This window comes from Colias philodice, chromosome 16, assembly GCF_061535455.1.
Source record: "Colias philodice isolate Cphi_HAF_F1 chromosome 16, ilColPhil1 Martin Lab GWU primary, whole genome shotgun sequence".
NCBI classification, from domain to species: Eukaryota; Metazoa; Arthropoda; class Insecta; order Lepidoptera; family Pieridae; genus Colias; species Colias philodice.
In genome coordinates, this window is record NC_143101.1 from 64,742 (window position 1) to 1,218,174 (window position 1,153,433).

General features: G+C 34.3%; 52 protein-coding genes, 3 long non-coding RNA genes and 4 other non-coding genes across 80 annotated transcripts; 28 read left to right on the forward strand and 31 right to left on the reverse strand.

The window, feature by feature from the left end:
* Window positions 1-701: 701 nt before the first annotated feature.
* Window positions 702-23,594, reverse strand: LOC149481369 (endoplasmic reticulum metallopeptidase 1-like). The gene is made up of 16 exons (XM_089705042.1): window positions 23,388-23,594; window positions 22,195-22,413; window positions 20,184-20,331; window positions 19,413-19,562; window positions 14,515-14,671; window positions 13,507-13,609; window positions 12,103-12,223; window positions 11,728-11,847; window positions 11,432-11,614; window positions 10,983-11,162; window positions 9,098-9,471; window positions 7,955-8,047; window positions 7,531-7,741; window positions 7,088-7,309; window positions 6,729-6,940; window positions 702-2,249 (listed from the first exon to the last, which is right to left on the reverse strand). The coding sequence occupies exons 1-16, from the start codon at window positions 23,400-23,402 to the stop codon at window positions 2,082-2,084; spliced, it is 2,676 nt and encodes an 891-aa protein (XP_089561168.1). The 5' UTR covers window positions 23,403-23,594; the 3' UTR covers window positions 702-2,081.
* A 992-nt stretch (window positions 23,595-24,586) lies between these two features.
* On the forward strand, window positions 24,587-40,141 carry Edc3 (Enhancer of mRNA-decapping protein 3). The gene is made up of 6 exons (XM_089705153.1): window positions 24,587-24,930; window positions 25,009-25,160; window positions 33,043-33,165; window positions 34,965-35,116; window positions 36,088-36,484; window positions 39,061-40,141. Exons 1-6 carry the CDS (start codon window positions 24,776-24,778, stop codon window positions 39,540-39,542), a joined length of 1,461 nt encoding a protein of 486 aa, XP_089561279.1. The 5' UTR covers window positions 24,587-24,775; the 3' UTR covers window positions 39,543-40,141.
* A 2,901-nt stretch (window positions 40,142-43,042) lies between these two features.
* On the reverse strand, window positions 43,043-79,662 carry Taz (tafazzin, phospholipid-lysophospholipid transacylase). The gene is made up of 5 exons (XM_089704712.1): window positions 79,402-79,662; window positions 70,066-70,191; window positions 48,196-48,344; window positions 45,926-46,656; window positions 43,043-45,571 (listed from the first exon to the last, which is right to left on the reverse strand). The coding sequence occupies exons 1-5, from the start codon at window positions 79,514-79,516 to the stop codon at window positions 45,295-45,297; spliced, it is 1,398 nt and encodes a 465-aa protein (XP_089560838.1). The 5' UTR covers window positions 79,517-79,662; the 3' UTR covers window positions 43,043-45,294.
* Window positions 79,663-85,227: 5,565 nt separating this feature from the next.
* On the forward strand, window positions 85,228-90,423 carry LOC149481372 (uncharacterized). The gene is made up of 2 exons (XM_089705293.1): window positions 85,228-85,936; window positions 86,336-90,423. The coding sequence occupies exons 1-2, from the start codon at window positions 85,228-85,230 to the stop codon at window positions 90,421-90,423; spliced, it is 4,797 nt and encodes a 1,598-aa protein (XP_089561419.1).
* Window positions 90,424-96,241: 5,818 nt separating this feature from the next.
* Window positions 96,242-96,313, forward strand: TRNAW-CCA (transfer RNA tryptophan (anticodon CCA)). Its single transcript has one exon. It is a non-coding gene; the product is annotated as a tRNA-Trp (tRNA).
* A 282-nt stretch (window positions 96,314-96,595) lies between these two features.
* On the reverse strand, window positions 96,596-96,667 carry TRNAA-UGC (transfer RNA alanine (anticodon UGC)). Its single transcript has one exon. It is a non-coding gene; the product is annotated as a tRNA-Ala (tRNA).
* A 708-nt stretch (window positions 96,668-97,375) lies between these two features.
* Window positions 97,376-101,383, reverse strand: LOC149481375 (general odorant-binding protein 1-like). 2 transcript variants are annotated; one of them, XM_089705038.1, is made up of 3 exons: window positions 101,243-101,383; window positions 99,219-99,399; window positions 97,376-97,969 (listed from the first exon to the last, which is right to left on the reverse strand). In XM_089705038.1, the coding sequence occupies exons 1-3, from the start codon at window positions 101,381-101,383 to the stop codon at window positions 97,782-97,784; spliced, it is 510 nt and encodes a 169-aa protein (XP_089561164.1). In that variant the 3' UTR covers window positions 97,376-97,781. The 2 variants fall into 2 exon arrangements, with proteins under 2 accessions (XP_089561164.1, XP_089561166.1); XM_089705040.1 differs by lacking the exon at window positions 101,243-101,383 and adding an exon at window positions 100,438-100,552.
* Window positions 101,384-127,562: 26,179 nt separating this feature from the next.
* On the forward strand, window positions 127,563-593,191 carry LOC149481376 (uncharacterized). Of its 7 annotated transcripts, none has more exons than XM_089705004.1 (8): window positions 127,563-127,697; window positions 168,963-169,057; window positions 169,998-170,479; window positions 337,717-338,197; window positions 340,750-340,863; window positions 341,970-342,098; window positions 405,381-405,584; window positions 411,315-413,673. In XM_089705004.1, exons 3-8 carry the CDS (start codon window positions 170,367-170,369, stop codon window positions 412,338-412,340), a joined length of 2,067 nt encoding a protein of 688 aa, XP_089561130.1. In that variant the 5' UTR covers window positions 127,563-127,697; window positions 168,963-169,057; window positions 169,998-170,366; the 3' UTR covers window positions 412,341-413,673. The 7 variants fall into 7 exon arrangements, 6 of the variants coding, with proteins under 6 accessions (XP_089561130.1, XP_089561131.1, XP_089561132.1 ...); XM_089705005.1 differs by having other exon boundaries at window positions 168,963-169,053; XM_089705006.1 differs by having other exon boundaries at window positions 168,963-169,001.
* Window positions 149,817-161,990, reverse strand: LOC149481377 (solute carrier family 22 member 1-like). The gene is made up of 8 exons (XM_089704773.1): window positions 161,770-161,990; window positions 158,928-159,093; window positions 155,880-156,060; window positions 152,862-152,962; window positions 152,448-152,599; window positions 151,629-152,246; window positions 150,793-150,974; window positions 149,817-150,438 (listed from the first exon to the last, which is right to left on the reverse strand). Exons 2-8 carry the CDS (start codon window positions 159,083-159,085, stop codon window positions 150,256-150,258), a joined length of 1,575 nt encoding a protein of 524 aa, XP_089560899.1. The 5' UTR covers window positions 159,086-159,093; window positions 161,770-161,990; the 3' UTR covers window positions 149,817-150,255.
* On the forward strand, window positions 180,486-180,557 carry TRNAW-CCA (transfer RNA tryptophan (anticodon CCA)). The gene has a single exon. It is a non-coding gene; the product is annotated as a tRNA-Trp (tRNA).
* On the forward strand, window positions 224,510-227,402 carry LOC149481379 (general odorant-binding protein 2-like). Its single transcript, XM_089704753.1, has 3 exons — window positions 224,510-225,660; window positions 226,558-226,738; window positions 227,167-227,402. The coding sequence occupies exons 1-3, from the start codon at window positions 225,532-225,534 to the stop codon at window positions 227,343-227,345; spliced, it is 489 nt and encodes a 162-aa protein (XP_089560879.1). The 5' UTR covers window positions 224,510-225,531; the 3' UTR covers window positions 227,346-227,402.
* LOC149481380 (pheromone-binding protein-like) lies at window positions 229,434-231,084 on the forward strand. Its single transcript, XM_089704754.1, has 3 exons — window positions 229,434-229,654; window positions 230,035-230,215; window positions 230,635-231,084. The coding sequence occupies exons 1-3, from the start codon at window positions 229,529-229,531 to the stop codon at window positions 230,814-230,816; spliced, it is 489 nt and encodes a 162-aa protein (XP_089560880.1). The 5' UTR covers window positions 229,434-229,528; the 3' UTR covers window positions 230,817-231,084.
* LOC149481381 (general odorant-binding protein 1-like) lies at window positions 233,793-235,082 on the reverse strand. The gene is made up of 3 exons (XM_089705202.1): window positions 234,930-235,082; window positions 234,378-234,558; window positions 233,793-233,974 (listed from the first exon to the last, which is right to left on the reverse strand). The coding sequence occupies exons 1-3, from the start codon at window positions 235,065-235,067 to the stop codon at window positions 233,793-233,795; spliced, it is 501 nt and encodes a 166-aa protein (XP_089561328.1). The 5' UTR covers window positions 235,068-235,082.
* On the forward strand, window positions 250,368-253,290 carry LOC149481382 (glucose dehydrogenase [FAD, quinone]-like). The gene is made up of 4 exons (XM_089704787.1): window positions 250,368-250,378; window positions 250,905-251,103; window positions 251,384-251,696; window positions 251,782-253,290. The coding sequence occupies exons 1-4, from the start codon at window positions 250,368-250,370 to the stop codon at window positions 253,086-253,088; spliced, it is 1,830 nt and encodes a 609-aa protein (XP_089560913.1). The 3' UTR covers window positions 253,089-253,290.
* On the reverse strand, window positions 253,148-255,505 carry LOC149481383 (glucose dehydrogenase [FAD, quinone]-like). The gene is made up of 3 exons (XM_089704964.1): window positions 255,173-255,505; window positions 254,774-254,889; window positions 253,148-254,576 (listed from the first exon to the last, which is right to left on the reverse strand). Exons 1-3 carry the CDS (start codon window positions 255,503-255,505, stop codon window positions 253,148-253,150), a joined length of 1,878 nt encoding a protein of 625 aa, XP_089561090.1.
* LOC149481384 (uncharacterized) lies at window positions 310,949-314,425 on the forward strand. The gene is made up of 2 exons (XM_089705027.1): window positions 310,949-311,163; window positions 311,259-314,425. Exon 2 carries the CDS (start codon window positions 311,359-311,361, stop codon window positions 312,484-312,486), a length of 1,128 nt encoding a protein of 375 aa, XP_089561153.1. The 5' UTR covers window positions 310,949-311,163; window positions 311,259-311,358; the 3' UTR covers window positions 312,487-314,425.
* Window positions 387,759-390,068, reverse strand: LOC149481385 (uncharacterized). Its single transcript, XM_089705273.1, has 2 exons — window positions 388,381-390,068; window positions 387,759-388,002 (listed from the first exon to the last, which is right to left on the reverse strand). The coding sequence occupies exons 1-2, from the start codon at window positions 390,066-390,068 to the stop codon at window positions 387,822-387,824; spliced, it is 1,869 nt and encodes a 622-aa protein (XP_089561399.1). The 3' UTR covers window positions 387,759-387,821.
* Window positions 436,607-438,676, forward strand: LOC149481386 (uncharacterized). 2 transcript variants are annotated; one of them, XR_016316840.1, is made up of 2 exons: window positions 436,607-437,035; window positions 438,180-438,676. XR_016316840.1 is itself a non-coding variant. In XM_089705189.1 (2 exons), the coding sequence occupies exons 1-2, from the start codon at window positions 436,905-436,907 to the stop codon at window positions 438,635-438,637; spliced, it is 585 nt and encodes a 194-aa protein (XP_089561315.1). In that variant the 5' UTR covers window positions 436,607-436,904; the 3' UTR covers window positions 438,638-438,676. The 2 variants fall into 2 exon arrangements, 1 of the variants encoding a protein (XP_089561315.1); XM_089705189.1 differs by having other exon boundaries at window positions 436,607-437,031.
* Window positions 445,874-448,549, reverse strand: LOC149481387 (protein spitz-like). Its single transcript, XM_089705037.1, has one exon. The coding sequence runs from the start codon at window positions 448,080-448,082 to the stop codon at window positions 447,549-447,551; it is 534 nt and encodes a 177-aa protein (XP_089561163.1). The 5' UTR covers window positions 448,083-448,549; the 3' UTR covers window positions 445,874-447,548.
* On the forward strand, window positions 454,087-496,790 carry mrn (general transcription factor IIH subunit 4 marionette). Its single transcript, XM_089705021.1, has 11 exons — window positions 454,087-454,369; window positions 454,478-454,582; window positions 454,867-454,998; window positions 455,814-455,999; window positions 456,635-456,707; window positions 457,738-457,845; window positions 458,161-458,244; window positions 462,016-462,206; window positions 462,614-462,728; window positions 495,956-496,096; window positions 496,450-496,790. Exons 1-11 carry the CDS (start codon window positions 454,212-454,214, stop codon window positions 496,591-496,593), a joined length of 1,437 nt encoding a protein of 478 aa, XP_089561147.1. The 5' UTR covers window positions 454,087-454,211; the 3' UTR covers window positions 496,594-496,790.
* On the reverse strand, window positions 498,552-520,965 carry Cpsf73 (cleavage and polyadenylation specificity factor 73). The gene is made up of 16 exons (XM_089705043.1): window positions 520,723-520,965; window positions 520,484-520,547; window positions 520,306-520,403; window positions 519,933-520,061; window positions 519,413-519,590; window positions 518,393-518,482; window positions 514,666-514,816; window positions 512,941-513,116; window positions 508,648-508,777; window positions 508,018-508,193; window positions 507,126-507,266; window positions 506,070-506,178; window positions 504,385-504,569; window positions 502,079-502,201; window positions 499,133-499,255; window positions 498,552-498,715 (listed from the first exon to the last, which is right to left on the reverse strand). Exons 1-16 carry the CDS (start codon window positions 520,794-520,796, stop codon window positions 498,608-498,610), a joined length of 2,055 nt encoding a protein of 684 aa, XP_089561169.1. The 5' UTR covers window positions 520,797-520,965; the 3' UTR covers window positions 498,552-498,607.
* Window positions 509,437-512,528, forward strand: LOC149481390 (delta(24)-sterol reductase-like). Its single transcript, XM_089704747.1, has 4 exons — window positions 509,437-509,522; window positions 510,012-510,208; window positions 510,659-510,926; window positions 511,359-512,528. Exons 2-4 carry the CDS (start codon window positions 510,020-510,022, stop codon window positions 512,507-512,509), a joined length of 1,608 nt encoding a protein of 535 aa, XP_089560873.1. The 5' UTR covers window positions 509,437-509,522; window positions 510,012-510,019; the 3' UTR covers window positions 512,510-512,528.
* On the forward strand, window positions 521,200-537,496 carry LOC149481391 (protein KRI1 homolog). The gene is made up of 11 exons (XM_089704559.1): window positions 521,200-521,407; window positions 521,488-521,688; window positions 522,210-522,340; window positions 524,977-525,125; window positions 526,004-526,148; window positions 532,995-533,204; window positions 533,700-533,835; window positions 534,198-534,277; window positions 535,440-535,721; window positions 536,144-536,313; window positions 536,582-537,496. Exons 1-11 carry the CDS (start codon window positions 521,290-521,292, stop codon window positions 537,417-537,419), a joined length of 2,460 nt encoding a protein of 819 aa, XP_089560685.1. The 5' UTR covers window positions 521,200-521,289; the 3' UTR covers window positions 537,420-537,496.
* RpS9 (ribosomal protein S9) lies at window positions 537,931-540,230 on the forward strand. Its single transcript, XM_089704702.1, has 4 exons — window positions 537,931-538,081; window positions 538,426-538,657; window positions 538,950-539,136; window positions 540,030-540,230. The coding sequence occupies exons 2-4, from the start codon at window positions 538,435-538,437 to the stop codon at window positions 540,202-540,204; spliced, it is 585 nt and encodes a 194-aa protein (XP_089560828.1). The 5' UTR covers window positions 537,931-538,081; window positions 538,426-538,434; the 3' UTR covers window positions 540,205-540,230.
* On the reverse strand, window positions 543,077-546,468 carry LOC149481393 (pyroglutamyl-peptidase 1). The gene is made up of 3 exons (XM_089704958.1): window positions 546,145-546,468; window positions 544,538-544,776; window positions 543,077-543,981 (listed from the first exon to the last, which is right to left on the reverse strand). The coding sequence occupies exons 1-3, from the start codon at window positions 546,364-546,366 to the stop codon at window positions 543,783-543,785; spliced, it is 660 nt and encodes a 219-aa protein (XP_089561084.1). The 5' UTR covers window positions 546,367-546,468; the 3' UTR covers window positions 543,077-543,782.
* Window positions 546,990-550,726, forward strand: LOC149481394 (dnaJ homolog subfamily C member 2). The gene is made up of 2 exons (XM_089705011.1): window positions 546,990-548,132; window positions 549,403-550,726. Exons 1-2 carry the CDS (start codon window positions 547,263-547,265, stop codon window positions 550,381-550,383), a joined length of 1,851 nt encoding a protein of 616 aa, XP_089561137.1. The 5' UTR covers window positions 546,990-547,262; the 3' UTR covers window positions 550,384-550,726.
* LOC149481395 (uncharacterized) lies at window positions 560,181-562,771 on the reverse strand. Its single transcript, XM_089705023.1, has one exon. The coding sequence runs from the start codon at window positions 562,434-562,436 to the stop codon at window positions 561,150-561,152; it is 1,287 nt and encodes a 428-aa protein (XP_089561149.1). The 5' UTR covers window positions 562,437-562,771; the 3' UTR covers window positions 560,181-561,149.
* On the reverse strand, window positions 563,213-570,071 carry LOC149481396 (glutathione S-transferase 1-like). Of its 2 annotated transcripts, XM_089704741.1 has the most exons (6): window positions 569,774-570,071; window positions 564,899-564,957; window positions 564,472-564,613; window positions 563,941-564,134; window positions 563,437-563,565; window positions 563,213-563,322 (listed from the first exon to the last, which is right to left on the reverse strand). In XM_089704741.1, exons 1-5 carry the CDS (start codon window positions 569,960-569,962, stop codon window positions 563,439-563,441), a joined length of 711 nt encoding a protein of 236 aa, XP_089560867.1. In that variant the 5' UTR covers window positions 569,963-570,071; the 3' UTR covers window positions 563,213-563,322; window positions 563,437-563,438. The 2 variants fall into 2 exon arrangements, with proteins under 2 accessions (XP_089560867.1, XP_089560868.1); XM_089704742.1 differs by lacking the exon at window positions 563,437-563,565.
* Window positions 570,703-572,407, forward strand: LOC149481397 (glutathione S-transferase E14-like). Its single transcript, XM_089704720.1, has 5 exons — window positions 570,703-571,009; window positions 571,347-571,503; window positions 571,648-571,845; window positions 571,927-572,043; window positions 572,124-572,407. Exons 1-5 carry the CDS (start codon window positions 570,939-570,941, stop codon window positions 572,250-572,252), a joined length of 672 nt encoding a protein of 223 aa, XP_089560846.1. The 5' UTR covers window positions 570,703-570,938; the 3' UTR covers window positions 572,253-572,407.
* On the forward strand, window positions 573,667-608,000 carry Eps-15 (Epidermal growth factor receptor pathway substrate 15). 2 transcript variants are annotated; one of them, XM_089704998.1, is made up of 17 exons: window positions 573,667-573,722; window positions 575,128-575,172; window positions 577,270-577,404; window positions 586,772-586,870; window positions 587,299-587,451; window positions 588,038-588,148; window positions 588,619-588,831; window positions 589,393-589,574; window positions 590,547-590,703; window positions 592,029-592,208; window positions 592,662-592,751; window positions 594,840-595,037; window positions 601,125-601,280; window positions 602,429-602,572; window positions 603,019-603,108; window positions 603,676-603,879; window positions 606,236-608,000. In XM_089704998.1, exons 1-17 carry the CDS (start codon window positions 573,696-573,698, stop codon window positions 607,004-607,006), a joined length of 2,955 nt encoding a protein of 984 aa, XP_089561124.1. In that variant the 5' UTR covers window positions 573,667-573,695; the 3' UTR covers window positions 607,007-608,000. The 2 variants fall into 2 exon arrangements, with proteins under 2 accessions (XP_089561124.1, XP_089561123.1); XM_089704997.1 differs by lacking the exon at window positions 573,667-573,722 and having other exon boundaries at window positions 573,729-575,172.
* Window positions 586,662-677,821, reverse strand: LOC149481399 (uncharacterized). 3 transcript variants are annotated; one of them, XM_089705026.1, is made up of 4 exons: window positions 677,040-677,821; window positions 660,994-661,224; window positions 659,678-659,902; window positions 586,662-586,676 (listed from the first exon to the last, which is right to left on the reverse strand). In XM_089705026.1, exons 1-3 carry the CDS (start codon window positions 677,799-677,801, stop codon window positions 659,720-659,722), a joined length of 1,176 nt encoding a protein of 391 aa, XP_089561152.1. In that variant the 5' UTR covers window positions 677,802-677,821; the 3' UTR covers window positions 586,662-586,676; window positions 659,678-659,719. The 3 variants fall into 3 exon arrangements, with proteins under 3 accessions (XP_089561152.1, XP_089561151.1, XP_089561150.1); XM_089705025.1 differs by lacking the exon at window positions 586,662-586,676 and adding an exon at window positions 658,900-659,637; XM_089705024.1 differs by lacking the exon at window positions 586,662-586,676 and having other exon boundaries at window positions 658,904-659,902.
* LOC149481400 (uncharacterized) lies at window positions 595,637-600,068 on the reverse strand. The gene has a single exon (XM_089704914.1). The coding sequence runs from the start codon at window positions 600,051-600,053 to the stop codon at window positions 599,268-599,270; it is 786 nt and encodes a 261-aa protein (XP_089561040.1). The 5' UTR covers window positions 600,054-600,068; the 3' UTR covers window positions 595,637-599,267.
* On the forward strand, window positions 610,876-612,970 carry LOC149481401 (uncharacterized). The gene is made up of 2 exons (XR_016316816.1): window positions 610,876-611,036; window positions 611,443-612,970. It is a non-coding gene; the product is annotated as an uncharacterized LOC149481401 (long non-coding RNA).
* Window positions 616,784-618,930, reverse strand: LOC149481402 (uncharacterized). Its single transcript, XM_089705101.1, has 4 exons — window positions 618,829-618,930; window positions 617,744-618,505; window positions 617,388-617,618; window positions 616,784-617,060 (listed from the first exon to the last, which is right to left on the reverse strand). The coding sequence occupies exons 1-4, from the start codon at window positions 618,850-618,852 to the stop codon at window positions 616,878-616,880; spliced, it is 1,200 nt and encodes a 399-aa protein (XP_089561227.1). The 5' UTR covers window positions 618,853-618,930; the 3' UTR covers window positions 616,784-616,877.
* LOC149481403 (uncharacterized) lies at window positions 621,579-625,568 on the reverse strand. The gene is made up of 4 exons (XM_089705102.1): window positions 625,320-625,568; window positions 622,843-623,604; window positions 622,387-622,617; window positions 621,579-621,830 (listed from the first exon to the last, which is right to left on the reverse strand). The coding sequence occupies exons 1-4, from the start codon at window positions 625,338-625,340 to the stop codon at window positions 621,648-621,650; spliced, it is 1,197 nt and encodes a 398-aa protein (XP_089561228.1). The 5' UTR covers window positions 625,341-625,568; the 3' UTR covers window positions 621,579-621,647.
* On the reverse strand, window positions 629,828-654,176 carry LOC149481404 (nose resistant to fluoxetine protein 6-like). Its single transcript, XM_089705010.1, has 12 exons — window positions 654,089-654,176; window positions 643,919-644,058; window positions 640,673-641,003; window positions 640,169-640,283; window positions 639,715-639,802; window positions 637,123-637,289; window positions 635,988-636,173; window positions 633,927-634,100; window positions 633,329-633,479; window positions 632,472-632,658; window positions 630,187-630,329; window positions 629,828-629,973 (listed from the first exon to the last, which is right to left on the reverse strand). Exons 1-12 carry the CDS (start codon window positions 654,156-654,158, stop codon window positions 629,830-629,832), a joined length of 1,896 nt encoding a protein of 631 aa, XP_089561136.1. The 5' UTR covers window positions 654,159-654,176; the 3' UTR covers window positions 629,828-629,829.
* LOC149481405 (uncharacterized) lies at window positions 670,051-671,479 on the reverse strand. The gene is made up of 2 exons (XR_016316799.1): window positions 671,213-671,479; window positions 670,051-670,753 (listed from the first exon to the last, which is right to left on the reverse strand). It is a non-coding gene; the product is annotated as an uncharacterized LOC149481405 (long non-coding RNA).
* Window positions 677,822-682,825: 5,004 nt separating the features above from the next.
* LOC149481406 (nose resistant to fluoxetine protein 6-like) lies at window positions 682,826-699,274 on the reverse strand. The gene is made up of 12 exons (XM_089705012.1): window positions 699,202-699,274; window positions 692,827-692,966; window positions 688,210-688,549; window positions 687,829-687,940; window positions 687,450-687,537; window positions 686,878-687,044; window positions 686,258-686,440; window positions 685,622-685,792; window positions 685,113-685,257; window positions 684,493-684,679; window positions 683,942-684,084; window positions 682,826-683,069 (listed from the first exon to the last, which is right to left on the reverse strand). The coding sequence occupies exons 1-12, from the start codon at window positions 699,272-699,274 to the stop codon at window positions 682,926-682,928; spliced, it is 1,893 nt and encodes a 630-aa protein (XP_089561138.1). The 3' UTR covers window positions 682,826-682,925.
* Window positions 699,275-702,922: 3,648 nt separating this feature from the next.
* LOC149481407 (nose resistant to fluoxetine protein 6-like) lies at window positions 702,923-718,002 on the reverse strand. Its single transcript, XM_089705294.1, has 12 exons — window positions 717,928-718,002; window positions 714,052-714,191; window positions 712,882-713,221; window positions 712,521-712,632; window positions 711,797-711,884; window positions 710,909-711,075; window positions 710,117-710,299; window positions 709,701-709,871; window positions 708,970-709,114; window positions 707,602-707,788; window positions 707,028-707,170; window positions 702,923-703,066 (listed from the first exon to the last, which is right to left on the reverse strand). The coding sequence occupies exons 1-12, from the start codon at window positions 717,995-717,997 to the stop codon at window positions 702,923-702,925; spliced, it is 1,890 nt and encodes a 629-aa protein (XP_089561420.1). The 5' UTR covers window positions 717,998-718,002.
* A 3,281-nt stretch (window positions 718,003-721,283) lies between these two features.
* Window positions 721,284-747,916, reverse strand: LOC149481408 (nose resistant to fluoxetine protein 6-like). Its single transcript, XM_089705295.1, has 12 exons — window positions 747,840-747,916; window positions 737,066-737,205; window positions 736,508-736,847; window positions 735,627-735,738; window positions 735,107-735,194; window positions 734,488-734,654; window positions 729,318-729,500; window positions 728,591-728,761; window positions 727,217-727,361; window positions 723,257-723,443; window positions 722,308-722,450; window positions 721,284-721,427 (listed from the first exon to the last, which is right to left on the reverse strand). Exons 1-12 carry the CDS (start codon window positions 747,907-747,909, stop codon window positions 721,284-721,286), a joined length of 1,890 nt encoding a protein of 629 aa, XP_089561421.1. The 5' UTR covers window positions 747,910-747,916.
* A 9,608-nt stretch (window positions 747,917-757,524) lies between these two features.
* Window positions 757,525-758,787, forward strand: LOC149481409 (uncharacterized). The gene has a single exon (XM_089705094.1). It carries the CDS (start codon window positions 757,618-757,620, stop codon window positions 758,785-758,787), a length of 1,170 nt encoding a protein of 389 aa, XP_089561220.1. The 5' UTR covers window positions 757,525-757,617.
* A 7,315-nt stretch (window positions 758,788-766,102) lies between these two features.
* On the forward strand, window positions 766,103-783,335 carry LOC149481410 (O-acyltransferase like protein-like). The gene is made up of 12 exons (XM_089705044.1): window positions 766,103-766,202; window positions 773,505-773,644; window positions 774,121-774,463; window positions 775,168-775,276; window positions 775,717-775,804; window positions 778,064-778,230; window positions 778,622-778,807; window positions 779,332-779,502; window positions 780,100-780,247; window positions 781,310-781,496; window positions 782,162-782,304; window positions 782,944-783,335. Exons 1-12 carry the CDS (start codon window positions 766,133-766,135, stop codon window positions 783,082-783,084), a joined length of 1,893 nt encoding a protein of 630 aa, XP_089561170.1. The 5' UTR covers window positions 766,103-766,132; the 3' UTR covers window positions 783,085-783,335.
* A 2,105-nt stretch (window positions 783,336-785,440) lies between these two features.
* On the reverse strand, window positions 785,441-808,816 carry LOC149481411 (nose resistant to fluoxetine protein 6-like). Its single transcript, XM_089705107.1, has 13 exons — window positions 808,547-808,816; window positions 801,670-801,806; window positions 797,287-797,433; window positions 796,234-796,390; window positions 795,715-795,832; window positions 795,197-795,284; window positions 794,219-794,385; window positions 790,154-790,339; window positions 789,134-789,313; window positions 788,553-788,703; window positions 787,340-787,610; window positions 786,880-787,022; window positions 785,441-786,233 (listed from the first exon to the last, which is right to left on the reverse strand). Exons 1-13 carry the CDS (start codon window positions 808,611-808,613, stop codon window positions 786,060-786,062), a joined length of 1,986 nt encoding a protein of 661 aa, XP_089561233.1. The 5' UTR covers window positions 808,614-808,816; the 3' UTR covers window positions 785,441-786,059.
* Window positions 808,817-816,715: 7,899 nt separating this feature from the next.
* Nedd4 (E3 ubiquitin-protein ligase Nedd4) lies at window positions 816,716-851,554 on the reverse strand. 6 transcript variants are annotated; one of them, XM_089704991.1, is made up of 21 exons: window positions 851,321-851,554; window positions 843,274-843,353; window positions 839,539-839,620; window positions 838,186-838,224; window positions 837,581-837,750; window positions 836,119-836,260; window positions 832,672-832,746; window positions 831,371-831,492; window positions 830,270-830,387; window positions 827,843-828,514; window positions 826,464-826,545; window positions 825,731-825,829; window positions 824,759-824,902; window positions 821,978-822,102; window positions 821,388-821,529; window positions 820,473-820,682; window positions 819,914-820,020; window positions 819,389-819,522; window positions 818,602-818,830; window positions 818,106-818,275; window positions 816,716-816,957 (listed from the first exon to the last, which is right to left on the reverse strand). In XM_089704991.1, the coding sequence occupies exons 1-21, from the start codon at window positions 851,480-851,482 to the stop codon at window positions 816,855-816,857; spliced, it is 3,207 nt and encodes a 1,068-aa protein (XP_089561117.1). In that variant the 5' UTR covers window positions 851,483-851,554; the 3' UTR covers window positions 816,716-816,854. The 6 variants fall into 6 exon arrangements, with proteins under 6 accessions (XP_089561117.1, XP_089561118.1, XP_089561119.1 ...); XM_089704992.1 differs by lacking the exon at window positions 832,672-832,746 and having other exon boundaries at window positions 851,321-851,553; XM_089704993.1 differs by lacking the exon at window positions 827,843-828,514 and having other exon boundaries at window positions 851,321-851,550.
* Window positions 851,555-861,588: 10,034 nt separating this feature from the next.
* Not11 (CCR4-NOT transcription complex subunit 11) lies at window positions 861,589-867,292 on the forward strand. Its single transcript, XM_089704973.1, has 10 exons — window positions 861,589-861,764; window positions 861,848-861,939; window positions 862,010-862,233; window positions 862,553-862,713; window positions 863,046-863,196; window positions 863,654-863,782; window positions 864,471-864,659; window positions 865,760-865,899; window positions 866,374-866,539; window positions 866,764-867,292. Exons 1-10 carry the CDS (start codon window positions 861,721-861,723, stop codon window positions 866,878-866,880), a joined length of 1,413 nt encoding a protein of 470 aa, XP_089561099.1. The 5' UTR covers window positions 861,589-861,720; the 3' UTR covers window positions 866,881-867,292.
* Window positions 867,293-871,357: 4,065 nt separating this feature from the next.
* On the reverse strand, window positions 871,358-873,139 carry LOC149481414 (uncharacterized). The gene is made up of 2 exons (XM_089704975.1): window positions 872,479-873,139; window positions 871,358-872,184 (listed from the first exon to the last, which is right to left on the reverse strand). Exons 1-2 carry the CDS (start codon window positions 873,137-873,139, stop codon window positions 871,421-871,423), a joined length of 1,425 nt encoding a protein of 474 aa, XP_089561101.1. The 3' UTR covers window positions 871,358-871,420.
* Window positions 872,181-872,480, reverse strand: SLIRP1 (SRA stem-loop interacting RNA binding protein 1). Its single transcript, XM_089704974.1, has one exon. The coding sequence runs from the start codon at window positions 872,438-872,440 to the stop codon at window positions 872,186-872,188; it is 255 nt and encodes an 84-aa protein (XP_089561100.1). The 5' UTR covers window positions 872,441-872,480; the 3' UTR covers window positions 872,181-872,185.
* A 517-nt stretch (window positions 873,140-873,656) lies between the features above and the next one.
* Window positions 873,657-880,613, forward strand: LOC149481416 (3-ketoacyl-CoA thiolase, mitochondrial-like). The gene is made up of 8 exons (XM_089704931.1): window positions 873,657-873,790; window positions 874,671-874,837; window positions 875,217-875,348; window positions 875,828-876,092; window positions 876,666-876,841; window positions 877,289-877,483; window positions 879,202-879,356; window positions 879,857-880,613. The coding sequence occupies exons 1-8, from the start codon at window positions 873,772-873,774 to the stop codon at window positions 879,936-879,938; spliced, it is 1,191 nt and encodes a 396-aa protein (XP_089561057.1). The 5' UTR covers window positions 873,657-873,771; the 3' UTR covers window positions 879,939-880,613.
* Window positions 880,614-881,511: 898 nt separating this feature from the next.
* LOC149481417 (3-ketoacyl-CoA thiolase, mitochondrial-like) lies at window positions 881,512-887,093 on the forward strand. Its single transcript, XM_089704930.1, has 8 exons — window positions 881,512-881,625; window positions 883,233-883,399; window positions 883,698-883,832; window positions 884,699-884,963; window positions 885,150-885,325; window positions 885,659-885,859; window positions 886,085-886,239; window positions 886,797-887,093. Exons 1-8 carry the CDS (start codon window positions 881,604-881,606, stop codon window positions 886,876-886,878), a joined length of 1,203 nt encoding a protein of 400 aa, XP_089561056.1. The 5' UTR covers window positions 881,512-881,603; the 3' UTR covers window positions 886,879-887,093.
* Window positions 887,094-887,548: 455 nt separating this feature from the next.
* LOC149481418 (3-ketoacyl-CoA thiolase, mitochondrial-like) lies at window positions 887,549-891,626 on the forward strand. Its single transcript, XM_089704746.1, has 8 exons — window positions 887,549-887,671; window positions 887,902-888,068; window positions 888,308-888,439; window positions 888,698-888,962; window positions 889,211-889,386; window positions 889,637-889,837; window positions 890,062-890,216; window positions 891,418-891,626. Exons 1-8 carry the CDS (start codon window positions 887,653-887,655, stop codon window positions 891,497-891,499), a joined length of 1,197 nt encoding a protein of 398 aa, XP_089560872.1. The 5' UTR covers window positions 887,549-887,652; the 3' UTR covers window positions 891,500-891,626.
* Window positions 891,627-891,881: 255 nt separating this feature from the next.
* On the reverse strand, window positions 891,882-893,458 carry HSPC300 (hematopoietic stem/progenitor cell protein 300). Its single transcript, XM_089705041.1, has 3 exons — window positions 893,216-893,458; window positions 892,687-892,769; window positions 891,882-892,179 (listed from the first exon to the last, which is right to left on the reverse strand). Exons 1-3 carry the CDS (start codon window positions 893,334-893,336, stop codon window positions 892,153-892,155), a joined length of 231 nt encoding a protein of 76 aa, XP_089561167.1. The 5' UTR covers window positions 893,337-893,458; the 3' UTR covers window positions 891,882-892,152.
* A 707-nt stretch (window positions 893,459-894,165) lies between these two features.
* On the forward strand, window positions 894,166-940,008 carry LOC149481420 (focadhesin). 2 transcript variants are annotated; one of them, XM_089704988.1, is made up of 19 exons: window positions 894,166-894,512; window positions 894,669-894,872; window positions 895,149-895,311; window positions 895,944-896,086; window positions 896,883-897,034; window positions 897,608-898,158; window positions 898,524-898,628; window positions 899,356-899,474; window positions 900,223-900,426; window positions 900,828-901,017; window positions 901,803-901,896; window positions 903,314-903,516; window positions 905,198-905,440; window positions 906,044-906,286; window positions 906,857-907,062; window positions 937,381-937,497; window positions 937,995-938,187; window positions 938,636-938,763; window positions 939,842-940,008. In XM_089704988.1, exons 1-19 carry the CDS (start codon window positions 894,232-894,234, stop codon window positions 939,882-939,884), a joined length of 3,582 nt encoding a protein of 1,193 aa, XP_089561114.1. In that variant the 5' UTR covers window positions 894,166-894,231; the 3' UTR covers window positions 939,885-940,008. The 2 variants fall into 2 exon arrangements, with proteins under 2 accessions (XP_089561114.1, XP_089561115.1); XM_089704989.1 differs by lacking the exons at window positions 937,995-938,187; window positions 938,636-938,763; window positions 939,842-940,008 and adding an exon at window positions 910,806-910,923.
* TRNAP-CGG (transfer RNA proline (anticodon CGG)) lies at window positions 938,502-938,578 on the forward strand. The gene is given in 2 exon segments: window positions 938,502-938,538; window positions 938,543-938,578. It is a non-coding gene; the product is annotated as a tRNA-Pro (tRNA).
* A 1,092-nt stretch (window positions 940,009-941,100) lies between the features above and the next one.
* Window positions 941,101-951,962, reverse strand: LOC149481422 (uncharacterized). The gene is made up of 2 exons (XR_016316815.1): window positions 951,914-951,962; window positions 941,101-941,619 (listed from the first exon to the last, which is right to left on the reverse strand). It is a non-coding gene; the product is annotated as an uncharacterized LOC149481422 (long non-coding RNA).
* Window positions 944,292-951,630, reverse strand: LOC149481423 (lipid transport auxiliary protein 1). The gene is made up of 5 exons (XM_089705034.1): window positions 951,352-951,630; window positions 950,936-951,089; window positions 949,595-949,814; window positions 946,207-946,336; window positions 944,292-945,430 (listed from the first exon to the last, which is right to left on the reverse strand). Exons 1-5 carry the CDS (start codon window positions 951,508-951,510, stop codon window positions 945,326-945,328), a joined length of 768 nt encoding a protein of 255 aa, XP_089561160.1. The 5' UTR covers window positions 951,511-951,630; the 3' UTR covers window positions 944,292-945,325.
* Window positions 951,963-985,979: 34,017 nt separating the features above from the next.
* RIC-3 (RIC3 acetylcholine receptor chaperone) lies at window positions 985,980-1,018,352 on the forward strand. 3 transcript variants are annotated; one of them, XM_089704884.1, is made up of 12 exons: window positions 985,980-986,464; window positions 987,475-987,783; window positions 995,899-996,050; window positions 1,007,480-1,007,617; window positions 1,008,317-1,008,422; window positions 1,011,955-1,012,022; window positions 1,012,847-1,014,340; window positions 1,014,901-1,014,993; window positions 1,015,611-1,015,730; window positions 1,016,228-1,016,300; window positions 1,016,826-1,016,881; window positions 1,017,428-1,018,352. In XM_089704884.1, the coding sequence occupies exons 1-12, from the start codon at window positions 986,308-986,310 to the stop codon at window positions 1,017,551-1,017,553; spliced, it is 2,892 nt and encodes a 963-aa protein (XP_089561010.1). In that variant the 5' UTR covers window positions 985,980-986,307; the 3' UTR covers window positions 1,017,554-1,018,352. The 3 variants fall into 3 exon arrangements, with proteins under 3 accessions (XP_089561010.1, XP_089561011.1, XP_089561012.1); XM_089704885.1 differs by having other exon boundaries at window positions 995,899-996,014; XM_089704886.1 differs by lacking the exon at window positions 987,475-987,783.
* Window positions 1,018,353-1,021,018: 2,666 nt separating this feature from the next.
* Window positions 1,021,019-1,026,313, reverse strand: ND-B14.7 (NADH dehydrogenase (ubiquinone) B14.7 subunit). Of its 2 annotated transcripts, XM_089704700.1 has the most exons (3): window positions 1,025,966-1,026,313; window positions 1,022,430-1,022,684; window positions 1,021,019-1,021,112 (listed from the first exon to the last, which is right to left on the reverse strand). In XM_089704700.1, the coding sequence occupies exons 1-3, from the start codon at window positions 1,026,219-1,026,221 to the stop codon at window positions 1,021,102-1,021,104; spliced, it is 522 nt and encodes a 173-aa protein (XP_089560826.1). In that variant the 5' UTR covers window positions 1,026,222-1,026,313; the 3' UTR covers window positions 1,021,019-1,021,101. The 2 variants fall into 2 exon arrangements, with proteins under 2 accessions (XP_089560826.1, XP_089560827.1); XM_089704701.1 differs by lacking the exon at window positions 1,021,019-1,021,112 and having other exon boundaries at window positions 1,022,419-1,022,684.
* A 5,881-nt stretch (window positions 1,026,314-1,032,194) lies between these two features.
* On the forward strand, window positions 1,032,195-1,033,997 carry cpa (F-actin-capping protein subunit alpha). Its single transcript, XM_089704719.1, has one exon. The coding sequence runs from the start codon at window positions 1,032,238-1,032,240 to the stop codon at window positions 1,033,102-1,033,104; it is 867 nt and encodes a 288-aa protein (XP_089560845.1). The 5' UTR covers window positions 1,032,195-1,032,237; the 3' UTR covers window positions 1,033,105-1,033,997.
* A 2,104-nt stretch (window positions 1,033,998-1,036,101) lies between these two features.
* LOC149481427 (pregnancy zone protein-like) lies at window positions 1,036,102-1,068,938 on the reverse strand. The gene is made up of 29 exons (XM_089704985.1): window positions 1,068,568-1,068,938; window positions 1,066,236-1,066,405; window positions 1,065,976-1,066,048; window positions 1,065,421-1,065,583; window positions 1,063,195-1,063,365; window positions 1,061,759-1,061,874; window positions 1,061,063-1,061,252; window positions 1,060,600-1,060,725; window positions 1,060,055-1,060,240; window positions 1,059,386-1,059,541; window positions 1,058,476-1,059,012; window positions 1,054,142-1,054,367; window positions 1,053,740-1,053,882; window positions 1,053,231-1,053,377; window positions 1,052,849-1,052,956; window positions 1,052,030-1,052,214; window positions 1,050,834-1,050,916; window positions 1,049,982-1,050,100; window positions 1,049,393-1,049,531; window positions 1,047,916-1,048,040; window positions 1,047,197-1,047,319; window positions 1,045,839-1,046,160; window positions 1,045,143-1,045,300; window positions 1,043,756-1,043,933; window positions 1,042,880-1,043,037; window positions 1,042,131-1,042,248; window positions 1,037,995-1,038,176; window positions 1,036,708-1,037,563; window positions 1,036,102-1,036,307 (listed from the first exon to the last, which is right to left on the reverse strand). Exons 1-29 carry the CDS (start codon window positions 1,068,642-1,068,644, stop codon window positions 1,036,198-1,036,200), a joined length of 5,445 nt encoding a protein of 1,814 aa, XP_089561111.1. The 5' UTR covers window positions 1,068,645-1,068,938; the 3' UTR covers window positions 1,036,102-1,036,197.
* Window positions 1,068,939-1,153,433: the final 84,495 nt, after the last annotated feature.

Sequence of the window (1,153,433 nt, forward strand, 5' to 3'; positions counted from 1 at the left end):
GTAAATATAGGTGATAATTAAATCATAAATTTAGTTAATAGAAGTTTAATTAAAAAAAAATGAAATTTTTGATTAATATTAGTTATTCTATTGTGGTTTTATAGAGAAAGAGAACAACTATCGATATTTTATTTAGTTTATTTTGTGCCTGGTATATATTTACGAATATAATTACCTTATTAATTATAAAGCAAAACATTAATTCATTTTGTGCAAGACTGAAGCTTCATTGTAAAAGCATGTATTATTTTAAATTGTCAATCTTTTTCGTATAATAGAATAATTTCATTGGTATATCTAATTGCAAATACAATTTAATCTTATTTATAAAATATCATCAAGCATCAATCGTCTACATTCATAGGCCCCTTTTTTTTTTTTTTTTTTTTTTTTAAGTGGGGAAATCTTGCATAGATACCCACGGCCTCCGGGGAAGGGGCCGTGGGTTATGTCGGATTCCTACCGACCAAAACCCCACTGTGTTCCGTCAAGCCGCATCAACGACGGGGCCACGGGTATGGTAGAATTCTTCCGTGACCCCGTCAGCGGCTGCCCGTCGCCGGGCCAAAACAAATTGTGAGCCAACCAGCTCTAACCTCATGGGGCGGCGTGAGCGGAACACGTCTCACGCCACCACATCTCTCCGGACGATGGACTAAATCCCCGCTCCATCGCCCGGCTCCCCTCGTTAACATTCATAGGCCCCTAACTTTGCACATTTGTTTATCGAGCAACCATATTATTTCTATTTTTTTTCTCACACCTTTAAATTACCTATGTCAGTAGGTACTGACTTTTGAAAGGTCTTAATAAACTTATCTTAAACAATAAACTCTAAACATATCCAAACCAAACAGTAAACGGACGGCTACGATCAACTATCGCTACATTACAACTAATTGATAATAATTATGATAAACCATCATGTCTTGTATTTGGCAACTTTAACAATGACGCTTTATTACATGGACTAGGGTCGCGTTATTACATGGTGTTATTCATTTCATTTAGTTTTTAATTGCTTTTACTTTAAAATTACAGTTTTTAGAATATTGTGTATTTTAAAACCGTGAGCAGTAAAAATTTTGCAATTGAATTATGATATATCAGCCAGAGACAAACATTACAATAATATATTAGAATACATGTTGATCAGCGTCATTGCCAGATTTCACTAAAAGCTCTACATAACAATAGTCACAACTTTGTTACATAACTATACTATAAATTAAATTGATATGCTTTAATAATTGAATTGATTACAATTTGCTTTTTTATAGCTATAGGCTTTCCTAATGTCAATTTAAATTATTGAAAAGTCATTGTTAATATTGAAATGTTACTAGATTTTTGCTAAAAACTTTAAAAACTTTAGGGAGCCCTCTTCACAATGGGTAGTGTTGGGCGAGTAGAGGCAATCCCGATACTGATCAGAGGCAATGGCAATTGGGCCAACGCTGTTCATTGTGAAGAGGGACCATTAAACAAATAAACACAAGCATGCTCTTGAGTCGCACTACAACTTATTTAAGGTTCACAGCCCAAATCTAGATTCTAGCACATTGGGAATTGTGTACACAATGTTGTTAAATACAAATTAGGGAATGTTAAATACTCTTTGGACAGGATTCATTAATTCATTAATTCTTTGATTATTGTTATTAGCAATATAATAATTAAAGCACAATATTAAATATTATTTCAATGAACACCGTATTTAGTGTATACCTTGACACATATAAGCGTATAAATTAAATATTTATACTAAATAATTATTGCAAAAGATCTACTTAAGTAGGTATTTTATTAAATGTTTGTATTGCATACATTGCTGCCAAACTAAAAGCAAAATAATTGAAAACAAATTTCAATCCAAAATAATAAAAAAGTGGTTTGCTCTGTCATTGTAGACTGCGTATTTAGAAATACATACTTATGCAATGATGTCGCAACATTGCTCGCTAAATGACTCAATCATAACTGTGATCTCCATAATAGTCCCTGTCCTATATTGTTAAGCTTGTCCTCTTACGTAGTCCCGTGTGACGCGGTGGGGGGTTGGGGGGGGAGGTCTAGCAGCGTCACACGGAGAGCAGGTGCAGGTGCACGGCCCAGCCCGTGGGCGCGGTCCAGGCGGGCAGCGCGGCCAGCAGCGCGGCGTGCTGGGGCCCACGCTGCCGCTCGCCGAACATGCTGTGCCCCGCCACCGACATGTGCACCCACTGCGAGTCGTTGGCGGCGAGCGGCCGCTGCCATGGAAAATATGCGTGTCAATATAAGTCAATTGTTTATGTCGAAGATAATTTCATTTATTGCAAAAGAAAACACTTACCTACCCTCACAACTTTTAATTTTTCGATGCATAATATATTTAACATTGGTATCATTCATACACATGATATTGTCAGAATATTTATTTTATACAAAATTATTCAACCCGGAAACACGAATTAATTGCAGCTATATTAGCAATATAGTCGACTCATTATAATTATAAATAAATAAATTATAAATAAAATAATAAATAAACTCATTATTATAAATAAATAAATTAGTTTTATGGATTATAAGTATTTGCATGAGCCATTCTGCGCACGCGCGGCCTGTGGATAGAGAGCATAGCGTACGGGATGTGGGTGGAAATAGGTGGGTGGTTTACTTTAATCAGTCGTAAAAATTTCCAATTTTAGGAAGATTAGAAAAATGATTTTAACAATAGTTAGGGAAATTTCGATTGACAGAAAAATTACTATAAGTCAGGAAAATTTCCATAAGTCGGGAAAATTTCGATAAGCTGGAAAATTTCCATAAGAAAAGAAAATTTCTATACGTCAGGAAAAATCCATAAGTTGGGAAAATTTCTGTAAGCTGGAAAATTTCTATAAGAAAGGAAAATTTCTATAAACAAGGAAAATTTCTATACATGAGGAAAATTTCTATAAGCTAGGAAAATTTGTAGAAGTCAGGAAAATGTTTATACGCCAGGAAAATTTACGCCATAAGTCGGGAAAATTTCGATAATACAGGAAAATTTCTATAAACAAGGAAAATTTCTTTACGTGAGGAAAATTTCCCTTTGCCGCATAATTATATAGATAAGGAAAATTTGTACAAGTCAGGAAAATTTCTATACGTCAGGAAAAATCCATAAGTCGGGAAAATTACGATAAGTCAGGAAAAATTTCTGTCAGGAAAATTTCCATAAGAGAGGATTTCTATACGTCAGGAAAATTTCTAAGTGGAGAAAATTTCTATAAGCTGGAAAATTTCTATAAGAAAAATTTCTATAAACAAGGAAAATTTCTATACGTGACGAAAATTTCTCTTTGCCGCATAATTATATAGATAAGGAAAATTTGTACAGGTCAGGAAAATTTCTATACGTCAGGAAAATTTCTAAGTGGAGAAAATTTCTATATCCGGAAAATTTCCATAAGAGGAAAAGTTCTATACATGAGGAAAATGTCTATAAGCTAGGAAAATTTGTATAAGTCAGGGAAATGTTTATGAGCCAGGAAAATTTCTATACGTCAGGAAAAATCCATAAGTCAGGAAAATTACGATAAGTCAGGAAAAATTTCTATGTCCGGAAAATTTCCATAAGAGAGGAAAATTTCTATACATGAGGAAAATGTCTATAAGCTAGGAAAATTTGTAGAAGTCAGGAAAATGTTTATACGCCAGGAAAATTTACGCCATAAGTCGGGAAAATTTCGATAAGTCAGGAAAATTTCCATACGTCGGGAAAATTTCTAGAAGCGGGAAAAAAAAGGAAAATTTTTATAAGTCAGGAAAATTTCTATACGTGAGGAAAATTTGTATACGCCAGAAAAAATCCAAGTCGGAAAAATTTCTGTAAGCTGGAAAATTTCTATAAAAAAGGGAAATTTCTATAAGCTTGGAAAATTTGTATAGATAACGAAAATTTGTATACGTCAGGAAAAATCAATAAGTCGGGAAAATTACGATAAGTCAGGAAAAATTTCTGTCAGGAAAATTTCCATAAGAGAGGATTTCTATACGTCAGGAAAATTTCTAAGTGGAGAAAATTTCTATAAGCTGGAAAATTTCTATAAGAAAGGAAAATTTCTATAAGCCAGGAAAGTTTCTATAAACAAGGAAAATTTCTATACGTCAGGAAAATTTCTAAGTGGGGGAAATTTCTATAAGCTGGAAAATTTCTATAAGAAAGGAAAATTTCTATAAGCCAGGAAAATTTCTATAAGTCAGGAAAATATTCATACGTCGGGAAAATTTCTATAAGCTGGAAAATTTCTATAAGAAAGAAAAATTTCTATAAGCTTGGAAAATTTGTATAGATAAAGAAAATTTGTATAAGTCAGGAAAATGTTTATGAGCCAGGAAAATTTCTATACGTCAGGAAAATTTTTATACTTCAGGGAAATTTCTATACGTCAGGGAAATTTCTATACATGAAAAATTCATAAGTCGGGAAAATTACGATAAGTCAGGAAAAATTTCTATAAGTCAGGAAAATTTTCATACGTCGGGAAAATTTCTATAAGCTGGAAAATTTCTATAAGAAAGGAAAATTTCTATAAACAAGGAAAATTTCTTTACGTCACGAAAAATTCTATAAGCTGGAAAATTTCTATAAGAAAGAAAAATTACTATACGTGAGGAAAATTTCTCTTTGCCGCAAAAATTTCTATAAGTCAGCAAAAATCCATAAGTTCCGTACACTTAGATTGGTTGCAAATTAAATACATAATATGGAATTTTTTCCACGATCAACAGCAAAAAAAAAAGACGGGTTGCACTCCGGGAGTGCCGGCAGAAGTGAAAACTTGATTATTGACGTTGAGCATGTTTGATATTTTGGAATGGTATCCGTCTTAGGCCTCCCCCACATTGGGCGTAGGCCGAGCGTACGCGTTTCCCGAGCGTGCTGCCGGCGTCGGCGCGGCGCGGACGTCGCGTCAGCGCGCCGTCTGTGGGGCGCGGGCGTCGCGCCATCGAACGCTATGCAAGCGCTGCGCAAGCGCCGCGCCGACGCGACGTCGCGTCTAAAGCACTCGGCCGCCCGCGCCGTGCCCCTCGCACTCATTGCCTTGTGACTGACTGAGATGCTAGCGGGCGCGGGAGGGGAATGTGTGCGGGGGGCACGGGCGGCCGAACGCCCATGGAACGCGACGTAAGCGCGGCGTCTGCGCGGCGTTCACGCAGCGCCCGCGCGGCGTTGGACAACGCGTAGCCCGCGCCCCACAGACGGCGCGCTGACGCGACGTCCGCGCCGCGCCGACGCCGGCAGCACGCTCAGGAAACGCATACGCTCGGCCTACGCCCAATGTGGGGGAGGCCTTACGCTTTTTCGATCAGGTCACGTGTCCTGACGCGAGTTTAAGATTTTATACCCATTACAGAAAAAGTGCTCAACGCTACTAAAGAAGTTTTCACTTCAAAAATAATTTAATTGCAATTTTAACATTGTTCCGGACTGCGGACAAGGTTGCAAAATGAGATTTATTGTCGTCCCAATGTACCATTCACTTGACCGTAGTTTGAAAACTTTTGGAATTATTGTGAATTGATTGTCTTGACTGACTGGAGTAATTGCTCTAAACCGTTGTTAGGCGATTGTGAAGGTAATATTATTATTTATTTAATTAAGTATTTAATTTTATAGATAAATTAAAAAAAATAATCAGAGACATAATGTAAAAAGCAGTTTTAATCCTACTAATATTATAAATGCGAAAGTTTGTGAGGATGCGTGTGTCATGTGTTGTGTTTGTTACTCTTTCACGCAAATACTACTGAACCGATTACAATGAAATTTAGCACACATATAGAAGGTAACTTGGATTAACACATAGGGTAGGTTTTATCCCGGAAATCCCACGGGAACGGGAACTATGCGGGATTTCCTTTGAAAACGCGGGCGAAGCCGCGGGCGGAAATCTAGTATAAGTATATGTGCGTTTTATCTCGTTAGTAGTGTTCGAACCCACCTGTATATCACACGAGAGCTGCCAGGCGCGGGGCGGGCGCGCGTCGTGCAGCGTGACGAAGTACGTGCGCAGCGTGTCGCGTGCGCGGCGCCAGCGCGGGCCGGGCTGCGGCCGCACGCCCGCCGCGCCGCCCCGCCCCGCGCCCCCCGCGCGGCACGACGTGATCTCGTCAGTAGTGCTCCAACCCACCTGTATATCACACGAGAGCTGCCAGGCGCGGGGCGGGCGCGCGTCGTGCAGCGTGACGAAGTACGTGCGCAGCGTGTCGCGTGCGCGGCGCCAGCGCGGGCCGGGCTGCGGCCGCACGCCCGCCGCGCCGCCCCGCCCCGCGCCCCCCGCGCGGCACGACGTGATCTCGTCAGTAGTGCTCCAACCCACCTGTATATCACACGAGAGCTGCCAGGCGCGGGGCGGGCGCGCGTCGTGCAGCGTGACGAAGTACGTGCGCAGCGTGTCGCGTGCGCGGCGCCAGCGCGGGCCGGGCTGCGGCCGCACGCCCGCCGCGCCGCCCCGCCCCGCGCCCCCCGCGCGGCACGACGTGATCTCGTCAGTAGTGCTCCAACCCACCTGTATATCACACGAGAGCTGCCAGGCGCGGGGCGGGCGCGCGTCGTGCAGCGTGACGAAGTACGTGCGCAGCGTGTCGCGTGCGCGGCGCCAGCGCGGGCCGGGCTGCGGCCGCACGCCCGCCGCGCCGCCCCGCCCCGCGCCCCCCGCGCGGCACGACGTGATCTCGTCAGTAGTGCTCCAACCCACCTGTATATCACACGAGAGCTGCCAGGCGCGGGGCGGGCGCGCGTCGTGCAGCGTGACGAAGTACGTGCGCAGCGTGTCGCGTGCGCGGCGCCAGCGCGGGCCGGGCTGCGGCCGCACGCCCGCCGCGCCGCCCCGCCCCGCGCCCCCCGCGCGGCACGACGTGATCTCGCCGCCCGCGGTCGGCGCCAGGATCACTACTATGTGGTTGGGACCTGGTGATTACAAAGTGAACATTGAATTTAGATACTTTGGTATTCATTATTATTTTTTTATTTAAAGGAAATCGAAAATACTATTTAATGTACACAATTCAATTTTAACAATCAAATAATTGTAATAATCATCACTACGGCACCGACCATTAATATCCAGCCTGAGCTCCTTCCTCCGGTACATGGGCTGGTCGGCGGCGGGCAGCAGGCTGGCGGCGAGGTCGAGCTGCGTGGGCGGGGCGGAGCTGGCGGGCAGCGCGTGGCCGCGCGCCACCAGCGAGCTCACCGGCAGGTAGTACGGCGCGCCGCAGTACACCCAGCGCGCGCAGTCCTCCGCGGGCGTGGCCACTGCGTCGCGCATGCCCGGGACTGAACACGGAAAAAAAGAGTGTCTAACATAGAATTTATAGACGTTTTTTTACCAAGTTATTTATTTATAATGGCAAAAACGTATGCGTCTAGGGACGTCCAATAGAAGTAAGCGATCACTTAAACAAAGGAAGAAAACCAGACTGACTTATTCCGTAACGCGTTATTCATACGAACATATTTGACATGAAACATGAAGTACGCCTCCAGCGGCCACTCACCGTACTCGTCGAGCGAGTGCGGCGTGTTGGCGTCGAGCTCGGGCAGCCAGTAGAAGTCCTCGTGCGTGGGGGGGGCCGGGGGGGGCGCGTGCACGGAGCGGCGCGTGTGGAACAGCATGACGCGCTGCGGCCGCGCGGCGCTGTACGGGCCCCCGCGCGCGCCCGCCGCCACCAGCCACGCGCACAGCGTCACCGACCAGCCCGCGTACAGCTGCGCGACACGGGGGACGTGGGACACAATAAACCCATTCAAATTACGGGAAGAGAAAAAAAAAGATACAAAAACTAAGCGTTAATCATAAAATCATAAAAGTGAACATCACAGAAATAAAGACAGCAAAACTTTTGATGTTTTTTAAAACTTATTACTTTTGCCCTATTAGATTCATAGATATGTAAAGTGAGTAAAAAGTTAACGACATACCAGGATTCGTGGATTTTTAGCCGTAACGACGATAGGTAACATCCAACTGAAGACCGTCAAAGTCAACGACCCCACTATTAGCGCCATAATTACCTGTACATAAATTGGTATCACATAATTTATAGTCTGAAAATGTAAATCAATTGATAACAAAATTGAGTTCTTTGGCATATTATGCTCTATTATGTAGTTAGATGTAAGTTACATATTATGTAAAATTGAATTGTAATATGAACATGATTTTAAAAGAGCGACTAAGGAGTTTCTTGCCGATTCTTCTCCATAGATACTGCTTTCCGAATCGGTGGTAAATGTTAAAAATATGTAATAACGCTTCGTAAGTGCTTCTAAAAGAAAAAAATGAAGAAATTGTTTGAGTTTAAGACAGAGATATAGTAGCATTATAGTCGAGCCAATTTAATAGGCAACATTTGACGTCATCAATTTTATCTTCGAAAAGAGGTACCTAACCTGCTTAAAACATCTTTTAAAGTGAATTCATCGATACGGACTTGAAACATTTGTCAATCGAACTTGAAACACATGTCAATTTTAAAAGTCATCAGTAATATACTTTCCCTGTCCCAGTAATATACTTTCTTTCGTAAATTTAAGGAGTAAAATAAGACAAGTATAACAACATAATTAAAAAACACAACGCAATTTATTAATTTATGATGATTTTTATTCACAAGTAATCAATGCATTCGATTCTAGATGTCAGATTTCGATTTTTAGAGTAACGTCTCTGATATTTAAAAAGAAAAAAGGTTTATTGACACAAAATTGTAGCGACGTAAGTTCTTTAAATCAAAAATTGTTTATTATGAATGGTTTATTAGTAAGATCAAATCTTAAAATTACTCGTATCAGTCGTTATTACTATAAATATGTAATCGTAATAGAAAAAAGTTAAGCAAATGTGCAGTTCTAACAAAACGAAATACATATCATGTTATTCTATGTCGTCGTCACTAGGTTAAGTCGTTGAATTCAGTCGAACTGTCAAATGTTGCCTATTAAAATGGCTCTTCTATAAGCTATACATCATTAATAATACGCATACAAATTTAATTTAAGTATATATATTAAAAATAAAATAGAAGCAGTGATACTATAGAGGAGTATGATATGAAGACTAACGTCGGGCGGCACGAGCGTGGTGCCGGCGCGGCCCATGACGGGCGCGAACATGTTGACGCAGCCCAGCGCCAGGTAGGCGGTCTGCGCGGCGGGCAGCGCGGCGGCCGCGGCCCAGCTCGCGGCGCGCGCCGCCGGCCGCAGGCGCAGCGCCGCGGGCAGCGCGTCGGCGCCCGCCGCCAGCGCCCACAGCGCGGGCACGAAGGCGCTGCGCAGGCCCAGCGCCGCGCCGCCCGCCAGCGCGCCGCCCGCCGCCGCGCCCAGCGCGCCGCGCCACGCCCGCGCGGCCCACTGCCCGCGGGCCAGCGCCACCGGCCCGCCGCGCCGCACGGCCTTGCCCCACGTCAGCCGCGCGTCCCACCACGACGCGCACACCGCTGCGACACACGACCACGTAACGTAATCTTATGATGCATAAGTTCAAAATAAGTTTTTTAAATTTTTAATTTCAACTTAAAATCATTTTGTTTATCCCAAAATACAGAAATAATGTATTTACCATGAATTTATTCATAAATTTTGTAGAAATTAAATGCAATTTTTTTTCAAAAGTACACAATATCTATGCATGCTTAAAATATAGAACAAAATATAATAAAATATAGAAAACATCTTAATTAAAAATAAAATGTGTGCATGCACTATAGTCCGTTCGCGTTAAGAAAATAGTGATTCATCGTTGTCCGCCGGCCTGGCCACGCCCCAAATTAGAAAGTCGAGTTCACAGTGACCAGTTGAAATCTGACCTTCGAACAAAACGGTTGTGTATTTTGCGTGACTCGTTCAACAATAAATTTTGAAAATGAATACTTCACCAATTCGAAAGAATAAAAGTGGATCAATAATCCATAGCGGAGAGAGACGCATAATTTACAATGTTTATAAGTACTTTAAATTGTGTAATTTGATGGAACACGCAGAACAAAATTCTTTCATAATAAATGTAACTGAAGAATCTAGCGATACTGAATAGTGATTTAAGTAATTTTAAGACATTTTTTTTCCATTAATAATAATTTAATGTTTAAAAAAATGTTTGTACTTTTTCTCCACTGTGAATACACCCTCAACCTGTAGTTGCACTGATGACTCACTATTTTCTTAACGCGAACGGACTATAGTGTACACACGTAAGAAGTGAAACTTCTTTGACCTTATTTTTCAAAAAATAATTTACTATATGCAACTTTACTTTGCAACTAAAAATGTCACGCGTAACGAAAAAATGTTACACTAATTTTTTTTCCAACCCCGATAAAGAAGTTTCACTTCAAAAATCGAAAGTAGAAAGATCACGAAATGATATTCGAATCCTAAAAATTTATTTTTACAAAACACCTGAATAGTATGAAAAAGAATAATTTGGAAAATCCAAAAGTGCACGCCTCATAATTTTTTTTAATAAATATTTATTAATTATTATTTTTGTTTATTTAATAACAATTAAACCACATCGAATCAGACCCTGAAAAATGAAAGGGTTCTATTCCTGAGCATACTCAAGCGTAAGAGAAAAAAAAAGACTCGATTAGTAAAGTATTTCGGTCGCTATCGTGTTAACAAGAAAAAGGATCCGCACATACAGACACACGGACGTCCAAGACAGAACTTTTTTAAACTGTTTTTTAACTAGTTTAAATAACAAAAATGACATCAAAAATATCATGAACGTTAAAAATAGTGTTTTTTCTTAATATGTGTGTGTATGTATTATCTTACAAGTGCAATGTATGATACATAAAGACATTTTAAGTTTGAAAAATCAGATGTTTTGCGCGAAGTGACAGTAGTACCCACCTCAACGCTTCGCTTATGAGGCGTGCAATAAAATATCAAATATTCGTATCATGTTGTTTTTTATTTGTATTTGAACACGTGTGTGGCGTACCTGGCACGGCGTACAGCGGCACGAGCAGCCAGGGCCGCGCGTAGAAGGCCAGGCGCGCGCCCGCCGCGTGCAGCGACAGCGCCACGGCCGCGCTGGCCGCCAGCCCGCAGCACTGCGCCAGCGCCAGCGACACCAGCGCGCGCCCCACCACGCGCGCCCACTGCCCCAGCGGCAGGTACACTGCCAACACATTATATTTTATATTGTTTATTTTTTCCAACACGGTTCCAATGTTCTGAAACTCGTTTTGAAAGAAATGATTAATGTGTTTTATTAAATAATAAATTATTATAATATTTTTAATAAATATCTTTACTATAATTTTTAACTTATAATATGCACATTCCAAGATAATCAGGATAATAGTGTTATACGCGATCGAATGCTCGACTAAGGTAGTCGTAGTCGTTAGTTAAGCAGCAGCACAGCACGGCCAGGTCATCACTCACGGTGCTTGCGCGCGTCCCTCGCGTCGAGCGCGAGGCTGGCGGCGACGAGCGCGAGCGCGGCCAGCGCGGCCAGCGCGGCGGCCGGCCCGCGCGCCAGCACCACCACCACGCCCAGCACGTCGAAGAACACCGGCTGCCGGGCCCGCTCCGCCGCCTGCTCCAGCTGCTCACTATTTAATAGACCTGCTCATAAAAAAAAATATTTACACAACAATTAATAATCAACTGTTTTATTTAATTACCACCCCACGTAAACAAAAACAATAGGCAACAAATAAAAATAAGTGCGCTGTTACCGTGCGCGAGCGCGAGCACGTTGTCGCCGGTGCGCTGCAGCGCGGCGGGCGGCACGCGCGCGGCGGTGTCCAGGCGCGTGTGGTACACGTAGCCGTTGCTGCTCCACGCCAGGTCCACGCCTGCACATCACCGAACATACGCAAAGCACACATACGCAACGATCTGTTTCATTGCAAGTCTGCCGAAACTTATAAACTGAATAAAACAGACCGATTGAAACATATTGACCATGTCAAGTTTATCAAAAAATGATATGTTCACAGAGAATTGAAAAAATCATCACTATTATAGTGATGAATGATGATGTACAATAAAACAGTCATTAAATCTCTTCTAATTTAGTATTACTTGATAATAAATAGGTAACATGGTACCTGAGATGTTGCCGAAGTCACGGAAGATGCGGAAGTCTGTGTCAGCGGGGATGAGGCCGCTCTCGAACAGCTCCTGCGCCAGCGACGACGCGAACGGGTGCGGCACGCGCCCCGCGTACACCTGCACACGAACACGCGTCACGAGCGACCACAACACACACACACACACGTGACACTCGACACTCGCACGTGTGACACTTACACACGTGACACTCGACACTCGCACACGTGACACTAGACACTCGCACACGTGACACTCGACACTTACACACGTGACACTCGACACTTACACACGTGACACTCGCACACGTGACACTTGACGCTTACACACGTGACACTCGACACACACGTGACACTAGACACTCGACACTAGCACACGTGATACTTGACACTCGTACACGTGACACTCGACACTCGCACACGTGACACTAGCACACGCGACACACACACGTGACACTCGACACTCGCACACGTGACACTCGTACACGTGACACTCGACACTCGCACACGTGACACTCGCAAACGCGACACACACGTGACACTCGACACTCGCACACGTGACACACATACGTCAATACGTGACACTCGACACTCGCACGTGTGATACTCAACACTAACACACGTGACACTCGACACTTACACACGTGACACTCGACACTCACACACGTGACACTCAACAGTCAACACTCACACACGTGACACTCGACACACACACGTGACACTCGACACTTACACACGTGACACTAGACACTCGACACTAGCACACGTGACACTCGACACTTACACACGTGACACTCGACACACACACGTGACACTCGACACACGTGACACTCGCACACGTGATACTCGCACACGTGACACTCGACACACACTTGACACTAGACACTCGCACGTGTGACACTCGACACTCGCACGTGTGACACTCGACACTCGCACGTGTGACACTCGACACTTACACACGTGACACTAGACACTCGACACTAGCACACGTGACACTCGACACTTACACACGTGACACTCGACACACACACGTGACACTCGACACACGTGACACTCGCACACGTGATACTCGCACACGTGACACTCGACACACACGTGACACTAGACACTCGCACGTGTGACACTCGACACTCGCACGTGTGACACTCGACACTCGCACGTGTGACACTCGACAATCGTACACGTGACACTCGATACTCGCACACGTCACACACATACGTGACACTCGACACGTACACGTGACACTCGACACTTACACACGTGACAATCGACACACGTGACACTCGACACTCACTCACGTGACACCCAACACTCGCACACGTGACACTCGACACTCGTACATGTGACACTCACACACGTGACACTCGACACTCGCACACGTGACACTAGCACACTCGCACTCACCTCCAGCAGCCAGGGGTCATGCGGGCCCGCCTGGAACAGCACCTCGCGCCCGCCCGCACCGCACGCTTCTATGTTTATGAACGCGCGCAGCGACTTCGCCCATCTGCGGCACGAAACATGAGTAACCATTGTATAATATCTGTACAGATGTAAACTGTCATCACAGTTCTTTAAGGTCTTCCATAATATAAACCTTTCACAATATGAATAGAAAAAAATTGTGAGCTACCAATTTTCTACACTTTCTTTCACTATATTTTTGAAAACATAGAAATAGAAGAATGCATTTTTTTTGTTATACCCATTTTTCGTTTAAGATAAATTTATTTAAAGTGTCATGACCTATATTTTACTTTTCAAATGATATACTTTACACAATATACAAAAACGGAGTTTAGTCTAAGATCCCACAGCTGGATTAGTGCGTTCACAGTTTTTTTGCTAAAACAAAACTTTTATGTATAAATTTGGAGGATATATATCGACTGGCAACAGTCAAAATTTGGCCGAAAGCATGTTTAATAAAAAAATTTACTCGATTTTTCGGGAAACATTTCGTTCACTATTTATTTACATATATGTAAATGACGGAAAAGAATAGCTTTAATTTGATATATGATTCATAAATGTGCGTTATGAACGTATAAATGGATGGAAATCTTCAACCTGTTCGCACCAGGCTGCGAAGATGTTGCGGCCAGGTGAAAAACGGCAACTGTGATTTTTTAGAATCTTTATATGATTTGCCATGATGTAGACGACATTTTATATAAATAAAAAAAGAACGAAAGGTTTTCCGAAAAATCAATTAGAAAAAAAATTAATTATAAATGCTTGCGGTCAAATTTTGAATGGCAACCCAGTCTATATATTATTATATTCTCCTAATTATAAATATACATAAAATTTTGGTTTTAGCAAAAAAACTATGAACGCACTAATCCTGCAGTGGGATCTTATACTAGTTGTTTTTATTTACAAAAGAAGAGACGTAGAGAGGTAGCGTACTTATGCGTGGTGACGAACGCGTGCGAGGCCTGCAGGATGTTCTCCTCGGCGCCGTTGAGCAGCGCCAGCACGTCGTGGCGCAGCGGGCGCGGCGCGGCGGCCAGCGCGCGCACCGCCTCCAGCACCACCGCGCACCCCGCGCCGTCGTCGCTCGCGCCTCCACACACATTACACACTACGTTTTAACAGCGCTTTCCTTGGTAAAAAACCAGCGTGTATGCCCAGCACGCGTGTCAGAAGTGGAATTTCTTTGGCAAGATTCAAAGATACCAAAATCAGCGCTCTACGATAAGTGATAGCATAACATCGTCATAATTCAAGGAAAATCACTTTCTCAGTCACCCAACGCGTTGTTGTAATTTTTCAATTTAAACTACTATTTTATTTATTTGGCACCAAAATAAAAATGCTCGCTGCAGAGGAAAAAAAATAACAGGTAAAATACAAATTTAACATTACACTGATGCCAAAAATATCCCCACGTCAGCAAAAGTTATGAAAGTTACAGAGAAAGAGTCTTTCAAATAATTCTTATACAGTGCTTCTAAAAATATTGGAGTTTATCGCAAACAGACAGATAGACATAACGGGGGACATAGTTTTATATTATTAATTTTTTATATTTTATTATTATACAGATAAATCTCATTGTGAAAACTGCACTATTCAGTTTGTCAGAACTCGACTAGTGCAATCAAAGTGACGTCACATAGCTGTCAGCAGACGGCGGTGCGGGCGCACCGGGGCGGGACGTCGTGTGACGCACGCCGAGCCTCTGATTGACTCCAATTATATTGTTAAGAGGCGCTCCACGGGCTTCGGTGTCGATTGATCGTTACTTGTCAGTGTAATGTCCAATATATTGAACTGATTTACTAACTAAAATCAAGGCAATTATCTCAACGTTTCAGTGCTAAGTTTAGTTTTATTAGTGCAACGTCTGGAAAGGTCTTGAAGCATTATTAATATCAATTTGTGCATGTGCACTGTACAGTGTAGTGGTGGAAATTATTTTGAGCATTAATCACCTAAAATAAAATCAATTATTAATGTGCGATCACAATAATGATGATATGATAAATATTATCTAGATCTGTCTACTCTGTTACCTGTCTGTTAACAGACAGCTTTCACATAGATCTTTGCTATTTTCATATTTTGGATATATTTCCATTACCTAGAACACGAGAGCATGGTTCAAATCAGTGGTCATTTATCAACCACGATCGCTACGATAAGTCACGACGTGCGACCTATATTCCAAACCGCATAAACAATAGGAACTAGACGATAATGTGTTCTTTGTGAAATAATTGGTGCATTGAGAGGCGGTGCGTCCGTGAAATAATGAGCGGCTGATAGTGCCGCAGGTCGAGCTCGCGCGACCTCTATTGCTTTTGCAGCGACATACTACATTGCGTGTTGGGCACTCTCTGTGACCAATTAAAAGTGTTCAGTGGTGTATAATAATTAAAACGAGATGTTTGGAAACCGCTAAGAATAGTCGAAATTTTTCATCAAATATTTTTGGATACTAATTGCATCGTAACCTTTTTTTGGAACTTTATATGCAGTATTATAAACATATTATGTACTATGATGTTAAACTGAACACACGTATAAGTACTTTTATATCCGCTCTATTTTCGCAATATTCTATGATTGGTTCTTCTGTTTTACGTAATATGCTGATCAGTCAAGGTGGATTGCTGACTTTTATATATTTTATTATAGGAAAAAACGTAAGTCTTAACGTAAAAATGAAAAGCATTCTTACAGTAACTTATCTGCACGTGTCTACAGGGGTTATCTGATAGTCAAAGTCATCGACCTGTCCACACCGAACCAAACGCCAAACGCCTAATAATACGATAAATTTCAAAAATATAGGTCGGGTCATTTCCTATTGCAAACCTGTATAATGTAATTTAAATTATGAATACTTTATGATTCAAAATCGACCATTAAACGATGCAATAGAAAATGCATACAAAAGTAATAGTTACTTAGATCGTAATAACTAATATGGAAATTATGCAAAGAGCTCTTGGACAAACCAAACGAAAATTACAGTGAATAAAATCGCAGGCATCGGTTTAAATGTTTGTAATTGGAGAGCTATTTCCGATGTAATTGTGGGGCAATTAAGGGAACTAGATCGATACCTAATAAGTACTAATTGATGATACCATGAAGTTAAGGTTGCCTTCTTACTGCTATAAAATAATAAAATACGTTCTTGTTAAAAGCAACAGACACGTTGCTTTGTTTATAAAATAATCGCATTATAAAATCTTGTTTTAACGCAAGAACAATTAACAATAATTACTCTTGGGTTGCGTATGTAACTGCAGTTGTGGATCTTAGGTCAATAATGTAAATTACAAATGGAATCGCGTTTTGTCGGTCATTTTAAGTGTATCATATGTTTTATAATTTTACATTCTTAATATTTTGATAACATTTCTATATGAATCCCCTTTATTATTAACCAGCTGTTGCTTCGCCTGCGTGGAAAAGATAAATTTTCATGGTACAAACTTGCATCACCTTTTTTATCCCCTTGGGGGTAGAATTGTATTATTAATAGATCAAAATCATTTCTTAGTGGATGCCTACGTCCTAACATCTACCTGGATGTCAAATTACAGCCCGATCCGTTCAGTGGTTTGGGCTGTGCGTTGATAGATCACTATGTCAGTCAGTCAGTCCTTTGAGTTTTATATAATACTAGCGGTCCGCCCCGGCTTCGCCCGTGGTACATATGAAAAATAGATGTTGGCCGATTCTCAGACTTACCCGATATGCACAGAAAATTTCATGAGAATCGGTCCACCCGTTTCGGAGGAGTATGCAGACTAACATTGTGACACGAGAATTTTATATATAAGATTTAGATACATCTAGTAACTTCCTGTAAAAGTATTTCATATACATATTTACTGTCTATAGCGAATGGGCAGCGAGTAAGTTTCTTCATGTTCATGCAGCCCTAAAACTATCAATACACTAATATTCAGGCGAACTGGTTTTACAAATTAAGGACAAACCAATGATACAAATTTTTCTTTATAATAGCTGTATACATCAAGTGGCAATCAGAGAGTGACTATAATATGAAATTACAGCACAAAGCACGTTACAGAGACGACGCATCCTGTTGGCGGACACTATACGTCCCTTTATAATGATTTACCCATTACTAGAAAAATGTGTCATCATGCCAATATGTTAACTAAGCTATCATTGTAGTGCAATCGAAAGGAAGTTGTTTTATGTTACTGTTCATACTCATAACACTCATTGTTATAATTCTTGTTTACATTAATTGTTGGTGCAAGTGCAAGATTCTACTTTTGATTATTTTGCATATTACGTTAACATAATAGTGTCATTCATACAATTTTGAAGTACATAATTTCAATTTGAATAATTATGGTTTTATCTGTATTTTTTTTTTCTCATGCAATGATATATTATTAACATTTTTTTATGTTATGAAAATATTATGAGTTAGGAAAATTTGCGTTAGGTAATTTAATTATACAAACGCAATAAATTTACATATTTACAGCCGCACTTTATGTGCCTATATGGTTTGAATAATGATCGTCCACAGAACGATTTTCTCGAAAATACTTTGTACTTTTAACCATGTTTAGTAGTTATCATAAAAAACGTATCAGTCAATCATAAAAAACCTCATTACTAGCAATTAAAGTAACACGAATTCGTCATAACCACGCTCGTTGAACCGACTATCACTATACTACAATACATTTGAAGAAAATAAAATTTCTAGAAAGATATAAGCAAGTATAGAGCAGCTTTGCGTGACGATTCTGCGGACGCGGTCCCGTCAATAAAGCGGCTCGGCGGAACACAGTGGAGTTTAGTCGGTAGGACCCTGCACTCAGCAGGGTGAGTCCGACATAACCCAGGGCTCTTCCCCCGAGTGCCCTGGGTATGCCTAAATGCATTCTCCACTAAAAAAAAAAAAAAAAAAAAAAAAAAAAAAAAAAGCTTTGCGTGACGATTGCAGACGCTGTACCTATTTCAACTCGAATACGTTTTTACGCTTCCCATTAGATAACAATAAAATAATAAAGATTTCTAACAGAGATGAGTATTTACTCATCTCTGTGACAAACACTACTTTGGATCAAATGATCGTGATAGTGTTTTCGCAGTTATCGTCTATTGCGCCAGAGCGTGTGGGCTGATCCTCACTTGTGGATAAATGCATCGCACTGAATACTGAACACTTGATAGACATTGCCGTATTTTTTATTTGACCAGCTAAATGCTGGGAGCTCTACCGAATGAATTGTAGGTATAGTTTCCTAATTGTTCAAAAGCAATTAAGCAGCTCAATCACATATTAAAAATGTATAAAATAGTATAAATGTGGATGGAGCAAGCAGCATTTTATTAATATCTACCTATTTTATTTCTTCATGAGTGTCTGTTTATGTCATCTTACAAATGATTCGATCAGGTTTTAATTATTTGTCTTTTAGGGTTCCGAACCTCAAAAGGAAAAAAAACTGATCCCTTATAGATAAAGAGGATAACTTTGTTGTCCGTTTGTCTATCTGTTTGATAAGATACTATTTCTCAGGAACTCATGTCTTGTATTGTGTCGTATTTTGTGTGTCGTGTCGATGTGTGTTGTGTTGTATGTTGTGTCCCTGCTTCGTGTTATGTTGAGTCGCGGCGTGTTGTGTTGTGTCGTATCTTGTGTGTTGTGTCACGGTGCCTCGTGTTATGTTATGTCGGGGTGTGATGTGTTGTGTCGTATGCGTATCTTGTGTGTTGTGTCGCGGTGCGTTGTGTTGTGTCGTGTCGTGTCGTGTCTTATGTGGAGTGTAATGTTTGTGGGGTGTGTCGTGCGGTACCTGGGCTGTCGGGCACGGTGTCGAAGTGGCAGTTGAGCAGCAGCGCGGCGGGGCGGGGCCGAGCGGGGCCCGCGCGCCCGCCCGCGCGCCCGCCCGCGCCCCGCACGCGCAGCGCCACGCTCTGCACGTCGCGGTACATGTTCGTCATGCCTGCGACCCACACGCGCTTCAATTTGATACTTATAATACATACTATTCCAAACAAATTAATAAAAAAATGTAGATAGATTATTACTTTAAACGTTTCGAGTGTGGCGGGTGTGGCTTTTGCTCACGAAAATTGAATCATGACATCTAACTTTGACGTTAGTGTGCCATTTTTGAAGATCTGATGTTGTGTAGGTTATCTTTCTGCTTTTAATATCATTGATATTACATACAATATAATGATTTATCTGACACAATAACAAATGTTAGGTAATATTAAAATATTCACGCATAATACATAAAATTTGTTGTGAACAGGAATTGTTGAAGGAAAAACTGAAGGTCAGGCGTACAAAAAGCAGATTAAAACCAAAAAGATAAAAAGACTTTAATGTTGTGGAAAATATAATCGTATTATTCCTTCAGATTAGTTGGAACAGTCTTTATTTTTGTTTCAGTTGACTGCTTTGACGTAAATTGCAGCAGTTTTGAATAAATATTCTTCAAAAACACTATTTTTTAACTTGTAAGTTATTTAGACAAACATATAGGCCACATACTAAGGAATCGCTCAAGATACCAAACTATCCCTAAAACCCCGCCCATCAAACGCACGCATCTCACCATCAATGAAGGTGAGGGCGAAGGCCCCGCTCGCCGAGAACACATCCACCTCCACGTGGTTGTGGGGTGACGCGGCCGCTTGCACGCCGCGCGCAGCCTCCAGCAGCACCTTCACTGCTGCCACCTCGTTCTCGTAGCTACCCGCCACCTGGGACACACCACATCATTATAATCTGCTAACCGCATACCCCGGTGTAGCTGGACAATGCTCTGAATCGTGCATGCGAAATTTTTTCGTTGCAGAGCATACACATAGTTATATACATTTACAACGTTCCGACATCATTCATCGGGGCCAGTCGAGTAGACTGTTCGAGGATCCTCTCTTTTTCGTTGGAGGAATTCCACCTTCCTTCCTCAACGGCCGGCTTTCACTCGAATTCACCCATGATAAAACAAATAACCTATGCTTTTCTATCAAGTATTTGATATTAAAGCATTTTAATGTTACGCGATTTTTTTTCCTGTGATCGAGTAGTTTTGCGTCAAGTCTTGATAAACGAAAAAATATTTTCCGCTTTATAATATTCAGTAAATGTATTTAGTATAAATATATATAAAACCTAATTAACCAATTTTTTTCCTGTCTCAAAAGATCTAGCTTGACACGTGTAGCAACGAGCACTATTTTTAACGCTGATAGGATACACAAAATACGTTATCATAAAATTAATTCCTGTTTAATTGAAAAAGAGGAAAAAATACCAAATGCTAATAATGCATAATACGTATGATGACAAATAAGTAAATATAGCAAATGTAGAAATTAGTTCAAATAGATACGTTCGTGTTTACAAACCTCTCTTTACGAATGTAATCTATGTGATTAATTTGATAACAGGTTAATTAGTGCAATGTAGTATCGGGGACGCACGGACAGAACTAGCTCACACACAAATAATATTATGTTCTATTTTCGATACCCATTTCTGTATTGGCGAGAACACTATGTAGATTAGAAGTTTGAACAATTATACAGGGTGACTGGTAAGACGTCAGACGCATTTTGACAGGAGCTTCTTCTCATGAAATTGAACTGCAACTTTTGTTCTACAACTTTGCTGAATTCGTAGAAAAAAATTTGGACTTTGTATGGAAATCGGTCAGCTGATTAGCAAAGTTTCCTTACAAAGTCCATTTTTTTTTTACGAATTTAGCAAAGTTGTAGAACAAAAGTTGTTCAGTTTCATGAGTAGAAGCTCCTGTCTAAATTCGTCTAACGTCTTACATTTCACCTGGTATACAATAGTGCAAATTGCTATGAAAACGTTTAGGTTTCAATTGTTTACGACAATACAAGCAATATTAAATAGGGTTTATTTTTAACATTGGGTATTTTTAGTTAGGGGAAAAATCGTTACATTAGTGCTATAAGAGTTAAGAGCTCAGGCTTAATGGATTAAGTCTAGGCTGTAAACGTAATAGCTGAACTACAATCTAGAAAAAAATTCATCGCTATGGAACGTACAATATTATGTACCTAAAAGCCGATCGAAACAAAAAGGGATCGAGCCTGTATAACTATATCTAGAAGACTGTTAATATTGTGCCCATACCACAGGCCCATACCTACCCATTTGCTGGAGTAAGCGTATGTCATGCTGTAGGTATTTAAATTGTCCCTTTTCATAGAAGGTCAGATTTATATGATACGTAATTTTACTACCTATCATAAAATCCCGTCCTATGCCTGTAATTTAAAAGTAAGAAAGTTTGCATGGACGTATGTTTGTAACTATTTCACGCAAAACAGCTGATCGTATCTGTATGAAATTTGGTACAGAGATAGATTATATGGTTTGGATTAGGTAGTGCATAAGTAAGATACCCGGTTACCATGCGACGACGAGTTATGTCGCGTGATAAGGCGTGGGTCACACCCTGTTGTTTACACCTTGTACAAAGGCCGCTGATGCGCATACATGCTCGCACGGCGAAGACATTGAGACAGAATTTTCTATGATTCATTAGGATCTGCAATAGATAGTAGATACAAATCTTTAATCCTTACCCTGGGCCCAATAGATGTGAGGTTGACGAGGTGCTCGTAGGCGTTCTGCGCGATGAAGCGGTCGGGCGGCGCGGAGCGGTCGAGCGGCGCGGGCAGGGCCGCGTCGAACGCGCCCGCCACCAGCAGCGTGGCCGCCGAGCACAGCGCCGCCAGCGCCACCCAGCGCGTCGCCACGCCGGGGGACACTATGTTCTCCTTCACCTTCTCACCTTCCATATGCTGTTTACCAGAATGTGTTTCTCTTTTAATACTCTCCTTAGGTAGGTATTCCGTTTACGAGTTTATCTATCGTCGTATTTTGAAGCATATCAGTAGGCGCGTAAGTGATGGCTGATCAATGATCATGCAAACCACAAGTGGTTCAGCCTTCAGCCATTACTTAAGTCAAGACTTAACTTGGTTCGTATGATTCGTAAATAATGTTGTCATAGTTAAATGTTGTAAACACAGCTGTAATAAGTGGTGAGATCTCTAGTAACTGTGACTAGGCAAACAGTAAAAAGAAAAAAGGTAGGTAGGTAGGTAGGTACCTACTGAAATGCTTAATTAAATTTTTTTCTTGTTTATTTTTTTCTCAAAAATATCGGATATGTACCTACACATATCTTCAATTCTTGTTCGACCAACTAGGTATTCGTGTTTTTTTACAAAATGTGCGTAAGTTTTTTTTAACATAAAATTTTCATTGATGTGTATTTTTTGTTTAATTTTCAGTTTTCTTTCAAACACAAAGTTTTGTGAAAGGAAAGGAAAAGGGAATAGGGCTTTCAATAAAATAAAAAAAAAATATTTTTACCGATTTCGATGTTTTTGAAATTGGAATAATTATTTAAAAGTGTTTAGAATTTCATAAAGTCAGTTTACCAAACTCACTTTATGATGTTCTTAAATATCTAGTGTATTCATATAATAATTAATTCTAAAATATGGAATAGGTTTTTTAAATACGAGAAACATCAAAGTACTGCACTATTGTTATATTGCTGCACTACGACACTCATGAGATACACGCGCGACGCGTCGCGCGCTAAACAAATTATGGTTATAATGGCAAATAAACCGTAAATGTATATTTTGCTGGTATAAAATAATAATAATTGTTATTTAATGCAAGTAATAAGGTGCAAAAAATAATATTTTATGTTCAATTTTGTACATAAACATAAACAATGTTCGCAATAAAAATCACTCACTTTTTCTGTATTCATATTCCACCCTAACAGTTTAAATAGTATTGAATATATATTTACAGATCATTAATTTTTTACGATTAATTTAAATTTTTGATTCTGTACGCACATCACACGAGCACAACTCATACCACCACGAATAAAACTGAAAAATGAAAATTGAAAAATAAATGACAAGATCAGCCTGCAATCCGTACTGTCAGGCGTCAGCTGTCAGTAGGTACACATTTGACATGTGTGTGCTGATTACAGATGCAAAAAAATAGCGTGTGTGCCGAGCTAAGGTGCCGAACACACGTATCAGAAATGAAACTTCGATGGCGAGTTCAAAGATACCATAATCGTCGCCTTACTCCATGACAAGACGGTATTGCCATGACGCGACCTTGAAATTTTACTCTCACCGAGCCTATAGATATAGAAGTTTCACTTCTAAAATATTGATTAGAAAAGAGCAACGTGAGAGCAACTATGGAGTTTCTTGCCGGTTCTTCTCCATATAGATACTGCTTTCCGAATCGGTGGTAAATGTAAAAAAAAATATGTAATGACGATTCAAAAGTGCTTATAATTACGTCTAATTGATTAAATAAATGTTTGAGGTTTTGAAAAAAACCTGCTACGCCCAAATGTGCTTTAACCTTGACTTCAACCCTGTGCTTCAACCATACCCATATACTTAGATATGACTTATCTACAGATTATTAAGTAATATAAGCCTATATAAAACTAGCTTTCCGCCCGCGGCTTCGCCCGCCTTTTCAGAGAAAACCCCGCATAGTTCCCTTTCCCGTGGGATTTCCGGGATAAAACCTATCCTATCTGTCAAGTTGGATCGAACTGCCCATGGTGTGCGAATTTTATTATAATCGGTTAAGTGGTTTAGGAGTCCATTGCGGACAAACATTGTGACACGAGATTTATGCATATATAATTAAGATATATTTTTTCAATTTATTGCCGTATTATATCTTGCTGACCGTTCATTAATTCTTTATGATATTGTTACACCGTCACATATTTGGAATAAGAAAATCAAACACGTGGGCTAGCCTATTAAAGCCGTTTGATAGAAAGCCATGTTTTTTTAAATGTTTAAAATGCAAATAGATAATATATTTTTTTAAAATCATTTTGAAAATATATAAAACTAGGTCTATGATTTTTTTAATGCTGCCACCATAAAAAAACATCCATGTGAGTTGTCAGTTGTCACTTGTCAGTAATGAGTAATGACATTGTCTTTGTCGTCCGATGTAAAATATGGTTGATTATATGCAATGCTTTACTTGAATTAAGCATTTTATCGTCCACGAAAGTAAATATTATATGTGAAAAGACAACTGTCCGAAGTATCAATAAGTTTAGAACTGATTGAATGACTAATAATAATGTCGAACTGGATTGGTTACGCCGTGTCCGTGAACTGCGGGGACCCGCTGGGCTGCTACCAAGGGACAATACTTGAAGCTGATGGAAATACAATCACGCTTACAAAAGCATTTAGAAACGGTTTTCCTTATCCGAAGTCACAAGTTACGCTTAAGTAAGTTTTGTATCGTATGACAACGTGTAAAATTTCTTTTATAATTTATTGCCCAATTCAACATAAAAAAAATTACAGTGCAGCAGATATAAAGGATCTTAAAATTATAGAAGAAGCAAAATCGGTGCCGCTAGAACAGACTCATAGTACTGTTGCTGTAACTAAGAATAACAAAAAAGGGCCACGAGCAACGGTATGCGAAAATTTGCAAGCAAATTCAACAACAACAGGTAAATGTTTATGTGAAATTTTTGCTATAATTATAGAAAAGGACAAAGTGAATCAAAATTAGTTGTACATAGACCACCCTCTTGGTACAATGATTTAATTGGGAGATGGCAAAGAAATACTAAAATTCAAAGTAAATACGCTGTTGTGTGTTTGATTTGAGATTATGAGTGAAGGGTAAGTTTGTAAATCTTGTGGAGGTAACATATTGTCTCTGTGTTATTTTTATTACATATTCTTTGACATTAGACTGATCTCTAGCCATGTTATTTTAGCAATAACAAACATCTTTATGTAACATTTAGGAAAAAATATATTTTATAAATAATTTAATAATTTCATAGATGACATCATAATTATAATTAGATAGATGACAACTAATCATGCATATTAGAGCTAGCGCGCACGAGCAACTTTGTCTCCGCAACTATTTAGTCTCTCCCATCAATTTGTATGGGGAGTTGCGTCGCTACGTGCGCGCACTTTCATACTAGCCCATGGGTGGAGAGACAAAATAGTTGCGGAGACAAAATAGTTGCGGAGACAAAGTTGCTCGTGCGCGCACTGTCTATACCCGGCGCGGCCTAAGATGATCCCTATGACAGTTCGTCTTAGTGATTGCTCGTATGATGGATCGTGTCGATACTTTACTATTTTATAGGCTAAGGCGTGGTTTGCATTCAGCCACGTCGGTAAACATGTTTTTACAAATATTATAAAATGAATTTTTAACGTCTATTATGTAAACGAAACGGTAAGTAAAACGAAAGTTTTCCAAAACATAAAAATGCACCTTATCATTTTCTCGTAATCTTTAACCCGTTTAACACAGTGTATATTATTTTATCATGAAAATGGAATCCCCCATTTAATTTTTCTAAAAAACTTATATTATCATAGGTAAGTAAATTAACGCGAACGGTAATTAATTAATTAATTATGCTGCGATCTTCTGTTCCATTCAATAGTGAATGAACTATAGCTTAAGCATGGAAAAAATGTGAACTCGTTTCCATTATCGAAATTTGTTTATCGATACTTTCCGCACTAGTCGATAAATGCCAACGATGTAAGTTTTGAAGGACGTAAACGTAAAGTCAGATTGATATAATTTCTCGTAAATGTTAAGAATTGTTATAATTCCAACGGAATATCATTGTAATGGCATAAAGCTACATAAAAATTAATAAATGCCATTTTTAGACGCCTCCAATACGTTTCTAATTTAATGGTGACGCCATTACAAGTTTGTCTCTTGAGAATAACTGTCAGTGTCATAGGGATCATCTTAGGCCGCGCCGGGTATAAATTTGCATTGCATTACAACATAGACTACAAGCCCGCATAGGACAAAAATATGGGTCAAATGAACCACCAGGGGACATATCTAGAACGATAGCAGAGCAAAAAATAATAAGATTCATCACTATGCCGTCACTTGTAAGCTGTCCAACTGAGTGCAGATGAGAATTGAAAAGTACAGGTAGACTCGGTAAATTTTGGTCATATATTTTTGTACGGCATTCTTAACCATCGATAGATCCATTAAAAATAATAAGAAACCGCTCAGTGCCGTACAAAAATGGTGGTCCACCAAGTCGGAATTTTTATTTAATTTCCGAGAGTTACCGGGGGTAAATTTGGTCATTTGACCATGTACGGCATCTGTGTCATACTATTGCTATACTGCTTTTAATCCATTATTCCGCAAAGCCGTACAAAAATCATGGGGACAAGGGGAAAAAATCGAGAGTTGTAATCCCCTCTCTTTCCCCACTCCAGGGGGTCATTTGACACAACACGAAATAAATTTATTTTTAAAGTATTTTATGCATAGATAATATTTTTTCATGTGCCGTACATTTTCGTTGGTTCAAAGGGGAAAAATCTGAAAAAGAAAAAAATCCATATAAAGAAATGTTTGCTTTATATTTTTATAATAAAATATAAATATACATTAATATTAAGAAGCTCGAGGTGGTTAATTATCACCTTGGAAAGTCGGAGTCAGGTGGAATGGACTCCGTTAAATTGATGAACTAATAAAAAAGCTATGAACGAAAAGATGTGAATTATATGCAATCAGTCCATGAATACAGGTAAAGTCACAAGCAAATGCTAGTAATATATACATATTCAAAATGTACAAGTAAAGCGCTTTTAAATGATACCAAACACTGCATATTTATCTTAACTTTATTTTTTTACTCTGTATGTTTTGTCCGCTATAGGGCGCCACATTAGATTTTGTGAAACCCCATATAGCCTTTAGCTAGCTGGTCGCTGGTTATCCAGTGAACAATTCAGAAACTTCTAATGATATGTCATTTGTCGAATTCTGATAAGTAGTTTAGAAGTAACGAGGGAATAGATGAACATACATACATGACCTGTAAACAACCATAACCCTCCTTTTGCTTTGCCGTAGTTGGGTAAAAATATGTTAATGCCGTTAAATTAATAAATGCCATTTTTGGTGCTTTATGGCCATTTGATACAGTAGTATCAAATGGCCATAAAGCACCCTTAAAATTGTAGCTTTCGTCGCTTTCATCAGCCTAAAAGATGTGGTCTGCACAAAAATGTACGGCATCGTTTTTTCCTAATTTATCTATGTTAATACTATTTAAAACAACGGATAAAGTGTAGAAAACTATTATATTTCATTAATCTACGATGTTTAAACTTTAACAAAATTTCTGGTTTTGCATTTCTCTATAACTTTTTTTAGAACGGTTTCTTTTGAACGGCAATACTATACAACAATTGAATTTTACAATATCATGTTAAAAAAAAAGTTCCCGTACAGGGTCAAATGACCTTACAGCTCTTTATATTAAGACTTCGATGAAATTAAGATGATTATTGGTATACATTTAAAAGAACAATTATTTTTTGACGGCATTGCTTTTAATAGTACTTTTGAGTGCTAGATAATGTTTTGGAACCGAAGCCGTACTTAGTCAAATGACCCCCTGGAGTGGGGAAAGAGAGGGGACTACAAATCTCGATTTTTTCCCCTTGTCCCCATGATTTTTGTACGGCGTTGCGGAATAATGGATTAAAAGCAGTATAGCAATAGTATGACACAGATGCCGTACATGGTCAAATGACCAAATTTACCCCCGGTAACTCTCGGAAATTAAATAAAAATTCCGACTTGGTGGACCACCATTTTTGTACGGCACTGAGCGGTTTCTTATTATTTTTAATGGATCTATCGATGGTTAAGAATGCCGTACAAAAATATATGACCAAAATTTACCGAGTCTACCTGTACTTTTCAATTCTCATCTGCACTCAGTTGGACAGCTTACAAGTGACGGCATAGTGATGAATCTTATTATTTTTTGCTCTGCTATCGTTCTAGATATGTCCCCTGGTGGTTCATTTGACCCAAATTTTTGTCCTATGCGGGCTTGTAGTCTAACACATTTTGCAGTCACTGTTAAAGCCACTGTTAATTATTAAAGTTGCAATATAAAAATATGTAACTGCACTCTTGCAAATAAATGTAATTTGAATTTGCCACTAATCTTTATTATTACAATTACTAATATTATGGTTCCTCCAAGCCTAAGTAGGCCTCATTATAATTAAAGGGTATCATTTAAGCTATCACAAATTTAATTAGTTTTGTGTTTCTTAAATAATAGGGTTTAACCTCAAAATAGTAGATCTGTCACCAAAATGTAGTCACCAAACAATGCAAAATCAGTTCCACAATAAATCACCTAAATTAGGGTTGTCATCATTGTTTCAACCAAAAGATTCTGCTACTTAACTAGACTCCCAAGGTTCTAAATTGCCACTGGTAGTATAATTATATTTAAAAAAAATTTTTAGCAGAGTAGTAAATAAAACAATTATTAAAGTCAAAATATTCAATATTTATTGTTTAAAATAATTACCACTGAACAATCAGCGCTGGTTTAAAATAGCTGGCTTATGGCTAGCAGAATAGTAGATAAAACACTTAATTAAAGTTAAAATAATCAATATTTATTCTTAAAAATAATAACCATGAATAATCAGCTCTGGTTTAATAGCTGGATTATGGCTAGCATAATAATTGTAGATAAAACACTTAATTAAAGTTAAATTAATCAATTTTGAAAGCGCACCAATTTGTCTCCGCCCCTTTGATCATTTTTTCATTAAAATTATAAATTGATGTATTAAATTGGTAACGAATATTATTAATTTAATATCAGAACGAAATAAAATGTTACTACTGTATTGGTGACAAAATATCAAATAAAAAGGAGTCTCAGTCAGGGATCGATAATCGATTTATTTGGTGACAGATCTACCATTCTTAGCACAGAGCTAATATTTAAGTAACAAAACTGTTATTAACCCCTCATACGTGTAATGACATTTTCGCGATTTTCGCAAACGCGTGGCAACCGGGAGCCGGTTGGTCAACAGACAGCGTAATTTTGAGATAGACTTTTACTGTAACTCGATTTTCTCCGTATCTAGTACGAATTAAGTTAATTCAAGTTATAAATCTTATTGTCAATTGAATAATCTTTATTCACTTTCAACCATTTCTATATAAATACTCAATCAAAGCTAACATAGAACTTTCAACATAGGGTACTGTGATATTTAGATAAGTTTCGGTTATAATTTGAATTAAAACAACATTTGGAAGTAATTAAGACATTTTATTTACAACTTATCACATTAGGTTTAAAATAAAACACAAAATTCAAGTGCCACCATACAAATTTTTTACACAACACACGATCTTAATATCGTCACAAAAAACCGCCACTTGAACGAGTCATCAAAAGTGGGTATCGTATTTCAACCTTATTTTAAATGACGCATGCCGATATGGACACGATGTTTTGTTTATTAGAAACTTAAGCTTATAAACTATGTATTACGAAAGCATCGCAGCACTATATTATATATATCTTGAGTAGGAGTTAAACAAAAATGGGTCAAAAATTTGGGTCAAAAATTACGTACATTTAAAAACATAGTTTTTGGAAAAAATATTGCAACTAACGGAACTTTAAGACATTTTCTAAGATTTAGATAGATTCAAGCATCAAAACAAATCAACAAAACAGTACAGTTCTAGGAAATATTTCAAGATATAAGTTGTTAAAAGTAGCAAAAAATTTTTCATTTTGGTACCTGGAGGCTATAAAAGTATGGATACGACTTTTCGTAAAACATAATATTTTCAAGGTATGACTCTTATTAGATGTGTTTGTTTTTTACTATCATACATTCAAAACATCTATTCTGGTCATATTTCGGTAATGTCGCAGTCAGCAATAAATTAAAATTTTAATGCATACAAAAATATTCCTGAGGCATATCCATACTTAGGTAGCATCCTAAAAATACGCAATCTGTTGACGCACCGGCTCCCGGTGGATACAACGTAGTATCGTATTTCACTACATATTTTCATGTTTTTGAAACAAATATAATGCTACCCTATGAAATATATCAAAACTAAGTAGTTTTACGTTTTAGATTTAACATCAACTTGCCTTTTTATCCATTTCTGGCTGAAATATAACGATAATAAAATCGCTATCACGCGTTCGACCTTGCACATGCTGATAGTTACAGACCGATTTTTAGTGAAAATTAACAGAACTATTATATAATTAGTATAAATAATCAATATTCAATATAAGAACGAAGTTTATATTATTCATGTAATGCAATATAATTTTATTGGTTATCAATCTCTTTTACACATATATTAACATTAATTTGATAATTCATACCTGGGAACAATTTTTGTTTATCTGAGAACGAAAATATTTCGTGGTGATAGATCTATTTATTAGGTGATACAACTTGATGAAAAATATAAATTTTGGTGATAGAAAATATAGTTCCCATAATTAAATATGATTTGAGTGCTGACTGCTGAGTGTGTTTATAATGTATTATTAAATTACTATAATTACTATAAAGCCTAAGACAGCATTTATGGCTGTTGAACCTGCCTGTTAAACCTGATTGCTCCCTGTTTCATCTTATTATTTTAGAGTTATTTAGGATCAACCTGTCATTCAGAAACACTTAACTAGTTCAAGGAAGCATTATACTCTGTCCATTATATGATGATGATGATGATGATGATGATGATGATGATGATATTATTTAATGATGGTTTGATAGATTATAATTTATAATAATCAATAGAAATACTCTGTAAATATATCCGATACAGAAAAACTACTACTATGTTAATTAATTTAAACAAAGACAACCAAATTTTAAGCTAGAAACCAATAAATAATAAAATATTAGTTTAGTTTAGTTTTAACATAAAATGCATCAATATGTGGTCTTATTATTACATGTCTGCGTAATGCGTATCTTATTAGTATCTTTACGTTGTAATTATTATTTACGTACCTGATTCGATTTATGATAATATTTTGAATTTATAATCGGAATGGTATCACAATCGATAATCTTTTGGACATCACTTCTGGTGTCACCCGTCGAGCTGTCAAAAGGCAATTCTTATAGTGGACAGATGGTCCATTGAAAAGTTACATTTGGGGTTGCATTTTTTAGAGGACGCAATTTTATTTGTTTGGTGTGTAGGGGTGGTCAGTGTGAAGCTATCACCAAGTTTGTGGGGTCGCCACCCTTGTCCCACGGCCGCCATCTTGAAAATAGCGGTTGATATGGTTTTTACGATATATCTCTTAAACTATTTATTTGTTAAAAAAAATTTGCTTACATTATTTGTTGCAAATTAAATACTCTACAACTTTGATCCTGCAACTTTTTGTCGTAGAACTATAAATAAAAAAGTTATAAGCGAAAATGTTCATAAATTAGAGATATTTATATTTCTCAATAAAACTTTTTTTTATAATTTTACGTAGAAATGATATTTGACCATTTTTGTAGATTGTTTTTCGAGGAACAACTTTTATATACAACATTTTTTCATTAATTAAATAGCTAAGGTTTTATAGCGCTCCGAAGTGAGTACTAATTTCCAGTACTCTGAACTATACAGTATACTTATATTATGTGTGTACTAATAAAAATTTGTCATCTGTAATGGTTTTTTTTTGTTATTATAATATTTTTAATAATTAATTTTGCAATATCACTAATAATTAATTATTGAATCTTTTCCCCACCACCCAGGAGGTAGAGTCTGGAAGCGCGACTTTTTTTACGTCGTAAAGCAGGTCTGAAATGTTCTGCAGTGTACTTCTATTGTTCTGGAGTATGAGAAAAGAGCCAATAGCCAATATATGTATAGTTAAGAGTACTAAAAAAATAGTACTCACTTCAGAGCGCTGTAAAACCTTAGTTATTGACGTTATGAAAAAATGTTGTACATAAAAGTTGTTCCTCGAAAAACAATCTACAAAAATGGTCTGATATCATTTCTTCGTAAAATGATGAAAAAAAGTTTTATTGAAAAATATAAATGGCTCTAATTTCTGAACATTTTCGCTTATAACTTTTTTATTTATAGTTCTACGACTAAAAGTTACTACACCAAAGTTGTAGAGAATTTAATTTGCAACAAATAATGTTAACGATATTTTTTATCAGTTAAATAGTTTAAGAGATATATCGTAAATACCATTTCAACCGCTATTTTCAAGATGGCGGCCGTGGGACAAGGGTGGCAACCCCACAAACTTGATTTTAGCTTCACACTGACCCCCCCTACACATCAAAAAAACAAAATTGCGTCCTCTAAAAAATGCAAGGTTAGGGCTAAAAAATGTAAAATTTCAATGGATCAAGACTATAATATATCTTTGAACAATTTTATCTTTGAATGTTTTTCAATGAAAATCCATTGTTGTGCTTGTGTGTTAGTGTTGACTATAAAATTAATATAATTTGTAAAACTTTCAGGTTCACAACAGAGCACCAACGTGAACAACAAGTCATCGGCAAGTCGAGGGCCGGGGGCAGCTCCCGCTCGCAGCAAGCCTATAGACATACAAAATAACAGAAACAAGAATAACAACCACTGTGGTAAGTCTTTCATTTTGTTTAAAATCTACTCTATATCACAGTCTGCATGTAGTGTCTGCATTAACTGCATTAACTTTTCAAATAAATCAATTTAGGGTCATTATACCTCAATATATAATTTTATTTAGAATTTTTTTCTACCAAATTTTTTAATTAAAGATTTAAATGATATTGTAATACATGTCAGAAAAATTCTTTTAAAATAAATAAAGTCTTTTAATGTTTATGTAATAAATCTAATATCTAATATATTCTTTCTAATATCTAATATTATCATCACTACATAGTATAAAACAAAGTCGCTTTCCCTGTCCCTATGTCCCTATGTCCCTTTGTACGCTTAAATCTTTGAAACTACGCAACGGATTTTGATGCGGTTTTTTTTAATAAATAGAGTGATTCAAGAGGAAGGTTTATATGTATAATAACATTCATTAAATAGTGAAGAAGTACTGTTATTTTTGAGGTTTCTAATGTGATGTCGTAAAAAATTACATTTTTTCCGCTTTCATTGCAAACGCAGGCTGAACCCTACGATTATACACATTGAAAAGGTCTACAGAAAAGTCCGCGATGGTATATGTCTATCTCTTATGGATAACCCACAATAACTTTTTTTTGTCATTTACTTTTTACGACAAACAATGGCTAATTTTCGATGCGATTTTAACCAATACAGCATTAATCCTTAACCAATTAAATACCTTGAATACATTGTTCATTTAATATAGATCTATATGGCCCTTTAGACCGTATGATTTAAGTGAATATTTTCGAAGATATTACAGATTTAAAAATTGCGGGACGTAGCGTTTGCGGCGGTACCGGCCGGCCGCCCGGCTATAATATATTTTATACCCGTGCAAAGCCGTAGCGGGCCGCTATGTTTTTATATACAACGTTCACAGTTTTTCTGTAGTGTATTTAGTATCAGCATTGCACCCGTGCGAAGCCGGGGCGGGTCGCTAGTATATTATAAAGGCGAAAGTTTGTAAGGATGTATGGATGTTTGTTACTCTTTCACGTAAAAACTACTGAACCGATTACATTGAAATTTAGCACACATATAGAGGGTAACTTGGATTAACACATAGGATAGTTTTTATCCAGGAAATCCCACGGGAACGGGAACTATGCGGGTTTTCCTTTGCAAACGCGGGCGAAGCCGCGGGCGGAAATCTAGTAAAAAATAAAAATAATTAGAATTGGTAAATTGAAATTTTTACGTATTTTCATTAGATAGACCAACAAAAAACCATGTCCTCTTAAAATTAGCGTTAGAATTAACTTAAAAAATTTTCTTAACTTTGTTTTCTCTAAGAGCGTATACGCACTATGCGGGTAGCCGCATTGCGGGTAGCCGTCCGGCTGACCGCAAGCACAATTATGTACGTAATATTCATTTCTATGCGCACTGCGATGCGGCTACCGCAGACCGCACAGTGCGCATAGAAATGAATATTACGTACATAATTGTGCTTGCGGTCAGCCGGACGGCTACCCGCAATGCGGCTACCCGCATAGTGCGTATACGCTCTAAGACAATATCATGTCTCCATTATCAAGCCATTGTTAAATATTATCTAAAATTATTGCTAGGGCATAGGATGAATAAAAATGCAGGAATGTGCATTATAGTTGTATTTATTTTTTATATTATCAGCATATTTAATTTAAATTTATATATAATGTATACACACTGTTTGTAATGGACTTAACTGTATATATCATAATCTTATGATCTGACGCAGTAAGAAACGCATGTATTGATAGTGCGATTGTTGTGTACGCTACGCTAGGCAGCTACGGCGCGGCGAGCTCGACGCCGAAGGCGCGCGGCGTGCACGAGCGCGCGCGGCGCCGCAACGAGGCGTGCTTCGGGGACGCCGCAGACCCCGCGCTCGACGACGACTTCGACTTCGAGGGGAATCTCGCGCTCTTCGATAAACAGGTGAGCGTTTGTTTATTTTACACTTTATTGTGCTGGCATTACAAATAAATCCATAAAAATTAAAACATAATTGACTAATAATTAGGGATGTAACGATACATGATTTTGCCGATACGATACCGATACCGATATTTGTAATAAAATATCGGAGATACCGATACCGATACCGATATCGATGGCTTGGTAGAAAAATAAATAGTGAATTATGCATAAAAGTTACCAACATTTAACAGAGACTCAATTGTAAATCGTATTCTTTGTCAAATCAAGAAAAAAAAGAAAACCATTTATTTTAGTATTATTATTTTACAAAGTCAGTTAAACTCATACAATCAGTACCTAATAAAAGTTTACTATTGGTAGAATTTTTTCACAAAACAAAGTGGCAGGCGAAGGCGGCCTCCCGCATCGTTCATTGGGCGAGGTTTTTTGGTTGTTTTATAATCGGCGATACCGATATATCGGCGATACCGATATATCGGCCGATATATCTGTATCGGTATCGGTATCGTTACATCCCTACTAATAATGTTTTGACTAGGAAGAATGATACAAATTATTTAAGTCTAGTTTGTTATATTTTGGTAACACAGATTGAAAAACAATTAAATAAAAAACATTTTCCTGAATGTGATATACTTAAAGATAAATATATGTGAAAATGAAATTTTTATACCATAGTGAATAGAACAAGCATGTGTGTGTATCACTCACATGTGACATAATTTCAAATTATAGTCTTAAAAGTTGAGAAAGAAGATATTTTGTGACATCTGTATTTATTTTTCGTTTAATACAGTTCTTTCGTGTAAAATTAACATACAACCGATGCGGTTGTCGCAATACTTTTGGTCATATTTAATGTAATATGTGGTATTCGGTACGAGCGCAAGTTTTACACGAGGTGTAAAACTTTCGTCGATATGTTTATCGTATTACATAAATCATGTTAACATTATATCGTGCGGTAGGCCCTGTGGGAGGAGATGCGGTCGGGCTCGGGCGCGGGCGTGCGGCCGGACGTGGTGCGCGCGGCGGACGAGGCGGCCAGCGCGGCGGCCGCGCGCCTGCGCCACGACGAGAACGTGCTCGGCGCCGCGCCGCCGCCGCGCGCGCTGCGCCTGCCCGCCGCCCTGCGCGCGCCGCACGAGTACGCCGCGGACGGCGGGCTGCGCGTGCCCGCCGCCGGGCCGCGCGCGCGCCGCGCGCTGTGGGCGGCGCTGCGCCGCGCGGGGCCCGCCGTGCTGCGCGCCAGCCTGGCGCTGGCCGCGCGCGCCGCCGCCGACCTGGCGCTGCGCCTGGCGGGCGGCAGCCGCCGCCTCGAGCCCAGCAACGCGCACCAGGCGCCCGTCGTCGTCGTCGTCGTCGGTAACTACCTATACAGTGCACACGAGCACATGCTGTACGATTCGACTGAGAGCAGGGATGTCGATTACTTTTAGGAATCGAATGCAATTTAAGAAAAATGATAAACTTTGAAAATATTTTTATACATATTTTATAACAATTAAGTTTATTTTGTCTGCCTTAAACGCGCAATTTAAATACAAACGTTATTACTTAACTATAAATATTTATTACCATGAATGAATAAAAATAATTTCATCACAATATGGCACTAATTTGATCTTTGATGTTCTTAGTTGGTGATGATGATGTTCATAGTACATAAAAGCACACTTTTGCCGAATATTATATTATCATTACAACTAGCTTTCCACCCGCATGGTCAAAACGAATTAAACCATAGAATATATTATATAAATTTCGGAGTGGACGAAATGAGTATCATAAATAATTATTTTCATAAAACCAATCTATGTCACTAACCTCATAACTATCTCCAAACACAAAAACACTGTGTACCTGTGTCATACATGACCCAATTATGATGCATTATGAATCACTACAAATTGTATATATGTTAACGGAAATGTATGTAATCCGTCATTGTATAAAATTCCTAAAATCGCACGGAAATGTGTGAAATAAATTATTTTATACACATTTCCTAGGAAATCTATACATTTCCTAAATAGCAATCGGAAATGTAAAACATCTAAGATATTGGAAGGTACGCGGGACGAGGGGTGTGTATGTCGCAGTCGGATTGTATAATCCACCGTATTACAAACGGCCGGCATTTTGTAATATGCCGAAAATTCGTAATCAGAAATTTTTGGTTTGGATAAGGGGGTGGGTTAGGTTAGGTTTGTGTTTTTTAAAACTACACAGAAATAGAAGCACGGGGACAGCGGGACGAGGGGACTGATTACTTACCAAATGAAAATTTGATTTGATTGAATATAAGTTGACTAGCTGCTCCGCGCGGTTTCAACCCCGTGGCTCCACTCCTGTTGGTCGTAGCGTGATGGTATATAGCCTATAGCCTTCCTCGATAAATGAGCTATCTAACACCGAAAGAATTTTTCAAATCGGACCAGTAGTTCCAGAGATTGGCGCGTTCAAACAAACAAACAAACAAACTCTTCAGCTTTATAATATTAGTATAGATTTAAGAAATGTTAATTAGTAAGATAATATGAACATATTATTATTATTTTACGGTAAGACTGTTACCCGATTGTCTCAATAAGTGCTATAATAAAAAAAATAGCAACATATTTTATTACAGAAATCATTTACTTTATACATTTCCTAATACGATATTGGAATTATATACAATTCCGAGGAAGATTATACATTTCCTAGGATATCTATGATTAAATAGTTTATTAAACAATATTTTATACATTTCCTAAATGGTATCGAAATTGTACACATTTCCTAGGATTTGTATACAATTCCTTGATTTCATACATTTCCGGTAACATATACAATTCGATAGATAATTCGCTATTCGATTTCCTTCCGCCCAATATGATACAGGAAAAAATCTTTGCTACAAAACTTTTATAAGAAGTATCCTCATTTTTAATAGATAGTTCAATTGCACGCTTTTTAATGCGAAGGAATTTTTGTTAAACACAAAAAGCTTTTTTTCTGGAACGTCACAAGGTCCTCTATCTCCTGTTACTAGGCAATTCATGCATGTGTCCATACACAGATGTGAAAAATAAGCGAGACAAATGGCAGACGATTAGAATAACGCTAAATAGAAACTGCTATCGCTAATTATTGACATAATAATTCATGACATTTTGGTAATGGTTTGGTCACCCGATACCACAACGACAACGACCGAAATTCCCATTCAGCCGTAATTTTTTCAAAATAAAACATTAAAATTTCCTGTCATTTTGGTACTCGGAAATAAAAAAAATTCGAGATCAATTAATAAAAAATAGGTTTTTTGCGATGATACCTGATATATATCATCCATTGATCACAAAAAAAAAAAATTCCTATCACCAGAACGACAAGAAATTTTAATATTTTATTTTTAATTGTGTATTGCACAATTTTGTTAAATTTCGACTGGATGAAAATTTTGTTTATGGTCGTCGTCGTCGTTGGTAAGGTGAACAAATCGTTAGCAAAACATCATACGCTTATCAAATAGTATCGATAGCAGATTCTATTCATTTGCGTTTTTACGTTTGTCTCGGCCTGGCAAACTATAAGAAGTTTCTTTAAAAAAAAATATTTATTTTAAACTTTAATAAAATTATTGAATGTGAAGGAAAATAAAACAAGGGGAGTAAAATATTTTTTTGATCATTTATTTTCATCATAATTTCACAAAATAAGATTACAATTTACAATGAATGCATTAACATTCTAAAGTTCAGATACGGATCAAATATGAGCGCGTCCGCTCAGTACGGGTAACACGAACAGACTAAATAGTCTAAGATCCTACCGCAGGATTAGTGCGTTCATAGTTATTTGATGAAACCAAATTTTTATGTATATTTATAATTAGGAGAATATATATCAACTAAATTTCCAATCAAAATGTGTAAGGTAATGACGTATCGCAGGTCCGCACCGGTTCGGCGCGTGCGGCGTGACGGCGGCGCGGCTGGCGGCCTCGCACGGCGCGCTCGCGCACGTGCTGCTGTCGGGCGACGCGCCGCCCGGCCCCGAGCTGCAGCGCGAGCTGGCCGCCGCCGCGCTGGCCGGGCTGCCCGTGCACAGCGCAGTGGACGCGCTGCCGGCCGCCGACGTGATCGTGCTGGCGCTGTACGACCCCGAGCTGGACGACCCGCAGACCCCGCACGGGTGTGCGCTGCGCTGGGCGGCGCGCGCGCGGGCCGGCGTGCTGGCGCTGGAGCCGCCCGGCGCGGGCTGGGCGGGGCTGGCGGCGCGCGCCTCGCTGGTGGCGCCGCTGCCGCCCGCGCCCGCGCCCGCGCTCGGCCGCGTCTTCCTCGCCAACGTGGCGCCGCCCATCTCCATCTTCAAGGACCTCGACATCGTGTACCGCCCGCCCTTCGGTGCCTCCTCCCTGCTCGCGCTCAACTAGCCGCTACGGGAATGGGGAAACATGCATAATATTGATACATAAGGACGGAGAAATCATAACATTTTATTCAATTTTTAAGATGAGAAACGAATTACTAAGTGTTTCACATTGTCAATGTTTCGTTACATATCACAGAAGTCAATAGATTTATTTGTAATGATGAGATCTGTGTTGTGTTTAAACTAGAAATGTATGATACAACAAAATATTTTTTTTAAATAAAAATCAATGAAATCGAAGATCTATTTATATTTGTGGCATGTGACAACAACGATATTAGAAGTAACGATATAAATGCGAAGCATTCGATGTAATCTTGTAACGAATCGTAATGGAATAATAATAATTAACGCGTCGGCGTGTTCTGTGATATTTCAGATGAATTATATTTTGATATATTGTGAATGTTTGTGCGAGACGAACGCTCGGTCGGCATTTATTTGGGGATGTTTGCTTATATTTGTACAATTGGAGTTTATTCGTGTGACGCTGTTCAGACTGAGGACGATCGTTCTTTGTAATTGGATTATAATGTCATTTATGGAGTATTTCTTTAAATATTGTGAAATGTACAATAAACTGTTGCTACGATTTACAAATTTGTTTTATTTTAATACCACGACCACTACATACTCACCACTAATTGTTTTAACGACGCTCAAAATATAATCTGGACCAAAGGTTATTTAACTACCTAATACGCAAACCAATGTCTCAAAACAATAAGCATTTCATTAGAAATTGACATTTAACGGATATTTTAATCTTTAGTTCAAAATATCTTTAACCACTTACCTATAAGACAATATTGTGAAAACAATAATTGCATTGCACCACTCTATCATACTCTCTAGCTGGATAACATCCACGATGTGGATGGAATAATCTATACTTATTGCAATAATAACTACTCAATATTTATAATAATAATATATAATAACACACATTTCTATAGTTGAACATTGACCTTCGATCATAATTAATAACATCCACCATACACAAATTATTTACACCTTATAAGTACTAAATCTAAAATATCTACTGTAATTGATTATATGATGATAGTGTTGTGTGTGCCTATAACACACATACTATTATTTAGTACATTCTAGCTTTCCGTATTCGGTTACGCCGCACACCGCCGCTCCGCGCCCTCCTCACCTAATCCCTTTTCTCCCTGTTGCACCTATCCACTCTTTTCTTTTTATTTATTCGATACATGAATTTGTCTTATACTGTATACAATTGAACAATCTTACATGATTTTGTTTAACAATAAGGAACTTTCATCCCCTTCGAGCAACTAAGTATCAAAAATATATGCACAACAACGCATCGTATTCGATTTATGCAGACCGACTTACTCGTTCACCTCTAAGTACTAACATGGTACTATAGCTTGACCGCAACCGCTGTACCGCGCCCTGTGTGCGGTGAGGCGGAGACCCTCGCCGCGCACATACCTAAGGCGGGGTATAGGTCGCATCATGTAAAAAGAACGCTGACGGTTAAGCTGCGCATTGGCGATTTATTGGTCTATTTGGTGTTATGAGGTGGTATAAGAATAACAAATATGTAGTTGCGAAGCCACGACTCGAGAGCCTACTTCAAAAATAAAATAAGCAGCAAATAACTTTCGTGCTAAACTCGATACATGCCAAAACACACCCCATCACTTTCATCCAGCTTTCTTTTTACATGATTCGCGTTATACAGCGGTTGCGGTCAAGCTATAACTACTTTGAATAATCCTTTCTCTTCTCTATACAACGATGATAAAAGCGAGAGGAATTAATTGATACCACCTATTTTGTGTATCACTATATTAAAGCTATACAACGAAAATCTGATCAATGTAGGTAAGTTGAATGGAAGCAATAGTTTAGTCACAGGAATATTTTGCAGTTTCTTCTTAGTTCAAACATGATGTATCTTCCCGGTCAGACTGTATTATAGTTCCCGCATATAACATTAGTTTACTCTTTGCATGTACCATAGGCATATTAGTAATTTAGGAGTCATTCATGCAATGTTGCCGTTTTGTTACGCAAGTCAGCAATATAAACAAAAATAATTTCTTCGAAACAAGATTTTTCGTATACTTCTCGTACACTGTTTTAAGCTATTGCATAGCTTCTATCGCGGGCCTTGAGCGCGGGGACCGAATCCAGAAATTGCGTAACGAAAAACCTCACGCTCCTCACTCCGACGCGCGCGGAGGTGTGGCTGTGGTTGTGGCAATAGCTTTACCGCGGCAGTCCCCGAGTGCCACACGTCTTTTTTTTTTAATAGTTTGGGATTAACAGCGGGCACTTATAGTTTATGTAGTTTCAACATTGTAAGGCAGAACAACGTTTGCCAGGACAGCTATAATCTATTAATATCTGTGATTAATATTACCTATAATGCTGAAGAGTTTGTTTTGTTTGAACGCGCTAATCTCAGGAACTACTGGTCCAATTTGAAAAATTCTTACTGTGTTAGATAGCCCATTTATCGAGGAAAAGTATAAGGCTATACATATTATAATATCATCACGCTTAGAACAACAGTAGTGGAGCACTGCGGGTAAAACCACAGGGCACAGCTAGTAAATATATGAGGTATTTTTAATAATGTATTAATTATGGCATTGTTTTTTTATTTTAGTTTCTAATTTCAAAATAATGCCTGTATCATGTTCTCCGACGTGAGTCGGTATTATTGTGTAGGTAGGTATTAACCATAAAATGTACACTATATAAGAATGTAGGTTATTCACTTGCTACTCAAGTAAGTCTATTGTATTATCTTGTCTTATATATAACTTTGATATTAAGAAAAAATTTTTACAGGTTAAAATAAAATAAAAAAAGGGGAATCTCTATTCTCTATGGCGATAGTTTTATTAAATTGTGTAACTACATCACTTAGATCATATATAGCTTACGAATCAAAATTCGGACACAAAGTTATTTATTGTTTTTGTAATTTTAAAAGTTAATTGTGTGTAATGGCGCCGTTTCATTAGTCGATAGGGCCCGCATACGGGGTGCGAGAGATTTCTGGAACGCGTGCCACAGGGCCAGCATTCGGGGAACCGTTTTCATTAGTCGATAGGGCCCGCATGCGGGGTGTAGGGAGAACCTCCATTTTCCAAGCTGTATATTGACCGATGAATTTCATTGGTCGATATCACGGTCGGTATTAAGCATGCGGGGAACTTGTTTTCATTGGTTGTTATCTCGCCTGCGGGGACTCCCCGTATGCTGTATACCGAACGAGTTAACGACTAATGAAACTGCGCCATAAGGTATGGAAATAAAACCAGTGTTTATAAGGTCCATCGATTTATTACATTTACGAAAACATTTACATAATTCATCAAAAAGCGCATAATTTGGACAAAATCGACGACCCCCTCCCCCCTCACTCCCGTCCCCCCCTCCCACGCACGAGCACACAGGAACATATAAAACCCAACTTCAGCCCACTTCACTTAACTACTATGACATTCTGGGGAGCATTCACTAAATCAATATAAGAAAGCGACAAATTATACTGATTTGTGCACTGAAAACTGCTTATTACAATTGATATCAAATCGTCGAAAAAAATTAGAAATATTAATATTGGTCCTGTGTTGTTACGATACATTCACACAGTCATCGCATGAGCCGGTTTCTAAAAATATCTTAATTTAGAAAAATAGAAACGAAGCGTACTTAAAACTTAATATTAAAAATAAATAATAATTACAAAAATGTGCGGAAGACAATTTTATACAAAAGTAATGTTGACTGATTGCAGGACACTCGACCCTCTGGTAACAGCTACGTATACACCACGACACGACTCACACTTACCTCAATTATTATGAGGAATTAGCTTAGAACGAATTGTACACCGAAAATACAAGCAAGATATATTTCACTATACACAACATTTACACTACGCAATATGAGTTTGAGTTAATTTCAGAAAATTTGATACACAACCAATTTAATATTATGCGAGATTAGGCGCCGATTTTTAAGTTCCAAGTAAAAGTTATATGAAAAATATAAAGACATCTCAAGCGTTTAAAACAAAGGAAAGAGACAGAATAATAATTATTTACTAGATAAAGTTATGAGTATTCAAAAATCGGCCCTAAATAGGTGATCATAATACATATATTTCTCTGTAATGTTTCATATAAGTGGTATTAGAGACTCTTAATGAATTCTACTTTAATTTTTTTTGTTTTAAATACACATTAATTCCTCTTCGATTACATTGGTATTATAAAATTTCATTTAACTTCAAGTGCAAATTTGGTTGGTGTTTAAAAATAATTTAATTAATTTAGTTTGTAATGCAAAACTCGTCACAACAAACAGCATAGTATAAGTTTTTTTTTAAGTACAATTCCACGTGACATTAATAATTCCGGTCTAATATACATATGTCTATGAGAATATGGAAGTTAAATCTATTACTGGGTGTAAATAATAACCACGAGGTAAAGTGTAAAAATACTAAAAAGGTCAACGGGACAGTGGGCACTACGGAAAGCTCGCATTTGACACAACACGTCTAACAATATATTTATAATCGACACATCGAATTCACCAACAGTTAAATAGTTTAAGAACGAAGATTTTATGAAAATATTTCCTAAACAACAATGTGTGATCTACAACATTTAAAAAATATCGAAATTTAGTTAATTTTCGATTATAAAACTTCTAGTGACGTGGCACCGGGCACACACGCACACACACGCACGCACACACGTACAAAACACCGAGTTAATACTTAGACACACATAACTTATATCTACAGTACACCTAGGAGCGGTGTTGGGGGAAATATTATAAATATAGAATTAAAACATTTCGCCTCATCGCCGCCATACAACTAACGTCAAGGTCTAAATGCACAATCCAAACGTGAGCTCACGTGGAATTTGTGATCGCCTTCTTTAAGAATTCAATATTTAAGATTGATATTTTTCTTAGAATGTTTTAATAAGTACTTTTTTTTTATAAATTGAAACAGGGCAATATATTTGGCTCATACTGGATTCGTATTTTTTTACAATTTTGTTACTTCTATAAAAAAAGATACGGTTTGGCTTTGCAGTTACCGTTGCACTGTCTAGCAAGCTCCATATTCTATGAGGTAGGTCAATTTTGCTAAATGCTACGAGCGGTTCGCAAGGGGTCAGCAACTTAGTGGAATTTCATGATAAAAAATACTTTGGCATGCTAACAATAGCAGACAAATGAAATGGAGTATTTGATTTAACTAATAAATCTCATCGAGGCTACTCAAAAGCGCGTATAACCTAGTCGAAGGCAATCAGAGTCGTGAGTTGTGCGTCTCAGAAGTCGACACAGACCAGATCAATGTAAATTCATATAAAACGTATCCACTAACGCTTACACTTGATATGCTAGTTCCGATAAAACCAAACATTACTTTGGAAACCGTCACGATACATAAATATATCTCTTCGAGTAGAGGAACTTGCGACCGCCCTGCGCCGCAGGGACGCGTCAAATCCGTCGGCAGGGGATATTACATTGGTAAAAGTTACATATAAAATTATAAATATTTCACATCACACGAGTTCATCTGGCCATCCCCTTAGTTTTAAGGATGTTGTATCCTTAGCTTACAGTATTTGTATCTTCAGAACCGCGTCGGTTCTGACGCTGGTTATCATCTAGCCTACAGTTGTATCGTCGGAACCGCGGCTCCGATGTTCGTTTATTGGTATCGGCCTTTAGGGCTCCTTCTCGCTGTCGGTGTCCCTGCGCGGGGGCTGGGGGCGCTCCTTGCCGTTGGCCTGCGGTGCGTGCTGTGCGTGCTGTGCTGTGTGCGGTGCAGACTGGGCAGGAGTGAGCGTGTCGGTGCGGCGGTCGAGCAGCCCGTCGGCGCGCCGCCCGACCGCGCGCTGGATGAGCGCGTGCGCGCGGTCCCGCAGCCGCAGCAGCTCCTCCTGGATCCGCTCGGTGATCACACGACGCGTCTCCTCTTCGGACGCGTTGCTATCCTTCAGGCTGGAAATATGGTAAAATAAATAAGGAAATAAATAGAATCTTTATTTGAATTCATACATTAATTTATCACGTTGTGTAGGTTTGTTGTGTTATGTAGATTTCTAATCCTGACTGATGATTAGCTGCGTCAATGGATGATTGCGGACATTGATATTATATGTACTTTATATAATATAAATATCCGCAGACTTTAATACGACTAGGCTAGATACGATGCTCACGTCGTCGCAACTACAATTCTGCCCAAATTAATTGAGTTACTAAATGAAAAAAAGAAATATATTAAAACGAAATAAACTATCAATATTTAATAATAAAATAGCATGAAACGAAGTAATGTCGTGTGCAACGCACCGGTCGAGCAGCGGGCGCAGCGCGATGGGCTCGCCCACGGCCAGGTAGAGGCGGCGGCGCGCGCGCAGGCGGTAGGGCTCGGCGTTGGGCAGCACGCGGTCCATGCCCTCGTGCCACACGGGCAGCACGAGCGGCGGCAGTATACTGACCGGTCCAGCAGCGGGCGCAGCGCGATGGGCTCGCCCACGGCCAGGTAGAGGCGGCGGCGCGCGCGCAGGCGGTAGGGCTCGGCGTTGGGCAGCACGCGGTCCATGCCCTCGTGCCACACGGGCAGCACGAGCGGCGGCAGTATACTGACCGGTCCAGCAGCGGGCGCAGCGCGATGGGCTCGCCCACGGCCAGGTAGAGGCGGCGGCGCGCGCGCAGGCGGTAGGGCTCGGCGTTGGGCAGCACGCGGTCCATGCCCTCGTGCCACACGGGCAGCACGAGCGGCGGCAGTATACTGACCGGTCCAGCAGCGGGCGCAGCGCGATGGGCTCGCCCACGGCCAGGTAGAGGCGGCGGCGCGCGCGCAGGCGGTAGGGCTCGGCGTTGGGCAGCACGCGGTCCATGCCCTCGTGCCACACGGGCAGCACGAGCGGCGGCCGGCCGCGCGCCGCGCTGTCGGCCACGAGCCGCCCCACGCCCCACTTGAAGCGGATGTGCTCCTTGTCCACGTTCACGCGGCCCTCGGGAAAGATGTGCACCCACTCGCCGCAGCACAGCCGCTCCACGCAGAAGTCCATCGCCGGCTGTGAGCGATACCGCGATACGTTACACTAACGCTAAGGCGCTTTATACACGGTCCATTTGGCTGTACGTCCCGCTAAGGTCGTACGTCCGCGTTATCCACTGTCCATCTGCACGACATTCGCGGTGGCGGGGGTGCTCGCTGGACGAAAAATTGGTCGTGCAAATCCAGCAACATAATAATAATAATTATTGACGTAGGTCAAAACTATTCACTGTCGTTTTGCGTCGTGCATCGTGTATGACCTTAGCGGGACGTACAGCCAAATGGACCGTGTATAACAGTATAAGGCGCTTAACTGATCCTCGCGAAATCTTCGGCTGTCAAAATGCTAATATTCTTCTCAAAATTATATAATCTGAATAAAACTTGTATTACGATTTTGAAATTTGCATACTTTCAGGGATATAACGTTGCATATTCTATGTATGGGTGCAGAGAGATATCTATGCAAATGCATCGATAAGCATACATAAATGTTGCATTTAAATTGTAGTCTATTTGTTAGACAATATAACTAGCTCACAACGGTCATTATACTCCAACCTGATTTATTTTTTTAATAATTATGCGTCAACAACAACCAGTACAAATTTACATAATTTCATCTCTAGGTAAAGCAAAGGAAAGTATATTTTCTAGTATTTTTTTTAGTTAAATTTTCACTGTGATAGCTGAATTTTGTCTGGTATTCATCACAGTACATAACTCACATAACATCAAATCAAATTATACACCAATAAAAAGGTCAAAATATATTTAATTAGGGCGAGAAATCTCCATATACTGATGAAGTGCAGTGGATAACGAGGCGAGTGCACAATGCAACAATAAAACCGGTGAGGCATCCGCAGACGACTTAATGTCTGCATCCGATTGTTGTGGGAACATCGATCAATGATCATTAACTGTATATATATGTTTATTGCAGTGACAACATGGTAGTGTGGGAAATAAAGGGAAATACAAGTTTTTTCGGATTTTTTGCAAATATAAATCGATATGTCGTTGACACGATGTTTTACATGTTATCAGATGTTAAATGTTTAAAAATAACTTTTTTTATACGATCTTTATTTATGACCATATTTCAATTTTATTTAAGTGTTTACCCAGATACAATCACTTCCTGTTCTGATGAAAGAATTATCTTTATCATACCACCATCATGTATTTGTATAATAGACGTGACCTTATAGTCATAATTATGTATTATTTTAAAAAATATGAATCTAATATAATCTATAGAAATCCGTACCATTTTCTTTCATTAGACTTTAAAATATACGATACTGCACACAATACATTATACAACACATAAAAATCTGTGTATAATGTTGTCGGTTGCATCTGGATCTAGATAAATTAAGTTATACAATTCAACTGTCTTACTGTTTGTTATCCCTTATCGGTATCCAAATTAAATTTGTAGCATGCTCTGCTACATCTAGAAGGTTATATATTACTAAATGTTAGCGCATAAATCAAGCAATTTTAACCAGTTTAGTGGACAAAAAAAAATAAACAATAACAAGCCTACCTGATGCACTCCCGCGCCGCGCACCACGGGCACGCACTTGCCGAGCGCGAAGAACGCCGCGTGCAGCGCGTTCGTGAAGCAGATGTCATGCGCCGCCAGCGACCAGCGCATGCGCCGTTTGCTTAGCAGCGTGCGCGTGTCTAGCACACCTGCAATTGTATTGTATGTGTGTTATTATGGTCCTTGTGTGTTATTAGTTATGTGATACGGGCGAATATGCTATGACAGTCCATCAAAAGATATGCTAGCATAATATGTAGGCTTAGTATTCTTATAGCGCTTAACTAACTGTGGGGTTAGTTCCTAAATAATTACATGACAATATGTAATGTATTTTGTTATTTTTCGATAAAGTATCAGAATAGGCGGGTCCACACAGAGCGAGCAGCTGCGCGAAGCGTTTTATCCGCGCATCGATAGGCCAAATAGGCGGTTGTTCAAACTCAAACTCAAACATTTATTCATTCAATTAGACTTCTTATAGAAGCACTTTTGAAACGTCATTACATATTTTAAAATTTACCACCGATTCGGAAAGCAGTATCTACGGAGAAGAACCGGCAAGAAACTCCATAGTTGCTCTTTTAAATCATGTCAGTTTTACAATTTTACAAAATACGTATGTAACATCATAATATGTATATTATAATAACATGCCAAAGAACTGTCCTGTGGTTTTTTCGCGACAACCCTCCATGGGTTTTTATCGTCCATATATTCCTGAATACTGTAGTACGCTCTCTGAATTAGTACATTTTTTATATAAGATTTAAATTTAGAACTACTAAACTCTTTAATATTATGAGGAATTCTATTGTAAAAGCGTATACCTTGACCCATAAATGAATTTTTAACTTTAGCTAATCGGAAAAATGGCATTTCAATTCTATTTCTGTTCCTTGTGCCATAACAGTGTCTATCTCCTACTCTTGTGTGTAAGTCGGCGTTTTTGTGTACATGCAAAATATTATTAAATATATACTGTGATGGTACAGTAAGGATACCAGTATTCTTAAAGAGATCTCTTAGTGAGTCCCGAGCACGTAAATTATATATAGAGCGAATGGCTCTTTTCTGTAAGATAAATATAGTTTCTATATCTGCTGCCCTGCCCCATAGTAGAATTCCATAGGACATAATACTATGAAAGTAGCTGAAATAAACCAATCTAGCTGTATCTTCATCGGTGAGATGCCTTACCTTTCGGACTGCATATGCTGCTGAACTGAGCTTACCTGCAACGGTGTTGACATGGGCTCCCCACTGTAGTTTCTCGTCCAATGTTAACCCAAGAAATACAGTCGATTCTGTAGGGTGTAATACCTCCCCGTTCAAGGTAATATTTCTGCTTAACTTTTTAACGTTTGGTAGTAAAAATTCAACACAAGTTGGTTTTTTGGCATTTAATAATAAATTATTAGCAGTAAACCAGTCGGATATGTGTAAAAGAGCACTGTTCACTTCGTCAACATTTGGGTCATGCCTATCCACATTAAAAATTAATGAGGTATCATCTGCAAACAGAACTATTTCACACCTATCCTGTAAATAATAATTAATAAGGTAGGTCATTGATATATACCAAGAACAAGAAGGGTCCTAAAATAGATCCCTGTGGAACACCAATGTTAATTGACGCACCGCCAGAACGTTCTCCATTAACAACTACAGTTTGTATCCTATCATGCAGGTATGAGGCTATGAGGTTCTGAGCTTGTCCTTTAATCCCATAGTGACTAAGTTTACGCAATAAAGTACAATGTTCAACGCAGTCAAATGCCTTGGAGAGGTCACAAAATATCCCCAAAGCATTTTTTGAGTTTTCCCATGCCTTATATATATCGGCGAAAGGTGTAGAATGTGGGCGTTGCGTTGGGTAATCGAGCAAAGAAACACCTCTAACTCAAACATTTCTTTATTTACCACCGATTCGGAAAGCAGTATCTACAGAGAAGAACCGGCAAGAAACTCCATAGTTGCTCTTTTAAATCATGTCAGTTTTACAATACAGTCGTTTCTTAATACAATCACTTAGTATTACAATTATGACCACTAATAAAATAAATATCACAAATAAGCTATAGTAAGCTCGTAATAGATGTGCACTCGGCAACGGTCGGCGAACGAATGACCAGAGTCGTGCGCGCGCGCTGCTTTATATCGGTTCGTCGTTCGTTATTTTTTAAAGCTTCGACGGTGGCGCCGTCACGGCCATTCTGACATACGCTCGTCCTCGAGCGACTTCTGAGCACCTGGGAACAAGACAATTAAAACAATGTGCTGGTCCGGCAAGCCCTTCAGCAACCGTGCTAGTCCGGAAATCTCTCCAGATTTCCCTCTAGCGTGCCAGTCCGGAAATCTCTCCAGATTTCCCTCTAGCGTGCCAGTCCGGAAATCTCTTTAGCTTACTGCGCTAGACCAGATTTCCCTATAGCGTGCTAGACCGGATCTGCAATCCCTATAGCCGAGTTATTGGACCGGACTCCCTTCAATAACTCGCTCTCTCTTTTTTTTTGCGCCATTCTTTTTGCTCTCCTTTTTTTTTGCATCATTCTTTTTGCATCATTTTTTTTTGCATAATTTTTTTTGCATCATTATTTTTGCATCATTCTTTTTGCATCATAATTTTTTTTGCATAAATTTTTTTTGCATAATTTTTTTTTTAAGGATTATTTTTTTTCCTTCTTTTCTTTTTTTTACACAACAATATTAAATCACGACTCTCTCCACTCTCTCCACTCCTCGGCCATACTGACAATCGTACGTCCTCGTACGTCCCTTCTTGTTTTACAGCACTACGGTATTTCATCCCGGGATTAGACAACTATACCGCTCGGCCATACTGACCTTACAGAAAACCAACAACATCCACATAACATAGACACGACGCTCGCTCACCACAAATGAAGGCTCAACTACCGTGGACTGCAAACCAGATAGCACGCACAATTCCTGCAATGAAATCATTACCGTTACAATAATCCACGTTACAAACTTTTACTTTACACAAGTTATCTCCGATACAGTCATACTTGCGTCCTCGTACGCCATAATATCTCACACTACATTACTACGATAATTCATTTTCATTTTTTTTTGTCTAAATAACATCCATCCTGCCTCAGCCTACACTAACCTTACAGGGTTTCCACACTGCCCCGATCCTACTGACCGGTCAGAACACACATATACTATCCTGGACCTCATGCCAGATAGCATATCACTTTCTTCTAATAAACGACATTACCGTAGTAATATTGGAATATTACGTAAATGTGTGTTGTGTGGACACAACACACATTTACTTCGTACAGCGTACGAGTAAACAGATGTCAGTATGCTACTGGTCAACTATGAAAACTGAAAACAGAGTGTTGCCGCAGCAAATCAGTAAAACGGTACGCGACCGTATCCTCAACGTTTGTGCTGCGTCATCCTGGCATCGCGTCATCGAGCCGTACCATTGGCCGCTGATGATGCTACGTTGCTCCATATGCTACGCAACCGCTGCGCCGTACTGTTAACTGCCTCGCTTCTAAACGCTGTGTCGTAAAACGCTCTCTGTAATTTAGCTAATTAAAATCAATCTGACATTACCTGTCGTTAATTATGATCATTGACTATAGCGCAAAAATTACAATATCTAAAAAGTTTAAAACGAATAATTCGTAACTTAACCGCAAAAAAACACAAAATTTCGACTAACTCAAAAAGTGGCAAAAGCTTGTTCTCAAATGTGGTTAAAATTCCTTAACGGTATGTTAACTTTTGAAAACTCAACTTAAAACAATTGATAAGTGTAGGCTTAAACTCATCTGTGAATCTCATATCGAACAGTAAAAGGGCTGAGCTAAATTTTAGTTTCAACGTAAATAAGAATGTACTGCTCAACAACTACTGTACAACTACCTAATTGATGTATTCAGTTGATGTCAAACTGCAGCTAGTCACAAAAACTATTATCAAGGAATTACATTAAATGCACACAATGTAAATCGATTATACTATCGAATACTCCACGTTTAGGATTTGCGTTCTTATATTTTGAAGCTACAAAATAACCTTCAGAAAACCTGGATGGATTTTTTTCTTTTCGCTATTCAATTAAACAGACATTATATTCTGACGACAGTATGTAAACTGTAAATGCGCTATTAACCTTGAGATTATTTTCGGTTATTATCTTTTTTTTAAACTATCGTAATATTTAACGGACCCTTACGTTGATGGGATAGTTAAGAGTTTTTTTTTCTCTTTTTTTTATTTTAAAGCAATCAAATTACATACTAAAACCAAATCTAGACCCGTACTCCAATCATAAAATCTTACGCCAGATGTTTATTTGAACACACGCTAATTATCTGTGACATTGTATTATGAACTGCCTAAATAGGGACTTAATAAATTATCTAAGTAAAAATTCAAAACTAAATGCCTCGATTTACCGTTCAAACTAAATCTGCCACATTTCATAAAACTGCATATTGTAAAAACTGTATACTGTGAATTGTTCACGACTTAATATTTTTTTTTTATAAAGAAATGACCTCAATAATATCACCCTAAATAAAACCTACGAAAAGTTTATTAAACCTCTAAGCACTAGTTAACGCATTGCTTTTCGTTTTTTAATCGAATGGCAATAAGGCTGTCTTTGTGTAGCAATTAATTGCTATTTGTCAAGGGTATAGTCTAAATAAAAACTAACGCAGGTAGTTCAAGAAATGAATGCGGGTAGTCAAGAAACTAACGCGGGTAGCTAAGAAACTAATTTAAAAGTAATTCGCATACTGTTTTTTGTTCCGATACACGGACAAGTGAATGTTTATTGTTTACGTTCGATTGAAGTATCTGGATGCGGTGTACAAATTATTGCGCTTTCTTTCTTTAGTGTTAGCTCACAAACTAACCAACATTAAAGCAAGTCGTTACTTAATTCATCTTGAAGTCAGTGCTTACGCCGCGAAGTGTTTTTTTTTTAAATAACGTGAATTACCTACTCATGTAAACGTGTCCCTGAATAAGTGAAATACAAGTCACACGACCTAGGTACTGATAATAATTTATCACTGCGTAACTAAGATGGGCTAAATGTAATGGAATAAGATTTAACTAACTACAAAACCGTAAAGCAATATCGCACGACCTAATAATAACATCACTGCGTGAATAAGTCGAGTTAAATGCAAAAAGATTTAACTATACACTGGTCTTGTAGGTTACAACTTTTAACAAAATCTGTACGGCCTGTAAATCAGCGCTGTTTTTATGCAGCATTTAGCTGAGGCTGTGACGATTTTCCTCAATTAATTTTAAGATAAATTTTGTTTTTGGCAATAAATTTCTTTTTCTTTTAAATAAGTTACTACATTTTAAAAACCTTACTTTCTTTATCTAATTGCACACTCAAAGTGAAATGTTATCTACTGACCGATTTCTTACAAGAGAACATCAGAAACATAGTAATAAAAATAGTACGACTGACCAGATTCACCAGCACTTAGCCTCATACATGTGCCGAGTGGCAGCTGCCAACGCGTCGTTTCGTTACACAATAACCCTCCTCTGCCATGAACCACACGGCTTGTAGGCGCACCGCCCGCGCCACTGCTACTGCGATAACGCTGCGATGCCAGACTTGTGAAGTCATGATGAAGCGCTGCTCTCGATCATACGGGGTCCGACGCGGTGGTGCGAGCGGCAGTGGCATCCGCGCAGCGCGAGGCGAAGTTGCCACCCTGCCCGCACATAACGAGCTCTCCCTTTGTCACCGGCTGCTCAGTGACACGTATGCTCGTAGATCTGTAGGATGCCTCTTCCCGTTGAAACTGGATCGAAGTGCCACGTGGTTGCGGCATTTTGTCTTTTAATCAGCGCACGTATTAATTATATCCAGGTTATCGCCACATGCTTTCTCATTTGCTCGATTTGATCCCAATTCTGATATCGGCGAAAGGTGTAGAATGTGGGCGTTGCGTTGGGTAATCGAGCAAAGAAACACCTCTAACTCAAACATTTCTTTATTTACCACCGATTCGGAAAGCAGTATCTACAGAGAAGAACCGGCAAGAAACTCCATAGTTGCTCTTTTAAATCATGTCAGTTTTACAATACAGTCGTTTCTTAATACAATCACTTAGTATTACAATTATGACCACTAATAAAATAAATATCACAAATAAGCTATAGTAAGCTCGTAATAGATGTGCACTCGGCAACGGTCGGCGAACGAATGACCAGAGCAGCAAGGGTCTTCACACACGCGGCCTCCGTTAGGAGGCTGCGTGGGGGATGCTGTTCAGGACGATTCGTCCTCTGCAGCAGGTGTATAGCGCCGCCCGCTAATACGGGCGGGTTAATGGGAGGACGAATCGCCCTGTTTGGGAACAAAATTATTTGTCGATTGGGGCACAGTATAGGAGACTGTGCCCGACTGTTTGAACCTTTTGGATGTTTCCAATGACTCAACCGACCTTGTTCTTTTTCGAGCCCGGCCAGAACTTTTTAGGCCGGGGACGGACGGGGACGGGAGCGACATAAAACCAATGGGTGTGGTGGGAGGCGCCAATTGCGCGTGGGGATAGGCGTAGGAGTGGCTGGGTACGTTGTGTACCGACTGTGAAGGAGTTATGCAGGGTGAGGCGACAGACGGCGCGATAAAGAGCGCCGTCGCAGGCGGGGCTTGCGGGGGTGGGGGCGTTATTTGGGATTGCGCTATTTGCGCGTGGGAGTGGATTTGGTAGGAGGGAATAGTGAGGGGCGCACAAAGTGCGTGGGCGGTAGGTGGCGCTGGAAGCGCGGTATGGGGCGCCGGCATTGTTTGCAATGCCGGTGGTGAGGACGGCGTGTTCGCCTTAGGAGAGGGGGGTGGTAGTAGATCGCGCGGATTCGGACGACGCGACCCGGGAATGGCGCGGTGCGGAGCAATCTCTCGGAGATGGGAATGAGAGGAGGCATCCGCCCGCGAGAACATGTTTTGGGAGAGACGAAGGATAAACTCATCCAGCGTTTCTACACCGAGATCGCTACGTATTAGCTCGTTTCTCACATACCTCGGCGCACCGACGATAGCGCGTAATGCGAGTGACTGCCGCGCACGCATTTTGCGGCGCAGGCTTTCACACACATACACATACCAGGCGGGCGCGGCGTACGTGAGGAGCGGCCGTAGGTAGGTTTTATAAACGCTTACCTTTATACGCAGCGGGAGTTCAGAGTATAACACCGGACGAAGTATGGCGTGGGCGGCTTTGCACTTGTTAATTACCTGCTTCACGTGGCTGTTAAAGCGAAGCCGGCAATCAATAGTTACACCTAGGTAAAGGACGGTATCGGACCATGGGATCTGCTCACCAGCCAGAGTGAGTTGGTGGGAGGGAGTCAAACCACCGAACCGAATCACCTGTGTCTTTCGCGCGTTAACAGATATCCGCCAACGATCGAAATACGCAGGCAACTCATCAAGCCAGCGTTGCGCCTTAACCATCGCATGCGTTGTATTCAACGATGCGGCGATTAAAGCTACATCGTCGGCGTATAGCGCGAGGATTTGATTAGAATTTGGCGCGGGGGATGGGAAGTCATCTGTGTAGGCGGAGTATAGCGCGGGCGATAAACAGCTGCCCTGCGGGACACCCGCCTGCACAGAGTGGTTTCGGGAAATGGCGGGGGACACGGAAACGTGAAAGGAGCGGTCCGTGAGGAAGGAGTGCAATATCCTCACGAGCCGCGCGGGGCATTGGGTAGTGGTAAGGATCTTATATATAAGACCCTCGTGCCAGACGCGGTCGAAAGCCTTTTCGATATCTAGGAATATTGCGACCGCTCTCTCATTCCTGTTCAAGGCGGAGCTAACATGGTGCAATACTCTAGATACCTGAAGGGTGGTACTGTGTGCCGAGCGAAAGCCGAATTGCTCAGCGCGCGGCGACACGTACGGACGCAGCATAGGCAGCAGTAGTGACTCGAACACTTTGGAGACTGTGCTCAACAAGGTGATGGGTCGATAACTGCCCGCTAAGGAGGCATTCTTGCCGGGTTTGGGGATCATTATTACGCGACCGGTTTTCCACACTGAAGGGAAATGACCGGCGCGCAATATACCGTTAAACAGCCGCGACAAAGCCGCGACTGTTTTACGGGGGAGGTGGCGAAGGGATTCGTTCGTCACGCCGTCCTCACCGGGCGCTTTGCGCAACTTTGTACGCGAAATCGCACGGCGGACGGCGGACGGGGAGGTGAAGAATACTTCCTCAGCGGGCGGTATCGGTGATGCTAGAAAACCTGATAGGTGTTCGTTCACCACTGCTGCGTGGGCGGCGCTCGACGGCGTCAGGGGGTTCGGCTGAAAAACTTGTGCCAGATGTTCGGCGAACAAGTCAGCGCGACCCTGAGGGGCGTATATATAATTACCCGCGGAATCGGTGAGTGGGCGCGCGGGGGCGGCTGAGGATTTAAGCCTGCGACAGAGGTTGTGGAGCGAGGGCCAGTCCTCGGCGGCCGAGTCGATCGCACGGTGCCAGCCCTCGATCCTGTTCGCCTCAAGCGCATCGCTAACTTGCTCTCGCAAACGAGCAAGTTGCCGCTTGAGGGTGGGACAGCGCGAATGCTGCCACTGCCGTCGCAGAGCTCGCTTCCTCTGGATAAGGGCTTTAATGTGAGAAGGAATAGGGGGGAGTATGGACGTGGACGGTTTGAGTGTCGTGGCCTGGGAAAGAGCGGACTTAAGTGCTTCATGCAAGTCATTTGCGAATATCTCCACGTCCTCGGCGCTTGAAACCGCGCGTGAGGGCGTGGAGCGCTCAAGCGTATTCGCAAATAACTCCCAATTGACACAGCGGCGGGAGTAGGATGGGGCAAGCGCGGAACTGTTTGCGGTGATCTCGACCAATACCGGCAGGTGGTCTGAGCCGAGATCGTCCACAATAACAGTTTGCGTCATCGACTGGCGGATCACATTGTGAATCGTAAAGTCGATGACGTCCGCTTGGTGGGAGTCTGTACGAGGATAATGAGTAGGTTCGGAAGGGCCCTCTATAACAATGTCGTTATAATCGATAATGTTATAAAGGGCTTTGCCGTTGCAACAATCGAGGCGGGATAGCCAGTGCGAATGCTTACTGTTCCAGTCACCCGCGGCGATCGTCGGCACGCTCGAGGCGAAAAGACGTTTCACCTCGTTCGTGTCAACTCTCCCCCCGGGCGGCCTGTATACAGCATACATTCGCAGCCTGCCCACCGGAAACTCCGCCTCGATGCCGAGCGCGGAAAAGGATTGGGATGCGAAAGCGGGGAGTGGGGTGTGAGGGATGGACTTGCGGATAAGGATCGCAAGTCCGCGGTACTTACGCCCATACGGGGAGCATTCGTCCTGTCTGTACGAGACGTAGCCAGACGCGCTGAGTTTGTCAGGCGCGCCCAGGTGCGTCTCGTTTAGGAGGACGACGTCTACTCGTTGTTCCCGCATGAGGTGGCGCAGTAGTGTCGCTCTCTCCTTGCTGAGCCCGCTCGCGTTCCAGTAAATGAAGCGTGTACTCACTGTTGAACGAGACTCACTAGGCCCTGCATTAGGATGGGTATAGGGTCGCTGCCGTCTTCCAGGGCGACCAGCATGCTCTGCAGCACCTGGGTCGCCGCCCGTATCGTTGCTCGCCTGGCTGGGTCGAGCTGCGTCGGTTGGGAGCGAAGCTGGGTCGAGCTGGCTCGAGCTGGCTCGAGCTGTGCCCGTGCTGGGCCAGCTTGTTGTGGTCGGGCGGGCTGGCGCTGTTGCGCCTGCACCTGCGCCGGCGCCTGCGGAATGTGCGCGGGCGGGCCGGCGGGGAGCACGGAGGCGGTAGCGGTCCGAGGGGGCTGCGTGCGGGAACGTTTCTTACCGCTGCGCCCCTTTCGGTTTCTTCTCCTTGCGGAGGTGGTTGCGGGGGCGTTGTTCGCCGCCGCCATGAGTCCCGTGGTGAGGGCCTCTCCGCGAGGCACCGGCTCCACGGGCGCGGGTGGCGCCGCCGGCGCGCTGGGCCGCATGTTCGGTGCGGCGCGCGGCTGCTGCGGCTGCTGCTGGGTGGTTGTGGTGCGCGCTATCGGGCCCGCCTTCTTGTTGCGGGCCTCGCGCCGCAGCACCGGGCATGAGGCGTGGTTGGCGGGATGTGGTCCCGCGCAATTGGCACAGATCGGAGGGGCGTCCCTTGGCCGCGGGCAGTCCGCGGTCGCATGGCTCTCGCCGCAACGCACACAGGCAAGCGGCCTGTGGCAATTGTGCGACGAGTGCCGGAAGCCCTGGCACCTGTGGCACTGCGCGGGGCCCCGCTTGGAGCGCCACGCCTCAATGGTGACGCCGGGCATATATAGCAGCTCCTTCACTGCGTAGATGCCCGGCGTGAGGTTCTCGGTCTTTCTTAGTATGACCAAGAATATACATCCGGGGCGCCCCTTCCGGGCGCGGATGGGCCGCGCGAACTCAGGGTCGTACCCCCGGTCGCGCAGCGCGGCCATCAACTCCTCCGGCTCGGTGTTAACGGGAAGGCCACGGACGGCGACCTTTACACTGCGCTCCGCTTCAGGGGAGTAGGAGAACCACGAAATCTCCACTCCCTCCTCCTGAATGCGGCGCAAGTATCGGTCGACCGCCCGGTATTCAGCCTCGTCCTGAGGCGAGAAGCGCACGCCGGTCCCGTAGGCGCGCGCACTTACTTGTCGCCCCAGCGAGGTGGTAATGTTTCGCAGGTGAGTCGCCCAATTTGGGAGCGACTCAACCACGATCGGCGGGTAGCGCGGCGCCTTCGGCGCGCCGCTTGGTGGCGCTGCTGTACTAGCAGCGGTGGATGCGGGGGCGGCAGCGCTAGGTGGCGCTGCTGTCGCCCTCGGTGTGGGGGCGGTCGGCTGCGCAGGCGCACTAGCGCGCTGCAAGCCGGACGGGCCCGGTTGCGGCTCCTCGGCCGCCTCCACGTTGATACGACGGGGGCGGCGCGGATCGCGTGGGTGGAGTGGTGGCACGACGGCGCCTGCACTTACCGCCGCGTAGGTGGGCGGAACGGGTGTGGCTGCGGCCGTGTCTGTCTCCATGGTGTCTGCCATGGCGGTGGTGGTAGCGGGTGTAGCGGGGAGGAGGGCGGGAGTCTGGCAAGGCCGCTTGGCCTGCGCCGACTCGACCTGGTCCTCCTCCTCGTCACTGCTGAGGGGGCGACGGCGCCTCGCCCGTGGCTTGCCCGGAGGGATCGGGAGGACGGCAAGTTTTGCCAGTAAAACCTGTTCGTCTTCCGGCGAAGGCTCCTCCAGGCAGCCCGGCGGTATGCGCGCCAGGTCGCCTCGCCTCATCTCGATGTACGAGGCCAGCCAGCCGCGCAGCTTGCGCGACAGGAGGCCCGACGAAACGAACCGGTCTATCAGCACGGCATCCGACAAATATGCGGTCCGTGGTGATACCTCCTGGTCCGGGTCAGGCACGTCCTCTGCGGCGGCGGCCTCAGGTATTCCCCATCTTCGGGGCTGCGTCCAAAAGGGGCGGGAGGGGCGCCCGGGAGCCGAGCTCGACCGGGCTACTCCATCGCGGCCAGTGCGCGTAACGATGCGTGGGCGCGAACTACGCGCGGGGGTCACATTTGTGTGGCCCTGAGAAGGGCCTTTGGGTCCGGCGTGCTCCATCGGGAAGCACGTGGGCGTTTGCCTGCGCTGCTGAAAACGTGTTAAACACACATCACCGCCCTCTCCACTTAACGGCTTTCGCCGAGAAACGGCAGGCGGTGCTGCGGGTTATAACCGGGTATAACAGGCAAAGGCGAACTCCACGTGGGGCGACTAGCAGACCGAACTTTACACACAAAGTGGCGCAGACGCTCTGAATTGCGTAAGCAAGAGTGAGACAGCACGAGCGCAAAGCACGTGGTCGGGAGCAACAAGTGAACACGACCAGCGTCCTCGGCAAACGGACTGTCCAATGACCAGAGTCGTGCGCGCGCGCTGCTTTATATCGGTTCGTCGTTCGTTATTTTTTAAAGCTTCGACGGTGGCGCCGTCATATATATGTGTTAGTAGTGCAACTCCAGCATCTGTGGTTGAGCGCCCCTTTGTGAAACCAAACTGTTTGGTGTGCAGCAAATTATTAGATGCAAAGTGACTAGTCAATTGGTTTAATATTAACTTTTCGAATACCTTACTTAATGTTGGTAAAATCGAGATAGGTCTATAGTTGTTACAGTCTTCTTGATCGCCTTTCTTAAATAGAGGTATAACTTTACTAAGCTTTAATAAATTAGGAAATGTACCATAGTCACAACACTTATTAAATATAAAAGCTAAATTGTTCGCAATATTTTCTATTATATTATTAACTAAATTTACGGACATTCCCCAAAGATCACAAGTATTTTTTAAATTTAGTGTCTTAAAGGCTGTAACAATATCATTAGCAGTTACGTGTCGCAATTCAAATAATGTGCTGCAACCCGCAACATGGTCCCTCAAAAAGGTCTCTGCAAGTGCTGAAGACGAATTTAAATTATTAGTAATGCTAGCAGGGACACTACTAAAGAAATCTTCAAATGCAAGCGCAACATCAACATTTTTGTCAATAACCATGCCATTATTAACAAGTTTTATGGTATTACTTGATTTGCTTTTACCCATTTCACCATTAATAATAGACCAAACTGTTTTAACTTTATTATCCGAGTCGCGTATTTTATCTCTGATATACAAACGCTTCGCAGTAAAACAAACAATTTTAAAAGTTTTTGAGTAATTTCTAACATAACTAAGAAAAGATGGGTCTTTATTATATTGCTTCATACCATATAACTCATAAAGAACGATCCTACACCTATGTATGCTAGGTGTCGCCCATTTACTAAATGGTAAATCCTTGGTAATATTTAAAGATTTAACTTTAAATATTTTTTCAAATTCATTATGCACTAAATTAAAAAGATTTTTAAACATTTCACAAGGATTATTATGACAGGATTGATCATTCAGTACGGGCAGGTTTTTATTAATATTATCTCTAAATTTATTAATGCCTTTTTTAGTTATAGGCCTAACATTAATTCTTTTAAATTCAGGTAAACAATCCCATTCAAAAACTACTTTCTGGCCACAGTGATCCGAAGTGAGTGTATTGAGAATATTTTTCTCTAAACAGTTGCAGTCGCAGTATATATTATCAATACAGGTTGCAGAAGTAGGTGTGATTCGTGTGGGTTCATTAAAAAGTTTATACAGATTAAATGACTGAAACAAATTAACAATTCGTGTTGCAGTTTGTGTTTGTAAAAGTATATCAATATTAAAATCACCACATACTATAACTTTTTTTTTACTCCTACTTAAACGCTTTAATATTTCTTCCATGACTGTCTCAAACATATTATAGTCACTGGAAGGGGGTCTATAAACGCAAACAATAACATAACGCTCCAGCTCCACACAGGACAGTTCAATGGTCCGTTCAACAGAAAGACTAACAATGTCAGTTCGTTCTTTACATTTTACACTATCATGTACAAAAATAACAGAACCTCCGTGAATAGCCTGTGTCCTAAAGTATATACTTTTTAATTTGTAATTTTCAATATTTACTAACGACTGACATTGTTTAAGCCAATGTTCTGTTACACAAAATATTTTAATATTGTTATCATTCAGAAACAATTCTATTTCTAACAATTTGCTAGCCAAGCCTTGAATATTTTGATGCACAATGGAAAAAGACTGCTTAGCTGTTGTCTTATATACTAGTTTAAATCTAGCTTAGGGCTAGATTGTCTGTCAATACTTAACCTAGGTTGATGTATATAATTACTACTACATAAAATTATAGTAGATCGATGGTCTGATACCGAACATGTACCAGACTGATTAATATTATATGCTATTAACATAGCAAGTTCTCGCTTATATCTAGATGGCAGATACACTGTATTCTTTGTCAAAGTAAAAGATTTAATACATAAGTTAATGTCAAAGTAAATGAATGCATCACGATGATGATTTGTTATGTTATACAATTTTAAATTCATATTATGAATTAATCTATTGCACGCCTCATAAGCGAAGCGTTGAGGTGGGTACTACTGTCGCTTCGCGCAAAACATCTGATTTTTCAAACTTAAAATGTCTTTATGTATCATACATTGCACTTGTAAGATAATACATACACACACATATTAAGAAAAAACACTATTTTTAACGTTCATGATATTTTTGATGTCATTTTTGTTATTTAAACTAGTTAAAAAACAGTTTAAAAAAGTTCTGTCTTGGACGTCCGTGTGTCTGTATGTGCGGATCCTTTTTCTTGTTAACACGATAGCGACCGAAATACTTTACTAATCGAGTCTTTTTTTTTCTCTTACGCTTGAGTATGCTCAGGAATAGAACCCTTTCATTTTTCAGGGTCTGATTCGATGTGGTTTAATTGTTATTAAATAAACAAAAATAATAATTAAAAATATTTATTAAAAAAAAAATTATGAGGCGTGCACTTTTGGATTTTCCAAATTATTTTGTTCTTGTGTCAAACCAGGTAGGTACGGCAATGTACATAACATAAATTTACATTAGTCTTACTACTAATTTCCAACATTTTTTGAAATCCTACATCAATATCCTTATTTTTTATATTTAAACTATCTCCAAATAGTATAATTACAATATTATTCTTATTAAACCTGAAATGATCAAGTGATTTGATGATACATATAATTAAATGAACTGTTAGGAGTGCAAATATTAGTGACTTTAAGCCCTAAATTGTTGAGCATAGCGCCAAAACCTTGACCAATATTATCTGACAATATTATATATATATTATCTGTTTGCAATAAGGTATCAATTAAAACCATCCTAGATTGTTTGCATAAATGTTCTCCAACTATAGTAGCTCCTAAGAAGTTGATTATCATATTATAATGTAGTAGCAAACTGATGAAGTCTCACAAGTGCAGTGAAAGTCCCACCTTGCCCGAAGGTTGTGCTTATTGTTTCCTGCTACATTGATCCTATTCCGCATTTAATGCGTATATTATGCTAATGTTGTTGCGTACAGTTAGTACAATCGGAATACTAATACAAGTGTCAGGTGTTGAGGTTTATAGTTATGTATGTGTGTACTCAGATCAACACTAGGATGTTTTAAATGCCGTTATGTAAATAAAACATGATTAATTAATAAATAGAAGATAATTTAATTTTAATTAAGATTCTGCGAAAGTGTTTTAACTAATATTATTCATTTTATTTTATATGTATGTTATTTAAATATTGATTCAAAATTAAATAAAGTTGTGCATTGTTGCATACAATTATGTTAATGATTGAATTTGATTATTATCATCAGGTAATGCAGGTATGTAGTACCTACCTATGTTCCATGCTGTATATGTTAAAAAGTTGGTTTTAAATTTTTAAGTTTTTTGGCACGAGAATTAATCAGTGTCATAAATTTACTAAATCGACCAAAGGGTTTTTACTTTTAATAATATATTAATGCCAATTGACCAGAAATACAATCGCTTATCTAAGCTAAAGACCGTCGATCACACTGCGACTTGCGAGTCTCAATTTTTTTATACTACAATTGACTTTCCAAACTATCAATACCAATATACTGCGTACCGAAGGCGGGGCCGCTACGTAGCAGCAGCAGTTCAACTTTACATAATATAACGCAATAACGCCTGACCGACACTCCCTTTGCGGTTAGAGACAACCGCGGAATTTATAGACCCTCCACATATCTAAAGGTAGGTTATAGTAAGCTCCTACTTTGCTATGCTGCCCTGGTAGCTATTCAATATTTGGTAACATTTTAAATTAAATTATGGAGATATTAGAAGGATATTTAATTATATTTATATTAAGACAGTACCTATAAATTCTCATTTAAATATAACAAATGTATTTCTTCAGATTTTGTTGTCTATACGATAAGTAACAATCATTAAAAACTCAGTAGTCAGTAGACAATAACCATAAATTATACTGGTATGCTTTTCACGCGCAGAACTGCATGTTTAGTGACTTTTATCTTTATATAACGTACTGTAGGTATACTTTGTTGTCCTAATTGAATTAAAACAGGACTTTATTAAAAACACAATTAATTTCTGTGTAGAAATCGAACTTAAATTAAAAATAAATAAATAAAAGAGTGTGTGTGCCGAGCACACATGTCAGAAGTGAAACTTCTTTGACAAGATTGAAAGATACCAAAATCGTCGCCGTACTCTATGACGTGACAGTATTGCCATGACGCGACCCTGAAATTTACTCTCAACGCGCCTAAACAAGTTTCAGTTCAAAAATTGAACTTTATACACGTTATCTTCCACCCTTGGCTACGTCCTACAGCAGCTACGTCCGGACAAAAAATGCCATAAAATTTAATGTTCAAATGAAAAAAATCGCCTTAAAAAGAACCGTGTTAATGACGCGGAAGTGATACCCAATGAGCGAGTAGCAATCAGCTGATGAGTTGATTGCGTAACATCGGGCGTGTGTGTGACGTGCGCGTGTGTGGGTGCGAGGTCGGGACCTGCCAAATATTTGGAGACATGCCACCGTATTGGCCAATATTACTATGGGTTTTATGAATTTCTAATGGATAATGGTGTGAAATGTAAGCCTATAGTATTATTTATTGCTCTGGGCAGTCTTAGCATTGATGGTGATGGTTGAGGTGGTGATGTAATAACTCAAAATTTATTATATATACATCGTTTGATAATTTAAAAAATAATAATTAAGAACTTAATTTCCGCCACGATATTTTAACATAAGTACATAATTTTGAGTGTCACTCACATTATTGTATTGTTAGGAGATCGCTATAAATTTTTGTAATGTAATCTTTTTCGAACAAGAAGTTTTTAAAAAACGTACGTCTGATCAAAGAAAAATGTTAAGAGTATTCTTTGTATTGATACTAATTTCAAGAGCAGACTGAGACAAGTAGTCATGTTACAGGAACACAAGTCATCTCAAAGTGTTCGGCCTTCGTCGTCAATAACACTCCATTACATAAAACTTTATGATCTCTCTCATTTGCATGATAAATGTCGTCATTATGACTTCTATAAACACCAAAGATACACTTTTATCAGTACGAAGGTTGTTCTTCGATCCTTGATATTAAGAGAAAATGCGAAAAATATAACATGAAATAATGTTTATAAATATTATGAAACTTTTCTAAACATTTATCGGAATACAAATAGTTTTATAGATTGTTGATATTTAAGTTGCTTTATGTTGAAAAAATTCAAACAAACTATATTTACTTTTATTAATGTCAAAGCCAAAGCACTACTATAGGGCCTAGGGGTCGCCTGATGGTAAGCATCCACCACCAACCATAAACATTAGTAAAGATTACTCTATTGTCTGCCATCTTATCATCTAAATTAATATCAATAAATCTTAAATGGAGCATCCTAAACGATTATATCACCACTACATTCGAAGCCAGATCAATTAAAAAAGATACGTTTAGCTTTAGCTCTTTGAAATATGCCAAGAGCAGAATTCCAGCATTGTTTTGGAGGATATAATTGAAATCGGTGCAGCCGCTGGCCGCCGCGGACGTCCAATCATGCAAAAATGTTCCGACTCGTTATTAATGCGCTCGAATTGGAGTATCGCCACCACTAGCCGATATTTCAACGATTTATTCAAGTTTTCACGCCGTCGTTATTCAGAATATTTTTATTTGCAAATTGTGCGAAGTATTTTATATATTTCCGTTAATTAATACTATCCGCACATTTATTTTATGAATGTATACGAGCCTATAGTTTTTATTTGCGTGTGTAGAGACGGATAAACTTATTTTCTGTTCAAGGAATTATTTCACAAAATTCATTGCTGAAGTAAAGTATGAGATAATGAATTAAAGTGCACCTTAAAATGAAGAATGGCCTGGATGTTCATTGAGATCGAGTTAAATCACATCAGAGAAGTGATTAGTGAGTATAAAGAGCAATCGGGGTAGGGTTACCAAATGCTATATTTTAGGAATATTATGGTAATTTATATCAATGAAGTGTGTACGTTTTAAATTTGGTTTAAATATTTTGCGTTTTGTATTTAAACAACAAAATCATATAAGTAGTTAGGTATATGAATTTCGAAATGTACAGTCGTTTATATATAACGCATTTGCTATGTGAATCTAAGCCACCATTTGCTTATATTGTGTTTAATGTTTATTACACAATCTACACAGTGATTATGATAGAAACAAAAATCAGTAGGACCTACTAGCCAATCTATTTTCAGAAGTGATCTATTGCACAGTGCACTGGAGCTTTTTAGTTTCATACACATATTTAATACCATGGACAGTACTAAATGTCGACAGCCCTACGAGGTGACGTGTGCGGTGACGTCAGCTCTTATCGACCCTACAAGGGCGCGCTTGTCTTGAGAGTTGACCATTTACGTAGAGCATGCATTAATAAACAACTGTATCGAGCTATTAACTCGTGTTTAGATTAGATCTGTTCAATAGGAAATGACTTACAAACATGTTATGTGTTTTTTCGTGTACGGTGTATATGACTAGGTACTTATTTCATCTGTTGTAGGAAGGACAAGGTCAATAGGCTTATGGAGGTTTGATAAAAACGAGTAGTTTGACCTTCGAGGAATCAAATAAACGTCAATAAAGATTTGTTCAAAATTCAAATTTATAATGAGGCGGATGTCGACGACCTTTCTGTTCAAAATATTGCCCGAAATATACATCTAACGACCGGTTTTACCAAAAAGTACACTAACTTCCTTGATTCACATATAATTGTGGATAGCACCATTACTATTTAGATTAGTTGACAGCTGAAGCATCTCAGACTTAATTCGTAGAGTTAGCGGTTTTGAAGTTATCCTTTTTTTGCTAAAAGATCATTTGGCGATCAAATTTTCTTTCGGGCCATAAAATAAATATGGCTTTATATAAATTAAACAATGTTTTTAAAGTAAGACTTAGTTTGTCTAACTGGTTAAAAATACATAATGTTTGAATGCACATCAAAACCGCCAGTCAGTAAGTTACAGCGATGCACTCGTGCATTCTGCGATATACACTCGTACATAGTTGTTATTATTGTTGAATCACTATCAACAATAGCCTTTGTTACCAGCTGCGTGTGCGCACATCTCGCGTGTAGAACATATTAATATGTGAAATATTAAAGGGCCAATTCATATATACGGGCATCGCGCATGTTATGGATATATTCAGTTTTTATATATTTCAATATTTATTGTTAAGTAATTTGTAAGTATGCTAAAAAATAGGGTTAATGGTCGAATCGCGGCCCGCAGGTAATTCTATTGAGCAAAAATATTGATAAATTACTGGCAAAAAGTAATAACATATGCATCTAGGTAACACACACGAAGTAGAAGCTATGTAGAAACACATTCAGGTTTTAAAAACGAGTATTAGAAAAATAGCATTTACAAATGCGTCCTCACGTCGCGGTCGCCACGCAGACAGGATAAAGCCCTATAAAGCCTTATTGACGTAACCCTTCAAACATATTGGGTTCCCCTGTTTACAGACTACACGTTCCATTATTTATTTTGATAGAACTTACGTGATATATTGAAAACATCGAGAGAAAATACAAGGATAAAAATACATTAGTTAGTGAGATTGGAAGAAAATTTCGGAGGAAAATATTGGTATATTTTACCAATATTTATCGTTAATTACTTTAATCTAGAATTAGAAAGATAATGTAACTTGTTCTATCGATATTCAATCATAATAATTATTATAATAAGCTCAAAAATTTAACAGATTTTGTAAAAAATACATGTTAGTAGATTAAACTCAAACTCAAACTCAAACATTTATTCATTCAATTAGACTTCTTATTTCTATAGGAAGTCTAATTGAATGAATAGTCTAATTGACATAGTCTAATTGAGTGCTTCTGCACTTTTGAAACGTCATTACATATTTTAAAATTTACCACCGATTCGGAAAGCAGTATCTACGGAGAAGAACCGGCAAGAAACTCCATAGTTGCTCTTTTAAATCATGTCAGTTTTACAATTTTACAAAATACTTAAGTAACATCATAATATATTATAATAACATGCCAAAGAACTGTCCTGTGGTTTTTTCGCGACAACCCTCCATGGGTTTTTATCGTCCATATATTCCTGAATACTGTAGTACGCTCTCTGAACTAAGTAGTACATTTTTTATATAAGTTTTAAATTTAGAACTACTAAACTCTTTAATATTATGAGGAATTCTATTGTAAAAGCGTATACCTTGACCCATAAATGAATTTTTAACTTTAGCTAATCGGAAAAATGGCATTTCAGCTTGATTATAGCTTGAGATTACATTACGTGGTTAAAACTGCTTTAACTGTTATAACACGTTTGTTTGCTTTCAAACTACCTACGATATTATGATCGGTGGCATCTTCCTAAAAGGTTCATGTAAAGAAGGGTATAAATAACGAGCAAAACCGCACATTCATTCCCAAAATAGTACAGTAATGAGTATCCCACATGTTTCCTGTCTTAACAATATGATCTGATAATGTAGGAAGAAGATTCCCACCTACATATCCTACTTACATATTTAGATACCTATATCTGAGAAGTTTTAAGAAAAATATTTGTAAAAAGCAATCTGGAGCTAAAACTAATACCTATTTATTATCATAATCAGGGATAACGGCTTCCTAAAGATAAATCTATTATATAATTTAATTCAAGAACAAACGAATTTACCTAGGGAGCAAAACTAATTAATATTTATCACTAGGGACAAAGGCTTTCTCAATGTTTATCTACCTATCGATTTATATCAAGAAGAACAAAATGTATAAATAATGATTTTTTGTTACACGAACATTTACATGCAAGTAAATACTCCACTTTGTAACCGGCCCGGGGGCCAGATATTGTACAATTATTATCATTGTTCTGAAATCTCTCGGGCACGTGCCGAACTCATAGGGAATATTTGAAAGAATAATTATTATCACTGATGCGGTACTGTGCCGGAACTGTGGGCTCACTGATATGTGTGAATCGACCTTTATGGAATTTAATTTCTACGATGAATATAATACTGCGTTTGCAACCGAGTTCAAAGAAGGAGGAGTGCTTTCTTTATGTTTGTGAGGTACCTTAGAATTTTCGATTTTGTTGTTCTTTTATTTTAAAGCTCGTGCCTTTAGGCTGGTCCTATTTCAATTTTCTCCACTTCTGATCATTTGAAAATGGTTTAGTTCTTTTATAAAAAAAGAATCATATTTTAACTAACGTTAATTGTCTGGCGATTATCGACTATTAATACGCGATGAATTGTCAAGTGGTTTGACCCGCGGGACCTTTGTAACGTTGAAATTTGGGACAAGTAGAAATGGTAATGTCGTCTGGTGTTTCATTAGTTTGTGTGGCTAATGGCTATTGCGGTAATGTATGAATGTGTAATGGAGCCACTGCCTCTTGTCTATGCTAATCATTTCACTTGTTGTCTATGATAGATTCTAAAATTCAGGATATTGTAAGTACTTATGAACGGTGCGCATAGCTTAGCAACAGCTAGAAGCTAATTATTCACTTTTTCCTGTTCGAATAATCTAGCATTTTTTTCAAGCCGAACACTATTAATTTCATCACATTAATAATTACCTAAAACTTAACACTTAATATTTTTCAATGTTATACTCGGTCTTTAACAGTTTTAACACGCGATTTATTCGTATTTCGCCTAATTATAAAATTTTAACCATTTTGTATCGAGCTTGGTCACAAGTTACCTCACCCCTGATAACTATAAATACCTCTTTACTTAGTTAAAAGGCTTCTTATTTCCAAAGGTCTCCACCATGTATGCAATGTACTCACCCCATAGCCCTGGGTCGTCGAAGCACGAGTGGTGGTTGGAGACGGTCAACAGCGGCACATCGTGCGGCCGCTGCACCGCGCGAGACAGCGCGTCGCGGTTGTATACCGTTGTCTTGTTCAGAAATTCTGCAATGAAATATATATTATGTTTCTTTCAAAAGGCAAAATGATCAATGTCTAATAGATAGTTTTGCATATTAACTATTAAGTAACAAAAAATTGCCTATGCTAGGTACTCGGTAAAGAAGTAGCTTTTAAAATCGATAGTTTTTTTTTTTTTTTTTTATTTATTATCAGAAACAATAAGGTTTACAAACATAAGTGTACAGTTGTGACTTAAAAAAACCACTGAGGTTTATAGTGATGTTCGTATTTATATAATGACAATTTCGGTTTAACTGTTTAACAATTTTTATGAGTGAAGACTATATAATGTTTACATAGTATGAAGACACATTTTATAACTTTAATATACATAACTATAATTGGGCTATATAATATTGCTTGAGTTTACGTTTGATATTTATTTCATTAATACTATTTCTTAGTTTAATATCCAACCCATTCAATATATCCGGTAGCAAGTACGCGGTACGACGTTGACCATACATGTTTTTTGAGAATGGTTTAGTTAAGTTCTTAAGTGTTGTGTTACGTGTGTGGTAGCAGTTAGAGTTTATTATATGATTTTTTGTTTTGAAAAAGTTTTCCTTGAGCAGTTGAAGTTCAAATTTGTAATTAACTGGCAGGACATTACAGTGTTTGAAGAGTTTTGAGGTATCATTTTTAAATTTCATTTTTATTTGTGGTGACACTATTATTTTAAGAATTCGAACTTGTAGATTCAGAATTCTTTTTAAGTATGTTTTGTGAGTCCTACCATAGCTAGTTAGGCCGTATGATATTATGGAGTCAGCAAAAGCATTGTACAACAACAGTCTTGTTTCGTATGGTAATCTGTTTTTAATTACATACAAGATTGCCAGAAAAGATCGCAGTTTATTGCACACTTTTTCGATGTGCATCCTCCAGTTGAATCTATTATCAATAGTTAAACCTAGGTAAGTGTAGGAGTCGACAGCCTCTACAGTTTCACATTGACATGTTGTCGCACGCGGTTTACAATGCATACACTTATGTGTGTGATTTTTAATACTTTGATAAAGATCACCAATAATGTGGGGGGATTTAATGTGCATTAACTTCGTTTTACGTGCGTTTATTACCAGTCCAGCATCGTGACACCATCTACATAAGTTATCAAAGTCGTGTTGAAGCAGATTCATAGCTATGTCAATGTTTTTATGAGTTACTACAAGGCATGTATCGTCGGCAATGGCAAACTGGAATATCTTAGAATGCTCTATTGCTTCTCCCATTTTATTGACGTATGCCAGGAAATGTAAGGGGCCCAACACAGAACCCTGCGCTGTTCCCATGTCAACCTTTGTAGCATCACTGTATGTACTACCAATTCTGACTAAGTTGTTGCGATTTTGAAGACAACTGTTGCACCACGCCAGTAAGCTGCCCGCCAGTCCACTATCTTCCAGTCTACATATTAGTTCCTTATGATCAAGTGTTTCGAAAGCGCGAGAAAAATCAATAAATAGCACCAGTACTTATATGCATTTTTTCGTTAAGATTTAGGTTAACAGTATCAGTAAAGTCCGATAGAAGGGCATTGGTGCTTTTTCCAGGTTGAAAGCCGTATTGGTTATCAGAAATTATATTATTATCGTCATAAAATTTATATATTTGGTCACTAACAACTTTTTCGACGATTTTATCAATTGCCGATAGTAATGTAATTGGTCTATAGTTCACAGGATTGTCGTGTGCCCCTTTTTTAAATATTGGTCGGATACAACCTACTTTTAGTTTATCGGGGTATATACCTGTCTGAACCGAGATGTTTATTAGGTTGACTATAGCAGTAGTAATATTTTCCGAAATACATTTAACATCAACGTTTCTTATTCCATCTATACCCGGACTTTTTTTGTTGTGTAAGTTTTTAATAACACTGGAAACCTTATTATGTTTTGCTTTTTGGAATCTCATACAAACATTTGGCGGGACGTTTTTTGATTGTTTAAATAGGCGCTCAGTACAGTTCGGAATGATATTTTTTATAGAGTTATTAAATTCAAAGGAGAATTTATTTGCTATTTGTTTTACTGATATATTTTGGGCTTCAAATGCTTTAAGTATTGAGTCATCTATATTTTTTGACTCCCTGCCACAAATATTATTTATTAATTGCCATAATTTAGTAGTGTTACCATAGTTAGTTTTAATTATATTCACATAGTATTTATTTCGGTAATATTCGAGTAGTTTATTGGTTTTGTTCCTAACTTTAGTATATTGGAGTCTGAGGATATTATTGTTTGGATCAGCTCTCCATTTATGAAACAGGTAGTCGCGTTTTTTACATAATTTATTTAAATTTTCGTTCATCCATCCGTAGTACTGAAGTGTATTTAACTTGTTATGTTTTTTATCAACGTATTCAGTGGACGCATTTTTGAATTGTGTATGTATGTAATTGTATATTTCTTCGGGGCTCTTCATATGGTTAGTGCATTCAAAATCTATATTTTTTAATACTTCAAATCGTGTTCGAGTAACCCTATTTGGTTTTGTAGTGCCGCGACGAGCTAACGTCTCTGGATATATGCAAGCCAGCAGCACGATTTTGTGATCAGCTAGCACAGTGTCAACTGCTGCAGTGTATGACGTGTCATCTGAGCGAGTGAAGATGTGGTCAATGCAAGATTTTGTGATCTTGCTACCCCGAGGTTCTATGCGTGTGTAGTTTGATATGCCACACATTAAACCAAATTCAGAGAGCATGTCTAGATAATTATCACGTGTGTCACTTTTAGAGTCTTTTAGGTCAATATTAATATCTCCTAATAGTATGACATCTTTGCACGTTCTTTTGTCTATTGCAGATAATAGTTTGCGTAGTTCATGGATAAATTGTGTTTTATTTAGTGATGGTGGTCTGTATATTGCGACAACTTCAATCGATTTATTCCCTAAACTTAATGTTCCACATAAGTTTTCAAATGTATTACTAGGTACAGTTTTTTCGGTAAATTTTAAATAATTTCGAACATAAACTAAAATACCACCACCTCTCTTATTATCGCGTAGTTTTGAGTACATTACATAGCCAGGTATATTAAATAGGTTGGAGACCCCGGTTGATATGGAACATTCTGATACCACAATCAGGTCGAATACAGACATGGTGGAACTAGTTATTTGCAGAAGTTTACAGAAGTTTTTATACATTGAGCGTATGTTAACATGCATGCATAAAAATTGATATTTCGTATATGGCAACTTGTTCAAAAAGCTATCTATATCTATACAATCCAATAATTCTGTTGGGTTATTATTACTTGTATTACATAAAGCCATAGGTAATAAATACTAGACAAACAAAGTACTAAACTAAACTAGAAACTAAACTTGAGTAACAGGCTGTATTATCTATTTTAGTAGAGATTCAATATCAGCTACAGAACGAATTATATGAGCCTTATCTCCATCGGCTTTCTTTGCATATATTCTGCCCCTCTTAAGCCAAACGTATTTGTAGGTTCCGCGTAATTTGTGTTTAGCATTATACAATACCGTTTTCATATTAGATGTTAGGGCCTCACGTATGTAAATACGTTCTGCAGCAGTAGAAGCAGTGCACGTTGGGAGCTTCAGGTCCTTAACAAATATTTCTTTAGATTTAGCTGCCGCAACCCACTGGTCACGCATCTCGGGACTTTTTAGTTCTACAAAAATCTGCCCTGGTTTCTCATTGCGTCCAGGCAATCGACGAAGAGATTCTATATCTGTGACCTTGATGTCTAGTTTATTTGCAATGGAAGTAGCGATAGATTTGAGATTTTCTTCCGGTAGTTTGGGAATACCCGCAATCTCTAATGCATTACAAAGGTTTTTTTGCTCAGTATTTTGAATGTGCTGTTCGAGGGCAGCCACACGGAGTTCTAAATTTTTGTTTTGGTTACATAGTTCCATGTTACGGTTTTCCAGTTTCTTTATCTTAGTTTCTTGAGACTCCAATTTAACTCCCATTTCAGCGACTTCATCAGTGGCAAAAGTGAGAGCCCTTTGAAAGTCCTCGAGTTGCTCCCTAATAGATTTTTTTATTTCTTGGCTTATATCATGCAGTAGCTTTTTGATGTCCACACTCACTAATTTAGGGTTTTCGTCTCCATTGTCTTCATCCTCACTTTCTTCCTCGGGAGTGAAGAAGGAGGAGCGATTAGAGATATTCTTAAGGCAATTTTCACAGCTCCATTCTAAGCTATTTGAAGCCCGTAGAGTGATCAGTTGCTTGTTACTTAATTTCGCACATTCCGGAGTTGCATGAACAATTTTAGAACATCTACTACATTCCAGTCCAGGTAGTTTTCTAGTTACATTTTTCAAACATGTACTACATTTCTTCACAACCATTTTTAAGATTTCAAGTATAAAAGAAAAACTTATTTTATTGATATATAATAAAAACAGAACTTCGTAATCGATAGGGAGTAAGTAGTAACTCACCGCTTCTGTTTCTTTTAATCTTTGGTCAATGAGACAATGAACGCTGTATGCGTCACTGCGACGCTCAGGCGCTGACCGCACGCGATATTCGCCGTATTGCCGTGAGGCCAGAGGCGTTAGGATTGATTGTTAGTCACACGGTGCCGCACGCGAGTTTACTAATACCCTTCACTATTTTGTTCTATTGAAACACACATTAATTTACATTAATAGTATTTATCTTGATTACGTTATTATAATCACTTTTGATACACTATAGTAATGAAGTATATCTTTATGAACACTTTCGTCGATATTTATACTGATAGACACACGTTTTGTTGAAGTTATAGAAAATAATTCTCAGAGCTACTTTTATACGACGTAAACAGTTTAACCGATAGGTCAATAAGCTGGGGTTTAAATAAGATAGAACTGTATAGAAGTACATAATTTTCGCGACAATAAAATGAACATTCCTGGGATTAGACAAACGAGAATCTTCTTGTTTAAAGTTTGCTTGGTTTCAAGTTACGTCTGTGAGTCTTGGCAATATTTTTGTGACTAATTTATTGTTTACAATATTTTCAGTGTCCATTTTATAATCAATAAATCATGTTATAAAATGAACCAAAAAGGCTTTCTGCTCTACAAATAAAGGCGTAATTTATTGATTGACATGATTCGGGCCTATGGTTAAAAGTTACATTTATAAAAATAATTAATATTAATAAAAGAGTTTGCTATGTTAAATGTTAATCTATATTGAAGAACATAATTTCCATAATTAATATCGATCTCAAAGCAGCGGTCAAGTGAAGATCAAGGAGGGGATAAAATGTTAACCCTATTTTTATCTTTACCGTTGACTATTAATAACTAGTCCATGGAAATAATTATTTTCATGCTTAATTAAATTATGAGGTAGGTAGGTATATCATTTATACCTCGTTTAAGTAACTAAATTAAATAAAACCATAGAACAATATTCATTCTACCATAGTTAAAAACCCCGATTCGTTTCCAATTGGTATAAATATTAAAACTTACTCAAATTATAATTTGCAGAATTTACATTTTTTTTTGAAATGATAAAAAAATAATTTCGTCTACAACAATTTCCGTTACTTTCTACATGCAAATAATACGTGTAACATTTTTCTAGTGAGGTAATTTGCGGATAGTCGCTAATTTTTTAATAAGCGTGTATTATTCTAATCTTGAAAGCATTTTTTTCTAGGCAAATTCAACTTGACATGGCTAGCGTTTTGGGTCATACTCACAATGGTTTATACTTAATTTGTATGGTTTCTCTATATTATGTTAATGAATTTTTGCCATCACCCTTATTCCTTAGGTCTCTTTGTTGTGGTTATAATGTCCAAACATGAAAATGTCAAGTAAGATATTCCAATTTTAATGGGTTACATCAAAGGGTTAATTAAGATGCTACACATAATTTTTCAAATAACGAATATTTTTTTAACATTTAAACAACGTTTTTCTTGATTGCTTGTACTTCTACTATGTCACATGATCAAACATAACGTATATGTCTCGAAAATTGGATTTTAGAAAATTTAATAATAGTTCAATGCGATACAGTCGTTCCTGAAATGAGCTTGTTTAAATAAACAAACAAACATATCCTTTGTAATATAATAAAATAATTTGGAAAATCCAAAAGTGCACGCCTCATAATTTTTTTTAATAAATATTTATTAATTATTATTTTTGTTTATTTAATAACAATTAAACCACATCGAATCAGACCCTGAAAAATGAAAGGGTTCTATTCCTGAGCATACTCAAGCGTAAGAGAAAAAAAAAGACTCGATTAGTAAAGTATTTCGGTCGCTATCGTGTTAACAAGAATAAAACCGGCCAAGTGCGAGTCGGGCTCGCGCACAAAGGGTTCCGTAGCAGCAAATATAATAAATTACAGTTAAATCAACCTATCTCAAAAACTATAAGAGATACTTTGATCAAACCAAAAATCGTTGAAAGAGTTAATTAGCATGCATCACCTCTATTTTTTTTAGAATTTTATACCCCGTAGTTATAAAAATAGAGGGGGGGGGACATACTTTTTACGACTTTGAGAGCTGATATCTCAAAAACCGTTCACTTTAAGAAAAATGTTTTTTAGAAAACTTTATATCATTTTAAAAGACCTTTCCATTGATACCCCACACGGGTATGTACATCGAAAAAAAAAATTTCATCCCTCAGTTACATGTATGGGGGGCCCCACCCCCAATTCTTTTTTTTACTATTTAGTGTCATATTTTTGTAGCGGTTCATACAACACATATTCCCATCAAATTTCATCACTGTAGTACTTATAGTTTCCGAGTAAATCGGCTGTGACAGACGGACAGACGGACAGACGGACAGACGGACATGACGAAACTATAAGGGTTCCGTTTTTGCCATTTTGGCTACGGAACCCTAAAAAGGATCCGCACATACAGACACACGGACGTCCAAGACAGAACTTTTTTAAACTGTTTTTTAACTAGTTTAAATAACAAAAATGACATCAAAAATATCATGAACGTTAAAAATAGTGTTTTTTCTTAATATGTGTGTGTATGTATTATCTTACAAGTGCAATGTATGATACATAAAGACATTTTAAGTTTGAAAAATCAGATGTTTTGCGCGAAGTGACAGTAGTACCCACCTCAACGCTTCGCTTATGAGGCGTGCAATTAAGTATAGATAAACATACAAAGAATTCAAAAGAATAAATGACCAATGAAAAAAGTAAGTAACAAATTATTTCAATCAAAGTTCAATGCCTTATTTAAAAAAATCATTGTTTGATTATTGTTTTGTTTGTTATCAAATTATCTGATTGTAGATGATGAATGCTTTACCTGCTTCGTACTAAACTCAACAATAAATTGAGCAAAATAATTGATATCATCAGTTTTATCTATAGATAAGCCATGTTTAACAATGTGGACAGAGTCAACATGTAGAAAAAGAGTATAATAAGACGTATACTATGAATTTTCTACGAAATTTACTTACTTGAAGGTAGAATGAAATATTTATCTATACTCATCATCATCATATCATCTATACTAATATTATAAAGAGGAAAGGTTTATATGTATGTATGTATGGTTTTCACGCATAAACTACTGGACCGATTTTGACGAAATTTGGCACAGACAATCTTTAGACCCTGAGAAAGAACATAGGCTACCTTTTATTGCGAAATATGTATCAAATTCAAATAAAATTCATGTTTATTCCATGATACAATTTTTAGACTAAAAATAAATATAAAATAATTTGGAAAATCCAAAAGTGCACGCCTCATAATTTTTTTTTAATAAATATTTATTAATTATTATTTTTGTTTATTTAATAACAATTAAACCACATCGAATCAGACCCTGAAAAATGAAAGGGTTCTATTCCTGAGCATACTCAAGCGTAAGAGAAAAAAAAAGACTCGATTAGTAAAGTATTTCGGTCGCTATCGTGTTAACAAGAAAAAGGATCCGCACATACAGACACACGGACGTCCAAGACAGAACTTTTTTAAAGTGTTTTTTAACTAGTTTAAATAACAAAAATGACATCAAAAATATCATGAACGTTAAAAATAGTGTTTTTTCTTAATATGTGTGTGTATGTATTATCTTACAAGTGCAATGTATGATACATAAAGACATTTTAAGTTTGAAAAATCAGATGTTTTGCGCGAAGTGACAGTAGTACCCACCTCAACGCATCGCTTATGAGGCGTGCAATAGTAAAGTTTGAAACATACATCCATTCACAATGAATAGTAATTTTATTTTTTAAATTAACATAAATATATCTCAAGGTCTGTTTGCAATATTTTGCAAATACAATTTACAGAATGTATAAAAACAAAAGGCGTTTCCGTATTGGTGTTTATGTACTTTTTAAATTTGTTATACTTGAGTAACTGAGTGAATATAAATAATTGTGATATTTTACACAATTTCTAATCTACATACATAAGAGTATATTATTAAACAATTATAATTTTAAAATATTATCATGTTTACACTTTTTTAGATTTATTTGTAAAATTAATACAATTATTAACTTCTAAGTAAATTTAATCTATATATATAAAAATGAAACCTGTTTCGCATTGTCACAGTATCACGTGTGAACGGGTGGACCGATTTTTCTTTTTTTATTAAATTCCTTGAAGTACGAGGATGGTTCTTATGTAGAGAAAACGTAAATATGTACCACGGGCGAAGCCGGGGCGGACCGCTAGTGCTTGAATAAAATGTCTTGATGATAACAGACATTCAGTATACAAAGTATTGTATGTAACTGTAAGTGTCTTTTCAAAATACATATTCAACAAGTAGGTATTTCAATAAATAAAAACTTGTAAAATTGTATAAATTAAATTTTAGTTGCCAATAAATTAGTACTTCAAATCATATGAAAATATTAAAAAATCAGTGATCAAATTTTTGTTCATCAGGTCAACACAAGAAGGAAAGAAAAGGCGAATGAACTTTGGTGGCTGGTAACAAAAAAATGCTGATGTTAAAATAAATTCATGTTAATATTTGCAATTAGTATGAATTCTAATTCGTGTCATCGATATGCATTGTAAACAGTTAGTTCAGGTTACGCTGATGTAAGCCCGACCTGCTGAACTTAGTTCTTTGTTACAATTAATTTAAACTGAGCCACGTGGAAAGGATTACGAATAATTTAGAATATTTTAATATGATATTTTGTGTTACTAGAACCACTTACCTACGATAAATTTACTGAATAATCCAACTACAGCTACCGTGAGAGAACTAGCACAGTTCCACAGTCTCCCGGGGTTCCTGAGCCGCGGTATGATCCAACGAATGTCGTAGCCCATGGTTCCACGAGCGCACAATCGACACACACTACATAAACATCGTTATTCAGATAAAATTCTAATAATATTCAACTTTTTCATTTACGAGACACTTGCTCCTGTTCAACCCGATCGAGTTGAATGACATTACGTGAATGATCGACGATAGAATGTCATCAGTCATGTAGACAATTGACATATTATGTCCGTAGCGTATGTCATTGCATTTCGTTTGACGTTTTCAGTGTTTCTATTTAATAAAATAAACATTTTAATAAATGTATTTTTTAGGCTGTGTTCGGTAAAAACTGGTGCAGATAAGATAAATAAGATCAGATCAGATTTCTATTTATAAAAGTGTTATAAAATCATAATCATAATATTTATTTCGATATTAAGATTATTTCTATAAAGTTTGTGAATGGTTGGAGACGCAACTTAAAATTTCGTTACCGATTCTGCGGAAGGAAAGAAACATCAAGGCATTGTGTTAATAATTAATTAAAGGTACAATAAGCATATATAATATTATGTTTTGAATCGAATACCGAATACGTTGCCTTTGAACGTAAATAGGGGAAGGTGAGGTATAATGATCCCCTTAAGGGAAAAAATTTAACTGTGGCTAAAGTTGAAGGCAAAATCGTAAAATTTCTATTGTTGGAAGTAGTGAATTTACTTAACTTTGTAACTGCATACTTATTTTTTATTATATGAATATAGTTTTTTTGTATTAGAGGTTTTTGTTAAAGTTTAGTAAAGGATCATTTTATACACACCTATGTATAAAATGATCCCTGGGGTTGGGGTAAAATAATCCCAGGGATCATTTTATACCATAAGTTAATAAATATCAGTGAAATAAAACACTCGGCTGTTTATTTTAATCATATGTATTGTTCATAACAATCACAAGTTACACAAAACTTTTGCAGTCTTCTAGTTTCATTAGAGATCTTTTTATTGAAATTATTTAATACTCAATCAACAAAACTAAACATTAAATTTTGCACCAAACTTTTAAAATGTTTGGAAAATCAACAACTAGTCAAGCAATAAGTAAACAAATAAACTCTTCTTCTAAATAAAAAAAAAAACAAATAATACTCATCCCTATCAAAGGTTTTTTATCAATGTAAAATGCAATAGAAAAATCAACTCTTCATTAAAAAAAAATAATAATTTGCATAGGAATTTAGAAATAGAAATTAGAATAGCCTTAAAATTTTTTTCACACTATCAAATTGATTACCAGAAAGGCAAATATCGCAAGTAATCTTATATATAAAAATGAATCGCAAAATGTGTTGGTAAGCGCATAACTCGAGAACGGCTAAACCGATTTCGATAATTCTTTTTTTATTATATTCTTTGAAGTACGAGGATGGTTTTTATGTAGAGAAAACGTAAATATGTACCACGGGCGAAGCCGGGGCGGACTGCTAGTCTTATATATAAAAATGAATCGCAAAATGTGTTGGTAAGCGCATAACTCGAGAACGGCTGAACCGATTTCGATAATTCTTTTTTTATTATATTCCTTGAAGTACGAGGATGGTTCTTATGTATAGAAAACGTAAACATGTACCACGGGCGAAGCCGGGGCGGACCGCTAGTATATTATAATAATAGTTTCTTGTAGGGATGTAACGATACATGATTTTGCCGATACGATACCGATACCGATATTTGTAATAAAATATCGGCGATACCGATACAATTTAACACAGAACACTTGCATTTCATTAAACACATTCTCTCTCCAAACCTCCATACATAATAACCCATCGCGTGTATACTTAAGTAAAAATTGCTTTGCATTCCGAAACATCAAAAGTAAATTATTATTAAGTCTATTAACTATACTCAATGGCTCCTGTAAATGATATAAACGACGAGTTGGACAATCTCATTGTCTGCTCTTCATATACATGTTTTCCAGAACAATGTAAAAAATATATAAATCTTACTGAAAGCTCGCTTAACATAATGCACATTAATATCAGAAGCATTACCAAAAATTTCAACGATTTATTTATTTATTTATTTTATTTATTATTCTTTATTGCATTGAAAATACATATAAATACATATAATAAAGACAATACTACAGAAACAGCAAAGGGCGGCCTTATCGCTAGGTAGCGATATCTACCAGGCAACCCAACAATCAGAGGAAATTTAACAATATGATGTGGGTGAGCAAAAATAAGGCAATACTAACACATTGAAAAATGTACAAAACAAACATATACAAAGCTAACTACTTACTAATAGTAATATAAAATACATAAAAATAATGAAATACATAAATACGATAATAATTATAATTATAATAAATAGTTATACATACACTTACATACAATACATAAAATAAATACATAAATACATATACAAATATATATCCATAGCACACATAATATACATCATAAATATTAGTAACTATGTAGAAAAGAAGGGATCAGAAAAATAGAATAAAACGAGAAATAAAAATAAACGTAAATACGACAGCTATACAAAATTACACAAGAGATAGATTTACTTTGCCTACTCGTAGCGATGGATATCAACTTAGATGTAATAATTTTAACTGAATGTTGGCTGCAAAAGTCTTCTATTATTCCACAAATACAGGGATATACCTCAGTCCACACATCAAAAGTCATAAATAAAAATGATGGAGTAGTCCTTTATATCAAAAACTCCTTAAGCTTTAATATTTATGAACCAAATCTCACTGATGCAAGTGGCCTAGTATGCAATATATACAATAAAATTATATTAGTAGCTTTATATAGATCCCCATGCCATAAAAACATAGACAATTTTTTAGACAGCTTAGATTGCATTTTAATAAATTATAAACAATTTAGTAATATTTCATTAATTGGCGACATGAACATTAATATAACTCCAAATAACAGTGATCATCGTTCAAATTATTATTTAAACTTTATGGCCTCGCATGGGCTTCTTCCAGCCCACAATCTAGCAACTCGGTTAGATAATTGTCTAGATCATATATTTATTAAATCAACCTATGTTCCCACATCTCTTATTCTAAAAACATCAATAACTGATCATTCGGCTTTATTATTAAATTTAGAAATAAAATTGACTAATAAAATCACTCACTTTAATCGTCCCCACTTAAATTTTACAGAAACCGTTAATGATATTCAACAATGTGATTTATCGAGTGTTTTCAATTGTACGGATGCTAACACAGCCATGAATAGACTACTCCACCTACTTTCGCCTATTTTGACTAAGAATACTATACTTAGACCCATTCCCTCCAAGCTTAGACTCAAAAAACCGTGGATGACAATTGGCCTTCTCAGATGTATTCGCAATAGAGATAGGATGCACTATAAATCAAATAAAAACCCTAAAAATACTATTTTAAAATTAACATACTTACGTTACCGTAACTTCTGTAACAACCTACTCAAAAAAGTAAGGCGAGTGTTCGAAGAAAAATTATTCGTCGAGGCCGGTAAGGACACTAAAAAAATGTGGGGAGCTGTCCGTAACGTGTTAGATCAGGACTCATGTACCTCATCATGCACCGAACTTCTTAACACGCATAGTAACCCACTGGAATCAGTTAACACCATAAATAGCTTCTTCGCCAGCGTAGGTAAAAATATGGCTAATAAAATAAATGCAACAAGTCAACCCAAATTTGCAAACTCAAGCTTAAATTGCTCAATGCCTAATTCGATAGTTTTCTTGGAGATCGATGAAAATACAGTTGATGGTATAGTAAGTAACCTCCGCATTGATAGTGCCCCTGGGTGGGATGGCATTACCCCCAAACTACTTAACGCTACCAGATCAAAACTTGTACCTCCCATCACACACATCTGTAATCTTGCTTTAACTTCGGGTATTTTTCCTACAGCTCTCAAAAAGGCTATCGTACATCCGGTTTACAAGGCTGGGGATAGAGATAGTATAAATAATTACAGACCAATTTCAGTACTGCCAGCTATCTCCAAAATTTTAGAAAGAATAATATACAAGAACATGAATAGCTACCTTGAGAAATATAAAATCATCGCTGACAATCAGTTTGGTTTTCGAAAAGGCATGTCAACAGAAAATGCAGTCGCTGCACTTCTAGAATTTTTAGTTAAAAATATAGACAACAAACTAAAGTGTATTGGCATATTCCTCGACTTGTCCAAAGCTTTTGATACTGTCTCTATCCCTATCCTACTAAAAAAGCTCGAGCGAATTGGTATCCGGGGAACGGCTTACAAACTACTTGAAGATTTCCTCTCGAATCGAACTCAATCCGTTAAGATTGGTAGTCACATCAGCACTGAAGAATCTTTGGAATTTGGCTTACCCCAAGGTAGTTTACTATCTCCACTCCTCTTTCAAATATATGTTAACGAACTTTGCCAACTTGCTTATCCTTCTACACGTATCATAGCATATGCTGATGATACTGTCCTTTTGGTGAGTGGCCGTGACTGGGATGAGGCAAAGAAAGGAGCGGAAGGTGCTTTAAGTGTTGTTCAAAATTGGCTTTCTTCAAACTTCCTGAGTCTAAATGTTCAAAAATCTAAATTTATTACCTTTGCCAGTAAAATATCTGCCATTCCACCTGAACCCTCTTTCAAAATTTTAGCTCACTCGTGCGATAGAGTAAATACCTGCAATTGTCTATCTATAGATAGGGCCGACACAGTTAAATATCTCGGTGTCTGGATAGACTCTTGCCTTTCCTGGAAACAGCACCTTAACGCTATCTCTTCACGAATAAGGAAGTTAATCTTTGTTTTTAAAAAATTACGAATCCCTGCTAATAAAGACGTTCTGAAAATAGTGTACACCGCATTATGCGAATCAATTATTGGTTACTGCATCACCGCTTGGGGAGGTGCTCCGAAAAACAATATTCTACAAGCCGAACGAGCTCAAAGAGCAGTGTTTACGACGTTTGTTTTCGACCTACCGTCACTTTATGTTATATTTTTTTTGTTCACACGAATTGCAATTTGCATTGTCATTACTCATTATTCATTGTGTCATCTTAACGTTTTGTTGGTTGGAATTAAACTGAAAGCGATACATAAAAAGGGAGTTTTTGTTCATGGTCCTTACGATTGCCGGATATAAGATATAATATATAATATATAACGATACTGGAGAGTACTGGCTTTGGAGTTACGACAATATCGATGAAATTATTATTGGTGGATTACGACTAATAGTACGTACATACAACTATAACGGTCAGCGTAACATCGAGTTGGGTGTTCTATCATCGCGTCTTCACATCTGCATCTGGAGGTTATTTTGTGTATAAGTGCTGTGAGTGAGTAAATAAGTGGACAAACCGTGAGTACATTCGAGATATCATAATACATAATTGGACTTTAATATATTGGGACTTTAAGTTTAAATCGTACATAAAACTTGCTAATTGCAAATTGCTATTGCAAAATAAATTGATTGTACTTTAAAGATTGACGTGTTAAATAGGTCAAGGTTACGTGTTTAGCTGAAACTTAAAACAATTATAGCCTAATAACCTACTTATTATAATCTGTGAATGCGTATCAGTTTATGAATATTGTATTTTAAATCTTTGTCGGATTTCCTATAGTTAATATCAAGTTAATATATTTAATTTATTAGATTACATATTATGTACAATATTTAACCTATAGATATTTGTAAAGTTGTTTGTATATTGATTTTGTTTATTGTAAAAGATGGAATCTTATATTAAAGTGCAAAACAATATATATGATCGAATTACAAAAGCTAGATCTAATTTTAGGAAATCGCCTAAAGAACGTTTAGCGAATGATGCGTATTTATCGACAAGGTTAGATGCGCTTGAAGAACTTTGGTCTCAGTTTTTGCAAACTCACACGCAAATTATTCAAGTTTCGGAAAGTGATAAATTGAATGCTACTACTTATGTCAAGGCTGATACATATGGCAATTGCGAAGAACAATACATCGATTATAAGTATGAGTTGCGGGAAGCTCGAGCTAATTTAGCGGTTAAATCAACCACTGTACATCATGCGCCAGATGGCAGCACCACAGCTTCAGATTCGAATCAACAAGGTTTTAAATTACCAAAGATTACTATTCCACATTTCTCCGGGAAATATGCAGAATGGACGAGCTTTCGAGACCTGTTTTTGTCACTGGTACATAGTAACCCTACATTGGATGATGTTCAACGCTTACATTATTTAAAATGTCAACTCACTGGAGAAGCGGAACAGTTCTTGCGACACATACCAATAACTGCAGAAAATTATAATTTATGTTGGAAACAGCTTGAAGATCGGTACAGCAACAAAAAGTATCTTGCCAATTGTATCTTAAAGAAATTTATGAATCAAAAAACTGTAACAACTGAATCAGCTACAGCGTTACGCGAAATATTAGATACTACTAATGAATGTATGTTTGCACTTAAAAATTTGTCAATAGATGTAAGTACTTGGGACACTATTGTTATTTATATTGTAAGTTTAAAATTAGATTCCGAGTCTCGTAAGCAGTGGGAACTGCAAAGTAGTAAAAATTGTAATTTGTTACCAACATATAAAGAATTTATAGAATTTTTAGAAATCCGCTCACGTTCATTAGAATTTATTGATCCTAAGGTAGCTAAACAAAATAGCCAACAATATAGAACTAATGTTGCTCCGAAAGCGTTTCATATTTCAAATTTAAAATGTATTTATTGTTCTAATGATCATCATTTAAGAAATTGTAAAAGTTTTTCAAGAGAAATGACTGATACTCGACGGAATTTTGTCCAATCACATAATCTTTGTTTTAATTGTCTTGGTGCAGGTCACAATGTATATTCGTGTCGCCAGTCTTCCAGGTGTCGTATTTGCAAGAAGAAACATCATTCTTTACTACATCCCAAAAATGTATCGCTTCCGTCGGAGCCTCAAATGAGTGAGGCAGAATCAGATGCTAAGGAAGCAACAGCATCTACATCAACACAGGTAAAAAATATTAATAATATCAAAGCCTGCTTTTCTCGTTTCAGTGGACAAGTTTTACTTGCCACCGCATTAGTTAATGCCAGGTCACCCACAGGCTCATTGATCACGTTAAGATGTCTCATTGATCAAGGATCACAGGCTTCATTTTTGACTGAAGCCGCAGTTCAACTTCTTGGGCTAAGAAAGATTCCACACAAAAGCTCCATTATTGGTTTGGGTAGTGACCACTCAAGTTCTGTTGCCTCTAAAGCGAGGGTAGAAATTGAGATTCAATCACGCCATTGCAACTTTAAAATTTGCGTCCAAGCTTTTGTGCTCAATAAGCTCACCTCAGTACTTCCGGAAAGGAATGCTGTTGTTAATCTTAGTCCTGAAGTTTCTAAATTAGTTTTAGCAGATCCTTTCTTTGCAACACCAAATAAAATTGACATGCTCCTTGGAGCAGATGTTTATGGTCAGATTTTGCTTGAAGGTCTGATCAAGAATTCACCCAGTGCATTAATCGCGCAAAATACACAGCTGGGTTGGATTCTATCGGGTCCAATTCAATCCAGATCGAGCTCCAGCACTATTTGGTGCAATCATATTCATCAAAATGATGAATACGAACTTATGAAGAAGTTTTGGGAGCTTGAATCGGATCAATTCGCCTCTGATAAATCACTTCTTACAGAGGAGGAAATTAAATGTGAGAGTATATACACATCAACTACTAGGAGAGATAGTTCAGGACGCTATATAGTTAATTTACCATTTCGAACCGATGATCCAAATTGCAAATATGGTAATTCAAAGGCTATTGCAATAAAACAATTTAATCGGCTTGAGAATAGTTTATTAAAAAATCCCAAACTTAAGGCTGAGTATGCTGCTGTCATAGAAGAATATAAAAATTTAGGTCACGTGGAAACTGTGCCATCTCATGAAGAAGATTCGGCTGATGCTGTATACTTACCTCACCATGCAGTGATCCGAGAGGATAAGGATACTACCAAGGTCCGAGTTGTCTTCAACGCTTCTTGTCCAGGAACCAATGGCATCACATTGAATGACGAACTCATGGTAGGCCCATCGCTACAACCTGACTTACGTCACATTATAATGCGTTGGCGTCAATATCCAATTTGTCTTGTCGCTGACATTATAAAAATGTATAGACAGGTAAAAATATCTGAATTACATACAGATTTTCAACGTTTTGTGTGGCGCGAAGATCCAGATCAAAGACTGCAGCATCTGCGCCTCTTACGAGTTACCTTTGGTACGGCTTCAGCACCTTATCTCGCTGTTAAATCATTACAGCAAGTTGCACACGACGATGGAGTAAAGTATCCGCTGGCTGCTGAAAGGGTACTTCATGATTTTTACATGGATGATTTTATGTCAGGCTGCTTTTCTGTGGAAGAAGGTAAGCAAATTTATAAGGAAATAACCCAACTTCTACAAGGAGGTGGATTTGTTTTGCAAAAATGGAGCAGTAATAGCGAAGAAATACTTAAAGAGATTAATGAAGATGTTGAAGATCAAGCAGAAAACCTGAAACTAAAAATAGATGAAATCATGAAAATTTTAGGACTTACCTGGAACAGAAGAACTGATGAATTTGAATACTTAGTACACCTTCCACCGCTCTCTCCTCCTGTAACAAAAAGAAAGGTTATTTCAGAAATTTCTAGATTATTTGATCCTGTTGGTTGGCTTGCGCCAGTAATAATTTCAGCCAAAGTTTTTATACAAAAATTATGGCTCTCGGGAATTGAGTGGGATGATGAACTTCCTGCACAATTACTGAAGGACTGGCTCAAGTATAGAAGTGAATTAGATACACTTACCAAATTTAGTATCCCACGCTGGATTAACATCAATAATGATGATACAGTTCGCGAATTGCATGGCTTCTGCGATGCTTCAAATGTTGCATTTGCGGCAGTTGTGTACTTGCGAGTGGTTAACTCCAATGGGGAAATTAATGTTGCATTAATCGCTTCCAAAACAAAGGTAGCGCCCATTAAACAAGTTTCGATTCCGAGATTGGAGCTTTGTGGAGCTGTACTACTCACAAGACTGCTACTAGAAGTGTCTCAAGCCATGGGTATGGAGAAATCTTCTATTCATGCGTGGACCGACTCACAAATTGTGCTTGCTTGGCTTCAAGGACAACCTAGTCGTTGGAAAACCTTTGTCGCCAACCGTGTGTCGGAGATTATTACTTCGTTGGAACCGCAGCAATGGCAGCACGTATCTACCAAGGATAATCCTGCAGATTGTGCATCGCGTGGCAGTACGCAATGGGATGTTCAACTCTGGAAGGAAGGGCCGAAGTGGCTGCAAGAAAAGGATATAAATTTTACAAGAGGTCAAATAGAAGAAACACATCTAGAAGAAAGAAAAATGAAAATTTGTTTAATAAATACTCACGATGATGAAGCAGATCCCGAAGAAGAAATATACTCACGGTTTTCATCTTTGAGAAGACTGCTCCGGGTTACTGCACTCTGTAAAAGACTAATTAAAAGGATGAGAAAAAAGGAAGTAGAAGATCAGAAAGATTGGATAACAAGTTTTGAAATAAGAGAAAGTTTAAAAGTATGTATAAAAATATGCCAAGAAAAACATTTCGATGAAGAGCTTGCAGATTTAAGAAATAAAAAAGAAATAAATAAAAAAAGTAAACTTACCTCACTTAATCCAATAATTGACGAAGACGGTATTCTACGAGTAGGTGGCAGACTGCAGCAGGCAATCCTTAGTGATGAGAGAAAACATCCTATCATTCTTCCTCGCAAATCACAGTTTACAACTTTGATTATTGCGGATGCTCATGAGAGAACATTTCACGGCGGTCCCCAATTGATGCAAAATTATTTGCAATCAAAATACTGGATTCTAGGTGCGAAGGATTTAGTACGACTGTGTGTTCGTAAATGCGTTCGTTGTGTACGATATGCCGCTCGCACAAGACACCAGTTGATGGGACAACTACCGGTTGAAAGATCTACTGCTTGTCGACCTTTCTTAAAGAGTGGAGTAGACTATGCAGGGCCTATTAATATAAGAACCTCTAAAGGCAGAGGTAATCGGTCATTCAAGGGATATATTTGCTTATTCATTTGTATGGCCACACGCGCTATCCATCTCGAAGCAGTAAGTGACCTTACAGCTCAGGGATTTCTAGCAGCGTTTAAGCGTTTTACAGCACGCCGTGGTCATTGCGCTGAAGTCTGGAGCGATAATGGGACAAATTTTGTGGGTGCAGCACGAGAACTCAAATCTTTATATGCTCATGAGAGGTCCAGTATAATGAAGGAAATTGCAGATCAACTGGCTACAAATGGGACTGAATGGCATTTTATCCCTCCCCATTCCCCAAATTTTGGAGGACTATGGGAGGCAGGGGTAAAATCGACGAAACATCATTTAAGACGCATTGTTGGGAATTCAACTTTAACATTCGAAGAAATGACAACATTACTTTGTCAAATAGAATCTTGTCTGAATTCTCGGCCTATTTCTAAAATTACTGAGAATCCAGACAATCCAATCCCACTGACACCAGGACACTTTTTGGTGGGAGAACCTCTGGTTTTACCCCCTGATGTCAATTACGAAACGTCCAATATCACAAATCTCAGACGGTGGCAAATGACTCAAAAAATGACACAAGATTTTTGGCGTCGTTGGTCAAATGAATATTTGACTCAGTTCTACCATCGTTATAAATGGAACAATATTGTTCCTGAACCTACAATTGGAGATTTAGTGTTAGTAGTGGAGGATGATCTTCCACCTGGAAGATGGTTATATGGTATTATAGTTGAAAAACATCCCGGATTGGACGGAATTACGCGAGTTGTCAGTCTTAAATGTAAAAACAATGTAATTAAACGTCCTGTTTCTAAATTGTGTTTTTTGCCAATTACCAACTAATGTTGATTTTTTTTGTTGGCTCTCGAGCCTCATATTATGTTCGTATTAGCACGTATTAGTAAGAAAGCATGCAATGTGGTAATATTTTATTTTGTATTTTTTCTGTATTTGATGTTAAATTTGCGTAAAGACTTTCGTTAGTATTCATGTTTTGATCGGTTAATTGTATTAAGGAAAATTTTGAAAATTTGTCCTTGGTGGGCTGTATGTTTACGACGTTTGTTTTCGACCTACCGTCACTTTATGTTATATTTTTTTTGTTCACACGAATTGCAATTTGCATTGTCATTACTCATTATTCATTGTGTCATCTTAACGTTTTGTTGGTTGGAATTAAACTGAAAGCGATACATAAAAAGGGAGTTTTTGTTCAAGCAGTGATTAAAACTCTTCTCAACAAACCCTTCAGATATCCAACGAAACAAGTATACACTGATTTTAAGGTACTTACTGTGCGCAAAATGTATATACTCCGGGCAATGATGAAGAAGCATAAAAGCCTTCCCGCAACTAAAAGTAAACTCTCAGATAAGAGGCGACCCCCGCCGATATGTCCAGTCATATATACAAATACTAAGCTTGCAAAAAGACATTACGACTACCTAAGTGCACATCTATATAATAAATTACATAAGACACTTAATATACACAACATGAACACATTACAATGTAAGTCCAACCTAACTAATTACCTTCTAGAGCTTAATTATGATGAATGTGAACACTTGTTAGATCATTATATTATTTAATCCAAACTACAAACTAGAAAACACACACACACACACACACACTCTTACACACACACGCACACCCACACACACACACACACACACACACACACTCAATACGTATATCCTTTCTTTTAAATTCTTTTAGATTTTTAGTTAAATTTCTCTCATATATATATATATATATTTTTTTTTTGCAAAGAGTTTTAGAGTTTATTCTTTAAAGTCATCAAATTTTCGGCTAAAGTGATACTTGCATAGTATAGAATTGTTATAATATTCAGGTATATATCTTGTATCAACGGACGGATAAATGTCTCCTGTAACACAGGACATTTCCTAGCATAGGAGACATTGTTCAAATATTGCAATTAATTGTACCTACAGCTACGGTTTATGTTTTACTTATATGTAAGTTATCCTATAATTGCATGTACATGTATATTTTTTGTTGTCAAATAAAGAATTTATTATATTATTATTATTAATTATGCATAAAAGTTACCAACATTTAACAGAGACTCAACTGTAAATCGTATTCTTTTAAATAACAATGCCAAATCAAAAAAAAAGAAAACCATTTATTTTAGTATTATTATTTTACAAAGTCAGTTAAACTTTAAGTTATACACATACAATCAGTAACTAATAAATGTTTACTATTGGTAGAGTTTTTTCAGAAAACAAAATGCGCACGCGCGGGCGGCCTCCTGCATCGTTCATTGGGCGCGGTTTTTTGAATTGTTTGATATCGGTATCGGTTGTTTTATAATCGGCGATACCGATATATCGGCTTGCCGATATATCGCCCGATATATCGGTATCGGTATCGGTATCGTTACATCCCTAGTTTCTTGTCTTTGGAGTAGCTTTCAGTACAGAAGAGGCATTCGGTATCACTCTCCTCTTCAGAAGAATCTGATCTGTTTTGCTTTTTTTGCCTTTTCCCTTTCCGGCTCCTTTTCCTTTCCCGACTCCTTTTCCTTTCCCACCACCTTTTCCTTCCCATATAAATTCTCGGCATGATCTGTAAAAACAACAAATACTAATGTGGTAAAATGATTCCAGGGATCATTTTATACACACAGAAAGGGATCATTTTTCCCCAAACACCAAATTCCAAGATATCGATCAAAACATAACCTTCAAATACCGCGTGTGGTGATCGAAAATTGCTTAAATATTAGCTAACTGTTATTAATACCCGCAAATAAAACAAAATTTCAATAAACACGAACATGTAAAAAGTAATGAAAGTCCAAAAACAGGCTTACCTTAGATCAGAGCCAAACTTTTTGATGATTTTTTAATAAAATCACGCCAAGCGCTCACACCGCGATGATACTTAAAGAGGCAACTGGCAGGGATGCATCATGCAGGGAATATGTTTCATGCGTATTTAGATAGATGGCACTACTTGTCTCTGATTTACGCCGGGGGATCATTTGACCTCCAGGGATCGTATTACCTCAGCTTCCCCTACCTTACAAAAAAAAATGGTAAGTAAATAAAACGTCATTAAAATTATAACATAAAATTTATTTAGTTTATCTAATGGCAGGATTGATAAATATTTATCACTAACGGATAACCCATATTTAATTAGATGCAATACGTACTTGATACAATAGCTAACCTAGATTGTATTGCATAATGTAACACGTGCCTTTACACGATAAACACATACACACAGAACTGAAGTCTGTTGGCAACACGTTGGCAAACACTTTTATTACGTTCCGTCTACACTCCGAATTAAATTGAACTCATATTCCAATAAAACGTCCGAAGGGTTGTTGACGTCTGGTGGAGGTTTGACTAGCAGGCGTTTTCTGGCTGGAATTTTGAATCGAGTCTTAACGATTGGAAGATGCTTCGGCTCTGTTTTCTCTTCAGCAACAGGCAGTAATTCATAATCCTGCTCCAAACTATCTGGCAGGAGATGTCCCACCAGTTTCACAGGGTAGCAGTTGGTTATGGTCCACAAAAGGACCGACAGTAGCAAGGCAATGTAACAGCGCATCTTCAGGAGTATGCTACGCGACTGGTTTTCTCTAAAACTATACAATATTTATATGCGGGTGATTTGTGCCCCGTACAGTCGGATGAATAAGTGCAAAATAAAAATCTGGATTTCCCATATAACTGTTTATGTTATTACTTTTTCTCAGTAAATGTATTGCAAGTCACCTAAATTATAAATTTTTGGCGTGATTACAGTGATCGAGAAAATCGAATGAGAATTTCATTTATAAATAGAATTGAGAAACTATATAGATAAGGTTAGAGTTCGACCTCAATTGTCGTAAACATTGTTGAATTACGAATATGCGTAATTACCTACTGCACCAAGCGGCTATTTATTTCCACAAGGAATGCCCGCATAGTTCCTGTACCATTGGAATTTTCAGATAAAACCTATCCTATGTCCTTTCTCAGGTAGGTATATAAACTGTAATATTTGTGTCAAATTTTAATCAAATCAGTGCCACTGCATTATTTCAGGCGTGGAGAGAGACTGAAACGCAGGGATTATACGTTTATCTATAGGTATGCGCGAGAGCAGTGCATTACCTAAATCTTACTTTTTTGATGAAGAAAACTTGAGAAAGTTTTTAAAATAAATAGTGTACCTACTTTATAGATTTTTGCAGTCCTAAAAAATGCTGTTATCTAAAATAATCAACTTTTGCAGTTAAGTTTACATCGACTACATGAGAATCGACCGAGGTGATGGGTAAACCCCAATGAGTGCATGCGGCGGATCAAAGACCATGTAACGGGTGTCAGTCAAATTATTGTGAATAAATGGGAAAATATGGAACAATTAGTTCTAAAGTAAATATTTTAGCCATGTTTAGATACAAAACAATGTTCCGGAATTGAGCTTTGATAATGTTGTTGATGTTTGACGGTAACGGTGATCTTATATATAAAAATGAATCGCAAAATGTGTTGGTAAGCGCATAACTCGAGAACGGCTGAACCGATTTCGATAATTCTTTTTTTATTATATTCCTTGAAGTACCTACGAGGATGGTTCTTATGTAGAGAAAATGTAAAGATGTACCACGGGCGAAGCCGGGGCGGACCGCTAGTTTTTAATAAATTTATTGTGGACGTATATAGGATACGACACATATGGATTTCAGGATATACCATTTATTACACATCTCTTTATTATACTAGGTAAATATTTTGGGGGTACCCGCAAAACATTTTCCATTATAATTTCCAATATGTATTTATCTTTTATCTTTTATCTATCTAAGATAAAATGTACCACAATAACGTAGTCAAATAGTGATCAAATCATATTATATTATATCAATTATGTAGCGGGTTCTTCCCAAAGGTCAGTGGCAATAAATACTGTGAAAACATAGTGGTTTATTTATTTCTGCGTAAGTATTAGAATTATAAATTATAAAGAAATTCAAAACTGATATTATATTTTTTTTTGTATCAGGATCTCATGAACAAACTAACTTTTTCAATGTAAAAAAATTGGAATAGTTTGATTTGTATACGTAGTATATTATTATTAGTCTGTGGTTTGATTATAATTATAATCGTCAGTTTTGTCTCTTTAAAAATTTTTTTTTTTTTTTTGATGTTACATATCTGCAATCAGTCAGAAAAACTCTGTAAAACTCTGTAAAAATAACGAAAAAGAACGTATGGTCTACGAAAAATTAAAGTAGGTAATGTTTCAGTAATAGATAATTAGGCGATGACACAAAACTGAACCACGAACACAATATTATCACAGTATTCGAATAAGATATTGTAATACTGTGATATTATCGTGTTAGGTAAACTTAAGTGTTTAAAAGATTGATATTAATTATAAAGCTTTATTTTTACCTAGAAATAATAACAAGTAGGTAAGTAGAAATTAAATTATGATCTTTGTTTGGTTACAATCCGATGGGATTGTATTTCCCCACTTACGATTTACTATTTTATCTTGAGGATAATGAGATTGAGATCCGCTATTAATATTTTTAATGCGAAAGTTTTGATTTTTGTTTGTTTTTAATGGATAAAAGCAAAAACTGCAGCGCCATCTTAAAAATAATTTATCTAATTGGAACATAGGTATTAAAACTTCTAATATAACGACAAACGTAACGTTGGCTACCGAAATAAAAAATAACGATATATTATTTTAGTTAGTTTTGTTAAATTAATTGTCATTTTGCGAAGCGAAAATATTCAATATCTTTGTTATCTACTATCTAAATTATTTTACTTTAAGATTAAGCAATCTTTAGATATTATTTTCATATAAAAATAAAATAAATAAATCAAGGGAAATGTCGTAGGTACCTATCTAATTTATCTAATAACTTAAATAAAATTTTATCATTCATTTTATTTGGCTTGAATCTGGGACAGGTAAAGTTTATAAAATATCTATACTTGATATACAACACATGGAGATACTTGCACTTGGGTTTTCCTACGTTACTAATCTCTCTTTTGTATCGGCCCTTTACGGAAATATGATACCTATAGTTTTGTATAAATAAACAAGAGTAAAGGAAAAATAACAAATACTTGCTTGTAATATCTAATATTTAGGTAGGTAAAGTATGAAAAATTGAGACGATCTTAATTAAAATACTATCTTATCATAATATTATTATGTCGTTAATATGATTCCTAAGTCTTCCTTCTTCATAATCCATTTCTATAAGAAGGTTTTAATAGCCAGTCTACATTTATCTACACTATGTTAGACTACGACAGGAAGCATTAGCTGGCTTTTGAGTGATATCGAATTATTAATGTAAAAGTTGTAAACAGAATACTCTATTAAAATAGAACGGCAAATTACTTAAAACTTAGATGTCCTATGATACGAACCAATATATTTTTCACCTCATTATAGTTCTCAAGTTAGCATCAAGGTGGCGCTGTACTCAATACTAATTATTTATTTTATTTTTATCTTTAGTAACAATAAAACTTATTTTAAAATAACTAATTTTAATGTTAACATAATAAACTAAATAATTTATAGTATTTTACAAGAAATTTAAAGAATACCTAAACACATCTATAAATTTATCACACTGATCATCGACTCCGTGGCGCAACGGTAGCGCGTCTGACTCCAGATCAGAAGGTTGCGTGTTCAAATCACGTCGGGGTCAATGTCGTCTTTTTTGTGAGGATGAATGATTTTGTTTATGTCGTCAAATCAGTCGAATATAGATAAAATATTAAATAACAAAGAAGATAAAATTATGCTGTGCTGATTTATCATATTGATTTTTGGCTTGTTGGATTGCATTCGTATAATAATTAATTACAAAAATAATCTATCAAAGCGGACAGTAAGTTAGTTATTTAATAATTTTTAAATTATTATTTATTTATTAGTTAATAAAAATTATCATCATAAAATATATAAAAAAGCGGTGAAGCTCAAATTATGGAGATGCCGGGGATCGAACCCGGGGCCTTTCACATGCAAAGCGAACGCTCTACCACTGAGCTACATCCCCGTTGAAACACAATGCGAAATTTACGGACAAATTGCCCATCAATACCAAATACAAATTTTGACAAAGTTATTTTCTGAAAAAAGGTTACCTTGGGAAGTCGCTTTCAGCTGTCTGTTCCTGCTTGGTTCCTGCGTATGCGTATGTAAGCGTGGATGTTTAAAAAAATGCAAAGGATTTTGATGAGTTAAAAAAATTGGTTGTTTGTAAAGTAGGTTTACGATCGAGATGTTTACGTGATAACATAATGCAGTGGCAGCGCTCGAGATGAGACGGGAGATCGGTCCGTCTCTCTCTCGTTATACCTGCGATCGCGCTCGTGAGGTTTTGGTGTGACACAAGTTTCTGAACATGTCACCCGACTAAAACGATTTTAAAGACGTTATCACGTCAAAAAAAAATGTTGTGTGGTTTTATGAAACCACGGTAAAAGTGAAACTAAGGCACAAAATTATCGTATTTGTACGATAATTATCGTACGGTTCCGAACACTGCTTTATACCTACTCCTCAGCCGACCGTCACGCGACATGCGCTACACAGACCAAAAAGTTTGAGACGATGTAATAAAAGTTTCACTTTAAAAATAGAGTGATTCGAGATGAAGGTTTCGCATCCGTGTGGAACAGGGGCGGGTCGCTAGTGTATTGAAATAATAAACCAGTTAAGCGTATTTTCCCGCTTTTATTTTTAATCAATTAAATTTAATCGTAACCTTTGTACATAGCTGGTGTCATCAATCATCATTGCGATAATCCTAAAACTTAATATGTAACTAGTTTTTGTTTATAGCTAAATTATTTCCTATTCTATTTATAGATTTAATAGTAGATACTTATAATAACAATAATTGATGTATAATTTTAAATAATGATAACAATACATAAATAATTATTTGTTTCCGTAAATTATGCCATTTTACGCTTTTATATATGTAACTATGTATTTAAAATTACCAATAAAAATTTCATCATAATATATATTCATATTTTCGTTGCCTATACCAGTAATTACATATTTTTCTAAATAAACACTATCGATGTCCTATATAAAAATAACATTTACTCATTTATCTTATTCTGCCTAGGTACTAAACTAAAACTATACAACATCCAAGTTTAAGTTTCAGCTTCCATGATAAACTCGGCCATGAGCAGTTCCATGGTAGGCGCGATGTTCCTCTCAATGCAGGTGTGCTTGAAGCACTCAGCCACGCGCAGAATCCGCCAGCAGTGATCCTCCTCCTCGTCGAACTTCTTCTCGCAAGTGTGGATTATTTCCACCATCTGTTTGGAGAGCACCTCACCTGGAAGAAAAAAATATTCGCTATCGAATCGAAACTTTTGTCTAAATAAGGACTGCAGTTTATTGCCGGCTCTTCTCTGCATAAACTGCTTTCAGAACCGGTGGTAAATAATTCGTTCCTATATTTTGATCATTCAAATATTGATAAAAATATTTTTGGGTTTTAAATTCATAATTCCTTATAGGCAGATGAATTATCTACCTACTTAATATTTTTTTTGTATACTGAGTAGCAATTGTAGTTAATTGTTTTGAGGATATTTTTTATCACTGCAAACAAATTTTATTTTAATTTGAATATAGAGTTGAATTTGACGACCACATATTTAATGGTACGGGAGCCAGGTGCAAATTTGGTTAATTATTTCCTCTCAAGAGATAATTCGTCAGACGCCTCAGAGTATAGTATTATAAAGCCTCGTGAACGTCAGCTGGCGCTCGGTTGGGGGGGGTGAGCGGTTGTAGCCTCCCACGCACGTAGGAAAAAAAATACATTCATTCATTCATTTCCTCTCAGCTAAAAATTTGTCAAATTGTAGCTAACCCAATATCTCAACGAAAAAAAAATATCAGCTGGTTACAACATGGTGTATTATACGTCAGCTGGTGTCTCGAACATGAAAGAAAAAAATTTATTTTCCATGATTTCCTCTCAAACAAAAATTTACCTGATGATAGCTTATATGTAACTGTGGATAAATATATAGGTCAGCTGGCTGTATCTTGGTGGAAAAACCGTCAGCTGATACGGGAGGCTACAACCGCTCTTCCCCCCAACCGAGCTCCAGCTGACGTTCACGAGGCTTCATAATACTATACTTTGATGCATTTTACTAATTACCGCTTGAGAGGAAAGTGAAGTCCCATGTCCCCTAGTGGGGTAAGGGGCAGATGCATTATACATCTGTTTCACTGATCGATTTTCTTTAGGGACAAGTAGGTGATCAGCCTTCTGTGTCCTACCAGACCAAGACATTTTTTTTTCTTCGTCTCCACCGGGAATCGAACCCAGGACCCCTCGGTATTACGCTCACGCGTCAACCACTGTACCGAGGAGGCGGTTTGAGAGGAACTTGGTCATAAAATCTGTTCCTGGCTCCTGTACCATAACGCATATCTGCAATTATTATGGAATAGAGCTAAAAATAAGTAAATGAAGAATGAAAAATACAAAAAGTTATAATATTAGATACTTGCGATTGAATTTGCGAGCGTTATTATTCTCTTCCTACATTCTTATCGCACCTTACCATTAGGAAACGACTTGATAAACTGGTCAGTATTCTCATGGTGCATCCGATGTGAGTCGGTGAGCAGGTTGAAGTAGCGGCTCATGCATTTGATGGCGCAGCCCACCTCGCGGGCCTCGAACTTGAAGTCCTCCCGCCAGAAGTGGAAGAATTCCTCCATCTTCTCTTCGGTTAGCTGACTCTGGTGGATTAGAATTTCGAAATAACATACGATCGATTGTTATTATTTATCAAATAATATTTAAAAATAATTTGGAAAATCCAAAAGTGCACGCCTCATAATTTTTTTTTAATAAATATTTATTAATTATTATTTTTGTTTATTTAATAACAATTAAACCACATCGAATCAGACCCTGAAAAATGAAAGGGTTCTATTCCTGAGCATACTCAAGCGTAAGAGAAAAAAAAATGTATGCGTGTACTAAAGTTCACACGTAAGAAGTGAAACTTCTTTATGACCTTAAAAATGTCACGAGTATGGCGTAACGCAAAAATGTCACGCGTATGGCGTAACGCAAAAATGTCACGCGTACGGCGTAACGCAAAAATGTTACACTAAATTTTTGTCCAACCCCGATAAAGAAGTTTCACTTCAAAAAGACTCGATTAGTAAAGTATTTCGGTCGCTATCGTGTTAACAAGAAAAAGGATCCGCACATACAGACACACGGACGTCCAAGACAGAACTTTTTTAAACTGTTTTTTAACTAGTTTAAATAACAAAAATGACATCAAAAATATCATGAACGTTAAAAATAGTGTTTTTTCTTAATATGTGTGTGTATGTATTATCTTACAAGTGCAATGTATGATACATAAAGACATTTTAAGTTTGAAAAATCAGATGTTTTGCGCGAAGTGACAGTAGTACCCACCTCAACGCTTCGCTTATGAGGCGTGCAATATGTTGTAACTATATACTTTCTAGAAATAACTAGCTGTCCGCCCGCGGCCGCGGCAGTCCGTTTAGTCAAAATAAAATTCCTATGGAAATGAGATGTATGAAAGTGGTAAAAAGTAATCTAAGTTTGTCACTGTCCACTGTCTATCCTTCTACCTATCTCCAAACACTATAATCATATCATAAAATCGCTCAGATGCGACAAACAACACTTTCGCATTTATTATATGTATTAGTTATGATGATTATAATTATCTATTGTCGCATTTATTGGACGAATTTTTAAGCAATACAAATTACCTTCTAAGAAATTACCTGTAAAAAAGTGTCTATAGAAAAAACTAAGACATGTTTTTCCATCATATATTTTATACCCATCATTGTTAAACGTAAAATACAAGCAGATCTGCATCAGGCACTAAATCACGGGACACGGGCGGGCGAGCGAAAGGCAGATAGCGCAGTTTGCAAGCGCAATAAAAGATAAACGGCTGTTAATAACCGTTTAGCGACAAAATGCACATTACTCACTGCTCTTACATGTGTACTCGTAATATTCAATACAAATGCACTAAGAACTAGTCCTTGGTGAACCAAATACATAAATATGAGTGGTAGACTTTTTGAAGTGAAACTTCTTTACATTAAAACTGTAAGGTCGCGTCATGGCAATACCGTCACCTCATGGAGTAACTTAACGATTTTGCTATCTTTGAATCTTGCCAAAGAAGTTTCACTTCTGACATATTGTGTGCTCGGCACACACGCAATTTTTTCACTAAAGAAAAAGTAAAGCATTTCCTTCGCAAATAATTGCGAAGGCAGTGCTTTACTTTCGTTTCTTCACTTTGTTGTTATAAAATTAAATAAATTTAAATATAATGATATATGTAGTGAACTCTTTAACATAGTGCATGATAAGCAATGCTAATAATCATAATCTTTAACACCTAAAGCGGAATGCAATAAAGTTAAATATTAATTTATTCAACCGCTTGCTTCATTCAAAAACACTTAAAACCAATCTCGTTATAGTTAGACAAGTTATAACAATAAAAATAACAGGTATTATAATGTCAAACTAGATGCTCTTACAGTTAGGTTAATTCAACAGGTATACCTCTTCCCTACAATGCTGCAGCGCTTCCCCAAAGCCCAGGGTCACGTCCTTCATGATGTCAGCAGTACCCATCACCTGGACCACCAGACAAGATATCAGGACCCACACCAGCGTCCGCCTCATGCTCGCCTGGTCACTCATGACTAAATCCTTACATTTTAAAACACACAGACTTTTTATACTCAAATAATGATCTGTTTGAGATGCCTAATGTCTGGTATTTGTTGATCAAACGATGGGCGGAGGATCTCGTCCTCTTGACAGCTTATTATTTTTTAACTGCTTGCAATTGTTAGTTACGTTAACTGAGGTTCTATAGCATATAATGCGCTATGTACATAAACAGTATGATGTACACTAATGAGATCTGAATTGTTGGAACTATTATAATTGCCGTAAAGGCTTCAGCTTATTAAGCTCTTTTTACAATGAAAGCGGTACGTGAGATCAAAAGATGATAGGTGTGTGGCACGTGATAAAGTTGATAAAAAATACAAAATGAGCTTATTATGGTTTCGAGTGAAGCAGTTGTTTTGATGTCGTTTGTTTTAAAAGTTTAATTTAACAGGACTTTAATAATTTCATGTTATAAAATGGTCATGAATATCAAACTTCATGTGTGATGGACTATTTTCGCTCATAATTGTTTTCTTTGAAATTTGAATAGCTTATATTGCTGCCACAGCTGCTGACATCGGAATTTTCATTTACACTTCGATACTTACGATGATTTTAACTCCGAGATTCACCGTTCTGAGAACAATTAATTATTTATAAGCCATTTTAAAAGCGTTCCAATTTAAATAGTCCTGCATTTATATTAGTTGTTAGTTATAAATTTAAAATCACCTTGTTGTTAGGAAGATTACGTCATTTTTATAAATATTACGCCAAGATATTACCGAAAAACCAAAACTTATACATATTACATGTTTCCAATAGTAAATTCTATATCAAACAACTTCAAAAGACCTGTGGAAATGAAAGGTTGTATCTATAATATTTGAATCACGTGCCGAGGCTCATCGTGTGCGACGTGATGTTTTCTGTTGTTATTGTATGAACTGATTGTATCTATGTGTGTTTTAACTAAAAATATTTTAACTAGAATTTACTCTGAGTTATATGAATATAGTATTTATTAATTAATTAATTAAATTAGTAAGAGAGCAAAATAGTGATATAAGAATGGTAATTGGGTAAAATAATACAAGATATTCATCTAGTGTACATAAAAGTAGAGCTTTCAATGAGGTTTGTTTTTCTAATTTAAATAATTATATCATACGTAAAGGTGTTGTATCATTTTAATAGTTTTAAAAATTTCTTAAATTATGTATGATCACTTGCCTGCTCCGAGTGTTGTACAATTGAATCAATTTCGTAAGAGTCATTCCTAAGTTTTTTTTTCATAGAGATTCTAAAGCTACTTTTATTCCATAAAAGTTGATTTACCTTAACAATGCTTTAAAGTGAGGATTGCTATGTATATGTTATTGATTTCGCAGCAAGAAGAATAGTGAAATATAAATAACTTTTCCATAATAAACTTTATTATATCTAACATCAAAGACTTTCATATAAATTCCTAAGCTTTCCCACGGTAAGAGGTGAGTATTGAGCACGCAACGGTCAGTGTTAGCTACAATAGCATTGCACGGGAATCGAACCTGGCATCTGCGGCTTGCGTGCAAGCTACTGGGCATTGTGTCGGCTTATTATCTTAATTGCTTCGAGAATATTTAATTGAGCTTCGAGGTATGAGGTTTGGTTTTTAAGGTGTCGGTGTGGGGTTTTTTGCCCATGATAATATAACATACTATGTTATTGAATTAAATTACATTTTATTCTAGACAAACATTTTATCATCGCAACATAATGATTTTGCTCTGTTGTACACAGATGTATGATTTATGTACAATAGACTCTCTTCGACGAATAATACTTTCAAAAAACGTTTGTGAAAATGAATGTTTAAATGATCAGAGCATGTAGGACGCTTAAAAATGTGTTTTGTTCTTCTGAAATTTTCTTTATCTTTTAACCCATTGAGCCCCGAACGGCCCGATCGGTCCACGACACAATAGATTTTCTATTGTGTCTGTGATTCCGGGGCCTGAGTTATTAAATGATGATTACAACAGCTGCTCCCTAAATGCAGTAGTTTTCTCGTATACTTTCATATATTTAAGGAATGTGTTAGCTTGAAGTTATTAAACACTTGAAGGAAACGACCCTCTCGGTACCAGCCAACTTTTATTTTATGCCCTTTTCCACAATAAAAAATTGCGAATCTCCAATTTTACTTCAGTCTTTTAATCGTGAACTTAATTCAAAATCCACGTCTTAACAACTGGTGTAGGTAACAATTTTTAGTGTTATTCACGATGTATAATAATTTACCGTGTATCGTAATGGGAGGATAAGTGGTAGGTGCGATACCGCCGTGCCCTTGATTTGAGCCTATAGCCCGGCTATGTGGAATATCACCTCGTTTCCTAACATTGTACGATAAATTGATGCTTTTTATTTCGTCGGTTGGTTTATAGGCGGGGTAGGAATGCGTCACAATAACTGGGCTGTGTTTATATTCAATATCGTGTAGAAATATCGTGAGATTAGGTAATGGTTGCTTTACATTACCATTCTATTTGGTGAATGTTTTATGGGTTGTTTCATTTCGGTTTTAATGAAACATTTCACTTGTGAGGCTTTTAAATTTTTATGTGCAATTTCTTTTGTAAACTGGTAGCGCAATAATGATTTAAAATTCACTTTGAAAGTCTCTTTCAAATTTTATTTTTGAAGGCGAATTCTTTCTCTGAAAATTAAAAATGCGCTGGAAAGTACCGCGCCAACCGCGCTTCGAAGTTGAAATACTTGTATTCTTTCAATACTTTTAGGTTTTATAAATGTTATTTATTTATTTATATTTATTTATTTATAAATGTTAATGACATTACTTAAAGTTTTATACTTAGCACATATCTATAGAGTGTTATTTACACTGTATAGGATTGTGCATTTATTAATATGGCTTAAAAGACCATATGCCACGGAATCAAATAACATTCTAGGAAGTTGTATGTAATACAGTTTCGACTGAAATATTCTTTTTAAACCATGTATGTGAGGATACCTCTAACGGAGCAGGTTGCCTTATAATTAGCAGTAATGAGTGGACTGGTTCCGAGGACCGAGGCCGACAAACGTCGCTGCTTTTTGCGAAAATCACAGACGGGTCAGCGATGCGATACCACGATAATGTCGCTGATGTGTTGCCGCCTTTTATGGGACAGCTCATGGCTACTTTAATGCTTTGATTATTATGTTAAGAACATATAATTGTTAATGTTTGAGACATCTAAATAGTGTAGGTTATAGAGACGAAGATAAGTGGTGGTATTTGTTTTGATTAAAATTAGATGGCATTTATTTCTATTTCTATGCTATAGAGAATATTCACATTAAATCCAAATACGGTTACGATACTTAGGGCCGGTTTCACAGCTTGCTGATAATGTCCTTGATAGCCTATTTGACATTTCTTAACGTAATTTTCATACATTATTTGTAATTTCAACTGACAGATAAAATAATACATCAGGAAGTTGTGTAATCGTCCTTTAATGTGAAAGGCGGTTTGTAATCACCATCGATTTGTTCCCATTTCTATTAAATTGATCTGTTCTGATATACTGGCCATCTTCCAAGCGCCACTTACCGTCAAGTGTCAGATATTCTGCCATCTTTCAGGACCCCTACCGGATAGTTGCACATTATAAGGAGCAAAAAGATTACGCTGCACGCATTCCAACAACTTCCTCGACACTAAATGCTCAGAATAGTTGGTGTGTGCATTCACGGTGACAGTTTGGTATTGCGGAAGCAGCCGCTTGTCGCAGCGTGGCTAATTCAGCCGCTGACGTGGTGGTTTATGTAATATACATTAGGTAGGAGAGCTGGTATGTCAAGGAGTATGCAACGAACTTAAGTGCGCAATTACTGATTGAAAATAAGTACACGTTTTAATTTTATTGCACGATTACCTACCTATTTGAATAGTGGCTCTACCAAGAAGCTTATATCTTATACACTGGAGATTTCGGTATGAACATTTGACGTGTAACAAGAAAATTGTTGTGTTCTATCACTTTCACACCTAACTTGGTATTGCCACTGTTAATACGAAGTTTTCCCAAGGCTACTATGTAGGTATGCTGTAATATTCTGTGCAAAAGGTTAGTTTTTGTACATGAGTTTGTTGATAAATTGCCAACAACGTCATTCAGAAGCATTATTGGATGAGACAATTATTATTTATGCTAAATAAAATAAGTATCTGAACCAATTATTAAAAAGCGATATTCCCTGATTATGGGTAGTTACCATAATAAAATTGTAGCAACTCTCACTTTGACAATATGACATAAGTGTCAAAAAAATTGCGTCGCTTCGAATATTTAAGTTAATATTGTTGCGTATTTAATAAATATTTACCGAATATTAATAATGTATTGCATTGTGAAAAATTGCAGAAGTTTTTGGACACCAAATTCTGGCCTATAATTTCACAGGCAAGTGTATATTTACGTTATTTACAATATTCCTCAATACTCATGCATTTACCTGTTTAGAATCATTTTAATGGCAAAAATCGTCAAATTTATCATCATTTTACTAAGCAATCATGTTAAATAAGTTCTTTTCCTAATACTTTCATCATTTTTCAACAAGTTTTCAACAAACAAATTTAACAAGTAAGGTAACCATGATGATGGGTTTTTACGGATAGCGACGATAATATATTGCTAAACAATATTATGATGAACATTTAGAACACCATTTTAAAAATTTTTATACTAGTAATGAAACAACACACGACATCGGTATTGCACTCACATATTGTGGTTTGTTCTTTTTTACATTGAAATTTATACTTTTAACCTAATATTTTTTTGTTTTACGTATTTCAGCTTTCCAAATTGAAATAAAAAGAAATAAATGGCTGTCCATAGTGCCTATCAAGGGTAAAATTTATCAACATGCCAGAATATGCAGTTTGCATTTTAAGCCTGAGGATTACGGTCCAGAAAAAAAATACCTTTTGAAAAGTGCTATACCTTTTTATTTACCACATTTTTGTTACTGCGTCTCAACTGATAAAGTAATTTTAATTATATTATAATTAACCACCATGAAACCATTAGTAACCGTAAGTACAGCTCCTGAAAGACATACGAATTTCTGAGAACTGTAATATCGTTACCACACATCAACACTAGCGATGCAACTCTCCCTTTGGAATATTGAAAAGTTTTAGACTGAAGCTTGAGTAACCAAAACGATGTTTTAATGTATGTAGCACTCATTTTAATTAAAAAATCGTAGTATGAGATCAAAAGTTATCAAGCGTTATTTAAAACTATCATTCTCTACCAATTAAAATGGTATGTACCTATAAAGATGATAATTATTCATGTAAGTTGACCAGTAATATTATAATATAAATACTGTTAAAAATATATGTCGTTATTATTTATAGACCATGATTTTTAGTTTTTTTTATTTCGAAAAATCCTGAATATACAAACCAGTGTGGTCACCCACAGAAAGAGACAAAAAACAACACTGACGTCATTCAAGGTTATATTTTCTTGTGACAAGTTAATGGTCATAGTGCAATCTCCAGTGTATTAGATATAAGCTTCTTGGGCTCTACATTAGCTGTGAGCGCTTTGGATTAGTGCCTATCATTTTTACTGATAACGATTTTCGGAGGCGTGGATCACAATTCACATGATCCATCATTAAGTATAAGAACATTTAATAATTTTAAACTTACTCGTCTTCTATTTAAATATCTTTATTATTTTGAAATTTTATTACAACAAAAATTTGGAATATTATAGATTCCAAACAATTTAGACCCTATAAAATAGCATTCAAGGCTATTATCCAATATCCACAGTTCTTCTAGAAGTCCCATTATATGTAAAAAAAAGAACTAAAAAGGCGCGTCTATCACAGCTAATCCTAGAATAATAAAACAGGTCCTATATCTGGAGGGAATTCTAATTGTTCACGCGTCTCCCTCCCTCCATGACAGGCTGCGATGTTGCCAGTTTTTATCTAACGTGAGCATGTCTAATTATCGCGCTAGGAAAAACAATTTGCCCGCCATTTTCAATGACCACATTAGGTTGAAACATGCCGCCATGTTCGCGGTGAACGCTACATTTTTTTATTTAGTGCAGAGGTTGGTTTGCGTGTTTGCGAAATTGAAATTGTTTTTTTTTGTTTGGTATGTATTTAAATTGGGAAGATAGAGTTTTGTTAGGTACTAAATTAGTTAGAAATATGTGGTCTAAAATCCTTGTTACATTTAAATTTTAGATATTTTTACATTGTTAGTTTGTCTTTAAAATACACTGTAACCATGAAGGATATAGTTACAGGTTGCAAGATCATGACTTGGTTGTAGATATGCGTTAAATGTCACTTTGACAGATGGATACATTGTAAAATGGCTTTAACAATGTATTGCATCGATTACTTTTTTAGCCATGTGGTAAAAGTTTACATTTAGGTATATGAAAGCTTCTAGACATAAGACATTTATTAAAATTGTATATTTTAATAGATGTGTAGTTATAATTTATATAGAAAATGAAGACAGTAAAAGTACCTACCTACTTATGCAATTATAGTACCTAATTGATTTTTTTTTTTTTTTTTTTTTTGTGTGGTGTCTCTCAATGTTAGCCAGAAGGGCTTCTACATTTTAACGCGGACGCGGGGGTGAACTGAAGGTTCACCCTGGTAGCGACATGCACAAGGGCGTCCCCCCTTGACGGGGACCACGAACCTCGGCTTGAGCTGTCGCTTGAGTGGAGGAGGCCAGAAGGGCCCTAATCGGACGGGACCTAATTGATGTAAATACAGTTTTAAAATGCGATAAGAAAATATAAACATAGAAATAAATCTAAATAAGGAAACGTAACACTATAATTTGTCTGATGCTTTAAACATTTCTTGTTCCTAAAGAGACTGATTAACTGTAAGTAAGAACTTTTAAATGAATTGCTTACGTTAGAATATGTTGAATATTATGTTATGAAATACGCCCCGTGGAGTTCTTCGTTTTGATTGACACACGGCTATTGACAACTTGTTCTTCTGTGCAATTTCACATAATCTTTATAACTGAGATCATAAACGATACATTTTCATCATGATAATTATGGACTACACGTTTCCTAGAACTTGGTTTTACCTTATCCTTTGCCAGCACGCAGTCATTGAAAAAGTGATTCGATAAAAAATATGCTTAACTGAAGCTATGTGAGCCCATTTATAGAGGAGTAGGTATATCATTAAGTTTAGTTTGAACATATCAATTAAATAAATAATAAATTGCCAGTATTAGAGAAATTCGCGTTTTGATAGTTTTACTAAATTAGTGCATTGCCAAGGTTAGTGAAGATGTATGATTGACATTCAAATTTAAATAAATAACTAAAGGCTACCATTTCACAAGCGCGCCCATCCGCTGGATTTGTCGCTGGCGACTAGCCTTTGGAAAAAACTACTTGAGTTTTCATCGAAATGTTGCTAGTAGCCAAGTATAGGCCGAGCTTTTCACTTGATTTGACATTTACCAACAACCAAATCGCGTGTCAATCTGTCTAATTACTGGTAACAGAGAGTTTTAAATTTTAAAATAATTATTCTATGGACTTCATAGGTATTGTAGATTGAGTAATAATATGTTGTAGGACTTTATTAAACATGCCACATCCATGGTATGCGCTGTAATAGGATAAAATACGCTAACTATGAATAACTGAATACTTAAAAGGTTAATGATTTACTCAAGTTGCAAATCGATTAAAAATAAATAAATATATTGCCAGTGGACACTAATTAGCATTAAATTTGCTAAAAGCCGACGAGATTTAATACTAAGTAGTAAAAAATAAAAAGGCTTTTAGCTCACGCTAACGGACCTTTCTGGGGCTTAAGGGTTTTTAATTGATTTGATGTGACTGTTCTGAAGATAAAGGAATTCATTATAGTTTTAAAGTTGAGTAATATGTCTGTATATAATTGCACAGTAACGAGTTTTAAGCTTTAAAGAAATTATGTTCAGAAGTTCGTCGACTGATGTACGAACTTTAATTGATGAACAATATGTTATTTTATCAAATTTACAAACTCAAGCATTTGAATCAGACTTCTTCTAGAAGCACTTTTGAATCGTGATATTTTTATTTTTAAAGTTTTTCTTTGCCATCTTAAGTTTATCAAAATTATTATCAACTACGCTGCTTTTCCATATTATACAGGGTGTCCCACTATTGGTATACTAAGAGCGAAGGGACTTGTAGTTTTGCATACACTGATCACGTAAAAAATACATAAACAACAAAATAACATCAAAAAATTTTTGCTAATTTTTCCTGAAAATCCATGTTTTCTTCTCTAGCTTCGCGCAGCCGGCATATACCGCTTCGCTAATGTGAGCATTTTGTCTATGAAAACATAATCTTAAACGATAGGTCACGTGCTGGTATCAAAGTTGGGCGGGTTGCTTGTTAGGGGTGTAGACATAAGGTTTAAGAATTCATCTTTTTGAAAAAAAAAAAACTGCGTCTGGAATTTTATAAGTATTTTTTACTTACTCAGCGTATGCAAAACTATAACCTCTTTGAGCTTAGTATACCAACAGTGGGACACCCTGTATATGTTTCTGAAATTAAAAAATAAACATTTAATTGCAAAAAAGTGTTAATTATAAAAAATATACATATCTATAAAGAAGCACCGTGGTATTATAGAAATCCGATACTTTAAGCTCTCATAAGTAATTTGCAACCGTATTTTCTTCATAATTAATATTAATAATATAAAATACGTCACCGGTGTTATCATATTAACGTCAGTATAATCGGTAGCGAGGCACGATAAGATGTGACAAGTCCCTCGAAGTATGCAGAAAACACTTAGCGTTTGCGGGAGCAAGTGCTTTTAATTGGGCGATTTGAGCAGAAATATATTGTATTTTATATATTTTTGTTTGTAAGGAATTTTTGAAGTGAAACGTCGCGTAGACGTTAGACGCGTAGAGAGTAAAATTATAAGGTCGCGTCATAGCAAAACCGACACGTTAGAGTAAGGTGACGATATTGGTATTTATGAATCTTGCCTAAGAAGTTTCACTTCTGACACGTGTGCTCGGCATAAACGCTCTTTTTATTACATATATTATGTCTTGAATAGGTAAAAAATTGCAATATTCCGAATAGTAGAGAACTGTTTCAATCAGAAGTTAATTTGAATTTTAATTTAATTTGTAGTTTTTTCTTCGAAATTCACTTTGTGCCTCATGAAATGTGACAACATATAATACATATGTACCTAAATTTTGATCTACATATCTATCAGAAACATAAGTTTGTCCGTTTTACGATCTTAATAAATTAAAAATAAAACTCTACCTGCAATTTTTCTGACCATAATTCTCTCAACATTATAATGTAACAATCTAATATTAAAACAAGATTAAAACAGAACCATAGTTTATTCCGTGTCACACAAATGATAGTAACTGTCCATTGCAGATAATTAACAAAGTACATAGAGAGTGGACAACCATGGCTTTAGTATTTTGTGGCTATCGTAACATTATCTCGCCTGTCTCGAGAAGTTTCCGCGTTCCTTACTAGACAATTATTTAGCTTATAATGAGTAATAATAAGTTTATTTTGGTGTCTACTATTTAATTTATTATTGCAATTAATATCACTATAATAAATTATATTAGGAAGTAGGTAAACATAGTTAATTTTTTTAATATAATTTTGTTATACTATTAAAATAAAACAATAAGCTATCGGCTATATTATAATATTCAACGTAAACAGAGCTTTTCGGTTTCCGACTTTAAAAATAAAATATGAGCTTATTCAACAATTTACAATAATTAACGAATTTAAAGTCACCCGGTGACGATATCAAAATAAATTTTAATAGTACTTTAAGTACCACAAATCATGAATTTATTATGTTTGCGGGTGGTCTCATGCTGATTTGCTTTTAAATTCGATTGCCGATCGATTAACTTATCTTTATGAGCTAATAGACTACAAGCCCGCATAGGACAAAAATATGGGTCAAATGAACCACCAGGGGACATATCTAGAACGATAGCAGAGCAAAAAATAATAAGATTCATCACTATGCCGTCACTTGTAAGCTGTCCAACTGAGTGCAGATGAGAATTGAAAAGTACAGGTAGACTCGGTAAATTTTGGTCATATATTTTTGTACGGCATTCTTAACCATCGATAGATCCATTAAAAATAATAAGAAACCGCTCAGTGCCGTACAAAAATGGTGGTCCACCAAGTCGGAATTTTTATTTAATTTCCGAGAGTTACCGGGGGTAAATTTGGTCATTTGACCATGTACGGCATCTGTGTCATACTATTGCTATACTGCTTTTAATCCATTATTCCGCAACGCCGTACAAAAATCATGGGGACAAGGGGAAAAAATCAAGAGTTGCAATCCCCTCTCTTTCCCCACTCCAGGGGGTCATTTGACTAAGTACGGCTTCGGTTCCAAAACATTATCTAGCACTCAAAAGTACTATTAAAAGCAATGCCGTCAAAAAATAATTGTTCTTTTAAATGTATACCAATAATCATCTTAATTTCATCGAATTCTTGATATAAAGAGCTGTAAGGTCATTTGACCCTGTACGGGAACTTTTTTTTTAACATGATATTGTAAAATTCAATTGTTGTATAGTATTGCCGTTCAAAAGAAACCGTTCTAAAAAAAGTTATAGAGAAATGCAAAACCAGAAATTTTGTTAAAGTTTAAACATCGTAGATTAATGAAATATAATAGTTTTCTACACTTTATCCGTTGTTTTAAATAGTATTAACATAGATAAATTAGGAAAAAACGATGCCGTACATTTTTGTGCAGACCACATCTTTTAGGCTGATGAAAGCGACGAAAGCTACAATTTTAAGGGTGCTTTATGGCCATTTTATACAGTACGGCATTAACATATTTTTACCCAACTACGGCAAAGCAAAAGGAGGGTTATGGTTGTTTACAGGTCATGTATGTATGTTCATCTATTCCCTCGTAACTTCTAAACTACTTATCAGAATTCGACAAATGACATATCATTAGAAGCGTCTGAATTGTTCACTGGATAACCAGCGACCAGCTAGCTAAAGGCTATATGGGGTTTCACAAAATCTAATGTGGCGCCCTCTAGCGGACAAAACATACAGAGTAAAAAAATAAAGTTAAGATAAATATGCAGTGTTTGGTATCATTTGAAAGCGCTTTACTTGTACATTTTGAATATGTATATATTACTAGCATTTGCTTGTGACTTTACCTGTATTCATGGACTGATTGCATATAATTCACATCTTTTCGTTCATAGCTTTTTTATTAGTTCATCAATTTAACGGAGTCCATTCCACCTGACTCCGACTTTCCAAGGTGATAATTAACCACCTCGAGCTTCTTAATATTAATGTATATTTATATTTTATTATAAAAATATAAAGCAAACATTTCGTTATATGGATTTTTTTCTTTTTCAGATTTTTCCCCTTTGAACCAACGAAAATGTACGGCACATGAAAAAATATTATCTATGCATAAAATACTTTAAAAATAAATTTATTTCGTGTTGTGTCAAATGACCCCCTGGAGTGGGGAAAGAGAGGGGATTACAACTCTCGATTTTTTCCCCTTGTCCCCATGATTTTTGTACGGCGTTGCGGAATAATGGATTAAAAGCAGTATAGCAATAGTATGACACAGATGCCGTACATGGTCAAATGACCAAATTTACCCCCGGTAACTCTCGGAAATTAAATAAAAATTCCGACTTGGTGGACCACCATTTTTGTACGGCACTGAGCGGTTTCTTATTATTTTTAATGGATCTATCGATGGTTAAGAATGCCGTACAAAAATATATGACCAAAATTTACCGAGTCTACCTGTACTTTTCAATTCTCATCTGCACTCAGTTGGACAGCTTACAAGTGACGGCATAGTGATGAATCTTATTATTTTTTGCTCTGCTATCGATCTAGATATGTCCCCTGGTGGTTCATTTGACCCATATTTTTGTCCTATGCGGGCTTGTAGTCTATAAGGATGTCCTGATTGAGGATAAAATGTCACCATGAGGATTGAGGATCACTAATAAGTGTAGTTAAGGCTTTGTGCACGAAAAAATAATATTTTTTGTTCTGTGAATAACTTTTTTTGCCTAAAACATGAGTTCACGCTATCTTGAAAATATTTGCTAAAAGTTAGGTACATTAAAATATTTATATAGCTGTTTTTAGAGATGCATTTCATAAATTAATGTTAAATAGCTTCATTTATCATTATTTTTTATTCAAAATATGTATTTAGTTACTTTGATCATTTATAATTTACGCAGCATTTAAAGCAATGCTCTATCTTTAATCAAGGAAACGGTTAAAAATATAAGTAAAATAATTTCATAGCAATGCATTCTAGTGTGCAAAAGCTTTAAGTACTCGCTATATTTCATGTGCGATGGGCTTTAAGCTTGTTGAATAAAAAGTTAATTGCACGCGGCTAATTATGGTTATTAAATCTGAGTATCGGGTTTCATACGCTAACAAGTTAATGGAGACCGCTTTGTCGTTTTATTGAAGTCCTTTTCTGTCCCAGGGCCTTAATTAACATTGAAATCATTAAATAAAATTAGTGTCTCTCCTTCGCACTGGATTATTTCTCGTAGGAAAGAAAGAGACCAATAGTGTTGGGTGATATTGGTTTAATAGTTGATTAGTGATGGAGGTTAAGTGCATAGACTATAATAATATTAGAAGTATATTTTATGAATTATTTCAGATTAATATAAATAAATAATAAAATATTTTTTTTTTAATAATTGCTCATCGATAAAGTCTTTAAGACCACCAAGACATAAAGAAAGCCACCACCAAGATGTCAAGATATAACCTTTCTAGATCGATTAACTTTTTTCAAGTTGCGTTAAATCGAGTGTATATAAGTGTAATATTATTTTTGTTATCCCTCGTGTCAATTACAAGTAATTAACGCTGTAAGATCTCGCCGACGAATGCAAGGAATTCATGTTGGTACACGGAAAAAGGTTAATTATGAGCGGTGATACCAGAAGGAAAAATTTAAGAATTTTGGGCGCGGTGTATATTTTCGTAAATAGGAAATTAGGGACTAATGTAATAATAAGTAATAACTAACTACTTAGGGTAAGGTAATTTCGGTGTAAAGTGGAAATATGTATGACTGTTTGTCTGATTGTCTGTTTGTACAAGCCGAAACACTGAATTAATGTGAAAGAAACTATTTTTTGTTCTAAAGTTATTAAATCTAGGCAACATAGGCTGTTTATTATCCTGTATTATTTTTAAATTACCTTCTAGAATGTTCTCAAAGCTTCGCGAAGGAAAAAGGTTCACACTACATCGAGGAGCATAAATTTAATCAATCTTATTAGTGTGAGATTTATTTAAGCAGCAATTTGAAATTCTCCTGTTCGTAACGTTTGTTGCGCCTGTCCACTGCTCTTGTATTTATTGAGTTTGTGAAGTACAGTCAGGTGTGGAGGATTTTTTTAGAATTTTTTTTAATAATTGTGAATGAAAGTTTCTTTATTTCATGCATAGATACTAGAGGTTAATGAGAAGAAATCTTTTTTTACTTATTATAATTATAAGAATAGTTTTTTTTAATTACAATATTGTTAAAAAGATATTGTTCTTTCCATTAACGGATGTATTTTGTATGTGTAGGTATATCAACGCATCTATTTGAAAAAGCTCAGCAAATAATTCGATACTGAAATAATTACGTGGAAATCTTTGTGCAGTACATAATACAGAAATACAAGAAACGCACCTATAAATAAAAATAAAAAAACAGTTGTAAATAGTTATACATATATCCTTATCTACTTCAGCTGTACTTCGTAAAAAACGTGTAATGGCAGCTTCGTTATACTCTTTGATGTCTGAGCTATGAATATTGCATCATTTCTTTGTACAATAAACTACGGCTGCTCATTATCACACCTTACAGAGATAACGTGGGACTTTAAAATCTAAGTTAAAACTGTGCATCGGTCCATTTTATTTAATACTAGCTTTCTGAGCAAATTATTTAATTATAACTCTCTGACTCTATATATTTATAGGACCGCATTTGAATCAGTTTTGTAGTTTTAAAGATCTAAGCATACATAGGGACGGGCAAATAGCGACAGCGACTTTGTTTTATACTATGTAGCGATGTAATAAATGGAATAATATAATAAGTATTTATAGGTACAGATTCATATTCAAAGAAGACCTTATGGAGAGAAAACAACGTCTGCTTGGGCAGCTAGTATCAAATAAATGCACAGTTATTTGTACACTAAAACTAAGCGGTGATAACGGTATTCCAGGTGACAGCTAGTATTCCTACAAAATCGATTACTTCATTGAAAAAAGTTAATGTTTTACTGATGATAATTATTCATTTAATTCACTGTATATGGTCTGTGTTTTATATAAAAGGTGAAACCGTTGGTAAGGCTCACTTTCTTGCCGCTAATGCTTGACTAATTCTACCTTATAGCGATATAAGTCCTTAAAGCAATGAAATATTCCGTTGGAATTTCCATCAAATTGTATATATTTATACTGTTAAGGTGTTAGGATAGATAAGCTAAAGTGAAGATCGTTTGATATATTAGGGAATAAGGATGGCGTAAATCGTAATATTCTTATGTATTCTGTTTAGAAAAAGATTAGTTGCTACGCCATAAATCGATGGAGAAACGGCACATTTTTTTCAGTGTTGTTCAATTGTTCATAGCCTTTTCTGTAATTAACAGATATGAAGGAGGTGGATTTTTATTTTAGATACTACATACGTATTGGTATTGACAGTAGTTAAACAATATCTAAGGAAAAAACAAATTTTTATTAGTGTGTAGAGCAAATGATTGAAGACATTTGCTCATTATCTTCATCAAAGATCGAAGATAATGCTGTCATAAATACGCTATTGATGCTATTTATGAATATATTACACGAATTTGAAAGAAAGAAAGAAATAAAGATACATTTATTTCCCGAAAAAAAGTACACTCTCTACACTCAAGAAGAAGTACAATACTTACATTAGACATCATGTTTGCCGAGAATTTCGTAATGTGTGTGCACTGCATTTCCAGAAAAGGGTCTTCTGCCATAGTCGCAGTAGGCTGCGACTACAGCGCTGGTATTCTGTCAAGACCGATTGGAGGGTGTGCTTTCGATTTTTCACTGATTTACTAGAGAAAGATCACATATACACATACAATGAAATAATACACTAAAAATGTAACACTGCTTACATTATTATATACTGCTCCAAGATACATAACAATATAATAAAGAAGAGGCGTAGAACGGAAAAGTATTTTCAATAATAGATATATTATCATATATTAGCTTCACAAATATCAATAGGAAAGTAGCGTATATTAAAATGCGTCCATATATCAGCTCTCTCGACATAATTGTTCTTGTAATAGAATTTTTATGAGAGCAAGTTTCTCGATCTAAAAACTAGCCTCGCCGCCCGAGCGCGCTCGGCTTTCCCTGAATGGATGTGTGGTACATACTTGATATAGTATGAACTTACAATAACTTTGTAAGCTCATCTTTTTAAACGACTTATTTGATGTAACAGAGAAACTTAAGAACATAATTAGGTTACTTGTTTTTTGATAATTTTATATCTTTTGGAGGTCTCTGGGGTCTCTGACGAACGATTTAGCAGGAATATTCTACGTGTAATTAATTACCTTTTACTTACTTTATAATAAATCCTTTCGCACATAACTTGCGTGGAAGCTTTCCATCAGATTTTTTCTGCACTACAATTAAAATCGTATTGTGTATTATTATCTGTGCTATAATCAAAATAATAAAAGAATGTGTGATTCGCCTAGTTTGTTTACTTCAAATGTCATATTATTATAATTGGCTTTATAGTTTCTAGTTGTTTTTATTTATGTAATTTTAGTTAATGTATATTTATAATACACAAAATGACTAGATAATTTTGAGATAATTTAATGAAATGAAGGAAGGGAATGTCAAAAATGTTAATAAAAGATTTCCTCGGCTGAAATTCTACAAGTCTGCCTTTATTGCGAAACTGCGTAAATGTGCTAAATGGCTGACTTACCCGTTATTACATTAGTAACTAAGTTGTATGAGTAACTACTAACTTTCAAACTACTTTTGCTTATATGACGTATTTCTTATTACTATATTATGTATTAAGTATATGGTAAATAGAAATATATAGCCGTAAATTCATTATCACACACATTATGAACTACCTAATAACTCTTAACATTTTTTTGTTAGAAAAATACGAGAACAATAAAAGTTCTTCCTTATACGAGAATTATTGCTTAACATAACTAGTAGGCGCTAGAAATGTGCTAGAAAAAATATACCTAACTACTTATTTTTAGTTTTAAAACAAATAACAACAATACGTTTATTATTTTTTGAATAATAAATAGGTAGGCGACAAGAAGGCGATGTTAAAAAAATTGAAACTAATTTGTTTCTTTAGCTTAAAGTGGAATTACGTTTTTATTAGGTAGAGAATACCTATTTAAATTTTAGAAAAATATTAAATACAAGACTATAGGTATATTGAACGAATTATATAAAACAAGGTTTAAAATTTAATTGAGATAAATCTATTGCAAAAAACCATGATTCATCTTATAACATGTAAAAATTTAACACATAATTTTATGCTATCATTTTTATCACTCTACTTAAACTAAGGTGCTTTTGAATAATTATAGCGCTCATCTTTCATATAATTTAGGAGCCTGTGACCTCACCTGCTCAATGCTCATTTATCATAACAACAATCAAGGAAGCCAAGCCAGTTTTTTCCCCATAAATAAAAAAACGGTGTTTCTTAGAAACTAGATAGCAGATAAGATCGGGATGTCCAGGCAGGCAGAAGCGCAGGTTTTTGCATCCCTCCTATGATCGATTTATTGGCAATTAAAGTCACATTATACTAAAAAGCTGTATGCAAATGTTAATTTGCATGTGCGTTGGAGGGCCGGGAGGCGCGTCGGGTGTAAAAACTATCATCTAGTGATACTGTAACCAGTTTTGTAACTGCACACTTGGTGTGTTCTGACGGGCTTTCTCGACGAGTTTGAACCACATAGTATATGCTTTTAGAATGATTTATTTGGTTTAATGCGGTCTGATTTGACAGTCATTTTGACAGCAAACATATTAATCGTCATGTCTTGCTATAAAAGTGCAGAACTTAATAAGCGTGGTGACAATTTAAACAAATGGCTTCACTTACACTTGCTTGGCAAAATAATGGATAGCAATATTATGTAGTGGCATTAGGAGATATTTCAAGCTATGATTTAATAACGCCGCCGAAGATGGATTACATTTTAATAAAAAAGACTTATAAATACAGGTTTTAGAGACTAACGTCTAGACTATCCACTTAAAACCCAATCTTGTGTGTCTGTCTTCGTCGTTCTGCAATCTAAACCTGTGCCATAACTTCGCCAGAGAGCAATCCTTTTGACATTACGAAGATAACAGCTTGGTGCAGTTAATCTCCAAAATAAAAATATACATATATTGAACTCTAAAATGCTTTCCGAACCGGTAGTAAATGGTGAAACTATGTTATGAAGATTCAAAAGTAAAGTGCTTCTAGAATAAATAAATGTTTGAATTTGAGTTTACAATGTTAAATTCATATTCTTCCCTTACTTTTGCATACACAAAAGTAACAATTTAAGCTACATTCCTACAAAAAGCTCACTTATTTTCATCGCACACATTATAATTATTATAACATCTTTAATTCGAGATAAAGTTGGGAAAGAAAGTCCATCCTTGTGTATTGATGATAAAATATTGATGATATTTTTTCTTTATCGTCTTGATATTCAGGCCGAAATACTCCCATTGTGAGGAGCGGCCCTCTGACGCTGACAGCGGCATTGAGTGTCAATCTCTACGTGACAATGACGAGTGTTTTGCATATTGACGGTTGAAACAGGTCTGAACTGGTTTTGGGGCCCTGGAAACGAAAAATTTAAAGGGCTTTACAGGAAAGAAAACAGAAAATTGTCATATAATGAAGATTTTTAAGTTCACTCTACGTTCATAGAACTTCATACATTGATTGAAAACGTCAATAAATCATTGAAAATAAGCGACACGTTTGTGTCAATTAGCGGCATAATATTATGTTGACTTATTTCCATGTTATTGAGCGTTGTATAGATCTAATTAAAACGAATTGAGTCGAATCGTACCTTTGACCCGGGATAAAAATGATACCTATAGTAATTAGTATGTTTTGTCACATAATAAAGATGTAGATGTCTGTTTAATATAATATTGTAAAATTAGTTTCGATGTAATGTGTACTTATAGGTTTGTTTGATAGAAATCAGTAATCTTCCTACCAGCTCGATCGGGCCCCATTTGTTGTAAAGGGAATCCGACCCTGGTACCCTTTAAACAAAATGTTAGTACTGTGATGATTTTTATTGTTTATTGTACATTCTTCCATATACACCTATTTATCACTTACATGAGCGGAGCGAAGACAGTTGGCTTTTCATCTCTTTTTTGATATTTTAATTTCTTTATTGTATTTAAATAAATATTTTTATACAACTATTTCTCACGGCTTAGTTGTTGTAAATAAATTGGAGTTATTTCTTTTCTATCAGTCCATTTAAATCTATTTTAAAACGTTCAAACTTTTAAATATGTGTAAAGAAATTCTATGCATTAGATAAGCATCTTCGATGAATATTTGATCTCAGGCAGTTCCAAATCTATTGAACTTGTAACTGTATATTCCGAAGTAACGTACATTAATAACAATTATGTCAAGAAACTCATGCGCATCGTATTTCAACGATTCTTAATTGAAGCGTTGTTTATAAAATATAGATTGAATCACTAATTGTTATAGATGGAATTTTATCATCATAACTTTTAAGAAAAGTACATTTAAAATTCATATTTAGATACGATGTATGTAGTTACGCTTTAATAAAAACATAAGTACTAAAAGTAGATAGCCTATTTATTATTTTTATGACGTAAATAACATTATAACGTATTTTGGCAGTTGATTGTTAAATATAACCTTTATTAAAATATCAAGATATAAAATTAAGTTTTACAAAACAGACAGTGAATTATTAATCATATAAAGCCATGATAGAGCTTTAGAACTAGAGCTTGGATGACTCTATAGTATCTATTTGTTCATACAAAAATGATAATATAGCAATGGGTGGTGCTTTTTCAATTAAACATTAATTAGAAATGAAAATTGTCAGTGACTCTTTAAATAGGTAGCCGTTCAATAAGGTTTATTTCTAATCATTTCAATTTTGTTTATGTCTATTATTAAAACATTTCGAAATTTTTACTAGGGTACCTGAAGGCTGAATGTCTAATTAGGTATGTAGGTAGTTAGCATAGATTACAAGTAGTTAATCTAAATTCTGGGAAAATAATAATAATAATCAAATGAAAAAACACACGAAGTTATGTATTATTTAAATGGTATGAGTTCTGAGTTCTGACATGGTTTGATTGTATAAAGCAGCATAATAAAATTATTTTTACGATTCGAAAACGTAATCGCATATAGGATATGACAGTAATTAAAGACATGTTCGTAATTGATTTAATTTTTGTGTTTAATGTAGTCTTCCTTTTATATGAGCGGTTCAATAATATTTATTATATAGTACCAGAGGTTACAAGCTCTTTAAATCAATGGTATGCTTTATTACTTGCAAGAGGTTTGTATTGCTTCTTGCTTGTGAAGTTTATATCAACTGGTATATTATAGCCCGGGAGCCACCGAGCAAGAGATTGTTTTTATAATTTAAATGATGTGATCCGTTTGGAATAATTGTAAGAATTTATGAATGAAGAAGATATCGTATTTTGATATTCACTAGGAAATTAAATTAAATAGAGATTATGTGTTTTCAGTATAACTGAACTTTTATTTAAGCTGATATAAAAAGTAAGTTGTCTGAATTCTTATACTCTGATTTTTTCATCACGTATTATATTGCATAATAATTCCCTTTTATTATAAAAAGATTACCAAATAAAGCAATAATATAATCGGTAGCAAGACTACAACCTGGAGACACTGGATCCAGACAGAGACAGGTGCACGACAAAGCATGCAATTACGAACTTAATTACCGGGTGATAAGATTTATGTTCACAATTTATAATAATATATCTATTTCTTGTGGTGAACGATATTGGTAATGATACTTTTATTGTCGTGTGACTCTAATAAAACGAATTTTTGTGTAACTTGAATTCAGTAAAGAAAATTGTATACTTACGTATGATTTTATAGGCTTTTATTATTTGCTGTAATTAAGGAAACAGTTCATCCAAATTGCTAGAGAAATAACAAAAAATACAAATAAATATACACATTTAAATGTAACATTCTTGTCTTGAATTTCGATTTGTTTCATGAAAATATTCCAAGCGATGTCGTCTCTAGTCTCTACCATATTTTACTCGTTCTCCAATTAACATATGAAAAAGAAACAATTAACAACTAAGTAACTATTTCAACTGACCATTAATAGGTATTCCGTAGCTATATTATAAATAATTTCAATTATTATCCCATATATCAAGAGTGCAGCTATTACAGTTTAATGTCCTCCGAGTCCTCCGGCACTCACACAAATAATTGAAGACTTCACGATATTATGCGAAATTATCGAAGTAAATCGTATTGCCGATTGAATATTCCTTAAAAGGGCTTTATTATATAACATTATGGGGATAATGGACGAATGATGATGATTGAATAATATGAAATAATTGGAAGTAGAAAGCTTTTGTATGTATTGGGGTAACAACCAACTGCTCGCTAAGGTTTGTTGGATAGAACTACACACAGAGTCAAAATTTTATTGAAATCTGTTTAGTAGTTTACGAGTTAAAATATTTCTTTATTAACTTGTCTAGAACTACACACAGAGTGAAAATTTTATTTAAATCGGTTTAGTAGTTTATAAGTTAAAGGCGGACAAACAATTTACGTGTCAAATTTATATATATGCTGTTATGTTTTCCATAGAAACTTTTCAATTTCAAATATCATTTTAAAACTCATCATTCTTAAAATTCTAATCACAACCCATAATTATTTAGATGAAAATTAGAAATTGCGTCTAGAAACACCCCCGGAAAGACATCTAACTTCTAAACGTGACCATTTGTTTGTTCTAAACGAATGTTGGGGACTTAACATCGATTAACGTTTGGTCTCACGCATATATTAATTGTGGCCAGCACGGACTACACTTTTTCGGTCTCATATTGATACTACAGGGATGGACTTTGAAGTATGTAAGTTTGTATAATTGTTTCTTTGTTTACAGTATTGGTATATGAAAGAACAACCATTTGGCAGAATTATTAGTTGAATCAATATTCGCAAGAAAGCACGCTGGAGTTAAGCATAATTGAACAAGTAATGAGGTTAAGCCTTTGTCTACAGATGAAAGAGGCATTTTTATGTTTCGACCTGCAAGAAAGTTGGAATTGTCATCATTTACATAAATATGGTATTATATAACCAACTCATTATATTAAATTTAAACATAAATATTTTTGAAGTGAAACTTCTTTATCGGGGTTGGAAAAAAATTTAGTGTAACATTTTTTCGTTACGCGTGACATTTTTCCGTTACGCGCCATTTTTTCTTATCCCTACCACGCGTGATTCGATGTATTTCTGTAAAGTTGTTTTTTTGAAAAATAAGGTCATAAAGAAGTTTCACTTCTTACGTACGTGTACACTGGTACACGCACACAATTTTTTTTTGTATGATTGTTATTTTTGAAACTACGATTTTAAACTTTGTAAGCAAGCGGTGAATCCGTCCCTGGCTCACAAAAAATATTATCCAGTACTTAAATACGTTTCCTTAATAGATTACAGTTTAAACAGATTATCATCTAACTCATGTTGGGTATAAATCAGGCCGTGATTGGTCGCTTTGTCGATATCAGAGATCTCTCCGGACGCTGTTTATTATTATACTAATTAACAATTAGCGTAAGTTGGTAGCTGAACTTTAATGCCAATTTTTGATAAGGGATGGTCTAAGTTATTTATTTGCGAACAGCGGAGTCATAAAGATGTTAGCTTTCCTACATGGTTGGCTTCTAATAAAGAGTAAAACATAATAAAACTATAGCAATTTAATGATTGTTTTTATTGTTCTGATAATCAACTTAAATGCATACTCTACAAATTGAGGATCATTAGAAATTGAAAATTATTTATAAAATTCTGACTGGTTCTTCAAGAATACATTTTAGAAGAGCTTTTAAAAGCTTTCACGCATTTTATTAAGACTTTTCAATAGTATTTATTTAACTACTCGTCTACAATTTAAATGTAGGTACTCCTAATAATAAAGACAGACAAATGAAAAATAATAGACGAGTTAAACCAATAAAAAAGCTTCCACACCCAGGTAGGTACAGCGTGGCTCGGTGCACTCGGTATCAAATTACAAACACATTGGGGCAACCGGGCTCAAAATCCATACTGACATATAACAACGCCGCATATTGTACTAAGAAGAATAGGTATTAATATTTATTATAAGTTATAACCTTTATAGGTATGGATAGTAAATTCTTGTTTTACATATTATGAAAAACAAAATAATTACACTGGAATAAATTCTAGATAGGAAATTCTTCGAGTTATCGCTAAAAATGTATTTATATAGTAAATTAATTTGTATCGGGCTGAATGTGATCAATTTTAGCGTAATTAACACAAAAAAAATAAATAATGTCCTGTATTAGGAATAATATAATAGCACTAAACAACAATTTTAAAGTTTCCGATCCTTACTTACGTACGTACGTATTTTGAAATTTTATACAAATAATTCGACTTTACTTATTAAAAAATTGACTCCCTAGTTTTTGCTATAAACAATTGAATATTAGTAGAAATATTAATATAATAATTGGGACCGGTTATGCGTTGCCGATCGCATGAAGTGCGGGAATATAAGAAATCCAACAATGTGGTGGGTTCAGTATCGAGTTACTTGTTCGACAAGTGTGGTGTAGCACTACACAGTGAGATATACTATACTAGCTGATCGTAAAGGCTTGTTTTCTAATTTCTTATTCCAAATATGCAAAGACATAGAGAAAATTAAGATATGATGCGTATGAATATGATGAAACTGTTACGTAATTGGAATAAATTAGAATCGACAAAAAACGGTTTGATTTTTTTTGTATTTAAATTTTAAATATCCACGCATGTGCCACGTAAAATATTACAATATTAATCATTATTTATCTAATTTTCAAATAAATACTTAGTCGTGTTACATTAACAATAGTCAATATTATGAATGAATGAATGAAAAATTCAATATAATACCTGTATAATATATACCTTTTTTTATTTGAAAAGGTTACTAACAAGGTAGTTGAAAGGTTATCAGTCTGATAGAAATTATAGCTATAGTACAGCTTCTACTGGTGGAGGGGCTAAAGGCAGTTTTCGACGGCTATGAAATGAGTAAACGCACACAATGGCGGCCATCAGATAGCTCTCTTCATTTTCTTGATGTCAGCTTTTGCCGACACTTTTATTTTATTTTAAAGCATAAAAGGATTTACGAATTTATTTTAGATCTTAGCTCTCTTGTGTTTTTGAGGAATATTTTGTAATTTACATAGTCATAGTTTTTCATTTGTAATCAATTTTTCAACTCTTTTATAGTAGAGAATGCTCACTTTAATAAACGTTTATATACAACATTTGAGAATTCGTTCTTCAAGGTGTTGTTAAATCGTATCTTAGGTTATGCTGGACCTAGTCTAATTTAACTGAGCTGTCAGGTAATAGATAATATTCTGGTTTGTATTTTAATATCCTTTATTGTCAGAACAGATGAAAGCTTTCCACAATACACATTCGGGTTGAATTTTAGTGATATCAAGTTACAGACAGTTTCAAAGGCTCTGTCATTTTGACCAGTTTTTGTATGAAGTGCACGTGATAAGGAAATTATTAATATAATACAAATCCTTGTAACTAATACAGGGATTCTGATATATTGGCAATTAGTTTTACATTTGTCGCCTGTCGCACTGTTGGTTGAACCGGTCCACGGCCGCTACTGTCCAGCGCGAGCGTTTGATGGATGTGTTTATGCATGTCTTGATGTTAATATAATTTACATTTTATTTAGAATTATGGTTTATTGATTGATATTAATCGCACAAATGCAAAGTATTTAATGAAGTTTACAAAAATATATTTCTTTATTAGATCCCACATATCTGGTTGTCTGAAAGAAATGGTTCATGTGATGGTAAGCCGATTTTGTACTCACTTGCTTGTGATTCATAGTATTGGCAAAAAGTTCTTCTATAAGCAGCCAGTCATTGAATCAACACCTAATATGTTAATTATTTTATAGTAATAATTCTGATGTCACTTAACTTCATCCTGCTTAAAAATAAATTAGGAATTTGATAAAAAATCAATCAGCAACAGATGTAAATTATTTTCAAACAAGTTATTTTACTATTTAGACACTTCGATGTAAACAGATTTATAGGCCTTCCGAAGTTATGCAAATCATCTTGCGTGCCGCTGATATCAAATTACTTTATTATTTAATAATAGCAATTACTGAAACATTAATCAAGAAACAGTTTTTATGATCTATTAAAAGGCAATATATCAAAATATATAAAACATTACAACCAGGATGCTGGTAAGGTGACTATTTATAACGCTCTCGTATTTTACTTGTATAGTTTTACTGTTTCTAGCTTTTCCTTTATCACAAGTTGTTTGGTAGAGATTGTCCCTTAGTTATGAGTCTCGTGACTTCTCACCTACAGACACGAATTGTAGGAAAACATCAGTTTCCTTAATTTATTCGTAGTTATTTTTTGCAAATTAAAATAATAAATGAGTAATACCTTTGATTTAAAAAAAATGTGTGCGTGTGTACACACGTAAGAAGTGAAACTTCTTTATACCCTTATTTTTCAAAAAATAATTTACTATATGCAACTTTACAGAAATATGTCAAATCACGCGTGGTAGGAATAAGAAAAAGATGGCGCGTAACGGAAAAATGTTACACTAATTTTTTTTCCAACCCCGATAAAGAAGTTAAAGAAGTTCAAGAAGTGTCACTTCAAAAAGTTTCAATAATTTGAAATTTTGCAAACTTTCATCTTACTCCTGGATAGAGTCATATTTAGAGTCTCTTTAAAAGTCGTGATTTAGTTTAGAAAATCTATGTATATGGAACATTTAATTATATATACCAACCTGTTATGTTTTCAATTATTTTCGATATTAATTACCTACCGGTATGATATGTACCAACATAAATTAAAATAGTAGAGCTATCAAAACAATTATTAATATTAATATTATTACTGTGTGTATGAAAACGCATCATTAATTTAATTCAAGATAACATCAGAAACTGTCGAGCATTCGAAGCCGAAATCGAAATTAACGTTTATTAATTTTCACTTAACTCATAAACACGTTAAACCAGATATCGCTAGACTCTACTTGTAGCTTTTAACCGACATAATTTATATTAAATCTTTATGTTTATGCAAATATTTCTATAATCTTGAACTTGACGTATGGTAATGATAAAACAAAAGTATTCGCTAATGAATCTTTTTAAAAAATATTAGAAAAATAATAAATTTTCATTAAAATCTTTTAGAATCTAATCAAATTACGTTAAGAACTTTAATTATATTCCATAAAATGTCAAAATAATTAAACAGCAGCTATAAATTCTCAATATTATTTATTACTACTTCCGCACTAACCAGTTCACCAACCTGCATAAACCACACAACATGATAGAAAAGCTTTTTTCCTTCCAAAGATTCAATAAAACATGTCCATAACTAAATATATTTTACACACAAGTTACTCATTAGTATAAAAGTATAAGTTCAATATAATTTATACGTTTTCAATTCAAGTATTACGAGCTTAATCAACGACAACCGTCATGTCGTGGGAGACATATCTGAAGCTTAGCAAAAAGCTGCGCAAGAGTCGGCGTACGGCGCGCGGGCGGCAGTCTGCCTCCAACCGCCGACGTGGTAACACCTGTGCCGTATGTCTGGATTATTTTCACTAATTAGTGCACTGTGAGTGTGGTGTAGTGAGTGAGTGTGTGAAGTGCACTGACCTTGGTTGTGTGTGTTGGAATTTGCAAACGGTTTGTTGTTATTTTTATTCTAGTAACTAACTTGAATCCTATTAGACATTAGTTATACCAGTATACCTCGAGTAGTATATAAGCTTATACATAAAGTATATAAGTGACTCATAGGTAGTATACATGAAACACGTTAAAACACAACTGAAAGCTAAGTAAAGTTGTAAGTTGTTAACGCATGAGTATGAGTTTAGCACAGCAGGTGCCTGCGGGCAGCGGCCTAGAGGTCACAAAATGGCATTATATGTATTTATAAACGTTTGTTCTATTATATCAGTTTTATTTTAGTTTATTTTAGCTGTGTATAGTCTCTTATTCTGTCAAACTTTTGCAATCGTGAACTGCCGATATCTGTTCAATTTTCATCCTACTTAATTAGAACTTTGAGAATGATAAAAGCTCCCTCGATTCTTTGTAAGTACATTTATATAGAAAGCTTCCTGTTTGGTTAAAAGCTTTAGTTTTAACTCAGTCACTGATGTAGAGAAGTCGTGAACTTAATCGAGCTTTCAATCAAAACTTATTAATTTAATAAGTTATCATGGTCATTAGTTATTCTGTTATCTTCTCTATCTTTGTAAAAACATTTATAAATAAAAGATATAAAAAAATATCTCGGAATCTTGTAAAATCTTGCTAATTACAAGCAAGCTTTATCTGTACACATCGCGAAAGTCTCGCTTCAATTTTGATTCAACTTTACTTCGTTAAGATGATTATAATTAAGTGCTGACATCATGAAGATATTACTTGAAATGTTCGAATGTACCTACTTGCTTCCTAGATTGTCTCAATGATATCCCATAATTGACTGTTGCATAGTATATATGCTAAGTTTTATAACAGTAGAAGTAAACATTCCATTTTAGATTTTTATTTAATAAGTGTTTAAGATCTACAAAGCATCTAGAAAACGCCTCTAGTAGGTAGAGCTTTTTGTTTATTTGCAGTTTCTCTTCAATTTTTAAATTTAATTGTCACAAGTTAAAGATGAGACAAGTACCTAGTTTCTATTATTAAATTAAGTAATTCTACAAACTTTACGTCAATTTTAAGTCAATCTTTCATGTTTGTTTTATCCCACCGTGCACTTATAAATTTAGATACAAAAGACAATCTTACTTTCATAATAATAATACAAAAAGAACGTTTGATAACTCAATTAATTAGCAAACACAACAGCGTCCGGCGAGTGTAAACATTTCGTCATGAGGCTTAAGAGGCAGAGTCAACACGTCGAAAGCAGGTGTTCGGGCTAGTGCGATAAATAAATACGTTAAGTTAACACTTGAAAATACATATATTTTATTTATAATACTTTCGGTCTTTTCAAGTAAAATATGTAGCATGAAAATGTATAAATAACGCAACAACTACATAAGACTACTACTTACTATCTTTATAATAAAGTATTTTTCCTCTGTCTGTCGTTATATTTTATGATTGGATCTTTAAAAGTATGCAAAGGATGCGGTTTTTTATTTATTTTGATAAATTGATTCAAAAACGCAGGCAAAGCCGCGGGCGGAAAGTTTATGAATGATAAACGGTAATAAACGATTCACTAATACATCACACACATATAATTTTCATCTTATAATATTTTTAACAGATTAAATCGAAACTCTTGCGCAATAGTAAAGCTTCCGTTTATTTATGACTAGCGGTCCGCCCCGGCTTCGCCCGTGGTACATATTTAGCAATAAAAGGTAGCCTATGTTCTTTCTCAGGGTCTAAACATTATCTGTGCCAAATTTCATCAAAATCGGTCTAGTAGTTTGTGCGTGAAAACCATACATACATACATACATACAAAGTACAAACCTTTCCTCTTTATAATATTAGTATAGATTAAGACCACCAAAATGTGTTCCTTACATGACGGTATTCGTCTACCGTTACTAACACATGTTTGGAGAATTTGAGCAAGTTTAATAGTCTCATATTAAATCCGAAATTGCAATGCAAGTCGCATCGCACGCGACATTGTAACATTTGCATATACTACCCGTCCTCACTGGATTCTTCAACTTGGACATTTTTATGGGACTTCAATAATAGTTTTACATTGTGATAGTATCTTGAATTATTAAGCAGATAGATCCGGCTTTGAGGGTTAAAAAGGATAAGTTTTATCTTGTATACTTGATGCTCGTCAATAATCCTTTATTCTTTATCACTACATAGTATAAAACAAAGTCGCTTTCTCTATCCCTATGTCCCTATGTATGCTTAAATCTTTAAAACTACGCAACGGATTTTGATGCGGTTTTTTTTAATAGATAGAGTGATTCAAGAGGAAGGTTTTAGTATATAATTTATTGTTTTAGACAAAGCGGGCGAAGCCGCGGGCGGAAAGCTAGTGTTAAAAATAACGTTAATCAGTTATTCTGTTTCTTCATAATATAATAGACAACAGAGTAAATACACACAAACTTACTTAATCTATTCTGCGACTGACCCCTTGAGCTTTTCCTGTCTTGCTAAATACTTGATATTATTATTATGGCCCATAAAAATGATAGTGCTTATTTTAGAGATTGTTTTTCAAGAATAATAGAAATATCCATTCAAAAACTCTTCTTTATATCAAGTAGGTTAGGAAAGTAGAGTTATAGAGAAGAGCCAGCAAGAAATCTTGACATGGCCTCTCTTCACGGCAGAGTAATATGTTAGTCGTTTTAAATCAATTTTATGCATTCGGCTTGTAGCGGTAAATATAACAATAATATATATTTCATTCGATACAACTGACTAGAGTCACGAATGCTAAACTTATTGATATTGAAGTCGACCCGCTTTCTGACTTAGTATAACAATGTATAATTTATACAGCTCATAATATAATATACTATAATAATAATAATAATAAATACACTTTATTTAGCACCAAATAAAAACAGACAATATAACAAAAGAAAAAAGACAATATAATTTATAGCCAAAAAGGCGGCCTTATCGCTATACTTAGTACTTAGTACTATACCTATCTTTTCCTTGTATGTGGGAAAAAAACATTAGAATTAACAAGTCATTGGTTCAATATCTAAGGAAATTGATCTATACAGAAGACTGATCACCTTGTTTTTAAGTAAAAGAGAAATTGATATTTTAAATAGATACGTCGTTTCATACTCTACTATGAATAATTTTATTCATCACATTCATATTAAAACATGTATTTTTGTGATGTTATGTAAATGATATAATATTTTATAGCTCTGTGAGCAAGAATTATTCAAAGTATTTGGGACACATTCATTGACATTACTCAAAGTTTTACAACGACAACTTGATTACATGTAATATTGTGTAAAGATTATAAATTTTATTTCATAATAAGCCAATTATAATAAACTTCTGTACAAGTATAAATCGTATATTTAACAGCATGTCAATCCATACTGCAAGCTTAAATCTCATTATAGATATCTCAAAAGATTAAGATAATGCGGTACAATTTGTTGATAATTGGAACTAGTAAACTGAAAGCTTTAGTTTTGCACTCGGATACAAATCAGAGATATAACGTATTTCAATGAACAAATACACAATCATTTACGATCGGTATTTTGTACTGGACCAATAATAATTATATTATTACGTCTATTGAAGAATATTACTATTTATATTTACTATCAGGTAAGTTTTCGCTTTTATTTCACAAAAATTAATATGCTACCTCTGCCAGGCAAAAAACAATTATTTCTATAGCTCAATAGTTATTCTGATTTTAAACTATATTACTTACCCTATATTACTGTAAAGTTTCATCCAAATTCTTCCAGTACTTTTATCGTGAAAAAGTAACAAACATACATCCATCCTCACAAATTTTCTTCCTTATAATATCAGTAGGTTAGGATATCACAATATGTGACAATAACGTAACTACTGTACACTTTTTATTTTGGTTTTGTTGAATCAATGATCAGTGTAATAGTACACTTTCTAAAAGCTCGAATGAATGAAGACTTGAAAATCTAAAAAGAGGCCGTCGACAGCATTCCAATAAAATAACGACGTCCAAAAGGTAGCCAAGTAAGTCATAGAAATATCGTTAATACAATTACGCAGTTATCTTACATCTGACGCCTCTGCGGCCGTGACGCGGCAAAATTTGGGCGCCAAAGCTCAGACACGACTGTCAGATTTTTTTTATTTCTTCATGGCGATTGTCAGATTTATTCGATGACAGCATCCGTCTCGCTGTCAACAGTGTGTCTGACAGAGATGGGTAGATAACGGTTATTTATTCTTTATTTGTTTTTGATTGAAATGTCGTGGTTTTATTGATATAGGACGAAGGTTTTGGTCGGGAGCGGCTGAAGAAGATAAGGAAACCCGATCCTAGTAGTATTTTTAGATATTTTACTAGTACAGTCTTCTACAGGCATTTTTAAAAATTAATTCTGATTTCCTTTATAATCTTTGAAAAGGCGAAGGCTTTACTTTATATCTGGTACTTTTGACGAAAAGCATCTGTTACAATAAGTGAAGAATGATCCTACTAAAATAATGAATGTGATAAGTATGTACGAATTTCTTACCTATACTTTGTCTAAGATTTGAAAGCACATTTTGTGCTTTCTTCGATACAATAGAATAAAAGTACACCAAATAATATGTAGAGACAAATATAGAAATATTGGTTTGACATTTGAACTCAAGTTTATCAAAAATAGCATTCAATGAACTAGTATCTCAGCCAAGTGAAGTATATGACTTTGGCTTATTTGTCTCGTGCAGTTAAAGATAAACAAAGTGCATGTGCACAGGAAGGCGTGTTTACTGCAAGCTATTTGTGGCTCGCACGTGCACCGAACTTGGGACTTTTACTGTATAAGTGTATAGAGAGAACTAGCTGTTGCCCGCGACTTCGTCCGCGATTACGTCGTTTTTCGTCATTCGTCGTTTAAAAAAATACGTGACACTTTATTTTTGAATGTTCTTAATTGTCTCTTATAAAAATAAACTACATTAAAATTGAATACTCTGATAAGAAAATCTTAAAATCGGAGGACATAGAAAATCTGAGGAAAACATGAATTTGATTTAAATTCTACATTACTTAGTAATTCAAATAATAATCTAAATTAAATGTAGATTAACAGTTTGAGCGCATCATTATATAATATGTACCTAAGTATTAAATTACGTTAGTTGACATAGTAATTTTACTAAAAACACGATGACTTTCTTTCGCGCTCGGTACAACAAACTAAGCATGTTTGTGGTACGTGGCCCGCGTCACTTGACCCCCCGCGAGTTCCCCTCCGTTACTATGCGAAAATACATTCGTCGCCCTACTGTAGGAAAAATTGTAATATTTTAAATTCGAGAAATATTGATTTCTTGTATTCGACTATTCGTTGTAGTCGTATACAAAATATATTTGAAGAAACTTAGGTTGGCCTTCAGGCAAAAGGGATCCTATCAAATGATAAACTTGACCTTGTATCTTAAAAGTAAGCATGAAAGGATCCTCTGATAATTGTTGAGCACCAAAGGATCATTTAAAACGCACTACTATAAGAGCGAATATTGTCTAAGAACTGTTTAGATTTCACATGTTCCTCTAAAAGTAGTGATTTCAAAGGTTCTGGTGTATCTTCAAACGAAAGCCGACTCCTTACTCCTCTTTAAAGCATTACAAAAAGAACATACTACGTTAATATCGCCTATACAGAAGATGATCTGTAATCAATTGTGAGGTTATAAGCAAACCCACTTTTATATTTGTCGGACCACACCACCGAATTCGTAGATTGATCTTCTATGTTTACCTCTTAAGTCATTAAGACTGTCGAAATCTGTCTACAGTAAGACGGGCCTCTCGCTATTCGTCCGTTTCAAGAGACCAAATAGTTTCAATTCTTAATTTTTCATTAAACAAACTTATTAATCGTACTTGTCTCAAATAATCTTGTCTCAAATAATGGTAATATTCGCGTCCCTACTCTAGTCATTGCTTATGCTCATGTTCATCTTCAAGAGATCGAATAATATTATGGTGCACCCTATCATTTGTCAATCGGTCTTCATATTGAGTAAAAGTTTCAGATTATCGAGATAAAATATGCCATTTGCGATCAGCTGTGAGACGTTATACCCTCTCAGTGAAGGTTTCGGTCTCACAGGATAGTACATGCCGTTCGCGGTCAGCTGTGAGCCGCAATTCTCGTTGTGAAGCGGTTTCAGGTTCTCGGCATAACACAATATGTTGTTTTCGGTCAATAGTAAGCCTCTTACCTCTAACGATCCTTGAGAACTCTTATTTCTCATTTTCTTAGCTTTGCTCGAATTTCGATATAAAGATTTTTTAGGTGGCACTGATGCGAGTAAATAAAAATTAAGTTAAAACGGACTGAGAGTGTTATAATCATCAATCATCATCATCATCAATACATATAATAAAATTGTGGAAAAGCGATGTCTGTACAATGAAAATATGTAGAAAAAAATTAGCAGGTGTTATTATTAAATCGATCTTGAACCCAAAACTGTAGTTAAAAAATTTTTTGTCTGTTTGTCTGTATGTTTGTGCACGCTAATCTCAGAAACGGCTTATCCGATTTAAATGCGGTTTTCATTAATGTATTGTGGTAATCTTCATTTAACAGTTAGTGTTTATTTCATGTCAATCGGTTCATAAATAAAAAAGTTATGACAATTTATAAGTAATCACGGCGAACATTTGCTAAGGCATTCTATTGTACACTGTACAGTGTACGATAAAACGTAATTTATCTGTTATACGCTACAGTTATTCCTTTACATGTCCAGATGATCATATCAAAATTCCCCAAGGGTTTGGGGGTAAGCTGAGGTAGTAGGGGGGGCGGGGTCAAATTAACATTATGGTTACTTCTAATAGGTAAATTTTCCACACAAAATGTCCTTTAAATTGTCGTATTATATTTTTAACCCCCGACGCAAAAAGACGGGTGTTATGTGTTTGACTGCTATGTATTTCTGTGTGTGTGTGTGTGTGTCTGTCTATGGCACCGTAGCTGGCTAACAGGTAAACCGAATTAGATGCGGCTTTTTTTTGTTAGGCAGCATATTTTCCGACGCCGCGCTGGTTCTTAGATAAATTGTATCGAAATCGGTTCATCCACTTATTATACCTACATAGGGGTAAAAGTGGGAATGAAAAAAATGATATAATAATTTATTTTTAAAGATCGTTGGGAAGTTTATGAAATTATTTATTCCTTTTTCTATACACTTTTCTTCGTCTAAACGGTTAAGTTACGTGCTCCCTCTCTCTCTCTCTTCAGCCTTTAGTTACGTGCGTGAGACAGGAAACATCTAATTTGGATTTGTTGCTGGATTTGATAAAAATTGAGTATCGATTAAGCTGATCAGTGGCTACACCATACATTATTAAAAACATCCATTTAAGAAAGGAAGGAAATAGAATTTGCTCCTCTCCCCCCCTGGTTCCTAAAAAATAATATGACATAATTTAAAAGAAATTTTACGTAGAATTAGTTAGGCATTTCTTTTTTGATTTTCGATATTATATACTAATCATAATTTTTAATTACAATATTATGTAGTAACTATTTGGTATAGGTTAGGCATTTCATTTCATGATTTTCTTTAATAAGTTGGTTGGTACGTAAGTTTTTTAGCTCAGTTTAGTAAGAAATTTTAATAACAATTCTTTTAATTATTTATGGTAGTACGTATTTACTCAATAATTGTATGTTAAGTAGTAATTCAGCATGGGCGTAGCCACGGTGGGGCTGGGTGGGGCGCTTACCCTGGCTTTGATCTGGTAGGTACCAATTGTGAAGGGGAGTGGGCGTGGGCCTGGGAGTGGGCGTGGGAGTGGAAGCATGAAAATATAAACAATTATTGTTGCCTCACCCTGAGCCCATGGTCATAGGTCCCATAGTCACTATTCCACGCGGACGAAGTCGCGGGCACAGCTAGTAGACAAATATAATCAGAAAGCTTTGAACTCCTAAGCTCAACCATAAAAGATAGACATTAATTATGATGTCGGGAGATATTTTTTATATAATATGGAGAACATTTCTTTCATACTAATAATTGTACCAAGTTTCGTTTAAATCCGTCGAGTAGTTTTTGTTTCTATAACGGTTATACAGACAGACAGACGAACAAAAATTTTTGGCGTCAGTGTCGATCCCTAATCACCTCGTGATAGTTATTTAGGAAATATATTTCATGTACAGAATTGACCTCTACAGATTTAATATAAGTATTATTCATATAATTAGATGCCAATTTCCATGTAACGTTAAATTCGACTATACAATAACTAACAGACAACGCAGGTTACTCTCGTTTCCGTAAGTTGAGGCGGCTACATATTCGGTCCTCATAACTTCACTTTTTGTGAACGAAACGACAGCGCGGTTTAATTCGATGCCAACACCATCAAAAAAAGGAAATATTTTTAATTGTGAAAAAATATTATGATTTACACTATTAATAGGTACTATTTTAACATTAACACAAAATATAAGACTGTGAGTGTGTAAAAATAAATCCAGCTAGTTTCACATCAAACTTATGTTTTTAATTAGGTATACGACATAAAAATATATTAATTAGTTACCAAGCAATAATCATACAGGTAAATACTGAACAAAAGTATTAACAGTCAAAGTATATTAATTTTACTTACAACATGTAAATGATGAAGGAATAATAATTATCAACGAACTAACCTTTTTGTATTATTGTTTATAAATATAAATTCATAAACAATAAATTTATAAAGAATAGAAAAAATTCGACCACTAAAGAATGCTGGTTCGAGTCCCGCCTCGTTATCGAATTTTTAAAACACGAAGATTTTTAAAAATGTAACCAATGAACACAATCAATATTAGATTAACCGTAATGGTGTCTAGTTTGACTTAAAATAATAAACATCTACCCTCACTTTTAAAAATGTAGTATATTCACACGAATTATAAGCGCACCTTATAGGGAAGGGAAGATATGGGTTAAAGAGTTAAATAAATAAATAACATAATTATATTTAAATTATTAATTTTTAACATTGTGTTCAGTAGTGTTAACATGTAAATTGATTTGATTTTTACGAAATCTCATAGATGGCGCTGTTTCAAATTTGTATACTAATAAATTCATTAAACTGATTCTCTGCCCAAATTACGTAAATGACATAGTTTTTATTGTGTAAAGCTAGATAATAGCATGGCTTACCCGAAACCAACATTTAAACATGAGTCTTTAGATTGTACGCTGTCGTAATACACGGAATACGTAAGAAAAAAAAAGGTTCACAGCTCCTCCCCCGGAGGTGATAGCATGATAATATGTTTAAAAAAGCCTCACCCGACCTGTTAGTAATATTCATGCAAAATTTGAAGTCAATCTATGCAGTACTTTTCGAGATTAGCCTGGACAAACATACAGACAAACAGACAAACAGACAAACAGACAAACAGACAAACAGACAAACAGACAAAAATTCTAAAAACTATGTTTTTGGCTTCTATATCGATTATAGATCATGGATTATGTATTCTTTTAAAAAAATATTCAATGTACAGTTTTGACTTTCCTACGATTTTATTATATGTATAGATATAGGTAATGTTAAAATGTAAGTTAACGTAATGTATCAAAGTTGCGGAAATAAACATTTAAATCAATAATTATTACTATTGGAAAACAAATTGGTTGTGATATTATTTGTCAATATTCTATACGAGAAATTTTACTTTTGCAAATCTTGTCCTGGCAAAGACGAAAAAAAGTGACTATTTGGTTCAATCATCGGAAACTGTATCTGTGTGTACATTGAAACAATTTTGTATTGTACTGTTCAAAATGTGTATACATGATAGAGACAATAAGTAAAATTTAGAGCGTTCAATTCTAGTTTAGAAAGTTATAAATATCAACCAACATTATCAAATAATTCAATAAATTACGAATATCAGCTACATTTGTACATTAAAAAGTGGTTTCTATCAAAACAAGCAGGTGCGTTAAGTCAGCTACCGATGCTATCAAAAGCTTAGATAAAGGGTTGATAAAATTCCTCAAAGTAAATAAATAAGACATTGTCAGTATCAGGAAGGTGCCGTTAGAGATACGGCTGTAAGAAGCTGTAAGGCACAGCTCGATATCTCGTTATTTCATCTTATTTCTTAATCTTTTCGAGTGTTAAAGTTATAAAATTTGGTGAAAAATTCACAAGGCATTTTTGGGAGTATCGATTTCATCGAGCTGAGTTTTTTTAAAGCGATTTCGCATGCGAAAAAAAAATATTTGCATAAAGTTTCCCTTCAATACTTTGGCTTTAGAGCACTTATTAAAAGAGGCAAAGAAGGGATGGTTTCTAGGAATAATCAAGATGGAATGCAAATCCCTACCATAATTATACTTCAATTAAACGATTTGATACCTTACTTCAGTACGCAATTTTATTGTTTATTCAGCTATACTAGCATAAATAGCACTTACCTTTGCAATAAGCAGCCACGCTAGCGTGTAGATTGGCGGTAAGGATTCAAATAATAACTACGCATAAATCCTTAGAAATATTGGCTTTGAATTACAGCGTAGCCTAGATAAACGCGGACAAACTAATGCTTCTCTCGCATAACGAATTGGTAATTTTGTAAGCCAATTATTATAAGGAGCTGTGTATTTCGTAATTTCTAAAGTATTGTTGTGTTATTATGGAGCAATTTACAAGTTGTAATAGTAGAGAACACAGCGTGATGGACTAAGTTTCTGTTTTAGTTTATTCTATAATATGTTACATATTGTTTTGAAAGGCTTACGGACGTTTCTACCAGGGAATTTTTTTTTTATTTTTTATTGTGTGATAGGGAAGCGCTTGACCACGATCTCGCCTGATGGTAAGCTGAGATGTGGCCTATGATGGAGCGCGCTTCCCTAGAAGGTACCCGTTCACTCTTCGCTTGAAGACCCCCATATTGTACTCGTCGGGGAACACATACTCAGGAAGCATGTTCCAGTCCCTCGCGGTTCGAATGAAGAATGTCGATCCGAACCGCTTTGTCCGGGTACATGGAACATCCACCATATGGCGATGCCTAGAGTCTGTGCGCCTCGACGATCGATGGAAAAACGGGGATGGCGGAATTAAATCGTGCAATTCCGCAGCGCACTCACCAAAGTGTATCCGATAAAATACCGATAAACTTGCCACTCTGCGACGGTGGGCGAGGCTCTGGAGTTTTTTGCCTACTAGCTCATCGTCGTTTATTAGCCTCTTGGCACGCCTCTCTATCGCCTCAAGCGCCTCCAGCTGGTACTTGGCGGAACCGTCCCAGAGGTGAGAGCAGTACTCCATGCACGATCGGACTTGTGCTTGATAAAGGTTGAGCAGCTGTCCCGGGCTGAAATACTGTCTCACCTTCGCCAGAATTCCAAGCTTTTTTGAGGCTACTTGGGCTTTGGATTCTATATACGAACCAAAGTTCAGAGTAGGCGTCAGGGTAATGCCAAGAAGCTCGAGGTGGTTGGTTATCGGCACGGATACACCCTGGAAAGTCGGAGTCAGGTGGAATGGACTCCGTTTAGCGGAGAATAGACACGCCTGGGTCTTAGTCGCATTGAACTTGACCAGATTGGCATCGCCCCAATCGGAGACCGCCTGTAAGGACAAGTTCATGCGATCGACCATCGACTCTCGTAGAGACTGGATTTGTGCCGTACTGGTTCGCGCGCTGGATACATATCTCTCCACAACAGTGCTATCGTCTGCGTACCCATAGATACCGGGTTTCAGCAGATCGTTGATGTGTAGCAAGAAGAGTGTTGCGGAGAGAACTGATCCCTGAGGGACCCCGGCATTAATAGCCATTTGGTCGGACGAGCAGCCGTCGACGACTACCCGAAGCGACCGGTCTCTCAGAAAATCTGAGATCCAGGCGCAGAGACCAGCAGGCAGACCGTAGGATGGAAGCTTGCCAATAAGACTATCATGCCAGACCCTATCGAAGGCCTTCGAGATATCAAGGGAGACAGCAAGTGCTTCACCATGATTCTCGATGGCCTCGCTCCAGATGTAGGTGGCGTACGCTAGAAGATCCCCAGTGGACCGGTTTCGGCGGAACCCGTACTGACGGTCACTGAGGAGGTCATTCGCTTCTAGGTGTGCCAGGAGCCGGCTGTTCAGTACACGTTCCATAGTCTTACAGGGTATGGACGTGACTGAAATTGGCCTATAGTTGGAGGGGTCGGCACGACTGCCTTTTTTGGGCACGGGCTGCACGTTGGCAAGTTTCCAAGATTTCGGTACTATTCCAGTCGTCATCGAGAGACGAAAGAGGCGTGTCAGAACAGGAGCAAGTTCAGGCGCACAGGTTTTAAGTACTATGGCTGGAATTCCATCAGGGCCGCTGGCTTTATTCACGTCAAGATTCCGCAGCGTTTTAAGAACCTCAGTCTGACGGATGCGAATTTCGGGCATGCTCACCTCGCATCCAGGTAGACTGGGAGGTTTCGCATTTGCAGGATCAAGACGAGAATTTTCCGCGAAAAGAGAAGCAAAGAGGTTCGCTTTCTCTACGGCGGTGTGAGCCAGCGATCCATCCGGTTTCAGCAGTGGAGGAAGTGAGGGGCGGCAGAAATTCGATTCAACCGTCTTAGCCAGGGACCAAAACGCTTTGCTACCAGAGGGGTAAGAAGCCAGTTTGTTCCCTATTCGGCTGACATGGTCAAATCGAGCTTTCCGTAGAGCCTTTTTGCAGGACTTGGCGGCTCGGTTGAAGGCTTTCTTCTTTTCCGACACGTCCTTGGCCTTGCGGTGTCGAGCATCAACCCAAGCCAGGTATGCTTCATGCTTTAGCGCTTCTGCGCGTCTGCAGTCGGCTCTGAACCAGGGTTGAGCTTTGCCGGACATAGCTACGTCTGAGAATGGGATGAAATACTCCATTCCCTGTCGCAGCACATCTGTCACAGCATCCGCGCAGGTCGAAGGATGATCAGAAGAAAAGCAGACCGGTCGCCAGGGATAAGACGCAAAGAAGGAGCGCATCTCATCCCAATCTGCTGACTTGTATCGCCACACGCGCCGAGAGCCCCTAGGACTGGGATCGGGCGGCGAGTAGACGGATACAGATTTCACCAGACAGTGATCGGAGCTGCCAAGCGGCGAAGAAATCGCCACCGAGTAACGGTCTGGATCTGTTGTCAGCAGAAGGTCCAAGCAATTGGCTGTATGGCTCTCAACATCAGGAACCCGCGTCGCTCCTTGAACCAGCTGGGTGAGATTTAATGCTATGGAGAGTTTACGCATCTCTCTCCCAGCCAGGTCAGTGCACTGGTATGGGTATAGCCACTCCTGGTGGTGGGCATTAAAATCCCCCAGTAACACAAGCTGAGCGGAAGGGTATTTGTGTTGAGCAGCATCCGCCACCTCACTAAGGTACTCTGTGAGCCTGATCGTCTCCTGGTCTCCGCTGTGCGCCCGGTAGACACAGGCATAGAGAAGTTTCTCTGGGCCTGTGTCCACCAGCATCCATAGCACGGAAAAATGGGGGTCTTCAAGATGTCGGAGACGCCGACAACAGATGTCATCTCGGACGTACGCGCACACACCTGACCGAGCCTTAAAATTATGCTCCAGGGTGTAGCCGGGATAGGATAGGTACGCCAAGTCAGACGGACATCTAATCTGCGTCTCCGTGAGGAACAAGATACTCGGTTTGCTAGTCTCAAGGTGGAAGTGGACTGCAGCGAGATTAGAGTGGAGACCTCTGATGTTGGTTAGGTCCACTTTTAGCGAGAGGGAGTGCTGCCGATGTGCAACCTTATACTTGTATCTTGCCTTTTTCATGATCGATTGATAAGAGAGTGAAGTAGGTATGAAGACGGCAGTGAGTCGAGGCGCTTAACATCAGGACCGGGACACACACTTAGTAGCCGCATTATTGGGGACTAGTCTGGAGACTGCGGGGACGCCCGAGCCCCCCCAAGTTGTCCATAGGGCCCTCTCATCCGGTCGCCAACCGGCACTATGACGCAACTTGGGATTTTTCGCTGGTTGGCGGGGCAGCCTTTCGCATGTGGCTAGCACGCTACTTGGGCCCCCTACTGACCAGCGGTCGGCCAGCGGTGCACCGTGCCTCGGATCCCGCTAACCTCCATGACTAGGCACCAGATGCAGCAACATCAGTGTGTGTCAGATCGTCCCGATTGTCAAAGCGCAACTGACTCGACCCGTCTTCACTAAGGCTACATCAGCTTCATCGAGTCGGAACACGGACGCTTGGCGACTCGTCTTCAGCTGATGGGTGGTCATTATAGCCGCGACAACTGTCTCCCACCATGTCACCTGTTTAGCACCACCCAGGGGCCACGTGTAGGGTTTCTGAGTTCTGGGTATACTCCTACGGACGGAGGTGACTCGGCCCCCAAATCGAGAAAATGCTGTTAAAAGTAAACTTTCGTATTTGTTTAGGTATCATTTAATTTGTTTTTGTTTGTAATCCATTGTTTAGAACAAGGAGACATGTTTTCACAATGATGTTGCGATGTTTAATGTATAAATGAATTACCTCTTTCAAAACGAATTTTTTTTTGACATTGTACAGGAAAAATCCTACATATTAAGTAGGTAAATGGTAGTTCTTTATTTATATGTGATGATAGCTTTAAATTAAATCAGGATTCTTAACAAAAAGCTCAATATTCTCATTTCTTGGAAAAGTGCTATATCCATAAGTAATAATATTGAAACATAACTTACATTACCTACGACTCCTGTATAGAGTAGATATGTATATTAAATTTACTTATTTCTCACACAATAAGTTTAATACGCATGTTATTACTGTTTATTGCATCATAGGAAAGGCTTAGCTTTTAAATTTATTTAATATTGTGTCGTAAAAGTGTCATTATGGTATATTAGTGGACAGTTTTATCACTTTTATCTCGTTAATTAGTTAAGCGTTACTTCGAGACTTGGATAAGATTTTGGTAATTTATGACAATATTAAAAAAGGTTTTAAGGATGTAAACGGTATAACAATGTGACGTTTTATTGTGTGGTAACATCTTGGTAAAATTCTTTAAGTAATTGAATAATTTCATTATGATCAAGCTTTTTGAAGAAGCTTATATTCTCAGATGTGTGAGCTGCGTGGTTACATGATGGTAAACGTTTTCGAAAGACAATGAAATAGTTTGTAGTTAAAAATCAGTATACGCAAATACATATACTAATGACAGAACAATGACTACATAGTATAAGATAAAGTCGCTGTTTCTCTCTGTCCCTCCCTATGTACCATGCTTAAATCTTAAAAAACTACGCAACGGATTTTGTTGCGGTTTATTGTAAAAGATAGAGTGATTCTCGCGGAAGGTAATAAATTATAATTTATTAGGTTTTAGACAAAGCGGGCGCGGTGGAAAGCCAGTTTCCATGACCTGACCAGTCATCGTTCACTCGGAAACTATCTGAGAATTATTCCAAATCTTAAAGAGTAGAATATAAAATTCAGTGGCGGCGTATTGTAAGTAATTATAATAATTGTTCGTTTGGATGTAGAGTGTGTCCAATGCGGAGTGTAGATCGACTTCAAACCGAAATTGCTTCACAGCGAGTTAAATCAGATATTTTATTACGGATTTTGTTCAAATTAATCTTCCTCAATAGTTACGGTACAGGTGGACTATTAAAATATCTCACGAGTTATCGACCAATCAAAAAGTACTTGAAATTGACCAATAGCAAGCGGAGATTTTCGCTAATAGAAAAATCATGACTGAAGAATTTAAATATTTGAGTTTTGCTAGGATAATGCATAACTGATTATCAGAAATAGGTACAAAGCAACTTCGTAGGCCAGTGAACTTTAATTTCTCGAAATATTATGGGCTCTCTTCACAATGGGCAGCGTTGGGCGAGTAGAGACAATCACGATAGTGTGATCGGCCGTCATTGTAGATATTCTTACCTACATAATCGCCGTAATGGCGGCAAATATCGTCTATCATTTGTTGGGCCAACACTGCCCATTGTGAAGAGGGCCTATTAAACAATATTCGACACATCACTCAAACACAAAAAATACATAATTTCAAAGCTCTCAACACTTTTTATCTAATAACATAATATGAAGATGTACGTTAAATATGTGAAAGTGACGTCATCAAGGAAATATTTCAATCAACGATTGATCGCGTTGGTCACGCTTCGACCGTTACCGCGGATCTTCTAGTGGTTATTGAATTTTAGAGTTTCAAAAGAATGGAGATATTTGAATTTAATGTTACTGTGATCAGTTATATGAAGATATGATGTGTAATTAAATTAAAGTAAGAAATCATAAATAATAAATATTTCATTGTTTCTTTCAAGTCAATTGGATATAAGATTACCACCAGGCAAGGCGTCTGCTCGTTTGCCTTCTTATATCATAAAAAAATAATATGTAATCATATGTGATGTTGCTAGGTAGATATACCAATACATACTATAAACTGTTGAAAGAATTCAGTATGTCACAGGCAATTGTGATAAATCAGTCATTTCATGAATAGCCAAGGCTCTACATAAAACCTTACGTTATTAAATAAGCTTTTCTTAATCGATACTTCACTTTGATATTAAACGATATAATTCAGGCGGTTAATTTAATGACGCCGTTTAATGAGCCTATAGGCTATTAATGAAACGGCTCATTTAACCAGTTCGCTAGGACAGATACATAGTTTCTTCATATGATTTACACTAGATATATTTCCTGTCTGTATAGGAAATAGAAAACACCTGAGTTTTACCCACACGTGTTCGCTTTATACTTATGTGCAATTATATTCTATTTACGGGTATATTTCATTTTGTTAACTAGTTCTTCTCATAGAATTATTATTGTGTGATTGACTGGATTTTGTAGCAGAAAAACGACATCATTATTATTGGAATAATGAATTAGTTTAGCATTTAGATTGACTATAAATTGATGAGATGCTTTGATAATCCTTAAATTAAATAAAACAGACCACCACGAACTATCATTAAGCTAAAAACGAATTGTTAATTAAGTACGAAGTAAATCACAGAAATACGCCAAATCGTGATCGTCCCGGAGTCGGATCGAATCTAGAGGCCATTTACAGCATCCGGCGATTTAGATACCGGTCGAATACAGGATACCGACGCAATATCGCAACTTGTAAGCAATTATGTGCAATTTTGGATACATTTTTACATCGAAGATTCAGTCGATTGAGTGAAAAGTAGTATTTATCTGTGTTACTTTTGTGAATTTGGAATATCATTTTACACCCTCATTGGTTCAAATAAGATAAGTTAGGATACGATTTCAATGAATGGACTTAATCCACTCCATTGCTAATGCTAATTTTGTAATTTTTTCAATAAATTCTTGGGTTATTTTTATTTGTTACGTGTTTTAGGTTTATTTCAAAGTTTTAATTTATAAATTGTATGTGAATTACTCATTCGAATTCAAAGAAAATCAGTAATTGATTTCAACAGTGCCTCATCACACTTGAGCAAATGTCAAGGCCATAGCGGTAAAAATATACGCCTCAAAAAAGTTGATGCTCAAATAAATTACTCATTAGCTTTGTAGGTAACAGGTGAAAAATAATGATAATTCATAGAAATTATGATAATTTTAAATGATTACAATTTGATGTTATAGACAGATACACCGAGACATTGACATCAACGAATATTTCTTTTACCTTAAATTTAACATAACCATCTAGAGTAGAATAGTAAAACATGAATCGTAACGAGCGAGTAGTCCTAAGGGCGCGTTCCCACTATGTCGTAACGACTAATTTATCGTTCGACGACTGTCGTCTCTACCTGTTCCCATTATAACGATTGTTTGTCGTCAACATTTTTTATCGTTTAGCGACTGTCGTATCTAGCTGTTCCCATTGGATCGCTCAGATCGCTCGCATCATCAGCAAGCTACAAATCTAGTTGCCTCTGCGACGCAGAGTCTGCGTTCGCTTGGGTTGGGAAAAGCAAACCGAATACAGACGCGAGGGGCGCGCGGGTGCGAGAGGGAAAGGAAAACACGTGTTCGTCTACATAGAGTTGCCGTCCACGATTTTTTTATCGTTTTACGACTGTCGTGCTTGCTGTTCCCACTGTCACGACAAAGTGTCGTCACTGCAAAAACTGTCGTAGACGACAGTAAATTGTGTCGTTCTAAATGTGAACACCTCCATTTAAACATATAAGCCACGACACTTAAAACTACACGATTATCTGTCGTCACGACACGGTGGGAACGCGCCCTAAACTTGAAAATGTGATATAGATCGATCTTTTATGCATTTTTCTTGTACTTTTTATCTCATAAAATACATTCCACTAAACTCAAAACTCAAACATTTATTTATTGAATTAGACTTCTTCGAGAAGCACTTTTGAAACGTCATTACATATTTTTAACATTTACGATAATATTATTTTTAACATTTAAAATAAATCTAATGACGATGCAAAACTAGCGAAGAATAAAGTTTTAGTCGTATTAATGTTTATAGGATAGAGCATTTCGAAATCATTAAAATAATTGAAGAAAGGAAATAGAAAATAAAGTACACAATATCTCGACGATTGCGAGTATTTGTAAATATTGACTTTCACTAACCATGAAACAATATATTTTTAAATCTCTTATCCGGTTATTGCCCATAAGTTAAGTATTTTTCCAAATTTCACAAGTAACGCACCCTAAAACAACATCATTAAAAGGAGATCAATCTTCAAAACAAACAAGGAAAGCAATGGAGCGGTATTTGTGAAGAACATGATAATTCAATACTTGACGCAGTCTCCGGGGCATTCTAATTTGTTTGCTGCTCAAATATTTGCGCGCTTGAGGCGTGAAACCTGTCATGTGGTCGCTCGGACGGACGGATAGCTTTCTCTGTTCCGTAGGTAACAAAGGGCTTAGTTAAAATAACGTGTTTAATAGAAAGTCTGTTTAACTTTCAGGCTGTAATGTTCGCCATAATAGTTAAGTGTCATTTATTTTGTTAACAATACTATTCACAGGTGCGTTTAATAAATCAAATAATTATTTCTATACTTATTTCAATTCAGACATAATAACTCGAATATAAAGTCGAAAGAGGAGGGAATAACCTTGGAAAAATTTACCAACATTACTCAATAATTCAATATTAAGGTCTGCAATCATCAAAAGAACATTAAATAAATCAATAATCATTCATTGTTGAAACATTTTGCGCTACACTACGTTGTTAATATAAATGTTAGCCGTGTGACGAATTTACACTAAATTTTATTGCACGCAGACCAGTTTTAATAGCTTTTAATATTCTTTTTGATAAAAAGTATCGGATTTTATAACAAAATACATTAAGCGATTAATAAAAAGCAATTTGAACGTCAGCTTTATGACTTGTTTGATGGATGTTCGGCCATAAACGTATTCAACTGAAGAACGAATAAACACATAATTATTTCACGAATGCTATTGTGTGTGAAAATGTAAGCTTTATTTATGAAAAAAGGAAAAATCTCCGCTTATTGATTTTAAAATAAATTATAAGTACCTACGTAGGTACTTATTTTTTGTTAGTTTATACTAATATTATAAAGAGGAAAGGTTTGTAATTATGTATGTATGTATGGTTTTCACGCATAAACTACTGGACCGATTTCAATGAAATTTAGCACACATATAGAGGGTAACTTGGATTAACACATAGGCTAGGTTCTATCCCGGAAATCCCACGGGAAACGGAGATACGCAGGTTTTTCTTTGAAAACGCGGGTGAAGCCGTGGGCGGAAAGCTAGTAACATATAAGAGTTTATATTCTCATATTTACAAAATAATTTTTGCCTAATTAGGGACCACACAACAGCACGAAAAATTAAGGAATCTACAATAAACATTGAGCAACAACATGCTTGTACCACAAAGTATAACTTTTTAGTATAGCTTCTGATTTAAAAGTGACAAAACCATTTCATTAAAAGCTATAAAACGTTTATACGTATGTTATTTAGTGCTGTCACTAGCATTTTACGATGAAGCGAGAACTAACGGTCGTTGGACACCTGCGCGTGCGACGACCTTGCACCTTTGTCCCAAATTACCAGTTTCAAAGCCTTTTTAATACAAACTTTTTATAAAGAGTTATAGTATAATATTTATTATTTATGTTTAATTTTACGCGAGTTTATACATTTAGAAATTAAAGGTCTCCCCGTGACCAAGCTCGCTGCAAACTGTGCGAAACGTCGGGCAAAATAATATAACGAATAAATCGCGTTTAAAATCCGTTAAAATGTTTAATTACTAAACATTTATATAATTTCCGACTTTTTTGAGAATATTATAAAGAGTTATTATCTAATGTTCATATAACGTGTGACTTTTTGGGCATATTTATTACTTAATTTAGATAATTATACAAATAATGCATGATATTATTCAATGAGATAGTGTTATCTTTGAAAATAACTCTCAGTTTAAATAATTTTGTAATGAATCAAGTTCTGTGATAGAGAACAGCTTCCACTTATAAAATTAAAAAATGATAAGGTTGTCTCCAAACCAGTTGTAGAAGATAGAATTGATGGATAGATGTTGTTTCATAAAATGGTGGAAATTTTAAATATTGTATGCTCACGAAAAGCTTTTCATAGTATATATTTCTATGTCTCTCCCTTGCGTACTTTTCCTCTTTGTGACGAATGCAGGTATTTTATTTTTAAAGCCTTATATCCTTTGTATTCTTCATATGTAAATTACTGACAGAAAGACAAATACCCCTTGTAATATTAAAGCTTCTTTAACGTTACTTATTAAATATTCGATTGTTACGTTGTGTCACACAAATAAATACAGTTACGCAATTGTCTGTTTGTTGCGAAATTGAGTTTCATCACGAGTTGTGATGACTGCGCGTGACAGACATTGTAATTGACATTTTAACACAAATATTATTAAGTTGAAAGTATTATATTATGCCGTATTACCTGTCGTTATTACCAAATTATTACAGTACTAAAGCCAAAAAAAAAGACGGGTTGCACTCCGGGAGTGCCGGCTGAAGTGAAAACTTGATTATTAACGTTCAGCATGTTTGATATTTTGGAATGGTATCCGTCTTACGCATGGAATATAAGGGCTAAAAAAAATCGTCTTACGCTTTTTCGATCAGGCCACGTGTCCTGACGCGAGTTTAAGATTTTATACCCAACGCCGCTATAGAAGTTTTCACTTCAATAAATAATAGTTTTCTCCTAGCTGTCAACATTTTTGTCAATTTCACTGATTAGATACAGATTAAACAAACATAAAAAGTATGAATTCTAAAGTAGACATAACCATATTAGAATACCTTTGTGTGAAAATGAAAAACATTGTCTCTACGTGGGCTCTATACTTACGTACATACATGTACATATATCTTCTGGGAAATATAAACCAAAACAATGATTTTAAATAAGAATTTTTGTGTGTAATTACGTAATTCTAAATTGTGATCTAAAAAAATATGAATGCGTTCACATACTCGAATTCGGGTAAATAAACACAAAATTTTCATGTTATTAATATTGATTTTCTTCTATGGAATCCGTAAAACATCATTATATCGTTACTGTCAAATAAAGCCTTGATGTATAGCGTCTAGACCAGCAAAAACTGCCGGCTTCTGCTGTCTGTCATTTTATAAATGATTTTCAATTATAAAAACTGTTTTGAAGCTTTTTTAAAAGCTCAGTCGTTTTGAGTTTTAGTCGTAATCTGTGTGGGCTGAGTTGAATAAACCATTGCTTTTTTATCTACTTAGATTCTAATAGAATGAAGCTGAAGAGTTAATTGTTTGGTTAAACGCACTAATCTCAGAAACTACTGCTCCAATTTGAAAAATTATTTCGGTGTTAGATATGCCAATTATCGAGGAGGAGGTCTAAGACTTATAAGAGCAGAGCAGTGCGGGTAAAACCGCAAGGCACAGCTAGTACGTAATGTCAATTGAATATTGTCTACATTATACCTCTTCATGGAAGAATAAAATAACACACTTTTATTATAGTAACTTTTATTTCATATAATTTACAATAAAATTCGATATTTACAAGTTGAGGAAGTAGTTTCGTACTATTATTACTTATAAACTTATTATAATTTCTCTTATTAATTAGTGACTTAAATATAGTATAAAAATATTTCTATGTACATGATTATTGATTATATTGGCAGTTCAAAATAATATGTAACTTGAATTACGAAAAAAATAGAACAATGAAGAATAAGATATACATATAACTTTTCATTGTTATTTATTATTTCTAAATTATTATTCATGAATAACATAATATACATCTTATCTCCAAAGATTCACAACGAAAACAAAAATTCTTATAAAAAAGCATACCATAATTAATCAAGTTTTCATTGATAAATGAAATAATCGTTTACATGCAACCTCATCTACACTCACTATTGATCTAATTCCATATATAAATCACTTATATCAAAAGACACACCCTGTACAATTTACTATCTAACATAGTCAGATCTACGTAAGACCCTTTAGTTCTTCTCTCAGCGCCGGAGCCTTCTTCAATCCAATCGCCTCTGCCTCAAGCACGGTGTCCGGTAGTTGGGAGTTGGCGGTCTCTGGCATGAAGAGGGTGAGGGCTCCAGAGAGAAGGGAGGATAGCCCGAATATTAACGCTGGCAGTCCAGACCAATAGGCCATCTAAAAACCGAAATTAGTTTGTTGATTGTGCAATTTAAGGCGATTGTTACTTAGAATTGTAGTCAGGGCTCATAATCGTTAACCGCCTTCACTTCTAATTCAATAGTAAATAATTTGTATCAAACATGTATTTTGAATTATGAGATACTCTATACATTCAGGAATTAAATAACAAAAAAATCCAAGAGAAACCAACTTCTATGTACTGACAAAATTACTAAAGCATAATTTGCCAGTATACCTGATCATTACCAAATAAACAAAGAATATATTATTAAACCCTTTACACGAAAAAAATTGCTGTGAATTAAGAACCTTGGTCGTTTATTGACATAAAACAGACACAAAACTTACCAGCAACGGTGTCTGAGGCGCCAACAACGACCCAACTCGACCAATAGCAGAGCATATGGCGTGCATCGAGTTTCGAGTGTAGGTGGGGAACAGCTCCGACGTGTACATGTACACTATGTTGTACGAGAAGGTGGCTAGCGTCTCGAATGCCATGAAGAGCAGCAGACCCAGCCATGCGTAGCCTGGGAATGAGAGAAAAGTTAATATCATCTCGTCTAGGTTTCAAATGCTGTTAGGATGGACTATGGAATGGGGCGGTATAATAACGTTGGTCAATAGCAAAGCTGTCGGGAATTTTGGTCGCTTTAATAATTGTCGAGTAACGCAAATCCAAAAGGTATTCTAACAGCATTTGAAACGGAATATGATTTAAATATGTTTAAATTAAATAAACTTTTCCACTCTGAATGAAAAATGCTAGTTCACTCTCCATTAAAAAAAAAGACGTGTGGCATTTGGGGACGGTAAAGCTATTGCATAGCATGCCTTCAAGCCACACCTCCGCATGCCCGTCGGAGTGGGGAACGTGAGGTTTTTTCGTTACGGAATTTCTGGATTCCGTCCCCGCACTCAAGGCCCGCGATAGAAGCTATGCAATAGCTTAATAAGTGTGTAGTTTAATGTCATAAATAGTGAATTTGATAGTAAAGCTATAGTAGATGAAACAATAATGAACCACCGGTAACCAAGTTCATAGAGATTCGATTAAAAAGGATAAGATTAAATTGCTTAACATCACTTTAGTGGGCTATTACCACATCTAATTAATGCAATCAAGATACTATCCACTATTACTGTAATTACTGAATCAAATAGATATCATTAACTTTTAGTACCTTTGGGCATAAACGGTTGCGAGATGCAGAATAAGCCGCCGACAATAAACGAAGCAATTAAAGGAAGTTTTCTCTTGTACTTTGATAGAGCGAGCCAGTAAAATACATTCGCTGGTATATCCATCAACATTAATAACGCGAAATTAATGTATTTGTTGCCATCTATGAGCACAGAGCTGATCATCATGCCGTAGTTGATCAACGTGATCGTGAGCCACCACACCATGCACACGAGGAATCGTTGCATCATTATCCTGGACTTGAATGTTTTTATCAGCAACTTTCTGTCGCTGTAGCGCGTTGATTTTTCTTCGTCAATGTAATCCAGCTTGGTTAGGAGTATCTTATCGACTTTCACTTTGTTTCGTTTCGCGATCTTTTCTATGAGTTTGATCCCCTTTTGCTTTTCGCCTTTGCTGAAGAGCCAACGGATGCTTTCGTCTAGGTAGAAGGAGTAGGTGAGGATAATCAGGGTTGGTGCGTATATAACTCGAAGGAAATGCCGCCAGTAGGGCACCGCCCAGGCTATGAAGGGCATGATTATCAAACCTCCTGTGTAGCAGTTGAGGAGGATCATTTGGAAGAGCACTGCGCGTCTCTTTTCAACTATTTCTATACCTGAAAACATGTTTTAACTATCATTAATGTAATCCAGTAAAAATATGACTGAACCTTCGAATAGGATATTAATTCAACTGTTTTTTTACGTTTATTTCTTTCTCACGTATTTTCATTATATAAAAATACAAATAAATTCAGGAGCGTATTTAAATTGAAATGAAACGAAAACAAGAACAAATATCATCACACTTCACTTACTTAACATGAACATAGGTGACAGAGCGTCACCGATTGCCGCTTCTAGCCCTTCTAAAACAATGTACACCCAAAAAGATGTGGCGAAGCTCTTGGTGATACCAAGCACCGCTCCCATGGTACCAGCAAATACTGCTGCGGTTTTGCGACCGAATCTGAAATATAACTAAGGTTTTAATGTTGTCATTATACAAATAGATAAATGTTAAAAGTATAAATATATTAAAATGTAGAGTGAATCGGTTAGGTATATGTGATTCAGAATTTATGTTAAAGAGTAGTTGGGCAACGCACTTCAGCGTGCAAAGGCAAGTATTTTTTTGATTATAAGTATATTATTAGTACATAAGCTACATCTTTGCAAAGTATCATCAAAATCCGTCCAGTAGTTTCCGCGTGATAAATTCACAAACGTACCTGTCAGAAATTTGTCCTTGAACCAAAAGCCCCACCATCGCTCCGAAGCTGTGAACAGTTCCCACCAGGGGAGGTTTCCAATCTTCACATGCAAGACCAAACTGTAAAGAACAATTGTAATTGAACTTATTTTTACAAGCTTTCTATTAACTTGTTTGGGTGAAATCTTGCAATTCAATTTTGAAGTCGATATCTGAAACCGACCGCTGAAATTTGAAGGCAAAGTTTCAGTTGGAATTTAATGTGGAGGACACTAAAAGAAAGCGTTGTAACCTGTTGATTTTTTATGTTTTTTAATTGTTTTATTTAGGTAGTGGAATTAAAAATGAAAAATATATTATTTCTAGTGACTAAATAAAAAAAGTTGTTTTATAATTATGCGTTATTAATAGTGAATGCGCTCTTCATTTGTGGTGATTTAGAAATAAATGACGTCATTACTAAACAAATTACATAAAATATCGAATAATGTAATAAAATTAATGGACGCAGCAGTAAAATCGAGCGGAAACGTATACGCATTCCTGTGAGATTTTATCCGTTTTTATTAACAAGCTAGAACCCTTGCAACTTTACTCCGCTTGGGCCTTAGAATAACTTTCGAAGATAATATTTTATATTGATATATAAAATATCAGGAAAATGAATATTGTATGTACGAATGTTTAAAATAAATTGATTATAGAAAGTAATGTTTATAAAAACAGAACATTTATATTTAAATTCAATTTAAATAATAAAAAATTTAAGCACAATTTTTAAGCATATAATTTTTTCTTAGAGTCCTATATTTTTCCTTCTAAGTAAATACATTTCATTTTTTTGTGCATATAACTATTAATTATGAAGGCAGCATTCAATTGATTATGAAACTAAGAGAAAATCAGCCGAAAAATGGATATTTACTTTTTCTTGTGCCGTAAATATTTTTTTATCTATTTACTTATTAATTGGATACAAGAGGAACAAACCCGAAAGCGTAAAAGTATGCAAATTGCGCATTGACCGGTATCAGTAGCGAACGTAAATAAACGGTCTTGTTCTGGAACTCTTTATTTTTATTATCCAAGTAACTGATCTAGCTTCTATAGTGAATACATGTTGAATTTATAGATATCTAGTGGAAATCAGTTTAATTTATATTTTATAATTAATAGTAAATTTATATTATATGGAATGATAAAGGCCATAATTTCTTTTCCAATCAAGGAAATTTTGGGAGAGCTATAAAATATAATAGAATTACCTAAATTTAAATTTATGACATTTTAAGTAGTGTTTAAAAATGAGTAGGTACCTAATTATTTTGTAAGTTGAAGGATGATTCTAATGAGTTCACTGTTATGCTCCAATGACTAGATTACTGACCGTTTAAATATTTAATCCAAAACTTATTGCATTATATAGGATTAATTCATAATTTTATCGTTTAATTCTGAAATCACGTTAAAATCCCAATATGTTTATTTTTGCCTCATTGCTCCTTATCTCATAAACCAAACCCGATCTATTATTATACATTTTATCCGCTTTCAGTATAATTGGATCACAATAACGTGATAATTTCGTAAATGGATGCAAGTCGTGACTGGAAACATAACTATGCTAATTTGAGACCGCGGACCGCCTGTTAGATGGGAGTTTTATGAAATGAGGTGTATAAGATAATTCGATTGTACCATTAATAACATACTTACCTGTTATTATGTAAATAATATACATAAGACAAAAAGGTCTCTTGCGATGTAAAAATGTAATATGTAGTCAATAGATATGTATTAATATTATAATCTTCTGATACCGTGATAGCAACTCAATTTAAAACAAAATGTATATTATATATGTATTTACATATAATGCGGCCAAAATTTACTTATATATAGTAAATTTACTTATATTAGTATTAAATAAAATTATGAGGATAAATTTAAATGTACAATGTTAGCTTATCTTGTTTATTTATACAACATTGTAAAAACTTGTTTACGTTGGAACACACAATATTTATTTATTTTGGTAAGTAGCTTCCGGCCGCGGCTTTGCTTGCGTGATAGGCAGTTTGAATTATTTTACAGTCGATCCGACACAAATACAACTTAATCAGAAATATTTAAAATTTGTTCATGCGTTTTTTAGTAACAAGTCGCAAGTTATTTTTCTAAGGATATTTAGAATATGGAGCATCTCAATAAATATTCTAACAGCAAATAATTCCTAATTATTTAACACTAGCTTCCGCCCGCGGCTTCACCCGCGTGGTGTATTGATAAAAGGTAGCCTATGTTCTTTCTCAGGGTCTAAAGATTGTCTGTGCCAAATTTCATCAAAATCGGTTGAGAGGTTTAAGCGGGAAAGCGTTACAGACAGACAGAGTTACTTTCGCATTTATAATATTAGTAGGGAAGGGATGGTAGGGATTCTAAGTTATATTAATTATCTTTGCTATAAAGTATCTATCATATTGACTTTATCCGTATGTATCATCTTTAAATGCTAAATTAATGTACGTTTCAATTGCTTAACTATAAGGAAAGGAAGAACACATCATTGCAAAATGAACGACGATAAGAAGGTAATTAATAAGGGATTAATTCAAAAATTAATGTTAATAACAACATCAAAGATCATATTAGAATTTCCAATTAGTCATAAAGATTCTATTTAGAGTTTAGACGCACATAATTGATATTTAATCACAGTCTTAGAGTCATCGGTAAATTGAATAGTAAATTGGTTGTGAATTATTTAATATTGTTAATCAATTAATCACAGAATTAATCACACATACCGAATTGAAATTACAGCTGTGTATTTGAAAGTAACTAATTTTTTTACTATGTTCCAAGCTGAAAAGTTCATGGAAAACGCAATCAAAGAGAGAAAATTGAGAATTATTTTTTTAAAAAGTTGTTGTAATAAATAAGTATAAGTTATCGATAAGATAAACCGTATTTTACACACGTCTGTCACAAGGTCATTGACTTTCCTATACTAAATAAGATATAGGTAAGCACTTACTTCCGCAACAAAGCTATCTGGTATATCATACAGCCACTCTGTACAAACTTCAGATACGTTGGTGTTCTGGCCGTTACAGTGGTCGAGAGGGGGGTATCTGTGGCACTGCTTAATATCCTCTCCCGGGGTCAGCCAGGGGGCCTCGAACGAGCCTGTCTTGTCGCATTCTGGGATCCTGCATCTGTGTAAAATAAAAACGAAATTAAATAAAGATGTACATTGTACATACTTATAATTTAAAAAGATATTATATGAAGTTCTTTACTACATTTTAAAGAATGAACCTGACGATTATAGCATAATTTAGGAAAATAATAATGGTCCCTAGTACGTACCTATATGACACTGATATGAAAGATATTAAAAGGAAATTGAATTTTCAAAATATTTATTTTAATTAATAATAAATTAATTTGCATTAAATGCTTTAAAACTTAAAATTAAATGATATCTATGGATATCAATACTTTAAGATCTCTTACTTTAAGATCGAATTGCATATTCTAGTATATTTTAATGCTTTAATACATACTTAATTAAAGCTCGGTGTTAAATTGTATGTTACACCAGTTTTATTACTTGAACAGTTACATGATGTAAGCTTGTATTTGTTAAATTGTATTAAACTTTATTTAAATAAACAAAAAGCTATAAAACTGATGTCGAAATTTATTGAATATATGACCCTTTATGTAAATATGTATTTAATAGATTTTAACTACATAGAACAGTTAATACTCGAATTTAAATTCCAAATGACTTATAAAGGGGGAATTATAAAACGAGCGAACAAAAAAAAACTTTGCGACTGATGATGACATACTGTTTTAATAACTTGAGCGGTATGAATTTGACTAAGCGAAAAATTAACTAAACTGACGACGAATATTGATTTATAATAAAATCCAGAACGAGCTTACAAAAAGTGGATTGTGATAAATCCATTTCAGATATTAAAATTTTATCCGAGCGACTTCATTACTAAGTGAGCGACTGGAAATACAGAGAGGGCAACTTCAATATTAAGATAGATTCGATTTTTCTAAGTGAGGTTATACTTAGCGAACTACTAAAAAGTTCACTTTGAGCAAAGTTTTGTAAGCTGCTTTATTAATGATTATTGGTTACTGATATTCTATTTGAGGGCTTATGTTTTTTATTTTGATACGCTTTTTTAATAAAAACTACAGATTTTTAAATTCGCGCGAATTCGAATGGGGGCGGGGCGACGAATCGTTGCAGTCAGGTGAGTTGGGAGTTGGTTTTTTTTTTAGTTGACTGAAGCGTCTTATTTTATTTTTTGTTCATTTGATTGAAATAAATGCATGCATATTACTTTATTTTTACGGAGTACATTGTTTTAATTGGCTCGTCTTTAGTACCTTTACGTTTCGCTAGAGCGTTGATTTTTTTTTAAGTTATAGTTCTAAGTTTGTTAATTAATTTTGGAAAGTTTCAACTTGCGGAAACCATTACTTTTCAAGATATAATTTTTTGAAATTCAGAAAATTTGGTTATTATTTACGACGTTTTTGACAGCTGACGTTTCGTTCACTGTAACTAATGACTGATTCCTTTAATAAATGTGTTTTTACGGTTAATATAAAAGCGCAAATTAAACAATTATGTATTAAATCAAAAATATGATATAAATATGTATATTTTACTTTACAAATCTAATACGGTAAATATCAAATCTAAAAAATATATATGCAATAACGAAACGTGAGCCCATTTTGTGTGGCGAGTGCCAAAAGCGACTTTAGGGTGATTCCCACTCAACCAAAAAAAAACTACGTAGGTTAAAAACTATAAAACTTTTATTCTTAATATTCAAATAGGTAGCGAGGAGCGAAGCGACGAGCGTGTTAGGTTAACCCTTGAACTGCCGCACGAGCCGAGCGAGCGAAGCGAGCGTGCCGCGGCAGCGGCCGGCGAGTGCCAGAAGCGACTTAAGGGCGATTCTCAAAATAATTTTGAAAAAGAAAAGCAGTTTATTTTGAAAAGTCACTACCCGCTATCGATTAGACACCTCAAAATAATGAAATTCGGGGATCACGAGTCGTAGTGTTAGGTTGCCTTATATTTCAATAATAAAATTTCTCAACTAATAGAATAGTGTTTCTTCAAATAGTTATTTCATATTATTTTTATTTTTTAAATGTGAGCTCATTATACTCTGCTCATTAGTGTATTTTTCAAAGTGGTTTTTGTATTCGAAACACTTCATTTAAGATAAAATGCCGCTCAATATAAAAAATACATTTGCCAAATATTGAAAAAAATGCAGGACGTAACGTTGACACTCAAACAAATATTAGGTCGCTCAAATATTATGAAGCTGCTCATTTTGTATTTTAAGTAACTCAAATTAATGTTTGTAAGTTGCTGTTCTGTTGATTTCTCGTCACTCGCAGTCAGTCGCTCACTTAGTAATTCTATAACCCAAATTAATTAATTTTGACACTTAGAACTGTAATTTACAGTCACTCGTTTAATTGCTACCCCTTATAAAGTAGCTATAAAAATGTCATAAAATTTTTAAGACTGGTTCAAATGAATTGGGTAACGAAATAATAAGAACATGATAATTCGGATTTTTCTTCTTAAGCCTGTTATACATATAATAAAATATTATCTTATTTATGATTATTATAACTATAATATATATCTTCTCCGCATACGTTAAAAAATAAAATTTCATAGAGTCTTTTATGGTATATACTATTTTTAGACTTAATATTTGTAATTTACCGAACCTAAATTGAGAATTGAATGAATAGATATAAATATAAAAATAGAAAGAAAAGTATTATTATCTATTTCCTCTACATAAGAAATTTAAGCGTTTCGCCTAAATTTAATGTTCTTAAGACTATAGGTATAAAGTTTAAAGAATATTAAATGTAGGTAAAACGTATTGTATATGTATTTATATTTATCTAATGTAGTTAATCAAAGTTAAATAACAACTAAAATTTAATAATATTCGTATAACAAATTCAAAATGTTTAAGTATATTTTAATATGATTACCGCAGAATCTCACCTATAATTAACATCCTCGACCGCAAACACATAATTGACATTATACATAGAATTAGTCGCGTAGACCAGCGCCAGCATACACATGGTGATGAGCTGGTGTCTCCCGAAGGCCCCCAGGGTGCCCAGCACGGAGTCCAGCTGGACTTTGTCCTCGCTCATCGTGGTACCTGCGATTTTATATTTATTTATTCGAGTAGGTAGACATCTTTTAAATGCATGTTTTTGCTAGATATGGTGGAGTACATAGTAACAAATTGTTTAGGAGCGCTTTTAAATCGTCACTAAAGAATAAAATGTTTTTTAACAGGACATCATGTATAGATTGGATATTTGTTATTAGATATTCAATAAACTTAGTTATTCAGTCACTCTAGTTATGTACTAAACGGATTTAGATGCGACTTTACAATAATTTATGTAGAATATGATAGATAGGAATACTTCTCCTTCTTTTTTTTAGAAAATTCGCTTATCTGCTATGAACTTTATATTATTTGTTTGATAAAATTAAGATTATATTCATCAATATATTATAGACGTAACGACGAACTTTTTCTATTACGCCGAAAATGTAGTAATGTAGAGTCGATGGAGGCAGTGAAAACGCGCCAAAAGGATGTTACATTTTCAATTTAAATATGTAAATTTTAAAAAGTTACAAATATTTTAATTCATGTAACGTACACTTACAACTGAATTAAAATGTATTTAATTGAAACTAATTACTCATTAAATTCGATAATTTATTATTTAATATTCTTGCTTACAATTAATAGCTGACAAAATGATGTTGCTCAATTAGTTAATTAATCTTATATATAAAAATGAATCGCAAAATGTGTTGGTAAGCGCATAACTCGAGAACGGCTGAACCGATTTCGATAATTCTTTTTTTATTATATTCCTTGAAGTACGAGGATGGTTCTTATGTAGTGAAAACGTAAACATGTACCACGTGCGAAGCCGGGGCGGACCGCTAGTTAGAAATAAATGTAAATGGTTTTTGTGTGCGAAAATTGATACTTAGCATATTCTGTGAATTGGTATTAACATACCATTTCACATATGCATGCAAAAAAACGTAACATAACTTCATTACAAATAACTCATATTATGTGCCACCAACAAATGAAAAAATTATTTAAATCAAATGCGAAAGTAAGTCTGTATGTTTGTCTCTTCCCTACGCCTCAACTACTTAACTGATTTGGATGAAATTTGGTACAGAGATAGTTTGAGACCTGAGAAAGTACTTAGGTTTTCTGCCGGAAATGGGACCTACATATGCGGGTTTCTTTTACTACGCGGGCGAAACCACCAGCACAATGTTAGTAGAGTATGTATAATTTGAAGGTTCTATATTTTATTACTCGTATATTAAGAGTTTTATAAAGTATGTAAAGCAATAAATTAGTTTCACATCGTGTGTATACTCTTAGATATTCCAATTGGTCATTAAATATTTTTGTATAAAATCCTATTTCGTTCTGTGGCAAAAATACATGATTTTAGTACTTTAGAATTTAGATGATAGAGACAATTTATTGTGTTGAAAAATAACCATACATTATAATTAACAACTCAATAACTATTTATATAATTTAATAGATGCATACAATTATACACAAGACACAACATAACACAACAAGTGTAACATATTTATTATTATGAATGCAGAATATTGCCAAGTCTTGTCGTAAAATTAACAGCATTTTCCTCAAAGAGGTAAAAAAACAGGTGTGACTGGTATTAATATCTGGTGATTAATAAAATTATTGATTTTGTGTGGTCCAAAATTATCTCAAACTATAAAGAACACTGTAAATTACTGTTTTATGTGCACCTATGATGTGCACACACGATGTCGTTAATATTTGCCATAAATTATTTATTTTATCATTTTATCAAACAATTTTAAGTCAAACTTTGTATGTTTATTTCGATGATAAGTGAACAGCTTAACATTTTTTGATTAAATTTTGTATTCAGATAGATCAAGATTAATATAATTGGAGAGAAAGAACTAGTTAATTGTACGATAAAAAGTTGAATGAAAAGTTCTTTATTGCACACTAAATACAGGATTAGAAACTAAGAGCTATACAATAATCATGTACTGAGGGCGGTCTTATCGCTGTAAGCGATTTCTGCTAGACAACCCGAAAATTTAGGAGGATTACATTTAAGCTGGTGTTGCATAAACAGACTTAAAATTACAAAAAAAAGGTATTAGTATTTTTTAAATATTAAAAAATAATCACCTTACATTTTATTTATTAATTAAGATATGATTATAATTAAACCTACCGTGGAAAAACCCGCAGGTTAAATATGTTAATACTATAGGTGTCGTATTTCATCACATTTGTAACGTCATTGAAAATTAATACCTTTGATACTAGATACTATAGATACAAGCTGTTGCGTTAAAACTAATTCTTATTATCGTAATAACATTACTTTTAAAGCCAAATATCTTTGACCTGTATATTTATGTATATAATTAATATGTTAATTGCAATGAAAACGATATATTCTTTTTTGTACTATATTTTATGATTGAAACGAGATAATCAGATAGCAACAATTTCTTACAAATTACAATTTTTTCAAAGTGCAGTTAAGAATGTGTACTTTGCCAATATTAAGAGTTCATAATATTTGCCTTAGCGATAGTCTACAAACTTGCAGAAGCGAAAAAATCGTGTTCTATAGAAGGATTATGTTCAACTAACATATACCATTTCTATGCAAAACTCTTAGACAATCAAATCTACGTTCAATTGGATAATGCATCCTTAAAAATGCCTATTCTTCAATACAATATATTCAAATTCCCTTACCTTCTTCAAGTTCGCAATCCAAAATTGTTAAAACAGATCCTTTAAGAATTCACGCATCACATCACTACGTGGTTCACAATGCTCTTTCAATGGTCGTGTGTTAACTGCCTCAAGTAGATAATGTCAGGTGGGATGTATGTATTTTTGTTGATTTTGAATGAAACTACAATACGAGCGGAGCGGTGTTGTCTGGCTGACAGGTACGACTTATCTGTGTTTAATGGTGTTATAGACAAATTATGATAATGTTTAGTGATCAACTGGTTTTTTTAAAAACCGGCCAAGTGCGAGTCGGGCTCGCGCACAAAGGGTTCCGTAGCAGCAAATATAATAAATTACAGTTAAATCAACCTATCTCAAAAACTATAAGAGATACTTTGATCAAACCAAAAATCGTTGAAAGAGTTAATTAGCATGCATCACCTCTATTTTTTTTAGAATTTTATACCCCGTAGTTATAAAAATAGAGGGGGGGGGACATACTTTTTACGACTTTGAGAGCTGATATCTCAAAAACCGTTCACTTTAAGAAAAATGTTTTTTAGAAAACTTTATATCATTTTAAAAGACCTTTCCATTGATACCCCACACGGGTATGTACATCGAAAAAAAAAATTTCATCCCTCAGTTACATGTATGGGGGGCCCCACCCCCAATTCTTTTTTTTACTATTTAGTGTCATATTTTTGTAGCGGTTCATACAACACATATTCCCATCAAATTTCATCACTGTAGTACTTATAGTTTCCGAGTAAATCGGCTGTGACAGACGGACAGACGGACAGACGGACAGACGGACATGACGAAACTATAAGGGTTCCGTTTTTGCCATTTTGGCTACGGAACCCTAAAAACGGGGTGTGGGTGATTTTTTTATTTTGTTTGGAAATGTCCTTATATGTGTAGATTGTATAAATGTTTTGGGTCAAGTAGAAACAGTTTTATCGAAGTTTACTGCGCTTTTTTTTTAGATTTTTCAATTGAAAACTTCTAATCTTTCTAATCATTCAAGGTATATTAGGCTAATTGCTAACTTATAGATGGTAAATACTTCTCTGTGGATAATGAATATATATAACTACAACTTTCCACCATTAAAAGAAGAACCATATAAGAAACCTCTTACATATTTTAAAATCATTAGAAATTAACTAACTAAACGATATTGTATACCTACTATCGAATATCTATATGTATAGTATTGTAAACTAATAATAATTTTCAATAATTTATTATACGGAACCATTTGAATTTAATTTCAATGTAGAGGACATTTAAACGTTTAACATATTGTGTAGTTAACGCAACAAAGTATTAAAGAAGTCGCTATAAATTAAAGATAGGAAGGAATAAGTAAATAACCTTCATAAGAGTTAAGATAAAATTTAACTTTTGGTGTTAAATCGATTAAATTATGGCGGTTTATTTGTTGAACGAATTTAATATTAAACTGTGTATATTGAAGTTATGTAATAAATAAGAAATGGTTAAATTTTACACACTCACAAAAAACATACACGAAATTTTTGTCGTTGCACAGTCGTTTTGCACGCCTCATAAGCGAAGCGTTGAGGTGGGTACTACTGTCACTTCGCGCAAAACATCTGATTTTTCAAACTTAAAATGTCTTTATGTATCATACATTGCACTTGTAAGATAATACATACACACACATATTAAGAAAAAACACTATTTTTAACGTTCATGATATTTTTGATGTCATTTTTGTTATTTAAACTAGTTAAAAAACAGTTTAAAAAAGTTCTGTCTTGGACGTCCGTGTGTCTGTATGTGCGGATCCTTTTTCTTGTTAACACGATAGCGACCGAAATACTTTACTAATCGAGTCTTTTTTTTTCTCTTACGCTTGAGTATGCTCAGGAATAGAACCCTTTCATTTTTCAGGGTCTGATTCGATGTGGTTTAATTGTTATTAAATAAACAAAAATAATAATTAATAAATAATTATTAAAAAAAAAATTATGAGGCGTGCACTTTTGGATTTTCCAAACTATATTTATTTTTATTTTCATTAGTTTTCGTATAAAATATCACCAATAGAACACTTACCGTAGTTTGCTCTACCGAGACTTTAAAATCAATTTTGAATTATTTTCTTGTAATTTATTCCAGTTATTTTAATTCTATTATAAGCATGTATTCAGATGGTTATGTCTTATCTCCATTTAGGTATGCTATTGAAATTTTAATTATTATTCCCGGTTTTTTTTTATTGTTGAAAATTGACAATATTTTAATGTAACACTAGAATTATCAATAACAGTTGAAAGTTTCTCTGCCATCAAACACGTATTATTTCTTTTAAATACCATTTCTCTTAATAAAACCTAAGTACTTCATAAATTCGTTCGGTGAACTGTTTTAAAACGTTAACGCGTGGGCAGCAGCTACTTAATTTCCGGTTTTGAATAATTGAATAATCACTTACGATCTAGTTATTTCGTAACACATGATGGATCGGTTGACACTGTTGAGACATAATATTTGTGAATCTTTTTGAATTTAGAGGATGGAGTGGGGAAGCTATAATATTGCAGTTTATATTGAAACTAGTGGTTCGCCTCGACTTCTCTCGTTGTACATTATAGCCTATAGCACTCATCATTTATATATACGGCGGTAACATATTTTTAAACGGTCCAGTAGTTCCAGAGATAAGCGCGTTCAAACAAACAAACTCTTCAGCCTTATATATTACTTAAATAAGTAAAGATAGAAAGAGAGGTTGCACTTTAAATTGCATAATAAGATCGTATAAGCCACAGTAGTTTAAAATTGTTCAGTATAGGCCGTTGTTGCCGTCCGATTAGGGCCCTTCTGGCCTCCTCCACTCAAGCGACAGCCCAAGCCGAGGTTCGTGGTCCCCGTCAAGGGGGGACGCCCTTGTGCATGTCGCTACCAGGGTGAACCTTCAGTTCACCCTCGCGTCCGCGTTAAAATGTAGAAGCCCTTCTGGCTAACATTGAGAGACACCACACTTAAAAAAAAAAGAAAAAGGCCGTTGTTTAGAAAATTTAAGTTTGTTTAATTTGTTAATTTAAATATGATCATTCCATTTAACTATAAGTAAGTGTGATTGAAGGTAAACAATTAAAAATACTATTTATAATTGTGTCGTTCACCTAAGACGTGTTTGGTTTGATTTTGGTATATTTTTGGATACTTACTTTTTATCGAAGAAAATTGGCAGTAAACATAAATTCTATCCACTTACATGTCATTAAGTAATTACTAATGGCATACAAGTACATATTTGATAATTAGCAGGTTTCTAGTGTCTATTTTACTAATTGTATTCTATCTATAACGCTATTTTCTAATTGAAAGTGAATAATTTATTAATTATTATAAAATTAAGCGGTATTTTAAAACATTCTAATTGAATATTTTTAAGTGAAATTTCAAGGTCAGTTAGGCACAATTTTGGTATCTTTGAATCTTGCCAATGAAGTTTCAGTTCTGACACGTGTGCTTCGGCACACGATCATTTTTTGTTCACGATGTGATCGTTGATGAAATATTATATAGATCACGTAAGTATAATATTGTGACCTTGATTGTGACGGTTTACAAAATATATTATAATATGATATATGCATAGATTCTAATCTAATGAAAACTCATAAACACTTCACATACTTACTTATTTACGAACAAAAAATATTCTACCACACAAAAACTAACCAATCTTCAATTAACTGATTTAAAATTGCAGTTACTCGTTGATTACTTATAAGCACATTAACAGCAGTGTAACAAGAAATGTGATAAGATAATCAAGTCGTGTGCATTATACAGATGATGCATTTGATTGAACTGTGAGCTGTCAGCTTGAGAAAGTCGTCTGTTTGTACAAATTATATGTGTATATATGCATTATGTTATATGATTAGTCTAATGGTATAATCATAGGAATGTGTATAATCGTATTATTTCGTTTTAATTGTAAGTTTTATAGCATTTAAATGCTTTTTAAACGAGTTTTTTAAGAAAAGTATTGTTTGGAAATTGAAATAAACAATCAAACACAAGAAAATACTAAGTATTGTTTGTTAATTTGATTATCTATTATTATAGTTTGACAGGGAGAGTTTTAAACTTTATTAATTTATATTAGTTGTAGAGATTTGTAGAGTCGTCGTTCCAATAATATGATAGTAGGATTCGTTCCAATAAGATGTGGTAGGTGTAAAATCAAACGCTTCATATTATTTTAATATCATGAGAATTTGTTTGATAAATAGCATTTTATAACAGGTAAAAGGCAGAATGATCGCTGATCTATCTCATGATGATTTTCCTTGCGATTATCACCATTATGGCTGATTTGATACAGCCTTTTATTGCGAAGCAAGACAGCGTTTAGATTGTTGCTAGTAATCTTATATATAAAAATGAATCGCAAAATGTGTTGGTAAGCGCATAACTCGAGAACGGCTGAACCGATTTCGATAATTCTTTTTTTATTATATTCCTTGAAGTACGAGGATGGTTTTTATGTAGAGAAAACGTAAATATGTACCACGGGCGAAGCCGGGGCGGACCGCTAGTATCGAATATAATTGATTCCCTTTGATTTGATTCATAACGATACAGTAAAAATAGAGGCCATAATTATTCTTGAATAGCATAATATTACATTCCCATTAAAGCTCTTCTCATAATGACAATTATGCCTTGGAAAAGTTGTCCTATTAAAACAGCAATTAAAACCTTGAAAAAAGACTAGATCTAAGTAAGTTTCATTCTTATTAGGGCTTTAACTTTTTGAATGCAATTTAGGTAACACACCAGGCTTTACGCACACATACAGAGCCTACTTACAAACATTATCCCTATAGCAAATACATAGAAATATCTATGTTGACATATTCTATAGCACTAGACAGTGAATAAATAATTAATCAGAGGCTACTGGAAAGGCGAGCGTTGAATGATAAGCTATCAGCAAATACACTAGAACCTCTGTTACACACAACTAAACCATTGTTGTTCGTTAGATAATGTTACTAATGTCAGTTATATTTGCGTGATGTCATCTGTGTCTTAATAGAAATTTGTAATAGATTATACAAAAAGAAATGAACTATAGATAGGTTCGTGACTTTAACTAGAATATAATTTACTAGCTTTCCGCCCGCGGCTTCTGCCGCGTTTTCAAACTCAAACTCAAACATTTATTTATTCAATTAGACTTCTTCTAGAAGCACTTTTGAAACGTCATAGGTACTTATTTTTAACATTTACCACCGATTCGGAAAGCAGTATTTATCTATCTATTTAATCTATGTTAGTATTTTCAAAGATAAACCCGCATAGTTCCCGTTCCCGTGGGATTTCCGGGATAAAACCTATCCTATGTGTTAATCCAAGTTACCCTCTATATGTGTGCTAAAATTTATTGTAATCGGTTCAGTAGTTTTTGCGTGAAAGAGTAACAAACATCCATACATCCATACAAACTTTCACATTTATAATATTAATACAATAATAATTAATAGGATATGCCTAATGCCTAATCTATAAAAAAGAATATGAAATGATAAAAAAACATTATCTATTAATTATTTATTTAGGCGGAAGGTTGACAAAGTTGCAAAATTGTACATGGCAAATATATAAACGACACAATATACTGCCCGGGATTTTGATCTGCAACACTCAGGTAAAAATACAAAATTTATATGCTATTTACATTTATTTCTGCGTCTTACATATTATGAATCTTTTTATATTTTCTAATTTTCTGATATCACAACAAACCAAAAACCTTTATCGTAGTAATGATTAGTAGAATTGTTTTATTAGATGTGACAATAGATAGGCTAGCATTCCGTCACGGATGCGTATGCGCAGGGCGTTGCTCCGACAAGGACGAAGGACTATCGCCCAAGTGTTGGCAGCTTGCCATATTGGGAACAATATTACAGGTAGAGCTTTTACGTTGTAGATTATTTTTTTACTATTGTATTGAAGCTTTCTAAAACATACTTGGTAGAGTTAAAGCGAATTAGGTAGAGCTTTTTCGTTGTGGATAATTTTATTCGTTTTTTTACTATTGTATTGAAGCTTTTTGTTACAAGCTTTTATGTTATCGATAGTTTAATGTGACGGTTGTAGCTTTCTATGAAGAACTTTTTGGTAGAGCTTTTACGTGTTGTTAAATGTTGTTTTATTTATATTATTGTATGAAGCTTTGTGTGACCGGTAGGGCTTTTAAAGCGCATAGCTTAATTAGATAATATTTTTAATGTTTCTGATGATATTATTGTAGCGTGTTATTTCTGATCGGCTAGTTGTTTAACAAATGCTGTTATAAAACACTGTTTAGTATGTCGGTCAAGTGTAAGATTTACGAAATGAAACTTTATTATACAATTGCAATTCATATAACAGTTCCTTCAATTCCAAGAGTTGATTCATTCTTACTAAATATTAAATTCTCATAATAACGTAAAACATAACATTATTTATACACCTATTTTAAAACGTGTCTAACGAACTTTAAAACATTTTAGTGAGGAGTGTTGTAGTAAAGTTTTGAATAGTAAAAATATAACGGACAGTTAGAGATGTCCACTTGACACAATATAGAGATGACTTGGCTGTTTGGAACCAGTTGAACGCCCTGACTTTGTTCATGTATTGTCTCAGTTTTAACTGTTTTGAAAAGTTAGATACATGTAATATTTTATGTACTACTATTTTAACGATATGTTGTGAATTAAAAAATTTTACAGCATTCATCATTTCTCTTTAAATCGGTTCAATTTATGTAAATTTCACACTTCGAATGGAGATAACGTACCTACTTCCTACGTTTGGTAACTTATGTTTATTTATAACCCGTAATAGAATTTTTCTGTTAATTTCGCTCTAAATATTCATTGTTTATGTTTTCTAAAGTTATCTGAGAGGAAATAAAGCGAAAAAAACATCAATAAATTTATTTGATAGTTTTTTTATTGTAATTTATTTTAAATAAAAATTTCCTACATAAATGTACATGATAATGGGTAAAAAGAAAATCCTAAAACATTTTGTATTGTGCTATTGTGCGCAGGTGTAACCGCTAAGCACAGTTAGTTATTTATATAGTTTTGTAGTAGATTCATAAATTATATTATTATACCCTTAACAAAACATTAATAATATCAATGTTATTGTTTCAGATAAAACGGTGTCGAGAAAGCAAGAAATGTCAATACAATGTATGCAGAAGATAATATTCAAGAAGCTTATAAACCTCCGCAGTGTTTAATAGTTTGTAATAACAATAAAACAAAATAATTTATAACTATTTGTGTTATTTAATGCTTAAACATATTCAGTAAATACACAACTAGCTGTGCCCCGCGGTTTTATCCGCATTGCTCCATTCCTGTTGGTCTTAGCGTGATGTTATATAGCCTATAGCCATCCTCGATAAATGGGCTATCTCACACCGAAATAATTTTTCAAATCGGACTAATAGTTCCTGAGATTAGCGCGTTCAAACAAACAAACAAACTCTTCAGCTATATTATACTAATATATAGTATAGATACAAACGCATCATCTCTTAACAAACGTACACTTTCTCAATTAAATATGTGTATAATGGTGCTAAATTGAAAACCGGTTGTTACGTTTTGTAGTAAAGAAAGTATGAAGCTCTTTAATTTAGTCACTTATTACGGTTGTAAAGTAAAAGATGCATGTCAAGATTGATTTATACGGAAATTGTTATCAAAAAAGGTTTTTGGTTTTTATCGTAAAACCATATAATGAACATTGAATTTAAGTATATGTTAAAAAGGTAACCTCGCTACATATTATCTTTAAAAGATTTCTGATAAGAAATCGATAATCTATAATCTAACTGCTGCCAAAATAAGTCGTTACGCTTAAATAATTATATTGTTAAAAACGATGATATAACACTTTGAGAATAAAAAAGCGATTTCCAAATAAACTTCAATGTTTTTTGTCGAGTCATTTTAATTGGTATTTTGAAGTTATTGATGACAGCACAATGGCATCAATTAGTACGAGCTACGTTCTTGGAATAATGAAATAAATAATGGATACGTGAAATAAATATTTGTAGAACATTAAACTGCTCTGTAAAATTCTATAAATAAAACAAATATTTATTATCTTTCATCAAAGCGATCTTATACACATATTTAATTCGTAATTTATAGTGTTTATTTTTATGATTACAGTATTTTTGTCTCAAACATAAAACATGATGCAAATCCAAATACAAATACATACTTGACAATGATCACTGTACAAACAACATGAAGGTCAGTGAAATAAAGAAATAGTGAAATAAGGTCATGGACAGTGAAAAAAAATTTGGGCAGTGAAACATAGTCAATGAAATACAGCCATGATCAGTGAAACATAGTAATGGTCAGACAAATAGAGTCATGATCAGTGAAACAAAGTGATGGCTAGTGAAACAAAGTAATGGTCAGTGAAACAAAGTAATGGTCAGTAAAACAAAGTGCTGATCAATGTCGTGTAGTGAAACAGAGTGATGAACAGTGAAACCTAGTGATGATAAGTAAAATCTGTAACATAGTACGATGAAGCGTAGCAAGTCGTACACATGGCTGTCAGGGCTGCTAAAAGCAAAGCCCGAGGAGGAGGAGTGGGGCACGGGGCCCTGGGTCCGTGCTGACGTCATCAGAGATCAAAGGTCAGTTCATTTTAAGATTCATTTAATAGATATCGTCGTGAAATAGACGATCCAAAATTATACATCACTATGATATGTAGTATAATTTTGATTAGAGTTTGTTCTTAGCTATAGTGAAAAAATAGAGATAGGCTCTACAAAATGCATTGATTTTTCGGTAATGTAGTTAAGTGTTAAGAAGTCCGCTTTGTTTTTATACGCTCATTTGAGTGATATTTTTTAAATATTTAAGTGTCACCGAAATAAATGATACCTATAGCAATATAATCCTTTACAATAAACTACGTGTACTTCAATAGTAGATTGTTACTTTCTATCACGTTTGAGCTACATTTAGCACACTGCGGTTTATCGCAACAGGAAGACGCCACTTCACAGTGAAAACTTGTGTTAGTTAAGTTATTATTTACTGTACTTAATTGTATATAATTTAAAGGTTTCGCTAAGTGTTCGACGGTGACCTTTTTTATGTTTCACTTGGGAAATGGTCTTATAAATTTGTTATAAAGGGATATTGCTAATAATTATATATTAATCTAATTGTGAAAACTGTTTTTGGTTTCTTAGATATTCTATGTGGTTTACATGTTAGTGAACTTAGCAGATCATTTTTAGCAGATCAAAAAAAATGTGAGTTCTTATCGCGTGCAGTTGAGTTCTACAGTTCCTGATACTTTTTAGAAATAGTTCTGGCGTTTTTACCTTAAAAAACGACATTTGAAAAAATAATCTGCCAATTTAAATTTTTAGCAGATCAAAAAAAATGTGAGTTCTTATCGCGTGCAGTTGAGTTCTACAGTTCCTGATACTTTTTAGAAATACTCGCGTAAAATGAAACACTAGAAAATTTATTTATGTCATATTTCATCACGCCGTAGCACCATGCCGTAGCATCACGCCGTAGCATCACGCCGTAGTATCATGCCGTAGCATCATGCCGTAGCTTCATGCCGTAGCATTATGCCGTAGCATTATGCCGTAGCATCATGCCGTAGCATCATGCCGTAGCATCATGCCGTAGCATCATGCCGTAGCATCGCGCCGTAGCATCACGCCGTAGCATCACGCCGTAGCATCACGCCGTAGCATCACGCCGTAGCATCACGCCGTAGCATCATGCCGTAGCATCACGCCGTAGAATCATGCCGTAGCATCATGCCGTAGCATCACGCCGTAGCATCATGCCGTAGCATCACACCGTAGCACCACACCGTAGCATCACGCCGTAGCATCACGCCGTAACACATGCCGTAGCATCACGCCGTAGCATCACAGCGTAGCATCACGCCGTAGCATCACGTCGTAGCATCACGTCGTAGCATCACGTCGTAGCATTACGTCTTAGCATCACGTTAAGCCGGGTCCAGGTCGGGTTTTTTCAAATGTCGTTTGTTAAGGTAAAAACGCCAGAACTATTTCTAAAAAGTATGTATCAGGAACTGTAGAACTCAACTGCACGCGATAAGAACTCACATTTTTTTTTTTGATCTGCTAAAAATGATCTGCTACGGGAAGTTGGCAGATCATTTTTTCAAATGTCGTATTTTAAGGTAAAAACGCCAGAACTATTTCTAAAAAGTATCAGGAACTGTAGAACTCAACTGCACGCGATAAGAACTTACATTTTTTTTTGATCTGCTAAAAATGATCTGCTAAGTTCACTAACATGTGGTTTACTCGGTTTAAAATTATCTCAAACATTTTTTATGTCTTCTGTTATTCATGAGCTTATTTACATAAACATTCAGTAAATAATATAGTTTTGTTCATAAAAAATTTGGTCGACTTTTCCTTGTTATTTTTTATAACATAAAATACAATAAAGATTCCGATCTCGGGAGTTATGAACTAAAAACTCATAATGAGTAATGTATTGTGTGAGTTCATGGTACGAGGTGCACCGTCCAGGGCTGTCACTTGCAATAAAATAATACTTTTATTTATTTCAAGAATTTTATAGTCATTTAGCATTTAATTCATTTTAACTTTACGTTTTGATACATAAAACAAATCAGAGTTATCTGATAAAATAGTTTTTATGTTACTCTCCATTCTCACGCAAGACTTGGCTTGTAAGTCAAGTCTTAATTGGAAATAAATATTAAACACAAACATATTACATTAATTTCTAATTGTTATTCAGTAACGAATTGAATAGTAAAGACGTGACGATATAAGATATTCAAAAAATACATTAATACAAAGTTGTGACAACCCTATCTCGACCCCACGACCTTCCCACGACCCACAGTCACATTATATCATACGCAGCGTATGCAAATACATTCTTTTGTAATAATTGTAATCACTAGTAGTTAGTATAATAATTGTTACTCGGATATAATCGCTAGAGGAGCTTTCACTGCGTTAGTTTAATGGTTATCCACATCTAACGAAGCCATTTATTGTTTTATGCTTTGTAGAATTTATTTTTTGTAGCGTTCTATCCATTGCTGGTTGTTTGAGATATGATGAGATGTAAATTATATATTAAAAATATTATTTTTTTAGTATTACACGCTTTTATAAGATCTATAGATCATTGTGAGTGTATTATTTTACTAGGATAGTACATAACAATTAATTCAAGATTATTAATGTAGTCGTACCTATTATTTTCTTTTACATTTATTTATTTCAACAAAATAACAATTATCTATGCTCTATGTTCAGTGTAAAAAACCCAAATTGAACATTAAAAGTGTATAAAAAGTAATATGGAATAGAAATTAGAGGACAACTAGTTAAGCTAATTACCTAGTTATCTTAGACACGTTCCTACTATCTATGAAATTAGGTTTAAAAAGCCATTTTTAACACTTTAATACCAACAATTTACTTATTATGTTCTGTTTTATCTCATTTGAAACATAACATGTTTTGTTAAACTTCTAGCTTCGTTTCATGCTTTCATATTTATTACGAGCTGTGCCCTACGGTTTTACCCGCAGTACTCCCACTCTGTTGGTCTTAACATGATGATATATAGTCTTCCTCTATAAATAAATAAATAAAATAAAATAAATATTATAGGACATTATTACACAAATCGACCTAGTCCCACAGTAAGCTCAATTAAAGGCTTGTGTTGTGGGTACTAGGCGACGATAAATAAAATATTTAATAAATACATATATAGATAATAACACCCAGACCCAAGAACAAATAATTGAGTTCATCACACAAATATTTGCCCTGACCGGGGATCGAACCCGGGACCGTCGGATGTTATGTTGTAAATGTTATGTTGTTATGTGCTATCTAACACCGAAATAATTTTTCAAATCGGGCCTCTAGATCCTGAGATTAGCGCGTTCAAACAAACAAACTCGTCAGCTTTATAATATTATAGTATAGAAATACTTCTATATCTATACAGATAGAAGGTCAATATTCAATTTCCCTTACATCTAACTTGTAATACAATCTGTAATACAATAGATTTAAATCATCCACCACGCGGCAGTAACATCTGCTTTCAAAACATTTCTAAAGGAATGAATTCACCGCAAATACAAGACACCTGTTTTGTGGCTTTTGGAAAATGGCTTAGGGTAAAAGTGGGATAGATGCCGCACCGGGATAGATGCCTCATTTTCAAAAAACCTCACTTCCCAGAGTCGTGACTACGAATTAATGATTTAAATAGGAGCTCCTATCACCCCGTACCTCGGGTACGCATGAGCTGTTGTTTGGTGAAGACGTGCTTCGCTAGTGCGTGTTGTAATATCCGCGGCGAACTTCACGAACACGTTAAAATTTAAAAAGGTTGATATTTGCCTTTGCATAACTTTATAAGCATTAATAAATTTCACTATATTTCTTATTATGTCTATACACTGGTTCATTAATTACAAATCTAAGTGAAAATAGTGGCTCTTTTGTTTTTATTTAATAAAAAAAATACTGGGGCAGCTATCCTTATGAAAAAGTATAGTTGCCCCTTTTTTTTCGAGGGATAGATGCCCTTAGGGGCCTCTAAGGGCATCTATCATAATATTATGTATATGATAATCACAGGTACCGTTTATATTTTTACCTGATTGCGCCAGAGGTTTTCTCTATGTTAACCGATTTTACTCGTTTAATTTGCTTTTTTTTTGTTATGTATACTTACTTATTAATGATCTGCCCTTATACTGATTGTAGGAGAACCACGCCACGAAAATACAAAAGAAAAGAAGGAGTGCGAGCGCAAGTATATTCTTGGACAACAGAACAACTATGTTAACATGACATTTGCTGGTTTATCATATAAATTTAATTAGATTTCGCGTTTATAGAGTATGTAAGGCATCTATCCCACTCTGCAGGCATCTATCCTCAAAAAAGGTGTTCTACAAAAATGTTTATTACACATTATCTATAAATGATAGGATAAAAAATATATATAGTAATTCAAAACAGATAATTAACCTAGCTATATTCATACAAAGTGTTCGTATAAGATTCATGTTTTTAAAATTATGAGGCTATTTCGAAAAGTGGGGCATCTATCCCACTTTTACCCTATATCGTAATGTAGGAACTCCTTACAGTGTGGTTAATGTTATTTTATAATGTATGTTTGTAGGGGAAAGAGTGTTACTGCTTCAATCGTATTTTAGATTTGAGTTAATAAATCACAAATTTTAAAACCTATTTCTATTGAGCTTTCTATATTATAACAAACGTGGGATTATTGAAGCTTATTTTTTTATTAAATGTGCATCTTATTTGCCATGGTATTATAAATGTGAAATTGTACATACCTTTACAATTTTTAACATAAATACATAGAATATTTTTATACAGTCTCGTCGGAAAAGTAGGATATATATCTGAATGTAATTTGTAATTTGTTGCCTTGATAAGTTCAAAGGCTTTTTTTCAATAACAATGCGTGTGAAATCACGGGCTAAAGCTAGTAATTTCATTATCTTGTAATACACAGCAATGAAAATGCGAGTTTATGCTTATAGATTATACCCAATACAATTTCGCAATACTAAATTTATCTGTGTAGATAGATAGTATTGACGGGTTTGAATTAAATCTGATTCTTATCGTAGTGCCTAGCTTAATTAGTCTTACCATTAATGTGCCTCGTGTAGATGATAATGTAGAGCTATTTATAGGTCTATAATCATTTTGTTAACAATAATTTTGAATATTTTATGAAATTTTAAATTTCGTATTGCAGCTAACTAGTAGGAACTAGCTGACATACGAGATTTCAAGATTTTAAATATTGATTCTCAGCTTCTTACAACTTAATAGACATAGTCTAGTATCAACAAAGTCCCTGTTCTTGATTTAGTCCATAATTTTTTTTTATTTATTCATGACCTAAGTGTGATATTAAATACTGATGTTCGTCGTGCTTCTTTTATAAAAGTAGTTTCAAATCAAATAAACTGTTAAATTCAATCCAATTTGAGATTATAAACAATCAAGGAACAGGTGTGAAAACACGTGTTTTAAGAGCTCCCCGAAGTTTTATTTTATTTAATTTACAAATTAAGTCTATATTTGCGGTATGTTATAAAACTTTGTACCTGGTGTCACTGGCTGTTTTTCCTTATATTAAACACTTCCACTTTCCACTCATATCCATATTATGGCACAAGTCACACAAGTCACTATGATGGACACAGTGAAGCAATCCATGGTTGACATGACAGTTGCTTTTAATGCACGATTGGAAGGAACCGTTCAACTTATTAATATATTAATGCATTTTAAAAATCTGTTATCTATATTTTATTCTTGTTTTCGTACAAAGCAATGTTGAATTGAAGGTGTGTTGGTGACCACAACCACAGGAAACCTGTGAACTGCGAGGGATGTGGTCAAGGAACAATCCGATATGTCTTTGAAATTATTTTGAAATGTTCTTTGTGTTATTGTATTATATTAGAAAGTAAGAAGATTATACTAAATAGAGATAAAGAAATGTGCTTGAATGTCCTGTTATCTTAATTTGATGCAAGAACTGTCAAGTATTGAAATGGCTGTGTTAATTAATTATGTCACTTAATCTTGTTTCAAGCTCTATGTTAAAGTGTTTAGCTACCATTCGTATGAAGATACATTTCTATCAAAAAAAAAAGACGTGTGGCACTCGGGGACTGCCGTGGTAAAGTTATTGCATAGCATGCCTTCAAGCCACACCTCCGAGCCCGTCGGAGTGGGGATCGTGAGGTTTTTTCGTTACGGAATTTCTCGATTCGGTCCCCGCGCTCAAGGCCCGCGATGCGGGAACATCGCTTAAGGTTAAAGACATTGATTTTTATTATGATTTACAAAAGCTATAAAATACTTTTAATTGTAAAATAATAACTATAGACTTTACCATTAGGAGCCTTTACTTTGATACCATTCTCTTCTCAATTCAAGCAGTCTCCATAAAAGCACTAAACAATGAAATCCGGTGTGACTGAGCTGGTTTATGGCACACAAATCAGGGTCTCAGCACATGTGTAGGCAATAAAAGTGGTTATTATTCTCCCGACTTGGGAAACTGTCCCTTTATTCGCAGTTTATCCCCAGACACACTTGCTACGATCGTAAAGTACAGATCTAGGGAAATGGAAGGAGCTGGAACAAAACCCGCCGTTCATAGATTTAATTATTTAATTATTTGATTGACTCGTCAGCATATTTGTGTTTTTAAAGGGGAGCTTTTACATTTTTGAAACTTGTTTAGGGCGTGTTGAGATTAAAATTTCAAGGTCGGGTCATGGCAATACCCTTTGTTATGGAGTAAAGCGACGATTTTGGTGTCTTTGAATCTTGCCAAAGAAGTTTCACTTTTGATACGTGTGTAAGTGCGTGTCAATTTCGTTTTTATTGGTTGGTTGGTTGGTTTGGTGTATGCTGTCCAAGTGCTACACACTAATGTTATATTCATAAACTTTTTTTTAAGATAATGCGGTATATTGGAATTGAGAAGTCTTTTAAAATTCTGGCTTTCCACTTTAGCATAATATCTTATTATAGTACAAATTCTAAATCAGTTTCAAAATATGTAACGTTTAATTATTAAATTATCACTTTACGCTATCTAGTATCTATAACATCGATAATAAAACTAAGCATCTCGCTCTCAAGTGGATATAAAGGAACTTGATTTTCATATTTTCACAGGAAGTACATTATTTGCGAAAAAAAAAGATGTAGATAGTTATATCAAAAGTATGGTATAAGTTTGCAGATTTTAAGTTATTCTTAGTAGATTTGATAACAGCATTGTTGATATTACTTACATTTTTTTTCACATATAATTTGGTATAGTTTTGTTTCTTTGTGAAGTGCACGCTTAGTTCATTGCTCATTCGATTCTTGTATAAAAACCACATTAACATAATTCTCAAAGGCTATAAATTTATTCTTAATGGACAAGAAGCAACTGTTATCAGCAGAGATAGTCAGTCAGTTATAGCATATAGAATTATATTATCTATATTCTGTGGTAGCACAGAGAAGCGCCACTCGTCAGTGATAAGGCCTGATAATACGGAAAATACGTATGAATATATCTTTTATTTAACTAATTACCCGTATCTCATGGAGTGCTAATTGAATCATTTATTATTGGTTATTTTGTGATAGTACCTGTCAAAAGATTTGTAGGAATTGAAAGTTGAGATTATTGTAATGTATGTTAATTTTAAGTAGCTAAGTATAGATTTAGGTGATGTTTATGTGTGTTTTTATTGTATTAACATAAAAGTAAAAAGGGAATAATTTTAAATCACGATTTATGTGACAGGAGCCCAAAGGTTATCTAAAATCGATGATTCAAGGTAATTGACATTGAAAGAAATGAAAGTTTTCAATTTATATTAACATTATTCATCACTACTTTAACTGAAAAGAAAACATACCTAGTGATATGTTTATTACAGTTGCTTTTTGAAAAATTCAAAATAATTACCATTATTTTTATATTTGTTAACATGATCTGAACAACCAGTTAATTATATACGATACTAATATTATAAAGCTGAAGAGTTTGTTTGTTTGTTTGTTTGAACGCACTAATCTCGGGAACTACTGGTCCGATTTGAAAAATTATTTCGGTGTTAGATAGCCCATTTATCGAGGAAGGTTATAGGCTATATTTCATCACGCTACGGGCAACAGGAGTGGAGCCACGGGGGTGAAACCGCGCGGAGCAGCTAGTACGATATATTTCTCTAATGACCAATATAAAAAACCACTACATTATATTCCCTTTAAATATACAATTTTAATAGTTTAATAAATATTAATAGCCATATAAATACCCTAATCCTAAACCAAAGGAGATATAAAATCAGATAACATAGTAATAATATGAGAGACAATAGGGCACTTGACGTTAAGCGTTTATATGGAGTAGGCATAATTTAAACATTCTGCCATAAGCTTGCGGAGGCGACCCCGCTGTTTTGGGGGAGCCGCGAAACGAGCGGACAGTTTATTGAATCTAAGATCCAAATAATTTTTGATATTTTATACAAAAAAATACGAAGGAAAATAACTAAGAAGACTTAACAATTCTTCGTTCGCATTATTAAAAATATATTATAGTAAATTAAAGAAAAGTACAATAATTACAACTTCTTATGTGAAATTATGTTTACACTGTTTTGTTTTGCAATAAATGGATATATAAGACGTTATGTACTTTTTTGTAATTGAACTTTAAGTACTTATTCTTGGATCACTTACTACATAATATAACTTATGAAGCTTAAAAATGCTACAACAATATTGCCGAATAATAATATATAATTACCGCCAAGCTTTACATTTTTGTATAATTTATACCGAAAAAAATTACGAGTAGATTCTAGATAAAATATCTACTAGAAACGATGAGATACTGTCGACTAGGTTCTTTAAAATATTTTACCATATAACACCGTATATGGCTAATTAAATGCCGGATAAAATCTCTACCAGAAAATGAGATATTATCACTGATGACTTGGTTATTTTAAACTAACGAAATAACACGTATTAAATGTCACTTTAAATCCAGAAAAATCTCCGCAACCCGCGTTTTTCATAGCCACACCAACATCTTAAATTCAAACGCCCAGGGCGTGGCGTTACTGAGTCCTGAGTTACGAGTGCCGAATATAAACCAAGCCTTTATTGCCTCGATGGCTCCCGGCACTTACCACTTGCTGTATTTTTAAGGATTTTTTACTTAAATTTTCCCTTTACATACATGGAAACTGGTTAAGCTTTTTGTTAGGTTAGTACGCTAATGGATGATCATTTTGTTTATTTGAATTAATTATCTTTGTTTTAAATGGGTCAAGATCGGAAAAAGGAGTCGGTTACATACATACATACAGGTGAAGCCAATAAAATATGTTATCTACTTTTATTTCAAAAATAAGACATAATATTATGTATAGTATTTTCTCGTGTTTGGTTTTACGCGAGTATTATACATTTAGAAATTACAGATTTTAATGGAATTAATAAATCGCGTTAAAAATCCGTTACAATATTTAATTTCTATAGGTACCAATTAAGTACCTAATTATTATATTGTGTTCTTGAAATATTGTGAATACGGTTTTTCGACTATCCTAAGTTAGAAAACTTAAGTTCATGAAATCTTTATCAACCTTATTTCCACAGAAGGGTGTTAAATAAATGACTTTTCTTTCAAACGTGGATTAAGGGCTTTGTGGGGTTTGAAAAGTTTAGAAAAAAGTATAATAAACGGTTATCCCTTGAGATATGGCTGGGGGAGGTTCATAATGTCCATTTTATTCGTATGAATTTTAAGATTTTTTGTGTTAAATATAAAAAGTAACAAAGTTTTATTAAGGGGCGTTTTCTTTTAAATTTTATTTAGGATAACGTATTTTTTTAACTGAAATCACAGACGTGAGAGTTGGTTTTATTTTAGAAAAGTTATTAACATGAATTTAATAATAATTTAAAAATATTTTTTATCTTTGTCTTTCATTCAAATGATAGTAATTATATGTTTTAAAATTTCGCTAATTTCACCATCGACTCCGTGGCGCAACGGTAGCGCGTCTGACTCCAGATCAGAAGGTTGCGTGTTCAAATCACGTCGGGGTCAATGGGATTTCTTTTGATTTTTTTTTAATTCCTTAAAAGAAAGTAAGTCATGACCCTGTAACATTAAAGGTATCAGTTTTTTAAGGGAAATAAATCAGTGTTTTTTTTTTTTTTTTATAAAATTTTAACGGTTCCTGTTACAGAATTTCTGGAATGAAATGTTTTAATTTACAAACATTTACAAAATATTATAAAGCTTAAGTATTCATATTTCCAGGAAATCGGGAGCAGACAATTTATAAAAGATGTTCAAAGCCCATTGTTTAGCTTCCAGGAACTCTGAAACAAATTAGAAAAACTGTATCGTATTGGTATTATTCAAAACACAACACGACATCTAAATAAAGACAGATATACTTTCCCACTGTATTCCAACTAGAGGCGGGAATATTGCGGTTAGCCACTGAATCAAAACAAATTAAATTCCAACACCATTACTTTCGTAGCCTGTGGTCACATCTCTCTAATAATATTACGTTTGTGAACTTCAATTGATTTTTGCTTGTAATGTGGGGATATAAAATTAATTATTTTTATTACAATTAAGAAATACTTAAGTACCTTAGTAGTAAGTAGAATTATCTGCGGTATTACCAAATCAAATTTGGCTCAGTTTGAATTTTAATACCTACCTATTGTGTCGCGTACGACTTCGATCTACGATCAGAAATAAGTATATTTTAACTAGCATGCAGTTACATAATATTATCTTTGTCAAGATAATATCACGCAAATCAGTAAGTAGAATTTGGAAATCAGGGATAAAAAGCCAAACTGTGATGGCAGTAAAAGAAGTATTAAAAATTTAAACTTGAAATGGGGAAATTGGTCAGAATTCTAGACCAATCTTGCTTACATTTCCGTTAACTTCTCTCTATTTGTTAATATTTTAAAACAATACTCTTACATTTATTCGTGTCGTCCTAAATTTAACGCGTCAATAAGAAATTTTTATTTATCCACCATTATCCACGGTTCACGCTCACGAACCAACAAATCCCAATTTATCGAAGTAAACGTTGGGAAAAAATGGTGATAAGCAAATTTATATTGTTTCTTTCGTTATCTGTTGGATAATCTAGAACATTCCAATCATTCCGATCTCCAGAAAACAATATCGAGGCATAACCAGGACAATTGTAATTTTAACAAAATTCGTAGTAACCAACAATGCTTTTGAAAATTTCTACATTTTTTTTTTATTATCTTTCGCAATAATCGAATCGAAAAAGTAAATCCCCGTTAAACTGTGACATTTCAAGCATATTTTCGAATCAAAGCGTCAATTTATCCACATTTATCCTCTTAAAATCTAAAAATTGATCTTTTGACCATAAACGAAATGTTAAAACAGCAGTAACTAAATATACCGTCATTTGAAGCGTGAAATTACAAAATTGTTTCGCACGATGAGAATCAGTTCAAACCGATACTGATTTATTTATAGAATGTTACGAAAAGATTTAGGCTGAATAACGAACTATTGACTTCAGTGGAAACGTAACTGGATAAGCTTGTGGAAATATTTAAAGCACCCATGATGCATAAATACTTTTGCTTAAATCAAATTCGCATAGAAGTCGTTGTTTTAAATGGCCTGGAATATAGTAAAATATTTATTATTAAATACCATTTAATTTTAAAGCAGAAAAAAAATTGTAAGATGACTTTTATAAATTCATGAAAGTTTTTTTTTTTTTTTTTTTTTATGATATGGGGAGACAAACGAGCGGACGCACTGCCTGGTGGTAAGCAGGTTGCGTCGCCCATAAACCATAACAGAGGTTAAGGTTGTTGCCTACCAGAATAGGGTAAGGGGGAAGACGGAATTAAATAATATATAAAAATAATGAAGCGGAAGCTATGCGTGGATTGGGAAGCGGCGGGAATTTATTGGCCTTTTAAGAAATGATATGCTTTTTTCTTAAAATTTTCCAAATCATAGCTCCTAGGAAACACAGCAGGTGGTAGACTATTCCAGAGCTTACAGGTTCTTGGAAGAAAAGTGCGAGTGAAACGCACTGTGGTGCTCCGCCAGCCATCCAGGTGGTGAGGGTGGTAAAGATTTTTATGGCGGGCTGTACGATGGTGGAATTGTGCGGCAGGAATAAGATCGAACAGCTCCTCAGAACACTCCCAATTATATATACGATAGAAAATAGAGAGGGACCCCAAGTCTCTTCTTAGAGAGAGGGGATCAAGCTTATCAGTTAACCTATGGTCGTCGATAATTCGAGTCGCTCGACGTTGAATGCGGTCAAGTGGAAGAAGTTGGCACTGCGGGGCGCCAGCCCATAGATGAGAACAGTACTCCAAGTGAGGACGAACCTGGGCCTTATACAATAATAGCAGGTGTTTAGGCTCGAAGTACCGTCTCGATCTATTGATGACACCCAACTTTTTAGAGGCCAGTTTTGCTTTTTCTTCCAGATGACCGCGGAATTGTACGTCACTCGAAATATCAACGCCAAGGATTCCGATGCTGGGTGAGATGGTGAGGGAAGTGCTCTGAAACTGAGGTGCAATGTTAAACGGTGTTTTTTTCGCCGAAAACGCGCAGACTTGAGTTTTTTTGGGGTTGAATTCAACTAAATTTAGTCTGCCCCATTCAGAGACCTGTTCTAAAGAGGTCTCAATGGAAGATACAAGCCTCATTCGGCACTCATCTAAGTATTCCTTGGAGGATTTTGCTTGGCCGGAATAGCTAGCATCTCCTGTGCTGTCATCCGCATAGCAATGTATGTTGCTGATTTGCAACATATCATTGATATGGAGGAGGAACAGAGTAGGAGATAGCACGCAGCCTTGAGGGACGCCAGCATTTATTGGCAGGAGTGCAGAGCATGATCCGTCGATAGCGACTTTGATGCTCCTGTCGGCGAGAAAGCTGGCGACCCATTCGCACAATCCCCCAGGTAGTCCATATGACGGAAGTTTGGAAATAAGTGCCTTGTGCCAAACCCGATCAAACGCTTTCGCGACGTCCAAACTAACGGCCAACGCCTCTCCCTTACTCTCCACTGCTTCCGCCCATTTGTGGGTTAAATAGACTAAGAGGTCACCAGTAGAACGCCCGCGACGGAAACCATATTGGCGGTCGTTTAATAACTGGTTTCGTTCTAAGTAATCCAGGAGCTGGCAGTTGATAATACTTTCCATTATTTTGGAGAGAAGGGAGGTTATCGCGATTGGCCTATAGTTTACCGGATCTGTGCGATCACCTTTTTTTGGGATCGGGTGCACCAAAGCTGTTTTCCATGACTTCGGGACTATACGTTTAGAATAAGAGAGCCGAAATAAGCGCGTCAAAATCGGTGTAAGCTCCGGAGCGCATGCTTTCAGTACAAAAGGCGAAATGCCGTCCAGCCCACTCGCTTTAGCTGTGTCTAAGGATAGGAGTGCTTTCCTAACAGCTCGTTGTGTGAACCGAATTTGTGTGAAAGTTAAAAAAATACCTCGTATTTGAATTTATTATGTACATCATTACATACCTACCTTAAAAATAGAATCTTTTAGAACACATATAGAAATTGATTTGCTCTGAAAGCTCTATTACTCTACACTGGATAGCGATACCGTTTGATGGTTTCCTTAACTGCTAGTCTATATTGTATCTAGATGCTAATCTGGATGAGATAGGAGCGCGAAAACGGCAGCATGTCATCTTAGTGATACACAAAAACAGCTAAATCGAAATGTAATGCGACTCCAATCCGCGCTTACAAGCAAGCTCAGTGTTGAGGGCCGGTGGGTATAACGAGCAAAAAGCGATGTCTCTATAAGTCGCTCGACCGGATTGGTCGGCGCATCATTAGGGTCTCTTTATAATCTTAGTTCATAATTGATTCGCGCCTATTAAAATATAAGCTACTAATTGTTTTAATTCGTGGTTAACGGTGCTTTTTGAAGTAAACTATAAAATGATCGTTTAAATTTATTGATCAGTGAATAACGGATGGAGATCGGTTTTTATTAGAAAACAATTAACCGGTAGGGCAATAAATTTTGAGTATAATAGACCCATATAACGCTTGTTGTGACTTTATTCGATTGAAGTTTTTGTTCTAAGTTTCACATTTGTATGGGACCGAGATATAGTGACTTATGCAGACCTTTGATATCAACAGTGTGTGAATAAATAGTTGTTTTTTTTAATTTTATTGAATTGATAAGCGAAAATGAAGTCTCAAGTTTTACTGTAATATTAAAAGTATGCTCATTAGAACAGTCGGAGATTTAATGTTATAAAGCTTCACAGATATAATTTAAAAGGCTTTAATTACTAAATTGTCATTGAGTACACTAAAAACCATATCAAACCGATCTACAACGCCCAAAACATCAAATACCCATTGGATAACACAAGGTACCAAGAGACAGGTGGTCAGACTACTCGAGCGAGACCACATACCTCTTTAGGAAGCAGTTTTTGTCCCCTTTCTTCGGCGACTGGTCTTAAATTGCGTTGATGTATCGTTTAATTCAATGTCGCTATTCAATACTCATAAACGGGCTGATGAATGTTGGCCTGTGAGGGGGAGAAGTCAGGCTACTGGCATTACGAGTCACTTCGCATCGTATTGGTGATGTAGGTATGAATATACCTGATCAAGGTGTGTGAGTGTCAGACTGTTTAATATAGGATTGGTAAAACTTGATAGACTTGAGATTCAAGGTTCAGTTTTAGAGGAAATTCGGCATCTTCTAACTTGCTTCTTCTAACCAACCTTGCTACTTTCGTTGGTGATGTGATTAAGCTAGATCTTTATATATTGTAAGCACATGTCTAAAATAAAGGTACATTTTGACTATAGACTGTATTATTTCCACAAACCAGTAACTTTCTGCGTGCAAATTTTGCTAAAGACTCCGACAAAAAGTTGCAAATCAGCAGTTACCAATCATGATTTTAGCATTAGTCTAAATAAATCCTTAGAATAACACTTCTTATCAATGCTTCCTTGTCTACAATCAAGTGGGATCTTTTCGAGACCGATTTAATTACGGAACCTGTTTCATATAACTTCCAAAATGTCTTCGTGAATGTCGGCTCAAAACGGTTTCTGTCATTGCCACTTCAAAGCACACCGCTTACGTATCCTGGATTCTTGTACTGGGCATGCTTGCTTTTAGGGCTACCAGTTGTTACTATGTTGTTACATTTTAAACTGTCAAATGTACAAGGCATATTTCTTGACATGACGTATGGAAACGATTGAGACAATAACTTTATAGAGAAGCTGAAAATCAGCGCTATTCTGGTGTCAAACGTCGACAGCATAGTTGTTTTTTTAAGTCAATGTTACCTAGTTTTAAGTTTTTTTGCAATAATGCCTAATTCCTTTAAGGAACAGGAATGTGAAAAAAAAGTCATATAAAAAAAATCACAGGCTATTTTAACAGGTTATGTAAAATCTAATATTCCATAGATCGTGTAAGAATACGTTGATATTAATTTGTTTAGATTTTTATTAATAATATTGCGTTGGCAGCCCTAACATCGTGGTGACGTTTAATATAAAATCTGACCATAACTCGAGGTGTGGAGTAAAAAATAGAAAATTATAGCATTCTCCACGAAACCACATAAAGTTGCGCACACATGAAGGAAAGTTGTTAATTAATGGTGTTGTTTTAATGAAGCTCTACATAGTTTTGTCGCTTTTGAAGCTTTTATTGAAGCGAAACTGACTATTCTATTTATAAAATTATCATGTTACAGTGTCGGTTGTTTTAGTTTTCGTATAAGGCTTGAGAAATGTTTATGAAATTCTATAAGTATATTCAGAAGGTCCGAAAATAGATTTTATTAACCACTACCTGTGTCCCGCAGTTTCACCCGCATTGCTCCGCTCCTGTTAATCTTAGCGTGATGATAGCCTTCCTCGATAAATGGGCTATCTAACACCGAAAGAATTTTTAAAATCGGACCCGTAGTTGCTGAGATTAGCGCGTTCAGACAAACAAACAAACAAACTCTTCAACTTTATAATATTAGTATAGATTTTAAGGTGATAAAGTAACTGGCTTATAGATAACAATTTACGCTTATGTTTAATGTAGGCTGTAAGTATCTGTGTTTTTCTAAAAATATACTTTAATTTATAATTTTAATTAACCGCACAGCACATACACGGTTACTTAACCGAACAATCTCTACGCTATGATTGCGCTCTAATCGAAAATGCTAGAACGTTCTAGAACTCTTAATTAATCATTATTCTAACGGTGTATTTACATCAAACGAGCGAGTAATTGCAAAGAGAGCGAAATAATTTGATATAGTGAGATTAAAATGAGCATTTTAACCCCAATATATTAAATTATTTTAGTGTAATATACACCTGGTATAGGATTCTTTCGTTGTTCTGAGTTCGTTTGAAAATATTCTATGCAATTTTTCTATGAATCGTGTTCAGATTCAGTCTCATGACTGAATCTGAATACGTTTTCGTTTACACTAAAATATCACGAAAGAAAGCTCTTGCTCTAGCTCTATGTTCGTTTGATATAAATGCACTGTAAAGCGATTTAACAATAAATTGCATGGATTCATAATTTATAGTATAGCAGGTGAAGGCGAAAGTATTTCTGGAGGATTTAATTAAGATAGTGTTCAGACCCCGTGTTTAGGCCCCGCCCTCTGCGAGCGTGACCTGGCCTGCCTTCGGATAAGCAATGGTTAATGGTAGCTTATTATTTTCAACGGTGTATTGGAAATCCTGTGTTGCGATGGACTAATTATAATTGTGTGATAAATAGTATTAAGTAATGTGGATAGTATTCAGTAATGTTTAGTTTTAAGATACGTTAAGAAACGTTTAAATACAAGCTTTCACTAAGTATAGAAATTTTCAACACTAACATGGGTTTTTTCTACGTTTAATCTTGTTATTAACTTGCTGTAAAAATAACATACATTTATGAATTATCTATTATTTTATTAAGTGCATTCAAAGTTCAGGATTGATAATGTTAGTAAAGGTAACAAAAAGATGAGTTGCTTATAAGTTGTAACCTTGTTTCTATAATCAAGAGTCACGCCTTTTCATGTAGTCACAAGCTATGTTGTAAATGTGTAATTTTCTAAAAAGAAACTGTTATCCAAAGCAGAAAAGTAGCACTGTCTGTACCACAGTAACATTTTTTATATTTCCAAATATTAACTTTAACAAATATCATGTAAATAGATACCCACTTCGCTCTAACATGTGTAATTTTAGTGAGAAATTATCGTCTTGTAACGAACGTTAGTATTTGTCACCTCGGTGAGTGTCCCGAATTTTAATGAGCCGTTACGAATATTATAATTTAATACTGAAATACTGACACGTCACAGATGGGGAAATTTGGCGAATTCTTGACGGAAATTAAAATGTGCAAAGTACCTACCTACATAGTGCTAATAATAGATAACGGTAGTATATTTAAGACTATCTGAAAGTTTATTTCACAGACAAGGTCAGAGTATTTTAAAGGTAAGTAATAAGCAGTTTATTTTTGGTATGTAGTTAAAACTTAAAACAAGTATTCAGTACTTAGTAATTTACTCATATGAAATACCTACTTTAAAAATTATATTTAAGCTCACCATTTTAGAAGTTAACCCTATTTTCAAGCATTATCGATAAGTGGGAATTCCCATATTTTACACGGAGAGCCGTTCGTAATATATCGTTACGTCAACCCCAAACATCCCATTTGGAATGCCGTCACGTATCGTGTCGTCACGTAGTCGTCGCGTCCCCGAAACGCACACTGCGTGTTTAATTTTTTAATAAAATTTTGTAATATTTTGAAGGGTTTTAATTTATTAACAATTATTAATGACCTTTTGAATAATTTAAGGTTCGTATAAAAAAACGTATTACGGAAGTTTAATTTTTAAGTCGTAAAGGCTTCTTTCTGAGCCTTTGAAATTTACATAAGTTACAATTTTGACAGAATTTTGATTTGAATAGCATGAATAATATTATTCAATAGAAATAAATGACACCATTTTTTTTCAATAGCCACTCATGAGCTTTACAAGCCAGCTTTAAAGCTCTAGCTAATAAAACAAATTTAATAACAATAAATGTTTTACAAAACGAGTAATTTTACAGATATTATAGAGTGTGTGTCATAAACAGCTCATAAAACACATGGACAGACACAAAATTGTATGTGAATACATCTAATAGGCTTTTTTAAGATTAACTTTATATTATATACTTTGAGTTACGGTGTTTACAGCTTATTAAGTTCATTTGCATAATTTACCAAACCACTTTAAGTTGTAAAGCTAAGTATATAATGGTGATATTTTCTATCCTTTGCTTAGTTTATCTCCTTCCATGAATCTTATCCATTTCATCAGTTTTAAATGAGCTTTCTAATGTTCCTGATGAAATCGTTTTTCGCATAGCAAATTTGTTTATTTCATTTACTAACATTAATAGATATCTATTTAGTTGCTTTAAATAAATAAAAATCTGTGCCAGTGTATCCAAGCCTTAATTCACTTCATTTATATATTTTATGTGAGCTTCAAGCAAACATTTCCATGTTTACGAGCTTGTATTCATAATAAATATTCGAATATATAAAACGGTCATTCGGATTAGTGTCATTGTAACAATAACGATCCTAATTTGATTTTTAATTAAATTCTCATACTATTAATGTGTTTATGGCCTAATCTGATTAAATATTTTTCTGTGTGGTCCTGATTCCTGAATAGATTCATAAATAATTAAGTGCTCTTTCAATAATATGCAAAAATATATTATATTAGTATAAAAAACTTGAGAATTTTAACAATTTTTTTAAGCGCATACAACGACAGACTTATTTAATCATGTTAATCTCATTAAGAATAATCTCAAAGTGTTTAAAATATAAAACCTTAAGGCGCTACCCGGCAATTTCGACTATGTTCAACCTCTATAAAGTCTGGTACAACATAAAGCACAATACCGAAAAAAATATATAAAATAGGATGGTCTTTGATCTTTAATTGCTCGCGAGGATTTTTTTCCAAAGTTAATAGATTTATAGAAAAAAAATGTGCCGTGGTCATCGATTTTTCCGCAAATACTCTATAAACTTCGTAACCTGCTGACTTAGAGCTCTGAAAATTTTATGTTTAATAAATTATCAGTTACACAACATTCCCTGACGAGGATTTTTTTTTCACTGATTAGTATCTTTTTAAATACAAAATGCGAGGAAAAAAGAAGGTGCAGCGGGAGAGATTTGAGATCCGTCTAGTATGGTCAAGGTTATTAGCGCATGTATAAGCCTTAAGCTAGTTATATAACAACTGTGAGACGGTCCGTCCGTCTGTCACGCATGTAAAGATTTTAATCAAATTAGTCACGCTCATGTCACGTACGTCTCAAGAAGATTTGAGTTTATCTATCTATCTGTAACCCGTTTAACTTGACTGTAAAAATTAAAATATATTTTTTAAACAGCCACTAAATAAATAAAGAAAAAAATTTAGAGAAGAGACATTTCAATGTATGTTGGTTTGCAATAGATAAACGGATAAACAACCGAGTCGATATTATAAATATTTTTCTCGCAAAAAGCTATATTTAACCCGAATGATAAAGGTACTATCTAATTTTATTGTTTGAATTAAGTTTGAAGTCAATATCTGCGTTTAAAAAGTGTCAAAATCATATCTAAAGGAGTCTTATTAATTTGTGTTAAAAACAACTAAAGTACTTTTAACTTCTATTATACAAACTGAATAAACAATTAAATCCTATCATACAGTTTGAGTTTGAGTTTGAAATCCTATCATTCAACATTTACTCCAGATTTAGACTACACTATAATAAAACAGGTTCCCACGAAACAATTAAAACCGCACGACAGACGTCTTTCAAACATCCGTACCTAATAGCCCGCTCTATATAAGGACTAACTTGATTAGTTATCAACGGACATACAGCTTTTAAAGCAGTTTTTATTGTTTCATGGTAATTGTGAATTGATGAAATGTACAAATCCTATCAGTATAAAAATACGTGACCATGAATGTTTGTGAATTTGTGCGTTACGTACTTAATCGTGTGACAGAATGGGATGAAATTTTGCGTACCTACAGATAAGCAAAAACAATGATGAATATTCTCTATGAAAAGAGATTAATATTTTTATACATTTTCTTTTCGTCTTTAATCTTAAAAAATAATTGTAGTAGCTCTACGATACATAGCTCAGTAGGTACGAATATTTATTATTCGTATATATAAGTGGATAGGAATGATTTAAATTCGTAATATAAAAGCACAAGGATGACATATAAATTCCCACTATCTAATAACGATAAAAGTAACTAAATACATTAGCTATAAAGCATTTTCCTGAAACATATAAAATAATAATTGCATCAAAAGATACCAAAGGAAATAAAATAACGACGGTCTCAAATTGACGTAACGTAGAAGTTAGAGAAATGGAATATCTTGATATTTTAATTTTAATTAGGTAGGTATTTATTTAATTTTGTTGTGCTGTGTTTAAAAAGTATTATTACAATGACAGCTTATGGTTGATTTTTCAGTTTTAATTAAAATTTATTTCATTGGTGGCACGTAACTTAAACTTTTTGTGAGTTTAAAGACTACTATTACTAAGTGCAATTTTATTTTTGAGAAAAATATATTGTAAATAGCGATACCGTTACTTAGCGATCATATTCAAATTAAACAAATCTTTAAATAGTTCTTGTAACGTTGTCCTAAAAATACACATTTATACTTTAAACTTAGACTTTCTAGAATTCTATAAGACCTAAAGTGCAAAGTAATGGATATCTTAATCCTTATTATCTCCATTAAGTACCAAACAAGTAAATCCAGTATTATTCCGAGCGCGTCTCGCGGTTGCCATGACAGCAACCTGACAAGACTGGGTAATCATTCCTCATAAATTGAAATAGTGATGTTTAAATTATTTAATTAAACAAAAGCATGCTTATTTTATATATTATACCATTCAACGATTCAACTACTATAATAATATTATAAATGCGAAAGTTTGTATGTTTGTTGAAAGCTTAATTTTCACAAAAAGCTCTAATCGCACGGAAAGCTTAATTTTCACAAAAAGCTCTAATCGCACGGAGAGCTTAATTTTCACAAAAAAGCTCTAATCGCATGGAGAGCTTAATTTTCATAAAAAGCTCTATTCGCACGGAAAGCTTAATTTTCACAAAAAAGCTTTAATCGTATGGAGAGCTTAATTTTCACAAAAAGCTCTAATCACACGGAAAGCTTAAATTTCACAAGAAGCTCTAATCACACAGAGAGCTTAATTTTCACAAGAAGCTCTAATCACACGGAGAGCTTAATTTTCATAAAAAGCTCTAATCGCACGGAAAGCTTAATATTCACTAAAAACTAATCGCATGGAGAGCTTAATTTTCATTAAAGGCTCTAATCGCACGGAGCTTAATTTTCACAAAAAGCTCTAATAGCACGGAGAGCTTAATTTTCACAAAACGCTCTAATCGCATGGAGAGCTTAATTTTCACAAAAAGCTCATATAGCACGGAAAGCTTAATTTTCACAAAAAGCTCTAATCGCACGGAGAGCTTAATTTTCACAAAGAGCTCTAATCCCATGGAGAGCTTAATTTTCACAAAAAGCTCTATTCGCACGGAAAGCCTAATTTTCACAAAAAAACTAATCGCACGGAGCTTTATTTTCACAAGAAACTCTTCGCACGGAGAGCTTAATTTTTCTCATTAAGCTCTAATCGCACGGAAAGCTTAATTTTCACAAAAAGCTCTAATCGCACGGAGAGCTTAATTTTCACAAAAAGCTCTAATCGCATGGAGAGCTTAATTTTCACAAAAAGCTCTAATCGCGTGGAGAGCTTAATTTTCACAAAAAGCTCTAATCGCACGGAGAGCTTAATTTTCACAAAAAGCTCTAAGCGCTCGGAGAGCTTAATTTTCACAAAAAACTAATCGCACGGAAAGCTTAATTTTCACAAAAAGCTCTATTCGTACGGAGAGCTTAATTTTCACAAAAAGCTCTATTCGCACGGAAAGCTAAATTTTCACAAAAAAGCTCTAATCGCACGGAGAGCTTAATTTTCACAAAAAACTAATCGCACGGAAAGCTTAATTTTCATAAAAAGCTCTAATCGCACGGTGAGCTTAATTTTCACAAAAAGCTCTAATCGCATGGAGAGCTTAATTTTCACAAAAAGCTCTTTTCGCACGGAAAGCTAAATTTTCACAAAAAAGCTCTTAATCGCACGGAGAGCTTAATTTTCACAAAGAGCTCTAATCCCATGGAGAGCTTAATTTTCACAAGAAACTCTCTTCGCACGGAGAGCTTAATTTTTCTCATCAAGCTCTAATCGCACGGAAAGCTTAATTTTCACAAAAAGCTCTAATCGCACGGAGAGCTTAATTTTCACAAAAAGCTCTAATCGCATGGAGAGCTTAATTTTCACAAAAAGCTCTAATCGCGTGGAGAGCTTAATTTTCACAAAAAGCTCTAATCGCACGGAGAGCTTAATTTTCACAAAAAGCTCTAAGCGCTCGGAGAGCTTAATTTTCACAAAAAACTAATCGCACGGAAAGCTTAATTTTCACAAAAAGCTCTATTCGCACGGAGAGCTTAATTTTCACAAAAAGCTCTATTCGCACGGAAAGCTAAATTTTCACAAAAAAGCTCTAATCGCACGGAGAGCTTAATTTTCACAAAAAACTAATCGCACGGAAAGCTTAATTTTCATAAAAAGCTCTAATCGCACGGTGAGCTTAATTTTCACAAAAAGCTCTAATCGCATGGAGAGCTTAATTTTCACAAAAAGCTCTTTTCGCACGGAAAGCTAAATTTTCACAAAAAAGCTCTTAATCGCACGGAGAGCTTAATTTTCACAAAGAGCTCTAATCCCATGGAGAGCTTAATTTTCACAAGAAACTCTCTTCGCACGGAGAGCTTAATTTTTCTCATCAAGCTCTAATCGCACGGAAAGCTTAATTTTCACAAAAAGCTCTTATCGCACGGAGAGCTTAATTTTCACAAAAAGCTCTAATCGCATGGAGAGCTTAATTTTCACAAAAAGCTCTAATCGCGTGGAGAGCTTAATTTTCACAAAAAGCTCTAATCGCACGGAGAGCTTAATTTTCACAAAAAGCTCTAAGCGCTCGGAGAGCTTAATTTTCACAAAAAACTAATCGCACGGAAAGCTTAATTTTCACAAAAAGCTCTATTCGCACGGAGAGCTTAATTTTCACAAGAAGCTCTAATCACACGGAGAGCTTAATTTTCATAAAAAGCTCTAATCACACGGAAAGCTTAATATTCACTAATAAAAATAACTGCGTTAAGAACAACCGACTTCAAAAACGGAAAAGTAAGAAATAAAAAAGATTTGACATTATTATTTACTACATATTATTTATATGTGCTATTTATTAAAAAGGTTTGATGTCGGTGCACGGGCTTAATGTTCGGCACCAACTTCAAACCTATTTAAGAAATAGCACATCCATACTAATATTATAAAAGCGAAAGTAACTCTGTCTGTCTGTCTGTTACTCAATCACGCCTTAACTACTGAACCAATTTGCATGAATTTGGTATAGAGATATTTTGAAAGAAATTTAAAGAGAAAGGACATAGGCCACTTTTTATTGCGAAATATGTACCACGGGCGAAGCCGGGGCGGACCGCTAGTAATATTATAAATGCGAAAGTTTGTATGTTTGTTTGTTACTCTTTCACGCAAAAACTGGTGAATCGATTTTCATTAAATTTGGCGCACACATAGAGTGTAATTTGGATTAACGCATAGAGTAGTTTTTATCCCGAAAAACAATGCAACGGATTTTGATGCAGTTTTTTTAATAGATACAGTGATTGTCGAGGAAGGTTTAAGAATATACCTAATTTATGTTAAGTTATGTACAAAGCGAGCGAAGCTGCAGCCAGGAAGAAAATATTAAAATGTTATAACCGATCGTGGGATTGGAGTCCATTAAACAAAGGTTATTTCACCTAAACTTTTTAAACCTTTTCTATTTATACCAAAACATTATTAAATAGGAAAGTGTAGAAAATGAGACATGCTTATTGGACAGCTGACGGGCGGGTCGGGGTGTCATTGGTATGTGCTGACAGCAAGATGGACGACTTGCAAATATAACGACAGCATTCACTTTACGAGTATTGTGCCTAAGAGGGATCTCTATTTGTTAGGTATAATATTATAATCTATAGGAAATTTAAGTTATTATTGTGTAATTATCCTACTAATATTATAAATGCGAAAGTTTGTGTGTTTGTGTGATACTCCTTTACGCCAAAACTATTGAACGTATATAATAGTTTTTATCGCGAAAATCCCACGGGAACGGGAACTATGCGGGTTTTCCTTTGACTACGTGGGCGAAGCTACGGGCATTAAACTAAATATTCAGTAGAAGTTTGAAGATTAGCTTCTGTAGAACCATGTAGAACGTAGAAACTTACCATAAGTGCATGTGTCGCAGCTAACTGGTTAAATTATCCGTTTCATTGATGGTCTTTATCAAACGGCACCATTTAATTAACAACCTGACTGATATATATATTATATAGTCCAATATAACATTAAATGAAATGGCTAAGGCTGATAATATAACCAATTAATTGCGACTTTTAAATATAGAGTCAGTATTATTATATTTACTCTTTATACTATATCTGTGCAAAAAACGTTAATCCGGTACTCCATTGAAGCGTGAAGAACAAACTTACGAATCAAATAATGTTTGAATGATATATTTTATTTCACTTTTTATATTCTTAGGCATACGTTAAAATTTATTTTGAATACATTTTCCTGGGACATTTTAATTTTACAGAGTATCTGTGACACATCAGGAATGAATCATTGCAAATATTCACGTATCATGATGATGAAATGGCTTAAGAATTACTATTTTTAGTGCAATTGCTTCCTTGTTTCAAATAATTTACGAATAACACCTACTTATGACTAAGAAAATTGGAATAGAATTTTAAGCACAAACAATTCCAAAAACAGGAGAAGCAAATAATTATACCTATAAAGAACATATTGTTTTTATGTATTATTGCTTTAAACCTTCTATGTATACTTACAATGATACACATAAAAACAGATAACATAACAAAACTGTTTTTAATAAAGTATAATAGGACCATAATACCAGAATGTTGCCGAAACTGGGAGAGGAACAAGATGGCGCATTACGTGACCGACGTACAAAGGAGATAAGCTGTGTCATTACGGAGTAAGACGTTTCCGATCAATATTCCTTGAAACAATATCCTACTAATATTATAAATGCGAAAGTTTGTAAGGATGGATGGATGGATGTTTGTTATTCTTTCACGTAAACTACTGAACCGATTACAATGAAATTAGTACGTAGGTAGCTGAAGACCCAGACTAAGATATAGCCTTTTTATACTGGAAATCCCGCAGGAACGGGAACTATGCGTGTTTTTTTTTGAAAACGCGGACGAAGCCGCGGGCTGAAATCTAGTATACCTTACTTTAAATGTTATAAATTAAGACGGAAAGGAATAACCGTATTGAACTAAAACATAGACGCCGTGGTATAAAATTCAAATTCTGTAGTGCACAACACACAAACTGAAATAGGCAGAATTGTAGACTACTTTGGCTTAAAAGGTACTTTTTTTTATTTTTTTTATTCTTACTTTTTTTTTAAAAGGGGTTTTGTCAACAGTTGACAATGTCACCCCCGTAAAAGCAAATAACACGATATTAGCATACATAATAAAAATTAACTACTACCACCTAAATATAGTTTTATCAGCATCTTTGCTTCTCGAGAAAGAGGAAAAGCCAAGATGCTGTTACACCATCCCAGATTTAAATCACTATCTATATTAATATTGTACATTAATTGAGATCGTAAGGCCTCATTCCGAACACATTCCGTCAAAATATGTGTAACATCATCAATGACATCACATTCTTGGCAATTAGGAGATGTGATGTGCCCCGAACGAAGCCTCATCAAAATAACAGAATTTTTCCTATTACATTTATCAGAATCGAACCAGGGCGATGTAGGAGGCTGACACTGAATCGTCCTATACCTTTTGTGAGTGAGCGCTCATTAAAATATTCATGCCATTAATTACGACACATTTTTTTTGCACAAAAGTACTTCGGAATAAACCGGTAGACTAATATAATAATACTCCATCACTAATTGCCTGCCTAGCCACAGTGTCAGCCTCCTCATTGCCCGGGATGCCAATGTGTGAAGGAATCCACTGGATAACTAAGGTTTTATTCGGGATTGAAGTTTACAGATGGTGTCTAGAATAGTGTAGGCTATCGGAAACCCTCGACCTCTCGAAGGTAGCCGAGCCAAGTGTAACAAAGCACTTTTTCAGTCAGATAAAATGACAAGGTTATTGCAATCCACCGTTGACATATAAGACAACGCTTCCAAAATCGCAACTAACTCACAGTGCATAACAGATAAATTAGCATTTATCTTTAACGCAAGGCGTGTATTTTTTTGTGGGTCATAAAAAGCTGATCCACATCCATTTTCATCCTTTGAACCATCTGTAAACAACTTATAATTAAAAGGGTCTTAATAAACTGAATAAATCTGACATTTTGATTTTATGTGCATTCAAATTCTCTAAAAATATAAATTTTTAAACAATAGAAAAAATTCGATCCCACCTCGTGATCCAATTCTTTCTATTCTAAACTTAATAAAGTTTTTACGCTAATAAAAGGCTAAGACACCATAAACTTGCCGTAAAAAACGACAAAAAACTTGCTGCAGGAACCTAACTGAGCATCAAATGATGCGTTCACCTGATTGGGCTACTTCATCATAATTACATTTCAAAGTGTATAAACTGGACAGGAAGATTAATTATTTAAAACTCGCAAAAGACGATCAAGTAACGAAGAGATTTAGTTTAAGGTTTAAACTAACAAGCATGAAGGAGAAGCAATGTTGTTTACTTATCTTTCACTTCGAAAAAAATCACGTTGGTTTGACGACGATGCAGATGGTATAACAGATTCCGTAAAAAAATTTTGTTTAAAAGACCATAGCCAAGTAGAAATAATACAATAATGTAAATATTATATATGATTAAGATTTATTGCGGCCGCCTCACGTACTTAACGATAGCTAATTTGTACCCTCTAAATGGCACATTAAAATGGAAGTACAGCGATAAACTTAAAGCTCATAATTGAATGATTATACCAGAGAATTAATATGCGTGAGATTTTTTAACATCTTGTTCGCAATTACGCCATTAGCGAGGCTTACAATTATTTTATTTGTTTAATGGTTGTATGTCTGCGATGATGAATGAGGTGATGATGGAATTTCAGTCTACGAAGGAAACGAGGAATTCAGATATTATTTTAGATTGATAAAACTATTCAAAGTTCTTAAATATATTGTTTGTACATTTGATAATGCGAAGAGCTTGCGTTTCCATTTTTTCTATTCTATGTACTTTTAAATGACGTAAAAAAGTGTAAAGAGTTTAATTTCAGTCATATTTGTGTGAAGTTATAATCGCATTACCAACATAACAACAAGACGTGATAATAACATTGGTCATCAAATTGATTTAACACATTTAATTGCTACCAACATGTTATTAACAATAAAAATAATCACACGATAAAGATTCTACAAAAAGAAACTGAATAATCTTTTGGAGTTGTAAACCAATTATGACAATAAGGCACATCTGTATATCTGTTAACAAAAGTAACCTGTACGGTTTGTGGGAAACGAGTGAGTTAAACGATCACGTTTCAGTTCGGAACTTGTTCATATAATTCGTACGATAGCGGCGTGGCTCGACCGGTCCCTTCAGAACGCTAATTGACATCCGACAGATAAACCTATAAAGCAACCAAATATTCTACGAACGTCCAAAATAAAACCACTGCTCTTGAATTTAAGGCCACATTTCCTACGTCTTCAGTTTCGCAGAAATCACTTAGGCATCGGATTGCGTAGTCAATAAAGAAAGCTATGCTGTGCTAAAACAAAAAGCTACAGGACATTGATCCGTTGTAGGCTTGATATAGAACACATTTTATTGACTGATGTGTTGTCCTTGTCACGTTTTATACCTTTGAAAAAGTAGAACCTGTTATGGTGATGCAAGGAGCTATACTCGGGCCGCTGGTTTTTAATTGTGCGGTTTATGTGGTGACGTAGAAGGTAGGGATTGAAATGTGACGTGCTCGGTGGTTATGACGTTTCGCTCTCGGCTCTCCGAACATGAAGTCGGAATGCATGGTGCTGCAGAACCTGTCTGTTTACTGAGAAATGCGCTCGATGTCGACTCGGTATAAGCACGTTGGATTGCTTTTACTACTATATTCTTAAGTACTCAAATCTTTCTCACGTTCTCGGATATTGATTATATGCCTCATTATCTGTATTCATATTTTGTATAAACGAGTAATAAGCTATGCGTTTAGTACGCTATTACCATTTACTGTGGAGCTTTTATCGTGTCCATCGTAAATGATTAGAAGGTTTTCAACAGAGATAAGAAATACTTTAATTGAAAGCATGATATTACAAAAAACAAAGATAGCTTTTATGCTTCAGTTGGCATATGAATAGTGTGGTATTTTATCAGGTAGTCCCGGTGTAATAGCGTGCCTAATTGTGAATGCAGTAGCAAAACAAGTGGTCAAAGTGTATTTGTCATACGAGGTAGCACTCGTAATAAAGTAAAACAAAACACGGTTCGTTCTAGCAGTCACTATATCATGCTTAATTACATCCTTCGTGAACTTTCTTAGCGTGATAAAAAGCTATTAAAGGAATAATTAAATCGTGTATGTGATGCAGGCCATTACTACAATTAATAGATGAATACAACTAAACCGCAATAGTCAATGTTGGTAAAATGACAGCTCGTTAACTATTATGGACAAACAACTTGTTATGTCAAATATAACTGTATTAAATAAGCAAGTTAAAAGTCAATGTGTCAGTTATAGTTTAACCTTTTAAAAACTATCTATTATGTACTTATTATAGATAATAATAATTTAAATGTTATATTGTGTGTTATATTATGCTTTTCATTCAATACTTCAATTATGAAATCATCAAATGTTATAAAACTAAGAAACTTGTTAATATAATATTATCTTGTATCCGTTGTTATATGAATGTCGTGTTAAATCTTCTAAGATTATGACGTGAAAGAAGTATGATTATATGCGACAAGTCGATATAAATACGCCGTTAACTTCAGGTGCCTTTCTTGAATTACTGACATTGTAAAACTACCTGTAAATCTAGATAGTAACATCAGTAATACCTGTCATTAATAGCAAGATTGATTTAGCTTCTCCCGGCGTCAGGGAAATGATTATCATTGCAATTCATAACTTATTGCAACTAGATATTAGGTTAAAATTGAATGGAATGTTAACGATAGATGATTGTGGCGTTTAGTAATGGTTTCTGGTGTGAGGCTATGTAAAAGAGATTTTAATATTATATTTTGATGATTTTATATACCTAGTCATTTTGTTATATGCTACTTCTGGAGTCACCTTTTATTAAAAAAATTTAAGGTTTTCCTCTTTAACCTCTCATGTTATTTTGTTATCTAGTATTCGTTAAATTTAAAAATAAGAATAGAGAGAATAGAGAGAGAGAAGATATTTTAAAACATTTCTATGTATTTAGATTTATAATTTAATTATGTAAATTTTTATATGTAAATGACGTAAGCTCGCACAATATTATGGCAGGTGTATTAGAAAGCAGGTGCGTTTGATAAATAGCAATTAATATTAAGTTTATTTATTTAAAAATAATTCTTAAGTAAGTACCTTCATGTCGTTTATAACATAATATTTTTATCTACCAAAATCTACCAAATCTACCGAAGCTGCTATTTTATAGAATTAAATGACTGTTTGACGAAAGTTACTATCTCGACATAGATCCTACAACTTATGTAGACAGTTATAGAGCATAATACTTTATGTTCTAGATACTAAAACGAATATGTAGTTTCTATTAAAAATTACGAGCATTTCATACTAACCACATGCAAACGCAATTCCAATAAAGTAGTGTATTATCAGATTAGAAGAGATAGCAGTTAGTTTTACGGCCAACATGTAAATATCCCTATATAATTTTATTATCCCCATATAATAAAATTCATAAGCGTATAAAATTAATTTGGGTAACATCTTCACACATTAAAACAATGGCCGAAAGCGTCCCGTGGGTCCATTTACGTGATTACTAATTCACTGAACGTACATATTAAAACTGACCCATCTTTACATTATACTCCAAAACAACCTCTATTGTTAAAAAATACTACCATATTTGGATCAATTTTGCGTGCAGTTTTTGTGCCGCTTGCGCCTTAAAGGTATGAAGTGGGATATATAAAGCTATATCTAGATGGTTCGCGAAGTGTTTTTTTAATCCGTAATGGCCGGCAGTTCCTGATAACGGCAGCTATGATGCATCGCTGTATGTGGAAGAATTCCGGCCGGGATTGTGTGGAACAGGCTTTATTTTACTTATTTTTTAAGAGCGTTCAAAACACAATATGACTATAGATGTTAAGTGGTGACGTCATGAAATTCTAGAAGCTTCTAGAACGTTGGATGGTAAAATGCTCTATAATAAATGAGTTTGTCAGTTTGTCCTTATTTTACAGTGCAGTGGAGCGACCAATAGATCTGATTTTTTGTTTGAGATAATTTAAGGGTCCAGAGATGTGCCCGGAAACTAATTTAAGAAAGCATCAACCGGAGCTTCGCTTTTTCAATACTATTGTGTACTAATTAATTTTATCTATTTCTTCTTCACACTTCAGACAGGTGTAAATTAAAAAGTTTTATTTTTTGTCGTGAATCCTTATTCTGTAATGATGGCTTTTATATAATAGGTTTTGAAAACAGCTTATTCAGGTTTCTTCAGGAAATTGCGTGATAACATAAAGCGAACAAAGCTGTGGGCGGATAACTAGTTCACATTTACTGTATCTACACTAATATAATAATGAAAATGTTAGATTAATTATTGTGTGTTTGTTATGACTAATTAAAAAAAAACTACTTTAAACGATTTAAACACTATTTCGCAAGTGCATTGCAAGCACACTGTTATTGATTAAGATTTGTTCCTGTTCAAGCTGGGTAGAGCCATAACATAATCTGTTGTAGAGCCAATTTTATTTGTATGTTTGTACGCTCCTCACAGAAATTACTGGATCATTGCCAAAATTCTATCACTATAGGATATGACCGTAATCTCTGAGTGCTATAGGCTATACTATATATTATGTACCATGAACGAAGCCAGAGCGAAAAGCAAGTCTCGAACAAAAAGCTGCTAAACTGGCGGTGCTGGTAAAATAAAGCCTGAAGCTTTTTCACACTTAAAGATATACTTTACCTTACCACAAAAGAAACACACACGACATCTACAGTTTACAACACCAACAAAAAGGTGGCTAATAGACGGCCAGGATAATTAATTGCCCCAGAACACGTAGCATCGAACCCGCGACCCACCGCTGTGTGCTTTATCACCAGATACCCTCCGATCGATGTGTTTATTATTCTGTATTATAATGTTATACAACTACTTGTGTATTTGCGATGTGAAAATTTAATTGTTAATTAATTGCCTTGGAGGATGTGTATGAGTTATTTATTACTGCATATAATTAGGACCGATATAACAAGTGAGTGCATATAAATATTTTAATAATTTTAAAAATTGAATTAAGAAGAAGGATAATATTTTATAATCTAAATCCAGTTAGTAGTGAAGTCCCATGTCCCCTACTGGGTTAAGGGACAGATGCATTATCCATACATCTGTTTCACTGATCGATTTTCTTTAGGGACAAGTAGGTGATCAGCTTTCTGTGTCCTGCCAGACCGAGACATTTTTTTTTCTTCGTCTCCACCGGGAATCGAACCCAGGACCCCTCGGTTCTACGCTCATGCGTCAACCACTGTACCAAGGAGGCGTCATAAATCGAGTTAGTAGGTATTTATTTTTTTCAGAGCTGCTGTGTACATACTACATAATAATGATATAGATTCGAGTTAGAATAGATCGATATAGAATAGTCTTAGAATACATTATATTAATAACTATATCTGATCTAAATTAAATGTTAATATAGAACTTTACAAATTAAAGAAACTATTTTCTTCAAATTTAATATTTCAAATCAGCCTTTGCAAAACTCATTACCAAAACCGTTTCAAAATCCCCAACGCTTAAGGTAAATCCTTCGCAAGTCCGTTTATAGCTTTCTTATTCAAATCTCGTAAGAGGGAGGGGGGGTGAAGGCACGTGCGCGCGAGGGGGGGGAACTGATAATGGTTTAATCAAAGTCTGTTGACAATGGATACCTCCATGTATGGGAATTGGAAAATCGAACAGCCTGTGTTAATGGCTTGGGATAAGTCGATTTGAAAAGATTTACGGATGATTTTGCAAGTGGAGAAATTTTAAAAAGTTATTCATGGGTCATTATAAAAATCCTACCCTGACAACATCCATCGTAGTTGTTATGATTAAATTTTAAACAAATTCGTTATTTGAAGTTGGAAAATTGTACGTAGAGTATGTGTGTTTATTGTAGGTACAACGAACGTACGTATTTATTATCTAAGGTTCAATAGTGGAACATCCTATGTTATCATTTAATTTATTACATGAGGTGTCTATTTAATAAGTTTCATGCAGATCAAGTATAAATAATAATAAAAGGTTTCGAATAAGAATTTGTTATCAAATTAATAAATGAAAACGACCTCCTCCGAAGATAATCAATGAATGGTATTAATTGTTGTGTGTTATCTTTATTTTTAAGGCTCCACATGAGATTAAAAAACACTTAAAATATCAAACGATATTGCCGACAATCGCCATGTATTTATGTGCCTTAATTGTTATTGCATAAATAAAATTTGTAATTAGATATAAGTAAAGGATTGAATAAGGGCTTTATTTATTTATTTTTTCATTTATAATTGTTACTGCAATCGCAAATGGTTTTTACCCAAATAATAAACTTTTACACGAACCTTTACACCTACATCATTTAAATATTTGCGAAGATTTTTCATAATTATTTAATAGCGTATATAAATGCGTATATTTTTACAATTGAGGTTTCATAAAAGGATGAAACAAATACGTCGTATATTCAATTATTCAACAACAAATTCCGCGTAACCACTTGCTACGGCAAGTAGGCTGTATCACTCTGTCTCGCCTTAACTCAGAAAGAGTTATTAGCCCTCTATAAATTAGCCATAATGAACATCAGACAAATCCGGTTCGAGCCGGTAAAAAGTGGTTTGTTGCGTACAAATGGCCGCTACTGATCGCACATTATTTATTATTATCATTTCCTCGACTGCAGAGAAAGTACGCTTTATGTATGACTTTTATAGCTTTATAGTATTGAGTCCTTCCTTGGTTGTTTATCGAAGCAAAGAATAAATTAAACAAGAAAATGAGTCTAGAAGTTTCTAGAAGCTCATTGTGTGACAATTTCGGCCTTCAAATGCATATTTTTATTCATCATCGTCATCAATAGCTCATATGTTATGTTCCTACAGCAAGGAAGGCTTATTATGCGTATTTAGATCATAATACATCATGCTGAAGTTCGGGTTGGTAGATGTCTCATGTCATCGATTTTTGATTCTTGGACATGCTGGTTTCCTCACGATATTTTCCTTCACCGTTTTGAGTATACAAAAAATGTTAATAAAGTACGAAATTTCATTATATTGTAATATGATATATAAGGTGATTACTCGTTCTTCGCAGTTAAAATTAAGTATCTATAAAAAGTCGATGTCATGAGCATGGTCCCAGCGTGTGGTATCACATAAGATTGGCCATAAAATTATATGACAATTGACATGTGCCTGTGGTCTCTGTTGGACTTATTATTATAGCGTCTATGCATAATAATTGAGTTAATTGTCTATAATCTAAACTGTATGACATGTTTTTGTTCTCGACTATTGTTAAGGTATTTTTGTAAGTCTTTAAACCATTTGGCATAATATACAAAGTTTTTACCAATTTTGCATAATTTGTACTCTTCTTCGATTAAAACCCACTATTCTACGAATAGTAATTGGAAGAATTGCAATATATCTTGTATACATATATAATGAGGGCACCTTATCACGTTATTATGAAATATTGTACCATTAAACTGGGGTCAATACTTACCATATCATTATCATGCATTGATATAAAAGCTAAGCACACGAAATCATAAATGTCTGAACCTAATCCTAAAAACATAATGCTCCACTTTAGACCCTTAGGGTTCTCCAATAACAGATTCAATTCACAATAAATTTAAATAAGAGTTCAGTAAATGGCCGCCGAAATCTACGTGAAAAGCTCTTAAACTACCCTACATTGGGTCTGTTTAAATCTGTTCCATTACTACAAATATTCACCCTTATTTATAGGTCAATAAAGTACACAATCGTTCAACAGAAGTATTAAGCGTAAGTAAATCGTTTGCGATAGAAGCACGTATCCGATTGGTTCCGATAACGGTCGTGGTCGTATCGTATCCGTGATCTCACTTACAGCACGGTGAACTATTATGCCGTTTACGTCGAAAGATCACGGGCTTTTTGCAATTGTAAATGCTAATTTAGCATGTTAAACGACAGATCGAAGTGATAAGAGCGCAGATATTTACATTAAATTAATTATTTATTTCTTAGTAAATAATTACTGCACGCGGATAGGCGTTCTTATATCTTAAGCAGAATAGGGACAAGATAATGTTTTTTTTTGAGTTTTCGCAAAGGAAGAGACGCAAACAAGTACTTTTAATTGAATAATTAAAATATTTATCATTTATGGTATTGGATTCATTTGTGGATACTTCTTTCCGATTCAATTTATAAACGCGTATACACTATTGAGATTATACATTATGGAGATTATAGAAAAGATTAAATTTGCAAAAGTTCTAAACTATCTACTTTGGTGTATATAATATTACACACATGTTTAATTAATAAAACAAGATTTCTTCTCTAACAGTGTATAGTATAAATGAAGAATTTAAAGAAAAAGAGATTTAACAAAGTCAATATACCTACACTAACCAAGGTAGTTTTTTTTAAGTTCTCTAATCAAAGGTCTAAAGTGTTGCATTTACATTCCTATTTTGAAACGACAACAGAATCGTAACGACATATCGTTACATGTAAAGCGGCTCACGATAGCTTCGCTCGAGTGTCACCAGATTCAGTAAACAGGAGTGGGGACGGCAATTTATTGCTTAGCTGCGTTTACAAGAGCTCGAATTACGGCCGAGGGTTTTGGAAATACGTTTCTGACAATACTAGAATGCTTTGTGTCTTTAATGATTTATTGAGTCGATGATGTATTAATTATTATAGACGACGACGATATCGTGTACGATAAATGTTGTATAATGTTACCATTATGTTGCTCTTAAAGTTTTTAAGATAACTCTTAACAAAATAAATTAACCAAAAAGTCATGTTATTGTTTTGGTTTTTTAATTTACTTCAAGCACTTGAAAATTTATTTGAAAAAAGTGCTTCGCCAATAATAAATTGAAATTGCAAAAATAATTACCTACAATCATTACAAGAATTTTTTTTTATTTTTAACAAACAACTTAGATCACCCATATTCATTAATTAAAACTTTTCAATCATTCACGATTCACATGATACTTTTCAAAGTTCTTGATTTCCTAAACCATCCAACAATTCTTAACTCTTACCTTTGAAATCAATTCCTATAAGACACCCGTGTGAAATGAAGGTGTTTAGCATATGAATACAGGTACATATTTGCATTAGTGCTTATCACTGCCATCTCCAGACGATGCTGTGATATCCGTTTCCACACTTTGCGTGAACGTATCGACGTATTATTCAAATTGCGAGGATTCTCTACAATTCCACACTGTAGAGTGAAATGTGGCTTTAGTGTTTCTTTAAATGTACATTTTACGTTATTTTGAGGTATGTATTATTCAGTTAAAGTATTATTAAATTTATTTATCTTTTAGTTACCTTTAGCTTCTTGTATTTAGTCATTTTCAAATTATATTCAGCTAAAAAATATGGTTCCTAAATGAGTGTAAAACTGTCCAGTTACAAAGGAATAAGACATAAAATAATCAACCTTAACGTTATATTTATATTAGGACCATATTGTTATAGAAAAGAATTAAATATTACGAGAAACAAGAATAAACTTAACAAATAAATACAATATAACTGCAACTGGAATCAATTTATGTATCAACTAGAGCAATCGGATTACCCATATTCCTACAATGCTACCTAATGAGATCCTACAACGAATCTAGTACAAGAAATAATCGTATTACATTCATAACATTTAACTCTAATACTGTAGATTTTATTTCATATAAAGTAGTTTACTTTGATTAAGAAACTTTTGTTAAAAAAAAATCACTTGTCTAAAATGTTTGTAATATATAAGTAATATAAAAATAGATTTCAACGTTGTGAGTATTTTACACAGCAGACAAAAAGCCTAAATACTTTTTAATTTATTAGGTAGTCGAGAAAATATAATAGGAATATTTTATTCTTTATCGAATGCGGTGCAAACATAATATCATTAAAATAAAATTAATAAATCGACAGTTTTTAAGATAAATACATACAATATTATAAAAACTCCATAACTTTTTTGTTCAATGCTTTTAAAAGTGATTTTATCACTCTACATTTTATATGTTCGTTTTCTAACTGCGTAGAATTGAAAATGTATACATAAACATTGTACTGTTGACATCTCAGTGTTTATCCACGAGATTCGAGGGTCCGTCAGTAGGCTGTGCGCCGCCCAACCACACGGTAGAGTCTACGCGCCGCCCGCCCTAACTTCGCGCGTAAAATATATCGAACCTTTTGATAATAGTAATGTTTTTTTAAGTATATCTGTTATGTTGTGTAATTAAATAAGTTATTATGTGATTAATACAAAACAAATAAGACAGTAATTAAGTGATATTTTTATCTTTTTGTATGGTGTGACTGAATTTCAGTAAATAATTTTTGCAACGGTAAAAAAAGGATCAGAGCTTAAAAGGTAACTAATGCTGAGAACTAATATATTTTTAGACGAATAAGAAGTATTTATGTTTTAAAAGGATTTATTTAAAGTGCAATAAATCACTACATAATATAAAACAAATTTCTCTGTCCCTGTTTAACTACGTATGCTTAAATCTTTAAAACTACGCAACGGATTTTGATGTCGATTTTTCAATAAGTAGAGTGATTCAAGAGGAAGGTTTTTTGTAGGTTTAGTCTCAGCGGACGAGCCGCGGGTGGAAAGTTAGTATTAAATAAATAGTACTCACAATAAATGATGAATGTAGTAAGTATCAAATTTAACTGCGAAAAAATTTAAAATTATTTATACACAATTATCAATAGAATGCATTAAAATTATCAACGTCCAGAAATAAGTGGCTTATTTACATATTTTGCGATTGATTAAAATAAACATTAAGGTATGCACTTTCAGGGCTGCATCTAAAGAATTCAAAGTATACTTTAGAACCTCCTATACTTAGGTACTAATTATATCAATCTGTTAATTAATCATAATTCATCTTCCATTTACTAAAGTTGCATTGAGCTACTGAATAATACGAAAAGATACGTTTTATTTACAATTAATATTAATATACTCAGGGATTTAACTACTCCTTTAAAATCCCTATTTTTATTTAATATCATAAAATTCCTTAAAAGCCAAGAACACATGCGAGCATATCGTAAGATATATTATTTAATACTGCAAAAAATAAATAAGTATTAAGTGGCAACCCTACAGAAATGTTGATAACCGCTGACAAGACGAACGGCGCGAGTGTTTGCCAATTAATTGTGCATTTCAAGCAATAGCCTACCTGTTGGAACTGCGTTTGTTATAGGGTTGGCCATACAAATAAAAACAAACTTTCATCGCAATCCTTATCGGCTTTTGTAGCAAAATTCTTAGGATATTATTTTATAAAATAATGAAAATAACAAAATTCGTTGAGTTTTTCTGAAAATATTCGGGTTCCCTGAAATAATATTAATTCCAGGAAATTCAAAGGTTTTTGTCAGTGTAAACACTGTGTACAAGCAAAATAAAATATTAAAAACACGAAAAGATATATTTATTTTTATAGGAATGTTACATAAACATCTTAATCTACTAAACTGATGTTTATATTTTAAAAAAAGAAAACTATATAGGTATTCATTTATTGTGTCGTAAAATTCGCGAATTTCTGCTATTAATTTCCTTGTTATGACTGTAAGTAATTAATTACAGATATAGCTTAAAACAGGTGAAAAGTGACCCATATTTCACTCATAATGAAGCCATATATTATCACATGTTAGCTAAGTTTCGCGACCAGGTGCCAACCGTTTTATTTCCCCGATATTAATAAATAACACTAGTCTACATTTAACAAGACGTGACCGTTTCCTTTACAACAGTTGAGTTATGATATGACCATGGTATGAGATGGGCGGAAGCGGACGCGGTAGCGGGTAGAAAGAACAATAATTAGTAGTAGAGTAATATTATGTGTTACTGTGCTTTTAGTTTAAATATAAATATTTTAATAAAGAAAAAAATTCTAGTGGTTGATCGGGGATCAGATCGGATACAAGAGATCTTATATTGCATTACTTATTTTGAGAATAAAAATCGTTCTTTACTTTAGAATAAAGCATATTAGCAATCAATTTCATTTTCAATTTGAAAAGTAAATTTAACATTAATACTTACAAATAATATTTCGCTCGAATTCTTTTTCTATATGTTGTAATCTGCTAAGTGTTTCAATCATGTATTAATATCTAAAATACACTTATAGATTGAGACAGCTTTTATTCAGTTCTTGAGCTAGATACGATATTATATTATTAATGAAATACTATTGGAAACAGTAATAAATACTAATATTCTATTATTACTATACGAAAATGATCTTGACCGCCTCCTTGGTACAGTGGTTGACGCGTGAGCGTAGAACCGAGGGGTCCTGGGTTCGATTCTCGGTGGAGACGAAGAAAAAAAAATGTCTCGGTCTGGCAGGACACAGAAGGCTGATCACCTACTTGTCCCTAAAGAAAAATCGATCAGTGAAACAGATGTATGAATAATGCATCTGCCCCTTACCCCACTACGGGGACACGGGACTTCACTATACGAAAATGTATAGGCTCTTATATCTTCCATCCGCCCTCGCGTCCGCTCGTCTGTATCAGTGGTCGAATATTCAACTCAGGTTGTGGCTAACTGGGTTCTGTCGCAGGTGTGATGTATGTTAGTTAAACTTTACTAGTTTATGACTTACGGACCGCTTATACTAATTTCTAATGCTGATTTGCTTAGTACTGTGCAAAATAATTGTTAAAGGTTGGGAAAATGGAGTTTAAGTCAATTTCTATTGTTTAATGATAACGGTATGTAGGTACAACAGTTTTAAAGCACATGCAGTAACAAATATCAAAATAATCATTCTTTTTATTTGAGCCTTATTGTGTAAATAAATAGACCTTTACAATAATATTAGAATTTACAATTAATTAACAAAACACTTAGTTCTATCAGCCTTCAATAAAAATTTATAGCTTCTAGAAAGTAGAATGAAAGCAATACGCACTAAACCTAAACATCACAAAAGAAGAAATTATCATCAATTGCAAATAAGTCTCTTCAATTAACGAACAAAACGCTTCAACAAAATTGCTAATAGCTCAAAAGTCGTTTACGAAGATGACTAAGCAGCCAACTTCAGAATCACTTCTAGAACTTTCCAACCCTTCAGAACGTTCCCGTCATCCAATTTCAGGCACATTCCGTATGCAAAGAGGTACACAAGTACAGGGTCTTATGGGCCAGATATTCTATTAAGATAACGCCCTTTCCGCGCGTTGTGACCTCGACTTGACATATTTTCGTCACTCCAATCTGCCGCAGAGCTATAAAATGCTGGTGATAATTTAACTTTAGCAGCGATCGCTCTCGCTTTGGTTAGCGCTTTAGATATGTAGATGGTGGCCATGTCGTAGATTTGCTCATTTCATGAAATGATTGATCATTTCACGAAATGGTCGCATTTCATGATGTGGCCAACATAGTTTGACCAGATCGTTAAATCGTCAATGTTTTACGATATGGCCACGACATAGACATGGTTGTCTCGACTTACTTATTCTATTATTACTTAAAACTCATTTAAAACATCATCGACGTAGTTGTACAGCTACTTATTAAACAATTAATGAAACCGTTTAGGCTTACCTTTAGCCTTTAGGTATATTAAAATATGTATACAACAATGATATTTTTTTAAACATCAATTATAAGTTATTATCTGTTAAAAATGTATACTTTTAACTAAATCAAAATGTATGAAACTCATGTTAAAGGAACATCAACGCGGATTTAATGTCATAAAATAATACGTAATAAATTATATTTTTTTAAACAACATAGCCAAATATCTCCACTAGCATTTTTAACATACATAATATTACATTTTAGATATCTTCCCTTGCAACGTTGTTGAAATTTATACGACTGCAAACTTCATTCCATGCTTGAGCAGTGTCAGTAAAATATTATGAAAATGGTAACTCGTGACAAATTGAAAGGAAAGCAATGAACTCCCGCTTTTCCACTTTTATGATCGCTTTTCAAGTTTGGGAGTTATGATTGAAGTGTAATCAAACGAGGGTTGTCGAAGCTTGTTCCAATTTTTCATACTGTTCGGGCATTTAGATGAAAAATGTCTTGAAATATGTTACAGTAAAGTAAAGTTTCTTAAGGTTCGTGAATCGTGATGGTGTAAGGAGAGTAAATGTAATGCAGTATGTTTTCGTTGTGGCTTTAGACTTTATATACTTAACAAAAAAAATCATTTTAAAATTTACTTATTTTTTATACTGAATTTACTCCAAAATTAAGAAAGCCGCCCCAACAAATAATAATATAGAGAGAGGCTAGCATGTAATAATTACTTTCTTGATTGTTCTTTTTAAGGAATTAAATTTATAATAAATCGCTAAATGTACCAAATTATATAATTAACGATATGATATACCAGGATATTACGCGTTATTTCTTGCTAAAATTTTGAAGAATACTCAAAAAGGAAATTGCAGGCACGGCTACCATGTTAGGTTACAAGGAATTGGCTCTAGTTGTACATACTTTACATTTATGGATGTAGATCGATGCTTATAAGGCTGTTTAAATGAAGAGAGAGTTTTCATTTAATGCTGTTTATCGAATATACTGTATAATATGTATCAGTTACAAACGCTAGCATGATCCTATGTGAGTCATAGAACTAAAATGTTTATTCATAATGATATCATTTTAACTGGTAGTTATTTATGTAAGATATTATAATATACGAGGAAGAATACAAACAAACAAACAAACAAAAATACTTTATTGTGCACCAGGACATAAAAATACAAAATCAAATATATAAAAGAAAAGAGACACAGTTGAGCACAACAGGCGGTCTTATCGCTAAGACAGCGATCTCTTCCAGACAACCGAAGAATAATATTTTTTCCCATAAGTATGAAATAAGAGTACATAAGATATGTCGAATCTTAATTAAAACATCGATAGACTGTTCTAAAAAAAGGTAAGTAATTTTTTGTTGGTAAAGCTAATGAATTAATCGCGAACTTACAATAATTGTTATTATGGAAATGTACGTAGTACGTACCAAAATTTAACTTGACATAAGTCTTCAATTTGGCAAAAAAATATTTATTGTAGTCGACAAAGAGCAAAACTAAGAGTAGTAATTGCCATAAACACAAACCACAAATTTCCAGCTTTCAGGAAGCTTTGCACGCAAGATAATAATTTATTGATAGATTTTTTAAGAAAATTAAAAAAAAAACACAACAAAATTCAATAAATCACGGTACCAGACCCTTGTAAATTGAATTCCACTATAACATTTCGATCCGTGTTGGCACACATCCCGAACAAGAGCTTTGAAATAGAAAGCGCTAAAGTTCAAGCGATTAGCATACAGTTATTTACAATAGCGGTGATCGGAACGAGATCGTGTCGTGACGTCGTGTCGTGAGTCGTGGTGTGTAAAGTTAGTGTGAAGCATCGTACCGTATTGTTTTGTGGATGCTGGATGTAGGTTACATTGTATTTTGTGTGATTAAGATAATTTAGATTTTGAAGGTTAAGAATGTAGAGATGAAATGGGATAGTATGTTTAATATTTACTAAATTACTTGGACTCAATAGATACATGGATATCTCTATAATCTTTTGAACATAAAATTTGCGCAGGTTCAAATTTGCGGAGATTAATGTACATAAAAATCATTAATTACCCCTTTTATTTGTAATACTGTAGCTCCTTTATTATCTAAATTTGGATATATAGTAAACCAAATTTCACTCAGATTAATAAATCGTCATACAATCCAAACACAACTCACTTTCCCTGACTTAACTTGATAAAAAATATACTGAATTAAAACGATACGATAAATCCCTAAGTAGACGTTGTAACAAATTATTCATGCACATATTTTTGTTCCCAGGTAAGAGACAATTTATTCTGCGGAACCCGCGCTATTAATGCAGGGACACGCTTCGAGCGGTGAGTTCATGCTTTTGGAGTTCCATTTGAGGTAAATAAAACTTTAATTGGGCGAAGGCTTTGTGGCAGCTGGTGAAAGGACTAGCTTTGTAAAGTCAAAAAAATTGTGCCCGAATTTTTAATTCTTACGGACGCATTTTTAAGGTTATCAATAGAGCCTTTTAAAAATATTCGAAGCTTTAAGCTATGTTTGTATATATCTTTACACTTTTCTGTAACTATATAAGAAAAATATTATGTAGAATATGTTATTGATAGATATTCTCGACGACATCATATAAAACTACCATAAAGTGGGTCTACTGGCGTGTGTTACTGTGTACATTTGTGCGCAAGAAGAAAAATATGACGCTACAGAATAATAATAATTTATAAATTTAATAAAAATAACAGAAATATAATTTGACATGAACAAAGTTATAAAATGTTTCCTTCCTGAATTAAAGTATCCCTGAGGTCCGAAAACTTGTAAAATCATCGTTTTCCCAAAACGAATTTACATAAAGTTTTGAAAAGGGTTCGCGGAGATACGGCACGTCTGTCTTTTCTAGCTATTTCTGTATAAGTACGAATAAATTATAGATGTATATATTATGTTAAATACATAGTTAGTTATGTTAATTAATTGTTAAATACGTAGGTATCGTATTTTCTAACTGGAATGTTTTAATATAGGTTGAAAGAAAAAAAAAGTTCAGTTTAACAGATACAATTTGCTTGACAATGCTATATAGGAGAAATTTAAAAAATCAGTAGATTCTATAATATAGTTTCCCGCAATATTTTTATGGAAACAGTAAAAAAAATAAGGTAAGGCTAATTGTCTAGTCGATTTGTATTCGCATTTCTATATTCGATTGTAATATAATAGTATTATGAATTGTGGTTTTATTTTAGCAAAGTTATCACATAGCTCTACCAAAACAATTTCAATTTTAAGAGCACTCACTAATCCCTCCTATAAATACCTAGAACAAAATCGATAATTAATTAAGTTGGAGCAATAAAAGTGCATCCACACGCGGCTTGACTGCACTGCGCATGTTCATGCCACGGTACAGGGGTACGTGGGGACATACCGACAAACACAATTATTTACACCTCATGTTTTGCTAGAGGCGTTTTCGGATAATTTGGGATAAGGTTTGTTCATTATTGTTGTAACTTATTTTTGGGTGGAGATAAAATGATGAATAACTTAAATTATTTGATCGTAAAAAAAATTGGGAATTTGGTTATATTTAAATAATATTATGTACCCTTGGCGACTCTATTCTATCTGTTTTAATAATGTAATAAAAATTAATTGTTTATTCTAAAATTAATTGGCCAGCAATGTTCTATGATCGAACCGAACCGAAATTATTACAATTTATTGAGTTTACTCAATGTATTGTAAAACTCAATAAATTAACTTAAATTACAATCTCATCCTACCATCGTCAACATAAATAAAATTTCATAAAAAAATCTAAACATTTAATATTATGGTATTTAATTTAAAATTTTACAACTCTACAAGGTCGACTCTACCCCGCCTCTGTCCCGTAGTAACCCGACAATGAATGAACGAGGGGCGACGTCGCTTCGGACACGGGGTGACTGTACTGCGGTGGACATGTTTTGATACTTTAATAACAGTACAAAATATCTTATTGATCGAATTAAAAATCAGTATATAGTAGTTTTAAAAATAAAGAAGTTATAACTTTAAATATGTAAATTTTTAAAGGAAATACTTCTGCTCATTTGTACAATTAGTGCAACAAAAAGCCAGCCAATATATTTATAAGAAATACCATGTCATATATTTTTGTCTGTAATAAATTTTTTTTTAGAAACAAACATCATCTAAACTGCTTACATGTGCTTTTTATTTTTTATATTGCTGTCACATAACATATATACATTGCACAATTTATATATTCGAATAAGAATCTTAATTGGAATACGCTAAATGGATCCATCTATTTCAAAATAACGAACGGCTTGCAATCCAACATGACTATAAAAATTACATGTAGAGCTGTTCTAAAATTAACATGCATAAGACGTAATTAAAGTAGAAAATAACTTCATAGCCTCAAAGTGTAAAGGTCAATGAAAAGTCCATTGATAAGAAACCCGTTGAACAAGCATCAAGACTATTAAATTCGCAAGTTTCGGCCACCCCGAGTGCACGCGGCAAGGTTAGGTTAGTTCACAACGTGGCCGCCTAGACGCGCCACCGCGTCATGTGCGGAATTCAAAATTTTGTGCGAATTTAAAAAATAAATTTCGAATTTTCGTTCGAAAATGTGAAAATTGGATTGTCAATGCAGTGTGTGTTATCTGTGCTTATTTTTTGAGTGTTTATAATCTGTTTAGAATTCGAATAGTTTATGGAATTTGAATTTAAATATTATTATTATCGAAATGTTTTTAGAAATAATTTTACTCATACCAGAATATTTAAATTAATATAATCTTTAATGACGATCTTATTTTTAAGAGGATTAGACAGTTCGTTGGGTTTGAGTGTATCGTATTTCATGGGCACAAGGGTGGTTTTCGCTTGAACGATTTTGACAGATGGCGGAGATGCAGAGGTGTTTACAAACAGCATGGCATCGATTTCACATAAACTGCTAGTAGGAATAACAGAGCAGACGAGATATAATATACCTAAGTAATATACTATGTTATGTCGTTTGACTTTGTGCTTTTGCGATTTGATTAATGATTTCCGAAAGATATAGAAGGGGATTGTACTAATATAATAATAAAATTAATTTACAAAATTTAACTGTTATTCTGTTTGTTGTAAATATGACGGAAATATTGTTAAAACCATAAATACGATGAAATTATGAATGCAAATATAATTTAAAAAATCGGTATCTGAATTAGAGAAGTAAATATTATATTATTAGTAATGGTAAAGTTTAATAGTAAACTATATCGAATATTACTGAAAACATCGCTTTTTCTTTTCCAAAGTATAACACACATAGTCGAATATTTATTACAACGCAATTTTTTTATACCCCTTACTGAAAATACATGCTTTTCTCGTATTTTTCGAGTAATAACAACAATATTTAAAATTTTGTAATCGTAATTGTTGCATAATAAAGCACCACTCTACGCTACCCCATTCCCGTATACACAAACACACACACACATTCATCGATGCGCGTGTATGTTGGACTTTACTATGACTCACGCTGCGGAGCCGCTAGTGTTCCTGCAGGCGCTTTTCTAATGTGAACGCTATTTTCAAGCGCCTAAAGCTTATCGCCGAGCAACTACGTAGTTAAGCAACAGTTTGTCGGGGTTTTCCTTTGCTAATTTAGTTTTGTCAGGGGCAGACGATTTAGGAAAATATAAACACGATTATTTTGAATGTTTATTCCATTTTATACGTATATAAGGTTAAAAGTAAAACAGACGAAAAACTGCAGGATTTAATGATCAGTCTGGACACTTATCTGTAAACGTATGCAAATGAACATTTTTAATTGTATCTCGACAAAGCCTCACTTCAACCCCATTAGGGCTCGCACCCCTTTCCCAATGTAATATCTATTTTCGATTTTATTCACTTGATATAAAGTATGGTTTTAATTGAAGAGACTAATTGTTTTTATCGCCGTGTATTTTTGTTTTGTGTGAAAAACATTGCGCTTTTTTTCTTTTATGTGAAAAGAAAATCTTGTACATTTTTGGAATGTTTCTGGCTTATAAAAATAACAAAATTTATCAATTTTAATGATTTGACATAAACTGGTACTTTACTCACGTAACTTCATAATATATCGCTGCTGATATTAAATATTATATGTTACGCAGGATTATGTCAATGTTTTTTATTCGATTTAGGACCGATTTTTCAATGCTTGGATAAAACAGCTTATTCGTCCAATGATGTATTTAAAACTACCATTTTAAAAACGTATTCTAATTCCCCGTATTTGACAGTTTACGTGACATTTAAATAATATCGTGTAATATTGGACGGATAAGTTTTATCCAAGAATTGAAAAATCGGCCCTTAAACAAAATCAAATCAAAATATTTATTAAAGACACAAACCTTACACAAACATAAATTAGTATTCTAACAATATTTTCATAATTTAATGATCGATCCATATAAGGTATAACTCAGTCTATAAATAATAATTATTAATACTTCATTTAATAATTCAAATATAGAGCAGAAATTAACTCCATACAAAAAAATGTGTTAATTGTGAAAGACATGGCAAGGCACTGGCTAATCTTTAAATAAACAGCAAATAATAGCAAGTTTTCAAACAAGACTAGCCTTGTTTATTACGTAAAAATCAATAGAATTTAATCAAGTCGATGCCTTTAGTTATCTCCTCAGATAATCCTTGGAGTGAATTTAGCTAGCGATAAATTTGGAGGGTGCTCTCTCGATTCTCCTACCTTCAATAGACTAGACGGTTTCGTTATATCACCTAAACTTAAGTACCTGTCGAAAAATTATAGCAGAAATGCTTTTAAGGTATAATTTTGCATTTTATTTTTAGGCGTAATTTTTTTTATTAAACCTATTTTAAATAACTCATACATCTATCTCGTTTGGATTTAGTAACATTTATTGTAATTATATCAACACATTAAAACTTAATATTTACCGAAATGATACGAAATGTAAAAGTTATTGCAATACCAAAGAAATAAAATAAAAATTATAAGAGAAAAATAAAAATCATGCACGACTCCACTGCTTTTTTGTAAATCGGAGGGTGGTGGAGCTGCAGAGTGCACAATGCAATACGAAACTAAATTGATAAAATAAATCATGATTACAGTTGACGTGGAGAAAATTAAAAATCTCCAATAAATGAAAATGCAATATTTTCATGTATTTATTTACAACTGTAGTTTTATTTATTTAATCTTAAAGTAGAGCAATATGTATATTTTTATTCACATTGAATAGTGATAAAAATATTATCGAATTGCCTACGAAGATATTTTAACTACTTAATAAATCATCAATTGGTTGATTGCTTGCGTTCCTTTAGTATGGCATAATTCATTTAACTTAACAAATTAAAAATTTCCCTTTCAAGTAAAACGCCGAAAATAATAAACATAATGCGTGCATAACTTAGCAATAAGCCCCATGAATGTGGTGACTATACCCCATGGCCCACGCCCCATAAGTGGGGCCATGAATAGGGCTCCTTAGTGTAAGGGGCTTAAGATTTATTGCCTCTTATTCCTTACGTGACATCACGCTGATTTGCCGTCTCTGTCATTCAGGAAGAAAGTGATAGAGATAGCTCTATATTTGTCATAGATTAGCTATACTTTAGATGTAGCCCTTACAATACATATATTAGAGATTTTCTACGTTTCACAAAACTTATTATTGCGGTCTTTGATATGAATAAAATTTATAAAAGTAAAATTAATATTATTAATCTAGCAGAAACTTTCCCTAACAATTAAAATTTATTTTTATTATATTAACTTTTTAAATCTGAACAACTACATACCTACACGGTTTTGTACATAGGTAATATCACATAATATTATAGACATTTTAACAGGTTGTTAATTTCGTCAGGAACCATATTAAATTACCCCGAATTTACAATTCCATATTTTCATTTATTTTTGTTTTGATTATAAATATTAAATACATATTATGTATTGCTATAAACGCAACTTACCTACACTGCCACAAGTTGTAGGTAAGTTATATCTGAGAAGCACTCCAATTATCCAAATTTATCCAATATTATTATCCAAATTCGTTATGTTTTTTATCCATACAATATCTAACTGCACACAATATATGTATACCGGGAAAACACTGTCGTTCATTTACAACACAATTATTTAAACAAAATATTATTGACACGTCTAGAAACAAATCTTTACCTTGATACTCGTTTAACTTCTCTTTCGAAACTAACAGAGATATTTAAAATTCAATAGATATATTTAAAAAGCAGGATGATCATTATTACCAAATAAATAAAAATAAAGTGTGTTTGTAATGTCAAATTAACTGGTTTTTATTAGATTAATGTCACACCTATGTGGAAGAATTTGCATTTCGAATAACAAATAACTCTTGTTTATATGTCTGTTTATATGTCAGTATCTACTTAAAACCACCTCGATTTTGAATGGACTGATTTTAACGGGACTTCCAGTGGACGATAGATAATGTTTAAAAGCATATAAGTTCAGAATTCAAACTCAATCTCAGAAAATAACTTCTATAAGCATTTTTAAATAATATTGTTTTTTTTTCACTACCGAATCGGAATGAATAACGTAATTCATGCAATTTCAACACGACACAGTTTTCTACTACATAGTTAGATTGTCAGTAGATCATATTTTATGAATTGTACTTGATGACTTTATGCAATAGATATATTTTTCATTATTTTTTTTTTAATTTAAGAAGTGGTAACTTTTTATCGATTATTTCTCACATCCGATTCCTGCTTTTACATCTTTTCTTTTGATAAAAATGTTTTTTGTTTGTGTGAGTTTTTAATTTATTACTTCTACACAAAGAACTAGATCAGGCTTTTATTCGTTTTTTCGGTTAATTCATTTTTCTTAACAAACGAAAATCCAACTAAACTTAAAGTAAGAAGTTTGTGAAAGACGCAATGAAAGAAATATATTAACGCAACTTTTTAAGGGTGCATTTGTAAATTTTTGTAAATTTTTCTGTAATTACAACCTTATTCCGACGCAATAAAGCATATTTTTCAGCAGATTTTTTCATTTGCTGCAAAGTATTTTGAAACTTAGTAGTAAAGAAATAGGGTAGAATATTGTAGTTTTCTTAAAAACAGCTGTAGTTTTCTTAATAAATCACTGTAAGTTTAATAGAAGTTGTTACGTGAAGGATGGTTTTGGTGAAAGGTTTTGAGCAGGAAATATTATTCAATTTGATAACACCATTAACATTTATGAAATCAAATGGGATCAAATCGGGATTCGAACGCGTCAGTTTATATAGGGTGTTATAAACACGTTATAAACAACTTGATTGTCTGTCCGTGAAATTAATGAAAAATGATGATGATGAACGATAATATGTTTTCTTAGTTTTTATGTGTTCAATATATCTGAATCTGTACTTTATTGTTTTTCTTAAATTAATTGTTTTACAGATTATGGAACGCATAACCAACCAGAATTATAAATGAAATATAACCAATTTCATTATGGCTCTACATAAAGAAACACTTACCCTTCACTTACCATAGAAAATTACAGAAAACAAAAGCAATTAAAACAAAACAAAACGTTGAAGTGAAAACCATTTATTGTGTCAATTATAATACTTATTTTATAAACTATTTTGGTAAAAAACTATGTAAAAAGTACTAAACTATATAAAATGAACAGCAAGTGAACATGATAGTGTGTGCACAACTAATACTAGGGTGTGTGTAGGACGTCATAACTCGATACATGTGTGTGTAAAGCTAGACCATGGCCGAACACTGGTCCTGGCTGACAGGGTGTGACTCCACGGAGTACACGTACAGCCCTCCGACGAGGCCGAGCAAGCCGCCGCACCGGCCGCTCGTGAAGCTGGCTACTAGCGCTCATCTGCATACTATTGCAAGGTAAGTGCTTCATTGAAGAGAAATTTCTTAACTCTTATTGTATAAAAATTGTTGTTGAAAAAGCTGCCTACTATGAAAGATAATGTAATTTCTCGATTATTAGTATAAATAAATAGTTTACTGTTGAAAAAAGTTGCAAATTGTAAGGTAAGGAGCAAATTTGAAGAGGGCAATGCTCTACATTTACAGCTTTTCCAATCGAAAGAGTAGCTGCATTTTTTACTACTACTTATTGTTTGAAATATGTATTGGATAAAATCTATTTGTTAATAACAGGTAAGAAATGTTGTATTTTCCATGATTCAAGTTTACGTTTTACGGTCTTAATAAGTTATAATTTTATTTGGTACTAGCTTTCCGCCCGCGGCTTCGCCCGCTTTGTCTAAAACCTAATAAATTTTACCTATACTGAAACCCACCTCGACAATCGCTCTATTTATTAAAAAAACCCGCATCAAAATCCGTAGCGTAGCCTTAAAGATTTAAGCATATATAGGGATATAGGGACAGCGAAAGCGACTTTGTACTATGTAGTGTTTTTGTTTGCTATACTATGTAGTGATAATTGATGAACTGATTATACCAATATCATTTTATTTTTTCTATACAACACATTGCTGCCTGCCTTGTATTGTTTATACTGTTTATAATTTCCTGCCTCGTTTGATGTGAAAATTTTCGCCTTATGCTTTCATAACGTATGATTAATGATGCGTTATGAATAACATTTCTCTAAGGAAATCATGATCTTATAAATTGTATAAAATTGTATCATCATTCTTCGAGCGTGTTTTGTTAATATCATCCCTGTAGCATGTTTTGTTAAGAATTATTAATTATCGAATATACAATTTACTACATTATCTATTCTCCTGCAGGTATACAGCTCACATGAATGTATATATTAGTAACTAGCGGTCCGCCCCGGCTTCGCCCGTGGTACATATTTAAGTTTTCTCTACATAAAAACCATCCTCGTACTTCAAGGAATATAATAAAAAAAGAATTATCGAAATCGGTTCAGCCGTTCTCGAGTTATGCGCTTACCAACACATTTTGCGATTCATTTTTATATATAAAGATGTACAATCCAACACAGTTCTGACTAGATCAATGGCATACAGTCAATTTATTTATCTCTTTTCATCATACTTTTGCAACCGAAAGAAACAAGGAAATATTTTTTCCACGCAATATACAAAATATTCTCCTCGAATCGATTGAAAACTAAATCACGGTTCCGCTATTATAATAAAAAGGGCAGACAATGAGTAATCGTGTGTTGCTATACTCCATTTTCGTAAGATTCGCGTCACGTAGTGTTGCCAAGGGAGGCATAAATATTCCCTGAAAATCGCGATCTGTTTTATATGTAAATTTTTATATTTTCCCGCCAGATTGTGTATGTTTGTCGTATGTTTTATTGTTTTGAAGATAAGCTCAGGTGCGTTCACGTGTGCTTCGGAAAACAATAAAAGGGAATAGCTTGTTTGTCTATGAATTTTAAACAGATTCTGTAATACATGTATGATTTTATTATCTTCAGTAAGATTGGAGGAAAATTTTGATTTCTTGTTTGTTTTTAAATTTGAAATGGATAAAAGGATGAACAGCTCGAACTTTCTTAATATGCAATTTAGCAAAATGCTAAATCAAACATTATACCTACCTGAGAACTGGCAGATTATTTGATTATACTACTTATTTGATTTTTGTCTCGGATCAATAACGAAACGAACAGTTAGTATTATTTTAGACTTGTATGTATTATAGACTTGATTTGACTTGATCAGTAAACTTAAATAAATTATTTTTTGTCATAATCTATCGTTGTCGTCCTATAAATAGCATGTTGTTGTTTACTATACGTTAATGTTCTACTAGAAATATTTCTTTAAACACGTTTCTCCCTACAGAAAGGCTTTTAAGATATAAATCATGCCGGGGTGAGCTGTCAAATCCACGTTCATTACCTGACGGATTGCTTCGGCACGTGACGGATGACAAATGGAAAAAGTTGCCAGTGAAGAAAATTGTAGGGCGTATAGGGAGTTTCAGCTTATCATAGTGAATTAATAGTGCATGTTTTGTTTATTGCCTTGGAAAATATCGTTTTTATGAATGCTAGTGAAATAAGACTAAAAAAGACATGTGGCACTCGGAGACTGCCGCGGTAAAGCTATTGCATAGCATAAAAAGTATTACCGCTCTGCCGGTTGTAGTGCGGGGAGTTTAGGTTATTTTCGTTACGGAATTACTGTATTCAGTCTCCACGCCCCAGGGCCCGTGAGAGAAGCCACCTAGGTGTAAAAAGTTTTAAGTCATGTACATTTTTAAACTTCCAATCTTAAAACTTCCAATATGCAGCTTACATTTCCATCATACATCGCCTATATTTTGATATGTGTATGAACAAAGTATACCATTATTAATTCTCATCAGATGTTCTTTTAATTAATATTTCATTGCAAAATCATGGATACTATAATATTATTATATAACATAAAATTTATTACTCTCATAACTCTAAAACATAAACGTTAAAAAAATATAATTGAAATCACCACAATTTCATGTTCTCTTCATTTATGTTTATAGCAATAAAAACTTAACAAGATTCAATTAAAACTTTTAGCAATAAACATCTAAAAGGACATTTATTTTTGTATCACGTAGAGTTAGGAATTAAACTATTTCGATCCCCTTCCCGCAATTTTTCGGAAAGTGAATTCTCAATAGGCCGTGGGTTGGCGCGTGAGTAAAATAGTAAAGGCTATGTTTTACGATGGATATAGTTATTAATGGAATATTTTTTCGATTATTAAACATTGGCAACACTGGTTTTCGTTTATCTGTGGTTATGGCGGGATTTTTAAAGTACAGGAATTTGATCACCAAAATACAACAATACTAATCTACAAGATATTTCACGCTATTTGTATTCATTATGAATCGATTAATTATATTATTAAGGAAACCATACATGCACATGTATGTTACAAAAGTGTCTTTACTATTAATGTCAAGTAAACATACATTTTGTTTGCCATACTTTTAAAGAAATAATTTGGAAAATCCAAAAGTGCACGCCTCATAATTTTTTTTTAATAAATATTTATTAATTATTATTTTTGTTTATTTAATAACAATTAAACCACATCGAATCAGACCCTGAAAAATGAAAGGGTTCTATTCCTGAGCATACTCAAGCGTAAGAGAAAAAAAAAGACTCGATTAGTAAAGTATTTCGGTCGCTATCGTGTTAACAAGAAAAAGGATCCGCACATACAGACACACGGACGTCCAAGACAGAAGTTTTTTAAACTGTTTTTTAACTAGTTTAAATAACAAAAATGACATCAAAAATATCATGAACGTTAAAAATAGTGTTTTTTCTTAATATGTGTGTGTATGTATTATCTTACAAGTGCAATGTATGATACATAAAGACATTTTAAGTTTGAAAAATCAGATGTTTTGCGCGAAGTGACAGTAGTACCCACCTCAACGCTTCGCTTATGAGGCGTGCAATAATACATTAGTACAATCTTTTAGATAATAAACCGGCCAAGTGCGAGTCGGGCTCGCGCACAAAGGGTTCCGTAGCAGCAAATATAATAAATTACAGTTAAATCAACCTATCTCAAAAACTATAAGAGATACTTTGATCAAACCAAAAATCGTTGAAAGAGTTAATTAGCATGCATCACCTCTATTTTTTTTAGAATTTTATACCCCGTAGTTATAAAAATAGAGGGGGGGGGACATACTTTTTACGACTTTGAGAGCTGATATCTCAAAAACCGTTCACTTTAAGAAAAATGTTTTTTAGAAAACTTTATATCATTTTAAAAGACCTTTCCATTGATACCCCACACGGGTATGTACATCGAAAAAAAAAATTTCATCCCTCAGTTACATGTATGGGGGGCCCCACCCCCAATTCTTTTTTTTACTATTTAGTGTCATATTTTTGTAGCGGTTCATACAACACATATTCCCATCAAATTTCATCACTGTAGTACTTATAGTTTCCGAGTAAATCGGCTGTGACAGACGGACAGACGGACAGACGGACAGACGGACATGACGAAACTATAAGGGTTCCGTTTTTGCCATTTTGGCTACGGAACCCTAATAATAATATACCAATGTGATTGATGAATGGTTTACAATAATTCTCATGTCCTAGGCATGTTTCTCTTTTAGTCTATAATTCGAAACCATGTACTGTGACCGAATTACGGTGCAAAAATGAACTCAACACTTTCGTTATAAGTTTGAATGTTGATTGCAGTTCAATTTCTAGTGTATTATCAATTCATCTTCATAAGTGACTTGCTGAAATTTGAATTATATGTTAAATCTTATTTACTCGTGTGTACTTCTTCGCTCAATGAACAACCAAATAAAATTGAACTATGAGTTAATCGAGTATAGTCTATATTCCTATTAAATAGGGTTCACATTACGGATCATGAAAAATGTATAAGTTAATAATAGATTTAGAGAAAGAAAAAAGTTTTTCTTCAATATAATGGGGAGATTTACTATGGAGTAACACTTTGTGGGGGAAATTCAGCAGGATGGTAGCAAGATGGGTTTGTTTAGTTGTTGTTGGGTTGGCAGTTACGAGCTCTGTAAACGGTTTGGCAGAAATCATGAGTCACGTTACTGCGCATTTCGGGAAGTCGTTGGAAGAATGTAGAGAGGAGGTAAGATATTTTATATTATATTTTGATGATATTTTAATGGGAACTTAAACTTAAATTATGAAATTTAACACAATCAATAAATGGCTGTTTTACGCCAATATTAATGAAATGAATGACACATATTTGAGATAATTATTTTGATATTAATATCTATTTGCAACAATCATAATCTGACCTTTAAATACCTGCTATTTAAAAAATCGATAAAAAAATATAAATTTAGTAGAAAATATATAAAAATCATAGAGCTATTTGCAATAGCTTGCAATTTGTTTAAATGGTTTTATAAATAAAAACTTTATTGCAATAATAAATAGGTAGTAGGTACCTACAGCTTGTATATGAATCCATAGGCTCCTGGATTAGTTTTGCACGCCTCATAAGCGAAGCGTTGAGGTGGGTACTACTGTCACTTCGCGCAAAACATCTGATTTTTCAAACTTAAAATGTCTTTATGTATCATACATTGCACTTGTAAGATAATACATACACACACATATTAAGAAAAAACGCTATTTTTAACATTCATGATATTTTTGATGTCATTTTTGTTATTTAAACTAGTTAAAAAACAGTTTAAAAAAGTTCTGTCTTGGACGTCCGTGTGTCTGTATGGGCGGAGGATTTTCTTGTTAACACGATAGCGACCGAAATACTTTACTAATCGAGACTTTTTTTTTCTCTTACACTTGAGTATGCTCAGGAATAGAACCCTTTCATTTTTCAGGGTCTGATTCGATGTGGTTTAATTGTTATTAAATAAACAAAAATAATAATTAATTAATAATTATTAAAAAAAAATTATGAGGCGTGCACTTTTGGATTTTCCAAATTATTTAATTTATGTTTTTAATATAACGTATTCCATTTCATTAACAAAAGTACTAAAAAATCCAGTCAGGCCTAACTCCAGAGATCCTGGAGGCGTTCCAACACTTCTGGAGTGAGGACTTCGAGGTGGTGCACCGGGAGCTCGGCTGCGCGCTCATCTGCATGTCCAACAAGTTTGCGCTGATGCAGGAGGACGCTAGGATGCATCATATGAACATGCATGATTATGTGAAGGGGTTCCCGCAGGGTTAGTTTATTTTCATCATTAAAAGGAAAGTAAAGTTTTTTGTTTAGTTTTGATGTCTAAAGTGCAATGTTTTAGAGTTTAGAATATACCTACGTATTTGGTAAATAGATCAATTGAATATTGAAATTATATGATAATTATTAAGAGGATGAAAAAGGGCATAATTTAAATAAATGATTAGTGTGCAATGCGCAATGGACGCGCAACTGCGCTAAAAGCTGATAGAATCATTATCGGAGTTTTTCAATTAAATTGTTAAAGACATGCAGACATTAATGCATACCAAACAAAACACTATAAAAATAATAAAACAAAATAATGTAATATTAAAGTAGCATAAAATTTACAACATTTTACTTATTTAGAAAATTTTCCATCTTAAATCGATATAATACGATTACCATTAAATACTCAATCATCCTATCCAGGGGAGCTGCTCTCAACCAAGATGGTAGAGCTGATCCACAACTGCGAGAAGCAATACGACCAGATGGAAGACGACTGCAGCCGCGTGGTGAAGGTGGCTGCGTGCTTCAAGGTGGACGCCAAGAAGGAAGGCATAGCACCTGAAGTTACTATGATAGAAGCTGTTCTGGAGAAATATTAGATGATTTGTGTTGATATTGGCTTGCTTACCGGACTTTGATTAATGTAGTATTGAATATTAAAGCTTTGTGAAACAGATTGTTAGATTTTTTTACTTTTAATCTTCTTTTACTTTTTGACTTTTACTCAGTTAAGTTGGACGAAAAAAATGTTCTGATATTTTCAATGACACGCGTCTACTTGTAAGTTATAGCATAAGCTTGATTGCATTTCCCTTTATTAAAAATATATATGGTTTTGTAAATTTTATGTGCAAACACTTCAATAACTTTATTTTGAGAGAGACATGAAACACACTGTGTTTTAACTCTTTTTGTTAAATTTTCATATCAATTATTATTACAGATTTTTAAATCGTTTTAAATATCGGCAAATATGCGCAAGGTGATAACGAGGGAAATAATTAAATTACTGTAACGAATTGAACTAATTAACACTAGAAATCATTTTAGTGTGGTATTTCTCTTTTGGTAAACGATAGTTAAACATCACAGCAATGAATGTAATGCAAGAATTTAGTTTTAGTTTTGGCACCAAAATGTTTGAGTGTGGGAAAAAGGTAAACTAATAACACAGATAATTTAAAACTAGGTATACTAGTATTAGTTACATAAAATTCCTATTTCTATAATTCAAATAATTGGAACATGATTTCTGATATAATTTGACTTCGAGAATTCTTTACCTTAAAAAGAAAATTATAAACCTGAATTATTTGGCCGTTAAACCTATTTTAATTTTACTTAGAAATATGTACATGTATGTAGCTATGTACAATCAGAAAATGCAATAATTCCTTACAACCTATCGTCTTGTATTTTAAAGATTCAAACGCGTGTCAAATCGAAGTTAAGTTGAAAAAATAATTCATAAGTTTGAGTTTGTCATTTTACAATTTCATAGTTAAACTACGCTGGCGGCATGGCCCACGATCTTCTAGACTTTTGGAATAAGGACTATCCGCTAAATAACCTGGGCCTCGGGTGTCTGGTGGTGTGTGCGTTGGCGGCGTTCGATCTGGTTGGCCATGATGGAAACCTCGTGGTTAGCCATGCTGAAGGGTATTTGATGGCAAATGGTGCTGGTAATTGTTTGGCTTATAAAGTATTAATAAGAAGGTAAATAAATAGTCGTGATCTACTTATTAAAATGAATTGAATACGTAGTTTGCAGGAAATTGTCGAATGCCTATGGATTTTTGAAGACACATCTTAGTTAAAACGTTAAAACGGCCACGTTACTTGGTTAAAAGTAGAAATTTAAAATATTATCTCAGTTGGCTGAACTAAAACAGAATCTGTACTTTGTCAAACCGATTAGTGAAGGGTGGCTAAATAAAAATATCATCTAGTATATCGTTTTATTTTTTGAATGTTCATACATTTTCAACTCAACGTCTGATCAATATTCACTTTAACTTTTAACCACACGTTTAACCAAGTTAATCAATCCTTCAAATACCAGATGAAGTAACAACAAAGACGCTAATAGACCTGTACACTGCATGCCGACGCCGCGTCTCCAGCTCCCACCACTGCGAGGTAGCTCTGAAGGTGGCAGAGTGCTTCCGAAGTGGCATCTGGCAGCGCAGCTGGGTCCCTGATGTTAATGCCATCTTCTCGACACGGAGAGTTCAATGCCCTGATTATAGTGTTTATTGAAACGGTTGTATTATTCTGATTTCCTTTGCCTAGTAGGAATTGAAAATGAAGATCAGTATAATTCTAGTTCAAATTTATAGGAAAAAGAGACTTGTAAACACAAAAGAAATAAAATTCGTGCTTAATGTCAAAACAAGCCACTTACTGACATATACACAAAATACCTTACTGTATCGTATTGAAGGTATTAGATACACAATTAAAATAATTTTTCTATAATGTTGGATATAATTCACAAAGTACAACTGAACTTTACTGATACCTGAATAGAGCTCTTCTAGCATTTCAATTGTACCAGAATAAATTTAATCATTTAGAAACTCTACTACCCACTCTAGTACCTGTTAATTATCGCGTTCTCAATGATCACGTTAACGCACTTGTCCAGTTTTTAATCACACCTTTTATCCCATCTATTATCCCATCACAGTCGGCCATTAAGATCAATTACACGTACCTATTAATTAAATATAACCCTTTATAAGACGATGATTAGATCGGCAATCCATAAGAGTTAAGGCCAATGGATAATATGGCAAAATATTTATTTCTTCTATCAATTGTAACTGTTGGTGCGCTCGCGTCGCATGAAACGTTGAAGAGTATTACCTATAGCTTCTTGAAGGTGCTGGAGGAATGCAAACAGGAGGTTTTATTTTTTCTTAATTCTTTTTTTGATTTATTGATTATTTAAATTTTGTTTCCCTCCAGATTTTTTTTAAGAAATGGTTTTCCTTCTCGGTGGTTATAACTACCTAATATTTTTCTTTCAATACATTCAAAAGTGTCCGGGAAAGCTATGTAATGCCAAAAATCACATCGACAGAGTAACATTCGTTTATCTTATAGATAGTATTACAGTTCGATTTCAATTCAAATTTAATTAAATCAAAGATTAAAAAATTTGCAGAGAATACGTAAAGAGGCAATACTGTTGAGTATGTTGCATGCCATTCTTTTGTTAATTCGTTCTCAATATTCTTCTCATAAATATAGTGTAATTAAATTACCTATCGTTAAAACTTGCAGTTAAATCTCACAGACAACATTCTAGTAGACCTATACCACTTCTGGAAGGAAGATGCGACTCTAATAAAGCGTGATACAGGGTGTGCTATTGCGTGCATGAGTAAGAAGTTAGACCTGGTAGATCCTAGTGGCAAACTGCACCATGGCAATGCGCAGGAGTTCGCTTTGAAACATGGCGCAGGTAACTTTAATTCTACTAATATTATAAATGCAAAAGTTTGTGAGGTTGGATGGATGGATGTATGTTTGTTACTCTTACACGGAAATACTACTGAATCGATTACAATGAAATTTGGTATGTATTTTTCTTTGAAAACGCAGGCGAACCGCGGGTGGAAATCTAGTCCTAAATAGATATTTTAGTTGGAATAGAGGTTGAATGAACTAGGGTTTTCCTCCCCACTAATATTGACTAGTTGTGTTACTGTATTCTTCTTTGGTAATTTAATTTATAACAGAAGTATAAAATGTTTTACAATTGCATTCATTACATTTCAAATAATTAATTTTAGTACAATTAAACTACGAAATGTGTCTAAAGTCTTGATTATGCTACATGATTTTTATGAAAAACTTCTATAACACTTAAAAATATTTTAGATGAAGAAGTAGCCAAAAAACTGGTGACTATGGTACATGAATGTGAGAAACAGCACGAAGTCCACGATGATTTGTGTCTCCGAGCACTAGAAATAGCGAAATGCTTTAAAAGGGGCATCCATGAATTGAACTGGGCGCCTAAAATGGAAGTTATGGTCGGGGAGGTATTAACTGAGGTGTGACCGTCTGCGTAATAATCTTTGATCTATAACTATGTGTATTTGTATTGTTATTTTTTTATGTGTGTCGAATATTGACTAAGATTAGTTGAATTGTAGCAAAATAAAAATACTTCAATATTGAAAATGACTTTTATTGTGATTTAATCCACGTCAGTAATTATTAACGATGATTTATTGAAAAAATACTCAACATTACAACTCTACATCCTTATGAAACATAAAAAAACTAAATCGAAGCAAAATTGTTTAGTTAAACAGGTGTGATACATTTCTCCATATCCCAAAAAGGGGGGCAGGATAAATAGTGTATACTATTAAAGAAACTACAAAACAAGGAAATACCAAACTTATATAGGTAATTAATTAACTAAATTATTCCTGAATACTTATACAATATAATAGTGTAAATTAAGTGTAGCTTTACCTAAGCACGCAAGCTAATTGAGTTTTGATGTCGAGTGGTGGCTATAAATCTAGATCGGCTTTAGCTGAGTTACGGCTGGATTATCTAGTCAATACTGACTTACATGTCGGCCTGGCTATACGGGTAAATACATAACTTTAGCTTTGATTATATCGCAAGTGATATTGTTAAAGGTAATTTGAGTTGTGAAATACATTGTAATGTGTTTTATACATTAATTAAACGATAAATAATAAATTCGAAAATTCGATAATATTTACCACATTTAATATTTTAATTGTATTATTTTCAATCTACATACCGCTAAAACTCTACATAAACTCTAGGAACATAATAAAGCCGCCTTTCAGATTTAATTTCTAGGTGACAAAATATACCATGATAGCAATCTTGCAAAAAAATTTAAAAGATATCAAGAGAACTCATTAGCTCAATAAAATGTATAATATTTAAGTAAGTATATAAATTAGATTAGAACAATTCCTCAATCGTGCGATTTAAAAAGGTTTCGTTAAATAAATTCCAACAAGGGACAGATAAATTGCAAATGGCGTCTCTTAACCAAATCCACACCTGAGACTGTCATTTACGAAACGTGACGGCAATACAAACAGATTGGGATTACACCGATATAAAAATCTCAATACTGTCTGAAAATAAAAATAAATCCAGTTAAATGACAAAAGGTAACAACGAAAGAAACGGATTTAAGAAATTGTTTATATGCTCCTGTTAACGAACGCATGATTTGTGAAAAACTTTGTAATTCACAAAGCCGTAACCACACATAGTCAGTTGAATTAAATACTCTATTAAATACAGACTTAATGATTCGATATTTAAAGAATATAAAGAGATAATATTTAAATAGAATATTTCATAAATTAATAGTAGCGATCTATATACTTACCACACTTTATATGCCTTGCTAACATATAATACATATTTTACAAACTATCGAATAACATTTATTTAACAAAGGTACCTAATACAGTATGTGTAATGTGCATACTGAGTCCCGTTACCTAAATCATTTCAATATTCAATATTCATTTCAATTTCGGCTTGACCCTCTTGCTTTGCGACGAGACATTGCTTCACTGTGTGTCTTTTATCGCATATACCATGGGGAGTGTTCAGAGGAGTTATTCGAGCTCATACCTGCAGCGGAATTTCACCACCGCTCCGCCCGTCACAAAGCATACTTCCATCCACACCATTTGGACCGCTGGCGAACGAGTACCGTACGCTTCTCGCGACACTTTTTACCCCGCACTACCACCTTGTGGAACAGTCTACCCTCTTCTGTATTCCCGCACGTGTATGACTTAAATTCCTTTAAAAAGAGAGCCTACGTCCATCTTCGACAGCCGGTAACAGCCTCACAAAGGTAACTTTGTCAGTGCTCATGGGCGGTGGTGTCACTTCATTAGGTGATCCACCTGCTCAGTTACCTGCTCTTACATAAAAAAAAAAAAAAAAAAAAAAAAAAAAAAATATTGATGGGACTCTACAAACAAGGTACATGACACAAATACCTAAATACCTGGGATGTTGTAAGGATTCGCAATGACAAGGAATATTTGTTATAACTAGCACAGATAATATAATACTATACTACTTATAATAGTACCAATAGACAAAGTTGGATGTGCTCTGATGGTGAAAGGATGTTCTAGAAATTTTCTTATGGCCGATACGTCATACGAGGACTGAAAATTAGGTAGACGGTAGACGGTAGAAGTAATATAAAATGTTTTCTTCTGCCAAAAATGTTACAATTTTATGCTTTCCATAAAACCTCTATTATGGACGGTATTTGAAATAGGAGACTAAAATCAAATTCTTTCTACGTTAAAAGGGTTAGACGGAAAATTAGGGAGACATAACTAATAGGTATGATCTTGCTTGTGTTATAAATGCATAGAGTAAGTACACATAATACGGTTTCAAGTACAAGTCTGATATTAAAGTTGGTCAGTAGATTCTTTCAAATGATACAAAATAATTCAAATGAATACACGAATTTATTTTTAATAATAACACACTACCACCATAAATAACAATAATTAAAATTAAGTTAGAGCTAGCTGACGAGGCTTTGGGAGAAGCGTAAATAATATTAATAACAAGTCCATTTAAACGAAGCCAGGGTCAAGTTTTATACAAAACTGTAATACACATATTATTATTCCAAAAAAATTGTTTCAAATCGCGAAAATGTATCTGTATACACATAAACATTACAAATATTTTCAATAAATGAATTGTGAATTCTTTATCATTTGCCTTGCCTTGTAATTTTTTGTCAAAGTTAGGAAGTTCAGTAAATAAGAAATAATGGATCAGATATTATACAAATTCAACTTTGAGTAAAGTATCTGTCAGCTGTGAATATATAGAAGTATTGGTAGGTATGTAAAATTATTTACAAAAACAGATTCTTGCGCATCTTTTTTTCTTAATTAGGATTAATTTTATTTGAAAAGCAAAAAAAATAGTCATTGATGTTTAATGAGTAATGACTATTTTTTAGAGATTTAAGACTTATTCTAAAGATCAGTCAATATTTCTTCAATTATAGTCTCCATGGAAGGCGCCCACTTCAGCTCATGTATCTTTGTCTTGAAACACTTGGCTATCTCCAGGGTTTTGTTACAGTCGTCGTTGTTGTCTGCGTGTGTGTTTTCACATTCGTGGATCATTGTCACTATTTGTTTCGCCATTTCGTCATCTGAAAGGATATAGGACAAATTAATAACACACACGCACACAAGTATTTAGTGATACAGTAGGAAATGATGATTTTTTCTTATCTTATAGGTGTAATATGTTTCAAAATAGCCGTTATTTTTTTAGTATTAACAAAATTTTTTAGTTTTAAAATAGTATTATAATATTATCTGTGGTTGTGTCATTTTATTTCTACTTAATATAAAGTATGTATTTTACTAAATATTTTGCGACAAATTTTAACAAAAAAGGTTCTACTCTGTCTCTACATTGTCTCCATTAACATATACTCGCCTTTTCAATATAAGATAATATTTTACTTTCTTTCGTCCCTTATTAGTTTATTACTACGAAATACTATTGAAAGTAGGAAAATAATTTTTATCATTTTATCTGAAACATACCAGCACCATGGCTCTTCGCAAACTCATGTGTCTTGCCATGATGGAGCTTCATATCATCAGTGATCAGATCATGTTTGGACGCCATGCACATGATGGCACAGCCCACGTCGCGGTTGATCAGCTCGTACTCCTCCTTCCAGTAGTTGATGAAGTCTTGCATGATGTGATCGCCTAGGTTCAGCTATGACAAAAAAAATGATTGAGAGAAGAGAGTATTATTTTGATGTGAAAATATGACCAAATATTTTACAGCTGCAAAATTACTGCGCTTGTAGGACGTTAACGTTCCTAAGGACGTTAACGTTAACAAGTAATGTTCAATATTACTATAAAATAGTTTGAAAGAAATATTGAAAGATAAAAATAGTTTTCTCTATCTAATAGATTTAATCATAGCCCAGAAAATAAAAAAATGGATCAAGCACCTAATCTTTACCTAATACCTACACTAATAATTTTATTCAATGACAATTCTTTTCTTCTATTCTCTTTGAGATTATTATAAACAAAATCTATGTATAAATTTAATACATGCATTTAATTTTGCCTTACCTCCTTCTTACATTCATCCAGAGCTTTCGCGAAGCCCGTTGTCAATTTCTTCATTATCTCCTGCGAAGAACGAACTTCTAAAATCTGTAAGCAAACCGCGCAAACCGCCAACAGTCGCCATCTTGTCCTGGACGCCATTTTGGCGATCTGACGAGAAAATGTCTATCTAGATCCTTATAAACCTATTTTTTATTAGTGTTTTGTGAAGAGTGAATTGTTTTTATATTAAAGCGATTCCGTACATATACCTACAATGTTATTTTTACTGTTTATTCTCTATGACATTTTTAATGTTTGTAGGTTAAGCTATAAAATTTAGAACTTTATAAATTACTAGGTGCTACCTAGATAGATTCGAGAAAGCCTGGATACCCATATTAAACTTGCAATGCATTTTTAAAGCTGTGTTCTTAAAAAATGAAACATTTTTCTGCAAATAAAATAAGGGTTAACAATTAATTCCTTAACAATAAGTACACGTTTCAGTTATAAGTTATTCGCGAAAATTTCCCGTGTACGTGTAGGTAGTTATAGGTTCCTTACCTAGTCCACCGTGCCTCTAAAGCCAAGGTATACTTATAAATTGCCATGTACTGACACTAATTGTTGAGAGGTGTCCGCTACATCCTCAGTAACCGATACATTAAGCTGCAATTAACGATGATAAAACCAGAGGTATCATTGGATAGGGCATTGTATGATTTATTGCTATGATTATAATGGCTGGACACCCGCGTTGTTGCTTTGTGTGTAATTAAATTAACTAGGATTTCTATGAATTAAGTGGAGTCATGATGGAGATAATACTGGTGGTACTTATTGGGGTTTTAATTGCTTTTAATAGAAGTCTAGTTTATTGTAAAAATTCTGCGTTTATAATTGCAGGTTGCTTCCAAGTCGTATTTTAATACGCATTTTTTATAATATAAATTATTTTATAATATTTCATGGAGTTATTTGTTTTATCAAGTTAAATTAGAATACTTACCAGCAGAATACCTATTGTTAATTTTGAGCGTATAGACTGTAGATATTAATTTGAATTTGGATTTATTCTTAAACTACTAAGGTACCTACTTAGTGTGTTTTAATTTTTTATTTAGCAGGTATGTTCTCTACTCTTTAAAAGTAAATAGATGGTATTGTCTGAAATAGTCTGGATAATTCGTAAGCAGCTGGAAGGTTTCCTACGCTTAAATAATTCCTAAACATCCATGGCATATCCTTAAACAGATTTCAAGAAGCATTGAATTTACAATGACGCACCCACTGCGCATGTTAAAGCTTGTTTGTTTGTCTTTATTTTGCATTTAAAGTGAACAATTTTTTCTTAGAATAAGAGAAAATCGCATCTCATTGATTGAAGCTCTATTATTCACCCTTTTTGGGTAGGTATAAACCAGAATGATTACCCAGATTGACAGACAAGTTTTAGAATTTTAATTGACTTCGTTCTACTTTTTATTTTGTAAATACAGGTAGACTTCGGATCTCTAAATTAAAAATAGGCTTTGATTATGCATCATTTTTTAAACATATTTCATAGATATTGGCAGATGAAATTATGAACGAAAATGATGAAAATCGCTTCATGTGCTGTGCTGCTTTCATGTGGTAGCCAAGTAAAGTTTATATAATTGAAATAAAACAGTGAGTAGAACTTCAAGCAATATATATTTATATGGTCATTTGTTGCATTAGCCAAGCCTGGCCAATGACTTGGATCAATAAATAATTCAATATTCAAATTAACTTCAAACCTTATCTCTGGGAAGATTTTAGTACTTTGCAATCCTTATGTTTTGCAATAGGTTTTATTGACAACTACTTCAATTATTTTAAAGATTAGGATCTCGCGACGGATTTGTTCTTTTATAATTAGTGTCAATGTAAAAGCATATTGCCTAATTTTAGGCCAATTATATTTAGTCGCATTTTTTTTATGTCAGAGCAAGCAAAGGGGCAGGTGGGCCACCTGATGTTAAGTGGTCACCAACGCCATAAACAGTAGAAGCATTTGCTTACGTTTAAGCATTATTTAGATTTCTTTGCGATTAACAAGAGTGATAATCCAACTCCTCTCTTTAGAGTACAGACACTGCGTTAAATGTTTGAATAAGTAGCAGAATCTTCTGTAAATATATCATTAATGACTTTTAAAGAGCAAGGATACTACCTAATGAGTTTGGCCATTTTAAAAAATGAATAGAAATACTTTTGATTTCACTACATAGTATAAAACAAAGTCGCTTTCTCTGTCCCTATGTCCCTATGTATGCTTAAATCTTTAAAACTACGCAACGGATTTTGATGCGGTTTTTTTTAATAGATAGAGTGATTCAAGAGGAAGGTTTTAGTATATAATTTATTATGTTTAAGACAAAGCGGGCGAAGCCGCGGGCGGAAATCTAGTAAAATATAAAATAAGAAAGGAACGCATCTAAAAGTTTGCGTTTACGTGTTAAAAGTCTTTCAAACAGCAGCTGATGAACTAGTAGGCAGATGAATTAAAACCATTTATAAACATGAATATACCGCAAACAAAGAAAACAAAGGGCTCTGTCACGTATAATTGCGTGTATCGGAGTGACACGAGTGAGTGTCGAGCCACATTAAGTTAAATACCACTGTTTGTGCCCCGCGGGTTTGTGCGGCTCCGTTGTTGGATGCGACACGAGTTTAATGCCTTTCTTTGTGGAGTTGTTAGTTGATATTACTTGAGGTCATGAATATTCTTCTTTATTATGAGTCTCGTTGTACAAACGAAATATATAACAGAAAAGAAACGGAATATAGTAGAAAATTATTGCTCTAAGATTGTTTATAGTTTATACATACATAAATAATTATCAATTAATTACTCATAACTAGTGTTTTGTTTATTTATAGTCAACATTTAAACAAATAGATATAAATGAAATAGATGAAAGCTCTACATATATTGATGAATAAACGTACTATGTGTATAGTATATCTTATAAACGAAAAGTGTGAATTTCATGATAATTTTTAAAACTAAGTTAGCACTTAGCTGTCGTAAAATTCTTCAACTATTTTATCAAACACATAATTATATGTAGAGTTTATAGTCTACACTATGTTACTGAAACAATTCAACAACTAAAACTTATCGAATCACTACCAGAATAAAACGAGATTCCCGTACCGTACACAAATGGAAACAGTCCCCAATTAAATATATGCGCACAAAAGCTGCATGGAGCAGAGATTAGTCTTCATTACCATGAGAGCTCATAATATATCTGCGCAAATCTGCTCCTGGCTTATCGCGGCCATAATAACTTAGACATATTTAACTTGCCAGAGATTTTAATTAACCCTGCCGTATTCAAATACGTCTTAATAAAGGTAAGTGCTATTCGCAATATAAACCTAACCTTTATAACTAGCCGCTTGGCGCTTGGCTCCATTTTGACCGGGGTTTATAAATAAAATTTAGTATTTATTACTCGGTTAGATCTAGGAGTAAAATAATTATTACGTACGTTAGTGACTGATTAAAATCAATTATTCTATACTAACTTTCCGCCCAAGTTCACCCGGTTTTAAAACTTAACAAATCGTATATATTAAGAACTCTATCTATTTAAAAAAAACCGCAACAAAATCCGTTGCGTAGATTTTAAGATTAAAGCATACATAGTGATGGACAGACAGCGACAGCAACTTTGTTTTATTGTATTTAGTGATATTATGAAACAGCACAGCTACACTTATATAAATAGAGTCGCTATCACATAAAATATTTTAGAAAGCTCACACTAACTACAAAGATGCATAGACCTATTAAAATAATCAATAAAAGCATTGTCTTCGTATTACAATGCAGATTATTTTGAATGCATAGATAATCGTCATACTAGGTACAGTCATACAGATGTAAGTCGATTGAATCAAAAGGTATTATTTCGTTACTGAGCAATTATTTATTAAGCTATTGCATAGCTTCTATCGCGGGCTTTGAGCGCGGGGACCACAGACATAGATAGACTACGCAAGTACCGCGATCTGTATGAAAACCAAGCGTGTCATATTTTTTGTACTGACCTTGACGCGTTATGACGTCACGAGCGCTTTTTAGTGATGGTAATTTCATTTTACGCTAAATCGATTAGGACGCCACTAGCGCGGCGATTCTAGTATGGTCCTATCCCATCGAAGTAAATCGAAAGAAATCAGATCAAACTAGATCTATGTCTAAGAGGTAATTAAATAAATGAATCGTAATCGATTACTAAATCGATTCAAGACAGAAAAATGATAATTACCATAGACAGAGGAATGATAAAATAAATTTATAAACCTTTTAAATAAATAAATAAATAAATAAATAAAATCTGTATGAATTCAAATAAAGATTTTATTTATTTATTTATTTTAATATTCTAACAAGTAAACTAATGTGTTTTAGCTTTTTCTTACATATGCCCATTGAGTTACCGTGTACTACGTACTAGAGAGGCCATCGAAAGAAAGTAATGAAACTGTCAATCAATCAATCTTTATGTCCCTTTGCATCAATCCATTTTTCTTTTATGTTCGGGTTACTTGGAAAACTGAAAAAACAAACATAGTCTAAGCAATAAGGAGTTTTCTTAAAAAACTCCCAAGATGACACTTTAACTAATGGCGTCCATGTCATAATATTTATTTTTAGTACCTTTGTATTAAAATACTTAAAAGTTCTAGGTCAAGTCGTATTAAATGACAAAAAAATCTATGCCTTTTTTTCTGAAAAATTGCTCCTTCAAATTATCATTTTTCTGTTCGATTATAAAATCGATTAGAATCGAGAACTGTTGCATCAAATGAACATCACTAACCACAAAATTGGACAGAAAAATGAGAACAGAAAAATGACGCTACTCATTGCTTGTTATCATACGACTCGATCTTTACCGTGCCAAGTAAAAGCCGCAATGTATTCCGAATCATTTCGTATGATTTGGTATCCGTGTTTGTCACGATCGTTTTCCACAGATATTCTTTATTTGATTTTAAAATAAATAGTGCATATTCTGATTAGAAAATTACTTACTGGTGGAAGGTAACATCTCTGCTAACTCGGCCACTCACAGCTGTGGAGTTTCTACAGTTTATAACGGCGCAATTCGGCATTTTACTTTATTCAGCTTCACGTCTTTCCTTGGCGAACTGCAAGCGCGGACTGAGTGTAGGCCAGCGTCAAGTAAGTTTCATAAACTTAGTTTGGACACGGGAAGTACATACACTCGCTTAGTCTATCTTGATACATGTCTGTGGCGGGGACCGAATCCAGAAATTGCGTAACGAAAAACCTCACGCTCCCCACTCCGACGGGCGCGGAGGTGTGGCGGAGGTGTGTTGAAGGCGTAGCATGCAATAGCTTTACCGCGGCAGTCCTCGAGTGCCACACGTCTTTTTTATAAACTAGATATTTCTATTTTAACACCTTGAGCTAGAAAAATCGTACTTATTTTTTGGTTTTTGGCACAGTTTTTGGCATAATGTAGGCTGGTAGACAGAAGTAAACACTTAGTATGTGAGTACTATTTACGAGTGAAAAATCAATATTAATCCAAACTGTCACAACTTGCAATATATTTTAAGTGTATAAAATATATTTTTTCGCAGAACCCCACATGTCTAGTTTAAAGCACGTAATAAATCACAGGGTAGTGGGTTTGATCCTGGCGGGTGACATCTGGCATGTTGCCAGCGGTGATGTATGTACGAGCATCACACATATAATGAAATAAATAAGAGTAAAAATTGCAATTCTAGACATATTATATTTAAACAGGTTTGTATATTCTGGAAGCGATTCTTATACGGGCAATAGAAAATTTACCATATTGTTATCTTTTGTAGAATTAATTGTCAAGTTTATGTTGGTTCAGATAATTAACAATCATATTTTCTGTTCCAGGTAAATAATTATTCAACATTGCATCATCTCATCTCTACAAATACAAGCTGTGGGTATTGTATATGTATATCAATTATTGTATATGGACGACAATTATTATTGTCATTTTGAACCTTTTCAATTATTTCTAATATTTTAGAAGACTGTCATTTTTTATAAACTTGTTTGATAATATGCTTTAAATTTATATAATTATGACATCTTCTTTATATTTAATTTAACTGTTACTTTTTAAGTTGAGTTTAATATACCAGCAAATATTTTATGATGTTTCACATACTTATTGTTTAAAAGTTTTCCTCACATTTCTACATTTATATTTGAAACATTCATTCCTACAATCAAACAATATCCTATCGATCCCTACCCACCTGCACCAGCCAGGTCACATAATAAGCCCGGGTTAATCCCACCCGGCGACAGCTGTGTTACAAATCCTATCGCTCTAAATGATCGTACATGATTTGTCTCACTGACCCTTAAGACGGTCGGGTGAAGGGCTAAGAAGGACGAGAAGGCTATTTAATCTGTACTTAAATTGAAGAATTTGTTTGGTTTAACGAGATTGTGTTAGAAGGTTCGAATTTAATAAAACCTGAGTTTACAATTTATAGAGAAAATAAGCTATCTAACAGAGTAGAGATCACCGAAAAATATAAGTAAAAAGGTTTGGATAATAATTTTCGAAAGCAAATTAAGAGCAATCTCTTTTTTTATAAAATTCCTTGGAAATTACAAATTCCTTGAAATGCATAAAAATATTAACGCTATTAACAAACATTTTCATACATTTTCTTGTGGTCAAAATACTGATAAACAACGTCAAATTGAAACGACTAGAATTGTGTACAATTAACTATGGTCACTAATGAATCTTAGTAAGCCTTTAACGTACGCTCTATATGTACTTAACTCTACAGCAAGGCTTACATCGTCTACCCAATTGTCTTAAGGCGAAGCTTATCAGCCGGACGATCTTATCCGGGATTTGCCCGGGCACCGATAATACTATACTTCTTCCGGGTAACGATTTGACCGGTCCAACTTAGAGCCAAATACCTAGCAGATTTGTTATACGAATGGATTCTTTAAATTGCAGAAACGATATGCCGCTTCTGTTTGTTATAGCTTTCCTGATTGGTACCTTGGAAGGCTTATATTGATTTATTCGTGTGTTTTACAGAGTGAAATAAAAGTTTTTGTCAATATTTGAAAATTATATGTAGTTATGTGTGACAATTTTTTAGAATAAAATCGTAATTGTCTTATATTAATAAGCGATATTCTTATTTAACTTTTTCACGTCAATATAAGAAGGTTGCAAATATTAATTAGCCGGATTAGTCAGTAATTAATATAATTACTAAACTCAATTTTTACGTAGGTTATATTATTTGTATAGGTATTTCATGTAATAATTATACAAAATAGATATTAATAATATGTAGTTAAAAAAAACTAAAAAACACGCTTTTCATAGAAAACCGAACTAAAAAATAGAAAATTTTATCAAATTATTGTATTGTCATCGGTCCTCAATAAATCTACAAAGTTTGAACGAAATCTGGCCGTTTAAAGTGGGTCAAAATCGCGCCCAAAGAAGTCGGTTACAAACATACAGGTGAAGCTAATATAAAGCGTGTAAAAAGGATCAAACAATACCTATTGTAAACAATGACAAACCTTTTTAATTCTAATTCGTATTATAGAGCCTAAATTATCCAATAATAGTATTTAAAATGACATTATAATATTATTGATACAATTTACAGTAATTTAAATCAATAAAGTCAATTAAATTCCCACAAATGCGTCTGGTTCGGATTTGGCGACCGTCGCCCGTTTGGCCCGTCTCCAACCCAACTGAATAATGTTCTTTTATTGTGCATAATCGCATCATAAATGGTCACTGGTTCTGGGTGTACGGATATACAGATAAAATTTTATTGTTAATCCAGGACTGGATTGGGTAACGTACTTTTTTTTGGCAATGATAAGAAATAGCTGTGTTTTACCTGAAAATAAAACACATATTAAATACTTACCTATATTTGAAGCTTACTTATTGAGAAGGCACCTAGCTTTTTCCGCCTATTTTTCCCTCTCTTTCCGTTGTATATATGCTATCTCTCTCGCACACCTCTCCACCAGGTGGCGGGGCGCTCGATAATGTGCGGGCGCTGGATGTTTTTTCATTGAGTCGAAAACCACAACAGGTGGACGTTAAGTGTAAGCTTCAAATATAGGTAAGTATTTAATATGTGTTTTATTTTCAGGTAAAACACAGCTATTAAACACTTGACCGTAATTTGAAGCTTACTTATTGAGACCCGTTTGTTACCCACCTGGTGTAGAATATATGGACGCCAATGTGAATTTGAAAACATAAGTAATTACTTATTTCTTTATTTGAAAGAGTAAGGTGTGCAGATAGTATACCTACCAATAAATCACACAAATTTTTATATTATATAATATATTAACAATCCCAGATGAAAAGTTAATCAAATAAGAACCAAAAAGTTAATCATAATGATTAAAAGTATTAGAAGTTATGAGATTGGTTCAAGTGTACCTTAGTTAACCTTTTGGGCTTGAAAAGTTAAAGTTACTACAATTTCCACTATCTTTAGCGTAAATCTGCGAAAGCGCCAGTAACGACTTTCAATTAAGCATTTAGATGTTACTTACAAAATGAAGCAAAAGCTGATCCCGACGAGGCAAAAATACCTCAAACTCAAACCTTTATTTATTCAATTAGAACTCTGCCGAAGCACAATTGAATCATCTTAACATAAAATTACCACCTGTCTCAACTCACACAGTTTTAACCCAACCTGCTACAAGCAGACAAGAAGAGACCTTGGTCCTTACTTTTGGGGTCAGAAATAAATTTAAAAAGGGTCACCCCTTGAATAAGGCAATAAAATATCAAAACAGGTAAACGGTTTTAATTATAATACAGATTTTTAACATCCAACCAAACCGTGCGATATCTATTAATGTTTAGAGCCAACGCCACCGATCATAATCTAAACATGGCTAGTACTTTACTTTACTGTACAATGCATGAATTATTTATTTAAAACTGATAGGTCATAAACTCTGTACTGAAACAAAAATATATTGAACTCAAGAGACTAAAATGATAAGGAGCTTATCTGTGTCCCAAAACTGCAATTACTACAGCCAAGTACGTTACTTCTAATCAATTCGGTTTTAAGATATAATTATGATTTACATCAGAACTTATATACCGAAAGCCCCGGGACTACATAACGTGACTTATTTATAATAATAGTGTTTGTACATGACACTAGGCAGTCAACAGCTATATGAACGTCAGATAGGAAAAGAGCCTTTATCCAGTCAGTAACAAAGGATTTTAACTATAGGTACTTATTCTAAAACAAACAACTACTACTAGCTACTCCGTATGACTTTTGGGTAGACGGAGGCAAATAGGGTTTTTATTCCAACTATATCATTTGATATTTTGAAAATGTACTCCACATTTTCATACCGTCAGAGTCATTTTGCAGATTATAGTGGTGCGGCACTGAACACTGTCTATTAGTTGGCTGGTGCTGCTGACCGGGCCTTCAGTTCCGCTTTCCAGAATACCTTCACCCTTCTAGGTGCTACTACTACTGAAATAGCGGTACTCTATCGCGTCGTTCAGGTCTGTAACCGACAGGATTTCTCATATTATTGTAACAACCCTCACTCGTTCTAACGAGAACAAATTATCGCCAAGGAATTCTGCTGCAGGATAATGGCAAGAGAGATTATAAGCTTAACTATGCATTATTATGTTCAGGAATATGGTAGATTTTGAATACTATCATCGTCTGAAAGTATCTCCTTTCGATTAACTTCATTAAGGATGCAGATCTGATCCCATCTTTGTTCCGTAGGAATGCTTCGACAGTCTAAACGTTACACTGGACAAAGAAAATTGCCCTAAATATAGTCGGTTGTTCCAACATCCGTAATATGGCTAGCCTACCTTGCTAGCCCTTGATTGTAACTGCTACCAATGGAGGCATTGGTCTTGTGTTGTCCGCAGTTGTGCGAGTGCAAAAATGAAGAACTGAGCTCGTGGGGAGCTATGTCAAATGAATCTGTGTTAAGATTATGACAGTATATGACAGTCGGCTGTGGATGCGAAGACAGGACATTACTTTATTCATCCGTAAACACGCGAGGCAGCCACGGACAGCGATATAGCAAGAACTAAACTAGCAAAGTTTAGTTCGCTTACCAGACTTTGTCATGTTTTAAATGCAGTAGGTATATCCTCTGTATAGCATTGCATTTATGACTATTGATAAACTTAATTCACCCGTAAACACGAGAAGCAGGCACGGATAGCGGTATAGCAAGAACTAAACCAGCAAAGTTTAGTTCGCTTACCAGACTTATATTTTAAAAGCCGTATAGTCTGTACTGCATTTCATTTATTGCCCCCCCCCCCCCCTCAAAGCAAAGAAATGAGAAGTCATTTGGCAGAGCTTTCTCGTTAAGGGTAGGGGTTCCAAGTAATATCTAATAATAAGAGGCTTTTGTTTGGAAAGATTGACTTTCCGTTATTTATCCTCTATCCTATGTAACTCAACAGTCAGTATTCTCAGTATTCGTTGAGTACTTAAACGTTTTACGTTTATAGTTGTATATAACTTTATTATACTTTATCATCCTGGTGGGATGACAAGAAACTTGTCTAACAAACGATTATCCTAATCCCTCAGCGATTTATTGTTTGAGCCCTGAAGAAAAATCTCATGGGTGCAATAATGAGGTTTAAATGGGTTGAAAAAACGAGTCAAATAAATTGCCTACAAGACCGGGCAACTAAAATAGGCCTATGAGAGGTCAACTATACGTAATCAATCGTCATTTGTTACATTCAATCGCTTTGCGATTAAAAAATCTCTTCATCGGATCGGATTTCATGTAAAAGCATCGGCTTTTACATGAAAATTGGTCGGCTAGTGCCATTGAATTACGATACCAAACATACCGTTGACACAAGGCTTGGTGACAATCCTCGAAACCATCGCCACAAATCATCTGCGAGATGATATTTGATCCGACTCGCCTTCCTTTGTTGTGAATAGGCTTTGCATTGGTAAATACGATTTGTTCAATTCCAATTTCCATAATTGGTAAACCAATGGTGGTTTCCTGATTCCTGAAGCGTAAACTTTTAGGATACGAAGTATCAATTTCATGCGCCCATTATTTAACGTCTCTAACCTTTATTGTATTTATTAGGTCATATTACTATACTACCCACTGTGAAGTAGATTTCAAAACCTTTTTCTACCTACCTTAGAAGAGTGAAGATCCGATACGGTCATATCCAAAACTTCTTTCGTTGGTCCTCGTTGACGAAAGCAAATCTATGATCATTTTAATGATCAATCCTTTGTATATTTGCACCAATCGCCATCAAAGCCCCGCGAGGGCTGATATATTCCCCGTGGAGACGGTTGCTATCAAAGCCCCGCGAGGGCTGATATATATTTGCACCATGTCTCCGTGAGGTACTGTTGTAATCAAAGCCCCGCGAGGGCTGATATATATTTGCACCATGTCTCCGTGAGGTACTGTTGTAATCAAAGCCCCGCGAGGGCCGATATATATTTGCACCATTTCTCCGTGAGGGACGGTTGTAATCAAAGCCCCGCGAGGGCTGATATATATTTGCACCATTTCTCCGTGAGGGACGGTTGTAATCAAAGCCCCGCGAGGGCTGATATATATTTGCACAATCTTTTCCGTGAGGGACGGTTGTAATCAAAGCCCCGCGAGGGCCGATATATATTTGCACCATTTCCCTGCGAGCGACAGCTGCGCGAGGGATGTTTGTAACTAGAAATAAGTAGGGCCTGCCAAAAAATGCTTAAGAGACACCCTGCGAGGGTGGATTTGACCTGGCTAACCCCTGCGAGGAGTAGTGGCCACATTTATGTATTCTGCTTCGAGCAAGAATACACCTTAGTGCTAATATAAAATTAGCAGTAAATAATCATTTAAATAATATAGCAATTAACAAGGTCCTTTAACTTATTTTCCAATGTTAGCGACAACTGTCCAGGATGAAATAAGAATTGATTTGACAATGGTAATTAATTATTATGTTTATATAAAAAAGGACTAACTATTTAATAAATTCATAATTCAAATCAATTCACTAAATTTTTAAAATGAACTTCAATTCATATTTATTTTTGTTCATGCAATCGATGTAACATTTAGTTGCTTTATATCCGTTAACATTCCTTACGAACGCAACCATACCGTCGTAGGACGTTATATTTTAATTGCACAAAATAATCTCCACTCACCCGCAATTTTTTACTTTTTGTCAAGGTGTACAAGTTTATAATATTATTCTAAAACGTTAGAAGTGAATTGTAAATCCTTTGAAATAAGTGTATCTAAATCTAATTTATATTAAGGTATCTCGATAATTATATTATACGATAACCCTTTCAGCACAAGTTCAGTAAACCAAAGAATTTAATTGTAAAATTTTGGTACTTACTCGTTTTAACAAAAAAGTTGCATCATTTGAAACATAGGAAACGTAATTTTCAATCAAATTAGCCGTGTGTAATATGTCTATTTTCACATAAAAACGGATCAGAATAATACTCATAAAAGGACACGTATAGACTACGGATAGTTTTGAATGTGTGGTAGTTACATTCATGGTACGTATCTACTATACATGAGCGAATTCCATCATTATTCAGTTGAGCGGTAACTCCCGTACGATTTATAAAATAATATCACAACATGTTCTGACATGTCGTGACTTCTTGGAGCTGACTCATCTCGTTCGATAATTTTTAGTAATAAACTATGATAGGAATTCCGAACCGTTCCTAGCGATAACGACAATGTAATAAAGTCCACGTGTTTTCCACGAAAAATTCACTTGTAACATTGTAATAAAAACACATTATTAATTATTAAAAATGAAATAAAATATTAAAAATATGATCTATATACAAGAGAGGGTATTTGATATATCTAGTAATATCAAATAATCACAAAAGTAATATTAACGATTCGAGTAAAGCCGAACGGTAACACCGTTAAAATATAGCTTTACTCACAGTATTAAAAATTCAAATATTAATTAGTACATATTGCATAATGAAATATTTCAAAAGAAAAGTTACTATTTCAAGTAAAATGTAACGGTTGTATCGTTAATTTTAAATATCTTTATTCATGCTATTAAGTATTTAAGCATATTGAAAAATAAACTATTGCTGAAGGATTCATTAAAAACCTCAGCATTTTAAATAAAGTCCAACGATTATACCGTTGACTTTAAAGATTTTTACTCATTTTTAAGTAAAATATCATAAGAATAGATTAAAAATAACTCACTGTACCGATCCGACGGGATACACTTTTTAACACTTTTAGCACTTGCTTTAAGCAATACTTAATACTTAATAGCACCAAGGTTGTAGTCTTGTAGACAACCTTCTCGCGGCGGAAGCTAGACGCCAATGAAAAAACATCCAGCGCCCGCACATTATCGAGCGCCCCGCCACCTGGTGGAGAGGTGTGCGAGAGAGATAGCATATATACAACGGAAAGAGAGGGAAAAATAGGCGGAAAAAGCTAGGTGCCTTCTCAATAAGTAAGCTTCAAATTACGGTCAAGTGTTTAATATACATATTATTATGTTGATAAATTTAAAGGCTCTGTTTTATAAAATAAAAATATACTATTACTATTTAAAAATATATTTTGTTACTATGCGATCCAAATAAGAAGAGGAATGTCAATGACCTCCATAATATGTCATTTGTGCATCAAATATCATGAAAAAATACTATGTACTAAAACAAGGAGAAAGAAAAAGTTAATTAATGTAAAATACATTAATTTCATAACTGAAAAGCGATAAACTAGTTAGGGCTGATAAGCGTAGATTTATTGTGCCGTTACACGCAATTATCGGTTGCCAGCCCTGTGAAATATAGCTTGGCGCAGCCCTACATTAATCACTTTACGCTGCATTAAAACTTATGTAATATCCTGTTAATTAAGGAATAATAATATATAAGTAATACGAATATAACAATAAATAAAGTTGAAAAGGTTATCAGACTTACTTTGAGTCTCACATAAGAAACAATATTATTTTTTTTAGATTTACATACTTCGGGTAGATATCATATATTTCATAGTATTTATTATATTCAGTATTCACTGTTTCAGAACTAAAAAAATATCACGACTTATTTACAAACGAGTGAAAGGACAGTAGCGACATCTATGTAGTACACATTGAAACAACGTGAATTGATCAATGATCTATAGTCTATACATGTCTTGTTTCCACAAACTTGCTATAGATGGCTCTGATGTTATAAAGAAGACATTTTATTATATTTTGTATATTCGTAGAAAGTCACATACTCATGAAATAATCATTGTATATTCTTTTAGCGACAGGAAGCTTCATTATTACTGAAAATAATTATTATTAATCATACATTTTTCCAATTGTTTATGCATAGGCTCACTATAGGTAACAAGTCTTTTTGCTTTCAATTAGGTAGTATTAAATTTTAAAGTTTGAATCGTGTCCAGGTTTACATAGAATATTATTCACTTAAAGACCTTTCAGTTCAATCTACCATGAATTTGAACATCGAAACAACCAAGAAACAACCAATATTCGTATGCTAGCCATACACAATGTTTTCCACATACAAATTACAATATGTATTTGAACATCTTAATAACCACTAGGTACACATATACATAAACAAGGTTTTCCACAATAACTACCAAAATGGAAGCCCCCAACAAACTGCTAAGCGTTATAAACAACTGGCCACTGGTCAGAGCAATTTCCTCCACACTATCTTGTACCGAGATCTCGACTGGATGCTGTATTTATGACGATTTTACGGAAATCCCTCTGCTTTGATAGTGGTTAGGGGTATCGTATTTCCTATTGTTCGTTTAGTTGGAAGTCTGGTAGTTGCCGAGATTGTGGTAATAAATCATTTAGGTACCTAAGTTCAAAAGTAAGGTTCAAAGATTATTAGAACTTTCTACTCGTCGCGTTGATAGATATTTTGAAGGAATATAGTAGCATTTTATTGAATTGGCTGTAATATAGAGTAAAATTGAAATTTTGTCCCACTATCACGCTACAGAAGTAAAACGTAAGCACTGATTTAGAAAAAAAAAATGTAATGGTTTCGTACGGGGCACACCCATTCAATATACTGAAGATACAAATATAATAACCGAATTATTTACATTACCTAATACTAGCTGTGATTAATACTAGCTATATCCTATTGCGTGATACACATATTTCCGAGAGAGCTACATCAATTATATAAGAGGTACAGAGCTTCCTGCCTACATCCTGTGCTCAGTCAAGCATGCCCTGTACTGGGATAGTCGGTTTTCATTTTCAGTGCAATTTTGTTTCAATGTGGGATTAGACTGGAAAAATGTTATTAAGGTACGCGGATTTTAAGTTATGTAGGGTTAATTTTAAATCATTGTTTGAGAAATAGGTCAATTTATTAAATGTTTACAGTTTATTTGTAAAAAAGTGGTAGAGTCGTTTACTATGTTTAAGAAATAGGTCAAGTTAAGTGTAGTAATGTTGCTCTGTGTTTCGTGTAAATATGTTATGTTTATTGGAGCGTGTGATATTATGCATTATGCAGTAACCTTGAGGATTATGAAATAATAAGTGAATAGTTAGGAATTGGTTTCCGCAAATAATTTCCAAATGATAAGTTACTTTACTTGTTAATGTGTGACGAAAGTAAAGTACGTAGAGTTGTACCAGTTATTCGTTAATCAGTCACTTTGAAAATGTTACAGAGATCTCAAATAAATATGATGTACCTACCTACATAATATTATAGCAGTGATTATAAGTTTTTCAATTTCAATAATAATAGATAAGATTTATAAAAAAAAACCCATAACAAAAATTTTAACTCTGATCAATAACATAACAAGTTTACAATATGTAGTAACAGAACCAAATTTTCTAGTTGGTACATAATCTTGACGTGTCTCTGGTCGGCGCAAGCGGACCTCTTCAGCAAGGCCACCAGGAGTAAGGCAGAGGAGAAGGACATAAGGAACAGTGTGTTCGACTTCATCATTGTTGGAGGTGGGACCGCGGGGTGTGTCCTCGCTAATAGACTATCTTCTATTAGTGATTGGAAGGTAATTGAAATATAGTCTGTTGTAAAGAATTTACGGATTTAAAAGGGTAGAAATTTGCGAGTGAATAAGTAATAAACAACGTGATCTGTGCCAAATCTTGATAGCTATCAAAAAGTCTTCCTTGCACATATAATACATTTTTGGGTTAACTTTAAATCCAAGTTCTCATGATCTGCTACTAAATTCCCTCTATTATAAGATATTTATAACACGTTACTTTAACTACACATTTGATGTATTCGTATAATTTAAGCACCCTTAATATAACTATATGTTTTAGGTTTTAGTTTTAGAAGCGGGAGAAGAAGAAAATATAGACTATGACATACCCGGAGTACCCACAAATGACTTCCGGCCAATATTATGGAACTATAGAACGGAAAGAAATGGTTTTTCTTGCTTATCCCGACCTGGGGGAAGCTGTGAAGTGAAAACTGGTAAAGTTCTCGGTGGTTCCAGTGTTACCAATGATATGAAGTACACTAGAGGTTCCAAAAAAGACTACGATGCATGGCATATGAATGGAGAAATAGGTTCTTTGGAATGGAAGTTTGATAATTTGCTAGAACATTTCAAAAATTCTGAGGATAATGGTAAGTTGCTATCTTTAACAAGCTTATCAACCGATATTTGTGGAAGGATAAAGAGCGGATACTTAATATTCTATTTTAATTTCAGGTGACTACGATGTTTTAATGAACTCCCACTATCATTCTCGAGGAGGTGAAATGCACGTGCAAAAATTTAAATATGCAGATCGTTACATAGAAATCTTCTTAGCAGCATTTGCAGAAATGGGTCTTCGCTCTGTAGACATAAACACGAATGTTCCAGAGGCTGTAGTTAACAATCAATTCACTATATCAAATAACACAAGACTAAGTACCAACAGCGCTTTTCTAAAACCCGTGAGGCATAGAAAGAATTTAGTTATCAAAACAGGCGTAACTGTCACTAAAATAATCATTGATCCACAAGAGAAAATGACTGAGGGCGTTATGTATACAGTAGATAAAGGAAAAGAACAACCAGCGTATGCTAAAAGAGAAGTTATATTGACTGGAGGAGCTATCAATAACGTTAGGTTGTTACATTTGTCAGGTATAGGACCTAAAGTTGAATTAGCTAAACACAACATAACGACGTTATTAGATTTACCTGTTGGTTTGAACTATCAAGATCAAGTAACAACTGGAGGATTAGCATTCACATTAGGTGAAGTACCAGCAGTGAGTGAATCTCAAGTCATTGACGATTTTAAAACATGGTTTGAAAATCGCAACGGTCCTCTAGCCTCTCGTGGAATAAATCAAGTATCCGCTTTCATTCAATTGTATGAAAACAAAGTAGCACCTGATGTGGAATTGAATTTGATGGGTAATTATTTGCGTAGCGATAAGTTTATGCTTACAAATATCAGTATCCACACTGCGGAAGAAATTAACATGCCCCTGCCATATTACAATTTAGTTCTAGTAAATCCAGTATTATTGAAACCTAAAAGTGTTGGGAAAGTCACATTGAACAAAAGAAATCCAAAGTTCGGACGCCCTGTTATACAAGCGAATTTACTAAAAGAGTCAGACGATTTAGATGCTCTCGTTGATAGTATAGACATTGCTCTACAGGTATTGAATACGAGAGAAATAAAGAAAAGTGAGATTAAACTAGCGCCTATTGATTTGTTTCCTTGTGATAGACTTAAGAATAGAGAACAATGGAATTGTATAGCAAGACATTACACGAAAGCAATGAGTAATCCAATTGGTACATGTCGAATGGGTTATAACAGTACTAATTCAGTAGTTTCTTTTAACCTGAGAGTTCATGGTTTAGAAAGATTACGAATTATGGATGCATCTGTAATGCCCTCTCATGTTCGAGGAAATATCTACGCTCCTACTATTATGATTGCAGAGAAAGGAGCTAAATTAATACTTCGAGATTGGCAGGAAAATAAAGGAAGCTATTACAGCAAACGGTGACCACAATGAACTACAAATGTAAATAAGGACTTAGTGTAAAACTGTAAATAAAATTCAATTTAATACCAAATACTTTTTATTATATCACTTGCTTTTTCAGCTATCATTATGACTGGAGCTGCAGTAGAACCTCTAGTTATTTTAGGCATGATTGACGCATCTACTACTCGCAGATTAGTTACTCCATACACTAATAAATTATTATCAACAACGGATTCTGGATCCTTAGGAGGTCCCATTTTACACGTTCCTGCATAATTATGAAGTGGTGCGGAAAAATGTCTTATTATACAAAGCCAAAATTGTTCTGAAACACGTTCATGTTCCCTGCATTCATTATTTAAAATTGGTTTCGGATCAAATTCGTATTCAGCTGTTTTAAATACTTCTGTATCAAATAGCTTTACTATTTCTTGTATTCCTTCTAACAGTTTCTTTTCATCCTTGGGATTCTTGAGAAAATTCGGATAAATTAATGGAGATCCAAAGACAGGATCCGTTGCATTTAACACAACTTGTCCTCGACTTTTAGGCGTCAATAAAGTTATGCACATATCCATTTTGTCATAGTACATGTTAGAATCATGACCACGAAACCTAAATTCAATATCAGGTGTACCAAGGACTTCAGAAATAGAAGATTCTATAAACGCAACTACTTGGTAATTAGCTGATAACGGTCCAATACCTTTCGTATAGTATGTAGTAATATCCTTTAGTTTATCAGGAAAATTTATTTTAGTAGCAGTCCTAGCTAGCCTTATCACAGGTAAACAAACAGACAAATGATCTTGAAAATTACCTCCTACCGGTAAGTCATATAAAACATCTATATTTAAATACTCTAAATAATCTCTTGGGCCTATCCCTGATTGCATTAACAACTTGGGTGAATTAATTGCTCCAGCACTTAAAATAATTTCTTTTGACGCTCTTATACTTATTTTTGTACCATTTTTAATAAATTCTATGCCTTTCGCTTTTAAACTATCACCTTTATACTCAAATGTTATCTTAGTAACTAATGCTTCGGTTATTATAACAATATTTGAACGCAGTTTTCTTATTGGTTCAATAAAGGCTGTGTAGGTACTAACTCTTTCACCTAAATACGAGGTTGTCTGTATTCTCATGAACCCCAATTGATTTCTGCCGTTTATATCCGTGTAGTTGTAACCCATTTCATTAAAGGCGCTTAGTAAAACGTCTACGTTATCGTCTACATAGGGGTAACGGCCAACATCTAGCGGACCTTGAGTGGAATGGAAGAATTTGTTTTTCGATATGTCCTTGTCGTAATTCCCCTCGGAGTATTTGAAGTAAGGTAGCACTTGGCTAAAGCTCCACCCTTCATTGCCATTGAGTGCCCACTCGTCGTAATCAGCGGGGCTGCCCCTTATGTAGGCCATTTCGTTAATAGACGATGTTCCGCCAAGAACCTTGCCCTGCACGACTTCGCAGCCTTTATCTATGCGATTTTGGCAAAACCTGCAAATTATACGAATGTAAATAAATAACTATTATTATAATTATTTAAAAATATAGATTATGCAAAAGGTTATATTGTATTTTTTTTTATAAATAATTAATTTAACGAATTTCATTCAGTCATTGAAAATAACAACATAAAATAAATTACAAAAATGTGGAGTTTCTTGGAAAATAATCATTTGTAGGAATCTTACCCTTTTTTCGGCCTCATTGAATATTGCCAGTCAAGGGAAGAGCCTTTAAATTCGCTTGTGAGCGCCGGAATAAGGGTCATTTTAGGTTCCTCTGCGCCAGCTTCTATTAAAAGTATCTAAAATTTACATATAACTGTATTATTATAAAGTTAATAGCCAATAAAATATATTTTTCTTATTACAGTGTAGCCTGAGTATAATAATTAAACATATTATTTACAAACATATTATTATTTACAAAAAAAACGGAGAGGAAATCAATTTAATATCAGTCTTAACAGTTAACACAAAGGTTAATAAAAATTATTATCAAGAGGAAATTATATTTTGGTTTAATATTTAAAATAAGCTTAATGATATACCTAAATCTATTTAAGAAAATGAAAAATAATTAATTACCTTCCACTTCCTGTTCTCAGACAGTCGGCTAGCAACCACACAGCCAGCAGTACCTCCTCCAATCACAATAAAGTCAAATTCTACATCCCTTACATCAACATCTTCATTTCTGTCCTCCTCTATATCTTTATACCTCACTTCTTTCAAATCAACTGTTACTTTACTCTCAGATTTCAGCTGCAGTTTATTTTTACCAAAGTAATCTATTTCTGGGCCTATATGACCGTACAGAGTATGAACTAGAGAAATAAGGAGGATAGCTGTAGGAGCGCATTCGACTCTACCGTCGCATATTTTACAGAGGTCCTCAGTTATGTTTCCAACTGATGTCATTGCATTTTATTCATTTGCTCGTGTTACACTTACTGCATCGCTATAAATAGTTGCTTTGTGATTGCATGCTGGTGGTTTCACTTTCGTTTTTTTGGTTAGTTTTATGCACTCATTTTTTAATCAGATACGATAGAGTAAAACTCTACAATACAATTAATTATCTTCGGACTTTACTAATTAATGCATTATTATTGCATATTGTAGATATTGTAAATATTTAAAATTTAAGGTCATCACTAGGTAAGTTATATATAAATCCACTCTCAAACTATACTGTTAAAAATAGTTTTTAATTATGGTATATCTGCTTTTTAATCTTTTTTTCACACTATTTATACATTTTGGACTATGCACTATGCACTCTTTACTAAACTTTTTTAAATTATCTTTGTAAATAAAAAATACAGTATTCACGTCCGTTAGTTAGCAAATATGACGATGTTACAGAACTAAAAGCACACGAATGAATATTGTTTGTTTGTTTATAAGAACAATGTTGTTGTATTGTGATTCTTCCAAGAGTATTTGTTAGGAGCGGATTCCAATGAATATAATCGTCGATGTGATTTCTTTGAAATGTATTAATGTATTGTCTTTATCAGTCTTTTATAAAAAATACAAGCTTCCCGCCCGCGGCTTCAACCGCTTTGTCTTAAACCTAATAAATTATATACTTAAACCTTCCTCTAGAATCACTTAGAAGTTTTTTGTTTGAACGTTATAATCTCAAAAGTACTTGATCGGTTTCAATATCTCTTTCACCATTGTATATTATGACTGTTGTATGACATATTATGACTGTTATCTTATCATCACACCACGGGCGAAGTCAGGGCAGATCGCTAGTAGGAAATATAAGCCCTTTTCACTTGATGACAAACATAAAGACGATAAAAAGTAAATCGTTCAGAAATAAAGCAATTATCATTTGACACGGAATCATTTCGTCTGCCATTATATCGCTAAATGCAGATCTTAATCTTAATCTTAATCTTAATACTATTATAAAGGCGAAAGTTTGTTTGGATGTATGGATGTATGGATGTATGGATGTATGGATGTATGGATGTTTGTTACTCTTTCACGTAAAAACTACTGAACCGATTACAATGAAATTTAGCACACATATAGAGGGTAACTTGGATTAACACATAGGATAGGTTTTATCCCGGAAATCCCACGGGAACGGGAACTATGCGGGTTTTCCTTTGAAAACGCGGGCGAAGCCGCGGGCGGAAATCTAGTAAATTATACGTTTGTCTAAATGTTTTGTGACTTGATACGAGTTCGTGAGAAAAGATTTAGAAATGATTATCTTTGACAATTTAAAAATAATTTTGTCGTCTCATGGAAGCGTGATTATGGTTGATTTATTTTTTAAAGCTTACTTTACGTAAACTTGCTTTCCGTGGATATTTTTTGTATTTTTTTCGACAACACATTTTTAACACATAATTGATAATACATATCATAAAAGAGCATTGGAATTAAGAAATTAATGTCTCAATGCCAAGGCATATAAAAAATACTGAGATAATAATTTATGCACAGGCACCTATAAAACGTACATTCCTACATGCTATTAAAATTAAACATACATAACAATATATCTACATTGTAACCGCCACAGACAAGGCAATAACCATTCCGCCGCTGAAATATTAATAAAACAATACGATATTCGTTTATTTCGCTCATTAAAATAATTGAGGAATTAGCCCCAGGCAGCGCGGTGCACGCAGCAGGCCAAGTCATTAAAACAGCGATAAGTATATAAAACCGAGCATTATTGTTACTTCCCAACGATTCTAGACAATGAAAACGATCATATTACATGGTTATGAAATTACCGAAACACCCTCAGAACGAATAAAGAGCAATAAACGAAAGTACCGTAACAACGGTGTTAGAATTGTTATTTATTTCAGCGCCATCTAGTAACCAATGTTCGAACTTTAATTTATATTAGTTCGGCTATCGCCCGCTCACGTGGATAGGCGGTAGTGTCGTAAAATGTAATCACAGGGCTTAGTTGAATGCGAACATTCTGCGGATTGCTATTGAATTTAAATTATTGCAATGGTTGGGCTTCCGTGTGTAAAATTTCACGAGCTTTGGTTAATTGAAAATTATGTACTGCGGTTTCGGGTCTAAGCAATGCAATTGGCAATTATATATTCAAATTTTGCATTTACATGTGGAATTAGAATGAGGTTAGGTTATAACTGCTAATTAAGTATTTGTGGTCGCCTTAAGCTTATGCAAATATTCTAATAACAAACTGAACAATACTGCTGTAGAAGTAAGAGAATTTTTGAAGTGAAACTTCTATAGGCGCGTTGAGAGTAAAATTTCAAGCGCGTCACGGCAATACCGTCAGATCATGGAGTAATGCGACGATTTTGGTATCTTTGAATCTTGCCAAAGATGTTTCACTTCTGACACGTGTGCTCGGTACACATGCTCTTTTTTTTAACCGATCGATTCGAAAAATTGCATTATATTTAGATGATTGTTCTTTCCATTCTTAGTTTTTGTTTAGGTACACACAGACTCTACATTGATTGAATAAAGAATAACTTTAAAAATTATATATAAACAGTGCTAAATGCACTGTTAAAAAATATAGACAAACCACACAACTTAAAAAGTGGGAACGAGATTGATGCAGGAAAATCTTTTTTCAAGTCAAAGTTCAAAATAAAATCATGTGAAATATATTATTATACCCAATGAATATCAAGAAGTGATATGGGACTATAGAGAAATTGATAAAGTTTACTGCAGTCAGTCTACTAATCATAAAAATTATATTACTTTGTCTGCGTTTTGCATCTCTTAAGATTTTATGTTGCGAAGTCTATGTAACATTCGTGGATATATGCGAAACTATTGATTCAGATGTAAGATGTAAGAAAATGAAGGGGTATACAAGAAGAACGCATTTTATTTTATTATTTAAACCTTACGAATGAAAGCTTAAATATTTAAAGCTCTTTTACTAAACAATAATTAAACAATATTGTCTGTATGTTTTCTTATTTTAAGTATTTATTTAACCTAGAGCCGATTTAATGAGAATTAAACTTGTATATAAAACATAGGAGAAGTAACTCTACATATAAAAAAAATATTAACACAAAAACAACAACGCGAACAAAGTCACATGCATAAGCTTGTATCTTAATCCTAAGCAAAGTATTGCAGATTTCTTTAAAGAAAATTTAAAGTTAAAATCTCCTACAAATGTCAAATAATTCTCGAACGAGACACACTTGACCGAAATGACCATAAACAGGTTCTTATAACATGGACAAGACACTGAATTTAAAATTAATATAAATTTCCTATTTTGCTCTCATATCACATAAAACTGGTTTATAAACAGTTCAGTTTTTATAAAAATGTATATTCAGGACATGCATTTTGTAGCCACATATTTTAGTTTTAAGATAATATGCTCATTTCCAACAAAATCAATTGTTTATCCATTTCTTGTGTGCATGTTCATCTTATTTGGTAAATGTGGAATTTTTTATCCCAGACATATAAATGAGAGTATGTACTAATAGAGAAAACAATATGTTATTTGTTATAATATTATGCAGGTAGTATATAATTTCATGGGTTCTGTATGAATAAATTTTTTAATAATCTGAATTATAGCGAAAAATAAATTAATGACAGCTAGTGACATCCAGATAAACCTAAATAAGAAACACTTTATGCCTATACATAACCAAGAAGCATATCAAATTCAATTATTCCACAACCTTTTTTTTTGTCCATATTTATTACGCAACCCCAAAAACTAATTTACCAAATTCTGAGGCATAGACAGATATAATAGTGTGTAATGATAGGTTCAGATGACCCGCGGCGTGCGTGACTCCCAAAATTGATGCTGGCTGCTGAGGAATTCGGTAGAAACAAAGTGTCCATCAAAAGCACAGGAAAACATGAATTTAGCAAGCACTGTTTTGTTTTAATAACCCATTTGTATAGGAATGGAATTTGATGTAATTTGGAAAAACGTGTGTTCATGAAAAAAGAAATGTAGTTATGTTATGTTAGATAAAATTTAGTTTATGTTGCGTTATCGATTGCACATGTCATTTTAATTTTCGTATTAAGTTTATATTTACACAAGTTATCCAATTATAATATTATTATAGAATATTAACATATTTCTCAGACAAAGGCGTAAACAAAAACTAATTCAAAAGAAATCGTCTCTAAAGAGATAATAAATAGCCCAAAAATCAATTTCCTTTCCTAATCACAAGATGCATCAATCTTCACTCCAATCAAAACTGAGTGTACTATAATTGATAAAAATAACAAAATGATAGTAATGATAGGAAATGACGAAAGTTTTGAAAGAAATTAATTTCTTCACGACAAATAAGTAATTTTATAAGATACGTGCGTGATATGCGACGTAGATGTATTATAGTTATTAATACTAAGTGTTTTTATAAAAGTAAAGAAATGAATCTATCTTGCATGAAATATTACCCACGCTCTCATCACCTAAAAGTTAATAATACATAACGTATTTTAACCATCTTCAATAAAGGAGTATGTTACTTCGACTGTATTTTTACTTTGACTTGTTGGTTGTGTCATCATGTCATCATCAACCTATACATATAATACTAATGTTCTAATGTTCCCAACGCAGGGATACGAACCTCTATGAAGGTACAGGATAATTCACGATGCTGGCCAAGTGCAAGTTGGCTTATATCACAATAATGTCGTTGAACTTTTGTTTCTTCGAACCCCTGTATATTGATTTTAAGACCAAGGTCCTCACCACTGCTTTTCGAAGTGGTCACGGACAGTTTTTACTACATAGTATAAAGCAAAGTCGCTTCCCGCGTCTGTTCTAAAGTCTGTAAGCTACAAAACTACTCAATGGGTTTTGATAAAGTTTTGTGAATAGATAGAGCGATTCAAGAGGAAGGTTTTAGCGAGTAACAAAGCGAGCGAAGCCGCGCAGAAAGCTAGTTCTTTATAAATTCCGTCCAAAAGATCCTATTCACACCACACATTACCTTTAAATTCAATGAGCGTGAGAGTTGAGCATCACACGGGTCGTGACGGCCGTTGATAATCTGTGATCGATGGTCCCGTTTGGACACTCTGGTCCGTAAGTAGCGGTATTCCTTGGGGACTAAAATGCGGTATTAATGTTCTTACTTATAAAAATATATATTAGAAAATTGACAATAGAAAAGTTTGCGTAACGTTGGTTTGAAAGCAATAGTCGAATACTTTCAAGCTCGAATAGATAGTGCAATACTTTTAAAGAGTGTAATTATTTATTTGGTTTTGCCAAAAATATATATTATTTAAACATATAAGGAACATAATAAACAAAAACAATGATGTGTATGCCGAAGCAAAAGGATTGATTTATAGCAACCACGTTTATCATAATGGTCGGGGCTTTTATGTCCCAAGCAATTTGAACTTTAATTCCTAAGGCGCCTGCGAAAGCTTTTTGTAGGCAACCCTTTATTCCCCAATATAAAAAGAATATAAGTTTCTTCCCATATATAATATAATAATAAGCAGCTATTTTACGAACGTATGAACGTACTAGTGTACGTTCCGTCAAAATCTATTGAGTCGGAGATTGAAAATTACAAATATCAAAACGATCAACATTTAAATAATGTGTTTTTGTTACATCTCTATAATTCAAACTCAAACATTTATTTATTCAATTAGACTTCTTAAAAAAGCACTTTTGAAACGTCATTACATATTTGAGAAACAGACTCTTTTAAATCATGTCAGTTTTACAATTTAATTTTACAAAAAACCTATGTAACATCATATTCACATTTATAAATGCTCTGCTTCGACACACTTTTAAGACATAATTTGAATCTGCTTTCAGAAAACAGGAAATCCTTAATATATGCAAGTCTAAATAAAGGTGTTACCATATTGGTGCAGCTAATTAGCGGGTTCGATTCCCGACGATGGTATCTCATGCTTGCGTGTGCGCACATGCAAGACTAAATGCATGTTCATAAATAAATCTCATTAAGTGCGAAATACAAAATGGCCGATGGGCTTCATGATTCCTTTTGTTTAATTAAGCTATGGACTGGAATGAATTGTCATTTTTTTCTAGCATTATGTTGGTTTGATTTAAAGGGTATTATTAATTTCAAAGAATTGATAATTATGGTATTAATAATGATGGTTTTTGGTTGTGGTTTAATCTTTATCCTTTACCTTGGGCAGCCTGGAAGAGATTGCTGATAAGCGATAAGGTTGCCTTATGTGCTATGAATGTTTCCTTTTCTTTTAATATTATGTAAAATTTGTAATGGTACATAAAACTGTTAAATAAATAAATAAAATGGTCTGTTCGTTAATTACAACATATTATATATAGTGTTTGTCAAATAAATATGTATTAGTAACTGATTTATGTGATTACAAATTTGAATCTGCGATCGAGATAGATTTTTATCTTAAAATTAATTACAATGTTTTTGTTTCAGGTAACCATTGTTTTAACAAGCTTATTATCTAAATAAGGGTAAGTATAATCACGTGAACATAATGTATGTTACATGTATATACATATGTATGAATCGAAATTTATGCTAGGTTAACATTTATAGCCTTGTGTTTATTTAGAGTTCAATAAAGTGATATATTATAATGATAATTAACAATCTGCATATTTTACTAAATCAATAAACTTCGAAAGCTTGTAAATGGAAGCTTTAAGCGGTTCCTTTGTAGATAAGAGCTTACTGCTATTAGCTCTTACTACTAATGACGCAGATACCGCTTCAATAAAATTAGCCCAGCATTCGTAACATTTTATTATACATAGTTTACAAAAAGGGGATTGATAGAGGGCATTAATAATAGTTCATCCATACTTCATAATATGTTCACTGTATATATGCAAAAAAGTCTGTCTGTTTTTTTGTTACGTTTTCTATAACAATGAACATACGTTTGAATGTAATTTTGAATTAAAATCGTTAACGACCCAAGGTTAAAATGCACTTTTATCCCCAAACAAATCGCATGGAAATGTGGAGAGCTAGTTTTAATACAGTTGAGAGATATTTTAATCTATGGCATGGAAGGTAGATATAACATTGATTACAAAAAAAATATTATGGGTTGTTGAAAATGAAGAGGCTCTAGTTTTAATTACATACAAACTAAGCTTACATTATTATTTTTATTTTCTTTAACTTGCTTTTAATTTTATTGGATAGTCACACATCCAATTTCTTCCATATTAGATATTGTTATTTGCATAAATTGTATTCAAATATTGTTATTAACATCCTGCATAAAATCGATCACAATATTCTGTTGACCTGTATCTATCTATACATATAATAAATCTGTAGAAGGGTCAATTTTGTACATTGAAAATATTGAAAAAATAAATAGCAGGGGGTGTTACTGGATCGATACCAAACCCAAATATGTGATTAAAAAAATTTTTGTCTGTCTGTCTGTATGTGAAGGCATCACGTAAAAAGTAACGGTTCGATTTCGATGAAACTTGGTATAATTATACCTTATTATCCTGGGCATAAAATAGGATACTTTTTATCCCGGAAAAATACGTAGAAATAAATAAATCTTAATTTTTCCGCGCGGACGGAGTCGCGGGCGGAAGCTAGTAATATAATATATATTTATAATTTGTATACCAGTTCTCTATTAGATTTACCGTTCACCACCTCGAGCTTTTGTCAGGCTCTAACATATAATTTCCTCTGTAAGGCGACCAAATTGTAGCCAATCTCAATTCTTCTTTTGTTGGACAAAATAATCGTTTGTGATACTAGACTATAATCTCGATTGGCTTGTATTTTTTGCTATTAAACGGTGAATAGCATTTATTAAGTTAATATGTAGTTGTAGTTTTAATGCCTATGTGTATTCTATGATTTCTATGCTTGCAATTAAGCGTCTTTCCAAACTATACAAGGCCAGTACGCAATGGTGTGAAACTAATCACGTATAGTTTGGAAATAACTTTTTTACAAAGTTCTTCCAATCTATACAACAGCAGTACGCAAATACTCGCGTATACTTTGTAGTGAAGTAAGTAAGAATAGCGCTCCAAAATATACAGCGCCAGTACGCATGCGGACTAATCGTGTATGTTTCGGAGTAGGTAAGCGCGGCGTCTTCATTGCTCGCGTTTATATTATTGTATTGCTGTTTGAAATCTATTATTAAAATGCATGTGTATTGTGTATATAATGTTGCGTACTGATCGTATATTTTTTGTATCGAGGATGCTTGTGTCTTCGTTCCCGACTATACTACACGACTTACAATTGACAATAGTGCTAAAATGTAAGAATCTAATAAGTCCAGAAGAAGACGGTTGCGAGGCGACGGAGCTATTTTTGTGTAGTTAAAAAAAACACGAACCTAACTTAACCCATAGGTAACCCATCTGTTACCTATTTATTTTTCTAAGCTTACCTAATAATATTTTTTTCCATATTTTACTGAATCAATCAAGTAGATAATATATATAACTGTACAAGTCTTTGATTGCCTATATATTTATTTTTTCGTTCAAGCGTAAGTTGTGTAGTAGCTATATTTAGTTATACATATTTTGCGTACCTACTGCTCGTGTATAGTTTGGAACGAAGAAGCAAGCATCCGCGTAACAAAGTATACACGATCAGTACGCACAATTCGTGTATATATTGTAATAACAAACTTAAAAACAGCATTACAAAGTATACACGAGCAGTTTCCTATGGTTGCGTTCTGGCTATGTATAGTTTGGAAATACGCTGCAATTAAATGTATTCCATTATGCAATTTCCATGGTTTGATTATCTTTAATTACTTCAAAATTCGGATTCAAACTCAATCATTTATTTATTCAATTAGACTTCTTTTATAAGCACTTTAAATCGTCATTACATATTTTTAACATTTACCACCGATTCGAAAAGCATGGAGAAGAACCGACAAGAAACTCGATAGTTGTTTTTTTCTTGTCAGTATTACAATTTTATTTTATTAGGATTAGTATGCGTTAGTGCCAAAGAACACTAAGACTATTCTTGCATACTTGCTTGCAACGCATATTCTTGTGTGCAAATGATTTAGCTATTACATGTTGTGTGCAAATTATATTCGTAATTTAGATTACATAACAATATAATATATCTTTAATTAATACATACAGAAATATCTCTCAACAAAGTTGTTTACAAATTAACAACACAAAGCCTTGACAAAGCGGCTCATTTCGATCCTGTCTTCCCTTTTAATATGACCGTATAACTTATTTATCCATATCTATATAAATAATCGTCTCGCATACATGTTTAATACCGCGTCGTTACTATCAGAGCGAAATATTACTGAGATAAGAAATACTAATGACTTTGGCCTGAGAGCTCATATAACACATTGATATCAGCTGTTACATCTTTAGTACGTGTTTATTATATTTATTTGTTTTTCTTATGAATGTTTACTTTTAAGACACTTGTTGATTAATGTAATAACTTAGGAAAATGGCAGATAAAATGTTTCAAGTCGTTTACAGTTTACACTACAGAGCATTTAAAATCTACAGTAATAAACATTCAGGAAAGATTTGAAGTTTTCCATTTTTAATGCAACGAATAAAGAAAGCAAAGCAAAGAATAAAGACAAAAATAGTTCTACGCATTTTAAAAAAAACATTAAAAAGTGTGTACTTTACGTTTACGTGCATACTTTCATTGTATACTTGTAAATTCAAATCATTGATACAGTATACTTTACTTCATGCATATTTTTTTTGTCAAAATTTAAATCATTATTATGGTAAAAAAAATAAACAACAATAACAGGACCTACAAGATTAGTTCAAAATATAAATTCTAATAGAAAAGATAGACGAGTCTCCCAGTAATTAAGGCTCTCACAAAAGATAATCACATTCCTTATGATAACATCGAATATATAAATAATAAAGGTTATTTCAAACCCTATTTCCCCAGCGGAATAATAGCTAAGGGTGATCCGCCCTAACGGTTGTAATTTTACGGACAGGTGATGTAACCTGTTGTAGAATGCACGGCTACGTAACCTTTGGAAAGTATTAAAAAAATTAATTGTTTGTTGCATTTTGAAATAACGTTACTGTTGCTATATGAGCTTAATACCTAATATTAACACTATTTTTAACAGATAAAAGAATAATGTTTTATAAATTTCTTCCGTATTTTTTTTAAGTAAACTTTCCGAATTTAAGTAAACTTTAAAATAAATAAATTATTTAAGATCTTATGTAGATGTTCATATTATTGGATTTTTATAGCGGCAATATGTTATCCCTTTTTGGTACAATAACAACATTTTACGGTAATTCACATGTATGTTGTAAACGAAAACCTGTTTAAAATTAAACTTGCATATAAAGTATATAAACCTACAAAGATTAAGCTTTTTGCGGATTTTGTTGAGTTTTTGTTAACAAAGTGAAAGGTTATCAACCCCTTGCCATATAATTACAGAAGGTTAGTGTTTATCGAACGTAGAGTCGTTACAAAGGCATGCAATAATAGTTTGCTTCAAGTTTTTATTAATATGCAAGTAATAAAGTTTCCACACTATCGAAATATCATTGGCCTAGCCTTAATTAGAGATTCTTGTCGCAGGAATATACTTTTAGCATTGCTTGCGATTTCTTTATGTTGTGGATGGTTGTTTTGCAAATATGAATATCCACGTTCTATAATGTTATTTTGTCACAAGGAAATTATGCAATGGTTTCCATCATGATTTATTTTTTTCCAATAAATTACATTTTAAAACAAACAGAGATTGTGTTACTTATTTTTTTAAAGTAGTAGGTCCCACGTAGTAGTAGTACCTATTCATATTTCTACTTGGTACTAAATGAATAAAAGACACATTTTTAATTATAAACAATGTGTTATGTAAAATATGTAATATGAAAGAGACATTTTGTCTGATAATAAATTTATAGAATAGCTTTAAGATTCCGTGATAAATCTCTATTTATTACTGTATTGTATACTTATAGTTTATTTAATCGTAACCCCATATCCCATTGTTACATATTTAGTGGGATTCGAAGTGTGAAGACTATTTCAGCTATGTGGGTCTGCTCGTTTGCATACAGTACACTGAACGTCTCTATCGAAAGGGATTGTTGGAATTACATTGAAGCAATTGTTCTGTACTATAATTTATTCTTCCTTTTATGTTGGCAATGTAAATAAATATAAATAGTTTCAAATAAGTAATATTCGTTAAAATTCAAACGAGATAATTCCTTAAAGATGATTGAAATTTCTGATAGAGAGCAGGTAATAGCGAAATCGATTGCGAGTAATTATTATTATAATTATAATATCATGCATGCATGAAAGCACATGGCATAATATATCATGCGAGATGACCGTGTAGACACTAAAACTTAATCTATACAAATATAGGCTAAGATGGTATTTGTGCTAAGTGGCATGGATCCGAGTTCAACGCACGCGTAGCTCAAAATATATATTTTTTATAAATTATTTTCTTGTGTTAAAATAAAATATGATAAATATGTTATTTTATATGATAGTTAAGCTTCTTTCGTTAAATAGTTTTTGATTACAATTTTGAATTTCAGTTTAAGAATTATGTATAATCCATCAAATCATGTTTAAAAAAGAAATTAGGATAGGAATACTTATTTATTTCTCTATTAATATAATCTCTTAGTTAAGACATGAATTTACACAACTACCGTTGCAAATATTAATTACATACTAGCTTCTCAAGGAAATGTTGAAATTTAATTAAAATCATTCCTATATGTAATTTTAAACCTATGTATGTATAGGTACTCCGTTAGCGATGTATTTGCATAAGAGAACCTGTTGACCTGTCGTAAAATTTTCTGGTCTTTAAAACGGTATTTAATATAATTAAAAATAGATATTATATAATTAAAGGCTTTCGGTAAAATACCTACAAGGAAAACATTCCATTATCATCATAATATTATAATAATGTAAATAATTTTATTTTTAAGGATGTCATCAATAATCATACCTGTTTAACATCACGGGTTGAAAACAGTCAGCAAAGCATCAATGATAAATGTTGCGATGTTAAGAAAAATTGAAGTTAATAATTTGACAAGATTTTGGTTAGATATTAAGCGTAGAGCTGCGTTTACTACATTTATACCTAACTAGCTGTGCTCCGCGGTTTTACCCGCATGGCTCCGCTCCTTTTGATCTTAGAGTGATGATTATAGCCTTATTATTATTATTATAGCCTTCCTCAATAAATGGGCCATCAGACAACGAAATAATTTTTCAAATCGGACCAGTAGTTCCCGAGGTTAGCGCGTTTAAACAAACAAACTCTTCAGCTTTATAATATTAGTATAGATGACGTGAACAAATAAAAAAAATTAAAGAATACCCTTTTGCAGACGAAGTTAGATGGTCCATCTAGTATGCATTTCAAATCTCAGGTACATGTTGGCACGCGCGGTATGGCGGCTGCTAAGATGCCCCGGACGTGCCTGCTCCGACTCACGATCGAATTATTATATTTATTATTGCTTTTCAATCTGTATCAGTAATGGAATTATATGAAACAACCGATGGTAGGATAGTGTCGGATTATCTCGCATTATTATCAGATCGAGCGTATTATTATGTTTATTATGGATGTATGGAGATGAAAATAATTGAAAAACTGCGATCCTAGTATGAATAAATCGACTATTGAAAAAAAAATGTGTGCGTGTACTAGTGTACACACGTAAGAAGTGAAACTTCTTTGTGACCTTATTTTTCAAAAAATAATTTACTATATGCAACTTTACAGAAATACGTCAATCACGCGTGGTAGGGATAAAAACAAGATGGCGCGTAACGGAAAAATGTTACACAACATTTTTTTCCAACCCCGATAAAGAAGTTTCACTTCAAAAAAATATGATGTTGAAGTTACTTTATAGAAAAAATAACACTTTTTAATGCGCTTTAAAACGTTAATAAACTTTTTACCTCATCTTTATTGTAATACCTACGTTGAAATCGTCAATATGACTAACCACTCTTCAAATCTATGAACCCATTACAAAGCTCTATTTTCCCAGTTTTCCTTGTAAATAAACCTTAATCTCATGTCTAGAGGAAAGCATTAGGATATGTCGCAAATAATGACGTGAAGCAATAACGTCTAGTAGCAAATGATACGTGCATCCGCGGTAATTACTGAGCCTGTTTTGCTCTAAACTTTGCTATGTGATAATTTTGTGGTTGATTAAATTAATCTTTGGATGTATAAATTTTTTCATAATTCTAAACTTTAAGGCAGTAAAACAAGTAACAGAATTAGGTATGGCGATAACATGACATACACACGCGTTTTTATAAAAGATAAATTAAAAATACAGCCTCACAATCTATATAAACTGTAATAGAAAATTGAATGTTTACTTATACTTTTTAATTGATTGATAAAGCGACATCTTCTAAGTTTACACTAACACTAGGTACACATAAGTTTACGAGAGTCATAAAATTAAGTTGAAATTAGAAGAATTCCGATCGGATTCATTAGTTGTAAAAGTCGTGGTTTTCTAATTTAGGTGTTTTATACACGACGCTGTTTATAATAACTTTGACTGAAACAGGAAAACATAACCCACATTTAAGGTCATAAAGTTACAAAAATAGGAATACGATGGATATAGATTTATTTTTCAAAACTGAATAAAAAGCTATCTATCGCTTTTGTTTTTACGTATATATTTTTTCACCATTTTTATCTTTTATTTTCCTGAACGAGCTGAATTCCGCGAACGCCCGTATTAATAGTACCAGAATATTATATTAAGAGCAATCGCTGCGTTTAATTGATTCATGTATAAACCCCCTAAAGAAATTACTCGTAAATAATTTATTATAATTTTCATGTTATCAAGTAATCGGGAAAGTAAGGCGGCTTTCTATTTATGATAAATAGCATTAAATTCGTAATTAATGAACTTGATATGGAAATACCGACATAAATAATTGACTGTCTCTCCTCAGAGGAGTGGCAAGATCTCACTAATAAAACTTGGCATCTTACTTTTGAAATAATCTGGGCATTAAATGTGATCCTAAATTTTAAATAAAGTGATCTACCATGCTTTGACTTATGGAAAAATGTATTATATTTTTATAAATTATTCGACTCTCCCTAGTCGCATTCCAATTCAAAGGATGGCACGTACAAATATACATAAGCGGAATAATATACACATTATCAACAACAATGTAGAGATATGTAGTTCTATTGAAAAATTTAATAAATTAAATCATAATACTGCTAGGGGTCAGCTCTAAGTTCAAAAATGCCAGTCTAACCATCTTTTTATATATATACTATATATATGTTTTCCTAAGGTTATCTTCTCTGACCTATAACTTCGTTGATGATTATACTTAATAAGCTTTGCACAAAAAAATCAAAATTAATGATCGGAAAGCTTAGTGGGGTGCGAGTTGTAACCCTTTTTCCAATAAATGGCCAACTCAATGAAGCTCTATGTGCTAGTACTGCTAGTCAATTAAAAAAAATATACCTACTTGAGATGAATATGTTAGTACAAACTCTATATTATAAATAATCAAATGAAGCCCCTCAAAAGGCTCTATATAATAGGTATAATTTATAGAGATACCTCTTTATAACTTTTCGCGGGATATAAAAAATATATACAGAACATTAATTATCTAATCTCTACATCTCTACATATTTAAAGAAACATTGTTGAACATAGAAACAAATAAATCAACAAACACCATACGCAAATAATTTGATTAACATCCAAGATGGGCCCAATTAACCATTAACGACAATATCTAAGTCTCTCTATAGCATATTCGTTGACAGCTTGATTTGTTTCAACCTTTCACTTGTCTAATTAAAGCGCAAATAATTTACGAGCCACAACAGACATGTGTAATAAAACAAAAATTTGAATAGCTACTGTCAAAGGATGATATCGTGTGTCTCGCTTGCACGCGTCTGTTAGTAATAGTCTATCCCGCTCGCCGGTCTTTCGCGGTTGGCTAGCCATACTCTTCAGTTGAGCATGCGTCCGCGCAGCAAATAGTTGTGTTTGCGCTTGTAATCGTTTGTGAAACAATGCCATCGTAATGTCTAAGTGTCATAGTGTTTTTTGAGAAAGTGAACGCAACAAAGGATTGCAGTGTTTTAATGGAAACACGTGGGAATTGAATAGGTGAATAAATTGGAAAGTCGCGTCGTTGTGTGGCCATTTCTCTACACCTGCTGTTCTCTGATTATGATATTCGTTGGCGGTTCATCTTTGTTGTTTAAACTCTGTACTGTATGATAGAGATTGCGCAAAGAGATACATATTAAAATGTAGCGAGTGTCGATGTTATCAAATAACAGACTCTGATACAACCTTCGATCAGAGTAATTTTTTTTTTGGTTACATGAAAAACAATAAATTTGACGAGCGAATAAAAACATGCAGGGTTAAATGTCAAATATTGGCAAAACTGTAACCACAACGAAAAAATGAGGCAGTTTCCTATGACTCTACATTCTTATTCTTTTGAACAATACATAAATATGCACAAAAAAATCCTTAAAATACCTACATCTTGTGGAACTCTATATGAATAAGTAAACATAAAAATTAATAAAGTACCAATTTTTTGTGGAGATCTGCACAAAGTTGTAATTTGCGTCAGTGTTTTTTATTACCTCTTGTATTTTAATTACACTTTTAATGTGATATACAGAAAAACACGGTTATAAAAACATACACACGAGCCAAATACGTATATAAATGTAATAATATATAATCCTCATCTTTATTTTTTTTTAATAATACAATAATAATGTATAGACCTTGTATAGACATCGACGGTCAAAGGTAAATAATTTTAGTAACTCAGATAATTAACTTTCAACAAATTTTCAAATATTTAGATGAATATCAGAACTCTCTTACCAACAAATCGAAATGACATCAATTTTTAAAATATGAAAATAATGTTGCAAATCAATATAACATCATCACATTTACTTGCAACTGGAGCATAACTCAGCTTCAAACTTCAAAACGTCGTTTCAACATTACTAAAAACAAAAAGAACTATTACAAGCCTATACTTCACAAGTCACCAATTGCCTACAATTATATAAGCTACCAAGAAACAAAACGAAAATGGCGTCCTACAGATGGGTATCTGCTCACAATCTGCCGACGATTGCCTGAGTTTAATCGGCGCACGCGCACCGATGCCACAGTAAATACACATGAACGGTACGGAAACAACATACTATTACAAAATGTTCCTAACGGCTCACTTGTAGAAACATGCGCTTTGACGAAACATGTAAGCAATCGTCGCGGTATTTGTTAGTAGCGAATGTTCTTTAAAGAGCACATGGAACGTCTGCGTCCAACGACCACGGCGTATGGCGTAAACGTTACCCCGTAATAACAAGTTAAAGATTTACGAATAAAAACTTTATTGCCTCAATGGTACATAGGTAATTTATGGAAAAGGCTTAGTTGCCCTACTGTTCGTAATATTTTACTGTGTCGATACTGGCACTGTCTCAGCTGAATTATCGATCGCTATTATGGCCGCCAGATACAAGACTGGTACAGATTATAAGAGCACCGAATAATTAATATTTAGTGTATCTAGATGTTTGTCAAATAAGGTTGTGCTTTTAAGTTTACCGTGATTAGTTGCTTGCAGATGTTTAACACTTTATTTGGGATACCAATACTTATAATCTGAATCCATATCAATATTTTTAATGCTTAATATTATGTAATTTTAACGATAAGAAAATAAGATTTAAGATTTTTAGAGTTGATTTTAAATTGTAGAGCTTTTGACTCTACATGTCATAAACAAGAATAAATTCATTTTTATTACAGTGTTTGTATTAGATTATTTCTAATAGATTAGTAGTACATTTTAATACGTCACAGCAAAATTATTAGGTTTTAAAATTCGATAGTGTATGAGATATAGAAGGTAATGTTGTTGATCTATGATGTATTTCTAATTGCTTTTTTATGTATGTGTACAAGAAAAACACTCCACGAACCCTAAACCAACCGGTACAAAAACAAACTACTCAGATCATAGTCTCAGTTAATAATTAACCATAGATAAGTTATTGTTCGCTCTCAATAGGGAATGTGGAGGCTTTAACCATGAGTTCAAGTAATTATTTAACGGGATACGAGGTTATATCGTTGTTACTATTGTTACAGACTTAGGTGAGAAAAAATTTGCCGTATATGTAGTTAATTATGTGTTAATGTTTTATTCAATTGTTGCAAAAAGTTGATACTTGATAGTATAGTTTTAGCATAAAACATGAAAAGTGTAAAATTAAGTATGTATATAAGACGTTAAAAGATCGATCAAATTTTATTCGTTTTAACTAGCTGTGCCCGCGACTTCGTCCGCGTGGAATAGTGACTGCATAGTAGTTACTACTTAACACACAATTATTGAGTAAACACGTCTTGAAACACGTACTATCATATACAACTAAATTATAAGTACTTACACATTATTATAAAGTTAAGAAATAAAATAAATAATAACACAAAAGAACTGTTAGTAAAATTTATTACTAAACTGAGCTAGGTATAAAACTTAGGTACAGAAGAGTTCAAAATTTCCAGGATGTGGTTATTCTCCCGCTCCCATATTCCTTCTACTTTCACAGACGTTCAACTTTTCCCTTTCACCCCTAGTAAATGGCAGAACCGATTTTGATCTAAACCATGTCTATTGTCTAATCATACCTATATATTATGTACATGTCATATCCTTTCGTTTGGTACTCCATTTGGATTATTTATCCCCACTATCACCCCTAAGGTGCCCTATATGTAATAAACAGATTAACCAATTTTGATAAAACATGACTAATTGTAATTCACACGTCATTTGATATGCCGCTTGATTATATTATTTGACCACATTCGATTATTCATTCCCACTTTTACCGCTATAAATCAATAAATGGATGAACCGATTTTGATTAAATATGCCTCATCATACTTCTCACGTCAGGTCATGCCCTTTCATTTGATATGCCACTTGGGATATTATTTGACAACTTTTATTCCCACTTTTATACCTATATCCAATAAATGGATGAACCAATTTTGATAAAATATGTCTTATTGTACTTTACACGTCATGTCTTTCATTAGATACGTCACTTGAGTATATTTGATAAAATTCATTTATTTATTCCCACTTTTACCCCTATATCAAATAAATGGATGAACCGATTTTGATAAAATTTGACTAATTGTTTCTGACATGTCGTCTATTTTCATTTGATATATCACTTGGGTATAACCTACATTAACAACCTACATTAACAACTAACATTCGTTTTTTTCATTCCCACTTACCCCTATATAATATAATAAACAACTAATGTAACAAAAAAACGCATCTAATTGGTATTACCCGTTAGCGAGCTACGGTGGCACAGACAGACACGCAATACACACATAGCGGACATAACACCCCTCTTTTTGTGTCGGGGGTTAAAAATAATACCTACGACATAATTTCAAAGACCTTTTATATAGAAAATTTACCTAGAAGTAACCATAATGCTACATATTTGTGCAGGTTTTAGACTTATGAGCAAAAATCTAAATAAAGGTCCTTTGACCCCCCCTACTACCCCCTCAGCATAACCACCCCCCCCCCCCCACGCTTGGGGACTTTCGATATGATCATCTGGACATGTCAAGGAATAACTTTAGCGTATAATTTACGTAATAAAGTAATTCATGTATTAGAATGCCTTAGCAAATGTTCGCTGTGATTACTTAAATGGTCATAACTTTTTTATTTATGAACTGATTGACATGAAATAAACACTAAATGTTAAATGAAGCTTACCACAATATATTACTGAAAACCGCATCTAAATCGGATAAGCCGTTTCTGAGATTAGCGTGTTCAAACATACAGACAAACAGACAAACCGACAAACAGACAAAAATTTTTTTAACAACAGTTTTGGGTTTGGGATCGATTTAGTAATAACCCCTGCTAATTTTTTTTTACATATTTTCATTGTACAGACACCACTTTTCTAGAATTTTATTATATGTATTGATTATAGAGCCTGAGAAACAATAGAACTATAATAAATATTTTGTATTTTAGCAAAGTATCCAATATTCCTTATTCCTTTTTCTTATTAGTTACTAGCTGTGCTCCGCGGTTTTACCCGCAGTGCTCCTGTTGCTCTTAGTGAGATGATATAATATAATATCTTTAGCCTTCTTCAATAAATGGGCTATCTAATACCGAAAGAATTTTTCAAATCGGGTCAGTAGTTCCCGAGATTAGCGCGTTCAAACAAACAAACTCTTCAGCTTTATAATATTAGTATAGATTCAAAATTTGTGTGTTGGTCGAGTCGAAATTACTATCCTATAGAGCAAGTTAACGGTTTGACTTCTGGTATATCTTGATACTATTATTGAATAAATGAATTATCTAATCGGAAATCCGTAAAGGTACGTAGACCGACCTATTGTTTGTCGGCATGTATCTAAAATCAATGTAATATCAATCGCTACATGGATCAAGATATTCAGTAGTAATTGATTGCTTCCTTGATAGATTTCGCTCGAAACAATTACAACCAAGATTATTTTCCTGTCTGATAAAATATGGGACGAATTGTAACATATAGGTATTCAAAATAATATAAAATTTCAAACTTATTTTCCCAAAGTTTGGTGTAAACTTGAAATGAAATGAAAATTTATTTATCAGAATTGTGGCTACAAAGGTTTATAAATTATCACGTCCGCACAATTCGCCAACAAATTGACATAAAAATATTTATATGGTAGATAATTTGACCACAGTTTAAACAATATTTCAGGTATCGATATCATGCAAACAAATATAAAACTTCAATCTTTTTTGAAGTGGAACTTCTTTAGTAAGTAAGAGTTCTTCTAGAGTAAAATTTAAAAGTCGCGTCATGACAATTCCGTAACGTCATGGAGTAAGGCGACGATTTTGGTATCTTTGAATCTTGCCAAAGAAGTTTCACTTCTGACACGTGTGCTCGGCATATACGCTCATTTTTAGGGTTCCGTAGCCAAAATGGCAAAAACGGAACCCTTATAGTTTCGTCATGTCCGTCTGTCCGTCTGTCCGTCTGTCCGTCTGTCACAGCCGATTTACTCGGAAACTATAAGTACTACAGTGATGAAATTTGATGGGAATATGTGTTGTATGAACCGCTACAAAAATATGACACTAAATAGTAAAAAAAAGAATTGGGGGTGGGGCCCCCCATACATGTAACTGAGGGATGAAATTTTTTTTTTCGATGTACATACCCGTGTGGGGTATCAATGGAAAGGTCTTTTAAAATGATATAAAGTTTTCTAAAAAACATTTTTCTTAAAGTGAACGGTTTTTGAGATATCAGCTCTCAAAGTCGTAAAAAGTATGTCCCCCCCCCTCTATTTTTATAACTACGGGGTATAAAATTCTAAAAAAAATAGAGGTGATGCATGCTAATTAACTCTTTCAACGATTTTTGGTTTGATCAAAGTATCTCTTATAGTTTTTGAGATAGGTTGATTTAACTGTAATTTATTATATTTGCTGCTACGGAACCCTTTGTGCGCGAGCCCGACTCGCACTTGGCCGGTTTTTTTACCTCTAGTTAATCAAACACAGATAAAAGCAACAGTAATTAACCAGGATACTTAAAACCTAATAGAATTGGTCTAATCAAGACGGAATGACAAAACTAGTTGAACGAGAAGCGGGACCATTAATCAGCCTCCGCCCTACTTATGAGGCAATAATTAAATCTGACCATTTGACGAGATTATTGCCCTGTCTTTGCCTCTTAAGGGTGATTGATACATTCCAAACTCTTACTTTAATTACGTGTTCAGTGGAATTTAAATATCTCTACATAGTTTAGGATTTACAAGCGTACAAATAACTAGAAATAGAAGTGTTGTGTAAAAGTTTTTATACTAAATTGGCGCCAAAATATTTACTGTTACAGAGTGGTGTTCGTGTGTTTTGTTAAGTAACAATTGTTTTGAATATGAAAACATATTTGTCATGTTTACGCATATTTAATAGTTTTTTTCTAGTAGGTATAGTAGAAGCGTTGTTAAGTCCCCAATTAAATATTTATTTCTTCCTATTTATATACCCCTCTAACTTTCTACAAACAGAAACAATATCTATCAATTGTCTGTATAACCTTGTACTGATGTCTTCCAATGCCTAAACGACGTCACAACTACCACACTTGTCAAACATAATATTTTCACAGTAGCTCGACCGGTTTTGAGCAAACAATTCATGCGAGAGCTTCGACAAACAATGTGTCGTGGCCTTTATTTTCTGTACTGATCTATGCCACAGATTATAGTAAACTAGATGATACATACGAAACGTGTCAGATTTTACGGATAGATTAAGCGCCAAGGACTTATTTGCGCATTGTAGAAGACGAGCAGATGATAATATTAGTTTTGTTATAAAAATTGGTATATTCACTGCATGTTATTTCGTTTCTAATGTTGTCGTGCAGCCAGAGAAGACTCATCTACTCCTATTTCCTTTCATGCTCTTGGCAGATAATCTCCATACTTTTTGCAGAGTATTAATAACTAGCTGCTCCGCGCGGTTTCACCCCCGTGGCTACACTTCTGTAGCCTATAACCTTCCTCGATAAATGGGCTATCTAACACCGAAAGAATTTTTCAAATCGGACGAGTAGTTCGCGAGATTAGCGCGTTCAAATAAACAAACAAACTCTTTAGCTTTATAATATTAGTATAGATAAACGTGTGCATCCGCGGAAGACCCTTTGCTCTCATACAAATGTCAATTTGCTCCATCTAGTTTTAAACATGACTACATTCTGAGTAATACTAGTCTACCTATAGGGACATAAATCTGGATAGGCTTTATTCGAGATACCTATAAACGCGGTAAATCGGCTTAGGTCTGAAGTAATAAGTAAAATGTAGGTACATAAAGAGCTTTATACGTATGTTAAATTTACGTTTTTGCCATATACTTACATTGATACTTACCTTGTTCGTTACTTCGCTCAGTTCTCGTAAATTTTAAAAGGTTCTTTTCATTACATTTTTTGATTATAATAATATGGACACACTTTCGTAGTATCAGTCTTACCTGTAATTGGTGTATACATCACATTAATATTCGTTAGTTGTTAAGATCTAATTGTTATAATTTTTATGTGTACTCTGTTGGTATGTCTAAATAAATAAATAAAATAAATCAGTCTTCATATGTAGGTACTGTGTTTACAATCATTTTTTAAATTAATACGATATGATTTTGATGCGGTTTTTTTTATAGATAAAGTGATTCTTGAGGAAGGTTTAAATATCATTTATTAAGTTTTAGACATAGCGGGCGAAGCCGCGGGCGGAAAGCTAGTTTTAATATAAATCATCACACAGTATAAAAACACCAGCAGTATCATAACCACATTCCGCAACATATAATATTACGAACGGTGGCACAATTTGAGCGAACCTCGTCTCAGCAAATTGTGCCCTCCAGCCAAACCCACTGACTAAATGACTTTCTCAGAAACGTCAGTAATGTTTATGACCCGTGGAGAATAACTTGAGAATAAGCTTTTATTGGCATTATGTTATTTGAGGATATCTAAACTGTAGGCAGTTTAAGTATGGATTAAGTAGTAAGACGATATGAAATAGTCATAATTTTTGCGAATTAGGGAACTTCAAATAGAAGGTAGTAATCGCTTATTAATAAATAGAGAGACATATCAGAAACATTCACTAAACAACCTTCACTGAATAAAAAAAAATACTTACCAATTTTATTACAATTATTGTTATGTGTACATAGTACATACATCTCTTGTTACGAAACTATCAAAACAAACACCAATACTACATGTACCTACATAACATGACTATAAGATAAATCTCCGAAATGCTTCGTAGTGGACCAGTTACAGAAACGCCTGCAGGCAAACATCTTGCTATGACGAGTTACGCCTGCGCTTATGTTCGTTATATTATATCGAACAGTACCTACATAATATATCTATGCTCGTACTATATAACATATCAAACAGTACATATATCTGTGCTGGTACTATATAATATATCAAACAGTACATATATCTGTGCTGGTACTATATAATATATCAAACAGTACATATATCTGTGCTGGTACTATATAATATATCAAACAGTACATATATCTGTGCTGGTACTATATATATCAAACAGTACAAATAAATTGTTTTAGTTTGATATATTTATGAGCTCATTGGAACGTTTTTCTCAAGGGGCAAGGCTTGACGGATGGTACACTGTGGTGAAATTATTCTGAGAAATAATCTACAACAAGATACTTGATACAGATGTCAGAGATTTTCAATGAAATACATATTGCACGCCTCATAAGCGAAGCGTTGAGGTGGGTACTACTGTCACTTCGCGCAAAACATCTGATTTTTCAAACTTAAAATGTCTTTATGTATCATACATTGCACTTGTAAGATAATACATACACACACATATTAAGAAAAAATACTATTTTTAACGTTCATGATATTTTTGATGTCATTTTTGTTATTTAAACTAGTTAAAAAACAGTTTAAAAAAGTTCTGTCTTGGACGTCCGTGTGTCTGTATGTGCGGATCATCTTTTTCTTGTTAACACGATAGCGACCGAAATACTTTACTAATCGAGTCTTTTTTTTTCTCTTACGCTTGAGTATGCTCAGGAATAGAACCCTTTCATTTTTCAGGGTCTGATTCGATGTGGTTTAATTGTTATTAAATAAACAAAAATAATAATTAATAAATATTTATTTAAAAAAAATTATGAGGCGTGCACTTTTGGATTTTCCAAATTATTTTTTTATCATCTGTCGTGGTATTGTGGTAAAAGCGCGCCAAAATAGAAAAAAGTTATTGACATAACTTAATAATTAATAATCCATACTAATATTATAAATGCGAAAGTAACTCTGTCTGTCTGTCTGTTACTCAATCACGCCTAAACTACTGAACCAATTTGCATGAAATTTGGTATGGAGATATTTTGATACCCGAGAAAGGACATAGGCTACTTTTTATTGCGAAATATGTACCACGGGCGAAGCCGGGGCGGTTCGCTAGTAACTAATAAGGTAAAATTTTGACAGCATATGTAGCGGTAGAGTTAAAGACAAATGTAGTAGGTATGTACTAAGAAACTACTGATCATTTTGACACAACATTTTAAAACGATTAATTGTATTAAAATGTGAGTGCAATATAATATTTATTTTGAGGAAGCAGGGAGTTATGTTTACAAACCAAAAATAATAAACTTTGACCTCGTTTTTCAAATATGTAAGTAATTATAATATGTGAACTAACTAATAATACGTAATGAATGCATTATGTTTGCTATCATATGGTTTATTAATGCAGTTTTATAATTTGCTCTCTTTTAAACGTATTGTAAAAAATATATTGCTTTACTATAAAAAGTGAGTCATTATAAATATGAGTGATGAGATTCCAGGCAAGGAAATAAACCGCTTTTTTAAATATCCTGTTTTGATCGACCATAATTTGGGTCCTTTCCTCCGGCTATGAAAATTATAAAAGTGTTTATTGTAAATTATACTCTATTTAGATAGACTTAGAATTGATTTTAAAATGTAAATTGGTTTTAGACAAATGGAATATTTGAGTGGTAGCAATATATATTTAGCTAAGTTAATTTATTTCGAGGAATAGTTTTTGAGTCTATAGTCATCCAGATTGGTTTGAAAATAACGGTTAATTAAGGATTGAATATCCGAGAGATCTGACATTTAATTAATAACAAGGCAGATAAAATAGTCTATTGTAGAGATCGCGGTAGAGATCATGAAAAAAAATTAATGCTATTTATTTTATGGAATTCGGTAAAAAAAAATGTGTTTAATGCTACGGTGAAAATAATATTTTGAGAAATACGAAAAATGCGTTTAATATCTCCTACGTGGTTAAAATTATATCCACAAAAATTCTTAAGAAAAAGATAGGAAATGAGAGATATACATTATCATAAAAACAGTATGTGTAGAAGACAGTAGGTACATGTATCTCATAAAAACAGTAGAAAAGTTTTGAACAGTAACTAATAGACAAAAACAAAATAGTCATCTTAATTGGTAACGAATGTACTTTTATATAAAAGTAATAGTTTAAGGGCCGATTTTTCAATGCTTGGATAAAACTTATCCGTCCAATAAAGTATTACACGATAATATTAAAATGTCACGTAAACTGTCAAATACGGGCAATTAGAATACGTTTTTAAAATGGTAGTTTTATCTGGGGGCACGGTAGTGCCCCCGCCAAGACGAGCCAAGCGACTACGCGCACGGGCACTACCTACCTTTTCTCGAAGCGCTTCGACGTTTTTTTGAACCCTCATAACTTGGGTTTGGATTATGCTAGATCAACAAAATTTTCGGGATATATTGTCAATAGCGGACTTATTGAACATATTAAGTTTTAATTACATTAGCTTTTATACTTCAGATTTTATTTATATCTAAAACACGCTAATTTCGTCACTGACTCACTGATGATCATCAAAATTCTTAAGGTATTTCCTAATGTCCTAGAAAGCTGAAATTTTGTATGTAAGCTAGTATTAGCACACAAACAACAAAAAAATTATAAAACTTGTAACTTTCATCCCCCAACCCCTTAAACTAGGGGATGGGAGTTTGTATGAGACCTGTAATTTTAAATTAAATTTTGATGACGCTAGAGGTCTAATCTAATAATCTAAAACTTGGTTCCCCTAGATATATATATGTATAGGTACTCCTTGTTAAAAAAAATTGTTACAAACAACCTACAAAAAGAAATGAAATCCCACCAAAAACATTTTCATGTAAAATGTTGCCAAGACGAGCCCATATGACTCGCACTGTCAAAAAGTTATCAGATCTCATGTAGAGCCAAGCTTCTAACACTACACGCCCTAACTCTACAAGGCCTAACTTCACAAACTCTACACCTTAGTCAAAATATGTGGCTTGGCCGTTCGTTACTACAAGAACTATTGTATAACACAAAAGTAATGAACAGTGAATTAATTTTTCACCTTGCGCCGATGTGAATGTAGCGAAATGGCCAAGCCACATATTTTGACTAAGGTGTAGAGTTTGTGAAGTTAGGCCTTGTAGAGTTAGGGCGTGTAGTGTTAGAAGCTTGGCTCTACATGAGATCTGATAACTTTTTGACAGTGCGAGTCATATGGGCTCGTCTTGGCAACATTTTACATGAAAATGTTTTTGGTGGGATACATTATTCGACGAATAAGTTTTATCCAAGCATTGAAAAATCGGCCCTAAGAAACGAATACTTCAATTGATATGTATAAACTATCTCCCCGACACTCCAGGGGTTAAAATTCCATCTTCTATTCTCATAAATTATCTATAACTATTATTTCATCCTAACATTCCAAAACCACGTTCACTTATAAATTAAATTCCCATACTTTATTACGTACATATTTCAAACCAAATTTGACCTGTAAAAGCCACAGATACTCTTAACTTTGTGACCACCTGTGGGTTACAACCTTTTTCTTTTTTATCGATAATTGATTTTTAATGGTTCGTCTGACACGACGTGATCGGAAGATCCCTTTGTGAATACTTAACTTTTTGTAGTGCTAATGCACTCGACATTACCTGCACTTAACATTAGGGTAGTTTATTTGGTGTCCGTTATTTTAAGTGTTGATTACATCAGATTTAGTGACTTCTAGAATGGTAGGCTAATGGATGACATTTCTTTGCTAAACTAACTAAATTACTAATTTAATTATTTTCTGAAAGAGCTCTATGTGTGAGATAATACAGTAAAATTCAGTTTTGGCGGGTTGACTCTGTTTAAAAAATTGTTTGTTATTTAGTAAAGATGTACCTTTGAATGACGTGTTTTAAAAGGAATCAAGGGGATTTGATATTAAATAGTAAATAACAATTAAAATATTTTTTTATTATCATACCTAGTATAGTAGCTATACCTTAGCTTATACCTAGTATATTACGAATATATAGCTCAATATATAATATGAAATCGAAATACTAAGGCATATAATTCTTAAATGGATTTGATTTATGGATCAACTAATACAAGGAATTAAACTCGTTCAGATCTAAAAAAAACAAGAATTATAAATCTTAATCTTAATAAGAACTGTCATTTCACAAATTCTTTAAAATATAAAATCTAATCAAAGAGGTGTTTAATAAATATTATATTTATATCAAAATTTAGTATTGATTTAAATATCAATATATCATGATTCATGACCGATAAATACATCGTTAAACAACTTAAAAAAATCCGACACACTTCTTCCCTATAGGAAAATAAGCAAGCATTATAAATTCGTTTCAATCTATATTTTAATTCTAAAAGAAATAATCTATATTCTAAAAGATATAAACACTAAATTAAAGCTTTGTATTTATGAACGTTTGACTGGATATAAAAAGTTTCCACCGAGTACAAGACCGTATTTTATGTTTATTATCAAACCGTAAATACCTTCCACAATTTAAATTTTATGACAATATTTAATGTATGTAATCAACGATATAAAAGTTTGAAGCCTTTCGAAGTCATAACCATATATTAAATTGTAAAGCATTCAAAGCTCACGTGATTTATAAAAGTTTTTGTTGACAAATTATAGTTGAAATCTTAAAGCAGGTAGAAATTATGGTAATCGTGAGAATGAAAATCCGTGATCAGAACCATATAAATATGAGGTCATATTAAAAGAATCTACATAATCAATCACTTAAAATATAGAAATGTTTGTTTGTTTGCATGCAAGAATCCAGTAAAATAGCTTTCACAGCTGTATAAGAGCATTTTAATACAATATTACTATATATTGAGTCCACACATTTAAAACGAACGCTAAATCATTTTTAATTTGTTCGTATTAATCAAAGATGAATCGCCAATACATTTATTAAAAATTGATTGGTTTAAATACTCAACACTCTTTAATGATCATTAATTTTTCGTACAGATATCACATTAACGATGCTACATTCCAATGGTAACCAGTTTTAGCACAATTGTGATAAACCTAGGAAAAAATGTCTACCACCGCGACCAGACATGTCAAGTCGTCAAACTCGGCGAACATTTTAATGTGCAAGCAATGGTGGAAAGTGTGCTGGATGTACGGGGACCAGGAGAAATACTACAGACAGTTGTACGGAAGACGAAAAGTAAACACCAACAAAGGTATATTCGACGACACAGATATAAAACGACCTGGTGCACAAATTACTGAATTAACAGATGATTTCTTCCAAGACAACGTCACACAGAACCCCGCTCCAGATGAAAGGAAAGACTGGTTCGGAGCTGAATCTGAACCAATCTACGGCTTCGAGTGGCAAAACGACCAAAGAAGAAAACCAATTAACTTGGACGATTTTAGAGAAATACTGACTGATGATAGTCACAATCTACCTCCAAATAGAGTTATAGATTCAGATGAACAGATACATAGAAACGGCGATGTTATTGGAAAAACATCTAGAACGGTCTCTAGGACGAAAAAAGGGGCATTAGTTACCGAAGAAACAGAAATATGTACTGATGGTAGAACGACAGCGAATCTTAGGTTTCATCGGTCCACGGTTAAAAGTGCTCCGAATAAAGTGAAGGAAATTCTTCAACCATTAAAAGAGGATGCAGTGTTGGATGAATGTTTTAGAAAGAAGTGCGTTGGTGACACTCTGACGACCACCACGACGACGCTAGTGACGGTGACCCAACAAATGGTGACGTGCTGTAATGAGTGAGTATTCTTTTATTATCTCTAGGTCATTGGTCGATCTAAAAAATAATTTGTACATAAATAAAATTCATCGGTGAAATGGTACAAAATATAATGCATCTGCCTCGTGCCACACGCTGGGACACTGAACTTTATATAATGCAGTTTTAAATATTGATAATATATGAAAACCAATTTCGGAAATACTACTTGCGAAGCTTGATCTATAACAATACCGGTTTTGGCACATTCAATGCATTGTACACAATTTTATAATATTGCAATTATAAACTATGTACCTACGTAACATTTTAAAGCTGTCATATTTCTATAATAATTATCGGTGATATTTATAAAAACACACAGTCATAGACGCTTTATAACTCAATTATTGGTAGTTTTATTTTGCGCAGTTTGCGCGGCATAACAGAGAGATGCATTTGCCTGATAGGAATAAAAAAAAACAACAACATGGCCGCTGGCGGGAACATGACGATGGTATCGTGTCGCTACTGTTTCGTGCAGAGCTTTTTCTCGGCTTGATTGATGCGTGTATTGTGAATAAATGATTTATTTAAAAGCTTTTTGTTGTGTTAACTCGTGCTAATAATCGTTTAAAAAAATACTACCTATAAAAGTGTATTGTTATAGCCAAAATCTTGTTAGATCTCTATCCAGAGTTTTTACTGCTCTAATTTACTCGAGAGAATTATTTTTTCGTATTGCCCTGACAATATTTTACTAGTAGTTATTTTACAAACAATTATGCCATCTCAAACCATTAAAATACCATAGAGCCATTAATATAATATTTGACATCTTAAATTTATTATTTCAGTCACACTTCATAAATATAATTTAATATGTAAATTAAACATAATTGGTTAAAAAATGAACATCGAACCAATATTAAAATCCAGTTAAAAATAATCTTAAAATAAGAAATAGCTCAACAAATTGGCGCAGACATGACCAACATATATCTTCTTAAAAGTAAACGCAGCCGCGGGCGTAAATTAGCAATTAATATACAAATTGCACGCACTACGTCCAAGATTGGCATTTACATACACACATTAATAACCTACTGCGACTGTAATTTTAATTGCAATATTATGAAAATTCTATCGATTACAGGCGATCTGGACCAAACTGTATCTTATAAACAGGATGCGCTTTCAGAGCATGATTATACCAATTAAATATTCTAGAGATAAACACAATCAGATATACCAACTTTTCGGTTTTCTACATAAGTTCGAGTAGTCGTTTCCTGTCCTGTTATCGGAGGTTAATGTTAAAACTATTTTATGATTATTCTAAAGTGCTTCTAGGTGAAGTCTAATTGAATAAATAAATTGTTGAGCTTGAGTTTAACTAATGTTTAAATATCTCAAAAGGGTAATGCAACTTTAACTGTAACTTTACAAATTATAGCAATTTGTAATGAAATCGATTTTCGCTTTCCCATAAAAATATGAATTGATTAACCGAAGATATTTTGCAATATGATAATTTGCAAAGTGCGTTCCACTTTTTATTAATTACTGTAATTAAAATAATTTGCATGTTGCTAAATAAAACGGTAGAATGCACATATCTCTCCATACGAAGTTAACATTTAACCAAGACTTGAGTTAATATTTTTTATCTTCCTATCGACTATTAGTTTGTAATAAATATGTGCAATCGGTAATGGAAATTACATTTCGTTATATATAATTAGGTTATGTTTTTTAAATTAAATATATTCGATATCAAAATTCTAAATTGATAAGTTTTATCTTCATTTCAATATAAGGTAGGTATAAGGTACCAACATGTTGGTACCTTAAAATTTCAATAATTAGGTACCTGATAGTGTTTTATTCAAGAACAAAATTCCAGTCCTAGTAACTCACAATTTAAATTTCAGTAAATTTTGTTGGACAAATTGATATCTAGATTCATTTTAAAAATTCAAAATAAAGGTATGTGCGCAACCGGGTAACTCCATAGATAGGGCTTCCCTCCATCCTTCCTGCACATGTTATGCACCGTGATTCCGCTTATCATTTATCACAAAGGAAATTTAATTAAAGGACGATATAAAAAGTGAATGTGAATAAAGAACCTTACATTTGATAAAACTTCCTATATTATGAGTTCAGATATTTATTGTAAGTTATCTCTTAATAATTAATTCATTGTGAAAATAGAAAAAGCTTACTATGAACAACTAAGATGAAATTCCCGTGCAATCATTTTGATTACATGACAATCGTATTCACGGGATTATAATTTACTAGCTGCTCCGCGCGGTTTCACCCCCGTGGCTCCACTCATGTTGGTCGTAGCGTGATGATATATATAGCCTTTAGCCTTCCTCGATAAATGAGCTATCTAACACCGAAAGAATTTTTCAAATCGGACCAGTAGTTCCCGAGATTAGCGCGTTCAAACAAACGAACAAACTCTTCAGCTTTATAATATTAGTATAGATAAGTTTTACCACAGCTTTTTACCTCTACGCAAAATAACTATAAAGAAGCATATATCGTGGATAACAGGAGTTAATTTTTAATTATGTATGATAGCTCAAAATTGGTTATTACAAAGGAATGCACACACTGTGCTATAGATCATAAACAAGTCGATTCGGTGCGTGCGCGGGGGCTATAAATTGGATGGATGTAAATTATGATGCGCAGGCGCAGGCTAGTGATGTTCTGGTATCGATGTTTATCGTTTATCGATATACGGTAAATGAAGGAGAAATCTTATGAGTTGTTATTTGTGAAGCTTTTAAATGGTTTCTGGATATTTGTTAGTACAGGTTTTAATAAAAGTATGTATTGTAAGAAGTTTTTTAACAAACCTATTAAATGTTAAATTTTTAAATATGTTGGTAAATTAACGTAAAATAAAAATACTTAAGTACAATTTTTAATTAAAGAGCTTTCATGCTGATTAATTTTTAATGACCTGTTAACACAGTTGAAAATAGTAAAATAAAAATTCTTTTATTTTTGCAAGATACAAGTTTTTATTGAAAGCAATTTATTTCACAATCCGTAATGATAATTAGGTGTGAAAGCATAACGACCACAAACAAACATAAAAATACTTTTGCCGACTTTAGCTTTAGCATACGCAATTTGTATATTTTATCGATAAAAGCGCAACACTATCGACATCAAAGACACGATAACGTCGAGCGAAGGATACAAATTGCGAGGCTAATGACAATTTCTCTAATTGAATGAATGAATAAATGATGGCTGCATGTAGATAATATATTATGTTCTTGCATAATTCAACGAATTATTGTAATGTCGTTATAATTATGCGATATTGGTTTTTAATAATGAAAAATGGGATTTAAAAAATCTCTCAATCTTTTTTAATAATGATGAGACATGAAAAATATAATTATGTAAGAAACGATTCAATTACTTTTAGCTTAGCTTTTAGCTTTAGCTTTAGCTTAGTAGGTAGGTACCTACTTCTTATGAACGGAAAAACACAAAAATCAATCAATTCAGAAATGCGGAAATATCTACCATTTAATACACAGTATATTTATTTTTACTGGAAGCCTATTTTCTTGATTTTAAAGGTACCTATTCTATGTATAGTCTATAAATACACAGTATATACAGTAAAAAGAAAAACCTACTTTAAAATTGTCAATCAAAAGGTAAAAAACCAATCCACTTAAATTCTACGACAACATTTAGACTAAGCGGTTTCACACTTACCTCCGTTTTTCTCCCTTTCGCTCTTACACAAAGACCATATGTTAGAGAGAGATGGTTGTGTTGAATTTCACAGTGGTATGTTATGTTTATATGTTTGTCTATCTCTCGAAGGTTACTGCAGGTGGGTTAAGAGAATTCGGATATTGCTTTTTAAAAGCTTCTGTTTACTTTGTATGGAGTGTGTACTGTGTACTGTGAAAATATAGTTACATGCTTATAAATATAATGTATGTGTATGAATAACTGTCTGTTATGTTGTGTTTAACAGAAATTGATGAATTTTGATATTGGTATTTACTCACTATTTACATAAAGTGAGATTAATATTTATCTATAACCGATGAAAATGGGATTACTTATTATGATGTCTAATTTTTTTTGTAAGAGTGTAGTAGGTATATCTATAGGCTAAAGTGGTAAAATTTTAATGTAAAATTTATTTGTTCGTACAACAACACATACAACAAAATTTTAATATGTACTTTAACAGAATTTCCAAAAACGTGACCGTAAAACCTTTGCTTATCTTGTGAATAATTTATTAAGCGTCGTAAAAACTATGCTATTCCAGAGGATTGCTAAACAGACTTATAGAACACGCGCGAAGCCAGGTTAACTAGCTAGTATAGTCTAATAAATACAGATAATTGGCGGCATGTAGCTCATTACGCGCTAAAGGCGTAAGTTATATAAATCTCCCTATAAGGGCGCTCACTGGGTGGTGTTGCTAATTTCTAATTTAAATTCTTAGATCAAAATAAAACACATTGATGTAAAAACTAGAGTATTCTCTTTTGATTGAACGTGTATGTGGATTTAATTATATGGGTATAAATTAATTATCGCTACATGAAAAAATGTTGAAAAATCAAATGTGAGTAAGTAGGTCTATCATTGCTAAAACATCCCTAATACTGTCTACTAGTATAGTATTATATAGTCTGTGCTAATTGAAGCTTTATAAAACGTTCTATACAAAACAAAAGTTACTACTTTTCTTTATATGAATACTGGTATGGTGGTGATATTAGTACCATTAATTTCTTATAAAACTTTTACCACACTGTACTAATATTTTATTGAAATACATTGTTGTATAAGTTGTTTAGTCCATTAAAAGATCCATTATAAAAGTCAATAACATGTACATAATGTGCACAAAACTTAAAAACAAACTTTACAATTACACACACTATTCAATTTACCAATATCTATACTTAATATTATAAAGCTGAAGAGTTTGTTTGTTTGAACGCGCTAATCTCAGGAACTATCGGTCCAATTTCAAAAATTGTTTCGGTGTTAGATAGCCCAAATATCGAGGAAGGCTGTATATCATCACGCTAAGACCAACAGGAGTTGAGCAACATGAGTGAAACCGCGGGGCGCAGCTAATATAGTTGTATAAATAAAACACATAAAACAAAATATTCGAAGGCTAGCCCATGCCTGCACATCGTCATATTAGTTAATACTTGGTTAATGCCACATTAATACATACCATGTACGATACAACAAGTTTTTGTGTTAATAAAAGCTTGCTATTCACTACTACGCATGCGTGATGTAATTGTAAGTATATTATGTGTCATGGACCAAGTAATGTATGGGCATTTTTGATAATTCCCGCGTTTTTCCAGAACTTGCCAGATTTTTTGCACGTAGTATAAGAGTTAATAACTCAGGCCCCGGAACCACAGACACAATAGAAAATCTATTGTGTCGTGGACCGATCGGGCCGTTCGGGGCTCAATGGGTTAAAAGTAGGCTATATATTAATCAAGACTCTAATCTAATTAATATATAGCGTCAAACATGATAAATATCCAATCAGCTTTTTTGTGTGAAAGGGTAATAAATGATGCATACTTACAAATTTTAACGTTTATTATATTAGTAGAAATAAGATAAAAAAGAATTAGGAGCAAAAAAAGCTATGTAGAGCAGAAGAAAATATACATAGAGCGTGGCCTTGTTCCTTTGTTACATATACCCTGGGGCACTAGTCATTGTATAAAATGTCTCTATTTATTACTTGACCATAACAGATACAGTACAACAAAAAGATTTCATACGGTTTTCCCTTGATAAATCGCGTTTATATTCAAAGCGCGCCATATGTCGTTATCTCTATTTTGAGATTTTAAAAAGGAGCCACTCCTCAGTTCCGCTTGAGTTAAAACAAAATAAAATAAAGCCTTTATAACTCAGGAATAATGTATCTTTCTAATAGTGGAAATTTTTTCAAAATCAGTTAAGTAGTTTTTCAGTTTAAACTATGAGAAACAAACAAAAAATTTTTACTTTTAACCGTATGTTCAAATTTTTATAAGATATGGGAAAAATTATGCGATATGTTGTTTATTAACCACTGGACAAAGATCAAATAGTAGTTTTTAATCTTAACGAGAAACGAATTAATATTTAAATCAGTTTAAATCCTATCTAACAGATTATTATTATCTGTGATATTTAAATTAACGCACCTGTGTGAATGTGAAGTATACCTCGTGTCTTTTACTTATTTTGTATTAATTATTACCTTCTTATTAGTTTAAGCATGAACAGGTTAAACCTGGAGCGAACCCAGGCTACATTCTCTTCAGTGCCAGCGTTAGGGGGGGGCGAGAGGGGGCGATGGCCCAGGGCGACAAATTCTGGGGGGCTCCAAGGTCTGAAGTTGGAGTCTCTTGCCTCTCCTGGTGCAAACCTTCAGAACACCTCAAGTGGGCGCCACAATATTTTCGCCCGCGGTGTCAGTGGCCCTTACACCGGCACTGATTCTCTTGTAATATAAAGATAGAATGAGGGTTAGAAAGGATATGACACAACCACACAATAAGGGTGCTTTTCCAGCAATAATGTGCGAGAATGTGTAGGGAGGAATGTGTTTGTAAAAAAACAATTGTATCGCTTCAAACGCTAAACGCTTCAAACTTCAAACTAAATGAAGCGATAAGATTGGTTCTTTACAAACTTATTCCTCGCTACACATCCTCACACATTATTGGTGAAAAAGCAAGGTGCAAAACCTGATTGAACTAAACTGAATCCAATCTATACTAATATTATAAAGCTGAAGAGTTTGTTTGTTTGTTTGAACGCGCTAATATCAGGAACTACTGGTCCGATTTGAAAAATTATTTCGGTGTTAGATAGCCCATTTTATCGAAGAAGGCTATAGGCAATATAATCATGATGCTAACACCAATAGGAACGGAACCACGCGGGTGAAACCGCGGTGCGCAGCTAGTAAACTATATTCCTTTTTATGCCTCTAGCTATCTATTTAATGAGACAATTCACAGTATACAGTGTACTAAAGATGGTCCACACATGCATGTGTGAAGTTACACCAATATATTAATGAATGTCGGTGTGAATCACAAAGCGATCGGATCACATGACCCTGCGCACGCGCCGTGACCGATACGCTTCCGTGACAACCGATTTGGGATTACATAGCTACTGTTGTGATCGAAATATCTATTGTGCAGTGCACAAAATATAGAAAAACCTTATACTAATATTTTCCGTAGCTGGAAAATAAACTAAACTGCCTCTAAATTGTCGAACAGAAGGCACCCGAATTCAATAAAAAATAGCAAAATATGAGTCTCTAGAAGTAACCTCTTCCTTTTTGTTTAAGTCGTTTCTTGAGTCTGTGTCTGAACATAAATATTCTATAGGCTTGGGATAAAAAACGTACCTAATGATTTTAAGTTTAAACAATATTAACATACATTCATAATGCGAAAAGCTCATTCAATGGACTTTGAACAGTCTAAAGAATTGTATTCATGTTTCTTTTTCTTTTTAATGTAGTTCACCTTGTAAATGAGCATTTGGCGTGTGACCTACTAAACAATGCGATTTATTCTCTTAATCTGTTAAGGAAATGGCAGGATATATCGTTTCGGCCAAAGAATTCAGCTTTATTTTTATTCTGAGCTTGCAAAGTGTAATTTATCTTAATTGAAAACATTCAAACAAATTGTCTTTCAACCTGCTACGAGGTGGAGTGACGACATCCGCAGGGTTGCTGGGCATAACTGGCGTCATCGAGCGAATGACCGGGCTCAATGGCGTGCCATTACTGAGGCCTATGTCCAGCAGTGGACAAACATGGGCTGATTGTGATGATGATGATGATGAAAACATTCATAATATGATCTGTCAAATGAATTAGTTTTAATAGTTATACAATCTATCAAGCATTCCCTTTATTTGATCATCACCCATTCTGAACAGTAAGCTAAAACTTTTAATTCAAGGAACATTTATGCCATACTTTACCTGTTCTGTGATTCCTTGCCACAGATAACTCAATATACTTAGTTATAGATAGCACCATAATATATTATCTCTGGTTACAGGTACCTGTGGTTATACTACGTAACAATTACTATCAAACACACATCTTTACCCAACTATTATTAATAAACCTCAACCATAATAATAAAGTTTTAAAGATATAAAAATGATCTTAGAAGATTCTTTAACCTATAGGTTCCAGTAAGTTGATGTTAGTTACAGCTATTGGTTCTTATGTACTTGCAAAAATAGCAATATTTACAAAGAAATAAGCTGGTCCATTTAAAAACAACGGTATAAGTTTCCAGTTCGCAGATAACATCTTGTTATTTCAATAATAATTGTTTGGAACCGGCTTACGTTGTTTCATTTGCCACATTTTAGTATTTGTCCCATAGCAGGGGAGGAAGCGGGCTTTTTTACGCTTATAAACTCTAACTCAAACTCAAATTCTATTATTTAATAAGTAATTATTCAACTTTACTCAAATAAAATTCTTTCGTGCTTTTGAATCGGAATAATACTTAGATTACTGTTCACTTTTGCCACCGGTAAATAGGTAGGTATTAAGTAGTTAATACTTTAATATTGATTAATAATACCTGCATAAATAGAGAATCTGTATTGATATATTCATTTTTCATTTATAATTCCTCTCAATTTATACTGCCTTCAATTTAGGAGATTATTTAAAGACAAAATTATGATAAAGCTGGGATTTCCTCTTTATGAAATGATATGTAGGTAATTTGACTACCGAATACATATAGATTTATCAATAAGGCTTTTATTATTATACCAATTAAACATTTTTTATTGTACAAAAACTTCAAATATATTCCATCGCTACTGAATAACAAAGCAACGAATTAGTCCTAAGTACTCATATTTTTATATACTAGGTAATATTGATGTTACAGAAGAAATACTTGATCTATAATATTTTAGTAAATGACTCTACTCACTAGAATTACCTTTATTCCAGACATAACTTTGTTTTATAGTGTAGTGTGATTTACAAAAAAATGGTTACAAGTTCTATGTAACTCGCTGATCTTATCGCAATGTCATACCGGGTTTGGCACTCGAGCTGAGCACTCGTGCTTAGCAAGAGCGCCCTACCTGCCGTCTATTGTTCTCCGTAGAGACGGGGGACCGCTACCTGAGATTCGCCGAAAGGCAAATTCCGGGAAGTGACCCGCGCCTTTGTTGTGAACAATAGCGACCGATAAGCGACCGGTCCCACCCCGCCTGCTCAGGTAGTTTACTACCTGGTCAGTCGCGGTGCAACCGCAGCTGCACTCGCAGCGTACAACTAATTCTTGTTTCTCGACGCGCCAGTCGCGGTTTCTCCGTTGCCCACCTAACGGTGTCAAACGGGCTTCGGAGAAATTAACACCATCCGGTGGAAGTATCTGTGGGGCGCAGATACCGCACGTTTGTATAAACGGCGTACAGCCTCACCGCTTCGGGAGCTTTTCGGTGACTGTGAGTCCGGGGTCCTCTTAGTAGGCACTGCCACGGCGGGCAGGTACTCCAACTGCTCGCTAGCGCCCGGACTCGGCCGAGAACTACTCCTGACGGGTCCACGTCACGCTTTCGCAGGGGGTCACTCCAAGACCCCTGCGAACTGTTAGGTAGTGACAACCTCACCCCGCTATCACCAGCGGGACGCACCAAACACACCACACACACATACATACGTGTAGGCACACAACCCCCCCCCCGCCCGGAAGCGGGGAGGGCCGCTAGGACGACGACTAGGAAAAATTAAAAACCGTTAGGATGTCCGATTCGTTGGAGGACCTAGATATAAAAGCCTTTATGGCTTTCTTAGTCAGGGAGAACCCGGAGGTGCTGGATGCATTTAAAGCACACAGCGCCGCCGGGGCTCAAAAACTTGCCGCGCCCGTTGCGCAACCGTTAAGGGACTCTCCTGAGTCCCCACCGCTGTCCCCAGTGGCAGTCGAAGCGGGGTTCGAAGCCCCGACCGTTATGGAGTGCGAGAGCGCTCCAGAGTCGATAGCTTCGGAGGCGGAGTCCTCAAATTCGTCAGACGGCTTCGAAACCGTCACAAATAAAAAGAGACGCAAACTAAAAAATGCTGCTCCGCCCGCCAAACGGAACGCGACCGTTCGCGATTCCGCGCGCGCCGAATCTAGCCGTGCGCCCCCCGCCCCTCAGGCATCCGCCCCTCAGGCACCCGAAGGCCCGACCGCGGGCAACGCCGCGACGCGTAAACCGCCCTCCCCTCCCCCCGTCTATGTGAGGGATAAGTCCGCGTGGCTGAAGATCTCAGCCTTTTTAGATAGTGAAGGAATCTCCTTCAAAGCTCGTCCAACTAAGGACAACATTCGAGTTCAGTTATTAACGTCTACCCATCACAGGGTTTTCACTTCATATTTAAGAGACCAAAACATAGGCGGTCATTCGTTCCCCCTTCCGGAGGAACGCTCTTTAAGAGTCGTTATAAAAGGGATCCCCAAAGAGATCTCTGCCGATCAAGTCTTCAATGACTTGAAAGACCAAGGTTTCCCTGTGCAGGAGTGCTTCCGCATGCACAATAGAATCACTAAAGCACCATATGACATGGTCCTCGCGGTCCTAGATCGTACCCCGAAGGGTAAAGACATTTTTAAAATGCGGCATTGCTGCAAACTCTCAGGGCTCAAGGTGGAAACACCCGACTCCCACAGCTATATTAGACAGTGTCATCGCTGTCAACTTTACGGGCACTCTGCTCGTAACTGTTTTTCGCGGCCTCGCTGCGTCAAATGTTTAGGCGACCACGGCACGGAGGATTGCACGAGGTCCAAAGATTTGCCTAATGAGGATCCACCGTCCTGCGTACTATGTGAGACTTCGGGTCACCCCGCGAACTACCGGGGTTGCCCGAAGGCTCCCAAGCACAGGGCGGGGGGTCGCCAGAAGGCGAACAAACCTCGCGGGATCGCCCGCGCCGGGGCTCAACCCCCACAACCAAAGCCGGTCTTTATACCGGCTCCACCTCCCAAGACAAACGCTTGGACGAAACCTCCGTCACTAGTGACGCAGGCCCAGTCGAGCGTGGCGGTGCCGCCTTCAGCGGCTCCCGCTATACATATAGCACCGAAGCCCTCAGCTAAAGTGCACACACCCGAATTAGACTTGCCTGACGAGTCTATCGCAAACCTCGTTTACTTAATGAATTATATTCACGAAATCAACTTTGATGAGGTAAATCTAGTTGCAAACCAACTTAGGAATGCCAAAAGCGGCCTAGAGAGAATTCATATATTAGCAGCTCATAGGGAGTTGGTAATAAAACTCAACAAGACTCCCTAATGGCTACCACAAGTAGAATTAAACCTAGAGCGATCTCCGTAGTTACTTTTAACGCGGACGGCCTTCTCAAACAGACTAACCTAGTTAGGGACTTTGTCACTAGACGGCGCGTCGATGTGCTAGTAATGCAAGAGACATTCCTTAAGCCTTTTAACCGCAATCCGCGAATCGCCAACTACATGTTGGTGCGTAACGACCGCGTAAACAGCCCCTTAGGCGGCACCCTTATATATTACAGAAGGGCCTTGCACTGCACGCCCATCGACACGCCGCCTCTAATTAACTTAGAAGCCACAGTGATCAAGGTGTCTATGACCGGTCATCAACCCGTCATAATCGCCTCGGTCTATCTCTCACCGTCAAAGGCAATCTTGGAGAGCGATCTCAGAGCCTTGCTTGCACTGGGCGACTCGGTCATTCTGGCCGGCGACCTCAACTGCAAGCACTGGAACTGGAATAGCTCCTACGAGAATGCCAATGGCAAACGACTAGACCGACTGACTGACCTACTTAACGTCACGATTGTAGGCCCCTTAGAACCGACTCACTTTCCGAAGAACACGGGACACAGACAGGACGTGCTCGATGTGGCGGTGATGCGGAACGTGACGCTACAGTTGCGCTCCGTTGAAACGTTGCACGAGCTCGACTCTGATCACAGGCCCGTGTTGTTCGAACTGGGTCCCCCCGATAGCACCACCGTAGAGTACATGACGAAGGTAGACTGGCGAAAGTTGCACGAGGCCTTACAGCCCGTCGACTCGCCAGAGCTGGAGTCTGTACCTGACAAAATCGACACGGTCGTAGAGGCGCTCGACGCGGTCTCCTCGGTCACCAGCCACATTCAATCCAAGATTGAATACGCGTCCCGGCGGGTCCCCGTTGGCCTCGGCCACCGGTTGGATCTGCCCCCGGACGTACGAAGGCTGGTGGGCGATAAGAACGCGGCGACGCGCGCCTACGACCGAGCACCGACAGACGAAAACCGTAGAATACTTCGTTCCTTACAGAGAGAGGTAAGAGAGCGAATTCACGAATTACGCAACGAGCGGTGGGACTCTTTACTTAGCGATCTCTCTCCCTCGCACACTGCCTACTGGCGGCTTGCGAGGACTCTCAAATCTGATGGTATTGCCGCCACGCCACCGCTCATTCGCCCTGACCAACCTCCCGCTTTTGACGATTTTGAGAAGGCCGAATGCTTAGCTGACAGTTTAGAGGAACAATGTTCCCCCAATCTCGACATGACCGACTCGACTCACATTAACGTAGTTAATCAAGAGATCGCACGTTTTACCGAAACCCCTCGTATCGATGCCGAGCCCTTGGCACCAACGACGGCCACCGAAGTAAAATCACTTATCAAGTCACTTGCCAATAGGAAGTCCCCAGGCGGAGACTCTATTCCCAATAGAGCTCTAAAAAGCCTGCCGCCCGCCCTTATCGCTCTCCTAGTAGCCACCTTTAATTGTCTCCTGGCCAATTGTACCTTCCCCGCTAAGTGGAAGGAAGCAATTGTGATCGGGATCCACAAACCGGGCAAACCCCGGAACGTGGCATCTAGTTACCGTCCCATCAGTCTCCTCAGCTCTCTGGGGAAAATCTATGAGAGAATCATCTCCAAACGCCTCTGGGACGCAGTCATTGCCAAAAAGCTGCTCCCGGACGAACAGTTCGGCTTTAGGCGAGCTCACTCATGTCCTCACCAAGTACACCGCATCACGGAGTACATTCTCGCGGGCCTCACCCGCCTCACACCTCACAGAACGGGAGCGGTCTTCTTTGACGTAGCGAAGGCGTTCGACAAGGTCTGGCACAACGGTTTGATTTACAAACTGTACACTCTCGGCGTGCCAGACAGTCTCGTGTTCATCATACGAGACTACTTGTCTAACCGGTCCTTCCGCTACAGACTAGACGGCACGCTCTCGTCTTCACGTCCCATACAGGCCGGAGTCCCTCAGGGCTCCGTCTTGTCGCCCCTCCTATTCGCGCTATACACTAGCGACATCCCAAAGCACGATAAAGTGCAACTATCCCTCTTCGCGGACGACACGGCACTCTACGTGTCGAGTCCACACCGCAAAAGAATAACTCCACTCCTACAATCCGCGACCGATGCACTAGGCAAATGGTTTCGCAAATGGGGTATCACTGTGAACCCCGACAAGAGCGCCGCCGTGCTCTTCAGGCGCGGCGGCCCCGAGGCCATAGATAGTGTCAAACTCTATGGCCAAGTCATTCCGTGGCAAAAGCACACCAAATTCTTAGGCGTCACTCTAGACGCACACATGTCATTTAAAGCCCACATTAAGGCAGTCCGTAAGAAAGCCAGCTATGTTCTTAGCCGGCTCTATTACCTTATAAACAGTCGCAGTAAAATGTCCCTTAGACATAAGGTGACACTTTACAAAACGGTGGTCCGTCCAATCCTCACTTATAGTAGTGTAGTTTTCGCGCATTGCGCTCCCAGCTCCATACACAAGCTCCAGACGATTCAGTCGCGGTTCATGAGAACGGCGACTGGAGCGCCCTGGTTCGTGCGTAACGTGGACCTACATAGGGACCTAGAACTCCCCACCATAGCCCAATGGATGAAGCAAGCGTCTAAGCGCTACTTCGACAAGGCTAAAAACCACCCCAACCCATTGGTGACAAAGGCCATCGCATACGTCGCGAATCCCGATCCCACTCGTCGTCGCAGGCGGCCGAGACACGTCTTGGACGACTCCGACGACGATATTACCAAAGCTAACGCACGGCTAGACGCGGCGATTGAAGCCCAACGTCGAAACAACCGCGACACCGCACACACCACAGCAGAAAGCGTACACCGTCTTCGCCGGCGAAGACGAGGTCCCTTGTTCCGCGTTCCCGCGCCCACCCGGGTGAGCGCCCGTCCGATTAGGGCCCTTCTGGCCTCCTCCACTCAAGCGACAGCTCAAGCCGAGGTTCGTGGTCCCCGTCAAGGGGGGACGCCCTTGTGCATGTCGCTACCAGGGTGAACCTTCAGTTCACCCCCGCGTCCGCGTTAAAATGTAGAAGCCCTTCTGGCTAACATTGAGAGACACCACACAAAAAAAAAAAAAAAAAAAAAATCGCAATGTTCTATCAAGTTCTAGAAGAATGTACTTTAATAGATTTTGTGTCTTGTATTTAATTACTGTTTATCTAGATGTCGTTGTAATAAGCTGCTTGTCTGTTTTACATTTTTATTGGAAATCTTTATTGTTATTAGCGATGATATTGGTTTTATTTTGTGGAGATGGGTATTACGTGTGTAATAATTGTAATTTAATGTGACAGTTACATTTAGTAATCTCTGGTTATAAGTTGTGCATACCTTCTTATATTCCGAAATTATACATATTATGTTATTGTTTGTACATAGCAGCAGATTATTGTATTTTTGTAAGGAAAGTCGTATACCTACGTATAATGCGTGTAAAACAACGTTCTTTGAAAAGTCTCACATATTCAGAACGTATGACTTTTTATTGTTTCTTATATTATATTTGTATAAAAAGTAATTTCTAATTCCTTGTTTCAGGTAAGTTCCAGTAAGAAATCATAATGTGGTGGTAATCAGGTGTAGAGTAGATATTTCATTTCATTATTCACAAAACAAACTCGTTTGTTTGACCTACCAACTGGTTAGTCACTTAATGTTAAGAGATCCACGCCAAAGAATAGGTAGCTTATTCCTTTAGTAATAATGCTACTGATATATTATATTATTTATATTTATTTAAATTAGAATTACACAATATTTCAGGCGGTATTTAACCTCCGAAAGCGAAAGCTCGTCTCACAATCGCTTTTTTTTTTCCATTTACACTTTTACACTATAGGTATACAAACTAATTTATTGAAAGTTGAAACGTGCTTTTTGTGAATCATTTGAACACAAAGATTCATTATAATTAGAGGTATAAAAAAATTAAGTTAGTCTTTATCATATTATAGTATAATATTTTGAGAGAGAGAGACATGAGAACTTTGTAAAACTATTGAGAGCTTTCATAAAAATAATGCAATGTATCAAAAAAAGTATTTCTATTTTTTTAACTTATTTTTCCCACATAAAGTTAACAAGGCTAAATCGAGTTATCGTCTAGCTGGCGCCTAATAATAACTTTAAGATAATTGAAAAAACATAAGCAATATTTTACGTTACCTTCAAGAATTTATAACTACATATGAAAAATTTATATGAAATCTTAAGATATTTATGAGTGTTATGAAAACGTATTTTATAAGACTGTAGGCTTAATACTGGTTATATTTTCTTGGCTTCGTTTAAACGCCTATGTGTAAGATAAACAACTGTTATTGGTGATTTTGTACTAGACATTGAGATGGTATCTTTTGAAATATTGGTATAACTCTGTAATTATACTGAGACTTGTCTTACTGATGTTGTATTTTTATGTTCGTTAGGCATAGTAAAAAGTATAGATCGTAGACCTATAAAATAAATACACATATAGGTAGACACATGTAGATAGCTATATTTAAATGTTAGAATATATTTTCATAACACAGCAAGCGTGCTTTTATTAAAATTCATGATTAAAATAATATTGAAAAGCTTTATTGGTATGCTACCTTTTTATGTATAGTAGAGGCACCATATATATACCAAAATTTGATTACTTTTTGTCTCAGTAATACAGAAATAGTAAATCATTATTGCATTACATTATGATAGAGAAAGCAAGTAATAGGTACACGAGAAATTAATATACAAATATGCTAATGAAATCTCATAAAAACTACAAAGGAACGTAGTGGCTTGTTCTGATTGATGAATGTGCTAACGCCATGTTTTCATTGTTTTACAACTTCCGAGAATGCTGTTATTTTATGTGTATGAATCTTTAATAGTGATAGTAATAAGTGGTACAAGTATATATGTTATTAATATACGTACGTAATATTTTTACAATGTCGCAGAAAAGTGAGGGCAAATTTTTGTGATAGGAACTGTATTAACGTTGAACTATGACGTACCTATAAGCGTTCCTGACCTGACTGACGTAAAAGCTAACAATATACCTAGTACTAAGTATAAAATATGAGAACATAATATGAGTAAATTGTCCTTGAGTAAGCTCATCATTAGGTATTATCAGTTTTAGTTCCTCCCAAAATAAGGCTAAAATTTAATGAAACCATTTTATCGTATCTCGTGTAACAATGAAAACACTCTCCATTAATGAAATATGAAATTGAAATGGACATAGTTTATTATCCTCTAAACACAGCCAGGAAGTAATTAGTTTGGTACGATGATGTATTAGTGTTTTGGGATGTTATTAAATCTATGAGATTGATTGTATGATGAATGTTTAATTTCAACATGTTTTGTCACTACTGCCCGCGGTTTTTCTTGTATAGTCATCGAAAAAGCAGGAAATAGCATGTTTAATATTTGTCTCTTAAATAAATTATTTATGTACGAAGCTTTAGAACAAGCCTAGCCATTAAAATTACCTTAAGGGTTTAAGGTAGAAAAGGAAAAAATATATTTCATTTAATAAACTTCGAGATTGGTTCCCATGACCATCTAAACTGCATAATATCAAGTTGTTGTTTGTTTCATTGAATTCGCTACTGTTAGGAACTAGACCGATTCCAAAAATTGTTTCACTGTTGGATATATATACGTGATTCCAAAGTGATATAGGCTTTATATATTATATTATGTATATATTATGTATATTATGTACAACTGTAAATCCAAAGCTGACTGCTAGTTCAAAATAAGTTCATTTAATTTTACTTTACATTACAATGTTATTGAATCCATTCTAGTGTTTTCAAACTCAGATAAAACTTTTCATTAATTTCCCACAGAATATTACTAATAAATATACATAACTAAGACATCAGCCGGGTGGTCGTACACCGCAAAACGAATGTAATGGACCTCTCATTACGCCTGTCCGACCGTTGGACGCGACGTTACGGATTATTTCAACCTAGGGCTGTTGAGTTATTTAATATTGATCTAGTATAAATAAATAGTAGCCTATAAAGGAAGAGCTAATATAATAATCACTTTTAAGCTAGGATGGTGCCCTTCACTCGTCGAAACAGGCTTTCCTTGGGTTCACGTCCATGGTTGTCAGTTTATATACCTATTGTAGCAGAATCCTTTTTAACTTTCATTGCTTTGTTTTATTTATATATTTATTTACCAATTTACCTAATCCTGTTTAGTGGTTCTACTTAATGTATTATGCATTAAATTCTTTTATATGTAATATATTATAATACGTGTATGTGTGTATATATATTATAGTATATTATTATGTCTATATTTTACATTATACTATTAATATTGTATTTATTTTCTTTTCTTTAATTAAAATATATTATGACGAATTATTGCTCTCGGGGCTCACTGAAAATCGGTGCTGTGACGTTTTTTTTTTTGTTTACGTCACAGATGTTCACCGAGTGATTTCCCCTTTTAATGGCATCATGCTTCACAGACTACACACTTCAATGTGTATTTTTAAGTATTGTAGTAGTATTGTAGCATATAAGTATTGTATAAATTGCTTTGAATTATGTACGTGTGAGGCTATGTGCCATTAAATAAACGTTTTTTTCTTTCTTTCTTTCTTTCAAGAGAGTAGGTACAAAATCAGTGGTTTTCGAGTAGACATGGGTAGGTAATGCGTGTAATAGTACAAAAGTAATATCACTTTGACACGTAATGCAACATCACGCATTACGCATCAGTTACAAACATCACTCGCATCACTCACTTTTTTTTATTTTGTTGTACATTTGCTTGCTTTCATTACAATTATTAACAAACAACATAAAGTACGTGGCCAAGTAGGTATGAAGGAAAATCAACTACATTTTTTAAATATTTACTTAAATTGTAATTTTACGATATGTAATAACTAATAAGTATTGCAGTTATTATTGCTATTTTTCAATATGATCTGTAATACTTCACGTATATCACCTTAAACATTACTCGGTCATCATTTCATTAAAAATCGATCGGGTAATGTGTGATGTTACGGAGTAATATCACTTCCGTGGAAGAGATGCGTGATGTTGCATTACTATTTGACGTACTGTTTTGCGCATGTCTATTTTCGAGTTACCATTACCGCACAAAAAATACTTATTAAAGTGAAACTTTTATTACATCATCTCAAACTTTTTGGTCTGTGTAGCGCATGTCGCGTGACGGTCGGCTGCCGAGTAGGTATAAAGCAGTGTTCGGAACCAAGTCGGAACCGTACGATAATATTATCGTACAAATACGATAATTTTGTGCCTAAGTTTCGCTTTTACCGTGGTTTCATAAAACCACACAAATTTTTTATTTTGAAACCTTCAAAATATATTTTCATTCACGATATTTATCAAGTTTTAGGCGCATTATATTTGCCTACCCAATTCTAAAATTGGTATAAGTTAGTAGTACATAAATATAGAAATATCATATCTTCTCAAATGCATGTGCATGCAATCTCATGCATGAGATATATTGTCAGTAGCAGGAAATTCCAATCCCTTATCAAAAAACAAATTAGTATGCAATACCAAAACTCATAAAGCAACAAAAATCTTCAAAGTAATAAATATTACCGCAGCCCTGTGACCGCAAAAACACCGCTACTCATCCAGTGATTTTGTCCTTTTGCACGCCTCATAAGCGAAGCGTTGAGGTGGGTACTACTGTCACTTCGCGCAAAACATCTGATTTTTCAAACTTAAAATGTCTTTATGTATCATACATTGCACTTGTAAGATAATACATACACACACATATTAAGAAAAAACACTACTTTTAACATTCATGATATTTTTGATGTCATTTTTGTTATTTAAACTAGATAAAAAACAGTTTAAAAAAGTTCTGTCTTGGACGTCCGTGTGTCTGTATGTGCGGAGGATTTTCTTGTTAACACGATAGCGACCGAAATACTTTACTAATCGAGTCTTTTTTTTTTCTCTTACGCTTGAGTATGCAAAGGAATAGAACCCTTTCATTTTTCAGGGTCTGATTCGATGTGGTTTAATTGTTATTAAATAAACAAAAATAATAATTAATAAATAATTATTAAAAAAAAATTATGAGGCGTGCACTTTTGGATTTTCCAAACTATTTGTAAGCTTAATTCTTTTCCAGAAGATAACATCGTGATTAAATTGTAATTTTTCCCGCGGTATTTTAAGTACGAGATGCAAGTAATGAAGAAGAAGTGTTATGTTGGAATTGTTTCATTATCTTGACTTCAATTACCTAAATAAGGATTCAAGTTTGGATTTTTACTGTCCTACTGGCAGTAAAAATTTAAAGATAATGCTTTCTTAAATTTATCAATCTTCTAAACAAGACGTATTTTATAACTCGAATCTATTTGAAAGAAAAAAAAGAAATATCATAACTTATTTAGTTTAGAACTACATATTTGAAAATTTTATAAAACATTTGTTACGAGTTCTGCGAATTGCAACACCACTCAAATAAATGATCGCCTATGAAAGATATTAAAATTGTATATACCTATTCATAAAATGTATGTACAATATTATACAATCTCTACCTTCAACAATATTATACAATCAACTAAATTCCAGCCAAATCGATCCAGTAGTTTTTGAGCTGAATGTTTGATAGAAAATTATTGATAGTTGGAATGTTATCATTCTTACAATTAAGTATTTTTAACTATTAAACTCATAATGTATTTGTCTCATAATAAAATGTATCGAAGCAAGCAATAAGGTGCTTTTCCACCAGATCAAAAGCTCCAATTCCAAAAGCTCTCTTAACTTGGTCAAGCGGGTTAAGAAACCCAATCCTTAATGTGATTTACGATAAAGTCATTTAATTTGACAGTAAGCGTTTTGACTCTGGTCAATTAGTTTGTTGGGTTTTATTGTTCAGCTTAACTCGGCTGCTTGTGCCTGTCATTGGTGACAGTAACTTTTAGCTTTTTGTTGAAGAAATGTTGTATTATTCCATTGAAAAGTTACATTTGGGGTTGCATTTTTTAGAGGACGCAATTTTATTTTTTTGATGTGTAGGGGGGTTCAGTGTGAAGCTATCACCAAGTTTGTGGGGTCGCCACCCTTGTCCCACGGCCGCCATCTTGAAAATAGCGGTTGATATGGTTTTTACGATATATCTCTTTAACTATTTATTTAATAAAAAAAATTGTTAACATTGTTTGTTGCAAATTAAATTCTCTACAACTTTGGTCCAGTAATTTTTTGTCGTAGAACTATAAATAAAAAAGTTATAAGCGAAAATGTTCAGAAATTAGAGATATTTATATTTTTCAATAAAACTTTTTTTTATCATTTTACGAAGAAATGATATCAGACCATTATTGTTGATTGTTTTTTGAGGAACAACTTTTATATACAACATTTTTTCATTAAGTAAAATAGCTAAGATTTTACAGCGCTCCGAAGTGAGTACTATTTTTCAGTACTCTTAACTATACAGTATACATATATTATTATGTGTGTACTAATAATAATTTGTCATCAGTAATTGTTTTTAATATTTTTATTAATTAATAATTAATTTTGCAATATTGTTAATAATTAATTATTGACTGAACTGAACTGAAGTCTGGAAGCGCGTTTTTTTTACGTCGAAAAGCAGGGCTGAAATGTTATTTATTTATTTATTTATTCTTTATTGTACATTAGGTTTAATCTTATTTTATAATATCTTAATGGATTTAAAAGTACAAAAGGCGGCCTTATGGCTCTAAGCCATCTCTGCCAGGCAACGAATGTTCTGCAGTGTGCTTCCATTGTTCTGGAGTCTGGGAAAAGAGCCAATAGCCATTAAATGTATAGTTAGGAGTACTGAAAAATAGTACTCACTTCAGAGCGCTGTAAAACCTTAGCTATTGACGTAATGAAAAAATGTTGTATATAAAAGTTGTTCCTCGAAAAACAATCTACAAAAATAGTCTGATATCATTTCTTCGTAAAATGATAAAAAAAAGTTTTATTGAAAAATATAAAAAGCTCTAATTTCTGAACGTTTTCGCTTATAACTTTTTTATTTATAGTTCTACGACAAAAAGTTACTGGACAAAAGTTGTAGAAAATTTAATTTGCAACAAATAATGCTAACAATTTTTTTTATCAGATAAATAGTTTAAGAGATATATCGTAAAAACCATTTCAACCGCTATTTTCAAGATGGCGGCCGTGGGACAAGGGTGGCAACCCCACAAACTTGGTTTTAGCTACTCACTGACCCCCCCTACACATCAAAAACATAAAATTGCGTCCTCTAAAAACTGCAAGGTTAGGCCTAAAAAATGTAACATTTCAATGGAGTATATCTTAATGTTGGGTATGTAGGAGTTAAATCAGATAATTTTTGTAACTATGTATTTAAGTATAGACTTCTTTAAATCACATTTAATATTTTAAACCATCTAACTATTTTGTAAACAAAGTACACAATAGTAAATTATATGTGTAAAACTAACCAGTTAATTTATATGTGAAGATTTATATTATGACACTGTTGTTTTAATTATTCACAGTAAATTGGATATTTCTTCACGCACATCGACATTCAGGATTTTAATAAAATTATACACGCAGATTATATATCAATACGCGGATTCTTAATTAAGTGGATTAAGTCATGAGATCATTTTTAATTGAAAATAATATACATGTCCTCGGCAGAAGGAAGGTGCGATCAATCTAGATCCTTGCAGATATGCTCACATTCGTTTATATGAACACTAGCAGCCCGCCCCGACTTTTCCTGCAGTAGATATTATAACCTATAGAATGCAGGGATCACGGACATATACAAGGGTGAAAGAATTTTTGACATCGGTCTAGTAGTTCTTGAGATTAGCGCTTTCAAATAAACTTTATATTATTAGTATAGGTTTACACGTTTTTATTTAGGCAAAATTCATATGAAGCACTGCTACAATCAGCAAGTATAAACAGTGTTAAACATTTTTTTAATATTTGCCTTTGCGTTTTTTATTGCGGCCTAAACTCAAAGAGGCTTAGGTACGTCCCTGTAGCGACTACAAAATAAGCTAACACAGATCACATCTTGGGTTTACATAAAAATATCATAAACCCATTTATTAATCACATCACGGACGGATTACGATCTTGCCTGCATGTTAAATTGAATTTAAGATGAAAACTCGGCTATCTGATATCTCCGGGTTTTTGCGTGAAATGGATTGAGTCGTCAGGTGACAGGTACGACACAACATTGATAAGTCGACCCGGTATCGACATCATAATTTATTTCTTGACTAGCTGCTGGTGTAGTCTCGACACATTAATCGACATCGATCTCGACCGAAAACGGTCGGTAACTAACGATATTCAGTAACTATAGTATGGACCTAAAAAATTTAGTGTTGTTTTTCCAAGAAATTTACCCTGATATTATGGAATATATAGTAAATTAAAATTAGTTACATAAATTTTTCGCATTATTACAAATACAATTGCATATGAAAAAAGCACATGTTATGCATAAAAAACATGGCAGTTAATTTAATTTTAATCAAATTCGATATTTTTTTATATCAATCGTTTAATTAATGTTCTATTTATTACATATTCATGGAATCCAAAATTCCATGTATGGCAATCTCCTTATTTACTTTTTTGACATTTGACATCAATCAATCAAAATAATATTTCTATCAAAATAAATATAAATTTTGTGTTTTCAAGAGGATAATTTTTAATTATGTTCTTAAAAATCCTATAAATCTATGGGATAACAAATATCCTAAGAAAACATCAATCTGCGTTATGTTTTTATATAGTTAAAGCTATTACTTAGTTTTAGATTACTAATATTTTGTTATTTGTGAAGTGCAATAAAATTCTAATCAAAAGACTCTAAAAGCTCTACAAGATAATTCTGCTCAATTCGAAGCCTTTCGAGAAATCTTTAAGACATTATAGAAACGGACGGAACTAAAACGAACGGATAATTTGTATCACTTGTATTTTTAGCTTGTATTATTACATATATTATATTATGTGCATCATTGTATATTTTATTACAGTTAATAAGCAAAGGATGAATATATGCAATTGATTTAGCGGTTCACGGGTAATTATTTATGTGTTAAATATAAATATTTATCTATAAATTTTATAATTTACAGATGAACAAGTTACTAGAATTATGTTGATGAGAGATGATGGTTTTGAGCCAAATTTTCAACTACGCTATTATAAACTGTTAAATTAAATTTTTCTAATAAATTTTTTTCTTAATTCGATCGTTTTTTATTTGTAGACTACAAATAAAAAACGAACCCATAATTTTTTCAACACGGGCCGTGTTGAAAAAATTATGGGTCATTTGACCCACCACCTGACCTATCTAGAATGATATAAGAGCATAAAATAATAAGATTCAGCACTATGACGTCACTTGTAAGCTGTCCACCTGAGTGCAGATGAGAATTCGAAAGTACAGGTAGAGATTTTCTCCCCTTGTCTCCATGATTTTTGTACGGCGTTGCGGAATAATTGATTAAAAGTAGTATAGAAATAGTATGACACAGATGCCGTACAAAATCAAATGACCAAATTTACCCCGGCAACTGTCGAAAAATAAAAATAAATTCCGACTTTGTGGACCACCATTTTTGTACGGCATCTGTGTCATACTATTGCTATACTGCTTTTAAGCCATTATTCCGCAACGCCGTACAAAAATCATGGAGACAAGGGGAGAAAATCTCTACCTGAACTTTCGAATTCTCATCTGCACTCAGGTGGACAGCTTACGAGTGACGTTATAGTGCTGAATCTTATTATTTTATGCTCTTATATCATTCTAGATAGGTCAGGTGGTGGGTCAAATGACCCATAATTTTTTCAACATGGGCCTGTAGTCTATTGTATTCATCTGTATAATTTTATTATCCTAGAAGTTCAGAAAGAAATTAATCGAATATGAATGCAATAATTTAGGCTGAATAAATACAGACAGCAGTACACTACATATTTTAATATTTATTTAATATAATTTATGAGGCTTCTTAAGGCTGCAGTCTAGCAAAATTGCGTTTTCAACAAGTTATTTGACAATTTTTTCCCGGCTAATGAAATGATAAACTGAATTTTTTTTTTCTTGTTTATCAATTAGTGTTATATACGCAATGCGCGTGAATTTTTTCACATTTATAAAGTTACTTTATGTTACCTTAATCAGGCCTTCAAGATAAGTCTCTTTCCCCCAAAATCATTTCGAGCTAAGTTTGTGCACTCACTACGTTGCAACCGATTACAATTTACACAATCTGATCAGCGCATTATTATCCTTATATAGTCGTTATTAAAAACTGCTGAATACAATTGCCGAAAAACTTATGATTTTCTTAATTAGAGCGTTATAAATTCATTAAATTTCCCATTTTTTGCCTTACAAAATCGATTGATAAATACTGCTAAAAGTTATTTTTTCCATTAATTTATTCGAGTTGGTTGAAGACCAATGAGTATTAATCCTTTAAAAATTTTTTTTTTTGAATTTTGATAATTCTTTAAATATTAAAAAAATATTTAAAATGATAAGGAAAAATCCTAGCGAATTTCTTTAGTCGCGCTCCTTGGGCCGGAGCGTTCTGACGTGTGCTCTACGCTCGATTTTCCTTCATACCGAAATGAAAGTTGCTCTACTTCATTAAATTTAATATTTTTGTTAATTGATTATTTTTATCTTAGTTTTGTGCAAATATTCGTATTTTTAAACATTTGATTTCGATATGGAAAATAAACGAAAAAAAATACGCGTGTAACTACTAGAAAAAAAATTATCTTCGAACATAAAGTTAATGAAACCAAATAGATTGCAAAGGTGATTGGCAACAATTTCTTTATTTTACGGGGTGTCAGTAAAGGGATGTATATTTCTTTAAAACTAAAGTAAGCTCATAAATTTTCTTATAATATAATTTTTTTGAAGTTCCAAAAATGTTTATTTTTCGTTTGAGAAATACGAAATATAATATAAACTTGTATTGAGAACTTGAACTTCCCAAGTTCATCCGGGGAAATCCCCATACGGGGAAAATGATTTGTTTACTCCAAAATTGATCCGAGGTGTTTTAATTTTTTCTTCTAGTCATTTTCAACGTAGCGGCATGTTGTTTGATTATTAATTTTGTAACTTAAATACAGGATGTTGGTTTTATATTCTGATCTTACAGACGCGCTGACAAATTTAGTCCACCATTTCTAGTTTAGTCTACCAACTCTAAGTACCAATATTAAAACGAATGGATTATCATCACATCATCAAAATTCAGTGGGGTTGAGAACTAAACAAACAGAAGTAACAGAGACGCGAAGAATAAAAAAAGAGGACGAAAACGATAATTCGTTGATGCTTTCCCTTTTCGACGTATTGTTAGGGTACATCACCAATCTGCAAAAAACAAAACTGATGATTCCCAATTGCTGATTAAAAATGAAAAACAAATAATCGACAACAGTGGTGAAAATTTGCTGATCACAATGAAACATCCTTCAGTGGTAGCAGATTTACTCATTTAAAATGTATCGGTGAACAGCGTAAAGGAGAGGAGGACAGGAAAACATTATGAATGTGGATGGTGGATTGTATACAGGGTGTAATTGATAAGTATGTGCAGGCGATTATGACGTTATTATTGCAGGTATCAAAAAACTTAAAACTGATATCGAAATTACTTTACCTAATGAGCAAAATGACAATATTAACTTTTTAAAAGTATAACGAGAAATATCTAAAAAATTTACTTTATACACTCCCATATCAAAAAGGGAAAATGGGACTAGTAGAAGTTAAATGTCTAATTCCGGCAAAAGACATGAATGCGGAAGATGCGGTTAAAAAAAATTTAATATTTGAAATACAATGCAAAAAATAACACTTTTGTCATAGATAAGAATCATGACTATTTTTTCCAAATTCAGGGACAACTAAACGTTGCAGAAGCAGAAGTCTGCTTATTTGCTGTTTGGACTGGAGTGAATCATTTGTTAAAAATAGAATATATAAAATAGAATATATGTAAACGAAGTTCTCTTGTGAGACTTCCTTTAAAATTGGCTGTCAATTGTCATCACTTACTCTGTGGGTGTTTGTACACTATGGTTTGACGTTACTCTATAGTCTATAATAATTAAAAAGATTACTTGCTGCGTCACGTGCGACTAAGAAATAAGGAGGTTATACCAATTGAATTAAAATTGTAAAACAATAGCTTTAAATGTTGTTTCTCTCTTTCAGGTGAGTTTATTTTTAAGATTAAAGTCTTGGAAGTGTAATTAATAAACTTTAATATGTAACTGTTATTGATGTAATAAAAAAATTCTCTCTTTCAGAGCAACACGCTTCTATTGTTTTTCTTTTCATCATTGCCACCTAAATTAAATAAGAACATTATAAAACAACATTTGTACAGCTAGTTTTCAAACATAAGTAATGGATAAATTAAAATTTGAATTCATGGTCAAGGCCAGTGAAGATGTTAAAACAAATATAATTTGTGTAACGAAAATAACGGATTTAGAGGGCAGAACCTTTGCCATCCCAGATAAATTACAACCTGTTAGACTGCATGAGGCTATAGCACAGACCCAAATATTTCAAAAAGTGAAGGCCACATTACAAAGACGACATGAGAAACGACAAGTATGGGTATCCATGAAACCGGAGATGAAGATAGTTTATTGTGATGAAGATGGGAATAAACAATTTATGGGATATTTACTGGAGGAGCAAACAGAACCACCATCTGCTACATCAGGAATTTCTGAAGAATCACTATCAAGGATCATCGAGGGCTTCGCTGAAATGAAAAAAGTTAAACCAAAACCAGTTAACAGATTGGCAGAAAAATTTGTTATTGAAAAATTCAACAGCAAAATAACTAATGTGTCTCAGTGGATGAATACTTTTGAAGCGGAATGTGCACGAATGGAAATAGAAGATAGCAGAAAAATTGAAATTTTTAGGTTATTTATAGAAGATTCTTGTTTAGACTGGTATAGTTCCATGCTTATAAAGCACACCATAAATTCAGAATGGGCAGTGTGGAAAATAAACTTTTGTGATACTTTTGCAGATAGGGGTTGGTCTCCGATCAGGTATGCAATGTTATATAAATACAGGCAGGGCTCGTTACTGGAATATGCGTTAAAAAAAGAAAAACTACTGTTAGAAATAAATAAATCCATAGATAAAATCACTCTAATTGATCTGATTGCCACTGGATTACCTAGTTTTATTGTGGATAATATTGATAGGAATAGTTTAAAAGAAATTAAAGACCTATTTAATAGTATAAGAAGATTAGAGCATAAGGTAAACATAAAATCATTTGATAAAAAGATAGGACCTCTGGAAAATAAAATAAAAGAGAAAAATGTAAAACCTATGTTTAGTCCATGTAAAATTTGTGAAAAAGAGAATAAAGGCATACGTTACCACCCTGAATCCCAATGTTGGTTCAAAATTAAAAATAATGACAGGCCAAAAAAAGATTATATAAGGAGCGTTAATAATTCAGAATTAGAGACCGAATTAAATGAAATTAACCCAAAAAACTGATTGTGCCGCCATTAATAAAAGTTAAATTACTAATTAATGACACTTTGGAAACATCAGGAATCTATGATTCAGGCTCTAATGTGTCCTTAATAAATTCTAGATTATTATCTATAAAAAAAATACCTACTTATAATACAAATACAGGTTTAAAAACAATTAATGGCGTGAAAAAAACATTAGGGATGGTAAAATTAAAAATTAAAATTTTTGAAATTGAAAAATATGTTAACATTTTTGTTATAGACGAAGAAAACTTTGATTATAACTTCCTACTTGGACTAGACTGTATACAAAAATTTCACTTAACCCAAAATGAAAATTTAGATATCACCCAAAATAACCATTTTAAAAAATACATAAAAAATAAAGAAAACCAATCTATAAACACAAAAAAATATGCTGGATATTTGGGTAGAGGGAAAAATCAAGATAATACATTATATTATAATGATAAAAAAGAAACTATTGATGAGTATAAAATAAACTTTAATGAAAATATGCCAGTAGATAATTTTGATATTTCAGTAAATAATTTAGAACATCAGGAAAAATCAGCTATTCATAATCTCATATCCAAATATAGTTCAATTTTTGCTAGAGACAAATATGACGTAGGCACTGTAAAAGGTTATGAAGCTCATATAGATTTGATCATAGATAAATACTGTAGTAAGAGACCATATAGGTGCTCTATTGAAGATATGAAAGAAATAGAAATACAAATTTCAAAATTACTAGAAAAAAATTTAATCGAGGAGTCTTACAGCCCTTTTGCTGCTCCCATAACACTAGCATTTAAAAAAGACGAAGGAAGAAAATCAAGGCTATGTATAGATTTTCGAGAATTAAATAAAATTATAGTTCCCCAATCACAACCATTTCCGTTAATTGAGGAATTAATGATTAAAACAAGAAAATGTAAATATTTTTCAACATTAGATGTAAACTCAGCGTTCTGGTCCATACCTCTTAAAATTGAAGATAGACATAAAACAGCATTTGTTACGCAGGATGCTCACTTTCAATGGACCTGTCTACCTTTTGGTTTAAAGACTTCACCGGCTATTTTTCAGAGAATATTGGGTAGCATTATAAGAAAACATAAACTGTCGGATTTTACTGTAAATTATATAGACGATATTTTAGTATTTTCAGAATCATTTAATAAACACATTGAACACTTATCTTTATTATTAGAAGCAATCTTAAAAGAAGGTTTAAAATTAAAATTCACAAAATGCAACTTTGCACAGGACTCAGTAAAATATCTAGGGCACATAATAAAAAACAATACCGTCACTCCACTAAAAGATAATTTGATAGCTATAAAAGAATTCCCAATTCCTAAAACACAAAAAAATGTTCGTCAATTTTTAGGAAAAATTAATTTTTATGGAAAATATGTACCAAATATTTCAATTATCCTCGATCCATTACATAATTTATTAAGAAAAGGAGAGAAATTCATTTGGTCGGATAAATGTCAAGAATCGTTTGAAACTATAAAAAAACTACTTTGCTCAAAACCTATTCTAGCCATCTTTGATCCAGACCTACCAATACATGTGTATACAGACGCTAGCATTCAAGGCATTGGTGCGATTTTAAAACAAATTCAACCCAACGGTGAGGAAAAACCTTGTGCTTATTTTTCAAAAAAATTAAACGACTCTCAAAAAAAGAAGAAAGCCATATATCTTGAATGTTTGGCAATAAAAGAGGCGGTAAAATACTGGCAACACTGGCTTATAGGAAAAACATTCATGGTTTATACAGACCACAAACCATTGGAAAATATGAATATAAAAAGTAGAACAGATGAAGAACTGGGGAGTCTAACATATTATTTGTCACAGTTTAATTTTAAAATAATTTATTCTCCAGGTAAATATAACATAGAGGCAGATACCTTAAGTAGAAATCCGGTATTGGAATCATATGATAATCAAGATTGCAGTTTAAAAGTAGTGAACTTTATTAAATTAAAAGACATAAAAGAGGACCAAGATAAAAATGAGGATATAAAACAAAATACAAATAAATTAATTTTCAAACATAATATATATTATAAAAAGATAGGAAAGAATGAAAAGATTGTACTATCTGAGGAGTTAAGTAAAAAAATAATAAAACATGTACATTACTATTACTGTCACTTAGGAAGACAACAAATGGAAAATAAAATTAAGCCCTTCTATCAAGAGAAAAATTTATCAAATAATATAAAAAAATTTTGCGAAACTTGTGATGTATGCATAAAAAATAAATCTAGAGGAAATTACAAATTTGGACAGATGTCTCACTTAGGTCCGGCTACTTATCCGTTTGAAATTGTGTCTATTGACACCATAGGGGGATTTGGTGGTAATCGTTCAACCAAAACATATTTGCATCTATTAGTGGATCACTTCACTCGTTACGCCTATATTCTGACATCAAAAACTCAGAATGCGGATGATTTCATAAAACTTGTCAAAAAAGTAACACAAGATTATAAAATTGCCTTAATCCTATCAGACCAATATCCCGGCATAAACTCAAATGATTTCAAAAAATATTTATTAGAAGGTAAAAATGTTAACATTCTACCAGAGGAACTGAAACAAAATATAACACAGAATCATCTAATTCGAGACCGCAAAATTGCCTTAGAAAATAGTATAAAATCGCACAACTATAATAAACAAAAATTTGATAAAAATAGAAAACATTTTGAACTAAAAGTCGGAGATTCTGTATATGTAGAAAACGGAAATAGGTTAAATCGAAAAAAACTGGATGAATTGAAAATAGGACCATATCAAATTATAGACAAAATTTCAAATTCAATTTACAAAGTAAATACGGGTCACAAAAAGTTAGAGTCTAATTATTTTCATATTACAAAGCTTATTCCAGTAGTAGAATAAAACAAGCAAACCTTTTAAATTTAATTTATTTGATTCGGGGGGGGGAGATGTAAACGAAGTTCTCTTGTGAGACTTCCTTTAAAATTGGCTGTCAATTGTCATCACTTACTCTGTGGGTGTTTGTACACTATGGTTTGACGTTACTCTATAGTCTATAATAATTAAAAAGATTACTTGCTGCGTCACGTGCGACTAAGAAATAAGGAGGTTATACCAATTGAATTAAAATTGTAAAACAATAGCTTTAAATGTTGTTTCTCTCTTTCAGGTGAGTTTATTTTTAAGATTAAAGTCTTGGAAGTGTAATTAATAAACTTTAATATGTAACTGTTATTGATGTAATAAAAAAATTCTCTCTTTCAGAGCAACACGCTTCTATTGTTTTTCTTTTCATCATTGCCACCTAAATTAAATAAGAACATTATATATATAAAAAAGTATGTAACGTTTAGGCAAAATAAAATGATGGACCATTATTGGATTTTACATAAATTGCCTACTGTCAGAATTGATTGATTCGAGACTTCAGCATTCGATGCCCATCAAGGACCCATCCTATATCATTCAAGCGATTGAAAAAAAAGAGATAAATCCAGTGCAACCGATAAAGCATCAGAATGCTAGCAAAAGATTTATTAGGTTTATCAATATAAATCTATATATGTATTATACATAATATAATAAATCTGTAGAAGACGCGAAGACTGACATCCGCGCGGACGGAGTCGCGGGCGGAAGCTAGTCAGAAATAAATATCTTTTGTTTTCATTTGCGTATTTTTCTATTTTATAATTTTTTAACACAAACATTACATTTTTTTTATTAAATACAAAATTTGTTTATCCGTTTTATTAGCTAAACTGAACAACTTTCACTAAGAAACTTAGGTCGAAAAAAATGTATAGAGTTATGCATTTTGTATGGAAAGCTTATTTTTTTTATATTTCGTCCAAATTTCTTTGTAAAAGTTGATCAGTTATATAAACATGAAGTTGAAGATATCAATAGAAAGTATTCGCAAATTTTGTGTACTGATAAAAAAAAATCACCCGGTGTAATTTTCACGAAAATTGTTTCAAATTGTCATTTTTGGTACTTATTACAAATATTAAATTATACGAATGATTTAATTTTTAAAAATTAAGTGGAGCAACTTTCCCTTAGTACATTTGTATTATTTACATATAGGATGACAGGATGCATTTGTTTGCACTACTAGACCAAGCCCTTAACATTTTCAATAAAATTTTGAAACCATCTTAAAAATAAAACATTAAGAATAAGAATAAGAATAAGAATATCTTTATTGAAAAAGTAGAATAATACATTTAAAATTTGGGGAAACTATAGCCTGTGTTAGTTGGAAACTGTGTTACAGGCTTTAGAATTATTAATTATTTATTTTTATTATTTTACATTATTTGTTTATTTTATTTTAATTGCAATAACTTTAAATAAGAGAAAACAATATTGCGTTAAATCATGTAGCATCGGAAGTTTGAAATATCTTTTTTATTATAAAATTATAATCCATACTTACTAATATTATAAATGCGAAAGTAACTCTGTCTGTCTGTTACTCAATCACGCCTTAACTACTGAACCAATTTGCATGAAATTTGGTATAGAGATATTTGGATACCCGAGAAAGGACATAGGCTACTTTTTACCCCGGGACATAGGATAGGTTTTATCCCGGAAATCCCACGGGAACGGGAACTATGCGGGTTTTTCTTTGACTGCGCGGGCGAAGCCGCGGGCGGAAAGCTAGTAATCTATAATTTTTCCGACATTATCAACCGTATCTACAAATCCACACAAACCGTAAGGCCCTTCTCCCATTACGATACTTCTAGAATACGATACTCGAGTAGAATACTAGTTAGATATTTGCTCGCTACCCGATGCTCACATATTATGCGACTGAAAAATGACTAAATTCATCATTATTGTGCCTCGTTTTTGTAGACGGACGCTATGTCGAGCGATTCCAGTGACGACGTAAAAGTATTAAGTAGGTACTGCAGGATTCATCCATATAATGAAAGAAACATAAATTGTAGTTTTTATAGCCGCACGAGAACTACAACATGATGATAAGAATTTTTTATCTTTCTACCGAAGAGATACGCGCGAAACGCGACGCAAAAGCGACCAATTAAACTAGTCGCGGACGTGTAGGATACCGATAGCGTAATGGGAGAAGGGCCTTCGAAATCTTGTCGAGATCAAACGTCGGTATCATAACGATTGACAATGTCAAAGAATAATTTGTTTTGACAATATTCGAATGTGTTGCAAAGAAATGATTTTCCAAATCCATGAAATCTATATTTTATTTATTTTTCATATATCTACGGAATTGAAATAATGATGTTATTAATTTAGATAAAAATGCATTGCTACACGGCTATTATTATATGCATATTTTGACGCATAACGGAAAGTTTTGTGAAGAATAAAAATTATAAACAAATATGTATCCATTGTATACTTCCATCAAATTGGGGAGAGGTATTAAACGACATCATTTTCATTGCTGAAGACGGGACTATAAATTAGTTATCGGTAATTACCGACTAATTTGTACAGACTAGGGCCCCGTCGCCTGACATCGCACGGGGTATTTGTATTTGTTAATAATTGCTGATAAGTTTGACCACAAATGTGATTAAAATGTTTTACTAAATGTGGATTTTTTAGGATCGTATTCTAATGAAAAGGAAGGTTGTAAAGTGAAAGAATCGTAGTTGTTTTGAGCTTTAAGCTTAAACTAGATTTCCGCCCGCTTCTTCGCCCACGTTTTCAAAGAAAAACCGCATAGTTCCCGTTCCTGTGGGATTTACGGGATATAAAGAAGCCTATGTCTTATTCTGGGCCTTCAGCTAGTAGCTACCTACATACCAAATTTCATTGTTATCGGTTCAGTAGTATTTGCGTGAAAGAGTAACATACCTCTATCCATCCAGCACAAACTGTCGTATTTATAATATTAGTAGGATGTATAGGTACCCCAAACTTGAGTCAGCATTTTTGATTACGGCGGCTCTTATTATGTAAGTTTTTTAATTACCTTTCCTTTTAATTACACCGAAAAAGAAATAGTAAAGGTATTTTACAACCAGCACTTAACCTAAAACTTATTTAATGAGTCATTATATTGCATTCGTATTAATTACACTAAATTAGAGCGGAGCCGAAGGTAAACATGTGTATGCAAATGATAATGGTTCTAATGCATATTCATTAAGAGGAGTATTTACAATGTTATGATATTTGGAGTATCGTAAAATTTATAAGTTGTTTCTAGTATAGTATTATATTAACTGTGGCTGTACCATATAGTCCCGGCTCTAGTAGACTTTCTTTTAGTAGATAAGTAAGTTTTTCAAATAACATTTACCTACAGGATTACAGTTGTATCTAGTGAAATAAAACACTGCTGGGAGCTTTCACAACTTCTGCATACATGTTATTTAGCTTATATGTAAGTTAAAATAAAAAAAATGTTGTGTGGTTTTATGAAGCCACGGTAAAAGTGAAACTTAGGCACAAAATTATCGTATTTGTACGATAATGACTCCGAACACTGCTTTATACCTACTCGGCAGCCGACCGTCACCCGACATGCGCTACACAGACCAAAAAGTTTGAGACGATGTAATAAAAGTTTCACTTTAAAAATATGAATGAAAATACATATTATATTATGAAAAACATGTTAAATATCTTATCAAGAACATAATCAGAAAGTAGTCTCTATCTTTTACTTTTTTCCAGCAATAACAAAACATAACACAACATTAACTGCATTTAAATACAAACCTTTATCTCTAAAAACGATCGAAACAAACTATTTCGGTACTAAAACCTACAATTTTGTGAACAATGCAACGCCCTCACGCTTCCCACGTACACTGCGACTATCGACAGATCTGCGACTATTTTGTCGGAGTGGGTGTGGCTGCTTTAGCTCCTGAGTCATTGTGTTGGACAAGTTTTTACGATTTACGATGAGTAGAGGTAATTTGATTTATATTGATTTTATTGCTAGCTTTGAGCCGCGGCTTGCTTCACGTTTTAACGTGCCATTCTTATACGAATTTAATTTTATAGTTATCATTTTCAACTAGGATTTTATTAACTGCAAGTTTTTAAACAAAGGACAATCTTAAAGATTAGATCTATCATTTCATCCAGATACATTCTAATTGGCTTAGCAGTCAGTAGAAGCAGAAATACTAATACTTAAATGAAGAAAGAGTTACTATGGCATTAAAAATATTAGATTTCATGCAATTTATAACTTATTTATTATTTCCTTTCCATGAAATGCCAAATTGTATGAGACTTTCCCACAATATTATTTCTAGGTCATCCTTAAAAATCTCATAAAAATCTTTTTTAAATATGTAGAAAGTTATTTCATATCTAAACTCAATATCAACGGAATTTCAAACAAAACATGTTAAATCAATCAAAACTCCATAATTTACTTCCAATTATTAAGTCCGAAATAGAAAATTTGCCGAAATTATAAAAACTGGTTTATTTTGCATCTAATAGCTTGTAATTCCTATCCAAAAATGTGAATTTATAATTGGTTATTTGTTATTTATTTTGAGATGATTGTTATTAAGCTCAGTTAGTTTTTTAGGTTTTGTAATCAATGCAATCTATGAAGTAATGCTATCAGTAGGTGTTTTATAAAAGTTTAATCGAGTAATACAGTTTACAGACGTGATCTGAAGACTAAAAGTAGCCTATTTTAATGTTTTATGAATAATTATAAGAGTACTCAAAAAACAGTTAGTTTGAGATAAGGTTTTATATTTTGCGTGTAATAATAGAATGATCCCGAAGAGATTGTAAAAGTACTTCAATGCATTAATTTTTAAATTTAAACCCTTTTATTGAGTGGGATAATTTATATTGTAAAGAATATGTACTAGTATGAATCCGTGAAGATAATGAAATGAATGCCCCACATTATTCATTAATGACTCGATGATTCATCTTTTTAATGATATTATTCGCTAGAATAAATATTGCATGCAAATTGCATCAAAAAACTTAATGGTTCCCGAGATTTCGTATCGTGGGCAAGGATCATTTTTCACCACTAATTGCTTTGAGCGATAATATGCCTTAATACCGTGTATTAAAGGCGTGTTTCATGTGAAATAAATATCCAAATTAGCGCTATCAGTAGGGATCTGCGACGTGTAATTTTATATCGAATGATCAGGTCCTGCGCATAATCTTCTTTTTACGTTATTAAAATATTTTTTTAAGATGGCAATACAGTATAAAAAATAATTGATACATTATTAAATAAATAACCATATAATATTATGAGCTAGTTTTAAGTAGTTAGTAGATTTTGAGTAAGTATTTACTATATTTTTCTCTCGCTATATAAGTCGGTATTTGATGAGAAAGTCCTCGTAAAAGCTGTCTATTTGGAAAACCAATTTTCTTATTTACATTTAAAACTGTATTTAAATTAAATTATAAACAAACTAGGCTATTTATTCATGAGAATCGAACCTGTGCCCACGCGCAATTCAAGTTCATTACTAACTGTGCCAATAGGTCGTCAATACTAATAGACTATAAATAAGCATCTACACTGATTTATTTTCATTTACTTATCTTATATATAAAATTCTCGTGTCACAATGTTAGTCTGCATACTCCTCCGAAACGGGTGGACCGATTCTCATGAAATTTTCTGTGCATATCGGGTAAGTCTGAGAATCGGCCAACATCTATTTTTCATATGTACCACGGGCGAAGCAGGGGCGGACCGCTAGTTTAATATAATATTTTTGACCAATCAATAAAGTCAAAACAACCTTTCTGTACTAATATTATAAGGGTGAATAAACGCTAAAGCTGAATAGTTCGTTTGTTAGTTTGCTTGCTTGATCTCTGGAAACACATTCCTGTTTAGAAAAATATTTCACTGTTAGATAGTCCATCTATCGAGGAAGGCTATAAGGCTATATATTATCATCACGCTAACAACAGGAAGAGCCGAACAAAGCGGGTAAAACCGTGCGGCACAACTATTGTGAAATTGAAATAAGCTGAACACTAGGTACCTATACTTAAAATTTATAAATTTATAATATTAAAACCTGGCGCTTTGAACCCTTATCAGGGTGGTCATTGACAGAACAGAAGGAATAAATTGCATTTAAAATCCCTGAATGTACAATTTAAAACTGAATAGTAGTCGCTTATAATCAAACAAGAAGAAAATAGAATTACAACTTCAAAAAGATTTCTGTTGACCGCAAATGTTTAAGTACAAATTTTAAAAGTAATATCACAGACTAATAATAATATACTTACTACGGTAATATTTAAGCACTAGCTGTGCCCGCGACTTCGTCCGCGTGGAATAGTGACTGCATAGTAGTTACTACTTAACACACAATTATTGAGTAAACACGTCTTGAAACACGTACTATCATATACAACTAAATTATAAGTACTTACACATTATTATAAAGTTAAGAAATAAAATAAATAATAACACAAAAGAACTGTTAGTAAAATTTATTACTAAACTGAGCTAGGTATAAAACTTAGGTACAGAAGAGTTCAAAATTTCCAGGATGTGGTTATTCTCCCGCTCCCATATTCCTTCTACTTTCACAGACGTTCAACTTTTCCCTTTCACCCCTAGTAAATGGCAGAACCGATTTTGATCTAAACCATGTCTAATCATACCTATATATTATGTACATGTCATATCCTTTCGTTTGGTTCCTACTCCTCCTCATTTGGATTATTTATCCCCACTATCACCCCTAAGGTGCCCTATATGTAATAAACAGATTAACCAATTTTGATAAAACATGACTAATTGTAATTCACACGTCATTTGATATGCCGCTTGATTATATTATTTGACCACATTCGATTATTCATTCCCACTTTTACCGCTATAAATCAATAAATGGATGAACCGATTTTGATTAAATATGCCTCATCATACTTCTCACGTCAGGTCATGCCCTTTCATTTGATATGCCACTTGGGTATATTATTTGACAACTTTTATTCCCACTTTTATACCTATATCCAATAAATGGATGAACCAATTTTGATAAAATATGTCTTATTGTACTTTACACGTCATGTCTTTCATTAGATAAGTCACTTGAGTATATTTGATAAAATTTATTTATTTATTCCCACTTTTACCCCTATAGGTATCAAATAAATGGATGAACCGATTTTGATAACATTGGACTACTTAATTGTTTCTGACAGGTCATCTTTTTTCATTTGATATATCACTTGGGTATAACAGACAACATTCGTTTTTTTCATTCCCACTTTTACCCCTCTATATAATAAATGGATGATCCGATTTTGATTAAATACCTATGCCTCATTATACTTCTCACGTCAGGTCATGCCCTTTCATTTGATATGCCACTTAGGTATATTTGACAACTTTTATTGCCACTTTTATCCAATAAATGGATGAACCAATTTTGATAAAATATGTCTTATTGTACTTTACACGTCATGTCTTTCATTAGATACGTCACTTGAGTATATTTGATAAAATTCATTTATTTATTCCCACTTTTACCCCTATATCAAATAAATGGATGAACCGATTTTGATAAAATTTGACTAATTGTTTCTGACATGTCGTCTATTTTCATTTGATATATCACTTGGGTATACGTATAACCTACATTAACAACTTACATTCGTTTTTTTCATTCCCACTTACCCCTATATAATATAATAAACAACTAATGTAACAAAAAAACGCATCTAATTGGTATTACCCGTTAGCGAGCTACGGTGGCACAGACAGACACGCAATACACACATAGCGGACATAACACCCCTTTTTTTGCGTCGGGGGTTAAAAATAATACCTACGACATAATTTCAAAGACCTTTTATATAGAAAATTTACCTTTTTTTTTTTTTTTTTTTTTTTTTTATAGTGGGGAAATCTTCCAAAGATACCCACGGCCCCCGGGGAAGGAGCCGTGGGTTATGTCGGATTCTTACCGACTAAAACCCCACTGTGTTCCGTCGAGCCGCTTTAATGATGGGGCCGCGGGTATTTGTTGGAATTCTTCCGCGACCCCCTCGACGGCAGCCCATCTCCAGGCCAGGCGCAAGCCAAGAACAGGAAAGGTAGTTTGCCTGCTCTTCCCTCCCGTTGGCGGCATGAGCGGAACACGTCTCAAGCCGCCTCACCGCACCGGACGATGGATTACATTCCCCGTTCCACCGCCCGGCGCCCTTCGTCAAGGAGGCACGTTGCGACCGTGTAAAGCGGCCGCAACACGGCGACGACGCCCAATAAGACGTCTGCGCCGGATCGGGTCCGCGTGAGGATCCCTCTCGCGCACCCGCTCTGCCTCCTCTTTCTGCGAGATCACGCTCTCCGAGAATGCGATCACCGCACGCCAGGATCTGTCGCCATCCACCATTGCACGAACAACGGAGGGTAGAGAGAGATCCGGCCCAATTATCGCGACTAAGCGAGCACGGGGCTCGGCCCACGCGGGACACACGGCAAGAGTGTGATCTGCCGTGTCCTCCGGGCAGGCACACCAGTGGCAGACCATGCTGGGCTCCCTCCTCGCGACTTTACACAGGTACCGCCCGAAGCAGCCGTGCCCGGACAGTATCTGCGTAAGGCGGAAGGTTATGGCCCCGTGCCGCCTGTCGCACCACTCTTGGAGGACTGGACGTATGGCCGCAACCGTCCTCTCACCCGCGCTGGGCTCCTCGAGCCGGCGTTCCCACTCCCGGAACCGCCGCTCGGCAGCCTCGACCCTCCACTCCTCTACTTCCTCGTAGGAAGGATTCACCCCATGTGACCTAGACGCCGAGACGCGGCGATACACGTCCGCTAGCATCTCGGCGTCCAGATCCCATGGCGGCGTTCCGGCCATTACGCAGGCAGCCTCAAAAGACACCGTGCGGTATGCCCTAACTACCCTGAGCGCCATGACCCGCTGCGGCCTCCGCAAGAGGGGTCTGGTACGGGCGCTCAGGGTGTCTGCCCAGATGGGGGCCCCGTAGAGGGCCATGGAGCGGATTACGCCAGTGTATAGCCGGCGACACCCACCCCCAGCACCTCTAAGGTTTGGCAGCAAACTTCCCAGTGCTCCGGCCGCCCCTACAAGACGGGGGGCGAGGCGACGGAAGTGCTCCGTGAACCTCCATCGGCTATCCAACACGATACCTAGATATCTCATGGTGGTGGTGACCCTGATCGCTACCCCATCCACCCGGATCTCTGAGCCTGCGCTATGTAGCCTCCGGCGACCGGGAAAGAAGATGGCTTCGGATTTCTCCAGCGCCACCCGTAGTCCCAACCGCCGGATGCGGCACACCACCTGCTCAACTCCCGTGGTAGCTAATAAAGCTGCCTCCTCGTATGTGGCCCCACGCGCAGTCACCAGAGTATCGTCGGCGTAACAAGTTACGCCAACACCTGGGAGGTTAGTGGCGCGCAGGACCCAGTCGTACCCGATGTTCCACAGAAGAGGCCCGAGGACTGACCCCTGTGGGACACCGCACGACACTTCCTTCTCACTCCATCCATCGCGGGTTGGATAGGCAACAGTCCTATCTGATAGGTATGACCGCAGCAGTCGCACCATGTAGCCCGGCACGCGATGATAGTGGAGAGCTTGCAGAATACTGTCCCACGGTAAGGTATTAAACGCGTTGGCGATGTCCAAAGACACCGCCAGGAGGACTTCTCCACTAGCGGCCGCATCTTCTGCGGTGGCTCTCACGCGAGATATCGCGTCAAGTGTGGACCGACCACGGCGAAAGCCGAACTGGTTCCCGCTGAGGTCTGGTCCCACTCCCTCCAAATATAGAAAATTTACCTAGAAGTAACCATAATGCTACATATTTGTGCAGGTTTTAGACTTATGAGCAAAAATCTAAATAAAGGTCATTTGACCCACACTACTACCCCCTCAGCATAAACCACCCCCCCCCCCCACGCTTGGGGACTTTCGATATGATCATCTGGACATGTCAAGGAATAACTTTAGCGTATAATTTACGTAATAAAGTAATTCATGTATAGAATGCCTTAGCAAATGTTCGCTGTGATTACTTAAATGGTCATAACTTTTTTATTTATGAACCGATTGACATGAAATAAACACTAAATGTTAAATGAAGCTTACCACAATATATTAGTGAAAACCGCATCTAAATCGGATAAGCCGTTTCTGAGATTAGCGTGTTCAAACATACAGACAAACCGACAAACAGACAAACAGACAAAAATTTTTTTAACAACAGTTTTGGGTTTGGGATCGATTTATTAATAACCCCTGCTAATTTTTTTTTACATATTTTCATTGTACAGACACCACTTTTCTAGAATTTTATTATATGTATTGATGATGATGACTATTTACCGCTGTCTATATTAATATGTTAACTTAATAACTTTGTCTTAAACTTGAAAATTTATATACCTACTTAAACATTCCTCTTTCATCGCTCTATCTACTAAAAAAACACTTCAAAATCCGTTGCGTAGTTTAAAGATTTTAGTAAACATAGGGACGGACGGATACAACAGCAACATGCAGTGATACCAATTATACCGTATCATACAGGTTAACTCTGTTAAATATTTTTATTTATTTTAAAACGAATTTATGGTTATTAAGGTATGCTTTTAAAAACGCACGCTGATTATCGGAGGCAATATTTGATCGTTAACATAGCTTTATAAGTGCAGGCTCGTTAAAAGGTACAAATTATTTTCACGGATGGGAATAGTGACGTGCAAATATCGATATTTAATAATATATGATAAAGAATATAATCATCATAATATATTTAGGAAAGTCAAAGAGTATTTATTGAATACTAGCGTTCCGCCCCGGCTTCGCCCGTGGTACATGTTTACGTTTTCTCTCCATAAGAACTATCCTCGTACTTGAAGGAATATTATAATAAAAGAATTATCGAAATCGAACCACCCATTCGCGCGTGATGCCGTGACCAAGGGAAATAGGGATTCATTTTTATATATAGAGATGATCTACAATTCAGAAGCTGCTTTCGACGATGGTTTATTAAATAATGTTTGAGTGAGCTTACTAAGATTTCAATAAAGGAAAACAAATCAATATGTAATTACAAATTTCTAGTCCAACATCACATCTGGAATGTTTACCTACTAATTTAAAATAAGCCGGATATCATCGATCTCTTTATCATGTATTGTATTTGTCTAAAAGAAATCACACAATATGTAAAACTCACACGACAACATGTTAATTACTATACAAGTACACACTTTCACTTTACCGATACTTATCGATACTCTACACATCACTAGTAAAGGACATCGAGAAGCAGAACTTGTTGCGATTATACGGCGGTTTTCACTTTTATTCTGCCCATCCACATTCTAGCGAGATGCTAATCTTAATGAAAAGATTTGCATTTTGTAAGGCGTTTATAAGGGCCATTGAAAGCGCATCTTTGGTTAATTTATTCGGCTATGTGCAACGGGTTTGCGATCAATGTGTAGAAATATCTGGTTAAATGTATGGGAAATAATGCTTTATAGATGCCGAAGTAAGAAGTAAAAAGAACTAGGTATATCTAAGATGTCGAAGAATCAAAAGTTCGACGACATGTGACATCCGCCAGTCCGCACTTGGGCAGCGTGGTGGATTATAGCCTGTACTCTGTAGCCTCATAGGAGGCCCGTGTCTCTGCAGTTATTAAACACATATTTTTATCATAATATTTTGAATGCTTTTTAAGTTAATTTATTAAACAATTTCATACATTTATATTTTATAGCCTCTTTTGGAAATCGATTAAAAACACGTTTATCTAATTAATTATTGTATTATGATTAATTTAACACGATTATAACAAATTAAAGAGATTTAAGAAGACGCGGGGCGTCTATCTGGAATGTATTTAAAATATTATAATAATCGTATTTTAAATTAGTTTTAGGCTTTATTAATGTTACTAATGATAATTCCATAAATTGCATTTACATAATATCATAATTCATAATGTACATTTGAACTTGTAATGCACACAAAACCTTCTAATACTAATGAAAACTGGTTATTGATAGGCACATTTACATACTGTTTTTAACTTTCTTCTGTTAGAAATGAAAAATGAGAGAATTTAAAACTACCTTCATCAAAAAAATCGTAATAACTGAAATAATATAAGTGAAGTCCCATGTCCCCTAGTGGGGTAAGGGGCAGATGCATTATACATCCGTTTCACTGATCGATTTTCTTTAGGGACAAGTAGGTGATCAGCCTTCTGTGTCCTACCTGACCAAGACATTTTTTTTCTTCGTCTCCACCGGGAATCGAACCCAGGTCCCGTCGGTGTTACGCTCGGGTGTCAACCACTGTACCGAGGAGGCGGCTGAAATAATATATACTATATATATTATATTATAATACCTATACGTAATACGACAGTAAATTATACTAATTCCACCTACCTACTAAGTAAAACCATGTGTGACGATTTAAAAATTCTTCTGGAAAACAACTTCAGGTCTTACTGAATAAATTATTTTTGATTGAGTTTCATATCATATTGAAATATATATAACTAACTTAACTGCCCTTTACTTTTTATAAACTATTTTAAATAAACGAAAATTTTGATAATTGTCAATCGCCATTATCCTCAATAGGGTACCAAACCCACTCTCCCACGGCAGATATTCTTCACATCCGCTGCTCCAATCAGCACCTAAAGAGATAAAATGCTCTCTTATAGCTTTAATTATTTCGCCCATAAACATAGTATGGAGTCTTAAAAAGTACGGATAGTTTAGGAGACGGTGATTAATTTCATGTATTCAATTTACTTACATCTTTTTCTTAATTTATCCTTTACTTCAAGAAGCCTGGATGAGAGGGCTGATAAGCAATAAGTGTACCTTTTTTACTGTATATTATTTAAATATTTTTGGTACAAATATAATTAAATGAATTGTGAAATGAAGAGAAGATATTCGAACTCTTGGAGTTCACTTTCGCTTACTTGTTTAATATTTAAACACAGGTAAAGGTCAATAGAATAAGGAGGTCGAAATTCAACCCATGTTTCTTTTATTTTCGTCTTGTAAATATACTATCTATAACATATGCAATTTTCTGTAAACCCCTTTGCTTGTATTATGCAACATAACCTAATCAACGCACATTTATATACGACTTAAATCGAAATAATATCAAATCGTTAGTATATTTCTATACTAAATTACCTCAATAAAGACTTCACCTGCTCTTAAACTATAAATAATCAGTTTTTACGCTTGCAATAAACTGGGTTTATGTTTTCGCTGAATATTGCATTGGAATTATCGGAATTAGTAAGCTTACCTTAATGAGGTGTACAAGAAATATGATTTTTACTTCTTGAGAAAAACTTTTCCGTGTGAATGTAGGTTTTAAAGAAATTATTAGAATATATCGAACGTTTATTAAGCAACACAGTAAGCATAAATTCAATAATTTAAATCTTATTTAGCAAGAATATTATGTAAATTCTTATAATTTATATGAAACAATATTTAAACTTCATCATATCAGTACCTAGGTAGGTACACATTGCACTTTATTTTAAAGTTGTCTAAAGAAATGCAAAAATAAAGCAAATTCTAGTTAAATTCAAATGTATGAATGTATGTATTTTACGATTTTTTTTTTACTTCATTAAGATTTCTTTTTTGCAAAATGGCTTACAATTTAAAAAAAAAGGTATTGTGAAGCTAGAAAAAGTAGTGGTTACATAAAAAATTAACGTGTACATGTTTACGGCGACGCCCTTCCACCAATGCGCAGGCGCAATTAGCATGGCTGAGGAAATTGCTCTCTTCCGAGCTTTCTAATTTGTCCCTACGAGGTGTTACATAGTAAGGGTGAACTTGAATAGTGAATGTGGAATGAAAATAACATTGCAGTGCACTAACCTGACTATTTTCGCATATAAGGTTTCATATCTAGATATTACTATCAATAAAACCTATATATGCCCCATGGCATATTATATCATCTGTATAGACTTGCCCATTTAACTTCAACTTCAACACACTCATTTAGTGATTAAATCAATGAGAATGTAATCATTCACTTGTTCTTTCTAAGTAAGTTAGAATAAAATATGCAGAGTCGCCAGAAGGCTGTGCCGCGCGGTTTTCATAAATGTGTTATCCTGGTACATACCCTATATTTTAGTCAAATATTATTAAAATATTTGGCTAAGATAATAATATATAAGAACTCATAATATGTTCCTAACACTTTTGCTTTTATTATATTAGTAGAACATTTGTGAGCTTTAGATTACTTAATTCTATGGGTTTACCGTTCAATCATTAATTACTATGTAACATATTTCGGATTTCCCTCTTTGAAGTAAATCAAAAATGATTTTACAACTTACAACTTTGAGAAGCTCTTTTCAATCATGACATTAGATACCAACGTTCCAACCCAAATAACCTAACCTTTTCTCTATAACAAAGAGTCATATTATACTCTATACGATACGGTTTGGATACGGTACATAGCATAGTATTTTCTGTGGCTATACAAACAGTGACAAGCGATACATGCATGTACCAAGCATGACAATAGTGTGTCTGACAAGCCTCGACAGCTGTTTTGTTTTGTACATGGCATTTGGTTTGGAACATGTCGTGTGACGAGCGAATATTGAGTTTCTGTGGCGTTACATGGCATTTTAAACTTGTAGTTTATTATATTCATTTATAAGTGTAAAAACTATTTATCTTATATATAAAAACTAGCGACCCGCCCCGGCTTCGCACGGGTGCAATGCTGATACTAAATACACTACAGAAAAACTGTGAACGTTGTATATAAAAACATAGCGGCCCGCTCCGGCTTCGCACGGGTATAAAATATATAGCCGGGCGGCCGGCCGGTACCGCCGCAAACGTTACGTCCCGCAATTTTTAAATCTGTAATATCTTCGAAAATATTCACTTAAATCATACGGTGTAAAGGGCCATATAGATCTATATGAAATGAACAATGTATTCAAGGTATTTAATTGGTTAAGGATTAATGCTGTATTGGTTAAAATCGCATCGAAAATTAGCCATTATTTGTCGTAAAAAGTAAATGACAAAAAAAAGTTATTGTGGGTTATCCATAAGAGATAGATAGATACCATCGCGGACTTTTCTATAGACCTTTTCAATATGTATAATATTTAGTACATTATTTTGATAAAACTCGTAGGGTTCAGCCTGCGTTTGCAATGTAAGCGGAAAAAAATGTAATTTTTTACGACATCACATTAGAAACCTCAAAAATAACAGTACTTTTCCACTATTTAATGGATGTTATTATACATATAAACCTTCCTCTTGAATCACTCTATCTATTTAAAAAAACCGCATCAAAATCCGTTGCGTAGTTTCAAAGATTTAAGCGTACAAAGGGACATAGGGACATAGGGACAGGGAAAACGACTTTGTTTTATACTATGTAGTGATGAATCGCAAAATGTGTTGGTAAGCGCATAACTCAAGAACGGCTGAACCGATTTCGATAATTCTTTTTTTATTATATTCCTTGAAGTACGAGGATGGTTTTTATGTAGAGAAAACGTAAATATGTACCACGGGCGAAGCCGGGGCGGACCGCTAGTAAGTTATAAAAGCGATTAAAGGAATTCGAAATTTCATCTTTACTTTAATCTTATCTATATAGAAGATGAAATAGTGGCTCAAAATATTTTTAATCTGTTATTATTACGGGAGGACAAAAGGCGGGTACGAACATATTTTACGAATCCCACATGACCGACATTTTAATATTGTTTAAAAATATTGCACAGTTAACTTGTTATTATTTTATGAAATAAATAGAAAATGTTTTTGTATCAACGTGTTAGGATAAAATCTGTTTATATTTTGGCTCGCTAATTAAACATGGATTATTCTAAACGTTTTACGACTTTAAAAGATTATCAACAACATAAAAATATATTTTTATACAAAATTTATGACAACAGTTTTTAACAGTATTTGTCAAATATACGACATTATCGTTGTATTTATGGCTTTATCATCGAATTAGCATACGAGATGCCTACCCATTCCATAGGTAGCCATTTATATACATAAAAAATATTCGAATTAAGCCATTATAGAACACTCATTAAATTTCTTAAGTGGTTTAATCTTAAATGTATATCGTATAACAACCAGTTTAGTTTGAACCTTTGTTTTTTAAAGTCGATAGAACATTTTCAAATAAATTTACTGTATAAATTCAACAGAATTTTTTAGTGACTCTTAGACTATATAGATTCCAAAAATGTCAAAATTTATCTATATGCGAATAGAATCGATTTATTATCTAGAAAATATATATTTGAAGCATTTAGTTAAAATATATCTTGTTGTATTCAAAACTAGACGAAAATCCAGTTTTAGTACGAACTCCAGATTGATTGTATCACGAAATACATCTAAATAAATTACAATACCTACATATAAACCTACTGATAAATATCTTTAATTTTGAATAGAAAACACATTAAAAATGACAATCAGAATTTATATTGGAAATTGCATCCTGCTGTGAAGTTGAATTGATAAAATGAACATCATTTTATATTCAAATTAAATATTGCATGATTCGTAGTTTGTATATATTGCATGAGTCGAACATACATAAATAGGCATAATATAGCGTAAACTGTATTATTACGTGGCTTATATAAATTTTAATTTAAAACATCAAGAGTTTTGTCTTATCTATTTACGTGATAAAAAATGTTCACTATCTCTTAAACTATTTTTATACATTTTTCGTGTGTGTTTAAAGCCTATTATTATATTCTAGAACTATATCTGTGCTACTTAAAACTATTTTTGCGTGATAGAGTCATAATATGTTCAATAATTAATAGTTTATTCATAGTTCATATTAGTTAAGAAACGATTGAATTTTTAGGATAAATATCTTTCTTGACCAGTTATGAAATTAAAAATAAATATAGCATGGCACTCAGGAATAATGTAGCTTTCTACAAGTAGAATATATTCAAATCGTTTAAGTACTTTCAGAGCTTATTCGATGTTAAAAAAAAAAACGAAAAGATATTTTCTTTCTATAATATTACTAGTGGTCCGCCCCGGCCGCGGCTTCGCCCGTGGTACCTACATGTTTAAACTATCCTATCTCTCAAGTTGGATCGAACTGCACATGGTTTTTTTTATGCACGTGGTGCACATGGTGTGCGAATTTTATTATAATCGGTTAAGTGGTTTAGGAGTCCATTGAGGACAAACATTGTGACACGAGATTTATATATATTAAGATTACAGATAAGTGCAGTATTTCCAAGTTTCAGCTGTTGTCACACTATCATAAGCAGTGTCAAAGACCTCCGGACGAACGTTGACGACAGGTTGACTAGCATAACGTCAATTTTATCTTGATTATTATATTAATTTATTCCTATTTTTTCTATTATAGATAAAAATGTATTTTTGAACATTTGAAAGGATATAAATAACTTCATAGAGATAAGGGATACTCTTATTCATTTTTTTTACTTTTTTTTCAAAATAGCGCGCTTTATTATAATAATTAATATATATGCAACATACAATCTAATCGTATTTTTAACTTATTAAACTATTAATGCACTTAGGTTGTTTTTATTTCTACAGTAGGTACCTATCTACATAATTTTATATCATATGTGTTTAGTTTAGGAGAGCCAGATGCAATAAATTACGAATAATGCTGATTTACTAAATCCAGAGCAGGGTGAACATTCCAATTCTTCAAACATATGTTAATTGAGTATAAGCTGTAAATGATTGCTATCTAAAGTGACTCGTTTTGTATTAATATATGCAAACGAGTCTCTGACACCGATTCACGACACCTATAAGACATTTATTTATGTCCTAGACGTGATGGAAAAATATATGTTATTGGAAATTGGAACGCAAGGAAAGATGTTTATGTGATTTTTTATCTGCAGCAGCTCTTGTTCTAAATAGCTTTGCGGTTTCGTGCATGTAAACTTTTTTCGTAATAACACTTTTATTTTTATAAGAAAACTGACTGAACATGAATTAATGAAATCGAACTGAATAGAGGAAGGTGACAACATATGAAATTAAAAATAATTGAGCTGTAATTTGGAAAAAATATTGTATATTTTTTTACTGTAGAGTTTTTATATTTTATAATATAATATCCGCTTTTCATATACCAGTAGGTATTTTTTTAGTTCTCATATACATAGAATGGTTAATAAATTTAATTGAACGCTATACACTTACGAGTTAGGTACGATAAACGGGACCATACTTCTAGAACTTTGTAAATTTCCAATAATTTCCAATAATGCGCTATAAAATATGGAATTAAAAACTATTTTGTTTTTAATTCCATATTTTATAGCGTGTTAGACCAAATACAGTTTGGAAAATTCAAATGTAACATAAAAAGCATTTTGATTTATAATCCTGTCGTAGCGTTCTTATTAAACCCATGTATTATGCATTAAAAATCCATTTTTGTATGGAAATATAGATTATAAAAACCGGTATATCCTGAACTGGGTGTTTCATAAATTTGCTACGTTTATTGGGGTCATTGAATAACGGCCTTGTTAGCGCCTTTCCGGTGCTATCCAAATAGGTAATTTATGATACAGACATGTGAAAATACAACTTCGTGTGTAAAAGTTCTTATAGACTAAAAATAAAAAGTATAATAAGGTAATATTTTAATTTAATAAGCATGAAGTATCACAGAATGTTTTACACAAATGTACCTAAACAGAATAACTAGGTATATCTAGTTACTTTCTACATAAATAACTACATAAAATCTACACACTTTGGTTAGTATTTTCTAAATTATTGAAGCGATTTTGATTAAACTTATACTGTTCTCTATATTGGAGTAAATATAAGGCAATAATAACGAAAATATGATATACACCTAAAACAAATCTAAATAGGTACATATTATTTGTAATTCTTGCAATGTGTCATGACATAAATAGAAAGAAAGAAAAGACTCTTATAGCCAAATACTTCATTGAAACACATTTTATATAACGGACCCAGCCTTAGCAAAATGCTGCACAAAACATGATTTTCAGGCTAATGATGACTATTTTGCACTTCTAATAATACATACATAGTACACACTTAGAGTACACACATATCAATTGAACCTCTTTTTGCAGTCGGTTAACCCCATGAGGTATGTCAATCGTTCTTCTTGCTAGCTTCCTTCCTCAATCCATATTTCCTGATGCTGCTCAGAAATATTTTAATCGCTCCATCTTAGTTCCGCGGTGGCTCTTTTGATGTATGGTTTGATTTTTAAGCGATTAGTTGGAGCTAGTAACTGTCTTAATACTGCTTAATTGATTAAAATGTTTTTTATTAAACCTAGATATTTAATTCGTCTTGAACTCTATTTAAGTTATAAGGATAGGACACAGCGTAGGAGACAAATAAACGAAAGAACCATTCTACAGTTTGACATATAAGTCAAATAGATGAAATGAATCTGTTAGTTTTATTTTTGTGTACATTTTGTTAAACATTATAATATTAATGATAGAGTCAGTTTTACGTAAATATAAGTATACATATACAGTGTGGAAAAGATTTCCACACTGTATATATTTTCATGGAAGACCATGGGCTCTGGAGGGAAAGTACTTGAAATATTGGAGATAACAAATTTTGCTCTGCATTCAAAGATTTTCGAAAAATCACTTGCTTTGACCGGTAATCGTTTCTCTGTAACTTATAATGCAATACTTTAACAAAATAACTTATTCCTACCAAAAGTTTTTTGAATCACATAAAAATAACTTTGACTTCCGTCCACTCGGTTCATTGAATCCGATCATTAGGTTTGGTAAAATCGATTATAGCTATGGTAGCTGAGTCCAATTTGTGAGATAACTGCTTCCTCTTTACACTGATTTTAAATCGTTTATAAATTAAAAGGTGGTATTAAAAACGTAGAATTTAATTCGATTCTGTTGATTGTGATTGAAGGAAATACTTTAGAAAGAAAGAAAGAAAGAAAGAAACACTGTAGTGATATAAAATAGTGGTTATTGCAAAGGAATTCATTTCTTTTTTTCTACCTCAACTAATAAACGTAACTTAAATATTTTTAAATACACTGTACCTACCACATATACATAATAATTAATTATACAATAGAGTCACAGAGATGATAAACACATTATACAAATATCCTACTAATATTAAAAATGCAAAAGTTTGTGAGGATGTGTGTGTGTGTGTTTGTTACTCTTTCACGCAAATACTACAGAACCGATTACAATGAAATTAAGCACACATATAGAGGGTAATTTGGATTAACACATAGGATAGGTTTTATCCCGGAAATCCCACGGGAACGGGAACTATGCGGCTTTTCTTTGAAAACGCGGGCGAAGCCGCGGGCGCAAAGCTAGTTAGCAATATAAATACACAATTATAGTTGGATTTCTATATTTGCATTAATATAATTTATTCAATTTTATTATTCACTATATAAATATGTACCTACTACCTGCTTCGAACGTAATCACTTCTAACCTCTATTCACCAAATGAATAGGTTTACACGAAATCGAGAACACCATTTAACCGTTGAATGAAGGTAAAATCTAAAAATAAAATAAGCATACAATGCGTAGTACATTAAAATGCGGCGCAGACAGACATTCCCACGTCGTGTGACCCGCATGTAATACATGGATATGTGCTTTTATCGACCTCACAACAGACCTTTATAATAGTTGAAAGATGAAGAAAAACCAGTAGTGGTAAATCAATTTGTAGTTTGCGAAATAGTAGGGTATTTTATAGATTCGTTTTTAAAATATAGGTATTTGTCGTATTTCGTTGTAAAGACTTGTTATAGTCTGAGATTAATGGTATAGAGATTGCAAGTATCCTTGTGCACTAATAGACCAATTTTTAAATATTTTTTGACGTGACAACGTCTTATAATTCGATAGAGCCAGCTGCACGCACGAAAAAACATGACTCATGCGGCGTTACCTCGCTCTGAGGCGTTCCATGTAAGGCTTGAAGTGCAAGCGAGATCGCGGAACGAGCGACAAAGAAGCACAATCGGACCGGACGTTGTCACGTTCAACTATCGTCAGTAAACCGACTTTACAGACAACCAATTTTTTTTTAATACATACAGACGAAGAGAACTTCCTCCTTTTGCAAGTCGGTTAAAAACTTTCAATTAAGTATCTATAAAGCATTATCATGTGTAATAAAAAATGAAAAGTGAAAATTCGGTGAAACTTTACTCATACATATGAAAACAGCGTTTATTTGCTAAATCATCACACATAAGCGAACCCGCGGCATGAGCATAGCATAATAATGACTCATCTATTGCTATGCCATCGCATCTTGATATTGATTGCATTAATCTTGCAGCCAAGATGCGATTGATAACGCAGAGTAATTGCTTACAAAGGTTAACCGATGGCTCAGTGGTAAAGCATACACTAGAGGTCCAGGGTTCTATTTAAGTTGTTGGAAAATTGTCTATCTTTGAAAAATAAACTTCGTTTAACCACTTACTTTACTAAATATGGTTCAACTCCGTGTTAAATATTCATGGCATAAGATTGTAAAAACTATTGCGCACATTAAAAGACAATCAGGTAAACAATACTGAAATGAGAAGCACTTAAATGGGAAACATCATAAGCTATGATTTTTTAAACATTCGTAAAATGTGTAATATAAAGTATTATATAATTTCAAACGTAAATAAAAACATCTTTAGATTAATCTCTATCTATCATACAATGTTCAAAGTAATGTAATGAAGCAAGCTTGTAATAAATCACTGTTTGCTTTGAATGCAAGTAAAATCAATCACACAGAAGAAAATGCGGTCTCATCACGACTGTTATTGTAGTTATTAATAACCCTTGAACGAGTACATGCTTTGAATTGTTCTGCATCATGCTTTTTGAAAACAAATACATACATCGACGACAGAATAGTATTATAATATAGAATGATTTTTCAAATAATTTCCTTTCGTAGATTATGAATTAATATGTACAAACATAATATTTCTGTTATAACAAATACTGTATTATGTGCCGGGTACCTTATAGTTCTGTGAAATAACAGAATTTACACAATATGTTTATCGCAAACTTTCTGTAAAAGCCGAAAATATTAACAATGCATTTATCTCTTCCAGACCAGTCTGCCGCAACTGCGTGGTATCACCAACCGGCTCGTCACCACCACCGCTGCAAGAGCAGCAATCGCCACCTCCCCCCGCGCCAGCGTCACCCCCGCACCTCCCTTCCCCCCAACCACGTCTACCATCACCGCAGCCCCACCTTCCATCACCGCAACCAAGCCACAGCGGATCCTCAATACCTAGCACATCAAATTCTCCACACCCATACTCCTACCCGAACTTTAGGAGAAGTCAATACCAGGACTATGCGCTTCCAAACCTGAATCAGGGTCCAAGTTACCACTCCCCGCAATCTCCTCAGTCAGCTATGTCGCTATCTCCTCATCCCGTGCAGGGGAAGTTCAGGGGATTGTTGGAACATGCTGAACGATTGATGAAGCCGGGGGACCCACACCGTCATTCGCAGAGTGATGATGACTCAGGGTGCGCGCTGGAAGAATACACTTGGGTACCGCCTGGGTTGCGGCCTGAACAGGTATGTAAACATTTGAAGAGGTTTTTCTTTAGGGAATACTGTCAACAATTCTAATAATATCAAGTAATTTTAAAATGGGGCCAGTTTTAATAAGAATGAATAGCAATGGATCTAAAAAAATCGTTTATATAAATATTCGTGTAAATATAAGTTTCAATCAAACATATTACGTTTTAGTATTTTCTAGTATTTGATTTTACGCGAGTATTATACATTTAGAAATTAAAGACTTTTTAACGGATTTTAATATATATTACGTTTTCCTAACCAGACTGATATTTCTAAAATTAATATGCCCTTTTCATATGCTTATTTCTAATCTAAAAATGTATATATATGTTTTATAGACTTTATGGTTCCAACAGACCATTAAAACAGCAATTCCATCAATATGATAATAAAACAGCTGCTGACAATTGACAAATGTTTAAAACAAAAGAATTTAACTACTTCACAACTCAATAACTATCTAAAGAGCCCATTGTACGCGAGACCATTTGCGCCCACCGCAATATATAACTCTTTGACATCTTTGAATATCCACCAAACTTCCCGAATGATATATTATACCTATTTCCTTACACACAAATTTCTTCTTTATCCTTTTGTTCTAAGGAGTTAAATCGCCTATTCATATTATTGACAGTTCAGAACTTGATTGGTTGTACTTCGAATATGATTTATGGGAAACACAAGCTTATTCCAAACGGTTTGGGGTCATAATTGTGTGTCAGCACGTCGTTGGCTGCAAGTCTAGAATAATATTGGAACTACTGTAAGCATTGTCGTGGAACTATTCCTTTGTAAAGAGCCATTGTTCGGTTTCTCGTTTCTTGATGAAGACGTGCTGGATTGTTGGAAAAGCACAGCTTTTTGTGAAAGCTTTTGATGCGTTTCCTTTGGGATGTACCTTTGTCTCGCAGTTTACGAATGTGCCAAGTATTTGTCCATGTCCAAGTTTTCTTGGCAAAAAGACAAATGCAAGTTTAAAACTTTGTTTAGAAATGTTCCGTGTTTTGTTAAGAACTTGCAAATTTTAATTCATAAGTGTACACTGTAAATTTAAAGTAGAATTAAATTCAGCCATGGTCTTATTGGCTTTTTGATCAAGTTATTATCTATTTCTTATGCAGCATAGCAATCATGACAAACTGGAATGGTTCAATATTCGCATGATTTAAATGACAATTGGTCAATCAAATAACCAAGATTAATGTTATGCAAATGCATTTACATGATTTATTTGTATTACTTTTGATTTATTATTTGATACTTACTGTTCTTCTAAATCTTACAAATTTAACGATATCTTCCATTCATACAGCAGCATCCAATTTGTTATCTCCATCTATTTTGTTACTTAGGTACATCCTTTTAGCCTTTCCCCTTGAAAGTGTTTATTTAAATAAATAAACCATTTCCCATCAGCAATTCGTTTAAGATTCAACGAATTCTGGTATTTATAATGAGTGAAATAAAGTAATAAAGAGTGCGGGAGGAAGCAACGGAGCAAAAAATTAAAATGTCCCCGCGGGAACGTCCCCTTGTTTTAAAAGAAGCTGGTCTTTCTTCAGCTATAGTAATTTAAAGTGAAGAAATGTTTTAATAGACGCGGTGTAGTCTTAATGAGAAGAATTCTTAATTACTATGACTCGATTGTGCAGAATTTTAGCCCAGGAATATTTTATCTATTCCATTTATTATTTTTGTTGATTTGGGAGTTCAGATTTATATTTGAAATGTTCAGAACCAAAAATTCAATAATTTATAATATGGGTTCTTACCCTGTTTGAATATTACTAATGTATTAGGGTAAATTCTTACAACAAAGTTTTATATATTGACGACATTATACGAACCTTCATAATCTACAAACAATACAAGCTACCTATAGATCTAATGAAATGCACAGGCTAACAAATACCAAGGGGCCTTAAGCAATTTAAGACATTGAGTCTCCAGGTCACGTATCATTTTCATTATGTCTCCACAATATTAATAGCTAGACTTAATCAAGCTTACCTTCCCTCTTTATTGTTTCATTGCTTCATTGAAACAGTTGCTATACTGGTGGCTGTATTATTTACGATTATAGACGCCATTATTGTTTAAGATGTTGCTATATTGTGAGGAATGTATAGGATTTTAATGATCTGACGTGGATGTTGTGAATTTTGCTTTCCTGTTTTTAGTGACTTAACTGTAACTGTATGTAAAAGATCGAAGTAGTTTTGCACCATCAAGCATAGGACGTCTTTTGGTTTTAATTTATTCGTATTCGCAAAGTCTTATGAGTTATAATAACTCTTCTTCATCTCTTAAACTTTATATTTGGCTGATATTTATATTTTGTAAAGAAATAGGTATAAATACGTAATTTAAGTTAATTTATATCCTCCTGTAAAATAATAACGTGCCATTTAAGAATACAAATAATATCAATTGATTCATTTTTATAATAAATAAACTATACTGACCATTTTAATTGAATCAAACTGGTAAAATTGGACAAACATTGGACATGTAATAAAGTTGTCAATCCAAACTTCCAGGTGCACCTATACTTCTCAGCGCTTCCAGAAGATAAGGTCCCGTACGTCAACAGCGTGGGAGAGAGGTACCGGCTGAAGCAACTGCTGCAGCAGTTACCCCCACAGGACAATGAAGTGAGTACTGTAAAAAACTGGTGAATGGTATTTATTATGTAAAAAATGGCAAAAGAGGTAGGTCGACTGATGGTAATCGAAGAGCACTACCTATGATATTTGCAGTGGCAAAGGCGTAAGCCTTTAAAAGTGTAAACAGTAAGCTAACTTATGTGTAAAAGGGATAAGGAGATGGTGGTGAAGGGATGATCGAGGGAATAAAGGATAGGACTGGGAAGGGTAAATAAAAGAATATCATCTGACCAAAAGCTGTAAATGCTAAAGCAATGGAAATATGCCAATCATTTTCACTCACTCTAAAAGTATCTCAACTGATCTATTACACATAATTCATTGAATAGAGGTAGCCCGTAGCTATAAACATAAAAATAAACCGTCAACCATTCTTAAGGTTTTAGATTTGAAAGAAGTTTTCCCTGTGCACATTTGTATGAGGCCTTGGTAGCTGTTTACATTTAACTTGATGTAAGATAAGCTGGGAATAAAAACCTTGTAAACTTTATGTAATTTAATGCTGAACCGTGTAATACATTTAGTAGATAGTATTAACAATTTATGAAGTTTTTACCTTACCTACATGACGTTCTCTTTGATTATTTCTGCATTTGTAGTTTATTACTTACCAATCATGATCATGTTTTACTTGTACTATATAATAGCTTCCTGCCTTTAATTTCTATTTGATGTAAGAAATAGAATAACTGTTTCTTGATTACCTACATTTGACCAAATCTTAATTAAAAAAAGACGTGTGGCACTCGGGGACTGCCGCGGTAAAGCTATTGCATAGCATGCCTTCAAGCCACACCTCCGAGCCCGTCGGAGTGGGGAGCGTGAGGTTTTTTTCGTTACGGAATTTCTCGATTCGGTCCCCGCGCTCAAGGCCCGCGATAGAAGCTATGCAATAGCTTAAAACTAATAGAGCTTTTGCTCTACATACACGTCTACTTTACTGATCGATTTTTTTTACGGACAATTATGTGGTCAGCCTTCTGTAGCCTAACAGACCGAGACTTTTTAATTATTTGCTGCTGGACCTAATTAAATTGAATCCAGAACTCCTCACATCTACAACCACATGTGTATTATGTCCTCTATAATTCCAGGTGCGATACTGCCATTCATTATCAGACGAGGAACGCAAGGAGCTACGGTTGTTCAGTGCTCAGAGGAAACGGGAGGCGCTGGGCAGGGGACAGGCGAGACAGCTGCACGCGCCAGCAACTTGCGAACGGGTAAGTTTTAGACCTGCTTCGTTTATGATTCTGGAAAAGTTTGGTATGGTTCAATAGTCATACTCTATGTATTCTGCTATATTCCAGAATGTTTATGTTTGTAATTTTTTACAGTCATAGCTCAATGTTCATACTGCAGGAATTTAATATGTGATCGCGCATAGTGGTGGTGCATCACGTCGATTTTTCGAATGTGAAGTGATCGAACATAATATTATTATGTGTGAAATGGACCTAATTTGTCGTAATACTATAATTAATTGCTAATAAATGCTATCAGGTGAAAGGTCGAAGAATATAATCCAGTTAAAAGGACTAATTCGATTCAACGTCGCAGCCAACTGGTTAAATCGACAGTTTTATTAAAAGAAGTAGAAGTTAATTTAACGGATATTAATGAAACAGCTGATTTAAAGAGTTGGTTGCGACTAAATACACATAATATTTTGCTATACAATTAACTGATTTGTATGGTCTTCGAGTACAAGGTAAGTTTCTATTTTTAATACTATTTTATTTATTTATCAAAATTAACCTATAACAGAGGGTCCCACCGTCGGTACTCCAAGCTCAATGGAGGTTATAGATTTGCATACGCTGAGTACATAAAAAATACTTATAAAATTCCAGATGCATTTTTTTTTCAAATAGATGAATTCTTAAAACCCCTAACAAGCAACCCGCCTAACATTGCCACCCGCACGTGAGCTATCGTTTATGTTTTCCTAAACAAAATGCTCAATGAAAAATCAAACTAGATTCCAATAAGCAATCTCAAACCCAATACGTAGGTATATAATTCTTCTAGGTTCTAATATTATTTTTGTGTATTTAATAACATACCCTGTGTTAAGGGAAGGTTTTATTTCCACTGCAAATAAATCATAGGGATCCTACCCCTGACCCTTACAATTGAAACAATAATATACATTTCCTTTTTCGTTAACTGCGGCTATGTTATTTAATAACGGTTTAATATCGTTTATCGCTTGTCTTATACGAAATACAACCTAGTATTTGATATTTGCCTCCCACAGTTTCGTCTGCTTGGAAAGAAAAAATATTTTATTTGTTTTTATGATGCTTTGTCACATACAAGGAAAATTACATAGGTACGATTTATTTTTATTTATTTTTTTAGAATAGTGGTTAATTTACCTACATTAATAAAGAACTTTGAATTGCAGACTCCAAGACTTTCAAAAAGTACCTACAGTTTAAATTACGATTTCCGTTTAATTCATTTAATCTTGACTTCGCTAATTAGAAATTAAAAAAAAACATATCATTATTATTCACATTAGAAAATCTTGAAAACAGTTATGAACAAAACAGACAGCGTAAAACATAACACTTTTAAAATAATAAAAAAAATAATATATAACTTAACCAAGATTATGAAGATTCTCATATTTTTCCAGTTTTAACAAGCATGTGTGGTCCCAATAAACAAGTCTAAACAACCCTTCACACAGACAACTTGGTACATGAGTTATGAGTTATGACCCACTGTTTTACCTTTACTCCGGAACTGTACATCATGTTAGGTCTATATTCTAAATAGATTGTAGTACTGCAGTCTTTGGAGAAACTACTATGAACAAACCAGTCATCTATTCTAATTTTTTTTTATAAGCTAACGTTATATAAAAGTTAAAGGTGAATGAGAAAATTTTATATCCAAAACGCAATCCTGAATTTTATCAATCTGGGCTTATAGATAGTTTAGACTTTGACTTTATTACTTACAGTAACATTTTGTTAAACTAATTATTAAGTAAACTAAAAAATACACATACTTAAACAAAAGTATTGCACTTATTTTATGCTCGCCTTTATTTAGTAAAGTAAATTCCTTGTAAGTAATAATTAGTTAAACGTAGATGTTTCATTCTACCCTCTCAACATTGCAATGCCGTAATTAACTTTTCGGCTATAACAATTAAATAAGATCACTCCCGCGGATCCCCAATAAAACGGGAAATTTTAATTCTTTTAAGTTTCTCGAAATGTGCATACTTACTTTTGCTGATTCTGAAGTTTTACAATTAACTGACTTTTGGACAAATTCATTTCATTTTTATCATATTTTTATGGAGTTTTCGCGAAATTGTAATTTTTAGGATGATTTGAATAACGAGTTGCAAATCCATAGAATATAATAGGTATTATATATAGGTAATGTTGATTATTTTTTCAATTGTAATGTAATTTCTAGTGTTTTAATATTATAAGTGCACAATAATAATTCTTTATACATACACGTATAAATTGTAGTCTTAATAAAAAGTTTAACTCTTACAATCTATAACTAAGCTTTCATATTTATAATCTTTATATTAAAAACACTAAAATTGATGACACAATGCAATCTTGTTCAAACCAGGCTATATTCAGGGTTCAGATTCCACCAGAATTGACATTTAAATTTTTAATGTAAGTACCAACAATTCATTTTCTCTCAGGAAAACCTCAACGATCATAACTTAAGTAAACATAACGGTTAAATCACGGCTAAGAAAGTATTCCCTTAGAACTAATGATTCGCGTAATGAGTAATTACAGGAACCAATTTTCTATCTCAGTGCTCACGAGTTGTCATAACCGCAAGCTTGTAATTAATGGGGGGAACCATTGGGGGAACCAATGTTTTTGGTTATCATTCTAACTTCAGTTATAACTTTTGTATTAGCACAGATTGCTGTATTGTTACTAGGTAGGTACTTATTATTCTTAATAAGTAGTTTATACGCCTGTCTATAAATTCAAGGGAAATATTTGAACATAGGAAAACGTCTACAAACGCAAGGCATATTAACAAGCAAATATCCAATGGTCAAAAAATAATAAGTAAAATATTTTTCTAAGTAACTATACATATTTCTAGAAATTTACTTACCAAATCGGTATTCTTTGTCTTTTTTATCCCTCGGAAATTTATTAGTAGTAGAGATGTAGTAGAGTATATAGTTCTGACTAATTGCGAAAACTTGTAACTTCTTAATTCTTTGATCTTTCATAGCAAAACGCACCTGCAGTCTGCACACAAAAGTAAATTACAAAATTACAAATAGGAGAAGTAAAACACTCGTAAATACCATCAACTTTTCCCGCGCTGCAGATATATATCACCAAACTTTGCGCGCCATCTGTTGTCAGACTTGAGATTTATTGCCACAGATAATGAACGCACGTCGCCAACAGATGGCGCTCAACTGTTTATTACAACTTGACTGATTTATTAGTAGGGTGCCGGCGTTTATTTTATTGGAAAACTCGTACTTGCGATTTCATATCTCTAATTTATGGACGTAACAATTAATTGATGATAGGAGTAAGATTTATCGTAAAAGTAGTGTGGTTTGTAATGTTGCGAATTTATTTAACCCGTGACGCGTCCTATGTACAGGCGGTTGCTCATAACTAAAACTGTACTGTAGCGTCCTGCGTAACAACGACTGTTCATAACGCGGCCAATGACTTTGAAGGTCACCTGTAGCTGCTTACAAGTGAATGTTTCCAGTATAAAAAATATTTGTCTATGCCTTATACATTTTTAATTCGAATCGGTACGACTCCGACGCTGGCAATAAAGACTAAAACCACAAAATAAAAAAAAAAAAGTGAATCATTGATTGAGTTGCGTCATCGGCCATAGTTTGTGACATTTGTCTTGTTCAACGAATATTTGGATTGTGAATTATGCCGAGAGGAATAATTAGATGAGTGATAATTGAGACGTATATTACTGGAAATTTTACGTAGAATACGTTTATGATATTGGTTTTAGGGATATTTGAAGAATACTCAGTGAAAAAGTGTCTCAACTTTTCAGTGCGGAAGACGCAAAATGGCGCTTTTTTTCTTGTTTGTGAATAATGGAGATTTGTTATTATTCATAGTGAAATACGTTGTGTTAAATGTGTGAAAATATAAGTGAATGTATTTGGCAATCGTGTAGTGATATGAAAACGTGAATATGATCATTTGATGACTCAGCATTATCATGTAAGTGTTAGTATGTAAGCAATTAAAATTAAAACAAAAGAAAATTAATTTTTTATAATTTTATAGAAAAAATATATCGTCATGATTACATTTTTATGCTATAACTAGTTTCTTCCTCTTTCCAAAAATATATCATACATGGCATATAATTATAGAACAATAGGGTAAATAAAATTTTCAAACTCGGTAGTCATAAAAAAGCTAGATTTCGTGAACTCCCTTGACACTATCGGGATCGGTGCCGGCTGTGCGCCGGACGCGGCACGGGTTAAATATTTAGAAGTTGGCATTTTCTTTTTCTGTTTTATTGTTATTTAAAATTCTTGAATGAACATTATTTATAGGTACCTACTTTATAAAAATAAAAATTTTTAGAACAAAAGCTCTTTTTCAGTCTAATATAATAATATGTAGGTATTATGTTTTGTGGAAACTAGGACTTTTGCTAATAACCTATAAAATTGCTTGTGATTTAGAAACACACGAAAAATGTAGACGATTATCGAACCTCTTCCTTTTTAGTCGGTTAAGCTTGCTTTTTAATAGCATGCCATCTAGCGGATTTCTCCTAAAACACTTGCTTCTTAGTTCTTCATGTTTACTGCAAGACTGAACGAACGGAACATCACAGTTCACCATCAATCTACTAGGTGGCGCTGCCTCAAAAAGTACTAACAACAATCGCTAGATGTCACTACTAGATCCATCTATAAACAAAAGAAAGCGCCCCGTCCATTATTATTTTACATTCGTAATAAAAGCGTTTTAAAACCTTTCCGCGAAGGTGTGAAAATGATTTTTGTTCTACGCCTTCGTAAACTTTTTTTTCGGTGTTTTAGGCGTGGGAACGTCACGGCAGGTAGACTTTTATTCATAATACGAGTTGTAAAGATTGTGCAGTTGTCTGACCACGTATAACCGGCCGTGTGCTTTTATTGTCTACCTCGAGAGTACTCTTCTTTTGTTTTTAATACGCACTTAGCGATTGCTTATTCATTCCGAACGCACCTATGATAATTAGTTCATGATCGTGTGGCAACTGCGTTTTATTTATAAATGTTTGTTTTAATGTATCCTCAGCGGATAAACAGTCGCTGACGTTACTTTAACACGCTACGTCATAATTAAGTTTCTAAAGAAAACTGAAACTTGCTCTATATTCCTTATAAAAACGACTAACATTTTATACTATTGAATAGTTTTGAATGTCTACCATTCTGCTTCAAAAGAACGTCGGCTAGTAACATCTTATACTCAAACGACTTTGCGACAGAACTTAGCGGCGTCCACACCGTGTCAAAACAAACAGTATCTTCAAATAATAGATCTATTGTGATACAAACGTACGTGAATGTTCCATTGATGAAATGTGTCATTATGAATGAAGCTAAATATAGTGTTCGAGGAACGCATACCGACGTGCCAACTCATTCACGCTTATAAGGGATTTCACTGTTTCCAAGATTTCTGTTAAACCTTAGGATAAATTAGTAACTTTCTTTTTGACAACTATTCGCTATACCAATAAACAGGTAATAAAATTCTATATTACGAAGCAATTAGGAGCTCAAAATGTAGAACATTGAAAAATTTAGTCTGTCGTTTGTGAATAATATAAATTAAAGAATATTTAGATTACAGTTTTCATTGTAAATATATATCGAAGCCTGTTTTGAACTTCTGCTTTGCGCATATAAAATTGAGGGAAGGAAGAATTGCTGAAGAATTACTTATGGTCTGTTTCCTGCCATATAAGTTTTTCCTTACATTTACCAAACAATACTCCTGAAACGAACTCAAGGGCTATCGTATTATTAATATTAGAACTTATGCGACTTACAAGAAAATTTAAAATAAACATCCAATAAAGTTTTATCTAAGTATAACTTCTCTATTTCCAAAAACACACTTAGGTATTTTCTAAATTATTATAGATTATCAGTTTTGACGAATGATACCTCAGCCTGCAATAGAAATACCAAAAAAAGCCTCTACAAAGGGAGAGATAAAAAAGCATCACCGTCAAATCGAGCAGTTGCCAGAGATAAAAACTTTATATTCAAATTACGGGGGTAGCTTTTTATCAGACCACACCTGCCGTTAAAAACATGATTAAAATGCTATTTAATCTATTTTCTATATAAGCTGTTGAGGACAACCCTCCTCTATAGATTCAGGAGTGCTTAAATCGATTTAATCTGACGCACTGCAGCTAAATTTTACAAATTTTGTATTCTGAACATAGAAACGTATATAACGTTGCGTTGTCCCGATGGTAACGCTTATTTTTTTATGTATTTAATTCTGTGTGAAAAAAACGATCATCAAGTTCATAATCTAATCAAAGAATGGATAATTACGTCATTCTTGCAATCTGGAAGATATGAACAACAAACTACTTAAACTAAACTAGGAACACGCATTGGAACACATGTATTTTTGTAAAGTAGGTACCTTTGTATCAAGCATTTAGAACTAAAATACATAAGTACTGATAAATTGTTTTTAAAATAACAACGCATACCTACCGCGCATACGATTTAAGAGTATTTTTAAAACAATCAACTTGTAAATCACAATTTTTTTAGCTCAAAAATTGTTCCTATAATCCCCATACCGACTAATACCAAACATAATAACATTATAAGTTTATAAGCAGTTTAAAACCTCCTCTAAGTAGCCAGTCGGCGAAATACAAAGGAAATTAAAGCTCGTTTTGTGAGATTCATGCGGTTTTGTTGATGTTCGACATGTGCTCTCAATCTAGGTAAATTGAACGAGTTTTTGTATATGGCAATATTAGTTTGAGGGATGTACGACTTGAACGAGATGTTTTTCCTCAAATAGGGGGAAATTTCTGAGTGGCTCTATCTATGAAATTTAATTGTTATTTTTCTGGCAAATGTCTAATTACGAAATATTAAAGTTACGTGCTCTTCTTTGTATTCATGTACAGTATTTATTTATATTAATCATGGTATTGACCACGTATTGACCTGCTATAGGTACCTACCTAATTTTCATCTCCAATGTATCTATCATCTAATTATTTAATATTGCTGTTTTTTTTTTCAATCAAAATCGAAATATTATTAATTATTATTTACGTTTAATAAAATTTATTTATATAGGTAATGAAATATATCTTTATATAAATGATCATTACCTAATAATTGATGGCTAAGTACCGCATTACTGAGTCGTATGCGACAGATGCTCTGCGCAGAGCGTGGCACTAGCAAGGTTGTCTGCATTATATTTTATTTTAACTCTTGTATTAATATACGAAATATAAAATTACAAATATAAGTAATAATATTATGTTTGTCTCGTTGAGATTGTTTTTACCTTATGTAGTCTTGTACCCTTTATTAGAAAAAAAATTATATGCAAAATATTTATATGAAAATGAACGTAAAAATATCTAGTGCAACCAACATAATATACTCAGATCATTAATTATTTATTATCATGTTATTTAGATATTTTAATAATCTTACTTTTGGTTCACAATAGAGCTCTATCAATCGTTTTACGACCATAAGACCATAAAAGATAAATAAAAATCTAAATTTTCAAAGACCCAATATTTCATATCAATAATAACAAAATTCACATTGGTAGCAGCCCTACGCCCTGAACACCTATTTAACCTCAGAATGAGTTTTTGTGTAAACTTTTTACTTATCGGCCCACTAATATTATGCTTATGTTACAGTTTTTATATCTATGCCTGTTGGATAATTTAAAAAAAAACTCACAGTGTTGACGTTTGAAAAAATATTTTTTATCTGTGACGGCATATGGCGGCGCGTGCTACTCGCACATTGCGCATGATTTTTTTTGCATCCGATTCGAAAAGACGCATATGCGCGGGATCAGCTTTTTTTTTCTATTTTTAGGGCACAGCAATAAATTGAATAAATTGAAATACTTAGAGAGTTTGTAAACTTTATTGCTGTACTGTTTTACGAGGAAAAAAAGGAGAGTTTAACAATATTTGGGAATAAAAATCGAAGATAAAGTAAGTAGTAGGTAGACATAAATAATCTCTGTCGTTAAAAAAATGTCCTGTTTTTTCCTAACAATAAAGTAATAAACATAATCATATTAAGAAATTTTAGAAATTATCTGAAACCAAACAATTATTTTAATGATAATTCTTTGATTTTGATAGATACAAGTTAAAAATTTAAGGGAAAAGTCTGACGTTTTTTTATATGGTTTATGCTATGTAACACTTAAATCTAAAAAGCTACGGAACCACAGAAGCACGTGCACACTTTACAAAGGCGCCGGCGTTTGTTTATGGGCTATGAAAAAGTAATAATCGAATAAAGCTTTATTGTTTGTCTGTCTGTCCGTCGATTGCGACGTGTTCTCCGAAACGGCTGTAATTGCAGACTGTCAGATAGTCATATACATCCTGACTTCTTGTTATCCTAGTTCTACCTAATTCTAAATTGAATTCATTGATCAATCTAGATTTTTAACGATACGACACAAAATATCAATTTTAAGTTACCTATTTGTTAAGCTAAAAGTTGATGAAAATATTATGCAAATCATACTATTGCTGCCTACAAGAAATGAGAAAAACATTTTAAATGAACACTATAAAATATACAAATAAAATAATAATAAAGACGACATATTGTACCATAAGATCTTATTTTTCGTAATAACAAATACATATAATATTACATTTCATAGTACTAACGTTCGTTTCTTTACAAAACTATTTGGCAGGCGACTGGCGAAAAACGTTGGCAAATAGATAAAAAGGGAAATAAATAGTGCCAAGAGCTTCGTCAGGCTATTGAGGGTTCAAGACTCTGGAGTTTTCGCCAAGGACTCGGTTCAGCCTGCTAGGGATGGGTACTGTCGATATCGATGGAATCTAATAGATATTTTGGTTTAAGCGAAAATGTTATAGAACATAGATGATAGAGCCAAGGTAAAACCAATTTGTTTTATCTGATAGTTAATTTTAGATATACATATTTAATTGAATAATGGGTTTATTGTTACGCTACTATTAGACATTAGTGTAAAGAATAAAGATTAAGAATGTTACATATATATTGGTTGTTTTTGGGAGATACAAATACCTTCATTTTCCAAATACAAATGCCGTCAAAACTGTTGCTATGTAAAATTTTAATAAAATTTATGAAAATAAATCATCACAACATCGCAAGTGGGATCGCATTTAATGCAAAGTACGTTCTCTTACTTCTACTCCTCACATATTTTTGAATTCATCAATAAACATATATATTTATTATTTTTATCGATAACCAAACACATGCCTTTACGCCTTTCCGACAATTTACGCGACAAGGGGAAGAAAAAGGCTGCCAAATATATTCATCATAATACGGGTCAACGACCCTTTGACCCTTGGACGGTTATATAGTTTATTAATCACCTATATCGTATATAATTGCGTTTTATTACCACTCAGCTAGCTAATTAAAATATGTCGTAAAAGAAAACGTATAATTTGTCTTGTTATTTTTCCTTATTTAGAGTAATATCAAAGATTAGATAATGAGATGGAAAATAAAATTTATATGTGACAAAAGCTTGATTTTTTTTGTATTTAAATAATGTTTAACTTCGTTTACTTCTTTTATTTCTTCTGAATAATTTTTAAGTTTTAGATCGTTTGAGCTTTGATAGTTTAATTAAAGAAAATACAAATAACGAGGCATATATTCATCTTTTAATAATTTTATACCTACTTATTGCATTTGTTTATCACCGATTATTATTAAGTAAAGTAGAATTATTAGATAGAGCACACATAATAATGTTATGTACAAAGTACATGTGAGCAGTATGTACCTTCAAACTCTATCATAGTTATGACTATTCCATAAACTAGATTTTCGCCCGCGGCTTCGCCCGCGTTTTCAAAGAAAAACCCGCGTGACGCGTAGTTCCCGTTCCTATGGGATTTCCGGGATAAAAATAACCTATGTCTTATTCTGGGTCTTACCTACCTACATAATAAATTTCAATGTGATCGGTTCAGCAGTATTTGCGTCAAAGAGTAACAAACATCCATCCATCCTCACAAACTTTCGCATTTATAATATTAGTAGGAAATTATAATCCGACATAATTATGAACTAAATCCTCAACCCAAAAAATATTTTCCTCTTAATATTAAGCAATTAATATAAAGTATTACATGGATATGAATAAATTTTCCCATAGTGATGCAGTTGGGGTCAACGACCGGACGGTGTGGGCGCCAATTTTGGCTACAACGATTTCTATCATTGTTTGACGTTTTCTATGGTGAGCCATTGCCTCTCGTTTTGTTGATTTGAACATAAGATGTGTGTTTACAAGGACGATATTAATAAATTTAAATAATATGTTGTATGCCCAAAAAATAAATCTAATTTAAACACATAAAGAATTGGCAACTGTTTAAGTATATGTAATATAGTGCAATGCAGCTAACATGCTCGTCTGAATTTTTTAATCCAAAAACCTATTTAATTTCATAAAAGTGAATAAATACTGGAATAATTGAATTAAACTACACAATGATTAGTGATGTGAACTTATGGCGATAAGAGAACACAACGTTTCAAAATATACATTTATTTTAAAATGTTAAATATCCTATAATATCTCATAATCTTAGATTACAAAATAAAACTCTTGATATTTATCCATATTTTCAAATTTCAACATACGGATAATAATGATGCATGATTTATTACCTTACTCTCCCTTAAATTCATAAAATATCAAGTTCCTTCCCTGCAATATTAATTTATATGCAAGTTAAAAAGTAAACATACAAATTTCACATAAAAATAACTCATTTCAACACTATAGGTGTAGACATTTCTCCCATGGAAATCAATTAATTACCCTGACTTAGGGGTGTTAACACCTGTATGTTACCCCTTTTGTGAAGGGGTAATTATTCAGCAGTTAATGTTAATATTGGTTTTTAGTTTTTTATGCATTTTCGATATGAAATGGTCACGCTAGTTAAAAGAGAGAAAAAATCCTGAAAGAGAGATCAAAACAATTCTGAATTAAAAAAATATATTTTAGAAGGGGCTCTTGATCTTATAAATTAAGAAGGTTGGAATATTACATTTTATGATGTTATCAACCGATTTTAAAAATAGTAGTTTAACAATAATTCGACTCTATGTTTTTGTCCTCAGAACTTTTGACTGATTTTGATTTTGATGATTATTTTTATTTGTATAAATGATTATTTATATTTGAAATCTGGTACCTTGTTCGTCGTCCCATTTAAATATGTTCTAGTTCTAACAAATTAAAAGAACAAACAAATTATTTTAAATAAATTATTATTTTAAAATTTATTTATTGTTAAAATAATAACAATATGAAAATAAGTTCAACAAAGAGTCATTCGTGCATCAATTGAATTACAATACAAAAAAAGTTGTTTGTATGTTTTATGTTTGTTTGTACAATTCTAATTTTGCTAAATGCAAACCGCTTGAACCGGAATAAAACTTTCTCATCGTTCTTATTGTACACTTCGATAAATAATGGCTAGACGAAGTACTAAATTATTAAAACTCGTGTATTTAAATCTCAACAAAGTGTGGTTAAAAAAGGATCTTCTTTGAAATAAAGCCCGCTGTGAACGCTCGATTTCAGTAAACTAATAATAATTCACTTGATGCTAAATACGGTAACATTGGCTAAATAAAACGGTGGGTTATTCTGTTGTAAGAATTAATTTTATTAAATGTTAAGTGTGCAATTTTTATAATATTATGTACAACCTGTATACACCGAAAATAATAACGATTGTATACCTTTATCATTATTCAAAAATACATGACTACTTAGTATTATTTATTCCCAAAAATTCAATTTTTCATATATATATATAGAAGTTGTTCAGAGCCAAGGTATTTTGCTAGAATGTATTTGATTTTTAAGTATTAATTTTATAAAGAGGGCATTTTTTTGTATCAGTCTTATGTACCAAATCAGCTCTGAAACAACTTAATAAATTTTGGAAAATTAATATATTATCTTAGTGATTCCTGAGTGACTGAAACTATTTTTTATTAGTTATATATGCTTTAATCACGGTTCACAAGTAGAGCCGACGTGAACGGCTTGTATTACAAACATTGTAGAGAATCACCCGCGAAATATATTTCTGTATTTGCGACACATTATGTCCGTCCGTTTCGACCGAGAGCTGTCAGGCTAGCGCCGTATAAATCTATCGTTTGAGCAGACTAAATAAAATCCACCGTTTAGTGGCATTTAAAGAAAACGTCACGTTTTTGTGTTTAGCCATTTATTAGCAATGAGGACGTGAGGAATTTTAATTCTAAATGTACAACATGTTTTAAAAAATCAAAAATACTTTATTTTCTATAAAAGTTTGTGAATTAATAATGTACAGACCACTTCATAACTTAACTTTTATATTGCTATGTATTATTATGAAGTAAATATGTATAATTGATTAAGAAAAATCTAAAAGACATTTCCCATTAGTTACTAAAACATTTAATCAAAGAGAAATAACGAGATTTGTATCGAATTTAACTACAACACTAGAAAGCTTTTCGCCGTAACTGTTTAAAACGTCATTGTCACTAAAGATTTCTCAAGATATGACCATTTTCCGACACACAATTCTTTCACACAACTATCATATTTAGCACCTTACAATAAAGATTGATATTGCGTGTAGTAATTATGAAATAATTTCGCACTAATCGTGCGAACTGATTTTTATCGTTAAATGGGTTATTCTAAATTAATTTCACAATTAGGGGACGATGGAGATAAAAACAACATGTGTTATTGTTTATATGCAAATATAATTGACAACAAATTGGCCCGTGTGAAATGCAGTTTGCATTTTGAGTAACGATACAAAGGGTAGATATATGTAATACATTTTATTCCGTTTCCGTTATTGCGAAAATATAAATTAAAAGTGGAAACAAAAATGCAATATGCGGAATAATTCGCACCGTTTTGAATTTGAATTTAGAACTTGCACAATGACATTATTTTTTTTTAATCAACATCGAGTTCGGACGCATCGGCTTTTAGCGACGGTATGTTTGCAAATAAAATGATTTTGTGTCGGCCCCCAACAGACTGCGCCATAGAGCTAAGAAAGCGTAGAGCGGACTATTATTGTTTTGCAATTAAATTTGCGTTGCGTGTTTTCATTAAATGCGACATTATATTTCTCGGTGCCGATTTTTATACACATTTTAATATTCACCATCATTTTAAAGCTTTTAATTTCATTATTAAATAGTCATTATCCAATTTCATAACTCCGTAACCTAAAACCTTCTAAACTTATCATATTGACAAAAAGCATTGAAATCTGCTTAAAAAAAAATGATTACTACAATTTTTGCTTCTGCATGCCTCCGGGCTTCATCCTAAACACGCAAATACATTGTAAAACTTATAAATAGGCAGTTCTACACATATAAAGCTCTGCGGATCAAAGCGGGCCACGTGCCGGGATGCGCAGACGACGTCTGGCGGCTCCCCTCCCGTGCCGTCTCCCGCCCCCTCCCCTGCGCCTACGTACTAGTAATCGTTCTCTTACTAGGCAGGTATTATAGGAGTGAGTAACAAGGTTATGTAAAGTCACAGAATAATAACTAGTAACCTTAGATCATTAAGTAATGGATAACACTCGCAGGCGTTTCCCCTTTTGCCGAGGTATAAGATTATTCGAATCGAAAAATCTTATGCTTTCATAAAAACTACTTGCGTAATCGATTACAAACACTCTGCGTATTCGTAAAACATCGAAAGGACGTCTGCGAGTGCTCCGCTAAAAATGCCGTTTTGCACTGTCAAGTCTTGCAGAAGCAATTCAAACATGTCGAATATTAAAAAAGATGGAATAACCTTTAATTTGTGTATATTTTTTTATTTTTTTAACGTACATTTCTAATTAAATGCAATTTCTAATAATCGTCGATGTATCGTTTAGCGATATGATCAAGACAAATAATCGAGTCATGTTTAGAGAGAGAGAGACGAGACTATCATGGAAAGAAAATATACAAATTTAATCTTTATTAACTACTAGCTGTGCCCGCGACTTCGTCCGCGTGGAATAGTGACTGCATAGTAGTTACTACTTAACACACAATTATTGAGTAAACACGTCTTGAAACACGTACTATCATATACAACTAAATTATAAGTACTTACACATTATTATAAAGTTAAGAAATAAAATAAATAATAACACAAAAGAACTGTTAGTAAAATTTATTACTAAACTGAGCTATAAAACTTAGGTACAGAAGAGTTTAAAATTTCCAGGATGTGGTTATTCTCCCGCTCCCATATTCCTTCTACTTTCACAGACTTTCAACTTTTCCCTTTCACCCCTAGTAAATGGCAGAACCGATTTTGATCTAAATTCTAAACCATGTCTAATCATACCTATATATTATGTACATGTCATATCCTTTCGTTTGGTACTCCATTTGGATTATACAGTATCCCCACTATCACCCCAAGGTGCCCTATATGTAATAAACAGATTAACCAATTTTGATAAAACATAACTAATTGTAATTCACACGTCATTTGATATGCCGCTTGATTATATTATTTGACCACATTCGATTATTCATTCCCACTTTTACCGCTATAAATCAATAAATGGATGAACCGATTTTGATTGAATATGCCTCATCATACTTCTCACGTCAGGTCATGCCCTTTCATTTGATATGCCACTTGGGTATATTATTTGACAACTTTTATTCCCACTTTTATACCTATATCCAATAAATGGATGAACCAATTTTGATAAAATATGTCTTATTGTACTTTACACGTCATGTCTTTCATTAGATAAGTCACTTGAGTATATTTGATAAAATTTATTTATTTATTCCCACTTTTACCCCTATATCAAATAAATGGATGAACCGATTTTGATAACATTGGACTACTTAATTGTTTCTGACAGGTTGTCTTTTTTCATTTGATATATCACTTGGGTATAACAGACAGCATTCGTTTTTCTCATTCCCACTTTTGCCCTACATATAATTATTGGATGAACCGATTTTGATTAAATATGCCTCATTATACTTCTCACGTCAGGTCATGCCCTTTCATTTTATATGCCACTTGGGTATATTCGACAACTTTTATTCCCACTTTTATACCTACATATTATATCCAATAAATGGATGAACCAATTTTGATAAAATATTATGTCTTATTGTACTTTACACGTCATGTCTTTCATTAGATACGTCACTTGAGTATATTTGATAAAATTTATTTATTTATTCCCACTTTAACCCCTATATCAAATAAATTGATGAACCGATTTTGATATAATTTGACTTGTTGTTACTGACAGGTCGTCTTTTTTCATTTGATATATCACTTGCGTATAACAGACAACATTCGTTTTTTTTCATTCCCACTTTTACCCCTCTACTATATAATAAATGGATGAACCGATTTTGATTAAATACCTATGCCTCATTATACTTCTCACGTCAGGTCATGCCCTTTCATTTGATATGCCACTTAGGTATATTTGACAACTTTTATTGCCACTTTTATCCAATAAATGAATGAACCAATTTTGATAAAATATGTCTTATTGTACTTTACACGTCATGTCTTTTATTAGATACGTCACTTGAGTATATTTGATAAAACTCATTTATTTATTCCCACTTTTACCCCTATATCAAATAAATGGATGAACCGATTTTGATAAAATTTGACTAATTGTTTCTGACATGTCGTCTATTTTCATTTGATATATCACTTGGGTATAACCTACAACCTACATTAACAACTAACATTCGTTTTTTTCATTCCCACTTACCCCTAAATAATATAATAAACAACTAATGTAACAAAAAAACGCATCTAATTCGTATTACCCGTTAGCGAGCTACGGTGGCACAGACAGACACGCAATACACACATAGCGGACATAACACCCCTCTTTTTGCGTCGGGGGTTAAAAATATAATACCTACGACATAATTTCAAAGACCTTTTATATAGAAAATTTACCTAGAAGTAACCATAATGCTATTCGTGCAGGTTTTAGACTTATGAGCAAAAATCTAAATAAAGTTCCTTTGACCCCCCCTACTACCCCCTCAGCATAACCACCCCCCCCCCCACGCTTGGGAACTTTCGATATGATCATCTGGACATGTCAAGGAATAACTTTAGCGTATAATTTATTTACGTAATAAAGTAATTCATGTATAGAATGCCTTAGCAAATGTTCGCTGTGATTACTTAAATGGTCATAACTTTTTTATTTATGAACCGATTGACATGAAATAAACACTAAATGTTAAATGAAGCTTACCACAATATATTAGTGAAAACCGCATTTAAATCGGATAAGCCGTTTCTGAGATTAGCGTGTTCAAACATACAGACAAACAGACAAACCGACAAACAGACAAACAGACAAAAATTTTTTTAACGACAGTTTTGGGTTTGGGATCGATTTAGTAATAACCCCTGCTAATTTTTTTTTACATATTTTCATTGTACAGACACCACTTTTCTAGAATTTTATTATATGTATTGAAGAGATAAAGTTGAATTTAAAACGTGATAATGAACCGCATTCCTTACGAGACTATCTTTTATAGAAATACAAATTTAATCTTTATGATATAAGTTATAAAGTTGAATTTAGAACGCGATATTGAACCGCACTCCCCACGAGACAACTTGGAATGAAATACAAATTTAATCTTTATGAACTTATGGATAGAGTTGAATTTAAAAACTCGTCGCTTAAAAGGTCGTAAATTTTTACGACTTTCGTGACACAAATTATTTTTGTGAATGTGTGATTGTGTTTCAAACTCAAACTCAAACTCAAACTCAAACATTCATTTATTCAATTAGACTACTATTTAGTAGCACTTTCGAATCGTCATTACATAGTATTTTAACATTTACCACCGATTCGGAAAGCAGTATCTATGGAGAAGAATCGGCAAGAAACTCCATAGTTGCTCTTTTAAATAATGTCAATAAATTTACATAATATGTAACTTATATCTACCTAACTACATAATATGCCAAAGAACTGTCCTGTGGTTTTTACGCGACAACCCTCCATGGGTCTTTATCGTCCATATATTCCTGAATACTGTAGTACGCTCTCTGAACTAGTACATTTTTTATGTAAGTTTTAAATTTAGTACTACTAAACTCTTTAATATTATGAGGAATTCTATTGTATAAGCGTATACCTTGACCCATAAATGAATTTTTAACTTAATGCGCTGATTACACCTAACGAGTACAGTGGCGAGTCAGTAAATACGCTCTCGGCCGAGACAGTTGCCGAACCGAGTGGGTGTTTACACGTATTTCACTAGTGGCGAGTCAGTTCAGTTTTCATCACGACGCGGACGTCTGCAATGGATCGAAAAAAAAAGAATTTAAACGGGTTTTAAATCGGCTGTTACCAGATATTATTAACGAATTGTGGGATTTATTAGAAATAATAAATAAAAATAATAATTCTTTGAAAAAATACAATGACGAAACGAACGAGTGGCGAGTGGCCGAGTGACGCGACGAGTGCGTGTTTATACCTGCCGAGCGGGATAGCGAGTGGGTACTCGGCCGAGTAAACAAATTGGGATTCTAGTGACTGTCTCGCCGCTCTTCTCGGCCGAGTACTCGGCCGAGCACTCGTTGAAGTGTTTATACCAACCGAGCACTCGGCCGAGGACACTGACTCGCCACTGTACTCGTTAGGTGTAATCGCCGCATTAGCTAATCGGAAAAATGGCATTTCAATTCTATTCTTGTTCCTTGTGCCATAATCGTGTCTATCTCCTACTCTTGTGTGTAAGTCAGAGCTTTTGTGTACATGCAAAATATTATTAAATATATACTGTGATGGTACAGTAAGGATACCAGTATTCTTAAAATGATCTCTTAGTGAGTCCCGAGCACGTAAATTATATATAGAGCGAATGGCTCTTTTCTGTAAGATAAATATAGTTTCTATATCTGCAGCCCTGCCCCACAGTAGAATTCCATAGGACATAATGCTATGAAAGTAGCTGAAATAAACCAATCTGGCCGTATCTTCATCGGTGAGATGCCTTATTTTTCGGACTGCATATGCAGCAGAACTGAGCTTACCTGCAGCGGTGTTGACATGGGCTCCCCACTGTAGTTTCTCGTCCAATGTTAACCCTAGAAATACAGTAGACTCAGTAGGATGCAATACCTCCCCGTTCAAGGTAATATCTCTGTTCAACTTTTTTACATTAGGAAGTAAAAATTCAACACAAGTGGTTTTTTTGGCATTTAATAATAAATTATTGGCAGTAAACCATTCAGATATGTGTAAAAGAGCACTGTTCACTTCGTCAACATTTGGGTCATGCCTATCCACATTAAAAATTAATGAGGTATCATCTGCAAACATAACTATTTCACACCTATCCTGCAAATAATAGGGAAGATCATTGATATATACCAAGAACAAGAAGGGACCTAAAATTGACCCCTGTGGAACACCAATGTTAATTGACGCACCGCTAGAACGTTCTCCATTAACAACTACAGTCTGTATCCTATCATGCAGGTATGACGCTATGAGGTTCTGGGCTTTTCCTTTAATTCCATAGTGATTAAGTTTACGTAACAAAGTACAATGTTCAACGCAGTCAAATGCCTTGGAGAGGTCACAAAATATCCCTAGAGCATTTTTTGAGTTTTCCCATGCCTTATATATATGTGTTAGAAGTGCAACTCCAGCATCTGTGGTTGAGCGCCCCTTTGTGAAACCAAACTGTTTGGTGTGCAGCAAATCATTATTTGCAAAATGACTACTCAATTGGTTTAATATTAACTTCTCGAATACCTTACTTAATGTTGGTAAAATAGAGATAGGTCTATAATTGTTACAGTCTTCTTGATCGCCCTTCTTAAATAAAGGTATAACTTTACTAAGCTTTAGTAAATTAGGAAATGTACCATAGTCACAACACTTATTAAATATGGAAGCTAAATTTTTCGCAATATTTTCTATTATATTATTAACTAAATTTACAGACATTCCCCAAAGATCACAAGTATTTTTAAGATTAAGCGTCTTAAAGGCAGTAACAATATCATTAGCAGTTACGTGTCGTAATTCAACTAATGTACTGCACTCCGCAACATGGTCCCTCAAAAAGGTCTCTGCGAGTGCTGAAGACGAATTTAAACTATTAGTAATAGTAGCAGGGACACTACTGAAGAATTCTTCAAAAGCAAGCGCAACATCAGCACTTTTGTCAATAACCCTGTCATTATTTACAAGTTTTATGGTATTACTTGATTTGCTTTTACCCATTTCACCATTAATAATTGACCAAACTGTTTTAACTTTATTATCAGAGTCGCGTATTTTTTCTTTGATATACAAACGCTTTGCAGTGAAACAAACTTTTTTAAAAAATTTTGAGTAATTTCTAACATAACTAAGAAAAGATGGGTCTTTATTATATTGCTTCATACCATATAATTCATAAAGAATGTTCCTGCACCTATGTATACTAGCTGTCGCCCATTTACTAAATGGTAAATCCTTGGTAATATTTAAAGATTTAACTTTAAATATTTTTTCAAATTCATTATGTACTAAATTAAAAAGATTTTTAAACATTTCACAAGGACTATTAGGATAGGATTGATCATTTAGTACGGGCAGGTTTTTAATATTATTATTAATATTATTCCTAAATTTATTAATGCCTTTTTTAGTTATAGGCCTAACATTAATCCTTTTAAATGTAGGTATGCAATCCCATTCAAAAACTACTTTCTGGCCACAGTGATCCGAAGTCAATGTATTGAGAATATTTTTCTCTAAACAGATGCAGTCACAGTATATATTATCAATACAAGTTGCAGAAGCCAGAAGTAGGTGTAATTCGTGTGGGTTCGTTAAAAAGTTTATATAGATTAAATGACTGAAACAAATTAACAATTCGTGTAGCCGTTTGTGTTTGTAAAAGTAAATCAATATTAAAATCACCACATACTATAACTTTTTTTTTACTCCTGCTTAGACGCTTTAATATTTCTTCCATGACTGTCTCAAACATATTATAGTCACTGGAAGGGGGTCTATAAACGCAAACAATAATATAACGCTCCAGCTCCACACAGGACAGTTCAATGGTCCGTTCTACAGAAAGACTAACAATGTCAGTTCGTTCTTTACATTTTACACTATCATGTACAAAAATAACAGAACCTCCGTGAATAGCCTGTGTCCTAAAGTATATACTTTTTAATTTGTAATTTTCAATATTTACTAACGACTGACATTGTTTAAGCCAATGTTCTGTTACACAAAATATTTTAATATTGTTATCATTCAGAAACAATTCTATTTCTAACAATTTGCTAGCCAAGCCTTGAATATTTTGATGCACAATGGAAAAAGACTGCTTAGCTGTTGTCTTATATACTAGTTTAAATCTAGCTTAGGGCTAGATTGTCTATCTACACTTAATCTAGGTTGATGTATAAAATTACTACTACATAAAATTATAGTAGATCGATGGTCTGATACCGAACATGTACCAGACTGGTTAATATTATATGCTATTAACATAGCAAGTTCACGCTTATATCTATATGGCAGATACACTGTATTCTTTGTCAAAGTAAAAGATTTAATACATGAGTTAATGTCAAAATAAATAAATGCATCACGATGATGATTTGTTAGGTTATACAATTTTAAATTCATATTATGAATTAATCTATTTTGTTCTTGTGTCAAACCAGGTAGGTATGGCAAGGTACACAACATAAATTTACATTTAGTCTTACTACTAATATCTAACATTTTTTTTAATCCTACATCAATATCCTTATTATTTATATTTAAACTATCCCCATATAATATAATTACAATATTATTCTTATTAAAGCTGAAATGATCCAGTGATTTGATTATATATTTAAATGAACTGTTAGGCGTACAAACATTAGTAACTTTAAGCCCTAAGTTGTTGAGCATAGCGCCAAATCCCTGACCAATATTATCTGACACCACAATTATTTCCTGCTTTGAAAGGTATTTAGTATTACTGGTTGGAATTGTGGTAGTGGGTTTAACACTATGTATGTCTGTGTAGTCAGGCTTATGGGGCGACGGTTGCTCATTGTCATTGTTTGAACACTGACATACATATTTATTGGTCAGCGACTCAAAACGATCCATATTCAATAGTGTGAGTTACCCTCCCCGCACCAAAATCAGCAGAAAGTTTAGTTAGAACATTTGCCAGCGTACTCCATCCATTACTTAATGATCTAAGCTAGTAACTATAGGTATAGTTTGGTAATGTTAATTCCACAGTATTACAATATTGTGTTAACTCTATGTGATGAAAATTCGCTGTGCTAAAAGTCAATTGCAATTTACAATAATTAAACAGTTGATCAGATTTGGATAAAAATAACCATATGGATAGAAAATGTCTTCATTTACAAATACCCGCAATAACGCCCGCTTTGTCTAGAACCTAATAAGTTATATTATACCAACTTAAAACTTCCTCTTGAATCACTCTATCTATTAAATAAATCGACATCAAAATACGTTCCGTAGTACCTAGCTAGTTTTAAAGATTTAAGCATACAAAGGGACATAGGGACAGAGAAAGCTACTTTTTTATACTACTTCGTGATAACTATCACAACTACAGATAAAACAAAATCCTCTAACTACTTACATCATATTATAGAGTCAACATTACAAAGTAAAATCGTCACTTCCGATGTTCCGGTGCAAGCAACGCCGCGGCATACAAATTACCTCCAATAGGCTTTACAGTTACCAGCCTACACTACTACATGGCCCAGAAGTTTCTCCTTAATTGAGAATTTGTGACATCACCTACATTATCGTGTTTGCGAATATGAGCAACGTTTTTGTTCAAGACCTCTTTCGGTAAAGCTACGTTATATTCTCACCGTAGTGCTTGTATGTCATTCATAAATAAATAAATAAATAATAGTAATAGAAGTAATATAAGCCAAAGAACATTGTTTTACTCAGCAAGGTTGTGCTGTCAGCTTTATGAAATACCTACTCTAGTAGATGTATAAAGGGCATGATTTATTTTTTATTCGATAAGTTTTCTTTCTAACAATTAATGTTTTTTAACGTGTTCATGGAATTTCTTCGAAAAAGCAGAGCAGTTTTAATATCATTAGAATCATTATACCACTCCAATTTTGTTAAAACACGGATGTACTAAAACTTCAAACAAATATAGGCATAATTAAGACAAATTAATTAAAGAATACTCAAATCTAGTACTTCCTCCTTCCTACACTCAATAAAATACGAACGTACGTCACAATCACACATAATCCAAATTTATCTGCACTCCCACGGATATTACAAGCAATCCACCCAAATTCTGAATTTCTATTTTATATCCATGTTAATATCTTTCAGTCACGTTAATTAGATACTTTTAACATGCAAACAATGCAACTTTAAATTCTTATCTGTAAATACGGGATAATATAAACAGCTATACAAAAAATGTCTCGAAATCACCTAAGCATCTGTGCTGCGAATACACATGTCTTTGCCCAGATGACTGGCACGCTGCATCTTTACTTGAAAATGACCTTTATTTGAGTCACTTAGACCTGAATTTTTAGCATCACTGCATGTTGTTACCTTCGTTAGTGTTACACGAGTTAGGATTCTATATTTAAGAGATTAAGATTGGGTTTTCAATGAGTTGATTTGGGTAGGATTTTTTTCGGAAGTAGAATATTTCATATGGTAAGGAGCGTGTCAGGTTTCGCGGCAGATGCGCGTTAAGTCGGCGCACGCGTCGCGGCACTTCTGTTGCTTTGCAAATGTTCGGCTTGATTAAATTTGTATTGGTTTGTTTTACAAATGTGCTGTTTGTAATGCACACGAGAACATATGAATATGTATATTAAGTATCTGCGATGGATGCTGCATTATTTAACTGCTTTACTGCTAAATAAGTCGTAATTGCTTTCGTATGATTATTCTTGCAGCTCTTTCAATGTTGGGTACCATGTAGATCATGAAATATCCGATGCAATATTAATTATTTAAAATTTTTCTTACCATATTACCATAATCTTATTAATAGAATCCCATATCTCTCCTAGCGCATTTAGTCACAATATTAAGAATGCCTGACTTACCACCTGAGCTAGTAAAACTGACCCGCTAGCCTACAAAAAGCAACACACATGCAAATCCAGTGAACTTGCTAGCACGTGCACTTACCTGCAGCAAAAACGGGACAGCTGCTCGCCAGCTGCCAGAGACGCTAACTGTACTGGCACCAGATGGCGGAGTCTGCATCAAAGGCTTGGTCAGCTCTTTAGTTTTGATTAAGCCTCACTGAAAGAGCTTTTGTACTAATTGATTTTGGATATGCAAGATGTGGTCGTTTTGGTGTGAAGGTGAAAGTTGATAAAAGTAAACCAATTCTGCCTATTACAGCACTGATAATGTTGCGAGTAAAAGGGCCATTTTTTACAGAAATAGTTTAAATGTTTACTTTGAATAAAACGAAAACAGACAGGGATCATTTATAAGCACGCTCAGATCAACAATAAAGGTAACAATGAGTGTTTCAGGATTATGCAAAACCATAATTATTGCTCAAAAGGTTTCTAGAAGCACGCTTTTGAAGCACACGCAGAATCTTCAAGATTTCCGTAAACAGTTTTGTTGTTACGTGCTTTCCAAATTGCCTCTAGAGCACGCAATCATCAATGATTGATTGCCTTTCCATATTCTCTTTCATTTCCCTCGTAAATACTGCATTTACATATCGTGATATACTCACAAATATATTGTCTGTACACTAATAGTCAAAGTCCATTAGACCGCATGCAATATTTATATAAAAATAGCAAAGATATTAGAATTGTTGATGTATTCAACGCAGAATGTTTCGAAAATATATTATTCTTAATCGCTTTGTACATTAACATTGTTGCTACTAAAATAAATAAGTTCAAATTGCCATATCTTTAAGTAAGGAAAAAGTAGCATCACGAAATAACTATATCACGAATTATATGATTTGCAGTAACTTAAATTGCAAAGCAAACTCCTATAATTGGTATCCTAAAAAGCCTAATAGAAGACTAGCGGTGTTATATAGCTTCTTAACATTTAGAATAATCTGATGTTGCAATTTGACTCGCCTCATTTTAAAATATTCGGTTAAATATTTCACGATGTTCCTCCCAAATTCTTGCAAAATTAAATTTTGTTTTGAAGCCTTATATTACGAGAAATCAGTTCAACTTAATTGAGGTCAAACACGGAACATTGCATTCCACTTAAAATTACATTAATTTGATTATTATGTGAATTCATGGAAGATATTCGGCGAAGATTCGATAATATTCATAATAAGTATCAGGTTACCCAAAAAAATATATTTTAAACGAATCCCTATGTTATATATATGTATGTTTCAGTGTTTTAAAAATCAAAGGCAGTATTCTCCATTTTTTTCAAAATCAGACGTTTGCATGGTGCCAGAACTAAATTATCATACAATTTTTTACATTCAACGCAAGCTACACACTTATCTGCTTTAAAACATCTGTCAAAATGATCATTGTTTTACACATCGATTGTAATCCGATCACGAGACTGTATAACTTAAACATCTTTGTGTTCCCTTTTAAATATATTTCCATCGACATAAGTATTTGTACCAGAGATAATATAATCACTACATAGTATAAAAGTTAAACTCAGTCAAAAGTCGCTTTCTCTGTCCCTATGTCCCTATGTATGCTTAAATCTTTAAAACCACTCAACATAGATGCTTTTTTTTAATAGATAGAGTGATTCAAGAGGAAAGTTTTAGTATAAAATTTATTAGGTTTTAGCCGCAGGCGGAATGCTAGTACTATACTTTTATATTGTGTTTATCCCGAGATCGCGTGCAGGTGATCACAATGCACCCAGATCGGTAATTACTTGCGCGCGCGCAGTTTCTATTCCCGATGAACTTTGCAAACGATTATTGTTATTTTTCTCTTTTTCTTCGTCAGGAGCTTCAAATAGGTATACACGATACTGCCATTTATCAAAATGAGGCTCAACTTGGGTAGTGGGTGAATTGCCGGCTCTTGTAGAGTAAATTTCATTTATTGAATTTTATGGTAACTGAATTCGTAAATCGTATGTTACTCAATTATTGCAAAAACATAATAAATTGTAATATGAGAATTAGGTATGCTCTTTGGTATGTTCAAAAATTGAAAACGTACAATGGCATATACGGGCATAACTTACTTAAAGAAACTTATAAATTGGAATATTATTTAAGAACACAGCTTACTTCAAAGGACCTCTAAATGCATGATAATTTCATAATTTAACACGCAAAATTTTAAATAAATGTGCGTTGCGGTGGCGCTTCTGTCAAATTAAACAGCCGCTCGGTAATTTCTCAACCGCACTCAGGGGTCGCGATTTCGACGAAAAAAAAATATTTAAGGAGTCAATGCCCTGAACGCCATCTGGTGTGCGCGCGCGCCGCTCGTTCGGCTCGGAAAAATGCTCTTTTTTGTGCGCACCCCGTAGCAACAACATACAAATTTTAATGTACTTATACAGAACCTATAAGCCATTTACAACCTTATTTTTAGGGCCATACAATCGACATTTCCTAAAGCCTCAGTCTGCAACGAGTTTGAAGCAAATTTAGGGGGTTGTTTTTACGAAGACGTTTTACCGCTTAAGAAAATATTTTGTTTCATATGGCTGTTATTATAAGGTTTTAAATGAACCATTATCACTTGTGCGGTTGTATGAATATAGTGTTTGCGGTAAGGGAGATTATATTAAGATAAATTAAGTTTAATGGCTTGCATTCACAGCGCGTGCTGTTATAAATAATTAATAAATACTTTTTATAAGATTGATACGAAGAATTGTTTTAAGTTATGAGTTTGTTTTTGATCTTTCATTATTCAGTTTCGTAATCAGTATTAAGATGAAAATTGGTAGTTTCTTTAAAATTTGTGTTATAAAAGAGATCAATTATCAATTAAGTACTGAGAGATTTGATTTAAATTGCATTGAATTGATCAAATATTATTACGTTATAATATACCAGTATTTTATAAGACTCTTTTAAGTTTAGAAACATTTTTGTTCGGCTTTCTTCGATTCCTTTTATGCACAATATCATATGCTACCTACATAAATAATAATTATTTTAATATGTAGAAGAGTAAGAATATGATAAAATCAAACTAAAACATTCATGTGGCTCTTTTTGTATGGTTGGAATAGAGTGATTTATCTAATTGTAATTCTTATAGGATATTGCTTAAATGTACGAAAAAAACGATTCATCGGCAGATTGCTTTAATTGTACGGCATATAGCATACGTGACAAAGCGTTTTTTGTGTGTAAGCTTGCACTTACCATTAAACCTACCTAATGTACCGTTTAATCAAATATAGCAGACACACCACAAGATTCAAGAGCGGATCGCGAGCGCACCTTGTCGCGTATCATTTGTTCCATCGAACCAAAGGGAGCTTACGACTAAATATAATTCAATAGACACCCTCTTCCTGCCAAATATGTGCTCGCTACTTACAAAATAAACATGCACTCCAATAACAGCCTATCATAAGGCATTAGAGGATATTTTACTTTGATCGTCAAAGGTCGATCTCGCGTATGGCGGAGCAGGTGTGCCGCAAGGATCTACTCTGGGGCCGCTTTTAGATTCACAATCTCGAGACACGTGACCGAGGGTGATGTTGGCAGAAAAACTATCGCAGCTTTCGACTTCCGTATGGCACAAACATAAACAGAATTAGATCGCCATAATGTTTTTCCGGTTTGTGAGCTTGCGATTCAGGATTTGAGTGGTCTTGTGCCAATTATATTGTCCCTTGGGTTTGGTTATATTTTGCGGCCTAGTTGAAGTGTTTTGTATACAACTTATATGTTAACGTTGAGTTTTCACTTTATTTGTAGAGTTTTTTGAATTCAATAGTTTATTCATAAATAAAAATAGTTTTAGAAATAGGTACTTGAACTATAGAAAACTAGATACTTATGATAGTTTGTTTGTGTCCGAACATATATTCGTTTGTTATTGATTGAAAAGAACATACCATTTTCAATATTGTAGTCCAAATATCGGCTTTACTATCTATCTTGATAATACATGATTAATAACTTCCAAGCACAAAGACGTACGCAAAACAATTTACAATAGTATATTTTCTACACGCACATGTTTATAAAAAGCTATTGTTATTATTTCCCGTAAAATTCTTTATTTTTATTCGTGTTATATTTTACCCAGTTCTACCAAGTGGCCTTTATTACGAAATAACTTATTAAGACATCCCATAAACGTAACGTGGTATAAAAACTAGTTTTACTACAAACAATAACATCACCTATAAAAATAATTCAATCCAAAGTTACATATTTATCAAGCGATAATTATTAGCAAATAACTGTAAATAATGCATCTAGTATTCACATGTTTGAATGTTTGTTCGTCAATATCTTCAAAACAACTGAAGGAATGTCCATAAAATGTAGAACATATATTATTATTTATTTAAACATACCACGTACATACATAACGGTGCAAAATGTTCTATTTAAATTAGATATTTACCAAATAATAATATTCGTACTTAATAATTAAAAAGTTGTGTTTATTTATGAAACCACGGAAAAAGTGAAACTTAGGCACAAAATTATCGTATTTGTCATGTATTTGTACGATAATTATCGTAGGTACGGTTCGACCGTCACGCGACATGCGCTACACAGACCAAAAAGTTTGAGACGATGTAATAAAAGTTTCACTTTAATAAATCCTATTAAACCAATACTAATCACAAAGTCCATAGAAAACGTTTCAAAGAAACCATTTTACGGTCCGTATAACTTTTACCGTTCCGAATTACTATGAAAAATATTTCATTACAGGCACTTAGGTTAGGTTCGTAAGTAAATCCGTGTGATTGTAATCAATTAATTTCGTTTTTACTGGTCGCGTGCGGTCGTGTTATTACGATATTTGGGGTAAATATGGGCTTGTGCCTGTCAAATCAATGAACTATGTAAGTATAACAGCGCGAGTTTTCTTTAGATTCTGACTTGATATACTTTGGAAATTGTAATTCTGAGCCGTGTTCGAAGAATGTCGTACTGCTGAAATTATAGGTCGGCTATAGGTACCTATGTTATTCGTGTACTTACAACTAGTAAATTATTTATTTTGAATAAATGTTCTTATCGCGATAGGTACAATTTCAATTGATTTATATTAATACGATGTTAGAAAATTGAACACCGTAATGTTGGAATTTGAATGAACCTTTTTGAACTTTCTGCTAACATTTTAGGTGTCATATCTAAAATAAGATGTATTTAAACAGATTGTTGATGTATAGAATAAAACGACTCGAAGGGATGACGTGCGAGTAAGTCCTTTTCAGACGAATGTAGAGAGAGCTTTTTGGCTCTATTTTCAGGAGTTTTTCACTAAACTCATTACTCCAGACTTTTATAATTCCTTCAAAATTTATAGCTTGTGTGTATTTAATATAAATAATTAAATAATAGCAAATAGCTGTCGACGCACGCCAACTGCCGTGTCGCTCCTGGCTTCGCGGGAGCCATGTTGTTTACAAAACTATTCGCTTTATCGTCTTAACTCTTAATATCGTCATGATATCAAATGTAGGTTATTTTATGTATAACTGCACAATTATTAGGTGTGTATCTTAAAACAGTCTATGGCAAAAAGGCAATTTTTTAAAAGAAGTTATTCATTTAGAAATTAAAAAGATTAGAAGCTCAAAGTTATTTAGCAGACTTTTAATATTCTTCTTATAGTTTATATTAAAATAGGTATTAGTACTTAATGACTAATAACTCGTGTATTACAGAAAAGTTGTTTTACCACATATAGGAAACTAGCTTTCCACCCGCAGCTTCGCCCGCGCAGTCAAAGAAAAACCCGCATAGTTCCCGTTCCCGTGGGATTTCCGGGATAAAACCTATCCTATTTCCCGGGATAAAAAGTAGCCTATGCCCTTTCTCGGATATCAAAATATCTCTATACCAATTTTCATGCAAATTGGTTCAGTAGTTAAGGCGTGATTGAGTAACAGACAGACAGACAGAGTTACTTTCGCATTTATAATATTAGTATGGAAGTATGGATTCTTCTAAACGAAACAAATCCTTAAGATATCAATCATCTATTATATCATCAAAACGTGATGGATTGTATTATCAATGATTCATTATATCTCTGAATCAGAAAGCTATGTGAATACTTTCGCAGGAAGCAAGACAGTCCTATTGTCGTCAACTACTTTATGGTATTTAATGTTGTATTCATATTTATGAATACGACATTAAATACGATATCTATTTAGATATCGTGATTGTTTCTCTTTATATGACCATATTATTGTATGCATTAGTGTGGAAATGGGCGATGTTTAATATCTATTTCGCAAGTGAATGTGTTCGCTTTATTGGAATGTTTGGACTTTGGGAACATGGGTATTATATACAAAAGCAATATTTTTAATCCATTTAACAATATCTTAAGTCTTAATATTCTTATAGTAGATTTTTTACCAAATTTCCAAAACGATAAGCGGTTTAAAGGTAATAATTCTATCATTTTCTTATCATGTTTTCATAATTTTACATTAAAACTAATCTCTGAGAGATTATCATTTCATTCGACATTCTTTATCATAACAAAATTATTGTCATCAAGCCTCCAAATATTTCGTAACTGCAATCAAATCATCCTCCGTTCTTGGCCTACGTGATTTACCACCCCTATTTATTACACGCTCAACAATGATACCGTTTATCGTCTACAACATCACCGTATACCGTAACACATGAAACGGAACATCCAGATGTTACTCCTGCTACAGTTATTACAAGAACACCTTTAAGAAACACACCACCTTCAAAACCAGCACCTGTTCCCTTTGCAATAAGGGAGGAATTGCCATGACATAATTTATCGCTTAAATTTAGCGGATTCCCTTTCATTTTTGCACCTTTCGATTTGATATCAAATCCACCATGTGTTGTATTTGTCAGAATATACGTGACGAGCATTTTATAATCATGGCAGGCTTTGGGCAGGTTTTTAGTGTGTTTTGTTATGAATTTTGGAGTATAATAGTACTGTACTATTGCTATTACCTGTGGGTGTGGCTTTGCAGCTTTTGTCATTAATATGGATATGAATTTACACTTATATTGTTGTGTAGTAAGGTTTATGTAACTACGCACCACGTGCCGAGCGACGCTTCCAGGATATTTCCACCATAGTATAAAGAGATCGAACTAATTTATGCTAAGATAAGACTTTTGATTTATTAAATACTAGCTGTTGCCCGCGACTTCGTCCGCGATTACGTCGTTTTTCGTCATTCGTCGTTTAAAAAAAATACGTGACACTTTATTTTTGAATGTTCTTAATTGTCTCTTATAAAAATAAACTACATTAAAATTGAATACTCTGATAAGAAAATCTTAAAATCGGAGGACATCGAAAATCTGAGGAAAACATGAGTGAATTTGATTTAAATTCTACATTACTTAGTAATTCAAATAATAATCTAAATTAAATGTAGATTAACAGTTTGAGCGCATCATTATATAATATGTACCTAAGTATTAAATTACGTTAGTTTACATAGTAATTTTACTAAAAACACGATGACTTTCTTTCGCGCTCGGTACAACAAACTAAGCATGTTTGTGGTACGTGGCCCGCGTCACTTGACCCCCTGCGAGTTCCCCTCCGTTACTATGCGAAAATACATTCGTCGCCCTACTGTAGGAAAAATTGTAATATTTTAAATTCGAGAAATATTGATTTCTTGTATTCGACTATTCGTTGTAGTCGAATATAAAATATATTTGAAGAAACTTAGGTTGGCCTTCAGGCAAAAAGGATCCTATCAAATGATAAACTTGACCTTGTATCTTAAAAGTAAGCATGAAAGGATCCTCTGATAATTGTTGAGCACCAAAGGATAATTTAAAACGCACTACTATAAGAGCGAATATTGTCTAAGAACTGTTTAGATTGCACATGTTCCTCTAAAAGTAGTGATTTCAAAGGTTCTGGTGTATCTTCAAACGAAAGCCGACTCCTTACTCCTCTTTAAAGCATTACAAAAAGAACATACTACGTTAATATCGCCTATACAGAAGATAATCAATTGTGAGGTTATAAGCAAACCCACTTTTATATTTGTCGGACCACACCACCGAATTCGTAGATTGATCTTCTATGTTTACCTCTTAAGTCATTAAGACTGTCGAAATCTGTCTACAGTAAGACGGGCCTCTCGCTATTCGTCCGTTTCAAGAGACCAAATAGTTTCAATTCTTAATCTTTCATTAAACAAACTTATTAATCGTACTTGTCTCAAATAATCTTGTCTCAAATAATGGTAATATTCGCGTCCCTACTCTAGTCATTGCTTATGCTCATGTTCATCTTCAAGAGATCGAATAATATTATGGTGCACCCTATCATTTGTCAATCGGTCTTCATATTGAGTAAAAGTTTCAGATTATCGAGATAAAATATGCCATTTGCGATCAGCTGTGAGACGTTATACCCTCTCAGTGAAGGTTTCGGTCTCACAGGATAGTACATGCCGTTCGCGGTCAGCTGTGAGCCGCAATTCTCGTTGTAAAGCGGTTTCAGGTTCTCGGCATAACACAATATGTTGTTTTCGGTCAATAGTAAGCCTCTTACCTCTAACGATCCTTGAGAACTCTTATTTCTCATTTTCTTAGCTTTGCTCGAATTTCGATATAAAGAATTTTTAGGTGGCACTGATGCGAGTAAATAAAAATTAAGTTAAAACGGACTGAGAGTGTTATAATCATCAATCATCATCATCATCAATACATATAATAAAATTGTGGAAAAGCGATGTCTGTACAATGAAAATATGTAGAAAAAAATTAGCAGGTGTTATTATTAAATCGATCTTGAACCCAAAACTGTAGTTAAAAATTTTTTTGTCTGTTTGTCTGTATGTTTGTGCACGCTAATCTCAGAAACGGCTTATCCGATTTAGATGCGGATTTCACTAATGTATTGTGGTAATGTTCATTTAACAGTTAGTGTTTATTTCATGTCAATCGGTTCATAAATAAAAAAGTTATGACAATTTATAAGTAATCACGGTGAACATTTGCTAAGGCATTCTATTGTACACTGTACAGTGTATTTTATTTTATTACAGTGTATTTGTTTATAAAACGTAATTTATCTGTTAGACGCTACAGTTATTCCTTTACATGTCCAGATGATCATATCAAAATTCCCCAAGGGTTTGGGGGTAAGCTGAGGTAGTAGGGGGGGCGGGGTCAAATTAACATTATGGTTACTTCTAATAGGTAAATTTGCCACACAAAATGTCCTTTAAATTATGTCGTATTATATTTTTAACCCCCGACGCAAAAAGACGGGTGTTATGTGTTTGACTGCTATGTATTTCTGTGTGTGTGTGTGTGTCTGTCTATGGCACCGTAGCTGGCTAACAGGTAAACCGAATTAGATGCGGCTTTTTTTTGTTAGGCAGCATATTTTCCGACGCTGGTTCTTAGATAAATTGTATCGAAATCGGTTCATCCACTTATTATACCTACATAGGGGTAAAAGTGGGAATGAAAAAAATGATATAATAATTTATTTTTAAAGATCGTTGGGAAGTTTATGAAATTATTTATTCCTTTTTCTACTACTTTCTTTCTACACTTTTCTTCGACTAAACGGTTAAGTTACGTCTCTCTCTCTTCAGCCTTTAGTTACGTGCGTGAGACAGGAAACATCTAATTTGGATTTGTTGCTGGATTTGATAAAAATTGAGTATCGATTAAGCTGATCAGTGGCTACACCATACATTATTAAAAACATCCATTTAAGAAAGGAAGGAAATAGAATTTGCTCCTCTCGCCCCCTGGTTCCTAAAAAATAATATGACATAATTTAAAAGAAATTTTACGTAGAATTAGTTAGGCATTTCTTTTTTGATTTTCGATATTATATACTAATCATAATTTTTAATTACAATAATTATGTAGTAACTATTAGGTTAGGCATTTCATTTCTTGATTTTCTTTAATAAGTTGGTACGTAAGTTTTTTAGCTCAGTTTAGTAAGAAATTTTAATAACAATTCTTTTAATTATTTATGGTAGTACGTATTTACTCAATAATTGTATGTTAAGTAGTAATTCAGCATGGGCGTAGCCACCGTGGGGCTGGGTGGGGCGCTTACCCTGGCTTTGATCTGGTAGGTACCAATTGTGAAGGGGAGTGGGCGTGGGCGTTGGCGTGGGCCTGGGAGTGGGCGTGGGAGTGGAAGCATGAAAATAAAAACAATTATTGTTGCCCCATCCTGAGCCCATGGTCATAGGTCCTATAGTCACTATTCCACGCGGACGAAGTCGCGGGAACAGCTAGTAGACAAATATAATCAGAAAGCTTTGAACTCCTAAGATCAACCATAAAAGATAGACATTAATTATGATGTCGGGAGATATTTTTTATATAATATGGAGAACATTTCTTTCATACTTGATTTCTGTGTAGCTTTAACCCTTAAGGTTGCACACGCGACGAAAGCTTAAAAATGGAGTTACTGCTCTGCTCACGAATATGAAAAATAATTGTACCAAGTTTCGTTTAAATCCGTCGAGTAGTTTTTGTTTCTATAACGGTTATACAGACAGACAGACGGACAAAAATTTTTGGCGTCAGTGTCGATCCCTAATCACCTCGTGATAGTTATTTAGGAAATATATTTCATGTACAGAATTGACCTCTACAGATTTAATATAAGTATTATACATACAATTAGATGCCAATTTCCATGTAACGTTAAATTCGACTATACAATAACTAACAGACAACGCAGGTTACTCTCGTTTCCGTAAGTTGAGGCGGCTACATATTCGGTCCTCATAACTTCACTTTTTGTGAACGAAACGACAGCGCAGTTTAATTCGATGCCAACACCATCAAAAAAAGGAAATATTTTTAATTGTGAAAAAATATTATGATTTACACTATTAATACTATTTTAACATTAACACAAAATATAAGACTGTGAGTGTGTAAAAATAAATCCAGCTAGTTTCACATCAAACTTATGTTTTTAATTAGGTATACGACATGAAAATATATTAATTACCAAGCAACATACAGGTAAATACTGAACAAAAGTATTAACAGTCAAAGTATATTTTTACTTACAACATGTAAATGATGAAGGAATAATAATTATCAACGAACTAACCTTTTTGTATTATTGTTTATAAATATAAATTCATGAACAATAAATTTATAAAGAATAGAAAAAATTCGACCACTTAAGAATGCTGGTTCGAGTCCCGCCTCGTTATCGAATTTTTAAAACACGAAGATTTTTAAAAATGTAACCAATGAACACAATCAATATTAGATTAACTGTAATGGTGTCTAGTTTGACTTAAAATAATAAACATCTACCCTCACTTTTAAAAATGTAGTATATTCACACGAATTATAAGCGCACCTTATAGGGAAGGGAAGATATGGGTTAAAGAGTTAAATAAATAAATAACATAATTATATTTAAATTATTAATTTTTAACATTGTGTTCAGTAGTGTTAACATGTAAATTGATTTGATTTTTACGAAATCTCATAGATGGCGCTGTTTCAAATTTGTATACTAATAAATTCATTAAACTGATTCTCTGCCCAAATTACGTAAATGACATAGTTTTTATTGTGTAAAGCTAGATAATAGCATCGCTTACCCGAAACCAACATTTAAACATGAGTCTTTAGATTGTACGCTGTCGTAATACACGGAATACGTAAGAAAAAAAAAGGTTCACAGCTCCTCCCCCGGAGGTGATAGCATGATAATATGTTTAAAAAAGCCTCACCCGACCTGTTAGTAATATTCATGCAAAATTTGAAGTCAATCTATGCAGTACTTTTCGAGATTAGCCTGGACAAACATACAGACAAACAGACAAACAGACAAACAGACAAACAGACAAACAGACAAAAATTCTAAAAACTATGTTTTTGGCTTCTATATCGATTATAGATCATGGATTATGTATTCTTTTAAAAAAATATTCAATGTACAGTTTTGACTTTCCTACGATTTTATTATATGTATAGAAAATGATTAGGTATGTATTAAATATTGATCAATATTATTTTTCTTGTTACAGGTAAGTTATGAGGGAAAACGAGTTTAAAAGTAGTTCTAAGGATAAGGTAAGTATTCAGGTACACGTATATATAAGGTAAGTACATATTTATATGAAATGGATTAATATTTCCAAAAGAGTTTACAATCTAATACAAACCTTAGGTTATATATATGTTTACTTAATTTTATTCTATAAACATTATCTTCAAATTTGAACGTTGGGAAGAATGGTCTAAATATCAAATTTCAGGTTTTCTTATTAGAAATTTCCCATCTAAAACATCTCCAAAGGAGTTTCAGTTATAATTATTTTAATAAATATTGAATGTACTTAATAACATTTGAAACAAATAATCAGTGTATTCCAATCGATAAGGAAAAAGAATCAATCCAATATAGTTAAGAACAAAAGAATATAATGTAGTCACGTCGCAGGCAGGTGTTTAGCGCAATCAGTGTTGATAATTAGTGAAGTGTGAAATAGATTGAGGGGAATGTTAACCATCGTAAATGCACTTGCATTTAATAGAAAAGAGGGTTTTATACTAATATTATTTATATCAATTTAACAATACAGCCTATGTCTGAATAGGAAGGCTTCGATAGTTTCTAGTACAGTTATATATTCCTATTAAAAACGATCGCATGTCTAAATTGTTTTGAATTAAGGTATGTATTGTTTCTAAATATATGATTTAAAATTTAGTACCTACTATGAACGTTATGAAAAAATCAATTCTCCATTTTGCCATTTAGCCTAGTCCACGAATACTAGGGTCAATTACATTTTAATGTTAATCACGGTAGTTAATAATCATGTTTATGGTTCTACATTACCTCTAATATTAAATTTATTAGCTCACAAATTACCCAAATTACCTACCATTTCTTTTGCCTATAATGGATCTGAATTAAGCGTGTTTTAATCTTTAACTTGTAAAGCCTTAAATACTAATTCCCTTTTGTTATGAGTTCTTATAAATACAGTAATTTAATGCGTACTTGCGTGATTAAAGCCCTTCATATTATTTACTTTAAAAATTAAAGCACTCAAACCAACCCCCCTAGACAAGTGGCTTTCTATTAGCGTAAAGTTCAATAGAATAGATTAGGAATGTATGAGATTGACGTAATCAATCGTAATCGTCGTCGTAATCAAACGTCAATCTCATACATTCATAATCTATTCTATTGAACTTTACGCCAATAGAAAGCCACTTGTCTAGGGGGGCTATACCGTAGTATCAATTGATATAGTCAAAAGGTTATATTTTGATATATAGTCATAATATAGGCATGATAAATAAATAATTAATCTTAACTTAAAAAAAAAACAATAAAAATAAATATCCCTTACTATATTTTAATGTGATTGAGTATAAATTACTGACCTAACTTCGAGAGGAATAGTATAACTGCCAGAGTAATGACTTTGTTTGCTTAAAAGTTCTTCGTCAGATATTTTTTGGGAAAAATAAGATAAAGTAAACCGAATCTTTGATGATTAGAAATATTTTGGAAATTTATCGTTATAGCAGAAAACAAGCTTTATTACCCTTAATAAAAGATTGTCCTGAAGCAAATTTAAAAGAGACAGATCCTTATTTCTAGTTTGCGTAACTAAGGTGTAAAAATTGTTTAAATCGATTTGGTATAAACAAACGAACATAAAATCAAATCTTTTATCGATATCTTAGTTTAGATAATACCTACATGTTTTTGTACATATCTATATGGCGATTCGAACACACAAAAAAGGTATCAAAGGAGTTAATAAACCGATATTTTATAAAAACAAACAGCGATCGGGTTGAAAAAATTTACAAATTTATATTTGCGGCTGGTTTTTCGGTGTTCCTTGGAGTTTGTGTGAATGTGAGACGCAGTCGGGTGCAAAAGTAAAGTTGTGGGTTATAATGAGTGATTCACACATGAAATGGGTCAATGCATTATCTCCCGATCTGATAGTGGACTGGAGTTTTTGTTTATTTGGATACATTCCGATATGTGGCCAGAGTGCGAAGTTTGGATGTGGTAACTTTGAATTTAAAAATAATTTCGAATTAATGAAGTAAAACTGCAATGTGTGTTGATGATTGAATCTATAAAGTGTGTGTTTCAAATAATTGATTTATATTAAATTTTAAAACGCCCCTATTTTTTTGTTAGCTTTGTTCAATTCTAAGACATCATATTATAAACAAAATTTTCAAACATAATTAGCCTTAATATCCATATACATATATAAGGAATGCCACGATTACTACAAAAAGGTGTCAAAACAATAATAACATAATTTTAAGCCACATCTATCACACGATAGTAAACAATTCCAACATGCCACATCCAAACCCGTACATTTTCGTAAACCCATCGTGTACATTTCCAAGAACACAATACAATGATTGTCGCTTAACAGGGGTCTGGCGGGGGGAGGGGGGATAACACCTCCCAATGTCGCACCCAAACGTAGGCGCCGAGAGGTGAAGATGTTATAGTTCTGGATGTGACAAGAATAAACATAACATATTCTATCTTTACTAATATTATTAAGCTGAAGAGTTTGTTTGTTTGAACGCGCTAATCTCGGGAACTACTGGTCTGATGGTGTTAGATAGCCCATTTATCGAGGAAGGGTCTCTTGTTATTTAGATATGGTTATAGGCTATATATCATTACGCTTAGACCAACAGGAGCGGAGCCACGCGGGTGAAACCGCGAAGCGCAGCTAGTATAAGATAACGAAAATAATGTAAAATTTTGACTTGAATTTAAAAAATAATTATAAAAGAATTGCAACAAAAATATGATATTCTACATGTACACTAGGTTATTAAAACTTTATGCCAAACAATAATTTATATAGGTAGTTAACTAAATCATAAACTAATAAACAAACAATTATCTAAAATATGTAAAGTGTAGTGGTAAAGTAACGCTCAATACGCTGTGTACTATAAGCATCTGTTCAAAGCACATGCAATAATTAAATTTTTCAACACTGAGCACAATATTCATAATTTGTTTAATAATACACAGAAAATGACTTGTTTTAACAGTTAAAAGCTAAACACTGTTCCAACAAAGTTTTCAAGAGATTAATTTATTTCCAAAAATGTCCCTTCCAGTTCCATATATCGATGTGACCGCAGGGCGCCAGAGCCTTATCAAGCCCTAAGCGGTGGCCGACCTGCGTTACACTGATAACCGCCGGCTATCTCAAACTTAATGGCTTAATTAATTCGTTAAGATTATATCTATAATTGGCAATGTCAATTTTTTGGAAGGATTTATGGTATTTTTTTTTTTTGTGGTAAACTCTAACGTGAAAGAAATGTTAGTAATGTACAATGTACTATTAGAATATGTTTTATCAGGTGGAAAATTTTATGTAAAAGTCTATAGAGCTTTTAAGCTTTTTCTAAAAATACGTTACATAAAAGTGAAGTCCCGTGTCCCCGTAGTGGGGTAAGGGGCAGATGCATTATGCATACATCTGTTTCACTGATCGATTTTCTTTAGGGACAAGTAGGTGATCAGCCTTCTGTGTCCTACCAGACCGAGACATTTTTTTTTCTTCGTCTCCACCGGGAATCGAACCCAGGACCCCTCGGTTCTACGCTCACGCGTCAACCACTACCACTGTCCCAAGGAGGCGGTCACGTTACATAAGCCTGGCTGTAATTGGCAATTTTATTTGTTACGAATTCATTTTTAATATAATAATAATTCTTCACCACATTCTTCACAATATAAATATGTAACCTCTTCACGAAAAGCTACTTCCGAGCAATTATGACGCTTGTAATAGACAATGGACAGACGGAATAATAAACACGAGACGATCGATAATCTGCTATTGTTGTATATTGTTCTCTTAATTTATGGTTCAAAATGTATGTAAGTTATGGTGAGATTGAAGACTGTTCGTAAATAAATGAATTTATGTAGGTATTTATTAAGACTCTCGATAAGGCTCTACCAAATAAATACGTTGAGATTTTGCCATTATAGCTCGTTAAAACTTTATTTTATACTGTACTAATTTCTGAAGGAGCTGTTATGTGAAATTTTCTTATATTATAATATCAAACTTAACGTTTCCAATTGGAATTTTACTTATGCTCACATTATAGGATAAAGGAGTTAAGAAAATAAATTATTAATATTCAAAATAAAAAATTATGGACATAAACATAATCTTAAAAATACAAAACAGTTTGAGAACCTCCGTCTATCTTCTAACAAACTCAGAACAATAATTTTATTAATCTGAGGTTATAAATATACTATATCCGTGTGACGTCATCAAAATGGAATATACCCATAAATAGCCACAATAAACTTAAATAGTTACATTGCATATGCGTCGTTGCATTTGCTTCGTTTCCGTTAGCGCGGAAATGCGTGCGCTGGCGCCGGTTGGCGAAGCGGCTGTGAGCGCGGCGGGGATTTGGATGGGTCAGTGGTCACCATTTGGCTTATTGAACATAGTCTAGAAATTACGTTATTTATGAATAATGTTTTTCGCATATAAAGGCAAGGAAAAATTTTTTATCAACGTTTTTCGATTTTGTCTTAAAATCGTCTGAAATTTGATTTTGAAAAAATTGATTTTGTCTTAAATATTCTTACAAATTACAATGTTCGGCCGCCCTAAAACGCAAGAAAATAGATATTAGGTACATTAATATTATATTAATGTACCTAATTATTTATATATTATTTATATAAATGGTAAACATAAAATTTAATTTATTCGCTAAGTATAACATCCAGAAATGTTACGATAGAAATCTTACTGGAATTATTTATCCTTCAATAAAGACTTCATCGTAATTTCACTACTTATGCCTATCACCATAACCAGCAGACTTGGCATCAAACAGCTATTCCAACAATGGGAAATATAATTCGCCAAAACTCCAATTCTTGGAGTAGACGAACTGAATTGTGCAAAGTAATTCACTTTAGGGTTGACGATTGCGCAGAAATAATAATAAAACTTTTTAGTCGAGCCCTGAGTCACATCTATCATAATAGAACTTTTAATTTAAGGTTTCAATGCAGAGGAACTAGTACTATAACATAGATACAAAAAATGAAATGTAAGTATTTTTATATAAAACTAGCTGCTCCGCGCGGTTTCACCCCCGTGGCTCCACTCCTGTTGGTCGTAACGTGATGATATATAGCCTATAACCTTCCTCGATAAATGGGCTATCTAACACCGAAAGAATTTTGGAAATCGGACCAGTAGTTCTCGAGATTAGCGCGTTCAAACAAACAAACAAACTCATCAGCTTTATAATATTAGTAAGTATAGATTAATTTGAGATAACTTGTAGCCCATTCCTCTAGGATTCATGAAAAATAATTAGGTAGGACATATTAACAATATGTATATCTAATAAATAAATAAATAATAATAAGCCCGAAAATTTATTACATCTCTACCAAAAAGTAATCTATCTATTGTTAAAATAAAACTTCCCAATTTTAATCTTGCGTTTTGATTTCTACAATAAACGATTTTAACCGAGTAACGGTTACAATTTATGAACAATGATTTAATTTACTCACTACTCAAAAAAATAACCTTCAATACACAGTAATTGACGTCATAACTAGAAAAAATATTCCACTTCCCGTCTTATTCCGTTTGTCGGCAGCCCTGTGATAATGTGACATCCGCGCTTCTGACTCACTACATTGATCCGACGGAAGTCTCTCTACTTGTTATGACTTGTCTTTTTATCCGAATCGTAGCTACAATCTAGATATAACTAATCATATTATTATGTGAAGAATTCGTTTGAACGCGCTAATCTCAGAAATTGGACATATTTCAAAAACAAAGGTTTTTGAGATATGTACGTGATCGCCGAGCGCTATATTTTGTAGTACCGCGGATAGATCATTGTTGATCACTTGGTTTAATATGAGTACATATCAAGTTACATACAATTTATTTTCAAGAAACAGGACATTGGTTATCTGTGATGGCATAATAAAATTTTGAGTCTATTGCACGCCTCATAAGCGAAGCGTTGAGGTGGGTACTACTGTCACTTCGCGCAAAACATCTGATTTTTCAAACTTAAAATGTCTTTATGTATCACATTGCACTTGTAAGATAATACATACACACACATATTAAGAAAAAACACTATTTTTAACATTCATGATATTTTTGATGTCATTTTTGTTATTTAAACTAGTTAAAAAACAGTTTAAAAAAGTTCTGTCTTGGACGTCCGTGTGTCTGTATGTGCGGAGGATTTTCTTGTTAACACGATAGCGACCGAAATACTTTACTAATCGAGTCTTTTTTTTTCTCTTACGCTTGAGTATGCTCAGGAATAGAACCCTTTCATTTTTCAGGGTCTGATTCGATGTGGTTTAATTGTTATTAAATAAACAAAAATAATAATTAATAAATAATTATTAAAAAAAAATTATGAGGCGTGCACTTTTGGATTTTCCAAATTATCTTAATCTGTTGCTAGAGCAAATTTTGCTTTGTGGGCCGCAAAGTAAATTTTGTTCTGAATATTAATAATCGAAAGTCATGCAATAATCAATACATACCATAAGTTACGCGGCATACCTTCTATGGCTTATTAGGTTTCAAATATTACAGAAAATTTAATTTTTCTTTACACTTTGACATTGCTAACAAACTCCCTATATTATTGAAGGAACGTTACAAATTACAATAAATCTTAATAAAACTCTACCTTAACATTAATTAAGCAAATTAAAATTTATCGCTCGTTGGGAAAATCTAGTCAACAGTCAACCATACCTATTATCTAACAAAATAAATCTTTTCTTGTCGACTTTCCCACTAATAAGTCATCTTTGTTAACGCGAATCATGATTAAGAAAGAACAAAGTGAATCGATTAGTATGTATTACCTATATGTACTCATAACTCAATGTATACGACAAAGTTTAAAATGCATGCATTAGAGTTTTTGTTAAATATAACAGTTTTAACAAAATATAGAGAACTTTCGGAACAATTTTATCTTTAACTATCTCTACAATCATGATTTTGTACAACTGGTGGCATAAGCCACCAACTGAAGACTAGTCTTCTATATTCTACTTGCGGTCCGCCCCGGCTTCGCCCGTGGTACATATTTAATTACGTTTTCTCTACATAAGAACCATCCTCGTACAGCTTTATTAAGCTCGCTCAACTACGAGCGAAATGTGTACGAAACTATTTAATTTGTACCTCTCATCTATGTTTCATAGATTTAATAATTATCATATGTTTCATAAAGTTAATTTGAAGATGAATTTACATATTTAAAAAAAATCCCCCAAACCAGCAATATATAATAATCGTGTATTGTTAAAAAAACAAAAACCTTTTCTACAAGTTTATCGTAAATAAAATAGTGATATCACATTTTTTTTACAATTATCTCGTTCAGGAGCTCACAAACAAGGGGCACGCGTTTCCGGCTGATTTACAATTTGTTATATTAATATAAGGATGTGTTATCAGCCATTATACTGTGATAACGTTTGATAAGCCCACCCCGACGCAAGGTGCTCAAAAAATAATCAACAAACAAAAAAAAACTGTGATTCTATGGTTTTCTTATCTATTTCGCAGTTTTAAAGAAGATAGAGTCAGCTGCATTTTGTAAATAAACAGGGTGATTTATAATATTTGCTTAAAACAGAAATAAAATGATGATTTATATTAATTTGGAAAAATAAAAGTAAGAAAGACAATTCACAAAAAAACAGTGTGTGTTGAGCGCGCGTGTCAGAAGTGAAACTTCTTTGGCAACATTCAAAGATACCAAAATCGTCGCGACTTGACGGCACTGCCATGACGCGACTTTGAAATTTTACTCTCAACGAGCCTAAGAAGTAACCCCAAAAATGAAGTAACAAGCTATAAAGAATCGTTACAGCAATCGAGACTTGAAATAAATCAGTAGTAGGTACATTTTTGAAGTGAAAACTTCTTTAGCGGCGTTGAGCACTTTTTCTGTAATGGGTATAAAATCTTAAACTCGCGTCAGGACACGTGACCTGATCGAAAAAGCGTAAGACGGATACCATTCCAAAATATCAAACATGCTCAACGTTAATAATCAAGTTTTCACTTCTGCCGGCACTCCCGGAGTGCAACCCGTCTTTTTTTAACAATATTATTTCCTTGTCTTACAAACTTTAGTCACAGGCTATACACGTGTATTTCGCTTTACAATTCCACTAAATTCGATCAACTATAAGCATCCATAAAATAGGATAATTCATAGCTATGACCAACTTCAAGGTCCCCAAATGAGATTAAACGTAAAAATAACGTACAAGAAAAAACAGATAAAATAATCTATTGGTTCTAATAGTTAATTTCACGGTTAATTCCCAGATACCAATATTAGTTTAACGGCACCTGGCCTGAAAACGCTTGACAAATAATTTCAAATTATTCTACATTTGGACTGGTTTTTACGCAAAAAATTGGGGAAAATTTTGCTTAGAAACAATGCTACTGGTACATATATAAATCCGAAAAATAACTAAGTATATAGTTTCTTGAAGAGAAACTATAGTTTCCCGAAAAGATTAGGTATTAAGTTACATTTTTAAGTGGATAAAAAGGCTGTCGTTTAAATTACCTATAGATGACTTTTCAATATTTCAAATTTAATTCTTATAATTGTATTTTTCTGAAATGACTAGAAAGGTATGGTATGGTGTGTGTTCACCTATTGTGTATCTATTAAATTAACTATTAATCTATTTTTCCTTAACCTATTTTGCAGAACCTAAAATATTAACAACATATCGCTTTAAACATCACAATATTAACGATATGCATTACGATTATCTATAATTGGACAAATTCTCTGAGACAGCGAGAGAAAACAATGAAAAAAGCAATGTTAGAAATCAATTGTCGTTTTGCATTTTCATCAATGCCTTCCCACGTTACAATACTGACATTTTCACTTGTACAAATACGATCTTCTCTGCTTGCCTAATATTTAACTGTTGTGAGTTCCGTTTATTAAGAAAGATGTTTAGTAGACAATATTGGTTATCCTGATGAAAGAGAAATTATCGATAGTAGGATTTATCTCTAAGTTCATGATATGATTATTAACTTGTACAGGTCCATTTCTACAAAGTAACATACATAGTTTAATTAAATATTAATGAAACAGCAAATTTCCTTTCAACATTAAATAATGCATTTCCTGGAAACCTTTCATTTAAACCTCTCCTCATTCTACAAACAAATGTCAACAAAACAAGAAAAAAACACATGCTCCTCCTGCCTGATGTTTGCAATTCTGATAGAATCATTTCGCTCCACCAAACCTAAGGTAATTACCCGAAACGTATGCCGTATTGAGATGTATCAATTTTACGCCTATTACTGTATAATGGCTAAGGGTGGCGTGGCAACGGCGGTCGAATACCATCACAGGGAACGTTTATCATTTGCTGCTCTTTCGAACACACACGATGTTTGTAAGCTCTGTTTAAATCATCACAGTAAATTACGTTGAGTAACGAAAACATACGTTGAATCGCTTAAACATAAGCTGACTCGTATTATCATGAATATGTTCACAACTAAACCTAATTGTAAAGCAGATTATGTAGATTGTAGGTATCTTGTATTTTCAAGGAATGGGTAGCATATATTTCCGCACCAATTATTCATTCTCATCGATATCTAGTATCATAAAAATCGTGGTAATCATAGGTACTTTACGGTAAGAAAAACACTAAAATAACATAAAATAGGTGTCCCGTTCGTCCATAACCAGCCTTAGCTGATACGTGGTCGGAGAGACCCACTGACGTACCATGATTGATGCGAGTCGGCGACCACAAAGGACCAATGACAATACTTCTATCCCTTATTATCCCGAGTTGTGTCCAGCGATATAAAAAAGGACACAAATTGTGTCCAAATAATGTCGACGGATGACAAAGCATCAATAAGCTTAGCTCTTTCACGCTTAAAACGTATTTATCTTGAAATAAAAACATTTCTGCACCTAATTATAATTTAATTGCTCCTTGCAATCATAATAACACATAAAGACGTCCAAATTTAATGTTTTTGGTACCTCATTAATTAACTGTAGTGGAGAACTGTATTAAATTATATCGTTTATTGCGGTTCATAATAATAAAATTCGCATACATGAAGCAAAAAGACAACACAATATTAAGAGGGCAAAAATGAAACAGCATATTAGTTTCCTTATATTTATTACTACAAACAGACATTTTAAAAGTTACACCAAACTGGCACAGATAACTAACAATTTAGAGAATTCCTTTCCACCATTGCTATCTCAATAAGAGTAGATCCGAAGCTACATCATGGACCTTTCCCAGGCGTTTAGCGCAGGTGTCTTGGTGTAGCTCGCAGCAGTAGGCCCTGGTGAAGCATTGACCGCAGTACCGACAGCTGAAGAGACAGGACGTCCGACCCAGCTTTTCCAGGACTTGACGGCACACACAGCAGTTCCTGGAAGACAAATATTTTCAAATTAAAATCAAATGGAAGATATACAACCATTTTTTTGAATCCACTAGTGATTTTCTGAAAAAAGGGATTCTCTTCAGGAGAATAAAACTCAATCGACTTTATATTTAAAAGCAATAAAAAAATTTAAATTTAATTGAACGAAAATATGCACTCGTCTTCCTCTAACAATTTTTCCTGATACCCGTTCCTGGTAATGTATTTCGTATGTATGCATTTACATAATTACTTTAACTACATTGACATATCAATCTGATAATCAATATGAACAGGAAACAATGTATTATTACTCCATAAATCATTTCGCATTTTTATTCGCATGTCTTTTTAATCAACCTTGTTATACGTTATTATACTTACTTCGTTTCCCCTAAATCATGGTCTTGAATATGATCATTAAGATCAGATGGTCTCTTAAAATGCGCTCCACAAATATTGCATATGAATTGACGCTCAATACTTTTTGGCAATTGAGGAAATTGTAACCTAGAAAGATAGTAGTAATAGTCGAAATTAGGCATGTATGATAAAATACGTTTCATAGCTTCAGTTGATATTCTTAGAAGTGCTAAAAAGCTGAGTGGATCCGTGTTAACAGCTATTGTCATATTATTATGTATATTTTCATCAATGTCTGGAACAATTATTTCCTCAACTTTTTCATCAATATTTTTCCACGTCTTTGATAGAGACTTGGTGATTTCAGTTGATCGTTCTTTAGTGGGGACTTCAAATGCGATTTGAACGGCGCATGTTTTATTAACGTTTACTCTTTTATCATCTCCCAAATGTTTTGTAAAAATTTGGTTGATTTTTGTGATATCAGAATTATTACTACATTGTTCCAGAGATGAATTAATATCATTTACAGGTATTGCACTATCGGAACTGTTATATTTTTCCCCATCAAAGACATCATCGTTGTATTTTTTAACAAGTTCAGTTTTGACATTATGACACTCTTTACAGATCAGATTTATGCATGCACTATGACGATTTCTCGATTTCTTTTTTGCTTTCAATTCTTTCATAAAATTGTTAATCGCATCGATTAGTGTCTCTAGTTTATCTTCTATGTGTCGTAATGAAACTTCTTTCATATGATTTTGAGTAAGTTCTACCGATTGCTTTGACGTACAAGTCTCAATTGAGTTTGTACATTTTTTATATGTGTTCAGATCTTGTTTTATTTCTGTGGCACAGTCTTTCTTTTCAGTGAAAATGCTTGATAAAAATTCATTTTTATTAGTATGCACCGGAGTGTTTTTTAAACTATAAGACAGTGGACTGTTATTATTATTTAGTAGCAATTGATCATTATAAGACTGGTTTAATTTGTCTGTGTAATATGTCTCCAAGTCTTCGTTAACTGTAATAATATTGTTGGTAGAATGATTTTCAAAAGCATTAATATGTGCAACACTTTCTTTTTCTTTTTGTAATGTGTTAAGCCGTCCTAAAGACATAGTGGAATAGCAAAATTGGTCTCGACCATATTTATTTGTATTCGATTCTTCTTTATTATGTATTTGGTTTACTTGGGTATCATTATTTTCGATATGAATATGATCACTTGCATTGGAATTTTTGTATCTTGTTCTACAGCAATCATCTATAAATTGTGAAAAATCGGGATCATAATTCAAAATACTTCTTTCAACGGGTATCTTACCACTATTTGATGTTAATCTTCGTTGTTCTTTCTTGTGAGCATGTTTATTCTTCATTTCATTTATGAAATTATTCCAAGCCTCGTTTTGTGTATGCTTGTGATGAGCTGCAACTAACTTTTTCGCTAACCGTGTTAGTCTTGCATTTTTTTCTAATGTCTTGTAAATAAAGTCATGATTATACAAATCTGTTATCGGACGACAATACGTCGCTTTGTCAGAACTTTCTTTTTGGTTGTTAGATGGTTTGTTTTGATTATCAAACCTGTTATTGAAAATTGCATCCTGTACATTATTCTCGGATAATTTTGATCTTATTTCTTTCTGAATCTCTCTACGGCAATAGTTTTTAATGAAATTGAATAAATTATGGTTCATGATATTTTCATCGGTATTTTGAATATATTGATCTTGTCTTTCGTTTGCACATTGGTAATTGTGTAATGTAGAATTATATTGAGCACCATAAATATTATCATTGCTATTCCGCACATTTTTTCTCCCCGCTCTAGTATATTTTTTTATAATATTCTCAACAGAATCGTCTGTTGTATTAGTATTTGATTCATATTGTTGGGTCCCTATTGGACTTTGAGTAATATTATACATACTGTTCTCAATTGAAATATTACTCTATAATTTAGATGTTTTGTTGATAAAACTTCCAAAAATTAATTACTCACTAAAATTTATACAAAAATGCCAAAAATGTCACTGAATCAAAGATGTCAAAACATACGCCAAAAAAGCTTTTGTCAGGTTATATTATCTATTAAAAGAGGTTTTAGTTATTTTATTACCTTATTGATTGTTACTTGTTATAACCACAGTTATAACAATCTATATCTCGGCAATTTTTAAATTCGTTGTATGCCTACAATATAAAAGTGGCTTTATGAAATGAAATAAGTTATAACAATAAAATAAATTGTTTATACGTCAGGTTCATTCGTGCATTGGACCTTCGACAACTTAAAATAAAGTGAACTGTACGTCGTATCAAATGCGCCGTAATGTTGAAAACAGTCAATGATCGATACAATAAATATTCAATTTTAGGGTCACAAAAATTGGAATAAAGCCGTTTAGCCTCTAATGCAACCGCTAACAAAACAATGAAAAAGTTAAGGACCTCAGAATTGTTTGCAGAGGTGTGTGGCCTCCCACTGATAAAACGGCTATCCATAATTGTATTATTTTTTAAGAGGTTCCGTATAGAAGTTATTTACCACATAACATTAGAGTTAGTTGAGATAAAAATAAAGAATATGTATTTGGGTTGCTTAGGTGGATGATTTCAATTTATATAAACATCAAAGTTAACTTTAGCTAGATACGAGAAGCTCTCTTTATTAACAGTTAATGCAATTCGTCTACAACTATAAAATTAAATTATAAAAAAACTAACGTTACCTAAGTATTTTTGTCTGTTTCGTAGTAAATTAATATTTAAATTTATCGTCACCGAAATAATTGTCTGCAGCATAATTTTATTTAAAAAATATATTTCCAAATTTCAAAGCAGTACCCAAATCCTTGATTGCAAAGACCACCTAAAACCAGACCGTATTCCGTAAGGTACGAAATATTTAAATGCAACCATAAATTATATCCTTCCTCTAAAAGTATGCAGAAGCGACACTTTTAATTATAACATTAAGATTATCTTTATTTATTACGATAAACAAAAATTAATTGAAGATTATTCCAACACAAATTCAATTACGAACAACGATAACAAACATAATAAATGTAACGAAACACAACATTAGATATATTATGCAAGCTATTTAGATAATGCATCGTCTCAACAAGCTTTTTGTATGTTTTTTATTTAATTTTCAATGTTATGTTTGCATTTTTATTAGTTTCGACACGGGCGTGCCTCGTTCACAGGTTGTCATACGATTATGATAATCATCCAATAGAATATTCATTGAAAAAACTACCCTTATGTTATCTTATATTATTGGTTTGACGATCCCACTTGACGTCTCCGAAGTTATTGTTAAGGCCCCTCGAATAATGTTACTTATTATCTAAACTATTTTCAAGGGTAATTTGTGTTTGTATTATGTTAATTTTTCAAAGCCATGTTAGAACGGTTATTTGAACAGATCTAATAACACAATATTTTAAAATAATTGACGCTATTAAATATTCTACAATTTATTTTAACAACAAACATTTAAATTCAGTTTGATAAAATTAAATCATACCAGACAAAACATTGATCACATAAACACTATCTAGAAAATAAAGTTAATATCTAAAGGATTTATTAATAACAATAAGATTTATTATAATACGTTAAGATAAATATCATGCCCATTAGCGTGGCGTATCTCATGTTCTAGGTAAAGCTGCTATCGTTTCCAACCGATTTCCCCTCAACAACATTCAATAGTGATTCGATTACGAACAAAACCTTGTAAACAACTTCAACGAACAGAATAAAAAGCGCCCTTGAAAGGGTCACCTTATAAAGTAAATGCCCTAAAACTTTACCTTGTATAACCCCACATATTCGACATGTCTCAACATTATATTTATTTAAATCGAAGCATTGGAACATTTACATTTACATTGCCTTTTTCGTTTGGAATAATTTATATCGATATGAGCAAAAGCCGTGCTGTATGAGGGCTGTATGAATTAATGTACGTTATCAGAGGCCTTTGAAAAGTCAACAATTTGTGCTTCAGCAGACGAAGCCGTTAGCACAAGGTGAAGGTCGACTCTCGCTGTGAGAAAGGCGTTGCTATGGAGAAGTCTCTCATTTACTATAATCACCAATCATCCACGTATTGAATTTAAAAATTGGATCAAAGAATTCTTTGAATGTTGTTCGATTGGAGTAATTTAGATTATTAACTTCATACTAAGGGTGCGACGAATGTTGATGTTAGTTTATTCGTTTTTATTAGGGCAGTCGTGTCTCAATGGGTACAGGGACAACCTACAGGTCGAGGATTCAACAATTCGGTATATTAATCCAAAAATTGGTCCAAACCCTTCAATTGTATTCATAATAAATATCACTGCTAGAATTGTTATTATATCATTTTCCACGCTATTTGAATAATATTATCCTTCGAGTTTACTTATAGAACTGGTCCCATATAAATTAAAAGGTAATTCGGTTGAATGCAAGAGAAATAAAAGAATGTCTTTTGTGAAGGCGCGACGTACGGACAGAATGAAACTGTTGCATTGTATTTACATAATGGTTTGTCTACATGCTTACACGATTGTGCCCAACTCGAGTTTTTTATTTGATCTTATTATTCATAGGTAAGCATTATGCTACGGGATCAGTTTTTTTGGTACGGCGTGAATGGTAACGTGAATGATTTCATTTCGAATAATGGTGACTTGGTTATATTTGTCTCTATTATTTTTTAAATATGCTAATGTAGATTTTACGCTGGTTTTATAATTTCAGTTTTATTGAGAAGAGTAGTCGTGTAGGGTTTATGGCGGCATCATATTATGAGTATATAACCTATTCACAAAAAAATTCATGAAAAATTGATTATTTTTTAGAATAACTGATATTAATAATGATATATTATAGCAAATTGTATTGTTATAACTGACTAGCTGTGCCCTGCGGTTTTACCCGCAGTGCTCCACTACTGTAATTGGTCTTAGCGTGATGATATATAGCCTTCCTCGATAAATGGGCTATATCTAACACCGAAATAATTTTTCAAATCGGACCAGTAGTTCCTGAGATTACAGCGTTCAAACAAACAAACAAACTCTTCAGTTTTATAATATTAGTATAGATATAAGACACTAATGCTATGTTACGATACGATACATAAGAAGAAACGACAATAATTACTAGTCAACCTTTATTTATTAAAACTAAAGTCTTGAAAGCAGAAACCAAGTTTTTACTTTATTCACATCACATCATAACCACACTACTACTAAAAATAACACGTACAAATTATTCAAAACATTAAAATCTAATGCAAAAATCAACATACCAATCGATCATTGAATTTGGAATCACAAATATGTCCATTATTGCATTAATATGTACAAAATTTCTAAGAATCTGCGGAACACCGGGGCGGCGTTAAGAATTTTTTTTCCAATCTCTTTTTTCAAAATCTTATGTGAGGAATGTGGTGTATTGGAGATTAGCCGGCATCTCAAAGACTACTATTGTAGTTGACCCGTGAATGCATATTCAAACTCAAACTCAAACTCGAAAAAAAAAATGTAAACTTTTTGTTAGATGTTTCGTTAGAAGCTTTGAAAGACTTGGATATTGACTTGAGTAAATATTAATTTGTGTTCTGATTCATTGCTTTTTTGTTCGGTTTTAAGTAAGTAGGTATTTCTCTTTATGATTTTGTAAATATAGTATGATACATTCCAATTTCATATAAGTCTTTTGAGATCTATGATGTTCTCCTTTTAGGTGTACTCTTACAAAAATTTAAGGTTTATTAATATTTGTCAAGTAGATATAATATCTATTCTTGCCAGGAAATTCGTTACGCTTGGGTAGCTTTCGATAAAAGAAGTAACTTGGTCACTTACGTTAGTTCTTAAACGTGTTTGTGATTAATGTATTGTATACTGTTAATTAATATATTATATCTATCAATTATACCACCTAAATGTATTCAGCTCTAAGGTTAGGTTAAGTTTGATTGAATAAACGATTTTGAATTTTAATTTCAATATCATTGTAATCCATACTAATATTATAAATGCGAAAGTAACTCTGTCTGTCTGTCTGTTACTCTATCACGCCTTAACTACTTAACCAATTTGCATGAAATTTGGTATAGAGATACATATTTTGATACCCGAGAAAGAACATAGGCCACTTTTTATTGCGAAAATGTACAATAATATTATGTAGTAGTTAATAATATCAAATCTTTTTTATTTCTTACTTTTCCGTTTTTGAAGTCGGTTGTTTTTAACGCAGTTATTTTTATTTAATACTTTTTAGTGTATTTTTCAACACGAATCAAACGAGCCCAAACTCGATAAGGTTGAGTCAATATATTACTGAGTTCCTATGGCCACCTTCCGATTCCATCATCAAATCAGCTTCATGTCATGATAATGTTTCATCGCTATCAAATTTACATACGTATACAAAATTTCAGCTCAATCTGTTACCGGGAAGTGAATCAAAGTTACTTGCTACATATCAACTTAGTCATCGAGTACAGACAAAAATGCTCATAAAATAAAAACTACTGGGCCTATCCGAAAAAAAAAATTTATTCCAATTCGACCAATTCGACACCATCCCGCATCGAACAAAAACAGAATAACGTAAATCGGTTCAGATACCTCGGAGTAATCGGTGTACATACATAAAAAAAAATATACCGGCCGCATTAATAACCGCATAAAATCGCATGGAGAGCTTAATTTTCACAAAAAAGCTCTAATCGCACGGAAAGCTTAATTTTCACAAAAAGCTCTAATCGCACGGAAAGCTTAATTTTCACAAAAAGCTCTAATCGCACGGAGAGCTTAATTTTCGCAAAAAGCTCTAATCGCACGGAAAGCTTAATTTTCACAAAAAGCTCTAATCGCACGGAGAGCTTAATTTTCAGAAAAAAGCTCTAATCGCATGGAGAGCTTAATTTTCATAAAAAGCTCTAATCGCACGGAAAGCTTTATATTCACAAAAAGCTCTATTCGCACGGAAAGCTTAATTTTCACAAAAAAGCTCTAATCGCATGGAGAGCTTAATTTTCACAAAAAGCTCTAATCACATGGAAAGCTTAATTTTCACAAGAAGCTCTAATCACACAGAGAGCTTAATTTTCACAAGAAGCTCTAATCACACGGAGAGCTTAATTTTCACAAAAAGCTCTAATCGCATGGAGAGCTTAATTTTCTCAAAAAGCTCATATAGCACGGAAAGCTTAATTTTCACAAAAAGCTCTAATCGCACGGAGAGCTTAATTTTCACAAAGAGCTCTAATCCCACGGAGAGCTTAATTTTCACAAAAAGCTCTATTCGCACGGAAAGCTTAATTTTCACAAAAAACTAATCGCACGGAGCTTTATTTTCACAAAAAACTCTTCGCACGGAAAGCTTAATTTTCATAAAAAGCTCTTATTGCACGGAGAGCTTAATTTTCACAAAAAGCTCTAAACGCATGGAGAGCTTAATTTTCACAAAAAGCTCTAATCGCACGGAGAGCTTAATTTTCACAAAAAGCTCTAATCGCATGGAGAGCTTAATTTTCACAAAAAGCTCTAATCGCACGGAGAGCTTAATTTTCCTAAAAAGCTCTATTCGCACGGAAAGCTAAATTTTCACAAAAAAGCATTAATCGCACGGAGAGCTTAATTTTCACAAAAAACTAATCGCACGGAGAGCTTAATTTTCACAAAAAGCTCTTATCGCATGGAGAGCTTAATTTTCACAAAAAGCTCTATTCGCATGGAGAGCTTAATTTTCATAAAAAACTCTAATCGCATGGAGAGCTTAATTTTCCTAAAAAGCTCTATTCGCACGGAAAGCTAAATTTTCACAAAAAAGCTCTTAATCGCACGGAGAGCTTAATTTTCACAAAAAGCTCTAATCGCACGGACAGTTTAATTTTCACAAAAGCTCTAATTGCACGGAGAGCTTAATTTTCACAAAAAGCTCTAATCGCATGGAGAGCTTAATTTTCACAAAAAGCTCTAATCGCACGGAGGCTTAATTTTCAAAAAAGCTATAATCGCACGGAGAGCTTAATTTTCATTAAAAGCTCTAATCGAACGGAAAGCTTAATTTTCACAAAAAGCTGTAATCGCACGGAGAGCTTAATTTTCACAAAAATCTCTAATCGCACGCAGAGCTTAATTTTCATTAAAGGCTCTTATCGCACGGAGAGCTTAATTTTCACAAGAAGCTCTAATCACACGGAGAGCTTAATTTTCATAAAAAGCTCTAATCGCACGGAAAGCTTAATATTCACTTATAAAAATAACTGCGTTAAAAACAACCGACTTCAAAAACGGAAAAGTAAGAAATAAAAAAGATTTGACATTATTATTTACTACATATTATTTATATGTGCTATTTATTAAAAAGGTTTGATGTCGGTGCACGGGCTTAATACTAAGAGCGTATACGCACTATGCGGGTAGCCGCATTGCGGGTAGCCGTCCGGCTGACCGCAAGCACAATTATGTACGTAATATTCATTTCTATGCGCACTGTGCGGTCTGCGGTAGCCGCATCGCAGTGCGCATAGAAATGAATATTACGTACATAATTGTGCTTGCGGTCAGCCGGACGGCTACCCGCAATGCGGCTACCCGCATAGTGCGTATACGCTCTAAGTGCTTAATGTTCGGCACCAACTTCAAACCTATTTAATAAATAGCACATCCATACTAATATTATAAATGCGAAAGTAACTCTGTCTGTCTGTCTGTTACTCAATCACGCCTTAACTACTGAACCAATTTGCATGAAATTTGGTATAGAGATTTTTATTTATTTTATTTTATTTTTTTTATTTTGAAAGAAATTTAAAGAGAAAGGACATAGGCCACTTTTTTTTGCGAAATATGTACCACGGGCGAAGCCGGGGCGGACCGCTAGTAAGAAAATATATTGAAAAGAACAATAACATATTTGGTGTATTTATTTCAAAATATTGCACCATTACAAATATGAATAACTATTTCAAACGAGGGGAAAACCAGGCTTATCATAGAACAAATATTTAGAAATAAGGATAAGATTAGAGAAAATTGTCAAAGCCTCAGATTACTCACAGAACACTGAACACTATCTAAATACAAATTAATATGCTTGATTTCACTCTATATCCATCAATGTTCATGTGTTTGAAACCCTTCGGTGGTTGTAGTTTATATTATAAGATATTAAGGACTAAAAATAAATAAAATCTATGTATGAAAAAACTTTTTTAAACAATGAATTCCTGATTTTTAATTACAGCTGATAAGTCTTATCTACGTTTCAAGTTACACGGCCTATTAATCAGCATATTAAGCCTCTTCTGCCGATTTTTATTTTTTGAAAATTCCATCTCAGTAATGTACCTACTTTGAATAATACACTAAACACAAAAAACAAATTGTCTTATACAAGAATTCTTAATTAAAATTCCAATAAAATTCTCCAGCTTACTGACCACGCCCCTTCGGCTTAGCTTTTATCCTTATTAACAAGATTCAGCTTAATTAGTTTATTTTCGCCAGCATTAGATGGTTCATCTGATATCGAAAGGGAAACTAAAACACTGCATTAATTATTATTGACACACGAAGTTTGAAAATACCTTTATTTACAAAAAGTTTTGTATTCCTGGCTAGGATTATTCTGTGTTTCGGAAGAAAGTTATTTATTAGAGTGTAAGTACCTACTTACATTTCTATGTGTACCTATGCATGAGTGAATGTGTAGTTAGGGTTATTTTGACAATACTATTCTGAAAACCAACGACTTACAATCTCTTCAAAAGACCGTTTATTTAAAAATCAACATCAATAGTATCTTCAAAAATGTCCCATGTCTCCCTATCTTAATTTCTCATATCTTAAAATGAGACTCTTCAAAACAAATAAAATATCTAAGAAATCACACACTATCTTGAATTAAAGTTTGTTTTCGTCGAATAGAAAAAATATAATCAATTAGTAACATTTGAGAATTGGAATGCTTTAAAAGTTCAACAAAAAAACTGACAGAAAAGAGATAAGCTCCACACTTTTAATTATCGTTTACCGACGCATTGTTTTATTTTGGGTAAAAAATCAAGATATAGAGTTGTCTACCATCGATACCATAGTAATCCATTTAATGGGTTCGGATGACTTTTAATGTGAACGATATTTGTTGAATTTTCGTAAATCATTTTTCAAGACCCCTGTAGAACCGCCATCCTGTTAACAAATGACCCACAATTCGGGTCATTTGTAACAGGATGGCGGTTCTACAGGGGTCTTAGTACGCAATCACAAAAAGAAAAATGATGGTCAGAACGCTGATACCGGATACCGGATCTTAAGATACTGTAATATAAAATATTACAGTATCTTAAGATAAAATATTATAGTATCTTCACCGTGTGTGACGCATTTCAATGTTGTTAAAATCTCTCTCATTATCTACTACTTCAAATTACATATAAAATCACCACCGAATCAGAACAAAACATTAAAAAGTCGTAGTCGTGTCGTATCTTATAAAACCATCGTCTCGGTCAATATAGTTTTTGTGTGAAATGGTGCGATGCAGTCGACGGCGAGAGGTTCACACGCGACCTCCAACTTCGAGGACTTTTGGAAGCTGGCCTGTAAATGGATATTGATATTTGGTACTAGATTGTTTTGAGTTAAAGATAGATAGAGATGATAGAAATACGTGCTAAGTTTACTATTAATTAATGATATAATAATGAATTTGTTAATATGTATTTTCGATATTTTCGTCACTCGGGGATATTGGAGCTTTTTACAAGTAGAAAATTTTTAAAAGTACTTCCTATAAATAAGCTTATAAACTCTACTAGCTACTCTATAGATGTAGTATTATAGTTAATTATTAGTTGTAGATAGACTAATGTTTAACTGTCGTCTAAAAAAGTCGGGTTAGGTAAAGCATTTTAAAGATGATAAACAAGGACCGATTTTTAATTGGCTGAGGTTTAGAGAACGTTGATATAAAGAATATAACAAGACTAACATCAACCATAGATAGTATAGCTCCAATAGATCACAACTGCCTGCAATATTTCGAAAATATCTAGGTATAGATAATAGAACCTTCCGTTTCTTTTCCTTCTCTATTCACACTTCACACATGAACAGTTCATGTGTTACTGTACAATGACTAAGACTTTCACTAGCTACGTGACAGACAAACGGACATCAGCTGAGCGGAAGGGAGCAGGACGTGACGTCACGGGACGTTATCGTAGGCTCGACGTAGGAGGCTCGATGCCAATCGGTTTTATGTCTCCGGTTGAGCTTTGATCGGCGATTTGTCATCGGATTGATTTTCTTTATTATTGGAAGATGTCGACAGTTTCAATTACAATCAAAGGCATTCATATCAGACATCGAACGCGTAGTTATAGTGAAATGAAATTACAATGAACTCATGTGATATAATTGGATGCTCGTTGCAATAATAAATATTCTCCAAAGGTATTAAACGTATTATCACTTTGAGACTCATTCAAATTACAGTGCATCATCATTGGCTGTAGTTAGTATGCAATCGTATAGACCGTACTTTTTGGAAGAATAAAATAAAAGAATCACACTACACATATTCTAATTACAAAGATAAATCCTAATTACATGGCCAACACATCTCATACGAAACTAAACATAATCCTAATCTAAAAATAATTTTCCTCAAACCCTAGCCAAACATTAGCGACCACCACCGTTCTGGATAAAAAACAAAATGATGAACATTTAACACAAAAAACAGCAAATCAAACACTGATAGAAGCTGATCCTCCCTCCACAATCAAGAGCTACAGACACCGGCCCCAAATTATCACTGATCCGAAACTAATCAACAAATAGCCTTTATTTGACAGCTATACGTTTTAGGAAAAGTAAGTAATGCGACTTTTTGTCGCCGTTTCTTGAGAGTCGAGTTTTAATCTCTTGTTGATATGGATTCAAAATAAAACAAACATTTGATCCGATTTTAAGCTATTGCAGCTTATAGCTTCTATCGCGGGCCTTAAGCGCGGGGACCGAATCGAGAAATTCCGTAACGAAAAAGCCTCACGCTCCCCACTCCGACGGGCTCGGAAGTGTGGCTTGAAGGCACGCTATGCAAGCTTTACCGCGGCAGTCCCCGAGTGACACATATCTTTTTTTTGTTCTAGCTTTAGGAAATAGAAACTAATTTCATATATCCCATGTGACTGAACAATGCAAATGCTTTTTTGTGCTACTTACCTCTAATAAGCAGTATATCCATCAGCTTTTATTAATTATTTTACTATGAACAAAATTTTATCCTTATAACTGTAACATGTATAAAGTAAATGCAGAATATCCTGATCAATTTGTTTTATGGACTATTAGAATTATCTTACGTTTACATTAATGTAACAGGAAAAAATACATTTAGAAATAATCATACAAAAATAATTTAAAACATCGTTTATGTATGCTTTACATTTCATCAATGAACTATCAAACAAAACTTTAGCAACAATTCTTATAACAATACTTACTCGTCGTTCAGGTATACTCCGCCTAAAGCCATAGTCACACTATAGTAGAGACGGTAACTACAAAAGATTTTCGGTGAAGTAATGACAAGGCGGGAACTGTGTTCTGTGGATAATTTTGCACAAATATTGTCGCTTGCTAACGATCCGACCACCGGCGGTGATCACTTATTTACACGATATAGTTCATCTTTATGGGTTTAACAAATTATGGAGTAGAACGCTGTTTTTGTAGTGTAAGGTTTAATTATGTTTTTTGCAGAATTTTAATAAATGGTTACGGCTGATTAATATAAATTCGTTTTGAGTTTTTGTTGTGTTTTACTAGTAAAGTTTGTAAATGATACTCGTACATAGGCAGATACGCTAAGTGTTCATGTGAACATCAACAATTATTTAGTAATGGTCCGTTATTTAATTATGTAGTTACCTCCAAAGATTCTATAGAAATCCATTTTCATAACTCGATATTAAACAGATTTAAGTTGCAATATCTTCATTCTTGATTAATATTTACTACACATTTCAAAAATTAATTCAAAAGAAACAACTTTACCTTAACAAAAATCCAATTGCCTTACAAAGTATCTACATTTATAAAGTATCTACAATTAAACAATAGTAAAGGTAATAAATTAAGACAGCAAGAATTTGCATTGAAAATCCGCTCATAAAAAAGCAAATATGTATAGAGATTAAATCTATAGATATGCCACAATGGAGCGGGAACTTGACGGGTTAAGGGAAGGGAGGAGGCGGGAGGTATAAATCCTTTATAAATGTGAAAAGTATGTCTGTTTGTTCGTCTTTCTTTCACGTCGCAACGGAGCGATTCTATGATATGATTTTTGTATATACAGAGAGTTCGGAGGCAGTGACAGGCTAATTTTTACCGCGGTGAAATATATATCATTTCCATGGCAATTTTCTTAGATTACACTAGTTTTCAGTCCACATTTTATAATAATGGACATTCTTCGCAAAAATTAACATCTAACATTCACACACAGAAGAAATACCGTATACCCAGAAGTTAGATTAGAAAGATTTGGGAATCGTTCCAGTAGTTCCTAAGATTTACGTGTTCAAACAAACAACCCTTTAGCTTTGTATTATTAGTATGTAACCATAATATAATTACATAGTTTCTGTATAAAAATACATCTTATAAATACGCTGCGTTCACACCCGGGGCCGCTCCATGAGTCACGGTGCGTCTGCGCGCCCAGACAAGGAAGCATGTCTGATGCTGTGCTGAGCATAGGTAATGCACCCGACGTCACGTGGACTATCTAGTGACGTGCTTTCCGTGGCTGCTTCCTTACGGTTTAACTGCCAGTAATGGGATATTTTGAACGAAGATTTACTAAGTTGTAGAGCAAGTTTTGCTAATATATTATTTTCTATGATATAATGATCCTGTTATACATAAGTGAAATCTGTAAAATCTGTAAAATACTCGTCTTTTAAACTACGATAAGTAGAATTAAAGTTTACACCAACATCAATTAAAACATCTATTTACAACAAAATAAATCTACAAGTGCCTTTTCCAAGTATTAACTACAGCCAGTCAGTAATCGATCACATAATTGCGTCGTGTTGGAGTCAACTCAAACTCAAACTCAAATCGATTCTCCCCGGGTCACGAAACCCACTCCAAATGACTTACATTTCTGGCATTCCGTGGATTATGCTGTAAAAAGCGACGTGAGAATTATCGAGCTTTGGTATTGTAAAAAGTGTACTGAGGTGGGTAACGCATTTTGGTGTTAGAAACTTTTCAAAGGCGACTGACTTCTACAGTGTAATATTCACGAACCTTTCAATAGAAGTATTCATCCATTTTATGCCAATATTTCACTAATAAATGAATCAGAATAGATCAGATAAACATTTAATTAAACAAATCAAAAATGATATGACAACGACAAAGCGTTCAAAAGCGCAAAAGTATTTTTGTTTTTTTTATCGATTAATTAAAACATTCAAAAACACAAAATTTCGATACATTGAAGTTTGAACGACTTAAAGTTGAATATTGTTATAACGCGGTAATCTTAGGAACTAGGTACAGGGTTCGAGTTGAAATATTATTTTTCTTTTCATAAATTCATTTATTGAGGAAAGCTATATAACATGATATATCTTCTTCGTCATCATCTTCTTTATAGGATCATGTTCAACGTGGTTGAAGCGGGGCACAGCTATCAAATAATTGTCACACACATATAAATTCAAACACAAACAGTATCATCTCAAGACGGTACGGTAAACACGGTACAATCTACAAGCCATTTCGCGGAAGGCCAGTACGTGCTCAGCCGAGACAGGCTTACCTTGTCGAATTGTCGCAAAAAACTTCCATCCCTTTGGCCCTTGGTACAAGGAAATACTTTTATTACTTGGGAAGTATTCTTTTTGGTTCCGTGTGTCTTCGGTGTTAACATTTGAATCGTGGATAGGTTATCACTACATAGTATAAAACAAAGTCGCTTTCTCTGTCCCTGATTCCCTATGTATACTTAAATCTTTAAAACTTCGCAATTATTGATGCAGTTTTTAATAGATAGAATGGTTCTTGAGGAAGGCTTTAGTATATAATTTATTAGGTTTTAGACAAAGCGGATGAAGCCGCGGGTGGAAAGCTAGTGTTGAATAAGTATGCGTATGAATGAACCACTTCAATATCAGAGTTATTAATACCTTCCATAAATGATGATTTCTTATATAGGTAAACCAGAATCTGATGGCAAATTGGGAAATCAAAATTTTGAGTGTGCAACCCTAGGGAAAATGGACTGAACGATCTTGATACTGCTTATTTTTTATTTTGTCCTCAACATCATTAGTCACATTACATAAGTGAACAATACTGTACTTAATAATGAGATTCCACTTAATATTATGTAGGTACATACTTACATAATATGCATATTACTTTTATCTATGTAATACCATATTAGTCCATGGTAATACATATTATTATTTACACATACCTATATTTGTATATTCATTATCAGTATGCCATGTAAAAATATGGATGTAATGATAATGCAGATCAAAACTAGATTGCTAATAATTTTTTATAAAATAAAATAAAAATAAAATAAAACTATGTTTATTTTCTAAAGTATTAAAGATACACACATTATAAAATTGACTTGGACAGCTTGGACTTGACGAATAGCCGTATTGGAAACTCCTGTAATAAGTTTTCATAAAATTATATTGTAATCAACAAATAATATTATAGTTACCTACTTATAATATTTTTTATTTTAAGTATCAAAACGGGTAAGTCCAATTTACCAATAAAATATTCAAAATTGAAAATTGTGACGTGTTTGACCCTTCTTCATCGAATGTTTTTTATTATAAACAACACCTCTTGCTTGTGATCGCAGCGGCTTTTTCGACATTTTCTAAGATTTTTTAGACAAAATCCTAAAAATTATTCATCAATTGCAAAGAAGACAAATAATTTGGCAACCAATTTGATAGTTGTCAAATAAAATTGCCATATGAAAATCTTTTATTTCGTAAATATAAATATGCCATCAGATTCTGGTAGACCTATAATTAATAAATAAACGTATCTTACGTAGTACCAAGTTGACGACAGAGGTTGCAGAATATAGCATCAGCACTTCACAAATAAATATTTACCTAGATAGAAAAATTTACATGAAAAACCATAAAGATATAGATTTTTTTCGAGATTTCTAACCAGCTTTAGATAATCATCCATTTACCTAAGACAATACAATTTATATAAATGTTACTATATTTTACTTTTAGGTGTATTATTAGCAGATTTAAAATAAGTATCAGCATGATTCACGCATTACAAAAAATATTTATCGAGCATTTCTAGAACAATCGACCTTCTAAAAAGTCAAAGCTCCAATTATGGGCTAAGGACGGAATTAATAGCAGCGAATAAGGACGTAAAATTCTATACAACATTTTTGATTGGACTGCCATTTTGTACTTAGTTTTATTAAACTATTATTAATATATTGAGTTTAATTATTTTTAAAGTATGTGTATATTTTGTATAATGTACAACGCGATCGTCGATATTACTAAGATCCTAAACATACATTTTACTTCACACATCTTCATAATAATATCACTACTTCAAATTTTAACTCTACATTTTTATCTCCCAAAATATCAGTGTCAGATAAGTTATTTTAGTAATTTAGCAATAAATCAAAAGAAGATACAATTACTATCTTTATTAAAATTTCACCATATTACAGCTACAGATTTCAACGTAAATTCCACAAATAAAATAACACAACTAAATTCCTGCATTTCATCGTGCAAAAATATCACTACACTGTAACAGACACAATCTACAAATCAACCATCATAAAATTTACCAATTACCAAAAAATATTCTATTCCTAAACTTCTCTTATGATGCGATCCGAAGATCTAATCCTTCTTTCTCTTACAGTGTGAAGAAACAATGTCCTCTGGAGACATGTGCGTCTCCGCTGCGCGCGCTGGTCCCTCCGCGCGATGGCATCCAGCCTGCTTCGTGTGCTCTTCCTGCCAGGAGCTGCTGGTAGACCTGGTGTACTTCTGGAAGGACGGGCGGCTGTACTGCGGCCGGCATCATGCGGAGACCTTGAAGCCGAGGTGTTCTGCTTGTGATGAGGTAATGTATCAAGTTGTATATGATAGATCATTTAAATTACTCTTGGCATATTAATAAATTCGTATTATTTATGACATCTTAGACCTTAGTACACAGACTCACAGATTTTAATAATTGTTCATGAATTTATCGTAATATGAACTATTAATTTTTTTAAATAGCATGACTTTTAATATATCTACCTATGATAAAGTTAAGTAATGTATATTCAAATGTGATTGTGGGAATTTTGATTAAAACTTTTGGGATACAAATACAAAATATTATAGGAGAGAGTCTAGAGAGAGTGGTAGAGACCATGTAAATTTCGTTTTTTTTCCTAAACGTTGTAATGTATCATTAATCAGGACCAATGGATAGTTTTGAAAGTACTTATAGATTATTATATTATTATACTTTAATCCTGTAGGTATCCTTCATTTTAATATCTGAACATTTAACCCTTATACCTTACACTCTGGGTCAATAACTCTTATATCTTCAAGCGCCACAAATTGCCCCTTACAATTGTAGCATCGGCGATAAGCTATCGAACAACCCCTAATTTGTGCAAAGTGGTTCTTTCCGCCATCGTAGCGGGGTTCCGTAGACCGGATATTGGAGATCCTTGATAGTGTAATGGGTTGTAACTGGGTTACCGTTGAAATTTGTGACCATCGATAAGGTTATTTCTACTGAAAAATAAATTTGTCTTTATGATGTAGTAAGTACATGAATATTTCGGATCTAAGGTACTTTAAATTTAATTTTGTATGTTTTGTATAGGATAGGAATGGTAATTGGTAATATATACAAAAGATAGCAAACGCACTCAAAACTGATATGTATTTCATATAATAATTCAAAAAAATATTACCTAAATTTACTTATAATTACATAATGGAAGATAAAATCTCTACAGTTATTCACAGAATTTATTAAGTCATTTTTCCGTCCATACCAACCCCATAAAACAACGGGCATATAATTCCTTCATTCGAAAGAAAATCGTATTCAAACAATAAAACAACCGAACTAGGTCAGTGACCCGGCAGTTGCATCGATAAATCAAACTTATCGAATTGCCTGAAAACATGGCCCTTCTGTTGTTACAGTTCAACGTATATTTTATGTTAATAATCCTACTAAAAATATAAATCTGCATACAGCAATGTTTTATTATCATTTGCTATCGTTTCATTTTGAATCTATAATTATGAGCGTGTTATGCATGTTATTAGAATATAATATTAATGATAAAATTATAGAGTTTTAAATTATATCAATTACTGTAATAACCATTCTAAAAATCATTCATGTATGCATGTATGTCTGTACACAATGTACTTTTAAAATACTAACAGAATACAGTAGCTAGGGAGATGCCACGTAAAGAGCGTTCAAAATCGCAAATTAGCAATGTAAATGATTTTCAGGGAGACGGGAAATAATTAACGAAATAACAAGTTAATTACGTACATGTAGGTAATATGTAAGCAAGAGATTACCCACATGAAGCCGTCGCGTGTCGATACGATGATAAACTATGTTTTATGCGCGTCTACCACGCGAGACCGTCGTGTGAAATGAAATTTTTAATTTTTAGGGTGTTTTCCACCAGAGTTGTGCTGAACGAGGCAAGGTAAGTAAAGCGACAGGATAGGTTCTTTAAAAACACATCCCTTGATACACATCCTCGCATATCTCTGATGGGAAAGCACCCTTATGTCTGTCCAATGGGAAGGCCTGGTCCGTTGTTGACGGGAAGCAAAGCATGGCTATGACGATTTGCCCGAACTTAACAAATTCAATCAATTATAGACATTGAAGAATTCACTGTTTAATTTATTCTACTAAGCGTATTTCTTGTCAATATTTTTTCTATTATTATTTGCTATCCTTGAAAATCCATTTCCAAATTAAACTTCAATGCTCTTATTTGATCATTTTCTTTGTTGCGTAAGCAGTTTTCTTATGTCATAATTATACAACGATCACAGAATACATAATAGTAGCTAAACGCTACAGAACTGACACTCTCCGCCTCCCGCCAAAATTAAACTTACCTCACCCCCGCGCGATCAGACATAAAATGGACCATATTTTTCTGCAAGGACGATACGCAACGAAGATTGACAACATTAATCAAATTGACTTAAAGTAATTTTATTATTTTGGATTTGTGATTATCGTTTTTCGTAGAAAATGGTTAGATATTGTGCTGTTTACGGATGTATTTCATCAGAAAAACGCGAATTTTTTTTACGCTAGTCACAAATGTGCCAACCATAAAGCGTTAACACACACATTTGCAGTCTCTACAGTGTGACTGTCAAAACGATCATTTTGTATGGAGTGTCCGGGGTGTGCAACGATGCAGATTTTATGTACTCTCTATAAAAAGTAAACTAAACTTGTATATTATTAACGTAATTTTCACATTTTCACGCAAATGTCAGGGATTAGCCACTTCAGTACAATCTCGTTGAAAACTTATTATTAAAACTTTGAGAACTTATTAATAAACGTCTTAATTTTTTAACAACGGCCATTAGCACCAGGTTTTACACATATATTAATAGCTTAAATGTTATTCTTTTGCACAAAAAATATCAGGAAAATTATATCAATAGTTTTTGCGTAAAACCTTTTTTATTATTTAAGTTCCCTTTGAACTTTTTCCTTTGTCTAAGGCCTAAGAGATCACTTTGCCCTACTTCTAAGAATATTATAGAAAAACAATTTACAAAATCGATTCAGCCGTTCTCGAGTTTTGCACTTAACAATTTGGCGATTCATTTTTATTATATAGAAAATTAAAGAATTCTCTGCTCGACTGTACCTAAAGTTAAAACATAAAGATGGCAATGGGTTCCTGACAAGGTTACTGCAGCTATACCCGCATAGCATCCACTGCAGTGCATCTAATCGATGGAGACTCTATATTTAGTGGTGCAGTGTCAATGTTAATGAGAATTCACGAATATTTACTTGTGAAAAATGTGAAAAAGCTTTATTGGTTGGTTTTATCACTATCATAACGTTATAATTAAATAAATTAAACTGTCAGCTATTTATACTAATATTATAAAGCTGAAGAGTTTGTTTGTTTGCTTGCTTGCTTGGACGCGCTAATCTCAGGAACTACTCCTCCGATTTGATTAATTCTTTCAGTGTACAATAGCCCATTTATTGAGGAAAACTATATGCTATATGTCAGGCAAAGACCAATAGTAGCGAAGCAATGTGGGTAAAACCGCGGGGCACAACTATTTTAATTAATATAATAATATGTACTTGTAAAAGAGCCTCCTATAAAGAAGACCTAATCGATAAGCTTCTTGGCATAAGCGCAAACTAATGTACCAATTTTTATTTTTTAAACCTTTAATTGAGTAATTAACTATGAATATTTGAGCATTAAGTTAACACATGGTTTGTAACATGTTTTGCATATATCTATTACGTCAAGCGGTTTCTACCGCGTAAATCCAGATCCCGTGAGAAAATATTTGCAACCTTAGTAAGTATCTATAGATAGCGAATGTCAAATAAGTCCAGTATATTTTTTAATTGATACCTTCGATAAAATATAGTTAAATCTTCTCTTGATTTTTTTATACTCAAACATTGATTTGGTCAATATTTAGGAATACTTTTCAATCGTCATAATAATATTAGAAATGGTAGTTACAGTTAGTATGAATTAGATATACCTATATTATGACGATAATACCTACCCAACACCACGCTTACAATAAAATAAAGAATTTAATATAATTTTAATAAAAACAGAGTTGAATATTATTTTTATCCACAACGCTATTTTTAACACGTAATTCAAGTTTACCATTCACAACCGTATCAATACAAAGGGAAAATGTCAAGAATCTATACCATAATAGTTTACAGTGAATCAGAGCTGCCTGTGTGTGTAATCATGCCGGGCCATGCTTGGCCGGTTGCGTAAGGGACCTTTTGTCCACGATGTTTATAGAAAACTACATATGACATGCAATTTTCCGTTTATTTTCTTTATTGAATGATTGCTTTCAATGGCACATTCCTGATACAGAATTTCCTGGAAATTTAACAACAAAGGCAACTCTGTGGACTGTGACCCATGTGTATGAAGAATATAGAACTGATAGAAGATTATATAACTGCGATTGAATCCTTGGCCAATAACGCATTAAACCATTTGTAAAATGTGGTCTCTTAACTGACCATTATTATTAATTATAGTTAGCATTTTTATACTATTCCATATAATAATAGGTTCTTTATAGATCAGTAATTTTTGATCAGTAATTTGATAACCAAGGATTTTAAAATCGCTCCTAAAACGTAGAAATTAAACGACCAATTCCTGGTTGATGCGTCTTCTACCTACCTCTTAAATAAGTAGAAAAAAAACGAGCAAGGCCTACATCTTCTCTTCTACGACCATGTTAAGTTTAAAATCTAGTAGTTTTATTCAACTTCATATACATTTGAACCTACAATTACTTACTATGCGGTAACCGTATGAAATGCAGCGGGGTCAAGCTCTCACTGGTGCATGGGAGCCGCGTTATCTATATCAATTAGATTGCATTGTTGTTTGTTCGCATTTCGGTTACGTGCGGTTTGCAGGTTTTCGACTTTTATTGATTTTAATTAGGTTGGTGTTTTTGAAATAATGGAGGTTCCTGCTTGAAGAAAATCTTTCGAAAACTTAATTTGTCAGGAATATCCGCCATTTTTAAATTTTGATTCATTGCGGTGATAATATGAATTGTTTTTGAATCTCATTTTAATTATGTAATGTTATTAATTGTTCATAATATAAATTACGAATTTTCGTTGGTGATCACATAGGTAACAAGTTTGTATCATACATTAATATTTAAAAGGTTTTTGGCTTTAGTAAAACAATTAAAAAATCTTTTTTTACAACATTTAAGAATGAATTATTTCTAATTCCATTTATATTTTCATAACAATAGTATACACGTGTAAAATTTTACCTAGCAGGATAAACTTAACTCAACTAAACTCTCTCAAACTAAAATTAAGCTTCATAGATTCACACTGCATTCAATTTCACAACACCATGCATTAGTTGGTACCGTTTTAAAATATTATTAATAAAGAGAACACTAATGAACGGCATGTGAGAAACCTCCATTGTTCTGATAACGAAGCTCAATTATACGTGTTTGGCCGACTTATTAATTAGACACTAACTGAAGCGTGGTGAGAGATTATTTTACGACAATATTTAAATATATTTTGTGCTGTAAAAACTGCTGAGTTATGCGCAATTATGGTGCAAACAATGATTTCAAGATTATTTTTTAATATGTACATATTTCGTGTTTATAATAGTTAACATGCACTGATATTGAGATAAAAAATCTCATTTTTATTACCATGTCAATTAAATTAATTTAAATATAATTCAGTTATAATTTAGGCAGAATATAACAAATAACAATGATTAGATTTTTTAAGATCTGTTTTATTAAAGGTCTTTGAACCGAAATTGACGAAATAATAGCCCATTAATTTTTACACATCTAATTCGACCATAATAACTACATTACTTTTTCGTCCACCATTAATGCTTAATTAAGTTAAAATTAAACAGTTTCTAAACGTAATATAAAAACTTACAATGCCTGAGTGTAGTTGAATTTTCAATTAACAAGGTATAGACTATAGAACATCTAGGTATTTACGCGTGCTGATTATGTTTTTCTTTCGCAGATCATTCTCGCGGACGAGTGCACAGAGGCTGAAGGTAGGGCATGGCACATGAAGCACTTTGCCTGCGCGGAGTGCGCCAAGGTTCTCGGAGGGCAGCGCTACATCATGCGGGAGGCACGGCCCTACTGCCTGCCTTGCTTCGACAACTGCTTCGCCGAGTACTGCGACGCGTGCGGCGAGCCCATCGGCGTCGATCAGGGTCAGATGTCACATGAGGGACAACACTGGCACGCCACAGAGCGGTGTTTTGCATGCCACACGTGCCGGTCCAGTCTGCTCGGCCGGCCGTTCCTCCCGCGGAAAGGAGCGATATTCTGCTCCATCGCCTGTTCGAAAGGTGAGCCGCCAACGCCCTCCGATTCTTCAGGCCCCGGTCCGCGACCGCCAAGAGCGCCGCGTCCAAGAAGGATCCCCTCGCCGAAGTCGCCACCTAAAAGTCCACAGCGAGAAACGTCACCGCATTTAGATGCAGATTCTGAACCGAGCGCGTCATTAGCACCCGAATCGCCGCCACCGCACCCGCCTCCTCCACCACATGCGTGCTTAAGCCTCGATAGAGCACTCGCAGACTTAAGAATAGAACAAACGATGGTAGAACATCAAATACAAACTACCCCTACGTCAGAAGAAAAAGAAGAGGAAGAAGAAGAATGGAAAGCACCGCATCCAGTAGAAGCTCAAGCTGTTGTAACCCCGGGTAATTCAACTTCGATGCCGGAACTCACGCTTGTAGATGGTAAAAGTAAAAAGCCTAGAAGCGGGAGGACGGTTAGGTTTTGTGGAGACAATGAGGCGTTTGAGCCGGATGAACCTGTAAGAAGACAGAAGGTGCGAGACGAGGATGCTAGCAGCTACTGCAGCACGTGTTCCTCGTCATCATCTTCCTCTGAATCATACACTTTGCCAACCAGAAGAGCATACGGCGGCGTGAGAATATCATACGTACCGAACGACGCCGTCGCGTGCGCAAAACGGGAAAGACAAAGAAAGAATCCGAATCACGATAAAAACTGCATAATTTCGTGATCTTGGCTAGCCCTAATCCCTCCTAGTGACGACAACCTCCGAACGAAAGACTGACTATTAGATTTTGTAGCCCCTAACGCCATAGTATTATAGATAAAAGTCTTCCTATTAATATATATCGCTTTGTCGTTCGATTTGTGCGGAATATCATGAGTTTAGTGACACCCAGCTATCTATAAAAGGCTTAACCACTGAATAGGCTCGTATTATTCGGGTCTAATCCCTCCTGAACGCTCCACACCTTTATTTCAAAGGATTTTATCGTCAGTTGGCCGCTACCACGCGTTTCCAGCCACATTGGTGGTCTGAAGCTTTAAATTATTATTGTGCTTCGTAACATATCTATGCTTATATTATTTCATATCGTTTAGAACATTAATTTTAAGACATATCCCACTTTGCCACTTAGTTAAGGTTGTAAATGCGATTTAAGTACAAATATAATGTTGTATTTTATAACGATTTTGTAAGTGTGTTCAAATTTGTAAATACATAGTTTAGTTAGGATATAGAATGTTTAATGTAATTTATTCGATATTCGTACAATGTCTCAATGATGGCGTGGGCAGCTGAAAGAATACCTCTTAGATAAGATTCTAAAGATGCCTTTTAACCCAATCAACTTACCTTTAATGTATTTACGTAACAGAGCGTACCTAGTTAACACATCATCTTACAAGTATGTGTAAGACATACACACACACAAGTTACGCACACACATATTGTAATTATGTTTTATTTTAAGTTTTTCGTTGTTTTAATATTCGCGTATATATCAAATTATGAAGAACTGGACTTTTGTTTGAATAACAAATATCTATGATGTATTAAAATAATAATGAATATTTAGACTGTCTATGTAAACATATTTCTAGATATTTATCACTCATTGTAATTAAAAATGAAATTGTAATACTCATTTTACGTAATAATATTAAAATACTCAATGTAACAGGGGACAATAATGAATAACGTGAAGAGCTCAAATAATACTTTCATAATACTTTTTTTATTGTGTAACTTATTATTAATAAATTCACGGTAATTAATAAAATACCCAATCTTTTTTTTTTTGGAGTTCAAAATAAAGTTGCCATCTTATAAAATTCTACCCAATAAAGCGGTAAAAGTGGATAATTTGTTAATTTTTCTTTTTGGTATAATTTTTTTTTAATTAGCCCAAAACTAATCTTGCCCGTATCCCATTATTGTTTTTGTTGCCACAGCCAAAGTGAGGATATTTTGTAGGCGTTTGTAAAATTAATAATGTGTTACAATAATGTTTGTACGTTTTTAAGTTATTTTGTAATGAAATAAAAGAGTTTTTATGAGATTTCTTGTTTTATTGCACTCTAGATAGTACACATAGCCCATTTAATTTAAAGTCAAAATGACTAGGTTTTGGTATAGAAAGTTCCTTGACAGACATGGCTGATAAAGAAGTATAGGAATCATAGGAAGGATAAAATGTAACCTAAAATTAATAGACAATCTGAAATTAGTCAACTAAATATCTGAAAAATTGACAATGATATAACTATAGTAGTAGACTACAGTCTACAGGCCCATGTTGAAAAAGTTATGGGTCATTTGAAAAATCAGGTGACTATCTAGAACGATCCACCTGGTGGTTCAAATGACCCATAACTTTTTCAACATGGGCCTGTAGTCTATAGTTAGCTAATCCCTTGAGAAATTCTGAAACGAATTCAAAAACTCTAAAAGATAGGTATAATGTAACCCAAAATTAGATTAAATGTTGCAAACAGTTTTTTGAAATCTGCTTTTTGCTCCGGGTTTAACGGCCCGTAGACAATGTATTTTGTTAAGTTATTATTAGCCCGTGGATAATAAAATTAACTTGCTTTAATTAAATTTAGTTTCAACTTTAATACAACATTCAATATTAACAATTTCTTATTTATTTCTTGCATAAGAAAACTGTCATTATCTTAACAATTGTCTAATTAGATTTCTAACATGATCACAAGAATTTTCGCCTTTTCTTTATTAGGATTATGCGTGAACCATAAAAATTAGAATATAATTAAAAAATAATTGTTATCTTATCTCATGCTTACATAAAAAAAGACCGACACTAATTAGTCGATTCACAAATTTTACATATATTTAATTTTATTATATTAAAATTTAAACAGAATTAAATGTATTTAATATCTGACCAGTGAAAGTCACCCGTGTGAACATGGCAACCATTGTAAGGCATGTCTACACTGTGACATAAGTTGATAAGACTGGGAAAACGCTCAGCCAATCATGTTATGTGCTTTGAAAAATGTCATTGTGCTGAGTAATTTTGCAATATAGGTAGTATTTGTATTCTGTTCTGGGCAATCTACACAATGGGCAGCGTTGGGCGAGCACGCTAGTAAGCACGATAGTAAAGAGAGCCTATGTCTGTGATCGGCCGTCATTGTAAATGGTTTTTCATAACCGCTGTAATATGGCAGCAAATATTGACGACCATTTGTTGGGCCAACGCTGCCCATTGTGTATAAAGTCCATATTATCATAGTTGAATTAAGCTCAATAGATTTTCTAGAACATACAAGCACAGATTTTCGTATACTAGGATTTACAGATGTCAAGGAGATATTCAAAGGTTTGTAGCGTAATAGGGACATAGGAAAATGGACTGAACATTTTAATGTTTGAAAAAAAAGTACAATTGAAATGGCTATTTCGAGTGGTAGGAAATATTTGAAAATCAACTAAATTATTATTTAAATAAAGTATTGAAGAATGTCTTAAAAATAATTCAAGTATCACTTTAAACAGTAAATCTATTTCTACCACTAAATTCCAAACCAATTACAAATTAATTCCCACAAATCCAATGACCTTGCATAATTATATGAAACCTTGAACCACAGATACTATAATACCTTGAACAGCAGACACTGAACCTACCCCAACCCTTCCAGACATAATTACCGTACTGTCACGCGACAACCCTTTCGGGCTGAATTAACGGGTTGATTAATTGCCCCGCATTTTAGGGTTGAAGGGTTGGAATGTTTAGATGTGGCTTTTTATATTTTCTAACTAACAATCAATACAGAAAATAAACAAACAATAAACAAACACAATTTAATTACAATTTTTATGTCAAGCAAATCTTATCGGTGTTCACAAAAAAGCAATACATACATACATTACTTTAGCTTGATTCTATAATTTATTTCATTGACATAACTACTATCACATCCATTCAATTTTTGAGGTCTTTTTTTAAGGACGTCCGCGTCAGTTTAAATTTGTTATTGATAACCTTTGCATTTAATCTTAGGTAATAATCTGGGTTAATTCTATTATCTTTAAGGCTTATCTTCTAATATAATTAATAGGCTAGTTATAATTAAGCTTAAGCTATCAATCCAATTAATTATTTTCATTAAAATAAATCAATTACTAGCTGTTGTTTGAAAACACGCACGCTAGCAAGTAACATATCTTACTAAAAGAATGGACAAGGAAAAAATTGTAACGGATAATAGTAATTTTAATTATAAAGTTCTGAAATACTATTGAATATCTCTGCCAACAGCTTCGCTCGTCAATACAAAATTTTGAAACTAGTACCAGTAGTGTGCTAGTAGCTTCTGAGATAAGCATGTGCAAACATACAATTCAACTTAATGTTCAGCTTTATCATATTATGATATTAGTATACATACTTAGTTCAATAATTATTAATATTTCATAACATAACTTTTCAGTTTCATCCAACTGTAAAAAATTAGTCTAATTTAATATGCCTCGTCTATATTCACTGAACTCTACAAAGGGGTAAATTCTACCCCAAATAGGAGCCTACGCGACATATTTATTGCAATAATTACGTCTGCGTTCGAGGGTTAATCGACCGAATTAGTCTGAAGGCGCGTCCCTAATTAATTGTTTGTGCGGAACTACCCTAAGCCAGATTGAAAACCGTGTGATATGTATTGTTGGAGGGTAGTAATTGTTATTTAGAGGCTTATATATCATAATTTGTTAACAATTTGACACTTTTCAAATTGAGTAAAAGTTATATTTAACTACCAATCGATTTCGTATAGCATTTTGATTTAGGCCTTGAATTTCGATAAAAACGTTAAATAAATAATATATTATGAAAGACAAAATAAAGAACATTCAAAACTATCTATTACAGAAAAGTGTAGAGAAAAACATACTTACATTATTGTATATGAATGTAGTCGATTCATACCGCAAATGGTTCCTGTTCAATTGCTATATTCTGATTCCATATTTTTTTCATTTGTACATAAGTAGGTTAATCTATTTATTTTCTATAATATCATAAGTAGATATTATTATGTTTTTATATTTTCTTGTTCATACCACATTCATGCCTATGTAAGCTTTCTCGTTAAAACCTACAGATTTTGATGATACTTAGCAGTGAACGCTATAGAAAGACTTACGTAGGTACTTTTACTCGCGGATTATACATACCTTTATACAATATTCCTCCTATATAACAATACTAGCTTTCCGCCCGCGGCTTCGCCCGCGTTTTCAAAGAAAAACCTGTTCCCGTAGGATTTCCGGGATAAAACCTATCCTATGTCCTTCCTCTGGTATCAAAATATCTCTATACCAAATTTCATGCAAATTGGTTCAGTAGTTAAGGCGTGATTGAGTAACAGACAGACAGACAGAGTTACTTTCGCATTTATAATATTAGTATGGATTATATATAGTTATAAAAAGGGTAAATAAATAAAATCAGTGAAGGAATGTAACAATTACATTTCAATTGACGCGCTCTGAACCGTGATACAGGTGGCGTTCCGCTCGCGCCTGCACCTGACATTTCATGCTGCTGTGATTGACTTGAACATTCAAAGGAAATAAACTTATAGTATGATATATTAAATGAGAAAAGTTATATAATATGCTAACTAGCTGGCGCGATAGTCTGACTTCTGATCCTGACTTTGCGCCAAGTATTAAACCGGAGATCAAATTATTGAGTAACTATAGGAAACATGCACTGCAAAATTTTGACTTATATGCTGCGACCAACTTAAGAGATGATAAATGATAATATTTCATTGTTTGTTTTTGGAAAATAAAATTATTGTTTATTGTATTGTTTGTTTATTAGCCTTTCTCAAAAGTTATCTAACTATAGTCTAGGATCAATAGAAATAAAATTTATTTATAATTTAACTCGATTAATAAATACTTAGTAAAATTTTCGACATTTTCCTAGTTATAGCTGACTAGGTACCACCTAGTGAGAAGTTATAAAAAATGAAGCGTTTGATTAATTATTTATTAGATAAGTTCAATCTACAAACACTTTCATAATAATCACCAACCATAACCAAATAATCTACCAAAACCGATCGATAACAGATACAAAATAAACAATAGTAAAGTTGTCTATGACGTACTGACCACAGAGTATCGCGTTACAGGGGGTTGCATCGATTTGAATGTCTGTTTTGTTTATTTGGAAGTTCATTCAGAAAAATTACGCATACTATTATACTTAGGTATTATGTTATTCGTTGTACCAGCTAACGAGTTACGCTTGAAATTTTTTTGTTTTCAATGAATGAAAAGTGAACGTGTCGCTTACCATTACCTATGGAATACACAGAAAACTTTTATAAAAATCGGTGTGGCCGTTTCGGAGGAATTTATGTATTTACCAAACACAAAAACAGCTCTACCCGTTAATGAGAATAATAGTTTGGTAGAAATTCACAAATTTATTTCTAAAATGTCAAATAAAACCATGACGAATAAAATAATTATATAAAATAGGTAAATAGCCTGCATAGAAAGGGCAACATACTACGCAAGGCTACGTAAATTATAGAAATACGAAAAAGCTTCTAAGCGTCACTTGATCAACGATATATAAATTGAATGTTAATTGGACAAAGTTCCACCGGCGGATAAGTACGAACACTTTGGAACCCTGACACAGTAACCAGGCAAGGTCGTTCGGAAGTGACTCAACGAGCATCGCCTAGAATCTAGATGTCTTAGGTTTCCTAAGTACAGTTATGTAAATTTTACTATTGATTACGAAATACTTTATTTACTTATATGTCAGAAATTTACGGTCGAGTACCTTACGGTAAAATTTGTAGTAGGAAAAAATATAACAATTAGTGACAACAATGTTATTTAGTTATTTACACAAAAAGAACAATAATTTTTTCAATGAAACTACCATCTAAAGAATTCCATAAATTCACAACGTTTCACACACAGCAATTCATAAAATTCCACTTAAATCATTACCACGTTTTTTAACAAACCTTTTTAAACGAAAAACGTACGGATAACGCAAAAATTCTAGAAATGGCGCCAAACAGCTGTCAAAATATGGAGCTGTCATGAATCATTTGAATTTAAATTTCGAACGCTCCGGAAATCAACCGACATCGTTGAAGTTTATTTTTTCCCGGTGAAAATGTGCATTGGAATTCAACAAGGACGACCTTTATGAATCATCACGTGTCCGCTTTGCACAAGATTACGATAGTCGATAAGTACTAATTGATTGGTTTACTTAATCTTTTTAATTTCATTTGAAGTATTAATTTGATATCATAGAGTCATAGACCAATTTTTATTCGTTTAAGTTTGATATGATGATTTTGTGAAGCCGTTTGAAACGTGCTTTGAAATTAAACAAGGAGACCTTTTACTCAAAGGTCAAGAAATGTGACAGACTTAATTCAAATTTTGTATAGGTACTTACTTATCAATGAAGGATCAGGATTAGTGACAATACAATAATTTCATTTACCTTATTAAATAGATAATATTATTTTAAGTAGGTATTTTTATATTTGTGTATTACACAGTAAACTCACCCTGAAAACATATCAGTTTACAATCCGATATCAACCGCCCTACCTAACGCCAGCGTGCCTCCACCGCTCGACAATTTGAATCAATTAATGAACAACACTTGATAAAATTTGCATGCTATCATTGCTAGAGCCGTGACGCACGATGTAAGGAGGATGCCGGCAATCATTCAATCAGACGGCAATCAAATAATAACAGGTACGGCACGTGGCGCCGGGCGCTTAGCTAATAGCACAACCTACGAAAAATGATGAAATGGGGCATTCGAAGATTGTCTGGAAATAATCGCTCTGAAGCGATAAGACCGCCCGATGTACTTTGTTTTAAGCTTTTTATTGTCTTTTTGGTTTTTCTCTCTTATAAGTGCAATAAAGAATAAATAAGTAATTGAATAAGTCTCCACCCACATACTATAAAATATTCAGTTGACATTTAAATATTAAACTGAATTGTTTCTTTTTTTACGAAAAACCTTTACGAATAATTGGCAACACTATTCTTTACTAGTTATAATATGATGGCATCTTGAAGATAGAGTATTTAACGGAGCAAGTAGGTACAAGGTTTGCTATCTGCAGCATTTCTCTGTAGAGACTGATTTATTTCTGATTTTAATTACTAAGTATTTAATTAAATAATCATAGCATAGAACGACTCATTTGACAAGAGCATTTTCCAAAGTTCAAGTTTGTAAATTTCCAAAGCCCAAAGAATGACTATAAAATTGACACGTCATTGTAAATTCAGTTTAAATAACAGTACTCTATCTCAAATTCCCTATTTGTAAGAAAAAATGATGTCATGAAGGTTAGCTCATTACCCACGTCACTATTGTCGAGCCAATTTAATAGGCAACATTTGACGTCTATCAATTTTATCTTCATAGGGTGGTAACCTGCTTAAAAACATCGATTAAAGTGAATTAATCGATACGGACTTGAAACATTTGTCAATCGAACTTGAAATACATGTGAATAATTTATGATGATTTTTATTCCCAAGTAATCAATGCATTCGATTCTAGATGTCAGATTTCGATTTTTAGAGTAACGTCTCTGGTATTTAAAAAGAAAAAAGGGTTATTGACACAAAATTGTAGCAACGTCAGTTCTTTAAATCAGAAATTGTTTATTATGTTTAGAATGGTTTATCAGTAAAATCAAATCCTAAAATTACTTGTATCGGTCATTATTATTATAAATATGTTATCGTAATTGAAAAAAGTTAAGCAAATGTGCAGTTCTAACAAAACGAAATATCATATTATTCTATGTCGTCGTTACTAGGTTACGTTGTTGAATTTTGTTGAACTGTCAAATGTTGCCTATTAAAATGGCTCTACTATAATCTTGTATTATTCACACCTGTGTATCTTTCTCAGTAAAAATATTATTAACTCTAAACAAATCCTTATCTATGGTTTACGCACAACCCTAATTGTATTTTTATTCTGTACTAAAAATGTCATCGAAATTGGCGCCAAACGAAAAAATCGACACAATCTATACAAGGAAATTAATTATGAAATATCAGTACGTTTAATTATGAAATATAATATACAACATAAATTATTAAGTAACATAAATTATTAAGTAAACTTCGATGTTTGTATGTTCGTGTGTCAATCACGTCTAAATGACGCGGTTTAACCAAATTATGTACCTATGCAGATAAATGATTGTACACAGTAATTAAAGTAATATTTTATCCTGGTACACGGACACTGACAAGTGCAATTAGTTTATATTATTATTTATTTTAAAGCACTTCTTATAAAAACATCATACGTATACGAAATATTCTCATAAAAACTGAGGATATTTACGTTAAATTGAAATTGATTAGATCTAGCTACTTATCGGTCAACGAAATTCATTATTTATTTTTCATATTAGAAATTAGTATTATTGTCCTAATAGATACAATTTCATTTGCATGCAAGTATTACGATTTACGATACATGTCTAATGTCTATAGATATTAATGACTAGCTGCTCCGCGCGGTTTCACCCCCGTGGCTCGCACTCCTGTTGGTCGTAGCGTGATGATATATTATATAACCTTCCTCGATAAATGGGCTATCTTACACCGAAAGAATTTTTCAAATCGGACCAGTAGTTCCCGAGATTAGCGCGTTCAAACAAACAAACTCTTCAGCTTTATAATATTAGTATAGATTATTGACATGTGAAATTAAAATAGATCTGCATTCAGAGTGTTAGTAATCTCCGAATATTAGACAATGATTTCAGATGCTATTTTATTGGAAGTGGATTTCAATCACAGCTATATTTAACAGTTCATCATCAACCAGCTTTCCGCCCGTGGCTTTGCTCAGTTCTCTTACTTATTTATTAGTTTTGTATATAATAGAAAGTAAGTTCCATCCTTTTGAGCTTCATCAAAATCGGTTCGGCAGTTTTGTCGTGAAAACATTACATGAAAATAAATACACGATTGCGAATATTTTTAATATCAATCATGTCGGAGGGGATTTATTATATATTATTTTGTTAGAATTAAACCGAAATGCTTAATTATTATAAAAAAATAAAATTGATGTTTTTTATCTTGCATTTTGAACGTGACAGAAATAGAGGTGAATTGTATTTTTTATTACTACAAGTAAATTATAATGTTTTAATTTGAGTTTTGTATGTGAATACGGGTATTATTAAAGCAGTGACAAATTTCTATATTGAAAATTTAAACTGTCAAGTAATTTCTGCTGGTTGTTTTGTAATCAGTAATTAGACCAGAATATTTAAATAGTTAGAAAATATTTAAATGGTGGTAAATGTTAAAAAATGTTATGACGGTTAAAAAATGATTTTATTTGAAGTCTAATTGAATAAATAAATGTTTGAGTTTGATAATAAGGACTAACAAAAACGGAGTATCAAGTAGTGTTCGTAGGAAGGTAAGAATTTAGCTTCAGGATTAAACAATATGTTTAAATAAAGTTAACAAAGTATGTAAGTACTAAAAAAGATTCAATTCCAAATCTAAATACCACAGATAACACAGTCATATCACATTTTAAAATCTACAACCTAATACCGCTTTTCGTATTTCTCCTTATCCATGCAGGTGTGCCAAACCTATCCCAGATTTATGTTAAAACAAAGACAACAGATGTCAACCATAAACCATCAACACGTGTTATCAATGGCGCCTGATAAGGGATTACCGTTCTACAAACTTGTTGATTACGACACCGTCAAAGAATATACAATGGAACTTTTGTGAAGCCTAGAACAAATGATTGAACTGCGCTTTAAAGAATGAAGACGTAATAGTTAACATTTTGTGTATTTATTCCGGAATAGAAAATTTAGAATAGTTTCTGAGATAACTAAAGTCTAATTTCATTTATTTTCCCTTGTCCCTTTAACCAAGAGAGCCTAGCCGACAAGATGTATAAGTAAGTAATTTAGTAGTTATGGTGAAGTGACAATATAATAAAATCAGGTCAAAATACAGGTACAACCATATTAATCAATAGTAATGAGAAAAATACTACTGAATAACATTCTTAATATCTACAGTGGCAAATGCGCAAGCGTTTAATATGTTGTTGTCTATTTATACTAGAAACTGCTTCAAGTAGAAAAGAAAAAAAACGCAAATAAATACAATAATGTCGAAATTAAGATCAAATTCATGAACCTACCAAATCTTTTGAACACGAATTAAAAAATCGAAGACATTTGAGGTAAACCGATAGCCTACCTATTCTATTTTAACAAAATAGGTTTTATATAAATAATCTACATAATCTGTGGACGTTTTGTTTGACCACCACGTGCGCTGCAGGTACCGTGGGAAACCGATGAGCCATTACCTTATCTATATTGTTGTATTTTCTTTAGCAATTGTAGGCTTTGTTGATTTTGTTTAGTTGTTTCGCATTACAAAATTACACGGAAAGAATCGAAGCAATTAGTTACACCTGTCTGTCAAATGTGGTTCAGATTATTTTTTAATTCTAATGAATCCTCTTAGTGTCAAAAATGTTTTGCACACCTGGATTAAACGTATAGGTACTATAAGAATATTACTGATTTTTCTGAATAAAACTGTTGACAGCCTCAGAAAAGAATCTCTGCTATATAATTTCAAATAATTACTTAATTTAATTAATTTAAATTGAAACAACGTCACACTAATGATAGCGTGAACGTATTATTTCATCAAAATACGTCAAAAGGAAGACCGAAAATTATGCGTTTATGATTCACAAATATTTGAGCAAAACAGCTATCAATACCTTTACACCTTACAAAATGAGTTGTACATTCCCAGAATTACGGGCACATTCACACAAAATATTTTTATTGTTTAAACTTATGAATGAATCCTTTGAATTTCATCTATGAGGTGTCATAGACAATTGCGGACAATAGTTTTGACACCTACCTTTTGGCGGGAGGCCAACGGAGTAAAACCTATTGTTCTATATTTTGGCGTGTGAACGAGATTTAAATAGAATTTTTACTATTATACCGTCACGTTTTAGTCACTAGACATTTTTCGGATATTGACCGCAATGCACCGGCCATTATACGACATTATACAGTGTTTAAACAGCTGTGATCTAAGAATTATCACGATCGAATGGATTCTTACTCATAGCGTGCGTTTTGAAGATGACATAAAAACGTGATAGTTATTGAAATTTTGTTGCTCTATGAGGAATAAAAAACGCTTAAGACCTGGATAAATAATCCACAGAGTTTATTTAGATCTCGGTTCACACTGGAATACTGTCCCTACCAATATTATAAAGACAAAAGCAGTTCCGTTTGCCTGTTACGCAAAACGCTTTAACTCTAAATAGATTTTGATGAAAATCGATACAGAAACAAAAGAAACCGGGAAAGGATTTACTTGTCACAAAACCAAACTTTAAAAGAGTAAGATGGATTATATAGGAACCGCATAACCTGATAACGCTAGAAGCGAATAAAAACTAAAGCACATCTATATATATAAAACTCAAAGGTAACTGATATTAGATATAGTGATCTATCACCGCACAGCCCAAACCACTGGACGTATCGGGCTAAAATTTGGCATGCAGGTAGATGTTAGGACGTAGGCATCCGCTAAGAAAGGATTTCCCGAAATTCTTGCGGGTATACCTACGGGGAAAAACGGGGATGCACGTACAAAGTCGTGGGCGGAAGCTATAGTAACTAATAAAGTCATATTTTACCCTGCAAGGCCGGGATCTTATTATCACAAGATGTGGAGACAAGTGACGTCTGGTCAGGTCAATATGTGTATAATATAGCACTCCACTTGACCCCGTTTGCGTAGGTATTGTGTCGTAAGACCTACTAGCTCAGACCTATGGCTGACTATGCGTTTGAAAAGCTGTAGACAATAATTTACAGGACTAGAAATTATTCAGAATGTTACTACAGTTATAAAGATCAATGCTTAGATTCAATTCAATTCAAGTTTAATCGTATATAAGAAGTAACTAGAAGTAGTAGTAGGCACCCTTGAATTCCTCACATTTTAATTGAAGTAAACATAGCTGTAAATACTAATCAAGTAAAATAATGAGATCTTCTGAAGCAAATTTAAAAAATACATATATCTATTGCTGAGCTCAAACTTACACGTGGAGCTTTCAAATAGTTTTTTGATCAATCAACTATCCTAATCCATAACCTCTGTCCCGCAAACATTAAATCCCATCGAACAAGGTCACTGCGACAGTAAAATAAAATATAAACGGTTCATCAATAAAAATATATTAGCTAATAAAACGATGTCTTAGTTCACAAATAAACACTAAAAGTTACGACCGCCGTATATGCTATGGAAATAAATACTTTGATTGCTGACGTATTTAGTTCCCATATTTAGTCTTGAGGAACCTTATAAATTATAATATAGGATATTAAAAACTAGAAATCGAGACGCCACCTTATAAACTTCGTGTTTCAAATTTGGCGAGTTTTTTTTGTTCAAAGAATTCCTTCTCTAAAGTTTACTTTTCAGTGAGTTTACCTATGTCTCTTATTACCCTGTAGGCTGTATATTTTTATCTAAGTGACTGTCTCCTTCTTACCTAGTTAAATTTGGCACGAAATAAAATTATACTTTTTTAAATTCAAGACTTTTTAAGGTTAAAGAATATATAACTTACTAGTATTCGCCCGCGGCCGCGTGGTGTTTTGATAAAAGGTAGCCTATGTTCTTTCTCAGAGTCTAAAGATTTTCTGTGCCAAATTTCATCAAAATCGGTTGAGAGGTTTAAGCGGGAAAGCGTAACAGACAGACAGACAGAGTTACTTTCGCATTTATAATATTATATAATATATACATAGTAGGGATATTAATAGGGATTGGTCTTTTTCATGAACCTGCAGGCTGCAAGAATCATCATAATATTAGATATACCTTAGCGGCTAGTACAAAAACAGTTCATACTATTAAGATTGAATGGCCACTAAGATCTAGGAGACGCCGCCCTCCCACACGCTTCCTGCACAGGAAGTTACGTAATACTCCACATTTCGACAATTATTTGCAAAACATCTATCGTTTCTGTTAATGACTAAGTTACCGTGGTAGGGCTAACATTTATTTAATGCATTTAGGCCAATGCAATATAGTTAGACTGGTTACATTATTTTCAAAGAATTTAAAATTAAGGAGTTTCCAATTGAACGCTACAAAAATTCAAAAGTTTTGAGAAAGATAGGTGCGTAAATATAACAAGTAACAACTAGATTAAGAGCAATCATTTCATAATTTTTCTTCCTTTCTAGTGCTACTTAATTATGTCACGATTTTCTAAGAATTATCATATATATAACGTATAATTTAATTGATTCTTCAAGAAATACACAACAACGAGGCACAAATAATTTGCTTACATATAAATGTCACCAAATAATATAACGATATGATTATTCGATTATCCAATTGACATTAATGGCGGTTTGACACATCGCGTCACTTTGCGCGGGAAGCGTCGACATTACAGCAATAGATGGTAAGCAGGATGCCAGCGATTTGGTTCTATGATTCACGCGTCCTCGAGGTTTTGCTAAGAAAATTAGGGAAACGTTAAATCCCCTTTTTACTAGTAAATCCAAGTTATCTTAGTTATCATGTTAAACCGCAACACAGCGTCATAATGTAGGTCATTTAGTTTAAAGAACTTCCTTGACACCGTATTAATTTAAATTAGTTTGCAGTAGTTGAAAGGAAGTAGGTAGTCCATATACGTCATAATATTATCGGTTGGTACTTTTAACATCTTTCCTCTATGTTAAAATGTATGTACCTAGATATGTTAAATAATTTCTTTTTCCCTTATTTGTCTTTAAAAATAACAATACAGGACCTAACCGTAAAAGATTATATAAACAAAATCATTTTAAGTTTTACGTTCAAACGAACTTTAAGCTTTATAACAGTTTATACTTAGCTTCGAGACTTGATAAAGAATAAACAATGAATGAATGAATGAAAAATTATTTATTAAACATAACAAATTAGAGCGATACAAGTAATACTATGTTCAGGGGGCGGTCTTATCGCTGTGAGCGATTTCTGCCAGACAACCCGAAAAAAAATAAGAATATATACCAACTATTTTCTTTATTAACCGCAGTACAAAATACTTATCCGATATGATCAAAGAACTAGCATAAGTTCAACTAGTACACAGTGAAGCCTTCGTGTTCAACTCGGACGCACAGTGACGTCACCGGGACATATACGGAACCGTCTCCCACGCCTGATAATCTAAGTTTACGTTAGAGCCTCCAGGGTTGGCACGATGCTATTTTCCTTTTGATTTTTTTTTGATGTTTGCATTGTTAAGAAGTCTATCCACAGTCCACTTTTCTATTAATATGCTCACAGTGAATAGGATGCTTTCTTCTCAATCATGCAAATAGATGAACAGATAAAATTATGGTTTTTCATAATACATATATAGACCACGTATACAAATATAGACCACGCAATGTAACTTATATTTTTTAATAGAAATTAGAAAGAAACAATTGTAGGTACTTACTGGGAACATCAGTGCTCAATTTGCTCAAAGAAAGAATAAAAGGTACTACCAATACCATATTATGTAAAAAGTACATCCATACAAATTCTCGAAGCTGCATCCTTAAATACTTCACACAAATCATCGACAACCCTGCCTTCCCCACGCGTGAGAGATTACCTCCACTGTTTGCACAGTTTGAAATCTAAATGGACGCATCACTCCGAGCCGGCGTACCCCGTACCATCGCATACTATGGAAGAGCTGAGGAACCCTCACTGTGCTGGTCAAGGAACCGTAATGATTAAATAGTTTTGTCTTAATGTGTCTTAAGGTCTTATCTATCAGATCTATTCAACGGGAGCCCTACAGAAGCACAATGATGTGGTTTTCTTTCGTATCTATACTTTAATATTATAAAGCTGAAGAGTTTGTTTGTTTGAATGCGCTAATCTCGGTAACTACTGGTCCGATTTGAAATATTCTACAGAAGGAAGGCTACAGACTCTTTAGACACAGATAACAAAGGACTTTTAGTAATATTTTCTACTTTCTCTCAAAGTCTTTCTTTCAAAGATATTCAACCTGAGATCTGCATAGGCACAATACTGGTGTTTTCTGAAATATAAACAAAACTTACGTGAGTATTACCAGAGCAATAAACTATGTCGCGGAAGAATTCTAACAATTACCCGCGGCCCCATCATTAAAGCGGCTCAACGGAACACAGTGGGGTTTTAGTCGGTAAGAATCCGACATAACCCACGGCAGTTACTGAATAGTCCATTGAATAAAAATTTCTAGAGTGCGTGAGTTAGTAACGTAAGATGTTTTTTCGGAAACATGTCAAGAGTCCCTAGGTAATAAACATACTAAAACCCCGGGACACTAGGAGGAGCCCCGGAGTGGGGGGAGGGGGGAAATGGGACCATTTTTTCATTTTTCGCTTAAATCTCAAAAACGGTACATGTTAGAGAAAAACTTTCAAGGAAAAGTTGAAAGGCCATAAAATTATCTACAAGTTGTACCTGAATCATTTTTTCATATATCCTACCGTTTCTGAGTTATACGCAGTAAAACATGATTTTGGCTCAAACAATTTCCACATCAATCGATCAAAAAATATTTCTTTCTTCCAAAAAACTCAAATGTGCAACTTGTGACCGGTACTGATAGATTGCTCTTAATTAGGTCTATAATTGGTAAAATAAACACATTCCTCCATGGAAGCCTTTAGGAGGAATCGATTGTCAAAATATTATATTAGGGTAGTTTGAGTTACTGAACTTGATCTTTTTATTTTTTTCTTCCAAAAAACTCAAAAGTGCAACTTGTGACCGGTACTGATAAATTACTCTTAATTAGGTCTATAATTGGTAAAATAAACACATTCCTCCATGGAAGCCTTTAGGAGGAATCGATTGTTAAAATATTATATTAGGGTAGTTTGAGTTACTGAACTTGATCTTTTTATTTTTTTCTTCCAAAAAACTCAAAAGTGCAACTTGTGATCGGTACTAATAGATTGCTCTTAATTAGGTCTAGTAACTCAAACTACCCTAATATAATATTTTGACAATCGATTCCTCCTAAAGGCTTCCATGGAGGAATGTGTTTATTTTACCAATTATAGACCTAATTATGAGCAATCTATCAGTACCGGTCACAAGTTGCACATTTGAGTTTTTTGGAAGAAAGAAATATTTTTTGATCGATTGATGTGTAGTATGGGGAAATTGTTTGAGCCAAAATCATTTTTTACTGCGTATAACTCAGAAACGGTAGGATATAGGAAAAAATGATTGAGGTACAACTTGTAGATAATTTTATGGCCTTTCAACTTTTCCTTGAAAGTTTTTCTCTAACATGTACCGTTTTTGAGATTTAAGCGAGAAATGAAAAAATTGACCCATTGCCCCCCTCCCCCCACTCCGGGGCTCCTCCTAGTGTCCCGGGGTTTTAGTATGTTTATTACCTAGGGACTCTTGACATGTTTCCGAAGAAACATCTTACGTTACTAACTCACGCACTCTAGACCCCCCTTGGAGGGACTCATTCAATGGACTAGAAGGAATAAATCTGATTCAGTGTGCAGATAAATTGTGGAAGGATAATAAAATTATTATATTTTCCTAGACATTTTTAAAACACTTTTTTATCGGTAATCATGTATCATTCTGCGTCACAAGTAGATTAAGCATAACATGTGTCATCTGATAGTATACCGTCAGAATAACCTTAAAAGTAAAAACCACTTCATTACTAAATTATTTGTATTTATTTATGTGACTAATACACTGTTAGATAGATTATTACGAATGAATAAGGATATATTATTATACTAAACTAATATTATAAATGCGAAAGTAACTCTGTCTGTCTGTCTGTCTGTTACGCTTTTCCGCTTAAATCTCTCAACCGATTTTGATGAAATTTGGCACAGACAATCTTTAGACCCTGAGAAAGAACATAGGCTACCTTTTATTGCGAAAAAACACCATGCGGGCGAAGCCGCGGGCGGAAGCTAGTTATATACATATAATACATATAACTTATTTATCAACTTAGACGTCTACCCACATGTTAATTACTCATGCTATACCATAGACTATAGAGTAAACAGGTAAAGTGAAATTAAAATCAATTTATAATCCATCCTAACCACAGATCCTAACTAACTAGGTTAAATAAATACCATAAGTAATCAAGAGATTATAAGAAGCATAATATTTTGTCCTTTTTTTACAGATTTTTAGATTTCTTCTCTAATCCAACATTCATTTACAATCATACATGGAACAATTTTCTTGAAGTAGGTAAGCCTTATGTGTCCTGCCAGACCGAGACCCCCAGGACTCCTCGGTTCTATTGCAGATAGTAAAATACTAAAATACTAAATAGTAATTACGTGAGTACTACACTAACACGATAAAAATGTTCCAAGTCATCAGGATAAGCATTACCTAGTAAATTATTTTATCTGTGGTTTTACCCAGTTTTTCGCGTTCCAAATTCACCCAATTTCCTCAACCATAACATTACCGCCATCCCAATGCAATTGAAAGGCTCACGACTGCTCTCAAAACGGTGCACGTGCGTAGCACTGTCACAGAATGGTTGCTCAAACTTAAACTGTTATAGACGTGCTCGGTGCTATTATACATAACCTTATTTGTATAAGGAACACAAGAAACAACAGAAACTTAGGAACTTGGATAATGAAGCTCTTTGCCATTATAAATATTATGAAAACTTTAATGTGTAAAAATTGACATGATTTAAAAGAGCAACTACAGAGTTTTTTCCTGGATGTTCTCTGTGAATACTACCTACCTTCCGAACTTGTGCAAAAGTGCTTCTTGAAGAAGTCTAGTTGAAAAAATAAATATTTAGTTTGAATCAAATTTTCCGCGGGAATTCCGTTAATATTTGCAATCTATGGAGCTATATATGGACTCACAATAGTGACCTGATTGAACTAAAACAATCTGCTAAACAAACAAAAATATTATGTTTAGTTCTGTATTGTGATCGAGAAGTATCTAAACAGTCGGATTCCGGTCAAACAATAGTCTTATATATAAGCAGACTAGATGTTGAACGTGACTTCGTTTGAAAAGAAATTAATCTATATATGTATAAAACTCAAAGGTGACTGATATAGTGATCTATCAACGCACAGCCCAAACCACTGGACGTATCGGGCTGAAATTTGGCATGCAGGTAGATGTTAGGACGTAGGCATCCGCTAAGAAAGAATTTCCCGTAATTCTTGCGGGAACGGGGATGCACGTACAAAGTCGTGGGCGGAAGCTAGTTCTTATATAATTTTGAATCATTTTGCTAGTGCTAGGAATCTATTTACTGTGCTAAGAGCCAGTTTCTCGGCTTGCTGAAAAAGTCACTGACTAGCGTATACACTTTTTGTCACAATTTTCTTTCACTCTTTCAGAACATAATATTCAGTTTGGAATGTACAGTGTTGCGTTCCTAAATATTATGAACTGGTGGAACCGATGGGAGATTATACAAAATGAAAATACTTGCAGCTGCAGGATCCCAAGCCACGATCGAAAAGCTAATATAATATGCTTATAACATGAATAAAAAATTCTTTAATCATTTTAAAATAAGTAAGTAGGTACATGACGTATCTACTAACCTTCTAAAATCTAACTAAAAGCAGGTATTAAGCTCAGCCTATATTTTTTACCTTACCAAATACGTATCTTTATCTAATACATTATGTAGCGAGAGACAACCAGAAATGTTTATTTTTTTTTAAATATAAATGGACTATGGCAATAGAAACTTTAAAAAAAGAATGTCAAGTCACAGACAATTCGTATTTGGTTTATTCATTAGCATTTTAATTTCACTTTCTATATTTGTTTTGGACTGGTATAGCCTATTTGCTGAAATTGGCCATTAACATTTTATAGCGAATCATTCCTTACGTAAACATTTGTTGGCGTCACAATAGATAAATTTAATTGTAGATATAAAGCACAGAATAATTGTACTTATTATAACATTTATTGCGAAAATGCTTTTTGTATGAAACCGATTTTTCCAAAAAAGTAATGATTTTCAATAGTTCATTCGCAAATTCTTGCATTAAATGTAGGTAGCTTATTTCATTTACCATCTGTTTTTGACTGTTGTTACAATACGGTAATTTCATTTTATTCCTTTGGTAGGTATCTATGAGCCGTATGAGGTAACAAACTGATAAATTTGGCTTTATTCTTTTGTATACGTATAGTATATTATTTCTAGTCTGTGGTTTATCTAATCTGCATAGATTATAATCATGCGCAGACAATTATAAATTAAAATATTAACGGTATTAATGAACGAAATTACTTTTTAATTTAAAGATATTTTCTTAGCTTTGATACAAGTTTTATTTCATAGTTTGGTAATAAAAGGATACACAGCACTGTTATTTCAACCTTATTTAAATTATAAAAACTCCGTGTTAATGATTTTTATTGTTAAATTATTTAAATTAACGTCTTAAAATTTTATTACTTTTAATTGATGTTAATTATATTTTATTACTTTGAATATATTTTAAGTAAATAATTATTACAGAAGAGCCGCAGTGCTAAATGTAATTTTCATAATGAATAGGTTTATTCCTGGGTTAAATTTTAATTTCATTTTATATTAAAATAAATAAACGGCTTTTTTCTTAATATTTTAAATAACATTTCTAATAAAAATGCAATAAGAATAAATAATACATTATTATAATTATCTAAACAACAAAACACAAACACGTTTCATACACGCTCTCAAGTAGTTAGGTATTTGTAACAATAGTTTTTAATAATTAATTACATATTCGACCTAATTTGTTTGAACATTGAGTGCATTGATATAATGCAATAAGCATAAAACGAAGATTCACACCTACTTCTAAATCTTAGTATTTTAGTCAATTTTATTCTAAAATTTTCTAATTTTTACATGAAACTAGCAAACCGGACGAACTCCGTTTTTCCACCAGAGATACCTTTTCTTTGCTATAAACCTCACGGAGCCCGAGACCTTTCCAACGAATGCAAAAACGTGGAAATCAGTTCGTGCGTTCTGGAGTTATTGCGTTAGGAAGGAAAACTCGACTTATTTTTATATAGTAGAGAAGATTATCCTTTAGGTACATACAAGATGTAGATTTCTTGTAAAAGATTAGCGGAAAAACTATACTGAACCGATTTAGCTCGGACTTATGTCTTATTTTCATTCTATTAAAACGTAAGCGAATACTGAATACACAGGAAGAAACCAGTAAAAAACAGATTATCCATATTCCATACTGACCCGTTTATACACAACATTTTCTTCAATTAAATCATTTTGCATACCATTACGCGACAAAGCTTCCGTCAAGAAAATCATTTCCCACGGCGATACGATCGGCCATTTCACATGCGTTTTGCGACAAATGTAAACGTTTCTTATTACTAAATAACTATATAAGTACATAATAGCTTTGTAAGTTACAGAAGAGGTGCTACAGCCAGGTCCGGGATTCAAAGGTAAGTGCAAAGTAAGTATCTATGCAGAATAGTTAACAGTACTGCCTATAACCTGTGCTATAACTGTTAAAATTGTTCTAAGAATACATTGATGATGTTATAAAATAAGAATATAGTTAGTGGTGTGATTTTTAATTTATTTTAATTATGAAATCAATAGACGAAGTTTACAGATTTGACAATTATATTTTAGGTCAAGTAAAGAGAATCCAACTTAAAGGAATCATTCCAAAATCATCTTCGAAATATAGCACTGAAACCTAAATAATCCCGCATTGTTGTCCGACTATTCTGCAAAGCATGCAAAACTACTATATCTTCTAAAAAACTTTAAAAATTAAACCATACCCATCTATTAAAACTGCGATGCTCTATGCTCTTTTGTCCCTTATGATAATCGATATTAAAGATCGTAATGATAAAATTAGATAATGACATGCAAGAGGCACTTCAAACAATAACGAAATGAAGCAGGTGACACGTGCGCTGCTTTTTTAGCCCACCCTTGAGTTTGTTTTTGCTTATAAAAATTAAAAACCTGTACCTACGTAACGTATGGTCAGATAGGTCCTAATTAATTAATTAGCCTTTAATTATTTCGTAAATAAGCAGAGGACACACCACAAATCGACTTACCTACATATTAAATTTGACTGATGATTCTAACTGCTAAATATCAATGCTATCTGACTTTCAGAAGATCGATGCTATCTGGCTCCTCACCAAGCAGCCTTTTAATATTGGAGAGTACAATATTTATTTCTATACATAGTGTTGTAATATTTAATATCTGCCCTAAGCATTATTTTTTTTTTACATAAGTAAGTAAATTGCTAACTGAACTCACATTAATTTGAAAATTGAGAGCCTTATTGTCTATGCTTACCATAGGTTTAAAAAACATGGTGTTTCAAAAACCGAATGCTATTTTTTTCATATCAGGCACCAAGGCACCTGTGCGTGACAGACTGTCACTTATCTGTCTCGTTGGAAGCCCATCTTCTGCTCGAGTGGCGCTTCCTGCGACAGATGGCGGCACGTGCGCACGCCACAGATGAACAATAAAAAATATAAAAAACTTATAGATACTTTGAATTTTGCACGGCTAATAAAGCATGAATAAACATCAACAATTTTGGCTGTACTCAAGTTTATTTTGACCTCACAGCTTTAAAAATAATTGATTATCTTAACAAACCGATGAGAGGTCATGTTTTGAGTTTTGACGCTTTAAAAACTACTCAGTTAAATGAGTTTGCGTTAATCGAGTCCAAATTTTGACACACCTTTTTATTTGTTTTTTCTTGGTTTTTCCTCATACCTCATTTCTCAGTCATGCCGCCATAATACCATAATGTATCTCGATGAAACGTCGTCACAGCAGTTAATTGTAAAAATTGATATGAATTATACAATTTTCAGTCCTTGCTCCATATAAAATGTACTTACCTATTTGTCGATGACATAATAAGAAAAATTACGACAAAATGGAAAAATAATAGAATTAAAACTTATATCACGATACAAATTTTTAATTAATTGCTGTATAATGAAATAGACACATGCTATACAAACCTCATCACAGAACTTTTTGCTATAAGAAAACAACATACTTACCTAATAATATTACCTATACACTGTAAGTGCGTGCTCCAAGCTGGCTAGTCACAGTTTTAGTACAAGTAGATCTGTGTGGCTAGTATATTCCATAGAGAATAGAAATACTAGTAGGTACAATGTACATCCAGACACTAAAAACTTTAGAAAAACATTTATAGCCATTCTCCCGAGGCACACCTGCTAAGCTAGACTCTTGGAATCTATAGCACTAGGTTTATTCCTCTGAGATAGCACGCATTTATTACTTTTTATCTATAAGTTTAGAAACATGTTCCAGCTGTAATTATATTTGTTCGTATCCTGATTCCTGACTCCAGGCTTTTATTGAATGACATTTTAGTTTAGAAAAACATTTTATTTGTTGCAGTTAGCATACGGAAGTAAATGCAATTTATGCGCCACTATAAAGATCTTTTTTTTTGTAATGTCTTTTATTATATTTACATAATATCATGAAAGAATTGAAGGTAAGTACTAAGTAGGTATTAGGTAGTTAGAAAACAACTTACTGCGTATTCAAGCTAACCTCATTAACGGCTGGACAGATTTTAACCCAATTTCCACTTTCGGATATGATTTTGAGTATTTTACTGATGCTACGAATTTCTTTTATTAAATATAAATTATAATTTATTTTAAAAGTACACATTATAATTTAACTTAAATAAATAAAATATTAAATACATTCCTACTTTCGCACGTCACACGCACTCAATAATACGAAAAATTGGTAAAACTGCAACATTTACATAAATGATGTCATTACCGCATATTATTTGAAAGTAAAAAACTTGTCATACGTTAAGTATTTGTTAATGAATGAAGATAAACCGTTGCCTCGGAACTTCGGTGACATAATTTAATAAAACATCCCAGTAGAAGCACTCGTACAACCGACCCCACTCGAGTTCCACTAAAACGTATACGCGATATTCTCCTCTTTGTCTTTTAGATTATAAACTATAATCGCGTGAATGTATTAAACCATTGTCACGCCTGTAGGGTAGTTGGAAGATTTTTGCAGAGTATAATGACAAAGTGGGACGTACACGTAGGCATGTTAATTGGACGCAATGACCACTGCCCGCTAACCATAAAGAGTGCAGCGTGGGCCGCGCGACGTACCGTCTAAAACTACAACCAAAAATTAGACCCCTGGTTTTACTTGACGGCGCGTAACTTCGTCTATGATTACAGAGCACGCGGGGGACGCGGGGGGTCACCTTACGCTGGTTATACTTGATGAATGTCTCAAAGCCTGTCTCGCTTTGATGTGTTCATTCACTGATTTGTTCGCAGTCGTAATATTAATATTGTATCTTATACTTCGGTTTAACGATTGTTAATTTTTAGGACATCAAGCCTTATTTATGTTAGGCGCATGACGTTATGATGTTCAATTAGTAATGTTTGAATGATCTTTGATAGTTTTGTACCTACATCTCAATTCCATCAGTCCCCGGAATCACAGACACAATAGAAAATCTATTGTGTCGTGCCCCGATCGGGGCGCTTGGTGGTCAATGGGTTTCTGTTTCTAATAGGTATAAGAGGGTTCGAGACTCGAGTCTCGAGGTACCTATAAGATTTGTAAATTTGGATGAACTTTAATATAAAAACATTTGATTTGATTCCCTTGATAATAAATAATTTTACTACCTACCTAAGTAGTTACTTACCTGTTAAAATTTTATTATTATGTTTCGCAGCTTCATTCTTTGCGATTTATATTGACATGGTGTAGTAGCGTTCCTAGCCTGAGCCTTGCACGGGTTTTTTAAAGTTATATTATTAATTTAAATTTATATTTTTATAATTTTTAAATTATACTTTTTTTTTTTTTTTGTGGCAACACTTTTTACCCCTACCATTTACCCCCATCATTTCTCAAACGGTTCGTTACGATGTGTAGGTCATTCTGCGTTTCCGTGCTCAAGCCTTCGCACGTCTCCGATAAAATCATTTTTGAATTTTAAAAAATTAAAATAATTAGTGCTCAATATGGGGAAGAAAAGGAAACATGAAAAGACGGACGAAGAAATTAGACGAAAGATTAAAAAACTAGAAAATCGGCTTACCAAAAGAGCAAATCAATCTACAAGCGATTCGTCGGAAGAAAATATGATAAGTAAGTTGGTAATTTTTAAAAAATACAACGGTTTTTTGTTTTGATTAATTAGTGATGCGTACTGCTAAAATTGGGCTGTTACTATCATCAACATTAATCATTGCTTAGTGATGCGAGGATACCATACCTGGGTTTCTTCTATCACAAATAAAGCGACGCGTACTGCTATACTTGGGCTGATACTGTCGCTGTTTTTAAAAAAAACATTTGCTATATAGAAATGTTTTTGCAAATGTTTTCGCCACTGAGGGACCACCAAACTGATGAGGCACCTCGACCGTTATCACCATGTCCTTTGTCACCTCAAGAAATCGCGCCACGTCCCGACTCGCCACGACCTGATGAGTTTGTTGAACCGCAACCTGGAACGTCGGTGGACAGTGATAAACGAAATGAAGAGCTGGAGCTGGGTGAAGATGTCCTTCAATTGTTAGGAGACGCTCCAAAAACAGACACTTCGCTGGGCCCTGCGATCCATAAGGATGTCACCAGCAGGTGGCAGGACATCCTTTCCAAAGTACTTCCTAAGGAAATAAAAGATATCCTTTACAAAGAATATCTAGTTCCCAATAATTGCGATTTGTTGCTGGCGCCTGCTCTCAACCCGGAGGTAAAGGCTGCACTGCCTGAAGCTTTAATTAAAAGAGACACGTCGCTCTGCTACAGGCAAAAACAACTTGGGGTTGCACTGTCTGCTCTTGCAACAGTCACCCAAATGGTCATAGCGAATGAAACGTCAAAACAAAAAATTTTAAAGCCTTTAAGTGATGCGTGTCGTATACTGTGTGACAGCCATCATGCTGAATCCAACGAGGACTCGAAGAAAATTTGTAATATCCTAATTGATTGATTGATGTGATTAACACCAAATTAAAAGACGCCCTAATAGAAACCAAACTAGATGCGTTACTGTTCGGTGAGAATATCTCGGAAAAACTTAAAGCAGCCAAGTCTATCCAACAGTCAGGTGAATCTTTAATCCGTCAGTCCTCGGATCACAGACACAATAGAAAATCTATTGTGTCTCGGCCCGATCGGGCCGCTCGGTGGTCAATGGGTTAAAGAATATACAAAAACCTAAAAATAGACCTAGTGTATCTGTGTCGACTAATGAAGTCAACAAGGGCCGTTTGAACTATGTTCCTCAGCAGCGTCAGGCGGACAACAAACGCCACGACAACCGTTTCTCTCGTGTGCCCAACATGGCGTCGCGTCCACCTCCGAGCAACAGTGCACGACGACCCCCCGACCGGACGTATCCGCCTTCGAAGACACCAGCACCGCAGCGGAGGCAATAATCGACCAGGTGCGATATGCTGGAAGACTTCAGCATTATTTTAATAACTGGCGTAATATCACTAATGATAAGATCATTTTATCGTGGGTTAAAGGTTATTCTATACCTTTTAAGTCTTATCCGTTTAGAACCGATAAGCCTAGTGTGTATCCTAAAACGGAACAAGAACGACAAGATTTTGATACGTGTTTGTCGAACTTATTATCTATAAATGCGATATCGCATTGTAACCATGAACCGGGCGAGTTTTTATCCTCTATTTTCCTAGTGTCTAAACCAAATGGTGACAAGAGATTTATTCTTAACTAGCGGTCCACCCCGGCTTCGCCCGTGGTACATGTTTACGTTCTCTCTGCATAAGAACCATCCTCGTACTTCAAGGAATATAAAAAAAAAAAAAAAAAAGAATTATCGAAATCGGTTCAGCCATTCTCGAGTTATACGCTTACCAACACATTTTGCGATTCATTTTTATATATAAGATTTAAAATGCCTTATCAAGTTCATTGAAACTAAACATTTTAAAATGGAGGATTATCGTACTGCGTCAAAGTTGATAACTCCAAACTGTTTTATGGCAACTATCGATTTAAAGGATGCTTATTTTTAGTGCCAGTTAATAAAATGCACAGAAAGTACTTACGGTTTGAGTATGATGGAGTCCTTTACGAATTTAATTGTTTGCCATTTGGTTTATGCACCGTTCGTGTTTACAAAACTTCTAAAACCTATATTTGAATTTTTAAGAAAAACTCATCGTGTGATATCAGTCGTTTATCTTGATGTCTTTTGTATTGGTAGAACACTATTAGAATTCCAAGAAAACATAACTTTGACCAAAACACTTTTTGAAACACTAGGTTTTTTGATTAACTTAGAGAAAAGTTCGTTCTAGTACCAAAGATGCAATGCAAGTATTCGGCTCCAATAATATGTTTTTAAAACTACCCGACGATAAGAAGTTAAAAATTAAAGAAAAAGTTTCCACCGTCTTAAAAAGTAAAAAATGCAAATTACGAGAATTTGCTCAATTTATCGGTTTATTAATTTCAGCTTGTTCCGCAATTCAATATGCTTAGTTATATACTAAAATTTTCGAACAGTATAAAAATGTGTTTGCTAAACCCTAGAAGCCTAATCTATATAGAACGTACACAAAGCCTTAATATACGTCTCAGAGGCGTACACATATAAAAGCCCTTATTTTAGGTATATTGTTTAATTATTATTATTTTAATAAAGCGGAAATTTGAATTTGGGAAATAAATTAAAAATAAAACCACACTGTTATCAATTATAACTATAATCACAGTTGTTTATTACAACATAAAAAACAATATGCATAAATTGGAACAAAAAATTAACTTCTTCAAAATAAACTAAAACATAAATTATTTTGATAGAGTATCATTTTTTTTTTAACGCTTATTATATATTCTTAGATCAAACATTACAACTAACCAGACTTGTAAAGGACTAGATTAACTTTAGGAACAGTCTACACATAAATCAACCTTGTGCTCGCCACACACAGATTTTTTACATTTATTGCATACTAATTTTGACATGCATGGTTGGATTAGTTTCTTCAGAGGGCCCAGATTCTTGTAATGACGCAACGAACTCAAACACCTCATTATTTTCGTCCTCGCTTTGAACGTCGTCGATAATCTGGTCATCCACAACTTCGGAATTTGAATCCTCGTGAGAAGGACGTCTTCTCCGTTCAAAATCGCGATAATGTCGTCTTCATTTAATATATTGGACCGTGACATATTTAAACCTGAAACAATTCCTAAAAAAGATATAAAATACACGAATAACAATCAAAAGTAAAATCACTTAATCTTAGTTAAAAGTTACACAAAGCCTAAACATACGTCTCACAGGCGTGCAAAACACTTCGAACAGATAATTAAAATTCCAGATAATTTAAAATCGGATATGTTTTGGTGGATCCGTAATATAGATATAGGATCAACCACAACCTACACAGAACTCTGAAGTTGGTTGCCGCGAAGCTTTCAGGCAAGCTTTACTAAGGAAAGGCTTGTCACCAAGTAAATAAATAAAAATAAAAAGCCTGTTTATTTCATGTTGTGTCACCAAGTACGGTACAAATAATGTTATCATCGTTATCTGATTCTACCTACAAACAATACGATAGCTGCATAAAGACATGGATAAACTACTTCAGTACTCACAACTATAGATACATCTCGGCATCTGTCCCTCTAGTTTTACATTTTCTTACCGATTTATTTAATAAAGGTGCTAAATACGGTACCATTAACTCCTATAAGTCTGCCTTATCATTAATTTTATCTAATTTAGAAGATGATAGAGTAAAACAAATTCTAAATATCATATAACCTGGGATCCGAGCATACTTCTCGAATATTTAGCCCAACAGTGGCCAAATAATGAACTCAGTTTGGAAACTCTTTCCAAAAAGACTGCAACTCTATTGGCTTTGGTAACAGCGCATCGAGTACAAACACTTGCTCTTATTAAATTAAAGGACCTTGATATAAGAGGCACAAGTGAAATAATAATAATGATTTCAGATTTAATTAAAACTTCTAAGCCGTACTCGTTACAGCCTCTTTTAAGTATTCCTTACTTCAATAGTCGCTCGGAAATCTGTCCAGCCAAATGTCTATTCGATTCTTCTGTAGTATTTGCTAAGTTTTACAATAGACGTGTAATTACTGATCCTACCAGCTTTTGCTAAAACATTGTTATCTAATAATGATTGTAACCTGCAAGAAAAATAATTAATGGTTAAATTATGAAAATAATGTGTGATTAATAATATTTATATTGATTATTGCAAATAAAAATATGAAACTTACCGAAAGTTTTTCAATTTTTATCACCATTTCACATTTTATTTACTCTAAACATCTACACCATGTCAATATAAATCGCAAAGAATGAAGCTGCGAAACATAATTGAAAATCAAACGAACTTACCAAGTGAAGTTCGATGACAATTATGTGAGCAGCTTCATTCGAAGCGATTTATAGATACCCACCCTAAGATTACAGTTAATTCGACAACAAACGTATTACATAACATTTTAATATATTCCCTGCCCTATATAAAAACAAAATGTGAAATATCTCTCAACAAATGACCTACACATCGTAACGAACCGTTTGAGAAATGATGGGGGTAAATGGTAGGGGTAAAAAGTGTTGCCACAAAAAAAAAAAAAAAAGTATAATTTAAAAATTATAAAAATATAAATTTAAATTAATAATATAACTTTAAAAAACCCGTGCAAGGCTCAGGCTAGGAACGCTACTACACCATGTCAATATAAATCGCTTCGAATGAAGCTGCTCACATAATTGTCATCGAACTTCACTTGGTAAGTTCGTTTGATTTTCAATTTTATGTGTCAATCTGAATCTAAAGCTTTTTTAATTTTTTCTTCAGTAGGTACCTACCATACAATCATCGTCCGAATTCCAAAGGAAATCTTAGCATGCAGCTAATCTATACTACCTAATACATATGTGCTAATATTATAAAGAGGAAAGGTTTGTATGTATGTATGGTTTTCACGCATAAACTACTGGACCGATTTTGATTAAATTTGGCACAGATAATCTTTAGACCCTGAGAAAGAACATAGGCTACCTTTTATTGCGAAATATGTACCACGGGCGAAGCCTGGGCGGACCGCTAGTCAATAATAAACAACAATGTTACGATTACTGAACATGTTACCTAACCGGACATAAAATGCATGCAATAATTCGCAACGTACACACAATTCCGTCAAAAACAATCATTAGTACAAAAATTAAAATATTATAAATAGTCCATTGAATGAGTCCCTCCAAGGGGCTTCTAGAGTGCGTGAGTTAGTAACGTAAGATGTTTCTTCGGAAACATGTCAAGAGTCCCTAGGTAATAAACATACTAAAACCCCGGGCCACTAGGAGGAGCCCCGGAGTGGGGGGAGGGGGGAAATGGGTCCATTTTTTCTTTTCTCGTTTCAATCTCAAAAACGGTACATGTTAGAGAAAAACTTTCAAGGAAAAGTTGAAAGGCCATAAAATTATCTACAAGTTGTACCTGAATCATTTTTTCCTATATCCTACCGTTTCTGAGTTATACGCAGTAAAACATGATTTTGGCTCAAACAATTTCCACATCAATCGATCAAAAAATATTTCTTTCTTCCAAAAAACTCAAATGTGCAACTTGTGACCAGTACTGATAGATTGCTCTTAATTAGGTCTATAATTGGTAAAATAAACACATTCCTCCATGGAAGCCTAAAGGCCTCCTAAAGGAGGAATCGATTGTCAAAATATTATATTAGGGCAGTTTGAGTTACTGAACTTGATCTTTTTATTTTTTTCTTCCAAAAAACTCAAAAGTGCAACTTGTGACCGGTACAGATGGATTGCTCATAATTAGGTCTATCATTGCTAAAAATACCAGATTCCACCACGGAGGCGTTTACGGGGAATTGAATTTTATCAGGATAGTTACGATACATGAACTTTTTATTTTTTTTCTTCCAAAAAGCTCAAAAGTGCAACTTGTGACCGGTACAGATAGATTGCTCATAATTAGGTCTATCATTGATAAAAATACCAGATTCCACCATGGAGGCGTTTACGGGGAATTGAATTTTATTAGGGTAGTTAGTTAAAAAGTTCATGTATCGTAACTACCCTAATAAAATTCAATACCTCCTAAACACCTCCATGGTGGAATCTGGTTTTTTTATCAATGATAGACCTAATTATGAGCAATCTATCGGTACCGGTCACAAGTTGCACTTTTAAGTTTTTTTGGAAGAAAAAAAATAAAAAGTTCAAGTATCGTATCTACCCTAATAAAATTCAATTCCCCGTAAACGCCTCCGTGGTGGAATCTAGTATTTTTATCAATGATAGACCTTATTATGAGCAATCTATCTGTACCGGTCACAAGTTGCACTTTTGAGTTTTTTGGAAGAAAAAAAATAAAAAGATCAAGTTCAGTAACTCAAACTACCCTAATATAGTATTTTGACAATCGATTCCTCCTAAAGGCTTCCATGGAGGAATGTGTTTATTTTACCAATTATAGACCTAATTAAGAGCAATCTAACAGTACCGGTCACAAGTTGCACTTTTGAGTTTTTTGGAAGAAAAAAATAAAAAGATCAAGTTCAGTAACTCAAACTACCCTAATATAGCATTTTGACAATCGATTCCTCCTAAAGGCTTCCATGGAGGAATGTGTTTATTTTACCAATTAAAGACCTAATTAAGAGCAATCTATCAGTATCGGTCACAAGTTGCACTTTTGAGTTTTTTTGGAGAAAAAAAAATAAAAAGTTCAAGTATCGTAACTACCCTAATAAAATTCAATTCCCCGTAAACGCCTCCGTGGTGGAATCTGGTATTTTTATCAATGATAGACCTAATTATGAGCAATCTATCTGTACCGGTCACAAGTTGCACTTTTGAGTTTTTTGGAAGAAAAAAATAAAAAGATTAAGTTCAGTAACTCAAACTACCATAATATAATATTTTGACAATCGATTCCTCCTAAAGGCTTCCATGGAGGAATGTGTTTATTTTACCAATTATAGACCTAATTAAGAGCAATCTATCAGTACCGGTCACAAGTTGCACATTTGAGTTTTTTGGAAGAAAGAAATATTTTTTGATCGATTGATGTGGAAATTGTTTGAGCCAAAATCATGTTTTACTGCGTATAACTCAGAAACGGTAGGATATAGGAAAAAATGATTCAGGTACAACTTGTAGATAATTTTATGGCCTTTCAACTTTTCCTTGAAAGTTTTTCTCTAACATGTACCGTTTTTGAGATTTAAGCGAAAAATGAAAAAATGGACCCATTTCCCCCCTCCCCCCACTCCGGGGCTCCTCCTAGTGGCCCGGGGTTTTAGTATGTTTATTACCTAGGGACTCTTGACATGTTTCCGAAGAAACATCTTACGTTACTAACTCACGCACTCTAGAACTTTTTATTCAATGGACTAAAAAGAATGTATAAACAAATAATATAGGCAATCTAAGTTTCGCAACATAAGTGAAACGTTAAATATCTACCTAATACAAACCTAGGTGTTTTTCTAAACATTGGCTACTATATTAATGTATTCAAGTAAATTACTCATAATTACACAATTATAGTGCACAACACAAATAATTTTCCTGTTACTGTTTAGTTTGTCTACATGAAGTAAGATATTTTTTGAGATTACTCAACGAATACGAGTAAAATTTCGCCTAAAATGATAAAACAAAGGTATGCATATCGATTTACTAAATATTGTGTAACGACATTAAACTAGCACGTACGTTACATGCCAAATGACAAATCAGGCATAACGTTTGCCACACCGAGATAATCAGCTTAGAATTACATTGTTACGCGAATAAAAGACGTTCGAATTTTATTTAACCCTATTTACAACATCCTGCCTAATTCCGACAAAACAGCTATCACCGAAAGCGTTTTTAATCTTTAAAGCGGCGTCTATTTCGGTCGTTTGTCCATCGGGAACTTGCGATAGGTACACGGCTATTCCGGGCCGGGCAGGTTTTCGGGGAATGTCAACAAACCAACAGGCACTCATTCAATGAACTCTAGCTAGCGACGCCGGTGGCGGACCGGTCCATGTACCTATTCATAAAAATATGCTCCCAGACATTGAATGGACTCGTCGTCAGCCACTTTTTCTAGGTCTTAACGTCGTAAGGAAGGGATCACGTTTTCTGGTCACACTTCTTAGAGATTATTGTTGACTGAAAACCAGATTCGATTGATGCGTTCACAGCTTCTATAGAGCGATACTTTACAAAGATCCATTCAATTTCGCTTTTGCTTTATATTTAAGTAGGTAATCACTATTGTTATAGATATTTATATTGTTCCGAAAAAACGTAACAATAAATAGTTAGAACATAAATTGTTGAAAGAGATTTGATTTCGTTAACAGAATTAATTGAATTAAGAGAAAACGCGTGCAGTTGTATATTGTAACCGATACACATATTATTTTATTAATTTTAATGGGCCATTAATCAATTTCACGGTGTAAGCGTTATCTTGCAATTGATTTATTCTCTAAAGTTATAAAATATGGACTAGAAAAGCTAATTATGTTTTGTTTTGTAAACACATTGTCTACAATATCGTAACAACAACATAGATAAAATCATGATAAAATTATACTTTATAAAAATTCACATTAAGTATTTAAAATAGAAATTATTGGTACTTTTGATATTAATTTACTGTAAATATGTTTGTGACGGTTACCAATACACATTTGTCATGCATTCAAGATTATTCAATATTCACTTTTAAAACTCAGTAAATCTACACCTTCAAACATGATGAAAATCAATTAACAAGTGATGTACAGAGATTTTTAAAGCAGGTCAAGATTGTGAGAAACAATTTGAGTTAAGATATTTTTGGAATTTTATTTAGTCTGGCAGATCTTTGATAAAGTATTTAATTGTGATGTTCGAGACGGTGGGAATAAAAAGCATTAGTAAAGATTTAGTTTCATATAATTTTCTTTTAACAAATGATCAATAGAAAACTGTATAATTAACAATGTATCATCTTAACAGATATTTCAAAATTATTAGTGATGTAGGTAATATTTTACATATACTTTGGAATGTTTATATAAACAATCTCATATGAATTGATACAATACAATATGATACACAATATTCAATTTGTTTCGGGGACCTGATCTACCGGTATTACAAATTGTCAACATGTGAAAGCCATAAATGGTAGAATGTTCTAAAGTAAAAACAACCAATACACCAGATCCCACGTCGCTGTCACAGCCCATTAACAAATTTGCTATATTTTTGCGTCATTCCCTCAGTGCAAATCACCACAATATACAGACAATTACATAGACTTCACATTTTATTGGCTACAATTAATTATTATTGATTTAAATTCCATAAATCGTTACAATTTCACATTACACATAAGAGATTATTGAATTATATAGAGAATAGCATGAAGCGAGAAGAAATTGGTAATTTCACATTGAGGTCATGACATTTTATGCACCATCCAATGTTTTACGATTTTTACAATTAATGAGATTCATAATGAGATTACATAGGGCATGATAGTGTGGCCGTGCTTAGCAAGGTTTAATGAATGCAACCATTAACAAGGCAAATTCTGTGCGGCTGATCATTGAATTTTTAACTAAATAAAGCAGTCAATAAATAAATGTTTATAAATATCTAATAAATACCTACAGGGGCTATATTTACAAGAAGCCTTCTCATTAAGGGCAGGTTTCCACCATTAAACGAATATAATACAGCTCTATCCCAGTGGGATATCAGGTATAAATTAAAAAATAAAGTAAAGCTGCAGGCTTAACATGTATTACAAAATAATACTGACACCAGTAAAAATCTCTAACCGTGATGGAATGTGCTACAGCAATAGGAACTGAGCTACTCGCTGCCTCACAAGCATCCCAATTCATTACAATACTATCTGTATACAACAAGTAATAAATACAAGTAACATTGATTTACAAATATCAAGAGATAACAGGGCCACGGGACACCCGGCCCATCAAAAACTTTGCTGTTCTTTGCAATACACAAAGAACAGCTTTCCTTCTGGGTATAGATACATTATCTATTGCGAGTATAAGTGCTCATGACTTTACAATAAGGCCCATTTACTAAACATTTGCTACAATACAAAACAATAACATGCAGTGGAACCACAGGAATCCATCGTGGTGGCCACTCTGTCGCAACTACCACGATGGATCTTCATATTGAATTCTAATAAGAAATTAGACATTGCCACATGGACTGAACACATCCAGCCCAGGCAGAGGGAATATAACCTGTTATACAATCCAACAATACAACATAACAACTTCTATGAGCGAGTAGCATATAGGTACATGGTCGTCGCCGTTCTCACTAGTCCAACACACGTCAACGGAACCGTTTCACAATCACAGCTGGAGGGACTGGAATTTGACAAACTGCAACTCCCGAACGTTACGGTATATACAAAAGAAATTCCTCAGAAATAAATTATATGCTCCGTAAAATAATTATCACATAAATTTTTATCTCCCGTTCGATCCACACTTAACACGTAATCTAACTATATGTACACGAAATATGAACAGGTCGCTCGGCGGCTAGGGCGGCAGGGCGGCTAGGGCGGCGCGGGCGCGCACAGGTGCACGGCCCCGCGCGGCGCCGCCACGGCCACCAGGTGCACCTGGCCGCGCTCCGCCGCCGCGGGCGGCGCCTTGCCGCGCCGGTGCAGCCGCACCCACGCGCCGAAGCAGACTAGAATCGCCAGGAACACGGCCACCGTCGCGCCGCCCGCTATCGACGCCGTCTCCATCATGAGCTGCCGGCTCGTCAGCACGTACGAGTCGTCCAAGTCCTTGAACTCGCATCGCGGCCCCACGAAGCCGCTCCGGCACTCACAGTTATAGATAGGACTGTCCGAGATCACCACCGTGAAACACACTCCGCCGTTGAGGCAGTAGTACTCCGAGTAGTCCGGCTCGCACTTGAAGATGGGGAAGGTGACGTTGAGGCGCGGCTGCGGCTGCGGCTGCGGCGGCGGGCGCTGCGGGCGCGCGGGCCGAGCCGGCCGCTTGCTGATGGAGCTGGAGCAGGCGCCCGCCAGCGCCCAGGCCGCCGACACCACCGCCCACCACACTACCAACGACTGCATTGTCCGCTCGCTCCGGACTCTCGGCGCTCGCGGTACGTGCACGATTTTGACATTGGACGGTGACTTATACGAAATCCGAGAGGCGATGACATGACCGCTTTCGAATTTCGAACTCGAACCCTTCGCTCGTATCCGCGTCGGCGGTCCGCCCAGACATGTTTCCTGTGTCAACTTTTTTTACGTCGACGATCACTCGCTCATGACGGAGGCGCGGTTTCTACGAGCGCCCGAGATATCGCATCGATCCCACCGCGGGCATGTCGAAAGTGAAACACTCGATTGAATTAAACACTGAATTCGTATTTAAAGATTATTCACGGAGCACATACACACAATGTCCCGTTCGAAAGTTTACACACAAAATGGTGCTTAGCGGAACGAAACCGCACTGCGCTCGACGAGTTGTCTATACACGACTGATGGAAGGCGTCTACTGCATCCGCCATCTGCCGACGAGAATGAATGCGGATTGCGGTGAGCCGGTGAACTCGGACGCGTTGCGTTTGTGTGCGCCGCCCATCTGTATACGGGTTTGTTAGTGTGTGCACGCACAATATAAATGTGTGAGTATACTTTTTTCTTTTGTATGGGACAAAGAGATTAAAAAAATCCCATTGGTATAGGCTTATAAAGTACGCCTGTACCCACTGTGTTATTTTTATGCCAATTTGAACTCTATAGCTGTAAAGCTTTTTTGTGAGTTACGTATTTCTCGTTTAGATTTTATAGAGTACCTTTCTTTAAAGTTTATACAAAGTTTAATAACCGTGCTCAGGTAATATAAATTTAAACCATTAAGTATTCTAGGAGACACTTAGATCATTAATGATCTAAGGGGAGACATCTCAATAATATCAGATGTAGAAACAAGTATGTATCTATACATATAATAAAATCGTAGGAAAGTCAAAACTGTACATTGAATATTTTTTTAAAAGAATACATAATCCATGATCTATAATCGATACAGAACCCGAAAACATAGTTTTTAGAATTTTTGTCTGTTTGTCTGTTTGTCTGTTTGTCTGTATGGTTGTCCGGGCTAATCTCGAAAAGTACTGCATAGATTGACTTCAAATTTTGCATGAATATTACTAACTGGTCGGGTCAGGCTATAGGCTACATATAATCAAGCTATCACCTGCGGGGGAGGAGCTGTGAACCTTTATTTTTCTTACGTATTCTCTGTACTACGATAGCGTACAATCTTAAGACTCATGTTTAAATGTTGTTTTTGAGTAAGCCATGCTATTGTCTACCTTTACACTATAAAAACTACGTCATTTAAGTAATTTTAGCAGAGAAACAGTATAATGAATCTTAGTAGTATAAAGACAAATTTAAAACGGCGCCATCTATGAGATTTCATTAAAATCAAATCAATTTACATAATATTAACGCTTCTTGGAAATTTATAATTTAAATATTATTATGATGTTGGTGAGGTTGTTTTTTTTAAAGTTAAATAAATAATTCATATCTTCCCAGAGTCCATTTCAGGTGTGCTTATATTTCATGTGAATAATAATTATGTATAATGAATCTTAGTAGTATAAAGACAAATTTAAAACAGCGCCATCTATGAGATTTCATTAAAATCAAATCAATTTACATTATATTAACGCTTCTTGGAAATTCATAATTTAAATATTACTTATTATGATGTTGGTGAGGTTGTTTTTTTTAAAGTTAGATAAATAACAACGGGTCACTATGAAATTTGACTTTGATTGCAAAGCATTAAATTTGGTAGTTTAGGTCGTAATTAGATGGAAAAAAAATATATGGCATGAAAAACTTTGCTTTTGTGCTTAGAAGACTGATTGAACGAAATTTTTAAAAATCTCGGATTTTAATTTTTGATTGAAAATAAAACTATTGAAATAAAAATGTTTATTATTTTTATTAAGTTTTACTATCAAATTAGCTTACAGAAAAGTGGGAAATAACTTAAAAGTGCACACTTTTAATTTTTCTTTTATGTTCATAGCTACTTTCTCTCAATAAACCCCAAATATAGTCGCCCATCATGTTTTCATTGTATTGGCCTTGATAGCGTTGTTCAAAATTCATGATGTCCTGATGGAAACGTTCTCCTTGCTCTTCGGAATAGGCTCCCATATTGTTTTTAAATTTATCCAAATGAGCATGCAGCATATGTACTTTTAATGACATCCTGCAGCCCATGGCCTTAAAATTAATAATTTGTAATTTGCCTTACCTTCCAAACACCTTTTACAATAACTACAAGCAACATGTGGAGCCCATGGCTTATCTTGATTCCGTACAGGACAGTCAAAATATGCTTCATAGGCTTCACAGAGAACGTGAGATGTCTTTAGTTCATATTTCACGTCTCGAACTTTAATAAATTGACCACATATAAAACAAAATGCATCAGCATCGTATTTGCACTTTCGTGACGACATTTTAAGTTATTCTGGGCTTGTAAATAACACCTGATGGTTGTTTATCACTCGGGTGCCATCTAGCGGCACATTGTAAACGTTAATACCCCACTCTCACCGCGTGGTCTTTTTAAAAATATTAAAATCAATTAAAATTTATGAAAAAATTGAAAAATGAGTATTATTATTATAACTATCACAAAAGCAAACTTTATACCGAAAAAAGGTATTTTCTTTTCGTTTTTGTGCATAACTAACTGGAAAATAATAGTATAAACTTTAGGACAAAGAACGAAAATTTTTTTGTCGAGTCGTGTAATTCATATCTTCCCAGAGTAGCGAGTGCGCTTATATTTCATGTGAATATACTAAATTTTTATAAGTGAGGGTAGATGTTTATTATTTGATGTCAAACAAGACACCATTACAGTTAATATAGGTAATAGTAGATAACAGTGATCGTGTTAGACTCATGTTTTTAATTAGTTAAAGTTATGACAAAATAAGAAAATGATGAAATTTTATTTGTATGTAGTTATAATTTTTACAAGACTATATTAAACGCCCAAAGAAGGTCACTGTAGTTATTGATAAAACTTTATTAGCTTTTTAATAAAGTTAGGTACAGTCATCTTTTGATTTTTTTTATTTACAGATTCAATGTTCATAAAAATTGACGATTTGCCTGAGGATGTAGTGGAAATTAGTAACCTTGCGCGTGGTCAATCATCATCAATACATATAATAAAATTCTAGAAAAGTGATGTCTGTACAATGAAAATATGAAAAAAAAATTTAGCAGGGGTTATTATTAAATCGATCCCAAACCCAAAACTGTAGTTAAATTTTTTTTTGTCTGTTTGTCTGTATTTTTGTGCATGCTAATCTCAGAAACGGCTTATCCAATTACGATGGTGTTTTCACTAATATATTGAGGTAATCTTCATTTAACATTTAGTGTTTATTTCATGTTAATCGGTTCGTAAATAAAAAAGTTATGACCATTTAAGTATTCACGGCGAACATTTGCTAAGGCATTCTATGGTACACTATTATACAGTGTACGATAAAACGTAAGTTATCTGTTATAGGCTACAGTTATTCCTTATAAACGTCCAGGTGATCATATCGAAAGTCCCCAAGGGTGGGGGGGTAAGCTGATGTAGTAGGGGGGAGGGGTCAAATTAGAATTATGCTTACTATATATGTCGTATTATATTTTAACCCCCGACGCAAAAAGATGGGTGATAAGTGTTTGACCGCTATGTGTGCCTGTGTGTGTGTGTGTGTGTCTGTTTGTACCACCGTAGCTTGCTAACAGGTAATCCGAATTAGATGCGGTTTTGTTGTTAGGCAGCATATTTTCCGACGCTGGTTCTTAGATAAAGTGTATCAAAATCGGTTCATCCATTTATCATACCTAGGTATATAGAGGTAAAAGTGGGAATGTGGAAAAAAATATTAGTTATATTTTTATCCAATTCGGTTTATTCATTTATTAGATTACAGCGGTAAAAGTGGGAATGAACAATAATCGAATATGCTCAAATAACTCAAGCGGCATATCAAAATATGAAAGAACAACGTGTGAATTACAATTAGTAATGTTTTATCGAAATCGGTTCATCCGTTTATTACATATAGGGCACTTTAGGAAATGGAGCATCAAACGACAGGATATGACGTGTAGATATAGGTACAATTAGATAATATGGTTTACATCAAAATCGGTTCTGCCATTTACTAGGGGTGGAAAGGGAAGGGTTGAAAGTCTGTGAAAGAAGAGGGGGATATAGGAGCGAGAGGATAGCCACACCCTGGAAATTTTGAACTCTACTCAAAGCCACATAGGTTGGCCCTTGGCAATTTTTTTTCCTAAAGATATCTTTAGGAAAAAAAATTGCCAACTTCTTTTGCCACTGTGGTCCATTACTTACAATTTGTGCACGGTTACGGCCCAACTTAAAAGATATTGTCAAGGAGCAACAAACTTATAGATATCAATAGGATGTAGGAATGTAATATGGAGGTAGAGGTAGATCTCGCTCACTTGAAAATATTACATGAAAATAAGAAACCGAAGTTAAAAATTTAAGAATAAAAAAAAACCCAACGCAACGAAGGAAAAGGAATAAATAATAATTTCACAAACTTCCCGACGATCTTTAAAATTAAGTATCTACCATTATAAAAAAAAATATAATCTATCATTTATGACAACTTTAAGTATGATAATGATGGTATGGCAGCCCCGACGACTTTGTTTTTTTTATTTTTATTAATATTTAAAATGGTATTTATTTTTTAAAGATCTTCGGGAAGTTTGTAAAATTATTTATTCCTTTTTCTATGCACTTTTCTTCGTTGCGCTGCAGGGTTTTTTTTTAATTTAATTTTTATTGCAATTGGTCTAAACGGTTTATTTACTACAGGCGTGAGACAGGAAAGATCTGAGCGCTGAGGAATCTGAGCGCTACGAAAAATCTATTTTTTCATTCACTGATCTCAAAAAAAAAATTCCAAGGACCAGAACGACAGGAAATTTTAATATTTTATTCTAATTGTGTTTTGCACAATTTTGTTAAATTGCGACTGGATGAAAATTTTGTTCGTGGTCGTCGTCGTCGCTTATGTCAATTAGTATCGATAGCGGATTCTATTCCTTTGCGTTTTGACGTTTATCTCGGCGCTCAGTTGCTGCACGATATATTGTCAAAAACATCCATACAAGGAAGGAAGAAAAATAAATTTGCTCCCTTCCCCCATGGTGCCTAAAAATAATATGACATAATTTAAAATAAATTTTACGTAGAAAATTAATTAGGCATTTATTTTTTTATTTTTTAGCTCAGTTTAGTAATAAATTTTACTAACAGTTCTTTTCATTATTTATGGTATGTTTATTCAATAAAAGTTAAGTAGTAACTACTATGCAGTCACTATTCCACGCGGACGAAGTCGCGGGCACAGCTAGTTAAAAATAAAATTACCTAGGTAGTGTATTTAGATCATTAGAAATATGCTACCTACTAGTTAATAACCACAGTTTATAACTTGATAGGGAGTTTGGAAAATGACTTTGTGTTATAAATATCATTGTAATCAAGTTTCATTTTATCTTCTGTTTTTCCTATTTGTAGACATAGAATATGTGAAAGTATTATTAATGTTTTAACTTTTTTTATTGTATTTTTTACAAAAAATAGAGTGATTTGAAGAAAAATAGAAGTCAAAGATTTTTATTTATAACTATTAAATTGAATGAAGATTCATTCAATTTAATAGTTATAAAAATACTTCTTGTTTATTAAACAAAAAATATATTCTTATGACTTTATAAAGATATTATGTTAAATTGCATTTTTCTGTTAATAGGGATCTTAGAAATATTTTATAATATCTATGTTTTTAAACCATTTTATTAAAATTACATAGAACTATGTCCACTGTGCACTTTTACGCTCATTTCTTACGAAGCAAAAAGATGAAAGTTAAATATAACAAATAAAACATAACTTTGTTTATGGTTTTGGCGCATCACTAATATTTCCGGTTTTTGACATTAGAAGTGACACATGACAGTCAACTGGCATTTTACCGTAGTCCGTATGTCATCCAATTGAAGATGACGGCGGCGGTTGTGTGCTTTAATTACGGTCTATTATTGTTTTTATTTTAATAAACAAATTTCCACTTTGAATGAAAGTAAAACTATTGAAATATGAGTAAGATGTCGGAGTCCTCAAAATCAAAGTCTCTTAATTCAAACACCACTCCAACTTTGCAATGCAAAGATCTGCACGAATATCTAAAAAGTCGTTCTTCACAATTTTTGGATACCTTATACAATTATCCAACAATTTGTTTAGCAGTATATAGGTAAAGATATTATGAAACATTGTACTTATTATTACTATAATATCTGATACGTTTACTGGACATTTTCTTTTATTTTTGTAGATAAAAACAGGTTATGTTGTTTTTCAGAGAGTTACCAGAATTGGCTCGTCATTTTGTTATACGACTTCTGTTTGTCGAGCAGCCTGTACCTCAAGCAGTGGTGGCGTCTTGGGTTTCACAAACACATGCCAAGTAAGTTCATTAATTTTTGCTAATACATAGAAATGTTATCTCATGTTCCCATCCATAGCATGTAAGCTTAGAGAATTAGTCATAATTCAGTGTTAAAGTTATCCACTTACTACGTAGTGCTTTATATTTGTGTTTATCTCATAACTATTTAACTTTTCTAGACTTGAAAAATTCTGTCTTATACTTGAATAGATAAGCTTTTAAATTTTTTTTTTGATAAAAATAGTACTTAATATTTATATTCTATGATATAATAAATAATTTATACTAAATTTTTCTTGCAGAGAACAGAGCAAAGCAAGTGAAGCTCTGTCGGAACTGTCCGTGTGGCATGAGGCACCCATACCTGGTGGTCTACCTGGCTGGCTGCTGTCACAGTCTTTTAAGAAGAACCTAAAAGTAGCATTATTAGGAGGGTAAAGGAGAAAACTTATGTTAATAAAGCACTACTTTTAATCCTAAAATAGTTAAGGAGATTTGTCAGTCATTGGCAATTTATTATTGAACAATTTTTATACTGAAAAAAATTGTATACTGAAAACATGTTGTAGATAATTTAGAAGACAAAGTGATTTATATGAAACGGATGTAAAATCTTGATATTCTGCCTGACACCCCTTTTTTTAATAAATCTTTTAATATAAAGATTACAGAACACTGAACCCCAACTTGTGATATTCTACTGCATACATGCAATCCATTACTATTGAGTACTGACCAGTTGGCTTGGTTGGTAGTAGCCCTGCGGTTGTTGTGGGTTCGATTCCCACCCGGGCAAATATTTGTGTGATGAACATAGATGCTTGCTCTGTGTTTGGGTGTTAATCTGGTTTACATAACACAAGCAAGTGCTTAGAATGGGATCAGATCGTGCCGTGTGTGAAAATAGTCCTGAAATATTAACCACTAAATAAACATTGAAAGTTGAGTAAGTCACATTCAAACATCTGTTCATTTAACTATTACTACATTATCAACTTTACTTATTTAATATTTATTTATTTATTCAAATGAATCATATATATAAAAATGAATCACAAAATGTGTTGGTAAGCGCATAACTCGAGAACGGCTGAACCGATTTCGATAATTCTTTTTTTATTATATTCCTTGAAGTACGAGGATGGTTCTTATGTAGAGAAAACGTAAACATGTACCACGGGCGAAGCCGGGGCGGACCGCTAGTTTAAAATAAAAGTTACGCTACACCATACTCTAAACTATTTTACAGCGGTAGACCATGGAGCATGTCACAAACCCTGGAGCCGGACGGCAAAGCCCGAGATGTAGCGTTCCTGGACGCATACGCACTGGAGCGGTGGGAGTGCGTGCTGCACTACATGGTGGGCAGCCAGCAGACGGAGGGCATCAGCGCTGATGCTGTGAGGATCCTGCTGCATGCCGGTCTCATGACCAGGTAAGCAAGAAGTTATATAAGTAAAAATTTATATATAAAAAAATGTATCCCAAAATGTGTTGGTAAGCGCATAACTTGAGAACGGCTGAACCGATTTCGATAATTCTTTTTTTATTATATTCCTTGAAGTACTAGGATGGTTCTTATGTAGAGAAAACGTAAATATGTACCACGGGCGAAGCCGGGGCGGAACGCTAGTTTATATATAAATGTAGGACCTAAGTTAAGGTAGTCTTAGTTTTTGTTGGCAATAAGCTTATTATCTATCTATCTTGTTATCTAAGTCATAATAAAACATTAAAGAGAAGATTCGTAACTAAGTGATACTAACTAATGCTTACTAAAAAAACTATATCAATTTTATAAAGCTGAAGAATTTGTCTGAATGCGCTAATCTCAGGAACTACTGGTCCGATTTGAAAAATTCTTTCGATGTTAGATAGCCCATTTAACAAGGAAGGCTATAGGCTATATATCATTACGCTAAGACCAACAGGAGCGGGACCATGCGGGTGAAATCGCGTAGCGCAGCTAGTAATCATTAAAATACATTCACTATTGAGTTGTGTAAGTGAAACAATCTATACTACTGCTAACTAAAAAATAATTAATAAAAAATATATGTTTCTTTCCAGAGATGCTGAAGATGGTTCTGCGGTGATCACCAAAGCAGGTTTTCAGTTCCTTCTACTAAGCACTGCTAAACAGGTATAAATAAATATATATTTAATTCTATGAAAAAAGGATTCAAATTGAGCTGGGAAAAATATTTAAAATATATAGCCTACAAGCTTCCACCCGCGGCTTCGCCCGCGCGGTGTTTTGATAAAAGGTAGCCTATGTTCTTTCTCAGGGTCTAAAGATTGTCTGTGCCAAATTTCATCCAAATCGGTTGAGAGGTTTAAGCGGGAAAGCGTAACAGACAGACAGACAGAGTTACTTTCGCATTTATAATATTAGTAGGGATGTTAAATGCATATATTTGCATTAGGTCTACAGGTGAACATTTTTTCGCTTCAATTCAATCCAAATAATTTTTTGTGCAATAAATTAAACTAGTATTGAAAAAGAACCATAACTTTAAATTACATATTTGAATGAATTTGTTGAACTTTAATTGAGTCATTCTCATCTTTATTCCATCAATTATTAAAACTGTGCAATTAGAAAAAATCCTACAGATTTTTCAAAAATCGTTGTATCTATGTGAGAGAATATAATTTTGGTACAAACAATTCAACTACTAGTGTCGTGTGTGAAAATTGTCCTGAAATATTTATCATTTATTATCATAGCGTTCCGCATTTATAATATTTTCTATTAGGATTAGTATTTTCTAGTGTTTGATTTTATGCGAGTATTATACATTTAGAACGTTTTCATTAGTCTCCCTGTGACCACGCTCGCTGCAAAGTGTTCGAAACGTCAAGAAAATAATATCACTACATTATACATAGTATAAAACAAAGTCGCTTTCTCTGTCCCTATGTCCCTTTGTATGCTTAAATCTTTAAAACTACGCAACGGATTTTGTTTTTTTTTTTAAATAGATAGAGTGATTCAAGAGGAAGGTTTTAGTATATAATTTATTAGGTTTTAGACAAAGCGGACGAAGCCGCGGGCGGTAAGCTAGTAATGAATAAATAGCGTTTAAAATCCGTTGAAAATCGTTAATTTCGAAATTAGTAGGATTATTAGGTACATTTAAATGCTATAACAGACATTCACTATTATTCAGGTTTGGCTTTTCCTACAACACTATTTGCACACTGCGGAGAAAAGAAATTTGAGCTCGGCTGAATGTTTGGCGTTTTTATATCAACTCAGTTTTAGTACGCTGGGAAAGGTGAATATTTAACATTTTATTATAATATTATTATTGTAATTTTGGTTAAAGCCAGGTCTTAAAAGTTGTTCTCTATCGTTATGATTTTATATAAATCAAATTTCGTTACAATTATTCAGAATTCAGAAATAAAATATACATGAAAAAAATCAGGTGTGCTGTTGTCAATTTTTATAGTACTTTCGATATCAGTTTAAAGTTTTTTATATCTGTAATAATTACACCCTATATAATTCGATTTCAAATATTTATTTTTATTTCAATGCATTTCAAAATGTATATATTTAAAAAACTAAATACTATTATTATTTTCAGGATTACAGTACAGAAGGCATGAGCAATAATATGTTAGTATTTCTGCAACACTTGAGAGAGTTTGGACTTGTTTATCAGAGAAAGGTATAGGCATATTTTTGTTATTTTTTTACTCATTTTTTTAATGCATGTAAGTGTTTAAAAGTAATATTTTTTTATTAATGAATTTGGAATGAAGTTTCTACGTAAAAGAATACAATAACTCCAAAGAAAAAAAATAACATGATACAAAGAAAATTGAATGTATTGGAGTTGGTTTATTGGCTCAATTTGGTCGAAAAGTGTCTTCTACACAATTATTAAACATTAATTATCTTCATCTTTCCAACCTTCAAATAAATTCATGTTTCAATAAAAACCTTCACCACACATCTTACCTTAAAATACATAAATTTCCAGCGCAATCGGGTCGTTTCTACCCGACCTGACTGCCCAAAAACATAGCCAGCGCTATTTATCTGTTAACCTGATACCTGTTTACCTGTTATAATATGTTTACCTGTTACCTGTTTACCTGTTACCTGTTACCTGTTTACCTGTTAACCAATCCACACTTTAACCCTGTAATATCAAGTTTTTATCCAACCCGACTCGCACTGAACATTACCTGCATCACAAATGTTATTATTTTGTCCAACCAACATTCTCTAACCAGAATCCATATCAATTTCCAGCGGAAAGCGGGTCAATTATACCAAACCTGATTACTGGAATTTATAATTCTATTCATAAAGCATTTGAATGCTATAAAAACCTAAATATCACCCACCATTAATGCTGAAACCACTTTCAATTCCAGCGCAAAGCGGGTCGTTTCTACCCGACCTTGCTCACGTTGAACAACCTGCTTCAAGCACCGTATAATTTTATTTTTCGATCTATTTCCCAAAAGATTAAATTCCAGTACGAAGTAGACATTTCTACCCTATCCATGACCATCCTACATTATCCACATGTCTTACCCTAAAAAACATCACTTTCCATCGCAAAGCGGGTCGTTTCTACCCAACCCGACTCGCATTAAACATCCCTTACATTAAAGAAGTTATTTCCAAACCCTCACTCTAACCCTAAAAAACACTACTTTCCAGCGCAAAGCGGGTCGTTTTTACCCAACCCGACTCGCATTAAACATCCCATACATTAAAGAAGTAATTTCCAAACCCACACTAACCCCTAAACATAAATTTCCAGCGCAAAGTGGGTCGTTTCTACCCAACCTACTCGCATTAAACATCCCTTACATTATAAAAATAAATATAAAAAATTCTTTATTGACGTTGATTACATAATTACATTAAGACGATACACAAAAAAAAATCCACTGCCTGGCGGGCGGAGTCTAATAGCTCGCTATCGCGAACGCGGGTGTGCGCGAAGTCATTCCTGCAAACTCGCCGCGCTGCCGCTGGCCGACTCGGGACAAACATGTATGGAGTCGTCATACAGTTATAATATTGTTATACATTTATTTAATTGTTGATTCATTGGTTTTATTTTCTTGCTTAAAAACAAATAATCTTCTTTTTAACAACTACTTAAACATTATTAATAATTATTATTATTTCGTAATGTTTACTTTATTACAAAATAATACAGGTTATAAATAATCTTTAAAATAACAAAAAAATATTGTTACTCTGAAAAGATGAAATGGTACTCAATAACGCGGACTACTGAATTGATTTAGATAGAATTTGATGCTGACGTAGATATTACATCATGCCCAGAAATGAAAGGTACTATTTCTGAAAGAAGTTATAAACTCTAATTCTTCTCAGTCAAAGTCAAGAGTGGAAGATATCACTAATACAGTAAAACTGATGCGAAACTTTGGATGTTAATTTGTATATTTTTTTGTTAGTTGTTACTTAATCACGTCAAGACTACATTTCCAATTTTGATAAAATATAGCTAATTGCCTGGATTTACACATAGGATACTTTTTATCCGAACTGAACACTTCTGTGGGATAAAACAGGATTCACGATATAACAAGTCAAAGTCAAGAGTGGAAGATATCACTAATACAGTAAAACTGATGCGAAACTTTGGATGTTAATTTGTATATTTTTTTGTTAGTTGTTACTTAATCACGTCAAGACTACATTTCCAATTTTGATAAAATATAGCTAATTGCCTGGATTTACACATAGGATACTTTTTATCCGAACTGAACACTTCTGTGGGATAAAACAGGATTCACGATATAACCTAATTCCACGCGGGCAAAGCCGCGGTCGGAATGATATTTTTTTAAATAAAAAAATTGTTTAAAAAAAACACAAAATATATTGACGCATGTATTTATTTTTTGCACTCTATTATAATTGTAATTATTCATTACAAATAATCAAAATAAAATAGCCAGAACAAAGTTAGGCCCTGGTAGGGTAGGTAGGCAGGTACAGCAATGTGAGACGAACACTGGCTTATTTATACCAATAATAATGTATTATAAACATTAAATTAAGTTTACTTTCTAACAACAAAAATACATAATATTAGCTAATGTGAAAACGAATCAACCAATCATCCCACAACAATGTAATGTGCACACAAATATTCATCCAAATCGGTTCATGTGATTAGGAGGAGTGACTGCAGCGCCATCTTCCGGGCCCAATTGTGTCTCCAGATCACCCAGGAACTCAATTTAATATACTTACACAAAATTTTTCGAAATGAAAACTCACATTACTATGTAAATATGAATATAAACCTGTTTTAGTACTAAGCAATTTCCCGCACAGGTGTAGTAAGTATAAATGAAATAAATATCAACATCAAATTCTTTATACAACATACTTATCTACCACCTACTAAGAAATGTAATTCTTGAAATTTTTTCGTATTTTTTTAAAATATAATACTACTCCAATGAGCTCCTGTTCCATATTATGTCAGCCATACTTCCACTAAGTTCACCATGATTTTTTATTTCTTTGCACTTTGTTGCTTTTTGTTAAAAATGGAATCATGCGATAAAACCAGTAGAGCGTTGATAACATACATTTTTGACTGAATAAAGGTACTTACGAAGGAGTGGGTTCACATTGTGAACAATCAGTGGGTTTATTTTCCTTCTGGATTCCGGATTTCTGAAAAGATTATCTATGCTATAAATGAAAAAACCTTACACATTCGTTATGTACTTAAAACAGGGGTACATATCAAACATCGTCTATAATACAATTATCATCAAATTTAAAATAAAACCAACTTACTTCATTAATTTGTTCCAATTGTAAGCATTCTTTTTCCTCCAACCTTTATGTTTCTTCTTCTTATTTTCTTTATTGTCCCCATTTGTCTCATTTTGTCTTATCGTGTTGTCACCCTTTGTTACGATTGCGCGAGCGACACAAGTTCCCCGTGTGACGGCCGTAGCGGGAATGACTCGTGCAGCGATCGGGGTAGGAAGGTACAGGGCGGCTCTCGCTATATTGGCTGGTCGCGCGCTAATTTCAAGTATTTCTTGTTTATTTCAAAACCATCGCATATTTCAAAATTCTGAATCGGTAGACGTATAGGTTGTATATTTTATAGTTAATATCCAAAAAGTCGTAGCTTTACGTTTGTTATTTTGAAGATGCCAGAGATTAAAAAAAAATAACAATGAGAACTTTGTATTTTTTTTCTATCGAGAAAATATCATGGAATCATGTTTCTAAAACGGTAGACGTATTGTGTTACTATTGAACTTTCTTGTCAAGAATTTTCATCACGACAACTTTAATAATATAAAAATTACGAAGGTTTAAAAAGGGCCGTAAATGTTAGAAAAATTAATTCATCACCTTAAAGAAGTTATTTCCAAACCCTCACTCTAACCGCAAAAACATAAATTTCCAGCGTAAAGCGGGTCGTTTCTACCCAACCCGACTCGCGCTCAACATAACTTGCGTCAAAGACGGCATCACTCCGCTAGAAGCGGGCCGGCAACAGGGCTACGTGGTTGTCGAGAGCAATTATAGGGTGTACGGGTATACGCAGAGCACTCTGCAAGTTGCTTTACTTGGATTGTTTACGGAACTTATGTACAGGTAATAAAGAATTGTGGAACTACCCACAACAAAGTAAGAAAATTTGGCGAAAAATATCCTTGAAACTGTCGAAGTTAAACCAACTCTTTAAATGGCACCACATGGAGAGCCTTGTATCGAATGTTCTGACAAGCCATAAAAATACAGTCTAGTTTAGAACATCCTCCATTTTTGAAATCAGTTGAAAATTACTCTTTAAACTCAAACTCAAACATTTATTTATTCAATTAGACTTCTTCTAGAAGCACCTTTGAATCGTCATTACATATTTTTTTTACATTTACCACCTTTTTGAACATAACTCCAAAAGTCTTTTTAATCGCCTCTCATTTTTAAAGATCCATACATTAACTGTATAATAAATCATTGTAATATTGAAAACAGATTATAATATCATTATCTATTAGGTTTCCAAACCTCGTGGTCGGCGTGATAACCCGCGAGTCAGTACGGCAAGCGTTCCGCGGCGGCATCTCAGCGGAACAGATCATCAAATACTTGGAACAGCACTCGCATCCACAGGTTAAATTATATATAAATATAAAAATATGGTATAAAGTATAATATTTATTTAGTCTACAAACTCTTTTATGGGCATTCAACACATATTTCTTCGGAAAGCAGTTTCAGTAAGAGTCAGCAATTTGTTTTAAAAGGTGTGTATAAACAGCAGCTCGCAAGCATGTCTCCATGTATAACTGGTATGTCTGCAGCTGTATATAACTACAGAGCATGTCTACGTGTATAACTCATATGTCAGCAGCTGTATATAACTACAGAGCATGTCTACGTGTATAACTGGTATGTCAGCAGCTGTATATAACTACAGAGCATGTCTACGTGTATAACTGGTATGTCAGCAGCTGTATATAACTACAGAGCATGTCTACGTGTATAACTCATCTGTCAGCAGCTGTATATAACTACAGAGCATGTCTACGTGTATAACTCATCTGTCAGCAGTGGTATATAATTACAGAGCACGTCTACGTGTATAACTCGTCTGTCAGCAGCTGTATACAACTACAGAGCATGTCTACGTGTATAACTGGTATGTCAGCAGCTGTATATAACTACAGAGCACGTCTACGTGTATAACTAGTCTGTCTGCAGCTGTATATAACTACAGAGCACGTCTACGTGTATAACTGGTATGTCAGCAGCTGTATATAACTACAGAGCACGTCTACGTGTATAACTCGTCTGTCAGCAGCTGTATATAACTACAGAGCATGTCTCCGTGTATAACTCGTCTGTCAGCAGCTGTATATAACTACAGAGCACGTCTACGTGTATAACTCGTCTGTCAGCAGCTGTATATAACTACAGAGCATGTCTTCGTGTATAACTGGTATGTCAGCAGCTTAATATAACTACAGAGCACGTCTACGTGTATAACTCGTCTGTCTGCAGCTGTATATAACTACAGAGCATGCCTACGTGTATAACTCATCTGTCAGCAGCTGTATATAACTACAGAACATGTCTACGTGTAAAACTCATCTGTCAGCAGCTGTATTAAACTACAGAGCATGTCTACGTGTATTACTCGTCTGTCTGCAGCTGTATATAACTACAGAGCATGCCTACGTGTATAACTCATCTGTCAGCAGCTTTATTTAACTACAGAGCATGTCTCTGTGTATAACTGATCTGTCTGCAGCTGTATATAACTACAGAGCACGTCTACGTGTATAACTCGTCTGTCAGCAGCTGTATATAACTACAGAGCATGTCTACGTGTATAACTGGTATGTCAGCAGCTGTATATAACAACAGAGCACGTCTACGTGTATAACTCGTCTGTCTGCAGCTGTATATAACTACAGAGCATGCCTACGTGTATGACTCATCTGTCTGCAGCTATATATAACTACAGAGCATGTCTACGTGTATAACTAGTCTGTTTGCAGCTGTATATAACTACAGAGCATGCCTACGTGTATGACTCATCTGTCTGCAGCTATATATAACTACAGAGCATGTCTACGTGTATAACTGGTATGTCAGCAGCTGTATATAACTACAGAGCACGTCTACGTGTATAACTCGTCTGTCAGCAGCTGTATACAACTACAGAGCATGCCTACGTGTATGACTCATCTGTCTGCAGCTATATATAACTACAGAGCATGTCTACGTGTATAACTGGTATGTTAGCAGCTTTATATAATTACAGAGCACGTCTACGTGTATAACTCGTCTGTCAGCAGCTGTATACAACTACAAAGCATGTCTACGTGTATAACTGGTATGTCAGCAGCTGTATATAACTACAGAGCACGTCTACGTGTATAACTAGTCTGTCTGCAGATGTATATAACTACAGAGCACGTCTACGTGTATAACTCATCTGTCTGCAGCTGTATACAACTACAGAGCATGTCTTCGTGTATAACTGGTATGTCAGCAGCTTAATATAACTACAGAGCACGTCTACGTGTATAACTCGTCTGTCTGCAGCTGTATATAACTACAGAGCATGCCTACGTGTATGACTCATCTGTCTGCAGCTATATATAACTACAGAGCATGTCTACGTGTATAACTAGTCTGTTTGCAGCTGTATATAACTACAGAGCATGCCTACGTGTATGACTCATCTGTCTGTAGCTATATATAACTACAGAGCATGTCTACGTGTATAACTGGTATGTCAGCAGCTGTATATAACTACAGAGCACGTCTACGTGTATAACTCGTCTGTCAGCAGCTGTATACAACTACAGAGCATGCCTACGTGTATGACTCATCTGTCTGCAGCTATATATAACTACAGAGCATGTCTACGTGTATAACTGGTATGTTAGCAGCTTTATATAACTACAGAGCACGTCTACGTGTATAACTCGTCTGTCAGCAGCTGTATACAACTACAGAGCATGTCTACGTGTATAACTGGTATGTCAGCAGCTGTATATAACTACAGAGCACGTCTACGTGTATAACTAGTCTGTCTGCAGCTGTATATAACTACAGAGCACGTCTACGTGTATAACTCGTCTGTCTGCAGCTGTATATAACTACAGAGCACGTCTACGTGTATAACTAGTCTGTCTGCAGCTGTATATAACTACAGAGCACGTCTACGTGTATAACTCATCTGTCTGCAGCTGTATACAACTACAGAGCATGTCTTCGTGTATAACTGGTATGTCAGCAGCTTAATATAACTACAGAGCACGTCTACGTGTATAACTCGTCTGTTTGCAGCTGTATATAACTACAGAGCATGCCTACGTGTATGACTCATCTGTCTGCAGCTATATATAACTACAGAACATGTCTACGTGTATAACTGGTATGTCAGCAGCTGTATATAACTACAGAGCACGTCTACGTGTATAACTCGTCTGTCAGCAGCTTTATATAACTACAGAGCACGTCTACGTGTATAACTCGTCTGTCAGCAGCTGTATACAACTACAGAGCATGTCTACGTGTATAACTGGTATGTTAGCAGCTTTATATAACTACAGAGCACGTCTACGTGTATAACTCGTCTGTCAGCAGCTGTATATAACTACAGAGCACGTCTACGTGTATAACTGGTATGTCAGCAGCTGTATATAACTACAGAGCACGTCTACGTGTATAACTAGTCTGTCTGCAGCTGTATATAACTACAGAGCACGTCTACGTGTATAACTCATCTGTCTGCAGCTATATATAACTACAGAGCATGTCTACGTGTATAACTGGTATGTCAGCAGCTGTATATAACTACAGAGCACGTCTACGTGTATAACTCGTCTGTCAGCAGCTTTATATAACTACAGAGCACGTCTACGTGTATAACTCGTCTGTCAGCAGCTGTATACAACTACAGAGCATGTCTACGTGTATAACTGGTATGTTAGCAGCTGTATATAACTACAGAGCACGTCTACGTGTATAACTGGTATGTCAGCAGCTTTATTTAACTACAGAGCATGTCTCTGTGTATAACTGATCTGTCTGCAGCTGTATATAACTACAGAGCACGTCTACGTGTATAACTCGTCTGTCTGCAGCTGTATATAACTACAGAGCATGCCTACGTGTATGACTCATCTGTCTGCAGCTATAAATAACTACAGAGCATGTCTACGTGTATAACTAGTCTGTTTGCAGCTGTATATAACTACAGAGCATGCCTACGTAGATGACTCATCTGTCTGCAGCTTTATATAACTACAGAGCACGTCTACGTGTATAACTCGTCTGTCAGCAGCTGTATATAACTACAGAGCATGTCTACGTGTATAACTGGTATGTCAGCAGCTGTATATTACTACAGAGCACGTCTACGTGTATAACTAGTCTGTCTGCAGCTGTATATAACTACAGAGCACGTCTTCGTGTATAACTGGTATGTCAGCAGCTTTATATAACTACAGAGCACGTCTACGTGTATAACTCGTCTGTCAGCAGCTGCATACAACTACAGAGCTGCCTACGTGTATGACTCATCTGTCTGCAGCTATATATAACTACAGAGCATGTCTACGTGTATAACTGGTATGTCAGCAGCTGTATATAACTACAGAGCACGTCTACCTGTATAACTGGTATGTCAGCAGCTGTATATAACTACAGAGCACGTCTACGTGTATAACTAGTCTGTCTGCAGCTGTATATAACTACAGAGCACGTCTTCGTGTATAACTGGTATGTCAGCAGTTTTATATAACTACAGAGCACGTCTACGTGTATAACTCGTCTGTCAGCAGCTGTATACAACTACAGAGCATGTCTACGTGTATAACTGGTATGTCAGCAGCTGTATACAACTACAGAGCATGTCTACGTGTATAACTGGTATGTCAGCAGCTTTATATAACTACAGAGCACGTCTACGTGTATAACTCGTCTGTCAGCAGCTGTATATAACTACGGAGCACGTCTACGTGTATAACTAGTCTGTCTGCAGCTGTATATAACTTCAGAGCATGCCTACGTGTATAACTCGTCTGTCAGCAGCTGTTTACAACTACAGAGCATGTCTACGTGTATAACGGGTATGTCAGCAGCTTTATATAACTACAGAGCACGTCTACGTGTATAACTGGTATGTCTACGTGTATAACTAGTCTGTTTGCAGCTGTATATAACTACAGAGCATGCCTACGTAGATGACTCATCTGTCTGCAGCTTTATATAACTACAGAGCACGTCTACGTGTATAACTGGTATGTCAGCGTCTACGTCTACGTGTATAACTCGTCTGTCAGCAGCTGTATACAACTACAGAGCATGTCTACGTGTATAACTGGTATGTCAGCAGCTGTATATAACTACAGAGCACGTCTACGTGTATAACTAGTCTGTCAGCAGCTGTATATAACTACAGAGCATGTCTACGTGTATAACTGGTATGTCAGCAGCTGTATATTACTACAGAGCACGTCTACGTGTATAACTAGTCTGTCTGCAGCTGTATATAACTACAGAGCACGTCTTCGTGTATAACTGGTATGTCAGCAGCTTTATATAACTACAGAGCACGTCTACGTGTATAACTCGTCTGTCAGCAGCTGCATACAACTACAGAGCTGCCTACGTGTATGACTCATCTGTCTGCAGCTATATATAACTACAGAGCATGTCTACGTGTATAACTGGTATGTCAGCAGCTGTATATAACTACAGAGCACGTCTACCTGTATAACTGGTATGTCAGCAGCTGTATATAACTACAGAGCACGTCTACGTGTATAACTAGTCTGTCTGCAGCTGTATATAACTACAGAGCACGTCTTCGTGTATAACTGGTATGTCAGCAGTTTTATATAACTACAGAGCACGTCTACGTGTATAACTCGTCTGTCAGCAGCTGTATACAACTACAGAGCATGTCTACGTGTATAACTGGTATGTCAGCAGCTGTATACAACTACAGAGCATGTCTACGTGTATAACTGGTATGTCAGCAGCTTTATATAACTACAGAGCACGTCTACGTGTATAACTCGTCTGTCAGCAGCTGTATATAACTACGGAGCACGTCTACGTGTATAACTAGTCTGTCTGCAGCTGTATATAACTTCAGAGCATGCCTACGTGTATAACTCGTCTGTCAGCAGCTGTTTACAACTACAGAGCATGTCTACGTGTATAACGGGTATGTCAGCAGCTTTATATAACTACAGAGCACGTCTACGTGTATAACTGGTATGTCTACGTGTATAACTAGTCTGTTTGCAGCTGTATATAACTACAGAGCATGCCTACGTAGATGACTCATCTGTCTGCAGCTTTATATAACTACAGAGCACGTCTACGTGTATAACTGGTATGTCAGCGTCTACGTCTACGTGTATAACTCGTCTGTCAGCAGCTGTATACAACTACAGAGCATGTCTACGTGTATAACTGGTATGTCAGCAGCTGTATATAACTACAGAGCACGTCTACGTGTATAACTAGTCTGTCTGCAGCTGTATATAACTACAGAGCACGTCTACGTGTATAACTCGTCTGTCTGCAGCTGTATATAACTACAGAGCATGCCTACGTGTATGACTCATCTGTCTGCAGCTGTATACAACTACAGAGCATGTCTTCGTGTATAACTGGTATGTCAGCAGCTTAATATAACTACAGAGCACGTCTACGTGTATAACTCGTCTGTCTGCAGCTGTATATAACTACAGAGCATGTCTACGTGTATAACTAGTCTGTTTGCAGCTGTATATAACTACAGAGCATGCCTACGTGTATGACTCATCTGTCTGCAGCTATATATAACTACAGAGCATGTCTACGTGTATTACTGGTATGTCAGCAGCTGTATATAACTACAGAGCACGTCTACGTGTATAATCGTCTGTCTGCAGCTGTATACAACTACAGAGCATGTCTACGTGTATAACTGGTATGTCAGCAGCTTTATATAACTACAGAGCACGTCTACGTGTATAACTCGTCTGTCAGCACCTGTATATAACTACAGAGCACGTCTACGTGTATAACTAGTCTGTCTGCAGCTGTATATAACTACAGAGCATGCCTACGTGTATAACTCGTCTGTCAGCAGCTGTTTACAACTACAGAGCATGTCTACGTGTATAACTGGTATGTCAGCAGCTGTATATAACTACAGAGCACGTCTTCGTGTATAACTGGTATGTCAGCAGCTTTATATAACTACAGAGCACGTCTACGTGTATAACTCGTCTGTCAGCAGCTTTATATAACTACAGAGCATGTCTACGTGTATAACTAGTCTGTTTGCAGCTGTATATAACTACAGAGCATGCCTACGTAGATGACTCATCTGTCTGCAGCTTTATATAACTACAGAGCACGTCTACGTGTATAACTCGTCTGTCAGCAGCTGTATATAACTACAGAGCATGTCTACGTGTATAACTGGTATGTCAGCAGCTGTATATTACTACAGAGCACGTCTACGTGTATAACTAGTCTGTCTGCAGCTGTATATAACTACAGAGCACGTCTTCGTGTATAACTGGTATGTCAGCAGCTTTATATAACTACAGAGCACGTCTACGTGTATAACTCGTCTGTCAGCAGCTGTATACAACTACAGAGCTGCCTACGTGTATGACTCATCTGTCTGCAGCTATATATAACTACAGAGCATGTCTACGTGTATAACTGGTATGTCAGCAGCTGTATATAACTACAGAGCACGTCTACCTGTATAACTGGTATGTCAGCAGCTGTATATAACTACAGAGCACGTCTACGTGTATAACTAGTCTGTCTGCAGCTGTATATAACTACAGAGCACGTCTTCGTGTATAACTGGTATGTCAGCAGTTTTATATAACTACAGAGCACGTCTACGTGTATAACTCGTCTGTCAGCAGCTGTATACAACTACAGAGCACGTCTACGTGTATAACTCGTCTGTCAGCAGCTGTATACAACTACAGAGCATGTCTACGTGTATAACTGGTATGTCAGCAGCTGTATACAACTACAGAGCATGTCTACGTGTATAACTGGTATGTCAGCAGCTTTATTTAACTACAGAGCATGTCTCTGTGTATAACTGATCTGTCTGCAGCTGTATATAACTACAGAGCACGTCTACGTGTATAACTCGTCTGTCAGCAGCTGTATATAACTACAGAGCACGTCTACGTGTATAACTGGTATGTCAGCAGCTGTATATAACTACAGAGCACGTCTACGTGTATAACTAGTCTGTCTGCAGCTGTATATAACTACAGAGCACGTCTACGTGTATAACTCATCTGTCTGCAGCTGTATACAACTACAGAGCATGTCTTCGTGTATAACTGGTATGTCAGCAGCTTAATATAACTACAGAGCACGTCTACGTGTATAACTCGTCTGTTTGCAGCTGTATATAACTACAGAGCATGCCTACGTGTATGACTCATCTGTCTGCAGCTATATATAACTACAGAGCATGTCTACGTGTATAACTCATCTGTCTGCAGCTGTATATAACTACAGAGCATGTCTACGTGTATAACTGGTATGTCAGCAGCTGTATATAACTACAGAGCACGTCTACGTGTATAACTCGTCTGTCTGCAGCTGTATATAACTACAGAGCACGTCTTCGTGTATAACTCGTCTGTCAGCAGCTTTATATAACTACAGAGCACGTCTACGTGTATAACTAGTCTGTCTGCAGCTGTATATAACTACAGAGCACGTCTACGTGTATAACTCATCTGTCTGCAGCTGTATATAACTACAGAGCATGTCTACGTGTATAACTGGTATGTCAGCAGCTGTATATAACTACAGAGCACGTCTACGTGTATAACTCGTCTGTCTGCAGCTGTATATAACTACAGAGCACGTCTTCGTGTATAACTCGTCTGTCAGCAGCTTTATATAACTACAGAGCATGTCTACGTGTATAACTGGTATGTCAGCAGCTGTATATAACAAGAGAGCACGTCTACGTGTATAACTCGTCTGTCTGCAGCTGTATATAACTACAGAGCATGCCTACGTGTATGACTCATCTGTCTGCAGCTATATATAACTACAGAGCATGTCTACGTGTATAACTAGTCTGTTTGCAGCTGTATATAACTACAGAGCATGTCTACGTGTATAACTGGTATGTCAGCAGCTATATATAACTACAGAGCATGTCTACGTGTATAACTGGTATGTTAGCAGCTTTATATAACTCCAGAGCACGTCTACGTGTATAACTCGTCTGTCAGCAGCTGTATACAACTACAGAGCATGTCTACGTGTATAACTGGTATGTCAGCAGCTGTATATAACTACAGAGCACGTCTACGTGTATAACTAGTCTGTCTGCAGCTGTATATAATTACAGAGCACGTCTTCGTGTATAACTGGTATGTCAGCAGCTATATATAACTACAGAGCATGTCTACGTGTATAACTGGTATGTTAGCAGCTTTATATAACTACAGAGCACGTCTACGTGTATAACTCGTCTGTCAGCACCTGTATATAACTACAGAGCACGTCTACGTGTATAACTAGTCTGTCTGCAGCTGTATATAACTACAGAGCATGCCTACGTGTATAACTCGTCTGTCAGCAGCTGTTTACAACTACAGAGCATGTCTACGTGTATAACTGGTATGTCAGCAGCTTTATATAACTACAGAGCACGTCTACGTGTATAACTAGTCTGTTTGCAGCTGTATATAACTACAGAGCATGCCTACGTGTATAACTCATCTGTCTGCAGCTGTATATATTTACAGAGCACGTCTACGTGTATAACTCGTCTGTCAGCAGCTTTATATAACTACAGAGCATGTCTACGTGTATAACTGGTATGTCAGCAGCTGTATATAACAAGAGAGCACGTCTACGTGTATAACTCGTCTGTCTGCAGCTGTATATAACTACAGAGCATGCCTACGTGTATAACTAGTCTGTCTGCAGCTGTATATAACTACAGAGCATGCCTACGTGTATAACTAGTCTGTCTGCAGCTGTATATAACTACAGAGCACGTCTTCGTGTATAACTGGTATGTCAGCAGCTGTATATAACTACAGAGCACGTCTACGTGTATAATCGTCTGTCTGCAGCTGTATACAACTACAGAGCATGTCTACGTGTATAACTGGTATGTCAGCAGCTTTATATAACTACAGAGCACGTCTACGTGTATAACTCGTCTGTCAGCAGCTGTTTACAACTACAGAGCATGCCTACGTGTATAACTGGTATGCCAGCAGCTTTATATAACTACAGAGCACGTCTACGTGTATAACTAGTCTGTCTGCAGCTGTATATAACTACAGAGCATGCCTACGTGTATGACTCATCTGTCAGCACCTGTATATAACTACAGAGCATGTCTACGTGTATAACTGGTATGTCAGCAGCTTTATATAACTACAGAGCACGTCTACGTGTATAACTAGTCTGTTTGCAGCTGTATATAACTACAGAGCATGCCTACGTGTATAACTCATCTGTCTGCAGCTGTATATAACTACAGAGCACGTCTACGTGTATAACTCGTCTGTCAGCAGCTTTATATAACTACAGAGCATGTCTACGTGTATAACTGGTATGTCAGCAGCTGTATATAACAAGAGAGCACGTCTACGTGTATAACTCGTCTGTCTGCAGCTGTATATAACTACAGAGCATGCCTACGTGTATAACTAGTCTGTCTGCAGCTGTATATAACTACAGAGCACGTCTTCGTGTATAACTGGTATGTCAGCAGCTGTATATAACTACAGAGCACGTCTACGTGTATAATCGTCTGTCTGCAGCTGTATACAACTACAGAGCATGTCTACGTGTATAACTGGTATGTCAGCAGCTTTATATAACTACAGAGCACGTCTACGTGTATAACTAGTCTGTCTGCAGCTGTATATAACTACAGAGCACGTCTTCGTGTATAACTGGTATGTCAGCAGTTTTATATAACTACAGAGCACGTCTACGTGTATAACTCGTCTGTCAGCAGCTGTATACAACTACAGAGCATGTCTACGTGTATAACTGGTATGTCAGCAGCTGTATACAACTACAGAGCATGTCTACGTGTATAACTGGTATGTCAGCAGCTTTATATAACTACAGAGCACGTCTACGTGTATAACTCGTCTGTCAGCAGCTGTATATAACTACGGAGCACGTCTACGTGTATAACTAGTCTGTCTGCAGCTGTATATAACTTCAGAGCATGCCTACGTGTATAACTCGTCTGTCAGCAGCTGTTTACAACTACAGAGCATGTCTACGTGTATAACGGGTATGTCAGCAGCTTTATATAACTACAGAGCACGTCTACGTGTATAACTGGTATGTCTACGTGTATAACTAGTCTGTTTGCAGCTGTATATAACTACAGAGCATGCCTACGTAGATGACTCATCTGTCTGCAGCTTTATATAACTACAGAGCACGTCTACGTGTATAACTGGTATGTCAGCGTCTACGTCTACGTGTATAACTCGTCTGTCAGCAGCTGTATACAACTACAGAGCATGTCTACGTGTATAACTGGTATGTCAGCAGCTGTATATAACTACAGAGCACGTCTACGTGTATAACTAGTCTGTCAGCAGCTGTATATAACTACAGAGCATGTCTACGTGTATAACTGGTATGTCAGCAGCTGTATATTATTACAGAGCACGTCTTCGTGTATAACTGGTATGTCAGCAGCTTTATATAACTACAGAGCACGTCTACGTGTATAACTCGTCTGTCAGCAGCTGCATACAACTACAGAGCTGCCTACGTGTATGACTCATCTGTCTGCAGCTATATATAACTACAGAGCATGTCTACGTGTATAACTGGTATGTCAGCAGCTGTATATAACTACAGAGCACGTCTACCTGTATAACTGGTATGTCAGCAGCTGTATATAACTACAGAGCACGTCTACGTGTATAACTAGTCTGTCTGCAGCTGTATATAACTACAGAGCACGTCTTCGTGTATAACTGGTATGTCAGCAGTTTTATATAACTACAGAGCACGTCTACGTGTATAACTCGTCTGTCAGCAGCTGTATACAACTACAGAGCATGTCTACGTGTATAACTGGTATGTCAGCAGCTGTATACAACTACAGAGCATGTCTACGTGTATAACTGGTATGTCAGCAGCTTTATATAACTACAGAGCACGTCTACGTGTATAACTCGTCTGTCAGCAGCTGTATATAACTACGGAGCACGTCTACGTGTATAACTAGTCTGTCTGCAGCTGTATATAACTTCAGAGCATGCCTACGTGTATAACTCGTCTGTCAGCAGCTGTTTACAACTACAGAGCATGTCTACGTGTATAACGGGTATGTCAGCAGCTTTATATAACTACAGAGCACGTCTACGTGTATAACTGGTATGTCTACGTGTATAACTAGTCTGTTTGCAGCTGTATATAACTACAGAGCATGCCTACGTAGATGACTCATCTGTCTGCAGCTTTATATAACTACAGAGCACGTCTACGTGTATAACTGGTATGTCAGCGTCTACGTCTACGTGTATAACTCGTCTGTCAGCAGCTGTATACAACTACAGAGCATGTCTACGTGTATAACTGGTATGTCAGCAGCTGTATATAACTACAGAGCACGTCTACGTGTATAACTAGTCTGTCTGCAGCTGTATATAACTACAGAGCACGTCTACGTGTATAACTCGTCTGTCTGCAGCTGTATATAACTACAGAGCATGCCTACGTGTATGACTCATCTGTCTGCAGCTGTATACAACTACAGAGCATGTCTTCGTGTATAACTGGTATGTCAGCAGCTTAATATAACTACAGAGCACGTCTACGTGTATAACTCGTCTGTCTGCAGCTGTATATAACTACAGAGCATGTCTACGTGTATAACTAGTCTGTTTGCAGCTGTATATAACTACAGAGCATGCCTACGTGTATGACTCATCTGTCTGCAGCTATATATAACTACAGAGCATGTCTACGTGTATTACTGGTATGTCAGCAGCTGTATATAACTACAGAGCACGTCTACGTGTATAATCGTCTGTCTGCAGCTGTATACAACTACAGAGCATGTCTACGTGTATAACTGGTATGTCAGCAGCTTTATATAACTACAGAGCACGTCTACGTGTATAACTCGTCTGTCAGCACCTGTATATAACTACAGAGCACGTCTACGTGTATAACTAGTCTGTCTGCAGCTGTATATAACTACAGAGCATGCCTACGTGTATAACTCGTCTGTCAGCAGCTGTTTACAACTACAGAGCATGTCTACGTGTATAACTGGTATGTCAGCAGCTGTATATAACTACAGAGCACGTCTTCGTGTATAACTGGTATGTCAGCAGCTTTATATAACTACAGAGCACGTCTACGTGTATAACTCGTCTGTCAGCAGCTTTATATAACTACAGAGCATGTCTACGTGTATAACTAGTCTGTTTGCAGCTGTATATAACTACAGAGCATGCCTACGTAGATGACTCATCTGTCTGCAGCTTTATATAACTACAGAGCACGTCTACGTGTATAACTCGTCTGTCAGCAGCTGTATATAACTACAGAGCATGTCTACGTGTATAACTGGTATGTCAGCAGCTGTATATTACTACAGAGCACGTCTACGTGTATAACTAGTCTGTCTGCAGCTGTTTATAACTACAGAGCACGTCTTCGTGTATAACTCGTCTGTCAGCAGCTGTATACAACTACAGAGCTGCCTACGTGTATGACTCATCTGTCTGCAGCTATATATAACTACAGAGCATGCCTACGTAGATGACTCATCTGTCTGCAGCTTTATATAACTACAGAGCACGTCTACGTGTATAACTCGTCTGTCAGCAGCTGTATATAACTACAGAGCATGTCTACGTGTATAACTGGTATGTCAGCAGCTGTATATTACTACAGAGCACGTCTACGTGTATAACTAGTCTGTCTGCAGCTGTTTATAACTACAGAGCACGTCTTCGTGTATAACTGGTATGTCAGCAGCTTTATATAACTACAGAGCACGTCTACGTGTATAACTCGTCTGTCAGCAGCTGTATACAACTACAGAGCTGCCTACGTGTATGACTCATCTGTCTGCAGCTATATATAACTACAGAGCATGTCTACGTGTATAACTGGTATGTCAGCAGCTGTATATAACTACAGAGCACGTCTACCTGTATAACTGGTATGTCAGCAGCTGTATATAACTACAGAGCACGTCTACGTGTATAACTAGTCTGTCTGCAGCTGTATATAACTACAGAGCACGTCTTCGTGTATAACTGGTATGTCAGCAGTTTTATATAACTACAGAGCACGTCTACGTGTATAACTCGTCTGTCAGCAGCTGTATACAACTACAGAGCACGTCTACGTGTATAACTCGTCTGTCAGCAGCTGTATACAACTACAGAGCATGTCTACGTGTATAACTGGTATGTCAGCAGCTGTATACAACTACAGAGCATGTCTACGTGTATAACTGGTATGTCAGCAGCTTTATTTAACTACAGAGCATGTCTCTGTGTATAACTGATCTGTCTGCAGCTGTATATAACTACAGAGCACGTCTACGTGTATAACTCGTCTGTCAGCAGCTGTATATAACTACAGAGCACGTCTACGTGTATAACTGGTATGTCAGCAGCTGTATATAACTACAGAGCACGTCTACGTGTATAACTAGTCTGTCTGCAGCTGTATATAACTACAGAGCATGCCTACGTGTATGACTCATCTGTCAGCACCTGTATATAACTACAGAGCATGTCTACGTGTATAACTGGTATGTCAGCAGCTTTATATAACTACAGAGCACGTCTACGTGTATAACTAGTCTGTTTGCAGCTGTATATAACTACAGAGCATGCCTACGTGTATAACTCATCTGTCTGCAGCTGTATATAACTACAGAGCACGTCTACGTGTATAACTCGTCTGTCAGCAGCTTTATATAACTACAGAGCATGTCTACGTGTATAACTGGTATGTCAGCAGCTGTATATAACAAGAGAGCACGTCTACGTGTATAACTCGTCTGTCTGCAGCTGTATATAACTACAGAGCATGCCTACGTGTATAACTAGTCTGTCTGCAGCTGTATATAACTACAGAGCACGTCTTCGTGTATAACTGGTATGTCAGCAGCTGTATATAACTACAGAGCACGTCTACGTGTATAATCGTCTGTCTGCAGCTGTATACAACTACAGAGCATGTCTACGTGTATAACTGGTATGTCAGCAGCTTTATATAACTACAGAGCACGTCTACGTGTATAACTAGTCTGTCTGCAGCTGTATATAACTACAGAGCATGCCTACGTGTATAACTCGTCTGTCAGCAGCTGTATACAACTACAGAGCTGCCTACGTGTATGACTCATCTGTCTGCAGCTATATATAACTACAGAGCATGTCTACGTGTATAACTGGTATGTCAGCAGCTGTATATAACTACAGAGCACGTCTACCTGTATAACTGGTATGTCAGCAGCTGTATATAACTACAGAGCACGTCTACGTGTATAACTAGTCTGTCTGCAGCTGTATATAACTACAGAGCACGTCTTCGTGTATAACTGGTATGTCAGCAGTTTTATATAACTACAGAGCATGTCTACGTGTATAACTCGTCTGTCTGCAGCTGTATATAACTACAGAGCACGTCTACGTGTATAACTCATCTGTCTGCAGCTGTATACAACTACAGAGCATGTCTTCGTGTATAACTGGTATGTCAGCAGCTTAATATAACTACAGAGCACGTCTACGTGTATAACTCGTCTGTTTGCAGCTGTATATAACTACAGAGCACGTCTACCTGTATAACTGGTATGTCAGCAGCTGTATATAACTACAGAGCACGTCTACGTGTATAACTAGTCTGTCTGCAGCTGTATATAACTACAGAGCACGTCTTCGTGTATAACTGGTATGTCAGCAGTTTTATATAACTACAGAGCACGTCTACGTGTATAACTCGTCTGTCAGCAGCTGTATACAACTACAGAGCATGTCTACGTGTATAACTGGTATGTCAGCAGCTGTATACAACTACAGAGCATGTCTACGTGTATAACTGGTATGTCAGCAGCTTTATTTAACTACAGAGCATGTCTCTGTGTATAACTGATCTGTCTGCAGCTGTATATAACTACAGAGCACGTCTACGTGTATAACTCGTCTGTCAGCAGCTGTATATAACTACAGAGCACGTCTACGTGTATAACTAGTCTGTCTGCAGCTGTATATAACTACAGAGCACGTCTACGTGTATAACTGGTATGTCAGCAGCTGTATATAACTACAGAGCACGTCTACGTGTATAACTAGTCTGTCAGCAGCTGTATATAACTACAGAGCATGTCTACGTGTATAACTGGTATGTCAGCAGCTGTATATTACTACAGAGCACGTCTACGTGTATAACTAGTCTGTCTGCAGCTGTATATAACTACAGAGCACGTCTTCGTGTATAACTGGTATGTCAGCAGCTTTATATAACTACAGAGCACGTCTACGTGTATAACTCGTCTGTCAGCAGCTGTATACAACTACAGAGCTGCCTACGTGTATGACTCATCTGTCTGCAGCTATATATAACTACAGAGCATGTCTACGTGTATAACTGGTATGTCAGCAGCTGTATATAACTACAGAGCACGTCTACCTGTATAACTGGTATGTCAGCAGCTGTATATAACTACAGAGCACGTCTACGTGTATAACTAGTCTGTCTGCAGCTGTATATAACTACAGAGCACGTCTTCGTGTATAACTGGTATGTCAGCAGTTTTATATAACTACAGAGCACGTCTACGTGTATAACTCGTCTGTCAGCAGCTGTATACAACTACAGAGCATGTCTACGTGTATAACTGGTATGTCAGCAGCTGTATACAACTACAGAGCATGTCTACGTGTATAACTGGTATGTCAGCAGCTTTATTTAACTACAGAGCATGTCTCTGTGTATAACTGATCTGTCTGCAGCTGTATATAACTACAGAGCACGTCTACGTGTATAACTCGTCTGTCAGCAGCTGTATATAACTACAGAGCACGTCTACGTGTATAACTAGTCTGTCTGCAGCTGTATATAACTACAGAGCACGTCTACGTGTATAACTGGTATGTCAGCAGCTGTATATAACTACAGAGCACGTCTACGTGTATAACTAGTCTGTCTGCAGCTGTATATAACTACAGAGCACGTCTACGTGTATAACTCATCTGTCTGCAGCTGTATACAACTACAGAGCATGTCTTCGTGTATAACTGGTATGTCAGCAGCTTAATATAACTACAGAGCACGTCTACGTGTATAACTCGTCTGTCAGCACCTGTATATAACTACAGAGCACGTCTACGTGTATAACTAGTCTGTCTGCAGCTGTATATAACTACAGAGCATGCCTACGTGTATAACTCGTCTGTCAGCAGCTGTTTACAACTACAGAGCATGTCTACGTGTATAACTAGTCTGTCTGCAGCTGTATATAACTACAGAGCACGTCTTCGTGTATAACTGGTATGTCAGCAGTTTTATATAACTACAGAGCACGTCTACGTGTATAACTCGTCTGTCAGCAGCTGTATATAACTACAGAGCATGCCAACGTGTATGACTCATCTGTCTGCAGCTTTATATAACTACAGAGCACGTCTACGTGTATAACTCGTCTGTCAGCAGCTGTATATAACTACAGAGCATGTCTACGTGTTTAACTGGTATGTCAGCAGCTGTATATTACTACAGAGCACGTCTACGTGTATAACTAGTCTGTCTGCAGCTGTATATAACTACAGAAAATGCCTACGTGTATAACTCGTCTGTCAGCAGCTGTTTACAACTACAGAGCATGTCTACGTGTATAACTGGTATGTCAGCAGCTGTATATAACTACAGAGCACGTCTTCGTGTATAACTGGTATGTCAGCAGCTTTATATAACTACAGAGCACGTCTACGTGTATAACTCGTCTGTCAGCAGCTTTATATAACTACAGAGCATGTCTACGTGTATAACTAGTCTGTTTGCAGCTGTATATAACTACAGAGCATGCCTACGTAGATGACTCATCTGTCTGCAGCTTTATATAACTACAGAGCACGTCTACGTGTATAACTCGTCTGTCAGCAGCTGTATATAACTACAGAGCATGTCTACGTGTATAACTGGTATGTCAGCAGCTGTATATTACTACAGAGCACGTCTACGTGTATAACTAGTCTGTCTGCAGCTGTATATAACTACAGAGCACGTCTTCGTGTATAACTGGTATGTCAGCAGCTTTATATAACTACAGAGCACGTCTACGTGTATAACTCGTCTGTCAGCAGCTGTATACAACTACAGAGCTGCCTACGTGTATGACTCATCTGTTTGCAGCTATATATAACTACAGAGCATGTCTACGTGTATAACTGGTATGTCAGCAGCTGTATATAACTACAGAGCACGTCTACCTGTATAACTGGTATGTCAGCAGCTGTATATAACTACAGAGCACGTCTACGTGTATAACTAGTCTGTCTGCAGCTGTATATAACTACAGAGCACGTCTTCGTGTATAACTGGTATGTCAGCAGTTTTATATAACTACAGAGCACGTCTACGTGTATAACTCGTCTGTCAGCAGCTGTATACAACTACAGAGCACGTCTACGTGTATAACTCGTCTGTCAGCAGCTGTATACAACTACAGAGCATGTCTACGTGTATAACTGGTATGTCAGCAGCTGTATACAACTACAGAGCATGTCTACGTGTATAACTGGTATGTCAGCAGCTTTATTTAACTACTAGCAATGCCCTGCGGTTTCACCCGCATAGATAGCGATATCTTTACAGTGAAAAGTCTACTATAGGTCGGACATGAAAATCACCTTTACCCCGTCCCGCACTACGGCCTTTTTTTTTTTGTTTTAGTGGGGAAATCTTTCATAGATACCCACGGCCTCCAGGGGAGGGGCCGTGGGTTATGTCGGATTCCTACCGACCAAAACCCCACTGTGTTCCGTCAAGACGCATATTGGTAGAATTCCTCCGTGACCCCCGCACTACGGCCTGCTCGAACAGTATACCTACTATTTTCTGTAGATTGACACTTTTAAATTCGTTATATCTTTTGAATGGAATATCCAATTCTTTTCATTTAAAAAGTATTTTGCTGGTATTGAAACAGTCTATAATAAAACATCATTTAATGGGATAAGGATTAATATATATGTGTATGGATAACATGGTTTGATTACTGTCGGCAATTCTATTTACTTTGAAAACGTAAAAAAGTTGTTGTAGTAACATAACTACTGAAGATGGACATATGGTATCGCGGACTTTCTTGTAGATATTGATCCATTCTATAATACTGTAGAACATTTTTTTGTTCTATCTTCAATAGATTCCGCAGCGCACGCGATGACAGAAGTTTTATTGAGGATTTTTTTACACCTTCAGTTACATTATTGCATTTTTGGTAAGGATCTCTAATTTTTTTGAAAATGCAATATAGCCTATTTTGCTCAGTAAAGATGCAGCTTTCTAATGGTGAAAGAATTTTTGAAATCGGTCCAGTAGTTTTTGCGTGAAAACCATACATACATACATACATACTTACATACATACTTACAAACTTTTCCTCTTTATAATATTAGTATAGACAGAGCATGTCTCTGTGTATAACTGATCTGTCTGCAGCTGTATATAACTACAGAGCACGTCTACGTGTATAACTCGTCTGTCAGCAGCTGTATATAACTACAGAGCACGTCTACGTGTATAACTGGTATGTCAGCAGCTGTATATAACTACAGAGCACGTCTACGTGTATAACTAGTCTGTCTGCAGCTGTATATAACTACAGAGCACGTCTACGTGTATAACTCATCTGTCTGCAGCTGTATACAACTACAGAGCATGTCTTCGTGTATAACTGGTATGTCAGCAGCTTAATATAACTACAGAGCACGTCTACGTGTATAACTCGTCTGTTTGCAGCTGTATATAACTACAGAGCATGCCTACGTGTATGACTCATCTGTCTGCAGCTATATATAACTACAGAGCATGTCTACGTGTATAACTGGTATGTCAGCAGCTGTATATAACTACAGAGCACGTCTACGTGTATAACTCGTCTGTCTGCAGCTGTATATAACTACAGAGCACGTCTTCGTGTATAACTCGTCTGTCAGCAGCTTTATATAACTACAGAGCATGTCTACGTGTATAACTGGTATGTCAGCAGCTGTATATAACAAGAGAGCACGTCTACGTGTATAACTCGTCTGTCTGCAGCTGTATATAACTACAGAGCATGCCTACGTGTATGACTCATCTGTCTGCAGCTATATATAACTACAGAGCATGTCTACGTGTATAACTAGTCTGTTTGCAGCTATATATAACTACAGAGCATGTCTACGTGTATAACTGGTATGTTAGCAGCTTTATATAACTCCAGAGCACGTCTACGTGTATAACTCGTCTGTCAGCAGCTGTATATAACTACAGAGCACGTCTACGTGTATAACTCATCTGTCTGCAGCTGTATACAACTACAGAGCATGTCTTCGTGTATAACTGGTATGTCAGCAGCTTAATATAACTACAGAGCACGTCTACGTGTATAACTCGTCTGTTTGCAGCTGTATATAACTACAGAGCACGTCTACCTGTATAACTGGTATGTCAGCAGCTGTATATAACTACAGAGCACGTCTACGTGTATAACTAGTCTGTCTGCAGCTGTATATAACTACAGAGCACGTCTTCGTGTATAACTGGTATGTCAGCAGTTTTATATAACTACAGAGCACGTCTACGTGTATAACTCGTCTGTCAGCAGCTGTATACAACTACAGAGCATGTCTACGTGTATAACTGGTATGTCAGCAGCTGTATACAACTACAGAGCATGTCTACGTGTATAACTGGTATGTCAGCAGCTTTATTTAACTACAGAGCATGTCTCTGTGTATAACTGATCTGTCTGCAGCTGTATATAACTACAGAGCACGTCTACGTGTATAACTCGTCTGTCAGCAGCTGTATATAACTACAGAGCACGTCTACGTGTATAACTAGTCTGTCTGCAGCTGTATATAACTACAGAGCACGTCTACGTGTATAACTGGTATGTCAGCAGCTGTATATAACTACAGAGCACGTCTACGTGTATAACTAGTCTGTCAGCAGCTGTATATAACTACAGAGCATGTCTACGTGTATAACTGGTATGTCAGCAGCTGTATATTACTACAGAGCACGTCTACGTGTATAACTAGTCTGTCTGCAGCTGTATATAACTACAGAGCACGTCTTCGTGTATAACTGGTATGTCAGCAGCTTTATATAACTACAGAGCACGTCTACGTGTATAACTCGTCTGTCAGCAGCTGTATACAACTACAGAGCTGCCTACGTGTATGACTCATCTGTCTGCAGCTATATATAACTACAGAGCATGTCTACGTGTATAACTGGTATGTCAGCAGCTGTATATAACTACAGAGCACGTCTACCTGTATAACTGGTATGTCAGCAGCTGTATATAACTACAGAGCACGTCTACGTGTATAACTAGTCTGTCTGCAGCTGTATATAACTACAGAGCACGTCTTCGTGTATAACTGGTATGTCAGCAGTTTTATATAACTACAGAGCACGTCTACGTGTATAACTCGTCTGTCAGCAGCTGTATACAACTACAGAGCATGTCTACGTGTATAACTGGTATGTCAGCAGCTGTATACAACTACAGAGCATGTCTACGTGTATAACTGGTATGTCAGCAGCTTTATTTAACTACAGAGCATGTCTCTGTGTATAACTGATCTGTCTGCAGCTGTATATAACTACAGAGCACGTCTACGTGTATAACTCGTCTGTCAGCAGCTGTATATAACTACAGAGCACGTCTACGTGTATAACTAGTCTGTCTGCAGCTGTATATAACTACAGAGCACGTCTACGTGTATAACTGGTATGTCAGCAGCTGTATATAACTACAGAGCACGTCTACGTGTATAACTAGTCTGTCTGCAGCTGTATATAACTACAGAGCACGTCTACGTGTATAACTCATCTGTCTGCAGCTGTATACAACTACAGAGCATGTCTTCGTGTATAACTGGTATGTCAGCAGCTTAATATAACTACAGAGCACGTCTACGTGTATAACTCGTCTGTCAGCACCTGTATATAACTACAGAGCACGTCTACGTGTATAACTAGTCTGTCTGCAGCTGTATATAACTACAGAGCATGCCTACGTGTATAACTCGTCTGTCAGCAGCTGTTTACAACTACAGAGCATGTCTACGTGTATAACTAGTCTGTCTGCAGCTGTATATAACTACAGAGCACGTCTTCGTGTATAACTGGTATGTCAGCAGTTTTATATAACTACAGAGCACGTCTACGTGTATAACTCGTCTGTCAGCAGCTGTATACAACTACAGAGCATGTCTACGTGTATAACTGGTATGTCAGCAGCTGTATACAACTACAGAGCATGTCTACGTGTATAACTGGTATGTCAGCAGCTTTATTTAACTACAGAGCATGTCTCTGTGTATAACTGATCTGTCTGCAGCTGTATATAACTACAGAGCACGTCTACGTGTATAACTCGTCTGTCAGCAGCTGTATATAACTACAGAGCACGTCTACGTGTATAACTAGTCTGTCTGCAGCTGTATATAACTACAGAGCACGTCTACGTGTATAACTGGTATGTCAGCAGCTGTATATAACTACAGAGCACGTCTACGTGTATAACTAGTCTGTCTGCAGCTGTATATAACTACAGAGCACGTCTACGTGTATGACTCATCTGTCTGCAGCTATATATAACTACAGAGCATGTCTACGTGTATAACTGGTATGTCAGCAGCTGTATATAACTACAGAGCACGTCTACGTGTATAACTCATCTGTCTGCAGCTGTATACAACTACAGAGCATGTCTTCGTGTATAACTGGTATGTCAGCAGCTTAATATAACTACAGAGCACGTCTACGTGTATAACTCGTCTGTTTGCAGCTGTATATAACTACAGAGCATGCCTACGTGTATGACTCATCTGTCTGCAGCTATATATAACTACAGAGCATGTCTACGTGTATAACTGGTATGTCAGCAGCTGTATATAACTACAGAGCATGTCTTCGTGTATAACTGGTATGTCAGCAGCTTAATATAACTACAGAGCACGTCTACGTGTATAACTCGTCTGTTTGCAGCTGTATATAACTACAGAGCACGTCTACCTGTATAACTGGTATGTCAGCAGCTGTATATAACTACAGAGCACGTCTACGTGTATAACTAGTCTGTCTGCAGCTGTATATAACTACAGAGCACGTCTACGTGTATAACTGGTATGTCAGCAGCTGTATATAACTACAGAGCACGTCTACGTGTATAACTAGTCTGTCTGCAGCTGTATATAACTACAGAGCACGTCTACGTGTATAACTCATCTGTCTGCAGCTGTATACAACTACAGAGCATGTCTTCGTGTATAACTGGTATGTCAGCAGCTTAATATAACTACAGAGCATGCCTACGTGTATGACTCATCTGTCTGCAGCTATATATAACTACAGAGCATGCCTACGTGTATGACTCATCTGTCTGCAGCTATATATAACTACAGAGCATGTCTACGTGTATAACTGGTATGTCAGCAGCTTAATATAACTACAGAGCACGTCTACGTGTATAACTCGTCTGTTTGCAGCTGTATATAACTACAGAGCACGTCTACCTGTATAACTGGTATGTCAGCAGCTGTATATAACTACAGAGCACGTCTACGTGTATAACTAGTCTGTCTGCAGCTGTATATAACTACAGAGCACGTCTACGTGTATAACTGGTATGTCAGCAGCTGTATATAACTACAGAGCACGTCTACGTGTATAACTAGTCTGTCTGCAGCTGTATATAACTACAGAGCACGTCTACGTGTATAACTCATCTGTCTGCAGCTGTATACAACTACAGAGCATGTCTTCGTGTATAACTGGTATGTCAGCAGCTTAATATAACTACAGAGCATGCCTACGTGTATGACTCATCTGTCTGCAGCTATATATAACTACAGAGCATGCCTACGTGTATGACTCATCTGTCTGCAGCTATATATAACTACAGAGCATGTCTACGTGTATAACTGGTATGTCAGCAGCTGTATATAACTACAGAGCACGTCTACGTGTATAACTCGTCTGTCAGCAGCTTTATATAACTACAGAGCACGTCTACGTGTATAACTCGTCTGTCAGCAGCTGTATATAACTACAGAGCACGTCTACGTGTATAACTAGTCTGTCTGCAGCTGTATATAACTACAGAGCACGTCTTCGTGTATAACTGGTATGTCAGCAGTTTTATATAACTACAGAGCACGTCTACGTGTATAACTCGTCTGTCAGCAGCTGTATACAACTACAGAGCATGTCTACGTGTATAACTGGTATGTCAGCAGCTGTATACAACTACAGAGCATGTCTACGTGTATAACTGGTATGTCAGCAGCTTTATTTAACTACAGAGCATGTCTCTGTGTATAACTGATCTGTCTGCAGCTGTATATAACTACAGAGCACGTCTACGTGTATAACTCGTCTGTCAGCAGCTGTATATAACTACAGAGCACGTCTACGTGTATAACTAGTCTGTCTGCAGCTGTATATAACTACAGAGCACGTCTACGTGTATAACTGGTATGTCAGCAGCTGTATATAACTACAGAGCACGTCTACGTGTATAACTAGTCTGTCAGCAGCTGTATATAACTACAGAGCATGTCTACGTGTATAACTGGTATGTCAGCAGCTGTATATTACTACAGAGCACGTCTACGTGTATAACTAGTCTGTCTGCAGCTGTATATAACTACAGAGCACGTCTTCGTGTATAACTGGTATGTCAGCAGCTTTATATAACTACAGAGCACGTCTACGTGTATAACTCGTCTGTCAGCAGCTGTATACAACTACAGAGCTGCCTACGTGTATGACTCATCTGTCTGCAGCTATATATAACTACAGAGCATGTCTACGTGTATAACTGGTATGTCAGCAGCTGTATATAACTACAGAGCACGTCTACCTGTATAACTGGTATGTCAGCAGCTGTATATAACTACAGAGCACGTCTACGTGTATAACTAGTCTGTCTGCAGCTGTATATAACTACAGAGCACGTCTTCGTGTATAACTGGTATGTCAGCAGTTTTATATAACTACAGAGCACGTCTACGTGTATAACTCGTCTGTCAGCAGCTGTATACAACTACAGAGCATGTCTCTGTGTATAACTGATCTGTCAGCAGCTGTATATTACTACAGAGCACGTCTACGTGTATAACTAGTCTGTCTGCAGCTGTATATAACTACAGAGCACGTCTTCGTGTATAACTGGTATGTCAGCAGCTTTATATAACTACAGAGCACGTCTACGTGTATAACTCGTCTGTCAGCAGCTGTATACAACTACAGAGCATGTCTACGTGTATAACTGGTATGTTAGCAGCTGTATATAACTACAGAGCACGTCTACGTGTATAACTCGTCTGTCAGCAGCTTTATTTAACTACAGAGCATGTCTCTGTGTATAACTGATCTGTCAGCAGCTGTATATAACTACAGAGCACGTCTACGTGTATAACTCGTCTGTCAGCAGCTGTATATAACAACAGAGCACGTCTACGTGTATAACTCGTCTGTCTGCAGCTGTATATAACTACAGAGCATGCCAACGTGTATGACTCATCTGTCTGCAGCTTTATATAACTACAGAGCACGTCTACGTGTATAACTCGTCTGTCAGCAGCTGTATATAACTACAGAGCATGTCTACGTGTTTAACTGGTATGTCAGCAGCTGTATATTACTACAGAGCACGTCTACGTGTATAACTAGTCTGTCTGCAGCTGTATATAACTACAGAGCACGTCTACGTGTATAACTAGTCTGTCTGCAGCTGTATATAACTACAGAGCACGTCTACGTGTATAACTCGTCTGTCAGCAGCTGTATACAACTACAGAGCATGTCTACGTGTATAACTGGTATGTCAGCAGCTGTATACAACTACAGAGCATGTCTACGTGTATAACTGGTATGTCAGCAGCTTTATATAACTACAGAGCACGTCTACGTGTATAACTCGTCTGTAAGCAGCTGTATATAACTACAGAGCACGTCTACGTGTATAACTAGTCTGTCTGGAGCTGTATATAACTTCAGAGCATGCCTACGTGTATAACTCGTCTGTCAGCAGCTGTTTACAACTACAGAGCATGTCTACGTGTATAACTGGTATGTCAGCAGCTTTATATAACTACAGAGCACGTCTACGTGTATAACTGGTATGTCTACGTGTATAACTAGTCTGTTTGCAGCTGTATATAACTACAGAGCATGCCTACGTAGATGACTCATCTGTCTGCAGCTTTATATAACTACAGAGCACGTCTACGTGTATAACTGGTATGTCAGCGTCTACGTCTACGTGTATAACTCGTCTGTCAGCAGCTGTATACAACTACAGAGCATGTCTACGTGTATAACTGGTATGTCAGCAGCTGTATATAACTACAGAGCACGTCTACGTGTATAACTAGTCTGTCTGCAGCTGTATATAACTACAGAGCACGTCTACGTGTATAACTCGTCTGTCTGCAGCTGTATATAACTACAGAGCATGCCTACGTGTATGACTCATCTGTCTGCAGCTGTATACAACTACAGAGCATGTCTTCGTGTATAACTGGTATGTCAGCAGCTTTATATAACTACAGAGCTCGTCTACGTGTATAACAGGTATGTCAGCAGCTTTATTTAACTACAGAGCATGTCTCTGTATATAACTGATCTGTCTGCAGCTGTATATAACTACAGAGCACGTCTACGTGTATAACTCGTCTGTCAGCAGCTGTAATTAACTACAGAGCACGTCTACGTGTATAACTGGTATGTCAGCATTTTTATATAACTACAGAGCACGTCTACGTGTATAACTCGTCTGTCAGCAGCTGTATATAACTACAGTTCATGTCTACGTGTATAATTGGTATGTCAGCAGCTGTATATAACTACAGAGCACGTCTACGTGTGTAACTGGTATGTCAGCAGCTGTATACAACTACAGAGCATGTCTACGTGTATAACTGGTATGTCAGCAGCTTTATTTAACTACAGAGCATGTCTTCGTGTATAACTGGTATGTCAGCAGCTTAATATAACTACAGAGCACGTCTACGTGTATAACTCGTCTGTTTGCAGCTGTATATAACTACAGAGCATGCCTACGTGTATGACTCATCTGTCTGCAGCTATATATAACTACAGAGTATGTCTCTGTGTATAACTGATCTGTCAGCAGCTGTATATAACTACAGAGCATGTCTACGTGTATAACTAGTCTGTTTGCAGCTGTATATAACTACAGAGCATGCCTACGTAGATGACTCATCTGTCTGCAGCTTTATATAACTACAGAGCACGTCTACGTGTATAACTCGTCCGTCAGCAGCTGTATATAATTACAGAGCATGTCTACGTGTATAACTTGTATGTCAGCAGCTGTATATTACTACAGAGCACGTCTACGTGTATAACTAGTCTGTCTGCAGCTGTATATAACTACAGAGCACGTCTTCGTGTATAACTGGTATGTCAGCAGCTTTATATAACTACAGAGCACGTCTACGTGTATAACTCGTCTGTCAGCAGCTGTATACAACTACAGAGCATGTCTACGTGTATAACTGGTATGTTAGCAGCTGTATATAACTACAGAGCACGTCTACGTGTATAACTCGTCTGTCAGCAGCTTTATTTAACTACAGAGCATGTCTCTGTGTATAACTGATCTGTCAGCAGCTGTATATAACTACAGAGCACGTCTACGTGTATAACTCGTCTGTCAGCAGCTGTATATAACAACAGAGCACGTCTACGTAGATGACTCATCTGTCTGCAGCTTTATATAACTACAGAGCACGTCTACGTGTATAACTCGTCCGTCAGCAGCTGTATATAATTACAGAGCATGTCTACGTGTATAACTTGTATGTCAGCAGCTGTATATTACTACAGAGCACGTCTACGTGTATAACTAGTCTGTCTGCAGCTGTATATAACTACAGAGCACGTCTTCGTGTATAACTGGTATGTCAGCAGCTTTATATAACTACAGAGCACGTCTACGTGTATAACTCGTCTGTCAGCAGCTGTATACAACTACAGAGCTGCCTACGTGTATGACTCATCTGTCTGCAGCTATATATAACTACAGAGCATGTCTACGTGTATAACTGGTATGTCAGCAGCTGTATATAACTACAGAGCACGTCTTCGTGTATAACTGGTATGTCAGCAGTTTTATATAACTACAGAGCACGTCTACGTGTATAACTCGTCTGTCAGCAGCTGTATACAACTACAGAGCATGTCTACGTGTATAACTGGTATGTCAGCAGCTGTTTACAACTACAGAGCATGTCTACGTGTATAACTGGTATGTCAGCAGCTTTATATAACTACAGAGCACGTCTCTGTGTATAACTGATCTGTCAGCAGCTGTATATAACTACAGAGCACGTCTACGTGTATAACTAGTCTGTCTGCAGCTGTATACAACTACAGAGCATGTCTACGTGTATAACTGGTATGTCAGCAGCTTTATATAACTACAGAGCACGTCTACGTGTATAACTGGTATGTCAGCAGCTTTATATAACTACAGAGCACGTCTACGTGTATAACTAGTCTGTCTGCAGCTGTATATAACTACAGAGCACGTCTACGTGTATAACTCGTCTGTCTGCAGCTGTATATAACTACAGAGCACGTCTACGTGTATAATTCGTCTGTCTGCAGCTGTATATAACTACAGAGCATGTCTACGTGTATAACTAGTCTGTTTGCAGCTGTATATAACTACAGAGCATGCCTACGTGTATAACTCATCTGTCAGCACCTGTATATAACTACAGAGCACGTCTACGTGTATAACTAGTCTGTCTGCAGCTGTATATAACTACAGAGCATGCCTACGTGTATAACTCGTCTGTCAGCAGCTGTTTACAACTACAGAGCATGTCTACGTGTATAACTGGTATGTCAGCAGCTTTATATAACTACAGAGCATGTCTTCGTGTATAACTGGTATGTCAGCAGCTGTATATAACAACAGAGCACGTCTACGTGTATAACTCGTCTGTCTGCAGCTGTATATAACTACAGAGCATGCCTACGTGTATGACTCATCTGTCTGCAGCTATATATAACTACAGAGCATGTCTACGTGTATAACTAGTCTGTTTGCAGTTGTATATAACTACAGAGCATGCCTACGTGTATGACTCATCTGTCTGCAGCTATATATAACTACAGAGCATGTCTACGTGTATAACTGGTATGTCAGCAGCTGTATATAACTACAGAGCACGTCTACGTGTATAACTCGTCTGTCAGCAGCTGTATACAATTACAGAGCATGTCTACGTGTATAACTGGTATGTCAGCAGCTGTATATAACTACAGAGCACGTCTACGTGTATAACTAGTCTGTCTGCAGCTGTATATAACTACAGAGCACGTCTACGTGTATAACTAATCTGTCTGCAGCTGTATACAACTACAGAGCATGTCTACGTGTATAACTGGTATGTCAGCAGCTGTATATAACTACAGAGCACGTCTACGTGTATAACTCGTCTGTCAGCAGCTGTATACAATTACAGAGCATGCCTACGTGTATGACTCATCTGTCTGCAGCTATATATAACTACAGAGCATGTCTACGTGTATAACTGGTATGTTAGCAGCTTTATATAACTACAGAGCACGTCTACGTGTATAACTCGTCTGTCAGCAGCTGTATACAACTACAGAGCATGTCTTCGTGTATAACTGGTATGTCAGCAGCTTTATATAACTACAGAGCACGTCTACGTGTATAACTAGTCTGTCTGCAGCTGTATATAACTACAGAGCACGTCTACGTGTATAACTCGTCTGTCTGCAGCTGTATATAACTACAGAGCACGTCTACGTGTATAACTAATCTGTCTGCAGCTGTATACAACTACAGAGCATGTCTACGTGTATAACTGGTATGTCAGCAGCTGTATATAACTACAGAGCACGTCTACGTGTATAACTAGTCTGTCTGCAGCTGTATACAACTACAGAGCATGTCTACGTGTATAACTGGTATGTCAGCAGCTTTATATAACTACAGAGCACGTCTACGTGTATAACTGGTATGTCAGCAGCTTTATATAACTACAGAGCACGTCTACGTGTATAACTAGTCTGTCTGCAGCTGTATACAACTACAGAGCATGTCTACGTGTATAACTGGTATGTCAGCAGCTGTATATAACTACAGAGCACGTCTACGTGTATAACTAGTCTGTCTGCAGCTGTATATAACTACAGAGCACGTCTACGTGTATAACTCGTCTGTCTGCAGCTGTATATAACTACAGAGCACGTCTACGTGTATAATTCGTCTGTCTGCAGCTGTATATAACTACAGAGCATGTCTACGTGTATAACTAGTCTGTTTGCAGCTGTATATAACTACAGAGCATGCCTACGTGTATAACTCATCTGTCAGCACCTGTATATAACTACAGAGCACGTCTACGTGTATAACTAGTCTGTCTGCAGCTGTATATAACTACAGAGCATAACTACGTGTATAACTCGTCTGTCAGCAGCTGTTTACAACTACAGAGCATGTCTACGTGTATAACTGGTATGTCAGCAGCTTTATTTAACTACAGAGCATGTCTCTGTATATAACTGATCTGTCTGCAGCTGTATATAACTACAGAGCACGTCTACGTGTATAACTCGTCTGTCAGCAGCTGTATATAACTACAGAGCACGTCTACGTGTATAACTCGTCTGTCTGCAGCTGTATATAACTTCAGAGCATGCCTACGTGTATAACTCGTCTGTCAGCAGCTGTTTACAACTACAGAGCATGTCTACGTGTATAACTGGTATGTCAGCAGCTTTATATAACTACAGAGCTCGTCTACGTGTATAACTGGTATGTCAGCAGCTTTATTTAACTACAGAGCATGTCTCTGTATATAACTGATCTGTCTGCAGCTGTATATAACTACAGAGCACGTCTACGTGTATAACTCGTCTGTCAGCAGCTGTAATTAACTACAGAGCACGTCTACGTGTATAACTGGTATGTCAGCATTTTTATATAACTACAGAGCACGTCTACGTGTATAACTCGTCTGTCAGCAGCTGTATATAACTACAGTTCATGTCTACGTGTATAATTGGTATGTCAGCAGCTGTATATAACTACAGAGCACGTCTACGTGTGTAACTGGTATGTCAGCAGCTTTATATAACTACAGAGCATGTCTACGTGTATAACTCGTCTGTCAGCAGCTGTATATAACTACAGAGCATGTCTACATGTATAACTCGTCTGTCAGCAGCTTTATATAACTACAGAGCACGTCTACGTGTATAACTCGTCTGTCAGCAGCTGTATACAACTACAGAGCATGTCTACGTGTATAACTGGTATGTCAGCAGCTGTATATAACTACAGAGCACGTCTACGTGTATAACTAGTCTGTCTGCAGCTGTATACAACTACAAAGCATGTCTACGTGTATAACTGGTATGTCAGCAGCTTTATATAACTACAGAGCACGTCTACGTGTATAACTCGTCTGTCAGCAGCTGTATATAACTACAGAGCACGTCTACGTGTATAACTAGTCTGTCTGCAGCTGTATATAACTTCAGAGCATGCCTACGTGTATAACTCGTCTGTCAGCAGCTGTTTACAACTACAGAGCATGTCTACGTGTATAACTGGTATGTCAGCAGCTTTATATAACTACAGAGCACGTCTACGTGTATAACTGGTATGTCAGCAGCTTTATTTAACTACAGAGCATGTCTCTGTATATTACTGATCTGTCTGCAGCTGTATATTACTACAGAGCACGTCTACGTGTATAACTGGTATGTCAGCATTTTTATATAACTACAGAGCACGTCTACGTGTATAACTCGTCTTTCAGCAGCTGTATATAACTACAGAGCACGTCTACGTGTATAACTCGTCTGTCAGCAGCTGTATACAACTACAGAGCATGTCTTCGTGTATAACTGGTATGTCAGCAGCTTTATATAATTACAGAGCACGTCTACGTGTATAACTCGTCTGTCAGCAGCTTTATATAACTACAGAGCATGTCTACGTGTATAACTCGTCCGTCAGCAGCTGTATACAACTACAGAGCATGTCTACGTGTATAACTGGTATGTCAGCAGCTGTATATAACTACAGAGCACGTCTACGTGTATAACTCGTCTGTCAGCAGCTGTATATAACTACAGATCATGTCTACGTGTATAACTGGTATGTCAGCAGCTTTATATAACTACAGAGCACGTCTACGTGTATAACTCGTCTGTCAGCAGCTGTATATAACTACAGAGCATGTCTACATGTATAACTGGTATGTCAGCAGCTGTATATAACTACAGAGCACGTCTACGTGTATAACTAGTCTGTCTGCAGCTGTATACAACTACAAAGCATGTCTACGTGTATAACTGGTATGTCAGCAGCTTTATATAACTACAGAGCACGTCTACGTGTATAACTCGTCTGTCAGCAGCTGTATATAACTACAGAGCACGTCTACGTGTATAACTAGTCTGTCTGCAGCTGTATATAACTTCAGAGCATGCCTACGTGTATAACTCGTCTGTCAGCAGCTGTTTACAACTACAGAGCATGTCTACGTGTATAACTGGTATGTCAGCAGCTTTATATAACTACAGAGCACGTCTACGTGTATAACTGGTATGTCAGCAGCTTTATTTAACTACAGAGCATGTCTCTGTATATTACTGATCTGTCTGCAGCTGTATATTACTACAGAGCACGTCTACGTGTATAACTCGTCTGTCAGCAGCTGTAATTAACTACAGAGCACGTCTACGTGTATAACTGGTATGTCAGCATTTTTATATAACTACAGAGCACGTCTACGTGTATAACTCGTCTTTCAGCAGCTGTATATAACTACAGAGCACGTCTACGTGTATAACTCGTCTGTCAGCAGCTGTATACAACTACAGAGCATGTCTTCGTGTATAACTGGTATGTCAGCAGCTTTATATAATTACAGAGCACGTCTACGTGTATAACTCGTCTGTCAGCAGCTTTATATAACTACAGAGCACGTCTACGTGTATAACTCGTCCGTCAGCAGCTGTATACAACTACAGAGCATGTCTACGTGTATAACTGGTATGTCAGCAGCTGTATATAACTACAGAGCACGTCTACGTGTATAACTCGTCTGTCAGCAGCTGTATATAACTACAGATCATGTCTACGTGTATAACTGGTATGTCAGCAGCTTTATATAACTACAGAGCACGTCTACGTGTATAACTCGTCTGTCAGCAGCTGTATATAACTACAGAGCATGTCTACATGTATAACTGGTATGTCAGCAGCTGTATACAACTACAGTGCATGTGTACGTGCATAACTGGTATGTCAGCAGCTGCATATACTTACAGAGCATGTATAACTGATATGTCAGCAACTGTATATAACTACAGAGCATGGCTTCATGTATAAATATTTCGTCTTCTGCCATAAATTTGTAGTCTCCATTTGCTGCTGTGCATCAGCATTTACTCTTATAAATAACTGGTATATTCATCCCTTTTATAAGAATATGATATTTGTCTGTTAATTTAAAATTAGTGTCTCTTTATTTTAGATGTTAAAAACGGAATCGGGTGGGATAAGAACAACGTCAGTGCTTCCCCCCACTGTGGTGGATCAAGTTAGGTTATGGGAAAGCGAGAGGAACAGATTCACGTATACCGATGGCGTGGTGTATAACCAGTTTTTGTCGCAGGTGAGGGGCAAATTTATAAGTTTACTTGTTCATTTAAATTTTCGATTATGTTTAACATCTGGCAAATTAAATTTTCATAAAATTTTACCTTAACGAAAACTGTTGATCTGGATGAAGTTTACATTGCAGGGATAACGGCTTTTTATGTTTTAGCGTTTAATTTACCCTTAAGTCTTATGTGCCTCTTGATGATAAAAAACATAATTAATTTCTTTATTCAATAAGTTTAGTTATTTTTTATGATCTTCAATGTTTGCAATCTTACGAACATCTTAATCATACATGTCCCTGAAATAGGTTTTGTATTTTGTGAGTTTTTCGCCATAAATTTTTAAATAAATCTTCAATTCCAGGCCGACTTCGTAGTACTGCGTGATTACGCTAAACAACAGGGCGTGTTGAGTTGGCAAAATGAACGAACTCGTACTATGGTGGTCACCAAGCCGGGACATGATGATGTCAAGAAGTTCTGGAAACGATACTCTAAGAGCTCGTAGAATCATATACAGATCCCATATAGAGTGAAATACAGTGGGATTCAATAAGATTCAGAGATGAGATGGTATTGAAAAGAGAAATGAAATGCCTGGAGTAGCTACTTATCCAATTTCGACGAAAGTTGTTGAAGTTTGAAGTGGTTTATAGTTTGTAAGAATATCTGTAAAGACTGTTGTAAATAAAGAGTTATGTTTTATTTGGTTTTTCTTTATTTCGAAACATTCAAAACTAATTGAAACACAATGTTTTAAACATTTTATTAAAATACGTTTCGAATTTTACTTAACCTAAAATATGGTTATATTTAAACTCATAACTAGAAATTACATAGGAATCTTGGAATGTAAATTTTTTAATCACACATAGTATATGGACATAAATACAACGAAATATACTTAAAGACAACATAGTTATTACCTTATACATTTAGATGAGAAGGCAGACAGACTAGTGCTTCCCAAAATATAATTAAAATCCTCTCTATAGTAATATTATGAAAATGCGAAATTATAACGCTTACTGCACTGTTGCATGCTTTGGACTGATTTCTTGAATAAATAGAAATTCAAGAGATATATTAAATGTAGGGAAATGACAGCATGAAAGAAAGATAAATATGTATTGGAAAAGACTATCTAGCGATTAGCGATAAATTGAATATTGAAATGAATTTGAAAAATGGGCCTTGTATTCTCTAAATTAAAAAAAAATACAATTCCTTCCTTATTAAAATGTATTTGGCCATTCTATATGCAGTTTGTTTTTTGTTAATTATATAAGAAGCGTTAGGACTGGGTCACCTACTAAATATTTTAGGCACCTAGTTATGTACTTTTTTGTTGTATTAGGCCCTGCGCAGACGACAGACTCTCCGTGACGCACTTTTTAGTCTGTGAAAATAGAACCTATGAAATTATATGCAGTAACGCACACGACGCGCAAAAAGTCCGGCGCACAAAAAATCCGTGTAATTCGGGCAGATCGCACCGCGCCCGCACAAAAAGTGTGTGAAAAGAATTGAACGTTTGCTTCAACGCGCGCTAACGCAGACGGAGCACACTTTAGTCGGCAATCTGCATTTGCTAGGGGTGGACGTAATTATGTATTTCTTTTTCTTTTACTGTACTTCATGTACAAAATAATACTTCGCGATCTCTGCACGATTTCCATAGCGTCTACGTCCCTACAGCTCTGCCGACAAAATGATCGAAGATGTGCGTCGTGTGCGTTGAGTCTGTGAAAAATCCGCGACCGACTTTTTGCGCGCCATGCAGACTTTTTGTGCGCCGCAGACTCGATCGCACAAAAAGTGTGCCGTCTGCGCAGGGCCTAAGTGTATGCTTTTGAAATGAAACAAAATGTATACACAAAAATCATTTATTCAAAAAAATATTATTTATATCATGAGTTACTTAATACTTATGCATTTAATTTGTAATGGACCACAAACGATAGTTCAAAGAACATCCATACACACAATTATTGATCAATAAACAATTTAAATTTAAAATGGCTTTCAAAAATAAAATATTTACAATTATAGTCAAATTCGAAAACCGTAAAGATACAGTCTTAAGGTCGGCGTAGATATGGCGGAGCGCAGCGCAGTGTATTTTTCATGGTCAAATGATATTCATAATCAAATAACAACAATTTAATCCCGAGGAGCATCGAAGCGTCACAAGAAAGGTAGCGCACTGCGCTTTTGAATACTATTTTATTTATTTATTTATTTAGCATAAAAATTCGGATATCGCAGATCCATTTGTTAGTAAAAAATAAAATACCTAAGTATTCATGTTAGTAATTTTACATCTAAAAACGATACAGCACCCTAATATTATTTTAGTGAGGACAATGTCGATAATAGTAAAATGAAAAATGCGCTGCGCTCTGCTGCTGCGCCGAACCTAATACAATCACTGTCAATCTTAGACCCCAAATAAAACTCAATAATCACAAAAAATGATTTATTTCATAACAAAATACACTATTTCACAACTCGCACTCGTGTCAGCACGTGGGCAATGGCGGCGGTTTGACCGGCGCGAGAGCCGCGTGTAGTCTCGTGAGGGCCGACTGCACTGTGCGTTCTAGACTTGCGTCTTCGCTTTTTACCTCCTGGAAATTATTTTATTAGTTAGTGTTGTAAGTCTAATTCGAAATTGTATGTGTAAAACGAAAATATTTGACGATACAACTTAGAATTAGGCTCAAAAATTTTTCTGAAGCAAAACTCTGCTTACGTGACGACAATGCAGAGCTTAAACAAAAGATTGATTTGGTTTTATGACATTGAAATGATTTATAAATAAAAATTTATAAAGAAAAGAAAAAAAATCCATCACGAGGCGGGTTAAGAATTGGTGTGAAAGGATGCTGGTTAGAATCCCGCCTCGTGATCGAGTTTTTTCTATTATTTATAATATGTAATTATAAATTTATATTTATACAAAAGATTTTGAACATTAATATAATGAATTGAGGTGTTAAATTTAATTAAGGTTCTAATTTATTGGTTTACTAGCTACAACTTACCATAGACAGTAGATCGATATCTGCCCTTTTCCCAGCGACCTCCACATGCAACTTGTCGCCTTTGAATATCTTCGGTACGGAATCCTCACCGAACATCTCTTGTAACATTTCTATTACGCACTCCTGGAAATTGTATTGATTTTTATAGATATATTTAAATAGAGATTTCATAGTATTTTCTAATGTTTGATTTTACGCGAGTATTATACATTTAGAAATTAAAGACTTTTTAACGGATTTTAAACGCGATTTATTCATTCTATTATAGGAATAGGTGGAGGTAGTTTAGAAACAGCAATTTTTGAATGACCGTCAAGACGTATAACATCTCAGTCTCCCCCCGTATTATTATAGTACTCTTTGGTCTCCTCATGACCACGCTCGCTGTAAAGTATTCGAAACGTCGGGAAAATAATAGAATGAATAAATCGCGTTTAAAATCCGTTAAAAAGTCTTTAATTTCTAGAGATTTCATGTTTGGTCGAGTGTATTTTACGATACTGTATTGTTAGACGTAACTTTTGATTTAATATTTTTGTGGATGAATAATTGTCACTGTTTCCTGTCCGAACATGTTTAGCTGTCGAATACTATAAATTGCCGCGTTCCTTTGACTCGTGGCGCATTCGTACGAATCGTGCCTAGGGGCTCGGACGCTGTTTATACGACGTTCGACCCAACTACCCTCACTTTACTAATAGTCGTTGACTAGCTGCGTTTTGTTATCAACTACCTACATCAATTAGGTAGCTGTGTAGAATCGCAGTACATTTTTATTACATTCAAACTAATATTTAACTAGCCTCGCTTGTTTGTTTCTTATATCAGAAGCGGGATAGAATTCAAGCCCATACTTTTTAAATGTGTTTAAAGTTTACGTAGTTTTGTAACGGCATACTGGCGTTTGTGTTTTTTCGTGCGTTGTGTAAAGTAAAAGTTTGTTACGTGGATTATTGTAACGGGAATGTAGTTCATCGAAGGAATTGTGTGTAGTGATCCAAATCGCTAGTTGAACTCTGGCGTTGAGGTATTGTCTAGTCGCTGACGTATCGTAGTGATGTATTTCACTAGTCGTACGAGCGTAGATATACCAAGATACGCGAACGGAGTGCCTAAGTATGTCATGTGGACGTGGTTATTGTTCTGTCAGGTCAGTCTGGCCGAGGCAGGATGGTTGTGTAATCCCGAGATGAACTACCGTAGTGTTTTAATACGAGAAAAGGCGTACGAGGACGTACGATTGTCAGTATGGCCGTGTTAGACGTAACTTTTGATTTAATATTTTTGTGGATGAATAATTGTCACTGTTTCCTGTCCGAACATGTTTAGCTGTCGAATACTATAAATTGCCGCGTTCCTTTGACTCGTGGCGCATTCGTACGAATCGTGCCTAGGGGCTCGGACGCTGTTTATACGACGTTCGACCCAACTACCCTCACTTTACTAATAGTCGTTGACTAGCTGCGTTTTGTTATCAACTACCTACATCAATTAGGTAGCTGTGTAGAATCGCAGTACATTTTTATTACATTCAAACTAATATTTAACTAGCCTCGCTTGTTTGTTTCTTATAGTATTATATTGTACTCAGTATCGATCGACACGTGCTGTGTGCGTGCAGGAAATCTTAAAATTATGGGCTACCACAGTGTTTGTGCGTAGCGGTTAGCACAACCAACACTGTGAGTATACGTGCGTGTGAGCGTGTGTATAGGTAAGTGTGTTTTTGTATGTTTGCGTATTATTGCTTGCGAGTGTATGTGTATGTTTGTGTACATGTGCGTTTGCGTGTGTGTTGCGTACATGATAGGGTTCATTTTCTTACAGTGTATAATGTAAATGTATTTGTTGCTTATGTAACAAATAAGCAACAAATTCTGAATGATTTATCGATCGATCAATCGATCGATAAATCATTCAATCAATCAATCACGTTCTTTTTTTGTTACGTTCAATAAAATTTATTTTCTTGTTTAGGGCAAGACAAGGCAAGTCATCGGGCACCGCGCATTTTCTTAACAGTATGTATTTTTCTTATATTTTTTTATTATTTACGTTTAAATAAATAAATGAACTGTAATGGAAATAAATATTTCCTCCTTGACACATTTTATTTCAAGTCTTCAAGTCTTCAGTCTACGTTATCGATTTGACAGACAGATGCTGTATGCGTGTTCGTGCGTTTGTGCTGTATGTGTGTTTGAGTGCGTGCGTTTGTGCTGTATGTGTGTTTGTGTGCGTGCGTTTGTGCTGTATGTGTGTTTGTGTGCGTGCGTTTGTGCTGTATGTGTGTTTGAGTGCGTGCGTTTGTGCTGTATGTGTGTTTGTGTGCGTGCGTTTGTGCTGTATGTGTGTTTGTGTGTGTGCGTTTGTGCTGTATGTGTGTTTGTGTGCGTGCGTTTGTGCTGTATGTGTGTTTGTGTGCGTGCGTTTGTGTGTACGCGCAAATGTACGTATCCGCCGAGCACCGCCCCGCTGGGGGTGTGTGGGATACCTTCAAGTGCATGCGGTCCAGTTTGGGCCCCACTGTGTGTGTGTGGGATACCTTCAAGTGCATGCGGTCCAGTTTGGGCCCCACTGTGTGTGTGTGGGATACCTTCAAGTGCATGCGGTCCAGTTTGGGCGCGAGCGGCGCGTGCGCGGGCGCGGCACTGTGTGTGGGATACCTTCAAGTGCATGCGGTCCAGTTTGGGCGCGAGCGGCGCGTGCGCGGGCGCGGCACTGTGTGTGGGATACCTTCAAGTGCATGCGGTCCAGTTTGGGCGCGAGCGGCGCGTGCGCGGGCGCGGCACTGTGTGTGGGATACCTTCAAGTGCATGCGGTCCAGTTTGGGCGCGAGCGGCGCGTGCGCGGGCGCGGCACTGTGTGTGGGATACCTTCAAGTGCATGCGGTCCAGTTTGGGCGCGAGCGGCGCGTGCGCGGGCGCGGCACTGTGTGTGGGATACCTTCAAGTGCATGCGGTCCAGTTTGGGCGCGAGCGGCGCGTGCGCGGGCGCGGCGGGCGCGGCGCCGAGCACCGCCGCCACCACCGCGTCCGCGAACATGTCCGACACCGGCGCGGCCTGCCACTGTACACATAATAGTACACGTTTGTTATAATAAATCCCACAAAAAACATATAATATGTAAAATGTCAAAAATCGCAAAGTCGAAGATTGAACTTGGCTCCCATTTTTACATACAGGGTGTCCCAGAAGTCGACGTCAAGCCGAAATTTTCTGACAGATAACAACTCGACACGACTTATCAGAAAAATTAAAAAAAAAATTTTGAAGTTATGGATTTTTTTTAATTCCAGAAAATGTACACCAATCACCATGTGACAGTTTTTTCATTCCTGTTTTTACAAATATTTACTTTTTGCCAATTTTTTTTCTCTTACGTCATCCCGAATAGTGCTATATGTAACCTGTGATCCTAAACCCTGTGCTGATAGTTTTAAAAATTAATTTTTCGCACTACTTAAACTGATCGTCTTGAAAAAAAATGTACTACTCCAGTTTGGCAAGTAGCTTTAAAAGTTAGCGCATTTAATAAGGATTCTAACGTGGTATATTATACGAAAAAACTATTCTAGTGTACCCAAAGCGTTCCTAATGACAGCGTGGTTTAAATAAGATGGAGAGAGACATTCCATAGTGTGAGCGAGACAGATAGTGACGCTTATGACATACGAACGCAAATAAGTGAACGAGACAGGTAAGCATTACAGCCACTTAGTTCGAGAACACCTTAACGAGGAATATCCAGACAGATGGATAGGCTAACAATCTACTATTTTGCTCATATGAATTCAACAGGCGCTAATTTTTACCTTCTTACAAAATTAATGTTATTGAAAATTAAATTCAGATAAATTCACTGTTTTCAGATTTTTTCCTTTGTACACACACTATTACCTAGTTGATTACAAAATTTGAACTTTTTAGGTCATCTGGAAGTGGGTTAGGTTTTGTATACAGGGTGTCCCACTTTCGGTATCTATACTAAGCGCGAAGGGACTTGTAGTTTTGCATACACTGATCACATAAAAAATACTTAAATAACAAAATTACGCGAAAAATTTTTTGCTAAATTTTTCCTTAAAATCCATGTATTCGTCTCTAGCTTCGCGCAGCCGGCATATACCGCTTCGCTAATGTGAGTATTTTGTCTATGAAAACATAATCTTAAACGATAGCTCACATGCGGGTGGCAAAGTTGGGCGGTTTGCTTGTTGGGGGTGTACACATGGAATTTTAAGAATTCCTCTATTTAAAAAAAAATGCGTCTGGAATTTTATAATTATTTTTTACGTACTCAGCGTATGCAAAACTACAAGTCCCTTTGCGCTTAGTATACCGAAAGTGGGACACCCTGTATATCTATGAGTCAGTCAGTCTTAAAAATTGCGATTTTTGGATATCAATATCTACGCAACTGTTTAATATGTATTTATGAAATGTAAGGTTCTTGTTTATCTTGTTTTCTTTATATGTACCAAATTTGGTTTGTTTAAGTTAAATAGTTTTCGAGTTATAAGGGGGTGAAAAGTGGCTCCAAATGGTTCGTGTAATATTACACACGGCTGCTGCTCGCCAGTTCTCTTCGCTTGAACTCGGCTTGACACGCTGCCGCGTGTCTTGATTAGTAATAAAAATAGCGTATATGCCGAACACACGTGTCAGAAATGAAACTTCTTTGATAAGGTACAAAAATTGATATTTATTGTTTTATGGCATTCAAATGCTTTATAAATATAAATTTATAAAGAATAGAAAAAATTCGATCACGAGGCGGGACTCGAACCCGCCTCGTGATCGGGTACATTTATAAGGTACACGGGATAAATTTATAAGGTACAAAAATACCAAAATCGTCGCCTTACTCCATATCGTGACGGTATTACCGCGTCATGACGCGACAATGAAATTTTACTCTCAACGCGCTTAAAAAAGTTTCACTTTTCAGTAAGGCGAAGATTTTGGTATCTTTGAATCTTACCAAAAAAGTATCACTTGTGACATGAATGCACAACACACACGTTCTTCTTTATAATAACAACTATCTTACCGCCCGCGGCTTCGCCCGCTTGGTCTAAAACCTAATAAATTATATACTAAAACCTTCCTCTTAATCACTCTATCTATTAAAAAAATCGCATCAAAATCCGTTGCGTAGTTTTAAAATTTTAAGCATACAAAGGGACATAGGGACAGAGAAAGCGACTTTGTTTTATACTAATGTAGTGATTATAAAAATCGAATCTCACCTCAATAGTAACGACCGGTAGATCGACGCTCACATCCAAACAGCCGTACAGCCGCCATTTTGTCTCACTGATCACCGTCAGCGCGCCCGCCACACGCCCCACCGCGTGACGCAGCAGTGCGGCTGACCCACTAAAGTGTACGGATAGACGTTGGACCACTTCGGATTGCGATAGTTCCGTGTATTCTGTACGATAAATTATCTTGAAAGTTTAGGATCAAGTATTCTGTGTAACAAGTTTTGTTAAAAAATTGGTTGTTTGTAAAGTAGGTTTACGATCGAGATATTTACGTGATAACGTCTTATTGATGGCAGCGCTCGAGATGAGACGGGAGATCGGTCCGTCTCCCTCTCGATATACCTGCGATCGCGCTCGTGTGGTTTTGGTGTGACACAAGTTTCTGAATATGTCACCCGACTAAAACGATTTTAAAAACGTTATCACGTCAAAATTTTGAACGAACTAGCAAAACCCGGCGAACTCCGTTTCGACACCAGATATACCTTTTCTTTGCTATAAACCTCACGGAGCCCGAGACCTTTCCAACGAATGCAAAACCGTGGAAATCTGATCGTGCGTTCTGGAGTTATATCGTCAGGAAGGAAAACCCGACTTATTTTTATATAGTAGATAAAAGGTAGTAGCGCATGCACGAAAACTGTATCATTTCTAAATGGCTCAACTTTAAGAGTAAAAAAACCCCTTGTTAATCTCGTTGGTTAATTTTTAAACAACTCTGATTAACATCCACTCACATCTTGAAAATAATAAGGTAGATTATTAATGTATACAAAAAAAAATAGAAATGGACCTAGAACAGATCCCTGCGGAACACCAACGTTGATCGACGCGCCGCAAAAACATTCTCAATTATCAACAATGGCCTTCATCCTATTCTAAATGTATAAAACTAATAACCAAGAGGTACTAAACTAAACCTTAATTTCCTTAGTCATCGCAATAAAATGGAATGTTCTACGCAGTCAAAGGCTTTAGAAAGGTCATAAAGCATCCCCCGATAATAGTGACATTGCTTCTTTAAATAAATGGCAACCTACAACTCTGTATACTAAGCTGATTCAATCACATTACTATAATCTTCTCATTGACTCATTCTATTCGCAAAAATATTTACATTCTCAAATCCATACTAATATTATAAATGCGAAAGTAACTCTGTCTGTCTGTCTGTTATTCAATCACGCCTAAACTACTGAACCAATTTGCATGAAATTTGGTATGGAGATATTTTGATACCCGAGAAAGGAAATAGGCTACCTTTTATTGCGAAATATGTACCACGGGCGAAGCCGGGGCGGACCTCTAGTAATAAATAAAAATAGCACAATTTTTGTGTGCATGGTGTAGTACCTCAAGGGAGTGTATTAGACCGTATTTTTAATCTTATTTTATTTGAATGAATTACATTATACCTATAACGAATAATAAAATCGATTTATTTGTTGATGACATTTCACTAATTTAATATTGGAATATGAATAAATTTACCTTGACAAATTGTTGAAATTATAAATAGTTTTGCCAAAAGATAAACTGATTGACTAATTGTATGAAATTATTTTCATGAAAAGTTAAAACTGGAATACAACTGCATCAAGCAACAATAACGATGACAGAAAACATTGAAATAATACTTTTTACACTAAAATTAAAATAATACTTACTATTGAGATCAGAAGGCGCCAGAATGTGATAGTTGAAGTTCCTCTTCACCAAAATACCTTGTAGTTGTTCTCCTGGTTTTGGTGGTTCCACCGCTAGGGATCCTATTACCTGGATTAGTAAAAAATTTGTAAGGTACTAGTTTAGTCAAATTTTTATTCGGGATTTGAATTAAAAATACGTGTATGTAAAACCTAAATTTTATGTGAAGAAATATGAATTGAAATAGAAAAGTGAATTAGTTTGGCAGATATTTTACACGTGTTGACATAAGTTGGGTGTATTTGATTAAGAAGTTAGTGTAGTAGTTGTTTAAAAAAAATCAAATTGAAATAATGTGATTTTTTAAAAGCATTTAATTGCGTAGAACAATCCGCTTCGTTGCGTTAACTCAACTGTTATGGAATTAAAGGTTTTGCTCATAATCTCATAGTTTCATACCTAAATACGGAACGTTGTGACAACTCATCATTGTAACAATACGTGTAGTTTACAAAGTTTTATTAAAACCATATTAACCTTAATTTATTTTTTAAATCAAATTGAACGTTAAAAATCATAATAATGCCATAAATTTAGACATTCTTAATTATTAATTAAACAACTAACAGGTGTTTGCGTAAATACATACCATTAGTTCGGAATCAGTTTCAATAGGGATAAGCCGTCAGTTTCGTAGTAAACTGTTATTTTTCTTGTGTATTTTTTTTGTTTGTGTTTGATTTTTACTGCGAATAAATTCTTATTCTATTCTAAATTTTTATAGCGTTCAAATATTAAATTTCTATCGTACGTTAAAAATTCTTATAGCATTATACCTTAGTCACTTCGGGGTTTCAGTATTAAGTAAGCAAGTATTAAACAAGCAAGTATTATGTATGTATATGTGTATTTTTTACCTAATCTGTAGTTAGCTGCATTGATTTAATGTTATATTTGTAAGTGGTGGTTGCCTGTAATTGTGACAGCACTATGTCTACGATTGTTATTACTTTAATGCTTTCACCTATGTATCAGTGTATGTCATGTTGGTGATCCTTAATGAAATAAATAAATACCTTAGCAGTCTTATCCCCACGGAATGTAAGCGCTAGTAATTGCGTATTCCTCGGAGTATGCACGGCCAGCCGAGTGCGGTGTTCCCGCTGTAGAGCCGCTTTCAGACGGGACATCTCGTTCTGTTCCCCGTGCACTAACACCTGCCGAGAGAAAGATATACACATCATTGACTGACCGGTTGACTTGGTTGGTAGTGGCTCTGCCTTCCAAGTCAGAGGTCGTGGGTTCGATTCCCACCCGGGGCAAATATTTGTAAGATGAACGTAGATGTTTGCTGTGTGTCTGGATGTTAATTATCTATATAAGTATTTATTTAAAATTATATGTATATGTATGTTATATTTATCAGCCATCTGGTTTCCATAACACAAGCGAAAGCTTAGTATGGGATCAGATCGAGCCGTGTGTGAAAATTGTCCCGAAATATTTATTTATTTATAATATGATAGAAAGAGGAGAAGACAGATAGGCAAGAAAACATACGTTAAAAAACAAGAGAAGAACGGATAAACAACCTAACACAAAAAGGAAACAGAAATAATAAATCTGACACGGAGATAGAGAAACATACGTTAAAAAAGGGGCGTGTGTGCCGAGCACACGTGTCAGAAGTGATACTTCTTTGGCAAGATTCAAAGATACGCATTACTCCATGACTTGACGGTATTGCCATGACGCGACCTTGGAATTTTACTCTCAACGCACTTAAAGAAGTCACTTCAACAATAAATAACTGATAAGCCGTAAGTCATAAAAGAAATAAAAGAATAAACAGAAGAAACTGGGACCGGGAAAAAATAACTACTATTTTTATCTATTTTGTTAACGATTATTAAATTCATTAATTCATACAAAATAGTAAATTTATCATACCTATAATTGAATACATACCACATGAGGCGGTTTCAATATATTGATGAACTCCGACGTTTGCTGATAGTCAGTATGTGCTGAGAAGGAAATATAGTCGACTGACATCTTGAGCGGGAGCTTCTGCCCCGACATCGTTGTTATTTCTTCCGGCTCGGATAGAATTGTCTTTGCTAGCGTGCCTTCTACACAATAACCTGGGAAAATATATATTGAATTAATAAATACTTTAAATAATTAACAAATTATAGTGATACACGTAAATGAATATAAATTATTTAGATATAAGTAGCTTCAGATAGTAGCAATAGGCCTCAAGTCACTAATGTCCAAGAGACTAATGTCCCTAAGCGCCTATTGTATTCAACATAAACTTTGACACATTATTTATCATTTTAACACACAGTTAAGCTAAACATAAGAAAAAGAAGTTATGAAATCGGACATAAGATTAATTATCTCAGAGAAAGAGAAGACTAGGTGAATGATCCATTAGTTATTAAGATAAGATGGCGATTATTTTATTTTATTTATTTCTTTACTTCAGGCAATAAATAGCAGATTAAACAGACCTTCGTATTAAAACTAAAAATAAATTAAAAAGGTATAACATAATTATACAGCTATTCTCACTGAAGATTTATATCTTACCAGCAATAATGACACCATTCTTGGGGTCGGTGCACCACGACTCAAACAATTCCCGGGAAAGTCCGGACTGCATCATTCCGGGGGAAGCCATGATCACACACGGTCCTATATCTTCAAAATGGTCTATACCCTGAAAACGCAAACGTTGGTGATATCTTGTACTGTTAAAATGCGAAAATTTGTAAGAATGTATGTTTGTTACTCATTCATGCAAAAAACTGTAATGAAAATTGGTACAGATATAGATAATAGTCCTGGATAAGCACTGGATGTATTAAATATTTAGGAAAGATATATGGATAGGGCTATAGGCTCTGCTGTGTAACAGATTTGTGTATTTGTAAGATTAAGGATCCAAATAACATTACGCGAAAGCCGAGAAACCATAGGTGCTAATTTTCTCTCGTTTTAATAGTAGCTATAGTCCTACAACAATAAGGTGACAGATCTGATCCTTTTTTGATAAAATTATGCGGCAGGACAAATTTATTCAAGTATAATTTTAAGCTTTCCTTATCTACTCGTCCATGTTCTCTTAATATAAATATTATTACAATACTTATTTAAAGAAACACTTTTATCAAGTATCAAAATAATAGCCACTGTCTTCATCTTAGGCAAGACCTTGGTAAGAATTCGGAGGTCACAATGATTAAATTCAAGATGCAAGGTGAAGGTCATGTATGATATAATATTCCGTTATACTGTTGTGTTTCATTCTGAAAAGTCAATAACCCATATTGTAAGATACTTGATATATCGGAACGACTCAATGTCAAGATTTTTGTACGTGAAATGTAACGTAACTGTCATTATCTGAATACGTCAGATTGCTTTTGATTGAAACGAATAGAAATCGAGAAGCCGCATGTGAGGTAAGTTCGAACTTTTCTATACTAATATTATAAAGAGGAAAGGTTTGCAATTTTCACAAATAAACTACTGGACCGATATCAAAAATTCTTTCACCATTAGAAAGCAGCATCTTCACTGAGCAACATAGGCTATAAAATATGTAGGTACCACGGGCGAAGCCGGGGCGGACCACTAGTCTGTTATATTTTAAAAATAATAAAGATATTATGAGGTTGTATTTTTAATTATTTAATTTTGCATTGTATAATTGTATATTTTTGTGATTGACTTTTAAATTGTAATCTGTTTAATATTGTGTATGAACCGGTATTGATAAAGCGAATAAATATTTATTTTTTGTTATTAGTAACTAGCCAGATAAGTGAGTAGCCAGTGAAATGAGAATTAAAATACCCTTTTTACGTTTATAAATATGATCGATGCGTATTATATTTATTTCTTGGAGGAATTTGCTTTTAAGCGATAATTTTACTTATTATTTTTTTCAGACGTCACCATGATTCCAAGTTCCATAAAGAACCGTTTAATCAAATGGCTGGAAGACCATCGCGAGTTCGTCGTATGCGCATTCTGTCTGCCCGCATCGTTCCTGTTCACACTTATACTGCGTATACGCAACGCTGTTCGAAGACTTTATAGCGATCCTCAGAGACATGATACTGCCGTAAGGGAGATACAGGCAAGGGTATGGATTACATATATTTAGTAATTATTAAAAAATAATCTAAAAGATTAGGCAGGAGAACTTTTGTCGTAGAATTTTGCTTCAATTGTAACTTCTGTGAAACACTAGTAAATTCACACAATGCATTACGTAATTTCGTTTGTAGCAAATTGCATAATCGATGAAACAGACTACAGAAATCGCATCATTGCATGATCATTACATAGAACAAAACAAAGTCGCTTTCTTTGACCCTTTCTCCATATGTATGCTGAAATCTTTAAAACTCCGCTACGGATTTTGATGTGTTTTTTTAAATAGATTCAAGAGGAAGGTTTTAGTAAATAATTTATAAGGTTTTAGACATAGCAGGCGAAGCCGCGGGCGGAAAACTAGTTGATAGTAATTGTATCAAAGATGGCATGATACCATAATTTCTTAAAAGAAACTGCATTAACGAAAATATTCCAGGTCCAACAATGGAACAAACTCCCGGACAAAAAGGGTCGATTGCTGTGTACATCGCGACCGAATTGGCTATCTCTATCGACCACTTTTTTCGAGAAACACCTACACCATCGTGTACCAATTCCATTATATGACATACTAGAACTGGATGAAAAAGCCATGACTGTACGAGTGGAGCCAATGGTCACTATTGGAGATATCACGGAGTATTTGATACCGAAGGGATATTCTCTGGCGGTTACTATTGAATTGGTCGACGCTACTTTGGGAGGTTAGTTGAACAAAGTATATATTTTATTTAGAACTGGCTGCGCTCCGCAGTTTCACCCGCGTGGCTCCGCTCCTGCTGGTTTTAGCGTGATGAAATATAGCCTTATAGCCTTCATCGATAATTGGGTTATCTAACACCGAGAGAATTTTTCAAATCGGACCAGTAGTTCCTGAAATTAGTGCGTTCAAACGAACAAACAAACACTTCAGCTTTATAATATTAAGTATAGATTGAAATAGTAAGCTTTACGTTAATAGAATGTTTACGTTACGTTATGAAATGTTTGAAACACAAAATAATGATCAAAATTCAAATTAAATTAATGAGCAAAAAAACATGTATTTCTACGAACATTACAATCAAAATTGTTAACGAGTCATTTAAAATTCAATTTAATAAGTCAAACGTTAACAAATTAATCGAAATTTCCAGGACTTGCGTTTGGCACGGGTATGTCGACTCACTCTCACAAAGCGGGCCTCTACCACGAAACAATCACGAGTTACGAAGTAGTTTTAGGAGATGGATCCTTGGTGACAGCCACCGCCGATAACGAATATTCCGATTTATACAAAGCGTTGCCTTGGTCCCACGGAAGTTTAGGCTTTCTCGTCGCCTTAACACTTAAAATAGTGAAAGTGAAACCCTATATAAAGATAACATATACTCCTGTCAAAGGCCAGAAGAACTACTGTGACTTGTTACGAGAAGTTTCTGGAGCGAATCAAGCAAAACCAATTTACTTCCCTGACTATATTGAAGGCACAATCTTCAGTAAAGACGAAGCTGTCGTGATGACGGGTGACTATTCAGATTACGACTCTAATATAACCGTCAACCATTGCTCTAGATGGTATAAACCCTGGTTCTACAAACACGTCGAATCATTTTTAAAGAAAGGCGAAACCGTGGAACTTATTCCCTTAAGAGATTACTTATTACGACACAATAGACCTATATTCTGGGTCGTTGAAGACATGCTTTCATTCGGCAATCATCTAATATTCAGAGCTTTATTCGGCTGGCTTCTACCACCGAAACCAGCTTTCTTAAAGTTCACCACGACACCGGGAGTAAGAGCCTACACTTTCACTAAACAAGTGTTCCAAGATATAGTTCTACCGATACACGAATTGGAGAAGCAAATTGAAATATCTACAGAACTTTTCGACAAATTCCCATTACTGGTATATCCGTGCAAAGTAATTGATCACGGTCCATCGTCCGGTCAACTTGCTCGACCGCAAGCTAAATACATGGTACCCGGTACTAATTACGCAATGTACAACGATTTAGGAATTTACGGCGTTCCTGGTAAGGTCAAAGATAAGAAACCATATAACCCAGTCAGAGCAATGCGAGCAATGGAACAATTTACTAGAGACGTTGGGGGTTTTTCGTTCTTGTACGCGGATATATTTATGACAAAAGAGGAGTTTGGAAAAATGTTCGATATGTCTTTGTATGAAGTTGTAAGAAAGAAGTATAGGGCAGAAGGAGCGTTCCCGCACTTGTATGATAAGGTTAAGCCGGAGATTGACGTGTTCGCTATTGGGGAAGAGAATGCTATATCCGATCAATAGATTGTTCTAGAGCGTTTAAATAAACATATAAAGTCTTTATTGTTTTTTATTGTAATGATATATTTCCCACATATATTTCTATCAAGTTTTTCATATAAAGATCATTTTCTATATAAGATACTGGGAAGTTGATAAAAATGATAAAAAATATTGTACCTAACAATTAACTAGACATACGAGCAAAATAAAGACCTTTGATTTTGATTTGTATAATTTTGAAACGATTTTTTCTTTAGATACATAACATAGTATAAAACAAAGCTTACGCCGTCCGTCTGTATGCTTAGATCTTTAAAAGTACGAAACAGATTTTGATGGGTTTTTATTAGATATAATAATTCAAAAGGAAGATTTTACTATATAATTTGTAAAGATTTCCTAGCGGGTGAAGCCGCGTGCGGAAAGCTATGTATAATATAACTTCAACTTACCTTCAAGTTAGATATATGCCGGAACACAAATGGGTTATTGACAGCAATCTGCCGTCGAATACGATCGTTCATAGCATTCACATAGGTTTGGTAAACTGCCATACACTTCTTGGCGAGAGACGACGCGTAGTATATCGGGATGTCTTGTAGTTCGGGGTGTAGGGACCAGTACTCGTCTGAAATATAAATTCGGATTTAATGGAACTTAAAAGCATATATTTTAGTGTATAACGTGATGGTTTAATAAGTAAGGAAACCATAGAAATCTAAATAACCTATGAAGGAAACACAAGTGAATAGCACAAAGTGGTGAGTGAATTAACAAGTTTTATTACAAGGTAATAATCGTGAAAATAATTAGATATAGCTTTTATAATTTTTGTTATCTTTCAATTTATTAAATAGAATAAATGTAAATTACTAAATTATTATCGTTGTTTTTAATAAATATTCATTATCCTCGAAGGACCAATTACTAATATTAAAAATGTAAAAAGAGCCCCAATAACTGACTATTTTGCTCTTCTCTACGGATGCAGAAGATCACAGAATTGATAAAAGGGTACTGTGCAATTTATAAGCGCCTTCTTGTCCTAAGCGATCGCGCATTATATCACGAGACATCTAGCGGTATTTTCGTAAGTGTGACAATATACATAGTATAGCTAGCTCGCGATCTAATTGTGTGTTTGTTTGCGCGTGTAATGCGCGAGGACATGGGCCTCTAGCTTGCAAAAAATTATATGTAATATGTTTTAAAAGAAATAATACAATCAGAAGAGGTTCTCAAATCTCAATTCATCAATATTTTTTGACTCAGAACTTTCGACTGAGTAAATCGATTTCGATGATTCTTTTTTATCTGAATTCTCGTGTCAATTATGTCTAGTTCTGATAATTTGATTTCGTTTATTTTTATATTTCGTTTATTTAACAATAATATAGTATTATATCTCTCCTATTATAACATACCCAATATAAGCAGCAGTTCCTGCGCCCTGCCCAACGCGAACACGGGTATGAGACACCGCCCCCCCCCGCGTCACTATATCGCTCACTAAACTGGTGAAGCGACTCTCTCGTTCCTATAACACTTACTCAATATAAGCAGCAGTTCCTGCGCCCTGCCCAACGCGAACACGGGTATGAGACACCGCCCCCCCCCGCGTCACTATATCGCTCACTAAACTGGTGAAGCGACTCTCTCGTTCCTATAACACTTACCCAATATAAGCAGCAGTTCCTGCGCCCTGCCCAACGCGAACACGGGTATGAGACACCGCCCCCCCCGCGTCACTATATCGCTCACTAAACTGGTGAAGCGACTCTCTCGTTCCTATAACACTTACTCAATATAAGCAGCAGTTCCTGCGCCCTGCCCAACGCGAACACGGGTATGAGACACCGCCCCCCCCCGCGTCACTATATCGCTCACTAAACTGGTGAAGCGACTCTCTCGTTCCTATAACACTTACCCAATATAAGCAGCAGTTCCTGCGCCCTGCCCAACGCGAACACGGGTATGAGACACCGCCCCCCCCGCGTCACTATATCGCTCACTAAACTGGTGAAGCGACTCTCTCGTTCCTATAACACTTACCCAATATAAGCAGCAGTTCCTGCGCCCTGCCCAACGCGAACACGGGTATGAGACACCGCCCCCCCCGCGTCACTATATCGCTCACTAAACTGGTGAAGCGACTCTCTCGTTCCTATAACACTTACCCAATATAAGCAGCAGTTCCTGCGCCCTGCCCAACGCGAACACGGGTATGAGACACCGCCCCCCCCGCGTCACTATATCGCTCACTAAACTAGTGAAGCGGCTCTCTCGTTCCTCGCGCTTTTCGTGGATGTGAGTGCCGTACGTTGATTCCTGGTATGTGTGGAAATTATTTTTTTATAACAGCAAGGTATATAGTGGTATACCACGAACAAAATATTAAATAAGTTCTAATAGAATCAAGTAAGCAGACACATGGAAATAACAACACTTTTGATTTAGTCAACCACACTTTGCTACTTTATTTATTTATTTATTTATAGCCTTTATTGCCAATATTACAGGTTACATTTTTACTTAAAACTAAAATTAAATTTCTTTGTGGGTGTTGGCGTGTCCTTGTGACACAAAGGCCTCTTCCAACTTCTTCCACTCGCCACGTTCTTTCGCCTTCCGTAGCCAGAGCGGCCCCGCCACTCTCCTTATCTCATCCGACCACCTTTTTCTTTGTCTTCCTCTTTTTCTTTTAGCATCTGCTCTGGGAGTCCATTCAGTAATGACCCTTGTCCATCGGTTTCCCTTTTCTCTGAGCATATGCCCTACCCACCTCAATTTAAGAATCTTTGTCTTTTTCACAACATCTTCTATTTTTGTTATATTTCTTATATCTAAAGCTCTTTTTCTATGTTTTTTTGTATAACCTAGTATGCTCCTCTCCATAGCTCGTTGGCATGTTACCAATTTTGTGTCATGTTTTTTTGTTTTATCCCAAGTTTGGCAACCATATGTTAGTATTGGCAAAATGCAGGTATTGAATAGTCTTCTTTTAATTGTGATATTGTATTGTGTATTTTTAAATATTTCTTTCAGCGACCAGTATCTCTTCCAAGAATGAGCAACCCGTCTCTCAATTTCATGTTCCATTTGGTCACTGAAAGCTATTATTTGGCCTAAATAAATATAAGAATTGACATATTCGATTAACTTATCTTCTATTTTAATTGGGGTTCGCGCTCTATTTGCTATAATTTTGGTTTTTTCATAGTTAATTGATAGTCCCACTTTTTTGCTTTCTTGTGCCAGTTGGAGAAGCATGGTTTGAAGGTTTCCAGGATTATCTGATATGAGTATTATATCATCAGCAAATCTGAGATGATTCAAATTTGTTCCATTAATGTTTATGCCGAAGTTATCCCAGTCTAATTTTCTAAAGATTCCCTCTAATACTGAGGAAAAAAGTTTTGGTGAGAGTGGGTCTCCCTGTCTCACGCCTCGATTTATCGGGAATACTTCACCTTCGGTTTCCAATTTTACTCTGGCTGTGCTGTTTTTGTATATGTTCTTTATGATCCTTATGTATTTTTTGTTTATTCCTTGATTCTTCAAAGCTTCCCATATAGATTGGTGTTCCAGTGAATCAAATGCCTTGTTGTAGTCTACAAATGCCATGTAGAGTCGGTAGTTGTATTCATGGCTTTTCTCAATCAACTGTTTCACCACATGAATATGATCCGCTGTAGAGTATCCTGCTCTAAACCCTGCCTGTTCCCTCGGTTGTTCTTCGTCGAGCTTTTTAGTGATACGGTTAAGCAGTATTTTTGAGAAAACTTTATATACGTTCGACATCAGGCTAATTGGGCGATAGTTACCTATTTCAGATCTGTCTCCTTTTTTGTGAATGAGAGTAATGGTAGTTGTTGTCCACTGTATGGGGATGAATTCAGTGTTCAGGATGGTATTGAAGAGCTTAGTCAGTCTTTTTAACGTTTCCGGTAGTGTAGCTTTCATCATTTCGTTAGTGATGTTGTCTAATCCTGGCGCCTTATCATTTTTCTGGGATTTCACTGCTTGTTGGACTTCGCTTTCGAGAATTTGTGGGATATCTTCTGTACAGTCTTCGAGGCTTAAGTTGCTATTTAATTGAATGTCTTTGGTAGAGTATAGAGTGCGATAAAAGTCTGTAGCAATCTTGAGGACTGGTTGTCTCCTTGTGACTTGTTTGTTTAATTTGTTTTTCATTTTTGGGATCCAAACCTTTTCCTCTTTTAGTTCTCGTAATGCCTTGTTTATGCCTCCTGTTTTCGATATGTGGTGTTTTATACGTTCAAATCTTCTGTCAGCTTTGTCTTGTTTAATTTTACGGTTAATTTCTTTGCTCAAGTTATTTATTTCTTTTAATGTGGCTTTGTCTCTTCTGTTTCTAAGTAGTAGTTTCCTTTTCTGAATAAGATCAATGGTCTGCGAGGTAAGTGGGGTTTTCTTAATTTTTTCCTTATTTTTTATTTTATTTATTTTATAAATCTCATTTATTTCCGAGTTGTAAAGTTCCTGCATCGTATCTATTTCATTGAATGGTATATTCCTTGGAAGTGTGAACATTGTTGTTGGGTTATTTTTCAGGTATTTTCGTCGTTTCCTAGGTTGTTTGTTGAATAAACTTGCTCTGACCATGCGGTGGTTGCTGTTAAAGTTAAAGTTATTTAAAACGTTGACGTTTTTGAATGATTTAGGTTGATTGGTTATTATAAAATCTATTTCATTTCGATAGGTTCCGTCTGGTGATATCCAGGTCCATTTTTTGGTTGGCTTCTTCATAAAAATACTATTCATAATAGTTAGGTTGTTTTCGAGAGCTAAGGTTACAAGTCTTTTACCATTCTCACTTCTCTTTCCTGTGCTATATTTTCCAACTACATGCTCTTCGCCTTCATTCTGTTTGCCTATTTTGCCATTAAAGTCTCCCATTACAATAGTATTTTTATGAGCCGTCTGTAATGTATCTGAAAGTTGACTATAGAATTCATCTTTAGCTGTTTCTTCTGCTGCTTCTGTTGGTGCGTATATCTGTATTATAGTCCAGTTGTTTTTGTATCCCTCAATGTGTATGTTAAGTACGGCGATTCTTTCGGATATGCCTTTGAACTCTAGGATTTGTTTTTTAAGATGCTTTCTTACCATGAACCCCACTCCATGTAACCCCTTTGTTTCACCTATGTAGTACAGAATATATTTATCGTGTTCTTCTATTTGGTATCCTAATCGTCTTACTTCGCTCAGACCTAAAATGTCCCATTTAATATCTTCTAGAGCTAGTTCAAGTTCCGTAAGTTTTTCTGGTGTCCTTAATGAAAGTGTATTAAAAGTAGCTATATAAATATTTTTTAGTTTTTCTTTATTTTTAGTGTTCTTAGTGTTCTTCGTTGGAAGGTAGTGGTCGTCTTCCCCCACGGTGACCAACCGGCTTGGGGTGTGTACTTTGCTACTTAAAAATTACTAAATTGCGAGAACGGAAAAATTATGATTTATGCAATGCTTTTGATAAAGTCAACCACATTTTGCTACTTCATTAATTTGTAAATTACTAGATTGAAGAACAATGATTAAAATGGCTAGAATCATATTGTTTATAATTATTGATCTCAATTTGTAGCTGTTCAAAACTCTATCTCTGTACTGTATTTTGCGTAAACTGGTGTTCCACAGGGCACTCACCTGGGACCCATGTTATTTCTTATATTCAATAACGATTCAAATATGAAATAACTATAAAACATATTTTAAATTATCTGTTTTTACCAAATATTTTATAAAAAGTATAAAACACAGGCTGCTCTCAGTCTCATTCTTATGGAATACGTCGATCATTTTCGGTACCCTATCTCAATTTCAAAGTAGTGAATTTTAATCACTAATTGAGACATTTAAAAATGTATACAAAACATAACTTACTGTAATTAACACGTCTGGATGAACACTTGGTATTTCTGCAGCCATTAAATGCCTGTCTTCTTGACGTGAGAAATCTCCTGTGTATAAAACCTGAAACACAGAAATAAAAATTATTATATCCTATGTATATGAATCCTACTGATATTTTAAATGCGAACATTTATTGAATGTATGGATGTGTGTTGGTTAGTCTATCACATGAAAATCACTGAACAGATTATGATGATACTCTGCAGTTATGTAGCTTAGCATTTTTCAAGCATGTTACTACAGATAATAATGTATTATAAGAAATTACACGCGAGGCCGGGTTAAATATTAGTTTGAATGTAATAAGAATGTATTGCGATTCTACACAACTGCCTAATTGATGTAGGTAGTAGATAACAAATAGCAGCAAGTCAACGACTATTAGCAAAGTGAGCGTAGTTGGGTCGAACGTCGTATAAACAAAGTCCAAGCCCCTAGGCACTATTCGTACGAATACGTCACGATTCAAAGGAAAGCGGCTTTTTATAGTATTCGACAGCTAAGCATGTTCAGAATCAGACATGAAATAATGACAACTACATTGACAACTATTCATCCACAAAAATATTAAATAAAAAGTTACGTCTAACAGTATGATCATTTCTGTAGATGTATTGTAGTATCTTTTTAATTATTATTAACTATTTTTTTTGTCTATACATATTAAAATACATGTTCCTTTTTTTTTCAAACTTATATACATATCCTACTAATATTATAAATGCGAAAGTTTGTGAGGATGGATGTGAATGTGTATGTTTGTTACTCTTTCACGCAATATATTAGATAGATATATTAGATATTAGATTAGATTTAGCACACATATAGATGGTAACTTGGATTAACACATAGGATAGTTTTTATCCCGGAAATCCCACGGGAACGGGAACTATGTGGGTTTTTGTGAAAACGCGGGCGAAGCCGCGGGCGGAAAGCTAGTTCTACCATAAAATACAAGAAAAACAAGCCACCAAGCAAATCAATACTCACTTTAACGCCAGCAATCTCAATCATGAACATAGCAGCGCCAAGCACATGGCCCGCGTTGTACGCCCAGAACCTGACTCCCTTGACATCTTTCTCCTCATGGAAGTTTATGGTTTCTATACGGTCCATGGAACCTTCTAGATCCGATTCTGTGTACAGCATTTGTTCCGTTGATATGTTACTGGAATAAAAGATAAGTTTATAAGTATAGTTGAGTCTCGAGGGTGCAAATATTCTTATTAATAATAAAAGATTAAATGAATTTATTAAATTATAATGAATAATACAATATTTTTTTGTTAATTAATTAATGCCTCATTAATTCTTTGCAGATAACACAATTAATTTACAAATTTTCATTTATCAAGCATTTGAATGCTATAAAACTAAAAATTAAATACAACAAAGGCCAGAATTACATCAATACATTAAGTATCACATTTTATATGGAATTTAAAAACTAATATGGTTCGATTAGATCATAAAATCAATTTAATAACTTATTTAAAAATCTTCACAATACCTGACTTTAATATAATCAGAGACAAGCCACCTATAAATGGCTTTTGTTGCATGCGTCATAAACACTCGGCCTTTGAATGACGTCTTTGTTAAGAACCATGGTAGTGCTCCACTGTGGTCTAAATGAAAACTGAAAAAGATATAATGTGATATTAGAATTATTTTAAATATATTGTTCTAGTAATATTTTAAACACTTTATTTTCATAAGATTACATGTCATGTGAATACATTTCAGTTAAAAAAATACAATACATGGAAAATAATGTAAAATTTGGGCAGCATAAGCATAAATGATAGATGAATTACCTATAAATTAAAGTAATTTTTGGAAAATTAGTGTAAATGAAAGATAAATTTATTTTTTTTACTTACTGTGAAATAAGAAGCAAATCCACCTCATCAGCTTCAATTAAATCCACGAATGGTAAAGCATCCATACCCGATAAGCCAGGGTGAATACCGCAATCCAACTAAAATTATACAAAATATCAGTATTTTAGTACAACGAAAGCATAATTTGAATTAAATTTGTGAAAAGAAATTTACTTACCATGATTTTCTTGCCCTTAAATTCAAGCATTATACATGATCGACCGACTTCCTGGCCAGCACCACTGAAATAACACAAAGAGCCTTAGCTTGTAAAAAAACATGAACTGTTTTTATTTTGTAACTAACTACGAGGTAAAAACGGTAGTAACAGTAGTATGTTTAAAGTTTCATTATTTTAATACGATGGAATTCAATAATTTGAAATCAGAACATCGAAAATAAATAAAATTTATTTACAGTGGTCGAATAGTGAGTTGATCACTTTCTTCCATAGGCACCGGATCCGTGCCTTTACGTGGATTTGTCGTCATTATTAAATTGTATTAAATCTTTAATCTAATTATTTACAAGAACATCAATATTTTCCTATATATAGAATGTTTGGTAAACAATGATTGCTATTTGCTGTCAGCCGGTTTTTAAATTCTAGGTTAGAATTTTTTTTCTAAATGACAGTGCCACAGACTCGAATTCAAGCATTTCAAGCTGTCATTATTAAACCCAGATTTTTTTATTTACCTCTGTTGCATTTTCAACATATACTGCAGGACAATCATCAATCATTGATTAAAAAAAGTGTCCAATATCGTACAAAATACTTCAATAATTTCACTCAATCATAATCCTTTATTTTATAACATGAACGGATTATTTTGATGAACGCACTAATACTTTGTTATGACTTTCTGTGTCAACCTGTGATGACAATAATTGACAATTTGACAGTGACAACATTTGGAATACCATGTGGAATGAAAGTGGATTAAAGTGTGATCAAAAATAATTTTAACATTTATCTTGAAAATGACTAAAAAGAAATTATTTGACGAGGATTCTGAAGAGGAAGAAGTTAGTTTAAAAACAGAAAATGAATATGCGAAGAAATACGATAGGTGGCGCGAAAAGGAGGAGCTACACAAACGTAAATATAAGATTTTCTTTTTATTGAGATAAGTTCATATAATATAAAAACAATTAATATAATTCTTTTATTAATTTCAGTGGAACAGAAGTATGGATCAAAATCCTTAAATTCAAATGGATCGGAATCGGACAGCGAAGATGAAAGTGATGAACCGCCAGAAATAAACGAAGAAGTTGAGGTTCAATTCCTTAAAACCTTATCACTATTGAAAACTAAGGATCCCAGAATATACGACCCGAATTATAAGTTCTTTGATGAGAAAGTAGAGAAGGAAAAAGGTATGCATTCCTAATTTTTTTTTTAATATTTAGTTATCTTCAACAAGATACCTAAAATTGGTTGATTAATTACACTGTTGGATAAGTAATAATTTGATAGAAATAAAATACATTTATTGCTAATGCACACTTACATATATACAAAGAAAAAAACTACAATAGTGAAACTTAAAACTAAAGTGAAGAATATTGCAGTGTGCCACTGTAAAAGGGGCAAACCACTCATCACTCTTTGTGATATATTCTATCATACATCTTAATAACATGATATGTGTACTTTTGTTTTTTATTTAATACTAGCTGTTCCGCGCGGTTTCACCTGTATTGCTCAGCTCCTGTTGGTCTTAGCGTGGTGATATATAGCCTATAGCCTTCCTCAATAAATGGGCTATCTAACACCAAAAGAATTTTTCAAATCGGACCAGTAGTTCTTGAGATTAGCACGTTCAAACAAACAAACAAACTCTTCAGCTTTATAATATTAGTATAGATTAATACATGTACAAATCATATGATTTTAGAAAAGAAAGAGGAAGTGAAAAAGGTTACATTTGCTGACAGTGATGATGATGATGATGATGGACCCAACATATTCAGTATTGAAAAGAAAGCTGAAATCGATGAACCAGTAAAGAAAGATACAAAACCTGAGGTAGGGTGATTGCGCTGGTTTTCGTCCAGTTATGGGAGTTGCCAACTTTGTGATGCGAAATAAATATATTGGAGCACCCTTCCTTAAACATATAATATTTTTATTTAGTCCTTATAAAGTCTTCTTTAAGATGATATTAAGTGGAAAGAAATCATTTTGATGTACTTATCTTTTTATTTAAATTATTTTCTGCAAAAGTAGGGTATATGCTAGTTTTCGTCCAAAAAAACTGGTTTTCGTCCTAGTGTAAGCTAGTTTTCGGCCACCGTGTAGAAAAAGGAGGGTAGGTCAATTATTAAGTTAAAAACCAATTACAGGTAAATATATATACTTTTATTTAATCAACATCACAATTTCTCACTACCTTACAGGTTTAGTTTTACTAATAATAATCAATATAACTAGTCAACACTGAGATCTATGTAGCACTTGGCAGTCTTTATATGCGTTAGTGATGACTGTTTAATCATTCGTAATAAAGAAAGGAATGCGTTACTTACAATGTAAATGAATAAAGTAATAATTATAGGACTGAGAAATTACTTCAAAAAACAGAAATATTCATTCTAATACTTTGTTTATCAAATGAAACGTACTATATTAAACACAGCCATAATAATACGTTTTAGCTACTAAAATAAACTATACTATACCTTGCTGAACTATGCATTATTGTCTTACTGATGATGCCTTTATTAAAGATTCTTCAGTGTAGGTACCTACATAGCGTTTTTTTTTTCTAGCTTTCTTAGACTCCTTCGAGGCCATCTAAAAACAATAAGATCTTTCTTAGGATACGTTGAGTAAGTAGAATAAAAAAATATTGCATTGGCAAAACAGACCTAGAATAAAAGATGATACTCAAGTGAATGATAATCAAGAAAAATACAGTGTATTATGTCTAACCTACCCCCATTTATGCTACGAATAATTGACTCTACTTCACGTATGGAGAATGATACATGACTGAATGAATGACAATAATATTAGGTACCTACAACACTCTGGCCCTCACCAATTATTTATAAGGAAGATACTGAATAGAAAACTTTTCAATACGTAAAAAAGACGAAAAGTAATGCAAAAGAATAGCTATTTTTAATTTTTGTCCACTCCAATACTCATTCATGGACGAAAACTAAAACGTTTAAAGCTAAATTTAGTTTTCGTCCACTTCTTTAAATATTTTTTTATTTTGGCAGCACTGACAAAGCAGTGGACGGAAACCAAAAAATCTTAACTAATAGCAATAAAGATCACTTCGGGAGAAACTATTCAGTATTTTAAAGGTCCGATACAGTAAAAAGAACCTAACAAATATTCACGTAGCTGTTTGAGTTTTCGTCCACTTGGACGAAAACCAAATATTTTGAGAATTTGGTAACCTAGTATCCGTCCACTTAATTTTTCGAAGAGTATTATAAAAAAAGTATTATAAACACTTCTAATTGCGTTTAATAGGCTTATAACTAAACATACATACCAAAAACATTACGTAAACTAGCTAAAACAGTGATTTAACTTACCATGAACTTTTCTCGCCGGCAAATTTTTCTCTCACGCGATGACATCTGCAAGGCACGGATGGGAAGCGGCCCCTTTTACGTTAATTTTTTGAACTCTCTTCTTGTCAAATCAAATTTTCATGTTGATAGTACTGTTGCTTACACATTATGGACCGTAAAAAGTGCAAACTTGCGCGGGAAGGTAGGTTTGTATTCAAGTTTTACGCACGTGATTGTAGCAGGTCAGTCAAATGGACGAAAACCGAAACTGGACGGCAAACCAGCGCAATTACCCTATTATTATTTTTACTTATATTGTCAACTAGCGAACCCGCCGAACTCCGTTTCGCCACCTTATGTTTAAATACCAAACGAAATTTTATATATGAAAAATGATTTTCCCGTTTTTCCCGCTTTTCTTTTGAAATGTTTCCTGAATTTTCTTTGCTACAAACCTCACGGAGCCAGAGACCATTCCAACGAATGCAAATCCGTGGAAATTGGTTTGTGCGTTCTGGAGTTATAGCGTCAGGAAGGAATTCCGACTTATTTTTATATAGTAGATTATATTAAAGAAATAAAAACATTTTCAAATTAATTTAAACAAGAAGGGTTCATTACAAATAGCTAAATATTTTCTAATTTCTTTGTTATATTTTCTTCAACATACAAACTGCAAACAATTGAAAGTCATGGACATAGTCCAATTATAGTTTCTGGCCTTCCAAAAGACCTTTTTGTTTATAAGAGCAACTATGGAGTTTCATGTCGGTTCTTCTCCTTATATACTGCTTTCCGAATTGGTGGTAAATGTTAAAAAATGTCATGAAGATTCAAAAGTGCTTTTATAAGATGTCTAATTGAATAAATAAATGTTTGATATTGTAATTATATACCTATTCTTATTATTGGTTTCGAAGAATGTGTCATAAATAAATAAAAAAAGACGTGTGGCACTCAGGGACTGCCGCGGTAAAGCTATTGCATGCTATGCCTTCAAGCCACACCTCCGTGTCCGTCGGAGTGGGGAGCGTGAGGTGTTTTCGTTACGGAATTTCTGGATTCGGTCCCCGCGCTCAAGGCCCGCGATAGAAGCTATGCAATAGATTAAAATTTAATTAATATTTACAGGATGGGAAACTAAAAGATTTCCTAACAGGCAAAGCTGAGCATATAGATGATGAGGTAGAGAAAGACTTGGCTCCACTCAAGTCGTTATGGTCGGACCCTACGCTGAATGATGGAGAGGCGTTTCTGAGGGACTATATATTGAATAAAAGGTGAATATTGCGTATTCTTGTTCTTTAAAACAGTTTTTGTGTGAACTTTGTTAAATCACTCATAAAATAATACCAGAAATATATTTGCATTATTTATTTTCTTAATCAACTGATTATATGTGCACACGGCACGGTTTCATCTAGTAGCTAGTATATCTTTAGCAGTAAGCTTATGTGTTATTCTATTAAACACGCTACATCACTGCTAAGGATCATCGAAATTTATTCATTGGTTATCATGTAAAGAGAAACAAACATCCATACAATGTTACAAACAGTCTCTTTTACAATTTAAGTTTTAAAATTCAATGTGGTGTCCACTGAAAATAAATGGAGAATATTAGTTATGTCAATCCATACTAATATTATAAATGCGAAAGTAACTCTGTCTGTCTGTTACTCAATCACGCCTAAACTACAGAACCAATTTGCATGAAATTTGGTATGGATTTATTATGATACCCGAGAAAGGACATAGGCTACCTTTTATTGCGAAATATGTACCACGGGCGAAGCCGGGGCGGACCACTAGTATGTATATATTCTCTAGTCACTAGTGAATCTAAGCATAGAATAAACGAAATATCCACTAGTGTCTAGAGGATATTCCATTTTATACTGAAGTTATTATAAAATTATTGAAGTGAAACTTCTTTATCGGGGTTGGACAAAAATTTAGTGTAACATTTTTGCGTTACGCCGTACGCGTGACATTTTTGCGTTACACCATACTCGTGACATTTTTAAGGTCATAAAGAAGTTTCACTTCTCATGTGTGTACTCTAGTACACGCATACATTTTTTATTATGTTACTTACTTATATAATAAATGTATTTATTATATTTATGTCTTATGACTTTGTCATGCAAAATTGTAGATACTTGGACGATGATGATGAAGCAGTGCCAGAAGAGAAAGTAAGAGATGATGAGGACTTGGAAGCTGATGAGAAAACGGTCGAGGAGCAGGGGAAATTTGAACGGGCTTATAACTTCCGCTTTGAAGAACCGGATGAGGAATATGTTAGTAACATTATTGTTTTATTATTCTTGATGAAAAGCAATAAGAGAATAAATAATCATATCTTCTTAATCTTAACATATATAAATCTCGTGTCACAACTCACAATATTTGTCCTCAATGGACTCCTAAACCACTTAAGGCTGCAGTCTAGCAAAATTGCGTTTTCAACAAGTTATTTGACAATTTTTTCCCGGCTAATGAAATGATAAACTGAATTTTTTTTTCTTGTTTATCAATTAGTGTTATATACGCAATGCACGTGAATTTTTTCACATTTATAAAGTTACTTTATGTTACCTTAATCAGGCCTTCAAGATAAGTCTCTTTCCTCCAAAGACATTTCGAGCTAAGTTTGTGCACTCACTACGTTGCAACCGATTACAATTTACACAATCTGATCAGCGCATTATTATCCTTATATAGTCGTTATTAAAAACTGCTGAATACAATTGCCGAAAAACTTATGATTTTCCTAATTAGAACGTTATAAATTCATTAAATTTCCCATTTTTTGCCTTACAAAATCTATTGATAAATACTGCTAAAAGTTATTTTTTCCATTAATTTATTCGAGTTGGTTGAAGACCAATGAGTATTAATCGTTTAAAAAAAAATTATTTTGAATTTTGATAATTCTTTAAATATTAAAAAAATATTTAAAATAATTAGGAAAAATCCTAGCGAATTTCTTTAGTCGCGCTCCTTGGGCCGGAGCGTTCTGACGTGTGCTCTACGCTCGATTTTCCTTCATACCGAAGTGAAAGTTGCTCTACTTCATTAAATTTAATATTTTTGTTAATTGATTATTTTTATCTTAGTTTTGTGCAAATATTCGTATTTTTAAACATTTGATTTCGATATGGAAAATAAACGAAAAAAATACGCGTGTAACTACTAGAAAAAAAATTATCTTCGAACATAAAGTTAATGAAACCAAATAGATTGCAAAGGTGATTGGCAACAATTTCTTTATTTTACGGGGTGTCAGTAAAGGGATGTATATTTCTTTAAAACTAAAGTAAGCTCATAAATTTTCTTATAATATAATTTTTTTGAAGTTCCAAAAATGTTTATTTTTCGTTTGAGAAATACGAAATATAATATAAACTTGTATTGAGAACTTGAACTTCCCAAGTTCATCCGGGGAAATCCCCATACGGGGAAAATGATTTGTTTACTCCAAAATTGATCCGAGGTGTTTAAATTTTTTCTTCTAGTCATTTTCAACGTAGCGGCATGTTGTTTGATTATTAATTTTGTAACTTAAATACAGGATGTTGGTTTTATATTCTGATCTTACAGACGCGCTGACAAATTTAGTCCGCCATTTCTAGTTTAGTCTACCAACTCTAAGTACCAATATTAAAACGAATGGATTATCATCACATCATCAAAACTCAGATGTAATGGAAGATCACAATAACATAGAAAATTCAGTGGGTGTTGAGAACTAAACAAACAGAAGTAACACAGACGCGAAGAATAAAAAAAGAGGACGAAAACGATAATTCGTTGATGCTTTCCCTTTTCGACGTATTGTTAGGGTACATCACCAATCTGCAAAAAACAAAACTGATGATTCCCAATTGCTGATTAAAAATGAAAAACAAATAATCGACAACAGTGGTGAAAATTTGCTGATCACAATGAAACATCCTTCAGTGGTAGCAGATTTACTCATTAAAAATGTATCGGTGAACAGCGTAAAGGAGAGGAGGACAGGAAAACATTATGAATGTGGATGGTGGATTGTATACAGGGTGTAATCGATAAGTATGTGCAGGCGATTATGACGTTATTATTGCAGGTATCAAAAAACTTAAAACCGATATCGAAATTACTTTACCTAATGAGCAAAATGACAATAATAACTTTTTAAAAGTATAACGAGAAATATCTAAAAAATTTACTTTATACACTCCCATATCAAAAAGGGAAAATGGGACTAGTAGAAGTTAAATGTCTAATTCCGGCAAAAGACATGAATGCGGAAGATGCGGTTAAAAAAAAATTTAATATTTGAAATACAATGCAAAAAATAACACTTTTGTCATAGATAAGAATCATGACTATTTTTTCTAAATTCAGGGACAACTAAACGTTGCAGAAGCAGAAGTCTGCTTATTTGCTGTTTGGACTGGTGTGAATAATTCGTTAAAAATAGAATATAATTATAAAAAAGTATGTAACGTTTAGGCAAAATAAAATGATGGACCATTATCAAGATTTTACATAAATTGCCTACTGTCAGAATTGATTGATTCAAGACTTCAGCATTCGATGCCCATCAAGGACCCATCCTATATCATTCAAGCGATTGAAAAAAAAGAGATAAATCCAGTGCAACCGATAAAGCATCAGAATGTTAGCAAAAGATTTATTAGGTTTATCAATATAAATCTATATATTACACATAATATAATAAATCTGTAGAAGACGCGAAGACTGACATCCGCGCGGACGGAGTCGCGGGCGGAAGCTAGTCAGAAATAAATATCTTTTGTTTTCATTTGCGTATTTTTCTATTTTATAATTTTTTAACACAAACATTACATTTTTTTTATTATATACAAAATTTGTTTATCCGTTTTATTAGTTAAACTGAACAACTTTCACTAAGAAACTTAGGTCGAAAAAAATGTATAGAGTTATGCATTTTGTATGGAAAGCTTATTTTTTTTTATATTTCGTCCAAATTTCTTTGTAAAAGTTGATCAGTTATATAAACATGAAGTTGAAGATATCAATAGAAAGTATTCGCAAATTTTGTGTACTGATAAAAAAAAATCACCCGGTGTAATTTTCACGAAAATTGTTTCAAATTGTCATTTTTGGTACTTATTACGAATATTAAATTATACATACGAATGATTTAATTTTTAAAAATTAAGTGGAGCAACTTTCCCTTAGTACATTTGTATTATTTACATATAGGATGACAGGATGCATTTGTTTGCACTACTAGACCAAGCCCTTAACCGATTATAATAAAATTCGCACACCATGTGCAGTTCGATCCAACTTGAGAGATAGGATAGTTTAAACATGTTGGTACCACGGGCGAAGCCGGGGCGGACCGCTAGTATAACAGAAAAACAATTATAACATAAACAGTAAATAAAAATATTTCTTCTAAAGTTAGACTCAACCATAATATTTCTTTGAATACATTATTTTTCTTACTCATCATCCACTCACATGGATTAAAATATTTAAAATCACTACAGCAGTTTTTAAGTTTATCTTGCTGTCCGCGACTTCGCTCACGCATTTTGTGTAGTTTGTATAGTGGAAGTCGAGCGCGCTTGGAACAAAAATGGCCAGCTTGGGGATCGTTGGTAACTCAGATCAACGTAATGTAAGGTGCGTCCACACTAGCAAACATAGTACGCGTTAAATGATCAAGTGTGGACCCACCTTATTAAGTCAAAAACTGACGTGGGCAATAATATAATCTACATAACACGCGGAAGAGCTTTCAAATACATAGAATAATAATCTATAGAATCAATAATGAAATGGTGAACGTCCTCATTTTGAAGTCGGTTGAACATATTATGTACATGTTTGAGATCCATTATTTCACATTACACCATTTCGACCGATGAACAAACATTAGGTAATATAAACACAAATGCGTTGGAACATCACGATATATATTTTTCAAAGCGCATTAGCGACTAGCGAATGAGTAATCGATGTTAAATTTAGCTTTCCAAGTCAAATAAGCTTTTTGTGAAAATGCGTGCGATTAGAGCTTTTAATAAAAATTAAGCTCTCCGTGCGATTAGAGCTTTTAATGAAAATTAAGCTCTCCGTGCGATTAGAGCTTTTAATAAAAATTATGCTCTCCGTGCGATTAGAGCTTTTAATGAAAATTAAGCTCCGTGCGATTAGAGCGTTTTGTGAAAATTAAGCTCTCCGTGCGATTAGAGCTTTTTATAAAAATTAAGCTCTCCGTGTGATTAGAGCTTTTTGTGAAGATTAAGCTCTCCTTGCGATTAGAGCTTTTTGTGAAAATTAAGCTCTCCGTGCGATTAGAGCTTTTTGTGAAAATTAAGCTCTCCATGCGATTAGAGCTTTTAATGAAAATTAAGCTCTCCGTGCGATTAGAGCTTTTAATGAAAATTAAGCTCTCCGTGCGATTAGAGCTTTTTGTGAAAATTATGCTCTCCGTGCGATTAGAGCTTTTTATAAAAATTAAGCTCTCCGTGCGATTAGAGCTTTTTGTGAAGATTAAGCTCTCCTTGCGATTAGAGCTTTTTGTGAAAATTAAGCTCTCCGTGCGATTACAGCTTTTTGTGAAAATTAAGCTTTCCATGCGATTAGAGTTTTTAATAAAAATTAAGCTCTCCGTGCGATTAGAGCTTTTAATGAAAATTAAGCTCTCCGTGCGATTAGAGCTTTTTGTGAAAATTATGCTCTCCGTGCGATTAGAGCTTTTTATAAAAATTAAGCTCTCCGTGCGATTAGAGCTTTTTGTGAAGATTAAGCTCTCCTTACGATTAGAGCTTTTTGTGAAAATTAAGCTCTCCGTGCGATTACAGCTTTTTGTGAAAATTAAGCTTTCCATGCGATTAGAGCTTTTAATGAAAATTAAGCTCTCCGTGCGATTAGAGCTTTTAATGAAAATTAAGCTCTCCGTGCGATTAGAGCTTTTTGTGAAAATTATGCTCTCCGTGCGATTAGAGCTTTTAATGAAAATTAAGCTCTCCGTGCGATTAGAGCTTTTTGTGAAAATTATGCTCTCCGTGCGATTAGAGCTTTTTATAAAAATTAAGCTCTCCGTGCAATTAGAGCTTTTTGTGAAAATTAGGCTCTTCGTGCGATTAGAGCTTTTAATGAAAATTAAGCTCTCCGTGCGATTAGAGCTTTTAGTGAAAATTAAGATCTGCGTGCGATTAGAGCTTTTTGTGAAGATTAAACTCTCCGTGCGATTAGAGCTTTTTGTGAAAATTAAGCTGTCCATTCGATTAGAGCTTTAAATGAAAATTAAGCTCTCCGTGCGATTAGAAGATTTTATGAAGATTAAGCTCTCCGTGCGATTAGAACTTTTTGTGAAAATTAAGTTTTTCCGTGTGATTAGAGCTTTTTGTGAAAATTAAGCTCTCCGTGCGATTACAGCTTTTTGTTAAAATTAAGCTCTCCGTGCGATTAGAGCTTTTTGTGAAAGCTCTCCGTGCGATTAGAACTTTTTGTGAAAATTAAGTTTTCCGTGCGATTAGAGCTTTTTGTGAAAATTAAGCTCTCCGTGTGATTAGAGCTTTTTATAAAAATTAAGCTCTACGTGCGATTAGAGCTTTTTGTGAAGATTAAGCTCTCCGTGCGATTAGAGCTTTTTGTGAAAATTAAGCTCTCCGTGCGATTAGAGCTTTTTGAGAAAATAAAGCTCTCCGTGCGATTAGAGCTTTTTGAGAAAATTGAGCTCTCCGTGTGATTAGAGCTTTTTGTGAAAATTACGCTCTCCGTGCGATTAGAGCTTTTTGAGAAGTTTAAGCGCTCCGTGCGATTAGAGCTTTTTGTGAAAATTAAGCTCTCCGTGCGATTAGAGCTTTTAATAAAAATTAAGCTCTCCGTGCGATTAGAGCTTTTTGTGAAAATTAAGCTCTCCGTACGATTAGAGCTTTTGGTGCATTCATTTTTGAGTTCATCACGAACAGACGCGGCGGAGGACTTTGATGATTAGGCATGACGACAGTATCCATAAATGATCGTATTAGTGTTTTTAAGGGAAAATGTATAATAAATAAATTAAATATAGTGACTTAGAAATCTTAAAAACATTAAGATTAATGAGATTATCAATAAAATAAAACATTGAAATTCTGCAGTTGGCCATTTTGACTAAAACACGCGTGACGTCACGCTTAAGTAAACAACTCACGTCAGATGTGTTTTGTTGTTATGAATATGTTGAGAATACGCATTTTTATTTATTTTCTATTGTTTCACGTATGCTTTATCGACTTAGAACAGAAATATAATTGCGAATTCACGAATACATGGTTCGGGGTTCTCCGCGCCAACTTTATACAATCATTTCTTATTCTTTCTATTTATTTTTGTTTTTTCTCAACTTTAATTGTTATTTTGTTGATGTTGCTTGTTTACTAGAAGTCACATTTATTTTTCATGTTCGTTTTATGTTTCATCAAGAACAATTGTTGTACTTTTGTTAAAGAAAAAGAAAACAATTATTGTTCCCTTTTAGTTTACCTCTTGTTGTCACACAATTGGACTATTATTGGTGTGCCTTGTAATTAGGGTTTTTATATGTAATTTGTATAATTTATCTTAATAACAGCTGTAAGGTGCCTTTTATGAATAAAATAAAAATAAAAAATAAAATAAATTTTCTCGCTTGAAATAATTACTAACACATTTTTGAGCATTATTTTTATGTGGATTCACACTGCAATACTGCACACCACTTATAAACTTTGAAATTCGTTTCTATAACACATATTAAATAAATATTTTTTTAATTTTCTTCGCAATGCGTACAAATAATTACGTATTTACTAAAGAGTGACGTCACGCCTACGCCATGACTCCTGCGAGCTGTTTTGGCACAGTTAATAAATATTTTTTGAAAAATGGCTTTTATCTTCGTTAAATTTAAGTATATAACCTATTTATAGGGTTTTTCTTGTATAGTAAACGTATACATACATTATGGAAGAGGATTTCAAAATCTTTCGTCATGCCTATTGATTTCTTATTAAGTAGTAGGATTACCCATTAGTTGACAGAACTCCGTAAAAAATGGATCCATACCTACCTGTCTCTAACTGCTTATTATTGCCTATGTTTTAATTATAATATAATGCATGAAATATTTCTAGCTAAAACGCTACCCCCGTACAATGAACTACATACGTCCCAAAGACGACCGGCGCTCACGCAAGCGAGCAGAGATACGAGAGAGGAAAGAACAAGAGAAACAGAAGAAAATGGAAGAGATTGCAAGAATGAAGGCGCTCAAACTGAAAGAGATTCAGGAAAAGATCGCTAAGATCAAGGAGGTTACCGGCAATGAGGATCTGGCTTTTGAGGTGATTTTTTAGTGTTATTTGCTTATAAAAATAACGTCCTTTAATATTTATTTATCATTTATTTATTTATTTCACATGTGAATAAAGCTTGTTGATTATGTTCAAGCGAGTTTCCTATAAATATAGCTGGTTTATTTAATGTGTTAAATTAATTTTAACTAATGATATTATAAAGCTTGTTGAAGAGTTTGTTTGTTTGTTTGAACGGTCCGATTTGAAAAATTATTTCTTTGTTAGATAGCCCATTTATCAAAGATGGCTATAGGCTATCATCACGCTAAGACCAACAGGAGCGGAGCACTGCGGGTAAAACCATGGAGCATAGCTAGTCTAATATATTAGGAAATGAATTTCACAAAATTATTGTTGATTATTTTATTGATACTTAATATTAACAAAATGTGGGTACTTTTAAAACTATGAAAAATACCAACAACACTTACAAAAATAGAACACAATTATTATAAATCAAAAATATTGAATAATTATCCACAGGAACAAGATATAGAAGGTGACTTTGATCCTGACGAGCATGACAAACGAATGAAGCAGCTATTTGATGAACAGTTCTACGGCCAGGCTGATGATGAGAAACCTGTCTTCCCTGATCTTGATGAAGAACTGGAAATTGGTAAATTAGTTAAAGATTAGAGAGATATAATTTATGTTTTATGAGGCCATATGTCTATACTTCTATACTAATATTATAAAGAGGAAAGGTTTGTATGTATGTATGGTTTTCACGCATAAACTACTGGACCGATTTGGATGAAATTTGGCACAGATAATCTTTAGACCCTGAGAAAGAACATAGGCTACTTTTTATTGCGAAATATGTACCACGGGCGAAGCCGCAGTGGACCGATAGTTGTGTTGTAAACAAGTCAAAGTGGGTATTTAGAAATTTTATATAACGTCATAATAGAAAACTAAAATATTTCGATTATTCATATGCTTTTATGGCTTAAATTTAAAATTGCACAATTTTTTCAGAAAATTGGGATAACTATGAGAATGAGAAGCAAAATGCTGATAATGAGGAAGGACCTCATTGTGAAGATGAAGATTTTAATGTAAGCTAAATATTTTATGAATGAATATTCAAGAATGTAGTAACTTGGTGCAGAGGAAATTTCCATTTATAGATATAACAAGAACTTATAGACCGGGAGATACTGACACAAAATTTCGAGTCATTTGTAACAGGATGGCGGTTCTACAGGGTTCTTAGTACGCAATGACAAAAAGAAAAATGATGGTGTGAACGCTGGTACCGGCGGCTTAGTCGCGTGGGCGTTAGTCGAACTCATCGGAAAATAGCGAAAGTCAAACGATTTGTAACAGTATGGCACTTATTTTCCCTGTAAGTTTGAGGATCAACGAATATAAATACAAAATTTCAAAGATCTAGGTGTTGGAAATCTTCACTTATATAAATTAATAATAAATTTATTTTTCAAGTATGACAGCACTTTTTCCCCCTACTAGAAGTATGGCAAATATAATAATGGTCACATTTTATCAAATACTCTCCAAAAAGCCAAATGCAATACTGGTACAAAAAGATAGGCGAAATAAAAAAATTTTGCAGATTTTCGGCGGTATGGCGACCATTTGGAATCGTCCGAAAAGTATGGCATGGCGATTTTCGTAAATGGCTGCACGACGATGGTTACCTGTGCAAAAGTTAGCTTGGTACAAATGGTTGAATAATTGTTTTTTTTAAATCAACACATTCGCGTCGGTATGGCGGGCTGTAAGTCATACCGGAAAAGTATGGCATGACACTACCGCCTACTTCTTTTTTATGGGCTATCGGTAAATTCTAAAATTTTTGTGTTACAAATCGTTTGACTTTCGCTATTTTTCCGACGAGTTCGACTAACGCCCACGCGACTAACCCACCGGTACCAGCGTTCACACCATCATTTTTCTTTTTGTCATTGCGTACTAAGACCCCTGTAGAACCGCCATCCTGTTACAAATGACTCGAAATTTTGTGTCAGTATCTCCCGGTCTATTACAAGTGTTTTAAATAAAAAATTTACACTTTGAACAAAAAAACCATAATTTTCTTATAATTTGACACTCACTAGTCTAAATATTTTTTTTCACTTCGTCCGGGTAGGGCGAATTTTTGTGATCGTTTTTTTTTCTTTAAAAATTTCTCATTAATAAGCATTTGAATGCTATAAAAATAAGTACCAAACTCATTATTTTTTATTGTTTTCCCAGATGGACGCAGACTACGATCCCAAAAAGGCAAAAGAGAATCTAGTAGAGGAATTAAAAAGAAGCGTGGGCAAGAAACGCAGAAACCGTAAAAGAAAGTCCAAACTTGCTGAAATTTTAGCGGAAGATAAGCCAAAATTTGTGCCAGATGTTGAAAAAACGTACAGTGAATTTATGGAGGAATATTATAAGATGGATTGTGAAGATGTGATAGGCGGAGACTTGCCGACCAGGTTCAAGTATAGGGAGGTTGTGCCGAACGACTATGGACTTAGTATAGAGGAGGTAAGGCTTATTTTTTGAAGTGAAAACTTCTTTAGCGGCGTTGGGTATAAAATCTTAAACTCGCGTCAGGACACGTGGCCTGATCGAAAAAGCGTAAGACGGATGTTTTTTTTTTTAGCCCTTATATTCCATGAGTAAGACGGATACCATTCCAAAATATCAAACATGCTGAACGTTAATAATCAAGTTTTCACTTCTGCCGGCACTCCCCTAGTGCAACCCGTCTTTTTTTAATGTTCTATAACATCTAATCCTAAACTACCTTCAAGCTGTTAGAACTAGATGGAAGGCATTCGAGTAAAAAAATAATCATCAAAATCGGTTCAACCAATCGAAAATCGAAATGAGATGTTTATTTAATGACCAAAAATTTTTGTACGTGTTTTTAACAAAAAATATACCAAAATAATATTTTTTCACAGATTCTCTTAGCTGATGACAAGGAACTAACTCAATGGGTGCCTTTGAAGAAAATAGTTAAATATCGTCCGGAAAATATAGAAAAGAGTGAAGTGAACACATACAGACAGAAAGCAGCTGACGAAAGACTCAAACGCAAAGTCTTGCCGAGTTTGTTCAAGGATTTACCTGAGTAAGTTTTATTTTACTATTGAATTATTCAATATTATAAATTTATTAAATACAAAGATAATTTATATTAAATGGTCGCAATTTTAGACTAGTTCTCTTTCAAATTTGTGGTAATAATCCTAAATGTAAGTCTTGTTATTCTTAAATTTAAATAATTATTTTTAACCATAAACTAAACCACCATTCACATGTCAGAAGTAGACCAAATCTAAATGCGACCACGGGAGTAGAAAGTTTATAATAAATATAATTTTTATTTCCATTTTTAGGGAACCAGAAGTGGTTGTACCACTTGAAGAAACAATCAAAAAGAAGAAAAAGAAAAAGAAGAAAAATAAATCTAAAAACGACGATGAAACTGGAGTTAGTAACCACAATGTTGATGAAAATACAGAACTAAATGAATTACCTGAAAATAACGATACGGGAATAGAAATTGAAGTTAAAGCAAGGAAAAATAAGAATAAGAAACACAAACATGATAGACAAAATGCAACAGAATTAAATACAGAAGATAGTATCAATAATGTTGTTGATGATAATACAAGCAATATAAATGATAATCAAGACAAAAATAGTGCAATAGAAGCTAATGGAGGTCAAAAGAAGAAGAAACATAAAACTGAAGTAACTAATTATGTACAAGTCAATGATGAAAAATATGTGGTTGAAGAAAGTCAAATTAGCGAAAATTCTAGAAGGAAAAAGAAAAACAAAAATAAACAAATTAACTCTGATATTCAAAGAAATGGTGAAAGCACACAAGCTAACACAGATAAATCGATAAATATTATAGCTACTAATTTTGGAAAGAAGAAGAAAAGTAATTCATTCACAGTTGAGGATGTGAATTCTGAATTAACTAAAGCAAGTAAAACTGGAGTTTTCAGTAAAACACAAGGACAAAAGAGAAAAGCTAATTTCAATGATGATAATGCACCGAAAAGGAAGAAAAACAAAAAACAATTTAATACAGATAAGAAAAAGACAAATAATAATTCTAGTGACAATAAAAATCCTCTATCAAAATTATCAGATGAGAGATTGAAAGCGTATGGGCTTAATCCTAAAAAGTACAGGAGTTTCTTGAAATATAAAAAGTTTTAACTTGTAAATATTTGCAATGTAAATATTTGAAAAATACAATTTGTAGAAAATATTAAATAAATTTATTTCTATATGTATTAACTTTGTATTCTTTTTATCTATGAATGCCCCTATAGGTATGTATTATGTGTTTAGAGACGGAACTTCTCATTTATACGTTTAAAAAAATTGTAAAAATCACTTAAAAATGCTGTTTCAAATTCAACAGCAGTTTCTATTTTCTATTTAACTTTTCTGGGTAATAAAAAGAGTAATAATGCTGGAAACCTATTAAATCCGTCAGATATTATTACTCGCATATGCTCGGATACCTTATTTATTACGTTTTCTGCGATGGTACGGGAATGTACTAGTTTGTCGTTAGATATCTAACGGTAAGGTTAATAAAAACACCTTTATAATATTCTCGTCTCTAAAAGCTGTTAGCAGAATATACAATTAGTTTAGAAATTATGCCAGTGACCTAAGCTAGGACTTGTGAAATTATAATAGAAGAATTATATTATTCAAATAACTGAAGTACAACATCTATAAACTGTAATGACTTTTATCTTTTTATAGTCTCTGGACTTGTCCCTTGACAGCTGTCGACGAGTTTATTTGACTGTCAAAGTGACAGACCTTTTCATAACCTCTTTTTCGGCGAGCCGTGTTGTGTGCAGGTGCGTTGTGAAATAGTTATTAGTAAATAATTAAAAAAGGTGCGAATTTGAATTTATTTCGGGAAAATAATACTGCATTAACAATTATAAAAGTGTCCGTGTCAATTATTATAATTTGTGATTTATTTATAGTAAAAAATTAGCCCGATGGAAATAGATTAATTTTACATACTGTAGTATCACCAAACTAAGTTCGAGTTTGAAAAGTGTTAAGCTGTGAATCTAAATGAATTAACATGTAATATTTATTTAAGAAGTGCCTTCTCTCAATAGTGTTTTAAGTTTTAACCTATAATTCCACCGGTCTATAGTGTTGTGTTATTAATCATCTTTTATATCGATAGCTCGCCATCATGGTGAACAACCGTGTGCCGTCAGTCTTTTCCAAGACATACGTGACGCCCCGTCGTCCCTTCGAAAAGGCGCGTCTCGACCAGGAGTTGAAGATCATCGGTGAATATGGTCTGAGGAACAAGCGTGAGGTCTGGAGGGTTAAGTACACGCTGGCCAGGATCCGTAAGGCCGCCCGTGAGTTGCTCACCCTTGAAGAAAAGGACCCCAAGAGATTGTTCGAAGGTATGTTCTACACGTTGACCTTAAAATTAGGTTATGTTTTTAACTTTTTAATTACCATGTCACCATACACATGCTATGATCATTTTGCAAATTACTGAATTAAATTTCAATTTAAAATTTGTAAGATTAGAAACAAAGAATTGAACACAATTTTTTTTTACCATGATGAACATTTATGGCAACCTCTTGACATATAATAAATTGATGATTCTATTTAACCTGAAATAACTTATTCTCTATAATTTTGAATAAAATCCTCGATCCTTGCTTAAGAACTATTTTACCCTTTCAGGTAATGCGCTTCTTCGTCGTCTGGTCAGAATCGGCGTGTTGGACGAGAAACAGATGAAACTCGATTATGTGCTCGGTCTTAAGATTGAGGACTTCTTGGAGCGCCGTCTGCAGACACAGGTCTTCAAGGCTGGTCTCGCCAAGTCCATCCATCACGCTAGGATCCTCATCAGACAGAGACACATTCGGTGAGCTGGTGCATTTGTGAATGCACATTTATTGTTAAACTAGCTTTCCGCCCGCGTTTTCTAAGAAAAACCCGCATAGTTCCCGTTCCTGTGGGATTTCCGGCATAAAACCTATCCTATGTGTTAATCCAAGTTACCCTCTATATGTGTGCTAAATTTCATTGTAATCGGTCCAGTAGTATTTGCGTGAAAGAGTAACAAACATCCATACATCCATACAAACTTTCGCCTTTATAATAGTAGTAGTATTATAGGTGCAAAATGTTCACGAATTGTAATAAATAACATAAATTTCATAACAATCTCATAACATGGTTATTACTATACTATAATATTCAGTATTCTTGTTCGATAGCAATTTTATTCAATATGTTTATGGTATTTGACAATAAAATCAAATGCAGGTGAAGCAGAAATCCCGGATGAAGCCGGTTTGAACTTGTGCCTATTATCATAAAGACCACTTGATTCTCAACTTGTTGAGATCAATGTCTTGAAATTATTGCTTTTTTGAGCTTTTAAGAGGTAATGTATGGTGTATGTATCAATACACAGACATTATTATATTTAGATAAAAAGACATACATATTACATACTCATTGTTATTATTTATACAATATAGTTTACTAAATGTTGCAAAATAAGCTTATGCCATGCTTTTTGAAGAAATATCTTTGAAGCTGTTTTTTTTTACCTATGTCTCTGCCAGAATTATTTGGAGTGGATAATAATTGACTGTACATACATATTTCTTAAAAAAATCAAGTACGAATAAATTATTATTGTCTACCTAATGTAAAATTTTAAAGAATTATAATATCTACAATATGAATTGCCAATATTGAAAAATACAACCTACAAACAGTATCATTAATCGCAAAACTAATTTCCAGCGTCCGCAAGCAAGTAGTGAACATCCCATCGTTCATTGTCCGCCTGGACTCTGGCAAGCACATTGACTTCTCGCTCAAGTCGCCCTTCGGCGGAGGTCGCCCGGGTCGCGTCAAGAGGAAGAACCTCCGCAAGGGACAGGGCGGTGGTGCTACCAATGATGAAGAGGAGGATTAGACTAATAAACTGATGTTTATACATTATAGCGTGTTTTATTTATAGCTATTTTTTAACAATTAACTTGACATTGCAACAGTATAAAAAAAATTTTAAGAAATTTTTATTTATTTATTTATTTATTTATTTAACACTTTAATAATTGTACAGAAGCCTTAGAACTACTTACACAATACACATAGAACAGAGTACAACTATTTTGGCGGCCTTATCACTTAATAGTGATCTCTTCCAGGCAACCACGGTAAAAGGTAAACAAGCAAAAAGATCACTAATTGGCGGGACGAGAACAGAAAAAGAATAATTAATAGCAAGAAAACAAAAAAAGAAATAAAATAATAATATATATCTACCTTAAATAATACATATCCATATACAATATCACATATACTATACATATACATAAATAAAATAAACAGATATACATACCAATTACATATTATATAATAAACATAAATAAATATATACTTAGAGGGAAACACACTGATATTGAATAAGATAAAATTATTATACGAATACCATCTATATCTAATACAGAGTACCGCGTACATATTGTAACATAATGAAAATATGAAAGAAAAATAAAAAGTTAATAAAATATTACTGGTCCGGATCAGCAGCGGAAAGAAAATGTTGTCGCACAAGATTTTTAAAACCCGAAGGGGTCTGGGCTTGACGAATATTTAATGGCAGAGAGTTCCATAACTTAACTGATATCGCTGCAAAAGACTTGCCATAAAAATTTGTGCGTCGGCTTGGAACACGCAAGATGAGTCTATCCTCAGAGCGAAGTGAGTAGCTTTCACTGTGCAGGAAGGAAAAATTGGACTTGAGGTAGGAAGGAGCGGAGGGATTAAAAAGGATACGGAACAGTAGTTGCAAATAGTGTAGATTCCGGCGAAGTCGGATAGGGAGCCACCTGAGCCTTTTCCTGAAAGAAGAAACGTGGTCATATTTTCGAAGGCCGAAAATAAATCTAATACAGAAATTTTGGAGACGCTCAAGTTTATCAAGATGCTTTTTTACATGGATAAATTATTCAGAATGTTCAGTGATCATAAAATATTCACTAATGGGTATCTGCCTCATCATATAAATGGTGTGAAAGAGATAAAAAAACATACAGGCGTCATTCAAGGTCATAATATTTTCTTGTTACAAGTTAATGTTCATACTGAAATCTCCAGTGTATTAGATATTATAAGCTTCTTGGACCGCACTATGAAATAGACAAATGATAGGATGTCCGATGTCCATACTTTGTCGCTAGACGGAATATATAGTATACTAGCGGTCCGCCCCGGCTTCGCCCGTGGTACATATTTACGTTTTCTCTACATAAAAACCATCCTCGTACTTCAAGGAATATAATAAAAAAAGAATTATCGAAATCGGTTCAGCAGGTCTCGAGTTATGCGCTTACCAACACATTTTGCGATTCATTTTTATATATAAGATTATATTACTTGCTCTGTGGTACATATAGTAATAATTATGTATACTAGTATTCGACTCCAAAAATTTGCATCAAAATAAGATCGAGATAGTCATTTTTTTGATCGAACTGTGGAACATAATTATTTTTGCGGGTTCTCAAGAATTCGATTGGCGGGAAATTTGAAAATAACGAAAAAAACTATTAACCAACTGTTAGTCATTATTTTTAGAATTAAAAAAAGGATATTCGTTCATTGTCCGCCTGGACTCTGGCAAGCACATTGACTTCTCGCTCAAGTCGCCCTTCGGCGGTGGCCGTCCTGGTCGCGTCAAGAGGAAGAACCTCCGCAAGGGACAGGGCGGTGGTGCTACCAATGATGAAGAGGAGGATTAGACTAATAAACTGATGTTTATACATTATACTGTGTTTTATTTGTATTTTTGAAGTGAAAACTTCTTTAGCGGCGTTGGGTATAAAATCTTAAACTCGCGTCAGGACACGTGGCCTGATCGAAAAAGCGTAAGACGGTTTTTTTTTTTAGCCCTTATATTTTTATTTTCGTCTTAACAAGACGGATACCATTCCAAAATATCAAACATGCTGAACGTTAATAATCAAGTTTTCACTTCTGCCGGCACTCCCGGAGTGCAACCTGTCTTTTTTTTTTACAATTTAACTTGACATTGCAACAGTTTATAAAATTTATTAATCAATTTTTACATGGATAAATTATTCAGAATGTACAGTGATCACGAAATATTCACTAATGGGTATCTGCCTCATCATATTATGGAGATCAAACATCTATACTAATATAATAAAGCTGAAGAGTTTTTTTGTTTGTTTGAACATTCTAATCTCAGAAACTACTGGTCCGATTTGAAAAATTCTTTTGGTGTTAGCCTTAATTGAGGAAGGCTATTAATATGTAGGCCAACTATAGGCTATAATATAAGACCAACAGGAGCAAAGCCACGTGGGTGACACCGCGGAGCGCAGCTAGTAAATTAGTAATTAGTAAAAAAAGCATGTTGTAAATGCACCGTTATATAAAACATCACGAAAGAATTTGCTCTTACTCTTTAGCTCTATTTTCGTTTCATGTAAATGCACCGTTACAAATACCTCGGAGATTCCTTTTAATTTCAATCCTTGGTGTATGAGGTAACAATTATTAAGAAACAGGATCATAGGAACAGAAATAGGTAATATAATATGTACCTACTAGTATTCGACTCGAAAAATTTGCATCAAAATAAGATCGAGATATTATAGTCATTTTTTTGACCGAACATATTTTTGCGGGTTTTCAAGAGACAAGAATTCGATTTTTGCGGGAAATTTGAAAATAACGAAAAAAACTTTATTAACCAACTGTTAGTAATTATTTTTAGAATTAAAAAAAAAGATATTAAATTAAAGAACTTGTTAAGATTTAAGACATTTATTTAAATCATTAAACAAAAATATACATAAGTTAATAAATAAAATAATATAGGTACACAAAGACAATCTTCCGTGCGCGTGTTTGTCCCTGAGCTCCTCCTAAATGGGTGCACAGATTTGAAATTTATTAAAATAAATGGAGTTTAGTAATATAACTGATAAATCGAATACTTATAATATTTTTTAATTGATCAATTCTTCAAAAAGTGTAGATATAAATAAAATAATAAATAAATAGCATTAATTAGCCAGAGCCTCATTGATTAATATTATTACAAAAGTAAAATTGATTATATGAAAAGCTATATGGAATGTATTAAAACATTAAGTACATTCTAAATATTATATTAATGTAATTCTTTGCATTAAAATGGTATAAAAATAGCCATAGTTCATTAACATTGTCACCTACATTTTTACAGATATTTTTAATCCAAATATTTGTTGATATTTGCTTAAATATAGCTGTTATTTTATACATAATACAGATAAAATAATACTTTACTGATACATACATAAATTTGTCTAATACATAATGTACTTATTTAATACAATTTTTGATACATCTACGAAAAATTTGACTGCTCTGAACGTCTGAAGTACCTTTGCATCATGTGGAGGCGAAATTAGAATTTTGAAATCAATAATGAATTAAAAGCGGCCAAAATTGTACCAAGAATTGAATTTATTCAAATCATAATTCGTTTTCGTCAGCTTTCTTCTCTAATCTCTGGTCTGTAATTTTCACTTGTTCTAGACACAAATCTAGGATTCTCTCTAGAGCCCGCGCGGTTTGTTCTGAGCTGTATATTTTTAAGTCTGGTACGTGAACAAATATCGTACGAGTGTTGTCGACACTTAGCGATGTGTAGTAGATGTATTCACAGAGGTACCTGAAAATAAAGGATTTTTTTTATAAGTAGGAATATTTTTTTTTAGGTTTAAGTATAACATTAGCTAGCTAAGCATAGAAATTTTTTATGGTAAGGCGTGATACGAATCCGCGTACTTTGCCGTACTGTGGCGACGCTCTAGACCGGTTTGTTTTTTTTTTTCAAAAAAGTCGAAATAATATTTGATTAAAATTTAATATGTAGAGGTATTTTGAATTCGGGTTTAAGGGGACATACCCATACTACGTGACCTAAAAATTAAAATAAAATTAAAATTATTTATCGACTACCTTAACACATGAATATATTTTAGGAACACAGATACAAGTAAGATCCAAGTAGGTAAAAATAAACAGCAGTTGTTATGTGCTATCTTATCTTAGTGCAGTGTCTATATAATATGAGAAACAATAGATGCAAATAGATGCATGCATTTATTGTTATATAGGTAATCATATTTATATTAGACAAGTAAATTGTACTGATTGTCGTTATAAAATAAAAATGTTCTTAGTTGTTTTTAACTATATGATTAATCCATTACAAAAATACACACCTTCCCGCATCTAAAGACGTGACAGCTTTAGTACCTTCCGGAGGATCATTATCGTTAAAATCACTGCATATTTTCTCAATATCCAGCTTGCTGTGGATCCGTATTGCGCCGTCGGCACTGCAAGTGTGGTCCGCGGGACATTTGTCGAAGTAGTCTAACTTTTGATACCCTTTCCTGTGGGCTTGTTTCTCTAATGTTACTTCCTTGGCTATTGATGATACACCTACATGGATCACTAGCTAGAAAGATATAACTATTTTAATGGTACAAATTAAAGATATCATCATAGCATGTACCTACTTACATAAGCATTATTATTTTTATTTAATTTTAAAGTTATATGAATGGTGGTCTTTGATGGTGGTTCCTTAAAAAGAATCTGATTTAATACTTATAGGTTTTTAATTGATGCTTATATTTTTAATTCAAATTGAACCCAAAATTTGAGTGATTAAGAATACATAGAGATTTAGAATAATTTTTTTTTTTTTTTCAATTAAAAGATGAATTAAAATATGTCAATGGAGGGAAGCACTTTAGAATAGGTAACACCTCAAAACGGATAGAGGGGCTGGGGGAGGGGGAGGGGGGAGGGGTAAACCCCCCCCTGTGAAGGGGGGGCGCGGAGCCCCCCCCTTTATTTTATATTAATTTTTTTAGTTTGAGGTTAATTTCACACTTTAAAGTACCAATTTAGTGTAGGTTACACCTCAAAAGTTTAAACCTACGTAGTTTTTTTTTTGTTTGAGTGGGAATCGCCCTAAAGTCGCTTCTGGCACTCGCCGGCCGCTGCCGCGGCACGCTCGCTTCGCTCGCTCGGCTCGTGCGGCAGTTCAAGAGTTAACCTAACACGCTCGTCGCTTCGCTCCTCGCTAGGTACCTATTTGAATACTAAAAGTAAAAGTTAATCGTTTTTAAACTGAAGCAAGTGAGCTATAAAAAAAAACATTAAAATGTATCATTTATACTCTATGATAAGCTAGTATATTGCACGCCTCATAAGCGAAGCGTTGAGGTGGGTACTACTGTCACTTCGCGCAAAACATCTGATTTTTCAAACTTAAAATGTCTTTATGTATCATACATTGCACTTGTAAGATAATACATACACACACATATTAAGAAAAAACACTATTTTTAACGTTCATGATATTTTTGATGTCACTTTGTGCACTTTTGGATTTTCCAAATTATTTTTGTATTGCTAATCTGCGATCTGCGTCATATTAACTAATCTGTGGCTTGTGCCTTGTTGCGAATACAAAATAATCAGGGAACGATTTTTGGCTATGCTAAATTGTTAAAATAATATTTTAACAAAATAAATTGTTGGAGGTTATATAACATTTTTTCAAAAAAATATATCTCAAAAACAAATGCACTCCGCACCTTGATATTTTGGTAAATGATACCTCTTAACCATACCTATCTACAAAAAAAATATCAATTTAAAATGAGGTGTTACTTATTCTAAAGCTGTGCCCAATGGAGCGTAAGTTATTAGTATATATTAAAATACTATAAAAATACAGGTCTTAAAGATAATTAGCAAAAATCTAAGATGTTTCGATAAATTAAAGTTGTTTTAAAAAGGTCGTGGTAGGTACCTTTGGTTCGTGTGTTTCCCAAAGCGCAGGTACGAATTCATCAACGTTCTCGTATGTTACAGGCATTTCGATTTGTACAAGTTCCACTTTATGTTTCTTTTCGATTTCGTCTTTATTCATAATTTTCACTGCTTCCCAACTTGCGTTTACTGGATGTTTTATGTACGGACCAAATCCAGTAATAAGCACAATTGGCTTAAATAAATAATCCATGTCAGTCATTTTGTGCGCTTACGGACTATTCTGTATAGATTCAGTTTAATACTGCTTAGTGCTTAACTACATCATTTCTCATAGTAAACTTGTTCAAAACAATGATGAATGATTTATTGAGGATTTATGTGATAACTGATAGTACCCGTATATATTATATTACTCTATGCTGATAGTAGTCAGCTGATTTTAATTTTGCAAAGTTGGTACTTTTGCGTTCCGTTTTACGACTTATATGGTCATGTCATGATAAAAATTAGTATATTTTACTGTGATATTTTATTATGAAGAAATAATACTGAGGGATAGGCTGTAATTTTAATGTGAAGAATGTAATGTAATGTTTAATAGAAAACAAATAAGATACCTGGAATCTTGCCTAAAAGGAATACGTTAGAAAACCGACCGTAAACCCGAACGTATTATAATTTACTGAGATCTGATTTGTCTGTTTGATCTGATAATTCACGAATGAATAAAATTGTCACAATATTCTAGTCTTTCTAGTATTTACTATTTATGAATCTATTATAAAAAATAGACTGTAAAATATTTGTATAATAATTAATATCTGTGCCAAAGTCCAATAGACATGACAGTTTCGAATTTCGATATGTTTTAAGTTATCTGTATTAGTAACGAAAAAGAAGAATATGTCATGTGGATTGTGGAGTCAAAGACTGTCAGAAAATGAAACATAGCCTTTAATTCATTAAATATAACGTGTTCTGAGATTATAAATATAATGTTATTATAGTAATAACTGCACACCAGTATATTTATTTTATTTTTTCAATCGTTTTAAAGATTTAGAGAAAAAAGACCTACCCAATCGTCCGCTTTAATTCGTCTTGATAGGTTATGTTAGTGAAGATTGCCAAGTTCATTAATAAATTTAACATAAAATGACGGAGGGAGAAGCTTCAAATAGCGGCCGAGTGGTCGCAATACCTTGGCCTTTCTTGAAAAGAAAAGTTGAATGTGCTGGTGCTGCTTTTTTACGTTATTATAGCATTAAATGCCACGGTGAGGACACTTCGTTGGAAACATCTGCTTCTAATGATAAGGCTGAAGAAGTCGTGTTCGAGGACGACGTCGAATACTTACGTAGCTTAGACCCTAAGGAATGGAAGAAACAAGACCACTATGCTGTACTCGGTATGAAAGATTTACGATTCCAGGCCACCGACGATGACATAAAACGTGCCTATCGTCAAAAAGTACTAAAGCACCACCCGGATAAGCGTAAGGCTCAGGGCGAGGAGATTCGTAGCGACGACGACTACTTTACGTGCATAACAAAAGCTTACGAGATCCTTGGTACACCTAAAAATAGACGATCATTTGACTCTGTCGACCCTACATTCGATGACTCCGTACCAACCACTACTGACATAAAGAAGGATGGTTTTTTCAAAACTTTCGGAAAATATTTTAAAACTAATGCAAGGTGGTCAGAAAAAAGGAATGTCCCGCTATTGGGAGATGAGAATAGTTCAAGGGAGTTTGTGGAAAAGTTCTACGCCTTTTGGTATGAGTTTGATTCGTGGCGTGAATTCTCCTACATGGATGAAGAAGAAAAGGAGAAGGGTAGTGACCGGGAGGAAAGGAGGTGGATAGAAAAGCAAAACAAAGCGGCTCGAGCCAAGCTAAAAAAGGAAGAAATGGCCAGAATCAGGAGTCTTGTGGATTTAGCATATGCCAACGACCCTAGGATACAGAAGTTCAAGCAAGAAGACAAGGATAAGAAGTTAGCTGCTAAACGCGCCAGACAGGTAACTTCAATAGTTGAATTTAAGTTTTGCCTTGCTTTTATGTAAATTATAATTTTTGTCACCACACTTATTTAGAAACATCTATTCACATATTTTATCATAGATTAGCTTTCTGCCTGCAAGCAAAGCCCACATAGTTCCGATTCCTATGGGTTTTGTTTTATTAGTAGGGTTTAATGATTAGATATAATTAAATGAAGTAGACATAAAACATAGAAGGGAATTTGTATTTCTGCATGTCATGGAAACTTTATAAGATTATCAAGGCCACATTAAGTTGTGTGTTTCAATCATATTGTTCAAACATGATGTTATATCATTCAATCTTATACAGTAGAACCCCGTTAAGTCGAACCTCGATAAGTCAAAAACCTCCAAATCTCGAAAAAATGTTTTGTTCCCTTCCCTTCAAACACCAAAACCTCCATTACTTGAAATCTCTACCCTCTGTTAGTCGAAATAATCACCGAGTCCCTCCAAGCCATTTTGGTACATATTTTCACTCTATAACTCGAAAAATTAAATTTGACCTCTGTATGTCGAACATAGCAACGTTTTATTTTATTTTACAACCTTTACAACTTGATCATTAGAAATTTATTACCGCTATTGTTCGAACAAAAATAAGTTACCGACTTTAAGATCGTGCCGACAATGTAAGTACACTATTGTTTCATAGAAAACATTTTAGGAGTTAATGATAATAAATCTATGACTCACGTAAACACGTGTTTGCTTGATTGGTGTCAGGTGTTCAAAATCCTCCATAAGTTGAAAACTCTATAACTCGAATTTTTTGGCGTCTCCCTTGGTATTCGACTTATAGAGGTTCTACTGTATATTGCATTGTTTGACTTTTCACGCATACAGTTTATATCCAAATATTTGTAAAATCCTGAATAGTTTAATAGTTATTTAGCAACCATTTTGCACTTTCTGTTTTGTTTTGAAAATGTAGTACTAAGTTAATTTATAAATTCTACAATATTGGTTACATTCTTTGTATGCTAATAATCCATCAGGCCCCAGAATCACAGACACAATAGAAAAGCTATTGTGTGGTGGCCGGATCTGGCCGTTCGGGGCTCAATGGGTTAAATATGTAATGTAGTATAGTATACCAGAGGTAATAAAGTTCAAACCACATTTGTCATTTTTCGCCTTCAATCATTGTGTATAAAATATTTCCCAGTTACTATTTTATAGAGCTGTGAAATTAACATACGAAATTGCATATTTATTTATTCATAAACTTTTTTTCTACTTTCAGGATGCTGTACAAGCAAAGAAGGCAGAAGAAGAAAGATTGTTGAAAGAAGCCCAGCTGGCCAAGCAGAAAGCTGAAGAAGCCGAAAGGGCCAAAATTGAAGCCGCCAGAGCAGAGAGGGAACAGCAAAAGAAAAACCTCAGGAAGGAACGAAAATCCTTACGAGATTTGTGTAAAGCAAACAATTACTACGCTCAAAACGAAGAGGAAACTGTTAGTCATATGGCAGCTGTTGAAAAAATCTGCGAACTTATGAAATTGAACGAACTTCAAGACTTCATAAAGGAATTAGAAGCAAATGGCAGTAAGGCATTCATAAAAACAATGAAGGAAACAGAGGAGAAGTTAGAAGCCGAGAGAGTGGCGCTTTTCGAGAACAAGAAAGTGGAAGAACAGAAAGCTAAGAAGAGTGCTGCGTTAAAAGCGCCCATCGATTGGTCAGTTGAAATGACACAATTATTGATTAAAGCCGTAAATTTATTCCCCGCTGGTACTAATCAAAGGTGGGATGTGGTCGCCAATTTTCTCAATCAGCATGGAACGTTTACGGACGAAAGACGATTCAACGCTAAAGAAGTTTTAAATAAAGCTAAAGACTTGCAGAGTTCGGATTTCTCAAAGAGCAGCCTCAAGAAAGCAGCAAACGAAGAAGCGTTCGACCAATTCGAAAAGGATAAGAAGAAGCCAACAAACGTCATAGATGACAACAGTATATCGAAGAACGAAGCACCGAAACTCGTGAACGGAGTCGCTCCGAAAGTTAACGGAGATGTCAAAGTACCTAAAGAAGAGAAGGCGTGGACTAAAACTGAGCAGGAATTATTAGAGCAGGCCATCAAGACATTCCCTGTCAGTACTCCAGATCGATGGGACAAAATCGCCGACTGCATCCCAAACAGAAGTAAAAAAGATTGCATGAAACGATACAAGGAATTAGTCGAACTAGTTAAAGCTAAAAAACAAGCTGCCAATTTGGCAAAATAGCATTAAATTACGTTTAGTTCACTAACAAATTAATAAATTTATCTACATAATTGGAATGGCCTTCTATTATTGTGAGAAATTCTAGTATCAAAATTACCCTTATATAGTTTTTATTGACCACAGATTACAAATAGAAGAGATTTTTGGAATTGGATCGAAAATTACAGCTTTTTGTGTAACAATAGTTTTAGTTTTCACTCTGACTAGTTTGAAATTTTATTAAGTGAACCTATGTATGTATTTGCAGTAACTAGTGATGAAGTACATTGTATGTATTAAATAAGGTTTTTTACCTAGCAATTATGTTACCTTTTTATTAAAAATCACCATAATTTATTTTGTACATGTGGTTTTAATTTTCTGAAACAATACAATAGTACAATAGAAAACCATTTTATGATCACGCCATACATTCATTTTACAATTAATTCACTCACTATATTATATGTACTTAGTATATTTTGTTATATTAGTTTATTTTTTTTTACATTGAGGTGATTGAGACTTGATAATCATAAAAATCGAACTTAAAACTTCATGAGCCTCAATTTATTTTTCCTCATATCACGAATTTAAACTATGTTGTTTGTTACTTTTTAAAGTGTTTCCTATTAAATTATGATACATATAATGAAGTAATTATAAATAGTTAAAACTAAACAGTAACTAACTTAACTCCTAAGCGGCTGGACTGATCTTAATGAAATTTTTTTGTGTCGACTTCAAGGAGATACAAATATGTAGGAAACGGCGAGACTAATAAGGGCGTTTGTCCACTACAAGGAATTTTACGGTCCGGCATTCCGATTTTTTACGGTCCGGTATGGCACGCCATTAATCTATATACTGGCTTGTGCACTATACGTAATTTTACTGTCCGACATTTTACTTTTCCCTATTCCGGATGGTTTTTTGTGTCTACGAGTCGCTGTAGGTATAATTGTTTTCGAATGCCCACTTGCTTGGATTTTACTGTTTTTACTGCATATGCCAATTGAAAGCAAGCTCTTGTTTTACTTTCTTTTAGTTGGCAATGAGATTTGAGAAGTCGGTATTGTTATTTTATATACATTGACCTATAATTATTATCTAAGTAAGTGTTGATAAGTTAAAGTTCAAGTGGGAATAGCTTTAGCTCCTCGTCACCGATTAAAATAAATAAGTGAAACACGCATTTTAAATCTCTTACGGAACTTTACTTTTTATTATAACGAAATAATATAATATTTCACCTTCTATATTTTTTACTCGTTTCTTGTAAAATGCAAAAACAATCATTTATGATAGCATTATACCGCCAAACTTCCTTGAACTGTACCGCACTGATCCGAGTAAAGACGGACAGGTGCACAAGCAATTCATCGGTTTTTTCATGCCACACCGGACCGTAAAAAATCGGAATGCCGGACAGTAAAATTCCTTGTAGTGCACAAGCGCCCTAATAGTGTTGCAGAAGAATTTTCGCTGAGTCAGTTAACTAGTTACATTTACTACACATTGGTGTGCAGCCTACACATAAAACTGAAAGAATAGAATAAATCCGATCGCTCTGGCGGGTCACGGGTGGCTGAGTTGGTCAAGCGTCGCCCCATATTGGCGTGAAAGGATGCGGGTTCGAGTCCCGCCTCGTTATCGATTTTTTTCTATTCTTTATAAATTTAGTTACATTTAATATTCTGGTGTAGAGTGACCCTAAACAGAACAATTAGCAGTAATAGGGCAGCGTTTCACTACAAAGTATAAAACAAAGTCGCTTTCTCCGGTCCTCCATCAAACGAAGATTTTAGTAAACTAAGTAGTTAGGTATATAACTTGTATACAGGGTGTCCCGTAAGTAGTGGACCAACGGGTTAAGGGGAGTAGAGGGACTTATTATCTAACAAAAATACTAAAATTTATTGTCCTAAACCATAAAGTTTTTGATTTATGCTTTATTTTCAAAATTTGATAAAAATATCATCCACGTAAGCTTAATATGAACTTTTACCATTTCTGTTTTTATTTTATTCTTATTTTTTTGTTCAAGGTTGTTAAGAATACGTAAGTCTTCCTAATTAAAATGATACTCATGCATAATTAACAACAACAACAAAATTAGACCAAAAAATAGGTAAAATTTTACGTTTTAAAAATTTACGGACTGAAGTTTGAACAAAGCTGGTGTAAAAAAAATGTATGGGGACCCTGTGAAACTTTATTTTAAAAACTTCTACATCTCATACAAATTACAAAAAGGTATAATTGTGTGGTATAAAGTATTTAAAAAAATGTTAAATTGGCGTACAACATTCAAATTAGAAATTATCAGGTAGTCAACTCATTAAGTTATTCCGAGAATTATTGCCTTTATGGGCGCGCGCTGGAATTCTTTTGTATTGTTTCTGGCCAATCATAGACGATACTTGAACCCACTATTATTTTCTTTGACTTTCAACTATTTCAGTGACTTGCTTATAGCTCGGAACTACACGCGTGTTTAGCTTGAATCCGTCATTACGATATTATTCTTTGTTGAAGTGCGCTTGAATTGGACACTGATTTTTGCTTGTGATTTGGATGTTGTTCGACTTTGGTTTTTTGAAGGAAAATTCCTAATACATACACTCCACGTGAATATGCAGAAAAATGTTTTTTATTTATGGACTCAGTGATGGAAATGCTCGACAAGCAGTACGTGTTTATCGTGAGCGTTATCCTAATCGGGATTGCTATCCTGATAACCGATTTTTTCTCAGAGTAAATAACGCATACCATGAAGGTCGTATTCCTGGAATTAGAAATCGAATAGGAAGACCTAGATCAGCCGATGATCGTCTAATATTGACAGAAGTAGAAGAAGATTCTTCAACTAGAACTCGCCGTATTGCTAGACGCACTGGTGTACCAAGAAGTACAGTGCATCGCATATTGAAGAGAAGTGATTTGCACCCGTATCATGTACGAGTGAGCAAGCATTAATACCAGGTGATTATCAACGACGAATTAATTTTTGTCGAGAGATGCTTGATGCTTGGATCAAATTTTTTTTAACTCAATAATTTTTTTAACATTTCTGCATATTCACGTGGAGTGTATGTATTAGGCAATTTCCTTCAAAAAACTAAAGTCGAACAATATCCAAATCACAACAAAATCCGTGTCCAATTCAAGCGCACTTCAACAAAGAATAATATCGTAATGACGGATTCAAGCTAAACACGCGTGTAGTTCCGAGCTATAAGCAAGTCACTAAAATAGTTGAAAGTCAAAGAAAATAATAGTGGGTTCAAGTATCGTCTATGATTGGCCAGAAACAATACAAAAGAATTCCAGCGCGCGCCCATAAAGGCAATAATTCTCGGAATAACTTAATGAGTTGACTACCTGATAATTTCTAATTTGAATGTTGTACGCCAATTTAACATTTTTTTAAATACTTTATACCACACAATTATACCTTTTTGTAATTTGTATGAGATGTAGAAGTTTTTAAAATAAAGTTTCACAGGGTCCCCATACATTTTTTTTACACCAGCTTTGTTCAAACTTCAGTCCGTAAATTTATAAACCTAAAATTTTACCTATTTTTTGGTCTAATTTTGTTGTTGTTGTTAATTATGCATGAGTATCATTTTAATTAGGAAGACTTACGTATTCTTAACAACCTTGAACAAAAAAATAAGAATAAAATAAAAACAGAAATGGTAAAAGTTCATATTAAGCTTACGTGGATGATATTTTTATCAAATTTTGAAAATAAAGCATAAATCAAAAACTTTATGGTTTAGGACAATAAATTTTAGTATTTTTGTTAGATAATAAGTCCCTCTACTCCCCTTAACCCGTTGGTCCACTACTTACGGGACACCCTGTATAATTTCAAATTTATAAAGTTTTATACAAAGCGAGCGAAGCCGCGCGCGGACAGCTAGATAAAATAATGTTAATTATCTCTTAATCGTAGCGTGTCATCAAATGTTGCTATACTAAACTATTAATAAATATTATTATAAATATTGCTATGAACTATCTAATAGACACTAAGATAACTTTGGCTAGTGCCCAGTTAGTACCAGAATATACAGGGTGTCCCACTGTTGGTATACTAAGCTCAAAGGAGGTTATAGTTTTGCATACGCTGAGTACGTAAAAAATAATTAAAAAATTCCAGACGCATTTTTTTTTTCAAATAGATGAATTCTTAAAACTCTATGTGTACACCCATAACAAGCGAGCCGCTCAACTTTGCCACCAGCACGTGAGCTATCGTTTAAGGTTATGTTTTCATAGATAAAATGCTCATATTAGAGAAGCGGTATATGCCGGCTGCGCGAAGCTAGAGAAGAAAACATGGATTTTCAGGAAAAATTTAGCAAAAAATTTTGGACGTAATTTTTTTCAAAAGTATTTTTTACGTGATCAGTGTATGCAAAACTACAAGTTCCTTCGCGCTTAGTATACCAATAGTGGGACACCCTGTATAATAATATGTTCTGTGGTTAGTACAGCTACTATCTATTGAGGAACAGCCTCAATTTTTCTTGAGTAGTAGGGGTATAAGAATCTGCAAAAAAAAAACGAGATAGTTATTTACTTAGCTCATTACTTTCTCCGCTGCCACGCTTATTTAAATAATTAATGACCCATAGGCCATTTTAATGTCCATGAACAAATTGTTTGTAATTTAAATTGATAGAAGTTTTACTTTTCCTTTCTTTATAATATTAAATGTGAAGATAAATTAAGTAGGTATCTACCAGCCGGTACCTACTTATATTTAGGAGGTAGGTATGGAGAAGTGATGGCTGTAACTGCTGGTCCGAATTGGAACATGTTTGTCTTTGTTAGAAAGTATTTCTTTAATTAGGTACATAAGCCAAAAGATAGTATTGTCGGAAAGTTTCAAAATTAGCTAAGTATTTTTGTAGAATACTCTAACTCTAATTAATACATACTATACTCCATACGACGTCTTCGTAGTTCGTACGAATCAATAATTAAAAAGCGAACATACGTGTTTCGCGTACTTACCTACAATCAGTACACAATAATTTATTCATTATTCATAATCACCATCCGCGTACATTGTTGGCAAACATATTGTCATTGACATGGACGTATAAAAAAAGACGGACGCCGTATTACGAACAAACAACGTGAAGCCACCATAGTAAGCTAGCGATCGCGTAAAGACAATAAACACGCACACACTCTCACCATAGTAAGCTAGTCGGCCGCCATTACGTCGTGAACTACCGACTGATTAACTGCGTCACTGTTTCACAAAAAATATTTAAAATGCCGTCTTGCGTGGTTAAATGGTGTCGCAACAGTACAATTTTAAATAACAAAACACAAGGGATTACATTCCACAGGGAAGCAAGTTATTTCTTTTATGTTTTAATGACAAAATTATTACGGCAAAATTTATAGAAAAAAATACAGCCGCCATTGTCATCAACACAGCTGTTGCCATGGCAACATGGCACACACGCATGGATGTTTCGCCGCCATTACTAGGCTTCACTCAATATTTAGGCGATATACCGTCCGTCTTTTTTTATACGTCCATGGTCATTGAATAAAATATTTCTCCTGCTTCTAATTGGCTCGTTAAGTATCGATTTTATGATTTTATTTAACTGATAAAGTAAGACCTTTGTAATAAATTGTCTAATTATTGATCGACGATCATTGTTCACATACAAGGTTCATCGAACTTGACCGATTACCTATAAATTATAATATTAAAATAATAGGTAACAAAATTACGTAAAACATAACATTTTCAAAATAATGAACAAGAGTGTATGCAAATGATTGTTCTCGTTTCCTGTAGGCCTTTTTTTTTTTTTTTTTTTTAGTGGGGAAATCTTGCATAGATACCCACGGCCTCCGGGGAAGAGGCCGTGGGTTATGTCGGATTCCTACCGACCAAAACCCCACTGTGTTCCGTCAAGCCGCATCAGCGACAGGGCCACGGGTATGTGTAGAATTCATCCGTGACTTTCCTGTAGGCCTGAGAACTTACAACTGGGTCGTTACGGAACAGTGCGTTTATGAAGATGTAATGTATTTTAGTGTCATTACCAGTAATTAATAGTCGAATTCTAAGCAAAGTGCACCAACACACATGTATTAGATAGGTACTTACCTACATTTATGCGATGAGTAGTGCCTATTGTACCTATTTATCGGAGAGCCTATTGCGATCACGAATCAATATTTAGTTTCTTTTTCTATATCTCGAAACAGCATTTAAGATACGAAATTGTGTTTCTTTGTTCATCTTTCTTTCACGTCGCAATCGAAAATGATAGGTATGATTTTTGTTTAGAGCTTTTTCAGAGCCTGGTCATATTAAAGCCTATAGAAACCTTTTCCCGCGGTGAAACATCAAATTCCCGTGGGAATATCCATTGACTACGCGTGCGAAGGTTCGAACTGTTTCCCCAATCACATACCTACTCCCTAAGTCCCTAATTATATGAGAAATCTTTTATACTAATATTATAAAACATGTATAAAACTGAAGAGTTCTTCAGATCTCAGGAACTACCTGGTCCGATTTGAAAAATTCTTTCGGTGTTAGATAGCCCATTTATCAAGGAAGGCTATATTTATTATCACTACGCTAAGACCAACAGAAGAGGAGCCATGCGAGTGAAATCGCGGAGCGCAGCTAGTAGTAAAATAAAAATATTTAAGTTAAGGTTTAGCTACTATTATGTATTCTCTTATAAAATTTTGAAGAATAGAAAAAATTCGATTACGATTGGGATCACGGGTGACCGAGTTGCTCATGCGCGCGTCGCCCCGGAATGGCGGAATGACGCGGGTTCGAAAATCGATGTGTTTGATGATCATGATGATGATGGTGATCGAACTTTTGAAATTCTTTAAAAATTTATAAAGCACTAGCGGTCCGCCCCGGCTTCGCCCGTGGTACTTACGTTTTCTCTACATAAAAACCATCCTCGTACTTCAAGGAATATAATAAAAAAAGAATTATCGAAATCGGTTCAGCTGTTCTCGAGTTATGCGCTTACCAACACATTTTGCGATTCATTTTTATATATAAGATTTAAATGCCATAAAACCAAAATATCAAATTCGAGGTCAATGTCTTGTATTCTCCAACCTAGAAATAAAATATGTTAATCAATAGTTAGGCAGCCCATAACAATTAATCTATACCTAGGTCATGATTTATTCAATCGTGATATACCAATAAATAGGTCAATGTCCAATAAATGGTGAACCTAATGAAGCCTACTAAGAGGTATTATAAATGCGAAAATTTGCATGTATGTTACTCCTTCACGCAAAAACTACGTAACCGATTTTCATGAAATTTGGTACACACATAGAGGGTAACTTGGATTAACACATAGGATAGGTTTTATCCCAGAAATCACAGGAACTGGAAATATGCGGGTTTTTCTTTGAAAACGCGGGCGAAGCCACGGGTGAAAAGCTAGTTAGGGAAGTATCTATACTTTATAAGGCATCAAATAATTAAAAGACAGAAATATAGTCCACAGGTGAAACCACGCAGTAAAGCTAGCTAGTAGCAGAAATTGAAATAAACACACAACATACAAAATTAAAAATACTGTATATTTAGGTGTCATGTACACATTCTTGAGTTTGGTTCGGTTCCATAAGGCACTGTAAAGGCCACATTGCGGTTAAAGCTTATCCTTAAACAATATCCTCTATGTAACCAGTTACCTACATGAAAAATGGGAAAGCTCATTCAATAGCTATTGGCATTGCAATTTTACGCATTATTTTTCGATTGCTTATAGTCTAGGTACCGAAAAATTGTAAGCAAAACTTTAAATTGTAAGCAGTAGTTAACTATATTACTGATCAAAAATTTTCGACAAATTACAATCTATCGATAAGGATTATAATCTAACTCTTTGGATTGTAATCTACTGGTGTTATCAATTTTATGGCGTCTAATATTTAAAGATACTCAAGTTCAACTCAACCCTTTGCAGATCATTGGTTACATAAAGGTACATTAGTATGTCAATAAATTCGAGAAGACCTTAACTAAATACAAAATATTCGAGATTATAATAAAATAAAATTAAAGCACCTCTTCAGGTATAAATATACAATCTAATACAGTATAGCTACCTTAAACCTAATGGATATATAAAAATCTGTTTATGAAATATTTGACGAGATACATTTTTTGAACCAATACTTTTTAGTTTCAAAACAAGAATTACAGTTATTATTGTGCAAAGTTAAAATAATGTTACCATAAAAGAAATTCAGTCTCTATAAAACTCATACCATCTTATTACAAAAAATTAAACAGGCAACAACCTGGTTTAAACTCAGATTAAGTCAAGGTTTAACTTTAGTACAGTGGTTTAAACTTTAAACCTTTCCTTATCTATCGTACTTGGCTATGGTTTAACGTTAAACATGTTTTTTAATAAAATTTTTACTTATATGTACCATGTTTTTAATATGTTTTAGACTCGATTTGTAGTTAGTCCGTTTTTAGGGTTCCGTAGCCAAAATGGCAAAAACGGAACCCTTAGGGCGTTTGTCCACTACAAGGAATTTTACGGTCCGGCATTCCGATTTTTTACGGTCCGGTATGGCACGCCATTAATCTAAATACTAGCTTGTGCACTATACGTAATTTTACTGTCCGACATTTTACTTTTCCCTATTCCGGATGGTTTTTTGTGTCTACGAGTCGCTGTAGGTATAATTGTTTTCGAATGCCCACTTGCTTGGATTTTACTGTTTTTACTGCATATGCCAATTAAAAGCAAGCTCTTGTTTTACTTTCTTTTAGTTGGCAATGAGATTTGAGAAGTCGGTATTGTTATTTTATATACATTGACCAAGCATTGACCTATAATTATTATCTAAGTAAGTGTTGGTAAGTTAAAGTTCAAGTGGGAATAGCTTTAGCTCCTCGTCACCGATTAAAATAAATAAGTGAAACACGCATTTTAAATCTCTTACGAAACTTTACTTTTTATTATAACGAAGTACATAATATAATATTTCACCTTCTATATTTTTTACTCGTTTCTTGTAAAATGCAAAAACAATCATTTATGATAGCATTATACCGCCAAACTTCCTTGAACTGTACCGCACTGATCCGAGTAAAGACGGACAGGTGCACAAGCAATTCATCGGTTTTTTCATGCTACACCGGACCGTAAAAAATCGGAATGCCGGACAGTAAAATTCCTTGTAGTGCACAAGCGCCCTTATAGTTTCGTCATGTCCGTCTGTCCGTCTGTCCGTCTGTCCGTCTGTCCGTCTGTCACAGCCGATTTACTCGGAAACTATAAGTACTACAGTGATGAAATTTGATGGGAATATGTGTTGTATGAACCGCTACAAAAATATGACACTAAATAGTAAAAAAAAGAATTGGGGGTGGGGCCCCCCATACATGTAACTGAGGGATGAAATTTTTTTTTTCGATGTACATACCCGTGTGGGGTATCAATGGAAAGGTCTTTTAAAATGATATAAAGTTTTCTAAAAAACATTTTTCTTAAAGTGAACGGTTTTTGAGATATCAGCTCTCAAAGTCGTAAAAAGTATGTCCCCCCCCCTCTATTTTTATAACTACGGGGTATAAAATTCTAAAAAAAATAGAGGTGATGCATGCTAATTAACTCTTTCAACGATTTTTGGTTTGATCAAAGTATCTCTTATAGTTTTTGAGATAGGTTGATTTAACTGTAATTTATTATATTTGCTGCTACGGAACCCTTTGTGCGCGAGCCCGACTCGCACTTGGCCGGTTTTTTATATTTGTAATAAGACAGTTAATGTTAAGTACAATCAAATGAATTTTTTTTTAAGACTAGTCATTAATTGACAATAATTGAGCATTTATAATTTATACTTATATTAAATCTAAATTAGAAAAAAAATTCACACATCAAATGAGAACACAGAATCAAGTTTTCCAATCAAAAGTAACAAATTTTCTTCTGGAAAATGTGATCTTGAACTTAAAATTAAATGATAAATAAATTTAATCACATGTTTGGAATGTTGATAATAATTAAGTAAACAAAAATTTAACAATGCAAAATTTGTATCAAATGGCCAAAATTATACATGTGCCCTGTGTTAATTATTAAGGACACGTTATCTTTTAAATATTTAAGTAAAATAACCTTAAAATAAGAAATTAATTGTTATTATCTAAATAAAAACCCTGGCTATACATAGCCTTAAAAAGTAACAAATCTTAATTCAAAATGGCTCATTGGTAAATATCCTGCAGGTACATCCACAGAGAATAGTAAAATAAAATAAATACTTAGAAAAATAACTAAATTCAATAAGAATATTTTAAAAAAAGTCCTTTAAAAAGTTTCTTGTTCCATTATTCAGATCTAATATGAAAAAATTGTGGAATTTTAACAGCCAGTTTTTAATGTGCAAATCATGCAATATTTAAAAAACTACATTTGTCTGGTTTTATGAAAAAAAAAAAGTTGATTAAATCAATTCAGTGGAGTGATGTCGAAGAAAATTATTTTTTATTGTTATAATCGAAAAAAATATAAACAAAAAATGTAATGCCTTGCTATGAACGTAAAATAAAATATTATAAATTAGTGTACTTTTGCTTTGCTTGTATATTCAGTTCAGACTTTCATATTTTTTCTAGATTCATTAACATAAGAATTAAAATGGCATTCATTAAATTATTATAAAAAAAATTGAATTCTTATTAGGAGAAAGTATGATATGAAATATATAAAACTAAATTTTTATTGTATTTTACAGCCCCGTCGCTTCTTATTTAAATCGGCTTGCTTGCTCTTTTTCTTAGCAAGTCCTTCTGCAGTTATATCAGATATAACGGATAATCGTTTGGAAGGGTCAGATTTATCGTAACCCATTCTTGGGGGTGGCACATTCATGTCTGAAGGGAACGCTGAGCTATATAAGTTATTGTTTTCACTTACACTGTGAGGCATCGATGAGTGTGCATCGTTGTCTGAAAGAATATTATCTGTAGGGTAGTGAGAAGCTGGTCTAATGCTCACTGGGTCCGGAAATCTCGGCTTTTTGCTGGTGGTTGGAGGTGGTGGTGGCTGCCGATGATGTATAGACGTATTGAGATTCACAGGAGGCTTAGATTCAAAAGATCTGGAATGGTTGTGTGAAATGTTCAGATTCGAGCTAGAAGTTCCAGGTTCTTGTGCGTAATACTGTTTTGATATTTCTTTAGACTGTAAGGCACTGGCTTTTGATTGTATACATTCCTTTTCAAACGGTTCAACATAATTGAGGTCAGAGTCAACTGATTTGCATAATCGTATACCATTCTGGCGTATCATGTCTCTGGGATTACTGTAAGCATCACAGAGCATTGTTTGAGGTGGTTCTGGGGGTATTTCTCTCTGCGCCAATCTCTGTTGTTTCTTCAAGAGTGCTTTTTGTCGTGCTTTCTCTTTTGCTCTTTGTAGTTTCTTATATTCCCTCTCCTGTAAGAGGCGCGCGAGCTCGCCGTCTTGCGCTTCGACTGCGCATTTCATGTCCGCTAGTATCGCCTCATTACCCTCAACTTCATGACTTAATTGTCTGGCTAAACGAGCATCTCGCTCTTCCTGTTCTAGCCTTCGCCTCATTTCTTCAAGTTCAGAGGCACATAGACCCAATTCGTCAGGGTTAATGTCAGGAGGCGGAGGCGCTGGTGTTGCTTTCGACGAACTGGGCTGGACAAGCATTTCAGGATTATGTACGCGTCGTTGTCGTCTTATATTGATTTCAGCCATTTCTCGCGCTATTTCTGCGTCTATCTCCGCTTGTCGACGGCGCGCGAGTTCGCGCAATTGTACTTCGTGTTCGATATCCCTCTGTTCGTTTAAAGCTACTGGGAAGTCTTCACGTATCTGTTGATTGCGATACCTGTTTTCACAGAGATGCGACGAAATCTCACGGTCTTGGAGGCGATGAGCCAGCGCGCCGTCAGCTCGCACCAACCATTGCTCTCGCAAATCTGTTACGTGCCCCATCTTGGGCATTGTATCACGAGGTTGAAATCCCGACATATGTATTACAAAGTATATTTAATCTATTTCCCAATCAAACAACTTTTGATTTAGTATAGAACCACGTTTGTGACAATTAAGTCTTTATTACACATCCGAAATTGATGACGGCATACCTAGTCGAAGTATACCTTTCACAATAAACTTTCTTCACGTTCCATGAGAATAACTGAATAGTTTTTACGTTTCACAGCGGATTCTTAGTGAACAATAGCATTGATAATCTACATAATTAATTACAGAACTTGCACCTTGTTGTACGACTACAACTTATTTCCACCCCTCTACATAACAAACTTTGGAATTTTTGACATGTATAGGCATGACAGGTGGATTCCACATAGTGATGTTCTATAACAATAATGAATTGTCTATGGTTGGTATCGATTAAATGAATCGACTTAAATTAGTTACGTACTTTAGACAAAAAAGAAGAAGTTACGTACTTTTACTTTAATCGATTCTGTAAGATATTTTTATTTGCAACATTGCTTGAGATTTGAATACAAAATAAATAATTTAATTCATCAAGGATCTTGTATTAATGGTTTGTATTGTACATTTTCCTAGCATCAACCCACATTTCACAGAGGACCTCTTAAAAAGGTGAACTTGGTCGATGTCTTACATTGCATACGATTGAAGCGAAAACACTACTAAAAACTGTTACATATTTTACCATATTGGAACTAATAAAAGTACCGATATCAATAACATTATGTAAGAAAAATGTGCCATTCGTTATAATAAATATAATTTATTTTGTAAAAACATGATTTTTATTTGACATCTATATTTTCCTCCGGCGAAATAAGATTCTGAGAACGACGAGCAAGAGAACTTCGTGGGCAAGCTTTGAACTCATTTGCATAATATTCTCCACTATCTGTAAAAAAAAACGAAATAAAATATTTGTCATAATTTTTGTTTCATTTCTAGTCTACCATATTATATTTGTATAATAAAAGTAATATTTGATGTGTTTTACAAAAGAAATTACTTTTACGAAGGTTCAAGATTTAGCAACTCGCCTATTCTTTTGGCGAATTCATCCAATCCTTTGATATTTGCAGTGGAATAAAAACTTTCTTCTGACATTTTGAACAACCAACTATAAAGATTTGGGTACCTTCAAAAAGTAGATTTAAGGTTAACCAAAAAATACTCTTATTCGTGTAATAAATACCTACTTCACAACTTAATTTATCATTTTATAATAAGTTAAAATTTAGTGCTGGTTTCGTTCAGTTATCTTTTATTGTATCAGCTTAACTGCTGACAAATGTGATTCAAACTTTTCCTTTCAGTGTTTCCTTATTCAGTTCTTGTACGTTGTACACAACTAATCATACATTTTTATATCGTAAATAAATAAATAAAGCTTTATTTGTTCCATAAAAAAATATACAATTTTAGTTACAATTTCAGTTTGAGTACATTGTAGAACAATTTATATCTAAATCTTATATCGTACAAAGAGAAAAATTTAATAAACATAAATTACTTGGTCTTATCCACTGGTACGAGAATATTAAGTGTGCTGATCGTGGCAGCTATAGAAATATCAGCCAGAGTTAGCAAGGATCCCGTCAGCCACGGCCGGTGAGACAAAATTGTTTCCAGATCAGCGTAGGAGTTTTCAATTTCAAACATATGATCTGGTAACACGTAACGGCAGTTCTCGTATATTATTGGATCCTGAAGCGTTCCAAAGATTATTAATTTATGTATAATAAAAATTCGGAAATAGTATTAATAAATTGTAACTAACTACCTAACTAAAAATTCATCATGGTGAAAATCATGTGAAAATGAAACACCTTCAGAAAAAGTGTAGTTTATATAAATTATAAGTTTGTACGGTGAGAACGATATCCGAGACAGGTAAAATGTTATTGAATCCCAAATCATGGGTGTTTCTGTCCATTTACTTACCCAAAACTATAAGATATTCAGTGCTTTAGCCTTGAAAGCATATTACAAGTACATACATAAAATATGCAATTCGAGTATTATCATAGATTCAGTAACTAACAGCAGAGTTCCTGTATCGTGGTTGAAGCACTCCACAGTTGTAGCAGAGAAGCTGGTCTACCACAGCCCGTCCACCCGGGTCGCGGGGCAGTAGTTGATCCAAACTACTGTACCGTGACGCCAAGTAGGTGTTTATTACGTGGCTAAACCAAAGAATATTTATTAATGAATAGGTAGTATCTATACTATACATTCTCGAGTGTTTGTTTGAACGCGCTTATCTCAGGAATTACGGGTTCTAATTGAAAAATTCTTGAAGAAACTTCATGTGCGGTGTGCTGGGCAAAGCTTATTGAAGAATTTCTATTGCTAGTATAATATTAAACATCTAAATTCTACGTTCTAAGCAATATAAAGAAAAAAAAAAAAAAGTTAACAATGCTATGTGACGGGAAGGTATTTTATTAGTAAAAAAAAAATAAGTTTACCTGTCGGTCAAAATTAATTCCTTATCTTTAAATATCGGTAAAGTTTGAAGAGGATTCATCTGTAAAGCAGTGAAAAAATATATAGATATTTAAAAGCAGGGTATTTTTTTACTGTCTTTATATAGTTGTTTTCTCATTAAACTCTATTCATAAATTAATTATGCAATGAAAACATTAAAAATAATATAACAATTATAATACTATACGTTCCGGTTCCGGTGACGAAAGTGTAAAGACGTACGAAAGTGATCTCTGTGAATATTATTGAAATAATAGTGCAAAAGTGACAATTTAAACTCATATTAGGCTTAAATCTTACCTAGAGCTTAAAAACATCCCAAAATAGTGTTAAAGTGTTTGATACAGTGCTTCCCAAAACAAATCACTGTTTTTATTTGATTAGTATAACCTAAAAAAAAAAACGTTAACATTCCACTGAACAATAACTGTCAAATATCAAACAAACTGTCAGTGACAAGTGACAACAAACATTGACTTTGACATTTCAACCATAAATAGTAGTAATAGTGTTACCAGCATTCAAAGCCGAATTACCCAAAAATAATATGGAAAAACAAATGGAAATTTTGTTTTCAAAAATTAACGAAAAATTTAACGAACAAACAAATACATTAACAACAGCAATAACGAAAAATGTAATGGAGGCCTTAGACGAAAAGATGAAATTATTGATAGAAGAAAATAACAACCTTAAAACTAAAGTCAGTAATTTGGAACAAAAAATATCTTTTTTAGAAAAGGAAAAACGAGGAAAAAATTTAATTCTTTTCGGCATTGAAGAAAAGGGGAAGACAGAAATAGAACTAGTGGATTTAGTGAAAGAAACTGTTGTGGAATCAGGAATACATCTAGATAGTCAAGAAATAAGTAATATTAAAAGAATCGGAAAACAATCAGATAAGAACCGTCCAGTTATAATATCACTAACAACTATATGGAAGAAACATATAATTTTGAAAAACAAGCGAAACCTTCCTCCAGGCGTATATGTAAAAGAGGATTACTCTAAAGAAGTACTAGAGACACGTAAAAAATTACAGCAACAAGTGGAAATAGAAAGAAAAAATGGGAATGTAGCATTTATAAAATACGATAAGCTAATTGTAAAGAAACCCAACAACAGCCATCGTGAAAAAAGGAAAAGAGAACAATCAGGTTCTCCAACCGATTCATCTCAGAAAAAACTGAACACAAAGTATGATGAAAATGCTAAGACCCAAAGAGGAGTAATCAAGCCAAGCATCCTTACATATGTATCGCGCGAACGATCCGCCTCTGTTTCAGAGATTTCAAAAAACAAGTAAAGGCCCCCTCCGACCGGAACAAACAAAGAAATAATAAAACAAATATAGATATAAGACAAACATCAAGAAAATGCCCCCCAAGCCGGCTGGTCACCGTGGGGGAAGACGACCACCACCCTCCAACAAATCTGCCAACTAAATTCAACACAAAAAAAGATATACAAAAACAAAGTAATTTATATATATGTACACTTAATACGCGAACCTTGAGAACAGAAGAAAGTTTGAAAGAACTAGAGTTAGCTATAGAAACCATCAAGTGGGACATCTTGGGCATAAGTGAAATGCGGAGACTAGGAGAAGGAATAGAAGAGAGAAGTAATTATATTATGTACTATAAAGGCGAAGTCTCTGGACATAGAGGAGTAGGTTTTTTGGTGAAGTTAAAACTCAAGAACTACATCGACGCGTTTGAAGGAATATCAGATAGAATAGCGGCAATACACATTAAATTACCCAAACATAAGAAAAACTGGACATTAATTCAAGTCTACTCGCCAACAGAGCAAGCATCAAAAGCAGAAATAGATACATTCTATGATAAACTAAGGGAATTTTCAGAAAAATATTCTCAAAACAATTTAGTACTCATGGGGGATTTCAATGCACAAGTAGGTACCCAAATAACTGGAGAAGAACATATAATAGGGAAATATGGGAAAGGTAAAAGAAGTAGAAATGGAGAAAAGTTAGTAGAATTCTTGCTTGAGCAAAATTTAACACTTCTTAATTCCATTTTTCGCAAAAGGCTCAACAACAAATGGACATGGATATCTCCAGACGGAAAGGTCAGAAATGAAATTGATTACATAATAACCAACAAAGCGAAGTTATTTAGTGATACGGGAATAGTGAAAAACCTAAACTTTAATACCAACCACCGTATGGTACGTAGCTGTCTCAAAGCAAGTGGTTTAAAGAAGCCTAGACCAAGAGCCGTTCAAAATATTTACTTAACGCGCAAAAAGGGGGAGAAATTCGAAACTACAGAAGACTTAATGGAAGTTGTTAACTCAAATATGTCACTAGATGAGAAATACAAAAAAGTAGAAAACAAGCTCCAAGAACAGGCAAGTACAACAACAAACAAGAAGAAAGAACCCTATTTAAGTGAAACAACTTTAAAACTTATTCAAGACAGAAAGAGACTGATACTTAATAAGAAAGAAAACCAAAAAGAAATCTCCAATCTTAGCAAACAGATCCGCGAAAATATGAGGAAAGATAGAATAAATAGACGACACAAAACCCTGGAAAATTATATTATCAAAACGGGAGGCACAAAGAAAGCACTTAAAGAACTTAGAGAAAAAGGAAAAGAATGGATACCAAAGCTAAGAGACAAAGAACTGCAAGTTACAACTCGTAATAAAGTCAAGAGTATAGCGACAAACTATTATCGTTCATTATATTCAAATCAGGCTAACACACAGACAACTGAAAGAAGACATGTTCAAATACAACAATACACGACGGAAGCTAAGGAAGATATACCAGAAATATTACAATCGGAAGTAGAGAAAGCTATTAAAAGTCAAAAGATGGAAAAATCGCCTGGTCCTGACAAAATTACAAATGAACTGATGAAAGGGACAATCACAGAACTAGTCCCAATACTTACCAGGATCTTTAATGAGATTTTATATACAAGCAGTATTCCAAGCAATTGGGCAGAATCGCACATAATACTTTTGTACAAGAAAGGTGCAAAGGACGATATAGGGAATTACAGGCCCATATCTCTCATTTCGAACGTATATAAAGTTTTCGCAAAAGTTATCCTGGACAGAGTATCAAACCAACTAGACGAAAACCAACCGATAGAACAGGCTGGTTTCAGAAAAGGATTCAGTACGATTGATCAAATACATACAATTAAACAGCTTATCCAAAAATACAATGAGTACAATAAAACTATTTATCTGGCATTTATAGATTACTCTAAAGCTTTCGATAGTCTCAAACACGAATTCGTATGGCAAAGCTTAAAAGAGCAGGGAATTCCAAATTTATACATAGACATTATCAAAAACATATATAAGGAAAGTAAAGCTAGTGTCCGACTGGAATCAATGGGAGATGTTTTTCCAATTGAAAGGGGTGTCAGACAGGGTGATCCACTCTCACCAAAGCTGTTTACAGCAGTGCTAGAACAAATGTTCAGGAAACTAGAATGGGAGCATGTGGGACTTAACATAAATGGATCAAGATTGAATAATCTCAGATTTGCTGATGACTTGGTGTTATTAGAAGAAGACCCGCTACTACTGGAATCCATGATACAAACTTTAGCAGACAGAAGCAGGGAAGTGGGTCTAGAAATGAACTCTAGTAAAACTAAAGTAATGACGAATTCATCACCCATAGACATAACCATCAATGGACAAAAACTTGAATATGTAGAGGAATATGTGTATCTCGGCCAGATTATATCACCTAATGATCAAATGTCCAAAGAAATAGATAAAAGAATTGCAACAGGATGGAAGAAATACTGGGCCATGAAAGAAATCATGAAAAGCAAGACTCTGGGAATTAAGATCAAGAAGAAAACGTTTGATACCTGCATCCTACCCTGTATAACATACGGCTGCGAAACCTGGGCTCTAACTAAACGCCATAGGGATAAACTAGCAAGTTGTCAAAGAGGTATGGAAAGGAGCATGCTGGGTCTGAAACTAAAAGACAAAGTTAGGAGTACAGACATCAGACATAAAACAAAATTAACAGACATCCTTAAAAACATCGACCAACTAAAATGGAGATGGACTGGACATATGCTCCGCTGCAAAAAAGAAAAATGGAGCAAACAGGTTACTGTCTGGTACCCTAGGGATGGAGTAAGGAGCCGGGGTCGCAAAGCTAGGAGATGGGAGGACGAATTAAAAACGACCGCAGGGCCCTTTTGGACAAGGGTGGCAGCAGACAGGGTACAATGGAAAGAGTTGGAGGAGGCCTTTGCCGTAAGGCATACCGAAATTAGGGATATTTTATAGTGAAATTTGTTTTTAAGTGTTAAGTAATCTCTAAATTGTATGTTTATATATGTCAACTTTTTCGGAAATAAAGGCTTTATTATTATTATTATTATATTATAATACTATAAATAGAACTAGTATGCATAACGAAGGTGAGCGAGTTTCTCAACTGATGCTAAACAATGCAACCAGATAACGCGCATTGTATATTATACATATATTATATGTTTACTTAAATAATAATAATATACATTATTAATGTTTAATCAGCCTGTAAAATTATCATATTATTAAAATACAACATTTTCAAAAGAGATAAGTAACAAAAATATAGCTTTGATGCATACTCTATAATTTATTTAGGTTTAGACACATTGATAAGCTAAAATATTAAGTACTAGCGGTCCGCCCCGGCTTCGCCCGTGGTATATGTTTACGTTTTCGCTACATAAGAACAATCCTCGTACTTCAAGGAATATAATAAAGGTTCAGCCGTTCTCGAGTTATGCGCTTACCAACACATTTTGCGATTCATTTTTATATATAAGAAAGATAAGGAAAGATGAACTTACGCACACAATATCCTGACCCTTATGTTCAGCTTTATCCATGTCCACGTCTACTTCAGTGACGCTAATGTTCATCGCATCTAACGCCATCATCACCGATCTACACGCTGGACTCCGGTCAGCTTTCCACAACGTGCAGTGTCTGGGCATTGAAACGTATGGTCTATTGTCAATTAGATGTGCATGGAACATTTTATTATGTAACAAATTTTCATATATCTTATCATTATCACTACGTAATATTATAATGAAGTTGGTTAAAAAGACCTTCCGTGACTGTTCGCGATAAACTCACAAACTTGAAACTACTGCACCGATATTCATACCGTTTGCACGAATGCCTTGAGTTCCTCAAAGAACTGTTAAAGTAGTTCGTTGAATAGCAGACGAAGCTACGCGGGGAATGCTAGTATGCTATAACTATTTAAATAATATCAATAGGTACTTACTTTAACGAGGCAAGCGGTTTGCTTCCAACTTTACCCATTTTTAAGTAATATTTTTCGTTAGTTTTGTACTTAGTTTTTTTTTTTAATTTTAATGATTAACTTACATGTTAATTTATACAAACAATTATGCCATGACAACAAAACGTGAGGCTTACGACAGTGGACAATAGGATTTTATTTTCTTTTGTTAATTTTTAAGTCTATGTATTTTCAATGAGGTTCCATAATTAAATCAATAATAGTAATGGCATAATAGTGGTTTATCTTCTGTGAAAAATTTCATACTTGAGAACAACATAAAAAAGCGAATAAAAATACTCAATATTGTGTCCGATTGGAGCAAATATTTTATATCCTTTAGGATTTAACAGTATTTAGAACTACGTCATTTAACATATTTCGGTATGCAAATTAAGTTTATCGATTAGAGCTATGTTTATCTACCCTCAATTCAATTTTACACATTGAAAATTGTAACAGATCTTCCAAAAGTTTGAACCGATATGATTGTTATAACCTAATGGTTTCGGCTCATACATTTAAATAAGATTTAAAAAAGGTGTTCGTTTTGTCATGGATTTCGCTAATGTTTTATTTATTGTGACTTCATTTTTATTCCTGAATTGATCAAGCGATGTTTATTCAGCGTAAACAATAAACTTCGAAGACAGTATGGTTAGTTACCTAGAACAGGTTTGTTTACACAAGTTGTCTTTAAAATGATCCTGAGTATGAAGAAAACAATGAGATACTTTATTCCATATGGATTACAGTGCCGACAACACGCTATGTAAGTGTTAAATAAATATGATATTCATATGATTATTAAAATAAAAAAGTTTGTTTCATATTGCTATGGAAAAAAAATTGCATTTACCGATTGTTAGCTATTTTATAATCAATTGCATAATAGTGCATAATTTAAAAAAAAACGAGTAAATTTTAAGGATTAAATGCTCATACATTTATTGACTAATGCTTGACCCGGAATGCAATTGATTTTTCTACATATTATTATCTTTAAACTCAAGATAATATTATTATCTTAAGATAATTATTAATAAGATATCGATGCAACAATTATACGGTATATGATTTTTAGTACTTACATTTGGTATATTTTTCAGAAAACAAATAATGTCTGAAAAACCTGTATTATATGCAGACGAGGCTTCTCCGCCAGTTCGGTTTTTGATGATGACTGCATCACTGCTTGATATCGAATTAGTTGTGAATAAAGTAGATTTATTTACCAGTGAACAGAAGACTGAAGAGTACTATAAGGTAACGTATGATATTTGTACAGAGATTTCAACTATGTATAGTCAATGATATTAAATGCTTATAGCTGTTAACATGACGGTCATCTTTCCACAATTAATAGAAAATGAAGCAGTAAAAAACTTAATAGTCAAACATTATTTTCAGATTAATCCATTGCAAAAAGTGCCGGCATTGGTTATTGGAGACAAAACAATTCTAGATAGTCACGCTGCTGCTATATATTTATGTCAGAAAACGTCTGCGCAAGATCTATATCCAATTGATCCCCTCGAGAGAGCAAAAGTAAATGAAATGCTATTTTATAACTCTGGCAGGTTGTTCCCGTTGGATAGCGAAATAATTGTAAGTAGTAATTTGAAACTTGAACATTATACCTACAAGACGTGTTTGAATTCATAAAAAATCTCATAATTTTTTTTATAGTCGTGTTATTTTGCTGGAAATTGGCCGGTTCCAGAAACAAAAACGGAGGAATGGTATCGTGCATTGGACTATTTAGAAATTAATTTGAACAAAAATAATTGGCTCGTTGGTGATAAGGTAAATTCCTTTAACTATTTTAATGTAATAAAATATGTAGCTATTGTATATATCATATAATATTCTAAATTAAATTTCAGATGTATTTGTGTGATGTCTGTGTGATGTTAACTGTAACATCCCTGCAATTATTAATTCCGATTACCGAAAGACACAGAAATGTAAAACAGTGGCTAAAAAGATTTGAAACATTGCCATCCATGTTATGAAATTAATCGCCGAGGGCTGGAAAGATTAACACACTTTATTGAATTGTTCCAACATACAGAATAAGTTGACGACGATTATATTCTGACGCTGTGCAAAAGAAAAAAAATCTAAATCCTAAATTTTTTTTGGAACGCACAAAGTTCTTAACTATTTTGACTATACTGTAGTGTAATTTCTAAAAAGAAAAATCTAATTTTTGGAAATAAGGGCTCCAAGATTGTTGAATTTGGCGCATAAACGTATGATTAGATATGATATTTTTTTTATTATTATAGTCATAAAATAACATCTATACTAATATTATAAAGAGGAAAAGTTTGTAAGTATGTAAGTATGTATGTATGTATGTATGTATGGTTTTCACGCAAAAACTACTGGACCGATTTAAAAAATTCTTTCACCATTAGAAAGCTGCATCTTTACTGAGCAACATAGGCTATATTGCATTTTCAAAAAAATTAGAGATCCTTACCAAAAATGCAATAATGTAACCCAAGGTGTAAAAAAATCCTCAATAAAACTTCTGTCATCGCGTGCGCTGCGGAATCTATTGAAGATAGAACAAAAAAATGTTCTACGGTATTATAGAATGGATTAATATCTACAAGAAAGTCCGCGATACCATATGTCCATCTTCAGTAGTTATGTTACTACAACAACTTTTTTACGTTTTCAAAGTAAATAGAAGTGCCGACAGTAATCAAACCATGTTATCCATACACATATATTAATCCTTATCCCATTAAATGATGTTTTATTATAGACTGTTTCAATACCAGCAAAATACTTTTTAAATGAAAAGAATTGGATATTCCATTCAAAAGATATAACGAATTTTTAAAAGTGTCAATCTACAGAAAATAGTAACTGTTCGAGCAGGCCGTAGTGCGGGGGTCACGGAGGAATTCTACCAATATGCGTCTTGACGGAACACAGTGGCGTTTTGGTCGGTAGGAATCCGACATAACCCACGGCCCCTACCCCGGAGGCCGTGGGTATCTATGAAAGATTTCCCCACTAAAAAAAAAAAAAAAGGCCGTAGTGCGGGACGGGGTAAAGGTGATTTTCATGTGATTAAAAATTAAACCTATAGTCCGAGCTATTGTAGACTTTTCACTGTAACGATATCGCTATCTATGCGGGTGAAACCGCAGGGCATTGCTAGTATTGAATAAAATTTATTTTTGAAAGCATTTTTTTTTCTTCCCTTTATTAAATATTGAATAAGAATGAAATCATTAATTTTATTTCAACCATATACATAGTAATAATTTAGAAAATACCTGTGGAAAATACAAACATTTTTATCGAATGATTGAATCGATTTTTCATAATACAATTTAAAACCGATTTTAAATCAAAAACAAAGGGCACATCATTTTAAATGTCAAGTGTCTCTAGTCAATGGCCTCTATTGATTGGTCGACAGGGAGATGTAAAAAATGGCTGCCTTGCCTTCTCCTACTCAGGTAGAATTTACCCGAATAAAATAAATAGTTTAGTGTAAATTTAATGTTAATGTGTCCGAAAATCATCACTTAATAATATCCTTTCGATTTATGGAAATCAGTCGCCAGCCTGAATATTATAACTACGAAATTGCGGCGTCGAAGTGTCGGGAACTTGTAGACTGATTACGCTGAAGTTAAAACTAGAAATCAACGGTTTACGTTAATAATTAAAATTGCGTTTATTTATTACGAAAAATAAAAGTGTAGTGAAATACGTGGTCATTGTTAGCGATTTTTGTTAAGTTGGTGTTAAAAGTTGTACTGTCACAAATTGTATAGATATGTCACACCCATAAAACCTTTTTAAATATAGTGTAATAGCGGCAGTACACATGGGGCCAAGGCGTTGGGCCAACGTGTTGGGAAAAAATGAAGGATATCAAGATTCCTGTTCACACATTGGCGTACTGATCATTCTGCATTGGCGCTTCAAGGATGGACGTAGTCCGTAGAAGTTCTTGCAGCCGCGGCAATTTATTTATACAGTGCGTTTAATTATTACGTACATGTGCATCAATAACAATGAGTGTACCTACTCTGCCGTCTGCGATGATACCATTTTCCAATCTCTATTGTCCTTTTTTATATCTGTATAAATAAAACATTATTATGTTTAGATTTTTTCAAATGTTTAAAATGTGTACATTTTAGGTACATTTAATTTAATTTTAACTACCTATAAAACGAAACTTTAAAGATTAGATTTTAGATATTATTATATTAAATGATAATATTATTTATGTAGGTAATAAAGCACAATTTGATCAAAATCATGCTCATTGTATATTGTTATTTAATTTTTAAGAACAAGTAACTTTTTAATACTATTTTACTCATTTTATAAATATATTCATTTTTTTATCGCATTGTATGAAAGTGAGATAAGAAAAACATCTAGAATAATATAATAAATAGAAAATAGAACATCTAATTTTTTGAGTCATATGGTTTTATTTTTGTGTAGTTCATGCCGTGGATTCCAAATTATTCCTTCATGTCGATACAATTCTACGAATTGTAAAACCTCGGCGCCGCCATCGCTATCGGAACATGGTTAAACGTAAATTTCATTGACGCGCAACGATACTGTCTCCGCTGACGAGTAACAACAAACTGAACAAGACACCAACGTGTGAACGCTGTTTGTGGAGCGCGCCAAGATCCTTTGATGTGTGCACAAAAAACCGACAACATTCGGTTGGCCTGCCAATATTGGCGCCAATTATGCTAATGAAGCCAACATACCGCCAAGTGGCTCTCTACACGTTGGCCCAACCCGTTGGCCCAACACGTTGGCCCAATGTGTACTGCCACCATAAGGTTTAATATTTTATCAACAAAAATGTGGATTGAACCATTGCAGGTGGCAGGGACCCACAGTTCTATATACGAGGCCTATTATCATCAAGTAAGTGTACATATTGTATTTATAATACATATTAGATTAGTGACATTTGGATTCTTAATCCCTATATGTGCATGTTTTGCTGTATAAATTGACTTATGCAGCTTTTAAACTTGGAAATAGAAATGGTTACATTATAAGTAACACCGTTGTGTAGATTAGATAACTGTACTTTTGAATCAAACATTAAATCAAGCTCAGGTTCAGATGTGGATCTGGTACTGAAATCAATGTCAATAGTAATTAATAGCAAAAACATATAAATATATAATTTGCTTCTATATGAGGAATCCATTATTGATCTTTCAACATGCTTGTTTTATTGATCAGAAACATATTAGAGACAAGAAAACTATAGTAACACAATAAAATTAATCCTCTATCTTGATCTGACAAGAATATTGCTTTTTCTAAATCCCTTGTTTATAATTTGTGAGATGCATTAGACCACTGCACACATTATATTATTTACTAGCTTACCGCCCGTGGCTTCGTCCGCTTTGTCTAAAACCTAATAAATTATATACTAAAACCTTCCTATTGAATCACTCTATCTATTAAAAAAAACCGCATCAAAATCTGTTGCATAGTTTTAAAGAATTAAGCATACAAAGGGACATAGGGACAGAGAAAGCGACTTTGTTTTATACTATGTATTGATAGTGATTGACCAAGTTATGTGCTATTATGCTTAAAAAATTTTAAGTACCCTTTCATTTGCATGTAAATAGCATAAAATATTTATATCTCACAGAATTTTGTTCTTCATTACTTATTTTATCAATACACTCAATACACTGTACAGTGTACAATCTTTGATTACCCTCAATCAATCCTCGTTCATTAAAATGATTTGACTTGGTTAAGTGACTCAGAACATGCCTTGATCAATCTAACAAACCTTTTGAAGCTGGAGCAAGATTTGAATTAGTTTAGAGTAATAGTTTACAATAACTGGACAAATTTCATTCGTTTTTGATGTTACATAAGAAATAGGTTTATGAAATATCATTTAACTAGCTGCTCCGCGCGGTTTCACCCCCGTGGCTCCACCCCTGTTGGTCGTAGCGTGATGATATATAGCCTATAACCTTCCTCGATAAATGGGCTATCTAACACCGAAAGAATTTTTCAAATCGGACCAGTAGTTCCCGAGATTAGCGCGTTCAAACAAACAAACAAACAAACAAACAAACTCTTCAGCTTTATAATATTAGTATAGATTTTGACTGGCATATTATTCAGTGTAAATTTATTACATACTTTTCATCTTTAGTTTTCCTACTGTGCATTTTACTTGTACATGTTAAAACTTTAGTGCCTTCAAATTAAGGTATTCAATAGACTTAAGGGATGAAATCTGTTTTCGGAAAAGTCCCATGTTACATATTCCGTATTCAACTTCAATCAAAATTAGGTCAGTAATTTATCCATAAAAATGAGCATGATAAGCACACTCATATCTATACTAATATTATAAAGCTGAAGAGTTTGTTAGTTTGTTTGAATGCGCTAATCTCGGGAACTACTGGTCCGATTTGAAAAATTCTTTCGGTGTTAGATAGCCCATTTATCGAGGAAGGCTATAGGCTTTATATCATCACGCTAAGACCAACAGGTGCTGAGCAATGCGGGTGAAACCGCGGGGAACAGCTAGTTTATAATATTACCAGTCAGAGAGAGTCAGAGCATCATTTCTTTTACACTAGATTAGTTAAAGTGGCATACTAATCCTAATGCATTTATCTAGCTGTAACAAATTCCATACAGATCTGATCAGCTGTTTTTGTGTAAATGTGTAACAAATGCACATCCATCCTCACAAACTTATTATTTTATTCTTATATATAAAATTCTCGTGTCACAATGTTAGTATGCATACTCCTCCGAAACGGGTGGACCGATTCTCATGAAATTTTCTGTGCATATCGGGTAAGTCTGAGAATCGGCCAACATCTATTTTTCATATGTACCACGGGCGAAGCCGGGGCGGACCGCTAGTAAGATAATATCAATAAAAAAAAAACTTTGTGTAACAAACATGCATCCTCGCAGATTATACAATAGTTAGCGTTATATTTATGTATACTTCACTTGCAGGTGGATCCAAATGGCACAGGAGCAATACAAGCGCTGGATGCAGCTCGATTCCTCAAGAAGTCACGTCTTAGCGATGTGGTCCTCAGCAAGATATGGGATCTCTCTGATCCAACCGGCAAAGGGTATTTGGATAAGGTTAGTACTTTGCTACTTTAAATATAAATAAATATAAATTTTGTGTGTATGTTTGCAATAATATTATCTAGCTCGTATACTTTTGAGGAATATAATTCAATTACAAAAATAAACTGTAAATCTATATGATTTATGTTTCAATGGGCTATGGTCAAGATTTTGATATATAAAGCAATAATTCTATCTCACTCCTATGTCACCTATATATATAAAACTCAAAGGTGACTGATATAGTGATCTATCAACGCACAGCCTAAACCACTGGACATATCGGGCTGAAATTTGGCATGCAGGTAGATGTTAGGACGTAGGCATCCGCTAAGAAAGGATTTCCCGAAATTCTTGCGGGAACGGGGAAAAACGGGGATGCACATACAAAGTAGTGGGCGGAAGCTAGTTAAAAAATATAATTCGAGTATGTGAAAAAACTGCAAATCTATATGTTTTACGTCTTAATGGGCCTAGGTCAAGATCTTATCATGACAAGCTTGCATATGCAATGATATATTCTTAGGAATTTAACTTGACCTATTTGTTGCTCTGAAAACAGGAGGTGAATATATTTTCATAATATCTTACATGGTTTTTGATGTTATTGATAACAACTCTGCATAAAATGCAATATTCCTTGTTTTGTATGTATAAACTATGAATAGTTGATTCCAATCAACGGCATGGGTAATCTTTTTTGTTCGACTCACTAAATTGGACTTAAGCCCTATTTCAATGCACTACAAAAGTAGGTAATTATTGTTTCAGCAAATAAATATCATTTTATTTTTTACTAGCTTACCGCCCGCGGCTTCGCCCGCTTTATCTAAAACCTAATAAATTATATACTAAAACCTTCCTCTTGAATCACTCGTTCTATTAAAAAAAACCGCATCAAAATCCGTTGCATAGTTTTAAAGATTTAAGCATACAAAGGGACATAGGGACAGAAAAAGCGACTTTGTTTTATACTATGTAGTGATATACATACAATTATTTCTATACAATCTCAAACTTAATTTATTCAAGTGCAATAGCTTAAATCATCTTTGCTATTATAATTTCCATTAACAAAATTCAGAGATGTGTGAAATGCTCACAAAGATAAAATTAAAGATGCCTTGAAGATTTCTTTTATCTTAAAAGATTAACTATCTTTATCTTATCATTCATAAACTGTATGATGTTGAACTGTTTTCTTTCTATGCTAGAGATTTGTTTCTCAATTCTCATACAAAATTTTATTTTTATTCAATTTTATGGATTCTCTTATGTAATTTATTGAGTATCACATTCTTTTTGTTTATAATTTCGATTGATAATTATCTAGCGGTGATTCACGGTTTTACCCAAATTGTCTGCTCCTAAATTTGAATTTTGTCCTTTTTCCGGCGGTATAAATATAAACATATTTGACAATTTATTTTTATTTACAACTAGCGGTCCGCCCCGGCTTCACCCGTGGTACATATTTACGTTTTCTCTACATAAAAACCATCCTCGTACTTCAAGGAATATAATAAAAAAAGAATTATCGAAATCGGTTCAGCCGTTCTCGAGTTATGCGCTTACCAACACATTTTGCGATTCATTTTTATATTATAGATATGTAATTATAAAGTAGTTTTGAGTATATGACTTTAAGTAAATTACGAATTTTTAGGCTGGTATGTGTATCGTTAAGGATGCATGTAGCAAAATACGTCTATGTATTTTAAACACATTCAAAAACTCATTACCACCTTTGACGATGTTCTAACAGAAGCCATTACGAGCCTTCAAATTATGCTATCGACCTTTTATCCTTTGAAACGTATGACCTCTCCATCTTTGCCTCTATCAGACAGTCGCCTAATAAAATGTTGGCCTAGGCCCAAACATAACAGTAATAAGGTCGATGCATTTGCCGAAATCCATAATTTTTTGAAGCGTGCGTGAATGGACGATTTTTGGTCTAATATTCGCAGTTTGTCCTCATTTTTTTATATTTGTGAATTGTTTGGTGCAGATTTCTAGCTCTTTCAGGAAACTGGAGAGGTTTAATTTAGCTCTCGACTCTATATCTTTTGATCTTGACTTCGTTTATAGTGGGTAATTTAAGTTATTACGATTAACAATAATATTTTTGTCATTTTTAAAGTATCGCTATCTATAGATTATTGTTTCTTTAATTGCGTAACTCTTAAATTATGAAAACGGATCAAAATTGCGGGATAAGAATAATCCGGGATACGCCCTGTGTCCCAATTTTCATTCAATTTAGTAGGCTTCAAACTTTTTCGTGGCAAGCAATCAACAAGCGAATGGGCATTTAATAATTGACACAGTTTTACACATTTACATTTACTTTATTTACATCTAGTAAAATAATTACAATTAAATTTAAATGTAACCGAAGAATCTAGTCTATATGATCGTTTCTCAAGCTGAGTTAGTCCATTTGTCATGAAAGAGAGTTCCTAGTAAGAGGAATATTCAAATGATACCATTAAAATGTATTCGAAAGTTTTGATAGAAATTTTATCCAGTTCCATTTAGAGATTTCTAAAACTTTTGCAAACAATTGTTTTTTCATATTATGGAGAAACGGTTCTCGCTTTAGATCAACTGTTATAAAATCACCTGTGCAAATGTGCGACATGAAAAAGGTGTAGGTACTTACTGCAACTATGAAAAATGTTTTAAATATATTTTTTTCCATTCTGAGCAAAATTATTTTGATCGTAACTTTTTTTGAGAATTTATGTTTACGCTACAACCATCTTTGCAAGCAATTCACTTCACAACCACTAGTTAAATCTAGTAATTAGTACTTTTTTAAACCTATAGCGTGGGGGCGTCAGTGATAGTAGGTACATTAACATGATAATATGACAATATTGACTCTAAAGGATGTAATATATGTTTAATTATAATTACATATAGCGATATGTTATCTATTTAACTGACGAATTGGTTCACTATTTTGTATTTGAGTTTGACTTTGAGGTGGAGTGGTTATGTTTTTTTTGCTTAAGGTGTGTGCCTGATTAGCGTGGAGGTTTTTATAGTATTACGTGATTTATAAGAGGTAATTAGGTGTGCATATAGTGATTGTGTTTTGTGATACTGTGGTTAGGTGATGTACCTGTATGTTACTTCTGCTATTTTATTATTAAGAATTACGAAATTATATTGTTGAAAGTTTTTTCATGGATTGTACAGGTCGTTGAAGTTTCAAGTATAATTAACTTCAGAAGGTTATTCGTTCAAGTCTAAAATTTTACGTCGTTTAGAATAAGTGGAATTTAATTTTTATTTCACTATAAAAAGGTTGGTTGCATGGATAATTGTAGCTCTTTCCTGTAATATTGACATTTTACACAGAGATAATAATCTAAATTAGCATATAGGCCACTATTTATTCGGGTAGGTACGTACCACGAAAGTGAAGCCATGAACCGAACCAAGTTAAAGATGATTAGTTAATAGTTTAATATCTATACATATAATAAAATCGTAGGAAAGTCAAAACTGTACATTGAATATTTTTTTAAAAGAATACATAATCCATGATCTATAATCGATATAGAAGCCAAAAATATAGTTTTTAGAATTTTTGTCTGTTTGTCTGTTTGTCTGTTTGTCTGTTTGTCTGTATGTTTGTCCGAGCTAATCTCGAAAAGTACTGCATAGATTGACTTCAAATTTTGCATGAATATTACTAACAGGTCGTGTGAGGTTTTTTTAAACATATTATCATGCTATCACCTCCGGGAGAGGAGCTGTGAACCTTTACTTTTCTTACGTATTCCGTGTACTACGACAGCGTACAATCTAAAGACTCATGTTTAAATGTTGTTTTTGAGTAAGCCATGCTATTATCTAGCTTTACACTATAAAAACTACGTCATTTACGTAATTTGGGCAGAGAAACTGTTTAATGAATCTTAGTACTATAAAGACAAATTTGATTCAGCGCCATCTATGAGATTTCGTAAAAATCAAATCAATTTACATGTTAACACTACTGAACACAATGTTAAAAATTAATAATTTAAATATAATTATGTTATTTATTTATTTAACTCTTTAACCCATAATAAATTTTCCCTTCCCTATAAGGTGCGCTTATATAATTCGTGTGAATATATTACATTTTTAAAAGTGAGGGTAGATGTATATTATTTTAAGTCAAACTAGACACCATTACTGCAGTTAATCTAATATTGATTGTGTTCATTGGTTACATTTTTAAAAATCTTCGTGTTTTAATAATTCGATCACGAGGCGGGACTCTAATACAAAAAGGTTAGTTCGTTGATAATTATTATTCCTTCATCATTTACATGTTGTTAGTAAAAATATACTTTGACTGTTAATACTTTTGTTCAGTATTTATCTGTATGATTATTGCTTGGTAGGTAATTAATATATTTTCATGTCGTATACCTAATTATAAACATAACTGTGATGTGAAACTAGCTGGATTTATTTTTACACACTCACAGTCTTATATTTTGTGTTAATGTTAAAATAGTATTAATAGTGTAAATCATAATATTTTTTCAAAGTTAAAAATATTTCCTTTTTTCTGATGGTGTTGCCATCGAATTAAACCGCGCTGTCGTTTCGTTCACAAAAAGTCATGTTATTAGGACCGAATATGTAGCCGCCTCAACTTACGGAAACGAGAGTAACCTGCGTTGTCTGTTATTAGTTATTATATAGTCGAATTTAACGTTACATGGAAATTGGAATCTAAATATATGTATACCTACTTATATTAAATCTGTAGAGGTCAATTCTGCACATGAAATATATTTCCTAAATAACTATCACGAGGTGATTAGAGATCGACATCGACGTCAAAAATGTTTGTCCGTCTGTCTGTCTGTATAACCGTTATAGAAACAAAAACTACTCGACGGATTTAAACGAAACTTGGTACAATTATTTTTCATATTCGTGAGCAGAGCAGCAACTCCATTTTTAAGCTTTCGTCGCGTGTGCGTTCTTAATGCGTGTATCTTAATGGTTAAAGCTACACAGAAATCAAGTATGAAAGAAATGTTCTCCATATTATATAAAAAATATCTCCCGACATCATAAATGTCTATCTTTTATGGTTGAGCTTAGGAGTTCAAAGCTTTCTGATTATATTTGTCTACTAGCTGTCCCCGCGACTTCGTTCGCGTGGAATAGTGACTATGGGACCTATGACCATGGGCTCAGGGTGGGGCAACAATAAAAAATCATTTTTATTTTCATGCTCCCACTCCCGCGCCCACTCGCACTCCCACGCCATATGCCACGTTCAGTCCCAATCCCACGCCCACGCCCACTCCCTTTCACAATTAGTACCTACCAGATCAAAGCCAGGGTAAGCGCCCCACCCAGCCCCACCGTGGCTACGCCCATGCTGAATTACTACTTAACATACAATTATTGAGTAAACACGTACAACCATACTGTACTGTTGTACTACCATAAATAATTAAAAGAATTGTTATTAAAATTTCTTACTAAACTGAGCTAAAAAACTTACGTACCAAATTATTGAAGAAAATCAAGAAATGAAATGCCTAACCTATACCAAATAGTTACTACATATTGTAATAAAAAATTATGATTAGTATATAATATCGAAATCAAAAAAGAAATGCCTAACTAATTCTACGTAAAATTTCTTTTAAATTATGTCATATTATTTTTTAGGGGGGGAGAGGAGCAAATTCTATTTCCTTCCTTTCTTAAACGGATGTTTTTAATAATCTATGGTGTAGCCAGTAGCCACTGATCAGCTTAATCGATACTCAGTTTTTATCAAATCCAGAAACAAATCCAAATTAGATGTTTCCTGTCTCACGCACGTAACTAAAGGCTGAAGAGAGAGAGAGCACGTAACTAAACCGTTTAGACGAAGAAAAGTGTATAGAAAAAGGAATAAATAATTTCATAAACTTCCCGACGATCTTTAAAAATAAATTATAACTTTCATTTTTTTCATGCCCACTTTTACCCCTATGTAGGCATAATAAGTGGATGAACCAATTTTGATACACTTTATCTAAGAACCAGCGTCGGAAAATATTCAGCCTAACAAAAAAAACCGCATCTAATTCGGTTTACCTGTTAGCCAGCTACGGTGCCATAGACAGACACACACACACACACAGAAATACATAGCGGTCAAACACATAACACCAGTCTTTTTGCGTCGGGGGTTAAAAATATAATACGACATAATTTAAAGGACATTTTATGTGGAAAATTTACCTATACACCAGGGTAGATAATTTTTGAAACAAAAAAAAATCGCAGTAGGATGAAACCCATTAGAAAAGGATATGATAAAAATGTAAGGAAAAATAAATTACGGTCAATCGGAGTTCGGGAAGTGGGAGGGGGGGAGCTTTTAAGAGAAAAAAATGGTTTCTCTCGATTTCTCGATAATAATAACACCTGCTAATTTTTTTCTACATATTTTAATTGTACAGACATCACTTTTCCACAATTTTATTATATGTATTGATGATGATGATTGAGATTATAACACTCTTAGTCCGTTTTAATTTTTATTCACCCGCATCAGTGCCACCTAAAAAATCTTTATATATCGAAATTCGAGCAAAGTTAAGAAAATGAGAAATAAGAGTTCTCAAGGATCGTTAGAGATAAGAGGCTTACTATTGACTGTTGTTGATGTACTATCCTGTGAGACCGAAACCTTCACTGAGGGTATATATAACGTCTCACAGCTGATCGCAAATGGCATATTGTACTATCCCGTGAGACCGAAACCCTCACTGAGAGAGAATTACGTCTCACAGCTGATCACGATCGTCATATTTTATCTCGAGAATTCTGAAACTTTTACTCAATATGAAGACCGTTTGACAAATAATAGGGTGCACCATAATATTATTCGATCTCTCGAAGATGAACATGAGCATAAGCAATGACTAGAGTAGGGACGCGAATATTACCATTATTTGAGACAAGAACGATTAATAAGTTTGTTTAATGAAAGATTAAGAATTGAATAGCGAGAGGCCCGTCTTATTGCAGACAGATTTCGACATAGTCTTAATGACTTAGAGGTAAACATAGAAGATCAATCTACAAATTCGGTGGTGTGGTCCGACAAAATAATATAAAAGTGGGTTTGCTTATAACCTCACAATTGATTACAGATCATCATCTGTATAGGCGATATTAACGTAGTATGTTCTTTTTGTAATGCTTTAAAGTGGAGTAAGGAGTCGGCTTTCGTTTGAAGATACGCCGGAACCTTTGAAATCACTACTTTTAAGTTTTAGAGGAACATGTGCAATATAAACAGTTCTTAGACAATATTAGCTCTTATAGTATTGCGTTTTAAATGATCCTTTGGTGCTCAACAATTATCAGATGCTCCTTTCATTCTTACTTTTAAGATACAAGGTCAAGTTTATCATTTGATAGGATCCCTTTTGCCTGAAGGCCAACCTAAGTTTCTTTAAATATATTTTGTATTCGACTACGACGAATAATCGAATACAAGAAATCAATATTTCTCGAATTTAAAACTGACCTCATTTCAAAATTTTAGAACATGTTAATTCATCAGGTTAATCCGTATATATGCGTTTTAAATCGACATTAGAAGCTTTTCCTCAAGATGGTGATATTAATATAAAATTGGTATAAATGCCGATAGACGGAAGTCTATCAGCACTCAGGAATTCCCTGAGCGTGTGCGTGTTATAACGCCCAGGCCGCAGTATTACAATTTTTCCTACAGTAGGGCGACGAATGTATTTTCGCATAGCAACGGAGGGGAACTCGTGGGGGGTAAAGTGACGCGGGCCACGTACCACAAACATGTTTAGTTTGTGGTACCGAGCGCGAAAGAAAGTCATCGTGTTTTTAGTAAAGTTACTATGTAAACTAACGTAATTTATTACTTAGGTACATATTCTATAATGGTGCGCTCAAACTGTTAATCTACATTTAATTAAGATTATTATTTTAATTACTAAGAAATGTAGAATTTAAATCACATTCATTCATGTTTTCCTCAGATATTCGATGTCTATGATTTTCGATGATTTTAAGATTTTCTTATCAGAGTATTCAATTTTAATGTAGTTAAATTTTATAAGAGACAATTAAGAACATTCAAAAATAAAGTGTCACGTATTTTTTTTAAGCGACGAATGACGAAAAACGACCGATTCGCGGACGAAGTCGCGGGCAACAGCTAGTACCTAAATAAATAAAAATAAATAAGTATAGTTTTAATACAAGTATAGCTTTAATACAAAACTAACAAACAGAATGTACAATGTCGGTCGTAAGCATTAATAGCGATGCATCTATCGATTTTTCTTGTAAGAAGGCGATAATTATAGACGTGGAGCTTAACTGAACTGTGAGTGATTGATAATAATTGTTTGTTTATCACTTTTCCACCTCCTTGTTTTATTGGTTTGTGTATCACTACATAGCATTAAACAAAAAAAAAATGCTTAAATCTTTAAATGATTTTGATGCGGTTTTTTTAATAGATAGAGTAATTCAAGAGGAAGGTTTTAGAATATAATTTGTTAGGTTTTAGATAAAGCGGGAGAAGCCTCGGGTGGAAAGCTAGCTAAGCGTTATAATGAGACTTCTTGGTTCAAGATCATTCCGATATTGAACTAGTGACTAGTCTATGGAGGAAATGTTTAGGAGGATCGTCATCCTTCTTCATAGGTTCGTAACTGCAGGAGATTCTGACCAGCCCCCCTAGTCAAGTGGCTTTCTGTTAGCGTAGCGTTCAATAGAATAGACTACGAATGTATGAGATTGACGTAGGCTGTAGATAAACGTATCTACAGCTTACGTCAATCTCATACATTCGTAGTCTATTCTATTGAACGCTACGCTAACAGAAAGCCACTTGACTAGGGGGGCTGTTTGCTAATCTCTTCGCTCATCATCATCTGTTAAAAAGGTGCATTTACAGTCCATTCGTAAACATACATTTATAACAAGTCTTTATATTTATACACAATTGCAACTTTTTATACTTCATCGTACCTTATTTAGAGAATAGTTTTTATCCATTCTGTTATTCCATAAAAAATACGTTGCAAGGACGTTTTTTACCATCGACATTGGGTATACAAAACTATAAGTTATCTGGAAGGAAATAATTGTTAGTTTTTGAAGTGAAACTTCTTTAGGCGCGTTGAGAGTACCCAAAAATTTCAATGTCGCGTCATGGAAATACCGTCACGTCATCGGTTAAGACGACGATTTTGGTATCTTTGAATCTTGCCAAAGAAGTTTCGCTTCTGACACGTGTGCTCGGCACACACGCTCTTTTTTTAATTTATTTATCTACAATAAGGAATTATTTTGTTTACAGGCAGGCTTGTTCGTAGCGTTGAAGCTGGTTGCGCTGGCGCAAGCCGGCAAGGACATAAACATGAGCAACATACACTCGGAGACGCCGCCACCTAAAGTTGTAAGTTGTAATAATTTGAAAAATTTAATAACTTGTCCTGTATTTTCGAGAGATTCTTATAAAACGTGAGATAAAATTGATAAATAAATATATAGTATATGTATTTAAATGAATACAAATGAAAATAATGGCATATTTTTGCCATAAGTTTTATCAACATTTTCACAAATAAATATGACGTTTTACAATTACTATTATTCTAACCAAATAAGTTTCGGATGTAATGCAATAAGTTTTATGAAATTTATAAAACGTGACCAACGTGACACCAATAACGTGAGATGATGTTTAGCGAGGAATGTGTTTGTAAAGAACCAATCATATACCTTCATTTGGTTTGAAGCGCTACTATTGGTTATTTACAATCCTCGCATATTATTGATGGAAAAGCACTTGAATAAATTGGGCCTTACGGTATTTATCTTAAGGGCGAGCTACCAAAAGTGCCGCCGGCGAGCGTGAGCCCGATGCCCGCGCTCGCGCCGCTCAGCGACTGGAGCGTGAAGCCGGCGGAGCGGGAGAAGTACAGCCAGCTGTTTGATTCCTTGCAGCCGAGTAATGGACTTATACCTGGGAATAAGGTGGGTATTGCTACCGAATGTTCAAGTGATTAGTGGTCTTCTGATTCGAGGAGGTCTGCTTACTCCCAATACAACAGGTGTGGTAAGACAGCGACTTCCGGCGGAGCGGGAGAAGTAAAGCCAGCTGTTTGATTCGTTGCAGCCGAGTAATGGACTGATACCTGGGAATGAGGTTGGTTACGTAGTAATTCTGTTTTTGCTATCAAAATGTGCAAGTGGTCTGCTAACTTTAAATAGAAGTACACTAATTTATCTGCTTGGCTCGCTGCATTCGAGAAAATATATGAAATTAAGTGTATTTTGTGATATTAAAAAAATTAATCTATATCTAAGTAAATCTATTACAATTCTAGAATTTTTCTTTCAAACTATTAACCTACTGTTGGTAGGAACGAAATATGGGGGAGTTACTAGTTAGTTATAGCCAGAATAACTAAATGAATTTGACAGCTAAAACCAAATATATCCTACTAATTCCCTAATAATCAACAAAATCAACAATGGGCAATTATTTGACATCCACGAACATAAAAAAAAGCTTTTTAAAATTTAATTCTATTGCTATTAACAAAACGAATGTCGACAGGTGAAAGGAGTGCTAATGGAGTCGAAGCTCCCGCTAGAGACGCTCGGCAAGATCTGGGACCTCGCCGACCAGGACAAGGACGGGATGCTCGATAGACATGAATTTATTGTGGTATGTGCTTGTGCTATGTGTAAATGTTACACATAAGTGTTGTAATTAATAGTAATGTGAATAGACACAGTGCGTTGTATTGTGGTACAACTTATTTTTATATTAAAACTAAATTTAAAAAGATTAAGGGCCAATTTTACCACTTGTTGTTAATGTCCCTAATGATCCATTTGACAGTTCTGTATAAATTTTCATAAAATTTCAGTTACGCTACACAGAACATAATAATATGCAGAATTTGTGAAATCGACCATAGACGAAAACATTTATTTATACCAGTAAAGAAAAAAATATTATTAGTGAAATTAAAATACTTATTTAAATACTAGCGTAGTTATATAATATAATGTAATCTAGTTTAAATATTGATGATTATCTTGAAATAACTTGCCTCTATTCTTGCTCTGACATAAAAATAATACTAGTACGAAGAATTTTTTATTAAAATTATCTATCTTTCTTGTCTCCAGGCGATGCACCTAGTATACAAAGCGCTAGAGAAGCACGCGGTGCCCACGAGCCTGCCCCCAGAACTACGAGCTCGTCCCCCCCGCCCCCCCTCACGGCCCCCATCTCGCCCCCCCTCCCGCCCCCCCTCGCCCCAACCGCGCCCCCCGCGCCCACACCCCCCCGCACCCGCTACGAGTACGAACCTTTTGGATGGACTACTGGATTTGTCTAGTGTGAGTCCTACTAATATTATAAATGCGAAAGTTTATGAGGATGGATGTGTATGTGTGTGTATTACTCTTAAATACTGAACCGATGACAAATAGAAATAGCACACATATAGAGGGAAGCTACATCTAACATAAAAAATGATGTCTTTATCAAATACTGTTGTTCCATACGTAAGAATTAGAGCAAAATCTAGTGTTAACATTAGAACTAGAATACTAGATCCTAATATTATAAAGGCGAAAGTTTGTATGGATGTATGGATGTTTGTTACTCTTTCACGTAAAAACTACTGAATGGATTTGAATGAAACTTTACCACAATATAGTTTATACATCAGAATAACACATAGGATAGGTTTTATCCCGGAAATCCCACGGAAACGGGAACTATGCGGGTTTTCCTTTGAAAACGCGGGCGTAGCCGCGGGCGGAAATCTAGTATAAAATAATTTTCAATTATATTTCACATATCACATACACTTTTTTCCCCATAACTTTAAATAATTGGTCAAAATTTTTCGAGGGGAATATTTACCAAATTAACATTTGATTATTACATTGCAGCCGCCATCATCCACCCCCTCCCCCGCGCCCACCAACCAATGGATAACCCCCGCGGAGCGCGCCAAGTACGACGCGCAGTTCACCGCAGCGGACACGGACCGGGACGGGTTCGTGTCCGGTATGGAGATACGACACGTGTTCTTGGATACGGGCCTGCCGCAGACCACGCTGGCGCATATATGGTGAGATACGAATGAACACGCATACATACACAACATATGGAACATAATATATATATATATATTATACACACACACAGACACACACGTATCTGTACGTGCACACCTATTTATATTTTTTTGAATAAAAATATAAAAGGTACCTTACAGCTGTTGCTAAATTATAAATTATACTAATTACATGTTAAAATGCCAAACGGCAAACACACATTAATACGCACATTAGCATGAAAATTAACGTACACACGTGCACGCATATGCGTACGCATAAAGTGCGTGCAGATTTTTGAGTGCATTAATGTATTATCACAGAATACATAATAGTAGCTAAACGCTACAGAAGGGACACTCTCCGCCTCCCGCCAAAATTACCTCACCCCCGCGCGATCAGACATAAAATGGGCCATATTTTTCTGCAAGGACGATACGCAACGAAGATTGACAACATTAATCAAATTGACTTAAAGTAATTTTATTATTTTGGATTTGTGATTATCGTTTTTCGTAGAAAATGGTTAGATATTGTGCTGTTTACGGATGTATTTCATCAGAAAAACGCGAATTTTTTTTTACGCTAGTCACAAATGTGCCAACCATAAAAGCGTTAACACACACATTTGCAGTCTCTACAATGTGACTGTCAAAACGATCATTTTGTATGGAGTGTCCGGGGTGTGGTATTATTTTTAAATGATTAAATGTGTATTAAAATTGAATCATTTTTTTAAAGTTACAAAATAATTATAGCACATTTATAATATATCTAGTTATCTTAATATATATAAATCTCGTGTCACAATGTTTGTCCTCAATGGACTCCTAAACCACTTAACCGATTATAATAAAATTCGCACACCATGTGCAGTTCGATCCAACTTGAGAGATAGGATAGTTTAAACATGTAGGTACCACGGGCGAAGCCGGGGCGGACCGCTAGTATGTTATTAATTTAAATGATTATTATTATCACTCCAGGGCGCTCTGCGACACGTCGAGCACGGGCAAGCTGTCCCGCGTGCAGTTCGCAGCCGCCATGTGCCTGGTGGCTCGGGCTCTGCGCGGGCAGCCGCCGCCCGCCGTGCTGCCGCCGGAGCTGCTGCACGCGCCCGCGCACCCACCAGCTGCTGCTCCGGTGAGTACGAGCAGCACGTGTGTCCTCCGCCTAGACACGAGCAGCCGCGCCGGTGAGTAGCAGTGAACACGCAGCACGTGTGTCCTCCGCCTAGCCACGAGCAGCCGCTCCGGTGAGTACGCAGTGAATACGCAACACGTGTGTCCTCCGCCTAGCCACGAGCAGCTGCGCCTGTGAGTAGCAGTGAACACGCAGCACGTGTGTCCTCCGCCTAGCCACGAGCAGCCGCTCCGGTGAGTACGCAGTGAATACGCAACACGTGTGTCCTCCGCCTAGCCACGAGCAGCTGCGCCTGTGAGTAGCAGTGAACACGCAGCACGTGTGTCCTCCGCCTAGCCACGATCAGCCGCTCCGGTGAGTACGCAGTGAATACGCAACACGTGTGTCCTCCGCCTAGCCACGAGCAGCTGCGCCTGTGAGTAGCAGTGAACACGCAGCACGTGTGTCCTCCGCCTAGCCACGAGCAGCCGCTCCGGTGAGTACGCAGTGAATACGCAACACGTGTGTCCTCCGCCTAGCCACGAGCAGCTGCGCCTGTGAGTAGCAGTGAACACGCAGCACGTGTGTCCTCCGCCTAGCCACGAGCAGCTGCGCCTGTGAGTAGCAGTGAACACGCAGCACGTGTGTCCTCCGCCTAGCCACGAGCAGCCGCTCCGGTGAGTACGCAGTGAATACGCAACACGTGTGTCCTCCGCCTAGCCACGAGCAGCTGCGCCGGTGAGTACGCAGCCCATTGATAACCGTACAGCTCAGTGTGTACTCAAAGCTTTTTAGCTTTGCGAGAATTGATGTAAAAATAATGTAGTCTAGCAGCCCGCGCACAATATGGCACGCGCACGGTCTGGTAGAAAGCATATAGTTTGCGTCAATTTGAATAAAAAAGCAGCTGTTTGTCGCTGTTGGTGTCCTGGTGCGCTGGCACTGGCTGCGCAGCAAGTTCTATACATCAATAAACATACAATTTACATCAAAAAATCATTCTAAGAGCGTATACGCACTATGCGGGTAGCCGCATTGCGGGTAGCCGTCCGGCTGACCGCAAGCACAATTATGTACGTAATATTCATTTCTATGCGCACTGTGCGGTCTGCGGTAGCCGCATCGCAGTGCGCATAGAAATGAATATTACGTACATAATTGTGATTGCGGTCAGCCGGACGGCTACACGCAATGCGGCTACCCGCATAGTGCGTATACGCTCTAATATTTAAATTTATTTTTAATAATAATAATAATCACAACAAAACAAAACAGCACAACTTACATCTATGCAACTAAACAATAATAATTTTATGAATTTAATTTTTAAAATATATTTTCCACAGCTCGCCCAACCGCCACCAAAACCGGAACCGATTTCTCTCGGGCCCCAACCGACACCGGAAATGGAAGCGATCGCGCGGGAAGTGGAATCTTTAGCGCGGGAACGGCTCGCGTTAGAGACGGAAGTGGCCAGCCGGGAGCGGGAGCTCAGCACCAAGACTGGCGAGGCGGATAGCTTGCAGGTAAACTTCGCTTATTTTGTTGAAAACCTTCCTCAAGATCCACTCCATAAAATATTATCATAGATCCATTGCGTTGTTTTACAGATCTAATGCTAAGATGGAAAGTAACTGTGCTTTATTTCGAATTTGGTACACAACAGAAAAAAAAAATGTCAAGCATTGACATACTGTAAGGTGTACTAGGCACATAGGTTACGAAAATCTCCAAACATGTATCGAAATTCAAACCTAATTTCGTGGCAGTAATGTTAAAAGTAGCTTGTATTGTTTATTGCAAAACTCTGCCTTTGCAAACCCTATGAGCCCTATGAGCAGAGTTTGTCTTGGGTCAATTTTTGAGAGTGAGTCTGGTAGTTTATTAAACTTAAGTAGTTTAATATTTTTGATGGTTTGAGGTTTGTTATTCTTGAAATATTATGTGAAAATCATATTAATTAAAAATATTTTTTGCAGAGTGAATTGGACACATTAACGGCAACATTAAAACAGTTAGAAAACCAAAAAGGGGAGGCGCAAAAGAGGTTGAACGATTTGAAATCACAAGTAAGTTAATTGTTTTTACATTTTTAACTTTGCCAATATACTTTGTAATCTTTGATAATATCACTTTATTGCATTTAATTCCAACTAAAAGTGTTGATCTTGTATATCTTGAAAATGACAGGATTGTTACAATCGAAATCGTGAGATTGACTCTTCATATTATATTATAATGAAACATTTAAATGGCTAATTTGACCTTTATTTGACCCCTGCAAACTTTATTCATTCGTTAACATAATAATTATTGATAAGTTTGAATTATACAGGGTGTAATCGTTAAGTGTGCACAGGCGATTTTTCCGTAAGTATTACAGATAACAAAAAACTTTAAACTGATATCGAAAGTACCTAACCTAATGAGTAAAATGGCGGTAATAAATTTTTAAAAATAAATCGAGAAATATCATAAAAATTATCTTTAAACCCTCCCATACATTAAGTATGAAATATGAATATCCCATATACATTTTAATATGAAAGATTTTAGCTTTCTTTTTCTTTTTTTGGTTTTCTGCTTTAATTACTTCGCAAATTTGAAGTGACATTTTCCACGTTTTTCCGGACATTTTCACGCATTTTCCGGATATTTCCCGGGAATTTTGCGGAAATTTTCCGGATATTTCCCGTCATTTCCCAGGCATTTTCCAGGGATTTTCCAGGCACTTCCACGCATTTTCCGTACATTTTCACGCATTTTCCGGGTATTTTCCAGATATTTACCAGGCATTTTCCGGACATTTCCCTGACATAGCCTGTAAATGTCTGGAAAATGTCTGGAAAATCCCCGGGAAATAACCGGAAAATGCCTGTAAATGTCTGGAAAATGTCTGGAAAATCCCCGGGAAATAACCGGAAAATGCCTGGGAAATGTCTGGAAAATATCCGGAAAATGCGTGGAAATTCCCGGAAAATAACCGGAAAATGCCTGGGAAATGTCCGGAAAATATCCGGAAAATGCGTGGAAAATTCCGGAAAACCGTGGAAAATGCCTGGAAAATCCCTGGAAAATATCCGGAAAATGTGTGAAAATGTCCGGAAAATATCCGGAAAATGCGTGAAAATGTCCGGAAAACCCGTGGAAAATCCCTGGAAAATATCCGGAAAATGCCTGGGAAATGTCTGGAAAATATCCGGAAAATGCGTGGAAAATTCCGGAAAAACCGTGGAAAATGCCTGGAAAATCCCTGGAAAATATCCGGAAAATGCGTGAAAATGTCCGGAAAATATCCGGAAAATGCGTGGAAATGTCCGGAAAAAGCGAGGAAAATGCCACTTCAAATTTGCGAAGTAATTAAAGCAGAAAACCAAAAAAGAAAAAGAAAGCTAAAATTTTCATATTAAATGTTACATATGGGATATTCATATTTCATACTTAATGTATGGGAGGGTTTAAAGATAATTTTTTTGATATTTCTCGATTTATTTTTAAAAATTTATTACGGCCATTTTACTCATTAGGTTAAGTACTTTCGATATCAGTTTAAAGTTTTTTGTTATCTGTAATACTTACGGAAAAATCGCCTGTGCACACTTAACGATTACACCCTGTATATGGGGGTCTTCAAGCGTAGAGTGAACCTTCTTGGGAAGCGCGTTCCATCTTATACCACATCTACGCTTAACATCAGGAGAGATTGGCGCTTCCCTATCAACAATAAAAATAAAAATAAAATATTTGCGAAGAATAAATTATTTGCGCAATAAAATCCGCAAATAATTTATTCATTCATTCATTCATTTATTTAGCATAATATTCGGATAACGCAGATCCATTTGTTAGTAAAAACTTAATAATAATTAATGATTTTATGTTGATGTTACGAGGTTGGCGCAGTGGTAAAGTAACTGCCTACTGAGCCGGCGGTCCCGGGTTCGATCCCCGGTCAGGGCAAATATTTGTGTGATGAACTCAATTATTTGTTCTTGGGTCTGGGTGTTATTATCTATATATGTATTTATTAAATATTATATTTATCGTCGCCTAGTACCCACAACACAAGCCTTAATTGAGCTTACTGTGGGACTAGGTCGATTTGTGTAATAATGTCCTATAATATTTATTTATTTATTTATTTCATCAATATCCAGGTTGAGAAACTCCGCAGCCAAGTGTCCGCACAGGAAGCGGCTGCAGCTGAAACGGAAGCGGAAGTGGCCGCGCGACGTGCTGCCGCCAACACGCTGAAAGAGCGCGAACGGAGTCTGCAGGAGGAGGCGAAGGCCGCTAATGAGGAGGGCGAAGCCCTAGCTGCTCAGCTGGCACGCACCGTGCTGGCTGTTAGCCAGGTAAGTGTGGGAAATTGGATAATTTTGTTGGGAAAAGGGAGGGGAGAAGGTTGTGGAATTAGTAAAGGAAGTGAGGGAGAAACTGAAGAAAGGGTAGCAGGTATCGTGTGTGTGTGTGTGTGTATGTGTGTGTGTAAGTGAATATTGAATGAATTTTGGCAGGGGTAGTTGTGAGGCGTGCAGCCGCCAACACGTTTAAGGAACGCGAACTTAGCGTGCACGCAACGTGAACGTTTATGATGAGAAAGAAAGAAAGAAGAAAGAAATAATGTTTATTTAGCACCACAAAGTACAAACAGGAAAAAAATAACAAAAATAAACGGAAAAAAAGAAAGAAAATACATTAAAAAAGGTAGGTACTTACGGCTGATCAGTGTGGTGCCAAAAAGGGTAGCTACTCAGCATGTGCTACACGTTATGTTGTGAAGCGCTGATTTTCAGTAGTCCCTTGTTGGAGTGCCAGTCAAAAGATGTGAATCAATAATACTTAAATATAATATAATACAGTAGGTATACTATAATTTTTGTGTACCTAAATATATATTGTATAATATATAAATATATCTACTAGTAGTACTACAATACATATCAGTATACAGTATCTACTACTAAATACAATACATAGGAATTAATAATAATAATAATTTAAATGCAATATTATAATAACACAATTATACATAATATAAAAAAAAGAAAAAAATAAAAAATACCATATAGAATAGACAGTAAGTAAACAATAAATACAACAATTACGGTACGGCTGTAATAACAATGCGACTAAGGCTGGTTACGAAACTCGGTAAGTAACTGTTTTTTGAAACCATATTTAAAACTCGATAAGGTCCTCGAGTTTCGTAATGGAGGTGGTAAATTATTCCAGCACTTAGTCGCATTATATTTAAAACTACCTTTAAAAAGGGATGAATGGTGTTTCGGTACTGCCAGTTTGACGAGGGTTGCCCTAGTAGTCATGCCCTTCGCACTTCCCATCCATGTCAGCTTACTATAAAGATACGCTGGGGCTTTGGTACTGATCACATCAAAGAGAAGAGATGCAAGATGTAAACGCCTGCGGTGGTCCATGTTGAGGATATTTGCATTTTTCAAGTAAGGTGAAATGTGTGTTCGAGCAGGAATATCCCAACAGAACCTAGCGCAGGCGTTTTGCACTCGTTGTATGGCTCTTTTTGTACGAGACAGGAGACGAGGACCGTACATTACATCCGCATAGTTAAGCTTTGACAGAACCAAAGACTCACACAGTCTCAGACGCAGACGAGGATTAAGATAGCTTCTTATTCGGTATAATAGTTTTAATCGGTAGAAGCAGTTTGCGATTGTTGTATTTATGAATTTTTCGAATCTTAGTGCTTCATCGAAAATAACACCTAGATTCCGAGCTTCACGCACACGTTCTAACGGGACTCCGTTTATATGCAACAGCGACGTTTGTTGCTCAACCTTTTTAATAACTTGAGGAGTACCCAGTATCATAAATTTTGTTTTTTCTGCATTAAGTACTAATGCATTATTCGCTGACCATTTTGAAATACTGTCGAGATCGTCGTTCAATTTTTGTATGAAGTCGTGAGTTTTGTCAGGTTTAAAGGAGGTATATAATTGGACATCATCAGCGTAAATATGGTAATGGCTGTACTTAATTTCAGAAATTATATCAGCAGTGTACAAGACAAACAATACAGGTCCCAAAATAGAACCCTGAGGTACTCCTCTTTTCACTGGGCTACAGTGAGAAAGAGAAGTAGTACCATCACTATTAGGGACCACTACAGTCTGCCTACGTTCACCTAGATAACTCTTAAACCAAGCAACAGATTCTGGGCTAAAGCCATAATAGACCAATTTTGACAAAAGTAGGTTAGTATCTATGGTGTCAAAAGCACGTGAAAAGTCTAAAAGGACCAAAAGCGTTCCCTTACCACAATCTTGTTCGCATAAAATATTATCTAGCACATCCGTCAATGCCGTTACAGTACCTCTTCGCTTTCTGAAACCAGATTGAAGGTCGGGCAGTATGTTATTGGATTCAAGATATTCCATAAGTTGGTTGTGTATAATCTTTTCAAGAATTTTGGAGCAACATGGCAAGATGCTGATAGGCCGTAAGTCTTTAACAGATGTAGGATTATTTTTCTTTGGGAGTGGTCGCACCAATGCACTCTGCCACATCGCCGGAAATGTACTATTTTTTATAGATAGATTAATAATGTGCGTCAAGATAGGTAGTGTCTGTGATATTGTGAGATTAATCATATCTAGAGATAAGTCATCAGTACCTACAGCTTGCGACTTGAGACTCTTTAATGCCTTTAGTACAGTTTCTTCGCTCACAGGCTTGAGTTCGAAAGAGGCATTGCTTATAAAGCGATGTTCGTTGAAATGAGCTAAATAAGATGTTGATACGGCGTTATTGATAGGGACATTTAAGAAATGAGTATTAATAGTATTGGCGTCACTGATATGTACTGGAAGTATAAAGTCATCTTTTAGTTTAACCTGTACATTATCTTTTATATGGGTCCATAAGGCGCGTGGATTTTGTATGTTAGAGTTTATGTATGTTTCAAAGTAAGCTGATTTTTCACGATGAAGTGCAGATGCAACATATTTTTTTAAATCGATATAGTAGTTCTTGGCACTATCTGTTTTACAAATTTTAGCCCTGGCTTGAGCTTCGTCTCGTCTTTTCATCATTTGTTTAATATTATACGTCAACCAGGGTGGCTGTTTTAACTTGATGTATATATTTTTCCTAGGCGCGTGTAAATCAAAGATTTTTACCATACTACTTGTGAATAAGGTAACGATGTCGTTGACATTTGTTATTGATAATAAGTAGTTCCAATCAACTGCGATTAGTGATTTATTAAACTGATTATGATCTAAATCCCGCATACATCTACGCGAAATCCATCTTGGCTTTGTCCGCTCCTTTAAAATATTCAAATAGCAGGATATAACCGAGTGATTACTAAGAGAGGCAATATGATCTACTACTACACTAGATACGCCTGCATTGGTACAAATTAAATCAATTAATGTCTCACTGTTATTTGTAAAATGAGTTGGTTGTGACACCATTTGGTTCAATCCCGCTGATTGTAAAAACTCGGATAACTTTTTTGTATTGGTATGATTTTTGTTCAATACGTTCACGTTAAAATCACCTAAAAGTACAATATTGTCACTCCAGATGAATGTGCCCATGGAGTCAATGAGAGCATCAAAGAATGTATCTACATCCAACCATGGTGGCCGATACGCAGTACCGATAACAATTGAGCGTCCACGACTTGTTATTTTTATCCACATCTGTTCAACGGGATGTGTCACTGGGTGTGTTAATATGCGGTATGACAAGCTCGATTTAAGATAAAAACCAACCCCACCTCCCCGAGAACGTACAGTCTGTGGTCGAGGGATATGGCGTAAGCGGTAGCCCGGCACATTTGGGGCACGCCCTTCCTCTCCCTCACGCAGCCATGTTTCATTGATTGCCATGATATCGACAGCGTGACGATCCATTGCCACCATAAACTCATCATGGCGAGTGCTAAGAGAACCAGGGTTAAGAAAACCAATTTTTATCCGATTTCCCCTATCGAACATGAATATAATATACTTGTTCAAATATCCTGTATTTGACAATAATGGCGTCAAATTTTGTACAACAATAAGAATAATAAAAAAGATCGTTCTCAGTTATTAAAAAATAAAAGAAATGCATGTTATCATATAATATTATATACATATAAAATTTTAAATTAGCTAATAGTGTTACAGTTATACAAATATGAGTAAGTAAATATTGTAGTTTATATATATATATTTCAAATACTATATTACAAATACACAATATTATAAATAAGATATACATCATAAGATATACCAATGTTTGTAGCAAACCCCAATTCAGCACCACACCTGCACCGCTGCGATTATAATAAATAGACCTTAAACTAATAACAATGTCGGTTAACATCTTAAAAATTAACAAGCTAAAATTATTATGATAAACTGCGACAGTATCATAGTTCCTAATATATCGAAACAATTTACTCGGTTGATACTCTATTAATGAAAAGATACAAATATTTTTATTTTTGCAAATATAAGAAGAAGCCTTACTATATAATTCTGTATAAAATGCTGATAGCTTTTTACATAAAACCAATTTGTTTACTGTAAAAATAATTAGTGATAAAACTTTCAAACGGCAATACGACAAAAAATTTGTTTTATGTCCTCTTCTGATTTTATACAAAAAGATTGAGAATTCGATTCACATCGAGCATATATACGTCCTGCACGGGTCCAGACATAACGCCACTTCATTTCAGTACCTTTTTGACGAGCCATATAAAACAATCTACGATTAGTACTAGTTAAATGTTCATTGACATAAAAGCGACGAGGCTCGCTACCGATATCAGTTCCCGCGGTGTCTGCGCCGCGGTGCACGCGTGCAGCGCGCAGCAGGTCGTCCCGTACGGATCTGCGCGCCAAGCGCACGACGATGGGGCGCGCACGAGACGAGTTATTAGGGGCGTTATTCAAAGGCCGCCGACCAGATCGATGCGCGCTTACTATATCACGCTCATCCAGTTGTTGACCAATTTTACGAGCAAGCGTCATAGTAATGTGCGTGAGGTTCTCGGCGCTGTTCTCCGGGATGCCCGTTATCTCGACGTCATTCATCAGATTCTCCTGTTCAGACTCATTGAGACGGTGTTGAAGCTCCGCAACCGATTTAAGCAGGCTATCACAGTTATCAGACTGGGTTTGTGTCAAAGTTTTATCCTCTAACTTTGAGACCCTTTCTTCCACTTCATCAAGTCTGGTATTTATTTGTGATATAGCCAATGTTAACTGTGACATGTCCCTTCGAAAACCGGACAGTTCTGTGCGCAAGAGCTTGATCTCATGAACCAACGACGGCGCGTCCTGCTGCATTACCGCATCTAAGAAAGCATCGGTATTTTCGTTGGCTGGCATTGCGGAAGTACTCTTACTGCAGCCTTTACAAAGCCATTTCGGACTGATACGTGAGTTTGTATTCATGTTTACACACGGCTTATGGTAGGTTAGACTGCATTTATGGCATTTGGCGCCATCCGATGATGCGATGAATTTACCGCAGGAAGGACATTTGTTTGCCATTATAATCGTTATAAGTGGTTGTTGTGTAGTGATTATAACAAAAAATATAATATATGGATGGCGTTATCGTTATGTATCGTTAGCAGTTTTATAGGTGAAAGTAGGTATATTTTTTGTCCAAAAAAGACTATTATATATTAAAACTCCACTGTGTCTGATTCTCTAAGGCAGTGAGTTAATCATAAAAATAACTTTAGTGATACAAATAACGATGATAAAAGTTTTTCAATCGCGTTTTTATGTTGTGGGTACTTGCGTGTTCATCAGCTGGTCGTCAGCTGTGTGCTAGATTGATTATTTCACAGTACACATAAATTCAGTTCGTGATAACACTGTGGCACACGCGTTTTATAACTAACTTTTAAAATTAGCACTTTTTAATTGCGTTTACACGATTAATAAATTATAAAACTCAAAAATTAACGGGAGCTAACTGACACTTCTAGTGGCTGACATTCCAATGAGGGATTTTGAATGAGGGATGAGGGAATGAGGGAATGAGGGATTTTGAATTTTGTTGATTTATGAAAACAGCGGTCGAAGGGTCGTATTGTATGTGTGATTGACGGATGGAGAAGCAGTTGATTGAATGATGTTGGAATATTATGCTTACTACAAGCGCATACATACTTGTTGTTATTTATATATATGTATAACTATTTATTAACGTGATAACGTTCTTAAAATCGTTTTAGTCGGGTGACATGTTCAGAAACTTGTGTCACACCAAAACCTCACGAGCGCGATCGCAGGTATAACGAGAGAGAGACGGACCGATCTCCCGTCTCATCTCGAGCGCTGCCACCAATAAGACGTTATCACGTAAACATCTCGATCGTAAACCGACTTTACAGACAACCATTTTTTTCTATTCTTTATAAATTTATATATTGTTGGTCGTTCCAGATGAATATAAAGCTGAACCACCTGGAGGACCAGCACCGCTCGCTGACGGCGGCGCTGCAGGCGCTGGAAGCAGGTGGCGCTGGTGCTGCAGCGGTGCTCACCCTGCAGCCGCAGTTCTCGCGCCAGCACCTGCAGCAGCTGGTGCGCGGCGATGAGGTACCTTTCTTTTTAAGCTATTGCATAGCTTCTATCGCGGGCCTTGAGCGCGGGGACCGAATCCAGAAATTCCGTAACGAAAAAACCTCACGCTCCCCACTACGACGGGCTCGGAGGTGTGGCTTGAAGGCATAGCATGCAATAGCTTTACCGCGGCAGTCCCCGAGTGCCACACGTCTTTTTTTTTTTGAAGTGAAAACTTCTTTAGAGGCGTTGAGCACTTTTTCTGTAATAGGTATAAAATCTTAAACTCGCGTCAGGACAAGTGACCTGATCGAAAAAGCGTAAGACGGATACCATTCCAAAATATCAAACATGCTCAACGTTAATAATCAAGTTTTCACTTCTGCCGGCACTCCCCCAGTGCAACCCGTCTTTTTTTTAAGTGGAGAAATCTTGCATAGATACCCACGGCCTCCGGGGAAGGGGCCGTGGGTTATGTCGGATTCCTACCGACCAAAACCCCACTGTGTTCCGTCAAGCCGCATCAACGACGGGGCCACGGGTATGGTAGAATTCGTCCGTGATCCCATCAGCGGACGAGGTAGGTACCTGCAGGTGTTCAGTTTGGTGCTGCAAAGTGTTAAGCCTTGTATCCACTTGAGCATGCTCAGGCGAATGAGCGGCTCATTTGGCCGAGCCGTTCATTCGCCTGAGCATGCTCAAGTGGATACAAGGCTTAACACTTTAACGGCTTTAGTCTCGTAATGCGAACCAGAACACGAAGGACGAGAACGGTACTAAGCAGACAGAAGGTGCCCAGATTAGTCACCGCGTCGCAGGTACTTGTGATATATTTCATAGACTGTCTAAGGCCATTCTCCCATTACGATACGCACAGGCGATTCAAGTATCCTGCAAGTCTCGGCCGCGGAGTATCTCACATACATTTGTATGTAGGCTCGCACACTACGCTACCGGTACAATGTATGTGAGATATTATATCGCAATGGGAGAATGGCCTAACATTTATATTCGCAGCTCCGCTTGTCGCGCCATCTTTGGCTTTGGCCAAGCGGTTGCGTGCGTGGGCAGAAAACAATTAAAAGCAGAAATGGTATCGTAGACTGTTAGAAATTCTGTTCCTTCGAGACGGATGTAATTATCACATATCGTTGTGGCATTTTTCAAAATTAAATACATTACAGGACGAGGACGAATTCTCGAAAGCGGACTTCAGTACAATGAACGGCACGGCGAACTTCGGCTCGGACCCGTTCAAGGACTCGGCCTTCGCCCCCGCGGCCGCCGCCAACGACCCCTTCGCCCCCGCTGGGGCTAAACCTGTGCAGGTATTATATGGATTATTAATAACTAGCTGTATCCCACGGTTTCACCAGCGTAAATGGGTGATCTTATGAACTATTGGAATAAAAATTAACTGGAACAAACAGACAGACAGACAAAAATTGTAAAAGTTACTATAAATGTGAAATAATAAAATTTTTGACACCGTAATATAATTATTTTCCATTTGATATTGTAAATCGCGAGATTGCAGCCTGTTGATAAAATACCTAGATTATTTAGTATCTGTCGTGGTAGGTCACTATTACTTAAAATATAATTATAATGTTTGATTTAAGGTTTATAGCCTTCAAATGCTTTATAATTGAGACATTTTTAAAGAATAGAAAAAATTCGATCAAGGTGGGATTCGAACCCGCGTCTTCCGCCTCGAGATCGAATTTTATCTATTCTTTAAAAAAATCTTATTAACAATAATGTAATGTTACAGGACGGTTTCGGCAGCGATCCGTTCTCGTCGAACGCAGATCCGTTCGCCGGAGACTCTTTCGCTGACAACACGCAGAAACAGAGCGATGATGTGAGTTATAATCATTATATATACTAGATTTCCGCCCGCGGCTTCGCACGCGTTTTCAAAGGAAAACCCGCATAGTTCCCGTTCCCGTGGGATTTCCGGGATAAAACCTATCCTATGTGTTAATCCAAGTTACCCTCTATATGTGTGTTAAATTTCATTGTAATCGGTGCAGTAGTTTTTACGTGAAAGAGTAACAAACATCCATACATCCATACATACAAACTTTCGCCTTTATAATAGTATTAAGATCGTACATGGTTACATCAGACGTCGTCACACGTGGTCGTGGTAGCTTGTGATCTGTATACGCAACACGTGGTCAAGTCACTCGTGGTCACATCACTCGTGGTCAAATCACACTTGATTACATTACATCAAACATGGTCACATCACTTGTGTTCACATCACTTGTGGTCAAATCACACTTGATTACATTATTTTAACGTGGTCACATTACTTCACGAGATAGTTCGGAAGCTAAATCGTGATTATAGGCTTTTAACACACCAAGAAACATTTCATTCCCTTGGCAATTTGAAAACTACATACTATAATTACGTATTCCAGGGCGCGTGGGAATCCGATCCGTTCGCGGTTCTCCACGCACCAACTCGCAACGCGAGCAACCCGGGCAACATAAGCAACGTGACCAACATGAGCAACAACAGCAACATGAGCAACAGCAACAACAGCAACATGGGCAACAGCAACAAGCGACACAAGACCCCCCCTCCCCGGCCCGCGCCACCCCGCCCCAATCCCCCGAATAAGGTATGTGTTTTGATTGAATCAAATCAAGATTTGATTTGATTTGTGTGTGTACAGGGTGGAGTTTTTAGGGCGATGTTTTTTTTTACTGTAGAAGATAGTATGTCGATTGAGACATAAATATTTATTTAACAATTTTGTTGTTATAATTACTAAATTACAAAAATTTGTCATGGTAAAATGAAGTATTTGCGGTATGTTATTTATTAAATATAATATCTTTCTATGAATTTCATCAAAAAGTGTACAACTATGACTAATATTTATTGGCTCAGAACACTTAGGATGTGTATAACATTATTTTTCTTATAATATGTCGTTAAAATTCCACCCTGTATAACCTTGTATGTACCTAGTCAAATTATTTTTCTTTTTTATATTAGAAATCGAGTCAGTTTAGACTAAATAGTTTAATTAAAGAAATAAAAAGTTTAAATTCATTTTTAGTTTATAAATTGAGATAATCCTTCTGTAATATTCACATTTAAATTAGGGACAGTTCAAAAAATTCAAGTAGCATCAAATTTTATACTTATTTATTTAGAATTTTATTTAATACGAATTTATTTTCAGATTATGTTTAATAGCTTCAAGCCTCGTTTTATCAATAGATTTGGATGATTTCTATAGCTAATTATTATTTTATATTTCTATATTTAACGCAGCAGAGAAAGTAAAATTAAATGTACGTAAAGCTTTGCTCGAATAATGCACGTCTTTGGTGTTGAGAATGGCATTTGTATGGATTGTCGACGTGCTTTTGATAAACCGTTTTTTAATGTTATTGTCGGAATAACCTATAAAAATAATACGTTTTGTATGTACTTTGCTATTGGTATAATTTACCAGTGATAAAGACAAGTAAGGGCCGATTTTTCAATGCTTGGATAAAATTTATCCGTCCAATAAAGTATTACACGATATTAAAATGTCACGTAAACTGCCAAATACAGGCAATTAGAATACGTTTTTAAAATGGTAGTTTTATACATTATTCGACGAATAAGTTTTAACCAAGGTTTGAAAAAGCAGCCCTAAATCAAATTAAGTTAACATTTAAGTAAAATTATAAGCCAATTGTAGAATTTCGCGAAATTCTTTATTAATATTGTAGAAATACGCGCGTGACATTATAAAAAAAATATAGCAAATAAGTTAAAACAAGACGTATGCTTATCATAAATTCATTTTTAAATAAGGGTTGAAAGTTTGAAGTCACATAAAAAAATAAAGAAAAATACATCTTATTTCACAACATAAAAAATACAGTATTTAATTTGTTATTTAAAAAATATATTTCCTTCTAAAAATACAAAGATTCAAATTTGAAACATCAGTAGGAATCGATTAGGTTATTCCGGCATATAATATTGGTCCTTCGAGCCGGATACGTTATATATCACGATTTACTTTCTCTGTTGTGTTAAATGCCATTCTCGTTTTTAGTGTGCACACATGTCGACATACGCATGATTTTATATTTTAGTTTTTTTACGTTGCCTTAGATTTATGATTTGTAGATTTTTTTTTATTTAAAACGTTATTTTTTGTATTTTTTTTCGACTGAGCTTCAAGCTTTGTTGGGACAAGCATTTGATTTGCCATTTGTTTTCATTTGCATGTATCTTTCGAGAGCTTGCTGTTTTTTATATTTGTCTTGCCAGTTGTATGTATTTATTTTTTGTTTTATTATATAATATTTATATATGTTAAAACTATTATCAATAACAATTTATAAATTCTGTCAGTGTTTTGTAAATATTTTTTCAATATTTCTGTATATTGTGACGTTAAGTATAAACTTTAGAGAAGCGTAACAATTAACTTGTATCTTATCATGTTTTGAGATGATGAGAATACTGTCAGTCTCACAGTGTATATTTTTTACTCAAATGTAGTTTTTTTTATTTATGAATAGAATCTTAAATATTTATAATATTAAATTACTGTTATTTTTATAGTAAAGTTAGACAATTATTTGAGTATTTAAAAGCATTTAATCTGTCTTTAAATTAAAAGATATTTTATGCCTTTCTGTAGTAGAAGGGCCGAACATAACTATTAGTCAAATTACAATTATAAAATAAATACAGCGTAATAAAATATAGCGTCAAAAATTACCATCTTACGTCACGATATACGCAATCTTGTGCGTCATACCATCGTACCACACACTAACATTCGCTAACCACGGCTCGTGTGCTTGTCCCCACATTGCAGCGCTAAGCGGACGGCGGCGGCGACATGTGCGTACACAACCCCCCCCCCCACACCCCTTCACCCCCCCTTTATCCCCCCTTACACCCCCCACCCCCCACACACGTACCTCACCCCCTCACTCACACACTTTGTTGACCAGACCGACCGCAAACCGCTCGACTTCACGGAGGACCCCTTCAAAGACTACAGATACGAAGATCCGTTCAATATAGAGGACCCGTTCGCTGACGTCACGGATTCCAAGCGCGATCCCTTCGCTCGGTCTACATCTGTGGCTGGTTTTGAAAAAGATGACTTCTTCTCCCCGTCTTCCAATTTAAATGGAACGTTCTCGAAGCCGGAACGTATCAGCGGCCGAGTTTCAGCGCCCCCCGTCGCCTACGATCCCTTCACTAAAGCGACAAATAATAACGACTCGTGGGCCGCCTGGCCCAATGATAACTGGCTGCCAGACGACGCGTGGAACAAACCGAGCCAATCCAAACCAGACGCTTGGGCCACAGACACTAAAAACGTAGACTCGAAAACAGACAATTGGGCGAACAAAACGACAGACAACTGGGCGAGCAAAACTGACAACTGGGCGACGGAATGGGGCACAGATACGAACAAAAACCTCAATGAAACGTGGCCGACCAACACGCTGCCCAGTAAGAAGGAAAAGTCGCCGAAACCGGTGAAATACGCAAAGTCCCTTGTACACACGATAGGCGGGATCGGGCGGACGAAGCAAAAAGATAAGAAGAAATCGAATGAAGCTCGAAGCGTTGAGTTCCTACCGTCTGAAGAACAGCAATGGGCCTGGGCTGCTGCTGAATCTAAACGGCTTGAAAACGAAGCAGAAGCTAGAAGACGGCAAGAGGAAGCCGAGTTACAGCTGGCTTTAGCACTTTCCAAACAAGAGAAGTGACCCTCGAGATGGGCCCGCGGCAAATGGTCTGGCTGGCTCTAGGGGATACCGGGCGAAAGCACAGCAAAAGTTCTCTCGAGTTCTTGCGGTGTCGTGTCTTGCCTCAGAGGGACCCTTACGAATTTCTCATTTTATTCGACGCAATGTCGGATCGATCATTCCAGAGTATTGGCTTTAGCTGTAGGATTACCACTAGTCATATCCCTAAATTTGTCTCTGGGCGTCTTTGGCAGTGTGCATTTATTTACTGTCGAGTTAAAATATAGGCGGGATTAAAAATTTCTGCTTATGGCCTAATTGTTATGTACATGTACAACCCATTTAGCTAGAGTGTATCCGATTAATAATTTTGTTTTACGCGTCGGTCGTATGTGTCGATGTTTATTTATTGATATTATATTATTACCGTTATGTTAGGTAGCTATTTTGTGGAGGTGTTACTGATGAACGAATGCATACATACAGATTATACAAATCTTAAATTAATTTCTACTTATTTGAAAAACATTGCATTTTAACCCAGTAACGTTGTTGGTTTTAACTCAATTTATACATATATGCATTCGTTCAATTGTGATTCACTTTCCGCTAGTTTTAATTATTATTAATTATTTTGTATATAAAGAATATTATTTATATAAATTCAGTTTATATTGCCGTGTGGTTTTTCATGTAATAGATTATAGAACACTCCAGAAGTTTGTCAGTTTTTTCATTCATTTTAATTTTAAAATATAAGTATAATCTGTTCGATGTTATTATGAAAAACTATACGGCGTGTGAATAATTGCATTTTATTGTATGATTGTTGATTCATTTTAAATGTATGATGTTGAATGTTATTTTATCGTATCATTTTTTTAAGTAATTTGATAATTTTTAAAAAGAATAATGCGCAAAAGTTGCTTATTAACAAGGTGCAAAAAAGTATGCTTCTATTGCAAGTTTTGATAGTCCAAAATCGACTTTATTTCGTTTACATAAGCGTTATTTTTGTAATTTATCAATTTTAAACTTTATGCAGTACTATTAAAGCTTGCAATAGAATAAATACTTAAATAATGTATACAAATTCTGCTTCTAACTCAACGTAATCCTATAACGCCCAAAGATATGGAAAACTGTATAACCACCGAACAATCAAATAAATACGAGATTGGTTATTTATTCTAAGAGGTGCAATTGAGCAATTGATTTGCTGTCCCTTTCTAAATGATAGCGAGTGAACGGGATGTCACCACTGTATCTTAAACTATTGGATATTGAGGAATATTTCTGTATTTGGGACACATATCAGCTAAATATAGTGTTTAAATAGAAACTGATATTTAACTGCAGTCTAACTATATGAAACAGGAAAAAAAATGATCGATTTTCATAAATATCCAATAGTTAACACATTGTACTTTTTCATTAAATTGATTCATTTTTCATTTCATAATCAAATGTATTAATATTAAGGGTAAGGCTATTGGGAATTTAGTCAGTTTGAAATTTGAGTGAAAGAGAGAGAAAGCCTGTTTCTCGCTCCAGTATAGGACAGTTTTTGCATGATAGAAAGAGACAGATAATGGCCCCCAACCACACTTTTAACTCATACGCCTTCCCGTAACATTTATATGCCGTTGTAAATGTCGAGTCTCCCAATATGTAATCGTTAATACTCTTGCTAATTATAAGCTGTGGATAATAGATAATAAAATATTGAATACTTATGCGTTCACTATGTTTAATGTTAAACTTTCTTACCAGAATGGTAGTTAGCTTGATAGCTATGTAGATTTACACGCTTATGTGCGCACGGGCCGTAAGTCGTCTGGTACAATAACTATATACTAGTGTTGCACGCTTGCTGAGACATGACTACCAAAAACTACCAAAAATTACTAAAAAAAAAAAATTACTACTAAAAGCTACCAAATTCCACGTTGGCAACCCTATTGTGTCTCCGCAAGCCTAGTGGTTAGGTTAATTGTAAACTTGTAACTATTAAATACCAACGTGTTTATGGGTATTATCCTAATGTTGTTATCTCTTTCTTAGGCGCTGTTGTTTGTATTCGGACTGCGCGGACGCAACTTTAATTTAGTATTGCCAGTATTTAAAAATCGAATTATCGCTTAAATTATGTTCTAATATAAGATTTATGACGGTCGAGTTATAAATTATGTCAATTTATGTTATTTTTTGAATAGGGTAACAATATAACGGTCCGCGTAGCCCGATCGATCCTTGTCTGTTAACAAAATAATGTATCTTTTCAATGATAGCGAATAATATATTATTTCTCAACGTTGACGTGTATATGTGTATTTAAAGCTATAAATAAATTTGATATAATATAAATAAAGGAAACGCTAAGGTGTCCGTACATTACATTTTCCATGGTTTTTCTTTTACCCGTTTTTATATTGTCTTCTCCCTTACACACATGATGATACATTTACGTAATTTTATAATTGATAATAATCATACAAAGACATAAGTAAACAATTTATTTATTTTTCAATTATTTATTTATTTTTGTAATTTTCCAAATACTTCGATGGAAGTAAATAATAAAAAACAATTTATTTTCTTATCATGTTTTTATATGAGTTTAAATAAAAATGTGATGTTCGGATTGAGTTCAACATGACGATTCGCGGAACTTATCCACTTGACCACTTATTTCATATTACATTAATTTTAAATGTCCCAATAATTTAATTAACTGAAAAATAACAAATGGCTGCTCAATTTAAAAACTCTATTTCTCCTGAGCATTGTTGCCATAAATCTAAAGTATCACAAATGTTGTGATGTTAGTAAAAAAAAAAAAAAATGCTTTAATTACTGTGTTCTTATTACTGCGAAATGCCTAAAAATTTGGCTTCCACAATATTTAATTGTGCCTTCTCTACGCTTCTCTTAATGTAAGTATTTTGTTTTTGTTCTATTGTATTTTTTATTTCAACCGCGCGCCTTAGCCTGCCTCCTTTATGGTAAAAAGTTACGCTTAGCTCAATATTTACCGACAATATCGATTTTTATAAAGAATTTTAGTCCTCTCATGAGAATAAGGACACGTGCAAGTCATCAGTTTTTAATTCACATATTTTCATAAATATTACATATTATTATCTGCCTTTAGTAATATGTATTTACAAGTATTATATTCAAAGTGATATAATTATTTGGTACTATATGTTTACTTCTTTACAGTTTATTCTATGTAACACCTTGGCCACGGACACCGGCGGCGCGACCGACGGCGCGACGGGCGGCGCGGCAATTCGCGCGGCGCGGTAAGCATGCCACGGGCAGTTGCGTTCGCCGCCGCGACCAGTGTAGACGAGGAGACGAGATGGCTTTATCAAAGTTAGCTCGACGTTGTTTGGAGAGTAGCAGCTTTTTTGCTCAAGATTTAATGTTTGGAAGATATAGTGGAGTACACGAATTAAATAGAAATCGTGTTACAGACGGAGAATTCCACCAAAAATATGAAAAATATAGGCATGATGAAAAATTATGTTGCGGGTGGCTAGACTTCCAAATAGCTGGTCTAGCTAGAATTTCTGCAATAAAAGCTTCCGTCTCCATTTTCGCGAAAAAAAAACAAACTATTTTAAATTAAGTTCGCTCCGGGAGTAGTCGCCGCGTCTGCCGCTCGACTCCGTGGCCTGCGCCGTAATAACTCATACATTTGTTTCGATCGCTAGTCGTGCCGCGCGATTCGCTCGGGGAAATTCGCCGGTCGTCTCGCTGGTCGCCGCTGCGCGTGGCATGCCCAGTACATTTCCATACATTTGATTCATTCGCAAGACGCGCCGCCAGTCGCGCCGCGCGAATTTTCGCTATAGCGAATTGTCCGTGGCCAGCACGTAAGAGCAACGAAACATGTTAAATTATTGTTACGTGGTTTTATTATTGTTCAAAATTAAATATTTTACGTAATGTGAGTATTTAGATTCATTAGTCATCAAGTTTGTTTGCCGTTGATATGAAATATTTTATTAGCTAAAATTATGTGCTATCTTCTATACAGGGTGTCCCGCTCTTGGTATACTAAGCGCGAAGGAACTTGTAGTTTTGCATACACTGATCACGTAAAAAATACTTTAAAAAAAAATTACGTCTAAAATTTTTTGCTAAATTTTTCCTGAAAATCCATGTTTTCTTCTCTAGCTTCGCGCAGCCGGCATATAACGCTTCTCTAATATGAGCATTTTATCTATGAAAACATAATCTTAAACGATAGCTCACGTGCTGGTGGCAAAGTTGGGCGGCTCGCTTGTTATGGGTGTACACATAGAGTTTTAAGAATTCATCTATTTGAAAAAAAAAATGCATCTGGAATTTTTTAATTATTTTTTACGTACTCAGCGTATGCAAAACTATAACTTCCTAGGCTCCTTTGAGCTTAGTATACCAACAGTGGGACACCCTGTATATAGTTGCCAGTGTAAAAAAGTCCAAATAGTAGTATTTAGTAGAAATTGTTCATTAATCATATCTGAATAGCTTTTAGCAGATGATTTGTATTTAGACGAGATTAAAAACTGTCCCATAGATTTTTTATTAAAGTGATTTAAAATTAACAATCGGCACAGTACAAAATGAATGTTCGTAAATTATGAATCACATTTATGTTAATCAAATGCTATAAATTACAAAAGGAACGTGTCCATTATATATTTGCATAGAATATTGTCAGGCATCATATTTTATTCATCATGCGAAGTAATTTTGCAGTTTCGTATAGATCATATTTATAATAATGCAATGCGTATGCGCAAATTGTTTTGATAATATGTTTTTGTTAAAGATTTATGGCATACCATTGCTGATTTGAATTTTAACGATTTCTGTTTAAAACGTTATCCATCTTAGTTTAGGCGGATTATCCTTAAGTACAATCACTTCATATCATGCGTAATTAAAACAGATCGTATTTGAAATATAGCGTTGTGTGTAGATGATTATATTGCTAGTTATCTAGTTAGTGTAAACTTCAGTTGTTAAATTACATTATATTTTGAATTAATGTCCTTCCTATAACAAACTATGATGTTAAATTATTGTGTTGTCTATTTGTTTAAAGTTTTATAATATTTATATTTTGTTGGATCATGCTGATACACTTGTAAATGTAGGTATTAGCTATGTTCGTAATATGGACCGTTATATGTATACAATAATTGTAATGCAATGCTCATTACGATTATTATAATATGATTGACTTATAGTGTGCTAACGAGATCATAAAATCATGTGTAATTTACTACCATATCATGAGTAATGTTACATGTTACTTACTTTTTTGCATCTAGCATAAATGATATCGATGTGGGTACAAATAATTCGTACTATGTCGTATAGTTGAAAGTTTTTAAGAAGTTGTGAATGTAAGTAGTGTAGACATGTTGAAGTCTGTTTATATCGTACGCGTTGGCGAGATGTGGGCCACCGCTTTCTATCCTATATGTGTTGCTAGTACAAAAATGTATCAATTTCTACCATTGTGTCTGTGTTGCCAATAAGCAAATATCTTCCGTAATCATTGTTTTATATTTCTGTAACGTTGTCACGACCAAGTAAATGTTATGTATCGATTGTGGGTAGAATTAGATGCACTTACGTAGGCTCATTGTGGAATTTTATAAGACGTTTGTTAGATTATTTATGGCAACATAATTTAGAAATGTCATTGTAACCTAGAGATGTCAATTTAAGCTATAGTTGTGCTGACAGCTCGGTTTGTACTTGAAACGATAGCTTTAAAGCGACGAGGGCGACAACTATAGCTTGAATGACTGAAATTGAACATTTTTTTGATGACTGAGTTTTGTTAATTTTTGTATGTTTGAAGAAAGCCGGTCAGCTAGATAGGTTCCAGCGTATCACAAGTTGTATGGCACTGTACTGTACCTCTATTAATATGAAAATATTTCCTGATAAAATAAAAGGGAAGCATACTGAATACACCTTTGTTTTATTTATACCCTTACACCTTTAGGATTCTACTAGAGCGAGTAATATTCACAATATAACTTACAGAATATACTATGTAGAAATATGTATAGTAACTACAAAGTAAAAAGTCAGTCCTATTACATCCTTTTTTTTTAAGTGGGGAAATCTTGCATAGATAGACGGCCTCCGGGGAAGGGGCCGTGGGTTATGTCCTACCGACCAAAACCCCACTGTGTTCCGTCAAGCCGTATCAACGATGGGGCCACGGGTATGGTAGAATTCGTCCGTGACCCCATCAGAGTCCTATTACATCCTAAGGAATATTATAAATGCGAAAATAACTATCTGTCATCTTTTTTTCACACCTGAACCCCTGAACCGATTTGAATGACAAATTCCTTACTACGTATAGATATTGCTTGAGATCTGAGAAAGGGCATAGGATAGGTAGATATATTTATCCCGGAAATCCTTCGGGAACGGGGACTATATAGTTTTTTCTTTGACTACCCGAGCGAAACCGCGGGCGGAAAGCTAGTTTTAAATAAAATCATAATGTGATATTTGCAAGTTTTCAGAAGCCATGGTAATATTATAGAGATCGATGTGGGTTCGAATCCCGTTTTTCAATACATATTACGTTTTTTTAATAAAATTATTGCAAGTAGTAGCCTACCAACGTAGGAAGTACCAACTTAACTGTGATATTTTGCCAGCCAAAATTCATATTTTGATTTCTTAGTATCAAAACAGTATAGAAAACTTTTTTTAAAGGTATCATCTGTAAGTATTAAATCCAATTGAATGGTGGATGAAATAGGGGATTTGTCTACAAAACTTTAGTGATATATAAAATTATAACCACAGCTCTAAGAATGTTGCACATAGCCTGAAGATTTTTAGAAACAAAAGCAAAAATAAAATCTTAGCTTAGCAGATTAGACACAAATTTATAGATAAATACTATTAATTAATATCGATTACCATCTGTTTATTGCTCGCACGCGTTTATAATTTTTCTACTTTAGTGGATTATTAATAATGCGAATTGGATGATTAATAGATATAAATCTGGTAGGTATATACTTACGTAAGCTTACGTATTAATATTTCAATTGTTTACCAAATATATGTCGGTATGTAACGAATTAAACATTGGCAATAATAACAACAACGGGTTCACGTTTTATATTGAGATAATTTTTTTAAAGAATAGAAAAAAATTCGGTCACGAGGCGGGATTCGACCCCCGTCTTTCATGTCACCGTAGCGATGCTTGACCATTCAGCCACCCGTGATCCCACCCATGATCCCACCCAATTTCTTCTCTTTCATGCATTTTGACCAAACGAACATAGAGCTAGAGCAAGAACGTTCTCAATTAGCCTAGTGTTAAGTTTTATTCTAGCAATTTGATTTAATTCATCTCGTATTTCGTTTATTTCTGAAGTCTGAAAAGAGGACATAACACACCAATGTTAAAGATGATTATCCTAATTTTTTTTATTTGAATTTGTTACTAGGAAGTGTTTTGAAATGAGGCATTTAAAAATTTCCTGTACTTATAAGATATTATATGCAAAAGTGATAAGATATTTGTTGTTGTTTTATATTACAAATTATTAATTTCCAGAAGATACTAGTAGATAACTTGCGCATCGGTCATTTAATACTGCTATCTGATTCTCTGTACCTAGATTAGTTAAATTAATTCTTTACTGTACTTTTCCACAAATCGTCAAACAAGGTAAAATATTATAAAATAAAATTTTACTATCTATTAATTACTTTTTGGTGCTATTTTTTTATTTTGATGTAAGGTACGTCACTCTCACAAATAAAACGAATCTAGTAACATCACTTGCATAAAAATACGACAAGCCGTTAAAACTACGGCGCGGCGTGATAAAGAAATATACATACACTTGAAAACCACCCTCGTTTTGTCGCAGGCGGGGAATAAAAGAGCGTGTGTGCCGAGCACACGTGTCAGAAGTGAAACTTCTTTAGCAAGATTTAAAGATAGCAAAATCGTCGCCTTGCTCCATGACGTGATCGCATCGCTATAACGCGACCTTAAAATTTTACTCTCAACGCGCCTAAACAAGTTTCACTTCAAAAAGTGGATTCTCCTCCACACTCTATTATTTAAAAAAGTGACAGTGATTCAGCTTCTTTATTATTAACTAGCTTACCGCCGGCGGCTTCGCCCGCTTTGTCTAAAACCTAATAAATTATGTTACTAAAACCTTCCTCTTGAATCACTCTATCTATTAAAAAAAAACCGAATCAAAATCCGTTGCGTAGTTTTAAAGATGTAAGCATACAAAGGGACATAGGGACAGAAAAAGCGACTTTGTTTTATACTATGTAGTGACTAGCTGCGCTTCGCGGTTTCACCCACGCGGCTCCGCTCCTGTTGGTCTTAGCGTAATAATATATATAGGCTTCCTCGATAAATGGGCCATCTAACACCGAAAGAATTTCTCAAATCGGACCAGTAGTTCCTGAGATTAGCGCGTTAAAACAAACAAACAAACTCTTTAGCTTTATAATATTAGTAGGTAATTAGTAGGTATATAGATTAGTATAGATTTCAACTGCAAGACGACAAATTTCGTTTCCCAGAAACGATTTTATGTTGTATGATGTAATGGTATTAAAAGGAGGACTATACAATGTTTAATTTACATAGCCTTCGAATAAATTATTATTATACCTATATTCCCTATCGGTTTAGAAAGTATAGTTTGGAACCACGGCACGTCCATCAGTCCGTGTTACAAAATATATCCTGAGCAGTTCCCAGAATTAGTTTTCCTCAATTATTTTAGCCAAATATTCAAAGTTACGTTTTAGATTTATAATTTATACTTAATATTATAAAGCTGAAGAGCATGTTTGTTTGTTTGACCGCGTTAATCTCGGGAACTACTGGTCCGATTAGAAAAATTCTTTCGATGTTAGATAGCCCATTTATCGAGGAAGGCTATATATATCATCTCGCTAAGACCAACAGGAGCGAAGCACTGCGGGTAAAACCGCGGAGCAGAGCTAGTATGTAGATAAATAAGCTTCCTGTTATTGATTGGAAAGATCAGGATGTGTGGAAGTAATAAAAGAGATTTTATAGACAAAAATATATTTACAACAAATAATACACTTACAGCTTAAATAAATACTGTTGTTGATATAAGCCTAAGGTCTTTACAACATATTCATTACATATTACTACTTTCTTGGAAAGGTCACAGCCAGTAGACAGCTTTTTGATATCTTCTACAGAGGTGACTTCTAAATCGTAGTTTTTAATTGTATGACTTTGTTTTATTAATATAAGATTCTATATTTATACAGGGTGTCCCACTATTGGTATACTAAGCGCGAAGGGACTTGTAATTTTGCATACACTAATCACGTAAAAAATACTTAAACAACAAAATTACGTCAAAAATTTTTTGCTAAATTTTTCCTGAATATCCATATTTTCTTCTCTAGCTTCGCGCTGCCGGCATAATATACCGCTTCTCTAATGTGAGCATTTTGTCTATGAAAACATAATCTTAAACGATAGCTCACGTGCTGGTGGCAAAGTTGGGCGGGTTGCATGTTATGGGTGTACACATAGAGTTTTAAGAATTCATCTATTTGAAAAAAAAATGCGTCTGGAATTTTATAAGTATTTTTTACGTACTCAGCGTATGCAAAACTATAACCTCCTTTGAGCTTAGTATACCAACAGTGGGACACCCTGTATATTAAGCCTTACTTAGCTACATTAGTCTTATACTTTATTATATTCTACGAGCTCCCTTATAGTAAATATGATGATGATGATAAATCTTGAATGTTTCTTATTCAGAACAAAGTCATTATTTGTCTCATTTGACTCTATTGCTAATCATGATATTTTAATTTAGAGGACGCCCATATCAATACAGTCTTGTAGAAGATCATTCATCCTTATCTTATAAGCTTCACTGGGCGTGCAAAACATATCTTTCAACTCCATATCTTCATGAATTTTCGGAATATTCTCCATTTCTACGGTTATTACCAACAAAAGTATCAGACTCATGAATAATCCGAGGGGTAGAACCTGAAAAAATATGAATAATAATTATAGAAGTCCTTACGTTACGACAGTTATACCTACCTACTACTAAAATTATCAAAATATCACGAAAAAAAAACAACTAATCGGGTGCGTATGAAATTTGACACAGCTATAGATTGAACGTACTTGAACTATATTTAGTTAAGAACGTAATATTTAGTTAAGAAGTGGTCCTGAAGCTGTTAATTTTTACATTAGGTAGCATCATTTTAGAGCGTTTAGTATCGTCCGAATGATGAAGATTAACAACCATCTAAGATCCTTCATTCTAGTCCAAGCAATACATATTACCTATAAATAAATACATACCTCCTTCAATTCAAATTCGAAGTCTTCCTTAGGATATATTTGTTTAGGATTCAAGTCCAACCTTGTTAAACATGCGCAAAGTTCATTGTAGTAATGGTCGAATGCCTTTCTGAGGTATTTGGCTCTGAATTCTTTGTCTGATCCGTTGAATAGGAAATATAAGAGATCCACTATGGGGTTACTGTGCGTCAGAGTCTGATAGTCAATTGGTATTATGTCATATGTACCATCCTGTAAAAGAGCAGAGTTCAATTTCTATTGTTTTCTAAACTAGTTATAAAAGTTTTATAAAGAGGATAGATTTGTCTTATTTATAATTAATAAACTAACTTTTGTTTAAAATATATACTACTTACCTCGTTAAATTTATGGAGTATATTGTTTGGCCGATAGTCACCATGACTTAAAATCATTCGTCTTATTGGTTTCATCATATAATCAATTTTGTCAGGTGCCATTATATTTTCTATGAAGTTTTTTAAGCGTTCTTTATATTCATCCTTCGCAGATTCTATTATTTTCATCACCATCATCCCCACACTTTCCTCCATATGCGTCATATCACTTTTCATTCTGAGCTTCTCAGTTTTTTCCGAAAACGATTTCGGATGATCAATATAAAACGCTATAGACAAGGAGTGAAGCTTCGCCAGTTGTGTCAGAGACTCTTTAGTGTAGTTCCAGTCTATAGTCTGGAATCTATCGAACATCTGGTAGCCTTTGCTTAGCAGATTTTCCATAACAATAGTTTCCTTTAAGTATTTAGAGCTGACGCCATACAATTCTGGTACTACAAGCCTGTGTTCAATAGGCACTTTATGTTTTTCCTCTATTTGTTTGTATATTTTTATGATATCTGTGTAAAATAGTATTTCTATATCGAACGCTTGAAACGGTGCGTCTGATCTAGCTTTCTCGCTTAAGAACGCGACTTTTGCGAAGATATTAATATCATCTTTGCCATGTTCTGATATTGTAGCGGTGTAAACTATACTCATAAAATTGGCTCCTACAGATGAAGACGTCTTTATGTCCAATTTGTAATTCTTATAGCCTCGTTCTTTCGCTACTTTATGAAGTCCTTCGCGCAGTGTTTCTTCTGAGTCTTTCGCTTCAATCTGCAAATGAATTAAGTGAGATGCAATTAAAACGTTAGGTTAGATAGGAATTACCTAGATTAGAGAATAATACAAAACGATTAGTAAACAGTTTTTACAGTCTTAATCATAATATTGTTTTTACTCTAAGGTAGGTATAATAAATAGCAAAGAAATCAAATAGATATGCATATTTAATAGTTACCTACAATAGCTAGCAGATTCTACAAAATGGCTGATGATCATAAACAATTAAAAATCATTAAATAGAATATAAGAGCACATAAACACACAAAAAATACTATTTAATTTTTTTAATCCACACAAAATTAAAACTAACTCACCTTTGTCTCTAGATCAGCCCCCATTTCACAAATTAATCACAAAAATAATAAAAAAAGTACGAAAGAAATTTTTGTTAAATATATGTTCCTATAGTTGACGATCGCCGACTACGACTGGCTTTAACATAACAGCAAAGTATGTGTAACGACTATTTATAAAAGCCCTATTATCGCAAGATTAAATTTATTGAATAGATTCATTTTCATATCTATATAATCGATTATGCATGAGTCAAAAAGGTCTTCAAGAATGGTATAGACATTTACGAGTAATGGGTTATTTTTAAAGAAAAACTTGGGTCACAAAAATATTGAGATGATAACAATCATCTCAACCAATATGAAACATTACTTCAATGATTACAAAATTGAAACGATGAAATAAGGAGGTATTCAAACCCGGACTGGCAGAAAGATGCGGGTTCAGATCAGGCGATCGCTATATCTATGTTCTTTAAAAATTTCTCATTTATGTAGCATTTGATTGCAGAAAAACTCAGCTTATTCTGATTTCGATCAGGACCTTTAGTATTAACTTCAAAGAGTTGCCACCCTGTATGATAAGAACAATAATGGTCACAATGTGCTACCCTGTGGTACTCCATTTTGTTTAGAATTATAATTTGATCGCTATATTCCTGTACCTTTAACGGATGTATGGAACATTTTAATCCTATGTTTACATTTATGTAGATAGCTACCCTTAGATATAGCTACCTTACCAGTTTAGGACTAGGCCTTAATCGATTGCATTTATGCAGAAGCCTATCATGGTTAATAAAGTCAAAAGCATGAGTCATGTCAAAAATCACATATTATTTTCTTATTATTTTGTTACCATGTCTATCGCTATCTTGTCAACAAATTAGTCATATTGCGCACGAGCTATCTCATTAACATTTATTTTTAACAGGCTTTGTTATTATATCATTGATTTCACTGATAATATTAAAAAACATAGATACTTATCGTAATCCGATTCATTTATAGGAAATCAGGGGCAGCTGTTCCGCGGAATTTTATTTATTTCTTATCGAGTTAATAAACATTTTTAATAAGAAACAAGATAATGAAAATTACATATAGGGAAAAGTCTGATATAGTTTAGTGGTGGGCCTGGAAAAGAGCTGAATTTTTATTTTATATTTAAAATGAAATTTGTTTCTATTATAGGGTTAGCTGAAGATTAATGCGTGTGTAAAAAAGTCAAAAGTGTTTCTAAGGTATAGAAAAATATACTTATTTGTCTAGATATTTTCTAAGAATTGCGTTCAACATCTTTTCTACTATATTTCCAATAAATTCAAAAATGAATTCAACAGCTAAGAGATTCAATTTCAATTATTTAAGATTTCGTCTTCATCTGGTTGAATCTATCTTTTTGATTGAATGAATAGCGCGTTCATTGAATCACGACATACAATTGAACGACTAGGTCAAACGTTGATTTAACAAGCGTCACTCACCGTCCAACTATATAGTTAGCGGTTTGTAAAATAGCCATTTGAACAGAGCGGATATAACGCTCGGCATATTTATTGTCTTATTACTAGCGCGTTCATTGAATGACAAACGTCCACAAGAAAACGGTTATGAGATGACGGCACCCTGCTTCGCGGGGCTCCTATTTGTGTAGTTAAAAATACAACGAACCTAACCTTACCTAACAGGCACTACCTTATCCAAAACAACGACTATGCTAAATGACGTTCAGTCAAGAAGTTGACTATTCAACATCTTGACGAGATGTCCTTTAGTAATTTAATTAAATGTCATTCAATGAACGCGCTAATCATTCAATCAAATAGCAGATTCAACTAGATGACTGCGAAATGTAGATCGAACTCGAACAGAATCCTTTTGTCGACTGGAAAGACGCCTCAGGATAAGTGGAAACAATAAAATAGATTATAAAGACAATAATATATTTGAAAAAAATATTACAAATAATACATTACAGTAGAACTGACATAAATGCTTCATCTTTGATATTGGCTATAATTAGATCAAAAAATCTTGCCAAATTAATGATAACATACTGTATATGTTAACATTCGGTTAACACACTTTTGTAAACATTATTATAATTTTTAATTTGCTTAAAATTAGTCAACTTATTTTTTAATTTTCTTAAGAAAGTTGTTAGCCAGCGGTTTCTCTTTTAGATGTACTAGATGGATGGAATGTTATGCTGTGGAAGTCTAATGACAGGACATAACGTATGGATTATTTTATAATAAGTTAATACATTTTATATGAGGTAGATAGCACTACTTTTAACTAATATTAGGTACTTTCTTAGAAAGATCATACAGCCAATAGAAAGCTTTTTGTTATCTTCTACAAAGGTGACTTCTAAATCGTAGATTTTTCTTCTTATTAATATAAGATTTATATCTTATTTTCGTGTGTTTCATTACACGCGAATATCATACATTTAGAAATTAAAGAGTTTAAAGGATTTTTAACGTGATTTATTCATTATAATGTTTACCGGACGTTTCGCACACTTTACAGCGAGCGTGGTCATGGGGAGACTAAGACGTCAAGACATATTATAACATTTTAGTCGTGACCAGTGCGAAACGGTCCGATTAATAATATAATTAATAAATTGCGTTAAAATACGTTCAAGTATTTAATTTCTTCTGTATAATATATTAAGTCTTACTTAGGTACATCCGTCTTAACTTTATTCTATTCTACTAGCTGCCTTATAGTAAAATATGATGCTTAGATCTTATATTCGAATCTTAAATGTTTTTTTGTTAGAACAATTTGTCTCATTTGGCTCTATTACTAATCTTAAATATTTTAATTTACAGGACTCCCATATCAATACAGTCTTCCAGAAGATCGTTCATCCTTATCTTATAAGCTTCACTAGGCGAGCAGTACAGATCTTTCAATTCCGTCTTTTCACTAATTTTCGGAACATGCTTCATTTCTACGGTGATTAACATTAAGAGCATCAGACTTATGAACAAACCGAAGGGTAAAACCTGGAACAATATGAATAATTATTATAGAAATACACTCTCAATACGATAAATCCTATTATTGATTTATTAATACATATTAGATTATTAGATTTATTTCTAATAGCTTTAAAAAAAAAACGAATTTTATTGTGTGTTGGTTATTTATACTTTATTTTTATATTTGCATTGTAAGTACACTACGAGGTAGGCACTTTGACAAATGAAGACTTTGAAGGCAAAGGAGGACGTACGCGCCACGTAGGCGGTGGGTATAAGGCGTGGCTGTAATAAATGTGTGTTTCTGTTATTTATATATTGGTCTACTATAATCCAAAACATTACGAAAAAAAATGTTGTGTGGTTTTATGAAACCACGGTAAAAGTGAAACTGTTCGAACGGTTCCGAACACTGCTTTGTGTAGCGCATGTCGCGTGGCGGTCGGCTGTCGAGTAGGTATACCTACTCGGCAGCCGCGATAGTGCGATACACGCGACATGCGCTACACAGACCAAAAAGTTTGAGACGATGTAATAAAAGTTTCACTTTAACAATAAATTTATATATAAAACAACATACCTCTTTTAATTCATATTCGAAGTCTTCCTTAGGATATATTTCTTCAGGATTCAAGTCCAATCTTGTTAGACATGCGCAAAGTTCATTGTAGTAATGGTCGAAAGCCTTTCTGAGGTATTTGGCTCGGAATTCTTTGTCTGATCCATTGAATAGGAAATATAAAAGATCCACTATGGGGTTACTACGAGTCAGGGTCTGATAGTCAATTGCTATTATATCATATGTACCATCCTGTAAAAGAGCAGAGTTCAATATTAATTGTTTTCTGAAAGATTTTTCTTATTTATAAAGGATAAACTAAAACTTATATAAACCAAGCATAGGCAATTTAATCGGTGGACAGAAATACAAAGCTTTCAGAAGTGTAGCCACACATATTTCCATCCATTTCGAAGATTATCTTATGGACCAAACATGAAGAAAAGTCTTTTACTTAAAATATAATATACTTCTTACCTCGTGCGATTTATGGAGTAAGTTGCTGGGCCGATAGTCACCATGGTTTAAAATCATTCGTTTTATTGGTTTCATCATGTATTCAATTTTTTCGGGTGCCATTGCATTTTCCACGAACTGTTTCAAGCGATCTTTATGTTCATCCTTCGCAGATTCTTGTATTTTCATCAGCGTCATTGCCATAGCATCTTTCATTGCGCTCATATCATTGTTCATTTTGAGATTCTTTGTTTTTTCCTCAAACTCTTCGGGCTGTTCAATAGAAAACGCTATTGATAAGGCGTGAAGTTTCGCCAGTTGTGTCAAAGACTCCTGAGTGTAGTTCCAGTCTATAGTCTTGAACCTGTCGAACATCTGGTAACCTTTGCACATCAGGTTTTCCATAACAACAGTTTCCTTTAAGTATTCAGCGTTGATGCCGTACAATTCTGGTACCACAATCCTGTGTTCAATGGGCACATTATGTTTTTCCTCTATTTGTTTATACGTTTTCATGATATATGTGTAAAATAGTATTTCTGTATCGAACATCTGATACGGTGCTCCTGCTCTAACGGTCTCGTTAAGGGCCGCGACTTTGGCGAAGATATTAATAACATCCTTGCCGTGTTCTGATATTGTAGCGGTGAAAAGTACACTTGAAAAGTTTGCTCCTTCAGATGAAGTCGGCTTTATATCTAATTTGTAATCCTTATAGCCTCGTTCTTTCGCTATTTCATGAAGTACTTCGCGTAGTTTTTCTTCTGATTCTTTCGATTCAATCTGCGAATGAAATCAGACAGATTTAATATTTTAATTTTAAAGAGTGAAGTTTAAATAACAAGTGTGTCTAATTCGTATGTAGGTTAAAATGCGTTAACTATTTGCTTTATGTGTTAACTATTTAAATTAACAACTGAGTATACTCAGTAATAAAGACGAGGCAGTGGCGTAATTGAAACTAAATTGAGTCAACAATTTTATTGGGCAGGGCCTGATTCTCATTTGTTAAACGTTGTAAGATTAAGGGCTGATTTTTCAATCCTTGGTTAAAACTTATTCGTCGAATAATGTATAAAACTACCATTTTAAAAACGTATTCTAATTGCCCGTATTTGACAGTTTACGTGACATTTTAATATTATCGTGTAATACTTTATTGGACGGATAAGTTTTATCCAAGCATTGAAAAATCGGCCCTAAAATAATGATAAGAGCATCCATATGCGGAGTATGTTAATTTACAAGTTTCATTTGTTAAAATTATCAGCGATCAGTATAACTAAGACTAAGAAAATGTAAATAAAATATTAGGAATCAGTCATCCCGAAATACCTAAATAGATCGACGTGAACGAGAAAAATGGCTACAATTTCCTTCAATTTATAATTTTGGAGCATAATTTGGACAATCGATAAATTAATTTGACCTCTAGCTCAAATTTCAATATGATTGTTCCTTATACTAACTCCAGAGGCTAATTTCTTATGATTAATCATGGTTTTGACAACGAATATCTGACGAAAATCCTTTTCAAAGAAAGTTAAATTTTTATCTAAGATTTTTCGATTTAAAGAAAAACTGTAATGACTAAATTATCTTTCTAATATTGATAACTAGCTTTCTGCCCGCGGCTTCGCCCGCTTTATCTAAAACATAATAAATTATATACTAAAACCTTCCTCTTGAATCACTCTATCTATTAAAAAAAACCGCATCAAAATCATACATAGGGACATAGGGACAGAGAAAGCGACTTTGTTTTATACTATGTAGGTAGACATGTAGTGATGTTTTCTTCATTTATCTTCTAATAATATCATAATACATATATTAAAAGTTCATTTGGATCGTTATGAACATGTGAGCTTAATAATTATTGAACAGCGATATTTCCAGACTGGAAATAATATTGCTTTAGTCTTTATACTTCATCTTTCTGTGTGTTATTTCGTATTGAGGCCGAGGCCGAATGTTTTGTAATGTTAATTTTTTTTGTAGATAATGTTAAAGTCAAAGTAATATTATCCAGAGATTCCCCGCTTTCTGAAATAAGCAAATAATAATTAAAATATTTTTTGCAGATGCTCGTTGTTATTGTAAAAATGTAAGTCTTATCATGATAAAACATCTATGTTTATGTATGGTATCTTTATTGTTTTATCATCATTTATTATAATGATATTTAACTAATGCTTAAAGATGGCAAACATTTTTTTTTGTATTAATCATAGATATGTTATTACTTTAAAGTAGGCAGAGTATATGTACTCTTCCCTTAGAGTCTAAGGGAAGAGTACATATATCTAAGGCTTAGACTCTTCCTTAGCTATGCTAAGGAAGTAAAAAATATGCAGGATCTAGAAAATAAGTGATAATGACCATAAAAAATATTTGAGTACATAAACATACATTAAAAACTATTTAAAATATTTAATATCCACATATTATAATAGATATATTAAATAAAGCGTGTATTAAAATTTAAACTTTCTCACCTTTGTCTCTTTATCAGCCATTTCACAGATAATCACAAACTAAACCAAAACAAACACGAAAGAAATCTTTAGCCAAATAAACGTTCTTACAGTTAACGATCCACGACTACGACTGGCTCTAACATAGCAAAGATTCTGCAACGATTATTTTTAGAAGCGTGAGTATCGCAAGTTTAAATACATTGAACAGATGGTATGACTCCTAAACGTCTTTAAGAATGGTAACTAGCAATGGATAAGGAACATTTGTTTTGTATGGTGCTATTTAATCTGTGACTGAGCCTCAGTTTATTCAATGATTTCAATCACGCCCTTGAGTATTAACGGTATGAGCGAGTTCGTTTTGTATTTCGGATGATGATGCATGGTGTAGATGGAGAATAAAAAATGTAATAATAGATGACCTATTGACCTATAGATAATAAATAATAATATTTACTTAGAAAAATGATAGACCAGGAGATATGTTACTAAAATTATGAAAACAATGTTAGAACTGCAGTCGGTAGATCGGCTAAACATGCAACTTTAAATTATAAATAGATTGTAGAAAAAAAAAAAACAAAATTAATGATGTAGTCAGTCTAATCAGGACAGTTCTTTGGCATATTATGATAATATATGCAGTTACATATTTTGTAAAATTAAATACTGACATGATTTAAAAGAGCAACTATGTAGTTTCTTGCCGGTCCTTCTCCGTAGATACTGCTTTCCGAATCGGTGGTAAATGTTAAAAATATGTAATGACGTTTCAAAAGTGCTTCTCGAAGAAGTCCAATTAATTAAATAAATGTTTGAGTTTGAGTTTAATATCACGCTCCACGCGAAGCGCCAACAAGTAATTCGCAAATAATACCACCATTCACCTTCGGGAAGAGCCGGTTACAATACTTGCAGTAAATCTATACTTGTATGGTTGTTGGTTTATTTTGCTCACGATGATAAGCTATTCGTATCAATACAATACCGGTTTACAACATGGAATACAGACAATAGAGGTTGCTGTATTGGGCGTTAACGTTCAATTAAAATTGAATACACGTATTACATGTGAGTGGTACAATTTATTTTTCTTGGTAATTGACAGATTTACTGACATGCATGCATTACTGAAATTATACATAAATGAGTAGAATTTCAAATTATTAAGTAAATTATCAATTAATTTACCTTTAATTGATAATTTTGAAAATACCTTTAAAGTTAATACCTAGAAATGCATTTGCATTAGCTATGCATATTTGCTGTTGCAGTTGCAGACCGTTTTTACTATAACTGTGATATGCCACAAAAGCAACTTTTCAACTACAGTTTTACGTATGCGCCGTTTGAAATGTTAACTTCTCTTGAATCATCGACATTATTATTTTATAAATTGAATTTTCATAGACATATCCATTATTTTTGTTATAATTAATGCATTGTATATAGTAGAGAATCATACATAATTACGTTACGTTGATTATTGATTTTTAATACGAATAATAATGGTCCCAATATGCTACCCTAAGGTACTCCATTCTGTTTATAATTTTTATATGACCATGTATATTTCTGTTCACTTAACGGATGTACCCCTTAGTTAAAATTAAGCAGGTAGCTTTCTTACCAGTTTAGGACAAGACCTCAAACATTGTGTTTATGTTAATGTATATCATGATTAATAAAGTCAAAAGCATGAGTCATGTCAAAACACCTATTATCTTGTTATAATTTTGATATCGAGTCTACCGGTATCTTGGCAATTAATAAGTCATATTGCGCACGAGCTATCTTATATTTAACAGACTTTCTTTTTATATCATTGATTGCAACGATCATATTATTAAAAGTCGTACTACTTATCGTAATCCGATTATTTTAAAGGTAATCAGGATACCTGTTTAGCGAAATATATAATTTTATTTCAAGCATTGCCCCGGGGTCCACGAATCTTTCCTAGAAAATTAAGATTGAATTGAACTTTCGCAAATTTCTTGCGTGAAAATATGTTATTCATTTTCAGACAATTTATGTTCATGGACGATGGAATCAACAAATTTTTTCTACTTCTTCATAACTTTCTCCCGTTCTTCTATTCTAAAATGTGTTTAGTTCCTACGTTCCTATTTCTAATACATTTTTCTATTTAAATCATATTCAACGTTTGATTTCTTAAAATTTTAGGTGTCGCTCTGAAAAGTTTAAAATTTTGAGTGTTATCATTTATTTTATTCGTAATACTTTGTTATCATTCATAAAGACTACTGAGTAGGTTATCTATTTATTTTGTCAAATTTCTTAACGCCCTCTGTTGAAAATACTTTGTATCAATATTTAGTTACGTATAGAGTTTATTCAGTCTTTAAGGATCTATAGTTTAGATATCGCTATTTCGATATTGTATTTTTGAAGTGAAAACTTCTTTAGCGGCGTTGGGTATAAAATCTTAAACTCGCGTCAGGACACGTGGCCTGATCGAAAAAGCGTAAGACGGATGTTTTTTTTTTAGCCCTTATATTCCATGCGTAAGACGGATACCATGATTCCAAAATATCAAACATGCTGAACGTTAATAATCAAGTTTTCACTTCTGCCGGCACTCCCGGAGTGCAACCCGTGCAAGCTTATTATGTGCATTAATTCGAATGAATATGCATATTTTTTTATTGAAGTAATTTTCCAGAATTTATTACTCTTTGGAATTTGGCCGCACTTTATAACTACATAATATATCCGATGATTATAATTATGTATTTACGATTTCAACGTTCTATTTCCACGTTATTTTACTTGCATTTAATGCGCCCTCTAGCGGCCGCGGCGCCCAAATTCACTGTGACCGCTTAAATGTACATATCGATGTTTCTGATGAAAAATTAAATTTTCACCATCTGAAGTTCACAAAACAGCTACACCACGTATTTAAACGTAGGTAGAGATTTTATTAAATTAGGCTTGTTAGAGTTAAGACGTGCTTTTTTAGTTTTTGGAAAGTCTGGGCAACATTTTAAATGAAAATATTTAGGTGGAATTTAATGTACAACATATTACCTCTTTCATTTCATATTTGAAGTCTTTTTTAGGATATATTTCTTCAGAATTCAGATGTAATCTTGTTAGAGATGCGCACAGTTCATCGTAGTAATGGTTTAAAGACTTTCTGAAGTACTGAGCTCGAAATTTTTTGTCTGATCCATTGAATAGAAAATATAAGACATCGAGTATGGGGTTACTGCGGGTCGGCATCTGATAGTCGATTGGTATTATGTCATAGGTACCATCCTGAAAGAGAGTGATCTTTTAGATTTATTGTTTTCCAACAAATCTTAAAAATGGGATAAAACCAAATAGGAAAATTGATTAAAAAAAAAAAATAATATTTAACTATTTGCTCAAAACATGGTACAGAGAGATGTCAAGTATTTCGATTGTTCATCATGTTTTGCTTAAGTCTAAAGCATGCAAACACTGTCTCAATTTAAATTAAATACAATAATGAAATGAAATTACTTTACAATTAATTGACAAATAACATTCCACAATAATTACATTTTAAGGCTATACATACAATTATAATAAATAACATTTATGGTCAAAAAATTATTTTTTTGCTATAAAAACAATTTAAGATCAACCATTTCTTTAGTTTATTTTTTAAATAAATTAATTGTTTGGTTTCGTATCTTTGGGAATACGGTTAAATATTTTTATGAGCATGATAGGCCACTTTTAGAGTAAAGCGCAGTTTTACAACGTGGCATACTAAGTTTATCAGGGTCTCTAGAGGGAATAATGCTCACGTTAGCCGCCCTTGATTGGGGGTGTTTTTTTACGAAGACAATATTATTATGTAAATAATCCCAAAAGAATCGTTATAACAACCTTTCATTAGATTGATAGAAGATTTGAGTTTGGATTGACATTCTTATAATCATATCATAATCATCGTCTCCAATTTTAACGACAGTTTCATCTAATAAGGAAATTACTATTTCCTGAATTACTAGTTAGAAATTACCATATTGTAGTTGTTTGTTCCAATTTTGTAGCAAATTAGAGCAAATTGGGTAATTGTTTTTATAACTCATTCATGAATTCTATTGATATGTCTAAATTATGAGAATCTATTCAGCAAACCAAACGTGATAACGAAAAAAATAAGCAGACATTGATTTTCACATTAATAACAAAAACATACTGACCAGAATTTCAGTATCATAATAAAAACAATATCTCTATATAAAACTCAAAGGTGACTGATATAGTGATCTATCAACGCACAGCCCAAACCACTGGACGTATCGGGCTGAAATTTGGCATGCAGGTAGATGTTAGGACGTAGGCATCCGCTAAGAAAGGATTTTGCGAAATTCTTGCTGGAATGGGGAAAAACGGGGATGCACGTACAAAGTCGTGGGCGGAAGCTAGTGTAACATAAAATTACTATGAATTTCAGGATTGAAATGAAAACTCAAATAATAATAATTATTGTCTATTAAAACTATATTTGCTACAGGTAAGTAAATTATTTATTCTCAGTTGTTTGCTCTGTCTTCTTAGCTGGGGTAAGTAAAGCTTTGACTAGACTGCCGACTGGTGCCTCCACGAATAAGTACAAGCCTACGCCGCAAACGTAGGAGGTGAACAGCGAAGCGTTTAGGAACATTGACTGGAAAAAAACAACAAAAAAATATATAAAAAAAGACGTGTGGCACTCGGGGATTGCCGCGGTAAAGCTATTGCATAACATGCCTTCAAGCCACACCTCTATGCCCGTCGGAGTGGGGAGCGTGAGGTTTTTTCGTTACGGAATTTCTAGATTCGGTCCCCGCGCTCAAGGCCCGCGATAGAAGCTATGCAATAGCTTAAAAATATAACTTACAATATAGTAATCAGTTAAATACAGAGGTGTCATTTGAATGCCAATAAGACCTCTTTGAACAATTGTATGGAGAAGGAACGCGCTGTATGATATTCTGCTGGTCCAGGTGAAGCCGCGCCACTCCATTATACAACGATATATATCTGTTGACAATATTAATAGATAAGTTTCAGTAGCATAGTAATAATTAAATAAGAAGTAAGAGAAAACGATAAAAAATAAGAAAACATAAAAAATGCGTTTGTGCTTATCAGAAGAAATTATTGTATTGTCAACGATCCTTGATAAATGTACAAAGTTTGAATTAAATCTGTCCGTTTTTTGGTCAATATCAAGTAGGAGTCGGTTACACACAAAAAACAGGTGTAGCTAATAAAAATTGATATTAACTTGTTACAATAAATATTATTATCTAATTGTACCTAAATATTAGCTGCATATATGTAGGTATAGTATAGTATATATATAATAAAATATTATTCTGGCACTTTTATTTATTTTGTACCACCATGTTATTGACTCATCTATTTTCCTCATCTTTTCTGGGTTGCCTGGTAGAGATCGCTGCCAGCGATAAAGCCGCCTACTGTACATTGCTATATTATATTTTTAAGTTTGTAAAATGTATTCTATAAGGTGTACAATAAAGTATTTTTCATTCATTCATTCATTCATTCATCAATCTGTTATATCGATAAGTTTAAAACAATCATGGCTTATGCTATTCTTTATACTATTTCATCATTTGTTATCTAATTTTGTATATAAACATTTCCTTTTTATGATAAAAAATATTTAAATATCTTTTAAGTAAGACTGGACTTTTAAGCTGGACTTTGTAAAAAAAATGCAAGTGAAGTCCCGTGTCCCCGTAGTGGGGTAGGGGGGGGGGCAGATGCATTATTCATACATCTGTTTCACTGATCGATTTTTCTTTAGGGACAAGTAGGTGATCAGATCCTTCTGTGTCCTGCCAGACCGAGACATTTTTTTTTTCGTCTCCACCGGGAATCGAACCCAGGACCCCTCGGTTCTACGCTCACGCGTCAACCACTGTACCGAAGAGGCGGTCTAAAAAATGCAGGCTACTACTAATCGATATGTGCCAAAAAATTAAAGGATCTAACATCTAAACGCAAAAATAATGCTGAATTGTTCGAGCCTGTTTCGAATTTTACGCTTAGCAACATTTGGCGATTCATCACTACATAGTATAAAACAAAGTCGCTTTCTCTGTTCTATGTCCCTATTATGTATGCTTAAATCTTTAAAACTACGCAACGGATTTTGATGCGGTTTTTTTAATAGATAGAGTGATTCAGGAAGGTTTTAGTATAGGTATAATCACTACATAGTAAAAAACAAAGTCGCTTTCCCTGTCCCTATGTCCCTATGTCCCTTTGTACGCTTAAATCTTTGAAACTACGCAACGGATTTTGATGCGGTTTCTTTTAATAGATATTTTTAGAGTGATTGAAGAGGAAGGTTTATATGTATAATAACATCCATTAAATAGTGTAAAAGTATTGTTATTTTTGAGGTTTCTAATGTGATGTCGTAAAAAATTACATTTTTTTCGCTTACATTGCAAACGCAGGCTGAATCCTCTGAGTTTTATCAAAATAATGTACTAAGTATTAAACACATTGAAAAGGTCTACAGAAAAGTCCGCGATGGTATATGTCTATATCTCTTATGGATAACCCACAATAACTTTTTTTTGTCATTTACTTTTTACGACAAAATATAATGGCTAATTTTTGAAACGATTTTAACAAATACAGCATTAATCCTCAACCAATTAAATACCTTGAATACATTGTTCATTTAATATAGATCTATATGGCCCTTTACACCGTATGATTTAAGTGAATATTATCGAAGATATTATAGATTTAAAAATTCCGGCAGTACCGGCCGGCCGCCCGGCTATCTATTTTTTACACGCTTTTTATTAGCTTCACCTGTATTTTTGTTTGTAACCGACTTCTTTGGGCGCGATTTTGACCCACTTTAAACGGCCAGATTTCGTTCAAACTTTGTAGATTTATTGAGGACCGATGACAATACACTAATTTGATAAAGTGTGTTTTTTAGTTTTTTTTAACTATCATTTATTCTGTAGTGTATTTAGTATCAGCATTGCACCCGTGCGAAGCCGGGGCGGGTCGCTAGTTTATTATATTTCAGACAAAGCGGGCGAAGCCGCGGGCGGAAAGCTAGTTTTTACTATATAGAACGATCATCGTAAATCTCAATGTTGATATAATATTTGATGAACTTACTTTCAACCTTAAACACGCAGCCAACCATGAAAACACATATAATGCTGACGAAGGCGACTTTCAGCAGGACAGCATAAAAAGCCTTGAACACCGGGGAGAGCTCGATGCCGTCAATGTAGAAAATACCTCCAGAGAGAATCACGCCAATTCCCGCGGGAAGAAGGAACCAGGTCACCCAACCGTATTGCTGGAAGTTGTTTAAATAGGGTAAAGGCTAGGAAAAATACGATTATGTAACACAATCGTACATCTTAATATATATAAATCTCGTGTCACAATGTTTGTCCTCAATGGACTCCTAAACCACTTAACCGATTATAATAAAATTCGCACTCCATGTTCAGCTCGATCCAACTTGAGAGATAGGATAGTTTAAACATGTAGGTACCACGGGCGAAGCCGGGGCGGACCGCTAGTATTATTATAATATTAGTAGTATCGTACTAATATTATAGATACGAAAGTTTATGAGGATGTTTGCTGCTCTATTAAGCGTAAACCACTGAATATTTTTGATTATACTTGGCATTGATGAAGTTTATGTACCGTATAAACATATAAAGCTATAGAAATACTTGCTTTTGCACGCGGCTTCGCCTGCGGGTGAAACCGCGTCATCGTTACTTTAAAATGTTAGTAAGGGAAAATCGCTTAGTTGCGCGAAGTTTAGCTAGAGAGTGATAGAGCTTTTTACCGTAGTAAATCATCTCTTTCCCATGGAAATTATATTATGATGCACATTTGAATAACTCCCAAATTATAAATACCTATTGACAATAAAGTATTTATAATTTGGGAGTTATTCAAATGTGCAATATTCTATGACCAGGGGAGTGAATTCGCGGTTAAAAACCTACCTTATAAATAGTGAGATCCTTTTTCTCCAGCTGCCAGTAATAGCAAAGCATGGCCGCAGAGAAGCCAAGCACAAACGTTGACAAATTAGTATGACTTCCGATATATGTTATTTTGAATGTATCATCATTCGTATATAACGTGCGATAATTCCTGAAATACATAATAATTATATTCTTTATTTGCATACAAAAATACACAAAAGATAAGAAACAAATGCAATATGAATCAACTCATAAAAATGTATCATCGAATCTATGTATTTATATGACTTGCAGGTTTCTTAACCGATTAAAGCAGTGGTGTAAACAATGTAGATAAATTAAAAATATGAACGACAGTTCGTTAAATATTATTTTATTGTGTAACTAGAATTACTAGGCGGTGCGCCCCGGTTTCACCCGTGGTACATGTTAACGATGTCTCTTCATAAGAACCGTCCTCGTACCTCAAGGAATATTATAAAAAAAATAATTAACGAAATCGGTTTAGCCGTTCTCGAGTTTTAGGCTAGCAAGACATTTTTATTATATAGATGATGTTATTGGGTCAAAATATGATTTTTCTTATTCTCCATAAGCATAAATATTCCATACTTACTCAGGAGTCTGTAAAAGAATAGCATCCAGTTTATAAAAATACGTCACACCTCCAGTTATTATGATGGAAAGAAGGAATATGACTATTGCTACAATTTTTCTTGCTTTTTGTGTTCGTATAGCCACTAGTATCAGGAGTCCTAAACAGAACATCTGAGTATCAGCAGCTAGGTACCTGAAAATAAAGAAAACAACTAGTGGTCCGCCCCGGCTTCGTCCGTGGTACCTACATGTTTAAACTATCCTATCTCTCAAGTTGGATCGAACTGCACATGGTGTGCGAATTTTATTATAATCGGTTAAGTGGTTTAGGAGTCCATTGAGGACAAACATTGTGACACGAGATTTATATAGGTATATTAAGATTAAGATAAGGGTGCTTTTCCACCAATAATGTGCGAGAATGTGTAGCGAGGAATGTGTTTGTAAATAACCATAGTATCGCTTCAAACGCTAAACGTTTTAAACTTTAAATGAAATGGTTTAAAATTTAAATTATAAAAACGAAAAGGTTTCTAACATCTAAACGTGCCTGTGTGCATCTTACGGACCCATTTTGATTCAGTCGTATGGTTTCAAAATATGAAAAATAGTGTGTTATTTACATTTTTAGTTTTAGTTACATTTACAACTTTTTTTTCAGAAACTGTCCTCATTGGGATCGGGAGTTGCTCTTCAAGAACAAGAAGAAAACATTAAAAAAAAAGACTGGTTGCACTCCGGGAGTGCCGGCAGAAGTGAAAATTTTGAGCATGTTTGATATTTTGGAATGGTATCCGTCTTCGCTTTTTCGATCAGGTCACGTGTCCTGACGCGAGTTTAAGATTTTATACCCATTACAGAAAAAGTGCTCAACGCCGCTAAAGAAGTTTTCACTTCAAAAATGGAATAATAATAAGAAATAATTTGGAAAATCCAAAAGTGCACGCCTCATAATTTTTTTTTAATAAATATTTATTAATTATTATTTTTGTTTATTTAATAACAATTAAACCACATCGAATCAGACCCTGAAAAATGAAAGGGTTCTATTCCTGAGCATACTCAAGCGTAAGAGAAAAAAAAGACTCGATTAGTAAAGTATTTCGGTCGCTATCGTGTTAACAAGAAAAAGGATCCGCACATACAGACACACGGACGTCCAAGACAGAACTTTTGCACGCCTCATAAGCGAAGCGTTGAGGTGGGTACTACTGTCACTTCGCGCAAAACATCTGATTTTTCAAACTTAAAATGTCTTTATGTATCATACATTGCACTTGTAAGATAATACATACACACACATATTAAGAAAAAACACTATTTTTAACGTTCATGATATTTTTGATGTCATTTTTGTTATTTAAACTAGTTAAAAAGCAGTTTAAAAAAGTTCTGTCTTGGACGTCCGTGTGTCTGTATGTGCGGATCCTTTTTCTTGTTAACACGATAGCGACCGAAATACTTTACTAATCGAGTCTTTTTTTTTCTCTTACGCTTGAGTATGCTCAGGAATAGAACCCTTTCATTTTTCAGGGTCTGATTCGATGTGGTTTAATTGTTATTAAATAAACAAAAATAATAATTAATAAATATTTATTAAAAAAAAATTATGAGGCGTGCACTTTTGGATTTTCCAAATTATTTTAAACTGTTTTTTAACTAGTTTAAATAACAAAAATGACATCAAAAATATCATGAACGTTAAAAATAGTGTTTTTTCTTAATATGTGTGTGTATGTATTATCTTACAAGTGCAATGTATGATACATAAAGACATTTTAAGTTTGAAAAATCAGATGTTTTGCGCGAAGTGACAGTAGTACCCACCTCAACGCTTCGCTTATGAGGCGTGCAAAACAAATCGGCCGCGGCGGTGGGATTCAGACCTTCGTCTTGGTCAAGTTCGAATACTAATATTGTATCCGAACTTTACAGGCATTGAGACAAATAAATATTATATTACAGTTTCATTATGATTATTATCTGTATGTAATTTATAGAGAAGTTTCACAACTTTAACAGCCAATTTTGAGGTTAGGTTGTACCACAGATAACACAATATTATACAAGTTTTACTCACCACGTCTGCGGAAGGCAGCTAACATGCTCATATAAATAGTTATTAACATAAGCTATATGCATCCACCACTTGGACCTACAGGCATCTGATTCGCTGACCACCGAGAGGTCCCAGAGGGGGCCGTCGCCTGCGTGTCTCATCCAGGTTGCTATGGTTGCCAGGATAAGGGCGTATGATGGGGTTAATCTGGAAAATTTAATTTATGGGCGTATTCAGAAAGAAAACTTGAAACTTATAAGCGCTTATCGTCGCTTGTCAACGCTGGTTCGTTCTACACAAAGGAAGCAAGTTGAAGCAGACCAAAACAAATTTTATATGGCAGCGCCGAGCGCTGACCAGCGCTTGTTGAAGTTTGTCGGTACTTGTCGGCGCCGATCAGCGCTTATCGGCGCGTGTTCATATATTTTCCAGCGCGGGTTACCAGCGATGACAAGCGCCGATAAGCGCTTATAAGCTAATAAGCACTTATAAGTTTCAAGCTTTCTTTCTGAATACGCCCTATCGTTATATTGGTTATGACTGCAGAGATTCTACAGAATATCTATACAGTAGTAGACAGAACATGTATAAGATAACGAATTAGTCCTTTCGACAATGCCAGTAGCATTTAACCATAATTTTGAATATTTATTTGATTCAAAAATGCTTTTAGGATATTAAACATTCTAGTGCTGGACACGAAATATAGAAGCCATTACAATCCAATACTTCGAATATCAATAACTAAGCTGAATACTTAATTTAAGGTTAGATTTATTTAAAACTAGCGGTCCGCCTCGGCTTCGCCCGTGGTACATGTTTACGTTTTCTCTACATAAGAACCATCCTCGTACTTCAAGGAATATAATAAAAAAAGAATTATCGAAATCGGTTCAGCCGTTCTCGAGTTATGCGCTTACCAACACATTTTGCGATTTATTTTTATATATAAGACTAGCGGTCCACCCCGGCTTCGCCCGTGGTACATATTTCGGAATAAAAGGTAGCCTATGTTCTTTCTCAGGGTCTAAAGATTATTTGTGCCAAATTTCATCAAAATCGGTCCAGTAGTTTATGCGTGAAAAGCATACATACATACATACACACCTTAACGAAGGCAAATTGTAGGTAAATTACAAAATATCTCTTTAATCACCTTATCCATCTTAAAAATACTCCTTTAGGAAAGTCCCACCAGGATATATCATGTGTCTCAGAGTATATCAGAAAGTTGTAGACTAGAAGAAAACTGGACATCACCAAGAACGTATAGGTCACTAGAGTTCCATTGAAAACTATGTGCTTAATAGGATCGTCGTAGGACTGGAAAAGAGAATGTTGTAAATTAATTGCCAGAGTATATGCTTTCAGAATTATACAGGGTTACTTGTAAAACACCAGCAACCTAGCAGGACAGGATAGCTAACATCATAAGTAACAACATTTGTTCTACGACTTTTGATAATTTGTTAGATTTTATTTTCATACAAAAATAAATATAAAATATTCATTTAATTTTCCGTTTGAATATTATAAACTCTACGCGCATCCCAAAAATTACGTAAACAAGAAGCGATCGAGAGGGGAAAGGAGGCGTCGCGTCGTCCTTTCGATAATGAATAGAACATAGACTTACAAATGTTAGGAGAGTACAATACCGGAAGGAAGTTAGCGCGGAAAGTTTATTTTTTTTAATTATTAATATCTCAAAAAATTGCTCCTTAAATGCTCCATCAGAATCTGTAATTGCTCCACTTCTACAATTATTAGTTTATTTATAATTAATTTTAAAAAAAATCCAAATACTGAAAACTTGATTTCCCTTTAGAATGAAAAATATTCACTTTTCATAAAAAATTTTTTTGCAAAAAAATTGCTCCCGATTTGCTCTATCAATTACAAAAAAAAATTATTTAATTTTGATAATTTTTACAATAGTTGACTGAAAAACTATGTTTACATAGTAAACTACTGCGCTGTGACGTCATCAATTATTGCTGTTGCGACGCATAAGGGCCATATTTACATGTATCAGCACTGCAGCGATATCTGTAGACCTTAATGTTTATGTTTTCTTATTTATATTATTTACTAGATTTCTGCCCGCCGCTTCGCCCGCGTTTTCAAAGGAAAACCCGCATAGTTTCCGCAAACGATAGCAACTTGACACCGAAAGATGAAACAAGCGACTGAAACAAAAATTAATTAAAAATTACTTGAAGTTTTAATAATACGAATAAACGTAATATGCGAGTTCTATCCATACTAATATTATAAATGCGAAAGTAACTCTGTCTGTCTGTCTGTTACTCAATCACGCCTAAACTACTGAACCAATTTTCATGAAATTTGGTATGGAGATATTTTGATACCCGAGAAAGGACATAGGCTATCTCGAGAAAATGACGCAATCCCGGAAATCCCACGGGAACGGGAACTATGAGGGCTTTTCTTTGACTGCGCGGGCGAAGCCGCGGGCGGAAATCTAGTAAATAATATAAATAAGAAAACATAAACATTAAGGTCTTAATAGATATCGCTGCAGTGCTGATACGTGTAAATACCTATGACCCTTATGCGTCGCAACGACAATAATTGATGACGTCACAGCGCAGTAGTTTACTATGCAAACATAGTTTTTCAGTTAATTATTGTAAAAATTATCAAAATTAAATAATTTTTTTTTGTAATTGATAGAGCAAATCGGGAGCAATTTTTTTGCAAAAAAATTTTCTATGAAAAGTGAATATTTTTCATTCTATAGGGAAATCAAGTTTTCAGTATTTGGATTTTTTTTTTAATTAATTATAAATAAACTAATAATTATAGAAGTGGAGCAATTACAGATTCTGATGGAGCATTTAAGGAGCAATTTTTTGAGATATTAATAATTAAAAAAAATAAACTTTCCGCGCTAACTTCCTTCCGGTGAGTACAATAAAAACTTTACAAAAATCATTTAAAAATAATGTATTGCGTTATGCCAAAAGTCGTAGAACAAATGTTGTTACTTATGATGTTAGCTATCTTGTCCTGAGAGGTTGCTGGTGTTTTACAAGTAACCCTGTATAATTTAGCTGAGAGTCCATGTGAACATGAAAAGCATTTACCAATTATAAATATTGCTAAAGCATGCTTTATAGTTCAGGATCAGGATAGTTTAGATAATTATCTTGAGATTGAATAAAAAAAAATCAGTTAGTAATAAATATTTGAGAACCATCAAATCAAAACATTTTATATTTGTTACCTCTGTTAGCTACTACAATCGAGAGTTTCGTACAGGAAATTATTGGGCGTCTCATCAAAATAAAGCTACTCACGGAAAATTAGCTTGATAGTAATCACTTGCAAAAATGGGCGATGGATCCTGAACTATTATTGATAGAATCAATGCAATTGCAATGAAAATTAAACTTATTAAATTGTATTATCATCGATCTTTGATAATTGTCCAAATTTTAATTATATCCAGGCCGTACCATTATAATAGTCCGATCAACATCGAGTCTAAAAGAGTCAATTATATGCAGACATACAGGTAAGGCTCATAAAGTATGTTATACATGTATAAAAACATACTTTATGAGCCTATATGTCTTTAGACTATTTTGCTTTTTATAGTACAAGTTTTAACAAGTTTTAACTATTGTTAGTTATCTCAGATTTTAATAATTCCGTGTGTATACCGGTTGTTGTAAAGTGTATCATATATTTATATTTTTATGAAAAAAAAGGAAACACTTACCTTTTCTATGAATAGGGGATTTGCATGGTAAGAATGTGCTAACACGAGAGCAGTGTGCGAAAATACAACAAAAATCATTGTTATTGATCTGAAAAGCAAAATCAATTAAATAAAAAAAACTTTACCTTTGATTCAACCGTATTTATAACCGGATTAAAATTAGTCTTTTCATATTTATTTTGACTTATGAAAGGACTAGCGATCCGCCGCGGCTTCGCCCGTGGTACATATTTCGCAATAAAAGGTAGCCTATGTTCTTACTCAGGGTCTAAAGATTATCTGTGCCAAATTTCATCATAATCGGTCCAGTAGTTTATGCGTGAAAACCATACATACAAACCATCTTTATAATATTAGTATAGATTGAGTAAGAGACGTTCAAACACTTTTGTACTAATAAAAGTTGAATTAAATATAGTTATATACGTTAGTATTCATATACTTAGTTTCGTACCTCATACCATTAATCATCTTCAGTCTTTCTAATCTCGGTTCTGGACCAGCTCCACTGGGCGCTATTAATTTTGCCCAATTTCTTTTTAGAGAAAATGCTAGAAGGATTTTGTTTTCTGCAAAAATATGAACAGTTAAATCATAGAATTTAAGTAATGTTAAAAGTTTGCATACCACTTATTGATATAGACGAAGCAAGTGCAGATTGCTATAAATTTTGCAGTAACCGAAAATATTGTACACGTCAAATAGATAATTTTTTCTAGAATTTTTTAATGAATCGATATATACTGCAGGATTCGAAAGTAAATCTTTACACAATAATAACTATGAGTCTTTTTTTGTAAATGGGTTGAAAATCATGAAAAGAAAGACGACGTTGCCGAAAATATTATGAAGATAAGAATCACTTATAGATGAAAAGTTTAGGTTAAATATCAATATTTACGCATTTGCTTCATCTAAATCAATACATGGTCAGCAATTTTAGCTATTAATATATTACCAGCTTTATTGTTTCGAGATTTAATAATGTCGTAACAGTTTCCGATAAAGTGCAACAAAATCAGCATCACGTACACAATAAAAACAGCTATATCACTCTTATCAATTACCCTCTTTTCGCCTTTCTTCTTACAATAGTGTAGTTTCGACAATTTTGCCTCTATCTTGTACTCATCCCATATAGTTTTATTGAAGCATCCCTCAAGGGTCGTGTTTAGGTCCACTGTTTTATTTGAGTTATGAGGTAGATAAGTTTTACAGGACTGTGTCACACATATGGCTCTGTGTAGCTGTGTATGATTATAATGCTTTTTGGTGTAAGATGAATATTCCTGAAACAAGATTTTAAAAATTAAAGAGAAGAAATATGCACCGAGATTACTTAATAATCACAATATTATGATGATTCCTATGAGTATTATAAATAGGGCAAATTTAATAATAATCTACGAACCGTAAAACAATATTAACAATTTGAATTAATTATCTTCGTAAGAGGATACAGCGCTTCACAATTAGTTTTTATATAAATTAATAAATGAATATTTATATGCTATATACCACATTGCAATTATGAGGTTAAAAGTTAATGAATTATCACGAATTAGTTATTACGTATACAATTATTTATACTAATAATACAATTGGAATGTCTGTTTGTAATATTAAAATAAACGCTTTTTACTAAATGCATGTGTGGACTTTATAACGATTACGAAAATTTATACATTTAAAAGTACACCTACGCATTCATATGCGGCTGCGAATCTCTGCGAAACTACTGCGTAGCGAAATATCCGCGGAACGTTAGTACACAGCAATGTTTTCGCAACTTTTTCGCAATGATATGCCATTGTAATTTTCTCCATGTTTGAAGTACTCGCCAGCTCGTATAGTTTCGAACTTCCTATTTTTTATGAAGTTTGAGCCACAGCAACATAAATTAAATATTAAAATCGTCAATTTTTTTTCATGCACACTTTTGGGCATATAAATTAGGTACTGTTTAACACAATCTTGTATAGGTACCACGGGCGAAGCCGGGGCGGACCACTAGTATTATTATGTAGATTAAACGCTCCAAATTGTCGCTTAAAATAAAGATTTTTAAAGTGTAACATTTCCTTAAATAAAATACTAGAAAAGCCAAGTTTACACTAAGTTTTATTATATAATAAATATAACTAAACACGTTCTAAGAAGTATTATGTTTTGTGTGACAATTATGTAAACTGGTTTTTACGCTAAAGTAATACATGACTTGGGCTCAAATTGCATACATTACATTATATTAAACGAATTTATTAGATTAATATCATACTATGTGGTTTAGGTATATTTGAAAAACAATGAAAAAAGTTTTCGGCATAAAGTACTTAGAACTAACTTATAGAACATATTTATAATTAACTAGCTGTCCGCCCCGGCTTCGCCCGTGGTACATATTTCGCAATAAAAGGAAGCCTATGTTCTTTGTCAGGGTTTAAAGATTGTCTGTGCCAAATTTCATCAAAATCGGTCAAGTAGTTTATGCGTGAAAATAAATACATACATAATTACAAACCTTTCCTCTTTATAATATTAGTATTGATAATTATTAAAAGAGAGGTGTCTGTTTAGTCCGGGGAATTTTTGTTTCAAGATATTTGAAAGTTTCAAAATCTAAATTGACCGGGCTAGAAATATAAGTCGTAGAAAGACGAAGTTTCTAAAACGTATCATTATATTGCTGTTGTGTTTAACTCTTTATTCGGATGCTCAAGTCAAGAAACAGAAATATTATAATGTACTCTTACTACGTAAATCTCTTAAATAAACATTATCAACGGACATTTCAGAACCTATCTATAATAATAATTGAAAATGTAAAAATAACTTAAATTAGGTTTTAAATCGCCAAATCTAAGCTTATTATAATCGCGTGAAATCAAATGCGAAATTCCCACTAAAATTCACATCATGTAAAGCGCTGTTTTTGCTGCTAATATATTCGTTTATTCATAAACAATAAGTACAAATGTGTATAGTTACATAATAATAAAGATTAATCAAGTTTTTAACCTGCAGTTTAACGGTTCCGAGTTGACCCGGTATGGCAAACAAGTCAATTAAAATCTATTATATTTAAATATAATATAATTATTGTTATGTACCGCGTTGACTTCACCTACGTAAGATGTATAAATAATAAAATGTTTCGTATTACATTAGTTTGTTTTACTGTTAAAGACTTACCCAAAAACCCTTAATGGCTGTACACGGGTAGAGTAAACGGTAGAGTAGTCAGTAGAGTGGTATAGTAACTAACTATCCTACTTACTATACTAGTGTTGACACCATTGGTAGAGTAGAGTTGTTGGTGGAGCAGATAGAAGTTAGTACTGAGAACTGGTAGTATGTTCACTCTACCCGTGTTCAGCAGCCATTTTAGATCAAAAATATGCAGCAAAATCACATCGTTTTCAAAACATTACATATATCTCGATGTTTCAAAACAAATCTGTTAACTAATAATTGGACTTTTTTTCTATTCATTTAAAAACTACATTCACTGAGAAACATATTATGCTATTGTTTTTATCCCGAAACCTGCGTTAATTTAACAACCATATTATACTATTATTATGTTAAAATTTTAACTTTCAAATAAATTCATACATGTTTTTTAATCCTCATGCCTTATTTAATATGTTTTTTTTTTCTCGAATAAATATCGTACCTACATTGATGTATATTTAAATTCATAAATTATACAGATATTTTTTTTGTAATATCTAATTTGCTTCGTTTTGTAATCATTTAGTATTGAATAGGATTCCTTTAGGTATTTAAAAAGCTATTGTTTTCATAAACCCGGACAATGGAGGTATAATAGTAATTGAATAAATTCTTAGGTACACAAGAAATTGTACCAATCTTTCCTACGATTTTATAGTTGTCACTATTATACTGAGCTATCAATTATAAAAATATTATACAGGTGGAAAATTTCTGTGGGATCTAGAAATTGTTGCCTTTCAGCAAAATTAGTGAAGTTCCATGTCCTCTAGTGGGGCAAGGGACAGATGCATTATACATCTATTTCACTAATCGATTTTCTTTAGGGACCAGTAGGTGATCAGCCTTCTGTTTCCTGCCAGACCGAGACATTTTTTTTCTTCGTCTCCAACGTGAATCGAACCCAGGATACATCGGTTCTGCGCTCACGTGTCAACCACTGTACCAAGGAGGCGGTCATTGAAAGTACCTGTATAAAATGCATAAGTGCTGACCGTCGTCTCGAAAAGAGTTCAAAATCAGCAATACAATACGTGCCGCCATCTTCTAACATACACAAGTCGTAGTCGTCCATCGCGTAGAGTGGCGGCATTCTGTTGTATTCGGTTTCTGAAAATGTAAAAAGAATTTTTAAGAATTTATAAGTACCTAATCAATAAGGTTTCTACTAAACTAAACTTATCTATTAATTTATTATGGTTTCAGTCAGCATTAGTGTGCCTGTACTATTAACTTTTCTGTGGCATTAGTGTGCATGTACTAGTAACTATTTTGTGGCATTAAATAAATCTAAAGAGACACTTAAAAAACTTAAAGATAAAAAATGTAGCAATGATTTGTAGTAGGATTATGCGAATGCAAATATGAATAGTACCTAGGTCTTATTTATCTGGCAAGTATTAAAACTTTTAATTTCATTTAGTTAGACTGGTTATAGTAATATTTTGTAAGTAATTTCAGCAGTTAATTTTATTCGAATTACAATTTAATTAAAACAATACTCGAATAACTAAAATAAGTTCAGACATATTAATTTATGACTGAAAAACTGTTCAGTCAGTACGTAATTTATTTATTTAAGAACTAATTAATTCATTAAAAGCTTATTTGCATTTCTTGTATAAACTCGATTACATAATAGCATATTAATAAAATAATTTGAATGAAACTAATTGCAGTTCACTAGAAACCATTTAATTGTGCGTAATTGTAATTATTGTCTCAAGAAAAACCTATAATTAATACGCAGAAAATGGGAAGATGGCATTTTACTTGTATTATTATAATTTTTCCAGCAAAACATCTTCAAGAATATTAATACCGACATATAATTAAGAATTGTTTTTGTTTGTTACGTTGAATTCAATTATTTCAGGCTCGAATTATTCGCAAGCCAAATCGAGAATATGCAAAAATAAGAAAACTTGCTAATTTAGAAATTAAAGATTTTTTAACGGATTTGAAACGCGATTTATTAATTTTCTAGTGTTTGATTTAACGCGAGTATTATACATTTAGAAGTTAAAGATTTTTAACGGATTTTAAACGTGATTTATTCAATAAATCTTGCTCATATTATAATTGCGAAAGTACATTTTGTTGTGTGTTTGTTTGTCTTTCTTGTATGTCGTAACAGAGCGATTTTAATGATATAAGCACAGACTAATAATAATATACTACGTAATAAGTAATTTTTGCGTGTGGAGAGAGATTAGAAATCTAAAGAGTGACGTAGTCTCCCTTTTACCAAGGTGACATATGATCATATCTTATGGCCTATGGGAATTTTCATAAAAATTTTATACTACACGAATATTACACGTCCAGTAATGACGGATTTTGATTTTTTAGTGAAAGAGTTACAAACTACAATGTATGTTTGTGTGTAGGTATGTATGTACATTCTCACAAACTTTCGCATATAATATTATTATAGTAGGTTAATTATAATGTAGAATAGTACGTCTTATTTAGATCAATGTCACGGTAAGCCTAGACGTGGCCATTTTGCGCTATGATAAGGAAATCCTGAATGACAATGACCCCAGGGTTCAAGAATTACATCAATTCGTGTTATTGAGGAAATAATACTTTCTGTTAACTCGAGCAGTATTGTTTTATGTAGATCAGGATTTTTGGTTAAGTATCCCAAAATATATAAATATATAACAGTTCCGTATTAAGGCTATTCATGTACCTGCCGCAGGGGCAATATTGGTACAATATCGGTTGCGCGGCGGCCAGAGCAATATCAATGTTCTCTAAATTGCCCCTGCATGCCTATACACATCACAATTAAGGAGCCAATCTAGGTTCCAATTCCAATATTACCCCTGCTGCAGGTAGGTGAGTAGCCGGTTTTAGTTTAATTAATTCATTATTATGAAAGAAAGAGAATAGATATTTTTTCAGAACATTTATCACACACGGCACGATCTGGATCCCATTCTCAGCTTAACGCTTGTGTGGAAACCAAATGGCTGATAAACATACATACTTATTTAGATAATTAACACCCAAACACGGAGCAAAAATCTATGTTCATCACTCAAATATTTGCCCTGGGTGGGAATCGAAACCACGACTGGAAGGCAGAGTCGCTAGAAGAATTCCAACCAATACCCGCGGCCCCATCATTAAAGCGGCTCGATGGAACACAGTGGGGTTTTAGTCGGTAAGAATCCGACATAACCCACGGCTCCTTCCCTGGAAGCCGTGGGTATCTTTGGAAGATTTCCCCACTTAAAAAAAAGGGTCGCTACCAACAAAGCCAACCGGCCAGCCAAAGATTTTGCATAGCAAAAGTTCATAAGATCTAAATGTGGTATTTCCGCCGGTTTTGATAAAGATAAAACTATGAACGATAAAATTATATAAACAATATAAAATGATAAAGAATTTTATCAAAGTTTAATTAATATTTCTCTACTTCTTAGTTCTTATTAGAATTATAAAAACTCTATGAATTACAAATGCAAAATATTCTTGAAATCGAGGTGTAGTTACGGAATTGTAAATATAGAATATAAACATAGCACATATTATAAATGAATTAAAATTATAAAATTTAAACAAAAAATATGAATAAAATTTGTAATCCTGCAAAAAGCATTACACATGAAAAAAAGTACATACTAAGACTAATTATAGTTTATAAGGTGATTTTTTTTATTCTGACGTCAGACCTTTTTGTACATACTCATATTTATTTCAAATATATTTAATATTTATTAAAAAATTTGCTATAAGTAAGATAATGAACTTCTCGGGATTATGTTTCGAAAAATCCATACTAATATTATAAATGCGAAAGTAACTCTGTCTGTCTGTCTGAACCTAACCTACTAAACTACTGAACCAATTTTCATGAAATTTGGTATGGAGATATTTAGATACCCGAGAAAGGACATAGGCTACTTTTTATCCCGGGAAATTGACGCAATTCCGGAAATCCCACGGGAACGGGAACTATGCGGGTTTTTCTAATGAATGCGCGGGCGAAGCCGCGGGCGGAAATCTAGTTTAAAATAAAATAAAGTTTACGTAAGTTAAAGAACTTAAAATGAACTTCGCGCACTTTAGAGCGCAAAATTTAAAAAAAAATATAGAAATGAATGAATTATTTACTATGTACCACAGTACATATGACAATATATTTCCTATATTGTAATACTGTGCTAATTCGTTTTAAAGAAATGTTCATCGTGTCAAGGGTGAAAACATCGACATAGAGAGAAAACTTCATAAGTGCGACAATTTATGAAAACCTTTAAAAATTAATCGACTGCAATTGGTCTACATTAGTAAGGTTAGTTATTTATCTACGACTAGCTTTCCGCCCGCGGCTTCGCCAGCGTTTTCAAATAAAAACCCGCATAGTTCCCGTTCCCGTGGGATTTCCGGGATAAAACCTATCCAAGGTACCCTCTATATGTGTGCTAAATTTCATTGTAATCGGTCCAGTAGTTTATGCGTGAAAACCATACATACATACAATTTACAAACCTTTCCTCTTTACAATCTCTTATATATATAAAATTCTCGTGTCACAATGTTAGTTCTGCATACTCCTCCGAAACGGGTGGACCGATTCTCATGAAATTTTCTGTGCATATCGGGTAAGTCTGAGAATCGGCCAACATCTATTTTTCATATGTACCACGGGCGAAGCCGGGGCGGACCGCTAGTATTAGTATAGAAATATGATCGTAAGGACATATTTAGTAATATTGAAATTGAATATGTAAGGCAAACATATTAAGACGTTGTTTACATAATATCTATACTTTAATATTATAATGCTGAAGAGTTTGTTTGTTCGAACGCGTAAATCTCAGGAACTACTTGTTAGATAATAATATATGTATATCAAAATTAAGAATAAAAAGAGATATGTATTTTTAAATTTCACACGGAACTTTTTATAGGCAGTGATGATTAATTACTATGTAAATGATCCAATAGCTATTTTAAAAGAAATGTACCTAGTTGAAAAACAAACAAAGATTTATTTTGTCACGTACCATATTATTATTAAGATAAAAAACAAAACAAAATTTATATTTACACTTTTTAGGGTTCCGTAGCTTAAACGTTTCCGTTCCGTAAAAATTTCTATCATCTCAGAAAATATAAGTAACTAGCTGCGCTTCGCGGTTTCACCCGCGTGGCTCCACTCTGTTGGTCCTTAGTGTTGGTCTAAAGCGCGTCACACACGGTGAAGATACTATAATATTTTATCTTAAGATACTGTAATATTTTATATTACAGTATCTTAAGGTATCCGGTATCAGCGTTACAAATGACCCGAAACACTGACACAAAATTTCGGGTCATTTGTAACAGGATGGCGGTTCTACAGGGGTCTTAGTACGCAATGACAAAAAGAAAAATGATGGTCAGAACGCTGATACCGGATACCTTAAGATACTGTAATATAAAATATTACAGTATCTTAAGATAAAATATTATAGTATCTTCACCGTGTGTACGCGCTTTAGCGTAATGATAATTATGTAGCATTCCTCGAGAAATGGGCTATCTAATACCGAAAGGATTTTTCAAATCGGACCAGTAGTTCCTGACATTAGCGCGTTCAAACAAATAAACAAACTCTTCAGCTTTATAATATTGGTATAGATAATGTGCATTAACGAAGTGTTTCTTCACAACTGTTGGATAAAGACGAAACGAAAAAATCAAATAGAAATGCTATCTTCCGTACGTGAGAAGTAAAATCATTCCTCGCGACGGATGTTGCTGAATAGGTATTTTAATTACGATTTTATTTTAAGTTTTTACAAATTATGTAGGTAACGTTTTCGAAGCATATCGAGAATTTTAGTATTATAGCGTTCCCATTCAGGTAAAAGTGAAGTCCCTTTGTCCCCGTAGGGGGGTAAGGGGCAGATGCATTATGCATACATCTGTTTCACTGATCGAATTTGTTTAGGGACAAGTAGGTGATCAGCCTTCTGTATCCTACTAGACCGAGACATATTTTTTTTCTTCGTCTCCGGGAATCGAACCCAGGACCCCTCGGTTCTACGCTCACGCACCAACCACTGTTGACCACACTGTGAACCACAACCAAGGAGGCGGTCAAATTCAGGTAGGGTCATAAAAGGATCTTTATCTTTCTGAATTACCTACTGTTGTCTGTTCCTAAAACTACGGAACCTAAAATTTATAGATAACTTTAGGACCGTTAGCAACACGAAATGATTCATTAATATAAAATACATATGATATCCCAAAAAGATTAATTCTTATCTAAAAAAATTCAAATCATAATGACTCTACCATAATTAATAGGTATGCTAACAACTAATTATTAAAAGTGTACAGAATATTATATATTTTTAGTGCTTATAAGCTTTATCAGTTTGTAGTTACTATAAAAATTTAAAATATACTTAATAAAAAGTGGATGCAAAAAATTAATTCCTTACATTATTTACCTAATATTGATGATGCAATCATATATATCCTTGAAAAAGAAATATGTATAGGAAAACCGTATTTTAATTTTTTACTCAAATTTATCATTTAATCATTTTTTGGTCTTTTAATTCTTGTCTTTATTCGCATTTGTTTTCAGTTTTTAAAGTGAAACTTTTATTACATCGTCTCAAACTTTTTGGTCTGTGTAGCGCATGTCGCGTGACGGTCGGCTGCCGAGTAGGTATAAAGCAGTGTTCGGAAAAGTTTCACTTTTACCGTGGTTTCATAAAACCACACAACATTTTTTTTTGTATTAACAAAAGAAACGAAAAACTAAAATATTTATTACCACTATTATTATTTAAGATATCGGTGCATATAAAAATAATTTGGAAAATCCAAAAGTGCACGCCTCATAATTTTTTTTTAATAAATATTTATTAATTATTATTTTTGTTTATTTAATAACAATTAAACCACATCGAATCAGACCCTGAAAAATGAAAGGGTTCTATTCCTGAGCATACTCAAGCGTAAGAGAAAAAAAAAGACTCGATTAGTAAAGTATTTCGGTCGCTATCGTGTTAACAAGAAAAAGGATCCGCACATACAGACACACGGACGTCCAAGACAGAACTTTTGTAAACTGTTTTTTAACTAGTTTAAATAACAAAAATGACATCAAAAATATCATGAACGTTAAAAATAGTGTTTTTTCTTAATATGTGTGTGTATGTATTATCTTACAAGTGCAATGTATGATACATAAAGACATTTTAAGTTTGAAAAATCAGATGTTTTGCGCGAAGTGACAGTAGTACCCACCTCAACGCTTCGCTTATGAGGCGTGCAATAATGTAACGGTCCATCCGTTCTCACGCTATGCAAACAAACAATTTAAGAACCAAAAAATATACATTTTTAATTTCGTATTTTATGAATTTGAAAATGTCTATTTTTATTTGATGTAGTGTAGGTATGAAAAAGAGTAAAGCTGAGTATTTTGTATAGCTATAAAAAATAGGTTTACATTTATGGATTTTTGAAAATAATATTGATGAAGTATTATTTTAAAAAAACTTTACAACGTAGCATTTCAAAATATTCGTATTATCCTTTTATATCCTATCCTATATAAGATTATTAATTAAAATTAAAAATATTATAAAGAGAGGTTGTTTATGTGTTTGTTACATTTCAGTCAAATGTAGGTACTCGACCAATTTAAAATTTACGTAACAAATTATATAGTAAAACCTTCAAGAATCACTCTATCTATGAAAAAAATCTCATCAAAATCCATGGCGTAATTTTAAAGATTTTAGCATACGGATGGGCAGACAGCGACTGAAACTTATTCTATGTGGTGAAATGGAAGTCTAGATAGGAATATGTGAATATAATTTTCGTTTAAAATGTACATATTTTATGTATTTTTGGCTAATTTTTGGTTGCACTTGTATTTTATAATTGTTCGTTTTATTTTTCTTATTGTATTTATCTATACATATAATAAATCTGTAGAAGGGTCAATTCTGTACATTGAAAATATTGAAAAAGTAAATAGCAGGGGGTGTTACTGGATCGATACCAAACCCAAATATGTGATTAAAAAAATTTTTGTCTGTCTGTCTGTATGTGAAGACATCACGTGAAAACTAACGGTTCGATTTCGATGAAACTTGGTATAATTATACCTTATTATCCTGGGCGTAAAATAGGATACTTTTTATCCTGAAAAAATACGAAGAAATAAAATAATCTTAATTTTTCAGTTTTATCCATAGACGTTGTTCTGTAGAACAGCGAACACACGTTGGGTATTATTATAGGCCTAGCCGTATTTGAGTCCAATAGATATTTATAAGATGTTATTGTCAGAGTTACTCAAAATTGAGAAATAAACCATCCACGCGAAGAGTGAAGACCGACATCCGCGCGGACGGAGTCGCGGGCGGAAGCTAGTGTAAGGAATAAAATTATGTACATACATAGTAATCTTTTATTTCATTATCCTGTTTCTTATGTTTTTGTTTTTAATCTATTTCTATTATTAGAATACTAGATTTTTGATTATCTTCAATTGCACGCCTCATAAGCGAAGCGTTGAGGTGGGTACTACTGTCACTTCGCGCAAAACATCTGATTTTTCAATTTTAAGAATGTGATTATATTTCCCATTTAATTATTTTTAGTTGCCATTTATGTTTGTAACGTAAAGCGCGTCACACACGGTGAAGATACTATGTATAATATTTTATCTTAAGATACTGTTATATTTTATATTACAGTATCTTAACGCATCCGGTATCAGCGTTCGGACCATCATTTTTCTTTTTGTCATTGCGTACTAAGACTCCTGTAGAACCGCCCGCGCCATCCTGTTACAAATGACCCACAAAATTTTGCGTCATTTGTAACAGGATGGCGGTTCTACAGGGGTCTTTAGTACGCAATGTCAAAAAGAAAAATGATGGTTTAAGGTTGGAAAACATGTTTTACGCACGCGTACATTTTAAATCGTGTAGGTAATAAATACCTTAGTAGTGTAACTTTTTTTCGTTAGACTTTAAAAAAGTTTTTTGGCAATTTTTTGTAGCAGCTTAATATTTCTAAGACAATTCGTTCAAAGATTAAAAGTAAATAAATAATTTGGAAAATCCAAAAGTGCACGCCTCATAATATTTTTTTAATAAATATTTATTAATTATTATTTTTGTTTATTTAATAACAATTAAACCACATCGAATCAGACCCTGAAAAATGAAAGGGTTCTATTCCTGAGCATACTCAAGCGTAAGAGAAAAAAAAAGACTCGATTAGTAAAGTATTTCGGTCGCTATCGTGTTAACAAGAAAAAGGATCCGCACATACAGACACACGGACGTCCAAGACAGAACTTTTTTAAACTGTTTTTTAACTAGTTTAAATAACAAAAATGACATCAAAAATATCATGAATGTTAAAAATAGTGTTTTTTCTTAATATGTGTGTGTATGTATTATCTTACAAGTGCAATGTATGATACATAAAGACATTTTAAGTTTGAAAAATCAGATGTTTTGCGCGAAGTGACAGTAGTATCCACCTCAACGCTTCGCTTATGAGGCGTGCAATAATTGTAAATAGGTTAAATGCTTGTAAATATGTAAATAATCATGATAATCCTTTTATTTATATATTTTTCTGCTACGTAATATAACTAAGGTCGTAGTATCCTACTTATATTATAAACTAGCTTTCCGCCCGCGGCTTCGCCCGCTTTGTCTAAAACATAATAAATTATATACTAAAACTTTCCTCTTGAATCACTCGATATCTATTAAAAAAAAACCGCATCAAAATCCGTTGCGTAGTTTTAAAGATTTAAGCATAGGTACATATAGGGACCGGACATAGGGACAGAGAAAGCGACTTTGTTTTATACTATGTAGTGATGATGATGCGAAAGTTTGTGAATATATGATGTGTACCTTTACGAAATAACTACCGGAAGTGTATTTAATACTAGCGGTCCGCCCCGGCTTCGCCCGTGTTACATATTTCGCAATAAAAGGTAGCCTATGTTCTTTCTCAGGGTCTAAAGATTATCTGTGCCAAATTTCATCAAAATCGGTCCAGTAGTTTATGCGTGAAAACCATACATACATACATACATACAAACCTTTCCTCTTTATAATATTACAATAGATTGATATTGTATATTTAATTAATTAAGTCATTGTGATTTAAAGTTATAGTGAACTTTCTCCAATTTTTACTACGTCTACGAGATTAATGTAAACACATTTGTAGTAAGTAATATCTATATCGTGATTAATGGCCGATTTCACAGCTTTTGATTATGTTTTGTTTAACTTAAGTTTACCTCAGTTAAAATAACGAATCGTGTGTGAAAATATAGTCAAAAATTGGCAATTAACACGATGAGAAATTTAGTAACGGTAATACTGGTGGTTAGTAAAACTTCATTTCTCAATAATGCATTTCGAAGATTTAAAAATGATTATGAAAGAAGTAAAAAGTGGCAATTAGGTTATCAGTGACATTATCAGCAAGTTCTGAAATATTCTGAAATTAATCCTTAGTTTCTTAACGATGAGAAATTTGGTAACGAATTACTTAAGTTTTTAAAATTGGTAAAAACGGATGTTTTTTTATAGGAATTTAAGCCAATTTTGTTTTCTTAGCTTATATTATACACGGTACTAATTATTTTGCAATCGCTTTTAATTCGACCCAGAACCTATGAATTAAGAGACTTCCGAATTTTTTTTCCGGTAACTGTAATAAAATTTTCCTTACAAAAGCAACGAATCTATTAAACCAAGATTATAACGGGAGCTTTTTAAAGTGAAACTTTTATTACATCGTCTCAAACTTTTTGGTCTGTGTAGCGCATGTCGCGTGTATCGCGGTTGACGAGTATGTATACCTACTCGGCAGCCGACCGTCACACGACATGCGCTACACAAAGCAGTGTTCGGAACCGTTCGAACAGTTTCACTTTTACCGTGGTTTCATAAAACCACACAACATTATTATCTAATAAAAGCGAGACTATATTATTTAAGAATAATTCTTGGTATCCTGGAACTTTAGCAAAGATTATCTGATTATTATATTATTATTATTATCTCCATTCTTGCACTGTACACACCTATAAAATAGCTGTACCCAAATTGATAAAACTCACCATTGATACTAAATATCACGCACGCGCACGGCTCCAGAATGACAACTAGAAACACGAATAACATCTCCATCACTGTACTTGTGTAGTGTACTCTACGATCCGTAAGAATTAAATTACTATAGCCTGTGTAGTTTGTCCTTATGATATTTTATATGCTCCGTCGCATGATATGCTGGAAACTAGCGGATAAGTAGAGGGTTCTGTAGGTTATTAATAATTATTATATCTATAGTCATCTATAGTATTATGTTATGTGATACTCATATTATAAATGCAAAAGTTTTGTTTTCAGGCAGCACAAAATAAGAGCTAAATTTGGAATCAAATTATTTGAAGACAGGTTTTTCAATAATAGAGTCCCTAAAATATAGAAAATAGAGTATAACAGTTTTTTGTTTTGAAAAATTTGTCTGGGTAGGAAGGTTAGGAACTTTAAACGGTACGAAACATAAAAAAAAATGAATAGGTGTCATGAATTTCACCAGTTTTAGTTCATCATCATTATTAGCCCACATTATTTTGTCCACTGCTGGACATAGGCCTCAGTCATGGCACGCCACTGCAGAGTGTCGTTCGCTCGTTGCCGCCACTTATGGCTGGTTCACACTTTGATTAGTGCGAGTGCAGGTGATGAGTAGTACTACGTGTGGACAGCGACTGTTTAGTGCGAGTATTTAGTAGGCTGTGTAGTAAAGTGAATAGAAGCGTGTTCTATTTTTTTGCGAGTGGACTGCGAGTAGCCACGTCCCGCGCGCCCTCCCTTCCCCCTCACTCGCAGCGTGCCTGCACTCGCACTAATCACCTTCACTCGCAGTCAATTGGACACTACTCGCACTACACACCTGCGCTCGCACTAATCACCTGCACTCGCAGTCAATTGGACACTACTCGCACTACACACCTGCACTCGCACTAATCACCTGCACTCACACTAATCAAAGTGTGAACCAGCCATTAATGCCCAGCAACCCTGCGGATGTCGTAACTCCACTTTGTAGCGAGCTGCGTAGGTATATTTTATTTGCTTAAATGGACTAATCTCAGGAATTACTGGTCCGAATTGAAAAATCCTTTCAGTGTTAGAAATGATAGAAATAGAAGGCTATATGTAATTATAGAATAAATCTTTTTTCAGGAGCGCGTGGAGGTATCGAGCTGAAATTTATACCTACTGTATACTCAATTCTGCGGTCCCTTGAAGCTGTGAAATAATCAAACTTATAAGCAATCGAAAGATATAGCCGTTTATGCCGCCGCATATTTGATATTTCGACATTTGCAAGGGAGTCAAAACCTACAGGATACTTCCCGTGAACACAGAGTTTTGAAATTTGTTAAAAGGCAACGTAAATTATAGTAGACTAGCGGTCCGCCCCGGCTTCGCCCGTGGTACATATTTCGCAATAAGAGGTAGCCTATGTTATTTCTCAGGGTCTAAAGATTATCTGTGCCAAATTTCATCAGAATTGATCCAGTAGTTTATGCGTGAAAACCATACATACATACATACATCCATCTGTGCCATCTGTGCTGTGTCTTCTTTTAGTATAAGTTTTCTTTTTGTAATTTTTTTTTGTTGGCAGTACAATAAAGTATTTAAATAAATAAATAAATAAATAATACATACATACAAACCTTTCCTCTTTATAATATTAGTATAGATAAAGGAAAAATTGCTAAAAGCATAAATTTACAACACCATGAAAAATAGGTTTTTTTCGGAGAATCCGACTCGAACCTGGCCGATTTTATTTTTCTCGTTAATATCAAATAAATGATTTGGAAATAAAATTATTTTCTTAAAATAAAAACTCCGGAATAAAATAAATGTGAACCCTAAAAACATAAGTTAATCACTGCCACGGTCAAAAGTTATAAAGAGTAGAAAAAATTATATAAATGCAAAAATGTCGTATAATATATTTTATATACGTATAAATATTTTTTAATGTAATATTTTACATAATATTTAAAAGGATGTAATAGAAATATTTTTAAAAGGTTTTTTTTAACTTAAAAAAAACGGACGGAGCATAAAATAATGGGTCTTTACCCATTATTTTATGCTCCGTCCGTTTTTTTTCACGATTTTGATGAAATTTGGAAAGACACGATAGTTTTTGTCTAGAGTCTATATTTTCCTCTGACTAGGTATGCGGGTGAAACTGCGGGCAGAAAGCTAGTGAATGAGCGAATGAATGAATTAAAAAAACTTTATTGTATACAATACATTTTACAAACTTAACAATATAATATAACAATGTACAGTAGGCGACCTTATCGCTGACAGTGATCTCTACCAGGCAACCCAGAAAAGACGAGGAAAATAAATGAGTCAATAACAATAAGTGCCAGAATAAGAATTGTATAATATATACTATACCTAGTGTATAATAAATTAAAAACATACGAAAGGAGATTCATTTTTACCTTTTTTAGGAACGACAATTGAAAAACTGACTGGAAAACCTCGCGGTTTTCCTAAACGAAATACTGAGATATTGATAAAATAAGTAGTCAATTGTTTTTATTAAAATTAAATATTAAAATATACCGATTCGGTAAGTTTTTGTGAATATAATGATATTAATATATAATACAAGAGCGATATTATATAATCTATAATAATATTATAAAGCTGAAGGGTTTGTTTGTTTGAACGTGCTAATCTCAGGAACAAAATTCATTTGGTGTTAGATAGCCCATTTGCCGTGGAAGGCTATAGGCTATACATATATCATAATATAACAATATAACAGGAGGGGAGCAGGTAAAACCGCGGGGCACAGCTAGTAAGTTATAAGCGTGCCTTGTGAAGATTCATTAATTTTATTTTTGTGTAATGTTTATTTTAATAACCTTCTTTTGGCAAATAAATATAATTTTATTTTTTTTTTTATTTTTTTTTATTCAAATACCTACTTCCAATTGGGATGTCACATTGTCACACAACAGAATCTAGGGATGATTTATTGGAACGAAGTTCCTTATCGCGCGTTGTGAAAGGGGGCTAGACGGAAAAAATTCTTAGAAAAGTTGTCACGACACTTTTTGCTAGAGTTGTAAGCCGTGACGTGCGGCGTGCGCGTGGTTCTCTGTCTGTCTCTCTCTAACTTAACACTTCGTTCCATCCGGATGTCCCTTGACATCGCTCAAGTTTTTTTTCCATATTTTTAGATTTTTTAAATTCAATGCTTGAAATTTCAAAATTGAATAAAATGCGAGTGAATAGTTTGCATTTAAAGTATCTATAGTTCCATGATGTTCACAATAATTCAGAGTATAACAACGGTATACTTAACATATATTTTACCAAAAATAAAAAAATCTACGGATATTTTAAAACGTCTTATATTTAAAAATATTCGACTAATATATTATTTATTGATGAATTTAGAAAACTTGTGAAGGGCTAAAGCAATTTTGCTGGAAGTAATAATTATTATGGTTAAATTTTCACTAGGCGTAGAATTATATTATCTGAAAGAAAGAAAGAAAGAAAGAAACATTTATTTGGCTCCATGATACAATGAAAATAATACAACATAAATTTAACGATATAAACACAGATAACAAACAATTTGAAAAAAAAAAGAAAACAAGTAAACAAATAAAATCATGATATGCAACAATCTTATTACTACAGTAAAATAAAAAATAAAAAGTAAAAATTAATAAAAGAAACAGTATGTGGAGCCAAACCAGGTAGCCACTCAGTATATGTTGCAACACAGTTACAACACTGATTTTCAGTGGCCCCTCTTTGTAGTGATTGGAGCGGCAGTACGTTCGCAAATATATTACAGCTAATTATAATATAATATGTAAAGAAAGACACAAGATATACATACACATAAATAAATTTCACATTTTTGAACAATAACAATACATAATAAAGTAATACCTATACAGATAGAATGATAATATACCTACATAATATAAAATATGTTAAGCCCTATCTAATCTAATATCTAATATGTATTCTAATATATATTATAAAGGCGAAAGTTTGTAAGGATGTATGGATGTTTGATACTCTTTCACGTAAAAACTACTGAACCGATTACAGTGAAATTTAGCACACATATAGAGGGTAACTTGGATTAACACATAGGATAGTTTTTATCCCAGAAATCCCACAGGAACGGGAACTATGCGGGTTTTCCTTTGCAAACGCGGGCGAAGCCGCGGGCGGAAATCTAGTGAGAAATACGCAACTACACGCAACTAAGGTTGGATTTTGAACTCCTGTAACAGGTGTTTTTTATATTTATTTTTAAAAGAGTGTAATGTGTTGTATCTCACTGATCAATTAACGCACAGCCCAAACTACTTGACCGATCGGGCTGAAATTTGGCATGAAGATAGCAACTATGATGTAGGCATACGCTTAGAAAAGACTTTGAAAAATTCTACTTCCAAAGGGATAAAATAGGGCATGAAAGTTTGGTCCATGAAAATTTCAAATTTGTCTTTTCCACGCAGGCAAAGCTGCGGGCAACAGCTAGTTATTATTATAAATACGAGAGTCCGCCCGTTTCTAATGCTTTTTTAACACTATTTGGAGTGAAATTCTTAAAGATTTGAAATAGAGCATGCAACCATTTGCGTATGGCACTGCAGAAGCTAACGCTACTTATGGCTTGGTCGGTAGGTCATTCAGCAGAGCACAGCAGTAAGCAATAACTTAAATTAGAAAAGGCGTACAGTTAAAACACAGTTGATTTATTTATAAACATTTATTTAGATTATTTCTTCAATTATGATAAAAAGTATTTACAAACAAGTTATTAGTATGTTTCACAATATTTATAATTCAATTATTTTATACAAGATGATTTTATAATGAAGCTACATACAAAGCTGGATAATATTAGGTAGGTACAATTTTTGACATTTAAAAATAAAAAGCTTACATTAAAAACAAAAAGGAATTGGATAACTAATTATATTTTGAATGTAGAGCTCTGCTTATAAAATATAGGTATCTATAATTATTATATACTGCGATACAAATGAAACAACTTCAATGAGTATATTATAGATCTTATAATATCACTACTATAAGGCACATTTAAATTTGTATCTATAAAATATATGTATAAATATACGAAAATGAATTATGATTTAACCCATTGAGCCCCGAACGGCCCGATCAGGCCACGACACAATAGATTTTCTATTGTGTCTGTGATTCCCGGGCATGAGTTATTAAGAAATATCCCGTTTTTGAACACAAATAATTTTATTCCCAGTCATTGGTTGTAAAATAATAAATTAACTATTATAGTGCTGACTACCTATTTGGTAAAAATCGGTGTGAAATATAGTAATTATTATCTACATGTAAAAATAACTCTTAATATAGACGTGAATCCTTTTGTTGTCGATAGCAAATTTTCATTTGGTCCGAATATACAATCTTGAGTGGTACCCTAGGCACTTAAACTTTTTGAAGTGAAACTTCTTTAAGCACGTTAAGAGTAAAACTTCAAGGTCGGTATCATGGCAATACATGGAGTAAGGTGACGATTTTGGTATCTTGGAATCTTGCCAAAGTTTCAATGCTAACACGTGTGCTCGGTACACGCTCTTATTTGTAGAAAATTATTATGTAGTAAGACAATATAATTAGATAACATTCCACCGAATACAGTCATTGACGATGCCACTAAATCGTTTCGCGAACAGCTCGTTAGGGGACATGGAGACGAATTTGCTGATGTCATCATCCTGAATGTTGGGGGCTTGTTCCGCTTCCACTGTCACCATGGGTAAGATGGTGGCTCCGATCAGCACTGCGTAGGGCATTGTCTGTGGAAAACATTATATAGAATTTAACAAACCGTAAATAGGGAAGCCTAAATTGGGTAAATTGGGCTAGCTGGTTTAATTATACATGATTATAAGCTTGAAAATAAACCTCTCACAAATCTACGCATATTCCACATGCATCCTTATAAAAAAAATAACAACAAACGCAACAAAATCAAACTTACAGCTACATAAAAAATCAACAAAGTATAACCTGAGAAGCCAAAATAATTTTCAACCTATCTCGACTCGAACTAACTACGGGAAAAAAACCATACTCTTTGAAGGAGCACAAATGTTTAATAAATTGCCAAACAAGTTAAAAAATTGTAAAAGTCTAAATGTATTTAAAAAATTACTTAAAAATCACATTTACTGTAATTTAGAATAGTACAGTAGAATTTATGCTTATTTTGTATAATTATTGCATGATAACTAAAACTAGAGAACTAAGTTAATTTAATTTAAGATAGCATGTAACTCATTTTAAGTGAACAAATTGTTCTTATGAGTAATAAAGTCTTTAAACCTTAAAATATGTAGCTTCAGAACTGGAAAATGTCCTTGATTCTTCCTATCTTACACGATTAAGATATTAGAGGCTTTTTAGATTGGCCGGTTGGCTTGGTTGGTAGTAACCCTGCCTTCCAAGCCACTGGTCGTGGTTTCGATTCCCACCCGGGGCAAATATTTGTGTGATGAACGATGCTCTGTGTCTGGGTGTTAATTATCTATATAAGCATTCATTTAAAATTATATATGTATGTTTATCAGCCATCTTGTTTCCATAATACAAGAGAAAGCTTAGTATGGGATCAGATCATGCCGTGTGTGAAAATTGTCCCGAAATATTTATTTATTTTTTAAAAATAAAACCTGATTGACTGTTGAAAACGACTAGGTCGTTTCCGATAATTGATTTTTAAAAGGCATCCACTGAGCTATATTTATTTAAGAAATATTGATATATAACAATGAAACCATAATCTTATCATCAAATTACGTAAACAAACATTCAGTGGGTTCTTTGTGTGTCAGCATAAAGAGCTGATGCTCTTCCTACAAAATAAATTATTAATTTTCATACAAACCTCTTTCATATCACTATCAAACATTTCTCTAGGGTAAGCCTCCACTGGATCCACAGACAGCCTCTCCATGGCTTCACACAACGTACTATAATAGTAATCCAACAGTCTCTCATAATTCTTGGATCTGAACTCTTCATCAGAACCCATGAAGATGAAGTATATGAGGTCGGTTGCTGGGCAACCCGCGTGTACGGTCTGGTAGTCTACTGAGATGGCGTCCACTTTGGTACCCTGGAAATTGAAAAATATAGAATCAGATTTGTGGCATAGAAATATTCATAAGTCAAGATGCGGACAAATTGTTATGTTTGGAAATTCATTATAGCTATCAATTTTATACGGTAATGGTGAAAGTGATAAATGGTACCTATCTACGATAATTATGAAAATGAAAACAATATTTCAAATATATGTAAATCCATTCTAAAGTTTTAAATCGTATTCACAGACAAGAACAATGAATATAATAATTAACGAAATAACAAAACACGAAAGCATATTAATAAAAACTCATAATATGTCAAAGCTTCAAAGGATCAAATGTATAACATCACTACATAGTATAAAACAAAGTCGCTTTCTCTGTCTCTATGTCCCTATGTGCCCCGGAATCACAGACACAAAAGAAAATCTATTGTGTCGTGGACCGATCGGGCCGTTCGGGGCTAAATGGGTTAAATCTTTAAAACTACGCAACGGATTTTGATGCGGTTTTTTTTAATAGATAGAGTGATTGAAGAGGAAGGTTTTAGTATATAATTTATTATGTTTTAGACAAAGCGGGCGAAGCCGCGGGCGGAAAGCTAGTGAGATAATAAATTATGTATTTGTTTCTGACCTCCATATATAGCTGTAATGTACACGTGTGTTGTATTGTGGTAAGTGCAATTGTAATTAAGTTTCATCTTGTATTATTAACTGCAATTATTCTAATTGATACATATTATAAACGGCTTCACACCTCTATTCTGCACACAATACTTCAAATATCGTTTTACATTGTTATCTCTTAGAAAAAATATAATATTTAGGAATTTTTTTTCCATAAAAAAAATATGGCAAATTAAGTAAGTACTTACGATGAAGATGTAAAGAAAATAAATCTATACTAATATTACAAAGCTGAAGAGTTTGTTTGTTTGTTTGTTTGAACGCGCTAATCTCGGGAATTACTGGTCCGATTTGAAAAAATTCTTTCAGTATTAGATAGCCCATTTATCAAAGAAGGTTATAGGCTATATATTATCATCACGCTACGACCAACAGGGGTGGAGCCACGGGGGTGAAACCGCGCGGAGCAGCTAGTTAAAAATAAATACATACAGTGGCACAATCGAAAAGTCAAAAGTGACTTATAGACTGTTCTTCTGTCTCTTTTTTTTTAATTGTACATATAATTGATTAATAGTGGAATTGGTACATTTTAAAATGAATATTGCCAAAAATAAACGTCGACATGTTTTAATATTTTAGAAAAATATAAAGCCTTCCATTTTTATTACTTCAATAGAAAATATCTTGGCTATGTTATTGCTAAAAATACGCACAGGGGAAACAACTTTTAGAAAAGTTGATTGCTTTTTAAGTTTTTAATGATTTGAAGCTTGTTGGATTGGTCTAAACTCTAAATATTTAAAAACTTAGAACAAACTAGTCTGCGATAAAACTGTATAAAATAATTATTTAATTATAGAAATGTATAGTTCCTGGCTCTTTAATTTTTAGGAACGGGAAATTAGTAGTCAACTGTCAAACAAGACACAGGTTTTTTTTGTGGTGTTTCTCAATGTTAGCCAGAAGGGCTTCTACATTTTAACGCGGACGCGGGGGTGAACTGAAGGTTCACCCTGGCAGCGACATGCGCAAGGGCGTCCCCCCTTGACGGGGATCTCGAACCTCGGCTTGGGCTGTCGCTTGTGGAGGAAGCCGGAAGGGCCCTAGTCGGACGGGAACACAGGTTGTAATATGTTACTTGAACTGATCGTTATTATGATAGATTCCACTACAATATTATTCTTAAAAACTTTTTGATAAACAGAAATTTTCACCCAAATCACCGCAACTGTAAGTACATCACATATTTACTTTTATATGCAAGATATAATTATTACATTCATAAAGATAATATTAGCAATACTCATTACTTATATCACTATATGTAATCATTTCAATTATTATAAACTTGTAATAATATTTTGATAATACCTCACGTTAGCACAAAACTGATAATAAAATTATGCTCTATCAGTAATTATTTACATTATACTAATACTATTAAATATTATAATAATTAAAGTTAGTTCTATTGTTGGAAAAAACAATTTATATAATAATTTTATTGCGTTGTTATATAGATAATTTGTTTGCCAGTATTCTCTGTGTATAAAGTTTTTGTTCTACTTATATTATTAATTAATATTATAGCTGCGCTCCGCGGTTTTACCCACATTGCTCTTATTGGTCTTAGCGTGATGATAATAATTATATAGCTTAAGGTGATGAATTAATTTTTCTAACATTTACGGCCCTTTTTAAACCTTCGTAATTTTGATATTATTAAAGTTGTCGTGATGAAAATTCTTGACAAGAAAGTTCAATAGTAACTCAATACGTCTACCGTTTTAGAAACATGATTCCATGATATTTTCTCGATAGAAAAAAAATACAAAGTTCTCATTGTTATTTTTTTTTAATCTCTGGCATCTTCAAAATAACAAACGTAAAGTTACGACTTTTTGGATATTAACTATAAAATATACAACCTATACGTCTACCGATTCAGATTTTTGAAATATGCGATGGTTTTGAAATAAACAAGAAATACTTGAAATTAGCGCGCGACCAGCCAATATAGTGAGAGCCGCCCTGTACCTTCCTACCCCGATCGCTGCACGAGTCATTCCCGCTACGGCCGTCACACGGGGAACTTGTGTCGCTCGCGCAATCGTAACAAAGGGTGACAACATGATAAGACAAAATGAGACAAATGGGGACAATAAAGAAAATAAGAAGAAGAAACATAAAGGTTGGAGGAAAAAGAATGCTTACAATTGGAACAAATTAATGAAGTAAGTTGGTTTTATTTTAAATTTGATGATAATTGTATTATAGACGATGTTTGATATGTACCCTTGTTTTAAGTACATAACGAATGTGTAAGGTTTTTTCATTTATAGCATAGATAATCTTTTCAGAAATCCGGAATCCAGAAGGAAAATAAACCCACTGATTGTTCACAATGTGAACCCACTCCTTCGTAAGTACCTTTATTCAGTCAAAAATGTATGTTATCAACGCTCTACTGGTTTTATCGCATGATTCCATTTTTAACAAAAAGCAACAAAGTGCAAAGAAATAAAAAAATCATGGTGAACTTAGTGGAAGTATGGCGGATGTAATATGGAACAGGAGCTCATTGGAGTAGTATTATATTTAAAAAAAATACGAAAAAATTTCAAGAATTACATTTCTTAGTAGGTGGTAGATAAGTATGTTGTATAAAGAATTTGATGTTGATATTTATTTCATTTATACTTACTACACCTGTGCGAAAAATTGCTTAGTACTAAAACAGGTTTATATTCATATTTACATAGTAATGTGAGTTTTAATTTCGAAAAATTTTGTGTAAGTATATTAAATTGAGTTCCTGGGTGATCTGGAAACACAATTGGGCCCGGAAGATGGCGCTGCAGTCACTCCTCCTAATCACATGAACCGATTTGGATGAATATTTGTGTGCACATTTCATTGTTGTGGGATGATTGGTTGATTCGTTTTCACATTAGCTAATATTATGTATTTTTGTTGTTAGAAAGTAAACTTAATTTAATGTTTATAATACATTATTATTGGTATAAATAAGCCAGTGTTCGTCTCACATTGCTGTACCTGCCTACCTACCCTACCAGGGCCTAACTTTGTACTGGCTATTTTATTTTGATTATTTGTAATGAATAATTAGAATTATTATAATAGAGTGCAAAAAATAAATACATGCGTCAATATATTTTGTGTTTTTTTTCAAACAATTTTTTTATTTAAAAAAATATCATTCCGACCGCGGCTTTGCCCGCGTGGAATTAGGTTATATCGTGAATCCTGTTTTATCCCACAGAAGTGTTCAGTTCGGATAAAAAGTATCCTATCTGTAAATCCAGGCAATTAGCTATATTTTATCAAAATTGGTAATGTAGTCTTGACGTGATTAAGTAACAACTAACAAAAAAATATACAAATTAACATCCAAAGTTTCGCATCAGTTTTACTGTATTAGTGATATCTTCCACTCTTGACTTTGACTGAGAAGAATTAGGGTTTATAACTTCTTTCAGAAATAGTACCTTTCATTTCTGGGCATGATGTAATATCTACGTCAGCATCAAATTCTATCTAAATCAATTCAGTAGTCCGCGTTATTGAGTACCATTTCATTTTTTCAGAGTAACAAAATTTTTTGTTATTTTAAAGATTATTTATAACCTGTATTATTTTGTAATAAAGTAAACATTACGAAATAATAATAATTATTAATAATGTCTAATTAGTTGTTAAAAAGAGGATTATTTGTTTATAAGCAAGAAAATAAAACCAATGAATCAACAATAAAATAAATGTATAACAATATTATAACTGTATGACGACTCCATACATGTTTGTCCCGAGTCGGCCAGCGGCAGCGCGGCGAGTTTGGAAGAATGACTTCGCGCACACCCGCGTTCGCGATAGCGAGCTATTAGACTCCGCCCGCCAGGCAGTGGATTTTTTTTTGTGTATCGTCTTAAGCCTTCCTCGATAAATGGTCTGTCTAACACTGAAATAATTTTTCAAATCGGACTCGAGGTTCCTGCGTAGCGCATAAGCAAATAAACAAACTTTTCCGCTTTGTAATATTAGTACCTATAGATAAATGAGTAGGAATCCTACGTCAGACAAATGAAAGTGGTAAAAAGGAGATTAATAAATATCTATAAGTCAACATACGGAATCTTATCTGCACCTGTTTAAAATTAAATTAATAATATACTTATCAGATAATTTCGAATAAGTATTATCAGATAATTTTGGATAAGTATATCTGGCACGAGTCACCTTTCAATGTTAACAGTCTATGTAATTTGTTGTTAAAATTCCTTATAGTATAAGTCATACTTAGAACAATATGACTATAAATGAAGGTTGTAAGAAAAACATTACTTGGACTGTGTAATCAGATCGTATGTTTTTTATAGTCTCTATAGTCTATTACTGATTTGTAGGGTTCCGTACCCAAAGGGTAAAATGGGACGTTATTGGAACGAAGTTCCTTATCGCGCGTTGTGAAAGGGGGCTAGACGGAAAAAATTCTTACGAAAAGTTGTCACGACACTTTTTGCTAGAGTTGTAAGCCGTGCGGCGTGCGCGTGGTTCGTTCCATCCGGATGTCCCTTGACATCGCTCAAGTTTTAACTGAGACTTCGATGTTTGTCTGTCTGTTCGTCTATATCTTAACCGTGAAAGTTAGATAGTTGTCTGATGTATTTATGTTGCCGCTAATAAAAAAAAGATGTTAAGCAAACGGTTGGCGCATTCATAGATTGGATGACCATTTTTTGCGGAACCCTTATGTCAAGAGTCTGACTTGCACTTGACCGTTTTTTTATTATCAGGTAAATATTAACTAACCAAGTTTAAAGCGCATCACACACGATGAAGATACTATAATATTTTATGTTAAGATTCTCTAATATAAAATATTACAGTATCTTAAGGTATCCGGTATCAGCGTTCTGACCCGATTGCGTACTAAGACCCCTGTAGAACCGCCATCCTGTTACAAATGACCCGAAATTTTGTGTCAGTGTTTAATAGTAAATACATATTAAACCATAGCTTCGTATATACTATATACAAACACACTTTAATAGGTTATATTTACGCTAAAGTACATAGTTGTGAATGACGAACAGAAATAAATGATGATATACTATTATTTAATACATAGATTCCGGAGAGGATAAATTGTGCGAAGGGAGACTAATTGAGATACCCGACTATTCTCGATGAAGATATAGTTAGATAGTAGTAGATTAGTAGATATATAATTTCTATCTAGACTCTCAGAGACTTCAGCATTTAAAAATGTTGTATTCTATTGTCAATAAAGAATTTTTATTTTTTTTTATTTTTTTCTAGCTTCGTATGTTTGTAGAGGGTAATCTTCGGAAGCAGTGATTCGATCAAGAAAATTAACAGAAAGCCACATAGATTTTTTTATTATTTGAATATTTAAGGCCTGAATCGGGTAGAATTCCCTTTTAATACCGAAAATTAACTCTAGTTATAACCGTTTTTCTTCTTAGATTCTTAATGTACATATCTAAAAAAAATGTATATTAAAGTTTCGAATATGATAAAGGGCATGGTTGTTTTAATTTGTTTATTTTACAATCAGGTTTTTTGGAAAAAAATCATGAACTGAGGTCGATTTTTGGACTTTAAACCAAAACGCTAAGTCAACATAACGTCAATTATTGTAGTGTTTTTACAGTGTGTTTATGAAATTGAAACACAGGGCATGGTTGTTTTAAATTTTGATTCCATATCCAAATATCTTTTTAATAATTTTTATACGTACTTTTACTACGGTAGATTCGCGCCGGTCCCCCGATCCCGCCTTGTAAATCACCTAGCAAGGTCGCTAGCCCCTTATTAAGGCCTTAATTCTCAATGTACTCAAATTTCGTAACAGAAAAATCAGTTGTTAGTTTTTTCTTATAGGATTTATTATTTTCATTGTTGAGGTAGGTATATATGTCGGGGTTATAGTCAACTTTGCGTGAAGGTTAGAATTTGTCAATTGGCCTTCATTTTATTGGTCAAAAGGAATTTAGTGTGGAGAATTGATTTGTTTTAAAACTATGAAGTGATGTTATGATGGATGATGGTTAAACAATATTACCACAGATAATCTATACTAATATTATAAAGCTGAACAGTTTGTTTGTTTGTTTGAACGCGCTAATCTCATGAACTACTTGTCCGATTTGAAAAATTCATTCAGTGTTAGATAGCCCATTTATCGAGGAAGGCTATAGACTGTATATCATTACGCTAAGACCAACAGGAGCGGAGCCGGCGGGTGAAACCGCGGAGCGCAGCTAGTATAGGATATTACCAAGAATACAAACCGACATACATTTTTATCAAACATCGTCCATTTTGGTGCAAAAATGTAATATATTCCATAAAAATGACTTAAACTCATATTATGGTCCATATCATGATACTACATAATAATTGATAGTACAAAACAACTTAATAGTTTAACGAGTTATTATTTTTAAAATATTAAAACGCTGCGTCGGCAATTGTTTTAAGCTGATGTGATTAATTCACTTTCCGTCTATAATATTCATAATTAAATAGATAGAAATTAAAATCGCCGAAATGCATGATTGCAAATTAATACCGAGCAATTGGTTGTTTGTTTTGTACAAAAATAAATGAACTATTTCATAATGTTCGGAAAAATAACCTTTGCATCTTTCTAACATGCGTATTGATTGTAAACTACTACCAGTTTTTTTTTATTGAGAACACCAAGACATTAGATATTTTTTGTTTTATTAAGAGCAAACAAAAGAGCCGTTTTTCCATACAAACATAGTCCCCTATGTCCTCCCTGGATTGTGTCACTAGAGCAATATAATCTTTCAAAACGTAAGAAATAGGACAGATTTTCAGTTATGTTCCGTCTTCCATAAAACTAATTTTTGAACATTATATATAAAAAAAAGCAAAACGTAGGAACATAGCCTATACTTTTCTCTACTAAATTATGAAAAAACGCTCTATGGGGGAGGCTTGAGGCATAGCGCGACAGCAATTATAGATAATAGGAAACTGGAAAACCCAATTTTGAATTCTCTCCCACGTTTTGTTGGCTCTTAAAGCAAAACATTCATAAACCAAAAGTTAAACCTCAGGAACTACTGGACCGATTTAAAATTCCTTTCATAGTTTTGGTTGGGAAGGGTTGACAATTCTACAGTGAAAATACCAATTAAAGTTATGTTTTCAAATTAATTTAAAGAGATATAAGATAAAAGGAACAAAGTTATCGTGTTTACAAAGTTTTTGAACGATAACAAAACAATGTAGGGACTAATGTATTTTTAGTGTATGTATTACGATTTTGTTCTTAGCCTGAAAACGAGTAATAGGTACCTACTGTAAATGTGTATTGAAGATTTAACACTATTTTCGATACAGGATATTTGGATTGTCTGTTCCATAAGTACCTATTTAATATAAATACATTTATATATAACTAGCGGTCCGCCCCGGCTTCGCCCGTGGTACCTACATGTTTAAACTATCCTATCTCTCAAGTTGGATCGAACTGCACATTAGGACTGTTTAGGAGTCCATTGAGGACAAACATTGTGACACGAGCGGCCCGCCCCGGCTTCGCCCGTGGTACATATGAAAAATAGATGTTGGCCGATTCTCAGACTTACCCGATATGCACAGAAAATTTCATGAGAATCGGTCCACCCGTTTCGGAGGAGTATGCAGACTAACATTGTGACACGAGAATTAAGAAGATATAAATACATTTTTTTCATTTATTAATTTTTCCCATATAAACTTTATTTTAGCATACTTATGCTTTTTGGCATCTGTGCCACAGCTTTTTTAAGCTTTTATAGGTGCCATCGTTCATAAAGTTTTTTGTATCTGTGTTTTTATTGTTCCAAATAAAGAATTTTGAATTTTTTTTTTTTTTTTATATATGTTTTTTAAGGTTTTATTTACGTAGTAACAACTATGTAATCTGTCGTTGTATACAATAAGATTAATCAAAATCGGTCCACCTGTTTCGTAAGGATTATGAAATAAACGTATTTATAATATCATAAGGAATTCTCCTATATAAAGATAATTCATAGCACACACTAATAATAATATACTACGTAGGGTAACGGCACCAGTGGTCAGCCTCATAACAGCTTTTTGAAGTTTTGACAATTGCCATTTCTACAACAATCGTCGAATAAAAAAACGTACAACATGTATGGATTTATTGTTTATTGTAGTTTCGAATCAGCGTTTATCAAAAACAATAATTCTCTTAGTAAAATATATAATTAATTTTAAACAAAAAATGGCCCAGTGTCCCAGTGAACAGCCTCTAAAAACCAATAAACAGCCTTGTTGAACCCAGTGTTCAGCCTTTAGTAAGTATAACTAATTATGAGATCAAAATAAACAATGTTATATCAAAATCAACTATATAAATCACATTTTTATAGCAACGATTCACTTAGCACAAAAAAATGTATATCGCACATAATACAAATATTATTTTAAACATACTATTACAATCTCTTTGTGTCTTGTTATTTTCTAGAAACTTCTTATTATTTATCATAAAAACAGCAATAATTCTTTTTAAAGAAATCAGTGATATTAGTTTATAATATTACTAGAGGTCCGCCCCGGCTTCGCCCGTGGTACATATTTTGCAATAAAAGGTAGCCTATGTCCTTTCTCGGGTATCAAAATATCTCCATACCAAATTTCATGCAAATTGGTTCAGTAGTTTAGGCGTGATTGAGTAACAGACAGACAGACTGCAGAGTTACTTTCGCATTTATAATATTAGTATGGATTGATGTATCTATAATCCACAATATATATAATTATAATCAACCACAGGAGGATCTCTTTCGGAGGATTTCTCTGGAGGATACTGTTGTCTTGGCGGCATTTTTAGCTAGAAAAAAAGGGAACAATAATAACTTTTGGATATGAATACACATAATACCATTATTTCAGGTAAAACTTAACTAACATGAAGTATTACTTATAGATTTAAACACAAACATTCGCATTTATACTTAAAAAATATTATTTCAATAACATCGTGGCTGAATACTGGATCATTGAGACCACAGATTGAGACCTAGTGGTCAGCCGCTTGAAAAAAATATTTTGAAATGCGGCTGACCACTGGGTTTTCTAACAATTAGGAATAATCCCAGTAATCAGCCCCAGGGGCTGTCCATTGGATCTTTTATAAAAAATCAGTATCCAATGGTCAGCCCCTCAAATTTTTAAGTAAAATAACAATATTTTTTATCAAATTTCATAAAATTAAATGCTCTAAGTAATCTATAAAGTTATTATCTATAAAACACAATCACATTTCATACTAAAATATGTTATTTCTCACCTTTCAAAAGAGCACCACGTGAAACAAAAAATATTGCAGACATGACACTTCTGCTCTTGTCAGCGGACAGCACCTGTACGAACGTGTTTACTTCTCTCCCCTGACCCCCTGCTGCTCCTATCGCGTGATGCATGAACCAATAACGAAACAGAGCTTCTATTTAAGTGCGCGTGATTTGGTTATTTTGATTACAGCGATATTTATGGCCAATAAACAACGCAATAGGCTGATCACTGGTGCCTGGCTGACCACTGGTGCCGTTACCCTATACAAATTCATAGTTATCATGCATTATTAATTATTAATAATTATCGATACTAATATTATAAAGCTGTAAGCTGATGTTATGGTCATGACTAATGATTAGATAATATGTGATATGAATACCTACATAGTACATAATATTATTAAAGGTTCATTTGTATTGGAAGTATGATTTTTAAACATGCTCTTAAATTAACATAAAAAATAGGTAACTGACACAATCACTAGGTACCTACTACGGACTACCTACATACTTACATAGTCTATACTAATATTATAAAGAGGAAAGGTTTGTAATTATGTATGTATGTATGGTTTTTACGCACAAACTACTGGACCGATTTTGACGAAATTTGGCACAGACAATCTTTAGACCCTGAGAAAGAACATAGGCTACCTTTTATTGCGAAATATGTACCACGGGCGAAGCCGGGGCAGACCGCTAGTATTATTATAAAGAGGAAAGGTTTGTAATTATGTATGTATGTATGTATGTATGGTTTTCACGCATAAATTACTGGACCGATTTTGACGAAATTTGGCACAGACAATCTTTAGACCCTGAGAAAGAACATAGGCTACCTTTTATTGCGAAATATGTACCACGGGCGAAGACGGGGTGGACCGCTAGTATAAAACAAAGTGGCTAGCGTTGTCCGTCCGTTTTCTAGATAGATACAGTGATTCTCATATAATTTATTAGGTTTTAGACTTCCGAAAGCTGGTTTAATATAATAATTATTAATAACACGAGGTGACTCGACAAACGTTTTTCTGTCAATTACTTGTCACATAAAAGGGGTAGAAAAAATAGTTCTCACGAGAATTCTATTATTAAAACAAATAGTAATAAAAGTAAATTAAAAAAAAATATTATCTCTGATATATACACAACAACATCTAGTTCTAGTAATCTTATAGTTATTGAAGTGAAACTTCTTTATCGGGGTTGGAAAAAAATTTAGTGTAACATTTTTTCGTTACGCGTGACATTTTTCCGTTACGCGCCAATTTGTTTTTATCCCTTACACGCGTGATTGACGTATTTCTGTAAAGTTGCATATAGTAAATTATTTTTTGAAAAATAAAGTCATAAAGAATTTTCACTTCTTACGTGTGTACACTAGTACACGCACACATTTTATTTTTATAAATACCTACCTACAGTTTATACATAGATAATATTACAAAGGCAGTTACAGTTTATACATAGATATATTTAATACATAATAGCATAATAAAATTTAGATCAAAGCAATAGATATGATTGTTTCTAATAATCGGTGGCGCGTGTTAACACTGATTAATTGATTATTATTTAAATATTAACAAAATAATAATTCACTTAAGGCTGGGTACACACTAGAGCATTTTTACCCGACTGCGAAAGGAGTTGATGAAATGGAGAATGTTTTTCGAGTGCGAATGACGTATAAGTAGATAGTAAGGCATTATTTTATCTGTGGTATACGTATGTAAGTAATTTGGGTTGTCCAAAATTCCTTGCAATTAATTATTAAAATGATGTCTTTCTGTCTGTCTGTCTTTAATCTAAATGTAATAAAACAAATATAGATATCATTATATCAAGATTATTCAATTTCCAAATATTTTTTAATAAAGACTTTAAAACTTAAAGCGCGTCACACACGGTGAAGATACTATAATATTTTATCTTAAGATATTACAGTATCTTAAGGTATCCGGTATCAGCGTTCTGACCATCATTTTTCTTTTTGTCATTGCGTACTAAGACCCCTGTAGAACCGCCATCCGTAACAAATGTCCCGAAATTTTGTGGGTCACTTGTAACAGGATGGCGGTTCTACAGGGGTCTTAGTACGCAATGACAAAAAGAAAAATGATGGTCAGAACGCTGATACCGGATACCTTAAGATACTGTAATATAAAATATTACAGTATCTTAAGATAAAATATTATAGCATCTTCACCGTGTGTGACGCGCTTAATTCTGATTTGCTTTCAACAAAAGTTTCTCGGTAAATTACATAATATATTATGAAATTGTATCAACCTTGATTATTTGACTGCAGGTTGAACAGGTTTTTGAGCGAAATAAAATTATATATTCGTGTTATCCTTGTTAGAAAATCAAGTCATTTCATTTAGTAGTACATGGTAGTACATAAACAAAATATATCTATAGTTTAAAAAAAACTAAAACCACGCTTGTATAGTATCACTATATCACTACATCATCACTACATAGTATAAAACAAAGTCGCTTTCTCCGTCCCTATGTCCCTATCTCCCTATGTCCCTTTGTACGCTTAAATCTTTGAAACTACGCAACGGATGTTGATGTGGTTTTTTTTAATAGATATAGTGTTTCAAGAGGAAGGTTTATATGTATAATAACATCCATCAAATAGTTGAGAAGTACTGTTATTTTTGAGGTTTCTAATGTGATGTCGTAAAAAATTACATTTTTTCCGCTTACATTGCAAACGCAGGCTGAACCCCACGAGTTTTATCAAAATAATGTACTAAGTATTATACACATTGAAAAGGTCTACAGAAAAGTCCGCGGTGGTATATGTCTATCTCTTATGGATAACCCACAATAACTTTTTTTTGTCATTTACTTTTTACGACAAATAATGGCTAATTTTCGAAGCAATTTTAATTTTTAACCAATACAGCATTAATCCTTAACCAATTAAATACCTTGAATACAATGTTCATTTAATATAGATCTATATGGCCCTTTACACCGTATGATTTAAGTGAATATTTTCGAAGATATTACAGATTTAAAAATTGCGGTACGTGGCGTTTGCGGCGGTACCGGCCGGCCGCCCGGCTATACAACGTTCACAGTTTTTCTGTAGTGTATTTAGTATCAGCATTGCACCCGTGCGAAGCCGGGGCGGGTCGCTAGTAGTATAATAAAACAAAGTCGCTTTCTCTGTCCCTATGTCCCTTTGTATGCTTAAATCTTTAAAACTATGCAACGGATTTGGATGCGGTTTTTTTAATAGATAGAGTGATTCAAGAGGAAGGTTTTAGTATATAATTTATTATGTTTTAAACAAAGCGGGCGAAGCCGCGGTCGGAAAGCTAGTAGAGTATATATATTACAGTGATTACAGATTACTATATATTTAAGTTATTTTTTTAAGTCAAACAACATCTGTTATCTACAGATTACTGCATGTATCTTTGACATGGTATAAGATAATAAATTATGTAGTAAAACCTTCCACAAGAATCTGTCAATCTGTAAAAAAAACGCATCAAAATCCCTTGCGTAGTTTTATGGTTAGTCTCCATAACAAACTATTGAATGAACACAAAGGCCATTCTTCAAATTGTTCGTATTTGACCTTCTTTTAGAGATCAACAGTACAAAAACTTATATCTAAGTAAAAATAAATATTTTATGGGTAATTTGTTTGTAGTATATGTATAATTTAACACACATAAAGAGGGTAGCCTGGATTAACACATAGAATGGGTTTTATCCTGGAAATTCCACGGGAACGGGAACTATGCGGGTTTTTCTTTGAAAACGCGGGCGAAGCCGCGGGGCAAAGCTAATTAAGATAATATACATGGCAAATAGATACCCAATAGGTAATACTCTATTAATTCTATTATATGATACTAGCTGCTCCGCGCGGTTTCACCCCCGTGGCTCCACTCCTGTTGGTCGTAGTTTGATGATATAATATAGCTGCTATAACCTTCCTCGATAAATGGGCTATCTAACACCGAAAGAATTTTTCAAATCGGACCAGTAGTTCCCGAGATTAGCGCGTTCAAACAAACAAACAAACAAACAAACTCTTCAGCTTTATAATATTAGTATAGAAATGTATAGAATGGATGTATGGATGTATGGATGTATGGATGTTTGTTACTCTTTCACGTAATAACTACTGAACCGATTACAATGAAATTTAGCACACATATAGAGTGTAACTTGGATTAACACATAGGATAGGTTTTATCCCGGAAATCCCACGGGAACGGGAACTATGCGGGTTTTCCTTTGAAAACGCGGGCGAAGCCGCGGGCGGAAATCTAGTATTAGTATAGATTATTCACCGGATGATAGTGATGACTGATGACCTTTTATTGTGCTTTTATATTGGCCCAGATAAGGAATATAACAGCTCATGTTTATTACAAGGTGTTTATTAACTACATTTGTTAACGTTGCAAATAGTTTATTATTTTTATTAGCCAATTAGTCATAAATTAAATTTAGAAAATCTTTAAATATGTAAACAACTATATTTAACTTTAACTCAAACTTATTAATTGTGTGAACTTTATTGATTATATTTTGTTATATATTCGATTATTCGATTTTATCGATATTGATATTTTTTTAAAGAAATTAAAAGCTAAATAATACATACCTATATGCTATTATCAAGAGAAATGTATGAAAAGTATTGTCACAACTCACATTATTAAAGTATAAATTGATGATACGTCTCCCTTTTATAATGTACTAGCTTTCGCCCACGACTTTGTACGTGCATCCCCGTTTTTCCCCGTTCCCGCAAGAATTTCGGGAAATCCTTTCTTAGCGGATGCCTTCGTCCTAACATCTATCTGCATGCCAAATTTCAGCCCGATACGTCCAGTGGTTTGGGCTGTGCGTTGATGAGTTTTATATAATATATAGATTAAGAGCCGATATAAAACTACAAACAATTATTATTCATAGATAAAAGACATAGGTATTATGTTTATCATGTTTCAATATATTTTATTCAGAGACGTAAGATCTAAGAACTCGTTTTTGCAATCAAAATCTATCAAGTTTAGAATGAATGCATATTTTTTTATAGTCTACTATAAGTGGTCCGCCCCAGCTTCGCCCGTGCCAGAGAGAGTGCAGAGAGCCAGGAGAAGAACATAGGATACTAAATATGTACCACGGGCGAAGCCGGGGCGGACCGCTAGTAATATATAAAACTCAAAGGTGACTGATATAGTGATCTATCAACGCACAGCCCAAACCACTGGACGTATCGGGCTGAAATTTGGCATACAGGTAGATGTTAGGACGTAGGCATCCGCTAAGAAAGGATTTCCCGAAATTCTTGCGGGAACGGGGAAAAATGCACGTACAAATTCGTGGGCGGAAGTTAGTTGTAAATAATTTGGAACTTTCTATTCTAAGTTTATCTCACTGAGAAGATCAGTTTCACTTCTTGCCTTGTTCAAATATTGTTTTGCAATACCAAGAAGATTTTATTTTATTTTATATAGCCTGATTTAAGCGATTACCCATGTAGATATATGCACGTTCCTATGTGTAGTTATAGGTCTAATACTATCCGTGAACGAAATACATATTAAAAAAAAAACTCGTAATTTATCTAATTTTATTGATATTGAGAAAGATCGTCTAGAATTCGATCTAATCTACAAATTTTCAAACTAGTTTTTTAATATAAACAACAGATTACGAACGGTTTACCAAATATTTGTTCTTGAGATAGACACAGCAAAATGTAGGTATGCAGTATGTATTTGCGAATGATATCACATTGTGTAACAGTGATTAAGGAAAACGGCTTACCTTTTTCTTAAACAGCAGGTTGCTAAGCCGATAATCTCCATGTGATATCACTGCTCTACTCTTCGGAATATTATATGTACATAGTTCAGGACAAGACGATAAGTATGTCGCTACTCTCTCCTTTTGATCATCCTGTATCACAGCTAGTGCTGAATTGATCAGCTTCATCCATAAAGGCTTCATAGCTTCTATATCTTCCGGTGCTTTGCCCAATATATACTTCATATTGGCTGTTTGTTTCTCAAATTCTTCAGGATATTCCTTCGCGTAGCCAAACGACAGCGCGTGGAATAGAGCTAAGTTCTTTACACCGGCGCAAGCGTGTTCCCAGTCCATAGAATCGAATCTGTTAAAAGATTTGTAACCAGAGGCTACCAAATTCTCCATAATGACAGTTTCCTTCCCATGTTCATCGTTCGCCCCGTAGAATTGAGGGAATTTCAACCTATCCTCTTCAGGTACTTTGTATTTGTTCTGCAAGTCCTCGTACACTTTCGCCAGCTTTGTATACGTGAACTTTTCTGTGTCGAACAGCCAGTCAGCGCACATACGGTCTCTGAGAGCATCGTTGATGATTGCCACTTTAGCGAAGAGATGTAGATCATCTTTTTTCGGGGACGTGACGTCAACGAGGAATAATTGAGAGGTGTAATTAGCACCGTTTGTAGATATAGCTTTGATAGCAACGTCTCGTGGCTTGTAGCCGCGGTTATCTAGTTCCGTGTTTAACAGATTACGTAAGGTTTCCTGCGCGTCCGTCATGATTGAGACTCGATTTACGACTGCGGTGATGAGGGGCACAATATTTAGGTTTCGTTAACCACTGATTGTGATTGCATAGCGTATTGAGGTCTACTGTGATTGTTGATAATGGTCGATATGAGTAAGTTGTACTAATATAAGGTATTGTGAATAATTGTTTTGCTTTTTCAATAATTATTTTACAGTTTAAGACTGATGCTTTGACCCTTATATTGGATATAATCTGTTATGAATATGTTACAATGTTATACCTAATTACTATGCCTGAGTTATTTTATCTCAATCTATTCTCAATTTAATACAAATATTTATTAAGCAATTGAAAATAACTGGAACACTATTTATGAAGTGATTAATCAACTATTGACTATAATTGTTTATTGGATATTTAGAACTCAGCATTTAAAGAATTTGTTTATGTACATATATGATATACCTACATAGAAGTGAGAATTCGACCTATCGTACTTAATATCTATATCATAATAAATATACCTAATAACTAACATTATATATATTGTGCACTTTATTGTTTTTCAATCAACAACGTAGGTACTTAGTTCCCAAGCAAACTATCATAATTTTGATTTTTGATAAACCCATTACCCAATGTCACAATCTTATATTTTATTATTATATAAAAATGAATCGCAAAATGTGTTGGTAAGCGCATAACTCGAGAACGGCTGAACCGATTTCGATAATTCTTTTTTTATTATATTCCTTGAAGTACGAGGATGGTTCTTATGTAGAGAAAACGTAAACATGTACCACGTAAACGGACCGCTAGTTCAGAATAAAGACACTTCTTCGTCTAAAATAAGCAAGAACACACATCTCTATCTACTTATCGAAATAAAATTTACATGAATCTATAAATATTATAAAGCTTGAGTTTGTTTTATATGCTTCATTCGTCAATGAAGTCTTCCAGAAAAGATGTAAGTTTCACTATTTAATTCCTAAAAATATTTTATTTTCTATTTAATGTTAAACTTTTGTATTAATCATTCATTGAAAGTCCTTTCACAATCCTTCCTACTGTTGCGGATGTTAAATCTGACAAGAAGCATATTTGCATGTTGTTTTGTTGAAGGAAGTTCTACATATCATAATAAAAAAAATTGGTTGTCTGGTCGGTTTACTGACGATAGTTGAACGTGACAACGTCCGATTGTGCTTCTTTGTCGCTCGTTCCGCGCTCTCGCTTGCACTTCAAGCCTTACATGGAACGCCTCAGAGCGAGGTAACGCCGCATGAGTCATGTTTTTTCGTGCGTGCAGCCGGCTCTATCGAATTATAAGACGTTGGCACGTCTAAAAAATAGATTAACTTTCTAAAGTAAATTTCCAAATTTCAAAAGTTCATAGCTCAAAAACTAAAAGTTTCCCTCAATTGAATTTTCAGGTCCCTAGACAATAGCAATTTTACGTGTGGTTTTACCCAATTTCGGGTCGAAACGATGAAAAAAACATCGTGAGGAAACCAAAATGTCGAAGAATCTCATCTACCTCTGCAGCAGCTGCTATGTTCCCAACATATTTCTTTACTAATATTATAAAGCTGAAGAGTTTGTTTGTTTGAACGCGCTAATCTCAGGAACTACTTGTCCGATTTGAAAAATTCTTTCGGGGTTATATAGCCCATTTATTGAAGGCTATAGACGTATATATATATATATATATATATATATATATATATATATATTATATCATTACGCAAAAGACCAACAGGAGCGGATTCACGTGGGTGAAACCGCGGGGCGTAGCTAGTTGGCTGTATTAGTTGGATGTATATTGGCTGATGATGATACATGGAGTTCTTCAACTTGCAATTTTAAATAGTAAATTTGAGTTATTGTGAACACTTCTTTATTACTAAATGCTTGAATTGAATAGAGGTCGAGTTATGTCGCATTGTATACAGTTCTAGTGACTTATTGTATGGGGTATTGTTAAGTTTATCAGTAGATATGTATTTATCTGAATATTATATTTTGTACACGTGGAAGGTTTTCGAGGCTATTGAGGTAGATCTATACTAATCTATATAAGTTTGTTTGTTTGTTTGAACGCGTCTTGAACTATTGGATCGATTTCAATATTTCTTTTCAAACTCAAACTCAAACATTTATTTAAGTATTCAATTAGACTTCTTCCAGAAGCACTTTTGAAACGTCATAGGTACATATTTTTAACATTTACCACCGATTTGGAAAGCAGTACTTTCCCTGGTCTTTGAGTGTTATGTTATAAGGCTATGTAAAAAGTTTAAATCACTACAAAACAAAGTCGCTTTCTCTGCCCCTATGTCCTTTGTATGCTTAAATATTTAAAACAATGCAACGGATTTTGATGCTATATTATTAAGTTCTATACAAAGCAAGTGAAATCGCGGCCGGAAAGCTAGTATCTATTAAGCGGTGTCTGCTGTTCCAACTGCTTGAATTTAAGGGGACCTAAATAATATGATGATAAAACCATGATAAACCTTTTTTATAGGTTTCAGTGTAGATATAAGGAAGTACTGTCGTACAGGAAGAGAGGTAAATAAATTACGGGTAGGTAACCAAATTTTTTAAAATTTCTTGTGAATATCCTTACATCTAAAAATAGCAAACATTTTTAAACACTGGTATGCTTCAAGCTTTTTTTCAAGTTATTATTATAGTTTTAAATTCTGTCGTTTTCGGTGCGAGACCTTTCTATTTATATCATAACTAGCGGTTCGCCCCGGCTTCGCCCGTGGTACATATTTCGCAATAAAACGTAGCCTATGTTCTTGCTCAGGGTCTAAAGATTATCTGTGCCTAATTTTATCAAAATCGGTCCAGTAGTTTATGCGTGAAAAACCATTAGGGTTGTTGAGGATTCCTCTTCCGCTTCCTCATAATGCGGAAGTTCCGCAATATTTTGGGTTCCTCTACCGCTACCGCATCCTCAAAAATGAAAAAAAAAATCCTCTTCCGCTATCGCTTCCTCAAAATTTAGAGGAAATTTATGAGGATGCTGATCCGATCGGGCGGCGAATTTACAAAGCCTATTTAAATTATGTATTTGAGTTACGAGTCGGACTCTACTAACGAACAAGAGTAGAGTCTTACCGCCATATTTATATCTGCGCCTACGGCCTAACACTTATCTCTAAACATAATAATATAACATTTTCTCTCATACTCAGAAGAAACATATTTTACCAAATAATGTTTGTCAAAAGTCATTTTAAATTAAAAAACAAACAAGTTGTTTAAGCTAATAATATCTACCAGTTAGTTTTTTTTGTGGAAATCGCCTAATGTCGCTTCTGGCACTGATATAGATTAGATTTTTTCGAGTAATATGCATAAACAAAAGCTCATCTAAGTCCGGCTCGTGACTCAAATAGTATAGTACTTACAGGCTTTGTAAATTCGCGATCGGGCGAGCTAACCTCCCTTAACCTTAAACATCAATATGTAGAGAGTAGAGACAGAATAATGGCTTTTGTTTTAATTTTAAAAGTTTTTGTTTTTTAGTTTTGATTATAATTTCCTATCATCCTCATCCTCATCTGCTTCCTCTTCCGCTTCTTCATCCGCATCCTCTTCCTCAAAAAAATATCCTCATCCTCATCCGCATCCTCTAAATTTGTGTGTGAAAATTCCTCTTCCTCCTCCTCTTCCTCATAATCACTTCCTCAACAACCCAAAAAACCATACATACATACATAAATACATACATACATACATACATACATACATACAAACCTTTCCTCTTTATAATATTAGTATAGATAACCTGCCTTGAAAAGGTTAATTTTATAATAGATGTATTTTGCTGTAATTTAGTTTCTATTTATTTTTCAGAGAATGTTTTATCTCACATTAAATATTAAAATTAGAAAAGATAAATGAATTAATTATTTTCTACATCTTGCTAATAGTAAAGGTAGGTAAGGCTTTAAGTTTTAAGCTATTGCATAGCTTCTATCGCGGGCCTTGAGTCCAGAAATTCCGTAACGAAAAAACCTCACGCTCCCCACTCCGACGGGCGCGGAGGTGTGGCTTGAAGGCATAGCATGCAATAGCTTTACCGCGGCAGTCCCGGAGTGCCACACGTCTTTTTTTACGCAGCTTCGTTAGTCAACAGAAGGTCAATTTCATGGGTTCATATTATCATATTAAATTATCTTGGTTTTTTTTCTTAGTCATAAAATAAAATCAACATAGGTAATATCAAAACAAAAACAATTGGCAAAACAACAACAAAAGGCCATTCAAGGCCATTCATGGCCATTTTTTACTTAAATACTTATTTTGGATCAATAATAAATAATTATTATTCATAGATATATACCCTACCCTACCTACCTTACTACGTATCATAATATCAAATTAATTTTAACTGATTTGGACCAAAAATGGATCCTTGAGACACACCATATTATGATGAATACAAATTAAACTTGCATTTGATGATTGAATTATAATATGTATATGAGTTTATTCAGATAAGTACTAAGTATTTAAAATTTTAAAACATCTGAATGAAAATGGATGTATTTTCTTATTTAAATAAAAACCTAACATTAAATTTGTTTTGCGATTGGAATATTTCTGTAAGCCGTGGAAAATTTCACAGTTTTTATCATACAAGAATATGTTATATATATTATGTAGGTATAAATAAATGAAATAACCAAAGAACATTTCAGTTTGATTTAATACATTTTTATATTAATTATTGCACTATTGAAGCTACTTCAAAGCCATATCTATCATATATAAATTGCTAAAGACACATAATATGAGTCTTTAGCAATTTTTATCACACATTGCAGTTAGCTAAGCACATTTCTTTAATATCAAACATTTGAAATTATCTAATGATATTCTATACTAATATTATAAAGCTGAAGAGTTTGTTTGTTGGTTGGAACGCGCTTATCTCAGGAACTAACTACTGGTCCAATTTGCAAAATTATTTCACTGTTAGATAGCCCATTTATCGAGGAAGGCTATAGCACAGTATTACAATATTATTTTCTTGTAATACTGTGGCTATAGGCTATATCATCACGCTAAGACCAACAGGAGCGGAGCAATGAGGGTAAAACCGCGGGACACAACTAGTTTATATTAATGTTTTAATCAGTTTTTCTAGTATTTTCCTTTGTTCTGTCTCCAAATAACAACACTTTGAAGAATGTAATGAATGGTGTTTCGATAAACAGGTAAATTGGTACGGCGAGGAAAAAGGACAACCATACGATGCTCAGCTGGTGCATGAACTGAAACAATAGAATAAAATTAATATAATTAAATAAGCAACATAATAAAACAATTTAATGATTGTGAACCTCATTTCTATAAGCAGAAAGGTAACTGAAGTAATGAAGCTCATCTCTATATATTATGAAGAAAGTTGGAAGCTCAATTGCACGCCTCATAAGCGAAGCGTTGAGGTGGGTACTACTGTCACTTCGCGCAAAACATCTGATTTTTCAAACTTAAAATGTCTTTATGTATCATACATTTCACTTGTAAGATAATACATACACACACATATTAAGAAGAAACACTATTTTTAACATTCATGATATTTTTGATGTCATTTTTGTTATTTAAACTAGTTAAAAAACAGTTTAAAAAAGTTCTGTCTTGGACGTCCGTGTGTCTGTATGTGCGGAGGATTTTCTTGTTAACACGATAGCGACCGAAATACTTTACTAATCGAGTCTTTTTTTTCTCTTACGCTTGAGTATGCTCAGGAATAGAACCCTTTCATTTTTCAGGGTCTGATTCGATGTGGTTTAATTGTTATTAAATAAACAAAAATAATAATTAATAAATAATTGTTAAAAAAAAATTATGAGGCGTGCACTTTTGGATTTTCCAAACTATTTTATTATTTCAATTACAATATTGTTCTCAATGTGAATTTTTATCGTGCAGGAATAAATTTATAATATTTTGATTTTTGTGCATAATAGCAATGTCATCAGCATTTTTTTTTATAATTTATGGATCAACAATCGCCAAAACTATTAATGATGTTGTGAAAAAAAAAGATTGATCATAGTCAAGTTAAAATAGCAGACACTATAAATTGCCGTTATAGATTTCTGGGAAAATAAATACCAATAAAATAGAAACAACTAACATAATTAAAAGAAGAAACGTGAGACAGCTGCGTTCTCGTGCCCTGGATGTAGTGGATGATGCTGAAATGTACCAAGGACACCCCGTACGTCAGCTGGCTGGGTGTTTTCCACCCTCTCCACTCGATTATGTCACAAAACGTGTCTGAAATAAAATAAGGGAGTCATAAAACTAAGATTTTTTTCGTAGGAAATACAGTTAAAATTTTCCCATCGACATTCGTCAAAATCCTTTAAAACTGCAATTTACTTGCTCTTTCCACTACATAGCTATCTATAGGTATCCCTTTTACATAAAAGTTGTATTCAAGACCATATAAATTATTAATATTCATTAATACATAAACTTAGTTTAAATACTGTTATCAAAAATATACACACAATCAATAAGTTTTAACAGTAACCTTACTGTCTAAATCAGTAATTATTTGAGGCACCAGTCTCAAACTTAGATAAAATTATGACAAGAAAAAACATATTATTACATTTTTAGAGTTACTTAGATACTTACTTACAATGGTTCTAAAAAACATATTTGAGTTTCCATAATTACCTTCAAACCTAAACACCATGCCCAAAACCATGAACGCAATCGTAGAACCAAATAAAACTCTGATAAACGCTGCATGTAACATCCTGAGTCCTACAGACGCTCGTGGTCCATCTTTGTAGAAGACTGAGCCACTGTATACGATAAGTACGCAAAATACAAGTGTAAGCCATAGGAGTACACCTAGTATCTGTAATGAAAACCATAATAACATTTAATAATTAATACTCTTCAATCGAGAACGTTGGCCCAACAATTAACGATCGTCGATGTTTGCCGCCATTACGGCGATTACGAATAAAAATCTACAATGACGGCCGATCATAGACATAGGCCTTCTCCTAAGTATATAATTTATGTTCTGTGGGCCTTCTCACCACACCTAGTACCAATACTTAGTGTCTGAAGTCCCATGTCCCCAAGTGGGGTAAGGGGCAGATGCATCATTATACATCTGTTTCACTGATCGATTTTCTTTAGGGACAAGTAGGTGATTAAACTTCTGTGTCCTACCAGACCGAGACATTTTTTTTTCTTCATCTCCACCGAACCCTGGACTCCTCGTTGTTATGCTCACGCGTCAACCACTGTACCAAGGAGGAGTCAACATAAATGGTACGTACCTTATTTTTCTTGAAATGAATTTTATTCTTCTTGGCATTGTATATGAAGGATCCCAGTACCATGCCCATGGCAAAGCATGAGGTATTATTGTAGAACAGAACATAGAGTTTAGTGAACGTCGGGCTGTGTAAAGAACGAAATAGTCTGTAAAAGATAAATTTGTATATTAATGACTAATGATTATGAAAACGATTATATATTTAAAAATTCTATCAGTCTAAAATCTGATCTAGTCGGCAGTTTCTTCCTAATTCATTTTACTTGGTGTATTATACTTGACGTTTTTAAAAACACATCAAAATAAATGTAGCCTCAACTCCACATATTTTGATATATCCAACAGCACATATATTTTTCCTGTTTGTTATGGATAGACTCAAAAATTATTTCATCAAGTTTTAAACTTTTAAAAAATCTACATCATCAGGAAAATAGGTTGTTTCTATCGATATATTTTATATCTAATGTCGCCAGAACATACATAACATATTAAAACCAAAAATCTTACTCAGGTGACAAAGGCGTGATCCCCTCCACATCATACACCCACACATGCACAACTGGACTCACACATCCAACCAGAAACATAATAAATATACACAGGTTTCTAAACCGCTTCTGTGTAGCCAAGTACACTATTAGTCCTAGTGTATATATTTGTAGTTCTGTTGCTAAATGCCTGTAAAGGTAGCAAATTTAAGTAATAAAAACTTCATCACAAAATATATTTAATAATATTTTACATGTTCACAAAAACACTAACTTAGTGTTTAACTTAACACACACGAGTAGGTGCTAGACATGGAGCACACACAAGGAGCAGAAATAAAACTGAAATGCTTTTCCGGCTATCTAAAGTTAAAAATAATTTATCAAGGTACATACGTTTTTACAATATACCTGATAGAATTAAAGAGTTCAATAGTGCTAAATTCAAAACTTAAAAAAAATTGTATTAGTTCAGAGAGCCAGGAGCCTATTCATTAATGAAAACATGGAAGATGAAAATCCATTGAAAATTGTCGCGTAAAAACCACAGGACAGTTCATTAACATCAATATTTAGATATTATAATATATGTAAAATGTAATATTGACTTTAATAGAGCAATTTCTGATATCTAAATAATATTTTAAAAACTTACCAAGTTTCAAAAGCGCATTTATTGCCCTCTATGAAATTGTTGACGTACAGTAAATGTGACCACCAATATTTTCTACAGTCATTGGAGATGGGTGTTATAATCATACCCCAGAATGGACCTGATCCCAAATGTCTGAACCAGGTCATCACGAAGCCTAACACAACTGCTAGGTTTGGTGTTAGCCTGAAAAGATCGTTACATAAATAATTATATTATAAAGCCGACGAACTTGTTTGATTGATTGAATGCGCTAATCTCAGGAACTATGGGTCCGATGAGAAAAAAATATTTGAGTGTTAGATGTCCTGTTTATCGAGAAAGGAATAGGAAATATTATATTATTAAGCTAAGACCAATAAAAGCGGAGCATGCGGTTAAAACTTGGTTAAAACCGATACAGTCAATAAATATTTTTAATAATTGAGAGCGTTGTGAAATTAAGAAAATTTTCGTTAGAAATTTTGATATTTACAGGTTGATCTATAATATTTTATTAAAATGTTACAAAATGAACTATGCAGTCGATTACAGCTTCTTGAATATGCATATCAAAGGAAAATATTTTAGACATAAATGTCATTACATTAGATTTAGATTAATTATTATTTAGTTGTACCAACCTGCACATTCTATAGAACAATATAACAGGGAACAGCGCCCAAGAATTCTTCATCTTCTCAGAGTTTACACTCATGGAATAAACTAATAATAACCCAGATAATAAGAAGTATAATTGTACTAGAGATGTCCCATTGAACAATACTTGGTAAACATTATTTTCATATAGCTGCAAAAAAATAGATTGAATGAATGAACGAATAATTAATAAGAAATGAAAGAATAATAAATGAATAAATGAAAGGAATGAATGACAAGAAAATGGTGATGATAATTTAACAATAACTAACAAAATACAGTACAAGACTGTTTCGTGAATAGCCGTGAATTATTTAAATATTAATTAGATATAATATGTCAGAGACATATATCTTATTTATCAAAAGAATACCTACAAGCTCAGTAAGCTATTTTACTTTTAGCTAGCACTCACATCCATGCAGGCACACATACATGCACTATCTACAATGTACATATTTCCATTTTTAACTGTGCCCACTTCAATAATAAATTTAATATTTCATTCATCTAAAACATGCAATCTAAATAAATTGGAAGCTAAATCTAACTATACCTTTTCAAAATCATGAGGGTTATCAGCAGCTCCATCCCCAATGAGCCACGCCACGTGAGCTGTCATCATGAGCAATGTTGTTATTGTTCTGTAAATAATAATCCATTTTAGTTCATTCAGTCATCATTTCTTCTTTTCTGTCTTTATAAAAATTGGGAGTAGAACTAGCAGTAGAATTTTCTAAAACCAATCTGATAACCGAGTATATTCGCAACCGTTTATATAATACTAGAGTAAACAATACAAAAAACGCACACAGAATAGTTAAAAAGTCAAAACATATATTTAATACATATTTCCGAACTGATGGTCTGAAAACGGTCTGGTCATTAATATTGGGATATTTTGTTAAAAATAATAAAATTGAAGTAATAAATACCTCATTCCATGCATTCCCTGAAAGCCATCAAATCTAGGATCTGGATTCGAAGTTGATGACACAAGACGATTCCAATTTTGTATTAGTGAGAAACTCAATATTAATGGATTACCTGAAATACAATATAATATATTATTATGTATAAGAACTATATTGATCACATACTGACTGATCAGTTGGCTTAGTTGGAAGTGAGTGACCCTGCCTTCCAAGCCAGAGGTCATGGGTTCGAGTTTATTATATATGTATGTTTATCAGCCAACACAAGCGACAGCTTAGTATGGGATCAGATCGTGCCGTGTGTGTAATTTATAATGTCCTGAAATATTTATTTATATCTTATGTTCATTGAATTTCATATAATATAGCAAGAACTCTCACCAGCACAATCCTTTTCTCGCCTCCTCAATCGCATGTCATAAATAGTAGCAAGTGTATTTAATAAAAGTATTCCTACAACTACAGCACCAAACACTTTGTCACCAAAATCAATCTTTGTTCTTTCATTTGGACGATCACAAGAATAGATCGTAGATATTTGTGTGTTTAAACCATACTTTTTTTCATACATTTCGTTAAGGCATCCCTCAAGGATCTGTTCTAGGTCCTTCGCATTTTTTGTATCTCGTTCTAAAATTAATTTTTTACATGTTTTTGTAACACAGATACCGTGGTTAACGAAACTGTAGTTGAAATGTTTGTAAGAATTAGCAGAGTATTCCTGAAATCATACAATTTCAGGTGTAGAAATTATTAACATAAATAATTTTGAAAAGTCAACATTTGTAAACAAAATAATACAAGGTGGGCCAAAAGAAATCACCCTATTGGAAGATGCTCTCATTTTTGCAAATGGCCGCCAATGTCAAATCTGTTTTGACATTTGTGTACTGGACAGATGTAGAATACAAGTGAACAAGCCATGGAGCGATACAGTACCCAATAACTTGGAATAATCGTGTCAACTTTTTTGCGTAACAATTCGTCGCCGATTCCCCGGCCGTCCAACACTGACTGCGCAAACACTGCGCCGTTTGGCCACCAACCTTGAAGAGTATGGGACCACACGAGACGTTGCCAAGAGTGGCCGGCCCCGGAGCACCCGTTCTGTCGAGAATATCACCGCTGTCGCCGGAAACATGCTACGGGCACGGTGCACGCTATAGAGCCATGTTGACTGAGTTTTTTTTTGCCGCAATTGGACGAATTAGGACTGGAGAATATGTGGTTCCAACAGGACGGAGCAACGGCACACACTGCGCGAGCCACAACCGATATTCTGAGGGCGGCTTTCCCGGGTCGCCTCATCTCTCGTTTTAGCGATTTGCACTGGCCCGAAAGATCGCCCGATTTAACCGTTCCAGACTTTTTTGTGGGGTTTTTTTGTTTACATGAACAAGGCTGAGACCTTGGAAGCCCTCAAGGACAACATTAGACACGAGTGCGAGAATTTGTCGCCCGAAGTTCTCGCTGAAGTGATGAGAAATGCCATAAAACGAGCCCGTATGGCAATCAATTGTGACGGCGCCCATTTGGCCGATATCATCTTCTCGACTTAACCAATAAAATTTTAAAGGTTCAAATAAACATAATCAAAAAACAGAATCGAAGTTTTTAATTTAGAAAAAAAATGAGAGCCAAACAACATCGGATGACTTCTTTTGGTCCACCTTGTATATATAATTAGTAGGATTGTCGAATATCTTACATAGGTAAGTTATTATATTTATTGTTTTACGCAAACTCAAAGCTTTTTTTATTTATGTAAATTTTTACTAGTAGGTATCTATGAACAGTCATTTTTTAAACTATCAGCCACTATTTTAAATATTATACACTTTTTTTTTCATTTTTTGTCCAATGCGTAAACCTCTAAAACTATATAACTATTATATATAAATAGTCATAAAGCCAAACTATACCTACAAAGCCATAAAATCTTACGCATTGGACAAAAAATTCAACAAAAACAAATCTACAATATCTTGTTTATTATTTATTAAGGCTGCAGTCTAGCAAAATTGCGTTTTCAACAAGTTATTTGACAATTTTTTCCCGGCTAATGAAATGATAAACTGAATTTTTTTTTCTTGTTTATCAATTAGTGTTATATACGCAATGCGCGTGAATTTTTTCACATTTGTAAAGTTACTTTATGTTACCTTAATCAGGCCTTCAAGATAAGTCTCTTTCCCCCAAAGACATTTCGAGCTAAGTTTGTGCACTCACTACGTTGCAACCGATTACAATTTACACAATCTGATCAGCGCATTATTATCCTTATATAGTCGTTATTAAAAACTGCTGAATACAATTGCCGAAAAACTTATGATTTTCTTAATTAGAACGTTATAAATTCATTAAATTTCCCATTTTTTGCCGTACAAAATCTATTGATAAATACTGCTAAAAGTTATTTTTTCTATTAATTTATTCGAGTTGGTTGAAGACCAATGAGTATTAATCCTTTAGAATTTTTTTTTTTTAATTTTGATAATTCTTTAAATATTAAAAAAATATTTAAAATAATAAGGAAAAATCCTAGCGAATTTCTTTAGTCGCGCTCCATGGGCCGGAGCGTTCTGACGTGTGCTCTACGCTCGATTTTCCTTCATACCGAAGTGAAAGTTGCTCTACTTCATTAAATTTAATATTTTTGTTAATTGATTATTTTTATCTTAGTTTTGTGCAAATATTCGTATTTTTAAACATTTGATTTCGATATGGAAAATAAACGAAAAAAATACGCGTGTAACTACTAGAAAAAAAATTATCTTCGAACATAAAGTTAATGAAACCAAATAGATTGCAAAGGTGATTGGCAACAATTTCTTTATTTTACGGGGTGTCAGTAAAGGGATGTATATTTCTTTAAAACTAAAGTAAGCTCATAAATTTTCTTATAATATAATTTTTTTGAAGTTCCAAAAATGTTTATTTTTCGTTTGAGAAATACGAAATATAATATAAACTTGTATTGAGAACTTGAACTTCCCAAGTTCATCCGGGGAAATCCCCATACGGGGAAAATGATTTGTTTACTCCAAAATTGATCCGAGGTGTTTTAATTTTTTCTTCTAGTCATATTCAACGTAGCGGCATGTTGTTTGATTATTAATTTTGTAACTTAAATACAGGATGTTGGTTTTATATTCTGATCTTACAGACGCGCTGACAAATTTAGTCCGCCATTTCTAGTTTAGTATACCAACTCTAAGTACCAATATTAAAACGAATGGATTATCATCACATCATCAAAACTCAGATGTAATGGAAGATCACAATAACATAGAAAACTCAGTGGGTGTTGAGAACTAAACAAACAGAAGTAACAGAGACGCGAATAATAAAAAAAGAGGACGAAAACGATAATTCGTTGATGCTTTCCCTTTTCGACGTATTGTTAGGGTACATCACCAATCTGCAAAAAACAAAACTGATGATTCCCAATTGCTGATTAAAAATGAAAAACAAATAATCGACAACAGTGGTGAAAATTTGCTGATCACAATGAAACATCCTTCAGTGGTAGCAGATTTACTCATTTAAAATGTATCGGTGAACAGCGTAAAGGAGAGGAGGACAGGAAAACATTATGAATGTGGATGGTGGATTGTATACAGGGTGTAATCGATAAGTATGTGCAGGCGATTATGACGTTATTATTGCAGGTATCAAAAAACTTAAAACTGATATCGAAATTACTTTACCTAATGAGCAAAATGACAATAATAACTTTTTAAAAGTATGACGAGAAATATCTAAAAAATTTACTTTATACACTCCCATATCAAAAAGGGAAAATGGGACTAGTAGAAGTTAAATATCTAATTCCGGCAAAAGACATGAATGCGGAAGATGCGGTTAAAAAAAAATTTAATATTTGAAATACAATGCAAAAAATAACACTTTTGTCATAGATAAGAATCATGACTATTTTTTCCAAATTCAGGGACAACTAAACGTTGCAGAAGCAGAAGTCTGCTTATTTGCTGTTTGGACTGGAGCGAATCATTCGTTAAAAATAGAATATATAAAAAAGTGTGTAACGTTTAGGCAAAATAAAATGATGGACCATTATCAAAATTTTACATAAATTGCCTACTGTCAGAATTGATTGATTCGAGACTTCAGCATTCGATGCCCATCAAGGACCCATCCTATATCATTCAAGCGATTGAAAAAAAGAGATAAATCCAGTGCAACCGATAAAGCATCAGAATGCTAGCAAAAGATTTATTAGGTTTATCAATATAAATCTATATATTATACATAATATAATAAATCTGTAGAAGACGCGAAGACTGAAATCCGCGCGGACGGAGTCGCGGGCGGAAGCTAGTCAGAAATAAATATCTTTTGTTTTCATTTGCGTATTTTTCCATTTTATAATTTTTTAACACAAACATTACATTTTTTTTATTAAATACAAAATTTGTTTATCCGTTTTATTAGTTAAACTGAACAACTTTCACTAAGAAACTTAGGTCGAAAAAAATGTAAAGAGTTATGCATTTTGTATGGAAAGCTTATTTTTTTTATATTTCGTCCAAATTTCTTTGTAAAAGTTGATCAGTTATATAAACATGAAGTTGAAGATATCAATAGAAAGTATTCGCAAATTTTGTGTACTGATAAAAAAAAATCACCCGGTGTAATTTTCACGAAAATTGTTTCAAATTGTCATTTTTGGTACTTATTACGAATATTAAATTATACGAATGATTTAATTTTTAAAAATTAAGTGGAGCAACTTTCCCTTAGTACATTTGTATTATTTACATATAGGATGACAGGATGCATTTGTTTGCACTACTAGACCAAGCCCTTAAAAAAAGTTGAATGTATAATAATTTGTTTAATGACAATGGAACAAGCGCCTCTCATATTCAGAAATTATCATTTAAATTTATACTAAGTATGTATATTATTTTTTAATTGCCTGTAGATACTAATTTATGTATTGTTGTCTATAGACTTTTCCTTATTTATTGATACCTGAATCATTTGCATAAGCTCGTTCCCCGGTTCTGCATGTAATGTGACAGCAACTTGGCAATACACACTGTTTTCTTCATTTAGGCATTGTACATAATCATCTAGCTGAGTTAGAGGCGGCATGCGTGCGTATTCTGTGTCTAAAAAAAATTAACAGATATAGATATTAAAAATTAACAGATAGATTACTCTATTTTATCTAAGACTAGCTGTGCTCCACGGTTTTACCCGCAGTGCTCCGCTCCTATTGGTTTTAGCGAGATGATATATAGCTTATAGCCTTCCTCGATAAATGCTATATGATAAAGGCTATGTAACACCGAAATAATTTTTCAAATCGGACCAGTAGTTTCCGAGATTAGCGCGTTCAAACAAACGAACTCTTCACCTTTATAATATTAATAATATAGATTTTACCGATTTAAAAACTCCCTTCTAAGGGCGTTTGTCCACTACAAGGAATTTTACGGTCCGGCATTCCGATTTTTTACGGTACGGTATGGCACGCCATTAATCTATATACTAGCTTGTGCACTATACGTAATTTTACTGTCCGACATTTTACTTTTCCCTATTCCGGATGGTTTTTTGTGTCTACGAGTCGCTGTAGGTATAATTGTTTTCGAATGCCCACTTGCTTGGATTTTACTGTTGCCAATTGAAAGCAAGCTCTTGTTTTACTTTCTTTTAGTTGGCAATGAGATTTGAGAAGTCGGTATTGTTATTTTATATACATTGACCAAGCATTGACCTATAATTATTATCTAAGTAAGTGTTGGTAAGTTAAAGTTCAAGTGGGAATAGCTTTAGCTCCTCGTCACCGATTAAAATAAATACATATGTGAAGCACGCATTTTAAATCTCTTACGGAACTTTACTTTTTATTATAACGAAATAATATAATATTTCACCTTCTATATTTTTACTCGTTTCTTGTAAAATACAAAAACATTCATTTATGATAGCATTATACCGCCAAACTTCCTTGAACTGTACCGCACTGATCCGAGTAAAGACGGACAGGTGCACAAGCAATTCATCGGTTTTTTCATGCCACACCGGACCGTAAAAAATCGGAATGCCGGACAGTAAAATTCCTTGTAGTGCACAAGCGCCCTAACGGTGCATTTAGATCAAACGAGCAAATGTCAAATTTTTAGTGTAAACAGGCGTAGAGCATTCTTTCGTTGTTCTTAGTGCGTTCGAAAAGTTTATATGCAATGCTTTAATACTGAACAACACTGAATACGAGCTTTCGTTTACACTAAAAATTTAACGAAAGAATGCTCTAGCTCTATGTTCGTTTGGTCTAAATGCACTGTAAGAGGTAGAATCTTTAACGTTTTATCTATGTTTTGTTTGTTCTGAAATTAGTCAACGCTTGCATTTAATGGTTTAGTTAGTAAAATATTAATTGGGGTATAAATTTGGAAAACATTTTCTTGCCCGATAATAATATTTTAACTACTTGCAGCAATTCTCGGTTTTGAAAAATCGATCGCGTTCGCGGTTCAAAATATAAAACGCACAATAATTTTGATTCGCTACCCTAACCCATGGAAATAATTAAGAATGGTGTATATGAACTGTAGCTTGTCAACAAATCTGGGTATAGCCCTTAGTAAAACCCCGTTGGGTATAAAACCTGTCTCTGATTGGAGTCCAATAATTAATCTCACGTTACAACCATTTTGTTTACGGACATGAAATGCGTATACTTTTGAAATTTTCAAGGTTATGTTTTTGAATTTGAATAGCCTATAGTCACAGAATACATAATAGTAAGCAAAACGCTACAGAACGGACACTCTCCGCCTCCCGCCAAAATTAAACACTTACCTCACCCCGCACGATCACGCTATAGATGGCCCGCATTTTTCCGTAGGACGATACGCAACGAAGATTGACAACATTAATCAAATTGACTTAAGTAATTTTATTATTTTGGATTTGTGATTATCGTTTTTCGTAGAAAATGGTTAGATATTGTGCTGTTTACGGATGTATTTCATCAGAAAAACGCGAATTTCTTTACGCGAGTCACAATTAATGTGCGAACCCTAAAGCGTTAACAAACACATTTGCACTCTCTACAGTGTGACTGTCAAAACGATAATTTTGTATGGAGTGTCCGGGGTGTGCTATAGTTTCAAAAAATACTAATTAAATCGATCATTTGACAATTTGCGTCATGCCCTATGAATTTTGAATTTTAAAGGCAAAGCTAGTTACTAGATTTTTTGAACACAAGGTTTAAAAGCACAGAACAGTAAAGTAGATAGTAGTGTGATGTGGGCGTGGCCCACGTGTCAATGATAAGTTTAGATCACCTAACTTGCTCTCAGTTGTGCGCAGAAAAATATTCGAGTCGGTTGTCAGCTGTCAAACCTTTTTTCCATATTTATTCATTAATTAGGACGTGTTGTTCGGTATAAAGAGTGCAAAAATGATAGCAGACGAAATAATATCAGCAATGAAGGTATTTCATACCGTCGGTAAGTCTTATTTTAATTTATTTTAATTATATTTTATGTTATAACTTCGCTTGTCGTAATTTGTCAAAATTGTATACAAATATCTAGTCAAAATGAACCTTAATCCATAAGAAATTAGTACTATTATAGATTGAACAGCAAACAAGACTTTCTGGAATATTATTGCAATAAACAAACGAATGTCGCTTTAGTGATGCTTGTGGTGCATATCGACAGTATCGATACTTTAGAAAAGACAAACATTATAAATATTAAATTTTATTTTGTTTTTCCTTAGCTTTCATTTGTCTAATTTATTTATAGATTTCCCAAAGAGGCTAATTTAAAAGAGAAATGGATAAATGCAACGTGACGAGTTAACTGGATGCCGAAAAGTACTAAGCGGTCTAACAAAGGCCACCGATACATCAAACCTACAGCAGTTCCAAGATTTAAAATAATGCATATTTTCTGTTTGTATTTTGTAAATATAGATTTATACTATTCTATTCCGTTTTTTATTTAATAATAATAATATAAAAAGACGTACTTAGTAGTAATAAACATACTCCAAAATGTGACGCATTATACTATACTCATATAAAAGAAAGAAAAAAAAATACACAAAAAATATTTATTTGTGAATTATCGATAACAAGGCTGACATCCCTCAGAGCATAGCATCAGATAAATATCAAGTTAATGTCATTAATGTTGAGTGACACAAATTTCAACCTTATCTCTATATGTTGCGTTTCAAATTTATATCTATCGAAAACTAACGCCCTCTGTTGTGGAGTAGCTGAATGTTTTCGAATTTGGAATTTCTGTTCAATGAGAAACAAAACAGCTAATATACCTAGGGATGTTATACTAAAATAAACCGTAACATGGTGCGTTAGGGTACATATTGAAATGCTGAATTTATAACCTAAGTCAGTTTTTACTCAAATTAAGCTGTCTAATCAAAGGCATAGTTTACTTGTAGTGTACTGTATAACTATCGGTTTAAATGTGTGGGTTTGGCGACACTGGTTTTCATACTAATTAGACATTACAGCACTTCTATATGTTTTTACTGTTCTGTGTTTAAAAGCCACAACGTGGTCTAAAAAGTAGATACTTCTTTGAAAGACTTTTTTAAGTTTTTTTGATATGATGATAAAAAATATATATTTTTTTATAAACAAAAAAGACAACTAAATATACTTTTGCCATATTAGCGTACAAATGTGACTTAATTAAATAATTTTGAGTAATTTTTAGCACAATAAAACATTTTACATTCAAATATTTAAAAAAAATGTGCGTAGCAATTTTGATAATATATCCGCTGTAGATCAGATTAATTAAACGTATTTTAAATTAAAAAAAAAATACAGTTATGGTCACCTGGTCAAATGGTCCCAACTGGACTTAATTTAAATGGGACCGGCTTTAAGCTTTCAAATAAATAAAGAATCATCAAAATCGATTCACCCCGTCGAAAAAATACAGTCGAATTGAGAAACTGCTCCTTAATACTAAGTTTTATAAAGGTTTTATATCAATGAAATGCTTTATCAATGAAAAAATATTAAAAATTAAAAAAAAAATCAATCAAAAATCTAAACTCCCACTCTTTTTGCAAAAAAAAAAACCTACTTTTATGTTAAATATGTGCCCTAGATAACAATTATACTCGTAGTTTGCTATAATTGTAATAAAATGAAAGAATATGACCAATGCGTGCAGTATAAAAAGTACACGACAAAAACATTAAAATATTGTAACTAAAGTATTCATTGTTTATTTAACTACATTCTTATATAACATGTTTATAAATGTTAATACTAGCTGTGAAGCGCGGTTTCACCCGCGGACGAACCCACGGTCAAAGTCAAGTATTTCGAATTTTCTATATTTCATCTATACTAATATTATAAAGAGGAAAGGTTTGTAATTATGTAATTATGTATGTATGTAATTATGTATGTATGGTTTTCACGCATAAACTACTGGACCGATTTCAAAAATTCTTTCATCATTAGAAAGCTGCATCTTCACTGAGCAACATAGGCTATATCGCATTTTCAAAAAAATTAGAGATCCTTACCAAAAATGCAATAATGTAACCCAAGGTGTAAAAAATTCCTCAATAAAACTTCTGTCATCGCGTGCGCTGCGGAATCTATTGAAGATAGAACAAAAAAATGTTCTACGGTATTATAGAATGGATCAATATCTACAAGAAAGTCCGCGATACCATATGTCCATCTTCAGTAGTTATGTATGTAGAAGTGCCGACAGTAATCAAACCATGTTATCCATACACATATATTAATCGTTATCCCATTAAATGATGCTTTATTATAGACTGTTTCAATACCAGCAAAATACTTTTTAAATTAAAAAAATTGGATATTCCATTCAAAAGATATAACGAATTTTTAAAAGTGTCAATCTACAGAAAATAGTAGTTATACTGTTTAATACATTGAGCAGGCGTAGTGCGGGACGGGGTGAAGGTGATTTTCATGTGATTAAAAATTAAACCTATAGTCCGACCTATAGCAGACTTTTCACTGTGACGATATCGCTATCTATGCGGGTGAAACCGCAGGGCATTGCTAGTATTATATAATATGATTCTGATGTACCTATATTACTGTAAAGTTTCATTAAAACTGGTCAAGTAGTTTTTTCGTGGAATAGTAACAAACATCCATAATATTTTACAATTACCTACCCAATCCAATTTTCAGTTTCGTATGTACCTAAATATATATATTAATTGACGAAAAGTTTTTTTTTAATTCTCATAGAAAAAATTAACCCGTGCTTTTTTACTAGGCGTGTAAAGAAATACAAACATATTTATTTAACATGTGCATGAAAATCAATTCATAAAGTTAACAAATAAAAAGGGCGGCCTTATCACTGTGCAGTGATCTCTATCAGGCAACCACGTTGAGAAAGATAAAAAAGCGAAATATTTTGTGAGACAAAAGAAAAGCTTTTTTTACATAAAACATACAAACGACTCCTTTCAACTCGATTTTGAAGCAGACTTCAAACGTACAGATTTAATTAAAACTCTGGACGCTTATCAAGGACCGGTAACAAAGCATTCTACTTTTCAAAAAAATTTCTTCATACTATTTTATTAAAAACTAGCGGTCCGCCCCGGCTTCGCCCGTGGTACATATTTACGTTTTCTCTACATAAAAACCATCCTCGTACTTCAAGGAATATAATAAAAAAAGAATTATCGAAATCGGTTCAGCCGTTCTCGAGTTATGCGCTTACCAACACATTTTGCGATTCATTTTTATATACGTTTTTAATACAAATTATTTATATATATTTTTATATAAGAAGATAATGTTAGTTGTAAATACAATCTTGATTTGATTTATATACAATTCATTTGATTAACAACTCTCACCCGAAAAATATGCAAAACTAATAGTAGGCATGTTATTGTAAAAAGTAAATAAACACTCATTTAAATTTTAGGCTATGAAATGAAAAACAGATTCGATAAACTTGTTAATTTGTGCTTAATTGTACTAAAATCGGTCAAGTGTGAGACGGACTGGTGACTTTGAGGTTCCGTACAAATAACCTAAAGAGCAACTACAAAAAATATTTGTTATCCATCCAATTTATGATAGTACAAACCGTTGCTTAGCACGATTTTTATTATTTTTATTGATATAGAGGCAACAGATATGGGTAGATTATTTCTGAACATTTCAAATGTCAACTATAAACATACAGTCTGTTAACAGACGAACATCGAAATATTATAAAAAGTATCCAGTTCTAAATTGCCCGATTTGCGAAAAAAATATTTTAACTTTTTTTAAATTTAAGTATAATTGAAAAAAATATCTATTGATTATTTTTATAAACTCACCATTCAAATGATATATAACTCCACTGCATGATTGCAATATAAAAAATATAAAACTTGCTCCTAGAAACATCATGTTGATTGGGCGCACTGTGTAAAACTAAACAGTCATTACTATTTTGGATCATAATAGGTCTATGATTTTCCCACTAAAAAAAATTAATAAAAAAAAGTCAATCTAATAAACCGGTTTTATGTACGTGAAGAATGTAAACAAAATTAAGGATAAATTATAAATAAAACCTTTCATTGATTACCCCTTAGTTATGGTAGGCCTTTTTCCCATCTTACTAGGTATATATAAATCTCGTGTCACAATGTTTGTCCTCAATGGACTCCTAAACCACTTAACCGATTATAATAAAATTCGCACACCATGTGCAATTTGATCCAACTTGAGAGATAGGATAGTTTAAACATGTAGGTACCACGGGCGAAGCCGGGGCGGACCGCTAGTAATATTATAAAACATAGTCGCTTACTCTGTCCCTATGTCCCTATGTATGCTTCAATCTTTAAAACTACGCAACGGATTTTGATGCGGTTTTTAATCGATAGAGTGATTCAAGAGGAAGGTCTTAGTATATAATTTATAAGGTTTTAGACAAAGCGGGCGGAAAGCTAGTCTAATATATAAAAAAGACGGGTTGCACTCCGGGAGTGCCGGCAGAAGTGAAAACTTGATTATTAACGTTGAGCATGTTTGATATCCATCCGTCTTACGCTTTTTCGATCAGGTCACGTGTCCTGACGCGAGTTTAAGATTTTATACCCATTACAGAAAAAGTGCTCAACGCCGCTAAAGAAGTTTTCACTTCAAAAATCTCGTGTCGCGGTGTTTGAAGTTAAACACCTCCGAAACGGTTTGATAGATTCTCATGAAATTTTGTGTTCTGAGAATGGGACATCTTTTTTTCAAAACCCTTTAAGGCCTAAGTAGTAGTACCGTTAGCTACTATTAAGTATTATGTGGTAGTAAGTGATAAGAGTAAGGCAGAACATTAACGTTTGCTGGGACAGCTAGTTGTTTTATTGTTTTACTAGCGGTCCGCCCCGGCTTCGCCCGTGGTATATACAGTAGGCGCTTGCTAATCCGGCACCGGCAATTTTTCCTCTATGCCGGATTGTCGGAAATGCCGGATTATCGAATTAGTATAGGAAATAAGACTTCATATTTAAAATGGTACCTAAGTTGAATTTATGATAAAAAAAATACATAAATTAATTAAAATATTAATTAAATAAGTATTAAAATTACATGTTAGGTTCATCATTTGTGACGTTTTCGTTCAGTAATCCGGCGTTCAGCTATGTAAAATGCCGGATTATATGTAGAGCGGGCTGTCTGAGTCCCGAAGTGCCGGACTACTGAGCGTGCCGGATTGGCGAGCGCCGGATTATCGCGCGCCTACTGTATTTACGTTTTCTCTCCATAAGAACCATCCTCATACTTCAAGGAATATAATAAAAAAAGAATTATCGAAATCGGTCCACCCGTTCACGCGTGATGCCGTGACCAAGGAAAACGGGTTTCATTTTTATATATATACAGGGTGTAATCGTTAAGTGTGCACAGGCGATTATTCCGTAACTATTGCAGATATCAAAAAACTTTATACTGATATCGAAAGCCCTTTACCTAATGAGTAAAATGACAATAATAACTTTTTAAAAATAAAACGGGAAATATCCAAAAAAGTTACATTAAACACTCCCATACATTTGAATTTTCCATTTTACTTTGAGCATCCTTGCGTCTGTAAATAGCAAACATTTTAAACACTGGTATGCTTCAAGCTTTTTTTCAAATTATTATTACTTTCAATTTAAATCATAATCGTTAATTTTGGAATAAATTTTGCTGTGAATTTAGTTTCTATTTATTTTTCAGATAATGTTTTATTTATTCGAGATGTATTAAAATTAGAAAAGAAAAATTAAATGAATAACTATCTTGCTAATACTAAAGGTAAGGCTTTAAGTTTTTTAAGCAGCTTTGTTAGTCAACAGAGTCAATGTCATGGGATCATAAAATAAATATTTCTAGGTAGTTAGTTCTTTTTCTTAGTTATAAAACATAACATCAAAACAAAAACAAAACAGCCATTCAAGGCCATTTTTGAGATCAATAATTATTATTCAAAGACCCTACGCTACCTACCTTACTAGGACGTATCATAATATCAAATTTTAATTGATTTGGGCCAAAAATGGATCCTTGAGACACACCACATGATGAATACAAATTAAACTTGCATTCGATGATTGAATTATAATATGTATATGAGTTTATTCAGATAAGTACTAAGTATTTAAAATTTTAAAACATCTGAATGAAAATGGATGTATTTTCTTATTAAAATAAATACCTAACATTTTTTGGGATTGGCCTATTTCTAAGTGTTTCCGTAGAAAATGTTAGTTTTTTTCATACAAGAATATATTATGTTATTTATAGCTTCCGCCCGCGGCTTCGCCCGCGTGGTGTTTTGATAAAAGGTAGCCCATGTTCTTTCTCAGGGTCTAAAGATTGTCTGTGCCAAATTTCATCAAAATCGGTTGAGAGGTTTAAGCGGGAAAGCGTAACAGACAGACAGAGAGAGTTACTTTCACATTTATAATATTAGTAGTGATATATGTATAAATAAATGAAAGGACAGCGCTAGTCGTCCGCTAAACGGATGAATAAAATAAATTAGTCGTCCGATTACCGGATGAATAAAATAATTTAATCGTCCGATAACATCTATTTATCTATATAGTTAGGTTATCGGGGTTTCTTTAGAGAACTGCCGCACGTATTATAGGTTTTTTGTGGGGGGAGGAGGGCACACGTAGGTATTTGATTTTTTTTTGCGCGTCGACGGAGCCCCGCTTCGCGGGGCTCCTATTTCTGTGTAGTTTTTTTTAAAGAAACCTAACCTAACCTAACCTAACGGCTAACCTAACCTAAACTAGATTTTTTTTTGCGCGTCGACGGAGCCCCGCTCCGCGGGGCTCCTATTTCTGTGTAGTTTTTTTTTTTTAAGAAACCTAACCTAACCTAACGGCTAACCTAACCTAACTTGATTTTTTTTTGCGCGTCGACGGAGCCCCGCTTCGCGGGGCTCCTATTTCTGTGTAGTTTTTTTTTAAGAAACCTAACCTAACCTAACCTAAAGGCTAACCTAACCTAAACCTAGCCTAACGGATTGAGGGTGAATATCTCCGCCATTTTTTATTTTAGAGAAAAGTTGTTCCTATAAAACATGCTTATATTAGCGTTATCTTTACGATAAAACAATAATAAATAGGTGTTAAAATGACACCAACTCCATCAAAAGTCCTGCGCCCCCTTTGCTTTAGTCCAACCCAACTAGCTTTAGTGTTAAAAGGTTATCTAGTAATCCGAATAATCGGACGATTAAATTATTTTATTCATCCGGTAATCGGACGACTAATTTATTTTATTCATCCGTTTAGCGGACGACTAGACACTTCGTAAATGAAATAACCAAAGCACATTTCAATATCATTTAATAAAATTATCTCTCTTAACTTCTTAGCTTAACTTCAAAGGCATACCTCTACACATATTATTATGAGTCTTTACTTCAGTTAGTTTTAAGCACATTTCTTTAAAACTAAACATTTTAAATTATCTAATGATATTCTATACTATTTAATATTATAAATGTTCGTTTATTTCCTGAACCGCGGGGCAAAGCTAGTTTATAAAAATGTTTTAATGAGCTTTTGTAGCATTTTCCTTTGTCCTTTCTCCAAATAATAACACTTTGAAGAATGTAATGAATGGTGATTCGATAAACAAGTAAATTGGTACGGCGAGGAAGAAGGACAACCACACGATGCTCAGATGGTGCATCAACTGAAATAATATAAAAAAAATATTATGAACAACATAATAAAACAATATTATAATGATTGTGAAACTTATCTGTATATGAAGAAAGATGGAATCTCACTTTCCTTACTTCCATTGCTTTAAAATTAAATAATATAATGTGTTTTCAATATTAAATGATTGTGAACCTTATCTCTATATGAAGAAAGGTAGAAGTGCTCTTTGATAACTTCAGTTACCATTGTTATGATGTATCTCTATGCAAAACACTTTGTTATCAACCATTATACTAATTACTTACATACATCACCTCTTATTACCTACACTGATTACATTATCCATACTTAATATACTTAATACTTAATATACTTAAGGGGGCGCATAAAGCAAAATAACCAATCTTCTATTAGATGATACGTGTAATATGCAAGACCAAATCTAAAAAATAAAATATATATCAAACTAGATGATATGTTCAACGATTCTGTTTAATCAAAAACATAAAATATTAAAATTTACTCGATAAAAAAAAATCACCAAGTTAGCTCTAATTTCCACACTTTTACGTTTTCTACTTGACATGGTAATACTTATTATGATTTTTTTTTCATAAACAATTATATTAAAACATTTGCAAGATATTTGTCAGAGCATTTTGTGTAATTACTTTTAGTTTTGGTTTTATCTGCGATAAACCACTTTTGGCGCTCTTTTTTTCTCGAGATAAACGTTTGATTTTGTCACGATAAAACCACGCTAAACTGTACATTATAGGGCGTGGAGTTGAGAGTCGTAATTTTTTTTGTGGTTAGCTATTGTCCTATGGAACCTAAATCTGAAATTTCACAGCGCGAAAACTTTTTGTTTTTGAGTCACGAATTTTTGAAAATCGGAAAATTTTACTCCATTTTATCTTTGAAACGCGAACTTACTGTTATGACAGTGTCAAATTGACCTACAGCGATTGTCAAACGCGTTTCATTTCAGGTAAAACATTTCTATCTAACAAAAAAAATATTATAATTTAAATTTTATTTATGAAATTTGTATATTTTTTAAGAACAACATTAAAAATAATTATTATTAAGTATAGTTTTTGTAAAATAGATTAAATAAAATAAAATTATTAATATTCGCAATTTATAATTTAACAAAAATATTAACGAAGTGTCTAGTCGTCCGCTAAACGGATGAATAAAATAAATTAGTCGTCCGATTACCGGATGAATAAAATAATTTAATCGTCCGATTATTCGGATTACTAGATAACCTAAAAGGTTATCTAGTAATCCGAAAAACACTAAAGCTAGTTGGGTTGGACTAAAGCAAAGGGGGCGCAGGACTTTTGATGGAGTTGGTGTCATTGTAACACCTATTTATTATTGTTTTATCGTAAAGATAACGCTAATATAAGCATGTTTTATAGGAACAACTTTTCGCTAAAATCAAAAATGGCGGAGATATTCACCCTCAATTCGTTAGGTTAGGTTTAGGTTAGGTTAGCCTTTAGGTTAGGTTAGGTTAGGTTAGGTTTCTTAAAAAAAAACTACACAGAAATAGGAGCCCCGCGAAGCGGGGCTCCGTCGACGCGCAAAAAAAAATCAAGTTAGGTTAGGTTAGCCGTTAGGTTAGGTTAGGTTAGGTTTCTTAAAAAAAAAAACTACACAGAAATAGGAGCCCCGCGAAGCGGGGCTCCGTCGACGCGCAAAAAAAAATCAAATACCTACGTGTGCCCTCCTCCCCCCACAAAAAACCTATAATACGTGCGGCAGTTCTCTAAAGAAACCCCGATAACCTAACTATATAGATAAATAGATGTTATCGGACGATTAAATTATTTTATTCATCCGGTAATCGGACGACTAATTTATTTTATTCATCCGTTTAGCGGACGACTAGCGCTGTCCAATATTAATTGTACGCTTTGTACCGTGGAACAAAACAATAACGACGTCATTTTCAGTTACCGTTCGTTTGCTGCCTTTCAGTCGAGATCGTTTCGTGCGTACTCCTGTTAAGCCCTTAAACTGTACAAAACTATTAAACTTTTACTTTTAGCATACAAATAGGTAGCGAGGAGCGAAGCGACGAGCGTGTTAGGTTAACATTTGAACTGCCGCACGAGCCGAGCGAGCGAAGCGAGCGTGCCGCTGCAGCGGCCGGCGAGTGCCAGAAGCGATTTTAGGGCGATTCCCACTCAAACAAAAAAAAAACTACAGGTCATACTAATGTCTATTACATTAAATCTGTCATATTTCAAATCAAAGAGCTAATGCAATATTACTAGTATTGAAAACTATTATTGTAAAGTAATAATTAATATTAATTGCTTCAGATCAATGTGGAACTGGAAAAAAATACCTAAAGCAAAGGGGGCGCAGGACTTAGAAAATTTTTGATGGAGTTGGTATCATTATAACACCTATTTATTATTGTTTTATCGTAAAGATTACGCTAATAAAAGCATGTTTTGTTGGGGCAACTTTTCTCTAAACTTGATAATTACCAAGATACATGACGGATTGTAAAATGTAAATTTTTTCAATGATGGAATATTATGTATTCAATATTAAGCTGCGAAAGTCCGAATCTAGCTAAAAAACGTTACGCTAAAATAAGCATTGCATTATCATAAGACTTGCCACAGAACCGAAGCTGTCAACCCCGAATTCCACGTGGTCTTGTCTGCCCTACCCCTAGAGTGTATGTAAAAAGCCGGAGGCGCGGAGGGAGAGCAGCCCTCGCCCGCCGTGACAAAGCTCGGGAGCCGTGCGGAGCGGAGCGGCTGAGGCTGGTCGCCGAAGGCGACCAATAAGCTGAAGCTGCGAAGTGGAGTACGGGCGACCGTGCTTTGTCACGCAAGGGCGGAAGGGCTGCACTTCCCGTAGCGCCGGAGCTAAGGCAGTGTCTGAGACAATATAAAAAAGACATGAGGAGATAGGGAAAGGGTTAGGTTAGGTTTTATCATCAATCTTTGAGGGCGAATATCTCGGCCATTTTTTATTTTAGAGAAAAAGTTTTTTTTATAAAACATGCTTATTTTAGCGTTTTGAATAAAAATTATATATTTTATGATTCCTATACAATTTTCACTTTAGATCAAAAATTTTCTAAGTCCTTACTTTGCGCCCCCTTTGCTTTAGGCGGACCAAAACTTAATTTGTAAATATCTCGAAAACTATTAATTTTCGCGCCCCCCCCTTTACAGGGGAAGTTCCTAGTACCCACCCCCCCTCTCTCCACCCCCCACTACCCCCAAATTCCACGCCCTATAATGTACAGTTTTACCAAGTGGTTTATCGCAGATAAAACCAAAACTAAAAGTAATTACACAAAATGCTCTGACAAATATCTTGCAAATGTTTTAATATAATTGTTTATGAAAAAAAAATCATAATAAGTATTACCATGTCAAGTAGAAAACGTAAAAGTGTGAAAATTAGAGCTAACTTGGTGATTTTTTTTTATCGAGTAAATTTTAATATTTTATGTTTTTGATTAAACAGAATCGTTGAACATATCATCTAGTTTGATATATATTTTATTTTTTAGATTTGGTCTTGCATATTACACGTATCATCTAATAGAAGATTGGTTATTTTGCTTTATGCGCCCCCTTAATACTTAATATTATTAATATTATAAATGCGAAAGTAAGTCTGTCTGTTACTCAATCACGCCTTAACTACTGAACCAATTTGCATGAAATTTGGTATAGAGATATTTTGATACCCGAGAAAGGACATAGGCTACTTTTTACCCCGGGACATAGGATAGGTTTTATCACGGAAATCCCACGGGAACAGGAACTATACAGCTTTTTCTTTGACTGCGCGGGCGAATCTAAAATCGTCCAAACTATCGACTATTACGAAATCTTAAGGCTCAAAAACTAAAAAAATAGAATAATAGGTAGATACGGTCTACTATAAATTGCCGTTAAAGATTTCTGGGAAAAGATACCAATAAAATAGAAACTACTAACATAATTAAATGACGAAACGTGAGACAGCTGCGTCCTCGTGCCCTGGATGTAGTGTATGATGCTGAAATGTACCAAGAACACCCCGTACGTCAGCCGGCTGGGTGTTTTCCACCCTCTCCACTCGATTATGTCGCAAAATGTGTCTGAAATAAAATATAAACATTCGTAGGTATTACTTACAGTTAAAATTTTACCATCGACATTCGTCCAAATCCTTTCAAACTGCAATTTACTTGCTCTTTCTACTATAATATGTACATCCTTTTTACACTTAACACACAATGTTCCCAAAAGTTTTATGCAAGACCATATGAATTTATATTAATTCGTCTTTATATTCATTGATTCATAAACTTAGTTTAACGACTGTTTTCAAAAATATACATAAAATCAATAACTTTTAAACAGTGAATGATGACAATATTAGTAAGGTGTAGTAACCTTACTGCCTTAGTAATTGAGACACTACACACATTTAGCTATAATTTTGATAGGTACGAAATAATATGTACATTTTTTTGAGTTACAGATACAATGTTTCTAAGAAAATAAATATTATGATTACCATAATTACCTTCAAACCTTAACACCATGCCCAAAACCATGAACGCAATCATAGAACCAAATAAGACTTTAATAAACGCTGCATGTAACATCCTGAGTCCTACAGACGCTCGGGGTCCATCTTTGTAGAAGACTGAGCCACTGTATACGATAAGTACGCAAAATACAAGTGTAAGCCATAGGAGTACTCCTAGTATCTGTAATGAAAACCATAAAAACATTTAATAAATACTTCATGGGCCCTCTTCACAATCGAGAGCGTTGGCCCAACAATCGATCGTCGATGTTGGTCACCATTACCGCGATTACGAATAAAAATCTACAATGACGGCCGATCATAGACATTGGCCTTCTCCTGAGTATATATATTCTGTGGGCATTCTACACTATCGTGATTGCCTCTACTCGCCCAATACTGCCCATGTTAAGAGGGCCCATAAAATGTTGGCTGTAAGGTCATATTCAAATGAAGACATAAAGAAGCGTTTTTGAATTGACATATTCTATAATGATCATTGATGAAGTCATATTTTTTACTATTATATTGTGTAATATGAGTTGTAAACAAAAGGTCTTGAATTCTAAGAGAAATTAAAACATTGATCATATTATATTAATTTGCCAGTAAAGAAAATCAGCGTAAAAAACGTGTTTAATAAATACGCACCCTTCGAATTTCTATAAATTATGTGAGCCTATAAGCTTGGTACATTATGTGAGCCTATAAGCTGTGCAATAAGGAGTTATAAAAATAGATAATTACATTATTATCGAATTTAATAACCCCTTCTTTTCATCAATTTATTATGACTTTATAAAATACTAGGTTTCCGCCCGAGGCTTCGCCCGCGCAGTCAAAGAAAAACCCGCATAGTTCCCGTTCCCGTGGATTTCCGGGATTGCATCATTTTCCCGGGATAAAAAGTAGCCTATGTCCTTTCTCGGGTATCAAAATATCTCCATACCAAATTTCATGAAAATTGGTTCAGTAGTTTAGGCGTGATTGAGTAACAGACAGACAGACAGAGTTACTTTCGCATTTATAATATTAATAATATTAAGTATTAAGTATATTAAGTATTAAGTATATTAAGTATGGATAATGTAATCAATGTAGGTAATAAGAGGTGATGTATGTAAGTAATTAGTATACTGGTTGATAACAAAGTGTTTTGCATAGAGATACATCATAACAATGGTAACTGAAGTTATCAAAGAGCGCTTCTACCTTTCTTCATATAGAGATAAGGTTCACAATCATTTAATATTGAAAACACATTATATTATTTAATTTTAAAGCAATGGAAGTAAGGAAACAACACCTAGTACCAATACTTAAAAACACCTCATCAATACAAAGAATACAAATGGTACGTACCTTATTTTTCTTGAATTGAATTTTATTCTTCTGGGCATTGTATATGAAGGATCCGAGTAACATGCCCATGGCAAAGCATGAGGTATTATTGTAGAACAGAACATAGAGTTTAGTGAACGTCGGGCTGTTTAGAGAACGAAATAGTCTGTAAAAGATTAATTTGTATTCATTAATGACTAATTATATTATGAAAACGATAATATTTGAAAATTCGTAGATCTAGTCGGCAGTTTCTTCCTAATTCATTTTACTTGGTATATTATACTTGAGATCCCGATATAAAACGACCTTCACCGAGATGCTTAATTAATGAAACATATTTTATATTAAAGTTAATATCTTAATAAATATATTGCAAATGGTGCCTAACAAATTTCAGTCCAGAATAAGATTCATTAATTATTGAAAAAAAAAATGTTTTCATACATTTCATAGGTTTGATTATTAAACAAATTCTATACCAAACGAAAGTATGAAGCCCACGGGATCTCAGACTATGACGCTTTAAAAAACACATCAAAATAAGTGTAGCCTCAGCTCCACCTATTTTGATATATCCAACAGCACGTAATATTTTTCCTGTTTATTATGGATGGACTCAAAAACTATTTCATCAAGTTTTAAACTTTTTCATTTGAAAAAATCTACATCATCAGGAAAATAGGTTGTTTCTATCCAAATATTTCAGTTACTTTTTATCTAATGCCAGGACATATAGAAAAACATCTTACTCAGGAGACAAAGGCATGATCCCCTCCACATCATACACCCACACATGCACAGCTGGACTCACACATCCAACCAGAAATATTACAAATATACACAGGTTTCTAAACCGCTTCTGTGTAGCCAAGTACACTATTAGTCCTAGTGTATATATTTGTAGTTCTGCTGCTAAATGCCTGTAAAGTAACAAAATGAATAAATAAAGCGTGTGCCGAGCACACGTGTCAAAAGTGAAACTTCTTTGGCAAGATTCAAGGATACCAAAATCGTCGTCTTACTCCATGTCCTGACGGCATTGCCATGACGTGATCTTGAAATTTACTCTCAACGCGCCTAGAAGTTTCACTTCAACAATAATTCCTCAGGATCATAAGATTATTTTGTTAATTTCTCATATTTAAATAATATTTTAAATACTTACCAAGTTTCAATAGCGCATTTATTGCCCTCTATGAAATTGTTGACGTACAGTAAATGTGACCACCAATACTTTCTGCAGTCATTGTATATTGGTGTTATGATCATACCCCAAAATGGACCTGATCCCAAATGTCTGAACCAGGTCATCACGAAGCCTAGGACAACAGCTAGACTGGGTGTAAGTCTGGAAAAATCGTTAAATAGATAATTTAATTAGGTAATAAAAGTTTGAATGAAATCTTAGGAAATTCGGGTAGGATTTGCAGATAATATTTCAGTGTTAGATGTCCTATTTATCCAGAAAAGTGAAAGGATATTTATCATTACGGTACGACCAACAGAAGCGGAGCAATGCGGTTAAAACCGGCACAGTCCATAAAATAATATTTTTTTGAAATTGAATTTAATTAAATTTTCTTTGGAAATTTTGATATTTTAAATGTAATTAGATCCGTATTAAACACGTTGATCTATAATATTTGAATAAAAAAAAATTTGAATTTGAATTTGAATATTTTATTTAAAGGTTACAAAATGAACTATGCAATCAATTGCAGCATCTTGAATATGCATATCAAAGAAAATATCATTATTATTAAAATGTATATTATTAAATTAGACTACATTAAGATTAATTATTATTAAGTTACGAGTACAATATGGGGGCTTCAAGCGTAGAGTGGTACCTTCTAGGGAAGCGCGTTCCATCTTAGACCACATCTCAGCTTAACATCAGGCGAGATTGTGGTCAAGCGCTTCCCTATTACCAATAAAAAAAAAAAGTTGTACCAACCTGCACATTCTATAGAATAATATAACAGGGAACAGCGCCCAAGAATTCTTCATCTTCTCAGAGTTCACATTCATGGAATAAACTAACAATAATCCAGATAATAAGAAGTATAATTGTACTAGAGATGTCCCATTGAATAATACTTGGTAAACGTTATTTTCATATAACTGTAAAGAAATAAAAATATTAAATTATTGGTCAAATAATTTTATGAACAACAGCTACCAAAATACACATACTAAGTAGTACATTATATATACATTTCATTGTAATCGGTTCAGTAGTTTTTTCGTGAAAGAGTTACAAACACATACACATCCTCACAAACTTTCGCATTTATAATCCCTACTATATTAATATTAGACCTTGACACAGAACATAGGCTACCTTTTATCAAAACACCACGCGGACGAAGTCGCGAGCGGAAGCTAGTATTAAGTAAAGTAATAACTAATAATAGTAATAAAGTAATAATAATATGTCTCTACTTTGTAAAAGATACCTACTAAACTATTATATTTTTGACGTGACAACGTCTTATAATTCGATAGAGCCGGTTGCACGCACGAAAAAACATGACTCATGCGGCGTTACCTCGCTCTGAGGCGTTCCATGTAAGGCTTGAAGTGCAAGCGAGAGCGCGGAACGAGCGACAAAGAAGCACAATCGGACGTTGTCACGTTCAACTATCGTCAGTAAACCGACTTTACAGACAACCAATTTTTTGTTAACACTCGCATCCCTGCACGTACACCGTACACATGTCTGCACTATCTACAATCTATATACCTACATATTTCTATTTTTGACTGTGCACCTTTCAATAATATAAATCGTATTCGATTCATCTAAAACATGCAATCTAAATAAATTTAAATCTAACTACACCTTTTCAAAATCATGAGGATTATCAACAGCTCCATCCCCAATGAGCCACGCCACGTGAGCTGTCATCATCAAAAATGTTGTTATTGTTCTGTAAATAACAATAAATTAGATTTAGATGTCTTCTCTTCTGATGTCGCGTATTTAAATTGTGAGTAGAATTGTAGTATCTCCCCTTTCCACCACAGAACATCTCGACGCGCGCTTGGCTCCCATCCTTTCGTAGTTGATGTACCTTTTTTGCGCACAAAACGGTTTCAGAACTCTTTTATAAACCGAACTGCGAGGGACTGGAACGCCTTGCCCGCGTCTGTCTTTCCAGAAACCTATAATCCAGATATGTTCAGGGTAAAAGTGAATAGGCTCTTTCAAGGTAGGCATGCCCATTCATAGACTGCATCACTACTTACCATTAGGTAGGATGCAGTCAAATGCCTGGCTATCTTTAATTAAAAAAAAAGTATGTATGTAACTAATTAGAATATAATTTAGTCGTAATATATCAGTTGAATTAGATACACGTCGTATTATTTTTTTCCTATCAACACAATTCATGCCGATAAAACATTAGAATTTTCTTGAATCAACTTGATAACTATAAAATCTTGTATTTTTACAAGACTAGAGAAAACTATTGTAACTGATTACCCAAATGATGAAAGTCATCTAAAAGGAGTTAGTAGGTAGTTAAATAATAAGGATATTTTGTTGTTCAAATAATAAATACCTCATTCCATGCATTCCCTGAAAGCCATCAAATCTAGGATCTGGATTCGAAGTTGATGATACAAGACGATTCCAATTTTGTATTATTGAGAAACTTAATAATAATGGATTACCTGAAATGAAATTATAATTAACTATATCTATACTATACAGGGTGTAATCGTTAAGTGTGCACAGGCGATTTTATTTTTAAAAATTGATTATGGCCATTTTACTCATAAGGTTAAGTTCTTTCGATATCAGTTTAAAGTTATTGATATCTGGAATAGTTACGGAATAATCGCTTGTGCACACTTAACGATTACACCCTGTAGACTATATCTTATGTTCATTTAATTCATGTAATATAGAAAAAGTCTCACCAGCACAATCCTTTCCTCGCCTTCTCAATCGTATATCATAAATAGTTGCAAGTGTATTTAATAAAACTATCCCTAAAACTACAGCACCAAACACTTTGTCACCAAAATCTATCTTAACTCCTTCATTTGGACGATCACAAGAATAAATTGTTGATATTTGTGTTGTTAAACCATATTTATTTTCGTACATTTCGTTTAGGCATCCCTCGAGGATCTGTTCTAGGTCCTTTGTTTCTTTTGTTTCTCGTTCTAAAATGAATTTTTTACATGTTTTTGTGACACAGATACCGTGGTTTACAAAACTGTAGTTGTAATGTTTGTATGAATTAGCAGAGTATTCCTGAAATCATAATTTCAGATTTAGAAATAAATATTAAAATTATTGAAAACTAGCTTCCGCCCGCGGCTTCGTCCGCGTGGGGTTTTGATAAAAGGAAAAAATTTATTCGTCGAATAATAAAATATACACATAGGCACATTGTACATCGCATTTTTTTGTTTCATTTTTTGTCCAATGCGTAGGCCTCTTAAACTATATAATTATAATAGATACATAAATACAAAATCTTACGCATTGGACAAAGAATTCAACAAAAACATATCTACAATATCTTGTTTCTTATTTATTAGAAAAATAGTTGAATGTATAATTTGTTTAATGAAAATGGGACAAACGCCTCTCATATTCAGTAAATATTATTTAAACTTATACTTAACTAGCTTTCCGCCCGCGGCTTCGCCCGCGTTTTCAGAGAAAACCCCGCTTAGTTCCCTTTCCCGTGGGATTTCCGGGATAAAACCTATCCTATCTCTCAAGTTGGATCGAACTGCATATGATGTGCGAAATTTATTATAATCGGTTAACTGGTTTAGGAGTCCATTGAGGACAAACATTGTGACACGAGATTTATATATATTAAGACTAGCGACCCACCTGCGGCTTCGCCCGATCTGTCTAAACCCAATAAATGATAAACTAAAACCTTCCTCGAAAATCACTGTATCTATAAAAAACTGCATCATAATCCATTGCGTAGTTTTAAAGGTATAAGCATACAAAGGGATATAGGGACAACGAAAGCGACTTTATTTTATACTAGGTAGTGATGATATGCATAATGCATATTATTTTTTAATTGCCAGATACTAATAAAACCTTATTATTCTTACCTGAATCATTTGCATAAGTTCGTTCCCCGGTTCTGCATGTAATGTGACAGCAACTTGGCAATACACACTGTTTTCTTGATGTAGGCATTGTACATAATCATCTAGCTGAGTTAGAGGCGGCATGCGTGCGTATTCTGTGTCTAAAAAAAATTAACAGATAAATATAACTCTATTAATTTATCTAGGTCTAGCTGTGCTCCGCGGTTTTACACGCAGTGCTCCGCTCTTTTTGAATTTAGCGAGATAATATATAGCCTATAGCCTTCCTCCATAAATGGGCTAATATTATAAAGATGAAGAGTTTGTTTGTTTGAACGCGCTAATCTCGGGAACTACTGGTCCAATTTGAAAAATTCTTTCCGTGTTAGATAGCCCCATAGAAATCTAAATAACAAGACACTAGAAGTCGTAAGCGTGCGTGACCTTGTCGCCACTCAGGTGATTTGCACAACACCAGTGCATTCGTCACTGTTCAGTTGCTCTGGAGACGTATGAGTGTATACATGGTGTGTTTCAGCAATTCCCATTGCGGAAATTCTTCCACAAGTTGTAATTATACTTATAAAGGAATAATATTTCATCGGAAAATATTTTTTTTTAGAAATAATGCCGTTTTTCCTTAAAATTATAGAATATTTACAAGTATTACGAGTGTCACCATAGTAATCGAAATAACAATGAATGACACAGTCGACCATTCTTATTATCACGTTTGTTCGTATTGGAGCAAAAAGTCTCATATACTTAGGGATGTTATTCTAAAATAAACCGTAAATTCGAGCGTTAGGATACATATTCAAAAGCTTAATTTAATAGATAAGTTAGTTTTCACTAAAATCAAGCTGTCCAATAAAAGGCATAGTTTACTTGTGTGTACTGTTTAGCTTTCGGTTTGAATGTGTTGATTTTGGCGACAGCGGTTTTCATACGAATTATGACATTATAGCACTTCTATGTGTCTTGTTATTTAGATTTCTATGGATAGCCCATTCATCTAGGAAGGCTACAGGCTTATATCATCTCGCTAAAAGACCAACAGGAGCGGAACACTGCGGGTAAAACCGCGGGGCGCAGCTAGTAATGTATAAGAACTGTAGCTTGTTAACAAATCTGGGTATGGCCCTTAGTAAAACCCCGTTGGGTATAAAACCTGTCTCTGATTGGATTCCAATAATTGTTCTCACGTTCGAACCGGTTTGTTAACGGACATGATAATATTTGTATACTTTTTAATATTTCAAGGACATATTTTTTAAATTGAATAGTCTAATATTGTTATATTGTATTATATCAGCCTGTCATGTCCCAATGCTGAGCAAAGGCCTCTCCAAGTCGCTTCCATGAATGGCGGTCTTGTCCTTATGAAAACCAGTCAAACCAATTTTTAAATTGGTAAAGTTCATCTCGCCATCTCTTCTTCGGCCTGCCGCGACGAGTTTCAAAAAACGTGGTCTAAAAAGTAGATACTACTTTGAAAGACTTTTTTTAGGTTTTTTTTTATTGTACCTATACGGAATTTAAATGCGTGATGTGATGATAAAAAATATATTTTTTTCTTAACAAAAAAGACAACTAAATATACTTCTGCCACATTAGCGTACAAATGTGACTTAATTAAATAGTTTTGAGTAATTTTATAGCACAATAAAACATTTTACATACAAATTTGGTTCGAAAGTTTTTTTAGTTCGTTAATTAATTCAAAAATGTGCGTAGTAATTGTTTAAATAGAGATTACGATAATATATTCGCTGTAGAGCAGATTTAAACGCATCGACTGACCGGTTGGCTTGGTTGGTAGTGACCCTGCCTTCCAAACCAGAGGTCGTGGGTTCGATTCCCACACGGGGAAAATATTTGTGTGATGAACATAGATGTTTGCTCTGTGTCTGGGTGTTAATCTATAACTCGGCTGAACCGATTTAGCTGAAAATTGACAGGGAGGTAGTTTAGAGCCAGGAGAAGGACATAGGATACTAAATATGTACCACTTGCGGGGCGGACCACTAGTTATCTATAAAAGTATTTATTTAAAATTATATATGTATGTTTATCAACCATCTGGTTTCCATAACACAAGCGAAAGCTTAGTATGGGATCAGATCGTGCCGGGTGTGTAAATTGTCCTGAATATTTATTTATTTATTATAATAAAATTAAAGAATATGACCAATGCGTGCAGTATAAAAAACACACGACAAAAACATAATAAAAAGTGTTCATTGTTTATTTAACTACATTCACCTAACATACTAGCTGTGAAGCGCGGTTTCACCCGCGGACGAACCCACGGTCAAAATCAAATTGTATTACAAATTTTCTATAATATTATATGATTCTGATGTATATTACCGCAAAGTTTCATTAAAACCGGTTAAGTAGTTTTTTCGTGGAAAAATAACAAACATTCTAACAAAATTTCGTAGGTATTAATTGACAAACGTTTTTTTTAAATTCCTACAGAAAAATTTAACTCGTGCTTTTTTACAAGGTGTGTAAAGAAATACAAACATTTCACTACATGTACATAGTATAAAACAAATTCGCTTTCTCTGTCCCTATGTCCCTATGTATGCTTAAATCTTTAAAACTACGCAACTGATTTTGATGCGGTTTTTTTTAATAGATAGAGTGGTTCAAGAGGAAGGTTTTAGTATATAATTTATTATGTTTTAGACAAACGCGGGCGGAAAGCTAGTAATTTATATAATTTAAAAATAAATAGCTATATCTACATTATATGGTATGGATGGTGGGATGAACTGGACCAATTTAATAGAGACTGGTCTACAATAGCACAAGATCGTGATTCATGGAAGCGCTTTGGGGAGGCCTTTGCCCAGCATGTGGATACAACGGACTAATACAATACAAAAAATAGAGTTGATTGTACTTTAACCAGTTTACTAGATTACTTCATTTTTTTTGTTATGCAGTACTTCCTATTGTACTTTAATTATTTAAATATTATAATTTGTAATATAATTATTCATGTTTTTTTTTATTATTATTCATATTATCATATCTTGGACATTACGGCGCTTTGTTTACATACCTATTCATCAGGCTTTTATGAGGAGGCGGTTTTTCTTTTACTTGTTGTAAAAGAAAAACCGCCTCCTTGGTACAGTGGTTGACGCGTGAGCGTAACACCGAAGGGTCCTGGGTTCGATTCCCGGTGGAGACGAAGAAAAAAAATGTCTCGGTCTGGTAGGACACAGAAGGCTGATCACCTACTTGTCCCCAAAGAAAATCGATCAGTGAAACAGATGTCATAATGTATCTGCCCCTTACCCCACACGGGACTTCACTTTTATAGATTTGAAAAACACTTGAAAAAGTTTTGGTAAATAAATCTGGTGAGTAGTTTTAGCTCTTGAAATATGGGTAAAATAAATAAATAGTACTTAAAAATTATAATTTTCCTTTCATGTATAAAGTACTGGCCGATTTTTACTGCAATTTCATATGCAAAATTTACCGTAAATAACGTCATCACTACATAGCAATAGTAGAAATCGCTTTCTCTGTCCCTATATCCCTATATCATTATGTATGCTTAAATCTTTAAAACTGTGCAACGGATTTTGATGCGGGTTTTTAATAGATAGGTAGAGTTTCGATGACACTAATATTATAAACGTAGGTAATATTTTTTATTATTTATGGCTGTATTCTACTTAAATTATATTCAAAAGATTGTTTGTATTCTGCAAAGCAGGTATTAAAAGACAATGTTTTTTGATATGAAATAATAATAAAATTTCAGCGCTTCTAAATTCTTATATTTCCAAAAAAATGTTAACTACAACTATTACAATATTTAATTTTTTTTTAAATAAAATAAAAAAAATGTTTTAATTATTAAAAACTCACCATTCAAATGATATATAACTCCACTACATGATTGAACTAAAAATATTAAACTTGCCCCTAGAAACATCATGTTGATAGGACGCACTGTGTAAAACTAAACAAGACTATTTTGGATCATACAGCTGGTCTATGATTTCGCCACTAAATAAATTAATAAAAAAAGGTCCATTTAATATACCGGTTTTATTTACGTGAGGAATGTTAACACAATTAATCATAAATTATAAAAAAAAAACCTTCAATTGATTACCCCTTAGTTATGGTAGGCCTTTTATTTATCTTCATCTATACTTAATATTATAAAGCTGAAGAGTTTGTTTCTTTGAACGCGCTAATTTTAGGAACTACTGGTCCGTATTGAAAAATTCTTTCGGTGGTAGATAGCCCATTTATCGAGGAAGGCTAGGCTATATATCATTACGCTAAGACCAACAAGAGCGGAGCTACGCGGGTGAAATCACGGGGAATAGCTAGTCACTACATAGTCGCTTTCTCTGTCCCTATGTCCCTATGTATGCTTAAATCTTTAAAACTACGCAACGGATTTTGATGCGGTTTTATTATTAGATAGAGTGATTCAAGAGGAAGGTTTGAGTAGGTATATAATTTATTATGTTTTAGACAAAGCGGGCGAAGCCGCGGGCGGAAAGCTATTATGTTATAAAACAAAGTCGCTTACTCTGTTCCTATGTCCCAGTTAGTCCGGGATACATCGCCCATTTTTGCAAGTGATTACTATCAAGCTAATTTTTCGTGAGTATAGTTCTCAAATATTAATTACTAACTGAATGTTTTTTTTTGTTCAATCTCAAGATAATTATCTAAATTATTCGAAAAAATATTTGTCCTACAAAATCTATGGTTTGATCAAAGAGTCCCCCTTTCCAATGTGTATCGATAACGAAGTCATCATAAATGATTACTAACCAGCAGATTTTTTTATTTTCACTTATTTAATACTTATATAATTCAACAGACATATTGTCCTACAAATTGCGTAATAAATATTTGAGAACCGTCAAATCAAAAATTTTTATCCTTGTTACCTTTGTAAGCTACCACAATCGAGAGTTTCGTACATGAAATTATTGGGCATCTCATCAAAATAAAGCTACTCACGAAAAATTAGCTTGATAGTAATCACTTGCAAAAATGGGCGATGTATCCCGGACTAAGTGTATGCTTTAATCTTTAAAACTACGCAACGGATTTTGAAGCGGTTTTTTTAATCGATAGAGTGATTCAAGAGGAAGGTTTTAGTATAAATATTTTATATATATATTTTTAGCCGTTCGTCTGTTAATAAATGTTTTTAACATGTCAACAACACCGGAGGATTATAAAAAATAAGTCTTAGTCTAGAACGCTAAAATGACTGACAATGCATAATATTGACTGACCATAAAAATATATTTTTGATAGATGTCACCCACAATGTCACCTAAGGACTCAGGAGGTGGCCACCACAGGCCGAAAACATCTACCCATGCATAATGAAAGACCCTTTATAAAAATCTCGTGTCGCGGTGTTTGAAGTTGAACATCTCCGAAACGGTTCGATAGATTCTCATGAAATTTGGTGTTCTGAGAATGGGACATCTATTTTTCATAACCCTTTAAGGCCTAAATAGTAGTAGAGTTAGCTAATATTAAGTATTATGTGGTAGTAGGTAAGTGATGAAGAGTAAGGCAGAACAACGTTTGCTGGGACAGCTAGTTGTTTAAATATTTTATAGAAAGGTAATCACTTCCCGCGGTCACCCTTTATACGATTAGATATTTTAAAGAAAGAAAGAGATATTTATACGATTTTTTTACAGATAGAAGAAGACGGCTTATACCTATTGTATTTAATTTTGTATTCAATTTAGGACTTGTATATAATTTCGCAGTTATTTAGGAAACATAGAAAACAAGTGTTTTAAACTTCTAAATAGTTATACATTATACAATATACATAGTACATACCTATGTAGTACTAATAATGTAGAGCTTTTGATTACGATTACTTTACTTTTTAAGCTATTGCATAGCTTCTATCGCGGGCCTTGAGCGCGGGGACCGAATCCAGAAATTCCGTAACGAAAAATCCTCACGCTCCCCACTCCGACGGGCACGGAGGTGTGGCTTGAAGGCATAGCATGCAATAGCTTTACCGCGGCAGTCCCCGAGTGCCACACGTCTTTTTTATTTACTTTTGATTGTTGAATATTCTTATAAACATAGAAATAAATAAATACTACTTACTTGTACATACTTGTACATACTATATAGTATGTACAAGTATACCAATTTATACCTCAATCCCAAGTCAAGTCCCCGTAAAAGATAACTTATTACTTATCTTTTACGGGGACTTATGTTGATGGAATTCCACGTATCTCGATGACTTTTTAGTTATTGTGTCATCAAGATACGTGAAATTCCATCAACATAAGTCCCCGTAAAAGACAAGTAATAACTTTATTACTTATTTATTATACTATTATTTTTTTAATAATTATAGTTAACTAATGCTCTTAGTGGGTTATTTCATATTTGTTACACTTTTAGGTAGTTATGTGAATTTGATGATATGATAGTTATTTTTAAATGTGTCTGGCAAGATGTAAGAACCATGAAAACTGTCCGGCTCCTTAGGTACCATCTTTTTATAGGTCCCCAAGTAACATATATATATAAAATTTACCTTTTAAACTATAATGAAAATTAGGTACTATTTTATACACCTTTACTACCTGTTTCCTGCCAAAGTAACCACAACCTAAACTTGATAGTCGCTGGTCGTTCTTATCTGTATAGGAGACATATACAGAGAAACTTTCAACTTTCCTAAAAAAAGGAAAGTCTGGCCGTCGTGGGCTTTTGGATTATATTTCTGTAAGCCGTGGAAAATGTCACAGTTTTTATCATAAAATAATATGTTATATATATGTAAGTATAAGTTAATGAAATAACCAAAGAACATTTCAATTTGATTTAATACATTTTTATATTAATTATTGCACTATTAAAGCTACTTCAAAGCCATATAACACATAATATGAGTCTTTAGCAATTTTTATCACGCACTTAGTTTTAAGCACTTTTCTTTAATCAAACATTTAAAACATTATCTAATGATATTCTATACTCATATTATAAAGCTGAAGAGTTTGTTTGTTGGTTGGAACGCGCTTATCTCAGGAACTACTGCTCCAATTTGAAAAATTCTTTCAGTTAGACAGCCCATTTATCGAGGAAGGCTATAGGCTATATTAAAGACCAACAGGAGAAGAGCCACGCGGGTGAAGCAGCCAATAGGAGTGAAGCAATGCGAGCAAAACCTCGGGGCACAGCTAGTTTATATAAATGTTTTAATGAGCTTTTCTAGCATTTTCCTTTGTCCTTTCTCCAAATAATAACACTTTGAAGAATGTAATGAATGGTGATTCGATAAACAAGTAAATTGGTACGGCGAGGAAGAAGGACAACCACACGATGCTCAGATGGTGCATCAACTGAAATAATATAAAAAAATATTATGAACAACATAATAAAACAATATAATGATTGTGAAACTTATCTGTATATGAAGAAAGGTAGAAGCGCTCTTTGATAACTTCAGTTTGATTGTTATGATGTATCTCTATGCAAAACACTATGTTATCAACCATTATACTAATTACTTACATACATCACCTCTTATTACCTACATTGATTACATTATCCATCCATACTAATATTATAAATGCGAAAGTAACTCTGTCTGTCTGTCTGTTACTCAATCACGCCTTAACTACTTAACAAATTTGCATGCAGAAATTTGGTTTAGAGATATTTTGATACCCGAGAAAGGACATAGGCTACTTTTTATCCCGGGAAATAGGATAGGTTTTATCCCGGAAATCCCACGGGAACGGGAACTATACGGGTTTTTCTTTGACTGCGCAGGCGAAGCTGCGGGTGGAAAGCTAGTACTTAATACTTAATATACTTAATAATAATAATTAATATACTTAATACTTAATATTATTAATATTATAAATGCGAAAGTAACTCTATCTGTCTGTCTGTTACTCAATCACGCCTTAACTACTGAACCAATTTGCATGAAATTTGGTATAGAGATATTTTGATACCCGAGAAAGGACATAGGCTACTTTTTACCCCGGGACATAGGATAGGGAACGGGAACTATACAGGTTTTTCTTTGACTGCGCGGGCGAAGCCGCGGGCGGAAAGCTAGTGCTTTATGAATCTAAAATCGTCCAAACTATCGACTATTACGAAATCTTAAGGCTCAAAAACTAAAAAAATAGAATAATAGGTAGATACCTTACTATAAATTGCCGTTAAAGATTTCTGGGAAAAGATACCAATAAAATAGAAACTACTAACAAAATTAAATGACGAAACGTGAGACAGCTGCGTCCTCGTGCCCTTGATGTAGTGTATGATGCTGAAATGTACCAAGAACACCCCGTACGTCAGCCGGCTGGGTGTTTTCCACCCTCTCCACTCGATTATGTCGCAAAATGTGTCTGAAATAAAAAATAAAAATTCGTAGGTATTACTTACAGTTAAAATTTTACCATCGACATTCGTCCAAATCCTTTCAAACTGCAATTTACTTGCTCTTTCTACTATAATATGTACATCATTTTTAAGCGCGTCACACACGGTGAAGATACTATAATATTTTATCTTAAGATACTGTAATATTTTATGTTACAGTATCTTAAGGTATCCGGTATCAGCGTTCTGACCATCATTTTTCTTTTTGTCATAGCGTACTAATGTGGAGGAAGGAAGGTGGAATTCCTCCATCGAAAAAGGGAGGATCCTCGACCAGTCAACTTGACTGGCCGGCCGTGAAGGCCCCGATGGATGATGTCGGAAAGTTGTATATATAGCTCTGTAGCGAAAACATTTCGCTTGCGCGATTCAGAGCGAGGTGTCGCTACACTAAGACCCCTGTAGAACCGCCATCCTGTTACAAATGACACGAAATTTTGTGTCAGTGTGTGACGCGCTTTACACTTAACACACAATGTTCCCAAAAGTTTTATGCAAGACCATATTATGAATTTATATTCATTCGTCTTTATATTCATTGATTCATAAACTTAGTTTAACGACTGTTTTCAAAAATATACATAAAATCAATAACATTTAAACAGTGAATGATGACAATATTAGCAAGGTGTTAGTAACCTTACTGCCTTAGTAATTGAGACACTACACACATTTAGCCATAATTTTGATAGGTACGAAATAATATGTACATTTTTTTGAGTTACAGATACAATGTTTCTAAGAAAATAAATATTAAGATTACCATAATTACCTTCAAACCTAAACACCATGCCCAAAACCATGAACGCAATCATAGAACCAAATAATACTCTATTATACGCTGCATGTAACATCCTGAGTTCTACAGACGCTCGGGGTCCATCTTTGTAGAAAACTGACCCACTGTACATGATAAGTACGCAAAATACAAGTGTAAGCCATAGGAGTACACCTAGTATCTGTAATTGAAATAAAACAGTCTTACCACAAAAAAACTTTAGAGTTTATCTTTAAGCGCGGGTTCTCTTTAATCTGGTGTAGTCGTATTTCACATAGACAACTATTAAAGTGACAGATCCCAGGTTTAAAGTTAGACTGTGTTTAAATTGTTGTGTGGTAGGACCATAAATCCTACTAATATTATAAATGCGAAAGTTTGTGAGGATGTGTGTGTGTGTGTTTGTTACTCTTTCACGCAAATACTTTTGAACCGATTGCAATGAAATTTAGCACACATAATATAGAGGGTAACTTGGTTAACACATAGGATAGGTTTTATCTCGGAAATCCCACGGGAACGGGAATTACGCGGGTTTTTCTATGAAAACGCGGGCGAATTCGCGGGCGTAAAGCTAGTATTTAAAATAAATTTAATAAATTTAATAAATGTTGGCTGTAGGGTCACATTCAAAGGAATAAAGAATTCAATTGAATTCAAAGGAATAATAAAGAATGCTTTTGAATTGACATATTCTATAATGATCATTGATGAATGATGAAGTCATGTTTTTTTACTATTATGTGTACATGTATTGTGAGATGCAAAGGTCTTGAATTTTGAGAAAACAAACCATTAATCATATTATATTAATTTGCCAGTAAATAAAATCAGCGTTAAAAACTTTGTTAAATACGTACGCACGCTTAGAAGTTCTATAAATTATGTGAGCGTATAAGCTGTGTAATAAGGATTAAGGAATGAAATTGTCGGTTACCTATCTTAATCTCGAATTTTAATATTCCGTATATCATAATCCCGAAAACGTTTGGACATTTTGTCATAACCCCGAATTTTAAAGTTTCGTAGTAAGTTTTGTTTGCCATATATCGCAACTCCGAATTTCATTTGCCCATTTCTTCATTTGTACGACGTTTTACAATCCAGGCATACGAAATCTAAATGCACAAAATCCAGATGACCGTAATCCATATGCACGAAAGCCAGATTTTTAAAACACAAATTTTTGAAATACAGTTGATTGATATCCAGACAAACAATGTCCAGATTTTTTAAATTCAAATAAACGATATCCAGAAAAACGAAATCCTTCCAGAGAGTCGCAGCACGAACCTAACCTTACCTACTGAATAGATTTTAACACTTAATCCTTTCTGTAATGGGCAAGTAAAACAATAGCGAGTCGGTTCTGGCACTCGCCGGCCGCTGCCGCGGCACGCTCGCTTCGCTCGCTCGGCTCGTGCGTGGGGTCGCAGTTCAAACCTAACCTAACCTACTGAGTCGAATTTGACACTTAAACCTGTCTGTAATGGAAAAGTAAAACAATAAAGGAGACAATTTTTTTTGTTTGGAGAATAGGCCCACCTCAATTTTTTAGCGTATATTAATGAAATGTGTGTTAATTTGTTCCTTGAAGTCCCCAGATTAAAGTGGTGACATTACTTTTACATGATTTAACCGGAATCTTTAGAAATACGTGTGCAAACATTCACCTCATTACTACATAAAAACCTTAATAAAAACTAACTGATAATGAGCGATTTCTTGTGTGACCCATCCGAATCATTGGGTACAATATATTTAAATAAATGAATAAATAAATATTAGAAAACATCATATACCTACATTGTCACGATTCCAAGCTCAGAAATCGGACACAACGAAGGTACCGCAAACACAGAGACCCGATTTGGTTATAAATAGTATAGAAAATAGATATAAGTGGGTGTACCTCAAGTTAATGGACCTTGATGCGATTTTAGCGATTGGGAAAACTGATTCAATAAGAAATTATTAGTTAAGTAGGTAGGTATTTAGGTACGTGATATTTTATGACTAAGAGTAGGTACATAATATTAGGATAGGTATCCATTTGCACAGCTATTCTATTATTCATGTTCAATTGTAATATTAAACGCTCTTAAGTTGTAGCAATTTCATTTTAAAATAGGTAAAAAAAACATTGTTTAGGTACATTCATTGCAAACATTGACGCAAGGGGGCTACGACAGGAGGAATCTGACATATTCCATCAAAGCAGCCAATAGATATAACGTTTCGTTACACGGATTTTTTTAGCTGAGTAGAAAAAAATTGTTTTATTTGATAAATGACAGGATTTAAAATCGCTATCAATCATATTCTTCCATATAAATAAGAATAAAAACAGTTTCTAAAGTGGTTTATTGAAGGCAATTTTTTTCGCTTTTTGGTTTTATTTTCATTCTATCGATAAAAACGTTTCGTTCCAGTTTTTTTTTTATGTTGGCCATTGTTCTTGGTTTGTTGACAGCACAACAGCAGGGATGATATCAAAATAAGGCTTTTTAATTCGATTTCATGATTCCGGTTTCGTTTGTAAAACAACGAAGCTTCAAAATTCATAATATAATTTTATATTTTTACACGTTTTTTTTTATTACCGAGTCTTGGTGGGCCCACAAAAAATAGTCTCCTTTACTTACTGGTAATGTTTATTTTCAGGCAATAGTAAAATCACGATTGTATGGGAACCAAATAATTTATCTGTTAAACGAATATTATATGGGAACCAAATAAAAAGATTATGAAAATTTGGTAGTAGTTTATTTGGAAAATGGTACGATGGGAAACAAAAAAAAGTATTCTGAGAATCTGGTATAACCATAGAAATCTAAATAACAAGACACTAGAAGTCGTAAGCGTGCGTGACCTTGTCGCCACTCAGGTGATTTTCACATCACCAGTGCATTCGTCACTGTTCAGTTGCTCTGGAGACGTATGAGTGTATACATGGTGTGTTTCAGCAATTCCCATTGCGGAAATTCTTCCACAAGTTGTAATTATACTTATAAAGGAATAATATTTCAACGGAAAATATTTTTTTTTAGAAATAATGCCGTTTTTCCTTAAAATTATAGAATATTTACAAGTATTACGAGTGTCACCATAGTAATCGAAATAACAATGAATGACACAGTCGACCATTCTTATTATCACGTTTGTTCGTATTGGAGCAAAAAGTCTCATATACTTAGGGATGTTATTCTAAAATAAACCGTAAATTCGTGCGTTAGGATACATATTCAAAAGCTTAATTTAATAGTTAAGTTAGTTTTCACTAAAATCAAGCTGTCCAATAAAAGGCATAGTTTACTTGTGTGTACTGTTTAGCTTTCGGTTTGAATGTGTTGATTTTGGCGACAGCGGTTTTCATACGAATTATGACATTATAGCACTTCTATGTGTCTTGTTATTTAGATTTCTATGGGTATAACTATATCTGGATTATGAGAATACGGGAAACAAAAAATACTTATTAAAAATCTGGTTTTGGTGCATCTGGAAATTGATTCATCTGGGAAATTAAAAAAGGAATTTTAAAAAGTTGTCATTCATTACATCTGTCTTTTAAAAGTTTTAACAACCGTTTTCGGGGTTTTAAGATTCGGGTACTAGAAATTCGAGTGTTTTAACAGCCCCCCTAGTCAAGTGGCTTTCTGTTAGCGTAGCGTTCAATAGAATAGACTACGAATGTATGAGATTGACGTAACCTGTAGATACGTTTATCTACAGCCTACGTCAATCTCATACATTCGTAGTCTATTCTATTGAACGCTACGCTAACAAAAAGCCACTTGACTAGGGGGGCTGGTTACCGAAATTATCGAATTTAATAACTCTTTCTTTTCATCAATTTATTAACTATGACTTTATAAAATATAGCTTGCTACAACACCTAGTATCAATACTTAAAAACACCTTATCAAATCAAAGAACACAAATGGTACGTACCTTATTTTTCTTGAATTGGATTTTATTCTTCTGGGCATTGTATATGAAGGATCCGAGTAACATGCCCATGGCAAAACATGAGGTATTATTGTAGAACAGAACATAGAGTTTAGTGAACGTCGGGCTGTTTTGAGAACGAAATAGTCTGTAAAAGATAAATTTGTATTCACTAATTATTATGAAAAGGATAATATTTAAAAATTCGTAGATCTAGTCGGCAGTTTCTTCCTAATTCATTTTACTTGGTATATTATACTTGATAGTATAGGATACCGATATAAAACGACCTTCACCGAGATGCTTAAAGTTAATATCTTAAATATATTGCAAATCCAGAATACTAATTAATTGTTAAAAAAAAAAAAAAATTTTATACATTTCACCGGTTTGATTATTAAACAAATTCTATACCAAACGAAAGGTTGAAGCCCACGGGATATCAGACTATGACGGTTTTTGAAAACACATCAAAATTGTGTAGCCCCAGCTCCGCCTATTTTGATATATTATTATATCCAACAGAACATATATTTTACCTGTTTGTTATGGATAGACTCAAACTATTTCATCAAGTTTTAAACTTTTTCATTTGAAAAAATCTACATCATCAGGAAGATAGGTTGTTTCTATCGATATATTTTAGTTAGTTTAATATATCGATAGAAACAACCTATTTTTTTTATTAGTTAGTTTATCTAACGTCGTCACTCGCCACAGATTATAGGTAGGTAGTTAAATTTTGTAAATGTGTATGTGTTACAGTCAAAACCCTTAACCAGTCAAAATAACCTTATTGACAGGTAAAATTAGTCAATAAGGTTATTGACCAAGGGCGTCAGTCAAAATCCTTATTGACTGATTTTATCTGACAAAATCAGTCAATAAGGATTTTGACCGACACCATCAGTCAATGACCTTATTGACTAATTTGAAGAGCAGACATTCAGTCAATATAGATTTTGACTAACGTACCCAGTCAAAACTGATACTGATTCGTGCGTGCAGCCGGCTCTATCGAATTATAAGACGTTGTCACGTCAAAAAGTTTTATGAACCTTTTTAAGTGATTTTCTAGTATAATTTCACTAACTTCCTTAACTTTTTATGAGTTTTGACTGGGCACGTAGGTCAAAACCTATATTGACTAAATGTCTGGACTTTAAATCAATCAATAAGGTTATTAACTGAGGGTGTCGGTCAATAACCTTATTAACTGATTTTATCAGATAAAATTAGTCAATAAGGGTTTTAAACGACACCTTTAGTCAATAAACTTATTGACTAATTTTACCGGTCAATAAGGTTTTTGACTGGTTAAGGGTTTTGACTGTAACATATGTACTGGCAAGTGATAAATTAATAAATAAATCTCACTCAGGTGTCAAAGGCATGGTCCCCTCCAAATCATAGACCCACACATGCACAACTGGACTCACACATCCAACCAGAAACATTACAAATATACACAGGTTTCTAAATCGCTTCTGTGCAGCCAAGAACACTATGAGTCCTAGTGTATATATTTGTAGTTCTGCTGCTAAATGCCTGTAAAGGTAGCAAATTTAATAAGAACTTCATCACAAAATATATTTAATAATATTTTACAAGTTCACAAAAACACTAACTTAGTGCTAGACATTATGACACAAGGAGCAGAAATAAAACTGAAATTATTTTCCGGCTATCTAAAGTTAAAAAATTATGAATATAGTATACGCTTTTACAATATACCTGATAGAATTAATGAGTTCAATAGTGCTAAATTTAAAACTTAAAAAAATGTATTAGTTCAGAGAGCCTATTACAGCATTAATGAATATAATATATATGGAAGATGAAAATCTATTGAAAATTGTCGCGAAAGAACCACAGGACAGTTCATTGACATCATTATTGAGATATAACTTAAAATGTAATATTGACTTTATAGTCTAAGATCCCACCGCAAGATTAGTGCGTTCACAGTTTTTTTGCTAAAACATTATTATATTCTCCTAATTATAAATATAAATAAAATTTTGGTTTTAGCAAAAAAACTGTGAACGCACTAATCCTGCGGTGGGATCTTATCTGATATCTAAATAGTATTTTAAAATCTTACCAAGTTTCAATAGCGCATTTATTGCCCTCTATGAAATTGTTGACATACAGTAAATGTGACCACCAATATTTTCTACAGTCATTGGAGATGGGTGTTATAATCTTACCCCAGAATGGACCTGATCCCAAATGTCTGAACCAGGTCATCACGAAGCCTAGGACAACTGCTAGACTTGGTGTAAGCCTGGAAAATCGTTTTATTTATTTATTTATTTATTTATAACACTTCATTGTACAAAACAATGTAGGAAATGTGGTACAAATTAATGAGGTACAAAAATTTTGCACAATAGGCGGCCTTATTGCTACACAGCAATCTCTGCCAGGCAACCTGGTAGGAAAGGAAATGTGAGAAGAATAAGGATAGCGCAAAAAAAGAAATACAAGAAAGAATATATTAAAAAATGCCTACATACTACATAAACTACATATACTGTACATAGATACTACATAGTTATATAAATATACTTGTATAATACACTACACAAACTACAATACAGGGTGTCCCAAAAAGTAGTGATGAACGGAAGCTGGGAGGTAGAGGACCTAAAGGGCTATCCGAATCACCCCTATGTATGTTATGCGATTTTTCGTATTTTCGGAGTTATGACGTTTTTTTCAATTTTTCACCTATCGCCGAGTACGGTGATATTTTCACTCATGGTGACGTCAATTATTGCGGAAGGTGCTTGATTTTTTTTGTGTGCTAAGCTGAAAGATAGGCCAATTCAGTATGGTAACATTTACTATCGTTAGATCTTTGAATGGAATAAAAAAAAGAATTAAAATGCCAAGAAAGATAAAATTACCCAGTATGTTCTCCACTTCAAGGGCCCGTAAAAAAATAAAATCACATAAAAAAAGTTTTCCATTTGGCTTTTAAAAACTTGCTCTATCTATCAGGTAGCTATCCTGAAAATTTCATTTTATTATTCAGAAGGCTTCAATCGAAAAATTGAAATCTAAATGAGTAACTACGACATTGGGGCCTTCAAGAAAAGAGCTTATTTGTCCATAAAAGGCCGGCAAAGCACCTGTAACACTCCTAGTGTTACAAGTGTTTATGGGCGGTGGTGACCACTTAACATCAGGTGGCCCATCTGCTCCTTTGCTTGCTCTGACATAAAAAAAAAAAAAAAAAAAAAAAAAGAGGTAAGTGCAAAAATTGAATTAACATGATGATTAATAAAAACAAATTAAAACCAATAACAAGGTGTTTAATTACCAGAAATTTTTAAAATGACCCCGCTATTGCTCAGTGCAAGTGCGACATCACCGTAAAAAGTTGTCTTTTAAATGTCTGAATGCCCTTTTATCATTTTTAATGGTTTCTTCTGCTACTATGAATTTCCAGGTTATTTCGTTCAAATTGTGGCATTCAGACATTTAAAAGACAACTTTTTACGGTGATGTCGCACTTGCATTGAGCAACAGCGGGGTTATTTTAAAAATTTCTGGTAATTAAACACCTATTTATGGGTTTTAATTTGGTTTTAATGATCATCATGTTAATAAAATTTTTGCACTTACCACATTTAGATTTCAATTTTTCGATTGAAGCCTTCTGAATAATAAAATGAAATTTTTAGGGTAGCTACCTGATAGATAGAGCGAGTTTTTAAAAGCCAAATGGAAAACTTTTTTTATGTGATTTTATTTTTTTATGGGCCCTTGAAGTTGTGAACATACTGGGTAATTTTATCTTTCTTGGCATTTAATTCTTTTTTTATTCCATTCGAAGATCTAACGATAGTAAATTTTACCATACTGAATTGGCCTATCTTTCAGCTTACCACACAAAAAAAAATCAAGCATCTAGCGCAATAAGTCACGTCACCATAAATAAAAATCTCATCGTACTCAGCGATAGATGAAAAATTGAAAAAAATGTCATAACTCCGAAAATACGAAAAATCGCATAACATACATGGGGGTGATTCGGATAGCTCTCTAGGTCCTCTACCTCCCAGCTTCCGTTCATCACTACTTTTTGGGACACCCTGTATATATTAACAATATATACAAAAATTATAACTCTGTCTGTCTGTCTGTTACTCAATCACGCCATAACTACTGAACCAATTTGCATGAAATTTTGTATAGAGATATTTTGATACCCGAAAAAGGACATAGGATAGGTTTTATCCCGGAAATCCTGCGGGAACGGGTTTTTCTTTGAAAACGCGGGCGAAGCCGCGGGCGGAAAGCTAGTTATACATAAATTATTTAGTGCAACTATTGCATGGCTAGATAATGAGCTTTCAATAGGGACTTAAAAGAACAGAGCGTTTGAGCACGTCGGATACTTTCCGGCAAGGCGTTCCAGAGCTGAATGGCACGAACAGTAAACGAGTTGTCATAAAAGTTTGACCGATGGACGGGAGTACATAATAATAAAAGGTTGGAAGAACGAAGAGTGAGATTGTGAGTAGAGCTAAGATAGTTAAAGTTGTTTTTTAAATAGGACGGTGTTTTAGGATGAAATAAAATACAATACAGGAGATGAAGAATGTGAGTATTCCGGCGGAAGCGAACGGGGAGCCAGTTTAATTTTGTTCTAAACTCAGAAATATGATCAAATTTACGTAATCCATAAATAAATCGTATACAAAAATTTTGAAGCTTCTCAAGGGTGTCTAGTTGGTATTCATGGAGATCTGGATAGGATGAATCGGCAAAATCAAGGAGAGGAAGGAGTAAAGAATGAGCTAACGTAATTTTCGTAGTGATCGGTAAAAAGTTTCGTAAGCGCCGCAACGAGAACGCCGATGAGAAAACCCTTTTACGGACTTGTTTTATTTGCTCATCCCACGAAAAAGTTTGGTCAAGTGTCAAACCAAGATTTTTTACTTGTGTGCTATATGGGATAGACACACCATCAACGACGATACTTGGTAAATCGGCCCAGTCGATTTTTGAAACGAGCTGTCTGCTTCCGAAAATAATAGCTTTTGTTTTAATTGGGTTAACTGTTAAACCGTAATGTTTACTCCATGAGACGATTGTCGCAAGATCAGCGTTTACTTGAAAAATCGTGATGCGTGTTTATATAATTGGAAATCGTCTGCATACATATCGTTATCTTTAATATAGGTACTAATATTATAAAGCTGGATATTTTGTTTGTTTGATTGTATGCGCTAATCTCAGGAACTAGGGTCCGATTTGAAAAAAATATTTCAGTGTTAGATGTCATACTTATCGGAAAGGAATAGGATATATTATATTATTAAACTAAGACCAACAAAAGCGGAGCAATGCGGTTAGAACTGACACAGTCAATAAATATTTTTAACTAGCGACCCGCCCCGGCTTCGCACGGCTTCGCAATGGCGGCCGGCCGGTACCGCCGCAAACGCTACCACAGACGCTACGTCCCGCAATTTTTAAATCTGTAACATCTTCGAAAATATGAATCACTTAAATCATACGGTGTAAAGGGCTATATAGATCTATATTAAATGAATAATGTATGCAAGGTATTTAATTGGTTAAGTATTAATGCTGTATTGCACGCCTCATAAGCGAAGCGTTGAGGTGGGTACTACTGTCACTTCGCGCAAAACATCTGATTTTTCAAACTTAAAATGTCTTTATGTATCATACATTGCACTTGTAAGATAATACATACACACACATATCAAGAAAAAACACTATTTTTAACGTTCATGATATTTTTGATGTCATTTTTGTTATTTAAACTAGTTAAAAAACAGTTTAAAAAAGTTCTGTCTTGGACGTCCGTGTGTCTGTATGTGCGGATCCTTTTTCTTGTTAACACGATAGCGACCGAAATACTTTACTAATCGAGTCTTTTTTTTTCTCTTACGCTTGAGTATGCTCAGGAATAGAACCCTTTCATTTTTCAGGGTCTGATTCGATGTGGTTTAATTGTTATTAAATAAACAAAAATAATAATTAATAAATATTTATTAAAAAAAAATTATGAGGCGTGCACTTTTGGATTTTCCAAATTATTGGTTAATATAGCTTCGAAAATTAACCATTATTTGTCGTAAAAAGTAAATGAAAAAAAAAAGTTATTGTGGGTTATCCATAAGAGATAGACATATATACCATCGCGGACTTTTCTGTAGACCTTTTCAATGTGTATACCTAATACTTAGTACATTATTTTGATAAAACTCGTAGGGTTCAGCCTGCGTTTGCAATGTAAGCGGAAAAAATGTAATTATTTACGACATCACATTAGAAACCTCAAAAATAACAGTACTTCTTCACTATTTAATGGATGTTATTATACATATAAACCTTCCTCTTGAATCACTCTATCTATTAAAAAAACCGCATCAAAATCCGTTGCGTAGTTTCAAAGATTTAAGCGTACAAAGGGACATAGGGACAGGGAAAGCGACTTTGTTTTATTAATTGAGAGCGTAGTGAAATTAAGAAAATTTTCATCAGAAATTTTAATATTTTAAATGTAATAAGATTCGTATTCAAAAGATTGATCTAGAATATTTTATTTAAAGGTTACAAAATGAACTACGCAATCGATCTTCTTGAATATGCATATCAAAGGGGTTTTAGACATAAAATATATCATTATTATTTAAGGATATATATTATTAAATTAGATTAGATTTAGATTAAAGCCCTTCTCCCATTACGATACTTCTTGAATACGATCCTCGAGTAGAATACTAGTTCGATATTTGCTCGCTACCCGATGCTCGCATATTATGCGACTGAAAAATGACTAAATTCATCATTATTGTGCCACGTTTTTGTGGACGGACGTTATGTCGAGCGATTCCAGTGACGAAGAAGCTCTTGCAATTTTTCTGTTTTATAGAAATATAGAAGACGTCAACGTAAGAGTAGAAAGTACTGAATTCATCCATATATTGAAAGAAACATAAATTGTAGAGTTTTTGTAGCCGCACGAGAACTACAACATGATCATAAGAAATTTTTATCTTTCTACCGAAGAGATACGCGCGAGACGCGACGCAAGAGCGACCAACACGGTGAGTCGAGCGATCGCGGACGTGTAGGATACCGGTAGCGTAGTGTGCGAGACTACATACAAATGTATGTGAGATACTCCGCGGCGACTAGTCTCCGAGACTTGCAGGATACTTGAATCGCCTGTGCGTATCGTAATGGGAGAATGGCCTGATTATTATTTATTATTTAGTTGTACCAACCTGCACATTCTATAGAATAATATCACAGGGAACAGCGCCCAAGAATTCTTCATCTTCTCAGAGTTTACACTCAAGGAATAAACTAACAATAATCCAGATAATAAGAAGAATAATTGTACTAGAGATGTCCCATTGAATAATACTTGGTAAACCTTATTTTCATATAACTGCAAAAAAAATTGTGATGATAATTTTACTAGAATTACCAAAATACAGATCCCAGTATAAGGCAGTTTTATGTGTAGTCATGATTTATCAATAAAAACACGGCATGGATTTACTTCGAAATTTGCATGAATATTAGTAACAGATCGGGTCAACATAATATAGGCTATATTATAACATCATCACGCTGTCCGATAGGAGCGAAGCAAAGCGGGTAAAACCGCGAGGCACAACCAGTATAAATATAAGTTAGATAAATGCACCCTCATAAGAGAATACCTACACGCATAATAAATTATTATATTTTTGTTAACACACACATCGCACACATACATGCAATATCTACAATATACATATTTCTATTGATATCTGTATCCACTTCAATAATAAATTTAAAATTTGATTCATCTAAAACATACAATCTTAATAAATTGGAAGCTAAATCTAACTATACCTTTTCAAAGTCATGAGGATTATCAGCAGCTCCATCCCCAATGATCCACGCCACGTGAGCTGTCATCATCAGGAATGTTGATATTGTTCTGTAAATAATAATCAGTTTTAGTCTGATGTGATGAAGAACACATAGTAGAACATACATAACATATTTAAAACCAAAAATCTTACTCAGGTGACAAAGGCATCATACACCCACACATGCACAACTGGACTCACACATCCAACCAGAAACATAATAAATATACACAGGTTTCTAAACCGCTTCTGTGTAGCCAAATACACTATTAGTCCTATCGTCTAGAAACAATCTGGTAACTACAAAATCCTATATAATGCTGAATGCAACTAATGCAAGTCCGCAAGTCTGCAAATTCATTGGATGAAATTATTTTTATGATTATGATTTTGATGTTACGATAATCTACAATATAGTTCTTTTCTATAAGGATATAGTTCAATGGACCGATGAGATCATTCATAGGAAAGTAATAAAAACTGAAGTAATAAATACCTACCTCATTCCATGCATTCCCTGAAAGCCATCAAATCTAGGATCTGGATTCGAAGTTGATGATACAAGACGATTCCAATTTTGTATTATTGAGAAACTTAATAATAATGGATTACCTGAAATGAAATTATAATTATTAACTATATCAGCTATACTATACAGGGTGTAAAGCGCGTCACACACGGTGAAGATACTATAATATTTTATCTTAAGATACTGTTATATTTTATATTACAGTATCTTAACGCATCCGGTATCAGCGTTCGGACCATCATTTTTCTTTTTGTCATTGCGTACTAAGACTCCTGTAGAACGGCCATCCTGTTACAAATGACCCACAAAATTTCGCGTCATTTGTAACAGGATGGCGGTTCTACAGGGGTCTTAGTACGCAATAACAAAAAGAAAAATGATGGTCCGAACGCTGATACCGGATGCGTTAAGATACTGTAATATAAAATATAACAGTATCTTAAGATAAAATATTATAGTATCTTCACCGTGTGTGACGCGCTTAATCGTTAAGTATGCACAGGCGATTGTTTTATTAAAAAAAAAAGACGTGTGGCATTCGGGGACTGCCGCAGTAAAACTATTGCATGCTATGCCTTCAAGCTACACCTCCGCGCCCGTCGGAGTGGGGAGCGTGAGGTTTTTTCGTTACGGAATTTCTGGATTCGGTCGCCGCGCTCAAGGCCCGCGGTATACAATAGCTTAAAATTTATTATAGCCATTTTACTCATTAGGTTAAGTTCTTTCGATATCAGTTTAAAGTTTTTGATATCTGCAATAGTTACGGAATAATCGCTTGTGCACACTTAACGATTACACCCTGTAGACTATATTTTATGATCATTTAATTCATGTAAATAGAAAAAGTCTCACCTGCACAATCCTTTCCTCGCCTTCTCAATCGTATATCATAAATAGTTGCAAGTGTATTTAATAAAACTATCCCTAAAACTACAGCACCAAACACTTTGTCACCAAAATCTATCTTAACTCCTTCATTTGGACGATCACAAGAATATATTGTTGATATTTGTGTTGTTAAACCATATTTATTTTCGTACATTTCGTTTAGGCATCCCTCAAGGATCTGTTCTAGGTCCTTTGTTTCTTTTGTTTCTCGTTCTAAAATGAATTTTTTACATGTTTTTGTGACACAGATACCGTGGTTTACAAAACTGTAGTTGTAATGTTTGTATGAATTAGCAGAGTATTCCTGAAATCATAATTTCAGATTTAGAAATAAATATTAAAATTATTGAAAACTAGCTTCCGCCCGCGGCTTCGTCCGCGTAGTTTTAAAGCATACAAAGGGATATAGGGACAACGAAAGCGACTTTATTTTATACAAGGTAGTGATGATATGCATAATGCATATTATTTTTTAATTGCCTTTAGATACTTATAAAATAAAACCTTATTAATTATTCTTACCTGAATCATTTGCATAAGCTCGTTCCCCGGTTCTGCATGTAATGTGACAGCAACTTGGCAATACACACTGTTTTCTTCATTTAGGCATCGTACATAATCATCTAGCTGAGTTAGAGGCGGCATGCGTGCGTATTCTGTGTCTAAAAAAAATTAACAGATAAATATTACTCTATTTTATCTAAGATTAACAGCTGTGCTCCACGGTATTACCCGCAGCGCCCCGCTCCTATTGGTTTTAGCGAGATGATAATATATAGCCTATAGCCTTCCTCGGCAAATGGGCTATGTAACACCGAAAGAATTTTTCAAATTGGACCAGTAGTTCCCGAGATTAGCGAGTTCAAACAAACAAAAACAAACTCTTCACCGTTATGATATTATAGTATAGATTTTACCGATTTAAAAACTCCCTTCTAACGGTGCATTTAGATCAAACGAGCGAATCCTCATTCTAACCCCACTATGTCAAATTTTTAGTGTAAACAGGCGTATAGTCCAGTCATTTCGTCCGAAAAAAAGGCAAATAAAAGAAAGTGAATTTGCGCATCTAATTTTTTGATATGTTGTAGGGGATACCTAGAAAAGCTTAACTTGAGTTTTTGGACCAAGATTTCCTATGAGCTTTAGTCGCCATCTTGAAAAAAGGGGTAAAATTGGTTTTTCGGCAATAACTCGGCTATCCGATGAAATTCGGAAATCACTTATAATACACTTTTTGTTCCTTTTTTATGCTCTACAATTAAGTCCTGACCATTTTTACCGTATCGTGCATCGTTATCGAGATATCGATCGATAAAGTAAAAAATTATAAAAAATAAATAAAAATCGTTTATTTGTTTCATAACACAGTGTACAATCAGTTTTGAATACAGTAAAAATTGCATATTATAATAACGGGCACTTAATAGAGATACACTAGTCCCCACACTAGGATGGGGTGAACAGAACACAGGGGGTGTTGTGGGAAACTAGTCTCTTCCTATGTTACAGAAGTATTTTTTAATTTCTAAAAATATACATTGCAGTGTAAGAAATATAACAAAAAACGAAAACGAAAATAAAATATTTAACAAACTCCAGTGTATGTGTGATACATATACACACACACACACACGCACACTCAGTGCGTGTGTGTGTGTGTGTATATGTATGTGTGTTTTATTTTTCACTGACAAGCAATGCTTCAGTTTCACTATAATTTAAGTTAAGTAAAAGTTGTTCTAATCTCTTTTTAAAAATATATATTGATGCATTTACTATATTTACATTTAATCTTTTAATAAACTTATTGTAGAGGAAAGGAATATAACTATAAAAGCGTTTGACAAAATAGGTATTACATTTCGGAAGCGTGAAATTGACTCGTCTTGGGGCTGTTGATGTTGGTGCAAAGGTTTGCTTAGACATTTTGTGGAACTTTTATGCGGTAGCCAGAATGTAAAGTTGACTGACAGAACTTTTGCGTCGGCGTAGAGTGTAGAAGTAGCATACCGAAAAGGTTTCTTGTAAGCAACTTTGAGTATTGCCCCTTGAGCGCGCTCAATTTTAAGCATAAGGGTGGAACCACCGCACTGTGTTTCATTAGATCAAAAAAATTTCCCTGTGCTGTTTATTGTATTTATCGATCAAGGGATGTATTTATAATGTAAGAGTAGAACACCCACGCGTCAATTTCTAATACTTTATTTAAAAAAAAAATGACAAACTTTAGGTGAATTTTTCATGAAAAATATTGAAATATATTCTGAAATCGTAACTGGCTAAGATATTTTAAATAAATATAGTCTTATAAAACATCTTTGGGCGCATATTGTCCAGTTTTTATTTTTGGAAAAGTACCTCCGAATACCGAGAAATATTTGTTTTCCAGATTTTCGTTTTTATTTTTTTTCTCCCTAAAAACGCAAAAGTGCGGCTTGTCACTAGCATAGAATTATTGCTCGTAATAAGGCCTATCACTCATAAAAAAACCACGCTGCACTATTGCGGTTTTTAGAAGGAATCCAATTTCAAAACAAACTGTCTGTAAACAACTGTGTTAAAATACAATTAAAAATATACAACTTATAATCAAGTTACAAACGACAGGAAAAGCGATCAGTGCAGTGCAACAGACGAAAAAATCTTAATTTTAACAGATTTTTTTTTACTAACATAGAAAGAATCGATCGTGACGCGGGATTCGAACACTTTTGAATGCTATAAAACATAACCTCCTCCTTTTTTTGAAATCGGTTAAAAATATAAAACGCATAATAAGTTTGATTCGTTAACCTAACCCATGGTACTCGTCTATACTTAATATTATAAAGCTGAAGAGTTTGTTTGTTTGTTTGAACGCGCTAATCTCGGGGACTACTAGTCCGATTTGAAAAATTCTTTCGGTGTTAGATAGCCCATTTATCGAGGATATAATATCATCACGCTAAGACCAACAGGAGCGGAGCAATGCGATGCAAATAACTGTAGCTTGTCAACAAATCTGGGTATAGCCCTTAGTAAAACCCCGTTGGGTATAAAACCTGTCTCTGATTGGATTCCAATAATTAATCTCACGTTACAACCGGTTTGTTTACGGACATGAAATGTGTATACTTTTGAAATTTTCAAGGTTATGTTTTTGAATTTGAATGGCCTAATAATTTCAAAAAATAATAATTAAATCGATCATTTGCAAATATGCATCATGCCTATGAATTTTGAATTTTAAAGGCCAAGCTAGTTACTAGCCTAGATTTTTTAACACAAGTTTTAAAAGCTTGTGATCTTAAAACTTGAAACTTTATTGAAAGACTTTTTAAGTTTTTGAAGTGAAACTTTTATTACATCCGCTAATATATCCGCTGTAGAGCAGATTTAAACACATTGTAAATTCTTTAAAAAATATAGTTATGGTCACCTGGTCAAATGGTCCCAACTGGACTTAATTTAAATGGGACCAACCGAAGCTTTCAAATAAAAAAAGAATCATCAATATCGATTCACCCTGTCGAAAAATAACAAAATAAAATACAAAATAACAAACCCAAAAAATACAGTCGAATTGAGAAACTGCTCCTAATACTAAGTTTTATAAAGGTTTTATATCAATGAAATGCTATATTAATGAAAAAAATATTAAAAATTAGAAAAAAATCGATCACGAGGTGTATGTAATTCGACCCCGCATCTAAACTCCCGCTCTTTTTGCAAAAAAAACTACTTTTATGTTAAATATGTACCTATTAATTGACAAAAGTTTTTTTTAAATTCCTATAGATAAATTTTAACCCGTGCTTTTATACAAGGCGTGTAAAGATATAATGTACGTGTAATGATACAAACATATAATTTAATTTAAAAAAAACTTGAGCGATGTCAAGTGACATCCGGATGGAACGAAGTGTTAAGTTAGAGAGAGACAGACAGAGAACCACGCGCACGCCGCACGTCTCGGCTTATAACTCTAGCAAAAAGTGCCGTGACAACTTTTCGTAATGGTCTAAGATCCGAATATAGGTCGACCTTCACCGGCGTGCTAATAGAATGAGACCAATTTTATAATAAAATATGTAGCCAATAAAAAAGTCTATTAAAGATGGGTTGACTGAAAAAATCCTGGACAGGACATTTTAATTAATTTTTAAAAAATATTTTTTTTAATTAATTGTAATATAATAAAAAAAATATAATAGACTTGAAGTATGAAACCTACAGAATGTGCATTGTGCAGTCATAGGGTTTTCTAATATTTACCTGGACAAACTGCTAGGTTGGCAGGTATAAACAGGCATGTCCGTACCAGTTACTTTAACTTGATGGGATGATAGAAAAAAATATATACAGGGTGTAATCGTTAAGTGTGCACAGGCGATTATTCCGTAACTATTACAGATATCAAAAAACTTTAAACTGATATCGAAAGTACTTAACCTAATGAGTAAAATGGCCATAATAATTTTTTAAAAATAATACGAGAAATATCTAAAAAATTAACTTTAAGCCCTCCCATACATTTAGTATGAGATATGAATATCCCATGTACATGGGTTGATCCAAAAGTAATGATAATCAATATTAAACAAGGTCATTACAGTTAAAATAATTATGTATTTCTCTAGATAGTCTTCTAACTAGATAACACTTCGATATTTTTTTTCCTTAACCCTAGAAAGATAGTCTGCGTCAAAATGACTCCTGCGTTTTCGAAATATAGCTGTATCTTTTTAAATGTCGCGAATCCATAGGTTACCTATCTTAATCTCGAATTTTAATATTCCGAATATCATAATCCAGAAAACGTTTGGACATTTTTTCATAACCCCGAATTTTAAAATTTCGAAGTTTTGTTTGCCATATAATCGCAACTCCGAATTTCATTTGCCCATTTCTTTATTTGTACGACGTTTTACAATCCAGACGAATGAGTTCCAGACATTCGTAATCTAAATGCACAAAATCCAGATGACCGTAATCCATATGCACGAAAGCCAGATTTTTAAAACACAAATTTTTGAAATACAGTTAATTGATATCCAGACAAACAATGTCCAGATTTTTGAAATTCAAATAAACGATATCCAGCAAAACGAAATCCTTCCAGGGGGTCGCAGCACGAACCTAACCTAACCTACTGAATAGATTTTAACACTTTAACCTTTCTGTAATGGGCAAGTAAAATAATAGCGAGTCGGTTCTGGCACTCGCCGGCCGCTGCCGCGGCACGCTCGCTTCGCTCGCTCGGCTCGTGCATGGGGGGTCACAGTTCAAACCTAACCTAACCTACTGAGTCAAATTTGACACTTAAACCTTTCTGTAATGGGCAAGTAAAATAATAGCGAGTCGGTTCTGGCACTCGCCGGCCGCTGCCGCGGCACGCTCGCTTCGCTCGCTCGGCTCGTGCATGGGGGATCACAGTTCAAACCTAACCTAACCTACTGAGTCGAATTTGACACTTAAACCTTTCTGTAATGGGCAAGTAAAACAATAGCGAGTCGGTTCTGGCACTCGCCGGCCGCTGCCGCGGCACGCTCGCTTCGCTCGCTCGGCTCGTGCATGGGGGGTCACAGTTCAAACCTAACCTAACCTACTGAGTCAAATTTGACACTTAAACCTTTCTGTAATGGGCAAGTAAAATAATAGCGAGTCGGTTCTGGCACTCGCCGGCCGCTGCCGCGGCACGCTCGCTTCGCTCGCTCGGCTCGTGCATGGGGGATCACAGTTCAAACCTAACCTAACCTACTGAGTCGAATTTGACACTTAAACCTTTCTGTAATGGGCAAGTAAAACAATAGCGAGTCGGTTCTGGCACTCGCCGGCCGCTGCCGCGGCACGCTCGCTTCGCTCGCTCGGCTCGTGCATGGGGGGTCACAGTTCAAACCTAACCTAACCTACTGAGTCGAATTTGACACTTAAAGCTTTCTGTAATGGGCAAGTAAAACAATAGCGAGTCAGTTCTAGCGTGGGGGTCGTAGTTCAAACCTAACCTACTGAGTCGACTTTGACACTAAAACCGGTCTGTAATGGACAAGTAAAACAATAAATTTACTTACTAACAATGTTTATTTTCAGTCGATAGTAAAGGTATAATCACGATTGTATGGAAATCAAATAAAAAGTTTATGAAAATCTGGCAATAGTTTATCTGTTATATGATTATATGGGAACCAAATAAAAAGATTATGTAAATTTGGCAATAGTTTATTTGGAAAATGGTACGATGGGAAACAAAAAAAAGTATTCTGAGAATCTGGTATAATGAGATCTGTATTATGAGAATACGGGAAACAAAAAAATACTTTTTAAAAATCTGGTTTTGGTGCATCTGGAAATTGATTCATCTGGGAAATTAAAAAAGGAATTTTAAAAATTTGTCATTCATTACATCTGTCTTTTAAAAGTTCAAATACCGTTTTCGGGGTTTTAAGATTCGGGTAATAGAAATTCGAGTTTTTAATAGGTTACCGAATCCATAACTGTGCTTATAGGACATTTCATAAGTCACTGAGAGCTACCCTATGGTATACGTGTCAATAGAGTTAGAGTAACCGATTTTGAAATATAACGACTACGTGAGTCAAAATTACGCATGATTATCTTTACGGTAACTTTTAAGATTTTGACTTCTATGGTAGTTTGAATATTTTTTAGCTTATTTTTACTGTTTATTGTGACTTAGGTTAAAAATTTATTTTTATACATATTGAAGCAAATATAGAAAACAATTGGGGATAGAAAATTGGAAGAATATTGTATACTAGCCGCTCTTATGCAAAGCGATGAGGGTCCCTGTGAAGAAACCGATAGTGAAGTAGGAGGACCACGAAATTGAAGATGACGAGCAAATTGACATAGAAGAAGCTTTTCCCGATGAGGTACAAAGCAAAGATGATATATTACATTCAAGCAAAAGGCGGAGTAGATGCATTAAACCGAATGTGTTCCCTGATGTTCAATAGTAGGAAGACAATGAGATGGCCAATGGCTTTATTTTATGGAATCAATAAAATTTCCTGCATATTGCATATTAAATTTATAGCCACAATGTTAACAACAAAGCACAAAAACATCTGAGTCAAAAAAACATGAAATATAGAAGCATGGAACCGTTTTCTTTGTTTATGCGTGGGTGTTTAGAATCACCAGCTTTGATAAGATATTTGCGTGATAATATCTACAATTTGTTGCCAAATGAAGTATCTGGTACATCGTAACAAAGTACTGAGGAGGCCTTCAGTAAAAAAAAACGTATTTACTATACTTTTTGTCCTTCTGAAATATGACGAAAGGCAAATGCCTCCTGCAAAAAATGTAACATAGTTATATGTCGTGAGCTTGCGTTGATATGTGCTAAACTTGTTTCTCACTATTTTTTATATAACTATATGTACAACATATATATAACATATAAAAAAGTCTGATAATTGTGGCCAAAAATAAGTTTTTATTAGAAATAATACGTGTTACAAGAATTGTAGATTTAAAGCATACGTTTAATGTTTTCGTTTTTTTACATGTAAAAAAATAATTAAAAATAAATTATTTGTAATATTAATTATTCTAATATAACTGTAAATATATAATAACTTACAATTTATAGAAAAAAAAACAATATACCGCGACTTAGAGCTAACTAAAAAACATGCGTAAATTTGACGCATGACTATCTTTCCCGTACTACTCAATATGATTATCTTTCTAGGGTTAACTTAGAAAAAAAAAAAACTTTGACTTCATCTACAAAAACCCCTCAAAATCGGCCATCACTTCGCTGTCGTCTTAAAATTTCTTATATCGACGGTGTTTCTTGTGCCGAGGTAAGAGATAGAATTAACTAGGAGCTAGATCTTACAAACAGGGTGGGTGTTCAAGCATTTTCAATGCCGATTTTTGCTTGGCAGCCATCACAACTGACGCTTTGTGATCCGGTGCGTTGTCTTGGTGAACCAACATTCAAGACCGAAGTTTGCCATGTCTCTTTTTCTTACTAACCTACCCGCAATCTTTTAATTTGGTCTGTGTAGTAAGAGCCCTGTGTAGTAGTGGCTACCTTCTTAAAATATTCCACATTTCTTCAGCGTCCCAAAAAACTACGGCTTTAATCTATCCCACTAATTTTCACTTTGAAAATCTTCACCGTCACTTTGGAAGCTCGCATTCAGGCCATTGATTGTTTCTTGGTTTCAGCATAAACATGGTGAACCCAGGTAACGCCCATGGTCACAAATCGTGACAAAAAATTATCCTGATCTCATAAAAAATTTAGAAATTCACCCTCTAAATGTTGAATCGTTGTTTCTTCTTTTCGTCGGGAAACATTCTGGCTCGCACTGTTCACATTAAAATTAATGTTTATACTTGGAAACGTGGCCTGTAGATATAATTTTTTTGTGATAACTTAGTGATTACATGAGCAAGCATAAAACATTTATTTTATATTTTTATGTGCACAGGAAATACCCAATTATCATTACTTTTGGATCAACCTATACATTTAATATGAAAGATTTTAGCTTTTTTTTTGTTTTTTTTTGGTATTCTGCTTTAATTACTTCGCAAATTTGGAGGGAAGTTCATTTAGAAACTGTAAATAGACCTCCTCATTGTATTGCACAATAAGGACGTCACTTCGAAAATCTACTATGAATACAAAATGTATGGGAAATAAATTGTATGGGAGCGTTTAATGTAACATTTTTGGTTATTTCTCGTTTTATTTTTAAAAATTTATTATGGCCATTTTACTCATTAGGTTAAGTACTTTCGATATCAGTTTAAAGTTTTTTGATATCTGCAATAGTTACGGAATAATCGCTTGTGCACACTTAACGATTACACCCTGTATATCAGCATGAGCGCTGTTTTATAACAAAATTGTTTATTGTCTCAACACTGCATAATTAAAAAAATAAAAAGATTTTTTTTATATTTAACTAAAAATATCCTGTCCAGGATTTTTTCAGTAAACCCATCTTTAATAGATTTTTTAATAGACTACATTTATTATAAAATTGGTCTCATTCTATTATCACGCCGGTACCGGTCGACCTATATTCGGATCTTAGACCATAAGAATTTTTTCCGTCTAGCCCCCTTTCACAACGCGCGGTAAGGAACTTCGTTCCAATAAATATGTAGCTATATCTACATTAAATTTATTGCTAAATTTCGCACTTCATAAATATAAATATGATGGATGTACTTACTTAAAAAAATACAATAACTTTTAATTGACATAAAATTGAGTTGGTTTCCTACATTACTTCAATTATTTTGTTATACAATACTTCCTATTATACTTTAATTATTATTTAAATATATGTAATAAGTAATATAATTATTCATATTATCATATCTTGCACATTATGGCGCTTTGTTTACATATTCATCAGGTTTTTCATACGCTTTTTTGAGATGCATATATTGTATGTATTAATTTATTTAACATGTGCATGAAAAACACTAATTTATTCAATTAGACTTCTACTAGAAGCACTTTTGAATCGTCATTACACTTTTTAAATTTACCACCGATTCGGAAAGCAGTATCTATGGAGAAGAACCGGCAAGAAACTCCATAGTTGCTCTTTTAAAATCATGTCCATATCTACTTATATGTCGTGGCCATATCGTAGATTTGCTCATTTCATGAAATGATTGATCATTTCACGAAATGGTCGTATTTCATGAAATGGCCAACATAGTTTGATCAGATCGTTAAATCGTCAATGTTTCACGATTTGGTCATCCTCATTTGGCCAGATCGTATAAAATATAGAGTCCATAAAATATTAAAAAAATTCAGAATCTTTTAAGAACTTGTTTATTGTCATTTAAGTTAGTGCCGCGGCAGCGGCCGGTGAATTCCAGAAGCGAATGGTTTTTTGCAATAGAAAACAGTTAGGTTAGGTTAGGTTAGTCTTTAATAAACAACGCACGAGCCGAGCGAGCAAAGCGAGCTTGCCGCGGCAGCAGCCGCGGGCGAGTGCCAGAAGCGAATCGCTTTTTAAAAAAGAAACAATGATAATAATATAGTAGGATATTACGTAAATATAGTTATGTGTAAGATTTTAGACGCATTTTTTCTTCAATATAAGATATCCGCATTTTCCATAGTACTCGAACCTCTTCGTCGTAAATTCTTTGCTATGACTTTCTTCATATTGTAATTAAACGAATTATGAAGTTTTTAACTGCAAATAATTAAATTTTCGCCTGCGGCCGCCATCTTATCACATAAACACAGCGCTTGCAGCGCCTCTACCAATAATTAATGTAACTATTTTACGATATGATCAAATAATTTTGATAATTTCATGAAAAAACCTCGCGTTTAGTTGGCCATATCGAGAAACGATTTCTTATCATTGATCTGCTCAAACCACATCATGATGTGGCCATTAGACATTCAACCATTTCATGAAATGCGACCATTTCACGAAATGATCGATTATATCATGAAATGATCAAATCTACGATATGGCCACGACATAATTATGCTTAAATCTTCAAAACTATGCAACGGGTTTTGATGCGGGTTTTTAATAGATAGGTAGAGTGATTCTCGAGAAAGGTTTTAGTATATAATTTATTAGGTTTTAGACAAAGCGGGCGAAGCCGCGAGCGAAACTGTAGTTTGAAATATTTAGGCTAATAGGTATTAAGTCATAAGAAAATTTTAATCAGTTAACCGATTCTATGACACTAATATTATAAACGTAGGTAATATTTTTTTTATTATTTATGGCTGTATTCTACTTAATTATATCTTCAAAAGAAATTTTGTATTCTGCAAAATAGGTATAAAAAAAGACAATGTTTTTTGATAAAAAATAATACAAAATTTCAGCGCTTCTAAATTCTTCTATTTCCAAAAAATATAAACTACAACTATTACAATATTTATGATTTTAAAAATAAAAAAAAAATGTTGTGTGGTTTTATGAAACCACGGTAAAAGTGAAACTTTCCGAACACTGCTTTATACCTACTCGGCAGCCGACCGTCACGCGACATGCGCTACACAGACCAAAAAGTTTGAGACGATGTAATAAATGTTTCACTTTAAAAAAATGGTTCTTTGTAAAGTAGGTTTACGATCGAGATGTTTACGTGATAACATAATGCAGTGGCAGCGCTCGAGATGAGACGGGAGATCGGTCCGTCTCTCTCTCATTATACCTGCGATCGCGCTCGTGAGGTTTTGGTGTGACACAAGTTTCTGAACATGTCACCCGACTAAAACGATTTTAAAAACGTTATCACGTTAAAAAATATTTTAATTATTAAAACTCACCATTCAAATGATATATAACTCCACTGCATGATTGAACTAAAAATATTAAACTTGCCCCTAGAAACATCATGTTGATAGGACGCACTGTGTAAAACTAAACAGACATTACTCTTTTGGATCATACAGCTGGTCTTTGATTTCGCCACTAAATAAATTAATAAAAAAGGTCTAATTAATATACCGGTTTTATTTACGTGAGGAATGTAAACACAATTAAGCGCATCACACACGGTGAAGATATTTTGTTACCCGAAATTTTGTGTCAGTGTTTCGTGTCATTTGTAACAGGATGGCGGTTCTACAGGGGTCTTAGTACGCAATGACAAAAAGAATAAAACCGGCCAAGTGCGAGTCGGGCTCGCGCACAAAGGGTTCCGTAGCAGCAAATATAATAAATTACAGTTAAATCAACCTATCTCAAAAACTATAAGAGATACTTTGATCAAACCAAAAATCGTTGAAAGAGTTAATTAGCATGCATCACCTCTATTTTTTTTAGAATTTTATACCCCGTAGTTATAAAAATAGAGGGGGGGGGACATACTTTTTACGACTTTGAGAGCTGATATCTCAAAAACCGTTCACTTTAAGAAAAATGTTTTTTAGAAAACTTTATATCATTTTAAAAGACCTTTCCATTGATACCCCACACGGGTATGTACATCGAAAAAAAAAATTTCATCCCTCAGTTACATGTATGGGGGGCCCCACCCCCAATTCTTTTTTTTACTATTTAGTGTCATATTTTTGTAGCGGTTTATACAACACATATTCCCATCAAATTTCATCACTGTAGTACTTATAGTTTCCGAGTAAATCGGCTGTGACAGACGGACAGACGGACAGACGGACAGACGGACATGACGAAACTATAAGGGTTCCGTTTTTGCCATTTTGGCTACGGAACCCTAAAAATGATGGTCAGAACGCTGATACCGGATACCTTAAGATACTGTAATATTTTATATTAGAGAATCTTAACATAAAATATTATAGTATCTCCACCGTGTGTGATGCGCTTTAAGGATAAATTATAAAAAAACCTTCAATTGATTACCCCTTAGTTATGGTAGGCCTTATAATTTATCTTCATCTAGTTTGAATAATATTATAAGGCTGAATAGTTTGTTTCTTTGAACGCGCTAATTTTAGGAATCGCTAATTTTTTGCATAGCTTCTATCGCGGGCCTTGAGCGCGGGGACCGAAACGAGAAATTCCGTAACGAAAAAACCTCACGCTCCCCACTCCGACGGACACGGAGGTGTGGCTTGAAGGCATGCTATGCAATAGCTTTACCGCGGCAGTCCCCGAGTGCCACACGTCTTTTTTTTTGTTTTAAGAAAAATATAAAAATTTATGTATCAAATTAATAATTATTATGTTTTCGGCTAAGTACTTTAAGGTCAAGGTTGAGTTGTTCTATAAGGAAAAAGAAAATGAATTAAACTTTAAAGCTTAGATAATATATATTTATAATATTATAGACCGGGAGATATTGACACAAAATTTCGAGTCATTTGTAACAGGATGGCGGTTCTACAGGGTTCTTAGTACGCAATGACAAAAAGAAAAATGATAGTGTGAACGCTGGTACCGGCGGCTTAGTCGCGTGGGCGTTAGTCGAACTTGTCGGAAAATAGCGAAAGTCAAACGATTTGTAACAGTATGGCACTTATTTTTCCTGTAAGTTTGAGGATCAACGAATATAAATACAAAATTTCAAAGATCTAGGTGTTGGAAATCTTCACTTATATAAATTAATAATAAATTAATTTTTCAAGTATGACAGCACTTTTTCCCCCTACTAGAAGTATGGCAAATATAATAATGGTCACATTTTATCAAATACTCTCCAAAAATCTAAATGCAATACTGGTACAAAAAGTTTGGCGAAATAAAAATTTTTTGCAGATTTTCGGCGGTATGGCTACCATTTGGAATCGTCCAAAAAGTATGGCATGGCGATTTTCGTAAATGGCTGCACGACGATGGTTACCTGTGCAAAAGTTAGCCTGGTACAAATGGTTGAATAATTGTTTTATTTAAATTAACACATTCGCGTCGGTATAGCGGGCTGTAAGTCACACCGGAAAAGTATGGCATGACACTACCACATATTTCTTTTTATCGCGGCGATCGGTAAATTCTAAAATTTTTGTGTTACAAATCGTTTGACTTTCGCTATTTTTCCGATGAGTTCGACTAACGCCCACGCGACTAAGCCGCCGGTACCAGCGTTCACACCATCATTTTTCTTTTTGTCATTGCGTACTAAGACCCCTGTAGAACCGCCATCCTGTTACAAATGACTCGAAATTTTGTGTCAATATCTCCCGGTCTATTATTATAAATTTATAATGATCATGATATTATAAAATATAAACCTTTAAAAATAAATATACCTAATTTATGTTTTTTGATTTTTCTAATGTTGAAATCTTCCGTGGACCACTTGACAGATACATATAATAATACTAGCAGTGCGCCCCGGCTTCGCCCGTGGTACCTACATGTTTAAACTATCCTATCTCTCAAGTTGGATCGAACTACAGATGGTGTGCGAATTTTATTATAATCAGTTAAGTGGTTTAGGAGTCCATTGAGGACAAACATTGTGACACGAGATTTATATATTATACTAGCGGTCCGCCCCGGCTTCGCCCGTGGTACATATGAAAAATAGATGTTGGCCGATTCTCAGACTTACCCGATATGCACAGAAAATTTCATGAGAATCGGTCCACCCGTTTCGGAGGAGTATGCAGACTAACATTGTGACACGAGAATTTTATATATAAGAATTAAGATTAAGATTAAGAAGATAAGATATGAATACCCGAACTCAATTACGATAAATTTCTGATATAAAGGTCAATAAATTATATTTAATAAAAAAATTTCAGTGTTAAGGGGATGTCCGAACTTAATGGAAAATATAATTTTATATATTTGAAAATTAGTTTGAAAGCAGTGTTAGATGTACAGTCATTGTCATTTTCCGTATTAAAAAATAGGTTTCTATAGTTGAGGCTTTTTTAGTTTTAAATAGATGGCGCTGTTGGAAACACATAAGAACTAGAATAGGAATATTATGTTACTTGTTCTCTAAAATATGAATTACTAGCTATCCGCCCGCGGCTTCGCCCGCTTTGTCTAAAACATAATAAATTATATACTAAAACCTTCCTCTTGAATCACTCTATCTATTAAAAAAAAACCGCTTCAAAATCCGTTGCGTAGTTTTAAAGATTTAAGCATACATAGGGACATAGGGACAGAGAAAGCGACTTTGTTTTAAATACTATGTAGACGTAGTGATGATACATGATTTAAACTGTTTTAAGTTGTCTTGCATTGAGAAACGAGATTTGCTTATTTTGCTAAAAGATGGCGTTATTGACTGTGATATTATATAACTACTCACAACTGTGATATTATATAACTAACCGTGATATTAAATATTTATACTATTTTAGTTATAGTTGCATTTTACAGACGAATAGCACCGACCGAATATACCGAATAGGGCCGGTTTAACAGCTTTATGATAATGACCTCGATGTTTGACACTTTTTCAAGTAAGTTTCCGTACATATTAATTTGTCATTTTAATGTAAAATTAGCTGGAGATCATAGCTAAATTGTTTCGGCTATTTTAACAACAAAACATATTTTTTCAAACTCACATTTATTTATTCAATGAGACTTCTTTTAAAAGCACTTTTTACTTAAAAATAAGATAACTTCGTAGATCTTACGAGATAGTTGAATGAATACTAGTACGTTAGGTTTTAAAATCCAAATGTGGAATAAGTAAAATAAAAAATCGATTATTTATATTTACATTTTCCCACTGTTATGAAATATCTCTTAAAATCGTATTCCATAATATTTCCGATGCAACCACTGAACTCTTCAAAATAAAGTTAAAACTTGCTTGACAATATTATGTAAGTATAATATGTTAAGCTTACACAGACTAAACAAACAAACAAACACAAACATTTATTTATTCAATTAGACTTCTTCTAGAAGCACTTTGGAATCGTCATTACATATATTTTTAACATTTACCACCGATTCGGAATGCAGTATCTATGGAGAAGAACCGGCAAGAAACTCCCTAGTTGCTCTTTTAAATCATGTCAGTATTACAATTTAATTTTACAAAATATGTAACTGCATATATATTTAATAGACTCATGTGATAATAGACTCATATCATAATCATAATAGAGTATTATCTATCTCTGTACCAAAATCCATAGAGATCCGATCAAATGTTTTTGAGTGAAAGAATAACAAACATGCATCCATTTTCAATACATTCTTACAAACTTTCGCGTTTGTAATTAGTAAGATGCGTTTAAAATTAATATGTGCAAATATGGCCTTATGTCAATACTCGATTAAAAAAATTATGAACTGCAAAAAAATTGAATTAGTGGAATCTTTGAACACGAAGATTTGGATTAAACCTTAATCTATCTATACATATAATAAAATCGTAGGAAAGTCAAAACTGTACATTGAATATTTTTTTAAAAGAATACATAATCCATGATCTATAATCGATACAGAACCCGAAAACATAGTTTTTAGAATTTTTGTCTGTTTGTCTGTTTGTCTGTTTGTCTGTATGGTTGTCCGGGCTAATCTCGAAAAGTACTGCATAGATTGACTTCAAATTTTGCATGAATATTACTAACTGGTCGGGTCAGGCTATAGGCTACATATAATCAAGCTATCACCTGCGGGGGAGGAGCTGTGAACCTTTATTTTTCTTACGTATTCTCTGTACTACGATAGCGTACAATCTTAAGACTCATGTTTAAATGTTGTTTTTGAGTAAGCCATGCTATTGTCTACCTTTACACTATAAAAACTACGTCATTTAAGTAATTTTAGCAGAGAAACAGTATAATGAATCTTAGTAGTATAAAGACAAATTTAAAACGGCGCCATCTATGAGATTTCATTAAAATCAAATCAATTTACATAATATTAACGCTTCTTGGAAATTCATAATTTAAATATTACTTATTATGATGTTGGTGAGGTTGTTTTTTTTAAAGTTAGATAAATAATTCATATCTTCCCAGAGTAGCGAGTGCGCTTATATTTCATGTGAATATACTAAATTTTTATAAGTGAGGGTAGATGTTTATTATTTGATGTCAAACAAGACACCATTACAGTTAATATAGGTAATAGTAGATAACAGTGATCGTGTTAGACTCATGTTTTTAATTAGTTAAAGTTATGACAAAATAAGAAAATGATGAAATTTTATTTGTATGTAGTTATAATTTTTACAAGACTATATTAAACGCCCAAAGAAGGTCACTGTAGTTATTGATAAAACTTTATTAGCTTTTTAATAAAGTTAGGTACAGTCATCTTTTGATTTTTTTTATTTACAGATTCAATGTTCATAAAAATTGACGATTTGCCTGAGGATGTAGTGGAAATTAGTAACCTTGCGCGTGGTCAATCATCATCAATACATATAATAAAATTCTAGAAAAGTGATGTCTGTACAATGAAAATATGAAAAAAAAATTTAGCAGGGGTTTTTATTAAATCGATCCCAAACCCAAAACTGTAGTTAAATTTTTTTTTGTCTGTTTGTCTGTATTTTTGTGCATGCTAATCTCAGAAACGGCTTATCCAATTACGATGGTGTTTTCACTAATATATTGAGGTAATCTTCATTTAACATTTAGTGTTTATTTCATGTTAATCGGTTCGTAAATAAAAAAGTTATGACCATTTAAGTATTCACGGCGAACATTTGCTAAGGCATTCTATGGTACACTATTATACAGTGTACGATAAAACGTAAGTTATCTGTTATAGGCTACAGTTATTCCTTATAAACGTCCAGGTGATCATATCGAAAGTCCCCAAGGGTGAGGGGGTAAGCTGATGTAGTAGGGGGGAGGGGTCAAATTAGAATTATGCTTACTATATATGTCGTATTATATTTTAACCCCCGACGCAAAAAGATGGGTGATAAGTGTTTGACCGCTATGTGTGCCTGTGTGTGTGTGTGTGTGTGTCTGTTTGTACCACCGTAGCTTGCTAACAGGTAATCCGAATTAGATGCGGTTTTGTTGTTAGGCAGCATATTTTCCGACGCTGGTTCTTAGATAAAGTGTATCAAAATCGGTTCATCCATTTATCATACCTAGGTATATAGAGGTAAAAGTGGGAATGTGGAAAAAAATATTAGTTATATTTTTATCCAATTCGGTTTATTCATTTATTAGCTTACAGCGGTAAAAGTGGGAATGAACAATAATCGAATATGCTCAAATAACTCAAGCGGCATATCAAAATATGAAAGAACAACGTGTGAATTACAATTAGTAATGTTTTATCGAAATCGGTTCATCCGTTTATTACATATAGGGCACTTTAGGAAATGGAGCATCAAACGACAGGATATGACGTGTAGATATAGGTACAATTAGATAATATGGTTTACATCAAAATCGGTTCTGCCATTTACTAGGGGTGGAAAGGGAAGGGTTGAAAGTCTGTGAAAGAAGAGGGGGATATAGGAGCGAGAGGATAGCCACACCCTGGAAATTTTGAACTCTACTCAAAGCCACATAGGTTGGCCCTTGGCAATTTTTTTTCCTAAAGATATCTTTAGGAAAAAAAATTGCCAACTTCTTTTGCCACTGTGGTCCATTACTTACAATTTGTGCACGGTTACGGCCCAATACGGGTCAAGGAGCAACAAACTTATAGATATCAATAGGATGTAGGAATGTAATATGGAGGTAGAGGTAGATCTCGCTCACTTGAAAATATTACATGAAAATAAGAAACCGAAGTTAAAAATTTAAGAATAAAAAAAAACCCAACGCAACGAAGGAAAAGGAATAAATAATAATTTCACAAACTTCCCGACGATCTTTAAAATTAAGTATCTACCATTATAAAAAAAAATATAATCTATCATTTATGATAACTTTAAGTATGATAATGATGGTATGGCAGCCCCGACGACTTTGTTTTTTTTATTTTTATTAATATTTAAAATGGTATTTATTTTTTAAAGATCTTCGGGAAGTTTGTAAAATTATTTATTCCTTTTTCTATGCACTTTTCTTCGTTGCGCTGCAGGGTTTTTTTTTAATTTAATTTTTATTGCAATTGGTCTAAACGGTTTATTTACTACAGGCGTGAGACAGGAAAGATCTGAGCGCTGAGGAATCTGAGCGCTACGAAAAATCTATTTTTTCATTCACTGATCTCAAAAAAAAAATTCCAAGGACCAGAACGACAGGAAATTTTAATATTTTATTCTAATTGTGTTTTGCACAATTTTGTTAAATTGCGACTGGATGAAAATTTTGTTCGTGGTCGTCGTCGTCGCTTATGTCAATTAGTATCGATAGCGGATTCTATTCCTTTGCGTTTTGACGTTTATCTCAGCGCTCAGTTGCTGCACGATACAGTAGAACCTCTATAAGTCGAATACCAAGGGAGACGCCAAAAAATTCGAGTTATAGAGTTTTCAACTTATGGAGGATTTTGAACACCTAACACCAATCAAGCAAACACGTGTTTACGTGAGTCATAGATTTATTATCGTATACTCCTAAAATGTTTTCTAAGAAACAATAGTGTACTTACATTGTCGGCACGTTCTTAAAGTCGGTAACTTATTTTTGTTCCAACAATAAAGGTAATAAATTCCTAATGATCAAGTTGTAAAGGTTGTAAAATAAAATAAAACATTGCTATGTTCGACATACAGAGGTCAAATTTAATTTTTCGAGTTATAGAGTGAAAATATGTACCAAAATGGCTTGGAGGGACTCGGTGATTATTTCGACTAACAGAGGGTAGAGATTTCAAGTAATGGAGGTTTTGGTGTTTGAAGGGAAGGGAACAAAACATTTTTTCGAGATTTGGAGGTTTTTGACTTATCGAGGTTCGACTTAACGGGGTTCTACTGTATATTGTCAAAAACATCCATACAAGGAAGGAAGAAAAATAAATTTGCTCCCTTCCCCCATGGTGCCTAAAAATAATATGACATAATTTAAAATAAATTTTACGTAGAAAATTAATTAGGTATTTATTTTTTTATTTTTTAGCTCAGTTTAGTAATAAATTTTACTAACAGTTCTTTTCATTATTTATGGTATGTTTATTCAATAAAAGTTAAGTAGTAACTACTATGCAGTCACTATTCCACGCGGACGAAGTCGCGGGCACAGCTAGTACATATAATAAATCTGTAGAAGGGTCAATTCTGTACATTGAAAATATTGAAAAAATAAATAGCAGGGGGTGTTACTGGATCGATACCAAGCCCAAATATGTGATTAAAAAAATTTTTGTCTGTCTGTCTGTCTGTATGTTCAGGCATCACGTGAAAACTAACGGTTCGATTTCGATGAAACTTGGTATAATTATACCTTACTAGCTGTTGCCCGCGACTTCGTCCGCGATTACGTCGTTTTTCGTCATTCGTCATTTAAAAAAATACGTGACACTTTATTTTTGAATGTTCTTAATTGTCTCTTATAAAATTTAACTAAATTAAAATTGAACACTGATAAGAAAATCTTAAAATCGGAGGAAATCGAAAATCTGAGGAAAACATGAATGAATGTGATTTAAATTCTACATTACTTAGTATTTCAAATAATAATCTAAATTAAATGTAGATTAACAGTTTGAGCGCACCGTTATAGAATATATTGTACCTAAGTATTAAATTACGTTAGTTTACATAGTAACAAAACAAAAACACGATGACTTTCTTTCGCGCTCGGTACCACAAACTAAGCATGTTAATGGTACGTGGCCCGCGTCACTTGACCCCCCGCGAGTTCCCCTCCGTTGCTATGCGAAAATACATTCGTCGCCCTGCTGTAGAAAAAATTGTAATACTGTGGCCTGGGCGTTATAACACGCCCAGGAAGTTCTTGAGTCTTTATAACAATTTTATATTAATATCACCATTCACCATCTTGAGGAAAAGCTTCTAATGTCGATTTAAAACTGCATACATACGAATTAACCTGATGAAACATGTTCTAAAATTGTCCTTACTCCACTTTAAAGCATTACAAAAATAACATACTACGTTAATATCGCCTATACAGAAGATGATGATCTGTAATCAATTGTGAGGTTATAAGCAAACCCACTTTTATATTTGTCGGACCCCACCACCGAATTCGTAGATTGATCTTCTATGTTTACCTCTAATCTAAGTCATTAAGACTATGTCGAAATCTGTCTGCAAAGAGGGGCCTCCCGCTATTCGTCCGTTTCCAGAGACCGAATAGTTTCAATTCTTAATCTTGTCTGGCGTTTGCCGACGACATAGTGTTAGTGTTTGACGGAGATACGGGTTTAGAAATAGAGGTCAAGGCAAACCGCATATTAGGAAAAATTGACGAATGGGGTGTCAGAAATAAGCTGAAATTCGCGCCACACAAGACATGTGCCATGCTCTCGACAAGAAAACTAAAATATGACAAGCCACGACTTACAATGGGTAGTGTGGACATCCAATATTTCGATAATATTAAGATACTGGGCCTTATTATTGACGGCGGCCTGACATTCAACGACCATGTCGGGAACGTTTGCAAGAAGGCAATCGCCCGCTACAAGCTATTAGCGAGAGCAGCTAGAGTAAGTTGGGGGCTTAACCCCCAAGTAGTTAAGACTATATATATCGCAGTTATAGAACCGACTATCTTGTATGCATCAGCAGCGTGGGCACCCACAGCGGAAAAGATGGGGGTCCAAAAGAGGCTTAACACCGTTCAACGGGGTTTTGCCCAGAAGATCTGCAGAGCATATCGGACTGTCTCCCTGAACTCTGCGATGCTGTTGGCTGGGATTCTCCCTCTTGATCTCAGGATACTCGAAGCTTCGAGGCTTTATGAGATCAAGAGGGGTGTGTCGCACCCAGCGGTGTTGAGGGACAGGGAGGTGGAACGAATGGCACCCGCGATTGAGGACCCACATCCGGCAGAGCAGGTAGAGCTGAGGTTCGGCTTGGTAGATGAGGACACCTATGCCGACGTGGTTGACAGCCACGTCCACAGGGTCTATACGGACGGCAGCAAGATTGAGGGTCGCGTCGGAGCCGCCCTTTCCGTATGGAAAGGTGAGGCCGAGACAAAGGCCATTAAGCTTGCGTTGCCACCGTATTGTACCGTCTATCAGGCTGAGCTCCTAGCGCTCAAAAGAGCAGTAGACATAGCCTGCAAGAGCGGAGCGGCAAAGGTCGGTGTCCTCAGCGACTCCAGATCGGCGCTCCAGGCGGTTACCCTGAGTTCCCCTCATCCCCTGGCTGTGCAAACACGGGCGGCCCTCCGAAAAGCTGCATTGCAGAGGCGGGAGGTCTCCCTGTTTTGGATTAAGGCGCACGCAGGGCTTAAGGGGAACGAACGGGCAGACGAGTTAGCCAAGGGGGCCGCTCTGGGGTTGAGGAGGAAACCGGATTACGATCTGTGTCCTGTTTCATTCGTCAAGCGTATTTTGAGACAGGATACGATTGGCGAATGGGATAGGAGATACGATGTAGGAGGAACGGCCGGAGTCACGAAGCTCTTTTTCCCAAGCGCTGCTGCTGCATACAAGGTAGTCGGGAAAATAGACATCACACACCACACCACACAAGTACTGACTGGTCACGGCGGATTCGCCTTCTACTTGAACAGATTCAAGCTGAAGGATAATCCGTCCTGTCTATGTCAGCCTGGAGTTGAGGAGACGGTTCCTCACCTGTTACTCGAGTGCCCAATTTTTGCAAGCAATAGATATGCTATTGAGCAAAAATTGGGCATGGCGATGACGGGTGAGAATCTGCCTTCCGCCCTGGGGGACAAGTGTAGGGATGCGTTCCTACAATATTGTAGAAATATTGTAGTCGTAGTGAACCAAAGGAATAGTGTGTGATATTAGTTTAGTTCTTTACTGTGATATAGGATTAAGTTGAGTGTTTTTGTGCCGTGTTTTTTTTTCTGAATTTTATAATAATTTATTTTGATTTAAATTTTATAGTGTTTTAAGTAATTATTGTATTTTAGCTATTTTATTAGTAATTTATACCAGTATTTTTTATTTTGTTTTAAAATTTATATTGTTTTTTTATTGTATTTTAATGTTATTCGTGCAAAAAATAAATAAATGCAAAAAATGTCTCTGGACTATAATCCAGAGGTGGCGCGAACACCCTGTGATGACGGGTGCCTTTTATAAAAAAAAAAAAAAAAAAATTCTTAATCTTTCATTAAACAAACTTATTAATCGTTTTTGTCTCAATTAATGGTAATATTCGCGTCCTTACTCTAGTCATTGCTTATGCTCATGTTCATCTTCAAGAGATCGAATAATATTATGGTGCACCCTATCATTTGTCAAACGGTCTTCATATTGAGTAAAAGTTTCAGATTCTCGAGATAAAATATGACGGCCATGATCAGCTGTGAGACATTATACCCTCTCAGTGAAGGTTTCGGTCTCACGGGATAGTACATGCCGTTCGCGGTCAGCTGTGAGCCGCAATTCTCGTTGTGAAGCGGTTTCAGGTTCTCGGCATAACACATGTTGTTTTCGGCCTATAGTAATCCTCTTACCTCTAACGATTCTTGAGAACTCTTATTTCTCATTTTCTTAGCTTTGCTCGATTTTCGAGATAAAGATTTTTTAGGTGGCACTGATGCATGAAAATAAAAATTGAGTTGAAACGGACTGAGAGTGTTATAGACAAATATAATCAGAAAGCTTCGAACTCCTAAGCTATCGGAAGTTACACGTGTTATTGTGAGTCAACCGTAAAAGATATACATTTATGATGTCGGGAGATATTTTTTATATAATAAGGAGAACATTTCTTTCATACAATATGATTTCTGTGTAGCTTTAACTCTACTTTTACTGCTCTGCTCAGGAATATGTAAAATAATTGTACCAAGTTTCGTTTAAATCCGTAGAGTAGTTATTGTTTCTATAACGGTTATACGGACAGACAGACGGACAAAAATTTTACTGTTTGCTTCGTTGGCATCAGTGTCGATCCCTAATCACCCCGTGATAGTTATTTAGGAAATATATTTCATGTACAGGTTTAATATAAGTATACATAATATATTTAGATTCCAATTTCCATGTAACGTTAAATTCGACTATACAATAACTAACAGACAACGCAGGTTACTCTCGTTTCCGTAAGTTGAGGCGGCTACATTTCAATATATGGCTGTGAGTGTGTAAAAATAAATCCAGCTAGTTTCACATCACACTTATGTTTATAATTAGCTATACGACATGAAAATATACATATTAATTACCAAGCAATAATCATACAGGTAAATACTGAACAAAAGTATTAACAGTCAAAGTTTTTTTTTACTAACATTTAACAACATGTAAACGATGAAGAAATAATAATTATCAACGAACTAACCTTTTCTATAATACTTAACACAGCACATTTTTTAAATTATCTTGCTCAACTCTGCTCAAAAATTTGAGGGTTTTGTTGGAACTTTAATGTGTCAAAACTATGATATATCTAAACTACGATACAAATGCGGAAATGCTCATTACAATCTGTGAATTTAAAGAATAACTAACAACATACTATTCAATTTTATTGAGCTGATGAATATCTTTTGCCTGGAAAATCACCGCCGCCTATTAAATATACTGTGTGGTCTTATAAAATCGTAACATAATTTCTTTAACTACTAAATTTTAATAAAATGAGCTTGAGCTTATATTAGGCAAAAGTATACATTAAAATTTCAGGACCGCACCTTAAATGGGGCGCTTGGAAAATATGCCTACGGGTTAAATTATTAGAGAAATGATACACAACAAAGTTATGTTGATTCCATTTTATTTATAAAATATAATGAAAATGGGCAAATATAAAACATATTATGTAAAATGATTAAAAATAAATAAATGAAGCAACTACGATTCAAAGAAAACATCTTTTTCAGTGTGAAAATGCTCTATGCAATCCTGGATGATGAGTATATCATGTACTCTCATCCCAGTACGGTCGATAGCCATAACGATAAATATTATAATCAGATAACAGCAAAGTCAGAATAAAAATCATAACTTGTACAGTTGTGAGTGCAAAATTTATGTTTCATTTGGCAATAACATTTTTTTCGGTACTAAAACGTATTAGTTTGATATGTGGTTGGCTGCCCCTTCTCTCCTTCCTGAAAAATATCCTCCAAAATTACCCGAGATACTTCCAATGATTGAACCATACGTTGGACATTAACTTCAGTCAAAAATTGACGAAGCGGATGATTACTAATTTCCACTTAATCCTCGCTGCCACTATCTTCATCATCAAATCATCAATTTTCAAGTGGTGTTGTAAAATTGTCAGCAGAAATCGTCTTCCAAAGGCGATATAATTTTATGAACATTGAATCTGTAAATAAAAAATCAAAAGTTAACTGTAAATCTATAAAAAAAGCTACTTACAAATAAAATTTTATCAACAAACTACTGTTCCCAACGCACCTCAAAATCTTGTAAAAGTCAAAAAGAATTCATCATTTTATTATTTCATTCTAAAAGTGTAATATAAAACCTTTATAAAACCAATAAAAATGTTGTGTGGTTTTATGAAACCACGGTAAAAGTGAAACTTAGGCACAAAATTATCGTATTTGTACGATAATTATCGTACGGTTCGACCGTCACGCGACATGCGCTACACAGACCAAAAAGTTTGAGACGATGTAATAAAAGTTTCACTTTAAAAAACATGAATTGCTATCATTATAAATAATAAATACCTATAAAAGTAACAACTTACCTTTTGTGGGAACGCATGGTGAAAATTCACAAAACACAAAGATTGAATTTGATATTTTTGGTTTTATGACATTCAAATGCTTTATAAATATAAATTTATAAATAATAAATTTATAAAGAATAGAAACATTCGATCACGAAATTATGTGGGTTCGAGTCCCGCCTCGTGATCGAATTTTTTCTATTCTTTATAAATTTATAAAACACGAAGATTTTAAAAATGTAACCAATGAACACAATCAATATAAGATTAATTGTAATATTGCTCTGAGATTGTAATGGTGTCTAGTTTGACTTAAAATAATAAACATCTACCCTCACTTTTAAAAATGTAGGATATTCACACGAAATATAAGCGCACCTTATAGGGAAGGGAAGATATGGGTTAAAGAGTTAAATAAATAACATGATTATATTTAAATTATTAATTTTCAACAGTATTTTCAGTAGTGTTAACATGTAAATTGATTCGATTTTTACGAAATCTCATAGATGGCGCTGTTTCAGATTTGTCTTTATACTACTAAATTCATTAAACTGTTTCTCTGCCCAAATTACGTAAATGACATAGTTTTTATTTTGTAAAGCTAGATAATAGCATGGCTCACTCGAAACCAACATTTAAACATGAGTCTTTAGATTGTACGCTGTCGTAGTACACGGAATATGTAAGAAAAATAAAGGTTCACAGCTCCTCCCCCGAAGGTGATATCATGATAATATGTTTAAACTATCCTCACCCGACCTCTTAGGAATATTCATGCAAAATTTGAAGTAAATCTATGCAGTACTTTTCGAGATTAGCTCGGTCAAACATACAGACAAACAGACAAACAGACAAACAGACAAAAATTCTAAAAACTATATTTTTGGCTTCTATATCGATTATAGATCATGGATTATGTATTCTTTTAAAAAAATATTCAATGTACAGTTTTGACTTTCCTACGATTTTATTATATGTATAGATTATCCTGGGCATAAAAAAGGATACTTTTTATCCCGGAAAAATACGTAGAAAAAAAATCTTAATTTTTCTTAATTTTTCCGCGCGGACGGAGTCGCGGGCGGAAGCTAGTATTAATTAAAAATATCCAACGTTTTTATTTTCTATACCTTTTTTGCGATAGGGTCAATGCACATTCTTATTTTTGTAAAATTTCAATCCAAGATGAAATTTTAAAGTGAAACTTTTATTACATCGCATCGTCTCAAACTTTTTGGTCTGTGTAGCGCATGTCGCGTGACGGTCGGCTGCCGAGTAGGTATAAAGCAGTGATCGGAAAAGTTTCACTTTTACCGTGGTTTCATAAAACCACACAATTTTTTTTACATAAATTTGTTTCAAAAGGATATACTCAAAACATATTTTAAACTATTTCACAAATAAAACTGAAAGTTTAATAGACTACCTTGATTATATTCTATATTTATTTATAAGAAAGAGCAAAGGCTCTCTAATTGACAACATTTCAAAATTTTAAGCTACTTATTTTTTTATTTTAATGAAAACTAGATCAAAAATTATTATACACGTATTTTTTGCTTTTTCTAAATATGGAAGTTTTCATTCATCTTTTTGAGTTTTAAAATCATCTCATTCTAAAATGTCGTAAGCGCCAAATGACGTCATACATACGGAGGAATACATTTTTTCCTTTGCCACATACCTCGTTTAAATTAAAAAAAAATCTTGACAGTTTACATTTTGGCACATTTGTCACTTTGATTCGTCAAGCTTTGTAAATATTGTTACTTGTTATTTGCTGATCCAAATTTTAAACAATAGAAACTTATTCACAAGTACTGATGATGATGACTTTATGCAGGATTTGATAAGGGGTGATGAAAATTTCTGGGAAACAAATATACATACTATCCCAAAAACGTTGGAAAGTGTTAAATAAATACAACTTTTAGTAAGTAAACAAAGTCTTTTATTTCAAGAAAATTATGAACACTATAGGCACTATTTGTATAATATAAATGAATAAGTCCAACTCCAATCAAATAAACATCACGCTAATGAGATTAAATTAGAAAACCAAAACACAATAACACGATTTAAAAGTTTGTTTACATGAATAATTCACAAAAATGACATTAATATGAAATTTGACACATGCCATACCCTGTAAATGTCAGTGATAGTTTTTTTTTTACTTTTTTTAAATTAGGCTAAGGCGCATTTTTATTCCTCCGTATGTATGACGTCATCATCACATTTATCGTTTTTATTTAATTTCTCTTAAAATATGCGATTAAAAAATGAAATAATTTTTTTTCTGTAATCGCAAGAGCAAAATAAAGAAACGGTTTTTTTCTTTCATGGCCTTATAAAAAATGAAATGTTGTCAATTCAGAAAACATTGTACATAGTTACATAATCTTGTCTTATAATATATATATAAATCTCGTGTCACAATGTTTGTCCTCAATGGACTCCTAAACCACTTAACCGATTATAATAAAATTCGCACACCATGTGCAGTTCGATCCAACTTGAGAGATAGGATAGTTTAAATAATATATATATATAAATCTCGTGTCACAATGTTTGTCCTCAATGGACTCCTAAACCACTTAACCGATTGTAATAAAATTCGCACACCATGTGCAGTTCGATCCAACTTGAGAGATAGGATAGTTTAAACATGTAGGTACCACGGGCGAAGCCGGGGCGGACCGCTAGTAGTATATAATATAAGATTTGTTTTGGCCAAAATAAAGATTTTTATTTATAAAATAAGGATGTCTTTTATTCATCTAGCTATAATTATAAAATTGTCTGATTATGGCTATCTATAATCTTTTATAAAGAAGTGCTAATTAAAAAATCTTAGATTTTAAAATTTATTTTAGAAACAACATTTAAAAGTTATTATTATTACTATTACGTAAGTACATGACTAGGTAATTGTTTGAAATACAGAAAAAAACCGTAAATAAAACTGAAAATGTTGAATTATGTATTATGAAATTCTTATGTATTTAATGTTGTATGATATAAAATATTAGTTTTTACAATGTGTGTGTAAAAGAAAATTAATTAATATAATTTTGGAAACACTTACGTCTTAATTTTTAGAGACCCGCGGGGTAGTACGTTGATGTCTCTAATAATTTGTAAACAGCAGAAAATAACTGTTTATTGTATGCCCTATCTAATATCTATACTTTAATATTATAAAGCTGAAGAGTTTGTATGTTTGAACGCGCTAAGCTCAGGAACTACTGGTCCGACTTTAAAAATTCTTTCGGTGTTAGATAGCCCATTTATCGAGGAACGCTGTATGCGCATAGGCTATATTATATCAAACTCAAACTCAAACATTTATTTATTCAAATAGACTTCTTTTAGAATTCGAAAGTGTCGAATCGTCATTACATATTTTTAATATTTACCACCGATTCGGAAAGCAGTATCTATGGAGAAGAACCGGCAAAAAACTCCATAGTTGTTCTTTTAAAATCATGTCAATATTACAATTTCATTTTACATACTAAGTAACTTATATCTAACTACATAATATATCATAATATGCCAAAGAACTGTCCTGTGATTCTTACGCGACAACCCTCCATGGATTTTCATCTTCCATAAGTATATTCCTTAACACTGTAATAGGCTCTCTGAACTAATACATTTTTTACATAAGTTTTAAATTTAGCACTACTAAACAATCATCACGCTAAGACCAACGGGATAACTAAGATTCTATTTTGAGGATCCTATTTATTTTTTTACGTTTTCTCAAACCATTGAGATAAATTCTATCGAATAGTAAAACTAAAACTTAAATTATGATAAAGGTTTTGCTGAAAACTGAAAAAAGAGACAACTGTGTAATTTCTATAAAACGACTAGGTATAAACCATAACCTCTCTACATGTGGACCTAATTTTAGTTGAATTAATGAAGGAAAATCATTTTCTTAGTAGTTGGAACTTCATAGTTTACTATAGTAATGAATTTTCACCTGGAAAGTTTTCCGATATCTACGATATTTTTGACATTAAGAGAGATACACTTTTTAATCCCGTTTTTTTTTTTCAAAATCCTAGCTGCCCTGGCAGACGATGTTCTGCCCTATTGATCCTTTTTGGTGTTTTCTCTCCATAAGAACCTTGTGCCTTTAAAAAAACGTAAAAAATGGCAATTTATTTTTAGAAAGATGTAGTTTCCAATAGAAATAAGATCAATTTATTACTAGATTTTATTACTTTTTGTAGAAATTTCACCTTTCCGATTTCGGAACCCTCGAGACATTTGACAATCTCGCGCTTAACCAGCAGTGTTAAGGTCAAAAATTAAGTCCTTACAACCCGTCGTTACTTCGCTTTTGAACTTCAGTACTTATAAATAAATGTATAGCGGATGCTGACCTTAAATTATTCATTTAATCGAAATTTCCGAACGAGGTGCTCGCGTTGTGAAATTTTATCGCAAAAAATGTTATTAATTGTGTGTTTAACTGTTTTATTGTTCTCATGTCGTGATGTTTATTGTTATAGACTTAATGGTGAGTTCTTTTACATGCTTTTAACGTATTTAATTTTAGTTGTATATAGTTCTAGAAAGATCTTAAATATAGATAAGTTTGAGTATATGCCCTTTAAACAATTGAAACTGAATAAATTAGGATGTCACCAGCGCATATTTTTAATTTTGCGTAACAAATATAAGTTTTTAATTAATAATTATTATTTATATTAATTGACAAGCCTAATAACAATACTGCCTACATTACTGCCTGTCATTATTTTAGACTAAATTTCTAAATCGTTTATATTGAATGAAAATATGAAAATGACCTATAAACTATAAAAGTCTACAATCAAATTTATTACTGTACAAGCTATTTGGCTAATGTAAGAAAAAATAAATAAGAGAAATAAATAGAGTGAGAATATATCTACCTATACTTAATATTATAAAGAGGAAACCTTTGTATTTTTGTATGTTTGTATTGAATAGGCTCAAAAACTACTGGACCGTTTTCAAAATTTCTTTTACCATTACTTAGAGGGATTCTTCCGAATATGTATTTTATCCCGGAAAACGTAAATATGTACCACGGGCGAAACCGGGGCGGATCGCTAGTTAGGTATAAGTTAAATTACTACATGGATAAATTTAGAAAATTACTAGCTCTTCCGGCAAATGTTGTTCTCCTTTTAAGGACTCCTATCACGGGATATCGAAGTCCCCCCCCCCAGACCTATCGAATATGCATACGAAATTTCATGGATACGTTCAAGTCGTTTCGGATGAGTTTAATTACAAACACCGCGACATGAAAATTTTATATATTAGATAGTATACCTACTACCCACATAGGTACATAAATACGGACGAAAATGCGTGTTTCAGTCGACATTATTTGTAAGAAAAATTGTGTACATGTCTGTCACGATTTAGCAACGTCGAATGTTTTATAGATTCTTAAACGACATAAATATTGTAAATCTTATATATAAAAATGAATCGCAAAATGTGTTGGTAAGCGCATAACTCGAGAACGGCTGAACCGATTTCGATAATTCTTTTTTTATTATATTCCTTGAAGTACGAGGATGGTTTTTATGTAGAGAAAACGTAAATATGTACCACGGGCGAAGCCGGGGCGGACCGCTAGTCTTATATATAAAAATGAATCGCAAAATGTGTTGGTAAGCGCATAACTCGAGAACGGCTGAACCGATTTCGATAATTCTTTTTTTATTATATTCCTTGAAGTACGAGGATGGTTTTTACGTAGAGAAAACGTAAATATGTACCACGGGCGAAGCCGGGGCGGACCGCTAGTCTTATATATAAAAAACCGGCCAAGTGCGAGTCGGGCTCGCGCACAAAGGGTTCCGTAGCAGCAAATATAATAAATTACAGTTAAATCAACCTATCTCAAAAACTATAAGAGATACTTTGATCAAACCAAAAATCGTTGAAAGAGTTAATTAGCATGCATCACCTCTATTTTTTTTAGAATTTTATACCCCGTAGTTATAAAAATAGAGGGGGGGGGACATACTTTTTACGACTTTGAGAGCTGATATCTCAAAAACCGTTCACTTTAAGAAAAATGTTTTTTAGAAAACTTTATATCATTTTAAAAGACCTTTCCATTGATACCCCACACGGGTATGTACATCGAAAAAAAAAATTTCATCCCTCAGTTACATGTATGGGGGGCCCCACCCCCAATTCTTTTTTTTACTATTTAGTGTCATATTTTTGTAGCGGTTCATACAACACATATTCCCATCAAATTTCATCACTGTAGTACTTATAGTTTCCGAGTAAATCGGCTGTGACAGACGGACAGACGGACAGACGGACAGACGGACATGACGAAACTATAAGGGTTCCGTTTTTGCCATTTTGGCTACGGAACCCTAAAAATGAATCGCAAAATGTGTTGGTAAGCGCATAACTCGAGAACGGCTGAACCGATTTCGATAATTCTTTTTTTATTATATTCCTTGAAGAACGAGGATGGTTCTTATGTAGAGAAAACGTAAACATGTACCACGGGCGAAGCTGGGGCGGACCGCTAGTCTTATATATAAAAATGAATCGCAAAATGTGTTGGTAAGCGCATAACTCGAGAACGGCTGAACCGATTTCGATAATTACAATACAATACAATACAATACAATACTATTGTATTGTATTGTATTGTATTGTAACTCGAGAACGGCTGAACCGATTTCGATAATTCTTTTTTTATTATATTCCTTGAAGTACGAGGATGGTTCTTATGTAGAGAAAACGTAAACATGTACCACGGGCGAAGCCGGGGCGGACCGCTAGTATTAAATATTTTTATTACGATATAATAAAATATACCTAGACATATTATAATTACTTAATAGTTAATACTATCTGCTGACAGAGTTACTTTCGCATTTATAATATTAGTATAGTATATAATCTTATATATAAAATTCTCGTGTCACAATGTTAGTCTGCATACTCCTCCGAAACGGGTGGACCGATTCTCATGAAATTTTCTGTGCATATCGGGTAAGTCTGAGAATCGGCCAACATCTATTTTTCATATGTACCACGGGCGAAGCCGGGGCGGACCGCTAGTATTATATAAACTTTATTGTACAATAATTATGAAATAGAGTAGTTTGTATTTAAAATTAAATATATTCTAAGAACTACTAACTATGACTAGGGCCTATAATTAAAACTTTTAATTACTGACAGGGAATGGGTCTGGTTTTAAATTAATTCATAATATTTATGTATAAATTATCTACTACAGAACCACATTCTATGCTCCTATTTATTGATTATTTCGTTATTATTAATTATACATTTTATATTAAAATAAGGAAACCTATCCATGAAAAAGATGTGCTATCCTGAATACCCAAAGGGGGGACGGGACTTCCATTTTTTTAATCTATACTAATATTATAAAGCTGAAGAGTTTGTTTGAACGCGCTAATCTCAGGAACTACTCGTCCGTTTTGAAAAATTCATTCGGTGTCAGATGCCCATTTATCGAGGAAGGCTATAGGCTATATATCATTACGCTAAGATCAACAGGAGCGGAGCCACGCGGGTGAAACCGCAAAGCGCCGCGGCCGCCTGTGTTTTGTATAAATTGTAATAATGTTCAGTAATCAAGCGACATCCCTTTTTAAATTTAGTTTTCAAAAGTTCTGCTATCTACTAAATACTACAATAAAACGTATAAATGTATATAAATTGTTTAAGATTTTTTTTTAGTTCTTGTAATTCGAACATTGGCAATCAAAATTGGCCGACCCTACAGAAGGTTATGAGACCTTTATCGTGATCTCGTTCAGTTTTAAGTAAAATTGTAAAGTTGAGCGAACGGTTAATAAATATATCAATTTATAAATTATTCATGAATAATATTCGATTCATTCAAACTTAGTTAGAAGTTACGTTGAAGATACAAAGATCTCCTAGTAATAGGTTTTTTTTTTGAAGAACACATGTCACATTATGTTGTATACAGTTACTAATTGCGAAAGTACTTTTGTCTGTCTGTCTGTCTTTCTGTTCATCACAGCTAAGCCACACAACCGATTTAAATGAAATTTGGTACACAGATAGTTTGCGATGTTGCGGGTTTTCCTATGACTACACGGCGAAGCCGCGGTCCGTATATAATCATAATTTCTTTTAAATTTGAGAAATTTTGAAGACCGTTAAAACAATTTAACGATTTTTAATAAATTATAATAACTACTACTACGGATAATTTAATTAAACTATAAAGTACTTACATTTTTGCGAATCAATTGTTCAAGATGAATCACTGTTTTTGTTTTATAAGTATTTACAATTTTAACGGCGAAATTTGAACATAAACTTAAATAATTTGGAAAATCCAAATGTGCACGCCTCATAATTTTTTTTTAATAAATATTTATTAATTATTATTTTTGTTTATTTAATAACAATTAAACCACATCGAATCAGACCCTGAAAAATGAAAGGGTTCTATTCCTGAGCATACTCAAGCGTAAGAGAAAAAAAAAGACTCGATTAGTAAAGTATTTCGGTCGCTATCGTGTTAACAAGAAAAAGGATCCGCACATACAGACACACGGACGTCCAAGACAGAACTTTTTTAAACTGTTTTTTAACTAGTTTAAATAACAAAAATGACATCAAAAATATCATGAACGTTAAAAATAGTGTTTTTTCTTAATATGTGTGTGTATGTATTATCTTACAAGTGCAATGTATGATACATAAAGACATTTTAAGTTTGAAAAATCAGATGTTTTTCGCGAAGTGACAGTAGTACCCACCTCAACGCTTCGCTTATGAGGCGTGCAATAATATAATACATAATATGATAAACTACACTTTTAATACTTAAGTGAAACTAGTTTAAAAATGATTTATTGTTGTAAGTAACTGCGCGGGAAATTTTATTTTAAAGATGGAATGAAAAAATTTTTTTTTCTTTAGACTTTTTTTTCAGAAACAGAAAGATTTACATCATAATTTAAATTAATTAATAATTTTATATTGTGCCTCATTGTTCGTTTTCCCAAAAAATAGCAGACTTTTCTTAGTTAAAAATTATATTAAATTAAAATTATTCAAGTATTTTTAATTTGAAAAAGTCCACTAAACCGTTTTTTGTTTTTTAGCAGTTCCTAGATTCCTTTGCTTGCTTGTTTTTTTTTAATTCATCGTTTTGAAATTTGAATTTAGTACACGAAAAAGAAAAGAATTCTGTATTTAATCGTAGCTCCATTAGAATAATCCTCATAAATGTTGTTAATAATGATTTTAAAGTGAAAAAATAATAAGTTTGTTAATATGTATGTGTATGGGAAGTTACAGCCGTTCAAAGGTTAGTGGATCAATTATTATTAGATATACTTATAGTAGGGGAGCCCAGGATGCTAAATGTGGATTTACTCGAGCGTCACGGGAACCTATTAGAATTGGTAGATTAGACCATAGCGAGAAAAAAAGGTCCTATAATGTTTTCACTTTTAGCGGTGGGGAAGGGTTTTTTGATTTTTTTTAATTTAAAAAAGAAAAAAATTGGCTTGAAAATACTCAAGCGCGTTAGATATTGATATTTTGCATGCTCCAGGACGTCACTGAAAAAAAGTATACGTTAATCTGACGATTTAAGTGGCGATTTAATCGCTATGAAGAAAGGGTAAAAAATTAAAGTAATATTATTCGAGCGCGTCAGATTAATATATGGGGGGGTTAATTACAATATAAGAAGTCCCCATTTCGCTAATCTGACGATTCGAGCTCAACCTTAGGGAATTATGGATTATTCAAATTTTCCAGCGGGGCCCCTGAGCGCACCCACCAACCATAACTGCTCATATTGACTAGAGGTACTAATGAATAGCTAAGGTACCGTCCCTTATAGTAATCTGACGCGCTCGAGTAAATCCCAAAATCCCCTCTTGGCCTCCCCTACTATTAGGTCTAAACAAGTTTGGAATCAAAATAAATTATTTGATTTTAATTTTTGAATCAGATAATAATTCTATTCACTAAGATCTTTTTGATTGGATATTCGCTTTTGAAAAACAATATATTGATGAATTGTTGAGTGCAAATCATACTAATCACTACATAGTATAAAACAAAGTCGCTTTCTCTGTCCCTATGTCCCTTTGTATACTTAAATCTCTAAAACTACGCAACGGATTTTCATGCGTTTTTTTTAATAGATAGAGTGATTCAAGAGGAGGGTTTTAGTATATAATTTATAAGGTTTTAGACAAAGCTGGCGAAGCCGCGGGCGGATAGGTAGTTCATTATAAAAAGCAGTCTTCATAAGTGAACTATATCTTTTTGTTAAGGTTAAACGTACCTTCGTAAAATGTGCGATTTGTAAAACTTATGATTAATCTTGGAATAACCAGTGGGTTAAATGTCATCGAAAGTACTGTCCTTGCACTTGACTTTTGTCACTTACAGAGAATTTTATATGCATTAATAAATGCTCTGTTCGGTTTATCCCTTATCCGGGTAAACATGTATTATGAACTTTTGAAGTACGTACTTAAAAACTAATCAATAGTTTTAAAACACGTTGTAATTTTTCAATGTGTAAATATCGATCTTTTTTTTAGACTTTTTCTTAGTCTATATAAATATTATATTGTAATGTCTTTTTTTATAAATAACAATAAACTATTTCATTTAGATCCATTTAAAGTTATTAAATAATTTTCTAAGCGATGGATTCCTGATCTTTGTGCAAAAAGGCTGCTATCTGTAAGCAGTGTATGAAAAATGGATGTATTCCAATTTAAACCAAATTTCTAACTATTGATACAATCAATATCAGGTACCTACTTATTAGTAATACAATCTATAAAAAAGTGTGTGACCCGAGCACACGTGCCAGAAGTGAAATTTCTTTAGCAAGATTCGAAGATACCAAAACCGTCGTCGCCTTACTCCATGACGTGACGGTATTGCAATGACGCGACCTTGAAATTTTACTCTCAACGCGCTCTAAGAAGCTTCACATCAAAAACAATATTAATATGAGGAAGTCATGAGATTAGTCACAAAAAGTTCCAAGTCGTTCATTGAAGTTCGATACAGGGTCAGTTAAAATTTTCCGTATTGAGAAATTAATTGATTCTACACGTATCACAGAATAAATAAAAACAACTTTTACTGGTACATACGTAAGAACGATAACTTTTATTTTTATAAAGATATATTATAAAGATTATAAAGATTTGGTGAAGAATTTGATAAGTTTTAAGTATAAATATGTCAGTACTTGATACCGAAGAAGAAATATGAATAATCAATAAAAATAATTTAATCAATAAAAACACAGGCAAATCCATGAAAAACGTATCCCGTTTCACTTCCCAACCACACAATAATCTATCAATCAACAATCTATCCAAACTGAGTAATAGAATTAATGTAGGTAATAAGTTAAATTATGAGGAAGGTCTATCCTACAGACAATATCACTATTTCGACCAAATAGTACATAACAGTAAATCAATGAAAAATCTTTGGAATATGGGCAAAATGTTCCTTTCAAGAGTAAAAATGAGTCACAGTCTATATTAAACACTAGCAGTGCCGAGCGGTTTTACCCGCGTGGCTCCGCTCCTGTTGGTCTTAGCGTGATGATATAATATACAGCCTAAAATAGCCTTCCTCGATAAATGAGCTAACTAACGCCGAAACAATTTTTCAAATCGGACCAGTAGTTCTCTAGATTAGCGCGTTCAAACAAACAAACTCTTCAGCTTTATAATATTAAAAGTATAGATTCTTGGTTAATTATATATATTTTCTTTTATTCTAGAAACTGAACACGCGCGGATGCCACCGCTCTTCCATTTGGACAACTATGGCCGATGTTTGAGTCAAGAAGATGGCCTATACTGCCTCGTGAGCATCTCTCTCACGGCAAATCCCAAAAATGAACTTATGCAAATGATTGAGGTAAGCCTATTAGAATTAATTATGTATTGAATAATTAATTAAAACTAAACCGCCTTCAAACTAAATTAGGCAAAATAGGACCAACCGGAAGGCAAAAAGCAATGATTCTTTATCAAATAAAAGTTGATTCAGTCGAAAATTCTAAGGTTACGAATCCAAAAAAATAAAGTCTTATTAAGAAACTCCTCTTTTTTTTAAAGTTAGTTGAAATGACGGTTAAAATGAGTTCGTTAGTCTAAATTATTTACAGACAATGGGTATTAGCAAAATATGTAAATTGTTAGGATAAAAATACACACAAAACAATTTGTAAATGAGAACTTCAAAGAGATAAATGTGAGAAAATACTAACTAGTAATAAACAGTTAATTAGACTTAAAAAATGGAATGCATGTATTTACAATTTGAATCATGTTCGTTAATCGAATAAATGATTTCACAACAAAAAATTAATATAAAAAAACTTATATTTTCAGAGATACTCAGCAGACGAAATAGTACATTATAACTACACTTACTTAGATCATGGAATATGTGTCACTCGTAGATGTAAATCATACATATCGAAAATAGATATAGGAAACACAAAGGACCTAGAATCGGCCCTTGAGGGATGCATCAACAAATATTACGGAAAAAGATACGGTTTAAATACCAGTATATCAATTTATTACTGTAAACAACCAAATGAAGGCTTCAAAATAGATATAGGAGATTATATTTTTGGTGGATGTTTGTTTATATTGGTGATGATAAATCTTATAGCAACGATATATGATTGGAGACTGAATCGAACGCTCGGCAAGGACAATAGCAATGGTAAGTTACAGTGGATAGTAATTAACATATTTATAAAATACATTAAACAAATAAAAATTTTGCGTTTTCCGCATTTATAAGATCGCAAAAACATGAAGATTTCAACTTATATAACGTAAAAGCTGGTTATTTTAAAATAAACATTTATTTATATAACCCGTTTTTTCTTCTTTTTCTGTTTATTTTTAACTTTTAATTGTGTTAAAAATTACAAGCTACGCGATGATTGTATATATAATATTATTAATTCAGCACTAGTTTCTGAACTATCTTTTTCGGTTTAAAGAACTTTATTTACTTACCTCATAATAACAAGAACAATACGATCTTTTATACAATGAGAAATAAAAATTTTGCAGCTAGTATACACAATCAGCCATCGAAATTAGTTAAGTAGGTATGTCTTTAATTTATTTTTAAAAATAGTTATCGTTGAGGATTCTTATTTAGTTGATTAATCGCTTTAGGCAAGCCATTATACAACTGTGCTCCCTCAAATCTCAAGTTTTTTTTACATTAAATATGTACTTAAAATAAATTGTAGCAAGGTTTAAAAAATACGTAGTAGGCCTAGTTGTTTCAACTTTTATTGTAATCTTATCTACAGTATTGCTAAATCTACATATATAATTGCGACTAATGAATATGTTTGCATAATTATTATAACCCCAAAATACGTATTTCCTTGTTTAATGTTTCTCTAGGGAACCAGTTGCTGCTATGTTTCTCTGTTGTGCGAAATTGGAAGCAATTAATTTTGCCTGAGTCGGGTGATGAGAGATTTGAAATATTCAAAGGGATAAATGGATTAAGGTAAATACTTTTTTTATTATTAAATACGCTTGCTAATGAATAAAGAGGAAAAAATATATCTTGCACTTAAAAATTAAAAATAAATTGCTAGTTCACCTAAAATGAATTTTGTCTAATTCATATTATTGAAATACATACCTACTGTCGGCATAAAGCGGGCTAGCGAATTTGAAGCTATTGTCATATACATACTTAGTTCATGCTTTGCTAATAATAAACTTATAAGTGTTATTTAAATAAACTGTAACCACTGTAACTAAAGTCACCATACCTAATATCAAATTAGTAACTTTGCAATGGAATTTTTTTTCACTACCCTCAATACAATTTTTTTAATACCTAAATGTTATTTTCTTTTCAAACTGTAATTCTTAAATTCGAAAAATAGAAATAGAAAGAAACAATGCATATTATATTAAAAAAAAATGTATTATTTTCAGATCGATTCTGACCTTCATGATGATATTTGCTCACACGATGTGGCTCATGGCTTGCGGTTTCGTTGACAATCCACTCGATTTTGAAAAGGTAATATTTTTAAATCTTGTCTTTTTATATATAAAAATACTAGCTTTAGACCCGCGCCTTCGGTCGCGTAGCCAAAAAAAATCCCATGAGAATGAGATTTTAAAGGCGGTTTAAATGTCACTCCCTAGTCTCTAGCCTTCCAACTATAGAAAAAAATATATGTACTTAATACAAATGGTGAAAGGTTACAATGTAGGTCATTTCGTAAAGTACCTAAGTAATATATTATGGACATGAAAAAAAATCTAGATTAGTACACATAATATGAACTATAACGTTACTTTAGTGTCAGTTCTCAGATTATTTGTATATAAAAAATTATCATGCAGTTAAGCTGCATGATAATTTTTCATTGTTTAGCTGCTTAAATCTTTCTCACTTTAAGTTATAACCCTCCTTAATATTTTAAAAAAGTGGTACCTACTTACACAATTTTACGTCATAATCGCCATTTTGTTTTTTATTATTACGATAAAATCAAGTGTCATTGACACAAACAGCATAATATATCAATTAAAAATCCCTATATTTATGTAGGCTACAGAGCGTGAAAAATTCAGACATACATACATAAATAAGAGCGTGTGTACACACGTGTCAGAAGTGAAACTTCTATGGCAAGATTCAAAGATACCAAAATCGTCGCCTTACTCCATGGCGTGACGGTATTGTCATGACGCGACCTTGAAATTTTGCTCTCAACGCGCCTAAAGAAGTTTCACTTAAATAACTCTTATTTAATACGAAAAATATGTGTTTACTATAGCATTTTATTATAGACTAGCTAGTGCGAAAAATGTGTGCGTGTACTAGTGTACACAGTACATACGTAAGAAGTGAAACTTCTTTATGACCTTATTTTTCAAAAAATAATTTACTACATATATGCAACTTTACAGAAATACGTCGAATCAAAGATGGCGCGTAACGGAAAAATGTCACGCGTAACGAAAAAATGTTACACTAAATTTTTTTCCATCCCCGATAAAGAAGTTTCACTTTAAAAAGGACACTAGGCTAGGCACAAATTAGCACGCTCGCCTTGTCAGTTTAATTTAGTAGGTAATTATTACATTACTATGTTCATCGTGAAGTCTTTCATTATATAATTGTTAGTATAAATCCAAATATATTTTGTGAATTTAATGAAAAAAAGAGTGTAATATTCCTTTTCTAAAATACGGATTAATATACTTACGCGGACGGTGTCGCGGGCGGAAGCTAGTGTAAAATAGTTTTGGTGAAGAGAAAATTGTGCGTGAAATAATATGGAATGTATGATGTCTCTGCCTCACACAATTTTTAACTCAAAACAGAATCAGGTCTTTTACATTTATAAAATCGCGTAAAAATATTGTAATAAACTATCATATTTAAACAGGAAATTATGAAGTTTTACCATGTCGAGGTAAGCTGCCTGTGACAATATCATAAAGTTGGAATATTATTATTGAGTTTGGTGTTTAAATTTAGGTATATTCATAGGTTACACGCTCAGTCTGGCGTCAGTTCAGTTCATCAGTTTGATCCGGCTTAGACTGATGCCAGAATGATGGATGAAAAACACGGTATATATTCTGAAACATCAGTCCGTCAGTCAACTGGTTAGACGATAATTCTCCCGTCATTCTGAGCAGACTGATGGACTGAACTGACGCCAGACTGAGCGTGTAACCTATGTCTTACACTCATGGTGTTCGAAATAAATAAATAAATCATTTATGTCACATAAAAAATATGTTATAATCAATTTAATTATTATAAATGCGAAAGTTTTTGAGGTCTGGATGAATATGTTTTTCTCTTTCACGAAAAACTACTGGACGGACGGACGACGAAGAATGTTACCTATCTTTAAACTTTATTGAGCTGATTACCTTCTGTCCCAATTGCCTGGAAGAGATCACTACTAAGTGATAAGGCCGCCAAATGCACTAAACGGTTTTTACTTTTATTTTTGTATATTTAAGTACAGACCATACACTTGTATTAAAGAATACTAGTACATAGTAAATAAAAAAAGACGTGTGGCACTCGGGGACTGCCGCGGTAATGCTATTGCATGCTATGCCTTCAAGCCACACCTCCGCGCCCTTCGGAGTGGGGAGCGTGAGGTTTTTCGTTACGGAATTTCTGGATTCGGTCCCCGCGCTCAAGGCCCACGATAGAAGCTATGCAATAGCTTAATAAATAAATAAATAAGTTAACGAGCAAACAAAGAATTCAGTTCCTTAAAGATTTTAACAATAACAATTCCAGACATACGACAACATCCTGTACCACTTTATCTACAATGGCATGATGTTAGTACAGACCTACTTCCTCATGTCTGGTTGTCTGCTCGTCTACTCACTGAAGGTGAACCCTCACACCAAGAGCCTCACGTGGTCGCAACTACCGCTTATACTGTTTTATAGGTGGTGCAGGTATGTAGTTTTTATTGTTTATCATAATTTTATTGTGATTAAAATTTATCTTCAGAAAAAATCACGATTGTATTGATTAAAAAAAAACGATGATTGTTTTGTTAATAATATCAAAACAATCATCGTTTTTATTGTACGTAAGTACAATATAAAATCTGTAAATAATTGTTAACTAACTATCATCTGTGTTTTTATATCAATCTGTAGGGCAAAAAGTTTCGTTACAACTTTTGGTCTTACGTCTAGCCCCCTTTCGCAACGCATCATGATGAAATTTCGTTCCAATAAAATAAGAAAAGAACACCATTGCTGTTTTATTGTATTTTTTTTTTAGTTTTACAGTATAAGGTGGCAAATAGTACGTATTTTTACTTTAATATCCATTTCTCAGGTTAACCGGCAGTCTCGCAGTTATCCTAGGTTTCATAACCACGTGGTATCGCCACGTGGGTTCGGGTCCACTGTGGGACTACCACGTGACACCAATCATTAACATGTGTAGAACGTATTGGTGGTCCCACTTGCTGTTCGTTAATAATTACGTAGAGGGGAACAAGGCGTGTGCTATACAGACTTGGTAAGAATGACAGACCTATTTCTCCTTTAAAATTTTCTATTTTTTATTATTATTTATTTATTTTGTTAGTTATTAGCAGTAAATAACAGAACATAATCATTTAATTTGTATTAAAAATTCTATTTGTAAACACGCTCTTCTTAACCCACTCCATTAGAATCGACTTTGACCCATTTTAAACGGATAGATTCAATTCAAACTTTGTATACTTATCAAGGACTACAATAATTTAATGAGTTTAATCGGTTTTTTTAATACATTAATTATTTTACAACTACATTTTACTTGCGCAATATACAATCAGCAAATGTTAGGTATCTAATTTGCCTTTGTTGGATTAGATTAGATACTAGTTTTTGTTTTGATTTTATTGTTTTTTTCGATCTAAAATAATGCTATCCTTCCATCTCTTTTCCAATCGCAAGAAATAATAATCATTCAATTAATGAATGAGAGCCAGTAGAGAAGCAACAATTATTTATTAATTATCCCTTTTAATCATTATTATTAACAAAAATTTTCAGGCATCTAGCAGCAGAACTGCAAATGTTCGCCATTGGTCTGGTCCTATTCATGCTCACACGAACCCGCGGCAGGAAGTTGGCCATATTGCTAATGTTCCTCGTTGGTTGTGTGGGACCGGCTATACATGTGTGGGTGCAGGACTTCGATGGAGTTCTTGTTATGAAGCCTGAGTAAGGTTTAATTAATTTTTTAAAATAATTCTTTATTAATTGACAACAATAAAATATACATGTACATGCAGTTATGGGATAACTTACATTTATGTAAAACATAAACCATAGCTATAGGTACAATTAATTTCAATATTTGAACAATGTCTCCTATGCTAGGAAATGTCCTGTGTTTTGATTGATTGTTTTATTGGAAAAATTATAGTTTTTAGACAGGTGGCCAACTGAGTAAAATTAATTTAATTAATTATTTAATTTGTATGTAAAAATGGTGATTTTGCTATCTCTTGGGAGGTGGTCATCTTATTTATGGTCCTGCTTGAGTGGGACCAAGCGTGTGTGGATATAAGACTCTTCAAATTGTTAATGTATTTAAATAAATAAGCTATCATAGCAACGATTTAGGTACAATAGCAAAGTGTCCCAGAAAATGTCCTCTTTTCTCATTGTATTTCAAGACAGATGAAATATAATTATTCTTAGCATAACATAGAAGAACCAGATAAATTACATAAAATTATTAAATATTTTAACACATTCCTTGAACTAAATTCCAAAACGTTCCACAAAATTACAAAACATTCCAACACATTCCAGACTGTACCGCAAGTTCCAAAGCGAGATGTTCAGTAAGATGCACATAAAGTTCCACAACAACATGGCGTGTTATGCAATCGGAATGTTTCTGGGACTTTTCATATATAATGCGCAGAAGAATAAGACTTTTGAGTTGAAGAAGAAAAGGGTAAGTTTTTGCTAGATATTTGGAAAAAATTTTTGAACGTAGAGGTTAGATTGACTTTTAAGTGGTATTAAAAGAACATTAATTGTACGTAATGTCACAGACTAATAATAATATACTACGGTAATTTCAATTTTTGGCTTCCAACTGTTATAATATTATTAAATATTGATATACATATTGCAATTCTCTTCTAGAACGACATTAATCAATTTAAACATACGTACTCTATTTTGTTTTGCATCTTAGAGTTGTTACAGACGAACAGCAAGTTGTGAACGGCAGAACGGAACAACTTGCCGTTTGTCTGTAAGAACTCTTAGTCAATCGATAGTTGAAAATTAAGTCAAACTATTTTTGGGGCAATGTAATTTCATAGATAAAACAAATGTTTTGCTTCTTTTGCACTGATCAATTGCTTAAAACAGTTGACCGTCATCATCCGTTATTGGTACTATTTATAGGTAGATATTTTAATATTCTTATGTTAAATATGATTAATAATAACCGTTGATAATAACATTCAGAAATGAAGTGTCATGGTCAGGGTAAATAAGAATATTTCAGGAATTCATTAATAGTTAGAAACAAAAAGATTTCATACATTTCGTATCAGTATTGGGATTGTTACCTCAGTTTAATGACCCGGAACATTAATATAAAATTAAGGACATTAACACCTTGGCCTTATTGAAGTAAAAATAATATCTGACCTCTCCTATATTTTTTTGTTTCTTGAAAGTAAAGGATATTTATGTATTTATTTACTGTACATCATTAACTATTATAGTGTTTGTATTTAATTAGAAGGATATTTATTACTGTAGAAATATCTCATAGTACCTAATTTATAAATTTTAAGTTCGCAAAATTAAACTCAAATAATTTAATGATAAAGGTGCTAAATAAATTAATAAGTATTTTGTCAGGTACCTACCCAAAAAGAAAACTTTGTTTAGCTTTAAGTTTTTGCCTGCATTAGTCAATTTTTTATTTCATAAACCAACAAAAATCTACACTGTAGCTCACAAGAAGCTTAAAATAAATAAAAATCCTTATTTCCAGAAACTAGCCTACATCACATGGCTAATAATTCCTCTAATATTCGTCCTATACTTTTCTGGCACGATTTTCTATACGAGTGGCGGAAAAGCGTCCATGTCTCTGCGGATAATGTACGCGGCATCCCACAGGGCTCTGCTTGGGGCCTTGTTGTCGTTCCTTATACTGAGCTTGGTGTTTAAGTTCGAAGGTAATTTATAGTTAAATATTATTTATTATTTATTCTTCTTTTAATGTGCTTTAATTAGCTTCACCTGCATGTTTATATGTAACCGACTCTATCCAATAGAGTCTTCTTTGCTTACGACGATACGTATTTTTTTTAAGCTATTGCATAGCTTTTATCTCAGACTTTGAGCGCGGCGACCGAATATAAAAATTCCGTAACGAAAAAACCTAACCCACTCCAAACTCCAACCAAAATGCTATGCAATAGCTTTACCGCGGGAGTAATCGAGTGCCACACGTATTTTTTAAATGTATGTTTAATGTTTATTATCGACTACTTGTGAACCGCTTTAAAGGGACAGATTTAATTTAAATCGGTTACATTACGGTCTACATTAATTTTATAAGTTCATTCTAAATCTACACCAAAAATATATTTAAGCGTGTTCTTTAAATCTTAATACAATTGAAACTGATGTCGATACATACTTGTTCACCTTATCTTAAATTGTGTGGTTTTTAAGTTTGAACTTTGAAGGTAGTGAATGTCATTTATTACGTGGGCTTATCTGTATGTTAAGGCTTTTTTAACGTAAATGAAGTTGGAAGATACATTCTTTCTCTTATAAAATTTATTGCAATTTTGAGAATTGAATATATAAGAATACATAATTAATTACATTTTAGGAACAATCCGCCCAATCCTTGAGTGGAGCGGTTGGCGGATTCCCAGCAAACTTGCATATGCGGTGTTTCTGATACACGTCAGTGTGTTACATTACTTGCAGGGGACCAAGCATCAGCTGGGACACGCGGATTTCTTTTATGTGGTGAGATTTATTGTATTTTATTTATTTATCTTTATGAGATTTTTGAAGTGAAACTTCTTTATCGGGGTTGGAAAAAAATTTAGTGTAACATTTTTTTGTTACGCGTGACATTTTTCCGTTACGCGCCATCTTTTCCTTATCCCTACCACGAGTGATTCGACGTATTTCTGTAAAGTTGCATATAGTAAATTATTTTTTGAAAAATACGGTCATAAAGAAGTTTCACTTCTCACTAGTACACGCATTTTAATTTTAACGGATAAACTTTTTAAAAATTTGTCAAAATCTTTGAGGTCATTCTGGAATTCTCATAAAAGTTACGTAACTGCCTTTGGCACCTACAAATTTCAATTTCAAATCCATAAAAAAAGCTCATACTTAACCAATCATGCTACTTTTTACACAAAATTATGCCACAATACATTAAAGTTTGTTTCTTATGTGCTATTTTTGTAAAAATCTAAAAATTATTTATTAGGAACAATAAATTATTGTGAACTATTACCTATTTATCCAAAACTGTTCAAAAACGTGACATCCCAAAAACGTTGACAAATAATAATTAATTTGTCACATAATATCATCGAAAACTACCAATAATAACTCTCTTAATTAATTAAAAAATATTATTTTTTCCAGTTAATAGTTCATTTTGGTGTCGTCTGGGGATCTTACATACTAGCTGTTCCGATGCATATACTCGTAGAAGTACCAGTTACTAGCTGTTTCAAATTATTGTTGTATAAAGATAAAACTAGCACAGAGAAGAAAATTAAATAATTATTTAAGAAATATTTTCATTTTTGTGTAAAAAAGATAATATTAAGAAAAAATGATAATTTATGATATTTTTGAAGTGAAACTTCTTTAGGCGTTGAGAGTAAAATTACAAGGTCGCGTCATGGCGATACCGTCACGTCATGGAGTAATTAAATTGGTATCTTTGAATCTTGGCAAAGAAGTTTCACTTCTGACACGTGTGCTCGGCACACACGCTCTTTTTTAACAATTAAGTCTAAATTGTGGTGAATAAATGTGTAGGTATATAAATTTAAAAATTATTTATGAACGTTTTAAATGTTAAAAGAATAGAATTAGGGACTCTATTGTAATAGACTTAATTATGTTTCCTAATTTTGGAACGAAGTTCCTTATTTTACGTTGTGAAAGGGGGCTAGACGGAGAAAATTAAGACGAAAAGTTGTAACGACACTTTTTGCTATAGTTGTGAGTTGTGTGTTTCTCTGTCTGTCTCTCTCTCTCATAGAACTTCGTTCCATTCGGGTGTTCCTCGACATCTCTCAAATTTTTAGATAGAATTAGTAAAGTACCTAAAGCTTTGTAGAAATCCGTCCAATGATTAATTTTGTAAATTTTTAGGTATTTGGTGCCTACCAATTATCTAAATAAATTAATAAGAATTTTGTAATGGTGATTTTTATATTATGTAAGAGTCAAAAGCACTTTTGTCTACAAAAATCAATTAATCAATTTTTTGTTTAGAAGGGAAAAAGATAAAACGTTTCACCATTATAAATAAATTGTTTTTTTTTTTTTATAATTTGTTATTTAAAAACATGCTATACTTAGGCAACTTAAATTCGATATTTATTAATTAAAAAATAAGTAAATATTGTAAAAATATGTGTATAAATGAAAGGTTTGAATGAAATAAATGTGTAAATATGAATTAGGTATCTAAAATGGTAGAGCTATATTCGAGAAACGCATTTCGTGACAAAATGATATAAAATATATATTGCATATATAGTTACCTAGGTTGAAAGTGAAAAACCTAATTAAGGAATGTAAAATAAAAATGCATAAATATTTTAAATTATATTTATTTCTCATACCTACATAATAACTAATAAGGATACATACAACATACCTATATATATAATTATGTATAATGAATTGATTTTGTACATTTATATATTACACGCTTCGAATTCATTAATATTATTTAGGTACATAATATGCTTAAATTTTAAGATAAAATACCAGTAATCTTCTTATATACAAACAACAACGCAAAATGTGTTGGTAAGCGCATAACTCGAGAACGACTGAACCGATTTCGATAATTCTTTTTTTATTATATTCCTTGAAGTACGAGGATGGTTCTTATGTAGAGAAAACGTAAACATGTACCACGGGCGAAGCCGGGGCGGACCGCTAGTATCTAATATTCAAAAATAATATGTAACAAATAGCTGATGTATAAAAATATTAAACTATTACACATATAGACCGGGAGATACTGACACAAAATTTCGAGTCATTTGTAACAGGATGGCGGTTTTACAGGGTTCTTAGTACGCAATGACAAAAAGAAAAATGATGGTGTGAACGCTGGTACCGGCGGCTTAGTCGCGTGGGCGTTAGTCGAACTCGTCGGAAAATAGCGAAAGTCAAACGATTTGTAACAGTATGGCACTTATTTTTCCTGGAAGTTTGAGGATCAAAGAATATAAATACAAAATTTCAAAGATCTAGGTGTTGGAAATCTTCACTTATATAAATTAATACTAAATTAATTTTTCAAGTATGACAGCACTTTTTCCCCCTACTAGAAGTATGGCAAATATAATAATGGTCACATTTTATCAAATACTCTCCAAAAATCCAAATGCAATACTGGTACAAAAAGTTTGGCGAAATAATTTTTTTTTGCAGATTTTCGGCGGTATGGCGACCATTTGCAATCGTCCGAAAAGTATGGCATTGCGATTTTCGTAAATGGCTGCACGACGATGGTTACCTGTGCAAAAGTTAGCCTGGTACAAATGGTTGAATAATTGTTTTATTTAAATCAACATATTCGCGTCGGTATGGCGGGCTGTAAGTCACACCGGAAAAGTATGGCATGACACTACCGCCTACTTCTTTTTTATGGGCTATCGGTAAATACTAAAATTTTTGTGTTACAAATCGTTTGACTTTCGATATTTTTCCGACGAGTTCGGCTAACGCCCACGAGACTAAACCACCGATACCAGCGATCACACTATCATTTTTCTTTTTATCATTGCGTACTAAGACCCCTGTAGAACCGCCATCCTGTTACAAATGACTCGAAAATTTGTGTCAGTATCTCCCGGTCTAATATTAACAATTACTTTATGAACACTATACAGTTCAAGCTAGGTTTAAAAACACTAAATTAAAATAATTGAGCTTTTTATAGTAACTATATAAAATAAGTACTTTTCTAGAGTAGAGTATTAAAGCAGAAACTTACACCAATGACTGGAAATGTTAAACTTATGAAAAAAATATAAAATTCTATAAATTAAACACTAGAGAGTATACATACCTATGTGAAAAAACGCAGACAAAATTTGTTGTTCTATCTAACAATTACTGTATTAACTATTTATTGACTATAAAGATAATTTTTTTTGTCCTTTCTAAAGAACCACCAAAACACGACGGAATCGCGGACGAAGTCGCGGTCAACATCTAGTTTTAAATATACCTATAATGTTACGTAGATATTTACAAAATAATGAAACACATGCGTAATATTTACAGTAAAGTACGTAATGTCCAATATTTTGCAGTGTGGCCTAGCCTAAAGACGTTCATTTCATTTCTCCGACATAAATCAGAGAAATATGGTTTAAACAAGTGACGTTACAATTACTAAAATTAGGTACGCACATTTTCCAAAATCTATACTTACACCAAAACAAACTCACACACACACAAACCCACTCACTCACTAACTCACAAACTCACAACCCCCCAACTCACACATTCCGTCTACTAATCCCAGCAACTAAATCAAACTTATTAGCCGGCGGGTCCGATTCTGGTGCTTCAGTGAGCGCCTTCCATAGTTGTATAACCGGTAACTCGATGATGAGGCAAATCGGGATACACACTATGTATGTGACCACAGAGCCTACTATTAGGAGAGATATCTGAAAAATAGAAATATTTTATTAATGTTAATCGAATTGTCTTTCTTAGGCGCGGGACATATACAAGCGGCGCCGCGGGCGCGCCGCGGGCGCGCTGCCGGCGTGCATCGGGTGCGCTATTGGCATTTTGTATGAAATAATTTTGGAAAGGCGCAACCTTGGCGCAACCTTGGCACAACCGTGGCGTGCCGTCTCGACGCCTGTCCAAAATTCTTTCATACAAAATGTATAAGAAGGACGTGGTGCAAAACAGATTCAAGAGGTGCGCTTATGGCACGCCCGCGCCCGCGCCGCTTGTGTTTGACCCGCGCCTAAAGAAACTACAAAGATGGTATTTTATAAAGTTTGTGGCAACATAAATGACCATAGTCGAATTGTGAATTTACACTTTTTGAAATCGCCTAAAAATCCATTATCGAAGTTGAAAGGTATACTTTGACTATGTTATGTTTAATTTGTGGATCGTTAAAAAGAAGGTGACAAAAATCAGCCGATTTCTTTTTTGGGCCATTTATATGAAGTGCAATTTATACAATATTTTTAATGCCACGTGAAACATAAAATGGATTGAATATGATTTAGTAATAATAAGCAGCTGGTTTCCAAAAAAACATAATCAAGCACACAATGACTAAAATATTCTTACCATCGAGAAGAGAGACGCATGTCCGAGTTGCGTGTTACTTGCAACGGCGAAACGGATAATGATGAAATGAATGACGAAGGCGCAATATGATAGACGTCCGAGTATGTGGAAACCTCGCCAACTTAATATTTTTAGGACTCCCGCTAAAACCAAGTAATTAATAATAGTTATCGAAATCATAAGAAATTTATCGAATTACCTACTCATGACTTAATAAACATTAGCCTAAAAAAATTAAAGCTTAAAATATTTAATCACATCAATGCAACATATTAAATATTTTTCCAAAACTATATTCGTCAAATTTTGAATTTCGCTTACTAACAAGCTTATGAATTTTTACCCCGACTCGTGATCAATTGTTTTCTTTCTTTAAATATTTCTCATTAACAAAGCATTTGAATGCTATAAAATTTAATGTCATAGACAACCTATACTCTAGTTTAGTTTCAATACTCACACGGACACTTAGCGAACAATCCAAGCATGAAGATACTATAAAACATCGCTACAAGCGGCCGATCGAGCGACGCGTATATAGCTCCTAGAATACGTGCTGTAGTTGTTCCACCAGCAACACTTGCAACAACATTTGTTGCATTTGTTGCATTAACAACACTTGTTGCACTTGATGTGAATGATGTAGTTGCGATATCTGATAGGAACACAGTGCCGCATAGTCCTACAACACTGCCGAGGTGTAGAGACAAGTGAAAGAGTGTTCGGAACCACTGGAATAGAAAGATTATCAAAAATGAAAAATGTAGGCATGAAGATAATATACCTAATATTATCAAGAATGAATATAAAAAACTGATATAAAACATTGTGTACGGAAACAGACACTCAAACGCTTATTCAGACGCAATCGCAAATTAATTCGAAGAGACCAGACGTTTTCGAAGTGTTAGTACTTCAAAGTAAGTTAAAAATTCATTAATATCCAAGTTTTAAAAAATCTCAAATCTTTATTTCTTAAAAGAATTTTTGAATGTAGGAATTATAATTTTAGCTATGAGAAGATAACAATGCTAGCATTCATAATGTCGATGATGGTAAAACTGCTTTTGCAACCAATAGTAAAATATAACAAATAATTTATTTCGACAATTATTCAAGAGCGTTTCTATACGCAGTCTAGTTAAATGAATAGATGTTTGAATTTGAGTTTTAACCAATCAAATCTTTACCTATTACCTTCATCCTACTAATGATACCTATAAAAAGTATACGATATCCATACTAATATAATAAATGCGAAAGTAACTCTGTCTGTCTGTCTGTTACTCAATCACGCCTTAACTACTGAACCAATTTGCATGAAATTTGATATAGAGATATTTTGATACCCGAGAAAGGACATAGGATGGGTTTTATTCCGAAAATCCCACGGGAACGGGAACTATGCAGGTTTTTCTTTGACTGCGCGGGCGATACTGCGGGTGGAAAGCTAGTAACTATAACAACAATGGTGGTGATAATTATAAAAAAGACGTGTGGCACTCGGGGACTGCCGCGGTAAAGCTATTGCATGCTATGCCTTCAAGCCACACCTTCGTGCCCGTCGGAGTGGGGAGCGTGAGGATTTTTCGTTACGGAATTTCTCGATTCGGTCCCCGCGCTCAAGGCCCGCGATAGAAGATATGTAATAGCTTAATAATGGTGATGGTTACCTTTTTCTCACTAAGCTTGATCCCATTCTGCTGCGTGTGATAGAAGATAAAAGCAGTAGCGAGTCCACACACGTAGCCCGGCAGGTTCATCCAACTGGGCAGGTACAGGAGCGGCAGGATGCGGGAGTTCAGGAACATCGTGCGGAGGTCTCTGAAAGTAGGGGATCCGATTATTTGTGATTAGTTGTTTATTGAACTATAAGAATTCTTACAGCTAATTCGAATTTAAAAAACTTTTACTGTGTGACTTTATTAGTTAAAAGTGGTATTTGTTATTTGTAAGGTCCATATAAATTATAATAGTTCCGAATGGTCTGTGAAGAACAGTCAATTTATTTCAACAGTTTCTTTCATAATATTATCGGTATCATTAATATTTTTTTATTCTAGCTTGTGAGGTGGATAATTATAAAAAATCTATTTTGGTGCATTTGTTCTTCAATATCAAAGAAAGATTGAAGAGGTGACTAGAATTTAATTTGACAAAAACGTATAATTTAAACTAAAATAACACGAACGAAAAAACTAATAATTTTACCTCCGCCTATCCCATGATCAAAAAACAAATTATCCCCACTTACTCCGGTGACTGCGCAGTCACAATCGGTGACAACTCATAGAAGTAGGTGACACACCCCGCTGCCAGCATGGAGCCCAGCATCAGAATCACCAAGACTGGTGTCACCGCGCGCCGGTAGCGAACTAGTACGAACATGAGGAGCATGCCTAGCACGTGGAACTGCATGTCTACTGCTAGGTACCTGTTTGGGGTGTTATATCATAGTATTGGTGGTTCAGGAATTTTACATTTTTGGGCGATTTGAATGTGTGGGTATGTTAACTAAAGTTAGGTTTATTTGTAAAACATGTCGTCTGGTCTTGGAGAAAAGATGATAATAAGTAAGAATAAATAACAGTAAGATAACGGTAATAAGATAGAAGAGGATAATAACTAAAATTTTGTGTAGATAGAGTAATTACATTTTATGTAAGGTTTTTGTTGAATGTTGATTGTTCATGTTCTCCTATTTGTTAGGTGCCTCTCTTTAGTTACATTAGTTAGTCCACTACATTGTTTTCAAGATTGTACATTTTTTTGTAGCGTCAGTTACTCTGGTTTCTTGCCCTATCGTTAAAATATTCTTTCCTTCATTAGTTACATTATTTTGATAGAATCTCAGTCTTTTGCTGACTTTCCAGTATTATTTTAACAAATTGAGAAATTTTTTTCTCTTAAAATTTTGCCTTTCTCTTGTTGATGACAATAAATTCTTCTTTCTTTCTTCATTATATTATTGATATATTAATAGTGATTATTCCGTAATCTCAGGCTATTATTCCGTAAAAGATAAGATGGGATGGTAGAGTTTGATGTAAATTTTTTGGATATTTCTCGTTTTATTGTTAAAAAGTTATTATTTTCATTATACTCATTAGGTAAATTACTTTCAATATCAGTTTAAAGTTTTTTGATATCTGTAATAGTTACGGAAAAATCGCCTGTGCAAACTTAACGATTACACCCTGTATATAATCAAGATATATATTAAATAAGTTATTGATATAGTCAATCTCTTCCACTATAATCCCCAGCTACTCACCACGTATGCCCCATGCAGAACTTGCCGAGCGGCAGGTGGTTGTGCACGTACAGCACGTGGTGCCACCAGCGCGCCGCGCAGTCGTGCGCCTCGCGCCGCACCACCCACGCCCACTGCGGACCGCTGCCCAGCTGGGGGTACCACGCGATCGTGAACGCGAGGGCGAACAGGGCGATGGGGGTGAGCCTGTGGGGAAAGTTATTGGGGTAAACCTGAGAGAAAAGTTATAAGCCGATTTATTTATTTTATTTATTTATAACTCTTTATTGCACAAACTAAAATATGACAAAAATAACATTAATACATAAGAAAGACATAGTTTGTACAAGAGGTCGCCTTATTGCTTAGCAGCAATCTCTACCAGGAAACCCGATGGAAAGGAAATGTATGAAGTTAATGGGATAGTGCAAAAAGAAGAAAAAATAATAATAATAAATAAATAAAATTACGTAAGTATCAAACATACCTACTACATAAATACATAGTACTAAGTACATAATAATACAAATAAATAAAAAACATATATACATACATATTATTAATAAACATATACATGCCGATTAAACTGTCTAAAAAAGTTGTATAACGGGAAGGTTAACCTGTGATAAAAACAAACACATAGTCACATCAATCGATTGAAATCTCGCAAAACAAACATAAACATTCACATTGGGAACCTTCTTCATTTTTGACTACAAGTTAAATATTGACCTATTGAAAAAAAATAAACTTATTTAAAACTGTTTAAGAATTAGATACCTATTCGAATGATATTACTACAACCATTATTATAAACTCAAACTCAAACTCAAACATTTATTTATTCAATTAGACTTCATATAGAAGCACTTTTGAAACGTCATTACATATTTTAAAATTTACCACCGATTCGGAAAGCAGTATCTACGGAGAAGAACCGGCAAGAAACTCCATAGTTGCTCTTTTAAATCATGTCAGTTTTACAATTTTACAAAATACATATGTAACATCATATATTATAATAACATGCCAAAGAACTATCCTGTGGTTTTTTCGCGACAACCCTCCATGGGTTTTTATCGTCCATATATTCCTGAATACTGTAGTACGCTCTCTGAACTAGTACATTTTTTATATAAGTTTTAAATTTAGAACTACTAAACTCTTTAATATTATGAGGAATTCTATTGTAAAAGCGTATACCTTGACCCATAAATGAATTTTTAACTTTAGCTAATCGGAAAAATGGCATTTCAATTCTATTTCTGTTCCTTGTGCCATAACAGTGTCTATCTCCTACTCTTGTGTGTAAGTCGGCGTTTTTGTGCACATGCAAAATATTATTAAATATATACTGTGATGGTACAGTAAGGATACCAGTATTCTTAAAGAGATCTCTTAGTGAGTCCCGAGCACGTAAATTATATATAGAACGAATGGCTCTTTTCTGTAAGATAAATATAGTTTCTATATCTGCTGCCCTGCCCCATAGTAGAATTCCATACGACATAATACTATGAAAGTAGCTGAAATAAACCAATCTAGCTGTATCTTCATCGGTGAGATGCCTTACCTTTCGGACTGCATATGCTGCTGAACTGAGCTTACCTGCAGCGGTGTTGACATGGGCTCCCCACTGTAGTTTCTCGTCCAATGTTAACCCAAGAAATACAGTCGATTCTGTAGGGTGTAATACCTCCCCGTTCAAGGTAATATTTCTGCTTAACTTTTTAACGTTTGGTAGTAAAAATTCAACACAAGTTGTTTTTTTGGCATTTAATAATAAATTATTAGCAGTAAACCAGTCGGATATGTGTAAAAGAGCACTGTTCACTTCGTCAACATTTGGGTCATGCCTATCCACATTAAAAATTAATGAGGTATCATCTGCAAACAGAACTATTTCACACCTATCCTGCAAATAATAGGGAAGATCATTAATATATACCAAGAACAAGAAGGGACCTAAAATTGACCCCTGTGGAACACCAATGTTAATTGACGCACCGCTAGAATGTTCTCCATTAACAACTACAGTTTGTATCCTATCATGCAGGTATGAGGCTATGAGGTTCTGAGCTTGTCCTTTAATCCCATAGTGACTAAGTTTACGCAATAAAGTACAATGTTCAACGCAGTCAAATGCCTTGGAGAGGTCACAAAATATCCCCAAAGCATTTTTTGAGTTTTCCCATGCCTTATATATATGTGTTAGTAGTGCAACTCCAGCATCTGTGGTTGAGCGCCCCTTTGTGAAACCAAACTGTTTGGTGTGCAGCAAATTATTAGATGCAAAGTGACTAGTCAATTGGTTTAATATTAACTTTTTGAATACCTTACTTAATGTTGGTAAAATCGAGATAGGTCTATAGTTGTTACAGTCTTCTTGATCGCCTTTCTTAAATAGAGGTATAACTTTACTAAGCTTTAATAAATTAGGAAATGTACCATAGTCACAACACTTATTAAATATAATAGCTAAATTGTTCGCAATATTTTCTATTATATTATTAACTAAATTTACGGAAATTCCCCAAAGATCACAAGTATTTTTTAAATTTAGTGTCTTAAAGGCTGTAACAATATCATTAGCAGTTACGTGTCGCAATTCAAATAATGTACTGCACCCCGCAACATGGTCCCTCAAAAAGGTCTCTGCAAGTGCTGAAGACGAATTTAAATTATTAGTAATGCTAGCAGGGACACTACTAAAGAAATCTTCAAATGCAAGCGCAACATCAACATTTTTGTCAATAACCATGCCATTATTAACAAGTTTTATGGTATTACTTGATTTGCTTTTACCCATTTCACCATTAATAATAGACCAAACTGTTTTAACTTTATTATCCGAGTCGCGTATTTTATCTCTGATATACAAACGCTTCGCAGTAAAACAAACAATTTTAAAAGTTTTTGAGTAATTTCTAACATAACTAAGAAAAGATGGGTCTTTATTATATTGCTTCATACCATATAACTCATAAAGAACGATCCTACACCTATGTATGCTAGGTGTCGCCCATTTACTAAATGGTAAATCCTTGGTAATATTTAAAGATTTAACTTTAAATATTTTTTCAAATTCATTATGCACTAAATTAAAAAGATTTTTAAACATTTCACAAGGATTATTATGACAGGATTGATCATTCAGTACAGGCAGGTTTTTATTAATATTATCTCTAAATTTATTAATGCCTTTTTTAGTTATAGGCCTAACATTAATTCTTTTAAATTCAGGTAAACAATCCCATTCAAAAACTACTTTCTGGCCACAGTGATCCGAAGTGAGTGTATTGAGAATATTTTTCTCTAAACAGTTGCAGTCGCAGTATATATTATCAATACAGGTTGCAGAAGTAGGTGTGATTCGTGTGGGTTCATTAAAAAGTTTATACAGATTAAATGACTGAAACAAATTAACAATTCGTGTTGCCGTTTGTGTTTGTAAAAGTATATCAATATTAAAATCACCACATACTATAACTTTTTTTTTACTCCTACTTAAACGCTTTAATATTTCTTCCATGACTGTCTCAAACATATTATAGTCACTGGAAGGGGGTCTATAAACGCAAACAATAATATAACGCTCCAGCTCCACACAGGACAGTTCAATGGTCCGTTCTACAGAAAGACTAACAATGTCAGTTCGTTCTTTACATTTTACACTATCATGTACAAAAATAACAGAACCTCCGTGAATAGCCTGTGTCCTAAAGTATATACTTTTTAATTTGTAATTTTCAATATTTACTAACGACTGACATTGTTTAAGCCAATGTTCTGTTACACAAAATATTTTAATATTGTTATCATTCAGAAACAATTCTATTTCTAACAATTTGCTAGCCAAGCCTTGAATATTTTGATGCACAATGGAAAAAGACTGCTTAGCTGTTGTCTTATAAACTAGTTTAAATCTAGCTTAGGGCTAGATTGTCTGTCAACACTTAACCTTGGTTGATGTATATAATTACTACTACATAAAATTATAGTAGATCGATGGTCTGATACCGAACATGTACCAGACTGATTAATATTATATGCTATTAACATAGCAAGTTAATTTTTTATAATTACCTTAACCATCGATTAAAAATGCCAAGCAAGCATTTTATGAATGTCAACGGTTTCTTCTCAGTCACTATGAGAATCACATATGCGGTCAAAAATCCAGAAATTGAGAAAAATGCTTGAAGCCACACTGGTGAGTTCAGAACTATCTTCCAAATCAGCTGATCATATATCTGCAAAACAAAAATTTTGAAAATAATTTTACATTGATTAATTTATACGGTGGTGTTTTCTTCATTTTACTTAATTTGACTTAAGAAAAACTATTTTTTTTTATTAGTGACTTAAAATTATGAAAAGTGTCCAAGTTAAGCGACTTCCACAATTAAAAAAAATATATAGAGACGAACATAGAACCTCTATGTTCGACTCTATGTATTTTTTTTACTAAAGTTCAGGAACTACTGTAGTAGAAATGTTAGCAGTTTTAAAATACAAGATATTTAAAATATAATCTCGTGTCGCAAGTCAAGGTTGAACCAAATATTTCAAAATTCTCATAAAGTCGAAATCTATAGCCAAACAAGCAGTGTGTAATTTTATTTCGAAATATTCTTCTATTAGCAAAACACATGCGAATGACTTAGCAATTTCGTATACGTTAATATTGTTAAAATTAATGTATGTGTATTTGATGAAATCTATAGAACTGAGGAACATGCCTAAATATGATAAATTTATATTATGCAATCAGTATAGCTGGATACTGGAACACATACTCAAAAACAATTTGAAAAAGGTTTATTTTTTTAACCTTGTTACAACATACAATAACAAGATTTAGGGCCGGTTTCACAACTCCCTGATAATTACTTACTGTGTCTCAAAAAGTGTCCCTATTAAATATAGTCACTTTTTGATATGAAATTTTATGTAAATACATTATTAAACATTTCAACTATAACTTAAACAGAAAACATGCAAAAGCTGTATTCTAAAAATCTTATAAAAACATAATACAATAAATAAATGATTACAATGTACCTTTTCTATAAACTCAGGGTTGTCGATATAAGAATAAACGTAAATCAGAATGACGTGTGCAAACATCACACATTGCATGCCAATGAACCTGCGAACAAACAGACAAATGGAAACCTTCATGATACATTGAGTTGAGTAAATCTAGAACGATGACATAAATATACCTAGTGGATAGAACTTCGCATTGTAACATTTTACACAATCCCAAAGATACCTAATAAATATTGTCATCCCAATTCATAATCCTTATTATTAATAATTAATATAAATAAAAAAATCATGAAATTTATGGTATTGTCACACGACAAAAATTTGAATTAAATCTGTCTGTTTATAGTGGGTCAAAACCGAGTGGTTATGGTGTCGGTTACATACAAACATAAACTTCAAGCGTATTAAAAATATAAACAAAATAGTGATTACGATAGAAAATAAATTTTTTCTGACAATTTGTTATGGTTTTGTAGAGCAATTCAAACAGTTTTTTTTTTTTTATTTATAATATAAACTATGATTACCTGATTCCCTCCAAGCAGGTTAAATCTTTCATCCTCTGCTCTTGTCTTGGCTTCGATCTATCGTAAGTAAGAATCTCCCAATTCTTTTTCAAAGAAAATGCCATTAAGAATCTATTACCTGTAAAATAAATGTGTTATAAATTACATTTACGAAACATAAAAATTACACGTAATTTACAAAATATGATTCTCCGAAAAGGCTCAATTTTTTTATGTTTAACATGTAGGATGTTTCGGATTTGTCCTCGGATTTATTTCTAAAATGTCAAAATAATAACAAAAAGTCGTTCATCCATAATGTGGACTATAATAATCTAAGAAACAGTGTCGCTTAAAATCAACATTACAATGCAAACACTTGGCAAAATTACACTACAGCGGCAGATCTTGACGGATATTATATTACGATTGTACCTCTCTTCTGTAAATATGTATGTTCTTGCAAATAAATCTAATTTGATCACCACGGCAAGTGGCTACTATACTACTATACTAGCTGCTTACATCACCAGCACTTACCATCACACTTGCCGCACCTATCGCCCAGTACGTTCAGGCCAGTGGCCAGGCAAGTCATCATCAGTAGTGCGATCATTACCACGCCAAGTGCGCGCGACGTGGCTGAAGATTCATCATCACCGGCTATGCTGCACCATTCTGCTGATACTACTTCCGCCTGTGGAATATTAAGGGTTTTTGGGAGTGAGTTAGTTAGTGAGTGAGTTGGTAATGGAGTGAGTGAAGGTTACCATAAGTAAGTCTATAAGTTATAGTTTCCAGTTTAAAATTAGGATTTTTCGGATTGGATCGATTATTTTCGGGATTTAATGGGTCACATTTTCTTATTGAAATAATGAAATGGTCTAATTAAATATTTATTGTCTCTTTCACATAGAAAGGATGCAGATTTGACAAAAATTAATCCATTATCCATCCATTCAATAGTAAACATTATCTATGCTATAATATTCATATAATAATAATAGGTAATAGGTATTTTCAATAATTATACTATGAATAATGTTTAAGGAATGCACTTTAATGGTGACTTGACCTCTGAAGCCCTAAGCTAATGCTTAGGTTTAGATTTGTGACCTCCAAATCGGATATGTATGTATACAAATATGCAAACATCTCTATACTAATCGGAGAACAAATATAATTATAAATAATTGGTTTGAACTTCTATTCAGTTTTCTTTGTTTATCCACTTTGTTGTTTTTAAATGAGTTGTGTGAATAAATTACGCAACACTTAGAAATGAGATCAATAAATTATCTACCAATATGCTAGTGAATACTGATTGTACTAATGTTAATTATTGTAAATACATGAGCGACAAAAGAAATCTTATTTATCTCGGTTCAACCCAGAAAGCTTGAAAAAATATCAATTTATAGAATAATATAGACTTATAAACAATGATTAAAAAGGTACACGAGAATAAGTTTTTGACTTGGCTGCACTTTGCCACCGTTGTGATGGCCTATACCCTCATAGAAGGCCCGTGTCCCAGCAGTGGGAACGTATATGGGATTATGATGATGATGATGATTTATTTATAGCGTTTACCTCCAAACCATAACTCAACACGCTCTGGTTGACGCAGTGCTGTGCGGCGTCGCGCCAGTCAGACGCATTACTGAGACAGCGGGACACACACACGCCTCTGTGGACTTGGCTTCTGTTGAAGTGTTTTAGTGACTGGGACGAGTAATCCTGGAAAGAGATTTTTAGTTTAATATTAGGGGAGAAGTAGAGGTGACTTACGACAGAAGAGGTTTTTGTATAGAAATGTAAAAGGAGAGCAGTCTCAAGCAATGTTTTATTATATTTTTAGATTAAATAAATATTGTAAATTTAGATATTAGATTAATACTAGCGGTCCGCCCCGGCTTCGCCCGTGGTACATATGAAAAATAGATGTTGGCCGATTCTCAGACTTACCCGATATGCACAGAAAATTTCATGAGAATCGGTCCACCCGTTTCGGAGGAGTATGCAGACTAACATTGTGACACGAGAATTTTATATATAAGATACATGTTCACATAAGTAGGTATAGAATATGTAAATAGTGATTCTAACTATTAATAAATATTTTTCTTTTATTATGTTTTTCATTGATTCATTTCTAGTTGTTTCTGGTGTAAGATTAATTCAAAAAATTATAAATAAATTGTGATAAGTCACAACAAAGATCTTTTTGTTACGGTGCATTTACATCAAACGAATATAGAGCTAGAGAAAGAGCATTCTTTCGTGATCTTTTAGTGTAAACGAAAACCCGTATTCAGTGCTGTTCTGTACTAGAACATTGCATAGAATATTTTCGAACGCACTAAGAACAAGGAAAGAATGCTCTACGCCTGTTTACACTAAATAATTTGACATAGTGGGGTTAGAATGAGCATTCGCTCGTTTGATGTAAAAAATCATAAATGCACTGTTATATTATAATTTATAGCTTTTCAACTCTACTATTATAAATAAAATAATATTAAATCCAAAATTTACACCCATTTTTACAACAAGAGAACCCACACAAAAACTAGTATAAAAGCGTGTTTCTCGTCAGCTGCAGCGTTACAAAACAAATGGCAGTCGTCCTTAACCTAGTAAGTTCAAGCACCTTGCTTACTCGTCTGAATTACATCACTTCATTAAACAATCTAATATTTATTGTGCCTATTTAAATAGATAAGAGTTGCTAATAAAAATTAATGCGAAATGTGAGTGTTTGTTTCTTTGTCTATGTAACCCGTATGTGATTCTGGATGTTTGTTACTCTTTCACGCAAATACTACTGAACCTATTACAAATTTAGCACACATACATACCTACATAGAAGGTAACTGGGATTAACAAAAAGGATATGTTTTATCCCGGAAATCCTACATGAATGGGAACTATGCGGGTTTTTCTATGAAAATGCGGGCGAAGCTGCGGACGGAATCTAGTATGATTTATGTTTATGGAGATAGTTCAGTAGTTTGCGAATGCGAATATCCAAAGTTGCACATAATTATTATCGTATTAGTATAGTTGTATATTAATATTTTTTTTATATATATACGAGAGATAAATTTATATTTAACGAAAATTACCACTTAATTTCTTTATTGTGCAGAAGAAGGGTTGCTTTATGTCTGTAGCAACTTGTATAATCCCTACTTCCCTACTTAATATTATAAATGCGAAAGTAACTCTGTCTGTCTGTCTGTTACGCTTTCCCGCTTAAACCTCTCAACCGATTTTGATGAAACACACAGACAATCTTTAGACCCTGAGAAAGAACATAGGCTACCTTTTATCAAAACACCACGCGGGCGAAGTCGCGGGCGGAAGCTAGTATACCTATATAGCCGTCATTAGATTCATCTTCAATATAAAAAAAACTAACAACACCAACACTATTGTTACTAAAATATGTGTAATAATTAACTATTAAGTTCAAATACAATTCCAATAATCGAAGCGATACACGCATGAATTGTAATTATTTATCATGTAATATCAATAACAAAATTAATTGCTGTATAATTACTCTTATAATGAGATTCATCTTAAACTTAATTTGTAATACATATCTGACAGTTGGATAATGAATTAATCTGCATTTCTTAAAGGTCAAAAAATTAGGCCATACCTAATAGCCGATGTAATTGTTGACAATTAATTGTATGCCTGCTAAAGGAGAAGAAAAATGTATCTTTTTATTAATTACTAGCGGTCCGCCCCGGCTTCGCCCGTGGTACATATTTCGCAATAAAAGGTAGCCTATGTTCTTTCTCAGGGTCTAAAGATTATCTGTGCCAAATTTCATCAAAATCGGTCCAGTAGTTTATGCGTGAAAACCATACATACATACATACAAACAAACCTTTCCTCGTTATAATATTAGTATAGACTAGCTGCTTGTGGGGCAGTTTTTATTGTTTTTCAAATATATATTTTCACTATATAAATACACAAATTAAAATTTCATAATTGATACCGTGTACCTTTAATGACGGGAAATTATTGGTAATAAAATAATTATAATACAAAACACTTTATTGGTAATTAATACAAAACACATTACATTAATTTTAATAATATTCTAATAGGCGTTATTATGAATATTAAATAGAACATGAGGTTTCACCAGCTATAAGTATAATTAACATTTTAGTTTAAAAATGAGTCCAATTACAAGATTTCACAAATCCATAAGTACTAATATTATAAATGCGAAAGTAACTCTGTCTGTCTGTTACTCAATCACGCCTTAACTACTGAACCAATTTTCATGAAATTTGGTATGGAGATATTTTGATACCCGAGAAAGGACATAGGCTACTTCTTATCCCGGGAAAATGACGCAATCCAGGAAATCCCACGGGAACCGGAACTATGCGGGTTTTTCTTTGACTGCGCGGGTGAAGCCGCGGGCGGAAACCTAGTATTGTATAAACACACAAACACAATGGTTTTTTTTTATGAATTCAATCGCAGATCAATGTACGAGAGATTTCCAAAATAATTTACCTTAGAACTAAATAAAATACAATTATTACGAACCTCCACGATAATACAATTAACAGAGAATTTCTTATTTCCCCCTTGGTCATTTTAACCTAAATTAAACGACTATTAAATTTCAGTTATAAATTAAACTTAATTAAATCAATACCTAGCACTTTGATTGATGGTCAAATAATTAATTAACAGTGAAGCTTTTGCCTACTTTGAAAATAACTTCCTAAGATAAAACACGACCTTATTCCTTAAAGTTATTTCAACTTCTCGGTCACTGCATGCGTCATTCTATCAAAACTTATTATAATATAGGTAATTAATAACTTTTAAGTACCTAACCTTGTCCTTCAAAAGGTTTACACGTGTTATAATTATCCCAATTCAAAATCAAAATTTCCTATTATTCAAACCTTGGTTATATTTCCGACAAGCCTGCCATATGAGGCTGATCGTTAAAAACGATTTATTTCAAAGCCCATATTATGATGCAATCATTTTTGATTTTTTGATTTAAACTACGTACTTTAAATATTATACATCACTACGTACCTATAACAAAGTTGCTTTTGCTGTCCCTTTGTCCCTATGTATGCTTAAATCTTTAAAATTACGCAACGGATTTTGATGCGGTATTTTGTAATAGATATAGTGATTCAAGAGGAAGGTTTTAGTATGTACATAATTTATTATCTAGGTTTTAGACAAAGCGGGCGAAGCCGCGGGCGGAAAGCTAGTAGACTATACATGACTATACTATAAACGAACTATAGGTACTGTATAATAAATTTCGAAATATTTTCAAAATATCTATGTTTATTTCTTTGTTGGGCCGGTTCAACAATCAGAGATACAATAGGATCGGAATGCGGTTTTTTGAATTCGATAATAACATAATTAATCGTTTTACTTTTATGTTTTTATTTAATAACGTTAAACTTTTTGTTCCTCTAACTGCAATAATCACTGCTCTACGATGCTTAAGTACAGATTAAATTTTCCATGAAAAGTGATGATGTCTGACTGTAACTACATTCTTGCAAAAAATATAATTTGAATGTGAATGCAACTTGTATTTTAAAATAATTACAAATTATTTATGTTCATATAAATATATGTATGTTTCAATTTAATTATTTATTTTGATTGTTAGCTTAGTTTAGCTCGTTTAAAAATAATTGATACTTTTTTATTTCCAACAAAAAAAGCCCCAAACTTTTCAAACTCAAACTCAAACTCAAACATTTATTTATTCAATTAGACTTCTTCTAGAAGCACTTTTGAAACGTCATTAAGTACATGTTTTTAACATTTACCACCTCATTTACATTTCATTATTTACACGCATTAGTTCAGGACAGGTTCAAGTTCCTATATACCAAAGGATATTTAGCATCTCCAAAGAGTATTTTTCAATTTATTTCATGTATAGCTTACCTTCAATAAATCCAATAGCGGTGACGGTGTCTTGGAAACCAGAGCGGCGTCCACCATGCAGTACCTATCCATGGGGCGTTGGCAGGAGGACCATTCGTCCAGATCGTATAGCGGTGGTATTGTTGTAAGAAGTGTTTCTGGAATATATTAGTATTTATTAATAATAATCATTCTTATTTATATAATTGAAATATTATATTAGTTATAAATAGTAATAGTGTTCATTTATTTATAATCCTACTAGCTTTCCGCCCGCGGCTTCGCCCTCGTTTTCAAAGAAAAACCTGTTCCCGTAGGATTTACGGGATAAAACCTATCCTATGTCCTTTCTCGGGTATCAAAATATCTCTATACCAAATTTCATGCAAATTGGTTCAGTAGTTAAGGCGTGATTGAGTAACAGACAGACAGACAAGAGTTACTTTCGCATTTATAATATTAGTATGGATTAGTCTTTTCCTACTTTGAGTATAGTAGAATTAATAATTTGATTAATATAATAAACATTTAATAAAAAATAAAAAAAAACATATAGGGTCAACCGGGGCAAATGCAACTAAAAAATAACAAGTTTCAAGTTTGATCGGTTGCAGTTATCTCCTTTTATATTTGGTCATTTATTTTATCTAATTTGAATTTTACTTATGAACCCGTCTCTGGGTATAATATCGAAGAAATAATCGATGGTTCTTCTTTAATTAATCATAAAGAAAATATATTTTGACTACCAAGAAGGATACATAATAAAAATATCGACACTGTCACATCACTAGTGTTTTTAGTTTCATACAAAAATATAAGGGGCTATTGTAACTAACCTCACAGTTGCAATAACCCCACAGTGAAATTTTCATGAGGCAATTGTAACTGCATCAATAACACAAAATAGAGTCAACTAACGCACTAAAAATATAAATGAAATAAGCTTAACGGCTTGTGATAATCGTGTCCAATCAAAAACACCTGCAAAAAATCACTCCTAAACAATTTTTTTGTCTGCAAAACTCGACACCTGTTTTTACGCACACCAACTTCAAAATAGCGGTTTGACACAATGGCCTATCAATCAAATAGTTTTCATCGTAGGGGCACCATCTATAACTTGTAAGATTTATTAGTCGTTGAGCTATTGAATCATAGGTGGCGATTTATTACAACAACTCTAATAAATTAGTTATGATAACTAGTTGCCATAGCCCCATAGTTGCATTTGCCCCGGTTGACCCTATTTAAAATTAAAAATGAATAAAAAAAATGAAATATATATACTTAAGTCATAAATCACTAATTATTATTGCTCTGTAAAACTTAATCAATATCTATTATTATATGCTCGATTGATTGAGCGTGTGGATGTGCAATTAATACTTATGTCCGTTTATGTAAGAAAATTGATTGTTAGAGCTTTAATTTTATGAATTTTCTTTAATAGTAATATGCTCTATTCAAGTCGTTTATTGGTCTTTTTTTTATTGGTAATAGGGAAGCGCTTGACCACAATCTCGCCTGATGTTAAGCTGAGATGTGGTCTAAGATGAAACGCGCTTCCCTATAAAATATTGTCTAGATATATATTATATATTCCCTATATACATATTGATTATTGTCTATTGTCATATTGTTCGGTATTAGCTGGTGTTCCAGTTTCTAAAATGAACTATAGCCTAAATTATGATGCCTTAGTTGTAATAAATCGATTAATTTAGTAGTTGCTCTATTATTAACGGCCATTAATAAATTCAATTGCACTTTTTTACCTTTTTATTACAAGTAAAAAATTTATTTACTTTTTATTGATTTAAAATTTACAAAAGTAAAAAATCAATACATATTGTTATAATTAACTAGCGCTCCGCCCCGGCTTCGCCCGTGGTACATATTTACGTTTTCTCTACATAAAAACCATCCTCGTACTTCAAGGAATATAATAAAAAAAGAATTATCGAAATCGGTCCACCCGTTCACGCGTGATGCCGTGACCAAGGAAAACGGATTTCATTTTTATATACAGAGTGTCCCACTATTGGTATACTAAGCGCGAAGAGACTTGTAGTTTAGCATACACTGATCACTTAAAAATACTTAAACAACAAAATTACGTTAAAAACTTTTTGCAAATTTTTTCCTGAAAATCCATGTTTTCTTCTCTAACTTCGCGCAGCCGGCATATATTACCTACCGCTTCGCTAATGTGAGCATTTTGTCTATGAAAACATAATCTTAAACGATAGCTCACGTGCTGGTAGCAACGATGGGCGGGTTGCTTGTTATGGGTGTACACATAGAGTTTTAAGAATTCATCTATTTGAAAAAAAATGCGCCTGGAATTTTATACGTATTTTTTACGTACTCAGCGTATGCAAAATTTTATTAATAATTCCTTTGAGCTTAGTATACTAACAGTGGGACATCCTGTATATAGATTAATTATTACAGTGACGCATCATTAGTATGTACAATGTAGCTAGAAAGCACATTAGTAGTCTATTTTGCTGTTACTTAAAAACAGCAGTAGTTATGTAACTGCTTTATTTATAAATTCGTCACGTTTGTTTATTTTATAAATTCTAAACACTCTCATAAAACATGTATTAGGTAATATTATATCTTTAACATTACCAGTTAAAGGACACAGTAGGGTTATAGTCAGTAGGAATCCAACATAAAAAAGACGTGTGGCACTCGGGGACTGCCGCGGCCGCGGTAAAGCTATTGCATAGCATGCCTTCAAGCCACACCTCCGTGTCTGTCGGAGTTGGGAGCGTGAGGTTTTTTCGTTACGGAATTTCTGGATTCGGTCCCCGCGCTCAAGGCCCGCGATAGAAGCTATGCAAAGATGATACTTTTTTACAGGTGTGTGTCTGTAAATATCTCCGTAACCAAGTAAAGATAGTGAACACAAATTCAAATTCAATGCATACATAATACAATTGATTGGTATAAATATTGTAATTATTTAATCATATGATTGTGTTATAACTACATTATTATAATATGAAATAAATTGAATTGTTATATTATTAATACATTATTCATTTACAAATTACCTAATAACGTAATTACAAAATCGATTGTGACGAAGTAAACTCTGCTCTTTTACGCATATCCAATTGGTTTAATACTAATAATTTACTATTAAATACAAAAAAAACAAATTGTGTAGAATTTATCCTCCCAAATGTAAAAAAGGTGAAAAGGAATATTATTTTAAACGGGGAGGTATTATACCCTGTGGAATCGACTGTTTTTCTTGGTTTGACATTAGATGAGAAGCTTCAATGGGGGGCCCATGTTACCACCACCGCTGCTAAGCTCAGCTCAGCTGCATATGCAGTTAGAAGAATAAGGCATCTCACCGATGAAGAAACGGCTAGATTGGTTTACTTTAGCTACTTTCATAGCATAATGTCCTATGGAATTCTGCTATGGGGCAGGGCTGCAGATATAGAAACTATATTTATATTACAGAAAAGAGCCATACGCTCTATATATAATTTGCGTGCTCGAGACTCACTAAGAGATCTCTTTAAGAATACTGGTATCCTTACTGTACCGTCGCAGTATATATTTAATAATATTTTATATGTACACAATAACGCTTACTTACACACAAAAGTCGGAGATAGACATTGTTATGAGTTATTGTTATGACACAAGAAACAGAAATAAAATTGAAATGCCATTTTTCCGGCTAGCTAAAGTTAAAAATTCATTTATGGGTCAAGGTATACGCTTTTACAACAGAATTCCTCATAATATTAAAGAGTTTAGTAGTTCTAAATTTAAAACTTATATATAAAAAATGTACTAGTTCAGAGAGCCTATTACAGTATTAAGGAATATATGGACGATAAAAACCCATGGAGGGTTGTCGCGTAAAAACCACAGGACAGTTCTTTGGCATATTATGTTAATATAATTATTATGATGTTACATATGTAATTTGTAAAATTGTAAAACTGATATGATTAAAAAGAGCAACTATGGAGTTTCTTGCCGATTCTTCTCCGTAGATACTGCTTTCCGAATCGGTGGTAAATGTTAAAAATATGTACCTAATGACGTTTCAAAAGTGCTTCTAGAAGAAGTGTAATTGAATAAATAAATGTTTGAGTTTGAGTTTGAGTTTGATTTCAGAACTTATAATCATACCCAATCACGTATAGGTAAGTTATTTCCATAAAAAAAAAATATTGATATTCTCTGCCGATATTATATCAAAACTAACTGTGATTGCTTCGTTATTGGTCTTAGGGTGATGATATAATATAACCTTTATCCTCCCTCCATAAAAAAAAAATTTGAAATGGGACACCTAGTTCTTGAGATAAGCACCTTCAAGCAAACAAACAAACTCTTTAGATTCATAACATTAGTATAGATTTAATTAGGGCCCTTAAAAGTAAGAGCTAGCGCGCACGAGCAACTTTGTCTCCGCAACTATTTTGTCTCCGCAACTATTTTGTCTCTCCACCCATGGGCTAGTATGAAAGTGCGCGCACGTAGCGACGCAACTCCCCATACAAATAAGAGCGAGCGCGCACGAGCAACTTAGTTGCCCGGCAACTATTTTGTCTCTGTCGCTGTCTCCTCGCAAAGTTTTGAACGATGCGCTCACGAAAGTGACAGCAACGCAACTTTTTCTTTAAAATTTTCTGCATTTATCAACATGGATTTCGAAGAAACGGTTGTGGTCTGTGCTCTTGTCCCGCATAGTTCCCATTCCCTTGGGATTTCCGGGATAAAACCTATCCTATGTGTTAATCCAAGTTACCCTCTATATGTGTGCTAAATTTCATTGTAATCGGTTCAGTAGTTTATGCGTGAAAACTGAAAACCATACATACCTACAAACCTTTCCTCTTTATAATATTAGTATAGATATGTAATCGTAATTGTAAAAAGTAAAGTAGTTTTTATTTAATACTTTTTAGTGTATTTTTCAACACGAATCAAACGAGCTCAACCTCGATAAAGTTGAGTCAATATATTACTAAGTTCCTATGGCCACCTTCCGATTCCATCATCAAATCAGCTCTATCTCATAATAATGTTTCATCGCTATCCAATTTACATGCGTAGGTATATAAAATTTCAGCTCAATCGGTTTCCTGGAAATGAATCAAAGTTACTTGCTACATTTCAATTAAGTCATCGAGACCAGACAAAAATGCTTATAAAATAAAAACTACTGGGCTTATCCGAATAAAATTTATGGGACCAATTCCACACCATTTCGCATCAAAAAAAAAGAATCACGTAAACCGGTTCAGAAACCTCGGAGTAATCGGTGTACATACATAAAAAAATATACCGGCCGAATTGATAACCTCCTCCTTTTTTTTGAAGTCGGTTAAAAACTACTGTGTACGAGAATAAATACGTTGACATAAATACGTACTATCGCTACGCCGGTTACGCGGCAACTGGCCGGCGGCCGCCGACAGGCAACATTTTTGTCGCCGTGCGCGCACTTGCATTGAAACCAATAGATAGGGCGACAGTTGCGTCGCGGGCTTGTCTCCGAACCCGCGGACAAAAAAGTCTCCCGGGAGTTGCGTCGCTACGTGCGCGCACTTTCATACTAGCCCATGGGTGGAGAGACAAAATAGTTGCGGAGACAAAGTTGCTCGTGCGCGCTCGCTCTTAATGGGAGAGACAAAATAGTTGCGGAGACAAAGTTGCTCGTGTGCGCTAGCTCTTAAGTAACGACTAACGTCACTGGCAATTTGCATTCTTTTATCAAATTAGGATGGTGTTTGAATTGTTGTATGCAGGTGAATGCACCATTGTTTCCCAAATGTCTTAAAATATATTAACAATATGCAAAACGTATAGGTACCTATTCATGAGATTATTATACCAAGAAGTTGAGAATAAAGAAAAAAGTTCAAGTCATGACTCTACATCTATCTCTTATAATATAAAAATGAATCGCAAAATGTGTTGGTAAGCGCATAACTCGAGAACGGGTGGACCGATTTCGATAATTCTTTTTTTATTATATTCCTTGAAGTACCAGGATGGTTCTTATGTAGAGAAAACATAAATATGTACCACGCGCGAAGCCGGGGCGGACCGCTAGTTTAATATATGTATATCTTAATTTTTTTCTTTAATTTTATATGATACGAAAACTTAGAACAATAGACGTCAAATTGGAGCTTAACTACTAGAAAACATCTGCCAAAAAGTAATTTTTATTTCTTGTTAATAAAAGCTCCACTAGACGCGCAAACTTCCAGTTGAATAATTTAAATATATGATTCTATTCTTATTCTTCTATTAATATTACTTCTATTATATATTAGATTATGAAATCTTTCTTTTACACAGGAACTTTTCAATGTCAATAACATCCAGATGTAGCAGATAATTTGTGAAATGTTAAAATAAATACTTACCTTAAAATAATTACATCCTTATATTTTATATTACTTAATATTTTATTTAAAATAAAAAGAATTAATTTCGTGTTCGTTCGTGTAAAGAATTAAGTTCGTAGGTACTTACTAATTGAATGACAGGGTCCATAATTTTTAAATCCGTTTCCAGTGAGAATTTTCATTTATTTTTTTCTAGATAATATAGATTGCGTTTTGAAATAATATTACAGCAATACAGAAGTGATATTTAAAAATGCTGAATTAATTTTTAGAACTACGTACCTACCTATGAGCGTAAAGCTCACGTTACCTACGTATATATTTTTTTTATTTATTTATTAAATAATATTATTATATACATATTTAAATAAACAAAAAACAGGTAAAATTAATTAGGTAATAATTTAATTTTTGTGCCAATTGTGCCCATAAATTGAGTCCTTGTCCATTTTAATAATATAAGAGTTATATAATAAATATAAAATAATTACCATTTAATTCAATATAGCTTCCAAGCACATTGCTCCCAAAAAGGACAAATAAAAAATAACGAAACATGGTTACAAAATTGTTTCCAAATTCACCAAAAGTTTAAAAACTTCACTCTTTATTTATTAAATCACACGCATTATTTTACTTCTATTTACATACACTTTAATTTTTAATTTAACCAATTTATTTTTAATAATATTTTTGTATTCATAAATTAATTTTGGTTCACGAAAATTCGTATTTACCGCGCGGTAACCGTGACCAAGATAAACCGTATGAGTCGTGTGTTGTAAAAAATTACTGCAGCGGGGGTTGGCCTTCCCTTCTAAAGATTTCGACATTGTTACGATATAAAACAGAGATACATCTCCGACATGTAGATAAGAACAATGCTTAATATGAGGAATAGAGGATACAAGCTTTCCTTTAGCATAAGTAGCATAAAATATAAATATAAGGAGAGCCGAGTCTTCTTGTGGGCTATGTGGGCTATCATTTAAAACTTTATAAGAATAAGACAGAAAGTACGATTTTAATCTAAGCTTAGTAAAGCTTAGATTAAAATAATTAAAGTAAAGCTTAGATTAAAATCCATATTTGTGATTAAACCAAAAGGTTGAAAGTTATCTAGTAAGATAACTTTCAACCTTTTGGTTTAATCACAAATATGGATCAAATCCAAACCTTCCTGTTTTTTATTAAATAATTTATTGTTGTTGAAAAAATATTAATAGTAAAATGGTGAATATAAAATATATAAAATGTCGCGTTAGTTAAATAATAAATGTTAGTTAAATATTATTGTTATAAATATAACAATAATAACACTTTAAGTTAAGTAGTTAACTCAAGCAAAGCTGAAAGTTTTCTTATTATATTATTTGGTTTGATGGATGTAGATTGTAGGTTGACTCTATTATTCGCATAATAATTAAGTTCCGCTACCTGTGAACGGACGCATATTTTAAAAATATGAATTTAAAAAATAACAGCCTACAACTGCAACACAAAACCGAACGAAAGCAACATTACGAAAGCGTCTCAGAAAGAAGTTCGATGACATTTCATTATGACATTGACCAATACGCACTTGACCAACCGAATTAACGACGTTACTCAATCATAAGTGGCTGTATGAACTATCACCGCTTTTTATTTTATATCGGACTAGCTTACCGCCCGCGGCTGCGGCTTCGAAAGCGTCTTTGTTTTATACTATGTAGTGATAACGAATTTGCATATAATCCTTATAAAGGTTGAATCTGGAGTACCTAAATACTAATAATTTAGATATCTTAAAGCAAAGAAAAATATCGATCACTATAAAGCGCGTCACACACAGTATCTTAACGCATCCGGTATCAGCGTTCGGACCATCATTTTTCTTTTTGTCATTGCGTACTAAGACTCCTGTAGAACCGCCATCCTGTTACAAATGACGCGAAATTTTGTGGGTCATTTGTAACAGGATGGCGGTTCTACAGGAGTCTTAGTACGCAATGACAAAAAGAAAAATGATGGTCCGAACGCTGATACCGGATGCGTTAAGATACTGTAATATAAAATATAACAGTACCTTAAGATAAAATATTATAGTATCTTCACCGTGTGTGACGCGCTTAAAAGATAACGAAAGAATGCTCTAGCTATATGTTTGTTTGATGTAAATGCACAGTTGGACGAATTTATTATTCAAAAATTATCTCTTTTTAAAAAGCATTTGATTACTATAAAACTATATAACAAATTATTTAGTATATTTTTTTTGTATTCGAATTCATGAAAATTACATTCAACTCAATTTAAATCTATAATATCTATAATTAATTTAAATTCTTTATGTTAGGTAACCTAGGCTATCCAACCTTGCTTCGTAAGCGAACCATAAATCAAATATTTACGATTATTACACAATTGCGTTTATCAATATAATATACTAGCTCCTCGGCTTTGCCTGTGATTTGCTGTGGAAGATTAGTCGTTACAACTTAGAAACCTTCGTGAACTCATGTACAACATTTTCCTGAAGACTAGCGGTCCGCCCCGGCTTCGCCCGTGGTACAGGTTTTCTTTTTCTCTCCATAAGAACCATCCTCGGACCTCGTACTTCAAGGATTATTATAAAAAAAGAATTAACGAAATCGGTTCAGCCGTTCTCGAGTTATGCGCTTACCAACACATTTAGCGATTCATTTTTATTATATCGATTATCACATGATCATTTAATGCATAGTTTACAATTCAATTAAGACACAGACATAGTCAGAACATACATACAAACATTCATTTTATACATATCAAAGATATTACTTCAAAAACAGCTTTGCGGCGAAATCTTTCCCGATATTTCTTTGGCCTTGCAACTTTGGGAACATTCATAATCTGGTGATGTAACTAAACTTGTTCTATCGACCTTCATAAATATATTTATTTGGTGCAATAGAAGCCTTTTACTAAGAATAGGCTCGTAAAAAGATGGTATCATGAACAGTTAGCTATATAAATTACTAGCGGTCCGCCCCGGCTTCGCCCGTGGTGTGGCCCGTGATACCTACATGTTTTATAGCCTATGTTGCTCAGTGAAGATGCAGCTTTCTAATGGTGAAAATAATTTTTGAAATCGGGCCAGAAGTTTATGCGTGAAACCCATACATACATACAAACCTTTCCTCTTTATAATATTAGTATAGATAGACAAACATTACGGAACCTAAGATTTTGTTAGCCCTTAAATATTTGTGCCCGTACTGATCATAAAAAATGTACATATTATTATAGTACTTTTCAATCAGAACTAATTACTTCGGCTGTTTGCGTTCAGTAAGTTTTGCAAGAAGAAACATTAACATAGATAGAAAGTAGAAACTATTAGAATATGATAATAGTTAAAAAGACTGTTCGTGTTCCCTTAAATTTTTATGAAACAATCAGCAATTTAACGAAAAGTAATGTTTCTGGCAAATATAAAGTTTTATTTCATTCGACAAAATCAAGTAACACAAAGGAGGAATAAATAAAATAAACAAGTGTAATCGATAACTTTTATTTTCATGAATCTTGCAATATCAATGTTATATGTACACAATTTAATATTTCATATTATATAATAATAATTGTAAAACTCATCTAGCAATAAGGTTGTTCTAATTAAACGAAAAAGTATCATACACAATATCTCTCACATCTATACAACGCAATTTATATTTTTAATCTATAATAAAAAAATAGTATATTAATTAATCTACATTTAAAATAAGATTACCAAGAAGCTTATATCTAATACACTGGAGATTGCACTATGACAATGGCAATGGCTAACTTGGCAAGTTGGTGTGAAAGGGATAAAAAAACATACAGGCGTCATTCAACGTCATATTTTCTTGTTACAAGTTAATGGTCATAGTGCAATCTCCAGTGTATTAGATATAAGCTTCTTGAAGATTACAATAGGTTGGAGGGAAATTCAACCATAGAGAATAGAATACAGATAATATAATTAAAACAATAATTCCTATAGATATAAATTGCGTTGTATAAAATATGAAAAGCAACACGCATCAACCATAATATTTATTATTGCTTATTTTCTCTCATACGATTAAAAATAAAATCAAAGCATGAAGTGGCGTTGCGTGTTACTACATTGGAAAAATAAAATATGTTTTCTGTTTACCTCTGGCTGATAGAATTAAAAATAATAATAAAAATATAGAAATAGCCAAAAACAATGGCGCGAGCCATTATTAGCAAAATAATTTCAACATTTTGTTCCTTTATTTGATCAAAAAAACCTCTTACACATTTCAAATTTATCATTAATGTATTAGTGAAAATGGCGTCTTATTCGAATTAAAAATAAAATATATGGCAATATCTAGAATCAGCGAGAAATAAACAGCTTTTTTCTAATTCACGAGTTCTGCTTTGTTATCACTTATACACATAATTCGTGTGTTTGTATGCGTGTTGCAACAAATGTACAGGTAAAGTGCCTTGCTAATTTCGTCTCTATTCCACCGTGATAGTGCATATTTTACTTTAGCAACATCGTGAATTAGTGACATATAAAACCATAACTTATAGAATACTTCCGTAAAAATAGAGATACCACTAAAATAAATACAAATTGCTCAATTTATTTCTTCGTCCATTTTATGGATTACCTAGCAATCTCTTAAAACGATCTAACTACAGTATATACAATAGACTAACCTATCCTTTCCCGCCGTACATCGGGACATACATAGAAACCTTGTAAAATACCTTAACTTGAAGCGAAAGCAATTTAAATAATATAATATTACGATTAAAAATAACTTAAGTATAATGACACGTTGAAAATAATTAATATTGAGAATGTTACAAGTATATTAACTGACCACGATAAAGCAATAGTAATAAGAATAATAGAAATATAAATATTTATTATAATATATTAAAAAATAAATAAGCACAAGGTATATAAGTTACAAGTGTGCAGATTTGTTAAATAATCGAATAGTTTCATACAATGGGTTCATCCAGTGTTATCAATGTGAATTCGCATTTAATTTTTTAATAATTTTCAGAAAGAAATTTCATATTTTATTTTTCAATAATTTTTAATCACCATTCAAATAAAATGTAAGTTTTTTTTTATATTTACAAAGTGCAAAATGCGCGCGAAGCGAGCTAGCGAAGCGAACGCGACAAATTTCAAATCAAAACTTATATTACAGAGGAAAGATTAACTTATGTTTCTTTGATGATTTAACTCAAATCTATTTCACCTTTAGAAAGTAACATCTTCATCAAGTAAGTCGGGATAAATAATATTAAAACAATTAAAAATACTTTTCGATTCACATTGATAATATTGGATAAAATCCGCCAATGCAACGTGTCTAACACGTGTAAATATCTTTCTAATATATCATAAGACACTTATGGGTTGTTGTGAACACAATATTTATTTATTGCATTGTGTTTATTTTTATTTTTTATTTCGATTAGGCACAGTTATTGCATTACGTTTTCTTTGCATATATTTTAGCAATTATTTACAAGAATTTTTAATTTTTCAAGGAATGGGACGTTATGTTATTGCAAGCGTCAGATGAGTTCGAATCCCATTTTATTGAAGTGACAACGTCTTATAATTCGATAGCGCCGGCACGCTAAAACATGACTCATGCGGCGTTACCTCGCTCTGAGGCGTTCCATGTAAGGCTTGAAGTGCAAGCGAGAGCGCGGAACGAGCGACAAAGAAGCACAATCGGACGTTATCACGTTCAACTATCGTCAGTAAACCGACTTTACAAACAATTTTTATATAAAAAATGGGATTATGGGATGCAAGCTTTATATATTATATGGTTGTGGAGAGAACTATTAAATAATACACTTAACAACTCCATAATAGAAATGAGCAAATTCTTTACAAGCTTCGTATTTTTTATGATCATTCGTTGTCAAATAATTTATTTTTACTTTTTGTTATAAGTGAAGCGAATAATTTTGCAATCAGATATTTTTATATTAAAATAATGGTTTAGAAGACTTATAATTGACATTATTTTAGAAAATTATAAACACAAGCGTAGTTATTTAAAAATGTGTTTTAAGCAATTATAAAAATTTTGAATTTCGACGCCATATCTAACTTTAGATTTATAGAGCATTTGATGAAAATGTAATAAATATATTTTTATGTTGACATTGCTAGAGATAACTTCTACTCCCATGTGTAAAAAATAATATAAAGACTATACGAGCACATAATAATTTAGTTTTTTTACTTAAAATATGCAGATTTAAGTTTAAGCCGAAATTGACTAGAAAATTTAGACGCGTGAGCCGAGAATCGAACCTTGGACAGCTGTACTAACGCGTCGAAATTTCTATTTACAAGTATAAATATAGTAAACGCAATAGAAGTGAGCAAAAATTAATTGTAGTAGCTAGATTTGACAGGCCATTGATTTTGTAGTCTTTGCTTATAAAAAAAAAAACAACTTAAATATTGTATTGAACATTCAACATACATAATACTGTATTCTTGTCTTTTCGTACTAAGAAATCAAAAATCTCGATTTCTGTGTATTAAAAACTTGTAGGTTAGTTTTAAGCTTGTATTATGGTCATAAATTCAGACCAAAACAATAAAACCCAAGAATAATATGATTAAGAAATCAAGAACAGACCGAAAAAAATGTATTAAAAAATAAATAAATAGTAGCAAAGACTACAAAATCACATCGGGCGTTGACAACCCTACACTAAGGTTGTCACAAATCAGAAATGTTAAAACGCATACAAAATACTCGATAAGCACTTCCAAGATCATATTAATAAGAATGGCGTTAAAATCCTGTAAAATAAAACTTAAGGCCCATCCAAACTAGATATCCATACAATTAGGTATCCTGATGGTACGCGATTAAATCTTACGTAGTCACAGAATATACAGGGTGTAATCGTTAAGTGTGCGCAGACGATTATTCCGTAACTATTACAGATATCAAAAACTTTAAACTGATATTGAAAGTACTATACTTAATGAGTAAAATGACAATTATAACATTTTAAAAATAAAACGAGAAATACCCAAAAATGTTACATGAAACGCTCCCATACATTTTATTTCCCATACATTTTGTGTTCAAAGCAAATGTTCGAAATGACATCCTCGTTTTGAAATACCATTGTATTCCACATCGAGCTCTATTTAATGTTTCTAAATAAACTTTCATTAAAATTTGCGAAGTAATTAAAGCACAAAATCCAATAAAAATGTAAAATCTTTCATAATCAATGTTTGGAATAGTCATATTTAATACTAAATTTGATGTAATTTTTTTGGAAAATTCTCGTTTTATTTTTAAAAAGTTATTACTGTCAATGTACTCATTAGGTTAAGTACTTTTAATATCAGTTTAAAGTTTTTTGATATCTGCAATAGTTACGGAATTATCGCCTGTGCACACTTAACGATTACACCCTGTATAATAGTAGCTAAACGCTACAAAAACTCTCCGCCTCCCGCCAAAATTAAACACTTACCTCACCCCGCACGATCATTTATTTATTTATTTATTTCTGATTCCTTACAGCTATTCTTACAATAATTACATAATAATTGAACATTAATCAAATTGACTTAAATTTTATTATTTTGGATTTGTGATTATCGCTGTTCGTAGAAAATGGTTAGACATTGTGCTGTTTACGGGTGTATTTCATCAGAAAAACGCGAAATTCTTTACGCTAGTCACAAATGTGCCAACCATAAAGCGTTAACACACACATTTGCAGTCTCTACAGTGTGACTGTCAAAACGATCATTTTGTATGGAGTGTCCGGGGTGTGACGTAGTATATTATAGAGACTATAATCCGAGTATACCGATCGGCAAGCAATTATAGTCTCTATAATATACTACGTAAGATATTTAATCGCGTGCCATACCGCTGTTGTTTGAATAGGCCTTTAACTGCGCTTAACTTAAATCCTTAAGTGCCGTATAGCTTATACTTAACTAGTTAAGGCGTGTATCTGTATGGATGGCTTTCGCGGTGTGGCAACCCTGTTGCAACTGCAACAAGGTGCAACAGTGTTGTTGCAACTGAAGCAACGGGAGCAAGAAGGTGCAAAACTATTGCAACTGCAACAATGGGAGCAACGGGAGCAACAAGGTGCAAACAGTATTTGCAATGAGAGTGATAGCAACAGCAGTGGCAAATGTTGCAGTGTTGCAATTGCTACAATAGGAACTACAGCAATCATTGCTTCTATCATCACTGCCCTATTAATTGTCACAGTAAATATAACAGCAACTTGAACAATAACTATAGTACAGCAACAAATGAAGGAACAATCATCATTATCACATTGACTGTTACAGTAACGCAAGTAATATGCCGTAATAGTAGTAATTGTTATTCCTGTTACGTTAACTGTAACAGCAATTATAAAAACTGTCAAATTTACTGTAACAGCATCGACTGTAGCAACTGACACACTATTTTTAATAACAACACTGCTTGTTGTTGTTTTAAATTAATTCTTTCTTTTATCAACTGCAGTTGACATCACTCCCGTTGCCACTTTCATTTTCAACAACAACTTGCACACTTGCAACAACTCCCTTATGACCATTTACAACACTTTGTTGCACTTGCAACAGTTGCCACATTTACAACACTCGCAGTTGCAACAATCCCACATTTACAACTGCAGCAACAACAGCAACGAGTCCCAGTGCATCAGCAACAACGAGCAACGAGTCCCAGTGCATCAGCAACAAGAGCAACAACAGCAACAAGGCGATCAGTCGACGCCGGCGAAGCCCTGCGAGCCCTCGATGGCCTTTATGAGCTTCTCGCGTAACTGCTGGTAGCTCTCGTATGGCGGGAGATCGATTCGGTTGAAACTGTAAGAGAACATAATAATTATTAATGCAGAAAAATACATAAAATAAATGGTTAAATTAATATACAAATATGTTACTTTACTATAGTAGAGCCATTTTAATAGGCAACATTTGACAGTTCAACAAAATTCAACAACGTAACCTAGTAACGACGACATAGAATAACATGATATTTCGTTTTGTTAGAACTGCACATTTGCTTAACTTTTTTCAATTACGATTACATATTTATAATAATAATGACCGATACAACTAATTTTAGGATTTGATTTTACTGATAAACCATTCTAAACATAATAAACAATTTCTGATTTAAAGAACTGACGTCGCTACAATTTTGTGTCAATAAACCTTTCTTCTTTTTAAATACCAGAGACGTTACTCTAAAAATCGAAATCTGACATCTAGAATCGAATGCATTGATTACTTGGGAATAAAAATAAAAAAATGATCATAAATAATATTGACATGTGTTGACAAGTTCGATTGACAAATGTTTCAAGTTCGTATCGATTAATTCACTTTAATCGATGTTTTTAAGCAGGTTACCACCCTATGAAGATAAAATTGATAGACGTCAAATGTTGCCTATTAAATTGGCTCGACAATAAGTACCGAAAAAAAGAGTAATTATTCCACATAATATATAAACAAATGACATGCTTATCGATATTTACGATCGAAAGATAACCGTGAGTGAAAATCGAAGGACTCGTTATGTTAAGATACATTTCATTTTATGAGAGAGTTTAATGATGCTGCGCATGGAAATATAAAACTTTAATTGCATATCATAACTTAGCTGAGACTGTCTTTGGACAACATGTCATTTTATTCATTTAGCCATTAAACAGCATTAGCCAGTTTTGAGCAGTATAGCCAAAAGGTGGTGTGGTAACAGTACCAACTTTTGGCCTTCTATAAATAACTACTCAAACGCCTATAAAAGTTCGTCGTAAAATATCCGAGAAGCGTTGTATAAAACATTAATTGAAACAAATATCGCTAATTAGAAAACTCTGCTTTATACACGAAAGGCAGAGATTTGCTTCGGACCATTATTATTTAGTGTTATTAGTGTTCATTTAAGTCTAGTTGTTTATTGTTTAATCACTGCCTTTATCCTATATTTCTTACTCTCCACTCACCAAGTATGCGCCCTCGGGTAGTTATCCGGCTCGCCCCACTTCTCAATAGTGAACAGTTGGGGTCCATTCGACCCGTATAACTCTTTGAAGCCGTTCATCGGTACCCGAGATGTTCCCGTCACGAATTGGAGCAGTCTGGACCTCATCTCGTTCGAGAATGAGAGTACCACCTAGAAATTGGGAGATTTTATTAATAATAATATTTTTAGCAAAAACTAAATCGCCTGCAAATGGTTAGAATTGGACAATGTTCAAAAGGGATCGACTGAAAGGGACTAGATTTCCTTCAACGTATTTCAGCAATCTAAGGGGGAATGGAGTTTTATTTTTTGCAAATTTTGTAAACATGTTCGTATTTACATTTATTTATTCCTTATTTTTATTGGGTAAAAGGTTTGACAAATAATTAACGGCACTATAAAAGGTGCCAATTTCCAAAATTAGTAAAAAAAAATTTTTTGTTTGGGATTTTTTCTTGCTCAAAGATCAGACCCACCCTCCAAAACCACTGCACCACCAGGTGATTAGCATGGTAATCCCCCTTGTACAGTGTATTAGCGCGCCAGTCCCGCACATCGATCCTCTGGATGCCGCACAGCAGCAGCTCAAGCTCGTGCTCGTCGAAGATCTTCAGCAGTGCAGGTGGAATTAAGGCTCCCAGGCCTTCGAGGAACGCGTTCATTTGCTCTTGCACACGCCGCACGAAGCGCCATTCGATTACTGACCTAGGGACAGGAGCGTAATGTAAAAAAAACTAGTTGGACTAATGTGCTAGGGACAGGAGCGTAATGTACTATTTAGATGTCATTATTTTTAACAAAAAACAGAACCACCCTCAATTTCTCAAAATTAGAACAAATTTATTAAAATTACATAATTTATGTATTGCTTAAAAAAATAATCAAAATCAATTCAAATCGAATATTCTGAGGTAACAAACACAAATAAAATATTGTCAAATTGAGATTTTAGTCGGTTAAAAACTAAATACTACGTCAAGACTTAACCAATTTTAATTTTAAGGTCATCATTATCGAACAGATTTACTCATCATGGAAAATCTCGTAATAACTCAGGCCCCGGAATCACAGACACAATAGAAAATCTATTGTGTCGTGGACCGATCGAGCCGTTCGGGGCTCAATGGGTTAAATACGTTATATTAATCAACCAGACATTCAAATCAAGACGGAAGATCTCTTAACAACCCTACTCAATAGGGAAACTTAATAAAACTGGAAAATTGCACTTGTTTTTGACACTAACACTAAATCGACACTTACTTTATATACTCGTCCTTGTTCTCCTCATCGACCGGTATGTTAGCACCGTTGGGTTTCAGTTCACGTTGGTAAGTTTTCCCAAACTGCTCTTCGTCTACCGCGAAAGTAAGGTACAATTCTGACGGGTCGTTGTCCTGTAAATATAATAATAATAATAAAAAAAATCATGAAATTATTGTATTGTCACCGATCCTTCATAAGTATTCAAGGTTTTAATTAAATCTGTCTGTTTAAGGTGGATCGAAATCGTGTCAGAATTCCTGTGATTGTAAGCGATGTGATTTTGTCAGAGGTAAGTATAATAATAATGTCAGAAGTACTGTGACCATAATAATTATATTGAAATTGCAGTGACAATGAAACATTGCCATTTACAAAGAACAACCATGTTATAATTTTTTTTAAAGAGATTATATTATTGAAAATACCACTTTATTTATAAAAGTGGCAAACTACAAAACTCGACCTGTATCAGAAAAATAAGACAAAGCATCAATTTTAGGTAAAATATAAAATTATCTATACCCGTATCCACATGAGCGAGTTGTAATACTCCAAGTCGACCGACTCCATGTCCTGCAGGTCTATTGGCTTGCCGAGCATCATTTTGTAGAATGGACGGATAAAGAATGCTGGAAAAAGGAAACGATTTATTTTTTTAAATATACAAGGTGTCTCAAAAGAAAGTTTATATTTTGTGGATGAATAAAAAAAAAGCGGTGTATTGATAAAATGTTTATTAATTATTAAAGTGCATAATATGGGAATTTATTTCTTTAAAATAATATCGTCCAAATGCAGTCCATTGCGTTCACGGGACTCATTTAATCGAACAGTAAAATTATTTATGACAGCTCGGCAGGTAGACACAGTGATGGCTGCCATTTAGTGCCGGATATTTTCTTTTAAATGCACTAGAGAAGTTGGTTTGTTGGCATACACTTTAGATTTAAGATACCCCCGATATAACAAGAAATTATTGAGGATAGAAATTAGCGAGGAATTATTGGCCCTTACTTTCCTACCTACTACTACCTAACCTATCAAAATTAGATTAAATTGATAAACCTAAGCATTCACTCACCATCCAGCAACTTGCCATGATAGACCGCCATGCCAGCGACTCGGCCTATAAACTTGAAGTAGTTCAAATGCTCCTCATTACAGACCCCACTGTTGGGGTTTATCTGCAGCGTGTAGTTGTCCATCGCGGAGTATTCGAACAATCCGTAGTAAGGGTTGAACATTTCCTTGGAAAGGAGGAAAAACCACTCGCGGGCTAGGCCGCCGTAATCTGTAAATAAATTTTTATATAGTTATAATTAACTAGCTTTCCACCCGCGGCATCGCCCGCGCAGTCAAAGAAAAACCCGCAAAGTTCCCGTTCCCGTGGGATTTCCGGGATAAAACCTATCCTTTTCCCTTTCTCGGCTATCAAAATATCTCTATACATAATTTCATGCAAATTGGTTCAGAAGTTAAGGCGTGATTGAGTAACAGACAGACAGACAGAGTAACTTTCGCATTTATAATATTAGTATGGATATAATACAGGTTGTGCTAAAGGATTGAATTTTTGTAGCGTATGTGTTATTCTATATATAAGCTACATTTGCCAAGTATCGTCATAATCTATGAAGTTGTTTTTTGCGTGTTAGAAACCTACATACATACATTATTACAAAGTTTCGCGTCTGTAATATCGGTGGAATTATTTATATGATTGGTTTTGTTTTGCACAAAAATAAAAAGGTTTTAAAGTGAAAAATGAGGAATAAAAAGAGGCTTAATCAGACTGATCTTTCCCTTTTCCCTTTCAAATTTCATACAAATCCGATTAACTGGTTTTGTGTGAAAGAGCACTTAACATATTTATTAATTTAGTCGGCGGTATAAATACATGAACCAAACAACCGAACGGTAAACAATTTCTTTTTGTATTTAACAGTTCAGTTTATTAAATTAACAAAAAATATCAGAGTTTGAGTTAAACACTCACCAAGCCCAACTTCCGACTCGAACTCGACCCACAGCTTCGTCTTGAGCAGATCCACTCGGCTCACGGAACTTATGATACGATACGAGTCTTCAAGTATTGAATTCCTTCGCACTTTAATTTCGAACTTGTTGGGTACGTTGCTCTGTAAATATATACAATTTACGTTTAGAATACAATTAAAATTAATAAATAACACAAAAACTATCGGACGACAAACTCTGCCTATACGTTTAGGCAGAGTTTTCTAATGAACGATACAATCTAATTTGAACATTACTGGCACGAAATTTGATGTCAATTTCAATGAATACTGCTTGTATATTTATAACGATCTGTTAATCGACTATTAAACATAGATTTTAGCGACGTAGTAATCCCACACTATAAGAAACTTTTGTTTTGTGGAAAAGAGGCGCAATATTAAACCCTTTTTTGGGATACTTTTAAGAAATAAACGAGGGTAGGCTGACTTTTAAAGGTGTAAATGGACTAGTAGGGTACTCCCACAATTTTAAACATATTTTTAATGAAAATGAGGGTACTTTTATGTGTTTTTTTTTTCAAACGAGGGTAGTTTCAAAATATCTCACCGGCTTACGCAGCTGACTCTTGAGGTACTCGTACTTGCGCTTGTAATCTCGCGAGTAGGGCACGGCCGGGCCCGCGATCTGCGGGTTCGATAGTCGTGGGTCCTCCCATTGAGTCGTGCGGGTGTCTGACAAAACATACACACAAATTTAACTAAAAATACAATATTTATTCATATATTCTTACTGACGTTTACACATGGTGCCTTGATTTGGTATAGCTGATTAATGCAAAAGGTAAAATAATTTAAACTGTCATCAAATATGTTTGTCAATATACTAGTCGAAAGAAACAAACATTAAAGCAAAATCAAGTTTATTAAGGTAATAATGTAAGGGCTCTTTCAATTTATGCGTTTCGTATCGGACCGCTGCCGCACGTTTTCCGTGCCGCTAGTTATAACCCGCGGCCGTGCCGTTGCAGTACGGTAGCAGTCCGTTACCAAACGCTTAAATTGAAAGCGTATCTGACTGCCGTGCGTTTGTATGCTAGTGCTGTTTTAAATTTATAGTTTGGTTTTTAAGTTGGCAACTCTGTTAGTCAATTTCAATTTCAACTGCCCGTCCGTATAATTACCACGACTGACTTATACATTATAACCTCAAAACGCGCGTATTTCTATACTTGAGTACCCGTAGAAATGTAAGATGATTGAATTAGATTAGACCAAAAAATTAATTTTTAGAGCACGAATATTCTCTGTCAAATGACAAATCATACCGATATATCGATATTTTGTAATAAAAATATCAATATCGATATTGATATATTTTCAAAAAACATCGATACGATATATATCGATACTTTATTGCATTTCCGACATCCCTATGGGACTTGCGACGTTGCCGTCCTGCTGTCGAGCGTTCGCGGTACGGACGCCGTACTGTTGCCGCACCGTGCATTTTGTATGAAAACAAACGACCGGCCGTGCGCCGTACGACAAACGCACCGCTTCGGCACTGTAGCGGTCCGATACGAAACGCATAAATTGAAAGAGCCCTAAGGTGTATTTCTATTATAATATATATTTTTTTCGACTTAGGCTCAGCTACCTAAATTACTACTAGGATTGAGAAAGCACCAAAACTGAACACACAGTGGAGTTTTAATGAAAACATTTTTTGTCGCTGATTGTTTAATCTAGCTGTTATTAAAGATCAAAGAAAAATACAAATCTATTCTCTTTAAGGCCGATTTTTCAATCCTTGGTTAAAATTTATCCGTCCAATAAAGTATTGCACGAACATTTTAAAATGTCACCTGTAAACTGTCAAATACGGACAATAGGCTATTTGACAAGGTTTTGAAAACTGTCTCAAATTATTAAGATACGTTTATAGAGCACACAAAACACATGTTTCTTAATTTTTTGTAGTTATTCATTGAGAAAATGGAAAATAAAAACGTGATATTCAAATATGCCGCCAAAACACAATTTTGAAGAATATGGCGTCTCGCGACCATGGTGACGTCACAGCGGCGTAAACATCAACTTGCTCCTAGTACTTATTGTTCGTTTTTGTTTTAATTATAGTACAATTAAACTGTTAGTATAATTATCTGTTTAAAAACTAGAAAATGAGTTCTTATAGGTTGTGTGTAGTTCCTGGATGCAGAAATACAACTATTAAAACCCCTGACAAACTATTTATATGTGCTCCAAAAGATATAAAAATGCGTAGAAAGTGGTTGCAGTTAGCTCGCAGAAATCCAAGGTAATATCCAAGATATTAGATATTATATCAACAGTTATATTTTTTTGTGAAGACCACTTCGATGTAAGTATGGTGTTGAATACCTAGTAGGCAGTTTATTTTATTTGCAATACATATTATAAATCGTCTCATTACTTACCTGCTTGAGGTAAGATAATGATATATATATAAATTGATGATGACGTGTTTATATTGATATTGAAAATAATCAATCAAAGGGCATAACCTAAAAAATGTATACTTCGTAATTATTGTGCTATTGTGATTCATGTTTGTACATTTAACTAAAAAGGTAATGAATGACGATTGAAATATTAACTTACGTAGCTGTTTTCACATTTCTCAATTCAGGAGCGTAAAAATCTGGGTTGTTTTTAAAGAACATGCCAACCATTATAGCGTCCACTTCAGGTAGATTTCTACTGTCTGCTTTTTCGAAATTAGGTTCCATGACAATCAAAAATAACACATAAAGAACAAAACTGATTACAGACACCTTGAATCACAAGAAATAAGTTATACAAGAAACAAAACCAAAAGCGAAATTCAGCAACGACGTGAGTAAACGTTGGGATCACTTGTTATTTACGCAGCTGTGACGTCATGGCAGATGCAGCCAATCATGGATGTTTTCGGTCACGTGTTAATTTTAAAAAATATGATGTTTTTTCTCGACGATTTATAAATAAATAAGTTATTATTTATATCATTTATTAATTCAAATCGCTTCAAAAACCTTATATATATATGGATTACACAAAAAAGTGATTTATTTTTTATACTGTCAAATAGCCTATTAGAATACATTTTTGAAATGGTAGTTTAATACGTTATTCGATGAATAAGTTTAAACCAAGGATTGAAAAATTAGCCCTTATAATATTAGTGTAGTCAAATCCTTTAGTAACTCAGGCCCCGGAACCACAGACACAATAGAAAATCTATTGTGTCTGGGACCGATCGGGCCGCTTGGGGCTCAATGGGTTAGTTTCCATCTTCATCTTTTTTTTATGCAAATAACGTATTTTCAATGATTTATTCATCCATCCCTAAGTATGTATCACTCACTATGATCAATAAAGAAGATCCGTCCATCAGTATGCACCCTCTCCTCCCACCCCTCCGGCAAGGGTCCGAGCTCATCGGCCTCGCCCTCCACTGTGGTAGTGACCTCTGGACGAACTGCCGTACTGGGTAAACTTGAGGCACACCCTGGAAGGTAAGGTTTGGATACAGGGTGTTTATAAATTTATAAAGAACTAGCGGTCCGCCCCGGCTTCGCCCGTGGTACCTACATGTTTAAACTATCCTATCTCTCAAGTTGAATCGAACTGCACATGGTGTGCGAATTTTATTATAATCGGTTAAGTGGTTTAGGAGTCCATTGAGGACAAACATTGTGACACGAGATTTATATATATTAAGATAGAAAAAACTAGATCACGAGGCGGGACTCGAACCCGCATCCTATCACGCCAATCCTGGGCGGATGCTTGACCAACTCAGCCACTAGTGACCCGCCATTTCTTTATAGATTTATATTTATAAAGCATTTGAATGCCATAACATCAAAATATCAAATTGTATAGGGTGTTTTTTTAGGGTATACAAAATTTTAGTGATAAAAAATAAAGATTTTGAAACTGCACTTTGCAATGCCACTGTTTTAACTACATATAATTAGTCACACTTTTGCACGCCTCATAAGCTGTGTCATAAGGTTGTTGTCTAATCTCAACACGTCGAAGCCAAGCAATATTCTGGCCTTTGAAACTGAACTTTGCTATAAAACTAGTAAACTTTAACAAAAATAATTCCTAATAAATGAAACTGTACTTGACAATGAAACGCACTTGCATATACAAAACAGTAAAAATTAAATTAAGACAACAACATTGACATATAAATAATAATAAAGTGGAAATCAGTGCAGTAAAACTGGTATCCGCAAAGTTTACAAAAATGATAAAACATTATGTACATTATTTGACACAAGAAATTTATCATTATTTTAATAAAATTGATAATTGACTAAATTACCTGTCCTAGGATCAACCCAAGTAGTGGTTTTGTTGTTATGATCGATGAAGAATATCCTCCCGTTCGGTGCGCGCTGCATGCTCCATCCGGGAGGCAATCCTAAGGAAAATATTAAAAAACTAGATTTCCGCCCGCGGCTTCGCCCGCGTTTTCAAAGGAAAACCCGCATAGTTCCCGTTCCCGTGGGATTTCCGGGATAAAACCTATCCTATGTGTTAATCCAAGTTACCTACCTATATGTGTGCTAAATTTCATTGTAATCGGTTCAGTAGTTTTTACGTGAAAGAGTAACAAACATCCATACATCCATACATCCATACATCCATACATCCATACATCCTTACAAACTTTCGCCTTTATAATAGTATTAAGATTAAGATAATATAATTACATAAAACTTTTGTGTATATTCTCTACAGGATTATAGCAACAACTTTTTAAAAGGGGGTTACTTTCTGAAATGAATTTCCATATTTATTTTGTTACATTATGTAAAGTGTACTAAAAAAACTGATTATAAATCTACGCTCTATACGCTTTCATTCAATGTTGAATAGAAACAAGCGCGTAGATATTTTAGAAGTTCAGTAATTTGTTTATAAACTAAGAAAAGGTTGAGATCCTCGGCTATTTGCCAAAAAAATATAAAACAAGAATGAAACACAATGGATCACAAATCTACAAAGTAAATCTCGACAATTTTTTACACTTAAATACCACAAAATATACATACCATCACTATTAGGCAGGTTCTGACTCTGCGTGCTGCTCGCGCTGCTGCTCCGCGTACTGTCTGACGAATTGTCCGTCTCATCCTACATACACAACCGTTTATTAACAAAACTACACTTTATTGCACTAAAGAGACACTATAATTTATTATTTGAAGAATTTTTTACACCTAGATGACTTTTTTGACCAGAATTTTACGCACATAATGTGTGTAATTCAATTTGAAGTATAATTTTATCTGGTCAAGTATGACTTCTTTTTTAATTGATTACAACTTATTACTAAAGCAAGCATCTAAATTCTACGACTAAATAAGAACAATCAAAATATTTTTTTGTAAGCTGACGCATAACACCGTAAGTACCTAAATAAGTCCATGCACGTATGCGTTTAGTAAATCTAATATATCTTAGAATTTAGTATTAGATACGACCATTTTAGTGAGTATATCTAAAACTGTGCATGCCAAAAGATATTTTATAACTATTCATGCCATGCGACTAATCTATTGTATAAGATTTTATCAAAATAGGCTCAGCATAAGCAACCCTGTTAAATAATGCTATGATAATTATGTGATGTTTTTCTTATGAGAGAAACGTTAGTGCTCAGATGTCCTAACTTATAGTTCTACTTACCAATAACCTAGGCATTTTAAAATTTAGGAAACATATTATACAATTTTGAAAATACTCCAAATGATACCTTGCTAATTAAAGATTTTAAAACCCAAATAAAAAGTAAAAATAATCTTTATTCTCCGAAAAAAACTTCACCTATTCCCTGAAAGTAATAATGTTTAAAATTGACAAGTGCGTTCCCTACGAAATGTGATGTCCATGTACAATGTTTGTGTTTTGTTAATCGTTATGGCACTGTTAGTGAAGCGTGGCCGAGCGGGTCACATCTACGAGTTATGTCAAAAGACAGATTTGTACAAACAATTTAGTTTATTTACTAAACTCGAGGATATAACCGCGACAATGTCACGAGTGCGCCCACATGTCCTCACACCGACGTATGGAAAACTGTTAGTCAAATTTAAAACTTAGAATTTTCTTGTGTTTGATTTTACGCGAGTATTATATTAGAAATTAAAGATTTTAACGATTTTGCGTGGTCACGAGGAGACCACGCTCGCTTCAAGTGCGAAACGTCGGGATATTAAATGAACAAATCGCGTTTTCAACGCGTTAAAATCTTTATTTTTAACACCAATTTTCTATACGTCACAACGCCCACATCTTGAAACCTTCAAATTTCCACCAATTTTCCACGAACACAACACAATTTTCCATACGTCTGACTCACAGACACCCAAGCAGCTAGCGGGGCCGCTATATGACTTGCAGCCCTCGGGCGGGTGGCACACACCCTTACCTCAGAGCTCATGGAGCTGGCCGTGGTGCGGCGGCGGCGCTCGGGCTCCGCCCCCGTCGGCGTGCTGAAGTGGTTCTCATCGAACGTCAGCGACTCCGCAGACTCCCCCCTCTCCCCATCCCGCCCCCCGCGCATCCCCTCCTCCCCCCGCCTCTCCCCATCTTCCCCTTCCCCCTCCCGCGTCTCCCCGTTCACGGCATCTATTTCCCGCTGCGTTTCCTCTGGACTAGTTATGATTATCTCGTCGACCGCCGGCCGTAACTCTATTTCTATCGTATCCGTGTCTGAGTTGATGTCTTGGCTGCTGTTCGGAGATAAGTTGTCGTTTTCGTTATCGTTTTCGTTGTCGTTATCAACGATATCAATGCTGTCGGTGGACGCTTGAGGTTTAAGAACCGGTTCGGTAACTTCGTTCGCTTGTTCACTTTGTTCCGTTGAGGTTTCGGCCGTTTCGTTGGCGCATACTACGTCTTCTTCGTTATTTCTTACATTAGTATCACAGTCATTAGTATTAGGCACTGATTCGGTTTGTTCCGCGTCCGGCGTGAGAGCTGGCGTGGCAAATGGCGTCGCTTCTGTGTCATCTCTCGCGACATTAGTGTCGACATTACTCTCGGGTGTCGTCTCGCTAGTGTCGGCTGCGCTTTCTGCCGGCCTATCGTTCGTTTCCTCCTGTCGGAGATCATAATTGACACTAACATTACGTTACATTTCAATTTTTTATGGAAAAGACATGTAATAACCACTGAATTTTAGAAATATTATGACAGTATTCACAGTATAGTGCCGCAGTATTGTCTATGACATGTGGGGACATCACAATGAGTGTATATGCTACCCGGTGTTACCTAGCGACCTTTTGTATTAGCGTGTTTGTCGTCATCACCTTAACCGACTTTACAATAGAATAATGATTAAAATGATGACATTAGTCGCACCCTGCAATGAAATTAGAGTGATTCCTTGTGAACCGCCAACACTGTGCTCTTTAATAAGTTTAATATATGAAAAAAATAAAGGAAAAAACTTAAAGAACACAGTATTAAACGCCATGAAATGATAACATTGAATGAAACACAATTCCTTCCTCCAAACCCAGCAAAGGCCATGCCGCGAAGTTTCTAAAAACATAAAAAGATACGTTTAAACAATTACGCATAGTTCCAACTACCAATACATAGAATGGTTCAAGAGTTACAAATAGATGTCATTTTGGACGTTATTGAGCACATAAAATAACTACTGTCAATTTTTCAGAAAATTTTGCAAAATTTAAATCCAACCTCTAAAATGACATCTTATGAAGAGGCATGAACGTTTTTATTATTATTTATTCAATATATAGACCATTTAGGAAGAAATTACTAAAACCTAATAAAATTATCTTGAATCACGCATTTCTTTTATATTTGATAAACATCTAAACGTGCACTTAAATAAATAAGTTCGCATGCAACATGCATATTAAGGATCCCACACTTATTATTTATTACTTATATGACATTTTTTGAAGTGAAACTTCTTTATCGGGGTTGGAAAAAAATTTAGTGTAACATTTTTTTCGTTACCCGTGACATTTGCGCGTGATTCGACGTATTTCTGTAAAGTTCCCTAAAGTAAATTATTTTTTGAAAAATAAGGTCATAAAGAAGATTCACTTCTTACGTGTGTACACTAGTACACGCACACATTTTTTATTTCTGAATCGAGCTATTTAACTTTAACCGAAATTGGTAAAATTTAAAGTGATATGAATAATTTTTTGATTCACTTTTTTGGCACCTAAACAGATCTATAATTACGTTAAGTGGCCATTATATTTAAAAAATGTTCAAATATAGATAATATTTCTCTATTTAAGCGAATCACAATTTATTTTTATTAAAATGTGACCTGTTTTGAAACGATAGTACATGCAAAAAATATACCGTCATGCTTCTATTTCATAAAAATACCGAATTCTAAAAAGGAAAGATGGTTTAAGTGTTTTATCATTTTCTGGATAAACTTTCACTTTAATTTTCCTTTGAAATAGAAATACTGTAAATACATTTTCTTCATGCCATTTATTTATTTCTTCTGAATGACCGAAGCGAAGCGAAGGCGGGACAAACAATATTTAACTGAATAATTTATATTTACTATAGAAAATATTAAAAGCCGCGTAAGCATTAAGATCCGCCTCGAAGGACCTTTTTCTAAAAATTTAAAATTAACGCATTAAATACCTGCATTTTGAAAAGTAATCAATAAAAGCGACTTTTATTAATTTATTTTTAACTTATTTAAAATTCATATTGACTTAAAATTACAATAAAAAAATTCTAATCTCAAATAAGTTTAGTTCAACAAGACATCACTACACCGAAGCCCACATAACATGCGCTGATAAACAGACAGACAAACAAACAAACGGACAAGACATACGTGCGTCTGCGTGTTCGCCTGGTTGTGCTCGTCGTCCGCTGAGATGTGGAAGCGGCGCTGAAACTCAGTCGCCGCTGTCTCCATGCGCTCAGCCTGGGACTCCGTGCTCATGTTGCGACTGTGAATCAGCGACGAGTTAGTATGAGTTAAATATTTAAAAATTAAGAATTTTTTTAAGTGAAAACTTCTTTAGCGGCGTTGAGCACTTTTCTATAATGGGTATAAAATCTTAAACTCGCGTCAGGACACGTGACCTGATCGAAAAAGCGTAAGACGGATACCGGATCAGCGACGAGTTAGTATGAGTTAAATATTTAAAAATTAAGAATTTTTTGAAGTGAAAACTTCTTTAGCGGCGTTGAGCACTTTTCTATAATGGGTATAAAATCTTAAACTCGCGTCAGGACACGTGACCTGATCGAAAAAGCTCAATCTCATCAAATTCCAAAATATCAAACATGCTCAACGTTAATAATCAAGTTTTCACTTCTGCCGGCACTCCCGGAGTGCAACCCGTCTTTTTTTAGTTTTCAAATTCAAATTCAAATTCAAAATTTATTTATTGAGGTTTTGAGTTTTGAAGATATCTCTGGCGTAAAAGTGTCAGAAACGATGGTGGGTTAAAATGCTGTTTAAATATTGTTATTATAATGCTGTATACATTATAAAAAATGCAAAAATTGAGTCCAACTTCATAAATTGCAAAGCTGTTTGATATTTCTTTTTAATCCATATGTATTGTTAAAATTCATAAGCAAACTAGCTTTCTGCACACGGTTTCACCCGCATGTTTACACTCAGACTTACGCACTATTTAAATTATCTTTGTGGGTTGTATGATAGATTCTCATAAAAAAGTGGAATGATATAATCCTTTTTTTACCGTATAGTTAATTTTATTTAGCATCATATTACAAGAACTTTGTGTAATCATGTTATTAATGTAAGAAATGTATTTTCTTTCTTTCGCTCTTCGACTATTCATAAAATTACCATAATTTAAATGAATTTATTCTATTCTTTCAGTTTTATGTGTCTAAAGGGACACCCCATTTCTATGTAGAAAACTTAAATATTGAAATTATATATAAATCTACTCACGTAAAAGCCAACGATGGCCGCTCCCATTGCGTAGACCGGGCCACGTGGTTCACATAGTACGTGCGTCCGTTCGCATCCTGTCGTTCCTCCCACCCGGGGGGTAGTGGATCCCCCCCTATTGTCTGTTGACAATTTATCTTATATTGAATGAATGTGTGCAATAACTATGTGTACTAGCTGACCCATGCAACTTTATCTGATCAAAAAAGGAATATTTTTTCACAATTTTGTATCAATTTCATTGACGCTCCGCTTAAATTGGCCGGAGCTTGCATAGCATTCAGCGTTCCTCGATAATGTCGGGAACAACACAAACATGTTCATCAAAATCAGTGATGATACACTGAGAGGCTGGCCTAATTATGCCATACGTATATATTTTATGTTCCTTTATCTAGATTGGCTCCAAATTTTTTACATTTATATAAAAATAATATTCGAAATGTATTTAATACCTTGTGAGCCCTGTCGCTGATTTTATATTATACTAGCGGTCCGCCCCGGCTTCGCCCGTGGTACCTACATGTTTAAACTATCCTATCTCTCAAGTTGGATCGAACTGCACATGGTGTGCGAATTTTATTATAATCGGTTAGAAGGTTTAGGAGTCCATTGAGGACAAACATTGTGACACGAGATTTATATATATTAGATTAAAAATTTATTAATTATTTCAAACCATCTCTGTAATGCTTTAGTGTCAAACAATATAGGGCTTTATACACCGTGTAGAGATAAATTTCAATTGGGCCATATAAGATTAGAGCCGTTGCACTGGTCTAGGCCGGAGTGAATATAATTATTTATCAGTTATTCTTTACTATATTAACTTAAATTAACAAAAATACTGAAGGACCAACTTTATAAAAAGAAATAATATCTTTGAGGAGTATTCAATACAACCGCTTTATAATCACCGCGTTACCTTCACATTGAATAAAAAAAATCCCTTAAAATGTGTATATAATAACATGTCCTTATAAGAAAAGTGACCGCAACCGTCCACCACAAATAGCTAGCTATCTTGCTCCCACTTGAGAAAAATCATTAACATGCGAGCGAGAGGCACTATTCAGTATTCATGTCTTCATTTTGATTTTTTTTTTTTTGATTAACCAGCAAATTGATTGTATTATTAAAGCATGCATTAATTCCAACACCACGTTTTTTAACAATTTTAGTACTGCTTCATACTAGTTATCCATATATTTTAATTAATTTGGATAACCAGACAGACAGACAGAAACCTAAGCATGTTTCCATTAGTGTAAAGTGGTGAAAATAATGAAAATATAACGTACAAAGGGCAAATGCGTTGCGTCGACAACTACCCAGTCATCCTCCCCGATTAGTGTTGGTACCGTTCCCGCGAACACCTACGTCAAAAGCTAGACTTTACTAGCGCAAATGTTAGTCACTGTTACTTATCACTGTTATTTGTTAATATACAAAAATCACTGCTACTTTTGACTGTTACTTATTAATAGAATAATCACTGCTACTTGTAATTATCACTGTTATAAGTGAATACAAATCACTGTCATCGACTGTTCTTTTTTTCTGTTATTAATGACTCAACTGTCGATACAAAACAACACCAAATGTTAATTGAGACTATGTTTCTGATAAATTTAATCCAAATCAGTTCAGACGTTTTTGTGTGGTTTATTAACAACTAGCGGTCCGCCCCGGCTTCGCCCGTGGTACATATTTACGTTTTCTCTACATTAAAACCATCCTCGTACTTCAAGGAATTTAATAAAAAAAGAATTATCGAAATCGGTCCAGCCGTTCTCGAGTTATGCGCTTACCAACACATTTTGCGATTCATTTTTATATTATAGATTAACAAATATACTGAATTCAGAACATGCAACATTTAACATTTTAAAAATATTATAAACTAGCTTTCCGCCTGCGGCTTCGCCCGCGTTTTCAAAAAAAAACCCGCATAGTTCCCGTGGGATTTCCGGGATAAAACCTAGCCTATGTCACTCAGAAATGATGTAGCTTTCCAACAGTGAAAGAATTTTTCAAATCTGCCAAGTAGTTTCGGAGCCTATTCAATTCATACAAACAAACAAACAAACAAAAAATCAAACCTTTCCTCTTTATAATATTTGTATAGAAAAAATTTATGTCTACACTCTACACTAGTATTAAATATAGCTCATAATGTAATTACTGAAAACATGCATCTTATAGTAGGTAACATTATTTTTGATTTATGATAAAAGTCAAATATGTTACATCTAAGACCAGACGACGAAGAACGAATTAATATTTTTCCATTTTTTAAATTTTTGCATTGTAGTAGGTTTAAAGCAATTTTTTATAAAAGATTGTTGAAAGTCATGTGTTCAATATTTTTAGAAATTTTTATTTTCACGTATTTTCCGCAAATAATAAAAAGTCTGACAAAAAGTGACACAACCATTTTTTTTAGTTTACTTCACATAGTTTCATAAATTAGACTCGTCGTGCAGGTCCTGTAATTTTCAACAGGTTGAGAATCCGTGAACCGGTTTGAACCGGTAACAGCGCGTACACTAGTTGTCACGCACACATGCGCCGAATACTTGTAGCAGTTTAACACGATCGACGCCAGACGTAGCTTTGGTTTTTTTTTGTCACTGGCCGTTTTTTGCTAATTTGATGCCAATGCGGCGTTGCCACACCTCTCTTAATGGGTTTTTGGATGAATTTAAAATATTTAAATGATATTTTTGTACAAATGAATTTGTATGATTTTTTTTTGTTATTTTGTTATAAAATTTTTTTTGTATTAAATTCAATTATGAAAAAGCATTTGCGGTGGTTTTAACTTCACAAGAAATCATAGTTTTCAACAAAAAATGTTATAGTGCTAAATCTGTCTGTCTGTTTTTACGATTTAACTGACACATCAAAACAAAATATAGTTCAAAAATCATTAGAATATATTTTTTCCCTTTTTGAAGGGAAACTTCTTTATCGGGGTTGGAAAAAAATTTAGTGTAACAATTTTTCGTTACTCGCGACATTTTACCGTTACGCGCCATCTTTTTCTTATCCCTACCACGCGTGATTCGACGTATTTCTGTAAAGTTGCATACAGGGTGTAATCGTTAAGTGTGCACAAGCGATTATTCCGTAACTATTGCAGATATCAAAAAACTTTAAACTGATATCGAAAGTACTTAACCTAATGAGTAAAATGGCCATAATAAATTTTTAAAAATAAAACGAGAAATAACCAAAAATGTTACATTAAACGCTCCCATACAATTTATTTCCCATACATTTTGTATTCATAGTAGATTTTCGAAGTGACGTCCTTATTGTGCAATACAATGAGGAGGTCTATTAACAGTTTCTAAATGAACTTCCCTCCAAATTTGCGAAGTAATTAAAGCAGAAAACCAAAAAAACAAAAAAAAAAGCTAAAATCTTTCATATTAAATCTATAGGTTGATCCAAAAGTAATGATAATTGGGTATTTCCTGTGCACATAAAAATATAAAATAAATGTTTTATGCTTGCTCATGTAATCACTAAGTTATCACAAAAAAATTATATCTACAGGCCACGTTTCCAAGTATTAACATTAATTTTAATGTGAACAGTGCGAGCCAGAATGTTTCCCGACGAAAAGAAGAAACAACGATTCGACATTTAGAGGGTGAATTTCTAAATTTTTAATGAGATCAGGATAATTTTTTGTCACGATTTGTGACCATGGGCGTTACCTGGGTTCACCATGTTTATGCTGAAACCAAGAAACAATCAATGGCCTGGATGCGAGCTTCCAAAGTGACGGTGAAGATTTTCAAAGTGAAAATTAGTGGGATAGATTAAAGCCGTAGTTTTTTGGGACGCTGAAGAAATGTGGAATATTTTAAGAAGGTAGCCACTACTACACAGGGCTCTTACTACACAGACCAAATTAAAAGATTGCGGGTAGGTTAGTAAGAAAAAGAGACATGGCAAACTTCGGTCTTGAATGTTGGTTCACCAAGACAACGCACCAGATCACAAAGCGTCAGTTGCGATGGCTGCCAATCAAAAATCGGCATTGAAAATGCTTGAACACCCACCCTGTTTGTAAGATCTAGCTCCTAGTTAATTCTATCTCTTACCTCGGCACAAGAAACACCGTCGATACAAGAAATTTTAAGACGACAGCGAAGTGATGGCCGATTTTGAGGGGTTTTTGTAGATGAAGTCAAAGTTTTTTTTTTCTAAGTTAAGGAAAAAAAATATCGAAGTATATTATCTAGTTAGAAGACTATCTAGAGAAATACATAATTATTTTAACTGTAATGACCTTGTTTAATATTGATTATCATTACTTTTGGATCAACCCATGTACATGGGATATTCATATCTCATACTAAATGTATGGGAGGGTTTAAAGTTAATTTTTTAGATATTTCTCGTATTATTTTTAAAAATTTATTATGGCCATTTTACTCATTAGGTTAAGTACTTTCGATATCAGTTTAAAGTTTTTTGATATCTGTAATAGTTACGGAATAATCGCCTGTGCACACTTAACGATTACACCCTGTATAGTAAATTATTTTTTGAAAAATAAGGCCATAAAGAAGTTTCACTTCTTAAGTGTGTACACTAGTACACGCACACATTTTTTTTGTCTTTCTTTTCTCTAATTATGGATAAATCCCCCTCTTTATTTTTTTTTATTTTTCCTCGATAATATCGCTCACTCGCCCCCCGCCCCGTGCCCCATGCCCCGCCCCACTCACCGGCTGCACGTGGCCCACCTGCGGCGCGCTCTCGACCAGCTCCCAGCCGTCGGGCGGCGCGGGCTCGTCCCCGTCCCGCTCGCCCACGCGCCCCACCAATGCGTGGTACACCTCGATGTAGCCGCGCACGCGCGAACGGGCGCTGGAACGTACGTGCGTACACTGTTTATATGCGAAGTGGATATTTTTTTTGCGAAATTTCTTATAATAGAGCACTAGCTGTTGCCCGCGGCTTCACCCAAAAAGGTAAACGTAAATTCAAATGCCAATGATATGTTCCCCGTGGTAAAGTAACCATAACTATGTCCGGACACAAAAATCACAACATAAAAAACTCCGTTTCAACGTGGAAGAAAGACAAACAAACTAAAACACTTTCGCATTTGTAAAATTAGCAATTACAGTCCCGAATTACGTAGATTTTCGTATATTGGCCTGGTATAACCTAGCTCTGTCACTCCTGTGTAAAAATGAAATTGTTTGAAAGTGTGAGTGTTCGTGTACACGCACACGCACACTCACACGCGTGTAAATGCCTGCGTGTGAGTGGCTGAATGAGAGTGTAACCGAATGAGTAAGTGTGAGTACCAGTAGATGGTGTTATATTAAAAATGGGACAAACAGGACACTAAACAATTTACACGAGTTCAAAAATGGTTTTTTGCGATTTGATAGCGAAAGAACAAGTTTTGCCATAAAATTACTGCGATACAACAGTTTAGTCACAATTTTTATAAAAAAAAAACATTCATTTTTTCAAAATCTTAATCTTATATATGAATTAACATTGGATATATTTATGAAAAATGCAAAAATAAAATAAAATATGTCACTATCACAACAAAATACACATTTATAAATTAAAATTTGAGCAAAATCATCAAACTTACGAATAGTCCAAAAAATACTTAAGCAACAGTCCACACAAAAAATCACTTACGCGCAACCAAAAATAGCAAAAATTTCGGACCTTTTCAAAAAAAATGTCGAAATAAAAAACGTGCATACATGTCCCGTCATATTAGAGACACTTTGCGTGCTGAAATAAAAAGAACTGAAAAAAATCGCAAATTAAAGCGCGCTTCTGATAGCGGAGTGGATGGAGGAATATCAACCTTATGGTGTGGAGTAAGAGTTCATTTTTACAAAATTATTGTGAGAAAAGCAAGAATGGAAATGAATGAGAAAAAAAATATATATCACTTTTGCGTTCCACCGTTCCAACATTTCAACCACTCAAACTGAAACCCAACCCGCCTACATTTAAAAAACATCCCAAAATCATATTTCGATTACTTTTACTGCCCTACGAAAATCAACCCTACCTCCCTACACATAAGCGTCATTTTCCATCCCAAACCCATATCCCATCATTCCATTTGCCACTCAATTCCCAACCCTACTCCCTCGCCATAAGGTCGACAATCCTCCCCACCCGCCAGCGCACAGGCAAGCTACTTACACAGACCTGCGCGGTCGCAGAGGGTACTTAGTGATCGCCGGTCGGGCGCTCGCCGCGGTTTCGTACGGCGTGTTAGCTAATGGCACTTCGACCATGCCCAGGAAATCATCTCGGGTTAAACGGTTCTCGTCGAACACTTGGATGAGCAGCTTTTGCTCTTGGGGTTTCACCTGTGTGTGAAAAGTATTTGTCTATTTGTGAACGAATAAAAAATTGGTTGTCTGTAAAGTCGGTTTACTGACAATAGTTGAACGTGACAACGTCCGATTGTGCTTCTTTGTCGCTCGTTCCGCGCTCTCGCTTGAACTTCAAGCCTTACATGGAACGCCTCAGAGCGAGGTAACGCCGCATGAGTCATGTTTTTTCGTGCGTGCAGCCGGCTCTATCGAATTATAAGACGTTGTCACGTCAAAAAATAAATAAAACTAGTCAACAGAAAAATAAGTCTAGTCAACGAAAAAACAATACTAAGGATAGAAACTTCTGTCGCTCTACTTTTCTGGGACGTAGGGTTCTCGGTAATAAATTCTAGAAAAAAATTTATTCAATTTCATAATGATAATAGTTTGTAGTATATTTTTTGTTATTTTTAGAATAAAACTCACCCGAAATACAAACTCCTGATTCCATACTGGGTTTAGTGTCTGAAATGAATTCAATTTACACATTAACGAAGGTCTTTTCATCGTTAATAAATTATTAATCTCTTTATGAGGCTTACCAGTATTAATTAAATATAATTTCTTAGCAAATAGAGACCTTGATACTAAGATACTATCTTTCGTTGTTTCTTATATCCGATCCGATAGAGGGTCACTTAAGAACTAATTCAACTTGCTTTTAAGTCTTCCAAAGATATCTACTTTATTTAATCCAAACTCAGTAATATTGTATATCTTTTCGATGTCTATTGTCTACCTCTGCTTCAATTATTATAATATGTATACTCTTGGAAATAAAAACACATCTTGATAATATCTTTAACTAAGGAAGAAGCTGAATAAGGAACTTATTTTAATGATATCTTTAAGGTCAATCCGTAATTGTGTTTATACAAAGAACAATTCAAATTGTATCAACAGTGTGAATAAAGAAATTCGGATATAGAGCGAAAAAAATACATGAATATATAACTATTATACAAAAATTATCTACTATTCTGTCGGTAGAAAATAAAGCCCAGGTCAATCTTAATTTAAGACGCTCCAAACAGACCAATTTGTTAGAAGCAGTACAACATACATAATAAAAAATAGTTCCAAGCCTTGAGACTTTTTTCTAGTTACATTGGCTTTTTTTAAATAATTTAAAGCATATTATTCAAAGCATTAATTTAGATACATTGACGATAAAAAAAATCCAAGGCTTCATTTTTTGGCATAACTAAAATTTGATCTAGGAAACAACAGAAATTATTTTATCATGATAATCGTAAAAATGCTTGTAAATTATTATTTAAATCATAGTTTAGGTCGCGCTATTACAATTACCAACTGAAAGCCTCGAAAAGATGTATTAATCCACATTGCTTAGGCAAATGTTGTATAATCCAATTATGTAGAACAGATTATAAATCTTCATATTAAGTACAGTACTGTAGACTTGGAAATACTTTTACCCTATTGCGAATGACAGTTACTTTATATTCATTGTATGCGTCTGTATTTCATAGATGCATTCTTTGTTATTGTCTACTTAGTTAAACATGTCGTTACATTTGCCAGAACAAATAAAAAAATATCGAATTTTTGGCGCCAAATTATGCTTACTAATGTAATTCTTTGCATAACTATAGATTTGCATTTTTTTAATGCAGTAATTACATGCAATAGTTTTTCAACATGATATTTTCTTTCAGATATTAGGTAGGTCATTAATTTTTCATTCAATTATAACACCAAACAAAAACACAAACAGGCTCTTTGCCGGATAAAAACAACATTACAAAGTAAACTCACCCTCTTCTTAGTTTTCGTCAGGAAAGTTTCCAATGTGACATCACCGTCCGCCTTCTGCAGCTCGACGCGGACATATGGATCACTGGAATATGAAAAAATATCGATATTTACATAAAAATACCCAACACACACAATCAGCAACAAAAAACGTCTTGGGCAGAGTTTTTGTGCATTATAAATCCAACTTTAGTACATGGGAATAAGGTTCAGTTTATTTTGGCCTATTCCCCATATGGATCCCTGGGATATGAGAACACCTATATTTATAAAATTTTTTAATAACATTAATAAGTAATAACTAAACACAAACTGCTATAAAAACGTCCTGGGTAGAGTTTTGGTGCATTGAAAGTCCGATTTTAATCCATGATAATAAGGTTCAATTTATTTTGATTGAACAACTAGCTAAATAGTTAAATTTTATTGTTTTGGTAGATTTAGGAAATACACCTTATATTAATATCAAAATAGCTTGATATTGCTTAAATATTTGTTTCCTAGAATTTTACACATTTGAGGACAGTTCTAAGTTTTACACACACAGAGAGTTCTAATATTTGCTTTTAATGGTCAAAATACATTAACAATATGTACCAATACATGACAATACATGGCAATAACTATGATATTGTCCCCTTGGAGTAATTTACATTTCCACGAGGTCAACGTTAGTGCGCTTAGGCACGGATCTCCGAACACGTAACCGTTTTTCAATAAACTATTTTAAAGTAAGTAGACTGACAAAATTAGTGCTATTCAATAAAATTGTATGGTTGGAACTTCTCTAAAGCTACTGATATGCAATTGCTTTGTAAGAAATATACGTAGTTGAAATAAATATTTAAGTTGGTTTTCAAATTTATCTCTGGAAGATCTCAGCAGTCCGTGACGCATATTGAGACACTCATCAAAATGAATAAAAAAGTTACCAAAAATAATGCAAGTATGAAAACTTGTAGGTACATAAAATACAGTTTGTTTAAACTGACAACAAAACATTTTTTTTGATACTATGATAAATAAACAATAACATTAAAATGTATCGGTCAATTAGGGAAAGCTGGCATGTTCACAGTACTCACACTTATGCAATTTCACTTACAGTATGTTCAAAAATAAATGCGACTCTAGTTTCATTTTAGACTTGAATTGTAAAATGGGTGCGTTGTAGATATGTATATGCAAATATAATTACTTATGAAAGCTCTCATAATTTACCTGTAAAATTATAATTTAAAAGTAAATCAATTGATGAAGTTAATTATTTATTCTAATAATAATCAATTGGATAAAAGTATTAATAATAATTCAATTATCAAATAATAATTAAATTCCTGACTTTGGTCGAGTAAAGATATCTAAGGAATATTATATTTGTAGTAAGTACCTACGTAATACCTACCAATACGCGCTAACAAATATGTGTTACATGTTTATTGTATAATTTTCACACTATTGGTTTTAAACTCAAACTCAAACATTTATAATACAATTAGACTTCTTCTAGAAGCACTTTTGAATCGTCATAACAGTTTAACAGTTTTAACATTTACCACCAATTCAGGAAGCAGTATCTATAGAGAAGAAGAAGAATCTATTTAATCATAATCGTAATCTTCTACTTCACTGTAACTTTCATCGCTCGAAGAACTCGATGTTTCGTTGTCGGAATTTCTTAATGTTATTATAAATGAGTCAGTGTAATTATCTACTTTTGGTTCTAATTGAATATATTTTTCCTCATGTTCTCGCGTCTTTCTCCAAACGTCACTAAACATATCCAGACTAATAGCATTTGCTTCCTTTCTAAATAATTCTTACACAGTTTTCAAGTTCACATTTTGTGATGCTACTTTCCCTTTAATAATTATGCCCCATAGTAACTCTATTGGGTTGAGTTCTGGATGGTATGGTGGAAGGCGCAATACACTATGTCCATGATCTTTGAGGATTGCATCAAGTAGGTAAAAATTGTGTATAGTTTGGCTTATTTTTTTTAATAATGTGATAACTCTGATTATTAATTAGTTATTTGATTTTTGAAAAAAAAAAATGCCGATTTTAGTCAAAATTTATATTTTTCTAACAAGATCCTTATCATCCAAATTTCCACCTTGGTGAGAAAAATTGACATTTCTAATGAAAATGAACAAAAAATTAAATGATTTTATTAAATACTGTAAAATAGTCTATAATATTCTTCCATTTACTGTATCACAAAATTCTTCATAGATTTTTAGATATTCGTACTACACCAATTACATCACCCTGTATTTATAAACAATTGCAAAATATGACACATACATAGGCCGGGAGATACTGACACAAAATTTCGGGCCATTTGTAACAGGATGGCGGTCTAGAGGGGTCTTAGTACGCAATGACAAAAAGAAAAATGATGGTCAGAACGCTGGTACCGGCGGACTAGTCGCATGGGCGTTAGTCACACTCGTCGGATAAATAGCGAAAGTCAAACGATTTACAAATCGTTTGACTTTTCCGCGGTATGGCGACCATTTGGAATCGTCCGAAAAGTATGGCATGGCGATTTTAGTAAATGGCTGCACGACGATGGTTACCTGTGCAAAAGTGAGCCCGGTACAAATGGTTGAATTGTTTTTTTTAAATCAACGCATTCACGTCGGTATGGCGGACTGTAAGTCACATCGTAACTGTATGGCATGACACTACCGCCTACATCTTTTTTAAGGGCTATCGGTAAATTCTAAAATTTTTGTGTTACAAATCGTTGGTCAGTATCTCCCGGCCTAACATGTGCAATGTGTAAATGTGTTGACGTTCCAGCTCTTCTTAATATACCTGTACCAGATATTACAGTATCTAACATACATAGAACAAATAAGTCCTTTTCCACTTTTTTATTTTAATTAAATTTATACATTTTTTTCGAATTGATCGAGTAAAAACCAGTTTCAATATATCATCAAGTACATTGTTAATTAAAGAAAAATAATCAGCGTTTTTATGTGTCACATATTCAAAATTGTAATACCTACAAACTACAGGTCAACATACATTATATCTGCCTTCAATTATTTTTTGCATTATAAAATACTAGGTCGATCCAAAGCCTGAATAAACCAGAAAAGCTTGAAGTATCGAAGTTATACAACTACTGCAACATTATTTTTAAGTATGTATTATGTAACTAGCTGTGGCGCGCGGTGTTACCCCCTGCCTACTACAGCTCATTATTATTCTGATCTATACATATCTACTATATAAAAATAAGTCGGGTTTTCCTTCCTGACGCTATAACTCCAGAATGCACGAACCGATTTCCACGGTTTTGCATTCGTTGGAAAGGTCTCGGGCTCCGTGAGGTTTATAGCAAAGAAAAGGTGTCTCTGGTGGCGAAACGGAGTTCGCCCGGTTTGCTAGTGTAGTATAAAACAAAGTCGCTTTCTCTGACCCTATATCCCTATGTATGCTTAAATCTTTAAAACTACGCAACAAATATTGATACGGTTTTTTCAATAGATAGAGGGATTCAGGAGGAAAATTTTAGTATAATATCATTTATGTATTGGGTTTAGGAAGCCGCGAGCGGGTCGCTAGTAACCTACAGTACTGTAAAATTTCATCCAAATCCATCCAATAGTTTTGACGTGAAAAAGTAACAAACATCCATACTTAAAAACTTTCGCGTTTAGTATACATATTAATAATATTATAATTAATAATATTAATATAATATAGGGAGGGGTGACTCACCTAGCACCAAAAATGTCTTTTTTAGCCAATGCATAAGCTCCTATTATCTTCAACCGAAGCAAGAAGCTATTCTCGTCCGTCTGTAACATTTAATTTGATATTTGTAACACACATTCAAAGCAATCTATAAAAAATATTAATTATGATATAAAAATGTTTTAAAAAAGCTTACAATCTAATAGTAACATTTTACAGCAGAAAAAATGGGAACAACAAAATTTTGATGTGAAAAAAAATGTTTTGCTACATTTTTTATTAATGTCAATGAAAGGTTAAATACAGATCTCCTTAATATTAGATGTTCTCAATTCCTAGCATATTTTTACTGTATTATATGTATGTATAACTGTATATTGTTGCATAAAAATATAAATTGAATCAAATTTCAATGTTTTGGCGCACCTATACCATCATAAACTTTGTATATTAATTGTATGTATGTGTGTGTAGTCATAAACAAATCAATGTGAATAAATTAGTTGATTAAGGGCTGATTTTTCAATCCTTGGTTAAATCTTATCCGTCCAATAAAGTATCACTACATAGTATTAAACAAAGTCGCTTTCTCTGTCCCTATGTCCCTTTGTATGCTTAAATCTTTAAAACGGATTTTGATGTGGTTTTTTTAATAGATTGAGTGATTCAAGAGGAAGGTTTTAGTATATAATTTATTAGGTTTTAGACAAAGCGGCCGAAGCCGCGGGCGGTGGACACAATAATATACAGATGTCACCTAAAGACTAAAAATTGGCAAGTAACACATTTTTAAAATGGTTGTTTAATACGATATTCGATGAATAAGTTTTAACTAAGGATTGAAAAATCGGCCCTTAAACTAACTGTCAAAAAAGGATAGTTTACTTATAACATCTAAAAGCACAACCTTCATCAATGAAGTCAAATGATACTTATAGCTTTATGGACTACATATTATTTACTTTTTTCATAAGTTTGTACTGTGTTTAAGCAGACAACAATGCTGAATTGTAGCATACCTATTAACTAACCATCTCGGAAATATGACAACTATATTTACTTTACTATAAAGTTTATGTACACAGCTGAATGGTACAGTGACCCTGTCTGTTTCAATGTATTCAATTCGCAAAATAAATAAAGTTTTTTCTTGTTTATTTCAACAAGATTCATATAAGAATCCAAATAAAATAAAAAACCAATTACAATTCTCCTTTCTGCCTATACTTAAAGATTAGTTGTTACAGACAAACAAACAAATAAAAAAGAGCATGTGTGATGAGCACACGTGTCAGAAGTGAAACATCTTTGGCAAGACTCAAAGATACCAATATCGTTGTCTTTCTCCATAACGTATTGCCATAGCACGACCTTGAAATTTTACTCTCAATACGCCAAAGAAGTTTCAATTCAATAGTACTATGTATTATTTATTGCACCTTAAAAACTACTCATTATTACATTGTAATAAACCACTAAAATCATTAGTTATATATTTTACAACATGAGTCACATCTGACTTGCCAATGTCTACAAAACTTATCAGAAATGTCCTGATATAAAACTGAATATCACCACTTGTCCAGGCAACATTGTTGTGTAGGCTGTATAATAAAAAAGAAAACAAGTTTTTTGCGAAATTATAATGTGAAAGAATAAATTAATTAACAGAGGCCATAACTTTTGTACTTACTCCTAGACTTCAAATTGAATAAATAGCAGTCTAAGAAAGAGTTGAAAAAAAATTTTCTGTTAAAAAGATAAAATCAACAACTATACTGATAAAGGGACTGTAATTTAATATGACAATAAACTGTTTTAAAATATAAGCATTATTGTAACACAAATAAAGCTTTCTGCTGGAAATCTTTTCAAAATAAGTTAAGTCGTTCTTGTGTTTATTCATTGCTACAAACTACAAAGAAACACCAAAAAATAATAATAATACCTCCTCTCCATAAAATAGAAACAGTAAAGTTACATGGCTCATAATATAAACAACATAATACTAGAAACACTCTGTATACAATGTTTTAAATTTTAATATTTTTAAAATATTTCTCTCAACTTTTTTTACTTGGTATAAAAATTCATTTATAGAATAATATGACGTATGGTGGGATTTAATGGTATAGAAAAAAAAACAAAATATTTTTTTTAATGTTCCAAACAAAACCATGTTATTATATTATATCAAGGTCACAATGTCCACTTAAAAAGAGATTTATCTTTTAATTAATATACAAATTATCTGCATTAATCTTCAAAAACAAAGCTGTTTGTATTTAAACACGGTTTTAATGTTATAAAAAATCATAATAATATTCATACAGTCAAGTATTTTATATTTGAATTTTTTTTATATTTGAAATAATATTATGCATATAGGAAGGCATATTATGTTTCAGTAATTAGAATGCTACATTATGAACCCTATTTGGATTTGCTAGAAAGAAAACAATAACAATAAAAATACCTAATCCTTATTTCACCATGTGAAGAATTTTTAAACCAGATAACATGATAATATGCATAATGCATCTGCCCCTTACCCCACTAGGGGACATGGGACTTCACATTATAACATTTTTATTACTTCTTGATTTAAGCTTGCAGTGTGTTGTGTACTTGTAGATACATCCTTACCATTTATTACTTCTAGATATTTTAAGCTTGCAAGATTTATATGTTGGTTTGACTTACTGTTGGTTTGGCTTAATAAATAAATAAATAAATAATGTGACCAATCACAGAAAAAAAATATTATTTATAACTAGCGGTCCGCCCCGGCTTCGCCCGTGGTATATGTTTACGTTTTCTCTACATAAAAACCATCCTCGTACTTCAAGGAATATAATAAAAAAATAATTATCGAAATCGGTTCAGCCGTTCTCGAGTTATGCGCTTACCAACACATTTTGCGATTCATTTTTATATATAAGAAAGAAGAAGAAGAAGAAGAAGATAACAAAAGTTTATCCACACAAGACAGTCCAAGCATGTGTTTATATTGTTTTTAATAAGTGATTCTGCCGTGGCCTGTTCGGGACGTAGCAAGTCCAAGAAAGTAGTGATAGGTTGGAGTAGACTTGTGGCTGGTGCATACAGGGAGGCCAGGTATAAATATTCAGTATGGGCGCGGAGGGGTAAACCACACATTGGAATTGAGTATAAAGAGATGTATGAATCTAGAAAAAAATTTAAAGCACGTCTTAAATGGTGTCAGAACCATGAAGAACAAATCAAAATGGACAACTTAGCGTCACATCATTCGCGTAAAGATTTTCGTTCTTTTTGGAAACAGACAAACAAACTGAACTGTAAATATGGCCTCCCTGTATCTGTAGGTGGCGCAAATGATCCTGTTAGTATTGCTAACCTCTTTAAAGAGCATTTTAAAGTTACGTCTCCACTAGGTCCGAGTCTATCTGTGCCTGATACTGTGGATCAGGATGATCGGGAATTTAAAGTCACTGCTTTAGAAATTCAGCGAATAATAAGTAAGATGTCTAAAGGAAAATCTCCCGGTCATGATGGTCTAAGTATTGAGCACCTAAAGTATGCAGGGCCTCACATATCGAGAGTGTTATCAATGTTTTTTAATCTGTGTATTCAGCATAAGTATCTTCCCAGTGATTTAACAAAAACTATCGTAGTGCCAATTGTTAAAAATAAAACAGGTGATTTAGCGGACCAGACCAACTACAGGCCTATTTCTCTTGCAACGGTAATTGCAAAGGTATTTGACAGCCTGCTTAATGAACAACTAAACAGGTACGTAGAAATACACCAAAATCAGTTTGGATTTCGATCGGGACTTTCTACAGAAAGTGCAATATTGTCTTTAAAGTGGGCTGTCAAGTACTATATGGACCGAAATACGCCTATATATGCGTGCTTCCTTGACCTGTCGAAGGCGTTTGATCTGGTTTCTTATGATATCCTTTGGGATAAGTTAAAGAAAGCTAATGTACCGTCCTCTCTTATTAACACATTTAAATGTTGGTACAGAGGCCAGATCAATCAAGTCCGATGGGCAGGGGCTTTATCCCAGCCGTTTGGGCTGCAATGTGGTGTGAGGCAGGGGGGGTTAAGTTCGCCCACGCTTTTCAATTTGTATATCAACGAGCTGATTGAATCACTCAGCAACGAAAGGATTGGTTGTCATATTGATGGAGTTTGCATCAACAATGTAAGTTACGCAGATGATATGGCGTTGCTGAGTGCTTCAGTCTGCGGTCTTAGAAGGTTAGTGGCCATCTGTGAAGAGTACGCTGCTCTTCATGGATTGGTCTACAATACTAGGAAAAGTGAAATCATGGTCTTTGAGTCTGGGTGCCGAGTTACGCATTTTTTACCCCCAATACGTTTGAACGGAGTGCCATTGGGGAGAGTCTTTAAATTCAAATATCTCGGACACATATTGACCCCTAGACTCAGAGACGATGATGACATTGAAAGGGAACGACGGGCACTGGCAGTGAGGGCAAATATGATGGCTCGTAGGTTTGCACGTTGTTCTAATGAAGTTAAAAAAACCCTATTTCGTGCTTATTGTACATCTTTCTACACGTGCAGCCTATGGGCTAGTCATACTCAACATTCATACAGCTCGCTCCGTGTACAATACAATAATGCGTTCCGGGTGTTAATGGGGCTGCCCCGTTATTGCAGCGCATCAGGGATGTTTGCAGAAGCTCGTATAGACTGTTTTTACACTACAATGCGAAAGAGATGCACATCCCTGGTGCGCCGTGTGCGGGACAGCCCCAATGTAATCATGCGCTGTATAGCGAGTCGGCTCGACTGCTGGTTTGTAAACCACTGCTGCAAACTGTCTTCTTCATTGATAGTACTGTAGCAGTGGAGTGCATTCCTAGTAGTCATATTGATTTTTATTAAATTGTATTATTCTTACTAACATAATTTTTAAGTTATCAATTGTTACTAACATAAATGAGTCCTGATGCTTGAATTAATAAATAAATTATTATTATTATTAATAAACAAAATCAATTGTAAACAAAAACTAATCAGCTCATCCAAAATCCCAATTATCTTTTATTATTTGTATCCTGAGTGGCATCCTTTTTTGACGCTCGCAACTACACATTAATCTGATTGTATTATTTTTATTTTATTTTTGAAGTGAAAACTTCTTTAGCGGCGTTGGGTATAAAATCTTAAACTCGCATCAGGACACATGGCCTGATGGAAAAAGCGTAAGACGGACTTTTTTTTTAGCTTTTATATTCCATGCGTAAGTCGGATACCATTCCAAAATATCAAACATGCTGAACGTTAATAATCAAGTTTTCACTTCTGCCGGTGCTCCTGCGAGTGCAATCCGTCTTTTTTATTTATTTATTTGTTTTATATACCTCATACTAATTTGTAATGTTTATTGTTGTGTGTTTGTGTGTGTTGAAATAAATGCTTTCTTTCTGACAAACTTATATTAGCGTCACCTGCATAAGCAGGTTATATTTTGTTTACAATTGATTTTGTTTATTAAAAACATACGAAGCAAATGCTTTGACTGTGTTGTGTGGATTAATTTTTGTTATTATAAATAATATTTTTTTACTGTGAAGTCCCGTGTCTCCTAGTGGGGTAATAGGCAGATGCATTATGTCACCAAATCTTTGATTTTGACCCCCTTATCTAGAATCGGTGACATTACAATAATTTCATGACTATACCATATTATATGTTTTACTCTTTTTTCATTTTTATTGATGTTGCTGTAAAATATTATAAGGAACAAGCAAAATTCAAGATATGTATTTATAAGTTATTATACAGTCTAATCACATCTTCATTACATTTGTGATTAATCCCAAATTAACTCTGAATAAGTATAACAAAAAACAATATTTGCATTTTACAATTACTGTATACTTTCTTGTATTTAACCCCGAACGGCCCGATCGGTCCACGACACAATAGATTTTCTATTGTCTGTGATTCTGCGGCCTGATGGATTAATTAAGAGTATGAAAACAACAATTTATGTTTGTTTCACTGATTTTTGTTTCATTGCTTTTCAAGTTTACTTTATTTATAAAAACACATAAAACAATGTATCCTTAGATAATAATGTAAAGTAATGTACGTAAAAGTCTTATTGGAAAATCAGCGAGTTTTTTGAATAAATTCAATGACTAAATAAATATCTGAACATTACTTCATTAACTATGACCACACATAGTTAATATACAGAATGTAATGATTTTTATAAGTACTCAATATGTATTTTAAACTATCCAACTTTGTATAAAACATCATAATATTCAAATCAATAAAAAACCCAGCAATTAAACTCATATTAGTCCTGCATTGTTTTTATGATTAATATTGTCTATAAACATAATAAATAATACAGATACTTTTGTGTGTTAATGTTATGTATATACAAAGTATGGTGTGTATTAAAGATAGAACAAATTTCCCAATGTTTAACCTTGCATAAATATTGAACACAAGATTTAAAAACTACATGGTACTTGGGTACATGAATAATTAAGAATGGATAGCAACCAACGAAGATGAAGAACACCTTGAGGCGCATTTTTAGCGAAAACGGTGACCATTTAAATATTAAATCAATGACAAGGACGTATTTACGTTAGCATATCAGTCGTCTCGATTTCCCGTTACAACCAAACAATGAAAATGCAAACTTACACGATTATCCGACTGCCAAGCCATCACCCATGTGAAACTATACTAATTCGCTATCGGAATGCAAAACAATTTGTTTTTCTTTTCATATATCATCGGTTGTAATAACTTAAAATTTTATGACACGTTTGCTATGCAATTTTATTCGGCACCTTCTCACTTGTTCTACCCTTTGCAAACATCAGCAACATGTATAATTTTGACTTTCTAAGGAAACAAACACTTAAAAGCAAAATCACTACGAGTAAGAAAATACACAAACATTAAAACTAAAATATCAAGGAAAAACTATCTTCTGCACCATTAGTGACAGAACCATCAACCAAATGACAGTCTTTAGTCTTTATGGTAGTTTGACAGTCTTTGTCATAATGTCAGGATTTTCACGCATTTTACCACAGCACTAATATCCCATTTCACGCAAACGTATTTTCAAAAATAAAATATAATAAAAATAAACATTATTATGATTCCGCAATAATAACTTGTGAATGAGTTGTAATGTGAGTAATATTAATATGTACATATATAATACATATACATTATCTTTAATTTAATATTATTTGCTTATACCTAATTTAAACTGTTTAAAAAACTGAATCTTGGAATAAATACATATGGTACGGGAGCCAGGAACAGATTTTATGACCAAGTTCCTCTCAAGCGGTAATTAGTAAAATGCATCAAAGTATAGTATTATGAAGCCTCGTGAACGTCAGCTGGAGCTCGGTTGGGGGGAAGAGCGGTTGTAGCCTCCCGTATCAGCTGACGGTTTTTTCACCAAGATACAGCCAGCTGACCTATATATTTATCCACAGTTACATATAAGCTATCATCAGGTAAATTTTTGTTTGAGAGGAAATCACGGAAAATAATTTTTTTTCTTTCATGTTCGAGACACCAGCTGACGTATAATACACCATGTTGTAACCAGCTGATAATTTTTTTTCGTTGAGATATTGGGTTAGCTACAATTTGACAAATTTTTAGCTGAGAGGAAATGAATGAATGAATGTATTTTTTTTCCTACGTGCGTGGGAGGCTACAACCGCTCACCCCCCCAACCGAGCGCCAGCTGACGTTCACGAGGCTTTATAATTTACTATACTCTGAGGCGTCTGACGAATTATCTCTTGAGAGGAAATAATTAACCAAATTTGCACCTGGCTCCCGTACCAATAAAATAGTCTTTCTTGAAGTTTATTTTTCGACTAAATTCTAATATAATCTAATACATTTTAATCTCGTTGCACTTCATACAATATATTATTAATACGCTAAGTTAATACGTATATCAGTAAATAAAGAATGTGTTGATATGAATGTTTACAGTAACAATAAGATTATCTTCCGCTAGCTGTAATCCAAGGTTAGTTTATATAATTACCTCGTATTGTAACGAAAATCGTGGTTCGTGGCGGGCACTATTATATCTCCTCCATGCCGACCAAGACGATGACCGACTCCGGTGCCCTCCTTCAATCCTTGAATTAGGAATATCCACTGGTCGGAAATTATGCATGACTGACGTCGATCGTATATCTCTCATTTCGAACAAACAAACAAACACGGCACACCATAACTTTCACTATTTTTTTCTTATTTTCTAGATATAATATATTATTTACTTCATATAACACATAAGATGGCGCTGCTCGCCATATGACTTTAATCTTATCAGCAAAGAAATGAGCGCGATAAAAGAAGCAACGGGTACAATAATTAACGTTCGTATGATAACTAGATTGGGAGCTGAGAGTTTCGCTACAAATTAATTTTGATAACGGTATCTGTTATTGGTATTTGTGATATCATATGTGTACGCGCATTGCGGTGAATCCCAAAAACAAAGACATTATCCTTTTCTAAATTAAAGTGGATTGGTATAATTATTGCATTGAGATATTATAAGGGCAAATCTGTTACTCTATTTACATACCAATAAGAGTAAATTTTCATTTATATGACTAATATATTATTATGTTGTGTTTTTGTGAAACATTAACTACAAAATAGTTTATCTGATATCCGCATCCGGATTCCAGACGCATGACTGTACTTTTCACCGAACTGGATTTAAAATAAATATATTGCACGCCTCATAAGCGAAGCGTTGAGGTGGGTACTACTGTCACTTCGCGCAAAACATCTGATTTTTCAAACTTAAAATGTCTTTATGTATCATACATTGCACTTGTAAGATAATACATACACACACATATTAAGAAAAAACACTATTTTTAACGTTCATGATATTTTTGATGTCATTTTTGTTATTTAAACTAGTTAAAAAACAGTTTAAAAAAGTTCTGTCTTGGACGTCCGTGTGTCTGTATGTGCGGATCCTTTTTCTTGTTAACACGATAGCGACCGAAATACTTTACTAATCGAGTCTTTTTTTTTCTCTTACGCTTGAGTATGCTCAGGAATAGAACCCTTTCATTTTTCAGGGTCTGATTCGATGTGGTTTAATTGTTATTAAATAAACAAAAATAAAAATTAATAAATATTTATTAAAAAAAAATTATGAGGCGTGCACTTTTGGATTTTCCAAATTATTTTACTTTATAATAATTAATAACCTAGGTAGGTACTAGGTAGTAGTTAGTCTTCCGTTTCATTCGTGTTTCTTTAAAGACGCTTTGCTTCGTTAAAATGAAGCAAAGCGTCTTTAAAGTCTAAAAAGTTAGTACATATATTATATTATACAGGGTGTAATCGTTAAGGGTGCTATAACAGATTTTTAACAAAAACCGCTATTTTACGGTACAATTTTAACTCAAAGCACTTACACGTGAGAACAAAGTAATATCTTAATTTAAAGATAATATATTCAGTTCTACGATCATCTTATAAAAATTGTACGACGTCATACAAAATTGTCACTGAAATACGATTTTCCCAGCACAAAGATCGCATAAAATGCAAAAAAATGGGGTCTAAACCGGTACACTTTTAAGAAAATTAAAAGCCTAATCTATCTTCTTACCTATAAATTATTGAGGGATATATAGTCCTTTATAGATTGTGATAATTTTTTTGTATCTAAATCAAAATTTTATTTCAATTATAAGCTAAATTAAAAATACTTGTCGATTTCTTCATACATTTTGCTCTCGCGGGTCGTCAGACCGCGCTCAGAAGCGCTCTTGGAAGGACGGGTGTATCGCTCCTCGTCCCAAAAATAAAAACGAATTAGAAAAAGATTATTGTGCGTATACTGTCGTTTTCGTGATTTGAAATATTTGATACTTTATAAGAGTAAACTGTATATAAGTTTAATATTCCAGTTATTTGTAATTTAAAATTATGTTTTAAAAATTATGTTGACTGAGATCCTCTTTTTTTATGGGTTGTTGAACGGATTGGTGGGGTAAAGCAATTTGACAAAACTTAAATCCAAAATGGCGCCGACGAAAATTTGCCATCTTTTCGTCATGGGTGTCATTTTCATGGTTTTTGGGGTAGCTATTAACCAATATGAGGTCAAAAATAAAATCCAACATGGCGCCGACGAAAATTTTACATCTTTTCATCATGGGTGTCATTTTCATGGTTTTTGGGGTAGCTATTAACTAATATGAGGTCAAAACTAAAATCCAAGATGGCGCCGACGAAAATTTTACATCTTTTCGTCATGGGTGTCATTTTCATGGTTTTTGGGGTAGCTATTAACCAATATGAGGTCAAAAATAAAATCCAAGATGGCGCCGACGAAAATTTTACATCTTTCCGTGTTGGGAGTCATTTTCATGGTTTTTGGGGTGGATATTACGCAATATGAGGTCAGAACTAAAATCCAAGATGGCGCCGGTGAAAATTTTACATCTTTTCGTCATGGGTGTCATTTTCATGGTTTTTGGCGTAGCCATTAACTAATATGAGGTCAAAACTAAAATCCAAGATGGCGCCGACGAAAATTTAACATCTTTTCGTCATGGGTGTCATTTTCATGGTTTTTGGGGTAGCTATTAACCAATATGAGGTCAAAAATAAAATCCAAGATGGCGCCGACGAAAATTTTACATCTTTTCGTCATGGGTGTCATTTTCATGGTTTTTGGGGTAGCTATTAACCAATATGAGGTCAAAAATAAAATCCAAGATGGCGCCGACGAAAATCTTTGTTATTTTATTTTAGTTTACTTCTTTATTATTAAGAAAATTAGGGATGTAACGATACCGATACCGATACCGATATATCGGCCGATATAATCGGGAAGCCGATATATCGGTATCGCCGATTATAAAACAACCGATACCGATATCAAACAATTAAAAAAAACCGCGCCCAATGAACGATGCGGGAGGCCACCCGCGCGTGCGCACTTTGTTTTTTGAAAAAACTACCAATAGTAAACTTTTATTAGGAACTGATTGTACATGTTTAACTTAAAATTTAACTGACTTTGCAAAATAATAATACTAAAATAAATGGTTTTCTTGTTTTTTTGATTTAGCATTGTTATTTAAAAGAATACGATTTACAGTTGAGTCTCTGTTAAATGTTGGTAACTTTTATGCAAAATTCACTATTTATTTTTCTACCAAGCCATCGATATCGGTATCGGTATCGGTATCGCCGATATTTGATTACAAATATCGGTATCGGTATTGTATCGGCAAAATCATGTATCGTTACATCCCTAAAGAAAATTACACCTAATGTCAAATTTTCGTAGCGCCATCTTGGATTTTGGTTTTAACCTCATATTCGTTAATAGCTACCCCAAAAACCATGAAAATGACACCCATCACGAAAAAAGTCAAATTTTCGTCGGCGCCATCTTGGATTTTGGTTTTAACCTCATATTCGTTAATAGCTACCCCAAAAACCATGAAAATGACACCCATCACGAAAAAAGTCAAATTTTCGTCGGCGCCATCTTGGATTTTAGTTTTGACCTCATATTTGTTAAGAGCTACTCCAAAACCTTGAAAATGACACCCATGACGAAAAGATGTAAAATTTTCGTCGGCGCCATCTTGGATTTTAGTTTTGACCTCATATTGGTTAATAGCTACCCCAAAAACTACCCACACTTGCAAATGTGTTTGCTACGTAGGAAAAGTTCAGATTTAAGAGTATCCTAGGTAATGTGTTATGTGACGAATACCTATAATTTATTTCATTCCGACTATTTTTCGGAATAACATACATTTACTAAGAATTGTATACAATGCCGGATTTAATACAGTGCCGGTAACATCATATGTATGATAATAATTCTACATTTCTTAAAAAGCTTTGATATTGTATATGTTATGGACCAAGTGATAAATTGGGCAGTATACATAATGCACGGTCATTATGAAAAATGCCCAATATGAGAGTGCAATTTGATAATAATTATTCAAATAATCAAATTGACCGGGCATTATACATATTGCCCATCACCTTTTGGGCAGAGTAATACAAACATATTTAATTACTATTTTTTTATTGTTATTGTCATTTAACTAATAATATAATATTTAATAAACTAAATATTAAACCACTTAAACAACCAGGCTCATTATTTGGATTAATTACCAAGGACTTCTACCTTAAAAATCCACTAGTTTTTGCATTTAAAACTTAAGGAAAGTCAGCGGCGGCCTTAGGGGGTGGCGAACGGGGCAATCGCCCGGGGCCTCGCTCTTGCAGGGGCCTCGCGCAACAAGCAACAACCCACCCAAGCAAATTTAAAAAAATGAAAATGTGTGCGTGTACTGTGTACGTTCATGCGTGTGTATGAAGGAAACGACGATATTATCTCGGTGCTGAAATACATAATAGAAAACAAATTAACTGAAGTTTACCCCACTATCGAAATAGTCCTGAGAATTATTGCCACCACACCTGTGACAGTTGCGTCTGCTGAAAGGAGTTTTTCGAGGCTTAAAATTATTAAAACATACCTATTTGAGGAATTCGATGACACAAGCCCTTTTAGCCCTTGCTATTCTTTCAATCGAAAATGACGTAGCTCATTCGTTGGATTATTGTGCTTTAATTAAAGATTTTAGCCTTAGGAAAAGCCGCAAATATCAATTTTAAAAATCATCTCTGTATTTGTTAATTTGGTAAATCTTTCTATGTATAAATATATAAATATTTTAAAACTCAAATTTTATTCATTTGTTTAACTTTATCATTTCTCCTCAAACATGACAAATACCTAAACCAAACAACCAGACCTACTTTCGCATCACATACATTTCACAAAGAGCAATGGGCCTCGCAAAGGGCCTGCCGCCCGGAGCCTCGCAATACGTAAGGCCGCCGCTGAGGAAAGTCATATTAAAAATATAACATAAAATATAATTAAATTTAAAACAAAAATTTCACAACGTACCTTTGTTTTATAGAAATGACTTATTATTATTAAACATAAAATAAACTTATAAAGGTCTTTAGGGCTTTATAAAGGTTATTGGCTGTTAATTCCGGTTTAGAGACATTTATTTTCAAAAGAATTTTACAATTCACTTATTCTAATTCAATAGTGTTAACTTGTACACCTTGACAAAAAAGTTAAAAATTTGCGGGTGAGCGGAGAACTACTCTGTACAATAATATCGTCTTATGACGGTATGGCTAATTCAATATAACTGTAGCAAGCATATTTCTCCCTCCCCGCCCTCGCACCGCGTTAAATATAGCTTTATTATCAAATTGCCCAATTGTCATGTAGCATTATAATAATGACCGTGCAATGTGATAAATAATGAAGTTAAGATAGTAATTAATCACTTAGCCCAATAAAGCTAGACATTATTCATAATGCTCGTGCATTATAAATAATGCCCGCATTAATCACCTGGTCCATAACATATACAATTCATAGATTATTATTCAATGAAATAATGATGTAAAATAGTCACACTTTTTTAAGTTGTTTGAATATACTAACATACTTATTAGGATCGTACCTACTAATAAAAGTAACAAAATGAATTTTTAAAGTTCCTAGTAATCTTCTGGAATCAATTTCAATAAAAATACATAATATCAAAAATTAAAAATAATATCAAGTATGAAGATGGTCTATAAAATGGAATGCGCTATGTTTACGTGAGCGTGATATTGCCGCGAACAAAGTTACGTCGTTAGATACCTAAATTTGAGTAACGCAGATTTGTGACAGCGTCCTTAAGTGTGCACAGGCGATTTTTCCGTAAGTATTACAGATAACAAAAAACTTTAAACTGATATCGAAAGTACTTAACCTAATGAGTAAAATGGCCGTAATAAATTTTTAAAAATAAATCGAGAAATATCAAAAAAATTAACTTTAAACCCTCCCATACATTAAGTATGAAATATCATGTGATATGATAACTAGCAGGATTAACAAGCTTGTTGCAATATTCTAATACTGAACAACACTGAATACGAGTCTTCGTTTACACAAAAGATCATGAAAGAATGCTCTCGCTATCTAATTTTAATTATCTATCTAATTCTAATCTAGCTCTATTTTCGTTTGATGTAAATGCACCGTCATAAGAGTTCCCAAATTTTGTTTTACTATACGGAAATCAAATGAGCATTGATTTTGACTCGATTTTACTGTTATACAGTGACGCATTAGGCCAACACGAGCGGCCAAAGTGTACTTTACGTTGCTTGTACGTTGGGCAATGCGGCTGCTGTTGACGCGTTGCTGGACTACTCGCTGTCGGCGGTCGGGCATTCGCAGGTGAATGAGTGGGTAAGTGAGTGGCTGGGTAGAGTGAGTGGGTAGAGTGAGTGAGTGGGTAGAGTGAGTGAGTGAGTAGAGTGAGTGGGTAGAGGGAGTGAGTGGGAGTGAGTGGGAAGTGTGAGCGGGTGGGTAGTGGGTGGGTATTGTGAGTGGGTGGGTAGTGTGAGTGAGTGGGTAGAGGAGTGAGTGGGTAGAGGAGTGAGTGGGTGGAGGCGTGAGTGGGTGGAGGAGTGAGTGGGTAGAGGGAGTGGGTGGGTAGAGGAGCGAGTGGGTAGAGGAGTGAGTGGGTGGAGAGTGAGTGGGTAGAGGAGTGAGTGGGTAGAGGGAGTGGGTGGGTAGAGGAGTGAGTGGGTAAAGGGAGTGAGTGGGTAGTGTGAGCGTGTGGGTAGAGTGAGTGGGTATTGTGAGTGGGTGGGTATTGTGAGTGGGTGGGTATTGTGAGTTGGTGGGTATTGTGAGTGGGTGGGTAGAGGGAGTGAGTGGGAGTGAGTGGGAAGTGTGAGTGGGTGGGGAGAATGGGTGGGTATTGTGAGTGGGTGGGTATTGTGAGTGGGTGGGTATTGTGAGTGGGTGGGTATTGTGAGTGGGTGGGTATTGTGAGTGGGTGGGTAGTGTGAGTGGGTGGGTAGTGTGAGTGAGTGGGTAGAGGAGTGAGTGGGTGGTTGAGTGAGTGGGTAGAGGAGTGAGTGGGTAGAGGGGTGAGTGGGTAGAGGAGTGGGTGGGTAGAGGGGTGAGTGGGTAGAGGGGTGAGTGGGTAGAGGGAGTGAGTGGGAAGTGTGAGCGGGTGGGTAGAGTGAGTGGGTATTGTGAGTGGGTGGGTATTGTGAGTCAGTGGGTAGTGTGAGTGGGTGGGTAGAGTGAGTGGATGGGTAGCGTGAGTGGGTGGGTAGGTTAAGTGAGTGGGTGGTTGAGTGAATGAGTGGGTGAAAGAAAGCATTTTCAAAACATGTGAATGTGTTTCTTAAATGGGATCCTAAAGTATGTTGTATGATACTTATACAGGGTGTCAGAATATGAATATCCCATATATGTACCTACATTTAATATGAAAGATTTTAGCTTTCTTTTTCTTTTTTGGTTTTCTGCTTTAATTACTTCGCAAATTTGAAGTGGCATTTTCCACGCTTTTTCCGGACATTTTCACGCATTTTCCGGATATTTTCCGGGGATTTTCCGGGCATTTTCCACGCTTTTTCCGGACATTTCCACGCATTTTCCGGATATTTTCCAGACATTTTCCAGACATTACCCTGGCATTTTCCGGTTATTTTCCGGGATTTTCCAGGCATTTTCCGGACATTTCCCTGGCATTTTCCGGGGATTTTCCACGCATTTCCCAGACATTATCCGGACATTTCTCAGAGATTTTCCGGGGATTTTCCAGGCATTTTCCGGATATTTTCCGGACATTTTCAGTTTTTCACGCATTTTCCGGATATTTTCTAGGCATTTTCCAGGGACTTTCCACGGATTTTCCGAAAATTTCCACGCATTTTCCGGGCATTTCCCAGACATTTTCCGGTTATTTTCCGGGAATTTCCCAGGCTTTTTCCGGGGATTTTCCTAGCATTTCCCGGGGATTTTCCGGATGTTTTCCAGACATTTTCCGGACATTTCCCTGGCATTTCCCGGGGATTTTCCAGACATTTTCCGGGGATTTTCCAGACATTTACAGGTTATGTCAGGGAAATTCCCGGAAAATATCCGGAAAATGCGTGAAAATGTCCGGAAAAACGTGGAAAATGTCACTTCATATTTGCGAAGTAATTAAAGCAGAAAACCAAAAAAAGAAAAAGAAAGCTAAAATCTTTCATATTAAATGTAGGTACATATATGGGATATTCATATTCTGACACCCTGTAGCCAAAAAAGAAAAAGAAAGCTAAAATCTTTCAGTTTCAAATTTTTTGTTATCTGTAATACTTACGGAAAAATCGCCTGTGCACACTTAACGATTACACCCTGTATACTCTGATACACAGCTAAGATAGCATCTTTTAAAACTCATGCACTAGCTATTGTGTAGGAAGTGCAAGATTGTGATAGAAGGAACTTTAAGAAATACATAGGAGAAAATAGATTTTGAAATAAAACACGTGAACGAAACCACTACCAAAATTAACTAATTATTGGAGCCTATGAGGCGAGGCCTGAAACTATACGATAAAGACTAAAGTATCGTAAATTAAATTCACAGCAATAAATACCTTTATGCGTAGTTTACTAAATTTTATTTGCTTGAACCGGTCACCTGCTTAGTCGTGCATTCTAATAAATGGCATTTTTTAAATATAAATAATTAATAAGCAATCTGGATTTTTGGCTAAATATTAATTATAAAAAAACTACTTTTCTTTTCATATTTTATTACGCTTACTATGTAGGTACCTACGCTTATTATATTATCAATTGTTATTTCCCGGTAAGTACCTAATTAAAATGTAAAATATTTTGTACCGTTCAATGAGTAATGCACACAAACAATAAAATTCAAATTCGCTACATGAGATAAACAAGAGCAACGAGACGAACTGTAAAATGTCGATTACACAAGTACGTAGGTGTTAATCATTGGCCCAAATATTCGCAATAACGTCAAATTAACTTTGTTATATTTTTTAAGCAATAACTACTATATATGTATTTCTGCTTTTCTTGGTCTGCCATATAACTAGATAATATTTACTAATATTATAAAGTGAAGAGATTGCTTGTTTGAACGCGCTAATCTCGGGTACTACTGGTCCGATTTGAAAAATTATTTAATATAAATTAATTCGGTGTTAGATAGCTTATTCATCGAGGAAGGCTACATAAATATCAACAAGCTGCAGGTAAAACCGCGGAGCACAGCTAGTAGGTAATATACAGGGTGTCCCAAAAAGTAGTGATGAACGAAAGCTGGGAGGTAGAGGACCTAGAGGGCTATCCGAATCACCCCCATGTATGTTAAGCAGGATGTTATTCAGGAAGTTGCATCTGTATGTAGGTGCATCAACGGGCTGCATACTTTAGGTAGACACAACTTTGTGATTCTAGCCTGTTCACCTTTACTTTGGGTGTGGTGTGCAATTTAATCTCTTTGCACTTTAACTGTTCATATTAAGTCTGCCATTTAGTATTTAAAAAAATAATGAACCGTAAAATAACCCATCCAAAAGAGACGAAATCACGGTGGATTAAAATATAAAAAATAAACTTAAGAAACATATCAATACCTCAGTAATTAATATAATTTAGGTATATAATAAGTAATTGGCGAATTTATCTAGTACAAGGAGACATTACCATGAAGTGGGTTAAATAAATAAAAAATTAACACAAGGTTAAGTTTTCTTTCTATGCGATAGTTCATACCTCCTATCTATACGTTATCAAAGTGAAAGAGTAAGTACATAATGCTTAGAATTTTTTTAAGTTTTTGTGAGTAAAACACGAATTATAACGCGCCTCCGTCTTTTATGCGAACCATGGTTTTTTTTTATGTATTGGTCGGCAAACGAGCTTGGTAAAAAACTAGATTAATTTTAAGTCTACTAAAATGAAGATATTATGTAAAAAAATTGGTTTTAATAAAATAAAAAAAACATCTCTGCTTATTTAATTGCATATGTGGCTCTATGAAGTCTAATATTTTAAAGAAAAGTTGTGTGTTTGTTTTCATTGAATAGGCTCCGAACTCGGAGACTAGCATAATGCTACAATTACTCCTGAGTATTGCTTTGTTTATAACCCGTGCAAACCCAAGTGGAATAAGATCATGAATGGGGCATATACCTTTAAATAAAACCCAAAACCCAACAGCCAAAGCCCAAAACCCTGTGCCAAAACCCTTACCAAAACCCAATGACACTAAACAAATAAACAGTTAACAGACATTTTCATTGTCTGTAACTACGAAAAAAGTATCTGACATCTGTATAGAGCTGTCATTATGTCTGATTCTGAGTTGTCAGTTGTCACATTGAAATGTCAAAACAAATTATACGAATTTTTGTTTACGATTCAAAGGATAAAGCTTGGATAAAGTAATCGAAATAACAAACAAACAAAGTTTTTATGTCTTATACGCGTTACGTATTTGAGATTTCCTTTCAATAATGACACAGCAATTAATTAACGAAAATAGTAAATACATATTGGAGTAAGTTGTGTACTAACCTATTAATTTCCTATTGGTTTTAACTTTTAAGTATGCAATATGTTATGTATATTATTTATTTTCAGTTTATTCTCAGAACAAACAGTTGATTCGCAAAGTTTGGAGTCAATATGTGCTCAAGTTCAGAAACGATTTCCGAAAGCAGAATACTTCAATCGTGAGTATACTATTTCTATTTACTTATTGAAATGTTAGCAAATATGCCTTATAATAAATAATTATTACAGTATCTCTTCTACTATCATCACTGATAACTGGTGGGGATCTCTCCTTGCCCGGCCAGCGAGTAGTCGCTCTGGCTCTGATCTACGATTTCTACAAAACAGATAGCCCCTTTAGTTCTCTATTTCTGAACCTACTTGAAGGAAAACCAGGACTCTTGCCACTTGCTCCACAGGAGAGGATATTTATAGCACAGATATTTGGGTTTATACCTGCTAATGTTAAGGATGTGAGTATATTTTTGTCTATACAGTTGTAAAACTTGTTCTTTTTGCCTTTATTATTTGCAGTAATGAATTTACTACATATAGTAAAAAAGATTTTGCATCTATTTTTAAACTTGTTACTATTAATCCATGCAAAATGAAAGTTTTATCGTAAATTAATTATAACATTAGTCTCTTAGAAGTAAATTTAACAATTATTATTTATACATCTACTTAATATATTCAAAAAGCAATCAACCAAATTAAAAGTGTTAACACGAAAAATTAAACATCTATAAAAAATAATGAAATAATCATCAATCATTTGATTCTATGTTACAGGTGTTAAAAAAATCAGCCAAACAAGTGATGCTAACAGAAGTAGCGAGTAAGGATCTGGAGTTTGATTACTCGGCGTTACAGTCGCAGGTCACGGAGAGAACTGCAGATATGAGCGCTATAGCGAGGGTCACGGCATCTGCGCTGGTTCCTTTGGGCGATGGGTTAGTTTGTGTTTGAAAGAAGAAGTGTGAAAAATTTATTGACCTTTTTGAAGAAACGCATAGATCCTAAAAAAACCAATTCCTGTAGTATTGATGCCAACAGATCTGATCTCTTCTATATATCCAAGGAATGAGATAAACTTCGAAATATTTGTTTTAATTAATTATGCAACTCATACATTTTGTTTCCAATGATTTAAAATGAAACCAGTGTGTTATCATTATGGTTATAAGTATTTTTCTGACCTTTCTTCATTGTGTTGAATCTTTCTTCCTATTAGATTAATTTTAAGACATGTCACTGCATAAGTTTTATCATTAAATACTTCCAGAAGTCCCCCCAACCGCATAGCGATGAAGGAACTACTAGAAGCACTGATGTCAAATGAATACCTACCGCTGCATAGGACTTTGAAACCAATGGGGCCGATCCCACCTCCACCGTTCCTTTTAGACCCATTGGATGTTAATTTTGCTAAGGATGTAAGTATTTTTTATATCTTATAACCAATTTGAAGAGAATCAAAACCTACATGGTACTTCCCGCGAACACACAATCTTGAAATTTTATACGAAGCAACATCTTATAGCACAGATAAAGGAAAAATTGTGCAAAGTATAAATTTCCAGTTACATTTAAAAAACAGGTTTATGCAGAACGTTCGGTGCGTGAGTCCGACTCGCACTTGGCCGGTTTTATTTATATTTATTTGAACACGCATCATACTTGGTGCTTTAACTTCTGGAACAGAAGATATTATTCTTAAAATATTTTAAGTAATTTAAAAGGTTAATTTTACTTCAGCATCTCAGCAGCTTATTGATTTAATAATTTTTGATGAACATAGGTTTCTTTAGTTATTTATGAAAAACATGATCTTCTATCATAGAACTATAATAATTATTATGTGGCAACTTTATACATTTTTATTTTATACAGGGTGTTTGGAAAAATCTACCGAATCGTGGAACCTACGTGCCTCTATACGACACAGATCTAGACGGTCTGTTAGGCTTAAGGCCGCCGGAAAAAGTGGAAAAGAAAGTGGTACAAACACCTAAACCTAAGGTAATTGGAAATAAAATAATTTATTAATTTATCCTTTTGAATGAAGGAATTGAATTGTTTCAATTTTCGCATACTGATTAAATGAGTCTACATAAAGAAAAATAAAAAAGTTATAATCCATTTATATCAATTTAATCCTGTTCTCCACCACAATAGATAGAAAAAACCAATTTTAAATCTTTCGTCTCTAGATAAATGAAGTCATAATTTTTTTCCATTTTTTTTTATTTTTGTCACAAAAATATTTAAATTTTAAAAATCCAAAGCAAATTACCTCTTTTTAACGCGATAGATTTTAAACGCGATTTATTCATTAGGTATATTATTTTCCCGACGTTTCGCACACTTTGCAGCGAGCATGGTCACGGTGAGACTTAAGATGTTAAAAATCTTTAATTTCTAAAGTAGAATACTCGCGTAAAATCAAACACTAGAAAATACTATCTTTGCACATGTTATTACAGACCGCCTCCTTGGTACAGTGGTTGACGCGTGAGCGTAACACCAAGGGGTCCTGGGTTCGATTCCCGGTGGAGACGAAGAAAAAAAAAATGTCTCGGTCTGGCAGGACACAGAAGGCTGATCACCTACTTGTCCCTAAAGAAATCGATCAGTGAAACAGATGTATAATGCATCTGCCCCTTACCCCACTAGGGGACATGGGACTTCACTTCACATGTTATTACAGGAAGAGAAAAAAGAGAAGCCAGAAGAGAAGTTAGAGGAGCGAGACGCGACCAGTACGGTCAGTGAGGCGAAGGAATTAACACAATTGGCTTTAAAATCTGCGTTATCTGTAACACATCAGCAACGACTCTTGGCCATATTGGACCAGACACCGGATATAGTGTATGAAATTGGTGTAACACCACCACAGGTGAGGGTTTTAAATGATCTTTTTAACTAAAACAAAATCTAGCGCCATATCATATCGTCAGGAAACGTCTGAAAAGAGCTAATGTTGATGTTGAGCTACGTTAGAAAGGGGAATTAGGGCACTGGTTCTGGTTCTCAAATCGCCAAATCATTCTGTCCAAATATCTGCTCATAGTCCGTTGACTGATCGCAGATGTCAATAATAAAAAAAAAAAAAAAATATCATATCGTCTAATAATACCTTTATTTATATACTAGTAGAACAATATCTAAAGTGTTTTGTTGTTTGTTTGTTTGAATGCACTAAGCTCAGGAACAATCGATTTTTTTTGTTTTGAATAGGTTTATATAGGAAGTCTATGGGATGTTTCATCATGACATACTAGTAGTAAGATAACCTAGTTGAAGTATAATAATTAGTCCGGGATACATCGCCCATTTTTGCAAGTGATTACTATCAAGCTAATTTTTCGTGAGTAGCTTTATTTTGATGAGATGCCCAATAATTTCATGTACGAAACTCTCGATTGTGGTAGCTTACAGAGGTAACAAGGATAAAAATGTTTGATTTGACGGTTCTCAAATATTTATTACGCAATTTGTAGGACAATATGTCTGTTGAATTATATAAGTATTAAATAAGTGAAAATAAAAAAATCTGCTGGTTAGTAATCATTTATGATGACTTCGTTATCGATACACATTGGAAAGGGGGACTCTTTGATCAAATTATAGATTTTGCAGGACAAATATTTTTTCGAATAATTTACATAATTATCTTGAGATTGAACAAAAAAAAACATTCAGTTAGTACTTAATATTTGAGAACCATCAAATCAAAATATTTTATCCTTGTTTCCTCTGGTAGCTACCACAATCGAGAGTTTCGTACATGAAATTATTGGGCATCTCATCAAAATAAAGCTACTCACGAAAAATTAGCTTGATAGTAATCACTTGCAAAAATGGGCGATGGATCCCGGACTAAATGAATTACGTGACCAGAAACATTGAGTCTCTAAATTGAATTTAAGGGATAACATTATAAGTATTTTTTTCTATATAATGGACTAAATAATTTATTTATTATTAATGTTACAGCTCCCAGAGCTAGTGGAAAACAATCCGATGGTGGCCATATCTGTGCTGCTCAAATTGATTCACTCGCAGCACATCACGGAGTATTTCTCCGTGCTCGTGAACATGGAGATGTCGCTGCATTCTATGGAGGTGGTCAATCGGTAAGATTTTATTTAATTAGTCGATACTGTATAACTTGCGAATTTTTTGTTCAAATTCAAGCCATATTTTAATGGATTTTTGGTACATGGTTAAAAATTTGCGGCGCCGTACTGCCATAAATTAAAGATCGAATTAATAATAGTAGACAATAGACATGCAGGTATTTTTTTTTAATAATGAAAGCGCAGTATTCTGTAACGGGCGATTAAAATTTAAATTCAAATTGCTTAGCATAAAAAGATGATGTTGAATTTACAAAATAACTAATAACACCAAATAAATAAACACAAATATTTGTTCTCATCACTAAATTTTCTCGTTTCTTAAAATAATATAATAAAAACATTCTGTATAATCTCACAACCGTCCACAGACTAACAACATCAGTAGATCCGCCAGTCGAGTCGTACACCTCTACATATATACTACCTATTACATATTATTGTAAATACTTTACTTATGATCGTCCACAGACTAACAACATCCGTAGACCTGCCAGTGGAGTTCGTACACTTATACATAAGTAACTGTATATCCACGTGTGAGACAATCCGCGACCGATACATGCAGAATCGGCTCGTGCGGCTCGTCTGTGTGTTTCTGCAGTCGCTTATTAGGAACAAGATTATTAATGTTAAGGTGGGTAGTCGGATTTTATTGCTTGTGTCACTTTTTTTAAGTATTTTATCTTAACTTCTAGATCATTTTCCTAGTTTAACTAGAATAAACCCTCGTGTGTGATGAGAAATAGTAATAAACATTAATAATTGTGTTAAAACTACTTACTTATATTTTGCAACAAGCGGAATAAAAAATGACTTTCACTAGACTCTATCCTCAAATATTAAAAATTTCAATTCCAGGAATTATTCATAGAAGTAGAGGCGTTTTGTGTAGAATTCAGTCGAATTCGCGAAGCGGCGGCGCTATTCCGCCTCCTCAAACAACTGGACTCGGGAGAACACAAGGAAAAAGATTAACGAACGAGGTTCTTCAGGAATAAACTTAGACTGAGGAAGCTTGGAAAGTGATGTCACATCTGGCAAATAATCTTTGATAAGTCATAACATACAACGAATATAGTGCTAAAAAGATCTTTCGGCACGTAGCAAAATTCGGAACTAATGCTGTCTTCTTGTAAAACGTCACTTGAAGACGATTAATAGAGGAGTGTGTTGTTAGATGCAGTTATGATGTTTCCCTATTTACCTATTGTAATTTGAAATGTCTTATTCCGAAAACTCAAATAACACAAAAAAAATTAATTATGCTAACTACGATAACTCCATCGCACAATACTCTACGAAAAAAAAAGTTTCCTCAAAATTAAAAGAGCAGCTTAGCGGACCGTTTCTAAATTTCCTGAAACAAAGGATATTTTTAACACCGGAAACTTAGAGCGAGCGCCCACGAGCAACTTTGTCTCCGCAACAATTTTGTCTCCGCAACTATTTTGTCTCTCCAGCCATGGGCTAGTATGAAAGTGCGCGTACGTAGCGACGCAACTCCCGGGAGACTTTTTTGTCCGCGGGTTCGGAGACAAGCCCGCGACGCAACTGTCGCCCTATCTATTGGTTTCAATGCAAGTGCGCGCACGGCGACAAAAATGTTGCCAGGCGACGGCCGCCGGCCAGTTGCCGCGTAACCGGCGTAGCGATAATACCTATTTATGTCAACGTATTTATTCTCGTACACAGTAGTTTTAACCGACTTAAAAAAAAGGAGGAGGTTATCAATTCGGCCGGTATATTTTTTTATGTATGGACACCGATTACTCCGAGGTTTCTGAACCGGTTTACGTGATTCTTTTTTTTTTTGATGCGGAATGGTGTGGAATTGGTCCCATAAATTTTATTCGGATAAGCCCAGTAGTTTTTATTTTATGAGCATTTTTGTCTGGTCTCGATGACTTAATTGAAATGTAGCAAGTAACTTTGATTTATTTCCAGGTAACCGATTGAGCTGAAATTTTGTATACGCATGTAAATTGGATAGCGATGAAACATTATTATGAGATAGAGCTGATTTGATGATGGAATCGGAAGGTGGCCATATGAACTTAGTAATATATTGACTCAACTTTATAGAGTTTGAGCTCGTTTGATTCGTGTTGAAAAATACACTAAAAAGTATCTATTAAATAAAAACTACTTTACTTTTTACAATTACGATTACATATCTATACTAATATTATAAAGAGGAAAGGTTTGTAGGTACATATGTATGGTTTTCAGTTTTCACGCATAAACTACTGAACCGATTACAATGAAATTTAGCACACATATAGAGGGTAACTTGGATTAACACATAGGATAGGTTTTATCCCGGAAATCCCACGGGAATGGGAACTATGCGGGACAAGAGCACAGACCACAACCGTCTCTTCGAAAACCATGTTGATAAATGAAGAAAATTTTAAAGAAAAAGTTGCGTTGCTGTCGCTTTCGTGAGCGCATCGTTCAAAACTTTGCGAGGAGACAGCGACAGAGACAAAATAGTTGCCGGGCAACTAAGTTGCTCGTGGGCGCTCGCTCTTAGAGTGCGTTTCACGAAAGAGTTCCCCTGCCGTTATGTTGGCATACCTGACTGTCAAAAACGAAAATATTTTTTTTTAATCAAAAATGACAGAGAAAATATTCTCCTTTCTTCCTAGCCTTATCCCTATTATCTTACGGGGTCGGCTGCCTGAAAGGAGAATATTTTCTCTGTCATTTTTGATTAAAAAAAAAATATTTTCGTTTTTGACAGTCAGGTAAGCCAACATAACGGCAGGGGAACTCTTTCGTGAAACGCACTCTAGCATCCACGCCCCTTTGACAGTGTCATCCAAATGCCAAAAGATCATTGTTCTATAAACTATCTGTCTATGTGCATATGAATACAATGTTCAGTTAGTCAGGCTGTAAGCCATTTGGTTTATCATCGACGTTAGCAAAACGGACACATTAAATTATGTACTGGACTTAAATTATTCTGAAAAATTTTGTATTGAAAAAAGGATAAAAACTATCGGCTCGCGTGATGCGTCAGCATAGCCAGCTTAAAATGAATTTTCGAGTTGATTAGCTAAAGTTAGTAAGTAAGTAATTACTACGAAAATCGAAATATGACGCATCTGTCAAATAATATAATCATTGATGTTACATATTATATTATCTGTAAAAACATCTTTGCCAGTATACATGGTGTTTTGTTTTGTCACGATTTAAAAACAACAGATATACTTAGTGCTTAGATCATTAAGTAATGGATGGAGTACGCTGGCAAATGTTCTAACTAAACTTTCTGCTGATTTTGGTGCGGGGAGGGTAACTCACACTGATGAAACACAATGAAACATAATCACACATTCACAAAAATAATTTGTGTCACGAAAGTCGTAAAAATTTACGACCTTTTAAGCGACGAGTTTTTAAATTCAACTCTATCACTATGATAATAAAGATTAAATTTGTATTTCATTCCAAGATAGTCATGTGGAGTGGGGTTCAATATCGCGTTCTAAATTCAACTTTATCACTTAGGTCATAAAGATTAAATTTGTATATTTTCTTTCCATGATAGTCTCGTGGGGCCGCATCAATGATCGAGTAAACATGACTCGATTATTTTTCTTGATCATATCGCTAAACGATACATCGACGATTATTAGAAATTGCATTTTATTAGAAATGTACGTTAAAAAAATAAAAAAAATATACACAAATGAAAGGTTATTCCATCTTTTTTAATATTCGACATGTTTGAATTGCTTCTGCAAGACTTGACAGTACAAAACGGCATTTTTAGCGGAGCACTCGCAGACGTCCGTTCGACGTTTTACGAATACGCAGAGTGCTTGTAATCGATTACGCAAGTAGTTTTTATGAAAGGATAAGATTTTTCGATGAAAATAATCTTATACCTACCTCGGCAAAAGGGGAAACGCCTGCGAGTGTTATCCATTACTTAATGATCTAAGACTTAGTGTGTTATTTATTAATTTAGTTTTAATTTTTTTTGTGAAAATATTAGTTTGTCCTTCAGATTTTGATTTGATGCCCGGTATTTCAAAAAATTAAAAATTTATAAATAATCTACTCAATACAAACCGTAAAGTAAGTCATGAAAAATATATTTAGAAATAATAAAAAGCAGATTGCGGGTATTTGAAAAGATGCCTATCTTGATCATACACAAAATCTTACAAAACTCGAATTTCAATATATGTACTTATTATGTATTGTAATACTTTTTATATACCTAATACTTGGACCTAATAAAAAATGGACATTATATTATTCAGACATAAGATTTCCAGATACTCTTTAAAAAACATAGAATGCCTTCAATGTAGATATAATATTTCTGTATTGTGAAATTGTATTCTTACTTTATAAGTTACAACTAGTGATGTAATGATACATGATTTTGCCGATACAATACCGATATTGATGGTTTAGGAGATAAATAGATAATGAATTATGCACTTAATAAGCATAAAAGTTACATACATTTGACAGACTCCACTGTAAATCCTATATTTTTAAATAAAAATGCCAAATCATTAATTTACAGTAGTCAGATAACAAAGTTTACTATTGGTAGATTTTTGATCAGAAAACAGTGACCGCGCGCGGGCGGCCTCCCGCCTCGTTCAATTGGCACGCTTTTTGAATTGTTTGACTTGAATATCGGTTGTTTTATAATCAGTGATACCGATATATCGGTGTCGGTATCTTTACATCCCTAGTTACAACATATTCACTTGCCTTTTTCCATAATGCAGGTTTTTATACAAAGATATAAAAAATAGTGTTGCATAACTGAAGCCTCTTTTACGTTTTGTCTAATAATTTAAGCTTGTGACATTGAGATAATATTACTACGTATGGAGGAGACACCACGAACAAAATCTGTGCGCCATTTTTTTGCTCTAACTAAGTTTTAAAAATTATTATCTAGTTAGGTACTTAACGATGAAAGTTATTCCTTTGCACTTTTCCGTATTATTTGTGCAATATCGTAACACACACGAAGGCATGTTTGATGCGTTTCACTTTAAAACCATTAAAAAATACCGCTCAACATACGTCACATGACGTATGTTGAGTGGAACATAAGTGATGTAGGCGGTGTCGTTTCCATATTAATATTATCTCAATGGCTTGTGATTTTGTTAGATAGATTTAGTAACCGTAACTCAACAGTTCCTCAAATTTCATACAAATAATTATCATAGAAAGTTTTGTACCTAAATGAATTTTCCTTATAATATTCAATGTTTATTGTATAACTTTTTGTTTGATTTCATAAAAATTCATGATCTTTGGACTGGCTTTCGAAGGATATCTTGTATATTGAATAAAAAATAAAATTAAGAAAAAACTTTGTTATTGTATGAAACAGGCCCATACTCTAATAAAATTATAGTAAATTGTATATTTTATTACTATTAGTATAAATAAAATAAAAAACTGTACATAGAATTATCATTTATTATCCATAACTACATATAACTAAAATTAAATGCTCCTACAATTAAGCACATAGAATTCCCCTGATTTCATCATCGGCAGCTAGGTCTAATGGTGAACAGTCTTCATCGTCTTTTAATAATTTTGCACCTGCGTCTATCAGCATTTTGGTAGCATTAACATGGCCACATGACGCAGCATAGTGTAGTGCAGTTTGTCCAGAATTGTCGATGGCGTTCACATCACAACCTCCCTTTAAAGCAGCTTTTAAAGCAGTTGTTGCGTCTCTGTCTGCCGCCCAGTGTAATGCTGTGAGACCATCTTCATCTCTTTCATTTATACTGTCAGGGTTTTTAGCTATCAATTCTGTTACTAGGCCGCCGAGGTCCTCCCTAGCGGCGTCGAGAAGTGTCAATTCCTGATGTACAAGTTCTGGTTCAGGGGAGCGTTGTAATGACGAAACCGCAGCCCACTGTTGCTTCGGTCCACTCTCTGTCAGTAGCTCACAATCTGGATCATACTTTTGCACTAATTCAATGTATTTTTCTTTTGCTTCTGTACTAGATAGGTCACCTAGAGCCATCCAAGCATCCCACTTTTTACGGCCCTTCCCATCGAACCAACTGGGTCTTGCTGTATTGCATTTACCCTCCGTACTTTGTTTGTATAATCCGTACAATTCTAAGAGTTGGTTATTGTCAAGTTTAGTGGTTATTTTTCTGACATGGTCAGATGCTTTGTTAAATGATTTATCTAAAGGAGACTGTTCATCATCAGAAAAATCTGAATCAGGATAATCAGGCAGTGCCTCAGCCATTTTTAAATAAACTTAATTTTGAGCTTGTACAGACAAATTCAAACCTTCTAAGGAGTGTATTTGCTTATTGGTCGCATCAGCAGCATCAGCTGAGCTCACAAACTCAATAAAACCATAACCTTTGCTCAGTCCTGTTGAGCGATCGAAAACTACTCTAGCACTTTGTACTGGGCCAAATTGAGCGAAATATTCTCTTAGTTGCCGATGTCCCACAGTCCACGGCAGGTTGCCGACGAAAAGGCGTACCGATCTACCTGCGCTGGCCATCACCTACAGAGCAACTATTTCCAACAAGTGCAATGAACGATCGCCGACTAAGGCTCTGTAATCGATGCCAGAACTCTCGCTCAGAGCGTCCAAGTCGATCAACGCGCCCTTCAAGTTCCACTTCTTCAATAGCGCCTCAATGGACCAGTCGGTGCTCCGCTCCTGGTAAGCACACAAAAATCGAGCGTCAGTTCCGTCTATCAAATAAGCTACGGTAGATAATACTTCTTCAAACTGGGATGGTTCATAAAAACAGTCTGAAGCTAGCAATAGATCGACGGGTCGTAAATTATGAACGTCAGCTAAAAACAGACCCCACGCGAGACCGAGTATTTGTACGTCTCGACCGGGAACGAGCCCGTTTGCTTCACAACAACCTGATAAATGTCGTAGGGAACGCGGTAATGCTACGCTATCCGTGAGGGTCACGTGAGCTCCGCACTTGGCCGCGAGAATACCGGGAAGGCCTGTGCCACAACCTAGTTCTAAAACTCGTAATCCGCGCAAATGCTTTCTTTGACTCCACAAGTACCACGCAAGTAATGGAGCCGAGGGCCACGTGTAGAACGAATAGCCAGCGGACAAAAGTTCTGGTATGACAATTTCCAGATAGTCACCTCTGGTATCTCCGTTACTAGTAGATTTACCACGGAACACAAATTTCTTCAATTGACCACTAACGGGGCGCCCATCGCTCATTGCATAAGCATTATTTGATTAGGATGGCTTAAAATAACATAAAAAAACCTAATTAAAAATACCTACGCTACGCTTGAATTACGACCCGACTTGACAGATGTTCAATGACAATTGACATTTGACAACTGATTTTGAAAATGGAATTAATATAGATTAAATCAAGAAAGACACTGCTTAAAAATGATTTGTCAATTGACCACAGAGTAGAAACTGTATTATTCTCTCTTTTCGATATACTTAAATGAAAAATAAATAAATCAATATCCATACATATATCACCAACGAGAAAGCAACGTTGTCTATATATATAACCCTTTTCTCTTCTATTTTCCCCAACTCTGGGGCATTTCAATTTCATAATTCTATATGCACCTTTGATGCACCTATATTTTATGGTTTAAATTAAATTATTTACTCTGTAGCTGTCACATTACCTGACAGTTGTACGACGTACTTCCTGTGTACTTGTGAGTTGTGTAGTCTGTGGTTCACTTACGTAGTAATTGTATACTCTTTGGTGGTTCAGTACCTGAGATTTACCTGCTGTATACTCGCCGCTCGGTGCTAGAAATATTTTTAAAACTTTTTTTTACAGTTTTATATTATTTTACAGTTAAATATTACAATAGAAGATGTCTGTAGCTGTAAAAGGTAATAATATAATATATTTTTTAACTGTTACTATTGCAAACTTTCCCATAATAACCGCGATTTTATCATGGGGTCAAATTCCAAAAGTAGGAAAACTTTGGTCTCTTCTATTTCATATTTAAATTACTTAAAAAGAAATCTTTATAAAATAGGATAGGTTTTTTATATTGATTAATCTAATTAAAGATATTAACCTTTGATCCTATCAAGACGTGATAAAGTAGGTACATATTACAATGCAAAGTTCAATTACCTTGTTTATATAAAAAAACTTACCAATTCCATCCATTCGTATATTATTTACATGCAAATAAACTACATAAATTTAAAATTTCTCAAATAGGATATAATTTTCATTTTCATGTACTTATAAAATATTGTGATTTTCACTTTTATTGAGTGTTCCCTCTGTAGAAAAAAAATTACTTTCAACTAGGGACTTAAACAGTATCCCAGGAATTATAATTGTTTCTAGGATTCATTTTATCAAATGAACAGAACATGCTATTAAGCTTAGAGTGGGCATATGATGGACACTTAGATATAATTACTAATATTAATATTCAGATTTTATTCAACTAACAAATTATATGAATATTATGGAAAATAAAATTAAGTACTAATATTATTCCACTTATAATATCTTATATATAAAATTCTCGTGTCACAATGTTAGTCTGCATACTCCTCCGAAACGGGTGGACCGATTCTCATGAAATTTTCTGTGCATATCGGGTAAGTCTGAGAATCGGCCAATCGGCCAACATCTATTTTTCATATGTACCACGGGCGAAGCCGGGGCGGACCGCTAGTATTCTAAAAAAAATGTACCTTGCTTTGCTAACATCAATTTTACACCATCTTTCTAAATCGCTCATAGGAATCTTCATTGTCGGTGCCAAGCGCACCCCCTTCGGCACATTTGGTGGAGTCTTCCGGAACACATCAGCAACAGAACTGCAGACCCTTGCAGCGACTGCTGCGCTGAAGGAAGCTGGTGTTGCTCCCACACAGGTTGACTCTGTGGTCGTTGGGCAGGTTATGTCGGTAAGTACTTATTTGTTTTTTGAACATATTCTTTACTTGTTAATTCATAATGTTTCTGAATGGATGTGGAACTTAAAATATTACTTTTGCATGTGCGATAATTATTTAGAATTGTGTGTGTTATTTAGAAATGTTGTTTTAGAAAAAGTTTGGTATAATAAATATTTTACTGTAAGTTTTTTTATTATGATTGCTAGAAAACTAAATACTCATACTAAATATCTATTAATACTTATAAAAATTAATTTATATTTTTTCATTTGTCATCTAAGTAGGTACTTTCCAAGTTTTATAGAAATCTTTACAACTAACGGATCAATAATTTTTCATATTATAAGACAATCAAACATACAACTTAAGTATTTATTGCCTCACACAGGCAACACAAACAGACGGTATCTACACACCACGTCACGCGGCGCTCAAAGCTGGCATCCCACAGGATCGGCCAGCGTTGGGCATTAACAGGCTCTGTGGGTCCGGCTTCCAGTCTGTTGTTAATAGCGCTCAGGTAAGGATTTATTACTAAGTTATAGTGATTAATATTGCCAATAAATGTAAATAAAATGTACAAATTACTTGTATATATGGACACTAATTGATCATCTTTTTAGTCGTAAAAATCAGTTATATCAGTAGTCAATTCTTTTACTGTAAAATAATTAATTTTATTATATTATATTATGAACTAGCTTACCGCCCGCGGCTTCGCCCGCTTTGTCTAAAACCTAATGAATTATATACTAAAACCTTTCTCTTGAATCACTCTATCTATTAAAAAAAACCGCATTGAAAATCCGTTGCGTAGTTTTAAAGATTTAAGCATACAAAGGGACATAGGGACAGAGAAAGCGACTTTGTTTTATACTATGTAGTGATTATGAATGTACAGAAAACATGAAATATGCAAATGTTCATTATATTATCTATACAGTCACAAAAATTTTACGTTAATCATAAATTTAATAATTATTGAAATTTACTTGTTAGGACATCCTTACCGGCGCTGCGAACATTTCCCTAGCCGGAGGGGTCGAGAACATGTCCCAAGCCCCATTCACAGTCCGAGGGGTCAGGTTCGGGACAGTTCTAGGTGCAAGCCATGTGTTCGAAGACAGTCTGTGGTCTGGTCTGACAGACTCCTTCTGTGGTCTCCCCATGGGAATGACGGCGGAGAAATTGGGAGCCCAGTTTGGTATTACTAGAGATGAGGTCGATGCCTTTGCTCTCAAGTCGCAGCAAAGATGGAAGACAGGTTAGTTTCGATGTTTCTGTGGTCTCCCCATGGGAATGACCGCAGAGAAATTGGGAGCCCAGTTTGGTATTACTAGAGATGAGGTCGATGCCTTTGCTCTCAAGTCGCAGCAAAGATGGAAGACAGGTTAGTTTCGATGTTTCTCTGGTCTCCCCATGGGAATGACCGCAGAGAAATTGGGAGCACAGTTTGGTATTACTAGAGACGAGGTCGATGCCTTTGCCCTCAAGTCGCAGAACATGGAAGACAGGTTAGTTTTTAACCGACTTCAAAAAAAAGGAAGAAGTTATCAATTCGGCCGGTATGTTTTTTTTTTTTTGATGTTTAGAATGACGTTTGTATATGAAATGTATGTTTGATTTATGTTTATAGTAACGAAATGAAACAAATTTTAATGCACCAAAAACATTAATAAAAAATAAAAGTTAACAGTAAAATAATTTTTTAGCATAGTTATACCATTGATAAATGTATAAGTCACTGTAAATCAACATGATAAGAACCTAATAATAGGTATATAAAAAGCAACGTTTAATTAAAACAAGGCCTATAAAAACAATTTATTACCACCAGCGAACGACGCGGGAATATTCAAGTCGGAAATCGAACCCGTGACCCTGACCATCAAGAAGAAGGAAGTAAAGGTGGAAGTAGATGAGCACCCTCGGCCACAGACCACTATCGAGAGCTTGAAGAAACTACCCCCCGTGTTCAAGAAGGAGGGGTTGGTCACTGCTGGGTCTGCTTCGGTTAGTTTTTTCTGTTAATAATTTCTTAAGAAGCAGAATAGTGTTTTTGTAGTTATTTATTGTTAACACCATGTTAACACGAAGGGTGGTTGTGTTTTTTGTTTTGCGTATATAGTATGTACATTGAAAACTTTAAAGAAAAAAAGTTTTTGAAAGAAAAACAGTTTGTGTTCTTCTTAAAATTGTTTAATGATTTTGTTGGGAAGAGGGTAATGTTATTCGTGTGCTAACACTAGCGTAAAGTTGTTGATATATTCGGCTTGAGAAATACATCTCTAATCATCATATCATTATCGATGAAATCTGAATAAAAAAACAATTTGGTTAGCACAATTTATTTTTCAACATGTAGTTTTAAAATAAATCGAAACACGTCTTTATAACTGCAAACATTGATTCATTAACCTTGAAATTTTCAACAGTATCTAAAATTAAATAAAAATGCAGGGCATCAGCGACGGGGCCGGGGCCATCATACTAGCGAGCGAATCAGCGGCCAAGGGGTTGAAACCCCTCGCGAGACTCGTGGGTTGGTCCTACGTGGGGGTCGACCCCAGCATCATGGGCATCGGACCTGTTCCAGCCATCGAGAACTTGCTGAAAGCTACCAAGATGACCTTGAATGATATTGATCTTATTGAGGTGGGTTGAGGAGACCCCCTGAGGGTTGAGGAGATGGCTGTAACCCCTTTTATCATACTTATAATAGGGGTTACAGCCATCTCATAAGGAAGGGGTTACAGTCATCATACTCATAAGTGGGGGTCAAAAACATATGATTATATGACGGGGATTATATGATCTTATTGAGATGGGGGTTGGGAGGGGTTGATAGCAGAATTCCCATTCACATAGACGGTTGGAATAAAATAACAATATCAAAATAGAAAATTTTATAAAATACAATTGTATAAAATTAAATTACGAAAAAGCACAAGGGTAATTAATTCGTTTAACGATTGTATTGCGTGTTGTTAAAAAATAAGGAATATTGAAATCGGTAGAGCCATTTTCATATTACCACATTAATAATAGCAACTATTTTTACATTAATTGCTTTTCAAACTTGAAACACATGCAAACTGAATAAACATAAATACAGTAACGTAAACTAAAAAACACTCGTTAGTAAGATAAATTCATGAATTTATTGTATTGTCACTGATCCTTGATAAGCGTATAAAGTTTGAATGAAATGTGTCCGGTTAAAGTGGATCAAAATCGAGTATAATGGAGTCAGATACAAACACACAAGTGCAGCTAAAAAAATGTGTGCGTGTACTAGTGTACACACGTAAGAAGTGAAACTTCTTTATGACCTTATTTTTCAAAAATAATTTACTATATGCAACTTTACAGAAATACGTCGAATCACGCGTGGATAGGGATAAGAAAAAGATGGCGCGTAACGGAAAAATGTCACGCGTAACGAAAAAACGTTACACTAAATTTTTTTCCAACCCCGATAAAGAAGTTTCACTTCAAAAGCTTGTTAAAAATAAGACAAATTTACAACTGCCAACCCGCACTTAGCCAGTTTTATGTGAGTAGTGAAAAAAAATAGACATTATTATTTTTATTGAAATTTTCTTCATTAGTTAATCAATTAGTTTCAAAGCAAAACTTAAATTTGTTGATTTCGTACAAGATAACATAAATAGAAATAACTTTAAAAACAACTTTATCATTGATAACTTATCAAACCAAAATTTATATAAATATTATGTAGTATTATTTAAAATCTTATCTGAAAAATTTAACAGATATATTACCACCTAGATATTAGATAACACATGCGAGTTTACGGAAAATAATAATATGGTACCAAATACTTAAGAGATATATGATAAATGAAAAAATAGCATGTGTGCCGAGCACACGTGTCAGAAGTGAAATTTATTTGGCAAGATTCAAAGATACCAAAATCATCATCTTACTCCACCACGTGAAGGTATTGTCATGACGCGGCCTTGAAATTTTACTCTCAACGCGCCTAAAGAAGTTTCACTTCAAAAATTTTATTTTTTTCCGATAAATTCAATTTTCATTGTTTTCTCAATATATTATAAGAATTTCTCATTACACGCAAAACGCACACAGAATAGATAATATTAATAAATATTTTCAACCAACTTCCAAAAAGGGAGATTATCAATTCGACTGACTTTTATTAGTGTTTTACGTCAGAACTTTCGACGATTGAAGATTCTATTTTAGATTTCCAAACCACAAAAGGAAAAAACGGAACCCTTAATTCGTTACTTCGTTGTCAGTCTATCTGTTTTATTTAAAAATTTCTAACAATTTGGAGGGGTTTTTTGTTAATAAATACTATTATTAAATATATGTATTTTGTACAGATAAACGAAGCGTTCGTGGCCCAAACGCTCTCTTGCGCTAAGGCCCTGAAGTTAGACATGGAGAAACTGAACGTGAACGGCGGGGCCACAGCCCTGGGGCACCCGCTCGGGGCCTCGGGCTCCAGGATCACTGCGCATCTGGTACATGAGCTCAGGTAAACAAAAACAAAGATTTTTTTTTTTGGAAATTTAATATTTTCACAATTTATTCATTATATTATTTTCCCGACGTTTCGCATTCTTTGCAGCGAGCGTGCGAGCGTGTTTTTTATTTGTTTTGTGATGGTGACAAAAAAATTAGATTAATGTATATATATACGTATATATATATATATATATATATGTTCCTCCAAAGATGAATTTTGCTTATTTTTATAAGAATAAATGAATGAATCAATGCAATGAATGATTGATGACTTCAAAGTGAACCAATAGTGCGTGCACTTTTATCGTGACAAAAAAGTGATTAATTTATTCACACCATTCATCACGCAAGCGAAAAATAACCACTATATCGCATGATTGTAATCAAAAACCTTTCTTTTTACATTTAATTTTCGAAAAACAACTACTATTATGCATTAATGTAATCAAAAAACTTTTCTTTTTACATTTTATTTTTTCTCAGGAATTCTTTAATTTTTATTATTTTCAGACGTCGTGGATTAAAGCGTGGTATCGGCTCAGCTTGCATCGGCGGAGGACAAGGCATTGCCCTCATGATCGAAACTGTTTAAATATAAATAATAAAATGCATATTTTGTAATATACCCTGAAATCAAGAAATTAAATCATTTTATACTTTGCTATATTTTTGTAACGTTGAAAATTCAAATATGATGTTTTTTACGATTTAATAACAAAATTTATATGAAATTATATTTTTGTTGTGAAGACTGTAAATTATTTATTTGTAAATTGGTTTGAAATTGTCATTTTTTTATATAATTTTGTATTATCAGCTTTGTAGTGATTTTATTTATTTAGAATGTGTGGATCTTAGCGTGGATGGCATAACAGAAAACAACCAGTTTAAAAAATATGTTTTTATAATAATATGCCTAAGTTCATATTATTATTAAATAAAATGTAAGCAATATTAGTGTAAGAGTTTGGCAGACTTTCCAGCGTTAGTTCTTAAATGTGAGCTTAATAAGAAATAATTTTAATTTTTAAGTCATTATGTAAGAGAAAATAGGAAATAAACATGTTTAAAGATGATTAAAATAGTCATTTTATCATATTTATTATACAATTTACAATTTACTTCAACTTATACAGTATACACTTAAACCTGTTATTATAATTAATGTAAGTGTTTTTACAATTGTTGTTAAAAATTATTCTTTATGAAACCTACTAAGTATATTTTGTAAAACCTCTATTTTTGAAAATAAAATATTTTTATTATATTTTTTGCTTTTATTTATCCTTTCCTTCCATCTTAAGATACGATTTACTGAAATTTACGGAAAATTTATTTCCAAGAGATTTCTATTTTTAGCCAAGTTAAAAAAATAATAATTTATGATTGCAAGTTGTTATTATGTAGTTACATAGTATTTTATATTTGCTAGCAGGCTGGATAATATTAAACACATTTGCTTTAAAAATCATGTAACGAAAAAAGAAAATTATGAACATAAAAGATACCTCACAGCTTCATCACAGTTGCAGTGGTTAATAGTTATAAATTATAATATAAATGAATGATGACATAACTACATAACATATTAAGATGATATATAAAGCAGTAAATAGGTAGAGCGCGTCACACACGGTGAACGTGAAGATACTGTAATATTTTATCTTAAGATACTGTTATATTTACTCCTGTAGAACCGCCATCCTGTTACAAATGACGCGAAATTTTGTGGGTCATTTGTAACAGGATGGCATGGCGGTTCTACAGGAGTCTTAGTACGCTATGACAAAAAGAAAAATGATGGTCCGAACGCTGATACCGGATGCGTTAAGATACTGTAATATAAAATATAACAGTATCTTAAGATAAAATATTATAGTATCTTCACCGTGTGTGACGCGCTTTAAGCATGCCTAAAGTTGCAATCTACAGGCGTGGTACAAATGTTAAAAAATATCTTGAAAAGATAACAATTTACAGTGAAATATTTTCTGCTAAAATTATTAATTTGTAAAGCAGCAAAAGATTAAGTTTCAATAGTTTTACACTGCATTTTTTAAGTTTAAAATAATATGCACCTATAACTGTATAACTTTCGATAGGTACATATAGTATCAGATAATTACTGAAAATAATATATAAAAATACTTCTAATAATAATTGCTAATCACTGCGACGTAAATCCAAGGTTTTTCATATTTATTTAGTTCGCTATCGCGTTTTAAGTGCGACGAACGTGTGTTACAAGTTTACTCAAATGGCAGTTGCAATTAATAAAGGTGAATGAACTTGATTACGTAACTATGTATTAGAACAAACATAATATTATTGTTCTGTTTCTTGTAAGTACAATAAATTTAATAGAGCGAGATATTATAACCTACCTACCTATGTACATACATAAAAAGCATGTAACGAAAATAGAAACAATAGTTAACTCAATAGTTAACTTAATAACGTTAAAAAGAAAATAGAAACAATAGTTAACTCCACATACATATGTGGAGTTTTTGGATAGGTACTTTTCGCCGTACGTTTTTACTTAGGCATGTAAGTAGGTATAAGTTTAAGTAAATCGGTCGATTCCATGTCGATTCTCGATAATTTTACTGAATGTTTACCGGTAAAGGTAAAAGTAGATACCTACTCGCTATGTCATTATGTGGTCATTATCATACCATTCATACCTATCTATGGTCCGGGTCACACACATTTGCATGCAAACATTCCACAGTGTAGGTACGGGTTCATAGCATCATAATATTATGTCGTCCTACACGTCTTGTGGGTTTGCGTATTCCTGCGAATGTGAGACCGGCGCGGCCGCGGCATAAGGCGAAAGTTTACTTTCCCCTGGATATATAATTAATAAACGATGAATTGTATTTACGTAATCATTACCTTATTGTAGAAACATTTGTTTTTGAAGATCTACAGAGATAAAATGTCATACAATAGTTACCTACCTCTAAATTTTTTAGATTTAATACCTGAATAAATTGATTGAAATTTTAATTATATTTTTATTTACTTACAATAATACTAGCTTTCAACTCGCGGCTTCGCCCGCTTTGTCTAAAACACAAAACGCATCAAAATCTGTTGCGTAGTTTTAAGCATAGGTACATCATAGGGACATAAGGACAGAGAAAGCGACTTTGTCTTATATTATGGTGTGTTTCAATAAAATGTATTTAAGTACATATATTCCGTGACATAACTATGTAAGACAACTATCAGAACATAAGAACGTTCAACGTATGTTCTCAACAATGTTCAATTTCAGACCCACTATTTGTTAGGTACCTATTGTATTTACTATTTTTAGAAATACTACACTTTGAGCTTGGGTTAGATTAATCAGATAAAATATTTTTCCTATAAATACGTATAAATATAAGTTAACAAGCTTTAGTCTAGTCTATCTTTGTTGCCAATTTCATCAAAATTGGATCAGTGGTTTAGGCGAATAAGCGTTCAGATAAAGTTACCTACTTTTTAATTTTTATAATAAGTAAGTCAGTATTGAATAACAATATGATTCACAGAGATCTCTATGTACCTACCTATACAACTTCATCTACTAACTAATATTATAAAGCTGAAGAGTTTGTTTGTTTGAACGCGCTAATCTCAGGAACTACTTATGTCCGACTTGAAAAATTCTTTCGGTGTTAGATAGCGAATTTATTGAGGAAGTCTATATAGACTATGTATCATTACGGTAAGACCAACAGGAGCGGAGCCACGCGGGTGAAACCGCGAAGCGCAACTAGTGTATGATATAGCTAATATATTTTATACCAAATCCTCGGTCCATGGTCCGAAGACCCATTTTTTTTCTAATGATATTTTATTTAGTTATAAAATAAAATCTTGATCGCAGGTATATTCATAGTAGCGGCGAAAAGGACACCTTTCGGCCGCTATGGCGGGGCCCTAAAGGACACGCACCCCGCGGACCTCTTTGCTGCGGCCGCTAGAGAGGCGCTCAAAGCCGGCAACGTGCTGCCCGCGGCAGTAGACAGTGTGGTGGTCGGGCAAGTTAATTCTGTGAGTATCTAGAGCTTACTTTAAATTGTTTATAATCACATTTACTTATAAATAGCTACATCTATGTAGAAACAGACGACACTCCAATTTATTAGCTTGCGAACATAGTAATTACCTGTTTTTATAATTTCCTCAATTATAATATTACATGCTATCTTTTTACATAATTCTGTACTTACTGTCTTACCTACTCTTATGTAATTCCTGTACTGAATATATAGCAACTTAAATTTCAAAGTTACCCATTGAAAGCGAATTTTAGATACACTTACAAACAATTATCATATTCTTTTGACAGATAAGTGGATCTGGAGATGGGGCCCTAGCCGCTCGACACGGGGCCCTGAAGTCCGGAATCCCGCAAGAGAAACCGACGCTCGGTGTGAATAGACTATGTGGCTCTGGTTTTCAGGCTATTGTCAACAGCGCTCAAGTAAGTGGATTGTTTATTACTCATCTTCTTAATACTATTATAAAGGCGAAAGTTTGTAAGGATGTATGGATGTATGGATGTATGGATGTATGGATGTATGGATGTTTGTTACTCTTTCACGTAAAAACTACTGAACCGATTACAATGAAATTTAGCACACATATAGAGGGTAACTTGGATTAACACATAGGATAGGTTTTATCCCGGAAATCCCACGGGAACGGGAACTATGCGGGTTTTCCTTTGAAAACGCGGGCGGAGCCGCGGGCGGAAATCTAGTCATTCAATAAATCCATACTAATATTATAAATAAATGCGAAAGTAACTCTGTCTGTCTGTCTGTTACTCAATCACGCCTAAACTACTGAACCAATTTTCATGAAATTTGGAATGGAGATATTTTGATACCCGAGAAAGGACATAGGCTACTTTATATCCCGGGAAAATGACGCAATCCCTGAAATCCCACGGGAACGGGAACTATGCGGGTTTTTCTTTGACTGCGCGGGCGAAGCCGCGGGCGGAATCCTAGTAATTAATAATTTATACATATTTAAATTTAAGTTTAATAATAATAATTTTGCGGGCCGCGTCGTCTTCGTTCGTGTCCTATAGCAAACAGAGATCACGCGTTCCTGCATATTCAACGGTGAAAGATTTAGAGTTGTTCCTGAGATTAAACGAAATTATATAAAAAATCAAACTCTTCATCTTTATATTTTCTTTACATTATCAAAATATAGATTGTTGCAACATGTGGCGAATGTAAAAACGTGCCAAATAGCTCTATATTTTTGGTCGATATGATACAACTACGATTTACACGACCTTCTTATTGAGAATTTTATATTCATTATTATTTTCAGGACATTCTAACAGGAGTAGCTCAAATATCTCTAGCAGGTGGAACCGAAAACATGTCATCTGTCCCATTCGTAGTTAGGAACGTTCGTTTCGGCACTGCTCTAGGAGCACAGATAGAGTTCGAAGACGCGCTAACAAGGTCCTCTTTGGATACCTTCTGCAACTTCACAATGCCGCAAACAGCTGAGAATCTTGCGGAGAAATATAAGTTACAGAGAGGCGAGGTCGATGAGTTCGCGCTGCAGTCACAGAAGAGATGGAAAGCAGGTGAATTAATTAAACCAATAAAAAAATTCAAAAAAAACGTGTTGGGTTGTTATTATATTTCTATTGAGAATTACAACGTTAGGATTTTACACCAAAGACTCTCTACTATAAAATAGACATCAAAAAATGAAATGTAGCTACTGAACATTACAATTTTTACGTCTCATACTTAATTCTTATTTCTAGCGTTTGACAGTGGAGTATTCAAAGAAGAAATGGCGCCCGTTGCTGTGAAAGTAAAAAAGCAAGAGGTGCTTGTGGAGAGAGACGAACATCCCCGCCCGGAGACCACGGCGGAGGCGCTGCACAAGCTGCCGGTGCTCTTCAGGAAAGGAGGCGTTGTTACTGCTGGAAACTCTTCGGTAAAGTATCTAGTATAAGTTTACTATTCGTGTAGTATCGGGTATATACATTTTTTGAAGTGAAAACTTCTTTAGCGGCGTTGGGTATAAAATCTTAAACTCGCGTCAGGACACGTGACCTGATCGAAAAAGCATAAGAGATGGATATCAAACATGCTCAACGTTAATAATCAAGTTTTTACTTCTGCCGGCACTCCCGGAGTGCAACCCGTCTTTTTTTCTCATTCTTTCTTCTCCTACAATAGCATTTTAATTTGTTCAATTCGAGTTCAGAAACTTCAATGCTGATACGTTTCTGCTCTTACGTATTAATGATCAGTTTTTATCATACAGGGTGTAAACGATGGAGCTGGAGCTCTCATACTTGCTAGTGAAGAGGCAGTAAAGCAACATCAGCTCAAACCTTTGGCCAGACTCGTCGGCTGGTCCTATGTTGGAGTAGATCCTAGCATTATGGGCATTGGGCCTGTACCGGCTATCCAAAACTTGCTCGCTGCCACTAAAATTTCGATGAATGATATTGATTTGCTTGAGGTAAGAAAATGTGTATTAGTAAGTTCTTTTTTCATTATCAATACTGCATTAGGACGACTATACATTATTTCTTAAATATTTAATTTTGTATATTATAAGTCAACTATTATATTAATGTGTTCCGTTATGATGAGATATAGTGATGTCTATAGAATTTAAATTAATAATAGAAACATACAATTTAAGAAACATCAATAAATCATTTAATAAAAACTCTATCCTCAGATTAACGAGGCGTTCGCTGCGCAAACGCTAGCTTGCGTAAAGGAAATGAACCTAGACCAAAGCAAGTTAAACGTGAACGGTGGAGCCATAGCCATGGGGCATCCTGTTGGAGCCTCCGGGGCCCGGATCACTGCACATCTTGTACATGAGCTAAGGTATGTTAAAATTGCTTATTTATATTTTAATGTCTATTTCTTAATAGGTAGATGTTTGATCGCTATCGCATCTGATGTTTTTCTTGTTGTGATCTATGTCAAAGCACGTGTGCCAAAATACTGCCTGGTTATACTGTAAGAACTAGATATAATTATATAAGAAATAATTATATATAATTTTAAAAATTATAGTCATAAATTATTTGTCTATATTAATCCTGCTAATATTATAAATGCGAAAGTTTTTTATGTTTGTTTGTTGCTCCTTCACGTAAAAATTGCTGAACCGATTTGGATGAAATTTGGTACAGAAATAGCGCGCTGTCGAAGCCACGGGATAGCTAGTTATTAATATGTTATTATTATTTTTTTTTATTTTAATTCAGATTTTCATCCATATAGTTGTTAGTATACCTTAAAACTATGTTAGTATTATAATTATACAGTAAATTAATAACCATTACAAAATCCATTCAATTATCAAATGAATTAACAATATTATTTCTATTTACGATCTGCTTGATTATACGATGATTGACATTATGTTAAATTTACAGACGGCGAGGTCTGAAACGGGCGATAGGCTCAGCCTGCATTGGTGGTGGACAGGGCATCGCCCTGCTTGTGGAGTCGGTGTAGAAGATTCTTATATGCAAATTGGATGAAAAATCATATTATATTCATATCCAGTCATACAGCTTATATCATAGGAATTAGCTGTGATTAAAGTAAAAATTATTATCTTTGTCTGAAAGTACTTAAAATGTTATTATATTATTCTAGGAATGTGTATTTTTGTAAAGATTTTTGTAATTTTTAGAGTAAGTACTTAAATAAATATTTTTATTTTATAAGTTTTTGTTTTCCTTAACCCTATGTCAGACTTTTCAGGAGAAGTTAATTTATAAAATTAACACTTCAAAGCTGTGTTAAGAAACTTTTAAGCAAATATTTAAGAAGTGGGGCCCTAGAGTCCATGTTCATTATATTAGCCGATTTTAAAATACGGCCCTGTATATGATATGACCTCAGTCACCTTTATTCTCACATGAAAAACTAAATTACCAAATAGGTACTTATTAAAGTCCTTACTTATTATTTCGATCTAAAGTAGAATCTTAACCATTAACCGTGTAAAGAACAATTATATATATAAGGTAGGTACCTAGTACTTACTATATAAATTAGGTAGAAGAATTCAAATACTAAATAAAATACGCTACTCTTATAAAACAAATAAACATCTTACTCAAAATTCATTATTTGTTTAATAATAATTTTAACGTACCTATCTAAAACACACAGATATCTACAGATACGAGTTATCTCACTTCAATATGAAACAGTACAAAGTGAATGTGACCAAAAACAAGATAGCAAGTTTATCATCACATTATTTAAATTGAACTATAAATGGCTCTCGCAAGTAGAGGTTAGTTGAAAGTTGTTTTATTCCTCTTTATTTAATAAAATATATACCTAGATACATAAGGACTAAAATATTTAAGCTATCTATAAAACTAAAGCCTAATCTCTATAATCAATTGACAATAATTATCTCTTCATATATCTTGAGATAAATATAATAAAGTTGAGATAATCATATAAAATTGTGTATCATAATACTAACGTAATCATAAATAATAAATATTTCTTCGATAGGTATTTTCGTAGTTGGCGCGAAAAGGACTCCATTTTGTAAATATGGCGGATCATTACGAGAGTTGCCAGCTTCACACGCTTTTGCGGCGGCAGCTAAAGATGCAATACAAACAGCAAATTTTGATCCAAATTTAATAGACTGTACAATCATAGGAAATTGTTTTTTTGTAAGTTAATCCATACTATCCTACTATTTATTATAAATGCGAAAGTTACTCTGTTTCTACTCAGGCACAAGCCTAAACTACTGAATCGACTTTGATAAAATTTTTGTGATGGTGTGATGAATATGTATCGTCCTTACGAAATACTTACTTACAGTTTTGCACTCGCTCAAGTGGACTCATGGTCTAATCAATTAATATTTTACTTCTTTAATAATGTTATAAGTTCTTTAATTATTCAGCTAAGTCAATGTGACGGTGGTAAAACGCCCCGATACTGTGGCATTTATTCGGGTGTTCCTATCGAGAAGCCGGCTTTGGGAGTGAACAGAACATGCGCTTCTGGATTACAAGCTATCGTGACTGGTGGAATGGTATGGAGCACACAAAATATTATTAACAGCTAAAAGCTTAGAAATAAGTATCACAAAAAATGACGTTCTATTTTTTTCAAGATACATTGCACCCCCACAGATGAAGGAATCCAGAGAAACCAGCTTTTCCTGACTTGCACATTGCTTAGAAAAGCCTTTTTTAACCTACTCTAATTTTAATCCTATGTAATCTGCCTTTGGTTCGATTTTTTAAGCAAGGTATCGATGAATTCTTAATACTTCCATTGTATTTTATAGGAAATTCTAACCAATTCTGCAAAAGCATGCCTCACAGGTGGAACAGAAATAATGACCGCTCTACCAATGCTTGTACGGAATGTAAGATTTGGAACTACCCTCGGAAAAGCTTATCAAGTGGAGGATCATATCAAAACTCAATTCCCCGACAGTTACACTGGTTTGACTCTGCAGAAAATGGCTGAAGATCTAGCTAAAAGAATGAACATTTCTAGAGAAGATGTTGATAATTTTGCAATGGAAAGCCATTTAAAATGGAAAAAGGGTAAGAAAGAGAGAAAATACTTATCCAATATTCCTAGTTTTACAGAAATGAACTTAATTTAAGATTTTCTTGAACCACTTTATCCCTGTACGATTACCGTTATGACGAAAGTGATCGAATAGGCAATGTAGCTTTTGCCAGGGCTATGCACTAATTTAAAAAAACATAGTACATTTTTTTAGTTTCCGTTTAAATTTGTCGCTATGGTGGAAACTCAGTAAATGTTAATCTCAAAACCAATGTTACAGCACAAGAAGCTAAACTATTCGACTCGGAGGTAACTAAACTGGAAGTCACTCTAAATAAAAGAGCAAATACGGTCAAGATAGATGATTTACCGGATACGGAAATAAATCAAGACAAACTATCTACATTACTTCCGATTATTGAAGATGGTCAAATTGTTACGTCGGGTAATTCCGCTGTAAGTTAAAGCATATAATTCTTAAAGAAAAATAACTGAACTGCTCAAACAGTTTGAACTGGTCAAAATTTAAATGCAACAAAGGCACTGGCTTTCAAATAAAAGAAGCATCATCAAAATCGACTCATCCAGTAGAAAGTTCTGAGGTATTAGTAAAAATCAAAAGAATTGAGAACTAATTTTTTTAAGTGGTTGAAGAGAACTGGTAATTTTCAGACGTGTATTTAAAAAAAATCGATATTTTTGATAGGGTCCAGCAGATGGCGCGGCCGCTTTGCTATTAGCCAATGAGGAGTTAATAAACAAACACAACCTAACACCATTGGCCAGACTTTCTGGCTGGGCCTGTGTGGGAGTAAACCCTTTGGATACTGGCCTGGGAGCTGTATCAGCTGTGAGAAGATTGATGGATGTTGTAGATACTAGGCTTGAAGATGTCGACTTGTTTGAGGTATACAATTAATTTTTAATCCAGTCTTACGTAGGTGCAATGTATTCAGCGTTTTTATATTTATTGAAATTACAAAGCGTTAGTCGAAATTAAAATAAACAAATGAGCTACGATAAATTTTACCTACTTAAATATTATACTATCTAGTTCTACATTTAAATTTTTAACAATATATAGTATTAGTATGCATCAACTACTATTAATTAACAACTTTGTGCTTACAGATAAACGAAACATTTGCATCCCAAACTCTCGCTATTATTAACGAATTGAGAATAGATAAAAACAAAGTGAACATTAATGGCGGAGCGATAGCAATGGGCCACCCGGTCGCAGCCACCGGAGCAAGAATGGCTACGCATTTAGTACATCAATTAAAGTATGTGATTTGTGAATGTTCTTAATTATTTCTCTATTTGCTTAAGTTTTTGTTATGTTCAAGAATTGAGAATAACGAATAAAAAAAATTTTTACGATGGCAATTCTTATAAAGGCGCGCGAATATTTAAAGTTTGCAAGGGTTATAGGACATACTACAATGCTTTTCGGTAGAAAATAAAATGAAATAGCAATTATTTACAAACCTGGAAATTACACCAATATAATGCATTTACTATATATTATCACTTCTATGCTAAATTACTACTAGTGATCAATCATTAAAGGGGTGACAGACGTACGAGTAAGTACGCGAACTTGTGGCTCGACGACCTTTTACGCTCGTGTGTCACCCCAAGTACGCGTACTTAAAAACCGTCGAGTAAGTTCGTTGACGATCCAACATGTTTGAAATTTTACTCGTAGCCCGCCTTCGCTCGCACGTCTGTCACCGCCGCGAGCCGCGAGCCTAGCCTGTCTAGCTATAATAGGTGTTACTAAGTGCAAAAGTTCAATTAATTTCGTCTTCTTCTTTTACTTTAATGAAAATAATTTAATATAATTAATATGAATGAATATAATATAATTGAATATTGGCGAAAGTATCTTTGAATCACGCCAAGGAAGTTTCACTCCTGACGCGTGGGCTCGGCGCACACGCTCTTTTTTTGTAAAGTACCCTCAAAATATAATAGTAAAAACGAAAATATATCCTTCAATTTTTGAACATTTATTTTGTTAGAATGCTATTTACTTAAAAATAAGTGCTGGTTATTAAATTAAAAATGTCTATATATTTTAATTCCTGAATAACATAAAATTCCCTCTGTTGATGACATAGAGACATTCGATATCGGTGACACGCGAGAAGCTACTGACCAAGCTCTACGTGTGTCACCGCGACGTCGAGCCGAGTAAGTACGCGAACTTTAAAACCGCGATTTTAAAGTTTGTACGTCTATCAGCCCTTTTAAATAAAATACGATGACATGGCAGAAATCAAAATGAATAGGCAATCTACTCAAATAATTAATTCATTTGCATGAAAATTTGTTTCAAATATGAACTATAAATTTATAAGTGTGGCAACAGCTATGTCCTAAAATATAGCATGTGAAGCATTTGCAACTAAATATATACTTAGCAAATATAATCAAATAATCTATTCAATGCTTAAATATAATATTTGTTCTAACTTTCAGAACAAATGGGCTGAAAAAGGTGGTAGCTGCATCAAGTTGCGGAGGAGGTCAAGGAATTGCACTCATGTTTGAATGTGTTTAGTTATTTGTAAATGATATATTATACTTAGATATTTATAAATATATTATTCCATATAAAAATGTATTTTTAATTACCAATGGTTTTAATTTTTAAATAATGCTTGTACAATACATACAAAATTGTTACCTATTTGTAATTATTAATAAAGAAACAATATTGTGTAAAAAAAGTTTTATTTCACCTTAAATAACACTAAGCATAAATACTTATAATATTAAACATAATATAGAAAATCTACTTTATATGACATTCAAATTTTTTTTGAATGAAAAATTATAAATTTATTATCAAGAGAATATATACTGTATATTGTATAGTAACATGTTACATACAATAAAAATCAATTGCAGACCAAAAGAATAAATAAGAAACTTATAGAAGTGTATTTTTATTATGTAGGCAACATATTTATTATTATTTTGCTTACATTTCAAAATGAGTAGCAAAAAAGAAACTATATATTGAATCAGCTTAATAAGGATGTATTTTATCGATCTTTTATTTCTCTATGAATTTTAACACGAAAATTCTCTTCAATTCAATAAGTTAGAGAAATAATTCTGATACAATATGACAATTATCTTAATGAAGACAAACAGGTCTTACTTTATTAAGAAATAAATAGTCTACCTTGTACATAAATGTTTTAAAACTTATGTTAATGTCTCTCCTTTTGTAACCTGAAAAGAAACAGAATATATAATACATATTTCAAACTTTGGTTTTCAAAAAAATGTAAAGTTTGATTGTATAAGATAGTAATAATTTTTTTTTAGAGCATTTGTATGTGTTGCCTGCTGGTTAGGGAACATACCCGTGCTATGTGACCCCCTTCAAGTTTTTATGTAGTAATGACAAGTATGATTTTCAATCATTTCACAGGTAGAAAGTGTAACAAAAGACGATAATTATAGTCAAATTTGTGTTCGTTAATACACCATTTATTGCAAAGACAGAAATTTCTCTTGGCAAGATCTACTAAGCTATGTATTAAAAATCTAATCCAACCCCCTCACGCTGACTAATTGTAGTATTTTAAAGATCTACCTCCCCCCTTAAATTCATTACGTAGTATGGGTATGTCACCTTATATCAGAAATTATAACTTAGGTGTTCCTTTTGTAACTTGCAATTTTCAACGTCTTTCTGAAAAACTATTATGATATTAAAATATATAAAATACTCACACAAGCCTCTAAATAATCAATCTTCCTCTCGAGAGATGTGAGTTTTTCATTCAAAGTGGCAAGACGAGATCTGCACGACATATCTGTAATAATTTTAATTTAATATTGAAAATGAATGAATGAAAAATACTTTATTGCACACTTAATACAGGATTATAAACTAAGAACCATACAAGTAATAACATGTACAGAGGGCGGTCTTATCGCTGTAAGCGATTTCTGCCAGACAACCCGAATACTTTTAATCATACAATTAGAAAATAGAAAGTATAAATTAATATTGAGGACAAAACATACATAATTTTATATATTATACTTTGTATTGTTACTTATCGACTTCTATGTATTGAAACTGGTTGTATTTTTAATGTATATAATTTATAAATTAAATGAAAAAGGAGTTGGTTGTGAGTCACACACTTAATTCTTTAACAAGCATTTAATATTCTATGTATCTTATGTACCTACCGTAGGTTGAACTGAACTCAGTAATTAGTAAAAAATGATGATTTTTGTCTGACCAACTTACCAAAGGAATTCAGGAAGTCTGTTATTTTCTTGATACTTCCCGTTATCACTTCAATATACTCTCTGTTAGCCCAGTCTTGTTGAATTTGCTTCTGGATTGTTTCACGAGGTGGTGTAGCCATTTTTGCAATAATATAATGTGAATCACTATTTTAAATACCTGATAATTACAATTGTTTTTATTTTATCAATCTGTGTTATCAATTATTCTTCAAAACTGACTGTTGTGTGATTTGTCTGTGTCACTCTTCGTAATTGTCTATAGTTCGAAGCACAGACTGCTGACTGACACAATTAAATTTGTTTAATATTCAAGCAAGTTTAACATCTAGTGCGCACGAGCGACTTTTGTATCCGCAACTATTTTGTCTCTCACATCAAGTCCATGGGCTAGTATGAAAGTGCGCGTATGGAGTGTAATCTTAGTGCAATAGAATTTATTACAGAAAAAAACAATACCTTTCATAGGGCACCGTATTCAGAAAGAAAGCTGGAAACTTATAAGCGCTGACAAGCGCCGGTAACCCGCGCAGGAAAATATATGAACACGCGCCGAAAAGCGCTGATCGGCGTCGACAAGTTCCGACAAGCTTCAACAAGCGCTGGTCAGCGCTGGGCGCTGCCATATAACATTGGTTTGGTCTGCTTCAACCTGCTTCCTTTGTGTAGAACGAAGCAGCGTTGACAAGCGCCGATAAGCACTTATAACACAGAACCGTGCTTATAAGTTTCCAGCTTTCTTTGTGAATATGCCCTTAATGTACATGTACTATGATCACAACTATGATGAGTGGTTCCAAACCATGGAACAGAATTAGATGTTATCTGTGGGTACACAACCGGTGTTGTGTCAAACAGTCGAAGACATCTGTCAAGATTAAAGTGTCAACATTACTCGTACTAATACCTAATCTGTGGTCAACATCGTCAACATAAAAATTTATTCAGATTTCGATTTTCGATACGAATCGCATGTTTCCAAATTTTTTAATTTAAAAACCTTTTTTATATATAAAAATGGATGAAATAGAATACAAGCTGAAAACCAACACTAGTGTACTGATAGTTAATGCTATTGATAAGTTGATATCTACAATAAAATCGAAATATAAGCCGGGCGAGGGGCAAAAGTTTGTTTTGGAGAATGAAGAATTGAAATATTTGAGAGAGAAATGTTCATCACCGGAGCCCGTCGTGAGTCTGACGGCATGCCAAGGTCTACTGGCGCTGGTTGAACTCAATGTCCTAGAAATAGGGCACACCATGTCGACTGTTGTGTCTCTTCTGCCCACGGCCCAGTAAGTGTTTCTTTCTTCTCTGATATTCTGCAACTAAACTTTTAAAAGTGCGTTGGAATCATCATGTACATAGAATATAAAAACAACCAGTTACAGTGATAAATAAAATAGAGTTATTAACCATTGTGTAAAGTAAAATTTATATTTTTTTTTCAGTAATTTCTCTGCTATAATTTCAACAATGGCCGGTCTTCTAATTTTGGACTTAAAGTCGCGGTTAGTCCCAGGACAGCCTTATAAATGTCAGTTTTCATTGAGATCGCCTCATCATCCATTTATTACCGTTCTTGAGAGAAATAAGGATATGGAAGATGACGTTTTGGCCCAGATGCATGCCTTGTGCACTAACCATGAATATTTGTAAGTATATGCTTGATGAAATGAAATGTAACTTCAATATAAATTAAGGTATCTGTTTCTGTTTTATAGAAAATCATTGAAATCTAAAAGCATTAGATAAAATCTATAAACCAAATAAAACTATTTTCATTTATGTATAAGTTTTACAGCAATAAAATGCATAAATTATTCAAAAAAAGAAACAAAAATTGTACATATTTAATTTTTGCCATAGCCTGTCATACTTTTCTTTTCTTAAAAAAATGTTCTAAGCAAAAATTCTGCTATCTTCGCCAGAGTATCGTCAAACAGCCTCGAGCTACTCCGTCCAGTGTTCCTCTGGATGACGTGTAACCCTCAACGCAGTAGAGGTATCTCCAGGGCCTGGCAGCTGCTGCTCAGTCTCCCACAATCCGATACTCAGTCGTCATTGCTGCTGGCCTGTATTAGTTGTCAACAGGTATGCATATTAAAAATGAAAGACTCTAACAGATACTAAACGCGATTTATTAATTATATTATTAATCTGATGTCTTGCACATTTTACAGCATGCATGGTCAGGGGAGAATGTCAATCGGCAGTCAAATTTAAAATCCATAAGTCTTTAATTTCTAAATGTTTAATAATTGAGTAAAATCAAACAGAATCTTATTCTTATTGTGCCTAGACGTATAATATTGCTTTTGATCACTCTGTATTTCTCATTGTTTTTATATTTAGAATCTTATACATTATTATATTTATATAGTACTGCAAAGTGTTATAACTGTATTATTAAAGTGAAACTTTTATTACATCGTCTCAAACTTTTTGGTCTGTGTAGCGCATGTCGCGTGACGGTCGTCTGCCGAGTAGGTATAAAGCAGTGTTCGGAGTCATTATCGTACAAATACGATAATTTTGTGCCTAAGTTTCACTTTTACCGTGGTTTCATAAAACCACACAACATTTTTTATTCTCCAGTTTAAAAAAAAAAGAAAACATGAATATCTTCTCTCTAGTTATATAAACTTGTAACATGTTCCTATACTAAGCATATTTATTTATTTTTTACTATAAAATATGCACATCATTAAACTATATTTCTCCAGATATGCAACCCAAAGCTGATAGACAGTGCGTTCGCAGCGTACTCCGCTGTGACTGAATCGGCGATATATCAGCACAGGAGCGAGGCTGTTGTGGCTTTGGTGCCTATGCTAGTGAGAGTGTGCGGGGAATTGTTGAAACATGGGTAAGGGGTGGTTTATGTTGAATTATTGAAGTGAAAACTTCTTTAGCGGCGTTGAGCACTTTTTCTGTATAATGGGTATAAAATCTTAAACTAGCGTCAGGACACGTGGCCTGATCGAAAAAGCGTAAGACGGATGGATATCAAACATGCTCAACGTTAATAATCAAGTTTTCACTTCTGCCGGCACTCCCGGAGTGCAACCCGTCTTTTTTTTTTAAATAATTGTTCCTCCTCCACAGTTCGTGAAAAGGAAAAGCTGAAATAGCTCCAAAGCAGTTTTCTATTGTTGTAAGATTTTTAAAACGGTTTTGTATTATACAGGTTGACTTTATATAGGTGTAATAGTTTTAAAGGGGTGAAAGTAAAGCTCATTTGGAATATAAAGGTAAATATTACCTAGCCGATACTTATTTCAGAAATATTTGACATTTTTACTACTACTAATTGAAACTATGCAATAAGTTTCGGCTAGGTAATGTTTACATTTTTTTAATTCCAAAACCGCTTAATAACATTTTTTCTTATGTCAGAGCAAGCAAAGGCTGTATTACACCTATAATATGTCACCCTGTGTAATAATCAAACCAGATATTAAAAAAAAAGACGTGTGGCACTCGGGGACTGCCGCGGTAGAGCTATTGCATGCTATGTCTTCAAGCCACACCTCCGCGCCCGTCCCCGTGGGGAGCGTTAGGTTTTTCGTTACGCAATTTCTGGATTCGGTCTCCGCGCTCAAGGCCCGCGATAGAAGCTATGCAATAGCTTAAAAATATTCCAATGTTTTTTTTACTTCCAGTCGCGACCCGCGTCCATGCTACAGTCTAATCGAGCGTTGTCTCTCCCTGGACACGCCGGAAATGCGCACCGTATCCGGGCTGGCTCTGTTGCTATTGGCTGATAACCTCACGCACACGGCCGCGAGATATCTGCACGAGCTGTTCAATTTGTGTGAGTTTTTTGGATTTTTTTATAATTTTTTTGTGTGAGGGTAGTTTTTCGAGAAATTATTGGGTTTTGTTTTTGAAGTGAAAACTTCTTTAGCGGCGTTGGGTATAAAATCTTAAACTCGCGTCAGGACACGTGGCCTGATCGAAAAAGCTTAAGACGGATGTTTTTTTTTTAGCCCTTATATTCCATGCGTAAGACGGCTACCATTCCAAAATATCAAACATGCTGAACGAGATCGATAATCGATAACGATAATCAAGTTTTCACTTCTGCCGGCACTCCCGGAGTGCAACCCGTCTTTTTTTTTGTAATAAATGGTAATACAATAATATTATGATAATGGTCATATCGTTTTACAGTTTTTAATGTTTTAAATTAATATGTAATAAGATAGAATAAAAATATATCAATGGAAATAAATTATTATATTTAGGTGACAGAAAACACCATTGGCATGCTCTAGAAATAATAAAATGAATAACAGTGAAAAATAAAATATGCATAATATTCTTTTAACTGCTAGAATGTAGTATGTATTTGAAATACCGAAAAAAAAACTAAATCTTCTTACAGGTCTCAACATAATAAGCAAATGTGACTACTCCGTACTCGGCCTGAATTCCTTCGTCGGTTTCTCGCTACAGTGGCTCAATCTACCCTCATATTTGACAAACGACGCTCTAAGTGTAGCTGCCAAAATACTAGATATCCATCAAAATAGCAAAACAAAAACTTCTCTGTACACAGCGAACTTGAAACAGAATACAATGTTCCAGAATTTAGTGCATACAGACGGACGGTTATACGCATATTATAAAATACTAGATACATTTGAACGGGTTAGAGATAATCCAACCAAGTTGAGAGACTGGTTAAAAAATTTGACACAAAGTGACAGTTTGAAAGTGGAATTACTCCCGTTTTTGGTCGGGTTATGTTTTGATAGACATGCGGAAGAGGACCTTATTATTGAAGCTTTAAAGTGTATTATTGGTGTGGTGGGAGTGAAAAGGGAAGTGTCAGTGACAGTGTTGCCAATGTTAGTGTATAAGATTGCTAATGAAGAACGGCCGAATGTTAGGTTGGAGTGCTTGAAGGGGCTGCCGTTGATGGCTGCTACTAAGGTAAGGAGTTTAGTTAAATATTTTTTTGAAGTTTAGTTCTACAAATATAACTGGAAAGTGTAAAAAACAATATAAAAGCTTAGTTACCAACAAAATTAATATGTTTATTTTAACATGATTATTATTATGTATTAGTAAAACACATGAGTATGTTAGAAACTAGAAAACATGTAATATTTTAATAATCCTGTGTATAATCATGATTATTAGAAAAATCAAAATTGCAATAATTTATATTGTGTTGTGATTTTTTTTTATTTAAATCAACAATTTCGAAAACTAGCATTGTGTCAAAAGCACAGAAAACTAAAAAGCATTTTTTTTTCATCAAAATTAGTTTGATAATGTAATATTTGTATTTCCAGGAAAATGTACCAACTTTAGTGTCAGTGCTCAATAAGTTAAAAGCTAACAAAGGAGTGCCTACATCACTACTTGTCATGTTGTACACCAGTTTGGCTGAAACTCAGGTATTTAAAAAATCTGTTATTAGTTGCTAACATTTCTTTTGTGGTAAATTTTGTATCTCGTATTTTATTATTTAGTGTTTAAAGTTGTGTGTATAATAAACATAACTTTTAAAAATCCTATAATGATGTGTGTAGAACTTACACATGACAATTTATTAATTATAGATTAATAAAATAGTATATTTTCTTACGTATTTAATTTAGGTATCAAAGATGATATAGACTAATGAACTCACTAAAATTGCGCGTAAATACAACGCGATTTTTAAGTTATTGCATAGCTTCTATCGCGGGCCTTGAGCGCGGGGACCGAATCCAGAAATTGCGTAACGAAAAAACCTCACGCTCCCCACTCCGACGGGCACGGAGGTGTGGCTTGAAGGCATAGCATGCAATAGCTTTACCGCGGCAGTCCCCGAGTGCCACACGTCTTTTTTTAATATTTTTATAACTTAATCTAAAAAACATAACTTATATACATTATACTAGCTGCGGTTTTACACGCAGTGCTCCGCTCCTGTTGGTCTTAGCGAGATGATAATATATATCCTATCTAACACTGAAATAATTTTTCAAATCGGAACAGTAGTTCCCGAGATTCAACAAACTCTTCCGCTTTATAATATTAGTATAGATTATGTGTGTGTGTGTGTTTTTTTGTGGCTTTCTTTTTGTAAGTTTAAAAAAAATATTATATTTAATTTGTAATTATTTTTGCTCGTTTCAGGTGCGTTGTTTCCCATACTTGCAAGAGTGTCTAGTTGACACTTCGATTGGCCCGGATGACCTCAAGTGGGAGGTGGACGTGGCTAAAGCTGTCGCTGTTAAACGTATTTGTGAAGCGAGGTAACGTTTGCCACATAATATGTAGGCTCTTAGCGATAAAAATACAATGAAAATGATATGAATTACATAATATGTAAGTATGTACTAAAATGTCAAATTCAAGGATGAGTCCGAATAAATAAACATAAGGATATTTAAAAATTATTTTTGGTACAAAAAATGTAATTTATAAAGATATTCTATGACTTCTGTACACTATAGTGAAGTCCCGTGTCCCCGTAGTGGGGTAGGGGGCAGATGCATTATTCATACATCTGTTTCACTGATCGATTTTTCTTTAGGGACAAGTAGGTGATCAGCCTTCTGTGTCCTGCCAGACCGAGACTTTTTTTTTTTTCGTCTCCACCGGGAATCGAACCCAGGACCCCTCGGTTCTACGCTCACGCGTCAACCACTGTACCGAGGAGGCGGTCATCCGGTAACTATCTGTACACTATAAGTTGTCTAATTTATACTAATATTATAAAGCTGAAGAGTTTGTTTGTTTGTTTGAACGCGCTAATCTCAGGAACTACTGGTCCGATTTGAAAAATTATTTCGGTGTTAGATAGCCCATTCATCGAGGAAGGCTATAGGCTAAATTATATCATCACGCTAAGACCAATAGGAGCGGAGCCATGCTGGTGAAACCGCGAAGCGCAGCTTGTTATTTATATTATTTTCAATTATAACGAATGAATATTTATTGCATGTTTAATATTAAAACTTGTTCATTTTGTTTTAATGTACAAAAAACTTTTTTTTCCAGAGCGTCAACCCACGGTTTAGAACTAGTATCAGTAATATCGTCCCTCCTCAACCGTTGCACGGACAAAGCGGGGGCCACGGCCACGTGTCTCGCGCTAGAGGCCCTCGGGGCCCTGTGGAGGGGCAACGCGGTGGCCCCGCCGGGGACCTGGAAGGCCCTGGAGCCGAGATTGGGCAGGGATAATAGACCTGCTGTGCAAGCTAGGTAGGTTTGGGGCCATTTTTAGTGTTTATTTTATTTTATTAAAAATTGTTTGGTTGGTAGGTATTGTATATTCTATGGCGCAAAAGTCATGATATTGTTGTTTTATTGTTACAAGGGTTTGTTAAATTGGCTGTACAATAAAATGTTTAAAACGAAATTAAAAAAAATTATAAAATGTCCCATTGAAGTCAATTCGGTAACCAAATTATAATACATAGAGATTTTAAGTAAGTACAAATGAAAAGCTACTTGAATCGCATATAATTTAAATTCGCAAAAGAACTCAAATACCGTCGTATCATGAATTATTTTTTAAGCTTGTTCCTACTTGACAATGTGTATTTTTTTGCATTTCAAATTATTCTAGCATTTGTTTATTATATTCACGTTTATTCTTACAGCCTGTGCAAGTTGTTGGGCGAAGTCCCCGGGCTCCGAGTATCAACTCCCGCGTACGACGCGCTCATCACCGACGCGGCTCGCCGTTTGTGGGCGCTGGTCGCGGAGGCTTCGCCCTCCGTGGTAGAAGCAGCTTGCGAAGCCCTAGCTAACTATAAGATCGAGGATTACAAGCTGAAGGATGTGCCTGAGGTTAGTATGGTCATAAATAAATAAATAAAATAAATAAAAAACACTTTATTGTACAATGCACAGATATAAAAAACAATAATATACAAAATGAATCTTCACCGTACAAATAGTAATTAATATGAATAGTAATTCATATGAATCGTAGTAGTAGTAAAGTAGTTTAAAAATTGAAAACATAATATTTTAGTCGAAACAAAATATATAACAAACACTCACGCATAATATTTATTTCCATAGCTCGCTCTACAAAATGGCGACCTAAGTAATATACGTAAGAAAAAAATAAAAAAAATATGTTTAATAAAAAATTATTGCATGCGGATTGTTTTTACTTCTTAAAAGTTTTTGCAACTTATAAAAGAAAAGCACACAAATTTATTAATTCTGTTTTATATACAACTAGATTTCCGCCCGCGGCTTCGCCCGCGTTTTCAAAGAAAAACTCGCATAGTTCCCGTTCCCGTGGGATTTCCGGGATAAAATCTATCCTATGTGTTAATCCAAGTTACCCTCTATATGTGTGCTAAATTTCATTGTAATCGGTTTAGTAGTATTTGCGTGAAATAGTAACAAACACACATCCTCACAAACTTTCGCATTTATAATATTTAAGTAGGATAGTATAATTTAAATAATGCTTATCATGATGTTATTAAATAGTAGTTACAAAACTGTAAGATTTTAACAAAAATCCAATTTTCAACTAACAATCAAACTTTCTACACGATATTCACACTTTCTATTTCTACGTCTATATAAAATAACATAGTCTTTATAATTTTCAGATATACAGACGGACAGTGAAACTACCGCCTGCGTATTGTAAAACACCCGTAGATGCTATAAGAAAACCCGAAGATGTCTTGGATTATATCCCATGTAAGTATAAATATTAATAAATGAGCAACAACCGACTCATTAAAATCTAAAGTTTTGTCATAACATATAACAAGAAAAATACTGTATATAATTAATAATTATCATTTGTTTTTTTACATTTTTAAGTCATATGTAATATAATATTTTAACGCCATCTATAGCGAATAGTAAGAAACTAATATTGATGTGGAAAACTTACGAATTTTATAAATATGATCATAGATGGCGCTAATGTCATCGTGAAATTAAAGAAATTTATGTTTTAAAATTATTATTCTTCATTGAGATTCACTTACCGAAATTGATAAAATAGACATTTTATTTTATTAAATTGTATGTACAATAATAACAAAGTCCATACAAACCGGTCTACTATTTAATAAAATTTCGAAAACCTAATTATTATTCTGAATTTCAAAATGGCCGCCGGCTCATATATAATTAAAAATGATCACATGTTCAATGATGTGCATCTCAATTAAATTTAGAAATACATAATATATTATATTTATATTTGGAATTATTAATAAGGTAACTAGATGGCGATAGTTGTATTTTAAATCGCACTATAGTAATGTTTTTCGCAATACGTAAGTAATTCCCTACAAGCTGCACTAGTCACACTTCTCTTCTAAACTTCAATTTTTGATGCCCTACTTTATGTAGGGCTTATAAATCCTAAACTATTATGAACTATGAAGTATGAACTCCGAATAATTCAAACACAATATCAAACTTGTTACTTGAAGAAGTTCTAATAATGTCTTATTACATTTAACATTTTAATTTAAAATACGTGCTATTATTATTCTGCCAACTTATCGATATTAGGTCTATTATTTCAATAATATATTTTAAGTAATCAGTAATATTGATATGTATTTTATTTCATACGAATTTAAACAAACAAAAGAGTGCATTCATCAAAACTTTCTATTGTCACATTTTCTTTTATTTTTTTACTATAATTAAGCTGTAGCCTTTAAGCAAATAATAAGAATGCTAAAATGTAATGTTAATTTTTTTACTTTAGTCTTAATAATCATTTAATTTAGTTTTCTTCCTTCTATATATCATTTTCAGGCAATCTATACTAATATTATAAGGCTGAAAAGTTTGTTTGTTTGTTTGAACGCGCTTATCTCAGGAACTACTGGTCCTATTTGAAAAATTGTTTCGGTGTCAGATAGCCCATTTATCGAGGAAGGCTATATGCTATATTATATCATCACGCTAAGACCAACAGAACCTGAGCACTGCGGGTAAAACCGCGGAGCACAGCTAGTATCATATTCCTTTTTATCTGAAAATATAATTTCGATCAATATATATTTAAACTTACATTTGTGTTGTACATTAACTCTAAAATCTATTTATAGATAATATCTAAATTATATATTTAATTAAAAATTTTCAGGTGAAATCTGGCCAGAAGTGTTCAAAAACACGAATCAAGCTGCCCTCCCGGGGGTGCAATATTTAGTGGGCAAATTGATAGAGCGTGAAGTTCGCGCATACCGCAGTGGGGTGTACAATATAGAGGGCAGGGAGCCGCAGGGCTTGGGGCACTTGCCCCCGCACAGCGTGGTTAGGGGCATGCTTGATTGCTTTAGGAAACAGGTGAGATTGTTTTTTTTAACTAGAACGCCCGCAACTTCGCCCGCGTTTGCTAAGAAAAACCCGCATAATTCCCGATCGCTTAAATCGTTAAAACTACGCAACGGATTTTGATGCGGTTATTTTTAAAAGAGGGATTCAAGAGGAAGGTATATAATTTATTATATTTTAAACAAAGCGGGTGAAGACGTGGGCGGAATGCTAGTATATATATATATAAACGGCCTTTTGAATCTTTCTAACTACATAAAAAAAATTGAATTCCATTGTGTCGTTTTAAAGATCTAAGCAATTAAGCATACAAAAGTCGCATATTATTAAGTGTTTTTTTAATAGATAGTGGTTCTTGATGAAGGTTTTAGTATATAATTTGTTAATTAATTTTCTACAATTTAGCGGGCGAAGCCGCGCGCAGATAGCTAGTTGTTATTATGTATGTGTGTATATGTCGTGATAGATAGCGTCTTGTTCTTATTTGAATAAGTTTTATATAGTTTGATTTATTATATTTTAATTAATGTAATTTTTATGTATTTATTATTTAACTAGCGGTCCGCCCCGGCTTCGCCCGTGGTACGTGCTAACATTTTCTCTCCATAAGAACCATCCTCATACTTCAAGGAATATTATAAAAAAAGAATTAGCGAAATCGGTTCAGCCGTTCTCGAGTTATGCGCTTACCAACACATTTTGCGATTCATTTTTATATAGAAGATTTAATTTTTATGTTGGTGATTGATCCTTTATAAACCCTACATAAAGTAGGGCATCAAAAATTGGAAAATAATAATGTCATAATTGATAACAAGCGCAGCTTGTTAGGAACTACTTACGTATTGCGAAAAACATAACAATAGTGCGATTTAAAATACAACTAGCGCCATCTAGTGATGGTAAATAAAGCTATGTACTGTGTGTACTTTAATGCCCTATATTTTTAAATTGGTTTATTTTACTTGTATAAATAACTCATGCATGCCATAATTACAACAAATCTATACTAATATTATAAAGCTGAAGAGTTTGTTTGTTTGAACGCGCTAATCTCAGGAACTACTCGTCCGATTTGAAAAATTCTTTCGGTGTTAGATAGTCCATCTATCGAGGAAGACTATAGGCAATAAAATCTTATCACGCTTAGACCAACAGGAGCGGAGTCACGCGGGTGAAACCACGGCGCGCAGCTAGTTTTATATAAAGATCGGTACATGTCACGCAAAAACTAAGAGTGTTTGTATACACGTTGTATACATGATTATACCTTTACCTATATTAATATTATAAATGTGGGAGTAACCTTGTCTGTCTCTTCGTTAGTCGTCACGCCTAAATCACTGAACCGATTATGATGAAATTTGATACACATGATACACACATAATTTGAAACCTGAGAAAGGACATATCATAGGTTTAAATTGATATTTATTGTTTTATGGCATTCAAATGCTTTATAAATATAAATTTATAAAGAATAGAAAAAATTCGATCACGAGGCGGGACTCGAACCCGCATCCTTTCGCGCCATTCCGGGGCGGATGCCTGACCAATTTAGCCACTCGTGAATTTTCTATTCTTTATAAATTTATATCATAGGTTTATTCAAAAAATGTTACGTTTTGTTAGCTTGTTTTATATAAATGTTGTGTTTAGCTATTTTTTTTTAGTTTAAATAACTTTAAAACAGATTACTTCACCAACCTACGACATCCAAGAGCCAATCCTCCTGGCTATATTCAGTACCCTATCTGCGGAGTACCCTCGGCCACTCCCCCCCATGGACCTGAGCTTCCTCCACGAGGTGTTCCACCGTGGAACCCCCTGGAGGATGAACAGCATCCAACTGGCTGCGAGGCAAGCGCTCACAGCACCATCTGCTAGACGAATGGTCGATAATTTTCTGGTTGGAATCGAACCGGGGGTAACGGAGGTGAGAATATTTTGGTTTTTATATGTATTGGTTGTTTATCTATTGTACAAACAGTAGTTAACACTATGAAATGTAAGTTTTGTGTAGTTTTCTGTTCTGTGTGTATTAATGCTTTATGAATTTTAGTTTGATTAATAATGTGAATTTGTCTTTATTACAAAAGTTTCATTATAGTAACTTTTAAGGCCAATTTAAGTTTATATAACATCAAACTTATCAAAAGTTGTACATTTCCGTATGTATTTGTAAATGTTTTATAGATTATAGTTCGATTAGTAATGTGAATTCGTCATAATTGAAAAAATTTCACCGTCTTAACTTTTAAGGGCAATTTAATTCTGTAACATCAAACATATTAAAAGTAACATAAATATTTAAAAGGTAATGACCATTTAAAGCGTACTATATTTACCCTTGAAATTTATATTTTGGTTTTATGGCACCCAAATGCTTTTTATACATTTAAATTTGTAAAAAATAGAAAAACTTCTATCAAATATTTAAAAAAAATATGTAAAAATTTTATTTACCGTTTTAAAAATTTGTTTCAAATTTTATATCCACTTAAATTTATAAAATATCACGCCACACTAAATTTTCCAGGAATCAGACATAATGCTGATCTTCGAGCACCTACCCATTTTATGCCGCACCATGCCCCCAAACACCCTCCGACCCTCGGTGGAAAGAAGCCTGGCACATTCCCTGGGGAACCGGGAGCTGTTCCCCCAGCAGCTGGCCAGCATCAGCCGGACCCTGGATAACGAGAGGATCCACGAGGCTAATAGGACCTGGTTGTGTCAGCTTTTGGAAGCCCAGTTCTCGCTGATCGCTGATGATAGTCCGGTGAGTTTGAGCGATTGATTTGTGATTTTTTATTAATAAATAAATTGTAAATGGTCTGTTAGTGATGTAGAATTTACTTTTGTATGTTTTATAATATGAAATACAAAGTAAATTTCAATTGTTTATATTCTCTGTTAAAAAAAAAAATCTTTATTTAACTTATTATTTGTGTCTGGAGATTCTCTCGTCTATTTTTCAATTTCGAAATTTCGAATTCATAATATAATTCTTTACTTTCGTAATATAAGAATTAAAATTGGATTTGTCTTATTTCGCCTTTTCTTCCATGCTCAATTTTTCTAACATTGGATTTTCCTTAAAACTTATAGAATTCTGATAGAATGTAAATGCTTTAAATGTTTCAAATGATAGTTCTAACCCACTCCTCTCTATTCCCTCCTTTCTTGGTCATTTTAATGTAGGATTTGATTACATATTTTGCCTTCTCAGTTTCTGGTATTCTATGTTATGAGTTTTTCTTATCTCCTAAAAGTAACATTCTAGGTTTTTATATCCTTTCAATGTGTCTCTGACGACATTCCTGACCGGATTTTCTCTTTTTTCCTCTAGCTTTGGTTCCCATACGTCCAAGCCTGTAGATCTTTATCCACGAAGTACCTAGAGCGTATGACGTCACCGAGCGGGTGGTGGGAGGTGTCCAGCGATCTCCTGCGCAAGTCGTGTTCCATCCGCAGTGCGCTGGCGGCGGGGGGCGAGTGTGCAGCACCGCTCGTGTGGCTCAACGAGACTGTGGATGTGCATGCCAGCCAGATTGTGTGAGTTTGTTTGTTAAATTATTTTTTTAAAGCATTATTTATATTTTATAACTAGCTGTGCCCGCGACTTCGTCCGCGTGGAATAGTGACTGCATAGTAGTTACTACTTAACTTAATTATTGAGTAAACACGGACTACCATAAATAAGTAAAAGATCTGTTAGTAAAATTTATTACTAAACTGTGCTAAACAATAAAAAAAATAAATGCCTTATTAATTATCTACGTAAAATTTCTTTTAAATTATGTCATATTATTTTTAGGCACCAGGGGGGAGGTGAGCAAATTTCTTTTCCTTCCTTCCTTGTATGGATGTTTTTAACAATGTATCGTGCAGCAACTGATCAGCTTAATCGATACTCAGTTTTTATCAAATCCAGCACCAAATCCAAATCAGATCTTTCCTGAATCCTGTCTCACGCCTGTAGTAACTAAACCGTTTAGACCGTGCTATAAAAATTAAATTAAAAAATAAAACAACGCTACGAAGAAAAGTGCATAGATAATAAAAGGAATAAATAATTTCACAAACTTCCCGAAGATTTTTAAAAATAAATACCATTTACATATTGTCACCCTACAACCCACTGTCACCCCTAAAGTGCCCTAAATGTAATAAACGGATGAACCGATTTCGATAAAATATGACTAATTGTAATTCACACGTTGCCCTTTCATATTTTGATATGCCGCTTGAGTATATTATTTGACCACATTCGATTATTGTTCATTCCCACTTTTACTGCTATAATCTAATAAATGGATAAACCGAATTGCATAAAAATATAACTAACTGTACTTCACCCGTTATGCACTTTCATTTGATATGTCACTTGGGTATATTTGACAACATTCGTTTTTTTCATTCCCACTTTTACCCATATATAGGTATAATAAATGGATGAACCGATTTTGATTAAATATGTCTAATTATACTTTACACGTCATGCCCTTTCATTTGATATGTCACTTGAGTATATTTGACAAAATTAATTTTTTTATTACCACTTTTATACCTATATCAAATAAATGGATGAACCGATTTTGATAAAATTTGACAAATTGTTACTGATAGGTCGTTCACTTTCATCTTAATATATATCACTTAGGTATATTTGACAATTTTCGTTTTTTTCCATTCCCACTTTTACCCCTATATACGTAGGTATAATAAATAGATGAACCGATTTTGATACACTTTATCTAACTGCATCGGAAAATATGCTGCCTAACAAAAAAACCGCATCTAATTCGGATTACATGTTAGCGAGCTACCGTGGCACAAACAGACACACACACACACAGACACACATAGCGGTCAAACACTTATCACCCATCTTTTTGCGTCGGGTTTTAAAAATATAATACGACATAATTTAAAGGACATTTTATGTATAAAATTTACCTAGAAGTAAGCATAATTCTAATTTGACCCCCCACCCCCACCCTTGGGGACTTTCGATATGATCACTTGGACATTTATAGGAATAACAATTGAAACAGATAACTTACGTTTTATCGTACAGTGTACAATAGAATGCCTTAGCAAATGTTCGCCGTGAATACTTAAATGGTCATAACTTTTTTATTTACGAACCGATTGACATGAAATAAACACTAAATGTTAAATGAAGATTACCACAATATATTAGTGAAAACCGCATTTAAATCGGATAAGCCGTTTCTGAGATTAGCGTGTTCAAACATACAGACAAACAGACAAACAGACAAAAAATTTTTTAACTACAGTTTTGGGTTTGGGATCGATTTAATAATAACACCTACTCATTTTTTTTTTTACATATTTTGATTGTACAGACACGACTTTTCTAGAATTTTATTATATGTATTGATGATGATTGATTGATTGATGATGACTAGCTGTGCCCGCGACTTCGTCCGCGTGGAATAGTGACTGCATAGTAGTTACTACTTAACTTTTATTGAATAAACACGTACTACCATAAATAATTAAAAAAACTTTTAGTAAAATTTATTACTAAACTGAGCTAAAAAGATAAATGCCTAAATAATTGCAATTGATAATGCAACCCAAACATTTTACATACAGACCGATCAAAGACATAGACAAGGAAGTCTTCCAACAATCTTTGAATAACATTATTTGGGATAACCTATTACAAATTAATGACGTCGATAATGCTGTTATTACTCTTACCAGTTACATTTTATCCTTATTTGATTTTTTTGCTCCAAAACGAACCATCTATATCAAGGACAAGCAATATCCATGGATTACATACAATTTGAAAATGATGATGAAAAGTCGTGATGAAGCTCATGTTACAGCGCGCAAGAGTAAACTTGATGTACACAAAAAGTTCTACACGGATCTAAAAAATTATGTTAAATTTGCAATTCATAGAGAAAAACAGGCATATTTCAATTCATATATAAATAACAACATAAATAAACCAAAATTCATGTGGAAACATCTTAAACAACATTTAAACCCCAACAAGAACTGCATCCTTCCAACACATCTTAATAACCCTCATAATATAAATAGTCATTTTCTAAATATCCCAGGCACTACTCAAGTTGATATATCAACCATCTCATTTTACAATCTTAATAGATATGGTGATGCTGTATTTGATTTTCAATTTGTCAATGAAGATATAGTCCACAAACATATAAAAGAACTCAAATCTCAAGCTGTAGGGATAGATGACATACAACTAGATATGTTACTACTTACCTTACCAAATACATTACCAGTGATAACACATATAATTAATAGATCCATTCAGACGTGCACCTTCCCGGAGTTATGGCGGCATGCCCTGGTAATTCCTAAACCTAAAATAAATAATCCTGAAAACCTACATGATCTACGTCCCATAAGTCTCCTCCCCTGTATATCCAAAATTATCGAGAAAATAGTTCATAAACAATTATTAGAATTCCTGGAGAGGAACAACATACTCCCTGATCACCAGTCCGGTTTTCGGAAAAAAAGAAGTACCACCACTGCACTCTTGGATGTAGTTGACTCTGTGATAGGAGCGCAGGATGAAGGAAAGGGAACTCTACTACTGCTACTTGATTTTTCACGTGCATTCGATACTATAGATATTACTTTGCTTCTCTCCAAACTAGCCTACTACGGATTAAGTGATAATAGCATCAAGTGGTTTAAAAGCTACTTAAGTAATAGAATGCAAACTGTGATGGTCACAAAAGAGGATGGAAGCAGGTTGTTCTCAGAATGTACCAGCATAGGAAGAGGAGTTCCGCAAGGATCAATATTAGGGCCACTTTTATTTATTTTGTACAGCGCAGATATTATAAACAACATTAAACACTGCAGTTACCAGATATATGCGGATGATGTACAACTCTATCTCTCATTCTATCCTAGTGAAACTATACAAGCACTTGACCACATGAATTCTGACATTAAGCGAATTGACTCTTGGGCACATAAAAACTCCTTGATTCTGAATCCCCTCAAAACCAAGTACCTTATATTAGGAAATCCCAAAGTAATTGAAAAATAGCTAACCACGATCCTGTCATAACAATAAATTCAAGAAAAATTGATCGTGTGCATGAGGCACGTAACTTGGGACTAATTTTTGACGAACACCTTAGGTTTGAAAAACACATTAACAAAACAATCTCCACCTCATTCTACAAATTAAAAATGCTTTATAGAATAAGAAATTATATCGAAACACCTCTACGCATTCAACTATGTGATGCTCTTATCCTCTCCAGATTCAATTACGCCGACACTGTTTATGGCCCCAGACTTCTTTCTCGCACACAAACAGCGATACAGCGCGTACAAAATGCGTGTGCGCGTTTTTGCTGGGACATCCCTCCAAGAAGTCATGTGAGCCCCTACCTTAATACCGCAAACGTCCTAAATATGAAAAAAAAGACGCCGGGTACACTTTGCCACTTTACTTTTTGGATTGATGCAGTCGAAAATACCCACATATCTCTACGAAAAACTCGCATGGGTAGGTGAACGAAGTGCCTTAAACTACCCAACTAGGTCTGCAAACTGTAAACTATCCATACCCAAGCACCACTCAGCTGCATTCAAGGGTAGCTTTCGATACAATGCCACTAAGTGTTGGAACAACATCCCACCACCATTAACCAGTTTGACAAATATTAATAATTTTCGTTTTCAATACCGGAAACATATTTTAAAATCCTGTTCTAACACTTAGTGCATTTGTATCGAATTACACATTAAATATCTATTTTATAACATAATATTATATACGCATTTATTCTCTGCCTATCTATCGTTATAATTATTATTAACATTGTATACATAATTTCATTTTATTTATTTACATTATATACATAATTACATACTGATATTATATATATATTATATCTATCATATTAATAGAAATATATCCTTCACATATTATACTCATATTAAATTTTCATTACATGTAATTCTAGACTGAAAATCCAATAGTCACTTGGGGTCACTGAAAATCAGTGGTGGTAAGGTATTAATCACCTTGCCATCATAAACTGAGTTGGCTCCATTTGTCAGGTCACTCACTGCCACATTACCTACTGTTTCTTAGGAATAAGCTTCTTCTTATTCTTATTAATTTTCTTTTATTTGTTTTTCCTTTGTAAATCAATTTGTAATCATGATGTGATTCTGACAATAAATGTGTTTATTATTATGTTTCTCATTTCCATAATACTCGGGTACCACCAGAAGGACGGTACCCGGATCTTTGGAAGGCTTACGTGGGGACACGGATCCAACACGCAGAGGCCCTTTCGAGAATTTTAATGTGTTGTGGGACACCAGCCGCAGCCTGCCCATGACTGCACTATAGAGATACAGCCCTGGGCAGTCCGCGGCCGATGTAGGACTATTGCAGGGTATGGAAATTTAATAATTGGGCTATGGAATGGGATGTTAAATGGACTGGTACTGAGGACTATGGGAAACTATGGCACCTGCCTTTCTACTAAACGAAAGTAAAAATATGTTGGCAGGTGGTGACTCGCACTCTCACTGTATGGGCCCCCGAAATAAGTCGCTGCAATAGTGCGACAAGGGGGCAACATATTGTGAGCAGCTAAGGGTGGAGAGGCGTCCCTGGACTTTAAACTACGATCACGCGCTCCCTGAGGGTCCAGCATCACGTGCCCACTCGCCACTTACGCTTCGCATCCACCCTTCGAGCTAAAAGCTCTCGCGACTCCACTCTGGCCGGCCGGTTAAGGCAAGCCAGAGGTGGGGGTCCTGTCCTCGTCAGGCTTCACTCCGACCGGCCGGTGAAGGCGAGCCGGAGATGAAGACAGGGGCCTCCCCCGGGAGCACTCGGTTCCCGCGGGGTCGCTACTCCCCGACACCCCGCCACAAGGTGTCCTGCGGGTTGACTGATTGCACGGGTGGAATATCTATTGTCACGTAGACAATAGATATTCCAACCGTGGGCGATGGGGTCGTCACATCCCTACGCCCTTATTATTATTATTATTATGTTTCTCTCCATAATACACGGGTACCACCAGAAGGAAGGTACCCGGTCCTTTGGGAGGCTTACGTGGGGACACAGGTCCAACACGCAGAGGCCCTTTAGAGAATTTTAATGTGTTGTGGGACACCAGCCGCAGCCTGCCCATGACTGCACTATAGAGATACAGCCCTGGGCAGTCCGCGGCCGATGCAGGACTATTGTAAAATATGGGAATTAACAATCTGGGCTATGAAAGGAGGTGTTCGGTGGATCGGTAGGTTGGGTCTATGGGGACTATGGACGTCTGCCTTTTCAATATTAAATATTGAAAGTAATGGCAGACGGTGACTCGCCGGCTCGGTCGATGGGCTCCCAAAAAGGTTACCGAAAATGGCAACAAGGGGGCAACATCAGCTGAGCGGCTAGGGGTGTAGAGAGGTGCGGCACCGGTTTCACCATCGCGGGCCCGCGGGCCCGGAGCGGGTTTCCCCGCTATTACGCCATTAGACACTTCCACCCCCGAGCATATAGCTCTAGCGGCTCCACTCTGGACGGCCAACTAAGGCAAGCCAGAGGTGGGGGATCCTGAACCTCGTCATTGTTCACTCCGAACTGTCACAGAGACAGCCCGGAGGTGAGGACAGGGACCTTATTATTATTAATTAATTTTCTACGTAAAATTTATTTTAAATTATGTCATATTATTTTTAGGCACCAGGAGGGAAAGGAGCAAATTTATTTTCCTTCCTTCCTTGTATGGATGTTTTTGACAATATATTGTGCAGCAAATGAGTGCCGAGACAAACGTCAAAACGCAAAGGAATAGAATCCGCTGTCGATACTAATTGACATAAGCGTACTGATGATGTTTTACTAAAGATTTGTTCACCCTACCAACGACGACGACGATCACGAACAAAATTTTCATCCAGTCGCAATTTAATAAAATTGTGCAAAACACATCATACGCTTATGACAATTAGTATCGTAGCGGATTCCTTCTATTCCTTTGCGTTTTGACGTTTGTCTCAGCGCTCATCTTTCCTGTCTCGCGCCTGTAGTAACTAAACCGTTTAGACTGTGCAATAAAAATTAAATTAAAAAAAAAAACCCAACGCAACGAAGAAAAGTGCATAGAAAAAGGAATAAATAATTTCACAAACTTCCCGAAGATCTTTAAAAATAAATACCATTTTAAATATTTATAAAAATAAAAAAAACAAAGTCGTCGGGGCTGCCATACCATCATTATCATATTATCATAATTTTAAAGATCGTCGGGAAGTTTGTAAAATTATTTATTCCTTTTCTTTCATTGCGTTGGGTTTTTTTTTTAATTTTTAAACTTCGGTTTCTTATTTTCATGTAATATTTTCAAGTGAGCGAGACCTACCTTTACCTCCATAATACATTCCTACATCATATTGATATCTATAAGTTTGTTGCTCCTTGACACCTTTTAAGTTGTGCCGTAACCGTGCACAAATTGTAATGGACCACAGTGGCAAAAGAAGTGGTATATTTAAGAAAAAAATTGCCAAGCGCCGCGCCAGGCCTATGTGGCTTTGAGTAGAATTCAAAATTTCCAGGGTGTGGCTATCCTCTCGCTTCCATATCCCCCTCTTCTTTCACAGACTTTCAACCTTTCCATCCCTAGTGTAGTAAATGGCAGAACCGATTTTGATGTAAACCATATTATCTAATTGTACCTATATGTACACGACATATCCTGTCGTTTGATGCTCCATTTGGTTTATTTACCTAACCACTGTCACCCCTAAAGTGTAATAAACGGATGAACCGATTTCGATAAAACATTACTAAGTAATTGTAATTCACACGTTGCTGTTTCATATTTTGATATGCCGCTTGAGATATTATTTGACCACATTCGATTATTGTTCATTCCCACTTTTACCGCTGTAATCTGTGCTGTAATCTAATAAATGGAAAAACCGATTTGGATAAAAATAGAACTATAACTGTACTTCACCCGTTATGCACTTTCATTTGATATGTCACTTAGGTATACTTGACAACAATCGTTTCTTTCATTCCAACTTTTACCAATATATAGGTATAGTAAATGGATGAACCGATTTTGATTAAATATGTCCAATTATACTTTACACGTCATGCACTTTCATTTCATATGTCACTTGAGTCAAAATTCATTTTTTTATTACCTAAAACTTTTATATCGTATATCAAATAAATGGATGAACCGATTTTGATAAAATTTGACTTATTGTTACTGATAGGTCGTTCGCTTTCATTTAATATATCACTAAAGTATATTCGATAACTTTAGTTATTTTCATTCCTACTTTTACCTCTATATGTATACCTAGGTATAATAAATGGATTAACCTATTTTGATATAGTTTATCTAAGAACCAGCGTCGGAAAATATGCTGCCTAACAAAAAAACCGCATCTAATTACCTGCTAGCGAGCTACGGTGGCACAAACAGATACACACACAGACACACATAGCGGTCAAACACTTATCACCCATCTTTTTGCGTCGGGGGTTAAAAATATTATAATACGACATAATTTAAAGGACATTTTATGTATAAAATTTACCTAAAAATCAGCATAATTTTAATTTGACCCCTCCCCCCCTACTACCTCAGCTTACCCCCCCACCCAGAGGCGGCTCGCCCTAAGGAGCGCTGGTGCAGTGAACTCCCATAAATAATTATAATAAAATCATACTCCTTAATTTAATTATTAACATTAATTATTACTATTTAAAATCAATCGTAATCTTTAAAACTACTGTTAATACCAATGAATATATCCATCATTCCATCATCCCATACACCTGTATAATACCTACTGTATTATGTAACGCGCGAAGCGGAGCGCTCACGATTGCGCTCCAATGAAAAAAGATTTAGTACATTTCCTAATACGAAATCCAATAGGAGTGAAAGAGAGGGTTTTGCCAGAGCCCTGCGCGTGAAACAAAAGATTTTCTATGGAAAAGTAGCAAAGTTCGGAGCGCCGCACCCGCAAACGTTGCCGGTTCGTTTTTACCGCCCGGCAGGACAGCGATTGCGCGCGAGGTTGCCAGTTGCCACTTCTATAATATAAACAAACACTCGAGTCAACTTCAATGCACGCGCGCGATTCATGCAATTTTCTAATTAAAATTATAAAATACGTGTTGAAATAGCCTGTAGTTATCAGTATTACTTGTGAGTGTTAAAATGAACAATAATTATAATGTGGCGTTCATTAAAAAGTGTGATAAAACGTTACAAATTCGGCTTGAATGTAAAGCTAAGGGACCGCCACGGCCTGAACTTGATCTTACGCAAAAATGTACGACAAAAACGAAAACATATACGCGTGTGTTTAAATCTGAACAATATGTGAAAACACCGTGGTTGTGTGGTTGTGATGAAAGCAACAAACTATTTTGTTTTCCGTGTCTTTTATTTAAAGCGGGCGCGGCCCGCGGAGGTGAGAGTGCTTGGAGTTTGGACTGAAACGGGCGTTGACGACTTAGCTCATCTTTCAATCAAGATGAAAAAACATTCACAATCTCGGTACCATTTGTTGAATGAACTGCAATTGGCGTCTATCGGTCTTGTCGCTTTAAGTTATAGATATTTTTGCACACCAAAAAGAAAGACGTATCACGTATGCATTTTCTTTATAAGTAATTTTTTTGATAAATTGTACTGCTTTACACCATGTATTTTCAGTGTTTTATTTCAAGTGAACACCCATAAAATTTTGTCACGAGCCGCCTCTGCCCCCACCCCCACCCCACCCTTGGGGACTTTCGATATGATCACCTGGACATTTTATAGAAATAACTGTAGCGTATAACAGTTAACTTACGTTTTATCGTACACTGTATAATAGTGTACCATAGAATGCCTTAGCAAATGTTCGCCGTGAATACTTAAATGGTCATAACTTTTTTATTTATAAACCGATTGACATGAAATAAACACTAAATGTTAAATGAAGATTACCACAATATATTAATGAAAACCGCATTTAAATCGGATAAGCCGTTTCTGAGATTAGCGTGTTCAAACATACAGACAAACAGACAAACGGACAAACAGACAAAAAAATTTTAACGACAGTTTTGGGTTTGGGATCGATTTAGTAATAACCCCTGCTAATTTTTTTTTACATATTTTCATTGTACAGACACCACTTTTCTAGAATTTTATTATATGTATTGATTGACAAGAAAAGGATAGAAACAGTTTTATGAATTGTGACATAAAGCACAAACGGCTTTCGATTATGTAGTCAAAACAATATAGATAAATACACCGCTATTAAAACACTTTGTGAGTTGATTAAACTGTATATGTCGAGGTCATCTGAATAACAAACTGGGCACGTGTCACATATTGCGCTATCAAACGGCATATCGTACGAATATCCGCTAATTTATCTATGAGATTCATTATGTACATAATTATGCCAAAAATTACGCTAGGAACTATCAAATTTACGATTAATCTCGCACTAACCTTGTGAAAGATTTTTGTGAGAGTGGTTTGTATATAGTAACGTAGTTTGGTATAGTGTTGTAAGTAAAAACTGCTATTTGCATATTATTTTTATAAAAGGATAAAAAATTATAAAAGAAATTACATTAAGCTTATTAATAATAATCGAAATGGTAACATAATGTAGAAACAAACGATTTTTAATTTATCTTACGCTTATTAACTAAAATTATCCTTAGATTCTACGATTAAATGCGTCGTAATGATAAATGATAATTGCACGAACTCACTTCATGATCGAAGACAACACTACTCAAAAGAGGTCATGTATACTATGATGGCCATCTAGTGTCTAAAAATGTAGCAACTGTAAGTAGTTCATCCTAATATACATAATGCCATTTACCGAAAATGGAAACATCGTACCGTTGACCTCTTTTTTTTAGCCAACATCAACTCATACCGCATGGCACTTTTAATAGATCTATCACTCGATGGACGCCAATTATGATTCAACCCATATTTTAGGACGAAATTGACGATGGCAGTGATCGCGCCAGCGTCTAATCGGAGAGTTTGATTACCCCGTACGATATTAACGTACTGGCATTTTCTCAAGGCAGACTCTGTGAAAACATGTTTCGTTAGGAGTCTTGTCAACTGGGTACACTTCTTTGACCATTTCAAGCAGTTGTTGAGTTCTGAGTGCATAATGTATACACCAGTATTGGGCCAAAGCTCGACGAGTCCTGGTAAGTATTCGCGATGCTTCAATGTCCATCTTGTGTCGTTACCTCTGGGTTTGATAAGTGCACCCTTCAATAAGCTTGAACCTGCCAACTGTTCGTCCACCTCTGAGGAGTTTATACACCGGTCACGAGAAACTTCACCGTCGGCACCATCTTCGGTGGCTTGATTGATATTAAAACTCGATGCTTTATGTTGTAATTTCACAACATTAAGGAACCTCTTTTCGAAGCCCGACCAAAAATTGTTGCTCTCGTTTATCCCGCAGAATTGCCGCGCATTGGACGATGAGGGGGAATCAGAACTTCCGGCTTCTGTGATGATCACCTCAGGGTAACAAACTCCTTGTGTGAAGTTTTCGGTTTCGCTGATGGAGCGACTCTTTGAAGAGCGCATAGATAAATCACAAGGAGTGTCATCGTCACTAGCTACAACAGCTAAACTTTCCGATGAATCAGATTGTACCTTTCGATCTTCTTCCATTGCATTCTCCATCGAACAATCTGAATCAGCCACAGTCGAAAGTCTATCAAGCCATTTTTGGTATTCTGTTAAATAAGAACAATAAGGACTTCCAACTTCGGTGGTGATTACTTTAAAGCCACTAAATTCTCCTAAACCATGCTCGCGTTGATTGACACAACGAGTCACACTTTCGTAGAAATCTGAAACAAAAATATCATTGTCATTCAAGGAGAGCTAAGGTTTAAACTTCCGTTCCTAGGTATTGGGATTGCCTTGGTACAAACTTCTGCTCGACACGTTAAAGACTCCATTAACTCTTATAGCTCATTTATATAGCTTCAGTAGAGTAGGGATTGAAAATTGGCTCGTCGCAAGTGTGACCTTACTATTCCATTTGTGCTAAGTAGTCAGTATAGTAGCTCAACACTTTATTTTTGAGTAGCCATTGAATTATCGATTATAGATATCACGTCAGTCAATGACGCGCACAATTAGTTTCGCTCGTTTATGTCCTCGTCAATATTATTCTACTATTATTTTTTTTTAACTTCGCGCTAAAAAAATTAAAAATTTTCGAAAATCGGGAAATAATTGGCTTTACCTCGTTTTTCGAAAATTCGAACTTAAAAATTCTTTATAAAGCCTGAAAAACTGCGTCGAATTCGCCACCTCCTTAAAAATCAGTTAAATCATTCAAAGGTTATTGCAGTTTGAAAATTCAAAAAATAGTGTTTTCTTAAATTTCTAAAAGATTTTTGAGTTCGGAGAGCTCAAAATCATAATAAGTGTAATTTTGAGCACTTAAGTATGGAATTAGCGGAAATTTGCAGGGGTGGCCTTTAGGGTCAACCGTTTTTCTAATTTTTATTTTGTAACAATAGCTGAACATTTGTATGCGCGAAACAGAATTCCTTGACTCAAAAATATGATAATATGAAATATGATAAAATATACGATTGTATAAATTATTTTCTTCACAAAAAAATACAAATATCTTTTTTTATTAATATACCATTCTAAGCAGACAAACAAGTAGTTTTACATGATTTAAAGCAAAATTATTTAAATCTATTCGACCAATTCTTCAGACAGGAAGTAGGGGTAAAGTCACTAGTAGTTGACCATGTACCTGTAGTTGACCGCTAATGCACATAAACCGTTATAATAAGAATTCGCGGCAATTTTAAAAACTCATTCGTTAATAAGTAGTTAGAGCTGCTATCTGGTCAAATAGGCGCGAAAATTGCGCATCCATATCTGTCAAATATAGTAAATGGTTGCAAGTTGTTTGTTGAGTGACGGACCATAAAATCAATAAATTCGTTTTTTGTAATAATATTCGTAGAGATTGAAAAAGTTTGAAGCTAAATACTAGGAATTTTGTCATCTTGTTGACGGTAAGTGTTTTTCGTTTCTTATTCGTTTATGGTTTATTTAAATGACAGAGTAATTAAAATTTAAAGATTTGTTGACAAAATTGAGATGTGGGGGTGGTCCAATACTGATTCCGTTTGTCTGTGTTTTTCTAGTAATTGACCATGGTGGTCCATTACCGAATTACCGTTTGACTATGATTTTCTAGTAATTGACCATGGTGGTCAACTTTTGATTAAGTTCTGTATCTTTTAAATATACTGCATATAATAATTAATTAAAATAAACTATTTTATTTACTTTAACAATAGATTGATTTTATTCAGTAGTTGACTAACTTTATGGTACGAATTTATGGCTATGGTCTATTACAAAAAACCAATTTTTAGTCAAGTCCCCGAGTGCCACACGTCGTTTTTTTATTTAAATTAGTTATAGGCTTAAAAAGGCCTAATTATTATTATATTTCAAATAAAACGTTTTCTTTTCATCTTATTTTGCTTCTTATTTAACAAATAACCCAATTAAAATTGTAGCATCTGAGTGGTCATTTACTGATGCAAAATATGGTCATCTTCTAGTTTTTAGATGGTCAACTACTAAATTTCTAATATAAGAACTTTTTTAATTTTTTTTAAGTATATTCGACCATTGTACGTGGTGAAATGCTTGTTTATATGTTAAAACACATTTCACAGGGTTTCCAAAAAAAGAAACTTACTGAATTCATATGATAATTAAAGTCAAACATTTAAAAAGAATATTCTGTCTCCTTAAGTGGTCATCTACTGATGCTTTTACCTTAGTTTGTTGAAAATATCCAGAAATTTACATTATTTTGTCAAGAATATAAACTTTTATAAGAAGTTTTGTTTTCAGTGTGTGAAACTTCTTCCCGCATGGAAAAATATATATGCGAAAAATATATGCAAATATACATTTTCACATATATTTTTTTTGCGCTAAATATATGTCCGCATATATGTTCACATATACAGGGTGTCCCAAAAAGTAGTGATATACTGAAGCTGGGAGGTAGAGGACTTAGAGGGCTATCCGAATCACCCCCATGTGTGTTATGCGATTTTTCGTATTTTCGGAGTTATTACATTTTTTTCAATTTTTCATCTATCGCCGAGTACGATGAGATTTTTATTTATGGTGACGTGAATTATTGCGCTAGATGCTTGATTTTTTTTGTGTGCTAAGCTGAAAGATTTCCAATTCAGTATGGTAACATTTACTATCGTTAGATCTTTGAATGGAATAAAAAAAACAATTAAATGCCAAGAAAGATAAAATTACCCAGTATGTTCATAACTTCAAGGGCCCATAAAAAAATAAAATCACATAAAAAAGGTTTTCCATTTTGCTTTTAAAAACTTGCTCTATCAATCAGGTAGCTACCCTAAAAATTTCATTTTATTATTCTGAAGGCTTCAATCGAAAAATTGAAATCTTAATGTGGTAAGTGCAAAATTTTTATTAACATGATGATCATTAAAACCAATAAATAGGTGTTTAATTACCAGAATTTTTTTAAAATAGCCCCGCTGTTGCTCAATGCAAGTGCGACATCACCGTAAAAAGTTGTCTTTTTAATGTCTGAATGTTCTTTAATCATTTTTAATGGTTTCTTCTGCTATTATGAATTTCCGGGTTATTTCGTCCAAATTGTGGCAGTCTCTCGTCTTTGTAGTATCCCCACAGAAAAAATTCAATAGGGTTTATGGTCGCGCCAATATAAAAATATACGTAAATATATTTCTCGATATGAAAGTGGACTGTATTTAGATTTTCGTGGTGTTCGCAAAGAGGGATAGACAGGATCATACGGCACATACCTCGTCGGAGGGAGTAGCGTCCAGAACACACGCGCCGCCACGCGGTCAGGGTCCTCCAGCTCGCGGCGGGCAAGAACCGCGTCCAGTCCCACACTCCACACAAACACACACGCGGCGGTGAGCGCGACCAAGGGCCGGGGCACGGGATACCCCGGTGGTGTTACAAGGGCACAATGCCTGATGATCTAGAGAGCCTCGTGGAAGCTCTCCGGCGGTGGCCGAGTCCCGAACCTCGCGAAGGAACGGAGCGAACCCGACTGACTGCAGCGACACGAACGTCGCGTTCACGTCTTATTGGACGTGTCACGTGGTTAGTGACCACGCGGTGATTGGTTGTGCTCGTATGTAGGGAAGGATGAAGGAACACACCACAAACAATAAACGTTTAATTTCTACATTTACTATTTTAATTATATTGGCGTTACCATATCCACCCGCCCTAAATGGGTCACCATTTAAAACCAATCATAAGATACAGCGAAAAACTATGACTCTAGGATCGCATAATGCGCGCGGGTTAATAAAAGTCCTAAGAGCCACGGCGGTAATATAAATAACAAGTTCTATGGCTCTAGAAGCGCAAAATGCGAGCGGGATAATAAAAAATCCTAAAAGTCACGGCGGAAATATAACTAACAAATTCTATGACTCTAGGATCGCGTAAAGCGAGCGGGGTATAAAAAATTCCTAAAGTCACGGCGGTATTATAACTAAGAAATTATAAACGAAAGCGGTGCAAAACTTAAAATTAAACTTAACTAACTGCGGTAATATACTTAATGCGATATAACTATTGTCTTGGAAGCGGACATAAACGAACGACCGGGCGAAGGTAAGTTCCCTTGGCGGTTCTAACTGTACAAACGCGCGCGACGTCGTCCTTTGAAGGATGTACTTTCTCTACGACGGCTAAAGGCCAGGTTAGGGGCGGTGCATTATCATTTATTACAACCACGACCGTTCCAGGAGTAATAGGTGTCGAAGGCGTATTCCATTTCTGCCTAACCTGCAAACCGTGTAAGTATTCCATTCTCCAACGTTTCCAAAACGACTGAACTAACTTGTCCAGTAGCGAATGCCTATCAAGCAAACTGACGTGATCAGATTTGACTTGCGGCGCGGGTAATGATAATAAAGGCGCGGTATTCAAAAAATGACTCGGTGTTAAAGCCGAGGGTTCTGCGGGGTCAGAACTCAGTACTGTCAGCGGTCGCGAGTTAAGTAAACACTCAATTTGAGTGAGAACAGTACAGAGTTCTTCATACGATAATATTTGTTGACCGATAACTCGAAACAAATGCGTTTTAATTACTTTCACCATACTTTCCCAAGCACCTCCAAAATGTGGAGAGTTGGGACAAATAAACTTCCAATTTATACGACTCTCAGCGAACTCATGCTCCAGGTTCGAACGATATTCGTTATTAAGAAATTTATATAAATCGCGGAGATAGGAATCGGCTCCTTTGTAATTAGTACCGTTGTCCGTATACATAGTATCAACGGGTCCTCGACGCGAGAGAAACCTTTTGAGCGCGGCAAGAAAACTAGGAGTGCTGAGGTCGGTTGCAACTTCGATATGCACTGCACGCGTAGTGAGGCACGTAAAAATACACAGGTATGCTTTCTCGCTGTGAACACCACGGCGGCGCACAGGAGTGTAAGCGATAGGCCCTGCGTAATCCGAAGCTGTTACACTGAATGCTTTAACGGCTTGGCGTGTACGACATTCAGGTAAATCAGCCATCAGCGGGTAAGTTGGACGCGGTTTCATGCGGAAGCAAGTATTACATGAGTGAATTCTTTGTCTAACAATACGGCGTGCGGAAAGAATCCAATACTTTTGGCGAAGCAACGATATTAAAAGTTCCGGTCCGGCGTGCATATATTTAATATGATAATAATCAATGATCATGTTAACGATATGATCATTGCGCGGTAATATCACTGGATGCTTATGTGCATATTCCAGGGCGGAATTACTCAGACGTCCTCCAACGAGGATAAGTCCGTTGCGAATAAAAGGCCTCAAGCGATTAAAAGCCTGCGAACAAGATTTATTATTGAGTATATTAGAATACTCCTCTGCAAAATATTTATTTTGCAGGGCGGCGAGAATTTTATTCTCAGAGAAATTAAGGTCCTCTGCGGTCATCATAACACCGCGGCGGGGTAACAATTTAGGGAACCTATAAATATAAACAACAACGCGTAAAAGCCTACTCCATGAGGATACGCGAAGGGCGGTATCATATAAAGCGCAATGCTTTATAGGCGAGCACACAGTGTGCGTTAATAATTTTCGTTCGGGAATGTCTGCAATAGACTCACCATCGAGGCTCCTAAGAGGCCAATCAGATGGGTCCGAACGAGCCCACTGGGGTCCTTGGAACCACAGAGGGTGCGAGACGAGATTTTGTGGCATAATGCCACGCGAAAGAACATCAGCGGGATTTTCAATACCAGAAACATGGTAGAAATTATCTGATGGGATGTTATCTGTGATTTTCACAACGCGGTTTGCGACAAACGTCTGCCACTGGTGCGGCGAACCTTTAATCCAATAGAGCGCGACTTTAGAGTCGGTAAATGCGTATGCATTAATTTTGTAGTGTTGTGAATAACTGTCAAGGACAGTGCGAAGCAGCTTTGACATTAGGAGTGCACCACAAAGTTCTAAGCGAGCGATTGTTAGCGGTTTAGATGGAGCGACTTTAGATTTAGAACAAATAAGACGAATGACGTTACCAGAGACAGTGCTGACATGAGCGTACACGACTGCCCCGTAGGCAAGTTCACTAGCGTCAGAGAAGGCCAGAAGAGTGAGAATACAATCACAAGTAAAACCTATATGACGTGGTATGCGAATATCATTGAGAGCTGGTAATTCATCACAGAACTGTTTCCACATTTTAATAATGTGTGGAGGCGGAGAATCATCCCAATCAAGATTAAGTTGCCAAAGTTGTTTTATTAACAATTTGGCATACACGACTGTGGGAGCAACGAAGCCCATTATGTCCCACAGACGGGCGATAGTTGACAAGATGGAGCGCTTAGTGCACATCACATCGGCGGGTGCGGTTATTTTAAAATAAAAACAATCATCAACAGTAGACCAATGCAGACCAAGTAATTTATGTTGCACGGTCTTATCAAACTCCACCGCGGAGGGTAAAAGTTTGTGCGAAGCGGGAAGATTATCTAACACATTTTTGCTATTACTATTCCATTTAATAAGATCCCACTGAGCTCCCTTAAACAAATCGATGAGCTGCTGCGACGCGGAAACTGCTTCACATTCCGTGGGAATAGAGAAGGCGATATCATCCATATACAACGAGGAAGACGCAATGCCACTCGCGAGCGGATATTTCGCGCCGTCATCTTCTACGAGCTGTCTTACCGTGCGCAGTGCATGATAAGGACTAGACTTGATGCCGAAGCAAACTCGATTAAATTGATAAAGAAGCAGCGGATCCTGCGGGCTGAAACGATATAAAAAACATTGAAAACGACGATCAAACTCACGCACGAATATCTGCAGAAACTGTTGGCGGCAATCGGCGGTCATGGCAATCGCGTGGAGACGAAAACCTAAAATTATTGTAAACAAATTGCCTTGTAAATTCGGCCCAACATGCAGAAGGTCATTCAACGAACGCTGGCTTCCAGAAGTTGGCATGCTAGCATCTAAAACCATGCGCAGCTTAGTCGACGATTTATCCTCGCGCAGAACAGCGTGATGCGGTATAATATAAATAGGTGTAGGGTCACGCGGATCATACGGAGGCGCGGGTGAAATATAATTTTTCGTTAGATAATCTTTTATGACGTCATCATATGCCAACCTTAATTTAGGTGAAGCCTGTAGCTTTCTTTCGAGGCACATGAAACGCTTGCGGGCAATATTAAATGAGTCACCGAGAGTGTAGAAATCATCCTTAAATGGAAGCGAAACAATATATCTACCACTCACGGGATCGCGGGTTGTAGTTAATTTATAATATTCTTCACATTCAACATCATCGGGATGTTGAACGGGCGGTGAGGTAGGAAGCTCCTCGAGCTCCCAGAAACGCCTGACTAATGAGTCAATAGCGGCGGTCTCTTGAACGTGACAACACATCAAGGGCGGTTTATGTATGTTAGGTATGGTGGGTGCTGAACCCATTATTACATAGCCTAACACCGTGCGCAATGCAGCGGGCGCCGACGAGTCACGAGATGCATGAACTACGTCGGGGAGAAGCAGATGAGGGAACAGAGAAGCACCGATTAATAAATCGATTTTATTTGGCGTACCAAAACTCTCATCTGCGAGCGGTAAATGCGAAATATGCGATAAGACAGAAGTGTCTATAACAGCGGTAGGTAGTAAATCCGTAACATGATCAACAACTAGCGGTGAAATATTAAAAGATATGTTGTTGTCAAGACGCGAATAAAATTTTATATTTACGGAATTACTATTTATAATTTTTTCTGAACCACCGAACCCCTTAATAATAGTACGTTCGGTTTTCTGCGGTTTAATACCTAAACGTTCACAACATTCATTCGTAATGAAGTGACTTTGCGAAGCGGAATCTAAAAGCGCGCGAATAACAAGCCGTTCGCCTTTACAATTATAAGATACGACTTCAGCGGTTGATAATAAAATAGTACATTGTTTATTCGCGGGCGCGTTGCATTGAAATGCGTTATCAGTATCAGCTGTATAGCTAGCGGTACATAGCGCAATGTCGGAGCGGACGCACTCGCCCGACGGCTGTGACGGCGCAGGCAACGGCGGTGTGCTGCGCGGCGGGGGGTGAGACGCAGGCGCGGGAATGGACGATTCGCGTTTCAAAATATGTAACATCGTATGATGTTTTAATTTACAAATGCGGCAATTAGAATTAGACGAACAGCTAGAAACTCGATGTTTTATACTGAGACAATTTATACACGCGTTTCTATCCTTTACGTATTTAAAACGTTCCTGCGGACTCATTTTATGAAAACTCGAACATTTATATAAATGTTGATGCGTAATATTTTTACAAAGACAACTATAAGCGGAATCAGCGGTTGTTACGTAAGACTGATACTTAGGCGGAGCAGACGAGATATTATTTGAACTGCGGTTATAATTATTATACTTTCGAGGCGGTTTATTTATTCCCGAATTTGTGGAAGGATGAATGCGTTCTAATACCTTCGCACGAGTTTGAATAAATTGAACTAAGTTATCAAAAGTAGGCATTTCACTACCAAACTTAGTCTCGAAAGCGCGAACAGTATCTGAATCTAACTTCTTCAACGCGATATGAACAATCATTAAATCTGTAATATTATCTAACTTTATATTCTGTAAGGCGCGCACTGCGCTGATAAAGTTATCAGTAAATAAATCAAAGTTTGTTGCGGACGGAGAAAGCAAAGGTTTAAAATCAAACATTTGATTTAAATACGCGGAAACTAACATACGTTTATCATCATATTTATCTTTTAAAGTTTGTAATATTAAATTATAATTTTCAGCGGAGGGGGTTATACCAGCTATAACAGTTGTGGCCTTCCCCGTTAATTTACCTAGTAAATAATATAAACGCTCGGCATCTGTAAGGCCGGGATTGTTATGAACAACTGATTCAAAATTCGAAAGAAACAGCGGAAATGAGCGAATATCACCCGAAAATGGTACCAACTCGATAGGCGGCAATTTAGGCCTATTTTTATGCAAATTATTAATATCTCCGTGTGACGGACTTGGTTGCGAATATTGCGATTTAATTCTTATAACTCTGCTATATAAAGACTCGAATGCAACGAGGCTTTTATAATCAGGTTTCGCGGTAGGTGTTAATAATAATAAGCGAGTATTGTATTCGTCTAAACACTTTTCAAATCTTTCACGTAATGATTCTATCTGCGCGGACTCGTCAAGGAAACTTTCCATAAGCGAGGCGTTGTTATGAACGTTTAAAGACAAATCATACATTTGTTGCACCATTTCGAATATAACTTCGCGTTTAGCTAATAACATGGATAACTGCGAATCATTTATATCTTCCGAATCATTAACATCCGAAGCGTCACTATCAGGTAACTTAGTCATTTTCTTAGGCGGCATTTTTAATAACAAAAGTATATATTCGAACAGAGAATGTTACAATACAAGTTACAATAACAAGTAATACGACTAAATAAAGTAGGTCAGCGACGCAAGCGTAATATGAACCGAGTTTGAATTTTCAATATGGTCGGATTATAACAGCGGATCGCGGGACGCGGAATGACCTAGATAACGTTATAAATTTCGAGCGCGGGTAGCGGATAAATAAATATGATGAAATATGTTCGATTTATAATGATTTTAGCGTTATAACTGCGGATAAACGATATGAATATAGTTTTAATTAACTATTTTAATAATAATATACGCGTAACTTAATGTTACGGGCGGAATAAAATATATTTTAAGCAAAAAATAATAGATGACGCAATGTCGATCTATGCGGTATATTATAGTTATTTCACAATGAATGTACTATTAAATCGCTTATTAGGGCCTACAATGAGTATCCTAATAAGGGCGGGTTTAAAATATATTTTATATGAATAGTAGAAGACGCATTGTCGTTCTATTATATGCGGTATATTAAATAGTATTTCGCATTGAAGATACTACTAATCGCTTATTAGGTCCTACACAATGAGTATCCTAATAAGGGCGGTGGAATCATCAGGTAATGGTTACTATCCGGGTCGAAGGTACCACTCAATGGTCGCGCCAATATAAAAATATACGTAAATATATTCTCGATATGAAAGTGGACTGTATTTTGATCTACGTGGTGTTAGCAAAGAGGGATAGACAGGATACACACGGCACGTACCTCGTCGGAGGGAGTAGCGTCCAGAACACACGCGCCGCCACGCGGTCAGGGTCCTCCAGCTCGCGGCGGGCAAGAACCGCGTCCAGTCCCACACTCCACACAAACACACACGCGGCGGTGAGCGCGACCAAGGGGCCGGGGCACAGGATACCCCGGTGATGTTACAAGGGCACAATGCCTGATGATCTAGAGAGCCTCGTGGAAGCTCTCCGGCGGTGGCCGAGTCCCGAACCTCGCGAAGGAACGGAGCGAACTCGACTGACTGCAGCGACACGAACGTCGCGTTCACGTCTTATTGGACGTGTCACGTGGTTAGTGACCACGCGATGATTGGTTGTGCTCGTATGTAGGGAAGGATGAAGGAACACACCACAAACAATAAACGTTTAATTTCTACATTTACTATTTTAATTATATTGGCGTTACCAGTTTATGTCCGGAGACCGTGGAGGCCAGGCTAAAGGGCAAAAATACCCTGAAAGATGGATTGGTCGTAGCAGCCTGCGCATGCGCCGGTGACGCCTACCTTAAAGCCTGGCCTCCACGGTCCCTCGACCTAAACCCCATTGAATTGTTTCAATGGGGATACTAAAAAGACCTCGGCTACTTGAGAGAATGCCCCAATTTGGACGAAATAACCCGGAAATTCATAGTAGCAGAAGAAACCATTAAAAATGATAAAAGAACATTCAGACATTAAAAAGACAACTTTTTACGGTGATGTCGCACTTGCATTGAGCAACAGCGGGGCTATTTTAAAAAAATTCTGGTAATTAAACACCTATTTATTGGTTTTAATGATCATCATGTTAATAAAAATTTTGCACTTACCACATTAAGATTTCAATTTTTCGATTGAAGCCTTCAGAATAATAAAATGAAATTTTTAGGGTAGCTACCTGATTGATAGAGCAAGTTTTTAAAAGCAAAATGGAAAACCTTTTTTATGTGATTTTATTTTTTTATGGGCCCTTGAAGTTATGAACATACTGGGTAATTTTATCTTTCTTGGCATTTAATTGTTTTTTTTATTCCATTCAAAGATCTAACGATAGTAAATGTTACCATACTGAATTGGCCTATCTTTCAGCTTAGCACACAAAAAAAATCAAGCATCTAGCGCAATAATTCACGTCACCATAAATAAAAATCTCATCGTACTCGGCGATAGATGAAAAATTGAAAAAAATGTAATAACTCCGAAAATACGAAAAATCGCATAACACACATGGGGGTGATTCGGATAGCCCTCTTGGTCCTCTACCTCCCAGCTTCCGTTCATCACTACTTTTTGGGACACCCTGTATGCGTAGATATATGTTCACATATATGTTTACATATATGCGCGCATATAAATGCAATATATATGTCTAGAAATACACAGAAAATAATTTTACTTGAATCAAGAAAATAATTTTGAACAATTTGACTTTCTTGATTTTAGTAAAAAAATTCTCAAACTTAGAAATTTTTTTTCAGTGTATGCTTACATATATGTCTACATATATGTAAGCATGTATCTCTGCATATATGTCAGCATCTATGTGAAAAATATATGTAGACATATTTTTTTTTTGCGTAAATATATGCGGCATATATATTATATATGCGACATATATTTTTGACATATATATTTCTCCATGCGGGCTTAAGTAAAACGGTTATCTGTGAAAAAAAACTCACCTGTGATGTACACGATCTTTGCCAAGCAAACGGTCCAGTTTTTCCCACGATTCTCGTAGTTTTTGGCCCGTTCTCTAGTGAGTTCCCATGGTTCATCAGGATAGGCCACCAAGACTATTTGACTCCCCTTATCTTCCTCAATAATCCAGGACGCCGGAATGCAATGGACTTCACTACTCCCCATGTTCTTGATTGGTTAAATAAATTTTACCATGTAATATTTTCGGCTTTCGTCCATCTAGAAAATACAAGGATAATTAGTCGAAATTCAATCTGATCAAACAACACTGAAACCTGTTTCGTGTTTATAGCAATAGCAACAAAAAAAAAATAACCTACCTCAACAAAAGTGTCTTGAGTAACTTCTAAATGTGAATCTCCGTATTAGACAAAACAGATATGTGCATAAATTAACGAACTGACTTTATGACTAAAAATTGTCGTAAGCGTTCGCGTGAACGCAGGCAGATTGATTAATGAGCCCATTTTATGTACTGTGACATATTTTTAACACTCGCTTTGTTATTCTGAATTTTTATCAGTAGTTATTAAGCCCAATACCCAACCGCTGAATAGTATATTTATTTTCCTCATTATTTTCAAGTAATGGATAACCCAAATGAACCCGGGTCAAAAAATTTAATCTGTTTTAAGGATAAATGAAAATTTTTAATATTTTTCATTCAATTTAATTTTATTATGTGAATCTATTTTACATAAGAATTTAATCTGTTTTAGCCCGTATTATTCCCAAATCAGACCAATTTCAGACTATTTTTAATGTTATAATAAAATTATTTTCGATTGTTTTTAGACTAAAATTAGACTTTTTTTGTCACAATCATTTAGTTGGCTTTGATCGCATCGAGGTCAAAAACCGACCAAAATGTTCCATAAATTTTAGTCGGTTTTTGATCGCCTGTCGATAATAATAATAATAATAAAGGCGTAGGGATGTCAAGGCGTAGGGATGTGACGACCCCATCGCCCCCGGATGGCATATCTACAATAGATATCCCAACCGTGCAGTCAGTCACCCCGCAGGGCACCTTGTGGCGAGGTGTCGGGGAGTAGCGACCCCGCGGGAACCGAGCGCTCCCGGGGGAGGCCCCTGTCCTCACCTCTGGACTGTCCCGGTGGCAGTTCGGAGTGAACAATGACGAGGTTCAGGATCCCCCACCTCTGGCTTGCCTTTGTTGGCCGTCCAGAGTGGAGCCGCCAGAGCTATATGCTCGGGGGTGGAAGTGTCTAATGGTGTAATAGCGGGGAAACCCGCTCCGGGCCCGCGGGCCCGCGATGGTGAAACCGGTGCCGCACCTCTCTACACCCCTAGCCGTTCAGCTGATGTTGCCCCCTTGTTGCCATTATCGGTAACCTTTTTGGGAGCCCATCGACCGAACTGGCGAGTCACCGTCTGCCATAATTTTCAATTTTTAATATTGAAAAGGCAGACGTCCATAGTCCCCATAGACCCAATATACCAGTCCATCTAACACCCCCTTCCATAACCCAGATTTATTCATTTCCATTTTTTCTGCAATAGTCCTACATTGGCCGCGGACTGCCCAGGGCTGTATCTCTATAGTGCAGTCATGGGCAGGCTGCGGCTGGTGTCCCACAACACATTAAATTCTCTAAAGGGCCTCTTCGTGTTGGACCTGTGTCCCCACGTAAGCCTTCCAAAGGACCGGGTATCTTCCTTTTGGTGGTACCCGTGTATTATGGAGAGAGACATAATAATAATTTAAAAAAATAATAATAATATATTTATTTATGTATTTATTATTATTTTATTCATATCCTCGAAGATCCTCTACAGGGCACGGCTTTTCATTGTCTGAAACTTAAATAGCGACTATTCACTATTATGTAGTGCAATATATACCAAACGGTATACTTAGCACTGCCAAATAGTGAATACTGATCATTAAATCATGCATAAAAGTATAAAGTTTAATATTTATCTTGTCATCTTGTCAACATTTGAATCTTGTCGATGTATTCAGATTGTGTTTAATATCGATAATTAGAAAACTCTAGATTTAGATTCAATGAAACGATGGGAATCATTTTACGTATGTTAATACAAATTTATTAATTATCACTGCAACTTATATTCGCAGATACAAAACTTTTATTATCCACTAGCTGTGCCCGCGACTTCGTCCGCGTGGAATAGTGACTGCATAGTAGTTACTACTTAACACACAATTATTGAGTAAACACGTCTTGAAACACGTACTATCATATACAACTAAATTATAAGTAGGTACTTACAGATTATTATGTAACAGTTAAGAAATAAAATAAATAATAACACAAAAGAACTGTTAGTAAAATTTATTACTAAACTGAGCTATAAAACTTAGGTACAGAAGAGTTCAAAATTTCCAGGATGTGGCTATCCTCCCGCTCCCATATCCTTCTACTTTCACAGACTTTCAACTTTTCCCTTTTAGACTACAAGCCCGCATAGGACAAAAATATGGGTCAAATGAACCACCAGGGGACATATCTAGAACGATAGCAGAGCAAAAAATAATAAGATTCATCACTATGCCGTCACTTGTAAGCTGTCCAACTGAGTGCAGATGAGAATTGAAAAGTACAGGTAGACTCGGTAAATTTTGGTCATATATTTTTGTACGGCATTCTTAACCATCGATAGATCCATTAAAAATAATAAGAAACCGCTCAGTGCCGTACAAAAATGGTGGTCCACCAAGTCGGAATTTTTATTTAATTTCCGAGAGTTACCGGGGGTAAATTTGGTCACTTGACCATGTACGGCATCTGTGTCATACTATTGCTATACTGCTTTTAATCCATTATTCCGCAACGCCGTACAAAAATCATGGGGACAAGGGGAAAAAATCGAGAGTTGTAATCCCCTCTCTTTCCCCACTCCAGGGGGTCATTTGACACAACACGAAATAAATTTATTTTTAAAGTATTTTATGCATAGATAATATTTTTTCATGTGCCGTACATTTTCGTTGGTTCAAAGGGGAAAAATCTGAAAAAGAAAAAAATCCATATAACGAAATGTTTGCTTTATATTTTTATAATAAAATATAAATATACATTAATATTAAGAAGCTCGAGGTGGTTAATTATCACCTTGGAAAGTCGGAGTCAGGTGGAATGGACTCCGTTAAATTGATGAACTAATAAAAAAGCTATGAACGAAAAGATGTGAATTATATGCAATCAGTCCATGAATACAGGTAAAGTCACAAGCAAATGCTAGTAATATATACATATTCAAAATGTACAAGTAAAGCGCTTTCAAATGATACCAAACACTGCATATTTATCTTAACTTTATTTTTTTACTCTGTATGTTTTGTCCGCTAGAGGGCGCCACATTAGATTTTGTGAAACCCCATATAGCCTTTAGCTAGCTGGTCGCTGGTTATCCAGTGAACAATTCAGACGCTTCTAATGATATGTCATTTGTCGAATTCTGATAAGTAGTTTAGAAGTTACGAGGGAATAGATGAACATACATACATGACCTGTAAACAACCATAACCCTCCTTTTGCTTTGCCGTAGTTGGGTAAAAATATATTAATGCCGTACTGTATCAAATTGCCATAAAGCACCCTTAAAATTGTAGCTTTCGTCGCTTTCATCAGCCTAAAAGATGTGGTCTGCACAAAAATGTACGGCATCGTTTTTTCCTAATTTATCTATGTTAATACTATTTAAAACAACGGATAAAGTGTAGAAAACTATTATATTTCATTAATCTACGATGTTTAAACTTTAACAAAATTTCTGGTTTTGCATTTCTCTATAACTTTTTTTAGAACGGTTTCTTTTGAACGGCAATACTATACAACAATTGAATTTTACAATATCATGTTAAAAAAAAAGTTCCCGTACAGGGTCAAATGACCTTACAGCTCTTTATATTAAGAATTCGATGAAATTAAGATGATTATTGGTATACATTTAAAAGAACAATTATTTTTTGACGGCATTGCTTTTAATAGTACTTTTGAGTGCTAGATAATGTTTTGGAACCGAAGCCGTACTTAGTCAAATGACCCCCTGGAGTGGGGAAAGAGAGGGGATTACAACTCTCGATTTTTTCCCCTTGTCCCCATGATTTTTGTACGGCGTTGCGGAATAATGGATTAAAAGCAGTATAGCAATAGTATGACACAGATGCCGTACATGGTCAAGTGACCAAATTTACCCCCGGTAACTCTCGGAAATTAAATAAAAATTCCGACTTGGTGGACCACCATTTTTGTACGGCACTGAGCGGTTTCTTATTATTTTTAATGGATCTATCGATGGTTAAGAATGCCGTACAAAAATATATGACCAAAATTTACCGAGTCTACCTGTACTTTTCAATTCTCATCTGCACTCAGTTGGACAGCTTACAAGTGACGGCATAGTGATGAATCTTATTATTTTTTGCTCTGCTATCGTTCTAGATATGTCCCCTGGTGGTTCATTTGACCCATATTTTTGTCCTATGCGGGCTTGTAGTCTATTCACCCCTAGTAAATGGCAGAATCGATTTTGATCTTAACCATGTCTAATCATACCTATATATGTACATGTATCCTTTCGTTTGGTACTCCATTTGGATTATTTATCCCCACTATCACCCCTAAGGTGCCCTATATGTAATAAACAGATTAACCGATTTTGATAAAACATGACTAATTGTAATTCACACGTCATTTGATATGCCGCTTGAGTATATTATTTGACCACATTCGATTATTCATTCCCACTTTTACCGCTATAAATCAATAAATGGATGAACCGATTTTGATTAAATATGCCTCATTATACTTCTCACGTCAGGTCATGCCCTTTCATTTGATATGCCACTTGGGTATATTATTTGACAACTTTTATTCCTACTTTTATACCTATATCCAATAAATGGATGAACCAATTTTGATAAAATGTCTTATTGTACTTTACACGTCATGTCTTTCATTAGATTCTCGATTTTGATAAAATTGGACTACTTAATTGTTTCCGACAGGTCGTCTTTTTTCATTTGATATATCACTTGGGTATAACAGACAACATTCGTTTTTTTCATTCCCACTTTTACCCCTCTATATTATAATAAATGGATGAACCGATTTTGATTAAATATGCCTCATTATACTTCTCACGTCAGGTCATGCCCTTTCATTTGATATACCACTTGGGTATATTTGACAACTTTTATTCCCACTTTTATACCTATATCCAATAAATGGATGAACCAATTTTGATAAAATATGTCTTATTGTACTTTACACGTCATGTCTTTCATTAGATACGTCACTTGAGTATATTTGATAAAATTCATTTATTTATTCCCACTTTAACCCCTATATCAAATAAATGGATGAACCGATTTTGATAAAATTTGACTTATTGTATCTGACAGGTCGTCTTTTTTCATTTGATATATCACTTGGGTATAACAGACAGCATTCGTTTTTTTCATTCCCACTTTTACCCCTCTATATTATAGTAAATGGATGAACCGATTTTGATAAAATTTGACTTATTGTTTCCGACAGGTCGTCTTTTTTCATTTGATATATCACTTGGGTATAACAGACAACATTCGTTTTTTTCATTCCCACTTTTACCCCTCTATATTATAATAAATGGATGAACCGATTTTGATTAAATATGCCTCATTATTCTTCTCACGTCAGGTCATTGAGTATATTTGATAAAATTTATTTATTTATTCCCACTTTTACCCCTATATCAAATAAATGGATGAACCGATTTTGATAAAATTTGACTAATTGTTTCTGACATGTCGTCTATTTTCATTTGATATATCACTTGGGTATAACCGACAACATTCGTTTTTTTCATTCCCACTTACCCCTATATATAATAAACTACTAATGTAACAAAAAAAAAACGCATCTAATTCGTATTACCCGTTAGCGAGCTACGGTGGCACAGACAGACATGTAAACACACATAGCGGACATAACACCCCTCTTTTTGCGTCGGGGGTTAAAAATATAATACCTACGACATAATTTCAAAGACCTTTTATATAGAAAATTTACCTAGAAGTAACCATAATGCTATTTGTGCAGGTTTTAGACTTATGAGCAAAAATCTAAATAAAGGTCCTTTGACCCCCCTACTACCCCCTCAGCATAACCACCCCCCCCCCCCACGCTTGGGGACTTTCGATATGATCATCTGGACATGTCAAGGAATAACTTTAGCGTATAATTTACGTAATAAAGTAATTCATCTATAGAATGCCTTAGCAAATGTTCGCTGTGATTACTTAAATGGTCATAACTTTTTTATTTATGAACCGATTGACATGAAATAAAACTAAATGTTAAATGAAGCTTACCACAATATATTAGTGAAAACCGCATCTAAATCGGATAAGCCGTTTCTGAGATTAGCGTGTTCAAACATACAGACAAACAGACAAACCGACAAACAGACAAACAGACAAAAATTTTTTTAACTACAGTTTTGGGTTCAGGATCGATTTAATAATAACACCTGCTATTTTTTTTTTAAATATTTTCATTGTACAGACATCACTTTTCTACAATTTTATTATATGTATTGATTGATGATGATGATGATTATAGAATTTGACAAATAAGAAAAAATTATAAGTTGTATTATTATAGTGATGGGACTGTTTTTTAGATTTATATGTTTCATTTAAATTAACATATAATAAAATCGTAGGAAAGTGAAAACTGTACATTGAATATTTTTTAAGAATACTTGGAGCGTGATCTACGATAGATACCGAAGCCAAAAATATAGTTTTTAGAATTTTTGTCTATTTGTCTGTATATATATGTCCGGGCTAATCTCAAAAAGTACTGCATGAATTTACTTCAAATTTGGTACAGAGATATCTTAAGATCTGAGGAAGGACATAGGGTAGGTTTTATCCCGGAAATCTCACGGAAATGGGAACTATGCATGTTTTTCTTAGACTTCGCGAACGAAGCCGCTGTCGAAAAGCTAATATTAAATAAAAAAGTAAAGTAAAATTGTATGTACAATAGAAAAAACAAACTCTTTTTTGATCGGGATAAAATCTATCAAATCTATTTCCACAAATTTTCAAAAGATTTCGTTAAATATTTTATGCTTTTATTATTAAAAGACATACTACTCATAATATATTACATTGGTTACAATTTATTTAATATTTAGTTTTTTTTTTCCAAATTCTTTATAGATATATGTATTAAATTTTTTAATGAAAAAAAAAAACGATCATGAGGTGAAATTCTAACCCACGTTTTTCGCTTCAAAAAATATAATAATTTATTTAGCTATTTTAATAATAAATTGAATATAATTTTATATAGTGAACAAGAATATTCCCTACACTGTATGTGGCCGGCACTTCGAGATGCGAAAGATGACACTTCAACAAGAGAGTGGTACTTGCAGCTGATGGCGCGCACTCAAGTCGCTTTTAATGAGTGAGTTCATATTTCATTTTGTAACTATTTATTATATTTAGGTTTTCTTTATCGATATACTAGCTGTGGCCCGCAGCTTCGCCTGCGTGAAAAAAGAAAAATTTTCTTGGTAATAATTTTCATCCCCTATTTTTTCCCCTTGGGGGTAGAATTGATCAAAATCCTTTCTTAGCGGATGCCTACGTCCTAACATCTACCTGCATGCCAAATTTCAGCCCGATACGTCCAGTGGTTTGGGCTGTGCGTTGATAGATCACTATATCAGTCACCTTTGAGTTTTATATAGATTGGTGGTTTCTAATAATTTCTTGTTTACTAATGGGTATGAAAGATGTGCCCTTTGTACTACATGATAATAAAAAAAAACTGTTTTTATATCCATACGCGAACTAATAATAGTTTAACTAAAATAAAAACACTGTCTATTTAAAAAAAACTATTCCATTTCCGTGTGTGAAAATTGTCCTGAAATATTCATTTATTTATTTATTTTTCAGAACAGACGACGAATCCTCAAAGCTATACCTGTGCGATATATTCGCGCTATCTAGCATCGCTTTCAGTGGCGTGTGGTCCTTCGAGCCGGATACAACTTGTATTATAAGTAGTAGAGAGAAACGATACTCGTTGTTGCCCGCGGGTTTGGCTGTGCTAGTGGGCAAGGAGGGCTGGAAGGAGTGTAGTTTACAGGTATTTACTATCCTACTAATATTATAAATGCGAAAGTTTGTGAGGATGTGTGTGTTTGTTACTCTTTCACGCAAATATTACTGAACCGATTATAATGAAATTTAGCACACATATAGAGGGTAACTTGGATTAACACATAGGATAGGTTTTATCCCGGACATCCCGGGAACGGAAACTATGCGGGTTTTCCTTTGAAATCGCGGGCGAAGCCGCGGGCGGAAATCTAGTTTATTATAATTTAGCTTACCTGAGCTTACTCGAACCCGCATCCTTTCTTTTTGAAAGAATAGAATAAATTCGATTGCTCTGGCGGGTCACGAGTGGCCGAGTTGGTCAGGCATCCGCCCCGGAATGGCGCGAAAGGATGCGGGTTCGAGTCCCGCCTCGTGATCGAATTTTTTCTATTCTATAAAAATTTATAAATTAATAACTTTTTGTTTTTTTCCAGGTGCTAGAATGGCTGTGTCACACCCGGGACGCAACCCGCGACCCGCACACAGCGCGGGCGTGTCAGCGGAGTCTGTTAGCACTGAGACACTGCGAACATTTTGTGGCGCATAAGATTTGGACTCGATTGTGAGTTTTTTTTTATATTTTTTAGTTAAGAGCGTTTCGGCACAACGTGGCAGAAGTGAAACTTCTTGCGTAAGTTTCAAAGATACCAAATTCGTCGCCTTACTCCATGACGTGACGGTATTGCCATGACGCGACCTTGAAATTTTACTCACTAAAGAAGTTTCTCTTCAAAAACGTGTAGCGCTATATAAATGATAATAATTGCAATTGATGTGTATGTATATGTTGTAAATCATGAGGACAAATATGTCTAAATTGATAATTTTTGTATTTAACTTCGTTCGAGATTGACGTTGAGTTAAATTTAAAAATTGATACATTGTTATTGATCAATCAAAAAGCAATGAAATTTCACCAAAATCGGTATAGTTTAAAAAAATACAGACAATAATGTGAACACTTGTAATGAAATATATTTTAAATGTTATTATACTTATTTTGAATTAATAAATAATAATTTGAAATAAATGAATAATAATTTGTATGTTGCTATCCAAGGAGGAACATGGAGGATTTGTAAGCGGCGTCACTGTGAAATCATGTAATGAGTTTTCATTGTGATAATGCTTTTTCTATATAACCTTTATATAGTATGTAGTTAAATATTTATTATTGTGGCATTTGCGGTTTCACCCCCGTGGCTCGACTCCTGTTGGTCGTAGCGTGGTGATATATAGCATATAGCCTTCCTCGATAAATGAGCTATCTAACACCGAAAGAACTTTTCAAATCAGACCAGTAGTTCTCGAAATTAGCGCGTTCAAACAAACAAACTCTTCAGCTTTATAATATTAGTATAGATTTTACCGCTAATTATTTATTGAAGAAATAGAAGACGCAAATTCTTTTTACTGATAATATAATTTATGTATTCTTTGCTTTTGCTATTTTCATTCAAGCTAATTTTATATTTAACATTAAAAAACGGTAACATTCATTTTCCAGTTATTTGTCTATTGTGTATGTTAAAATTAATAATTCATAATGCAAGCTAATTTGCTATCCTAACTAGATTAAGCTATGATAATCGTATTTATTTGTTTTTGTTTCTTTTTACTAATTACTATTTCTTTTACAGAGAACATCACTTCGCGCCGACAGTAACCAGCTTTGAAGATTGAATTTATAAAGTGCCAATATAATAATCATGTATTAAATATTAAAATGTAATAAAGCTGTATCTAGTCTCTGTTATTGTTAAGTTTATGAGATCTGTGTTAGAAGAAATAAAAAAATTGAAAATGTTTTAATCGTTTTATTTACTACACATACACAATACATATTCATTATTTAGGCGCAGATATGGCGGAGCGCATTTCTCAGTGTCAAACTATTATCGAAAAAATTGGTTGTTTGTAAAGTAGGTTTACGATCGAGATGTTTACGTGATAACGTCTTATTGGTGGCAGCGCTCGAGATGAGACGGGAGATCGGTCCGTCTCTCTCTCGTTATACCTGCGATCGCGCTCGTGAGGTTTTGGTGTGACACAAGTTTCTGAACATGTCACCCGACTAAAACGATTTTAAAAACGTTATCAGGTTAATAATATTAAAAATCAAATAACTACAATTTATTCCCGAAGAGCATCGAAGCGATCACATACGCTCGCGCGGCACGTAAATCTCCTCAATACAAAATGTTCTCTCTCTTCGTTTCTCTACTCTTATTTGTTTCCTCTTCTTCTTTTGCAAGTAATGTGATCAATAGCACGTCCCAATCCATCATTATATTCACGAATGTACACACGTGTAGTTTCTCGAAAAATTGCAAAACGAATAACGATGGTGTGTCGAGTATACACAGCCATATGTGCGCCGGCCCTAAATATGTTGCTAAGCGCAAATTCTTTTTTTTTATAATATTCCTTGAAAAACGTAAACTCGGGCTAAGCCCGAGGACGGCTAGTGATAGGTACATGCTTGAATGTTTAAAATTTATTTTAAATTAGTTATGATCACGTTATGATAATAATAATTATTAGTTTGTTGTTATCCAATGAGGAATATGGAGGATTTGTAAGCGGAAAACTCAAACATTTATTTATTCAATTAGACCTCTTCTAGACGCACTTTTGAATCGTCATTACATATTTTTAACATTTACCACCGATTCGGAAAGCAGTATTTATGGAGAAAAAAGAGAGAATTTGTGATTGCTTGATCTATATAAACTGTACAATATTTATTTATAACTAGATTTCCACCCGCGTCTTCGCCCGTGTTTTCGGGATAAAGTGCCAATATAATAATAATCTATTAAAATTTAATTAACTGTATCTAGTCTCTGTTATTGTTAAGTGTTATGAGATCTGTGTTAAAAGAAATAAAAAAATAGAATATATTTAAATTGTTTTATTTTAAACACCAATACAACATACATATTACATATTTCATTACAACAAAATGGAAAATGTACAATGTTTGCATTTAAAATTAAGAAAACACATGTACTTAATTAATTAAATAATAGGTCATGTCCTGTGTTCATCAAAACCAAACCATGTGGTCACAATTTTTGTCAGTTTATAAAATCCCACAAAATGTACAAATAAATGGTTTTTACAATTCTGACAATTACTTAATACTGAACAATGTTTCTAATGACTACAATAGCATAACTAAAGAAAAACATCATTATTGTTTTTACAGTATTTTTATCCTATTTATACACAGTAATATACAAAAGGGGAAGAAAACAAATAACTATATAATGCCATATATGTTATTCTACATCTAAATATGAAAAACCATTCTAGGGTACTAAAAATATTTACACATAACATTTGTCAAACAGATAAACAAGTACATAATATAACACATAGGTAATACATATTTTAATTTTTAATACATTTCATTCTTGTATTCCACAATTTTTTCATTCTTAAGCGCGTCACACACGGTGAAGATACTATAATATTTTATCTATAAGACAAATGACCCGAAATTTTGTGGGTCATTTGTAACAGGATGGCGGTTCTACAGGGGTCTTAGTACGCAATGACAAAAAGAAAAATGATGGTCCGAACGCTGATACCGGATACCTTAAGATACTGTAATATAAAATATTACAGTATCTAAGATAAAATATTATAGTATCATCACCGTGTGTGACGCGCTTTAATTGTTTTTAAATAATGTGAATACATCAAAAGTACCAAGGGCGGATCCAGCTTTAGTGCCAGGGGGGGGTCACATAGACGTGGTCAATTTTCAAAAGCTATATTTTGGTAATTTAATTGATACGTAGATTTTAAAAAAATTGGTCAAGTGCGAGTCGGATTGGCGAACCAAGAGTTCCGTACAAAAAATTTTATATGTTTTAATATTAAATTTATGCTTTTTGCAATTTTTCCTTTATCTGTGCTATAAGACGTAAGTTTCTATTAAATAAAAATTAAATATCAAGATTCTGTGTTCACGGGAAGTACCCTGTAGGTTTTGATTCCTGGCAACACTTGCGAATGTTGATAAGCATGAAATGTATGTTTTAGCAATTTTTCCTCCATCTGTGCTGACATTGCTTTTAACCAAATTTCAGAACTCTGTGTTCACAGGAAGTAGTACAATACCTATAGACTTTGATTCCCTTGCGATAATGTCGAAATTTGCGATAATTTACGGCATAAACGGCTGTATCTTTTGATTGCGTTGGCTTATAAGTTTGATTTTTTCACAGCTATAAGGAACCGTAGATTTGAGTATTCGGTATGAATTTCAGATTGATACCTCCACGCGTTCCTAAGAAAAAGGGTCTTGATAGGCAGACAAACTTGAAAAATATATATTTTTTGCAATTATTCCTGTATCTTGTACTATAAGATGTTGCTTTGTACCGAATTTCAAGATTCTGAGTTTACGGAAAGTACCCTGTAGGTTTTGAGTTTTGATTCCCTTGCGAATGTCGAAATTTGCGAAATTTTTCGGCATTTACGGCTGTATCTTCTGATTCGTTGACATAGAAGTTTGAATTTACTATAGCGTAAAGGTATTATAGACTTGAGTTTTTGGTATGAATATCAAGTTAATACATGTCAGCGTTCATGAGTAACAGGGTTGTAAGTTAAAAAATTTTTAAAATATTTATTTATATTGTAATCTAAGGAAAAATTCATGCTTTTCGCAATTAGTAAACAAAGTCGTTGTCTCTGTGCATATGTCCCTATGTATGATTAAATCTTTAAAACTACGCAACGAATTTCAATGCAGTTTTTTTAAAGATAGAGTGATTCAAGAGGAATAGTATATTATTTATAAGGTTTTAGAGAAAGCGGGCGAAGCCGCGGGCGGTAAGCTAGTCTGCGTTATAAGACGTTTGATTGTACTAAATTTCATGACTCTGTGTACTCGGGAACTACCCTGTAGGTTTTGATTTCTTAGGGAGTGTCGAAAAATTTCAGCAATTACAGCTGCATCTTTTGATTGCGTTGGCTAAAACGTTTGAATTTTTCACAGCATCAAGGGACCGTAGACCGTAGGATTTCGACATTAGCAAGGGAATCAATACCTGCAGGGAGCACCCTGTCCTGTAAACAAAGTCTTGAAATTGAGTAAAAAATATCGTGTTATATCACAGATGTAGTAATAACTGCGAAAACCCTAATTATTTAATTAAATTAAATAAAAATATATTTTTTAAATAATTTTAAACTTACAATCCTAAACTCATGAACGTCTACATGTATTTAATTGATATTCACATCAGAACTCAGGTCTATAATAACTTAAATCTGTTATTTAATTCAAATAAAATAAAATAAATAAATTATTTAATTCAAATTCTATGTCAACGCAATCTGAAGAAAAAGCAATTAGAGCCGCATATTCTGTAATTCGCAACTACCTACTTGCAAGGAAATCATCAATCAAAACCTACAAGGTACTTCCCGTGAACACAGTCTTGAAATTTGGTTAAAAGCAACGACTTACGCACTTACAAGCACAGATAAAGAAAAAAAAATCCTTTAAACAAAATTGTAAGATACAACTTGAACATAATGAAAAAATATGTTTGCTCGGAGTCCTCGGTGCGCGAGTCCGACGCGCACTTGGCCGATTTTTTGTTTTAATTTGACAGTATTTTCTATAGTTCATTTAAAAAAAATTTGCTATTTTATGTCTTATCCACGAACTGGGATATTTCGATATTTGAGGTTTTGTGTGAAAAGTGTAACAGCAAAAGTTGTAGAAAAAAAATTAATTACATACAACTTTACCATTACACTTTATTCCGCAGTCATAGTTTTTTTAAAAAATCGAAAAACCTGTTATTTGTCCTTAAATTACGACCACAGGTCGACCCTAATAAACTTTTTCTATAATTTTTGTTATATTCTACCGTTTGTAATTGATTTCATTGTTCTATATTACTTTTATGTCTCAAAATTCAATAAAAACATCATATTGAACAGTATTAATTTGTTAATTTAAAAAAGTTAATATTAAATTAGTGGTCCACTTAGGTCGTGGACCTAGCCCAGGGGGGGGGTCATGACCCCGTGACCCCCCCCCTGGATCCGCGCTTGAAAAGTACCCTTCTAAGTATCAACTGATAATGAACATTGAATTTTTGCTATAACGTTGCATTTTGATCAAACAAACATAGAGCAAATAAACAAAAAAATAATTTGAATTTGAATCTGAGCATTCTATTGTGAACTTTTAGTGTAAACGATAAACTCGTATTCAGTGTTGTTTAGTATTAGAATATTGCATAGAATCTTTTCGAACACACCAAGAACAATGAGAGAATGCTCTACACCTGTTTACACTAAAATAATTTGACTTAGAAGTGTTAGAATGAACATTCGTTCATTTGATCTAAATGCACCGAAATATTATTACAATATATGTTTGTATGTCTTTCTTACACATCATATCACTGCGATTTTATGATAGTTAAATGGCTAGAGACTGATACTACTTTTATCACAGTAAATCTCAATGCCATGAGAAGACCCATTACGATGCGTTTTTTAATTACTTCGAAACATAAAAATATCGACAGATGGCGCTATAAAAATGTGACAAGTAAGACAATTAACATTTTTTTCTGACCACGCGAGCAAAGACGCGGGCGAAAAGCTATTAAGAGTATAAGTAGCACATTTACAATATATTATACAAATATATGAAAATCATATTATAATTGTAATACATTATTAACTCTTTACAACATTACTACTTTACAACAACATGAATCTACTTCTATTACTGTATCTTTATAACAATTCATAATTTCATAGGAAAAAATATTGAGAAAAATTTACTTTATCAGATCTTATGCTATAAAACAAATTTTTATATTATCATGCCAACTATATAATCTCCATACATTTTCACCTACACAATTTCATTTTTCACTATCATTACCATAGTATCACTGCCCTTGTCACTTTATCACTACCCTTGTCATTATCACTTACACTACCTGTAACTTTACTACTACCAGTCACTTTATCACTACCCTTGTCACTTTATCACTATCTGTCACATTACTATCACTTCACAGCTATCCCTTCGCCCCGCCCTACAGAGTCTGCGCGTCCCTGCGGGCGCTCCGCCCTCAGACAGCAGTCTCATCAGCTGGGGGCTTGACTACAGGCTCGGTGGGGCTTTTCACTGGGACTCTGATGATTTCGTCTTCTAGTTTCGAGTCGACTGGCATGTTCTGAAAGAGTTTGTTAGTTAAATTAATTGGTGTATTTGAAAAATAAAACATAATTTTGTTAGGTTAAATTGTTCAATATAAAGCTGAAGAATTTGAATGCGCTAAACTACTAGTTTGATTTCAAAAATTCTTTTCCATTGGCTAAGTAGCCGAGCCCTATAGACCATTTGAGTTTGAGTTTTGTAGCGATACCTCGCTCATAATCGTGCGAGCGAATTGTTACATTGGGCCCTTACCGGTTGGCCAGACGAGTAGACTGTCCGAGTTCAAATATGTAAAATGTTACATTGTTATCATTATAAAAGAGCAAAATGGAGTTTCTTGTTTTATCTTTTCTGTGAAACTTTCCTAACCGATGTTAAATTAATATTTGACGTGAAACTTCTTTATCGGGGTTGGAAAAAAATTTAGTGTAACATTTTTTCGTTACGCGTGACATTTTTCCGATACGCGCCATCTTGTTCTTATCCCTACCACGCGTGATTCGACGTATTTCTGTCAAGTTGCATATATGTAGTAAATTATTTTTTGAAAAATAAGGTTATAAAGGATCATTTCTTACGTGTGTACACTAGTACACGCACACATTTTTTTTTCTGTATTTTGACGATTGAAAAGTGCTTCTATACGAAGTCTATCTTATAATTTTTTAAGTATGAGGGAAGGAGGATCCTTTTGTTCGATGGAGGACTTCCTATTGTAGAATTTTTTAAGTATGAGGGAGGGAGGATCCCTTTGTTCGATGGAGGAATTCCTTCCTTCCTCCAGACACTGACCTCTAGCGCAGTGTAGTGGTTGGCGCTGGGCAGCGTGGTGCGCAGGCGCGCGGGGTCGAGCAGGCGCGGGCGGCGCTGCGGGCTCGCGCGCGCCCCGCCCACGGACCCCACGCTCTTCAGCAGCCGAGCGCTGCTTACACATGACCATATTGAATGAATGAATACTTTATTTGCACCAGAAACAAAATTAATAACAAAAAAAGACGGGTTGCACTCTGGGAGTGCCGGCAGAAGTGAAAACTTGATTAATAACGTTGAGCATGTTTGATATTTTGGAATGGTATCCGTCTTACGCTTTTACGATCAGGTCACGTGTCCTGACGCGAGTTTAAGATTTTATACCCATTACAGAAAAAAGTGCTCAACGCCGCTAAAGAAGTTTTCACTTCAAAAACACAGACAATAGAAAAACGTACAAAAAGACGGCCTTATCGCTAATACAGCGATCTCTTTCAGGCAACCTTAAATCATCATCATATTTCATTTTTGACCGCCTCCTTGGTACAGTAGTTGACGCATGAGCACCAAGGGGTCCTGGGTTCGATTCCCGGTGGAGACGAAGAAAAAAAAGTCGTGTGACACTCGGGGACTGCCGCGGTAAAGCTACGTACTGCATGCTATGCCTTCAAGCAACACCTCCGCCCGTCGGAGTGGGGAGCGTGAGGTTTTTCGTTACGCAATTTCTGGATTCGGTCCCCGCGCTCAAGGCCCGCGATAGAAGCTATCCAATAGCTTAAAAATGTCTCGGTCTGGCAGGACACAGAAGGTTGGTCACCTACTTGTCCCTAAAGAAAATCGTTCAGTGTAACATTATAAACAGACGTTCGAATTTGGTACGGACCGCACCGTGACCTTGGTGCGCTCCGGACCATATTCGATCGTGTGTACAGTGGTCCGCCGGACATAATTATTATTATTGACGGTACGGTTGGTTCGATGGTTTTTTCATCCGAACTTGGTGCGGACCGTACCAAATTCGCGCGTGTGGACGGGCGATCGCACCGGACAGCGCATTAGTCATAGACTATATACTTATTACAGCTTTAGTCATAGTTCTACCGCCAAACAAAACGGACGTCGGTCGATCGTTATCAATGGCGATGGCGTCGGATGACGTGGCTAATACTGAAAAAAGATTAATAATATAAATTTTAGAACTCTACAAAGATTTATGATATGACTGCATATGAATCCCTGTCTTTTAAATATAATTTTGCCCATTCTTTTCTCTTCGTTTTCTTCTTTTCAATGGTTGTAACTTGTACTTGTACTTGTACCAAAAGAAGCCTTGAACTGAGGTCTACATGTGAAAAAAATACAACATTCTAACCACGAATTTATTACGAGAAATAGATTTTCAAGGAATTCGGTTTGACTTTTAATGAGATTACTATGATCAATGCTCGAAATATTCACAAAAAAAGGAGATTAATTTGTATTAATTTGATATTATTGAATGGTCTTATAAATCTAAGATATTTTTTTTGTTCAGTTAATTTATTACATATAAAGATTATGTACCTACATATAATAATATATTGAAATATCGACTATAACTAACGACTAAAACATAAACAAAAACTTGGTAATAGATAGGTAGATGATATATATAATTTTGTTTACTAGGGACAACCCTGACATTCTTTGAAAATCTATATCTCGTAATAACTTCGTGGCTAGAATGTGGTATTTTTGTTACATGTAGAACTCAGTTCAAGGTTTCTTTTGGTACTAAACAGAGCTTCTACTAACGCCTGCATATAATATAAAAACGAAAATCAGTAAAAATTACAATACTTTCGCCTCTATCGACAATATCGAAAATTTCAAAAAGGGATAATTTGCGCCTTTAATCACTTCATATATTAGCAACGTAATAAATTATCTAGTCACTAGTGTGTCTATTTTTTTATACGAATTTATTTAGCTCAGTCGGCCGCGAAAATTCCAATATTTTAAATGTTTTTTTAAAAATCGTAAATTTAATCATAATTTTTAAACAAAGAATATTTTCTTTGTGCGGCAATGCCTGGACGGATAGCCGAAACCAATTGAATATTGAAACTGTAAAGGCGAAGCTGCAAATTAATTAAATGTAATTTTAAATTATCGTGCAAAGATTTTTATACATTCGCTTTAGAAAATGAAGAGCTATAATAAGCTGTTTCTTCCAACAGCAAATATAAATGCCAAAAATAAATTTTCTCTATTTAACATTGCTGTTTTAGAAATCTCCCGTAAAAAATAACTAAAACTCGTATTTTTGATGCTGTTAACCCTTAAATCAAATACTGGCAACCCTAGGTGCGGTGCGGTCGTGTGGCGAGTCGATCGCACCGCACGAGTACGGTGGTCCGGTCGCACCAGTTCGAACGTCTGTTTATAATTTAACAGATGTATAATGCATCTGCCTCTTACCCCATTAGGGCTTGCTGCTTTGTAATTATTAATGCTTTGTAATTAACCAATTATAAAAGAATAGAAAAAAAATACGTGTGGCACTCGAGGCCTGCCGCGGTAGAGCTATTGCATAGCATCGCATCGCTGTGCCGGTTGGAGTGGGGGGTGTTAAGTGTTTTCGTTACGGAATTTTTACATTCGGTCGCCGCGCTCAAAGTCTGAGATAAAAGCTATGCAATCGCTTAAAAATATCTTGCTGGAACTGCCGAAGACGCGAGTCAGAAAGAAAGAATAAATTCTAATAAAGGGGCTCTGCTATAAGTGCTATAACATTATTATAATAATGTCAATGTGCTAGATGGATTAGATACTACATATTAGGTTTTATACCTTTCTAGCTAGTATAAGAGAGACTATTACTACTAGACTAGAGATTAACATTATTTTACACTGCTTAATAAAAAAATATTAATTATAGTTCTTCACATAAGTTTAGTAACTTCTTATGGTTTCGTTATAAAAAGCCAATTATGATGATTTTTTGTTAAGAAGATATTATAAAGATTATTAGATTGTTTCTTGGATAAAATTTAATTGTAATCGGTTCAGTAGTATTTGAGTGAAAAAGTAACAAACACACACACACACACACATCCTCACAAACTTTCGCATTTATAATATTATATTAGTTTACTATATTAGTACATATTAGTATTAGGATATTTAGTACACAGGTATCTATACTAATATTATAAAGAGGAAAGGTTTGTATGTATGTATATATGGTTTTCACGCATATACTACTGGACTGATTTTGATGAAATTTGGCACAGATAATTTTTTGGCCCTGAGAAAGAACATAGGCTAATTTTTATTGCGAAATATGTACCACGGGCAAAGCCGGGGCGGACTGCTAGTCATCAATATAACAGTTTACATGTACAGTTCTAAATGTCAAAAGCAAGTAGAAATATCTACGCATACTTACGCGTCCAACAACTTCAAGAGCAACCGATTATACGCCCTATACTCCTCCTCCCCAAACTCAGCGGGATGGTGTCTGGCCGACTCGTAGGCATCGCAGAACTGGTGTATGAGCTTCTGCCCTCGGCCATCGAGCGGTGCCGCGAGACACGCTAGTAAAAACGCGCGGAGGGACTCGCGCGGGTGCCGACGGAGGTTTGTATCTTGGCAGGCAATTTCTTCCTCTGTTCACGGAGATTTCAATAAAAATTGGTTGTTTGTAAAGTAGGTTTACGATCGAGATGTTTACGTGATAACATAATGCAGTGGCAGCGCTCGAGATGAGACGGGAGATCGGTCCGTCTCTCTCTCGTTATATCTGCGATCGCATTCGTGAGGTTTTGGTGTGACACAAGTTTCTGAACATGTCACCCGACTAAAACGATTTTAAAAATGTTATCACGTCAATAAATAAATATTTCAGGACAATTTTCACACAGCACGATCTGATCCCATACTAAGCTTTCGCATGTGTTATGGAAACCAGATGGCTGATACATATATAATTTTAAATAAAGACTTATACAGATAAACACCCAGACACAGAGCAAACATCTATGTTCATCACACAAATATTTGCCTCGGGTGCCTTTGCCTTTTTTATGTGATTTTATTTTTTTACGGGCCCTTGAAGTGGTGAACATACTGGGTAATTTTATCTTTCTTGGCATTTAATTCTTTTTTTTATTCCATTCGAAGATCTAACGATAGTAAATGTTACCATACTGAATTGGCCTATCTTTCAGCTTAGCACACAAAAAAAATCAAGCATCTAGCGCAACAATTGACGTCACCATGAGTGAAAATATCATCGTACTCGGCGGTAGGTGAAAAATTGAAAAAAAAAGTCATAACTCCGAAAATACGAAAAATCGCATAACATACATGGGGGTGATTCGGATAGCCCTCTAGGTCCTCTACCTCCCAGCTTCCTTTCATCACTACTTTTTGGGGCACCCTGTATATAGATTTACAATGACAATTATGTATTTGCGATAGTAAATAATGTTTTATTGGAATTTGACAAAATATGTCCTTTGGGAAAAATTGTTCAGTTTTATGGGCTCATTACAAGTATTATGGGGATTTTGTTGCATTCTGTATAGGTAAATATGATAATTCATATAAATACACAAATACCATAACAAAAAAGTTTGTCAATAAACAATTTGAAATAATTAATAAAATATATTACATTATTTTTATTTTCCTTTTTACTTACCCTACCATATGTCAGTGTCAGCTTTGGCCGCCATTGAAGACTCGTTTCTTTAATGAAACGCGTTATATAAATAAATATGTTTACCCAAAAGTTTAACATCATCCACTGCTCGGAATCTATAGTGATACGGCTGTTGGGGCTCCAATATATAATGTGAAGGTTCTGCACATAGCAACCGGGGCTCATACATTATCCGAGGCACTGCTTCTATTCTACGCTCTATTTCTTTCTTCAAACACTGCAAAGTAGAAGTGTAAAAATTTTAAGAATATTCACTTTATAGAATTACTTTTATTAGCTTTAAGATTGAGTCTTTGAGTAACTTCTTTAGGCGCGCTGAGAGTAAAATTTCAAGGTCGAGTCATGTCAATACCGTCACGTCATGGAGTAAGGCGACGATTTTAATCTTTGAATCTTGCCAAGATATTTCACTTCTGACACGTGTGCTCGGCACACACGCAATTTTTTTTATAGCACATGTCTTTAATATGTTTCCTTACTTTTTTAGCATCAGCTCCAATAGGTACATGGGGACCCCTCCTCGATCGGAGCGCAAACCTTGTAATTTGCCTCTTAGCAAATATAAACAGTATCACAAACGTAAGAACACCACCACTTATAATAAATATGATATTTAATATACTCGTAAAGTCATGCATGATTACAATAATTATGAAAAATCGATTGAAATAGTTAAAATTTCGTGTATTAGAACTAAGATTGGAATTTGGAAATTTGGAACCATTTGTGAATTGTGATCACAGAATACTTGACAGTTGACACTTGACATGTACAGTTTGACACAGTTTACGTGATGCACGTAACCTGTGGATGCAGCAGAAAATTCAATTCATTCATTCATTAATGTTCTGTGTTCATAACCAAGAACCATAAATTTAATTATTCTTGTTCTAATGTAGGTATACCACTGTATACGTTGTTGGAGCTCGTTAATTTATCTTCGTATATAGTATGTAATAATTTTTATGCTGTAAAAATATATATTTGTATCTAGAAACATAACGTATAATATGTAGGCTGTGTATGTAGGTATATTATCACTACATAGTATAAAACAAAGTCGCTTTCCCTGTCCCTATGTCCCTATGTCCCTATGTACCTTTGTACGCTTAAATCTTTGAAACTACGCAACGGATTTTGATGCGGTTTTTTAATAGATAGAGTGATTCAAGAGGAAGGTTTATATAATAACATCCATTAAATAGTGCAGAAGTACTGTTATTTTTGAAGTTTCTAATGTGATGTCGTAAAAAATTACATTTTTTCCGCTTACATTGCAAGCGCAGGCTGAACCCTACGAGTTTTATCAAAATAATGTACTAAGTATTATACACATTGAAAAGGTCTACAGAAAAGTCCGCGATGGTATATGTCTATCTCTTATGGATAACCCACAATAACTTTTTTTTGTCCTTTACTTTTTACGACAAATAATGGCTAATTTTCGAAGCGATTTTAACCAATACAGCATTAATCCTTAACCAATTAAATACCTTGAATACATTGTTCATTTAATATAGATCTATATGGCCCTTTACACCGTATGATTTAAGTGAATATTTTCGAAGATATTACAGATTTAAAAATTGCGGGACGTACCGTTTGCGGCGGTACCGGCCGGCCGCCCAGCTATCAATTTTATACCCGTGCGAAGCCGGAGCGGGCCGCTATGTTTTTATATATAAGGTTCACAGTTTTTCTGTAGTGTATTTAGTATCAGCATTGCACCCGTGCGAAGCCGGGGCGGGTCGCTAGTACTTAGATATTGTAAATAAATAAATTTGTAATATAACTATAAATAAATATTTCTCCTCTTTAACTTTAATTAACTCCTCTGACCTAAAACGTTAATCCTAATCTTATTCCTTACCTGGAACGACGCGGTTGGCGCAGCGGTAAAGCGACTGCCTACTTAGCCGACGGTCCCGGGTTCGATCCCCGGTCAGGGCAAATATTTGTGTGATGAACTCAATTATTTGTTCTTGGGTCTGGGTGTTATTATCTATATATGTATTCATTAAATATTATATTTATCGTCGCCTAGTACCCACAACACAAGCCTTAATTGAGCTTACTGTGGGACTAGGTCGATCTGTGTAATAATGTCCTATAATATTTATTATTTATTTATTTATTTATTTATTTACCGCGAATAGTTTCCTTACCTTTTAGCTTTTAGTATACTGATACTTGACACTGGTAAATAGTTATATCTTCTTGCCTTAACCCTTAAAGCTTTTCTGTCACTTTTTTAGTACATGTACTTATAGCCGTGTAAATCTTGAACGTTCCTAAAAATCTAGAAAATTGACTACGTTGGAGAAAGTACGATAACAATCCTTTATTTTTCTCCTACATGCCAATTATAGAGAACATTTGATTCGTGTGCTAGGTGACTGTTGAATTTAGGGATTCGCGGAATTAGTGATGGTTAGTGTTTCTGGTCAATAATAGCTTTAATGAAATAGTTTACGTGTTTGATTTCTATTGATTTAACTTTCAGGTGAGATAAACTGTTGTTTTTGCTCTAAAGATTATGAAATATTCAAAAAGTTCTATGACAAAATATTACAAATATAGCTGGTCCGTTATTTGGGACAGTGCCGTAGATACAGGTAACTAAGAACCATTTGGCATGTCCCAAGAAACGGACGTTGCCATGATTCGTACTTTAATAAAATATCACTTTTATGGGATTTTCTTGCTTTAGAATCTTTAATTATAAGTAGAATTATTTTTAATTAAGTTCAAAATGACGAATATAATCTAAGATCACTTAAATCTGTTGGGTCTACAATAGAACCGGGAGTTCCTCGATCTCCACATGCATTTCGTCTAAATGTCCAAATCATTGGCCAAATATCACTTCACATTTAGAAAAACCATTATTATTTGTATTAAATGAAACCAAAGGTTGCTTGACACGAAATAATAAATGTTATTTAACATTCCATACAACTAAATAGTGTGATTGAGCTCTAGAGGGATCAATTATCATTTGTTAGGTATTTAGTTAAAATTGAAGATTTTTTTGTTATAATAAATAGTGAAAATACTGTGATACAATAAAACAATAAATTGCTACTTGAAATTGTTTTCAATTGTGTTATATTAAGTGAATATTTTTGTTTTCCATTTTTATTTTATAAGCTGTATGACAGCGTTGTCCGTTTTTTGAGACAGCAATGAAGACGGGGTTCTTGGCAAAGGCCGTTTTAACGGACATCCTGAAAAACCTACTTACAGAAAATTTGTTTTAATTTTTTCTCTACTAATATAGTATTTTTTAATCAATAACTATCACTAAAACCAATTCTGAAATATCTGGGTACATTATTTCAGGGCTTGCCGTGTTAAGGGTTAACAAGAAAGAAAAAAACCCACACGAGGAGGAGCAGAATGAGTAAATATAGATGATAGACACTATATGTATAATGTCTTGAAGATACCATTGAATTTATGAATTTATGAACGCAATATATTTTTGTTTACTTCAGTTCAGCCAATTGCCGCATATTTTAATACGGTATTAAAATAGCTGTCGTATAAATCGTATTTCTAACGCCTTTATATACTTAAATGTAGGTATTTTTAATAAGAAGGTTTAAAGTAAATGATTTTTTTTAATTTATAGCACTTTGAAAGAAAATACACAAACTAGTGCTTCTGCCTTCTTTGCTGTTGGTTTAGTGCACGTTTAGTGCCTTTTCGAAAATTGAGTTGGCAACACTGAACATTATCGTCCGACAGCTCTTGAGGCTCTTGGATTGGACAGCTCCACAGTCCACAGGACAGTTTGTTTGTATTTGTAATATGCACATGTCACATGTGACAGTGAGCTCGAATTTCGAAATAACGCCGAATGGCGAATTTGCGCCGAATACTGACTGCCATTCCAGCGTCTCTTCGTCGTCGTACCTAAATTATTTGTAACTTAAATACTTAATCTGTGTATTACTTGCTGTAGTTTTTACTTTGAGTGAGAAACAATTACTGAAGAAGAATGTCGTAAGTACTTTATTTCATTACTTTCTATCTTTACAGTGATGTATTACTTAAACATGTAAACGTTTCATTCTCCTGTAAACAATTTTAACAAACAATACCTTCTCGACTACTGTTCGTGAGTAAACATGGCCGGTTTTCTTGTTTGTTACGATAACGTACCAGAAACTGTCTCTAAGGCCATGCGCAGACGACAGACTATCCGTGACGCACTTTTTAGTCTGTGAAAATAGAACCTATGAAATTATATGCAGTAAGAGCGTTTTCACATTATCCGATCCGATATCGGATATCGGAAGCCGATAGCCGATATCCGATATCGGAGGGAAGTAAAATGTATGAAATATGTGCCTGTCTTTCACATTGTCCGATCCGATATCGGATATCGGAGCCGACACCGATATTCCCAGTGGCTATCGGACGATAATGTTCAGTGTTGCCAACTCAATTTTCGAAAAGGCAGTATACCAACAGCAAAAAAGCACTAGTTTGTGTATTTTCAGTCGTCTTATAGGGCGCTCAATCTTTAAAAAAATTCTTTGCTTTTAACCTAAAACCGTAGTATATTATTATTAGTCTGTGCTAAAACCCTTTCTATTAAAAGAAACCTTTTTTTATTAAGAAAACACACATTTAAGTATTTATAGGCATTTAAAATACGATTTATACGGCAGGTATTTTTATTTGCCGTATTAAAATATACGACAATTGGCTGAACTGAAGTAAACAAAAATATATTGCATTCTTAAATTCAAATATCTATCTTCGAAAACATTAGTGTCTATCATCTTTATTTTATCTCATTCTGCCTCGCTCCTCTTCTTACTCGGATGTTGGTTGTGCTGTTTATTGAATTGTTGTCATTGAGTGCTTTGTTTTTAACCGACTTCAAAAAAAGGAGGAGATTTCACACCGATTTTATTTTTATTTTGAATTTACAACAAAGAATACAAAGTTTGAAAACTCTTAATTCTAAAATAATTGTTTATGACAATAAAATAATTTATGTATCTTTACTTACAGGAAATTACAACAATCATATTACAAATATATTTGAACGTTATTTTAGGATATTACAGTGTAGTAAGAAAAAGAAAAGAAAATGTGAACAAAGATTGTATCACTTAATAAATTTATCATAGGTACTACATGAACTTTTATAAATGTATGTAGTGAAAAAATGACTAAATGACTAGTACGTCTTGATAAAAATACATTTAATAGATTTTGAAAGGTATTTACTAATATGTATTACCATAGACAAATATAAATTATATTCGTCCATGGTATTACTAAAGCGAACTATTAACTAATACTAGGTATTGATATAAATTTATTTAATTTATATTGTGTTAACATAAGTATATTATGTTATACAAATGACCGATATCAAAACTATTTAGTAAATAGCACATCTAAATAAACATTTTACTTTTCTTTTTTGAAGTTGTTTTTCTTTATCGTAGTTATTTTTAATGTACATTTACAACTATGATTTACATTAGATTTTTTTTAATTACACCTTTTTTTATCAACTGGCAATTTAGTTTAGTTTTCTCTAAAAATTTCTGGCAACACTCATAATTATATCGGAACGATTTTATCGGACAATGTGAAAGGGCAAATTGTATCCGATATCGGATATCGGCTATCGGCGTCCGATATCCGATATCGGATCGGATAATGTGAAAACGCTCTAACGCACACGACGCGCAAAAAGTCCGGCGCACAAAAAATCCGTGTAATTCGGGCAGACCGCACCGCGCCGCGGCGCGCCGCTCCGCACAAAAGTGTGTGAAAAGAATTGAACGTTTGCTTCAACGCGCGCTAATGGCTGGTTCACACTTTGATTAGTGTGAGTGCAGGTGATTAGTGCGAGTGCAGGTGTGTAGTGCGAGTAGTGTCCAATTGACTGCGAGTGCAGGTGATTAGTGCGAGTGCAGGTGTGTAGTGCGAGTAGTGTCCAATTGACTGCGAGTGCGAGTGCAGGCACGCTGCGAGTGAGGGGGAAGGGAGGGCGCGCGGGACGTGGCTACTCGCAGTCCACTCGCAAAAAAATAGAACACGCTTCTATTCACTTTACTACACAGCCTACTAAACACTCGCACTAAACAGTCGCTGTCCACACGTAGTACTACTCATCACCTGCACTCGCACTAATCAAAGTGTGAACCAGCCATAACGCAGACGGCGCACACTTTTCACGATTTCCATAGCGTCTACGTCCCACACTTTTCACGATTTCCATAGCGTCTACGTCCCACACTTTTCACGATTTCCATAGCGTCTACGTCCCTACAGCTCTGCCGACAAAATGATCGAAGATGTGCGTCGTGTGCGTTGAGTCTGTGAAAAATCCGCGACCGACTTTTTGCGCGCCATGCAGACTTTTTGTGCGCCGCAGACTCGATCGCACAAAAAGTGTGCCGTCTGCGCAGGGCCTAGTAGTAAGTAGTTAATAAAATATTCCAACATTCTTATATTTCAGACTCAACACGATTACAAAATACTTGAAACTGAAGGCTCGATCGGATGGCACTAAAGTACCCAAGGACGATTGTGATAATAAAGGTTGTACAGATGAGATTTCGGTGTTGGATTTTTAAATTCAGCTTTTTTTTTCTTGTATAATTTACAGTTAGTTAAAAAGATATTTTTATACAACTACAAAGTTTTATTTTATCCTAAAATAATGATATTTCAAAACAGGAATGAGCATATAATTATTTTAAGTGTTATCTAGGTATCATAATTTTATTCTAATAATTTTCATCCAGTCTAGTTTGTATGTCACTGTTTTCGCTTAAATGTGCTGTTGATGTGCTGCTGTATAATGTGGTCTCGATTTGTTTGCACTAAGACATTTAACAAAAATTTTTTTTTTAGATCTATCGAAGAAAAAAACAATCCGTCAAAGTCAGACCAAGGCCAAGGCTATGGCCACGGTTGCAATAGAGGAAGAGCTCCAGGAAACGGAGAAGAAGGAACTGAAGAGCCGTAAGTATCTCTATATCATTAATCACTTACTTTGGCCTTTTCTTAGTGTTAGTTGTGTATGTGTTTATTGTGTCTACAATTAAATTGTTTTTGCAGCCCGAAAAGTCTCGCCGAGACTTTCGCCGCCAAATAAAAAACAACGGATTTTCTGTAAGCAGCTTAACGAGCTTCAGCGGGTGCTCCTTCCTGATGCACCTCCACGCAAGCAACATTCTTTGTAAATACCTTTTTGATATTTCACATTTATTTGAATGTGCTACAACAAAATGTAATAAGAAAGAAAGAAAATACATATAATCCAACACACATGAATAAAAAATACAATGGAAAAAATAACAAAGTAACATGCAACAAACAAAAAATGAAAATTACAATTACAAAATGAAATATGACTTTTCCGCATATGTATGAGTATAAACATAGGTAATATGGAATATAATATGTGTATATGTAATAGGATAGGGATACCACTCAGGTTGTGGCTTTAGAGACGCAGCACTGATTTTCGGTAGCTCCCATAGGATAGGTCCCAGCAATAGGTGCTACAAAATTATAAATTACTTAACTTCTAAATAATAACTAACGTACATTTTAATATATATTATGTTAACGGAAATGTATGTAATCTGTCATTGTGTACAATTCCTAGGAAATGTATGTAATTCCTAAAATCGCACGGAAATCTGTAAAATAAATTATTTTATACTTTCACATTACACATTTCCTAGGAAATCTATACATATCCTAAATAGCAATCGGAAATGTAAAACATTTAAGATATTGGAAGGTACGCGGGGATAGCGGGACGAGGGATGTGTACACCGGGACAGCGGGATGAAGGGACTGATTACTTACCAAATGGTTTTATAAGAATTAATATAAGTTGATTTTGTGATATTTACGTTAAAAGTTAATAGATATTTGTACGTATAAGATTTTAGAAATGTTAATTAGTAAGATTAGAACTCCAATTATCCGAATTAATGGTGACCGGGACCCATTCAGTTAATCAAATATTCGAATAATCGGATTTAAAAAAAAAAATTGCCCTTGGAGAGAATAAAAGCTACGTTTTGATATTGCACTATTTTTTTATTGAATTAAATGAAAGAAAAATGAAATTTTCACGTTTTAAATATAAATAAAATGTACTTATTTTAGAAATAAAAATCATTGTATTTTAAACATCTCCGTCAATGTAAGCTGTGTTTGCGGGGGGAAGAATAATAGCGCACTTAGACGTTTTTGGACAATTTTTTGTGATTCGGATAATCGGCGATTCGGATAATCGGAGTTCGGATAATTGGAGTTCTACTAAACATATTATTATTATTATTTTACGGTATGACTGTTAACCGATTGTCATTTCCTAGGATTTGTATACAATTCCTTGATTTCATACATTTCCTGTAACATATACATTCATTACATAAATATTGAATTACATTATATCTATTCAAAAATGCTATATATGTGCGTACTATACTATATAAGATACTCATAATTTCTGAATTTTTCGTTTTAGAAAATTTCCTTCTCCTGAAAGGGAGCCATGTGAATTAGTGGCGGAAGTAGTGGCACAACCCCTAAGTTCCGGCCAAGTTTTTGCGATGCCATCGCAACCTTCCACTTCACAGGACTACCAGCTATCGCAACCTTCGACCTCAAGACAACCTACGCCGCCCTTGATCATATTGCCGCCTGACGTCGATTTAGGTAAATGTTATATATGTATATATCCATACTAATATTATAAATGCGAAAGTAACTCTGTCTGCCTGTCTGTTACTCAATCACGCCTAAACTACTGAACCAATTTGCATGAAATTTGGTATGGAGATATTTTGATACCCGAGAAAGGACATAGGCTACCTTTTATTGCGATATATTGAATGACGCCTGTATGTTTTTTTATCCACTTGCCAAGTTAGGTGAGAAAGGGATAAAAAAACATACAGGCGTCATTCAAGGCCATATTTTCTTGTTACAAGTTAATGTTCATACTGAAATCTCCAGTGTATTAGATACCTGGTGCATTCAATAAGTACCTAGCCTCATCGCTAGAGGGCGCTATTGTTTCAAAATAGGTTTACCACAGTGTAGCTCATTCTTTTTTAATTATTTTCTTAAATTTTCATTCCAATCCCTTCATTTGTTTTAATTTGACAACCTATGGAAGCGAACGTGTCGATCGGTTTTACAAAAATGGAAAAAAAGCAATATCGTTCGGTGATTCGATTCCTATTTTTGGACGGGAAAGAGCGCATCAAAATCAAAGACCGCTTGGATGCTGTGTACGGTGACTCTTCTCCATCGATGGCCACCATCAAGAATTGGTTCAACGAGTTTGCACGTGGCCGTACGTCGGTTTTTGATGAACCACGTCCAGGTGCACCGAAAAGAGCTGCTACGGAGGAAAACATTAAAAAAATCCATGATCTCGTATTGACAGATCGCCGATTGAAGGTTCGGGAGCTAGCTGAGACTGTAGGCATTGCAGAAGGAACAGTGCATCATATTCTTCACGAGGAACTCTGCATGAGAAAGCTGTCGGCGCGATGGGTGCCGCATTTACTCATACCGGAAAACAAGCGCAACCGTGAGTCCACATCGGAGACGTGTTTGGCGCTGTTTAAGCGGAATCCAGGGGAGTTTTTGCGTCGTTTTGTGACCGTTGATGAAACCTGGATTCAGTGGTATACACCAGATACCAAGGAGCAATCAAAACAATGGATCCAGACTGGGGAACGTGCTCCAAAGAAGGCGAGAACTGTAAAATCGGCCGGAAAAGTTTTGGCCACCGTTTTCTGGGATTCACAAGGAGTTGTTTACATCGATTACCTCGAGAAGGGTAAACCATTTACAGGGCTTTACTATGCCGATTTATTGGACCGATTCGACGCCGAATTAAAGAAAAAACGACCCCATCTGGCTAAGAAAAAGGTGCTGTTTCACCACGACAACGCACCGGTTCACACGTCTGCCGTTGCCATGGCCAAATTGGTCGAATTACGCTACGAATTGCTACCTCATCCACCGTATTCTCCAGATTTGGCCCCTGGTGACTTCTTTCTGTTTCCTAATCTGAAAAAATCCCTCGCCGGGAATAGATATGGATCAAATGAGGAGGCGACGGAGGCCTATTTTGCAGAGTTTGAGAAAACCTATTTTTCGGACGGGTTAAAAAAATTGGAGCATCGCTGGGCTAAGTGTATCGAACTAAAAGGAGACTATGTTGAAAAATAAATTGCCACTTTTCCAAAATTTTCGTATACTTTTTGTAGGCTAAGTATTTATTGAATCGCCCTCGTATAAGCTTCTTGGGTGTAATTATAACATGAATCATTTTTTTGTTTCAGTTAACATGGAGGATTGTGACGTTGCCGGTGCCATAGACAACGACAGTTTTGGTAAGGCAGAGACGAAAACGGCACCCAATTCGCCCAGTTCTATAAGATTCTTTGGTTTTCCGCCGGTCAACCACAGAAAACTGGGCGAATGTATGTCGTACGCCCCGAAAAAGAGTATACAAATTATTGTAACAACAAGACGACTCTGATGCTTCTTGTTAAAATACCCTCTGTTGGAATTGGATATTTATTTCAAATCATTGAGTTACTATGTACTACGTACTAGAGAGGCCATCACTACTACACTATTTGTAACACTAGTTAGAGTCAATCGACTCAAATATATATTTTTTTGTTACATTGATTGGTTTCAATTGATAAGTTTATTCATATTTTTTTAATAAGATAAACACTATTTATTTGTTACATTGATTTTTTTCAGATGCAATCACGACGGATATAAGCAATATGGACTTTATTTTGGACTCTGACAGTGACGCCGACATGGACGTTAACATTGAGGAATCTGGAGAGTTTCCGACAGACATACAAATAGAGATCGTGACTGACACTGACCTGACTCTTCCCCAAGAACAAATTTTACAGGCCGAAGACATCGCTAACGACCAGGCTTTGCAAGACCTTTTACCTGAAGACTGTTTGAGATTTGATTGGGACAAGGACAGGAGTACGTTCAAAGGTCAACGAGAACAATTTACTGGGACACCTGGACCGACTTTTGAGGTGACAAAAAACTCTACTCCAATCGACATATTTCACAAGATGTTTGACGTTGAGTTTATTGACTTGCTTTGCGAAGAGACCAATCGCTATGCAAGGCAGAAGATTGAGTCTGGCAAACACGATTTGCTACCAAACTCCCGTCAACATCGCTGGACCCCTACAGACCGACCAGAAATGATTTCGTTTTTGTCTCTGATGATACTTCAAGGATTGTACCCCCTTCCTCGAGAAGAATTTTATTTTTCTTTTAATGGCTTCGGTACGATGCCATATTTCTCAAAAATCATGAGCTATAACAGATATAACCTCTTAAAATCTATGCTTCACTTCATTGACAACAACAAACTGACAGACAAACCGACGAGATTGTGCAAAATTCAACCAATTATCGACTATTTTAACCACAAGTTTTCCACCTTATATTACCCACGGCAAGAGATAGCCATTGATGAGTCGTTGCTCAAGTGGCTCGGAAAGCTAAGTTTTACTCAGAAGATCAAGACAAAGGCCGCGCAAGTAGGGATTAAAACTTATGAGCTGTGTGAGTCATCAAGTGGGTATCTCTGGCGGTTTATAGTATACGCTGGAAAGAACAAACCGACGATGACTGACAATGATAACTCTGACGATGATACTGAAACCAGACCTAACCAGACAGAACAGACGAGCGAGACAGAACAAACGGGCCAGACCGAACAGATGAATGATTTTCAACCGACTAATGCGACATCGAAAATTGTTTTTGATTTAATAGAGCCTCTCCTTCATCGAGGTCACACGCTAGTAATGGACAATTTTTACAATTGTCCATTGTTAGCACGATGCCTCAAACTTCGTAAAACGGACTGTTACGGAACCCAAAGACTGACCCGGAAATTTATTCCAAGTTCTATAAGGACGCTGACAAAGACTGACTTAAGAGAGGGTGAAGTCATCGCTTCCTACTGTACCGATTTGTCGCTTACAGTATTTCGAGATGCTAAATTAGTTTGTATGATCTCGACGTACCATTCGCTTCAAATAGGAATCCAAAAAAAATGTAATAAAACGGCTTACAAACCAAGCGTGGTTCTTGATTATAACAAGCACATGGGTGGTATTGATCGAAAAGATCAATACCTATCTGCTCATCCATTGGAAAGAGTCAGGAGCCGCGTTTGGTATAAAAAGTTGTTTCGCCATTTGTTTAGTACTGCTGTATTTAACTGCTTCGTTATTTACAACAACAAACACAAAATCGCTCACCGGCAGTTCCGGACAGTGTTGGCGGAGACTTTACTTAAGACTTACCGACAGATTGACTTAACGACTGAGCCACGAGTGATTACATCAGTGAGGACTGTAGGAAAAAAAACCACGACGCATACTACGATAACGATGTTGAAGCGAAACGTGAATCGTCCAGTCGTCGAGGGGGACCATTTTCCCATCCACTCCGACGTCATGCGAGGAAGGTGCTGGTATTGCGCACATGTGCGAAACAGAAGCAGTCGCACTGTATGGCAATGTATGGAGTGTCGAGTGAATCTGTGTATTCTTGGCTGCTTCCGGGACTACCACAAACCATAGGTTAATAAAATTTTTATTGTACTCTCATATTTTTACACAAACACACACACATACTTCCTACTTACACTACTTATACACTAAACACTACTTATACCAAGCCTGTCTATCTCCGCGTGTAGGTATTAAAAACATGCGAAAAACAGTAAAAACAGGCGAGGACCGTTGCGCAAGGGCTATTCTGGCCAGGGCTGCCGCAAGCGAATGAAGATACACGCGCGCGCGCTATTTGTTCGACCACGTTCAACTTTCTCGGTAATTGTAAGATGGACACAAAACGAAAAAAAAAAACAAAAAGATACTGTGCAGTATTTAATTGTTTAATCCCTCAGTCCCGGAATCACAGACACAATAGAAAATCTATTGTGTCGCGGCCCGATCGGGCCGCTCGGTGGTCAATGGGTTAAATACGGTAATCGTGATCGAAATTTAACTTTGACAGCTAAAATCTACTTTGATTGGATAACGTTATGTTCCTATTTGATCAAAATCGGTTAAGAAACATCCACATTAGAATTTCCTGCCTACCCTCTAAGTGAGGTAGCGTGATTTTTAGACCGGGAGATATTGACACAAAATTTCGAGTCATTTGTAACAGGATGGCGGTTCTACAGGGTTCTTAGTACGCAATGACAAAAAGAAAAATAAAACCGGCCAAGTGCGAGTCGGGCTCGCGCACAAAGGGTTCCGTAGCAGCAAATATAATAAATTACAGTTAAATCAACCTATCTCAAAAACTATAAGAGATACTTTGATCAAACCAAAAATCGTTGAAAGAGTTAATTAGCATGCATCACCTCTATTTTTTTTAGAATTTTATACCCCGTAGTTATAAAAATAGAGGGGGGGGGACATACTTTTTACGACTTTGAGAGCTGATATCTCAAAAACCGTTCACTTTAAGAAAAATGTTTTTTAGAAAACTTTATATCATTTTAAAAGACCTTTCCATTGATACCCCACACGGGTATGTACATCGAAAAAAAAAATTTCATCCCTCAGTTACATGTATGGGGGGCCCCACCCCCAATTCTTTTTTTTACTATTTAGTGTCATATTTTTGTAGCGGTTCATACAACACATATTCCCATCAAATTTCATCACTGTAGTACTTATAGTTTCCGAGTAAATCGGCTGTGACAGACGGACAGACGGACAGACGGACAGACGGACATGACGAAACTATAAGGGTTCCGTTTTTGCCATTTTGGCTACGGAACCCTAAAAATGATGGTGTGAACGCTGGTGATATGGTTTTTTATGGGCTATCGGTAAATTCTAAAATTTTTGTGTTACAAATCGTTTGACTTTCGCTATTTTTCCGACGAGTTCGACTAACTCCCACGCGACTAAGCCGCCGGTACCAACGTTCACACCATCATTTTTCTTTTTGTCATTGCGTACTAAGACCCCTGTAGAACCGCCATCCTGTTACAAATGACTCGAAATTTGGTGTCAATATCTCCCGGTCTATTTATGCCTATGTGTTATTCTGAGTCTTTAGCTACATACATACAAAATTTCATCGGTATCGGTTCAGTAGCATTTGCGTAACAAACAGTAACAAAAATCCATCCATGCATACATACATACATACATCCATACATACATCCATACATACATACACACGTACTCACAAACTTTCGCCTTTATAATATTAGTAGGATTACATATTTCAAAACAGATCGGTTAAGTAACAAATTAATTTTTTATGTTTTGGCCGAAACAAAAACAATTCCAGATATTTTTGTTGGTTTAATGCTCTAAGATTATTAGACATACATAAGCGACCCTAGTCCGCACTCTTTCAATACGTATTATTACCACATATAACTTATTATGAACCGTTGTCCCGTGAATTAAGGTCTATAAAATGAACACATGCTCGACTGGAACGCGAGCTAAATTAAATCATATTGTTTATCAGATTGAGTACATATTTCTTTGAAAACCATTGCGAAGAAAAGCTTCTGTAGCTAGCTACTAGTTATTATTCTGTGCTTGTACTAACTAATTAAATTGTTAATTACTAGCTTTCCGCAAGCGGCTTCGCCCGCGTAAGGAAAACCCGCATCGTTCTCGTTCCCTTGGCATTTTCGGGATATAGAAGCTGTGAGTTTTTTAATTATATCATTATTTAAAATTCGTTAGTTAGATGTAATAGAAAATATTATAATAGTAATTTTTTACTACATATTTTATTGATACTATTAAATACCAACTTTCAACATCATCAGTTATTCACATTCAAATATCTTCTCCAATAAACCAAAATATTATTACATATAAAATATTATTTTCACTACATCATACTGTTAACCATTTATCAATATTCTTTACAATCATTAGTAAAATAAAACCTTCAGTTTAAATAATCTTTCTTTGATAAATTCTGGTATAATCATCTCATACATTTTCTTTCATATGTTTCAGCAAATAAAATCTACAACGTGCTGACCTGCAACTCCTGCAAGACAGTTTCTAAGGATACGGAGAACAAATTAAAGCTTAATGATTTAAAAGCTTCACAATTACTGTTATGTGAACAACTCATTCAAGAGCGAGATGACAGTGAAATAGAGACACAGGAAATAATAAAAACGGATTCTCTTCTGAAGGCCGAGCTAGCTGAACCACACATTACATCCATGAACAGCAAAGACAAGTGCAAACCCCCTCAGGACAGCACCAGCAGAGTTCTAGTGACCACGAGAAAGCTCTTAGCCGTATTGCTGAGTTAGAATGCAGCTTAATGGCATTGAGGAATTATTACTACGGATAGAGAGGACACTACGAACAAAATCTGTGCGAAAATCGCGGCGTTGCGGGGCGCGCTTGGGGCGGCTAGTGAGTCATAGATATAAGCGATGTTTGAGACGCTTGGCTCTAACTCGTGTTACAAATAGTTTAGTAGCGATGCCCTCTCTAGTACGTAGTACATATTAACTCAATGCTTAATGGAAGTACAAGAGGTCAATCCCAAGCGGCGCTGCAACACATCAATTAGTAGTCTTCATGAGGAATTGGTTGAATGTGATCAGCTACGTGGCTATGTAAACTATATAGAAATAAATTTCGTTTCACACAATAAGTCGAACAAATATCAAATATCAAGTCGATCAAGTAATTTTATCAAACATACTCAATCAACTGTTACAAAGAGTTGTTCTCTAAAAAGTGTTATCCGTTAAGAGAAAAACAATAAAAGCCTGGTTAAAGAGTAATACTCAGATGAATGATAACAGAACTACTCTGCTGCTCAAATACAAATAAATGAGCACATAAAAGAAGCAGACTACTTAATTAAGTTAAGTCATAAAAATATGGATCGCTTTGAGTCTCTGAACAGTAATTATGTATGTATTTGTGCAATAAGTGACAATGAGCATAGTATTCCATCAATGATATAAACAATATAACCTAGTAAATCTAATCACTAGACATCGGATTATATGCATTTGAAAGAAAGAAAGAAAGAAAGATCATAAAAAGAAAGATTGTATTTTATTATTTGCATGTTTGCATATGCATAATACTGTCTAATCACGGTGTTAGTGCATATTTTAATCTTTTTCTCCAATCGACCTTTTTTAGTGCATATTTCCATGCATATTTTGGCATTTTGTTAGTGCATATAGTCCGATGTCTACTAATCACCTTTCCATGCAGGAAATTATTGTGTTGTCAGTCAATATTGGTCAGGGATTTGACAGGGCTCCTTGCTCAACATTACTAGTCATTTAGATATATAATAAAAACACTTGATCATTTTAGTTTTATAGCGTGTGTGCAGTGGGTGTAAGGCTGTTTGTGTATTCTTTGGCATATTATGATATATATTGCCGATTCTTCTCCATAGATACTGCTTTCCGAATCGGTGGTAAATGTTAAAAATACTTATGTAATGACAATTCGAAAGTGCTACTAAATAGTAGTCTATGTAATATATATACTAAATAGTAGTCTATGTAATGTATATAAATGAATGATTGAGTTTGTTTGAGTATATGTGCGCGGCTCGGCAGGGGAGAGCACCGACCGTTCCGTTTCTTTCTAACTTGTAACTCGTGCTCTTTCTTACCCCGACCCCGCCCACCGCACATACCTAGGGCGCAGTACAGCCACTGCACACAAGCTATAATAAGAATCTTATTGTATATGGAAAAAGTTGTTACTTAACAATTATATTGGTAAAGGATTTCAAGAATGTTAGAAAGTAGTGAGACAAAATATAATTATTTATGTTCTGTACATTGTGGTACATTGCCACACATCTACATACACACATACATAAATGGTATTACACAAAATCTAAATAGATTTATTTATAATATGAATTTAAAATTATACAACCTAACAATTCAACATAGCGATGCATTACATACTTGACATAAATTCATGTATTAATTTTTTACTTTGACAAAGATGAAAGAATACAGTGTATCTGCCATCTGGATATAAGAGAGAACTTGGCATGTTAATAGCATATAATATTATTAACCAGTCTGGTACATGTTCGGTATCAGTCTATCTAATATATTATACAAACTCAGGTTAAATATTGACCAGCCAACTAGCCCTAAGCCAGATTTAAACTACTATAGAAGACAACTAACTAAGCAGCCTTCTTCCATTGTACATCATACTTTTCAAGGCTTGGCTAGCAAATTATTGGAAATAGAATTATTTTGAAAACATAATAATATGTAATAATTGTATTAAATTTTTTTGTGTAACAGAATAGTGCAGAGGCTTAAACAATGTCAGTTGTTAGGTCCCATGCAATTCATGGAGGTTCTGTTATTTTTGTACACAATAGTGTAAAATGCAAAGAACGAACTGACATTGTTAGCCTTTCTGTAGAACGCACCATTGAACTGTCTTGTGTTGAGCTGGAGCGTTACATTATTGTTTCCGTTTATAGACCTCCTTCCTGTGACTATAATATGTTTGAAACAGTCATGGAAGAAATATTGAAGCGTTTAAGTAGGTGTAAAAAAAATTAATAGTATGTGCCATGTGGTCATTTTAATATTGATTTTTTAATTTGTTCCTTCATTTAACCTACATGAACTTTTTGATGAACCCAACACGAATAACGAATGACACTTACTTCTGCAGACTGCAACTTGTAATGTATACTGTAACTGCTGTGGTAACTGTGTGGAAAAATAATACTGAATACACTAACTTTAAATTTAGCCATGTTTTAATTGAATTTTACATATATTTTTATTTTTATTTCATGGATGTATAAAATTTCAAAATTTTAATCATGTTAACTAATATTGTAGTAAGTATAAATTTTATGTATTCTTGACAAATTTTTAATTATGTAACGAATTTTATGTTTTTATACTTACTTACTTATTTTTTTTCTCAATGGATGAAAATATGATTACTTATGTATTTTTAGACTCAAAACTGAAAAATTTTAAGACCTTTTTTATAATTGTTGTATACGCCTGCTTTATGGCCAATTCAGTTTAGGAAATAATTATTAATGTACTTCTGTAAATTGTATTAATTGAGGCATTATTGGTGTGTCTAATAAATAAATAACTCCAGATCACTGTGGCCAGAAAGTTGTTTTTGAATGGGACTGTATGCCCATTGCCCACATCTAAAAGAATTTATTATTAATGTTTATCCGATAACAAAAAAATGTTTTCATTAATTTATGAATAATATTTATAATAAACTGCCCACTCTGAATGATCAATCCTTACTTAATGTTTACAAATCTTTTTAATTACTACATCATGAATTTGAAAATATGTTTTAAGTAAAATATTTCAGCATCTAAGGATTTACCATTTAGAAAATGGCGACACCTAGAATACAGTATGTACATTGTACACCGGTGCAGGAATATTATTTATGAGTTATATGGTTCGAAGCAATTTAACAAAGACCCATCTCACCCATTAGAATATTAAGTATGTACTTAAGTAACTACCAAAAACTTTTACTAAAAAAAAGTTTGTTTCATTGCGAAGCCTTTGTAGATATATAAAGAATAAAATACGCGATTCTGATAATAAAGCTAAAACGGTTTGGTCAATTATTAATGGGGTAAAAAGTAGTTATACCATAAAACTTGTCAATAATGTCCATTATCGTTATTTTTATATTTCTCACAATTTTATAAAATTGTGAGTTCGAAAGTACATAATATGTTTATACTTATTATACATTTTCAACTTTATTGATGTTTTTTTATTACCTATCTAGGAGTTTTTTTTACTATTATAACGCCTACTTATACTTTTCATTTAACAGACCCGTTTTTCGGGACTGATCGAGAGCGTTGAGGTAGTTCTACTCGCGCCTAACACAAATCAAGTGATTTTTTTTAAATAAAAGAGTACGGTCTACATTTATTTTCTATCGCACTCGTAGAATAAAATTTACACATCATTGTCAAGAGAAAACACTAGTTACAACACTCATGACATTTTTAAAACAAATGCTTTTTAAATAAGTACAGGGTTAATGAAAATTAGCACATCAGTCGTATAATAAATGCCTGCAAACGGTGATGCACTAATTTTCACTATGAAAAATAATGTTTAAAAAAAATATTTTGTACCTGTCTGTATCGCTTGCTCTGTGCTGTTCGTGTCATGAATGAAGAAGGTGACATCTGTATGATAACCGGCGTGGTCCCGATAACTCGCGAAAAACTTGTAATAACCATGTAGAAGTTTACAATCAAATTTAATGGTTTTCTAGGTCAAAAGTCAAGCAAAAATTGGACTGATATTGGGCACTATTTCAAGTACAATTTTTTGAGACGTAAATTATACCTATAGCTCGTTCGATATTCGCGCACTGAGGTGAGTATGCTGGGCGTAGAACCTACGCCCAGCATACTCACTGAACGAAGCCTGTAACTCCGAAGTTATTCGAGCACTGTTTTTTCTTTTTGGGCACCGTTTGGCACTATTTGGGAACTATTTTTTGAAGTATGAATTATGTTTGAAGCGTATACAGATTCTCCGGACGGAGGTGAGTATGCTGGGCGAAACCTTCGTCCAGCATACTCATCGAACTATGGCTATAACTTCGCAAGTACAAGAGCACTATTTTTTTCCTTTGGGCACTATTTAGCACTATTTCAGAACAGTTTTTTGACATTCATGAAATATCAGGATTCCATGGTGAGTATGCTGGACGAAGGGACACACCTTTAAGCTCTAGAATAGTCTGGCACCTGCTCTGTTTCCTAGGAGCTATGATTTGGAAAATTTTAAGAAAAAAATGTTTCGTTTCTTAAAAGGCCAATAAATTACCGCGGCTTCCCAATCCACGCATAGCTTCTGCTTTATACCATTTTAATTCTGTTTTCCCCCTTATCCTATTCTGGTAGGCAACAATCATAACCTCTGTTATGGTCTATTTAAGTACATATTTTAAAAACTTGCACGCTTAGCTTTTGCACGTCTATCGTCACTGCATGTATAAAAATTTATTAAAGAATCATGAACGCTAATACATTGGTCAGCATGGTCAGCACATTATAAATTGTTATCATATTACATACCTATATTATTAACAATATTAAAGTTTTGAAACTGATTATACTTTAAACAATGGAATACATTAGTTTTGCAAATTGGAACATACATAATATATGAAAAGTAGACCGCCAAAGCGGTATCAACTATAAAATTTATCGTGCATTTTAAAGTTTTATTCTTAGAAATATGTATTAAACACATTAAATATTCATCGTATATCATACCTATACAGCCGAACATGAATTCCATCATTCTTTCTATTCAGTCGGGCGAGTCGTTGTCTTTGGCGGGAAACGTGATTCGAATATATATTTTCCAATATGGACGCCGGGCTTACCAATAGCTATTAATATGGTTAAATGGATTCCAATGCTTGATTGTTCATTGGACAAATGGTTTTGTGGACAAATTGAGACCGTAATATTCCTATATACCTAACTATATAACTGCTATGATGACTGTGTTTGTCGTATTGCACATAATAAGTCATATTTAAATTTTTAAGATTTGCAGTTTAGTCATGATTGTTAAGAACCTAAAAACGACAGTGATAAAATTTATCAAAACCTAAAATATTCAGCGATTGGTTACTTTTTTTAATAACATATTAAGTTACATTGTTAGTTCTATAACGTTAATTAGGTAATATAAAAATATAATAAGTACAGAAAATCACAAGCAACACACATATTCATAAGTTAGTTCTTAGATGAGGTCCGTGCAGCATTCTATTATATTATTTGGTTATTTAAACCTCTATATCTGGTGCCCTTCTTTATCATCAGTCTCAAGCTAACATAGGTCTACTTAAATAACTCAAAGGCGTTAAATTGCATACGTTACAATATGTTCATGTAAGTATATTTATTTACACCAATTTAAAACCTTATTGTGCGTTCAAGGGCGGTGATTTTAGCGATAATGTGACAAAACGTCATGTCGCTATGCTAACACAGAGGTCACGAGGCTGGTAAAAATGGTTCGTTCTACAAATTTACATGAAAATACATTAGGTAATAATCTAACAAAGCAGTTCGTAAGACAACGCGTGAATGGATTTTGAGGTGGTAATCTGTGGTTTTTTTATTTTAAACTCTATCTATTTCAGTTGATCGTTAAATATACCTATCTCTGAGATCTTTTGATGTAAATACGTAGTTCTAATGATGTGATATATTGAGGCAAGAAAAAGCTTCAATGAAAGAGCGAAGGGAAAGGTTTAAATGTCCGTTAAATTCAGCAAAGTACTTACCTCAAAGCTAGTTTCTATGGGCGGTAGTGACCACAAAATGTTCGTTATGTTTAATTTTTCAAATTGTATTTAACTAAATGTCGTCTTTAAAGTAAACTACATAACAGTAATTACAAATCCAGCTGGTGCTGCATGGAGAGACCAAAAATAATGTTATTGAACTCGAAAAATTTCAGAGCGCTTTTTATCAAAAAAAGTACTGCCGTCTTGTCAGCGTGCTGAAATTCATTGAATTATGAATAAATTGTATGTTAACCTGGGCTGATGACTGATGACCGCCTCCCCGGTACAGTGGTTGACGCGTGAGCGTAACTCCGAGGGGTCCTGGGTTCGATTCCCGGTGGAGACGAAAAAAAAAGGCCTTGGTCTGGTAGGACACAGAAGGCTGATCACCTACTTGTCCCTAAAGAAAATCGATCAGTGAAACAGATGTATAATGCATCTGCCTTTTACCCCACAATGGGGACATGGGACTTCACTAACCTGGGTTACCTGTGCAAGACTTTCTTCAAATAAAAGTTTTTTGTAATGACTAATTTTGTTATTGATTTTATTTGACTTAGAGACCACACAGGCTGTAGAGTGTAGACCGTATGAAACATAATCCATTGTTCTAATACAAAGCTATGCGTAGCAGCATTGTTGCTATGCCCTTTCAGCATTTTACATGAACATTTTTATATAGGTACATCCAAAGACAAAAACATGTATGTAAATATTTATAATACTCATTCGTTGGATATAAACTCGTGTTTTTTCACTTAAGATAAAACCCAAAGGTTCGAACAACCACGACATATTAATTCAAGTTGGACCTGTCAATGTATAAAAAGAAACCGTTTTTTTGGTCCCTTTTTTGTTGGCTGAACATTGGGACCTACGTGAAAACATACGGGACGATATTTGGAACGTCACTGATACGTTTAACATACTGTTTCTGAGAGAAATTTGAAAGAAAGAAAAGGAAGATGATTTCAATGACTATCAATTTTAGCCTGTAAGAACAAATTGTGTTTATTTTATTAAAACGTTTTAACACATAATTTCGTAATAGCTCTGCTACACCATCAGTTCTATCCATAAACATAATCACTACATAGTATAAAACAAAGTCGCTTTCTCTGTCCCTATGTCCCTTTGTATGCTTAAATCTTTAAAACTACGCAACGGATTTTTATGCGGTTTTTTTTTTAATAGATAGAGTGATTCAAGGGGAAGGTATATAATTTATTATGTTTTAGACAAAGCGGGCGAAGCCGCGGGCGGTAAGCTAGTATTTTCTATATAGTAATGGGTTCAAGAAAAGTTTCATATCAGTATATTAGATACTAAGTATAAGATCTCCAATCAACATAACTATACGGTCTATCTTAATAAGATACCTAAAGCCATAAAGCATTCTGTACATCTGTTACTATCAAACTGTACTGTACCGACCACGATGCGACTCTGTATATCACCAACTCGTTCTCACATTCAGCTCGCGTACACTACAATAGCGGCACGCGGAGATATGCGCACGCGACTGCTCATCACATTTACTAGCTTCTGCCTGACTTGGGCTAAATATTAGTTGTTATAGAAGCTAAATATATTTGACAGTTTAACATTCCATTAATAAAACGTGAGTAACTATATTCTTTGCTGAATTTATTGAAAAAAAAGTAGGTAATTAAATATTCAGTGGGTACACCCGAAATAAAGAGGACATTGCTGCTGATAATATTAGAAAGTATCCAACGTAGTTTTGAAAGTAACCATAGATAAGTTACGATAGCGTAGGCCTGCTTCCCATCATGTCGTCGTATGATTTGTTCTACGTGGCAGATACTAGTAGGTATAGTAACTGTTGTAATCTATATTATAACTCTGTCTGTCTGTTACTCAATCACGCCTTAACTACTGAACCAATTTGCATGAAATTTGGTATAGAGATATTTTGATACCCGAGAAAGGACATAGGATAGGTTTTATCCCGGAAATCCTACGGGAACAGGTTTTTCTTTGAAAACGCGGGTGAAGCCGCGGGCGGAAAGCTAGTATATTATATGTATATTATAATTGTAATATAAAGCTGAAGAGTTTGTTTGAACGCGCTAATCTCAGGAACTACTGGTCCGATTTGAAAAATTCTTTCGGTGTTAGGTATCCCATTTATCGAGGAGGGCTATAGGCTATAATAAATATCATCACGCTAAGACCAACAGGAGTGGAGCCACGCGGGTGAAACCGCGGAGAGCAGCTAGTTTGTAATATTATCTGTGGTAGGCGTGTGGCAGGGAGCTACTTGATTATTAAATACTTATTACTTTTTACCTAAGTACTTGTTTATAGAAACAAATATTGGAAGCATTATATTGTGCCTATTATAGGTACCTATTAAAGCTAAAGTGACTGGATGTCCTATGAGTGAAATAAGTATCCCTATTCATCATACAGCTTAAATCCTAGTCTGATAATATATGAAACATGTAAAAATATAAATATATATCATTGTTTAAAAATAGTTTTAACTATAGAAAAGAAAATTTACTTAATCGATAAATGATTCACTCAGTACCAAAATGGTAAAAGTTTATTACATTTACAGATATAGGTATAGTTACTAATTTGAAAAACAAAGCTTTATAAAGTGGTATATTTATAGTTCTCAGTAAACTTTAGCCAGATAAGATACCCATTAAAATGCAGTTAATAATGTAAAGAAGGCGTATTCTAATTAATTGAGTGAATCATCTCGTTACATCATCCATTCATCTGTGGCGCCCACTGGAGCTGCAGCCCTTTCGACATACTGCATAGTACTACGCTGCGAAATACTCATTTATTAAAATTATTTTACTATAAACAACATTTAAAATGAGTCAAGTACATACCTGACACCAGCACTATGATAAAACCGGCCAAGTGCGAGTCGGGCTCGCGCACAAAGGGTTCCGTAGCAGCAAATATAATAAATTACAGTTAAATCAACCTATCTCAAAAACTATAAGAGATACTTTGATCAAACCAAAAATCGTTGAAAGAGTTAATTAGCATGCATCACCTCTATTTTTTTTAGAATTTTATACCCCGTAGTTATAAAAATAGAGGGGGGGGGACATACTTTTTACGACTTTGAGAGCTGATATCTCAAAAACCGTTCACTTTAAGAAAAATGTTTTTTAGAAAACTTTATATCATTTTAAAAGACCTTTTCATTGATACCCCACACGGGTATGTACATCGAAAAAAAAAATTTCATCCCTCAGTTACATGTATGGGGGGCCCCACCCCCAATTCTTTTTTTTACTATTTAGTGTCATATTTTTGTAGCGGTTCATACAACACATATTCCCATCAAATTTCATCACTGTAGTACTTATAGTTTCCGAGTAAATCGGCTGTGACAGACGGACAGACGGACAGACGGACAGACGGACATGACGAAACTATAAGGGTTCCGTTTTTGCCATTTTGGCTACGGAACCCTAAAAAAGGCAGTATTTTAATAAAAAATAAAAAAATAACTCTATGCTCTATGCCTCGATATGTAATGTAAAATTGGATTTATGAAAATGGCCAATAAGAATTACGATTGACGAGTTGATAAAGTAAAAATCTTAAAAAAATAGAATACTAGGCTAGGTACCTAATATGCGAATTGCGAAGGGAATTTAAACAGTTGTAGGTACATAGACACATTCCATTAAAATTCGTGAAGTGACCTAATGTTCATCTCATAATAATTAACGTGGCTCGTAAAATTGCAATGTGTTAACCATCGAGATATATTACTAGAGGGGTTATTCCAAACAAAAACATTGCGCGCGGCCGATGTGGTGGGGTACGTGTGGAACGAGCGAGGCGTGGCTTCAAGTTCAAAGATTAAGCAATGCGTGCAGATGCGACACATTGTGCAATCTGTTTACTCGGTACTATCTGGTGGTACTGATACTAGGGAATTAATAAAACGAGGATTTTATATTAAACTATGTATTTTAATTTCCTTTAAATAATATCAATTTATTAAACTTTTGTCGTTTTGTGTAGTAATCAATAGTTTTATCAGTTTTTGCTTCATGATGTAATTTAAATGGATACGATGATTCAATGTTGATGGCGTTTACGTATAAGAAACTCACATTTTGAAAAATCTCACGCGAGATTCGAGGATGGGGGAGGGGTTGAATAAATTCTCACGACGTCTCACCAGGGGGGGAGGGAGGTGCAGAAAATTTTAAAAAACACCTCACGTAATTTATGGACGCCCCCTTACTCGATCACAATTTTTGTAACTTTACTATAAACGGAACTACATTTAAAAATATACTTTATTTATTGAGTTATAAGGTTGCTTCCATTCTGTTTATTTACATTCTCAAAAACATCAATCGCTGCAGAGGTGGCTTGCGACAAAGGCGGCTTGTGTCAAAGGCCTCGGCGATATCATTTAAGAACATAATATTATGTACTTTAGGCAAACTTGTTATAAGATCTATTTTACTTTCTTATTAGTCCATTTGACAAGGATATTGGGTAAGATACCTATTGGAATAATTTTATTATTATGTATGTACTTATTAAATCCGCGAATAAAAAAAAATTTTTAGTCGTGAATATAGAAATTGGGTCGCATTTTTTTAATCCGCGAATAGTGAAAACACGAATAAAGGAAGCGCGATTAAGGAACTTTTACTGTATTAGTTTCTGTGAATGTTGTGTTTATTTGTAATTGTTGTGCATAATAATTTATAAATCCTATTGGAACAACTATTGATTAGGCTTTTTTTAATAAATAAAAATAGGTAAATAAATAAATATTACTTAATATAACCTACCGTTTTACTTTGCGTAGTCGGGTAAAAGTATAAATATTTAGGTACTACACCACGGTAATCTTTCCTAGTAGATATTGTATATACATAGTTAAAAAAATCCAGTTACATTTTTTTAACAGACTCATCGATAGTGTCACGTCTGTGCTGTTAGTCTATGAAAAATGGCGCGAAACGCAGAACGCGTGGTGATTTTTCGCAAAATGATAACAATATTAGTAAAATGCATGACTTACTCATAATAAGGAAACTTACTGGTGAAAAGTCACTCCTCGGGCTTTGTTTGTATTATGGGAACTGTTAAAACAATATCTAAGCAAACACGAAGGCATTTTGAACAGAGCAATAACACGTGTTGACGCGGCAAGCGGGGGGCACAGTCCGACACAGACTAAAGAGACTTGTGATTCTTACCTCTAGCTCGTGTTAAAGAGAGTGTAGTAGCGATCGCCTCTCTAGTACGTAGTACATTCTATCTCGATGGTGTTAACTGCTAAACTATGAAGTTTAAATTATGAAAACAAATTTATCGAGATTTAAAATTTGACAGCTGTAAATCTTTTGAACAGATCTGAAATTAATAGAGGTTAGAGGATAGAGGTTATTTTATATGTTGATTGCAAATTTTAAGTGCCTGCTATATATATAGGCAGTATGTATATTGTAGGGTATAGGCAGACATATATACCTGCCCATAACCTATCTACTGGCACCTACTGTTTTGTTATTGATCCTGCGTGAATTTATATTTTATACACAAAAAGTAGATTTAAATCATAGTTTTACTACTGCTGCTCTCGAGGACCAGCCAAATGGACATTAGAGATAGGCACAGGATGAGCACAAGATGAAGATGAAGTGTTACTACTGGGTACATTCTATTGTAATGTAATCTCAATCCGCTTAGCTAAGAGTCTTTCATCCAGGCATAATTACTATTTTTATATATTTAAAAAAGCTTTAGAATACAAAAGGCCTAACCGTTAAAACGAAAATAGAATACGGAAATCGCGCAACTTAAATTTGAATCACGCATTTCCGCAATGAACCAAAACTTCACCGGAAACTAACCAGGATGTCCCGTGTTTATGGCCGCTGTCTCTTGCATCCAGGTAGACGCTTTATATATGGCAACTCACTTCGTAGTTGCTGCGCGTGCGACGTTTCCTGCGTGGAAAGGAGCGCTACCAGCCTATTGTTTGTACAAGGGATGTATGCGCATTGCATACAAATGGTATATCGAAATGGTGATTGTCCCATAGTAAAGGCTTTGAGCTACGTTTTGCTGCCTTAAGTATTGGAGTTTTCCAGAAATTATTTGACTACTTACTATAGCGAGCATGACGGTTCCTACTTCCTATATCGTCTCGTCGTGTCTTCCTTTAAAGACACCAATGATATGCAGATGTAAAGGTAGTACATACGACACGTAAAAAACAACTGTTTTTACAAAGGTTATGAGTATTATATTTTATTTTCTACACATTCTTGGATCTGACCTGAAAACATATGCAGCATGGCCTGAAAGCAGACTTTAAATAATAAATTTATGTAATAATAATAAAATTGACTTTATTCCTTAGCTTTATTCCTCGTTCTTCCTTCGTTGCACCGCCTGCGATGTTCGACAAGGAATAAAATGTGTACCTAAATAATAAAAATATGTAAGCAGACATGCAAATTCTATGATTACAGTAATTACAGTTTGAGTTGAAGTTCTCAATTCATGAATTTTTTTAGTCTATAAAGCGCGTATACCTTCTAAACAATTTTTAATACTGGTTAGTTAATTTTATCTGTGCACCTTCTCAATCAATATTCAATGGTAGGTAAACAACTTAGGTAAACAAGGATAAACATTTAATAAATTTAAACATGCAGGATATAAGATATGTTTACTTTTGTAGAGGAAAGGAAACGCATCCTAAGGGGTGCGGATAAAGAAGTTAGAACCGATGAAGGGAAGTTTGTTTTATTCGTGAGAAAGTCTTATCTTTTAAATTAACGTATAAAGGTGATATTGTTTCACTTCATCATTGTTTGATCAAAATATTAAGTATATAATATTATAGTTGGATTGGAAATATCTATGTTTGACGATTTCTATGGTAGATGGTGGTTAATTTTGCAAATTTTAGGAATACCTTTATTTTTTCTAACTTCATTGCTTGCTTACTGAAAACTGATATCATCCTGAATTATTTATCTCGCCTGAAATAGCTATAAGGTAACGGCACCAGTCGTGGACAAGCATCCAGTAATGGACAAAATAAATATTAAATTTAAATATTAAGACCAAAATTAACGTTATATAATTTGGCAATACTTAAAATAAAAGTTTGGTTCATAAGCTATCAAAATACGACATTTCATCTTATTCGGCCAAAATGTTTGAAGATGGCAGAACGTTATGTTTAGTTGCTGCGACTCGTTTCGAAGAAATCCGTTTTTACTAAGAAAATCCTTAAGGAAGTGAGGACACAATTTTGGTTATAAGAATTTTTGTATAAATGTCAGCAAAATTTGATATTACTTTTATTTATAGTAGTTAAGTGTACGAAATATTACACGATTTAGTATCATGATAGGTTATGTTGTTTAAATAAAATTCATCAGTGTCCATAACTGGATTTAATTCTATGGATATATCCATTTATGGACATATGTCGAAAATAAACTTTTTTTAAAGGTATTAATTACATGCGCTTTTCTGTATTGTCTTTTCTTTCTGATTAATAATATACCTATCACGACCATTTCAAACAAAGGGTTCCAATATTGTACAACAATTGTCCATGACTGGATTTGCTTTGGTTCCTATAATGGACATTGATATTTTTTGTTAAAATTATACTAATGTGTCCAACAACATAATAACTATCTAAACATGAAGAATATATTTTAGAACAATGGGTCATTATGTGCTGTGCGACTCGTTCTCGGCTTCATTCTCTATCACTGCGTAGAGAAGTCGCATACTTATGCGTATTGTAACGCATCTATCATAGAGAGTTCTCTGATGAACTGTTTGGATCGTTGTCTGCTGCTAAATTCCACCACCATATAGCACACACGCTTAAATTTCATCCACACCATCTTGACAACAGTTTAAAAAAAGCTTTTTGCCTCGTGCTACAATTTGTAATCCATATCGATGGACCGATCAGATTAAGGCTGCTGGCGGATTCGGATTGGCGATTCACTTCACGAGTGTAGCGGAATGCCAGGAAACAGAGAGATATGGCGGAACATCGTGAAGAGGGTAACATCTGCCCCCTAGAGTGATATGACGAAGAAGAAGAAGTCCCAAAATGGATGGAATGGCAGTACTTTTTTTAGTTGTATTTTTCATCCCTGACTTATTGAGAAAAAAACCATATTGGTGTTTCTTAACGGACATAACTCGTATTTAACGATGCATTTGTCCAATTTTTGCCTAGAAGATGGAAATTAAGACTGTTTTAAATATTATAAGTATGCAAAATAATTAATAAGTACTATTTTTTATAAATACATCTCAGATTTATTGTATTCCAATCATCATTTTCAAGATTCTATTGATAACTATAAGTCTTCTCCAAGTGTAAATAACTGGAAAAACGATATTAGGTACAGTCCATAAATGGGTGTTCATAACTGGATGTTGCCCAAAACTGGGTGTCCATCATTAGATTTTTCACTGTCCAACACTGGTGCAAAAAAGTGGTTTTTTAATTTATAAATAACTTCATTATTTATGCATTGTAATCTTTTTTCTAACATTGGTTACGTTAAACTAACATAGAACTAAAGGTATAACTAAACAATATCCAATAAAGTTAAAAAACCTACGAGAAATTTGCAAAAAACTTCAATTTTTTCCTTAATCTGTACAAGACTGGTGCCGTTACGTTACATAACTTCAGAATTTCGATGAGAACTGTTTTGTATGTTATTTTTTGTGATACATATAATTTATGAGAGCCAAAATGGTATCCTGAGTCTTTCCTTCCTACTTTTCTATTACAGGATAGCTACTTTTTTACTCAAAGCTTTTTTTAAAGCAGTACGAAAAAGTCAACCCATTCTCTTCTTTATTGGAAGGTGAATTATGTTCATACATCCATAACTTCCAAAAAACATGTCTTTTATTTTTCCTTTTAACTATGATTTTTATTTTATTTAAATATCTTTTTTGATAAACGAGAACGAAGGAACGAAGAATCGCCGGTTATATTTCAAATAGATTCCGTTACAATTAGCTTCCTACAAAGTAAGTAGTTACAAACGAAAAACTATTTACACTTAAGTTGTATATGTACGTAGATTTCCATAGCTACACATAATTATACATAATTTTCAGGGATTACATTTTATGTATATATTTAACATGCTAAGATATTCCCAGATATTCCATATATATGTAATTTATCTGTATAAAAATTTTAGCCGCGTAGTTTTTTCATGAAAGGACAGTTTCACAGTAAAATGTGAAAACTGAAATTTGAAAATATTATAATACTAGCGGTCCGCCCCGGCTTCGCCCGTGGTACATGTTTACGTTTTCTCTACATAAGAACAATCCTCGTACTTCAAGGAATATAATAAAAAAAGAATTATCGAAATCGGTTCAGCCGTTCTCGAGTTATGCGCTTACCAACACATTTTGCGATTCATTTTTATATTATAACTCTGTGCCTCCAGTGAATAAGGGAATAACTCAAAAACAGCACTTTTCAGGAGAGACAAAAAACTGTATATCAATACTAAATCTTTAGTAATTCAAAATTTTAAGCTTGTATGTGTAAGATGTGATGTTAGACTATATTTTTACATAGGAACACATATTGTAACAACCCCATAAATATACTTTTTTCGTGTTTTTTTGTAGTTGTGGCCTTATGAACGAGTACTTCATGGAATAACTTAATGTATTCACATAATTTTTTTTTTACTCTTTGCAATATAACGACTTATGCCCTTATGCACTATGTTCATAATCGCACAACACGACTTATATTATTGCCAGTTTTGGTTTTATAGAAATGATGTGACTTATTATGCTTGAAATTTGTGTACTTTATGACTCAATTGAGGCATTTTAGTGGAAAAACTATGCACGTAGCTTGAAAAACGAATGAAATCAACGGGTTTTTTTATCGTTATTAGATAATAAAAACAAAACAACATTTAGGTATTTATGCATTTAACCCTAGAAGTCCAATCTACGTAAATTTGACGTATGAACTCTTTTATATTTACCATCGAATCGCTGCAAAATCCAGAACCAACTTATTAGCCGTCGAGACCTAGCAGTACATAGTTGGCTCATCCAGGTAAATTCCGCCATTTGGTTGTAAAGAGGATGTTGTGCGTCATTTTGACGTATAATTGGGCTTTTCGTAACTTTTAAGATTGTTTCAAATTTTTATTTTGTGATTTATTTGAATAATTTTTTTCCAAGTCACGTTTCACATGATATCTATAGTATTATACTATATATTGTGTATAAAATGGGATCCAGACAACTTTTATACTAGGACGAAAAACCTTCAATTTTAGTAAATGACGATTATTGTCCTTCGCTGGATTTGGACTTCAAGCAAGGGGATTGGGTGGCTGAAGATGTTGTCCGGAGTAAAACCGAATATGTTATGGGGTTTTGTTACCCATGTATAATGAAAGTCGTAGATTGTAAAATAAACGTTTAATCGATCTTTCAATAATACAGTACTATGTTGTTAATGCTACTTATACAATGTTTCACCAGTCACCACAATGAGCCTAGTCTGTACAGGTTAGCAGGAGACAATCATTGAGTATTGGTATTAAATACGTATCAACTGCGTATTGCGTTTTGCGTATTAACTATTGTCCTAGTGAAAATTAATCGTCGAATCAATTTAAAATTCGATCAAGTGCGTTCCGTTTCGTAAAATATAGATTATAAAAGTGGCAACGCCACAATGTCATGGTGGTATACATTGAGGATACAAGCACTATAAGGAGATAAGAGAAGACCGAAAACCATATTCCTGTATGTTCAGTTAATACAGGAAAAGTTATAGGTGGTCAGTGGCGATTTTTTACGGCATGATATAGAATTTTAACAATGTCTATATCATATAATATCAATATAATGTAGATAAATAAAGAAAATACAATGAGCCGCAAAGATTTTATGCAAAATTAAGCACAGATTTGAAGGTGCCTTGGATGCAAATACGACTTGTGGCACGCACTTTGAAGAGACTCTACGTGACAATAGCCCAATTTTTTCAAAATATGTGGTACCAGAGTATTCATAAAATGTTTACGAAAATGCAGGACCAAAGAAGTATCGATATTGCGGATTTTTTTCCTATAAAAAAGGCAAATTACCAAAGCACAGTGGCTAAAACGCTATATACGGAGAAAACAATATTCATAATTATTGTCAAGCCTGGTTATAAATACTTTTTTTATGCGACTATTATAGACTATAATATTATTGTCTTGATTATTGTAGTTAGATAATTTAAAAAAAGAAAATAAAAACGAGTTTTTTTTTTTAAACTTACCCAATTATTTAAGAAGAAAATATAAGTTTAACATTTTGTTGGCTTTTTTTAGATGATTCAATTATCGTTCTGTATTTATATAAACAAAGAGTATAATATCATTAAATGCACTTTAAGTGTGCACATTAATAATGTGTTAACTGTATTTTTAATATCTATTGCAAAAAATAGTTAATTTCCATAGAAATATATTAGTATCCCAAGTTAACTGATAAATACCTTTTTTAAAAAATATAAAGATTTGTTGTTGGAGATTTATTGAAAAAAAACGATTTAAAAATAATAAGGAATAGGTATGGTGTGTTGTTTCCGTGCAGTATTCAATTAATAGACCAATAGCAACACGGCATTAATGCCAAACTATCTCATGTCGTCACTTGAACCAATGACACTAAAAGAGTTGTTCCTTTATGCTCATGTTAGAAAAATGACACAAATGCGTTTATACTAAAATAGTGTTAGGACTGATGGAACAAAATGAATTAAGTCTTTATTCAAAAAGTATAACTACACATACGTCTTTGTGTTCGTGGGTACTTTTGACTCGAGACGAATAGTTCCTTTGCGATTGCCTAAAATGATGGATAAGGCAACTTATACCGTTAATCACACCCTACTTATACCGTTTGGGTCATTCGAAAAAATGGGTTAGGACGCAGCTAGAGATATGACCTTTTGATATGTTGTGTATTTTGACGAGCTGAATCCAATGGTGCAATAAAAACCAAAGGGAATAACTCGTCTTACTCCCTTATTCACTGGAGGCACAGAACTAGCGGTCCGCCCCGGCTTCGCCCGTGGTACATGTTTACGTTTTCTCTACATAAGAACCATCCTCGTACTTCAAGGAATATAATAAAAAAAGAATTATCGAAATCGGTTCAGCCGTTCTCGAGTTATGCGCTTACCAACACATTTTGCGATTCATTTTTATATATAAGATATCTTCTTATATATAATAAAACCGGCCAAGTGCGAGTCGGGCTCGCGCACAAAGGGTTCCGTAGCAGCAAATATAATAAATTACAGTTAAATCAACCTATCTCAAAAACTATAAGAGATACTTTGATCAAACCAAAAATCGTTGAAAGAGTTAATTAGCATGCATCACCTCTATTTTTTTTAGAATTTTATACCCCGTAGTTATAAAAATAGAGGGGGGGGGACATACTTTTTACGACTTTGAGAGCTGATATCTCAAAAACCGTTCACTTTAAGAAAAATGTTTTTTAGAAAACTTTATATCATTTTAAAAGACCTTTCCATTGATACCCCACACGGGTATGTACATCGAAAAAAAAAATTTCATCCCTCAGTTACATGTATGGGGGGCCCCACCCCCAATTCTTTTTTTTACTATTTAGTGTCATATTTTTGTAGCGGTTCATACAACACATATTCCCATCAAATTTCATCACTGTAGTACTTATAGTTTCCGAGTAAATCGGCTGTGACAGACGGACAGACGGACAGACGGACAGACGGACATGACGAAACTATAAGGGTTCCGTTTTTGCCATTTTGGCTACGGAACCCTAAAAATGAATCGCAAAATGTGTTGGTAAGCGCATAACTCGAGAACGGCTGAACCGATTTCGATAATTCTTTTTTTATTATATTCCTTGAAGTACGAGGATGGTTCTTATGTAGAGAAAACGTAAATATTATGTACCACGGGCGAAGCCGGGGCGGACCGCTAGTGTATCATACAAATAGTACATTGCTTGTTTTCTCCATAAAATGTCGAGAAATTTAATACAAATTGTGGTTCTTAGATTTCAAAAATCTCGTTCTCCATCCAATAAGACTACACTTCATACAACCACATTGTTTGTACTACATAATAATAAAATCTTATTTAATGTTATTCTTTATGTAAGCAGTAGCATTTTAAACATGTTTAAATAGTATAAAACCTGTAATAAGTACATATTATATAGTCAGGCACGGAGAAACGAATACAAGCGATTATGCGTCACCCGTTATGAGTTGGGTGTGACGGTAGCCAGTTTTATAATTCAAATAGGCTTCACGTGGAAGTTGGTGGAAAAGTACTTCATGGGTTAGGGAGTACCTTACTCCATAAGACACCATCTAATGACAAATACCTACGGTGCGGCTAATTGGTATTCATCTTGCGCGCGTAGACCATGCCGCGGTGGGGAAGGGTTATTAGCCAGCGCCGCCTTCGCGCCCAGGCATATTGTACCGAGTTCTGCCCGCGAGCGCCGCACGCTCGCCCGTCAAACGATAATTTACTCTGTCAATATTTGAACTAATCTAGTGACCGGACCGACGATTTCACTACTCTACAAGCCGGTGGCTGGGAAGGCAAGATGTCGGCATAGCTGATTGAATATTATATACGGCTGTGTCACATCGAGCCAGCTCAATCCATCGGCGTTCTACTAAAGAAGATCGAAGAAGGAAACCGGCAAACGCTCCCGTAATAAATTCGCGTACGATTTTCCGATCGCTCCCGTACCGCGGGGCGGAGGGTGTCTGACAGCTGTCATTGCGTCGCTCTGCACTTTCTCGTGGATGAAACGAAGGAAAACTTTATTTATATCACACACGAATATGTTCCCGTAGAGTGCGACCGGCTCTGTGCGTGAATAACGATACGAAAACACGACGAGATAATGGCGAACGACGAGGTTTTAGGTCCGCGAAAGACGATGTTCGTTTTAGTGATTGTTGTGGGATGTTTCGCAGTGTTGTGGCCCAGAATCCTGTCTCCTCTGATCCTGGGCCACACGCAGGAGCAGCTAAAGCCGAACAAGTTCGACCGGGAGGCAGGTAAATAGGTATTTTTAACTCTAGCTCAATGTCAATATCGCTGCACTGCGACCTAGTGCTAGTGAAGCGTTAGTAAGTCTAATTATACGTCCGTAATTTCGTATTAGAGGCGTAAATTAGACAATAAATTAGCGAAGTTATCGTAATTTTTAGAATAAAATACGTATGTTGAAAATTTCCGAAGCGTTTGTTTACGTATGAAAAGACATAGCTATGCAAATAAGAGTTGCGGTCCAGTTGTTGACTGAGTATTAATGTTTACACGAGATCTGATTGGAATGTGCTAGATAATTGTGTAACTAGGAAAAATCGCACACATAGGTCTTATTCATGTACTTGCCAATGTTTAAAATCACTTTTTATGGTTATTATTATCTAATTAGCTATCCGAACTTGTGAAAAAATTACAACTGCTATGAAATATTTTAAATGATCCATTTTTGGATATTGTTAATGTATGAAATATGATTATACAAGGAAAATAAATTGTAAATTTAAAATTTTAATGATATTAAGCTGTATAGTAGGTTTTAATTAATAGACCACAATTTGTAATGTGAATTGTTATAATTAATAATGTCTCCAATCTGGTTTATAATTATAATAATTTTTATTGCATGTTTCATTGCTGAAAAATTGCAAATTTAGGTTTTTCTGTTTTGTGTGCAACAAAATGTTTTATTTATTTAATGAATATAGCTATAAATAACTCATTTACTTTAAAAAATAACTGTTAAAAAAATATTTAAAAGCTCTTCTTATTCCGTGGATTTTATACCAATTTTAATTTGAATATATAAACATTGTTTTAATATTTACAAAAACGACATCAATTAGTTATATAAAATAATTTAACTAATAGTCTTTTCACTATAATGTTCAAATACTTAAAGTTATGAACATTTGAAGTTTTAAAAGTTTTAATAATTATTTTAACATTTATGAAAAACATTTCTATGAGGAATAATGTGTATTTATTTAAGCTAACACCTTCTAATCACGCAATTTAGGCTGCTGTGAAGTGATATTTCAAACGGACGTTGCCATACTCGAGCTAGTGAATGAAGTCTGCAACTCCGCGCTGGGAGTTAGTAAGCCGACACCACAATCTGCTGCGGAATGTCGTAAAGCAGTCAATGAGAGCTGCGGTGTGGATATCGCAGCTTTTCTAAAGAGGGATGAAAATGTCGGCAAGAGTACGAAGAAACTAGTGGAAGCGTTAAAGAATACAAATAGTTCGTGCTTGCGGGAGCACTTTGGAGTTCCTATCTACAGCCTGAGTCCGCATGCGCCGGTCAACTCATGGACCCTGCAAGACTGTTAGTGGTTTGATTGTATTGAATCGGCATGGTGTTTTGTGACTAATATTTTGTGATTAACCTTGTGGAAGTGAACGTAACTACATATATTTTTAATGATTTATTACTAACATTTGTGTGAAGTATTTTGAGTAGTAAAGGAATATAAGTAACCTATCACATAATGTGACAAATTACTTAAAAGGATTAAAACTTTTCAATACATAATAATGTACTTTTTTTCATGAATGAAGAATTCACTCAATTTCGTAATTTAACATTTTGGACCGAATAGATTAATTTGAAAGATAGCAACATTTAAAATATGAATTTTATTCTAAAAATAAATACATGCAAAGGTATTAAAAATTTTAAACAAGCAACCAGTTCGCTCAAGATAACAAATGATGCACATAATGATAATGTGTTGTCATGTGATTGTTTTTTGTTTGTGCAGTTTTTAACTCACAAATAAAGATTAAAACTTGGAAATGGGAACTAAATTTTGAAGATTTTTAATATAAAATGTATTTAAAATATCATGTCTTCAAAAAATTAAAGTATAAGACATCAATATGGTATAGGTATATCATTTTTTTCCAATTTTATTAAGTACACATAATGTAACAACTAACAACACACTATCTACATTTTTTATGAAATTAGGTAGGTACATTGAGATAATTTTTATTTAAAATGTCCCTAAGAATACTAATGAATAAATGTTGGTATAATCTATCTTAGTAGGAACTCATTTATTAATCATAAATAGAAACCAAACAGCTTTACAAGTAAATATTTTTATAATGAACATGTACAAGTTTATCTTAGACATATATGTACATAATTAAATTCTAAGGACATGTTTATATTGTATTATTTAGGTCTCTGTATATATGTTTGTGAAACGGTGAATTCTTTGGCAACATGTGGGTAAATCTGTTCAAATAAATACATTAGTTTATTACATTTCATTGTATGTTCAGTTAATTGAGCTAAATTATCAGCTGATATATATTGTGTAAACCATACTTGTTACATGCAAATGAAGGTACAAAATAACGTATTTCGAATCACCTTTGGTTGTAAAATAATTACTCAATTAGCAATTTACTACCGCTTGACTTTGCTCCATCTAGTGCTTAACAATGATTAAACTCTCTTTTTATGCAAGGTCTGTATCATTCAGACCGTGTGATGAAGCTGAGCTTTCAATTTTTAAACTATTACAATGAAAGGTTATGAATAAGTCATTATTTTCTAGTAGGAAATAAAGGTACACATTTTACTTATCGAATATATTTTTTCAGGAATTTAGGATTGTACATGAATCTAGATTCTTCTTCTTCTTCTTCTTATATATAAAAATGAATCGCAAAATGTGTTGGTAAGCGCATAACTCGAGAACGGCTGAACCGATTTCGATAATTCTTTTTTTATTATATTCCTTGAAGTACGAGGATGGTTCTTATGTAGAGAAAACGTAAATATTATGTACCACGGGCGAAGCCGGGGCGGACTGCTAGTTAACTATAAATTCATAATCGTGTTTAGCTAAACTGATGCATGTTGAATAAAAATATTTATTCATATAAATATCAAATTGTACATCCCAATGTTTGACTGTAATTTCATATTAAAACGATTTTATTGTAAAACAAATATTTACTTTCGCATTTATAAATTGGATAAACGACTTTAAATGGTATTCAGTATTCACGCTTATGTGATGTTTTTAATAAATTTAATTATAGTACGCGTTAGCAGATGGTCATGTTACGCAAATCGTTGCTATTACAGCTGATGATCCACTGAAGTTCTGCGAAATTAATGCCGACAGGGTTTCTAGAAAAATCCACATGTGCAAGTAATCTGATTATCAGGTTGGTAGGGCTATATGAATACATTGAATTTTGTTTTAATTTTATATGTAGTTTTGAAATGCTTTAAAAATATAAATTTTTAAAGAATAGAAAAACATCGATCACGAGGCGGGATTCGAAGTTGTTGCTGGCCACCAGTACCAGTATCAGTAGGCTGTAGTCCGTGGCTCGTATGCGCCGACCCAAAAAAATTCGCGATTTAAACGTGGACAAAATTTAACTGTATGGCATTTGGGAAGTTATAAAAATAAATAGGATACGTACGGCGTACCTAGATTGTTAGAGACGGTATCATATTAGGTTTAGGTTTCAAATACTGTAGGGTAGGAATTAAAACATTAACTACCTTTTTTTTTTTAATTTATTTATAGCTTAGTTGAACTTTTTAAAGTCTTTTATAAAATGTTAAACATATTTTGACCCTGTCGGTGAATCTCCGGTTTTTAAACTTACATTTCTCAATTGCCGTATGCCAGTTTACTTTTACATCTATTCTAGATTTTATTACCAATTTATTTATATTTATTTATTTATTTATTTATTTATATACTCTTTATTGCACACACAAAGTTTGACAAAATCAGGATATTATACTAAGCAATTGGCGGCTTTATTGCTTAACAGCAATTTCTTCAATTAAATTTAATAAAGAGTTTGTCAACATTACAAAACACAATAAACATTGCATATATTTGATAATTTAATTCGTCATTGACGATCCCCGAAGCGTTGCGTAAAGACGCTTGTTAGCTTAGAAACTAGTTTTTAGCGGATTGTTTAATTTAGCCTATTGAATGTATATTTTAAAACAAATAACACTGAAATATTTGATTATATACATCATGCCATAAAAATAATACGGTCATGAATTTTGTGCGCCTCCATGAGGACCATGGAGCAAATTTTAAATTTTTTTCATCGAACCTGACTACAGTACAGTACTACAGTGGTTATTTATTTTCTATAGGTGTTACACATTCGTGTTGGTAATTCGGCTACACATTCGTATACGAATGTCGTCGCTGTTCACACATTCATCTTCCCTTTGATTATGTCCGAAAAACTTTCAAGTTTAAACGCATATGAAATGAATTATAGTCAGTGCACTGTTTTACATAAATGCGTGTTCGTTATTCGCATAGCTTTTCGCACGAGTGTAAAAATGCACCATAAGATGCACAAGTACTACAATTTCTAAATCTTCTAGTATTTCCAGTACTTATAGACTAAATTGCTATCATCGTGTTATATCAAAGAGCTTTTAGTTGTCGTGTTGTTTGCAAGACCTATGATTGTTGGCGGTCACCCATTGTCACCAAATAAGGTCGTCTAACGGTAAGCGTATGCGACATAGAGCTTGCATGTTGTGGTGACACCGTGTCACATTGTTGGAAATGATGGGTGCTGGGTGGTGCTTTGTACGGACGTCAGCTGGTGTAAACGCGCTTTTAATTTTATTAGGTAGTCGGGTCTGGGAGGTAATTATTGAGATTGAAAATTGATAGTTCCTATCGGATATATCGTTAAATCAGATAAACAAGGTTGTGGGACATATCAGGGATTGCTGATTCAAAGCTATATCTTATACAATGATATTTGAAAATGAATACAATTCAGCAGTACAGGATTTGGTAGGTTTCATTTGGGGATTATGTACCTAAGTTCGTTATTAGTGTGGATAATCTTGATTTTTATATATTTACAAGCTGATATCACTTTTATTTTCTAGGATTATATTGTGTATAAGTCTCATGACATTCTACCTGAAATAAAAAACCACTATCTAGTTTAGTCCCGTGATTATGATAAGCAAAAATCCCAAGTAGAATTCAGATGTTTCCGACATATTATTTTCTTTTTAAAATCTTCACATTTTATACTTTACAGTTTCAGATATATTTCTGTTAAAATCTTTACATTTTATACTTTAAGTTGTCAAGCACAGTGTGCCAGTTATAGCTGATGTGCTAATGGGTCTAAGTATTCTAAGTGATGTGACACTCGTTTTACCGTGACGAAACCATGAACAGTTAGATGTTACTAAGTCTTCAAGACTAGCTTTTCTGCAGTGTAATGTCTGATAGAATGCTTTATTTGTACAATCTTTAAACGTAGTAATTAAACCAAATATGGCAAATTATTGCTAAAAAGTAAAAAGCAATAGTTTCCAACCTTATCTCATTCCTATATTATTGATTGATTTGCATTCAAAGTTCAGAATCACTTTTAGACGATGCGATGTTATCAAAAATTATGGAAATTTTTAATTCGTAGCGTATTGTTTAATTCAATTTTTTGCTGGTATCTTCTCTTTGCACTAATATTATAATTGGGGAAATAGTATTTTTTTATCAGTGTTATAGATCAAAGGTCTATTTCAAGGCCTATTCGTTCATCATAATACCTTAGTTCTAAGTTTTTGTTTTCCGTTTCTTTAATTTCTTCTTCCTGTCTTCCTTCAAACATTCTCGTTGTTACTATTTAATTAGCCATCTTCATTGGTAACAGTAATTTTAGAAAGTGTAAATAAAAAAACGAATAAATTGATTGAAATCTTTAAACCTAATTTGTTTAATTCCAAACCTCAAAAACCCACGACAATTATTAAAGAGTCACTATAAACTTAAAATGATTTATATTTCGTCCCATACAATTACCTACTAATATCTGCAGGTTCGCTTAAACTACGATAATTGCACGCCTCATAAGCGAAGCGTTGAGGTGGGTACTACTGTCACTTCGCGCAAAACATCTGATTTTTCAAACTTAAAATGTCTTTATGTATCATACATTGCACTTGTAAGATAATACATACACACACATATTAAGAAAAAACACTATTTTTAACGTTCATGATATTTTTGATGTCATTTTTGTTATTTAAACTAGTTAAAAAACAGTTTAAAAAAGTTCTGTCTTGGACGTCCGTGTGTCTGTATGTGCGGATCCTTTTTCTTGTTAACACGATAGCGACCGAAATACTTTACTAATCGAGTCTTTTTTTTTTCTCTTACGCTTGAGTATGCTCAGGAATAGAACCCTTTCATTTTTCAGGGTCTGATTCGATGTGGTTTAATTGTTATTAAATAAACAAAAATAATAATTAATAAATATTTATTAAAAAAAAATTATGAGGCGTGCACTTTTGGATTTTCCAAATTATTTCTTATCTTCACACAACAATTCATCTCAAACCGTAACTCTATTTAGACATGAAAGAAGGACATACACACATGAATATTAACGTCTGCTAGGATCTAGGGCGATGAACCGACGAGTGCTCTCAGGCGTTTTGTTATCTCTTCTTTGTGGGAAATGTATTTTTGGCTACGTACAGTACCTACAAAACAAGAGCATGAGTAATGTAAACAGTATTTACTGATCTGTGGCGTAGTTTGATTAACCACAGATTATGTCAATGACGTTTTATGAATATTGTCTATATGCTTTCCATTGGGACGAAAGGTCTTTTGATGATTAAATATTATTTTTATCTATATTTAGATAACCTTTAAGACTTAATACCTACATAATTAATGGAGCTTTACTTAATTATTCTTGACTAGCTGTGCCCTGCGGTTTTACCTGCATTGCTTAACTTCCTCTGTAAGTGGGCTATCTAACATCGAAAGAATTTTTCAAATCGGACCAGTACCTAGTTTCTGAGATTAGCGCGTTCAAACAAACAAACTCTTCAGCTTTATAATATTAGTATAGTATTTTTCACTCATATGGAAGTGATGTCGTTTTGAATCATGATTGGCACTTTTTTGAATCTTTGTAATATGTATTTGGAAATTGGAACTAAGTTTTATTGCTAAAGGAATGGTTATTTAGGCAATACATGTTTAATAGATTATAAATTCATAGGAATATCTAGTAGCTAATACATTAATTAATATACTCTGTATTGACTTTAAGTCTGATTGGAAAAGCTTTTTCATTACATAAAGTGGTTATTTAACTAATTTTGTGTACACATTTTACACATAAAACATCTATTTTATCAATATGTTTTATGTTAAAAACAAGTGTCTTCAGGACCGCTTATCAAAAGTTAGCTCGAAGTTAAATTTACAATATTCTAAAATCATATTATTTAAAACATGATTTCATACTAAGTAACACAAAGGAATGAAATAAAAATGGACAAAATATGCTCTTTATCTTATCAGTATGGCTGCATCTACAACGGGTAATTACAATTTACAATACATATAGATTACATATGCAAGTCGAAAACATAGGTATTTCAGTGTTATTCAGGCAGCTGATGTATGATAATATTTATTCGAGAATCTTCTAAATTGAAATTGTAGAATCTAGATTTGTATGCGATGCAACTTAGAATAGGATCGACTTAGCGCCATATTGTGACGTCATAATTGAAAATTCAAATCAATGAATAATGTAAGTTATAGGTACATTACTAAATAGATAACGCTTGTATTTGATGATTAATTGAAAAAATGCATAGATTTTCTAACGGATCTTTGTTTCCTACTGAATATTACGTAAAAATATATTGACTTTAATTTCGTTCAGGGCATAATCCGGTAATCTATTTACTGGATAATAACTTTAATCTACTTCAATATTATAGTGTTCTCACACTACACATTGGCGTTATGACGTCACAAGTATTAAAATAGATTTACAAACATGTGCGTAATGAAAAAATATATTGGCATACAAGGGTATGGTGATGTTTTAACGTGCGAACCTTGGATTCCCATATGGTTTATACACAAATTAGGTAATACGGCAATTGACGAAGTGGGTCAAATTGTGCGCTATGTGGCTTCAAGTCATGAGCGGTAGCGGTTTGAAAAGGCGTTGGCGCATATTATATCTCCTACCTATAATATTATGGATACTATATTAGGTTAGCGGTGAAGTTACCTTCCTTTTCTGTATGTAATGCAGGTACTGATATGTACTTTTTCAATATAATTAAATATAAATTATGAAATGTTTTAATTTTTTACACATTTTAATTTTTTACTTTAGATAAAGGATTCACAGATAATATAAGCAGATATACCAAGTGACAAGCGACAGAGGCAGTAAATTTTTAATATATGTACTTACAATAACTATTGACTGAATAAGCTAATTATTATTATTGTGAATTTAACATGTACCTACTGTAGTTTGAAATAAATCATGAAATGTTTATATTATTTTGTATTTGTGTCTACTAATATTGTGTGAGTTTTTATGTTTATGAAATAACCATGATTTGGTTTTTATGACTAAAACTAGTGTATTATTTTTGAATTGTTATTTTCTAGAAGACGATTAGACGAACCTCTACTAACACTTTCTGTAAATGATATAGATGAATTGAAAATAATAAGCGCTTTAAATTCAAATAACATATAAGCCATTAATATGCAAGACGAGGCTCAGGCGTTATATTTTATTGTTATATACCTTTGTTCCTATAATTTATACAGTCCTTCTAGTCTATTGATGCTATTAATCTTCTTAAATGTTCTAGTAGCTTGGATCTGTCTTCAACTGTTATAAAAAGTGATATATTTTATTTATTTATTTAATTATTTATTGCACACACAGAAGAAGTAGAGACACATAAAGTACAGATAATAGGAAAATAATGTGTACAAACGATATATGTACACATGCAGACTATAATTTATCTTTGTGCCAAATTTCATGCGCGCGGCTGATTGCAACTTGCAAGTAACAGATCTACCTTCGCGCGGGACATATACAAGCGGCGCGCCGCGGGCGCGCTGCCGGCGTGCATCGGGTGCGCTATTGGCATTTTGTATGAAATAATTTTGATAAGGCGCAACCTTGGCACAACCGTGGCGTGCCGTCTCGACGCCTGTCCAAAATTCTTTCATACAAAATGTATAAGAAGGACGTGGTGCAAAACAGATTCAAGAGGTGCGCTTATGGCACGCCCGCGCCCGCGCCGCTTGTGTTTGACCCGCGCCAACTTTCGCATTTGTAACAGTTACAACTGTTCCTACAGGAATGCATTACAATGCGTGTATGGAAAAATTATACAGCTGAAGATTTTATTCGATCATATTAAAAAAGTAATAATCAAAATTTATTTTTGTATTGGATATTGGATACATATATTTATTATGGTCCTAATTAGGTTACCCACGCTACTCAATTTGCTCTAAAAAATACTTTCTTGGTTTAATCTCAATCTAATACTCACTCTAATTATAACAAGATTGTATAGACATTTACAATAACTGTTATCACACAGCTTTAAAACAAGAGCGGCCGCTCCGCGCGATGTCGCCGCACCCGGCGCTGCGCGAGCGGGGCCGCGCGATCCCGCCCACCGCGCCGGCCCGGCAGCAGATGCCGCCGCACGTGCGGGTACGCTCACCACTCTCTGTGTATCTGGAGATCGAGGTCAGTGATGCTGTGTGCTGGTCGAGCTGATCGTGCTGGATGGTGGAGCTGTAGAGGGAGTCCGTTATATCATAGAATATATACTCAAACGCAATAAGAAGCTGGTTATGTAGAAAGAAAGATAGGAACCGTTTATTTCAACACATAATATAGGGATGTCAACTCTAAAGCCTCGTTTATTGAGCAACAGTTGAGAATCGAGTTCGTAAATAAACATGTAGGTAATAAACCTAATGTAGACTATACAATAGGGAGATTTTTATTAGAATTACCTGATATAAACTATTATGTCCGTTTTTTGATTCTTTTTTGTATATTTCTTGGGTTTGATTTTACAAAACAACCTCTTAGCTGCTGCTACGCGTTCAAACAGTTACGATAACCAGAAAGATGTCTCAATTCAAAGTGAATTCTTAAACCATATCAAGTACCTACGCTGCTTTAGACTATACTGATATTCAAATGTACACAATGCAAACATAAATTTACTTTCACTAATTGCTTAATCGGAGACGATTAGGCACTCTGTGTGTGTGTGTGTGTGTGTGTGTGTGTGTATGTATGTACTTGCTAATTGTACTTGACCGACTTGCCTAAATCGGTGTGTACTCGCTTTAAGCCTACATGAAGATGTGTAAGGTAACCACTGCGAATAAGCGAAGCGATTAGCGGGTTTATGAGTGGAGCGGATTAGACTACGATCTCGCTATGCCATTTAACTTGGTGATTGGTTTTCATTATGAAAGTATAAAATCGAACTTTGTTTAAATTTCTTAGCGTAACAACGGTGGTAATAATGTTACGCTAAGAAATTAATTCTTCTTATATATAAAAATGAATCGCAAAATGTGTTGGTAAGCGCATAACTCGAGAACGGCTGAACCGATTTCGATAATTCTTTTTTTATTATATTCCTTGAAGTACGAGGATGGTTTTTACGTAGAGAAAACGTAAATATGTACCACGGGCGAAGCTGGGGCGGACCGCTAGTATTTTATAATTTATATTTTCTTATAAGATAAAATCGAGTATGATGACTTTATTTTGTCGTTTCAAACAGCAGCAATAGTAATTCTTAATATTTTATTAGAAAACATTCACTTTTTATATGTTCTCCAATTGAACATAAAATATTTTTATACTTACACCAAATTATAAAATTATTGTTTTCATGCGCTGCATAAATTTCAATGAAACTTGTAATATCTAGCGCGATTTATTCATCGTGTCTATGACCGTAACCTAAATTAGTTTGTCTGTGGGATGTACTCCTACTTTTATCTAGTCTGTGTTTATATTTGCACAATACACGCTTGGCCAATATATAATTTACGATGATTATTTGATAAGCGATTTTAGTCAACCACTTACTGTATTTAGAAATGAGTTTACAAATGAATAAAAATTAAAATATATATTAGTTTTCCATTGCCCTGTATCCTATCTTATGTCTCTCTTATACTGTGCCCCGCGGTTTTACCCGCAGCTGCAGTGCTCCGTTCCTGTTGATCTAAGCGTGATGATATATAGCCTATATTCTTCGGCCTTCCTAGATTAATTTTTCAAATCGGACCAGTAGTTCCTGAGATTAGCGTGTTCAAACAAACAAACTCTTCAGCTTTATTATATTACTAGCTTATCGCCCGCGGCTTCGCCCGCTTTGTCTAAAACCTAATAAATTATATACTAAAACCTTCCCCTTGAATCACTCTATCTATTAAAAAAAACCGCATCATAATCCGTTGCGTAGTTTTAAAGATTTAAGCATACAAAGGGACATAGGGACAGAGAAAGCGACTTTGTTTTATACTATGTAGTGAAGTATAGATGTATCAAGGCCCGATTTTATCGTTAGCTACTCTTATTTCTTCAAAACAATTACGAATACGGTTTTTGTTTTTGTTTTCATATTCAACAGACACATCAATTTACTTGATTTGTAGCTATAATTAATTCTTGATTAACATTGACTCTTGCATTATTAAAATTAGATATTCAATATTTTATATTGAGATAATATTATAACGGACTCCCGGCATTTTATTAACTCCAGTTCAAGCTTCGCAAATAATGGATAACAACTAAATGTGAGTATAGAATAGATTCACAATAGATTAAATTAAATATGAATGTGGTGGAAAATATTCAAAGAAGTCCCTAAAGATGATGAAGATAATATGTAAAAAATGTTAAAGACTAACAATTTTTCCAATTTTTTAGGACACTTGCTAATGTCACCTATATGAGATGAAGAGTGAACCAAATTTCATCTGAATTTGTGCAGCCCTTTTTTAAATACATAACAGACTTCTTTATTATAAACTTTCATGTTGCGTTGCTAAAAAAGGAGATTACTTTGAATAAATTCTATCACATTGTAAAAATGATAAAGCCTATGTAATATATACTCTAAGGATAAAGGTTATTAAATTAAAACATAAAATATTCTTATTATAGCTTTATAACTTCTTTAACACTGCTCGTAACTTGCAGAAATAAATGTTATTTGTTGTATTTAACTGGCGAAAACAGGTAAGTTACTCTTAATTTTTAGTTATTATTTTAAGGAATTCTACATTTCGAATTTATTCGTATTAAAATTTAAATGCTCCGTTATTATAAAATATTCCGACGAATCCTGCATTTAAGAAAAAATAATAGAAATTGCTTTGCATATTCCTGTATTCTGCATGCTAAGGAAATCAAACTGAAATAAATATTTAATGTTTCAATTCATGTATTAGTTTTTTTAGTCTGTGATTTACAAAGTAGTACTGTCTATGATATTACAACTGTGATTGTGATTGAAAATAGCCACAAAAAATATATTGAATTAAATAAAAAAAAATACGTGAACCAAAAGACGCTTGTATAAGCAATTTTGCAGATTGGCAATGTCATTCATACAAAGGAACGTTACATTTCTAAATTATGCTATAATTCAGTTTAAAATATGAAAAGTTTAAAAATAAAAAATGTTGAGCAAATTAAATCAATCCTCTCGATTCATTGATAGGAACTGAATCTTACAGATAATCAACAATTGCTTCGATAAATCTTCAGCAATTTTTATATTTATTTATTTCAAAGTAAACCTTTAACGCATGAAATGGGGGAAAATCATGCATTATTTTCAAGAGGTGATTACTTATCTGTCGGGCCACAGTCTCGCGTAGAAAAAGAAGTTTATTGAAATGTCCTATAATAATAACATACAAAAAATTATTCATTGATAAACATGCAATTCTAAGGTTAGGACTCGAAATGTAACCCAGTTTATGTGCTACCATATATGGATGTACACTAAGATCTAGATTAAGAACTGCTTGTTTATCTGACGGCCGTTGTTATACCTATATATCCAGTGTTTGATTTTTTTTGTGCAAAATATGTATAAATACTTGGCCAGGATACCTTGATTTGATATGATGATATTGAGTCTTAATAATTAATATTTTACCCAAAATGTTTTTTTTTTGCGAGAAATATTTTTTACTTAAAATAACATAATAGTGTCTTCTTATTCTAGATTCGCACTAATCAGTATTTCTCTGCAGAGTTTTGGAATAAACCATACCAAATTATCTTTCGTCTTTCTTACAGAAAAGGTTTCTTCAGCATAACTTTAAGAACATGTCGTTGTTTCGAGTATTATTAGAACAGTGGATGTAGTATCCCAGATCCATAGGTAATCTAAAAACAGAACAAAAAAAAATATTAAATAATTTTCTCCATCCATTTATCCATCCATCCATCCATTTACGGTTATTATATAACAGCTCATATAGTCATCGGCGTTGTGTACGTATTGCTTGCATATCCACAATTTCCGCCCTGTTTATGAATTTTTGGACACTTGGCACGTGTTCTTTCACTGGATGTATTTTTCTTTTCATAACGTATTTTGATTTTTTCATTATTTTTCCCTTATCAGGAATTATGCGATAAAGTCGATCTTTTTTGGCCTCAATATCCTCATTTTGTTTATCCACTTTTCTCTGAAGAATAGATAGAAAATATAATTAAAGAAATACTGATTCTTTAATTATGTTTTCTATAACGTTAGTTTCTAGGTGAATATTGAACAAGTTACCCTAAATGCATGCCTCTAGCATATCGTGTGTCCACAAAAAATTTTTGTTGGTTCATCCAGAACATTGTCACAGGTGGGATAAAAAATATCTCCGGAAAGGTTTCAAGGAATCTACTGCGAATCACTAATGGAGTATTCATTTTGATTGTAGGCATCGGTGCAACTACTTTATCCATAACATACAGACGTGCTTGTCAAAGATGTTAAGTTGAAAAATGTTTTAGGTTGACAAAAAAAATCGAATTCATTTGAAACCTACCAACTGGGTATGTTTCAAATGAAAGGTAAAAACAATATCCGTAATGTAAAAACAGAACAAAAAAATACTAAATATTTTTTTTCCTAATAATAAAAAACTAAATACATAAAAATATATGTACATATTATGTAGGAAAATATCCACTTAATATTTCACTCCAGTCCTTTTCAACTGAGAAGCTTTGTATTTCTGGAGCTCAAACAGTATGGTCGGTTTCGTCAAATGCCTTACCACTGACATTCGAATTTAACACTTGTCTCGCCTAGGTACCTACAACAAATTTTTGATTGTGAGAGTGTTGATAAGCCTCTACAGCCAAGTTGGTCTGTTTTTCGCTATAAATATTCCTTATAAATTTGTTCTATCTTCTGTGCCTAAACTATTTCTCGCGTTGCTGCATTTCGCGATTTATAATCGAGAGATTTAAAAAGCCTTTATTGATTCCAATAGCCTTTACAGGATACAGGTTATGGATAATTGAATTTTGACATTTATGCTAAATATATCAAAAGATTTTCTACAATGCAATTGGCCAAAATTCGAATTCATCAAAGTTTCCTTTTTCCTCCGTATCATAGATGTTCACAACACGGGCAAGGGCATACCTACTTTTTCTGCGCTTGTCTAAAATTTTAAAGCAGCACGTCATACTTATTTTTCCATTAGCAGGAAGTGCGCGATGAAGCCGATCTTTTTTGGCCTCAATATCCTTATTTTGTTTATCCACTTTTCTCTTAAATTCAGTATTTCTTTAATTATATTTTCAATAACTTGTAACTTGGAAGGATCAGCTATATGCAGTCCCTGATTTCTATCGCTTTCCCAATAGCTTCGTCGTTCTCAAAATAGATTTCTTGGAATTCGTGAATTTGTGTAAAAACTTTTGGGCATTTGAAGATAACACAAGTGAACACAGTGCTTCAGGTTGTTGGGGCTCGACTTTTACCATTGGCAACGAATATTTTTTTTCAACAGGCGGATAACAGCGGCCCAATAATGAAAGTATTATAGCCATGTATCCTGTCTAGTATGTCTCTGATAAATGAAGTTATTGAACGGAGTAACACTTGAAAAACGATTGGCTTATTTATTTATTTATACATATATGTGCTCTGTACAATTTTCATTGATGTAATTTTATATAGGTGCATCTTGGAGTGTTATAAAATATACGGTTATAATATAACAGCTCATATAGTCATCGGCGTTGTGCAAGTAGTTGTGCATGCCTTGCATATTCACAATTTCCGCCCTATCTATGAATTTTTGTACACTTTGCACATGTGTACTTTCACTGGGTGTATTTTTCTTTTCATTACGTATTTTGATTTTTTTCATTATTTTTCCTTTATCAGGAAGTGCGCGATGAAGCCTTTTTCTTTTGGCCTCAATATCCTCATTTTGTTTATAACCTTTTCTCTAAAGTTCAGTATTTCTTTAATTATATTTTCAATCACTTTATGAGTTTCTAGCTGACTATTGAACAGGTTATCCTAAATGCATGTCTCTAGAATATCGTGTGTCCACAAAAATTTGTTGTTGGTTCATCCAGAACATTGTCACGGATAAAAAAATATTTCCGGAAAGGTTTCGAGTAATCTACTGCGAATCACCAATGGAGGATGCATTTTGATTGTATGTGCCTACTTTATCCTTAACAAACAAACGTGCTTGTCATGGAAGTTAGGTTGAAAAATGTCTTAGGTTGACAAAAAATTCGAATTCATTTGAAATCTGCCATCTGGGTAGCCAAATATGGCTTATGCCCTGAACCATTATAGGAGAACTGTATCTCTGTAGAACAAGTATGGGTTGATGATGATGATTATATGTCAGAAAAGCTGATTTGTCCCTAAGACACAGAAAACCGAAAATAGTAGAATACATTCGATTGCTCTGACGGGATCACGGGTGGATGAGTCGTCGAGGCGTCGCGTCGCGTCGCCCGGTAAGACGAAAGATGCGGGTTCGAAACCCGCTTCGTGATCGAATTTTTACTATTCTTTAAAAATATTAGATCTTAATATATTAAATAATACAATGGATATGAATGTACGCCACGCTCGATACATACGTATGTACGGTGGGATTTCAAAATAAAGCGAAGACGTTTGACGGTGCGCCTGTTGTTTAATGTTGGTGGTTTGTGTGGTTCAAATTATAAACTTTGGAGGATTTGTAAACGGATTGTCGAAATTTGATCGAAGGAAGTGTATGGGATAAGTGTGAAAGAATGGTTTGGTGTTATACCTTGAGGCCTTGAAGTATAATGGAAAATTATATATTTGGAAATTTATGGTTCGACCGTTCAGAGACAAATATCGTTTCGAGATTAAATTTAAAATTCCTTTTGTTTGTGTTTCGATTGAAGAAGAAAATTCTTATGGAGGGGGTATTGAAATAATAATTTTCACATAACACCATAAACAAAAAAGTTCATGAATACATATAGGTGCAATGCGTTATGTGTTACTTTTACTTTACTCGAGGTTTTAATATTGATTTCGTTTCTTTCAAATCGCTCATCTCTCAAGCCTTGTGGACTGGCCACACGAAGAATCCGCTGTACATAATATGATGTCATGCTCATTATTTTTGGACCACGATATTGTGTTAGTACAATTTAACATTGTGACTTTGTGTCATTCCATTCAACTGAGTGTTTAGTTACTTTATTTTATGTACATTTCTTATTTTTTAAAGTAAGTGGTAATTTGTAGTAGACTTTGTTAGGAATCGAATTTCTCATTACCTGGTACTTGGTAAATATCTTCTTCCTCATTCTCCATCTTATTGTGGTTATTATTACGCAAATTTCTTTTCCAATTTAGTGCTTAGGAGATTATTTATCTATTACTAGCTTCTATAATTAACACTAAAAGTTGAAGATCGTTTACATTTACACAGATTATCGTCACAAAATTTCACAGAAGCCTCATCTATTATACTTACTTTGCGAAAGTCAGATTACATGCAAACATACAAAATTTCTCATTTTCTCTCAAACTCTTGAGATACTTCAGAAATGGGATTGGCTCAGAAAATTATGTTTTCACCGACCTGTCATGTGTAACGCAGTGGATTCGCAAACAGAAGTACTGCAGTTAAGATAATACTTAAAGACAAACAATAAACAATTTCAATTAGGTAGTTGTAATGATTGATGAAATTAGGGATGTTTTCTGATGTTGAATTTGGTAAACTATAGTTTGTACATATTTACTATCAGAAATAATCATAGTAAAAATTCTTAAGTCGTTTGGTATTTTGATAATATTGGCATTAGGCTTCCGTGGATATACGGTACTATAGGTATACGTTGCAGGTTGCTTGATGAACAATTAACTAAGAATCTTGATTGCCATCCCACATATATATTAAAATTTGTATGCGAAATTTCATTGCAAACGTAACGTTTTGGCTACAATGTGGTATGCAACACCTGAATAATATATGGTCACGAGGAGAATTCTGACAAAATGATGGACTGTTCCTAGGGTTGGGCATATCGAATTGTCTTCAGCCAAGTTTATAGATGCGCTAGTTAACATTCTAAGCCCTGCTGGTGTTCATGACTCAATCAAGTGTAACATGCAGTTGGCAGTTATTCAAAGGGCGATAGTAAATCGATTAGGTGACGCAAGCGGTGTGTGCAGCATTGTTAAGTTGACGCCGCTGACTTAATGGGGACGGCGTTCGGCTGAAGGACCGCCTGCACATTCGCGATTGCATTGTTTGACCTGATTAGAGAAGATTGGCTGGGTTAAACATATGTCTAGAAACTGTGTAAGGCTTTCCCGTAATTGTAGGCAAAGATAGTAGAGTTATCTAGTGAGACATTGTATGCTTAATTGGATCACTATTATTATCGATCTGGATTGTTCTAGTTAGAAATGGTTTACCAAAATTTTTGATAGATTAGGTGATTGTTGGAATGTTGATTGAATCATCGAATGAAATATTTGATTACTAGGTTAGAAGTACTAATTAGATTAGAAGTACGGATTACAGTATTAGAAGGAGGATACAATTGGTAGCTCCATAAAGTTGTCTTTCACAGTATAGACTATATTTTGTGCGTCAGTTATGACTTACTCCTTAAATACAACTACCAAAAAGCAACCATACAGGTGGCTTAATCTAATAGACCAACCGAGAAAGAAGATACTTTATTATTTCGTTTTCTACAATGACTAAAACTAAACAAAACTAGACATTCAAGGCATACACCGGTTCATGTTTTTACATAACATTAGCCGACTCAAATCCCATTACGGAGGTTAAGTGTAACACAAGATGGTCATTTGCTTGACATGTCGAATTAGCATGAGAACGGTGTGGACAGATAACGGTACACGGGTTTACTCGTCTTTTGTGATGCTATGTGACTATTTTTGTCTTTGCTTGGATGAGTTTTAGGCAAATCAGTAATGTACGCTTTATTTTATTGTTCATATTCTTGCTCAGAAATGCTTTTTTCTAAAGGTTAGTGCTAGTTATTTTTATAGTTTAAGAAGGCGAAATACATTATGCTATACTATTCTATCAAGTGTTAAGGTGTTATTAAGTCCCGTAAACTCAATTGATGAACTTAATTAAAATATGAACTCAAATATAGCATGATTCGTTTCAGAAAGGTAACCTATACTGAAACACATAGTTTACACGAGCTTTCGTGAGCTTTTTAATAGACTCGGAGATACAGTTGATTGATTCAACACCTGTTTCTTTTTTATTTTGTCCTGTACACTACATGAAGATATGAGTGGCAATAACGTGAACTTTGCGTTAGTTTAATGTTTCGTTTTATGGGTGGTAGTGTGTTTGAAATTAATGAGTTTCTTCTACATAAGTACTTATTTGTTTTTTACAAAGCAAAAGTCATCCATTTTATGCAATAGGCATTTACAAATAGGCAAATACAGGTTCGACTTGATTCAGATATGTTACCACTTTCACCCTCAAATCCAAAAAGACCAGTAGCAAAAATCTTGATACTCAATCTGAAAGGCTTAACACTTAATGTTGTAACCAGCGCGACTAATCTTGATCGTTGACATTGGTAACGACCCACATTGCCGGCCTAGACACACATGACTCAAATAGACACTCCCGCGCATCACTCTAAATAGATGACGTTATGTAATGTTGTTGTTTCGATTGTGGCCTTTTTTCCTTTTGCAGTAGGGGTGAAAGTCCTTTGGAGGAATGATGGAAATTGTTAAATGGTAATAAAGAAGTTCTGTGCTGGGATGTTTTAAATTCTCCCTAGTTTAATGGGATAAGTAATGATTTCAATTATGTATTTAGTAATTTAAGTCGTTCAAACTCAAAGATTTATTTATTTAATTAGACTTCTTCTACAAGCGCTTTTGAATCGTCATTACAATATATTTTTAACATTTAAATTTTACCACCGATTCTTTATTCATTGCAAAATGTTCAGCAATTGAATAATGAAGGAATAAATAATTATTTATATTATAATAATAATAACATGGTATGAAAGTGGGCATTCTAAATATTTACATATTTGGTCATGGTATTCAATCGCGACTGAGACTAGCCAACTGTGTATAAGATAGATATACAAGTACTCTCCATATACCTCCCTATGTCATTAAAGTCATAAAAGCACTCGTGGAGAGAAATCAATAGGTGATCAAATCAAATCTCCTTAATGTACAGAATTAAGTAAAACAATTTGACATCAGAAGAGCACAACAGGCAGCCCCATCGATCAACCAGCGATCTCTTCCAGACAACTTGGATCCTGGAATTCTTTTGTAGTATGGAAAAAAAAGAAAATATTTTGTATTATCCCACATTCGAATCTTGATCTTGAGAAGTGTAGTCGAGAACCTCACTAATACGCCTCTTAAAAATATGCTTGTATAAGCTGGGTTGAAGTGAGTGCTAAAACCGAACACTCAAATAAATATTTCTTTGAATATTTCAAGCCGATACTAATGGAGTCTCACCGGCTCGTCCAAACAGATCCGCATTGCACTGAAGCTTCTTCGAATTATGTAAATCTTAGATCTGGGAATGGTTGACGTGCGACTTTTTCAGGAGTTGAAATAGACAATGTATTATCGGTCGTCGGGGACGTTAGGTACATGTGGTGCTGTTGTAATATGTTTTTTATAAGAACATAATAAATATTACCTGATGCAAACTTTCAGATGTTTACGTTTGTTAACGTATGTGTACAGTGCATGAGATGCTGCTTCCTTTTGTGATATGTAGCTGCTACACGATCGGTCCCATTATATTAATATAAATATTGATGTGCATTTCACGTTAAAAAATATCAGGTATCATTTCTGATTTTTCTTATGAAATCACTCATAAGTTTTCCTCATAAAAGTTTATAAAAATTTACACTAATTCCCATAAATCTATAAGGTCTCATTTACTTATTTCTCAATTTCATTTTATTTTTTTCACAATAGGATTCTCTGACAGATATAGTTGATATAGTTGATAGAATCATTCACTGTTCAATGTTTAGTTCTTGCGACTAAAAGTCGCATACTTATCGCGCGTCTGCGCTACCCCCAAAACCGGAAAGCATAAACCGCGACGTCGTAAACAACTACCGGTGTTTATTAATCCAATTCAGTTCGATCTTCGTCATTTCGACCGGCGCGCGTAAAATATAATCATTTTATCTTATCACTACCGAGTTGAAAATCGCCCGTTTGCAACTGTTTAAATTGTTGTTAAAGTTATGGATAAATCGAAAGTTACGGTATGTAATAAATAAGTGAAAATATCGGTAAATAAACAGTAATGAATATGAGTTGTTTTGTAAGTTTAGTTTATCTCGGCAAGATATTCTACATTGGATTATGATAGTAATCATTTTTTATTTTCAATATCATAAGGTTTGTTTATTATTTCTCAGCGATTTTATTTTTATTACCGATACGGTGTTGAGATGTGCGGTGGAGTGTTAATAAGATATACTAATTCGTACTATTTGATTTATCTATTTTCTACTCTATAATATGAACACTATTAACACTATATTTAATTACCCTTATTTATATATATTTATGTATATATTTTCAGCCTCCACCAATCCCCGGTATGCGTCCACCGCTAGGCTCTCCCGGCGGTCCGGTGGCAGCGCCGAAATCGTCCATGGGCTTCGTCATGCCAATCTACACTATATGCATTATTGTCTTCTTCGTGTATACGCTTAGTAAGGTGAGTCTGGGTTAATCTGTTTTGGGTCACAAACAATTATGAGTGGATAGCAGTTGGTCTATCCATACTAATATTATAAATGCGAAAGTAACTCTGTCTGTCTGTCTGTTACTCAATCACGCCTTAACTACTGAACCAATTTGCATGAAATTTGGTATAGAGATATTTTGATATCCGAGAAAGGACATAGGCTACTTTTTATCCCGGGAAATAGGATAGGTTTTATCCCGGAAACCCCATGGGAACGGGAACTATGCGGGTTTTTCTTTGACTGCGCGGGCGAAGCTGCGGGTGGAAAGCTAGTTTACTATAAAATGATGGGAGGTGTATAACAAATGTCTGTAAAATGAATCAAGAGAAAACAGAAAAGGTATAAAATATTACGAGGAAATCATATACCCTCAAACAAGCTTGAAACTACAATTATTATAGTGCCTTTAATGTCCACTTAAAAGTGTTGTTCAATGAAGAAAAATGCACATTGTGCACTTTATTAAATATCTGGGTTTTAATTCAATTCGCAATGAAACATATTTAGCCCTAATGAGAAGGGGCATCTACTTAAAATACATGAAAAATATATCAAATCAACAATCCAGTATATGTCTCTTGAAGATACATAAAGTAGAAGACATCTTAAAAATTAAATAGACAATTAAAAACATCAAAACATATTGAGGCACCCGATACTCCTTGCAGATCTTATTCAAACGCACGGGCGTACCCTACGAGCCGGTGACTCCGGACCCTCAGTTCAGACGACGAGTGTTCCGAGATGACTCCAGAACTACCCCGGATAAACTTGGTAAGTTAATAAAAAAATGTTGTGTGGTTTTATGAAACCACGGTAAAAGTGAAACTGTTCGCACGGTTCCGAACACTGCTTTGTGTAGCGCATGTCGCGTGACGGTCGGCTGCCGAGTAGGTATACCTACTCGGCAGCCGCGATACACGCGACATGCGCTACACAGACCAAAAAGTTTGAGACGATGTAATAAAAGTTTCACTTTAATAATAATATAATATTTTGCATAATGTGTGCACAAAGGTATCAATCAGTAAAAAAGTTGGTAAAGCTAAGCTGGATCATATCACTATGCAGTGGTGTTGCCTAAAATTTTGGGTGATCTGACTATCGAGATAGAACTTCTTTCATAGATAGAGAAATTGTTTTCTCTTCCTTTCGTATTTCGTGAACTGTGAACTGACTGTGAATGGTGAACATTGGGATAAAATCTGGTCATATCATAACATAGATTCTCATCATGATTAATGTAAAAGTGTGTAAAATTTGAATTTGAATTTTGTAAAAGTGTGTTGGATGTATTTTCTAGAATTCACCATCATGTCAATCAAGCGATTAGATAAACTCTGAAAATATTATTTGGAGACGATATGCGCATATGAATAGCGGTAATTCCAATAAATAAATTCCTATTCGATCACACACGAAGCAAAAATTTGTTCGAAATCCATATATCGTGTATTGTATTCTCAAATAGCTCTGGTAATCAGTCTTATTAAATTTACACGATCTTTCTCGTTAACACGCAAACAGGACACAAAGAGGCCGACACAAGTGAGTATATCGTTATATTTCATATTTTTATGTTTATGACGAATGACGTAAACAGGAAGACCTCGATAATGGACGGAATAGTTAATTAGTTTGTTGGAAGTTGATTAATGTAGACCTATTTAATGAAGCTATTAATATTATAGTTGATAACGGACCAATTCTTAAATGTGAGCTTAATCGCGGCCGTGTTTAATATTGTGACAATAATTCGACAGTAAATAATACTATTCGATCGATGATAGGATATTTTTAGAATTATTTTTTAAGGCGTCAGTTTAAGTATGAAGTACCTAATGAATATTATTTTAGCTCATAGTATCCCTAACCCTATATTTTGCAATTAGCGATCTGCGATCCTATTTTTTTCCCTGGAGTGCTTTATCAAAGATGGCTATGTAAAGTCCTTTTATACCCGGATGGATTTGGTCCTATGTAGTGGCGTTGCTACGTAATTTTATTCCCTGGATTGCTTTGCCTCCTAAGAAGTGGCGTTACATTGTCAATGTCCAGGGGATGTCGAGATCGCGGCACTGCGAGCGCGTTTAGAGGAGACGGAGCGCGCGATGCAACGTATCGTCGGTCAGCTCGCGCAGCGCGATGCGGTACTTGTCTCCCATTGGTCAGACCGCGGGGCGACCAATGGAACGCGTGGATTTGAATGGCGCGTTCCTATTGGTCGGATTCGCTTGACGTGGAAGTGTTAGATGCGATGGGCTAGGGGTTGATGAAGAAGAGATACATTTTGTCGTATCGGGATTCTTAATGCATAAGATGATTAGTTAAGTTAAAAGACAGTCGTTATAGAATTACAAACATAAAATAATGTTCTTCCTCATAAAAATCATCAATCGAGATTCAATTACCTGTACTCATCAACGTTGTAAAATGGTATATGTTCCATTTCAACATCGCTCTGCCACCTATTTCATTGAAACTTTGTAACTAAAACTCTATCAAAGAGATAGTTCTCTTAAATGATGATGAAAATGATGTACATTAATCATTGGGGGCCACTGAAAATCAGTGCTGTGCTGTTGAAGGCACAGCTTAATACTGAGTTGGTCCCCTTTTTGCTAAAGGTCTGCCACACTTTTGTCTTTTTCTGTGTTTTTTGTATTCCTTATTCTTTTTATTATATCTGTTGTTGGCTTTTGGCGAAATAAATTATTCTTATTCTTATTCTATTATTGGCTTAATATATCGATTGCTAAGCATCTTGAATCATCTCTAAATAGATCTGTTGCAATGCGCCAAGTTACAACATTGCCCTATTTGTAACTATTAATAGCCATCTGTTATTGTAAATACAAATTAATAGGCCGATCATCGCATCTAATATTTTCATGCTTCAAAATTCGGCAAGGATTCTCTGTCTCTTTCATATTTGATGAGGTCAATTGAGACAGTTGATCCGATTGTGGTTAGATTTAATTTGCGTGGTCCTTTAGTTATTAGGCGTTTGGTATAGATGCTTGCGGCATGGTGACGGTATTTTTGATGCTTGAAGGACAGAAGGGTGTTAAGAAGGGATTTGGAGCGCTATAAAATGATAAAAATGAACCTGATTGGAAACGTTGAGAGAGTTGACCTTGACTAAAAGTTATAGGAAATTTAAAAGTTACGCTTTTGTTAAAAAGTTGAGTTGAGTTGTTTGAACAAAAGATATGCTTTTTGTCGCAATGGGTGACCGTATTCAATGTATTGGCTTATAATTGTTATCCGTACCTATAGTTATACAAAAACCAATCAATATTTGCAATATTAAAAATGGAATTTTTTATACCTTCTTCACTCTTCTGTTTCGTCTTACACAACAATGTGTCATGACGATGTTGCATTTGATTTCAGCAATAAAATTATAAATGTATTTGTACCCAAACCAATTAATACGTATGTATCCTTAGTTATAACCTTTTTATTAGACACCCGCTCAACCCGACTCTACCATGACGTCACGAATTTGTCCATACTACAGAAACATGTGCAAACAAATGCTTGTTCTAAATTTATATTCTGATGCTAAAATTAAAGGTAACGTTGTTAACAAAACAGCTGAATTAGTTCATACGGCAAGTGAATTTTTTACATAACCAGGAATTTGATCTATGATACAAAATGTTTATAAAGATAATTGGAATATAAAGTAAACTGATGTTTTGGCCGCATTCCAGGATGCAAGCGTGGTCGATCGTCTGTACGAACTATTTTAGACGCGTCCTTCACAATTTGTTTGATTATAGTTTATTTTTAATGAACTAAATTTTGCATTTGCGTACTTGGAGAATCATTCATGAATTTCCGAAGTGCTTTCGAACCGGAATACAATCAAATACACTACTGCTGACATAAGATCTTATTTTTAAACAAAAACACGCATATTCAAGAATACATGCCAGATATGTTACAATTATTAAAATAGTTATTAACTGCTTGGATTGTTTTTGTTTTGGGATGAATTATTATCTTTCCCAAACAATGTAACAAACGCAAGCATGACCCATTAAATATTATTGGTTTTAATATGTCGAATGTTAATTCGAATAATTAAGTATTGTGTGCTAATTATGTCTTATTTCATATAATTGTATAGAATTAACATAAAAATTAATGAAATAGATGCAATTGAAGCTAAAAGCACACATAACGATTGTCTATAATCTGAATTACGATATACGAAAGATACAAAACGAACTGTGGTTCAAAAGATTATAATGATAACAAATAATACAAAGGCTGATGTTAAAATTATTGGTCACAGTTGTCACGGCCATATCTGGCCTGGTAGCGGAGGTGCAACAACAGATGGAGGCGAGCCAGCAGAGACAGGTCTTGCATGATGTGCATATGTGTATCGGAAGTTTTGTTTTGTTCCCCTTCATTGCCATTGATTCGCTTTTCTTTTGCGTTCTAGTTTGAGATTTGAGATTCAATCTTTAGAGAAAGTTTTTTTTATAATTTTGATAGTAAATGTCAATCATGTATATATTATATAGCATTGGCCCAAGAACAGTGCCCGGGGCACTCCTTTTTTGTTCAATTTAATCCATCAATTATATTATTTCTCTTTATTTATAGTACATCTATATTTTGGGATTTTTTAAACTCATCTCATCTTTTCTTTTGCCACCACTATATTACTTCAATTGTTTCATCGCCTTTCAGTCTATCACTTTTACCATTCGATGTTTTAATCATTTATTCATTCCGTCTACCATCTGTCTGTTTACCAAGCTACCTCGCCCGAAATAACCCAAACGTCTTAAAGTGATTTATGTAACATTAACGAAAACCATCGGACTTCCTAATAATGATTTATTTTCCTTAGCTTGGCTTTAACCTACATTATTGTTAGTATCTGCTTGATTTCGGTAATCGTTTTTATAGTTAGATGTAGTATTTTTGATTACTAATAGTTATTGTATCGTGAGAGTTATTGACGTTTTACTACTTGCTTTTCAGGATTTTGTTTGAAATGCTTCGAATTTTGTAGTAGGCATTAGATAGATTGATTATGCGTTTTATTGAATGTAGTGTTATTTTTATAAACCTGACAGTTTGCGTAGTGATTATTTTCTATGCTCAAAAAAAAATGTTGTAGTTGATTGACATCTAATTATAATACTTATTAAAATTACATTACTCAATTCCAGGAATCCCAAGATAATCACACCCGTCCGTACACAAATGGAACAATTTTAGTTAACTCTGGTCCAGTTCAAATCGTGACTAGTGAGTACCAGGAGCCAAAGGCAAATGCAGAATTGGCGAAATCTAAGGAAAATTTATCTGAACGTAAGGAATCATCCTCTGAAAAAGAATTACTTGACGATAAAGACTCAATTCATAATGTGTATGATCATACAAAACAGACAAAAGAATTAACACCTATACACGAAGAAACAGTTCAAACAAAAGAATCAACTGAATCAAATAACGTTGAAATACAAAGCAATACACAAAAACCACAAGACACTACGGACATTAACGTTTCTCAGTTAGAACAAACACAATCTTCTAAAGAGCAAGAAGAGCCTTCCACTGAACATAAAAATCTCATTGGAGAGGAAATCTCATCACAATTCATTCAAAAAGAGTCCTCGCCAGACAAAGAACAGTTATCTGACGATCAAGCGCAACCTCCATCTCCATCGTTCATAGAAAATAAAGAACCTTTGTCAGAACCAAAGGAATCTTCTATTGAGCAAGAAGATATTCCATCAAAACAAACATCCAATTTACAGGATCAGTTGTCATCAGATGCATGTGTAGATGACAAAACTGATTCTGAAAGTCCTTTACAACAAAAAGAATCCTCAATAGAACAAGAAGGATTAATAAATAAGCATGAAGATTCTCCACAACCCTTGTTAACAGAAAATTACTCTTTGATACTTAAAGAGGCATCCATAGAGCATGATTCATCTGAATCACCCATAGAACATATTGAACTACCTACAGAATCAAAAGAGTTAGAATCTATCGAAAAAGAAACCTCTGTTGAGCCAAAAGAACCTAGTGAAGAAAAAGAATTGTCCTCTGATGCACCTTTAGTAAAACAAAAGGAATCTGAATCTAAAGAAGCATCTATTGAAAAAGAATTAACTCCAGATCCTAATACATCTTTGCCAATCCAAAAAGAAACATCCTTAGAACAGGAATCTATTTTGGAACCAAAAGACGTTTCTACGGAGGAAATCTCAACGAAAGATAACTTAGAATCGAACGAAACTTCACTACCAAAAACACGTTCGTCACCAGTGCATGAATCATTAGTTATTAAAGATGATTCTGATTTTGAAACAGACGATGCAGACAGAGAATTTACAAAAGAACCTACACCAGTAACATCTGAAGAAGAATTAGATGATATTTCAGATAAAGAAGACAAACCAGTAGAAGCTAAAGAAGCAGTGATCAAAGAAAATGACGAACCTAAAGAAACAAAGCCGGTTGAAGAAATTACGCCCAAAAAGCCAGAAAGCATAGATATAAAACAAGATGCAATAGTAAAAACAGAAGAATTTCTAAAGGAAGAGAGAGACGTTGCGACGAAAGATGGTCCAACAACACCGGAGCTGTTGGCTGAGGCGCTGAAAGAAGATTCTCCTGTAGAAACAATTGATAATGAGAACTCTAGTGTTAAGGTAAGTACACTTTTATGTTATTTTTTTCTAATGTAAATGATAACATATGAGTTTCTTTAAACAAACATAGAAAGTAAAACAAAATTTTTGTGGAATTCATATTCATTGGTCTACAACTGCTAATATCTTTTTTGTAAATTCTTCGGAAATATATTATCTTCAAACTTTCACACGGACCTTTAATGTAGATCCTTTTATAATAATTACTTTAATAACCGTACTTTTTCTTTTTGATTATTAATCTTTAGCTGTGTTTACAGCTAAATTCAGGTTCATCGATTCTCCTAAGCTTATTTTTATAATAATTTCTTTTCCTTGAACACACACATTAAAAAAAATTGGTTGTCTGTAAAGTCGGTTTACTGACGATAGTTGAACGTGACAACGTCCGATTGTGCTTCTTTGTCGCTCGTTCCGCGCTCTCGCTTGCACTTCAAGCCTTACATGGAACGCCTCAGAGCGAGGTAACGCCACATGAGTCATGTTTTTTCGTGCGTGCAGCCGGCTCTATCGAATTATAAGACGTTGTCACGTCAATAAATACAATTATAATATAACAGATAATGGGTATGGAGGTAACAGCGCACCCGGCGGACGGCAGCACGATGCCCGCGCGGCCGCCGCTCGCGAGCCTCCCGCCCGCTCAACCTGCGGTGAGATTTTATATTAGACACTTCACATGAGACACTAGACACTAGCCTCTAGCCATGAGACACTATCGACTAGCCATGAGATACTATCGACTAGCCAAGAGACACTAGGCACTATAGCCATATGACACTAGCGACTAGCCATGGGACACTAGCCACTAGACACTTGTTACTCGTTACTAGATATAGCCATTAACGACTTACGACTTTTGCCACTTGTAACACTCACTAATTACTATTAGTTATAACTACCGACCAGGAACATACCACTTACCATCATTTACTCACTATTTACCATTAGGTTAGACACCACGGTAATAATTAAACTAGTTAACAACGTACCTTCAGTTACGCTTCACTTACCGATATTAAGTAATAAAATATAGTTAGTCCTTTAATTAATTACTCATCATTGACTAAATAAATTTAAAGCCCGCTAATTATGCCCTTCTAATAACTAACGCGTACTATTTACCACAATTTTCGACTCAATATAAATATATTAATATACTCAATGATATATTTTTATATTTTCAATATTATCAGGGCCATTAGTAAAATATCTCAAATGTCTCTATATTTTTTAACTAAACCACTAAACAATTTTTTATCGTTTCCAGCATAAAGCACAGGACGTGCAGTCGATATTCCTAGAGACGGAGATCCCGCAGCAGTCCCGCGTGCTCGTCGCCGACTTCCAGGATAGCGCTGATGTGCAGAAACCCACCAAGAATGCGCCGGTATTTATTTATCTATTAACTATGTAAACAGATATTTTGTGGGATGTGTAGATAATTTTCAAAAAAAATTGATAATTTTTGTTCCATTCCCATATCTAAACATAAATTTCAATGTTTTCTTGTCTCTATTTTTTTAAGAAATTGAATTTATTGCTAAAAAACTATAACAAATACAGTTTTAAAAATATTAATAAAAGAAATTGGTGTGGAAAGGCTAAGCCAACTTACCAATCGAAAAATCGAATAATCGATCATCGAAATGCACAAGAGTTCATCAGGGTTTCATATTAATAACTAGTGGTCCGCCTCGGCTTCGCCCGTGGTACCAACATGTTTAAACTATCCTATCTCTCAAGTTGGATCGAACTGCACATGGTGTGCGAATTTTATTATAATCGGTTAAGTGGTTTAGGAGTCCATTGAGGACAAACATTGTGACACGAGATTTATATATATTAAGATTTACGTAATATGAACTACTTATTTTATTATTTCAGTTGGTGGTGAGCGGTAAGATGACGCTGTCTCTGATACAAGATGCGCCGCGAGACTCGCCTGAACGAGATCCAGGTAATAACATTAGTATGAATTATTTGTCCTTTTGTTATATAGAAAAATATTGCCATAAGACGGATGTCTATTGAATTTAAATTGTACTGCATTTATTTTTGGTAACATATTATATCTCTGAATGTTTTAATGCGGCCAGCAAGCGGTAAGAGAGATGTCCTAGGTAAGATTTCCAATATTAAAAAAACACTCTACTTTTTAAAAATATAACTGCGCCAATGTTTGTACGAAAAACTGAAATAAAACCATAAAACTATATAAATTTATATAAAACCATATTCTAAATTGATAAAATCGTATGTCTTTACTAGCTTTGAACTTTTAAGTAGAAAAATTCCATGGGAATGAGATGTTTCACTGTGGTAAAAAAGTATCCTAAATTACTTTCTAGTTCACACATACATAAAAATAAATATCATAAAATTGCATTTTAATGTGAAAGAAGGTCAAGCAAACACACATTCACATTATAATATTAGTATAGATAGACTAAAATAAGGATTGAATATAATTGAAATGTTTCAGAATCTACAATAACCGAGTATACGACAGCGAGTGCCATGACACAACCAGCAGCCGGGGTATGATTTCTCTTAATTATATTAAAACTATTAATTTCAATATATTATGTAAGTAGTTGCGTATATTCTGAATGAAAAAAGCAGCAAAAATATGATGTTGCAAAGTTTAAAATATATCCTGGTCATCGATTAATTGTCGAAAAATTGAATTTCTCCTGAGAAAGAATTGAATTTCTCCTGAGAAAGAAGAATTTGTTGCTTTGTCCTGACAAAGCAACAAATTCTTCAAATTTTGATTCAAATTATTAAAACAACTACTGGCAATATAAAAAGTTGACATTTTTTTTAAAGAGTTCAATCATATCAGCATATAAAATCACTTTTATTGACAACTAGCTTCGCCCGCGTTTTCAAAGAAAAACCCGTTCCCGTGGGATTTCCGGGATAAAACCTATCCTATGTCCTTTCTCGGGTATCAAACTATCTCCATACCAAATTTCATGAAAATTGGTTCAGTAGTTAAGGCGTGATTGAGTAACAGACAGACAGACAGAGTTACTTTTGCATTTATAATATTAGTATGGATAATTTAAATCACTTTTACAGAAGGACGACGATCTCTCCGAAGATGAAATCGAAGAAGAGATAGAAGAAGAAGAGGAAGAGATAGAAGAGTTGGAAGAAGAGGAAGAAGAAATAGAGTTAGGCGGGAACAAGACAGGTTTAAAGTGATAATCGATAGTATTAGACGTGCTAAGGACCCTTAAGTAGATTTCATACAATTTTCAATCTTAACCTATTTTAACACATTTCTTCGTAGATATTATAATAATTTAATAAAGCATTTTAATCAAATTCAAGTATTTTTCGTCCTTAGCACATTAAGTATTAATTGTGGATATTTTTTATCTGTATCATTCGTCTATCGTCTATGGTTCATTTTAAAGAGATCTGTGAATTATTAATTTTATGTGTTACTAGTTTGTTTTTGTTCCAAAGATATTTATTAAATAATACGAAAAAGGGGCTGAAATTTGCTAAACTTTCTTTCTTAGGCTCTGCTCACTTTTAAATATCTTTGGTTCATGCAAAAGTATTATATTGTAGAATCTTTTTCAATGATACATTTGTAATTTTGTAAACGATTGGTGTTCGTATTTTTGTGCCAAATTTTCTTAAAGCGTATCATAATTTTATTCGGTGAAATTTTACAAACATTATACAGTATATTTTGAATTTATAGTATTAATTTTCGCGTAAATGTATTTGATTTTCGCGAATATACGAAAATAATTTGCCAAATTTTAAACATTAGTTTTGTATCTATATTGTACTTCAATTGACTCTTTTTGTTTGTTTCGTAATTTACATCTAGAATCGAATTATTTATTGATAAAATTGTTATTTAATATTTAATTATACAGTTGTATGCACCGGCGTGTTGTATGAAATTGTTTGCATTTATGCGGTTTTTGTTGTCTGTGGTCACTGCTTTTTTATGCTTTACAGATTATAAATTATTGTCGAATTATTTGCAATACAATCTATTTTTGAGCTCGCCATCTCGTCTATTTAAATGAAAAGGGAGGACATTTATTACACTCTAACATTCCTTTTCAAATATATTTATTTATAGAGAAATTTATTTTTATTTGCACAGTTGATACATATTATAACTAATTTACTAAGTTAGCATTTTAATGTAGATTGCTTGTGGAGTTTTGTTGATTTCATAGTTGTAACAATAAATGATTGAAATTATGCCTATGTTTTATTTTTTATGTATTCCTTTTTTACACGAACCTTTTTATCTATGATGAAACATATGTTAAATATTATATAGATAGTTAACACAAAGAGAAGAAGAATTAATATAAGTCCGCCTGCCTGAGAAACTTCAATGATTCGTCACTTACTATAAACAAGTAACCAGATACTACCATATTTTAGTGTAAATATTAAATACTTATTGAAAAAATTCCAATAGAAACATTTTCTTTTGTACAAATGTAAAAAAAATAATAGAAACACATTTTAATCTGTTTATATTATTAACTAGCGGTCCGCCCCGGCTTCGCCCGTGGTACATATTTACGTTTTCTCTACATAAAAACCATCCTCGTACTTCAAGGAATACATATAATAAAAAAAGAATTATCGAAATCGGTTCAGCCGTTCTCGAGTTATGCGCTTACCAACACATTTTGCGATTCATTTTTATATTATAGAAGATTACTAAATGTGCACAATTTTTTATGCAGCGCCATCTATCGGAATTTATAAATTTCAAATGCGCAACATAAATAGATCTTCCCAAGGGAATGAGATGTTCATGGCATGGCGGTATAAAGTATTTCTTTGGCCTCCCAACTTACCCAAACATCATACCATAAAATAGCACTATTTTAGCGATACTATATTATTATCGTAAAGATATTTATTAGTTAAAATCAAAAGATACTGTACGAATTTACTTAGTTTTCAACTTTCATTTTCATCAACAAGTGATTCTAAGTGACATATCACACTAGCGGATTGCGAGCGGTTTCAAAGCGGAGCGGGTGCGCAACGAATACGTTGCGGTTGCGCAGCGAATTCGTTGCGGACGCGTGGCAGATGCGCAACGTTTACGTCGCAGTCATGTACACTCATTAACAAAATGGAATCCGTGCTGGTTGTTACTTATAACTTGTGATAGTATAATAATTATGAGATCATTATTTTTTACGAGTTTCATAACATGTTAATGTTTAGGGTATTGTTTTATCTATTAAATCTTGGTCGAAATGCAATCAGATAACTTAATTGCTCATTAAGAAAGTTCATTAGTGAAATAAATGTTAAAGCTCCTTAACTAAAACAGGGCTATCTTATTATTAGATAAATAGCAGTGAATAGAAAATTTTATCAAGCAACCAGCAACTCACTATCACTTTGCTCATAATTAGGTTCACAAAATCTCTTTATAACATACGTTGCTATGGGAGAGATTATACTGGTCAGTCGTTACATACTTTTGGAATGTATGGTACATTCTAAAAGTCCTAGTAATTCAATTTTATAGCACCTTTTTTTAACAACTCCAGTTGTTATTACATCTTTAGTTAACTGTTAAGTAAGTGCATTTCCACAGTACGGTTAAAAAATTGAGTGCTACAGAAACGATGGAAATATTGAATGGAAGTTAGGCAAGGCGGAAGGGCTGGCTTTTGTGCGAGAGTATCCAAGTTGCGCGCCCGCAACGTATTCGTTGCGCACCCGCTCCGCTTTGAAACCGCTCGCAATCCGCTAGTGTGATATGTCACTAAGAGCGTAAACGCACTATGCGGGTAGCCGTCCGGCTGACCGCAAGCAGCAATTATGTACGTAATATTCATTTCTATGCGCACTGTGCGGTCTGCGGTAGCCGCATCGCAGTGCGCATAGAAATGAATATTACGTACATAATTGTGCTTGCGGTCAGCCGGACGGCTACCCGCAATGCGGCTACCCGCATAGTGCGTATACGCTCTAAGGAAGGTGTTATATTTTTCTTTCTTTCATATTTATGTATTACGAAGTGTTGGCCCATGTGTGATGTACTTAAAGGCTAAAGCTAAAAGCATTATAATATTATGTTCTAAGGTTATGTACGAAGCTATTTAAGATTTGTATCACTCCATTTGTATGTATAATCACAAGCACGAAAACTATCGTCAAAGTCATGTCAAAGTATTCGTATCGGCTTGGTATCAACATCGAGAGCATGACGTCATTAGTACATATAAAAATATGTAGTTTCTTTTTCGCACGGCAGGGGCGCTTTTCACATTCCCATATGTATGCGCTTGTCTTGACGATAGTAATTATTCTCATGCCATTGCGGTTCTGAATCACTACATAGTCGTTATAATTCAAGATACAATGTTGGCTGTTTTGTATTATGTTTCGGAATTTATCATGCAAGTTGGGAAATAAAACTATGGTAGTTTCCCCGGGCTGTGTTGTTACACATTTATTATACCTACTTAGCCATTTACTTCTTAAAAATATACATATTGTAGGTAATGATTGTTTATAATACATAATTGTTGTTACTTTTACTACTGTTTACTGTTTAATATTTGTTTTGAAGATATTTTGTTCCAAGTTCCTAACGGTAAACATGAAACTTTTGTTTCTTGACATAGGGAGCGAGGGCTAAATAAAAGTACTACATTTAGTAATTATGATTTATTACTCTTAAATAATATTGATTTTTATTTACACTACTTCCATTTCAATTTTCTTTCACGCGAAATCTAGTTGGAACCTGGAAAAAAAATTAATGATTTAAAAATATTTCATGAAAAATGTAATTTCAGAGAGTTTATATCTATTAACTTGATTTTAAAATTAAAACAGTAGGAGCATTTTTTTAAAGAGATAAATATTTAAATTGTGAGATATGCATTTGATAGTGTTTCCATGATACGGCTTAAAATGTTTATCTCAGAAATTGCACATAATATTTCATATTCTATTTATATTATGCTAATGGTTAGGCAAAAACAAAGCAAAATTTAACAATATAACCTGTACATTGTTACAAACAAGTACTTATTGAATTATATCACACTACGCATTCCACTAAACATTTTCAATTTTTATTCTTTTACTAGCTGTGCTCTGCGGTTTTACCCGCAGTGCTCCGCTCCTGTTGGTCTTAGCGTGATGATATATAGCCTATAGCACTCCTCGATAAATGGACTAGGGAGCGTTCAAGTATTACGTAACACAATTTTTGTAGATTTTTGACACCCCCTCCCCCCCTTGTAACGCACCATAACGTTTTTCTATACTCCCCCCCCCACTCTCTAAACGTTACGTAACACTCAAGTGACCATTTTTACCCTAAAGTCGCAAAATGTTACAGATTTTATCCTTGGTATAGTTTTAATTGCCCTTACAGTAATAATACTAAATAAAGAAAGAGGTTTTTAATCGGCAACACCTGCGTATTTTGTTTATAATCATCATCACTAACAAATACTGACAACGAGAACAACAATAAATGATGTATAATACAATCAAGGGATTCCCCGTAAAACGTAAATGAAAAGGGTTGCCAATTTCGGAGTTTTAATTCCCTAATTTTTTATTTAAAAAAAAAAAAAACAATGTTACGTAACATGTTGTAAGAAAGACCCCCTCCGCCCCTGTAACGCATCATAACGTTTTACGAGACCCCCCCCTCCCCCCAAATTGCGTTACGTATTACTTGAACGCTCCCCTATCTATCACTGAAATAATTTTTCAAATCAGACCAGTAGTTCCTGAGATTACCGTGTTCAAACAAATAAACAAACTCTTCAGCTTTATAATATTATTAGTGTAGATAAACATACATTGAAAATGTATCTTATCTTTTTTTTTGTTTAGCCAAATGTGAAAATATAACACAGTAAGAGTTTGTTTCAAGTTAATCATCTCACCCAGGATAAAATGAAATGAAATTATGCTTTACTAAGAATTAATGTAGCTTTCTGCTAGTGAACCTAATTACAAATTAGTCCAGTTCCATAGTTATGGATTCATTTCGAAAACAACACACATTCAAATATCTCGTTATTATACTATTACTCATTACCAGTTGTCCAGGTTTTCAATTCTTCAATATCCTTGGCGATAGTCCAATCGTTCCTTGCTGACCAGGCGTTTTTGGTTGCCATCTGAATTTTAGGGAAGAAAATGTGGCCTTCATCAATACCCTCTTTCTTTGCTACCGCTGCACATCCCAGGACTATGCTCATCGGTAAAGTTAACAGAGGTATTTTGCGCAATGCTGAGAACACCATACCAGCTGCTGCGCCACCCATGAAGTAGTTTAATCTGTCGTTTTTGCCTGAAAATTTATAGATATAATTTTTAGGTTGTCATGATTGGGTGATGAGATGATAAACATTGACACTTTTTTAATTATGTTCTTAACTGACCAAATAAAATAGAATTTATTTATGTTTCAGATAAGAATTAAGAACTTAGATGATTTTTTCATTTTTATTATCATATTCAAACATTATTATAGTCCGTTTTCTTATGGGAAAAGGTATACATTTTTGAGTAAAGCAATGAAATTTGGTTCGAATGTTGTACTCGTCCACCTAAGCCCAAATCGCCTGGTAGCCAGTGTCTACTCCCCGGCAGAAGGGAGGGAGGGGGGGTTATAGAACAGAGCGCCCGGCGCTCGGAAAAAAAATTCTGGCGGATTCATTTGGCCCTTTGAGTCGAGTTTGGTGTCGATATCAGGTAACTAGATGATGCCCGATTCATTTCCCATAACAGTTTTTTAAGGTTCCGTAGCAAAATATGTCACAATCTTTAAAATAATAAACTTTTGGCAGTGGCAAAATCCAAACAAACCAGTATATTTTTATATTTTTGTATCAAACTTGGTTTATAAAAAAATACTGTCTGAAAGGCCATTTCATACAGATTATAAAAACATTAACATGTAACATATATCTTACCATTTTCAATGTGAAATAAATTATAGAAAGTACAGGAACGTTCGTCAGCGCAGCGTAGGGGACGGCTAATAGACCCGAAAAATAAGCAATAACATAAAACAAAAACCAGTCAAGTGCGAGTCTGACTCGCCCATCGAGTGTTTCGTACTTATTTGTCCTATACCATGTTATCTTGTCTGGTAGGACCTGGTTAACTGATCCACACACACTTTCGTCTTTATAATATTAGTGTGATTTTTAATCATCTTTAAATTATAAATGAAGTCAGGTAACATTGTTAAAAATAAAGATATATAATAATAGAACGTTTTTGTATTAATAATAATTACAACCACTTCCACAATTACATAATTCGGTACATTTGAGCTGGCGTATAAAACACTTCAATCTGGAATTGCAAGATTTCACGCACCGACATCTTATCAATTCAAAGCTTCTCTTTTCTTTTTATTTCAGATGGGCAAGGCATATTTTGATTTTTTTTAGGTCCCTAAATATATTATACAGCCTGTAAAACTGCCCTTAAGGTGTGTTGTTTAAGGGCAGCTTCTGTGGGAGGCAAATTTTCGATTTGCCTATCCGTTTTTGTTAAAAATTTGTTTGCGACCCTCATTTACTGTCACAGCGGGGTACGATGTGAAAAACAAACATGTACTTATAATAATTATAAAAAAATATAAGTTCTGGATAAGAATATCCTTAAAATATCGTGACCGTCCTTACCTATCATGCATTGTAATCACAAACTTTTCAATTTCACTGTCTGCATATTTGCCACTGTAAAGTGATTCAAATCCTCGTGTGCCATTCGGATATGCCTTCCATACCTCAAATGCATGTGTACCTATAGTTCTTTTAGACCTTCTAGCTTTGGAACACACGATATAGTAGTAGTAGCCAAAATAATGTTAAGAACAGTCGACAGAATATATGGCTAGTACAGAATATCATGTATTCCAAGCTAGAAGGTCTAAAAAAACTATAGGTACACATGCATTTGAGGTATGGAAGGCATATCCGAATGTCACACGAGGATTTGAATCACTTTACAGTGGCAAATATGCAGACAGTGAAATTGAAAATTTTGTGATTACAATGCATGATAGGTAAGGAAGGTCACGATATTTTAAGGATACTCTTATCCAGAACTTATATTTTTTTATAATTATTATAAGTACATGTTTGTTTTTCACATTATACCCCGCTGTGACAGTAAATGAGGGTCGCAAACAAATTTTTAATAAAAACGGACAGGCAAATCGAAAATTTGCCTCCCACAGAAGCTGCCCTTAAACAACACACCTTAAGGGCAGTTTTACAGGCTTTATAATATATTTAAGGACCTAAAAAAATCAAAATATGCCTTGCCCATCTGAAATAAAAAGAAAAGAGAAGCTTTGAATTGATAAGATGTCGGTGCGTGAAATCTTGCAATTCCAGATTGAAGTATTTATACGCCAGCTCAAAATAATGTACCTAATTATGTAATTGTGGAGGTGGTTGTAATTATTATTAATACAAAAACGTTCTATTATTATATATCTTTATTTTTAACAATGTTACCTGACTTCATTTATAATTTAAAGATGATTAAAAATCACACTAATATTATAAAGACGAAAGTGTGTGTGGATCAGTTAACCAGGTCCTACCAGACAAGATAACATGGTATAGGACAAATAAGTACGAAACACTCGATGGGCGAGTCAGACTCGCACTTGAATGGTTTTTGTTTTATGTTATTGCTTATTTTTCGGGTCTATTAGCCGTCCCCTACGCTGCGCTGACGAACGTTCCTGTACTTTCTATAATTTATTTCACATTGAAAATGGTAAGATATATGTTACATGTTAATGTTTTTATAATCTGTATGAAATGGCCTTTCAGACAGTATTTTTTTATAAACCAAGTTTGATACAAAAATATAAAAATATACTGGTTTGTTTGGATTTTGCCACTGCCAAAAGTTTATTATTTTAAAGATTGTGACATATTTTGCTACGGAACCTTAAAAAACTGGTATGGGAAATGAATCGGGCATCATCTAGTTACCTGATAACGACACCAAACTCGACTCAAAGGGCCAAATGAATCCGCCAGAATTTTTTTTCCGAGCGCCGGGCGCTCTGTTCTATAACCCCCCCTCCCTCCCTTCTGCCGGGGAGTAGACACTGGCTACCAGGCGATTTGGGCTTAGGTGGACGAGTACAACATTCGAACCAAATTTCATTGCTTTACTCAAAAATGTATACCTTTCCATACAAGCATGCCCATAAGAAAACGGACTATTAATGTTAGCCTTTTGAATATGATTTTTTTTCCATATTTTAATAGAATCAAACATTTGTGATGCTGATGCTAGTAGGTAAATTGCTTAAGAATTAGTGAAGTGAACTGCAATACTAAGCAATAGGCTATCATTCGGTTTATTCTCCTGTTAGATATAAACTTGATAATAAAACTACTCCTTGATCCTTATTTTCCTTACCATGTCGAAATATGGAAGGAATATGTGGAAATAAGGATCAAGGAGTAGTTGCTGCAGAACAAAAAGCACATGACTGATTGAATTAAGGTGAAACCAAAATGTAAATATGTATAAATTGGATAGAATTGAATGAATGGTGTGGGAAGTTTACAAGAAATTTAAGTATACCTCGAACGTTCTGGGCAATATTGGTAGTAAGGGTAAAAGCCGTTGCCATCCCTACGGCTGTGCCGAAGTAGGATCCATAACGTAAAGCCGTGTTGAAGAAGCCCTTGGGATGAGAATACAACAGCACGTCAAACGTAGCTAGTGGGATACTAGCTAAGACAGCATTTTTGGATGTTGCAATTGTTTTCTTAAAAATGTCCTGCCCCTCAGGAGTGTCGTAATATTTATATGTCAACAACGAAGACATTGTAGACATTGTTAATAGATTATAACGCCGAAATATTAAATTTTAATCGGTCTTCAGAGTTACACAACCAGGGCTACATTTGATTAATTGATTTTGTAAAAATGACATTAGTTTTGACAATTACTGACATTGACTATTGGTTAGATCATTTTACAGACTCTACAAATATAAAGATAAAAAATAATATTAAAAATGTATGAATTTCATCATCAATATCAATAATAAAATAAAAATGTTTCACACACATCTTCACAGATTGATGATTATAGTAGAGCCATTTTAATAGGCAACATTTGACAGTTCAACAAAATTCAACAACGTAACCTAGTAACGACAACATGGAATAACATGATATTTCTTTCTGTTAGATCTGCACATTTGCTTAACTTTTTTCAATAACGATTACATATTTATAATAATAATGACCGATACAAGTAATTTTAAGATTTCATTTTACTGATGAACCATTCTAAACATAATAAACAATTTCTGAATTGAAGAACTGAGAGCGTTTTCACATTATCCGATCCGATATCGGATATCGGACACCGATAGCCGATATCCGATATCGGATAAAATTTTCCCTTTCACATTGTCCGATAAAATCCTTCCGATATCATCATGAGTGTTGCCAGAAATTTTTAGAGAAAACTAAACTAAATTGCCAGTTGATAATAAAGGTATAATTTAAAAAAAAATCAAATGATAGATCATAGTTGTACATACATTAAAAATAACTACGTAAAAAAAAAACAACTTCAAAAAAAGAAAAGTAAAATGTAAAAAGATTTGATATCATTAATTACTGCATATTATGTAGATGTGCTATTTACTAAATAGTTTTGATATCGGTCATTTGTATAGTATAGGTATGTTAACACATTATAAATTAAATAAATTTATATCAATACCTACTACAACCTAGTATTAGTTAATAATTTTAGTAATACATAATATTATGTATCAGTAAATACCTTTCAAAATCTATGAAATGTATTTTTAACAAGACGTACCTAGTCATTTAGTCATTTTTTCACTATATACATTTATAAAAGTTCATGTAGTACCTATGATAAATTTATTAAGTGATACAATCTTTGTTCACATTTTCTATTATTTTTCTTATTACACTGCAAATAATATTGTCACCCGTTCAAATATATATTTTTTATTATGATTGTTGTCATTTCCTGTAAGTAAAGATACATAAATTATTTTATTGTCACAAGCAATTATTTTAGAATTAGGAGTTTTCAAATATTATTTGTTGTTAATTCAAAATAAAAATAAAATCGGTGTGAAATCTCCTCCTTTTTTTGAAGTCAGTTTAAAACAAAGCACTCAATGACAACAATACAATAAACAGCACAACCACAGAGCACAACCAACATCCGAGTAGGAGGAGGAGCGAGGCAGAATGAGTTAAAATAAAGATGATAGACACTAATATTTTCGAAGATAGATATTTGAATATAAGAACGCAATATATTAATTTTGTTTACTTCACTTCAGTTCAGTTCAGCCAATTGCCGTATATTTTAATATGGCAATTAAATTAGCTGCCGTATAAATCGTATTTTTAATGCCTATAAATACTTAAATGTGTGTTTTCTTAATAAAAAAAGGTTTCTTTTAATAGAAAGGATTTTAGGTTAAAGCAAAGAATTTTTTTAAAGATCTAGCGCCCTATAAGACTGAAAATACACAAACTAGTGCTTTTTTGCTATTGGTATACTGCCTTTTCGAAAATTGTGTTGGCAACACTGAACATTATCGTCCGATAGCTCACGGGTATATCGGTGTCGGCTCCGATATCCGATATCGGATCGGACAATGTGAAAGACAGGTACAGTGCGACACAAAAGAGATGAAAATAAATGAGGGCGCCACCGTCGCTCATATAGCAACACTGATACTGCGACGCAAGCGATCTTGATACTATAGAATAAAAATCCAAAAATCTATATATATGATCTAAAATAAATACCGCGATTTAAACCGTTATAATTGTTTCATTGTAGCAATAGTGTAAATTTAAGACAAAAATACATTATTTTAGTATTTTAATTGACCTACCTAGGTCAAATTTTACTTAAATGTATTTGGAATTAGTTATTTTATAAAAATCGGTCAAGTGCTTAGACTGCAGAGGCGCACATAGAATCAAACATACAAACAAACAAGCATACATGCAGCTCAAACACATTACCCTCTTTCTGGGTCCGTCGGGTAGAAAAAAACAAGGCGATTTGAAAACCACATATTTTTATTGTTTTTGTAGATAAATTTTGTACATTAATATAATTCATCAAAATCTAAATATTCTACTCCTTCAAAGGACTGATCATCACTCTGTTTCGAAGTACTGGCAAGAGGGTACGGGGCATCTTCAGTATCTGTAAATATGATACAGTAAATATGATTTTTTTTCTTATGGTTTGATTGATTAATAGATAGATAGCTGTATGAAAACAGTTATCACTATACTATGTAGTAAAATCTAAACTAGGTACTTTATTTGAGGCTGGTTGGATTGGATATAACTTCTTGACTCAAATTGTGCTGGTCGCACTATAAAAACTAGTTTTTGTTTACATACAAATAACCTCAAATTAAATTGCGAAAACGTAATAATCGCCATACATACATACATTAAACACTCGTCACTAATGGAATATTCTATTTTACGTAGTACTGAGCAAAAATAAATGAAATCTCACCGGTATATTCTGCTGTACGTTTGTAAACGTTTTCCAAATCAGTCAATAAATTTCCAGCTTGAAATTCGGACAAACACCGAATAAAAACTTTATACACCACATCACGGACACCGCTACGTTTAACCTTTTTCATGATGTCTCCTTTTTTATTTAAATTTCTTGTTCTAAATAACAATTTTATCTCAATAATTCTCCACTTCACGAAAAAAACAACAAATTTTTATTCAACTTGACAGCTACATTGCCAATTCAGGGTTGCCAGGTAATGAAAAACGAATTAGTTCCAAAATAATTAATTTCATCTCTTTTATGTCGTACTATACATATTTCATACATTTTACTTCCCTCCGATATCGGATATCGGCTATCGGCTTCCGATATCCGATATCGGATCGGATAATGTGAAAACGCTCTGACGTCGCTACAATTTTGTGTCAATAAACCTTTTTTCTTTTTAAATACCAGAGATGTTACTCTAAAAATCGAGATCTGACATCTAGAATCGAATGCATTGATTACTTGTGAACAAAAATCATCATAAATTAATAAATTCGATTTACAAATGTTTCAAATCCGTATCGATTAATTCACTTTAATCGATGTTTTTAAGCAGGTTACCTCTCTTCGAAGATAAAATTGATAGACGTCAAATGTTGCCTATTAAATTGGCTCGACTATAAGAGCGTTTTCACATTATCCGATCCGATATCGGATATCGGAAGCCGATAGCCGATATCCGATATCGGAGGGAAGTAAAATGTATGAAATATGTACCTGTCTTTCACATTGTCCGGTCCGATATCGGATATCGGAGCCGACACCGATATTCCCAGTGGCTATCGGACGATAATGTTCAGTGTTGCCAACTCAATTTTCTAAAAGGCAGTATACCAACAGCAAAAAAGCACTAGTTTGTGTATTTTCAGTCTTATAGGGCGCTCAATCTTTAAAAAAATTCTTTGCTTTTAACCTAAAACCCTTTCTATTAAAAGAAACCTTTTTTTATTAAGAAAACACACATTTAAGTATTTATAGGCATTTAAAATACGATTTATACGACAGGTATTTTTATTTGCCGTATTAAAATATACGGCAATTGGCTGAACTGAAGTAAACAAAAATATATTGCGTTCTTAAATTCAAATATCTATCTTCGAAAACATTAGTGTCTATCATCTTTATTTTATCTCATTCTGCCTCGCTCCTCCTCCTACTCGTATGTTGGTTGTGCTGTTTATTGTATTGTTGTCATTGAGTACTTTGTTTTTAACTGACTTCAAAAAAAGGAGGAGATTTCACACCGATTTTATTTTTATTTTGAATTTACAACAAAGAATACAAAGTTTGAAAACTCTTAATTCTAAAATAATTGCTTATGACAATAAAATAATTTATGTATACTTACAGGAAATTACAACAATCATATTACAAATATACAGGGTGTCCCACTATTGGTATACTAAGCGCGAAGGAACTTGTAGTTTTGCATACACTGATCACGTAAAAAATACTTTAAAAAAAAATTACGTCCAAAACTTTTTGCTAAATTTTTCCTGAAAATCCATGTTTTCTTCTCTAGCTTCGCGCAGCCGGCATATACCGCTTCTCTAATATGAGCATTTTATCTATGAAAACATAATCTTAAACGATAGCTCACGTGCTGGTGGCAAAGTTGGGCGGCTCGCTTGTTATGGGTGTACACATAGAGTTTTAAGAATTCATCTATTTGAAAAAAAAAATGCGTCTGGAATTTTTTAATTATTTTTTACGTACTCAGCGTATGCAAAACTATAACCTCCTTTGAGCTTAGTATACCAGCAGTGGGACACCCATGAATTGAACGAGTGACAGTATTAGGTATTTTAGGATATTACAGAATACAGTGTAATAAGAAAAAGAAAAGAAAATGTGAACAAAGATTGTATCACTTAATAAATTTATCATAGGTACTAGGTACATGAACTTTTATAAATGTATGTAGTGAAAAAATGGTAATATATATAGGTTGTAGTAGGTATTGATATAAATTTATTTAATTTATATTGTGTTAACATTAGTATATTATGATATACAAATGACCGATATCAAAACTATTTAGTAAATATGATAGCACATCTAAATAATATGCAGTATAATTTATAATTTGTGATATCAAATCTTTTTTTACATTTTACTTTTCTTTTTTGAAGTTGTTTTTCTTTATCGTAGTTATTTTTAATGTACGTGTACAACTATGATATAACATTTGATTTTTTTTAATTATACCTTTTTTTTATCAACTGGCAATTTAGTTTAGTTTTCTCTAAAAATTTCTGGCAACACTCATGATGATATCGGAACGATTTTATCGGACAATGTGAAAGGGCAAATTGTATCCGATATCGGATATCGGCTATCGGCGTCCGATATCCGATATCGGATCGGATAATGTGAAAACGCTCTAAGGATGATTAGAATGTTGTGTTGAATATTATCCAAATGATGAAAAACTCGGCCGAAACTCATAACAAATTATTAAAAAAGCTTATACAAATAAATATTTGCCAACTCCATAAATAAGATATTATATTATATTTCAAAATCTTCTTGTTATCTTCTAGTTTGATTGAATGTAGCACGATACGTTTATTGTCCCCGTTTTCCAATTACAGCACTAGAGCGCATTATGCGGCATAATGCTTAACGTTGAATGTTCCAACTACAGCAACGCTTCGCACAATCGAGCACTAGAAAAAGTAATGCGCGTGAATTGATGCGTGCAATCGATTTATCGTTAGTAATTATTAATTATTGGAAAAAATTTTAAAGCTTTCGTTTCATTGTAGTTTTTTCGAAATAATCAAAGTTAATTCAAATTGTGTTAAAAAAATAAATATAAGTATGGATGAAGGTACAAACATTAAAAAAAAATGTTAATGAAATAATCAAAATTCAAATTACTTAAAATAACCGTAATTATTTTTCAACCAATTATTATGTATACCACTTTATTTACACATTAATGAGATTATTGCTAACTATGAATATATTTTTTTTCAACACTGAACTCAGCGCAACCTGCTGGTGCGTTTCACGTTCCAATTAAGCATCAGCATAATTCGGCATTGTGCGGCACTGAGTCGCATTATGCTCTGTAATTGGAAAACGGGGTGTATGTGTACACTGAAGATGAACATTTCTATATTATCTCGAATAATTTTTATCTGTACCGTATATTATTTGACAGTGCTGTCCTAAGGTGCTGTCATAGCTGTGTCGAGCTTTTTTTATTATCTGCAATAGTGTCAAAAGTATCAAAATCAAAAATGGCGGCGGACGGTGACGAAGTGATTAGTGATCAGGAAAAAGTTAGAATTGTTTCAGATTTTATTCTACATTCACCCCCAGGTGAATTTAATGAAGTGTTTAATGATGTGAGAGTACTTTTGAACAACGATAATTTACTTAAAGAGGGTGCTAGCGGAGCTTTCGCGCAATACAACAAGGATCAGCTCACACCCGTGCGTCTTGAAGGCTCCGAGCTCCATACGCTAATTACAGACCATAATGAGCTCGGTGGAGGCAGATTTTTCGACCCACGTTCAAAACACTCTTTTAAATACGACCATCTTCGTAAGGAAGCCTCCGAATATGAACCTTACGAACCCGATAGAGTGGCGGAGCCCTGGCGGGCCGCGTTGGACGTGGAGCTGACTAATTATGTGGCCGAGCACTACAAACACGGGGCAAGTTTAGTGGTCGGCCGGGCGATGGAATCCGGTGCCGTATCCCTCGTGGCGTGTATCGAAGACCATCAATTTCAGCCGAAGAACTATTGGAACGGCCGGTGGCGTTCCGTCTGGTCGCTGACGGTCGGTAGCGGCGCCGCAGAGCTGCGGGGCATGCTGCGAGTACAAGTGCATTATTACGAGGATGGAAACGTACAACTGGTTAGTTCTAAGGAAGTCCGCGCGCCGCTGATCGCGACGGGTGAGGTGGCCACGGCGAAAGAGTTTGTGAAACTGGTGTGCGACGCGGAGAACGCGTACCAGACCGCGATATCAGACAACTACAAGACGATGAGCGACACGACGTTCAAGGCGCTGCGGCGGCAGCTGCCCGTGACGCGCAGCAAGATCGACTGGGCGCGCCTGGTCTCCTACACGATCGGTAAGGAGCTCAAGAGCCAATGATGTCCCGCCGCTGCACTATGAGCTGCAGCGTGCTCCATGCCTCTGTACATATTCACATAAGAAAAGTCTTGTTCAAATGTTTACTGGCACCGAGGGACGCGGCCCCGGCGCATATTTATCTATGAGTATATAGAGAAATCGCTATTGTAAACTGTTAAATTTTATCGCATTTTGTTACTCTCATTATGGAAGGATATTGATTATTACATAAATTATTGCCCGCTTGGAAGTGGTGTTCCCGATAGTGTCCATGACAATCACGTTGTCTGAGTATAATAGCAGAGATTATAGAACATTGTAAATGTAATTAGGACCTTTAGAGTACGTAGGTCCATAGCACAGCCTTAAATTCAATCAAATTCAGTTGTTTCCGTTTACAGCAGGTGGATGTTGTGTGAGCAATATATATTCCTTTCAAATCATGTCAATTACCAAGAGATATAACTCCAAATAGTGTTTTATTCATTGCATCAAATTTTTAAATTCCATCCATCTAAAAGACAGTATTATTTGTATATTAGTTTTAAATATTGCTTGCATAATATATGTGCGCTGTCAGCTAAACATGGAAAGATTTCTAATGGTGCATTTAATTATAGTTAATTTAATTGTCCATGTAGCTTTAGTGCGAGTTTATGGGCAGAGAGCACAATATATTGTCTTGGAAATTGAAGCCTACAACAGTTGCTCAAATGATGCTGTGGGTCAAATTTAGTTGTCCATAAATTATGTCATTGAGAGTGATCGAAAGCATTTTTTTATATGTAACAATATAACTCCAGTAAGAATTATTTTATAATTATTATAATTTAAAAAACGTACATTAAATTCAAGTATTCTGTAATGTATGATTTAATTCATTTGAATAAAAATATATATTAAAATGTTGCTAACACTTTGGTTTTATTTCTTCTGAAATTTTCTTTGATTTCATAAACACAAATTTGATAAGAATATGAATCTAATGAACACTGGTTTAAAGTTTGAGTTTTATATTGAGTAATAATATTTAACAACAAACTCATTTTATACAATAGAAGGAAGCATTTCCTGTGATATATTGACTTTAAATTTGATTACTGATTTTCCTGTTAGCATTCAGTTCAATAAAATCAGTAACTCTATAATCAGGATCGAAAACTTATACTCCTCAACACAGAATTTTTCAGCTAAGCTATGAAATACAGTGGTTTTTAATTATTCAATACAAATGAGCCATCGATTTCTTTCTAAAAAAGTAGGCATATGAACTATGATAGCGTAGCCTATTAACCATTAACTATAGACTATAAAATAAGTAATGGATATAAATTCGATCGGCTAATAATTTGGTCATTCGATGCTCGATGCATCGCGTGATTCAATCCCATTGCGAATGACTCATGCGTCGCCCTACACGTCCACCGGACATCAACCCATTTAAATTTTATATCAATTTGTTCTCTTTCGTATTATATAATTTATTATCATCTACACTAATATTATAAAGGAAATATTTGTGTTTGTTTGTTTGAAATGAATAAGCTCCGAAACTGCTGGACCGATTGAGAAAGTTGAAAGCTATAATATTCCTGAGTGACACAGTATAAGCCTATTTTATTTAATCCCGGGCGGAGTCGGAATAAGCTGCTTGTATAATATAAGTACCTACAGGGACATATCAAGAATGTTTTAGAAATGTAACTTGAAGCTTAAATGGAACCACTTTTTCTTGCGCCCATCAGGTTTGTCTCTGGTGATATTATCAGAAGTGATTTTTAAATTGCATTTGTTTTTGCATGGATTACGATTATTAAATAACTTGTAAGTCGTTCAAAATATAAACATGAAGACATTGAATACTCTTTCGATTGTTGAATTTCGTATATTATCTAGTTTATTTTCGTAAAAAATACGTGTTGGGTTCAGATGGATAATAATTATTAGTTGGTTAATTAACAACATTAGACCTTAATTTTTTAAACTCTACGTTCATTTTAACAATAAAGATATTTTTTTATGTTCGACACCGATTAGCTATCATATTTTGATACGACCCATTTTTAATCGACTTAAAAAAAAACGAGGAGGTTATCAATTCGGCCGGTATAATTTTTTTTTTGTATGTATGTACAATATTACTCCTAGGTTTCTTAACCGATTTACGTGATTCTTTTTTGTTCGATGCGGGATGGTATCGAATTGGTCCCATAAAATTTTATTCGGATAGGCCCAGTAGTTTTTATTTTATGAGCATTTTTGTCTGTACTTAATTATTGAAATGTAGCAAGCTGTGGTAGCAAGTAAATTTGATTCACTTCCCGCCTCCCGGTAACCGATTCAGCTGAAATTTTGTACCTATACCTACGTATGTAAATTGGATAGCGATGAAACATTATCATGACATAGAGCTGATTTGATGATGGAATCGGAAGGTGGCCATAGGAACTCAGTAATATATTGACTCAATTTTATCGAGATTGGGCTTGTTTGATTCGTGTTGAAAAATACACAAAGTATTAAATAAAAATAACTGCGTTAAAAAGTTAAAAACAACCGACTTCAAAAACAGAAAAGTTATTTTTATTATTTTTATTCCGGACTAGCGGTCCGCCCCGGCTTCGCCCGTGGTACATATTTCGCAATTAAAGGTAGCCTATGTTCTTTCTCAGGGTCTAAAGATTATCTGTGCCAAATTTCATCAAAATCGGTCCAGTAGTTTATGCGTGAAAACCATACATACATACATACAAACCTTTCCTCTTTATAATATTAGCGCTAATGTACCTGCGCCAGTAAATCAAACTTTTGCTTGAACGGTTCAAATAAATTAAATTGAACTAGGTAGCTAAAGCACAGAATATAGGTATAATTATTATCTTTGTGCCTAATTTCATACGAATCGGTTCAGTAGTGCATAAATTCATACACATAATAATAATAACTAGTTTGTCACTCAATATTACTAAAAAAAATTCTTCTATAAGATTATTCGAGAAAATAAAACACATATTTTTAGATTAGCAACATTTATTCACAGCCAACCTGTGCTGTTTCTTATAAATAAATAAATATTCCATAATATTAATGAATTTCAGTCTTTATTACCTTAAATTAGAGATTTCTACTGCTATAATATTTTTGATTATAATATGGATTGATAAAATATGCGTTTGTAGGCGTGATGTGTAGTTTCGGTTCCGGCCGTTGATAATAGGGTGCCCCTGGAAATAAAAGTTTTGAAGATAAGATTATTTAAATAAAAATTAACAGAAAAAATTGCGAGTTGTTTTTTTTTTTTTAAAGGAAAGGATTTCGTACTCGAATTGGTTGCAATCGAAATCAAATTGAAAACAAAATCGGGATGGAATCAATTTCTGTGGTAAGGCTCCAGATTTAGGAATACACTTCGGTAAAATTTTATTGCTCTGTGCTTTGTGTGTGTAAAATAAATAAGTTACATTAAAAGTTAGTAGGTTTAATGTAAGCAGACTGCGGTCTCCGAGATATCTTGAGCATAGGTGAAACAAATCATAATATTGTCTCAATAAACTAAAAGATTACTTAGGCGACTGAAAATTATCCCAAATAAACAAAAAAATACCCCAATTAACTAAAAAATACCTGATCGTCCGTTATAAACGAAATTCTCAGGCGGCAGAGCATACGATGGTACCGGACCTTCTACACCGGTCGGTACTTCTAGATCTTTCTCTGAGTCTATCACGTGGAAGTTAGGGAATGTATCCGTCGCTACTCGTTGTTCTTCTTTTAAATCTGTCTGTTTGTTTGCATCCATGTACATTACGGTTATGTCTTGTTTGTTGTTTTCCTTGTTAAGTAAGACTATCTCATCTGCTTTTTTATTAACGTCTTTGTCTTTATTAGTTTCATTTTTAATTGCGTTGTTAATATTGTTACTTGTATCGTTATTAAGTATTTCTTTAGCTATATCTATATTCCTGTTGTTTTGATCTTCAGCGTCACGTTTATTTTCTTCATGTTTATCATTTATCTTGTTTCGATCATTTGTATCAATATTACTATGTTTAAGCTTTTGTTGTTGATCAATTTTATTTTGATCGTTTTCTGTTTCAATATTATTTTGTTTAAGCTCTTGCTGTTCTTCTGGTTGAGTTATATTGTCATCTATAGAATAGACCTCATTATTATCTATTTTTCTATTTCTATCCTTTCTAATATATTTAATTTCTTCGTTACTTAGTATTTCGTTTTCATAATCAACGGGCTTAGTATCAGATGTAGAATGATCAATTTTATCATCTTTTCTCTCTGTGAGATTATCATATAGAGGGTCTTCTAACGGTATTCCTTCAGGAATATCTTCAAAGGAGAAATCGTGTGTAATAATGATATCTCCATTGAGGGATTTTGCTTTATTGAATATATTATCAGATGTTATATAATCATTACTTTCGTGACTGATTCGTGGAGGACATTCTTCGGGTATTGTATACATCTGGGAAGGGAATTAATTATTATTATTGTATTGTAATTAAATCTACATTAAGTGATAAGTAAGTAATCATTAGTATTCCATGATTTACTGACATGATTATCTCTATGGAATTATTAACAAAGATGACGTGATAATTAAATATTGATGATGCAATAATTATTTCATTGCTATTTCTAAATCTAAATTTAATTTAACTTTATTGATTCACTATCGGTCAGAGTAACAGTCAGGTATTTATTTTTAAGTACACTAGATAGAATTTATCTTTGAGACACTCATTTTTACTTTCAATGCCTCGGCGATGATCTGATTTTCTTCATGACCATTTTTATTTTTCTAGTTTTTAGCATTCATCTCAACTACTTTTACCATTATATTTAACGTTCATTCTTCCCTTATATTTCTTTCCTTCCCCTTTTTATGCCACTTACCTGTATATCATTAACCTCAGGTCTATAATAATCCAGTATTTTAGCATATGCCGGTTTGGTCCTAACTTTAGGTCCAACTGCGTGTATCTTATAGCATTCGTGTGACGTCTCTGGGGGTGTGTGTGCGCCGAGGTAGAGAACGATTCGTGCGTTGGTTGATGTTACTTCTATACGACGGACCACTGGTAATTGGAGATATTTACTTACTTTATCTTTTATTAACCTTTATTGAATACACACATAGACAACAATGCAGAAAAAATGATAAAATAGAGACATTTATTGGTGAGGATAAATATACAAGTACCTAAAGTATGTATAGAAAAAAATTAAAAGGGTAGGTAGTAGGTAATAAATAGTTGAGGGACATAAAAAAATATAAGTTAGGTAAGTCATCTTTGCATCTATAGGTATAAGTATAAGTACACATAATATTGGTATCAAACACAAATTTCTAGATACAAATGAAGAGTCAGGAAATACATTGCACTCCATAAAAACATTTAATAACTACATACTTAGAACGGACATTTAACCTTTAAAATTATCTTGTTACATACGAGCAACATTCTAGCCAAATTCTAAAACTGAAATAGCACCACTCAATGATTAATTGCGAATTCAGATGTTACTAAAATGCCACAACTCTATCCTCTCACTACAAACTAACTAAATTTACAAAAAAAAGACGTGTGGCACTCGGGGACTGCCGCGGTAAAGCTATTGCATAGCATGCCTTCAAGCCACACCTCCGAGCCCGTCGGAGTGGGGAGCGTGAGGTTTTTTCGTTACGGAATTTCTCGATTCGGTCCCCGCGCTCAAGGCCCGCGATAGAAGCTATGCAATAGCTTAAAAAAAAAGCTGAAATGCAAAAAGAAACATTTTCTCATACGAATGTCTATTGCTAAGGATGCAGCCCGCTGTCGAGTCACGTCACGAGTACCGAGGGAGTACCCTCATATAGAAATCGGTGTCAAGCACTGTACGAATGACGCTGTTTCTTAAGTCTAAATTAAATTAAACTGGTGAATGGCTAATTTTCCTATAAATAGCGTGGTTTTGATTTGGTTTTCTGTTAAATTATTATGTTTGCTCGAAATATTGGGATTGGGAAAATATTTTGGGCAGAAAATTCTACGCTTTTTGATTTTTTTAGACATGACCTTTTGTCAATGTTAAAATAGATTAAATAAAAGATTAGGAGAACTTTCTATTGAATCTTGGAAGTGATATCTTAAGAATTTGAGGATCCTGTTGTTCTCTTTTGTTAACAGATTGTTTATTTATATTTGTACTTGTTTTGTGGTTCAATAAAGGAACTTTTGATTTGGAAGAACGAGCCACATTTTAGTTCAGACAGATCCTCTATAGAACTTAGTGCTCTATCAACCTAGAAAGTTCCAAAGCTAGACTGAAATAGAAACCGCGAAGCTATTCAGGTTAATGTGACACACTATGACGTCACATCGTCCTGTGCGTCACGATCGAGCAATTAGTTGAGATTCAATAGTGTACGTAAATAGTGAAATGGAGCTATGTATTAAACTTGTGACCTTCGGGCCTTTTATGAGCTTGTATGAAAGAAAAGCGAATACTGAGTTTTGGAAGTGAATAGGGCAGGTAATAGTAAATTCATTCATTATTCTTCATTAAATTCTATGAATGGGAAAGTGTTTGTACATATGGCCTCCTTTCAATTTTTAGCGGAGCGATATTATGATGTGATTTTAGTGTCAGGAGATATTTTGAAGGCTTACATTTGGTATACAAGGATACTTTTAACTGTGTTGAAACATTTCATTCTTATGGGAATGCCTTTAGACTGCGCGAGCGAAGTCGCGGGTGAAATGCTTCATGACAGTAGTCATTTTTTGGGTCACGAACAAATAGGGTAGTTGATTATGTTTATACAAATGTACCATCAGGTACACATTTGTCAGTGACAGAAAAAAGTTCCTAGCCTGATAGAAAGAAAGCAGCTAGTATTAACTTCCTTTAGGAAATGAGCTTTCTTTACCAATAATTATAAATTTCTACGAACCTCTTAACATAGATGGAAAAAATCCAAAATGATATAAAGAATCCAGATAAAAAATTCCATCCCCGAATTATATAAGCTAACGAAACAACAAAATGTCATATTCTAGTACATTTTAAAGAGTGCATCAGGGTCCGTCAGGCTATCGGGTCAGTGGGTCAGGGCTGCGACACCGCTGGGCTAATTACGCTTTTGTTTCAATGCGAATGACTAGTAGGCTTTCAGACGTACATGACTGAAAAGCTTGCGCTCTAGATGCTTAATTACTTGAATTTTAAGTTTTTATAGCTTTGGTATTTTTTTTTATTGGGAAGAGTACTATAAAGTGAAATAATCAAGGGAAGGTGATAGAAGGGTATTTTGAATGAATGAATGAATGAATGAATGAATACGTTTATTGCCACAATTTTTGTTTGGCATGACAACCAACGAAACTAGTTAACTGATTTTTAAGGTAAAAATACTCCGAGTGGAGACGTGGGGACAGGCTAGTATGGATACTAAAGAACTAGTTTTCTGACCTGCGACTTTTCCAGTACACATGCATTTTCATCATGCGCGCGTTTCAAATATCCAAAAATTCAAGATTGCTGAGTAAAATAGGGCAGTCTCTTTGATTTCGTGAGAATATCAAAATACTATGGTCTTCTTTAACATCTCAATATATTTAAATCTATTCGATGTTTCAAATATGATAAGGTAAATAGCAGCCATTTATAAGGTAGGTACTGGTAAGGATTTTTAATTAAATTCAATAGTAGGTAGTTTACTTAAAAAAAGAAGCAAAGAAAAAAAGAACTTCGAGCTTCGGACAGATTTGAATTTCAATTGGGACCAACATGGGCTAAACATTAGCGAAGCTTTATGCAGGGTTGCGATTTAGCATAAATTTCGGGTAGACTGAATAAACAGTCACTTCAAAAACCATTGTCATGTTTGGGGATACCTACAGCTTTAATGAGACTAAGAATAAGCAGACTTTTGAAAAACGCATTAATTTGGTTTTGTTTTTATTGAGACAGAAAGACAAATAGATGAATGGCGGATATTCAGGGAAATTCAATTGTGGGTAGTCAATTATAATGAGATTTGTGAAAAATGAAAATAAATCTATTAAAACAAATGTTGTTTAGCGAAAACTCATAATCAACACGAAATTCAGATAATTTTTTGACGCGTTTGCTCAAAGAAAGATTCTAATGGAGAAAAAACTCGAAAAAGGAGCAATAGGGTAAAACAACTTCTGCCGGGGCAGCTAGTATGAATTAATTTTAGATGAGAGATATAAAAGTTCATCGAAAATAATAAAGATGTATCTAAATCGACCACTGTATCCCATATTTTTACAAGTACACATAAAAAATATCTCCATTATTTCCTTTCAAGCCACAGAGCGTGGTCCACTAAAATATTTTGTTGTTTCTGTGTCACTGTATTCCCGCTGAAGCTCACAATGTGGTATTGACGACATTGTTACGAATTGTCCCTTTGTTGGAATACAATGCAACTGTTTCGTTATGCATTTTAATGCACGAATTATTTTAAGGGCTAATTAGTTTTTTCTTATATTCGGTTGATTTTTCACCGATATTTGAAGATAATTGATTGCGATCATTACTTCGATGATATAATATAGATGCTAAGGTTTTTTGATATTCCATCTCTTTGTGAACTAAATCTGTGCTGGGAAAACATAAGATCATGTTTCTGTAAAGATACATTTTTTTCGTGATATTTCGATAATTCAGATTTTTTTGTTAAATTTACTTCCTTTGGAATTTTCCTACTAGTATTTATACTTGTTTTAGAGCCGATTTTTCAATCCTTGGTTATTTATCCGTCCAATAAAGTATTACACGATAATATTAAAATGTCACGTAAACTGTCAAATACGGTCAATTAGAATACGTTTTTAAAATGGTAGTTTTATACATTATTCGACGAATAAGTTTTAACCAAGGATTGAAAAAATCATGTTTTAACCTATTTGTTATAGCGTATGTAGTAGATGTAAATATTTCAATACTGTCTTCTGATGACAGCACATATTTTGACTAAACATATATTTTTTAATTCGGTAAATTTAATGAATACTCACATGTATTTGTATTAAGATGCATTTTATATAGCAATGTAGTATCAGCGCCATAACCGCCGGGTAGAGATACTTCTAGTAGCGCCATTTCGGGGAACTGGTCACTCCAGTGGGCACATACCTGGTTGATGAGTGAGGGTAGTTGGAGATTTATTTATTTGTTTGTAAATGTAAATAGTTTTAATATGTTTCTGAAGAAAATGTAATTTTTTTACGGTAATTACAATTATAAAATACTAGCGGTCCGCCCCGGTTTCGCCCGTGGTACATATTTCGCAATAAAAGGTAGCCTATGTTCTTTCTCAGGGTCTAAAGATTATCTGTGCCAAATTTCATCAAAATCGCTCCAGTAGTTTATGCGTGAAAACCATACATACATACATACAAACCTTTCCTCTTTATAATATGTATTAGTATAGATATGAGTACAACAACATGCTTAAAAGTTAGATAAACTTATAATCACACCAACGTCCTCAATCCTTTTTTAAAATCGAATTAATCGATTTTACGAACTAATATTATTCCTGTCATACCAAACTTCATATAAAGAAAACGCACAGCAAATCCCCATGATTAAATAATAATAATATATTCCTATCATACCAACCATCATTTACAGTTTCATTAAGTTATTTGTTTCATTTTATTTGTATATTTTTTTATGTATCCATATATAATAAACGTATTTCATTTCATTTCATAAGAGCACCCACAGAAAATCCCCAAATAACAAGTAATTCTAGAAATACCTCAACAACGGCTGCACAGAAACAGGTGGTGTTTCCATCGCAGTTGAAAGGTCCGTCCGTGTGCACGCTCACTTGCACTTTGAGCAATTTGTCGCGTTTTTCGTCGACTGTCAGTGTGTTGTATAGTCGTGTCGCTTGGATTAGAGAACATCCTGTACCTAGAATATTGAGGGTAGTTTGGAAATTGTAACATAATACTTCATCTGCTGTCATTCTGCTGTCAAAAAATATTTAACGGTAGTGGTGATGATAAAATTACTTTTAATTTTCACACGAGTACGAAATTTTATATGAAAATTTATCGGATATTATTATATTATTAAAATAGTGGCAAGTGAATACTGACTTTAAGGGACTTTAAGGGACAGTTTCATCAATCATCAATAATTTGGAAAATTAACCTTAAATGTTTCCTTCATCAACACTAAGCTTTAAAATTATGTGATTTTTTTTCTGACAATTGTTAAACACCACAAACTATCTTAATCTTATATATAAAATTCTCGTGTCACAATGTTAGTCTGCATACTCCTCCGAAACGGGTGGACCGATTCTCATGAAATTTTCTGTGCATATCGGGTAAGTCTGAGAATCGGCCAACATCTATTTTTCATATGTACCACGCGCGAAGCCGGGGCGGACCGCTAGTATATGTATATAAATCTCGTGTCACAATGTTTGTCCTCAATTGACTCCTAAATCACTTAACCGATTATAATAAAATTCGCACACCATGTGCAGTTCGATCCAACTATAGAGATAGGATAGTTTTTATGAAAAAAAACGTAAACATGTAGGTACCACGGGCGAAGCCGGAGCGATTCTAGTATTATATAATTCTCTAAATTCAACAAACTTAAGTACGTATTATCTTACCATCAGCACTAACACTAACATCGCCAACCGGCATCTTCACCACCTCCGGCAGTTTATTCGATGATGAGACTTGCAGTGACTTGGTGATGACTCCGCTCCTGATGATGAGCGTCAGGTTGGTGGAAGGTGGGACTATGGAAGACCAGCGGGCAAGACCTTCCAGGGCTACTAGAGTATCCTGATGATGGGGAGTTTAATTTTATCCATAATGTTAACTTAAAAAATAATTAAATTGTGACTTAAAGTGGAGTAAAATTAATTATTCTTGTAAAAATCTAAAAAAGACTGCTAAAAATTAATGAACTTAAAAAAATCACATGTATCACAATCAACTAACGTTACTTAAATCTTATTATTAAATAACTACATACTGCAATATTAAAAATAAGGCAGAGGATGCAGCTGGGGACAAATGCAGTTCAGGTTGATCTCTCTCAAACGGCAAAGTACGTGGTACTGCTTACCCCGAAGCTAAGAGCGTATACGCACTATGCGGGTAGCCGTCCGGCTGACCGCAAGCACAATTATGTACGTAATATTCATTTCTATGCGCACTGTGCGGTCTGCGGTAGCCGCATCGCAGTGCGCATAGAAATGAATATTACGTACATAATTGTGCTTGCGGTCAGCCGGACGGCTACCCGCAATGCGGCTACCCGCATAGTGCGTATACGCTCTAAGAGCGTCCGGGTATATCATACCCGGACACAATGACCGCGAAATATAAAATACTAGATTTCCGCCCGCGGCTTCGCCCGCGTTTGCAAAGGAAAACCCGCATAGTTCCCGTTCCCGTGGGATTTCCGGGATAAAAATTTCCGGGATAAAAACTATCCTATGTGTTAATCCAAGTTACCCTCTATATGTGTGCTAAATTTCATTGTAATCGGTTCAGTAGTTTTTACGTGAAAGAGTAACAAACATCCATACATCCTTACAAACTTTCGCCTTTATAATATATATATTAGAATATATTAGATTCACCGTGTTATATTATTGAAGTGAAACAATGTTATGAAGTGTTAATGGGCATTTTAATTATGGGTTATGTTTATTTAGCGGCTAAATTTTAGCCGTTAAGATAGTGTTCTATTCGGCTATCACAATAATGCCACTTATGGTGTTAACCCTATTCTGATATAAATTAGATAATAACTAAGCATAAATTCGCTGGTGGGTTATATTAGCTAATAATAAATGTTATCCAAACACGGTATTGTCATTCAATTATTTAGCATGCAATATGTTCACGGGTATAATTCACCCAGCCACACTATCGGTGTTCCCTATCTCCAGCACACGTGTCTCACCTGTGTGGATACAAACCCGCCCGCCGGGTTGTGACTTGATAACAAACTATGTGAGTATAATAAACAAAGACACTCACCTGTGTGGCCACAAACCCGCCCGCCGGGTTGGCGTGTGCCGCCAGCCATCTTGTGGCTCGCAGCGCGTCCGACGCACACGCGGTGCGCACTGACAGTAGGCACTCACTGAGAGACAGTAGTGCGTAGCCTGTCGCTTCTATTGATGTGCTCAGACTGCCTGCATACAATATAATAGAATAGAACTAAAATTTGTACAATAAAATAACATTTACATAAATAATAACTTAAAATAAATGTACAATTTAACTATTAATTTAATTTACAATTTACAATTTTCCGGCATAAAGCGCGTCACACACGATGAAGATACTATAATATTTTATCTTAAGATACTGTAATATTTTATATTACAGTATCTTAAGGTATCCGGTATCAGCGTTCTGACCATCATTTTTCTTTTTATCATTGCGTACTAAGACCCCTGTAGAACCGCCATCCTGTTACAATTGTGGGTCATTAATAAATTACCCGAAATTTTATGTCTGTATCTCTAGTCTTTGTAACAGGATGACGGTTCTACTTATGTTCTACTTCGGTATCTTAAGATACTCTAATATTTTATATTAGAGAATCTTAACATAAAATATTATAGTATCTTCACCGTGTGTGATGCGCTTTGCACTGATGTTTCAAGCAAATAAGAAGTACTAAAATTAATTTATATCTTTCACACACACAAAAAAAAAACAACTCACCACTCTCCCACCAAACGAAATCCCCTTTCCTCCTCGCCATCTTCAACAGCCCGACCAACTCTCTCATTTCCTCATCTACTAACAAATTCTCTCCCGCCTCATTACTCTCTCTCAACTCTCTCTCATATCGTCGTATCCGTGAATACGCATATGTAACAAGGCTATACGTGTATACTTTGGATTTCTTGGGAGGTAGAGCTCGGAGACACGAGAGAGAGTTTTGTATCACTGAGTGAGAGAGAGAAACGGATTCTATGAGTGAGGTGATGACGTACGCTGTGAGAGCTACGTTCGCTATGTCGCCGTCTTCGTTGAGGCCTCCCTAGGAATTAAATAAATATATTTTTTGCAATTTTTTATATATATATATATATATATATATATATATATATATATATATATATATATATATAATAAAAAAAATTGCAAAAAAAAAAATGTGTGCGTGTACTAGTGTACACACGTACGAAGTGAAACTTCTTTATGACCTTATTTTTCAAAAAATAATTCACTATATGCAACTTTACAGAAATACGTCGAATCACGCGTGGTAGGGATAAGAAAAAGATGGCGCGTAACGAAAAATGTCACGCGTAACGAAAAAATGTTACACTCATTTTTTTTCCATTACCCCGATAAAGAAGTTTCACTTCAAAAAAAAAAAGACTAAATATTTAACAAACTCAAACTCAAAACATTTTTATTCCCGTAACTATATTTTTACAAGTATTGATGAATATTAACTTTTACAACTACCCTCGATTCGCAATGTCGCTTCTTCGAAGAATCAGCAAGAAACGCGATTCAAATGACATTCATATGTGATAAATAAATAAATATTTCAGGACAATTTTCATACATGGCACGATCTGATGCCATACTATGCTTTCGCTTGTGATATGGAAACCAGATGGCTGATAAACATACATATATAATTTTATATAAATACTTATATAGATAATTAACACCCAGACACAGAGCAAACATCTATGTTCATCACACAAATATTTGCCCCGGGTGGGAATCGAACCCACGACCTCTGGCTTGGAAGGCAGGGCTACTACCAACCAAGCCAACCGGTCAGTCAAAGTGATATGTGACTCTCATACATTCAATAATCACTTTCTATTAATGCAAATATGTGCAGCCTAATATAATATAACATTGATAACCTCCACTGAGATTCGAACCCCGAACGTTACAAATATATTTTTTACTTGTGCCACATAGTTTCATGAAAATGAAGTATTTTATCGGAATATTTTGACCTGTAAAGTTCCATGGAAATCCGTCCAGCAGTTTTCACGTACAAGACTTACATCCATACATACTAATATGACTAGTAAGAACTTCCCTACCTTAAGTTCTCTATGAAACACCTGTCCTTCATTCCTGAAGCAGCCATTTTCCATTTGCTGAGAGAGAAGCCATCTTTCCGCTCTTTCTACTACACTTGGGATTGGCTCGTTGGGAGATATTATCTGTGAAAAAAAATTGGTTGTCTGTAAAGTCGGTTTACTGACGATAGTTGAACGTGACAACGGCCGATTGTGCTTCTTTGTTGCTCGTTCCGCGCTCTCGCTTGCACTTCAAGCCTTACATGGAACGCCTCAGAGCGAGGTAACGCCGCATGAGTCATGTTTTTTCGTGCGTGCAGCCGGCTATCGAATTATAAGACGTTGTCACGTGAAAATAAAAGTAAATATAGAGATAAGAAATTAAAATGTTATAATTTAACTAATAGACTGGGTGTAGTTTTATAAATCGTAATGCGAACTGAGGGGAAAATACTATTTGATACTTTTGATAGAAAATTTTATTATATTTTTTATTAAAACGATCACGGTTGTTTAATCATCTCAATAGGTGTTCCTTAGACACATAAAACCGAAAGAGTAGAATAAAAAGATTGCTCTGGCGAGATCACGAGTGGCCGAGTTGAGCAAGGATTGGCGGAAGACGCCAGTTCGAATCCCGCCCCGTGATTGCATTTTTTCTATTTACTTTAAAAATTATATTAAATAAGAGTTTGCAGACGTAATCAATAATTATTATTAAATTTTTCAATTTTACATACCTGATGAGCTTTTCTCAAATATCGCACACAAAAAGCGGTGAGCCATGTGGAAGGTTTCGGGTCTGAAGGGCCAAATGCGCTGAAACCGCCCTGCGGGTGCGAATATTGCAATTGACGAGCAAATCCTGGGGATTAGATATGTAAATGCTTGTATATTTATAAAACTTTATTATTATTATACAAACGAATGCAAAAATAATAAAATTAATGAATAGCTGTGTTTTTATTACTCTATGAAATTTCATTACTCTATCAAAAGTCATGTTTACATTATGGCAAAAATCCCAAACGCGCCGAAAAATGTGAAAATACTGTTTTTGAAACTCTGTGTGTTTTAAGTACACTGTGGAATTTTATTACTCTGTGAGTCTGTGGTTAAATTCTGTCAAAAATGATGTTTACATTAAAAAGCATATACAGACGCTCCGATTTGGTTGGTGCCAACCATATTGGAACCGACATGGCAACCATTCCAACATTGCTACAGATTGTCCGACGGTTGGCCTTCCAGCTGTCAGTTGACCATAGAGTAATATGTCAGTTGACCATAGTAGAGTGCGTTTCACGAAAGAGTTCCCCTGCCGTTATGTTGGCTTACCTGACTGTCAAAAACGAAAATATTTTTTTTTAATCAAAAATGACATAGAAAATATTCTCCTATCTAGGCAGCCGACCACGTAAGATACGGGATAAGGCTAGGAAGAAAGGAGAATATTTTCTCTGTCATTTTTGATTAAAAAAAAATATTTTCGTTTTTGACAGTCAGGTATGCCAACATAACGGCAGGGGAACTCTTTCATGAAACGCACTCTACGAAGAGAATGGGCTAAATTCTACTATAGAAATAGAGAAAATTACAGTCACATGCGGCTCTTATAACTTATTTTTTAAGGTTTTTAATGTAGCCGCACTGTCAATTTTTTTTAATACTTCTAACATAATAAAATACGCTTGATTTCTGGCATCTCTATTTGCGTAATCTTTGTTACTTAAGTCCCACAAACAGGGAAAGTCTTTATATAGTTCCAGTAATTTTATTAATATGTCACGTTCGGTGACCGTAACTCCCTCGGCGTTCATGTTGACGTCCTACACCGGCGGCGTTGCGAATGTGAATGAGCCAATTACCTATATTACTCTATGGAATGAGCCGATTTGGTCGGAACATAGCTTCCAAACGTTCCAATTTGGTTGGATCGGATAGGAAGTTGGTTTGGTCGGTATTGCTGGCGCATCCGACCACGTCAAACCAATATTAATAATAATTATGTCGGACCGACCGCTCTCTACACTTTCCGATTTGGTCGTGGTCGGATGGTTGGCACCAACCAAATCGGAGCGTCTGTAGATGCTTTAATACCTTCTGATTGAGAAAAACTAATAACATTATAAAGAATAGATAATATCAATTTTTTTATCTGAAAAAAAAAACAAAATTGTTAGTTTTCTATTTAACTTAAAATGAAATTAAACATACCTCTAGCCACATGATCCTTCGCTATGTAAGCGGCAGACGAGTCCGGGTGTAACAGCGATAGCGCGAGCAAGTTGGTCGCGAGACGCGCCATGTTCTGTTCCCCGCAACCTCGGGGGAGTTGGGTTAATGCGTCTGCATCCTGGGATTTAATATTAATTTATTATATTAAAGTTTTTAATCCTTGTGAGAGAGATAAAAAATAGTTTTAATTAAGATTTTTTTGTTTTGTGTGGGTCCGATGGGATGGAGATGGGATCCGGCGGGATCCGGATGGAATTCGTGTGTTGAAAGTTTTGAATTTTGAAGTTGAAAGTTGTAAGCCACTTTACTAAAAAATGATCTGTCATCCAATTTAAAAAAATACACTCATTTGTAACATCGGAGTAATATTATAATATAAAAGTAATTTTTAATCATTCAAACACATTGTTAAGCCATCATATTATGTTTGTAAAAAAATCGTGGAGGCGAAGCTAGCTAGAAGTAATAAATAAAGAATTGATATTATTACTTGAATATTTTATTATTACAACTTAAAACATAAAAATACATTATAATTTTTTTACAGAATCCCTTAAATTATACTTACAGCAACCAAGGGCCCAGTGAGATCGCTCGCAGCCCAAAGGGTCACAGATTCGGTTCCCGGCACAACTTCTGCTTTTGACCAATTCCATTTTACCTCAGATTCTGTAGAACCAGGGACACCTGTAAATATATTTAAACGTATTTTTAGAGATTTGTTTATACAGTATAGTTTTTATTAAAAAAATAATAATGACGTTATTTAAGGATTCAAACCCAAGTTTGTTTAAACGCGCTAATCTCAGGAAGTACTGGTCCGATTTGAAAAATTCTTTCGGTGTTAGATAGCCATCGAGGAAGGCTATAGGCTATATATCATCACGTTAAGACCAACAGGAGCGGAGCAACGCGGGTGAAACCGCGGAGCGCAGCTAGTCCATATTCAGATAATTGTTTCAATTCAGATAAATTAGAGGTGAATTTATTTAATTTCACTAGAACACTTTTATGCTCACTTACACTTGACATTTAATATAATCCCTATCTTCTCTGACCTCCAGGTTCCATTTGAACTATTCAACTTAACCATTCAAATTATCAAAAGAGCTCGCTTCAATAGAATTTTTATTTAAAAGATCAAATACCAACGAAAAGTGTCAAGGACAGTTAAATAAAATTTCTAAATATGCACAAAAAAATGATAGTTTCAAGGACAATTAATACAAAAGCATAGAAATTAAAATAATAGTTCAATGAACCGTCTTCGCAATGGGCAGTGTTGGCCCAACAAACGATTGTCGATATTTGCATCTACAATGACGGCCGATCACAATATTATGTTGGCTCTACACTATCGTGATTGCCTTTCCTCGCCCAACACTGCCTATTGTGAAGAGCGCTTATTAAGAAAACTTACCTCTTGCACATAACATAATAGACTTGTGTTCTTGTACTGGCACGCCTTCTGGGTCCACTTGTATTTGTACTATCACTTCATCACTGTGAAAAATTATTAAATTGGTTTAGATTTTAGGCCTATAATGAAAGGTAATATTTAAACAATTGATATTTCAGATATGACATAATTCTGTTGCCACTATTACCAAAAAAAATAATAAGAAATCGGGGAGAAAAAGTATCGTGATCTTCGCAACCGTTGGGGTTTTAACTTTTTTCTGTTTGTATGTCTATTCTATTTTCTATTCTTTAGTATAAGATAATATTGTAATACTGTGGTATAAGTATATTCTGAGTTTTATGATACATTGTTGTGGCAATAAAAATTCATTCATTAAATTGGATGGGTAGGTAACCAATTTATTGTCCCTTTCGCTTATTTTTATGGAACCCGTTACAAATTCGACTCGTACTTTACCGATTTGTACTACCTGATGCATTTTGTTCAATTTTATTTTAACTTATTTGTACGGACCCCTTACAAGTCCAACTCGCGCTTGACCATGTATCATTTTTACCTTTTATCCATGCTTACCGCCCACGGCTTCGCCCGCTTTGTCTAAACCCTAATAAATTATATACTAAAACCTTCCTCTTGAATCATTCTATCTATTAAAAAAAACCGCATCAAAATCCGTTGCGTAGTTTTAAAGATTTTAGCATACAAAGGGACATAGGGACAGAGAAAGCGACTTTGTTTTATGCTATGTAGTGATATAAAAACTTTGTAACCACAATAATTCTGATAAATAAATTATCATTTCATTTCATTTCTTTAGCCACCATCATAAATTAGACGGGTGACAATTTTTTCCTCCTTAGCTTATTTGTACAGAACCTGTAACGAGTCCGACTTGCACTTGACCAATATCTTTTGTCTTTAACTGACGCATTTTTTCAATTTTATTTTAAACTTATTTGTATGGAACCCGTAATAAGTCCGACTCGCGCTTGACCATTTATCATTTTTAAGCTATTGCATAGCTTCTATCGCGGGCCTTGAGCACGGGGACCGAATCCAGAAATTCCGTAACGAAAAAACCTCACGCTCCCCACGGGGACGGGCGCGGAGGTGTGGCTTGAAGGCATAGCATGCAATAGCTTTACCGCGGCAGTCCCCGAGTGACACACGTCTTTTTATCTTTTATCCATTACCTGACTTTCTCAGCGCTAGTATCATTACACCCCCCATTCGCAGTGGCTCTAACACTGAGCCTCGCGTTCCCAGCAACCCGCGCTGAGATCTCTATTCTACCGGACAGCGAGGATCGTGCTGAGACACAGCCTTGCTGAGAACTGGAGCCTGATAAGTGTGGGTCGGAGAGTATTTGGATTTGTACCTGGAATTTAAATGATATTTTATTTTTAAATACACATATTACACACTATATGTTGCCCAATTTTTATATTTATACTAGCGGTCCGCCCCGGCCTCGCCCGTGGTACCTACATGTTTAAACTATCCTATCTCTCAAGTTGGATCAAACTGGTGGTGTGCGAATTTTATTATAATCGGTTAAGTGGTTTAGGAGTCCATTGAGGACAAACATTGTGACACGAGATTTATATATATTAAGATTTATAACATTAAAATTACTATTTTGTGGTGTGTTGTAGACAGTCTTTTAAGTGTATGTTATACCACTTAAAAGAAATTACATTATATCAGCGCTACTATAAAGAGGTTATGCTACGTGTGGTGGGATCCCGTAGGTTGCAGAATCCCTACACCATATTTTAAGTAAAATAGTTAAAATAGGTCATTAGTCATCTGGAAGTGGTACGTTTAAATTTGGCTAATTAGCCATATTTGATTGATGTCTCTTTTTTGCTTATAGTAGTCGAATTATGACATTTCATCGTTAGTGGTCTTTGAAGATAGAATGTTGTTTTAGTAACCTACACCTTTTTACTTATAAAATCATTGCCAAGCATTTTGTGTTATTTGCGGGTAGTTTGTTATTCAATACTTACGCTTAGTGGCTGGTACAGATAGTTGAACAGTCGGTATCGCACTACGGCTTCGTCTCCGCGCCGCAACCTGCGGGGTCCGTCAGCATGGAGGAAGAATTCGCGGAATACCTGTGGGTTTTTTGGTTTCTTGTAGGTAAAGAAAGACTTTGTATAGAAATTGAATATAATTGGTAAGTGCGTAATGGAAGAATTTGTGAAGAATTTACATATTATAGACAAGTGTGTTATAAACATTGGAAACTGCAAAAAAAAACGATTTAAACAAGAAAAAATAGTATTTTACAAGAATTTGTCAAATTTTTTGTCCATCTACTTTTCATTCGTCTTCTACATAAAATTATATCAGTATCAATTTCACATAAAAGAACAAAAAGACAATTACTTGCAACACAGCAGGTTGCGATATAGCAACACCGGTTTTGGCCAAGCAAAGTGCGGAGGCCTCGAACCGGGTGATAGAGTCTGGTGTCCGAGCGCTGGCCACCACTGAGCCGTTGGAACCCACTGCTATGAGACGCCAAAGCCAGGCCTGGGAATATTTATTATTTAAACTTAAAAATAACCATTTATTAACAAAATATAAATGTTTCTGATTGTATGTAGGTATGTCTCGCGCCAATAATCGCAGTGTGAAACATTACGTGTTGTTTGCTTATTCCATTCCTTAACAGTAAAATATTAAACAATTTCTTTCTTTATAATAACACATAAATAATTGAAAAAAAAAAAAAAAAAAAATATTGACTAAAATTTGACAAATAAAGGTACGAATAAATGTGTAAAATTTAACATTGTACTCACAAAATATACCAAATTACAAAAAAAGATCACAAAAAATCTCAAAAAAATATCATTTTTATTATTTATTTATTTTTATTCCCATACACAAACCTCAGAGAAATCACTCCTGGGCACAGTCTCCCCCGCCACAAGGGTAGCTGGTCCACATTTCCCCCGCACCCCCCCAGCCAGTCTCACCCCCGCACCCGCTAGCCAAAGCTCTGCGAGAGATGATGCACTGGGGGTGTCTTCCGCTGGTAATAAATGAAACAATGGTATAGAAGAACGTAATTACTTAAAAAATACACTCATACATCTTCTATATACGTATATAAAAATGAAACCCGTTTCGCGTTGTCACGGCATCACGTGTGAACGGCTGAACCGATTTCGATAATTCTTTTTTTTACAATGTTTGTGGAAGTCCAAGGAATTTTAAAGAAATGTTAATGAAATTAATATCTACTCTAAAGAAATAGTAATAGTTTGAAAAGGTGTATTATTCATACTTACAAAAGAAACACTCTCCCGCCGCATCATACTCCGTCATATTCCTATGTCCATCGACCAGTTTCCTCAAATTCCTCAATATTAGGTCCTTTATATTCTCTCCCGGCTGAACCCATTTTGATGCGGTATCTATCACTGATAGGGCACAGAGCGCTGGTCCTGGGGTAGTAATGTGCAAGTTGGCGATTGACCCGGGAAGGGCTTGCCGGGTTGCCCAGGATAATTCCACCTGGAAAGATTTAGGAAGAAAATAAAAGTTGGTATAAAGGATCCTCCTAAAAGAGAATGATAAAACAAGTTAGTTTAAAATGTACACACGTACGACCAATTTTATTTATATTAAGGCTGCAGTCTAGCAAAATTGCGTTTTCAACAAGTTATTTGACAATTTTTTCCCGGCTAATGAAATGATAAACTGAATTTTTTTTTCTTGTTTATCAATAAGTGTTATATACGCAATGCGCGTGAATTTTTTCACATTTATAAAGTTACTTTATGTTACCTTAATCAGGCCTTCAAGATAAGTCTCTTTCCCCCAAAGACATTTCGAGCTAACTTTGTGCACTCACTACGTTGCAACCGATTACAATTTACACAATCTGATCAGCGCATTATTATCCTTATATAGTCGTTATTAAAAACTGCTGAATACAATTGCCGAAAAACTTATGATTTTCTTAATTAGAACGTTATAAATTCATTAAATTTCCCATTTTTTGCCTTACAAAATCTATTGATAAATACTGCTAAAAGTTATTTTTTCCATTAATTTATTCGAGTTGGTTGAAGACCAATGAGTATTAATCCTTTAAAAATTTTTTTTTTGAATTTTGATAATTCTTTAAATATTAAAAACATATTTAAAATAATTAGGAAAAATCCTAGCGAATTTCTTTAGTCGCGCTCCTTGGGCCGGAGCGTTCTGACGTGTGCTCTACGCTCGATTTTCCTTCATACCGAAGTGAAAGTTGCTCTACTTCATTAAATTTAATATTTTTGTTAATTGATTATTTTTGTATTAGTTTTGTGCAAATATTCGTATTTTTATACATTTGATTTCGATATGGAAAATAAACGAAAAAAATACGCGTGTAACTACTAGAAAAAAAATTATCTTCGAACATAAAGTTAATGAAACCAAATAGATTGCAAAGGTGATTGGCAACAATTTCTTTATTTTACGGGGTGTCAGTAAAGGGATGTATATTTCTTTAAAACTAAAGTAAGCTCATAAATTTACTTATAATATAATTTTTTTGAAGTTCCAAAAATGTTTATTTTTCGTTTGAGAAATACGAAATATAATAAAACTAATAAAATAAATATAATAAACTTGTATTGAGAACTTGAACTTCCTAAGTTCATCCGGGGAAATCCCCATATAAATGATTTGTTTACTCCAAAATTGATCCGAGGTGTTTTAATTTTTTCTTCTAGTCATTTTCAACGTAGCGGCATTTTGTTTGATTATTAATTTTGTAACTTAAATACAGGATGTTGGTTTTATATTCTGATCTTACAGACGCGCTGACAAATTTAGTCCGCCATTTATAGTTTAGTCTACCAACTCTAAGTACCAATATTTAAACGAATGGATTATCATCACATCATCAAAACTCAGATGTAATGGAAGATCACAATAACATAGAAAATTCAGTGGGTGTTGAGAACTAAACAAACAGAAGTAACAGAGACGCGAAGAATAAAAAAAGAGGACGAAAACGATAATTCGTTGATGCTTTCCCTTTTCGACGTATTGTTAGGGTACATCACCAATCTGCAAAAAACAAAACTGATGATTCCCAATTGCTGATTAAAAATGAAAAACAAATAATCGACAACAGTGGTGAAAATTTGCTGATCACAATGAAACATCCTTCAGTGGTAGCAGATTTACTCATTTAAAATGTATCGGTGAACAGCGTAAAGGAGAGGAGGACAGGAAAACATTATGAATGTGGATGGTGGATTGTATACAGGGTGTAATCGATAAGTATGTGCAGGCGATTATGACGTTATTATTGCAGGTATCAAAAAACTTAAAACTGATATCGAAATTACTTTACCTAATGAGCAAAATGACAATAATAACTTTTTAAAAGTATAACGAGAAATATCTAAAAAATTTACTTTATACACTCCCATATCAAAAAGGGAAAATGGGACTAGTAGAAGTTAAATGTCTAATTCCGGCAAAAGACATGAATGCGGAAGATGCGGTTAAAAAAAAATTTAATATTTGAAATACAATGCAAAAAATAACACTTTTGTCATAGATAAGAATCATGACTATTTTTTCCAAATTCAGGGACAACTAAACGTTGCAGAAGCAGAAGTCTGCTTATTTGCTGTTTGGACTGGAGTTAATCATTCGTTAAAAATAGAATATATAAAAAAGTATGTAACGTTTAGGCAAAATAAAATGATGGACCATTATCAAGATTTTACATAAATTGCCTACTGTCAGAATTGATTGATTCGAGACTTCAGCATTCGATGTCCATCAAGGACCCATCCTATATCATTCAAGCAATTGAAAAAAAAGAGATAAATCCAGTGCAACCGATAAAGCATCAGAATGCTAGCAAAAGATTTATTAGGTTTATCAATATAAATCTATATATTATACATAATATAATAAATCTGTAGAAGACGCGAAGATTGACATCCGCGCGGACGGAGTCGCGGGCGGAAGCTAGTCAGAAATAAATATCTTTTGTTTTCATTTGCGTATTTTTCTATTTAATAATTTTTTAACACAAACATTACATTTTTTTATTATATACAAAATTTGTTTATCCGTTTTATTAGTTATAGGTAAACCAGAATCTGATGGCAATTAGGGAAATCAAAATTTTGAGTGTGCAACCCTAGGGAAAATGGACTGAACGATTTTGATACTGCGTATTTTTTATTTTGTCCTCAATATCATTAGTCGCATTAAACAAGTGGATAATACTGTATTTAATAATGAGATATCCACGTAATATTATGTAGGTACTTAATAAATGTATAAAATACATATTACTTTTCTAAAGGTAATACATAATATTATTATGTGTTTACACATACCTATATAATATATTTGAATATAATATGTATATCATTATGGCATGTGAAAATATGGATGTAATGATAATGCAGATCAAAACTTATTTACTATATTAATTAATTAACGATTGTTTATAATTTTTTATAAAATAAAACAATAATAAAATAAAATCATGTTTATTTTCGTAAGTACTAACACATTATAAAATTGACTTGTACACCTTGGACTTGACAAATAGCCGAATTGGAAACTCCTGTAATAAGTTTTCATAAAATTATATTTAAATCAACAAACAATATTATAGTTACCTATTTATAACATTTTTAATTTAAAGTATCAAAACGGGTAAGTCCAACTTAGCAATAAAATCTTTCACGCGCTTTAAAATTGAAAATTATGATGTGTTTGACCCTTCTTCATCGAATATTTTTCTATACACATTGTAAACAACACCTCTTGCTTGTGATCGCAGCGGTTTTATCGATATTTCGAAGATTTTGAAGACAAAATCCTAAAAATTAATCATCAACACAAATAATTTGACAACCAATTTGATAGTTGTCAAATAAAGTTGCCACATGAAAATCTTTTATTTTTCAAATATAAATATGCCATCAGATTCTGGTAGACCTATAAGCTGAACAACTTTCACTAAGAAACTTAGGTCGAAAAAAATGTATAGAGTTATGCATTTTGTATGGAAAGCTTATTTTTTTTATATTTCGTCCAAATTTCTTTGTAAAAGTTGATCAGTTATATAAACATGAAGTTGAAGATATCAATAGAAAGTATTCGCAAATTTTGTGTACTGATAAAAAAAAATCACCCGGTGTAATTTTCACGAAAATTGTTTCAAATTGTCATTTTTGGTACTTATTACGAATATTAAATTATGCATACGAATGATTTAATTTTTAAAAATTAAGTGGAGCAACTTTCCCTTAGTACATTTGTATTATTTACATATAGGATGACAGGATGCATTTGTTTGCACTACTAGACCAAGCCCTTAAATAAACATGTACATTTGCGATATCCTATCCCTGATACCTTATTTAATACTTTTCGACGTATGATTTTCATACATTATTTGTAATGGAAACAATTTAAGTTTCGTAGATAATTATATCCCGATCTTTAGAATCTGGCCATATATCTTTAAATCGTCTTGTTAAAATATCTACTAATTTCAAATGATTAACTACGTATAAAACATAAAAAACGTCTTTCTAAAAGAAGATAAAAACTGAAGGAATGCAAAAAATGGCTAAAATATGAAATTTACCTTATTAACAAAACATTCATCCATTTCAAAGTGCTTACTCGCACTGATTAGCTCATCGCCATGATAGAAATACGCCACTAAATGACTATCAGGGCACATTTGGTGCGTCACTTTTATTGGCAGCATTATTTTCAACAATTGACCATCAAGTAAGGAATCCAGAACATCACTATTTGTAGCATTTGTCGCATAATTCGGGAAGCTACCAAATTTGCCCATGTTGGCCCAATGTTCATTGGATACATTGGATGTCTTGGCCATATTGGCCCAATGTTCATTAGCAACATTGGCAGTCTTGGCCATATTGGACCAATGCTCATTAGCAACATTGGCAGTCTTACCCACATTGGACAAATTTTCATTAAATATATTGGAAGTATTGGCCATATTGGGCCACGACTTGGTAATTTGGCCAGGTTGGTGGCGAATGTTACTTTGGCATATAGAGTCTCTAGAGGCGGTAAGAACTTGGTCTGTGCTGGTTGGACATTGGGTAGTGGCTCCCCAACGATAGATTATACCCCCTCGGGTTATTACCTGGAAATAAGTTAGTATTATATGAAATTAATTAATCTGAAGTATTTTTAGGGCATTTAAAAAACATTAAAGTAAAGTTATCTATGGAGTATCTCGTCGGTTCTTCTCTGTAGAAAAAGATTTCCGAACTGGTGGTAAATTATTATTTTTCTGTTTTTTCACGAATGCATAGTCTAGTTGAATAAATAAATGTTTGAGTTTGGATGCTGTTACAGACAATGAAAAACAGAAACTTGGTGTAAAATAATAGTTTCAATGGGATTAAAAAACTGACTATTTAAATTGTGAATACGAGCAAATAACCTAAAAACAACTAAAATCCATATTTTCAAGGGCTACCGAAATTTTTTCTACACAAACACACAAAACTTACCACAAAATGCACAGTAAGTGGTCTGCTAACATCAGGTATATTAACATATAGAGGAACTAGTGTCCTACTCCGGGTTGGAGCCCGTAAGGGTCCTAAAGCTGCTTTACCAGACCCTACTGTGAGGTGTAGGGTCGCTGATGTACTGTTGGTACTTGCCTAGAAAGGAAAAGTATGAATATGATTGATTTTTAGGATTTTAGCATTCAAATGTTTTATAAATATATTTTTAAGCTATTGCATAGCTTCTATCGCGGGCCTTGAGCGCAGGGACCGAATCGAGAAATTCCGTAACGAAAAAACCTCACGCTCCCCACGGGGACGGGCGCGGAGGTGTGGCTTGAAGGCATAGCATGCAATAGCTTTACCGCGGCAGTCCCCGAGTGCCACACGTCTTTTTTTTTAAAGAATAGAAAAAAATAACATGAAAAAGTATCCTAAATGCCCATTAAACCCATCAAAACAATAATAACGCTGTAATTTACGTCGTCTACAAAAATAACGTTGAAATTATTTTCACTTATCGATTTCCCTTAAGATCTACTAATTTGATCTGTATTCTGTACCTTATTAGCTAAAATATTTAATGAATCTTCTAGTTTTCAAGTTGTGGCTTATAAACAGTCAAGGCAGAATACCTTTTATCGATACATTATTATATTAAAAACTTACCCGAAACACATAAAAAGGACTTCCATCAGCTGTAAACATGACTCTAGCGATCCCCTTCTCATCGGTAAGAGAGTCGATACAAGAGGAATTACCAACATTTATGGTATCTATAGATTTGGATGGAGACTTGCAAATACGAACCGTTTCGTTTGACGCTGGTTTATCGTCCCAACGAGTTGCTTTTACCTGGGTATAAGACAAGTAGATTGAAGAATTCGTAGAATTGATACGAAAAAAATCAGCCGAGCACATGTGTCAGAAGTGAAACTTCTTTGGCAAGATTCAAAGATACCAAATTCGTCGCTCTACTTTAGAAATCATTCAAATTTAAGACCGCTACAGAAAATTATGTGATAACAATCTTTTGAATGCGAAAAGCGTAATTTTGCAATACATTTATAACACGGTATTCTTCTTTAGTTCTTGTATCTAAAGAAAAATTTAAGATGATTTTTGCATAAGTATAATATTATTAAATTATTAATGTTACTTAGTGTTTCTATAATGAAAGAGATTTTATGATTATGACTTTTAATAAAACTTACCTTCAATTTATAAGGCAAGCCAGAAGACACAACAGTTCCCTGTTTGGTTAGAAACTCTAAAGTGATTGGATTGTCTACAACTTGTGATATTACGGTAGTATTCTGCCATACTCTTGTACCTTCCTCCTGCAATTTTGTAAAAAATATTACCAATAATAATAATTATTTAATAATGTATAAAAGAAAAAGTAATTCAAATAACCAACTTCCACAGCGAGAACTATTCAACAAAAAAAGACGAAAAAATATATTTTCGTTCACATAAAAACAAATTAATATTTGTCAAAAAGGACTATAATTTATTCATAGTCAAAGAAAATATTACATGATTTATTCATCCATATTTCAAACAAAACGCAGAATTACATCAACAATCATACGACATATATTTTAAAAGCTCAAATACAGAATTAAATCAAACATGCATGAAAAAAAAAAAACAAACAATAACCATCAAAATTACCTGAAAAGAGAAATCAGCAATAACAACATCAGGCGGAGTATCCCCCATAAGGCCTATACGTCTTGCTGCTGCAGCATGCCTATGACAGGCTCTAGCCCTCAATTTTGTGGCCGTTCGGATCCCACCCGCGGATCCCGCACCCCGGATCCGAATCACTAACATGCCCTCTACTGCTTCTGACCATGGGTACCTATATGGGAAAATTAACAATAACAAAATCAGGTGTAATGTGACGGTGACACGGTCTAGCACGTAAACGAGTGGAAGTTCGCGCATTAAAGGATCCGAATAACTTTTCTACTGCTTCTGACCATGGGTACCTATCACTGTGACCATAAATTGATGACACAATTAAAATAATGAAAAACAAAACTAAATACGCGCTGTATTAAATTAACTTTTGAGATTATTTCATTGGTACATGTGGTCTACAAAGCTTGAATTAATCCTTCTCGTTTATGAAATTACAATCAAACATTGGGATGTAAAATTTGTACATCCCGATTAAAGTCAAACATAAATAAGTTTTAAAAGGTAAAGTTCAACAAAGTAAATACATGTACCTAAGTAAGTACCTACTAAAACTTTTTCTACAAATAAATAACTTTAACATCAATAATTAACGAAAGATGTTGGAAAAAGCACAAATATGCTGAATTCAATTCCTATAACTTTTCTTATTTTCAAAATTCTTACCTCACACATACTGTCCAAACAAGCCTTTCACTAGATCTTAAAATTCGTGGCGCGTGTCGTACTGTCAGCTGAAATGGCGGTAACTCGTAATTGGCTACTGAAAATAGCGCTGAACCCTAAAAATGAAAAATGTATAAAAATTACGAAAGGCAAATTTATCTACATATAGAATCCGTTATTATTTAAAAATCTATTAATATTTTTCTTTCGTATAAGTTTCAAACACTTGTTATGAATAATAATTATTAGTGAAAACAATTAATACGGTCTATAAAATTATGTCGAAACAAAATACAAAACGATGTAAAAAATTTAAATCGGCATTCCAAATTTTTTATTCTGTAAATTTTTTTTAATTTTTGCGGCCAGTGTTTGTGTATTATTAAAAAGGAGAATGGGCATTTTACTATGGAAGTTGGGCCTGAACCCTTGAGTTGGACCAATACACATGAGATATTGTTTTTATAATAGATCATAACACATACATAACGGGAAAAATATATATAAAAAAATAATCAACCGGGTTTTTGTACAGTCACATCAAGTTTTATTTCTTTGTGTATAATATTTTTTGCAATAAATAACTGTTATAAGACAATGACAATATCTTTATGTTACTCCAATTCACTTTCACTTACAAATACGTACTAATCTTAAGTCTTCTAATAACCGAAATACACTAATATTATGTTTTGTAACAGGTACCTATACCGTGTTTATTATAATTTAACGTAGTTAGACGTTTTTTTGTGGTTAAACTCAGTCACTCCAGTGACATTTAGATTTATACTTACTTCACTCGAATTAAATACACCGTTATTGTGCGCAAAATAATAGCCAAATAAATAAAACTTTTTGCCTTGACTGTACAAGAACCCGGTTGATTTATTTTTTTATTTTATTTTTTTCGTAAGGTATGTGTAATGATCTATCACAAAAACAATATTTCGTGTGTATTGGTCTTAGCCCAAGTTTCAGGCCCAATTTGCCCATTCTCCTTTATTAATATTTTCTTCATTTTCTTACGATAATGTTTCAATTAACAGTAATTAGCTAAAACGAAAATACTTAATGAGTTGAAAACAAAATTATAAGTTTAATCACAGACTAATAATAATATACTACGGTTTAATAATTTTAAACATTTAAATAAGCACTTCATTTTTTTCTGAAACTTTTTAAATTGAAATGTTTGTAGCCAGTGCTAGCGAAACGATTGTAGTTAGCGCAATAAATCATAGATGGCGCTGATATTAATCTATCACATTTCCAATTTAATTTAGAATTGTTATTTATGTATTTTTATGTTGTATATATCTTTATTTATGTAGATAAATACGCTAAATATATAATCTTATTTATGTAAATTTATAACTTAGTACTTAACATAATGCAAGTAGTTCCTGCATATAAATATAGACGGCGCTGAAACAAACCTGCGTTCCATCAGCCAGTTTAGCTCGGATCGTCCATTTGCCGACTGGCGCGAGTTCGTCCAACTGATATTGCTGTTGAGCGATACCGAAGCGGGTTCGAACCCGCGACCATTGTGAGAGTCTAGTGCCCTCCCAAGCGCCTCGAGGACCTTCTAGCCAGATTTCGTCTATCTGAAAATGTTTAAATCGAATATAATTTTAGAAAGCTATTGATTAATACACATTGAAATACCTGTAAGAAAATAACAGGTTTGATAGAAAAAGCTTAGTATACCTACAAATAATATCTTTCAATTTTCGCGGCTTAAGTATAATATGTATTAAGATACTAAAAGGCAACAGGATAAAATAATACATAAGCATATTATAGTAATAAATTTAAATTTAAAAATATATAACTTTTCATATTATTATGAACAAATTAACAACTTTATAATCCAAACAAATAAAACTTATAAATTGATTCTAATCCTAAATTATCGTTTAGCACTTCATTGATAAATGGAGATAATAAAATATCTAATGACAAACGGAAATACAAAGAGAAATGTATCCGTAGCTATAAAACGGCTGATCAATAATGTAAACAACTTATTTGCATACCACAACTCGTCGCAACCGTGTCAGTGTTACGCTGACTTTTAGTAAACATGCTGCAGTTTAGTGTGATTAACAGGATAATGAGTAAATGGCTAGTTTTAAACATCCCAATACCTACAGGTATTGGGATGTGACATTATGTAAAAAATTTCTGCCTATAGCATAACTGTGTGTACTTGTGTGAAATATATTTGTAAAAACCATACTACAGTCCATAGCTAGAACTAAATAATTTTGTCGAAGTATTAATATTTGTACAGATATTTCTAATCTAAAATTCTATTAATTAATATTAGTATTTAGTTGTTTGCATGTCTAATTCATTATGTAAGTTCCGTTCTTTTACTAATTTAAAAAGTACAGGAAACCTGTATAATGTCAACTGTATAAAACATCGATTTGTGTTTATAACAAATGGTGTGTCTTATTCAAAAGTAGAACATTATTATTTTTGTTGACGCTCGTCATCAAGACACCACCGCTAATATAAAATGTTCTATATACAAGTTTTTCAAGTATAATTGCATCGAATATTTTCAAATAGTCACTCCACAAAACGTCAAAATATTTCTTTAGCAACAACATGAACCCGACTAAGACCGGTTGCTATCTCAAAAATAATGGATACACGTCGCGAATTATGATGAACAGTTATTTGTATTTAATTTTAGTTGACTCATTGATTACTTGCAGCTTTTCGGTGAAAGGGATAAGAAAAAGTGTCCTGCATAAATATTTTAAGAATAAACTAAACCACTTTCAAATTCTAGAAGTAAACTAAACTAGGATTTTAATTAAAAAAGAATTATCAAAATCGGTTCACCCAGTCAAAAATTAAGATAAAATCGGACCTGAGTTCCTGAATCCTATAGTTCCTGAGATTAGCGCGTCCAAACAAACACACAAACTCTTCAGCGTTATAATATTAGTAAGTATAGATAGATGTGCACAATTGAATTTGATTTGATTTAATCATTATTTAATGATTGCAGTTTTAACTTTATCTCACAAAAAATATTAGTTTTTAGAAGGTGACAAGGCTCCTATATACGCAATAACATCCTAAAGGGATATTATTGCAATAAAAACTGGATTCTAACCTCTCTCGTTAGACGGCATTCCGTTCGCATCCTGTGCTTATAAAAGCTCAAGTAGTATTTACACAGCTGAACTTAGGGAATACAAGTTACGTTTAAGTTAATGCTTAGTTGAACTAAGTTAAAATTGGGAACATAACATCTTAAGGGTAGAAAATAATGGAAACTCAACAATTAAAATCGTAAAAGCATGCCTAAAAATCGGGGGATTTTGTTTGCTCAATTTTAATTTTATAATTCATATGGACTGTCTACAAAACAAGGGAATGCATTCGTTCAGAAGTCAAAATATTTTAAGAATAATTATTATTGTTTTGAGGTAAGAATTTATTTCGTTATTTTGTAGATACCCTCATATAAATAAAATCTGATACATTAAAGAAAGTTAGTTTTGCTGCATATTTTGTATAAGGTTACAAACTGCTTACAAAGAACCCAAACGGGACCGAATGCGAGCAAGAAGAGTGTTTAATAAAATGAATATGTATAATGTTATCACATAATACAATATATCATATCTTTTACTCACATTAGTATGTGCAGGAGTCAGATCAGCTTTCAGAGCAATCAGGCGGAACCGCACCAGATCACCAGGTCGATACTTGGCGCGCTCCGTGTGGATGATGAGTAGCCTCCCGCTGGAGATCCGGAGGGGAACTCGACGCTCCCAGGTGCAAGATGCTTCTGGGTATCTGGTAATGTTAGTGTTATTAACTCAGGCCCCGGAATCACAGACAGAATAAAAAATCTATTGTGTCATGGACCGATCGGGCCGTTCGGGGCTCAATGGGTTATAAATAAATACAGCCTAAAGAACAAAACACATTTATAAAATTAAACTAGTTGTCTTGTTATATTGATAATTGTACGTACAAAGATTGAATTAAATCTGTCCGTTTAAACGTGTATAGGTGAGATCATTCGTCGATTTATAAGAAGACTTTCTCGGTAGTGAGAAAAAATATTATGATAAAAGTAAGACAAAAATGCAATAAGATTTGAAGTCATGTCTCCGAAGTAAGAAAACAAATGAACGAATGATGATGATCAATTATGTGTCATATTCACAGTCATATTAGCTTACCGTACATTCACAACTAATTCTGCTTTAGAATTTGGTTGAAGTGGCACCGATATGTCCAAACAACCGCCATCACCTAAAAATAGAAGAAACATAATTTACGATTTTTCTTCAAATACGTTTAATAAACTACTCGGGAACATTTATTAAATCATCATTCTCATAAAAAAGCATTTGGTTTAGCGATAAATATTTATCTGAAAAAACGTCGCCAAATCAATACAAAACATCTCAATACTAATCTGAACAATAAATCTTTTTACCGCTATTAAGCTGCCGCAACGCGCTCACAGACTCTCCATTCACCATCAATGTCAGCAGCATCCTCGCTGGACCCTCAGGGTGGAACCTGGAGAGACAGGCCCTGTTGGTGCCGCCAGCTGTTAACACCCCTGGCACCAGGAACAGGTGGTTCTTGTCTGTGCATGGCGAACTGGAAGGGAATTAAATATAGATGATTTTAATAAGAAAGCTTTCGAAGATTTTTTTTTTCAAATTATTAACTTTATTTTACAACTAGCTGTGCCTCGTGATAGGTATTAACCGCATTGTTCCGCTACTATTGGTCGAAATAATTTTTCAAGTCGGTTCCGTAATTCCTGAAATAAGCACGTTCAAACAAACAAATTAATACACAAAATCTTCGGTTATTACTTTTTTTATCTCTAATATTATAAAGAGGAAAACTTTGTTTGTTTGTTTGATTGTAATGAATAGGCTCATAAACTACTGGACCGATTTTAAAAAATTCTTTCACCATTCGAAAGCTACATTAACCACGAGTAATATAGGCTATATATCATCATGCTAAGACCAACAGGAGCGGAATAATGCGGGTGAAATCGCGCGGCACAGCTAGTAATAGGAATAAGCGTAGATATGAAGTGATGAACTGTGTAAAAATATTCGTAACTATAGAACTGCTGGCTCGAATAGGCTTTTGTTTCTTTGTAAGATAGCCCATTTATCGAGGATATCTACACTAGTACAAGCAGACACTTTTTGTAGTTTTGCAAAGAATACTTTCATATCGATTACATTTCATGGTACTCTTTTGTCGCCACTACGACCCAGAACGATGATGAAAAATAATGCAGTATTGTTTTCATTACGATTAAATCGAAATATCTCTGTATTTATTTCATATCTCTTTACAAATTGCAATTAGATTAATGGACTTTGTTATTGAAATGTCTATACACAAAGTCACGTTTATTATATTGTCGGAAACATTATAGATGACTCTTCTTTACCATAAGGAAATGTGTTTGTAGGTCAAGTATGCAAGTCGCAAGGTTGGCTTTGCAGTTTTTGAGGACAAATATTGTTTTTTTTTATGAAATGTGAAAATGATTTGTGTAAATAAACATTGGTAAAAGGTCATTTTGTGGGAGGTTATTGACTTTTTAAATAACCAAATCGTTTATATTTGTGTTTGTTTTTACTTTTTAGGGGTGAAACTTTATAGATATGAAAATGTGACAAATGAAAAATCATAGGTGCACTATGATTTTTGTCTGTTTCAAATACCCATGTATATTTCAAATTTACGAAGTGATTAGGCAATAACTATTTTTTATAGGTACTAGGTATAAGTAATCTTCCCCACAGCTTTTTATTAATGGTATCTTTAAATCAAAACTGAACACGTGTGAATAGCTTATAATATTTATGTACTCTAGTACCTAGTATGTAATTAACTCAGATTATCTTCACAAAAACAGTGACGTTATTGTAAGTAGGTACTATAATTTATAAGGAGAATGCCAGGAAACGTTGAATTAATTAAATGACAACCATTCATGAATTATCTATTGCAAGGATACGTATTTTCTCTAATGGTTTTAGATATGTTATTATTTCGTTTAGAATTTAGATGAAAGAGTGTCGTGTCTATGGAACATCTACCTTAAAGTCTGATTAAAAAAAAAAGTAAAATGTATTTTTTATTACAAAACAACATCGAGGTAGGTAACTAGCTTGGTAACTTAGTTATATTTGAATATATTATCACTTATCAGTCTTATTTTCCTGCATTTCCTGGGGTTTTTAGCAAAATTGTTATATTTTCAAACAAAAACGAATTTTTGTTAATGACTGTGTAGGATCCAAAGGATCTCTCACAATAAAAAGCTCGTCATTTCTATAACAGAGATAATAATGACGATACTCCATAATAAAAACCAAATTTGGTTCGGGTCGGATACTAATTATCATTTAATAAAAATTATTACAAGCAAATTTCGGTTCATCTTTTTTACCCTTGCCTTGATACGAACATGAATCACCAATCCTTATTTGAATTGAAAACTAAATCTTTTTAATAACACCGTAATTATTGGTTTCCTGAGAATTGATTCATCAACAAAAAATTGCTTTGTAGGTAATGGTTACCTAGTCTATACTCTATAACAAAACATATTATACCTGTAGTAATACTTGTATACGTAGTATATTATTATTAGTCTGTGGTAATACCTTTAAAAATGCTGATTTTAATGAGAGAGATGAAATCATAGTCATTTATATAAGGAACGTAATAAGTATCAATGACCTGTTGAGATTATTTATATCTATTATTAATTTAAAACATACCTTGTAATATTCTGTGGTAATTCACTCACATTGGCTAAAACCGGGGTCAACAATAACAAAAGATTTGACCACTTCATTGTAAAATCCTTAACAATCTAACAAAATTGAACGCTCACAGAACACACCATAATTGTAACAATACGAAGCACTTAGTACTGAATGTAAACAAAAACTTGATTAGCATACAATAACAAAGTTACATCAATTTTATGTAAAAAATAATTATCTATGGTTATTGGTAGGAGATGAGTTGAAAGTATTGACCTTAGTCTAAATTCAAGTGCACATAAAAAAATTAAAACGTCAAAATTTAAATTAAATTCTTTTTCTTTAGCGATGCGCGCGCTCGACTAGCCGCCGGTCGTCGCGAGCGCGGTTTCAACTGCGAATGTGTGAGATCAGACATCTTCAACATTTTTTGCGCTTTTGATACAGCTATAAAGTTTAATTGTTTCGCGGACAATGATGGCCCAGTTTTTAACAAAAGCTTCGTTTGATTCTGTTTGTACTGGCGAAACGCAAAAAATTTGAATCGGAACCGTTAGGCATTGTCGATTCATGAAAATATCACAATTCAATGAAATGATAAAGATTGATGATAGCAATATGAATCATCGTTAATTACAATTAGCTGTTTAGTGTTTGTACCACAGGTTGGAAACATTTTTTACAGTTGTAAAGTAGGTAAAGTAAGTACCTACTTCAGTATCTATTTTTTTCGATCAAAGTTTGTGATTCTTTTTGATTGAAAAACAAATGATTACTTATAATAATCTTTTTACAGCATCCATACTAATATTATAAATGCGAAAGTAACTCTGTCTGTCTGTCTGTTACTCAATCACGCCTAAACTACTGAACCAATTTGCATGAAATTTTGTATGGAGATATTTTGATACCCGAGAAAGGACATAGGATAGGTTTTATCCCGGAAATCCTACGGGAACGGGTTTTTCTTTGAAAACGCGGGCGAAGCTGCGGGCGGAAAGCTAGTTCAATATAAATATGTTTTATGCACCGTAATCGCTCAACAAATAAAAGGTCGTTAAAAGGGTTTATTGAAAATATTATACAGTTAGGTTGTTAACAGTTAGGGTAAACAAATCACATTACGGCTTTGAACAACAATTATTATCCATAAAACGATGATTACAATTTGTATTTATTATTCATATTTAATAATTATATTATTCAAAATTGGCTTTTTCGTTAATGAGAAGTGGGTATAAATGGAACCGATTTCTAGAAAGAAGAAAAAGTAAGGTGAGTTTTCTATCTTTCAGAATATAGCACCTACCTACAGAACAAGCATTATTATTAGTAACTTTCATACGATCATGTAGGTTTTGTAATTTCGTATTTAAAATTTATTTACACATATTATAATACACTAGATTCCCACCCGCGGCTTCGCTCGCGTTTTCAAAGGAAAACCCGCATAGTTCCCGTTCCCGTGAGATTTCCCGGATAAAACCTATACGTGCCTATACTATGTGTTAATTCAAGTTAACCTCTATATGTGCCAAATTTAATTGTAATCGGTTCAGTAGAATATGCGTGAAAGAGTAACAAACACACACACACATCCTCACAAACTTTCGCATTTATAATATTAGTAGGAACTAGGAATATTAGTAGGATTAGTAGGAAGTAGGATATTAGTAGGATATTTTTTTGATAATAAAATATTCAACATCATTTATATAGATACTGCTTATTAAAATTAATAAATTAAATTAACTTTTAAAACTGTTGCGTTCCTCTGTTTAGGTCAATAGGTCGAGCGTTGACCGAGAGAACACATGGTGATTAGTTTAAATAAAACAAACTTATAAACAATTTAAAAACATTCACAATTAATCTGTTTTTAATAAGCAACATGTTTTTTTTTATTTATATTTTCAAAATATTTAAGAGTATTTTGAACAATTTTTTTAATATTTGTGCTAAATCTATAGTTAGTTGGTTGTTAATTTTTTTTTATTAAAAAAGCTTGTCATGATATTATTGTGTAATCGATGATATTGTAAAATATAACATTTTTTTAAATAATATTTTTTAGAATAAAATACATATATAAGTATATATATATATATATAAATAGATACAATTCATAGATTTGGTTACGCGGATTAGGGCCAATTTTTCAATGCTTGGATAAAACTTATTCGTCGAATAATGTATAAAACTACCTTTTTAAAAACGTATTATACCTAATTGCCCGTATTTGACAGTTTACGTGACATTTTAATATTATCGTGAAACTTTATTGGATGGATAAGTTTTATCCAAGCATTGAAAAATCGGCCCTAATTTGACTGTTTTTACATCTGAGATTCCAACAGTCACATATTTACTTTATATTCGGAGTTAGAAAGCTGAGATTTTTTTTCATAATTCCAATAAGTAGGTTTGAAGAGTGTGAAGAGAAAAAGTAAAAAGATTTTTTTTAAACTGGTATTCTTGATAAAAGTCACCTAACAGAATATTTTTATGTGTATTATTACGTTCAACATAAATAAACATTTTTATTATACTGAAAACTTTCGATGTTATCAGAGCCATCTTTATTATAAATCCTGTACTAAAACATCATATTACCAAAATGAAAAACTACCTAGTAAGTTTCCTATTAATACAAGCAGGTGATAATAGATGGCGTTGTTATAAATATGGCAATAAATTGTTATTATCTGTTTACATATAATATACATAAAAAAATCAGAAAAATAATAAAACATAATTTGTTGATTATCGAAAAGGGTAGTACTTTAATAATAATTGTGCCTATACATAATATAATATTATTCATATTATTTTATCTTCTTATACAGGGTGTAATCGTTAAGTGTGCACAAGCGATTATTCCGTAACTATTGCAGATATCAAAAAACTTTAAACTGATATCGAAAGTACTTAACCTAATGAGTAAAATGGCCATAATAAATTTTTAAAAATAAAACGAGAAATAACCAAAAATGTTACATTAAACGCTCCCATACAATTTATTTCCCATACATTTTGTATTCATAGTAGATTTTCGAAGTGACGTCCTTATTGTGCAATACAATGAGGAGGTCTATTTACAGTTTCTAAATGAACTTCCCTCCAAATTTGCGAAGTAATTAAAGCAGAAAACCAAAAAAACAAAAAAAAAAGCTTAAATCTTTCATATTAAATGTATAGGTTGATCCAAAAGTAATAATAATTGGGTATTTCCTGTGCACATAAAAATATAAAATAAATGTTTTATGCTTGCTTATGTAGTCACTAAGTTATCACAAAAAAATTATATCTACAGGCCACGTTTCCAAGTATTAAACATTAATTTTAATGTGAACAGTGCGAGCCAGAATGTTTCCCGACGAAAAGAAGAAACAACGATTCGACATTTAGAGGGTGAATTTCTAAATTTTTAATGAGATCAGGATAATTTTTTGTCACGATTTGTGACCATGGGCGTTACCTGGGTTCACCATGTTTATGCTGAAACCAAGAAACAATCAATGGCCTGGATGCGAGCTTCCAAAGTGACGGTGAAGATTTTCAAAGTGAAAATTAGTGGGATAGATTAAAGCCGTAGTTTTTTGGGACGCTGAAGAAATGTGGAATATTTTAAGAAGGTAGCCACTACTACACAGGGCTCTTACTACACAGACCAAATTAAAAGATTGCGGGTAGGTTAGTAAGAAAAAGAGACATGGCAAACTTCGGTCTTGAATGTTGGTTCACCAAGACAACGCACCAGATCACAAAGCGTCAGTTGCGATGGCTGCCAATCAAAAATCGGCATTGAAAATGCTTGAACACCCACCCTGTTTGTAAGATCTAGCTCCTAGTTAATTCTATCTCTTACCTCGGCACAAGAAACACCGTCGATACAAGAAATTTTAAGACGACAGCGAAGTGATGGCCGATTTTGAGGGGTTTTTGTAGATGAAGTCAAAGTTTTTTTTTTCTAAGTTAAGGAAAAAAAATATCGAAGTATATTATCTAGTTAGAAGACTATCTAGAGAAATACATAATTATTTTAACTGTAATGACCTTGTTTAATATTGATTATCATTACTTTTGGATCAACCCATGTACATGGGATATTCATATCTCATACTAAATGTATGGGAGGGTTTAAAGTTAATTTTTTAGATATTTCTCGTATTATTTTTAAAAATTTATTATGGCCATTTTACTCATTAGGTTAAGTACTTTCGATATCAGTTTAAAGTTTTTTGATATCTGTAATAGTTACGGAATAATCGCCTGTGCACACTTAACGATTACACCCTGTATATAAAAAATGAATCGCAAAATGTGTTGGTAAGCGCATAACTCGAGAACGGCTGAACCGATTTCGGTAATTCTTTTTTTATTATATTCCTTGAAGTACGAGGATGGTTTTTATGTAGAGAAAACGTAAATATGTACCACGGGCGAAGCCGGGGCGGACCGCTAGTTTCTTATAAAAAGCTTATTATTATACAAAATTATTGTGCTAAAATTATGACATAAAAAGAAATAAATACCCTCTATATATAAAATATAGTAAAACAAACAGTGAATAAGTTGATAATAAGGTGTTGGTTAAATACAAGCTTTCCACCCGCGGCTTCGCCCGCTTTGTCTAAAACATAATAAATTATATCTCAATACTATTATAAAGGCGAAAGTTTGTAAGGATGTATGGATGTATGGATGTTTGTTACTCTTTCACGTAAAAACTACTGAACCGATTACAATGAAATTTAGCACACATATAGAGGGTAACTTGGATTAACACATAGGATAGGTTTTATCCCAGAAATCCCACGGGAACGGGAACTATGCGGGTTTTCCTTTGAAAACGCGGGTGAAGCCGCGGGCGGAAATCTAGTACTAAAATAAAACCTTCCTCTTGAATCACTCAAGAAACCACATCAAAATCCGTTGCGTAGTTTTAAAGATTTAAGCATACATGGGGACATAGGGACAGAGAAAGCGACTTTGTTTTATACTATGTAGTGAAGTCAATACTTCTAATATGTTTTTTATAATTTGAAAGAAATTGGGAAGGAAATATTTCCATTACTCCACAACGATATCCCATTTGGCTTATAAATCTACCATTCAATTTATATAAAGACAGGAACATCCGCATACGTCGGCGGTTGCGGTTGGAGATTTTTATCAGACATTCAAGATAGCTTCAGATACATTCGTAGAGTTTGCCATGAAAGAAAAAACATAATATAGGTACAGGGTGTAATCGTTAAGTGAGCATAGGCGATTATTCCGTAACTATTACAGCCCCCCTAGACAAGTGGCTTTCTGTTAGTGTAGCGTTCAATAGAATAGACTACGTCAATCTCATACATTCGTAGTCTATTCTATTGAACGCTACGCTAACAGAAAGCCACTTGACTAGCGGGGCAGGTATCAAAACTTTAAACTGATATCGAAAGTACTTTACATAATGAGTAAAATGAAATTGTAGCGACGACAAGCCAATTTACGAGTTACCGAAATATTTCAAGTGTAGTACCTACTAAGAAAGTTCCCACCATAGGTTCACACGGTAACTCGTATATAAACAGTTCGTGCGCTATGCATGGACAGTTAAGGGCTTGTCGGGACGCGGGTTGGTCGCATTAGGTCGAATATTAATTACATACCGAATAAATATATGTAGTTAACGAAATATAACCTTGGCGTAGTTATTTCATCTTTTATTACACCCGCACATAACAAGCTTAACAAACATAACAAACTTTTAAAAATACTTACAACGAGAAATATCTAAAAATTTAACTTTAAATACACTTAACGATTACAATACTACGTATATGGATAAATGTATCAAAATTTGATCAAAAGCTCAGATAACATAATTAGATACCAATGGTAGTTATAGACTCGTAGCCAAAGGAAGCTAATTAATTATTACTATCATGCTGCATGATGGATTAGGTAAGCTATACTAGTTTGTTCAAGTTATACTTATAGGAAGAGTTTATCTAATATCTAATATCTTAATACTATGTATTATAAAGGCGAAAGTTTGTAAGGATGTATGGATGTATGGATGTATGGATGTATGGATGTATGGATGTTTGTTACTCTTTCACGTAAAAACTACTGAACCGATTACAATGAAATTTAGCACACATATAGAGGGTAACTTGGATTAACACATAGGATAGGTTTTATCCCGGAAATCCCACGGGAACGGGAACTATGCGAGTTTTCCTTTGAAAACGCGGGCGAAGCCGCGGGCGGAAATCTAGTATATTATATGGCGAAAGTTTGTAAGGATGTATGGATGTATGGATGTTTGTTACTCTTTCACATTAAACTACTGAACCGATTACAATGAAATTTAGCACACATATAGAGGGTAACTTGGATTAACACATAGGATAGTTTTTATCCCGGAAATCCCACGGGAACGGGAACTATGCGGGTTTTCCTTTGCAAACGCGGGCGAAGCCGCGGGCGGAAATCTAGTAAGGCATAAGCTTAGAAATCGGAAGATCTAGATATATATTTTATATTTTATCATCATGAAACTTAGGGTATTTTTACTATAAGAATAAAACGCATGAATCTTCTACAAGTGCAAAATTTCACTTATTTGTTAACAAGGGGAAAGATTTAGGTAAGTACTACTAAAATCAACCCCTTTCCCATTCACCCTTAAACGTGTCTTCGATGGCAGTAAAAAATTCAAATTTTCACCTGGCAACACTCCAAGCGACTCGCGCCGTCGAATAAAAATTAATTATTATTGCCCGCTTTTCACTCCATTGTGTATACGTGAAAAATAAAATTCGTTTACCAGCTATTTCGGTGTCAATTGGGTTTTACTCGAGTGTAAATCTAATTCCGATTGTTTGTTGTTTTAATGTAAGGGTTGTGAAAGGACCAATGTTTGTTAAAATCCCTTTTTGCGAATATTTGCGCTATAAATGTAACTGAAATTAAATTCACATTTGTTTGCGCAGAACAATTAATAATGGAATACAGCAGTGTGCTTGTTTGACTTAAAATACTTTGAATTGCTGACAGTCAGCTCGCGTTTTCGCCGTAAATTTTAGAAACGTTTTGTATAGTAATAATAAATAACTAATTTTAAAACATTTTTCGTAACTATAGTTCTAAGTTGTGTATGTGTTTATGACGCGTATTGCTCATAAAATTGTGACGAACGTGATTAATCATGGCTTGCCATTTTTCGTATTTTTCTTTAACTGATCTAACAAGATATGGAAGTTTTATAATTATTATTATGCCTAATAGGTAAGAGCAGTATCAATACTATGTCACACTCCACATGTAAGCTTATAAAACGAAAATTATATTCAACTGATTTAAATAATTTCAGAGCATAGTGCACATATCTGTCTGACAAATCGGGACAGTGAAACCTCCAGAACTTTTCAAGACGGACCAAGCCGCAGAACTTATATTCAAATAACTCATTGGAGCCTAAAATTAGATAGTTTGAGTGGAAATGTTGCGATGTGCGCTTCGTTAGTGTTAGCGGAAGTTATATCGACAAACAATTCAGTAAGTGAAGACTGGAGTACGGTCAGCAGATGCAGGATTTCGATTTAGGTATTTAGGTAGGTAATGATTTTACAAGGAAAAAAATGTGTGCATGTACTAGTGTACACACGTAAGAAGTGAAACTTCTTTATTACCTTATTTTTCAAAAAATAATTTACTATATGCAACTTTACAGAAATACGTCGAATCACGCGTGGTAGGGATAAGAAAAAGATGGCGCGTAACGGAAAAATGTCACGCGTAACGAAAAAATCAGAAAAAATGTTACACTATAGTAGAGCCATTTTAATAGGCAACATTTGACAGTTCAACAAAATTCAACAATGTAACCTAGTAACGACGACATAGAATAACATGATATTTCGTTTTGTTAGAACTGCACATTTGCTTAACTTTTTTCAATTACGATTACATATTTATAATAATAATGACCGATACAAGTAATTTTAAGATTTTATTTTACTGATAAACCATTCTAAACATTATAAACAATTTCTGAATTAAAGAACTGACGTCGCTACAATTTTGTGTCAGTAAACTTTTTTTCTTTTTAAATTCCAGAGACGTTACTCTAAAAATCGAAATCTGACATCTAGAATCGAATGCATTGATTACTTGTGAATAAAAATCATCATAAATTAATAAATGTGTTTCAAATTCGATTGACAAATGTTTCAAGTCCGTATCGATTAATTCACTTTAATCGATGTTTTTAAGCAGGTTACCTCTCTTCGAAGATAAAACTGATAGACGTCAAATGTTGCCTATTAAATTGGCTCGACAATAAATTTTTTTCCAACACTCATAAAGAAGTTTCATCACTTCAAAAAATTGACAGGGATTTTGTAATTGTATGTAACGTGTGGCTGTAGTTGCAAGTACTGAAACAGAAACTAGGATTGAGTTTTATAATTTACTGTGTAATATGGTTTGGCTATTATTTATAAATTTGTGTACCACAAAGTATTATAATTCATAAAATCTAGTACTTAGGTACAATTAATCACAGCCTGAATCATTTAGCACCAGTCAGCTTACTTATATTTATTTATAACTAGCTTTCCGCCCGCGGCTTCGCCCGCTTTGTCTAAAACATAATAAATTATATACTAAAACCTTCCTCTTGAATCACTCTATCTATTAAAAAAAACCGCATCAAAATCCGTTGCGTAGTTTTAAAGATTTAAGCATACATAGGGACATAGGGACAGAGAAAGCGACTTTGTTTTATACTAAGTATGTAGTGATGCCTTTTCATATTAGTCTACACACAGTTTGATTGCAGAATTATATAAAAAAAAAATTATATTGCGTTGAATATTCATTACTTCATTATCACAATATTTTCAATTTACGCCCAATTTCCCTTAAAAGCAAAAAAAACCCGTAACATTCTGACGGTACACTGTTTAGTTCTGTTAATTACAGCTGAGTGCAGCCAAATCTGCGGCGAGGCAAGTTTCCAATTTAACTGCACTGCATCTCACCGTGGACGGACAGTCACTTGATTTCTACAGTCTATCTACTAATTACTAATGAACCCACATGACTTATGTTATGGGCCCTCTTCACAATGGGCAGCGTTGGGCGAGTAGAGTCAATAACGATAATGTCTATGTCTATGATCGGCCGTCAGATTCGTAATTGCCGTAACGGCGGCAAACATCGACGATCATATTTTGGGCCAACGCTCTCGATTATGAAGAGGGCCCATTAAACTTAGAGTCATTCTCGCTTCTTTAGCTTAGCATGGAGTTATTTTATCGGTGGCCACAACTCTTTAGGCTGTTAATTTTTGAAGTCATTACTCCTAATTTTTGTATCTATGGTCGCCATGACTGAATGACTGAAATGATAATGTTATGAAATTTAACATTTTAATATACTTCATTTCTATATTCTATTACTGCTTGCTTTTCTTTTTTATGAAAAACATACATTATTTGGTAATGACAGTAATGCTTAGGTAATAGTCCCCCTTTAAGAATGTGTTGCAGAGGAGACGTTGAAACTGTCGACGCATCTTTCATATTGCTTTTCGTGGTGTTTGTTCGAAAAAAAAAACACTTCAAATAATAAAGAAATAGATTCACTTCAATCGATTGATAATAAACCTTATGAAAGACATTCTAAAGGGTATAATTTCAATTTTCCTTCCTAATACTTTTTAACTATGAAGGGATTTATGGAAAACGCCATGGGATTTATCATGGAGTTGGCTATTGGTCCTTTTTAGGATGAAACTTCTGAAGTGCTAAACTTGACACTTATCCAAAAAGACCGTAAATAAATTAACTCTAGTGAATATTTTCTACTACTACTATCTATAAAATGATATAGAGAGTTCGTAAATAAATATAAATTAATATTGTTTATAGAAATAAATACTACTACTCGTCGAAAACGAGATGAAAGTGAATACAGCAGTTTTTACAGTCGCTTTATCCGAAAAGGTGTTTAACACACATTTGAAGCAGTTTTTTTCGTTTGCTTTGCGTGGAGAAAAATACGAGTTTGCGTCTTTCAAATTTGCATTTGTGAAACCGCTTTGTAGAGAAATGTTCAAAAATACCTTTTATTTATTTGAAAATTTAAGTACATTAAAGCGAAAGATGCGGGTTCGATCGAATTATTCCTATTTACATTTGAATCAGTTACAAATTGCAGTTTATAAAAACAAAAATCAAAAACACCTTATATACCTTAGTAGAGCTAGGTTAAAAAAGGAATCTAACTTTTATTCCTTAGTCGATAAAGTACGCGGGTTCGGGGTAATTGCCATACTTTTTATTTCCATACTTAAAATATCAATTATCTCTAAACTTCATTCAATAAGAATAAAAATTAAATACTCGTTACGTCATTCGTAGATTAAGTTAAAAAAAAAACCTAGCTCAACCTTTCTTACCAAGTTCTAGACAGAATTCACTAGAAGTTTCTAGAATGTTCTATAGCAGATAAGGCGTAGTTAAGTGGATATTAAAATTCCGCCATTTCAACGTTCCTAGGATGTGGGAGCGCTGTCGTATGAAATGAAATCGCAACATTCAAGACGAGTTCCGAATGCTTGAAATGTATTTGATATTGTTATGTTACAAGCTGGTGTTTAACGCGTGTTTCTTGTATGGAGCAAAACAAAAATGTATAAAATACTAGCGGTCCGCCCCGGCTTCGCCCGTGGTACATATTTACGTTTTCTCTACATAAAAACCATCCTCGTACTTCAAGGAATATAATAAAAAAAGAATTATCGAAATCGGTTCAGCCGTTCTCGAGTTATGCGCTTATCAACACATTTTGCGATTCATTTTTAATTTTTATATATAAGAAGATTAAACGTTAAAAGGTAGAATTTTCATTTTTCTTTCATCATCATCTATAGAGATGCTAGGGAGCCGGGAGGCGACAAGGAAGAAAAATAACAAGATAATAAAATTTATTTAAAAAACAGTATCCACAAAATACAATTAAATTATAATATTAACAATTAGGTATATCATCTAGCTTAGAATAAGCGATGCTTTTGTAGGTAAATGATCTTTTAAATACGAGCTGATATCACCAATTTAATGTAGGTTATTTATTTTCTTGTATATTAATAAGTGGCCTTGTCAATATTCATATACACATTAACATTACAAAGATAGCTTAATTTTAATAGTTTCAAAGAACTTCAAAGACCTGAATACATGATAATACCAATGTTGGTGATAAATAAGCTTCTAGAATCTAGATCATTTCCACTATCTCGAAATGGCCAAGTAAACGTCCACAGGCTAAACTAACAAACTAACAACAGTGGCTATCCTTACTATAAGTACTTATGCAATTAATGATATTTTATATGCGAAAGTGTGCCTTTCTTTCACGTCGCAACAAAGCAATCTTATGGTACCTATGATTTTTGTGTCTAATGATAGTTCAAAGGCTAGATAGTGTCATAGGCAATTTTTTATGCGAAACTCATTCTCATAAGAATTTTCATTTTATACACCACAACCAACACAGACGAAGTTGCAGGCGTTTACTAACCTCTATATATCGTAGCTCTTCACAGCTGTATTACTCAAAATTTTCCAAGCGAACACCCGCATACCTGCGCCACGAGATACTACAGGAATTGAGGAAGATTGCTGTCGGCCCGTCACGTCACTTTTATTCAGTGTTTTAGTTTTGAATTTATTTCGCATGTCTTCGGTTGCCGGAGATAAGTTGGTGCATTGAAATTCAAGATTCTGCATATTTGTCTTTGTCTATTTGGAGCTATTTTTAGGATAGAAGACTGTCAGTTCTATTTTATAGTAGTTAGTATCTATCAGAAACAGATAAATTAGATACTTACTTATAAATGTAGTACTAGCGTTTAGCTACTATTATACAGTATTCTGTGGTAGTACTATGTCAGTTTACTTATTTTCTTTTTGACGTGACAACGTCTTATAATTCGATAGAGCCGGCTGCACGCACGAAAAAACATGACTCATGCGGCGTTACATCGCTCTGAGGCGTTCCATGTAAGGCTTGAAGTGCAAGCGAGAGCGCGGAACGAGCGACAAAGAAGCACAATCGGCCTTAAGACGTTGTCACGTTCAACTATCGTCAGTAAACCGACTTTACAGACAACCAATTTTTTGCTATACTTTAGATCTTCTTTAGATATTATACCTTTTTTTGTTTTGTTACGTTAAGTTTTGTTACTATTATTTACATTAAACACCACAATTGATGATAATTCAATGATTTGAATTGTCTGTCTGTCACAGCTTAATTAACAAAATATAACATACGAAATTAAGCCATTAATTTGCAGATCTAATTCAGCAGTTATCTATTCATGTACACATAAAACAATCATAAACCATAAGCAAAACGCTACCAAATCGAAAAGTCAAACGCATCTCAAGTCAAAGCATGACCAAATGCACTCAGAAATCCCAAGGTATAGCTATAAAATATAAAGTTGGGTGTGTGCCACACAAAACGTGTACCGTTGAATATGGTCAGTATTTAGTACACGGTCTGGGAAACAATAAATTGTTAGTGAAATCGAAGTCACAGCGAGGTGGACTATAAAGGGTTCACAAGCCAGCGCTCTGGTGGAAGATAGGCTACGTTTAAAAGGACGCTTTTGTATTCTTATTTCTTTGTGAATGTGATCCTAGCTGGATTTTTATTTGAGCTGGTCTTTTTATTAGTTTTGGCTTAGTTTTATGTATGTTAGACTTACTTTTCAATACTTTGTTCAGTATCTATATTTGTTATAATAACATGCTAAATATGTGAAATTGTTTTTGAAATCGGGTCAGTAGTTTTGATAAAAACATTACAAACATACGTTTCGTCTTTTTAACTTTAGTATACATACGTGGAATCTTTCTGTATTACAATATTAACGCATACAACATTAAACTTAAGCGTTCCTCTACGTGTAATTTAGTGTTATATTTACATACATTAATGTAGAATCTTAGCAATAACTGGTTATACCCCTAAAGCCTTGCCTCAACGTTAAATCATAACCGAATCTGGGGCTTACATTGCAGCGCAGATACATGCATGAATTTTCAGCCTGTACCAAATTTTAGTACCAAATATCTAGTGGTTATAACATTTATTCAATTTAGCAATTTAGAAATAGGTGGTAATTTTATAGGTGGATATTGCATTTTTATTAGGTAGGTACTGATATTTTTGTAATGTTTGTCGTGATTAAATTTTGTATATTTAAAATGTGTTTGTTATTTTGTTCATGTCAACTATTTGTTATTAATAATTAATTTATACTTTTTGTTATAAAAGTAGCATTCATTTTATAAAGATGTAAACATAATGGATAAGTGAATTCTTTTAATTATTAACATCTTTCTGTACATGAAACACTACAGAGTTATTTTATCGTGATTTTTTCAAGCAAACATTATACATTCAGGCTCTTAAGAAAAAAACCTTGGCTTTTCAATAATTTCTATAATAATAAGAGTGTTAATTAGCGAAGTTCTTTTTAACTGCTTTTTATATGAAATATATTTTATGCCTCTAAAACGTATATCTCAACAAATCTCATTATAATTTATTATTTTATTCTTTACTTAAAGTTACTTGAAGTAGTAGTATAAGTAGAACGTAGTCTTTTTCATAATGAATAGGATCATTTCTTTAAATATAGACACGTATCTAACTATTAAGACCCAAATATTTGAAAATATATGCAATTTTGTAGTATGCACCGTGTACACAAAAATCTATCGTTGAAATCTAATAGAGTGCATAAAAAATATGAAATGTCACAGCCCGGAATCTGTGACAAATTCGCCTAACCGTCTACTGTAGACTTATTGTGATCCTATCCTACTGTTAGGGGATAGATACATGGGCTAAAACTATTTTGTCAAGATATATTGAAATTTTGTTCAATACATTGGAAATATAAGATATAATAACTATTTTACAAATAAGATTAACATTAATCTTCGTGTGACTACAATTATTATGATTCGTGTTTGTAATGCAAATATATGTTTCTTTCTTCTTTTAATAGGTACTGCCCGTTTATATGATTATATCGCATTGTAAAATATTAATATTTATATGACAGAACTAGTATGTATCAGCTCTATTTTAGTTTTTTTTTAATGTTATAACTTTCTGTCATATTACAACAGTAAAGATAAATGCAAAGAATAGTACTTGAACAATATTTTTTAGATGCTCTAATCATAAATGACTTTGTTTCAAGGTAAAATGAGCAGCCAAGCAGAGAAGTACAGCCACTTCCGTCTTCTTTTTTAAGCTATTGCATAGCTTTTATCGCGGGCCTTGAGCGCGGGGACCGAATCGAGAAATTCCGTAGCGAAAAAAACCTCACCTCTCCACTCCGACTGGCACGGACGCGGAAGTGTGGCTTGAAGGCAGTCCCCGAGTGCCACACGTCTCTTATTTCAGTCCGTTAAAAATAATAATAATTATATATATTTCGCTTGATTCCTTACTTAATAGGTATACATTCTATACTAGAATCCAAAACTATGTAATATCACCCTAATCTCCCCAAAAACCACAAATCATATGGTGTTGTTGTTCCAGAAATATGCATCGATATTTTCCCCGGAACACCAATAAATAACACATGTGTTGCCATCCTCGCGTTACGAAACCCTCTGATTGGTTATGAGCTGTGCATTTTTCAGTTTCCATCACAATAATACCAATATATTGTCGGAATTAAGAGCTCCGCTAAAATTGAACGCTTGAATATTTTAAAAATACATGAGCTTAGTTTGATAAAGTTTTATTGTGAAATTCGGGTGTGATTTTTCACTTGTTTTTGTAGTTCGCAGTTTTTATAGTTCATTTTGAGGTTACATTTTGTTGGTCTTATTTATTTATTAGATATAGCAATATCTAGTAAGAGTTGCTTCTCTTTTAATTATCTACCCACAATATTGCATATTCAAAGTTAAACAGTACACACAACTAAAATATTTCTAATTAACAGAAAATTATGTAAAAGTAGTAGCAGTACTTATAGTAAAGTAAGAAGAATAAACAAGCTTTTTAATACAATTTAGTAGTGTACTAGACGTCCGCCCCGGCTTCGCCCGTGGTACATATTTCGCAATAAAAGGTAGCCTATGTCCTTTCTCGGGTATCAAAATATCTCCATACCAAATTTCAAGCAAATTGGTTCAGTAGTTTAGGCGTGATTGAGTAACAGACAGACAGACAGAGTTACTTTCGCATTTATAATATTAGTATGGATTCTCTTAATAAATCAGTATTACCTGTAGAATATTTAAACTGACGTCTCTATCAAAGCTTAAATAAGCTCCCTGTCGACGTTTAATAAACATTTGTGGTCAGATTTAATTACAAAATCTAGAAATTTCCATCGTTGGAGCCATGTTGGCGAACAAAATTTGGTTATAAACATATCAGAGCATTTTGAGCTGTTAACTCGGCGGATGTTAGTATGTAAGAGGGTGACAAGGTGAGTTTAGTGATTTAATTATTAATTTAATATTAAAATGTATAGACTTAAAAGTAAATAAAAGACTTAAATAAACTTTTAATAAAGTCTATTTAAAAGAAAACTTTTAAGAGTTTGTAAAACTTACAAAAAAACTTCTACCCGGGTGGAACCGACCCGAACAGTTAGTGTATAATCAATATTTCATTGTGTTACGTGCAGACGCAGGTAAGAGGCCTGTAAACAGTGGGTAGAAATTTCAACGAAACAGTGACCCTGTATTGAATAAATTTCAGCACAATGTTGTATAGGAATTGCTTCATCTGTATTTATATTATAAATATGAAGATTAAGAACTATATTCATGAATTCTCATGTTATAAAGAAGTAGAGTTTGTTTGTTTGAACGCGTTAACCTCAGAAACTACTGTCAAATTGCAGAATAGTTTTTTGTGGTGGATAGTCAATTCACTGATGATGGTTATAGTACGCTATAGGCTATATAACATCACAGTAGGACTAAAAGGAGAGGAGCATCAAAATTTGGAAAAATATGTTTTTTTTTACAGCAAACGATTCTGCGTGGGCCAGCTTGATATAAAATTCCCTTTTTTCTGATTACACTTTTGTCTCTCCCATCCATATATTTGTAAACGCGAGGTGACTCTACACTTGTTTGATAATGACTGAGCTTGTAACGCTATTCGGGAGATAATTAGTTTGTTTACTGCTATTTAATAATTGGACAGCTAATACTATGTTGTTTCGACTGGCGCCAGTAATTGACTTGTATTTCATATTGTGACTGTGTTCTGAATTTCCTATATTGCGTTTGATTCTATGTTGTTTAATGCCATTCTAAATCAATGTTTGAACTTTGTTTAGCAGAATATAGTTGCATAAATAATGTTTCAAATGTATAGTTTAGTATCGGTAGATTTATTTTAATAGTAACATTATAATAGTATTAGTTCTTGCCAGGTTAATTTGAGCTTATTTTCAATTGTTCTTTGTCAGTAGTACTATGTTTTTACTTCGTATAAAAAACAATCCTTACTAATATTATAAATGCGAAAGTAACTCTATCTGTCTGTCTGTTACTCAATCACGCCTAAACTACTGAACCAATTTGCATGAAATTTGGTATGGAGATATTTAGATACCCGAGAAAGGACATAGGCTACCTTTTATTGCGAAATATGTACCACGGGCGAAGCCGAGGCGGACCACTAGTTATAAATAAAATGTAACTATAATCTCTCTATATGTAAAATTCTCATTCTCACTTTGAAAACGTGTGACTGCGGTATTCCAAACATGAAAATTTAACTCTACATAGTGGAATATTGCATACTTCAGAATAGTATTGTATGACATTATTGTCAATTTACAACGAAGGCATCTTGGTAGAGTCTACTGTGTCCATTTACTTGCAACTACATTAGCAACTTTGTTCAGTTCAGTATTCTAAAAATCTTGTTTTATACTTTTTCAGCGCCGTTTTTTGTCGTAGTTGGGTTTTTTGTTTTTTTACTTTTTATTATGTGCATATTGTGTAGATCTGAGAATCGACCAACATCAATTTTTCTTACCCCTAAGTGATAAGAGTAAGGCAGAACAATGTTTGCCGGGACAGCTAGAATACTATAATAACATAATAGGATATTAACATATGAAGATGGTATTATAAATTCAAATTCAAATTCAAATTATATTTATTTGCAAGAATGTAGTTACAAATTATAGATGTTTTTAATTACAATATTATGTGGCTAATACATTCTACCCATTGATTGGGTGTGCAAATATTGAAAGAGAAAGTTGATTAGTCTATAGTTTGAAACTATCAAATTATAGTGTGCGCTATTATATAAGTTACCTTCATCCTTTAATTTGTAATCTGCTTAAGACTTAACTATATACTCATGATTAATTTTTGATTAGGTAATTACTACTCTAATTATCGGGAAAATACAAAGCGTGTGAAATTTGCTAAATATTATATGGAGAAAGTATTAATAATTTAGAAATATAATAATGATCCTTTGTTTTCTTTGGAAATCAAAGATACGGTTACCAACGTATTTATTCTATCGAGAATTTCATAAAAAATATTAAATTCCAACTTCCACGTGACGGTTTATTATGTTTAAATACAATGTATTTGTACAACGTTGTGAAACATATGCCACGGTAAATTTTAATAAAACGGTGTGTGTCAAATGCGTATTTATTACTTTTGATACAGCCGTTATTAGGTTATGCAGTGAATATAAAAATATTAATAGGTCAAAGGTTACAAAGGAATAGAAGGCTGCCTTTATAGGTAAGTTTTGAAGTCTAATAGATATTATATAAATATAAATAATTTAAGTGATTAGATACTTTGTTGTGGATTGATAAATCGGTTTGTTGGAATTTCATTATTTAGGGGTAAACATTTTAGAAATCATATATAGGATTATAATTAAATGGATTAAATGGAAGAAGTCGCTAGCTTCTTTTATATGAAAATGATGGTGTGATGTGGTTTTAAGAGGGCGGCCGTACACGGATCGCTTCAAGCCGCGTTTGTAGCGAAGCCGCTCTGGAAGACAAAAGTACTATAGGCTATAGCCAATACCTTTCTTTCCTGTTTTTTTTATCTTAAGATAAAGTTGATTAAATATAATTCCCTATTTCTCGATTTTTAAATAACTATTCATAAAGATAGATCATAAATGTACCTGCCGACTGTGTCTCAAAGTAAGTGGAAAGCTCTCATAATACTCGCATTATTAATTGATCTCAACCTTTGTTTCAAGTTGGATAGAAGATAATTGCTCGAAATGGTACTGGAATTTAATCTAAGTATAGATTATTAAATTTAAATCTATAGAGGAATTTAGTAGTAATAATGGAATAAATAGTTTGCATGTATATAATATTATATGAACACTGAAAGCATTTCCTGAAGGCATAGGTAGTAAATGTAAAGAAATTGTCTCAGAAAATTAAAAAGAAATCTGTGATGCTAAAAATGCATTTTATTAAAAAAAAAATATCAATGTTAATTTTTATGCTCCTACATATAGTTTTAAATATTACGATCTTAAGTTGTAAGTAGGTATGTGTAACAGAAATAAGAAATATTCATTCCCATTTCCTTTTTTGAATTTTTAATAAATTATAATTTAAAAAATATAATTATTAGTTGTAGCGAATCTTATTTAATATATTATCTGTGGTCTCAGATGACCTTCAGAAAATATTTCAGTCGATTCGTCAGCTCACCACAATTAAATTACGTAGAAAGTAAACTCGGAGAAATGTCAATTATTATAGTTTGGAGATTCGCACACGGAAGATTTTGAATGTAATTAAATTTGTTTACTAATATATATTATACAACTAGCAAACCCGGCGAACTCTGTTTCGCCACCAGAGACACCTTTTCTTTGCTATAAGAGCTAGCGCGCACGAGCAACTTTGTCTCCGCAACTATTTTGTCTCTCCCATCAATTTGTATGGGGAGTTGCGTCGCTACGTGCGCGCACTTTCATACTAGCCCATAGGTGGGAGAGACAAAATAGTTGCGGGGACAAAATAGTTGCGGAGACAAAGTTGCTTGTGCGCGCTGGCTCTAAACATCACGGAGCCCGAACCCTTTCCAACGAATGCAAAACCGTGGAAATCGGTTCGTGCGTTCTGGAGTTATAGCGTCAGGAAGGAAAACCCGAGATTAATATTACATAGAATTTAATTATCTGGAGATTTTTTTTGGTTTAACATGCACCATGTAACGTGACACATTTTTATTCGATTTAGAATTTAATGTGAAATATTTTGTGATAAGGACACTTTTATTTTAGTGTCATTACATACAGACACATTTTAATGTGTGTACGTCTTTATCAATGTGATAAAAATATTTATTTTAATTGGTTATAGTGCGTATTATTACCCAGGGTCTCCAAGGAAAGGGCCTTGCCGGTAACAAAAGTGTCTCGCATGCGAAAGTACTAAAATTTTAATTTATATTTAAACTATTCATTCCTCTGGGAAAGGACCTCAGAAATTGGTTTGATAATAATTGTCTAAAGGTAGAATTATTAAAGTTTAATTATTTTTAACAATAATTACTATTCCGTTTACAATCTAATTGGAAAAATGGAAGAATTATCAGGCGAACTCGCCTTTAATTAAAATCTTGGAGACTACAGTTTCATTACAGTTTTTATTTTGAACGTTATTTGCAATAAGTATAAAGCACTAAAGTGAGCATGTTTGTAAATTCCTATTCCTATTTAATAATCTATTGTTTTTTCAAAACAATAGATAATTATAATATAAGACAGAATATAAGAATAATAATGTAAGACAATAATGTTCGACAAAAACCTCGTAACCCTTCTCAATATTTTTATAACTATTGTATTATAATTCAAGTAAATAATATTTTTATAATTGTCATTAATTTATTTTCAAACCTAAATTCGTATGCTTTTTGGCACATTTACATAAATTAACTTATAATATTACTCATAGACGCATTTAATTACTTATATATTGTTTTTAAAAAAAAAATTACCAATGTGTTTCATTGTGATATTGGGATTATTTATATGTCAATGTTTTGATATAATACGTGAGTGTTATTGTTTAATAGTGATATTTCCAACACCGGCGTAAATAAAAATATTAAATTACTTGTACAAGCTGTGATTTATAATCTGTATCTACAAAATGTTTCAAACCACAGAGTAAATATGTTAAAATGAAGCAGTGCCGATTTAATTCTAGTAGATTTTATCTCGGCAGTTTATTTAATTTATGATTATTTCAATTACGCGGGAACGTAGAACGATTTGGAGAGGTTTTTCCTCTTTGTAACTGTTGATTAGTTCCAAATATATTAACGAACTAAATTATATAGAGCAACTTAAATTTAAATTTAGAACTTTTTTAATTGTGTTTACTTTGCTGTGTCATTTTTAACTAAACATCTTTCATATGATAAGTTTGTCTTCATTCATTTGTTAGTATAACTTGTCTCAATTATGTTCTCTGGAGGTCTAGTACATAAGGTTTGTTACGGATTTTGTATAGATAGCTGCTGCGCTCTGCGAGACAACATTTATTTGAATCAAATTGCTACACATAATTTTAACATTATTAAAAAATAAAGATATTTTTTTATATTTCAACAATTGAGGAGCGCATATTATATTTCTTACTTAATGTTGAGTGCCATTAAAGGATTTTATACATGGTGGAAACATTTTTTAGAAATAATAGTATAATTTGCCAAAAAAGATACAATCTCCGGGTACAAAGCTGCACGCACCTTCCACCGAGGCCATCTTAAAATTGAATTCGGCTTTTTTCTCTTTGTGAATTGGAATTTAGTATTGATAGTAGATTTCCGGGCCGTTAGCCCGACGAGGGGCACTTAATGCTTCCGATTGGCTGCCCGTGATTGAGTACTAGCTATTTTAAATTGAAATGTTTTAATTTGTATCTTTTTCGTTTCTAATAGATTTGGGGATCTACTTTGTTGTGTTCTTTAAAGGATTTTTTTTTACTATGAGAAGCTTTTTTCTGAATTTATTTTACTAAAATAGTAGTACCTACGTGTAGAGCGAATAGCGAGTAAGTAAACAATTTGATAATTCGCTAACTTCTTCAAGAATTTGTCTTTTGTGTTTCATTTTCAGCATTAGGAAGATCAAATTATTTATATCTAGGTACTTTTTCTTAAAACGAGCAACCATGAACTTTTTTTTTACCTACAGTAAACAAACCTTTTAAATACAGTATTTAAAAATTCAAAGTATTTGGTATGTTTCATGTATTAATGATTACAATCAGTGAAAAATGTGTTTATCGAAACACTTCATTACAAATTTAATTTATAATGACATGTACTTAATATTTACCAGTTATAAATTGAAATTAACGAATAAAGAGTTATTAATTTAAATTAATAGTACGTTTGGTAACATTACCCAAAATAATCTTTAAAATTGATGCTTATTTTCAACCGACATAAAAAAAGGCGATTTGCAATTCTCCTGTATTTTTTTGGCTTTGTTTGTGCAGAACTTTCGACTTGTTATATCAGTACTATCGACTGGGTAAATCGATTTTAATGATTCTTTATTGAGTAGAAAATCTTCCAGAAGATCTTATTTAAATTTTGTCCAATTCTGACCATTTAAATTCGATACAGTTTTTTGTTAAAAATATTTGTGGATGTTGTGTTAAATTACTCCATCCTTCACTTATATTATTCGTAATGCTCATTCAATCGGAAAAATAGCTTCTCATCCTTTGCAGTAATCACTGAATCATTTCGAATGTAACTCTAAGAAGATAGTTTTCAATTAAATTCAATATTAATCCCGCTAAGTCCGAGTGATGTATGGCGAAGCGAAGCGAAGGCGTTATGGTAAGTATCCCGCATCAGAATGGCGAACCCTGGATTAATTGCTGTCTCGAGTAATACTAGTTTTGCTTTATTAGATTTGAGGTATTTGAATGTGTTTGGTGGTATTTTGGTTGTAAGGTCAGAAGTTTGGGATGAGCTAAATGGGTAGATTTTTCGTTAAATGGCTAATAGAAATATAGGTGATGTTTTTGAGTGAATTCTGAAGATTAGGGCTCCATGTATAGATTTTTCAATAATATTGTAGTTTGAACAACGTAGTTAAAGTAGTTAGAAGTAGTAGAACAAGTTAGTAAAATAGATGTTGCAAAATTGATTTTTGTCTTTTGAAGTGTCCTAAACTGTCTTCTGACTATGTACTACTAGTTTAGTATTATACAGGGTGTACCAAAAAGTAGTGATGAACGGAAGCTGAGAGGTAGAAGACCTAGAGGGCTATCCGAATCACCCCCATGTATGTTATGCGATTTTTCGTATTTTCGGAGTTATGACGATTTTTTAAATTTTTCACCGATCGCCGAGTACGATGATATTTTCACTCATGCTGACGTCAATGATTGCGGAAGATGCTTGATTTTTTTTGTGTGCTAAGCTGAAAGATAGGCCAATTCAGTATGGTAACTTTTACTATCGTTAGATCTTTGAATGGAATAAAAAAAAGAATTAAATGGCAAGAAAGATAAAATTACCCAGTATGTTCACCACTTCAAGGGCCCGTAAAAAAATAAAATCACATATAAAAAGTTTTCCGTTTGACTTTTAAAAACTTGCTCTATCTATCAGATAGCTACCCTGAAAATTTCATTTTATTATTCAGAAGGCTTCAATCGAAAAATTTAAATCTAAATGTGGTAAGTGCAAAAATTGAATTAACATGATGATCATTAAAACCAATAAATAGGTGTTTAATTACCAGAAATTTTTAAAATAACCCCGCTGTTGCTCAATGCAAGTGCGACATCACCGTAAAAAGTTGTCTTTTAAATGTCTGAATGCCCTTTTATCATTTTTAATGGTTTCTTCTGTTACTATGAATTTCCGGGTTATTTCGTCTAAATTGTGGCATTCTCTCAAGTAGCCGAAGTCTTTTTAATATTCCCATTGAAACAAATCAATGGGGTTTAGGTCGAGGGACCGTGGAGGCCAGGCTTTAAGGCAGGCTTCACCGGCGCATGCGCAGGCTGCAACGACCAATCCATCTTTCAGGGTATCTTGGCCCTTTAGCCTGGCCTGCACGGTCCCCGGACATAAACCCTATTGATTATTTTCCGTGGGGATACTACAAAGACGAGAGACTGCCACAATTTGGACGAAATAACCCGGAAATTCATAGTAGCAGAAGAAACCATTAAAAATGATAAAAGGGCATTCAGACATTTAAAAGACTACTTTTTACGGTGATGTCGCACTTGCATTGAGCAACAGCGGGGTTATTTTAAAAATTTCTGGTAATTAAACACCTATTTATTGGTTTTAATGATCATCATGTTAATTCAATTTTTGCACTTACCACATTTAGATTCAAATTTTTCGATTGAAGCCTTCTGAATAATAAAATGAAATTTTCAGGGTAGCTATCTGATAGATAGAGCAAGTTTTTAAAAGTCAAACGGAAAACTTTTTTTATGTGATTTTATTTTTTTACGGGCCCTTGAAGTGGTGAACATACTGGGTAATTTTATCTTTCTTGCCATTTCATTCTTTTTTTTATTCCATTCAAAGATCTAACGATAGTAAATGTTACCATACTGAATTGGCCTATCTTTCAGCTTAGCACACAAAAAAAATCAAGCATCTTCCGCAATCATTGACGTCAGCATGAGTGAAAATATCATCGTACTCGGCGATAGGTGAAAAATTGAAAAAATCGTCATAACTCCGAAAATACGAAAAATCGCATGACATACATGGGGGTGATTCGGATAGCCCTCTAGGTCCTCTACCTCTCAGCTTCCGTTCATCACTACTTTTTGGTACACCCTGTATAATTATTTGTACTTTAAACGAAAAATGCTAAATGATTTTTCATTAATATTGCTTGTATTTTTTTTCAGTAGTTGTGAAAATAAGTAGTAATAGAAGACGTTAGTGAAAGAAATGTTGCAGAAATAGATTTTAAGCTATTGCATAGCTTCTATCGCGGGCCTTGAGCGCGGGGACCGAATCGAGAAATTCCGTAACGAAAAAACCTCACGCTCCCCACTCCGACGGGCTCGGAGGTGTGGTTTGAAGGCATGCTATGCAATAGCTTTACCGCGGCAGTCCCCGAGTGCCACTCGTCTTTTTTTGTGTTTTGAAGAGTATACGGTTATATTAATATATAATACGGTCTTATATATCTGATTCTGTGCTACTATAATAGTATAACAGTATAGGTAGTAGGTATTACTTTATCTGTGCTTTAACTAAGTTAGTTGAGATTAAAAACTTTACTTGGATTCCATTCAGTTCGTAATAAAGTTTACAATAAGGGGTTTGATTTAGATTATAGGTACTTTATTCCATTAAAATGAACAAGTTTAGTAGAATATAACTATAAACATAGCGTGGCGCTGAATTATGCTAACGTAAACGATAATTAAAATCACATTATCTCAGATTAGTGGCCGTCGGATATCTCACTAAGGATCACGCGACTTTTTGGGGATATTTCCTGTTGGAAACGGAATCCTGGCTACAGTGTCCACTCTGTATGGTTTTATGGGATATTTTTCAATGTATTTTTATGTTCAACGGTACTGTTTTATTATATTTGAATCTGAGATAAGTTTATATATGAGAGTTTTTATATTTAGTAAATTATATTTTAAAGGGTTCAAAAGAACCAATAGATAACTTGTAAGTACAAAAATATTAGGTACATAAATAAGACATAAACTATTATTTAAAAGACATGACCAAATTGTGTTCGTTATAACTTATAATATTAAGTAAATAAATTGAAATTAAAGTAATATTTTGTATAAATAGATAAATGTAGTCTATTCCTGTAATCTTAAGCAAAAAGTATGCTAAATCATAAATATAGCCTTTCTAGTTAGTATTTGGCTCCTATTTTGAACATATCAGTACCTATACGATTAAACATCGCTTTACGCTTAAAGCTGAAACTTATTATAATGTACATTATTACAGAACGGTATTGAAACCAAAACAGACGCAGTGAATAGCACCCGCATTAAATGTAATTATGTACTAAATTGCGTTCAATCTTAATTTTAATAGTCCAAGTGCTAACGTAAATGTGACTTGTAGCTTAGTGGTCTGGATAAAGCGCTTGATGGCGAAATTATTAAAGGATAGTAATGCTTATAATGCTTATGTGAGACTAATGGACTGTGTGGTGTCAATATTAGCTAGCTGCATCGTTAGTATCTATTAGTGTTTGAATAAATCGTGTGGAAAGTCTGTTAAAACATTTTAGCAAATATTTTCGACTTGTACAGTACGTACGTTGTACAGTGTATCGATAAAAAAAATCAATCGAGAGTCTGGAAGAAAATACAGAAAATAAATCTTTAACGTCAAGGACAATTAGATTGGATGAGAAATGGTTTGCAATTTGGGCTTTCAGCTTTTGAGCGAAATTATATATAGCACTAATAGATTTAGAAAAAAAAATACTTAGTGTTTTTTTATGTAATTTTTCGACTGTTTTCCGAAATTGTGGTAAAAAAATATTTTTATTTATTTTGACGACTCAAAAAAAAGTCTTATAAAAATAAAAGGCATGGTGACCCTGTTTGGATCTTTGTAGGAACAATCTCATTAGCCGCGAATTTTGTGGACTCCAGTCCATTGTGTGATATATAGCGTTATGCTTCAAGAGAATTATAAGTTGTAAGCGAATAGCGATTTTATTTTTGAAGTGAAAACTTCTTTAGCGGCGTTGGGTATAAAATCTTAAACTCGCGTCAGGACTGATCGAAAAAGCGTAAGACGGATGGATATAAAACACGCTCAACGTTAATAATCAAGTTTTCACTTCTGCCGGCACTCCCGGCGTGCAACCCGTCTTTTTTTTTTATTAACTCTTTTATAAAAATGAGCCTATTATTAGTGTAGCTTTCTGTTAATGGAGGAATTTTAATGATCAAATCAGTACTTGTATCTATTTATCTCTACAGTATAGTCATTGAAGATACCTGAATCAAGTTGTGCCAAGAATTATGTTAATACGTTATGTCGTAAACGACGTATCTTTTTCACTTTACGGCATCTATCAAGAGTTTTGATGGAAATTTTTATCAGTATGATTTGCAACCTACATGATTTTTTTATGCAAGAAACATTTGACAACTATTTTCATGCTTGCATTACCGTTTAGAGACTACTTAATACTTACCCTTATACAATTTGGCCATTGATTCTGTATTTCTTACTCCTGCATGTACCATTATATTTTACGTATGATGTGTAATGTTCGTACAATACACATCATATTATGTACCTAATTTTTTATTAAAAAAATTGGTTGTCTGTAAAGTCGGTTTGCTGACGATAGTTGAACGTGATAACGTCCGATTGTGCTTCTTTGTCGCTCGTTCCGCGCTCTCGCTCGCACTTCAAGCCTTACATGGAACGCCTCAGATGAGTCAGAGCGAGGCACAGACATGTATATTTAAGTAGACAACGCAAGTACCGCGATCTGTATGAAAACCAAGCGTGTCATATTTTTTGTACTGACCTTGACGCGTTATGACGTCACGAGCGCTTTTTAGTGATGTTAATTTCATTTTACGCTAAATCGATTAGGCCGCCACTCGCGCGGCGATTCTAGTATCGTCCTATCCCATCGAAGTAAATCGAAAGAAATCAGATCAAACTAGATCTATCTCTAAGAGGTAGTCAAATAAATGAATCGTAATCGATTACTAAATCGATTCAAGACAGAAAAATGATAATTACCATAGACAGAGGGATGATAAAATAAAGTTATAAACCTTTTAATATTCTAACAAGTAAACTAATGTGTTTTAGCTTTTTCTTACATATGCCCATTGAGTTACCATGTACTACGTACTAGAGAAGCCATCGAAAGAAAGTAATGAAACTGTCAATCAATCAATCTTTATGTCCCGTTGCATCGATCCATTTTCCTTTTATGTTCGGGTTACTTGGAAAACTGAAAAAACAAACATAGTCTTAGAAATAAGGAGTTTTCTTAAAAAACTCCCAAGATGACACTTTAACTAATGGCGTCCATGTCATAATATTTATTTTTAGTACCTTTGTATTAAAATACTTAAAAGTTCTAGGTCAAGTCGTATTAAATGACAAAAAAAATCTATGCCTTTTTTCTGAAAAATTGCTCCTTCAAATTATCATTTTTCTGTTCGATTATAAAATCGATTAGAATCGAGAACTGTTGCATCAAATGAACATCACTAACCACAAAATTGGACAGAAAAATGAGAACAGAAAAATGAGAAGACGCTATTCATTGCTTGTTATCATACGACGCGATCTTTACCGTGCCAAGTAAAAGCCGCAATGTATTCCGAATCATTTCGTATGATTTGGTATCCGTGTTTGTCACGATCGTTTTCCACAGATATTCTTTATTTGATTTTAAAATAAATAGTGCATATTCTGATTAGAAAATTACTTACCGGTGGAAGGAAACATCTCTGCTAACTCGGCCACTCACAGCTGTGGAGTTTCTACAGTTTATAACGGCGCCATTCGGCATTTTACTTTATTCAGCTTCACGTCTTTCCTTGGCGAACTGCAAGCGCGGACTGAGTGTAGGCCAGCGTCAAGTAAGTTTCATAAACTTAGTTTGGACACGGGAAGTACATACACTCGCTTAGTCTATCTTGATACATGTCTGTGGAGCGAGGTAATGCCGCATGAGTCATGTTTTTTCGTGCGTGCAGCCGGCTTTATCGAATTATAAGGGTGCACTCACACACATCAGTCACCGTCACGGCACGTCACCGGACAGGATTAAAAAAAAATATGTATCAATAGTTCTAGTATGACTCTGTTCCCACACGACAGTCGTCGGCACGAAATCTATCAGTGACGTCACCGGTCAGGCACGTCAAATAATCTTTCCATACATGTATCATACTTTTATCCCCACTCACCCGGTGCCGTCACGTCTCAGTTCAGTCAGCGTCGTGCTACCGTCAATTGCTACATGTTCTCTAGCGTGACACACGTCTAATCACTGACTAACCTGATGTATGTGTTCAATGATTCAGTCAAACCGGCGACGTGACTGACGGACAACATGACGGTGACTGGTGTTTGTGGATACGTACACAAACCGTCACCGATCAGTCATCGGTGACTTGACGGTGACTGATGTGTGTGAGTGCACCCTAAGACGTTGTCACGTCAAAAGCTTCATCAACAGTTGTTACATAAGCATCTTTCGCGTTGTACAATTACGGTAGGTTTTATAATTATGCAGACCAATTAAATATGAACACATTTAGTTTGATGTAATTAAAAAGAAACAAATCTTCAGTCTACTCCTTGCACCTGTCATAAATTGTCCCTAATAATCACGTCGATCGGGCTTAAATCGCGATTCGCTATCAATTACACCCCACCGCCCGCATGGACATATTTTATTCCGCAACTTATCTTGTAGATATATTATCTGTACTTGTAGGAATCTATTAGTTGATTTTATCTGTGAGTTATGAGTTCAGATTGGTTTTATAGATTGTGTGGTGAGATTGGTTGTGTTTGATATTTTTGGTTTTATACATAAATTTATAAAAAATAGAAAAAAAATTGGTTGTGTTTTGGTGATAGGTTTAAGGTTTAAAATATTCGATAATATATTCAGTTTTTATTAGAGGATTATGGGTAGACACTAGACAGTTAAAATTGTTCAAGAACCAATTTTGAAACTTATTATAGTAAATCTATTTAAGAAATAGCAAGGCACTTACTAATTCACAGCTTTTATATATTTATATATATTTGTGACTATTTATAAACTCTCTTTTAAGGGCCTATTTTTCAATGCTTGGATAAAACTTATCCGTCGAATAAAGTATTACACGATAATATTAAAATGTCACGTAAACTGTCAAATACGGGCAATTAGAATACGTTTTTAAAATGGTATTTTTATACATTATTCGACGAATATAAGTTTTATCCAAGCATTCAAAAATCGGCCCTAAAGCAAGTATACAATAGTTACTCTAGGCATTAAATAATATTACATTTTGAAGTTACAGTTCCAAGTCTAGTGTACTAGATACAGTAAGCAGAAAACATAGCCAGGGGAAACATTAGGGATACCTCGAATTAGCTCGTTTGTACACTACAACTATTTCCAAGAATGGCAATTCTAGTACATTTTGTTTCTTATATTTACCACTAACAATCTCTATAATATACGAAATCTTATGTTATATTAATTAGATTCTTCTCACACAGTTACTAATTATGAACACGCTCTTATCACCTTCACTTGTATAATATGTATGTATGTAACCTACACATTTGTATATAACCTAGGTACTCATTTAGACTCGATTTTGACCCACTTTAAAAGGACCGATTTAATTCAAATTTTGTACGCTTATCAAGGATCGGCGAAACTACAATAATTTCATAAGCAAGCGTGTTTTTTTTAGTTTATATATATTGCACGACTCATGATGCGAAGCATCAGAGAGTGCTTTACGATCGAAAAATTTTTTTCGCCTTATTTTTGCAGCTATTCTTATTATTATAGCCTTGTTAGTTCACGGAATCAAGATATTTTGCATACTATTGTCGAGATAATTTAATGGAGATTAATCCCATACTTTTTAAAAATTGATTTACTTCAATAGAATTGGAAAAAAACACCGAAATAGGTCAAAAAATTTTCCTGTCCGTCATGTGTGAAACCTGAAAACACTATAACTTGTGAAAAAATCCATCATTTGAGTTAAATTTTTTTTTTAAATATTCTAATCGACGAATGTAGGTCACTGAATGCGAATGATTAATTAATTCAGTGTCGTTTAATTGCAATTAATAAAAAACGAAAACTACAAGACTGTATATACAGGGTGTCCCACTGTTGGTATACTAAGCTCAAAGGAGGTTATAGTTTTGCATACGCTGAGTACGTAAAAAATAATTAAAAAATTCCAGACGCATTTTTTTTCAAATAGATGAATTCTTAAAACTCTATGTGTACACCCATAACAAGCGAGCCGCCCAACTTTGCCACCAGCACGTGAGCTATCGTTTAAGATTATGTTTTCATAGATAAAATGCTCATATTAGAGAAGCGGTATATGCCGGCTGCGCGAAGCTAGAGAAGAAAACATGGATTTTCAGGAAAAATTTAGCAAAAAAAATTGGACGTAATTTTTTTTTAAAGTATTTTTTACGTGATCAGTGTATGCAAAACTACAAGTTCCTTCGCGCTTAGTATACCAATAGCGGGACACCCTGTATATATATATATTTTTTTATATTTCATAATTAAATGAGCATTATGAGTCGTGCACTTTTGGATTTTCCAAACTTTCTTTTACCATTATAATATGTCCTCATTTAAATTAACTCTAAATTTAAGATCATGCCACTGCCAATTTGGTGTTTTATTAATGTAAGCCTTATAATCTTATTTGTCTAGTAAAATATGTATCTAATTCAAATATATCATATTATAATTCTGCGATATACATTGATTATCGAAATAACTTCATTCGCTAGCGTTGCTACAACAAATCTACACAGTAATCACGCATAAACATTAAATGAGGGAAAACCACATGAAAAATATCTATCTGGTATTACTACTATTTTAACGGCCAAAAACATAATTATCTAGGCGTAGATATTAACGCAGGTATATATCACGTAAAGTTTGGGAAACCTACACAAAGGGAACATACAGTCACGGGTCTCAAATATAATCGCTAATTTGGAGCGCTATATGTGGGCGAGTTAGAGGAATGAATTAATTAACAGGGGGTGTGTTATCGCTACCCTCGTGCGAGTACGCCATATTAATATGTGTAAAACACGCTATTATGGTGGCCATGATTTGTTGGAATGTGGGGACTTTTATTTTGTCGTTTTGCTTGTGTGAACGGTGTTTACTATATACTTTATGGAGAAATGAATGAGTGCTGGTGTGAATTAGTTTCGAACTAAGCAGCAGGGATAATGTGAAAACTAGGCGACTATTAAGTACTTTTTTGTACAGGGGTCTAAGAAAACGTATTGTGAACATTGTGCATGAAATGGTAGAGTAATTAGATGGTAAATGGTAAAATATTATGCTGTTATCTATTTGAGTCAGTAGTTTAACTTTTGATGCTTTCTTTCAGGTTGTTAGTGTTAGGGATAGCAACTACATTTCGTAATGAATGTATCTAATGATGTTTGCTTACAAAATAAATAGCACATTTATATTTCCTATTTACAATTAAATGTATGGTGAACGTAGTGCAGTGGTACGGTGGTCTTGAAGTGGCCGATATAAGCTATCTCTGTGTTAGATCTGACTACCTGCCTACCGTGGATCTGATTGAAATATACGGGAGATAAATTGGAGATGTACTGCTGCGTTTTAAAAAAGGTATAGTTAATATAGAGCAGTCTTTGTGTTAGAGCCAACATTAAGGTGTTTCCTATAATAATTTGAAAGATGATTTAATTAAAGAAACAGTCTGACGTGTCACTAAATTATTGTAATACTGATATTTTTGAGGTTGCAGCTGGTGCAAGTTTCATTGAAGGCTTAAAGTTTTGTGTCAGTAATCAATGTTATCAGCCCGTATTTCCGCTCCAAGGTTACAGATCTTCTTCGGGGTTAGGAGTAGCTTTAGTTTAGACTTTAGACGATGGCCAAATACTAGGCGGCAGATGCTACAATATATGATAGAGCGTAATTACGCTCTATACACTTTTGAAGTGATAAAATACTGATATAATATTTCTTATACATCTTTATTCGACGAAAGTCAAGACGAGAATGTCCGCAACTGCTGACGTCCGTTACTTAAATGACGATCAAAACAACTATTCGAGTGGTGAAGAATATTCACCAGTATGTTTTCACTTCCTTTGACCTAAGTCCTCATTCATGCCAACCCATACAGATTAAGCGCACAGCTTAGCATTCCTATTTTAAGCAAATTTATTTCACTTTTTACAATTTAAGGCGATAATGTCATTGAAAAATGTGAAAGGTTTTCGCGATAGTAATATAAACTAAATTTTATGGTACATGTTTTGTTTTATGTACCTCTATAAAGTTTTAAGCCTTTTGAAATACGTCACGATTAGGTGATGTATGTCGCCAATAAATAATGGTCTGAAAATGTATTTGAGTTTAACATAGTATCTGGGATTTAGATAGAATGATACATGCATATATGAACACTGACAGGTCGCCCCGACTCCGCTCGGGTTGTCCTAGATTCTAGAAATATACAACAAACAAGATCTATGCCATTTTGGAATAATTTTCAGATCGATTCAGTAATTTTCGAGGGTTTTGCTAAATAATAAAAAAAATCTGTATAAGTTTTAATTCCACTTATATATAGTGGAATGTAGAGCAAAACCAGCAAGAGCAAATAATAATGTATGTAATGTCTCTTAACTTACTTTCATTATAATCGGTTCAGTAGTGTCTGCGTGAAAGAGTAACTGACATCCATACATCCATCCTCACAAACTTTCGCATTTATAATAATATTAGTAGGATTAACTTGAACCTAAATAATGGAATATACATATTCGATTTCTACTGAATCATTGTTAACTATAACTCTAAATTAGATTAGCACGTTGAAGTTGCAATGGGCGGGGCACATAGCCCGTAGAACCGATGGCCGTTGGGGCAAAAAGGTTCTGGAATGGAGGCCACGAACGAAGCGTGAGACGACCTCTCACAAGATGGACAGACGACCTGGTCCAAGTGGCAGGGAGCCGCTGGCCGCCGGTGACCGGTCGTACTGGAAATCCTTGAGGGAGGCCTTTGTCCAGCAGTGGACGTCCCACGGCTGAAATGAACGAACGAACGATAATTCTAAATAATGTTTCAACTTTACAGAGTAACAAAAATCCTCCTAATTAATGTTACAAGTTTCCAACAAACATTTCGAGTTAAAAGCTTGTTACATAAAATACACATATTATTTTCGCTATATTTGTCATTGTTTTCACGAAAACATTTATAATAATAAAGGTTTTTAATAAAAATATATTCAACCACTGTTTGGAAGATATTTTTCATATACAGAGAAAATTAATGGCTTTTAATAAAGGGAAAGATAATTAAAACGGTTGTAGATTAATCGACAAAAAAGATTAATATAATAATTGTTTTCAAATATATTGTTAGGTCACGACGGACGGTCGATTCAACCAAAGTATGGTGCAAAGAGTAGACGTCTTTCATTTCAAAATTTCATAGAGTACTAGCTGCGCGACGCAGTTTCACCCTCGTGGCTCCGCTCCTGTTGGTCTTAGCGTAATGATATATTGCCTATATCCTTCCTCGATAAATGGGCTATCTAACACCGAAATAATTTTTCAAATCGGCACAATAGTTCCTGAGATTAGCGCGTTCAAACAAACTCTTCAGCTTTATAATATTAGTATAGATTTGTTGTGTAAATAATAAAGACCTGTCGTTGATGAACATAAATCACAATCTTAAAGAAAAAGAGTGCGCTATAGCCTTTTAATATAAGAATAAAACACATGTGAAACTTGCATAATATATTTTTAATTAAAACTAAAAAACATACATGAAATTTAAAACCGGATTTCAATTTCTCCACACTTAAAAAGATGTAAATTAGTGAGAAATATTCGAAAAAAATGGGGCATAATTAAAATCGTAACGGTGACATGGAAGCGTCTCATTAAAGAATAAAAAATAACTAGGACATGAAAACAAAGGTGTGACGAGAACTTTGTCTTAAGAGTTCTTACCGAAAAGAGGACGTTTGGGTCATTTGTGTTTAAGAATCCTCGTTTTAATAAGAATTCTTTTGAAAGTTAAGTCCTAAAAATTGTAACAAAACTGCTGGAGAGTTTATTTATACTAATATTATAAAGAGGAAAAGTTTGTAATTATGTATAGGTTTTCACGCATAAACTACTGGACCGATTTTAATGAAATTTAGCACAGATAATCTTTAGACCCTGAGAAAGAACATAGGCTACCTTTTTCTTTTATTGCGAAATATGTACCACGGGCAAAGCCGGGGCGGACCGCTAGTAGTTAAGTATATATAGACTATTGCGTCGTCACTTGTTATTATGAATAAAAACAACAAAAAAAAGCATTGCAAATTTGCAAAATTGCATTTAAAAAAGTAATAGAAATCAACTTTATAATTATAACACACTAGCTGTGCCCCGCGGTTTTACTATTGGTATTTGCACCGTTCGGTCTTTGCGTGATGACATAATATAGCCTTCCTCGGTAAATGGGCTATCTAACACTAAAATAATTTCTCACAACGAAATTTCCTAACATTGCATCACAGAGTATGTTTGTACACCAATCTCAGGAACTACTGGGTCGATTTTAAAAATTGTTTAACCGTTTGATATGTACGACGTACGTGATTCCTATAGTCTGTCCACTATAAAAATTGCTTTTTGACAGCTAGACGGGTGATACCAGAAGTGATGTTCAAAAGATTATCGATTGTGATACCATTTCAATTATAAATTAAAAATATTATCATAAATCGAATCAGGTACGTAAATAATAATTACAACGTAAACGTACTAATAAGATATGTAATAATAAGACCACATATCTATGCATTGTATGTTAAAACTAAACTAAACTAATATTTTATTATTTATTGGTTTCTATCTTACAATTTGGTTGTCTTTACGTTTAAATTATATAACATAATAGAAGAGTTTTTCTGCATCGGATATATTTTACAGAGTATTTCTATCGATTATTATAATCTATCGACCCATCATTGAATAATTCTGTGTAGAAATCACTAAGTGGGCGGGACCTGTCCATGAAGAACGATAATTATTTGTATGAAATTTTAACATAGACAATACAATCCTTCATAGGCGTGAAGCTGTCAAAAAGCAAATAATATAATGGACAGAGTATATAAGTGCTATTATCACTACATAGTATAAAACAAAGTCGCTTTCTCTGTCCCTATCTATGTCCCTTTGTATGCTTAAATATTTAAAATTACGAAATAGATTTTGATGCGGTTTTTTTTAATAGATAGAGTGATTGAAGAGAAAAATTTTAGTATATAATTTATTAGGTTTTAGACAAAGCGGGCGAAGCCGCGGGCGGTAAGCTAGTAGGCTATATAATATGAACCACGGGTGAAGCCGAATTGTAACCCTAAGACATAATACAGTCAACATAAAAAGGTTTTAAAAGAATTTCCCCAATAGATATTAGTCATTACGGAGTTAGGTAATTTGCAGAACCGAGAAGTTTAATGACTAAACTTTAAATTGCTAGAAACGAAAGAAACGACCATTTTATTTGTGGACTTGTTGAAGAAAGTTATTATTTAGGTATAATGCGTGTTCGTTATAGTTTTACTAGCTTTCCTCCTGCGGCTTCGCCCGCGTTTTCAAAGAAAAATCCGCATAGTTCCCGTTCCCGTGGAATTTCCGGGATAAAACCTATCCTATGTGTTAATCCAAGCTACCCTCTATATGTGTGCCAAATTTCAATGTATTCAGTTCAGTAGAATTTGCGTGAAAGAGTAACAATGTGTTTGTTACTCTTTCACGCAACACACACACACACGCATCCTCACAAACTTTCGCATTTATAATAGTAGATAAGGATATTTCTTTGATTAGAGTACAAAAATGACATCTATGGTAATGTCTAAAGAAGTTACAGGTAAACAGACATAAATGATAATTAATTAATTATCAAATGGCAATTCAAAAAAAAGTACTTATTATTCTGGAATAGTTACAAAAATATTTATGTTGTTTTGCCTGTTCATAAAAAAATATGAAATCATTAACATTCAACAAGAGTCGAAAATAAATAAATTGACAGTACATAAAATAAACTTGTTCTGACGTTCATAAAACAAAAAACAATGAATATCAAATGTATCTCAAGTTCATTGAATTGTGTCAAAAACAATTTGTAAGAGAAATTAGAATTCTAATACTATTTCTATGAAAGAAATAATAATTTCATTGATCAGATAGGTATTGTATTTGTGATAAATGAAAAAAAACACCAACTGTGTGTATGTTCGTGTTGTTTTAACGACTGTAATTTTGTTTTATGAGAAAATAATATTTAAGTAGTTAACAAGAACAAGTCATAAAATTTTGTGTCCAAAGTGGGTCAAAATCGAATCTACAGGGGTCGGTTATCTATACTAATATTATAAAGCTGAAGAGTTTGTATGTTTGTTTATTTGAACGCTCTAATCTCTGGAAATACTGCTCCGATATGAAAAATTCTTTAGAGGTATATAGCTCATTTATCGAGGAACGATATAGGGCATATATCATCACGCTAAGGGTAAAACCGCGGGGCACAGCTAGTGTACTTATAAAGATAGTCTTTGGTACATACTGATAAAATTATCCAACCGAGGAAAGTCAGGAATCTATTAGTATTCAATAATTATATTATAATATTATTTGAATCTAATGTTAGTACTTCAAATAGAGATGTAAAGATGAACTTGCATAGTTTCTTTGAAACCTGTCTTGTCTAGTTTATTACCCATTGAGTAAATAAGAATATTTATTATTTATTTATTTGAAGTTTGATTGGTATTACCTCGATATTTGTATATTTGTAATTTGTCTGGACAGTTAATAAGATAAAGTTTAAGGGTAGGTAAATAAAAACTGCAAATACTGTGTTAATGCAGTCTAAAGAAAATTAATTTGGATAATATTTACAATAACTTAATTCGTTTCAGAAAACGGTTTATGAACCTAAAGTTTAAGACTTTCACGTCGCGATAGAGCGATTTTATGATATGTTTTTTGTGTCTGGTCATAAGAGTTTTATAAGAAACTACCAGTCCACTCCGGCTTCGCCCGTGGTACATGTTTACGTTTTCTCTCCATAACAACTATCCTCGTACTTCAAGGTATATTATCGGTTCAGCCGTTCTCGAGTTATGCGCTTACCAACACATTTTGCGTTTGATTGTATTATAGAAGATTTAAGGACGCTCTTTTTACAGTAAAAATATATAACAAAAAATTCAAATGGCTTATAAACGTATAGGTATAATTTCTTGGTATAAATTGGAGTAAAAAGTTGCACAATTAATCTTCGGCCGTTGGCGGACTGCGGAAAGCTTACGTCATTACTAGCCGATACAGTCATGGTATACGGTGTTTAAAATATGGACTTTCTGCTAATTATAGAGTTATAAATTACTTATTACTTTAAGGTTGTGAAAGAAAAGTCGTTTTTAAAGTATTAAAAATGATTTTATTTATCTTATTTTCCTAATATATATTATCTATACGTACATTTACAGGTAAATTTAATTATAATCACATTTATTAATATTCAAACATAATAATAACATGTTTTGTTAGTTACTCAGTGTTTGGAGTTCTTGTTTAATAAAAAAGTAGAATTGAGAGGTAAGAATACCTAAGTGAAGTCCCATGCCCCTTAGGACTCATGCATTACACATCTGTTTCACTGATCGATTTTCTTTAGGGACAAGTAGTTGATCAACCTTCTGTGTCCTACCAGACCGAGACATTTTTTTTATCTGTCTCTCCACCGGGAATCGAACCCAGGACCCAGGACCCCTCGGTGAACCCCACTGAATCAAAGAGACGGTCAAAATACAATGAAATATTTACATTTTTCCCATATCACGTGATATAGAGTTACTTCAATTCGTCAACTAAAATAATATGACTGGCAATACTGGGCTAGCCATAACTAACTGGATATGAAACAGTAACTCAACTGTGATTAATTATAGCTTCTATTGATTTACAATAAGGTTCCAAATCGAAGAGATATGGTTACGTATAGGTTTCATTGATTTAGGTATACAAATGTGTGGTATGAATTTGATTTCAGTGATATAAAGGGTATTTTAGGTTTATTCTATGAATTCTAGGAATATTAGTAGTATTGTTTTATTGTGTGTGTTTCTAATTAACACAGATATTATCGTATCTGGACTCTGGATGAAAATTGACTGTTTTAAAATGGGTAAAATACCATTATATAATGGAAAAAGTATTTGTTGGTATGTTTGTATCAAATAAGCTCCTATGACATTACGAGTTAATAAGTACAGATAACTAGTAGAAAGATGTATTATATCTAAGAGATGTAGAGATATATTTACTATTATTTATTAGTATCATAATTGCGAATGTGTGTTTGTTTATTTGTCTTTCTATCAACTTGCAACTTCAAGGTCGTGCCCCGGGAAGAAACTTACTTAAAATAAGTTTAATATCGATAACATAACAACCATTCTATTATTACTTAAACGCTAAAGTGGTTCATTTAAGATGTCGTTTAATCTTGGTCGAATTAATAATGTATTGAGTCGAAACTGAGGCAGGTACTATGCCATTCCTGCACTTTCAAATCACTGTTGCATTCCACTTGGTCCCTGAGTGATTAGGTCCCCTTTTATGGAAAGAACAAACTTCTTTGGAATGATAATTATTAATTAGTAATGGTGGGGAGATTACGATTATGTTAAGTTCATACGTAATTTTTGGCTTTTATTATCAACTAGCAGTCCGCCCCGGCTTCGCCCGTGGTACATATTTACGTTTTCTCTACGTAAGAACCATCCCCGTACTTCAAGGAATATAATAAAAAAAGAATTAACGAAATCGGTTCAGCCGTTCTCAAGTTATGCGCTTACCAACACATTTTGGGATTCATTTTTATATTATAGACTAGCGGTCCGCCCCGGCTTCGCCCGTGGTACATATTTACGTTTTCTCTACGTAAAAACCATCCTCGTACTTCAAGGAATATAATAAAAAAAGAATTATCGAAATCGGTTCAGCCGTTCTCGAGTTATGCGCTTACCAACACATTTTGCGATTCATTTTTATATACAACTAGCGGTCCGCCCCGGCTTCGCTCGTGGTACATTTTTACGTTTTCTCTACATAAAAACCATCCTCGTACTTCAAGGAATATAATAAAAAAAGAATTATCGAAATCGGTTCAGCCGTTCTCGAGTTATGCGCTTACCAACACATTTTGCGATTCATTTTTATATATAAGACTAGCAGTCCGCCCCGGCTTCGCCCGTGGTACATATTTACGTTTTCTCTACATAAGAACCATCCTCGTACTTCAAGGAATATAATAAAAAAAGAATTAACGAAATCGGTTCAGCCGTTCTCAAGTTACGCGCTTACCAACACATTTTGGGATTCATTTTTATATTATAAGATAAGATATATAGGCTCTACATATTTACAAATGTTTGAATGATTCTCTGAATTATTCACAACGAACTGCTACTTTATTATGGTTGATAAAAAAGTATTTAATTTTTGATTATTTGATTTTGAGATAAAAGGTTAACAAATTTTATTCTAAATAACTGTTCCTGCCACCTCAAAGCATAAAATAGTACATAATACTGATTTCTATTATATTCTATAATGTCAAGTCAAACTTGGTGCTTCATATTCAATGTTTTTATTATACCTACGTATACACATAATCAGAATAAAAAGCGAATCAATTAATACAATTCGACCATAGCCTTAAACTAAGACCTTATTTCCAAATCGTAAGAATCAAATTCCAAGTTCACGAATAACTCGGGTTATATGTGGAACAAGTCAAGCAAACTAAAGACGTCTTGTAAGTTTGGGGACTTAGTGCTTCCTTGCAAGGTCTTAAGGCTATGAGCACACATAGCGTGGAAACGCCTACGTTTAATTAACTGCTTAACACATGTTCGAGTTGTATTTAATTTGTAGAGTTTGTTGGCAGTTATTTTCGATGCAGGGTGTTTCATTTGGTGCTAAGCGGAGTGTATCTGGATGATGAAATATCAATTTTTAAAGTTATGAAATGATAACAATATATACTTATTCGAACAATGTTGACTCTTTATTCATAGTAAAAACAGTATTTTATTGCAATCCTGTATTCATTGCATCATTACGCACAGGCGTAACTAGGTACAGACCTATTTTCATTTCAAGGTTCATAATTTTTTTAATTCAATATAAATGAGAGTTAGAGCCTGTTTATGAAATTTTTATTGTTAACAAAGATACTTGAATTCAAATTGGTTCAAATCAAAAGCAGACACTGGATCCAAATAAAACAAAATTAATAAACATACTAATAAAAAACAAAAACAGAACACTACAACTTATTGTTACATCACTATAACAAAAGCGAAACAAGGTTACGACAACGTAGTTTTCACAAATCGTACGTTGTGGGACAATCAGTAGTCATAAAACAGCAAAAGAATTCAAAACAGTCGAGTTGCGAAGTACAAATTGGTTGGATCGTTCCAAAGGTGGTGGTATAAATTTATTCATGATACAATCTAACTGCATGTACCGCCGCAAACAATTTTATAGCTCACGACACGATATGTCGTTCAGTTTTAAAGGGACTTCTGTTATTAAGGTGCTCTTTTTAACACGTTTTTTGTTAGCTTCACTTGGATGTTTGTATGTAAACGACATGCTAGTATGTAACCGACTACTTCAGGCGTGTTTTAAACTAAGTTACCTAATTTGAGCTATATTAATTCATTACATTTTAAATGTAACAGGAATGACGTTTTCCTATGAAACATTTATTTATTGAACTAGACTTCGTTTAGAGGTAGTTTTAAATAGAAAATTGCAAAATAGTTCGAATAAGAACTTAACTAGTTGCAGTACAATTTCTGCGTATAATTTATAATATCATGAAACTTTTATTGGCTGCATTCAAAGAAAAGAAAATAAATTATATACCTACTATAAAATGTTATACATTGAAGTAAATAAAAAAGGGAGTGATTGTCGTGCACACGTTTCAGAAGCGAAACTTCTCTGGCATAATTCAACGATACTAAAATCATCGCCTTACTCCATGACGTGACGGTATTTCCATGACGATTCTTGAAATTTTACTGTCAACGACCCCAAAGATTTTCACTACAATAATATCTCAATAATGAATTCACATACACATTGTTAAAGCTCTCCATCTAATAATCAAATATTATAACAATCTTAATATATATATAAATCTCGTGTCACAATGTTTGTCCTCAATGGACTCTTAAACCACTTAACCGATTATAATAAAATTCGCACACCATGTGCAGTTCGATCCAACTTGAGAGATAGGATAGTTTAAATCTCAAATCGTTTTAGAGAAAGCGGGCGAAGCCGCGGGTGGTAAGCTAGTGTAATATAAAACGCAACTCTGTGGCAATCATGTTAATATTCTGACAGATATTATTAGCTTTAAATATATTCGCACACCATGTGCAGTTCGATCCAACTTGAGAGATAGGATAGTTTAAACATGTAGGTACCACGGGCGAAGCCGGGGCGGACCGCTAGTAATTAACAAAATAAAAAATGTCGTATGATATAAAAGGCATTACCAATCCCTCCATGTCCAAACTCGATCCTGCAGAGTCCGGCGGAAGTTTATAAACTTAGTTTTTTCGCATTAGCTCGCTGATTCCGAAGTTAGCTGGAATTGTCGCCATTATCGAGCCTCTACAAAATGGCTTTTTTCCTTGTTATAATATAATTTATTTTATACAATGTTTGGAATGGCTTCGTTTGATGTTCTTGCATCTGACTTGACTTTTAGAAGTGAAACTTCTTTATCGGGGTTGGAAAAAAATTTAGTGTAAAATTTTTTCGTTACGCGTGACATTTTTCCGTTACGCGCCATCTTTGATTCGACGCATTTCTGTAAAGTTGCATATAGTAAATTATTTTTTGAAAAATAAGGTCACAAAGAAGTTTCACTTCTTACGTGTGTACACTAGTACACGCACACATTTTTTTGTTTATACTAGCCGTCTCTGCTGGACTTATAGGTAGTTATAAGGGTTGATACGGAATAAGAAATACAAACAAACAAAAATATTTTATTGTACACCAAAAATATACATAATACAGACACAGTTGAGCAAAACAGGCCATCTTGTCGCTAAGGCAGCGATCTCTACCAGACAACCTATGATAAACTTTTCGAAACGTAAAAATGTAGTTATCTAATACTAACATATTTTTTATAGGTTGAGCAGTTTTTGAGATAAATCGTAATATACAAATAAGCAGATTTTTTTTATCTAGCTCTTATAAGAGTTATTGTAAGAGAGTTGATGTAAGTGGCTGTATTTTTTATAAGTGTGCGTGAAATAGAAACTATATATACTGCGTTATATTGATTACGTTAATTTGAGATTATAAGTATATAATAATATATTATGTTAACATGAAACTATAAGTAACTAGCGGTCCGCCACGGCTTCGCCCGTGGTACATGTTTACGTTTTCTCTACATAAGAACCATCCTCGTATTTCAAGGAATATAATAAAAAAAGAATTATCGAAATCGGTTCAGCCGTTCTCGAGTTATGCGCTTACCAACACATTTTGCGATTCATTTTTATATATAAGAAGATTTTAACGTGACTTTTCACGAAATAAACTCGTAACACAAAATGTTATTTTTGAAATAATATGCCATATTTAGATATAAATAAACGCAATATATTGAACAATAGACATTCTACATACAATTGTGTACAATGTATAATATATTGAGTGACAAACATACGTATTATGCGAACAAAGCGGTACAGTAAATTTTCCGCGTCCTCTAGAATATTAAACCAGCTAGCAGCTGATTAAACATGTCCGGACGGAGGGTAGTTTTTATTTTTAACTCGCTAACAATTGATGAATAAATGTTTTGATTTCACTGCAGTTTATGGAGCGAAATGAGGTTAGGTTAAACTAAAAAGTAATAAATTGTTGGTAATTTTGTTTATAAGAAAGTTTTTCATCAATTAGGTTAGGTTGTAGTTATTAATTTTTAAATATATTTTTTTTCAGGGCAATTTTCACACACGGCACGATCTGATCTCATACTAAGCTTTAGCTTGTGTTATGGAAACCAGATGGCTGGTAAACATACATATACATATATAATTTTAAATAAATACTTATATAGATAATTAACACCCAGACACAGAGCAAACATCTATGTTCATCACACAAATATTTGCCCCGGGTGGGAATCGAACCCACGACCTCTGGCTTGGAAGGCCACTACGAACCCAACCAACCAGTCAGTCACTTCATTCATATTCACAATTCTCTTCATAAAAAGGTTAAAAAGGTCTCAAAAAGGCATAGGTTTTGGTAATATTAAATTTAGAATCATAGTACAGATGGCTATATTGTCAGAGAAGCCATATAACGTAATCAGATCTAAAACCACGTTGACGATGATGAATCTAGAACCCGTCCGATTAGGGCCCTTCTGGCCTCCTCCACTCAAGCGACAGCCCAAGCCGAGGTTCGAGATCCCCGTCAAGGGGGGACGCCCTTGTGCATGTCGCTACCAGGGTGAACCTTCAGTTCACCCCCGCGTCCGCGTTTAAATGTAGAAGCCCTTCTGGCTAACATTGCGAGACACCACACACAAAAAAAAAAGATGATGTAGAAAAAGTAATATATGAGCTAAATATTGAAGGGATAGACTAATTACTATAATTCTAGGTTACACTAAAGTTTTCTAAGTAAATCTGACTTTATGTAACAATTCAATGAGTCTGAGAGCTAATTAATAAAATAACATTACTGTTAAAATCGATGACACGATGCGTAGCAAAGCTCTACGATTCGTAGAACTGCTACGAGATGATCGCTTATATATGAATGGCATTATGATGGAAATTAACGAGCGTGGTGATAACTGATATCAATTTATTATTAATTTACATTTAATTTAAAAATGTTTCAAATAAAATTGTATGCTATCCATAAAAGAAAATGATTTTTATTTTTTTGCAAAAAAAATATGTAGATAACTTTGTTATAATATTCATTACATTTTATGGAAAGTATGACACTTAATAAATTAAATGTTTGCTACTAAAGTGAATATCGATGTTAGTGACGCTTTTTATTAGATTTTTTTTTAAAAGAAGATCATTACGCAACTATTATATGAGTAAAAAGCAATAAAAAAAAATTCAAAAATTCTTTATTTTGAACATAATAACAAACTGTACATAAATTTTATTATATTTTACTCTTTCATTTATTATACTTGTATTCTTTTGTTTCATGTTGTGTTGTTTTAATTTTAATTAAGTATTGTATTCTGTGTCAATTGTGTTTGTTATTATTGTGGAGTCAAATAAATGATCTTTCTTTCTTTCTTTCTTTCTATAAACTTAAATTACGATGACATCCGTAAAAGCATAAGAGCTGTGGCACGGATGCCAACGCCCACCTCCATACATGAAATAAGTTCCATCTTATAACAATTTTAACAATAATATGCAAATTAATCTTAAATAACATCAACTATATATAGTATCAACTGTAACTGAATCAAATACAGCAATATTATCCCGCTTAGTATTTACGGACATACGCGAAGTTACGTAATATATAGTGTTGATTGTTTCTCCAAGTTTCATTATCTCGCCTTGAGACAGTTTAGTGCAAACTATGAATACATATGACTTAATAACGTTGTGGATAATTGTGATTACGTGCAGTTTACGTGATTTCATCTTTGTTTGGGTGTTTAGATGTAGAACACACACATATACACGTCGCTTACACATACACACATGTCGCTCACACACATACAAATACTGTCGATTACACAAAGGGCAGTTTGAGGGACTTAATGTACAGTGGTGGTCACAGTCTTATCTTGTTTGTAATTTTATCCGTTCTGTCATAGTTTTGCAAATTAAGAGTCATTTTACATTATTAAGAGTAATTCTACATTGTGGTCACTCTCATATGATTAGATATCGAATATGTTTTCACGCTCGCTTTAGGATTAAGTAATAAGGTGTTTGACTTTCATTTTTTAAGAGTTAAAAATTTATGAAAAAATATTATTATAATAAATATTATTTATTAAAAATTTAGGCACGATTATATCCAATTTCAATAGAATTAGTGAATTCTATGAAGGAATAAGAAAAATATAGCATGTATTTCAAACCTCTTTTCGAGTCTTCGGCCACAGGTGTAAAGCTATCTCAGGTTATCTATTCAATTTAAGGTAACATAGTTTGTATATCTTCTATACAACTAACCCTACCTGGATGCACTCGTATCTGCTTCTTACACAGACGGTCCTTTAAAGCTTCACGCGTCCTACGTACATTATTTTCTCGTAACTAAATCAGTATGTTATAGTAGGACGCGTGAGAGATTAATGAGGATAATTTTATAACTTTTCACTTTCGATTATAGAGTCCGCCTCGGCTTCGCTCGTTTACGTTATCTTTCCATAAGAACAATCCTCGTATTTAAAGAAATATAAAAAAAGACAAAACTTACTACATTTTGCGATTCCTTTTTATATTATAGATTTACACTTATAATATTTTGCACTTAAATGATAACACAACAATGAACAACAATATATGAAGAATAGTTTGGAAAATCCAAAAGTGCACGCCTCATAATTTTTTCTTAATAATTATTTATTAATTATTATTTTTGTTTATTTAATAACAATTAAACCACATCGAATCAGACCCTGAAAAATGAAAGGGTTCTATTCCTGAGCATACTCAAGCGTAAGAGAAAAAAAAAGACTCGATTAGTAAAGTATTTCGGTCGCTATCGTGTTAACAAGAAAATCCTCCGCACATACAGACACACGGACGTCCAAGACAGAACTTTTTTAACTAATTTAAACTAGTTTAAATAACAAAAATGACATCAAAAATATCATAAATGTTAAAAATAGTGTTTTTTCTTAATATGTGTGTATATGTATTATCTTACAAGTGCAATGTATGATACATAAAGACATTTTAAGTTTGAAAAATCAGACGCTTCGCTTATGAGGCGTGCAAAATAAGTAATCAAATATTTATAAAATAAATTTATTTAAAGCATAAATTCATTTACAAACCAAATAAAGGTTATAATCTTTTGTAAAACTAATCAGTTAACTATCAATAAACTTATAATAAAGGCTAAAATATAATCCAATACCATATTATGAAATAATCAATTCAGCAAAATCTATTTTAAGCACGCCAAAATCAAGGAATATTAACTCTATTATTATACTGCTGTTATCTCAATCAATAATAATCAATTATTATTCCGAACTATTGTCCCAAGACTCAATTATTTAAAAGTGATAGATGTCAAACAAGCAATCTACGAAATACAATTATAGAACAACAGATATTTTTAGCTCTGTGATCTTTATTATTAAGAAATATAAAAGTTAGAGCTCTTAATAATAATACTATGCAACTATTATTTATAACAACGACTTAAAAACACAAAAAACACACTAACAATAATAATTCTAAAACTATTTTATGCTAATAACAAGGTATATTAGTTGAGCTATCAATAATAGTGTGCCTATCCTTAATATTCAATACTCTATTATCCATATAATCTGTTCTAAAAAGCATAATTCATCAAAGAATTTACAAAAATTCCATTAGAATTAAGCCTTTAAACGATGTAAAAGAGAAATCCTTATCCCTAATGAAGTAGGAACAACGTTAAAAACAATTGAACATCCCATTAGCATGGAAGCGGTACAAAATTGGAGTTTAGTCGGGATTTGATTAAAAACCTTAGCGATGCGCTCAATACCACGTGTGTCCTGGTAAGGGCGGTGGTACAGTGAGCGTTGCGGGTTATATATATTTTGTTTATTAATTATTAAGAAGGCAGAATTTATTTGTTAAAATGGATACTTAGTATTTTCTAGTGTTTGATTTTACTTATATAGATTCTATTTTACTATGGCAGCTTTCTGTAATATGCCACTAAATCAAAAGGATATGGTTAAGGTTATGGAGAGTTTTATACAGTCAAGTACATGAATAGAGTCTTTTTCATATTTTTTTAATAGACGACATTCTATACAGACCGATTTTAAGACATATTGTGTTCCCAAGGGCGGCCTCACGCGGACCACTTCAAGCAGTTGAGACCCGACGGCTTGGAGCCGCGACCGCGCGGCGAACTATAGACATTCATTCACTGCCGTACACGGACTGCTCGAGCAGTCGCGACTGCTTCAAGCCGTCAACTGCGCGGTTTGTAGTGACAGCTCGAGCAGTCAACGACCGACCGCTCGAGCAGTCCGTGTACGGCTGCCCTAAAAGTCATTATTAAAAGTCCTATTAAACAATTTACTTTTCGTCGAGTTCCCTACATTGATTGCAACAATTAAAAAACGTTTTATTAAAAACGAGCCCGGTGTACCACGACACTAACCGCTTGGCTTATTCCAGCCAGGTAGTTGAACAAGTAAATTGAATTTCAAGTTGTTTAATCTTAAAACTTGTAGTATTAGACGTTTTATCTATTCTGAATCTGTAGAAACTAGACTTAACTGTTTATATTTAGCATTGCGGTTGTTGGGATATTTAATTTAACTCCGTTTTAGCACGAACTTGCGTTTTGTTTGGAATATTATTTTATTGTTGAGGATTTTAAGTAGGATGTAGGGTTTAAAATTATGATTTTTTATTATGTAATATGTACTAGATTTACCTCTTGGTTTCACTAGAGAATAAAACAAAAAAAAAGACGTGTGGCACTCGGGGACTGCCGCGGTAAAGTATGCTATGCCTTCAAGCCACACCTCCGTGCCCGTCAGAGTGGGGAGCGTGAGATTTTGTCGTTACGGAATTTCTGGATTCGGTCCCCGCGCTCAAGGCCCGCGATAGAAGCTATGCAATAGCTTAATAGACTATTCATCCTGTTCGATCGCCACTTAATCTTAACTGTTTTAATTTCAAATTTTATCAAAATCGGTGCCGTGGTTCAGTCGTAATTTGACCTTTATAAGATTAGCATGGATGTACCAATAACCAAAGTTATTATTACTGAAGAATTATCTCATTCATCTCATTCTTCTTCTTCTTTCTTCATCTGGAAAAGTAAAGAAAATATAAACTAATTTTTAAAAGATTGTAAGAAGTGGAAACTGTCAGAGACTCATCTTCACAAGTGAATCATCGTTACATTTAGTTTCTGCAATTAACTGCTAACAAAACAAAATAATAGCTAAAACTCGCACATTTCGTATGAAACAAACCTTATTTATACTCGTGTTGGGACTTAATACACATAAAATATAAAAAGCAATGAGCATACTCATCCGTCAGAGACATATGAAGCAAAGAAATAACAACGAGTTTTACAAGTATATATTCAAAATAAACACACAAATAATGTATGTATATGAGACTAGCGATTACCCTCAGCTTTTTCTGTGTAAAAATAAAATTTCATGGCTCAAACTTCGATCTACTATAATTTTACTCCTTTGTGGGTAGAATTTATCTTACAGTTTTTTAGATTATACTTTCATGGACAAAATGCACACCATTCGCAGAGCGGTTTATGCCGTTTTATTATTGAAGTGAAAACTTCTTTAGCGGCGTTGAGCACTTTTTCTGTTATGGGTATAAAATCTTAAACTCGCGCCAGGACACGTGACCTGATCGAAAAAGCGTAAGACGGATACCATTCCAAAATATCAAACATGCTCAACGTTAATAATCAAGTTTTCACATCTGCCGGCACTCCCGGAGTGCAACTCGTCTTTTTTTTAAGTAATCTGCCTCGTACACCAACGGAGGGACACCCTGTAAAAATGACCAATGTTATCATAGTTCGTTACGTATCATAAGCGTGCATAGGATAACGACTTACCTAATATAATATGTTTATTTAAAATAATAAACACGAAAGCGTATTTTGAACACAAAAAAGTATTTTGCCATTAGATATCACCAATGTTAATAATGGTTATGTATTAAAAGCGAAAAAAAAATAAACAAGAATAAGTTGTACAAGTATATCCAAATAATACAAACATGTATATGATATCACCAATGTTATTAGCACTTTTCGAGTGTACAATTCTCGGTCGGAAACTTTTAACGAGTTGACTAAATTGGCTGGCTGCCGCTCGTTATGTGTCCACAAAAATACGAACTTTTATCGGTAATGTTGTATTTATGCCGGAATCAAATTTAACTTTAGACTCATTTTGAGTTTCAAGAATTCGGTGGACGTTTTAGTAAATTGGTTCAATGTTGCTGTTGGAGCTAATTTAGAAACGGTGGGAGTAAATAAATGATTAGTTAATACTTAAAACAAGCTTGCCACAAGGAAAATAAGAGAGTATGTACAGGTAAATCCAACCCCTCGTTTTCACCAAAGTATAATACATGTATTTTACAAATTTGATGCAATGTTTTCGTTTCTCATAAGCCCAAAGGAATAGATTTTCTAATGGTTTTTTAATCGGTTGCAAGGAAAGACTCTCTCTCGAAGTTTCTTACGAATTTTATCATCAGTCTAGCTCAATTATACAATACTATTTTATGTTCGATCTAGTTAATTGCCATGTTTCATGATTCAGATAAATATAAGTAGGTAAAATGAAGTTCCAGGGTTTATTAAATAGAAGTTAGTTACTTAATGAAACTCATTGTAATAAAAACGCCTTAATAAAAATACAGCTAGTTAAAAAATGCCATTAGAATAAGAGATATTATGTTGTACGAATCATACATTTTTAGTTAAACATCAACATTATAATTATAACTAGCTGCTCCGCGCGGTTTCACTCCCGTGGCTCCACCCCTGTTGGTTGTAGCGTGATGATATATAGCCTATAACCTTCCTCGATAAATGGGCTATCTAACACCGAAAGAATTTTTCAAATCGGACCAGTAGTTCCCGAGATTAGCGCGTTCAAACAAACAAACTCTTCAGCTTTATAATATTAGTATTAGTATAGATATCTCTTAACCAAATTTTACACAGTGAAATTAGATTCTCAGTCCATCCTTTTCTATTGCAGTCAAAACTGTATTTGTATTTTAACTTGTGCGTCTAATCTAGGTAATATTATAAAGCTGAAGAGATTGTTTGTTTGTTTGTTTGAACTCACTAATCTCGGGAACTACTGGTCCGATTTGAAAAATTCTTTCAGTGCTAGATAGCCCATTTATCGAGAAAGGTTAAAAGCTATTATATTTCATCACGCTACGGCCAACAGGAATGGAGCTACGGGGGTGAAATCACGCGGAGCAGCTAGCCTATTCTACGAAGTGACTCGGTACTTACAGTTTGTTATAGTTTTCGAGTATTTGGCTTAAATCCAGTATTAATACGTATATTATCTGTAGTTTAAAGTAATTATAAAGATAGTATCTGTTTATTTGGATGCACTCTTTAATCTCAGGAACTACTTGGTAGAAATAAAACACCATTTTTCTTCTCGATAGTTCATGTAATATCGAGGAAGACAGTTATGATCTAATGAATGAAACCAGTCTTAAATAAAATAAATCTATGTTTTTTCCACTCTTACTATATACGCAGTTCTTGTATCGTATAATTAAGATTCTTACATAGCCTAAAGTCTAAACAAATCCGATAAACTAAAGTAAGTAACAAAAATCATCGCCAAAATATGCATATCCCATAATAACAGACCTCTTGCAGTTTGCTTGCAGTACTAAAAGTCATCCGATTCGATATTGTTTTCACACCCATACCGATACCCGAACCGATACCATACCGATGTAAGTCATAAGGGCATGTGCAAACACGCCTGACCGCGGCAAACGGTTTCGATGTAGCGTAATGAAATGTACGCTAATTTCCGGTCGGGAATTGAGGTTTAGACTAAGAGCCAGTTATAGTTTTGTTGTATATAGTTGCAATTATTGTTGCCAACCAATTGATTGGTTATTGTTTTATCTATACTTAAGTAAAATTGGTGGAGGAATTTAATTCTTAGGTGAGTGCTTATCGCGATGAAATTTATTCGTCGACGTGACTAATATTATAAATGCGAAAGTTTGTGAGGATGTGAATGTGTGTGTTTGTTACTCTTTCATATCTTAAATTATGAATGAATAAATGCTTGAGTTTGAATTTAGTTTTCATTACTTTTTTAAATATTAATGTAGTTTAAATTTTAGTTTAATTGTCACTCGATGGTTATTAAAAACACAACAAAATAATCAGCAGATATTGGTCTATTCTAACACCACACGATAGGATGGCACAGTTAGCTATTACTGAGAAAAGCTTTAATAATATTCCAATATCAACTTACATTGTGTATTTATTACAACTTATCCAATGGATTTCTATTGAATTGAGTTTATCCACTATTACATATAAATCTATGTGGTTTATGAAGTTCCGAGAAAATTAATAGAAATTTCATATTTTATTATTCTAAGAAAGCTTTAGGTATACGTTATGTTATTAATAATTTATGAATACGTAACGAGTCTTTATAAATATGGTCTTTACATCTTGTCTCGACGGTATATTCTTTATAACACTGTTTCTTAATTGTTCAGTAAAATATGAAATGAATATACTTAATAAAAAAAAAATAACTATAATAATTGTAGAGACGTCCTTGATTCTCCTTGATTACATCTCTACGGTACTAATTCTTAATTTTATAAACCTAAAATTAAAAATTCTGGAATCGTTGCTTTTCAGTCATATACAGATCCAAAACTGAAAAGAAAAATCAAAATGGTGTCCCGTGTCGAACACATCCAGATGTCCATGATCAATAGCTTTGCGCGCCATTTTGACGGCCCCCATCTTGTCGTTACGTCGTCGCTCACATGGCTAAGGCAATTATTCAAACTGCCACCTCGTAAGAATATATCAATCTCTCAATTGATACATCAAGCAGATGCTGTAAAAATTCATAAAAGAGTATTAATATAATGTAAACGTAATATAATTTGTTATAATATAATTTACTTAAGTAGCCTGAAATGTGCTTACTTACAATAATTATGATTACGTAAAATGTGATTGCTGAAAGATTTAAGTACTTACTAATTATGTAATGAAATTTTAATTTGCGTACCTACAAATTCTTATAGATAACGGACAAACGGACTTAATTATGTATAAAATAAAATTGTTTGTTATAATTAAGGTTCTAGAATCTAGAGAATAGAGCAATGAATTTCAAATAATAATATAATATAACTATAGGTAGCTACAGCGTAGGTATCTGAAAACAAAATAAAACCTAAGAAGTAGCCCTCTAATCTCCAAAAATCTATATGTAACATAGTACGAATCCGCAAGCCGCTCATTTCAGCTTTCACCTTGATGAAACCGACGCTGCGGGTTTCATTTAAAAATTGCCTCTGATTTGCTTTACCATGATATCCACTTTAATTAGTAAGTAGAAGGTTCGAGAAGGTAGGAATGAAATCTTGCGGTGTTTTCTTGCGTATTCGATTCTTAATAAATATATACAGATATTTTTATTTGAGCTTGCTTTACTAATTGTTATTCATTTTTTGGTATTTTTGAGCTGTGTTACTGTATGTGTATAGAGCAAATATATTGTGTTTGTAAATTATATCAAAATAGCATTATTTATTTTAACAAAAAAGCAGTTTCATAATAGCCTCTCTATACCGGAGATTTGAGCAACTTTCATGAGAGTAAAATTGTTAATAGCAACAAATGCCCCTTTATATTCTTACCTAATATACCAGTTTTACCAAATTTAAACTTATATTCAACTAGCTTTCCGCCCGCGGCTTCGCCCGCGCTTTCAAAGAAAAACTCGCGTAGTTCCCGTTCCCGTGGGATTTCTGGGATAAAACCTATGTGTTAATCCAAGTTACCCTCTATATGTGTGCTAAATTTCATAATAATCGGTTCAGTAGTATTTGCGTGAAAGAGTAACAAACACACACACACACATCCTCACAAACTTTCGCATTTATAATATTAAGTAGGATATCGCTTATATTTGATTCATATTGTTGCTAGTTTTTAATAAATTAAAGCTCTCAGATAAGTTTTAAGTATAGTTTTAAGTAACTTTGTCACTGCTAACAATGTATACGAAAGTTTATTAAACGAAAGTTTAACTCGGAACTACTTTGTGTTTCAATTAAATAATTTTGTACCGAATTATTATATAACTTGCTAATATTAATTTGTTTTCTGTTGTTCAAATTAGATATGTTTTGATATTTGAACTATAACTTCAAATGTTTTTAACGAGACAGGACAGTATTTACGTATTTTTATTTATAAGTATGCTACATACTAAATAATATGCTATGCCCAGTAGTTTAAAAATATTTAAAGACTTCTTATGAGAATTTATAAGCTCTCGCGTAATTTAATTAAAACTTTATTAAATTACTAACTAGCGGTCCGCTAACATATTGAAATTATGAATATACACAATCCTGAATACATAAGATAGCAAAAATCAAATTGATTCTTTATTTTATCTACAGCACTGTTCCAATCAGTGAAGGAAAACATCGTAAGGAAACCGGCATGTCCACGAGACAGAAGTACGACGACATGTGATATTTATCTGCCAAGCCACACTTGGATTGTGCAGTGTCCCCACAAAATGTAACAAGTAAATAAATTTAAACTACAGATGCCTAACATAATCAAAGAAATATTATATACTTTCAATAGTTATACACTCTGGTTTAAGATTGGTTGTCAGAAACCTTCGTGGGCTCATGCTGAAGATCATCACATGATTAAATGCATAGTTTACGATTCTCTTGTGTTAAATTTTTCACCCGTGGTACATATTTCGCAATAAAACATAGCCTATGTCCTTTCTCGGGTATCAAAATATCTCCATACCAAATTTCATGCAAATTGGTTCAGTAGTTTAGGCGTGATTGAGTAACAGACAGACAGACAGACAGAGTTACTTTCGCATTTATAATATTAGTATGGATTACCAGACGTTTCGAACACTTTTCAGCGAGTGTGGTCACGGGGAGACACGGGGAGGCGAATAAATCGCGTTTAACATACGTTTAAAAGTTTTTAGTTTCTGGTTAACAATCCTACAAAGGATATACAGACAAATATTCATTTCAAACAATCTCATAAAGCTTTATTTGATTGAAGAGAGTGTGATATGAATGTTGTATTAAAACGCAAGTTATGCAATAATTTGATTCGGTATTTAATTAAAGGAAGGAATCCCGAGTCTATTACTGTACATTAGGAGTGGTTAGAGCTTTTAGCAACGTATTCAGCCATCTCTCTGACTAACATGACCCTTTGCGTAATGGTCACTCGTAAATAGGGTTGTCATTTTGGACATAAATTTTAAGATCGTGTATATACAAAATTTTAATGTTAATAACATAGTTACATTCATAAACAGATAAGAATAAAAATAAATTGGTAATAATTATGTAAACAAGGTGCAAATACTTTTAGAGAGTAATACTTTTTTATTATAGTCGTATTTAAATAATGAAATTTAATAACTTAAGTTTAAAATTTTACTACTATGGTTGTTAACTTAGTCACTATTGGTCACTATAGTGTAAGTGTAGTAGGTAGTCGGGAGATAACCTTTTTAATATTGCACTAATATTTTATAAGAAAATAAAAATTCATAAATGTAATTTAATAATTTAAATAAATTAATAAAGTGGCAACCCTTGTCGTATATAGATCTTGGACTTACTGACGGACAATACAAGTAGTATATGGCGATATATTTTGTAATTTAATAAACAAAACATTAGACCTCGCTTTGTTTTTGAATTGGTCTCTTAATCTTTTCCGACGTAATGTACCTACTTCGAAATAAATGACACTTATTAATTGCATCCGATACTAGAACTGCTACGATAAAATAATAGTTATATAACTACAAAAAATCCGATAAATATTTAGTTTCTATATGTATAAAAATCCACGCCAAACCAAAATTAAGAAAACAATACTGTACTAAGTTAAGACTCCTTGTCTTAACTTATGTAACACCACTTGATTTAAAGCTTTGATTTGAGCTTAACAAAGGTAGCTAGACTTTCCTTTGAAGTCTATAAACCTAACTTGATAAACAACCTCTCACTTTACCACAAAACACCGTCTACAAAACAGTGACGTCATTAAAAAGCTCCAAGCATTTTTATAATAGCGTCTGTCAAATAAAATTCTAGAATTTTTAATATTCCTAAGTACGTAAATCAAAGAAATTCAAGTAATAGAATAAAATGAGATATCCTTTGTAAATAAAAGTGTCATAGCGAGTCGAGTGCAGCACCTGGCGGCTGCAAGCTTTCCCAGGCGTATTACTGACTCGCTAAACGCTTGGGAATGTGGTTATACACGTGAAAGGAGCGATTGGTTATGAGCGGCCGGCTGGTTATGAACTAAACGAGTGGTTATGAGTGTGGCGGGTGGTTATGAACGAGGCTAGTAGTACGAGTGTGGCGGGTGGTTATCAACAGTAGGTGGTTATGTGTGATTGCAAACTTTCCCGGGCGTCTGCTTCGCCAAACGCTTGAGTGGTTATGAGCAGAGCGGGTGGCTATGAGCGGGATTTGTCCATGAGTTGAGAGAGTATCTCACGTGGAAAATTTGCATGCGTTTAAAATCATTAATCACATGCGATCATTTTAAATTGTAAAAAGAAAACGAAATTGCAATAATAAGCAATAAATATTATTCGCTTCAGCGTGTTATTGTAAGCGCAGGTTTATGTTAGCTTCTTGATTTTATGCACTATTTTAAGACAGATTTTTAAATCCCGTAAGAGGCGATACAGCCCAATGTGAATAAACAGACTAAGTAGTTTACGTTTCCTTTGAAAATAAACTAAAAGAAATCTATCCTTTAACTACCTGGTAGCTACACTTCGTAGAAATCCTTCTTTTCCTTTGATTTAAACTTTTCTAGATTTGAACTGAAATCCCGTTAAGTTTTAACTTGATAAACTATAAATTATAAAAATAATCTTCTTTGAAAATATTATTTTAAGATTTTGAATATTTTGTGGACGGTTCCGCGTTGTCACGACACCACGTGTGAACGGCTGAACCGATTTCGATAATTCTTTTTTATTATATTCCTTGAAGGATCATGGTTCTTATGTAGAGAAAACGTAAATATGTACCATGGGCGAAGCCGGGGCGGACCGCTAGTTTAATTATAAAACCATTCACATCTTAGACGTGTTTGCTAAACACGAGAATATATTTTGAAACTTTTGATGCTAGTAAAACTGTAAGAAATTATGAAATAAAGAAAATTTTACTGCTGAGTTATTGGTCTTGTAGATTTAAACGTACTTTTTCATACAAAAACAAAATAATAGCATTGTAATAGAAGTAGCTCAGTTGATACATACAAATGTATGACAGAAATAAACATCATTTCATTCATTTATCACCTCCCTAGAGAACAAAGGATTGGTTCCAACACAAACATTATTGAAAATTGGAAAAATGAATGTGTTAGTAATGTATAACATACCCTTACTATTTCACTGCTGTATATTAAGTTTCTTAATAATTTATTTAAAAATTGTGGATGCATGTCTATTGTCTGTTACTCAGTTACGTAAGAACGGCTGAACACATTTTGATTGAATCTAATCTCCAATTGTGTCAGATTCTTTCAAGAGTTGAATGGTAAAAAATATTATAGCCAATGTCATTTAACAGTATTATTTTTTAATTAAATTATTTATTTATATTTATGAGAATTGAGTAATCGTGGTTAATTACATATTATGCATAGAAAACAACAAATCTTTCCTATCTATAATTATAATATTAATGTAAGCAAGACGCTGTCGCTATAGAAATAAGATCTTTCTGGAACCATCTATTGTTATCTTATATATAAAATTTTCGTGTCACAATGCATGCAATGCATACTCCTCCGAAACGGGTGGACCGATTCTCATGAAATTTTCTGTGCATATCGGGTAAGTCTGAGAATCGGCCAACATCTATTTTTCATATGTACCACGGGCGAAGCCGGGGCGGACCGCTAGTAGAACTATAGATAAGTCTAGTTGCAATGAAATAAGTTTAATTTCAATGCAGACAAGCAAATGGTAAGGGATATAGTCTACCGGGAATAGATTCGTCGATTTGTACTCATTTGTTCGCTTTAAGCGTGTCGCAAATGTAGATGTAATTGATTGAGCATCGCTTGATCGTCTGTCCTACAATACGTGTGAAGCGCTTCAAGCGATTGATGGTTTAATTCATTTTGAGCCTATACCCTGATGTAAAAACTTGCAGCGTGAATTGAGTGGAATGAAATCCATCTAATATTTTAAATTCGAAAGTTTGTGAGGATGGATATATTATGAATGTTTTACGAAAAAACTACTGGACGGATTTGGATGAAACTTTACCGTGATGTAGGTTATATAACAGACTAATACAAGGGCCATAGTGATACCTGATTTTGCCCGCGGGTGAAACCACGCAGCACAGCTAGTCTTTCTGACTAAATATAAAATTCTCGTGTCACAGTACGACCTCTTCCTGAGAAGGTCGTAAATTATTTTTATACCCCAAAGTGACAAGGGTGTCGTAGGCCGTAGCAGAACAATGTATATTTGGTCAGCTAGTTTTTGTGCCTATTTTTAGAAGCTATTCGCACCTGGGCATCATGTAACTATTCCTTAAATATCTGCCTAATTTGGTAAATCACTACATAGAATAAAGCAAAGAAGCTTCCAGCGTCTGTCTGAGTGATCTTTAAAACTACGAATTTGATGCAATTTTTTTAATAGATAAAGCTTCAAGAGGAGGGTTTTAGTATACAGTTTATTAGGTTTTAGACTAAGCGGTCGAAGCCCTGGCCGGGAAGCTCTTGAAGCGTAGAGTGAATAGGTACCTTCTAGGTAAGCGTGTACCATCTTACACAAAAATTGTGAAAAGTGGCGAAATTGTTGTCAAGCGTTTCCCTATTCACAATAAAAAAAGTAATTTAATTATTATTGTTCTTTTAGGAATTAGGTACATAGGTATATTTCGAGTTTTGTTTAAATATCTTGCTGACAAGTGATAAGATGAAACTTATAAATTAAAAACGTGTGACGGGAAAATGAATCATCCTTTAAGCCCTGTTCGTGACGTTTGCAATAATAAAGGCAAACAAAAAGGAAAGCAAACACGCTACGAATAAGGTAAAATTTTAATTGTCCATGTTTTAATAATCGTACCTTTGTATTTGCGTGAATGAAAAGATGTAAAAATTAAAAATGAGACCGTAATTAATAATTTAAGAATATTTTATAAAAGACCTCAGATAAATATACTTATTCCTAAGCCTGAATACCTACGAATGTTTTCGGATAAAGGTTACATAATGAAAACATTTAATTGGCAAATTTTAATTAGGGCTTTTTGTGACAAAACTACCGACCCAATTAAAGCATTTGTAAGTTTGGCGAAAACGAGAAATTACTGAGCGTGTGATGTTTTAGCCCGAAAATACTAGAATAACGTTTTTCCCTCTAGTTACGCTCCTGGCACTAATTCGCTTACGTCTGGTAAATGTTTAATTATTACGAAATTAATGTGATAGTATTTTATTGCTGGTTAATCTATACTAATATTACAAAGCTGAAGAGTTTGTTTGTTTGAACGCGCTAATCTCAGGAACTACAGGTCCGATTTGAAAAATTCTTTCGGTGTTAGATAGCCCATTTGAGGCTTTATCATCCCGTTAAGACCCACAGGAGCGGAGCAATGCGGGTAAAACCGCGGGGCACAGCTAGTGGATATATGGGTACTTAACAAAACAAAAATATAGGTGCAACAATTTCAAACAATATATTTTATAATAAAAAATTCGAATTTTCCATTTTGTAAAAATTTCAATAATAAACATAAACATTTAAAAATTTTCGCAGGGTTGCTGGGCAAAACTGGCGACAACGAGCGATCGACCGGGCTCAATGGCGTGCCATGACTGAGGCCTATGTCCAGCAGTGGACAAAATATATGGGCTTATAATGATGATGATGAAACATTTTATAAACATAAAGTGTACGATACTATTTCTATTTATATTTCTAAATAAATGAATCAACTTCTAACTGTTTCATTTACCTACATAGAGTTCCTCTAAATAAAAGTATCTTAAAATGTTTACGGGCCAAAATAAATAGATCAAATAAAAGCAAATTAAAAACGGCTTCTAACATAGTATATTTACATAGTTTTGGGAGTTTCTATAAATACAAAAACCTTAAATAGTTTACAGGCTAAAATCAAACTAGTCCATACTAGTAATATTATAAATGCGAAAGTAACTCTGTCTGTCTGCGCTTTTCCGCTTAAACCTCTCAACCGATTTTGATGAAATTTGGCACAGACAATCTTTAGACCCTGAGAAGGACATAGGCTATCTTTTATCAAAACACCACGCGGGCGAAGCCGCGGGCGGAAGCTAGTAAATAAATAAAATAAAAGCGTGTTATAAACAGTTACATATATGTATACACGAAGTTTCTATAAATATAAGTAACTTAAAATGCCAGGAAAGTAGTAAAGGTTCAACTAATCAAGTTGCGCTAAGTTACAAATAGGTCAAAGTTGTGGATTGGTGTCATGCTCTCATTAAAACTTGAAAACAAATTGATGAAACTTGATCGGAATGCTGAGGTATCGTTTTATTATTTTTTATAGATTTTTATACAGCTTTGTCGGGGTTTTCTTCGGTTGATATCATATTATATGTATAGATGGTTTATGTAGTAATCTATTTTTGTTTAGTGTGTTATATTTTCTGAGATGAGTAGGTATTATATAATGTTATGTTACATGTTTGTGTGCATGAGTAAGCAATATGTATTTATTGTGAACTTTGGGAAATTAAACAAATATTAAGTTGCAATCATTCTAGATAAATAAAAGTGTTATCACATCGTCCTACAGTTTTGTGGCTTTTTATATATAAAACAGACACGTATACAACTAATATTTGTTTTAACCAAAAGCCAGGAAGGTTCCTAATTAGTTACAGTGTATATTTATCTATAACTAGCGGTCCGCCCCGGCTTCGCCCGTGGTACATATTTACGTTTTCTCTACATAAAAACCATCCTCGTACTTCAAGGAATATAATAAAAAAAGAATTATCGAAATCGGTTCAGCCGTTCTCGAGTTATGCGCTTACCAACACATTTTGCGATTCATTTTTATATATAAGACTAGCTTTCCGCCCCGGCTTCGCCCGTGGTACATATTTACGTTTTCTCTACATAAAAACCATCCTCGTACTTCAAGGAATATAATAAAAAAAGAATTATCGAAATCGGTTCAGCCGTTATCGAGTTATGCGCTTACCAACACATTTTGCGATTCATTTTTATATATAAGAAGATATGTTTTAGTATTATTAAACAAAGTCAGTAAAGTAGGTAAGTGCATTTAATTTCACACTCATAAATTTATCTTCTAACTTCTAATCCCATTGAAATCAATTCCACTTAGTACTTAAGGTTGATGTTCCGACCGTCCCTCCATACATTTTTGATTACCTCTAAACACTTAACACAGACACTATTTCTTTAAAACTAATCATTTTATCACTTCTCTATAATGAAATGTGTGCGCGTTCGACCTTTTTAATCAATAATTTACAATATTTACTTAGAAAAACAACAGTAAAATACCGGAAAAATTTGACACTTCTACAGTAGTGTGCGTGACTTTTGCCAAGCGAAACACGACATAAAGCACGACATCTAGCGCATAGACTATATACTTATTACAGATCTAGCGCGTCAATGTCTAAACGAAAGGCGATGTTTAGACATTGACGCGCTAGATGTCGTGCATTCGCGTTCGTTATCTTATGCATAATGAGCATAATTCTAATAAATCAAAGTTCTGTGTAAAAATTGAGTAATTTCATTTCCAATCGTTCAAAGAAAATAACAATAAAATAAAATAAAACTAATGACCTTAGAAACTATGTTTTTTTTTATTTATTACTCATTATTGTTCGTCCGTCGTAGGTCTGTAAACTGTATTGTACACTGAAGGTAAATGGTACTGTAGGTACTTTAGTTCGGCGTCGTCGCTCGTCGGCTTGATATAAAATTACATTCTTGATTTCATTGACACGCGCTATGATTTGCGCGCGGAATTTCTTGTGTTGTGAATTTATTTTTGTATGCTATGCATTTTAATTGATTCAAATTGCAATGTTTCTCTAGTATGCATTTGAGACTATATTGTAAATTGTAATAATTGATCGTGGGTATAGTAATTAATTATTCTAATAACGCAATTAGTAATATATGTATTTTCGGTGGGATTCAAAACAAAAAATTGGCCCGTGATTTTTATGAAATTTCACCACATTGCAAATCACATCAATCATAGTTCATACACATGTATGACGAAAGTGATTAGTATTGTGGCTAACATTGACTCATCAGTTCATCACTGAAACCAGTGATAAATCAGTACCTATATCATATTGTGTTTGAATATTTTTAAACAATGATATAAGTATACAATTATTATAAATCGGTAAACTATCAAAGTAATCACAAACTTGCAAACATTGGTAAAATGTCCAGTAGTTTATGAGCCTATTCATTACAATCAAACAAACAAACAAAGTTTTCCTCTTTATAATATTAGTGTAGACAAACACTATGAATACGATCACGAATGCAAATTCGGGGATTTTCTAATTATTGCTAAATAATAATTGAATTCGTTTTGAAATACTCTATAATTTTTAGTGTATAAATAGACATTTATAATGTGGTGCTCATTTTTTTTGTACTGCTAACGCTATTGTAGGTACCTATTTTCGTTGTTTTATTTCAAGTGAACACGGCCATACAATTTTGTCACGAGCCGCCTATGATTGTAGGTACTTTTGTTAGGCTCCTTCGTCGTCCGCGTCGGCTCGAAAGTTCTTGATTTCATTGTCACGCGCTATGATTTGCGCGCGGATTTTCTTGTGTTGTGAATTTATTTTTGTATTATTATTATTTTTTATTTTTTTTTTATTTTATTGATTCAAATAAAATATTTCACTAGTATGCATTTGAGACTATATTGTATTATGTATAATTTATCGTAGGTATAGTTATTCTTATAACGCAGTTATATTTTCGGTGGGACAATTTGACCCGTGATTTTTCTGAAATATCACCACGTTGCAAATCACATCAATCATACACACGTATGACGAAAGTATAGTGGCTATAATTGACTCATCAGTTCATCACTGAAACCAGTGATAAATCAGTATATCATATTTTATTGTGTTTGAATATTTTTTAAACAACGATATATACAATATTATTATAAATCGGTAAACTACCAAAGTACTTCCGAATTTTCAGACAGACAAACAAGTAGTTTGAACACGCAGTTTTCTTATACTAGTAGCAAAAATCAAAACCATAATATTATGTTTACCTACTATATTTTACTAAAAGTCGAGTGCGTCGAAATCGTAAATAATAATATGTTTTTCACCTTCCTGGTTATTTTCCCATAGTAAATAGTGTTTTAGGTTTGTTGTTGTAGGTAGGAATAATAATAATTATTCTTACATGTTGGTTATGAAATGTATATTGAAATAATTTACTTTTACAAATCATTAGTGATATGAGTTTTGAGTGAAAATGCTTGGATCAGCATAATATTATATGGTACTTCAAATACATGTTTTGATAAAAAAAACAATAGTGTAATACAATAAAACTGCGTTTTATTGTAATCAATGTTGACAATTTTAAATTCCAAAATTATTGATCAATAAAATAGTTTACACCAACAAATATAACTTTTATTTTTATAACAATCGTTCATAATATAAACCGTAGCAGGTGGCGTTTTGAAGTTCTGTCTACTCATACAGAAAAATGGAAAACTTGTTTTTTTTGTAAACAATTTATTACTCATGTTGTTTGGCAACTCGAAGCGTGGTCGTCCGTCGTAGGTACTTTTGTTCGGCGTCGCGTCGTCGTCCGCGTCGGCTTGATATAAAACATTCTTGATTTCATTGACACGCGCTATGATTTGCGCGCGGAATTTCTTGTGTTGTGAATTTATTTTTGTATGCTATGCATTTTAATTGAATCAAATTGCAATATTTCTCTAGTATGCATTTGAGACTATATTGTAATAATTGATCGTGGGTAGGTATAGTAATTAATTATTCTAATAACGCAATTATATTTTCGGTGGGATTCAAAACAAAAAATTGGCCCGTGATTTTTATGAAATTTCACCACATTGCAAATTTTATATTATACAATTACAATTACAATTATTATAAATCGGTAAACTATCAAAGTAATTACAAACTTGCAAAATATGCTTTTCCGAATTTTCAGACAGACACACAATTTTATTAGTTTGTTTTAGCAAAGTAGGTACCTATACCTATACGCTTACGTCGCGCGTCGCGTCGTCGAAAACGGTGCGCCCAGAAACAAACATACCTAATTCAGTTACAATCCTTTTTTTGTTCCGTAATTTATTGTATTTATTCTAATACGATTTTTTTTATTCGTCGGCCAGTTCTACTAGGTATAAAAAGATAAAATTGAAATATAATTATTGTAGCGACAGCCATATTATGTTACTATGTTTTCGTAAATATGTTTTTCACCTTCCTGGTTATTTTCACATAATCTTATTCTTATATATAAAAATGAATCGCAAAATGTGTTGGTAAGCGCATAACTCGAGAACGGCTGAACCGATTTCGATCATTCTTTTTTTATTATATTCCTTGAAGTACGAGGATGGTTTTTATGTAGAGAAAACGTAAATATTATGTACCACGTGCGAAGCCGGGGCGGACCGCTAGTATCTTATATATAAAAATGAATCGCAAAATGTGTTGGTAAGCGCATAACTCGAGATCGGCTGAACCGATTTCGATAATTCTTCTTTATTATATCCCTTGAAGTACGAGGATGGTTCTTATAGCTAGAGAGCTAGTTAGTTTAGTTTTAGTGCAGTGGCAGTGTAAATGTTGTTGTTGAGGTTATGTAAATTTAACACTTTAGTTAACTACCAAGATATAAAGAAATGAGGATAGGACACAATAACTATTGGTTGAGGTATTTATAAACTCATAATATACTTTTAAAAAAATCACGTTTTAATAAATTTCTAGAAAAATTAGAACAGCTGATTCAAAATAGCCTAAAAAATCTTAATAATAATAATTACGCTTCACAGCAAGAAGAAATGTACCATATGTACCCGCACAAAGTCGATATTGTGTTGCCTACCGTTCGACTCAATGGCTAGGGTTGTAACTACCTTTAATAATTATTACCAAACTAATAAACCGAGTGATGCGAAATAACCATAATTCTTTTAGAGTTTGATAAAATGATCAGGCAGGTATTTTCTTTAATCCTCTGAATTCTCGGTTACTAAATTGTATCGTTGAAATTATTCTTAATCGCGTAAATTTAATAAATAATCATATGGAAAACACTTTTCATTTGTTTTTTTACTTTCACGCCCAACTACTATACAATAATTACGTTGTTTCGGTATTTTGACGAGAAAACGCAGGAAACATCCGTTGTATCATTTTAGATAGATTGTATATTTTGTATCTGTAGAATTGAAATCAAAGCTATGTATATGTTGTCTCCATTCTTTTCTTATCGGATTGTTGATCCCAATGCGAATGTGTCACTTAAATTTTATAAAAGACAATTAAGAACATCAAAAATAAAGTGATACGTAAATATTTCACAGTGCAATATATTATGTAATTAATAATAATTATATATTTATGAAAAAATAATTACATCAGATTTAATAATAGCAATTGTTTTGAATGTACATAATATGAATAAATGATTACATCATAATAGTAATAATCACAATTGTTTTATTTCCCATTTGTTGCAACCCTAGCATATTTTCATGTAGCAGCAGAAGTACCTACACTGGCGGCGCGGCGGCATCGTGCGACATCAAAGGCATTCAAACTCAAACTCAAACTCAAACATTTATTTATTCAATTAGACTTCTTATAGAAGCACTTTTGAAACGTCATTACATATTTTAAAATTTACCACCGATTCGGAAAGCAGTATTATAAACTTACCTAGTAGCATTGCCTTACTAGGTAAGTTTATAATGACTCATTTCTTTTATTATATAATTTACGTTTTACTTTTACAGAATCCGATTCAATGGATTATGAAGACGAGTCACACAACGCCATACGATAGTGATGATGAATGAACATTTCAATAAATGCATGCGTGTTTACAAATGTATATTTAGTTTTGTATCATCAAATTTATAAATTTTATTCCATAGTTTTCAAAATTAAATGTAAATGACCATAAAAACATTAATAAAGTAAATCATTGATGTAAGGTCAGGGAACGTAATACATATATACATCTGACCATGTAGAAGCTAAGTCTTGTTGACTGCTGAAGTCTGTAAAGTTTTGTTGTCTGCTGAAGTCTGTACGCAATGAAAATGTCTGCCGTTTCGAAAATAAGTTTTTAAGACCCTAATAAATAAAATATATGAATGGCAGATCTGGTCAAATACTTTCAAAATTGTATTTTTTTCAGCACTTTCATAAGTGTCTGCCAGAATGTTATCCGCGTGATAATGGTCTGCCATTGTTATTTTCCGATAGTAATAATAATCTATTTTCAAATATCAAAATGGCAGACGTGGTCAAATGGTTTCAAAGTTCGCCAAAAATTTCCACCTGTCTTACCTAAGTGCGCGCCCCGTCCACCACTCTGGGCTTAGTGACTCCTCATCTCATGTATAGTAGGTATAGGGGAATCAACACACAAAAATCCAGGTCTGGTCAAATACATACAGGTAGCTTTGCGCTAGCTCTCTAGCTATTACTTCTTATGGAGAGAAAACGTAAACATGTACCACGGGCGAAGCCGGGGCGGACCGCTAGTAAATAATAAAATAATAAATAGTGTATTAGATTTGTTATTGTATCTTGTATACCTACGAATAATTATTCTTACGTCTTGTTGGGAAATGTTCAAATACCTACCTATTGAAATAATTTACTGTTACAAATCATTAGTGTTATTAGTTTTGAGTGAATAGGCATGGATCAGAAATTCAGAATATAATATGCTACTAACTACTCAAATACATACATGTTTACACAACAAACACCACTGACCTCTATAAGTTATAGAGGTCAGTGACCGTCAGTGACAAACACTATGGATACCTACGCTCGCGAATGCAAATTCGGTGATTTACTAATTATTGATACCTAGTCATTGAATTCGTTTTGAAATAGCCTGTACTTTGTAATTTTTAGTGTTATAGACATTTATAAAATGTGGTGCTCATTTTTTTTTTGTAATAAATTATCCTGCTACGCTATTGTATTTTCGTTGTTTTATTTCAAGTGAACACCCATACAATTTTGTCACGAGCCGCCTCTGGCCTCTGGGTGAAATCAACCAGTCAAATGATTTTTGTTCTAATTGTATTTTGGTAGTAGTTTGTTTAGAATTTACATTACCATTGTTTAATTTTTATTTTGTATTTGCAGTAAAATAAAAAGATGAAAAACTTCATTAGGTATATTGTACGACACCTCACTCTGAATCGCGCTAGCGAAATTTTTTCGTTACAGAGCACATATACAACTTTCGGACAATCTTCATTGAGGCCGGCCGGCAAATCGAGTATGTCGAAAAACTTCACTTATTCGATGGAGGTAGTCTACCTTCCTTCCTCCACAGTTGTGGGACCCCGACGTGCATTGAACACGCAGCTTTCTGATACTAGTAGCTAAAATCAAAACCACAGATATGTCTGTGATCAAAACCATAATAATATTTTTACCTATTATTTTACTAAAAGTCGAGTGCATCGAAAATCGAAATCGTAAATATGTTTTTCACCTTCCTGGTTTTTTTTCCATAGTAAATAGTGTTTTTGATTTGTTGTTGTATGAATAATTATTCTTACTTGTTGGTTATGAAATGTATATTGAAATAATTTACTTTTACAAATCATTAGTGATATTAGTTTTGAGTGAAAATGCTTGGATCAGCATAATATCATATTTGCTACTTCAAATACATGTTTTGATAAAAAAAAAACAATAGTGTAATGTAGGTAATAAAATAAAACTGCGTTTTATTGTAGGTAATCAATTTTGACATTATTTATTTCCCAAAATTACAATAAAATAGTTTACGCCAACAAATATAACTTTTATTTTTATAACAATCCTACTTCCTACTAATGCGAAAGTTTGTGAGGATGTGTATGTGTGTGTTTCACGCAAATACTACTGAACCGATTACAATGAAATTTAGCACACATATAGAACGTAACTTGGACACATTGAATAGGTTTTATCCCGGAAACCCCACGGGAACGGGAACTATACGGGTTTTTTTTTGAAAATGCGGGCGGAAAGCTAATCGTTCATAATAATATAAACCGTAGCAGGTGGCGTTTTGAAGTTTTGTCTACCCATAATGTGAAAAGTAAATCGTAATTTAAACATTATTTCAAAATAACATCGAACAATGCGTCGAACACATTCATTTGACATTTCAAATAGAAACTATGACATATGACGTTTGCAAGAGAGATAGATATAGGTATGTGTCAAAACAAAACTTTTACTTTTATTTCTATTTATTCGGTATAATTACAACTTAATAGTGATAAATATGATCATTATAAATACAAATAGGAATTAACAATATCACGAACACGACACAACTAGTATTTTACCGATTCCATACGTAGTCATACATGTTTCAAAAGAAAAACTTTTACTTTTACTATTATTTCAATTTATCTGGTTTAATTAAGACTTAATATTGATACATATGATCATTATAAATACAAATAGGAATTAACAATATAACGAATACGTGGCACAACTAAAATTTTACCGATACCACCCGTGGTCATTCTCCTTTGTGGGTCATTTGTAACAGGATGGCGGTTCTACAGCGAAAAAAGAAAAATGATGGTCAGAACGCTGATACCGAATACCTTAAGATACTGTAATATAAAATATTACTAGATTAGATAAAATATTATAGGTAGTATCTTCACCGTGTGTGACGCGCTTTACATTCACGCCATCTAGAGTTAAATCTTTATCATTTTTGTATACGTCTGTGTGTGTAAACGACCCTGTATGCAATGACAGATGTTATAATGCATTTTTTTACCGAATTGGGTGGATTTTAAGGCAATGATATGACATATTTCAATAAAATATAATATTCAATAACCGCCATGACTATTCCTACGACCTTAATCTTTTCCAATTACGCAAAAACTCAAATAAACTAGAAATGTAGAATTCAGCGCCATCTAGCGGGACATTGGCTGGGAACAGATCGTAGGAATCACCTTAACCACACACAAGGCGAGTCAAACATCTCGTTAGCAGTTTTCGCCACCCGCCGACAGATGGCGCTGAAACCAAACACCAAGAGCCATACAAGTTAACAATATTAAACATTAACAATGCAGATTAACAAGTCCGGATAAGTTTTAATGAACCGGCAACGGCGGCGTCCGTTCATCCGGTTTTGTAGTGCTTATAGTTTAGGAGCTATAGAGCTGGTACCGATTGTGCAAAAGGAAGAGTAAGGTTTTGCAGTATGTTTGTTAAGTTTTTTAACAATTTGAAGTCTGCTGAATTTTGAATTATTTTTATGTAAATGCACTCTTTTCTAAAGGTGGTTAATTTCAAATCACAAATATGAACATATTTACGCGATTAATAGAGATATTTATCTAACTATTGTTTTACAAAACAGTACTTGGCATATTAAAGACAATAAAAGCTGTTTGTTTTGAAGCTGAAATAAGCAAATACGTGCTGTTTGATTATTGGTGCAAATGCACGTCCAATATGAATATGAAATACATTGTCACTTATTTGAAATATGTTATAATATAAATATTTTCATCAGCTCTTAAGCTCTTAACAGCCAAAATACTTCAATTAACAAATGATTAAGTTTGGTTTATTAACCATTCATAACATTATGTACCTAGTAATATTCACTGACTTATCCATATAATCTAAATTAAGACTGTTAAAAGCCCCCAAGTTGGACTAAAATTAAAGACTCTCGTCCTTATCAGAAAATGAAAATTTTCTTTGAGTTTTGTACCTAATAACTACTTACGAATGTATTAATAATTTTCCACCAGGAAGAAAAGAAAAAAGCGAACAAAAACACGTATTTAAATTATGTAGGTACCCAAAACGAAAATATTTGCACAAAAGGATATTTCAATAATATTATGTAAGTAAATATGTACATATTTTTACTAAATAAATATGTTAATATTATGTGTAAAATATTTTTACTATAAGCACATTATTTCAAAATTTAATCACCACTATATCGATAGTTTGAAGTGAACCTAAAAATAAAGTGTAAAAAAGCATCTTCAATATACATATGATTACTGAAACATATTTATTAATATTTAATTGCACTTGCAATATATAGGTTTCAATAATTGCAGATGACCTAGATGCTGCAATAAGATGACTACCTAATCACTTGTCATTGTACTTAATGATCGATTTGTGACGAATTAAGGTACAATAGAGGTAATATTTACTAGCTATTGACCGGGGCTTCACCTGCAAGAAAAAAAAGACGTGTGGCACTCGGGGACTGCTGCGGTAAAGCTATTGCATGCTATGCCTTCAAGCCACACCTCCGTGCCCGTCCCCGTCCGCCCGTGAGGTTTTTTCGTTACGGAATTTCTGGATTCAATATATAGAAGCTATGCAATAGCTTAAAAATCATATTAGTTATCTGTTTTCATGTAAATAATGAAACTCTATCCTTTGAAAAGGAATTCCATCAACCATTTTTCTTTTTCAATTAATGTTTAGGTTTTAATCAACAACGCTGGCCTAGAAAAGATCATGTCACATGTCGATATTTTGCCGGTTTTCCTCACGATCTTTTCCTATACGATTGAATAGTGAGCGACAGATTTGTCGCAAAATCAATTAAACTATTTGCAAGTACAACTTATCTTGAACATTCAACTTTTCATTAAATTATTTAAAAGCTTGCCACTGATGTACCACTGCCCTAACTATCAAACATACAAAAAAAAGAGTGTGTGCTGAGCTTACGTGTCAGAAGTGAAACTTCTTTGGCAAAATTCGAAGATACCAAAATCGTCGCCTATTCCATGACGCGATGATATTGCCATGACGCGACCTTAAAATTTTAATCTCAACGCGCAAAAAGTTTCACTTCAAAAATCTTTCCATTTTACAAAATTCATGTAGACTAATTAGTAATTATTATTACAAAATAATCCCAACAAAACTTTTTATATTCGAAATAGCCCAACTAACATTGTCCACTCAGTTCTCAGAGAAGCATGAAAATATCTCAAAGAAACTCGAAAAAGTTTAATGCAGCTATAAACGGTTATCGAATTCGAACCGCTCCAGATATTATCAAAGTTTGTTAAGCAGTCTTAACTGTTATGGCTGGTATTTGAATCAGTTACATTTTAGTTCCAGTATTTGCTACGGTTTTATGTCTTTGAATAAAGATCTTTTAATAGTTGGAAATGTTATTTATAAATTAAGTTGGTAAGGGCTGATTTTTCAATCCTTGGTAAAACTTATTCATCGAATAACGTATTAAACTACCATTTCTAAAATGTATTGTAATTGTCCGTATTTGACGGTTTACAGGTGACATTTTAATATGTTCGTGTAATACTTTATTGGACGGATAAATTTTAACCAAGGATTGAAAAATCGGCTCTAAGTACATAGTATAATTAAATAAGTAAATGTTATTTATAAAGTAAGTAGTATGCAAATGAGGTTTCATTAAGCTCAAATATACCTTAATTGTTTATATTATAAGCTAGCGGTCCGCCCTGGCTTTGCCCGTGGTATATGTTTGCGTTTTCTCTCTGTAAGAACCATCCTGGTACTTCAAGGAATATTATAAAAAATCTAATTAACGAAATCGGCTCCGCCATTCTTGAATTTGCGTTTTATTTAGCGGGAATTGGCTAAAATTTTGTTCGAACGTTATAGGAATTCCATACGATTGGTATGCGAATATCTATGAATATCTCTTTGTTTAATTGTTTTTGTTTGACTGAGATCCACACACACAAACAGACATGCAAACATAAATATTTTATCAATAATAATTATTCTAGTCACATTCTAAAACCTATTGTCATTTAACAATATCTGCTGATTTTTTAATTAAGAAAATCCTTGGAATAAATTAAGTAATAATTTTTTGATTACGTAAATTTTTCATCAAAAGTAGACGAGGCTTTTGAAATTTTTCCCCAATTTCAATAGAGGTGATATTTAATAAATTAAAATCGCTTGGGATCCAATTGTAAAAACCTTAATGCGTAATGGGAGTTCTGAGCTTAAGATAAAAATTAATAATATGTTTCTGTGGTTTCTGCCCAGAATTAAAAATATCTGATTATCCAAGAAATAATTAAAAAAGGGAAAAGTCTAAAACATAATATATACAGAGCTATGTTTCGTCTAAATATTTCTAACGGTTAAGGTCTCCGTGCTTTTATTATCTTTCTGTAAAGTCAATCTCTAAAGAAGAAACCTATAGAAGCTACTCCTTTTATCAAGTCGATTATTTTTAACTATGTTCACTGAATACTGTTTCAACCGTAAAAACATACAATGCTACATAGAAGTCAGTTAAAAATCCGTACTTTCCACAGCAGAAATACCCAAAATAAAGGCATACCTTTTAGAAACTTGCAAATACACGTCCTTCTGAAGAGCCAACGAACTGCAACTAGCTTTTAGCTGACAATGTATACTATTTTCCTAGAATACAAAGTATTCTACGGATTGTTTAAGTATAACCCTGCTTTGAGAATTTTATACCTGATAACTCTATGGTAATTGTTCCTGGAATACGAAAAGTTCTAGGGATCATTTTTAGTTTTATAATATGATATTGTTTTGGGAGTTTTAATGATACTAAAAGTCAGCTTTCATTCTAACAAAAGGATCTCAAGTTAGTTGATAAAACTGTATCATTATAAATTATTTGCAAAGCTCATAACAAACACACTTAAAAAAATATTGCTCTTGCCTTTAACTGTCTTTAATCCGTGTCAAAACGTCGCCTTAAATAAAACGATTGCAAGAAACACGCGGTGATTTCGACAAAACGGCCCATTTCGCGCTATTTCACTGAAACTAATATTATACAAACAAAATTAAACGCTACGAAATGCTAACGGTTATGTTACGAGTTGAAAGCAACGTAAATCGGTTACTGTTGTTAAGGGGTAGTGATCGTTTGTTGTAAGATTGTTATTGTGTCTAATTTAAGACAAATACGTGCGCTTAATTATATAGATAATTCTATACCTAATAATTATTATAAAGCTGCAGAGTTTGTTTTTCTTTGTTTGAACGCGTTAATCTCAGGAACTATTGTCCGATTTGAAAAATCCTTTCGGTAATAGCACATTTTTCGCAGAAGGCTATATTATCATCAGGCTAAGACCAACAGGAGCGGAGCAATGCGGGTAATATATTCAGACTATAATCTCTATATAATATAATATAGAGATTATAGTATTATTACACAAATATTTATATAAGATTTTGCAAGAAAGAGTAACAAATACATATAAATCCACCATTTAAATTTTTTGTACTAGTAGGATTCAAATCAGCCAATTATTATTCATTTTCTGACCTTTCGAATGTCGCTAATGAAAGGACCTTAACATTACAAATTCTCTAGATGAGGCCCTCCAGAATACATATCCACTAGAGTTAACGTAGTACTTTTTTAATTAAAAACTTTCTTGAACTGACTCGCATTTTAATGGAAAAAGGGTTCGTAGAAATACTAGGTTTAAGAAACTATTTTGTAATACCAGTAGATTAAGAAGAAAATTATTTATTAAGCCTACTATAGTTATAAGTTTGTTATTGTTTTAGTATTTGTTTTGAAATAATTTTCATTAATAAATAATTTGACGAGTAAATAAGTAATGGACCATTGTTCAATCTACAGTGAAATAAACCACAGAAAAATATATCGACTAATTCCCTTATTATCCTTATTTTAACTACATACAGTATTCATAACATAACGATAAATTGTCTATTTGTCCAGCTGTGTTTCCTAGCAAATCATTGTGACCTCATTCTAGTTTTATTGGATTTCATGAACTATATTTAAAGAATTCAATAAATCCAGTTAGAGAAAGATTCAGTCGATTGTGAAGCAACCTGTAAAAATAAATCGCAATTCAATACAAAGCAAGCAGTTATAATGTGGCCATCATTGTTAGGGTGCATCTATACTGGTTAACCATTTTTAAGTCGTTTTAGTTTTAAAATATTGACAAAAAAATACAAAAAGATTAGGAATTATAATTTATACGCCTCTACATAAAAGTGATCCTTAAATAAAGGTATTTTTAAAGAAATAATAACAAAAAAAACTTAAGAACGGCAATAAAGTAAAATTACTACTAGGCCAAGTCGGTGTACCTATATCGCAGAAAATGTCAAGGCAATTTTGTTCATTTTCTAAAGATTTTCTATCAAAACTTCATATAATCCCACATCTATAATTACCAAAAATAGAACACGATACAATCTAACATTAATGGAAAATAAACTAATATGTATTATATATCTATCCTCTACCTTAGGTGGCCTGGAAGAAATCGCTTTTAAGCGATAAGGTCACCTTTTGTACTTCGCATCCAAACAGATATATATATTATACTGTACATTGTAATATTAAATGGTGTGGTACAGTAAATGATTAAATAAATAAATAAATAATAAATATACCAACAAGGAATCGTTAACCTCAATATAAATCTTCGATATTACATTTAATTTCCCAAAATATGTGCCAGTGTAAACGCACTCTACACAAATATTTCTCGACCAACAGTTGAGTATTGTATTTTTATGGTAAATCTCAAAACACAATACATCCTCTCTCAATATTTATTTAAATCTAAAGCATCAGAACAAAGAGTTCGAGAAAGACATGAATTTTTAATAAAGAATTATATTTTATAGAGAATCGCGACATTTCGTTTCTCTTGTTTAGATTTGGACATTCAGCATTGGTGTTCCGAGAGACTGGCTTTGTGATTTTTTAAGTAGGCTTCGGCAAGTACTGGGTTATGCTATAAATAATTTTGAAGTTCCTATTTTTGCATTTACAAGGTGCCTTTTCTAATATTACTGAATTATAAACGCGAAAGAGCATTTGTTTCTTTGTCTTCGACTAAACGATTTTATGATTTAATTTTTGTAGCTGGAGATCTGTGCTGGAGATAGTTATCTAAAGAGTAGCGTAGATTAGGGTAGTTTTTACCACGGTGAAACATCTAATTTATTATAGGAATTGATACTATGTCATTGCTACGTAATTAACATTCCGATAATGTTAATTTTTGTTTGTTAAGTTTCAAATTAACTAAATATCACGACTAGGTATCTAAATATTATTTTTCCTACAGTATATTATTAGCATTGAACCATACAAAAATACATACCAGCACATAAGTTATACGATGCACATCCATACTAATATTATAAATGCGAAAGTAACTCTGTCTGTCTGTCTGTTACTCAATCACGCCTTAACTGCTTAACAAATTTGCATGAAATTTGGTATAGAGATATTTTGATACTCGAGAAAGGACATAGGCTACTTTTTATCCCGGGAAATAGGATAGATTTTATCCCGGAAATCCCACGGGAACGGAAACTAGGTATACGGGTTTTTCTTTGACTGCGCGGGCGAAGCTGCGGGTGGAAAGCTAGTAAGTTATACGACACTTTACTCTCGCATTACCAAACTTATAAGGGACAGTACTAAAAATATGATCCTTAATAAAGCTAGCATGTACGGTGACAGCTTTATAAGGGCCATGCGAAGTAATCTGCTAAGCAGTTGAGCGCTGCTAGCCAAGTGGTAATCAATGTCAGCTGGAACGCGGTTTGGCCCAGGTACAAGAGCTGAGAGCTGCTGAACGTTTTGGGATCGATGCTTTACATTAAAGAACATTAAACTGCCATTTTGCCGACTGTTACTTCTTCTTTTTCTCTTAATCTTGATTTATTTAATGTTAATGACTCCGCCGTCTATAATAGAAAAATTATGTTCTGGAAGAGATCACTTATGAGATTTAAGGCCGCCCTTTCTCTGGTCGTTGTCTGTGGCAATAATTAAAAAGTATAAGTTTTGACAATTGTTTTGAAGAATAAATGAAAGCAAGAAAAATATGAATTGTTTGAATTCAGAAAAAAAGTTTAAACTTTGTTTTAATGTTGTCAAGTGTTGATAACAATAAAATTAACAAAGAGTTTTTGTTTTTGAATTGATTTTATTCATTTGTTTTTGAGTTGATTTGATAGGGAAAATACTGTGTAATTACATAATCCAATAATGAAGACATATTAATATTATACAGTGTAATTAACAACTAAGTCTTCATATAATTACGGTAATGGAGACGGCGGAAACGACTTGACGATATTGAACTAAAACAAAGTACCATCAATTTTAACACTTAACTTCAAGTTTATAAAGTAGATCAAACGTTACTTAGAACGTTAAAGTAACAAATATATGGAGTATTTTGTAACAATTCAGAAGGGTTGAAGATTCATACCTCCAGACTCCTCCCTTTCTATGTTATTTTTAAAACTGAAGGTTACCGTCATTTGCATTTCCCTTTTTCATCAAGGGATTGACTCAAATAGGTGTTTGGGTTGACCATTTCGCCTTTCATCACTTGACAGCTTAATTACCGTAGGTGTGTACAATAATAATTTTGTAAAAAATTGATTGTCTGTAAAGTCGGTTTACTAACGAGAGTTGAACGTGACAACGGCCGATTGTGCTTCTTTGTCTTTCGTTCCGCGCTCTCGCTTGCACTTCAAGCCTTACATGGAACGCCTCAGAGCGAGGTAACGCCGCATGAGTCATGTTTTTTCGTGCGTGCAGCCGGTGCACGTCAAAAAAGAAAGTCATGTGTCTATCCTATAAGAGCCATGGCGAACAACTTGTTTCTTATAAAATCTGTGAATAAATAAACCTGATTTTGTTTGGTAAAATGACATTAATCGGCAAACTATCATTTCCTCTCATGCCGCGGCCGTGATACTACTTTCGCTACATAATTACGCACTTTATAGGTACTCTTGCATGTATGCGTATATAATAATATATTAGAACCTCATTTATTATACTTGAAACAACCATATAAACACACACATATACACACATGACCATTTTTTTTGTAATTACACTTAACATACGATCTTTTTGCAGGGCAAATAAGTATTTGTGTGATGAACATAGATGTTTGCTCTGTTTTAAATTATCTATATAAGTATTTATTTAAAATTATATATGTATGTATGTTTATCAGCCATCTGGTTTCCATAACACAAGCGAAAGCTTAGTAGGGGATCAGATCGTGCCGTGTATGAAAATTGTCCTGAATTATTTTTTTTTCTCCAGCTCTTACACTATACCTCTATTACACAGGTAATGCGGTGTAGCAAAACTTTGCACACAGCTATAAGTATCTGCCGGTATTTACCTCTTAAACTTTGTTAATAGCAACAATGAATATATCATGCTGTTGCCAGAAAGCTTAGAAGTTACTTAAGAACCTAAGCTATTGGGCTAATATTTAAATTGTACATAGATTATGTCATATAAGTAAGGTTTAAGTATAGTTGTAGAGGAAAGATAGGATACTTGATAGAATATATTTTTTAATATTACGTCAGAAAAGATTTATATTCTGTTACAAAACCATTGAATAATATTTTACCGTTGAAAGTTGTAACAAAGGCATTTAGTTACAACTAGTTTTGACTAGGGAAAAACGGGTTTTAACTGCAACATAAAGATATATTGCTGCTTAAACAATTTTAACATTTAAATACTTATCAACTGACCTTTTTATAATCAAACTAGCGGTCCGCCCCGGATTCGCCCGTGGTACATATTTACGTTTTCTCTACATAAGAACCATCCTCGTACTTCAAGGAATATAATAAAAAAATAAAAAAGAATTATCGAAATCGGTTCAGCCGTTCTCGAGTTATGCGCTTACCAACATATTTTGCGATTCATTTTTATACAGGGTGTCCCGCTATTGGTATACTAAGCGCGAAGGAACTTGTAGTTTTGCATACACTGATCACGTAAAAAATACATAAACAACAAAATTACGTTAAAATTTTTTTGATATTTTTTTCCTGAAAATCCATGTTTTCTTCTCTAGCTTCGCGCAGCCGTCATATACCGCTTCTCTAATGTGAGCATTTTGTCTATAAAAACATAATCTTAAACGATAGCTCACGTGCTAGTGGCAAAAATGGGCGGGTTGCTTGTTATGGGTGTACACATAGAGTTTTAAGAATTCATCTATTTGAAAAAAAAATGCGTCTGGATTTTTTTAAGTATTTTTTACGTACTCAGCGTATGCAAAACTATAACCTCCTTTGAGCTTAGTATACCAACAGTGGGACACCCTGTATATAAGATATGTTAATCACATGAATATTAAAACTGTTAATTGTTTCATATAATGAGCTCATTTAAAATCGATTATTCATACAATTTTAATCACAAAGCCACTGAAAAATACTGACCTAGGTTTAATATAACCCTTTATAGGCCCTAACATAGGCATACGCCTTTGTGACCAACGCTCTTTGTTAGAACACATTTAATATGTACTGTTGACAATTAAATACTCAGGGTTTAATTGTTTTAAAAACTAATTAATACTCGTAGCTCCATCTGTATTTCCAAAAAGATTTAATTTCTACTATTTAACAGTGAAAGTTTCGTCAAAAACGGTCGAGGCAGTTTGGGAGTTAAGTTGGAATCAGTGAACAAAAACTTTAATAAAAGCTTTAAGTCTTAATTAAGTTCATCCATGGTATGAAAATATCGTGATAGTTTCTTAATATAATTTTTTAACATCAATTAGTGTAAAAAAATATTTCATATTATCTGACCCGAAATCGATCGAAATCGATATGCTTATCATGAAAAAAAACATCTAAATCGGTCAAGTCGTTTCGGAGGAGTTTAGTTACAATTTTACAAACATTGTAACGTGACATTTTATACCTGTACCTATACATAGATATTATATCACAAGTTATAAAAAATAATAGTTCAGTCAGTCAGCCTGAAAGTTTGAGATTGCAAAAACATTCATCAGAAATTTTATTGCTCTATCCGTATTCGCGTATCTATGAAAAAATATTTTCGATATGAAATTTTTGTGGATATAAGTGGTATGAAGGTGGTATGAGATATCTTTTGATCATTTGATATTATATTGTCAAATAACAAATAATACAAGCTTGTAATACATATTATTATAATCACAAATATTATTACGTTAGGAAGGATAAATCGATATATTGATATGTTTAGTTCTGGAACTTTTTCGCCCCGTTTTTTCTATATCCGTAGAAATATTACCTTAGTCTCTGAATACCTATAGTAAAAAACTTGACTGAATGTAACTACATGTCCTACACAAGTATTTTTCATAAAATTCAGGTTATGGCTCAAATTTTTCCTCTATATTATGTAAAGTAATTTCTAAGTCAATATTTAAACCTCGTAACCCACCAAACATTATACAAAGGCAATTCATGTAAAAATCAAGCGACCGAGCGCCGTCACACATTTCTGCAGCGCTTTGTGAGTCCCCTTTTGTAATGGTAATCTGCTTCTAAGCTTCTTACTTCGTTGTTTGCATTTTATAAGCTTCGCGTATTGCAGTCAAATTTATTTTTATGTAGCGCTTTTTTCGCTTTTTTGGTGTGTAAATTGTGAAAGTCTAGCTGATTTTTAGTGGGTCTAGACGGAGTAACTATACCTAGTTAAGAATATAGATACACTAGCGGTCCGCCCCGGCTTCGCCCGTGGTACCTACATGTTTAAACTATCCTATCTCTCAAGTTGGATCGAATTGCACATGGTGTGCGAATTTTATTATAATCGGTTTAGTGGTTTAGGAGTCCTTTCAGGACAAACATTGTGACACGAGATTTATATATATTAAGATATTATATTCCAACAGCTGATAAATAATAATGAATATGTTTGCATTGAATCTATTATACTATTTATGTTAATAAAAGTTATATAGATTGCATTGTCATGTAGATGTAATATTAATTTCAAAGTAACTTCTTATTGACTAGACTTAGTATTATTGTAATAGTATATGCACTTTAGTGAATTTAATATAAAGGTTTGAGCCTGTTTTCTGAACAACTTATGAAGGATAGAGTGGATGTATTATGTAGATTAGTAACTTGAAGTGGCGTTGGGCTGGGCATATAGCCCGCAGAACCGATGGCCGTTGGGGCAAAAAGGTTCTCTAATGGCGACCACGTACAGGACGTCGCAGTGTGGGACGGCCTTCAACGAGATGGACAGACGACCTGATCAAAGTGGCGGGTAGCCGCTGGAGTCATGCCGCCGGTGATCGGTCGTTATGGAAATCTTTGGGGGAGGCCTATGTCCTGCAGTGGACGTCCTGAAAGACTGGAATGATGATTATGATTATGTAGATACTTTAGTAATTATGTATACATAATTTTATCTTATTCCATTGACCACCGAGCGGCCCGATCGGGCCGCGACACAATAGATTTTCTATTGTGTCTGTGATTCCGGGACTGAGGGATTAAAAGATCTTATATTTATTTATTCATTTCAAAATAAAAAAAAGTATAATTTTTCAAGACGCAACATCCCCTCCATAACCCGCTTTAATTTTAATCTGCAAAGCAATAATCGCCGTTATTTTAAGTTAAAAAATATTTTTAATAAGCACAGCCCGACTCAGAGTGTTCGCACTTTTTTTCTTTAGTACTTTGCAAAATTAAAAACTGAGAAAAATTTACGCGAACGTATTTTAAGTTTTTTTGTTCGCGACTGTACCTCTTTGAGTTTTATTAAAAGGAAGATAACTGCTTCTGTTTGCGTCTGTTTCTGAATTTATCTTGTAAGTGTTTTTTGTTCATAAATGTAAGCGAAGATTGGAGAACGATAATTTTGTAGTTAATTTGACGCTGCAGAAATGTATGCGGCTTTCCATTGGAAGGGTGTGACACGTGAAAAACGTATTGAAGTCATTTGAAAAAAGATAAAATAAAAATACTGTGATTGGCGTACCAGAGCGTAGATTCGATCTCCCATCCTTAAAGAAAATTGTGTATTGTGTCTGTTTGTCTCTTCTTCACACATAACCGATCACTCCTGAACCGATTTTGATGAATAAAATTTAATTCTCATAAACGAACTGCTGATTAAGCTATTCATATACAACATTCATGCCTTGTTTTAATGAATCAAGTAAAGTAAATAATAGCAAAATTGAATAAAAATATACCTAGAAAAGAAAATGACGTCCAAATTACAGGAATCCTGAATGGAGCGACGTTGGATAATAGCAGTGAAAACAGTCATTATGAGCCAAAGAGATTAAGTGAGGAAATAAACCTTTTTATAATTACCGCCCATTTACTGAGCTCCAGCCCTTAATACTTATTTTCCTTACAAATTATGAGATAGCAATCTCGAGGCTATGTATACTGGGCTTTACGGTAATTATCGTTTATTCGAGGTAATGGATACTTATCTCTAGTATAATATTCTGCAATGAGTCTAGTTGTTTGAATGAAATAATCTCAGGAACAGCGGGTACGAATTGGACGTTTTTTGTGTTGGATAGTTCATTTATCGAAGAATGATATAGGCTAAATAATATTCACATAATAGTAATGGATGCTGTTTAAAGCGCGGAACATATTGCACAGGTATTTTTAATATTTGGTTGTTTCAATGTTGAGATCTTAATCAATCGATTACAAAGGCCAAGCTATTATAATTAACTTTTATAGCTTATAGTGTTTTAATGGTTTAAAAGAAGTGTTTACTCTGTGAATATAGACCCATAAAGTTTATAATTTTTATCTGTATGTATGTTTATATTTCCCAACTTCACGACGAAATATATATATAATTTATACGTAGGTATTTTTCGGTGTATCTTAAGAACTAATTATCATAATTTGACAAATAAAGTATCGATAGAACCGTCTTGATCATCCACTTAAAGGCTCATCAAATTAAATTTAAATTGCCAATCTCTAGAGGGCATAATTTCACACTCTATGAGTTTGAATTTTTCGCAGTCGAGTCGTGGTTTTGGGCTTATTAATTTTAGGATCACTATATAAATTATATTCATGGGTTGTTTTAATATGTTTTTTTTTTATTATCACTATGTAGGTTAAGGGTGGTTTTTGTATTATAATTTAATAAAGTTATCAACATTCTCTTGTTTTTTGTATAACGATAAATACATAATATTAAGTTATTTCAAAAGTGCTTCTAGAAGAAGTCTAATTGAATAAATAAATGTTTGAGTTTGAGTTTGAGTTACTTTCAGTTGAAAATAAGCGCGATAAAATACAGGATGCTACATTGTTCATAGAACTTTTTTGAACGATACTGCGAAATCTAGCATTCATAAATTACATTACCTAAATTTAGTTTTCGTGCAAAATTATTTTATTATTATCACGAAATTCCATGTTTTTTCGTATCAGGCAACTAAAGCAATTGTCGTACATTGTGCAAAAATAGAAATCCTCAACCAGCAAAACAGATTTAGGTCGTAATAAAGATCTTCCTTCCTTGAAACTGCATTTAGGAAACCCGTTGTTCGATTATCAACCCTACACGGTTAAAACAGAGTTGATTATTCGTAATTACATGAATTAAAGATTCGAAATGGTAGCGCGCGTTCGATTTAGAGTTTTATTGCGTTGTGATAAAGTTGAAATTTGAGGGTAGTTTGAAATCGTATCGTGTGTAAGGATCATTCCCGAAGTAGCTTATTGAATGGATACACGCAAACAAACATTATGGGTCTGAACTAGTTCTGTAAGCAATCTGCAGGATGTGAATTGAAGACAAAATGGTCCTGATGACGTCACTAGGGGAAATTTGTAAACATTTGAAGTTGGAATGTATGACTGTTAAGTTATGGTATTAAACTAACTACGTTAAAACAACCGACTTCAAAAACGGAAAAGTAAAAAATAAAGATTTTATATTATTAATTACTACGTGATTACAACATATTACCTACATTGAAGTCGGTTGTTTATAACGTAGTTAGTTTTATTTAATACTTTTTAGGGATGATTTTTCAATCCTTGGATAAAACTTATTCGTCGAATAATGTATAAAACTACAATTTTAAAAACGTATTCTAATTGCCCGTATTGGACAGTTTACGTGACATTTTAATATTATCACGTAGGTAATACTTTATTGGACGGATAAATTTTATCCAAGCATTGAAAAATCGGCCCTTAGTGAATCAAAGTTACTTGCTACATTTCAATTAAGTCATCGAGATCAGACAAAAATGCTCATAAAATAAAAACTACTGGACTATAAAATAATAAACAATCAAGCCTTATTATTTCGTTACTAGTAGTTTATTTATAAAAATTAAGGTGCTAGAAAAATAATGAGTTTCATACAGCGGGAAAAAAGTGTTTTTAAACTAACACCTTCTGGAGGATGATTCTGAACAATATCAGAAATACCAATTAGAACTACATAAAATTTATATTTATCAGTAGCTTGAGGCTCGACGTCGAGAGTAAATAGAACTCCCGCCAATATTACGCATGCGTAATTTGCAAAATCATAAAGTTAAGCCGATAATTAAACTCAAGATACGGTACCCGTGATTCAATTTTGAAGTTTCGGAGCGGTAAAGTGCGTTGTTTGAACACGTTAGCTATCTGGAAATTTCTTAGAGCAACAAGTTCGCTGACGGAGGAACTTTTGGGGTAGATATTTTGTCATGGTTCATGGGATGGGCTGTATCTGGTATATTAACCACTAGCTGTGCTCCGCGGTTTTACCCGCAGTGATCCGCTCCTGTAGGTCTTTTTCAAATCGAACCAGCTGTAGTTCCCGTGATTTTTTTTTTTTTTTTTTTTTTTTTTTTTTTATTGGTAATAGGGAAGCGCTTGACCACAATCTCGCCTGATGTTAAGCTGAGATGTGGTCTAAGATGGAACGCGCTTCCCTAGAAGGTACCTGTTCACTCTACGCTTGAAGACCCCCATATTGTACTCGTCGGGGAACACAGACTCAGGAAGCATGTTCCAGTCCCTCGCGGTTCGGATAAAGAATGTGGAACCAAACCGCTTAGTCCGGGTACATGGAACGTCCACCATATGGCGATGCCTAGAGTCTGTGCGCCTCGACGATCGATAGAAGAACGGGGATGGCGGAACGATATCGTGCAGTTCCGCAGCGCACTCTCCAAAGTGTATCCGATAGAAGACCGATAAGCTGGCCACTCTGCGGCGGTGACCGAGGCTCTGAAGCTTTTTGCCTACTAGGTCATCGTCGTTTATGAGCCTCTTGGCACGCCTCTCTATCGCCTCAAGCGCCTCCAGCTGGTACTTGGCGGAACCGTCCCAGAGGTGAGAGCAGTATTCCATGCACGATCGGACTTGTGCTTGATAAAGGTTGAGCAACTATCCCGGGCTGAAATACTGTCTCACCTTCGCCAGAATTCCAAGCTTTTTTGAGGCTACTTGGGCTTTTGATTCAATGAAGGAACCAAAGTTCAGAGTAGGCGTTAAGGTGATACCAAGAAGCTCTAGGTGGTTAGTTATCGGCACGGATACACCTTGGAAATTCGGAGTCAGGTGGAATGGACTCCGTTTAGCGGAGAATAGACACGCCTGAGTCTTAGACGCATTGAACTTGACCAGATTGGCATCGCCCCAGTCGGAGACCGCCTGTAAGGACAAGTTCATGCGGTCAACCATCGCCTCCCGTAGAGACTGAATTTGTGCCGTACTGGCTCGCGCGCTGGATACATATCTCTCCACAACAGTGCTATCGTCTGCGTACCCATAGATACCGGGTTTCAGCAGATCGTTGATGTGTAGCAGGAAGAGTGTTGCGGAGAGAACTGATCCCTGAGGGACTCCGGCATTTATAGCCATTTGGTCGGACGAGCAGCCGTCAACGACTACCCGGAGCGACCGGTCCCTCAGAAAATCTGAGATCCAGGCGCAGAGACCAGTTGGCAGACCGTAGGATGGAAGCTTGCCAATAAGACTATCATGCCAGACCCTATCGAAGGCCTTCGAGATATCAAGGGAGACAGCAAGTGCCTCACCATGATTCTCGATGGCCTCGCTCCAGATGTAGGTGGCGTACGCTAGAAGATCCCCAGTGGACCGGTTTCGGCGGAACCCGTATTGACGGTCACTGAGGAGGTCGTTTGCTTCTAGGTGTGCCAGGAGCCGGCTGTTCAGTACACGTTCCATAGTCTTACAGAGTATGGACGTGACTGAAATTGGCCTGTAGTTTGAAGGATCGGCACGACTGCCTTTTTTGGGCACAGGCTGCACGTTGGCAAGTTTCCATGATTTCGGAACTATTCCGGTCGTCAACGAAAGGCGAAAGAGGCGTGTCAAAACAGGAGCAAGTTCAGGCGCACAGGTTTTAAGAACTATGGCTGGAATTCCATCAGGGCCACTGGCTTTATTCACATCAAGATTCCGCAGCGTTTTAAGAACCTCCGTCTGACGGATGCGAATTTCCGGCATTTTCGCCTCGCATCCAGGTAGACTGGGAGGTATCGCGCTTGCGGGATCCAGACGAGAACTTTCCGCAAATAGAGAAGCAAATAGGTTCGCTTTCTCTACGGCGGTGTGAGCCAGCGTCCCGTCAGGTTTCAGCAGTGGAGGAAGTGAGGGGCGGCAGAAATTCGATTC

Excerpts from the sequence above, each read along its gene's own strand:
- LOC149481369 (XM_089705042.1), bottom strand. Across the intron at positions 14,672-19,412 it reads CACCGTGCCCGACAGCCCAG|GCGCGAGCGACGACGGCGCG; the intron begins GTACCGCACGAC and ends ATGTGTGTGGAG. Across the intron at positions 11,848-12,102 it reads TGACTTCGGCAACATCTCAG|GCGTGGACCTGGCGTGGAGC; the intron begins GTACCATGTTAC and ends GGTGATGTGCAG.
- Edc3 (XM_089705153.1), top strand. The coding sequence starts at position 24,776 with ATGTCGAACTGGATTGGTTACGCCGTGTCCGTGAACTGCGGGGACCCG. Across the intron at positions 25,161-33,042 it reads AGCAAATTCAACAACAACAG|GTTCACAACAGAGCACCAAC; the intron begins GTAAATGTTTAT and ends TAAAACTTTCAG. Across the intron at positions 35,117-36,087 it reads TCGCGCTCTTCGATAAACAG|GCCCTGTGGGAGGAGATGCG; the intron begins GTGAGCGTTTGT and ends ATCGTGCGGTAG.
- Taz (XM_089704712.1), bottom strand. The coding sequence starts at position 79,516 with ATGGGCTACGACATTCGTTGGATCATACCGCGGCTCAGGAACCCCGGG. Across the intron at positions 48,345-70,065 it reads CGACGACCCAGGGCTATGGG|GTGTGCTAGACACGCGCACG; the intron begins GTGAGTACATTG and ends ATACAATTGCAG. Across the intron at positions 45,572-45,925 it reads CTGCGCCCGCTGCTCGACCG|CCTGAAGGATAGCAACGCGT; the intron begins GTGCGTTGCACA and ends CCATATTTCCAG.
- LOC149481372 (XM_089705293.1), top strand. The coding sequence starts at position 85,228 with ATGGAATCTTATATTAAAGTGCAAAACAATATATATGATCGAATTACA. Across the intron at positions 85,937-86,335 it reads ATTAGATACTACTAATGAAT|GTCACAATGTATATTCGTGT; the intron begins GTATGTTTGCAC and ends GTCTTGGTGCAG.
- LOC149481375 (XM_089705038.1), bottom strand. The coding sequence starts at position 101,383 with ATGAGTGACCAGGCGAGCATGAGGCGGACGCTGGTGTGGGTCCTGATA. Across the intron at positions 99,400-101,242 it reads TGCAGCATTGTAGGGAAGAG|AGTCAGCTAACCGAAGAGAA; the intron begins GTATACCTGTTG and ends CTAATCCACCAG. Across the intron at positions 97,970-99,218 it reads TATCAAGTCGTTTCCTAATG|GTGAGGTGCTCTCCAAACAG; the intron begins GTAAGGTGCGAT and ends TTTTTCTTCCAG.
- LOC149481377 (XM_089704773.1), bottom strand. The coding sequence starts at position 159,085 with ATGAGCGAGGACAAAGTCCAGCTGGACTCCGTGCTGGGCACCCTGGGG. Across the intron at positions 156,061-158,927 it reads GTCGAGGATGTTAATTATAG|ATGCAGGATCCCAGAATGCG; the intron begins GTGAGATTCTGC and ends TATTTTACACAG. Across the intron at positions 152,963-155,879 it reads CAGATAGCTTTGTTGCGGAA|TTTGGTCTTGCATGTGAAGA; the intron begins GTAAGTGCTTAC and ends TGTTCTTTACAG.
- LOC149481379 (XM_089704753.1), top strand. The coding sequence starts at position 225,532 with ATGGTAGCAAGATGGGTTTGTTTAGTTGTTGTTGGGTTGGCAGTTACG. Across the intron at positions 225,661-226,557 it reads TGGAAGAATGTAGAGAGGAG|TCAGGCCTAACTCCAGAGAT; the intron begins GTAAGATATTTT and ends TAAAAAATCCAG. Across the intron at positions 226,739-227,166 it reads TGTGAAGGGGTTCCCGCAGG|GGGAGCTGCTCTCAACCAAG; the intron begins GTTAGTTTATTT and ends CATCCTATCCAG.
- LOC149481380 (XM_089704754.1), top strand. The coding sequence starts at position 229,529 with ATGGATAATATGGCAAAATATTTATTTCTTCTATCAATTGTAACTGTT. Across the intron at positions 229,655-230,034 it reads TGGAGGAATGCAAACAGGAG|TTAAATCTCACAGACAACAT; the intron begins GTTTTATTTTTT and ends TAAAACTTGCAG. Across the intron at positions 230,216-230,634 it reads CGCTTTGAAACATGGCGCAG|ATGAAGAAGTAGCCAAAAAA; the intron begins GTAACTTTAATT and ends AAAATATTTTAG.
- LOC149481381 (XM_089705202.1), bottom strand. The coding sequence starts at position 235,067 with ATGGCGTCCAGGACAAGATGGCGACTGTTGGCGGTTTGCGCGGTTTGC. Across the intron at positions 234,559-234,929 it reads TGGATGAATGTAAGAAGGAG|CTGAACCTAGGCGATCACAT; the intron begins GTAAGGCAAAAT and ends TTTTTGTCATAG. Across the intron at positions 233,975-234,377 it reads TGCGAAGAGCCATGGTGCTG|ATGACGAAATGGCGAAACAA; the intron begins GTATGTTTCAGA and ends ATATCCTTTCAG.
- LOC149481382 (XM_089704787.1), top strand. Across the intron at positions 251,104-251,383 it reads CTTCTATTAGTGATTGGAAG|GTTTTAGTTTTAGAAGCGGG; the intron begins GTAATTGAAATA and ends TATATGTTTTAG. Across the intron at positions 251,697-251,781 it reads CAAAAATTCTGAGGATAATG|GTGACTACGATGTTTTAATG; the intron begins GTAAGTTGCTAT and ends TTTTAATTTCAG.
- LOC149481383 (XM_089704964.1), bottom strand. The coding sequence starts at position 255,505 with ATGACATCAGTTGGAAACATAACTGAGGACCTCTGTAAAATATGCGAC. Across the intron at positions 254,890-255,172 it reads CTGAGAACAGGAAGTGGAAG|ATACTTTTAATAGAAGCTGG; the intron begins GTAATTAATTAT and ends TGTAAATTTTAG. Across the intron at positions 254,577-254,773 it reads TCAATGAGGCCGAAAAAAGG|GTTTTGCCAAAATCGCATAG; the intron begins GTAAGATTCCTA and ends TATAATTTGCAG.
- LOC149481376 (XM_089705002.1), top strand. The coding sequence starts at position 283,796 with ATGTCTACCACCGCGACCAGACATGTCAAGTCGTCAAACTCGGCGAAC. Across the intron at positions 284,509-337,716 it reads ATGGTGACGTGCTGTAATGA|ACCAGTCTGCCGCAACTGCG; the intron begins GTGAGTATTCTT and ends TATCTCTTCCAG. Across the intron at positions 338,198-340,749 it reads CTGGGTTGCGGCCTGAACAG|GTGCACCTATACTTCTCAGC; the intron begins GTATGTAAACAT and ends CCAAACTTCCAG.
- LOC149481384 (XM_089705027.1), top strand. The coding sequence starts at position 311,359 with ATGGATAAATTAAAATTTGAATTCATGGTCAAGGCCAGTGAAGATGTT.
- LOC149481385 (XM_089705273.1), bottom strand. The coding sequence starts at position 390,068 with ATGAACCATAATTTATTCAATTTCATTAAAAACTATTGCCGTAGAGAG. Across the intron at positions 388,003-388,380 it reads CATGATTTAGGGGAAACGAA|GAACTGCTGTGTGTGCCGTC; the intron begins GTAAGTATAATA and ends TTTGTCTTCCAG.
- LOC149481386 (XM_089705189.1), top strand. The coding sequence starts at position 436,905 with ATGGGGAAGAAAAGGAAACATGAAAAGACGGACGAAGAAATTAGACGA. Across the intron at positions 437,032-438,179 it reads GTCGGAAGAAAATATGATAA|CAGCGTCAGGCGGACAACAA; the intron begins GTAAGTTGGTAA and ends TATGTTCCTCAG.
- LOC149481387 (XM_089705037.1), bottom strand. The coding sequence starts at position 448,082 with ATGCAGTCGTTGGTAGTGTGGTGGGCGGTGGTGTCGGCGGCCTGGGCG.
- mrn (XM_089705021.1), top strand. The coding sequence starts at position 454,212 with ATGAGTAAGATGTCGGAGTCCTCAAAATCAAAGTCTCTTAATTCAAAC. Across the intron at positions 462,207-462,613 it reads TTTACGGAACTTATGTACAG|GTTTCCAAACCTCGTGGTCG; the intron begins GTAATAAAGAAT and ends ATTATCTATTAG. Across the intron at positions 496,097-496,449 it reads ATAACCAGTTTTTGTCGCAG|GCCGACTTCGTAGTACTGCG; the intron begins GTGAGGGGCAAA and ends CTTCAATTCCAG.
- LOC149481390 (XM_089704747.1), top strand. The coding sequence starts at position 510,020 with ATGATTCCAAGTTCCATAAAGAACCGTTTAATCAAATGGCTGGAAGAC. Across the intron at positions 510,209-510,658 it reads TAAGGGAGATACAGGCAAGG|GTCCAACAATGGAACAAACT; the intron begins GTATGGATTACA and ends AAAATATTCCAG. Across the intron at positions 510,927-511,358 it reads GGTCGACGCTACTTTGGGAG|GACTTGCGTTTGGCACGGGT; the intron begins GTTAGTTGAACA and ends CGAAATTTCCAG.
- Cpsf73 (XM_089705043.1), bottom strand. The coding sequence starts at position 520,796 with ATGACGACAAATCCACGTAAAGGCACGGATCCGGTGCCTATGGAAGAA. Across the intron at positions 508,778-512,940 it reads GGCATATATCTAACTTGAAG|GGTATAGACCATTTTGAAGA; the intron begins GTAAGTTGAAGT and ends TTGCGTTTTCAG. Across the intron at positions 504,570-506,069 it reads GGCGCCTTCTGATCTCAATA|AATACACGGAACTATCGCAA; the intron begins GTAAGTATTATT and ends TTTATCGTACAG.
- LOC149481391 (XM_089704559.1), top strand. The coding sequence starts at position 521,290 with ATGACTAAAAAGAAATTATTTGACGAGGATTCTGAAGAGGAAGAAGTT. Across the intron at positions 521,408-521,487 it reads AAAGGAGGAGCTACACAAAC|TGGAACAGAAGTATGGATCA; the intron begins GTAAATATAAGA and ends TATTAATTTCAG. Across the intron at positions 533,205-533,699 it reads ATGAGGATCTGGCTTTTGAG|GAACAAGATATAGAAGGTGA; the intron begins GTGATTTTTTAG and ends AATTATCCACAG.
- RpS9 (XM_089704702.1), top strand. The coding sequence starts at position 538,435 with ATGGTGAACAACCGTGTGCCGTCAGTCTTTTCCAAGACATACGTGACG. Across the intron at positions 538,658-538,949 it reads CCCCAAGAGATTGTTCGAAG|GTAATGCGCTTCTTCGTCGT; the intron begins GTATGTTCTACA and ends TTACCCTTTCAG. Across the intron at positions 539,137-540,029 it reads ATCAGACAGAGACACATTCG|CGTCCGCAAGCAAGTAGTGA; the intron begins GTGAGCTGGTGC and ends ACTAATTTCCAG.
- LOC149481393 (XM_089704958.1), bottom strand. The coding sequence starts at position 546,366 with ATGACTGACATGGATTATTTATTTAAGCCAATTGTGCTTATTACTGGA. Across the intron at positions 544,777-546,144 it reads GGGAAACACACGAACCAAAG|CTAGTGATCCATGTAGGTGT; the intron begins GTACCTACCACG and ends ATATCTTTCTAG. Across the intron at positions 543,982-544,537 it reads ACGTCTTTAGATGCGGGAAG|GTACCTCTGTGAATACATCT; the intron begins GTGTGTATTTTT and ends CTTTATTTTCAG.
- LOC149481394 (XM_089705011.1), top strand. The coding sequence starts at position 547,263 with ATGACGGAGGGAGAAGCTTCAAATAGCGGCCGAGTGGTCGCAATACCT. Across the intron at positions 548,133-549,402 it reads CTGCTAAACGCGCCAGACAG|GATGCTGTACAAGCAAAGAA; the intron begins GTAACTTCAATA and ends TTCTACTTTCAG.
- LOC149481395 (XM_089705023.1), bottom strand. The coding sequence starts at position 562,436 with ATGTCGGGATTTCAACCTCGTGATACAATGCCCAAGATGGGGCACGTA.
- LOC149481396 (XM_089704741.1), bottom strand. The coding sequence starts at position 569,962 with ATGTTCCATGCACATCTAATTGACAATAGACCATACGTTTCAATGCCC. Across the intron at positions 564,614-564,898 it reads GAATTAATTTTGACCGACAG|CCACGTAATAAACACCTACT; the intron begins GTAAACTTATTT and ends TCTTTGGTTTAG. Across the intron at positions 564,135-564,471 it reads CACGATACAGGAACTCTGCT|GATCCAATAATATACGAGAA; the intron begins GTTAGTTACTGA and ends GGAACGCTTCAG.
- LOC149481397 (XM_089704720.1), top strand. The coding sequence starts at position 570,939 with ATGATCCTGAGTATGAAGAAAACAATGAGATACTTTATTCCATATGGA. Across the intron at positions 571,010-571,346 it reads CAGTGCCGACAACACGCTAT|AAAACAAATAATGTCTGAAA; the intron begins GTAAGTGTTAAA and ends TATATTTTTCAG. Across the intron at positions 571,504-571,647 it reads AGACTGAAGAGTACTATAAG|ATTAATCCATTGCAAAAAGT; the intron begins GTAACGTATGAT and ends CATTATTTTCAG.
- Eps-15 (XM_089704997.1), top strand. The coding sequence starts at position 575,065 with ATGTGTACTGCCACCATAAGGTTTAATATTTTATCAACAAAAATGTGG. Across the intron at positions 586,871-587,298 it reads AGACGCCGCCACCTAAAGTT|GGCGAGCTACCAAAAGTGCC; the intron begins GTAAGTTGTAAT and ends ATTTATCTTAAG. Across the intron at positions 588,832-589,392 it reads GACTACTGGATTTGTCTAGT|CCGCCATCATCCACCCCCTC; the intron begins GTGAGTCCTACT and ends ATTACATTGCAG.
- LOC149481400 (XM_089704914.1), bottom strand. The coding sequence starts at position 600,053 with ATGCCAGCCAACGAAAATACCGATGCTTTCTTAGATGCGGTAATGCAG.
- LOC149481402 (XM_089705101.1), bottom strand. The coding sequence starts at position 618,852 with ATGGGGGCTGATCTAGAGACAAAG. Across the intron at positions 617,619-617,743 it reads TACTCCATAAATTTAACGAG|GATGGTACATATGACATAAT; the intron begins GTAAGTAGTATA and ends GCTCTTTTACAG. Across the intron at positions 617,061-617,387 it reads TCGAATTTGAATTGAAGGAG|GTTCTACCCCTCGGATTATT; the intron begins GTATGTATTTAT and ends ATATTTTTTCAG.
- LOC149481403 (XM_089705102.1), bottom strand. The coding sequence starts at position 625,340 with ATGGCTGATAAAGAGACAAAG. Across the intron at positions 623,605-625,319 it reads TGGCTGATAAAGAGACAAAG|ATTGAATCGAAAGAATCAGA; the intron begins GTGAGAAAGTTT and ends TTTCATTCGCAG. Across the intron at positions 622,618-622,842 it reads TACTCCATAAATCGCACGAG|GATGGTACATATGATATAAT; the intron begins GTAAGAAGTATA and ends GCTCTTTTACAG.
- LOC149481404 (XM_089705010.1), bottom strand. The coding sequence starts at position 654,158 with ATGGAGATGTTATTCGTGTTTCTAGTTGTCATTCTGGAGCCGTGCGCG. Across the intron at positions 644,059-654,088 it reads CGTGATATTTAGTATCAATG|AAACCGAATACAACAGAATG; the intron begins GTGAGTTTTATC and ends TTACATTTTCAG. Across the intron at positions 632,659-633,328 it reads AGGATCTCACTATTTATAAG|CAATACGGTTGGGTGACCTG; the intron begins GTAGGTTTTTAA and ends AACAACTTCCAG.
- LOC149481399 (XM_089705026.1), bottom strand. The coding sequence starts at position 677,801 with ATGACGGACGCGCAGGAAACCTTACGTAATCTGTTAAACACGGAACTA. Across the intron at positions 661,225-677,039 it reads ACCTGCTGTTTAAGAAAAAG|GGTACCAAAGTGGACGCCAT; the intron begins GTAAGCCGTTTT and ends TTCAATTTCCAG. Across the intron at positions 659,903-660,993 it reads TTGATAGTGATATGAAAGAG|ACAATGCCCTACGCAGTGCT; the intron begins GTTTGTATGAAA and ends TGTTTTCCACAG.
- LOC149481406 (XM_089705012.1), bottom strand. The coding sequence starts at position 699,274 with ATGATGTTTCTAGGAGCAAGTTTTATATTTTTTATATTGCAATCATGC. Across the intron at positions 688,550-692,826 it reads AGCTTATGCAAATGATTCAG|GAATACTCTGCTAATTCTTA; the intron begins GTATCAATAAAT and ends GTATGATTTCAG. Across the intron at positions 684,680-685,112 it reads TTCATTTCAAGAAAAATAAG|ATACTAGGTGTACTCCTATG; the intron begins GTACGTACCATT and ends TTTTCATTACAG.
- LOC149481407 (XM_089705294.1), bottom strand. The coding sequence starts at position 717,997 with ATGATGTTTCTAGGGGCAAGTTTAATATTTTTAGTTCAATCATGTAGT. Across the intron at positions 710,300-710,908 it reads TTATTCTATAGAATGTGCAG|ACTTACACCCAGTCTAGCTG; the intron begins GTTGGTACAACT and ends CGATTTTTCCAG. Across the intron at positions 709,115-709,700 it reads ATCATGCCTTTGTCTCCTGA|ACTATTTCGTTCTCTAAACA; the intron begins GTAAGATGTTTT and ends AATCTTTTACAG.
- LOC149481408 (XM_089705295.1), bottom strand. The coding sequence starts at position 747,909 with ATGATGTTTCTAGGGGCAAGTTTAATATTTTTAGTTCAATCATGCAGT. Across the intron at positions 735,739-736,507 it reads GCGAGGAAAGGATTGTGCAG|GTAATCCATTATTATTAAGT; the intron begins GTGAGACTTTTT and ends ATTTCATTTCAG. Across the intron at positions 735,195-735,626 it reads CAGGGAATGCATGGAATGAG|AACAATATCAACATTCCTGA; the intron begins GTAGGTATTTAT and ends TATTATTTACAG.
- LOC149481409 (XM_089705094.1), top strand. The coding sequence starts at position 757,618 with ATGGGGGTCCAAAAGAGGCTTAACACCGTTCAACGGGGTTTTGCCCAG.
- LOC149481410 (XM_089705044.1), top strand. The coding sequence starts at position 766,133 with ATGTTATTAATTGTGTGTTTAACTGTTTTATTGTTCTCATGTCGTGAT. Across the intron at positions 775,277-775,716 it reads AAAGGGATAAATGGATTAAG|ATCGATTCTGACCTTCATGA; the intron begins GTAAATACTTTT and ends TATTATTTTCAG. Across the intron at positions 782,305-782,943 it reads ACGCGGATTTCTTTTATGTG|TTAATAGTTCATTTTGGTGT; the intron begins GTGAGATTTATT and ends TATTTTTTCCAG.
- LOC149481411 (XM_089705107.1), bottom strand. The coding sequence starts at position 808,613 with ATGTTTCGTTATTTTTTATTTGTCCTTTTTGGGAGCAATGTGCTTGGA. Across the intron at positions 795,285-795,714 it reads ACCTGCTTGGAGGGAATCAG|GTTCATTGGCATGCAATGTG; the intron begins GTAATCATAGTT and ends GTTTGTTCGCAG. Across the intron at positions 790,340-794,218 it reads ATTTTTAATCGATGGTTAAG|GCTCACCCCCATCGCCCTGT; the intron begins GTAATTATAAAA and ends CTTTCCCCACAG.
- Nedd4 (XM_089704991.1), bottom strand. The coding sequence starts at position 851,482 with ATGAGAGATATACGATCGACGTCAGTCATGCATAATTTCCGACCAGTG. Across the intron at positions 839,621-843,273 it reads AAAGACATTTTTGGTGCTAG|TGATCCATATGTCCGCGTCG; the intron begins GTGAGTCACCCC and ends TTCATATTCCAG. Across the intron at positions 821,530-821,977 it reads AGAGTCAGCTGCGTAAGCCG|AGCAACGTACCCAACAAGTT; the intron begins GTGAGATATTTT and ends ATATATTTACAG.
- Not11 (XM_089704973.1), top strand. The coding sequence starts at position 861,721 with ATGACACAGCAATTAATTAACGAAAATAGTAAATACATATTGGA. Across the intron at positions 865,900-866,373 it reads TCTATGGAGGTGGTCAATCG|ACTAACAACATCCGTAGACC; the intron begins GTAAGATTTTAT and ends GATCGTCCACAG. Across the intron at positions 866,540-866,763 it reads ACAAGATTATTAATGTTAAG|GAATTATTCATAGAAGTAGA; the intron begins GTGGGTAGTCGG and ends TTTCAATTCCAG.
- SLIRP1 (XM_089704974.1), bottom strand. The coding sequence starts at position 872,440 with ATGGCCAGCGCAGGTAGATCGGTACGCCTTTTCGTCGGCAACCTGCCG.
- LOC149481414 (XM_089704975.1), bottom strand. The coding sequence starts at position 873,139 with ATGAGCGATGGGCGCCCCGTTAGTGGTCAATTGAAGAAATTTGTGTTC. Across the intron at positions 872,185-872,478 it reads CAGAGCCTTAGTCGGCGATC|TTTATTTAAAAATGGCTGAG; the intron begins GTTCATTGCACT and ends CTCAAAATTAAG.
- LOC149481416 (XM_089704931.1), top strand. Across the intron at positions 876,093-876,665 it reads GCAGCAAAGATGGAAGACAG|CGAACGACGCGGGAATATTC; the intron begins GTTAGTTTCGAT and ends TATTACCACCAG. Across the intron at positions 879,357-879,856 it reads CATCTGGTACATGAGCTCAG|ACGTCGTGGATTAAAGCGTG; the intron begins GTAAACAAAAAC and ends TATTATTTTCAG.
- LOC149481417 (XM_089704930.1), top strand. The coding sequence starts at position 881,604 with ATGGCAGTTGCAATTAATAAAG. Across the intron at positions 883,400-883,697 it reads TGGTCGGGCAAGTTAATTCT|ATAAGTGGATCTGGAGATGG; the intron begins GTGAGTATCTAG and ends TTCTTTTGACAG. Across the intron at positions 883,833-884,698 it reads CTATTGTCAACAGCGCTCAA|GACATTCTAACAGGAGTAGC; the intron begins GTAAGTGGATTG and ends TATTATTTTCAG.
- LOC149481418 (XM_089704746.1), top strand. Across the intron at positions 889,387-889,636 it reads TTACGTCGGGTAATTCCGCT|GGTCCAGCAGATGGCGCGGC; the intron begins GTAAGTTAAAGC and ends TATTTTTGATAG. Across the intron at positions 890,217-891,417 it reads CATTTAGTACATCAATTAAA|AACAAATGGGCTGAAAAAGG; the intron begins GTATGTGATTTG and ends TCTAACTTTCAG.
- HSPC300 (XM_089705041.1), bottom strand. The coding sequence starts at position 893,336 with ATGGCTACACCACCTCGTGAAACAATCCAGAAGCAAATTCAACAAGAC. Across the intron at positions 892,770-893,215 it reads AGACTTCCTGAATTCCTTTG|ATATGTCGTGCAGATCTCGT; the intron begins GTAAGTTGGTCA and ends AAATTATTACAG. Across the intron at positions 892,180-892,686 it reads TTGATTATTTAGAGGCTTGT|GTTACAAAAGGAGAGACATT; the intron begins GTGAGTATTTTA and ends GTTTCTTTTCAG.
- LOC149481420 (XM_089704988.1), top strand. The coding sequence starts at position 894,232 with ATGGATGAAATAGAATACAAGCTGAAAACCAACACTAGTGTACTGATA. Across the intron at positions 898,159-898,523 it reads CGTTGATGGCTGCTACTAAG|GAAAATGTACCAACTTTAGT; the intron begins GTAAGGAGTTTA and ends TTGTATTTCCAG. Across the intron at positions 900,427-900,827 it reads AGACCTGCTGTGCAAGCTAG|CCTGTGCAAGTTGTTGGGCG; the intron begins GTAGGTTTGGGG and ends TTATTCTTACAG.
- LOC149481423 (XM_089705034.1), bottom strand. The coding sequence starts at position 951,510 with ATGCATGACTTTACGAGTATATTAAATATCATATTTATTATAAGTGGT. Across the intron at positions 949,815-950,935 it reads GGATGATGTTAAACTTTTGG|AGGAAGAAATTGCCTGCCAA; the intron begins GTAAACATATTT and ends CTCCGTGAACAG. Across the intron at positions 945,431-946,206 it reads ACCACTACACTGCGCTAGAG|AACATGCCAGTCGACTCGAA; the intron begins GTCAGTGTCTGG and ends AAACTCTTTCAG.
- RIC-3 (XM_089704884.1), top strand. The coding sequence starts at position 986,308 with ATGGCGAACGACGAGGTTTTAGGTCCGCGAAAGACGATGTTCGTTTTA. Across the intron at positions 1,012,023-1,012,846 it reads AGGCGAGCCAGCAGAGACAG|GAATCCCAAGATAATCACAC; the intron begins GTCTTGCATGAT and ends ACTCAATTCCAG. Across the intron at positions 1,014,341-1,014,900 it reads ATGAGAACTCTAGTGTTAAG|ATAATGGGTATGGAGGTAAC; the intron begins GTAAGTACACTT and ends ATAATATAACAG.
- ND-B14.7 (XM_089704700.1), bottom strand. The coding sequence starts at position 1,026,221 with ATGTCTACAATGTCTTCGTTGTTGACATATAAATATTACGACACTCCT. Across the intron at positions 1,022,685-1,025,965 it reads TATTGCCCAGAACGTTCGAG|GCAAAAACGACAGATTAAAC; the intron begins GTATACTTAAAT and ends ATAAATTTTCAG.
- cpa (XM_089704719.1), top strand. The coding sequence starts at position 1,032,238 with ATGGCGGCGGACGGTGACGAAGTGATTAGTGATCAGGAAAAAGTTAGA.
- LOC149481427 (XM_089704985.1), bottom strand. The coding sequence starts at position 1,068,644 with ATGAAGTGGTCAAATCTTTTGTTATTGTTGACCCCGGTTTTAGCCAAT. Across the intron at positions 1,060,726-1,061,062 it reads TTGCTGATTTCTCTTTTCAG|GAGGAAGGTACAAGAGTATG; the intron begins GTAATTTTGATG and ends ACAAAATTGCAG. Across the intron at positions 1,050,101-1,050,833 it reads TATTATGTTATGTGCAAGAG|GTGTCCCTGGTTCTACAGAA; the intron begins GTAAGTTTTCTT and ends ATATATTTACAG.